The sequence below is a fragment of the Schistocerca gregaria genome, chromosome 8 (genome assembly GCF_023897955.1).
Source record: "Schistocerca gregaria isolate iqSchGreg1 chromosome 8, iqSchGreg1.2, whole genome shotgun sequence".
NCBI lineage: Eukaryota > Metazoa > Arthropoda > Insecta > Orthoptera > Acrididae > Schistocerca > Schistocerca gregaria.
The window spans coordinates 425,638,080-426,791,512 of record NC_064927.1 but is presented as its reverse complement, the minus strand read 5'-3'; the positions used below and the strand labels follow the sequence as shown (position 1 = coordinate 426,791,512).

At 43.4% G+C, this 1,153,433-nt stretch overlaps 2 protein-coding genes, 2 long non-coding RNA genes, 1 other non-coding gene and 3 pseudogenes across 5 annotated transcripts in view; 4 read left to right on the top strand and 4 right to left on the bottom strand.

Annotated features, from left to right (window-relative positions):
* LOC126284575 (uncharacterized) overlaps window positions 1-8,174 on the top strand; it is a 17,458-nt gene extending 9,284 nt beyond the window's left edge. The window contains exon 3 of the long non-coding RNA XR_007551509.1: window positions 8,021-8,174. This is a non-coding gene — a long non-coding RNA (uncharacterized LOC126284575). The remainder of the gene's footprint in view (window positions 1-8,020) is intronic.
* A 31,036-nt stretch (window positions 8,175-39,210) lies between these two features.
* Window positions 39,211-60,193, top strand: LOC126284863 (uncharacterized). Its single transcript, XR_007551565.1, has 3 exons — window positions 39,211-39,326; window positions 54,570-54,674; window positions 60,024-60,193. It is a non-coding gene; the product is annotated as an uncharacterized LOC126284863 (long non-coding RNA).
* Window positions 60,194-166,865: 106,672 nt separating this feature from the next.
* LOC126284165 (dentin sialophosphoprotein-like) lies at window positions 166,866-257,383 on the top strand. Its single transcript, XM_049982892.1, has 5 exons — window positions 166,866-166,953; window positions 204,899-205,027; window positions 216,447-216,549; window positions 236,507-239,374; window positions 257,112-257,383. Exons 1-4 carry the CDS (start codon window positions 166,887-166,889, stop codon window positions 239,355-239,357), a joined length of 3,150 nt encoding a protein of 1,049 aa, XP_049838849.1. The 5' UTR covers window positions 166,866-166,886; the 3' UTR covers window positions 239,358-239,374; window positions 257,112-257,383.
* Window positions 257,384-309,441: 52,058 nt separating this feature from the next.
* On the bottom strand, window positions 309,442-1,081,973 carry LOC126285225 (pro-neuregulin-2, membrane-bound isoform-like). The gene is made up of 9 exons (XM_049984524.1): window positions 1,081,969-1,081,973; window positions 1,030,120-1,030,229; window positions 1,029,292-1,029,960; window positions 457,750-458,086; window positions 426,423-426,541; window positions 399,563-399,662; window positions 390,976-391,034; window positions 376,312-376,483; window positions 309,442-314,662 (listed from the first exon to the last, which is right to left on the bottom strand). The coding sequence occupies exons 1-9, from the start codon at window positions 1,081,971-1,081,973 to the stop codon at window positions 314,644-314,646; spliced, it is 1,590 nt and encodes a 529-aa protein (XP_049840481.1). The 3' UTR covers window positions 309,442-314,643.
* Window positions 909,668-909,785, bottom strand: LOC126285678 (5S ribosomal RNA; annotated as a pseudogene).
* LOC126285477 (5S ribosomal RNA) lies at window positions 961,101-961,218 on the bottom strand (annotated as a pseudogene).
* On the bottom strand, window positions 967,911-968,028 carry LOC126285496 (5S ribosomal RNA; annotated as a pseudogene).
* Window positions 1,081,974-1,145,095: 63,122 nt separating the features above from the next.
* Trnas-cga (transfer RNA serine (anticodon CGA)) lies at window positions 1,145,096-1,145,170 on the top strand. The gene has a single exon. It is a non-coding gene; the product is annotated as a tRNA-Ser (tRNA).
* Window positions 1,145,171-1,153,433: the final 8,263 nt, after the last annotated feature.

The window sequence follows — 1,153,433 nt, the reverse complement described above, 5'->3', positions numbered from 1 at the left end:
TTTTTCCCTTCACGCTGCCCTCCAATACAAAATTGGTGTTCCCTCGGTAACTCAAAACATGTCCTACCAAACGATCCCTTATTCTCGTCAAGTTATGCCACAAGCTCCTCTTCCCCCCAACTCTATTCAATACCTCCTCGTTAGTTATGTGATCTACCCATCTAATCTTCAGCATTCTGCTGTAGCACCACATTTCGAAAGCTTCTATTATTGTCTAAACTATTTATCGTCCACGTTTCACTTCCATACATGGCTACACCCATACAAATACTTTCAGAAACGACTTCCTGACATTTAAATCTATACTCGATGTTAACAAATTTTTCTTCTTCAGAAACGCTTTCCTGTCATTGCCAGTCTACATTTTATATCCTCTCTACTTCGATCATCATCAGTTATTTTGCTCCCCAAATAGCAAAATTCCTTTACTACTTTAAATGACTCATTTCCTAATCTAATTACCTCAGCATCACCCGACTTAATTCGACTACATTCCATTATCCTTTTTTTGCTTTTTGTTGATGTTCATCTTATACCCACCCTTCAAGACACTGTCCATTCCGTTCAACTGCTCTTCCAAGTGCTTTGCTGTCTCTGACAGAATTAGAATGTCATCGGCGAACATCAAAGCTTTTATTTCTTCTCCATGAATTTTAATTCCTACCCGAAATTTTTCTTTTGTTTCCTTTACTGCTTGCTCATTATACAGATTGAATAACATCGGGGATAAGCTACAACCCTGTCTCATTACCTTCCCAACCACTGCTTCCCTTTCATGTCCCTCGACTCTAATAACTGCCTTCTGGTTTCTGTACAAATTGTAAATAGCCTTTTGTCCCTGTATTTTACCTCAAATTACTTGTTTGTAAACTCCTATCGTTGGATTTTATCATCATTTCCACTACCTAAGTATTGGTAAGCATTCTACAACCAGTGTATCGGTCGTGGCGCACAAGTTTCATAGCCTTCCAGGTCCCACCAGTGAAAGCCGATGAATTTTTTTTCTGTGGCAATATTTATCGCTTTGATCAATTCGAGCCCTGCACAAAATGTAGGTGAACTCTGGGAATACATTGTAGATGGCTGTCAGCGTACTCAGAACAACGTCTGCGATTTTGAGAGGTGTAGAAGCATCGATGAGGAGACCTGCTGAAGCCTGCAAGTGGAACAGATGCTATAATGTGTTTGTGCTCAATTGAATACCTGTAGTTGTGGTCCCCAGGGACTGTGTTATGAAGTTTCAATTGTAATAAGTGTTTATTGGGAATATTAACTTGTTTCATTGACCTCTGTACGGAGGACCTGGCTTTGATTGCCAGAACCGCCACGGATTTCTCCGTGGTGGGAACATTCGAACAAGGTGCACTCAGCCTCATGATGACAGTTGATGAACTACTTGATTGAGAAGTATTTTGGTTCTAAGGTCAGTAAGGCCGACAACAACTGGGAGAGTGGTGTGCTGATCCCATGCACCTTCATACCACGTCCAGATGACGCCATTGACACTGGGTGACATGGTGGTCGGTCAGTTCCGATTGGGTCGGCTTGGCCTTAATGCAGAGCTTTGGTTTACTTTACATTATCCTCTGCTCAGCGCTTTCGATTGCACTTGTCCTCGTTGAACATCATGTATATTGTTAACCTGCAGCTCACACTTACGTTCTGGTAGAGGTTGGAAGGCCTCATTTACATCTCACATATATCTCTATTGCCTCACTCTACAATAGCATTTGTAAAAATTGACCCGTAATTATTTACATGGATACTCAAATATCTCTGATAGTATTGCAATATTTTTGTCACCCTATGTATTTATTTTATTTATCCTGACAAGATTAGGGCTACCAGGGCCTCTCTTATAGACATAAGAGAGGCCCTGGTAGCCCTAATCTTGTCAGGCATTCTACATGTTTTATATTACATTCCTATAACGATACAGATGTTATGGAAAGACTTACAATGAAAATGTTATACAGTACTTACAAGGGAACCTCCCCATCGCACCCCCCTCAGATTTAGTTATAAGTTGGCACAGTGGATAGGCCTTGAGAAACTGAAGACGGATCACTGGACAAAACAGGAAGAAGTTGTGTGGGCCTATGAAAACAAATAATTAAAATATACAAACTGAGTAGTCCGTGCGCAACATATGCAACATCAAGGATAGTGTGTGGTCAGGAGCGCCGTGGTCCCGTGGTTAGCGTGAGGTGCGATGGGGAGGTTCCCTTGTTAGAAGTAACAATAATATAGGTATGATATACAGAACACACAAAAAATTGAAAGAAATGTAGATGGTTATGTTTCATCGTCAAGTATGTGAGATGTAACGAACGGGTATGACAAGAGAGTTGGATGGTAATAATTAAAAGAATGTACATTTTCACATCCACCTCTGACATCGCAGCGGCCGGAAAAGATACTTCAAGAGCGGGACCAAGGATGACTGAAGAGAATCATTGAAAGTGACAGAAGTGCAGCCCATCCTGAAACTGCTGCAGATTTCAATGCTGGACCATCAAAAAGTGTCAGCGTGCGAAACATTCAACGAAACATCGTCGATGTGGGCTTTCGGAGACGAAGTCCCACTCTTATACCCTTGACGACTGCACAAAACAAAGCTTTACGCCTCGCCTGGGTCCGTCAACACCGAAATTGGCCTGTTGAGGTCTAGAAACATGTTGCCTGTTGTATCGAGCGGATGGACGTTTACAGGTATGGAGACAACCTCGTGAATCCATGGATCCTGCATGTCAGCAGGGGACTGTTCAGTTTGATGGAGGCACTGTAATGGTGTGGGGAGTGTGCAGCTGGAGTGATATAGAACATCTGATACGTCTAGATACGACTCTGACAGGTGACACGTACGTAAGCATCCTGACTGATCACCTACATCCGTTCATGTCCATTGTGGATTCCGATGGACTTGGCCAATTCCAGCAGGACAATGCGTCACTCCGCATGTCCAGAATTGCTATAGAGTGGCTTCAGGAACACTCTTCTGAGTTCAAGTACTTCCGCTGGCCACCGAACACCCCTGAAATGATCATTATGGAGCATATCTGGCATGCCCTGCAACGTGTTTTTTAGAAGTGATCTCCACCCCCTCTTACTCTTACGGATTTATGGAGAGCCCTAGAGCATTCATGATGCCAGTTCCCTCGAGAGCTATATCAGACATTAGCCAAGTCCATGCCACCTTATGTTGCGGTACTTTAGCGTACCCGCAGGGGCTCTACACGATATTACGCAGGTGAACCAGTTTCTTTGGCTCTTCAGTGTTTATGACCTTCCCAATTTTAATTTTTCCTAACATCAGCCCCTATGTATTCATCTGAATCGACAACAACTAAATTAGTGTTATTTATTATGTAAAAAAAAATAATGAAATTTTCTTGGTATGCTTGTGTAGGAGCTAACATTGTCTTACTGTTCTAGCCGAATTTCCACCTTCCACCCATTCGGAAACTTATAACGGCTTGATCTTGTGAAGGCGTCGATAGTCGGTAACCTACGCAACCATTTGCAATAAATGTAGTGGAGTTGTAACGACAATCTCTAAATCGTTTGCATAGGTACAGAAAGGCTAAGAGTGAATCATACTTTCTTCTGAAAAATTTCTGTTTCACTGGGTGAGCTATGTTAGTTACTACCTTTCGTGTACTTTAAAACAGTATACCGTGAATATTTTCCCGTGGATAAAACGATATTCCGTAGTTATGCAACTTGAAAGCGCTTGTGACGAACGATGTCGAAAACGTTATGGGAATGTAGGAATATGGGATGAGCTGTAGATGGTCTGTCAATAATACTCTTAAGTTGTCCGAATAGAGAGTCAGCTGCGTTTCGCAAGAACAATATTTTCTGAATCCGTGGCAGTTTACGTCAACAGACCGTTTTCTTCGATGTATCTCATACTGTTTGATTACAATTCATGTTACCAAAATCCTGCAGCAAATCGATGTTAATAAGATTTGGCGGATTATTTCTATTCCCTTTTTTTCTGTGTTCTCACCTTCGCGGCCGTTCACTCTTTAGACAAAAATTTAAGTCGAGCCAGTAGCAATAAATTATTATTGTATGTTGAATTATTTTGATATCGTATACTGAGAGGATCCTAATTGGTATAGAATATGAACCTGAAGATTTTCCTTTATTGATTTCAATTTGTTTCGGTGTACCGGGTGGTTATAATTAATGTGCAGCTATTCACAGTGCTTAAATCGGTTGCGCTTTAACTTATTACAATATTTATCAAGTTTCGCTGTCGGACAATAATTACAGCCCACACTGGACGTCTGTGCTTAGCTACACTTTAACCACCAGGCATCTAGGAGATCTACATAGTCCAATTGTTAGGTTCTATGACTGGACACATAGAGATGACGTGGTGCATTAGAGAACCGTGGGATGAAACCTTCTGAATTAGTCTCTCGTCGCAGCAACAGACAACTGAGTGCGTGACCTGTGAGCACAGCTACGGTCGTTTTTGTGGCGGCGATTCGATTGAACTCGTCCAAACTGAAGTACGTAGCAGTTGGAACAACAGACAAACATCACGTTTTGACAGACATTAGGAGTACCCGCTACCGAAAGTTTTTAAGAGGGGTAGGATGTCAAAAATGTAAAAAAAAAAACATTCGATTTTTCACAAATTTCGAAGCGCACATCTTCCTGAACAGTTTGATGTAGGCACATATATTTGAGAGATCGTAAGGCACGTTATTTGGTATTAAGTGTGCCACACCCCTTTGCACAGCATTCTTCTGTCTTACGTAAGTGAAGAACATTATCACAGGAATTCATTACCAACTGTTGTAATAGAAGCCATCAAACCTATATACAGGCACCTTGCAAACGAAAACTTATTGAAGGAAGTTTAACACGTGTGTATGGGAAAGATTGCCAAAAATCATTTTTGTGGGAAGAAATGCTCTTGTCACTGGTGTTTAATGCAGTTTCATGTTTTAATGATGGTGTGCAAATCAGGAAATATGTTTTAAAGAAAATGGGAATTGAGCCCAGAATGAACTGCATCAAAGCTTTGTATGCGATAGACACAGAGGGTGTAGTGAAAGCAGATGAATCACTTTTGGTGGCGATAAAATCAAGAAGAGTGCGTCATATGAATGTGAAAAGGAGAAAAAAAACAGATTTAGAAAATTGAAAAGAACCTGCTTATGATGCTGGAGAGTTCAAACAGAATGCCAAATATAAGCAGAAACTTCAAAGGCCATTTTCCGCAAATAGCAAATTTATGTACTTAGGTACGTGTAACATCCAGAATAAATATCCTATTACCTTCAAACTTGGTATACTCATTAAACATAAACTCCTTAATGCAAACCTCTAGAATTTTCCAAATCTATCAATAACTGTGGCAAAAATTGAGATAATTAAGTATAAAATTCGATTTTTTTTCTAAACATGAAGTTTAAAAGGTAATAGCCCATTCATTTTTTCATAAGTTAAATAATTTCTAGAGTTTCAGACGCCTGTAAGTATGGTTTGTTTGCTGTGCAAAATTCATCGAAGAATCTCTCTTTCTTATGAAGAGAAGTGTACGCATAGCACGAAATGCAGCCAATAGTAAGTGAAAAAAGTGATGACATTTCCTAAATCAAAAAATTTATTTTGTAATATTTTCGAACTTCCACTACAATGAGTGTGAATCCTGAATACTTCCTGGTCATGCTGACAAAGTTTTATGAATTTATTTGTAAAAGTATAGACAGTGTAAATTAAAATGTCCTGTGGTACCTCTCCTGCTCCAAGTCGGCCTGTTTGACTTCGTGCCCCCCTTAATTGGTGCGGCAAGTTGACGGTGACGAAGCATTGGGTCGAAGTGCTGTGTTTAGGTAGCAGCGACCTTTTTAGCATGCAAGAGACACTTCGGAGGAAGATGTGCTTACACGTCGCCCACAAACGGTTCGAACTGAACGCAAGATCGAGAAAGTTGCGATGATGGTGCGTTTCAACCGCTCGCATAAGGTAGATGATCTCGCAGCAGCAGTCAGCCGTGACAGGTGCTACATAATTCTGGCTAATGAACTGAGCGCGCCATGTGCTACCAAGTATGGTGTACGCCGCGGTGCGCGACAACCTGTATGACACACAGGTTCTTGGGACAGCGTACACTCTAGGCGCCCGTAGAAGCAGTATCCCAAAAAAAAGGCTATACTGCTAATGGCGCTTTTCGAGTGGTTGGCGCGTCTTCAGATTATCTACTAGTAACAAAAATGTTTTTGTTACATTAAAGTACGTGAACCTATCTGGTACCGACAATCATCGAGATTGAGCGAGCAGAGAAATTATTGTACTTGCCTTGAAACAGCGAAAAGCACATTAGCCAGATAATAGAAGTCTCAGTAACGTGAGGTTAAAACGAAATACGCAATCGTTAAGTCTGGACCAGGTAGACGGCCGAGAACGGCAAGATGAGTAAATTGTATTAAAACGTTAAAATTTATTATTGAGCTCGGAATCAGTACAAAAACCGCGAGAGAGAAGGAATAATAATAAAACTGAAATAAACACTCACCAAACTGAAGTGGAAAGCAGAGCGAAGGTAGAAAGGTGATCACAAACATAATGCGACATGTGAATAAGCAGTACAGTATGTCCACGTAAACACCAGACTGAGTGGATCCTTAGGTAAGCTCAGAGAAACTTGTGAATTCTAAGAAAACGCCGAATGCCGGCGTCGTGAGCAGAGAAGAAGTGTATAGACATACGAACAGAAGAGGAAACGGTTAACAAGAAATACAAATAACATAATAAAGAATACACTGACTGAATTTTGCATAGCCAGTGGTAAAGGTAAAGGTAAAATTAAAACTCTACATTACCTAAAAAGATGCAATACGGAAAAGTAGGGTAAATGAGTGTATAAAAAGAGTGTTATGAAGTAAGCAAAGTTAAATGCTCCAACGCTGCAGCGAACGGTAGCATAAGAAAACTTTTGAATAAGAAAGTAAAAATTTTAATGCCTAAAAGAAAGAATAATGATAGGGAGAAATAAAGGATGAGAGGGGGATATCAGGGGGGGGGGGGGGGGGACTGAAGTCAGAAATGGAGGAAAATAAGAAATTGGAAATTAGTCGTGTCAAATCACTAGACTGCTATGAGTCACACTAAGCGTTTGCTGGAGCCAATGTCACGAGTGCCTTATTTTAAAGTTCTACACCGAAGTGCTGCAGTATTGAGCTCTCGCCTTCAGTTATGCACAGTGAATCTTTTCGTATTCCAACTCTATCTACCACTGTTGAACTCGTGAGAGTGAAGCTTCCTTTTTCCCTGCCAAAGTTGACCATGAAGATGAAGGAGAGCAGTCCTACCAGGGCCTCAAGGAGACGGAAAAGACATACCTGGGTAAATAAAATGCAGACGTTATGGCCGACTACTGTTTTATGCTGATGAGGGATGCTGCTGATGAAGGAAGATAATCAACGAAGAGACGATGCGCGCCACGTTAGACAGAACTCAACGCAATGAACACAGTGAAGGGACATTAAATTGTCATATATGTCATGTGTTTCTCCATTAATTGTTAGCACTTTTAAGTGAAAATGTACTATTGTCTATTTTAATGCAGTGTGTGGTGATCCTACAAAAGGTTACAAGATAAGTAATTTATTATTAATGCAATCAAAAATATTCTGCGTTAGAAAGAAAAATATGATTTCAGCTGAAACGTCAGATCCCGTCTTTACAGAAACGTGACGTGATACAGAAAAATCAAAATAAGATTTGAAGTCTGAATGGAGAATAATTTAATTATCACTATAGAGTCACAAAACATCATTCCAAAAGTTTTAAAGGTAGAATAGCGTAATGGATTGAATTTTTTGTTTCATTTGCATGTCTCCTGGCAGGTTCAGTCATTTCAGTTCCCCATATGTCGAGTGGCAAATTATGGTGAACAGCGATAAGAAACACTTGTAAAAATTGAAAAAGTACATAGTTAAAGATTAAAGATTGCTTTAGTGCTTTGTTGCCTAAAACTGACACCTTTATGTTCCAGGTGGCGGTGGGGGTACTATATTGGTGTGACCTCTATGTGATGCCTAGGTCAGCTGCCCATGGAGCCTTACTGAGCAGTGATCTACTCCTTCAATAGCGTTAAAATTTTGATGTAGACCTAACGAATGGCTACAAATAAAATTTGATATACTCAATTTTGATCAACCTTATTTGAAAAACACCTTCATAAAATGTAGTGAGCAGTTAAAATGTAGTATTCTTTCTTCCCAATCCTGATCGTCGAGGCTTTTGGATTTGCGTCAGTTCTCAGCAAATTGATTTGAAGTACATGGCATACGGATGACAGTAGCAGTGCGTAAAAATGGGCAAACAGTGATAATGTACAATGAAAGTGACTAATATTCTTTGGAAATAGCACTGCGTTCAAGTAATGACAGATAAATATTATATACTGATCATTTTATTTTGTTGCTCTAGCATTAGCCATTTTTTCAACCAGTTATTGGACTTCAGGTCCGAATATTATTCAAACTACTGGTTTTTTTTGTATATAAGCCCAAACATGTGTCAGTACCCACTTACCGCCTTCAGCGGCTACTTTTATTCCGTTTCGTAATATGTAAAACCGTTTTGGGTGATATTTACTCTAATGTAATAAAGGTGGGTTCAATGTATCGGTGGCAAAGTGCCAGACTGCAAATCTAAAGGTGTCCATTCGATCCCCGATCTGTCATAACATTTTTAACAGTCACATCTTACAACTCTGGCAATGTTTGTTAATCTGAAAGACTCTGAGTTGCACAGTTGTTCAGAATCCACGTTAAACTGTAGGTCCTCATATAGCTGGTGAGATAATTCGTCTGTTCAAACGCCGGAGGAAGACAATGGCATACCACCTCCAACATGACGCTGCCTATGACAGTACTGTGACCTACAAAACACTCACTGAATTCATGACTGCTTTACTCCAATGAAATTAAGTCTAAAAACTGTTCGCGTCTGCTGTTGTTATTACCTAAAATTTTCTACGGTGTTCATTTCTGTAGGACTCTCTTTATATTACTGTGCCTTGTTAGCTTGTCATCTGAGTTTACATAATAATATTGTGAGTTTGGTTGACAAACTGACAGATCACTTCACCTAAAAATTTCTGAAGAAAAAAGCTCGCAACACTGAAACTTAATTAATGAAGAGCAATGAAATTTGGGGATTACATTTATCTAGGTACATTGCAAGATGACAGGTTAATGCAAGGGCGAGATAAGCCTTTACAATTGTGATATGCTAATACACGAATATCCGGTGCCTGGCCGCTGTGACAGAGCGGTTCTAGGCGCTTCAGTCCCGAACTACCCTGCTGCTCCTGTCACAGGTTCGAATCCTGCCTCGGGCAAGGATGTGTGTGATGTCCTTATGTTAGTTAGGTTTAAGTAGTTCTAAGTCTCGCGGACGGATGACCTCAGATGTTAAGTCCCATAGTGCTTAGATCCATTTGAACCATTTTTGAATAACCGGTGTAATCGCCAGAATATTGAAGGCAGGCATAGAACCGTGCACGCATTGTGCTGTATAGGTGCCGGATGTCAGTTTGTGGGATGGTATTCCACGACTGTTGCATTTGATCTGTCAGTACATGGACGGTTAATACTGTTTGTGGATGACGCTGGAGTTGTCGTCCGATGATGTGACATACGTGAGCGATTGGACACAAATCTGGTGGCCGAGCAGGCCAAGGCAACATGCAGACTCCCTGTATAGCACATTGGGCTACGACAGCGGTAAGTGGATGAATGTTATCTTGTTGGAAATTATGTCGTAAAATTTTGTTCAGGAATGGCAACATAGTGAAAGAACTGAAAGCAATGTGTAGCAAAGCTAATGCAGTGAGCGCTCAGCTACGATCTACTCTCTTCTGCAAGAAGGAAGTCAGTACCAAGACTAAGTTATCTTTGCACCGTACAATCTTTCGACCAACTTTGTTTTTATGGGAGCGACAGCTGGGTGGATTCAGGTTACCTTATCAACAAGGTTGAGGTTACGGATATGAAAGTAGCTAGGATGATTGGAGGTACTAGTAGATGGGAACAATGGCAGGAAGGTGTCCACAATGAGGAAATCAAAGAAAAACTGGGAATGAACTCTATAGATGTAGCAGTCAGGGCGGACAGGCTTAGATGGTGGGGTCATGTTACACGCATGGGAGAAGCAAGGTTACCCAAGAGACTCATGGGTTCAGCAGTAGAGGGTAGGAGGAGTCGGGGCAGGAGAAGGTACCTGGAGTCGGTTAAGAATGATTTTGAAGTAATAGGTTTAACATCAGAAGAGGCACCAATGTTAGCACTGAATAGGGGATCATGGAGGAATTTTATAAGGGGGCTAAGCTCCAGACTGAACGCTGAAAGGCATAATCAATCTTAAATGATGATGGTGATGATGATGATGATGATGATGATGATGAGGATGATGATGATGATGATGATGATGATGATGATGGAAGCACGACAGAAAAAATCACCAGAATGACGTACAAGTTTGCAGTCAGGACGCGTTTGATAACCACGATACTAGTACTGCTGTCGTACGAAATCACACGCCAGATCATAACTCGAGGTGTAGATCCGGTGTGTCTAGCACGCAGACAGGTTGGTTGGAGGCCCTCAATTGGTCTCCTCATAACCAACACACGGCCATCACTGGCACCTAGGCGGAACCAACTTCCATCGGAAAACGCAACAGACCTCCAACCTACCCTATAATAAGCTCTCACTTAAGATCACTGAAGTCGCAAGTGGCGGTGGTCGGCGTCGGTGTAAGGCACCCTACAGGGCATATGGCTCAGAGCTGTCCTTGAAGTCCATTTTTAACAGTTCGTTGCGCCACTGTGGTGGCAACTGCTGTTCAGAATGCTGCTGCTGATGATTTGCGATGCGCCAAACACGATTGTTTTTCTCTCCGTAGTGCCAGGGGTCCATCCGAAGACTGGTGTAGTGACCATACATTTTCGTGATTTCGGCGTCCAGCAGCCCTGTACAGTGGCGAAATTCCGGACAAGTCTTTTTATGCAGTATCGCAGAAGGAACGTCCAGCTTCTCGTAGCCTTATAACACGACTTGGTTCAAATTCATTGAAATGTTAATAATGGCGTCTTTGTCGCTCTGAAGACATTCTTGAATATCATCAACTCACCACGTACAGTCTGAAAGGCAACCAACACTCACGGCCGTTACAGCGTGTATTTAAAGCAACCTGATTTGTGCCCTCATGGCGTGGCTACTACCGCCACTCTGATGCGACTGGCGCGATATACGGATATACATCCAACTTTTACGTCGCACAGCTCCTTCTTCGTGCTGCTGTTCTTTTCCGTCAGAAGTCAGCATTCTGATCCGTCGTGATGATGCTAAGACAAGAACATTTTTTTGCACATCTCACATTGAATTTATACACTACTGGTCATTAAAATTGCTGCATCAAGAAGAAACGCAGATGATAAACGGGTGTTCATTGGACAAATATATTACACTAGAACTGACATGTGATTACATTTTTATGCAATTTGGGTGCATAGATCCTGAGGAATCAGTACCCAGAACAACCACCTCTGGCAGTAAAAACGGCCTTGATACGCCTGGGCATTGAGTCTAACACGGCTTGGATTGGCGTGTACAGGTGCAGCTGTCCATGCAGCTTCAACATGATACCACAGTTCATCAAGAGCAGTGACTGGCGTATTGTGACGAGCCAGTTGCTCGGCCACCATTGACCAGACGTTTTCCGTTTGTGAGAGATCTGGAGAATGGGATGGTCAGGGCAGCAGTCGAACATTTTCTGTATCCAGAAAGTCCCGTACAGGACCTGCAACGAGCGGTCGAGCATTATCCTGCTAAAATGGGGGGTATCGCAGGCTTCGAATGAAGGGTACAGCCACGTGTCATAACATAGTTGAAATGTAACGTCCACTGTTCAAAGTACGCGTCAATGCGAACAAGAGGTGACCGAGAGGTGTAACCAATGGCACCCCATACCATCACGCCGGGTGATACGCCACTATGGCGATGCCGAATACACGCTTCCAATGTGCGTTCACCGCGATGTCGTCAAACACGGATGCGACCATCATGATGCTGTAAATAGAACCTGGATTCATCCGAAAAAAAATGACGTTTTGCCATTCGTGCACCAAGGTTCGTCGTCAGTACACCATCGCAGGAGCTCTTGTCTGTGATGCAGCGTCAAGGGTAACCTCAGCTATGGTCTCCGAGCTGATAGTCCATGCTGCTGCAAACGTCGTCGAACTGTTCGTGCAGATGGTTGTTGTCTTGCAAACGTCCCCATCTGTTGAGTCAGGGATCGAGACGTGGCTGCAAGATCCGTTACAGTCATGCGGATAAGATGCCTGTCATCTCTTCTGCTAGTGATACGAGGCCGTTAGGACCCAGCACGGCGTTCCGTATTACCTCCTGAACCCACCGATTCCATATTCAGCTAACAGTCATTGCATATCGACCAACGCGAGCAGCAATGTCGCGATACGATAAACCGCAATCGCGTTAGGCTACAATTCGACCTTTATCAAAGTCGAAAACGTGATGGTACGCATTTCTCCTCCTTACACGAAGCATCACAACAACTTTTCACCAGGCAACGCCGGTCAACTGCTGTTTGTGTATGAGAAATCGGTTGGAAACTTTCCTCATGTCAGCACGTTGTAGGTGTCGCCACCGGCGCCAACCTTGTGTGAACGCTCTGAAAAGCTAATCATATGCTTATCACAGCATCATCTTCCTGTCGGCTAAATTTCGAGTCTGTAGCACGTCATTTTGTGGTATACATTTTCTGTTCACAAAACACAGTGTTTATGCTCTTACTATGTCCAGTCCCTGTTGATGTTCAATTGTTTTTCTATCGTTGCGGCGTCCAGTTTCTGTGCCTTCCTTGTCCTGTGTTCTGTGTCAAGGATTCCTTGACTCAGTCCACATTCCTGAAGTTTTCTCCTTCTTAATAGGATACCCGGAACACGATGAGCGAATGAACCTATGTGAGCTGGGTTGTTTATCTAATGTCATCTGCATAGTCCCCACGGGATACCTACGTAGGTGGATGCGTATATTCATAGCCTCTGATCTGTCTGGCTGTGTTTTAGGTATTTAAACAGGTTTGTGCGAACCGTGTGCCGTCTTTTTTGAGAGAATGCCGTTTAAGATTTTTCTCTCGCCAACTGAGCAAGTGAAGATACAATTCTTGTATACCCGATGATCTCAAGTAGTCCAACATGATAAGGTCCTTATTACATTTCACAGTGTTCGGGTATAGTTATCGAAACTGTTTTTCTCACTGTCTTTTTTTAATGGTCTTTTTAATAGGGAAAAACACATGCCACAACGGATGTCAACCACACCAAATTTTCACAGCGTGAACTATAATATGCATACTCTATTATCGAATACAGAAGCAAAGACGATGGCGACACCTTGTAAGACATTCTTTTACTGTAACCTAAATTTATTTGTCGTATGTGAGATATGTTTTCAACGACCGCATTTTAGGATCTCTTCGGTCTTCGGAATTGTGTGGATGATGCTTTTCCGGAAGTCAGATGGTACCTCGCCAGAGTCATACATTCTACACACCAACTTGAACATTCGTTTTGTTGTTAGAGACTCTTATGCAGTGGTATCTATCCGTACTGCTTTATTTAAACTTAAGTACTCAAAGCTCCGTTAAATTCTGATTCTAGTACTGGATACCCTATTTCTTCTAAATCGACTCTTGTTTCTTCTTCTATCACATCAGACAAATCTTTCCCCTCCCAGAGGCTTTCAGTGTATTCTTTCTACCTATCCGCTCTCTCCTCTGCATTATCTGTGGAATTCTCATTGCGCTCTTAATGTTATCATCCTTGCTTTAAATGTCGCCGAAGGTTGTTTTAACTTTCCTGTATGCTGAGTCTGTCTTTCCGACAGTCATTTCTTTTTCGATGTCTTCACATTTTTTCTGCAGCCATTTCGTCTTAGCTTCTCAGCATTTCCTATTTATTTCATTCCTCAGCGACTTATATTTCTGTACTCCTGAGTTTCCTTGAACATTTTTGTACTTCCTCCTTTCATCGATCAATTGAAGTATTTCTTCTGTTACCCATGGTTTCTTCGCAGCTATCTTCTCTGTATCTATGTTTCCCTTCCCATCTTGTGTGATGGTACTTTTCAGAGATATCCATTGATTTTAAACTGTACTGCCTTCTGAGCTATTCCTTACTCCTGAATCAGTAACCTTAGAGAACTTCAACCGTATCTCGTCATTCCTTAGTACTTCCGTATCCCACTTCTTTGCGTATTGATTTTCCTGACTAATGTCTTAAACTTCAGCCTGCTCTTCACCACTACTATATTGTGATCTGAGTCTATGTCTGCTCCTGGATACGCCTTACAATCTAGAATCTGATTTCGGAATGTCTGTCTGACATGATGTAATGTAACTGAAATCTTACCGTATCACCCGGCCTTTTCCAAGTATACCTCCTCCTGTTGTCATTCTTGAACATAGTATTCTCTATTACTAGCTTCTCATTCCTTTTCCCAAGCCCATTTTCACCTGTAATCTTTTCTTCTACTCCTTCCCCTGCAAATACATTCCAGTTTCCCATGACTATTAGATGTTCATGTCCCTTTACATACTGTATCAACCTCTCAATATCCTCATACTCTTTCTCTATCTCCTCATCTTAAGCTTGCGACGTCGTCGTGTATACCTGAACTGTCCTTCTCGGTGCTGGTTTGCTGTCGATTATAATAAGAAGATCCATATCGGTGAACTGTTGCACAGTGACACGCTCTCTGCCCTACCTTCCTATTCATAACGAATCTTACTCCCGTTATATCATTTTCTGCTGCTGTTGATATTACCCGATACTCGTCTGGACAGAAATCCTTGTCTTCTTTCCACTTCACACACCCCTACTATACCTAGATTGAGCCTTTGCTTTTCCCTTGTCAGATTTTCTAGCTTCCCTATCAAGTTCGAGCTTCTGACATTCCACGACCCGACTAGGAGAATTTTATCCTTCCATTTATTATTCAACCTTTTCCCCCGTTGGTAGTCCTCTCCTGGAGATCCGAATGTGAGACTATACAGTAATATTTTGGCAATGGAGAGATCATCAGGACACTTTTTCAACTGTAGGTCACATGTCTTGTGGATACACGTTATGTGTCTTTAATGCAGTGGTTTCCATTGACGTCTACGTCCTCATGCCGTTCTTCTTTGCGCCAGTCAGTCAGCATGTCATTCTCAATGGAGAGAAGTCTTCCGATGTAAGAGTGATTTCAGGTGTGCCGCAGGGGAGTGACGTAGGTCCGTTGCTTTTCACTATATACATAAATGAACTTGTGTATAACATCGGACGTTCTCTGAGGCTGTTTGCGGATGATGCCGTAGTATATTGAGAGGTTGTAACACTGGAAAATTGTATTGAAATGCAGAAGGATCTGAACGAATTGACGCTGGTGCAGGGAATGGCAATTGAATCTCATTGCAGACAAGTGTAATGTGCTGCGAACAAATAGAAAGAAAGATACTTTATCATTTAGCTCCAATATAGCAGGTCAGCAACTGGAAGCAGTTAATTCCATAAATTATCTGAGTGTAGGCTTTAGGTGTGATTTAAAATGGAATGATCATGTAAAGTTGGTCGTCAGTAAAGCAGATACCAGACTGAGACTCATTGGAAGGATCCTAAGGAAATGCTATCCGAAAACAAAGGAAGTAGGTTACAGTACGCTTGTTCGCCCACTACTTGAATACTGCTGGCTGGTGTGGGATTCGTACCAGATACACAGAGGCACACCGACAAACTTTCTTTCCACGAACAATACGAGACTGGAATAGTAGGGAGAACCGAGAGAGGTACTCAAAGTACCCTCCGCCACACACCGTCAGGTGGCTTGCGGAGTATGGATGTAGATGTAGTGTAGGCGCACCTAATGCGTTAACCCGAGAGTATTGAGAGCAGGGTAGGAGTGAATAGGCGGTTGAAGCTGCAGTTCTAACTGCCGAGTGTCCCATAATTATCTGTGGCTGTGGAGACGACTCGTGGTTCTCAACCAGGAGCAGCGGCAGCAGAGGTGGCGCAGCATTGTCATCGCCTACGTTCTGCGTCGTTCGCACAGCTGCAGCATCGTAAGACTGTGAACGAATATTGTGCAAACATTACCCAGTGGCACTTCTTTCATAAAATTTAATAACTGCCTGCCATAACAACCTGCAGTACGTAAAACTTGTAGGGCACCTGTCAGGTCATTGTCCTAAGACATTCCCTAGCAGAGACCCTTTCCATTTAATTGCCGAGTGTCGTAAAAATATAAAAATTGCTTTACTACTTCTGCCAGTATTGCTTGTTTCCTAATGACCAGTTTGTATCTAAATTTTGCTACCTCATTAAGTACTCATTCTTATACTGGACAACAGAGGCCTAACTCATTTACAATTTTGAGTGTTAACATCACTCAGTTAAAATAACGTACACTACTGGCCATTAAATTGCTACACCACGAAGATGACTCGCTACAGACGCGAAATTTAACCGACAGGAAGAAGATGCTGTGATATGCAAATGATTAGCTTTTCAGAGCATTCACACATGATTGGCGCCGGTGGCGACACCTACAACGTGCTGACATGAGGAATGTTTCCAAACGGCTTCTGTATCCAGAAAGGCCCGTATAACACTTACAACATGCTGTCGTGCATTATCCTGCTGAAATGTAGGGCTTCGTCGTTGATTACACCACCGCAGGCGTTCCTGCGTTTCACCAGGCAACGCCGGTCAACTGCTGTGCACGAATGGCAAAACTTCATTTTTTCGGATGAATCCAGGTTCTGATTACAGCATCATGACGGTCGCAAACGTGTTTAGCGACATCGCGGTGAACGCACATTGGAAGCGTGTATTCGTCATCGCCATACTCGCGTATCACCCGGCGTGATGGTATGGGATGCCACTGGTTACACGTCTCGGTCACTTCTTGTTCGCATTGACGGCACTTTGAACAATGGGCGTTACATTTCAGATGTGTTACGATCCGTGGCTCCACCCTTCATTCGATCCCTGCGAAGCCCTACATTTCAGCAGGAAAATGCACGACCGCATGTTGTAGGTCCTATACGGTCCTTTCTGGATACAGAAGATGTTCGACTGCTGCTCTGGCCAGCACATTCTCCAGATCTCTCACCAATTGAAAACGTCTCGTCAATGGCGGCCAGGCAACTGGTTCGTCACAATACGCCAGTCACTACTCTTGATGAACTGTGGTATCGTGTTGAAGCTGCATGGGCAGCTGTACCTGTGCACACCATCCAAGCTCTGTTTAACTCAATGTCCAGGCGTGTCAAGGCCGTTATTACGGCCAGAGATGGTTGTTCTGGATACTGATTTCTCAGGATCTATGCACCCAAATTGCGTGAAAATGTAATCAAATGTTCAAAAAAAAAAAAAAAAAAAGTCAAATGTGTGTGAAATCTTATACGACTTAATTGCTAAGGTCATCAGTCCCTAAGCTTACATACTACTTGACCTAAATTATCCTAAGGACAAACACACACACGCGCGCATGCCCCAGGGAGGACTCTAACCTCCGCTGGGACCAGCCGCACAGTCCATGACTGCACGGCTGATACAGCTCGGCTAATCCCGCGTGGCCAAAATGTAATCACACGTCAGTTCTAGTACAATATATTTGTCCAGTGAATACCCGTTTATCGTCTGCGTTTCTTCTTGGCGTAGAAATTTTAATGGCCTGTAGTGTAAAGTTTCACTGGGGAAGCTAACAACTAAAGATACAGCAGAAATTAAAATTACGAAATTTTAATTTATGCTGTATTTACCTCGGCGAGTGGCTTCTGCTGGCTTGGTAAATACCGTATTGTTATATTGAAATTAATTAGTTGCTCATTTGCTTGAAGTAAATTAAAATCATTTTTTCAATAATTAAAAGTGAATTACTTACCTTTTCCACATTTTGCATTACGTACGAAAAAAGTTTCAATTACAGGCAGTCATTTAATTAACTACGAACTTCACTTAACTTTACTTTGAAAGTTAAGTATTTCAGATTAAGTAACTCCAAACTCACTACTTTCTGATTCATTTATTCTCTCGTGAGATGAGACGCCGGCGGCCGGCGCCGAGCACGCAGCAAAGCCCGTAGTCCAGTGGCTATAATGACCCGCACGAGAAGTAAACCCGACGCTTCGGCTGACGATGGTAAGAAAGAAACTTACTCAAACGTTGCTGGAGAACGATTTTATCATCGAGATTTGCTGAGAAAGACTGCATCGTCAGACAATAACGTATCTCGGTGGACCTGTGAAACATAATTTCAACTATACTCATGGTATGTAGGTGTACGCAACTACACTGACATCCGGCGTGGGTTCTGGGTGCTTCGCACTTTTTGTCTGTTTAGAAGTTAAGTTCATAGTAACATTCGCTAATGAATGTAGGACGAACAGAACTGTAGTTCCTATGTGTCAAACGTGACCGTTTGCATATACGCATTTAACTATTTGAATCATTAGAGTCTTATGTTCATACACATTAGCATTTTACAAAATGAGATACCTTTGGAACTCATATCTGAACACATTAGGCAACAGAGGTTAACATCTATTAAACCCGTGCGTTGCTGGAACGTGGTAAATTACTTCAGACATAAGTTGTACCAAATATTTAAAGTATCTAGCAGTTTTTCTGCGTACTCGAGGATAATGCTGCTCACATAATATTGTATAAAAGTTCCCGACCGAGCCAGATGTTACACTGTAGATACGTTAGCTCACACTGGAAGTAATGGGGTTCGTCGACACCTAAAAGCCAGAACCTGGCAAAAGCTGAGAAGAATTATTGAGTAATGTCAATTCTTGCAACAGCTTTGAAAAGTCTTCACGCAGTGTTTCAGTTGCTGAACTGATCATAGCCATGTTGCACTACAACTACTTGCACTGAGTTCGCATGGATGATCAGAATGAGAGGGGAACACACGATATAGTTCAAATATACGACACGGTAGAAAATACTAACGTCTGCGCGCTGCTTTGTGTGCATGCTACGAATTTCCATAGTGCCAGTCTTTCCAGTTGATGTATTATTGGATGGTCCAATTATAACGAAGCACGGTTGCCCACTGCTATCCTGTTTTGGTTTTACTCTCCTTCAGTAACTTAGTTAAGCAAAGAACGTTTATTTTATTTTTTTTTTTTTTTCATTTTCACTACTCAGATTCTGACTACAAATTCTGTGGCCTTCAGCCTCATAACACAGACTTCAGAAATAGTTTAAATAAAATTCCCCTAGTGAAATCTATTGTTTCAGTTCATTGTAATGTCTATTCTGAATGTAATGAGCTAATTAGTTTTATTGGAACTTAAAAGTTATGAACAACGACGTACACTCCTGGAAATGGAAAAAAGAACACATTGACAGCGGTGTGTCAGACCCACCATACTTGCTCCGGACACTGCGAGAGGGCTGTACAAGCAATGATCACACGCACGGCACAGCGGACACAACAGGAACCGCGGTGTTGGCCGTCGAATGGCGCTAGCTGCGCAGCATTTGTGCACCGCCGCCGTCAGTGTCAGCCAGTTTGCCGTGGCATACGGAGCTCCATCGCAGTCTTTAATACTGGTAGCATGCCGCGACAGCGTGGACGTGAACCGTATGTGCAGTTGACGGACTTTGAGCGAGGGCGTATAGTGGGCATGCGGGAGGCCGGGTGGACGTACCGCCGAATTGCTCAACACGTGGGGCGTGAGGTCTCCACAGTACATCGATGTTGTCGCCAGTGGTCGGCGGAAGGTGCACGTGCCCGTCGACCTGGGACCGGACCGCAGCGACGCACGGATGCACGCCAAGACCGTAGGATCCTACGCAGTGCCGTAGGGGACCGCACCGCCACTTCCCAGCAAATTAGGGACACTGTTGCTCCTGGGGTATCGGCGAGGACCATTCGCAACCGTCTCCATGAAGCTGGACTACGGTCCCGCAGACCATTAGGCCGTCTTCCGCTCACGCCCCAACATCGTGCAGCCCGCCTCCAATGGAGTCGCGACAGGCGTGAATGGAGGGACGAATGGAGACGTGTCGTCTTCAGCGATGAGAGTCGCTTCTGCCTTGGTGCCAATGATGGTGGTATGCGTGTTTGGCGCCGTGCAGGTGAGCGCCACAATCAAGACTGCATACGACCGAGTCATACAGGGCCAACACCCAGCATCATGGTGTGGGGAGCGATCTCCTACACTGACCGTACACCTCTGGTGATCGTCGAGGGGACACTGAATAGTGCACGGTACATCCAAACCGTCATCGAACCCATCGTTCTACCATTCCTAGACCGGCAAGGGAACTTGCTGTTCCAACAGGACAATGCACATCCGCATGTATCCCGTGCCACCCAACGTGCTCTAGAATGTGTAAGTCAACTACCCTGGCCAGCAAGATCTCCGGATCTGTCCCCCATTGAGCATGTTTGGGACTGGATGAGGCGTTGTCTCAAGCGGTCTGCACGTCCAGCACTAACGCTGGTCCAACTGAGGCGCCAGGTGGAAATGGCATGGCAAGCCGTTCCACAGGACTACATCCAGCATCTCTACGATCGTCTCCCTGGGAGAATAGCTGCCTGCATTGCTGCGAAAGGTGGATATACACTGTACTAGTGCCGACATTGTGCATGCTCTGTTGCCTGTGTCTATGTGCCTGTGGTTCTGTCAGTGTGATCATGTGATGTATCTGACTCCAGGAATGTGTCAATAAAGTTTCCCCTTCCTGGGACAATGAATTCACGGTGTTCTTATTTCAATTTCCATGAGTGTATATTGAGCAATACATATTAAGTAAAATTCGACTGAGCTAATAGCTCGAATTCAGCTATAAGACTGAATTTTACTGATTCCTCGAGTGGTATAGGCGCTGCAGTCATGGACTGTGGGCTGGTCCCGGCGGAGGTTCGAGTCCTCCCTCGGGCATGGGTGTGTGTGTTTGTCCTTAGGATAATTTAAGTTAAGTATTGTGTAAGCTTGGGTACTGATAACCTTAGCAGTTAAGTCCCATACGATTTCACACACATTTGAACATTTGAACTGATTCTAGCAAAGTGTTTAAATTAATCAAAAGTATATTAGTTAAATAGATATTAAGACTTGAAATCTGTAGCCCGTATGACTTTCAGTGCAAATTCTGATCAAACTACTGCATAATACCGAGATCTGGTTTCATACTTTTGCTACCTATACTCTTCTACGTAAAATGTCTCCAGTCTCAACTTTGTAAGTGCATTAATTAAAAATTAAGTAAATCTGAGTAAGTAAAAATTATTGATCATGAGGGCTGCCATGTTTATAAGTCGGGAATTCCCACTGCGGATGCGTAAGATAGTTCTGCGTATTTAAATAGATACGGCTCACTCGTGTTATTTAAGTAACAAAACCCAACAGTTAACTTCAAAACCAATTAGAAAGGATCATTTTAATCCTGGGAAATTAGAAACTATAACATATTAACAGAAATAGTCAAATATTCAAGCACTCGTCTATATAAGGTCAGAGCTGGTGCAGTTCTCAGTACGTCGGTGCCGGAATGTGATGTGATAATACTTGATACGGATGCTTAACTTTTCCGGTCGGTACCAAAAAAAGTGTAATTGTATTCGGCTTTGAACATTTAACGCGTATTGTGAACATTGTTAAGGACTGGAAGTTTTTGACCTACCTAATGTGACGATTATTAAGTGTAAGAGGCCTGGTCACATGAATATTGTGGGTGTGAGTGATAAAAAATGAATCGCACTGTGGTTGTCATAAGCGTTCAACAATGAATACGGTCATGACTTTTGATTTTGGAAAACATAATCTAGGATCCTGGCTTCTTAACTGTTGTTTGATTTAGGTGAGACGGACGCAGCTACCGAGGAGACGATATTGAATAAGCAAAGCACGCTAGGTCAGGAACACTGCGCACTATCTACTGGGTGAGGAAATGTTTCACTACATCCGCTTGTGACGTGAACTTTAACTAGCACTAATACAAGGATTCAGCCATGCGCGCTACACAATGCAATGTGTCCTTTCGTTAGAAATATGTTTGACAGTAAAATCAAAGGTTTGTTATTTTCTCAGCGTCCGCGACAACTTATTGCATCGAGGCGCGACCTCATACAGCTGCGTTAACATTTTTATTCAGTATTGAAATAGCGTTTTGTGACATATGGTGAAAAGCATATAACTATTCTCAGTTCTTGTGCTTTTGATTTATTCGAAGTTTCGTTGTCGTTCTGTGTAAGATAATCAAAAAACAAGCTCTTACTTTTAGTGAGGTTGTAGTGTCATATGAAACATAAAAATGTTCCTTTTTGCCAGTTTAAATTTCTAAAACAGTCTGTAATCTAGGTCACCTGGATCGTGCCTTTGTCCACATGATTACGCCGTGCGCGGGTAGAGCGGAAACTCATGGACGTTTCGAAGTCAATAAATCACTTGGGTCGAGTGCGGTAAAAGAAGTCGTAAAGAAAAGTGGACTTCAACTGTCCGTTTGTTTAGCGACATAACACCACAAGATTTACTCGTTTTCACAGTTTCTTTATATCGTTTCTGTATGTGGTTCCCCCTGCTCTCTTAGCACTGAACTGTTCTCCTCTTGCTGTCAACGAAGACGCATTGCCTCTAACTGTACATCTGGTCATAATCTGCAGCCCTGGTGTAGACAGCAGCTGTGTGTAACACGGCCGCCCTGTGGACCGAGACACTGAGATTAAATATGAACGGCCTCTGTTCAGACGAATTACTGAATCATAAATTTTGGAGGGAAAAGTCCTACTGCAGCTCAGCAGCTTGAATTTGTTCAATAAAGGTAGTTATTGATATAATTTACTAGCCGATGTTGATCAGTTTGAGTCTCTGAGATTAGGAGATGTATCTACAGTAAGGTGACGAAAGTCATGGTATGGTGATATGAACATATACCGATGGCGATAGAGTCTCGTACAAAAGGTATACAAGGGCAGTTCATTGGCGGAACTGTTATTTGTACTCAGGTGATTCATTTGTAAAGGTTTCCGACGTGATTATGACCGCACGACGGAAATAAACAGATTTTGAACGCGGAATGGTAGTTGGAGATAGACACAGGGAACATTTCATTTAGGAAATTGTTAGGGATTTCAGTATTCTAAGATCCATAGTGCCAAATGTGCTGTGAGAATACCAAATTTCAGGCCTTACCTCTCACCATAGACAAACCAACTGAGGTACCCAAGCACGACCCACGTCCCGCTTGGGTAGCTTAGTTGGTAGAGCACTTACCCGCGAAAGGCAAAGATCCCGAGTTCGAGTCTGGGTCTGGCACACAGTTTTAATTTGCCAGAAAGTTTCATATCAGCGCACACTCCGCTGCAGAGTGAAAATCTCATTCTAAGTTACGCCTGTTTACATGTACACATTGCAGTCGGCTGTGTACACTGCTCAGCTGTTTCCTCGAGCTGTTGCACGTAGAGACCCTTTGTTTGAAGTGACGTGTGTTTCTGGTGACGGCATGGGAACATTCTCTGAATAACAGCTGCTCTGGTTTGACACTGACCTTACGTATCTCCTCTTCCTAACTTTTGCATGTACTTTGTGCTTTGCAACGTGTCCAGTTTTCCTTAAAGTGCGAGTTTTCTTACTAGACCATGGCTATAAAAATGTAAATGACGAGTGACTAGGGCCTCCCGTCGGGTAGACCGTTCGCCGGGTGCAAGTCTTTTGATTTGGCGCCACTTCGGCGACTTGCGCTGTGATCGTAACTGAGCAAACTCCATAAGTATTTTTGGTGAAATAAGGGAAAACAGGCATGTTTAACGTATGTTATAGAGTGTGAATTTTTTAATCACACCGATAAAGATGGACTACAGGGCATATACTTGTTCAGCAAGATCGGGAATAAATATTCGTTTTACGTAACTTCAGTTATTACTTATTGTTTATAACATGACTTTCATTCGAAATAAATGACTATATGAATGCTGACAATAGCAGTCATTATACGTAAAAGGATATAAAACTTATTTATGTGTAAAATCACCTTAAAATCTTCAGTAAAAGTCGTTTAGAGAGCAGTATTTGTTTTCTTGAAGCGTTGTCGTAAATCACTTTCTGAAGTCCAGAACTGTGTTTCTCCTGAATAAAACACATAGTATTTTAAAGTAGTCTCAATGAGGGGCGGTAATATTGATACCGAAGATGTGGAGAGTGAGTAATTTTGACAGTATTACAGTTTCCCTAAGTATAAATGAAGATTAAACATTAGGAACCAAAGAACAAAAACGGAAGAAATTCCTCACAAAAAATGTTCTAAAGTTCATAAAATTGCCAATTTGATGCAAGACAGCACGTTTTTCGGGTCGCTTTCACTTTGGCGTACTAGGAAATTATTTTATAATTGCCACAGCATAATTTATCAAAACACAGACACTTCTACCTAGTGCACTTCAAAACCTAAAAAGAAACAGTGACTATCCCTTGTTTCCTTATACCAAAAAAGACCTACATCTGAACTGTGGCATTTGTGCAAACAAATTAAATTTCTTTCCATTAATGTCTTAGAAGCTTCAAGCCACGTTCATTCCATTTATCAACAGCCAATTATTAAGATGTCTGTGAAACGCGTGTACATAATTCATAGTGACTTTGAAAGGAATCCGTCTGGGTTACTAATGTAATTGCGTTCAAATTCTGCAGAACATTTACAGGCAAACATTGCGCAGTACCTCACTCACTCGACCTTTGCGGCAATGTGTGTTATCGAACAAAATTATGTGATACACATACGAACGCTAATTTCTAAATGAGTGGCACTTCATTTTACCTGTGGTTTTCAGCTGTCAGTTGTCAGCTGATGATGACCTGAGTAGCCAAAAGCCTGTTGATGTCATACTAAATAATATTTTCAAAACATCAACAACGTTGTTTACGTTCTAATATTTTCGATACTGGATTAATAAACTGTAGAGAAAAAGTAAGATGGCGGTATTAATGCCCAGGTGTTCCGTCTACACCGTCTCTGACCACACGACAACAAAGCACGGAAGGTTCTGGCAACCACCTGAAATTGTCAGAAAAAGTCCTTTTTTGGGATGCTCTCCAACTTGGGCGTGACATTAGCCTCAATGTCGGTTATGTCGGGAAAGCGATGGCCCATAACGTGAATTTCTGCAAATCATCGTTTTGTTGTAGATTCGTAGTGATAATACCAAATCTCGTCGCTAGTGCTGATTTTTTTCCAGAGAAGAATTTCAGCGTTTTGCGTTTCAATCAATTCGCGTTAGGCGTCCATGCGTTGTTATTTTTGTCGAGGGTCAAGGTGTGCGGAAAACTTTGCACACACCTTTCTCTTCTTAAAAACATTCTGCAGAATGTTTTGAATTCTTGATTTAGAGATGTTGATCCTTTGTAATTTGTAACACAACAACTTCGACTCACAAGGCCGCACGTCTACTATTTACCACTGCCTGCTCAGGCTGTACGTTACTGAAACCTAGGTAACGGTGTTTTGTTTATATAGAAGAAAGTGTTGTAAAATACGTAGGGACTATCGCAGTCAGGATTATGAAGAACCGCACACATTCAAGAAAGAAAATGTAAAACGTGATTAATTATTTCTTGAAACAACAGAATACTAAGTTAGATACCTAAGTGAGGTACAAACGATCAGAATCTTTGCACGACAAACAGTGGGTCCTATTTCTGACTACGGGATCACTGATAATATCGGTAACTCTCAGTGCATGGTACAAAACAGTCTTCTTAAAACAAGGAGCACAACAAAAAATAATGCATTGAAATGGATCAAATTTACTACTGTTACGACCGCTCTCGAAACTGCCGAGAATAAAAAGCAGAAACTAGACATTCCTCGATGATATCGAGATAATCGACTAGGCATGTGTGTTGACAAAAAAATCCACGACTCTAGCGACAAATACGAGGGTAATCCCAAAAGCAAGGTCTCCTATTTTTTATGATTACAGAACTCTGTTTGTGTGGCAGTTGGTCACACTGTTATGAAGAGTGCTTCACGCGCTGTGTGTAAACATGCGCAAGCCGCGCTGAGGCGCTCAGTCTTGGCTTGGCAGACGTTGAGATAGAAGCCCCCGTTGGATGTTACCGCCAAGTGCACGCAGTTATTCGGTTTTTGAACGCAAAGAGCACTGCCCCGATTGAAACCCATTGCTAGTTGACGGAAGTGTATGGTGAGTCGTGCATGAATGTCAAAAATGCTCGTAAGTGTTGTAGAGAGTTTGCAACTGGTCGTACCGAGATTCTCGATGAACAAAGGAGCGGGAGACCGTCAATTTCTGAGGAGACAGTGTTGAAGGTTGAGCAGAGCATGCGTGAAGATCGGCGGATCACCCTGGGTGATCTGTGCACGTTGGTTCCTGAGGTTTCCCGAAGCACCGCTCACAGAATTTTAACGGAAACATTGGACTACCGGAAGCTGTGCGCAAGTTGGGTGCCACGCATGCTGACTGAGGACCACATGCTGCAACGAGTTGATGCTTCCCGGGCATTTCTTCACAGCGTTGCAGCCGAACAGGACAACTTTATGGACTCAATTGTCACGTGTGACAAAATCTGGGCATACCACTTTACACCTGTGACCAAGCAACAATCACACAAGTGGCGACATCTTTCTTCGCCAAAGCAGCGGAAATTCAAACAAACACAGTCTGCCGGTAAATTCATGACAACCGTTTTTTGGGATCGGAAAGGCCTTCTTTGGTCGTCTTTGTTCCCACTGGGACCACAATTAACGCTGACAGGTACAGTGAGACTGAATAAAGTGAAACGGACAATTCAGAACCGGATAAGAGGAATGATGAGCAAGGGCGTACACATTCTCCATAACAACGCTCGCCCACACATCCCTCGGCAAACCGTTGCTCTCGTGCAAGTGTTTCAGTGGAACATAATCACCCACCCATCCTACAGTCCTGACTTGACGCCCAGGTTAATAGAACATTTGGGCGGAAAGCGATTCAGCTCCGACGACGAGGTCAAAGAAGAGGTTCATAACTTTCTGAACAGCATGGCGGTGATCTGGTATGACATGTGCCACAGCGTCGACTAAAAATGCATCAACAGAAATGGGGATTATATCGAAAAATAGCTAAATGTTCAAGCTGTAAATTGATGTAAACCACTGTACATATTAACAGGTCTATGTACTTAAAATAAAAAAGAAGATATTACTTTTGGGATTACCCTCGTACATCGACAAAAAAGGAGATGCAGAAGAATAGTTTACTAGTATTGGTGAAAACTGGCCGTGATCGGTGTACTGTTCAAGCATAAGAAAAAGTCCGGTATTTGCAGTGTTATGTTTGGAAATAACGCAAAAGCACTCATTTCTGTAGTTGGGAGTTATGTAGTTGCACCATGCCTTATCTCCCTTACGAGACACCTTCGACTGCAGAACAAATGTGTCACAAAGGAACGTCTCATAAGCGCGCGCTGGTGGTTCGGGCAGATGAAACAGCATTTTTTTATCCTCTAGTCAAAAATATGATGCACAACAGACAGAGCGCCTTCGGGTATTGTACTGTGCATGGTTCTCCATAAAGCGGTGAAACGCATAAAAATTTTGAAGTTCAGCAGCTGGAGGAACGGGAGGAGCGAAGTGAAGCAGCAGCAGACGGTTTGCAGGACGCAGAAAGCGTCAGACAGAACGGACGACAAAATGATACGACACCATTGCAGCTGAACAGTCATAGTGGATATTATTCTTTATTCAGTAGTCATTTCTTGAAAAATAATGTTTCATTTTCATGAGCTGTAGTGGCATCCCTGCATAAGTACACTGAAGAGTGCAAACATTGATAAAAAATGTTACAACATAAAAACTAATTAATGTTTAGTAATGAAATTTATGGGAGACACTTGTCTGGGTAACATATATAAGTGATTAACTTTCCAGGATCACACGTTAATGTAAGTGCGAGGTAAGGCATTGCAAATGTGAAATGCTCGTACACTAATAGTCGGTGTAAGCGCCACTATGTTGAAATCAAGCATGCAAACGTGTACATATAGTAGAAGTGCCGGAAGTCAGTTTGTGGGATGGAGTTCCATGTTTGTTACACTTGGTTGATCAATACAGGGGAGGTTACAGTTGTTTGTGGATGACGCTGTCCCATATGTGCTCGACTGGATGCAGATCTGGTGATCGAGCAGGCCAAAGGCAACATGTCGACACACTACGGAGCATACTGGGTTACAACAGCGGTATGTGAGCGAGAGTTATGCTGCTGGCAAATACCCCCTGGAATGGTGTTCAGGAATGGAAGAACAGCAGGTCGAATCGCCAGACTGATGTTCAAATTTGCGGTTAGAGTACACTGGATAACCACTAGAGTGTTCCTGCTGTCATACGAAATCGCACCCCAGACCATAACTCCAGGGGTAGGTACAGTGTGTCTAGCACGAAGACAGGTTGGCAGCTGCCCCTCAACTGACCTCTTGCACGGACATCACTGGCACCGAACCAGAACGAGCTTACATCAAAAAATGGTTCAATTGGCTCTGAGCACTATGGGACTTAACATCTGTGGTCATCAGTCCCCTAGAACTCAGAACTACTTAAACCTAACTAACCTAACGACATCACACACATCCATGCCCGAGGCAGGATTCGAACCTGCGAACGTAGCACCAGCGCGGTTCCGGACTGAAGAGCCTAGAACCCCTCGGTCACAACGGCCGGCTGCTGCAGATGCAGTACGATGCGAGAGAGCCGCACGCAGAACACAGTGGTTTTCCCTCTCGGTAGTGCCAGATGGCCGTCCGGAGCCCGGTCATCTTGCAGCCGCACATTGTCATGACCGCCACTGCCAGCAATGTACAGTAGCAGCATTCCTGGTGTTCCTACAGTATCGCAGAAGGAAAATCATTCTGTAGCTCTATTACATGCCATCGTTCAAGCTCTGTGAACTGTTGATACAGCGTCTCTGTTGCCTTATAGGCATTGTTAACTGACATCAACTCATCACATACAATCTCAAAGGTAACTAACAGCATGACAATTACAGCGTGTAATTAAAGCAAACCTGAATTGCATCCCATTCTGGCGCTAGTGGCGCCAGTCTGATATGACTGGCGCGATATCTGAATAGTCATCATTTTTCAGATGTAGAAACACGTCGACCAACTTTCGTTTATGCCATACAAATTCTTCTTGATGTTGCGATATTTTTTTCCTGTCAGTGTATATTTGAATCGGATTACTCTGTCCGAGCCTATTCCCCCCCCCCCCCCCTCCTTCCCATACACACGCGTTTCCCTATTACCAAATTTACAATCCCTTGATGCCTCGGGATGTTTCCCACAGACCAATTGTTACTGTTAGTCAAGTTATGACATAAATTTATTTTGTCCCCAATTCCATTCACACGTATCCATCTGATATTCGACATTCTTTTTTAGCATCACATTTCTATTCTCTTCTTGTCTGAGCCACTTATCATCTAAGTTTTACTTCCACACAAGGCCGCACTACAGAAAAATGGCTTCAGAAAAGACATGCTCACTTTTCAGACTAATATTCGATGTTAAAAAATTTATTTATTTAGTTACCTGTTGAATAGGTCATTCGTACAACTGTTTGTAACGAACTGCTGTAAGCGGATTAGTTTACACGATGTATATACATCATTCACTTGAAGAAATGTCTATATAATGACACTACACCATACTTTCTATTCGTAATTATTCTGTTCCTTATCGTCTTTTATTACTAGTGTCGGGTCGCTTCTGTTAAACTGCTTGACCTTGTACATTGGCTGTCTATCATAACATGTATCTGCGGAATCGCTAGTACTGTAAAACGTGTATATTTCTATTGTCTATTGTCAAACCACAATTTATGAAAGATGTTTATATTTTATTAATAGGATTAAGTAGAAATAATTAATATTTGTCATGTTGGAAATAAATGTGGTAGCAAGTAATGTGTGCACCAAAGTATTGTTGGCAAGAGAGACCGCACATTGATATAATTTTAAAAAGAGCGGGAGAGACTGTGTATGGATACATTTTAAGAAAAGAACGGGAAAGGCCGCGCATTGATACATTTTGTAATGGTAGCAGGGATTGTCTGCACCAGAAAGCATGTTGGCAGGAGAGACCGCACTTTAGCGTTCGTAGGAAGTCAGTAGTAAGCGAGATGTGAAGCGAGTTGGTAGCAGGTCTGAAGCGAAAGGTTGAGAGGAGTAGTGTGCCTGCCAGCCACCAGCTACGATTTATAAGACTCTATAAACGGATGTACAGAGACATAAGCTAACTATTATTATAAGAGGAACTAATATTATTGAATTATTTTTCTGAGAAACTCAAGGCTACTGAAGGTATGTTTGCGCAATGCTAGTTGTAAGATTATTGAAAAAAGTAACTCCCATTTGAACATTTGTAAAATCATTTTATTCAGAATATAATTAATTTTTGCCAGCAATATTACATCACTGATTATAATCCATCCCAAAAACCATCAACGTAAAACTTTGCAAAATTTTATTGTAGTTAAGAAAAAGTTTAACTATGAATTACGTAACTTCAGTCAAATAAATTAAAGAATAACGTCAGCTTTACTACTAAAGAATAACGTCAGCTAAGGTAATAAATACAGCCACTTATTATGACAGTCCACCAACAGCTAACAGAGTATAGTAAAACAGACTAACTATAGTTATGTTTCAGTTCGATGTAGCAGTCAGATGGCGATACAGTAACAGTAAAAAAGGTAAGGAACAGTTATGGGTTATTGCAGATAACGACTGAGGGCCACGACGACGACACATTCTATGTTCCGTCGAAATAATCAGAAAATCACTTTTAATAAGCAGCAATTAAATTTGTATCCGAAGATTGAGAAAGAGATTAAATTTCAAAGGGAAGATTTCATCTCTTATTATTAAGCAAGAGATAGAAATCCTGTCAAGTTACATCTGATCTTGAAACGTCATTTTACAGCCCGGAGTGTTGTTCTTGTTATCTTCCAGGCAACCACTCCCCTCCATGTCCACGTAAAAGCGGTCCGACGAACAGAATCGTTCGGAAAGTGCAAAACCTGATTTCAGACTCCAGACTGTACAGCTCTATTACAAAGAATCTAACACCTTGAATGCCTGTCTCACCCAGAATGTATGGACTACCGAAAATACATAAAGAATCGGTGCCTTTGAGGTCTATAGTCAGTGGGATTAATTCACCGACTTGTTTTATAGCACGTCATTTATCTGGCAAAGTGAGATATCTAGTTGGTAAAACAAATACTTTTCTAATTTTTTAGAAATTATACGCACACTGAAGATATCTGCAGGTGACATTCTGGTTAGCTTCGATGTGACATCGCTATTTACTAACGTTCCAGTATCAGATACAATGGAGATCATAAGGGTGAATGTTGCTCCAGATGTCTGTGACTGAATTGGATTATGTCTTCGTTCGAGTTGTTTTAAATATAATGGTGAATTCTATGAACAGGCAGATGGCCTTCCTATGGGGTCGCCCATTTCGCCAGTTGCAGCTGACTTTTTTATGGAAAATTGTGAGCAACAGGCATTAAGTGGTGCTCCTTTGAAGCCTTCTTGTTGGATCCGCTATGTGGACGATACATTTGTCAAATGGCCACACGGCGAAGAAGAACTTCATGCGTTCCACAACTCCTTAAATGGAATTCACCCCAAAATCAAATTTGCCTTGGAGGCTGAGAGTGAGGTCGGTCTCCCGTTCCTAGATGTGTTGGTATACAGAAGATCTGATAACACTCTAGGTCACAGAGTGTACAGAAAGCCGACTAACACAAACAGGTACTTAGTGCCACATCGCACCACCACCCAGCCCAGAAGCAAGAAGTACTCAACACTATGTCTTCACGTGGCCTCCGTATCAGCGATGACGACAACTTGGAATCAGAGTTGATTTTTTTTTTTAAAGAGGACATTGAAGGCAAATGGGTATGATAGTTATTCAATCGACAGTACTTTTAGGCGGAATATTTATACCGCTAATAAGAATGACGAGAAACCGCCTTCTCCCTACGTCAGGTTACCGTTCGTTTCTGTGGTCACTGAGCGCATAAGCAGAATTTGAGAGAAAAATGGTATTCAGACATCTTTCTGTAGTCAAAACAAAATAAAAGATGTTTCCCAAGGAAAACGGATGCACCTGTCTGCCTCTACAATGCAGGCGTCTATCAAGTGACATATGGCTGCAGCAAAGTGTATATAGGTGAAACGAGAAGAACTGTTAAAGAACGCATTAAGGAACACGAATGGCACATGCGGCTAAAACAAAGTTCAAAATCGGTAGTAGCGGAACATCATGAGAACTTTGGCTCTGACATCTATTTTAATAACGTACCTGTACTGGCTAAGGAAACGAACATTTATAGAAGAAAGGTCCGATAAGCTATTGAAATTTTTAAGAATGCATCTAATTTCAATAGAGAGGACGGCTATAGGCTTCCGGCACCGTGGCTCCCCGCCATCAAGGGAAAATATCGCGACAAACTAAATTACATTCTAGAAGATAGGTTAGCTCCCAGCAAAAAAACCTTTCTCATCAACATCGTTTGGTTGCAGATGACAAGCTGCATGTAGTAATTAACACACAAGTGGTCCGGAAAATTCATGCACACCATATATAAATGTATACAAAAAGGAACGGTGTATTGTTTGAACTAAACATCCATATAATTTTATATTCGTTTAACAAAAATGTTCACATTACAGAATAAATGAAAACGAAAAATCACTGATGATGGCACAGTGGTGCCGAAACATGATTGGGTACTGAGAAAAAACTGTGTTTTGCATAACTGGCGGACCTCACACCCAACAATTTTAATTGCAAACACGGCCAACTCAGGGAGTTGCAAATCAAAATGATGGAGGGTTATTTTGCTGCTTAGGCAGCATAATTCCTTAACCTCATCCGCTTGACATCATCAGGTTTGATGTTAAATTTCTCGGTGTTCTCATTTTTGCTGCTTTTGATTACTTTCGTCTTTCTTTCGATTTCCTCTTAATCCATGTTCTGTACTCATTAGACTATTCATTCCATTCAACATATCCTGTAATTGTTCTTCACTTTCACAGAGAATGACAACGTCGTCAGTGAATCTTATCACTGATGGCCTTACACCTTGAATTTTAGTTCCCCTCCTGAACCATTCTTTTATTTCCATCATTGGTTCTTCTATGTACAGATTGAACAGTAGGGGGGAAAGACTACATGACAGTCGTACACACTATTTATCCCGAACGCTTCGTTCTTGGTCTTCCAGTCTTAATGTTCCCTCATAGGCGTTGTACGTACTGTATCTTACCAGCCCTTCCTTGTAGCTTATACCTTTTTTTCTAAGAATTTCGAACTTTTTGCAACGTTTTACACTGTAGAATGCTTTTTCCAGGTTAACAAACTGAACGTTCCTTGATTTTTCTTCAGTCTTGCTTGCATTATCAACCGCAACGTTATAACTGCCTCTCTTGTGCCTTTGCCTTTTCTAAATTGAAGCTCATCGTCTTCTAACAGATCCTGAATGTGCTTTTCCATCCTTCTGTATATTACTCTTCGTAGGAACTTGGGTGCATGAGATGTTAAGCTGACTATGCGATAATTCTCACGCCTGTCTTCGGAATTATGTTGATTTTATTTTTCACAAAGTCTCATACTACGTCACCAGTGCCATAGTTTTGATACTCTAAGTTGAATTGTCCTTTGGTTGCCACTGCCCCTAACGATTTCATTATGTCTAATGGAATATTATCTAACCCTCCCGCCTCATTTGATCTCAACTCTTCCAGAGCCCGACTTAAAGTCAAAGAAAAAGCTAATCACATTATTGAGTAAACTAGACATTTACACTAGAAAAACACGGTAAAAAACACACAAACACTGGTCCATAAAACAAAAAAATATAGAAATCCTTCATGCTACCAATTTTATCTTTTTTGGCATACAAATTTGTATGCGAAAATACCAGTATTAGAGACAACTGACGTTGTAAGAGACAGCGTCCTCAGATGTAGAAAGGCAACCCCCGTTGAAATTGAAGAATTCATAAAATTACAATAGCTTACCCTATCACAAAGTTGTTTTGAATATAGACAAAGACGGATGGGGTAGCAGTGGGAAAGGGTATAGCAGACGCCATCGCAGATACACACAGACGGCAAAAACCTTAGTACAGCTGGAAGACAATGTCCATTTTGATACAATGATGGCAGATGCCGCCTGGGGAATAGTAGATGTAGTGTTAATGGTTTCAATATCGTCCACCAACAGATAGTGTAGTGGCATAGCTACCCTTTAATAGGAAATGCTCACAGTCTCAGTGTAGTGCAAACGTGTGCAGCAAGCAGGCAACAGCGTCACGGAGATACACTCGTGCTCCCTACAGCCAACAGAGTGAGTTTGAGAGACGTAGACTTCCGAGGGGCGGGAACTGCCACACATTTTGGACGTCTTGCGTCAGTTGTTCACCGATGTTGACGTCAGTGGTGACGTGAATATTCTCACACCAGCAGACGAGGTTCTGAACGTTCACGCAACACAAACATCCAACAGCATCATCGTATTATAAGGGTAGCAGTGACATATCGTACAGCTACAACAAACAGCACAAATAACAGGATGAAGGCTCTCACGATCGGATGAGATAGCTGGTGGTAAACCTTTCGGGATGTGAGGTCGAGGTCCAAAAAAGTCTTCTGTCCCTGACGTGTCGTCCAGGACTGCGCTGGATATCTTCAGAGGCGATCCTCCGCTGAGTCTTGCTGACTGACTGGTCGGACGTCCGAGAGCGACATAAATACTGTAGGAAAGGGGGCATGGTAGAAGTAACACGTGATGAGAAGAGATAATTCTTGTCAAAGATAAAACTTAACTAGCGATTGTCGTCTTGCCAAAGATAAAACTGTCTAGCAATTCTGCAGAGATACTGTCCATATGTCGCTAAGTTTCATAGCCTCCTCTTTTCTATTAAAATTATCCTGATGCTTATAAATTTCAATGGATTCCCTGCATAGTTGTGGATAATAACTTGACGTTGTAGATAAAATTTCTATTTCAGAAAACTTTACTTCGTGGTTTCTTGACTGGAGAGCTGGTTTGTCTATTTTTTTTCTATTTTTGTGCTCTTTTAGCCGTGTATTTACGCTCCTCCGATGTAAACTTTACCACAGGGACACGGAATTTTGTATACTCCACATGTCGATATAGGAGGGCGTTTATCCTTCACAGATCGGAGTACTTGACTTATTTTCTTTGTTGGTCTAAGGACCAATCTGATGTCATGCTTCTGTAAAATCTTACCGATCTGATCCGTTACTTTTTTTTAATAAAAGGCAGAGAAACTGTATTTTGTGGTTCGACCTCGTCCTTCGGTTTTCTGTTCTGGTCACCTCGTTCCCTGAGTAGTCATTTTTCTCGACGGCCTGCTTCAAATGTTTTATGTCAGCGTCCAGGTGTTCCGATCTGCACATCCGTTCGGCTCTATCGACAAGACTTTTAATGACATCTCTCTTTTGTTATGGATGGTGATTGGAGTTTTTATGCAAATTTCTGTCTGTATGTGTTACTCTCCGAAAAACTCTATGTTCCAAACTTCCATTTCATAACTAAAACATCCAAATAATATATTAAATTAACATTTTCCATTTCTATGGTGAAATGGATTTTCAGGTTAATTTTATTTGGATGATCAAAGAATTCGTCCAAAGCCTTTCTACCATGAGACCAAACCACAAATATGTCATCTACAAACCGATACCAGCAAGATGGTTTCTTATTTGCTTTATCCAGAGCCGATTGTTCGAATTTCTCCGTATAGGAATTAGCGATCGCAGGATCTAATGGATTACCCATTGCTACACCGTCACGTTGCTCATAAAATTCATTGTCCCACTGGAACTGACTCGAAGTAAGGCAAAGACTAAAAAGAGTGGTCAAATCGCCTGGAAAAGTATTCGTTATGAAAATCGTAGGTTCGTTAACTGGAATCATAGTGACAAACGGCACTATGTCAGAACTTACAAGAATATCTTCAGGAGCCAGAATTAGTCCTTCAAGTTTCTCAATAAAATGACGCGAGTCAGTTTTCCAAGTATATGGTTGTAAACGAGTTGTTAGATATCTCACTATTTCTTTCGTGGGAGAGTTGATGGCACCAACTATGGGTCACAAAGGAAAATCTAAAATCTATTTTATAAATTTTGGGTACACGATGCAGTCTGGGACACGTAGCTTCACTCTTCAACAAAGCTCTTTTTTCTTCTTTTTGAAGAGTGGTAGGTGACTTAATCAGATTATTTGTTTTCCTCAGTATGCATGCCTGTACCAGTTTCTTTGGTGCTGCAGTGTATAACAGTGAGACAGAGATTTCGGAACCAGATTTTAAACTGTAAGACTTTCCAGGGGTACATGTGGAGTCTGAGCACAGTTAATTGGTTATGAACTGTAGATTAAAACTAAAGTAATTGGGAAAAAGTAGAAAATTGAGGAGATCGGACTTGAACAGGTTGAAAGAACCTAGTAGAAATCCTTCGATAACATAGGGTTATTGAATTAACTGATGAAGTAGAAAATAAAAAAAATTCAACAAATGAAGATGGCAAAAGGGAATAGGAACGTCTAAAAAATCATATTAACACGAAGTGCGAAATGACTAAGCAGGAATGGCTAGAGGACAAATGTAAGGATTTAGAAGTCTATTTCGCTAGGGGGAAGATATATGCCGCCTCTAGGAAAATTAAAGAGGCCTTTGGAGAAAAGAGAAGCAGGTGTATGAGCATCAACAGCTCAGATGGAAAACCAGTCCTAAGCAAAGAAGTGAGAGCTGAAAGGCGAAAGGAGAATATAGAGGGTCTATACAAAGGAGATGAACCTTCAGGCATTATTATACAAATGGAATAAGGATGAAGAAGAGATGGGAGACATGACACTGCGACAAGAAGAGGCAGAGCACTGAAATACCACGCCGAAACAAGGCCCCGGGAGTAGGCAATTCCGGCAGAAATACTGACAGCCTTGGAAGAGCCAGTCATGACAAAACTCTTCCATCTGGTGTGGAAGATGTATGGGACACGTGGAAATGAACGTATGCCTGCGAGAGTGGAAGATTTCATCAAGGCCAAGGGTGGGCCAACACCATATTGAATTCCAGCATTAACGATGGAGGGCGCCACGAACTTGTAAGTCATTTTCAGCCAGGTGTCCGGATAATTTTGATCACATAGCGTAGAATACACTACTTGCGTGTCAGAACGACAGCTTAAGTATCTTTGCGGTGATATTTGAAACTTCACGTAGCTTCTAGAACGTGTCATGACATATATTATCAGTATAAATTGAAGTCTAAATCTAACACAAAATATAAATCAAGATGTGTTAAATAATTGCCCAAATAAATAGAAAACAAAGGAAATTAAAGAAAATTTCTAGTGAACTCCACTTTTAAGAAAAGGGTTTAGTGCTGCTGCGCTCATTTGATTGCACCTTTTATTTTCTTTGGCTATTTCAACATAGCACGTTACTATCAGAGTTTTTAACACAGTACGTGATCGGTATTTTGGCGTAGATATTTAGACTGTATGCGGTCCAGACGCCTCTGCAGAAATTCATGACTCCATTGGCCACGTACTGCACTAAATCAAGTATCAATCCGTAGCCACCTTCATTGTTGAATGACTGTAGCTACCGAAATACGACTGTGGTATATTTACGAATAATCTTATGACGTCCCGAATCCTCATAAATCAGGTACTTAACGTCCTTCCCAGTGTAATCGATACATTCACAACTGGACATCAAAGCACAAAGTGGTTTATAGCATTGTCAAGATACATTTGATTCAGTTCGACACTTCAAACACTCTCTCTATGCTCCCTCTAGATAACATGCCTTTCGTGCTATAAAATTTGTTCTACACCATAAGTTAGGTAACATTTTATCATCTCACCATTTCATCGCATCTAATCAGAAACTTCAAAAACTGAAAGAAATGTGGTCAGAATTCCCCCATTTAACATTCTTTTTAAAATAGCAGATAACTGTGTTATAAATGCATCAAGTATTCCTTAGTAATTGCGCTAATTAGCTATTTATCCACATAAACATCGTACGAAATTATACCCCAAGTTTACGTACCTGTGTATAACATCGCGTAACTCAACGACTGCGACGAGAATTTAAGTCCCAATGACGATGGCGTCAATTTCTCTTTCTGGAGGCACCGATATGGGCAAACCAGTTGACTAATCTGAAGTTTGGGTATTTATTTACCTTAGATCGGCCATCATCAACATAAGTTAATGCAGGGCTGTATGAAGCCAGTGACTGTTCGCTGATGTCATTGTTTGACCATGTATGACCGACCAGTCAAAAAGAATTTGCGTAAGGCAATGGAAATAATCGGAAGATTGGAAAATTGGTCTCCGCGTGGTTCTCTGTTGTTTTTTTTTTTTTTTTTTTTTTTTTTTTTTTTAATAAGGTACGGACGACGAGCCAACACGAACAGAGTTCGTCGTTTCGGAATCGAACAATTCGTTTCCAGCTCCTCGCATTTTTTGACCTCTGAACATTACTAGGAAACAACACAAATTACTTTTGTGACAAAGAAATAAGGAAGGTCATTGATCTTTTAAATAATTAACACGACTGTGTATAATAAACGACTGGTTTATCTGACAGCAAACAGAGAACGTCCGATCTATGAGAGCTCATACAGGCGAAAGGAAACAATACGATAACTGAGGATCAGTCCGTTCATTTGTTACCAGTGATAGGCTTTTAATAGAAAGCGAAGCCTCGTTGTTAATGCTTTCCGTGATTACAAGAAAAAGAGTTCTGATTTTCTACTAATGTTACAATATAGGAAATTCTTTACAGAATACGCTTGTGAATCCATTGTCCTTTCTTTAAACTCAGGGCAGAGCATAAATGTCACACTGCGGAAGGATATTGCCATGCAGTTTTAATGGCAGCTCTTCCGTGTAGACATTCAACACCTGTGACAGTACGAGGAATTTGTGCCAAATGTGACGAGTTGCAACAGCTCTGTTTACGACATGCCCACGGGGAACCACCCGTGCCTACCCGTGCCTTGTCTATCTCACTGTGTGCAAAACGTAGCGTGCTGAGTCGCAGTCCCGGGTCTATAAAACGGCGGCAGAAAACCTGAACAGAGTTACTCGCACAGTGCGACATGGCGAAGCTACTACACGTCTGCCTGCTGCTGCTGGTTGCCTCCCTGCTCTGCGAACGGACGTTCGGTGAGTTGTGTGCGCATCAGACCCGTCCTAAAGGAGATTTTGCTGTGTTATCTGGAATATGGCTTCCCTCGTCAGGTTCTGGAGGTACAACATACTGAGTTTTTTTTTTAATTTGTTTATTTAGCTGGTCATTGGGGTTAGCCATTTAGCCAGGGAAGAGAGTGGTTACAAAATATTATTCAATATCATATACAGGGTGTCCCATAAAGGTTGCAACAAACTTCGAAGGCTTGTAGAGGACGTAGGGAGGAACAAATGGGGCACAGGAACCAGTATCCAGAAACGCTATCCAATGACGCTACAGAGTGTCGAAGTTATAGGCGCTGGCCCCTGCCTCTAGGCCACCCCTTCGGCATCAAATGTGACTTTGTACCCTGACGGACTGTAGGTGGAACGTCTCGCAATGTTGTTTGTTTACGCAGTGATCGTGATTAATTGCCACATCCGCCAGTGAGTAAACAGGACCTGCCTCCTACTAATGTGGTGCTCTATTGACTTGATACTCGATGGTTTCAGACACGGGTTTCCATCTGCAATTTTTTTTCTCATATACTGAAAAACATTGGAGGTTTGAGAGGCTACAAGAGAAAAATAAATTGCAGATGGAAACCCGTGTCCAAAACCATCATCTTCCGACGCAACAGAGCACCGCATTCATACAGGGTGTTTCAAAAATGACCGGTATATTTGAAACGGCAATAAAAACTAAACGAGCAGCGATAGAAATACGCCGTTTGTTGCAATATGCTTGGGACAACAGTACATTTTCAGGCGGACAAACTTTCGAAATTACAGTAGTTACAATTTTCAACAACAGATGGCGCTGCAAGTGATGTGAAACATATAGAAGACAACGCAGTCTGTGGGTGCGTCATTCTGTATGTCGTCTTTCTGCTGTAAGCGTGTGCTGTTCACAACGTGCAAGTGTGCTATGGACAACATGGTTTATTCCTTAGAACAGAGGATTTTTCTGGTGTTGGAATTCCACCGCCTAGAACACAGTGTTGTTGCAACAAGACGAAGTTTTCAACGGAGGTTTAATGTAACCAAAGGACCGAAAAGCGATACAATAAAGGATCTGTTTGAAAAATTTCAACGGACTGGGAACGTGACGGATGAACGTGCTGGAAAGGTAGGGCGCCTGCGTATGGCAACCACAGAGGGCAACGCGCAGCTAGTGCAGCAGGTGATCCAACAGCGGCCTCGGGTTTTCGTTCGCCGTGTTGCAGCTGCGGTCCAAATGACGCCAACGTGCACGTATCGTCTCATGCGCCAGAGTTTACACCTCTATCCATACAAAATTCAAACGCGGCAACCCCTCAGCGCCTCTACCATTGCTCACCGAGAGACATGACTGATGAAGGCGATATGCATGTGGGCAGCATTTGGTTTACTGACGAAGCTTATTTTTACCTGGACGGCTTCGTCAATAAACAGAACTGGCGCATATGGGGAACCGAAAAGCCCCATGTTGCAGTCCCATCGTCCCTGCATCCTGAAAAGTACTGGTCTGGGCCGCCATTTCTTCCAACGGAATCATTCGCCCGTTTTTAAGATCCGAAACGATTACTGCATCACGCCATCTGGACATTCTTCGTGAATTTGTGGCGGTACAAACTGCCTTAGACGACACTGCGAACACCTCGTGGTTTATGCAAGATGGTGCCCAGCCACATCGCACGGCCGACGTCTTTAATCGCTTGAATGAATATTTCGATGATCGTGTGATTGCTTTGGTCTATCCGAAACATACAGGAGGCGGCGTGGATTGGCCTCCCTATTCGCCAGACATGAACCCCTGTGACTTCTTTCTGTGGGGACACTTCAAAGACCAGGTGTACCGCCAGAATCCAGAAACAATTGAACAGCTGAAGCAGTACATCTCATCTGCATGTGAAGCCATTCCGCCAGACACGTTGTCAAAGGTTTCGGGTAATTTCATTCAGAGACTACGCCATATTATTGCTACGCATGGTGGATATGTGGAAAATATCGTACTATAGAGTTTCCCAGACCGCAGTGCCATCTGTTGTTGACAGTTCTAAATACTGTAATTTCGAAAGTTTGTCTGCCTGAAAATGTACTGTTGCCCCAAGCATATTTGCAACAAACGGTGTATTTCTATCGCTGCTCGTTTAGTTTGTATTGCCGTTTCAAATATACCGGTCATTTTTGAAACACCCTGTAGAAGACAATGTTGTTCTTGCAGTGAGTTCCATCTTCTCTATTGGCGATCATGGCCATCAGTCGCGATCACTAAGCAACAGACAACGTTGTGAGACCTTCCGCCTACGATCTCCGTCAGCGTACAAAAGTTACGTTCTCTGCCGTAGTGGTAGCCTTATGGTAGGCAAAAACGTCAACACTCTGTGGCTTTGGTGGACGACGTTACCGGACACGGGTTCTTATCCTCAGTCTGTTTCTCAAGACACCGCCTACAAAAAGTGAGGCTTATCACAACATTTCTGGGACAATCTGTACACAAAATAGGCATTTCAAATTACAGTAACACAATTTAAACGTCATGACACACTTTCCACAATTGAAAGCCATTATTTCATTTCACTTCTTGGAACATCACAGTAACAATGAACAATAAACGTTCACAGGCAATGTATAAAGCCCTTCCTACACACTGTGTCTGGAAATCTTGACGGCATGAAGTACCGTGGACAGCGACAGGTAATTATTCGTCTGAGATCACACTCTAACAAGAAATTCCCTGAGGCGGTAAAACACCTGGGATAGCAATACGTGCATACACAGATGGAAATAGTATCGCATACGCGAGGTATGAAAGGGCAGTCTGTTGGCGGAACTGCCATTTTTACACAGGTGTTTGATGTGGAAAGGTTTCCGACGTGATTATGGCCATACGGCGAGCATTAACAGATTTTGAACGTGGAGTGGTGGTTGAAGTTAGACGTATGGGACATTTCATTTCGGAAATCGTTAGGAATTCAATATTCCGAGATCGCAGTGTCAAGAGCGTGCAGAGAATGCGGTCACGAAGGATTAGCCGAGCGGTCTGAGGCGCTGCAGTAATGGACTGTGCGGCTGATCCCGGCGGAGGTTCGAGTCCTCCCTCGAGCATGGGTGTGTGTGTTTGTCCTTAGGATAATTTAGGTTACGTAGTGTGTAAGCTTAGGGACTGATGACTTTAGCAGTTAAGTCCCATAAGATTTCACACACATTTGAACATTTTTTTGCAGGGAATGCCAGATTTCAGGCACTAGCTCTTCCAGGACAATATAGTGGACGATGGCCTTCACTTAACGACCGAGAGTAGTGACGTTTGCGTATTGTCATTGCTAACAGACAAGCAAATACCCGTATAAACTTTTGGCGGAAGACGAACGTATCCGTTAGGCCATTACGGCGAAATTAGACGTTAATGGTCTATGGCAACACACGACCGATGCGAGTGCGTTTGCTGACGCCATGACATAGACTTGAGCGCAAGAACACTGGAAAACGGTGGCCTGGTCAGATAAGTCTCGATCTCAGATCGTAAGAGCTGATGGTAGGGTACGAGTGTGGCTTAGACTACACAAAGCCATGGATCCAAGTTGTCAAAGATGCTGTGCAAGCAGGTGGTGGCTCCACAATGATGCGGGCTGTGTTTACATGGAATTTGCTGGGTCCTCTAGTCCAACTGAACCGATCATTGACTGAAAATGGTTATGTTTGGCTACTTCGAAACAATTTGCAGCCATCCGTGAACTTCATGTTCCCAAACAACGGTTTCATGTCACCAGGCCACAATTCTTTGCAACTGGTTTGAGGAACATTCTGGACAGTTCGAGTGAATGATCTTCTCGTTCTCCCCAAATGGCCCAACATGAATCCTATCGAACATTTACGGTGTAAGTAGGCTGTTTAGGTTTTCTTATTGGTAACGCCGCTTAGCGCTCGGTATGAAAAATCACTGGCTGTGCTATGCGCAGTCTGTGGCTGGTTTGCATTGTTGTCTGCCATTGTAGTGTTGAGCAGCGGCACCTGGATGCTAACAGCGCGTAGCGTTGGGCAGTTGGAGGTGAGCCGCCAGCAGTGGTGGACGTGGGGAGAGAGATGGCGGAGTTTTGTAATTTGTAAGACTGGATGTCATGAACTATCATATATATTTTGACTATTAAGGTAAATACATTGTTTGTTCTCTATTAAAACCTTTCATTTGCTAACTGTGCCTCAGTAGTTAGTGACTTCCGTAGTTTGAATCTTTTATTTAGTTGGCAGTAGTGGCGCTCGCTGTATTGCAGTAGCTCGAGTAACGAAGATTTTTGTGAGGTAAGTGATTTGTGAAACGTATAGGTTAATGTTAGTCAGGGCCATTCTTTCGTAGGGATTTTTGGAAGTCAGATTGCGTTGCGCTAAAAATATTGTGTGTCAGTTTAAGCACAGTCTTGTATAATTGTTCAAAGGGGACGTTTCAACGGGACATAGTCGGGAGGTCAGGTCATGTACCAAATTCTGCACTGGAAATTCATTCGCAATTATGGTTGGCTATAGAGGCAGTATGGCTTAAAATTTCTGCAGGGGACATCCATCAGTTTGTTGAGCCCATGTCACGTCGAATTGCTGCACTACGCTGGGCAAAACGAGGTCCGACACGATATTAGGAGGTATACCATGGACTTTTGTTACCTCAGCGTACAACATTTGCATTTCAAATTAAGGTAACACAATTCAAACTTCATGACATACTTTCTACAACTGAAAGCTACTGTTTCATTCAACTGCTTATACCTTCATAATAAGAAAGGGGAATAATCGTTCACGAGTGATGAAGACAGTCCTCCATACAAGCTGTGTCTGGAAATCCTGAACATATGAAATACCATGGACAGCGGCACGCAGTTAGTCGTCTGGCGTCACTCATCGCTTACTCGTATCTTCTTACCACTTGTTGTTTAACGTTGTGCATGTGCCATCTCATGCTGGAGTCTAACTGACGTGATGGGACCGCAATTTATCAGATGGCCTTTTGAGTATGAGTGTAGTGAATTTTCCACTACTATGGATCTGCACTGTACATGTATACTCGCTTCTTTCAGAACCTGCGTAATACCAATACGCTATCTAATCAAAAGTATCCAGACATGTACTAGTGAACTTTAATATCGGCTGCATCCACACTTTGCATTTATGATGGCTTCACTTCCGATGGAGAGGCTTTTAATGAAGTATCTGAACTTTTATGGAGGAATGACAGGCCATTCTTTCTCACGAGCCGGAACCAGAGAGCGTAGTGATGTTGGGCACTGGGGTCTGGAGCGAATATGACTTCTAAATTATCCCAAAAAACTATTTTGTGATCATGGCAGGACTCTGTAAAGGCCAGTCTATTTCAGGAATGTTATTGTTCATGAACCATTGCCTCAGAGAAGCTGCTTTGTTAATGTCATGCTGAGACAAAAAATTTTGGTCCCCGAACTGATCCTCTACTGTATGCAGTACATAATGCCGTGAAACGTGTTCAGGTTGAGAGAGGCTGCTTTATTAACACCTGTACCATCATGCTGACAAAAAAATTTTGGTCCCCGAACTGATCCTCAAGGTTACTCCTTAATGTTGATTCTACACCCAAGACATCGTTTTTTGTGGGACGACAGGAAGTTATCAGCACGAGCAGGCACTGATGGGAGCATGTACATTGCTAATTCATGCAGGATCCTTCGAATAGTATTTCCTGGAGTTGACAACAAGCAGGCAGTTTGGTCATTTAACAGTAAATATTGCCGTGGATGTTTGGGGTTTGGAAATCATGTGTGAGTCGTGCATGGCTCGTGTTCCCGCCATCCTGTTCTTAACATACTTCCACCTCATTACGTTAATTTAAATTACTACTGTCACTGAGTTGCTCCTTTGCCTGACCGTGAGCGGAGTTAGCAGCGCGTATCGATACATCCCCTCTTCTAGTATCTTTGCTTGACTGCTATTACTTCCCAGTTGTCTGTCGTAAGGAGTTCGGCTCGCGAGTTCGGGTCTGCCAGTCAGTTGGAACGCGTCTGGAGCACAGTCCGCACGTGCCAGTCGGGTTGGAGCAGCAGTGAGGTCTGCGTCGACATGGCTCTCCTGACCATTTCCGCCACGCATCGCTCGAGCCGGGCCGCGTCTTGGTTGATCGTCGGTCGGCCGTCCTACTGGACGACGAGTTTTGGCTCGCCAATCGTTCATGAGTCGGCTGTGTGTGTGTGTGTGTGTGTGTGTGTGTGTGTGTGTGTGTGTGTGTGTGTGTGTTTGCATCGACTCCCGATTTGTCTTCGTGCGTGCTTAGTTACTGTTGGGTATCGTTCAGATCTTCGTCCAAGTGTTCGTTAGGTTGTGTGTGTAGTTGGTGTTATGTTTCACTGACGAATATTTTAGATGTGTCGGCATTCTGAGAGGAGTCGGTCGGTTGCTGCGGACCAGGGAAGTTATCTCCATGCGGTGCAGTCGGCTGGGACCGCTGGCGGCCCTGTGCAGTGTCGGAGCATGTGTGGAGTTGTCCGATCGCTACGAGCTTCGTGGTTCACCGACCCAGGATTTCAAAGTTGAGTAGTGGTTTCAACTACCCAAGCCACGTCCATTCATGTTGTGGTGGTTCGTTTCGGTGGTTTGCTGTTGGGGAGGTTTTACTGTGAGCAACACCGAGTGTTTCTGCTGCTGAAATTTAGCTGCCATGCGGTGCAATTAACTATTTTTGTTGACTTCAACTTCAAGTGTACCAGCGGAAGTTTCTGCCTAATGGCCGTTAGTGTTCCGGTTACCTGCCCTGGCCACTAACCTAATTTCAGACAGCGTCCGTTCCTCACCTGCTGTCGCTGTCCGACATGGTATGTAATTTTGACAGCTTAATACATACATCATTGTGGAGTATCACGTTTGTAACCTTTTGTGTTTGAGTTCTCGTGTACTGACTGATGGGAAGCAAGTAGTTGTGTCGGTCGGTCTGTGGCTGTTCCCTAGTTGGGTTTAGACGGATCAAGTGTATTTGGGCTCACCACCTGTCTCACCTAAGTGAACGAGGGCAGACCGACCTCCCTGGAGGCTTCTGAGTGCCGTTGTCTTTATTGCCTTTCCCACCGGTGTTTAATTATCTGTTTTCAGCTACTTAAAATTTAAGGCTTATGATTATGTTTTCTTTTTTTCTTAAGAAGTTTGCAAATTTAATTGTGGGCTTTCAGTCTTGCAACCTTATTCTTAAAATTATCTTTCAAGCTTAAAAATTGCGGCCTTCTGCCTTTAAAAGATAATGGTAATATATTTTAAAATTTTGAAACTTAATTGTGGCCTTCAGCCATTGGTATTGCACCTTGCATATGTTTGTTCTGCTTCGCTTTGAGGCTTTCCACCTGGCTGTGATAGATGTTTTTTTAATTATTTTATTGCTATTTTAATTGAATTTCTATCTGGTGATTTTTTGTAAGACTTCTTGTTTGGAGGCCTTCTGCCGCGAAAGAGTTGCATTTGGTAAAGGTTCGGCTATGTGCCGCTTTGGTTGTAACTGTGTTATTAAATTATAATAAATTACAATTGGAATGTGAAGCCGAGCCCAACCTTACTTGACCCTTTCCACAATCCTAATTATCTGTTCTGCCCAGCGGGTTTAGGGGGCGTTTCAATGTCAGTCTATTTGGGAAAGGAGCATCCGTAATCACTTACCGGGGACAGAATGCTTGTCTCAAGAATTTCTTGCACTGGAGTTCAGACAACATGTTCAGCCAAAGAGGCATGAAAACTGCCTACTTCAACCTACCTGCTAGGTGCCTGAACCCAGAGCAGGGACAGGGGCACAAGAAAAATCTAGGGCCCCTGGCCAACGGGTTCTGACAGTGTCGTAAACGCCCCTTGGGAACATGGATAGTGGCCATAAAAATTCACGAGTTTCCATGTTCACTGTGGATCGGACACTATCGAGGTATCTCTCAGGTGGTGTCGTCTACGTCCCTACAGAGTTCTTAGGGAAGCGTCAGGCATTCGAAATAATTTTAGTGTGCTCTGATATATGAGTGAGTTTAATAGGTTCTTCGTATAACGAGCTAATGGGAGTATCGCACTCTGGAACCTGCCGAGACCTCAGAGTTCCATTAGAGAGTAACTGCGATTCATCTAACAGATCGACAACCACAAATTTGCATATTTCGTGCCCACAGTACCTAATTACAGGCGCTGTCCATCGCTGCTGTGCAGACGCTTCAACCCGACCGTCTTCTCAGGAAGTGCTACACATCGAGGAAGGGGTATTACATCGCAGTTACGGCTTGTTAGGGCAAACGGAATCACAGTTTCTTTACTTGCTCTCAACTGCACCCACGTAGTATGTAATATCTGTGGAGAACCAATCCATCGAAGTCGTTCAGTGTTATGTAATTTCAGATTGCATGATGTATGTTTTGAGCCAGAATAAATAGTTCAGTCAGACAAACCTTGGTCTTTGTCCACCAGTCGCCACCCATTTTTGCATATTTTTTTGTTGCCATCAGGTCATGTTTTATTTGTCATCACGCTTAATATGTATTTTTGTCCTATTGCTTTAGTCGATAAACTTGTACTGCAACTTTCATAAAAGATAAATCCTTTGTTGATATATATTAATGATCCATCAACAACTGACTGAAATAATGACAGGGCCACCATTGCACTTTCTCGACGTCCTCCGTTAATCCTATCTGGTAAGGATCCCACACAGCTCATTAGTACTCCAAAAGAAGACGGTCAAGCTTAGTGCAGCTCGTCTATTTAGTAGATCTATTACATCTTCTTTTCTGTCAATAAATGGCAGTCTTTGGTTCGCCTTCCCTACAACATTTTCTATACTTTCTTTCCAGTTTAAGTTGTTCATAATTGTAATTCGTAGGTATTTAGTTGAATTTACGGCGTTTAGATTTGACTGATATATCATGAGAACGAAGTTTAACACATTACTTTTAGCACTCAAGTCGATGACTGGACAATTTTCATTATTTAGCGTCAATTTCCAATTTTCGGACCATACGGATATCTAAATTCTTAAGCTATTCTTTTGATCTTCTGATGACTTTACAATATGATAAACGGCAGCATCATCGGCAAACAACTTAAGACAGCTTCTCAGATTGTCTCCTAAATCGTTTATATAGGTAAGGAACAGCAAAGGGCCTATAACACTACCTTGGGGAACGCCAGAAGTCATTTCTTTTTTACTCGATATTTTCCGTCAACTACTACGAACTGTGACCTCTCTGAAAGAAAATCACGAATCCAGTTACATAACTGAGACGATATTCCATAAGCACGTTATTTGATTAGAAGCGTCTTGTAAGGTACAGTGTCAAAAGTCTTTTGGAAATCTAGAAATACGGGATCAATTTGAAACCCCTTGTCAATAAAACTCAACACCTCGTGTGAATAAAGAGCTAGTTGTGTTTCACAAAATCGACGTTTCCTAAATCCGTGTTGACTGTGTGCCAATAGACTGTTCTCTTCGATGTAATTTATTTTCGAACGTAATATACGTTCCAAAATCGTGCTGCATATCAACTTTAATGATATCGGCCTTTAATTAGTGGGTTACTCCTATTGTCTTTCTTGAATTCTGGTGTGACCTGTGCAGCTTCCCACTCCTTGGGTACGGATCTTTCGTCGAACGAGACGCTGCATTTGTTCGTTAAGTATGGAGCTATTGCAGCAGCATACTCGAAAAGGAACATAACTGGTATAAAGCCTAGACGGCAAGACTTGCGTTTATTAAATGATTTAAGTTGCTTCACTACTCCGAGGATATCTCCTTCTAAGTTAGTCACGTTGGTAGTGAAATCTGGTTTCGCAGGACAGAGCGGATCAGGTTGTGGAAAGGGGCCAAGGTCAATTACTGTTAGTTATACAAGAACACATACAACTTTATTGATGAGACCAATGCCCAGTTTTCTCTTTAAAACAGATCAATTCACGGCGGGCCCAAGTAACTTCTCCAGAATAAGTTTAAATGATTGCTTTTTAAACTCCAGGATTTAGAGTAACGGCCGAAGGCCTTACTTAATCAAAATTACAGTATCTTCTCGGGTAACTGCTGAAATAATATTTCAGTTCAGCTAAGGAAACTGCTTAAAAGCCAAGCATTTAAAGATTCCGGCTAAAGGCCATATTAAGGAAAATTCAAGTAAATTCTCTGGCTGAAAAACCCAATAACAAAAAATTCTGTACATAGAAAAACAGAGATTTTAAAGATAAGCTTTTACGCTGTACATCAGAAAAACATCTGAAGAAAACTTGAAGTATCTTGTTGGCTGAAGGACCAAACAAATGGTTCAAACGGCTCTGAGCACTATGGGACTTAAGTTCTGAGGTCATCAGTCCCCTAGGACTTAGAACTACTTAAACCTAACTAACCTAAGGACATCACACACATTCACGCCCGAGGCAGGATTCCAACCTGCGACCGTAGCGGTCGCACAGTTCCAGACTGTAGCGCCTAGAACCACTCGGCCACCCCGGCCGGCGGACCAAACAATTACTCAAGAATAATTAAAAACAGCCTTAAGATAAACATTTACAGAGCACGACTGAAGGCCGTTTCAAGAATTCAAGATAATTAAAGAGAAACCTTACAGACAATGATTTACACATTAAAGTCACAGATTCTGAAACAAACGTGGCTGAAAACCTAAATGCAGAGCAACAAGAATTTTAAATGAAACACGGCTGAAGGCCTAATCTTAAAGTTGTTATGAAGTTCGATGAATGTCATATGCTAAACATAAAACAGACAATATTAATACAAGGCTGAAAGCCTGGCACAGTACCTGCGACCAAATAAAATAACAGTCACAAACAACAAACAGTGGTGTTCAGAAGTGTTCCAAGGGTCGGCGTCGGCCTGGGGAGGAAACCAACCACAGTTTAGGTGAGACAAGCAGCCAAGCGTAACACTAAACAACCGGGTGGCAACACGACCTACGGACGGCTGAAGAACCAACCAACCGCCTAATCAATTCCATCAATACCCTTCCACCCGACACACTCGGTACTCTATCTCAACCGACCGAGTGACTACTCCAGTACGCAGACACTATTCATCTTCTCAGAATCAATTCGACAGACAGAAAGTTTCTACAAGCGGTCGGGGCCGAAATACACGTCGACCTATGAGACCACCGACCGAACGACCAACCAAGGTCGTTCTCACACAAGTTACATGTGTCGGCAACGGTCGGGCGAGTCTTGGCTGTCCGAAGCTGACTGCACCCTCAACCCAACTCAGTTACATATCCGTCTGAACTCGGAGACACGGCGACCCGGGCACACTGGCTGAGACACAGCCACGCAGAGGGAAGACTTGCCCATTGGGCAACCGACATCTCTGCACAAGTAAGGAACCGACCCACGCCCGGAAAGACGACCAACTGACAAGGCCCAGAAACGGTCAAAAGACCAAATACAGTCGCCCAATGAGACGACCAACTAAACGACCAACCAGCGGTCGTTCCCGCTCCAATATCCTTCCGTCGGACAGTTCATGTGTGTCGCCACCGGTCGGCGAGCACTGGCTGAACGCAGGTCACTGGCGCTACGTCCCCGACTTCACTGCTGCTGCGTCCAGACTCCACTCTCGACAGACAACGCCCCGGAAATACTATGGGTCGCTCCGGAGATAGTACGACAGATCACTTATCGATAAGCGCTACTGCTGCCACTCACGGGCAGGTAAGGCAGGAAGTTAGTGACGCCAGTAAATGGAATAAGAAAACGAGGTGGCAGTACGGTAAGGGAAGATGACAAACAATATACGGTATGAATACGAGCCGCGCATGGCTCAGGTAGCTGTTCTTGATTCGAATTCTGGAACATTTACTTCATCGTCTTTGGTGAAGGAATTACGGAAGACTTTTTTAGTAGCTCTGTTTTGGAGGCACTGTCCACTGTCATCGACAGTATTTCCATTGCTGTCGCGCAGAGGAGGCATTGCCGCTAGCAAAATTTACATACGACCAGAATCTCTTTGGATTTTCTGCAAGGTTTCGAGGCAACGTTTCGTTGTGCAAACTATTATAAGCATGTCGCATCGTTCTTTTAGATTCGATAGCCTTTTTTTGTTGTTTCTGCATCCCCAAGGGGGATGAGCTCCGTCGTTTGTTAAATTAGTAGGTATAAATCTCTCAACTGCTCTCGATACCATTTGTTAGATCGAGCAATAGAAATCTGTCCTATTATTATGTGCGATTAAACCCGGTTGGATCTCGCGAAGTTTCTTGATTCTTATTTATTTTTTTCCACCCTGCTCTCATTTTTTCCGCATGACCTCTCTCCCTTTCCTCTATCTATTTTGTTTCTGCATTCTTCGCGCTTCATTCTCTGACTTAACTTCCCATCTGTCAACATTCTGCTCAAAATACCTTCCTGTCCAAAACATCTGAATAATTTATCGGAGCTTTTTATAGGTCCTTTTTGGCATCTTGTATTTGGTTCAAATGGCTCTCAGCACTATGGGACTTAGCATCTATGGTCATCAGTCCCCTAGAACTTAGAACTACTTAAACCTAACTAACCTAAGGACATCACACAACATCCAGTCATCACGAGGCAGAGAAAATCCCTGACACCGCCGGGAATCGAACCCGGGAATCCGCACGACCACGAGCAGTGGACTCTTGTATTTGGGTTTAGTCTTAAGACATTCTGTGTATTTAACAATTTTGTACCTAAGTTTAGGAAAGCCTAGAGACGTAACCATAAAATGTTTTTCTAATGTCTGCTGCAAGGTTGGACGATTTCTCAGTTGTTTAAAAAGATTGTTGTCTACAGCTCTCTTCTGTTTTTTTGGCCCTAGTATCTTTCTGATGATTTTACGTTCTTCCTTTTGTAGGTCACCTTTTATGTGGACTGTCAGGGTTTCTCTGGCATACAGGACTTGGGGTTTGAATACTGTGTTATTGAGCCAAATTGTAGGGTTTTTGGACAAGCATTTTTTATTCTGCACCTTGTAGGTTGTACCACCATGAATGGGCAGCGCCTGTTACACGGTGGGGGTACGACAGCCAATTAGTTCCAGTCATTCCACCAGGAAGGAGGTACCACAGCTGGCGTTGTCTGTAGTTCAACCATGCATAGACGGTCAATACCGCGGTTCTATTGCGTCCGCATTGTTACTTTGTGCCAGGAAGGGCTTTCAACAAAGGAAGTTTGCAGACATCTCGGAGTGAACCAAAGCGATATTGTTCGGACATGGGGGAGATACAGAGAGACGGGAACTGTCGATGACATGCCTGTCTCCGACCGCCAAGTGTTACTACTGCAGTAGATGACCGCTACCTACGGGTTGTGGCTCGGAGGATCCGTGACAGCTACGCCAGCATGTTAATTAATGCTTTTCTTGCAGTCACAGGACGTCATGTTACTATGAGTAATAGGCTGCACGATGCGCAGCTTCACTCCCGACGTCCATCGCGAGGTCCATCTTTGCAACCACGACACCATGCACGGCGGTACAGATGGGCCCAACAACATGCCTAATGGACCGCTCAGGACTGGCATCACGTTCTCTTCACCGATGAGTGGCGCATATGCCTTCAACCAGACAATCGTCAGAAACGTGTTTGGAGGAAACCCGTAAAAAAAGAAAGGTTCAAATGGCTCTGAGCACTATGGGACTTAACATCTATGGTCATCAGTCCCCTAGACCTTAGAACTACTTAAACCTAACTAACCTAAGGACAACACACAACACCCAGCCATCACGAGGCATAGAAAATCCCTGACCCCGCCGGGAATCGAACCCGGGAGCGGGAAGCGAGGACGCTACCGCACGACCACGAGATGCGGGCGGTAACCCGTCAGACTGAACGCATTAGACACACTGTCCGGCGAGTGCAGCAAAGTGGAGATTCCCTGGTGTTTTGGGGTGCCATTATGTGGGGCCGACGTACGCCGCTGACGGTCATGGACGGCGCCGTAACGGCTGTACGATACGCGAATGCCATCCTCCGACCGATAGTGAGACCATTTCGGCAGCATTATAGCGAGGCATTCGTATTCATGGTCGACAATTTGCACCCTCATCATGCACATCTTGTGAATGACTTCCTTCAGGATAACGACATCGCTCGACTAGAGTGACCAGCGTCCCAGCATGTTCTCCAGACATGAACCCTATCGGAAATGCCCGGGATAGATCGAAAAGGGCTGTTTATGGACGACGTGATCCACCGACCACTCTGGGCTATCTACGCCGAATCGCCGTTGAAGAGTAGGACAATCTGGACCAACAGTGCCTTGATGAACTTCCGGATAGTATGCCACGACGAATACAGGCATGCATCAATGCAAGAGGACGCGCTACTGGGTATCAGAGGTAGCGGTGTGTACAGCAATCTGGACCAGCATCTCTGAAGGTCTCGCTGTACGGTAGTACAACATGCAATGTGTGGTTTTCATGAGCAAAAAATGGCGGAAATGATGTTTGTTGATTTCTGCTCCAATTTTCTCTACAGGTTCTGTGGTATACACCACTGCTAACAAACACTGGACAGCGCCTTCCAGTACGCGGCCGCTAAATACATCGCTGGCCGCACTTCTCCGGGCGGCTCGCGGCTACCATCGTTGGCCGCCTTCGCGCGCGCGCGTTTGTCAGCACACAGCAATTGGCTCCGCCAGGAAACATTGCGATTGGTTTTCCCTGGAAAACAGCGACCCCAGCCGACGGCTCCATTAACTAGCAAGCCTTATATAAACCCGGCCGCCGCCGCAAACGACATTTCTCATCGGTAAGTGCAGCACGCCGTGGTCCAGCTGTTTGTCGATGACTCGCCGCACCACTGGAGGTTACCTGGCTGCTCGCCGAAAATCTTGCGACTTCACTTGGAGAGACTGAACTTCACTGGACTTGGGAATAATTACGGGACGTGCACCACACCATGCACATTTGGACATTGGTGTAACCAAACTTTAATCATGCATTACTTCTGAGTGGGAGCCTGGGTAGACGCTTGGCTAACATAATTGTTAAAAAGTGATTTGTGATTTAATAAACCAGAGTGAAGAGGTTATTGTGTTATTCCTGGTTATAACAGGTTCCGGAACTCTCGGAACCGAGGTGACGCAAAACTTTTTTTTTATATGTATATGTGACGAACTACTACTAGTCGATAACGACATACACAATTGTAAATCCAACTTACTTCATTTCCTGATTAAAATCAAGTGTTTAATATGGAAAATAGAGTAAGCTGTAGTGTGTGAGACGCCAATTGTCTGCAGTGCCTCGTAACGCCGTCTGTCGTTTTGCAGCGTGCGCCGAGGGCGAGCGCAGGTACGATGGCTGTAACTGGTGCACTTGCGTCAGAGGCGGCTGGGTCTGCACCGCGAAGTTCTGTGGCCGCTCCGCCGCCGAGGGTAAGTACCCGCCACAACCAGAGCGGGCATTGGCTCCCTCGTACGCCACGCTGAGTGGCGGGGCGTTTCAAGTCCACAACTCCGTATTGTCCAGTGTGTACAGACACCTCTACCCTGTACTGATACCACAGCAAATGAGTGTACAACTTCATGAATCTACACTCCTGGAAATTGAAATAAGAACACCGTGAATTCATTGTCCCAGGAAGGGGAAACTTTATTGACACGTTCCTGGGGTCAGATACATCACATGATCACACTGACAGAACCACAGGCACATAGACACAGGCAACAGAGCACGCACAATGTCGGCACTAGTACAGTGTATATCCATCTTTCATAACAATGCAGGCTGCTATTCTCCCATGGAGACGATCGTAGAGATGCTGGATGTAGTCCTGTGGAACGGCTTGCCATGCCATTTCCACCTGGCGCCTCAGTTGGACCAGCGTTCGTGCTGGACGTGCAGACCGCGTGAGACGACGCTTCATCCAGTCCCAAACATGCTCAATGGGGGACAGATCCGGAGATCTTGCTGGCCAGGGTAGTTGACTTACACCTTCTAGATCACGTTGGGTGGCACGGGATACATGCGGACGTGCATTTTCCTGTTGGAACAGCAAGTTCCCTTGCCGGTCTAGGAATGGTAGAACGATGGGTTCGATGACGGTTTGGATGTACCGTGCATTATTCAGTGTCCCCTCGACGATCACCAGAGGTGTACGGCCAGTGTAGGAGATCGCTCCCCACACCATGATGCCGGGTGTTGGCCCTGTGTGCCTCGGTCGTATGCAGTCCTGATTGTGGCGCTCACCTGCAAGGCGCCAAACACGCATACGACCATCATTGGCACCAAGGCAGAAGCGACTCTCATCGCTGAAGACGACACGTCTCCATTCATCCCTCCATTCACGCCTGTCGCTACACCACTGGAGGCGGGCTGCACGATGTTGGGGCGTGAGCGGAAGACGGCCTAACGGTGTGCGGGACCGTAGCCCAGCTTCATGGAGACGGTTGCGAATGGTCCTCGCCGATACCCCAGGAGCCACAGTGTCCCTAATTTGCTGGGAAGTGGCGGTGCGGTCCCCTACGGCACTGCGTAGGATCCTACGGTCTTGGCGTGCATCCGTGCGTCGCTGCGGTCCGGTCCCAGGTCGACGGGCACGTGCACCTTCCGCCGACCACTGGCGACAACATCGATGTACTGTGGAGACCTCACGCCCCACGTGTTGAGCAATTCGGCGGTACATCCACCCGGCCTCCCGCATGCCCACTATACGCCCTCGCTCAAAGTCCGTCAACTGCACATACGGTTCACGTCCACGCTGTCGCGGCATGCTGCCAGTGTTAAAGACTGCGATGGAGCTCCGTATGCCACGGCAAACTGGCTGACACTGATCGCGGCGGTGCACAAATGCTGCGCAGCTAGCGCCATTCGACGGCCAACACCGCGGTTCCTGGTGTGTCCGCTGTGCCGTGCGTGTGATCATTGCTTGTACAGCCCTCTCGCAGTGTCCGGAGCAAGTATGGTGGGTCTGACACACCGGTGTCAATGTGTTCTTTTTTCCATTTCCAGGAGTGTATGAACGTTTGAAGGAACGTTGTGTAACGTGAGCTATCAACACAGATACTGTACAGTAACATAGTGAATATTACCTGCCTCGACGGGTTAAAACGACGATCACGTCGAATGTCTCTCCCCGGTGATAATCACATAGTGTGATCGCGAGTATTAGGAGCTGTGGACAGGCGTGATATGAGGATGTATGGGACATCGTTGGAGGAGTGCTCGGCTAGCCGAAGTGGTCATAAGAAGATGGTGAGAAGATGATGGCAATATCTCCAACACACTTCTCAATATCAACAGCTCTTCACAAACGACTAGCGCAGTATTCGTAAACCACCTCACACTTGGGCAGTGGGTGGAGCCGTAGTGGAGCTGACACGAGACGAAGAGATTATTGGTATCAACGCACACAATTAAATGCAGAGGAGAGAGGGGAGAGGTGGAAAGAGTACATGGAAAGCCTCTACAAGGGGGAAGACTTGTCTGATGTTATAGAAGAAGGAACAGGAATCGATTTAGAAGGGATAGATCCTGTATCAGAATCAGAATTTAAGAGAGCTTTTGACAAATAAGGCAGAAGGGATAGGTAAAACTCCATCAGGATTTCTAAAGTCATTCGGGAAAGTGGCAACAAAACGATTATTCTCTTTGGTCTGTAGAATATATGACTCTGGCCACATACCACTTGACTTCCGGAAAAATTTCATCTACGCATTCCGACGACTCCAATACTTGTCAACTACGAGAATTCTCGCACAGTCATCGTAACATCTCATGCATCAAGGTTACTGACAAAAATAATATACAGAAGAATGCAAAATAAAATTGAGGATGTATTTGATGACGATCAGTTTGACTGCAGCTAAAGTAGAGGCACGAGACAGGCAATTCTGGCGTAGTGGTTGATAATGGAAGCAAGACTAAAGAAAAATCAAGACACGCTCATAGGAAACGTATACTGACTAAATCGTGCCTGCTTCCTCTTTTCATCCACAGTCTCAAAAAATGACCTTTTTTCTCTCTGCCGTCCACCGAGCCACCTCTATATCACTTTCAACAGAAAAGTTTAGTGCGGAGATAAATTTACTTAAAACCATAGTAGTCAATAATGAATATACGCCTAACGTAGTAACGTAGTAAGTACTGCATCTCTTTCCCGTCAGTACAAACTTTAATTTTATTAATGTATTATATACCTAATATGTTTTAGAACAGTTAATTTAATTCTGAAGACGACGCTCATAGTAGCGTCAAAACCTGGTCAATTTTGACTTAATATTTGTGACCGAGGGCTTATTTGTTCTAATATAATTCTGACACGGTCACTGAACCTTAGCAGCTATGTTCAAAAATGTTTAACATATATCTATCGAAAATTACTGTTTCTGTACAGGAAACACTTGAAAACATCTCAAATTTTAAAGAAAATTATCCTGAAATCTAATCGAAGCACGAACAAACAACAAATACATTATATGTTTCTATGCGGGGAATTTATCAGTTACGTCATGTCTGGTAGCCATGTGCCGATCATAACGTCTATACGTGAGCAGCGCATCCCATTGGCTTATGCTGGCGTTTAATGCTCGTAGTAAAAACTGTCGCTCCCTGGGCTCCCACCAACGTTTCGCTGTGTTTGTCTTCGTGCTTATATTTTTGGCTAATGAACATCTAGCTACAAAAAGTTTTGAATTTGTTCTTACGTAAGATACGATATATTTTCCTGATGTTGCATTATGATGGAGTGTGTTACCTGAAACCTTGAGGTTTCAGAGTAGCTCAACGGTCTAAAATGTACAGTAACGGTGGATAAAAGAACGTTGTATATTGTGCCAGCGGCGGAACGGTGATCTCTTTTAGAAGTACATGAGATGTATTCACAGTTGAGGATACGAACAACTGTCAGGTGTATAAAGGAAGGAAGACGAACAAAATTTCCAAAATTTGTACTGGACTGGGACACGAAACCGGATTTCTGGCTTGTCGCTAGCTGTCGTCTTTACTGATTTAGCTATGCTGGCACCACACACAGCCAGATCCCAACTACCATACGTCGTAAGTCCTGCGTAACAGTCTGTACTGGTACACGCTTTATGTAATTCCCGTAAAGGGAAAATCATTTTAATTGAAAGTCACTGCCTGGACCGGCGGTTAAATACACTGTACACTGCATCGTACTTCTTAAGAACACAGGTACTGCAACATATTCCTTCAAAAATGTTATGGAGGGCACACATGCAACTGATATGATCGTAACAATGAATGTTTGAACAGAAAGAGCACAAATGTCATTGAAACATATTTGGGAACTTCGGTGTGATGATACATGTTGTGGTTGGTAGAAGAGCCAACACCGTTTTACTAGAGGAGGCCGAAAGGCACGCGTTTTAGCTCACGCAGGCTGGCGTGAGGTCTGGAACAGGACAAGGAAATGAGACTTAGAAAAACGGACGTAGCTGGTGGAATACTTAACTTTAATCCATTAATGACGAACGTGGTTCTGGACGGTACATGATGCACAATATCAATAATAACTGATAATGGCGCCTTGCTAGGTCGTAGCAAATGACGTAGCTGAAGGCTATGCTAACTATTTTCTCGGCAAATGAGAGCGTAGAAGTCAGTGAACCATCGCTAGCAAAGTCGGCTGTACAACTGGGGCGAGTGCTAGGAAGTCTCTCTAGACCTGCCGTGTGGCGGCGCTCGGTCTGCAATCACTGATAGTGGCGACACGCGGGTCCGACGTATACTACCGGACCGCGGCCGATTTAAAGGCTACCACAAAGCAAATGTGGTGTCTGGCGGTGACAGCACAATCCACATTTCTCAGATCCAAAAGTACTACCCGAAAACTTCGTGTAACATTATCAAAAAGCAATATCAACAGAAATTAGCTAGTATCTTAAGAACTTCTTTCTATTCAGATTCACTCCCTTGAACTTTGCACTGAAGTACTTTAATCTAATCCAATTTAACTTTTTATTTTACTGGATTTTTTGTCCACCACACCTCTCCCCTCACAACCCAATTTTCAACATACCGATTCATCGATGCCCCATGAAATTTCCTATCAACCGATCTCTTACATTAGCGAAGTTCTGACACAAATTTCTCTTTTTCCTCATACGATTCAGTACCTCCTCATTAGTTATTCCATTTATCCATCTAATCTTCAATATTTTGCTTTAGCATTACATTTTAAAAGATTCTATTTTCTTCTTCTGCGAGCTGCTTATCGTACACGTTTCAATTCTGTGCAAGGCTACACTACAAACAAATACTTTCAGAAAAGACGTTAGTTAAATTTAAATTCTATAACAAAAAATGCTTTTCGTGGTATTACTAGTCTGCACTATATATCCTCTCTACTTCTGCCACTGTCCATCATTTTGCAAGCTCAACAACAAAACTCGCCTAATATTTTTACTTAATATTTTTCAAATTAGAATTCCACCATACACGAGATATACCTTTTTGACTTGCTTGTTTGCGTGACCATCTTCCAGAGCACCTGTTATATTAAAATATTACTGATTGTTCTGTCTTAAGCTTAATGCAGATAATTACAGAGTATTTTTCTCGAGAAGCGTTTCGCTTATACCTATGAAGCATCTTCTGTGGTCATTCTGGAAACATTCTGGATGTGTGTGTTGTCCTTAGGTTAGTTAGGTTTAAGTAGTTCTAAGTTCTATGGGACTGATGACCTCAGAAGTTAAGTCCCATAGTGCTCAGAGCCATTTGAACCATTCATTTAAATAATGCATAAAACATTCATGTTCCAGGCGGCGGTGACACTCCATTGGTGTAAGCGTTATCTCGCGCCCAGATCAGCTCTCCACAAAGCTTCATTTGCGATGCGTTCTGCTGTTTCAGAAATGATAAAATATTAATGTGTACCTAACAAATGGCTAAGAATAAAATCTGATGTACTCAGTTTTGTTCCAGATTAATTGAATAACACTTTCACAAAATTTTTAGAGAAGCTAAAACCTAATTTTCCATTTTCCTGTTTATGGTTCTTGAGGCTCCCGTCTTCTACAAGTACATCTCTACGTTGCGTATTCATTTGCAGTAAATGACGTACGGATTGAAATCTTTTGTTGGCTACATGACAAGAACCAGTGTTGTAAAGCTATATCACAACCAGCAGTGTACTATAAATAGCACTCATATTGTATGTAAATATACCAATGTAATCACGTAACATTAAGCTACATACAGCAGACAAACAACAGCTATGTAGTATGATGGAGGAGGCAGTAGATTTTTGTTTCCACTAGCAGTTTTCAATCTAATTTACTCGATTAAATTTATCTGCCGTAAGAATGAATATCAATACACAGTATAATAATATATGAAGATAGTAACTGTTCCGAAAGAACAGATACCAATGATGACCATGCAGCTTCTCTAGAAAGAAGTGATACTTAATCGAAACCCTCAGCTGCCGACAAGTGTTGTTGATCTACCTCAATGGGGACAGCCAAAAATGTGTTCCCCGACCGGGACTCGAACCCGGCTGACGCTCTGTTCATCTTTTTTTATTAATTTCATTTTTTTCTGCTCGGGGAGGACGTCGCACGACACCCGTTTCAGTTCGTCGTTGATCCATTAACTCAGTTTTTTATTACAGAGGGCAGCTAACCCTCTGACCGAACACGCTGAGTTACCGTACCGGCTCCATCTGAGCCATCGAGGGCACAGTTGATATTGCGACTGCAGGGGCTTATCTCTTGCACGCTTACCGTGGGACCCACATTCTTAACTGTCCACAAACTACATTCGTAATGTTTCTAAAGGTTATTTGTCCATTCACTCATTACTCGGGCCAACTAAGGTGACGATTCCCGTAAAAGCTCGGGCAAAGTGTGCGCATTCGCACACCAGAAGGTCAATGGCCTTTAACGATATTAAGATAGTAACTGTTCCGAAAGGACAGATACCAATGATGACCATGCAGCTTCTCTAGAAAGAAATGATAATTAATCGAAACCCTCAGTTGCCGACAGGTGTTGTTGATATACCTCAATGGGGACAAAAAAAATGGCTCTGAGCACTATGGGACTTAACATCTGTGGTCATCAGTCCCCTAGAACTTAGAACTACTTAAACCTAACTAACCTAAGGACATCACACACATCCATGCCCGAGGCAGGATTCGAACCTGCGACCGTAGCAGTCGCGCGGTTCCGGACTGAGCGCCTTAACCGCGAGACCACCGCGGCCGGCTTAATGGGGACAGCTGAAAATGTTTGCCCCGGCCGGGACTCGAACCCGGGATCTCCTCCTACTTGCATAATAATAGTTTGCTTTTTATACAGTATACAGATTAAGTACCTATGATTTCCTTGTCTTTTGTTAGATATGTATTGACTTGTTACACATCAATGGATGTTTCTCCTCTTTTGGATACACGAAACGCTACGATTGAATGAGCAAATGAATGAATCTATGCTAGCAATTATTTGTGTATTGTCATCCGCACAATCCCCACTGAGTAGCTACATAGCAGGCTCCCCTGTGAGGCGACGAATATAACTCAGCCTCACCTGTGAGACGGTTCTCGAAGTTTACTCATGTGGTTCGCCCGAGTGTAGGGCGTATTCCTTTGAGAGAATGCCACTTAAGATGTTCCAGCATTTCCGTTAAACTCTCTCACCAATTTTGCTGAAACTTACTCGCTCTGACTCGTTAATGCGAGCGTTCGTGAGCATTAAAATGCTTGCTTGCCTTTTACAAAAAACTGAATGTGCTATCTTGTGTTGTGAAAAGGTTGAAATGAAATTATTATTTCAAACAGTGTGTCTCAGTGCACACATTTACACAGAGACAAAATAACTGGCGTTCAATATGCCGGAGATTAAATCAAAACTGTTACTCAAAAACCACTACCATACTCAAACTGTACACTGCCCCAAAAAGTTTGAACACTGAGATTACCTAACAACACTATTAAACAAACACTGTTCACTGGCCTATTAAAAATGCGAATTACAAAGAAAATGCTTAGAATTTGAGTAATGTAAACGTCAGCTGAGAAAAGAGAGAAACAGCAAAATATGAAAAGAATCTTACCTGAAAAATTACAGCACACTCAGCAGCAACAGCACAGCATGAAGAAATCGCAGTAGCTGGAAGTATGTTAAAATGAAACTGAATTTCTGGGAGAAATATTGGGATGGTTTTCTCATACTAAAAAAAAAAACTTCTTACTTGAAATGAAAATACTAGTCCGTTCGTTATAATGGCAATGCCGAATTTTAAACTCTTATTGCACGAGAACATAAAACTCCCAGAAAACCAAAAACATTACTTTCTTTACAAAAGACTTACAAGGAATTACTTTTAATATTATACAAATTGAAGTGAGTTAAACTGAAATGACCTAAACTGAGGTGTGGTGATGGGCTGTTCTGTTGCAAGAATCGTTAACATTATCCGTATGCGCCAGCAAACATTATTACCTTAAAATATATCCATAATGCAAATCCGTTCTTTCTGTTCCATAAATGCAGCGTCTGTAACACCTTCCATCAGATTAATACTTCCCAACAATTTTTCTCGGCAAAATCCTCCTGCAATATTCACTATTGTAAACGTTGTGCCAGTTTAGTCCCTGTCCAACACTCGACTACTCTCCGCTCTACAACTGACCAAATGCTACAGAAGTTCAGAGATGCTGTTGTCATTGCCATAAGTCGACTGTTCCACAGATGTCAAATGCGACTACTTCGCTCTGGTAACATGAAATTTCCACTCATTCTGAAACAATCCGCAAATAAATGTCCAGTCTATCTATATATATGTCCACCTTTCGAAACAACCCACAGTACAATATTAATGCACAGACTATGTCTTCGGTCAGTCCAACATGATAAGGCCTCGTTCCATTGGAACTGTGTTCATGGTTCGCTTAACTGTTTTGTACACAGAAAGGTGGCGTAAACACTGTGCCCCTCTGTATCAGTCCTTACGCCTTTTCCTTAAATTTTCTGCTGCTAGGGAGGTCAAAGCCTGAAAATTCCCCAATTTACGTACACTTCTAGATAAAAAAGTGAAGCACCCAGAGGAAATGCCCGGATGTCAGTGTAACTTCGACGTGTAAACTACACCGGCTGGTTCGTAAATAGAGTTACAACTCTCTGTGAGAGGCATAACGGTCACCAGAGTAGTGAAGTTCACGTTCAGCTCTGTTACCAGGTCGGGGAGGTCATCTAAGGGGCATGATCACTTTGAAAGACACAGAGTTTTGGCGTACTCGTATGAGACAGCGTTATCAGCTCCTACCATAGTTTGAAATCGGCCACATTGTGCGTCTCTGTGTCTCCAGCTGATGAAAAGGTAAAATATCCAGATTTGTGGAGTATTCGGATGTAACACTGGCCTCATGCTGGATTGCACGGGAATATGCCCCCCTGCAGTATTCTGTGTCATCCCGCACCATTGGTCTGAAATTCTCAGCAGCTGGACTAGATAATTAACGTCCCATGCATAAGCTGCCGTTGACACCACAACATATGCGGCTGCGTTTCGAATAGTACCGCGATCTGGAACCATAGACTGCTGATGAGTGGCGTCATCTTCTGTTCAGGAATCAGTCAGCTTCAGGGACTAAGGCGACATCATGGGAAGAGATCCCCCTCTTCCTATGTTTCAACACGTAGCAGCGTTTGGGGGGCCATCAGATATGATCTGAGGTTACGGTTGGTGGTGACTGCAGGAACTGTGATGGCACACCGGTACATCACATAGATTTAGGGTCATCTCTTACCCCTCATGTCACCGCGCATGCGAAAATATCACGGTACCATTTTTCAACAAGCCAGTACTTAGCCAAACGAGACACAGATCTCTACGATATGTCTGCGTGAAGTCCTGGTTCTGCTGTCGTCAGCAAGACCCTCGGACCTGTCCCTTCAGAACAGACGTGGAACCAGCTTGGATGTCAACTCTGTACCAGTGCCGGTACCTAGGGTACCAAGGAGTAGTTATAAGGAGTATACAAATCCTTATGACACATCTTACACTCATATCAGACCAGAGGGAGTGGAAAGTCATACTGATAAGTGGGCTCGTAATTCCAAAGTGTTTGTAATCACTGAAATAAGATTTTATACCCTCTCAAGCCATATGTCTCATTTGCCAGGCAGTGTAGTTTAGACATCCTCCGTCACAACGTACCTTCTTTGGAATATGTTCAAAAGTGTGTGAATTCCTAAGGGACCAAACTGCTAGGTCATAGGTCTCTGGACTTGCACACTACTGAAAGTAACTTATGCTAGGAACAACACACACACCCCTGCCAGAGGGAGGACTCGAGCCTTCGGTGGAAGGGGCCTCCCAATCCGTGACATGCCGCCCTGCACCGTGCGGCCATCCCTTGCAGGTTCTTCTTTCGACCTCACTAAAAGAGTCACCACCACATACTGCTGATTTTTGAGATTGTTAGTGGCTTCTCGGTGCTTAAAACCGTGAGATACCCGTCGCTGGCAAATAGTCGGCCCTGTCATTCAGTATCTACCAACGAACAGGTGTATCTGCTGTAAAAAACGAACCCATTAAGCAGTTTGTTGTTCATGAAGTTCATACTTGGAAATAAATGTTTTGTTGAAAAGATATAAATGATAAAATTCGACAGCGATCTTTTTACACACGAAAGTTGGAAGAAATATATGTTCAGTGGAATGGCCTTCTGAACACACAATATGGACTGTGTTTGCAGTTTGAAGACCATTCGCCCTGACTACTAGCAAACCTTCTCACATCAGAGCCGTGCGTGTTGCCTAAACCACAGCGACTACGCCAGCAGACGACTGATCGGAGACATATCACACCAGATCAAAAGGGTTTTAATGCGATTCTGTCTGTTTTAATTATTCTGGAGTTGACCGTCTGCTTTCAAACTTTCTTTGCTTTTTGCGTTTAATTTGATTGGGAAACCGCTGAGATTGAACTTAACATACACATGGATGAACATGAGAAATGCAAGGTTGCAATAAATTTTTCATCCGTGATTATTACTTTACGTGTCCGCCCCCAGTAGGTGAATGGTAAGCGTGACGGATTCTTATTTCTCTGGGCCCGGGTTAGATTCCCGGCTGGGTCAGGGAATTATCTCCGCCCAGCGACTGGATGTTGTGCTGACCTCTTCATCATCCTTTCATTCTCCATCGACTGCAGGTCCCGAAGTGGCATCAGATCGAAAGACCGGCACCCGGCGAACGGCCTGCCCGAAGGGGGGCCCTAGCCGTACGATTAAATAAATAAATTACTTTACATAACAAATATTCTCTTGCAATTAATAAAAATGAATATTCCAAAATAATGATTCAAGTTTTACATTTATTCAAGTACTAAAGTTGTTTGGCAAGAATGAAAATATTATAGTCCATCGAACTTAGCAAACATTTTCACGTTGCAGTTGATTTTTGTTTAACTGGATATACCCCGACTAGCTTTGAAGCATAAGACTATCGTTACTATATGAACATGTTTTCTTTTTTTATATATTGCTAAGCTCTCACAAAAATTATCCACTTTTAAATACACTTTACGATATGTTCAGAATTTATCACTTTTTTTAATGAAAATTTACAAAAGCTTCACCTGTGTCTGGAATGCTGTGAAAAGAAACACTTTATTATTTTCGTTCATCTCTACCTGTACCCTTTTTAGGATGTTGTCGTTATTGCGATCGTACATTTAAATCTGCCGCTGCTGCAGACTGCTCGTTCGCGGCGCAGCTCCGCACCGCCAGCGATATCCAAAAGAATGCTGAAATTTCTTAAATAAATTGGGTAATGTCCGGTGCGAACTTTGCAGTAATTGTGACAAACAGATTTTACTAGATAAATATAATTCAACAGATACAGTTAAAATCATTACACACCTTTTACAATCCCAGCTGCAAATGGCGTCGATCATCAACTTATGACAACTGAAGACTACCTAAGAGCCTATTGCAACCTCACGGGTTCCTCTCCCATTCAGTCCGTGCAGAAGACAAGCGATTCTATTACAATATATTGCCTATTTATATCTTAACTAATTCTTGTACACTCTTTGTCATTTTTAATTACATATCGTTTCTTCTGTGGCGGTTTTCACATCCTCCGCCACAGACAGTATTCCACACTCTTTGAATAATCATTTATAATAGCAAAATTAATAATTATCCTTTTCCACACAAGGTGTCCTTTTGAAATTCAGTTATCAGAAATGCATATATACTACTGACCGTTAAAATTGCTACACCACGAAGATGACGTACTACAGACGCGAAATTTAACCGACAGGAAGAAGATGCTGTGATATACAAATAAGTAGCTTTTCAGAACATTCACACAATTATGGCGCCGGTGGCGACACCTACGCCGTGCTAACATAAGGAAAGTTTCCAATCGATTTCTCATACACAAGCAGCACTTGACCAGCGTTGCCTGCTAAAACGTTGTTATGATGCCTCGTGTAAGGAGGAGAAATGTATACCATAACGTTTCCGACTTTGATAAAGGTCGGATTGTAGCCTATCGCCGTTGTGGTTTATCGTATCGCGACATTGCTACTCGCGTTGGTCGAGATCCAATAACTGTTAGCAGAATATGGAATCGGTGGGTTCAGGAGGGTAATACGGAATGCGTGCCGGATCCCAACGGCCTCGTACCACTAGCAGTCGAGATGACAGGCATCTTATCCGCATGGTTGTAACGGATCGCACAGCCACGTCTCGATTCCTGACTCAACAGATGGGGACGTTTGCAAGACAACAACCATCTGCACGAACACTTCGACTACGTTTGCAGCGACGTCGACTATCAGCTCGGAGACCATGGCTGCGGTTACCCTTGACGCTGCATCACAGACAGGAGCGCCTGCGATGATGTAGTCAACGACGAACCTGGGTGCACGAATGGCAAAACGTCATTTTTTCGGATGAATCCAGGTTGTGTTTACAGCATCATGATGGTCGCATCCGAGTTTGGCGACATCGCGGTGAACGCACATTTAAAGCGAGTATTTGTCGTCGCCATACTGGCGTATCACCCGGCGTGATGGAATGGGATGCGTCACCTCTCGGACGCATTGACGGCACTTTGAACAGTGAACGTTACATTTCAGATGTGTTACGACCCGTGGCTGTACCCTTCATTTGATCCCTGCGAAACCCTACATTTCAGCAGGATAATGCTCGACCACATGTTGCAGGTACTGTACGGGCCTTTCTCGATACAGAAAATGTTCGACTGCTGCCCTGGCCAGCACATTCTCCAGATCTCTCACCAATTGAAAAGTCTGGTCACTGGTGGCCGATCAACTGGCTCGTCACAATACGCCAGTCACTACTCTTATTGAACTGTGGTATTGTGTTGAAGCTGCATGGGCAGCTGTATCTGTACATGCCATCCAAGCTCTGTTTGACTCAATGCCCAGGCGTATCAAGTCCGTTATTACGGTCAGAGATGGTTGTTCTGGGTACTGATTTTTCAGGATCTATGCACCCAAATTGCGTGAAAGTGTAATCACCCGTCAGTTCTAGTATAATATATTTGTCCAATGAATACCCGTTTATCATCTGCATTTCTTCTTGGTGTAGCAATTTTAATGGCCAGTAGTGTAAATTATTTGTTGCAGTGAACATTATACATCTAAATGTTCTTTTAACTTTCACTTTGGATGCGTGCTGCCAGAGAACGTTACAGGGTGCAGCATGATCGCCTCCGAAAGTCACTGGCCCCGCGGACCTGTTTGCTTTTACGGACCACGTGGTCGCAAATTGTCGTTGCCACGGTATTTAGACCGACGCTCAGCTGCCCCAAGACAAATTTTTCCTTCGAGTCACGGGTGAAAGGCGTCAACTTCCGGATTTGCCACTTTGTGCCTGCGGTCGCCTGAACTGCATCGGCTATCCGAGTACACCTCCAGGACCGGCTCATACTTCCATATGTCACCCTTCTTATACCTGGCTTACTCGCACAATTGGTGTGATTCCCGCACAGGGAGAGACGTAATAATTTTGGCGGCCTTGTCTTAGCATGAAATATATTCCAACGCCAGTGTTTTTACGACTTGTCGCTGGAAAGAGGCACCACTGCGGGGGACTGTGATGACCGTCACCATTATCTTAGCTTGTAGCCGTTTTACTTCAGCGTTATTTCAGATGATCCCAGACATCTGATTCGTCCATTATTGGCGCCGTTTCTCGCTGCGAACTTGTGAAAATCCAGTGGTTACCAAGATCTGCTACAAACAGTTCTTCTAAATAACTTCCTCCAAGAAGGAGCTTTTGTTTATTCACTTGTTAATAAATGTGTTCTGTATTGTTTACCTATGCTGTATTCTCGTTGCGCCTCGGCCAGCACAGGACATGTTAGTATGTAAATGAGTGTAACGCGTTAGGGAGAAAAAAAAAGACGTTCTAAGAAGCAGACATCACCAGTGCCACCTAAGAGAACTCCCTCGCCAACACAATTATACTAGTGCCAAACACAGACATTATTCTAAATTATGTGTCTCTGATAATGTGCCGGCCGCAGTGGCCGTGCGGTTCTAGGCGCTACAGTCTGGAGCCGAGCGATCGCTACCGTTGCAGGTTCGAATCCTGCCTCGGGCATGGATGTGTGTGATGTGCTTAGCTTAGTTAGGTTTAATTAGTTCTAAGTTCTAGGCGACTGATGACCTCAGAAGTTGAGTCGCATAGTGCTCAGAGCCATTTTGTGATAATGTACGTCTGGAGCACAGCATATTACGGAAGTGATGCATGGACTTTGGGACTAACGGAAAGGAAAGTGATAGAAATGGTTGGGATTTAGTGTTGCAAAACTATGTTGAAGATTAAGTGAACTGAAAAGTTAAAAAAAATGAGGTGCTCTCACCAGTCAGACGAGGAAATGATACTTGGTAAACAGTGAGTAAAGGCTGTAAGAGTAATCGAACATAGTTTAAGAAGTAAGGAATCAGTTTCACAGAACTAGTGGGATCCATACTGGGCTAAATTTGCGAGAACAGACCAATATACCTAATATACCTACCACCTGTACCTGCGTGAAGATGGAGGCTCTGCTAGTTTACGTAATGAATGATTTTACTTCTCATCAGTCTTCTGACTGGTTTGACGCGGCCTGCCAGGAATTACTCTCCTGTGCTAACCTCTTCATCTCAGAGTATCACTTGTAACCTACGTCCTCAATTATTTGCTAGATGTCTTAACAGATGTCCTATCATCCTGCCACTTCTCCTTATCAGTGTTTTCCACAGAACCTCCTCATTCCAAACCTTATCAGTCCACCTAATTTTCAACATTCGTCTGTAGCACTACATCTCTAATGCTTAGATTTTCTTCTGTTCCGGTTTTCCCACAGTCCCTGTTTCAGTACAATACAATGCTGTACTCCAGACGTACATTCTCAGAAATTTTATAAAATGACTGTTATCTTAATAATATGAATATTTATATATGTGTTTGGAGAGAGAGAGAGAGAGATTGATTACTGACTGAGATTTTTACTTTAAGTCGTAACTGGTACCTGAATTTTGTTTGCTGCCTCCTTGAATGATCAGCTTCTGCACCAGTTGTTGACGTATTACAAATTGGAGTTCTTTAAGGTTTAAAAGACGACTCTATTAGTTACTTGGCCGTATTGAGGATAGCTTTGAGCCCAAGTTTTCGTAGCTTTTCATACCTAATGGACCACTGTTGTAAGTAAATAAGATCAAACAGCAATCTGCTTTTCGTGAGAAAAGGAGATTGCTTAGCACACAAACTTCCTTCAAACTACACGTCTTCCTGCATTAAAATTGGTCAGTGGAGTTCAGTACCATACTATTATACAAGAACATAATCCAATTACTGCAATTAAGAAATTACGAGAGTTTGTTACGTATTGAATGAAAACTATAGAGAATGCATTTCTTTTCCTGTATTTTAGTGAACTTTGTACACTCACAGTTCTGTCGAATGATAGTCGGCGACGACAATGAAGTTCACCTCCTTTTCCAAAAGCAAGATATTTCTATTCTTCACTTCCAGAAAATTTGTATACATAAATGTTTGGCAACTGTTACACATACTACACATACTTTACTCGGTTTTATCACTGAAACAGCAGTTTTCATTAAATGTAAGAATACGTTCTGAGCGACGCCCTAGCAACACGTCATTTTTCCACAAGATACAGATTTACAGTCCTCTTTTTTTAAAAATCAGTTGTCTTTCTTTTTGAATCCATACTCAAGGATTGACAACTACTATCGTTGCGGGGATTGCCCGCTAAAGAGTTTGTTGCTGTCGAGCTGCGTTTCACTTCACTTCAAGTACTTTTTGAATCAGATTTACATTTACGGTATTTATGTACATTACTGAGCTTCTCAGAGTAAAATCGGGCACGAATTAGTTAGAAAAAGGGGCAATTTCTTCCTAAAATTAAGGCTGATATTTGAAATTAGTAGACTTCTCTTGGCCAGGAATTCTGTTTTTGCCATTGCCAGTCTGCTTTTGATGTCCTCCTTGCTTCGTCCGTCACTGGTTATTTTTCTGCCTAGGTAGCAGAATTCCTTAATTTCATCTACTTCGTGACCATCAATCCTGATGTTAAGTTCCTCGCTGTTTTAATTACTACTACTTCTCATTACCTTCGTCTTTCTTCAATTTACTTTCAGTCATTAGACTGTTCATTCCGTTCAGCAGATCATGTAATTCTTCTTCACTTTCACTTAGGATAGCAATGTCATCAGGGGATCGTATCATTGATATCCTTTTACCTTGAATTTTAATTCCACTCCTGAATCTTTTTTTTATTTCCACATTGCTTCCTCGATGTACAGATTGAACAAAAGAGGCGAAATGCCACATCCTTGTCTTACACCCTTTTTAATATGAGTACATCGTTCTTTGTCGTCCAGTCTTATTATTCTCTCTTGGCTGTTGTACATGTTCTGTATGACACGTCTCTCCCTGTAGCTTACCCATGCTTTTCTCAGAATTTGGAACATTTTGCACCATTTTACACTGTCGAAAGCTTTTTCCAGGTCGACAAATCCTATGAACGTGTCTTGATTCTTCTTTAGTCTTGCATCCATTGTCACCCGCAACGTCAGAATTGCCTCTCTCGTGCCTTTACCATTCCTAAACCCAAACTGATCGTCATTAGCGCATTCTCAATTTCCTTTTTCATTCTTCTGTATATTATTCTGGTAAGCAACTTGGATGCATGATCTGTGAAGCTGATGAGCGGTAATTCTCGCACTTGTCAGCCCTTGCCATCTTCGGAATTGTGTGGATGAAGCTTTTCCGAAAGTCAAATGGTATGTCGTCAGACTCATACATTCTACACACCAACCTGAGCTGTCGTTTTGTTGCCACTTCCCCCAACGATTTTAGAAGTTCTCAAGGAATGTTGTCTATCCCTCCTACTTTATTTGATCTTAAGTCCTCCAAAGCTCTTTTAAATTCTAGTACCGAATCCTATCTCTTCTAAATTGACTCCTGTTCCTTTTTCTATCAGACCCTTTTTAGAGTTGTCCCTTCTTCAACTATAGTGCCTACTGAGCTTTTCGTTATTGCTCTATCCATAGCCTTAGAGAACTTCAACTGCATCTCATCATTCCTTAGTACATCCTAATCCCACTTCTTTGCTTATTGATTCTTCCTGACTGATGTCTTTATCTTCAGCCTACTTTTCATCACTACTATTTTGTGATCTGAGTCTGTCTGCTCCAGGGTACGCCTTACAATCCAGTATCTGATTTCGGAATCGCTGTCTGATCATGGTGTAATCTAACTAAAATTCTCTAGTATCAACCGGCCTTTTCCAAGTATAACTCCTCCTCTTGTGATTCTTGAACAGAGTATTACTAGCAGAAACTTGTTACAGAACTCAATTAGTCTTTCTCCTCTCTCTCATTCCTTGTCCCAAGCCCAAATTCTCCTTTAACCTTTTCTTCTACTCCTTCCCCTACAACTGCATTCCAGTCTCCCATGACTATTAGATTTTCCTATCCCTTTATATACTGTATTTCTCTTTCTGAATCTCTTCAACTTCAGCTTGCGACATCAGCATGTATACGTGAACTATCGTTGTCAGTGTTTGTTTGCTGTCGATTCTGATAAGAACAACCCTATCACTGAACTGTTCACAGTAACACACTCTGTGGCCTACATTCCTATTCATAACGAATCCTACTCACTTTATATGACTTTCAGCTGCTGTTAATATTACCCTACACTCATCTGACCAGAATGGGGGACTATTCTGGAATCTTTTGCCATTGGAAAGATCATCATGACACTTCTTAAATTACAGTGAGTAATACTCCTTATGAAATCTAGTCATTGTAAGTCTGTATGCAGTGAATTCATTTAAGGTCCACAGTGTTTACGAAAACGAGCAAAAATGTTAATGCTACATTCGCAATAAAGTTGTGTAACCATTTGAAAGATGAAAAACGTGTCTGTGTTACGGTTACTCAGGCCCAGTTTGAAGTCCAAGTGCCGCAAGCCGTCACTTGGGGGGGCAAAGCTGACTAGAGTGCCTATAGCTAAATTTGTGCACAGGGTGACCCATAATTAGCAGCGAAAAATCCTTTCTCCACGGTCACTGGATTTAGTTGTACTTTTAAACGTCATACGAACACCGTAAGGAAAAGCAACCAATGTATGAGGGAGGAAGGAATGGGATAGGGGTCGCAGTGGGGGAAGGCGAAAACTAGTAGATCGCTTCGGTGCAAAAGTGTTCTCGTACTCTGCCGTCCACACACTGTAGAGAGTTTTTGTGGGATCTAAGCTCCGCCATTTATGCAAAACAAAGTTTTTTTCATATAGACCAAACATGTTTCAGCGTCTTTGTGCAATTACCAGTTTTAAGTGACAACTAATCTAACAAAATTGGGCCTAAGTAGATTTCATAGTGAAATACTGTTAATGAAGATGGATTTCATAGTAATTTAATTTAACCGATATTGGCTGCTGTTTTTAGCGCAGTAATTTTGCATTATAGTGTTCCGCAGCATCCTCTACACATTGTCAGTTACTGGTAGCTTGTCATCTGCAACTAAATGATGTTAAAATGATTCTGGTTTGTGAATTAAAACTTTATCTGTAAGTGTAATTTGTGAAGACATTGCGCCCCTATATTTTCGATTACTTACGTTTGGCAGTGACAAATACACTGAAACCTTCCCGTCTAATATTGGATGAACGTTTGCTTGCTGACTGAACGCTGCGTCTCTTAAAATCTTTTAACTGCTGCTCTGTCAAGACTACCTGCTGATTATTACGACGAAACATAAAATGTGTTGTCGCCGTGGCCCTCAGTCGTTACCTGAAATTATTAAGACTGATTCTTACCTTTAATTATTTATACTGGATCGCCATCTGACTGCTACAGCAAACTGTGGAATGAATATACTTACTTCTCTTTAACATAATTATAAGCTGCTGGTGGAGTTTCATAATACTTTGTGACTGGAATTCTTTAAGTTGAAGTTAATTTAGATTTGATAAAAGCTGAAGCTCAGTTTAGACTTTTCTTTTAAGATAACAATAAATTCCGTAAAGCATTTACGTGAATGATTTTGGGATAGAAAATTCTTAATGCATTTAATCTGGTAGAAGTTAACTATATTCTGAGAACGATCTTGACAAACAATTACAAGGGGTATAGTTCTTTACAAAAATTCTTAAAAAGTAGCGTTGCGCTACATACCTAATTTTCCATCAAAATTACATAACTATATTCTGAGAACGATCTTGACAAACAATTACAAGGGGCATAGTTCTTTACAAAAATTCTTAAAAACTAGCATTGCGCTACATATAGCGAGTGGCTGGCGAGCACACCGCTTCTTTCAAAGTGTTAATTCATACCTCGCTTACAGCGACCTCCTCTCATGTCTCGCTAGCTACGACTGCCTCGTCTCACATCTTACTCGCAACTGCTCGCTTCCAACGCTCAATGCTACAAAAGTGCGGTCTCGCCGACAACAATGGTTTTTGGTGCAGACAATCCCTGCTACCATTACAGATGTATTACTGCGCGCTGTTTCCCGCTCTTTCTCAAAATGTATCTATGCGCGGTTTCCCGCTCTTTCTCAATAATACACAATGCAATTTAATTAACAAAACAATTTAAATAAGAAACAGTTCAGATAATTACATGCTAAAACAGTTTAAATACGCCTATTACATAATTATATATGCCGCTACTCGGCTTTCTTAAAATTTTACTACGTTGTTGAGTCATATGGACTCAACATAAGTATAAAATTTGATCATAGAAAATAGTTTGAACAAAGTGTATACACAAATGCTGTCATACGAAATGATTTGTCTATCTCTAATAAAGAGAATATGTAAATAGAAAGGGTTTTAGTAGGAATTGTACATCAAGTAAAATTTGGTTCCCTTAAATTTAACAACAAGAATAAGAGTAAATGTGAAAATAAATATAGAGATCATATGAAGCAATTGAAAGTTTACATTATGAAACATTTAATTCAAATTGGCATCTCTTAGTACCACAATTAAGGAAGGTACAAAAGGAATTGGACAGCATGGTCAAAGCACTGGCAACTGTCTGTGAATGCACTCAAAAGCCTGTTCCTTTCCCTCACATAGCACAACACCAGGTTTCGCCATGTGGTTCCATCATCGCCTTGCTCCATAGTTTTAGTGTACCCAAACACTAAGTACGTCGTCGAATAGCCTGAGTTGTCGCAGCCACATCAGGATTAAGTTCCATCTCCAATGGTCCATTAAGGTTGGTGGTGTGCATCTTGGTATGCAAACACCTATTGTCGTACATCATACTGTGGTGTGTATCTAGGTATGCAGGCACCAATTGACATACATCGGGCTGTGGTGTGCATCTAGGTATGCAAACACCTCGTCGAGAACATCATTGGTTGAAGTCACGTGTTTCACAATTCACTGATTCTGTGCTCAATAACCATGGGGATGCACAGGAATTAAGGTACGGGTAAAATTGTTTTGGCAATGGGTTCACGGACATTGTTGGTACCATAATTTGACTACCAAATAATTTTCCCTATGACAAAATATGTTGTGTCGTAATTTGTAACAATATGTAGTTTTAATTTAAGAATTCTTCCAGAAAATTATTCCCATATATAAAAGACATAAAAGTTCCTACTTATTCAGTATTTGATAGTATACAGATTTGTTATAGACAAGTACATTATTACTTATTCTGTATTTACATATCTTAGTTTCTTACATCATTAATTATAAATTTTGTTGACAATGCATTTCTTGACTTACTGTCCTAAAATTTTATCTTCCATTCAGGGGTGTAGTCATCAGTTATGAGTCGTCAAATGTCAGGTCATAATATACAATAAAATTACTGTCATAAAATTATTTAAAGTATTCTTTTGCAGCTGAAAATTAAGGTAAACATTATTCTAGTTAGACATTGTAATGTGTGGTCCCCATCCATAGTGTTGCAATGTGTCACATGCTAGCAAAATTATTTCTTAACATTATACATTTCTTATATACTAACATAACATACACATTCTTCTTCTGCATCTGTGTCAACTCTCTGCATAACCTGTTATAAACATTCAGCATTAATTAACGTCAGCGCACGGCATGACTTATTATAAAACATTCAGTATTAATTATCGTCAGTGCACGGCATGACTTCAATAAACATCTTCTGGTACTTCTCGTCCGCTCCTGGCATGACCTATAAAACACTTTATCATAATATTAACTGCTGCAAAATCACGTCAGCTCCCGGCATGACCTATAAAATTTCTGTAATGACAATTAGCGTCAGCTATCTGCGTGACCTAAAGATTCACATCCTTATTCTAACTAAAACTACGTTTCATTTTGATGACGTGTGACAACAATGCTGCATTCTGGAATAAACAGTACATGTTAATGTTACCACTAAAATAATTGATTAATGAACGATCTATATTATCAGTTTAGCTATTGCAAAAATCGACATTTTCTTAAGTAATTATGTCACGTTATAAAAAAAATTTCTTTCATTTATGAGCTCTCAGTGCACAAATTCATACGTCGTGTCGTTGTCTGCATGTTCTCTTTAAGTTAGGAAATGTTTCTCGTGTTTTTATTTGTCTTGGCTGGCGTAGCATCATTAAGTACTGCTGTGTTCTTTAAGGTACGGTGAAATATTAGCGGCCCGCTGCGTGTCGCGGCTTTGTTTGTTACTGAAGCGCGCTGAAACTACCATTGTTGCATACTTACGTGTCACGCCGTCCTTTCGTCAGCTGAAATGCAAAAATTTAAGTCAAGAAATGTTTCACGTTGGATACATGATGATTCCCTAATGATTTCTTCTTACGTAGCGTTTCCACATGCACTACATTAGCGTGTGGAATATTACGAACTCTGTAAGGGCCTGCATACAGAAGTTCGAATTTACGGCATCTGTGCTTACCTTTGTTGGAAAGAAAATGAGTGCGAATCAGTACTTTGTCGCCAATCTCGTACTTCTGTAGTCGACTTACCTGCTTCTGTTGTTTCTTCCGCCGATCTGCAGCTCTTTTAGTGTTTGCTAATGCTGTGTCTATTATTTCACAATGTCGAAGCCTACGCGTCTTAGGAAAAGTAATTAGTTCGGTAATTTTGTTCGGTGGGTCTTTATTTGTCAGTATTACGGTTGGTGATAGCATCGTAGATTCATTGGGTATTGCATTTATCACTTCTTGAAACTGTAAAATATATTTATCCCATGTTGTATGTCTTTTATGACAATAAATTCTGCATAACTTCCCGATCTCTTTCATTATTCTTTCTGATGTGTTGGAAGAACTGTGATATCTTGATATGTAAATAGGTGTTATGTTCTTACTTTCTAACATTTTCTTCCATACGTCTGACCTAAACTGCGGACCGTTATCCGAAATAACCTTCTGTACACGTCCTACTACTGATAGAAAATCTCTTACAAACGCTCTTGATACTGTTCTTGCTGTTGCTTTCCTTAGTGGAGAAAATGTTACAAATTTGGATGTTAGTTCTACAGCTACAAAAATATAACTATAACCATTATTTGTTCTGGGGATTGGACCGAAAAGATCCACTGCTGCCATGTGTCTTAACTTAACCGGTATGATGGGATACAATGGTGGAATGTGTGACACTGTTGATGATTTAGCTTTTTGACATATCTTGCATGATGCTATTACTTTTCTTATGTGTTTTTCCATGTTATTAAAGTGGCAATTTTGTCGCAGAATCAGAAAGCATTTCCTCGCTCCGTAGTGTCCATAACTTAGATATGTATACCATATCAGTTTATTTACGATCCCTTCCGGAATGCATAAAAGCCAATTATTACCGTCTCGGTATGATCGAATAAAGAGTATATTTTGATGTACAGTGTAATGAAGTCTGACTTTAGCGTTACTTCTGTCTTTCAAAAGCGTTACAATCTCTTTCAGTGTTTCATCTTTCTGCTGTTCTCTCTCTATATCCTGTAATGCTGCTGATATAAAGTTTTCGAAAGCTACTTGTTTAATATACATAATACTATGGTTGTTGTAGCAAAAGGTATTTTCTTTCTCCATGCGTTTATTGTGAATGGACCTCGACAATGCGTCGGCAACAGTATTCTGCGTGCCTGGAATGTGTATAATGGTAAAATCAAACTCTTGTAAGTATAATTTCCAGCGGCTTAATCTATCGTGCGTAAGTTTTGCTGACAATAAAAACTGGATTGCTCGGTGATCGGTATATATTGTTGTATGTCGGCCATATAGAAAATGACGGAATCGCTTAAAAGCGTAAATTACACATAGTGTCTCTAATTCTGTTACAGAATAATTGCGCTCTGCTGGAGAAAGTATCCTGCTTGCAAAAGCAATGTGTTTCACGACTGTCTTATCTTCTTCCTTTATTTCTTGGAAAATATGTACTCCTAGTGCTGTGGTTGAACTATCTGTTGCAACGGAAAAGTTTTGTGTTGGGTCAGGGTGTGATAACAAAGGTGCTTTTAATAATGCTTCTTTCAAGTTCTCGAATTCAGCTTCAACGTCTTCATTCCATGACCAAAGTGTGTTTTTACTTGTAAGCTGGTATAGCAAGGGCGTGTCTAATGCTTTGTAGTGGATAAATTTTCTAAAATAATTGATAAGACCTAAAAAGCTCCGAAGTTCCTTTTTGTTTGTTGGCACGTCGATGTCTTTCAGTGCTTGCAATTTGTCAGGGTCTGGTGCGATACCTGTTTGTGAGATAATGTGCTCTAGAAATTTTATTGACGCTTTACCAAATTCAGATTTACGCAAGTTTATAGTTATACCATTCTGCTCGAATGTATTCAGTAATTGTTGAAGAGTATGATTGTGTTGTTCCCAGTTTTCTGCTGCAATTAAAATGTCATCGACATATGTAGTAATTTTGTTTTTCAGATCTTGTGGTAGAATAGTATTCATGCCTCGTATAAAGGCGGCAGACGAAATCGTTAGTCCAAACGGAAGTTTATAAAATTGATAGCATTCCCCAAAGCAAAGGAATGCCGTATATTTTCGGCAATTTGGGTGTAGTTGGATTTGCCAAAACCCTGATTTGAGGTCGAGTGTAGTATAAACGGAGGTGCCATGAAATTTTTGCAGTAACTCTTCTAACGTCTGTGGTCGGTCGGTTTCTGTAATGATTATTTTATTAACTTGACGTGAATCTAAAACTAAACGTAGTGATCCATCCTTCTTTTCAACAATGTGTAGTGGATTTATATATTGGCTGGCTGCTGGTTCTATTATTCCTTGATCGATCATTGCTCGTAATTCTTTCTTAACTGCTTCTGTGTGTATGTGTGGGATTGGATAATGCTTTGCTTTGAAAGTCTCGTGTGGTTTCACCTGAAATTCGTACATAAATCCTGTCATTGTTCCTGGAACATTGGCAAAAACTGCTTTGTGTTGTACCAGAATATTTTCAAGTTCTGTGCGTTCTGCGTCGCATTTTGCTACACTATTGTCTACCTTGCGTGTAATTGTCTCGAACATATTGTACTCCTGTTCCTCTACCAAGTCATTATTAAGTGTGTTCGTGTATAGTGCGATATAACAATCGTTATCTTGAGAATCAGTAATAATCTCGATCCTGTGCATATTTTGTTCTTCGGAGGATACTGTGTTTTGAAATCTTACGATCACTTCCCTGTTTTCCTTTTGTAGTGTGAGGTATGACGATTTGAAGTCAATCTTCGCATCGTACTGAACAAGAAAATTTATTCCTAATATCATGTCTGTTGTTAAATTCGAAACTATCCAACAATCACTGTGGAACGTTTCCCCTGCAAAAACAAATGTTAATTGTGTCTGTCTTTTAACTTCAATGCCTTTTCCTGCAAAAGCTCCCTTGACCTTCGTTCTGTTTAAAGGAAATACTGGGTAATCATTATTGCTATTGCAACTGTTAAATGTGTCTTCGTTAATTACGCACATAGGTGAACCTGAATCAATTATCGCTAAAATATTGTGCGACTGTAAATTTATCTCTATTATTGGGTGATATATTGTTTTCTGTAGGATTGGTTTTTCCTGTAACAATGTGTCTCTCACGTCGTCAAATGTAATGGCATTTTCGGTCGTTATGTTTTCTCTGTGTGATTTCATAGTATCGACATTAAGAGATTCATTGCAGGTTTTCTCTAGTCATAATTCTTCCGATATGTGATTTTCAGCTTGGGAGTTTGGTATGTGTTCTATCAACTGTACAGTTCTGCCGTTTTGATTATTAGCAGTGTCTGGTGGATGAAATCTGGTGTCTGGTACATTCATACGGTAACGCAGCTGTTGGGCCCTGTTGTAGTTTCCGTTAAAATTGTCATTGTGGAACGTCCTCGGCGGTCTGTGTTCGTTTTCTTTTCTCCTGTCGTTATAACTGTGACTGTAAGGCAGCCCACCTGCATCCCGTAGAAACGTTTGTTTTTGTTCATTTTGCGGTCGACCCGCGTAATGGCCTTCCCCGGTCGCATTATCTGAGCGATGATTCATATGGAAATTTGACCTATTCGGTTGCGTGTTAAGTCTCGGATTCTGTTGCTGTCCTGAATATAAATTTACCGTGTCAGTATAATGTTTTTCATTACTCCTGTTTTCGTTGTCATTTTCGCTGCGAAAGCGTTTACTCGGATTGTTATTACCAAATCGTGTTTGTTCAAAAGTAGCTGAGTTTGTTTGTTTTCCGTTCCGTCGTGAAAAATTTTTGTTAACAAATGCGTAGTCTGCCTGGTGTGCTTCTAATAGTTGTAAGATGTCTCTAAAAGCGGATACATTGTCCTTTTGTTGCCCTGTCAGTAATGACACTTTCAAAGCTCTGGGCAGTTTTGAAATGCAAAGCTGTATTAATGCCGATTGACTGTATGGCTCGTTGAGGTACTGGTTCTGTTCCACCATGTACTCGAAAAATTGTGTGATTGTTGGAAAGGTAGAATTTTCAAAGTTTGGCAAACTAAGTAGCCGATCTTTGATGCTGTTTTGTGTAGTGTCAGACCAATATGCTGATAAAAATGCTTCCTCAAATGCTTCTACGGAAAAACATTGTCTAGCAATTGGTCGCATTCGTCGTGCTGGTTCTCCTTCAAGAAAACTGACAATAAATTCTAACTTATGTTGTACTGGCCATGATGGTGGAAGTGCTCCCCTGAACTGTTGGATAAAATCCAACGGATGTATTTGCGCCCTGTCGTTTTTAAATGTTTTAAACTTTCTAACTGAAAGAAAATTTTTGTGATCAAAACTGTCATGTCTGTGTGTGTAAGTGTTGTCGTATTGTCTTGAATATGGATTCGGGTGTCTTTCTTCCTGGGTAAAATCTCTTACTCTCTGAAGTCTACCAACATTATATGTATTATGGATCTGAGGCATTTCGTAACGGTGTGTGTTCTGTTGAAAATGATTATGTACGGCGGTTTCTTGTGCGTCCGCTATCTCTTGCTGTAGAGAATTTATTTGCTGATGCAATGAATCATTACGCGATTTTAGATCTGTGATAGTTTGTTGTATATTTGTCAATGGCGTGTTATTACTATTAGAGTTCTGTTGCACTGGGACTGGTGCAGTGTCGTCTGATCTCTCGTCATTGTTAGTATCTAAAAGATCTATTCTTGTAGTGAGTTCATTGATCTTTTCTGTCAGTTCGTTTCGTAATTTACGGTTGCTTTTGGTGACTTTCTTAAAATCTGCCTTTAAATTTTCTGTGTCATGGTTAATTTCTATGTGTTCTATTTTGTCAGTTAGTGTCTGAACGTCCTCTGTTAATTTATCTTTAACATTCTGGATTTCAGTGTCTGTAGAAGTTTTCACATCGATTGTCTGTGTTTGGATTTCTGTAAGCCTGTCTTGTATTTGATTATTTGTTTCTTTGACCGTTTCGATTTCTTCCGAGATCGACTGTATGTGATTGTCTACATATGTTTTGCCCTGGGCAAACACTTTCTTTTTGTCGTCCTGGCGCTGTTTAGTGATTGTTTGTAGTAATTCTTTTCGTTCTTTATCCTGCGATAGCGCCAGTTTACGGTGACGTATCAAACAGTTTTCTGTGTGATTGTTAAAACGTTCATCAATCTGAGCGTTTTGTTTAGCAAAGTTTTCTGTCATTGTTTCCCGTATACTAACTGCAAATGTTGCTTGGTTATCGGATATTTCTTGAATTTTGTCGCGTAATTCTTGTGTTGATTGTGAACATTTTTCAGCGACTGTTTGAATTTCTACTTTGATTTCGTGTTTTAGATTTTGGTACATGTTGTCTAATTTCTGATCTGTGTGTGCGTGTTCTGCCTTAATTTCGTTTTTTAGATCTTGTGACCTTTTTTCTAATTCTTGTGACCCTCTGTTAAAGTTTTGATTCATGTCTTGTCTCATTTGTAGCAAAAATGCCATTATTGGATCCGTTTCGGATTGACTTCTGTGTGTATTTGTATTGAAACCTTCCCGTCTAATATTGGATGAACGTTTGCTTGCTGACTGAACGCTGCGTCTCTTAAAATCTTTTAACTGCTGCTCTGTCAAGACTACCTGCTGATTATTACGACGAAACATAAAATGTGTTGTCGCCGTGGCCCTCAGTCGTTACCTGAAATTATTAAGACTGATTCTTACCTTTAATTATTTATACTGGATCGCCATCTGACTGCTACAGCAAACTGTGGAATGAATATACTTACTTCTCTTTAACATAATTATAAGCTGCTGGTGGAGTTTCATAATACTTTGTGACTGGAATTCTTTAAGTTGAAGTTAATTTAGATTTGATAAAAGCTGAAGCTCAGTTTAGACTTTTCTTTTAAGATAACAATAAATTCCGTAAAGCATTTACGTGAATGATTTTGGGATAGAAAATTCTTAATGCATTTAATCTGGTAGAAGTTAACTATATTCTGAGAACGATCTTGACAAACAATTACAAGGGGTATAGTTCTTTACAAAAATTCTTAAAAAGTAGCGTTGCGCTACATACCTAATTTTCCATCAAAATTACATAACTATATTCTGAGAACGATCTTGACAAACAATTACAAGGGGCATAGTTCTTTACAAAAATTCTTAAAAACTAGCATTGCGCTACATATAGCGAGTGGCTGGCGAGCACACCGCTTCTTTCAAAGTGTTAATTCATACCTCGCTTACAGCGACCTCCTCTCATGTCTCGCTAGCTACGACTGCCTCGTCTCACATCTTACTCGCAACTGCTCGCTTCCAACGCTCAATGCTACAAAAGTGCGGTCTCGCCGACAACAATGGTTTTTGGTGCAGACAATCCCTGCTACCATTACAGATGTATTCCTGCGCGCTGTTTCCCGCTCTTTCTCAAAATGTATCTATGCGCGGTTTCCCGCTCTTTCTCAATAATACACAATGCAATTTAATTAACAAAACAATTTAAATAAGAAACAGTTCAGATAATTACATGCTAAAACAGTTTAAATACGCCTATTACATAATTACAACACTACTGATCATTAAAATTGCTACACCAAGAAGAAATGCAGATGATAAACGGGTATTCATTGGACAAATATGTTATACTAGAACTGACATGTGATTACATTTTCACACTATTTTTGTGCATAGATCCTGAGAAATCAGTACCCAGAACACCCACATCTGGCCGTAATGATGGCCATGATACGCCTGGGCATTGAGTCAAACAGAGCTTGGATGGTGTGTACAGGTACAGCAGCCCATGCAGCTTCAACACGTTACCACAGTTCATCAAGAGTAGTGACTGGCGTATTGTGACGAGTCAGTTGGTCGGCCACCATTGACCAGACGTTTTCAATTGGTCAGAGATCTGCAGAATGTGCTGTCCAGGGCAGCAGTCTAACATTTTCTGTATCCAGAAAGGTCCGTACAGGACCTGCAACATGCGGTCGTGCATTATCCTGCTGAAATTTAGGGCTTCGCAGGGATCGAATCAATGGTAGAGCCACGGGTCGTAACACATCCGAAATGCAACGTCCACCATTCAAAGCGCTGTTAATGCGAACAAGAGATGACCGAGACGTGTAACCAATGGCACCCCATACCATCATGCCGGGTGATACGCCAGTATGGCGATGACGAATACACGCTTCCAATGTGCGTTTACGTCGAATGCGACCATCATGATGCTGTAAACAGAACCTGAATTCAACCGAAAAAAATGACGTTCTGCCACTCGTGCACCGAGGTTAGTCGTTGAGTACACCATCGCAGGCGCTCCTGTCTATGATACAGCCTCAAGGGTAATCGCAGCCATAATCTCCGAGCTGATAGTCCATGCTGCTGCAAACGTTGTCCAACTGATTCGTGCAGATTGTTGTTGTCTTACAAACGTACCCATCTGTTGACCCATGGATCGAGACGTGGGTGCACGAACCGTTACAGCCAAGCGGATAAGATTGCTGTCATCTCGACTGCTAGTGATACGAAGCCGTTGGGATCCGGAACGGCGTTCCGTACTTTCCTCCTGAAGCCACAAATTCCATGTTCCGCTAACAGTCATTGGATCTCGACCAACGCGAGCAGCAATGTCGCGATACGATAAACCGCAATCGGGGTAGGCTGCAATTCGAACTTTATCAAAGTCGGAAACGTGATGGTAGGAATTTCTCCTCCTTACACGAGGCATCACAGCAACGTTTCACCAGGCAACGCCGGTCAACTGCTGTTTGTGTATGAGAAATCGATTGGAAACTTTTCTCATGTCACCACGTTGTACGTGTCGCCACTGGCGCCAACCTTGTGTGAATGCTCTGAAAAGCTAATTATTTGTATATCACAGTATCTTCTTCTTGTCGGTTAAATTTCGCGTCTGTAGCACGTCATCTTCGTAGTGTAGCAATGTTAATGGTGGGTAGTGTACTTTTTCATCTGCGTTCCCATTTGTTGCTGAGGACACAAATACTACACATACACTCCTGGAAATGGAAAAAAGAACACATTGACACCGGTGTGTCAGACCCACCATACTTGCTCCGGACACTGCGAGAGGGCTGTACAAGCAATGATCACACGCACGGCACAGCGGACACACCAGGAACCGCGGTGTTGGCCGTCGAATGGCGCTAGCTGCGCAGCATTTGTGCACCGCCGCCGTCAGTGTCAGCCAGTTTGCCGTGGCATACGGAGCTCCATCGCAGTCTTTAACACTGGTAGCATGCCGCGACAGCGTGGACGTGAACCGTATGTGCAGTTGACGGACTTTGAGCGAGGGCGAATAGTGGGCATGCGGGAGGCCGGGTGGACGTACCGCCGAATTGCTCAACACGTGGAGCGTGAGGTCTCCACAGTACATCGATGTTGTCGCCAGTGGTCGGCGGAAGGTGCACGTGCCCGTCGACCTGGGACCGACCCGCAGCGACGCACGGATGCACGCCAAGACCGTAGGATCCTACGCAGTGCCGTAGGGGACCGCACCGCCACTTCCCAGCAAATTAGGGACACTGCTGCTCCTAGGATATCGGCGAGGACCATTCGCAACCGTCTCCATGAAGCTGGGCTACGGTCCCGCACACCGTTAGGCCGTCTTCCGCTCACGCCCCAACATCGTGCAGCTCGCGACAGGCGTGAATGGAGGGACGAATGGAGACGTGTCGTCTTCAGCGATGAGAGTCGCTTCTGCCTTGGTGCCAATGATGGTCGTATGCGTGTTTGGCGCCGTGCAGGTGAGCACCACAATCAGGAGTGCATAAGACCGAGGCACACAGGACCAACACCCGGCATCATGGTGTGGGGAGCGATCTCCTACACTGGCGTACACCTCTGGTGATCGTCGAGGGGACACTGAATAGTGCACGGTACATCCAAACCGTCATCGAACCCATCGTTCTACCATTCCTAGACCGGCAAGGGAACTTGCTGTTCCAACAGGACAATGCACGTCCGCATGTATCCCGTGCCACCCAACGTGCTCTAGAAGGTGTAAGTCAACTACCCTGGCCAGCAAGATCTCCGGATCTGTCCCCCGTTGAGCATGTTTGGGACTGGATGAAGCGTCGTCTCAAGCGGTCTGCACGTCCAGCACTAACGCTGGTCCAACTGAGGCACCAGGTGGAAATGGCATGGCAAGCAGTTCCACAGGACTACATCCAGCATCTCTACGATCGTCTCCATGGGAGAATAGCAGCATGCATTGCTGCGAAAGGTGGATATACACTGTACTAGTTCCGACATTGTGCATGCTCTGTTGCCTGTGTCTATGTGCCTGTGGTTCTGTCAGTGTGATCATGTGATGTATCTGACCCCAGGAATGTGTCAATAAAGTTTCCCCTTCCTGGGACAATGAATTCACGGTGTTCTTATTTCAATTTCCAGGAGTGTATTTTGCAGAACTTTGTTCGAAAATAACACTTGTACAGTCCTAAAGCATCGACTGCGCACCGCAAAACGGCATTAAGAAGGTGCTGATCTGCGCGCCAATGGGAAGACAGAGTTCAGCGCCTGTTGTCAATGGTGGTTTAAACAGCTGCCCATCGCTCCAGTTCGGTCGCAGGGTTCGAGAGCGTCAGTAGTGTGTAATAGGAAGACGATACTTAGCCCATTCCTGAACGTAATAATAGACAGTACATGAAATTGCATGGAGGCACAGGAAGCAAGTCAAGCCACTTCATAACGAGTAGTTATGTTTCTTTCCTTTGTAGGAATATTCTGTTAAATTAGAGTGTATGTGCAGATTTCTGTGTCGTCCGAACAAGACACAGCCAGGGCTAAAGCACCACATGCGCAAAGATGCGAGCTGGCGCTAGTGCCGTTTAGACTCGCCATCTGCGTGAGTTCAACCACCGCCACGGGAGCCTCTGAGGATGAAAATACCTACTTCGCCTCGGATAATTGCCGGCCGAGTACGATCCGCCAATGACCGGACGACAACGGACAAAAGCCTACTCGACAAATAGAAGAGGGCTCTCGCCCACTTGGTTAGAGGAAATCGTCCAGGGCTGACAGACAGGGAACGTCGTTACGTGAACTCTTAGAAGTGAACAGGCAGTTGTTAGTTGCACTTGCTATGTACTGTGAATTTTACGTACGATTATTTGCGCTTAGACGTTGAGGACCTTTTTTGTGCTATATTACATTTAGTTTTGCAGACCTCAATACCCGCCAAGTGACAAAGATAAGTAGACCTTTTAACTCATTTGTGTGACTTTACTACTGATTTGTTGGAGTGTAGTGGAAGCTTTGTTCCCTTGTTCTGTTACCTGATCCTGTGGCATAGCTGTGTAATAGTGGAAGGGAGAAATTGTCTTAACAGTGTAGTAGTAGTAGTAGTAGTAGTAGTAGTAGTAGCTTTATTCATCCTTAGATCTCTTTTTACAAGGATATAGGACATGTCAAAGTATTTACAAATTTAGATCAATTTAAAATAAACTAATTCGTATACACATATATTTACAGACTTCTAGTTAGAGACAATCATTAGATTTACTCCTGGTATACAATACTTTTTTTTTACAAATAACTTATTAAATGATGTAATGCCACATTGTTCACTCATATCTCACTATCAGTCACTGCACACACTATACACAAATTATTTCATAATACTTCACTCACTACACACACACACACACACACACACACACACTGGTGATCTCTGGGTCATTTTCTGTACCGAAACTTCCCATTTGCTGCCCTGAAAGGCTGAATCAACATCCCTCCATAGTGAGTGAGATGTTGAGCTCAGAAAGAGGAAGAGGTGTTAGTATTGTGCTATGCATAGCTTGGGGGTAAGTATTTCTAGAAAGGAAAAAAAGAAGGAAAAAAACAAAGTGCTGTTATGTGGAATGTTGGATATTTTATAATCATTATTATTATTATTTATTTGTATAACTTTTTTATGAAACCCCTACGCTGTTTTAGCTAAGTAATACTTCAGTGTATTAAATGTACCCCCCTGCCTTTCTAACAAGTGTATTTTTGCAATTTCTTTAATCTCTTTTGGTAATTTATTATACAGTTTTATTCTTTGGTAGAAAATGCTGTTTTGAGTTTTATGTTTATTTTTTCTTGGTAAATGTAAGTTGAGTTGTTGCATGCTCATTGACAGAGATGTTTGTGCAGTAATTAGCAATGTTATTTTTGATGTGTACAACTGACTGGCAAATGTATTCACATGGAGCTGTGTTCTGAACAGATCTTTACAATGAGCTCGACTAGTATTTTTGTTATTATTCTTATGGCTCTTTTCTGGAGTTTGAAAATTGTGTTCATATTTTGTTCATCTGTTCCCTAAAAAAGAATGCCATAGCTACATATGAATAACATATAACTAAAAGACACTGCATGTTACACACTGATGATAGGGTTCTAAGGGCATAACATGCTGATGACATTCTGTTTGCAAGTATCTTTGTGTGTTAACACCACTTCAACTGAGAACCAATATTCATTCCTAGAAATTTTGCATTTGTTACACAGTCTATACAGATGTGTCATTTACATTTAATTTAACATTGTCATTTTTTCTTTTCAAACTGAAATTCATGGCATTAGTTTTCTTTATGTTCAATGTCGCTTTATTACTTATTGACCAATCGTAAACTTTACTGAGAGTGTACAGCAGCAGAAGCCATTTCACGAACTCACAAAGTCTGCCTACCGTAACAACAGTGGCTACACGGCCTCTACAGCAGGCCTTTACGAAACTGGCGACCAGGGTTTAGAAAAGAGATAATTTTTGATTCCTGCTACCGGCCATCGCGACTTCTCTCCTTCCTTGTTTGTGCCGATGCTGACTCCCACAGCAGCCCACGCAACAATACTTGTCACTTTCCCAAAATAGTGTCTAAACTTTTGAACACAACTGGATCTTAAATAACTCTAGGGAATTAAGGACAGAAAGTCTTACATCATTTGAAGCTGCGCCAGAGTACACTTGCATTCCAACAGATGAAACACTCAACATTATTACACAAGGGCTAAAGCAATAAGGTAACGTGCTAGACATACACATTGATGAAATAGGAACAACACTCAGGAACATAATGGCACTAAATTGCTTTGTGTTCAACCAAACATTTTATTCCCAACATGGATGCCTGCCAACGGGATCACCGAGCAGAGGCCTCTTAGAAAACAATCCACGAAAAACTTAGAGAACAAGATATTCAGACACATAACAAAACCATCAGCTGCTTATCAGCTTCATCTCCTCGTCCGCAGAGATTTTGTCTTGAGCTGCCATTGCTGTGTCATCTGGATAAATAGTACATGCGTTGAACAGCTCGGGTGCCAAGACACTGACATGAGGGAGACCATTTTTCAACGTCCTCCATCGGCTCTCATAAGCATGCAGAGGGAAAAAAACTCTTAAACCTCTTTTGGGGTAACCTTTGGATGAACTTTAGTGACTGACTGTATAATTCTAACCAGCTTCTTGTGGTTGGTGGTGTCATACGCTGCTGGCACATCTTCTACTATGTATTGATACCCAAATGACAGAGAACCTCAACCAACAAATATGTAATTGGAAAATGAGGGGACAGGCTACGCCTACATAAGACCTTGCAAAATACAGAAATGCCCAACAAACAAATAATGACCACACGCAAGACCTGCCAGAGCAACAACCCACACTCGAAACAAAATGGCACATACGTATAAAAATATTACTGATTACAGAATGGGCACCATTTTAAATAAACAGGGCTTGAAATAGAATACGTAGTAGACAACAAACACAGAAAATGCCCAGAACACAGGAAACGCCAACAGATAAATTCAACACATCAGGCATATACGAATTTACATTCAACACTTGCCAGTTAGTATACCTAGCATAAACGTGCATGAACTTTAAAATCAGCTATTCAGAACTCCTCACAGCTCTAAGAAGCAACAGACCCCACAGCACAATTACTGCCCACCTAATAAATTCTGACCCATCAGCCAATTAAAATAGAAAGAGATTCAAAGATACTAAAATCCAGCCACAGCCTACACGCAGAATTTATAATAGTAGAAAATTTCAACGTGCAGAAGGCATCAGGAGAAGGGACACAGGTAGTAAAAGACTGTACTACACTACGAAAGCGGGTGCTACGTATACACTACCTCCTAGGTCACACGTTCCAAACCCGGGGGTAATTATCCCTGGAGGGGTAAAATGACATTTCCTGAGAGTTAAAAGGATTCGATTGCGTTCCATTCACAAAATTAAATTATTTACAAGATAATTAGTATTAGCACTTTCCATAAGACTGTAATACTGGTTACGTAAGTAGCCAGTAATTAGATTTTTTTTAAAAACGACACTATTTGGTTTGTGAAACAAATGTATACACAACAACTTCCTTGACATACTCCACCTGTAAGACACGTACTTCGGACTTTGTGCCATCCATCCACGAGAGTGAAATACATACACATCATATATATGCGTAAATATTTCGTGAGAATGTCTTTTTTAAATTGTATGTGGAGACCCCAGTGCATCAGAAATTGCTTCATTATTCACTTGGTAACAGATAAACGAAGTAATTGACAGCGTGACACACCAGTAACTGTATAGTGGCTGCTGCATTGCTGTGGGTTCTACACAATACTATTATTATTATTGTTATTATTATTACTGGTGGCAGTGATCAGACACAAAAAACTGCAAGCCTGAAGCCTTGCAGTTTCTTCCATTTCAGAAGAAACGAGTCCTAAAATCAAGCGATTTAGAAACAATAAGTGTAGTTCACACATTGTAACTTTCTTAATTCTGCGTGGGAGTTGCAGGTCGTTGTAGCCGAGCGGTTCTAGGTGCTTCAGTCCGGAACAGCGCTGCTGCTGCGGTCACAGGTTCGAATCCTGCCTCAAGCATGGATGTGTGCGATGTCGTTAAGTTAGTTAGGTTTAAGTAGTTCTGAGTGTAGGGGACTGATGACCTCAGATGTTAAGTCCTATAGTGCTCAGAGCCATCTGAACCACTTTTTGCGTGGGAGTTCAGGGTATGTGTGAAGTACATGTCACTAGGACGAGGAGTACTGCAGAGGAAGAATGTTTTGTAACAAGTGTCTATCCTCAATGCAAACAGCAGAGCAGTACATATTGTCTTATTCACTGAGTACTTTGTGGTTTAATGAAGCACCTACAGAGTCCAAATATTTGAAGTCCAGTCAGACATAATGTCGAAGACGATGGAGAAGGGAGGGAGAGGGGGAGAGAGAGGGGGAGGGAGAGGGGGAGGGAGGGGGGAGGGAGAGGGGGAGGGAGAGGGGTATACCAGGGATATTGGGCTCAGACAGGATGGGAACCCCTGTCCCAAATGGTGTACCCTGGGCAACACTGTAACATGGCACAGAGGCGAAAAGTCTACACGACTACGACGAGCAAACAAGCTAATTCAGTACGATGATGCTGCGTGGACATCTTTTCGACATAGAAAGCTACACGAGGACGAAGGGAGAAATCGGTGAAAAAGTTTTAACCAGACGTAGAGTAGACGTTGCACTCTCGAAAGAGACTAATGAAACTATCAGTCGAGTCAAAACACTAGAATTTACCAGTGTGGGATGACACAGACAACGAGAGATTGTGTCTGTTAGGAACACTAACCAACAGGTCCTAGACGAAGGGCTGAGGAAAACTACTGAGCATCTTTTGTTACTAAATACTCTTTGAAACAATTTATTAATCAATAATACAAGGCTCAACTAAAAAAAAAAACATTAAAGATCAAACTTGTGTTTTCATGCCGGCCGCTGTGGCGGAGTGGTTCTAGGCGCTTCAGTACGGAGTTCTATGTCCACGGGACTGATGACCTCAGATGTTAAGTACCGTAGTGCTTAGAGCCTTTTGAACCATTTGTGTTTGCACCCTTAAAAAAAGACATTAAATTTGAAACACCAGAAGTGAAACTTCAGATATTTTTTAAAGTTTTTTTTAAAAAGTTACAATCCACGAGAAGATTAACTACACTCCTGGAAATGGAAAAAAGAACACATTGACACCGGTGTGTCAGACCCACCATACTTGCTCCGGACACTGCGAGAGGGCTGCACAAGCAATGATCACACGTACGGCACAGCGGACACACCAGGAACCGCGGTGTTGGCCGTCGAATAGCGCTAGCTGCGCAGCATTTGTGCACCGCCGCCGTCAGTGTCACCCAGTTTGCCGTGGCATACGGAGCTCCATCGCAGTCTTTAACACTGGTAGCATGCCGCGACAGCGTGGACGTGAACCGTATGTGCAGCTGACGGACTTTGAGCGAGGGCGTATAGTGGACATGCGGGAGGCCGGGTGGACGTACCGCCGAACTGCTCAACACGTGGGGGCGTGAGGTCTCCACAGTACATCGATGTTGTCGCCGGTGGTCGGCGGAAGGTGTACGTGCCTGTCGACCTGGGACCGGACCGCAGCGACGCACGGATGCAGGCCAAGACCGTAGGACCCTACGCAGTGCCGTAGGGGACCGCACCGCCACTTCCCAGCAAATTAGGGACACTGTTGCTCCTGGGGTATCGGCGGGGACCATTCGCAACCGTCTCCATGAAGCTGGGCTACGTTCCCGCACACCGTTAGGCCGTCTTCCGCTCACGCCCCAACATCGTGCAGCCCGCCTCCAGTGACGTCGCGACAGGCGTGAATGGAGGGACGAATGCAGACGTGTCGTCTTCAGCGATGAGAGTCGCTTCTGCCTTGGTGCCAATGATGGTCGTATTCGTGTTTGGCGCCGTGCAGGTGAGCGCCACAATCAGGACTGCATACGACCGAGGCACACAGGGCCAACACCCGGCATCATGGTGTGGGGAGCGATCTCCTACACTGGCCGTACCCCTCTGGTGATCGTCGAGGGGACACTGAATAGTGCACGGTACATCCAAACCGTGATCGAACCCATCGTTCTACCATTCCTAGACCGGCAAGGGAACTTGCTGTTCCAACAGGACAATGCTCGTCCGCATGTATCCCGTGCCACCCAACGTGCTCTAGAAGGTGTAAGTCAACTACCCTGGCCAGCAAGATCTCCGGATCTGTCCCCCATTGAGCATGTTTGGGACTGGATGAAGCGTCGTCTCACGCGGTCTGCACGTCCAGCACGAACGTTGGTCCAACTGAGGCGCCAGGTGGAAATGGCATGGCAAGCCGTTCCACAGGACTACATCCAGCATCTCTACGATCGTCTCCATGCGAAAGGTGGATATACACTGTACTAGTGGCGACATTGTGCATGCTCTGTTGCCTGTGTCTATGTGCCTGTGGTTCTGTCAGTGTGATCATGTGATGTATCTGACCCCAGGAATGTGTCAATAAAGTTTCCCCTTCCTGGGACAATGAATTCACGGTGTTCTTATTTCAATTTCCAGGAGTGTATTAACAATTTACGTTGAAAGTAATGCCGAGGCACACGATAACATGGAAATTACAAGTTATGGAGCGGCCGCAAGTCAGGTCAGGACACAAATCCGCAGACAACGCAGCAGACCACAAACGCAGACACTGGAACCCAGGCATCCGGCAACAACAAAGCCGAGAAAGGATAGGGTATGCACCACAACATATAGGCCTACAGCGAGCTGTCTTCAGCAGTGAACAGGTTGAATGAAAACATATTGTCCCGGTTCTAAATGAAATCCAGAAACTATTATTAAGATTAAAGCGCCAATGAAAGTTAACTCGCCTCGTGGTGCCAAATAAAGTTAACAATTTCGAGAGAGCTAAGCACTTGAAAAGCAGATTTGCTACCGGTCAACGATCGTGAGCCGTGCGTGGCTCGTTTTCCCTCCATCATGTATTTTACAACCTGTTTTTAACGTATTTCCATCCCACTACGTTACTGAATTGTTGCTTTGCCTGACCGCGATCGGCGCTAGCGGCGCGTATCGATATATCCCCTCCCGTGGTATCTTTGCTCGACTGCTATTACTTCTCGCTCGTTGTTTGTTGTAGACGAGTTGGTCGCAGTTCGGGTTGCGATTTCGCGTCCGCCAGCCAGTTGGAACGCGTCTGGAGCGCAGTCCGGACCTGCCATCCGGGGAGTTGCAATGCGGCACTAGTGCAATCGGGTTACAGCAACAGCTCTGCGTCGACATGGCTCGCCCGACCATTACCGCCGTGCATCGCTTGAGCTGTGTCACTGTCTCGGTGGATCGTCGGTCGGTCGTTCTACCGGACGACGCGTCTTGGCTCGCCGATCGTTCATGACTCGGTTGGGTGAGTGTGTGCGTGTGTGTGTGTGTGTGTGTGTGTGTGTGTGTGTGTGTGTGTGTGTGTGTGTGCGTGCGTGCATCGCCTCCCGATTTGTCTTCGTGCGTGCTTAGTTACTGTTGGGTGTCGTTCAGGTCTTCGTGATAGTGTTAGTCAAGTTGTGTGTGTAGTTCGCGTTATTTCCACTGACAACTATTTTAGACGTTGTCGGCATTCTGGGGGAGTCGGTCGGTTGCTACAGACCAGGGAAGTTATCTCCGCGCGGTGCAGTCAGCTGCGATCACTGGCGGTGCATGCGCAGTGTCAGAGCGTGTGTAGATGTCCGATCGCTACGAGCTTCGTGGTTCACCGACCCAGGACGTCAGGGTTGAGTAGTGGTTTCGCGTAGCCAAGCAACATCTTGTGTCGTTCCTTTCGGTGGTTCGCTGTTGGCGAGATTTGCTGTTTGAATTCTCATGTACCGACTGGTGACTAGCCAGTTGTTTTGTCGGTCTGTCCGTGACTGTCCCCTGGTTGGGGACATTCGGCTATGTGACGCTTTGGTTGTAAAGGTTATTAAATTACACTGAATGACTATTGGAAGCAGAAACTGACCTCAACCCTTGGCCCTTTCCACAATCCTATTACCTGTTCTGCCCAGCGGATTTAGCGGGCGTATCAGATCCAAATCACGAGCATCTTAACTGTAGAACACATCACAAGCAGAAGCAGCCGTCAAACTGGCATCCACAAACCAAGACATACCGATGGCGTATTCTTAATTTCATGATCACGTCAGAGGTTCTTAAGAACTTCATTCGTCCTAACAGAATTGTTTTTAGCACGATTTGCATGTAATTTAATAGATTCAAGCATCGTTTAAGCATCATATAAAAAATTCTGCTTACTTTTCTTAGAGGTTGTTGTGGCATCCGATGAGAAAAAATTGCGGGCTGCAAGAAACAAGTTAGTGCCACTAAATAGGGCCGATATCTTTTATAAAGGCCAACGTAGTGACAAGATGTGATTTGGAATGGGGCACAGGCCTCCAGGCCTTAAAGTTAAATCACCAGAACAATAGTCTGCACTTTACTTAAAATTGTTAAAACATTTACTCTAAATATAAGTCAATTTCCCCATGGGAGAGAGTTGAGCACGTGCCGTAAAAATCACATTAAATGATAATGGGAGAGAGCATGACAACGAAGTACTGAAACACTAAAAGGAAGCGCCAAACTGCCTCAGACACAACAGACGGCAGGCAGTGGAGAAATACAAATGACGCTCACCATAAACGGAAGGAAGCGGGGCTGGACTGTCCCTTCGACCAAGGGACCCGAAGAGGGGTTGGCTCGGTGCCCAGCAAAATCCTGTGGTGCAGGCATTCCGGTTGTCGAATGCAGAAGGGGGCGCCAAACTCTGCAGGAGGGAGCCGGCTACAGCGTCAAAAAAGTACAGCCAGGGCAGGACTAGGCGCGCTCAGCACGGTATGTCAAAAGCCGTACTGTCCTGCGAGGAGAACGCCGACTGCTAACGATCGCACCGGAAAAACGATGCGCCGGCAGTGCTGACCAATATCCCTCCAGGAAGCCTCTACGTTCCACCAGACACGCCATCCACCACGTCCCGACTGCCACTCACTTCCTCTCTTTAACAAGAGAGAGAACCAAGGACCCTCTTATCCACACAGACGGTGCTCAGCTCGCCTTGAGCCATCTATCGAACTCGGTGCACTGCTCATGGGCTACACTGGTCATGACAAGTTTGTTGTGTCCAGGTTAGTGAAAAATAAACGCTTAGGCACTGTAGACAAGATAGTGACGCCAGCAGAACATTCTGCTGACCATTCAAATGTGTATTTCAGTGATTTTAATTTGAACATACCCGATGGCATCACCCGAGATCAAGATATTTGAAACGTAATGAATAAATACACTTCTGGCCATTAAAATTGCTACACCACGAAGATGACGTGCTACATACGCGAAATTTAACCGACAGGAAGAAGATGCTGTGATATGCAAATAATTAGCTTTTTTCAGAGCATTCACACCACGTTGGCGTCTGTGGCGACACCTACAATGTGCTGACATGAGGAAAGTTTCCAACCGATTTCTCATACAAAAACAGCAGTTGACCGGCGTTGCCTGGTGAAACGTTGTTGTGACGCCTCGTGTAAGGAGGAGAAATGCGTACCATCACGTCTCCGACTACGCTAAAGGTCGGATTGTAGCCTATCGCGATTGCGGTTTATCGTATCGCGACATTGCTACTCACGTTGGTAAAGATCCAATGACTATTAGCAGAATATGTAATCGGTGGGTTCAGGAGTGTAATGCGGAATGCCATGCTGAATACCAACGGCCTCGTCGAGATAACAGGCATCTTGTCCGCATGTCTGTAACGGATCGTGCAGCCACGTCTCGATCCCTGAGTCAACAGATGGGGACGTTTGCAAGACAACAACCATCTGCACGAACAGTTCGACGACGTTTGCAGCAGCATGGACTATCAGCTCGGAGTCTGTGGCTGCGGTTACCCTTGACGCTGCATAACAGACAGGAGCGCCTGCGATTGTGTACTCAACGAGGAACCTGGGTGCACGATTGGCAAAACGTCATTTTTTCGGATGAATCCAGGTTTGTTTACAGCATCATGATGGTCGCATCCGTGTTTGGCGACATCGCGGTGAACGCACATTGGAAGCGTGTATTCGTCATCGCCGTACTGGCGTATCACCCGGCGTGATGGTATGGGGTGCCATTGGTTACACGTCTCGGTCACCTCTTGTTCGCATTGCCGGTACTTTGGACAGTGGACGTTACATTTCAGATGTTTTACGACCGTGGCTCTATCCTTCATTCAACCCCTGCGAAACCATACATTTCAGCAGGATAATGCACGACCACATTTGCAGGTCCTGTATGGGTTTTTCTGGATACAGAAAATGTTCGACTGCTGCTCTCGCCAGCACATTCTCCAGATCTCTCACCAACTGAAAACGTCTGATCAATGGCGGCTGAGCAACTGGCTTGCCACAACACGCCAATCACTATCCTTGATGAACTGTGGTATCGTGTTGAAGCTGCAATGGCAGCTGTACCTGTTCACTCCATCCAAGCTGTTACTCAATGACCAGACGTATCAAGGTCGTTATTACGGCCAGAGGTGGTTGTTCTGGGTACTGATTTCTCAGGAACTATGCACCCAAATTGCGTGGAAATGTAATCGCATGTCAGTTCTAGTATAATATATTTGTCCAATGAATACCCGTTTATCATCTGCATTTCTTCTTGGTGTAGCAGTTTTCATGGCTGGTAGTCTACATGAAGTGTCAGTTAAAAATTAAGTACTATGAATGGTTGTATCGACTGTAGCATAAAACCGCAGAAACGGATGTGGAATTACATCTGTACACAAACACCGTCTCGGCTTGTTCCCGATATGAATACCGGACCATTCTGCTGCTTACAGTACTCTGAATACATCAAAATCTTGCAGTACACAAAGAACACACGGCAAATGATCAGCGCCTACACTGGCAGTGACGCATTCCCGGACACGTGTCCATAGGACCTATTTTTCTTCCATTTCCAGTCAGGAATTCGTCCCTGCTCTTTGTCGGTTTTATTATCGTTCCCCCTGTATATAGGAGGCAACGGCCTTTGCACAGTGGATACACCGGTTCCCGTGAGATCGCCGAAGTTAAGCACTGTCGGGCGTGGCCGGCACTTGATGGGTGACCATCCAACCGCCATGCGCTGTTGCCATTTTTCGGGGTGCACTCAGCCTCGTGATGCCAATTGAGGAGCTACTCGACCGAATATTAGCGGCTCCGCCCAAAGAAAACCATCATAACAACCGGGAAAGCGGTGTGCTGATCCCACGCCCCACATATCCACATCCTCAACTTGAGGAAGACACGGCGGTCGGATGGTCCCGATGGGCCACTTGAGGCCTGCAAACGGAGTGCTGTATAGAGGCGGCGCTGGGAAGTCGATTAACCATCTGTGCACGACGGCTGCTCATGTTTGAACAAAGTTTGAAAGGTGGCTACACTGAGTCACAGCGCAAGAGATTGCGCCAAAGAGTATTATTCACCCTCCTCCACTGGCAGTTGCACCTCAGAAGTTGCTGAGGGCAGTGGTAGTTCTGAGGTAGGCGTGATCTGTGCTTGTTGAGACGTCGATAGAGTACTAGGTGTTCTGTTGGGCAATACACCATATGTTATTCGATTGGGGATGTTGTGATGATCAAAGTGTATTTTTCGTCAATATATATGAAGGTAAAGCAAATTTTTTATTTTAGACGTCCTAAATAACAATGCCTCTTGGTCACAGGTTCAGTCAACAAAGCATCTGGCTCGTGTTCTTGTGTTAGACTGTAATTCTGGTTTCTATATGCAATTATAGTATTTCTAGTTTTTTTAATTACTTCAGTGTAAATCGTGTTTAAAATATCTTGTCTTATCATGGAAGAACCGTGCCAGATGTGTATGTTGAATCACACTTCCACACACAGAACAGTTACATTTGTGCTTTGTTGTTTCGTAGCTTTTATAGTTGCTGGGGACTTAATTAATTAACTGTGTGAACGGAAATTTCCTTTCATTCTTTGTTGTTATTCTATGCAGTCAAATTGCGTACTCATACACTCCTGGAAATTGAAATAAGAACACCGTGAATTCATTGTCCCAGGAAGGGGAAACTTTATTGACACATTCCTGGGGTCAGATACATCACATGATCACACTGACAGAACCACAGGCACATAGACACAGGCAACACAGCATGCACAATGTCGGCACTAGTACAGTGTATATCCACGTTTCGCAGCAATGCAGGCTGCTATTCTCCCATGGAGACGATCGTAGAGATGCTGGATGTAGTCCTGTGGAACGGCTTGCCATGCCATTTCCACCTGGCGCCTCAGTTGGACCAGCGTTCGTGCTGGACGTGCAGACCGCGTGAGACGACGCTTCATCCAGTTCCAAACATGCTCAATGGGGGACAGATCCGGAGATCTTGCTGGCCAGGGTCGTTGACTTACACCTTCTAGAGCACGTTGGGTGGCACGGGATACATGCGGACGAGCATTGTCCTGTTGGAACAGCAAGTTCCCTTGCCGGTCTAGGAATGGTAGAACGATGGGTTCGATCACGGTTTGGATGTACCGTGCACTATTCAGTGTCCCCTCGACGATCACCAGAGGTGTACGGCCAGTGTAGGAGATCGCACCCCACACCATGATGCCGGGTGTTGGCCCTGTGTGCCTCGGTCGTAAGCAGTCCTGATTGTGGCGCTCACCTGCACGGCGCCAAACACGCATACGACCATCATTGGCACCGAGGCAGAAGCGACTCTCATCGCTGAAGACGACACGTCTCCATTCGTCCCTCCATTCACGCCTGTCGCGACACCACTGGAGGCGGGCTGCACGATGTTGGGGCGTGAGCGGATGACGGCCTAACGGTGTGCGGGAACGTAGCCCAGCTTCATGGAGACGGTTGCGAATGGTCCTCGCCGATACCCCAGGAACAACAGTGTCCCTAATTTGCTGGGAAATGGCGGTGCGGTCCCCTACGGCATTGCCTAGGATCCTACGGTCTTGGCGTGCATCCGTGCGTCGCTGCGGGTCGGTCCCAGGTCGACGGGCACGTGCACCTTCCGCCGACCACTGGCGACAACATCGATGTACTGTGGAGACCTCACGCCCCACGTGTTGAGCAATTCGGCGGTACGTCCACCCGGCCTCCCGGATGCCCACTATACGCCCTCGCAAAAGTCCGTCAACTGCACATACGGTTCACGTCCACGCTGTCGCGGCATGCTACCAGCGTTAAAGACTGCGATGGAGCTCCGTATGCCACGGCAAACTGGCTGACACTGACGCCAGCGGTCCACAAATGCTGCGCAGCTAGCGCCATTCGACGGCCAACACCGCGGTTCCTGGTGTGTCCGCTGTGCCGCGCGTGTGATCATTGCTTGTACAGCCCTCTCGCAGTATCCGGAGCAAGTATGGTGGGTCTGACACACCGGTGTCAATGTGTTCTTTTTTCCATTTCCAGGAGTGTATTATTCAGGGCCAACCGGTTACGAGACTGCATAACCGGACAAACAACGACTAAAACTAAAAAATATTTGCATTTTATTTAATTAAGCCCCCATGCACGTGGCGACCGCTGCTTCGGATCGTCCCTTGGAATTCTTTTAATAGTAAAAATAGCAAACAGTAGGATTGTTGTAATAATTTGTAGTTTAGTAATTGTAGTCTATATTGCATGTGTAGGTTTGGTAATTGAACATTTGTAGTTGTCTTGTCATTCTTCTAATGGTATTTTTGCAGAATTTAATTGTTGATGTCTTGTATAGGAGTTTGACAATTTTGTGCAATTATAAAGATTTCAATTGTTCGTTAATCGTGTTTGTCGGGAAGCATTTTGTGTGAATAGTATTGTTGGTGATAAAGTGTCATATTGTGTGTAATTTTCCTATAGTGACGAGTTTTATATGTTTTGTAAATGATTACGCGATCGACGAAAAAGGCAAAAATGATGGATTGTGAGAATGACGAAATTGTTAACATGGCATGAGAACAGTATAATGAATAATGAAGTAGAAAACAATTTAATAAGTCGGAAAAATAGTCCGGAACCAGTTCAAAATTTTTCTCAATCAAAAAATTCACAGAATACGAGATTAACGATAGAAGATTGTGAAATAGTATCGAAGACAGATAGCTTTACGGCTATGCCGAAGGAAGTTAGTTATACGGGAAATTTTAGGGGCGAAAAGAATTTTGAACCAGTAAATATGGAGCACTTGATGGGTGCTATATTAAATTTGACAATACGGTTAGACACTGGTATGGGAACAATGGAAACACAGTTAAGATCTGAATTAAAAACAGTGGGATCACGGTTAGACTCACAAATAGGAACAATTAAAACTGAGATGGGAGCAATGGAAACACGGTTAGACTCATTGGGATCACAGTTAGGATCTGAATTAAAAACAGATATGGGAAAATTGGCAACACGGTTAGAAACTGATATGGGAACAATGGAAACACGGTTAGACTCACGAATAGGGACATGTTTTAAAAACGTGAAAGATGAATTAAAGAAAGGAATTAGAGAAGAAGTATAACCGATTTTGAATGCTCACAATAATAGATTAATTTCAATAGAAATTAGACAAAAGGAACAGGATAGAGAACAGGAAGAAAGAGATCGCTTGATAGTACAAAAATTTTGATAGTTAAATTTACAACTCGCACACGATAAGGAAGAAATGTTTGAAAGAATCGAGGAATCGGTACCAAATTACAGAATAAATAACCTAACACAACAGTATGAACTGTTAACTACTAAATGTGTCAATACTGAAACCCGAGTCGCGACACTTACGGAAGGAGTAAATAAACAGAAAGAAAAAATAGGTGACTTATCGGAAAGAGTTGAGGAGATTTCAGATAAATTGAAAAGTCTTAGTTTAAATGGGGACAGAGATTCAGACGATACAGCTCCATTGCCATTTGCAGAAACCGAAGAGTACCAGAACATAAATTAACATGTTGAAAATCAGGGAAAATTTAATGAAAACGTTAAAAGGGAATTTGAGGCGTTACGAAAGCAAGTCAAACAAATTGAAAGCCAGATCATAGGAAAAGACAGCAGAAGAAATTTAGAATTACAGATAGCAGAGGGCTTTGAAGAAAATAATTTATTTCATTTACGAGATGCAACAAGAGAGCGCCAGGCCCGCAGACTTGACAATAATCGACATTGGGACGGGGACAGACGCGGTAGGTCTTTGTCGCCACGAGGCGAAAACTTTGACTATAAACACTTCTTAACTGTTCGGAAATTTAAGATCTTTCGCAATTCTAAGAATGACATACATCCATGTTCATGGTTAGACCAATTTATGTGCGCACTTCCACCAAAATGACCACTAAGTCACAAACTGGAATTTATGTGTGGATATTTAGAAAAGGAACCGGCGACGCGCATGCGCGCACTTATTAGGGATTGTAATAATTTAAATGATTTTTATCATGCGTTTCTATCGGCATATTGGTCCGAAAATGCGCAAGACAGAGTCAAACATAGTCTTATTATGCAGCGTAATTTTAAACAGTCTGAGTTCCGCACGCCAGCAGAATACTTTGAAGACATGATTCGAAAGAATCAGTCCCTTTCCAACCCTTATAGCCCGACTTAATTAATTCGCATTTGTTTAACTAAGCTGATGCAATCGATAAGACAAATTGCTTTAGCCGGAAGATGTAAAGACGACATTGAGACTTTTAAGACTTTGCTACAAGAACTTCAGTATGACAAAGACGACGGGACTTCTTGTAATTTTTTCAGTAGCGGTAATCACAATAGATTTTCAGAGAGACGGCATAATGATCGGAACGGACGTTATATGGGTATTTTTGAGAATGACAGACGAAATAGACAGGATAATAGATAGCAGCCGTATGCCAATAAGCGACGTTCTAACAGAAATTACACAGACAATTATAATAACGGAAATTCCTACCGGAATGATCAATCATACGGAAACCGTAATCGGTATCATCGAGACAGAAATTATTCATACAATAATAGAAATTCTTACTACAGAAATAACCAGTGTAGCAGATCCAACAGTAATTTCAGAAGTGACAGTCGAAATTACACAAGAAGATAGCCAGGAAAACAGAAAATTTAATAACAGACATAACCAAGAATTTACATCTAACAGACAGGAGGGACCTAATTGGCATCCTCCGTGTGACAGAAATTCAGAGAGACAAGTGCAAATCGTAAAAATTGATCCGCGAAATGACGGGAATAATCAAAGACGTGACGCGAACAATCGACAATGACTTGTAGCTTCGGCCTCTGGCAGCAATATAGACGGTTCAGAAAGTAATGACACTACGATTTTACACTACGTACGCCTGGAAGCCATGAGAGACATTTTGCTAGACGAAAAGGAAAATAATGTAGACGCATTTTTACATCCTGTTATTGAAGTATGTGTGTGTAAGAATAATTTCACTGCAGATTTAGATTCTGGGAGCCCATTGAATGTGATTAGTGAATCAGTTTTTCGTATATGTGCAAGAACTACTGCTTGTCCTGTGTTACCTGTTTCTAAAACTACAATTCGAGGAGCTATTTCTGGAAAATGTGTGGAAGTCAAACAACAAACCAACTTAAATTTCATTTGTCAAGGATACGAATTTTCTGCTAATTTTATTATTGTCCCATTACTCAGTACACAAATTATATTAGGTATGGAGTTTCTTAACACACATAAGGCAATTTTAAACTTTAAGGAAGGAAGTGTGAACTTGACTGTTGCCGGAATGCCGAGATGTTTGAAATTTTTCGAGTGTTTAACGAAATATGAATCAGACGCAAAATGTTTAAGGTTTCTTACTTTTGATGATTTCCCTGAGCATTATGACGAGAATGTGTTCATTCCTGACAACGACAATAGATACAGATACGCGATGGATGATATAATAAATAGCGAAGAATTAATTAATGAAAACGTTGAGAAAGCTGAAGTGAGTGCCAGATGACGTTGCAAGAGAAGAACTGCACCAAATTTTGACGTCACATGCTACAGTATTTAGTCATCACGCAGGAACTATACAAGGCTTTCAATGTTTATTTAAAGTAAAAGAACACACTCCATTTCGAGGAAAACCGTACGCTATTCTCAATGCATGTCAGATCAAGGCATTATTGAGCCAGCAGTCAGTCCTTATACCACCCCATTACACGTCGTTTTTAAAAAGGATGGGTCAATTCGTTTGGTTCTGGATTCCAGACAGATAAATAATATCATCATTGCTGAAACTGACCGTCCACAAGATCTAGACGAACTTCTTCAACATTTCCATGGAATTAAAGTTTTATCCACGATTGATATGCGCGCAAGTTTTTGGAAATAGAACTCAACCCTGATTGTAGAAAATACACTGCCCTTTTAGCCTTTGGTAACTGTCACCAATTTCGGAAATTACCGTTTGGACTTACTGTATCTTCAGCAGCATTCATTCGTAGTTTAAACGAAATTTTATCTGTTTATCTTCGTGACAAAATTACTTCATATGTTGACGATATTATTATTGCTAAACGTTCTTGGAGTGAGCACAACAAAATTTTTGATTCATTATTACGTATTTTTGCAAGCGTTGGCATTACAGTGAACTTGGAAAAATCTGAATTTGGTCGTTCTCAGGTGAAATTTCTTGGTCATATTATTTCTACAGAAGGTATTCTTCCTGATCCAGAGAAACTACACGCTATTCGTAATTATGCTGTTCCTACTACAAAACGTGATGTTCGTAGTTTCCTTGGTGTTTGTAATTTTCTTAGACGCTTTGTTAGATTGGATAATTTGGCCACACCTCGCTTGTGTGAACTATCTGGAAAGAATTCTAATTGGTGTTGGGATGAGGAAGCTCAATCAGAATTTGAACAACTTCGTGATGCTTTAGTTGCTGCTCCACTTCTTTCACATCCGGATTTATCTAAAGATTTTTGTGTGGCGACGGACTCATCATACAAAGGCCTAGGTGCACACTTATTTCAAGAGATAGAAGAAAACGACGTTGTAGTACAGAAAACTATTGCATTTGGAAGTCCTGTTCTCTCTAAATCAGAAAAGAACTATTCGATTACGGAACTTGAAGCCTTGGCTGTTGTTTGGGCTTTCACAAAATTTCACATCTTTTTGTACGGCAGACATACTAAGGTTTAAACCGATCACCGAGCTCTGGAATTCCTTATGTCAACAAAATTAACACATGGAAGATTGTCACGATGGGCGCTGTATCTACAGGAATTTGATTTTAGTATTGTTTACATACAGGGTTCTTCAAATATTATTGCTGATGCTTTATCACGTGCACCTATGAGTTTGAAACAAAGTGCTGAGGAGGACTGCAAAGAAAACAATTATTGTTTGATGTATATTCAAGGTGTTGCGTTTTAAAATTTTATTTCGTTTTCGCTCCAGGACATCGCTAAGGAGCAAAACAAGGATTCGATCTGGAAGGACATTAAGGAGAAGTGGAGGAGAAAGGAAATCGTAGCGACTAGACAGTATTATTTAGTTCGCAATGATATTATTTTTAAACGAAAATCGGTCGACCACTCTGTTTGGTTAGTTTGCAATCCTGATGATTGGGTTAATAAATTGATTTGGTATACACATTTCAGTTATGCACAGTTTAGTCCCAGAAAATGCTTTCATAAATTACGAGAAAATTGCTACTTCAGTAATATGGAAAAACGTATTCGATCTGTTCTTGCCAATTGCAAATTATGTCAAAAGGCTAAGCCGCCAACTATTTCACACAGAGCACCGTTGTTTCCTATCATTCCAGCGAAATTAAAGGACATGCCTGCAGTCGATTTGTTCGGTCCAGTGGTTCGTTCTGCTAATGGTTTTGCGTACATTTTGGCAGCAGTGGAATTGACATCAAAATATGTGTGTTTTACACCTTTACGCAAAGCAACAGCTCGTTCAGTATCTAATGCTTCCATCAAACATTTTCTTAAAGAAGTGGGTCATGGTGATAAAGTTATATCAGATAATGGATCACAGTTTCGCTCTAAGATTTGGCTTCGTACTCTAGGTCGTCGTAAAATTAAACCAATTTTCATTTCACTTTTTCACCCTCAATCTAACGCTTCAGAGATATGGATGAAGGAAATCAATAAATTGTGCCGACATTTTTGTCATCAGAATCACAGAACGTGGGATCAGTATCTTCATATTTTTCAAAACATTCTGAATGAACTCCCTAATGATTTAACTTCTTTACTGTCTATATTGATATTAAAAAATTAAGCACCGACGAATCGCATTTCTGAAATCGTTCCTTTTCCGCCTTCACGGAAACTGCGGCATTCTGAAGTTGTCAAGCTGGGTCTACAAAATATTGCATCTGCGGCTGCTAGAAGAGAGAAATCAGCTAAACGTCCTGGTCGTTTAAAAACCTTGTCAGTTGGTCAAAAGGTGTTAATTAAATCTCATCGTTTGTTTCACAAAGGAAAAGGCTTGTGTCGCAAATTTTTTCTGCTTCATAACGGTCCATATAGAATTCGCAAAATTATTCATGATAACACTGTCGAAGTAGGAACTCTTAAATAACGGCGCTCTAAGGGAATACATCATATAGCGAACGTTAAAAATTTTGTGGAATAACATACCTTTGAGAAACTAACAGTTATACGTAAACACACGGAGAGTACAAGGATACCGAGCCGTGTTCCGGCGGCGGCACATATTCAAAGCAACAGTGAAGTCTGCGCGCCGCACAAGGCAGTCGTTGACAATTACTTCCTACGTCACGCGTACCTACAGCTGATCGAGCGCTCAGTGCGAATGCACTGACAGCCGTAAACAAATACACAGTCTAATTTCTCTGATTCAATCCAGTATAAAGCTATAATGACTTGATAAATTGTGTTATTAACGTTCAGTATTTTTCCAGATACAGTAGTATAAAATATTTAAGAACTTCAGGTAAATTCTGTGTGTGTCCGACGTTAAGAGGACTTGCGATCGAGAAAATTTCAGGAAGAATATCATATCGAAGAAGAAAGTAATAAACTAAAAAGGTAACTATTAATTTAGTTTATTTTTCAGGAAACATATTTCCACTTGGGTACGTACTTTAGACGTAATTTGCTGCTCGCGATTACATGATTTATACTTTGTGTCAACTGATTTTGACAATGAACAGGGTTGTTAATTATGTATATTATGCATCGGTTGGCTGCACTGCTTTTTCACTGATGTCACATTTTTTTTAATTTATGTGCCTGCTGTGCTTATTTATTTAAATTATAATTGTCAACTGATTAATTGTGCTGATATGGTTATGTATGTAAGTTATACTTTGTGATTTATCTGCTTGTGCCTTCATGTTTACTTATTAAGATTAAATATGAACACTTATTTGCTTATGCTGATATGATGCTAATGACCCGTTCATTATGTAAGATATATATTTGCTGCTTTGCGTATGGATTGCATATTTACACATTTCTGCTTTGTTGTCATATCCTTTAATTTTGTATATAGAAATGCTGATATGCGGTGTACGAACATGGAGTTTGGGTCACACCATGGTATTAATTATAAATTGTTCGCTTGGCAGAGCCTCGTTATAGGGATTGTGCTACATCTACTTGTTAGCATTCTGTTTTCTACTGGTATATTTACTCGCTATAGCATGTTTTGCTTAGGCTCAGTGCTTTATATTTTAAGATAAGGAAATGAACTGCTATAATTCTACGAACGACATTGGTACAAGAAACTTCATTGAAGTCACATGAGCTGGAGGTTTTATGGAAGCTGTATAAATTTAAGCTAATAGGAAGTAAGCTAACGACATGACATACCAACACTAGGTTTAGACCATTGACAGTTATTACACTGCATTCTTCGTGAGCAATTGAAATAGCAAATGACACTTGACACAAGAAATACTCCACAAGTTTGCTTCTGTTGTGCCATGATTCTTGAAGTGGTGTACACACTGTGAATTATTACGATCATTCACACTGCGTACTCGTACTTACTTACTGAGAGTTATTCAAACTAAAGGCTGTTAGAGGTCATGTATGCATTTCTTTTATTTAATAATGGACAAGGTAACCAAAATGTATTTTATAATTCATAATGAGTGGAAGATTCGGGTCAGATGGATTACACAGAGGTTGTGTGTGGACATTATGTCTTTGGATTTTATGGGAGGATGAATTGAAGTTTGCCCTAGGATTTTATCTGTACTTGTTCGAGGAGACTGACTAGAGGAAAGAGCTGTTATGGAAGTGAAATGATATTGGTGATAAGGTTTATATGTATCGACGTATTGAAGAGGTATTATTGAGGTCTTGAGATTGTGTGAAGTTGATGATTATTGGAGTTTTGGTGGACAAGAGGTAAGAGAAATGATATTGATAATAAGGTTTATATGTATCGACGTATTGAAGAGGTGTTATTGAGGTATTAAGATTATGTGATGCTGATGATTATTGAAGTTTTGGTGGATAAGATGTTAAGTAAGTGAGGAGCATATGTTTTTTGTTGGTTTATATGGAACAAGGAGGATGAAGATGGCAGACTAGAACACTAGAAGATTGTCTACACACACGCTTTGTTACATCAATAAGCATTATATATATATATATATATATGGAGAAAGGAAGTATTTGCATATCATGGCACACTGACAGTTGTTCAGAAAAAGTTGGCTTGGCAAACATTGGTCTTGACATGATGACTATGACGTTGACTAACTATTATTGACTTTTATACACTGTACCACTACTACTTGATACACATATTGAGCTTCAAATTTTGACAGAATTGCATTTACACAATTAACAGTATTCAATTGCACAGTAGTACTTAATATGTGGATGAGAGATGAGTGAGTGTGTTTTGTGTGTTTTCCTTTCCTAATCCCAAATAATTGGTACCGACCTGTCTCCTAAATATTATTTTACTTGTTTGTTGTGGCTTGCACTGACACCCATAAATATTATAGGTTTACTGACATTTGTATTTTTGTAATAGTTAATATGACATTATTTGATATCATTTGTGTGTTTGCTATAATTTGTATGTTTAGTAAAGAGCATTGATAATGATTTTGTAAAAGCAATTGTGTGTGCATTCAAACTGTTGTTCGTGCTTACACGTATTAACATTGGTGGGTGCCACTTGGAAATGTTTAATTTCTGCTGATAAACACTGATGAACTGTTTGATTAGTGATAGTAAATGTTTTGGACTGTTTCTGCACTTGTTCAACAATGATGGGCGCCACTTGGAAATGTTTAATTTCTTCTAATGAACTGTGATGAACTGTCTAACTAGTGAGCCGGCCGCGGTGGTCTCGCGGTTCTAGGCGCGCAGTCCGGAACCGTGCGACTGCTACGGTCGCAGGTTCGAATCCTGCCTCGGGCATGGATGTGTGTGATGTCCTTAGGTTAGTTAGGTTTAAGTAGTTCTAAGTTCTAGGGGACTTATGACCACAGCAGTTGAGTCCCATAGTGCTCAGAGCCATTTGTACCATTTTTGGATCTAATTAGTGATAGTGAATATTATGGACTGTTACCTGCACCTGTTCAACATTGCTGGGTACCACTGATGGAACTGCTTCTACTGAGATGATATTAATTGTTGCTGTCTGCACCTGCGCATCATTGCTGGGTGCCACTGATGCAACTGCTTCTACTGAAATGATGTCACTTGTTGGTGTCTGCACCTGTTCAACATTGCTGGGTGCCACTGATGGACTGCTTCCACTGGAATGATGTCACTTTTTGGCGTCTGCACCTGCTCAACATTGCTGGGTGCCACTGATGGAACTGCTGCTACTGAGATAATGTCACTTGATGTTGTCTGCGCCTGCTCGCCATTTCTATGTGCCACTGTTGGAGCTGTTTAAATACTGCTGATGAAATGTTATGAGACCGCTATTTGCACCTGCTAACCATTGCTGGTTGATACTTTTGGAACTGTCAACTACTCTGAGGAGTCCTACTTGTTTGTTGAACTATTGAAAGAATTTTATGTGAATATTTATAGAAACTGATTTTTTGTGTGTTTACTGTTTATGAAATGTTATGAGACTCTCACCTGCACCTATTCGTCATTGCTGACGCTATTGATTAAATTGTTTAACCACATAATACTTGTGTAAACTATTATGTAAAATCATATGTCTGCAAGCATTTGTATTCCTTACTGTATTTTATATATTAGGTTATTGAAGGGTCAGTGCAAAGCCAAAATTTATTTAGTTTTATGGTATTTACTTATTTAATATTATCTTTTATTTTTGTCTGCATTTTTTTGGACGAATTTGGTGGTATTTTCACCACCAATGCTGACAAAAATACCATCAAATTCTAGCCCGTGGAGGAGGGGCATATGAAAGGTGGCTACACTGAGTCACAGCGCCAGAGATTTCGCCAAAGAGTATTATTCAGCCGCCTCCACTGGCAGTTGCAGCTCAGAAGTTGCTGAGGCAGTGTTAGTTCTGAGGTAGGCGTGATCTGTGCTTGTTGAGACGTCGATAGAGTACTAGTTGTTCTGTTGGGCAAGACAACATATGTTATTCGATTGGGGATGTTGTAATGATCAAAGTGTATTTTTCGTCAATATATATGAAGGTAAAGAAAATTTTTTATTTTAGACGTCCTAAATAACAATGCCTCTTGGTCACAGGTTCAGTCAACAAAGCATCTGGCTCGTGTTCTTGTGTTAGGCTGTAATTCTGGTTTCTATGTGCAATTATAGTATTTCTAGTTTTTTTTAATTACTTCAGTGTAAATCGTGTTTAAAATATCTTGTCTTATCATGGAAGAACCGTGCCAGATGTGTACGTTGAATCACACTTCCACACACAGAACAGTTACATTTGTGCTTTGTTGTTTCGTAGCTTTTATAGTTGCTGGGGACTTAATTAATTAATTGTGTTAACGGAAATTTCCTTTCATTCTTTGTTGTTATTCTGTGCAGTCAGATTGCGTACTAATATTATTCAGGGCCAACCGGTTACGAGTCTGCGTAACCGGGCAAACAGCGACTACAAATTAAAATTATTTGCATTATATTTAATTAAACCCCCATGCAAGTTGCTTACGCACTTCCATTGAAACTGACGTGCTGTTTGACCTGATAGTTTCTTCAATTATTTCAAACCGTGAGCGAGCTCCGAGCCAAACACCCACAGGCGCAGATATTCTACACTGACGAGTCAAGAAACCATTCCTATAGGAATTCTCATGTGCAATTTGGATTTAAGCTCAAGCTGCCGAAGGAGATTACAATAACGACGGCAGTTCTCTCTTACGACAGCGGTAGAAAACATAGCCGTCTTTTCGGAAACTCCATCTGTGCCCTCTCTCTTTAAATATTTTCATCCAGGACATCAAACCCACCCGACACTCATGCGATAATACCATTCGCAAAACAACTGCAGAGGAACGGCCATATTCTCTCCATGTATTGGATTAAATAGCACAAGAACGTCCTCAGCAAATAGATCACTTGAGTATCTCGCTAAAGCAAGGCGACCCGGAGATTTCTTTTTTTTTTTTTCATCACTCTTCTCACTGGTTTGACGAGACCCTCCACGAATTCCTCTCCTTTCAAAATCAAATCGCTCTGAGCACTAAGGGACTCAACTTCTGAGGTCATTAGTCCCCTACAACTTAGAACTAGTTAAACCTAACTAACCTAAGGACAACACACACATCCATGCCCGAGGCAGGATTCGAACCTGCGACCGTAGCGGTCTTGCGGTTCTAGACTGCAGCGCCTAGAACCGCACGGCCAGCCACTTCGGCCGGCTCCTCTCCTTTGAGAACCTTTTTCATCTCAGAGTAACACTTGTTAACTTACGTCCTCAGCTATCTGCAGTAAGTATCCCAATGTCTCACTTCGTCTACAGTTATTACCCTTTACAAACCCCTTCTAAAACAATAAAAATTATTTTCTGATATCTTAACAGATGTCCTATCATACTCTCCATCTCAATTTATAATTCTTCTTCACTTTCACTGAAGACACCTGCGCCATCAGCGAATGTTAACATTGATATCATTTCACCTTGAATTTTAATCACATTTTTGAACCTTTCTTTTATTTGCGTCATTGCTTATTCGGACCACAGATGGAATAGGAGTGACGAAATACTACATCTCTATGTTACACCTTTCTTAATCTGTGCATTCGTTCTTCGCCTTCCACTCTCATTGTTACCGCTTACCCCTCATTTCCTGTAGCTTATCTACATTTTTCTCAGGATTTCTAACATCTTTTTCCATTCTGCATTGTCGAACTCTCTTTATCGATCGACAAATTCAGCGTTTCATCATTTTTCTCCCGTCTTGCTTCCGATATCAACCTAAACGTCAAAACTGACTCCCTTGTGCCTTTACGTTCCTTAAATCGACGCTGATCATCTTCTAACACATCCTCAATTTTCTTTTCACTTTTCCTATACATTTATCATGTCAGCGACTTGGAAGAATGAGTTGTTAAGATGATTGCTCGATAATTCTCACACTTGAGGGCTCTTGCAATTTTGGAAATCGTGTAGCTGAAGTTTTTCCGAAAGTCTGGTGGTACACTCCTGGAAATGGAAAAAAGAACACATTGACACCGGTGTGTCAGACCCACCATACTTGCTCCGGACACTGCGAGAGAGCTGTACAAGCAATGATCACACGCACGGCACAGCGGACACACCAGGAACCGCGGTGTTGGCCGTCGAATGGCGCTAGCTGCGCAGCATTTGTGCACGGCCGCCGTCAGTGTCAGCCAGTTTGCCGTGGCATACGGAGCTCCATCGCAGTCTTTAACACTGGTAGCATGCCGCGACAGCGTGGACGTGAACCGTATGTGCAGTTGACGGACTTTGAGCGAGGGCATATAGTGGGCATGCGGGAGGCTGGGTGGACGTACCGCCGAATTGCTCAACACGTGGGGCGTGAGGTCTCCACAGTACATCGATGTTGTCGCCAGTGGTCGGCGGAAGGTGCACGTGCCCGTCGACCTGGGACCGGACCGCAGCGACGCACGAATGCACGCCAAGACCGTAGGATCCTACGCAGTGCTGTAGGGGACCGCACCGCCACTTCCCAGCAAATTAGGGACACTGTTGCTCCTGGGGTATCGGCGAGGACCATTCGCAACCGTCCCCATGAAGCTGGGCTACGGTCCCGCACACCGTTAGGCCGCCTTCCGCTCACGCCCCAACATCGTGCAGCCCGCCTCCAGTGGTGTCCCGACAGGCGTGAATGGAGGGACGAATGGAGACGTGTCGTCTTCAGCGATGAGAGTCGCTTCTGCCTTGGTGCCAATGATGGTCGTATGCGTGTTTGGCGCCGTGCAGGTGAGCGCCACAATCAGGACTGCTTACGACCGAGGCACACAGGGCCAACATCCGGCATCATGGTATGGGGAGCGATCTCCTACACTGGCCGTACACCTCTGGTGATCGTCGAGAGGACACTGAATAGTGCACGGTACATCCAAACCGTCATCGAACCCATCGTTCTACCATTCCTAGACCGGCAAGGGAACTTGCTGTTCCAACAGGACAATGCACGTCGGCATGTATCCCGTGCCACCCAACGTGCTCTAGAAGATGTAAGTCAACTACCCTGGCCAGCAAGATCTCCGGATCTGTCCCCCATTGAGCATGTTTGGGACTGGATGAAGCGTCGTCTCACGCGGTCTGCACGTCCAGCACGAACGCTGGTCCAACTGAGGCGCCAGGTGGAAATGGCATGGCAAGCCGTTCCACAGGACTACATCCAGCATCTCTACGATCGTCTCCATTGGAGAATAGCAGCCTGCATTGCTGTGAAAGGTGGATATACACTGTACTAGTGCCGACATTGTGCATGCTCTGTTGCCTGTGTCTGTGTGCCTGTGGTTCTGCCAGTGTGATCATGTGATGTATCTGACCCCAGGAATGTGTCAATAAAGTTTCCCGTTCCCGGGACAATGAATTCACGGTGTTCTTATTTCAATTTCCAGGAGTGTATATCGCCAGTCTCATACGTTCAACACTCCGGCGTGAATAATCTTTTTGTTGCCATTTTAGAAATTCCTATGGAATATTATCTGTCCCTTCTGTCTTTTTTGAGTTCTCCTAAGCTCTTATTCAAATTCTGACCAATACCGGATCCCCCAGCTCGTCCCCATGCACTCTTGTTTCATCTTCTATCACGTCATCAGGCATGTCTCACACACACACTCAGAGAGAGAGAGAGAGAGAGAGAGAGAGAAGCCTTCATTGCACTCTTTCTGGCTATCTGCTCTCTCCACTGCATTTAACTGTGGAATTGCTGTTGCCCTCGTGACATTACGTCCAAATAATACCAGTGCTACCAGGGGAGGTGGGGCAAGTGGCAAGGGAAGGGGGGGGGGGGGCTATAGTCCCCCCAATGGAGTATCATATTACCCTGGATATAATGACCTCAGAAATCAGCGAATATATTACTTGAACAGATTCAATAATTTTTCTTATAACTGTGTAGCAATATACACTCCTGGAAATGGAAAAAAGAACACATTGACACCGGTGTGTCAGACCCTCCATACTTGCTCCGGACACTGCGAGAGGGCTGTACAAGCAATGATCACACGCACGGCACAGCGGACACACCAGGAACCGCGGTGTTGGCCGTCGAATGGCGCTAGCTGCGCAGCATTTGTGCATCGCCGCCGTCAGTGTCAGCCAGTTTGCCGTGGCATACGGAGCTCCATCGCAGTCTTTAACACTGTTAGCATGCCGCGACAGCGTGGACGTGAACCGTATGTGCAGTTGACGGACTTTGAGCGAGGGCGTATAGTGGGCATGCGGGAGGCCGGGTGGACGTACCGCCGAATTGCTCAACACGTGGGGCGTGAGGTCTCCACAGTACATCGATGTTGTCGCCAGCGGTCGGCGGAAGGTGCACGTGCCCGTCGACCTGGGACCGGACCGCAGCGACGCACGGATGCACGCCAAGACCGTAGGATCTTACGCAGTGCCGTAGGGGACCGCACCGCCACTTCCCAGCAAATTAGGGACACTGTTGCTCCTGGGGTATCGGCGAGGACCATTCGCAACCGTCTCCATGAAGCTGGCCTACGGTCCCGCACACCGTTAGGCCGTCTTCCGCTCACGCCCCAACATCGTACAGCCCGCCTCCAGTGGTGTCGCGACAGGCGTGAATGGAGGGACGAATGGAGACGTGTCGTCTTCAGCGATGAGAGTCGCTTCTGCCTTGGTGCCAATGATGGTCGTATGCGTGTTTGGCGCCGTGCAGGTGAGCGCAACAATCAGGATTGCATACGACCGAGGCACACAGGGCCAACACCCGGCATCATGGTGTGGGGAGCGATCTCCTACACTGGCCGTACAACTCTGGTGATCGTCGAGGGGACACTGAATAGTGCACGGTACATCCAAACCGTCATCGAACCCATCGTTCTACCATTCCTAGACCGGCAAGGGAACTTGCTGTCCAACAGGACAATGCACGTCCGCATGTATCCCGTGCCACCCAACGTGTTCTAGAAGGTGTAAGTCAACTACCCTGGCCAGCAAGATCTCCAGATCTGTCCCCCATTGAGCATGTTTGGGACTGGATGAAGCGTCGTCTCACGCGGTCTGCACGTCCAGCACGAACGCTGGTCCAACTGAGGCGCCAGGTGGAAATGACATGGCAAGCCGTTCCACAGGACTACATCCAGCATCTCTACGATCGTCTCCATGGGAGAACAGCATCCTGCATTGCTGCGAAAGAAGGATATACACTGTACTAGTGCCGAAATTGTGCATGCTTTGTTGCCTGTGTCTATGTGCCTGTGGTTCTGTCAGTGTGATCATGTGATGTATCTGAACCCAGGAATGTGTCAATAAAGTTTTCCCTTCCTGGGACAATGAATTCACGGTGTTCTTATTTCAATTTCCAGGAGTGTAGGTTGCCATGTATTTGAAACACATTTTAACAAAAGAATAAGAGAGGAAAATAGCTTACTGTCCAAACCAATAAATATCGTTTAAATTAAAATGGGCGTCTTATTATTAATTAATATACCTTGGATACATATTAATGTACGAGTACCAGTTACAAAAATCAAGAAAGCTAAATATGCCGGGTTTCCCTACCAACACTTAAATTGCTGACCCCAGCCAAAAACTTCGAAATCCCCAGACACCTGGGTCAAATCGGATTATTTTCTCGGGGTACATTCTCTAGACATGTTTTTACCCTGATTCACAAACAGTTACGAAAAACTACTCTAAGCAACACCTAATTTTACCAATTTGTTGGTGGACGACCCGAACTCTCCTTTTGTTAAGCGATATTCCATTTCCCCAAATCCCCTCCCCCTCCCCCCCCCCCCCCCCCCCCCGCCATTAGCCACGCCTTGACCGACTTCTAGAACCGCCCCTGAATGCTACAACCATACATATGGCATCATTACCACTTTGTTATTGCGGCAAAGTGGAAAACACAAACCACATATTTTGTGGGTGTATCAGCCCATGAAAACTCACTTCAAAGTTGTTAAGTAGTGAAGTCAGTAACGAATATTAGTTACCAACCTCTGTGGCAACGTTTTTACGAACCACACCACTTTTCAATGTGTCATGAACTTTACTCATTTCTACCGGCAAGGAAGAGAGAGACATGAGACAACCCGCGTAAACTAAATAACTTTGTGTACATCAATATATTACTGTTGTTTTTATTTTATGTCATTATCTTCAGTGCTTGTTTTATCAAAAAAATGGTTCAAATGGCTCTGAGTACTATGGGACTTAACATCTATGGTCATCAGTCCCCTAGAACTTAGAACTACTTAAACCTAACTAACCTAAGGACATCACACAACACCCAGTCATCACGAGGCAGAGAAAATCCCTGACACCGCCGGGAATCGAAACCGGGAATCCGGGCGCGGGAAGCGAGAACGCTACCGCACGACCACGAGCTGCGGACCTTGTTTTCTAACTCTGGTTTTGTTACCTGTACCAGATGTATGTAATTGTGATTAATTTCGTAGTACGGCTGCATGGGGTCTTCTCAGACACTAACAGATAGTAAATAAGTGAGGTGAAGTTGGGAAGAACGTACTCGTCAGTCTTCCTCGAATGCTTGTTGTCGTTCACGCTTTGGTCTCCCGTTACAACTGTAGCTCTCGCAGTCAGAAATTTGTTTTGAATATATATATTGAAATGTAATCTTTTCAATTGGATACTTTGTGCAGTACAGTTACTAAGTTGGTAATAAATAATAAATTCAGTTTTATCAGGTAAATGTGATGTAGGGCAATTAATGATATGAACTAGAAAATTTGCTCTGTGTTATTGCCATCGTTGAGCTGGTTGTATGAGTAGTTGCGTCTGTTTGTCGCAGATACCCCCTCCACTGCCCTTGTGCAGAACAGCTTCAAATTCACTTGCCTATCGCGACGTCATTAATCTTTTCTCGATGGTTGAGCCAAAGCAACTGATATCTTTCTTGGTGCATCAGCTTTCACTACATTACATTATGTTAACATTTGTTCCATAGACCATCAATACATTTCGTAATGACGAGGAAGGTGTCAGTTTAATAGAAGTGTCCTTCCCATGATATACTTTTTTATTTTTATGTTTTTTTTCTTACAGTTACTACTTCATATTAAAATATCAGCTACTGAGTAGGAGGAGTTCAAATTCAGAAATTATTCTAATTTGTTTTTAAGTGCTGATTGAATATCTGTTTGGTAAATGACCGAAGTCAGTTTTAACCCAGAATTATGAAAACCATCATTTCTTCTAGAGTTGTAGCTACGGTCATTGCTATTGTTTTAGAACTGGAATGTGTTACGAAACATGCGCTTTATCATTTGAGGAACACAGAGGCGACCAAGTGTGCCGAGACTTACTCCACTTCACTGCTACTAGCGCCACGTCATCATAACGCGCCTGTACATGGCATACAAACTATTGCGTCATAATCTAAGGATGAAATTAGAAATTAGAGTGGCTTTTCCAGACTTTGCCAATATATGCTTCAGTCTAGTAACGTTTAAATGGTTAAATCTCAGAGTGATTAGAGGAATATGTTTTCCTAAGTACATGGTTTAAATTAAAAAACATGTGGCTGTAAATAATAAAGCTGGAAAGCCAAAAACAGCTCAAGATGTGCAAATCTAGGTCACAATCAGCTGTTACAAGTCTCAACGTGATCGGGAGCAATATATTTGTCGAAATCAGCGTTTTTACGAAAAATTGAGGGCGCTAAATATTAGACTCAGAAACGCGAAAATTTGTATGAAGCTTCCGTTCGATATAAAACCATTAACTATGTAACCCCGTTAAGCTACCTCTAATATTTTTCAAGTAATTTACTGAAAACTAAATTTTTAACAAAAACCTCCTTGTCGGCCGTTATCGCCGAGCGGTTCTAGGCCCTTCAGTCCGGAACCGCGCTGCTGCTGCGGTCGCAGGTTCGAATCCTGCCTCGGGCACGGACGTGTGTGATGTCCTTAGGTTAGTTAAGTTTAAGTAGTTCTAAGTCTAGGGGACTGATGGCCTCAGATTTTAAGTCCCATAGTGCTTAGAGCCATTTGGAAAAACCTCCTTATTTGTAATAATATGTGTCTGAGAAAGTGGCAATACCTACCTGTGCATAGGAGCCGCGGGGTCTCGGGCGCCTTGCCACGGTTCGCGTGGCTTCCCCCGTCGAAGGTTCGAGTCCTCCTTCGAGAATGGGGTGTGTGTTATCCTTAGTTTAAGTTAGTTTAAGTTAGATTAAGCAGTGTGTAAGCCCAGGGACCGATGACCGGAGCAGTTTGGTCCCATAGGACCCAGTTAGGAAATGCAATCCGAAAACAAAGGCAGTAGGATTCAGTACGCTTGTTCGCTCACTGCTTGAATACTGCGCAGAAGTATGGGATCCGTACCAGATAGGGTTGATAGAAGTGATAGAGAAGATCCAACGGAGAGCAGCGCGCTTCGTTACAGGATCATTTAGTAATCGCTAAAGCGTTACGGAGATGATAGATAAACTCCAGTGGAAACTCTGCAGGATAGAAGCTCAGTAGCTCGGTACGGGTTTTTGTTAAGTTTCGAGAACATACCTTCACCGAGTAGTCAAGCAGTATATTGCTACCGCAGGCCGCGGTGGTCTCGCGGTTCTAGGCGCGCAGTCCGGAACCGTGAGACTGCTACGGTCGCAGGTTCGAATCCTGCCTCGGGCATCGATGTGTGTGATGTCCCTAGGTTAGTTAGGTTTAAGTAGTTCTAAGTTCTAGGGGACTAATGACCACAGCAGTTGAGTCCCATAGTGCTCAGAGCCATTTGAACCATATTGCTCCCTCCTTCGCATATCTCGCGAAGAGACCATGAGGATAAAATCAGAGAGATTAGAGCCCACACAGAGGCATACCAACAATTCTTCTTTCCGCAAACAATACGAGACTGGAATAGAGGGGAGAACGGATAGAGGTACTCAAGGTACCCTCCGCCACACACCGTCAGGTGGCTTGCGGAGTATGGATGTAGATATTAGATAGGATCTTACCACAAATTTCCAATTTCCTGGATGATTGCATGTGTTTCGTTCGGCCGCCTGCTGCTCCCATATATAAATACGGCCTGAGAGGCATACACATTTCGCAGTTAGCTGCCACTCTGTTCACGTTAGCCGAACGCCAGCTTGCGCACTGCCCGAAGCCCACGAGAAAGACACGCCACGGCGCGTACGTCACAAAGGTAGGCTCGCTCGCTCGCTCGACTCAGCAGACAAAATGCGTTTCTACACCTGTTAACTCGCAACTGCGTGAGGACGTACAAACGAGAATTTCATCTTCTACTGGAGTCCTCTGTTATGGAGTCTTACTGCTTTTAGTCCCTCAATGATAGGAAGTCCATACGCCTGCTAACATTTTTGGTTATGGGTGTACTCGGGTACAATAAAATTAAAATCATGCCACAATGATCATCGGTTGCTTAAGACACTACATCTTGTTCGAAATGAGGACTGTTAGGCAGAAGAGAGTAAACGCTATGAACAAGCCGCTACAACATTTATGTAGATAATTGAGCTTAAATTTTGTTGTACGACTAGTGATCAGTAAGACTTCATAATAGCAAACGGCAGTATAGGACGAAATTCTCGTTAACACACAGTTGCGAGTTAACAGGTTCAGTAGCGCTTTTTGTCAGCTGAGTTGAGCGAGCTAGTGAGCTCACGCCTACCATCGTCGACCTCGGCGCTGCCTCGGATGACGTCACAGCCAAGCTTCAACTAAACGCGTGTTTAGTTGACCAGCCACATCTCTGGGACACTCAATTATATATATTCGTGCTATCGGACGTGGGGGCTCGAGCCAAACTATTCGAACTCCAAAGTGTAGAGCCCAGTACCGTCGTAAGACTCTCACAACCGGTTTCGGTACCTTTAAGTGCATCTTCAGTGTATATTTGTGCATAAATTTTTTATATGTTACTACTTGAATGACGGGGAAATGAAGTTATCGGGACATTCGGAAGTACTGATTGAATAAATTTAAACAGGAAAGAAAATATTGTGCGTCTAGTTAAGAAAGAACTTGTGGATCACATACGCCTCGCAAATGATGGACCTAATTGTATATAAGATTGAAATTTCATATCAAAAGATGGTTACTTACAATTCTATGTCATTTGGTATATTGAGCTGTTACAAAATGCAGCAGAGTAACGGTTGGCGTGTCTAGGCAAAGTTTTCAGCCTTCTACAGTTGGTTAAACTATTATCACTGATGAACATTCAGTCTATAAAACCGAAGGAATGGAATCATGAGTCAGAAACAGGCCCTTGAGTAAAAATTAGTGAAGCAATAACTAACCTGAAAAATGGAGATGAGGACAGTCTCATGTAACGTGGAACAGCCGACAAAATGGGACTGACCTGTGTTGAAATCATAATTAACAGTCATCACTTGACCAATTAAAATATGTTCCTGTCGGCTTATGTCAAGCGACGGACGATGCCACTCGTAAAAAATATCCCGGAAGATATTGGGTCCTGACGTGACTGAAGAATAAAAATAAAGTTTTTGATGAAACTATAAAATTAATGTATAAAAATACAATGAATGAAATTATTTTTAACATCTGTTGGAGAACCTCAGCGATCTAAAGGAAAAAGATTATGCTGAACGTCAAATTTGCCCGGAAGCCGACTCACTTGTGTGTGTGTTTGTCACTAAAGATAATAGTAATCGTAGCGTGTGATAACACAAGCTATGAGGTGCCCAGCGTGCTACCGGAATGTTTGCGAAGACCGCCGTTTGTTCACTCAGGCCGATAAGGAAATCGAACTACGAGGGCAACACGGAAGATAAGAGGAGCTTGCTCCTGCTGCTCTGCTGAGAAACTGCTTGACTATCCTTATTGCATGCAGGGTGACAGTACTGAACTATATGAAGTAAAATTGTTATAACTTCTTATTGGTTTGTGTTAGTACGACTAAACTACACGTTGGCAGCGGGGCATGATGGGAATTATTATGTGCTGTATAGTTGGTTTAGCGACGAAGGCCACTTTCATTTGGATGCATTTGTCAATAAGAAAAATTGGCACATTTTGCGGCCGGAAAATACACATTATGATCGGGAAATCTCTTCACCCTCAACGGGTGACTGTGTGGTGTGCAGTGTCCAGTCACGGAATAATCGGTGTGATATTCCTCGATGGCGCGGTGTCTGCCGAACGGCACTTGAAGGCTTTGGAAGATGATTTCATCCTCTTTATCCAAAATGACCCTGATTTCGACAACAGGTGGCTCATGCAAGACAGAGCTCGACCCCAATGCGGCAGGAAGGTGTTTCATGTTCTGGAGGATCACTTTGGGGACCGCATTCAGGCTCTGGTGTACCCAGAGGCCACTGGCATGGGCATCGAATGGCCGCCATAGAATCCAAATCTGAACACATGCGACTCCTCTTTGTGGGTCTATATTAAAGACAAGGTGTACAGCAATAACCGCAAAACCATTACTTGAATGTATCGGTACATTACAATTAAAGGAGATTTAGCTACGTATTCACCAATAAATATGATTATTATCTCACACAGTCTTATAGAATTTGATGATTTATTTTGCACTGTAGTGATTACTTTATACAAATTTTCGTTTTTTCTTTAGAAACGCTCTTTCTGTAAATGATATTAATTGGAAGGAAAAGAGATTTCTACTGCCAGAGAAACGGCATCAAGCGCAGCCATATAAGCATACACCGTAGAAGTTTCCTACTTTTACCGCTGAAATCAGCATTCCCGGCCCGTCTCGTTTGTAGGAAGAATTTAATTTTTAATTGGCTCAAAATGGATCGAATGGCTCTGACCACTATGGGACTTAACATCTGAGATCACCAGTCTCGTAGAACTTCGTCTTCCTATTTACATTAGGGAAAAACTCATTACCATTCCGGAACACCACATCGAATATTTTCTGTCTCGACTGGACTCAATGGATTTGATATACAAAGAAAGAGCAGTACAATCAAAGCCTGTTTATACACAGATAGTGCCACAGAGATTTACGGACCAACAAGTGAACAACGGATTACTAGTACAACACGGATGGCAACCTTCCCCCACACAGACCGATGGTAATGTTAACGGTAATAACCACAGCAATGGAAAAAGCCGTAAATTCAAGGGCGTATGTGAAACAAATGGGCAATAACTCAACAAAAACTACAACGGACAAGTAGTGTGTGGACAGGCGGTACAATATGTACAGACACACGTTACCGCCAATATTCAGCCGAAAGCTTGGCAAACACAAAACAATACCAGAGAGCCAAATAATCCACAGACAGCGAAATTCGGCCAGAAAAGTAACGCACATATGCTGAATAAGGTGCAAGGGCAAAGAGAATTTCAGTCGAGAGTCTCACGGAATACCAACTGGCGTAATCAAACGCCAACAGTACATGTAGTAGAAGTTAGGCCCAACCCAGAGACCGATGCCACAGCGACGCCGAAAAACTTGAATCGGTCACAGTAGGCCCCAGTTCTGTGACCTTTGAGGAAACAGGTGGCACGAGCTTGTTCGACACTTGCTTTATCAGATACTATCAAGCTAGTGATGTGAAAGACGATCTGTATCAAAGTAATGAGGGTACACAGAAAACTTGACAGAGAGCAAGTATCAACTACTATTAAAGGCAAAATAGTTGACCTTGATGTACCCATTGTGCTTGGTATAGATGCTACGACTAATTTGATGTGACAGCGATTCTTTCAAGAACTGGATCCAGTGCAAAATTGCAAGGTACAAACTGCCACTGGTCAGAAGTCGAAAGGAGTCAAAAATAAAGTCTTAACTCCCGTTCTATTAAGACAGTTTTCTGTACAATGCAATTATTTGATAGAAGAGAAATTAATAGTTTACTATATATGTAGGTAGTATCTGTTCCCGAATGAGCAGATACCACTGATGACCGTGATAATTAAATCGACAACCTAGCTGCAAACAGGCGTAGCTATACGTCATTGGGGAGATGTGGAAAATGTGTGCTCCGATCGGGATTCGAACCCGGTATCTCCTGCTTACTTGGCAGACGCTCTGTCCATATTTTTTTCGATATAGTTCGTTGCATTTGGTCTGGGCGGACGCCACATGACATCCGTTCAAGTTGATTTCTTGACTCAGTTATTTTTATTACAGAGGGCACGCAGCCCTCTGACCGAACATGCTGAGCTAACGTGCCCGCATCCATCTGAGCCACCGAGGGCACAGAGAACAGTGCGCCTGCAGGGGCGCATCCCTTGCACGCTCCCCGTGAGACCCACATTCCCAACATGTCCACACCACTACATTCGTAGTAGCGGGGAATGGGGGTCTCACGGGAAGCGTGCACCGGAAAAGTTCCTGCAGCCACATTTCTCTCTGTGTCCACGGTGGCTCAGATGGATAGAGCGTCTGCCCTTTGAGCAGGAGATGACGGGTTCGAGTCCCGGTCGTGGCACGCAATTTCAGCTGTCCCCATTGATATATATCAACAACACCTGTCGGTGGTTAACGGTTTCGATTTAATTATCATTTCATAGCAATATTAGATTTGAGATGGTGGAAAGTCACATTCTAGAATTAATGTTGTTAGTTGATAAGAAAAAATTATTTTTTGTGTGTTTTTTTTATATGTCAGATGTGTAAACGATAAGAAGAGTGGTTGCAACAAGGAAGAATTTTACTTTTGTGTGTCTAGAGACGACGATACTCTAAATACGACGCTTCGCCTTGCGTGTAGCCCAGTTGTAAACAAATCAACGAACTTGTGAAACGCACTTGCAGCGCGCAATGAAACATACAATTCGCCGCGTCGTAAGTGGTATCAGAGCGACGCAGCGCGTGCGAATTCAGGAGCAAGCTTGTCAACAAACCGCAAACGAGTGCGCGCCAGACAGGCACAGCCGAGGATGTTCGAGCGCTCAAAACAAACGAATCTGAAGAGTTATAGCGTGCACTAGCATTAGTAAAGCCTACTACACAAACAGCAAATAGAAAATTAAGGGAGAATCTATACCACAACTACGACTATCTATACAACAGACACATACAAAGATAAGGGGATTATATACACAGGAAAGGGCCACTAAAGTACGAGAAAATTACTCAAGCTACGCTACTATATACATTATACCTATATATGTACAATGTTTACAAATTTAAGTATTGAAATGGTTCAAATGGCTCTGAGCACTATGTGACTCAACATCTGAGGTCATCAGTCCCCTAGAACTTAGTACTACTTAAACCCATGTAACCTAAGAACATCCCACACATCCATGCCCGAAGCAGTCACGCGGTTCCGTACTGAAGCGCCTAGAACCGCTCGGTCACCGCGGCCGGCCTATGTATTGAAAGTGCATGCACTAATTATACTTGATGGACGAGAAAAGTCTTGCTGCAGGTAAACAAGTGAGTACAGCAAAACTGGCAAACTGAGTAAGAGTTCGCACCACGCCTCTGCTACACTTTCTCTCAGATGTATTCGGTAAGTACAGAGGCCCACGTCACATTAAATAAGCTTTGTGACAGCACGACTGCACACTGAAGTGAATGAGTATATGGCTGAATGTATGAAAAAGGTGTTAGTAGCCATCAAACCACTACACACTTATCTATGAAAATTTAGTTTTAAATAAGTATTAAGGTTTTTTTCTTCCAGGGGAACGATGCACCGACACATCATAAAGTGAAGAAAGATAAATGTTTGTAGAGTGTTAGGTACCATATAAACATAAGAAAGGACCGCACCGCTAGATTAATATAGTTATAAGTTTATGACACTTATGAATATGATAGTGTGAAAGTGTCCGAGGAAGAAAGCAGTTGCGGTACGTCACCCATCACAAAGTTGAACTAAGGTTGACTCCTACCAAATAATCAAGGTGTCGAAACGTAACTACTTTGAACGTCCATGAAAGCGTCAAACACTTGGTTCATGCTTAAATTTTTTACACTCGTTTGCCACTTAGGTAAACACTGAAATGAAATGATCGTATTTCATTGTCGTCCGGGAGGCCCCATGCGGGGAAGTTCGGCCTGCCGTAGTGCAAGTGATCTTCCGTTGACGCCACTTCGGCGACTTGCGAGTTAATGATCATGGAGGGCACACAACACCCAGTCATCACGATGCAGATAAAATCCCTGAACGCGCCGGGAATCGAACCCGAGATCCCATGCGCGGGGAAGCGAGAACGCTACCGGAAGACCACGATCTGCGGACTAGGTAAACACTGTTTTATGCTCATTGGACATTGCATATCGTATTGATGATACAACTCTGTATACCTCAGCACATGAAATGGTTAATCTTTATGCGATGAACACAGCGAGTAAATACTGAGCTGCACTTTTAAGCACTGAGTAAGTTTCTGATACGACTGGTATCGTCAGATTTTAAGTGTATTTAGAAACAACAGCCTATTTTTCTCTGGGGATCACAGTTAAGTCTATTAAAGAGACGTAATTGAGTACATAAGTGTCTTTCTGTGGAATTTCCTCAACCCAGTAGTGTGTAGATCCTTCCTGGAGAATGTTAGAGAGGTGAGACCATGGGTAGTTATCTGAGCAGCGCGTAGCATATGCGGTAGCGACTAATGTTTACTTCTTTAATTCTTTGGAACTGATAAATATGCTCCTACTAGAAGTCATTGTAAATTGAAAAGAAATGTGTGTCAATTTATGCCATAAAGGAAAACAGAATCCATAATTGTATGAATGTTATATGAAGAATGTATACCAAATGAGAGTAATATGATACAAATGGAATAGAATAATGTAACAAAACTGTAATTTAACAAAAAGTACTAAACAAAACAATAAAACGACTAGTAATGAAATATATATAGGGTAGTCCATTCATCGTGACTGGGTCAAATACTTCACGAAATAAGAGACAAACGAAAAAACTACAAAGAACGAAACTTGTCTAGCTTGAAGGAGGAAACCAGATGGCGCTATGGTTGACCCGCTAAATGGCGCTGCCATAGGTCAAACGGACATTTTTATTACATATTCGTGTAGTACGTAAAGAAATATGAAAGTTTTAGTTGGACCACTTTTTTCGCTTTGTGATAGATAGCGCTGTAATAGTCACAAACATATGGCTCACAATTTTAGACGAACAGTTGGTAACAGGTAGGTTTTTTAAATAAAAATACAGAACGTAGGTGCGTTTGAACATTTTATTTCGGTTGTTCCAATGTGATACATGTACCTTTGCGAACGTGTCATTTCTGAGAACGGATGCTGTTACAGCGTGATTACCTGGAAATACCACATTAATGCAATAAATGCTCAAAATGATGTCTATCAACCTCAATGCATTTGGCAATATGTGTAACGACATTCCTCTCAACAGCGCGTAGTTCGCCTTCCGTAATGTTCGCACATGCGTTGACAATGCGCTGACGCATGTTGTCAGGCGTTGTCGTTGGATCACGATAGCAAATATTCTTCAACTTTCCCCACAGAAAGAAATCCAGGGACGTCAGATCCGGTGAACGTGCGGGCCATGGCATGGTGCTTCGACGACCAATCCACCTGTCATGAAATATGCTATTCAATACCACTTCAACCGCACTCGAACTACATGTCGGACATCAATCATGTTGGAGGTACATCGCCATTCTGTCATGCAGTGAAACATCTTGTAGTAACATTGGTAGAACATTACGTAGGAAATCAGCATACATTGCACCATTTAGATTGCCATCGATAAAATGGGGGCCAATTATCCTTCCTCCAATAATGCCGCACCATACATTAACCCGCCAAGATCACTGGTGTTCCACTTGCCGCAGTCATCATGGATTTCCCGTTGCCCAATAGTGCATATTATGCCTGTATACGTTACCGCTGTTGGTCAATGACGCTTCGTCGCTAAATAGAACGCGTGCAAAAAATATGTCATCGTCCCGTAATTTCCCTTGTGTCCAGTGGTAGAACTGTAATTCCTGGTGCATAGAAATATGGTAAGGGTGCAACTGATGTAGCATTCTCAACACCGACGTTTTTGAGATTTCCGATTTTCGCGCAATTTGTCTGCTACTCATGTGCGGATTAGCCGCGACAGCAGCTAAAACACCTACTTGGGCATTATCATTTGTTGCAGGTCTTGGTTGACGTTTCACATGTGGCTGAACAGTTCCTGCTTCCTTAAACAACGTAACTATCCAGCGAACGGCCCGGATACTTAGATGACGTCGCCCACGATACCGAGCAGCATACATAGCACACTCCCGTTGGGTATTTTGATCACAGTAGCCATACATCAACACGATTTTGACCTTTTCCGCAGTTGGTAAACGGTCCATTTTAATGAGGGTAATGTATCACGAAGTAAATACCGTCCGCACTGGCGGAATGTTACGTGATACCATGTACTTATACGTTTCTGAGCATTACAGCTCCATCTATCACAAAGCGAAAAAAGTGGTCCAACTAAAACTTTTATATTTCTTTACGTACTACATGAATATGAAATAAAAAATGGGGGTTACTATTTTAAAAAAAAAACGCAGTTGATATCCGTTTGACCTATGGCAGCGCCATCTATTGGGCCAACCAGAGCGCCATGTGTTTTCCCCCTTCAGGTTATACGAGTTTCGTTCTTAGTAGTTTTTTTCGCTCGATGCTTATTTCGTGAGATATTTGGCCCGGTCACTGTCAGTGGACCACCCTGTTTGTATATATATAAAGGGAAGAGAATATGTTACAGGCTGTATTGTGTGCAAATATATAAACGACTATAATGGCATATCAGCAAATGAATAGGATAAGAGTACTTTGTAAATGTATTAGTAATTTTTGTCATATGTATAGTATGTGGAAAGGACACTACAAAAACTTTATATAATGCAGTTGTATGAAAGACGCTCAAGAACAAAGTGCAAAAACATACTAAACCTGGCTGCAATAGTATTTAATGCGTGTGTGATATAAGTGGGTGTGCACGTGATAAATTAAAGAATGCAATACTTCGTGTAACAGGAATTTTCTGTGCTCGACTACGTCGTAAAAGCGGCAAGAAACTTACTTTGTCGACGGACATCGGATGTGTCTCCACTGAATAAATGATAGCGACGAGGTGAAATAAATTCCTCGGGCTGCTGATATGCAAACCAGTTGTCACCACATCGAAGATTACACAAAGGATCACGCCGCTGAACACGAGCTTGACAAATTTGTTCAGTATAAGCTATTGTAAACGCTCGACACAGACAATCTGGCGTAGTACTAAACATGTGAGTGCGAGCTGGCTCGATAACGGACGTCGCACTATACGCGCATGCTTCGCAAGCTAAATACTGTGCAGATGCTGACTGACAACAACATGTGTTGAAAGAAGCTGACATGACTGTATAAGTTGATAACCATACAGGATAACTCCGGTGGCCGAAAATAGAGGCCATCCCCATACGGGCCAGGGTTATCAACGCTCAAAAACAGAAATAAGCTCAGACACTGTGCACCTCCATATGACGTCAGTGCAGAGTGGGCGGCAATTATGATCGATCATATTTTTTCCTTTCTTTTCCTTTTATACATGTAAGCTGTATATACACAAAGCCAAAGGTAAATTAATGAGTTGCTTTTGTGGCAGAGAAAATGTTCTGATACAAAAAAAAGAGTAGACATACGCTCTTCAATTGACCAATTTCTGTATCTTCGCCTGTGCTTCTATAAGTTGTAGCGGGCGGACGTATGATGAGATCGGTCACACCAGTATTGTTTAAAAATATGTGCTTGAAACATACATTAAAAGTGAAACAAAAAGTTGTTAGGAAAGTAAACATTTATTCATATATTCACATCGACCACACCTGTCTATCACTTCGCTCATGCAAAGAATCCCGCATCTGGAGGCTTGGAGCAGACAAGAGGAATTTGAACTAGCAGCAGGGGAGCAGTCATGCATCGGAATTGTTGTAATCAGGACTACAAACAATGGAATTGCGAAGAAGTACGTAACTTAAATGATAATTATTCATCTTAAATGTATTGACATCGAAAGTCTGTTGATATTAGTACCAGTTAAAGTTCACCAAGGATATGTGTACCTTCCAATTTTTTGAATTATTGCTCCCAACTAAATTTAATTTACACTACTGGCCATTAAAATTGTTGCACCAAGAAGAAATGCAGATGATAAACGGGTATTCATTGGAGAAATATATTATGTTAGAACTGACATGTGATTACATTTTCACGCAATTTGGGTGCATAGATCCTGCAAAATCAGTACCCAGAACGACCACCTCTGGCCGTAATAACGGCCTTGATACGCCTGGGCATTGAGTCAAGCAGAGCTTGGATGGCGTGTACAGATACAGCTGCCCATGCAGCTTTAACACGATACCACAGTTCATCAAGAGTAGTGACTGACGTATTGTGAGGAGCCAGTTGCTCGGCCACCATTGACCAGACGCTTTCAATTCTTGAGAGATCTGGAGACTGTGCTGGCCAGGGCAGCAGTCGAACATTTTCTGTATCCAGAAAGGCTCGTACAGGACCTGCAACATGCGGTCGTGCATTATCCTGCTGAAATGTAGGGCTTCGCAGAGATCGAATGAAGGGTAGAGCCACGGGTCGTAACACATCTGAAAAGTAACGTTCAAGGCGCCGTCAATGTGAACAAGAGGTGACCGAGACGTGTAACCAATGGCACCCCATACCATCACGCCGGGTGATACGCCAGTATGGCGATGACGAATACACACTTCCAATGTGCGTTCACCGCAATGTCGCCGAACACGGATGCGACCATCATGACGCTGTAAACAGAACCTGGATTCATCCGAAAAAATGACGTTTTGCCATTCGTGCACCCAGGTTCGTCGTCGAGTACACCATCGCAGGCGCTCCTGTCTCTGATTCAGCGTCAAGGATAACTGCAGCCATGGTCTCTGAGCTGATAGTCCATGCTGCTGCAAACTTCGTCGAACTGTTCGTGCAGATGGTTGTTGTCTTGCAAACGTCCCCATCTGTTGACTCAGGGATCGAGACGTAGCTGCACTATCCGTTACAGCCATGCGGATAAGATGCCTGTCATCTCGACAGCTAGTGATACGAGGCCGTTGGGATCGAGCACGGCGTTCCGTATTACCCCCCTGAACCCACAGACTCCATATTCTGCTAACAACGCGACCAACCCAACGCGAGCAGCATTGTCGCGATACGATAAACCGCAATCGTGACGGGCTACAATGCGACCTTTATCAAAGTCGGAAACGTGATAGTACGCATTTCTCCTCCTTACACGAGGCATCACAACAACGTTTCACCAGGCAACGCCGATCAACTGCTGTTTATGAATGAGAAATCGGTTGGAAACTTTCCTCATGTCAGCACGTTGTAGGTGTCGCCACCGGGGCCAGCCTTGTGTGAATGCTCTGAAAAGCTAATCATTTGTATATCACAACATCTTCTTTCTGTCAGTTAAATTTCGTGTCTGTAGCACGTCATCTTCGTGGTGTACCAATTTTAATGGCCAGTAGTGTATAATCGTAAATATGTGCAAATGCATCAACCATTTACTAATTATGACAGTGTAAGTTACATAATATTACATAGCTACCAAATTTCACCTCTCGCTACCGTGGAAAGATAAATGTGGAGTTATTGTTTGTTTACAAACTACACAAAATGTTTTTGGAATGGACTACTCATTACAAATTTTTCTCTTGCATTTCTTGCAACTTTTCTTGTTACCTTGTTCCTTTTGTTTCATTGAGATTTGCATCAAAAACAGTCACCAACGATTTGCAGACGTCCTGAAGCACCTCGTTTTTCCTGAGTCTCCACTCGTTCAGGAACCGCAATTGGAGGTCCTTCTATCATGCACCCAGTACCCGATTTTACAGAAACTTTTCTCAAGCAATTCTAGAGATAATGGAGGCACTGCTAAATTTTCCCAGAGCCGTTAGTAACAGTCTGTGTCTATGAGTCACAGTTTGTAATTGGGGATTGTTTCCTATGTAAATAGCGTAGGCTGTTGTAAAAAAAATACCCTAGTGGTCATCTCTATGTTCTCGTTTTGTACATTGTAATTAGAACACATCTGGTCCATATTATCAACACTCCCTATTGTGCTGTTATAGTAATATATATCTTCTAGCTTTGAAAGAGGGCCAGAAGTAAGGCATCAAAGTACATTGTGCATAACATTAGAATGCTTTCTTGTTCTTTGGGACATGCGAACATAGGGAAACGCTATCTTCACTGAATCCAAGTATGTACGACATTTATTGACGTGAAGAGGAAGGTTGCGCTTCTGGGGGTATACAGGGCTTGTTTCTTTTGCCAGTACCAACTATGGAAAAATCAAATCAAAGTCAAGAACAGCCTTGCTAACGGCAAGTTGCGAAAAAATTCTCAGTGACTATATTTCTGTCGGTACCTTTGAAATAGTAAAATAAATCTTCTACTACCGTCTCCCCTCGATTAGTTTCTCTTCCAGAGGCAGAGTTGCCTACATAAATTTATGCAGTAATTAGATAAGATCATGGATCACAAACCCACCAAACCTTCAGGCCACATTTGGCTGAGTAAGTCTTGTCTTTCCTTTGTAACATTTCAGATATGTCAGACAGTGCAGTGGTTTCGTCACGTTTGATACGCTCAGCCTAGTGCTCACATTGTGACTTCTTGTAAATCTGCTTGTCCGCCAAACCTCTTAAAGGACAGGCTTGTGCGATATAATGGAAATGCATTTGGTTTGATCCTCCCTTTGTGTGTTCACTGTTTGAGAATCTTACTCCAGCTGTAATGAGTGTAGCAAGATATGCATCACATTCTTTAATTGTAAATACCACTAACATTTTCGCTGCTCTTTCTGAAATGATGTTATAATTTCTGAATACCTAATTTGCCTGCCTGTTAGTTTCAAGTACTATTCTATCAGATATTTCATTACTAAATACAATCTTTAAGTTGCAATTTATACAAAGAAATATTGTTGCACTTGTTGGACCGGGACTTCCCCGCAAAGTAGATTCTAAGACAAATAGAACAACGCATCAGGAAAGAAATATCCGAAATGGACATAAATCAGTAGACACCATGTACATGTACAAACAGACAACGAATTACAATATTATAAAAGTTGGATGATTTATTCAAAAGAAAGAGATTCGCAAATTGAGCAACTCAGTAAAGTGTTGATCTACCGTTGGTCCTTAGTGAGCATTTGACATTGATTGACACAGTTTTCTATGTCGTCCTGAGGGCTAGCCTGTCAAATTGTGTCCAACTGGCACATTAGATCGCCAAAATACTAAGCTGGTTGGAGGGCCCTGCAAATTGTGCTCCATTCTCAATTGGGGAGGGATTCAGTGAACTTTCTGGCTAAGGTTCAAAAAATGGTTCAAATGGCTCTGAGCACTTTGGGACTTTACATCTGTGGTCATCAGTCCCCTAGAACTTAGAACTACTTAAACCTAACTAACCTAAGGACATCACACACATCCATACCCGAGGCAGGATTCCAAACTGCGACCGTAGCAGTCACGCGGTTCCAGACTGAAGCGCCTAGAACCGCACGGCCACACCGGCCGGCTTTGGCGAAGGCATGGTTTGTCAAGCACGAAGACAAACAACATAAATTCTCGCCATGTTTGGGCAGGCATTCCGAAATGCCTTCACAAAAGAAGACGAAATAAATACTACAGAATTCGAAGCAAGAACACCTGCCAACAAGAGTAACGTAGAAGTAAATATCCTCGGAGTAGTGCAGCAATTTAAATCACTTAATAAAAGCAGGTCATCGGAGTATGTCGATGCATTAGCTCCATACTTAACAATCATATACAACCGTTCGCTCGACGAAAGATCCGTATGAAAAGACTGGAAAGTTGCACAGGTCACACCAATAACCAAGAAAGGTAGTACCAGTAATCCACTTAATTACAGGCCCATAACATTAACACATATATTGTGTTCGAACACTATGAATTACCTCGAAGAAAACGGTCTATTAACACACAGTCAACATGAGTTTAGAAAACATCGTTCTTGTGAAACACAGAGAACTCTTTATTCGCATGAAGTGTTGAGTACTATTGACAAGGGATTTCAGATCTATTCAGTATTCGTGGATTTCCGGAAGGCTTTTGACAGTGTACCACACAAGCGGCTTGTAGTGAAATTGAGTGCTTATGGAATATCGTCTCATTTATGTGACTGGATTTGTGATTTCCTGTCAGAAAGGTCACAGTTCGTAGTAATTGACGGAAAGTCATGAGTAACACAGAAGTGATTTGTGGCGTTCCCAAGTTAGTGTTATAGGACCTTTGCAGTTCCTTATCTATATAAATGATTTGGGAGACAATCTGAGCAGCCGTCTTACGTTGTTTGTAGATGACGCTGTGGTTTATCGACTAATAAAATCACCAAAAGATCAAAACAAATTGCAGAACGATTTCGAGAAGATATCTGAATGATGCGAAAATTGGCAGTTGACCCTAAATTCGGAAAGTGTGATGTCATCCACATCAGTGCTAAAAGGAATTCGTTAAACTTCGGTTACATGATAAATCAGTCAAATGTAAAGGCCGTAATTTCAACTAAATATCTAGGAATTTCAATTACGAACAACTTAAATTGGAAGGAACACACAAAAAATGCTGTGGGGAAGGCCAACCAAAGACTGCGTTTTATTGGCAGAACACTTAGAAAATGTAACAGATCTCCTTAGGAGACTGCCTATACTACGCTTGTCCGTACGCTTTTAGAATACTGCTGCGCGGTATGGGATCCTTACCAGGTAGGATTGACCGAGTACATCGGAAAAATTCGAAGGGCAGCACGTTTCGTATTATCGCGAAATAGGGGAGTGAGTGTAACTGAAATGATACAGGATTTGGGGTGGGGATCATTAAAAGAAAGCCGTTTTTCGTTGCGACGGTATCTTCTGACGAAATGCCAATCTCGAACTTTCTCTTCCGAATGCGAAAATATTTTGTTGACACGGACCTACATAGGGAGAAACGATCACCAAGATAAAATAAGGGAAATCAGAGATCGTACGGAATGATATAGGTGTTCGTTCTTTCCGCGTGCTACACGAGATTGGAATAACAGGGAATTGTGAAGGTGGTTCGATGAACCCTCTGCCAGGCACCTAAATGTGGTTTGCAGAATACCCATGTAGACGTAGATGTAAATGTAGATCTTGCTGAAATGTAGACCCAATGAGCCTGACTTAAGGGCAACGAAACGGGGCGTAGAATATCGCGACAACTGCTTTGCTGTAAGGATGTGGCGAATTACAACCAAATAGTCCTGCTTTGAAAATAAATGGCCCCCTAGACCGTTGTCATCCCTGGTTACCCTGCCGTAAGGCGGGCGACAGCCAGGTTGTTATCCCACTACCGTCCAGAACGTATGAAGGCACGTCTACGGCCTGCAATCCCATTGACTGAAGTGGAATTTTCCTCAGTGATGATGTCCACTTCGAAGTGACCCCCAGTGGCCACGAAGACGCGTCTGGCGACACCCTGCATAGTGGTGGGATACCAACCCGACTGTTGGCCGATACACGGCCCGACAGCCAGGGCTCATGTTCTGGGACGCCATTTCAGTTGGTTGTAATATGCGGCGCCCTTATAGCACAGCGGTACGCTGACGACGTTCTACGCTCCGTTTTGTTTCCTTCTGTGGAATCCATCCTGGGCGTACAAAATAAGCCTGACCGCACACTGTGAGAGTTTCTGCTGTTGCCTCGGTGCTTGCCAAATCCTACGTTGGCCAGCAAAATCGCCGGCTCTATCCACAACTGAAAACATTTGGAGCATTGTGGGCATGACCGTCCAGCCATCGCGGGATTTTGATGCTCTAATGCACGCGTTGGATACATTTTGGCACGATACCTCCCAGGACAACATGCAACAAATCTGTCAGTCAATGTCTGTGCAAATAACTGCTTGCATAGGGGCTATAGGTGGGCGAATGCGTTGTCGACTTGCTCAGTTATCTCTTAATAAATCATCCATTTTTTCTACAATTGTAATAATTCGTTAGTACATAAACTATATCGATTTCCCTTCCATTCGGGTAATTACATGGTGGTCCGTCGTTTCTTATTTTTTATTTATTTTTTGTTTGAGAATGTATTATGGTTCAGCAACTTTTTGCCCCAAAAGTTTCCTAATTCCACTGAGTTTCGTAATTACCACGTATAATGTCGGCAGAAGACACAATCGCTTCACTGTTACCCTCATCTCTTTGTCATTTTCATAGATACTGTTATCACCCATCTCTCTTCCAACTTCAGTATCAGCACAAGTATCTATAGCACCTTCAAATCTGGAGTAGCAGAATCTTTCTTATTTGGGATTCATTTGCCTGCAGAATCTTCTTCACTGAAATCTATAGCATCACCTTCATAAAGATCAACACTCGACAATAACTTTCTAACTTAATCTCCCTTTCCTTCATAGCTTAATCTGCTGTATTCAAATTTACAGAGCTTTCGTATATCACCCTTGATGATCAAGAGTTGAGGTTCGCTGTAGCAAAGGTTAACACGATAATGAATGTTTCGTAATACTGTGTAACAGTAGATAGTAACAATTAGAATGCATCGCTGTATGGATTTTGTATATGCCCAAAGCTATTTCCACTCGTGACTGTATGACAATAAAATCACTGGGCTACCGCTGTAATCTTTTTATACACGAAGGTATTGTTCTGTTGTTTGGGCACAAGGGTTAGGAAACTAGCTAGGAGTCAACGGAACAGACACATAAATTCATGATACGTTTACTCGAGGTTTTCAAAATAATGATATGTGATCTGATAAATCTTGATCGTTCTCGGTTAATGGTTGGCAGCTGTCAACAACAACACCTCATTTTCATTCAGACACTTATTAGACTCAAAATACAGAGGTGTCTCATTACATCCCGATGATTTTGTGTTCTTCCTGTTGAAACAGTCATTAACGTAGACTACTCCGAGATGACAAAAGTTATGGGATAGGGATATGCACATTTACAGTTAGTGTTAGTACCGCATACAGAAAGTACTAACAAGCATGCGGCCATTTGTACTTAGCTGATTCGCTTGAAAATGATTTCGGTGTGATTATCGGCGCACGAGAGGAATAGAAAGATACTGAACGGGGGATGGTTCTTGGAGGTAGACGCATGGGACATTCCATTTTGGGAATCGTTAGCGAATTCAGTATTTCGAGATCCAAAGTGTCAAGAGCGTCACGAGAACACCAAATTTCAGCCATTAACTCTTGTAACACTTATATCGATTAGAAGTAGGTTTATGTTACGTAACTTTGTGTCTGTAATTGTGAAGGGTTTATTCTTTGTTGGTTAAGGTCATTCATTTATGACAGGAAGTTTAAAGTTTGTTATATATATATATATATATATATATATATATATATATATATATATATATATATATATATATATATTAACCAGCTTCCAATACACATTGTTTATCTTATAAACTTGCACATATTATAACATTTCATTACTTTAAACGATCATTTATCTTTTCCATATATATATATATATATATATATATATATATATATATATATATTGGAAGCTGGTTAATGCTTAGGGAACTTATATTGCAAAATGTAAAAGATATAGGGAAGTCCCTCCACAATGGAAGTGGCATGACGCGATGTAAAAGGTGGTTTTGGCGGTCGAACTGCGCGGCTCCTCGGCGTGAAGGGTACGCAGTCAGTGGCTAACGGTTGTACGGTACACATCGACGGTGACAAGGGAGGCAAATGGGGGCCGCTTTGCATAGCATTTTGCCTCGGATGTGGATCTGGCTGTTGCTTGGTACTCTCGGCAATAAGGAATGGTTCTAACACATAAAAAATCCGTTGCCAAGATGAAATTTTATAGGGCATTCAAACATCAAGAGTCGTGAGTACAGCTAGCCGCCATGTCGCTTGCCACCACAACTTCGCCACTGTTCCACTAACTTCATGCGTACAGATATGTATCAGACCATGGACCAGTTAGTTGTGTGAGTGTTTTAATAACAATTCAAGTGCTATAAACCTGTGTATGGAACCATATCTCCTATCCTGATCATGAACCTATGCTGGGTCCTCTCCTAAGTGTTAATGTGTACCCTGTTCAAGAATCACAAGAGGAGGAGGTATACTTGGAAAAGGCCGGGAGATACAGGAAGATTTCAATTAGATTACATCATGGTCAGACAGAGATTCCGAAATCAGGTACTGGATTGTAAGGAGTACCCAGGAGCACATATAGACTCAGATCACAATATGGTAGTGATGAAGAGTAGGCTCAAGACATTAGTCAGAAAGAATCAATACGCAAAGAAGTGGGATATGGAAGTTCTAAGGAATGATGAGATACGTTTGAAGTTCTCTAACGCTATAATACAGCAATAAGGAATAGCGCAGTAGGCAATATGTACAACAACTAAAAGGGAATAATAAGAGTGGACGATCAAGAACGAAGTGCTCGTATTAAGAATGGTGTAAGACAAGGCTGTAGCCTTTCGCCCCTACTCTTCAATCTGTACATCGAGGAAGCAATGATGGAAATAAAAGAAAGGTTCAGGAGTGGAATTAAAATACAAGGTGAAAGGGTATCAATGATACGATTCGCTGATGACATTGCTATCCTGAGTGAAAGTGAATAAGAATTAAATGATCTGCTGAACGGAATGAACAGTCTAATGAGTGCACAGTATGGTTTGAGAGTAAATCGGAGAAAGACGAAGGTAATGAGAAGTAGTAGAAATGAGAACAGCGAGAAACTTAACATCAGGATTGATGGTCACGAAGTCAATGAAGTTAAGGAATTCTATTACCTAGGCAGTAAAATAACCAATGGCGGACGAAGCAAGGAAGACATCAAAAGCAGACTCGCTATGGCAAAAAAGGCATTTCTGGCCAAGGGAAGTCTACTAATATCAAATACCGGCCTTAATTTGAGGAAATTTCTGAGGATGTACGTCTGGAGTACAGCATTGTATGGTAGTGAAACATGGACTGTGTGAAAACCGGAACAGAAGAGAATCGAAGCATTTGAGATGTGGTACTATAGACGAATATAGAAAATTAGGTGGACCGATAAGGTAAGGAATGAGGAGGTTCTACGTAGAATTGGAGAGGAAAGGAATATGTGGAAAACGCTGATAAGGAGAAGGGACAGGATGATAGGACATCTGCTAAGACATGAGGGAATGACTTCCATGGTACTAGAGGGAACTGTAGAGCGCAAAAACTGTAGAGGAAGACAGACATTGGAATACGTCAAGCAAATAATTGAGGACGTAGGTTGCAAGTGCTACTCTAAGATGAAGAGGTTAGCACAGGAAAGGAATTCGTGGCGGGCCGCATCAAACCAGTCAATAGACGGATGAAAAAAAAAAACAGCCCACCTTTATGTGCCGTAACGTCTTTCCGCTGTTCATAGGCATTTCGCCTACCAAATTTTCTTTCGTTACACTAGACAGTCTGGTAGCATTTGCAGAAACTCTGATTCGTAAGATGTTTCAATTACGACAGTTTCCATTTTCCATATCGAACATTAGACTTAAGGCAGGCTATGGTTCAAAAATGGTTCAAATGGCTCTACGCACCATGGGACTTAACATCTGAGGTCATCAGCCCCTACACTTAGCCTACTTAAACCTAACTAACCTCAGGACACCACACACATCCATGCCCGAGGCAGGATTTGGGCCTGCGTCCGTAGCAGTAGTGTGGTTCCAGATTGAAGGCCCTACAACGACTCGGCCACAGTAGCCAGCAAATCAGGCCGTGGAATAAGTTGACTTTAGAATACATCACTATGGACCACTAGGAGGCTGTCTACAGAAGTATGTAATGAAGTAAAGATTATGAACTACCACTTTGTCAGTGATTTGTAGATTTTGAGGGACTTGTCGACTCAGTTGGAACGTAATATGAAGTAACAGTCGTTGATGGTCAAAGTATGTTTCACTTTGGGGCAATATAGCAAAGAGGTCAATAGCACTTCATCAGATTTCATCATGATACTGAAAAACTGGAAGCGGAAAGAGAAGCAATAACGATACAGCTGTGAGCAACCTAGTTAAATACTTTTTCTGCTTTCATTATAGATTTTTATTGCACAATTGATAGTTCGTTAGTGCCATTATTTCTTATTAATTCAAATGTATCTGGTAGGTCATAAATTATCGATGTATGTTTAGGTAGTTTTGCTTCCCTTTTCTTGAGTCAAGAACGAACTGTCCATAGTGGACGGCCGTGACGCCAGACCGTTGCTGCTGATAGTTTCGTGTGTGGCGAAGCTGAAAATTGCTGCATGAAGTGGATCGCCGCACGCGAGAGCAGGGCAGCGATTAACGTGACAAGAATTGTGAGCTGTTGTGTCCAATGGAAGAATTGCGATTAACTATGAATAGACTCTAAACTGCAGATATACCTCAGCAGATAAAAGAAGAACGTAGTACAGGAAGTTTCAGAAGTAGGCTCCAAACTTAATTGTAAACAAAGATAATTAGTAAACAACGTACCAGAAAAAAGAACATACTGACAAAGAAGTGAGTGAACCATTGGAAGAGTCTATATTCAGCTGGCCTAAATATAAAATCCCTGAAAGGAGAGAAAAAGAGATAAACTGAAAAGTAAAAATGTTGCAAGTAACTAGGAGAGGTAGAAAAGCAAATCGATGAGGTTAAATGAAACAACAAGTTTACTGTTACCAGTCACCGTATTATTTATTTCCACGACGCGTTTCGAAGGTTTAAACCTCCATCATCGGGTGGATTTACATTAGTATTACATTTGTGTTACGATTTTACAACACACACACACACACAAACCTAATACTAACTAATGTAAATCCACCCGATGATGGAGGTTTAAATCTTCGAAACGCGTCGTGGAAATAAATAAAACGTTGACTGGTAACAGTAAACTAGTTGTTTCATTTAATGTCTTTAACAGTCACGGTAAAGCCTAACCTAAAAATGTTCGCATTTAAAGTAAATCGATGAGGATATAGATAAGAAAGAGATGTTCATGGCGGACATTTAATCTGACGTACTGATATAAGCTGAGTAGATTTCATTAGAAGAGCAATAGGAACATCAAGATATCCGTAATAAGTTCTCGTCCAGATGAGCCGTGAGCAGGGGCGCATGAAGCAAACGACAATGCGCTGTTGCTACGTCATTAGTAACTGAGATGTAGGGGTGGCCTTTTGTTAATAGAACACACGTCATTTCTCCGCAAGCATAGCAAAAGTTGTATGAGAAAAATCCAGTGATACAATTCTTTTTTAGGTTTTTAGCATCAGCGTTCAAGACCAACTATCCTGACAGTGGGACTGTATGCTACACAACACAATTGAAGGATCACATTTTGAAACGCCATTATTGCCTCAAAGGTGCCCGCAACCTTCTACATCTACATCTACATCCATACTGCGCAAGCCACCTGACGATGTGTGGCGGAGGGTACCTTGAGTACCTCTATCGGTTCTCCCTTCTATTCCAGTCTCGTATTGTTCTTGGAAAGAAGGATTGTCGGTATGCCAGTGCGTGGGCTCTAATCTCTCCGATTTAATCTTCATGGTCTCTTCGCGAGATATACGTAGGCGGGAGCAATATACTGCTTGACTCCTCGGTGAAGGTATGTTCTCGAAACTTCAACAAAAGCCCGTGCCGAGCTACTGAACGTCTCTCTTGCAGAGGCTTCCACTGGAGTTTATCTGTCATCCCTGTAACGCTTTCGCGATTACTAAATGATCCTGTAACGAAGCTCGCTGCTCTCCCTTGGATCTTCTCTGTCTCTTCTATCAACCATATCTGGTACGGATCCCACACTGGTGAGCAGTATTCAAGCATTGGCGAAAAAGTGTACTATAACCTACGTCCTTTGTTTTCGGACTGCATTTCCTTAGGATTCTTCCAATGAATCTCAGTTTGGCATCTGCTTTACCGACGATCAACTTTATATGATCATTCCATTTTAAATCACTCCTAATGCCTACTCCCAGATAATTTATGGAATTAACTGCTTCCAGTTGCGGACCTGCTATATTGTAGGTAAATGATAAAGGATCATTCTTTCTATCTATTCGCAGCACATTACACTGTTCTACATTGCGATTCAATTGCCATTCCCTGCACCATGCGTCAATTCGCTGCAAATCCTCCTACATTTCAGTACAATTTTCCATTGTTATAACCTCTTGATATACCACAGCATCATCCGCAAAAAGCCTCAGTGAACTTCCGATGTTATCTACAAGGTCATTTATGTATATTGTGAAAAGCAACGGTCCTACGACACTCCCCTGCGGCACACCTGAAATCACACCTACTTCGGAAGACTTCTCTCCATTGAGAATGACATGCTGCGTTCTGTTATCTAGAAACTCTTCAATCCAATCACACAATTGGCCTGATAGTCCATATGCGACTGTGGGGAACTGTATCGAACGTCTTGTGGAAGTCATGAAACACGGCATCTACCTGGGAATCCGTGTCTATGGCCCTCTCTCGTGGACGAATAGCGCGAGCTGGGTTTCACACGATCGTTTTTTTCGAAACCCATGCTGATTCCTACAGAGTAGATTTCTAGTTTCCAGAAAAGTCATTTTACAAAACTAATGACGTTAGAGATGTAGGTCTATAGTTCTGCACATCTGTTCGACGTCCCTTCTCTTCTAGAGACCTACGGTACACCGCTGCAAGAAGAGGGGCAAGTTTCTTCGCGTACTCTGTGTAAAATCGAACTGGTATCCCATCAGGTCCAGCGGCCTTTCCTCTTTTCAGCGATTTTAATTGTTTCTCTATCCCTCTGTCGTCTATTTCGATATCTACCATTTTGTCATCTGTGCGACAATCTAGAGAAGGAAGTACAGTGCATCAGCTGTAATGGTGCAAGGGCATGGCATCCTGTGACCTCACCCTCGCATCCTCGTGTTCGGCGATGCTTCAGACAGCGAGGTGTCGATACTTGGGTCAGAGCTCGAACATTCATGTGACGTGTAAGGTGGATTAATGATGCCACATGGGCACCAAATTTACCGCAATTCTTCCAAACGCCACCATGGACTTGTCACATTATGTAACGGTCGTCGAACACTGTCATACCCCCGTTTCACCTCTTCTTTGGACACCTCTGAGGTGGTCATAAGTGCGAAACTTTCAGACACAGTGCCACTTAGAATCGACAGGGAAGGCCTTAGGAGGTGACGAATAGGTCGTCAATGAAGCAATCCCTTTCCTTGAGGAGGGGAACGGGTGTGGACGGTCATACATTTTGATACATTTTGTGTCGATAACGACAGCTGGCAGTGTAATGAGCAAAGGACGACATTTCTGACAATCTGATGACACGTCTGACGCCCTTGCCTAAGGCCATTGCGGACCTGCATCTCCACTGAACGTGACTGAACGCCCTTAAAGTACTATGCGACGGCAGGTTTTGCTGTGGTGTGCAGGATGGTGCCATTAGGGACCGTTCAAAACCTTGAAAGTTTACCGTATAACCTCCTTGCCTAGGGACGCCAGATGAAAGTTCATGTCGCCAAGCCCTGAATCAAAATTGAGCAACGGATAACTGGGGAGGGGAGCTTGAGAGCGCTACCTAGAGAGCGTGCCCTTTCTGTACGATACTAGGCAAGGAGCTGGAGGGCTCACACGCTGATGTGTGGGTCCCTGCATTCTATATCTTTTATTTTAAATCAGTTCCTTTAACTAGACTTCTTTGTGATTTTTAAGGTATGTTAAAGATTGATGACAATTGATTACGTATTTATTTTAAATATTATCACTCGATTTTACAGCGATTGCAGCAATTGTTCCTGTTTACAGATATTAAAATTTTATAACTTATAGCTCGGGTATATTATATACTAATCTGCATGCACATTTCTACGGGCAAGACGGAATTTCGTTGGTCAAATGAATACCACCAAAACTTCCCAATATTTTACATAGGACATTCACTATGTGAGGAAGATAACGGGCAAACTGGGGACCAGATACATTAACACAGGGGGTCAAATTTCCTAAATTAACGAGATCATTCTTTTCCTTACACAATCCGAACCTGAAATAAAAGAATTAGTACAAATATTCAAATACCTCTCTTTCATGTGTGAACATTGAGACAGACGCACTGATGGCACGTCTGCTCACTTACTCGTCTTCTGTAACACCTCCAAGAATATGGCGGAAACCCGGAGGGCTTCCTGGACCCCGGTGGAGGGGGTGGTCGAACCACTTGACCGTGACCAACCTCTCCACCCCAAATCTTGTGAAAGTATTTGACTATTACCTGTCTGTGCTGTCTCTCTGATCCCCTACCCAGGAGTTAAGGTTGGCACTACTATACTACAGAACTACTTCCCAACTAAGATTTGGCCACGCTTTACGGAAAGCTGTGAGGAGGATTAGGAAAGTTCATGTGCAGATTCACATTCACGTACAAGAAATGCATAATACACGACAGATGTATATACGTATTATGAAGCCTGACACATTTCTTTCCAACCGTCCACATGGGTTCTGTTGCACCCGCGGCCGGCCGCGTCGTGTAATAAAATTGGCTGCGGAGCCGCCTCTGTTTCTACTTCCCGGTGCGAGGGAGCAGCGAAACCTCCTGCTTATAGAGCGGAAACTACTGTACTGTTTCAACCTTTCGACGAAATGTGAACAAAGCAACAAAGGTGCTTACGCTCTCAAAGCCCTCCAGTACTGCGCTTTCCTCTAGCGTGATCACCGAGGGGTGCGACTTTGTCAGGTGCCTGAAAAAAATGACAACTTCACCCTTTAAGACCCCCCCCCCCCCCCCTTGGTGGCACCCACAGATCTTTGTTGAGCAGTTTAAAAAAGAGCCTGTACAATGCCAAACTGTGACGAAGTGCAAGGTACTTGCACGTAAGCTACATTGATGTTGTTGCGCCAGCCGGTAGGCAAGGGAAATCGTAAGGGTGTCAAGAGCACGCCTGTCTGCAAGCGCCTAGGGATGCCTCACAATGTCTCTGTACAGACACATTTTTAAAGTGTTCAACTAAGGCTAGCGGGTGGCACCGAAGAATGAACTATTTGAAATGTTAATGCAGAACAGGGAATCAGCGATCATAAAGCGGTTACTGCATCGATGATTTCAGCCGTAAATAGAAATATTAAAAAAAGGTAGGAAGATTTTTCTGTTTAGCAAAAGTGACAAAAAGCAGATTTCAGAGTATCTGACGGCTCAACACAAAAGTTTTGTTTTAAGTTCAGATAGTGTTGAGGATCAGTGGACAAAGTTCAATACCATCGTACAATATGCGTTACATGACTATGTGCCAATTAAGATCGTAAGAGATGGAAAAGAGCCACCGTGGTACAACAACAGCGTTAGAAAACTGCTGCGGAAACAAAGGGAACTTCACAGCAAACATAAACATAGCCAACACCTTGCACACACACAAAAATTATGCGAACCGAAATGTCATGTGAGGATGGCCATGCGAGAGGCGTTCTATGAATTCGAAAGTGAAGTTCTATGTACTGACTTGGCAGAAAATTTTGGTCTTATGTCAAAGCGGTAGGTGGATCAAAACAAAATGTCCAGACAATCTGTGACCAAAATGGTACTGAATCACAGGATATCAGACTAAAGGCCGAAATGCTAAATGCCTTTTTCCAAAGCTGTTTCACAGAGGGAGACTGCACTGTAGTTCCTTCTCTAGATTGTCGCACAGATGACAAAATGGTAGATATCGAAATAGAAGACAGAGGGATAGAGAAACAATGAAAATCGCATAAAAGAGGAAAGGCCGCTGGACATGATGGGATACCCGATCGATTTTACACAGAGTACGCGAAGGAAGTTGTCCCCAGTTTGCAGCAGTGTACCGTAGGTCTCTAGAAGAGCGTATCGTTCCAAAGGATTGGAAAAGGGCACAGATCATCCCCGTTTTCAAGAAGGGACGTCGAACAGATGTGCAAAACTATAGACCTATATCTCCAACGTCAATCAGTTGTAGAATTTTGGAACACGTATTACGTTCGAGTAATGACCTTTCTGAAAACTAGAAATCTACTCTGTAGGAATCAGCATGGGTTTCGAAATGGACGATCGTGTGAAACCCAGCTCGCGCTATTCGTCCACGAGACTCAGAGGGCCATAGACACGGGTTCCCAGGTAGATTCCGTGTTTACTGACTTCCGCAAGGCGTTCGATACAGTTCCCCACAGTCGTTTAATGAACAAAGTAAGAGCACATGGACTATCAGAACAATTGTGTGATTGGATTGAAGATTTCCTAGATAACACAATGCAGCATGTCATTCTCAATGGAGTGTTGCTATTCACAGTATACATAAATGACCTTGTGGATGACATCGGAAGTTCACTGAGGCTTTTTGAGGAGGTGAAAGAAGAAGTTGATAACTTTCTGAACAGCATGGCGGAGAGCTGGCACGACATGGGCACACAAAAACTGACACAGCGTCTATAAAAATGCATCAACAGAAATGGTGATTATGTCGTGAAAATAGCTAAATGTTCAAGCTGTACATTGATGTAAACCACTGTAGAAATAAACGGTCTATGTACTTATAAAAAATAGGAGACCTTACTTTTAGGATTAGCCTCGTATGTAGAGAACAAACAACGGTTTCTGATTTTTATATCTCTAGCTGCACATTATAGTCTCAACGCAACTAAAGTTCAATCATTGTAGTATGTACCGTAGATCCCTGAGCAGGGGTAAAGGTTTCGAACGTCTGTATACGTAGGCGGTCAGTATAGTTTTATGTTGGAGGAAACTTCGTTCCAAATACTGTGTTTATTGCGCGAGAGCTCAGTGCGGCCGTTGGACAGCGGTTTTCGTAACCCCGCGGAAGGATGCGGTCGAGTCGCAGGATGCGGGATGTGGCCGTCCGCTTCTGCGAAGCTCACACCGGCTGCCCCGGGCTCCTGCCGCCAGCGCGGACAATAATAAATTCGTGCAGCCCAGCGGCCTCGTGCACTTCTTCCAACTGGACGCCACTTCGACGACTTGTGTATCCCTAACCTACCCCATCACTACTACCGGGGAAAAGACACCTACAGTCTAACACGGAATGCGAACCGCGTGTCGTTATGTGACGAAGGAAAGGCAATGCATGAAATCAATTGTAGCCACAAAGCTACAAATAACAGGTATAGCGGCTGCAAGAACAGCTTCCCAGCAACCTGAAGATAGATACCTATAAGCCCATTACCCAAGAATAAATCCGTCAAGGAGTCCTCCGACAAACGAGTACCAATCAGATTTCAGCAAAAATCGCAAAACTAAGAGTAATCTTTTAAAGCTTACGGAAGAACTGAAAATACACTACTGGCCATTAAAATTGTTACACCACGAAGATGACGTGCTACAGACGCGAAATTTAACCGCCAGGAAGAAGACGCTGTGATATGCAAATGATTAGCTTTTCAGAGCATTCACACAAGGTTGGTGCAGGTTGCGACACCTACAACGTGATGACATGAGGAAAGTTTCCAACCGATTTCTCATATACAAACAGTAGTTGACCGGCATTGCCTGGTGAAACGTTGTTGTGATGCCTCATGTAAGGAGGAGAAATGCGTACCCTTACGTGGCCGACTTTGATAAAGGTCGGATTGTAGCCTATTGCGACTGCGGTTTGTCGTATCGCGACATTGCTGCTCGCGTTGGTCGAGATCCAATGACTGTTGGCAGAATATGGAATTGGTGGGTTCAGGAGCGTAATATGGAACGCCGTGCTGGATCTCAACGTCATCATATCCCTAGCAGTCGACATGACAGGCATGTTATCCGCATGGCTGTAACGGATCGTGCAGCCACGTCTCGATCCCTGAGTCAAAAGATGAGGACCTTTGCTTGACAACAACCATCTGCACGAACAGTTCGACGACGTTTGCAGCACCATGGACTATCAGCTCGGAGACCATGGCTGCGGTTACCCTTGACGCTACATCACAGACAGGAGCGCCTGCGATGGTGTACTCAACGACGAACCTGGACTCACGAATGGCAAAAGGTCATTTTTTCGGATGAATCCAGGTTCTGTTTACAGCATCATGATGGTCGCATCCGTGTTTGGCGACATCGCGATGAACGCACGTTGAAAGCGTGTATTTGTCATCGCCATACTGGTGTATCACCCAGTTTGATGGTATGGGGAGCCATTGGTTACACGTCTCGGTCACCTCTTGTTCGCACTGACGGCACTTTGAACGTTACATTTCAGATGTGTTACGACCCGTGGCTCTACCCTTCATTCGATCCCTGCGAAACCCTACATTTCAGCAGGATAATGCACGACTCCATGTTGCAGGTCCTGTACGGGCCATCCTGGATACAGAAAATGTTCGACTGCTGCGCTGGCCAGCACATACTCCAGATCTCTCCCCAATTGAAAACGTCTGGCCAATGGTGGCCAAGAAACTGGCTCGTCACAATACGCCAGACACTACTCTTGATGAACTGTGGTATAGTGTTTAAGCTGCATGGGCAGCTGACCTGTACACGCCATCCAAGCTCTATTTCACTAAGTGCCAAGGCGTATCAAGGCCGTTATTACGGCCAGAGGTAGTTGTTCTGGGGACTGATTTCTCAGGATCTATGCACCCAAATTGCTTGAAAATGTAATCATATGTCAGTTCTAGTATAATATATTTGTCCAATGAATACCCGTTTATCACCTGCATTTCTTCTTGGTGTAGCAGTTTTAATGGCCAGTAGTGTAGTTATGTATTAGGTTGCTGCAAAAGTTCGAGGCGTGTTTACTTATTATGTTGGCATTCCAGCTGCTATGAGGTTGTTTACCGATTGTCGCTATTCATTTGTAGTTCAGTTCTTCTATTTGAGTTTAAATATTGTCATTTTGTGATCTGGAGATAGTGAGTGGAACTTTGAGCGCTAGAATAAGGGTTGCCAGGTCGACAGATCAGAACATTTCCTATATATTCTGCTGTTTTAGTTAAATACAGGAGTGTCAGTAGGGAAAACAGCCAGAAACACTTGTGTCGTGTACGGAAATAATACCGCTGGATACGGCGGGACCAAAAAAATGGTTTTCTCGTTTTAAGGAGGACCCTTTTGACATAAGCGACTCTCCACGTTCAGGAAGACCTGCGGGATCTGATAAGGGTCGTTTGAAAGCATTAATCTACTATGATCCACGTCATTGTACTAGTGAAGAAGGCAGACAAAAAATTTAACGATACATTGCGCTGCATTACCGGTTCCATCAAATCAACCCAACGCCACTGGTTACCTGTACTGACACACCTCCCTACACGTCACTTAAGGCGGAAACAAGCTCTACTGAGGGAGGCCAAGAAAATCCCCCCTCTCTACCACTGCACCAGGAATTCTGTCATCTTCCACAGCGACGATTGCGATCAAGAAGACAAGCAAGTGTAATTGCAGGACAACTCATGGCGGATGGTTTTGATCTAAATAAAAGCTGGAAACATGAACGGTCAGCCCGCATCTCGTGGTCGTGCGGTAGCGTTCTCGCTTCCCACGCCCGGGTTCCCGGGTTCGATTCCCGGCGGGGTCAAGGATTTTCTCTGCCTCGTGATGGCTGGGTGTTCTGTGATGTCCTTAGGTTAGTTAGGTTTAAGTAGTTCTAAGTTCTAGGGGACTGATGACTATAGATGTTAAGTCCCATAGTGCTCAGAGCCATTTGAACCTTTTTGAACCATGAATGGTCAACAAAAACATTGGGAACAAGAGGCCACCGCCTTGATCCCACAAAGAAACCGAAAGGTTTTGACCTACTGAGGAACCTTTGGTGCCGCCTCAACAGGTTAAGGACTGGACATAGTTGTTGTAGGTACGTCAGGTACAAATGGAGATGGATCAGTTCACCAATGTGTGGATGTAATCAAGAAGGGCAGACAATTGAACATTTAGTCCAACGCTGTCCACTTCATTCATACACTACAATTCTCGATGACTTGTTCACTCTCACACCCAGCTTAATTAACTGGTTGAAAAACACGGACATTAAGGTTTAATCTTGTCTAATATCATATGTATATTGTATAAAATCATTTGCCTTACATCAACCGTATATTGTATAAAATCACCATTGTTGTTGTTGTTGTGGTCTTCAGTCCTGAGACTGGTTTGATGCAGCTCTCCATGCTACCCTATCCTGTGCAAGTTTCTTCATCTCCCAGTACCTACTGCAACCTACATCCTTCTGAATCTGCTTAGTGTATTCATCTCTTGGTCTCCCTCTACGATTTTTACCCTCCACGCTGCCCTCCAATACTAAATTGGTGATCCCTTGATGCCTCAGAACATGTCCTACCAACTGATCCCTTCTTCTAGTCAAGATGTGCCACAAACTTCTCTTCTCCCCAATCCTATTCAATACTTCCTCATTAGTTATGTGATCTACCCATCTAATCTTCAGCATTCTTCTGTAGCACCACATTTCGAAAGCCTCTATTCTCTTCCTGTCCAAACTATTTATCGTCCTTGTTTCACTTCCATACATGGCTACACTCCACACGAATAAATAAATAAATTGTACTAGAGAACTGGTAAATGTGGTGAACAGCGACCATCGCACTGTCGTGCAACGTTAGCATGCAATGGGAAAGGTTCAAAAATCGGCTGTACGCGTACCGCATGCTCTAAGCCCAATCCACAAAAATCAGTGGATGTGTTATGTGCATCTCTGATTATTCGTCATAAATTGGCTCGTGAACAGCACCTATCATTCCCATCCTGTACTGTTACTGATGATGCTAAGGCAAGGAAAAGAAAGGAATGGTTGAGCTCGAACAAAGAAGCAGCTCCCCGTACAAAGACTTGCGCGCATCCACAAAAGATAATGTTGTGCACCTGATAGAACAGTGACGGTGTGGTGTACTACGAATTGCTTCCCCGATGTGTCACCATCACTGCTGACATTTAGTGTCGACAAATGAGACGTCTTGCGGGCGCAGTCCAAGACTATGATCTGTGCGTGAAGTGATGGTAATCCATGATACCTGATGCCCGCGTTCTGCTAGGGTGACAGCAAACGCTGTACAGGAGCTGAGTTGGGAAGTCATTCCGTGCCCACCTTATTCACCTGAACTTGCGACCTCAGATTTTTCACCTTTTCCGATCTCTATCGAACAGCCGGGTAAATATGCGCTCCGAACATGGCTCGATGGGTCTTTCACCTCAATCCATTCGATTTCTACATTCATGGGGTCGAAAAGTTACCCCAGAGGTGGGAGGCTGTTCTACTTAGTGAAGGAGAAAATATTGCAGATGACTAAAGTCTCTGTTATGTGCATCTTTTCTGTTTATTAAACTTATGGAAACACGCTACGAACTGATGTACCACCCCTGTAGAGACAAGGAGCAACCATTACGCACTTTCGGACTTCAGATAACCTTTCGACTGTGTCGAATTTGACGTTCCACTTGCAAAACTCACAAGCCAAAATTTTTCTTCAAATGCTATCAGAGGAATGAGTTCACACTGGTGCTCCTCAAGCACCAGTACTAGGTCCATTACTATTACTATCGAATGTTAATGATGTTTCAACTAATCTCTGCCATTGCAAGTATCATTCGTTTGCTGACGACCGTCACTTATACCTAATAAGCTGCTGCTGTCCTAGATCGAAAGGGCGTTACTTTATCGTAACGAAATGAAAGTAATTGAGCGTAAATTCCATGAACAGACAATCCTTGATGAGGCACAGAGAAAGTTCGGCTGCAGTGATTGGGACCGGTGACCTCGTTGTTTGGTCTCGTCCCCCAAATCAACCAATCAACAATGATTCAGATCATTGTAAAGTCCTCGCCTAATACCCTAATACCATTAATAGCTGTTAAGATTAAGTGATTACAAGAGTTTGATTTATCTTCATTCCCCTTATTTTTAAATAAAAAGTTGGGATTTTGATGACTGTACTATACCAGAACTGCAACGAAAACTTCCCCACACTAGTACTGGTTAATCTGATCCTATACAGTATTTCTCAAGGCATCTGCAATTTCTTTTCCAGGGCTTCCAGAGTGGCGTCTCATCCATAACATTTTGAATTTGTGTGCCTCCTCTTACACACTCACGATTTCAATGACCGATTTACTTAAAGGATATGTACAAATGTTAAGGGCGTCACTAACTAATCAGAGGGCAGACAATGATTACAGTATCTTCAGTAGTCTCCCTTGAAAATAAATGGTGATTCCCAGGGAAGGGGAAAATGAAAAAGTCGCGGAAAACACATTGATGGAAAAAAAATTGGAAGATAAAAAAATAATCAGTGTCAAATAATGAAATATCGGGAATATTTTTGTCTAAGTAACAAGCCTATAAGAGTAGGCTGAAGTGCAAGAGATCAGTCAGGAAGAATCAACACACAAAAAAGGCTATAGACACTGCAATAAGAAATAGCTCAGTAGGCAGTTCAGTTGAAGGGGGATGGGCATCTTTGAAAAGGGCAGTCACGGAAGTTGGAGATAAAAACATAGGTACAAAGAAAGAAAGTGCGCAGAGACCATAGGTAACAGAATAAATACTAAGGTTGCTCGATTAAAGAAGGAAGTACAAAAATGTTCAGGGAAATTCAGGAACACAGACATATTGGTCTCTGAGCAATGAAGTAATTAGCAGTTGCAGGGAAGTAAAAAGGAAGTGGCTGCATGAAACATGTGAAGAAATCCAAAAAGAAACTATTGTGGGAATGCCTCATTTACGACACAGAAATGTCAAAATCCCACTGTTAAATGCAGAGGAGAGAACGGATAAGTGGAAAGAGAACATTATAGGCATCTATGAGGGAGAAGATTTGCCTAATATGATAGATGTTGGTATGTAGAATTTATGAATTTGGCAATATACCGTCGGACTTTCGGAAAAATATAGTCTACACAATTTCAAAGACTCAAGAGCTGAGAAGTGCTAGAATTATCGTACAATCGGCTTAACAGCTCTTGCATGCAAGTTGCTGACGTAAGTAATATAGAGAAAAATGGAAAATAAAATTGAGGATATGCTAGATGATGATAGGTTTTTCTTTAGGAAAGATAAGGGCTCCAAAGATGTAGTGCTGACGTTGCGGTTAAAAGTGGAAGCAAGACTAAAGAAAAACCAAGACACGTTCAAAATATTAGTCAACCTAGAAAACGTGTTCGACAATGAAAAGTCGTCCAAGACGTTCGAAATTCTGAGAAAAGTAGGGGTAAGCTACAGGGAGAAACGGGTAATATACAAGTAAGAGAGCCAAGACGGAATAATAAGAGTGGAAGACCAAGAACGAAATGCTTTCGCCTCTACCGTTCAACCTATACGTCGAAAAAGCAATGATGGAAGTAAAAGAAAGGTCCAAGAGTGGAATTAAAATTCAAGGCGAAAGGATATCAACGATAAGATTTCCTGATGATATTCCTATTCTCAGTGAAAGTGGAGTTTCATCAGCTGCTGAATGAAATGAGCAGTCTAATGAGTGCAGAATATGAATTGAGAGTAAATCAAAGAAAGCCTGAAGTAATGAGAAGTAGCAGAAATGAGAACAGTGTGAAACTTAACATCAGGACTGATGGTCAAGAAGTAAATGAAGTTAAGGAATTCTGCTACCTAGGCAGAAAAATAACGGACGGAGCAAGGAGCACATCAAAGCAGACTAGCAATGGCAGAAAAGGCTTTCCTGGCCAGGAGGAGTCTGCTAGTGTCAAACATAGGCCTTAATTTGAGGAGGAAATTTCTGAGAATACACGTCTGGAACGCAGCACTGCGTGGTATCGAAACATGATTGTGGGAAAACCGGAAAAGAAGAGAATCGAAGGATTTGCGATGTGGTGCTATAGAATAATGTTGAAAATTTGGTGGACGGATAAGATAAGAAATGAGGATGTTGTGCGCAAAATCGGAAAGAAATGAGTATATGGAAAACACTGACAGGAAGAGGAGACAGGATGATAGGACATCTGTTAAGACAACAGGGAATAATAATTTCGTTGGTTTTAGAAGGGGCTGTAGAGCGTAAAAACTGTAGAAGAAGACAGATACTGGCGTATATGCGGTAGATGGTGACGTAGGTCGAAAGTGCTACTCTGAGATGAAGAGGTTGGCACAGGAGAGGAATTCGTGGAGGGGCTGCATCAAACCAGTCAGAGTACTGATGACTCAAAAAAGAGTGTAACATATTCTACTGAATAACATTGCACGATCACAGGTTAATGTAAGCGGGAGGTAAGGCACTGCAAATGTGAAAAGTTGGCACAATAATGTCGTTGTAACCGCCAGAGTGTTGAATGAAACCATCCAAACGTGTCTGCATTCTATTATACCGGTGCTGGATGTCAGTTTGTGTGCTGGAGTTCCAAGTCTCTTGTACTTGGTGGTTTAGTATGGGGACAGTTAATGCTGGTTGTGGATGTGATTGCATTTTTCGTCCGATTATGTCACATATGTGCTTGATTGGAGATAAATCTGGTGATTGCGCAAGCCAAGGCATCTGGCTGACATTCTGCAGAGCATTTTCGGCAACAACAGCGGTATGTATGCAAGCGTTATCCTGCTGGAAACAGCCCCTTCAATGATGTCCATAAATGGCAGCACAACAGGTAGAATCACTAGATTGACGTGCAGATTCGCAATCAGGATGCGTGGGTCAATAACGAGTGCTCGTGCTGTCATACGAAATAGCACCCCAGATCAAAACCCCAAGTGTAGGTCCAGCGTGTTTAGCAAGCAGACATTTTGTTTGCAGGCCCTGAATGGCTTCCTTCTAACCAACACAGGGCCATCACTGAAACCGAGGCAGAATCAGCCATTATCAGAAAACACAACAGGCTTGACTCTGAGCTGCAGTGAACTATCGCTTCACATCACTGAAGTCGCAAATGGCGGGTGGTTTGGGATCAAATACAGCGCGTCTGGCTCGGAGCTGTATTTGAATTAATCGATCTGTAACAGTTCCTTGCGTCACTGTGGTGCCAACTGCTACTCACGTTGCCGCTGCAGATGCATTAAGATGTGCCAGAGCCATGTGTTGAATACTATGGTCTTTCCTCTCGGCAGTGCCACGTGGCTGGCCAGAGTCCGGTCCTCTTGAGACCGCACCTTCCAGTAACCACCAATTCCAGCAATCATGTACAGTAGCTACATTCCCACAAGGTCTTTCTGCGACATCGCAGAAGAAACATCCAGCTACTCGTAGCCCTATTACACGACCTCGTTCAAACTTACTGAGATGTTGATAATGGCGTCTTCGCCGCATTAAAGGCATTCTGGACTAGTACAACTCACCACGTCCAATCTCAAAGGTAACTAACGCTTGCGACAGTTACAGCGTGTATTTAAGGCAAACACGATTTGCGTCCTCAAAGTGGCGCTACTAGAGCCATTTTTATAGGCTATAAATGGCGCGAAATTTGAATAGACATCATCTATCAGAGGTAGAAACACACCTACCAATTTTCGTTTATGTCGCACAACTCCATCTTGGTCCGTCAGTTGATTTGATACACCTTAAGATAGGCAACCCAACTAAGGTTTTTTGCTCCCAGAGCAGACGTTGTAAGTTGGGTTGCCTACCTTAAGGTGAATGAAAAATTTTCCGTGCCAATAGGTGATTTACGCCCGGTGTGTATACTGCGAAAGTTACGTCATTGCGATAGAGGATAGGGGAAAGATTCATTCCTAAAACATATACACACGATTTGTGTATGCAGCCGTTTACAGGCTATTGAATAACACACTACTTGCCATTAAAATTGCTACACCTATAAGAAATGCAGATGATAAATGGGTATTTATTGGACAAATATATTATATTAGAACTGACATGTGATTACATTTTCACGCAATTTGGGTGCATAGATCCTGAGAAATCAGTACCCAGAACAACCATCTCTGGCCGTAATAACGGTCGTGATACGCCTGGGCATTGAGTCAAACAGAGCTTGGATGGGGTGTATGGGTACAGCTGCCCATGCAGCTTCAACACGATACCACAGTTCATCAAGAGTAGTGACTGGCGTATTGTGACGAGCCAGTTGCTCGACCACCATTGACTACACGTTTTCAATTGGTGAGAGATCTGGAGAATGTGCTGGCCAGGGTAGCAGTCGAACATTTCATGTATCCAGAAAGGCCCGTACGACATGCGGTCGTGCAGTATCCTGCTGAAATGCAGGGTTTCGCAGGGATCGAATGAAGGGTAGAGCCACGGGTCGTAACACATCTGAAATGTAACGTCCATTGTTCAAAGTGCTGTCAATGCGAACAAGAGGTGACCGAGACGTGTAACCAATGACACCCCATACCATCACGCCAAGTGATACGCCAGTATGGCGATGACGAATACACGCTTCCAATGTACGTTCACCACGATGTCGCCAAACAAGGATGCGACCATCATGATGCTGTAAACAGAACTTGCATTCATCTGAAAAAATGACGTTTTGCCATTGTGCACCCAGGTTCGTCGTTGAGTACACCATCGTAGGCGATCCTGTCTGTGATGCAGCGTTAAGGGTAACCGCAGCCATGGTCTCCGAGCTGATAGTTCATGCTGCTGCAAACGTCGTCGAACTATTCGTGCAGATGGTTGTTGTCTTGCAAACGTCCCCATCTGTTGACTCAGGGATCGAGACGTGGCTGCGTGATTCGTTACAGCCATGAGGATAAGATGCCTGTCATCTCGACTGCTAGTGATACGAGGCCGTTGGGATCCAGCACGGCGTTCCGTATTACCCTACTGAACCCACAGATTCCATATTCTACTAATAGTCATTGGATCCCGACCAACGCGAGCAGTAATGTCGCGATACGATAAACCGCAATCGCGATAGGCTAGAATCCGACCTGTATCAAAGTCGGAAACGTGATGATACGTATTTCTCCTCTTTACACGAGGCATCACAACAACGTTTCACCAGGCAACGCCGGGCAACAGCTGTTTGTGTATGAGCAATCTGTTGGAAACTTCCCTCATGTCAGCACGTTGTAGGTGCCGCCACCGGCACTAACCTTGTGTGAATGCTCTGAAAACCTTATTTATTTATTTATTTATTTAAATGTCAAATTCCGTAGGATCAAATTGAGGAGCAAATCTCCAAGGTCATGGAACGTGTCAGTACATGAAATTACAACATAAAAAGTAATAACAGATAAAAATAAATGTTCATGAATCTAAAAGTAAATCAGTCAATAAGTTTAAGCAAACTCTATCAGCAATACAATGAAAATCAGCTTAATTTTTCAAGGAACTCCTCGACAGAATAGAAGGAGTGACCCATGAGGAAACTCTTCAGTTTCAATTTGAAAGCGCGTGGATTACTGCTAAGATTTTTTAATTCGAGTGGCAGCTTATTGAAAATGGATGTAGCAGTATACTGCACACCTTTTTGCACAAGAGTTAAGGAAGTCCGATCCAAATGGAGGTTTGACTTCTGCCGAGTATTAACCGAGTGAAAGCTGATTATTGTTGGAAATAAACTAATATTGGTAAAAAAAACGACAATAAGGAATATACATATTGCGAGGCCAATGTCAAAATACCCAGACTCGTGAAAAGAGGTCGACAAGAGGTTCGTCAACTCACACAACTTATTGCCCGAACCGCCCGTTTCTGAGACAAAAATTTCCTTCTAGAATGGGAAGAGTTACCCCAAAACATAATACCACACGACATAAGTGAATGAAAATAAGCAAAGTAGACTAATTTACGTGTCGAAATATCACTCACTTTCGATACCGTTCGAATAGTGAAAATGGCGGTATTAAGTCTTTGAACAAGGTCCTGAATGTGGGCTTTCCACGACAGCTTACTATCTATCTGAACACCTAGGAATTTGAACTGTTCAGTTTCACAAATCATATACCCGTTCTGTGATATTAAAACGGCAGGTTTTGTTGAATTGTGTGTTTGGAACTGTAAAAACTGTGATTTAACGTTAGTTTATTTTCTACAAGCCATGAACTGAGGTCATGTACTGCTCTACTTGAATCCGAGTCAATGTTGCACACTACATCCTTTGCTACCAAGCTAGTGTCATCAGCAAACATAAATATTTTAGAGTTACCCATAATACTAGAGGGCATATCATTTATATAAATAAGGAACAGGAGCGGCCCCAACACTGATCCCTGGGGCACCCCCCCCCCCCCCCCACTTGACAGTAGCCCACTCAGATCTCACACCACAGCCGTTATCAACATTGCTAATAATGACCTTTTGCTGCCTGTTGCTAAAGTAAGAGGTGAACCAATTGTGAGCTACTCCCCTTATTCCGTAATGGTCCAACTTCTGGAGCAATATCATTTGCATATCACTACATCTTCTTCCTGCGGTTAAATTTCGCGTCTGAAGCACGTCATCTTCGTGGTGTAGCAATTTTAATGGCCAGTAGTGTATATAGGTTGAGTCAAGTAAGACATAACACCCCTTTCATTTCGTGAACGGTTGCACATATCGAAATGCGGTTTTCGACAAATTTTAGAGCTTCGAGGGGCACATATCCTTGTGTTTGGTTAATGCTGTCAGCGCTGGTATCAACGCATATACTGGGGCAAGTACTTTTTTAATACAACCATATTCTGCATTCGATAGCTCTTGAGAAGACAATTGTAGTGATATAATCTTTGTTAACATTGACGTTCAAAACCGTTGTACGAAAATTCGAGAAATATAATAGAATTTGAGAACATGATGGTTGTAATTGACATTAATGGAGCAAACACACCCAGGCACAGCTCTAATGTTACTTTGTGTCAGAATGTCAAAACATTTGTCTATGTTCTTGTCTGCACAGCTGGTCGGTCATTTCTGCTTCAATATTGGTACACAAAAAAGGAGAAATTGGATATACTACTTATGTGTGGTGGATGTAAACGAAATGCTTTAAAAACAATACAGGACTATCTAACGGAATTTCAGTGTCCGAGGCGCCAGGCAACTGCACGAGTTGGTAAATCGCTAGTGCGGACACCTGCTTGTACTTCGAAAAGAAGACAAGAAAGAGACTGCAACTGATAGAGAACACGAAAAAGCTATTCTGACTGCGACGCTAATGAATCCACACAATGGTAGAGGCATAAAGCCCTGAATGTGGAATCGGTCAGACGAGTGTCATTCGCATCTTGCCTCGACCGGATTTCTATCGACTGTCACTACATCAAGAGCTTGACGACTGTAATTACGAACGTCGTACAGAATTTTACCGGTTTGCCCTTCAGCAATTTAAAGGCGATCCTACGAATTCCAACGCGTACTGTTTGCCGATGAAGTAACATTTACTAAACACGCTAATGTAAATTTTCACAACATGCGCTGCTGGGCAGTCGAAAATCCACACTGCCTCCGTCAATTGCTATATCAACGGCAGTAGAGCATAAACGTATGGTGCGGCATCATAGGAATTTACAATAAGGGGTCTTACTTCATCTCAGGCAGTCATACTCACAGTTTCTGACTTACATTCTGCCGGTGGCTGAATGGTTTGATTCTACCAGCCACGAATTCCTCTCCTGCGCCAACCTCTTCATCTCAGAGTGACACTTGCAATCTACCTCCTGAATTATTTGCTGGATGTATTCCAATCTCTGTCTTCATCTACAGCTTTTGCCCTCTAAAGCTCCCTATAGTACCATGGAAGTCATTTCTTCACGTCATAACAGATGTCCTATCATCCTGTCTCTTCTCCTTGTCAGTGTTTTTTACATATTTCTTTCCTCTCCCATTCTGCACAGAACCTCCTCATTCCTTACCTTATCAGCCGACCTAAATTTCAACATTCGTCTGTAGCACTACACATCTCGTGGTCGTGCGGTTGACTTCTCGCTTCCCGCGCCCGGGTTCCCGGGTTCGGTTCCCGGCGGAGTCTCTGCCTCGTGATGGCTGAGTGTTGTGTGTTGTCCTTAGGTTAGTAAGGTTTAAGTAGTTCTAAGTTCTAGGGGACTGATGACCATAGATGTTAAGTCCCATAGTGCTCAGAGCCATTTGAACCATTTTTTTGTAGCACCACATGTCAAATGCTGCGATTATGTTCTGGTTTTCCCACAGTCCATGTTTCACTACCATACAATGCTGTACTCTAAAACATACATTCCCCGAAATTTCTTCGTGAAATTAAGACCTATGTTGGATACTAGTAGACATATCTTGGCCAGGAATGCCCTTTTTGCAGTTGCTAATCTGCTTTTCATATCCTCCTCACTTCGCCCCTCATGAATTACTTTGCCGCCCAGGTAGTAGAATTCCTGAACTTCATGTGCTTCGTAGCCATCAATTCTGATGTTAAGTTCTTCACTGTTCTCTTTTCTGCTACTTCTCATTACTGTCGTCTTTCTTCCCTTTTCTCTCAGTCCATATTCTGTACTTATTACACTGTTAATTCCATTTAGAAGATCATGTAATTCTTCTTCACTTTCACTCAGGATAGCAATATCAGCGAATCGTATCATTGATATCCTTTCGCCTTGGATTTTAATTCCAGTCCAGAACCTTTCTTTTATTTACATCGGTGTTTCTTCGATGTGCAGATCGAACAGTAGGGGCGAAAGACTACATCCCTGTCTTACACCCTTTTTAATCCGAGCCCTTCGTTCTTGGTCGGTTTCTCTTTTCGCTCTTATAAATATTGTATATTATCTATCCCTCCCTGTAGCTACCTCATATTTTTCTTAGAATTTCGAGTATCTTGCACCATTTTACACTGTCGAACGCTTTTTCCAGGTCGACAAATCTCATGAACGTGGAGGTACCACTGCATATTCGACAGTGTATGTGGCTGCAACACGACGGTTGTCCAGGTAAGTGGTCCCATGTTGCAACGCAAAAACTGAATAAAAACTTTCCTGGGAGTTGGTGAGCACGAAATTCTGTTGTCAAATAGCCTCATAGATCCCCCGATTTGACTCTTCTCGATTTCTTTCTTTGGGGAGCACTCAAAGATGCAGTTTATGACGATGACCCAACTATACCAGACGATATGTGTCGTCGAACCGCCAATGCATGCTTTACCATAGCATCCACTGTAATTACAACTGTTCAGCGTTCTTTCGTACGGTGATTGCGAATGTGCCTTTCAGTCCATGGTCAACAGTTTGACCATATGTGTAAATAAAGGATAAAGCTATTTTTTGAAAGACGAAGTTTATGTTAAGTGATTTGGGTGGTTACCAAATATTTATTGCCGTGCGGGATCAGCCGAGCGGTCTATGGCGCTGCAGTCATTGACTGTGTATATGGTTCCGGCGGAGGTTCGAGTCCTCCCTCGGGCATGGAGTCGTGTTTTTGTCCTTAGGATCATTTACGTTAAGTAGTGTGTAAGCTTAGGGACTGATGACCTTAGTAGTTAAGTCCCATGAGATTTCATACACATCTGAACATTTGAACAAATCATTATAAGTAAATTGTTTATTTCATTTAAGTGTGTACGAAATTGCATCGCAGTGTCAAATAAGTCGACAGTGTGTATTGCGCTTAGCTTGTAACACTACATTACACTCTTACGTTCAGTATGAAACGGCGGTGTGTTAAAGATATTTTACAACTTATATATTGTACTTGCTTGGCGGCCAAACGAAGTATTAAAACACATGAAATGTATTCGCTGTTGCAAATATGGACAATCATCAGCTGTATACTCGAATGACAACTGAAAATTTATGCCGGACTGGGTCTCGAACCTGGATTTCCCGCTTATCTGGTGCGGTCGCCTTAACATTTGGCTATCCGAGCATGACTCAGAGCCAAACCCAAATTTTCATATGTCGTAAACCATGTACTACAATTTCTACTCATACATCTGTTATGTATATTATCGTACATGGCAGACATTTTACTTGATAGTTTCTTGCTCGATTTCGGTGGATAAATACGATATTTCAGTGCCTGTGTTATTCCGAATTACTATGGAAGGTTCCTTTGGACATTCATGCGTGTCCGAAGCAACTTTGCATGGTAATTAGGAATAACACAGGCACTGCAATAAGCCATGGTAAATATTGTAGTATTGAAACTGTTAGTCAGTAATGACAGGTAGTTAACACTGCACGATCTCATACATCGGCGGGATTGGGAGGGGTGTAGATTCTGATTTTAGGAAGATTCGGGTATTCACAATGTTGTTGACTATAATACTACTAGGGACACTCAATACTGGTATTCAGAGCTTCCCTAAGTTATTTTATACTTTCCCATTTTAGCAATACATTTTGTACATATATTAGTTTCAAATATTTAGTCATCTTAATTATTCTGGTCATTAATGTAATTTAAATTGTACTTGATACTCTATATTACAATTCCTTTGTTTATAACTGTACTATGCTGATGCTTTCCAGATCTGAAGACGGTAACTCTCATTTACTGAAACCGGCTATTGAGAGTAAAGGTTATTATCAGAGATCTTGACAAAGAAGTTTATCTTCTCTAATCATTTAACTTGAAAATTTTATCAGCAATTTTTAGAACACCAGTCACCTATAATAACTGTTATGGTTTGTCGCTATGAAAATATTTAGCAGTTGAACATTATCATAGCTCACTGCCTGCAGACGCATCTACCGAGAGCTCCATGCACTAGCCTTAGGGCCCTAGTATGTTTTCATATACAGTGTGATGTGTACAGGCAGAATATGTACTACATGTCCGGCATATTTACGATGTATAGCTTCACTGTGGGCCTGATCCTGTTTTGTGTGCATTGACTTGCGCAACATGCTGTAATAATGTATTCTGCTGCTTCCTTCTTATTTCCAGTGTGGGTTATGAATTTGTGGATAAAGTAGACTACAAGATTTTTTTTAAGTACCTTTCGGTTATCTTCTCTTTTAATTTATTTCATAGGACACCACGCAGTGTTTCTTAGGCTTTGACAAGGGATCATTACCTGCTGGGATATTTTATACGCCGCATCCCATGTGCTCACTGCTACCAAATATCAGTAAGTTGTTTTCTATTTTATTGGTAATCCAGTATCACTAAATAATGTCACACCACTAATATGAAATTTTATTTCTTCCACAGATCAATATGAAGAAGCCTAAATAGAGGTGTGTGTATATTATAAGTCGCAGATCGGTAATAACACATTTTTGCAGTCGAATGAACATTTATTTAAACACTGAACAAGGCGAATACAATATGGCTGTACCATCATAGCGCGCAGAGAGAGCTAGAAAGAAGTAGAGTCCAAGATCATCAGGTACAGACACATGGCGCATCACCCCGGAGGCGCCACAGGTGAAACGCTCATTGGGAAATACACTCCTGGCAATTGAAATAAGAACACCGTGAATTCATTGTCCCAGGAAGGGGAAACTTTAGTGACACATTCCTGGGGTCAGATACATCACATGATCACCCTGACAGAACCACAGCCACATAGACACAGGCAACAGAGCATGCACAATGTCGGCACTGGTACAGTGTATATCCACCTTTCGCAGCAATGCAGGCTGCTATTCTCCCATGGAGACGATCGTAGAGATGCTGGATGTAGTCCTGTGGAACGGCTTGCCATGCCATTTCCACCTGGCGCCTCAGTTGAACCAGCGTTCGTGCTGGACGTGCAGACCGCGTGAGACGACGCTTCGTCCAGTCCCAAACATGCTCAATGGGGGACAGATCCGGAGATCTTGCTGGCCAGGGTAGTTGACTTACACCTTCTAGAGCACGTTGGGTGGCACGGGATACATGCGGACGTGCATTGTCCTGTTGGACAATGCCGGTCTAGGAATGGTAGAACGATGGGTTCGATGACGGTTTGGATACACCGTGCACTGTTCAGTGTCCCCTCGACGATCACCAGAGGTGTACGGCCAGTGTAGGAGATCGCTCCCCACACCATGATGCCGGGTGTTGGCCCTGTGTGCCTCGGTCGTATGCAGTCCTGATTGTGGCGCTCACCTGCACGGCGCCAAACACGCATACGACCATCATTGGCAACAAGGCAGAAGCGACTCTCATCGCTGAAGACGACACGTCTCCATTCGTCCCTCCATTCACGCCTGTCGCGACACCACTGGAGGCGGGCTGCACGATGTTGGGGCGTGAGCGTCAGACGGCCTAACGGTGTGCGGGACCGTAGCCCAGCTTCATGGACACGGTTGCGAATGGTCCTCGGCGATACCCCAGGAGCAACAGCGTCCCTAATTTGCTGGGAAGTGGCGGTGCGGTCCCCTACGGCACTGCGTAGGATCCTACGGTCTTGGCGTGCATCCGTGCGTCGCTGCTGTCCGGTCCCAGGTCGACGGGCACGTACACCTTCCGCCGACCACTGGCGACAACATCGATGTACTGTGGAGACGTCACGCCCCACGTGTTGAGCAATTCGGCGGTACGTCCACCCGGCCTCCCGCATGCCCACTATACGCCCTCGCTCAAAGTCCGTCAACTGCACATACGGTTCACGTCCACGCTGTCGCGGCATGCTACCAGTGTTAAAGACTGCGATGGAGCTCCGTATGCCACGGCAAACTGGCTGACACTGACGGCGGCGGTGCACAAATGCTGCGCAGCTAGCGCCATTCGACGGCCAACACCGCGGTTCCTGGTGTGTCCGCTGTGCCGTGCGTGTGATCATTGCTTGTACAGCCCTCTCGCAGTGTCCGAAGTAAGTATGGTGGGTCTGACACACCGGTGTCAATGTGTTCTTTTTTCCATTTCCAGGAGTGTAATAATACTTACTTACTTATACTGGCCACACAAACTGCAGCCAGTCCTTGGCCTCACTCAGTCCAGCCTTGCACATTTTCCAGTCATCTGCATCTTCATCTCCCAGACCCAGTGTCTACATGTCTCCCATGTTGTCATCCCTCCATATCATTCTCGGCAGTGGTCTTTCCTTCAGCTTCTCCATCCATTACAACCTTTATTACTGTGTTGCCCCCTCTACTTCTCACATGTCCATACCATCTTAGTCTCTCAATTTTCACACTCTCTATCATGCCAGGCAGTATGTCTAATTGTCTGAGTTCTTTGTTTCTCCTTATTCTCCACTGTTCATTTTCTTTCGCTGGTCCATATATTTTTCTCTGTACTTTATTTTCAAAAGTGGTGAGTTTTTTTTGTCTGTTTCCTTTGTCAGAGTCCATGTCTCACTTGCATAGCACACTATTGGCTTGATGATGCTCTGATATATTCTTATTTTTGCCTGCCTAGATAGTAACTTCGATCTTATGAAGTTGTGCATAGCTCCTAGACATCTTCCCCCAGCTTGTATTCTTGTTACTATCTCTTCTTCAATCAGGTTTTCTTGGTTGATGTTGACACCAAGCATTACTTCTTTTCTCCATATGTCTTTTATCTGTTCGGCTAACCATTCATGTAACTTCTTTCGCCCTTCTTTGGTGAGCTCTGCTGATATCATGTCTATATCAGTGGCCTTCCCATTTTTTAGTCTTTTCATTGCCTCCTTCACCTCCATCACAGTTGGTTCTTAGAGTAATGGTTGTACGTTTGTTTTCTGCCATGTTTTCATTGTTGTAGATATCTACCGGGTTGTTCAGCAGTTCTTTGAAGTATTTCCTCCAGTTCTCTACATTTCCTTCATTCATAATGATCAGCTTTCCATTCTCATGCTTCATTATCGCAGCCTTAGCTCTGTACTTTTTCTATAGCTATTAATTGTCCTGTAAAACTGTTTACTATTGTTCTGGTTATAGTCCTCCTCAGACTTCTCTACCTGTTTATAGATGAGTGCTCTTTTCTCTCGCCTTATTATACTCTTCCTATCTCTCGTTGTTTTCCTGTATTTTGTTTGGTTTCCTTGGTTGTTGTCGTTCATCATTGCCTGTCTGGCCTTCTTCCTGTCCTGTACTGCTTTTCTACATGTTTCATTCGACCATGATTTCCTCTTTATAATGCTATTATTATTATCATCTCTTAGTAGCTCATGCACCGTCTCCCTCATAACTGTTGTCATATTCTTCCATTTTGTGTTGGTACCTTCATCTTCTTTTCTATTGTTGCCATTCTCTAATTCAGCGAATCTATTTTTAAGCTTAATCTTAAACGGTTCAATCACCTCCTCCTCTTTTAGCCTACTCACATCTACACTTTACGTTCTTTTACCACTGTTGTTCTTACTTAGTGGTTTTGCCAATGATTGTTTCATCTTTATAAGCACAAGAGAACGGTCTATCTCAGCCCCTCTCATTGTCCTAACATCTGTTATTGCCTTTTTATGTTTTTCTCTATCAAAACATGGTCTATCTGATTACTAGTTAATCCATCTGGTGAACTCCATGTTGCTTAATGTTTGTCTTTATGGGGAAATGATGTACTTGCTATTTTCATGTTTATAGGTATGGCGAAGTTGACAAGCCTTATACCATTATCATTTGATTCAGTGTGAAGGCTGAACGTGCCTATATATGGTCGTCATTGCTGTTTTTGTCCTATGTTGGCATTTGAGTCTCCCAGCACAATTTTGTTATCATACTGTGGTAATCTGGAGTATATCCGGTCTAAGGTGTCATAGAATTCGTCTTTTATGTCTTCCTCCTTGCCTACAGTTGGGGCATGTACACCTATTAATGACAAAATTTTATGCATGGCTGCACGTTCAGAGATAGTGAATGGTTACAATTGCAAAAAAAAAAAAAAAAAAAAAAAAAAAAAAAAAAAAAAAAAGTGCTCGGTCACTATTTTTAACGAATTAACCTGATTTGAACACTGCTAAGAGTGTCTTCCTCAGAATTTAAAACAAAGAATGGTCTATAATATGGCCACAGAATTATGACTAAACGCGTATGATGCAGATTATAAGTACAGAATCATCGTGAAAGACTGGCAGTATTTATGTCATTTGTAAAATAGAAAATATGCCAAAAGGGCATTAGTCACAGAGATATTTAAGATAATAAATTGTGATGGCGAGTTACTAAGGGCTGCTCGTTACTTACGGACTCCGTTTGCAACCTGTAACTGCGTAAGTAACAAGCACAGTCATGGTACCTTTCGCCTTTTTGTAGATTTCAACAATGCATATGACAATATAGTGGCTCGCCATCACAATTTTTATCTTAAATATCTTTGTGAATAATGAATTTTTGGCATATTTATTATTTTATAAATGACATATAAGTACTGCCAGTCATTCACGATGATTCTGTACTGCCGGCCGAGGTGGCCGAGCGCTTCTAGGCGCTACAGTCTGGAACTGCGCGACCACTACAGTCGCCGCTTCGAATCCTGCCTTGGGCGTGGATGTGTGTGATGTCCTTAGGTTAGTTAGGTTTAAGTAGTTCTGAGTTCTAGGGGACTGGCGACCTCAGAAGTTATGTCCCATAGTGCTCAGAGCCATTTGAACCATTTGATTCTGTACTTGTACTCTGTGTCATACGTTTTTAGTCATAATTCTGTGACCATGTTATAGACCATTCTTTGATTTAAATTCTGAGGGAGACACTCTTAGCAGTGTTGAAACCGAGTTAATTCGCTGAAAATAGTGACCGAGGGCTGTTTTCTTTCAATTGTACTTCTTTAATGAAATGTTTCCATATTTGCCTTTGATTCTGATGTAGCATATTCTTTCATTCACATTTTCTGGTGTCATCACATTGGCCATTATTTTATTCTGAATCGTAAATCCTGTTCCAAATATGTGGTGACTATGTTTGTTTCCGCTGTATATGATCGTATGGGAAATAATAACAATAATAATAATAAATAGCACTGCAGCCAAGACTACTTTCTTCTTCGTGTCACAAATACCGGTTGCTGTACCAACCCCCTTATGAAATGGAAAAGGGATTAAATGAGAAATGAAGTTACGGATCAGTGAGGTGTTTGTCTGTGCTGGAGGGGAGGGTGCAGCGGACAACGACCTGCACGCTGCAGAGGGTCCTGAGGACGGAAAACGCCACAGGTGCGATAGCCGACCGCGGTGCGCTTCCTCTGGCAGCCAGGGGGCGGAAGCGGTCGCATTGCGCTTCTCCACATAACGGCAGATCCGCCGCGCACGATACCCAGTGTCCTGAGCGAAGCGACGCCATGAGGACAGTGGTTCTGCTGAGCGCCGCCGCGGCGCTGCTGGCGCTACCGGCGCAAGTAAACTCTGGTAAGGCGACATCGTCACTCCCGCATTCGCGGTTTCCCTCAGTCTGAGACTCAGGTGCCAACTTGTGAAATTCCTGTTCCCAAAACTTGGCTCTGAGTTGCCGAAACACCTTCTGCTGCCAGTGCTCCACGGGTGTTTACTGGAATCAATCTGAAATTATCAACACATCGTAAATAGCCCAGTTTAAAAACTTTGACATATCCTTCGTTTTCCAGTAGCAGTTGCAGAATTTTTACAGCATAACAAGTTACGCTCTCCCTGGGTATCTAGTCTTACTGTAAAAATTCTGCAACTGGCACTGTAAAATTAAAGATACATAAAAAAATTTAAAATATCAATATAGTTTCAGAATTCTCTCGCGAAAAATATGTCGGCTGTAGTGACAACTTAGATTGTTGACGTAAGATGTCTGGCTAAACAGTGCCTTTGGATAAATATCGACGAACCTCCCTCCCATAATACCGGGTGATCAAAAATCCAGTATAAATTTGAAAACTGAATAAATCATGGAATAATGTAGATAGAGAGGTACCAATTGACACACATGCTTGGAATGACATGGAGGTTTTATTAGAACCAAAGAAATACAAAAGTTCAAAAAATGTCCGACAGGTGGAGCTTCATCTGATTAGAATAGCAGTAATTAGCATAACAAAGTAAGACAAAGCAAAGATGATGTTCTTTACAGGAAATGCTCAATATGTCCACCATCATTCCTCAACAATAGCTGTAGTCGAGGAATAATGTTGTGAACAGCACTGTAAAGCATGTCCGGTGTTATGGTGAGGCATTGGCGTCGGATGTTGTCTTCAGCATCCCTAAGGATGTCGGTCGATCACGATACACTTGCGACTTCAGGTAACCCCAAAGCCAATAATCGCACGGACTGAGGTCTGGGGACATAGGAGGCCAAGCATGACGAAAGAGGCGGCTGATCTCACGATCATCACCAAACGACGCACGCAAGAGAACTTTCACGCGTCTAGCAATTTTTTTTTTTTGTTCTAATAAAACCCCATGTCATTCCAAGCATGTGTGTCAATTTTTACCTCTCTATCTACATTATTCCGTGGTTTATTAAGTTTTCAAATTTATACTGACTTTTTGATCATCCAGTATGTTGATAATATTGGCACATCTTACGAAGATCCAGGATCTGAACCAGTCAAAATTAAGAAAATCATTCGTATAAGAGCTTACGTCAGTGCTAATTTTGTTCTTCTGATTCAAGAGTTGGTAGACCCTATGTCGGAATTCCGTTTTACTACCGTGACTGAAGAAAACGTGCCGAGCTACCATTTCAACGGAGTAGTGATGTTATAGAAAGGCAATTTTCTCGAGACTGGATGTTAACCCTTCAGCCCTGAATTGTTAGATGACTTAATTTTTAAGTTTTATACTTTTCAAGATAACACATTTAAATTAAAAACAGAGTTGCGTTAGACCCCTCCAGTGCGAGTACACGCTTGCAGCTGCAGGGAAAGAAATGCGTTTTAAGTCGAAGGTAGGCTATTCTGCTCAAGGGGAGTAGCGACAGATTTTCGACATTGTCGACAGCTGATTTCTTTTCAAAACGGAAATTGTGGAAAAACTACAGTACTAATGTGATCTTAGATACCTAGAATCACGGTTTTTTTTTCAGGGATTTAGGTACCTGCCACGAAGGTGTCCTTATTGCAGTGCGGTAAGATTAGGATTGTCTTTTGGAGCTGTTGTTCAAACGGTAGCTACTATTATCTGTAGGCAAGCAACTTTAAACGCAACTCGACCATGCATTTTCCAACACATACTCAATCAAGACGCAAGATACAGTTTAGTATCGGCCGTCATAGAGAAATCATGTGCACCTTCCTGCAAATGGCATTTTTTCACATTAGAAGACTACTCAGTAACGTGGTGTTTTCCTTCGAGAACAATCAATGACAATGATCAACAATTGAGGCGTTGAGATCAAAAAGGGGATATGTCACTCAGTTGATGGTCTGAGATACATCGAAAAAATTGTATAATTCTGAATATCGTTATAACCAAACCTTATAGTTAGTCCCGCAGGCTCGTGAGGAAGAATGCAATGTTATACCAACAATCTATAATCATAGGATGAAGGCAACTAATAGAAAATGACTGACACATTCCCTTTTTGAGCCGGCAGCGGTGGCCGTGCGGTTCTAGGCGCTTCAGTCCGGAACCGCGTGACTGCTACGGTCGCAGGTTTGAATCCTGCTTCGGGCATGGATGTGTGTGGTGTGCTTAGGTTAGGTTTAAGTAGTTCTAGGGAACTGATGACCTCAGATGTTAAGACCGATAGTGCTCAGAGCCATTTGAACCAACCCATTTTTTTATTTAAACAACAGTCATTGTACTGAAATATCGACTTAAGTGGCACAGTCTCTCCACTCGGCGTTTTGATATGCCATGGAGTGCAATAATTAAGCTTTCTTGCATACCATAGTTTCCTTGAAGCCAGCTTTAACCTGCACATACAAGTGAATTAGTATGATAAAACAAAAATCTATATAATAGTAGTACTGTAACCCTATTAAATATATGCCTCAGCTATTTGCCTTAAAGATTTTAGAAAACGTGGATTAAAGATGTACATAATTCGGGAACGAAACGGTTAATAAAATAATATTATAGTTGTCATGCCAGTCACCTTATAATAATAATTTGCTGTCCTTCCACGATTGGTAATGGAATTCGGGCTTGGTCTCTTGCTTTTGGAAAGAAGGGAAGAATGTGAGCACTCAAGTACCCACCCAGTCAATCATTGTTGGGCATATTGTTGAATTCTATCAACAATAGTTCCTTCTCAGCAAATGAGGACTTCTCAAAACATTTACGCCGGCATCTGTAAACAGATACGCGTACGCGTATTAACGTATTATTAACTTAGATACTCGGTGAATAACATATTTTTAGCGATTTCCCGTATTACAACTAAAACATAAATTCCAACTTTGCGTTCATGAAAGTAATTTATATTCACATTTTAATACAATGTTTCTACACAATTTGCCTCTGCTACAGAATATTACATTATGTACATAGAATTCAAAAATGACCATTGTATGACTATTTACCTGCAATCTGCACCTGTTTCCCTCTCAGGAACAATGTTTCCCTTCCAGTTGGCATGCTCCAAACCCTTGACCTTCTTTTGTTTAACCACATTCCTCTTCCACAATTCGGGGCGTCTTTTCTTCCTTCTAAATTCATGTAAATCGTCTTCGGACTCGTTTGACGGTTCCGTTACCGAAGCCATTTGGAAATCTCACAGTTGATTACTGCAAACCGCTACATTGCTGCCCTCAAGCCTCACGTTCTTTCGTGCAATATAGGGACTTGTCTCTGTGACAAGTCCTCTTTCTGGACGAAACGTAATTTCAACACTGATTTTGACAGAGAAAAATCACTGAACAGTTCCCATTTTAGAACCAACATCTGCGGAATCGTGTGAAAATACCAACTAAAGTAATAACTCATATACCCCCAAAATGATGACAAGTCCCGTCTCCGATCTCAACGCCTCAATTACTACAAAGAAAAAATTTTAGAAAAGTAAGAACTGTTTATGTGTAAGGGGGATGAAAAAGCTTCCGTTCTAAGGCCGTACATTTCCAAAGTAGGTATGAAAATCAGGGAAAATCTCCGTTTAGCATTGAGGCAATCATCCCAGCGAGGTAACAGATTGAGATATCCGTTTGGTAAAACACCGTTACCTGCTGCGTAAGACGAACGTAACTGCCGGTTGCACATCTCCATCCGATAGGTAATGGAGAACCTTCTGTGCCTTTTCTAAGGCGCTGAAGGGTAGAGATCGTGACTACAGGGCGGTTGCTCCAGTGTCTCTACCTGAGTTTGACTAACTTCTGCGTTACGACATTTGCGATGTGGGGACGTTCGTTATGACGAAGTTTGGCACACCTTTCGACAACGGTGGTTTCGACAGACATACTGGGCCATACTCTTTGTTCAGTCACCAATGGATGTGTACCGACGTTTGTCCTTCGGCAGCAAATAAAAGAGTAGCTTCATGTTGGTACTGCTTGGACGGATTTGGTAATAACGTCACCGTAGTTCACGTTTCCATATTTACACGTCGGAAAGTCACGAATGCCACACTAATTCCTTACCTACATGTGGGCGCTGATAAACCCTTATCTGAGTCGCGCTACGATGCATATACGTGCAGCAACGCCCTCAAACAGTAACTTTTTGATCGCGCCTTATGAGTAGGTATCATTTACTATGTAATAAATTGATTGATCTAGAATTTTTTACAAAGTTTGTATTACCCCTTCGATTCGTGACTGGCTGCCTGTACTATTTGCTATGTCAGAACTACGAGATAACAAAAATGCCGGTTATTCAGGTAGCCATATGTACATAAAAACCATCGTTCTTCTTAATACAAAACAACTATATGTGTCAAGAAATAGCTCTTAGACCGTCTGTAAAGTACCTTAGGTAGGACACAGATTACTGAACTCATTCCAGAACCGCATGTACCACTGTTTTGTAACACTTCCTTTCTTATTGAAGCACTGAAGCACACATTATTGAATAACTGAGTGTTGTACCTAGAAACGAAAATTGTACTTCAGCAAGACAGCTACACTCTTAAATACAATGTTATCTCTATTTACCTGACAAAAACTCGCAGGCCGCGGTGGTCTCACGGTTCTAGGCGCGCAGTCCGGAACCGTGTGACTGCTACGGTTGCAGGTTCGAATCCTGCCTCGGGCATGGATGTGTGTGATGTCCTTAGGTTAGTTAGGTTTAAGAAGTTCTAAGTTCTAGGGGACTAATGACCACAGCAGTTGAGTCCCATAGTGCTCAGAGCCATTTGACAAAAACTAACTGACCTCATAAAAATTTGAGTACAAGTGTCCCGACTTCAGGGAGGAATTGGAAACCGTCCCGCATTACCTACAAAAAACTAAACTCCGTCCGAACAGGCCTTGGAAGGCCCAACGGTATCGACCGGTCGCCGTGTCATCCTCAGCCCACAGGCGTCAATGGATGCGGATATGGAGGGAATGTGGTCAGCACGAGTTTATGAGACCGGAGCCGCTCCTTCTCAGTCAAGTAGCTCCTCAGTTTACCTCACAAGCGCTGAGTGCACCCCGCTTGCCAACAGCGCTCGGCATTGCCGTTTAGCGAAAAAAATACGAGGTTACTGAATATCCGACGAGGTTTGCGACTGGATTCAAGACTTCCTTACAGACAGAAATCAACGAGTCAGTACTGAAGGGAAAAAAATCGACAGATGTAAAGGTAATTTCTGGAGTACCACAAGGAAGTGTGATAGGACCATTAGTCTGTACACGGTACACAAATGATCTATCAGAAAAAGTTGGAAGTTCCTTAAGACTGTTCGCAGGTGATACCATTGTCGAAAGCAAAGTAGGAACGCCAGGAGACAGTATCGATTTTCAGGACGACCTGCAGAAGGCTGATCAATGGTGCAGGCTCTGGCAGTTGACCCTGAACTTCAAATAGGTGTAACATATTGCGCGTACATAGGAAAAAAAAACCACTACTGTAAAACTTCATTATTGATGACAAATTGCTGGAACCAGTATCTGCAATAAAATATCTTGGACTAACTATCTAGAGCGACCTTATAACTATCTATCCCTAAAGTAGAAAACAAATTGCAGGAAAAGTAGATGCCAGACTGAGATCCAGTGGATGAATCCTAAGGAAATGTAACTCATCCACGAAGGGACTGCCTTCCAAAAGGTTTGACCTATTCTTCAGTATTGTTCATCGATGTAGGACCCTTACCAGGTAGGTCTGTTAGAACAGATAGGTAAGATCCAACGAAGAGCGGCGGATTTTGACACGGGATCGTTTAGTCGGCGCGAGACCATTACCGAGATGCTCAACAAACTCCAGTGGCACAGGTTACAAGGGAGGCGTTGTGTCTCACGGAGTACTAATGAAATTCAGAGAGAGAAATTTCGGGGAAGAGTCGGAAAACATATTACTTCCTCCCACATACATCTCGTAAAATGGCCACGACAAGAAAATTGGAGAAATTGGAGCTGCTACGGAGGCTTGCCCTCATTCATTCTTCCCACGCGCCGTTCCCGAGTGGAACAGGGAAGTGATCATCAGTTTGTTGAAACAAAATGCTTCAAATGGCTCTGAGCACTAAGGAACTTAACTTCTGAGGTCATCAGTCCCCTAGAACTTAGAACTACTTAAACCCAACTAACCTAAGGACATCACACACGTCCATGCCCGGGGCAGGATTCGAACCTGCGACCGTAGCGGTCGCGCGGTTCCAGACTGAAATAAACATTTAACTTAATGCGTGTGAAACACCTCGTTGAAAGTCTCTGCACTAGACTCTTTACATCGTTTTGAAAATAGAGAAATTGGCAACTCGACGAACGACTTCACACGCTTCTACTCAGCTATCGTCCAGTATCTGTGCTGTTTGACTTATTCTGCAGCTCTATGAACCATTGCGAGCAGCAACCGTTTTGCTAGCTATCCGATACCAGAGCGCCACTACCTGCAGTTCGCTTAGCAATGTTCGTTCAGAATCTGGTAGAGACGGACCAGCGTTCTCTGCCACTAGCATCTGCACATCAACAAATCGGGTAATGTCTTTCAGTCTGTGGTCCTGGGCACGTCAAAACACGGCAGTTCCTTTCTGTGTTACATCTTCATCGACCCATATTACAGATTCCTTGCTGCCGAGTGGCTCATACTGCTGAATAACTTCCTTGACTTACGGCAGCTGGGCAGTGTCATGTGACCCCAATGCGACCTGTTCTGCTCCGCATGTAGTGCTCCATAGTGACTAGTGTGCATTTTTTAGAGAGTGGCGACATTTTATTCGGTGCGCTTATTTTGGAGTAACACCATGAAGCGATATGAAATGAGACTAACACATGAAACATCTGATGGGTAACGTGAATGGAATATTTAGATTTAAATGATAATTAGTTGAAACCCTCAGCTGCCGACAAGTGTTGTTGATATACCTCGATGGGGACAGCTGAAAATGTGTGCCCCGACCGGAACTCGAACCCGGGATCTCCTGCTTACATGGGACACGCTCTGTCCATCGGAGCCACCGAGGACACAGATGAATAACGCGACTGCAGGGACATATCCCTTGCACGCTTCCCGTGAGACCCACATTCCCAACTCTCCACTGTCTACTTACGTAATGTATCTAATACATATTTGCCCATCCACTCATTACTCGCGCACGCTAAGGTGACGATTCCCGTAAGAGTTCGGGCAACCTGTGCGCATTCGCGCAGACGAAGGTCAATGGCTGGGTAGCCTTTAACTATATATATGAAGAACAAGGTAATAAGGTATATCAACAACACCTGTCGGCTGCTGAGGGTTTCAGCTAATTATCGTTTATTCTAGAGAAACTGATCGGTCATCAATGGTATCTGTTCTTTCGAGAACAGTTACGATCTTCATATATTTAGATTTGTTGTAAGGGTTTCAAGAAAGTACGTTTCGCCTGTAAACAAGAGCACAGGCAAGGTGCTAATGCGAACAATCTGTAGGACTGTGTCTGTGCTTTGAGTCTTTACCAAGAACGCAAGACAACAGACCGTGGAGGGAATTTATCAGGTGGTGCTAAGACATTAATACTTTGCAATAGCTTAATCGAAAGCGTAACAGAGGAGGTTGGCGAACGTAGATAGGAAAGACCGGAAAGAAACCGACATAGTACCCTAGAAACCACCAAATTTTGAGATCCGGTACTCGTGCAAGACTGAGAAACAACCTCTTGAGTGCGAGGTTGCAAGTTCAACCTTCAGTAAAACTCATCTGAAAGTGTCGTGTTAACAATTATGACAGCAAAATATTAGCAGTTAATGACTCACCATGTGCAGAAAATGAGTGTCCAGGAGGTGCAGAGATCAATTATCTATGGAATGTATGTATTACACTTCACAAAACGGACATATCCGACATTCAAGAAACGTTCAAAACAAATTGTCTGCTTGTACCATGAACATCGAATGACAAATTGCGACGGCCGTTGTGGTCGAGCCGTTCTAGGCGCTTCTGTCGGGAGCCGCGCGACCACTGCGGTCGCAGGTTCGAATGCTGCCTCGGGCATGGATGAGTGTGATGTACTTAGGTTAGTTAGGTTTAAGTAGTTCTAAGTTCTAGGGGACTGATGACCTCAGAAGTTATGTCCCATAGTGCTCAGAGCCATTTGAACCATTTTTCAAAAATTGCGCCCAACAGTGATCACAAAGATCGGCACCATCAAGATCGAAGGCGATCTCCTTGGTTCATCTAGGTATTCACTCTTAAAGAGCACACATAGAATCATGTTGGTGTGCCGGGCTGATGAGAACTGATGGAATGTGATGGCAGTCTGTCGTGGAGCTTATCGTCGTTATCCTTTAAGGCGTAGCTGCAGATAGTGCAACGATATGTTTTATAGGTACGGAAAAAGAACAAACATTCATAGACTGAATTCGTCGAGTGGTTCATAAACTGCAATGTTTTCTCTAAAGGAGTACGACTTTTATAAGCAGACCAGGAATCAAGCAAAAGTAAGTTATTTTGACCAACTATTGGCTTGAAGCAGTGCTCGTACCACAGCTGTAGTTCTCTTACGCGTATTTTCCCAGTATTGCCTGCTGTGACGTAAATATTCTCTGCTGCCCTTGCAACAACTCGCACACGAGAAAGAGTCGTAGGGAGCGCAGCAGCCGGACACTGTGACCGAGCGGTTCTAGGCGCTTCAGTCTGCAACCGCGCTGATGCTACGGTCGCAGGTTCGAATCCTGCCACGGGCATGGATGTGTGTGATGTCCTTAGGTTAGTTAGGTTTAAGTAGTAGGGATTTATGACCTCAGATGTTAAGTTCCATTGTGCTTAGAGCCATTTGAACCATTTTTGGAGCGCAACACCTCCAACTTTTCAGAGCACAATGAAAAACTTTACAACCATTTCACCACCTATATTAACAGTCGGGATAATTGTATATGAATGTGCTAAGGCATCGATGTTAGCTGATCTTGATCCAACTCTCTTGGTGCCTCTAATTTCCAGGGTTCCTTTCACATGCGTTTCCTCTCCAAATTCTGTTTGTTAGGTGTTAAAACCAAATTCCTTACTGAACGATCGGATAAGTTTGTTTATCTCGTTATGAATTTTCTGGTCGATTCCGCTGTTTGTTGTGCATCGTATAGTTAACATTTTGTTTGTAATTTCGTTATCTTGTGCTTCCAATTGCGGTGCACTGTTTGAAGCTATGTAAACATCCACTGCTTCCCTTGAAATCACTGTAATCTATACGGCGCAAAATTTGATGTGCTTATCGTAGTAGGTCATTGTCATGCAAATCCTGTAAATTGTATGGAGCATCCTTCAAACGCACAAACAATAGATTCTGTAACAGGTGCGCCTTGTCTTCCTCTGAATATCCGTAGTTTTTCTTATACACTACATGGCATATTGCTGCGGACTTATTCGCAGTCTTTTCATAGTTACTTTTTTACCATGCTGTGAAAAATCATCCACATACGTAATGAGGTTTAGCGTCCGCTCCTTGGGCAACGTTTGCCCTTTATTTGTGGAAAATACTTGTTATAGTTAATGGTTCAAATGGCTCTGAGCACTATGGGACTTAACATCTGTGGTCTTCAGTCCCCTAGAGCTTAGAACTACTTAAACCTAACTGACCTAAGGACATCACACACATCCATGTCCGAGGCAGGATTCGAACCTGCGACTGTAGCAGTCGCGCGGTTCCAGACTGAAGCGCCTAGAACCGCATAGCCACAACGGCCGGCCTGTTATAATTACGCGTGCATCACAACACCTCAGCATGATGCGGAGAATGGAAGTGCTTCCCACACGAAAACGCAAGTAAAAACGAATATAGACGCGAAAACATCGCGACAAACTAAATTACATCCTAGAAGATAGGTCAACACCCAGCAAAAAACTTTCTCATCAACATCGTTTGGTTGTAGATGGCAAGCTACCTGTAGTAACTAAAACACAAGGGATCCAGAAAATTCGTACACACCAAATGTAAAAGTATTTACAAAAAGACACGATCTGTTGTTTGAACTAAACATGCACATAATTTTGTAATCATTTAACAAAAAATGTTCACATTGAGAATAAATAAAAACGAAAACCCACTGATGATGGCACAGTGGTGCCGAAACGTGTTTGGGTACTGAGAAAAAGCGGTGTTTTGCATAACTGGCGGAGCTCACATCCACCAAGTCCTTTACTACGTTTCACTGGAGACGGGTTTTGTGGCAACCTGTCCGACAGGGGTGATGAACTACACGGTTCGACGCCGGCTTTAGTATCATTTTCACTTGTAACGGACGTACCGTCATCATTGTATTCCTCAAGTATATTGCCCACACACTCGAACCTATACGACATCAAATTTTCCACTGACTCGTCTTGCAGAAACGCTAATATTTCATCTGCTACTTATTTCTCTGCGAAATTCCCTGGGCTCGTCCCTAACGAATGTCAAATTCGGCACCTATTGTTGTAGATATAATGCACAATTTGCTTTGTCAATCGTTGACAATGCTCTGTTTTGTATCAAGACAACTAGCACTGCAGCTCTGTTGTGAGTTGCTCGTCGACTAAGCAGTTCAAATACGGTACACAGCCTCATGCTGTGCTCACCATAGGATACATCCAGTCCCGCCACCTGATCCCATTAGCAGCCAAAATGCAGCCACTATGGTATGTCTCGCTGAGTACCATGGGAATGAAATGCAGTATGTATGGATGCGGAGAGAGATATATAAACAGACGAAACATGGTAGAAAATGACTTATTTTAGTACGATATACTCTGCACCGTGCACTGTAGAGTAGCCAGTGAAGCACTCGTATTGACGTAGATTTTACAGATTAAAGTACATAAAAATGTATCAGAGACATCAGGATAACGACGAAGACTGTAACAGAATTTGCAAACAGTAGAATGTAACAATAATTATCTCAAAATAATAATGATTTAGAAAATAAGCAGAGTCAAGACAAGAGACAAAGTAAAAGACGGATCAAATTCCGATAAAAGTAAACTGAAATACTTGGGTAAGTCAAATGAAAATTTTAAATTTGTAATAACAAATCGAAATTTCGCGCCGTTATCCTATAAGTTGGTAAGCTTGCTACAAACAGCTAGCAGAATGGCCTGTAGGTGGCAGCATAGTGCAGATACACTCATACCGTCGCAGTATCAGTATGAAGATGGCCGCCCCACTTGAGACTTGCACCAGGGAAGAAAAGCATTATGTTATTAGGTTATTTCGTGGTGAAGGTGTGAAACCTATTGAAATTCATCGGCGAATGAAGGTTCAATACGGTGATGCATGTTTGTCATAGCAGCAAGTCTACGAATGGAGTAGGAAGTTCGCAAATGGTGTGACTTCAGTGGAAGATACTCCTCGTCCAGGTCAGGCACAACGAGTTGTGACTCCACAGAACATTGCAGCAGTTGAAGCCATAGTGGAGGAAAACCGCCGAGTGACACTGAATGACATTGCAGCATGTTTACAGATTAGTCATGGATCTTAACACTACATTGTGCACGATGTGCTCTAGTTTCAAGAAGTGTCTGCAGGATGGGTGCCACGGCAGCTGACTCCTCAAATGAGAGAACGACGTGTTGATGCTTGTGAAGAACTTCTTCGGGGCTTTGAACGAGAAGGTGATAGCTTTCTTGCAAGAATCGTTACTGGGGAGGAAACCTGGGTTCACTTCCACCAACCGGAAACGAAGAGAGAAAGCAAGGAATGGCGCCATTCCTCACTACCAAAACCAAAGAAGTTTCGAACAGAACCATCAGCAGGAAAGATTATGCTGACTCGCTTTTGGGACAAAAAAGGCTTCATTTTGGAGCATTACATGCCTAGAGGGACCACTGTCACCAGTGCATCATACACAGATCTCCTAAAAAATCATCTGCAGCCTGCAATCAAATCAAAGCGACGTCGATTGCTGTCGTCAGCAGGTGTCCGTTTGCAGCATGACAATGCAAGACCCCACACTGCCTGTACAGCAGTTGCAACAATCACAGGCCTGCATTTTGAGAGTCTTCCTCATCCACCATACACACCAGACCTTGCCCCAAGTGATTTCCATATTTCTGGACCACTCAAAGACGCAATTGGAGGAAAGACGTTCCGTTCTGATGAAGAGGTACCCCACGAGGTGCATGAGTGGTTGCGCGGACTACCAAAAGAATTTTTTTTCTAAAGGAATTTATGCACTTTGTAAGCCCTGCAGGACTTGCATTGAGCTTGGGGGAGATTATGTTGAAAAGTGATACAGCTTTGTACCACTTACGGACAGTAAATAATATTTTTAAAAAATATTTAAGTTTTTCATTTGACTCACCCTCGTACGAACTCGGATTTTACAAATATGGGGACAGAGTCAGCCGCCATTTTGGTAAAGGACGTATCTCAAGCTGTGCGCGTAGACTTCCGCGAACGTTGTCACAGTTAATAAAATTCTTCTGGATGTGTGACTGCATTGTCAATGTTTAAAATTCACCGACTTTGTCGCAGGGTGTTTCTACTAACTGCAGAATGAGAGAAGCTTAGGTTCCTAGTGCTGGTGGAAGAGGGTGTTACCGCAATCCAATATAATACTGAGGTGAGGAGAAGAGGTACTAAACGACGTGTATTGGTATTTGCATTTTTTTTAAACGCCGATAAAGAACGTCTTACACCGCTCATCATCTTCAATACCGTATCAGTCACCGGTAACAGATTCTTCCGTCAGAATGTAGGAACCAAAACTTCCGCAGCCATTTGGAACAGTGACCGCAACGTCGAAGAATTTTGTTGACTGCGACAACGGCTCTTCAGGAAAACCCTATTTAGAAAGACCAGGTTGAGATTTATCATCTTCATCATTAGTCGCTTTAAAAATTACAGAGTATTGTGACCTCATTCCTTCATTCATTTACTAAGTAACTGAATCTCCGGCTGGAAGTCTCCATCCATAATTATCGTCAGCTGTCATACAACGTAACGTGAAGGACTAGGCTTGTAATCTTTGCTCGATCCCACCATCTACATGCTACTCTTCCTCGTGGTCTTCCGCATTCCATTTGTATATGAATATTACTTATTTATTTATTGCTTATTTAGTCTGACCAGTTTAGGGCCTTAAGGCTCTCTCTGACATCTGGCCAGGGACAAAACATGCCAAAGATTTCACAAAAAGTTCACAGTAATGATACTCAAAATTATATTAACAATGACAATAGTGAGTTGACACCGACAATAATAATGATGATGATAATAGTAATTATAACAGTGAATGGCATAAGAAATTTTATAAGTTATTTTAGTAGATTTGAGTATATGATTAGAGTTATCAGGAGTGAAAACAATGTGTGAAGTAGAAGATTGAGATGACAGTGACATTAGAATATAGGAAACAATAAAATATAAGTAGAGAACTGCGGAAAGGAGGGGGGTAGACGAAATCTACGAGACTAAGCTGCGATTCTGAGTATGGGATAGATGGCTATTTTGATAGAAGGTGGGCAATTAGCTGTCTTTTGAAAATTGGAAGGGATTTGGTCTCTCTGATATTTTGTGGAAGACTGTTCCAGTTACGGATACGGTGAATGATTTAGAGAATGTGGCAGTATTATGTGCTGGTACAGAGAGAATTTTACTGTATTGCGAGCGGGTGTTTCTGCTGTGCTGTTCAGATAGTAGTGTAAAACTCGACGATATTAATCCTTGTCTTCACTTAAGAGTCACCCCACTGGCTAACTTCATAGTGGAACTAAATTTGTGAAATTATCGTAACATGCGTAAGTTACTTCTGAGCTTATCTTCAAGGTACATATTATCCGTTGTTAGAGCACATTATAAATTACTGTTAATATTTTTGTGGCGTACAGAAAACATCAGCTAGTGGAAAGCCAAAGATCTCAAACGCATTTATGAGGGAGCAAAACCTTGCACTAGACGAAAATGCATACCGCCGCCAGACAACAAAACGTAAGGAGTTGGGCTTAACGAAGATATTACAGTTTCTGTATTCGTGACAAGTTTATTTTCTATGTCCACTGCCTATTTTGATCGTTATACAGTCTGAATTTTAAGAGTCCCTTGACATGACAGCTCACGCATCTTAGTAGTTGCCACACGCGCTGTCAGCGATGAATCGTATTTAGCATCTAATCGTGGGTTTTCAGTTAGTGTCCATGAAGCTAGTGCTCACACCATGGCCTTTGGTTTCCTGTAACTGTTATCTTGTTGAGATTGCCAGGCGACGGTGTAGTTCCATGTAAGCTGGCGAGGCTTCCGACACGTAATTCGTACTTCCTCCTTTTCTTCCTACGACAACTTCCCTCTCCGAAACCACCGTACAGGAAGAGAGGCTTGGAAATACTTTATCAGCTTCTAAATAATGCAAACTTTCACAAGGGAGGACATTTTATTCTTCTTTCCGCACCTAATAATAAAGGGGCAATTGTTACTACAATATTCACGTTTCACAATATTTGAATGTTACCTGAATTATTTCTCACGATGCTCAGGTTAGGAATACTATTTTCATATCTTCGTCGTCTTTCATGCATGGATTACTCAGCTGCATGTTCCGCTGAAGTCCGCCACTCCCCTCTCCGACCTTTGTCCGTTCTTATTTTCGAATTATAGTACAAGATTATCTTGGGAGGTCTTCCACCCTTCAGTCTACTCACGTGTCGTTGCCACCTACACTTGTATTCAGTTATTTCCCCATTAACGTACATTCATTCCTTTCTAATTAGATATCTTGTTGCACAGTCTTTAACTCCACTCAAGAATCTTGTCTGTGTTAGGCTGTCTTTTTCCTTTTATTTTTCCATCTCTTGCTTCCTCACAACAGTCATAGTATCGTTATAGTTATAGGGTTCCTTGAGATGATTTGTGTAAGATGAATTAATTATTTAATTTTTTGTATATTCCTGGATTTTTAGTTATGCATACTGTTTATTGTTCCACAAATTGCTTGAAAAACACAGCCTGACAAAAAAATAGGTATACAGATGGCCAGGAGGAAGCGAAATGTAAGTTTCAGAATGGAGAGGGTATGTGGTGTTACTTCAGTGATTACAAAATCGAGTCAAACATACCGGACGGCCTGAATCCACTTATCGGTATTACGAAGTACACCCTCTTGCATGGATGCATACACTGATTCGGTTGTCTCAATCAATTGTGTCCTCATCTGAGACAAGCTCGCCCACAATCCTAATTCTTCCTTGATACTGCTTCTGCGATGGTGTTGACGTTTGAGCTAATCCTGGGGTCCTGGATTCGATTCCCGGCCGGGTTGGGTATTTTCTCTGCCTGGGGACTGGGTGTTTGTGTTGTCCTCATCATTTCATCATCATAATTCGTGAAAGTCGCTAGTTTGGACTGTGTAAAGATTGGGACTTTGTAAGGGCGCTGCAGAACGCTCAGTTGAGCTCCCCAAGAACCAAACATCCTCCACCCTCATGAGCTGACCTCATACACGTTCTGTCGGGACCACGGAGGGGATCTTGCAGGTCACGGAATTACCTCAACATCAGACAGTTCATCCAGGTACGTGCCGTGTGTAGGCGAGCAATGTTCTGTACAAAAGTGGGATCACGATACTTTCGTGTCAGACGTAACGTATATGCCCTTGACGAATCATTGTGCCGAAAGAATTCCCTCATTCACTAGCACCCGTGACCTGAAGTCAAACGCGATGCCTCCTCACAACATGACGTCTGATGCAATACCACTGTGCGTTACAAAACACTGGAAGAATGAGACTTCTTCTCAGGTCAACGCTATACTCACTGATGATGGACACGCGGAGTAGTTCAAACAGTGATTAATTGCTAACCGCAATGTGACAACATTCATCAGCAGTCCACGCTTCTTCGTCATAGCAGCACTCTCATGGTTGGTTGGCTGAGTTGTGGGAGAGGACCAAACAACAAGGTAATCACACCTATCGGATTAGGTAAGGATGGGGAAGGAAGTCAGCCGTGCCCTTTAAAAGGAAACATCCCGACATTTGCCTTAAGCGATTTGGGGAAATCACAGAAAACATAAATCAGGGGTGCCGGATGCGGGTATGAACCGCCGCCCTCCCGAATACGAGTCCATCACCACTACGCCAGCTCGCTTGGTAGCATCATTCTAAGTGCAAGCGTTTGTGTTATGGTGTTAACGGCAGGCTACACATGGGACGGCCATTCCCTAATCAAACTGCTGGAATCCTCTGCCCAATGGTGTGGGACTACAAAGAGTGTTGCAAGGAGTCTGTTATTAGACACCGGTGGTAGGAGGAGATGTGAAAGAGCTCCATTGTGGAAATGGAGAGATCCTCCCTTGTGATGGTCTGACATGGACGATAGGAACCTTGATGATGAATATTCGTGCACTTACATTCACAAGCCACCCAATATCGGACAACTGTCATATCTGAATGCCCCACAAATGCGAACATTGTACAAGGCCACCGACTGGCCAAATGGAGCTCCACAATAAGCCCCATTCAAACTCTGTCGGGTGCTGATGTCGCTGTCCCACTCGAGATAACGCCGTTTCCGTGTCCTCCGACGACGTTCAGGCCCCTGATATTCCCTGCTAGGGCTGGTAACAGCACAAAACACAAATAACACTAAAGCACTCTGATGGTGTTCTATCTGCCAAAGGGAATGACAACTGTAATCATTAACATACCCACCAATGGTGTATACATGCACGAAGTGACATGTCTTCTGGCTGCTTCACTTCTTGTCAGTCTACATGTAGTTTTTCTCCTACATCGTTATCATATAATACAGGTGCAAAGGGTATAAGTGCAGATATTTCTGTTGGTGACTGCGGACAGTATACTGAGTAACATTACATTAGTATTTACAACATTTGCAGACTGATAATGATAGCTGTTGCGAGCTGTATGTTTTTAGGTTTGGTAGTACCCCCAAGTACATATGGCAAGAGCATGCCATTAACGCCAATTTTCCCCTTAGCAGCAGGTCAGGTGTTGCAGTGTGAATGGGGTTATTCTATACTGACTGGCGTAGTCCACTTAGTGGTGCAGTAACAACCATGCAGAAAACATCAGCTCTTAAAGTTTGTGACGTGTTTGTGAAAAGAATGTTCGAGGCAGAGAAAACACAATCGTCACACTGATGTGTGTACATATTAAGGTACCCACACAAAAATATCTGCACTTATGCATGGTCCACCCTTTACATGGTGCCACAGCCAATGTATGTAAAATGTGACATCTCTTCAACTATTGTGTTGTTTGTTAGCATCCAAAGCTGTATTAATATTTATCAACAAAGACCATCAATTTCGTCTAATGTAATGAGATTTTAAGACTGTATTCTGTACCGATTTCGCTTGGCCATAATACTCAAGGCTAGAAGTTATCTTCAGTTTCTTGTATTATTACTTATCTTGATTTCCTCAATAACTACTTGATTAGCACTTATAAAGGAATCATCAATGAAAATGACTGATTTTTATCTCATCTGTCTCTTTCTTCAGTGTTCTTTATCGCTATTTTTATTTCATGAATTAAGCTTTCGATTGCCCTTATGATCAGTGGCCTGTAGCACTGTTACTCATTGTGCCAATAGTTTATTTCGATTATATACCCAAAAATGTATACAACAATGTGGGTTTAAAGATTAAATGTTCTTCTTCTCTCTATGAGTCGTTTTATTATAAGAAAACAATGGAAGAAAGTACTTTGCAAAATCAATTTTCTTGGAGAACTCACTCAGTAAGAACTGTTGTTCTGTTATTTAGGATTTCTGACTAGATCTTGTACACAGGGTACAGCAGACTACAGCTCTGCGTGTACGACGTTTGGTTCTATTGTCCTTTTCGAATAAAGAGATAACTTCCACAGTCTTCGACAGGTTTACGATTTATCACCCTTTCATGCAACTGCATATTCAACATTTTAATGTTGTACGATGTATTTAACATTTTTATATTAACTCATCATCAGTTATTTTGTACTGTATATTTAACGGTGGATGAATTTCATAGTTGTCGTTTATTATACCGGAAGAAGATCTGGGTCAAACACCGTTAGATTAGTGCTTTTGCACACGACTCACTTTTTCCTTTCCGTTCGTTTTACTTCTTTTCACCTTCCCCGTTGTCAGCAGCACACTGACAGGTCTGCGGGCTGTCTCATAACTTAAAGTCGTTCTTCTGGTGTACGACATTTGCTTCAGCTACCTGCAGTTCTACAGCGATCTTCCAGTATTGCCAACTTACGCAGTTCTAGCATGTCGTTCTTTGGTGAACAGAAGTATGTCTGTCGTGGGCTTGTTTATTTCTTCGATTTGTGAGTCTGTTTGTGCGGTAGGAGCGTTGTGTGTTGTGTATTAGTCGTATTTTGGTGTAATTTGTTGGTGTGGTGACATAAAATTGTTTTTTCAGTTTGTTTTTAGATTGACGAATACTTAGGATGTACACCCATGCTCATAAATTAAGGACAATGCTGGTACATGGTGAAACAACGCTCTGGTGGGTGGTTTGCAGGTTTAAATCACCTCGGGGTATGACCATGCGGTGCATTGGTCCGGTGGTCGTTACAGAGTGGCGCTGGCAGCAGTCCGCATACCCAGAGGTGTGTTGGTGCATGTCAGGGTATGGTGCAGCGAGTAAGTTTGCAGACGTTTTCAGACGTGCTAATGGTGACTGTGTGTTGAAAATGGCTCAAAGAATACATATTGATGACGTTATGAGGGGTAGAATACTAGGGCGCCTGGAGGCTGGTCAAACACAGCAGGTCGTATTACGGGCCCTCCGTGTGCCAAAAAGTGTGATCTCAAGATTATGACAACGATTCCAGTTGACAGGAAACGTGTCCAGTCGCTAAAGTACGTGACGTCCACAGTGCACAACAGCACAAGAAGGCCGATATCTCACCATCAGTGCCGGCAGACGGCCACGGAGTACTGCAGGTAGCCTTGCTTGAGACCTTACCGAAGCCACTGGAACAGTTCTCTCCAGACACACAGTCTACACAAGACGGAACAGACATGATTTATTCGTCTGGAGACGTGCAAGGTACATTCCACTGACCCCTGGTCACAGGAGAGTTCGTAAAGCCTGGTGTCAAGAACACAGTACATGGTCATTGGAACAGTGGTCTCATGTTATGTTCACGGACGAGTCCAGGTATAACTTGAACAGTGATTCTCGCCGGGTTTTCATCTGGCATGAACCAGATTGGTGCACGTACATATCTGCATGTCTTTGACAAATGAACTGTAACAGGTCAGGCGTATCGAGACGCCATTTTGCACCAGTATGTCCTCCTTTGCAGTGGTGCAGTGGATCCCACCTTCCTCCTGATGGATGATAACGCAGGGCCCCACCGAACTGCAGTCGTGGAAGAGTACCTTGATACAGAAAATATCAGGCGAATGGAGTGGCCTGCCTGTTCTCCAGACCTAAACCCCATCGAGCACGTCTGGGATGCTCTCCGTCGGCGTACCGCTGCCCGTCTTCAAACCCCTACGAAACACTGGTGCAAGAAGAGGAGGCTATACCCCAGCAGCTGTTCGACCACCTGATCCAGAGTATGCCAACCCGTTGTGCGGCTTGTGTAGGGTGCATGGTGATCATATCCCATATTGATGTCGGGGTACATGAGCAGGAAACAGTGGCGTTTTGTAGCACAAGTGTTTCGGGACGGTTTTCTCAACTTATCACCAATACTGTGGACTTACAGATCTGTGTCGTGTGTGTTCCCTATGTGCTTATACTATTAGCGCCAGTTTTGTGTATTGCCACGTTGTGTGGCACCACATCTGCAATTATCCTTAATTTATGAGCATGAGTGTATTTAGTTTTTGTATGTCAGTCGATTGCTTCGTCGTATGTCGGTCTAAACATTTTGAGTTTGGTAATGTCTGTCAGGCCATTACGTACATGTCTCTGTCCCGCTATGGCTCTGTGAATATGGAAGTTAATTGGGATGGTACCCAGTTTTCTCAGTTTTTGACTGTTGTTTACCTTGGCCACAAAAATTGTCTTTGACTACTGAACGGTTAGTATTGTACCTCCAGGAAACACGTACGAAGGTGTAGTTTCTTACGATATTTTTCTCATCGGTTACCTCCTCTTCAAAAGCGGTTCTAGTGCACGTCTTCTATTCTGTGCCATGCTACATTTCATCGATGCTGAACTGCTTATTATCTTATAAAATGCACCATCTTACTGGACGCATGCCATCCATTTGAAACGGTTTTCTTCGGTCCACGTCTTTCGCAACAATACAGCCTGTCAGAACCATTGGTAACATCATTCTTGCATGTGCAGTCCTAAGAAGTTTCCCGATTATTCGATGCCTTGTGGGCTGTAGCAAATTACTTGTGTCTTAATCCGTTATAGCGCTACAGAGTGGTTTAAAGATTGGCCGGTACCGTGTGTAATTACTAGTTCCTCAGGCCTGTTTTGTGACGAAATGATTTTCTTTTCCCATGGTGATTCTTTCCCGTAAAATTGTTTCAGAGAAAGTCGACAAAGAAAAGTGGACAATATAAAAACTTAAAAGGATAAATCCGTTTTAATGTGTGAGATACTCGAAGTGATAGACATTTCCATGGGATGCAACATAGAGAGGATGAATTTATTTATTTATATATTTATGATCTTGGAAAGAGAATACGTAAACACCTATCTTGTAGAGTATGATGATTATATAAAGTTGATCGTGGGTAAAGCAGATGCCAGACTGAGATTCATTGGAAGAATCCTAAGGAAATGTAATCCGAAAACAAAGGAAGTTGGTTACAGTACGCTTGTTCGCCCACTACTTGAATACTGCTCAGCAGTGTGAGATCCGTACCAGATAGGGTTGATAGAAGAGATAGAGAAGATCCAACGGAGAGCAGCGCGCTTCGTTACAGGACCATTTAGTAATCGCGAAAGCGTTACGGAGATGATAGATAAACTCCCGTGGAAGACTCTGCAGGAGAGACGCTCAGTAGCTCGGTACGGGCTTTTGTTAAAGTTTCAAGAACATACCTTCACCGAAGAGTCAAGCAGTATATTGCTCCCTCCTACGTATATCTCGCGAAGAGACCATGAGGATAAAATCAGAGAAATTAGAGCCCACACAGAAGCATACCGACAATCCTCCTTTCCACCAACAATACGAGATTGGAATAGAAGGGAGAACCAATAGAGGTACTCAGGGTACCCTCCGCCACTCACCGTCAGGTGGCTTGCGGCGTATGGATGCATATGTAGATGTAGATGTACGTTTATAGCTAACACTATAGCGTGTGTTGAAATGTGCCTTCAAGTTCGAGAAACTTACGTCAAAGTAAGAAATCCTTCAACAACGCGGCATTTAAAGATGCGAGTAATCCAAAAGTTTCGCGTAGAGATTTTGCGTCATGAAAGAATACTCCAACAGCGATGGGAATGTTACTCATTATCCGAGTAGCTGCTACTAAAACAATTTATTTCAATGTTAAGTAATTAAGTTACCTGTTCTCCCATCGCTGAACGTTTGACCAATGCATGATGAATGGCTCACGACATTGTTCAATACACTTTTGACCATGAGATTTTCGTGAAATGCCTACACCATGGAAAAAGTTAATGCGGTCGGCTCACACAAAGACCGGTCCTTTCTGTAATGAGTGAATAATTTACGAAAAGGATAAAATGGGGCTCTAATCGTTTAATCACTTAACTGTAGCGGTTGCAACCCTTTTGAAAACAGCTATCTGCAAAATAATAGTTTACCGTTTAGGTTAGTTAAAGTCATATAAAAAATGACTGCTTAGAATATAAATAAGACGCTTCTAAGAAATTTAACTCAGTAATTTTTCAAATAAATTTATTGCATGAGCGACACTTAACACAAGTTCACCAACCAAGAAGAGGACAGAGAATCTAGTGACACAAATCTTGTCCTGACAGAAGAATTACAGAAGCAGTTCTTTAAAAGATAAATGATAGAAGAAGCAAGTAACATCTTAGACTGCAGAAACTAGTTGAGAAATGTATTATTTCAGTGTGGTGTTTGGGTTGAGTATAATTAGAAGGGTATTAGCAGTAGTAGTTAGTAATAACAAGCTATACTAATGAATTTAATTAATATATATGTGAAATAAATCATATAAGTAATATATATGTGAAATGTTCTTGGGCTTCCATCTGGGTGCTTCGACGTCCGCGATGTTTCGACTAGTGTCGCTCCCAACACCTGCTGGAGAAGTGCAGAGATTGAGCGAGTCTCCCATACACACACCCCATCGGCGGACATCTCTCCCTATCTCTTTCCCCAGGCGCCGAGTGCTGAAAGCTATGGTGGGGGCCGCGGATTGTCGTTCGACTCTCGGTGCATTCAATGCCACCCAGACTCTAGTAGCGTCAACTGCTGCTTGCGTTCTTGGTAAAGATGCTAGTGCACGGTTCCATGGCGAACTTATTTGTTATCTCTCGTTCATGTTGACGAGACTGTCAGTTTATTCTTTAATGATGCTCTCTCAAAAGGGACGGCCGATGTGGCGAGCCGTTCTAGGCGCTTCAGTCTGGAACCGCGCGACCGCTACGGTCGCAGGTTCGAATCCTACCTCGGGCATGGATGTGTGTGATGTCCTTAGGTTAGTTAGGTTTAAGTAGTTCTAAGTTCTAGGGGAATGACGACATCAGATGTTAAGACCCATAGTGCTCAGAGCCATTTGAACCTTTTTTTTTCTCTCTCTCTCTCGAAAGCCACTAGCTCGACGCAACCTTTTTTTTTTCTTCAAATTGGAAAGCACGTCAGTCATTGAGGCTGTGTTCTGCCACTACAGATTTGTTTTTATGTCCCAGATGTGCGCATCTAATGCGCTCCATGCACGGTTGTGAGATGTAGGGCTTTGCTCATTGTGCCGGCGCCCATACACAGGACATTTGCAGCTGTAATTCGTGACACTCGACGAAACGTCGAGGAATTTCGATGCAGTCACCTGAATGGAATCCTGAGAAGGATTCATCACAAGTTATATAGTTCTGTAATCTAGTTAATATTCTGGTAATTTCTCAATAAGTAACGTTACTTTTGAATGATAACAAATTATATAGTAAAAGAAACGTGCGACTTCAGTAGAGAAGGAATCAAATAGAGAGAAAAAGTTGAAGAAGTACACTGCTGAGGTGAAGAGCAAGAAATAAAGTAGGCACATGAGGTGGAAGAAGGAAAACATCTATACAGGATGGTCGATTGATCGTGACAGGGCCAAATATCTCACGAAATAAGCATCAAACGAAAAAACTACAAAGAACGAAACTTGTCTATCTTGAAGGGGGAAACGAGCTGGCGCTATTGTTGGCTCCCTAGATGGCGCTGCCATAGGTCAAACGGATATAAACTGCGTTTTTTTAAAAATAGGAACCCCCATTTTTATTGCATATTCGTGTAGTACGTAAAGAAATATGAATATTTTAGTTAGGCCACTTTTTTCGCTTTGTGATAGATGGCGCCGCAATAGTCACAAACATATGGCTCATAAATTTAAACGAACAGTTGGTAACAGGTAGGTTTTTTAAATTAAAATACAGAACGTAGGTACGTTTGAAAATTTTATTTCGGTTGTTCCAATGCGATACATGTACCTTTGTGAACTTATCATTTCTGAGAACGCATGCTCTTACAGCGTGATTACCTGTAAATACCACATTACTGCAATAAATGCTCAAAATGATGTCCGTCAACCACAATGCATTTGGCAATGCGTGTAACGACATTCCTCTCAACGAGTAGTTCAATTTCCCCCACAGAAAGAAATCCGGAGACGTCAGATCCGGTGAACGTGCAGGCCATGGTATGGTGCTTCGAAGACCATTTCACCTGTCATGAAATATGCTATTTAATACCGCTTCAAGCGCACGCGAGCTATGTGCCGGACGTCCATCATGTTCGAAGTACATCGCCATTCTGTCATGCAGTGAAACATCTTGTAGTAACATCGGTAGAACATTATGTAGGAAACAGCATACATTGCACCATTTAGATTGCCATCGATAAAATGGGGGCCAATTATCCTTCCTCCCATAATGCCGCGCCATAAATTAACCCACCTCGGTCACTGATGTTCCACTTGTCGCAGCCATAGTGGATTTTCCGTTGCCCAATAGTGCATATAATGCCGGTTCACGTTACCGCTGTTGGTGAATGACGCTTCGACGCTAAATAGAACGCGTGCAAAAAATCTGTTATCGTCCCGTAATTTCTCTTGTACCCAGTGGCAGAACTGTACACGACGTTCAAAGTCGTCGCCATGCGATTCCTGGTGCATAGGAATATGGTACGGGTGCAATCGACGTTGATGTAGCATTCTCAACACCGACGTTTTGAGATTTTCGATTCTCGCGCAATTTGTCTGCTACAGGCGTGTGGATTAGCCGCGACAGCAGATAAAGCACCTACTTGGGCATCGTCATTTTTTGTAGGTCGTGGTTGACGTTTCACATGGCTGAACACTTCTCGTTTCCTTAAATAACGTATCTACCGGTGAATTGTCCGGACACTTGGATGATGTCGTCCAGCAACGTACATAGCACACGCCCGTTGGGCATTTTGATCACAATAGCCATACATAAACTCGATATCGACCTTTTCTGCAATTGGTAAACGGTCCATTTTAACACGGGTGATGTATTACGAAGCAAATACCGTCCGCACTGGCGGATACGTGATACCACGTACTTATACTTTTGTGACTATTACAGCACCATCTATCACAAAGCGAAAAAAGTGGTCCAGCTGAAACATTCATATTTCTTTACGTACTGCATGAATATGTAATAAAAAAGGGGGGTTCCTATTATAAAAAACGCAGTTGATATCAGTTTGACCTATGACAGCGCCATCTAGCGGGCCAACCATAGCGTCATCTGGTTGTCCCCTTCAAGCTAGACGAGTTTCGTTCTTTGTAGTTTTTTCGTTTGATGCTTATTTCGTGAGATATTTGACCCGGTCACTATCAATGGACCACCCTGTATGATGAGGAGAGCTGTGGTCGTGTTGATAATATGACAGAAATGCAGGTTCGCTGTTTAACAAAACGCAGACAGCTGGAACATAACCGTAGGGAAGCTATGCCTATGGTGATTGGAAACTGCTCAATTCTCAACTGAACACAGAGTGTTTTTTAACCAGGTGCAGCTTACTGGATACTTTATTCTAGAGCCGTACTGCTGAAATGCAAGAGCGCCTTGCCTCAGTCTCCTGCTAGGAGCGCCACATGCCGATCACAGCCGCTCGCGTGCTGTGCTACGCCCCCTTTCAGCTGTGTGGACCACACCTCGTTGCACACTGTTTCGTGTGAAGGCCCGACGGCTGTCATCTTACGTGCTCCGTTATATTCTCTGAATGCTTGTACCGACCCTACTATTTGGCCATCATTTCTGTCGTCTCTCATCTCTCGTAAACCGGCTGGGAACAGTCTCGGTTTATGGGCCGTCCATTTACTGGCTACTGATACTGCTCACTTCAGTTTGATTTTTATTACAGTTATAATTACATCTTCCACTTCACTATTGTCTTGTCCATTTTTATGTCTTCTTGTCTGTCATACACTACTGGCCATTAAAATTGCTACACCACGATGATGACGTGCAGCACACGCGAAATTTAACCTATAGGAATTCGATGATGTGATATGCAAATGATTAGCTTTTCTGAGCATTCACACAAGGTTGACGCCGGTGGCGACACCTACGACGTAATGACATGAGGAAAGTTTCCAATCGATTTCTCATACACAAACAGCAGTTGACCGGCGTTGCCTGGTAAAACGTTGCTGTGATGCCTCGTGTAAGGAGGAGAAATGCGCACCATCACGTTTCCGACTTTGATAAAGGTCGGATTGTAGCCTATCGCGATAGCGGTTTAGCGTATCGCGACATTGCTGCCCGCGTTCGTCGAGATTCAATGACTGTTAGCAGAATATGGAATCGGTGGGTTCAGGAGGGTAATACGGAGCGCCGTGCTGGATCCCAACAGCCTCGTATCACCAGCAGTCGAGATGGCAGGCATCTTATCCGCGTGGCTGTAACGGATCGTGTAGCCACGTCTCGATCCCTGAGTCAACAGATGAGGACGTCTGAAAGATAAAAACCATCTGCACGAACAGTTCGACTACGTTTGCAGGAACATGGACTATGAGCTCGGAGACCATGGTTACAGTTACCCTCGACGCTGCATCACAGACAGGAGCGCCTGCGATGGTGTACTCAACGACGAACCTGGGTGCATGAATGGCAAAACGTCATTTTTTTCGGATGAATCCAGGTTCTGTTTACAGCATCATGATGCTCGCATCCGTGGTTGGCGACATCGTGGTGAACATACTTTGGAAGCGTGTATTCGTCATCGCCATACTGGCGTATCACCCCGGCGTGATGGTATGGGGTGCCATTGGTTACACGTCTCGGTCACCTCTTGTTCGCATTGACGGCACTTTGAACAGTGGACGTCACATTTCAGATGTGTTACGACCCGTGGCTCTACCCTTCTTTCGATCCCTGCGAAGCCCTACATTTCAGCAGGATAACGCACGGCCGCATGTTGTAGGTCCTGTACGGGACTTTCTGGATACAGAACATGTTCGATTGCTGGCCAGTACATTCTCCAGATCTCTCACCAAGTGAAAACGTCTGGTCAATGGTGGGCGAGCAACTGGCTCGTCACAATACGCCACTCACTACGCTTGATGAACTGTGGTATGGTGTTGAAACTGCATGGGCAGCTGGGGCAGATGGGGCAGCTGTACCTGTACACGCCATCCAAGCTCTGTTAGACTCAATGCTTAGGCGTATCAAGGCCGTTATTACGGCCAGACGTGGTAGTTCTGGGTACTGATTTCTCGGGATCTATGCACGGAAATTGCGTGAAAATGTAATCACATGTCAGTTCTATTATAATATTTGTCCAATGAATATCCGTTTCTCATCTGCATTTATCCTTGGTGTAGCAATTTTAATGGCCAGTGGTGTAGTATTTCCCAGTATGTCTCTCTCGGTTGATCACTGAGTAAACCATGGTGTTTGAATGGATTTCGGATGTGATGTCCACCTCTCTGACATTCGCAGTAGTGGAGCACACACTGACTGTAAGCTTTCCTTATCAGTTACACCGAAAGTACAGTTACAGAAAACACAGGTAGCGTTCCAAAAGCAACCAACACCATTCTCACACTTTTTCCCCAGTTAGTCCAGTCATTGTCTTCAACTGTTCCGAATATAAAAATTCCTATAATTCTTCTATAAATCCGCTATTACTTTGAACTATTTTCTTTTCGATGCGTTTTGATTTTGCCTTCCTCCAATCTTGTTTCCAATTTATTTACGCTAGAGGTAAACAGTAAAATATTTTCCGCAAAATATATGTTTCATTAACTCGACGTTCCTTCTTAGTTCTCCCAGTTTCTTGTCCTGAAACCTATGGTTGGCCGGAATACTTAAGATGATGCGAAGTACCTCTGCCTCAGACGAAATGCGGTTATGAATTTTCTACTATTCGGCTGCAGATCAGTAACGTATGTGTAGTTGTTGTGGTCCTGAGTCCGAAGACAGGCTTGATGCAGCTCCTCATTTCCGTCTCTAAGCTGGTAGTAGGCTGTGTTCCAAAAATGAACAGAATGGAGAAAGAAGTGGTGACACTTTCTGCAGGACCTGACCATCAGTTTGCAGGACAATGCTCAAGCACGTACAGTACAAGCTGTTACTGATTTGTTTGACTGATGGGGCTGCTAAGTGCTAAGTAGGTGGTATCACGTACTGGACTCCCCTGACTTAAGCCCTCATAAGTTCAACTCCATTTCTAAACTGAAGGAAACACTTCATGGCCTTCGCTTCAGAACTGCTACAAATTCGTCGGGCAATAGACTGCGCCGTTCGAACTGTCAACACAACTGGCACTGCTAAGAGTATCCTACGACTTTCACGTCGCTGGAAGCGGGTTATACACAGTGCTGGTGACTACCTTGAAGTCAGTAAAACTTTGAAACACGTATCTATTTTGTACGAGCTGTAAATAAATAGTTGCCACTATTCAAGTACCAACCCTCGCATTATGCATCTCAGGAGGCGCAATGTTGGAAACGTAACGAATTATTTAATGAAGATACGTGAACAGAAGACAATCAAAGAAAACAATATATCAATTTGGTTTCACTGCTCAAAATGTGTGGTCTCTAAAACATTTCAAAACAGTGATGGACACACAACGGAACTTTGATATGACTATTTGCTGTACAGGTTCTTTACCATTGTTTGTGCTGCACTATCTACGTTGCAAATCCAGAAACGAATACCGTCCGCCATCAAAGTCTGCCATGGCCTCAGAAAACATCTGCAATCTAAGTTGCTGCTCTTTATTGTAAAATACTTGCCTACCGCATGTAGATACACATTGTAAGGAAATTCGATACCTCCTACATTGTTTTGTAGAGGAAAATTGTTCTGTGCTCCATATTTTTATCTTTTATTTAGCAGGAAGATGTCCTACAAGAATCAGGAGGAAAGGCGAGGCTACAGTTAACACCATTGTTACAGTACAATTGATGGTACATTTTATTGGTTTCAAATTCGATACGACCATAAAATACTCCTGTTTTGGCACACATTCTCATCAGGGGAAAGAAAATAGGATATAGAAACACATACGACTTAGAAATTCAAGGAGTTGCTTTCAAGCTCAAACGAATGATAGATAATGTGACAAATAACTTATTAGGACTGACAGAGGATTGAACCCGGCATCTTTGGGTATGTACGGTAGTATTTCGCTTATGCAATTACCTACCAAGCCACAAAGAGACACGGTTTAAGATTCACTTATTGTTGCTCTCTGCTTGTAACATTACATGTAGTAGCTAATACAGACCTTGCTGTTCACCTTAGAACTGTAGATTTGCTTTTTATTTAATTTAAATAATAATATACAAGATACAAAGATAGTTGCCTAAACCCCACCATGAACGATGGATCTTGCCGTTGGTGGGGAGGCTTGCGTGTCTCAGCGATACAGATGGCTGTACCGTAGGTGCAACCACAACGGAGAGGCCAGACAGACGTGTGGTTCTCAATTTCTTGCCTGTCCTACCTCCCCTGCGTACGCTACCGTTGCCCGACCGCCTATGGAACGTCTCTTTTCCAGTTATCCCAGGGCGACGAGACCCTTTGGGATTCCAGCCAAGCATTTGCTAGAGTCCCTTGGTGTGGAGCGTGTGGCACTCCAACTCCAGGGTTTTACCCGCCTGCCTCCCTGGTCGCTCCAGAGGCCCAGCGTCATTTTAGACTTTTCAGAGTACCGGAGGAGCTGCACTCCTGTGTTTGTTTTTATCTCCTTATTTAACGATATTTTAAACCAGCATCCCGACCATGTACCAGTATTTAAGGATGGCTCTAAACAGGGTTAGTTGTGCTGTTGTTTTCCCTGATCGAGTCGTCAAGTTACGGCTTCCTGCGGCGTTTACCATCTTTGATGCCGAATTGTTTGCGATCTTGCGGGCATTGCAGCAGATGAGATGTGTTCCCATTCTTAAGTTTCTCATCTGTTCTGACTCCTTGAGTGCCCTTCAGACCATGCAACACTTGTACCCAGTGGATACGGTCGTCCAGAACATCCATGACGCCCTACTCAACCTGCAACGGCAGGGGAAGGAGGTTTCTTTCTGCTGGGTACCGGGGAACGTGGGTATTAGGGGAAACGAACTGGCGGATGTGGCTGCCAAAGATGCATGTTCCCTCTCTCACGTTGTTGAATGTGCCGTCCCCCTCCATGCTGTTACCTCCTTTTGCGTTTTCGTGTTTTGCGTCAGTGGGAAGAGGAGTGGCTGGCAGTCGGTGAAAGTAAGCTGCGTCTGGTCAAGGCCACCACGCGGCCATGGCGTACGTCCTACCAGTCATGCAGGCGGGATGAGGTTCTGCTCACTCGCCTCCGCATCGGGCACAGTCCCTTAACGCATGGTTTTTTACTCCGGCAAGAGGACCTCCCCAACCTGCAATGCTTGTGGCGTCCAGATTACTGTCCGCCACATTTTACTTGACTGTCTTTTATTCTCTGAACAGAGGGCGGTGGTTTCCTTGCCACCGTATTTGCCCTCTATTTTTCAAGACGACGCAACGACTGTGGTTAAGGTGTTACGGTTTTGTGTCCTGTAGAATTTGTTGCCTCAGATTTTAGGGAGAGAATTTTAAAGTGCTGCTGGGTGACTGGCTCACCCAGGTTTTAGGTAAGAGGTCCGCCAGTCACGATTACCTACTTGTTTCACTTCGATTTCTGTTCTCTTTTCCTTGTGTTTCTTTTCCTTTTTAGTGCGTTTCTTCTCCTCTTGTTTTGCCTCTGTATGTGAGGACTTGGAACTGCGTCACGTCTGTGTCTTTTAGCCGCTCTCCTTGTTCACTGTCCGTCTTCGTCCCTTCACCCAATGTGTTCCTGTTTCTATGCGTTTGGGCGCTGATGACCATGCTTTTAGCGCCCGAAAGCCTCAAACCACACACACAAACTGAAGAGGGGCAGTAGCCTTCTCAGTAGTTGCGGGGGCAACAGTCTGGATGATTGACTGATCTGGCCTTGTAACACTAACCAAAAAGGCCTTGCTGTGCTGGTACTGTGAACGGCTGAAAGCAAGGGGAAACTACAGCCATAATTTTTCCCGAGGGCATGCAGCTTTACAGTATGGTTAAATGATGATGACGTCCTCTTGGGCAAAATATTCCGGAGGTAAAAGTCCCCCATTCGGATCTCCTGGCGGGGACTACTCAAGAGGACGTCGTTATCAGGAGAAAGAAAACTGGCTTTCTACGGATCGGAGCGAGGAATGTCAGATCCCTTAATCGGGCAGGTAGGTTAGGAAATTTAAATAGGTAAATGGATAGGTTAAGTTAGATATAGTGGGAATTAGTGAAGTTCGGTGGCAGGAGGAACAATACCTCTGGTCAGGTGAATACAGGATTATAAATACAAAATCAAATAGGGATAATGCAGTAGTAGGTTTAATAACGAATAAAAAATATGAATGCGGGTAAGCTAGTACACAGCATAGTGAACGCATTATTGCGACCGAGCAAGGTGGCGCAGTGGTTAGCACACTGGACTCGCATTCGGGAGGACGACGGTTCAATCCCGTCTCCGGCCATCCTGATTTAGGTTTTCCGTGATTTCCCTAAATCGTTTCAGGCAAATGCCGGGATGGTTCCTTTGAAAAGGGCACGGCCGATTTCCTTCACAATCCTTCCCTAACCCGAGCTTGCGCTCCGTCTCTAATGACCTCGTTGTCGACGGGACGTTAAACACTAACCACCACCACCACCACCATTATTGGTGCCACGATAGACACGAAGCCCATGCCTACTACAGTAGTACAAGCTTATATGCCAACTAGCTCTGCAGATGATGCAGAAATTGATGAAATGTATGATGATATAAAAGAATTTATTCCGGCAGTGAAGGGAGACTAAAATTGAATAGTCATGGGTGATTGGAATGCGAGAGTAGGGAAGGAGGGAGAAGGAAACATAGCAGGTGAATATGGATTGAGGGTAAGAAATGAAATACGAAGCCGTCCGGTAGAATTTTGCACAGAGCATAACTCAATCATAGTTAACACTTGGTTCAAGAATCATAAAAGAGGGTTGTATACTTGGAAGAATCCTGGAGATACTAGAACGTATCAGATAGATTATATAATGGTAAGACAGAGATTTAGGAACCAGGTTTTAAATTTTAAGACGCTTTCCAGGGGCAGATGTTGACTCTGACCACAATCTATTGCTTATGAACTGTAGATTAAAACTGAAGGAACTGCAAAAAAGTGGGAATTTAAGGAGATGGGACCTGGATAAACTTACTAAACCAGAGGTTGTACAGAGTTTCAGGGAGAGCATAAGGGAACAATTGACAGGAATGGGGGAAAGAAATACAGTAGAAGCTGAATAGGTAGCTTTGAGAGATGAAGTAGTGAAGACAGCAGAGGATCAAGTAGGTAAAAAGACGAGGGCTAATAGAAATTCTTGGGTAACAGAAGAAATATTGAATTTAATTGATGAAAGGAGAAAATATAAAAATGCAGTAAATGAAGCAGGCAAAAAGGAATACAAACGTGTCAAAAATGAGATCGACAGGAAGTGAAATATGGCTAAGCAGGCATGGCTAGAGGACAAATGTAAGGATGTAGAGGCTTATCTCACTAGGGGTAAGATAGATACTGCCTACAGGAAAATTAAAGAGACCTTTGGAGAAAAGAGAGCCACTTGTACGTATATAAAGAGCTCAGATGGAAACCCAGTTCTAAGCAAATAAGGGAAAGCAGAAATGTGGAAGGAGTATATAGAGGGTCTATGCAAGGCCGATGTACTTGAGAACAATATTATGGAAATGGAAGAGGATGTAGAAGAAGTTGAAATGGGAGATACGATACTGCGTGAAGAGTTTGACAGAGTACTGAAAGACCTGAGTCGAAACAAGGCCCAGGGAGTAGACAATATTCCATTAGAAGTACTGACAGCCTTGGGATAGCCAGTCCTGACAAAACCCTACCTTCTGGTGAGCAAAATGTATGAGACAGGCGCAATACCCGTAGACTTCAAGAAGAATATAATAATTCCAATCCCAAAGAAAGCAGGTGCTGACTGGTGTGAAAATGACCGAACTATCAATTTAATAAGTCACAGCTGCAAATAATAACGCGAATTCTTTACAGACGAATGGAAAAACTGGTAGAAGCTGACCTCGGTGAAGATCAGTTTGGATTCCGTAGAAATTTTGGAACACGTGAGGCAATACTGACCTTACGACTTATCTTAGAAGAAAGATTAAGGAAAGGCAAACCCTCGTTTCTAGCATTTGTAGACTTAGAGAAAGTTTTTGACAATGTTGACTGGAATACTCTCTTTCAAATTCTAAAGGTGGTAAAGGGGTAAAATACAGGGAGCGAAAGACTATTTACAATTTGTACAGAAACCAGATGGCAGTTATAAGAGTCGAGGGGCATGAAAGGGAAGCAGTGGTTGGGAAGGGAGTGAGACAGGATTGTAGCCTCTTCCTGATGTTATTCAATCTGTATATTGAGCAAGCAGTAAAGGAAATAAAAGAAAAATTCGGAGTAGGAATTAAAATCCTTGGAGAAGAAATAAAAACTTTGAGGTTCGCCGATGACATTGTAATTCTGTCACAGACAGCAAAGGACTTGGAAGAGCAGTTGAATGGAATGGACAGTGTCCTGAAAGGAGGATATAAGATGAACATCAACAAAAGCAAAACGAGGACAATGGAATGTAGTCTAATTAAATCGGGTGATGCTGAGGGAATTAGATTAGGAAATGAGACGCTTAAAGTAGTTAATGAGTTTTGCTATTTGGAGAGCAAAATAACTGATGATGGTCGAATTAGAGACGATATAAAATGTATACTGCCAATGGAAAGGAAAGCGTTTCTGAAGAAGAGAAATTTGTTAACATCGAGTATAGATGTAAGTGTCAGGAAGTCGTTTCTGAAAGTATTTGCAAGGAGTGTAGCCACGTATGGACGTGAAACGTGGGCGATAAATTGCTTAGACAAGAAGATAATAGAAGCTTTCGCAGTGTGGTGCTAGAGAAGAATGCTGAAGATTAGATGGGTAGATAATATAACTAATGAGGATTTACTGAATGGAATCGGGGAGAAGAGAAATTTGTGGCACAACTTGACTAAAAGATGGGATCGGTTGGTAGGTCATATTCTGAGTCATCAAGGGATCACCAATTTAGTATTGGAGGGCAGCGTGGAGGGTATAAATCATAGAGGGAGACCAAGAGATGAATACACTAAACAGATTCAGAAGGATGTAGGTTGCAGTAGGTACTGGGAGATGAAGAAGCTTGCACAGGATAGAGTAGCATGAAGAGCTGCAATAAACCAGTCTCAGGACTGAAGACCACAACAACAAAAACAGTTACTAAATTGCTAATGTAAATTATCTGCTTAAAGGGAACCACAGGTCAGAAATACACCGTTTAACATACCTTTCCCCAGCTAAAACCCGTTGTGCGAGCGCCGTTACTGATTAAATTACTGTAAGTAATTGTTCACGCTGCGCAATTAGAAGCCAGGAAAACTTTTCAGTTTCTAGCCACAGATGATATTGTTGAATGCGATTTTTCTCTGATGCTTATGATTTCTCAAACAGCTTTAAAAAAAATGTCCTCAATTTCTGCTTCCAACGCCTCTAGAAGTTGGCATCAAAGAAGAAATGCCGGCGGTCTCGCGGTTCTAGGCGCTCAGTCCGGATCCGCGCGACTGCTACTGTCGCAGGTTCGAATCCTGCCTCGGGCATGGATGTTTGTGATGTCCTTAGGTTAGTTAGGTTTAAGTAGTTCTAAGTTCTAGGGGACTGATGACCTCAGATGTTAAGTCCCATAGTGCTCAGAGCTATTTGAACCATTTGAACCAAAGAAGAAATGTTTTGTTCTCCCTCGCGAAAATTCCTGGCAAGCTGCGAATGATTACTGCGGCCTCTTAACCTTCTTTACTCTTCGAAGGTGTAGACTTCCGTGCTTTCGTCGCTTATTTTGGCTTTCGTTTTGTGGCCACAGCTACACAGCGGTGCCTTCTCGTCCAATGGTTATCTGAAACGTCTGCTGTATTCGGCATCACCTGTCCTATCAAGACGTTATTTTCAGGACGCGGCCTGTAAAGCCAGCTGCATTAGCCGTAGGTATGCAACGAGGTGTGTCATTTGGACTAACAAGCGCTTACATGCCGGGGTAATGCATCGTTAATAATACTGCAAATAAGCCCATTCTACGTGGAAACAGCATGTATTGTTAAAGGAAAGACAGTCGAAGTAGGAGGGATGCTTGGGACTGAGCCCATTGCTATGAAGAACGACAATAACAGTCAGAATGTCAGAATTTGATTATATCTAAATCACCTGTACACACATGCTGTATGGATATTACGAAGAGATAAACAAAAGCTCCTGAAGTTTGACTTTTGTTAACAAATGATTGCAAGTACACTGAAATTCCGCTAGGTGTCTCTCGATACAACACTCTTGAATCACTGTGAAAAGCTGCTGCGAGCTGACTGCTTTGAATAGTTGTCAGTGAGCATATTTCCACTGTCATGTACCCGTGAATTAGCAGTTTTACGATGTCTTATGGAAAGGATGGAAGTACATGAACAATTTTTTGCTTTAAACCAGTAAGAATCACTGTACGATTGCACCAAATGTTGAATGAAGAATTTAGAGTGAATGCTTTAACGTCAGATACACGTTTAAATTACGACTGTGAAAGTATTCTGTTTGAAGAATTGAACATGGGAAGGACTGTGATAAAGTTTGTGCCACAAATACCTCAAGACACGCAGAGGCAGCATTGCGTGCCTGCAGGGAACTTAACATCGTCTTCGAGACGATCCGGTCTTTCTTTCAACGAACTACCTCTGCAAGTCAGCTTCCAAGATGCATTTCAAAAGTGGCAGGAACACTGAGGTCACTGTATTTGCTACCAAGAGGACTACTTGAAGATGATGATGCAGAATGAAATACAAATAATAATTTTAATTAATACACACAAACTGACAAAAAAAATGGAACGCTCCGAACGGGAGGATTAAATGAAATGAAATTTCATGGATTGAGAAGGAATGTGATGTTATTTCATTAATCATAAAGTTGTATAATATTTGCAAAGAACTTGGCAGTATGAGCCCACAAATAAATATGATCTTGGACTTCCTCTGGCAAATGCTTACGACCCCCTTATTCCGGTGTAATATCATCTCGTGATGCAAGTTAGCCCACAGTAGTAAGTAGATACTGATGCTAGGGCCAAACTGATGCCGGAGCTGGTCCCACACGTGTTCTGTCGGGGAAACATCACGCACTATTCACAGAGACAGGTGCTATCTAGCGATGAGCATTGTCCTGTTGAAAAATGATACCACAGTACTGTCGCATGACAGGTAGCAGGTGATGACGCAGGCCGCCCGCGTTGTGCCTTTACAGTTACTGTTGTCATCTGTCTTACAGCAGCACCGTGGTTCACCACTGAACACACTGCGATGCCATTCGTCAGCAGAACACGCTAACCGGCCACACCGGCACTCCAAACCCGGGCGATTGTACTGTGGTGTTAACGGTAGCCTACGCATTGTCTGGATGCTGCTGGTCTGCGACCAATGATGCGGGATGGCACAGAATTGCTTGTTCTCGGATAGCGGTCGCAGATGAATTTGGTGGAGACTACGGCGATCTTCCGTTGTCGTTGTCAGGCGTGGAATACCCGGCAGATTTTGCATGATTCGTCCAGCGGGCCAAATTAAAGCAAAAAATGATGCCACTTTCGCACTCTGTTAGCTGTTTATAACGCTGTCTCACACGAGAACGCGGTTTCTCCGTGTCCTTCACAGTGATCACTCAATATCTGAACGCTGTTCGCACCTCTTATACAGTCTAACAGGCCTAATAACAACACTAAACGCGAAACACACTAATACAGGCTGGTGGAAATGGAGGAAACTCACGGAGTTACAAAATGTTCAAATGTGTGTGAATTTCTAAGGGACCAAACTGTTAAGGTCATCAGTCCCTAGACTTATACACTACTTAAATTCTAAGAACAACACACACACACCCATGCCCGAGGGAGTACTCGAACCTTTGGCGGGAAGGGCTGTGCAATCCGTGACATGGCGCCTCAAACCTCATGGCCACGTCACATGGCTACGGAGTTACACATGAGGCGATGTAGACTAAAGTGCCACATACATTGGAGAATGTACTTGTTCAACGAAAGAAATTGGTAGTGTTTGAATGTGGAAGTGAAACACAGCTGTTGTCCGTAATTGTGAGTTTAATGGCTGTAAACTATAGTTTCCTCAAAAAATGGAGTAAACATTAAAATATCAGGAAACAGTTACTCGGTAGGTCTAACAGCATAGAGGAAACGAATGTCTCTCAATAATTAAATAGAATTTTTTTTTTGTTGGGCAATAATTATTAGACAAAACTACAATGTCCTCAAAAAATGGAGTAAACATTAAAATATCAGTAAACAGTTGCTCGGCAGGTGTAATAGCATAAAGAAAACGAATGTTCCTCAATAATTAAATAGATTTTTTTATTTTGTTGGGTGATAATTATTAGACAAAACTACAGTTTCCTCAAAAATTGAGTAAACATTAAAATATCAGTAAACAGTTGCTCGTTAGGTGTAATAGCATAAAAAACGAATGTCTCTCAATAATTAAACAGAATTTTTTATTATTTTGTTGGGCCTAAATTGTTAGACAAAACTACACGTACCTCAAAATGGAGTAAGCATTAAGATATCAGTAAACAGTTGTCCGGTAAGTGTAATAGCATAAAGAAAACTAATGTCTCTCAATAATTAAAAACCATTTTTTTTTTATTTTGTTGGTGCATGTTTATTAGACAAAACTCTGTATGTATTACGTAATACACTGATTTGAATGTCTGTGGATGTTTTTAAATGATAATCACTTTCGAGTAAATAAGAAAAGTAAGTCCAGAAACTGATTTAGCAGTAAACAGGGCGGTGTCTTACTAAGTCACTATAGCGTGCAGATGTCGGCAAGGCAGCTAAGGACGTAACGTGCAGGTCATTGTCCTCAGTTACCTGTACGTGCTCATTACTTGAAAAGGGCCACCTACAAACTGGAAAATAAAGGGAAAAAGTGGTAAATTAATAATTTTGTACAGCCTGTAGCACCTCATCCAAATAAATCGTTTAAAGCCTTCTAAGAGCAACCGTTGTTGTAGCTCAGGAAGAATAACGTGAATAACACCGACGATGACAGAAACTTGACAGAAATGTCTGACTGAGAATAGTGCCTCGATACACTGCTGGCGCACACGACTTATCGCTTACGCTGCCGCCCCGAAATGATGTCATCTTCGTTTGCAGGTATCATACGGTTGTGCACCCCGAACGAGGTCAGCTGGAAGGAGTGCAACACCTGTCAGTGTGATCAGTTTGGGTCGTTTCAGTCTTGCACACAGAGGCAGTGCCGGGAGCTCCATCGATTCCGCAGAGGTGAGTATTCTTACATATATTTCCATGGCCTCCGGGTGGCAAGTTATTTAGGTTCTCACAAATTGCATAATTATTTGATATAGTTAGGGTACGTTTGTCATTCTAGTTCCCACCATTCTTAATTACATGTTGTCACTACGAATGACTCAGACATGTTACTGTGATCTTCAGTCCTGAGACTGGCTTGATGCAGCTCTCAATGCTACTCTATCCTGTGCAAGCTTCTTCATCTCCCAGTACTTACAACCTACATCCTTCTGAATCTGCTTAGTGTATTCATCTCTTGGTCTCCCTCTACGATTTTTACCCTCCAAGCTGCCCTCCAACGCTAAATTTGTGATCCCTTGATGCCTCAGAACATGTCCTACCAACCGGTCCCTTCTTCTTGTCAAGTTGTGCCACAAACTCCTTTTCTCCCCAATTCTATTCAATACCTCCTCATTTGTTATGTGATCTACCCATCTAATCTTCAGCATTCTTCTGTAGCTCCACATTTCGAAAACTTCTATTCTGACTCAGACATATAAACCAAATATTCCGTTGACAACTGACCATTACATGTCAGCGATTAACAGCGTATGGCACCCGTTGTGAGCTTTATCGGTTTCAGCATTAGACATAGGCCTGAATAACACAGACTTGGAATTATCGCTGTTGTTGCAAATAACCAATTAACGAGAAATGACTACTGATACCAGGTAATAACCTATGTGCACCTGTACAGAAGTCAGTAAAATAGTACCAGTTCCGTAGGATGGTGTCTTCGCATCTTGGAATATTCAGACACATGTCCATTTCTTGGAAATCTCTTGCTGTGTGAAATTAGAGTTTTGACTGTCAAAGGTTAACGATTACCTTATAAAATTTAGCTAGGATATAGGTGTAGCACCGAAAGACGATAGCCAGAAGATTCAGGCCTGCCAAGTATTATGGGCAATATTCGAAGTGTGGCGACAGTGAAACTCGAATTCCGTGGAGATGTGCAGGGTAAAATCCGTGTCGGGTCCACATTCTTGTTATTGAAACGTATTGTTCCATAAGCAGTAAGGCAACCTAAAGAATGTTGTCCTATAATACAAAAAGGAAATACAGACACCTGGTTCGGTTGAATAAGAAACTGAATAATATTGTATAAGTTAATAAAATACTGACCTATCAAACTGTTCAACATGTGCCATGATGCAAATATGTTTGTACAAAAACGCACGTGTTGTTGATGTTCTTACTATCCAAGTAATTAAAAGTATGTAGTATCGTAGCAGTTGAATAATCTTTGACATGTCAACTATTGTGTGAAGTAATGGTGTTGGTCCTGTTCCTGTGCTACTAGTGGCAGATAAGGATATACCCCCTCAACATGTAAGTCATGATATCGTTGAGACTATCCGAATATGAAATATCTAGAGTGTAGCACACTAAAGTAAATAAATTTATCGGGACTGGGGCATTAACATTCGCAACATAGCCTCACTGGCGCTCTCAGCAGGAACCCTTCTCTTCACGTTACTGAAACTGATGTATAAATAACGGTTAGGCAGATGATGTAGGCAACAGGCAGCCGAAACGCGATGGTTCTGATAAATATCGGATAATGAAAGTGATATTTTATAGAATTCTTGTTATTGATGTTACATGACGTCGAACAAATTTCAACTGTGAATACAGCTTTCCTTTCGGAATAACTCGGTGTACAGTGTCTTCCTCTCATCAGCTTATAATACCCTCTTCCACTGGTGTGTGTATTTCATACTATTGTTAGAAAATGAACTTGATCATACTGTAAGAATTTTCGTGACTGTATCTGTCACGAAAGTGAAAGATGGTTAGGACCATGCGTGTGTTGCCTTGACTTTTATCTAACAAAACTCGGACTTTAGTTATACTGATGATGATGTTTCGACGCCAATGCTAGCACACATTCTCTATACTTGAACAGTTACACCGAAGATGCAAAATCATAAAACTGCAGAAGAATGCAAGTTCTTCACTGAGATATTATTCATGAATAATGCTGTACGCCCTTTGTGGTAGTCTTAGAATAACGCACGCCAGTCTTACTAGGATATTTACTTGCATCTGTCTTTCATTTCTTTAATAGTATCGGATAAGGGCATTAATTCACAGAAATAATAAAATTTCATTTTTAGATTTTCATTCACGCTGTGCAAAGAGAGGCATGTAGTCAGTTCCACAAGGTATCATCACTGAACAATTTAGAAGTGGAATAAAACTTCAGGCTGAAACCTGAATCACCATAGTAGAGTGTACTATTTACTACGCTAATATTTTAGTACTAATAATTTCTCTCACACATCAAATAAGACAAATGAAACATAGCAGTGCTGGTATCGACACCGTTACCAACGCCTTTAGGTACACAGTGTACAGAATAGTCACGAAAAATGTACCAAATATGACACAGTTGCAGATAATGGACGGCTTTAAAAGTTATTTTCAAATACTTTTCGCAGAGTTTTTAAACGGAGTGATTATTTTAAAACTACAAGAAAAAGCAAGTGTCTTACTTTGATATTGCTAAAGCACCATAATTAATCTCCCTCATTGTTCTGTTTTTTTAAATCAAATTCGTTACATTATTCACAAAATATTAACAAGGCACTTTTATCACCATTCGTATTCTATTGTCTTATATGTTTATTGTTTCGATCCTAAAGTTCAGACCTGAGAATGCGGGTTATGAACCTGTCTCACATAAGGTGACGTGTGCTAGTCGATGCTCGAAGAACAACGTGGAATAAAAATCCATACATTGAAAAGAAAAATTCTGACCCTTGCACATACAAGTCCAGTGGTTACTTTGCCTCAAGACAGTTGGACAATAAGTCGAGTACAATGTACGAGGGCATGGAAAAAGTGATGCCTCCGAATTTTTAATGTGAACAATTTAAAGCATTTTAAATAAAATAAATGTTATTAACCTTGGACCTTGCCTTTGGTGGGGAGGCTTGCGTGCCTCAGCGATACAGATAGTCGTACCGTAGGTGCAACCACAACGGAGGGGTATCTGTTGAGAGGCCAGACAAACGTGTGGTTCCTGAAGAGGGGCACCAGCCTTTTCAGTAGTTGCAAGGGCAACAGTCTGGATGACTGACTGATCTCGCCTTGTAACACTAACCAAAACGGACTTGCTGTGCTGGTATTGCTAACGGCTGAAAGCAAGGGAAAACTACAGAAGTATATTTTTCCGAGGGCATGCAGCTTTACTGTGTGGTTAAATGACGGTGTCCTCTTGCGTAAAATATTCCGGAGGTAAAATACTCCACCATTCGGATCTCCAAGTGCGGACTACTCAGGAGAAAGGAAACTGGCGTTCTACGGATCGGAGCGTGGAATGTCAGATCCCTTAATCGGGCACGCAGGTTAGGAAATTTAAAAAGAGAGACAGATATATTAAAATTAGATGTAGCGGGAATTAGTGAAGTTCGGTGGCAGGAGGAACAAGACTTTTGGTCAGGTGAATACAGGTTTATAAATACAAAATCAAATAGGGGTAATGCAGGAGTAGGTTTAATAACGAATAAAAAATAGGGATGCGGGTAAGCTACTACAAACAGCAAAGTGAACACATTATTGTGGCCAAGATAGACACGAAGCCCACGCCTACTACAGTAGTACAAGTATATGCCAACTAGTTCTGCAGATGATGAAGAAATTGATGAAATGTATGATGGGATAAAAGAAATTATTCAGGTAGTGAAGGGAGACGAAAATGTAATAGTCATGGGTGACTCTAATTCGATAGTAGGAAAAGGGAGAGAAGAAAACATACGTGAATATGGATAGGAGGTAAGAAATGAAAGAGGAAGCCACCTGGTAGAATTTTGCACAGAGCATAATTTAATCACAGCTAACACTTGGTTCAAGAATCATAAAAGAAGGATGTGTACATGAAGGAGCCTGGAGAGACTGGAAGGTTCCATATAAATTATATAATGGTAAGACAGAGATTTAGGTACCAGTTTTTAAATTGTGAGACATTTTCTGGCCCAGATGTTGACTCTGACCACAATCTATTGGTTATGACCTGTAGATTAAAACTGAAGAACATGGAAAAAGGTGGAAATTTAAAGAGATGGGACCTGGATAAACTAACAGAACCAGAGGTTGTAGAGAGTTTCAGGGAGAGCATTAGGGAATGATTGACAAGACTGTGGGGAAGAAATACAGTAGAAGCAGAATGTGCAGCTTTGAGAGATGAAATAGTGAAGCAGCAGAGGACCAAGTGGGTAAAAAGACGAGGGCTAATAGAAATCCTTGGGTAACAGAAGAGGTATTGAATTTAATTGATGAAAGGAGAAAATACAAACATGCATTAAATGAAGCAGCCAAAAAGGAATACCTACGTCTCAAAAATGAGTTCGACACGAAATGCAAAATAGCTAAGCAGGGGTGGCTAGCGGACAAATGTAAGGATGTAGAGGCGTATATCACAAGGGGTAAAATAGATACTGCCTACAAGAAAATTAAAGAGACTTTTGGGGAAAGGAGAACCATTTACATGAATATCAAGAGCTCAGATGAAAAACCAGTTATATGCAAAGAAGGGAAAGCAGAAAGGTGGAAGGAGTATATAGAGGATCTATACAAGGGCGATGTTCTTGAGGACAACATTGTGGAAATGGAAGAGGATTTAGATGAAGATGAAATGGGAGATATGATACTGCGTGAAGAGTTTTATACAGCACTGAAAGGCCTAAGTCGAAACAAGGCCCCAGGAGTAACAACATTCCATTAGAACTACTGAAAGCCTTGAAAGAGCCAAACCTGATATATTTTACCACATGGTCAGCAAGACATATGAGACAGGCGAAATACCCTCAGACTTCAAGAAGGATATAATAATTCCATTCTAAAAGAAAGCAGGTGTTGACAGATGTGAAAATTACAGAACTGTCAGTTTAATAAGCCACAGCCGCAAAATACTAACACGAATTCTTTACAGACGAATAGAAAAACTGGTAGAAGCCAACCTCGTGGAAGATCAGTTTGGATTCCGTAGAAATGATGCAACACGGGAGGCAATATTGGCTCTACGACTTACCTTAGAAAATAGATTAAGGAAAGGCAAAACTACGTTTCTAGCATTTGTGGACTTAGAGAAAGCTTTTGACAATGTTGACTGGAATACTCTCTTTCAAATACTGCAGGTGTCAGGGGTAAAATACAGGGAGCGAAAGGCTATTTACAATTTGTACAGAAACCCGATGGCAGTTATAAGAGTCGAGGGACATGAAAAGGAAACAGTGGTTGGGAAGGGAGTGAGACAGGGTTGTAGCCTCTCCCCGATGTTATTCAATCTAAATATTGAGCAAGCAGTAAAGGAAACAAAAGAATATGTCGGAGTAGATATTAAAATCCATGGAGAAGAAATGAAAACTTTGAGGTTCGCCGATGACATTGTAATTCTGTCAGAGACAGCAAAGGACCGGGAAGAGCAGCTGAACGGAATGGACAGTGTCCTGAAAGGAGGATATAAGATGAACACCAACAAAAGCAAAACGAGGACAATGGAATGTAGTCGAATTAAGACAGGCAATGCTGAGGGAAATGGAATAGGAAATGAGACACTTAAACTAGTAAAGGAGGTTTGCTATTTGGGGGCCAAAATAACTGATGATGGTCGAAGTAGAAAATATGTAAAATGTAGACTGGCAATGCCAAGGAAAGCATTTCTGAAGAAGAGAAATTTGTTAATCCGAGTATAGATGTAAGTGGCAGGAAGCCGTTTCTATAAGTATTTGCATGGAGTGTAGCCATTTATGTAAGTGAAACGTGGACGATAAATAGTTTACACAAGAAGAGAATAGAAGCTTTCGAAGTGTGGTACTACAGAATAGTGCTGAAGATTAGATGGGTAGATCACATAACTAATGAGTAGGTACTGAATAGAATTGTGGAGTAGAGAAATTTGTGGCATAACTTGACTAGAAGATGGGATCTGTTGGTAGGACGTGTTCTGACGCATCAAGGGATCACAATTTAGTGTTGGAGTGCAGCGTGGAGGGTAAAACTCGTAGAGGGAGACCAAGAGATGAATACACTAAACAGATTTAGAAGGATGTAGATCGCAGTAGGTAATGGGAGATGAAGAAGCTTGCACAGGATAGAGTAGCATGGAGAGCAGCATCGAACCTGCAAGCACCCTGGCAACCAACACATTTCTCCCAACGAGAGCACAGTTGCATGACACCGTCACCGAAGGATGTTTTGCTTTGTTGACGGAGCCACAACCTCATCACTCCTTGCGCCTCTTCATCCTTATCAGAGTGATATCCTCGAAGGTGTTGTTCAAGTTTTAGAAATTTTAACCGAATGATCCTTTCGTACTAGTATGGGTAAATAATATTAGGATAGAATTCTATCCACCACACATGGATCACCGTCTCCTTCAGCACTGCAAAGCCAGGCCATTCACGAGGACTGCGACGTCTGCAACAATCCGACGCCTTGGGGTTAGTGTCGCCGACCGTCCTTCATGCTATTTTCGTGTCCCAAGTAAGAAACTGACGACACTTGTGGGAAATACGTTAACCAACCACTACTTCAAGGTTAGCGTTGGACATAAACAGAGCAAGTCACTTACCTTGAAGAATGGGTTCCCCCCAAGGTTCCGCCCAAGAATTCCTACTTTTCAATTTGTACAACTGTAACATGCCAAAAACTGCTAGTGAAACATTTTGCTATGCCGACGACCTTGCCATAGCCGTACAAACCAGCACACGTGAGTAAGGAGAAGCTACGTTATCTAGAGACTTAGAAACTCTCAATACATACTACGAAGCATGGAGACTCCAGCCAAATGCAGTAAAGACAGAAGTCTGCGCATCCCATCTGAACAACAGAATTACAAACCGGCAGTTGAATGAGAGCTTCTGTCAACAAAAGGGTAGACATAATTTCCAGCCTAAATACCTCGGTGTCACATTAGATCAGTCTCAGACGTATAAAAAAACCCTAGGAAAAAAACAAACCAAAAACTAAAGACGCGAAAAAAACGCGAAAGAAACTAACTGGTACAACGTGGAGTGCCGACGTATCGACTCTACGTACTACCGCACTTAACGCTCGTGTACCCAGTTGCCGAATACTGTGCTCCAGTGTGGCAACATAGTGGCCACACGAGGAAGCTGGATGTACACCTGAACGAGTCAATGAGAATTATCATGTGCACATTAAAATCCACCCCCTGGCTGTACACCATCAGCAACATCCCACCACCTGGAATACGACGCCAAGAAGCAATCAATCGAGAATGAAGGAAACTATACCACCCCGACTACCCCAAAAACCTCCCAGTTCATACAGTCTTACACAACCCTCCCCCAGACCGCTTCTCACAATCCACTGTGGCATAATGGAAGGAACGATAAGAAGTTCGACATTAAAGAACAATACGCAAGAGGTGGAATGCTACAACAATAGCACATCAAAGTATCCAAGACGTAACTGCTAGCCTATCAGGATTTCACCTGCAGAGTAGTGAGTGGGCGAGGCTGAACAGAATAAGAACTGGCCACGCCAGGTGCAACACTATCACTATGATGAACAAGTGGGAACTCCGAGATACTCCAACCTGTGATTGTGGGGCCCAGCAACAAACTGTTCAACATATTGTTAGAGACTGTCCTCAGGGGAAGTAAACTGGACCATATAGTGACTTTACTAATTCTACTCCCTCTGCTGTTAGTTGGCGTCAATCATTAGAAACTGAACTATGATTAAATGTATCTGTCTTTTTTTCTTTTAACTTGCAATTATATCTGTTAAAGTAGTCAGTAATATTCATCTACATGACTACTACATCTACATCTACATGACTACTCTGCAATTCACATTTAAGTGCTTGGCAGAGGGTTCATCGAACCACAATCATACTATCTCTCTACTATTCCACTCCCGAACAGCGAGCGGGAAAAACGAACACCTAAACCTTTCTGTTCGAGCTCAGATTTCTCTTATTTTATTTTGATGATCATTCCTACCTATGTAGGTTGGGCTCAACAAAATATTTTCGCATTCGGAAGAGAAAGTTGGTAACTGAAATTTCGTAAAAAGGTCTCGCCGCGACGAAAAACGTCTATGCTGTAATGACTTCCATCCCAACTCGTGTATCATATCTGCCACACTCTCTCCCTTATAACGCGATAATACAAAACGAGCTGCCCTTTTTTGCACCTTTTCGATATCCTCCGTCAATCCCACCTGGTAAGGATCCCACATCGCGCAGCAATATTCTAACAGAGGACGAACGAGTGTAGTGTAAGCTGTCTCTTTAGTGGACTTGTTGCATCTTCTAAGTGTCCTGCCAATGAAACGCAACCTTTGGCTCGCCTTCCCGACAATATTATCTATGTGGTCCTTCCAACTGAAGTTGTTCGTAATTTTAACACCCAGGTACTTAGTTGAATTGACAGCCTTGAGAATTGTACTACTTATCGAGTAATCGAATTACAACGGATTTCTTTTGGAACTCATGCGGATCATTTCACACTTTTCGTTATTTAGCGTCAACTGCCACCTGACACACCATACAGCAATCTTTTCTAAATCGCTTTGCAGCTGATACTGGTCTTCGGATGACCTTACTAGACGGTAAATTACAGCATCATCTGCGAACAATCTAAGAGAACTGCTCAGATTGTCACCCAGGTCATTTATATAGATCAGGAACAGTAGAGGTCCCAGGACGCTTCCCTGGGGAACACCTGATATCACTTCAGTTTTACTCGATGATTTGCCGTCTATTACTACGAACTGCGACCTTCCTGACAGGAAATCACGAATCCAGTCGCAAGTAGTAGTTTTCATAATTTAGAAATGTATGATAAAATTTGTGCCAAAATTAGAACTAAACTACATGTAAATATCTAACTACATATACACATAAAATTAAACTTTATGTACCTGTTAATGTTTGCTGTTGTTGCCATAAAATAAATAAATAAATAAAATTGCAATTAACACACACAGCATATAATTCGAAACTCGATGGCAGTACGCTGTTTCTCACACAATGGCACAGTTGTGTCGCACACCACTATATTACGCCCTAAAACTTGGGGCCCTCTGGTGGCAGAGGGCTGCAAATACATTGAAAGGAAGAATAAGGGCGCAGAATCTTAACAGCTTTCGTTTTACTTAAAAATCTTCAAGAGTTTTCACATAAAACTTCAATGCTTAAAGAGTAGCTTAAAGAATTTTTTAAAAAAATCTGTCGATGGACGTTACTACAGTCTGTCCTCTCACGGTACAACTTTTACTGGCCGGTATCCAGCAGCCGACTGAATGTACTGTTCGTCGATCACGACACTCATTCGGTGTGTCTGGCTTAGCATTCACTCCTGTTCTCCGCCTTTTACTTTTGGACCCATATTCGTACCTAATAGAGAGTGATTTTTCCCATGATTTTCCTTCATTAGCATTACAAAAATTTATGTTGCAGACGAACAACAATATTGTTAAGTATATATGTGTAAAGATCATGTGACAAATGAGCCAGTACTACAATCGCAGATGTTTCCCGTAACCGCCAGCATTAATCGGATTCCCCAATCTTCGTTCTAGCTTCAATGTCTGAAATGCGATAGATGTATTACACTTAGCCAATTAGTTCACTATATCCTTGTGTGTCATCCCAGAATAGCCTTTGACACAGAGAAATTCAACGCTTCGATAATTCCGTGGAGCTCAATAGCTTGGTGAAAATCCTATTGGACAACATTTCGACGACTTAGGTGTCCCTAATTTACACATGTGATCAAAAGTAACCGGACACCCCAAAACATACGTTTTTAATATCAGGTGCATTGTGCTGCCACCTACTGCCAGGTACTCCATATCAGTGACCCATTAGACATCGTGAGAGCGCGGAATGGAGAGCTCCGCGGAACTCGCGGACTTGGAACGTGGTCGGATGACTGGGAGTCACTTGTGTCATACGTCTGTAAGCGAGATTTCCACACTCCTAAACATCCCTAGGGCCAATGTTTCCGACGTGATAGTGAAGTAGAAACTTGAAGGAACACGCACAGCACAAAAGCGTGAAGGCCGACCTCGTCTGTTGACGGACAGAGACCGCCGACAGTTGAAGAGGGTCGTAATGCTGTAGACATCTATCCAGACCATCACACAGGAATTCCCAACTGCATCTGGATCCACTGCAAGTACTATGACAGTTAGGCGGGGGTGAGAAAACTTAGATTTCATAATCGAGCGGCTGCTCATGACCCACACATCACGCCGATAAATGCTAAACGACGCCTCGCTTGGTGTAAGGAGCGTAAACATTGGACGATTGAACAATGGGAAAACGTTGTGTGGAGAAAAGAATCACGGTACACAATGTGGCGATCCGATGGCAGGGTGTGGGTATGGCGAATGCCCGGTGAACGTCATCTGCAGCGTGTGTAGTGCCAACAGTAAAATTCGGAGGTGGTGGTGTTATGGTGTTTTTCATTGAGGAGGCTTGCACCCCTTGTTGTTTTGCGTGGCACTACCACAGCACAGGCCTACATTCATGTTTTAACCACCTTCGTGCTTCCCACTGTTGAATAACAATTCGAGAATGGCGGTTACATCTTTCAAAAGGAACGTGCATCTGCTCAGAATGCACGGCCTGTGGCGGAGTCGTTACACGGCAATAACATCACTGTAATGGACTGGCCTGCAGAGACCTGAATCCTATAGAACACCTTTGGGATGTTCTGAAACGCCGACTCGTGCCAGGCCTCATCGACCGACATCGATACTTCTCCTCAGTGCAGCACTCCGTGAAGAATGCGCTGCCATTCCGCAAGAAACCTTCCTGCGTCTGATTGGACGTATACCTGCGAGAGTAGAAGCTGTCATCAAGGCTAAGGGTAGGCTAGGAACATAATGAATTCCAGATTTACCGATGGAGGGCGCTACGAAGTTGTAAGTAATTTTCAGCCAGGTGTCAGGATGCTTTTGATCACATAGTGTACCACAGCAATCCTACCAAGGAAATAGATGTACAGCTGAACGTGATATCTAACACACTTGTCGGTCTCGCCGAATTTTCACATCATTGGCAGTTGAAGGCTAGGTTAAAGACACACTGAAATGTTTCCGTGACACGATAATATTTTGAATCCGTTACCTTTCAGTGTACCACTGAACCACCAGGCATGATTTCTGATAAATTAATCCATCTACATCTAAGAGTAATAATTCATTTTCGAGTCACAGGATTCATATTTCTAGTTCTCGAGGACGCTCCATAGAATTCTTAGAGTTTTAGGAGAGATGAGTTGACCAGTTCCCTCATGTGCTGTAAAATCTCAGTATACTTCAACAGTGTCACTAGACTGAACGTAATTACATTAGTAGAGGGAGCCTAGGTGTAGCTGCCATAGCTGATATTCCTTTCATGTTGCAGATACGCTGTGTCCACCGGGGCAGACGTTCCAGAGCGGCTGTGACATTTGCCACTGTGCGGACGATGGGAGCACCATCTGGTGTACCAACGATGGCTGTTCTGGGTAAGCTTCCGCAACGACTCCTTCCTATACGTCTAATGATACTTAAGGTCTGATGTTTCACTGAGGCAACAGGATTCTATTGAGGAGTTTAAACTCACATGTAGGTACTCATGGGAAGCTGACTACGTGCCCAGTATCTAGGTTCTTGCTGCTAATACACTCTGATTATTACTCATTTCAATTCATATGGATAATAATTAGTATGTACACGGCTTATATTAAGTAATTCATAAAGAAAAAATACGTAGATGTAGTCAATGTTTACATAACAAACATTTCAGCTCTAACAATTTCAGTTGCCACTCATAATCTTTGTTGCAAAACCTTTCTCACTACAGTCATTGTCACTCTCGTTTGCTCCCCTTGAAAACCACAAGAAGATAGGTAAAACTTTGTAGATTACATTTACTGTTTTTTCATCATTCACACGTTACTCTTGAGCCACTTTAAATCTAATCACTGATACCTTAATAATTCCTTGTTACCATCTGCGAACTACTATTTAACGTTCCTCTTCTCATCAAGTTTCCCCAGTGTCACTTAATGCCTACCTGAATCTCATATTTAACCTTACAGTTGCAGTTAGCCAACATGACTGCTGTTTCAATATCATTCAGACTATGGGCTGTGTCACTCTGGATTGTTCCCCATGAAAACCACAAAAAGTAAGACGAAACATTATAAATTACACTTAAACTGTTTTTATCATTCACACTTGAATGTTGAGCCACTTTAAATCCGAACTCCGCTATCTTATTCTTTGCCTGTGTGTTACTAGACAATATTCCCCTTATCACCACGTATGTTGTGTTACTTAACGTCTACCTGAAACTCACATATACTATTCATTAATATCCCACATAACACCGATCCTCAAAACTTTGGCAGCCTGCACTGATGGGCCATCTGAGAACCGAGATCTACAAAGTACTCGATTACAAAGACTTCTTGGTATTCTTGAGAATCGATTTCTGTTCTCGCCTCTCAATTCTCGAATCTCGGTTCTCTGTTCTCAGTTGCGACTTCTCAGTTTTCACTCCACAGTGCTCGCTACGCAGGCCTCAGATACGAATTCGTTTCTGTTAATAGAAGCGAGACTAACGTTCTCGGTTTCCGGGTTTGTACATGACTCAATTTGGTGTCTGCTGCTCCATACTGTAGTAGTTCGACACTGATTCACTTTGTTTACGAAGTAGAACAATGAATTGAAAGTGGCGGTAAAGATACACAGGTGGAATACATTATATTTGTGATAAAAACAAAATAGAATTGCACCACGAAGTGTTTCATTCAATGTCATAAATCATTATGAAAAAACCAGGGGTCAAAGTATTTTGAAAACGGGTGCTGGTGAATATAATTAAGTGGTTTTAGGACTAACAGAATGAAAAGCGGCAACAATTTTTCGGCGATCCCTGAAATTAAGAGTAAATGCTGCCTAGGAAGATCATAGCGATTAAGTCACTGCGTCCATGAACGGCTGCAAAAAGTCTCCAAGAAGCCGGACATGACCAATTCACTATAAGTCCATCTTTAAACAGATACTTTTTTTAAAATTTTATCCATATTTTGCAGATTCAAACGTAACTGTGTTCAATACACTGAAAGTATGAATTAAAAAACGCATTCAGTCATAACTTTTCGTGTTTTTGTAAATACGCGATGCATTTCGGACCCTGTGGGTCCATCATCAGGTGTAATTTGTTTTAATACATGTTTTATTTCTTTTCTTGAATGAGGTGAAATGCATATTCCTGTCACGAAAAGGTTTAATGTCAGGTAATTAATTTCGTAAGTCGAACTTGGAAGGTATGTGCAAAATAGTGGAAAAGATGAACAGTGTAAACTTACCACATAATTCAAGGAAAGCGTTTTTTAACGTTTTAGCACCATCAAACATGCTTTTCTCCGTCGTTTTCATACACGTCACTTCAGTCGAGAGGCACATTTGCACACACATGTTTCTAAACACTTCACAGATGTTTTTGTACATGGTGTTGTCAAAGATGAATTTATTCGCAGTGCTAAAGATGTAACAATTAAAATTACCCAACTATGGCTAGCGAAATCTGTTTGTTCAGTTAACATAGATTCTGCTTTTCTGATTTTGTGGAGGTATCTCTGCAGTTCATATCAGCGCACACTCCGCTGCAGAGTGAAAATGTCATTCTGGAAACATCCCCCAGGCTGTGGCTAAGCCATGTCTCCGCAATATCCTTTCTTTCAGGAATGCTAGTTCTGCAAGGTTCGCAGGAGAGCTTCTGTAATGTCTGGAAGGTAGGAGACGAGGTACTGCCAGAAGTAAAGTTGTGAGGACAGGGCGTGAGTCGTGCTTGTGTAGCTCAGTTAGTAGAGCACTTGGCCGCGAAAGGCAAAGGTCCCGAGTTCGAGTCTCGGTTCGGCACACAGTTTCAATCTGCCAGGAAGTTTCATCTGTGCAGTTTTTCTAACAGATTTAGGGTCTTAGTTATGTAGTGTACCAAATTGTTTTCTACAGTGTTGATGACATATTTCGTTTCCAACACATGCTGTGCAATGACTGATTTTTCGAAATGGTTGAGCCTGGAAGCATTTGTGTGTCCTTGAAATCTGATTTTGAAGTGTCTGCCTGTTTTCCCTACATATTAGGCAGGACAACTAGGGCATGATACTTTGTACACTCCACTGTTCTGCATTTGGTTTTATGTTATGGACGAGTAAGTTTCCCAACTTATTATTAGTTGAGAATGCAATTGTTACATGTGTTTTCCTGAAAAAGTCAGCGAATTTTTGTGGTGTGGGCCCCAGGAATGGGATACTGGCGAATATTTTCCCTTCTTTCACACTGCGGCCATTCATTGTCTTACTTTTGTGTATTTTTAAATTTTCTATTGTTTTTCTCTGTATAGCCATTGCTTAATGCAATGCTCTTTATTGTATCTATCTCATTCTTGATGGTGTTTCTTCTAAATCAAGGGATTGTGCTCTGTGTAGCATGGACCTAAATGACTCATGTTTCTGTGGGGTGGGATGGCATGATAATGTGTCCAATGTTATATCTGCGTATGTGCGTTTGAGTGTATACCGAACTTGTATTTTTCTGCGTGGTTGGTGATTTTAAGATCCAGCAAATTTGTGCTCTTGTTGTCCTGATGTTCTACTGCGAATTTTATGTTTTGTGGAATGGAATGAATATTGCTAGTAGATCTTCGAGCTCATCTTTTGTTACTTGAAATAGCAGCAATGTGTCGTCAACATATCTCCAATAATATATTATTTTACTTTTGAGTCTATTGTCTTCATTAAAGAACTTACTTTCCAGATGATTGAGAAATATGCCTGCCAGATGCTACTGCTCATGGCAAGACCCTCAGTCTGTTGGTGAACTTTCCCATCAAATGCAAAGTAATTGTGAGACGATATTATCTGTGACATGTCCTGCACTTCTGGTATTTCTGCAATTGACGATTTTTTATGTTTTATTAAGCTTTAAAATATTATGTATATTGTTTCTTGAGTTGATGTATTTGTAAATAGGTTAGTTACATCAAAAGGGGCAAACCTGGTACCTGCAGGAACATTTACATCCTTTATTTTAGTCGCTAATCCATTTGTATTCTTAACCGAGTATGATTTGTCAAAAGTATAGTAGTGTTTCAGCATTTCATTCAATAAATAGGACTCTTTGGAGGCAGGTGTATTTTCAGAGTTAACAATGGAATTCTTAGTTTTGGAGCGGTGGAGTTCATTAAAATGCATGATTTTGCTTGTTTTTCTGTGAAGAGGAAATTACATTTATTAACCATTTTTCTGGTTTTGTCGGACCTTGTTTGAGCTCTGTCATGTTGTTTTAGTGATGTATTCATTTTCGTTCAGAGTTACTATAGAATTGCTTTTGTCAGCTTTCAGAATCATGGCATTCTTATTATTGAGTTTCATGTTTATGCTATTTACTATCTTTGTCGCTTTATAAACTGCTTTAGAGGTTTCATTATAGTCACTTACGCTTTTATGAATGGTTTTATTTATATTGTGTGCTAAGACAGTCTATTGTTATTTAGGTCAGATAAATCAGGTGCATTTTTAGTGTGTATGATGAGGTTTTTGAGGTTATTGTCACTTAATCTGGGTTTTACATTGTGTTTTAGCCCTTTCCTGAGTAGATGTTGTTCTTTGTCACTGAAGTCGATGCCAGTTTGGTTAATTAGCTAATTAAACCCACAGCCCCAAGACTAACAGCTCCACCTAAGACCCATAAACTCCATGTTCCATTGTTAATTCTAAAAATACACCTGCCTCCGAGGTCTCAAAATTACTGAATGAAATTCTGAAACAGTCCTTTACATTTGATAAATCATACTCGGTTAAGAAGACAAATGAATTAGCAACTAAAATAAAGGACATAAATGATCCTGCTGATGCCAGGTTTGACTCTTTTGATGTAACTAACCTATTTACAAATACATCTGTGATAGGGAATGGCTGAGGAGGCATTTCAGTCAAAGAGGAATGGACATTTCTAAAAAGGGCAGTCACAAATACTGGAAAGAAAAAATTAGGTACAAAGGAGGTAGCTGAGGAAAAACCATGGGAAACACAATAAATATTTCAATCGGCCGATGAAAGAAGGAGGTACAAAAATGTTCACGGAAATTCAGGAATACAGAAAAACAAGTCGCTTATGAATCAAATAAATGCGAAGTGCAACGAAGTTAAGGCGCAATAGCTGATTGAAAACTGTGAAGAAACCAAAAAAGAAATAATTGTTTGGAGGACTGACTCAACATACGAAAAAGTCAACAAAACTTTCGATGAAATTAATATAAATGGCGGTAACATTAATAGTGCAATCGGAATTCCATTCTTAAATGCAGACGAGAGAGGTGATGGGTGGAAACAGTGCACTGAAGGCCTCTATCAGGGGGAAGACTTGTCTGAGGACGTGATAGAAGAGAAATACGAGTCGATATAGGGGAGACAGGAGATCCAGTATTAGAATCAGAATTTAAAAGAGCTTTGGAAGATCGAATAAGGCAAAAGGGATAACTAACATTCTATCAGAATTTATAAAATCGTTGTGGAAGTGGCAACAAAACGAGTATTCAGGTTGGTGTGCAGAACTTATGAATCTGACAATATGCTATCGGACTATCGGAAAAATATCATCCACACAATTCCGAAGATTGCAAGAGCTGACAAGTGCGAGAATTATCGCACAACCAGCTTAACAGCTCATGCATCCAAGTTTCTGACAAGAACAATATACAGAAGCGTGGAAAAGAAAATTGAGTATGTGTTAGATGACGATCAGTTTGGCTTTAGAAAAGGTAAAGGCACGAGAGAGGCAATTCTTACGATGCGCTTGATAATTGAGACAAGTCCGAAGAAAAACAAAACACGATCATAGGATCTGTCAACCTTGAAAAAGCGCTCGACAATGTAAAATGGTGCGAGATGTTCGAAATTCTAAGAAAAATAGGGGTAAGCTATAGAAAGAGATGGGTAATATACAATATATACAAGAGCCAAGAGGGAATAATAAGAATGGACGACGCAGAACCAAGTGTTCGGATTTAGAAGGGTGTAAAACAGGAATGTAATCTTTCGCCCCTACTGTTCAATCTGTACATCGAAAAATCAATGATAGAAATAAAAGAAAGGTTCAGGAGTGGAACTGAAATTCAAGGTGAAAGTATATCAATGATACGATTCGTTGGTGACATTGCTATCCTGAGTGAAAGTGAAGAAGAATTACGTGATCTTCTGATTGGAATGAACAACCTAAAGAGTACAGAATATGGACTGAGAGTGAATGGAAGCAAGACCAAAGTAATGAGAAGTAGAAGAAATGAGAACAGCGAGAAACTTAACATCACGAATTGTGATCAAGATGTAGATGAAGGAATTCTACCACCTAGGCAACAAAATAACCCATGACGGACGGAGAAAGGAGAACATAATAGCAGACTAGTATTGGAAAACACGTCTTTCCTGGCCGAGAGAAGTCTGCTGGTATCAACCTGAGGCCTAAATTTGAGGACGAAATTTCTGAGAATGTAGGTTTGTAGCAACGTGTTGTCTGGTACTGAAGCATGGACTGTAGGAAAACCAGAACAGAAGAGAATTGAAGAATGTGAGATGAGGTGCTACAGGAGAGTGTTGAAAATTGTGTAGAGTGTAGAGGTAGTGAGTCAGGTTTTCCAGAGAATCAGAAAGGAAGGGGACATGTGGAAAACACTGACCACTGACAAGAAGAAGGCACAGGATGGTAGGACATACTTTAAGAAATTTAAGACTAGGGTTAAAAAAAAAGCGTCTTCAGACCACAAGTGGCCCATCGGGACCCTCCGGCCGCCGTGTCATCCTCAGTTGAGAATGCGAATAGGAGGGGTGTGTGGTCAGCACACCGCTCTCCCGCTCGTTATGGTGGTTTTCTGTGACCGGAAGCGCTACTATTCGGTCGAGTAGCTCCTCAATGACATAGACTGGAGTACATCTACCGAATAACTGAGGACGTACGTTTCAAGTGCCACCCCGAGATGAAGACTTTGGCACAGGAGGGGAATTCGGTGCGGCCCATATCAAAACCAGTCACAAGACTGATGACAATATAAATAAATAAATTAAATAAAAAATAATACAAAAAATCTAATCTGAGCTGAAGAGTGTAGCACAGGATAAGAATTCGTCCTGGAAGGCTGCTATCTGGTCCTGATGTTTATCATGGATTTAATTTTGGTTTTGCGTTTGCGATCGTAGATGTTCATGGAGGACACGAAAAATTCTATGTTTATCACGGCACAGGAGAATATTCCTCCTCGTGATGGTGTGGTATATACAACTTCGACCTTGAATTAATCCGTTTGGAGTTTCTCTTGTGCTGCTAGTGTACCTCTTGACAAAACTTTATGTCTTCTTTCGATATGTATTTGTAAACTGAGTCTCGATAATAAGTTTACTACGTGGATTAAAGGTCATGGTGATGTTGTTAAATTTTTCGCAATGGCTGACTGTACTGCATGTACTAATTTTTATGTGTTGTAAATTTAAGACAAATGAAACTACACATTGATCTTACCAAAAACGGAGCAGTGATTTCTTCTTTTTTTGTGTCCCCTCTGGCTGCGCAACACAGTATCCTGTCACTGGGTGTGTTCTTAGTGGCGAAGATCTGTTAGAATTGGTAGCAGTTCGCTCAAATAAAGGAAGAAGAAATAAATCCTAACGGAATAGATATTTGATTTAAAGCAATCACAATCGAATGAACTTCTATCCAAAGCACATTGATAATCGGAGAGTGCATCGTGATACACACATAAATGCTCTTGCACTCGTCTACTGCACTGCCTATCTTAGCGATAGTCTTTACAGGTGGTTCCATAATCATCATAGCGCTAGTTAGACTCGGAGAGAACTAGTTTCAAACTAAACTTCCGGCAATCCCTCTGAAATCGAACTATGAATACAAAGCTTTCGTCGCCAGCTGTGAAGGAGCAAATGAATTTAATGTTCCACAAATGAACCTGAATTTACTTTAAACTGAATAACCGCTGTGTTTAGAGTAGAGGACTTTCTCTTAGAGAGGCTATGGATCAATGCTTTCACATTGTAAGAAGCACTGTACCTGCCGCCTTAAAGTACGCAACACGAGAAATTCTAATTATTGAAAATAAAGTATTCTAATTCTCAAATCACTCGACAGCTAAACTGCGGAGTAGCAATGCGACTTTCACACGTAGATGAAACAAATTAGCTCTGAACGATCAATTGCACTGTGACTGAATACTGGACTCATGAGATATAGGCATTGTCATAACCATTTCAACTATAAACAAACACAAATATTTACAAAATATTATGTTAAGGATACAGGATATGTATCGACTTTAGGTGATTAACTTTACAAATAATTTGAATAACGCACTTGTATTCAGAAAAAGATTGTACAGATTGTACTATACATGAATCGAAATCACTGTGCTTCTTCACAATTCTGAGTTACCTAAAACTGTACAAAGGTTATTTTCTTTGGTGATAGTTCTGCTGTATTGCTGTCAGTGTAATTTGGTGACTGATGGTTTTTTCTTCACGTCTCAGTAGAGGTGGAAGATAATGCCACGAGCCATTTTGCCCGAAGCCACCATTAAGTTCGGCGCTGCTGAGTGCAACATTTCCATCTAGATAAAGTCCGGAAACTTTGCATCCTGAGCCTCCAATATTTTCAAGCAATTGCTGTAGCCGCAACAAATATTGGCGACCAAGACACTCGATGAGCGCATGCAGACTTTTACCTCAGAATGTGCGCAAGGGCACATGCTTTCGTTTGCAACCTTTACAAGGCTACCTGCCGGTCCCTATTAAGTATACTTCGCTTGCTCGCCCTGTGACGCTCGAGGCTCATCCAGACGACGGGCAGCTACACTGAAAAGACCAAAGAATCTGATACACCTGCCTGGTATCGTGAAGGGACTCCACAAGCAAGACGAGGTGGAATGCACTCGACTAATGTCTGTAGTAGTGGTGGAGGGAACTGACACCATGAATCCTGCAGGGCTGTCCATACATCTAAGTCCGTACAAGTAAGAGGGGGTGGAGATCTCTTCTGAACAGCACGTTGCAAGGCATCCCAGATATGATTAATAATGTTCATGTTGGGAGTTTGGTAGCTAGCAGAAGCGTTTAAACTCAGAAGAGTGTTCCTGGAGCCACTCTGTAGCAATTCTGAACGTTTGGCGTGTCACATTATCCTGCTGGAATTGCCCAAATCCGTCGTAATGCACAATAGACATGAATGGATGCTGGCGATCATACACGATGCTTACGTACGTGTCACCCCTCGGAGTCGTATGTAGACGCATCAGGGGGTCTCACATCACTCCAACTGCTTCCAACTCCTTCAGCTTGACCGGTACCTAGCGGACATGCAGGCTTCATGGATTCATGATGTTATCTCCATACCTGTACACGTCCACCTGCTAGATACAATTTGAAACGAGACTCGTCCGACCAGGGGATATTTTCCCAGTCATCAAAAGTCCTGTGTCAGTGCTGACGGGTCCAGGCGAGGCGCAAAGCTAAAGGGAACACGAGTACGACGCCTTCGGCTCCGAAAGCGCATATCGATGTTTCGTTAAATGGTTCACACGCTGACAGTTGTTGATGGCCCAGCACTGAAATCTGCAGTAATTTACGGAAGGGTTGCACTCCTGTCGCGTTGAACGATTCTCTTCAGTTGTCGTTGGTCCCGTTCTTGCAGGATCTTTTTCCTGCCGCAGCGATGTCGGACATTTGATGTTTTACCGGATTTCTGATATTCTCGTTCGGGATAATCCCCATTTCGTCACTACCTCGGAGATGCTGCGTCCCATCGCTCGTGCGCCACTATAACATCACGTTCAAACTCACTTAAATCTTGATAACCTGCCAATGTAGCAGCAGTAACCGATCTAATTGCGCCAGACACTTGTTGTCTTATATAGGCGTTGCCGACCGCAGCGCCGTATTCTGCCTGTTTACATATATCTGTATTTGAATACGTAGGCATGTATGAGTTTCTTTTGCACTTCAGGGTAAAAACCACAGTGGATACCTCCCTCTGTATACAATTTGTTCTTTGGTGCTACATTAGTTCAAATGTACAAATGCATGCTGAAGTCATCGGTGTCTAGACTTACACACTACTTAAACTAACTTATGCTAAAGACACACACCCGAGGAAGGACTCGAACCTTTGGCTGGATGGGCGCCGGAATCCGTGTCATAGTGCCTCTAACCGCGCGTTCACTCCGCGCGGCTATTGCATTAGTCGGAGATAGTCAAGTCACTTCATACTCAACAAAAATTCATTTGAATTAAAACTGATAACACATGGTTCATTCGTCCACCTTCAGTCAGATTCAATGAGTATTTAGGTGATGACTAGTTGATACGTCTGTATTGATCTTCCAAGATTTCACGTGTTTTATAACTGCTCGTTACAGTTTCAGCACTTACATTACAAGTTGTACGAAGGTAGGGGCAAATGTACTACTTGATCAAAAGTATGCGGACATCTATTGGTGAATAGTAATACGGCGTGTGGGCACATTCCGCCCTTGTGATAGGTTCAATTCTGCTGGGGTCATTTCAGTAAGGTGTCTGCTGAGGAATGGCAACCCACTCTTACTCACTAGCCTAAACCAGAGCTTGTAGTGATTTTGGATCTACATCTACATACTTACTCCGCAATCCACCATACGGTGCGTGGCGGAGGGTACCTCGTACCACATGAATGGTTCAAATGGCTCTGAGCACTATGGGACTTAACTGCTGAGGTCATCAGTCCCGTAGAACTTAGAACTAATTAAACCTAACTAACCTAAGGACATCACACACATCCATGCCCAAGGCAGGTTTCGAACCTGCGACAGTAGCGGTCGCGCAGTTCCAGACTGTAGCGTCTCCCACCACAACTAGCATCTTCTCTCCCTGTTCCACTCCCAAGCAGAACGAGGGAAAAACGACTGCCTATATGCCTCTGTGCGAGCCCTAATCTCTCTTATCTTATCTTTGTGGTCTTTCCGTGAAATATAAGTTGGCGGCAGTAAAACTGTACTGCAGTCAGCCTCAAATTCTGGTTCTCCTTTCCTCCAGAGACTCCCATCCGAGTTCCTGAAGCATTTCGGTAACACTCGCGTGATGATCAAACATGCCAGTAACAAATCTAACAGCCCGCCTCTTAATTGCTTCTATATCCTCCCTCAATCCGACCTGATAGGGATCCCAAACGCTCGAGCAGTACTCAAGAATAGATTGTATTAGTGTTTTATAAGCGGCCTCCTTTAGAGATGAACCTCATCTTTCCAAAATTCTACCAATGAACCGAAGACGACTATCCGCCTTCCTCACAACTGCCATTACATGCTTGTCCAACTTCTTATCGCTCTGCAATCTTACGCCCAAATATTTAATCGACGTGACTGTGTCAAGCGCTACACTACTAATGGAGTATTCAAACATTACAGGATTCTTTTTCCTATTCATCTGCATTCATTTACATTTATCTATATTTAGAGTTAGCTGCCATTCTTTACACCACTCACAAATCCTGCCCAAGTCATCTTGTCTCCTCCTACAGTCACTCAATGACGACACCTTCCCGCACACCACAGCATCCTCAGCAAACAGCCGCACATTGCTATCCACCCTATCCAAAAGATCATTTGTGCAGATAGAAAACAACAGCGGACCTACCACACTTCCCTGGGGCACTCCAGATGATACCCTCACCTCCGATGAACACTCACCATCGAGGACAACGTACTGGGTTCTATTACTTAAGAAGGCATAGGGCTTGCAGCGAAGTCGATGTTCTGTTTCGTTCCGAAGGTGACCCATAGGATTCAGATAGAGACTCTGGACGGGTCAGTCATTTTCATGAATGTTATTTTCTCCAAATCGTTGTCTCACAGATACTGCTGTATGCCAGAGTGTAGTGTCAGGCTGATAAAAAGAATCATCCGTCTCTGAACTGTTTCTCTACTGTACGCACGACACAATGCTGTAAAATATCTAATGTCCTTCCGCAGTGATTGTTTTCTTAAGTGTAATAAGGGGACCATATCCGCCATACCGTAACCTCATCTTCTCTCTGCGTCGCAGTTGGCTCTAAATAAGACGGCGGGAGACGTTCTTTGTCAAATCCAGAGTCTTCCAGCAGATTGCCACAGGGTATACCATGATTCATCATTCCAAGACACTCGTTTCGAGGTATCTACAGTCCAGAAGCATCGCTAAACACTGACTGCAGAACTGAGTGACTTTTACGGAGCTCCTCGAACATTGTACCAAATTCCTTTTTAACTTGCCACGGACAGTGTTAATGTTACGTTTACTGCTCGCGGCCGTTCGAAACTTGCGAGTGATTCCTTCCACAGATTTCATGCGATTTTTTACAACCAGCGTCTGCAGCGCTCCCTGTCTATCAGTACTTGACGTACGCCTGGTTTCGCTGTGGCTGTTCATACGCCTTTCCACTTTACAATCATTCCGTGAGCAGTCGACTCCGTCATATTAAGAAGGCTTTACATTTTCTTGATGGGTTTGTTACTTAGATGACATCCAGTGACTAATCCAAGGGCGAAGTCATTGAGCTCTCCAAGTTCACCACCTCTGTTAATACTGCTCATACGCTACTGGCCATTAAAGTTGCTACACCATGAAGAAACGCAGGTGATAAACAGGTATTCATTGGAAAAATATACTCAATTTGGGTGCATCGATCCTGAGAAATCAGTACCCAGAAAAACCACCTCTGGCCGTAATAACGGCCACGATACGCCTGGGCATAGAGTCAAACAGAGCTTGGATGGCGTGTACAGGTACAGCTGCCCATGCAGCTTCAACACGATACCACAGTTCAACAAGAATACTGACTGGCGATTTGTGACGAGCCAGTTGCTCGGCCACCATTGACCAGACGTTTTCAGTTGGTGAGAGATCTGGAGAATGTGCTGGCCAGGGCAACATTCGAACATTTTCTGTACCCAGAAAGGCACGTACAGGAGCTGCAACATGCGGTCGTGCATTATCCTGCTGAAATGTAGGGCTTCGCAGGGATCGAATGAAGGGTAGAGCCATGGGTCGTAACACATCTGAAATGAAACGTCCACTGTTCAAAGTGCCGTCAATACGAACTAGAGGTGACTGAGACGTGTAACCAATAGCACCCCATACGATCACGCCGGGTGATACGCCAGTATACCGACGACGATTACATGCTTCCGATGTGCGTTCACCGCGATGTCGCCAATACGGATGCGACCATCATGATGCTGTAAACAGAACCTGGATTCATCCGAAAAAATGACATCTTGCCATTCGTGCACCGAGGTTCGTCGTTGAGTAGACCATCGCTCCTGTCTGTTATGCAGCGTCATGGGTAACCGCAGCCACGGTCTCCGAGCTGGTAGTCCATGCTGCTGAAAGCGTCGTCGAACTGTTCGTGCACATGGTTGTTGTCTTGCAAACGTCCCCATCTGCTGACTCAAGGATCGAGACATGGGTGCACGATCCGTTACAGCCATGCGGACAAAATGCCTATCATCTCGCCTGCTAGTGATACCAGGCCGTTGGGATCCAGCACGGCGTTACGTATTACCCTCCTGAACCCACCGATTCCATATTCTGCTAACAGTCATTGGATCTCGACCAACGCGAGCAGCAATGTCGCGATACGATAAACCGCAGTCGATATAGGCCACAATCCGACCTTTATCAAAGTCGGAAACATGAAGGTTAGTATTTCTTTCTCCTCCTTACACGAGGCATCACATCTACGTTTCGCCAGGCAACAGCCGTCAACTGCTGCTTATGTATGAGAAATCGGTTGGAAACTTTCCCCATGTCAGCACGTTGTAGGTGTCCCCACCGGCTCCAACCTTGTGTTAATACTCTGAAAAGCTAATGATTTGCATATCACAGGATCTTCTTCGTGTCGGTTAAATTTTGCATCTGTAGCATGTCATCTTGGTGGTGTAGCAGTTTTAGTGGCCAGTAGTGTATAATGTCAACAAAATACTCCACGTCTCCTTTCGTACTGGCGGGTTCGTCCATCGTGACGTCTAGTGGTCAATTCCGCAAGCCGTGGGGTGTTCGGATACTTTAATCAGACTGTATATTTGCCAACTACGCCTGACGGTAGCGATCTAGGCAACGCAGAGACCAGCTACGAGGACCGTAACAGGTCAGTGCAGTTGATACAAAAGTGTGTGAATATGCTCGGTGAAGTTAAATAGTAATATCTGGAAGTAAAGTGATGTTGTCTCGCGAAACAAGATTGCGTTAACTTCAAGGATTGTTATTCAAGCACAGGTGTCTGACAAGTCTACTTCCATTACCATATTTCTCACGTAGATGAAGACTCTCATTTAGCGAATGGTTCTAGATATCGAAAAGTAATCTTGTTGCATGTTTGATAATTTTAAATATAGTATCAACCGAAATTTTGAAGCAAGTGTGCTTTATTTAATGAAGCAATGTACTTTTATACCTACGATCAATAGATCTTGAAAAGTTCAATGACATAACGTTTGATAATTATGGTACTCAAACTTCCCTGCAATAAACTCCGAGTAAATGCAGCATCAAATGGGTTTCTCATGTCAGGCTCCTTAGCGAAAGATCTGGCAGAGAACCAGAGTAAATTCTGGTCCTATGTAAAATAGTTAAGAGAGCCAAAAGGTTCCATTCCGTCCCTTGTCGATCAGTATGATGTGGCGGCTGAAGATAACATAACGAAAACCGAAGTTTTAAATTTCGCATTGAAGAAATCATTCACACAAGGGAATCGTACAAACATAGAGTCATTTCACCATCGAACAGACTCCCATATGGACGACATACCTGGACGTACCTGACATAGAGAAACAACTGAAAATTTTGAAAGCAAATGAATCACCAGGTCCGGATGGAATCCCAATTCGATTTTGCAAAGAGTATCCTACGGCATTGGCTTCACACCTAGCTTGCATCTGTCATGATCTCTCGCCCAGCACAGAGTCCCAAGAAACTGGAAAAAGGTGCCCGTGACTCCAGTATATAAGAAAGGTAAAAGAACTGACCGAAAAATTACAGACGAATATCCCCAACTTCTGTTTGCTGCAGAATCCTTGAATGTATTCTCAGTTCGAATATAACAAACTTTCTTGAGGCTAAGCAGCTAATGTCCACGAATGAGCATGGTTTTAGAAAGCATCGCTGTTGCGAAACTCATCTTGCCCTTTTCTCACCTGATATACTGACAACAATGGACGAAGGGCAACAGGCAGATTCCATATTTCCAGATTTCCGGAAAGCACTTGACACGGTGCCCCATTGCAGGCTGTTAACTAAGGTACGAGCATATGCAACAAGTTCACAGGTATGAGAGTAGCTCGAAGACTTGTTAAATAACGAAACACATTACGTTGTCCTCGAGGGCGAGTGTTCATCAGAGACAAGTATACCGCCGAGGGTAAACCAGGGAAGTGTGATGGGGCCGCTCTTATTCTCTGTATACGTAAATTATTTGGCGGACAGTGTGGTTAGTAATCTGCTGTTGTTTTCTGATGACGCCGTGATGTAATGTAAAGTATCGGAGTTGAGTGACTGTAGGAAGTTACAAAACGACAAAATTTCCAGTTTGTTTGATGAATGGCAGCAAGCCCTGAATGTGGAAAAATGTAGGTTAATGCGGACGAGTAAGAAAAGCAAACCTGTAATGTTCGGATACTGTATTACTAGTGTCCTGCTTCACACAGTCAAGTCGCTTAAATATCCAGGCGCAACGTTGCAAAGCGATATGCAATGAAACGAGCATGTGAGAACTGTGGCAGGGAAGGCGCATGGTCGACTTTGGTTTATTGGGAGAATTTTAGGAAAGAATGGTAAAGGAGACCGCATATAGGACGCTGGTGCGACCTATTGTCGAGTACTGCTCGAGTGTTTGGGATCCATAGCAGGTCGCACTGAAAGAAGACATCGAAGCAATTCAGAGGCGGGCTGCTAGAGTTGTTACCGCAAGTGTCACGGAGAGGCTTCGGGAAATCAAATGGGAATCCCCGGAGGGAAGGCGACGTTCTTTTCGAGAAAATTTATAGAACCGACATTTGAAGCTGACTGCCGAACGATTCTATTGCCGCTAACATACACTGCGAGTAAGGACCACAAAGATAAGCTACGAGAAATTAGGGCTCATTCGAAGGCATTCTGGCAGTAGCTTTTCCCTTGCTCTATTGGCGAGTGGAACAGGAAAGGAAATGAGTAGTGGTGCAGGGTACCCTATGCCACGCACCTTACGGTGGTGTGCGAAGTGTCTATGTAGATGTAGATATATGCAGCAACAGGGTACTCCTACGGTGCTATGGTGTTTCCCTCTAGGCTCTACTTTATTCCTCGTACATACAGGGTCGGCTACGAGTCCTGCGTGTCTTGTATCTTCAAGCGTATAAGAAGAATATTATTTCACATATTTGTACATACACATGTGTAAGCGGACAGCTTCTGAGGAGACAAATGAACAGAAGGAAGGCGTTATACGACGACGGAGCCTGCCTTTCAATTTGAGAACACTTCTCGCATACTTTCATAAAAAATTATTATACCATCATTTACAATTGCTATATTACTCAGTATTCGCTTTTTCAAGAACATTTGAATGTCTTTAAAAAATATGTATCATCACACTTAAAAAAAGGAAATAGCATACCTCCGTTGCTCGGCTAGTGGACGAGTTAAGGAGATAAAACCTGCAACAAAATTACGTGACTGTCTCTGCAATACCGTTTGCTGAAAACTAGTTCTGATACGTCGAACAGTTCACGAAATAAAAGAGGTGTTACGTCTTATGTGACTTTTTGTGCATATTTAAATACACTCCTGGAAATTGAAACAAGAACACCGTGAATTCATTGTCCCAGGAAGCGGAAACTTTATTGACACATTCCTGGGGTCAGATACATCACATGATCACACTGACAGAACCACAGGCACATAGACACAGGCAACAGAGCATGCACAATGTCGGCACTAGTACAGTGTATATCCACATTTCGCAGCAATGCAGGCAGCTATTCTCCCATGGAGACGATCGTAGAGATGCTGGATGTAGTCCTGTGGAACGGCTTGCCATGCCACTTCCACCTGGCGCCTCAGTTGGACCAGCGTTCGTGCTGGACGTGCAGACCGCGTGAGTCGACGCTTCATCCAGTCCCAAACATGCTCAATGGGGGACAGATCCGGAGATCTTGCTGGCCAGGGTAGTTGACTTACACCTTCTAGAGCACGTTGGGTGGCACGGGATACATGCGGACGTGCATTGTCCTGTTGGAACAGCAAGTTCCCTTGCCGGTCTAGGAATGGTAGAATGATGGGTTCGATGACGGTTTGGATGTACCGTGCACTATTCAGTGTCCCCTCGACGATCACCAGAGGTGTACGGCCAGTGTAGGAGATCGCTCCCCACATCATGATGCCGGGTGTTGGCCCTGTGTGCCTCGGTCGTATGCAGTCCTGATTGTGGCGCTCACCTGCACAGCGCCAAACACGCATACGACCATCATTGGCACCAAGGCAGAAGCGACTCTCATCGCTGAAGACGACACGTCTCCATTCGTCCCTCCATTCACGCCTGTCGCGACACCACTGGAGGCGGGCTGCACGATGTTGGGGCGTGAGCGGAAGACGGCCTAACGGTGTGCGGGACCGTAGCCTAGCTTCATGGAGACGATTGCGAATGGTCCTCGCCCATACCCAGGACCAACAGTGTCCCTAATTCGCTGAGAAGTGGCTGTGCGGTCCCCTACGGCACTGCGTAGGATCCTACGGTCTTGGCGTCCATCCGTGCGTCGCTGCGGTCCGGTCCCAGGTCGACGGGTACGTGCACCTTCCTCCGACCACTGGCGACAACATCGATGTACTGTGGAGACCTCACGCCCCACGTGTTGAGCAATTCGGTGGTACGTCCACCCGGCCTCCCTCGCTCAAAGCCCGTCAACTGAAAATACGGTTCACGTCCACGCTGTCGCGGCATGCTACCAGTGTTAAAGACTGCGATGGAGCTCCGTATGCCACGGCAAACTGGCTGACACTGACGGCGCCGGTGCACAAATGCTGCGCAGCTAGCGCCATTCGACGGCTGCTGTGCCGTGCGTGTGATCATTGCTTGTACAGCCCTCTCGCAGTGTCCGGAACAAGTATGGTGGGTTTGACACACCGGTGTCAATGTGTTCTTTTTTCCATTTCCAGGAGTTCTGAAAGTAAGGTCCGATTGCTTGCGAAATAGAAGAGCACAGTTAAAATCAAAAACGGTTTTTTTCAACAATTTGCTACACCTCCCATCTATTTCTTTATATAGTTACCGCTCCGACTGAGGCGTTTGTCATAGCATTGTAGCAGCTTTCCAATACCCTCATCATACAAGACAGCCGCCTGTTCTTTCGTTCAATTCTCTGCGTTGATTTGCAGTTCGTTGTCGGTGCCAAAATGTTGTCTTTGTAGCCAGTGTTTCATGTGAGCAGAGGTGAGCATCAGAGGGCGCCAAGTCTGTCTTATATATAGATCGAGCAAACAACTTCATCGAATACGTTGCAGGGACTTCCTCATTGCCCCTGCAGTGTACAGTCGCGAATTATAATGAAGAAGGAAATACACAACTGGCCATTAAAATTGTTACACCGCGAAGATGACGCGCTACAGAAGTGAAATTTAGCCGACAGGAAGAAGATGCTGTGATATGTAAATGATTAGCTTTTCAGAGCATTCACACAAGGTTAGCGCCGGTGGGGACACCTACAACGTGCTGACATGAGGAAAGTTTCCAACCGATTTCTCATACACAAATTGCAGGTGACCGGCATTGCCACGTGAAACGATTTTCTGATGCCTCGTGTAAGGAGGAGAAATGCGTACCATCACATTTCCTACTTTGATAAAGGTCGGATTGTAGCCTATCGCGATTGCGGTTTATCCTATCGCGACATTGCTGCTCGCGTAGGCCGAGATTCAATGACTGTTAGCAGAATATGGAATCGGTGGGTAATACGGAACACCGTGCTGGATCCCAACGGCCTCGTATCACTAGCAGTCGAGATGACAGTCATCTTATCCGCATGGCTGTAACGGATCGTGCAGCCACGTCTCGATCCCTGAGTCAACAGATGGGGACGGTTGCAAGACAACAACCATCTGCACGAACAGTTCGGTGCCGTTTGCCTCAGCATGGACTATCAGCTCTGAGACCATGGCTGCGGCTACCCTTGACGCTGCATCACAGACAGGAGCGCCTGCGATGGTGTACTCAACGACGAACCTGGGTGCACGAATGGCAAAACGCCATTTTTCGGATGAATCCAGGTTCTGTTTGCAGCATCATGATGGTTGCATCCGTGTTTGGCTACATCGCGGTGAAAGCACATTGGAGGCGTGTATTCGTCATCGCCATACTGGAGTATCACCCGGCGTGATGGTATGGGGTGCCATTGGCTACACGTCTCGGTCAACTCTTGTTCGCATTGACGGCACTTTGAACAGTGGACGTTACATTTCAGATATGTAACGACCCATGGCTCTACCCTTCATTCGATCCCTGCGAAACCCTACATTTCAGCAAGATAATGCACGACCGCATGTTGCAGGTCCTGTACGGGCCTTTCTGGATACAGAAAATGTTCGACGCCCTGGCCAGCACATTCTCCATATCTCTCACCAATTGGAAACGTCTGGTCAATAGTGGCCGAACAATTTTCTCGTCACAATACGCCAGTCACTACTCTTGATGAACTGTGGTATGATGTTGAAGCCGCGTGGTCAGCTGTACCTGTACACACCATCCAAGCTCTGTTCGACTCCATGCCCAGGCCTATCAAGGCCGTTATTACGGCCAGAGGTGGTTGTTCTGGGTATTGATTTCTCAGGATCTCTGCACCCAAATTGCGTTAAAATGTAATCACATGTCAGTTCTAGTATAATATATCTGTCCAGTGAATACCCGTTTATCGTTTGCATTCCTTCTTGGTGTAGCAATTTTGATGGCCACTATTGTTGTAGATCGAACAAACACGTTCATCGAACACGTTGCAGCGGCGTCCCCTTTGCCCCCGCAGTGCACGGTCACGAATTATCATGAAGAAGGAAATGCATGTCACTTACGTTATGTGGGGTTGCATGAAATTAGGCGAAACTTCTCAGTGGGCACCCATAATTCTCCTGAACATCTTTACTTTCTCACCATGTGCTCACAACTACATAGAGCTACGTGACACGATCGACAGGCACTCTAGAGACACGGCCCAACACAACTGCACAAAACTTTGTCCGTATTCGCCGTCGTTTCCATTTCGCGACTGAGCGGACCTTACTTTCCGAATAACGCTCCTATATACTGTAGTCTTTGCATGCTATCCTTTGTTTAACCTACGAAATGAACATTAGTTAAAAATTTATCGCTTGTCATTGTCCACAGGAGAGACTACATGCAGAACGTGGACCAGGTGCGACACCAGTACCAACAAGTCGGCAGCCTGGAACCAGGGCACAAATTCGCGGGCGATCATTTCTCTGAAATAGGAGATCTTTTGCGGCCGTACCAACACCATCAACGTTCAAATGCGTACAGCTTGCCAGCATGGTATAGAGATGTCCTGAAAGACAGGCAAGACATGTGGCAGCAGATGCAGCATAACCAGATGCCCGAGTTTGACCAGTCTGGGCAGCTGTACCAGCAGGACTATGATTACGACCTGGACGACAGCCACCAGCAGCAGCACCACGACCCCAGTTCAGACTTCCATCAGGCGGTACAGCAGATTCATCAATATGGAGATCCTCAGTCTGGTAAACTAGTAAACGAACAACAAGAATCTGGAGAAGGTCTTCAGGTGTCTCAGCAAAGTGAGACATCAGATGCAGATCAAATTGCACAGCAATCACTGCAAAATCAGTATTCTGAACAGGTTAATTGGTATCCACAGCAAGACCAAACTTCAGATACAGCAGACGTCCTTCAACAGCATCAACAGATCGATACACCAAACAAAGACCAAGACCTTCAACAGACACAGCAAGAATTAGATTCTGATAATGAACAAATCATTCAACAGGATCAATCTTCTGATTCTGGAGACAATCTGCAACAGTATCAAGAGACCGATGCATCAGACGGAGACCTACAACAGACGCAGCAAGAACTAAATTCTGATAATGAACAAATCAGTCAGCATTCACAGCAGGATCAATCTTCCGATTCTGGAGACAATCTGCAACAGTATCAACAGAGCGATGCATCAAACGGAGACCTACAACAGATACAGCAAGAATTAGATTCTGATTCTGAACAACTCAGTCAGCATACACAGCAAGATCAATCTTCCGATTCTGGAGACGATTTGCAGCAGTATCAGCAGACCGATACATCAAATGGAGACCTACAGCAGACGCAGCAGGAACTAAATTCTGATAATGAACAAATCAGTCAGCATTCACAGCAGGATCAATCTTCCGATTCTGGAGACAATCTGCAACAGTATCAACAGAGCGATGCATCAAACGGAGACCTACAACAGATACAGCAAGAATTAGATTCTGATTCTGAACAACTCAGTCAGCATACACAGCAAGATCAATCTTCCGATTCTGGAGACAATCTGCAACAGTATCAACAGAGCGATGCATCAAACGGAGACCTACAACAGATACAGCAAGAATTAGATTCTGATTCTGAACAACTCAGTCAGCATACACAGCAAGATCAATCTTCCGATTCTGGAGACGATTTGCAACAATATCAGCAGACCGATACATCAAATGGAGACCTACAGCAGACGCAGCAAGAACAAAATTCTGATAATGAACAAATCAGTCAGCATTCACAGCAGGATCAATCTTCTGATCCTGGAGACAATCTGCAACAGTATCAAGAGACCGATGCATCAGGTGGAGAGCTACAACAGACGCAGCAAGAACTAAATTCTGATAATGAACAAATCAGTCAGCATTCACATCAGGATCAATCTTCCGATTCTGGAGACAACCTGCAACAGTATCAACAGAGCGATGCATCAAACGGAGACCTACAACAGATACAGCAAGAATTAGATTCTGATTCTGAACAACTCAGTCAGCATACACAGCAAGATCAATCTTCCGATTCTGGAGACAATCTGCAACAATATCAACAGAGCGATGCATCAAACGGAGACCTACAACAGATACAGCAAGAATTAGATTCTGATACTGCACAACTCAATCAGCATACACAGCAAGATCAGTCTTCTGATTCTGGAGACAATCTGCAACAGTACCAACAGACCGATGCATCAAACGGAGACCTACAACAGATACAGCAAGAATTAGATTCTGATTCCGATGCATCAAACGGAGACCTACAACAGATACAGCAAGAATTAGATTCTGATTCTGAACAACTCAATCAGCTTACACAGCAGGATCAGTCTTCCGATACTGGAGACAATTTGCAACAATATCAACAGACTGATACATCAATAGAAGACCAAGTCCTACAACAGAAACAGCAGGAATTAGTTTCTGATTCGCAACTAAGCCAGCATATACAACAAGATCAATTTGCAGACTCTGGGGAAAATCTACAGCAATATCAACAAAGTGGTACTCTCAACGAAGAACAAGATTTACAACAAACACAGAAAGAATCTGATTCTGATTTTGAACTTAGCCAGCATACGCAACAAGAGCAGTCTTCAGATTCCAGAGAAAATCTGCAACAATATCAACAGGACGAAGATCAGATTCTGCAACAGACGCAGCAACAATTAGATTCTGATTCTGAACTTAGCCAGAACACACACCAAGAGCAGTCTTTAGATTCTGAAGATGATCTGCAACAATATCAACTCGGTGAAACCCAAAACAACGATCACGTTCAACAGCAGAACCAACAACATGTTGACTCAGATTTTGAACACCTCAGTTTGTATCCTCAGAAACAAGATCAATCTTATTCTAGCGATGACCAGCAGCAGTACCAGCAGAGCAATATCTTCGACTCAGACGAGTTAGAACAGCAAGCACACCAAGACGATACTGAAGGCAATAGTCATGATCGGTATCAGCAGTATCAAGAACCGGGTTCAGAACAGATTGTACAGCAATATGAGAAGGAACAGTTTCCCATCAGTAATCAGGACTTGCAACAATATCAGCAAAGCCACTTTGGGAACGATGCGGACCTCTACCAGCAGTCCCATGAGCCAGACGAGTTCCTTGAAGGCTATCAGTACGATCAGAATAATCGCTTGCATAAAATAGACCAACAGCAGCATGAGGCTATATTCTAATAGCACGCATCAATAACGTGAGTAAATTTTATATTTCTTTCCTAGACACCAGACACCTGGACTCAGTTGTACCTTAATATGTGAGTTATTTATAATGAAATCACCTCAATAAGTTTCTTTTCGTCAACAGGGATCTTCATTAGTTTTCATTTTTCCTCTTCAATATGAATTGAGCTGGTGCTGTGTTAAATTCACTGGGTATGTACATGGGACAAGCAAAGTTAAAATTCCAGTCTGGCCGCATTTGTTTAATTTTTTCCGTGATTGCACAAATCACTTGCGACCAGTAGGGGGAGGGTTCCATCACATTAAACAAAGGTTCCTGTCGAGCTGTTTGCTGTGATAAGTTACAATGCAGCATTCTTTCCTACCTTTATTTCTTGCCTTCGTTCCTTTCTTTCCTCATGTCATAAATCCTGTCTTCCTACTTATACTCCTCCCTTCTTAAAGTCCTTTTCCTTTCCCAATATTCTACTATCCTTCCTTTAGTTTTTCCCATTTTTTCCTGTGATGTAAGATAGTCGGTACTCGTGCCACACTCAGTGGAACTAAAACGCTGATGATACGCATTAAATTTTTTGTATATGTTTGAAATGAATCTCTTGTGCTCTGATTAATTTGGTACATGTCTTATAAACTTGTAGAACTACTTGTAGTTCGGTCATAATCAAAGAAAATGCGGTCAGCTGATTTTTCATTTATGCAGTATTGCAGATTACACTTAAAATATACTATATTTGATGCAAAGAAGACGAGATTATTATGTGAATTTGTCTCCACTTTCCGCTTGTGGAACATATTTCTGTACTTTAACCAAGTTAACTGGTATAGAAATATACACATGTAAATTAAATTCTCTTATATTATTGTGTGTGGTGAGTAACGCCATTTTTAGCATGTACTGCCAAGCTAAGGAACATATTTCTGTACTTTAACCAAGTTAACTAGTTCAGAAATATACACATGTAAATTAAATTCTCTTATATTATTGTGTGTGGTGAGTAACGCCATTTTTAGCGTGTACTGCCAAGCTACTATGCATAACTGCCTAACTTAGTTAAACAGATATCTTTAATTAAATTTGTACAAATATATGTTTCTTCTACAAGAAGCAATAGTTATACAGCGCATGCTGGGTGCTTGCTAAGTTTCATAACTACGGTGTACATACATACCGGTACATATCGCGTGAAAAGTGAGCGATGTGTTGTTACCAACTGTACATCACAATGGAAGCTGACAGATGGATATCAACAAGAAAGACAGCCAGCAGTCAGCAACCAGAATTACGGTTTGAAATAGTCAGCTGATAGATGGATATTAACAAAAACGCCGCGCATACTGTCGCAAGGCAGCAATCAGAATTACACTTCGAAATAGTCGTGTATCATGTTGTGCACCATCTGAAGATGAGCCGAAAAAGATTCGAAAACCAGTTTATGAAGTAAATAAGTATTTCAGTTGCCTGTGTTTGTAATGAAGTATAGCATACTGACAAGTTAAATTGGAACTACCATATAGGTAATGCGGCTGGGAAGCCAAACCAAAGACTTCATTTTATTGGAAGGACAATTAGAAGATGCGATAGGTTTACTGAAGAAACTGCCTACACTATGCTTGGTCATCCTCTGTTAGAGTACGGGTGTGCGGTATGGGATCCTTACCAGATAGGATTGACGGAGGACGTCGAAAAAGTTGAAAACAAAGGCAGCTAGTTTTATATTTCCATCAAATAGGGGAGAGATTGCCACACATATGATGAACGAGTTGGGTAGCAATCATTAAAACAAAGATGTTTTACGTTGTGGCAACACTTTTTCACGAAATTTCTATCAGCGCCATTCACTGCTGAATGTGAAAATATTCATTGCTGCCAACCTACTTAGGGACAAATGATCATTTTAATAACATAAGAGAAATAAAAACTCATACAGAAAGATTTAATGTTCATTTTTCCCACGCGCTGTTAGAGAGTGGGACGGTAGAGAAATGTTTTTATTAAAAATGAAATTCTTCCAGCTGTACTTAAGATTTTATATTTGCTTCGCTACTAGTTTCGACGTTGCGTCAATGCCATCTTCAGGTCCGTACACTTTGATGAAGTCAGTTGTGAGTGGCTCAGTCTAGAAGTCTACAGTGAGACCAACACAAGCTCCGCATGGATGGCGGGATGGCGGGATGGAGTTAAAGCCTGCCATCCACGTGGAGCACGTGTTGGCCTCACTGTAGACTTCTAGACTGAGCCACACATAACTGATTTCATCAAAGTGTACGGGCGTTGACGCAACGTCGAAACTAGTAGCAAAATAAATATGAAATCTTAAGTACAAATGGAGGAATTTCATTATTAATAAAAATTAAACCAGCTGTGTCCCATCTTCATCCAATTTAAACATGGATGTACGAAGGGTAGAGAAATAGTCTGAAGGTGCCTCTGCCAGGCACTTAAGTGTGAACTGCAGAGAAGTCGTGTAGTTGCCGATGTTTAGTGTAAATGCATGGTGAGATGAGCCTCATCAAGTTTTTCAAAGTGTCGATGACCTCTGTAGGCTATTTCAATGAGATGCAGTTATTATTACAGAAGATGACTGATGCAATCAACTTTATAGGAGAAAACTGTTGCATATCTTTTTAGTGACTGAATGATTCCTTCGTGTAAGAAGTACGGAGGTGATGTGGGTATCAGCATGTTTCGCTCTTTGCTCTCTTTACGTAGGGCTACTCTCTATCTTATATAGCCGCCACGATACAAGAAGACAAGTAAAATGCTACAAAACGTAGCGTAGCGCCTGCCTGAGCGACCAGGACGTGGAACTTCAATACGAACAGACGAGTGAATGCCACAAAAACTAGCATTGCGTGTGCTTAACCGACCAGGGTAGTGTAACTTCCGGTCACGTCGCAGTTTGACAGATGCGCCACGTAGACACCTCATACGTCCACCTGGCCAGCACTCGAAAACTCGGCTAAACTCTCACAAAGCGGCCGCTCCAAACACATCTTCCGCCGGGCGTTCCGTCTGATATTTCATAGTAGGAGGTCTTCCGTACTGAGAAATGTTATCCTGCGCGAGTGCAGTACATATTTTAAAACAGGCGTTGCTAAGGGATTTGTATTAGGAAATAAGACACTAGAAGTAGTAAGCAAGCACTGCTATTTGAGCAGCTAAAATAACTGATGATGTCCGAAGTAGAGAGGATGTTTAAAGTCAGAGTTTCTATAACAAGGAAAGTTATACTGAAAAAGAGGAATTTGCTGTCACCGAATAGAAATATGTTAGGAAGTCTCCTTTGGAAGTATTTGTCTGGAATGTGGCCTTGTACAGAGGTGAAATGCGGATGATAAGCAGTTAAGGCAGTTAGAGAATACAAGGTTTTGAAAAATGATGCTTTAGAACAATGCTTAAGATTTTATTGATAGACTGCGTAACTGACTAAAAGAAGGTTCAGGACACAACCTGATGCACCACGGGATCGTCAATCCCGTAATGGGGGAAGCGCAGGTGAATAGAAATCGTAGACGGGGACCATTATTTATGTACGATAAGCAGCTTCAGATGGATGTTTGTTACATTAATTGTACAAGAGGCTTGCACAGGTTGCAACAGCGTGGAGAAAAGCATCAAATGAGTCTTCAGACTGAAGACCACAAAAGCATCAACAATAACCTGACCTTTCTTGAACGGGGGCGATGCGGAAAGTAAGTTCTCCTTCCATGGAGGTTGGGAAGTAAGAGCATACCGCTGTCAATTAAAAGTGCAACACCGTGAAGGCGGAGCAGCAATTGCAACTGGATGTATTCAAATATGTGTCTTCCTGTGCAGTCGTTAGCCTCTACAGCCCCCTTTAGAACCATGGAAGTCATTCCCTGAGGTCTTGACATACATCCTGCGATCTTGTTGCAAGATCCCCTCCCTTCTAAACTGATACTGTTATTACTCAGCTTAGCCGCGAGTCCGTAGAGTGTGGTATATGTGACGTACAGTATAACTGATCAGCATTTCCACCTGGATTTTGCGTATGTAAGTCGGACCTTCCTTGATCCACCTCTGTGGGTCGTGTCGTCGGATTTCCTCCTACCTGTGCGCGGTGCAGCTCTCGTAAATGTCGTCCCGTGCAGATTCTTCGTTGGCGTACTGGATGTTTCTGTCGGTGGAAGCTAATTATCTGAAATTGCTGTCGCCGGCCGGAGTGACCGTGCGGTTCTAGGCGCTTCAGTCTGGAACCGCACGACCGCTCTGGTCGCAGGTTCGAATCCTGCCTCGGTCATGGATGTGTGTGATGTCCTTAGGTTAGTTAGGTTTAAGTAGTTCTAAGTTCTAGGGGACTGATGACCACAGATGTTAAGTCCCATAGTGCACAGAGCCATTTGAACCATTTGAAATCGCTGTCGATCGACTTTGGAGTATCTATGTACTCGAAATTAATATTCAGAATGTCGTATCCTCACTTTCATTCCTATTAGATCAATAATGAAACACTCATGTCACAAACTACTCGCAACCGAGATCATGGCTACCATCGAACAAGGCAGGAAGAGCTCTTAACGCCGACTGCCGACTTTGATGCGCAGTCCGTATGCCTTACTAGTTTCGTAACAGTTCGTGGATTTCCGATCAAGTTTGTACTTACTAAGATATGCATTTGTTAATGAACGGGTGTGAATTTTAACGAGGCAAAATTATGATAGATAGTTTTCAACATCCAGAGGCTCCTCCTAGTATTCATGCTGTCATAAATGACTTTAATTATTAAATATAAATAAACAAAATCGGTGACTTTGGCGCCAAGATGGCGGTGCTTCCCGTCACGTATAATTCCCAGGCTGACGTTCGAGCCCGACCCCACTACGCGCGACATATGGTCTCTTCGTCACCTAGCCAGCCAGCGTGGGAAATGCTCTCAGACTCATGGCCGGCTACGGACTACAGCACTTCCTAAGTGTCGTGAATACATCAATAAGGGACAATTTATTAAAACTCGTAAAAATGTCTTCTACAAGTAAGGGGCACCTTACACTGTCCCTTCTTCTTGCCCGTGTTTTCCATGTATTCCTTTCCTCGCGGGTTGTACAGAGAACCTCCTCATTCCTTACTTAATCAGTTCACCTGATTTTCAACTTTCATCTGTAGTACCACATCTCAAGTGTTCGATTCTCCTCTATTTCGGTTTTCCCACACTCTATGCTTCACTACAATATCGCGCTGTACTCCAAACGTACATCCTCAGAAATTTCGTCCTCAGATTAAGGCCTACGTTTGATACTACTAGACTTCTGTTGCCGAGGCGTGCCCTCTTTATCAGTGCTAGTCTGCTCTTTATGTCCTCCTTGCTCCTCCCTGGTGGGCTACTTTGCTGCCTTAACTTCGTCTACTTCGCCGTCCCCATTTCTGATGTAATATTCCTCCGTGCTCGTGTTTCTGCTACTTCTCATTTCTTTCGTCTTCTATTTAGTCTCAGTCTATATTCTGTACTCGTTACACTGCTCAAGACAGTTCCAATCAACACATCCCGTAATTCTTCTTCACTTTCGTTGACGATAGCAATGTCATAACCAAATTTTAATACCACTCTTGAAATTTTTTTAATTTCCTTCATTGGTTCTTCTATGTATAGACTGAACAGTAGGGACGAAAGATTATATCACTGTCTTACAGCCTTTCTAGTCCGAGCACTTCGTTCTCGGTGGTTCAATCTTATTGTTTCCTCTTGGTTCCCTCTTGATGTTCCATTATAGCTTACCTCTACTTTTCTCAGAATTTCGGACATCTTGTATCATTTTATATTGGCGAAAACTTTTTCTAAGTAGATAAATCTATCTACATCTACATTTACATCCATACTCCGCGCAAGGCACCTGACGGTGGGTGGTGGAGGGTACTTTGAGTACCTTTATCGATTCTCCCTTTTATTCTAGTCTCGTATTGTTCGTGGAAAGAAAGATTGTCGGTATGCCTCTGTGTGGGCTCTAATCTCTCTGATTTTATCCTCATGGTCTCTTCTCGAGATATACGTAGGAGGGAGCAATATACTGCTTGACTCCTCGGCGGAGGTATTTTCTCGAAACTTCAACGAAAGCCCGTACCGAGCTACTGAGCGTCTCTCCTGCAGAGTCTTCCACTGGAGTTTATCTATCATCTTCGTAACGCTTTCGCGATTACTAAATGATCCTGTAACGAAGCGCGCTGCTCTCCGTTGGATCTTCTCTCTCTCTCTTCTATCAACCCTACCTGGTATGGATCCCACACTGGTGAGCAATACTCAAGCATAAGAACCTTCAAGATCGCAGCGCGTCAGCAATCGTTGGTTAATACATTTAAAAAACTAAAAACCCGCCTCGATTGCGAAAAAAGCACCTAGTGTACTGTAACCTACTTCCTTTGTTTTCGGATTGCAGTTCCTTAGGGTTCTTCCGAATCTCAGTCTGGCATTTGCTTTACCGACGATCAACTTTATATGGTCATTCCATTTTAAATCACAGATCCTATGAACGAATCTTGGATTTTCATCAGTCTTGCTTCCATTAACGAACGCAGAGTCAGAACTGCTTCTTTGTGCCTGTGTCTCTATATGCTGACATGTGCAAATGATTAGAATTAACCCAACCGCAGAAAATAGGTAGGATTAATGCCAAATGAAGTCCATATATAAGCATAGATTACGCAGCAGCTTTCTCATTCATAAATCTGATTTGAACGTTACTGATTTGAGAGAAGATCGTGTTATGCCTCGTGAAAGAAGAAGAAACGTCCGTTAGTATCGCGGCCTATCGGGATTCTTGTTTATCGCTCAGTGAGATTATTTCTCGGGTAAGTCGATATGCCGCGACTGTTATACAAATATGGAATCGATGGGATAAGGAAGGTCAGCAGATGATAAGCTCGGTGGGTGTGCTCGATCTCCGACGTCACTGTGAGGCGTTATCTTTCAGCAAGATAACGCAATACCTCCGTGGTGTTGCAACTTTGCCGGCCGCGGTGGTCTAGCGGTTCTAGGCGCTCAGTCCAGAGCCGCGAGACTGCTACGGTCGCAGGTTCGAATCTTGCCTCGGGCATGGATGTGTGTGATGTCCCTAGGTTAGTTAGGTTTAAGTAGTTCTAAGTTCTAGGGGACTTATGACCTCAGCATTTGAGTCCCATAGTGCCCAGAGCCATTTGAACCATTTGTTGCAACTTTATGTACCTGTAATGTACTGTGGGGAATAAGAATAGCCGGTACTCTGTTTAACTCGGTACGTCAATGTTCTTAGAGCTGCGATAGCGGTAGAGCCGCATCACAACTCAGTCGCCTAGAGGAGCCGTTCAAAGTGAGCGACACAACTAAAAATTCTGTCAAATATCACATCCGTTATAAAACAGTGGTCCAGGTATAGCTTCCATGATTGGTAATCAAACCGTCCTCGGTCCAGCGTTCGAAACTCGCCGCTGCTTAAATTTTGATTAATAATCAACATTGGCGCCGGAGACTTCCGGCATAAGAAGCCACCCTCGTTCTGCTAACGCCCTTGTCAAAGAGGGCGGAGGAGCGGACACAGGTTCAGGGCACTCTTTTGTTCAAGGGGTCGAAAGCTGCCCCTAAAGGCGGAATAATCAGCAACGAGCAACGACCTGAGGATGCAGAAGGCAATCGAAACCGCTGCATGTAAGACGCGTAACGTGTATCCACAGGAAATGTGGTCTGTAATTGAGAAAGTCCTCCCCCCATGAAGCACCGACCTTGCTGTAGGTGGGCAGGCTTGCGTGCCTCAACGATACAGATAGCTGTACCGTTGGTGCAACCATAACGGAGGGGTATCTGTTGAGAGGCCAGACAAACGTGTGGTTCCTGCAGAGGGTCAGCAGCCTTTTCAATAGTTGCAGGGGCAACAGTCTGGATGATTGACTGATCTGTCCTTGTATCATTAACCAAAACGGCCTTGCTGTTGTGGTACTGCGAACGGCTGAAAGCAAGGGGAAACTACAGCCGTAATTTTTCCCGAGGGCATGCAGCTTTACTGTATGGTTAAATGATGATGGCGTCCTCTTGGGTAAAATATTCCGGAGGTAAAATAATCCCCCATTCGGATCTCCGGGCGGGGACTACTCAAGAGGACGACGTTATCAGGAGAAAAAAAACTGGCATTCTACGGGTCGGAGTGTGGAATGTTAGATCCCTTAATCGGGCAGGTTGGTTAGAAAATTTAAAAAGGGAAATGGATAGGTTAAAAATAGATATAGTGGGAATTAGTGAAGTTCGGTGGCAGGAGGAACAAGTCTTCTGGTCAGGTGAATACAAAATCAAATAGGGGTAATGCAGGACTAGGTTTAATAATGAATAAAAACATAGGAGTGCGGGTAAGCTACTACAAACAGCATAGTGAACGTATTATAGTGGCCAAGTTAAACACGAAGCCATGACTACTACAGTAGTACAATTTTATATGCCAACTAGCTCTGCAGATGACGAAGAAATTGAAGAAATGTACGATGATATAAAAGAAATTATTCAGGTAGTGAAGGGAGACGAAAATTTAATAGTCATGGGTGACTGGAATTCGACAGCAGGAAAAGGGAGAGAAGGAAACATAGTAGGTGAATATGGATTGGGGATAAGAAATTAAAGAGGAAGCCGTCTGTTAGAATTTTGCACAGAGCATAACTTAATCATAGCTAGCACTTGGTTCAAGAATCATGAAAGAAGGTTGTATACATGGAAGAATATTAGAGATACTAAAAGGTATCAGATAGATTATATAATGGTAAGACAGAGATTTAGGGACCAGGCTTTAAGTTGTAGGACATTTCCAGGGGCAGATGTGGACTCTGACCACAATCCATTGGTTATGAACTGTAGATTAAAACTTAAGAAATTGCAAAAAGGTGGGAATTTAAGGAGATGGGACCTGGATAAACTGACTAAACCAGAAGTTGTACAGAGTTTCAGGGAGAGCATAAGGGAACAACTGACAGAAATTGGAGAAAGAAATACAGTAGAAGAAGAATGGGAAACTCTGAGGGATGAAATAGTGAACGCAGCAGAGGATCAAGTAGGTAAAAAGACAAGGGCTAGTAGAAATACTTGGGTAACGGAAGAAATATTGAATTTAATTGATGAAAGGAGAAAATATAAAAATGCAGTAAATGAAGCAGGCAAAAAGGAATACAAACGTCTCAAAATTGAGATCGACAGGAAGTGAAACATGGCTAAGCAGGCATGGCTAGCGGACAAATGTAAGGACGTGGAGGCATATCTCACTAGGGGTAAGATAGTACAGCCTACAGGAAAATTAAAGGGACCTTTGGAGGAAAGAGAGCCACTTGTACGAATATCAAGAGCTCAGATGGAAATCCAGTTCTAAGCAAAGAGGGGAAAGCAGAAAGGTGGAAGGAGTATATAGAAGGCCCATACAAGGGTGATGTACTTGAGGACAATATTATGGAAATGGAAGAGGATGTAGATGAAGATGAAATGGGAGATACGATACTGCGTGAAGAGTTTGACAGAGCACTGAAAGACCTGAGTGGAAACAAGGCCCTCGGAGTAGACAACATTCCATTAGAAGTACTGACGGTCTTGGGAGAGCAAGTCCTGACAAAACTCTACCATATGGTGAGCAAGATGTGTGAGACAGGCGAAATACCCTCAGACTTCAAGAAGAATATAATAATTCCACTCCCAAAGAAAGCAGGTGCTGACAGATGTGAAAATTACCGAACCATCAGTTTAATAAGTCACAGCTGCAAAATGTTAACACGAATTCTTTACAGACGAATGGAAAAACTGGTAGAAGCCGACCTCGGGGAAGATCAGTTTGGATTCCGTAGAAATGTTGGAACACGTGAGGCAATACTGACCTTACGACTTATCTTAGAAGAAAGAGTAAGGTAATACAAACCTACGTTTCTAGCATTTGTAGACTTAGAGAAAGCTTTTGACAATGTTGACTGGAATACTCTCTTTCAAATTCCAAAGGTGGCAGGGATAAAATACATGGAGCGAAAGAATATTTACAGTTTGTACAGAAACCAGATGGCAGTTATAAGAGTCGAGGGGCATGAAGGGGAAGCAGTGGTTGGGAAGGGAGTGAGACAGGGTTTTAGCCTGTCCCCGATGTTATTCAATCTGTATATTGAGCAAGCAGTAAAGGGAACAAAAGAAAAATTCGGAGTAGGTATTAAAATCCAGGGAGAAGAAATAAAAACTTTGAGGTTCGCCGATGACATTGTAATTCTGTCAGAGACAGCAAAGGACTTGGAAGAGCAGTTGAATGGAATGGATTGTGTCTTGAAAGGAGGATATAAGATGAACATCAGCAAAATCAAAACAAGGATAATGGATTGTAGTCGAATTAAGTCTGGTGATACTGAGGGAATTAGATTAGGAAATGAGACACTTAAAGTAGTAAAGGAGTTTTGCTATTTGGGGCAAAATAACTGATGATGGTCGAAGTAGAGAGGATATAAGATGTAGACGGGCAATGGCAAGGAAGGCGTTGCTGAAGAAGAGAAATTTGTTAACATTGAGTATAGATTTAAGTGTCAGGAAGTCGTTTCTGAAACTATTTGTATGGAGTGTAGCCATGTATGGAAGTGAAACATGGACAATAAATAGTTTTGACAAGAAGAGAATAGAAATGTGGTGCTACAGAAGAATGTTGAATTAGGTGGGTAGATCACGTAACTAATGAGGAGGTATTGAATAGGATTGGGGAGACGAGAAGTTTGTGGCACAACTTGACTAGAAGAAGGGATCGGTTGATAGGACATGTTCTGAGGCATCAAGGAACCACAAATTTAGCATTTGAGGGCACTGTGGAGGGTAAAAATCATAGAGGGAGACCAAGAGATGAATACACAAGCAGATGCAGAAGGATGTAGGATGCAGTAGGTACTGGGAGATGAAGAAGCTTGCACAGGATAGATTAGCATGGAGAGCTCCATCAAACCAGTCTCAGGACTGAAGACCACAACAACACAACAATTGAGAAAGTGTCATGATGATCTCTCCATTAGCAAATATTCCGGAATACTCCCCAATTCGGGTCTCTGGGAGGGGACAGCCAAAGAGGAGATGACTATGAGAAAAACATTGAGTAACCAACGAGAGGATAATGTCTTACCAGTCGGAGCGTGACATGTCAGAAGCTTTAACGTGCTAGGAAAGCTACAAAATCTGAAAAGGAAAATGCAAAGGCTCAATGTGGATGTAGTAAGGGTAGTAAAGTGTAGTGGAAAGAAGACAAGGATTTCTGGTCAGATGAATAGAGGGTAATTTCAACAGCAGCAGAAGGTGGTATAACGGGAATAGGATTCGTGATAAACAGGAAGGTAGCGCAGAGAGTGATTTACTGTGAACGGTTCAGTGACAGGGTTGTCCTTATCGGTATCGCCAGCAAACAAACACCGATAACGATAGTTCAGGTATACATGCCGACGTCGCAAAATGTAGACGAAGAGATAAAGTATATGAGGATATTGAAATGTATGTAAAGGGAGATGAAAATCTAATAGTCATGGGGGATTGGAGTGCAGTTGTTGGGGAAGGAGGAGAAGAAAAAGTTACAGGACAATATGAGCTTGGGACAAAGAATGAGAGAAGAGAAAGACAATTGAGTTCTGTAATAAATTTCAGATACTGATAGCGAATACTTTGTTCAAGAATCTTAAGGGGCGGATTTACTCTTGGAAAAGGCCGTGTGATACGGAAAGATTTCATTTAGATTACATCATGTATCCTCGGTGTCTCACGCGACGGCATACGTGAATAAAACGTTCTCGGTTTTCAATCCGCGTTAATTCGAATAATATCCTGGAGCTTTCGATGACCATCTCCACCATCGTCGTCAGGAGTTCACTGAGTGCCGGGGCTGCTAAGGTTTCTCGCTTATATAAGCTCCGCAGACATGTTGCGCTCTGTTTAAGACGACATTGCTCTTCGAGTGTCCGACGTATATGGTGTATCCTGTGAATTTGGCAGCGTGTTAAGCGGACAAACAATTCTCACGTTTGCGGAGCGTTGTACTGAGCACAAGCGCCACACAAAACAAAGGGAGCTTGACAAGTCGGCCATAGCGGAGCATTGCCTAGAAAACGGACATAAAATACAGTTCGAAAATACAAAGGTGTTGGCTCATGCGTCTACATATTGGGACTCCGCTGTAAAGGAAGCGGCGTTTAAACAACACCAATTTCAACAGAGACCAAGGGTACACACTGAGCAGGACATGGGGTCGGGAGTTTCAAACGTGGCGCCTGCCCCTGGCGCCTCCTGACGTCACCGTTGCTGTCACGCGCAATAGCTCCGCTAGCTGCCCGGGTCGATTTACGCGCGCTCGCGCCACATTGGGTCTATCTGATTGGCTGCTGACGATGTCATCATGCCTATATAAGCGAGAAACCGTTGCAGTCCTGGCAGCCAGTGAACTCCTGACGACGATGGCGGAGATGGGCACCGAAAGCTCGAGGATTCTATTTGAATTGAAGCAGCTTGAAAACCAAGAACGTTTTGGTCAGATAACATCATGGTCAGACAGAGATTCCGAAATCAGATACTGGACAGTAAGGCGTAGACTCAGATCACAGTGTAATAGTGATGAAGAGTAGGCTGGAGTTTCAGAGATTAGTCAGCGATAATCAATACACAAAGAAGTGGGATATGGAAGTACTAAGGAATGACATACGCTTAAAGTACTCTAAGGCTATAGACACAGCAATAAGGAATAACTCAGTAGGCAGTACAGTTGAACAGGAATGGACACCTTTAAAAAGGGCAGTCACAGAAGTTGGAAAGAAAAGCATAGGTGCAAAGAAAGTAGCCGCCAAGAAACCTTGGATAATAGAAGAAATACTTCAGTTGATCAATGAAAGGAGGAAGTATAAAAATTTTCAAGGAAGCTCAGGAGAACAGAAATAGAAATTGTTGAGGAATGAAAGAAATAGGAAGTGCAAGGAAGCTAAGATGGAACGGCTGCTTCAAAAATGTGAAGAAACCGAAAAAGAAATTATTGTTGTGAGGACTGACTCGGTATATCCAAGTCAAAATAACCCTCGGTGAAATTAAAAGCAATGGTGTCAACGTTAAGAGTGAAAAGGGAATTCCACTGCTAAATGCAGAGGAGATAGCGGATAGGTGGAAAGAGTACATTGATGACCTCTTTGAGGGAGAAGGTTTGTCTGATGTGATAGGAGAAACAAGAGTCGATTTAGAAGATACAGAGGATCCAGTATTAGAATCGGAATTTAAGAGACCTCTGGAGGACTTAAGATCAATTAAGGCGGAAGGGATAGATAACATTCCATCAGAATTTCTAAAATTATTGTATGAATTGGCAACATACGGCTGTTCACGTTGGTGTGTAGAGTGTATGAGTCTGACGACGTACTGCGGCGGGGCGGGGTTGGTCGTCTGCGTTTTTGTTGACGATGTCGTTCAGTACACCTACCTCGATAGGATTCTTGACGATATCCCTTCACTCTGTGGTAGCAGATACGTGCTAGGCAGTGTAAAGCAGCGTTGATGAAACCACCACCTAATAGCTACCATACAGAGGCCACGTTGAAAGTCAGTTCATGATCAAAAAGTCGGGCGTTCGGGATCTTCAGTCTACTTACAGAAAAGCGTTTAAAATTGGATTAACTATGCTTTTTATTCATATTGAAACACACGAAATGGCTATCAAGTCCGTATTTAATATGGCAAAACGTTATCATTCAAAGTTCACTCTGTGTGTAACGTATATTCACTCGAAAAGCAGCCAGAATTTAAGTAAGTTTGATCTGACTAATTTTCACTTTCTACCTGTCACAGACCCACAACTATTCGCGAGCTAAACATTCGGTCGTTTCAGTGGTCTTCTTCGTAAGAGGTGCTCGCCAAAATATTCCGTACAGAGCACGAAACACGCCACGCGGAGTTGTTACCACGACCAGAAAGTTCACACGCTCATATCTCTCAAACTATTTAACTTAAAAACATCACTCTTTCATTAAAATGTTCGTAACTCCAGTCGCTTCAGTCACGATATGATCGACCCGAAATTAGCTCACTATTTCCTCATCTTAGAGAGTAATTTTAAGGAGCGATTTGACATCGTGTTATACGTAGACCGGCTAGCAAGCCACTCTCCTCGAGATACTCTCCTAAATGCCCGCTCCTCTTTTCGCACGGGAAAAGCTTAATTCTGATTGGCTGTTGATCTAAACGACCAATCAAAACGTTCCTTCCAGATCATTACAGCTGCAAATCATGGCTTATCCAATCATTAATTTGACAGTAACTAATGTCAGCAAAACTTCAGCCAGACTAGCACTGGCAAAAAGGGCTCTCCTGGTCAAGACAATTCTATTAATATCAAACATAGGCCTTAATTTGAGCCGGCCGGAGTGGCCGAGCGGTTCTAGGCGCGTCAGTCTGGAACCGCGCGACCGCTACGGTCGCAGGTTCGAATCCTGCCACGGGCATGGATGTGTGTGGTGTCCTTAGGTTAGTTAGGTTTAAGTAGTTCTAAGTTCTAGGGGACTAATGACCTCAGATGTTAAGTCTCATAGTGCTCAGAGCCATTTGAACCATTTGAACCTTAATTCCAGGAAGAAATTTTTGAGAATGTGCGTTTGGAACACAGCATAGTATGTTAGTGAAACATGGAATGTAGGAAAACTGAAACATATCTAGAATCGAAGCGTTTGAGATGTGGTAAAACGAATGTTGAAAATTAGGTGGACTGGTAAGGTAAAGAGTGAGAAGGATCTGCGTAGAATTGGAGAAGAAAATAATATGTGGAAAACGACGACAAGAGGGAGCGTCAGGATGATAGACCATCTGTTAAGACATCAGGGAATGATTTCCTTGGTATTGGAGGCTGTAGACGGCAAAAACTGTAGAGGAAGACTAAGATTGGAAAACAGCCAGCAAATAACTGAGGTCGTATGTTGCAAGTGTTACTCTAAGGTGAAGAGGTTGGCACAGGAGAGGAATTCGTAGCGGGGCGCTTCAAACCAGTGAGGAAACCAAAGACTCAAAAAAATAAAAGACAGTCTTTAGTGATAAAAGAAATCGACATTTGTCGTGAAATTTGTGCCGTATACAGACGGAGTGTGTACAGTGAGTACCTTTAGAGTAATAATGTTAGGGCAATGTTGATGATGAGATATGCGGCCGTATGTCTGTAGTCAGCAACCAATTGCGGTGAGACATCGGTTTTCTCTGGTGACGCGGAGACAAGGCGGCAGCTAATGGTGTAGAGTCACACCTTCGAGTCCAACAAACAAAACAAAAACATGACCACCTCCGTCAGCCACATACCTTATGGCTGTTGTTTCTTTAGTATGCTAAAGGAATCTTCATTGTGGATAGAATGATATATAAAAGTACAGTCACTTCTGAAGCCTGTTGTGAGATATTAAGTAAACTGGAACGAGACATTCAAATCAAGCGACCAGTTTGGTTGAATACCTGTTGCTTGACTCTTAACTTTTTGACTCTGAGAAACACATTTACACTACTGGCCATTAAAATTGCTACACCAAGAAGAAATGTAGATGATAAACGGGTATTCATTGGACAAATATATTATACTAGAACTGACATGTGATTACATTTTCACGCAATGTGGGTGCATAGATCCTGAGAACTCAGCACCCAGAACATCCGCCTCTGGCCGAAATAACGGCCTTGATACGCCTGGGCATTGAGTCAAACAGAGCTTGGATGGCGTGTACAGGTACAGCCACCCATGCAGCTTCAACACGATACCACAGTTCATCAATAGTAGTGACTGGCGTATTGTGACGAGCCAGCTGCTGGGCCACCATTGACCAGGCGTTTTTAATTGGTGTGAGATCTGGAGAATGTGCTGGCTAGGGCAGCAGTCGAACATTTTCTGTATCCAGAAAGGCCCGTACAGGACCTGCAACGTGCGGTCGTGCATTATCCTGCTGAAATGTAGGGTTTCGCTGGGATCGAATGAAGGGTAGAGCCATGGGTCGTAACACATCTGAAATGTACGTCCATTGTTCAAAGCGCCGTCAATGCGAACAAGAGGTGACCGAGACGTATAACCAACGGCACCCCATTCCATCACGCTAGTATGGCGATGACGAATACACTCTTCCAATGTGCGTTCACCGCGATGACGCCAAACACGAATGCGACCATCATGATGATGCAAACAGAACCTGGATTCATCCGAAAAAATGACGTTTTGCCATTCGTGCACCCAGGTTCGTCGTTGAATGCACCATCGCAGGCGCTCCTGTTAACCGCAGCCATGGTCTCCGAGCTGATAGTCCATGCTGCTGCAAACGTCGTCGAACAGTTCGTGCTGATGGTTGTTGTCTTGCAAACGTCCCCATCCGTTGACTCAGGGATCGAGACGTGGCTATACGATCCGTTACAGCCATGCGGATAAGATACTTGTCATCTGGGCTGCTAGTGATACGAGGCCGTTGGGATCCAGCACGGCGTTGCATATTACTATCCTGAACCCATCGATTCCATATTCTGCTGACAGTCATTTGATCTCTACCATCGCGAGCAGCAATGTCGCGATACGATAAACCGAAATCGTGATAGGCTACAATTCGAGATGTATTTAATTCGGAAACGTGATGGTACGCATTTCTCCTCCTTACACGGGGCATCACAACAACGTTTCACCAGGCAATGCCGGTCGATTGCTGTTTGTGTATGCGAAATCAGTTGGAAACTTTCCTCATGTCAGCGCGTTGTAGGTGTCGCCACCGGCGCCAAAGTTGTGTGAATGCTATGAAAATCTAATCATTCGCATATCACGGCATTGTCTTCCTGGAGGTTAAATTTCGCGTCAGTAGCACGTCATCTTCGCAGTGTAGCAATTTTAATGCCAGTAGTCGAACTGGTTGCTTGTATAAATCTAACTGCTGCTGATATACAGTAGTAATGCAGCGATATTATTTTAAGATCTTTAAAATTTGTTTTAACTATCTAAGTATGTATTTTTAGGCTAATAGATTTTACTTTCCGCAAAGCCCTCCTTGGTTGGAGCGACATACAATGTGGTACACTTCGTTATTCCTGCAAGTTACGGTAAACTGATGCTGGAATAGGCGACAGTCCCTGTACGTATTCACTTTTTTACTACAGAATCTAACGGGGTCCGCATCAACGATTGTGGTCTTACCTCTAGCGAGCGATATGCACTACTTCTACGCTTTTTCATTTCCGTAGTTATCATTTACGCACTTGTGGAACAATCAAAAGCAGGAACTGCAATTTGATAATCTAACATGACAGTTTCTGAAGGCAGAATTCAGCATGGACAGACGGCCCTATTCCCCTGACTGATGCTATGAAGAACAAAAGTTTCTATGGATTTTGACAGCTCAGCCGGTAAAACCTTTCCTGCAGATTCTGTAAACGCTAGTTGTATTGCTGTTTCTTCAAATAGCACGATTCTTTTAATTTAGTTTTGTTTTTGTCTGCCAAAGAAATTATAACATTTGTTTCTGGGAAAATTAGTTGAACTAGTCTTTTAGGTTATTCTAGGTGTATTAAGTGCATAAAAACCACCTCATGTTTAATCGTATGAATCACTGTTATTGAAAACCCTGATACCTATTGCACATAAAAATTTCAAAAGTGAACCGGTTTTTCTTCCAGTGCTTTTAAACAAGTCACTGTTAATCACGTCCCTATTTACATAACTGTTCGTTTTCCAAACTTTCTAAGCCTTATATCATGCAATGTATGACTTCGGTGGTATGAACCACAACTGAGCCTGATCCAGCCTTCTCTGTTACAGGTGAGAGACTTCTATCTGTATCATCCGTCGGCTGCAGACAGTAAACGGAATCAGTTTACTGAGTTCCGTGGAAACATCCTAAAAAGGGTTTTCATTCTATCACTAGACCATGTGAAACTTCGTTTACGTAATGGGTGTCTCAACATAGTGTCCCCGTTACACAACTTGCGTGTGAATGCCCAAATAGTGTTTTCTGATGTTATGAACATTACATTCGAAAAATCGAAAATTATGTGTATTTTTTAATAATAAATGGGATAAACGGGAAAAAATCTGATGGACCGATACCCAATGCTCTTTTATTTTACCATACCTGTCGTTTAACTGCTGTCTAGAAGACATATGAGACGCAAGTTCGCAGTTTGTTATAGAAATACCACATCTTCACTCTGTAAAGTCCACATTCTACTCTTGCTTCTAGGAAATATAAGAACTAAACATTTTTTCTTACTAAATTACTATAATTATTGCTATCAGGATCAGTATAGTTACACTTATTGCAACGAAACAAAAATTAATTGATAATTTGATTCTAGGTTTCAAATCCATGTACAGCCATTTCCCTGAATCGCTCCAGGTAAATGTCAGACTTGTTCCTCTGACAGGGCATGGCCATTTCCTTCCCCATCCTTGAAACAATCTAAACTTGTGCACTGTATCTAATTAGATTATTGTCAGAGGAACTTTAAGTCCTAATCCTCCTCCCTTCCTTTAAATATGAGTTTTTATCATGAAACTGAAAAATATCGTAAATATTGTTGGCATTTGAAAAGTAAGGTTATTGTCTCTCAGGCGTAAAATGGAAACCCATCTCCAACGAAGCTAAGGCACGACTTGCTGAAGAAGTAATTACTGTTCAGCGTCCGTGCTACGTGGTTCTCAGAACTGTCTTAACAGGTGAACTGTTCTCTATCATAACAGTGTATCGACGACGTTTATTTTCAGCAGAACAATTTACTAGATGATATCCATGTTTTTCTGAGAGATTTCTTGTATTTAAACTGAATAACAGTGGGGAAAAAATAAGGTGTGTATCAAAAGTATTAAACCCATTTTGCACGATTGCACTTTCAACATGATTGGAGATACGAACTTGTGGTAGATTTTTAACTTATACGACGAAATTAGAAGTCTACCTTGGAGTCAGCCGGTACGCATATTTGCCAGTAGCTGCATCCATGGTACAGCTCATTCGCACACTTATCACTCACAAGGAGACCACATGGAACTGCCAAAACCCAGCGGTGTAGAATTTTCCTTAATCTTCCAAAACCAGTATTAGGTAGGACACCTCTTTAAGAACCAAGCTCTAAATGTCTGCGCGCGATGTTAAATGAACAGCACGAAAATTGCAGCCCTAGGCTCGTAACGTGGGGAATTTGCACAAAATTTCGCTCTCACGATACGTGACTGGAGTAGTCTGTCGTTTATGGTTTAGACTTGATTACTAGCACTTTCTTGCAAAGGCCCGCAATGTAATGTACGTGAAGAGGCAGAACACAAAACAATCATTAAATTCAGTACTCAAATATCTTCATAACCACATTCATGGGATCAACACACAAACAAATAATCAAACCCTGTATAGGTATTTATATCCTAGTTTGTGTTAAGATTAAATGGAAATCAGTGTCACTCCATTGTCAGTTAAATTACTTCTTGCTCTCTCGATGTCCAACGATAACTGTAAACTATTTAGTCCCGTAATTCTCGATCGGAACAGTAGCTGGAAGTTGATGACTAAAAACCCAGCACTCTAACATTCATTACCAGGGCAAAGGAGATGAGACAGGCGATCGTCCAGCATTCCACAAGTGTGAAATCAGACTGAACTAGTCTGCCGGTGCTGCGAATTATGCTCACCGTGCGACCGTATGGGTTGTATAGGAGTGTGCATATGGTGTGGATGGCGAAATGAAGTACAGTCTCTCTCATCAACTCGCCGAAAATCAGAATTATGTAGTGTTTGCAAGTCTGTATCACCTCGGTGTCCCCGGGTGCTGTTGCGTGAATCGATTTACTCACGCATTGCACAGCACAAACACTTCAATGGGCCTCCCGTAAATATGGTTGGACTTAAAAGTTTGGCTACGTTTCGTCTAAGGGGTGCCAGCTCCTAGCAAATGTAATCAATGTTCCACAAAAGTATTTAATATTAACGCAAACTGGATATGGTATTTAAAAATCACATACGCACACACATGTTTTTTAAAGTTTCATAAATTCGAGTTAATTTCCAATAAGAACACAGAAAAATTGAAAGACACAGTTCACAATAAATTAACTTCAGAACCTGGCCGAGTTTCTTAAGATCTTCCAGGCGGCTGAATAAACCACGGCAAATTGTGTGAATTATCTTTTCCACAATCATTATAGTTCTACAGTATCACAAACTTTAAACTTCGCAATGGCTACACACTGAAACCTTCTACGTAAGACTTGTGTCACACGCAACCCGAAGAGTAACAAGTCCACGAGATGCCGAAAAATTTCAATGTCCGGAAGTAGGAACTATGAATAATTCACAAGCGAACTAGTGGCTATTTCACCGCTCATCAGATAAAACTTTCCCGAAACACAGACCAACACCGCCTGACCTCCAACGGCGTCCGAACATAGACTCACCTTCAAAATGCCGCTGTTCGCCCAGTTAAAACACTGAACAAACAAATTTCTGAAATTCTTAAATCTTTTATGCTCGTATTTTCCGAGAAATATTATGCTGTTATCAGTTTTCTTTTGTCTGTCACTATTTATAAACAATAATTTCTATGGTTTTTCTGCGTTTTGGGATTTATAAGTGTGAGCATTAACACACAATTTAAATTATATATTAAATATTTTTCTGTATATCTAAAGTTTACAGTACTGTCGCTATTTTCAATGTTTCTGCATTTATTTAGTAAGAAGAGCTGTTTCAATGGCACGAAGTCCATTTCCCAGGATCTCATTTAAACATGATTTCAATAAATCTACTATCACAGACCGAAACAGTTCTACGAGATGTATCCTTAGACGCCTCGTTTATTTCAGCCGCATAATGCATTCCCGAGATATTGGTTTTTACAGTTAAGGAATTATTTATAACACGTAACTCACAATACCTCATAACTAACGCAGATATCGAAGGCGCGTCTTCACACACGCAACCGCCCGTTTATCCGCTTCAAAAGAGCCTACTGGCTATTGAGTGAGACATATGGTTCAATATTTATTAAGTTTTGGGGTCAGCTTTAATTTTGCACTGGACGCGAAAAGCGGCCATGAGGAACGAGCAGCCATTGTGCTGCTCAACGGAAGGGTTTCCCTGGTCACCTTAGCGATCAGTGGAAGAGCAGACACAACCACATCCGCGGAGTCTAATGTCAAAGTGGCCCTTCCACGTACTCCTGTCAAGCCACCGTGGTACAACAACCGAGTTAGAAAACTGCTTCGGAAGCAAAGGGAACTTCACAACAAACATAAACATAGCGAAAGCCTTGCAGACAAACAAAAATTACGCGAAGCGAAATGTAGTGTGCGGAGCTCTATGCGAGAGGCGTTCAATGAATTCGAAAGTAAAGTTCTATGTACTGACTTGGCGGAAAATCCTAAGAAACTTTGGTCTTATGTCAAAGCGGTAGGTGGATCAAAACAAAATGTCCAGACACTCTGTGACCAAAATGGTACTGAAACAGAGGATGACAGACTAAAGGCCGAAATACTAAATGTCTTTTTCCAAAGCTGTTTCACAGAGGAAGACTGCACTGTAGTTCCTTCTCTAAATTGTCGCACAGATGACAAAGTGGTATATATCTAAATAGATGACAAAGGGATAGAAAAACAGTTAAAATCGCTCGAAAGAGCAAAGGCCGCTGGACCTGACGGGATACTAGTTCGATTTTACACTGAGCACGCGAGGATCTTGCCCTCCTTCTTTCAGCGGTGTACCGGAGGTCCTAGAAGAGCGTAGCGTCCCAAAAGATTGGAAAAGGGCACATGTCATCCACGTTTTCAAGAAGGGACGTCGAACAGATGTGCAGAACTATAGACCTATATCTCTAACGTCGATCAGTTGTAGAATTTTGGAGCACGTATTATGTTCGAGTATAATGACTCTTCTGGAGACTAGAAATCTGCACTGTAGGAATCAGCATGGGTTTCGAAATGGACGATCGTGTGAAACCCAGCTCGCGCTATTCGTCCACGAGACTCAGAGGGCCATAGACACGGGTTCCCAGGTAGATGCCGTGTTTCTTGAGTTCCGCAAGGCGTTCGATATAGTTCCCCACGGTCGTTTAATGAACAAAGTAAGAGCATATGGACTATCAGACCAATTGTGTGATTGGATTGAAGAGTTCCTAGGTAACAGAACGCAGCATCTCATTCTCAATGGAGAGAAGTCTTCGGAAGTAAGAGTGATTTCAGGTGTGCCGCAAGGAAGTGTCGTAGGACCGTTGCTATTCACTATACACATAAATGACCTTGTGGATGACATCGGAAGTTCAGGAGGCTTTTTGCGGATGATGCTGCGGTATATTGAGAGGTTGTAACAATGGAAAATTGTACTGAAATGCAGGAGGATCTGCAGCGAATTGACGCATGGTGCAGGGAATGGCAATTGAATATCAATGTAGACAACTGTAATGTGCTGCGAATACATAGAAAGATAGATCCCTGATCATTTAGCTACAATTTAGCTGGTCAGCAACTGGAAGCAGTTAATTCTATAAATTATCTGGGAGTAGGCATTAGGAGTGATTTAAAATGGAACGATTAATCCGATGACAACTGTGAAGTCGAAACTCGTTGTAAGTTCAAATAGGTAAATAAAGGAAAACTTAAGTCCGTCCACTGTTCGGTGCTTTATTTTGAAAAGTGATAAGTGGTTGAATACTAGAAAAAATCAACAGTATTCTCCTATTTATTTTAATTTTTTTTTAATTCTACTCAAAAACTCATGTTGTTATGGAGGATCGTACCACTACTTGGGCATTACGAATAGTGCTACAACGTGAAAACTGAGGCTGAAGAACTCTTTTTTTCGTGTTAGTTTGTCAATTTTCAAGGCTGCAGGAAGAGAGAGACATATTATATACTAGCATTCTGGAGAGCGACGGTTCAATCCCGCGTCCGGCCATCCTGATTTAGGTTTCCCGTGATTTCTCTAAATCGCTCCAGGAAAATTCCGGGATGGTTCCTTTGAAAGCGCACGGACGACTTCCTTCCCCGTCCTTCCCTAATCCGATAAGACCTATGACCTCGCTGTCTGGTCTCCTCCCCCAAACAACCCAACCCGACATATTATATAGACACAGGCAACAGATCAGCTGCTTTCTATTTTTATTGTAAACTATGGATGGAGTGTTAAGTTTTAAGTTTTCTCCTTACACGATGTTGCAAGTTCGTTGTGGCTCGTCTCAATTTTAATGTTTTAAAGCAAGTGGATCGTTGTACTTATTATGCTCCAACAGGCAGTACACGACCCCTGATGGCAAGGATCCACACATCCGACCGCGCACGCGTCGCCAGCGAACCCAACACGCCACAGTCACGTGACAACACGCTCTGTGACCGGAGTTCACGTCTTCTCTGCAACTTTGGCGTGTAGTGACCACTCCTTCATGTTAGGTGTCTCCTTTTAAACTCCAGTGTTGAAACGGAGGATTTAAAGAAGCTTGTTAACGTCCCACCAACGCGAAATGAACAGCAACTCTTCGTGGGGCGATTCAGTATACAACCAACACGCTGGGAGCTCTTCCGTCAACTCGACCCGCTCGTTACACACAACCGACATACGTCACGTGGCGACCCGGTACAACCGACCACACCTGCTTCGCGCTGGAGATCCACACTGCCCTCCCGTGTCCAACACACTCACTGCGTGCAATGCCCCTACTTCCGCGCCACCAAACGAGGTTACAACCGGTCAAAGGTCTCACCTCCTCTATAGCAGTTTCCCGGGAGCAAAAATGCAGATATCGATAGCAGAGGGAGAAGCAGCACAACATATCAAACAAACATGTCAGGGGAAGAAAAGGAAAACCAATGCAATCTAAACACAATGCGTAGCACGAGTCGATACAGGGGTCAGTACCGTACTTTGTAAAATCCTTCAAGACAAGGGATTGTGCCATTTTGTAATACAGCTAATGTCCAACAATGAAAGTGAGAAACCACCATACAGACCGGATGGGGAAAGGCCCTGCACACTTCATGTACACGTGTGCCATGCAATAAGCCATACCAGGTGGTAACAGGCATAGTACTGCAGTGCTGTTCCATTTCTTACGCGATATACTTTTTGCTCGTTTCTGTCGGCATCGCTACTAAAACACCACTCATCGCTCTTTTTCCATTTTCTATGATAACGCATGTTTACAAAGCAATTGAAAGTTTACGAATAAAAATTTATCGTTTTTTTAAAAAAAGGTTTATTTAAAATGGTGGCGACACCTACAACGTGCTGACATGAGGAAAGTTTCCAACCGATTTCTCATACACAAACAGCAGTTGACCGGCGTTGCCTGGTGAAACGCTGTTGTGATTCCTCGTGTGAGGAGGAGGAATACGTACCATCACGTTTCCGACTTTAATAAAGGTCGGATTGTAGCCTATCGCGATTGCGGTTTATCCTATCGCAACACTGCTGCCCGCGTTTGTCGAGATTCAATGACTGTTAGCAGAATATGGAATCGGTGGGTTCAGGAGGGTAATACGGAACGCCGTGCTGGATCCCAACGGCCTCGTATCACTAGCAGTCGACGTGACAGGCATCTTATCCCCATGGCTGTAACGGATCGTGCAGCCACGTCTCGATCCCTGAGTCAACAGATGGGGAAGTTTGTAAAACAACAACCATCTGCACGAACAGTTCGACGACGTTTGCAGCAGCATGGACTATCATCTCATAGACCATGGCTGCGGTTACCCTTGATGCTGCATCACAGACAGGAGCGCCTGCGATGGTGTACTCAACGACGAACCTGGGTGCACGAATGGCAAAACGTCATTTTTTCGGATGAATCCATATTCTGTTTGCAGCATCATGATGGTCATATCTGTGTTTTGCGACATCGCGGTGAACGCACATTGGAAGCGTGTATTCGTCATCGCCATACTGGCGTATCACCCGGCGTGATGGTATGGGGCGCCATTAGTTACACGTCTCGCTCACCTCTTTATCGCATTGATGGCACTTTGAACAGTGGATGTTACATTTCAGATGTGTTACGATCCGTGGCTCTACCCTCTATTCGATCCCTGTGAAACCCTACATTTCACCAGGATAATGCACGACCTCACGTTGCAGGTCCTGTACGGGCCTTTCTGGATACAGAAAATGTTAGACTGCTGCCGTGGCCAGCACATTCTCCAGATCTCTTACCAATTGAAAACGTATGGTCAACAGTGGCCGAGCAAATGGATCGTCACAATACGCCAATCACTGCTCTTGATGAACTGTGGTATCGTGTTGAAGCTGCATGGGCAGCTGCACCTGTACACGCCATCCAAGCTCTGTTTGACTCAATGCCCAGGCGTAGCAAGGCCGTTATTACGGCCAGAGATGTTTGCTCTGGGTACTGATTTCTCAGGATCTATGCACCCAAACTGCGTGAAAATCACATGTAGGTTATAGTATAATATATTTGTCCAATGAATACCCGTTTATCATCTGCATTTCTTCTTGGTGTAGCAATTTTAATGGCGAGGAGCGTAAAATGTCGGTATCGCTTTTAACCGAGCAGTTTTCCCGTCCGTATTCTGTGGTCTGCAGTAGTGAAGTTGCCGCCACTGCTGCCACCTGTTGAGGAGGAGGTGCGGAACTCGGCATTCGGCAGACGACGCGCCGCTCGTGTCGTGTTCCATCCTGTGCTCTCCCATCGCCCCCCCCCCCCCCCCCCCCGCCCGTTCGACGCCAAAGGAAGCGCTGCGGTCAGCCGGGAAAGTTTTTTTATCAGCGCTGAGGCGGCTGCTGCCGTCGTGCTTCCCGTCGGGCGCCACAAAGTTGCGCAAAACTGCGGAGGACGCCACTCCTGTCCTACACAGAAACGGCAAGACTTCTCCTGTAAAACTCCTCCTATCTCCGTAGGGAATATTCACCAGCTACGCGGTGATAGTATAATACCACCTCACAAAACAAAAGCAGCGTGCTGAGAAAAAACAGGAAAGAAAAAATACGGCTTGTGAAACTTTTATGCTAGGTTACACAAAGATGTTGTTAAAGAGTTGGTGAAACATCTAAAGTGATCACTTAATTAAACTAAAGACCTGTTTTCCTACCGGCCGGAGTGGCCGAGCGGGTCTAGGCGCTACAGTCTGGAACCGCCCGGACAGCTACGGTCGCAGGTTTGAATCCTGCCTCGGGCATGGATGTGTGTGATGCCCTTGGGTTAGTTAGGTTCAAGTACTTCTAAGTTCTACGGGACCGATGACCTCAGAAGTGAAGTCCCATAGTGCTCAGAGGCATTTGAACCAGCCTATTTTCCTTACACTGATATTCTTTTATCACAAACGCGCAAGGTTGGATATACAGCGTGGTCCATTGATCGTGACCGGTCCAAATATCTCACGAAATTAGCGACAAACGAAATAACTACAAAGAACTAAACTTGACTAGCTTCAAGGAGGAAACCAGATGGCGCTATGGTTGGCCTGCTAGATGGCGCTGCAAATAGGTCAAACGGATTTCAACTGCGTTTTTTTAAAATAGGAACACCCATTTTTTATTACATATACGTGTAGCACGTAAAGAAATATGAATGTTTTAGTTGGATCGCTTTTTTCGCTTTGTGATAGATGCCGCTGTTATAGTCACAAACATATGGGTCGCAATTTTAAACTATCAGTTGGTAACAGGTAGGTTTTTTAAATTAAAATACAGAACGTAGGTACGTTTGAACATTTTATTTCGGTTGTTACAATGTGATACATGTACCTTTGCGAACGTGTCATTTCTGAGAACACATGCTGTTACACCGTGATTACCTGTAAATACCACATTAATGCAATAAATGCTCAAAATGATGTCCGACAACCTCAATCATTTGGCAATACGTGTAACGACATTCCTCTCAACAGCGAGTAGTTCGCCTTCCGTAATGTTCGCACATGCATTCACAATGCGCTGGCGCATGTAGTCAGGCGCTGTCGGTGGATCACGATAGCAAATATCCTTCAACGTTCGCCACAGGAAGAAATCCGGGGACGTCAGATCCGGTGAACTGCTTCGACGACCAATCCACCTGTCATGAAATATGCTGTTCAATACTTACATCTTGTAGTAACATCGGTAGAACATTACATAGGAAATCGGCATACATTGCACCATTTAGATTGCCATAGATAAATTGGGGGCCAATTATCCTTCTTCCCATAATGCCGCACCATCGTGGATTTTGCGTTGCCCAAGAGTGCATATTATGCTGGTTTACGTCACAGCTGTTGGTGAATGACGCTTCGTCGCTAAACAGAACTCGTGCACAAAATCTGTCATCGTCCCGTAATTTCTCTTGTTTCTGAGATTTCCGATTCTCGCACAATTTGTCTGCTACTGATGTGCGGATTAGCCGCGACAGCAGGTAAACCCCTACTTGGGCATCGTCATTTGTTGCAGGTCGTGGCTGACGTTTCACAGGTGGCTGAACACTTCCTGTTTCCTTAAATAACGTAACTATCCAGCGAACGGTTCGGACACTTGGATGATGTCGTCCAGGATACCGAGCAGCATACATAGCGCACGCCCGTTGGACATTTTGATCACAATAGCCATACAACACGATATTCACCTTTTCCGCAACTGGTAAACGGTCCATTTTAACACGGGTAATGTGTCACGAAGCAAATAGCGCCCACACTGGCGGAATAATACGTGATACCACGTACTTATACGTTTGTGACTATTACAGCGCCATCTATCACAAAGCGAAAAAAGTGGTCCAACTAAAACATTCATATTTCCTTATTTACTGCGCGAATGTGTAATAAAAATGGTGGTTCCTATTTTAAAAAACGCAGTTGATATCCATTTGACCTATGGCAGTGCCATCTAGCGGGCCAACCATAGCGCCATCTGGTTTTCCTTCAAGCTAAACGAGTTTTGTTCTTTGTAGTTTTTTTTCGTTTAATGCTTATTTCTTGAGATATTTGAACCGGTCACTGTCAATGGACCACCCTGTACACTTGGCTCACACAAAACGGTGAGATGATACTTAAGATTTAAACGTTTATCGTAAATTTTTGCTGAATAGTGCTGTCAGAATCAAATTATAATCAAACTATTAATTAACTTTTCATGAAATTCAAATTTTAGTTCAATATTCCACAACAGCTCATCTGAAGCATCTTCATTTTCTCTCAGCTAATATATTATTACTCAATCACCTACTAATCTCCCACTGTCTTTTTTAGGTTAAATTAGACACTGTTTTCATTATAATTATAAAACTATATTATATTGGTAGTCGGTCCAGGATCATGTCTCAGGTAACACGACTTGGGTCAGTGAAAGATTGGGTACAAACGTAAATTATATTCACAAAATAAAACACATTAAATACTGGCACATCCCTTTTTTACAAAACTAAAGAAAGCAGTACTTCCCTTGCAGGTGACGATGCGAAGCGCTGCTTTTGTGTCGGCGTGTACTGAGTAAAATTAGCCTCAGCCTCCACATAGCTCACACATGACTCTTCCTCTAATTACCAATTGCCGTGGAGCTCCAATCATCACACGACTTTATATGCAGAACCGACTTCCATGTGAGTCCATAATTTCTTGGAACTGTAGATTCACTATCTGATCAAAAGTATCCGGACACCTAACAGTGGACATCACGACGTTAATCCCAAAAGTAAGGTCTCCTATTTCTTGATAAGTACAGAACTCTGTTTGTGTGGCAGTTGGTCACACCGTTATGAAGAGTGCTTCACACGCTGTATGTAAACATTTGCACGCCGCGCTGAGGCGTTCAGTCTTGGCTTGGCAGCCGTTGAGAAAGGAGCTCACGTTGGAAGTTACCGCCAAGTGCGAATTTCACGCAGTTATTCGGTTTTTGAACGCAAAGGGCACTGCGCCGATTGAAATCCATCGCCATTTGACAGAAGTGTATGGTGAGTCGTGCATGGATGTCAAAAATGTTGGTAAGTGGTGTACAGAGTTTGCAGGTGGTCGGACCGAAATTCAGGACGAACGAAGGAGCGGGAGACCGTCAATTTCTGAGGAGACAGTGTTGAAGGTTGAGCAAAGCGTGCGTGAGGCTCGGCGGATCACCCTGGATGATCTCTGCACGTTTGTTCTGAGGTTTCCCGAAGCACCGCTCACAGAATTTTAACGGAAACATTGAACTACCGGAAGGTGTGCGCGAGATGGGTGCCATGCATGCTGACTGAGGACCACATGCGGCAACGAGCTGATGCTTCCCGCGCATTTCTTCGCCGCCTTGCACCCGAACAGAACTACTTTTTGGACTCAATTGTCACGGGTGACGAAACCCGGACATACCACTTTACACCTGAGACCAAGCAACAATCACGCCAAGGGCGGCATCGTTCTTCGCCAAAGCTACGGAAATTCAAACAAACGCAGTCTGGTGGTACATCTACATCTACATCTACATCTACATGACTACTCTGCAATTCACATTTAAGTGCTTGGCAGAGGGTTCATCGAACCACAATCATACTATCTCTCTACTATTCCACTCGCTAACAGCGAGCGGGAAAAACGAACACCTAAACCTTTCTGTTCGAGCTCTGATTTCTCTTATTTTATTTTGATGATCATTCCTACCTATGTAGGTTGGGCTCAACAAAATATTTTCGCATTCGGAAGAGAAAGTTGGTGACTGAAATTTCGTAGAAAGGTCTCGCCGCGACGAAAAACGTCTATGCTGTAATGACTTCCATCCCAACTCGTGTATCATATCTGCCACACTCTCTCCCCTATAACGCGATAATACAAAACGAGCTGCCATTTTTTGCACCCTTTCGATGTCCTCCGTCAATCCCACCTGGTAAGGATCCCGCACCGCGCAGCAATATTCTAACAGAGGACGAACGAGTGTAGTGTAAGCTGTCTCTTTAGTGGACTTGTTGCATCTTCTAAGTGTCCTGCCAATGAAACGCAACCTTTGGTTCGCCTTCCCGACAATATTATCTATGTGGTCCTTCCAACTGAAGTTGTTCGTAATTTTAACACCCAAGTACTTAGTTGAATTGACAGCCTTGAAAATTGTACTATTTATCGAGTAATCGAATTCCAACGGATTTCTTTTGGAACTCATGTGGATCATCTCACACTTTTCGTTATTTAGCGTCAACTGCCACCTGACACACCATGCAGCAATCTTTTCTAAATCGCTTTGCAGCTGATACTGGTCTTCGGATGACCTTACTAGACGGTAAATTACAGCATCATCTGCGAACAGTCTAAGAGAACTGCTCAGATTGTCGCCCAGGTCATTTATATAGATCAGGAACAGTAGAGGTCCCAGGACGCTTCCCTGGGGAACACCTGATTTCACTTCAGTTTTACTCGATGATTTGCCGTCTATTACTACGAACTGCGACCTTCCTGACAGGAAATCACGAATCCAGTCGCACAACTGAGACGATAACCCATAGCTCCGCAGCTTGATTAGAAGTCGCTTGTGAGGAACGGTGTCAAAAGCTTTCCGGAAATCTAGAAATACGGAATCAACTTGAGATCCCCTGTCGATAGCGGCCATGTAAAGTCATGACAACGATTTTTTGGGATCGGAAAGGGGTATTGTTGGTCGCCACTGCGGCCACAATTAACGCTGACAGGTAGTGTGAGATTCTGAAAAAACTCAAACGGGCAATTCAGAACCGGAGAAGAGGAATGTTGAGCAAGGGTGTACACATTCTCCATGACAACGCTCACCCACAAGTCGCTCGGCAAACCGTTGCTCTCCTGCAACAGTTTCAGTGGAACATAATCATCCACCCACTCTATAGTCCCATCCACCCACTCTATAGTCCCATCCACCCACTCTATAGTCCTGACTTGGTTCCCAGTGACTATCACCTGTTCCCAAGTTAAAAAGAACATTTGGCCGGAAAGTGATTCAGCTCCAACGACGAGGTGAAAGAAGAGGTTCACAACTTTCTGAACAGCATGGCAGCGAGCTGGTATGACACAGGCATACAAAAACTGCCACGGTGTCTACAGAAATGCATTGACAGAAATGGTGATTATGTCGGAAAATAGCTAAATGTTCAAGCTGTAAACTGATGTAAACCATTGTAGAAATAAACAAGTCTATGTACTAATAAAAAATAGGAGACCTTACTTTCGGGATTACCCTTGTGTTATGGGTTGTGTCCACTCTCCGTCTTTACGGCGGTTTTAACTCTGCTGTGGACACTTCCAGTGATGTGACTCTCTGTGGAGGAATGGCTGGTCATTCTCCCTCGATAGCCGAAACCAGAGATGATCGTCATGGCGGATGCTGGGTCTGGGATGAAGCCGACCATATAACTCATACCAAACATGTTACATTGCTTCAGGGCGGTGCACTGAGTAGGCCAGTCCGTTTTAGGCATGTTACTCTCCACATACCACTGTCTCACAGACCATGGTTTGTGATAGTGTGCGCCGGCCGATGTGGGCGAGCGGTTCTAGGTGCTTCAGTCTGGAACCGGGCGACCGCTACGGTCGCAGGTTCGAATACTGCCTCGGGCATGGATGTGTGTGATGTCCTTAGGTTAGTTAGGTTTAAGTAGTTCTAAGTTCTAGGGGACTGATGACCTCAGATGTTAAGTCCCATAGTGCTCAGAGACATTTTTTTGTGATAGTGTGCACTGTTATGCTTATATTAAGCAATCATCGTTTTCAGACTGTTCCTCTACTGTACGCTATGCACAATGCTGTAAACTGTGATCGTGTTCATTAAGGACAATAAGAGGACCACGTTCTAACCACAAGAAACACCTGCATACTTAACGACCACTTCCTGCAAAATTCGCTGTTGGCACTAGAGATGGTGTCAGAGGGAATTATCCACCAAACCCATACCTTCCTTTGGTTTTCCACAAGATATAGCATGATCCATCTCTTCAAATCACACGTTTCCAGTTGTCCACTGACCAGTAGCATCGTTCTCCACACCACCTCAAGCATATTTTAAAATGGACTACAGAAAAGAGGAGCTGCTGGACCATACTCCTTATAACTCCCTACTCTCAGTAGTGGTGATAGCTGGACTGGTAGCTCAGTAGTGTTTGCTTCCACAGATCAGGAGCTCCGAACTGTGCCCAAGTGCTGTACTCAACAAACATTTCAAATCAAGTCCAGAAACCTGAGAAAGTTACAGCAAGCGCTTACAGAAAGAAGTAAAAGAAACGAACAGCTGTCAATAACGGTGTTTATTACAAACAAATAGCACTGTTACTGGTTTAAAACCGACAGGCTCCTCAACACGCTCTCAGACCACTTCTCCTCTCTGTGCATCTTCACCTTCCTCCCTCCCTCAGTCCATCACCTCCTTTCCCCCTCAGTCCACCTCCTCCCCCATCTCTAACTACCTTATCTCCCCTTCGTCTATCCATCTGCTACTCCCACCTCTCTTTAACCAACTGTACCCCCTCATTCCCCCTCGCTCTCACCATCTCCTCCTCCCCTCACTCTGACCACCTGTTCCTCCCTCTCTCTGTTTACCTCCTTCTCCCTTTGTTTCTGTCCATCTCCCTCTCTTTCTGTCCATCTCCTCTTTTCACCGTCTCTCTGCCCATCTCCTCCCCCATACCTCAGTCCATCGCCTAATCCCCCTTTAGCCGTCCACTACCTCCTCCATCCATTCTGTTGAACTCTTCCTTACCCATCTCTGTACACCGTCTGCCACCTTTCTCTGTCCTCCTTTTCCCCCCTCTCTTCACCCCTCTCTCTCTATCAATCTCCACCCCTCTCTCTCTCTCTCTCTCCATCTTCTATGTCATCTCATTTCTACTCTCAGCTCCCACCACAATTGGACGACTCCTGCCCTGACAGTAATTATTTTCAGATAATAAGCGGTATGTGTACCAGTCGGTTTAAATCGATTCAGTGGTTTAGCTGGAGAGGTGGAACATACATACATTTATACACTTATGTAATTTATTAACTGCTTCATTTGAATCAAAACTAGCAACAAATGACAACAACGTAAACAACTTTATAAGTAGCTACAGGATTTATCTTGTGCTATCGACATCGATACTACTACTTTATTTAGTTGCATTGTCTACCGTTCTTGAAAGGCCAGCGAGAGTGCAATGTAATCTTAGTAAAGGATATAAAGTGTCATCTAACTTACGCTACTTCTTAATGGGACTCAATTGCATACTCATTCATAGTGATCAGAGGTGTACTAGCAAATCTAACAGAGACAGAGGCCATAGCCTTCTTAGGCCTTAGGGATTGGTGGTAGAAACGAAGCACTCTCAATTAAACAAAGCAAGATTTCAAGGGGAAGTGATGGCCAAGGGGAAAGTCTCCGTTCTCCTTCCATCCTATAAATCACCGTTGGAGGGGACAGTGTGAAGACAGGAGAATATGCATTTTGTTCACTCTCCGTTGCTCGCATTTCCGCATGCAAGTCCCGCCCAAGGTGATATCACTCCATAAGTTGTACCCGTGGTCTCGGGGTAGCGTCTTTGATTCATAGTCACCAGTCGCGCAATTGGTTAGCGCACGGTACTTATATTAGCCGGCACGGTAGCTCAGCGTGTTGGGTCAGACGATTAGTTGCCCTCTGTAATAAAAAAAAACTGAGTTAATCGAGCAACAACGAACATAAACGAATGTCTCGCGACGTCCGCACTGAGCAAATACAACAAACAAAAACGTTCAAAATGAGATTTTTAAAAAAAAGTCAAACCGTCTTCGGTCCCGGGTTCGATCCCCGCCACTGCTTGAATTTTGATAAATAATCAGCATTGGCGGCCGAAGACTTCCGGCGTAAGAAGTCAGCCTCATTCTACCAACGGCCTTGTCAAAGAGGGCGGAGGAGCAGGTAGAGGTTCAGGGCACTCTCTTGTCCTAGGGGAGGGAAATTGCTCCTAAAGGCGGAAGAATCAGCAATGATCAACGACATGAGGATGCAGAAGGCAATGGAAACCACTGCATTAAAGACACGTAACGTGTATCCGCAGGACATGTGGCCTGTAGTTGAAGAAGTGTCATGATGATCTCTCCATTGGCAAAAGATTCCGCAGTACTCCCCCATTCGGATCTCCGGGAAGGGACTGCCAAGGGGGAGATTACCATGAGAAAAAGATTGAATAATCAACGAAAGGATAATGTTCTACGAATCAGGGCGTGGAATGTCAGAAGCTCGAACGTGGTAGGGAAACTAGAAAATCTGAAAAGGGAAATGCAAAGGCTCAATCTAGATATAGTAGGGGTCAGTGAAGTGAAGTGGAAGGAAGAAAAGGATTTCTGGTCAGATGAGTATCGGGTAATATCAACAGCAGCAGAAAATGGTATAACAGGTGTAGGATTCGTTATGAATAGGAAGGTAGGGCAGAGGGTGTGTTACTGTGAACAGTTCAGTGACCGGGTTGTTCTAATCAGAATCGACAGCAGACCAACAGCGACAACGATAGTTCAGGTATACATGCCGACGTCGCAAGCTGAAGATGAACAGATAGAGAAAGTGTATGAGGATATTGAAAGGGTAATGCAGTATGTAAAGGGGGACGAAAATCTAATAGTCATGGGCGACTGGAATGCAGTTGTAGGGGAAGGAGTAGAAGAAAAGGTTACAGGAGAGTATGGGCTTGGGACAAGGTATGAAAGAGGAGAAAGACTAATTGAGTTCTGTAACAAGTTTCAGCTAGTAATAGCAAATACCCTGTTCAAAAACCACAAGAGGAGGAGGTATACTTGTAAAAGGCCGGGAGATACGGGAAGATTTCAATTAGATTACATCATGGTCAGACTGAGATTCCGAAATCAGATACTGGATTGTAAGGCGTACCCAGGAGCAGATATAGACTCAGATCACAATATAGTAGTGATGAAGAGTAGGCAGAAGTTCAAGACATTAGTCAGGAAGAATCAATATGCTAAGAAGTGGGATACGGAAGTTCTAAGGAATGACGAGATACGTTTGAAGTTCTCTAACGCTATAGATGCAGCAATAAGGAATAGCGCAGTACGCAGCACAGTTGAAGAGGAATGGACATCTCTAAAAAGGGCCATCACAGATGTTGGGAAGGAAAACATAGGTATAAAGAAGGTAGCTACGAAGAAACCATGGGTAACAGAAGAAATACTTCAGTTGATTGATGAAAGGAGGAAGTACAAACATGTTCGAAGAAATCAGGAATACAGAAATACAAGTCGCTGAGGAATGAAATAAATAGGAAGTGCAGGGAAGCTAAGACGAAATGGCTGCAGGAGAAATGTGAAGACATCGAAAAAGATATGATTGTCGGAAGGACAGACTCAGCATACAGGGAAGTCAAAACAACCTTTGGTGACATGAAAAGCAACGGTGGTAACATTAAGAGTGCAACGGGAATTCCACTGTTAAATGCAGAGGAGACAGAAGATAGGTGGAAAGAATACATTGAAAGCCTCTATGAGGGTGAAGATTAGTCTGATGTGATAGAAGAAGAAACAGGAGTCGATTTAGAAGAGATAGGGGAGTCAGTATTAGAATCGGAATTTAAAAGAGCTTTGGAGGACTTACGGTCAAATAAGGCAGAAGGAATACATAACATTCCATCAGAATTTCTAAAATCATTAGGGGAAGTGGCAACAAAACGACTATTAACATTGGTGTGTAGAATATATGAGTTTGGCGACATACCATCTGACTTTCGGAAAAGCATCATCCACACAATTCCGAAGACGGCAAGAGCTGACAAGTGCGAGAATTATCGCACAATCAGCTTAACAGCTCATGCATCGAAGCTGCTTACGAGAATAATATACAGAAGAATGGAAAAGAAAGCTGAGAATGCGCTAGGTGACGATCAGTTTGGCTTTAGGAAAAGTAAAGGCACGAGAGAGGCAATTCTGACGTTACGGCTAATAATGAAAGCAAGGCTAAAGAAAAATCAAGACACGTTCATAGGATTTGTCGACCTGGAGAAAGCGTTCTACAATATAAAATGGTGCAAGCTGTTCGAGATACTGAAAAAAGTAGGGGTAAGCTATAGGGAGAGATGGGTCATATACAATATGTACAACAACCAAGAGGGAATAATAAGAGTGGACGATCAAGAACGAAGTGCTCGTATTGAGAAGGGTGTAAGACAAGGCTGTAGCCTTTGGCCCCTACTCTTCAATCTGTACATCGAGGAAGCAATGATGGAAATAAAAGAAAGGTTCAGGAGTGGAATTAAAATACAAGGTGAAAGGATATCAATGATACGATTCGCTGATGACATTGCTATCCTGAGTCAAAGTGAAGATGAATTAAATGATCTGCTGAACGGAATGAACAGTCTAATGAGTACACAATATGGTTTGTGAGCAATTCGGAGAAAGACGAAGGTAATGAGAAGTAGTAGAAATGAGAACAGCGAGAAACTTAACATCAGGATTGATGGTCACGAAGTCAATGAAGTTAAGGAATTCTGCTACCTAGGCAGTAAAATAATCAATGACGGATGGAGCAAGGAAGACATCAAAAGCAGACTCGCTATAGCAAAAAAGGCATTTCTGGCCAAGAGAAGTCTACTAATATCAAATACCGGCCTTAATTTTAGGAAGAAATTTCTGAGGATGTACGTCTGGAGTACAGCATTGTATGGTAGTGAAACATGGACTGTGGGAAAACCGGAACAGAAGAGAATCGAAGCATTTGAGAAGTGGTGCTATAGACGAATGTTGAAAATTAGATGGACTGATAAAGTAAGGAATGAGGAGGTTCTACGCAGAATCTGAGAGGAAAGGAATATGTGGAAAACACTGATAAGGAGAAGGGATAGAATGATAGGACATCTGCTAAGACATGAGGGGATAACTTCCATGGTACTAGAGGGAGCTGTAGAGGGCAAAAACTGTAGAGGAAGACAGAGATTTGAATACGCAAGCAAATAATTGAGGACGTAGCTTGCAAGTGCTACTCTGAGATGAAGAGGTTAGCACAGGGGAGGAATTCGTGGCGGGCCACATCAAACTAGTCAGTAGACAGTAGACTGACGACGCAAAAAAAAAAACCCTAAAACAGAAACGTATTTATGAGGTGAAGGAAAATACACATGAAAATCGAAATGGTGATGAAGTGTATATATGAGGGGGGTAGAAACAAGAGCGTATAAGTGACAATCCTCACAAGAATAAGGTAAGTATATCTAAACAGTGGTAAGGCATGTAAAATAGTTGTGGAAAAGAGATACAAGTGAAATCCCACATTGTGCTGCTGCGTGGTGAACGAAATGAAAACTTGTTACAAGAAGTTACAAAATAGTTACGTGCATGTCGGATTATTATGATTTTTTTAGGTTAGATATTATCTAAATAATCTTTTTGTTATTCAAGAGAAAAAGGAAATGACCAAAGTGGTACGAAATATTTTCAGTAATGGGATAACACATTAAACAGTAATCTTTTACTACTGCAAGCCGCAAAAGACATGGTGTTCATGTAGTATTGCAGAAATGATTTGTTGTAGCACTAAACAGCAATTTTATGATAGCTAAATTGATAACAACTAATAATAAAGCATTATACAGAAGATGAAATAGGCGGAAGGGAATACGAACATAACAAAATTAGATTGACCAAAAGTGCAAATTGGCTAAGGAGAAATGACTAGAGGGCAAATATAAGGCCTTAGAAGCATCTTTCACTAGGCGAAAGATTGATACCGTCTACAGGAGAATTAAAGAGGCCTTTGGAGAAAGGTGAAGCAGCTATATGAATATCAAGATCTCAGGTGGAAAACCAGTCCTAAGCAAAGAAGGGACAGCTGAAAGGTGGAAGGCTTACACAGAGGGAAATCAACTTGAAGGCAATATTATAGAACTGGTAGAGGACGCAGACGACTATGATGTCGCTAGAAGAATTTGACAGAGCACTGAAAGACATAAGTCGAAACAAGGCCCCGGGAGTAGACGACATTCCGTCAAAACTGCTGATAGACTTGGAAGAACCAGCCCTGATAAAACTCTTCCAGCTGGTGTACAAGATTTATGAGACAGGCGAAATACTCTCAGATCTCACAAACTGTGTAATAATTCAAATTCCAGAGCAAGCAGGTACTGACAGATATGAATATTAACACGAATTCTTTACAGGAGAATGGAAAAATTTGTAAAAGTCGACCCTGGGAAAATCAGTTTGGATTCCGCATAAATGTAGTAACACGTGAGACAGTACTAACCTTAAAAATTATCCTAGATGATACATTAAGGGAAGGTAAACGTACGTTTATAGCTTTTGACAATGTTGACTGGATTAACCTTTTTGAAATTCGGAAGGTAGCACGGGTGAAATCAAGGGAACGAAAGGCTGTTTACAACTTGTACAGAAAACAGACGGCAGTTAGAAGAGTCAAGGGTCGTTAAAGGGAAGCAGTGATTGATAAGAGAGTGAGGCAGTATTGTACCCTATCGCCAATTTTATTCAGTCTGTACATTTAGGAAGGAGTACAGGAAACAAAAGAAAAATTTGGAATACGAATGAAAGTTCCATGAGAAAAACTAAAAACTCTGAGCATTTTTGATCAGACTATAATTCTGTCAGATACAGCAAAGGACTTCGAAGAGCTGTTTAATGAAATGGATAGTGTCTTGGAAAGGAGATATAAATCAACAACAGCGAAACAAGGATAACGGAATGTAACAGAATTATATCAGGCGATGCTGAAGAAACTAGATTAGGGAATGAGGCACTTAAAGTAGTAGATGAGTTTTGTTGTCTGGGCAGCAAAATACCTGAGGATGTAAAATACGGACGGGCAATAGCAAGCAGAGCGTTTGTGAAGAAAAGAAATCTGTTCGAGTATAGATTTAGATGTGAGGAAATCTATTGTGAAAGTATTTCTATGAAGTGTAGCCATGTAAGGAACTGAAATATGGACGATAAATAGTTTAGACAAGAAGGGAACTGGAGCTTTTGAAGTGTGGTCCTACAGAAGAATGTTGAACATTAAATGGGTAGATCACGTAACTAATGAGGAGATACTGAATAGAATTGGGCAGACAAGAAATTTGTGGCACAGCTTGACTAAAAAAAAAAGGATTGGTTGACGTGACACATTTTGAGACATCATGGGCTCGCCAAGTTAGTATTAGAGGAGAATTTGGAGGTGGGAGTAATCTGTAGAGGGAGACCAAGAGATGAATTCAGTAAGCAGATGGAGAAGGATGTAAGTTGCAGTAGTTATTCAGAGGTGAAGAGGCTTTCACAGGACAGAGCCCTATGGGAGTTGTATCAAACCAGACTTCGGACTGAAGACTATGGCACAACAAACTCAGAGCAAACTTAAATACCGCTCCAGTTGTAAATTTATTTTATTACCACGACCGGTTTCGGGCTCTTAAGCCTCTCCTCAGGTGTCGTAACTGTGCTGTGGCCCCCCCCCCCCCGAGCGTCGCGGTGGACGTGTATTAGGCGCGGTGTGCTAGCTATGAGCGCAGAAGTCCTTGTTCTGGATCGGTTCTCCCTGTTCTGCGCTCATAAGTATCACACCGCGGCGGTCGGGGGACCACCGCACAGTTGCGACACCTGAGGAGGGGCTTATCAGAGCCCGAAACCGACCGTGGTAATAAAAGGAATTTACAATTGAAGGGGTAGTTTCAACCTCTAGTATAATGCTCAGTTGCGGATGTTCTTCCAACAGGATTGTTTGAAGTTAAATCACATCCTTCTTAATTCACAATATTCTCAAAGCAAAGAGATACAAGAACACATAGATATAAAACTCATCATTTTATTAACATGTTATTCTGGCATGTGAACAGAGAATTCTGCAAAATGTTTGTATCTCTAATATACACAAAGATTTTGATATTCCATTTTGCAATCTCGAAAGGATTCTGAAATATTGTGAACTTTAACTTCAGTTTTCTCAAAACATCAAGAAGTGTACTAATACCCCTTTGCTTCTTCACCCTCATATATTATTTATGACTGTTGAAGACTTAGCCGCAAGGCTAGAATGTTATTCAGAGTGGGCACCAAGAAGCACCGTTCTGCCTGCACCGATGGTGCGTCAGTCAGCCATCAACTGACGAAGAGGCTGGTGAACACTTTCGAAAGCTTAAGTTTTACCACAGACGCAACGCTTCTTGATCGCCAAGAAAGTTTCATACATGGATGAAACATCGATAAATTCTGAAACCGGATCACAATGTACAGAACAGCCAGGCAGGGGTAAGAGATTGAACACAGGCGTGGTTTAAAAGAGGGAGTAAGTAGAGGAAAGGTGCCTATTATGAGATAGTTCCCTAATATGAGACACCCCAACTGTGCTCATGTTAGGGGTTGCACTCTGGTCGAGAGTTTCTTAAACACGTCTACTGCGTGCCAGACGACGACACAGTGAGTAGGACGCCATAGTTGAGCCGGACACAGTACGTAGAGGTTGATACAAAATTTCTTGTGTTTGGAGTTTTTGCGACATCGGTGTTAAGACAATATTTCAGCTTAAAGGTGAGTGGATATTACTGCACTATTTTATTGTTGTTATTTGTGACTGTGTAAGTAGGCTGTTTACATTTTCTTATTGGTAACGCCACGTAGCGCTCTGTATGAAAAATCACTGGCTGTGCTGTGCGCAGTCTGTAGCTAGTTTGCATTGTTGTCTGCCATTGTAGTGTCGGGCAGCGGCAGCTGGATGCTAACAGCGCGTAGCGTTGCGCAGTTGGAGGTGATCCGCCAGCAGTGGTGGACGTGGGGAGAGAGATGGCGGAGTTTTGAAATTTGTAAGAATTGGTGTCATGAAGTGATATATATATATTATGACTACTAAGGTAAATACATTGTTCGTTCTCTATTAAAATCTTTCATTTGCTAACTATACCTATCAGTAGTTAGTGCCTTCCGTAGTTTGAATCTTTTATTTAGCTGGTAGTAGTGGTGCTCGCTGTATTGCAGTAGTTCGAGTAACCAAGATTTTTGTGAGGTAAGTGATATGTGAAACATATAGGTTAATGTTAGTCAGGGCCATTCTTTTGTAGGGGTTATTAAAAGTCAGATTGCATTAAGGGGACGTTTCAACTGTATTATCTATAATTATTGACAGTCACGTTCATTTTACAACGAAAGTTGTTAGCAAGTGCGTGATCCTTTGTGTAAGATGGCAAAATTCCTAATATGCGATAGTATGGGGATCCAAATACGCGACAGTGTCGCATATCACGATACCTATCGCGTATTGGGGGAACTCGTTCTCTCACGACTTGTTATATGTAATTTACGCGATACTATCATGAGATAAGAATATTTTATCATTTATTGTAGTTAATTTTGGCAACTCCATTTATTTTAATTCGATTAAATTATCATAAACAGGTATTACTTTGACTAGTCTTATGATCAGAAACTGGAATGTTTTCTGGAACTTTCTTTCAAGGCAGTATTTTGCTCAGAAGTTGACAAATATTACTCCAAATTCAAAGTACTCCGTTCACAGTACATATAAAAAATTCATCGCCATGCTGACGCTCTTCAAGAAAGAGATGCCAAAAATGAAAATGAAACTACTGACGGTGATGGTCAAGCTGTCAGCTCGGCAGACATCAGACTTCTCCCACACATTGCGAAACCACCTGGAGATAGTGAAATCGGTCAAACATCGCGTTATTGCTCTGCTGCGTTACTAACTTCAACTACTTATGCGAAGCAATTGCAAGAATCTAAACAGAAGAAATCAGAGGCTGAAGCTCAGAAAGCAGCCAGAAAGTTATTTGGGGAGAAGAGTGGAAAACCTTCAAATCGTAGACCTAAAGCAGAAGAATCGTCTTGTGACTCGGCATCCGATGTCAATCTTGATGACAGTGGGGATTCAGATAGCAGTGATGGCGATGACGCAGAATGTCTGTTCTGTACGGGGTGCTTTTCTGAAGATGAACACGGGGAGAAATGAGCACAGTGCACGAAATGTTATCGCTGGGCTCCTAAAGATTGCGGTGTCACAGAAGACAATTTTGTTTGCCCCGGATGTCGTAAATATAAATGGCTCTGAGCACTATTGGACTTAACTTCTGAGGTCATCAGTCTCCTAGAACTTAGAAGTACTTAAACCTAACTAACATAAGGACATCACACACATCCATGCCCGAGGCAGGATTCGAACCTGCGACCGCAGCGGTCGCGCGGTTCCAGACTGTAGCGCCTAGAACCGCTCGGCTACCCCAGCCGGCTGTCGTAAATATAAACCTAAGTAGTGTGTAACTGGTGAAGGATAACAGAAATGAATAAACATGTAAAAATTGTTTATTCATATGTCATTATTCTGTAATAAAATAATTAAAGCAGAATATTATTACTGTCTCATATTAGGAAACGTTGATCTCATTTCTACTAAATGCCTTGTTTGTGAAGATTTAATAACTACTCTGTAGGATTGTTTATTATTGCAAATACGATAATTGTATCATAAAATTAAATAATGCAAGATATTATTACCATCACAAAAAATACAATTACACTTACTTTTAGGTCTTTCACAAGGGTTTACAAAAGTGTGTCTCATATTAGGCACCTCTCCTCTATGTAATATGATAGTGAGAGAAACGTTTCACAGAAACGGTGCTTCCTCATCTCGCAAAATAACTACCATTGGATAAAAAGACCTTTCACCCACGCTTTCAGTAGCTGTCCTCTGGATCGGTAGGAACGTCTGTTTTATTCGATGACAGCTGTTTTCCGTCATGGTGAGGTACCTCTTGCAGAAAACTTTTATGCCAACGGACTCAGGATGCAGAAGTTTGCTCACTTGCAGGTGTAGTTTTCAATATAGCAGCTCCAATATTCATGTATAATAGTGAGGAGACTATGGAGAAAATAGAAAGTAAAGTTATAATAGGATCAGTCAGCAATATTTTTCAACTTCACAGATGAAATTTTCTGCTGATTTAATTGCGGCGAAGGATCTGCGTGGTGTCGGGTTCGGGCTGGGGATTGTGAAGGAGTTTGGGCTCCAGGCACGGACCTTTAAAAACAGTTGATTGAAAATGAAATATTCTTCCTGACAGCAGCGAAACAATAATTGACAGAATTTATTTTGCACCGCAATACAGTTCTTGGAGGCATGGCTTAACAAGAAAGTAACATCATAAAATACCTTTAGCAGAATGAATACAAAATCCACAAGACTTCGTCCCAGCAAATAGAATCGGAGCAACAGCAGTAATAGTTGCTGTTATACATCTCATAGGGTGATGTTTGATGAGCAATACCAAAATACAGGTAAAGAAAAACAAAGATTTATTACAACCACAACAGAGAGATTTCATAACAAATGAAAAACTCTCTTCACTAAAAGTAATACAACCTCTCAGACACTAACAGGCACGTGCCTGGAACACATAGTGAGTAAACGCAGTGAGGTGTGAAGATTATGCCACTGATAATCCCCAATTATGGAGGTGGAGCTCTCTGCGTAGTCGGCCGACATACAATTTTCAGGATGACGCTGGAAAGTCGTAGGTCCCGCTGCGATGCCTTCTGACCATGCATGAGTTGGCCCGGAGCTTCGGTGAAGCGAACTGTCGGCTTGTTTCTTTTTTTTCTTCTTCTTCTTTATTGGATTTCGATTCCTCCCAGAGGAGGGCGAGCTGGCAGCAGCGCAATACGCCTCTCTGCAGCCTACAGAAAAGTTAAAAAACAGAATGAGGAGACATGAGAATAATAAAAGCAGGCGATGAAACGGTGACAGTTAAAAACTGAAACATGGAGAAAAAGATGCGAAGAAAATATAAATACACTCCTGGAAATGGAAAAAAGAACACATTGACACCGGTGTGTCAGACCCACCATACTTGCTCCGGACACTGCGAGAGGGCTGTACAAGCAATGATCACACGCACGGCACAGCGGACACACCAGGAACCGCGGTGTTGGCCGTCGAATGGCGCTAGCTGCGCAGCATTTGTGCACCGCCGCCGTCAGTGTCAGCCAGTTTGCCGTGGTATACGGAGCTCCATCCCAGTCTTTAACACTGGTAGCATGCCGCGACAGCGTGGACGTGAACAGTATGTGCAGTTGACGGACTTTGAGTGAGGGCGTATAGTGGGCATGCGGGAGGCCGGGTGGACGTACCGCCGAATTGCTCAACACGTGGGGCGTGAGGTCTCGACAGTACATCGATGTTGTCGCCAGTGGTCGGCGGAAGGTGCACGTGCCCGTCGACCTGGGACCGGACCGCAGCGACGCACGGATGCACGCCAAGACCGTAGGATCCTACGCAGTGCCGTAGGGAACCGCACCGCCACTTCCCAGCAAATTAGGGACACTGTTGCTCCTGGGGTATCGGCGAGGACCATTCGCAACCGTCTCCATGAAGCTGGGCTACGGTTCCGCACACCGTTAGGCCGTCTTCCGCTCACGCCCCAACATCGTGCAGCCCGCCTCCAGTGGTGTCGCGACAGGCGTGAATGGAGGGACGAATGGAGACGTGTCGTCTTCAGCCATGAGAGTTGCTTCTGCCTTGGTGCCAATGATGGTCGTATGCGTGTTTGGCGCCGTGCAGGTGAGCGCCACAATCAGGACTGCATACGACCGAGGCACACAGGGCCAACACCCGGCATCATGGTGTGGGGAGCGATCTCCTACACTGGCCGTACACCTCTGGTGATCGTCGAGGGGACACTGAATAGTGCACGGTACATCCAAACCGCCATCGAACCCATCGTTCTACCATTCCTAGACTTGCTGTTCCAACAGGACAATGCACGTCCGCATGTATCCCGTGCCACCCAACGTGCTCTAGAAGGTGTAAGTCAACTACCCTGGCCAGCAAGATCTCCGGATCTGTCCCCCATTGAGCATGTTTGGGACTGGATGAAGCGTCGTCTCACGCGGTCTGCACGTCCAGCACGAACGCTGGTCCAACTGAGGCGCCAGGTGGAAATGGCATGGCAAGCCGTTCCACAGGACTACATCCAGCACCTCTACGATCGTCTCCATGGGAGAATAGCAGCCTGTATTGCTGCGAAAGGTGGTTATACACTGTACTAGGCCGACATTGTGCATGCTCTGTTGCCTGTGTCTATGTGCCTGTGGTTCTGTCAGTGTGATCATGTGATGTATCTGACCCCAGGAATGTCTCAATAAAGTTTCCCCTTCCTGGGACAATGAATTCACGGTGTTCTTATTTCAATTTCCAGGAGTGTACAAACGGTCGGTGATGCTGATTAAAACGCATAGTAAATAGATGGGCACAATTAAAAAATACGGAGACGGTCTGGTTTCTGTTCGTACGAGATAAAAAACACAACTAGCCACAGCATGGTGGTTGTTCGCAACACTGACAGGGGATGCACAACACTGAACACTCTCTTAAAACTTCACTATAGAGGTGACACGGTGCAGATGTGGGGAGGGGGGAGGGGGACCCGGACCAATGAGAGAGAAAAGGGGTAGGAGGAGAGGAAAAGGAAAAAGGGGGTAGCCAATGGAGGTAGGGGACATGGGTGTATGCGAGAAGGAGTGGGAAAGGTAGTGGAGGGGCGAGAAAAAGGACTTAGGGGAGAGAAGGGAGTCAGAGAGAGGTTAGGCGGGAAAAAAACAGGATGGAAGGGGGGAAGGGAGCCCGGATAAAGGACAGAGGAAGGGAGGGGAAGGTGAGGATCAGAGCTGATAGGAGGGATAAATGGAGGGAGAGAGGGTATCATCTGGGAGGGGGAGTTGATGGAAGTCACCTTGAGAAAGGAGTTGAAGGGCGTACAGGTAGAGGGTAGGGGGCAGACAATGGTGAAGGTGCAGCAGAGAGCAGGGATTCCAGAGGAGAGAAGCAACCAGGGGATGACGGGGATCAAGTTGGCGGGAGGTGTAGAGGACTGAGATTTGTTCAAGGAAAAGGAGCAGATGGGGGAAAGGATTCAGGCCATAGAGGATCTGCGTGGGGGACAGTAGGTGTATACAGAAGGCGAGGCAGAGTGCATGGCGCTCGAGAATTTGGAGGTTGGGGGGGGGGGGGGGGGGGGGTAGATATGTAGGAGAGTCTGACATAACAGAGGATGGGTCAGATTATGGATTTGTAAGTGTGGAGGCTGGTAGGGGGATTCGACCCCCATTTCCAGCCAGAGAGGAGTTTGAGGAGTCAGAGGCAGTTATGGGCTTTGGATTGGATAGAGCGAAGATGAGGGATCCAGGTGAGGTGATGGTCAGTGGTGAGGCCAAGGTAGGTGAGGGTGGGGGTGAGGCAGACAGGACTGGTGCAGATGGCAAGGCATTGGCCTGTTGACCTGCACCACACTATATACAACTGTAGGCGGGGCACAGAGGAATTCCTGCCGATCCAGTTCAGCACACGTGACAAGGTGCAGGAAATAGGTCCCTGGCACGGACGACCTCAGGTGGCGCGTATACTGCCGCCTGTCGTCCCTTCGATTCGCGTTTCTGGGGAGGCAACGCCTTGTGCATATGCAACCCCGTGACGCGTCGGTGTCTGAGGGGTTTCCGATAATTTTGGGCGAACGTCGTGCACATGGCGGTTACAGTTTATGGTCCCTGGCTACAGGCAAGATGATGAACAAATTACAGTAATTAACTGCAGGACACCAAACCAGGAGACAACTTTTTCTCCCTTCCTCTTCTTGCGCCTCTGTAACACATCCTCGCAGGTTCGGCATTGCTATTATTGCATTTGTCATGGTCAGATGCCCTTCCTGTTGCCACTGCACTACCGCCTGGATCAGTGCAGTGTAGACTGAGTCATGTTAAAGTGAACGGAAGTTTTCTAAATGTTTGTCAACCGTGTAACTGAGGTGAGACTTGGGTAACAGACCAGCATTCGCCTAGTAAGATGTGAGAAACCGCCAAAATCCACATCCCAGCTGAGTGGCACACCGACCCTCGTCGTGGTGGATGCGATCTGGGGCTGGTGCACCTCCCTGTCCCACAAGCAGCACTTAAACACACATATCTATCAGTGTGGGTAAATTAAGAGACAATTCTATCACTTAATTAAGGCTATTTACGTTAGCACTCAACTAAATATTTCCGAAGGGCGTGCAAAAATTTAGCAGGATATACTGGTTGCTCCAATGAACAATTTGTGATAGGTTGCCTGGAGATGGAGAAGCCAGCTTAAGGAGATTACCGTGTAATTTTTTATTTACATTAGTTAACTGCAAATACCATCATTGGCACAATGGACATGCCATTTGTACTGTATATGACAAAATGTGCTGAAACTGACGGCCATCAACCTCAAAGCAAGCATGACGTCGACGAACAAGATTTGACATACCCTGAAAAATATCCCAGGTGTGTTTCGGATCACATCAGACGCAGCTACAATTCAGGCAATAAATTCCATCACCATATCCACTGGAGCCTTATACACAAGTGCCGTTAGACATCCTCATAGGAAATAATCAAGGGGATTCAGTTCAGGTGACCTCGCAGGCCTTCGAATACGACCTCCTCTTCCAATTCAGCAACCAGGAAATACAACATTGAGATGATTGCAGACATCCACACTGAAGTGAGGCGGTGCACCGTGATGTTGTATTCACATCCTCTCACGAACAGCCAAGGGTAGGTTCTTCAACAACTCTTTGCATGAACCTCAAGTAGAAGGTATAAGTTATGGTCCAATGAGATTTTCGCCTACAATGGCGGCCCGTATGTTCACAGCAAAACGTACTTGATGGTGTCACGCCTCTCCAGCGTGAGAATTTACTCATCCCACACGTGGCTATTCCCGGTGTTCGAAGTACCATCACGATCAAATGAGGCCTCGTCAGTAAACAGTACAATTTGGGGGAAATCTGGTCTATCAATCCATTGTTGGAGCAACCACTGACACAATGCAACCTTGGTGCAAAGTCAGTCACAAGCATTACATGGACTCGTTGTGGGTGATATGGATATAATTGTCGTTCGTGTGGCGTTCGCCACACGCTAGTATGTGCAGCCCCCATTTCACATTCAATATGGCAGTCTGTGGGGTCTGCTGCAACACGTTCCACCAAGAATGTACACTACTGGCCATTAAAATTGCTACACCAAGAAGAAATGCAGATGATAAACGGGTATTCATTGGACAAATATATTTTACAAGAACTGACATGTGATTACATTTTCACGCAATTTGGGTGCATAGATCCTGAGAAATCAGTACCCAGAACAACCACCTCTGGCCGTAATAACGACCTTGATACGCCTAGACATAGAGTCAAACAGAGCTTGGATGGAGTGTACAGGTACAGCTGCCCATGCAGCTTCAACACGATACCACAGTTCATCTAGAGTAGTGACTGGCGTATTGTGACGAGCCAGTTGCTCGGCCACCATTGACCAGACGTTTTCAGTTGGGGAGAGATCTGGAAAATGTGCTGGCCACAGCAGCATTCAAACGTTTTTTGTATCCAGAAAGGCCCGTACAGGACCTGCAACATGCGGTCGTGCATTATCCTGCTGAAATGTAGGGTTTCGCAGGGGTCGAATGAAGGGTAGAGCCACGGGTCGTAACACATTTGAAATGTAACGTCCATTGTTCAAAGTGCCGTCAATGCGAACGAGAGGTGACCGAGACGTGTAACCAATGGCACCCCATACCATTACGCCGGGTGATACGCCAGTATGGCGATGACGAATACACGCTTCCAACGTATGTTCACCACGATGTCGCCTAACACGGATGAGAGCGTCATGATGCTGTAAACAGAACCTGGATTCATCCGAAAAAATGAGGTTTTGCCATTCATGCACCCAGGTTCGTCGTTGAGTACACCATCGCGGGCGCTCCTGTCTGTGATGCAGCGTCATGGGTAACCGCAGCCGCGGTCTCCGAGCTGATAGTCCATGCTGCGGCAGAGGTCGTCGAACTGGTCGTGCAGATGGTTGTTGTCTTGCAAACGTCCCCATCTGTTGACTCAGTGATCGAGACGTAGCTGCACGATCCGTTACAGCCATGCGGATAAGATGCATGTCATTTCAAATGATAGTGATACGAGGCCGTTGGGATCCAGCACGACGTTCCGTATTACCCTCCTGAACCCACCGATTCCATATTCTGCTAACAGTAATTGGATCTCGACCAACGCGAGCAGCAATGTCACGATACGATAAACCACAATCGCGATAGGCTACAATCCGACCTTTATCAAAGTCGGAAATGTGATGATACACATTTCTCCTCCTTACACGAGGCATCACAACAACGTTTCACCAGGCAACGCTGGTCAACCGCTGTTTGTGTACGAGCAATCTTTTGGAAACTTTCCTTATGTCAGCACGTTGTAGGTGTCGCCACAGGCGCCAACCTTATGTGAATGCTCTGAAAAGCTAATCATTTGCATATCACAGCATATTCTTCCTGTCGGTTAAATTTCGCGTCTGTTGCACGTCATCTCCGTGGTGTAGCAGTTTTAAAGGCACTCAGTGTACATGTAAATAAACAGCACAGCATGTGTAAACTTGTATGCATGTTACCTGTAAGTAAGCTGGAAAACAGTAATGTTAGATAAACGCGGTAGACAAGATTACTTGCATATCCCCTTAACTGATTTCTCCGACCCCAAATTGTTCAGTGGAGTACTTTCTACGTCCTGTTACATTTTTGTACGCTCCTATGAAAATACTCTGTATAGATCTACAACCACTCCGATCACCAACTGATCACTAAAGGAAAGCTGCTGTCAACCATCTACAGAACTACCTATGCAAATTTCTCATTTCAGTTCCCTGTATAAAATGATTTACCAAATGCACCACACTCACAAAGTACAATTATATGACAATTTTTGTTAAAATGGCGTAAACAATACGAGTCACCTACACAGCATAATAATAAGGCCCCTATCTGTACAAAATCACATACAAAATCTGTCACGCTGTGTAGTTGCTCCTGTAAACAACAACAGTTGCATTATTGGTCGCAACTTATGCACTTGGGCTATGCATGACTGTTGAAACGGAATGGCTCTCTGTAATCATAGGGTCACGCCACGTATGTCCGCATTCATTCCCAGCAGCTAAATCGCTGCAAATAGTAATCTGTAATTGTGATCCCGCAGTCGGTCAGTATATTCATTGGCTAGAATTTCGAATTAGTAGAGTAAACAGAAATATAAAATAACAGACAAATGAATAATTTATTAAAAATGGTTCTGTTCTAACGTTTGTAACTGATGTAAATGACAAAGAATTGTGTTGAATAATCCAGAATGAGATTTTCACTCTGCAGCAGAGTGTGCGCTGATATGAAACTTCCTGGCAGATTAAAACTGTTTGCCCGACCGAGACTCGAACTCGGAACCTTTGCCTTTCGCGGGCAAGTGCTCTACCAACCTTTTTTTTGTGTGTGTGTAATCTCATTTTGTTCGTTATTGTTCGTTTCAATTGTTCGTGGCGGACGTCACCTGACGCCCATTGAAGTTCGTTACTGATCCAGTCACTCAGTTTTTTTATTACAGAGGGCAACTAACCCTCTGACCGAACACGCTGAGCTACCGTGCCGGCTAGACCAACTGAGCTACCGAAGCACGACTCACGCCCGGTACCCGCAGCTTTACTTCTGCCAGTAGCTCGTCTCCTACCTTCCAAACTTTACAGAAGCTCTCCTGCGAACCATGCAGAACTAGCACTCCTGAAAGAAAGGATATGGCGGAGACATGGCTTAGCCACAGCCTGGGGGATGTTTCCAGAAAGAAAGGTCCCTTGTGTTGAATAATGTTTATTAGATAACGTGAAGTTCAAATAAATGGTAAGTGGTCCTACGATAACGAAGTACAGCCCAGACAGAAATACTCTAGTAAAATGCAGTAAAGTTACGTTGAGAATGATAATGGAATCTCCAAAATAAATAGTCAGCAAAGAAAACCAAGTCCATTTCGTGATCACAATTCACGAAATATTCACTAGCTCAAAACAGTTCAGAGCTCAATATGATGATGTACAAATCAACACATGCGTGATGACGAGTAGAAACTCATACTCAGTCTATCCTCTGTTCGGTAATGCAATCGGAAAAAGTTAAAGTATCTACATCTACATCATACTCCGCAAGCCACCTAATGGTGTGTTGTGGAGGGTACTTTCGGTACTACTATCTGATCTCTCCAACCCTGTTCCACTCGCGAATAGTGCGTGGGGAGAATGATTGTCGGTAAGCCTCTGTATTGGCTCTAATATCTAGAATTTTCTCCTCGTGATCAATACGCGAGATGTATGTGGGGGGAAGTAATATGTTATCCGACTCCTCCTTAAAAGTGCTGTCCCGAATTTCAGTAGTGAATCTCTCCGTGATGCACAACGCCTCTCTTGTAACGTCTGTCAGTGGAGTTTGTTTAGCATCTCCACCAGCTAAACGACCCCGTGACGAAACGTGCAGCTCTTCGTTGGATCTTCTCTATCTCCTCTACCAGTCCTACCTTATAGGCATCCCAGACAGATGAACAATACTCAAGACTCGGGGAACAAGCGCCTTAAAAGCCACTTCTTTCGTGGATGAGTTACATTTCCTTAAGATTCTTCCGATGAATCTGAGCCTGGTGCCTGCTTTTCCCACTGTCTGTTTTATATGGTCATTCCACTTACTGTCGTTCTGGATGGTTACGCCTAGATATTTTACACCAGACGCTGTTTCCAGCTGTTTCCCATCAATAGTGTAGCTGTACAGTAGTGGATTTCTTTTCCTGTATATGCGCAATATGTTACATTTATTTACCTTCAGGGTCAACTGCCGGAGTCTGCACCATTCATCAATTCTCTGCAGGTCGTTCTGCAAATTCTTACTATCTTCTAGCGTTGCTACTTTGGTGCAGATAACTTCATCATCTGAGAATAGCCATAAAGAGCATCCGACGCTTTCTACCAGATCACTTATGTCTATTGTAAACAGCAACGGTCCTATCACACTTCCCTGTGATACTCCGGAATTAACTATACATCTGTCGATTTAGTTCCGTTAAGAGCGACGTGTTGAGTTCTATTCTGAATCCAGTTGCACGTCTGCTCCGATACTGCGTAAGCTCGTATTTCTTTCATTAAACGGCAATCAACCTGAGCGCCGTTGTCCACGGCGCTGTGGATCTCATGGAGGAACAGAGCGAGCTGAGTTTCGCACGATCTCTGTTTGAGGAATCCATGTTGATTTTTGTAGAGGAGATGTCCATTTTCCAAAAACGTCATAATTCTTGAGTGCAAAACATCTTCCACAATTCTACAACAGATTGACGTCAACGGTATAGGTCTATAACTGTGTGGCCTTTCTTAACAACGGGAATGACCTGCGCTTTTTTCGCATTGACCATTCACCGACCAGAATCAGTCACCCACGCAACGGACATCACACATTACCATAGGCACTTCTGCCTTCCACCAGGTCTTAGCATAAGGTGTTCGCTTCAATATCTCAATGAAAAGTGCTTAGACTCGCCCCTTGAGGTCTTCGCCCAAAGAAGTCTCTCTCCACGTCACTGAAGTGGTGTTACGCGCCTGTCTGCTTTTCCATTGGCTGAAAGCTGTCCCCACCAACATTACACCTTTCTTAGGGTCTGCAGACATGATTTAACTGAACTTGACCACTCTCCGCACTAAACTGATATACCACAAAAATTTTAGAAATATAAAAACGTTATAAACATTCAGGCACACTCAGACAATTCTCGTTACTTACAGATAATGGTTTCCAGAATGAGATTTTCACTTTGTAGCGGAGTTTGCGCTGATATTAAACTTCCCGGCAAATTAAAACTGTGCGCCGGACCGAGATTCGAGCTCAGGACCTTTGCCTTTTGCGGACAAGTGCTCTACCATCTGGGCTACCCAAGCTCCTGTGAAGTCTGGAAGGTAAGAGACGAGGTATTGGCAGAAGTGAATCTATGAGATTTTTAGATTAGATTAGTATTTTAGAACCGTGCTGAGGAGATCCTCGTGGATGTGGAATACGATTTTTTTTTAACTGAAATAACAATACTAATAGTATGAGTATATACAATACATCATTTTTTTTTCTTTAAGATGAAATAAAAATACTAATAGTATCGGTATATACAATACACCATTTGTTTCTATTAAAAAATTCGTTAATGGAGTAGAAGGAGTTGGCCACTAGTAAGTCTTTCAGGCTCCTTTTAAACTGATCTTTATTTTTAACTAATTTTTTTATGTTTGCTGGTAAATGATTGAAGATGAGCGTTCCTGAGTAGTGGACCCCTTTTTTAAGTAAAGTAAGTGCTTTAAAGTCCTTGTGCAGATCATTTTTGTTCCTGGTATTGTATGTATGAACTGAGCTGTTTGTTGGAAAAAGAGATATATTATTAAGGACAAATTTCATTAAGGAGTAAATATACTGAGAGGCAGCAGATAGTATACCCAGTTCTTTGAAGACGTGTCTACAGGACGTCCGTGAATTTACTCCACAAATAATACGTATTACACGCTGAGGACATGGCGTGATCGTGCTTGGATAGCTCAGATGGGAGAGCACTTGCCCACGAAAGGCAAAGGTCCCGGTTTCGAGTCTCGGTCCAGCACACAGTTTAATCTGTTAGGAAGTCTGAAATAATAGATTGTCTGCAAAAAAAAAAAAAATAATAATAATAATAAGTTAGTACGAGACTGGAATAGAAGGGAGAACCGATAGAGGTACTCATGGTACCCTCCGCCACACACCGTCAGGTGGCTTGCGGAGTATGGATGTAGATGTGGATGTAGATGTACTCTTGAGCAAGGGCACTCACATTAAATGACAACAGATTATCCCTAAATATTGATTAACCAATTATTTATGGTCGCTGGACACAAGCGTCTTTTGGTATTCTTTTTAACGGTGTCAGCTAACACAAGTGACTGACAGCTTCCTAAATTGCCATAATTTTGTATTAGGAGTTCTCATTAATATTTACATGAAGTGACTGATAAAATAGTAAAATATTCATTAGATAAATACACAAGTATGACCAGATATGAGGTATTCACGCTCCATTTATTTACTGTCTTATTGTGAAGAATACAATGATCTGACAAGCATTTACAGAATGAAAAGATATAAAAAACGCAACAAAAATTTAAGCACATACAGATACGTAACTTTCAGAGATGATAGCTATAGTCCAATGCTGTCATCTGAGATATTGTTTGCTGAAATTTCATGGAACATTTAAAAGTTGTTAATTCAGAGCTTCACTGCATTAATGTTTATACACTGTAAAACATTACCTTTCACTGGTATAAACACATTGAAAATATTGTTGTGCCATTAGATGCACCACGTTTATCTGACATGGCAGATGCATTCAGATTTGCTTTATTGTTTAACTGTTATGTACTGTCGAAATTCAAAGAGCTGTAATTTAGCGCTTGCCGCTGTGGCCGTGCGGTTCTAGGTGCTTCAGTCCGGAACAGCGCTGCTGCTACGGTAGCAGGTTCGAATCCTGACTCGGTCATGGATGTCCTTAGGTTAGTTACGTTCTAGTATTACTAAGTCTAGGGGACTGATGACCTCAGATGTTAAGTCCCATAGCGCTTAGAGCCTTTTTTTATTTTTTTTTTAATTTAGCTATTTTTCAGTTTGTCTGACACTCACCCTTTTCTTGGAGCTTAAGAAAATGAATGGTGAATATTGATGACTTTGGTCACTTCTCTATAAGGAGACAGAAGTAACACACAATACAAGTAATCCAACAAAAACCTGATATTACCATGCAGAAGTTGGTGAAATTCTAGTTGTATTTATACGTATTGTTGCGATAGGTAAAAGTTCAATATTGTTTTCTTATTCGTTGCCAAGTCCGAGAGTAACCCTTGAACGTTCTTACATTAGAGTTACATATAATAAGCTTCCCAACTGACATATTTCAATCACATAAAGGTATAAGCACCTGAGGACGAGTTATGTAAATCATTTATACTCATACTTCTAGCAACAATATGCACACAATGCGTTTTGTGAGTTTCTCAACCGAAGAAGACACGCTTTTAATGGATGGCGTCTGTGCTGTCCAGCGCCAACCGGTAGAATAAAGGTTATGCTGAAGTGCAGGGTGTTACTCATGATCACAAGTTTTTGAAATATTTCATGTGTCAAGTCTATGAACTTTTAAAATTCCTGCACACGTTTGTGAACTGAAAAATCCTTCCAGCAGAAGATCTATTTGGATTTTAGCTTTGAACAGTAACTTGGGGTTCAGGATATTGTGAATTTTTGACCGATCTCATGGATAAATCTGTCGTTGCACTCACAGCAGTTGAAGAAGTGTGAAATTAGCATTTTTATTTACTAAACGATACCCTCACTACGTTATGGACGTTTATATTTCGTCAACAATATCCCGCCTGCAATTTTCGTAGTATCTGGTACTTAATAGCACACAATTCTGGTAATGATTGGTGTGTGGCCTTCTCCGAGACACCAGCGCACCTACAGAGCTTTGTAAATGGGCCACGTACAAACTGATAGGGCGTGTGAAGAGAGAAAGGTGTTTGGGTTTCAACTGGTGTTCTCTATGAGAAATTTCAGCGTTTATCTGCGATTTCTTCAAACATATAAAAGAGCTTGTTCAAAAGCAAAGCACTTTTTTTTGCGCCCTCAGGCTACTGACTAGATAGATGCAGCCCACCGAGCGAGGTGGCGCAGTGGTTATCACACTGGACTCGAATTCGGGAGGACAACGGGTCAATTCCGCGTCCAGCCATCCTGATTTAGATTTTCCGTGATTTCCCTAAATCGCTCCAGGCAAATTCCGGGGTGATTCCTTGGAAAGGGCACGGCCTACTTCCTTCCCCGTCCTTCCCTAATCTGATGAGACCGATGACCTCGATTTTTGGTCTCTTCCTCCAAACAACCCAACCTCAACCCGGACGCGGCCTGTACCAACCTTTTCTTCTCAGAGTAGGACTTTCAACGTATGCCCTCAATCAGTTGCTGGATCTGTTTTACTCTCTGTCTTCCTCTACAGTTTTTACCATCTTAAATTCCCTCAAATAACATGGAAGTTGAAACTTCCTGGCAAATTAAAACTGTGTCTCGGGCAAGTGCTCTACCAACTGAGCTATCCAAGCACTACTCACGCCCCGTCCTCACAGCTTTACTTCTGGCAGTACCTCGTCTCCTACCTTCCAAACTTTACAGAAGCTCTCCTGCGAACCTTGCAGAACTAGCACTCCTGAAAGAAAGGATATTGTGGTTTGGTTTGTGGGGGTTAAAGGGACCAGACTGCTATGGTCATCGGTCCCTTTTTTCCAAATACTAAAAACACCCACAGAGAATAAAAACGATCAACAGACGAGAAGACAGACAACACAGAACAAGAGAAACGTAGACAAAGACCAGACAAGACGAACTAAAATCACACAGAGTGTGACGGTGGTTGGCCGACCATACAAACAAAAAGGGAAAAGCCAACCACCGAGAAACACATGAAAAAAAAAGTCAGACAAATCGTAGGCCATAGGCCAGAATCAGCACAAAAACACACACACTTACATCAAGCGATAAAATTCCCCTGCCCGAATAAAACGCAAAACTAAGTCCGCTATGGAAGAGTCGTCAGTTAAAAGCGCAGAGAGCGTATCAGGCAGCGCAAAAGTCTGCCTGAGCACAGTTAAAAGGGCGCACTCCAACAGAATATGGACCACCGTCAAGGACGCCCCACAACGACAAAGAGGTGGATCCTCACGGCACAGTAAATAACTGTGCGTCAGTCAGGTGTGGGCAATACGGAGCCGACAAAGGACGACTGAGTCCCTGCGGTTGGCTCGCATGGATGACCGCCACACAGTCGTCGTCTCCTTGATACGACGGAGTTTGTTTGGCACGGGCACGTCGCGCCAATCAGTGTCCCATAAACCGAAAACTTTGCGGCGTAAGAGTGCCGGCAAATCAGTCGCCGGGAGGCCAATCTCCAGAGATGGTGCACTGGTGGCCTCTTTCGCCAGGCGGTCAACAGTTTCATTTCCGGGTATCCCAACATGGCCAGGGGTCCAAACAAAGACCACAGATTTGCCGCAACGGGCAAGAGTATGCAGGGACACCTGGATAGCCATCACCAGACGAGAACGAGGGAAAGACTGGTCGAGAGCTCGTAAACCGCTCAGGGAATCGCTACAGATAACGAAGGACTCACCTGAGCAGGAGCGGATATACTCTAGGGCTCGAAAGATGGTGACCAGCTCAGCAGTGTAAACGCTGCAGCCAGCCGGCAATCAAAGTTGTTCACAATGTTCCCCTAGAGTTAGCGCATAACCGACACGACCAGCAACCATCGATCCGTCAGTGTAGACAACGCCAGAGCCCTGATACAAGGCTAAGATGGAATAAAAGCGGCGGCAGAAGGCCTCTGGAGGGAATGAATCCTTCGGGCCCTGTGCCAAGTCAAGCCGAAGGCAAGGGCTAGACACACACCACAGGGAAAAGCCCAAGCCCGGAGAGAAGCTCTTGACACGTGCGGCGATCGGACAAACCGACCGGGACCGACGTTCTGGCAGATGGACGACTGACTGCGGGAACAGGACACGATAATTTGGATGACCTGGCAAGCTAAAAACATGGGCAGCATAAGCAGCCAGTTATTGTTGGCGTCGTAACCGCAGTGGAGGGACAGCTGCCTCCACTAGTATGCTGTCCACAGGGCTGGTCCGGAAGGCACCAGTGGCAAATCGTATCCCGCTGTGTAGTATTGGGTCCAGCACCCGCAACACAGATGGGGATGCTGAGCCATAAGCCAGACTCCCATAGTCCAGACGGGACTGGATTAACGCCTGGTAAAGCCGTAGGAGAGTATATCGGTCGGCGCCCCACCTGGTGTGGCTCAGGCACCGCAGAGCATTTAGATGCCGCCAACACCCCTGTTTAAGCTGCCGAATATGAGGCAGCCAAGTCAACCGGGCATCAAAAACCGCCCCCAAAACCCTATGTGTCTCCACCACTGTAAGAAGCTCGCCGTCAAGATAAAGCCGCGGCTCCGGGTGAACAGTGCGTCGCCGGCAGAAATGCATAACGCAGGTCTTGGCTGCCGAAAACTGAAAACCATGCGCTACATCCCAAGACTGCGCCTTGCGGATTGCGCCCTGTAGCTGACGTTTAGCAGCTGCAATGCCAATAGAGCTGTAGTAAAGGCAGAAGTCGCCAGCATACAGGAAGCGGAGATAGAATTTCCCACAGCCGCAGCGAGCCCGTTAATGGCTATTAAAAAAAGGTAGACACTTAAAACAGAACCCTGTGGCACACCGTTCTCCTGGACTTGGGAGGAACTACACTCCTGGAAATGGAAAAAAGAACACATTGACACCGGTGTGTCAGACCCACCATACTTGCTCCGGACACTGCGAGAGGGCTCTACAAGCAATGATCACACGCACGGCACAGCTGACACACCAGGAACCGCGGTGTTGGCCGTCGAATGGCGCTAGCTGCGCAGCATTTGTGCACCGCCGCCGTCAGTGTCAGCCAGTTTGCCGTGGCATACGGAGCTCCATCGCAGTCTTTAACACTGGTAGCATGCCGCGACAGCGTGGGCGTGAACCGTATGTGCAGTTCACAGACTTTGAGCGAGGGCGTATAGTGGGCATGCGGGAGGCCGGGTGGACGTACCGCTGAATTGCTCAACACGTGGGGCGTGAGGTCTCCACAGTACATCGGTGTTGTCGCCAGTGGTCGGCGGAAGGTGCACGTGCCCGTCGACCTGGGACCGGACCGCAGCGAAGCACGGATGCACGCCAAGACCGTAGGATCCTACGCAGTGCCGTAGGGGACCGCACCACCACTTCCCAGCAAATTAGGGACACTGTTGCTCCTGGGGTATCGCCGAGGACCATTCGCAACCGTCTCCATGAAGCTGGGCTACGGTCCCGCACACCGTTAGGCCGTCTTCCGCTCACGCCCCAACATCGTGCAGCCCGCCTCCAGTGGTGTCGCATCAGGCGTGAATGGAGGGACGAATGGAGACGTGTCGACTTCAGCGATGAGAGTCGCTTCTGCCTTGGTGCCAATGATGGTCGTATGCGTGTTTGGCGCCGTGCAGGTGAGCGCCACAATCAGGACTGCATACGACCGAGTCACACAGGGCCAACACCCGGCATCATGGTGTGGGGAGCGATCTCCTACACTGGCCGTACACTTCTGGTGATCGTCGAGGGGACACTGAACAGTGCACGGTGTATCCAAACCGTCATCGAACCCATCGTTCTACCATTCCTAGACCGGCAAGGGAACTTGCTGTTCCAACAGGACAATGCACGTCCGCATGTATCCCGTGCCACCCAACGTGCTCTAGAAGGTGTAAGTCAACTACCCTGGCCAGCAAGATCTCCGGATCTGTCCCCCATTGAGCATGTTTGGGACTGGATGAAGCGTCGTCTCACGCGGTCTGCACGTCCAGCACGAACGCTGGTCCAACTGAGGCGCCAGGTGGAAATGGCATGGCAAGCCGTTCCACAGGACTACATCCAGCACCTCTACGATCGTCTCCATGGGAGAATAGCTGCCTGCATTATACGAAAAGTGGATATACACTGTACAAGTGCCGACATTGTGCATGCTCTGTTGCCTGTGTCTATGTGCCTGTGGTTCTGTCAGTGTGATCATGTGATGTATCTGACCCCAGGAATGTGTCAATAAAGTTTCCCCTTCCTGGGACAATGAATTCACGGTGTTCTTATTTCAATTTCCACGAGTGTATATGAGGCCGCGACGTGCACGCGGAAGGTACGATACGTCAGAAAATTGCGGATAAAGATCGGCAGAGGGCCCCGAAGACCCCATCCATGAAGGGGGTAGAAAGGATGTGATGACGCCATGTCGTATCATACGCCTTCCGCATGTCGAAAAAGACAGCGACCAGATGCTGATGGCGGGCAAAGGCAGTATGGATGGCCGACTCCAGGCTCACCAGATTGTCGGCGGCGGAGCGGCATTTACGGAACCCACCCTGAGACGGAGGCAGAAGGCCCCGAGACTCCAGTACCCAATTCAAGCGCCTGCTCACCATCCGTTCAAGCGACTTGCAAAGAACGGTGGTGAGGCTAATGGGACGGTAGCTGTCCACATCCAAAGGGTTCTTCCCTGGTTTCAGAATGGGGACAACAATACCTTCCCGCCGTTGCGACGGAAACTCACCCTCGACCCAAATACGGTTGTAAAGGTCGAGAAGCCGTCGCTGGCAGTCCACTGAAAGATGTTTCAGCATCTGACAGTGGATGCTATCTGGCCCAGGAGCGGTATCAGGGCAAGCGGCTAGGGCACTGCGAAATTCCCACTCACTGAATGGAACATTGTACAATTCTGGATGGTGGGTGTGAAACGAAAGGCTCCGACATTCCGTCCGCTCTTTAATGGAGCCGAAGGCTAGGGGGTAATTCGCAGAAGCGGAACTCATTGCAAAATGCTCTGCCAAGCGGTTTGCAATGACGTCAGAGTTGGAGCTGCCCGGTTCTTAAAATAACCCAGATAGCCACGGAGGGCGGGGTTCGCTTTGCCGGAAACCAAGTTTCCATGAGAGCAATGCAGAGGAAAGGGTGAAGGCTGATAAGTTGGCGGAGCTCAGCTAGATGCTGGAAGAAACCGCTGCAGTTCCACTGGAGGATGATGTTGTCCATGGCCGAGAAAGGAGTGACGGGACTGGGAAGGCAGATTACGCCGCTGGGTCACCTGCTGCCTCCGATTGAGCACCTGGGATAGTGCTTCCCATGGCGTCAGAGGGACCGGCGAGATCGAGGTCCTCAGCGGACGCCAGAATCTCCACCTCGTCCTCAGATGCAGAGTTTGTAGGAAGCGGTGGGATGGGTGCCACCGCTATGTCGTTAGCCTTGTGGACTTTTTTCTTCTTCTGTTTCTCTCGCTGCGCCTTCGGTGGTTCAGGTTGGGAGGGCTTCACCGGGTCAGTCTCAGGGACAGACGACGACCGTGAGGCCCTGCGACCAGGGACCGGTGGTTGTTTGAGCCACTTGCGGCTGTCTGCTTTTGTACCGGTCGGAACTTGTGAAGGGAGGTCCCCAAGGGACCCCTTCCTGGCGAGAGGAGCCGAAGAAGACTTACGCTTCTCCGGCTGGGAAGGGGGAACTGATGTCCCCGATGGTTGGTGGGGTGTTGCTCCTGAAGTAGATGGAGCAGGAGCAACAGGAAGTTTACTGCCCCCCACCATCAAGGGGGCAGGTGTGGGCCTTCGACTCTGAGAGATGACTGGAGCTGATGGAACTGTAGCAGGAGTGACAGTTGCGGCATAAAAAGATGTCATACGCACTGGATGAAGCTGATCATATTTCCGCTTCCCCTCAGTGTACGTCAGTCGGTCGAGGGTCTTGATTTCCATGATTTTCCGCTCCTTCTGCAGAATTGGACAGTCCGGCGAGCAAGGTGGATGGTGCTCTCCACAGTTCACACAGATGGGAGGCGGGGCACAGGGATTATCAGGATGGGATGGACGACCACAATCGCGACATACGAGGCCGGAAGCATATAGCTGAACTTCCAACACTTGAAGCACTGCATCGGGGGAGGGATATATGGCTTGACATCACAACGGTACACCATCACCTTGACCTTCTCAGGTAATATGTCACCCTCAAAGGCCAAGATGAAGGCACCGGTGGCAACTTGATGACCCTCGGACCCCGGTGGACGCGTCGGATGAAATGGACACCTCATCGCTCAAAGTTGGCGCGGAGCTTGTCATCGGACTGTAAAAGGATATCCCTGTGGAAGATAATGCCCTGGACCATATTCAAACTTTTATGAGGCGTGATAGTAACGGAGACATCTCCCAGATTATTACAAGTGAGCAAGCCTCGTGACTGAGCGGAGGATGCCGTTTTTATCAACACCGATCCGGACCGCATTTTGGACAAGCCCTCCACCTCCCCAAACTTGTCCTCTAAATGCTCTACAAAGAACTGAGACTTCACGGATATAAAGGATTCCCCATCAGCTCTGGTACAGACAAGATACCTGGGCGAATACATCTGAATTTCAGTCAATGCCTTTCGTGTCTCCCATGGTGTGGCGAGGGAGGGGAACGATTTGGGGTCATAAACGTTACCTTTAAAATGGGCCCTCGAACGCTTAGAGACTGCTGGTGGCTGGCCACCAGCAAGAGAAGATGTGCCACGCTTCATTGCATGTCATCCACCCTGATGCCACCTACTCGGACCAAGGGCCCTCCCCACGGGCGCCACCCAGCCACAGCAAAGGCCACCTGGCAGAATGGCCATTGCCGGGAGCCCCGATGTCCCAGGGAGATGGGCATCTACTCCTTGGCATTCGTGGGGAGTTAACGGCGCAGGCATCAGTAGAGCGATCCCTGTGTTGTCAGGGGGCTACAACCAACAGGGTACATGGCGGCCCCACCACAACGGACTAGCTACCGTGCTGGATCTTAGGTGCAAAAATGTATAAGGTCGTCGTCGCAGCTAAAAGCAACACTGCACAGTGCAGCGTGGTAATCGCACCCAGGGACGTATCCTCGCCCAAGAGACGGAAAACGAGCGGGACACCATTGCAACGACGAGAAAGCTGGCTAAAGGTCTCAATGCACGACAGATACAGTGCACCATGTAAGGCGCCCTTCCCCAATCGGCTCGCTCTGCGGAAAAAAATTTGAAATATGGAGGTCAAACCCGAGAGGGGACCATCACATAAGGCCGAAAAGGTTGAGACTCCTTTTAGTCGCCTCTTACGACAGGCAGGAATACCACGGGCCTATTATCACCCCCAAACCCACAGGGGGGAAGGATATTGTGGAGACATGGCTTAGCCACAGCCTGGGGGATGTTTCCAGACTGTAATATTCACTCTATAGCGGAATGTGCCCTGATGTGAAACATCCCCCAGGCTGTGGCTCTACAGTATCCTTTCTTTCAGCAGTGCTAGTTCTGCAAGGTTCGCAGGAGAGCTTCTATAAAGTTTGGAAGGTAGGAGACTGGCAGAAGTAAAGCTGTGAGGACAGGGCCTGAGTCGTGCTTGGGAAGCTCAGTTGGTAGAGCACTTGCCCGCGAAAGGCAAAGGTGCCGAGTTCGAGTTCGGTCCGTCACAGTTGTAATCTGCACTCTCCGCTCTAGAGTGAAAATTTCATTCTAGAAACATGGAAGTTTTTCTCTGGTGTCTCAGCAGACGTCCTATTATCTTGGCCAATCTTCTAGTCAGTGCTTTCCATTCCTCAGTGATTCTGAGGACAACGTCATCATTTCTTACTTTATCAAACTAATTTTCAACATTCTTTCTGTAGCACCACTTACCAAATGCTTCGATTCTCTTCCGTTTGGGAATTACCCACAGTCCATGTTTCTCTACATGTTGTGCAATACAACCCGTTATTTTTTTTTTAACCCATGTATCTCTTTGGTGACAAGTAATCCCTATTGGCCTGAAATATTGGGGTGTTGAGAGCACTTTTCAGGGCCTCTGGGGGTGAACCTGATGGCGAACATTTTTCAGAATTGACAACAACCACTGTCCCCTGCCCACTAGTGATGCACAAACGCCCCTCCTCCCAAGGCAGGGACAAGTTTGGTGCATTCATGTTTTCTCCTTCAGTCTCAACATTCCAGATAATTTATTTCCTTTCTTACTTCCTTCAGTGGTGCAACTTCTATCCTTCCACAGGATCTATAAGCCCCAGGAAAAACCCAGGATTTTTTTAGAATTCCACGAATATTTCAATGTTTTAGGTTTGAGTCAAATTTTTGTAATTTTGAGTGGTAAGAACTGATGCTCTCGCAAAGAATTTTATTTTTAGCCCACTACTGCAGAAAAATACTGCAGAAATAAAACATAAAAGAGAGCAAAACACCAATATAAAACTTACTTTGAAAAGAAAATGTGACATTTACAACAGAAAACACAAAGTGCACACAAGCAGCCACTGACAGCACAATGTATCAAAGGCTTTAGTACAAAGACCATGCAGTACTTAGTAAAGACAAGCACTAATAACGAGCGTATGGCATTGGTGGGCGGGAGACCCTTCACGGGGCGGTTCGGCTGCCACTCCACAAGTTCTTTAACACCACTACGGTGACTTGTGAGTGAATGAGGCTGAAATGACGATGAAAGACACACAACACCCAGTCATCTCGAGGCAGAGAAAATCCCCAACCCCACGGGGAATCGAACCCATGCCCCCGTGCACGGGAAGCGAGAACGCTACCACAAGACCACGAGCCGCAGACTCTGCTTGAAATGTGGCTGTTAGAAGTATAAGCAGTAGCTGCGAGCAGCCAGATGCTATGCACAAAAATTTTACTTGTGTGCCCAAGCTGCCAGATTTGCGCATGTGTAGAGCAGTTGAATTGTATTGGGGAGTACAGTCTCCATGTGACCAGAATTTACATTTTCTAACTTTGCTGTTTGTTCTTCATTTACAGCTCTTGCATCAAATGAAAACAAAACAGATTTCTGTGACTGGGAGCTATGAAATGAATTAAAATACATTCACATCATCAAGGAAGATTAAAGTATGTTATTAATGGCAGTTTTCTGATTTCATTTTATTACCATATTATTGGCAGTCATGCATTATTTGCTTTGCAGAACAATGAAGTTTTTTTTGCCAGTTTGCAGAAGAAATTTGGCTTTTATTAATCTTTTGTACAGAGACAGTCTATTTATTTGAAAGGAAGTGTTTCATTCCAGACTATTAGCTAATTTCAACTGTTTGCTGAATTTCAAGTGCTCATTTTCATCTTCTGGCACTTATGGAATTATGCCATCGTAAAGGACCTAACATGAGATAATATGGTAATGGTGCTTCAAGAAAATTGGCTCGTAAAAACCATACTGAAAAGCTTTTGCAGGATTTTGTATATCTGCCTTCCATGAAAAACAATATTTTTCGATCACAAGAGAATTTGATATTTGTCAGGCACTTCATCTAGACTTGACATTATTTCTTAATTGTGTTGTTTACATATGTAAGCAGATGTGCCTGCTGTCTTGTATTTAGTATAGATCATGGATCACTGTGACTGAAAAAGAGAACCAAATTTCACTCTTAAACAATATGTAGAGGAGAGCTTTTCATGAAGTAAGTACAATATGTACAGTATAATATACAAAATGTAAAACTTCATTGTATCAAACAGTGGAAACTCGAGGTTGGTATATGAACACACACAAACACACACACACACACACACACTCACACACACACACACACATATATATATATATATATATATATATATATATATATATATATATATATATATATATATATATTAAAAAATAAAGATTCCAAGACTTACCAAGCGGGAAAGCGCCGGCAGACAGGCACATGAACAAAACACACAAACACACACACAGAATTACAAGCTTTCGCAACTGGCAGTTGCTTCGTCAGGAAGGAAGGAAGGAGAGGGAAAAATGAAAGGGTGTGGGTTTTAAGGGAGAGGGTAAGGAGTCATTCCAATCCCGGGAGCGGAAAGACTTCCCTTAGGGGAAAAAAAGGACAGGTGTACACTCGCACACACACACACACACATATCCATCCGCACATACACATGTAATTCTGTGTGTGTGTTTGTGTGTTTTGTTCATGTGCCTGTCTGCCGGCGCTTTCCCGCTTGGTAAGTCTTGGAATCTTTGTTTTTAATATATATATATATATATATATATATATATATATATATATACAGACAAACAAGGGCACATGATCTCTACCAGCACCAGCTCCAACTGGAGTGCGTCTGTCACGTGAACAGCAATGAGGAGTAGTGCATGGACGGTGGTGGAATATCAGGATACGTGTGTGTGTGGGTGGGAGGGGGGGGGGGGGGGAGAAGAGCACTGTCTGGCAGAGCATGCAGGGATTAGAGATTGCCAAGTTCAGTGCTGGAAAGTGGGGTGTGCGGAAAAAATGGGAAGGGGAAAAGGAGAGAAGCAGGGAATGTGAAAGTATGTTGGCAGAGGGCAGTGCACCTAACTAATATTATCCTAACACATAACTACTTTCTCCTTTGAAGGGAAGATGCATATCATAAAAAAAAAGGAATTGGCACAACCATGGGCAGCGGCATGTTTATGAGCCATCTAGAGGAAATCTCATCTGGTTCAGGTTCATCGATGATATTTTCATGATCTGGACTAAGGGGCCAAGACACCCTGTCCCCATTCCTTCAGAACCTTAACACCTTCTCTTCCATCCACTTCACCTGTACCTCCTCAACCCAGTGTGTCACCTTCCTAGGTGTTGACCCCATCCTCTCTGATGGCTCCATCCACAGTTCTGTCCACATTAAACTCATCAATCACCAACAGTACTCTCATTTTGACAGATGCCATCCCTACCACACCCAGGGACAGTGTATTTGCATTGACAAGAACTCCCTTTCCCAGTATGCTGAGGGGTCTCACCAAGGCCTTCACAGACAGGCACTATCTCCGAGACCTAGTCTGCAAACAGATTTTCCATGCCATTTTCCCACACACCCCTAATCTCCACCATCCCAATGAGCCACCTACAGAAGAGTGCCCCATTCATCACCCAGTACCACAGTGGACTGGAACAAATAAACGACATCCTTTGTCAGTGCTTTGACTATCAATCATCATGCCCTGAAATGATGGACGTCCTAACCTACATCCTTCCCACCGCTCCCAAAGTGGCGTTTCATCACCCACCCAACCCTAACAACATCCTAGTCCACCCCTAGGCAACTCCCAAAGCCAAGCCCTTGCCACTGGGATCATATCCCTGTGTTAGACTCAGGCATGTAATGGGGCCCCTTAGGGATATGGCTGCAAGGGAGGGGAAGAAAACCAATGTGGACTCCGTGTGCATACTGGGGGGAGTCATTTCAGACGTGGAAAGGATCCTTCCAGATGGCATGAAGGGTACAGGGTGCACCCATCTGTAGGTGGTCGCTCATGTTGGCACCAATGATGTATGTCAGTCACTATGGAGCAGAGGAAATCCTCTCTGGCTTCCGGCGGCTATCTGATTTGGTGAAGACTGCCAGTCTCGCTAGCAGGATGAAAGCAGAGCTCACCATCTGCAGCACTGTCGACAGGACTGACTGCGGACCTTTGGTACAGAGCTGAGTGGAGTGTCTGAATATGAATCAGAGGCTAAGAAGGTTCTGCGACCGTGTGGGCTGCAAATTCCTCGACTTGCGCCATAGGGTGGTGGGGTTTCCGGTTTTGCTGGATAGGTCAGGAGTCCACTACATACAGTAGGTGGCTACACAGGCAGCAGGGGTTGTGTGGCATGGACTGGGCAGTTTTTTAGGTTAGATAGCCTCAGGCAAGTACAGAAAGGGCAACAGCCTCAAAGGGGGTGGGGCTAAGTAACGACATGGGGGACCAAGCAGCAATCGGTATTGTAATTGTAAACTGTCGAAGCTGCATTGGTAAAGTACCGGAACTTCAAGCACTGATAGAAAGCACCAAAGCTGAAATTGTTATAGGTACAGAAAGCTGGCTGAAGCCAGAGATAAATTCTGCCGAAATTTTTACAAAGGCACAGATGGTGTTTAGAAAGGATAGATTGCATGCAACCGGTGGTGGCGTGTTTGTCACTGTTAGCAGTAGTTTATCCTGTAGTGAAATAGGAGTGGATAGTTCCTGTGAATTATTATGGTCCTGTGAATTATTATGGTCACTAATGCGGCAGAACAACTGAGAGAAAATCTGGAATACATTTCACATAAATTTCCTCAACATATTATAGTCTTAGGTGGAGATTTCAATTTACCAGATATAGACTGGATCTCTCAGATGTTTAGGATGGGAGGTAGAGACAGAGCATCAAGTGACATTATACTGAGTGCACTATCTGAAAATTGCCTCAAGCAGTTAAACTGAGAACTGACTCATGGAGATAACAAACAGACCCAAACTTTTCGACTCTGTAAGCACAGAACAGGAAATCAGTGATCATAAGGCCGTTGCAGCATCCCTGAATATGGAAGTAAATAGGAATATAAAGAAAAGGGAGGAAGGTTTACCTGTTTAGCCAGAGTAATAGGAGGCAGATTTCAGACTACCTAACAGATCAAAACGAAAATTTCTGTTCCGACACTGACAATGTTGAGTGTTTATGGAAAAAGTTAGAGCTTCACTGCAAATTTAAATGCAGCCAAAACCTCTCAGACAAACAGAGGCTAAACAATGTCAAAGTTAGCGTAAGGAGGGCTATGCTTGAAGCGTTCAGTGAATTCGAAAGTTAAATTCTATGTACGGACTTGACAGAAAATCCTAGGAAGTTCTGGTCTTACGTTAAATCAGTAAGTGGATTGAAACATCATATCCAGACACTCTGGGATGATAATGGCGTTGAAACAGAGGTTGACACGTGTAAAGTTGAAATACTGAACACCTTTCTCTAAAGCTGTTTCACAGAGGATGACCGCACTGCAGTTCTTACCCCAAAACCTCTCACAAACGAAAAAATGGCGGACATCGAAATAAGTGACCAAGGAACAGAAAAGCAACTGAAATCACTCAACAGAGGAAAGTGCACAGGACCTGATGGGATACTACTTCGATTTTACACAGAGTACGCTAAAGAACTTGCCCCCCTTCTAACAGCTGTGTACCGCAAGTCTCTAGATGAACGGAAGGTTCCAAATGTTTGTAAAAGAGCACAGGTAGTTGCAGTTTTCAAGAATTGTCGTCAAGCAGATGCGCAAAAATATAGGACTATATCTCTGGCATCGATCTGCTGTAGAGTTTTAGAACATGTTTTTTGATTGCGTATCATGTCATTTCTGGAAACCCAGAATTTACTCTGTAGGAGTATTTATTTGTTCACGAGACCTAGAAACTATTAGATACAGGCTCCCAGGTATATGCCATTTTCCTTGACTTCTGGAAGGCATTCGATGCAGTTCTGCACTGTTGGGTGATAAACAAAGTAAGATCCTAAGGAATATCAGGACAGCTGTGTGGCTGGATTGAAGAGTTTTTAGCGAACAGAATACAGCATGTTGTTCTCAATGGAGAGAAGTCTACAGACATTAAAGAAACCTCTGGTGTGCCACAGGGGAGTGTTATGGGACCACTGCTTTTCACAATATATATGAATGACCTAGTAGATAATGTTGGAAGTTCCATGCGCTTTTCGCGGATGATGCTGTAGTATAGAGAAAATGGGAGCATTAGAAAATTGCAGCGAAATGCAGGAAGATGTGCAGCGGATAGGCACTTGGTGAAGGGAGTGGCAACTGACCCTTAACATCGACAAATGTAATGTATTGCGAATACATAGAAAGAAGGATCCTTTACTGTATGATTATTTGATAGTGGAACAAACACGGGTAGCAGTTACTTCTGTAAAATATCTGGGAGTATGCATATGGAACGATTTGAAGTGGAATGATCATATAAAATTAATTGTTGGTAAGGCAGGTAGGAGGTAGAGATTCATTGAGAGAGTCCTTAGAAAATGTAGTGCATCAACAAAGAAGGTGGCTTACAAAACACTCGTACGACCTATACTTGAGTATTGCTCATCAGTGTGGGATCCGTACCAGGTCGGGATGACAGAGGAGACAGAGAAATCCAAAGACGAGCGGCGCGATTCGTCACAGGGTTATTTGGTAAGTGTGATAGCATTACAGAGATGTTTAGCAAAGTCAAGTGGCAGACTCTGCAAGAGAGGTGCTCTGCATCACGGTGTAGCTTGCTTTCCAGGTTTCGAGAGGGTGCGTTTCTGCATGAGGTATCGAATATAGTGCTTCCCTCTTCTTATACCTCCCCAGGAGATCACAAATGTAAAATTAGAGAGATTTGAGTGCCCATGGAGGCATTCAGACAGTTGTTCTTCCCGCGAACCATAAGCAACTGGAACAGGAAAGGGAGGTAATGACAGTGGCACATAGAGTGCCCTCCACCACACACTGTTGGGTGGCTTGCAGAGTATAAATGTAGATGTAGATGTAGATGTTCTGTCATAGGTTTTTCTAACCCCCTCAAAGGCTGACCCACATGCAAAAGCAGCCAAGTTGTATACCAACACTGTCACAATGATTGTGTAGCTTTTTTTTTTTATTATGACTACCAACGAGCTGTCCATCAGGATGAACAGCCACCACCAAACTCTAGCCAAGAGCAAAGTATACAATCCTGTGGCACGACATGCAACTGAATATAATGTGCTGAATTTCAATGGCTGCTTCACAACCCAGCCATCTGGATCCTTCCATCAGCCACCATCTTTCCTGAAATGCGCAGATGGGAGTTATCCTTACAAAACTTTCTTCACTCTTGAAATTATCCTGACCTCAACCTGTGCTAACCTAATGTCCTCACTTGCTCCACCGCAACACTTTTAGCCCCCTCGTCCTATTACTTCCTCCTGTTTCACATTCCGTCTCTGGTTGCACTGGGTTCATTTATTGATTGTCATTTTTTATTTGTCGTTTACTATTGCTATTTGAGTTTATGTATTGTCATTTTCTCATTTGGAGATAGTGAGTCAAGCTGTGGATGCTAGAAACATCTCTGACATATTCTTTGTTTCAGTTGGATAGAGGGGTGATAGCAGCAGTGGGAGCCAGGTACATGTGCACCATGTTTGCAGATAATGCCAGTGGACAGATCATGTCGAGAAAATGGTTTTCTTGTTTAAGGAGGCTCATTTTGAAATGAATGGTTCTCCATATTCAGGAAGACATTTGGGTATTGAGGACTGTTTAAAGGCATTACTCCTCAATGACTCACATCAGTGTACTCAAGAAGCGGTAAGTATGGTGAACTGTGATCATTACACCATCAAGCAACTGTTGCATGCAATGGGAAAGCTTCAAAAATTGGGTGTATGGATAATGGATGCTCTAAGCCAAAATCACAATATCAGCTGGTGGCCATATGTATATCTTTGCATGTTCATCATCAACCAGCTCTTGAACAACACTGACCATTCCTATACTGTGTTGTTACTGGTGATGAGAAATGTTATCTTTATGTTACCACAAGGAAAAGAAAGGAATGGCTGAGGCTAAATAAACAGCATCTTCCTGTAGAAAGACTTGTGTGCATCACAAAAGATAACATTATGCATCTTGTGAAACAGTGACTGTGTGGCGTACTAATAATCATCACTGCTGTTATTTACTGTCAGCAACTGAAATGTCTTGCAGATGCAGTCCAAGAACAACAACCAGGAAGACTGTGTGAAGTGATGCTGCTACACAATAACACCTGCCTGCTTTTTGGTAGACTGACAAAAATCATTATACAGAAGTTGGGTTGTACAGTCATTCCACACCCACCTAAAGCACCTAATGTTACACCCTCAGGTTTTCACATTTTCTACTCTCTATCAAACAGACTTCAAGGAACTTGCTTTCCGAATGAAAATGGGCTCCAAACATGGCTCAATGGGTTCTTCACTTCAAAATCATGTGATTTTACAGTCCCAGAATTGAAAAGTCACCCCAGAGTTGGCAGACTGTTGTAAATAATGAAGGATAATACATTATTGATGACTTATGTCTATGTTATGTGTATCTGTTGTGATTATTAAACATACGGAAAAAAGTTATGAACTTTTGCACCAACCCAATACTTTGCAAATGCAACAGCTATACTTCGACTTCATTGTTGTGAAAACAGTTCATAGCCTGCCAATGATTCCACCATATGATTCTGGCCTCAGCGTGGTTCTCATGGTAAGAACTGTTGACAGAGAGATGCCTTGGAAAAGCATCAGTTTCGAACTTTGCCACTAGGCATGTGGGAAGGAGTCATGTACAGCCCAGGCTGCAGGCAGTCATGGGCTGCAGCAGATGTGCTGTGCTTTCCACTTCTGGCTTCTGTTCTGTAAACACAAGCCTACCCTGTTCTCACATGTTCCACCTGGGACCGTAGTTGAAGGGCTACTTCCAAACAGATGCAAGTTCCTGAGCTACATCTTCTGCATCCCTTTACTCTGAAGAAAACTATTACATTGCCTGATTTTTACCAGATTTGCATCTCTTGTTTTAAAAGGAACTGAGCTAGATGCCAACCCACCTATACCCCTTCTGATCATTCCTGTGTAATGGAACGGATTTGTGCGCTGCCCTTTTTGGAAGTAAGTGGTGGTTTTTTGTTAACTCAAAACAGTACACAACAGTCATTTATTTACCTTTTCATTCTTCTTGCTTTTCCCACCCACTCAATTTGACATAAGCTGTCACTCCAGCTGGCTGCATTGCCATAGCCAGTATGTGTGTGTGTTCTGTACATGCATTTTTGAGTGAGATTGGATGTTAAAATATTAAAATCACAAAACTGACTTCTGGAATTCAAAAACAACCATGAGAGAGTGAAGGAGATTAGAGGGACAAATCAAAGTTAAATTTATGACTGTGCTTTTAAACATTATTTATTGATTGAATTAAGAAAAGATATAACTATGTACATTTTAATCAAAAATAAAAAAGAGAAAATAAGTTTTTTTTAAATACTGCTGGTTTTCAAGAATGATAATGTACTCATTTTGTATAAAACAGTCACAAAACATATGAATAAAAGATAAATCCTATAATATGGAATTTTAAACAATTCTTTTTTATGTTACTGATGCATGTAGGGTGATCATTTTCATTGGAGGAAATCTGAACTAGTAATTTTAGAAGCTGTTATTAATAACTGATTGAAGATTGATTTAATATACTATAATACTGATATACATAGGTAACATAAAAATTACTAAATTTCTAGAACAATATTACAACCTTAAACATTTAAAGCAACTACTGAGAGAATATCTGCACTGTTGAAATGACCACCATACTGCTTGCATTGGTTGTTTCCTAGAAATTTCTTTACTCATTTTGTAATTCACATCAATTCTAATGCAATACAATGTCCTGTCAAATATTCAAACTATTGTATTTGTGAAACAGTGAAAGACCAAAAGATGGCCAAACAATACTCTTTATCAGAAATGCATTACTTGAGGCTATTATTGACATATATTTATATATATCTAGATATTATTGTCACAATTTATTATCTTTCTTTGTAGAATTAGGCAATGCAGAGAAACATGAGCTCTCTTGAGGTAGCAAACTCAACCACGTACCAGTAGGATCAAGTATTTTGAAATTACTGTAAAGGCTGCACCATATGTAAGGAAATAATTTCTTAAAGAATCATAACTGTATCATATGAACTCAAATTAATAATGGCAGCTAAATACATCTACAGAGAACAGAAATGATATTGATGAGCTGCATCAATCCTTGGACAAGATGCAAAGTTCGCTGCCTCTATATCAAAGGAAATTATGCCTTTTGAAAACTAACTATGCTGTTTCAGTCTAAACATTGTGCTGAGTATTTTTAGTTACACATTCATGTCAAAGTGGCTGTATTGATTCAATACAAATAAAGCAAACTTGGTCAATAATTTTAAAATTAAATATATGCAAAATCTAAGCAACTGCTTTCCAAAGCTGTTGTATTAAAGAACACAAAATGTACATCGATCTTATGCACAATATAGACATATACATTTATATACATACTTTTTTCAAGGTTAATGATATTTACAGAGTAATTACAATAATTTAACACAACTTTAAATTATCTAGTTGGTGCTTTTTAATTATAATTGAGGTACTATTGTCTGTTATGATTAGAGAGAAATACCAGATTTGTTTCTGACCAACATAAATTATCATTAATCATTTATGTGGATAATTGAATGTGTAATTTAGATCCTGTCAGACACTGACTACATACTATCTTCTGGTAGATCTCTTGCAAATTTACATAGGAAGCAAGCATAATATAATTTTAGTAGGAATGAGTCTGTGAACAAGCGTTCACATTATCACATGGTATATTTAAAATGAGAGAGCTACTTTACTTGCCCTTGATTTTGTTGCTGCTGTGAATTACACATATGTTCATCACTGTTATTCCTTCTTGTAACATAGGCACAAATAATAATATAAAATTGCGATCTGGCAGGTTGGCATTTAAACATGCTTTAATTTCTTTATATTAAAGTTATTTCTATATAAAATGACTTTATCAGATCTTTTCAAAACAGAATTGCTGTCTTCATGACAGTATAGTCTTAGTTGTACTATTTTGACAAATTGGATACAAATTTTATAACTATTCTTTTATAGCTTGTTGAATTCTATTTTCAGCTGCAGCACACAAACAACAGATGAATAATTTAAGAATGATTTCTTTCTGAAAAATAGTCAGTTGGCATACAAATTGATGTTATGTAACAGTCAGCAATATATTTGATGGTAAGATGCTTATGTCTGGTATTTTGAATATCTGCATTTAATTAAGTTACAGTCTCTGTATAAGGTTGCTCAAGAGACTGTGAAGTACTGTAAAAATAACTTTACAGAAGATGTAGTAACTAAAGACACTCTCCCTATTAGTTATAAGTTATAATAACTGAAGATCCTTTGGAACCACTTCGCCTAACCTGTTGCATCTGCGGCATTTTCAACTACTATTCTGAGTCTTCATTTCAGAAACAGTCAGCAAACCTTTGCATCAGAAAGCATTGTTTCAATGGGGCTGCTGTAATCTTTTTTAAAAAGTTTTTTTCAATAGTACAGCTATATAAGCTGCCATTGTTTGACTACAATAAGTTAATTTTTTTCTTATAACATTACATTGAGACACGAGCATAACAGTAACTACAGTTCAGTTTTAAAACACACAGCATCAAGCTGAAACGACCATTCAAATAAGCATGTATGTGGCAAGTAGTGCTAAACATGCCTTTGACATACAACTGATGGTGTGGGTTCCAACTTCTACCTCTTTAGCATCAGTACTTACAAATCAGGTTCTTGAATATGAAGAACTCAACATAGTACACTGCTTATCTAAGACTCTGCACATTGCTGACAACAACACATATTAGCAACACTGTTTTTTTCAGAATTTTTAGTTACATAAAATTGAAGTACCTGCAGTTGTAACTAACAGCATCACATCTTTGAAGAACAGCAGACACAGATCACAACATTCATTGTACACATAATGCAAAAGTTCTCTATTAAATATTTGGTATCTCCATTACACTTAGCATCCTATCAGTCACTTCTCCATATCTCACTCAATGTGACGAAGACATCTACGGGAAACAGGTTTTGTAAAGACACTAATTTAAAGATAGCTGTCCACGTATTTTTACGCAATAATGGCAATAAAGAGGGGAAAAGTGAAATATTTAACGTTATTCATCTCTTTCCCTACATATAAATAGTTATAATTAAGTCTTTGGTATGAATTTCTTTTAATACAAGAGGATCTGGCACGAATGCATCCCAGAACTTGCGGACTCTCTCTGGTTACACACAGTTTATTTGACACAAAAGTCGCAGTCTAATCAGAAGTTTCCAGCTGTCACCTATGTGGCTTGCATTACAATCATGTCTGCACAGTGGCAACCATTGTCACTGCATTTTGAGCTCATGGAGGCATGTAAAAGCGTTCTCTGCTAAGGCGAGCAGGCAGGAGGCAGGTTGATTTTTGGACAGTGAGACGATCTACTGCAGCTCCTATGCTCTGTCCCTCACTCTTCTGTTTCTGAGCTGCATACAAAAAAATGATGTAACTATATAAAAAAATTCATATTATCATCACAAATATATATATATATATATATATATATATATATATATATATATATATATATATATATATATATTTCGTGTTTCTCAGAATTTACAATGTTAAAGTTGTCAAATTTATTATAAAAGACACATGGGAAGCTGAAAAAGAATCATTAGCTTCTTTTTTTACACAAAAGTTTAAATAGATGAAAAAATACAGAGAATGAAAGTTTGAAATTAATTTATAGATATTACTACAATACTATTTACAGTTATAATTTTTTATTATACAGGACCAAGTTAAAATTACAGTCTAAGATGATGACTATAAAAAAACTGCTGCAATGTACATTTATACAAGCATTATTGCACATCAACAAGTGCAATATCATTTTTACCTGTATCGAAAAGTGCTTATTGTAGAGGAAAATAAAAATTTCATAAATGTATGAAGAAGGTACTGTTAGTATTGTTAAGTAATGGGGAACATGGGTCTCTGTTTGTTATCACTTCACTAAATAAAATACCATATAAAGTAGCAGCTTCATCTGACATGGTGGAAAGGTAAGGATTTCTCAGCAGCTACATTACTCGTCCAGTCTGTCACTTGAAAATATAGTTTTGGGCATCATGAAGTCCCATATGAGTCCCTGTACGCTATACTAAATTAAGATGCGTGACATGCTTTTCTTTTTAATCCTTCCTGAAGATTAATATCTTAATATTCAGCTCTGTTGTGTTTTCTAGTATCACATTTGAGTTTGTAAACCATGCATTGCTTATTTACAGATTTGAAAAGAAGAGAATTAGGGACATTGCCCTACAATAGCTTAAATCCTACTTATTAAACAGAAATCAAAGAATTAACATCCCTTTAAATAGGGCAAATTATTATTCTGACTGGAAAAATATATCTCAAGGTGTTCCACAAGTCTCCATATTAGATGCAGTCCTATTTCTCTTGTATGTTAATGACTTACCATTAAATATCAGCTCCCTATATCCTTTGTTGATTCTATTTGGTACAGGTCTTACAGACTTGACACGTTTTCTATGATGGGTCGCAATAGCATTTTGTAAGCTATTTCCTCTGGAGACTCTTGAATTTTGTTAGCATCCCACCAATGAATCAAAGTATGCCACCTGCTTTACCTACAATAGTGTATGTGATTGTTTCCTTTCATATCCCAATGAATTGTTAAATCCCGCACAGGTATTTGTACGAGTTGCGTGATGCCAGTTGTGATGCATTGATAGTGTAGTCATAGGATACTACATTTCTGAGTATTTAAAACAAGTCACCAATGCTTGCCCCACTTTTGAAATCTTGTCAAAATCAGATTGAATATTTGTGCAGCCTTTTTTCTTGTAGTACTTCATTATAGATACCTGCATCGTCAACAGAAAGTCATAAGTTACTATTAATATTTTGTACAAGAACATTAACATACAACATTAATGTCAGGGGTTCCAGCACATTTCCCTTGGTCATCTTTGAAGTTACTTCTAGATCTGTTTATAACTCTCCATCCAAGATAAGAAACTGCATTCTCCCAACCAAGAAATCCTCAGTTGCACTTTTGATAACAAGCATATGTTTGGTACCGAGTCAAATACTTTCCAACATTTAAAGTACTGCACTGACCTGATTCCCTGATCCATGGCTTCTAGGAAGTCACATTAGGGAAGTGTGAGTTGGGTTTAGCATGATTGATTGGCTGATGTTTCCAGAATCCATTCTGGTCCACTTGAAGGAGGTCATTCTGGTCAAGATACTTATTTATGTTTGAGATTTGAATATTTCTACATTAGATTAATGTATTCAAAATTATGGGATGGTAGTTCTGTGGGGCGCTTTTTGTACTCTTCTTGTAGACTGATGTAACCTTTGCTCTCTACCAGCTACTGGACACAATTTCTTGACAATGTATCTCTGGTATGTTATGATTAAAAGACGCTAACTCAGCTGTAAATTCTGTGCAGAATTTGATTGGGGTTCCATTGGGTCCTAAAGCTTTTATCAATTTTAGGAATTTCAGCTGTTTCTCAGCACCATGTTCACTAAATTCTATATCATATTTGCAGTGGTGTGAGAATTAAACTGGGGCAATAGTCTTGGATTTTTGTTGGTAAAGGAACATTTTAAAATGGAGGTCACCATGTATGCATTTACTTGCTACTTTCAGTTTGACAGCTATATGTATTTCATTCAGCATCTGTCTGTCTACAACCCTGTGCTTTGTTTTACATCTGTTTCTTTAGAAGTTTCTTTGTGATGGCTGTACACCATGAAGGATCTATCCCATCATGAACTATTTACCTAGCTACCAGTACATACCTATCCAACACACAGTCAACTTAACTTTTAAACTCGCGCCATAATTCTTTTACATACTCCAGCCTAGAGCAAAATTTTTTCAAGTTCCTCTTTGCGATATGAGACTATTGCTTCTTTATCTCGTTTGCTAAAAATTTAAGTTCTTTCTGTTCATCTTAGGGCCTCTTTGTACTTTGGTAATCATTATTGCTATGACTGCCTAGTAGTCATTGACTTCACATTCAATGTAATAATTTTCAAATATATCAGGTCTATTTGTTGCCATTAGGTATAATGTGCCATATCTGTACTATGCATGGCCTCCTAAACTATCTGTTTTAGGTAGATTTCAGAGAAAACATTTAGCAATGTTTAGGTTGCCGTGTAATACCAACCACTTACAAACCTATAACTATCCCAAACAAATTGTTGGATGATTAATCTCTCTTCTGATTATTACAGTATGATTGGGAAATATTCATAGTAGTGAACTGTGAGTTTTTGGTTCATCTTGGAGTGAGTCTGGTGGTCAACAGAAAGCTCTTATTATAAGTTTATGTCAACCCTTGATACTGACTCTTGCCCAGACACTCTCAGATGCAGATTCAATTTCTGCCTTGGTGGATTTGAATTTCCTGTTACTGTGACAAATAGATCACCTCCATTTGCCAGTAACCTATCCTATCAGTTGATAGAGTTATCTCAAAAATGTCATTGCTATCTATTTTGGCATCTTGAATAACAACTGCTTTGATGCTCTTGTAAATAATGTATTTAATTATTATTTTCATAGCTTAGAAGCCATGTTACCAGGTCAGCAACATAATCAGGTTAGATATGTTAACTCATGGCATTAAACTTGCAACATAGATGGGTCTGAACAGTCCTTGCCTATGAGTAACTGACTCAATTAGTGATTGGTCAGGTAAGCAGAAAGCATGAGTCTATGATTCCTCAAGCATACCATGCATCTGGAAGGTCTCACATAACCAGTTAACCATTAGACTGAGGCTCACAACCCACCAAAATTGCCATGAATGCAGCAAACTGTAATGGATGGAGATGCAGGCAAGAGAACCTTAATTAAAAGCAACACTAAATTCAAATCAAGCATGGTATTTCAACCTGAGTGGACCTTGCAAATAAGAAAAGCTCTACCTATCTCACACAGCACTAAATCAGAATCCTTTGATGTCTGACTTTATTTTCCAACATACCAGTAGGGGAATGTTTTGATATTCTGAGAAAACTGATGTGCAGGTCTAATGTAAATTCTGTGGAATTGAATGACTTGAGAACAATCACAAAACTATTTTCAGTTCCAAGAGACTCTGCATAAACAAACAGCTTAGCTACAGGGTCCCCTCTTAGTCCACTTTTGGCTGAAATATTTGTGCACCATTTTGAACAATAGTTTCCGAATAAAGAATTTTTGAGTACAGAGTGCAGATATTAAATATTGGTTCAGATAATAAGCGATGTGCTGTGTGTGTAGACAGGCACTACTAGACAGTTCAACACATTTTTGCATAACTTAAGGAGAAGGTCAACATAAAAATAATTGGTTTACAATGGAAATTGGCAAGAAGCCCATAATCTTCCTAGATCGCATCATTGACAACAATACATGGGAACATTAATTCAGAATTTACAGAAATACTACAACTACAGACTCAGTAATGCCTACTTGTGTAGTTTCCCTCTCAAAGGTGCACCATCTCATATCTGTTCCCATGCCAAAAAAGCTTTCAAAGTGAAGTTAGACACAATTAAATTTATTGCCTCAGCCAATGGCTACAACCCTGTCCTGACTGACACATCTTGGATAGGAAACAAAACCTGAAAATTATACCACTCTTCTATGGTCCCTGTGCTGGCCCTTCCACTGTCTGCCAGGAGAGATGTATAGTGCTACACCTAGGATAGGTATCACAGAGTCTAGCAAAAACACTGAAACCCTGCAACTATAGGGTTTCCTACTATGTGAAGAACACCACAGCCCAGTGTATTTTCAGTAGCAAAGATAAGACCCAATTACTAGCCAATAGTGGGGTGCACAAAATTATTTGGCCTTATTGTGATAAGTTTTATATTTGTCAATCAGGCATGGACATAGTAACTAGGCTGAGTGAACATGAATGCAGTTTGCAGAATTATGACTCCACATTTGCCGACCACGTATTAAGTGAAGGCCACGACTACCAGCCACAGTCACATGTACTTCACTTAGCAAACAGAACAAAAACACAAACTGCTAGAAGCCCTGGAATCCAAAAAACATCTGTCCCACAGTCCTGATTTAATCTTACATGACCAAATGCAGCTTAATACTTCCCCTCTTCTAAACTTCATGTAATAATGTTAGTTTTTCATTACTTCCCAAACAGTCTGTTCCTTCATATTCCTTGATATTTATGTGTTTATTCAGTTCATTTTATTCCATTGTAACTAACTGTGTACTCAAAATGTTCTGTTGTTACAATTGTTATGTCTTGATGCAATTGTTACATCTTGCTTTTACTTGGTTTGTGTATCACCTGTGTGTAATACTTCTTGAAATAGTCTTATCAGATACTAATTTTATTTTATAAGGTTTGTTCATTTAATGTAAACTGTTATATAGGCACTGTTTATTGAGTTTCATGTTAATGTTTTTTCTGGTTTTCTCCCTTTATATTTATTGTTTGACTTTTTACCTTATAAACTGCATTAATACTGCACTGTCAAAGATAACATTTACTGTATGTTTGTGCCTCAGTCTGGATGAGTAACATCTTTTCCAGTGTTGTTTACAAACTTTTGTTGACAGCCTTGTAAGTGGAAAATGTGTTAACCTGAATAAATTAATTCTGTAGAACATACACAATAGAGTGCTTACCATTTATTACTAACAGACTCCTTTGATACAGACATGAGCCCCAAAGTAAATGGTATATCAGGGTGCAGTGGTCAAATGACAGCAGTAAAGTATCCACATCAGACTGATACAAAATAGTCAGCACTTGTAATTCTGTGATACTGATCCTAGGGGAAACTGTTCAGAGAGAATTTACTGGATGAATAGCAGGGAGAACATCACCAAGCACACACAGTAGATGAGAAATTCAATTCTTTCCTAAAAATTTTCTTACGATGCTATGAATTCCTTTAAAGAGGATAATGACAGTGTAAACTGAGAGAAAGGATAGATAACACCTTGAATCAAAGTATCTTGTGCCAGAAAGAGAGAACTTTATTTATTATTGAGGGCTAGCACTAATCAAAACTTAACTAGCAAATGGGCTTGCCAATGTTCATAACAGAGGCTGGCATGAGTATGTATTTAAAGAATAGCTGTCTTTACATTACCAAGGAAATTCATGGTTTAATTTAAAAAAGTGATAAAATAAACTTAAATAATATACACTAAAGCACTATATAATTTAACAGTAATTAAATAAATTTCCATATGTTACTCTGTTCCCATAGACAGGTGTTACCAAACAGTAACGACCCACTTGAAGCATTAAACAGTGCAGTTGCATCAGATTCCAGACAGCCACTTATTCGATTGCTCATTATCTCATAGAGAACTGCCTCATTTTAGGATTGTGTTGTTAGCTCATAATGTGGGTCATTTACTTGCAAAGATCATAATTTTTTCTGACCTAGATCACCTTTTATTTTATACTACTGCAGCTCACTTGGGCTTATGACAACACAGCTCATCACTGTGTTAACTGAAGCAGTAATAAAGGGGTAGATATTGCTCACAATTATGAAACAACAATCAAACAGTACAAAACAATTTTACTTGTGTTTGGCAAATTTTTTACATAGACGCACCTGCTAGAGGGTTAAAGGTGCTCTACAAGAAATATTGCGAAAGCTGACATTGTCTCATCAAAAAGACAAAAGCTATGCTCTCTGCACAAAAAATTCCAAGTACAAAGAAGAGACAGTTTGATGGATTACTACATATGAAATGAATAAACTGTGTAAGGTAAAAGGTTCTGAACTACCTAATGACAGTACCAGTGAGGTGGATGATGTTTAAATCATTTGCACTGAAACAAATGAAGTCTTCTTACCAATAGCTGAAAACATTGGGAGAAAAATGGGCTGTCAAAAGTAGATTCTTTAGATCTACTTGAAAAGGTGTTGGACACTTCACCAGCAGACGTAAGTCTGCTGTCAAAGAATTCACCCAAATTGTTAGGTAACTGAAATGTAGTAATTCTTCTGACTGTGATGGTATTTCAACCAAAGTGCTAAAATTTTATGTGCACTTACAGCACCTCCCTGGTGATAGCATTGCAATCAATTGAAGAATCACAATATATTTCTTGAAAGATCAGAAGTGTTATACAGGAATATATAGGTGCCCCAACTTATTCTCATGTTTGATGAGACTGTCATTCATCTTGTCAAAGCAAACCTTCCACAAGGTGTAGGAGTGGAGTACAGTACTAATAGGGAAATACAGCAACTAAAACATTCAGGGGCTAGAAAACAGTTGTCTTCAGCTTGTGATACTGAACGCCAATGTTAATATAAAAAGACCTGTATTCTGTATCATCCTTTTTTTTATAGCCTAGCCAATGCCTCCTGCCTTCGCAATTGGTGGTGAGTTTCTGCAGAGCTTAGGATATTTTCCTTTCCTGAACATTCACCTACTGATATATGCAATCATTGATGCTAAAACTCAACATTGGCCTGAATGTGCTAACACAATTTTCGGTTGCCTGTGGAAAAGTGGTTTTAATAATGATAGATTCAGCACTTGGACTCAGCTGTACATTTATGTTTCTATTAATACTATTTCCAATCTGCAGCTAGAAAGTTTGATAATCTACAGGATGTATCTTTCTTGGATAAATACCAGCACTGTCCTAGATAAATCCATACTAATGATACAATTGCAAAAGTTACTCTGCCTGTTATCTTTTCACAACCAAATCACAGAATCAATTTTGATGAAATTTGCTACAGAGAGAGTGTGAACATAAAAAAGGAACATCTACATCTACATGTATACTCGGCAAACCACCATGACATGCATAGCAAAGGGTATATCCCATTGTACCAGTTATTATGGTTTCTTCCCATTCGATTCACATCTTGAACACTGGAAGAACAATTGTCTGAAAACCTCTGTGTGTGCAGTGATTATTGTAATCTTATCCTCTCAATCCCTGTGTGAACAATACATAGGGGATTGTAGTATATTCTTACAGTCATCATTTAAAGCCAGTTGTTGAAACTTTGGTAATACACTTTCTCAGTATAGTTTACATCAACCTCCAAATTCTTCCAGTTCAGTTCCTTCAATATCTCTGTGACATTCTCCCATGGATCAAACAAATCTGTGACCGTTTATACTGCCCTTCCCTATATAAATTCAATATCCCATTAGTCATATTTGGTACGGGTTTCACACACTTGAGCAGTATTCTATATGGGCTACTTTAGAAGGTGTAATAAAGAATATTTAATGATTTAAAGAATATAATGCAAATTAGAGAAACATATTTACTACTTGAAAAAGCTATGTGCTTTTTGACTTTCATACTTTATCGTCTTTGTGAAAATGCTTTTGGTTGATACAGTCTACATAATATGATTAAAAGTAATAAATAAAATGCTTATACAGGCCTCAATGTGTTAATCCATACTTCCATACTAACATTATTCAATGTGAAAGTAACTTTGTGTGTAACATTTCATGACTAAACAGATGAAACAATGTCAGTGGAATTTGATAATGAGCTACATCTTTTTTTACATTAGTCAACAAAAATCATGTTAAAAATTCTTAAATTTTTTGCACAATGTACAATTACGTAATGTATAGTGACTTCAATAGCGCAATGCATAGATGCCTGCTCCTGCTGATACCCCTCTGCGCACACCACATAGCAGCAACTGCATTGAACAGTGGAGGAGGAGGATGGGGGATAGAGGTGGCACATCATGAGCTATGCTTACCTGCACAGCTCTTCTAAAATATAATCATATTCTTTAGGAGACAAGATGCCTTTTCGTCATAAGTGGAGGCATATAGCTGTGACCAAGAACAGGAAAGAAATTAGGAATATTATTGAATTTCACACTCTTTTCCAAGAATGCTGTAAGCATCACCATCATACAACTTTTTTTATTTCAACTGCTGCAAAAATCTAAGAGTAGATGTATAGTGTTTGTCCCATCATTTGATAGTTTCTTATGTAATTGGTAAAGAAAGTCCAGCAAAGTCAAAGCAACTTGACTGCATCCTCTTGAAGATTCTGCACCCAGTCAGATGTAGGTAATCATGCTTTCTTTTGTTTGCTCCTTGGTATGGCTTATGATGCATGGATTGTATATTCATACTTGTCTAGCATAGAAAATCTAAAAGATGGCTGATTTTAGAATACATCGATTTTGCTGCATGGCAAAGCAAATCTTAATGACAGTTAGATTATCTTTCTCCATTACATCATAAAACCCCTTTGCACAAATCTTATTTAATCTGTGTCTATTTCATAGTTCATTCTTCTTCTCCAGACATGTCTGTGCTTTTATTTCCATTTACACAAACTTTAAAATGGAAAATCCAGGATGGAATGTAACAGTATTATGAAAAGGATAGTTGCTACTCACCATACAGCAGAGATGCTGGATTCTGGGGAAATATAGGAATATGCGAACCAATACTGACACTACTACTTGTCTTAGATTAGATCACATTAGATTTACTTTCATTCCAATATATATGTAGTGAGGAGGTCCTCCAGGATGTAGAACATGTCGAAAAAACAATAATTAGATTAGATTAGGTTTACTTTCATTGCAATTGATCCGTAGTGCGGAGGTCCTCCAGGATGCAGAACATGTCAGAAAAACAATAATACATGAGAAATATTTACAAATGAAACAAATAAGCTAATGTACCTTCCACAGGTCCCAAGTGGAATGATCATCATTTTTTTTAAATGAACACTGTATGAAAGAATCATTTTACAGACACTAATGCACTGAATTTATAATAAAAAAGTTGTTTTTATTTATAAGGTAATAAACATGTAATAGAACTACTATAATACTTATTTACAATGAACACATTGCTGCTCTGAAGTGGTGCAGAAATTAGATTGTACTAAAACACACATACACACACTTATCTACAATGAACACACTACTGCACTGAAATTGTGTAGAAGTTATATACACACAAATCAGTTCGTTCTACTGAGAAATTCATCAATGGAGTAGGAGTTAAGGAAAGATAAACCTGGTTTCCAGCATTTGTTGTCTTAAAGAAAGCTTTTGACAACGTTGACTCAAACACTTTCTTCGAAAATCTGTAGGTATTAGGAGTCTTATACATGGAACAAAAGGCTATTTACAATTTGTACAGAAACAAGATGGCAGCTGTAATAGCTGAGGGGCATGAAAGGGAAGCAGTGATTGAGAAGGGAGTGAAACAGGACTATAGCCTATTGCCAAAGTTATTCAGTTTGTAAATTGAGCAAGCAGTAAAGAAAACCAAAGAAAAGTATGGAGAAGGAATTAAAGTTCTTGGGAAAGAAATAACAACATTGAAATTTGCTGATGACATTATAATTTGGTCAGAGACAGCAAAAGACTTGGGAGAGCAGTTAACCAGTATGGATATTGTATTGAAAGGAGGATATATTATAAGATGAACATCAACAAAAGCAAAACAAGGACAATGGAATATAGTTGAATTAAATCAGGTGATGCTAAGGGAATTAGATTAGGAAATGAGACACTTAAAGTAGTAGATGAGTTTTTCTAATTGGTCAGCAAAATAACTGATGATGGCCAAAGCAGAGAGGATATAAAATGTAGATTGGCAATGGCACAAAAAGCATTTCTGAAGGAGAGAAATTTGTTAATGTCAAATACAGATTCACATGTTTGGAAGTATTCTCTGAAAGTATTTGTCTAGAGTGTGGCCATGAATGGAAGTGAAACATGGATGATAAACAGTTTAGATAAAAAGAGAACAGAAGCTTTTGAAATGTGGTGCTACAGAAGAATGCTGATGATTAGATCATGTAACTAACGAGGAAATATTGAATAGAATTGAAGAGACAAGAAATTTGTGGCACAATTTGACCAAAAGAAGTGATTAGTTAATACAAGACATTCCAAGACATCAAGGAATCGCCAATTTAGTATTGGAAGGAAGTGTGAGGGGTAAAACTAGTAGAAGGAGGCCAAGAAATTAATACAGTAAGCATATTCAGGGGGATGTAGGTTGCAGTAGTTATTCAGAGATGAAGAGGCTCACACAGGATAGTGTAGTGTGGATAGCTGCATGAAACCAGTTTTTGGACTGAAGACAACAACAACAACAACAACACATACAAGGAAAAAGAGAATTTTATAATCTAGGCACATCTTTTGGTCTAGTGGTAAAGCAGCTGACTGGAAATCAGGAGGTCAGAGAATTGAATCCTGGTGGAACCTTGGATTTTTCAGTGTGCATTTTATTGATCCCTCACTTTTCAATCATGTGAGATGTCACCAGAAATGACACGTGGGTCAGATTCTGTGTAAAACTGTAGGTTCCCTTTGCCCAGTTGGATAACCAGTATAGGTTAAGGATACACAGGTTGCCAAACTGACATCCAGTTGAAAGACATGTACCAGGCTAGTGAGCCTGTGTTATTTGTGGTCTACACAAAGGCATTCACAAGTTAACAGAAAACGCCAATTTTATTATTTAGGTCTTTCAAGGCAGACTTTTTGGAATGATATTTTGATTTGCTTGTATATAATCATTTATGTGTGCCATGATGAGTTCCCATTAAAGGGTTAGTGTCATAAAATTGTACAGTATTCTAAGCTACCATCTCAAAATGTTTTGAGAATAAAGAAAGGCAGGGGATGGATCTACAAATAAAGGTGTCTTGCTGTTCTTCATTTTTGTAAATGGGAATTACTATCATATACTTTAAACTTTCAAGAAGTTATTATTATTACAATCACTTGCTTACAAATACGATATCTTTTGTGTCCTGATAAGCATGTTAGTTGTAAGTTCTCTGATGACTATATACACCAATCGTGATGTTACAAACTGAGGAGTATTTTTTAGAAGTCTATGAATGCACAATTTCAAAACTGAATAAGACAAAGTAAAGGCAAAATATTGATCATTAACATCAACTTCTGAACCAAATTTTAGAAAAGGTTGAATACTGCCATGTCCATAAGGACTCCAAATCATGAGGTTTTAATACATTATATGCATTCTTAGTGTTACAGCAAAGGCTGACAAATTCACTAAAATTACTCTCAAGTGTTTTTACTTTCTTTGCATAGCAAGCAGTTGGCAATAATAGACAGGTACATCAGGCTGCCGTATGCCACATTGCTTGTTATTGTAATGATGTTTACTGGTGGAAATAGTGTTGCAATAGATTTTATTGCTGTCAGAACCTCTACAGCATAGTTTTGGACAAGTATTCAGTTGATATCCACATGTTAGTCTACAAAGAAGTATTTCAGGCTAAAGCAGAATGGATGATGATTTTGTGATCCTGAAAATGGCATACAGGTCAAAGAATGTTCAAGAGGGAGAAAATCCCCATTCAAAAAGAGGTTGCATTGATCTGAAATGCAAAGGAAAAAGTATAAAACAGGACCTCTTATTAAATGCACTCATGGACTTGAGGTTTTGTGCCCAAAAGCTAAGGGAATGAAAGAATGCAAAGCTACTGAACTCTGCTATGAAGATATTATCCAGTTTCATCTTTAGGTGACAACATTGAATAAAATAAATCAAGATAAACCTCCAATAAAATTTATGAATGTTTCTTCACCACAGTGCAGAGTAGTGAACACCCAGAATGCAAAATGGAAGAAAACAGTGACAGTGAATGATACCGTTAAAAAAAGGAATGACGAAGTAGTACCTGTCTGTACTGTCATTTTCCAAGGAGTTTCTGGTTTGTGGATTGGAGGATCATTTATGCTACCTAATTCATTTCAAAGTAAAATTATAGCAATAGCAGCCCACAATTGCAAAAAAGAAATGTTTTGACCTAGGTTTCTGCACTGCTATGAATGCCTTCATCAGATGTAAAACACTCAAACTTGCATGTCATGTATAAAACTAAATATCAAGTGCTAAAGCTTAAGGCAAAAACTGTTTGAAATAGAATACATAGAAGGCAAGCCACTATGGGCTGTTCACACATGTCAAGCTATGATAGCATCAGACCCTGTTGCTACCGTAGCTTGATACATGTGAGCAGCTCATAGTGGTTTGCCTTCTATGTACTCTATTTCAAAATTTTTTTGACTAGGGATTTATCACTTGATATTTAGTTTCATATGTGACATACCAGTTGGATTATTTTACTTCTGATGCGTGCATTCATAGCACCGCTGAAACCTAGGTCAAAAGACTTCGTTTTTACAACTGGGGGCTGCTAGTGCTTTAATTTTACTTTGAAATGAATGGTGTCTTGAATGTAGGGTGCAAGGTTAAAGACTATAGTGTGGAAGTGTTGGTCATAGAAGGAAGAGGTTCATTCTGAGGGAGCCATGTACCCAGCCATAATGTGAAGGATCATGGCTGTGTGTAGGGGTGTCTGAAAGTTGACGAAGACCGTCAGCCACATAGTCATTATGATTCATGACAACTATGGTAGTCTTCACCACACACCTCACAGACAACAGCAACCAAACCCCACCTACAATCTTGTTGAAAACACTTTCAGCCTCCTTCTAACTGTGATCTCCCTCCCCTTCCACCTAGACATCCTCGGTAATCTTTCAGGTATTTGTCACTTCTAACCTGATCTCAGATTACTAAATCACTCCCCAGTGAGTCCAAAATTGCACACAGTATCAGTATCCTGAAAACTAATCCAGACTATAACATCTTTCCCACAGGCAAAGGCTCCACCACAGTGATCATGAATTGTAGTGTCTATGTGGCTGAGGGTCTCTGCCAATTTTCCGACACCTCTGCACACAAACCTTACAACCAAGACCCCATCCCAGAAAAGCAACAGAACCTCCAACAGCTCCTCAGGACCTTACGTTCATCCCAAAACTGATACCTGAATTAGTGTCCCTCATCACAGTAACAACTCTATGCACTACTGCCTCTCACCTACTCCCCAACCTTCACAAAGCCAACCCCACAGGTCTCCTTGCTGGTTGACTCATATGGCTAGGTACAGTGCTTCCACGAAAGGAACCTCTGACTTTGTTGACCAGCATCTCCAAAATCAACATTGTCCATAACCTCCCAGTTCAAAACACTGCTAACTTTCTTCACCACTTTTCCAGAGTGAAATTACAATTAAATCAATATCATTAGCTGCTGACAGGTGTTAATATACATCAATGGGGACAGTTGAAAATGTGTGCCTCTACCAGGACTTACATGGCAGACACTCTATTCATCTGACCCACCGAATACACAGAGAATAGTGCGACTACACTAACTTATCACTGGTACACTCCCCGAGAGACCCACATTCTCAACTTATAGACCACACACTACATTCATAGTGTCCCTGCCATTATACCTATTACTTGCAGCAGACAACTCACTGAGTCCTGTAAGAGTTCAGGCAATTCGTGTGCATCCGCACTGCAGATGGTCACCAGCTGGTTAGCCTTAAAAGATATGAAGATGGCATCTGTTCTTTTGGACATGTCCAAAAGAGCCCTTCCTGGCACAAATTAACAATATGGACATGACTGAACAATGGTACTGACCATCTAAGCATGGTTGAACTACAGACAACACGAATCATTTACCTCCTTCCTGATGGAATGACTGAAACTGATTGGCTATCAGACCCTCTCCATCTAATAGGTGCTGCTCATGCATGTTTTTTTTACATATTTGGGTGGGTTTAGTGACATCTCTGAACAGTCAATGTCTATCTTCAGGAGTTCTGGGAAATGGGACACGCAAAACTTTTTTTGATGTGTGTATTTGTTGAATTATGGGAGTGTTTGATTGTTAGTGACTGAAAAATTATGTAATATGAAGCAAATTTGTGACAATAATAAAAAAATCAATCAGAGGAGAGATGGAGGAAAATTATATAAATGATGATCATAAAAAGATAATGGATAAAGTAGGAGATAGTGAGTGAAAAGAAGATTAAGAATGTAATGGTTGAGAGGAGACCATTCTGCGCACCAATGAACAAACTGTCATAAAAGATGAATAAAGAAGAATTTGACTGTGGAGGCAGGGCAGAATTAGAAGAAAAACTTAAACCATGGTATACAGAAGAAAGGAAATGTTTTAAAATAGAGAAACTATGGGACCCTGTATAGGAATGGGTTAATCTGCATAAAGCAGAACCTTGAACTGTGAAACAGTCTGCAGACAGGATGGCACTTACAATGCATTTTATTTGAATCAAGTGTGGGTTCTTGGTGAAACATTGTAAATTAACTAAACAAACACTATTTTTAGCCTTGTTTCAGAATTTATTATTAATGTTATCACACAATTTTAGGTACATTACTAATTCCCAAACATGATAATTCACAGATAAACATGATGACAAGGTGAAGATAATCATCTCAACTTCTTAAGGTATCAATTCATAGCTTAATGTGCATTTATGTCAATGACCATTTTTTAAAAAAATTCTTACATTATTACACATTCACCAATTATGCTACAGGAAAACAAAGAGAAGGAGAAGTAGTAGTTGAATATGGAGTGGGGAAGGAATAAAAGAGGAAGTCATCAGGTAGAATTTCGCACAGAGCATAACTTAATCATAACTAACACTTGGTTTAAGAATTATGAAAGAAGGTTGTTTACCTGGAAGGGGCCTGGAGACACCGGAAGGTTTCAAATTTGATTATATAATGGCAAGACAGAGATTTAGGAACCAGGTTTTAAATTGTAAGATATTTCCAGGGGGAGATGTGGACTCTGGTCACAATTTATTGATTACAAATTGTAGATTAAAACTGAAGAAACTGCAAAAACGTAGGAACTTAAGGAGATGGGACCTGGGTAAACTGAAAGAACAAGAGATCATAGAGAGTTTCAGAGAGGGTAATAGGGAACGATTGACAAGAACAGGGGAAAGTATTACAGTAGAAGAAGAATGGGTAGCTTTGGGCGATGAATAGTGAAGACTGCAGAGGATTAAGTAGGTAAAAAGATGAGGGCTAGTAGAAATCCTTGAGTAACAGAAGAGGTACTAAATTTAAGTGATGAAAGGAGTAAATATAAAAATGCAGTAAATGGAGCAGGCAGAAAGGAGTACAATTGTCACAAAAATGTAATTGACAGGAAGTGCAAAATGGCTAAGCAGGGATGGCTAGAGGAAAAATGTGAGGGTGTAGAGGCATATATCACTAGGGGGGTAAGATAGATACTGCTCACATGAAAATTAAAGAGACCTTTGGAGGAAAGAGAACCACCTGTTTGAAAATCAAGTTCTCAGATGGTAAACCAGTCCTAAGCAAAGAAGGGAAAGCAGAAAGGTAGAAAGAGAGGGTCTATACAAGAGTGATGTACCTGAGGGCAATATTATGGAAATGGAAGAGGATGTAGATGAAGATGAGATGGGAGATTTGATATTGCGTGAGGAATTTGACAGGGCACTGAATTCAAAACAAGGCCCTGGGAGTAGACAGCATTCTATTAGAGCTACCAATAGCCTTGGGAGAGCCATCCATGACAAAACTCTTCTGCCTGGCAAGCAAGATGTATGAGGCAGGTGAAATACCCTCAGACTTCAAGAAGAATATAGTAATTCCAATCCCAAAGAAAGCAGGTGTTGACAAGTGAGAAAATTACCAAACTATCATTTTAATAAGTCACAGCTACAATATACCAACAAAAATTCCTTACAGATGAATGGAAAGACTGGTGTAAGCCGACCTCTAGGAAGATCAGTTTGGATTCCGTAGAAATGTTGGAAAACATGAGGCAATACTCTGACCCTATGACTTGTCTTAGAAGATATATGAAGGAAAGGCAAACCTACATTTACAGTATTTGTGGACTTAGAGAAAGCTTTTGACAATGTTAACTGAAATACTATCTTCCAAATTCTGAAGGAGGCAGAGATAAAATACAGGAAGCAAAAGGCTATTTTCAATTTGTACAGAATGCAGATGGCAGTTATAATAGTTGAATGGCATGAAAGGGAAGCAGTGGTTGAGAAGGGAGTACGACAGGGCTACAGCTTATCCCAAAGTTATACAGTCTGTATATTGTGCAAACAGTAAAGGAAACAAAATAAAAATTTGAAATAGGAATTTAAGTCCATGGAGAAGAAATGAAAACCTTGAGGTTTGCTGACGACATTGTAATTCTGTCAGAGAACCTGGAAGAGCAGTTGGATGGAATAGACAGTGTCTTGAAAGGAGCTATTAAGATGAACATCAACAACAGCAAAATGAGGATAATGGAATATAGTCAAATTAAATCAGGTGATGCTGAGTAAATAAGATTAGGAAGTGAGAGACTTAAAGTAGTAGATGAGTTTTGCTAAATGGGGAGCAAAATAGCTGATGATGGTCAAAGGAGACAGGATCTAAAATTTGTTAACATCGAGTATAGATTTAAGTGTCAGGAAGTCTTTTCTGAATGATTTGTATGGAGTATGGTCTTATATGGAAGTGAAACATGGACTATGACTAGTTCAGACAAGAAGAGAATAAAAGCTTTTGAAATGTGGTGCTACAGATGAATGCTGAGGATTAGATGGGTAGATCATGTAACTAATGAGAAGACACTGAATAGAATTGGGGAGAAGAGGAATTTGTGACACAACTTGACTAGAAAAAAGGATTGGTTGGTAGGGCACATTTTGAAGCATCAAGAGATCACCAATTTAGTATTGGAGGGAACCCTGGAGGGCAAAAATCATAGAGGGAGACCAAGAAATGAGTACACTAAGCAGGTTCAGAAGGATGAAGGTTGCAGTAGTTACTTGGAGAAGAATTAGCTTGCACAGGATAGAGTAGCATGGAGAGCTGCATCAAACCAGGCTCTGGACTGATGAACACAACATCAAAAACATGTAAATGTGACAGATCAGTGTATTCTCCACAATTACATGAACACGAACACAACTTGGTGTTCCTAATACCATACACATTGTAACTAAGTATTGTGGTCCTTAGTTAACTTAATCAAACATTAAATTTGGCTTATATTAAGCCTCTTGTTGCTTGAAACCATAATTTAAATGGAATATTTGGTACCACCATTGAATAGAGTGCAAAGAGATGCTTCTATCGAAGAGACCACCTATGTTTTAACAAAAATTCATTCGTACCTAAACTATTAGACTCATGATAATGCGTATCACTGGGAGTGAGGGAGCAGGAGAGAAACACCTTTCATTTAACATATTGTAATTTGTACATATTTTAAATAGTGGTTCATTTTCTGTATTTCATACTCATTATGCATTATGGTGGGGAACAGAAAGCTTATAAGTAAGAGTGAGCAAAAGTTAGATGATATGCAGTGTTGAACTTTGATTAATTTTTTTCTTCAGGTATGGAATTACTATTCAATAGACTGCAGGGATCTACTCTGAATTATGCGATTTCTGATATGTTGAGCAGCACAGTGAATGTTATTTATTCATGAACTGTCAAATATTTTATGTTTCGCTTCACAGAATGGGACTCTGTATTTCATGGACCAATGTAATTTAAATAGTAATTGGAGAAACTGATATTACTTTAAATGCAGTCTTCACTGAATTTGACAACTTTTTAATTCTGTTTCATGATATTGTTTAATCATTTGGAGGACCACCATTTTAATTTCTGTGCTTTAACTGGTGAAATAAATCATCAGTTCTTTATAACATAAAATATTTGGTTTTCACTATACCAGTTGCTTAGAAGAATATAACTTTTTTCATCATTTTATTAATACTTACTTTGCTGAAACTATTGTATATTTAAATTTGCATTACTTGCTAATGCTTCAATAAATTTGACCAAAGGGTCACAGGACAGTACTATTTTTGCTGTAAATTTAGTTGTTGGGCATGAAAGCAGACATGTACTGTTTAACCCTATGACGATATTGAAGCAGTACTCCAAACAGAGTCATGTGTCACCTGACTACCTCCACTTTTAACCTCTTCACGGGGTTATTTATTAAGCAGTGTTGTGGTAGGTCTGTCACAGGCTGTTATTTATTCAACAGTTTGATGCAGAAATCTGTCAGACCAGAGGATCAGAAAATGTAGTGACAGACATTTTATTGGGGAACAAGTATCTGGGAGGCTGTCAGTTTTAAAATTCTTTATGTTGAGGTAAGTATAATTTTCCTCTTGTGAATATTTCATTTGTGCTCAACTTTCAAGTGCCTGGGAAGGTGCCATTATTAAAGTTGTGAATTTAGATAAGGATATATTTTCTTGGAGAGAATTTTATTTGTGTGTAAATTTTGCCTAGATGTGATACATTGCAGACTGTTTAAAGATGTGTAACATGAGTGATGTTACTTGAAGTGTCATGGTGAAATTTGGAATAGACTGCTATAGAAGTGTAAATGGAGAGGACCTATTGAATTGAGTACTTAAAATAAGTGGTCAAGAGTGTGCCCTTGTAGAAATGAAGAGGCAGATGAAACAGAGTAAGATGCTCGCACATGTGAGAATGCTACCTGTTGGTGTCACTGAAAGCCAGCAGCAGTGTATGATGAACTAAAACAATTGGCTGGGAACTACGAAGAAGTTGAAAGGCAGTGAACTATTGAGAGAGGAGAGGAAGGTGTAAGAATTATGGATTGAAATGAAGGGAATACTGATGCAACATCATAATGTAATCTGATGTGATTTTCATGTTCGGTTTCATGTGTAGCTGTTTTATTTTATTTCTTTTTGAAGGAAGTAAACATACTAAAATTAACTTTTAAATATTCAATGTTGTTAACATCTATTACAGTGTGAAATAATGGATAAATTACGAAAATGGAAATTTATTCTTGGTTATCACTAGGCATTCCTCTAATTGTTGTAATTAATTTTCCTAAACAAAAATTCAGTTTTGATTAAATTTATCATAAAAATGTCCTTTTGTTGCATTAATATTTCAAAATCCTATTTATTACCAAATAACACTACTCAACAATGAGATAGGATGGATTTTGAAATGAAGGGAATACTGATGCAACATCATAATGTAATCTGATGTGATTTTCATGTTCGGTTTCATGTGTAGCTGTTTTATTTTATTTCTTTTTGAAGGAAGTAAACATACTAAAATTAACTTTTAAATATTCAATGTTGTTAACATCTATTACAGTGTGAAATAATGGATAAATTACGAAAATGGAAATTTATTCTTGGTTATCACTAGGCATTCCTCTAATTGTTGTAATTAATTTTCCTAAACAAAAATTCAGTCTTGATTAAATTTATCATAAAAATGTCCTTTTGTTGCATTAATATTTCAAAATCCTATTTATTACCAAATAACACTACTCAACAATGAGATAGGATGGATTTTGTAACTGTCAAAATTTGGAAGTTAAAATCCAGGATGGAATAATGACAATATTATGAAAAGGATAGATTGCAACTCACCATATAGCAGAGACGCTGAGTCACTGACAGGCATAACAAAAAGACTGTCAAACAAGTAAACTTTCAGCCTTTTGGCTAAAAATACCTTCATCTGACAGTTGCAGAAACATCACCATTTCTGTAACTGTCAGATGATTTGGCAATTCATTTATATAAGAACAACAGAGGGCCTAACACAGTGCCCCAGGGTTTCATGATAGGTCCTCTGTTGTTCTTGGTGTATATAAACGATATACCAAACCATCTGACAGTTGCAGAAATGGTGATGTTCACTGATAACAATAGCATTTTTATAAAAGGATAAACTGAGGATAATCTATGGCAGAGTGTCTCTAGAGCAATAAATGAGACAGGAAAATGGTTTAGCAATAATGCTTTCATCATAAATAAGGATATAACAGTATTGTTGAATTTCAGTAATATTAAAAGTAAAGCTAGAAGAAGAGTAAAAGCTGAGTTAGGAAACAATGTTACTGCACAAGCTCCATACACAAAATTCCTATATATGGGTGGATAAACACTTGAGATGGAAAAAGTGTCTAGAAGTTTTGAGTAAAAAACTAAGTGAACGCTGCTATGTGCTAAGAATGCTTCAGAAATGTTGCAACACTGAATCATTGCTGTGTGCCTATTATGCTTATATGAACAGTTTGCTTAGATATGGTATGACCTTCTGGGGAAACATAGGCATGGCAAAACAAGCTTTCAAACTTCAAAAAAGGCTATTAGAATAATGAAATGGGTTCCCTGTAGAGTGTTATGCAGGAAAATATTTAAATAATTTAAAATAATGGCTCTTCCTATATTATACATCTATGAATGTGTCTGCTTTCTGAAAACTCACCAGGAATTTTCACCATTAAATAATCAGGTTCATAACCATAAAACAACAGAGATGATTTTCACAGAGACACCCACCAAAAATATGTAAACTACCAGCCCAAAATACTTTTTAGTGCATTGCCTTCTACAATAAAGAAAATCAAAGAATTTCATAAATTCAAGGTAAATCTTAAACAATTTTTACTAACACATAGTTTTTATGACATTGAAGAATATGTGAATATGGAAAAGTAATATTATTTATATATACTGACATGAAATATTTATATTTATTATCCAAGTTTTTGTAACAAAATAAATATAATAAATTGTATTGTAACTGACTACATCCATACAATTTATATTGTTAATGGATGAATAAAGATATTTAATCGAATTGAATCAGAACTACACAAAACACATACGCACACTCCTGCAAATGCAGTCCTCACATGTATGACCCTAGTCTGTATCTGTCTGGCCTTGGCAACCAGAGACTGTGGTCATGTGGGTGTGTATGTTGTCTAATTCCAATAAAGGCCTTTTTGGCTTATGTGATTGGCAGTTTTTTTTTTAAATTTAATTTTATGTTCTTTTATTTATTTATTTATTTATTGCCTATTGCAACGTAGCATAAGCGCTATACTTTGAGTAGCAATCTACCCTTTTCAAACTATTTATTTAAATTATCACTTTCCCAAAGAAACAAGTAACAGAGAAAAGTAAAACATACAAGAACATGATAAAATACTTGATAGTTGTGAGGAGTGTTAATTTACTTGCACCACAATGAATCAATTTTGGGGAATTTTTGTACTTAATTTTGACTGAATGAATAATTTTTTGGTATTCTTTGCTGTGTTATCATTATGTAGGCACCATCCAACTATTTGTTCATTTTGGATTGGCAGAAGTTCGTTTTCGTGCCAGGAATTCTGCTACAAGCATTCAGCAAGTGCAGGAGAGATGCATGTAGGCAATTACTTCAAAAGATAGGAAACAAACAAATGAATCCTAAGGTCTTTGCAGGATTCCAAGATATAAGAAAAGGCTAAAATGAGAACTCAAAGGACTGTGAACAGATGACATTAGAAAACATCCAGGAGTAACATGGATGCATATCACTCAAGATTGTAATGCACAGGTAAACCTAGGGTAGATCTTTATCCAACAGTGGATTTCAAAATTCTGATCTACTTCTATAGTCTCTGAATCATGGTGGAGTGCATGGCAAAGGATATTATTTTATTGTACCATATATTTACCCACGAGCAAGTATGCCTATGTATAAAGTGCACCACTTGTACCATTCCATTGTTATTTTACATTTGCGAATCTATACCTATTCCTTCAGTACTGCTTCAGCTAACACAGTGCAAAATGTTTCTGTCATATGTCCAAGTGAGTGGCAGTAATAGAAAATAAACTATGAGCTAGGTGGGAAAAAAATTATAATCTGTGCAAGAAAATGAGCCAGATTCTGAGCTAGCAGCATAATGCTCCAATGAGGCACTTGTCTATGTTCTAATTAGCAATTGAGCAAGTGGTTGGCAGGGATCAGATGCATCTGTACTCTTTAATGCTTTGAATAGGACATTATTGTAGAGTAACACTTGTACTCTGGAACACATTGGTTATAATTATATTTTGTTTTATTATTGTTTTATTATATAGTAACTTAGATAACATAGTGTAAGTTTATTTTAATGTGGTTTAATTAAACTAAGATTAAACTCTGATTTTGCCCATATATTTTTACCCTCATAATATAAAGACACTGCACACACATGTTACAAAAAAATGGCATGCCCACTTGAGGGTTACGTTTTCCTCTCATTCCATTCTTGTATGTAGCATGGGAAGAACAGTGACTTGCACATTTCTGTGTGAGCTGTTGTTTACCTAATTTGATCTGTACTCTGTCTGGGGGCTAGATTTGAAAGGAGGCTGAAGAATGTTCATGATCTCTGTCCTGAAAAAATGTGTCTTCTGTTTTATGGATAGATTCTTGTGAGATGCATGGTGTGATTCACAAGTGTCCACGAGTGAAGAAGACTTATCAAAATTTCTGTTGCCCTCTCATGGCACTCAAGCAGGCTTGTCACAATTTGCACTGTCCTTCTTGCAAAAGTGCCATGTCTTGGTCAGTTCTCTGATTGTCGAGAAATGTTAAAACAGGGCCATACAACTGTTTTGTATGAATCTATTTCATACATATTTAGCAGCTTCTCAGTATCTTACAAAAGAGTTTTATAACTTCACACTTTGTTGTCATTCTATTTCATATCTCTACAGATTGATGAAGTGGATCCTTGATTTTACATTATTTGATTTCGCATTGTTCATGATTCTACACCACAAATTTGTAGCCCATCTAAAAAGCCCATGAGATCAATGCTAAAAATTCCTCAATCTTACATTCCTTGTAAGGTTTACCTCAGTTCTTACTCAACATTCCACCTGACTTTGCCCTGTTTTCTTCCTGTTGATATTTGATGTGACGGAATGAGTTATAAGTGGCACAAAAAACAAGTGGTTCGCACCACGGGTGGTTGCAGAGTTAAGGGAATATTGTAGGCTGTTGTGGAGAGAGAAGATGTGAGAGAGCAAATGCTGATGTAATCCATGATCAGTGTTGCCAACACAACTTGCAACATTTAGCTTCACCATGCAATTATTACACAACAACTGCTATGTTGCAGCAATAATGGAAAAAATAGAGAGTCAATGAAAAGTGTTCTGGTCTGAGCCGATACATGACAAACGGGCCCAGCCACCACCTTTTCTAGTGCCACCTATAACTTCAGTCTTATCTTTTTGCCTGTTCTTCTGATTTATTGTATTCAGCAACAATATCAGTCATCAATTTCAAATTTAAACACTGAATCTTGAAGAATGTGCTTGGTGATAGTTGAGGAAATGTCACCCATTTCTGGCTAGTGAACTCTTATTGGCTGGCGACTTGTTAAGTCACCCAAGAGCCAGCACAGCCACCACACCACACTACCACATATGAAATGAGCTTGCCTACTGGATGTGTGGGGAGGGGAAGTAGCCCTTCAGTGACAGAAGTGCTGGTAGGGGTGAAAGTATTTTGTGAAGAGCTGAAAATACAACACCAAAAAAAGTTTTGCATCATCCCAGTTCCCAGAACTCCTGAAGATAGATGTTGACTGGATATTATATCACAGACACAGCCCCTTTGAGTGTTCAGATATGTCACTAAACCCACCCAAAGGCGTAAACAACTATGTACGAGCAGTGCCTATTAGATGGAGGGGGCCCTACAGCTGATCAGTTCCAGTCATTCCAGCATGAAGAATGAACACAGCTTGTGTTGTCTGTAGTTCAACCGTGCCTAGACAGTCAATACTGCAGTTCAATCATGTCTGCATTGTTACTTTTGTGCCAGGAAGGGCTCTCAACAAGTGAAGTGTCTAGGCATCTCGAAGTGAAAAAAACTATGTTGTTCGGACATGGAGGAGATACAGAGAGACAGGGACTGTCAATGACATGCCTCACTCCAGCTGCCCAAGGGCTGCTACTGCATTGGAAGACTGCTACCTATGGATTATGGCTTGGAGGAACCCTGACAGCAATACCACCATGTTAAATAATGCTTTTTGTGCATTGTGTTATGACTCAAAGTGTGCACAATAGGTTGCTTGACGCGCAACTTCACTCCTGATGTCTATGGCGAGATCCATCTTTGCAACCATGACACCATGCAGCGCAGTACATATGGGCCCAACAACATGACGAATGGACTGTTCAGGATTGGCATCATGTTCTCTTCACCAATGACTGCTGCATATGCCTTCAACTAGACAGTTGTTGGAGACGTGTTTGGAGACAACTAGGTCAGGCTGAACACCTTAGGCACAGTCTCCAGTGAGTGCATGAAGGTGGAGGTTCCCTGCTGTTTTTGGGTGGCATTATGTGAGGCCAAGGTATGGAAGGCCCCGTAACAGCTATACGATAAATGAATGCCATCCTCCGACTGATAGTGCAATCATATCAGCAGCATATTGGCAAGGCATTTGTCTTCATGGATGACAATTCGTGCACCCATCATGCACATCTTGTGATTGGCTTCCTTCAGCATAATGACGTCACTCGACTAGAGTGGCCAGCGTGTTCTCCAGACATGAACCCTATTGAACATGCTTGGGATAGATTGAAAAGGGCTGTTTATGGACGATGTGATCCACCAACCATTCTGAGGGATCTATGCCAAATCGCTGTTGAGGAGTGGAAAAATCTGGACCAACAGTGCTTTGATGAATTTGTATATAGTATGCTATAACAAATACAGGCATGCATCAATGCTAGAGGACGTGCTACTGGGTATTACAGGTACCAGTGTGTACAGCAATCTGGACCACCAGATCTAAAGGTCTTGCTGTAGGGTGGTACAACATGCAATGTGTGGTTTTCATGAGCAATTAAAAGGGCAGAAATGATGTTTATGTTGATCTCTAATCCAGTCTTCTGTATAGGTTCCAGAACTCTCAGAACTGAGGTGACACAATTTTTTTTTTATGTACGTATACGTTTTGTACAGCTGATGTGCTATGACATAGATTTCAAATGAAACTAGAACAGGATTTTGGTGATAGCACCTTTTGAAGACTTTCATGTTCAAATCTTTCATGATACAGTTGCAACAACTACATAAGCTACTGATGTTAAAACTTTTCACTGCAGACCATAAAGATTGGCAGCAGAGATGGAGGGTGTGATGTGAAGCAGTAGCACCTGAGCTCTCTTTCAAATTTACATTTTACAGTGTACATAAATTAGCTGAGCTGACTTCTAATAAGTTTGTAACATTAACTGGGGAATATAAACTCATTTTTCACATCTCTGTTTCTCTCATCAGTCCTAAAATAAGACTTTAACAGTGGTGAGCATATGGAGTGCAGCTCATGAGGAAAGCATTAAGCAATAACAGCAATAGTGACATTGTGTATCATTAAGCAGGTGTCTGCATTTATGGTTATGGTTTAACCACTTAGCTGCTGTGATGTTTTTGGTTTAATTAAACATGTTCATCAAGTTTTGCTTTTTGTGGGTGATCACAAAATATGCTCTCTCAAAAACATGTGTTTTGGTTGTAGCATGTTGGAAAACAGCTTGATTATCTTGTAACCACACACCAATTTCATTTTTTTACGAGTTTTTACTTGCTGTTACAAATCTCTGATTTTTAAGAACTAATGAAATCGATTACCAAAAATTATTGTGTAAACATTGTACTGTACATTTAAATTCCTTCTTTAGACAGATTTTATACAAATTATTGAAGAGGATATCAATTTTTAAATGTGTATGCCAATTACATGTGTTTTTGCTCATATTTTTGGGGGTTTTAACACTTTTCTTGACTGCACATTTTCCTCAATTTTGCATATTTTAAGTCTGGACTGGAGAAAAATGCAAAATAGGGATTTCACAGTATTGTCAAATTTCTTATGACACAACTGGCTTTATTTGTCTTGCACTTGTGAGAGGATACCAACATTTACACATTTGTACATTTACATGTACATCTGCATGATTACTCTGTAATTATACAATAAGTCTTGGTTTATGGAACCATTTTCAGGCTATTTCTTGATAATTCAGCTTTTGAATAGCCTGTGGGAAGAATGAACACCTAAATATTTCCATATGAGCTCTGACTTCTCTTCTTACAATCATCATTTCCCCATATACCGATGGTAATCAATAAAATATTTTCAGATTTGGAGAATTTCTAGAAAGATTTCACTGCAAAGAGAAACACCACACTCACTTATCATTTCCATGACACTGTTTACCATTTTGTGATAATACAGTACAATCTGCCCTTCTTTGAAGGTTCTTGATGTCATCTGCCAATCCTTTCTGGTAAGGATCTCATACCATGTAGCAATACTTCATCTTCTCAGTGTTCTGCTAATAAAACACAGTCTTTGTTTTGCCTTACCCACAACATTTTCTATGTCATGGTTTCAGTTTAAGCTGTTTATATTTAATTGAACTGACTAATTTTAAATTTTTGTGATTTATCATGTAACTGCAATTTAAGAAATTTCTTTTTAATATTCATGTCGGAGGTCTCACACTTTTATTGTTGACAATACTGTGAAAAGGGAAGGTGCTACTCACCACATAGCAGAGATTCTGAGTTGCAGATAGGCACAACAAAAAGACTCACAAATAAGGCCTTCTTCAGTATCAGATGGCAAACACACACATACATAGTCACACAAATGTAGCTCAAACACACAACTGCAGTATGAGGCAACTGAGGTCACACTGCAAGCAGCAGACCCAGTGCATGATGGGAGTGGCAACTGTATGGGGAGGGGGAGGGATAGCTGTTGGGGAGCACAGAGGGACAAGGTGGAAAGAGGGTAGGGCAGTTATGTGCAGTCGGGAGGTTAGATGGAGGGAGCAGAGAGGGGTGGCAGAGGGGGGGGGGGGGGGGCGCTAGTGGTGGAAAAGGAGAGAAGTAAAAAGATCAACATCCAAACTAACCTTACATCCACAGAGAGAACAACAGTCAACCATCTTTAAACTGATCCTGATCTTACAATCCTACCTGCGGATAAAAGCTCCACCACTGTTATTTTGAACTGCAGGAATTATCTGGCAGAAGGACTCCATCAGCTGTCAAATACTTTGAAGTACAAAACCTTGGCACAGTGATCCCATTCAAGAAATCCAGCAGGATGTCCAGTCGCTTCTCAAATCCTTAGGCTCTTCCATGAACCTCTCTCTTCTCACCCCTACGACTCCCTGCACTCCCACCTTCTACATGCTTCCTAGAATCCATAAATTCAACCATCCAGGACACCCCATTGTGGCCAGTTACTGTGCCCTCACTGAGAGAATCTCTGCTCTCATAGACCAATACCTGTAACCTACCCTCCTATATAAAAGATACCAACCATTTCTTGCAACAACTCTCCACAGTTCCTGTCCCTTTACCACATGATGCCCTGCTCATCACTATTGATGCCACCTTCCTTTACACTAACATTCCTAATGCCCATGGCCTTACCAGTACTGAAAACTACCTTTCCCAATGCCCAACTAATTCCAAACCAACTACCTCCATGGTCACCATGACCAACTATTTCCTGACCTGCAATTACTTCTCCTTTGAAGGCATTACAGGGTACCTACAAACAAATCCGAGATATGGCTATGGGCACCCACATGGCACCATCCTATGCCCACCTATTTGTGGGCCATCTAGAGGAATCCTAAGCCCCTCAGCTGGTTCACATTCATTGATGACATCTTTGCAATCTGGATCGAGGGTGAGGACACCCTATCCACATTCCACCAGAACCTCAACAACTTCTCCATTTGCTTCACTTGGTCCTACTCAACCCAACAAGCCAACTTCCTAGATGTTGACCTTCTCCTCAAAAATGGCTACATCAGTAGCTCCATCCATATCAAACCTACTAACCACCATCAGTATCTCCACTTTGACAGCTGCCATCCATTCCATACCAAGAAGTTCCTTCAATACAGCCTTGCCACCTGTGATCATCGCATCTGCAGTGACAAGCAGTCCTCTTGAAATATATTGAGGGTCTCACTGAAGCCTTCACAAACCATAGTTATCCTCCAAACCTTGTACAAAAACAAATCTCCCATGCCTTATCTTTTCAGTCTCCCAGCAACTCAGAATGTCCCAGCATCCAGCCAAAGAGGAGCATTCCCTTCATAACTCAGTACCACCCAGGACTGGAGCAAATGAATTAAATTCTTCACCAGGGTTTCAACTACATCTCGTTGTGCCCTGAAATGAGACATGTCGTGCCAATTATCCTTCCCACCCCTCCCGCAGTGGTATTCCACTGTCCACTGAACCTACACAATATACTTGTCCATCCCTACACCTATGTGCTCAGATGGCAAAGACTACCAAATCCACCGGTTAGTCCCTCAACCATTAGGGGTAAAACTCAATGGGACCCAGGGTAAGAAAGGCTAGCAACCTGCTTCCCTGGTACTTTAAATATGATACTGGCAACAATCAGAGCAAAATGCCTCTAATTGACAAACCAGGGACTCCTAAGATACGACTCAGCAAACGAAAGGTAACGAGATGGGGAGCTATTAATATCAATGGGGGCTACTCTGGGAAGAAAATAGAGCTGGCAGAGGGTGCAAGTAAGATGGGGTTGAACATTTTAGCCATTAGTGACATTTGGGTGGGGGTGAGAAAGAAGAGGAAGTAGGAGAATACAAGGTCTACCTGTCAGGAGTCAAAGCAGGAATAGCACAATGGGGTGTAGGACTTTACATCAGGAAAGAAATGGAACCCAGCATAGTTGCAATATGGTATGTAAACGAATGACTGATGTGGACAGATTTGACAGTGTCCAGAAAGAAAATTAGGATTGTGTCAGTATATTTGCATTGTGAAGGGTCAGATCAAGATAAGATGCATAGTTTTTATGAAGCACTCAGTGATGTAGTTGTTAGAATGAAGGACAAGGACAGTGTTCTGCTCATGGGTGATTTTAATGCCAGGATTGTAAATCGAACAGAAGGGTATGAAAAGGTTATGAGTAAATTTGGAGAGGATATGGAGGCCAACAGGAACAGGAAACAACTCTTGGATTTCTGTGCCAGTATGGGCTTAATAATCACATACTCCTTTTTTAAACATAAGAACATTCACCGATATACTTGGGAAGGCAGGGGAACCAGATCTGTCATTGACTATATAATAACAGATCAGGAATTCAGGAAGGCTGTGAGGGACACATGTGTATTCAGAGGATTCTTTGATGACACTGATCACTATTTAATCTGCAGTAAAATTGGTATTGTGGGGCCGAAAGTGCAGGAGGTCACATCCATATGTATGAGGATAAGAGTGGAGAAACTTCAGGATAAGGAAAACAGGCACAAGTACATAACAGTGATCTCAGAAAGGTACCAGTTAGTTGAATGTTGTCAATTACAGTCATTGGAGAAGGAATGGACGAAGTACAGGGACACACTACTAGAAGTGGCTAAGAATGTCTTGGAACAGTAGTGTGTAAAGGTAGGATGAAGAAAACAGCTTGGTGGAATGACACAGTCAAGGCAACCTGTAAAAGTAAAAAGAAGGCATAACAAAAATGGCTACATACTAGAACTCAGGTAGACAGAGAAAGTTATGTTGAAGAAAGAAACAAAGCCAAACAGATAACTGCAGCATCCAAGAAGAAATCTTGGGAAGACGTTGGAGACTTTGGGTCAAGCTCCTGGAAAACCATTCTGGAGTGTAATTATCAGTCTTCAAAAGGGAGGTAAGAAGTAAATGACAAGTATTTTGGACAGGTCAGGAAAACTGTTGTGAATCCTGTGGTTGCTTTGGGCAGATGGAGGGAATATTTTGGAGTTGCTCAATTTAGGTGAAAAGACGATCAGTAATGTTTCAGATTTCGAGGTAGAATGGGATAGGAATGATGATGGAAATAGGATCACATTTGAGGAAGTGGAGAAAATGGTCAATAGATTGCAGTGCAATAAAGCAACTGGGGTGGATGAAATTAAGTCGGAACTCATCAAATACTGTGGAATGTCAGGTCTTAAATGGCTACACAGGATAATTGAAATGGCATGGGAGTTGGGACAGGTTCCATCAGACTGGACGAAAGAAGTAATCACACCAATCTTTAAACATGGAAACAGAAAAGATTGTAACAACTACAGAGGTATCTCTTTAATCAGCGGTGTGGGTAAAATCTTCTCAGGTATTGTTGAAAGGAAAGTGCGAGTATTAGTTGAGGACAAATTGGATGAAAATCAGTGTGGGTTTAGGCCTCTTAGAGATTGTCAGGACCAGATCTTTAGCTTAAGGCAAATAATGGAGAAGTGTTACAAGTGGAACAGGGAATTGTATCTATGCTTTATAGATCTAGAAAAGGCATATGACCAGGTTCCTAGGAGGAAGTTATTGTCTGTTCTATGAGATTATGGAATAGGAGGCAAACTGTTGCAAGCAATTAAAGAACTTTACATAGGTAGTCAGTCAGCAGTTAGAGTTGACGGTAAATTGAGTTCATGGTTCGGAGTAGTTTCAGGGGTAAGACAAGGCTATAACCTGTCTCCACTGTTGTTTCTATTATTTATGGATCATATGTTGAAAACAATAGACTGGCAGGGTGAGATTAAGATATGTGAACACAAAATAAGCAGTATCACATATGCAAATGACTTAGTTGTGATGGCAGATTCAATTGAAAGTTTGCAAAGTAATATTTCAGAGCTAGATCAGAAATGTAAGGACTATGGTATGAAGATTAGCATCTCCAAAATGAAAGTAATGTCAGTGGGAAAGAGATATAAATGGATTGATTGCCAAATAGGAGGAACAGATGGACAGCTTCAAGTACTTAGGATGCATATTCTAACAGGATGGCAACATAGTGAAAGAATTGGAAGCAAGGTGTAGCAAAGCCAATGCAGTGAGCACTCAGCTACAATCTACTCTCTTCTGCAAGAAGGAAGTCAATACCAAGACTAAGTTATCTGTGCACTGGTCAATCTTTCGACTAACTTTGTTGTATGGGAGTGAAAGCTCGGTGGATTCAGGTTACCTTATCAATAAGGTTGAGGTTATGGATATGAAAGTAGCTAGGATGACTGCAGGTACTAGTAGATGGGAACAATGGCAGGAAAGTGTCCATAATGAGCAAATCAAAGAAAAACTGGGAATGAACTCTAGAGATGTAGCAGTCAGGACGAACAGGCTTAGATGGTGGAGTCATGTTACATGTGTGGGAGAAGCAAGGTTACCCAAGACTCATGGATTCAGCAGTAGAGGGTAGAAGGAGTCAGGGTAGACCAAGGAGAAGGTACTTGGGTTCAGTTAAGAATAATTTTGAAGTAATAGGCTTAACATCAGAAGAGGCACCAATGTTAGCACTGAATAGGGGATTATTGAGGAATTTTATAAGGGGGATTACACTCCAGACTGAATGCTGAAAGGCATAATCAGTCTTAAATAATGATGATGATGATGATGATGATGATGATTATCCCTATACAACCCCTGCTCCCAACCTTTTACCTCAGGGCTCATAACCCTGCAATAGACCTCGATGCAAGACCTGTCCTATACATCCTCCCACCACCACCTACTCCAGTCCTGTCACAAACATCACCTATACCATCAAAGGCAGGGCTACCTGTGAAACCAGTCATGTGACCTACAAGCTAAGTTGCAACCACTGTGCTGCATTCTATGTGGGCATGACAGCCAACAAGTTGTCTGTCTGCATGAATGGCCACCGACAAATTTTGGCCAAGCAACAAGTGGACCACTTTGTTGCTGAGCATGCTGCCAAACATGACATCTTTCAATTCAATCTCTGCTTCACAGCCTATGCCATATGGAGCCTTCCCAGCAACACGGTCTTTTCTGAATTGCGCAGTTGGGTACTTTTTCTGCAATATATCCTATTTTCCCATAACCCTCCCTGCCTCAACCTTCATTAGTCATTCCAGCACTACACAGCCCTCATTTGTTCATTGCAAGCAGTCATTTCTCTTCTCTCCTTTCTTGCTACCCCCCCCCCCCCCCCCCCCCTCCCAACCCTCCCCACCTCTCTGCAACCTCCGTCTAATTTCCCGACTGCACATAGCTGCCCTGCCCTCTTTACAATTCGTCTCTCTGCACTCCCTAACAGAACGTCACTGTCCACTATGCCTACCCTACTATCCCTCCCCCTCCCCATCCCAGCCTCCTCCTTACCCCCACCCAATTGCCAGCCCCATCATGCACGGGTGCTGCTGCTCACAGTGTGACCTCAGTTGCCTCAGACTGCTGTCACGTGAGTGTGAGTTACATTTGCATGAGTGTGTATGAGTGTGTTTGTTGTCTAATTCTGGAGAAGGCCTTACTGTCCAAAAACTATTATTTGTGACAGTCTTTTTGTTGTATCTATCTGCGATGTAGCATCTCTGCTATATGGTGAGTAATAACATTCCTTTTCACAATATTGTTACATTTCATTTTGGATATTCCATTGATTGACTTTTATTGTTTAGAATCAGTTACCACTTTCTGCCACGTGTCTAAATTATTTTGCAGTTATTTTTGAGATTCTGATGACTTCATTTTCCAACAGGATGTAGCTCCACCCCATTGGCACTGTGATGTATGAGGCATTTTGAATGACTCCCTTCCTCAGTGCTAGATCCATAGCAGGTGACTTTAGGACCTGGCTCTGCACTTCTGGCCACCAAGTTTTCCTGATTTTACACCCTGCGACTATTTCCTGCCTCTACCAACCACTCTGAATGATCTGAGGAACTGGATCACAGCTGCTGTGCACTCAGCAACAGCAGATACCTTTCGCGTGTGTGAGAAGAGTTTAGCTACCGCATCGATGTTTGCTGTGCAGCCAGCAGTGGCCACATTGAACACTTATTACATTTATAATTATTAAATAATGATTAAAAACTAATTTATCACACATTATTAAATTTATTAAACTGATATCAAACATTATGAAAATACTTTGAAACTTCCTCTTTTTATTGGTATAAAGCTTGTTCATTTTTGATTTGTACTTGAATAAATATGAAGTTTTGAAAATGGGTCCATCATTTAGAATAACCCTTTATTTTATGCCAACCATCGACTTTAAACATGTATTTTTGATAACATATTGAAGGTCGATTTAAATTAACATCAACTGCAATTTTAAGAGTAGTGTATGTATTCATGTAAGATTCAAATTTTCTTTGAAACTTTCAGTTACTAAGACATCTCAGTTGGGTGATAAGGTAAAGGAACCAGTTAGTAATTTATTCCTTTCCTCTGTCCATACTGACTTACAACACCTATCTACTTCAGTTTTACTACAAGGTAAACTGATTTCAACAGCAGCTAACGCACCACAATCTACTGAATTTAGGCTATCCCTCCTGAACCTAGCTAAAGCTGTAGAAAAAACTTTGGCTGAACTTAACCTCTGTCTTTAGTCAGCTTTCAGTACCTATAATGATTCTGTTTCAGTGCTTTCTATAATGCTTGGAGGTTCAGCTCTTTCCCAACACAGCTGCAACAGTTCACAATAATGACAATGATGTTTCCTGTTTTACCAATGCCCTGTGTTTGACCTGCTCTCTGTACATGTTTTGGTACTTTTCCATGAGCCTCTAACTTAAAAAATCTACACAGGTCCCACTAGCCATGTAGCTGCTTCCTGTATGCAGAAGACCCCTGATCTATTAAGTAGCTCCCAACAACTTTCAAGCAAGACTGAATGTCTTTACCACTCCAGATAGCTGCTGGAAAACAGAGACGTCCTTGTTTGATCCAAAGAAACACACACTGCTAGTGCCAACATGAGCCACTACCTGCAGCTGGCTACTCACTGCTCTCCTCATGGCATCTGGATGGACCCAGTCCATATCTGGATGATTTTCCATTGTATATACATGGAGTGCATATTGGATTTGTTCCCCTCCTTCACAGCCACATCCCTAAACAGCACCATCACATGCCCAACATTGGAGCTCCTAACCACCAATAATTCCACCCTCTGTGAATACTCAGACCTTGCAGACTGAAAGGCTTCTTCTGATACAGAGCAAAAATGACTGCAGCTGGTTCAGAATTTTTATCAGCCATAGGTAGTGCCTGAACCTCTTTGTCAGATAAAATATGAGGCCTTTTTATTGGTCTCCCAGATGTCTGCTACACTTGGAAACTACCTACCATTCTACAATGTGTGAGGGGTGGACCACAATGTGGACAGTAACTTGGTCAACCACAGCAGTGTAATAGTCAAGGGTCAGCTTGCATTGGAATACAGCATTCACAGTCCCTATACATGTCAAAGACAGTATACATTTATGTTACACAAGCACAATAAATTAAACTACAGAAGCTCTTGAACTAAGTCAAACAGGTAACTTACTTGTACATAGAAACTCGTAATATAGTGAACAAACAATCTACAAGGGTGATGCTGCTTGTACAGAGGCGGGTGCCTTACTGAGCTGTCTACAGTAGTTACTGCCTACACAGATCATCTGGCAATGGTGCTACATACTGTATAAAGCTACACTATACAATTAATAACTGTGGGTCTACTCCTTGTAAAGACACAAATGCTCAAAAAATAAAAGATGAAAATCCAGAAGCACACAGACAAAGTTAAGTAATGTAAAGTATATAAATTTGTGTTTCTCCATATAAGAACTAGATGACAGTCTTTGGCCCAGGCAGATATTTTGTTGAGATCTAACTGGAAATTACTACAAATTTTACTCTATATAGACTTTCTTCACAGATAACAGCATCGCCAGCAATAAGCATTAGACGGCAAGTAACACAATGACGACAGTATCCTATCACCCTATTACATTCCCCTGGGATCACCATATAACACTTCATTGACTTTAAATGATTCTCCATCTAGGATAATCAGCTGGGTCCAGCTGTCAAAGTTATCCATCCAGTCACAAATATGGTTGGATATCATTTTAAGAACATATTTCTACAAAGAAAAATCTACTGGCTCCAAATCAAATGAGTCTAGTATGTATCATGGATTTCTACTTCTGGTAACTGTAGATCCTTTTTATTTGTCTTTGTTTAAAACTGTATAACACATATATACACTATCAACTTAAGTCTGTCAACTGACTGTATATCAGTTATTCAGGTTTTTGTTTCAAATATGTATTTTGTATTTCAGAGCTAGAGCTCCATCATCAGGATATCTATGATTCACTCAAGGTTTTTCGCCATTATGTGTAAAGTAGATACACCTTAGGGATGTTACTTAGTTGTTTAAATAGAAGATTACAGTTTTTAAATAGCCCTCCAGTACCAGGGACACATTATTTATAGATTCAGAACAGGTGTGGACCATACCCTGTATAGTGAAGCTGAAGAACTCCATGTTTAATGTTCCCCCAATCCGAATTTATTTTTATTTACTTAGTTGTTTAAATAGAAGATTACAGTTTTTAAATAGCCCTCCAGTACCAGAGACACATTATTTATAGATTCAGAACAGGTGTGGACCATACCCTGTATAGTGAAGCTGAAGAACTCCATGTTTAATGTTCCCCCAATCCGAATTTATTTTTATTTTTGTGGTATCATTTGTTCATGTCATCCTCTATTTGCTTTGTTGAAGTATGATTCCATCCATGCAAGGATTGTGCATCATAATTGCAACATGTCTCCAAGGTGTAAAATGAGTAAATTTTACAATTGTATGACATTTTGAAGTAAAAAATATGGTAACATATTGATCATTTTATGATTTCTTAAGTTATCTACACCTACATCTTCACAGATATTCTGCAGATCACACTTAAGTGCCTGGTAGAGAGTTCATCAAAGCACCTTCGCAATAATTCTCTATCATTCCACTCTCAAACAGCAGATGGAAAAAACAAACTCATATATCTTTTTGTGCAAGCTCTGATTTCTGTTATTTTATTATGGTGATCATGTCTCCCTATATAGGTTGCCATCAAAAGCATATTTTCACATACAGAGGAGAAAGTTGCTGATTGAAATTTTGTGACAAGATCTCATCACAGTGAGAAACACCCTTGTTTTAATTATGTCCATCCCACATCCTGTATCATGATCACAACACTCTCCTCCCTATTTCTCAATAATATAAAATGTGGTGTTCTTCTTTGAAATTTCTTTATGTACACCATTAATCCTATCTGTTAAGGATCCCACACCATGCAGCAGTTCTCCAAAAGAAGATGGACAAGTGCAGTGTAGGCAGTCTCTTTAACAGATGTGTTGCATCTTCTAAGTGTTCTGCCAGTAAATCACAGTCTTTGTTTCACCTTTCCCATGCTTTCTATGTGTTTGTTCCAATTTAAGTTGTTTGTAACTGTAATTCATAGGTATTTAGTTGAATTTACGACCTATTTTGATTTATCATTTAACCATAGTTTAATGGATTCCATTTAGCGCTCATGTGGATGGCCTCACACTTCTCAATATTTAGGGACAATTTTCACACCATGCAGGTATCATTTCTAAATAGACAATAAATGGCAGTATCATCTACAAACAACCTAATAAGGTTGCTCAGATCGTCTCCTAAATCATTGATATAGATAGGGAACAGCAGAGGGCCTATAACTCTATCTTGGGGAACACCAGAAATCACTTGTGTTTTACTCAATTGCTTTCCATTAATTACAATTCACTGTAACCTCTCTCACAGGAAATCATGGATCCAGTTGCATAACTGATACAGAAAGCCATAAGCACACAGTTTGATTACAAGCCACTTGTGAGGTACAGTGTCAAAAGCCTTCTGGATATCTAGAAATACAGAATCAGTTTGAAATCCCTTGTCAATAGCATTCAACACTTTGTGTGAGTAAAGAGCTGGTTGTTTTACAGGAATGGTGTTTTCCAAATCCATGTTGACTGTGTGTCAATAGGTCGTTCTCTACATGTTTGAACACTACAATATATATTCCAAAATACTTCTGCATATCAATGTTAATGATATGGGTCTATAATTAGTGGGATACTCCTACTGCTTTTTTTGAACATTGGTGTGACATGTGCAACTTTCCAGTCTTTGGTTACAGATCTTTCATTGAGCGAGCAGTTGCATATGATTGTCAAATGTGGAGTTATTGCATCAGCATACTCTGAAACAAACATAATTGGTATACAGTCTGGACTGGAAGACTTTTATTAAGTAATTTAAGTTGCTTCACTAATCCAAGGATATCTACTTCTAGGTTACTCATGTTGGCAGCTGTTTTTACTTGAATTCTGAAATATTTACTTTGACTTCTGTGGTGAAGGATTTTCTGAAGGCTGTGGTTAGTAACTCTGCTTTACCAGCACTGCTGTCGATAATATTTCCGTTGCCATCGTGCAGAGAAGTCATTGCTTGTGTCTTACCACTAGCATACTTTACATATGACCTGGATCTCCTTGGATTTCCTGCCAGGCTTCATGACAAAGTTTTGTTTAGAAAACTACAGGGTCTGTTCAAAATATTCTGGAACTTTGTCCACAAAATTTTTCTATGCTTACCTTTTACTTATTGTGGATGGTCTCCTGCTATATACTCTCCTCTACAATTGATACTCAGCTCCCATTGCCATTTCCAGTATTAGAAGCAGTCTTGATATGCCTCTTGCTGGTTCATACACAGCACTGGCTGTGAATTTTCTTTTATCTTGTCTATCACTGCAAATCTTCATCCTTTCGGTGGGGTTTTCAACTTTGGAAATAAAAAAAGTTACATCACCAGCTATGATTCTCTTAAGGAACATGTCATTCTCATTTGCACAATCCAAAAGCTGCTCACAGATTGCGAGGCAAAGGTCTTTCTGGGCTTGACTCATGAGCCATGGGATGAACTTGGAGGCAACACAATGCATTCCAAGATACTGTGACAGGATTTCATGACAAAATCCAACTGAAATGTTACATTTTTCTGCAATATCTCAAACAGTCAGTCTTCAACTGGCACACACAGTTTTGTTGACATTCCTGATGTGAGCATTGTTGCTAGAGGAGTCGTCAATGAGAGTCATCTCTGACTTCCGTCTGGCCATTTTTAAACTGTGTGAACTATTCGTAACACCAAGTATGGCTTAAGCACTCATCACCATAGCCTTCCTGCATCATTTGGTGTGTCTCTCTAAAGGTTCTTGAGTTTGTGAAGAAGCAGGCTGGGGTAATTTTAATTTCCCTCTTGTTTTGCCATCTGCCTCTTTGAATTCGTTTTTCTTTTTTTCAGTTTTTACAATTTACTATTAACATACGTGAATATAATATGTTTTTTTGTAAAAGAGAAAGGTTGGCTCTCAGCTCTAAAGGTCTTAACACCATATAAAATTTTGTGCTTAGTTTTATGCATGTAATTGATTTTTCTCATTTATGTTGACTATTCCCAGTTAGTATCTTTCATTATAGGGAGAAATCAATAACTGTTTAATAGCTTAAATTCTATTGTTAACATATAAACATATATAAGTTCTGTAATAATTGTAAACATTTGGAAGACAAAATGCTAGTAATGTTAAAGTATTTATTTGGCTCTATTCAGAAACATGTTAGAAAAACCAGCCCTTAATTAATTCCAAAGTAACTAACAGATTTTGTCAAAAGTATTGTTTGTATATCTACATTTGTTAATTTCATGATTTAAACAAATAATTTGGCCTAAATCTTGCAGTAGAAGATACTGTTAAAAAGAATCAATTTTTCAATGTATTCAGTTAATTGAGTGTGTTAAGTATGAATTGTAATTTCTGTAAATTTAATTTTAAACAATGTGTAGTTTCGGCATCTATTATTGTGATGATATATAAGGGCCTGACTTTGGTCATGAGACAGTCAGTTTACGGCCGAGTTTCAGATGAGTAATCTGTTCTGGTTAGAACAACAACAATGCTTCAATTTAACTGTGAAATAAATGTTTAACAATTAGGCCACATGTAAAAAGCAATGACAGTGACTGCTCCATATGTACCTGATTATTCTTCAAGAACTGTGAACTTTGTGGATAGGTTTTACTGCTCTTAGCTGTTCAACAGTGAACTATCATAGCAGTATGTGGAATTTTGGCTGCAAATTTTAATGAGCCTTGTGGAAAGTTTAAACAATAGTACACTGGCCATATAACTGTGTAATATTGGGGGTTGCACAAAGTGAAAATTAAAGTACTGTGAAATGCAACTGTGCACCTGTCGGCTATATAATTTGGAGTAGTGTGTGTCAGAATGCACAACCAATTTTTCAGCCAATATAGCAACACGGTATGTCAAACCCGAAGACAACAACCAAAATAAACAAAGCAGGTGGGAGCACCACAGTTTCATGCAAAGTTTAATGCAGACACATTGCTTCTCTAACTGTGACATCTCAAAATTCGCAAATTGTGCAACACAACTTTCTAATCAATACAGCACTGAACAATAATCAACAGACATACAACAATTAAACTCCCAGCAGTTACACATTAAACACAGGCATGTGCAGGGATGCCAACTACATTTTGCTCCAACACACCAATGATGTGAAATTATCAATGTTCCAGAATTTTTTGAATAGACCTCATATTATAAGCATCTTGCGCTGAAGACCCCACTAAATTTTGAGCTTCTGTAAAAGATCACCAGTCTTAGGGATTTTGCATTTGTTTAAATTTGGCGTGTATCTTTGTTGTTTCTGAAAAAAAAATTCTGACACATTTTGTGTACCAAGGGGGATCAGCTCTGTCATTTGTTAATTTATTTTTTATAAATCTCTGAATTGCTGTTGATACTATTTCTTTGAATTCAGGCCACATCTGGTGAACGCTGTTAGGTCCTTCACAAAAATTATGGCTGAACTTATATATGGCTTTAGCCAGATATCAGTGCCTTTAATGACTTGAGCATCAGTGCTTTCTATTACTGCTTGGCACTCTGGTTCTTTCCCAGCACTGCTACATCTGTTTTACATACATACAGTGATTTATAATCCACTATGTTCTCTCTCTCTCCTCCCTCCCTCCCCATCTGTTAAACACACACACACACACACACACACACACACACACACACACGTCATACTGCTACATTCATTATATGTTAAATTCTTTATATCTGTGGGTAAATGGTCAAAAATTTTTTGTACGCCATATTAAGGCTGAGTGTGAGCAATGGATAACATAAAATTTTCTTCATGTGTTTACACTGTGGCTGGTGGTTTACAACTGACTTCATAAGGGGGTAAATTTACTGTGAGACTGTTGTCAATATGCCCAAATATTTAAATATCTGTCTAAAAGAAGATTCTGTAGTGGACACCAAATGTCATCCTTCTGTGTATGAAACACCATTCTTCCATATTGAAGTGATGCCTCAGAATACAATGCAAAAAGACATAAGTGAATGGAAGTGGGAAAAGTAAATCGATTTTTCAACATTTTACTCTAAAAAATCTGATATTACCCACAACATGAAAAGTTGCAGATCTGATATTTAAGATAATCTGAAACATATGTAACTTCCAGCTCAGGTTCCTATCAATGTATACACCAAAATATTTAAAATATTTTGTTTCATTTACTCTTGCTCATTATTTCTAATGGTGTAATCTGGTCTTGTACAATACTGAATTGCTTGTATCATGTTTTATCTACATTCAGTGACTAACCATTCCCATTTCCCATGTCCACCCCTATCAATAATTTTCAGAAGCTGTTAGCCTCAAATATTTCCAGATCTTTTTGAGATTCCATAATTCTGTATTCATCCAGATGATTTTTGACAAAGTCCTCACTAAACTGTGTATAGTCTCTTTTAATATCTATATTTATTTATCAGCTTATGAAGTAAATCTATGGAGTAAGTCCAAGTACATATTTGCTTTGTCAGTTTTCCAATAAAATACATTACTTTTACTGAATCTAACTATAGTTTTGCTAAGATAACTAATAAATTTTAGCCACAACATTTCTGGAAATTAACATCATAGCAACAAAATTTTAGATACTGTAAACTGAATGGATTTTGTGAGGCATACACAATCTCTCTACCTAAATTACAGAATATTTAAATGCAATAATTCTATGCTATGGGTCCATCATATTAATTACAGAGGTATCTGTATTAGTGGGTACCATCTGTGTGGCTGTCCCTATTACACCTCAATAACTACTGACAGTACATTTGAGCCAGTATGGGATGCCTTCGCTGTTGGGACATGGGCCAATCTTCCAGAGAGGTCTGTACATGTACAGCATATGGGATTGGTTGTCACTGGGAAATCCAATGTTAGATGGCTGGTGGAACCATTCAGAGAAATAGCAGGTGGGTCAGAAAAGGAGGCCAATGTCCATGCTGCTTGCAAGGAGGGTCTGCTGGCAGCAACTGAGAATACTGGGTGCACCCAGCTGCAAATAATGACTCATGTTGGCATAAATGACTCCTACTGCCTGGGTTCAGGAATGATCTTAAGTTATCTTAAGTTTCTACAGGCAGCTGGCTGATTTGCTAATGACAGCTAGCTTTGCTTGCAGGGTGGAAGCAGAGCTGTCATTTTGTTGCATCATTCCCAGAACTGATCACAGTCCTCTGTTTTGGGGCTAAGTGGAGGTCTTTAACTAGGGGCTCACGTGATTCTGTGATGACCCTGAATGCAGATTTCTTGACCTCCTCTATCTGGTGGGAAAATTTAAGATTCCTTGTAATATGTCAGGCATTCTGTAAATTCAGGAGGTTGCTACCAGGGTAGCAGAGTACATGTGTGCACATGTACAGGCCCAAAAACTCACATTCTGAGTCCAGACAGGGTAGCATTCATCATAGTAGAGAATGAAAATGTTAATGCAGTATTAGTTAACTGCAGGAGTGTCTATGAAAAGGTCCCAGAATCAGTCTCACTTATAAATGATAACAAGCCCTACATAGGAGTAGGAATAGCCAGGTGGCTGAAACCAGATGTCAGTAGGAATGAAATTCGTAGGTCCGACTGGAACGTTTATTGCAAAGTTAGGTTGAGAACTGGTTGTAGTGGAACATTTCTAGCAATAAAAATATGGTAATGCCTGGTGAGATAAGTACAGATTCAGAATGTGAAATTATTTGGTGAAGTCAACTGTTAAAGGCAGATGAAACATGGTTATCAAATGCTTTTATAGACTCCTGCCTCAGCAGCAGTAATGATGGAACATCTGAGTGGAAACTTGAAGAATGTTTCATGTAAATTTCCTGGTCATGTTGTAATTTTAAATGGAAATTTTAACTTACCAGCTATAGACTCAGAGACTCAAGTAATTATGGTGGCTAGTAGGGGCAGAGAATCATGCAAAATTGTTCTGAGGGGCTTATCTGAAACTAGAAAACCAGCTCCTGAAGATAACATATGAGACCCACTGATGACAAACTGATTCAATGTAGAAAAGGGAATCAGTGAGATTAAGGTCATTACAGCACCATATACACCTGCAATAGAAGTACAAAGGAAGGCAGGAAGATCTTTCTGTTTAACAAGAGGTGACGAGAGTCAGATTTCAGATTACCTGACAGGTCAACAAAAAAATTTCATAACCAGAATTGACAATGTTGAATATCAAGGGATGAAACTGAAGAGCACCTTACAAAATGCTTTAGACAGGTATGTGCCAAACAGAATTGTGAGGGATAGAAAAGATCAACCATGGTTTGATAAGCATGTTAGAAAGCTACTACAAAAGTAGAAAGAGCTTCATTGCAAATTTAACTGCACCCAAAGTCTCACAGACAAGAAAACACCAAACAAACCAAAATTAGCATAAGGAGGGAAATGTATGAAGTGTTCAATGAATTTGAAAGTAAAATTCTGTCTACCAACTTGACAGATAAGAAGTATTACTGTTATGTTAAATCAATAAACTGATAAAAAATTATCTGTATAGACACACTGTGACCATATTGGTACTGAAACAGAGAGTAGCACAGAAAAGACTGAAATATTAAACATCTTTTCCAAAACCGTTTCACAGAAGAAGATCACACTTTAGTTCCTCCTTTAGATCATGACATGTATGACAAAATGAGAAAAATCAAAGTAAGTGATGAAATGATAGAAAAGCAAGTGAAATCATTGAACCTGACAGGATGCCAATTTGATTGTACACAGAGTATGTGACGTAACTTGCCCATCTTCCAGCAGAAGTGTACCATGGGTCTCTAGAGGAGCAAACTGTTCCTGATCATCAGAAAAAAGCCCAGGTCATTTCAGTTTTCAAGAATAGTCCTTGAAAAAACTCACTCTTTTATGTTCACATACGAGGTGTGACAATAAAGTAATGAGACTGATGTGAAAAACAAATGTTGCTTACCGTTTTAGTCAAGTTTAGTGTTGTCTCCTTCAGAATAGTTCCCTTCTGATTGCACATGCATTTTCCAGTGCTTCTGACATTGATGGTAACATTTCTGGAATTCATCTTCTGTAATATCCCCCAAGACCCTCGTCAAAGCTTTTTGGACATCTTGTGTTGTTTGAAAATGGTGTCCCTTGACCGCCATTTTGACTCTTGGAAATAGAAAAAGTCACACAGAGTGATATATGGTGAATGGCTGTGGTAGTACTGAAACTTGTTTTGAGGTTAAAAATTGCTGTACTGACACAACAGTATGGGATGGAGCATTATTGTGATGCAGACTCCAATTACCAGCAATATTGGCATGGACATGAAGAACTATTCCACAAAATCTTTCTAAAATTTCTTTGTTGTAAAAGTGGTTAACTGTTTGTCCAGGAGGCACCAATTCTTTATGAATAAATCTCTTGGAATCATAGAAGCACACAATCATGCATTTCACTTTTGATTTTTTTTCGGTCTGGGTGATTCCTTTGAGCATCATTGCAAACTTTGGCATTTTGTCTCTGGATCAGACTGAAAAAACCAACTTTCGTCACCAGTGATAACATGGCTCAACAATTCTGGATTGATTAGTGTTTGCTCTAACAGATTGGCTGCCACATTTTTCCATGTTTCTTGCTGTTGTGGTGTGAGATTTTTGGGGACCATTTTTGCACAAATCTTTCTCATAGCAATATCTTCAGTTATTCTTAGACAAACCATTTCTTGATTGATGTACAGTTCTTCTGCAATCAGTTTCATGGATAATCTTTGATCAGATCGTACGAGTTCACGCACCCTGGCCAAGTCGACATCCTTTCGTGAGGTTGATGCTCGTCCACTGCGGTCTTCATCTTCGACATTCGTTCTGCCTTCTCTAAACATTTTATGCCAATGAAAAACTTGAGCTCTTGACATAACCTCCTCTCCAAAAGCCTTCTGAAGCTTACCATAATTTGTCGTCACGTTTTCACCCAATTTAACACAAAAAGAAATGGCATACCATTCATCTACAAGACCCAGAAAGCAGTAGATACAAGCACACAGACAGATGTCATGTTCATTGACTTCCAGGGAAGTATTTGATACAGTTCTGCACTGCTACCTAATGAACAAAATATGAGTGTATAGAAAATCAGACCAACTGTGTAACTGGATTGAAGAGTTTCTTGCAAACCACCACACGTATTCCTGACTTGAGAGAAGTCTTTAGACATAAAAGAAACTTTGCATTTGCCCTAGGGGCTCTTATAGGACCATTACTTTTCACAGTACATATAAATAACCTAGTAAACAATGTCCGAAGTTCCATGAGGCTTTTCATGGACAATGCTGTTGTATACAGAGAAGTCACAATGCTAGATAATTGTAGTGAAATGCAGGAAGACATGCAGAAGATTGATGCTTTCTGCAGGCAGTGGCAAGTGAGTCTCTGTCTAAGTAAATGCAACATATTGTGAATAGAAAGAAAGGCCCTTTATAGTGTGATTGCATAACAGTCACTGCAAGAAGCTACTTCTATGAAATATCTAGGTGTTTGCATATGGAGCAGTTTGAAGTGGAATGACCACATAAAATTAATTGCAGGTAAAGCAGATGCTAAACTGAGATTTATTGAAAGAATCCTCAGGATATGTAGTCAATCACCAAAAGGGAGTAGCTTACAAAAAATTCACACAGGCAATGCTTGTATGTGCTCATTAGCCTGGGATCCGCACCAGATAGGATTGATAGGGGGTATAACGAAGATCTAAAAAAGAGCAACATATTTCATTGCAGGTTCATTTGGTAATCACAAAAATGTTGCAGAGGCACTCAGTCAACTCTAATCTCAAACACTGCAAGAGAAGTGTTCCGCATCATGGTACGGTCTACTGTTAAAATTTCAAGGATATATGTTCCTGCAGATGACAAAGAAATTGATGAAATGTATGATGAGATAAAAGAAATTATTTAGGTAGTGAAGGGAGACAAAACTTTAATAGTCATGGGTGACTGGAACTCGAGAGTAGGAAAAGGGAGAGAAGAAAACATAGTAGGTGAATACGGATTGGGGCTAAGAAATGAAAGAGGGAGCTGCCTGGTAGAATTTTGCGCAGACCATAACTTAATCATAGCTAACACTTGGTTCAAGAATCATGAAAGAAGGTTGTATACATGGAAGAACCCTGGTGGTACTAGAAGATATCAGATAGATTATATAATGGTAAGACAGAGATTTAGGAACCAGGTTTTAAATTGTAAGACATTTCCAGGGGCAGATGTGGACTCTGACCACAAGCTATTGGCTATGAACTGTAGATTAAAACTGAAGAAACTGAAAAAAGGTCGAAATTTAAGGATATGGGACCTGGATAAACTGAAAGAACCAGAGGTTGAACAAGGTTTCAGGGAGAGCATAAGGGAAGAATTGACAGGAATGGGGGAAAGAAATACAGTAGAAGAAGAATGGGTATCTTTGAGGGATGAAATAGTGAGAGCAGGAGAGGATCAAATAAGTAAAAAGACGAGGGCTAGTAGAAACCCTAGGGTAACAGAAGAAATATTGAATTTAATTGATGAAAGGAGAAAATATAAAAACGCAGTAAATGAAGCAGGCAAAAAGGAATACAAATGTCTCAAAAATGAGATCAACAGGAAGTGCAAAAGGGCTAAGCAGAGATGGCTAGAGGACAAATGTAAGGATGTAGAGGCTTATCTCACTAGGGATAAGATAGATACTGCCTGCAGGAAAATTAAAGAGGACCACTTGCATGAATATCAAGAGTTCCAAGCAAAGAAGGGAAAACAGAAAGGTGGAAGGAGTATTTACAGGGTCTATACAAGGGAGGTGTACTTGAAGACAATATGGAAATGGAAGAGGATGTAGATGAAGATGAAATGGGAGATATGATACTGCGTGAAGAGTTTGACAGAGCACTGAAAGACCTGAGTTGAAACAAGACCCCGGAGTAGACAACATTCCATTAGAACTACTGACAGCCTTGGGAGAGCCAGTCATGACAAAACTCTACCATCTGGTGAGAAAGATGTATGAGACAGGCAAAATACTCTCAGACTTCAAGAAAAATATAATAATTCCAATCCCAAAGGAAGCAGGTGCTGACAGATGTGAAAATTACCGAACTATCAGTTTAATAAGTCACAGCTCCAAAATACTAATGCAAATTCTTTACAGACAAGTGGAAAAACTGATAGAAGCTGACCTCAGGGAAGATCAGTTTGGATTCTGTAGAAATGTTGGAACACTTGAAGCAATACTGGCCCTACGACTTATCTTAAAAGAAAGATTAAGGAAAGGCAAACCTATGTTTCTAGCATTTGTAGACTTAGAGAAAGCTTTTGACAATGTTGACTGGAATATTCTCTTTCAAATTCTGAAGATGGCAGGGGTAAAATACAGGGATTGAAAGGCTATTTTCAATTTGTACAGAAAGCAGATGAGTCGAGGGGTATGAAAGGGAAGCAGTGGTTGGGAAGGGAGTGAGACAGGGTTGTAGCCTCTCCCCAAGGGTTATTCAATCTGTATATTGAGCAAGCAGTAAAGGAAATAAAAGAAAAGTTCGGAGTAGGTATTAAAATCCGTGGAGAAGAAATAAAAACTTTGAGGTTCGCCAATGACATTGTAATTCTGTCAGAGACAGTAAAGGTCTTGGAAGAGCAGTTGAACAGAATGGACAGTGTCTTGAAAGGAGGATATAAGATGAACATCAACAAAAGCAAAACAAGGATAATGGAACGTAATTGAATTAAGTCGGGTGATGCTGAGGGAATTAGATTAGGAAATGAGACACTTAAAGTAGTAAAGGAGTTTTGCTATTTGGGGAGCATAATAACTGATGATGGTAGAAGTAGAGAGGATATAAAATGTAGACTTGCAATGGCAAGGAAAGTGTTTCTGAAGAAGAAAAATTTGATAACATTGAGCATAGATTTAAATGTCAGGAAGTCGTTTCTGAAAGTATTTGTATGGAGTGTAGCCATGTATGGAAGTGAAACATGGATGATAAATAGTTTACACAAGAAGAGAATAGAAGCTTTAAAAATGTGGTGCTACAGAAGAATGCTGAAGATTAGATGGGTAGATCGCATAACTGGAGGTATTGAATAGGATTGGGGAGAAGAGGAGCTTGTGGCACAACTTGACTAGAAGAAGGGATCTGTTGGTAGGACATGTTCTGAGACATCAAGAGATCACCAATTTAGCATTTGAGGGCACTGTGGAGGGTAAAAATCATAGAGGGAGACCAAGAGATGAATACACTAAGCAGATGCAGAAGGATGTAGGATGCAGTAGGTACTGGGAGATGAAGAACCTTACACAGGATAGAGTAGCATGGAGAGCTGCATCAAACCAGTCTCAGGACTGAAGACCACTACAACAACAACATGTTCCTTGAGGAGACAATCAATATACTGCTTGCTCCTACAAATATCTTGTGAAAAGAAGATAAAAATAAAATTGGAATGCTTAGAGGACATACAGATTCTTACGAGTAATTATTCTTCCAGTGAACCATGTGTGACTGGAACAGGAAAAGGGGGAAGTGACTTGCAGGGTATAGATGTAGAAGTGTTAACTTTCCTTTCCCAAATGAGACAGTAGTAATTTATACAGGTAGCATTGTAGTTCTAATAGAGACAGATTCAATGGGATTTCACTCTTCAAAATCTGATTACATTAGTTAGCACTGACTGCTGTCTTATGCAAATGTTATGAGACAACTTAAGGACAATAGGCTCCTTCTACAATGAATTCTCTTTACTGATGAATGTATCTTTACAAGTCATGGAATGTGAGAAACTTGCATTATTTGGACACTGAGAATCCACAGAGGTTGAAGTAGTGGTAACAAAGGAGGTAGTGGAGTGTGAATGTTTAGTGTAGGGTTCTCAGAGACTACTTGATTGATCTTTACATCATTAAAGCAACCTTAGCAGGCAAAATATATGCAAAATTTCTTACCAAAGGGCTACTAGCTCTCCTACAGGAAGTTCCACTTTTAATACATTGAGGTAGGTGGTACTAGCATGATGGATGCACAGCTAATTATCCATATGTGGCTGGCATAGTGCTCATAAAGCTCTTTCCTGGTTGCAGGGAAGGATGTGAAGGTGTCCAGTTGCCTCATTCAGTCACCTGATTTGATGCCACTATGCACAAGTTCTGGCAACCCAAGATGATTTAAAAACTGCATTGTTGCTGTATGTGCAATTGTATCAATGGAATGTCTTCAGTTTTTGCACCCAATGGCCGCAAATGAGTTTTGAAGTTGATGGTGAGCATTCAGAACACTTGATGACATAAACTTTTCCCCACCATACCATTCTGCAAGCAGAATTTCTTAGCTGCACAAAGCTGGAGCACCTTATCAGCCTGATGCAACATCTCTGAATAACAATACGGAGTTTGAAATGAGACAGCAGTCAATTTAATGTTCAAAACAAATAAATCCTAAGTTCTAAGTATTGTTATTTCTCAGAAAGTATATACCACATTTTGAAGAATGAAATGCTGTTAAACTTGTGTCTTTCAGAGCTATGATACTACCATCATAAAATCAATGTTTCAAAAAATGAAGTTGATACTGACATCTCTGAAATTAATATAGCTATGAAAAGAGTGAGGACTTTTTCACTATTCATTTAGTTGAAAACAGAACTATAGTATCTAAAATTGTTCAGGCGATACCTAAACAGCTTCGCTCAATCACCATGTATATAAGGAATGACCAAACTGAATATAAAATCATGCTCTGCCTTTGATGGGACCAGCTCGGCGTTGTGTACTATGAGGAGTTAAAACCAGGTGACACAATCACAGGTGCTCATTATCAAATGCAATTCATGCATTTGAGCAGAGCATTAAAAGACAAATTGCCACAATACAGCGAGAGGCATGATAAAATGATTTTGCAGCACAACAACGCTCGACCCCACGATGCAAAAGAGGTCAAAACATACTTGGAATCATTAAAATGGAAAGTCCTACCACACCCACCATATTTTCCAGACGTAGTTTCCTTTGACTATAACCTGTTTAGATCAATGGCACATGGCCTGGCTGACCAACACTTCTGATCTCGTGAAGAAGTCACAAATTGGATCGATTTGTGGATTGCTACAAAAGATGAACAATTTCTTTGATGTGGGATTTGAACACTGCCCAAAAGATGGGAGAAAGTAGTGGCCACCAATGGAAAATACTTTGAATGACACATGGGTAACCAATTTGTTTCATTAAAGCCTCAAATGTTGGGCAAAAAATGGCAGAAGCAAAGTTGTACACCTTGTATGTACCAGCAGGATCCTTGATACTGCAATACCTGAACTTCTCAAGGAGAATACTATGAATTGTCACAGAAAATATTAGTTTGCAATATTTTGTCATAAAAATCTTATTTATGAGTTGAAAAATTGCAAGTTCTGTGGCTAGATGCTTTGAAATTCATATTGTGACCAATTCATCATCTTTTCCTGCATACGTAATCTTTTGCAGTACCTTTGGGAAGGAGGTAAATAATGACACTTGTCAATCATTATTAATATCTGTCTTACTACTTTCTTGTAAAGGGGCCTGACAATGGCATATTTCAGTCTGTATGTGAACCCTTATGGTAGTAATACCTTTCATATATGTGAAAAAAATATTTTGCCTACATCTGAAGAACAGGATTGTAGTACCAGTACTTTACTTGAGATATTATCTAAGCTGTGAGAGTTTTCAGTCTTGTGGGGGTTAATTACATTCTTAATTTCCATAGCTGAGCATTGTGTTGTATGTATGTGATATTGCTTTATCCCTTGAACTATTCATTCTAATGTCCTGAGCTACGTCAAGGAAGTCATTATTAACATGCTGTCTACCTAACTCCAAACCCACTACCACATTCCTCATAGACCTTGCCAACTATATTCTCACACACATCCATGGCACAACCATGGGCACCCACATGTTACCGTCCTATGCCAACCTTTTTATGGGTTATCTAGAGGAAATCTTTGTAGCCTCCCAAGACCCCAAACACCTTGCCTGTAGGTTCATTGTTGATATCTTCATGATCTGAACTGAGGGCCAAGACACCCTATCCTCATCCCTACACATCCTCAACACTGTCTCACCTTCATCTGATCCTCCTCAACCCAACGTACCACCTTCCAGCTCTCTGATAGCCCCATCCATACCTCCGCATATAGTAAGCCTACTAACCACCAACAGTACCTTGATTTTGACGGCCCCTTCCACAGCAAAAATCGCTTCCATGCATCTTGGCCACCTGTGGATAGCATACTTGCAGTGATGACATTTCACTTGCCCAGTATACTGAAGTACTGCGGGTCTCAGAAGGGACTTCACAAACAGACCCCCCTCTCTCCTTTCCTCCTATCCCCTCCCCCACAAACAGATTCCCCACATCCCTAATGCTTCCACCACTCCAAAAGTATCAACTGCAAAGGATATCCTTTCCCAGTGCTTTGATTACCTACCACCATGCCCAAAAATGAGGGACATGCTACCCAAGAACTTTTCTACCTCTCATAAAGTGGTTTCTGTTGACCACCCAACATACACAACAGCCTTGTCCATCACTATCTCTCCCACACCATTGCCACAGGTGTCATATCCCCATGGAATGCCTAGCTGCAAGACCTGTCCTATCCACCAGTCCAGCACTTCTTACTCCAGGTCTCTCACCACAGGATTATCCTATCCCATCTGAGGCATGGCCACCTGCGAAAGCAGACATGTCATATACCAATTCTGCTGCAATTTGCTAGACAGTCTGTTTATGTCATTATGACAAGCAACCCAGCTGTCCACTGAAACAAATGGCCACTGCCAAACTGTGACCAAGAACAAAGTTGACCAATGGCTCAAACAGATGAGCAAACATATTGGGTTTTGGTCGCTTCATCCAGATCCTTCCCTCCAGCATCAGCTATTCTGAACTATGCATGTCGAAGTTATCCTTAAAAATCCTTTGATGTCGGAACCTTTCTGCCTTCCACCTCCACTAACCATCTGTCCCCATACCCCATACCCAATTGTTTCTCTTCCACTGCCCAGTCACTCCCTCCCAATCTGTGCTTCCACATCATCTTCATTGGGCGCCTTGCCTCACCAGCTCCATTACCTGTGTGGCTGGCGCCTAGCCCGTGCACTTGCCACCTTTCCCTGTGACATTCCTAGTCAGCAAACCTGCTGCCTACCTCTGAGCCACTAGCTACCCACTTTGGCCCCTCCTCCCATCTCCTGCCTCTTTCTGCTTCATCAACTTCATCCGATACAACTCCAACCTCACCCCAGTCCACCTGCCAAAATACAATCCCAGCACTGTTTTTCCAATCTGCACAATATAAGGGCACAAGTGCATGTGCATGTTCGTGTTTGTGTTTGTGTGTGAGTGCATTTTTGTTTTTGTGTGTGCATGGGTACTCTAGCTCAACAAAGGATCTATTGAGAAAGCTAGCAAGTTTTATTTCAGTTTTGTGTATCCTATCAATAACTCAACTCTCCTGCTATTTGGTGAGTGTTTTACTGTACATCTATATTATTTAGTCTTCCCGAACTTTCCTTACTGAACTGTGATTATTTATTATTTTCATGTTTTTTGTTAATAACAAAGTTATCATATTACTTAAATGGTTTTCTGCTTTCTGTATTACCTATTTCATGACAGATTTTATATTTATTATCTGAATTATTAATTTCAGCCATTTTACAAATAATAATGCTTCATATTGTCTTTGTTTTGTTCCTGGAACTGTGAATTTTTTTGTACATAATGCCAAGTTTTTTTCCTTCTTCATGACACAGAGTAGGCTTTCCAAAGTTGCTTGCAAAAGTTATTTAGTTTTGATTAGAGTTAGATCTGAAGATTAAAGTTCTCCCTTCCTAGCACAAAACTCTTTTTCCTTAGGTGTTAGCCACCCTTTCTCTTGATGTTCACCTGTTGGGATAACAACCTGCAAAGGTCAATATGGCATTCAAAATAAGAGAGTTAGGAACAAAATGTGTGTTTTTATATCTTTGTTTTAAGTTTAAGATATATTTTGTGATATCTGGCTTAGCTCATGTATACTTTTTAGGGTCTGATAGTATGCTAATAAAATGGTTTAATTTTCTTGCAACATTAAGTGAGTGTTGTTGCCCCTACTTATCTGCATGGAATTTCCCACATTGGTGATCCACAACAATGGTACTGAATTATTAGTATGTCAGTAGCAAACAATGGGTCATGAGACTAGACAAAGTTTACTGGGACATTTTGCCTAATCAATTACTGCTTTAATGGACTACAAGGTGTGACAAATGATATGGACCAAATTATTTGTGAGGTGAAAAGTGAAAGTGATCATGTGAAACATTTGGAATAAATTAATATGGCATAACACTCTGATTTTAACTGTGCTCATAAGAGAGATGGATCAAACTGCCTCAGTACAAACCATACTCACTTGCTTGAAAAAAATTGTCATGTTAAATTTAACTGCCAATACTGTATCTCAAATGTTTGTGCTTTCACACTGAAAATTGAGGAGATGAACCCATTTTTCCCCATGTCGAACCTGGCCACTAGGTCATATGAGAAGAATTACAGTTTATCTCCAATGGCACATGTGATCAATGTGGTACTTTATGAAGAAACCCCAAGATAACATAACCTAGTGCCATACATGCTAAGTTCAGTGATGTTCCTACAACATGGTGTTCATTACCTAACTGCAGACTTGGTTCAACACTGCAAAGACTGTCGTGACTACCCACAACATTGTTGATAATACATCAAAATTTTCTGCTTTGTTGTGCAATATTTGTAACTAAAACTTCTGTTGCCTGTGACATCATCCCATCACCTTCGATTATTTGCAAGTTTGACACAGCAGGAGCAGCCTTACTGCAATTGTGCAAATCACTGAAGCAACAACTACAGTAGGTGATTTATACAGAAAATCTAAATTGCACAACACCTTGCTAGTTTTGGCAACATATGTGGGAATTAGTGGACACTACTCTTAAGCTCGATGATGCACTGTCTACAACATGGACAAGCAAGTTACCTCCTGAAATCCAAGTTCCTTTGATTTCAAATGAGGGCGATATGTGTGAGCACAAATTATGGATTGCCAACCCAATTTTTGCACTTCCAAATCAATGACATAACTATGAGGGTAGTTTGAAAAGTTCTTGAAATCAACATGAGAAGTCAGTCGGCACAACGATTTGTGCGTGTGATACTCATTGAACTGTTGCCTGTAAACACATTCCATGTCAGTGCTCTTGGAAGAGAACTGTGGTGGTGACACGGCTCTGTTGTTGTTACTGCTTAGTGATTTGCGAAGATGAAAAAAAAATCGAGATTCGAGCTGTGATTAAGTACTTTGTAAAGAAAGGTATTAAAGCAAAGGACATTTATGCCAATTTCCAGAATACACTTTGGGACTGTATTTCTTCATATTCAACTGTTGCCAAGTGGACAAATGAATTTAAATTTGGTCAGGAGAGCTTAGACGATGATCTGTATGTGGTTGGCCAATATGTGTCACTAGTCTAGAAATCAATGCAAAAGTGCACAAAATGGTCATGTAGGACCATCAATTGAAAGTGCGTGAAATTGCTCATGCTTGCCACATGTCATCTGACAGGGTATATCACATTTCAGCTGAAAAATTAGAAATGAAAAAAATTATCTGCAAGATTGGTGCTGCAACTCTTGACAATGGATCAATGCGCGCCTGCACTCATGTGGCATCGCCATGGCAAAATTACACAATCTAGTGTATGAACTGTTGCCACACCCACCTTATTCACCTGGTATGGCTCTGTCAGACTTCCATCTCTTCCTGTCACTGAAATTTTTTCTTGGTATATGAAGATTCACTTCAAATGAAGAATTGATTGCCGAAGTTGACAACTATTTTGCAGGCCTAGAGGAAACTCATTTTAAAGGAGGGATAAAGGCACTGGAACATCACTGGACCAAGTGCATTAATCTACACGGAGACTACATTGAAAAATAAAGAAATTTTTCAATGTTGTAAGTACTTTTATTTCTATTCTGTTCCAAGAGCTTTTCAAACCACCCTAATACATAGAAATCAACGGTGACTTACAGCAGCAACAGGAATTATGCACCATATTACAGCAACCAGTAGCCAAAATGGAACAAACACATCTGTACAAACATGATGAGGCCACCAGATTCCCCATGATTAGCTGCGCACAGTGAACTGGCCCCAACTGATGTCACTCAGGGTTACAACCACACAGCTAGCAGATGGCATGCAGGTGTTGCCTTCATTCCTATTTCAGAGCAGACACTCACAAGTACGTTACACCATGTTTGCAACCAAATGCCAGTCATGACCTCTAGTAGGCATCATGGGTCATGGTAAGATGCAACAATGCCTATGTCTCAAGCATTTGCCTCAGTTTTCCAAGGACAGTGGCATATTATATATTCTTGATAGAAGCACAGTTCAGTATTTTCTCGTCAACCCAAATTTGAAGTAAGCACAATCCCAAAGACAACTGTTATATGTCATACATCAGGTTCCCTTCTACAGCTCTGGGCAGCAAATGACACACCTATTAAGCTGTATGGTTCTACCAATTGCACAGTCCATTTAGGTCTGAACACCCCATTTACATAGAATTCCAACATGGCAGATGTCAATGAAGCACTGCTGGGTGCTCATTTTCTACATCACTTCTACTTGTTCCCCACTTTAACAGATGGAATAATAGCGATTATTCCATAGCTGGTGATCAGCATATCACTTGTTCCTACACCTCTGATGTCAAAAGATTCCTGTACCTCATCAACAAAACAGCTTCAGGAATCTTACTATTCACTAAAGAAGCAGCTGGGTACTTTGGAACACATGTATGCAGACATCAAGATTGAACAGTCAAATTTAGAAAATGAAAATTGTTTTACACAAAACTTTGAAGGACAAAAGCAGCAAGCTAGATGAGATCGAGCATCAGCTCTTACATTGACGATTAGCAGTTTCCAAAACCAAATGACCTCCTCCTTCAAACAGCCAACTCAACACAGTTCTGCAAGATATGTAGACACTAAAGAGTATGACAAACATATTGAGTGGCTCTTGCAGAAATGGTAAAGAATTTATTTACCTAGACGAGAAACTAACTCAGACTTTGTTGGAGTTGGATGCTGTGGACACAGGTGCTAGAGAAGATGTAAAACAGTTACTTAAAGATGCAATTCGAAACATTCACAAATGTATTGAGCAGTTGGAATTGTCAGTGAACATCCCTAGTCAACCCTACTATGAACTTCGAGCAGTAACTAGCTAGCAATCATATTTCAGTGATATTGATGTCAGTAATCACCACTTCCTCCCAGTGTTACAAGTGCTTTGTCTCATTTTCCCATCTCCCCACACATTTGGGTGTTATGTCCATTTATTTCTTTTACTATTATAACAGTGAACAGCACTGTGTGACAGTGACAGGTGGTATAGTGGTTTTAACTGAAAAAATAAAGCCTGAGAAAATCTCTGTCTTGTTTAGCACTTCAGAATGGTCTGTCAGTAACACAAGGTCACACAGCTGTGCACAGATGCAAATTGGAACCGTATAAAGTAACAGTATTGCATCAACTGACCAATTCAGATAGCATTGCTTGTTATCTGTAGTGCAACATTGTACTGCAGCATGTCCATATTAAGGCTTTGGTCCTCAAATGCTCTTTTTTCCTGAGTGACCATGGCTGCACTTATTGGCGTACATGAATTCACAGACTAATCAATGTTGGAATCTAGGAAATCCTCTTCAGTTACATCAAGAGCCTCTACATTCTGTGAAAAGGTGTCTGCAGTGTGCACTTAGTGCAACACAGATTACTGGACTGATCTTGTTCTGTCAAACCATAACTTCTCATAGGTGTGTGAGCAATATATTGCAACCATTTTTCAGAAAACTAACAAAAAGATCTATGATTATTTCATACAGGACAAGAGCAAAGATAGATTTATGGCAGTATTCCAAGGTGTTTCTGTCAGCAGGAACTATCCTGCCATGAAGAGAGTCCAATCTAGTTATTGAACAACGTGTCACTTGCCACAATGTCAGAGCAACGGGCTGGAGCATCAAGCTTCCATCACAGTATGGCTACAGTGTGTTGATCCCTGCAAATAAATAATAGAAGCCAAACCCAACTGGTGTAATCCATGAACTTGTTAGTCAGTAATGTTTTGGAAATTAATTTTATTTGTGCCATTTTTTATGTTTTCTTCTTAAAGAATGCTCTGAATGATTTCAACTTTCTTTTGGAATGGTTAATTGTTTTATTTGCAGTACACACACTTCGATGTTTGTTAACTGACAAGAACACTTCATAATACTGCTCCAAATGTATATTGTATTCTTGACTGCTGATACTGGCACAAGTTACTTTAAGCCTAGGTATTTACAATTCTTCCAATTACATAAATCACTTTCCATGATCCCAGAAAGAGGGATATATGAGGTGTGGAAAGAAATCAAGGACTATGTTTTATTTATGTTTAATGCAATGAAAATGTCTTACAAAGTCTTTTATTGAATTTCTTCACCCCAGGTCTCACAAATAGTATCATAACCAGTTTTGACTTCGTAGTAAGTCATGATCATACGAGGGTTTAAAAAGAAAGAAAATTTGGAACAGAGAAATACTAGGAAACTAAATTACAAAACAAATGGACTTGTAAAGACAACTACATGCACTTGAATACATTACATAGTAACTCATCAAAGTGCATCTAAACATGTACATTGACAAGTTATTGTGAAGTGTATTAAAATGTTTGTAATTGTATGTAGAATCTAATTTGATTTTGTAGTTATGTTTTCTAACATTTTACCATCCTTTTTCATTCCTTTTAATCAGATCATCTAATCATGACTTGCCAAGTAATCGAAACTAGTTGTGAAGCCAGCTGTGTTACCTGCAGTAGAAAAATAAAGTAGAAGAATTTAATTTAGAAAACACACTCAGTGCAGTATGTGTAAGAAATAACTTACTTTTATGAATGGTTATAGTGCGAGGGTAATCCCAAAAGCAAGGTCTCCTATTTTTTTATAAGTACATAGACCTGTTTATTTCTACAATGGTTTACATTTAGCTACTTTATTATATAATCACCAGTTCTGTCGATGCATTTTTGTAGATGCTGTGGCAGTTTTTGTATGCCCATGTCATACCAGCTTGCCACTACACTCTTCAGAAAGTTGTGAACCTCTTCTTTCACCTCGTCGTTGGAGCTTTTAACCTAGGGAACAGGTGATAGTCACTGGGCACCAAGTCAGGACTATAGGGTGAGTGGGTGATTATGGTCCACTGAAACTGTTGCAGGAGAGCAACGGTTTGCTGAACGATGTGTGGGCAAGTGTTATCTTGGAGAATGTGTACACCCCTGCTCAAAATTCCTCTTCTCCAGTTCTGAATTGCCCGTTTCAGTTATTTCAGAGACTCTCAGTACCTGTCAGTGTTAATTGTGGTCCCAGTGATTCAGCTCCAATGACGAGGTGAAAGAAGAGGTTCATTACTTTCTTAACAGCATGGCAGCAAGCTGGTATGAGATGGGCATACAAAAACTGCCACAGTGTCTATAAAAATGCATCAACAGAAATGGTGATTGTGTCGAAAAATAGCTAAATGTTCAAGCTGTAAAATTATGTAAACCATTGTAGAAATAAACAGGTCTATGTACTTATAAAAAAGAGACCTTACTATTGTGATTACCTTTGTATTATAGAGTTAATACTAATTACATTATAACTGCTATACTCTTTGAGCTCTTTGACAGAACACTGAAAGACCTGAGACGAAACAAGGCCCCGGGAGTAGACAACATTCCATTAGAACTACTAACGGCCTTGGGAGAGCCAGTCCTGACAAAATTCTACCATCTGGTGAGCAAGATGTATGAGACAGGCAAAGTACCCTCTGACGTCAAAAAGACTATAATAATTCCAATCCCAAAGAAAGCAGGTGTTGACAGATGTGAAAATTACTGAACTATCAGTTTAATAAGTCACGGCTGCAAAATACTAACGCGAATTATTTACAGATGAATGGAAAAACTGGTAGAAGCAGAATTTGGGGAAGATCAGTTTGGATTCCATAGAAATATTGGAACACATGAGGCAATACTGACCTTACGACTTATCTTAGAAGAAAGATTAAGGAAAGGCAAACCTACATTTCTAGCATTTGTAGACTTAGAGAAAGCTTTTGACAATGTTGACTGGAATACTCCCTTTCAAATTCTAAAGGTGGCAGGGGTAAAATACAGGGAGTGAAAGGCTATTTACAATTTGTACAGAAACCAGATGGCAGTTATAATAGTTGAGGGGCACGAAAGGGAAGCAGTGGTTGGGAAGGGAGTGAGACAGGGTTGTAGCCTCTCCCCAACATTATTCAATCTGTATATTGAGCAAGCAGTAAAGGAAACAAAAGAAAAATTTGGAGTAGGTATTAAAATCCATGGAGAAGAAATAAAAACTTTGAGGTTCGCCGATGACATTGTAATTCTGTCAGAGACAGCAAAGGACTTGGAAGGGCAGTTGAACGGAATGGACAGTGTCTTGAAAGGAGGATATAAGAGGAACATCAACAAAAGCAAAACGAAGATAATGGAATTAAGTTGGGTGATGCTGAGGGAATTAGATTAGGAAATGAGACACTTATAGTAGTAAAGGAGTTTTGCTATTTGGGGAGCAAAATAACTGATGATGGTCAAAGTAGAGAAGATATAAAATGTAGATTAGCAATGGCAAGGAAACCATTTCTGAAGAAGAGAAATTTGTTAACATCGAGTATAGATTTCAGTGTCAAGAAGTCATTTCTAAAGGTATTTGTGTGGAGTGTAGCCATGTATGGAAGTAAAATGTGGACAATAAATAGTTTGGACAGGAAGAGAATAGAAGCTTTCGAAATGTGGTGCTACAGAAGAATGCTGAAGATTAGATGGGTAGATCGCATAACTGGAGGTATTGAATAGAATTGGGGAGAAGAGGAGATTGTGGCACAACTTGATGAGAAGAAGGGACAGGTTGGTAGGACATGTTCTGGGGCATCAAGGGATCACAAATTTAGCATTGGAGAGCAGCGTGGAGGGTAAAAATCATAGAGGGAGACCGAGAGATGAGTACACTAAGCAGATTCAGAAGGATGTAGGTTGCAGTAGGTACTGGGAGATGAAGAAACTTGCACAGGATAGGGTAGCATGGAGAGCTGCATCAAACTAGTCTCAGAACTGAAGAGAGAACAACAACATACTCTTCAGAACTCTACAGAAAATTGTTAAGTTCTGTCTTAAACTGCATCGAATTACTCATAAAATTTTTAGTATGTTCTGGAATGATGACGCATAATGTGTTTCTATTTGCAAGCTCACAATATCTTTTGGCAGACCACTTTAACTTTGACATTGTGTTCCTTTGAATTTGGTATGAGTTACATAACAGATATTTTCTGGAATTTTCTGTTGTATCTTTAGCACACCTTTAGTAGTATGGGCTGCTGGATATTATTGTGGAGGCAGTTGTGAAATGGCAGGTAGCAATGGTCAAAGGAAATCTGAAGTGGGACGTCGATCTGGAGAGATGTGTCGGACCATGGTAATCATTATATTTAGTATGGAATGGTTACATTGCTTTATCAAAGTAGTGAGTTAAGAGATTTGTAGGTGGGAATTGAAGGAGTCAGTGGAAGAAAGTACTAACCCTCAATATAGCAGGGATTAGTTTGATCACGTTATTTGTTTTATTTTCAAACGCAACACATGCTTGTAATAAGTGGCATCACCTCTACAGCTAGAAGGAACTGTCAAAAGTGTTTTCTCTTACCGAATTTCTGTTCTTGGTTTTGAATATAACCAACGTATAAAATACAGTAACACAAAATTACTCTCTTGTGGGTTAGCACTTTCTTTTTCTGATAACTTTCAAGAAGCTGGCTTACTCAGGGGTAATAAGTGTGAGACAGTGCAAGTGACAGATGAGAGTAAGTGCTGACTGCATTACTGATGTTACCATACAAATTTTAGGAATAATAAAATTCAGTAACTTAGGGCATTGTTTTTTGTTTAATGAACCAAATTCCATTTATTAACTGTAAACTGAATGTGCCTAGGACATGATCCTACATAATAACTTGAAGGTTTATGAAGTTAGTGCATTTGTGACATTATGATTCAGTCCTCCTTACCTCTCTCATGCACCAATACTTTACACTATCTACAAGTCTCCTATCTGTGCTAGTGTTAAACTCTTGAAATCTGTGTAGAGGAGGCTTTTATTGCTAGTAATATATTCATTATAGTCATACTTCACACTTTTTCAAGAAAAGAGAAATAATAGTAACAACAAATAACATTGTTGTATATGTATATTGGGACACAGCTATCTAAGTTCCATAAATATTCCTACATTTTTAAATCCCGTATAATGGTGATCGGGGATATTGTAAATGTAGCTGATATTGAATTCTAAGGGAAAAAAAAACTAGAATGCAGCTAAGTGATATATGATAGTTCTCAATACATACCACCAACATAAAACTACTGGCAAGTTTATAAACACTGACAATGTGAAAAAAATTAAAGAAAAAAAGAAAAGAAAAGCACACATGCTACTGAGAATAACCACAACTATTGGCTGCTCAGAATCTGGTGGTACATACAGTGAAAGGTGTATGCTGTGTACAAGTTAAAACTAATTTTATGTTTTGTCTCACACTACATGTATGAATATGTAGTATAGTGAAGGTAAGGAAAAGAAAAAAAAAATGCTGCTAGAATTATGCAGATGAAAAGAGAGGATTCATAAAAATGTTATTTGTTGTAGAACTTCAGTGCTGAGAGATTTATGTACTTTAAGATGGAAGACTGAAGGTAGGGAGAGGATGTCTTAAAGTAGAGAGAGGCTGCTATGGGTGCCAAGCTGCTTTGCCACAAACATCAAACAAAAAAAGGCCAAAATGTCACTTCACAACTGCCAGTTAGCAAAGCGGCATCTCTTCTAAACATATATTTTCATAACTCATGCTGTACCTCTTCTGATGAGGCAGTTTCCCAGCCTGGAAAGCAGCGGAACTGTCGTCCACCCGGTGCCACCTGCTGCCACCACCGATCACGCAACTGCCGCCCCTCGCTCGCCTCCTGCCGTCGCCATCTTCCTTCGCATCGCTCCCGCCACTCCCACCGCGGCCACACCTCTTCAGTTCTGCTTGCCAAACGTCACACCATATGTTCGTTACATGTCTATGCCTGCAGAAAACAAGACACTTACACTAGTCTACACTCTCTCTAGGTGAAACTCTGAGCAGCAGTGTCATTGTCTTAAATTCTACTAATGCTGGGAAATAACCCTATAAATTCTAGTGTATTTGCATATATGGAAATACTGTTGTATTTAAAAATGAGTAAATTTACTGAATATAAAAAGTTCAATTTAGATGGGTGAAGCAGTGATGGGCACATAGCAGCTGTACTACAGTGAATGTAACTGCTGCTGAGCATTTATTTAGGCTTGTTTCACATTCTGAGTTTTCACTTGCTATGGCGTCAATGGAGTATAGTTTATGAATGGAAGAAAAGTCATTGTTTCATTTTGTTTGGGACCGTTGGGTGTTGCTTGCAGTCTTTAAATTTCTCCCTTAGTCTCTCACATTTCTGGCGTGATGTACTGGGATTGTAGCTACAACTTCCCACAATCTGATTAGGCTTTCTCCAGACACACTGACCTGTTGTTTCTAGAGTCTCATTAATCCAGTCATGGAGTTCCTCATGTAGAAGTGGAGTATTCTTGAATGCAAGTTGATAAAATAATGACATTCACAAATACCGGTGATTACAAAAAATTTCTCAAAATGATTTACACCTAGTATGTGGCCCAGTTTAATGTGTGACTTTAGTAAGAGATCATATTAACTTACTTCATACCAAACAACATGACAAAGAATTACTCATTTACAAACCTAAGTTTCATTTCAATTGATTTACATGAACAGGAATGGTTGCAGAACATTTACCACTTGGTGTAAAGGTTAATTATGTACTGTAGCATATGGTTTTAATAATTCTTAAGTACCACACGAATTACTAAGTAATTTTTCTTAAAATTAATGGAAGTTGTAGACTACTAATGATAACAACTTCATTCCTAATATCAGAACAGTTATGTAGAGCAAGAAGTGCACTTTTTTAGTGACAGTCTCAGAAAAAGTATCAAATGTCACTCACAGGAGTGAACACCCAAATGAGGTGTGTGAAAATGTAAACTCCATCCACAGGCCCGAACTTGCCCATTGGTATTGGCTGACTGCTGTGCCGTCCTCTGCAAGTGGCATCATTGGATGTGGTATGGAGGGGCATGGTGTCAGCACACTGCTCTCCCAGTTGTTATCAATTTGCATTACCTGGAGGTGCTACTACTCAGTCAAGTAACTTCTCAGTTGGCATCATGAGGGTTAGTGCACCCCTTTGACGTCCTCCCATCAAGGACAAATCCCTGGCAATACCAGGAAATGAACACGGATGCTTCAAATGGCAGTCAACCATGCTGTCCACTCAGCAATGGAGGCAGACAATGAGGCATATGATGTTAGCTATGCTTTGTGCTATCATAGATTTAGAAAGATATGTCAAAAGTCCTAGTCAAGCAATTTCAACTTATGGAGTAAATTGGTGCAATAAACATTATCCAGTTGATTTCATTCGAGTGACATCAAATTGTAGTAGGATTTTGGAATATATACTGTGTTCATACATTATGAATTAGCTTAAAGAAAACAGTCTGTTGGCACACAGTCAGCACAGACTCAGAAAATATCATTGTAGGAAAACATAACTAGCTCTTTATCCTCAAGAAGTAATGAGTACTATTGAAAGAGGCTCTCAGATTGATTCCAAATTTCTAGATTTCCAAAAGACTTTCAATACCATCCCTCACAAGTGGCTTCTAATCAGATTGTGTGCCTATGGGGCATAAACTCAGTTGTATGAATGAATTTGTGATTTCCTATCAGAAAGGTCATATTTCATAGTAATTGACATTAGACCATCAAGTGAAACAGGAGTGACACATGGTGTTCCCCAAGGAAGTGTTATAACCACTCTGCTGTTTCTAGCCTATGTAATCTAAGCAGCTACCTTAGATTGTTTGCAGATGATGCTCTGATTTAACATTTAGTGAAGTCATCAGAAGATCAAAACCAATTGTAAAATGATTTAGACAAGATTTCTATAAGGTGCAGAAAGTGGCAATTAATTCTAAATAATGAAAAGCTTGAGGTCATCCATATGAGTACTAAAAGTAAGCCATTAGATTTTAGTTACACAATAAATCACTCAAATCTAAAGGCTGTCAGTTCAACTAAATACCTAGAAATTACAATTATGAACAACTTAAATTGGAATGATCACACAGAGAATGTCGTGGGGCAGACAAACCACAGACTGTGTTTTATTGACAGAACGCTTACTATGTTTTATTGACAGAATGCTTAGAAGATACCACATTTCTGTTAAAGAGGCTGACTGCACTACACTTGTCCATCCTCTGCTAGAGTATGGCTGTGCAGTATGGGATCTTTACCAGATGGGATTGATGAGGACATCAGAAAAGTTCAAAGAAGGGCAGGTTCCACAGCCACAAGGACCTCCTCAGCACGGATCTACGGAATGAAAAACTAATCTAATCTAATCTTGTGTGGTCACAAAATAGGGGAGAGAGTGTCATGGAATAGAAAAGCAAGAAGGGTGGGCAATCATTAAAACAAAGGTGTTTTTTGTTGCAGTGGATGCAAAAATATTTTGTTGATGCCCACCTACATAGGAGAAATGATCATTGTAACAAAATAATAGAAATTGGAGCTCACACAGAAATACTGAAGTGTTTGTTTCTCACATGTGTTATTAAAGAGTGGAATGGTAGAGAAATAGAGTGAAAGTGGTTTGATGAACCCTCTGCCAGGAATTACATAGTAGTTGTGTAAATGCAGATGTAATGTAGATAAGGCTAAGATAAAGAGTAATAATAGTTGCAAAATGGGAAAGAAACTAATTTGTTAGCCATATAGCTGCAACTATAGATTATGATCTTTATTAAACTAATGTGAGGAAATGAGATTAAACTAAGGAACAAGTCCAGTGTCATAGAAAATAAAGATTATTAAGACATAAAAAAGGGTGATAATTTATCAAAAGTACTTAAGAAAACAGCAACAGACACTGCCAATATAATAAAGGCAAATGAAAAGAAAATCTCAACTGGAATGAAGTTACAGTTGCGTAAGTGTTTCAAGCAAATGGTGATAACAGGAACATTTGAAAAATATTTTGGAGAGGATGTGAGCAGATCCAGTGAAAACAAACTGAGATACGAATCTGAATCTGAGTTTTACTGTCCCATCATTTACAGACTAAACTGATGTACAGTACTCGTCACTCATTAAAATTTATAATTATATTTTTAAACTGTTATAGTTGTTGGAAGCTCTGTTATAGATTAATGTGAAATACTGGATGCAGAATGTGATTGCAACAACAGAAAACTGCATGAGTATAAAAAGCTTATACTGGATTGGCATCACATTTCATCAGTTAATTTGGCAGATGTTTCAGCAGCTAACAACAATGAGGAACATAGAGGCATGTAAAGAAATCTTCAAAGACTGTACACAGATCAAGAGATCAGAGAGGTGATAATGAAAATAATAAATTTCTGAAAGCTGTGCACATCAAACATATAAAACTAGTTGAGGTGTATAAAGAGAGAAGTAGTATGACAAATGAAAAAGTGCCTGGAGATTGTGGTGTTCGAGTAGAAATGGTTAAATCTGGGAAAAAAGTAATACAAAATTAACTTGCAAATTAGTTTACAGGATGTCTGCAGAGGAAGACAATTCCACAAAACCAGAGTAAGGCTGTTATTATTGTACTTTGTACAAAGGGTGAGAGACATAAAACTAGTGTATGCAATATTCACTAAAGATGTCACCAAACAAAGAGAAAAATATATTTTAATCAATCAGAGGAATAAGCTCACTTCAAAAGTAAATATAACACAATCAACCATTTCAAGTTGTGAACAAAATTACAGCAATCAGTATGAATTGTTCTTTTCTAAGGATTCACAGACAAAGTTTCTGACTCATTTCAACAAAATCTGTGGTAACAGCATTTAAGAAACAACACACTAATTCAGTCTAGGTTAATATACTGACAAATATGTACATCATTGTTCAAGCTTTCATCATATTATGAATGTGTAGTGAGAGATTTGAAACGCTAAGAAGAGTGACACAAGGGGGAGATTAAAACTATTCTTGTTGGTCTTAGTGGAAGTTCTCAGATTCTTAGAAATTGGAAAATGAAAAATAAATGTGTGTTAATGAAACATATTTGGACTACATTCATTTTGCTGACACTGTACTGTTCTCTCTACTGCAGATAAACTTCAAAAATGAATGGAAAATGTTAACAGAGGAAATAGACCTAAAAATCAAATACAGTAAGACAAAAAAATATATAATCAACACATCAAAAAAAATTTGCAAATCAACAATTAAGTCACAGAACAAATTGATGAATAGTCACATTTGAGGTAACTGAAGACTATAGTTTAATGGACAGCAAAACAGATTAGTACAAGAGTAAAAGTAAACTGAACAGCATTTTCAAAATTAAGTTTCCTCTGTGTCCGTATGTAATACTGAATTTAAGTTACAGCAATGAGACATTGATTTTCATTGAAGACTTTAATGTAAGTGTTATCAAGAGGAGGCAATCACTTTGTGTAACAGTGAAGTCTAACAGGTGTCAACAGTGGTGATAAACTGTCTATTTCTTCTTTTCTAGGATCATCACATCAAACTGCCATGCATAGCCACTTGTGCCAAAACAGGCAATAAAGTGCACTTTAACCAGTAGATTGGGATGGTGGTGTAGTTAACATACCCACAACATTTCCTCTCATTTCTGTTCCCCCCTTATACATTAATGTACACTGTAGATTCCTTAATGACAGGGTACCCCAATGGTTAGCACACTGGACTCACATTCAGGAAGACAACAGTTTGAACCCATGTCTGACCATCCAGATTTAGATTTTCGTGTGATTTCCCTAAAATTCTTAAGGCAAATGCCAGTATGGCTCCTTTAAATGTGGGCAGCCAATTTCCTGCCTCACCTTTGACACAATCCGAGTTTGTGATCTGCCCCTAATGATCTTGATGTTGATAGAACATTAAACCCAATCTTCCTTCCTTCTTTCTTGTAGATTTCTTATTGAACCATATGACAGTCTTCGGTTTTTTGCTAAGGATTCATAATTGTACTACCTGTGAATGAAATTACGGTTTCCAAGCAACCTCAGAATTAACCACTCTACGAACCTGTTTTGTTGTCTGGACTGGTTATAAGTTATTAGCACACAATAATCTGTACACAGCAGATTATAATTTCAAATCAATTTACTGCCAATTTTAGCTATCCAGTGTTACATTAAAGAAATAAACATTGATGAATCTGTGTGGGGGACATACAGTCTCTTTTTACCAAGAAATTTTTAACATGTACTTGCCTTCAAGATCATTTACTGAAATAATTTAGAATCTCTGGTGGTAAGTAATACACAATCTTGAGGACAACAAAAGTTGTACATGACCAAGGATTAAATTTTCATCTGTGTTCTGACTACATATAAATCCTTGAACTACTCACTGCATACAAAAATAGAATAAAACATTTTCGCCGCCTAAAATGTCATGTGTGGAGAGGTAATGACACTGTGGTGTCTCTGGAGTGGAGCGCCCTATCTTTGATTCTTATTTCTTTGGACTGCTTCATACTAGCTCATTCTCAATTGCAACTTGTCCTTCTGCCATGTTTGTTTGTTTTGTCTCAGAGATTAATAAATGCATATTGGATACTTTGTGTGTGTTATTACTAATTAATCATAAGTGACAACCAGAGTGGTGACCCTGCCACCATCGTCATCTCATCACGAATTATTTTGTACTTGTTTTTGTCATTTGCAAACATCAAGTGCCAGCCCACCTTGTTTCCGCCACAATGGATTTACCAGTGTCTTTTGCTGAAAGTGTCATGCACCCTATTAACTGTGCATGCGACGGCGAATGGTCAAGTGTACCTAATGAGAGTTTGGTTAAAAGTGAACAATTATTTACACCCGGTCACTCCAGCAGCTACCTAACCTTAACCAGCTCGACATAGCCACCATATAGCATGGCAGCACAACAACATGGACAGTGCATGCCACCTAATGATGTTGTGGACATGTTTCCTGTTAAAGACATTGTGGTTTATCCTTCATCTACACCATTACCTTCAGGATGATTTGACATACTGACAAAGTTTCAGAACTCTGATTCGAACATTTCTATGGATGGGGTAGCAAATTCTTATTTGCCTAGTGCCGCAGAAACTGCCCCCCCCCCTCCCCTTTCCCAAACATCATCTCAGTGATGCCGATTGCCTAGACCATGCCAGTTTCTGTGACTGTTGTACCATAGTTGCACCACAACTGCCTTCCGCCCGCTTTCTTTACAGCACTGGTCATTCCACCCACACCAATTCCCAGCTCAGCCCCTCTGTGGCAGCGCTGCAACCACCTTCCAACCACTGTTGCAACGGCACTGGCTGTTACACCCACACTGTGTTCTTCGCTGGGCCTGCAATTTGGATAGACCATGCCAACTTTTATGCCATCCCCATCCGCACCATGTGTTGCATATGGCTGCCACCCCACACGGACTTTGGGCGATGCACTGTTCACTGCTACTGCACTTACAGAGTCAGAAGCATTCTGCTCTGCTGACACGGACCTCTGTCTGCTGGTGTTGCCTTAACATGTGCTACCTGGCAGGTTTCCCAAGCACCCTGCTTTGCAAAATGATAACCCAAAGACTCGGTTCACCTTAGTGGATCACCTACTGGACATCCAAGGCATTTTGGATGACAATGCGTATTTTGTCTGCCTGGTAAGTCACCTAAATGCTCATTTGGACCTCATCAGCGACTTGCTTCTCTCACTGCCCGCCTCCCACAAGTATTTGATGGTGAAATCACTGCTCATCGAGCACCTTTCTTGCCCTCAGGTGGAGGCTATTCACAGCATTATTCATGATGAGCATCTTGATGACTGCACTCCTTCACAGCTTTGGCAGTGCCTACATGCATTAACTGATTATCAAGCAGTACCTGATGCCACACTTTGGGCATTATGGATGGTCAAAATGCCTTCAGATCTGCAGTTTCATCTACTCTCTCATGTCGCTGACCGACCTGAGGTTTGTTTAGGCATGGCAGATCAGGCTTATGCTTTCAACCGTCGCCGACACTGCCTGTCATGGACAACACCTCCATCACCCACAGGTGGCACACCGGTTCCACACTCTGCCTGCAGGGGCCAGCGCACTCGCCTCAGTGCCTCAGCTGCCATTCAGGAGCTGCCACCTAGCAGCCGACAGGAGACATGCCTGTGGCCTCCTGACAGCCGCTGACCTCACCCAGGTAGCAGCCCAATCGGCTGGCACCGGCATACCCACTGTGCTGGTTCCACACTACTTATGGGGACGCCATCCACAACTGCCGTGCACCTTGCACCTACCCAAATAATTCCAGTGGGCACATTTAGGTGCCTCATCCCGCCATGTTCCTTCAAGGTGCCTACTGTCCAGTGCTGCACCTCTTGCTTCAGTGATGTGACACCTTTATGCCACAGATGTTGCAGTCCATGGCTCCATCAAGATGTCACTTTGCCTATCACCAGTTCACACCTTCCCTTGGACCTCCCACATTGCTGATATGGATGAAACTGTGATCAGGTTGGATTTTCTACATAATTACAACCTTTCACCAGATCTGCAAGCTGCTGTGCTCCGCCACGCATCTGGCTCTACTGTTCTGTGCTCACATGAGTTCAGTATGACTTCGTTATCTGACTTTGCTTTCCACATGTGCATCCCAGCTCAAGTGCATTACTGCACAGCTCTCTGACATGTCGGATGTGTGCTCACAAATAGTTGAACTCCGTACCCAGAACGCTGCCTTATGCACCCACATTGACTCTACCTCCACTGAGTTGTCACACACATGGCATACAATACGTTGCCTATCTGCAGAACTGCAACAAGGCGGTCCAACACACACCTCTACTATGTCTTCTCGCCAATCAGTGAACTGACATTGCATGCGGATCCCTTCTTGACCCCTCTGGCCAACCGCCCTTTGCGACTGACAGCGATCAGTAATGGCTCCACTGATGGCCTGCCTGTATGTTATAAGGCCAGGCACCTTCAGCTTCCAAACGTCTTCGTGCCAAGGAGATCATACAGGATATGTAGGCTTCAGACATCCTATTCCCCTCCGATAACAACTGGTCTTCACCCATTCACCTTGTTCCTAAAAAGGACGGCACCTTACACAAGTGCAAGGACTACAGGTCCCCTAACACTCACACCATTATCAACAACTACCCAATTCCTAATGTACAGGATTTCACACAATTACTACATGGTTCTAATTTTTTCTCTGTTTTAGACTGTTGCAAGGCATACCATCAGATCCCTATGCATCCATCGGATATTCCTGAGATGGCCATCATCACACCCTTTGGCCTATTTGAATACTGTCTTAGATGGTATACTGATCTTTTACTCTTCAACTGAGGACCATAAAGTTCACCTTGATGTGTTTCATTCGGCACTTGCTGACAACAGTGTGGTGATCAATGATGAAAAACCGGAACTGTGTTCCACATCAGTGACCTTGCTATGCCATACTGTTACCACCAACATCCTCTGACAGACAAGTTCTTGTGCTGAAACCATACTTGATTTCCCTCTTCCTGAGAATTATGCTCAGCTCCGTCATTTTCTGGGTATGGCTAACTTTTATCACCACCCTATTCCTCAGGCTGCCTCCGTCCAAATGGAAGGCCTGCTCAATCTCCATTGGGCAAGTTTGACAGGGTGTCTTCGGCATGTCTATATCTTCTGAGGGTTACAGATACTTCTTATCGATCATCAACCACGTGACCTGCTGGGTCGAGACGGTCCCTCTTATTGACATCACAGCTGAGATCATTGCACTTTCTTTTGTCTTGGTGGGAGTTGCTCATTTTGTCTGTCTCCTGTCCCTCACAACCAACCAGGGACACCAGTTTGAGTCCATCCTCTTTGCACGACTCTGCAAACTATGCAGCACCACCAAATTTCACACCACAGCTTACCACCCTCAGGCAAACGGCCTGGTCGAACAGTGGCACCACACACTCAAGGACATGCCTATGTGCCATGGTGGCCTATGGTCCGAGGCCCTCCCATGGGTCCTGGTGGGTATTCACTCAGCCCACAAAGAAGACTTGAACACCTCGGTTGAAGAGATTCTATATGGTGAACCCCTCCTCTCTCCCAGTGAGTTTGTTGAGGATTCACTGTCAACCACTACTGTGGATCTTCCCACTCTGGTTGACTGGATTTGTATGCACATCATTTGCCGCCACCCCCTTCCCCCCTTCCATGCCCTCACTACACCCTGCCTCTGCTCATCCACAAGGACCTTAATTCCTGTGACTTTGTGATGCTGTGGGATGACACTGTGCAAGCAGCCTTGCAGCCATCTTATTTGGGTTCTCATTGCATGTTACGTCATGGTATGAACATGTTTGTCATCCACCTACACAGACGTCCACTGACTGTGTCTGTTAATTGACTGAAACTGGTGTGGTCAGTCACCGACCTGCCTCCCGACGCTGCCAACCTGCCTTCAGCCGATGTCTCTCCACCTGTGCAGTTGTTGGAACCACGGGACCCTTGCACCGCAGATCCAATGTGCCTCCTCCTCATGCCAGTTCCTGCCTTCAACTGCTGTGATGGCACAAAGATTATGAATTTATCTGATGAAGCTCCCCTTTGCTGTGCTCCACATTCTTGGGAGGGGGGTCTGTGGTATCTCTGGCACAGAATGCCCTATCTTTGACTCTTACTTCTTTGGACTATTTTATGCTAGCTCATTCTTGGCACACAACTTGTTCTTCTGCCATGTTTGTTCATTTTGTCTCAGTGATTAACAAATGCATATTTGATACTTTGTGTGTGTTGTTACCAACCAACCATATGTGATAACCACAACACGATGGCAAAAATTTCGGTGGATACATGCAGAACCCTGAACACTTTCATCCTATAATACTCTGTTACCTAATTACTGATGAAGACAGTCAAAAATCAACTGAATGTTGGTTGATCATATGCCATGTGTCATGGATGATTCAAGGTCATGAGTGGTAATAGTTTACAGGTCAAACTGACAGCCCCCTGCAAATGTGTGCACACATATCAAGGTATCATGTTGATTAGGTCAACTTTTCATTCATTCTTTTTGTCACACCTAGCTGATACTAATGCTAAATATGCTACACAGTTATTAAATACCAGTCATCCATTCCGCATTGTTCAATCATGTACAAAAATTAGGAATGGCAACTACTCTTACTAGCTTGTAGAGATTTTATGTGAAATAATGCTATGGACTGGAAGTTTCATTCTACTGTAATCAGTATAAAACGTCTGTTTTGAAGTATAGAAATTGATTGATAACATGTTGTAATGTGACAGAATTGACCTAAGTGCTTTAGAAGGTAGGCAATGGTTTTTAAACACTGCTGCTCAGATTTCACTTATCTTTGAGAGACTTCTTGAATTATTATTAAGCTACTCCTGTATTTATGTCACAAAATAAAAGACTGGTTCTAAATTTTTCACAAAAGCAAAACAGTTTGTGAAAATACTGAGGAATAATGGCACAGCAAATGTAGATGACGGTAACCCTAAAACTACTGATACTTAAGGCAACTATTTCACTATATTAGTCATGGTGTTTCATATAAATTGTTTGCCTCTGTAACTTACAAAAAATATGTGAGAAGAATATTTATTGAGACAGGGTCACATAACAAAAGCTACACTTTCTGTGTCATTATCAACATAATTTATTGAGTTATTTTGCAGAGAGGTACATACAGTAACAAAATACAGTTGTTTAAACAGAACTTTAATTTTTCTGTTAAATAGCTGTTGTATTTATACCAGTTGTGTACAAATCAAATTAAATCACATTTCTTTGTGTTTAGTTTGGGAGTTATAAACCTCCAAAGTGTTAGGGGTGGATGCAACATGCTGCCAATAATAGTTGCCTGTATGCAGAGAGGTGTTATAGAGTTGGAATATTGATTTAAGTGAGGTGTTCAAATGTTTACCAATGTTTCTTAACACACAATGCAATTTGCCTTCTAAACAACCTGCAGACAAGGTGTAGCATAGCCAGTGTCAGGGAGCAGCAAGCTTCCTCGATGTGCTGTTAGATGTCATGTTCAGTTAGACTGTGGACCATTGCCTTACACTACAGTATACATGGCAGATTGGACTGTTCATGCAAAAGGGGTTCAGTGTGCTGCCGATATTGATGTTGAATAAACATGGCATACACATACGAGTATATTGACATATTGCTGACCCTCGGTGAATGCCGACACAATGCCAATGAACCAGAAATGGTAGATGCCATGAGATATCCTTGTTGAAGAGCTCCAGAAGACATTATGTTCTTACGTGTTGAACAATGACTTTGGGAAACAAGTAGTTTGAGAAGGTATGGTAGTAACAGTTGTACACCAGCAAGAAGTGATGAGATGGAGGAATTTGTTTTAGCTGTGATACATCATGATCCTCGAGTCAGCTTATGACACATTTCTGCAGTCACTGATATCAGCCTTACATCTGTGTGGTGTATAGTACTGGGTCACTGGTTTCACCCACACCACCTGTCACTGACACAGAACCTGCAGTAGGAGAGCTACTTTCTGCAAATTCAACATGAGTAATTTCACTCTGGACCATCTTACAAGGTGTTATGTTCTCCAATGAATACATTTTCACAAATTATGGTGCAGTGAACCATCATAAATGCATTACTGAGCCACAGATTATCATTGGTGAGTAGGTCTTGTCAGTCATCAATGGAGGTGGTCTATTAATATGTGGTATAGAATCCTTGGGGATGAAATCATTGGTCCACACTATTTTCCAGGTACACTGACAGGTGAGACATATCACACTTTTATCATGGACAGTTTAGGTGCTCCCCTTGAAAATGTCCATCTAGACATTAGAGGCTGTATGTGGATGTAGCATGAATGTTGTCCAACCCATTCTGTGAGTGATAATTTGAAATAACTGAAAAACAGATTATCTGGAAGATGGCTGGAAAGCTATGGTCTTCAGGAATGGCCTGCACTGTTGCCCAATTTAACAACAGTAGATTTTGTTTTGTGGGGATATCTAAGGAATAATGAGTGTAACACTGAACCCATAATTCCAGATGGCTTCAAATGGTGCATTGAGGAAGCTCGTTGCTCCTTGACAAAGGCAGTGTGACATCTTGTCCACAGGTACTTTAGAAGGCACATTGTGCTATGCATTCAGGAAAATGGGCACATATTTCAACACTTCACTTTAAATCAACACTCCACTATCAGAACATCCATCAGCACACAGCCAAGAATTTTGTACAGTGTGTTGTATCCACCCCTAACATTTTGAATGTTTCTGGCTCCCAAACTAAACATAACAGAAATGTGATTTAAACTGATTTGTACACACCTGGTTTAAGTGCATCAGTTACATAACAGGAAAAAAACAATGTTTCACTATCTCATTGCTGTACCCTTCAGGAGATTTGTACACAGTTGTTTTAAATACATCAGCTACATCTCAGAAAAACTAAAGTTCTTTTTAAGAAATGTATCTTATTGCTGTACCTCTCAAGAAAATAACTCAGTAAACTTATTGATAAACCTGCAGAAAGTTTAACTTTTCTTATGTAGACTTGTCTCAATAAATATTCTTGTCATGTATTATTTTGTAAGTTACAAAGGCAAATAATTTATCTGACACACCCTGCATATCTTTCCAGCATAGTTTCACTTTCTTAGCATCTGTTACTTGAGTTTTGAATCACTGGCTGAAATTTGTTAAACAGTTACTAGCAGAGAAAAAGATACTGAGCTTTTTTATAATCAGTCTCATTTTTACTGGCAGAAGTACTCAATATAACAATTTAGTGATTTTAAAGCATCATAAGCAGAACTACTGGACAGGTTGTTTTTGTTCACTTGTCAACTTTATCATGGATTATTCCACAGAACACTGTAATCAGAAGCAACAAAATATTCTACTAAATACTTGCAGTGACAAACCATCTGTATGAATGATAGTTGTCAGTGACTCATAGTCTACTCTGGTTCTGTGTGTTTAATTTTGACTGCTGCCTTTTAAAAGTCGTTGGAATTTTCTGCTTATTTATTATCAGCTACGTAGGATCATTTCTCTGAATTTGTGTTGTGAAAATTAATGGAGTATGTATGCACTGGAACTCTTTCCATGCCACAGTGCACAACTGTTACACATGCAAGTTAGTGCCTGACTGTTAGTAATGCAAACAAAGTATACTAATAGATTTAAAAATTTCACAATACATGAGAATATTACCATCATTTACAAGCTACATCAAATACGCATATCATAGGGGAGTTAATTCTCAGTATTTGTTAGAATAATTACAAACAGTAGAGATAATATCGTGCAATATTTCACAAGGTTCTGTGGTATGTTACTTAAACAGCAAGCAATGCAAGTGTGGCTCAGTATGCCTGTACATTGCATACAACATTTTATTTGTGTGACAAATGTTTCAGTAGCTCAGAAGCAGACATGTTGTGCTGATTACAAAGAAAATCAATCATGATGCACCTTCTCACAACAAATGTAGGAGCATGCTCCTAGTGAAATACTTGTTAAAAACAAAACAGATACGGTACAGTGAAGGTCATACAATCTGAACTCATTGTTCATCAGTAACAATGAAAGCTAACAGTTTCTACAAGAACTGACACTGCTGAGAGATAGTGTGTGTTTTTTTAACATCTCTTCATACTACTTGCATTTCAGTGCTCACCTCTTGCAGTGATCAGCAGTGCTTGTTTCAAACCAGAAGATGCTATCGTTGATGGATGTGAGTGAGAGAACAGAGAGTATTATTGATGTTAGCACAACACATATATTTATATATATATACAGACAGGCAGACAAACCAACTGTTCTGAGTGGAATATGTGCGACATACCTGAATAACGCACGACACGACGTCTGTCCTGTGACTCGACTCGTCTGCCTCTGGAGAGCACCTCCGAGTACTGTCCCTCTCTCTCTCACTTTCTCACTCTGTCTTTACTTGCTTTTTACAAACATTTTATATTATTTTTACAGATTTGGCTTCCATAGGCATTGTCCTAATTTGTTGTGAGATGGATGAATAAATAAAAACTCCAGTTTTATTTCTCCATAAAAACGTTCACTTTTCGAGAACTAGCAACACGCTAACAGATAAAAGTAGACATATGTGTGCATTGTACTGTGAGGGAAAACTATCCAACCAGTTTTTAATAGACACTGTGAGATTCTTTATTTCTAATTCTTTGGCACTGGGTTGCTTACGTTCTTTAAATAATTTTGTCTGGATTTTTTTGAGTGTTGAAAGACTTGCAAATTGCTGTCTTCCAACCCTCTTCCTAGCAGTAATATGAGGAAGAAATGCCTAATGTACAAGAGAGCAATCCACGTCCATACGTACTCCCATTTGACGTGAGGTCTTTGTTCTGGCAGCGGAAGCCTTGGAATCCTTCTGCGCATCTGCAACATAAATGAGAATTCCATTTCCTTGTTGCACAATTGCACAATGATTCACTGTGAGAAATAAAACATTCAGTTATCTATTCATAGTACATAAAGATCTTCTGAGAACTACAATTTTATTTTCTTCTGTAATGGTACAGTGACCAAAACAGTAATATAAAAAGGATTGCTAATAAGTACAAGTCATTTAAAAATCAGGTATCAGTAACCATTTAAGAGGCACATTAAATCATAATCGATTAACCATGAATATCAAACTGTAAGTTTTCCCTCTGCTAATTTAACTGCATTTTTTTTGTTGACTTCATTAGTTTTGGCAGCTTTTTTGTGTCTTATAAAGACTGAGATTTTTTGCTAGAGGGCAGAGGTAAGGCTGTAGAAACATATGAAGCTTGGGGAAAGATAGATACAGCCATAGCGAAATTAAATAAAAATTTCGAGAAAAGAAAAGCAGCTCTGAATATCAAGAGCTCAGATGGAAAGCAAGCACTAAGCAAAGAAGGGAAGTTGAAAAGTGGAATGAGTATATAGAGGGACTACACAAGGGAAATGATGGCAGTACTATAGAAACAAAAGAGGTTGTAGATGAGATGGGAGATAATGGTGCTGTGAGAAGAATTTGTCAGAGCACTGAAAGACCTAAGTCGAAACAAGGCACCTGGAGTAAAGCCATTCTTCAAAACTACACATATCCTTGGGGCAGCTAGCAGTAACAGAACTATTCCACCTAGTGTGCAAGATGTGTGAGACTGGCAAAATACCCTCAGACTTCAAGAAGAATGTAATAACAACAATTCCAAAGAAAACAGGAAGATGTGTTAAGTAAAGGTAAGCCCATGTTTATGGCTTTTGTAGATTTGGAAAAAGCTTTTCACTATGTCAACTGGAATAAACTCTGAAATTATGAAGGCAGCTGGGGTACAATACAGGAAGTGAAAAGTATAAAGGTATACTCATGTTGTACGGAAACCAGATGACAGTTATAAGAGTCAAGGGGCATGAAAGGGCACAGTGGCTGAGTAAGGAATGAGGCAGCATTGTAGCCTATTGCTGATTTTATTCAATTTGTAGATTGAACAAACAGTAAAGGAAGCCAAGGAAAAATCTGGAGGAGGAGTTAAGGTTCAGGGAGAAGAAATATAAACTCGATTTTTTTTCAAGGGAGCATTTGTTGGTGACATTGTAATTCTGTCAGAGACACCAAAGGTCTTTGAAGACCAATTGAATGGAGTGGATAGTGTCATGAATGGATGAACATTATCAAAAGCAAAACAAGGGTAACGGAATGGAGTTGAGTTAAATCAGGTGATGCTGAGGGTCTTTGATTAGGAAACAAGGACACTAAAACTGGTAGATGAGTTTTGCAGTTTGGGCAGCAAAATAACTGATAATGACTGAAGTAGAGAGGATACAAAATTTAGTGTGGCAACAGTAAGAAAAGCATTTCTGAAGAGGAGAAATTTCTTAACATCAAATGGCTCTGTTGCACTTCTAAAATAATTTGTGGAGTACCCATTGCTCCTCAGAACACTTTCCAGATGTTGCATTTCATGTTTGAGGTGCTGCGGCTCACATATTCGTCCTGCTCGGATTTCGAGCATATGAAGGTTCGAAAGGATATCGGGTGCCGTAGTTAGTCTCAGATGTAGAGGCTTGCAAAGGATAGACTAGCATGAAGAGTTGGTTGAAACCAGTCTTCAGACTGAAGACCACAACAGCAACACAAGTGACTGACACATAAACCTACCCAATGGGTGCACTCTGATTTTGATCAGTTATGAATATGTTATAGTGTACATCAAAATGAGAGACACAATTTTTTTGTATACATGTCCATACAGCTGTTAAGGAAGTGAGACACCCCGATGAAAAAAAATTAAGTTTATATTTCTGAATGAATACCATTGAAACAGTAACATATATACAAAAAAAAGTTGTATGGCTTTTAATGTATGTTTTAACAGTGCAACTAGATTTGTTGAAGACATCATCTTTTTTCCAAATCCTCTCCCTTCACTATTTTGTTTTTTGTTTTGACATTTCACAAATATCAAAATGTACAACATCATTAGTACTAAGTTCAAATATATATGTACGATAAAGTGACACTCCAAAACGCATTTGCCAGAAATAAGCTAGAGTACCTCTAAATCACTCTACATGGGCCTGATATGTGTTCAATTTCAATTGTGATATGTGTTGCTTAAAGCATTTCCCACATATATCTGTGTGTGTGTGTGTGTGTGTGTACTTCTTTTTTAAATTTTTTTTCTACTCAGTTTGTAATCTTTTCAGTTTTAATTAATTTATGTTTGAAATAGTTTGTAAATTATTGTTGTAATATTATCATAAATTTGTGCAATAAATAGGAAGTGCAGAATTGCTTGGGTCAAAAAAATGCAGAATGTGTTTTGTTAACCAAACAGAAATACAACCACACATGTCTTTGCTGTACCACTTCATTAAATATCACTGAATATTGTGTTAATGATGATATACATTTTCTTTTGGTCAAATGTCGAAATGAAAACAAAATAGTAAGTGGAGTTTAAAAAAATACTTTTTCTACAAATCTTGGTGCACTGTTATAACGTAAATTAAAAACAGTAGAACTCTTGTTTGAAGTTTTTGTGTATCTGTTACCATTTTAACTGTATTTATTCAGAAGTATTAAAATTAACTATTTCAGGGTGGTATTACACCCTGTTAACAGAATGTTTCTTATCCTGCACTGTAATAAAAAGTATTCAAAGATGATCAAAATCAAGGTGGGTAGGTTTACTTGTGAATATTGAATAGTGAAGTTTTTTGAATATTACTAACAAAGTTGCAGATGAAGTGACATTCTGATGACATCTTCTAGGTTTACCAACCGAGTGGCAGCATCTTTTTGATGTGAGTGAGTTTTTTATTAATCCTCTTCATATCTATATAACAGATTTGAGGAGGGAGTTACTAAGCAGTTAACAGAAGAGGAGATTCCATTGAAGACTGAAGTTAGTTCAGTCAATGTAGTCAGATTACTGATCCCAAAAGGCTAGCATTTTAGCTCCATCTTAGGCCTACCTTTTTATCTGTTATTTATTTAATTACTTGTATAAGAACACGAATCATCTAGCATGCCATCTGGATACCTATTGCTTTTCTACTGAAATAATGGTAATAATGTTTCAGTTTTGCTTTTTCAGAAGTACATACCAGAAATTAACATGTAAGAGACAGTAATGCAGGTGTATTAGAAATCACAAGGTTTTACCATCAGTAGAGCGTCTTTAATGCAATAAAAAAAATTAAAAATGGTTTAGAGCTTGTTGAGTGATGTATTTTATTGGATCATTCAGAGAGTTTTGTGGAAGTAAACCTCGATATATTTTCATGTGCCTGTGGCCACTTGTGTAACAGCCAAGAAGCTCCTATGAAAATGTGTAGTTCCAGATTGTGATACATGTACTATGTAAAGATTTAAGTGCACTCAAAAGAATACATGTAAATGCTGGAGGACATGGAACAGCTTTTGACTGATCGTACTGAAATTTTAAGGTATAAAGTAAAATCTCTATACATTAAGCCTCAAAAATGCTATGGCATAAAGTAAAATCTACATACACCAACCTTCAAAAGTTCTATAAGTCCACACTCTCTCGCTTCATGAAGTAATACATGTGTGCCACTAATAAATAAGAACAAAGGAAGTAGGTCACAGAATGCTTGTTCGCCCACTGCTTGAATACTGCTCAGCAGTGTGGGATCCGTACCAGATAGGGTTGATAGAAGAGATAGAGAAGATCCAACGGAGAGCAGCGCACTTCGTTACAGGATCATTTAGTAATCGTGAAAGTGTTACGGAGATGATAGATAAACTCCAGTGGAAGACTCTGCAGGAGAGACGCTCAGTAGCCCGGTACGGGCTTTTGTTAAAGTTTTGAGAACATACCTTCACCGAAGAGTCAAGCAGTATATTGCTCCCTCCTACGTATATCTCGCAAAGAGACCATGAGGATAAAATCAGAGAGATTAGGGCCCACACAGAAGCATACCGACAATCCTTCTTTCGACGTACAATACGAGACTGGAATAGAGGTAGAACCGATAGAGGTACTCAGGGTACCCTCCACCACACACCATCAGGTGGCTTGCGGAGTATGGATGTAGATGTAGATGTAGAAGTTTGACTCTCTGTACTGTGAAAATGCATCAAGGGAATCTGTAATTTATAACTGAGGAAGATTTAAGGGACTCAATCTATATATACAAGGGTAGTGATGGTCCACTCCTGGCACAAATTATCAAGCATAAAATGAGATTTTTGTGTCTGCAAGTCATGAGAGAGCAACTCCCAGCAGCATGACTATTCTGCTAGCCACTGATACTGTGTTTCGGATCTTCTCCACAGCAATCACAATTTAAAAGCATTCAGGAAATATACATGAAACCAGATGTGCCAATGCAGGAAATCAGTAAGGAAGTTGTAATGGACTATAGAAAAACCAATAACTATTATGCTGTATTAAGTGGAGGTACAAGTGACATTTATAGGAATGATCTAGTGAATGCTGCCCACAGTCTAAAGAAGCTCTGGCCAAAGCTGAGAACCAGAGCATAATGAGATACAACTTAAACATTATGTCTACTTGGAACGTAAACACTGAAATTCATAAGCTAAGAGGCAGTTTCAGGAGGCATACCAAATATATCCTAATACTAGCTTTCTTAGTGTAGATTTTCTCGACAGGTGCTGCCATGCTGCTATACAAAACATAGCATCTTCTGAAAAGAAAGGACAAGACATTTCCATTCGTAAATATCAGTAAAGGGTTGGATGACACTAACCAAACATAATGGCAACATGTCACACTGGTCCTTCCACTGGGATAGTCTGGAAAAATCATGCAGCTTATAAATCTGCCATGGAAGCAGAAACAGCAGCAGAGTCAGAAATGATGGATAGTGAACAGTAAACTATGAAGAACAGCTTATCAACACTAACTGTACAACAAACATCTGCAGCAACAGCAGAAGCAGGCTTCACATCATGGCCAGTGTGCTTTCCAAGAAATTTTGATGTCACACAAGGAAAGGGACGGAACATGACACTGCAAAATGTGAATGCAATTGTAAACATTTCCTATGCTAGTCACTCACAGATTTTAAGTGTAACCATCCAAAGGCTGAGAAACAAATCATTAGAACTTGATTTTTTTGATTTTTTAATAAACAGTGTCAATTTGGATTGTATTTATATTGTGGGTAATCAATGGTGTCGATATTGATTGGATGTAAATTGTGGAACACTGCTACAGGAAAGTCGAACTAAGTAATATCAACATACATCTGTATAAATTATCAAGTCAGTACTGGTACTGCAGGAATGATGCAAAAATGGGGGAGTACATATCTTTAGTAAATCATGTATCAGATATAAAAGAAGGTGTGAAAAAAAATTCTTTAGTTTAGAAAAAAAAAAACCTGCCATGAAATTGTATTAAGTGTGGGGTAAAGTCATTGTCATTGCAGTTTATAGACAAATATTCACTAATCACTTAAAAACACTGTTGGACATTCTATTTATTGAAGGAAATACTTCAGTTGTTGGTGTGAACTTCAGTAAAAATTAAATGTTGTGTGACTAGGACCTCCCTTCGGGTAGACCGTTCGCCAGCTGCAAGTCTTTTGATGTGATGCCACTTCAGCAACTTGCATGTCAATGGGGATGAAATGATGATGATTAGGACAACTCAACACCTAGTCTCTGAGTGGAGAAAATCTCTGACCCAGCTGGGAATTGAACCCAGGCCCTTAGGATTGACATTCTATTGCACTGATCACTCAGCTACCGGGGGCGGACACTTCTGTAAATCTCATGAAGAGAAGGGGGCTGAAAGATTAGTTCTTGAATCTCTTATTCAGGTATATAACCTATAACAATGACAAAGACTGCAGACTCGTAGACAACATCCTTGTTAATATTTAACCTATGAAAGTAGGAAATAGAAAATTCAGATTTAGGCATATCAAATGACAGTTCTCTTGCCTTCAAAATGCCTTCAATACTATTGAAACAAACAAAAGCACATTACACATATAAAAGAAATATTTCTACAGAAAACTGTGAAAAATTTATAAATATCATAGGTAATGAGTTCTGGACAAAAGTACTGTCACTAGCAAACACAAGTGAGGAGTATAATGCTATTTCCTGAATCATAATGGGAAACTTTCCAAAGAAGCTTGTGGTTATGATGAATGGGCATAGATAGAGGATGTATGCTGGTAACAAACGGTAACTTATCGCTAGTCGTGACCTAGGTGCCTTGTTTCATAACACATGTCATCTGTACTCTACCTCCTGATGCCAGTTTCTCAGAATGCCACAGGTGGAAACTGGTATCACAAGATGCGTTTGGTTCTTGGTACCCAATTAACTTAAATTTACATGAATTTCTATGGTCTCTGCATTTCTTTCTCTTAATTATTCCTTTTCTTCAATCTCTTTTATTTTCAATCTATTTTATTTTCTTACCTGTCTATTTCTCTCCCTGCATCCCCCTGCCCCCTCACCTATCTACCACATACGATACATTTTGCTCTCCAATCTTATTGATTCTTGCACTGTTGTGATATCCGTCTTGCTTATTACAGTATCTTTCAGATTTAAGTTCTCAGTTTTTCAAATCTCCTGTAGAGCACGCATCAACAATCATCTTCCCCTCTCAACCCTTCTAGTAAGTCACCTCTGACATAAGATTCTGGGTATCTTTTCTGTAACTCTCTCCATTTACTAAACCTTGCCAGTCCTTTTCCTTCACCCCTCTTACTTTCTCTTCAACTGTTCTGCCAGAAGAAGGCACAAGTAGCTGCAAAAGCTTGTGTACTTGGTGTCTTTTATTGAATCATTTATGGTTAGACCATATGAGGTTAAAGGGGTGTGTGATTTCAAAATATCTCCAGTTTGATGTGTTCGACAGCAACATTGTGGAGAGTTAGTTCTCGATCCACTTATAATAGCTTGTTAAGCTTTAACCATCCACTTATTATAGACAGTGGGGTGATAGTGTGAGGATGAGTTGACGATTTTGATGCTATAGGTGTCATACTGGCAAACACCAAAGCTATTTATGTTTATTAACAATTCTATGAACTGCCTAACTAGTTCTGTTTAGCCTAGGTAAGTAGTTAGAACCTGTTTCACCACCATCATCAGAAATTTTATTTTCTTGCCCTGAATTTATATGATGTTGCATTTATCTTTGGAAGCATTCATATAATACTTATTTTATGCATATGGTGAATTAATATTGTGCATATTTCTAATTTGTAGTTGTGTACAGAATAATTTTGGGGAAGTGCAATCTGTAGGACACTAGTGCAACCCATTGTTGAGTACTGTTTGAGTGTTCGGAATCCATACGAGGTTGGATTAGAGAAAGACATCGAATCAGTTTAGAGGTGGGCTGCAAGATTTGTAACTGGTAGGTTACAAGAACACACGTATATTACAGAGATGCTTCGGGAACTCAAATGGGAACCAATGGAGGGAAGGTGACATTCTTTAGGGAACCAGTATTTGAGGCTGTCAGCAGAATGACTCTACAGCCACTAAAATACCTCTCGAGTAAGGCCACAAAGGTGTCATAAGAGAAATTAGGTCTCATATGGAGGCTTATAGCCATTTTCTGCTTTCTTTATTTACTGAGTGGAATAGTCTGGTGGTTAGCACACTAAACTCGCATTCTCAAGGACAATGGCTCAAGCCCATGCCCAGCCATTCTGGATAGATTTTCCAGGATTTCCCACAACTGCTTAAGGCAAATGGTTCCTTTGAAATGGCTCAGCCACTTTCCTTCTCCATCCTTCCTTAATCTGAGTTTGTGCTCCATCTCTAATGACCTCATTGCCAATGGGACGTTAAACACTAATTTCCTCCCTCCTCATCCTTGCTTTATTTGCAAGTGGAACAGGAAAGGAAATGTCTAGTAGTGGTACAGGGTACTCTCTGGCTGCACCATATTGTGGCTTGTAGGGTATGTATGCAGATGTAGTCAGACTGTGTAAGTTGTTTGTTATTCCCTAAAGTAAAACTACTGAATCTACCATTACTATAAGCACATAAAACAATAATTTTTCAAACAGAATGTCTGGTAGCCTCTAATTCTTATTGCTAAAACAACTCCATTCATAATCATAGAATCAGAAGTTGTCATAACATTCATGTCCCCCAAACCAGAACACCTTCCTGTCAAAAAAAGTGCCCCAGAACAACTTACCAGTCTACATCAAACTGGAAAAGAATGTAACCTGATTAAGAAAAAATTAAAATTATTTCTGATGGATCATGGTTTTTGATCATCAGATGATATAAAATCATTGGGTACTTAAGATAATTATGAATAATTATACATATGCACATTAAAGTATAGACTTAAGTCAGAGCATATCAAAGTCAGATTTTATATTATCTTTGATATCTCTGATGGCTGTAGATATTACAGGATCAAACATGAATAAAGAAGTTGTGTTGTACTTACTGGCAAGCTAGCTCTCCTACAGCCTTAATCAAGATGCATGTCCCGCCATTCATGCAGTATTCGACAGGGCAAGGTTCTCCATAGAACGGTGGTATCCTGTCTGTAAAGCACCAAATACAAGCAAAATAATTGCAGTTTGGAGACTGAATACCATTAAATTATAACAAGCATATACCCAAACCAAACTATGTTAAGTTGCAACTTACTTATAAATGTGCAAATAACTATATGGGAAAGGGTTACTAACTATTGAAGCTGAAGAGTTTTTACTTTTGTAATTCTCATCAAGTTGTCATTATCCTTATCAATTGAAATAAAAGTTCTGAATATTTCAATATGTTATTGGCAGTGAGATTTTAGGGTGGTTGCTCATAGCAAAATTTTTGCTCTGTTAGATTGTGTGGTGGCTGTTGTCAAAAATCTGTGCTGCATATTAGTAGGAATGAAAATAAAAAGCCAATAAACAATGATGGTGGAGATGTTCAGATGAGATAATGTTCCCCTCAGAAACATAATGAAATTTCTATTGAGTTTTCAATATTTTCCATACAATTGTCCTGTTAAAGAGTGCATTGTGAATTACATTGTAGCACTGTACAACCATTTTGTAGTAAGCAGTTTTTTAACTTACATCTACAATTTTTTTCCATTATGTTATCTTTAGATGTCCTCATTTCAACCTCAAAAAGCAGTGAGACCCTGTACATCGGCCATCTGGTCAATCATTTTAAACAATTTCTGTTCCTACTTTATACACTCAGTCCTATATAACCTGTTTAAGACTTTCAGTTCCATAAGTGAAGCTTTGAATGTTGACTTTGAATTTTTTCTGGAACTACATCCATACTCTGCAAACCACTGGGAAGTGCATGGCAGGGGAAATGTTCCATTGTACTTATTTGGGCATTTTCCCACTCCATTCTCGTATGGAGCATGGGAAGAACGAGTGTTTAAATACCTCATTTTGTGCTGTAATTAATCTAATTTTATCCTCATGATCCCTATGAGAGCAATAGTGGGTTATAGAAATCCTCCCAAACAGGCCATGAAGGCCCAATGGTACCGACCGGCTGCCACAACACAAGAAACAAAAACAGTCTGTATGTTGAACTGAAAAGTTGTAATCTGGTTCAAAAAAATAGTTTATTATTCTAGCGTAAAGACTTTTAGAGCACCCCCATTATATATTAAATGTTGTCATAAACTAATTCAAACAAAATCTCAAAGAGTACCTAATAGACAAATCTTTTTATGAAGTTGATGAATTTCTGAGACAAAATCAATATCTCTGCTAAACTTACAATCACTTTAGAAAGGGATTTGATTAATTTTATGTCCGGATATTTTTTATTTAAAAATTATTTTGATGCACCACTTAACAATCAGAGGAAACTACAATGCCTGTAGCATGTTTTTCATCTTTTTTGTCGTTGCTAACCTTAAAAAACTTTGGAACTAGTGTTGACAAATTTTATGTCAGTAATTCTATTTTAAATATGTTGCCCCACTCAAGAACAGTAATGTACAATGTGTGTATCATATTTTACATATTTATTGTCTTCCTAAATATGTTTTATGTTCGAACTTTTACTACCCTTATACCTGGACACTATAATAGACAATCGAAAATTTGGTTTTTGTGCTTATGTATTTACTTATTGTAACATTTAACTTAACTTTGCATCCTGTATACATTAACATTACTCATCCTTTCAAAGTGAAACGAAATTTTCCATTAATTTATTTTATATTCTGTAAATGATATTTTATTTGCATTACATTGCTATTGCCATCTAAGTTATACTTTAAGTCCTTAGAATTTGCCACGTTCCATATCCTACCTGGATCTATGAAACACACAATAAAAATTAAAAAAAACTTCTACATCTGTCGATGACTCTCCACCCAAGATGATTTGCTACATCCTCATTACAAAAAAAAAGAGCCTCAATCCAGTAACAAATAAATTTCGCTTAATATACCCCAATTGTACTTTTGATTACTAGTGCGGGTATGGTACCAGTACTGAGCCTGATACTTTTCGGAAACTGAGAAATGCTGCATCTATCTGACTGCCTTGATCCATAGATTTCAGTATGTCTTGTAATGGAAGTGTAAGTTGGGATTCACATGATCGGTGTTTTCAATATCTGTGCTTGTTGGCGTTGAGGAGGTCATTCTGTTCGAGATGCCTCATTATGTTTGAGCACAGTATACATTCTGAGATTCTACAAAAGATATGTAAAGGATATTGGATGGTAGTTTTGTGGATCACTTCTGGTACCCTTCTTGTAGACGAATGTGATCTGTGCTTGCATTCATTCTACTATGCACTTTTTTTCTGTTAGAAGAATCTATCACGGATTATAGTAACAGATGGCCTAACTCAGCTGCAAATCTTATATGGATTCCATTTGACCCTGGGTGGGGATGGGCAAACAACATCAGTATATCAAAATATATATACTGTCTCACACTATTGAAATATGTCACCAATATCTACATAATCTCTAATTATCTTTAGAATCTAACAGTAAATGTCTTACATTGTACTTAATTTCATAGAGTACTACAAATCAACACCAGTTTTGAACATGAATGTATCTGTACTGCATATTGACGAACATTTGTTACTTCCTTGTGTCGTTTCTACCACCAAAATAAAAAAAAAAGTAATTATCGTGTGGCACTGATGGCCGAGAGGCCCCATCCAGGGGAGTTTGACCGCCAAGTTGCAAGTCTTTATTTCAGGTGACGCTACATTCGGCGACTTGCATCTGTGCCAAGTGTTGGTGATGATGAGAAAGGTTCAAGATACCTAACGAACACTGTTGGTGACAGCACTGTATGAAAATTGTGGAAATTACCACCCCCTGCTTCCAGTTATAGGGCAGTATGTGTGCTCTCCTTACCTCCTGAATGTCTGGATCAGGAAAAGACAGGCGGACTGTAAAAGTAAGACAGACCCGGCACAAAAGTCACACACATTACTGCACTGGTATTTAATGGAAAATGGACTCTTGTTGCCTGAAATGTCTATAATAGGTGCAATATTTCATGCACCGAACACACATGAAAAGTATTTCACTCCTGAGATTTGTCACGCTTCGAGATGGGCCAAAAACACCGATGTTCGAAAACATCGGTATTTTTCGCGATAATATAGAAGAAATTTACAAATATCGGTACAATATATATCGACATCTTTAAAAATTTACCCAGCACTACCCTAAGCCTTTGTTCAGTTTTAACGATTTCAGCTGTTTCTCGATGCTACAGGCAGCAATATGTTCCCCCTCATCTTCCCAGCCCTACGAAAACTAAAGTGGAACAATACTTCTTTGTTTTCCTTTGCAAAGGAACATCTGAAAAGAAGAACTGAGCATTTCTGTTTTTGCATTGTTACTCTGAATTTCAGTTCCTGTCTTATCTGCGAGTGACTGGGCACTGACTTTGGTGCCTCTAATAGCCTTTACATACGACCAGAATTTCTTTGGGATTTGTGAAAGTTCTTTCGAAAATAGTCACAGACGGCTTCGCATATTGCTCTCTTGACTGCCACATGCATTTCATTCAGTATCTCTGTATCTATAGCTCTATGTTTTGTTTCATACCTGTTATGCAGTAGTTTCTGTTTCTTTAGAAGTTTCTTTAGTGACTGTGTACCATGGGGGGCCCCTCCCATCATGAAGTGCACTACTGGATATATATATATATATCGCTCCCATGTGTGGTCAACTATTCATGTGTGGTCAATTATTTTTAACTTAAGCCATAGTTCGTCAACATGCTTCTGTCCTGAGCTAAAAGTTCCATGTTCTTCATTGAGATATGACGCTATTGGATCTTCGTCTAGTTTTTTAAGCATGTAAATCTACCTACTTGTTTTAGTTACCTTTTCTACTTGGATATTCATTGTTACTATAATCACCTCATGGTCACAGATACTAGTTTCAGCGTAGACACCCTCAAAGAGGTCGAGTCTATTTGCTGTCATTGCATTTAATATATTTCCGTCATGAATGATGTTCTGAACCATTGTTTGATGCTCAACTTTGATACGAAGTTTTACCTAAACGGTCTTGTATGGAGCTTCATTTTCTATCTCAGTGGATTGAGTTTCTTGTCTACAGCAACAAGTAAACCACCTCCATTTCCCATTAGCCTATCCTTTCGGCATACTCTTAAATTTTCTCCAGGTGTCTCACTGCTGTCAACTTCAGGTTATAATTATCTCTCTGTACCTATAATATTTGAGCTTCAGCGCTTTTTAGGAGTTCTTCAAATTCTGTCACTTCATTGTGAATGCTTCGGCATTTTAATACTCTCACCTGTGGCGGTCAGCTACCTGGTAGCTGACCGCCACACCTGACCCATTTAGGGGAACCTAAAACTCTTAGCCCTGGGGCACATGTCTAGCAAGGCATAGCCCAATTTCTCACAGAACCTTGGCAGTCTCTCATTCAAGCCTTCCACTCAGCTCAGAACCAGGCGGCCACGATCAGTTCTGGGGACAATCTGCAGATCGTCAGCTTCAACGAAACTCTGTGAGTAAGTATGGTATTCTCAACTTCCTCTGCTTATCGCTGGAACGATTCAAGTATGACCTCAGTCCCCAGACGACAGACCACGTTTTTTTGTTTTCTTTTCAATGTGTGCCATAATTTGCGGTTGGTTGCTTCTTGTTGCCTCGTTGGCTGCCAGAATAGCATTTTCTGCATGCTGAATGAGGCCGCGAGGCATACTCACTGAGAGCATCTGATGTTCCTTCCCGTCTCTTGCTGCCATTACGTTAAGGAGTACCATTATTTGCCAAACCTTGGAACTGCCGACATTTAATAGACCCCCCCCCCCTACCCAATTGCATTCGCCTTGGCTTGTCACAGTACACAGCACGTTTCCCAACAGGTGAAGTGAAGTGAGTGTCATTAGCTCAGTTTTGGTTTCAGTTGAACACAGCACCTCGAACTTATTGGTTAGATGGATGGATGTAACATCCTGAGTTGTCCCTGGTCCCTGTTTCCTCTATGTATGATGTGTAGACCTGCCATTGAGACGCCATTCGCAGTCAAGTGGACAAGTAATGATGGTTCCTGCATTTCCCACACAAGAGACAGTATCCACAGGAGAGGATAGTACTTGAGGCACCTTTGGAACCTCTCTGAATTTTCAGCTTTCCTTTTGTTCTCTTTGACTTTGGCTTCAGACTAAATAGACGAGTGAACAGATGGAAATTTTCAATCCGCTAATATGGCTGGTTATGCGATCGCTATGTAAAGCTGGGAACAGACTAACACTAAGGTATAAATGGGTATGCATTTTGCATGCACGATGGCATTTTTTTCCCCAGTTGAGTAGCGCTCCTGTTCAATTGGTTTGGCAATAGATAGAAAACGCAGAGTTTTTGCGTGCAAAATTTATTGTTTTCAGTTGATTTTATCGTCTTCGAAGACCCCCTCTCCCCCCCCCCCCCAGTATAAACACGAATGAGAAGCGTGGAGTATGATGGAGGGGTCCAGACCCCACGTACGGCCGGAAAGGAGCTTGAGGAGACGGATTCGGGAGCGTTTAAATATCAGAATTACGCTATTAATGACACTGTGGCTAAAGGGTATCGTGGAGGCCTTGAAGAACATTTCGGGAAACAAGAGTTATATCGTCACATGTGGAGATAACGTTCACGATAAACATTTTACCAAGTCTGAAAGCTACGGATACATAAAACATAATGCACTGTACTGAAGTCGGTTAGCAAAGAGAGAAGACTTACGCTGTTTGACCAGTAAGATGTATATAATTTGTTTGCAAATAAAAAGCATGTCAAATATTCATTGCCCAAATATAAGTATGCAGATCGTGATAACAGTTGAGGGAGAATATAACACACCAACAAAAGAGGTTAGTTGACACAGAGCGTGATGATTTTAATTGTGTGTAATGCAGTAGGGACTTTGAAATAGAACAGCTTTTTCCACGAAGTAATTTCTGTGTTACTCATAACACACTTTGCGTGGGCTTTCCAGAGCATCTTTACGGCATTCAATAAGTAATGCAACACATTTTTTCCTCAGTTTTCTTTAAAAAAGTTGCAATTTTGTTTGTAACATCCTTAACCGTTCCCGCATCAACTCATACATTTCTAGTAACTTCCGGTGGGTGGCAGCGCTATAACTAAACTTCAAAATGGCGTCTGAAACTGACGTGGGTTCCTACAACAGAGCAGTTATTGAATTTCTTTTGGCAGAAAACCAACCATCAAAAATATTTACAGTCGTTTACACACTGTCTGCGGACACAAGAAGTGAGTAAAAAGCATGGTTAAGTGCCTGGGCGAAGCTTCAGTCGTCAAAAGAACAAGGACAAGGAGATCAGTCTGTCACACGACTGATGCATCCTGACAGAACAGTGGAAAAACTGACCTACATCAACTGCTCCCTCTCTAGAATACATCAGTCTACCATTAAATAGTACCTCGTTACAGCTCCATCTCAATCAATCACCCTGTCACTCTTTGTAATTCTTTAATGCAGATGCATGAAAGTTTATAGGTGGATAGTTCTCTGTCTTCCTGAAAAGTGTCAAATACAGTAGACAACTCGTTTGACATACAGTATAATGCTGCCTCGACAGAAAAAAATGTTGACTGCTTTCCTGATTCCCTTCGCCTCCATGTCAACGTTTTCTCGGATTCCTCTTGGTGCCACATACTTGTTCCCATGTACAAATTGCTCTGGGCCAACCAGAAGATAAACAAGTACTTCCTCAATTACCCCGCCTTTTGGTGTATTTTTGGTCAATTTATACCTACCCCCCCACCCCACTCCGTCATTTTTCGCAATTCTATCGATTTTATGTCAGATCCATCCATGAGATCATGACATAACCTCTTGCTCTGTGTTCTGGAATTGCTTGTGAATGTAGTGCATCTGCCAACACCTAGCCCAAATGCACTGATCAGGAGGTGCAGTCAACTCCACATTTGGAGAGCATTTGGTCGGTTTTCTGTATGTCTGTGTATATCCATGTGTTGTGGATGGCTCCCAGGACCTACAATAGATCCGAGTTAGTGTTCAGGTATGTATTCTCTGCACGTTATATCTGGACCGATGTTGAGATGCGGATCCGCAATATACCACATTCGAGTTAGCATTTGAGAGTGGATCTGCTGCGCACTGTATATATGTGGACTGATGTTTGGAGGCGGATCCTCCGCACGTCACATCTGGGATAGGGCCCACAGCTGGACCGATCACGCGCTACATCCAAACACGTGCTTTATGTTCGAAGTTTAGTCCCCCAGTGAGGGGACAGGGTCTTGGAAGCATAAGTGGAGGGTGTGTATGAGCAGGTGACATGGAGCAGAACAGCAGGCTAAGTACAGAACAATAGGTTAATTTGCATAATTTTTATGTAAAATGCAGTACAATAGTTTAAGGGGGTGGATGACAAAGAAGAAAGCGCCAGAAATGGCGTTCAAAAGCATGTGAAATTCGGAAAGTGTACCAGAAAATGGTGGAATGACATAACTCATTACTTAATTTGGTATCAAAGGTGGTACAATAGTTTAAGGAAATGGGAGTGACATGGAAAACCACTTAACAGAACAATAGGTTAAGTGCTGACAAAGGGCCAAACCTTAGGTTAAGACATCTAGAGTACAATGCTGAACATTAGCTTATGCAACATGTTTTCCCCATGTAATTGCTTGTTACAAGGCATACATGTTTCCAAACAGCAGAGAATAATGAGAAAGAGAAATCCAACCCCATAAACGGTATTTTTTTATAAATAAAAAATATGCTCTTGAATTTCCTGTTATGAGATCTTTCCTCTCCACCAATTTCCATGTATTCCATAGACTGACTTGAGCACCCTAAATTGTTTAAGTAAACAATATTCCACACAATGTATAAATTGTTTAAACAATATTCCATATACTACACTTGAATTCCCTCTAAATGATCGATCAACTGGGTCTTTTTCCCGCCAGTTGCTGGGAGGGAGGGTGGGCGTGGAGGGGGTATACCAGAGGGGGTTGAGGTTAATCAATTGACCAATTTAATTAAGTAGTCAATCAAATTGATAAGTGTGAGAGAGACCTATTTCAATAACTCAGACCTGAACTCTTGTTTTTGAGGAAGAAAAAAATTTGCATTACTTATTGAACGACCGTTTATCTGACAAAAAGAGATCATTTAGTAAAACTTATTGACAAACAATTTCTATGTATTAATCACTTGGTCGTTTGATTTATTTATATTGTTCGACGATTAAATAATGTTGGAAGTGAAAGGAGGGCTACAGAAACTAAAATTTACGATCCTTGGCCTATTTTTGTACTGTACCCAAGTTTCCAGATCTGCTGCTCAAGCCTAACTCAAGGGCGCGCTATAAACAAAGCCTTTTACATTGATGTTGCCGGAAGTTGTCGCCGATGACGACAGATTTAGAGAAATTCGCCACGTTGTTTACGTTGCAGCGGACATCATTAACGTCCAGACATCCACACGATCTCTGGCAGAACGAGGAGTCAGTTGTGCCAGACGAAGACCGTTGACTGTCGTATGTCCAAGTCTTGACTTTATTTCCAAGTCTCGACTTTATCAGTCTAGCGATAATTTTACATCAGAATGCCGTCGCGAGAAACTTTTCTATGTGATCACGCATTACTGGTACACAGTTCTATACGTTCTCTGAGATTGTATTCATTGTAGCGATATTATTTTCACACGTTTACTTCTGACATATATCCTGGCACAAAGCAGAGTCAGCATTTCCATGTGTAGATTGCCTTCAGGATTGCTCGTAGCCCACATATACGTGTAGAACGCACACGACCCTATCTATACAATGTTCTACGTGTAAACCAACATGACGGAGAGTAAAAAGCTGAGTTTCTGTCATTACACACTATACGAAATGGAGCCCCAGTTCAGTTTATCTCGCTTTCTGCTGAAATAATTGATTTTTGCGTTTCTATCCATAATTCGGTTTTTACACAAAATAAATCTTTATGGTTTATGACTTTTCCTTAACCCAGTGCTGATTACGAAACAATAGCATGATAAGAATACGGTATATTAAAAAACATTGCTTATCTTCAGAACTTCTGTAGTGAATTAGATAACACTCTATCACCCAAAAATCTTCGTCATACACCGCGTTTCAGGTCTGAGGACCAATATATTTTTACGTGATAGATATATAACAATCCTTAACATGCAGTTCGTAATATGTACACACAAGCAGATTCTTTCAATTAGAAACCGATTCACCTCTGCTTGGTAACGATATTACTCCTCACCTTCGGCTTCTAAATTCACTGAATTCATCTCGAAATTGTTTTCGCAAATCATCGTGTGTTATAATAAGAACTAAACCTGTAGAGTAAAATTTTACTCCCTTTCATATCTTTCGGTAAAACCAAATGTTGCACATAATTTTGCCGCGCTACTTTAGCCGAGCGGTCTCAGGCGCTGCAGTCATGCACTGTGCGGCTGGTCGACGGAGGTTCGAATCCTCCCTCAGGCATGGGTGTGTGTGTTTGTCCTTAGGATAATTGAGGTTAAGTAGTGTGTAAGCTTAGGGACTGATGACCTTAGCAGTTAAGTCCCATAAGATTTCACACATATTTGAACAATTTTGTTTTTGCACTTAATTTCACAGCCGGAATAAAGATATCTTTACTGAAAACTAAAATACTTATAATACATATTTGTAAAAATAGGCGAACGACGTCTGGGAAATATATTACAGAAAGTAAATAAATCAGAAAGTTTAGTAAAAAGATGCCATAGACACTAGGGAAAAATTAATTGCTAATGGCTCTGAGCACTACGGGACTTAACTTCTCAGGTCATCAATCCCCTAGAACTTAGAACTACTTAAGCCTAACTAACCTAAGGACATCGCACACATCCATGCCCGAGGCAGGATTCGAACCTGTGACCGTATCGGTCACGCGGATCCAGACTGTAGCGCCTAGAACCGCTCGGCCACTCCGGCTGGCAGCTAATGCTGAACCTGACATTCGCGGAAGACAGAACTTATGAAACATTTGAATAAAATAGATAGAGGTACTGCAACATTTATATGATAACTTGAAATTATGGATACAATCCAGAAATTTGTCGTATGATGAAGATAATGGAGGAAGTTAGTATATAAGAAGTAACGCTGTAGATCGAATAGACATAAAAGAATTAAAAGTACCCCTTGAATGCAACAAAAAAAAGAAAAAAAAATAGAAAAGCTGCTGGCCTAAATGGAATTAATGGTTCAAATGGCTCTGAGCACTATGCGACTTAACATCTGTGGTCATCAGTCGCCTAGAACTTAGAACTAATTAAACCTAACTAACCTAAGGACATCACACACATCCATGCCCGAGGCAGGATTCGAACCTGCGACCGTAGCACTCACGCGGTTCCGGACTGAGCGCCAGGAACCGCGAGACCACCGCGGCCGGCTGGAGTTAATGCTGAATCAATCAAATAGGGAGTAATTACTTTAGAATTTTGCTTTCTCAATGCTTTAACTGTATCCTGAAAGAAATGTCAGTACCTAACGAATGGAAGACAGCTGAAATTATTTCTATATTTTAAAAGGTGACAGGTAATTGTAGAGGAAAATGTAATAAATTCAGGATATAAAATTTACTGGAATCTTCTTAATCAAAAAATGCAAACTACCGCTGACGCGATGATGCCAGAAGACCAATCAGGCTTCATTGAAGGGACCTTCGTGTAATAGTAATATATTTATAACAACACGAATTGTCGATAAACGCCATGAATTTAACTAATAAACTCAATCAGGATTTATCGATTACGGGAAAGCCTTTGATGAGGTAAAATACTACGTCAGTTGAAAATATTAGAAATTAAAGGGTTTTCTAAGAAACTTATTAATACCATAAAGAATCTGTAGGTGAATACGAAAATCGTTTTTCGACAAGGAGATAGTCTTTCACTTTCTTTAAGGATCTAGCATTGCATGTGATCTCGAATCTCTCTCATTTTACCTTCACAGCGTTTGTGGGATATACGTAGGAGAAAGAAATATATTGGTTGATTCTTCCACGAACGTACCCAGAACACCTCTCAGGCAGTGGAGTTGGCTTAGCATCTCCGTGACACTTTCACGCAGTCCGGAACCGCGCAACTGCTACGGTCGCAGGTTCGAATCCTGCCTCGGGCATGGATGTGTGTGATGTCCTTAGGTTAGTTAGGTTTAAGTAGTTCTAAGTTCTAGGGGACTGATGAGCACAGATGTTAAGTCCCATAGTGCTCAGAGCTATTTGAACCAACCAACATTTTCACGCTTACTAAATGAAACTGTGACGAATTGTGCTGCTCTGCTTTGGCTCTTTTCTATTTTCTCAATCAATCCCATCTAGTAGACATCCTAAATTGACGGGCAGTACTCAAGCATTTGTCCACGTATTGTAAGCTTCATCGTTCGTGGTTGGTCTATACTTCCTGAGCATTCTTCCAATGACTCTCAGTCTGGCATCTGCTTTACCTCCGTTTAGTCTTATGTGGTCGTTCCACTTTAATCACTTCTCACATATACTTCTAGACATTTTATGCATGTGATTCCTTCTGTTTATTCACGATGTATTACATTTTTTTTATGATGAAGGCCAATTTCCGCTCCCTACGCAAACGTCGATGTTCTGCAGGTCTTCCTGAGTTTCGCTACAATTGTCTAGCGTACCTGTATACATCATCATCCAGAAAAAGCCTCATGGAACTTCCGATATTATCTGCTAGGTCATTTATATAAACTGTGGAAAGTAATAGTGCTGTTACACTCTGTTAGGGTACGCTCTAAGTTACTTTATGTATGAAGATTTTTATCCATTGAGGATGATTGTTTTGTTCTATTTGCTGAAAACTCTTCAGTCCAGTCACAGAAATCTTTTCACTTCACGAAAGTAATCCATTATCTGTTTTAAACGAACAACTTCAGTTCAAAGACAAACATTTCTTTGAGCTTTTCGATGATCTGCTTTAGCATGTTTACTCTTCTGTCCATTGTTTTTGAAATTGTTAAGCCTTTTAGGAAATATTTTATCTTTATATTGTAATTTTATTTCAGCAAACATTATTTTATGACTGATTATCTGTTTTAGAATTTTTGCTTATATGCTATCAGACTGCATATTGCTAATTCACATCCTTTTATTTTTGACACTATGGCTCATAATATTATAATTTAAATTCCTTAAATTTTCATTATTTTTATTTGTTTATAAGACTGGCATATAACTTAACGAATAGCAATGCCTTTTAAAAATTGTCGCATGTAATTTGCATACCAACTTCATAGACAATATTTCATATATATGGACAACTACTTCATATCGTATTTGTGCAGCATGTAGTATACATGTCAGCTAAAGATTATTGCAGACTACTCATTGAAAATCGTTTCAATAAAGACATGTTGCTGCTCAGTAATACATCGTCTGACGTGACAGTCTTCGCCATTCCACTTTCGCAACAACTTCGTTGGAAAGAAGACTGCTGCCTCATCTTTGGAACGGTGTCCAACTTCACCATGGCAACCAGTGGTTCCAAATGGTTCACTAACAGGCCTTGAGAGGGCAACCCATGTAGTGCCGAACCGAAGTTCATTTATCCTACATGTTTAAATATTTTTAACGCTTCTTAATTGACAATAGCTGTTTAATAAGCTAAGTTTAGTGTGTGTTTATTTTTAATTCTTGACAATGTTCTTTTAACTAAGAAATTTTAAACTGTAATTCGACTTATATCTGATTGGTTAGTAATGACATCATGCCGTAAGAAGTGGGCGGAGCCTCCGTTATATATAGAAGACGTGCACTGGTTTCTCCAGTAATGATTCTCCAACAGAAAGAGGTTCTTACTCAAGCGTAATTCATCGTTTTATGGCTTTATAACTTCATGTATTTTCTTTAATGTATGTAGCCCTCTAATTAAAGTTTTGTATACAACTTGTAGGTCTGAAGATGACCACAGTAGTGGTCGAAACCGGTCACCTTGATACATAAATCGTAATCAAGACTGTTTTTACTAGTAAACACAGCTGATGCGATATTCCGTATTTCGTTCGCTAAGCGCGAGTCAAGGAACACAGCATCGGCCTGGGCGCCAGATTTATTGCTTTCTGGGTCTCGTGGACGAACAGAGCGTGCTGCGTTTCACACGATCGTTGTTTTCGGAACCCAAGTTGATTTCTACAGAGGAGTTTGTCATCTACAGCCTAAGGGAATACCGTAGCCTCCAGCAGAGTGGCTATGTCTCTAAACCACAGTCTCGTGCAGCACTCTAATCGCCGACGGGCAGGTGCGCCACGGCACCGAATTGTCTGGGAAGAGGGAGCGCCCCGCTGCCTCGCGACGCGCTCTTATTTCGGGCCGTGAACTTGCCTTACTCCGGTTGCGTCAGTTGTCGCTCGTCGCGCGGACCTTTCAATGAAGGCGCCAATTGCGGCTCAATTTAGCTGAGCTATGGCCTGTGTGCGGCGGCGAGCGGCGACTGCGCAGCGACTACGGCCTAGCCCGAAGCGAGCTCGCCGTTGTTGGTCAGAGGTTCGAGAGAGTGATGCTCTCAATACACGCAGAGCTGCTGACTATCCCAGAAGTCGTCTACCAGACTGTTTGCTGATACTGTTGTCCAGAAGGGAAAAAATCGTTCAAATGGCTCTAAGCACTATGGGACTTAACATCTGTGATCATCAGTCCCACAGACTTAGAACGACACTACTTGTCATTAAAACTGCTACACCAATAAAAAATACAGATGATAAACGGGTATTCATTGGACAAATATATTATACTAGAACTGACATGTCATTGCATTTTCACGTAATATCGGTACATACATCCTGAGAAATAAATACCCAGAACAACCACCTCTGGCCGTAATAACGGCCTTGATACGTCTGGGCATTGAGTCGAATAGAGATTGGATGGCGTGTACAGGGACAGCTGCACATGCATCTTCAACACGATACCACAATTCATCAAGAGTACTGGCGTATTGTGACGAGCCAGTTGCTCGGCCACCATTGACAGACGTTTTCAATTGGTGAGACATCTGGAGAATGTGCTGGCCAGGGCAATAGTCGAACATTCTCTGTATCCAGAAAGGCCCGTACAGGACCTGCGACATGCGGTCGTGCATTATCCTGCTGAAATGTAGGGTTTCGCAGGGATCGAATGAAGGGTAGAGCCACGGGTCGAAACACATCTGAAATGTAACGTCCACTGTTCAAAAGTGCCGTCAATGCGAACAAGAGGTGACCGAGACGTGTTACCAAAGGCACGCCATACCATCACGCCGGGTGATAGGCCAGTATGGTGATGACTAATACACGCTTCCAGTGCGCGTTCACCACGATGTCGCCAAACACGGATGAGACCATCATGATGCTGTAAACAGAACATGGATTCATCAGAAAAAATGACGTTTTGCCATTCGTGCACCCAGGTTCGTCGTTGAGTACACCATCGCAGGCGCTCCTGTCTATGATGCAGAGTCAAGGGTAAGCGCAGCCATGGTCTCCGAGCTGATAGTCCATTGTTCTGCAAACGTCGTCAAACTGTTTGTGCGGATGGTTGTTGTCTTGCAAACGTCCCCATCTGTTGACTCAGGGATCGAGAAGTGGCTGCACGATCTTTAACAGCCATGCGGATAAGATGCCTGTCATCTCGACCTAGGCCGTTGGGATCCAGCACGGCGTTTCGTATTACCCTCCTGAACCCACCGATTCCATATTCCGCTAACAGTCATTGGATCTCGACAACGCGAGCAGCAATGTCAAGATACGATAAACCGCAATCGCGATAGGCTACAGTCCGACCTTTATCAAAGTCGGAAACCTGATGGTACGCATTTCTCCACCTTACACGAGGCATCACAACGTTTCACCAGGCAACGCCGGTCAACTGCTGTTTGTGTATGAGAAATCGGTCAGCACGTTGTAGGTGTCGCCACCGGCGCCAACCTTGTGTGAATGCTCTGAAAAGCAAATAATTTGCATATCAGAGCGTCTTCTTCCTGTCGGTTAAATTTCGCGTCTGTAGCACGTCATCTTCGTGGTGTAGCAATTTTAATGACCAGTAGTGTACTTAAACCTAACCCTACCTGAAGACATCACACACACATACATGCCCGAGGCAGGAATCGAACCTGCGACCGTAGCAGCAGCGCGGTTCCAGACTGAAGCGCCTAGAACCACTCGGCCACAGCGGCCGGCTTTAGAGGAAAGTATCGACGTTGGTCGTGTATGGATATGCACAAGAATTTGGTCAGAATTTCCATTAGGTGTAACGAGTGAAGGCTCTCTTTAAATGTAAAGAAATGCAAGGTAATACGTGGGCTATTCAGAAAGCAAGGAACGACAGATGGCGAAATGGAAACCACAGTCAAAATCAAAACTGTTTTATTTGCAACTTCCAGCTACTTATCTCCACAGTCGACGATCCGACTTAGACGTTTGTCGTAGCGTTGTACCAACTTTCCAATACCCTCGTTATAGTAGGCAACCGCCAGTGTTTTCCGCCAATTCTCTACGCTGGCCTGCAGCTCGGTGTCTGTACCAAAATGTTGTCTTCATAGCCACCGGTTCATGTGAGCAGAGATGAAACTCAAAGGGAGACAATTACGGACTGTATTGTAGGTAATAAAACATTTCCAATTGAAAACCATGCAGGATCATCTTCATTGCCCCTGCAGAATGCGGCTGAGAATTGTCTTGAAGAAGACAACGCATGACAGTTATGTAATGCTGATTGCATTGCTTCAGGCGAAATTTCTCACCAGGCTCTATTACTTGGCGTGAGACACTAATGTTATAGGTGTCTTTGTGTGCTCCCTGCGTGCTCAGAACTAGAAAGAACGGCGTAACGCTGTCGACGCGAACATTAGAGACACTGTCCAACACATCTGTGCAAAAATTCATCGGATTTTCACTGTGGTTTCCATTTCCCGACCGACCGGTTCCTTACTTTCTGAATAAACCTCGTACTTATAGCAAACATAAAGGGCCTGATTAAATCCTCCCGTGCGAGCTCTGCTCTCTCTTTCTCTCTCTCTCTCTTTCTCTATCTATCTATCTCTTTCTAAATAATCATTTCTTGCTATGTACGTGGCAGTCACTGCAATATTTTGATATTCTGTGGAAAAATTGATGATTGAAGTATCGTGAAACGACTTTATCGAAACGGAAAACAACTTTCTCTTAAAGATTGCCACCCCAACTTGCCTATTACAGCCGTGACACTCTCTCACCTGTTTAGCAATAATACGATACAAGGCCTTATTTAAACTCTTTCGATATCCCCTGTCAGCCCTATCTCGTAGGGATACCATGCCGTGAAGAAATATTCCAGAAAAGTACGAACAACCGTAGTGTACAGGTAGTCTCTTTACTAGATTTTTACATCTTCTAACTGTCTGCCAACAAAACAAAGTTTTTATTTTCCCTTCCCCACATTACTTTCTTTCTGATGGTTCCAATTAAAGTTGTTCTTATTATTTACTTCATTCTAAAATCTTTAAATTTGTGAGATTTATTTCATAGTCGAGAATTAGCGGAATTTTTTAGTACTCGTGTGAAGCACGTCACACATTGTACTATCTACTGTCATTTGCCACTTTTCACAACACGCAGATACCTTGTCTAAATCCAAACAGTCAGCAATGGCTGTTCAGATTCTCTCCTAAATCGTTTATGAAGATTAAGAACAGCAGAGGTCCCAGGGAAATCCCATATATCATTTCTGCTTCGCTACATAACTTCCCATCAATTACTTTCTGCCAGAGACTTTCGAATCCAGTCGTACAACTAAGACTATATTCCACAGGCACGCAATTTGTTTAGTAGCCGCTTGTAAAGAAGGGTGCGAAAAGCCTTCTGGAAATCTAGAAAGATAAAATCGACATGAGATCCCCTGTTGACAGCATTCGTCTGAAAAAAAAAATCATTTGTGTTTCACAAGAACGGTATTTTCTGAATCCGTGCTGGTTGTTGAGTTAATATGGTAGATCGTTTTCTTCGACGCATTTCAAAATGTTGGAGCAAAGTAATTGTAGACGTTCCTAAATCCGGAGCACATCATACCATTTTCAAGTAGTCAGGGGTAATATTAAGAAGCGATATGACGTGTGCCGGCCGCGGTGGTCTCGCGGTTCTAGGCGCGCAGTCCGGAGCCGTGCGACTGCTACGGTCGCAGGTTCGAATCCTGCCTCGGGCATGGATGTGTGTGATGTCCTTAGGTTAGTTAGGTTTAAGTAGTTCTAAGTTCTAGGGGACTGATAACCACAGCAGTTGAGTCCCATAGCACTCAGAGCCATTTTTGATATGACGTGGGACAAACGCTTGACGTTAGTAGAAAAGAAGGCGAATGGAATACTTAATTTGGTTGGATCTATTTCTAGGAAAGTGCGGCGCATCTGTGAAGGAAATCTCACTCTAGTGCTGTTGGAGATCTTATCAAGTAGGCCTAGTGATCGAGCAGTATATAAGCGAAGTGCGAGCGTAATGAATTTTAACGGAGATCGTCGGCCACGTAAGTGGAAATCTCCGCACGAAAGGTGTCTTTTCCGAAACAGTTTTCTATGGACATAGAAAAACGATATTCGACAAATAATGTGCGATAGTTCTGCTGCTACCATCGTATCCTCGTATTGCACGCTGAGATCATGTGAATAAAATAAGAGAGATTAGGCTCCCTACAGTTACATTCATTCACACTGTTGGCTACTTCTGTACCTACTGTTAAATGTGCCCCTCTTAAGATGGCAATGATTTCATTACAAAATTATTTTATTGCGCATCCCACCCTACACGGCGATTACAACTTCATTTTTTCGTATTACTACGTCGCCAGCAACCTTAATAACAGCAGATCCCATGCCTCTCTGTCGCAGGCACAGGCTCTGTTATAAGCGAGCTTCTCCGTTGACTCATTGAGACAGAACAAACCTCTGACGTTGCTTGCCGCTGCTTGGCTTGTCTTACGTCACTCAGCGGAGACTATTGTTGTCCCATAGCCTGACCTTCTACATCAACATCTACATCTACGCTTAGCAAGCCACGTTAAGTTTGTGGTGGAGGGTACCCAATGTCATATTTCTCCTTACCCGTTCCCTTCGCAAATTACTCTGATTTTTTCATCGTGGTAATTTCGCTAGATGGCTCTGGCTCTGAGTGCTACGGGACTTCTGAGGTCATCAGTCCCCTACTTAAACCTAACTAGCCTAAGGACATCACACACATCCATGCCCGAGGCAGGATTCGAACCTGCGACCGCAGCGGTCACGCGGTTCCAGACTGTAGCCCTTAGAACCGCACGGTTTCGAAAGACGTATGTGAGAAAAAGCAACATGTTGCTGGGTTCTTACTGGGCCTTAAGCTCTCGAAATTTTAACAGTTAACCTCTGTGTGATGTACTACGCCCCTTACTGCAGCATCTGCCTTTGGTGTTTGATGAGCATTACCGTAATGCTCTCCTGCCGTGAAGAGACGTGCCGCTCTTCTTTGGATTATTTTTTATCGCTTTTACTAATCCATATTGGCAATGGTTCCAGACTGACGAGCAATAGGCAAGAATCAATCGAAAGACTGTTCTGCAAGTCATTTCTGTCGAAGATGAATTAAATTTCCTCATGATTCTCCCAGTGAATCTCAGTTTGGCTGCATCTGGTTTTAATTGGTCATTCCATCGTAGACCACAGTGGATGGCTACTCCTATATATTTCACAGTTGTTATTGTTTCCTATGACTTATCGCCAATAGTGTCATACTAAAGTAATGGAACTCGTCTCCAATATATGCACAGTATGCTGGCACGGTAGCTCAGCGTATTCGGTCCGAGAACTGGCTGGGCTCTGGAATAAAAAACTGAGAGAAAGGCTCAATAACGAACTTCAACGGATGTCATGTGACGTCCGCTACGACCAAATACAGCGAACAATGACGAACAAAATGAAAACAAAACAAGAAAAAAGGATTAGAACGCCTCCTAGAAAGCATTCCTGTAAACTACAGCATCATCGGCAGACAGTCAAAGGCCGCTGTCAATACCATCGACCAGATCGTTTATGCAAATCGTAAAAATCAGAGGACCTTATTACACTGCCCTGGAGCACACCTAAAGTTACTCTTGTTTCTGTTGAAGTTACCCCATTCAGGACGACATTTTGCTCCCTGTCTGTTAGAAAACTTTCTATCCAACATTATATGTCACTGGATAGACCGTAAGCGCGCACATTTCGTACCAAGCGACAGTGCGGAACTGAGTCGAACGCCTTTCGATAGTCGAGAAATATGGCATCAACCTGGGAGCCGGTATTTAGAGCCTGTTGAATATCATGCAAAAAGAGGGCCAGCTGTGTCTCGCATGAACGCTGTTTCCTAAAACAGTGCTGGTTTCCGCAGATGAGCTTCTCAGAGTCTAGAAAGGTCATTATGTCTGAACACAAAATATGTTCCACTATTCTACAACAAATCGATGTCAGTGAAATTGGCCGGTAATTATGTGCATACAATTTTCTACCGTTTTTATAGATTACTATGACCTGGGCCTTCTTCCAGTCCCGTGGAACTTTCCGCTGTTCCAATGATCTCTGATAGATGAGGGACAAAAATGGTACACTAAACACATAGTCAACATAGAATCTTACGGGGATGCCGTCTGGCATAGATGCCTTTCTGGCCTCTAAGAACCTTAACTGTTTTACTATCCCAGATACACTAAACACTATGTCAGCCATTTTTGCGTTTGTTCGATAACTGAAAGGGGGAATGGTGATGCAGTCCTCTACCGTAAACGAGTTTTTAAAAACTGGGTTTAGAATTTCGGCCTTCTGTTTATCATCACCCATTACATTACCCGTACTGTCAGCAACAGAAGGTACTGAATTATTTGTAGCATTCATAGATTTTACTTGCGACCGAAATTTTTTGGGGTTATTTTTAGAATCTGCAGATAAAATATTGTTTTCAAATTCGTTAAAAGAATCTCTCATTGACCTTTTGACAGCTGTTTTCATCTCGCATAATTTCTGTTTGTCAGCGAGGCAGTGAACACTTTTAAAACTACTGTGCAAAATTCTATGCTTTTGAAACGTCCCCTTAGAAAAAATCATGAATTACTGTGCTGGTAAACCCCTTGCGTTATTTGATTTTCAAACAGCTGAGCAAAACTCAACGTACTCAGACATTTCTCTCTTTACTTATTCTGATCAACACTAAACGGACACACAATATTTTCAGCGCAACGCAATCTGACTTTCAATAATACCTACAGAAGAATGGCCCTGACTAACAATAACCTATACCTTTCATGAATCACTTACCTCACAAAAATCTTCGTTACTCGAACTACTGCAATACAGCGAGCGCCAATACTGCCAGCTAAATAAAACATTCTAACTACTGAAGGCACTAACTACTGATAGACATAGTTAGCAAATGAAAGATTTTAATACAGAACAAACAATTTAAAATCGAATCGAAATGTCAAAAAGTCTGTAATGACGTAATAACACAAATTTGTGAGCATTTCCATCCTATTGTTTCGCGTCATGAAAATGCATTAAAGTATCACGAAGAAGCCATAAAGGAACTGCAAACTATTGTTCATGAAAATCACGACACCTTGCAAACTAAAATTGACAAAGTTGCATCTACAGATTCGGTTATGCAACTTGCAAAAACTCAGGAAAACTTAAAGAACGCAGTAGATACGTTTTCAATACAAGTGAACACTCTGAGACTTGGTTTGGAAAAACACACTGAGGAAATCAGTTCATTATCGGAGAAAGTATCCAAACTTTCAGATCAGTTTACTAAATTATCTACAAAGGTAGATGATGATCTGAATGACACATGACCCGTAGCCTTCACTGACACAGAGGAGTATGAACAAATTAGGAAACTAAAAAAAAAAAAAAAAAAACAGAATTAAATTAATACGCAAAACGAAAGAGAAATCCGGGAAGTACAAGATCAGTTAGCACAAGTAATACAAGAATTGCATACTTCAGAGGAGACACGCGCTCCAACACGAGAAGAGGGACTTGGAAAAACGGAAAAGCCACAAAATAATAACACAGGGCATTTCGGAAATTATGAAAGAAATTGGCAAGGTGCACCGAGTTTTGAGATGGAACCGCCGACACGACGTAACCATGACCGATATGCGACTCCCCGAAACGATGACTTTGATTATAAGCTGTTCATTGTTGTTGTTGTCTTCAGTCCTGTGACTGGTTTGATGCAGCTCTCCATGCTACTCTATCCTGTGCAAGCTGCTTCATCTCCAAGTACCTACTGCAACCTACATTACTACACGTAAATTCAAAACATTTAAGAATTCGGGCCACGACATTCATCCACAAGCGTGGCTCTATCAATTCTCTCATTGTTTTCCTCCCAACTGGTCATTAGAGCACAGATTAGAATTTATGTGTGGCTATTTAGATAATGAACCAGTTGTAAGAATGCGATCAGTCATTCACGATTGTCACAGTGAAGGAGAATTTTATCATGCCTTCCTCTCAGCATATTGGGCTCAAGCCACACAAGACCGAGTAAAACATAGCATCATAATGATGAAACATTTCGAACAATCTGAATTTTCCAGTCTTGTGAAATATTTTGAAGACATGTTGCACAAGAATCAGTACCCGTCAGACACATACAGCTCCTCAGAACTCATCAACATTTGCTTAATCAAATTGCCTGAACATTTACGACATGTAATCTTAGCAGGCCGTTTCTAAGACGACATTGAAGCTTTTCAGGGACTTTTACAAGAATTGGAAACTGACGCTGACAATCGCGGGACGCGAAAACAGGAACACAACAATTACAGAAAGATGGCAGAATTTTGAGAGCGGACGATCTGGGCGTGTGTCCATCACAAAGAGTAAATTTTTAATACTAGACATTATGAACTAATATATATGATGACTTTTGAATATTATGAAGGTAAATACATTGTTTGTTCTCTATCAAAACCTTTCATTTGCTAACTATGTCTATCAGTAGCTAGTGCCTTCAGTAGTTAGAATCTTTTATTTAGCTGGCAGTTTGGGCGATCGGTGTGTTGCAGAAGTTCGAGTAACGACGATTTATGTGAGGTAAGTGATTCATGAAAGGTATAGGTTATTGTTAGTCAAGGCCATTCTTTTGTAAAGATTATTGAAAGTCAGATTGCGTTGCGCTGAAAATATTGTGTGTCGGTTTAGTGTTGATCAGAATAAGTAAAGAGATAAATGTCTGAGTACGTTGAGTTTAGCTCAGCTGTTTGAAAATCAAATAACGTAAGGGGTTTAACAGCACAGTAATTCATGAATTTTTCTAAGGAGGCGTTTCACTTTCTCAGCAACTTCCTAATATGATTGTTGAACCAAGATGGATCCTTTCCCTTCCTTATATTTCTGCTAGGCACGTATTTCTCTAGCACACGGTGGATAATACCTGTAAATTCCGACCAACGATGTTCAATATCTTTGTGTCCCGTGGTGAATGCTCGGAGTTGACTGTGAAGATATTGATTAATGACACTTTTATTTGCTTCCCCAAACAAGAATACTCTACGCTGTTTCTTTGGTTCTTTTGGAAACTTTCACACTTCTACTGACATACTGCAATAAGTGCCTTACGTAATTTTCTGCAGGAGACCAAGACTGAAATTATTATTATTCTCGAATCAGAAACATACAAATTTACAGTAACCACACACATCAATATATATATATATATATATATATATATATATATATATATATATATATATATATATATTGTATTGATATTACATGTGCCCATTACTTTGCAAACCCCAAGACGCTTGGAGTGGCTTGCAGGAGATCTGCGTGCAGGATGTAGGGCACAAAAGGCACTGGGGCATGTGGCTTGTGGTTTGTTCTTGTCCACAATCACAGGACATATCTTCTGTTACGAAGCCCCATCTCTTCAGGTTGTCTCTGGATCGTCCAACTCCTGATCGTAATCTTTTTAAAGATTTCCACACCAACCAGCTCTTGTTGTGTACAGGTGGTAGTTCTTCAGCTTCTGGCGTCTGCAGGTGAGGCGTCGATTTCTTCCATAACTCCAGCCTTGCCTTCTCTGGTGAAATTGTTAGCTTTCAGTCTCTCCTTGCTGGCGCCACTGTTCTGCGTATCCATGGTGGCGCTATTCCAGCCAGGCAGTAGAGCTTATCAGTTGGGGTAGGTCTTAAGCAACCTGTGATCAACCTGCAGGTTTCGTTGAGAGCAATATCTACTTGTCTGGCATGAGATGACCTGCACCAGACTGGAGAAGCATATTCAGCAGTAGAAAAGCACAGTGCCATTGCAGAACAGCGAATAGTTTGTGGATGTGATCCCCACTGAGTCCCCGCTAGTTTGGGAATTAGGTTGTTTCGAGCGGAGATTTTCATGTTTTTAATCTTGCAGTGCGTTTTGAATGTCAGAGTTCTATCGAGAGTGACTCCCAAGTATTTATTTGCGTGATGATGCTGGAGTTGGATGCAATATGTGGCTCATATTAGCTTCCCTGATCCTTAAATGAAAGGTACACACTTGTGTCTTCCAAGGGTTGGTCTGAGTTGGTTCTGATTGTAGTAGCTTGACAGTGATCTAAATGCTGTTGTCAGGTTTCTTTCCACTCTTTCAAAGCATGAGCTCTGCGTAGCAAGGGCTAGGTCATCTGCATATAAGAATCGCCTTGTGCTTGGGGTCAATGGCTGGTCGTTGGCATAGATGCTGAAGAGAAGTCGAGCAAAGACGCTTCCCTGAGGTAGACCATTTTTCTGCGTTCTCCAGCGACATCATTTTGGTCCTTTTCAGGACCACAGTTGACCATCATATCGATGAATATAGAAGACTGAAATGAACTTCTACGAAGCGTAAGTGGCTTATGTGCAGAGTACGGAGTGAAGGAAGGAGGACTGCATATGGTAAGCACGTTACAGAATACGCTGGTACATCCTAGTTGCGGTCACATTGGTAGTGTTACCGGCATATGAGGTGATAAGCTTAGGGACTGGGGATGATGAGAAGTGCAGGCGCACCCTTGAGAAAGGCAGAGGTACTCACTGACGGTAACCACAGTGGAAGTGCTGGCCACTGAGCAGGTTGGTTGTGGTCACATTGGTAGTGTTAGCGACATATGAGGTGATAAGGTTAGGGACTGGGGACGGTGAGAAGTGCACGCGCACCCTTGAAAAAAGCAGAGGTACTCAGTGACGGTAACCACAGTGGAAGTGCTGGCAACGGAGCAGGTTGGTACATACTGGTTGTGGTCACATTGGTAGAGTTAGCGGCATATGAGGTGATAAGCTTAGGGACTGGGGATGATGAGAAGTGCAGGCGCACCCTTGAAAAAGGCAGAGGTACTCACTGACGGTAACCACAGTGGAAGTGCTGGCCACTGAGCAGGTTGGTTGTGGTCACATTGGTAGTGTTAGCGACATATGAGTTGATAAGGTTAGGGACTGGGGACGGTGAGAAGTGCACGCGCACCCTTGAAAAAAGCAGAGGTACTCACTGACGGTAACCACAGTGGAAGTGCTGGCAACGGAGCAGGTTGGTACATACTGGTTGTGGTCACATTGGTAGAGTTAGCGGCATATGAGGTGATAAGCTTAGGGACTGGGGACGGTGAGAAGTGCAGGCGCACCCTTGAAAAAGGCAGAGGTACTCACTGACAGTAACCACAGTGGAAGTGCTGGCAACGGAGCAGGTTGGTACATACTGGTTGTGGTCACATTGGTAGTGTTAGCGGCATATGAGGTGATAAGCTTAGGGACTGGGGACGGTGAGAAGTGCAGGCGCACCCTTGAAAAAGGCAGAGGTACTCACTGACGGTAACCACAGTGGAAGTGCTGGCAACGGAGCAGGTTGGTACATACTGGTTGTGGTCACATTGGTAGTGTTAGCGGCATATGAGGTGATAAGCTTAGGGACTGGGGACGGTGAGAAGTGCAGGCGCACCCTTGAGAAAGGCAGAGGTACTCACTGACGGTAACCACAGTGGAAGTGCTGGCCACTGAGCAGGTTGGTTGTGGTCACATTGGTAGTGTTACCGGCATATGAGGTGATAAGCTTAGGGACTGGGGATGATGAGAAGTGCAGGCGCACCCTTGAGAAAGGCAGAGGTACTCACTGACGGTAACCACAGTGGAAGTGCTGGCCACTGAGCAGGTTGGTTGTGGTCACATTGGTAGTGTTAGCGACATATGAGGTGATAAGGTTAGGGACTGGGGACGGTGAGAAGTGCACGCGCACCCTTGAAAAAAGCAGAGGTACTCAGTGACGGTAACCACAGTGGAAGTGCTGGCAACGGAGCAGGTTGGTACATACTGGTTGTGGTCACATTGGTAGAGTTAGCGGCATATGAGGTGATAAGCTTAGGGACTGGGGACGGTGAGAAGTGCAGGCGCACCCTTGAAAAAGGCAGAGGTACTCACTGACGGTAACCACAGTGGAAGTGCTGGCAACGGAGCAGGTTGGTACATACTGGTTGTGGTCACATTGGTAGTGTTAGCGGCATATGAGGTGATAAGCTTAGGGACTGGGGACGGTGAGAAGTGCAGGCGCACCCTTGAGAAAGGCAGAGGTACTCACTGACGGTAACCACAGTGGAAGTGCTGGCCACTGAGCAGGTTGGTTGTGGTCACATTGGTAGTGTTACCGGCATATGAGGTGATAAGCTTAGGGACTGGGGATGATGAGAAGTGCAGGCGCACCCTTGAGAAAGGCAGAGGTACTCACTGACGGTAACCACAGTGGAAGTGCTGGCCACTGAGCAGGTTGGTTGTGGTCACATTGGTAGTGTTAGCGACATATGAGGTGATAAGGTTAGGGACTGGGGACGGTGAGAAGTGCACGCGCACCCTTGAAAAAAGCAGAGGTACTCAGTGACGGTAACCACAGTGGAAGTGCTGGCAACGGAGCAGGTTGGTACATACTGGTTGTGGTCACATTGGTAGAGTTAGCGGCATATGAGGTGATAAGCTTAGGGACTGGGGATGATGAGAAGTGCAGGCGCACCCTTGAAAAAGGCAGAGGTACTCACTGACGGTAACCACAGTGGAAGTGCTGGCCACTGAGCAGGTTGGTTGTGGTCACATTGGTAGTGTTAGCGACATATGAGTTGATAAGGTTAGGGACTGGGGACGGTGAGAAGTGCACGCGCACCCTTGAAAAAAGCAGAGGTACTCACTGACGGTAACCACAGTGGAAGTGCTGGCAACGGAGCAGGTTGGTACATACTGGTTGTGGTCACATTGGTAGAGTTAGCGGCATATGAGGTGATAAGCTTAGGGACTGGGGACGGTGAGAAGTGCAGGCGCACCCTTGAAAAAGGCAGAGGTACTCACTGACAGTAACCACAGTGGAAGTGCTGGCAACGGAGCAGGTTGGTACATACTGGTTGTGGTCACATTGGTAGTGTTAGCGGCATATGAGGTGATAAGCTTAGGGACTGGGGACGGTGAGAAGTGCAGGCGCACCCTTGAAAAAGGCACAGGTACTCACTGACGGTAACCACAGTGGAAGTGCTGGCAACGGAGCAGGTTGGTACATACTGGTTGTGGTCACATTGGTAGTGTTAGCGGCATATGAGGTGATAAGCTTAGGGACTGGGGACGGTGAGAAGTGCAGGCGCACCCTTGAAAAAGGCACAGGTACTCACTGACGGTAACCACAGTGGAAGTGCTGGCAACGGAGCAGGTTGGTACATACTGGTTGTGGTCACATTGGTAGTGTTAGCGGCATATGAGGTGATAAGCTTAGGGACTGGGGACGGTGAGAAGTGCAGGCGCACCCTTGAAAAAGGCAGAGGTACTCACTGACGGTAACCACAGTGGAAGTGCTGGCCGCGGAGCAGGTGCCGGGCACGACCGCTCTGCACTCGTAGCGGCCCGCGTCCTGGAGCGTCACCTTGCTGATCAGCACCACCGACCTCCACCTGCAACACAAGCTCTCCCCGCTCACCACTGGTCGCCAACTTATCATGTACACTAGCCGATAAAAAGTATCAGCACACCGCTACGTAATGGGGAATGAACCACTAGTTGTCACGAGCCACTTTGGAGGGGAGTGTCGTGTCGTTAGGAGAGAAGCTGTAACAGCAGAATGGGTCAGTCGAGAGAGCTGAATGACTGTCAGCGTGGACTATAGTTCAATTCTTTTATCTTGGCGCTTCGTGCATGCCCGCCCAGACGCGGGAGATTGCTGCATTGCCAGTTGTACGCGCCAAGAGAAGCAGCGCCATAGTATAGTTCGCAAACTTACGTTTAGGGGGGAGCGCGCAGTTTATGAAGTAAAGCCACCACGGCCGCATTAACCCTTTCGCTGCTACAGAGACGTGCTCCCCGCATTCTGCGATGTGCGCGATTTTGTCATCATTGCACTGCTGGCCTGTGCAGACACATGGTGTTTCGACTGCTTTGACACACTTTATGATTCGATTTCACAAATACTGATTTTACACATCTTCTTGACTGATACCTTCTCCCCATAAATGACTTAATTTTGTTTCGAAGTTCAACGCAGTTATTGTGCAGCATTAGATGTAGTAAACCATTGCACGAAATTTTGAAGAGTTTGCAGAGATAAAAGTCCATAGCATATAGTTGCCAATAGAAATTTCAAAAAAATACATTCAAACGAATAAAATTCATGAAATGAGACACTTCGATATTGCTTTTAAATAAAGAAAATATTAAACACTGAACAAGGTTTGAACTCAGAACCTCTCACTTCGCAGCCATACACTTTAACCATTATGCTAACGCAACTTTTTTTTTTTTTAATCTCATTTTGTTCGTTATTGTTCGTTTCTATTGTTCGTGGCGCACGTCACCTGACGCCCATTGAAGTTCGTTTTTGATCCATTCACTCAGTTTTTTAATTACAGAGGGCAGTTCACCCCCTGGCCAAACACGCTGAGCTACCGTGCCGGCTATAACTCGACATTCAATACAACTCTCGGAGGACTTTAACATATCACGCAAAATACCGACAAACACTGTTGCTATGACTATGAATTACTCACGTTTCGTCGAAGTACAATAGGAAATAAACAATTACCACTGTTCTTTATTGCGAAAAAGCGGTTAGTGAGAATGATACAAACACCTTTCTTTGCTATCGCCTGAATTAGTAGGCTTATTACTTGTTTGGTTTAATTAACTAATAGAATATGAAACAATTCGTATAAAGAATGTTTTTTCCAAACTATCTACAAAAGAAAGTCAGCTATCAAGACACTGATTTTGTTCAATTGCTTTATTTATGACTGAACGTTTCTAAAACTGAAGACACTCGTCCGTGCTCTGCACTGCAGTCGAGCTCTGGCAACGTCGTTCTCTGTTCATTGGCTGACTGTGTTTTGTGACGTCAGATGCGCAGAACGAACGAACACACGGCCGTCGTCACGAATGACGCGCACTTCAGTCACTATGTGTAACCTGGGTAACAAATACGCCTGGGACATTTCAGCCCTTTTAAAGGTGCCCAAGTTGGCTGCTAAAGTCTATTCACTGAGAGCTGGGACGAAACATAAACGGCGTCACGTGAGCGACTACATTAGTTTCCAGAGAAAACATTCGGTGTTCACGTGATACATAGGGGTGTGGAAAATCCTTGGCGCACGCTTTGCAGCTGGCGGTGTTCGACTGTCACAGTCGACCCTGAAAAACCTTGGCAACAATGTGCGAAATAAATTTAACAATAATGTTAAAATGATGTTAAACTGAGTTCATTCTGTCGAAGCAAATTATTTTCATTCAGGCTGCTAACAAAACGCTCCATTTAAACACAATTAATTGTTAATTTTAATAACAATACCAGTAATACTAATGATAAAGGACGAAACAATGTTCACTCTGCCGAACTTGAACTGTTTTCACTGAGGTTTATAACAAACCGCTCCTCTCTCTCCTCTATAATGCAGTCTATTTTCCACATTTGAGTTTCCACTTTTTTTACGACATGGAGGACGCACTTGTTCCAATCCTCTGGAATCACTGTTCTTAGTGCTTCTTCTAGCAGTACTTTAACTTTCAGCATTTTGTATGTTTTCCTTTTCGCTGCAACGGCCGGCCGGAGTGGCCGAGCGGTTCTAGGCGCTACAGTCTGGAGCCGCGCGATCGCTACGGTCGCAGGTTCGAATCTTGTCTCGGGCATGGATGTGTGTGATGTCCTTAGGTTAGTTAGGTTTAAGTAGTTCTAAGTTCTAGGGGACTGATGACCTCAGATGTTAAGTCCCATAGTGCTCAGAGCCATTTGCACCATTAATTCCATTTGCACCATTAATTCCATCTACAGCGTTACTTCTTATATACTAACTTCCTCCATTATCTTCATCATACGACAAATTTCTGGATTGTATCCATAATTTTCAGTTATCATATAAATGTTGCAGTACCTCTATCTATTTTATTCATATGTTTCATAAGTTCTGTCTTCAGCGAATGTCAGGTTCAGCATTAGCGGCCAGCCAGAGTGGCCGAGCGGTTCTAGGCGCTACAGTCTGGATCCGCGCGACCGATACGGTCGTAGGTTCGAATCCTGCCTCGGGCATGGATGTGTGTGATGTCCTTAGGTTAGTTAGGTTTAAGTAGTTCTAAGTTCTGGGGGACTGATGACCACAGTAGTTCAAGTCCCATAGTGTTCAGAACAATTTTTTTTTTTTTTCGCTGCAACATAGCCTTTGATTCTGGCCCACACTAACTCGTTTAATGCACAGTGGTACGGAGGAATTGTGAGAACAGTTTTCCCTGCATTCTTCGCCATTTCATTTATGCGTATTCGTTGGTGGGCTGTTCTGTGATTTTTAACTATATCTAAAAGTTCTTTCTTCAACATACCGTCTTCGAAATCGATGTTTTTAGAGTTTAGCCACTCTGATATTTCGTGCTTATTGGAATTCGTATTGGTAACTTTTCTTTTCTCCGAGATGGTACGGCGCGTTATCAAGAACAATAACTGCATTTTCCTGAAGACGAGGAAGAACATCTTGAAACGACTTCTCGAAAGTTTCGGCGCCCATCTCCTCACGATAATCTCCACTTTTCTTGGATTCGAAAGTCCACAAACATCCTTCAACGAACCCTGCTTTGCTGCCAATGTGTGAGAAAATCAGACGTTTCCCTTTACCTGATGGGCCCTTGCTTCCGGTGGATAATCCGGACAGAAACGCTTGGTTTGAGGAATTTATAGCGTCATCTACCCAGATGTAACTTCGGATATGTCCTGCGTTCACTCACGTCTCGTCCAAATAGTAAATGGGTCTGCGTTCATGTCTCAACCATTTAATGGTTCGAAGTTAAAGCCGCCTCCATAAAATGACGTCATCCCTGTCTATTAGCATGTTATCGCGCCCACGCCGGATATATTTGAAATTCATTTCTCTCAATAACTTATAAAATGTAGTTCTCCGAAAATTGCCCAGATCTGCATATTCGTTCACTACTGTGAGGACTTTGTCAATTGTTGGCAATTCGTTACGAAAAAAAAAGAAAAATTCGTGTACTTTCCTTCGTATCGCATTCCTATCGAAGTTATCAACACTTTCAGAAAGTTTCTGTCGTAATTTTCCTTTCGAGGGAGACTTCAAAGTGTGTGTGGCCTTGTACTCACTTATCACACGATACACTGAAGAACGTCCAACACCTGTAGCTGCAGCTGTTTTCGAAACATGCGATGCTATTGGATGCGCACATAAACAGTGAATGCTCAGCGTGACTACAAACACGTGTACTTACTTTAATAATCAACAACTAGTCTTTAAAGTGTCTCTACAGATGAACTTAAGATATCCTGAAATCGCCGCTGTACAACACCCACTAACGAGCTCACACCTGCAACTGAGACGGCCACACTGACTTAGCGCCGCGCCTGCGAACCGCACAATGCATCGTTCATAAAGGACAAACGGTTGCACCCAACGCATTCGAACAAACTACAAAATTAAATTCAAACCTTTCTGAAACTTTTCTCGCTGACAACCCAACAAAAAAATTTATAGGGGAAACGTTCGTCGCTTACTATATTTAGGATGATGATTTGGTAAAAGTTCTGCATCAGACGTGAGATTTAAATTTATTACTTCACTATCGCTGACTCTATTGGGCAGAAAATTTGCAGACGTCATCAACATATAGTACTGAACGCAATCATAAAATTATTTTGCTGTGCGACGCACAGTTTAGAAGATATGGCGTGATAAATATAGAATAACGCGAAAAAACAACTTTTCCTGAAAGCTTAAATATTTCTCTTTTTCAGTGACAATAAATTTCAATGTAATGTAAAAAAATGGTGTCGGAAGGTAGTTGTCGGATCACTTTATCATGTTCAGGTGACAAATTATAAAAAAAACACGACTTTCATTTTTTAATTTCTGACGCCCCTGCCTTGTACACCCCTCGTCGGCAGCGCTTTGGTCACTCGCCTTGCCGTGTTTACAGTACGTCTCTTTTTTCGGCGAATGGAGTATAGTAAAGTGACTGTGAAGCGAAAACGCGTAGGATCAACCACAAATAAACCGATACAACGCAAGCCCCATGTACTGGCGGACAGAGACCGCCGAGAATTGTGAAGGGTGGTTGTAAAACATCGCATGAAATCAGACGAAGGAATCACTCGTGAGTTCGAAAGTGCTGCTAGCAGTCGAGCTAGCACAATTACTGTGCGTAGCGAGTTAAAAAGAGGGAGGGACGAAGGTCGAGCAGCTGCTTATGAGCCGCACATTTCTGTAATTAATGCTGAGCGATGCTTGAGGGGGTGTAGAGGACGACACCACTCGGACCGGATGCAAGAGTCTGGGTGTGACAGATGTTTGGACATCACCTGCCATCACCTTATAGTGCCAACAGGGGAGTATGGAGGAGGTGATGTTGCGTTTTGGAGGTATTGTAGGATACTATGGCGACTGCAGACCGCACATCAGCCCTGAGTTCGATCACGAGGTCCTAGCTTCGGGCCGCAGTCAGGACATTTTTGCTTTTACGTCATCAGTAACCTTAAACGCGTCAAGTCAGTGATCTTGAATGTATGACGTCATCAGGATGGCAGGAAATTTAAAAACTAAAGATGGCGGATGGCAGCAGATGTCAAATTAAAGATGGAAAAAAAAATCAGGGATGTTGGAACTAATCTACTTGTACTTTGTAACACTTCCACCTTGCCTTCTCTCTACCCCTTTCCTCCAATCAGAGTGTAATACTTTACAGACTATTGAAATCAGACAGCCAATCACAATGCAGCCGTCTTTGTTGCCCAAAAGCATCCAAAAACTTTGAACTTCTTTTTGCTGCAAGTATTTGTGCAAAGGTTACATAAATCAGCACTTACATCAGTGCAAACTTCGATTTCTGTAATATAGGTGGTGTAAGGCACACGGAGCCTTAGATTAATTATTTTACACACCTAAATTGTTATATGATTCTTGTCAAGGGTATCAAGGCAGGCAGATAGGGCGTCATCAAAACTGATCTCGGTGTCTGAGCTTATTACTTGTTCTGACAAGCCTTGTCTTGCTGACATCCAATGCATCTGACTCTCTGCTCAGCTGATGTGGCCTTTCTTTAGTAGCCAAAATTCAAATTCCTCATATAATCTGACTGGATTCCATCCGGATCTGGAGCTTTTTTAATTTGAGCAACTTTAGCTGTTCCTAACAATACTGACACTAAAATCTGTATCACTTGAAAATACTGTTTGTTTCTTATTTGAAGTTTTACCACGTTTTATAAATGTGGAGCGGGTGTACCGCCATGAACTCTCACATGGTGTACAAAGAAAATAACGACTACAAAACGAGACGCCCGCAGGAAAGCAAGAAAAACTGCTAGAGTTACCTGAAGATTGATTTGTAGCAAATCCAAATCAGTAATGGTTTGCTTTTAAGGAAACCTTGCTTGTGGCTGGTTGCTGTTGTTTTAAATTATAAATCTATAATCTATATGAGTCGCCTCGGCAAGTTATGTGATAAGATAACTCGGGCAGTACGTGCCTTAGTAAGCGAATATTCAAGAAACGATTTCAATGCTTCTGTTTTTGCGTTGCTACCCTCAGTCTGAGTATGTGTCTGGATGCTAACCTTGATTCCGCTGATAGCCTTTACATATGTCTAGAATTTCTTTCGTTTTTGTGAGTGATGTTTCGGTTCAATTCTTCTGCAGTAGTCATTTAAGACTTACGTTAGTGATTTAAGACTTCACGCATCACCCTGTCGGTAGCATACGCATTCTGTTCATTATCTATCTAGGACTGTGTTCAGTGGTGCCAGAGTGTATTATGTGCATACTAAGGGACTGTAGTGTTACTGATTTGCTTGTCACGGTTATCGGCGATCAGATGGCGCTCAGGAGACCTGTCAGTGGACCCTCCATTTTGACTCTGCAGGCAGCAACAATGCTGCGTTTAGAGGTGAACAGTGTTTGCAGTATTCATTCTGAGGTACAACAATGCCCCAATGACGAATACATACTCATATTGATGAGATACAGCCATTCAACTGGGTCGCATTGTGGGCCTGTGGAAAGTTGGATGGATGTATTGACGAATCGCTGCATATGTCACACAAAATGTATTGGTAATGTGCCACTGGATTCAGCAGTGGAATATGGAACAAAGCAATCACCAACCCACTCTCCATTGTTGCCAGATGTATCCAAGATGACGGCGATAACGTCATCCAAGATGGCGGGTTTTGGATGGAAGATTGGTCAATTGGGCTACCTCCACTAACCTGACACCAGTCCCCTCAAGACCCCCATAAAATGGCGGGAAGTTCAATTTCCATCAGGATAATGGAACACACCATGGATTCCTCTACTGACCTAAGAAAATGGAGGGAAGATAGGTCAATTGGGTTAGCTCCACTGACCTAAGTGATCTGACTGCCATCTCTTAATAGGGAGTGGAGAGAAATTTGAATTTTGGCTACTAAAGAAAGGCCACATCAGCTGACTCTACTAACCTAAGAAAATGGAGGGAAAGAAAGGGCACTTGGGCTACCTCCACTAACCTAGGTCATCCAACTGCCACCTCTTCCTATGAGGACTCGACCAGTGCTGGATGTAAGTCTTCATTTTCAGCCTTTATGTAAAACATTAGAAGCAGTACCTCCATCCAGCATGTTCATCATGGGGTCTGGAGACTAACTGACCTAGTACACAGTACTGCCATCAGAGGGCACTGTCATCTGTTCTGTGAGGTAATCCAAGATGGCGGTCTGGGGTGGCGGAAAATAGTGGGAAACAGTGTGTTCGCCATGAGGTCCAGGCGTAGTACTCAGTACCGCCACCAGAGGGCAATGTCGCCCCTTCCGTGACGTAATCCAAGACGGCGGTCTGGTGGTGGAGAGGAAGGATCTCATAACAGGAAATTCAAGTGTACATTGTTTATTTATATTAAAAAAATCAGTTTGTGGGGGTTGGATTTCTCTTGCTCATCATTCTCTGCTGTTTGGAAACATGAAGGTATTGTAAGAAGTAATTACCTGGAGGAAACATGCTGCATAACCTAATGTTTGGCACTGTACTCTGGGTGTCTAAAACTAATGTTTGGCCCTTTCTTGGCACTTAGCCTATTGTTCTGTTAAATGGTTTTCCATCTCAACCCCATTTCCTTAAACTATTGTAGCACCTTTGATACCAAATTAAGTAATTAGTTATGTCCTCCCAACATTTTCTGGGACACTTTCCGAATTGCACAACGAGCGAGGTGGCTCAGTGGTAGCACACTGGACTCGCATTCGGGAGGACGACGGTTCAATCCCGCGTCCGGCGATCCTGATTTTGGGTTTTCTGTGATTTCCCTAAATCGCTTCAGGCAAATGCTGGGATGGTTCCTTTGAAAGGGCACGGCCGACTTCCTTCCCTAATCCGATGAGACCCCCAAACAACTCAACCCAACCCCGAATTTCACATACTTTTGGACGCCATTTCTGGCACATTCTTCTTTGTCGCCCACCACCTTAAAATATTGTACCGTGTTTAACATAAAAATTATGCAAATTAATCTAGTATTGTGCACTTAACCTGCTGTTCTGCTCCATCTCACGCACTCACGCCCACCCTCCCCGTTACTGTTGTACCGCTAAAACAACATAGATATAAAAAATTTATGCAAATTAATTAAATCGACATTTTTTCGCATGTATGGGGTAGTTTTCTTTAATTTGCGGTATCCTATTGGTCGGTGAAACATAACATCGAGTACTGTGACGATATAATAAATTTGCAATTATTATCCTGCACCATACAAAATCATCCCTTTTATATCATGCATGCATATACCGCAAAGACAGACGCAGAAGCACATGCACCATAGGTATACTCGCGGCACTAGATGTTTCCCACGAGGTTGTGTGGTCCTCCAATCCCAGCGCGTGACCAGAGCGCCCTCAGTGGATCAAAGTCACTCCCGGAACTGTTGTGCAAAGACTGACTTATTTCCCCCTCAGCAAAAACGCGTTACTGTTTCTGGATCCGGATCTGCTTGCTGGCTCGCTTTCCTACACACGTCTCCAGACTCAGTGATTACAAGAACATAGCTAGTTTCGTATGGTTTGCTAGAATATCATACCATTTTCGCAGTACTTCTCGATATCAGACACATATCAATATCAGTTGCATAGCGGTATCACTCGGGCGATATAATTCTGAAGATATAGACTAGAAATAATTTCTCTAGAAACCAATTACACTCCTGGAAATTGAAATAAGAACACCGTGAATTCATTGTCCCAGGAAGGGGAAACTTTATTGACACATTCCTGGGGTCAGATACATCACATGATCACACTGACAGAACCACAGGCACATAGACACAGGCAACAGAGCATGCACAGCGTCGGCACTAGTACAGTGTATATCCACCTTCCGCAACAATGCAGGCTGCTATTCTCCCATGGAGACGATCGTAGAGATGCTGGATGTAGTCCTGTGGAACGGCTTGCCATGCCATTTCCACCTGGCGCCTCAGTTGGACCAGCTTTCGTGCTGGACGTGCAGTCCCAAACATGCTCAATGGGGGACAGATCCGGAGATCTTGCTGGCCAGGGTAGTTGACTTACACCTTCTAGAGCACGTTGGGTGGCACGGGATACATGCGGACGTGCACTGTCCTGTTGGAACAGCAAGTTCCCTTGCCGGTCTAGGAATGGTAGAACGATGGGTTCGATGACGGTTTGGATGTACCGTGCACTATTCAGTGTCCCCTCAACGATCACCAGAGGTGTACGGCCAGTGTAGGAGATCGCTCCCCACACCATGATGCTGGGTGTTGGCCCTGTGTGACTCGGTCGTGTGCAGTCCTGATTGTGGCGCTCACCTGCACGGCGCCAAACACGCATACCACCATCATTGGCACCAAGGCAGAAGCGACTCTCATCGCTGAAGACGACACGTCTCCATTCGTCCCTCCATTCACGCCTGTCGCGACACCACTGGAGGCGGGCTGCACAATGTTGGGGCGTGAGCGGAAGACGGCCTAACGGTGTGCGGGACCGTCGCCCAGCTTCATGGAGACGGTTGCGAATGGTCCTCGCCGATACCCCAGGAGCAACAGTGTCCCTAATTTGCTGGAAAGTGGCGGTGCGGTCCCCTACGGCACTGCGCAGGATCCTACGGTCTTGGCGTGCATCCGTGCGTCGCTGCGGTCCGGTCCCAGGTCGACGGGCACGTGCACCTTCCGCCGACCACTGGCGACAACATCGATGTACTGTGGAGACCTGACGCCCCACGTGTTGAGCAATTCGGCGGTACGTCCACCCGGCCTCCCGCATGCCCACTATACGCCCTCGCTCAAAGTCCGTCAACTGCACATACGGTTCACGTCCACGCTGTCGCGGCATGCTACCAGTGTTAAAGACGGCGATGGAGCTCCGTATGCCACGGCAAACTGGCTGACACTGCCGGCGGCGGTGCACAAATTCTGCTCAGCTAGCGCCATTCGACGGCCAACACCGCGGTTCCTGGTGTGTCCGCTGTGCCGTGCGTGTGATCATTGCTTGTACAGCCCTCTCGCAGTGTCCGGAGCAAGTATGGTGGGTCTGACACACCAGTGTCAATGTGTTCTTTTTTCCTTTTCCAGGAGTGTATTTCTCTAGAAAGCAATACCTTCTTGGTACTGATCCTAGACTTTGGAATAATACTTTAAAATTGATAACTTTGTTTATTTGCGTAAAAATCATCCATTTCTTGTTCTTCCTCACCATCTGATATTACATTACAACACTTTCAAATCTGTTACTGTACATCAATAAGAAGAGCTAACCTCCTTCGACATGGGTGAATCTTAAGAAATCTTGTGCACTTGGATGGATGAGCACTCAGCATAGAATGTAGCAGTCTACTTCACGTCGATTGCAGATTAAATTTCTAACAGTGCGGGTTGGTCAATGATAGTATGAGGGAGGTCTTTCAATATCTAATTTTACCCTAAGACTGCGAGAATGCCCTGTGATGCCCATCAGCATAGAGATAGCTCGTAAATTAAACACTATGGTTGAAGTATTAGATACGTGTTGAGCGCTGTCTGATATACTTTGATGATGAATGTGTTCGAGAAATAACAATGCATGGATGTACTGCACACTCATCTATCCACATTGGAAATGATACTCGAAAAGTGGCGAGGGGGTGGTTTAGCTATGATACTGAAATCTGGACACATGTTGTCACATCAATGGTCAGTGTTGAAATTAATGTAAAATTGTTCACACAATTAACTGTAATGCTTATTGTTTCAGTACATCGGGGGTGTCTTTTCCATCCGATCCATCCACTGGCATGCTGTTGGTTACTATATAATAATTGACTGACAATACTTGTTTGAGTTGGAGAACGAGGTTTTGTGGAGGGGTGACACCTTCTGGGGATGGGTAGCACCAAAACATTGATCATGTACTTAAATACAATATGAGGAATCAATCGAAATGGAACACAGAGCAATCAGCCATTTCATCATTGTGGCAGGTGAGATTAAATGTAGTCTGGAAACCCACGCCAACGCCACAAAACTTCTCCATTTTCCTTATGTTGTAAATGACTTTTATTTAAAATCATCCAGTGTGTGTGTGGTGTGTTATGGTAAGAGCAGTAACAATGTGATTTATACCGTGCGATGTCTAGAGGTAACCCAATTGAGCTATCTTCCTCCCAAAATTCAAACTGCCCACCAGGGGGGCTTGGCAGGGGGTGTGGCACTTTGCAGCCATCTTGGGTAACGGAACTCGCGTCATCAGTTGACGTCACGGCAGCCATCTTGAATGACGTCAATCACATCACAATACGACGGCTTGGATAATGGTACTTTGGGGTGATGTCCTCATTATCTGTGAGAGACTGTGGATTAGAACATCTTGATGAATGACGGCAATCGCGTCATCAGCTCACGCCACAGCAACCATCTTGAATGATGTCACATTGCAAAGTCTTAACTAACGGTACTTTGGGGTGATGTCTCTGTTGTCTGTGAGAGGCTGTGGATCATAAAGTCTTAATGTCAATTTAGAACCTGACACAGACCTCGAATTTGTGACAGAAAAACAAAATGTTTGGTAGTGGACAAAGCGTGTTAGAGCAGAAAAAAACAAAGTTTCAACAACGAGACAGGGCCACTTACGACTTACAGTATAGTCCGTGGGATACGAGCGTCCTCCTACAGTGCAAGTGATGAAACTCTAAACTGGTCTTTGCAGTTATCAATACCTGTATATTTAACAGGATCGTCACATTTGCTGGATCCCTGCACGCATGTGATATTTGTTTTCGACATGTGGGTGGAGAGAGGTGCACCACTCAGACTAGGGAATTGCCTTCCCATGCAAAGACTATCGTATCACAACACAAACGGCTGTGTTTGGAGTGTGCTTTGTTCAGAAAACATGGCCTCGCGTTGGTTTCAGGGATGAATCGCGGTGCTGCACTTTCCCGGATGAGCATCACCATCAAGTATGGCAGCGTCCTCTGGAAAGGTCCCATTCTACCAATCATTTGGAGAGGAACAGCGGTGTTACTCTTGTCGTCATGGGATAGGGAACCATTGGGTATGATTTCAGGTCACAGATGATAGTGACTGAGGAAATTCTGTGATAGGACTCTATGTCACTTCGTTCGTCCTCATGTGTCTCTTCTCTTGCACTAATATCATGGTGCCATTTGTCAACACAAAAATGCTCGCCCACATATGGCACGTGTCTCTAAGAGCTGCCTGCGTGATGCTGAGGTACTCCTGTGGCCACGAGTATCTCCAGATCAGCTCCGATAGGCCAGGTGTGGCACTATCTCTGAAGTCATCTCCACCCCAGTGTCAGTATCCAAGATATCAAGGACCAGTTACCCACGTTCGTGGGACAGCTTGCCTAAGGAGAGGGTTCGACGGCTTCATAACAGCCTTCACAACTGATCGTTTACAGAATGGGGTGCAACGTCATACGGATAAATGGGTTCATAAAACTTTCTAATAGATATTCTGGCTTGACTGCTGTACTGTAGTACCTCTTTCTTGCGTTTTTTCACAGGAATTTTTTATTATAAATGTCTTCAGTTACATCATATGCTGATCCCATTTTAAGTATCCTTTATAACTTAGTGCACGTTCACCCCGCCCCAGTTTCAGGTTGACCGTCTAACGGCTTCCAGGGAAACAAAAATTTGCTTTTCATTATTTCCTAAAACTATAGCCCGAATTTAATAAATTTAAAATCCAGTCTTAACCTACTCATTTAGAGCTATAACTTAGGTTAAAGTTTTACTAACTCTTAGACAAGAATTACAGATAGAAGCTGCGTACGTATCTTCAGGCAGCGTTAACTCATGGAGCGCCAGTTACACAGAGTATATTCATCTAGCATTCGAGAATAAGTGCACTCAGGGACTTACAAACCTACTTTACACATAATTTCAAATCTTTACGAAACCCCTGACATCCCCACAAAATTATGAAAGGGAATAAGTTTATCACTTACTACATTTTCGCTGTTCTTGTACTAAAACTTGAGAATCGCGCGCGGCGTTTTACTGTATTGCTGCTGAACTACTCACTCTATTCGCAACACAACTTGCAGACATTTTGCACTTCTACCACTCAACATACCTACAAAATTATATCATTGTACGATACATAGTGCAGCAGATATAAAGTCATAAACATTAAGACGAGGGAAAAACTACACTACTGGCCATCAAAATTGCTACACCAAGCAGAAAAGCAGTAGATAAACGGGTATTCATTGGACAAAAATATTATACTAGAACTGACATGTGATTACATTTTCACGCAATTTGGGTGCATAGATCCTGAGAAATCAGTACCCCCAACCACCACCTCTGGCCGTAATAGCGGCCTTGATACGCCTGGGCATTGAGTCAAACAGAGCTTGGATGGCGTGTACAGGTACAGCTGCCCATGCAGCTTCAACACGATACCACAGTTCATGAACAGTACTGACTGGCGTATTGTGACAACTCAGTTGCTCGGACACCATTGACCAGACATTTTCAATTGGTGAGAGATCTGGAGAATGTGCTGGCCAGGGCAGCAGTCGAACATTTTCTGTATCCAGAAACACCCGTACAGGACCTGCAACATGCGGTCGTGCATAATCCTGCTGAAATGTAGCGTTTCGCATGGATCGAATGAAGGGTAGAGCCACGGGTTGTAACACATCTGAAATGTAACGTCCACTGTTCAAAGTGCCGTCAATGCGAACAAGAGGTGACCGAGACGTGTAACCAATGGCACCCCCTACCATCACGCCGGGTGATACGCCAGTATGGCGATGACGAATACACGCTTCCAATGTGCGTTCACCGCGATGTCGCCAAACACGGATGCGACCATCATGATGCTGTAAACAAACCTGGATTCATCCGAAAAAATGACGTTTTGCCATTCGTGCACCCACGTTCGTCGTTGAGTACACCATCGCAGGCACTCGTGTCTGTGATGCAGCGTCAAGGGTAACAGCAGCCATGGTATCCGAGCTGATAGTCCATGCTCCTGCAAACGTCGTCGAACTGTTCGTGCAGATGGTTGTTGTGTTGCAAACGTCCCCATCTGTTGACTCAGTGATCCAGACGTGGCTGCACGATAAATTAGAGCCATGCGGATAAGATGCCTGTCATCTCGACTGCTGATCATACGAGGCCGTTGGGATCCAGTACGGTATTCCGTATTACCCTCCTGAACCCACCGATTCCATATTCTGCAAACAGTCATTAGATGTCGACCAACGCGAGCAGCAATGTCACGATACGATAAACCGCAATCGGGATAGGCAACAGTCCGACCTTTATCAAAGTTGGAATCGTGATGGTAAGCATTTCTCCTCCTTATACGATGCATCACAACAATGTTTCACCAGGCAACGCCGGTCAACTGCTGTTAGTGCATGAGAAATCGGTTGGAAACCTTCCTCATGTCAGCAAGTTGTAGGTGTCGCAACCGGCGCCAATCTTGTGTGCATGCTCTGAAAAGCTAATCATTTGCATATCACAGCATCTTCTTCCTGTCGGTTAAATTTCGTGTCTGTAGCACGTCATCTTCGTCATCATCATCATTTAAGACTGATTATGCCTTTCAGCGTTCAGAAACGAAGCATTTTGCTCTGATTGTTGCAACCATAATATTTAAAGTAACAGGGAAGCAGGTTGCTAGCCTTACTTGCCCCGGGTCCCATTAAGTTTTACCCCTAACGGTTGAGGGACGAACCGGTGGATTTGGTAGTCTTTGCCGTCTGGGCACATAGGTGACCACGACTCAGAACTTGTCCGAGATGCCCAGCCTTATTCCAAAGTAACTGGTATCCCGACTGTCGGGACCACTTACTTGGCCACTCATACGTTGCCCGTGGTTCATGAACTAGGACATGACTACAGGAACCCACACCATGAACCACGTCATCTTCGTGGTGTTGAAAATTTAATGGCCAGTGTTGTAGCGTTTGCTTAAAACGGAGAGGAAATTACCATGACTGTGCTGTGTAATTAGAGCACTTAGCGACTTCCAATAAAATGTAAACATAATTTCAAACCTTTTCTAAACTTTTTTCTCGACTACACGATTAACATTAAATGTTTAGCAAAATTAACTCATTTCTAATCAGGCGTTTGGAGCTGTTTTATTCGTGTGAGTTCGACTGTTTAAAGAGTCGGGGGTGAGGGGCTGGCTGGTTTCTTTTAAGAGATTAATCTGTAATACAGCAGTTGCGGCATATGACGACGCAGTATCCAATGTAGGCCCCATGGCAGAAATTTGATGTCCCTACCTCGTAAAGCTTACGAGTTTAGGGGGTCAGGAGCATCGGAAAGGTAGCACGGGCGAGATGGGAGCTCGATCGCAGCACAATGGTAGTCGCATTCATAACAAGGAAGCGGCGTGGCCCAACGGGCTGGCTCCGGAGGCGGAGGCGGTGGCGGCCGCTGCTATAGTTAGCAGCCCGGCGGCGCGCCTGCGGGCGCCAAGAAAAATAGAAGCGCTCCTGTGGCGGCGGCGGCGTACTCCCGCCCGGCTGAGTCAGCCCACCCTGTGCACACGTAAATCTTGAGTAACGACCCCACCCAGCAGCTGTCACCCACCGTGCCAATTTCCGTACAAGTACCGTCTCCTGCGACGTGTTACCAAACAGGCCGGCCGCTGAGTGAACAGTTCGCAGTCAGCTTCCACACCGACAATGACACGCTGAGGGAAAACCACCCCTATGCGACACAGGTCACTTCATTCATACACATCCTGGAAATACGCTACTTTGCCTCGGACGAAGACGTACCGCAGGATAGAATCATGGTTCCGTAGGCAACAGCAAACATTTTTCATTGAAAGCTTCGACGGTGTTGTATCTCAGTGGAATAAACGTATTACCAGCTGTAGCTGTTACTTCTGAAATAATAAAGATTACTTACTTCTGCCAATTCCCTCGTCTTCACATCACTGCCTCTATTATTTTTATTCAGGTATTTCACATCCAAAAAACCATTCCGCGGCCCGTCTTATATTCGTTTATCCAGGTACATGAGAGGTTCTATTAAGCTTCCTTGGGCATACTCCACGTTAGTTTTATTTTTGTAGAACATTCACCATGCAGTGTGACGCATTAGATAACACTGAGGTGACAAAAGACGTCGGATACGTCCTAAGAAGCCAACCTCGGGGAAGATCAGTTTGGATTCCGTAGAAATATTGGAACACGTGAGGCAATACTGACCTTATCTTAGAAGCTAGATTAAGAAAAGGCAAACCTACGTTTCTACCATCTGTAGACTTACAGAAAGCTTTAGACAATGTTAACTGGAGTACTCTCTTTCAAATTCTGAAATTGGCAGGGGTAAAATACAGGGAGCGAAAGGCTATTTGCAATTTGTACAGAAGCCAGTCGAGGGACATGAAAGGGAAGCAATGGTTGAGAAGGGAGTGAGACAGTGTTGTAGCCTCTCCCCGATGTTATGCAATCTGTATACAGAGCAAGCAGTAAGGGAAACAAAAGAAAAATTCGGAGTAGGTATTAAAATCCATGGAAAAGAAATAAAAACTTTGAGGTTCGCCGATGACATTGTAATTCTGTCAGAGACAGCAAAGGACTTGGAACAGCACTTGAACGGAATGGACAGTGTCTTGAAAGGAGGATATAAAATGAACATCAACAAAAGCAAAACGATGATAATGGAATGTAGTCGAGTTAACTAGAGTGATACTGAGGGAATTAAATTAGGAAATGAGACACTTAAAGTAGAGAATGAGTTTTGCTATTTGGGAAGCAAAATAACTGATGGTGGTCGAAGTAGGGACGATTTAAAATGTAGACTGGCAATGGCAAGTAAAACGTTTCTAAAGAAGAGAAATTTGTTAACATCGAGGATAGATTTAAGTGTCAGGAAGTTTCTGAAAGTATTTGTATGGAGAGTAGCCATGTATGGAAGCGAAACATGGACGATAAATAGTTTGGACAAGAAGAAAATACACTCCTGGAAATGGAAAAAAGAACACATTGACACCGGTGTGTCAGACCCACCATACTTGCTCCGGACACTGCGAGAGTGCTGTACAACCAATGATCACACGCACGGCACAGCGCACACACCAGGAACCGCGGTGTTGGCCGTCGAATGGCGCTACCTGCGCAGCATTTGTGCACCGCCGCCGTCAGTATCAGCCAGTTTGCCGTGGCATACGGAGCTCCATCGCAGTCTTTAACACTGGTAGCATGCCGCGACAGCGTAGACGTGAACCGTATGTGCAGTTGACGGACTTTGAGCGAGGGCGTATAGTGGGCATGCGGGAGGCCGTGTGGACGTACCGCCGAATTGCTCAACACGTGGGGCGTGAGGTCTCGACAGTACATCGATGTTGTCGCCAGTGGTCGGCGGAAGGTGCACGTGCCCGTCGACCTGGGACCGGACCGCAGCGACGCACGGATGCACGCCAAGACCTTAGGATCCTACGCAGTGCCGTAGGGGACCGCACCGCCACTTCCCAGCGAATTACGGACACTGTTGCTCCTGGGGTATCGGCGAGGACCATTCGCAACCGTCTCCATGAAGCTGGGCTACGGTCCCGCACACCGTTGGGCCGTCTTCCGCTCACGCCCCAACATCGTGCAGCCCGCCTCCAGTGGTGTCGCGACAGGCGTGAATGGAGGGACGAATGGAGACGTGTCGTCTTCAGCGATGAGAGTCGCTTCTGCCTTGGTGCCAATGATGGTCGTATGCGTGTTTGGCGCCGTGCAGGTGAGCGCCACAATGAGGACTACATACGACCGAGGCACACAGGGCCAACACCCGGCATCATGGTGTGGGGAGCGATCTCCTACACTGGCCGTACACCACTGGTGATCGTCGAGGGGACACTGAATAGTGCACGGTACATCCAAACCGTCATCGAACCCATCGTTCTACCATTCCTAGACCGGCAAGGGAACTTGCTGTTCCAACAGGACAATGCACGTCCGCATGTATCCCGTGCCACCCAACGTGCTCTAGAAGGTGTAAGTCAACTACCCTGGCCAGTAAGATCTCCGGATCTGTCCCCCATTGAGCATGTTTGGGACTGGATGAAGCTTCGTCTCACGCGGTCTGCACGTCCAGCACGAACGCTGGTCCAACTGAGGCTCCAGGTGGAAATGGCATGGCAAGCCGTTCCACAGGACTACATCCAGCATCTCTACGATCGTCTCCATGGGAGAATAGCAGCCTGCATTGCTGCGAAAGGTGGATATACACTGTACTAGTGCCGACATTGTGCATGCTCTGTTGCCTGTGTCTATGTGCCTGTGGTTCTGTCAGTGTGATCATGTGATGTATCTGACCCCATGAATGTGTCAATAAAGTTTCCCCTTCCTGGGACAATGAATTCACGGTGTTCTTATTTCAATTTCCAGGAGTGTAGATGCTTTCAAAATGTGGTGCTACAGAAGACTGTTGAAGATTAGATGGGTAGATCACATAACGAATGAGGAGGTACTGAGTAGGATTGGGGAGAAGAGACGTTTGTGGCACAACTTGACTGGAAGAAGCGATAGGTTGGTAGGACATGTTCTGAGGCACCAAGGGATCACCAATTTAGTATTGGAAGGCTTCGTGGAGGGTAAAAATCGTATAGGGAGACCAAGGCACGAATAGACTAAGCAGATTCAGGAGGATGTAGGCTGCAGTACGTACTGGTAGCAGCTTTCACAGGATAGAGTAGCATGGAGAGCTGCATCAAACCAGTCTCAGGACTGAAAACCACAACAACAGCAACGCCCTAATATCGTGTCGGACTCCTTTGCGAGGTGCAACAGCTCGACTTGACATGGACTCAACAAGTCGTTGGAGATCATCGTTTGCACAAATACTGAGCCATGCTGCATCTACATCCGTCCATAACTGCGAAAGAGTTGTCAGTGCAGGGTTTATTGCACCAACTGACCTCTAGATTATGTCATTAATCTTCGATAGATGCCCAAATGAGTCACTCGAGTTGTCCATAATGTTCTTCAGACGAATCGCAGACAACTGTAGCCTGGTGATACCGAGCCCTGTCAAAGATAAAAATGCCATCTTTTTTGGGAATATGAAGAGAGCAAGTAATGGACTCCCTGTCGTGTTCTGTGTCGTTCCGCAACATTAATGCAGTAACCAACCAGGGAATTGCCTTGTCATGGGCTACTGGTAACACCACAACTCAAACGGCTGTGTTAGTACTGACTGGAAATCGCTGAGGTCTGGTGAATGACGTCGCACTGTGTTCAGAGATGAATCTCGATTCCGCACTACACAGGATTATCATGGTTGGCGAGGATGATGGCAACCTGTGGAGAGGTCCTATTCTTCCAATGTTTTCGAGAAGCACAGCGGTATTACTCTTGGTTCCATAGTATGGGGAGTGATCGCGTATGACATCAGTTCACGGGTGGTAGTGATTGGGGAGAATCTGACAGTCGCCGACATCCTGCGTCTCCATGTGTCACCTCTAGTTGTACACCTTCATGGTGCCGTTTTTCAACATGTTAATGCTCATCAACACACGGAAAATACGTATGGATTGCCTGAGTGATGTTGAGATTCTCCTGTGGTCAGCATTATCCCTAGATCCGTTCGCGATGTAATATGTGTGAGACCAGTTCGGACATATATCAAGGACCAGTTACAACAGTTGATGGTCAGTCGTGCACAGGAATGGAGACATTGGCTTTATGACATCCTTCCCAATCGAATCAGTGCTTCCATCCAGACCAGGGGGGCAGCAACTCCGTACAGATAAGTGGGTTCACACTGCCAAGTTCAATGTGAATTTGAATCGATTTTGTAATCACTGCAATAATATCACATACCCCCTCAAACAGTGAAGTTTCATTTCGGACCTACTTCCGTTTTGGCTGCTTTACGTTTTCTGTCATGCGGTGTATTTTAGAATGCTAGGAAGTTGAGATCGCTAACATTTACCTTAAACGAAAGAGATAGTATGGAGATACAGTAATAAACTAAAGAAATGTGGAAAAGTGGTGTAACTGTTGAGCAGTATCCGAACAATTGTGAAAGAAATGATGGGCCCTCCACCTGGTCATCTGGCACTCATCGCACAGGATTTGAAGAGACAGATGAAGAATGAACTCTTGCAGTACATCTTTTCACGAGGATCACATACTTCCTGAGCGGGAAAAAATTGGAACAGATGCCGAAGTGACGAAAGCAGTGCAAACCAATGGCTTAATGGATTGGCGGCAGCCGACTTCGAAATAAGAATTCTGAAGCTCATGGACATATATGACAAAGGAAAATAATGGAGAGGATTTGTAGACTGTTTTGTAAGTGGCTTGTTTGTCGTTAGTAAAATAAACTGCTTCAATTTATTAAAGCCAAATGTCGTTATTTTCTGGTACATTAACAGTGTTCCTTGGCTTTTTTTCCTTTCTGCAATGATTAAGAATTTTCTAGACTTCTTTGGCGATAGTCTCTATAGCTGCCATCATTGGATTTTTACATGAAGCAGAAAAAACATGACATGGCATTAATGCAGCATTGTGGTGCCACGGTCGAAAGTGTTGCCAGTCAGCGACGAGTTCCGCATAAGGAGCTCGTTGCAAGAATTTCTGAGATTACGACAATCCTTCACATGACCCTAGGAATTTCCGAGAGGAAGGGCCAGTCATTTCTTCGAGAGTGCGAACTTTGCACTAGTGCTGAAGATAAAAATTTTGGGCAATTAATATGAAAATGACATTTCATACAAAACATATGTTAAGAATTATTTTTTGTTTCCTTTTATTGCTACTGTCTTAGTTAATAGTTACTAATTAGCTTGTTGGAACAAAAGTTAATTCACGCTCTCTATAGATTAACAACAATAAAAACAAGTCTCCCTTACATCCTGTTACTGAAAACATTGCGTCATACAGTACACCATGTCGACTACACAGCTGTATGTCTCGTTATATTAACCAACAAAATTGCGTTAATTATAGCGTAGTTTATGTAGTAGTCCAGTACCATGGAAACGGGCACCTGTGTTACGGATCAACATCAGACAGTGTGCTCAAAAGATTCGAAGCTATGCAGTACAAAGCCTTGCGTATACTCACTGGGGCGTTCATGTCAACCCCAACCAACCACCGTTAAAATTTCGACGAATATTCTTCTGCAAGAAATTCCTCCTCTTGCGTCTTGAGGAAAAAATCTGAGAATTAACATCCCACTGTGTCTGCGGAAGGTACTGGATAAATAAGCTACTTCCACCCGTCACGGCTGGATATATGAGGTGCGACAATAAAGTATTGCAGGATGTGGCAACCCTGCAGGCTTGCGTAGGCACAATATCTTTGACCTTGGTCTACAAGCTGCTTCTAGTCCAAGCAGCACATCGATGCAACTGCTCAGTCATAAGTTGTGCTGTAATAAGTTAACACGTGTTTGTGTCTCTCATCACTGAAATGGAACCGCATGATACTGTGCAATGGTATGCCATTTCTTTTTGCGTTAAATAGGGTGAAAACGCGACAACTTATGGTAAGCTTCAGAAGGCTTTTGGAGAGGACGTTTCGTCACGACCTCAAGTTTTTCGTTGGCATAAAATGTTTAGTGAAAGCAGAACGAATGTTGAAGATGAAGTCCGCAGTGGACGACCATCAACCTTCTTTACTTCTTTGATTGCAAGGGAATTGTTCATTCACAGTGGGTGCCTCCTGAACAAACAGTTAACCAATATTACTACAAAGAAATTTTAGAAAGACTTCGTAAAAGAGTTCTTTGCGTCCATGCCAATATTGCTGATAATTGGATTCTGCATCACGATAATGCGCCATCCCATACTGGTCTCTCAGTACAGCAATTTTTAACCTCAGAACAAATTTCAATACTACCACAACCACCATATTTACCACATATCGTTCCATGCGACTTTTTTCTATTTCCAAAAGTCAAATCGGCGGTCAATGAACATTATTTTCAAACACCACAAGATGTCCAAAAAGCTGTGACTAGGGTCTTGGAGGATATTACAGAAGAGGAGTTCCAGAAATGTTAGCATAAATGGCAGAAGCGCTGGAAAAAAGTGTGTGCAATCGGAAGGGAAGTATTTTGAAGGAGAATACACTAAACTTGACTAAAATGATAAGCAACACTTTTTCACAACAGTCTCATTACTTTATTGTCGCACCTCGTATGAAAATGCAGACATTAACGCACCAGGTGTGCAAAAGCCCTCTTCTACCACAAAGATTCAACTAACGCAACAGCTGAGGAATTTCTGTCTCACTACCACGATGCGTGCGTGGTGTATACAGAGGTTACCGCGGAGCAAATAAGGACATACAAGATGGATCTTCACTCCACAGTTGTTCTAGGCGAGCTGATTGCCACGCTGGAAGCCCTACTATACGCACACAGGCGATCAACAGACCCAATATTTATGATCTCTGGTGATATGTCAGTTCTTCAACTAATTATAAACCATCATTACAGTTGTACCAACCCCACAGTTGGAGCAATTGTAGACGTTGTGTTTCGTGTGCAGAGAAACTGTCGCAACATCGTGATGGTATGGATGAAAGGCCACTCTGGGATATCTGGAATTGAATAAGCAGACTTCCTAGCAAAGCAGGCATATCTGGATGGACTCAGTAAATATCATAAACTGCCTCTCACAAATATGGTACCTATACTCAGAAAGCAAGAGAAATGGCCGCGGACATCTAAAATCGAAGGCAGTCACTACACACTAGTTCGCCCCGAGATTGCAAGAGTACCGTGGTATAATAAAGCAGAAACATCAACGAGCCTCACGACAATTATAACACATATGAAATTTAGTCAATGAAAGTTCAACAAACATCTCTGTCACCTCATCCAATGCGCCACCCGTCTACGTGTTTGCGGAGAGGAAGAAAAATCGAACCATACATTTCTACAGTGTCCCCGGAAAACGCACCAAACAAATGTCCTTGCTAGTAATTTTCGGTCTCTTGCTCATAAGTTCCCAAGCAGCCTCTACACCTTGTTAGCATCCAGCAATGTACCAGCGTGTAAACTACGGTACTAGTTCGTCAACAGCGCCAACATCAAGGTATGGCGCTGCCAATCTAATGCTCCTGTACTCAGAATGCAAGGGGAAGACCAAAACGCAATTAACTCATTATATCCCTACGCACTACTCTACAAAATATGGAACGCTCAACTTCCAGATGTATGTTACTATGCACCTGCTACGAATACCTGTTCGAATACATATGTAATTATACGTGTGTCTGTAACACACAACTCTGGTATATATACAATATTCTGTCTAAATGGTATTAATACACCTGCACAAATATTCAGTTCTCTATCCGCAAGTTGTGAAGCAATTCTCGCAGGAGACACGAAGAACATTTTATTGTTAATTTAGATGTATAGTCATTAGCGTTGGTCATTTGTTAATCCTATGTTACATCGTCCCATGATACGATGGTAAGACTTAAATAATTTCTACCAAAATACTCAAAACCAACTGCAATATGACTTTTCCCTGCGGTTTGCTGGCTGCATGGGTGAGTTTCGAACGCCATTAAATTGTGTCTAACGATGCCAGCCTTGGATAAGAGTTTAAAGTTTGCCTACCTTTGGATATTCAGCTTTATTATCTTGAGCTATTTACCCACCTGCTGCTCTCTACATCGACATGGATGCTCTGCAAATCACATTTAAGTGCCTGGCAAAGGGTTCATCAAACCATCTTCACAATTCTCTGTAATTCAAATCTCGTATAGCGCGTGGAAAGAACGAACAACTATATCTTCCCGTATGAGCTCTGATTTCCCTTACTTTATCGTGGTGATCGTTTCTCCCTATGTAGATCGGTGTCAACAAAATATTTTCGCATTCGGAGGAGAAAGTTGGTGATTGGAATTTCGTGAGAAGATTCCGTCGCAACGAAAAACGCTTTTATTTTAATGATGTCCACCCCAAATCTTATATCATTTCTCTGACACCCTCTCCCATATTTCGTGATAATACAAAACGTGTTGCCCTTCTTTGAACTTTTTCGATATTCTCCATCAGTCATATCTGGTAACGATCCCACACCGCGTAGCAGTATTCTAAAAGAGGACGGACAAGGGTAGTGTAGGCAGTCTCCTTAGTAGATCTGTTACATTTTCTAAGTGTCCCGCCAATAAAACGCAGTCTCTTGGCCGGCCGCTGTGGCCGAGAGGTTCTAGGCGGTGCAGTCCGCAACCGCACTGCTGCTATGGTCACAGGTTCGAATCCTGCCTCAGACATGGATATGTGTGATGTCTTAAGGTTAATTAGGTTTAAGTAATTCTAAGTCTAGGTGACTGATGACCCCAGATGTTAAGTCCCATAGTGCTCAGAGCCAGTTGAACCACTTTTTGTGCGTCAATATACAGTTTTCTTCGAGGTAGTTCATAATGTTTGAACACAATATACGTTCCAAAAACTTGTTGCATATCGACGTTAACGATATGGGCGATTTAGTGGATTACTCCTACTACATTTCTTGAATAATGGTGTGACGTGTGCAACTTTCCAGTGTTTGGGTGCGGATCTTTGGTCGAGCGAGCGGTTGTATATGATTGTGAAGTGTGGACTAATGCATCAGCATACTCCGAAAGGAACCTAATTGATATAATGTCTGGACCAGAAGACTTGCTTTTATTAAGTGATTTAAGTTGCTTCACTACTCCGAGGATATGTACTTCTACGTTACTCATGTTGGCAGCTGTTCTTGATTCAAATTCTGGAATATTCACTTTGTCTTCTTTTGTGAAGGGATTTCGGAAGGTAGTGTTTAATAACTCTGCTTTGGCAGCACTGTTCTCGATAGTATCTACATTGCCATCGTGCATAGAAAGCATTGATTGTTTCTTGCCGCTAACATACTCACATACGACCAGAATCTATTTGGATTTTCTACCAAGTTTGGAGACAAAGTTTCGTTGTTGTAACTGTTATAAGTATCTCGTATTGAAGTTCGCGCTAAATTTCGAACTTCTGTAAATGATCACTAATCCTGGGGATTTTGCGTCTGTTTAAATTTGGCACGTTTGTTTCGTTGTTTCTGCAACAGTGTTCTAATCCGTTTTGTGTATCAACGAGGATCAGCCCCGTCGTTTGTTAATTTATTTGCTATAAATCTCTCAGTTGCTGCCGATACTACTTCTTTGAATTAAAGCCACATCTGGTCCACACCTACATTATTAATTTGGAATGAGCGGAGATTGTCTCTCAATCTTGCTTTTGCTTAACAGTTGTTAGCTGCGGGAAAGTAGATTAGATAAACAGCCTTTCGTGCGCTCGCAGCAAATTTGCTGGGTACGAAGACCCTTGACTTAGTATCAGGTTTTGCATGCACCCACTATACCCCATGAATAGTTACACTACCGGCCATTAAAATTGCTGCACCAAGAAAAATGCAGACGGTAAACGATTATTCATTGGACAGATATATTATACTAGAACTGACATGTGATTACATTTTCACGCAGTTTGGGTCCATAGATCCTGAGAAATCAGTACCCAGAACTACCACCTCTGGCCGTAATACCGGCCTTGATACGCCTGGGCATTGAGTCAAACACTGCTTGGATGGCGTGTACAGGTGCAGCTGCCCATGCAAATTCAACACGATACCACAGTTCATCAAGAGTAATGACTGGCATATTGTGAGGAGCCACTTACTCGGCCACCATTGACGAGATGTTTTCAATTGGTGAGATATATGGAGAATGTGCTGGCCAGGGCAGCGGTCGAAAATTTTCTGTATCCAGAAACGCCCATACACGGCCTGCAACATGCGGTCGTGCATTATCCTACTGAAATGTAGGTTTTCGCAGGGATCGAAAGAAGGGTACGGCCCCGGGTCGTGACACATCTGAAATGTAACGTCCACTATTCAAAGTGCCGTCAATGCGAACAAGAGGTGACGGAGACGTGTAACCAGTGGCACCCCTTACCATCACGACTGGCGATACGCCAGTATGGTGATGACGTATACACGCTTCCAATGTGTGTTCACTGCGATGTTGCCAAACACGGATGCGACCATAATGATGCTGTAAACAGAACATAGATTCATCCGAAAAAATGACGTGTTGCCATTCGTGCACCCAGGTTCGTCGTTGAGTACACCATCGCACGCGCTCCTATCTGTAATGCAGCGTCAAGGGTAACCGCAGCCACGGTCGCCGAGCTGATAGTCCATGCTGCTGCAAATGTCGTCGAACTGTTCGTGCATATGGTTGTTGTCTTGCAAACGTCTCCATCTGTTGACTCAGGGATCGAAACGTGGCTGCACGATCCGTTACAGCCATGCGGATAAGATGCCTGTCATCTCGACTGCTAGTGATACGAGGCCGTTGGAATCCAGCACGGCGTTCCGTATTACCCTCCTGAACCCACCGATTTCATATTCTGCTAACAGTCATCGGATCTCGACCAACGCGAGCAGCGATGTCGCGATACGATAAATCGCAATCTCGACAGGCTACAATCCGACCCTAAGCAAAGTCGGAAACGTGATGGTACGCAGTTCTCCTCCTTACAAGAGGCATGACAACAACGTTTCACCAGGCGACAAGGGTCAACTGCTGTTTGTGTATGAGAAATCGGTATGAAACTTTCCTCATGTCAGCACGTTGTAGGTGTCGCCACCAGCGCCAACCTTGTGTGCATTCTCTGAAAAGCTAATCATTTGCATATCACAGCCTTTTCTTCCTGTCGGTTGAATTTCGCGTATGTAGATCGTCATCTTCGTGGTGTTGCAATTTTAATGGCCAGTAGTGTATTTTGACGTCCGATGACGTTGCTAATTCATTCTGTTGCTATATACCAAGTGGCTCTGTTACCTCACAAGTTACCCGAATAGTCATTTCTTTATTAGAGTGTCATTTTATGTTTTCCTACTATAATAGAACTACCGTGTAATAACTTATTTGTGACCTTTTGGCTCTCTAATGCGAATTATTTCGTCAATGTATATAAATATGCAAAATGGTTTTGTGGAGGAAAGCTGCAGTTTACTTTTCAGTAAGTTATACACTCATCATCAATCGGATTAATGACATCTGTTGCGATGGAGAGAAGTACTCGAATGAATTGCAAATGAAATAGTTCAGTGTCTGAAGTAAGGCGATGTCGCCGGAGTTTCGGGATCCTGTACTGACTGTCAGAGTAAAAGTTGAATGTAGGATTAGGAAGATGCATGCTACTGGCTATTCTGTCTCTCTCTCTCTCTCTCTCTCTCTCTCTCTCTCTCTCTCTCTCTCTCTCTCTTTTTTTTTTTTTTTTTTTTTTTTTTTTTTAAGCTAACTGGGCTTTTCGCGTGTCGCAGTTTCTGGTATCACCGGACGGCGTCGACCATCAAGAGTTGTAGAGTAAACAGAAAATATTATGATCCGTATCTGCACAGACGGCGAGGTAGGAGAGGGACTGCTGTAGTGGGTGATAGAGACTCCGTCGTGAACGACTACACTGCAATAGGGGAGGTACAGCTCGACAGATGGAGCCCATGCATAAACGCGTATCTCGTGTAATTTAGTATCTACAGATGTTGTTGTTGTGAGACTGCTTTGATGCAGCTCTCCATGCTATTCTATCCTATGCAAGCTTCTTCATCTCCCAGTACCTACTGCAGCCTACATCCTTCTGAATCTGCTTAGTGTATTCATCTCTTGGTCTCCCTCTACGATTTTTACCCTCCACGCTGCCCTCCAATACTAAGTTGCTGATTCCTTGATGCCTCAGATTATACTACTTTAAGTGTCTCATTTCCTAATCTAATACCCTCAGCATCACCCGATTTAATTCGACCAGATTCCTACAGCTAGCTAGTATTAACAGTTTACGTCAGTACGGCCAGTAATTCGACAAATATGGACGTTAAAAGTCGATACTTTCTCACTAGAGTGCTCAAAAGGCATAGTCACATAAGCAAAGGTTCAATCAAAGTAAAGTAAGTCCGACCATCCACTGCTAGAATAAAATCTCGTAAAACTAAAAATGGGTCAGAAACGTAGCACTGTGGACAATGTTGCCTACTACGATACTGCCAGTGGAAAATAAAGAGAAACGGGCACGTGTGATACCCTGTTTGGTATTGTTATCAAAAAATAAAAAATTCTTCTCCCTGTGCAGCTTCCGTGCAGGTATGAAGCGTGGGGCATTACTGGTATCTACATCCCCCAACACCCTCCTTTTTTATCCTCTTTGTTGTGGGATTAGAATAATTGGCAGTTCCTGCAACCCCCTCAAGCACACCTTTTCATCAGGTTTTTGCTTCCTTGCTTGCCTCTTCCGACATTAATTTACTGACATTCTGCGTAATCGAACGTGCCTGATTACGAAAAACTTTCCCTAGTCTTGTGGTGCGCAAATACTTCAGTACAATGTTGTGTGATAAAGAGGTAGCAGCGAGAACTCTCGTAAGTGCGCGCGTCAGCGGAGCGACCGGAGACTATGCGTTCCACTTTCTAACACAGCAGCGTTCTTGATGGGTGGTTCACGTTAAGGGAGCTGGTTCGTGAACACTAGGGGAAATCTGGAAAAATTTGTCAGTTTTCTAATTAGTGTAGCTCAAAGAATAAGAGCTGTAAGCCCTTGTGATGTTTGCAATCTTTTAGCAGATCTGGTGGAAACACTTTGATATATGAACCACATGTTTTGGTCTCACACCAATTTCTTAATTGCCTTTCATGTTGCAACAGAAACAAAGCATGTTAATTATTTTATGTACAGCATACAATCACGTATATAGAAATAAAAACTAAGTAGAGCTTGATTTTTTTCTGGGAGTTCTTTACACAATTATGTTTACAGTAGACTTTTAAAAAGATGTTGCTCAATTTTTTAATAGTGATTGTAAAAATGCCAGTAATTATAGTTTTTATCTAAAAAGTATTTAATTTTCAAATTTCAGTCGTAATAATAGTCTACTTTTTAATTATGTTTTAAGAGAGTATACAAAATTTCAGCCTTCTGTCTTCTATAGTTTTTAACCCACGCTGCTAAGAAGCTGTCTCTAACTCAGATGCTTTTGTACTTCTCTCGTTTGAAGTAAAATGCTGAAGGGTACACTTTCGGCATCTACCAGCCCACTTACAACAGAGGGACGAGGTCACCAGTTGTAAAAGTAACGGCCGGGTCAACTCAAGCGAATGTCGTTGCCACCAATGTTGATCACGATATACAGGATGGTCCATTGATAGTGACCGGGCCAAATATCTCACGAAATAAGCATCAAACGAAAAAACTACAAAGAACGAAATTCATCTAGCTTGAAGGGGGAAACCAGATGGCGCTATCGTTGGTCCGCCAGATGGCGCTGCCATGCTTCAACTGCGTTTTTAAAAAAAATAGTAACCCCCATTTTGATTACATATTCTTGTAGTACATAAAGAAATATGAATGTTTTAGTTGTATGTTGAAATGTGTGTGAAATCTTATGGGACTTAACTGCTAAGGTCATCAGTCCCTCTGCTTACACACTATTTAACCTAAATTAACCTAAGAACAAACACACACACCCATGCCCCAGGGAAGACTTGAGCCTCCGCCGGGACCAGCCGCACAGTCTATGACTGCAGCGCCGTAGACCGCTCGGCTAATCACGCGCGGCGCGATAACGTACACCGGCATAATATGCACTATTGCGCAACGGAAAGTCCACAATGGCTGCCACAAGTGCAACATCAGTGTCCTTGGCTGGTTAATGTACGGTGCGGCATTATGGGAGGAACGATAATTGGCCACTACTTTATCGATGGCAATCTAAATGGTGCAATGTATGTCAATTTCCTACGTAATGTTCTACCGATGTTACTACAAGATGTGTCACTGCATGGCAGAATGGCGATGAGCTTCCAACATGATGGATGTCCGGCACATAGCTCGCGTGCTGTTGAAACAGTATTGAATAGCATATTTCATGACAGGTGGATTGGTCGTCGAAGCACCATACCATGGCCCACACGTTCACCGGATCTGACGTCCCCGGATTTCTTTCCGTGGGGAAAGTTGAAGGATATTTGCTATCGTGATCCACCGACAACGCCTGACAACATGCGTCAGCGCATTGTCATCGCATGTGCGAACATTACGGAAGGCGAACTACGCGCTGTTGAGAGGAATGTCGTTACGCGTATTGCCAAATGCATTGAGGTTGACGGGCGTCGTTTTGAGTATTTATTGCATTAATGTGGTATTTACAGGTAATCACGCTGTAAGAGCATGCGTTCTCAGAAATGATACGTCCGCAAAGGTACATGTATGGCATCGGAACAACCGAAGTAAAATGTTCAAACGTACCTACGTTCTGTATTTTAATTTAAAAAAACCTACCTGTTACCAACTGTTCGTCTAAAATTGTGAGCCATATGTTTGTGACTATTACAGCGCCATCTATCACAAAGCGAAAAATTTTGCCCACTAAGAAATTCATATTTCTTTACGTACTGCACGAATACGTAATACGTAATAAAAAACGCAGTTGATATTAGTTTGGCCTATGGCAGCGGTATCTACCATGTACTTATACGTTTGTGCCTATTACAGCGTCATCTATCGCAAAGTGAAAAAAGTGGTCCAAGTAAAACATTTATATTTCTTTACGTACTGCACGAATACGTAATAAAAAATGTGGGTTCCTATTTTAAAAAACGCAGTTGATATTAGTTTGGCCTATGGCAGCGGTATCTACCTTGTACTTACACGTTTGTGCCTATTACAGCGTCATGTATCACAAAGCGAAAAAAGTGGTCCATCTAAAACATTCATATTTCTTTAGGGTACTACACGAATATGTAATAAAAGTGAGGGTTACTATTTTTTTAAAAAACGTGGTTGATGTACGGCAGCGCCATTTAGCGGGCCAACCATAGTGTCATCTGATTTCCCCCTTCAGGCTAGACAAGTTTCGTTCTTTGTAGTTTTTTCGTTTGACGGTTATTTCGTGAGTATTTGGCCCGTTCACGATCAATGGACCATGCTGTACAGAAAACAATGCAGTGCTTTAAATTCGTTTGTGGCACCTGTTAGTAGGGCGAGACCATCGCTCATATGCTTAATAACGTTCCCATTTACGTAGCTATCACACAAATTTGCACGATTACAAGAACCCCTCCTACTATCAACAACTATCAGAGAGCAGAACCATAAGAGAGTAGAGAGGCGGCCGCGGGCAGTGGGTACTTACGGTTTATTGCGGATCTTGAGGTGGGGCGGCGCGCCCTTGCCGCGCGAGTGCGCCGGCGCCGGCAGCAGGCGCGCCCTGTCGCGGTACCAGGAGAAGCTGACTGCGCCGGAGGAGGAGGAGGAGGAGGAGGAGGGGGAGGGAGGCGCCGACGCCGACGCCGACGCCGACGTCCCGCGGGGCCGCCGGCCGTAGCCGGGCCGCTGGCGCTGGCGCTGGCGCTGGCGGGGCCGCTGGTGCTGCCGCCTGGCGGGCGCGCGGCACACCAGTCGCAGGCGGTCGCCCTCGCGCACGGTGACGGTGGCCGGCAGCGCCTGCAGCGACAGCTGCGGCCGCGAACCTGCAACGCGGAACAGACACGCTAGCGAGGTGCCGCGAAGCCGACAGACCAGCCACACCAGTGGGCCAGTGCAGAGAAAATCTTTTAGTGATGCGGAGGCTAACACGACCAGCCACGCATGTTGGCTAACACATACCAGTATTCTACCGACATGATGTCCGCCTCCGTAGCGCAGCGGTATAGTCTGTCGGTAAACTGAAGAGCGAGCGAGCGAGTCCCCAATCTGCCTACCGAGCTACGTCACGAGGCCCTTCTACAGGCTGTTTCACAACGTAGCGCCGGCCCTGCGGCGGCGCGAGCTTTACATCTGTGGCGACGCCGTGTACAGATACGTCTCGGCTGCGTTCATTTTTAGACAAATGCGTTAAGACCATAAGGAATACAAAAATGATAGCTTCTTCCGGAACACAACATTATAGAGTAAATAATATTAAGAATGGAAGTAAGGATTATACTACAAACAAAGAACCGAATGACTGATCATGTGAAGGTATTGAATATTCCTCTATTGCTATTCGTAAAACGAAACCCATATAATGCAATCAATCTGTAGAATTTAAGGCTTGTTCTTACTTTGAGTTTCTACTAAAAGGTACAAGTTTTCTTTGAAGGACTTGCAATACGAAAATTGTTCAGAAGGTAAGCAGAAATTTATACTTTTGCTTGTTGTATTAGTCCGATTTGCACTACTTCTTTTTCACTGTCTTCGTAAACATGTCTCAAAAGTATGTGTACAATGTCAAACATATTGGGTATTTACTCTGTTGTCAGCTGCCAAAAAGGTTACATGTGTTTTGGTAGCATCAAGGATTATTTGTTTTGTATAAAAACAGATTAGAGAATCTGTATTAAATTTTGTTATAGGAATGCAATAAAGTGCATGAAATTTTTAGAAATGTTAAATATTGCTTTTGGTGAGCCTGTTATGAGTGAACCAAGGGCACACAAATGGTATAAACATTTCAGAGCAGGCCTTAAAGGACAGCAGTTTTACAAGTATGGATGAGGTTAAAAAGCACAGTTAAGACACCTATAAACTATCCCGAAGAAACAGTTCCTAAAGAATTTCTGAAATTCGAAAAAGCACTGCCACAAGTGTATAGTATGTAATGGAAAATATTTTGAAGAGGATAACATTGCTGTAGACTAACAAATGAAGTTCTTGCCAAAAAAATAAAAATTAATATGTGAACGCACCTCGTATGTCAATCTTTTTGATTAGAAGTCCAGAATCGATGTACATGTTTCGAAGAAAATTTCAGTAGTGTTTAGAATACATATTGCGCATATATTTAAAGCAATCAGTTGAATAGTGACCGAGATAGAGATTTAGTGTTCCATAAGCATCAAAGGTTTTACGTTATTTTGAAACTGTCCATAACGATCGGTTTCCTCCCAAGATTATTAGTTTTCCTTCGTGGCGATTCCACTAAACCACGAGGCTTATTTCCGCGTTCGTTCCTTATGCTGACGTTTGTATAAACTGCAGCCCTTTGGTTGGGACTGGTAATATTAGCCAACAGTTCTTTTTGGGCCGCCTCTTTAATACACGCTGTAATAACATTAGAGACGACCGAACGCTCTTTACTCCGCAAATACCTCCTCTTTCTCGTATTCTGCACATTTTCTTGCAATGCTAGACGATTATCCATAACTTCCGGATATCGAAGTGTGTCAGAAAGTATACAAATTTAACTGACTGACACACTGGCAACTGAGATCCCACGAACAGAAAAGACGTACATCACTGCACGCCGATCTGCAACACATGTTGGGTGCCCCTGTAGGCCAATGGCAGCGTTCTTCCGGGAAAGGCCACTTCCCTCACCAAAAGCGCTGCTCGCTTTTTACAGACAGACTATAGCGTTACCACCTACCAAGTAAGGGGGCCTGGGTTCGATTCCCCGCAGGGGACTGGGTGTTGTGTGTCCTTCATCATAATTTTCATCGTCATTGACACGCAAATCGCCGAAGTGTCGTCAACTAGAAACACTTACAATACGGCCGAACCGCGAAGGCTAATAGATACCATACGATCATTTCATTTCGTCAACATAATCAGTCACAGTGTGGTGTCGAATCCTGCAACACGACGGTCTACTGGTGCTGTTCGAGCAGTCGACGTCACAGAGCGTGAAACCTCGGGCTAACGAATTCTGTTCGTCCATTTCTATCATGTGTCATAGCATTATTAATGTATTATGGATCTTAAACATAAAAATAACCGTAAAACACGTGCTGCGGTATCTTACAGATAACAGGTCATATGTAAACCCAGCCATTAAAAATGGTTCAAATGGCTCTGACAAGGGAACCTCCCCATCGCACCCCCCTCACATTTAGTTATAGGTTGGCACAGTGGATAAGCCTTGAAAAACTGAACACAGATCAATCGAGAAAACAGGAAGGAGTTGTGTGGAACTATGAAAAAAATAAGCAAAATATACAAACTGAGTAGTGCGCAACACAGGCAACATCAAGGATAATGTGAGCTTAGGAGCGCCGTTGTCCCGTGGTTAGCGTGAGCAGCTGCGGAACAAGAGGTCCTTGGTTCAAGTCTTCCCATGAGTGAAAAGTTTAATTTTTTTTATTTTCAGACAATTATTATCTGTCCGTCCGTCCGTCTAATGCGAGAGATGGGAGTAATTATCACATCCACAAGAAAACCTAATCGGGCAAGGTAGAAGAATCTTTTTACCCATTCGCCAAGTGTACTAGTTAGGTGGGTCGACAACATATTCCTGTCTTGTGACGCTCATGCCATCACCAGTATCGTATCGAATATATCAGAGGTGTTTTCCTGTGGAGGAATCGGTTGACCTATGACCTTGCGATCAAATGTTTTCGGTTCCCATTGGAGAGGCACGTCCTTTCGTCTACTAATCGCACGGTTTGGGGTGCGGTCGCAAAACACAGACACTAAACTTATTACAGTGAACAGACGTCAATGAACGAACGGACCGATCATAACTTTGCGAAAATAAAAAGAGAGTAAACTTCCCACTCGAGGGAAGACTTGAACCAATGACCTCTCACCCTCTGCTGCTCACGTTAACCACGGGACCACGGCCCTCCTAAGCTCACATTATTCTTGGTGTTGCCTATCTTGCGCATGGACTACTCAGTTTCTATATTCTGCTTATTTTTTTCATAGTTCCACACAACTTCTTCCTGTTTTCTCGATTGATCTGTGTTCAGTTTTTCAAGGCCTATCCACTGTGCCAACTTATAACTAAATCTGAGGGGGGTGCTATGGGGAGGTTCCCTTGTAAACACTATGGGACTTAACTTCCCAGGTCATCAGTCCCCTAGAACTTAGAACTACTTAAACCTAAGTAACCTAAGTACATCACATACATCCATGCCCGAGGCAGGATTCGAACCTGCGACTGTTGCGGTAGCGCGGTTCCAGACTGTAGTGCCTAGAACCGCTGGGCCACCCCTACCGGCAAACACAGCCATTAAGGAATAAATGATAACAATCATGGTTCACACGATTCTGTCTAATTGTGGAGCCTTAAGCCGTCGGCACACGGACCATGCTGTCGAACGTCAACGTAGAGCGTGCCAAGTTCAACGTGCTGCTGAACGCTCAGGAACGATGCGACTTGTGCACACGGTACGTGGGTCCCAACGTGGTATACGCGATCGCAACGCACTCCAGCGGCAGCTGAGTGATGTTTCTAGTTCGTAAATCGCACTGTTTACACAACGGGCGTGCGTAAAATTCCCACAGTAGCTCTATTAAAATGCACATTTCCTCCATCGTCCACGAAAAGGAAAGTACCATGTCCAATCAATAAGGACACTAGCTTGTAAAAGTTCCGTTACAAACAGTGTGATACAAATTTGGAATACTTCTCCGCATAAGATAAACATTATTTCATCATTCCCACATTTTAGTAAAACTCCAAGGTCAGTCTTACTTGATCATTGATCCTATCCAGTAGCAGCCTCTTTGCAGCATATGAATTACGAAGCGTAAAAGGAAAGGAGCAAAATATCTTTATACAAGTAGCTCAAGCTGTCCTGTAAATTAATACAATCGACAAAGTCACCCCTCAAAGAAAGGTGAACTTATATTTACATAACATCAAATATTATAATATATACTTATATTAAACTAATAGTAAAGTATCAGAACCCAATAAAAACGGGAATGTTGGGAAAAAAATTGGAAGTGTCAAGCCGCGAACCACCACCCGTACAAATAACCCTATTCAGGACATCGACGCAACCCCCCTTTTATTTAACATTTTGTTCGTTGTTGATCGTTTTGTTTGGTCGTTGCGGACGTCACGTAACATTCGTTCAAGTTCGTTGTTGATCCTTTCACTCAGTTTTTTATTACAGAGGCCAACCAGCTCTCTGACCAAATATGCTTTTTTTATCTCAGTTTGTTCGCTTTCGTTCATTGCATCTGCTCGGGGCGGACGTCGTAAGACATCCGTTTAAGTTCGTTGTTGACCGTTTAACTCAGTTTTTTATTACAGAGGCCTACTAACCCTCTGACCGAATACGCTGAGCCACCGTGCCGGCTATTTTTTTTTTTTTTATAGTTCGTTGCGTTTGGTCTGGGCGGACGTCACAAGACATTCTTTCAAGTTGATCGTCGATTCCTTGACACAGTTTTTTTTTTTTTTTTTTTTTATTACAGAGAGCACGCATCCCTCTGACCGAACACGCTGAGCTACCGTGCCGGCTAGTTGGTTCTATATCCACAACGGGTCTTGGAGCTGTTGTTTATTCTAGCGATCGCAACCACAGTCAGTTTAACATGTATTATTTCGTTTATTAAGCATTCATCTCGAAATTCTCATTTGCATTTCACATAGTAAGCTACTGTAGTCTCTATCTAGCAAATAACCAAAACATTCTATTGGTATTAATCTGAGCAAAGCTAACAATTTTGCCTTCTATCTGTCTGATATCTCCTCCATCCCTGATGACCCACAATCTGACTACTCACTTTTCCCTTCCAACCTTGAACATACAAATACCGCTGCCCCACCCCGGCATCCAGCTTCCAGTACTTGGATGACATACCACATACAGTATTAAATACGCCAATCGCAGCAAGCGACGTGAAACAAGCACTCCAAAAAAAAAGCGCAACACTTTCCCCGTTTACGTCTGCATTACGTACCGAAACCTCAAACCGCTCCATCTGCCTCGCCTGAATGATTACCAAGGCCTTCGAATCCATCCTCTTCCGACGCATCCATCAACATTTGAACCAACACCATTTTCTTCCCGTTAACCAGTGTTGCTTCCACCCTTATTTCTCCTCTGATGACCAGCTCCTGCGTCTCACCCATCTCCTACCAACTCAACTCCCATAATTCCGTTATTTTTGTTTCCCTCTACCTAGAAAAAGCCTGCGACCGTGTATGGCATTCTGGTCTCCTTTTCAAACTTCAGCCATACGCATTTCCAGTTAACGACGGGCCTTATTGCATCCTTCTTATCCTATCGCCCATCCTTTTTCACTATTAATAACACCTTCCATCCCACTGCAGGACTGCCCAAAGGCTCTGTTGTCGACTGTTTTATTGCCTCTGCACCGCTGATATGCCCAAACCACCTCCAAGAGTCCACCTCCTTCAGAATGCCGATGACACCGTTTTCCTCGCCCTCTGCTCTACATTACAGAATCCCAGCGATCCGTCCAAAACCTCCTCAATCAGTTTGTCTCCCTCTGATCACAAAGTATGCCGCCACACCTTCACGGCCGGCCGGCGTGGCCGAGCGGTTCTAGGCGCTACAGTCTGGAACCGCCCGACCGCTACGGTCACAGGTTCGAATCCTGCCTCGGGCGTGGATGCGTGTGATGTCCTTAGGTTAGTTAGGTTTAAGTAGTTCTAAGTTCTAGGGGACTGATGACTTCAGAAGTCCATAGTGCTCAGAGCCATTTGAACAATTTTTGAACACCTTCATGAACACATCCTCGGTCCCGACACATGCACACTACTCCACATCTTATCCCAGCACAAACTTCAACCATCTCTTTCTCCCAGACAATGAGATCCGCCCTACTACTTTAACTCTTCCCCACCTGTCCAACTTCACAACAGGGCGCCTATCTCCCTCCTCATCCCTTTCCTTCTGTTACAACCACTGCCCTACCTACGAGATACACTACCCCTCGCCCTCTGTCTTTACCATCGACTGTATTTCCCACTAACTCAGCTCCTGCCTCTCACCTCCATAGTTTTGCTACGCTTCTACCCATACCCTCAAACCTATGGAATATACTCTCTCCTCCGGCAATACCTCTGACACTAATGCAGGTCCTTCAGCTTTTAAGTGAAAGAGTAGTTCTTCGTTATTTTCATCAGAGTAATTTCACCTTCTTGCTTTATGTTTTAAGATGTATGTGTTACCGTTTTTTAACTGTCAGTCTTGCATTTTTAATTTAAAGTACACAACAGTCACAAATTTTGTTTGTATTCCTCGTCGTAAATTTTTTAATTCGCTTGACTGAAGAGCGGAGAATTGTACAGCTGAGAGCCTACCCTCCCGCCTACATGGGGCGAGGGAGATGAAATAACAATATGGAAAAAAAATATTGGGATGCGAGTCGAGTAACATTTTTGAAGGACCAAACTTTCGTCTTTTTTAGCTTTACATAATCATCATAAAATGCTTCCATGTGGTATTCATAAATGCATGAGTTTGTGCCTTGGTATGATTTATTACTATTTCTTACTGTATTCCACGATGCCTTTTTTCAAGCGGAGCTATACCTTGTTCTTGTGGCAATTTTTTAGAACCTCAGGATCGATTGCTTTCGCGCCGCGTGGGCCAAATGTCATGTAACACTTCGGGCAACACTCGATACTGTATTGAGCTCTGCGGTGTATCGGGATATCACGAGCTCGTTCTAATGCGATTATCGCTTTCCTGTCCTTCCAGTCACACTTGTGGGATTACACGAAGACACCTTACAGAACGACTACTCACATTAGTGGGCTAACACTGAAACGCCCACTTTTGACAGCCTCCAAAGGCTAGAAATAGAGCAAGCCTTTGTTGTAGTAGCTCATATCAAACTGTGAGCGGCGGATCCAGATTCCCTGCATATGAAGCAAAGCAATCCCACTTTCCATATTTCTGATTTTCAGCTGATCTCTGACTATCTCATTATAAACAGAGATCTCATTTACCTCTAAATTACCTTATCTATAATAACTATTTAACTCAAGACTGAAAAAAATTCACCCACTTCTCCGTATTGTAAATTTAGACTCTTTCTTATGTATCATCTACATCCACAATCCCTCCCCTTCGAGGCACCAGCAACCGATTCCACCTCCTCCAGAAATGTAAGGAAAAACCCCTAGCCGTTGAACAAGAATTAATCCTCCCCTTCAGTCCATCTGAAAAGCTCTTACCGCTGGATATATTATCCCCTTGCAATCAAGCCACCAATTCATTTAAGCATCTCTGTATCTCCTAACAAATCAGAGCACTCCGTGTCCGACCAAACGCCGCTCTCACATATTGCGAATATTTATACTCTGAGCCAGATACCAGTGTTTACTACAACAATTAATTAACGCTCTGCAGTATAGCTTGCCAGTGGATCCGGTTAACGACCGGTAAGTCGGGCGGCCCTTGTGGTTGCTTCCGTTACTGCCATTATGAGCCCGGCTGCAGCAGACGAAGCAGCTATGTGCTATACCTGTGGTGGGCGGTTGCGCCATAAGTTTTAGCTCAGGCAAACTACTACATATTATACAGTTGTTACTGTTTCCAGTGAGTCATAGTCAAGATGTTAATCGAACAGTAATGGGTTTTGCCTCCTGTTTATGTGAAATGAGTTACATTAGTGTATGTTGAGAGTTAACTGTCAGACCCTGCAAAAAGCACAGACCTTCCAATGTTTAGCCGGTATTGTTACTTCTCCCTATCGCCATAAAGGAACACTCTCACAGAACTTGCTGCAGACTTTTCGCCTGAGAAAAATTGAAGAAAATTTATACTCTATTACCACAAGAACAGTTTGTGTGGATAAGTGGTCTCTCTTACACCACTGTCACGCGAACTCTGTGAGACTCGGTGGATGCATTACACTATCTCAACCTTCGTTGGAGTGCCTTAAAGGTAAATATGAACTGTATTGGCTGTCTGCCCCGGTAGCTGAGTGGTCAGCGCGATAGACTGTCAATCCAAAGGGCCCGGGTTCGATTCCCGGCTGGGTTGGAGATTTTCTCCACTCAGCGACTGGGTGTTGTGTTGTCCTAATCATCATCATCATTCCATCCCCATCGACGCGCAAGTCGCCGAAGTGGCGTCAAATTGAAAGACTTGCACCAGGCGAACGGTCTACCCGACAGCAGGCCCTCGTCGCGCGACATTTCATTTCATTTCAATTACATTGGCTCCAAAGATTTGTTCCGAGAGGTCGGTACTCCTACAGCATCTTCTGTATGATGAAATACGTTTCCCTTTGCTATGTGACTTGGGACAGCTTTCAGTGGCATTAGTTTTCGTAACTTGAAGGGCATGAAAGGAAAGGAGTGGTTGAGAAACGAGAGAGGCAGGATTGTAATGTATCCTCTACCGACTCTGTACGTAGAGCAATGAGAGAAGATAACTAAGGAGAAATCTGAAAATAAAATAGAAGATCCAGGGGAAAACTTTAGTTATGCCCTTCATTATCGGGCGCATTTTAAAAGTACAAGAGGACTACAACTGATTAATTGCTCTGTGTTAATGTTAGTTAACAATGAATTATCCTAAAAAAATATTTGAAACCATAGTGAATTTTTGTTGATGGTGTAATATGTCATATTTCAGAACTTAAACACGACAATTAACACACAAATCTGCAGCTTCATGTTGTTCTATTGCAAAAAAAAAAAAAAAAAAAAAAAAAAAAAAAAATTATATACATTACACGTATTCCTCATACTTGCTATAAATTTCAAGATATGTCAAAATACACACTTGTTGTCAAAACTTTCAACAGTTGTAAGTAAACAATTCAAAATACTTAAACAAAATTACCATGGCAAAAGTTTTCAAAGCACTTTTGCTTTTCCTTATATTACCACATAGATCACTGTTGAGTTAACATTACTTGTCCTAATTTTATTTTATTTTTTGTGGAATGAGTAAAGCAATTCCTGCCATTATGGAAGCAAAGAAACATGACAACCAAGTCTCGTAACAAGATATATATATATATATATATATATATATATATATATATATATATATATATATATATATATATAACCTCACTTACACTGACGTAAACAAAGTTGGCATTGAATCCCGGGGTCGGCTGCCAGGATGTCATGTATTAGTGCACCGATCGTAAGAACGATGTATGAAAAGCCCTCTAGTGCTTAAGTTCATATGATCGGTGCGCGAATACATAACATCCTGGCGGTCGACGCAACAGAGGGTGCTCATCAATGATCTGTCTTTTCTTCAGTTGTCATATAGACATTGTATCTTTCATAGGTCATTTATAGGTTGCTACAGGCAATGTATTACGTACATTTATTTTTGACCGTAAATTCACCATAAAAGTTCAGACCTATTATCTTTATAATATATTTCCATTTAACAGTTTTATATGGGTAACTGTATTCGTCTTTTACTGTAGCAAAATTAGTTTCTATAATAGAGATCAATATTTAAAAGTCCGCTACATGTATTTTACCTAATGTGTTTTTATCAGATTACGTTTCTTACGTAAATGATGACTACATCTAAGCTCACAGTAGCGACATCTATGTAGGATGTAGGCAAACAGATTTCTGGTAGTTACTGTACTTCAGTAGCCAGTTGTAAAAAGGACTGTGGGTACGATGTGGCCTATTCTACACCTTATTTTAGACCTATGTGACGATGCTGTGCTGAGTATATTTATGTTTTGACGATGCCATTACGACCTTGTCGCATTAGGACATGGTATATAAGAGGTACGTTTCATCATATTTGATCTGTACATTTTCCTGGTGTATGATAGTATATTGTGATACGTTATGCTGTATTGTGTTGAAAGACACACTGCAAACCAGGGGTATATATTTTTATATTGTAGATCTGAGGATGGTCATAACGGACTGAAACAGGTCATCGTCAAAAAAATTGATATTGTGATCAAAGACTGGAATAGAAAAACATCTGACAGTACTGGATGACTGTTCATATTCGCAACTATGTCGGAGCAGGTGAAAAACATACAAGGCAGAATCATTTAGAAGTGAATACAAATAAGTTTTCGAAGTAAAAAATACTCACAGAAGTTATCATCACAGTAAACGCGTAAAAGGGAGGTTGCCTGGATTCAATATAAAAATGATTTTAAAAAATGTTGTGATTAGGAGAGACGATATTCATTATTCGATATCAAAGACATTCGGGTAATCTATGACGACATGCATGTCATAGACAAAATTATATAGGCTACCGGGGATCGCTATCATTTCCTAAAATCGTAACTTTGAAGATAATACAGAGTTTTATTGTCAAATGGGAATCGGCTTGGACTGCATCAAAATGGCAAAAGATCAGAAAGAGGCGTAATGTGTTAGCTGGTATTCAGAGTCCAAATCTGTGACAGCGGTAGTGCGGAATTATCGACGTTAGTATGGGAGGTCACCTCCGGCAAAAACTAGCATACTGAGGCGGTTCAAAAACGTTAAAGATATAGACAGTGTCAAAGACCTTCGTTGGAATGTGCGCTCTCCCGTATCCCGACAGAGTGCAAGCTGCACTTGAACGCAACCCTCAGAGGTCAATTCGTTGTGCATCACGCGAGTTGCAGCAAGCAAGATCAACTGTTCATAAAGCGTTACATAAGCGGCTGGGCCTCAATGCGTACAAAGTGGAAATGGTCCAAGCATTGGAGCCAGACCATCGTCCTATGTGATATGAATTCGCGTGTTCTATGATGACTTCCTCCACGGACAACGACTACCCAGAAAAAATCCATGTTTTTAGATGAATAAACATTTCACATTTCTAGAAACGTGAATCGCCACAACATTAGGATTTGGGGCTCCGAAAAACACACACAGCATACGTGAACAAGTCCACGATAGCCCGAAGCTTAGTGTGCGGTGTGATCTAACACACGAGAGGTTGATGATCCTATTTTCCTTCGCAGAGAAAACAATAACGGGAGGTGCTTACCTGGACGTGCTCCAACAGTTCCCGCTATCACAGATCGAAGATCTGCAGACGTCCATCTTCTTCCAGAATGATGGTGCACCCTTACATTGAAGTTTGAACGTGCGGGATTTGCTGAATGACACATTTCCTTCGAGGTGGATGGGTTGTGATGGTCCCATACCATGATGGTGCACCCTTACATTGAAGTTTGAACGTGCGGGATTTGCTGAATGACACATTTCCTTCGAGGTGGATGGGTTGTGATGGTCCCATACCATGATGGTGCACCCTTACATTGAAGTTTGAACGTGCGGGATTTGCTGAATGACACATTTCCTTCGAGGTGGACGGGTTGTGATGGTCCCATACCATGGCCACCGCGCTCTCCGGATTTCGTGCCATTATTCCTTTTTTGTGTGATTACGTCAAGAATGGCGTGTACCCAACATCAGTCAATGACATTGCTACCCTTCGGGCACTAATTAATGAAGCAATCAGAATTGTTGATGCGGTAGTGCTGACTCGTACTTGGGCAGAACCCTACTAACCGTCTTGATGTTCTACGATCGATGAGTCTGGCACATATTGAAGTTCTACAGGAAAGAAGATGGGGCGTATTTTAATTGTACATTGAAATAAAATGTTTTCCTTGGCGCCAATCATTTCATGTGGTTACCAGTGGGGGTCTCTCTGGTGCTGTTAGCTTTACTCAGTTTGCGTGGAATCGATAACAGCAGCAAAAGGTGTTTTAGCCAAGAATACGGCACTGCACCAAAATATTCGTCTATGGCACCAGCAGTTCCTAGACACCGGTTGATTTATTTAAGGGGAAATTGTGGAGGTTTTGTGAAACATTCCGTCTTGGCGCCTTACCTTCCAACAACTTTGTGCGTATTGCAACACTGCATAACAACAGCAGTGAATTAAGTTTACTACAAGACATGCTCGCCAGAGTATGAGAGGAGTTTGTGTACCGTGTGTATGTTTCTTTTGCGTCCGATAGAAAGCGCATAGAATATTTGTGAAAGTTAAATGAAACTTTTGTACTAAGCGTAATAGTAAAAAATATCCCAAGACTGTAGGTGATTGTATGTAATAGATGGGTATGTAAAACAGAATGGTTCATTTTAAAATAACAACTTTGTTAGGCATAAGTTAATATTTACCCCCTGTTTCTATCGTCATTCATATAGAAGATATAGACTTGTGAAATTGGATGAATCTTATTATAACGGTATGTATTATGAGGACGTTTGCCAGGTTGTCGACCGATGTAACCCATTTCCTATCACATATTCATAATATTATTTATGTATCAAGCATAATAACACATTGCATTTCGTTAGATTTTTTTCTTTAGTCACCTTCGCTTGTAAGCGTCCTTCGATTAATTTTTGAACACTTTTTGAAGGTTCTCAAAATCCTCCATCACACGGAAAAAATCTCTGCAGGGATAGCAGCAATTTCTTGAACGATTGCATTCTTCAACTAGTTCCAATTTCGTGGTTTGTGGTTATAGACACAGTTCTTAAGGTACCCCCATAGAAAAAAGTGACATACTGACAAGCCGGGAGACCTAAGAGGCCAAGGAACATTGCCAAAATGTAAGATAATCCGGCCGGGAAACATGCGTCTAAAGAACTGTCATTGAAGTGTTTGCTGTGTGCGATGTTGCCCCAACCTGCTGGAACCAAACGCGTTTTAAAGGGATTCGTCGTCTTCTTAGTTCTGGTTTCAAGAATGTTTCAAGCATACGAATGTAACGAACCGAATTAACAGTAACTGTAGCCCCGTTCTCTTCAAGAAAATAAGGTCCAATAATGCCAACAGAGCCAAGAGCACACCAGACTGTTACTTTTTCTGAGTGTAGAGGACACTGATAGATAAGGTGTGGATGCTCTGGAGCCCAGTAACGTAGGTTTTGCTTATTCACGATCCGTTTAAACGAAAATGAGCTTCATCACTCATCAATAAAATTTAATTTTCATTCGATCCCAAAATTACTTGCATTCTGTAAGCCAAGTCTTCTCGTACAGCAAAATCAGTTTCCTTAAGTTGTTGGACATTAGCATTTTGTAGGGATGGAATTTTAATTCTTTATGCAAAATTCTTCTACTCGATTCACGACTGATTCGTAACTCACTAGTATGACGTCTAGCTGACCGTTCTGGGCTTCTGTCTGCCGCTTGCCTTACCCTTTCAACATTTTCCGGTGTCGTTACTCTGCATCTCGGGCCAGGATGCTTCTTATTCAGTATGTTTCCAGATGATCTGAAGTTTTCTACCCATCTGACGATTGTGTCACGGCTCGGAACAGCTCTATGTAGATCGACATTAAAACGCGCACGAAACAATCACTATGTATAAATAACAGACTCACCATTTTTCACGAAACTATCGTAGACAAACATTCGACGTTGCAAGTCCCACTGCTCCATAGTGACTGAGTAAATGAAATGGCGTCTTGTGTGGAACAAAACTATCCCCACCACGACCACCTCCCACCACCGCGCCCTCAGTACTACACAGTTCAAATCCGTCCGTCTCCCGTTTGTCACCCTGTACATACGTATCTTTTGCTGGTTTTCATATCATGATGGATTACTGAATGTCTTTGAAATCGCAGCTTTTTGTTGGTAGTTCTCCACAACCAGACAACGAAGCGTCTTTTGACATCTTCAAAGCTTTGGATGCGACTAGTGACAATACGTACAATCCCACGAATACTCGGAGAAATATCTCTGTGTCAGCACAGTGTGATTCAGGAAACCAAAGGGACAGCGCATCAGGAAAGGGTCATCATACCTAAAAGCGCTTTGGCGTCTGTCACATCAGCACAGTGCCAGCAACTTCAATCTGGGAGCGGTCAATTCGCAACGTGCTCGTTAACGGTTCAGAGCGCATCTCGTTCTGTTGTGATGACGTCGAGGCCACGCTGGCCACACACAGAAAATCTTCAAAGGCGTCCGCCGCCGCCCGGCTGCGAGGGGCCTCCAGCGCAGCACGTCACGTTTGGCGGGTCAGCCTGACATCCAGGGGAACGCCGCGACAAGACGCGCAGCGAGTGTTATTGACCTTGTCACGCATTCGAAGTTTTCGGGTTGCGTCTCTCCCTCTAGTCATAGGAAGCGTGACGCGACAAGAAATTTATCGCAGGTTCAAGACAAAACTTCCGCCTGAACACAGATAATGAGCGTAGTCGAAACACTGCTCGATGTTATCGTACATTCGGTTTTTCTATAAACGTACTACTGTCATTGTCTTCACTAATCCGTCACACATGTTCCACTCTTCCTAGTCACCATCTTCCTCTGTGTGGTGCTTCACCCCTTTCCCTGCTTGCGAGTTCTGGATTTTTTCTTTTTCTTCCATCTGCATGTCCGTTGTTAGAAAAACGATGTGCTACACTCTTATTTGCTTTGGTACATTCAGCCTCCCTGTAGTCTCTGTCTCTTTCATTACTTTCTACTCCTCCTCTAGCTAAAGGTCTACTTCAAACACTTTCATGTCGTCCTTCCAATTTTTCGTCGTATCTTAGTTCAGTTCACACTCAACAGAGTAGTGCAACCGTATAGCCTCAAGAAATTTCGTAATAATTCTAGGCCATCGACTGAAAGATACTGGTTTTCGATGGCAGTGGCGCATTTGGTGTGACGGAGAATGAATTCAAATGGCTCTGAGCACCATGGGACTCAACTGCTGTGGTCATCAGTCACGTAGAACTTAGAACTACTTAAACCTAACTAACCTAAGGACATCACACGCATCCATGCCCGAGGCAGGATTCGAACCTGCGACCGTAGCAGTCGCACGGTTCCGGACTGCGCGCCTAGAACCGCGAGACCACCGCGGCCGGCGAGAATGAATTCTTTCACTGTCTAATGAAGCTGAGGTCGCCGTATCGCAGGTATCTGTATGTGTTTTAAATATGGGTCACTTGTTTCTACATCACAGTATTCCTACGTGGCGTCCGATTGTAACTTAACGTGTTGTGTATCCTCTGAAAAGAAAAAGGTGTCACTAAATATATATAGTGAGCTGGCTTTACGGATTTTCTTCACAAGATATGAATAGTGAGCTCCTGGACGCAGTGGTCGAGCGGTTCTAGGCGCTTCAGTCTGGAACCGCGAGACTGTACCTCCTAGAAACGCACGGCCACTCCGGCCGGCTATGTGTGATGTCCTTAGGTTAGTTAGGTTTAAGTAGTTCTAAGTTCTATGGGAATAATGACCTCAGATGTTAAGTGCCATAGTGCTCAGAGCTATCTGAACCATTTTTGAATAGTGAGCTAGCTGTCCGCCTTTTCCATTTCTTTTAAGTTTCCAATCTTCGGTGCGGTCCTGTATGGTGCTGCAGGCGTGGATATTAATTTAAATAAATTCCATAGGATATACAGCACAATAAGGAGATCATTTAAAAACATAACCCGGAAAGACAAAATTGGTTCAAATGGTTCTGAGCACTATGCGACTTAACTTCTGAGGTCATCAGTCGCCTAGAACTTAGAACTAATTAAACCTAACTAACCTAAGGACATCACACACATCCATGCCCGAGGCAGGATTCGAACCTGCGACCGTAGCGCCTAGAACCGCTCGGCCATCTCGGCCGGCTGAAGGACACATATCTCAGGCTCCAAAATGTAATGGCGGTCTCTATGCTACTTCTATTGAAGTGAGTTGTAGATAGTGAGAGGCAGAGAGCGATAGATGCCGCTTGCAAAATGTGTGAATTAAATTCACGAGGAGATCGGTTTAGAGATGAAGATATTAGAGGAGAGTTGCAGATATACAAACTAAATGGTGAAATACAACTACGTAAACAATGGAAACACCGTCTAGAACGTATGTATGAAAGAAGACCAGCAAAAGCAGCAAGTAGATGACGAGCTAGTCGGAAGTAGAATTGCGAGAAGACAAATGAAAAGATGGGAATAAATCCAGCAAAGCCAGAAAAGCACCACTAAAGCCTCATTCTTGTTGGAGGGAAGAAGAGAAAAAGATCTGCTGAGCATTTCTCCCCTGCAGATCTACTGACACCCATCATGCTCTAGAATCCGTTCTGTGTATCTCATCTTTCCCCTGTTTTTTCCTCTACTGTTCCTTCTAGCGCAAGATAATAATAAAAGAAACTTCACATATCGCTAAGATGTCCCTTCTTTTGGGAAAGTTGTTCCATAGACATCTACCTTCACCTACTCTTTGCAATAAGAAGTAACTTATTTCGTACTTCACCTGTCCACTTAATTCTGAACATACAAATGCTTCCAGTTTCTGCATCTTCGGTGCTCACATTTCGCTTCCATACACTCCTGTGCTCTGGTCGAACACGTCCAGGAACTTTCCCTTCGGTTCCATATCAATACTCGACACCAGTATATCTACTTACAGAAGAAAACCTTTTTTCGCCTGCATTGCTAAGTCGTTTCCAATTTTGATGTTAAGCAAGTCGTTATTCTCCTTTTGATTGCATCATCACCTTCGCCTTTACTTTTCTTATCCTTATTCTGTTAGCTACTCCTATCGACAGGTATTCTGAGACTTCTTTACGACCGGCAGAAGAGCTATCTAGTTCTGGTATTTGTTCCTTTTATTTCGCTTACTTCACTGGTGTGCGGCTAAGCTTCCAAGATAACCAAAAAGGCCTCTTCTCCATTCTGGTAACTTCACTGTGAACGGGGAATGTTGTCTCTGAAGTTGACAAACATGCGCATAAAAAGGAACAAAAAATAAACACGTCGCACCTCAATGGAAATAAACCCTGTGTGATCGATATGCGAAATTTTCACTGGTATGGCATCTGTAAGTTTGAATTTTTTTTTAACGCTACTTAACCAGTTTTTGCTCCATGCTGATGTTTTATCGAGGTGTAACTTACATTATTTTAATTTTTCCAGTCAGAACTGAAAGGCACGATGGAAGGAGTCATTTTGAGATTACTGTATAAGAATATGTTGGTTAATTCACAGACAAGAAGAACAATACAATTAGACAAACAGTTTATGTAGTAGACAGTTTTCCCTAGCAGTGCAAATGGAACTACACTAAGGGCCATTAAAATTGCTGCACCAAGAGGAAATGCAGATGATACACGGGTATTCATTGGAGAAATACATAATTCTAGAACTGACATGTGATTACATTTTCACGCAATTTGGGTGCATAGATCCTGAGAAATCAGTACCCAGAACAACCACCTCTGGCCGTAATAACGGCCTTGATACGCCTGGGCATTGAGTCAAACAGAGCGTGGATGGCGTGTACAGGTACAGATGCCCGTGCAGCTTCAACGCGATACCACACTTCATCAAGAGTAGTGACTGGCATATTGTGACGAGCCAGTTGCTCGGCCACCATTGACCAGACGTTTTCAATTGGTGAGATATCTGGAGAATGTGCTGGCCAGGGCAGCAGCTGAAACTTTTCTGTATCCAGAAAGGCACGCACAGGCCCTGCAACATGCGGTTGTGCGTTATCCTGCTGAAATGTAGGGTTTCAGAGGGATCGAATGAAGGGTAGAGCCACGGGTCGTTACACATCTGAAATGTAACGTTCACTGTTCAAAGTGCCGCCAATGCGAACAAGAGGTGACTGGGACGTGTAACCAATGGCACCACATACCATCACGCCGGGTGATACGCCAGTATGGCAATGACGAATACACGCTTCCAATATGCGTTCACCGCGATGTCGCCAAAGACGGATGCGACCATCATGATGCTGTAAACAGAACCTGGAATCATCCGAAAAAATAACGTTTTGCCATTCGTGCATCCAGGTTCGTCACTGAGTACACCATCGCACGCGCTCCTGTCTCTGATGCAGCGTCAAGGGTGACCGCAGCGACGGTCTCCGAGCTGATAGTCCAAGATGCTGCAAACTTCGTCGAACTGTTCGTGCAGATGGTTGTTGTGTTGCAAACGTCCCCATCTGTTGACTCAGTGATCCAGACGTGGCTGCACGATAAATTACAGCCATGCGGATAAGATGCCTGTCATCTCGACTGCTGGTCATACGAGGCCGTTGGGATCCAGTACGGTATTCCGTATTACCCTCCTGAACCCACCGATTCCATATTCTGCAAACAGTCATTAGATGTCGACCAACGCGAGCAGCAATGTCGCGATACGATAAACCGCAATCGGGATAGGCAACAGTCCGACCTTTATCAAAGTCGGAATCGTGATGGTAAGCATTTCTCCTCCTCATACGATGCATCACAACAATGTTTCACCAGGCAACGCCGGCCAACTGCTGTTAGTGCATGAGAAATCGGTTGGAAACCTTCCTCATGTCAGCAAGTTGTAGGTGTCGCAACCGGCGCCAATCTTGTGTGCATTCTCTGAAAAGCTAATCATTTGCATATCACAGCATCTTCTTCCTGTCGGTTAAATATCGCGTCTGTAGCACGTCATCTTCGCGGTGTAGCAATTTTAATGGCCAGTAGTGTACGTCTTTCTCGCATTCACAACTCCACTTTTGCACCTAGTGGCGAAAATCGGAACTAATTTTTTTTACAGCGTAAATCGGTTCTGCATTAACGCATTAGAATACCTGGCACGTTTCGCTACCGTACGATAATTGCTAGTTACAGTGGTTTTCTGTGAGTAGCTGCACGTTAATTATAACCACTCGTTACGTGTAGGTTATGCAGAGATGAAGTGGCTTTTACAACACAGGATACTGTCGGGAGTCGCATCACGCCTGTCGAAGAACTGACGATAACGACGAGTGGTGAACGTGTGGCGCCGGTCAGCTCCCCTGGCCTCGCAGGTGCTGCGGCAGCACGCAGGGCCCTTGCTGGCGGCAGAGCCAGCCCCGTCCCGGCCGCTGGCGCCCACTTCCGGCGCGACAGCTGCGCGCAACTGGGGCTGCCTTCCACTTAACTCCTCTTTGCGCTCGCTCCCCAAATAAATCCCTCCTCATATTTTTCCTTCCTGCTTCCTTAGCCGACCAGTTTACCTACAGTCTCCCTTTCTCGGCTCCTGGCCGGGCGCTCTCGCCGCATCGTCTGCACATTACAATGGGAGTCCCACTGGGTTCTACCATTGCCCCTAACCCCCCCTCCCACATCAATGTTACTGCTTTATGCTAACGATTTCCATACCACACCCCATTTTATTTGAAACCAGAGGCAGACTTAGTCTACATCGACATCCATAGTTCGCAAGTGAAGCATCCCCAACTCTCCCTTTTTTTCCTTTATCGTATTTCGATTCCCCCCGAAGGGGGCGGGTTGGCAGCAGCTAATTACGCTGCTCTGCAGCCTACAGACTTTTTAAAATGTAAGCAGAGGTTAAGAAACAGTAAAAACAGGCGATAAAACGGGGGCTTAAATTGTAAAACGGCGGAAAATTGGGGAAAGTTAAAACAGAAAGCAAAGGGTTGGCAAAGCGAATAAAAATACACAGGATGCAGACAGATAACATAGTAGACAGACAATTAGAAAACATGGCGACAGTCTGGTTTCTGTCCGCAAGAGGTCTAAAATCACACCCAGTGACAGTATGATATCCGTCCGCAACACGTCGGAAAAGACACACAACACTGAACACTCACTGTAAACACTGCTCTAAAATGTCGGCACAAAGACGACACACCATAGCCTAGAGCAGATGGGAGGGAGGGGGTTGAACTGGACAGATGAGGGGGGAAACAAGGAGGGAGGAGAAGAAAAAGGAATGAGGGGGGGGGGGGGGGACCAAAGGAGGTTCAAAATGGCTCTGAGCACTATGGGACTTAACATCTATGGTCATCAGTTCCCTACAACTTAGAACTACTTAAACCTAACTAACCTAAGGACAGCACACATTGACCCAGTCATCACGAGGCAGAGAAAATCCCTGACCCTGCCGGGAATCGAACCCGGGAACCTGGGAGTGGGAAGCGAGAACGCTACTGCACGACCACGAGCTGCGGACATAACCAAAGGAGGGAGAGGACCCATAAGGGCGGGGAGGAGGGGCAGGGCAGACGCGAGTGGGAATGGGATAAGGCAGAGGAGGAAAATGCAAAAGGACTCGGGGGAGAGAGAGTAGGTGGGGAAAATAGAGGATGAAAGCAGGGGAGAGGGAGCCCAAGAAAAGGATTGAGGAAAGGAGGGGGGGGGGAGGATCAGAGTTGATAGGAGGGATAAATGGAGGAAGAGAGGGCATCATCCGGGAGGGGGAGTTGATGGAAGCCACCTTGGGAAAGGAGATGAAGGGTGTAGAGATGGAGGATAGGGGGGACACAACAGTGAAGGCGTGGCAGGGGGCAGGGATGGGAGAGGAGAGAAGCAACGAGGGCCCCAACTCCCTTTTTTCGGTACTCCACGTCGTCGTCTGCACTTAGATACGTATCGTGGGTAGGTTTTTCCGGCTTTACTTCACGACGTGACAGCGACGACTCTCCAATGAGGTGCGGGCGTTGTGTTTTGCAAATTACTGCAAGTCTTGTAAATATCGCTTTTATTTAGTAATTCGCCCGGCTAAAACTCTCCCCTTTTGTGATTAAGACAGCCTGCGCCACCTTTCAGAGGGAGTGGGGACGTCAAAGAGTCACAAAAGTTCATTTTAAGCAGTCCGTAAAACACGTTAACGTTCAGTTCAGTTAGCGTGTTAGTTAATACCTACGCTTTCCGTTAGATAGTGCTGACTTACTACTGAATAGCTTTGGTTCCGTAAAACCTTCAATGATTAGTGCTAGGGAAATGAAATAAGTACAACACTCTTGTATTTCACTTTCAAACTATATTCAAGGATTAAGATGGTGATGGATGATGGTCTATTTAAAAGGTTCCTAGCCTGGAGGAATCTAAATAGTCCGCAAATGGCGATATGCACGCGCTCTGCGTCCAGATTCGCAACTAACGGCACACGACACTTTCAAAAGTCCACAAGTAAATTCTGAATACCGGTACCTCTGAATTCACTCGTATCAGCAGATAAATCGAGTTTCTGTCGTCTATATGTTCGTAAAGTTCCAAACTAGCACTAAAGTCCTAAAATCTTCTTCATACTCCGTTGCTACCAGCAGTCAGAGATCGTACACTACATCACTTTTAATCTCCGTAATATTCTAACAGTTTATCATGAATCTTAACACGATAAAGTCCAATCTAATTATTGTCTCGCTGACTGACACTGGTTCCCCGTCGTTTAACGAAACAATCAAGGAAAAAAGGCGGCAATAATGACGATCAGGCCTTTTTATAGGTTTTTCTTCACAAGAGTTTAACGTCACTGCCTCCTCCATGACGGAGCTTCCGTGGCGTTGCTGTACTTACTTGTTAGACGTTAAACTACTTGCTGGTATACTATAATTTTGACCTGCAATTACCGAACTCTGATTCTACACTATTTTCCCCTCTAAAAATTCTATCTTTTTTTTAAATTATTCTTTCCATAGCCTTTATCACTGTAAACTGAACCGAGGTGTTACACAAGCCACCCGACGGTGTGTGGCGGAGGGTACCTTGAGTACCTCTGTCGGTTCTCCCTTCTATTCCAGTCTCGTATTGTTCGTGGATAGAAACATTGTCGGTATGCCTCTGTGTGGGCTCTAATCTCTCTGATTTTATCCCCATGGTCTATTCGCGAGATATACTTAGGAGGGAGCAATACTGCTTGACTCCTCGGTGAAGTTATGTTTTCTAAACTTCAACAAAAGCCCGTACCGAGCTACTGAGCATCTCTCTTGCAGAGTCTTCCACTGGTGTTTATCTATCATCTCCGTAACGCTTTCGCGATTGCTAAATGATCCTGTAACAAAGTGCGTTGCTCTCCGTTGGATCTTCTGTATCTCTTCTATCAACCTTATCTGTACGGATCCCTCACCGGTGAGCAGTATTCAAGCAGTGGGCGAAGAAGTGTACTGTAACCTACTTCCTTTGTTTTCGGACTGCATTTCCTTAGGATTCTTCCAATGAATCTCAGTCTGGCATCTGCTTTACCGGCGATTATTCCTGTTTGTAGATGGTATAAGCATTGCTGTCAACACAGAAAACACTAAAGAATGTTTTTGTGAGAGTTGCCGGCTGGTGATGCACAAATGGGCTAGCTTCAATCCATAAAAAACAGAGCTTATCCACTTTTTCAGTGTCGTAAATGCCCTCCTTATTAACCTAGCACACCAACAAGAAATAACAAACAGGATAGAAAGTTCTAAGTCTTTAGTTATGCATAATAAAGAAATCTTAAACTGGAAAAAACATGTAGCAGACCTGCTAAATCATTTAGGTTCGAGTAGTTTGTCATAAGAATAACTGCCAACTTTGGAGATATAAAAAAGGCTGTGAGATAACATATTTTTTATGTTATCATTCACTGATATGGGATATACTCTCGAGTAACTCCTCACATTGGCATAAAGTAATCTTTGGACAAAAGAAAGTAATTAGAATCACGTGTGGGGATCGTTCACTCACGTACATCGTGAAGGCAGCTCTTTATCAGCTGAGAATATTATCCGTAGCTTCACATTACGTTTACTCACTTACGAATTTTGTTATCAACAGCCCATATGAGTTTCAGAGTAAAAGTAATATTCACAAGTACGTCACTAGAAGGAAAAATGATCTGCGTTATCCTTTAACAAATCTAACTTTTGACATAGAGGGATGAAACATACAGCTACAGCAGTAGTATTTCCAAATGTAGATTAAGTGTGCTTCTCCTTAACAGCTCATTCTACACCACAGGGGAATTCTCGAATATGAGTAAGTCATTATTTTTGCAGGGTGAACCTGCAATAAGCCACCATGTAGCCATATAATTACTTTTTCATCTCTCTCTCTCTCTCTCTCTCTCTCTCTCTTCCTCTCTCTGGTGAAAAGTATTTAAACCGACAAACTCTGGGACGTTGTAGAGGACATCAAAACAAATATTTTTCGCTAATGTCATTTTGTCGTATGAGAATTATTTAAGCCGGTGGAGGCTGTATTACGATCTTCAGTTGTAGGCAACTGCTGTCCACCAGTGTAGTAGTGCATTGTCTCTGTTTACTAATGGAGCGATACACCTCGAGTGAGCACACTGATATGGTTGGTGCAGTACGCACCACAACGAATGAGCTGCACAGCGGGTTTATCAACAACAATATCCTAATCGCCGTATCCCGCATCATAAGACCTTTGCTGCTGCTGCTTGAGACCGGTCATTTAGCAGATTACTTGGACAGCGACGCCGTCGCACGATAAGGACGCTGCAATTTGAGGAAACTGTCTTGCAACATGTGGAGCGGGATCCTTCAATCAGCACTCGTGCAATTGCACGTAACATGGGGACGCATCCGAAGAATGTAAGAACAGTCCTTCGAGAGCAATTATTACGTCCATTTCACTTACAGCGTGTCCAAAACCTGGAACCAGTTGATTATCAACCCAGAGCACATTTTTCGAAGTGGTACCTGGAACAGTGAGAAATGCATCCTACATTTCCATCCTCTGTGTTGTTTACCGATGCGGCAACGTTCGGGCGTGATAGAGTCTTCAACATGCACAATTCGCATATTTGGAGTGAGGATAACCCACATGCCACAGTTACTAGCGCTCATCAAGTGCGGTTCTTCGTTAATGTGTGGGTCGGTGTTGTTGGGGACTGTTTAATTGGGCCTTATCTGCTACCTAGGCCATTAAATGGCAGGCACTATTACAATTTTCACACTGTTTATATGTTTATGTGTGTGTGTGTGTGTGTGTGTGTGTGTTTTCTATGTCTACCCGTCCTGATAGCCGTGGGTGTTAAAGGACAGATTAACGACGAGGGCCGGCGAACCGACCAGCCTGGATGTGGTTTTAAGGCGGTTTGCTACATCCTACTAGGTGAATAGCGATCTGGTACCCCCATGCCGCCTCAATTACACGATTAGGAACTGCTCACATTGTGTCGTTTGAATTTCGTTGTGGGCTGTTGGGACATTCCCGCGAGCAACAACGCGTGTTTTCAAGTTGGCAAAATTCTAGCCGCCCTCCTGTGGAGTTTAACTTAACTCGATTATTTCTGAATTGAAGTGCACCAGCGGAATCTTCTGCCTTGTGGCCGTTAACGTTCCGGTTACCTGTTCTGGCCGTTGACGTAAATTCTGGCAGTGTATTTTCCACGTCGTGTTGTTGCTGTCCAGCACGGCGTGTAGTTTGACAGCTGAATGTGTAATTCGTTGTAGGTGCCCACACCTTCTGTGTTGTTCCATTGAACTCCCTGTTCTGTACTGGTAGGGTGGAGCGGAAGTTATACTGTCGCATGGTCCGTCGACTGTCTGTCGGTTGGGTTGCCGTCGGTTTGAGAATTGTTGGAGCGACTGCCTGTCTCACCTAAGTGAGCCCTAGTGTTTGAATTCCAGGCCGACCCTTGGAAACTTCTGAGCGTCGTTTGCTGTGCTGCCTTTTCTTATTTGTCCTTGTTGTTTGTTTATGTATGGCTTCTAGCCGATTTTAAATTAAAGTTGTTGTGCCCTTAGGGCATGAGATTGTTTGGGCCTTCACCCCAATTCAGTGAAATGTTTTAAGATAAGGCCTTCTGCCTTTTTAGTTCGAATTCCTGTTTTTGCGTCTTAAGTTATTGGCCTTCAGCCGATTTTAAGTTAGTTTTTCCCTATTGTTTGGGTCTTCAGCCTAATTTAGAGAAATGTTTTAAGATGAGGCCTTCTGCTTTTTAAAATTAAAATACTTGTTTTTGCCTTCGGCCGGTTTTAAATTAAAATTGTTTTGCCCTTGAGCCGTGAGACTGAATGGCGCATACAAATGGTTCAAATGGCTCTGAGCACTATGGGACTTAATATCTGAGGTATCAGTCCCCTAGAACTTAGAACCTAACTAACCTAAGGACATCTCACACATCCATGCCCAAAGCAGGATTCGAACCTGTGACTGCAGCAGTCGCACGGTTCCGAACTGAAGCGCCTAGAACCACTCGGCCACCGCGGCCGGCAATGGCGCATTTAGCCGGGATTTAAGTTCTAAAATTAATGTTTGGCTTGCTCTGTTTTAAATTTTTTTTCACCCTTGCAATATTTGTCAAATGAATAAAGTAGTATGCTTAAGTCCAATTGACAGCCACTCATTTTGGCCCCTTTCTAAAATTAAACTATCTGTCCTGTCCTGTGGGTATAGCAGGGGATCTCAGGTATGCTTAGCGCCTTGTTGAAGCGTCTCGCTTTGGAGTATTTTACCATTTCTACAACGTTCTCGTACTGACTACGCAATCTGATAATCGAACTTGGTAAGCTGAATAACACTCAAGAACAAATTTTCACGGAGACCAGTAGGGGGACGATATCCATATGCGCTTCCTTCAGCTACTGTTTAATTTACTTCAATAACGGATGAGCACTTAAACGAAAAGTTTACATTTCAGTTACATTTGTACTAATCAGCACAATATTTCATTATGGGGGTCGTGTCAGCTCGTAACCACACATTCGCAATTACCTCGCAAACGGCTCTTCTGCTGTCACATATTTAATGGAACGTTTCTGTTTCCCTTGGCGTATGCTTTCACCCAAGTGAGTTTTGGCTGTTAATTATAACACACCCTAAAAACGAATGTACGTGAATGAATGAACAGAATAAGTAGCTATAAAAATTAACCATTCTTATTGTTCAAACACGATGCTGAGGAAAATATTTTGCACACGAACATCAATCGGTCGCACAATAAGCGGTCACTACGGGTATGTAACAGCATTAATAAGGGGAAGTTCGAATGTATTAGCAATACATTAAAATCATAAGTATTGTAAAATAAAATATCTCAATAAATAAAACTTCTGATAAACGAACAAGGATGGTTTATGAGAGCCATCTAGTGCAGAAGACGACCTTTCCTGTCGCTTGATGGATATCCGCTGCATCCATTTTTTCTCAGTCCTTCGAATGCCTTGCACTCAGTATCGCTTACCGCATTTGCTTACCTTCCCCTACTCCATTCCTTTAACGACCCATCAAATTAGCACTCCTCTTCATCAGTACATTCCGTCCGTTGCACAACCTTGACTCCAACAACCCCATCGTTGAATAATTTTGTCATGTTAACTGAATCTTCCGTCGGTTCTTGGTAGAACGACAATGTAATAAATCAAAAGCACTAGTTCACATAAGTTTCCTTTAATTTTCGTCAATGGTCACAAACGTTTTGTTAACAGATTACCGGTTTCGGTCTTTAATGACCATCACCAGATGTGTTTCATAAAAACAAAGTTCTAATACACTGCAGCCATAGTGGCATCGTCCAGACTGAAGCGCCTAGAACCGCTCGTTCACTATATGTGGTATAGCAAAAAATTATTAATGAGGAAAATAAATTTTCTGTGTGAGTCCGCGATCGTCTTGAATACTTGTGAATAAAACTTGCTAGATCCCTAAATATTTTATTCATCATACCGTTTTGGCTACTGCCGTCGTCAGATATATGCAGTTAATATTGTAGGAAGAACATACAGAGCAACACGCGTCAGTTATAGCACATCAAGATGCAAAAGATGAAAAATTTAAAACGTAATATTTTTTTCAAAGTTCACCTGCAAAACAAGATTTAAAAAAATGGTTCAAATGGCTCTGAGCACTATGTGACTTAACATCTATGGTCATCACTCCCCTAGAACATAGAACTACTTAAACCTAACTAACCTAAGGACATCACACAACACCCAGTCATCACGAGGCAGAGAAAATCCCTGACGCCGCCGGAAATCGAACCGGGGAACCCGGGCGTGGGAAGCGAGAACGCTACCGCACGACCACAAGATTCAGTGTCAGTATTAAAAACCTATGCGGCAAACTGGAGCTGCCGTTCAAACTATTTTAATTTAATAACCGTATTGTGTTATACTGTATAATCTGTTTTACAAGCTACCCGTCCAAATAGTCATGCGTTATAAAGCGCCGGATCGAAACCGCCGGGCGGATTAACTATCAAGGTCGGTGCGCCTACCAGCTAGAACAGGGTTTTTAGGCGATTTCCCACGTCCCACTAGGTGAATACCGGGCTGGTAACGAAGTCCCGCCTCATTTCAACGGTTCACAAACATTTGAAAACTTTCCTTAACTTCCACGCCAATAAAACTGCACTCAGAAGTTACGGTACAGATGTTCTCTCCCGGTGGGTAACGTTATGACCACAGGAAGGGCATCCAGCCACCCCTCAAACCAACCATGCCAGATTCGTTACTAACCATGCCGCCACCGTGGCGATGTAAGACAAAGGGACAAGAAAAAAAAGAAGATCTGGCTAACAAGTAAGCGTTAGTTCACAGCGCATAGTTTTATATTTAACAGGCACGCATAATTACAACAGCTAGTACAACTTTTGTAATCACAAGATTCTGTTGGTTTAAAGTGTATTTCATACTGAAATTCACACAATTGTTGTATAGATGCCACCATCTGAAAAGCTGATTTTATCAGAACGCAGCTATAACAATTGAAAACGTGTTTTATAATTTGACTTCGAATGTTTGTAGTTTTAAGATCTTCTTTTGGGGGGGGGGGGGGGGAATTTCAAGGCAACGTCCCCCGTAGCAGCGCCATCTGTAGGCTACAACTTAATGTCTCTAATTTTTTGACGGATTTTGTTACGCCCATGTTAGGCATAGTTTTTTAACACTGAACAATTTTAATAAACATTTTGTGGATCTGTGATTAAAATTTTTAATTTTTTTTGTTTCTAAAATTCAGTCTTAATCACACCACGTATGTTACAGGAACATAGGTGACCGGTTTCGGTCATATCACATAACCATCATCAGACCTGTAATTTAATTTAGAAAGTAATAGAAACCTTACTAGATTTACAATAAAATAAAACTAAATGCTTATAAGGATAAAATACAATAAGACGTGTTATACCCACGGCATCCTTCGAAGATGGTAGGTGGAGCATTCTTCTCAGCTGCTGTGACGTCAACTGGTGCCAGCAAGCGACGAGCATACGCTTAAGTACGAAGATGCTCCGCCTACCTCTTCTCCCTCCACCTCACATCAATCAATCAGTATAAAAATGGGCTTACATAATCGTCAAAACGTAAAACATATACGTTGACCAAACAATCCGGAGCTGTACTACACGATACAAAGAACATAAATCAGTCTTTGGCCATCACGTAACTTTTAACAAGCATGCCGAAGGGACGGTACAACAGAATTTGCAAGTCGTTCATTACGTGAATAAAGGCTTATTATTAAATATTTTGGAGGAGATCGACATATATGCCTATTATAGAGATGAACCGTCAGTGCTTCTCAATGAACAGTTAGATTTTCGTGAAAAACATTTTTATGATCTCTTTGACGAAATTCTATGAACACATATGTACTTTTTTTGTTCAGAAAGTCATAGGACCCAGTTCTATCCATGGCAGAAAAGTACCTGAGGAAAGTATGTACATATTTATATCACAATTTTAAACTTCCAAATAGAAATATTACGAAATATGACTCCAGTTTTAATAAATCAGTTTCATGACATTTTAATAAAAGACAGACAGACTGAATCTAGCATAGATGTATACTTGCAGTCGAGTCACAACTCACATATCGATATGATGCCGCAATGCCAAAGACCTCCACAACATCGTTGACTTTGAAACCATTGTGGTAGTACCACCTTAGCCCATAGAGGGCACACTGACTATACGTCGTCTATATGGTTATTTTAAAGCTTTTAATTGATATTTTATATAATTCCATGGTTATAAAGAGATATTATACATAACCATTTTTATGTTATTATTGTACTTTTTTACGTTTAGACGATTATGTGAACCCAATTTTATACTGATTCGTTGATGTGAGATGGAGGGAGAAGAGGTAAGCGGAGCATCTTCGTACTTAAGCGTATGTTCGTCGCTTGCTGCCACCAATTGACATCACAGCAGCTGAGAAGAGTGCTCTACCTACCATCTTCGAAAGATGCCATGGGTATAACACGTCTTATTGTATTTTATCCTTATATTCATTTTGTCTTATTGTATTGTAAATCTAGTAATGTGTCTGTTACTTTCTAAATGAAATTACAGGTCTGATGATGGTCATGTGATATGACCGATACCGGTTACCTATGTTCTTGTAACATACGTGGTGTGATTAAGACTGAATTTTAAAAACATAAAATTTTTAACACTGAAACGGAACATCGTCTTGCAGGTAGAGACAAAAGACAAAATCATATTTTGTAGTGGTGTTGTGTAACAAACGCCTCTCGCTCTTTATGTTCGTAATTGCAGACACACTCAGTCGCAAAAGTATTCGGACAGCACGTAACGGCGCATAATTTTGCAGTTTGCCGCATGACCAAATACAGAAATTGCACTTTGTAATGTATTTTGGACTCTGGGTACGATGTCGCAACGTGAAACACGCGTCAAATACGAATAATTGTTTTTGGACATGTGCCTGTTACGTAATATTTCCTGAAAACGGCATGGGAAGGTGCAACAAAAGTATTCGGACAAAGGCGGACAGCATAAGACAATAGTTCATTCCGCGACTCACAGACGGTGCAGCGACTGCAATGTGTCCGACATTTCCGCAAGACGATAGCGATGATTAGTAAACACGTATGGCGAGCCTGTGCAGGTCGACGATGGGACGCAGAGGGAAGTGTTCTACGTTCGAGCAAAGGCAACTTGTCGTTTATCATCACGCGAAGGGGAAAACCTGCAGGGAAATTGCCGAGATAGTGAACATGAAGAAAAGTACAGTTTACGACATTATTAAACGGTTTGAGATAGAAGACGGATTGGAATTCCGTTGCAGTACAGGACGGCCACGGACAGAGAGATGAACGTGTGATTGTGCGATAGGTACAACAGAATCCGAAAATATCTGCCACACGAGTTGCAAGTGGGGTGGGGGTGGGGGGCGAGACCTTGGTATAAAAGTTCATCCCGAAACCGTGCAGAGAGCACTACGACGATCACAGTACCATGGTCGAGTGGCACGGCGAAAGCCATTCATAAATGCAGTGAACCAGAAGAAACGTATGCAGTCTGCGAGGGAATACGCGGAATACGATCAGGCTTGGTGGAATCGGGTGATATTTTTCGACGAATGTAAATTTACATTATGGCAAAGTGACGGAAAGGCAAACGTGTGGCGAAAGACCAATGAAGAGCTGAATCCCAGGAACCTCAAACCAACAGTAAAGTTTGGAGGTGGGACCATCATGGTGTGGGGATGCATGTCCAGCAATGGTGTGGGTGATTTAGTGTTCATTGATGATACAATAAACAAGGAAGTGTATTTGAATATACTGCAGGGACATTTGAAGCAGAGTGCACGACATCTAGGTATTGCGGACAACTTTCATTTTCATCAGGATAATGATCCCAGGCATACCACGCATATTGTACAAATGTGGTTGCTCTTGAATTGCCCGAAAGTATTGCACCCCCCTCCCCCATCACCAGACCTTAACCCAATCGAACATTTGTGGGATAAATTGAAACAGACCCTCTGCGCAGACAACATCTATACGAAGGAGACCTTGAAAGAGAAAGTGCGCCAAGAATGAGCAAATATAGGCCCAAATTTCATGAAAAAACTTGTGGAAAGTATGCCTAGTAGATTGCAGGAGGTATTGAAAATGAAAGGTTGACCCACAAGGTATTGAAATTTTCGTCGTACAACTTATTAACATTTATTGGACAGTGTCCGAATACTTTTGTAGCAGTAGGGTGTACAGGATGTTTCATTTTTTATGTTAATTTTTCTGTTATTTATATTTTGGAAACGAAATAATACAATGATTCTTTTGTAATTAATGTTGTTACGCATATATTGAACAAGCAATAAAGGAATCAAAAGAAAAGTTCGGAGTAGGTATTAAAATCTATGGAGAAGAAATAAAAACTTTGAGGTTCGCCAATGACATTGTAATTCTGTCAGAGACAGCAAAGGACTGGAAGAGCAGTTGAACGGAATGGACGGTGTCTTGAAAGGAGGGTATAAGATGAAAATCAACAATAGCAAAATGAGGATAATGGAATGTAGTCGAATTAAGTCGGGTGATGCTGAAGGAATTAGATTACGAAATGAGACACTTAAAGTAGTAAAGGAGTTTTGCTATTTGGGTAGCAAAATAACTGATGATGGTCGAAGTAGAGAGGATATAAAATGTAGACTGGCAATGGACAGGAAAGTGTTTCTGAAGAAGAAAAATTTGTTGATATGGAGTATAGATTTAAATGTCAGGAAGTCGTTTCTGAAAGTATTTGTATGGAGTGTAGCCATGTATGTAAGTGAAACATGGACGATAAATAGTTTGGACAAGAAGAGAATAGAAGCTTTCGAAATGTGGTGCTACAGAAGATTGCTGAAGATTAGATGGGTAGATCACATAACTAATGAGGAGGTATTGAACAGAATTGTGGAGAAGAGGAGGTTGTGGCACAACTTGAGTAGAAGAAGGGATCGGTTGGTAGGACATGTTCTGAGACATCGAAGGATCACCAATTTAGTATTGGAGGGCAGTGTGGAGGGTAAAAATCGTAGAGGGAGACCAAGAGAATGAATACACTAAGCAGATTCAGAAGGATGTAGGCTGTAGTAGTTACTAGGAGATTAAGAAGCTTGCACAGGATAGAGTAGCATGGAGAGCTGCATCAAACCAGTCTCACAACAACAACAACAACGCATATATATTGCTAGTAAATATGTTTTGGTTTCATAGTCAGTGTTTCTCGAGGACTCACTGTGAAACTTCCCACTGTCCGAATACTTTTGGTGACTTAGTGTGTCTGATGATGACAATATCCGAAACGGCGAAATAAGCAAAGTAAGTTGTTAAGTGACCTAGAAGGTTTTATCCACAAAACAGTAAAAAAAAACCCTCTGCTGCGCAGTAGTACGCAGAATACAGATGAAAATGTGGCCGTCTGGAAGAATCGGGGCAGACTGTTTGTGAGTTGCGGCAGAGGATCGCACTGACCCCTGCAGGACTGCGGCGGCTTTGGCCCGGCGCGGGGCCCCATTTGACGCGTGACGTGATCGCCCGCAGATGCTCGCCTCTGGCCGGGCAGCGCTGCCGCGCACAGTAGCGGCCGACGTTTTTAGAACGGACCGTAGCGCGCCGGGCGCCAGCCACACAGCCACGCAGTCTGGCTGCCGTCTCCCGCCGCCGTTACAACTTATTTAGCAGCCGCTGGGACGGGACGGGAAGAGGCTCATGGCTTCTTCCTCCTCCTCCCCCTCCTCCACCACCTCCAGTGTCCCGACGCTGCAGGAACGCGATAATTACCCACGCGCTCCCACAGTTCCCTCGCTCTTCCTACCGCCCCTGGCGCCCTGCTTCTTTTAACTTTCCTAAAAATGATAGGAGCTAATCCTGTGCGGTCCAGGCTGGACCGCTATCTCGAAACATGGTAATATTTGCAATATGAAGCAAGAGAAGCAGATACATGAGCCAGTTACACTTTCTTTCTCGCGAACACCCACGACGTGTTCCGGCATCTATCGCACGTCTTCTGGTGTGCAGTAGAGATGGGCAAACTCGTTCATCCTTGGGAACTAGTTCACTGCTGATCTTTGTTTCTTGGGAACCGTTCATTTTTACTCGTTCGTCGTTCATTTGTGCTTGGTATATGGTTCTTATGAAAAACTGAAAACTAGAGTGTAGGTAACTGAAGGATGGAGGGCACCAAGAGGGGGCACTTGCCTCTCCCCCTGGAGTGTAGAGTTTTTATTCATTACAGAATTCTTACACACTTTTAGAAGTAATTTCTGTGATTCTGCAGAACCTCTCGTTTAGCCAGCTGTAGCGTGTGTGGCTGATCGCATGGAAATAAAGTAGGGTGGCGAACGGAAAACCGGCCCGAGTACAGGCTGCTCGCCAATTACGGACGATGTGTTGCCCGTTACGAGCAGATACAACAAACAGACAAACATGTAATAATTAGGCAGTGAAGAAATAACAAGCTAATGCAAGCAGCAATGGCGAAACAATCGATGACGATGTGTAGAGAGCTGGAGAAGAGAACATGAAAATCTCACTCGACGCGCATGGGCTATAACTCATGTATTCTTGTAAACTTGTTGGTGGCTGTTTCCCAACTTAATAGACCACAAGTGTCTTGTATAAAATTCTTCGTCTCGACTTCCACTACATAGCTATGCTACGTTGTAAACAATAATCGTTCACACTCTATATATACTTCACGTTGTCTCTGAGTTCGTAGGCGAAGTAGTGACTTTATGGAAGCATAAAATAAAATGTGGTCACACACTTAGCAAAAATTAGGTTTTTATGATGCATTATTAAAGTGAATGCAGCAATAATAATAGTAATAAAGTTCACAGAAATAAAGTTTATTGTTTGAAAGCTCCTTCTGAACAAATGTTTTTGAGATAATAAGTGAATACGGTTTTATGACAATCTATGTCTTTTCAAATGGAGAGGCACCGCTTTTGCTACTGAGCCAAAATTATCCATATCCCACCTTTTTTTATTTTTTTTCCCCAAGGAAACCAAACTAGCAGGTAATGCAAATTGGAAACAATCAAACTTAAAAATAAGTAGAGCCTTCTTAAATGTAATGTTTTGTATATGAAAGATACACGAAAATCGTTTTATATGAATTTTCTTACACTAAAAATTAAGCAAATAATTGAAAGTTAGCTGCTAAATCAAGTCGATGAAACCATAAAAAACTTGCCTTGATATAAGTATGTTTTCTGCTGTTCATCGATATATTGAAGTGAGCTGATATGTCCTTTTGTTACCTGAAAAGACGTACCTATTGCATGAAACGTGATTTTTATGTAATTTATGTAACTATAAAATAATTTTTGATTACCGGTTGTGGATGCTTAATAATCAGACCCAAGTGGAAGAACAGTTTGGAACACATGTAAAATGGGCGAGCGAAGTGAACGAAACGAACAACTGGATACTGAACAACAAGGAGCAGTCGGCAGTGGATCTGAGACAGGTGGACGTGCGAAGAACGACGAGTGCGGCCGAGGGAGACCGAGACTGAGACGAGCACGCGACCGAGGCTCGAACGAGAACTGCCGAAGTGACCGCCGCGACCGAAGTGAACTAGTGAACTATGAACCGATCGTTCCTCGTTCCCAGGAACTATAAGTAGACCATCGCGACCGAACTGAACTATGAAGCGATCGTTCCTTCGAATTCGTTCCTCAGTCCTTTCGTTATCTTGGTGAACTGTTCCTTTGCAACCGTACTTTCGCGAACTACCCATCTCTAGTGTGCAGTTTTCATTAGGAATTAAGTGGATTTACCAGGTGTACTGGTATGAAATGAGCGTTAGGATACAAATGTGTAGGTTAGAGTCATAACTCACATGCTCCAAAATAATGAAAATTGAGATTCTGACATATTCTAGTATAGCTTTATACATAGAACATAATTCACGAAACAATTATTCACAGTTGGCACAAGGTCCTTGAGAAAAGCGGTGTTAAACTTCACGGTTAGTTTCAAAAGTAGCATGATCCGCCGAATCATGTGAGTTGTGTCCCGTACCTCATTTTGACCAATCAGCAATTAGCTCACTCGGCGCCATTTTCTTGTGTAGTAGTAAGTATTGATACCAGTGGAGTGTGTTTTCTGTTCTGTTCAGTTATTTTGGGGAATATAATAATACACTGTAGGAGAGAAAGTGGCTTGCGGTCGGAACCAAAAAGTGCTACATATCGAGTCGCAACACGATAGTTTCCCCGAAACCAACATCGTCCAAACAGCTCAGTACCAAAACTCACAAGATCCAATATGGGGATTGTCAAAACTTATATGTTTTATATCTCATTAACAAACCTCACATGATCCATAATATAACCTTAAATAATTGTAATTTCTCAATAAGCAAACATAATTTGAAATATACATAATGATTTATAGCCATTGTTCTTGCACATACTGATGTCAATATATGGGACATGAGCACGATGCATGTAAAACACGTGTTTAGTCATTTGTGAAAATTTATGATTCTGGAGCATGTGAGATATGCTTCTAACCTACTCAAATGTGTTGATAGGGAACATTTGTTGTGAACGAGCCTTAATTTTTTGTTTTTGTTTCGTTCGTATGATATCTGTCAAAGATATTTAGTATACATCAAGTCATGCAACAAACATCATATGTTTTCATCGTGTTAACATTGTCGAATTTTGTACCAGAAAGTGATGATTTGCGGAAAGCATTAATTTTTTGTTTTCATTTGAAAAAAAGTGCTGCATAGTCACATCGAATTGCTTGTCGAGGCACATGGTGATCATGCTCTATCAGAAGCACCATGCAAAAGATGGTTTCAACGGTTCAGAAATGATGATTTTGATGTAAGAAATGAAGAACGTGGAAGATCACCAAAAAAGTTCGAAGACGCCGAATCGCAAGCAATATTGGATGAAGAGGATACTTTGAGTCAGAAGCAAATGGCAGCAATGCTAAATGTTGCACAACAGACAATTTCTGACCGTTTGAAAGCTATGGGAAAGATCCAAAAGTGTGGAAAATGGGTGCCACTTGAATTGAACGAAAGACAGACGGAAAACCGAAAAACCATTTGTCAAATTTTGCTTCAAAGACATAAAAGAAAATCAATTTTGCATCGAATTGTTACTGGCGATAAAAAATGGATTTATTTTAAGAATCCTAAATGGGAAAAATCATGGGTTAATCCAGGACAACCATCAACATCGACTGCAAAACCAGATCGATTCGGCTAGAAGACTGTGCTCTGTGTTTGGTGGTATCAGAAAGGTGTGGTGTATCATGAGCTTCTAAAACCCGGTGAGACTGTGAATACTAATCGCTACAGACAACAAATGATCAATTTGAACTATGTATTGATCGAAAGAAGACCAGAATGGGCCAGAAGACATGGCAAAGTATTTTTTTTTACACGACAATGCACCTGCACACACAGCAAAACTGGTTCAGGATACAATCAAAACACTTGGCTGGCGGCTGCTACCCCACCCGCCGTATTCACCAGACTTGGCCCCTTCCGACTACCATTTATTTTCATCAATGGGACACGCACTGGCAGAGGAACACTTCGATTCCTAAGAAGAAATCAAAAATTGGGTGTCCGATTGGTTTGCTTCAAAAGAAGAACATTTCTACTGGTGTGGTGTCCACAAATTGCCAGAAGGGTGGTCAAAATGTATAGAAAGCAATGGCCAATACTTTGAATAAAATGTTTTTACTTTACAATTCAAAATTAGTGTTTCATTTTTACAAAAAAAAAAAACGCTCATTTCATACCGGTACACCTGGTATACAAAGTCTATTCGTGAGTGTCCAGTGGATAGTTTGTTCACACTCAGACATGTGACATCGTTTCGGAAGGGAACGAAGTTTCTCGTCATGGCACCCTGATGCAGTGTGTTCAGATGTCTTATTTGTTGTGTCAAACTACAATTAAAACTCGGGCTTTCCACTACAACCTCCTCCGTCTCTTCCCACTCCACTCACGGATGGAATTTGGTAAGAATGACGGCTTACATGCCTCGCTACGAGTTGTCTGATATCATCTGCAATTCTGTCAGGTTTTTGAACTTTTCTACCAGGTTTTCCATAGATGTACGGTGCCTTCCTTCGAGTGGGAACCAGTTAAGAATTTTCAACATTTTTTACTGAACACTTTATCGTTATCCCAAGCGAAAGGACCATTCGTGCAACCATTCTTTGGTACCCGACCGATGACTCCTGTTTGATCTGATATGGGTCTTATACATGTGACTGACATTCAAGGATGGCATGTAAGCATCTTTTGTATGTTGCCCCTTTTATGTACAATTTGCAGTTTCCCTCTATCTTCCAGTGTCTGCCATTTCCTTTCCCGAAAATTGAGCCTACCGGTCGTTCCATTTTGTATCTCTACATATTTCTACTCTCAAGTATTTTTAATACATGACTGACACCAGTTGCAGTTCATTCACGCTGTAGTAAAAGGGTAACACGATTTTACCGGGTGGAGAACTATGAAACCGGAATTTCCCACGAGTTGCCACATTGACACGCATTCTGGTACACGCCGTCCTTCCTCAAACTGAGGTCATCTTTGGCGTTCCCCTCCGAATAAAACTCGTGCACTGGTGGGGAGCGCCAAAGATGACCTCGGTTTGAGGAAGGCCGGCGTGTACCAGATTCCGCGTCAATGTGGCAAGTCGTGTATTGGTCAGACGCTGCGTACCGTCGAGATAATTGCCGTGAACACCAGAGGCACACTCGACTGATGTATCCGAGCAAGTTGGCGGTCGCTGAACATTGTTTGTCGGAAAATCACGCCATGAAGTATGAACGCACGAGGATTCTGGTACAGACGTCGAGATAGAGACGTCGAGATACTGGTACCACGCACCTGCTACGGTCGCAGGTTCGAATCCTGCCTCGGGCATGAATGTGTGTAATGTCCTTAGGTTAGTTAGGTTTAAGTAGTTCTAAGTTCTAGGGGACTAATGACCACAGCAGTTGAGTCCCATAGTGCTCAGAGCCATTTGAACCATTTTTTGAGATACTGGGACAGCCATGTTAGAGAGGCCATCGAAATTCGCACCAATGACGACCTCATAAACCGTGACTGTGGCTATAATCCCAGCAAGGCTTGGGAACCAGCGATTGGGTTAATCAAGAGTAAATCGAGCAAACGTATAGTTGTGGCGACCACGGCGGACAGAGCCATCACTCCGACATCATCTCAGACGCCATCAGAATCTGTTCCACCGCGCGACCGTAGCGCGGGTCGCGGACAGCGGAGGGAGGGCGCCGCGGGCGGAGGGTATTTAAATCGGCTCCTGCCGCGACCGAACCCAGTTCCCTCTGAGCAACCATAGCGTACGGATCTCCGTGCCGGCACGTTCACAGGACCACAGTCCGTTAGTTCACCTGATGATGGCGACATGTGTGATCGCCGAAATATTGTACCCGTTGGACACTGTAGACCGGCTGTACACCCGTAGATATTTTTATTGTCTTGCGATTTTCTCAGTAGCGCTTGAGAAGTACTCGCTACTGCTTACACATTTTGTTGTCCTCATGGATTACTGCGAGTGTACGAAGTTTACAGTATATCCGCGTTTCAAACGTCGTGGCTTCCCCTTGTCAGTAAAGACTACGTACAGCGTCGCCACCTCTCGGAACTTTTTGAAACTACAGGGGGTGAAGCGGGAATATTGCGCGATATCTCACAACAAATTCCGGATTTTTCAACCGAAATTGGCCAGGAAAAAAAAGTCGTGCATTACTTACTGAAAGCCCCTCGGAGACACACAAAGTACAGCAGCGCAGTGCAGATGCCTGCTCGTGCCCAAGCGGCAGTCGGAAGCCGGAGAGGCACGCCGGGCTGCCATTAGGCGTGATTTACCGGGCGCGCCGCTCATACTTCACACATTCCGAGTCTCACGAGACGGCATGGCTAAACGCTTAGGTAACACTGTCTCATTTTATAGCAGTCGGACGCAACTGTCCTCAGATTTACGAGCGCCCCTTGAAGCCTTCCCACGTGAAACACAAGTGAGCAACTCGTGTTACTAGGATGATTTGTGCAGTGGGAGTTTCATCTTTCATATTAATTGCTGCAAAGTGGCGAGGCGCTCGGTAAATATTGTAGTTGTGGTGCTACTCGGAAGTACTTTATAAGCTTCGGTGGGGAGACGCGCTAGCAAACGGAACTCCGTGCGTCATCAAAAAGTAAGGTTCAAATGGCTCTGACCACTATGGGACTTAACATCTGTGGTCATCAGTCCCCTAGAACTTAGAAGTACTTAAACCTAACTAACCTAAGGACAGCACACAACAAAAAGTAAGTGTGATAAGCGTAACCGTACCGCTCGCCATAGGTAGGAATGGTATAACCTTTCTTCCGCCGTTGGTTCTTTTTGAACTGCAGCACGTCTGATTGGGCCGATAGTGTTCGTGTCAACAGTACCGAGTCTGGGGCCGAAGTAAGGACGCGAGGCACGTGGTCACGTTAAAAATATTAAAGCGGTTATAACTGGTTAAATAACAGGACAGAGACGAAATACTAGAGCGAATAATCTCATCAGACATGGTATCAGTAACTTTGGTTGATAACTTTGTACTCTTAAGTAAAGATAAACATTCGTTAAAGAATAACGATTCAATACATACATATATACACTTATCCTTGTTCCATAGACCATGAATACGACATTTCGTAATGAAGTTAAATGTGTCGCTTTAGCATAAGCTTTCTTCACAGAAAATAATTAATTAATCAAAGTAATTTTACAGTTACTACTTCATATCTAAGAATTCATCTATTGAGTAGAAGGAGTTGTCATTCAGGAATTCTTTTAATTTGCTTTTAAATGTCGGTTGGCTACCTGTCAGACTTTTAATACTATTTCGGAAATGACCAATGATTTTTGTGGCAGCATAATTCACCTCTTTCTGTGCCAAAGTGAGATTTAATCCAGAATAGTGAATATCATCCTTTCTTCTAGTGTTATAGCTATGCACTTCGCAGTTATTTTTGAACTTCGATGGGTTATTAATGACAAATTTCATAAGTGAATATATGTATTGCGAAGGTACCGTGAATATCCCAAGTTCCTTAAATAAATGTCTGCAATGTGATCTTGGGTGGGCTCCAGCTATTCTGATAACACGCTTTGGCCAATGAATACTTTCTCTCGTAATGACGAATTGCCGCAAAATATGATGCCATAAGAAAGCAGTGAATGAAATTAGGCATAGTAGGCTAATTAACTGATATGTTCATCATCAAAATTTGCAATAACCCTACTAGCATAAGTAGTTGAATCTAACTGTTTCAGCAGATCATCAATGTGTTTCTTCCAATTCAATTTCTCATCAACGCACACACCCAGAAGTTTTAAGTATTCTTACTTAGCAACGGACTTCCGTTCATAGTCTATATTTATCAATGGTGTTGTGCCATTTACTCTACGGAATTGTATAAAATGTGTTATCTCAAAATTTAGTGAGAGACCATTTGCAGAGCACCACTTAATAATTTTCTGATTCTTGCTTCTTGGGTGTGATTACTATACTTGTACCATCAACAAAAAGAACTAGCTTTGAGTCTTCATGAATACAGAGTGGCACGTCATATACACTAATGGAAATGGAAAAAAAGAACACATTGACACCGGTGTGTCAGACCCATCATACTTGCTCCGGACACTGCGAGAGGGCTGTACAAGCAATGATCACACGCACGGCACAGCGGACACACCAGGAACCGCGGTGTTAGCCGTCGAATGGCGCTAGCTGCGCAGCATTTGTGCATCGCCGCCGTCAGTGTCAGCCAGTTTGCCGTGGCATACGGAGCCCCATCGCAGTCTTTAACACTGGTAGCATGCCGCGACAGCGTGGACGTGAACCGTATGTGCAGTTGACGGTCTTTGAGCGAGGGCGTATAGTGGGCATGCGGGAGGCCGGGTGGACGTACCGCCGAATTGCTCAACACGTGGGGCGTGAGGTCTCCACAACATCGATGTTGTCGCCAGTGGTCGGCGGAAGGTGCACGTGCCCGTCGACCTGGGACCGGACCGCAGCGACGCACGGATGCACGCCAAGACCGTAGGATCCTACGCAGTGCCGTAGGGGACCGCACCGCCACTTCCCAGCAAATTAGGGACACTGTTGCTCCTGGGGTATCGGCGAGGACCATTCGCAACCGTCTCCATGAAGCTGGGCTATGGTCACGCACACCGTTAGGCCGTCTTCCGCTCACGCCCCAACATCGTGCAGCCCGCCTCCAGTGGTGTCGCAACAGGCGTGAATGGAGGGATGAATGGAGACGTGTCATCTTCAGCGATGGGAGTCGCTTCTGCCTTGGTGCCAATGACGGTCGTATGCGTGTTTGGCGCCGTGCAGGTGAGCGCCACAATCAGGACTGCATACGACCGAGGCACACAGGACCAACACCCAGCATCATGATGTGAGGAGCGATCTCCTACACTGGCCGTACACCTCTGGTAATCGTCGAGGGTACACTGAATAGTGCACGGTACAAACAAACCGTCATCGAACCCATCGTTCTACCATTCCTAGACCGACAAGGGAACTTGCTGTTCCAACAGGAAAATGCACGTCCGCATGTATCCCGTGCTACCCAACGTGCTCTAGAAGGTGTAAGTCAACTACCCTGGCCAGCAAGATCTCCGGATCTGTCCCCCATTGAGCATGTTTGGGACTGGATGAAGCGTCGTCTCACGCGGTCTGCACGTCCAGCACGAACGCTGGTCCTACTGAGGCGCCAGGTGGAAATGGCATGGCAAGCCGTTCCACAGGACTACATCCAGCATCTCTACGATCGTCTCCATGGGAGAATAGCAGCCTGCACTGCTGCGAAAGGTGGATATACACTGTACTAGTGCCGACATTGTGCATGCTCTGTTGCCTGTGTCTATGTGCCTGTGGTTCTGTGAGTGTGATCATGTGATGTATCTGACCCCAGGAATGTGTCAATAAAGTTTCCCCTTCCTGGGACAATGAATTCACGGTGTTCTTATTTCAATTTCCAGGAGTGTAGATTAAGAACAGGAAGGAACCCAAAACTGAACAGTGGCACACCATTCTTGATACCTCCCCAGTTAGAGGACTCTGCTGGTTTTTGCAGACTTTCTGTACTGTTACTTTCAGCCTACTGCATTTTCCAGTTGAGTATGAATTAAACCATTTTTACACTGTCCCACTCGTACCACAACATTTAAGCTTATCTAGAAGAATTTCATGATTCACACAATCAAAAGCCTTTGAGAGATCACAAAATATTCCAATGGGTGATGTTCGGTTATTCAGTGCATTTGATATTTGATAAGTGAAAGCATGTAAAGCATTTGCTTTTGAAAAGCCTTTCTGAAAACCAAACTGACATTTTGTTAGTACTACATTTTGTCAAATATATGGTGCTGCTCTTGAATACATTACTTTTTCAAGAATTTTGGATAAAGCTATCAGAAGGGAGATTGGGCAGTAGTTGTTAGCATCAGATCTATCCCCTTTTGTATGCAATGTTTTGACAATAGCGGATTTCAGTCTATCTGGAAAAATGCCCTGTTTCAGTGATCTACTACATAAGTGGCTGAGAATGCTATTTATTTGTTGGGAACAAGCTTTTAGTACTCTGTTAGAAATGCCATCAATTCCATGTGAGCTTTTACTTTCGAGTGAATTTATTATTTTTCTAATTTCAGTAGGAGAGGTGGGTTGAATTTCAATTTTATCAAATTGCATAGGTACTGCCTCTTCCACACACTGCCTTGCATTTTCTACTGAATAGCTGGTTCCTATTTTCTCTGCAACACTTAAAAAATGGGTATTAAAATGTTGTCTACTTCTGACTTCTTGTTAACAAACTTTTCACTGTGTTTGGTAGAAATAAAGTTTTCCTGTGCTCTTGGTTGCCCTGTTTCCCTTTTCACAATGTTCTAAATTGTTTTAATTTTATCATCATATGTGCTAATTCAGACATAATTAACATACTTCTGGACTTCTTAATAACTTTTCTTAATACAGTGCAGTAGTTTTTATAATGTTTCACTGTTTTGGGATAGTTACTCCTCCTACCTATAAGATACATTTCCCTTTTATGTTTACAAGATATTTTTAACCCTTTTTACATGGTTTCTTACAATTACACTTCACTGTTTTCTTAGGGAAACTGTTTTCAAAAATGTGTGTGAAATCTTATGGGACTTAACTGCTAAGGTCATCAGTCCCGAAGCTCACACACTACTTAACCTAAATTATCCTAAGGACAAACATACACAACCATGCCCGAGGGAGGACTCGAACCTTCGCCGGGACCAACCGCACAGAACATGATAGCAGCGCCCAGACCGCTCGGCTAATCCCGCGCGGCAAAACTGTTTTCAAATACACTCACAAAGGTATCATGCAATAGGTTAAATTTTAAAGTAGCATCATGTTCCCTGTACACCTCATTCCAGTCTAACTGTGGCAAACTCTCCCTAAAATTTTTAATTGTTAAATCATTAATGGAGCGCACTATTTTGCATTACTGTATGGAGCTATATCATATATTGTAACTAGCTGTGCATCATGATCAGACACACCATTCTTAACAGGAAAAGTTTTCATTTAATTATATTTATCTTGGTCTTTGAAAGCATTATCTATCAAATGGTTCAAATGGCTCTAAGCACTATGGGACTTAACTTCTGAGGTCATCAGTCCCCTGTACTTAGAACTACTTACACCTAACTAACCTAAGGATATTACACACATCCATGCCCAAGGCAGAATTCGAACCTGCGACCGTAGCAGCGGCGCGGTTACGGGCTGAAGCGCCTAGAACCACTCGGCCACACCGGCCGGCGTTATCTATCAGTATGTTGATTTACTGTACCACTCGAGTAGGAAAATGAATAACTGATTTCAAATTGAAAGAACCAAGTAATACTTCAAGGTCAAGGTCTCTATCTCACTCTTTCAGAAAATCTACGTTGATATCCCCACAAACAATAATTTGCTTTCCTTTGTCTGACAGGTAGGGCAATAAAGAATCCAAGTTTCTGAAAAATAGTTGAAAATTTCCCAATGGGGACCTGTACACGGCTACAATTATAAAAGTGCCATTATTTAGTTTAAGCTCACATGCACATGCTTCTATATGTTGCTCTACGCAAAATTTTTTAGTCTCCAAATTTTTCACACTATGACTGATTTTAACATATATGGCAACTCCTCCTCTCCCCATAGTGTCTCTATTTACATGTGCTGAAAGCTTATATCCACCTTCAATTACCATTTCCATACCTGTGACTATATGATGTTCAGACAGGCGTAGTACTTCTGTTCCACCCTCAGTTTCTAAATCTTCTAAACAAGCAAAAAGCTCATCTACTTTGTTAGTTAATCCCCTGATATTCTGATGCAATATGTTCACATTGTTTTTCACTATGCTTTTATGTGAATTCTGTGACATACAAACATTTTTCTCTGTACCGTTATGAGAATCTTGTGATATTTTCACATATCAAGTACCTGCTGTCGGAACTTCTCATTAAGATTAATTGCAATGAATGTAGGGCGACTGGACACTGATCTTCGCATAAAAAAGTACTCCCAAGAGTTTCAGTGCCCCCCTTAAAGATTTTGCTATCGTCCCAGCCAGTTTACCATTCCCTTTCCTATTGAAATGCAGGAAATGTCTTGTGAAGTCTCACCTACCAATACCATCAACAGGAACCAAACCTATGCCTGACTAAGCAGCCGCCCAAAGCAGCTGATCTTGCTCCATATTTACCCTCCTGAGAGAGCTCTTCAATTGGTCATACTACATTAAAGCAGGAACCAAGCCAACATTTGCCTGGTTCGTTGCAGATGTTATTTTTACCAGCCCTGATCCCCATTGATACTGTTTCCCGCTCCACCCACTATCACAACATGATCATGGTTTGTAAACCCCTTGCACAATGATCCTGCATCCTCTGTCCCTTGGCTAAGGCATGAACTGGGCTTGAAAATACTTGTGACCTGCTACCTGTCACCTAATTTTTCCTTCAAGATCTGACCTACACCTCTTCCATGGCTACTACCTAACAACAGAACTTTTCTCCTACTTTCTACTTTTTTTGCTGCAGTTGGTTTCGTAGTGAAAGTCTGTTGAGTGCTGACTACACTTAATAGCTACTCGTCCTTGAGCCTCTTCCTTAGCTGACTGAGGTAGCAAGTCAAAACTATTGTTTGTGCCAATGGTGAAACTGTCTGATACTGTTCTCTTTCTGTGGCCCCTATTCCTTGCTACCACTTCCCATCCTCGTCCCCCCTTAACCTCGTCAGTTCCTCCCTAGCACTATCCAGTTCAGTCTGAAGAGCTCTTACCTTCCCTTCCACTATTTTCCTATCCCTTGAATATAATCTGCAATACCATGGAAGAGACCCATTTACTTTTTCAATTCCCAAGCCACTACATTCACCCCAGTGTAACCATCTGCCACAACAGGTGCACAGAACCCCAGAACTGACTTTCCTACGGCAGCTCAAACACTTCTCGCACATGGTTGCCCACAGTATTTTTTACAAAATTTACTTAGGCAATAACTGTAATATTCTATTAGCTACAGATCGCAAAAGTCACTTACGTTATGTGGAGCACTATTGTACGTGTATAATATTAATACAGAAAAGTAATGCGATTAAACAAACGTTAAAAATATAAACTTGTATACCCGAAAAATTAGGCCTAAGTTCGTGTATGCGCGATACGTACTTCATGCTTTTTGAAAGGAAATAAAAGATAGATCTTGAAACCTTTAATTCCCCGAGTAGATACGGCACTACTAAATATATGTGGAGTGAAAACAACCTAAATTCTTCACTTAATACATAAAGAAATGTCTTCAATTTCTATGCAAACCTACGTCTAAAGTACGGGGAAGCCGGCCCTTATGTTTTAGTCTGAAATGATGGCAAATGCTTACTGATGGGAAATGCGTACTGATTTAAAAGATGGACTAATGTTTTTCACAGAGTGACATTTAATGATAAGTCAGATTACCGACCACGATAAAACAGTACCAATTGACAGTAAAACGTAATTATGCTCGTCTAGGCTCTGATACACCAAGACTCGTTACCAATCTGTAGAGCCATTAAAACATGGAAGGAACATTTAATGTCAAGTGGTACAAAAACTACATAATTCAAAAACTAATTACCATTTCTGGTGTTTATATCTCATTAGATAGCTCTGGCGACTGAAGAATCCGGTAAAACTATCATTTTCCTTCAAACTCGCTAGACTGAGGATTATTTGACGTAAGTACGAATTATATTACGTCATAAATAACTTACCCAAAACGCAACTGATTCGCTCTTTCGTCATATTCAAAATTCCACGTGTAATTTTGTATGGTCAAATTAATTAAATAACGTAAATATCACCACGTGTTTGAGAAACATATAACTAAATATTCATGTTGGCGATATCACCCGAAGTGTAATACGCTAGTACTACTTACAAAAGGGTTTATAAAACCATATCTACACATTTAAGCACCGATACCATAACATCTGATTTACCTACAAAACACTTGCACTTACCTCTTGCACTCGAAACCTATTAATATAAACAATCAGCTGTCTTTGGACATGATCCAAAGATCTCAAGCATTTCTGACGCGAGAGATACTTGTAAGGTGAATGTGCCTGGCAAAAGGCATACTATGTACTTGACTCTGTAAACAATATTGCGCAACAAGAAATGGAGTGACGCGGTGTATATGCGGGGTAGCTACCAAGGTATCCGTTAAATAAACTTCATAATTACCAGCATAAAATGCATTTCCTGTTTAGATAGAGGGCATCAGGATCAATTACCAACTGGAAACTCCGTGGAACTTTAGGCTGCGGTTATCTTTGACCATTTGTGTTACATGCACTTTTAAAAACTGACAAGGTAGTACAGGATAATGTTTAAGGCTTACTGTGTGTTTCTGTTCTTGTTATGTTCCATAAAAATGTAATACCAGTAATCCTCCTGGCTTGCCTATTCTCCTTGACATGTTATGTCGACACAGAAAACAGATCAACTACTTTCTATCATTATCACAAACTATGAGTGAATTTTTAAGGGTTAAGTTTTATCCTCACATGAAGTCACAAGATTGTTATGGCTGCTACCGTTTCTAATCTTTTAAAGCTAATGGAAAATTGTACTTCGTTGATACTGTACTTCGTAAAGTAGTTTCAGGCTAGGGATGACGTCATTCTGTAATACAACTCATATCCGACGACGACAGCGAGAAACTACCAAATAGACCAGATGAAAAAAGTCTTGCACAATGCGTGTACTCGTGCACACGTACCATCTAATAGGCCACACCACATTATTGTCTCAGCAAGGCTATAATAATTCTTATGCCACGTATTTTCTGTTCGTTTCTGTCGGCATTGTTATTAAAAGTCGGGCGGTGTGGCCAAGCGATTCTAGGCGCTTCAGTCTGGAATTGCACGACGCTACGGTCGCAGGTTCGAATCATGCCTCGGGCATGGATGTGTGTGGCGTCTTGGGTTAGTTAAGTTTAAGTAGTTCTAAGTTCTACGGGACTGATGATCTCAGATTTTAAGTCCCTTAGTGCTCAGAGCCATTTGAAGCATTATTTGTTATTAAAATACGACTGATCACTTTACCAAACAGGGCGAGGTGGCGCAGTGGTTACCACGCTGGACTCTTATTCGGCTGGACGACGGTTCAATCCCGCATCCTGCCATCCTGACTTAGGTTTTCCGTGATTTCCCTAAATTGCTACAGGCAAATGCTGGGATGGTTCCTTTGAAAGGGCACGGCCGACTTCCCTCCCCGTCTTTCCCTAATCCGAGGACACTGATGATCTCGCTGTTTGGTCTCTTCCCCCAACCAACCCAACCCAACTTTTCCAATTTTCTATTGTATCGTAATTCAAAAACTGGCTCCAAGCACTATGGGACTTAACATCTGAGGTCATCAGTTCCCTAGACGTAGAACTATTTAAACCTAAGGACATCACACACATCCATGCCCGAGGCAGGATTCGAACCTGCGACCGTAGCAGCAGCTCGGATCCGAACTGAAGCGCCTAGAACCGTACGGGTACAGCGGCCGGCCTGTATCGTAATATTTTAAAGCAATGGTAATTTTACGAATAAAAATTTATTTAAAACCAAAACTTTTGGCACTTATGTTACTGCTATGTGATATTTTTATTTTTATCCGGATATTACAAAAATTAAGAAAAACTTCTGTTAAACCGTTGCCAAGCAAGTACGGAAGAGTGCATTGGATAAAGAAAAATCGCAGAGGATAACTTCCCGCACTTTACCTCCTGATTCAAGGGATGGTGGTGCAAGGAACGCTGGATAGAAACTACATCTATAGAAGTAGAGGGCACCACTTCACTACGCTCCATATCGCCGTTGCTATCACGTACTCCAGCGAATCAGAAGCCGTCCTTTGCATATAAAAGTGGGAGCCTAGCTAGTTTACGACAGTCAGTTTTAGCCCTGACGACGACCATGGAAGTAGTGGTCGAAAGCTTGGAGTTTTATCCTGAATTGACGCGACATGTACACCGAGAGATTTTTATTCAAGTACCGAAGAATACCAGTTATTCGGAACTAAAATAAATGCATCAGTCTTAACCGGTCGGTTTGTTCCAGCTTTATTGAATGCCCCGCTCTGTACCATATTGAGCGAGCATTCAAACTCATCGCTGGTTTCTGTACATTAATCTTCGTGCAGCCTGTTCCAACTCATCTATGGGTTGTGTATATTAATCTGGACAGACTTCTACCGCAAGCCCGTTTTGAGACTTGCAGAGCGGTTAGAGATGGTTCAGATGGCTCTAAGCACTATGGGACTTAACATCTGAGGTCATCAGTCCCCTAGACTTAGAACTATTTAAACCTAACTAACCTAAGGACATCACACACATCCATGCCCGAGGCAGGAATCGAACCTGCGACCGTAGCAGCAGCGCGGTTCCTTACTAAAGCGCCTAGAACCGCTCCGCCACAGCGTCCGGCGCGATTGGAGAAATGTGTGCAAAGAAATGGAAGCTATATAGGGGAAAAAAACGGAAAAGTCTTCAGACGAAGGGAGGAGGAGGAGATTAGTATTTAACGTCCCGTCGACAACGAGGTCATTAGAGACGGAGCACAAGCTCAGATTAGGGAAGGATGGGGAAGGAAATCTGCCGTGCCCTTTCGAAGGAACCATCCCGGCATTTGCCTGAAGTGATCTAGGGAAATCACGGAAAACCTAAATCAGGATGGCCGGACGCGGGATTGAACCGTCGTCCTCCCGAATGCGAGCCCAGTGTGCTAACCACTGCGCGACCTCGCTCGGTTTCAGTCGAAGGCGAAGTATGGGTTAGCCTAAAAAATTAATATTGGCAATAGTCAGCTGGTCGTGATTTTCAGTAGTATCCTTGTTCTTTGTTCACCACTGAATATCATGTGTGACTGTAATGTAAGGGCTCTTTCAGTGCACCAGCTGTGTGGTCCTGCGACCGCCTTCCGTAGAATTTCCGCATAAGGCAGCTGACCCCTCCTTTTCCCTCTCCCGAACGGCCGAATTCCAGAGCACCGGAGGGCGCAGTTAGTCCGAGGAGACTGGAGAGAAAGGAAGGAAGGGGACCACCGCCAGAGTGGCGTGATGAAATAGATCCTTTTCGGAAGAATAGCCTCGCCCCGCTCGGGCCAGGCGGCACGGGCACACAGAAGATCAGAGAAGGAAGGATATCGGCCTGTGTTTGAGAGAGAGAAGGAGAGGGGGGTAGAGGGGAGGTGCGGAGGGGAAGCGGCGCGTGCGTTTGTATGCTGCAGGCGGCGCAACGCGACAGACGATTGTGTGCAAATGGGCGCCTCCTGGGCCCGCTATCTGCAGCCTGGCTTGGCGCGGTCTCATGCGTGTGTACGCACACGTGCGTGCGTGCACGCAGCGCACCTCAGGCAGGGGCGAGGGCGGGGTGGGGGAGTCTCCAGGTCTCCGCTCTGGGATAATAAGTCAATCCGCTCAGAAAAAACGAAGTCATTCTCAAATGGGACACGAACTGTTACGTATTCTTGGGGACGGTTGAGAGTGCCTGGTGAGCGCAACGAAATGGTCACTTGGGACAAGATAAGCTCCCCAACGACTTTGCTGCCGCGCCGTTCTTGGCTGTTGTTGGCTACATCAGGCGCACCGCACACACACACACACACACACACACACACACACACACACACACACACAGCAGCGTTGACGTCATTAGTAATTTTTGTTGTTGTTGTTGTGGTTTACATCTACATATATACTCCGCTAGCCACCAAGCGGTGTGTGGCGGAGGGCACAATTCGCACCAGAGTCATATTTTTGTTGAAACTTCCTCGCAGATTAAAACTGTGTGCTAGACCGAGACTCGAACTCGGGACCTTTGCCTTACGCGGGCAAGTGCTCAACCATGTGAGCTGCCGAAGCACGACTTTCGCAGGAGAGCTTCTGTAAAGTTTGGAAGGTAGGAGACGAGATACTGTCAGCAGTAGAGCTGTGAGGACCGGGCGTGAGACGTGCTTCGGTAGCTCAGATGGTAGAGCACTTGCCCGCGAAAGGCAAAGGTCCCGAGTTCGAGTCTCGGTCGGGCACACAGTTTTAACCTGACAGGAAGTTTCACATCAGCGCACACTCCGCTGCAGAGTGAAAATCTCATTCTGGAGGCATATTTTTGTTGATAATTCTCCGGGTTACGTGGCCGTGGTCCATGGAATTCTTCTATTCCTAACGTTTCGTCCAATACTACGTTGGACATCTTCAGAGGTATTTAGGGCGCTCTCCGACGCCCGACTCTTCTGTCGGCAGGACTCAGCAGGATCAGCCATACCTCTGAGGATGTCCCACGTGGTATTGGACGAAACGTTAGGAATTGAAGAATTCCATGGACCACTGCCATATAATCCGAAAGAATTACCAGCAACAGTACCATCCGGTCGTGAAAACCTTCATTGTATGATGAAAGTCATATCCCCCCCGTTTCACGCGAGGATCGCGCGAGGGAAAAACGACTGATCGCTTCTACATCTTCATCTACATCCATACTCCGCAAGCCACCTGACGGTGTGTAGCAGCGGGTACCTTTAGTACCTCTATTGGTTCTCCCTTCTATTCCAGTCTCGTATTGTTCGTGGAAAGGATTGTCAGTATGCCTCTGTGTGGGCTCTCTGTGATTTTATCCTCGTGGTCTCTTCGCGAGATATACGTAGGAGGGAGCAATATACTGCTTGACTCCTCGGTGAAGGTATATTCTTGAAACTTCAACAAAAGCCCGTACCGAGATACTGAGCGTCTCTCCTGCAGAGGCTTCCACTGGAGTTTATCTACCATCTCCGTAACGCTTTCGCGATTACTAAATGATACTGTAACGAAGCGCGCTGCTCTCCGTTGGATCTTCTCTATCTCTTCTCTCAACCCTATCTGGTACGGATCCCACACTGATGAACAGTATTCAAGCAGTGGGCGAACAAGCGTACTGTAACCTACTTCCTTTGTTTTCAGATTGCATTTCCATAGGCTTCTTCCAATGAATCTCAGTCTGGCATCTGCTTTACTGACGATCAGCTTTATATGATCATTCCATTTTAAATCACTCCTAATGCGTACTCGCATATAATATATGGAATTAACTGCTTCCAGTTGCTGACCTGCTATATTGTAGCTAAATGATACGGGATCTTTCTTTCTATGTGTTCGCAGCACATTACACTTGTCTACATTGAGATTCAATTGCCTCAGCACGAGCTCGTATTTCCCTTATCTTCGAATGATCATCATTACGCGATTTGAAAGTTGGTGGTAATAAGATAAGCTCTACATCCTCGACGATGATCCGATTTCGGAGTTTAGTGAGCAGCCCCTTCTGTTTCGCCCGTCGTCTATCTGCAAGTGTGTCCCATTTCAAACTTTCTATGAGACTTGTAACGCTCTCGCGATGTCTAAATGTACCAGTCACGAAACTTGCCGCTCTTCTTTGGACCTTCTCTATCTCTTGAATCAGACCCAACTGGTAATGGTCCCATACAGACGAACAATACTCTAAGACTGGACGAACTAACGTATTGTAAGCTCACTTGGGTTTGATGCAACTCTCCTTGCTATTCTATATCCTGTGCTAGACTCTTCATCTCCACATAACTACTGCATCCAACATCCATTTGAGCCTGCTTGCTGGTATTCATTCCTTGGTCGCCCCGTGCTTCCCTCTGATGCGAAACCGACAATTCCTTGTTGCCTCAGAATGTGTCCTATCAACCGATCCCTTCCTTTAGTCGAGTTGTGCCACAAATTTCATTTCTCCGCAATTCGAATCAGTACCTCCTCGTTAGTTACGTGCAGGTAATTGATGCGACTGGTGGGTAGGTCTCATACGAGCCACATTCCTAACGTGAAACTTTCCTCGTCTCACATTACTCCGCTTTATAATACAACACATGTAACCGTATGTTTGTTAATTGGAAAACTGCCTGAAATCATTGTACTTTACATTTTATTTACTGAATTCGAAAGCACTAACAAGCCAATTTCATCTGAAGTAGAAATGGTTTCCTAATACGGCACAGACAAATCATAATATCGATAAATGTAAGAACCCTAAAATAATATTCTCTTCTTTACCGCCACTCCAACAATATCTGTGTTTACTGTGCAAAAGAAGTGCAGTGAGAGCTTACAAAAAGCTTTTTTTTCACGTTAGCGTCCTTCGAGATCCGAAGTGTAGCATTCTATGCACTGCTGCCCTTTCTGTATGTTATTCTTCAGAGAAACGAACACTGCAGAATATGCATTCAGAATCGTCTTCTTCAGATTGAACACCTGAAGCACTCTCGTCAGTTAAATTTATATCAGACTACGAATGATTGTAAGATTCTCTTTTCTTCCGTTACAGGAGCAAAACATTCGCTTATGATTCTGCTACAGCCTTCTTCTTCGTGAATTGTTTTACATTTCCTGTAAAATGTCAGCTACTAAACAGTTTCAGAACGTACTGATTTTACTATATCACTTGACTCTTGGTCCGGCTTGCTGATTTTGGGAGCTGGTCGGATTCCATTTGAACTCACATTTACTCTGTTGTTCGCATCTTGAACGTCAAATGCCTGGTGTACTGCAATGTCATTGTCTTTAAGTATATGTCTGTTACAGGGGAACAGTTCCGTTTTCCAGAGGCCGTTTACAGCATTTTCTACTATTATTGCTCTGAAGATGGCCGCTTCAAATAACTTCGTAATCAAAATAGAGGTTACTATATGACCCAGGTTATTTGCACACAAGGTTTCTACTTCTTGGAAATAATGTGTTTTGGACGGTCCAATGAATTCCCTACGATAGACTGTATTCCACGCATCGGATGAATGGGTAAATCTATCACTCATATGTGATATAATGCATGTAAAATATTAACACAACTGGATCATCACCAGAAAAATTTTCAAACCAATTAGTAAAAAGGAAGTCTGAATCCAACTACTAGGACAACGAGCTGAAGTTACCCCAATAAAAGACACTGCGTCCAAATACAGGGTGTTTCAAAAATGACCGATATATTTGAAACGGCAATAAAAACTAAACGAGCAGCGATAGAAATACACCGTTTGTTGCAATATGCTTGGGACAACAGTACATTTTCAGGCGGACGAACTTTCGAAATTACAGTAGTTACAATTTTCAACAACAGATGGCGCTGCAAGTGATGTGAAAGATATAGAAGACAACGCAGTCTGTGGGTGCGCCATTCGGTACGTCGTCTTTCTGCTGTAAGCGTGTGCTGTTCACAATGTGCAAGTGTGCTGTGGACAACATGGTTTATTCCTTAGAAAAGAGGATTTTTCTAGTTTTGGAATTCCACTGCCTAGAACACAGTGTTGTTGCAACAAGACGAAGTTTTCAACGGAGGTTTAATGTAACCAAAGGACCGAAAAGCGATACAATAAAGGATCTGTTAGAAAAATTTCAACAGACTGGGAACGTGACGGATGAACGTGCTGGAAAGGTAGGGCGACTGCATACGGCAACTGCAGAGGGCAACGCGCAGCTAGTGCAGCAGGTGATACAACAGCGGCATCGGGTTTCCGTTCGCCGTGTTGTAGCTGCGGTCCAAATGATGCCAACGTCCACGTATCGTCTCATGCGCCAGAGTTTACACCTCTATCCATACAAAATTTAAACGCGGCAACCCCTCAGCGCCGCTACCATTGCTGCACGAGAGACATTCGCTAACGATATAGTGCACAGGATTGATGACGGCGATATGCATGTGGGCAGCATTTGGTTTACTGACGAAGCTTATTTTTACCTGGATGGCTTCGTCAATAAACAGAACTGGTGCATATGGGGAACCGAAAAGCCCCATGTTGCAGTCCATCGTCCCTGAATCCTCAAAAAGTACTGGTCTGGGCCGCCATTTCTTCCAAAGGAATCATTGGCCCATTTTTCTGATCCGAAACGATTACTGCATCACGCTATCTGGACATTCTTTGTGAATTTGTGGCGGTACAAACTGCCTTAGACGACACTGCGAACACCTCGTGGTTTATGCAAGATGGTGCCCGGCCACGTCGCACGGCCGACGTCCTTAATTTCCTGAATGAATATTTCGATGATCGTGTGATTGCTTTGGGCTATCCGAAAAATACAGGAGGCGGCGTGGATTGGCCTCCCTATTCGCCAGACATGAACCCCTGTCACTTCTTGAAAGACCAGGTGTACCGCCAGAATCCAGAAACAATTGAACAACTGAAGCAGTACATCTCATCTGCATGTGAAGCCATTCCGCCAGACACGTTGTCAAAGGTTTCGGGTAATTCCATTCAGAGACTACGCCATATTATTGCTACGCATGGTGTATATGTGGAAAATATCGTACTATAGAGTTTCGCAGACCGCAGCGCCATCTGTTGTTGACAATTGTAACTACTGTAATTTCGAAAGTTTGTCTGTCTGAAAATGTACTGTTGTACATATTGCAACAAACGGTGTATTTATATCGCTGCTCGTTTAGTTTGTATTGCTGTTTCAAATATACCGGTCATTTGTGAAACACCCTGTATGTTATATTGCCGCTTATTAGGATACACACACGTGATGTCGCATATTAGAAATAACTCATCGTCTGCTATAAACCTAGCCTCACAGATAAGCTGCTGGATTTGAAGGACAGTTCATTACAGCGAATGAAAGAGTTCTGCTTGCACAATGTTATCATATGAATATTGTTGCAACAGCTACTGAACTTCGGATATTAAAACCCTATGAGCACATACACTCACAAAACTTGAAATTCAGCACTTTTAAAATCAAGGATTCTCGACAGTATCCAGTAGAATAATGGTCGTACTGTCACTGCTTTGCGCCTCAGGCGCTGTGGCAACTAAGTTCTGATAATTCCCAACACTAACTGAGCACTTACTTTAGTCAGAATCTTGCTGTCTCGTATTAGCGAACTCTCCCACAGTAGGCACCTTGCCTCTGTATTCAAAATCATTCCCAGTAATAATAGTTTCTTTTGGGGTACATTAAAAACAACGTCAAATCATAACATAAATAGTCATTTTCTCATCTTCTAATTGCAGTAAAACGAACAGCAGTGTGTTCCATCATCATGTGTCTTCAGTTTCATATCCTCGTACCATCGAAGTTATCCCGAAATTTCCGTTGGAAAGCTATGTTCTACGCTTGTACTGTCAATTAGAAGGTCACGCAATTTCGTATCCGCTTATCTCTTTCGGATCACTATACACATCCAACCGGGTTTTAATAAATATTGTTTGACAGAATTTAAACCTCAGAACCTATTACGCTGAATAGTTACGCACATGCATATTTGCAATTTACATTCGAGACAAAAGTTTATGAGCTCGTCGTTAAACATTTAAACATTGATTCTCTCTTATTCAATTTCGTATTAATGTTTTTTTTTTTTATGCTGCATCTGATTTTCTGCTCTGCCTGATACTTCTATGAACAGTTTTAGGCACACAGACAAAAAATTTCTCTTCAGAAGTTTATTTTGGACCTGATTTTTTTCGAATTTGAGATTGATAGTTAATTTAAGTGTTCTCCAATAAAAGGGCATTAGGACTGCTGTTGTTCTTGGCACTTACATTTGAGTGCATACGCTGGACAAAAGTACATCATGACGAGTTTAATTCGTGCCAAAGCATTGAATAATTATACGACTAGTTACTCTTTGGTGCGTTTGAAATACGGACTTCGTAAAAGATATTTTGCAAGACTTCTGATTGCTCTAAAACCACTTACTCATCAAAATTATAATATTTTTTCACTCCTATAAGAGGAAAACCGTTAAATTAAATTGGATAATTGCGTTTAAAATTTTATGAGTTTTGTAATACACCTTTCGTTAGCTCGTGCTACAGTAGCTTTCTCAAAGTCTACAAATAATGTGCACCAGTGTCGCACACATAAAGACTAAAGATATTACCATTTTATGTTTTTTTTTCCTTCTTTTTTTTCATTTCTAGAAATACTTACCCTCAAGCTATGCATGGCACAATACTAACACCTCTTCCCCTTTCTGAGCTCAACATCTCATTCATTATGGAGGAATGCTGATTCAGTTTTTCAGGATAGCGAATGGAATGTTGCGGTACAGAAAACGGCCCAGAGATCACCAGTGTGTGTGTGTGTGTGTGTGTGTGTGTGTGTGTGTGTGTGTGTGTGTGTAGTAAATGAAGTGGTATGAAAAAATGTTTGTACAGTGTGTACAGTGTGTGCAGTGACTGATTGTGAGATAGGAGTGAAGAATGTGGCATTACATTATTTAATAAGTAATTTGTAAAAAAGTATTTTATACCAGGAGTAAATCTAATCATTGTCTCTAACTAGAAGTCTGTAAATATATGTGAATACGAATTAGCTTATTTTAAATGGATGTAAATTTGTAAATACTTTGACGTGCCCTAGATCCTTTTAAAAAGAGATCTACAGATGAATAAAGCTACTTCTACTAGAAAGCCCGTAGGCACCTACCACGACGGGGACATATATCGGCCAGATGGCGGACCCGAAATCTCATACAAGGAGTGACGACCAGGCACTCTGACCGTAAGCTACATGCAAAGCGACACTAACACCGCCTTCGGACAGTACCTAGTGCTGCCGGTCAAATCACTACATACAGAGCGGTCAGAAACAGTCTGAAGAGCTTGTACAGGTGTTGCAGGGTAGGCTCTGCACAGAAATAATTGTTAAGAAAAGATCGATACGTTGCACTGTTTCCGAGTTCAATTAATCTGAAGTTAGCCATTCAGGCCGTTGCACGTGCAAATTCAAGCGGCCTGCCAGAGACGGCGTCGCAAATTGGGTACTTGGTTTGGGTTCCTAAGACAGGACAAGACAGTGTACAAACATTGGACACGGGACGGTAGTGAGGGTCGAATCCAAATCAAACTCTGGGCAGTCTGGTGTGCTATCATTTGCGCTATGAGAACAAGTGACACTAATTGTATCTGGCGGGCCGCTTGAATTTACACGCGATGAAAGAAACCTTATGTTGTAAAATGGCCGCCATTTTGTTTCCTATGGTCCAAATAACTTAAGCGAGGTACAGCTCCTAAGGAATCTTATATACTTCGCTAACGTCAACTCAATTTTGATTTCAGACGAGCCGACTGACCTGTGACATACCGCGCGTAGAGGTCTACATCGACATTTTGTTTAGTTCCGACGGCACTTCAACCTTTGCTTTTCGACATTTCCGGTCTAAAAAATTCCAGTTTGAAGAGGAAATATCAATAAACATTTTGACGAAATTTGACATTGATACCTTTAACACACCCGGAGAAAAAAGTTCTCAGAGAATGTGCCTTATTCGGGCCGAAGATAGTAAACCTCCCCTTAAGAAAATATATCGTTCCATTTTGTGAAATAAAGCATACTTGCTCCAAGATTTCGTTTGTTACGAGGATTTAACATACATAAAAATTTTGTATCCGTTTGCGTACTGTCATTTGCAGAAAACCTCGTTTCGAAATCTTGTACCATTCACCAAGAAAGGTGTTACGTCTTAGGTAGAATAGAGTACTATATGAACACGGCATTAGGGATATCGCGGTACGGAACCGAGTCGTAAGGCAGCCACATGGGACGCCAACGCTGTGCATCGCGCCGCATAACGAAGCAGAAGGAGACAGCCACTCGCAGTAGAGTTCGCAGAACTGTATTTCGGAACGCGGACTTTGCTAGGAAAACATACAGCGGCAGCAACATCAAACAGAAGGCGCGTGCCGATGATAGGTTGGCCGCCTGTTGCCGATGCACCCGCAGCGGCGCAATATTGGGACTTGCCCGTGACAGACTTTGGAAGAGGCGACGAGCGAGAACACTCTCTAACGAGGGAGGCGTTCGGACAATGTGTGGCAATGCTCGGCTGGCCAGTGCCTGAGGTACCGCAGAGATTACGATGATGATGACTTAACGGGACTCAGCTACGAGGTTATCAGCCCATTCATCCTCATTCATGAGGCGAAGCAAAACGAGAGAGAATATTTAAAAGTTTCAAAAATTTGTAGCTCTAGTACATTTAGTTAACACGAGTTATAAGTAGCTTTATATAACATAGGACTAAAAGAAGGAGAAATATACAGCTAATAATAGTGATAGGATTATTTCGGCGTAGTGGGAGAGGTAATGGTGTGTCAACGTGAGAATGGACACAGCTGGAGACACCCGATGTCCCAGAATAGCACCAGTGCGAGAGGCGCATCATCTACTTCCCCCAGCGGCGTGCATCCCCAAGTAACTTAAGCAGATGTCTCAAAGCCTGTGCAATATGTCCTGGCTGCTGCAAACATGTTTGAAATTTAATGTTTTCGATCCAGGTAAGATGTAACTGTGCCGACGGTGGTGTTCGTGGAATTTCGTTATTACTACGTGAATCTCAGTACGGTTCTATATGTTCTGCTCTCGGAAATACGGCGTAGATATTCCAGATGGAGACGGTAAAAAAATTCCTTTTCATCGAAGGAAAAATATACAACAGTGCTTATGTTATCAGGGTAAACGCAGGTAAACGAGGTAGTCACAACACATGAAAACTAGGGACCTGATTTTTGGCACTTTGCGGTTTTGGTAGATAATACCAAACAGAAGAATTCTTAACTTGAAGTTTACGAGGAAGATAAAATCTTTCTTCCATCTTCGTTCTTACGGTTACTTTATTTGAAACACTGTGTATAAATCGAATCGACAATGGGTTGAATTGATTGCGAATTTACGCTTGGGATGCTCTATTTTCTGTCTCAGTCCAGTTTTCCCCAGTAAAATACACTCCTGGAAATTGAAATAAGAACACCGCGAATTCATTGTCCCAGGATGGGGAAACTTTATTGACACATTCCTGGGGTCAGACACATCACATGATCACACTGACAGAACCACAGGCACATAGACACAGGCAACAGAGCATGCACAATGTCGGCACTAGTACAGTGTATATCCACCTTTCGCATCAATGCAGGCTGCTAGTCTCCCATGGAGACGATCGTAGAGATGCTGGATGTAGTCCTGTGGAACGGCTTGCCATGCCATTTCCACCTGGCGCCTCAGTTGGACCAGCGTTCGTGCTGGACGTGCAGACCGCGTGAGACGATGTTTCATCCAGTCCCAAACATGCTCAATGGGGAACAGATCTGGAGATCTTGCTGGCCAGGGTAGTTGACTTTCACCTTCTAGAGCACGTTGGGTGGCACGGGATACATGCGGACGTGCATTGTCCTGTTGGAACAGCCTGTTCCCTTGCCTGTCTAGGAATGGTAGAACGATGGTTTCGATGACGGTTTGGATGTACCGTGCACTATTCAGTGTCCCCTCGACGATCACCAGAGGTGTACGGCCAGTGTAGGAGATCGCTCCCCACACCATGATGCCGGGTGTTGGCCCTGTGTGCCTCGGTCGTATGCAGTCCTGATTGTGGCGCTCACCTGCACGGCGCCAAACACGCATACGACCATCACTGGCACCAAGGCAGAAGCGACTCTCATCGCTGAAGACGACACGTCTCCATTCGTCCCTCCATTCACGCCTGTCGCGACACCACTGGAGGCGGGCTGCACGATGTTGGGGCGTGAGCGGAAGACGGCCTAACGGTGTGCGGGACCGTAGCCCAGCTTCATGGAGACGGTTGCGAATGGTCCTCGCCGATACCCCAGGAGCAACAGTGTCCGTAATTTGCTGGGAAGTGGCGGTGCGGTCCCCTACGGCACTGCGTAGGATCCTACGGTCTTGGCGTGCATCCGTGCGTCGCTGCGGTCCGGTCCCAGGTCGACGGGCACGTGCACCTTCCGCCGACCACTGGCGACAACATCGATGTACTGTGGAAACCTCACGCCCCACGTGTTGAGCAATTCGGCGGTACGTCCACCCGGCCTCCCGCATGCCCACTATACGCCCTCGCTCAAAGTCCGTCAACTGCACATACGGTTCACGTCCACGCTGTCGCGGCATGCTACCAGTGTTAAAGACTGCGATGGAGCTCCGTATGCCACGGCAAACTGGCTGACACTGACGGCGGCGGTGCACAAATGCTGCGCTGCTAGCGCCATTCGACGGCCAACACCGCGGTTCCTGGTGTGTCCGCTGTGCCGTGCGTGTGATCATTGCTTGTACAGCCCTCTCGCAGTGTCCGGAGCAAGTATAGTGGGTCTGACACACCGGTGTCAATGTGTTCTTTTTTCCATTTCCAGGAGTGTAGAATCTGTTGCAGAAACGAAGCTATTCCTGAAACCTATAACACCGTAGCTCGCGTTGGTGTTTTCAGATAGTCTGGTAGCCCACTTTACAGGGATTGGATCGTGTGTATGCGAACTTCCATACGGTACTAGGAAAGCTATTTCCGATGTGTAGATGTCCACATGTTGAAATAAAATGCTTTTGTGGAAGAATAACGAACTGTACGGGGTTAATATACGCTCCCGGAAAGCCACGCGTGTTAGCAGGCCGCTTTCAGGATTCGGGCAGGTGAGCCGCCCCCAGATCGTATTCGCCCGGGGATTAACGCCGATGGTCCGTGTGCCGGCCAGTGTGGTTGCTGTTTACTACATCTGGCTAGGTGAATACTGGGCTGGTACCCGCATCCCGCCTCAGCTACACGATCCGCAAATATTTAGGAAACGTTCGCCCACTTCCACAAGCAGACAGCTGAGGTAGAGAAATTCCGTCCCGGCAGTTAAAGGGGTGACGGGAGCAAGGGCATCCGGCCACCCTATACCGTTAACAATACCAAATTGCGTAATAACCGTGCTCATCCCTTGTAGCTGTGGGATAAACGGAAACGAAAAACACTCCGCTTCCTTTGACTTTCAATTGTATCACATTTCTCTTATGCCTTTCCAAAACGTTTCAGTGCGCACATTAACAAACATCGTATCACTGTGCTTGTCTTTCCGAGAGCTTTCGAATACCATTAAAAAGAACATTGTTCTATTTAAGAATCTTGGTTGTGAGGATTAGACATAGAACACAGAAAAAATACTATAAAGGGTGATTAACTGTCCCTACCCATGCGTCTATGCAACCTGCAATGCCTCCACATACCACAAACAAAATTTTCATACTCTCGCTTGTTATGCACTAACTATTAGTGCTACAGTAAACATGAACAGGACTTTTTTGTTATAAATTTAATGAAACTCTATACTGGGATACGCTTTCGTTAGAGACTGATTTCTTAATTATTCAAGAGAAACATACAAAAGGGACCTTCAAACGCGTTTTCTTCAATATATCGAAAACCTTGGCCTCCAATGAAAACGTATCCCATTACAAACTGTAATTACATTAAGTTTCCTACAAGAAGCTCCTGCTCATTTTTTCTGTAGAGCGAATAATTTGTATGTAGCGAGCAAGATAATATGAAAATTTCCTGTATGGTCTTTCAAGGCATTGCGGATTGCATAACCTATTGTTAGGGGTAGCTGAATGTGTCAAAATCTTCACATCAAATATCTAGGGGTGATAGATCATATCTTGAGGTAACATCTTTTGCCAGAGGCAAAAGGTTCACTGCACTTGCCAGCAATTCTGGACTTTTTTTCAGTATTGATGATGGTCCTGAGAAGCGGTAGTGAGTAAGCACTCTGCTCTGTGCAAATGCAATGTGCGGTGCAAAAGCAATAGGATGAGTAAAATGAAAGCTCCTGATTTGGTACTATAATATCTTTCTCCTCTTAGATACACATATTCTCAAGGTTTCCTTGTTAAAAACCACTTTATCCATTTACTGAGGTAGATAGTATATACCTGGTTAGCAAACCCCGTTAGATCGGTGAAAGCTTGTCTTTTTTTGTTTTTTTTTTTTCGTCTATTGTATTTGCAATTTCCCCATCAGTGGTAGGCTGGCAGTAGCATAGGCGCTGCTCTTCAGCCAAGAGACATTACATGCAGACAGGAAGACATTTAAAGCAATATAAAGAAAAAACACGGCGGAATGTAGAAAAAAAAGGCGGAACATAAGAGAAAAAAGCATACAAAAAGCGCCGACTGCAAAACGGAGGTAAAAAATCAGAAAAAGTATTTTATACAAAAAACACGCACTGTAATGATTAAAAGGCACCATAACAGACGGAGCATACAAAGTCGCAGAACGAGTAAAACAGCCACGGACGGCGTACGTAGCACGGAGCAATCAAAGTGTGTCGTCTTTTTCTTTTTTCGTTATTGTAATTTCTCTCCCCAAAAGGGGGTTAGCTGGCAGCGGCACAATACGACGCTCTTCAGCCAAGAGAGCTACAGAAAAAAACATAGTCAAATGAGAAAAGAACACATAACATAGAATGGTATAAAGTGATGAATAAACAAGAACAAAAATAGATGAGTATAAACAGTAGATTTAAAAACAACGTAGACGAGAACCATACGCACAGGCGGAGAATGAACACTGTGAGTCTACATGAAAACAAAGAAACACCACGCCGGCCGGTGTGGCCGTGCGGTTCTAGGCGCATCAGTCTGGAGCCGCATGACCGCTACAGTCGCAGGTTCGAATCCTGCCTCAGGCATGGATGTGTGTGATGTCAGCAGTTAAGTCCCATAGTGCTCAGAGCCATTTAAAGAAACACCACATTGGGGACCCAAATGAACCATGCTGGCGACACTGTCGATACTGGTGGAACGTAGCACTGCACACGGCACTGGAAAAACACAAGAAACACCCACACCACAACGAAAAAGTTAAAAATCACTGCATCGAAGGGGACCTACCACCGGGTGGAGGGGGAGGGGGGAAGAAAAGGGAGGGGGGAGAGCTTGTCGTCCCAGGGCACTCTAATGCAATATAGGCAGCACACTTATTCTTAAGAGTTCTCCCGTTAGTTTGCCTCCTCCATGGGTGCTTCATTGTTCTAACCACCTGTGTGCTAAAATTGATCCTTAGCCTCAGCTAAAAGGCAAATAATTTCTCCGACTTCAAGCAAATCTCACGGAAATACCGGGAGAATTTTATCTCAACGAAACAAACAGATCACACTGAAAAGTCAGGGGACAGCAATGTGCGCATGTACAGGTGGCGACAGTATCGCGTACACAAGCTATGAAAGATCATTGCACTGGTGGAGACGTCATTTGTACTTAGGTCATCCATGCGAAAAGGTTTTCAGCGTGCTTATGATAGCACAACGGGAATTAACAGACTGAACGCGGAGTAGTACTTGGAGGTAGACGCATGGAAGATTCTTTTTCTTAAATCGTTAAGGAAGTGAATATTTAGTGATCCACAGTGTCAAGAGTGTGTCGAGAATACCAAATTTCATTCATTACCTCACACCACGGACAACGCAGGGGCCAACGGCCTCCACTTAACGACCGAGAGCCGCAAAGTTTGCCTAGATCTGTCGGAGCTAACAGATAAGCAATGCTGCGTAAAATAACCGCAGAAATCGATGTCAGCGTACGACGAGCGTATCTGTTAGGGCAGTGCTGCGAAATTCGGCGCTAATGGGCTGTGGCAGAAAACGACTCAGCCGAGAGCCTTTGGTATCAGCCCAACGTCGCTTGCACCGCCTCTCCTGGGTTCGTGACCATATCGTTTGAACCCAAGAAGACTGGACAACCGTGGCCTGGTCAAATGATTCCCGACTGTAATTGGTAAGAACTGATGGTAAGGTTCGGTTGCGCCATAGATCCTACGAAGCCATGAACCTAACTTGTGAACAAGGCACTGTGCAAGCTTGTGGTGTTTTCATAATGCTGTGTTCTGTGTTTACATGGAACGGACTGGGTCCTATGGTCCAAGTGAACCAATCAGTGACAGAAAATGGATGTGTGCGGCTGCTTGGAGACGCTTTGCAACTATTCATCGAATTTAAGTTCCAAAACAACGATGGAATTTTTATGGATGTTATTAGACTACAACTGTTAGCGATTGGTTTGAAGAACATCCTGGACAATTTGAGTAAATGATTTGGCCACTCAGATCGTGCGACACGGGATGTAGTCGAGAGATCAGTTGGTCCACAAAATCCTGAACCGGCAGCTATGGACGGCTGTAGAGGCAGCGTGGCTCAGTATTTCTGTAAGGGACTTCCGACGACTTGTAGAGTCCATGCCACGTCGAGTTGGTGCACTACGCCTTGCTGAAGGGTATGTCCAGACACCCTGTGACCAAAATGGTACTGAAACAGAAGATGACAGACCAAAGGTCGAAGTACTAAATGTCTTTTTTCCAAAGCTGTTTCACAGAGGAAGACTGCACTGTAGTTCCTTCTCTAGACAGTCGCGCATATGAAAAAATGGTACATATCGAAATAGATGACACAGGGACAGAAAAACAATCAAAATCGCTCAAAAGAGGAAAGGCAGCTGGACCTGATGGGGTACCAGTTCTATTTTACACAGAGTACGGAAAGGAACTTGCCCCCCTTCTTGCAGCGGTGTACCGTATATCTCCAGAAGAGCCTAGTGTTCCAAAAGATAGGAAAAGGGCACAGGTCATCCCCGTTTTCAAGAAGGCACGTCAAACAGATGTGCAGAACTATAGACCTATATCTCTAACGTCGATCAGTTGTAGAATTTTGGAACACGTATTATGTTCAAGTATAATGACTTTTCAGGAGACTAGAAATCTACTCTGTAGGAATCAGCACGGGTTTCGAAAAAGACGAACGTGAGAAACCCAGCTCGAGCTATTCGTCCACGAGGAGGGCCATAGACACGGGTCCCCGATTGATGCTGTGTTTCTTGACTTCCGCAAGGCGTTCGATACAGTTCCCCACAATCGTTGTGGATAACATCGGAAGTTCACTGAGGCTTTTTGCAGATGATGCTGTAGTATATCGAGAGGTTGTAAAAATGGAAAATTTTACTGAAATGCAGGAGGATGTGCAACGAATTGACGCATGATGCAGAGAATGGCAACTGAATCTCAATGAGTACGAGTGTAATGTGCTGCGAATACGTATAAAGAAAGATCCTTTATCATTTAGCTACAATATATCAGGTCAGCAACTGGAAGCAGTTAATTCCATAAATTATCTGCGAGTACGCATTAGGAGTGATTTAAAATGGAATTACCATATATAATTAATCATCGGTAAAGCAGATGCCAGACTGAGATTCATTGGAAGAATCCTACGGAAATGCAGTCCGAAAACAAAGGAAGTAGGTTACAGTACACTTGTTCGCCCATTGCTTGAATACTGCTCAGCAGTGTGGGATCCGTACCAGATATGGTTGATAGAAGAGATAGAGAAGATCCAAGGGAGAGCAGCGCGCTTCGTTACAGGATCATTTAGTAATCGCGAAAGCGTTACGGGGATAACATAAACTCCAGTGGAAGCCTTTGCAAGAGAGACGCTCAGTAGCTCGGCACGGGCTTTTGTTGAAGTTTCGAGAACATACCTTCACCGAGGAGTCAAGCAGTATATTGCTCCCTCCTACGTATATCTCGCGAAGAGACCATGAGGATAAAATCAGAGAGGTTAGAGCCCACACAGAGGCATACCGACAATCCTTCTTTCCACGAACAATACGAGACTGGAATGGAGAACCGATAGAGGTACTCAATGTGCAGAACCGCCACACACCGTCAGGTGGCTTGCGGAGTATGGATGTGGATGTAGATGTAGATGTAGAGGAGATATCCCAAGACTTTTGTCACTTCAGTGTAACTTCTACAGGAGACCGAGCTGCATCCTATATTTTAAAGACCTTTCCTCCGAGCTACGACACATCTTTCTACTATGGCTACGAAGAAAAGATACGAAAAAAGAGCTCCTTCAAAACAAGTGAAGCTCCAAGACAAAATAAATTCACGACAAAGACGAAAAAAGGTAGTGTAGAGTCTGTTGCAGCTACTGTATCCACTGCTTTTTGATGCAGTTAGAGAAAGGGACACTTATGAAACTAAATCCGACTAAGGGAAAGGATATGCAAATCGTTCATTCCAGTCTTATTCTATAAATGTAGTACTTCTGGCTTTTGTCACATTAAGAAGTCGACACATAAACCAAAAGCACGTCGTCAAAGTGGAGACCTCACACCTGATTGGATGCATTGACTGATGGCCTTGCGGAGTCTACAGAGGATGCCAGGAGTGGATCAGACGTCATGAAGTGTTGCCTGTACTAGTTTGACGGGAATGTCGCTGTGTTATACAGGCACAATATACATGCTACTTATGGTGTGACTCCACAGGAAAAAACAGATCGGCGTGAGATCGGGCAGCTGTTTTGCTCATGGCGGAGGTCCGCTTCACACGAAACCTTAGTGAGGTGAAGGCACACACGACGGTTAACATATGAGGCGCGCCCTCAAGATGAAACCACGTTTTCGCTCGTACGTTCAACGGAACATCTTCCAGCAGCTCTGGTACATCATTAGTCAGAAATTTGTGATACAGCTGGCTGTCTAGATGAGCCGGAAGAATTTGCGGTTCCAATAATACGTTCGTCGACGATGTCAGCCCACAGGCTTACCGAAGACTGTTGTTGGTTGTGTATAGCTGTCGTCTGTTGGGAAGGTGCCGCTAAGCGCCTACTGTCTCTAGCCTCACCGTGCAACAAATGCATAAATGCCAGTTCTGCCGAGGAATTCACGTTCGTGACTGCTGCGGTGTACGATGCGCGGGGACCATCAAGACACAAGTGTTGAGACTCAGACTGACAGCAGCAACGACTCAGCTGTGACGGAAAGTAGGGAACTACCGCTCTTGTGATACCATCTTCTGCAGCAGGTGCAGCGCTCCTCCGACGCCCTGTTACGTACAGCAGATGAATAGATTATAAGCCACACAAATCGCATATGTACGCCACAGAGCGTGAACCGTTCGCATCTCACGGTCATAACCAGTACTAAAAAGACGCGGCGGTTAGCATCAGCGAACATTTTGTCTCCAACAACAGCTGTTCTGCATGACCGTGATCTATCACTCCTAAATGTCTTACACAATGACTCTGAAACACTTTGTATACACACCGCGTTTCTCATCTCATAACATCCTGTTTAGCATTTCCGCAACATCTAACGGCTGATAAAGAGTCTGTCAAGTCATTTCCAACTTCGGAACACTTCGATTTGATCAAGGTATACAGATTCTTCTTCTGTCAGTACCACACTCTGTAACAACATGCAGGAATGGAAAACAGGTTACTAGGCAGAAAATGCACAAAAATTTGCTAACGGCCAAGGGTACCTAATTGGTAAGGCCTTATGGCTCACTGTTCACCGGGAAGCCGATGGACTAAACGTTTGAATTGCTTTCTGAGGATGTGTGTAACACTCACAGCACAGTATCTTACTTGTTTCCATAATCGATATGCACTTACTTTTGCGTCTGGTGGTGGTACTGTCCCGTCAGTCTCCGCGGGTTGGGTTGGGTTGTTTTGGGTGAAGAGACTAAACTGCGAGATCATCGGTCTCATCGGATTAAGGAAGGACGGGAAGGAAGTCGGCCGTGCCCTTTCAAAGGTACCATCCCGGTATTTGCCTGGAGCGATTTAGGGAAATCGCGGAAAACCTGCGGGCCGGTGTGACCGTGCGGTTCTAGGCAGTTCAGTCTGGAACCGCGTGACCGCTACGGTCGCAGGTTCGAATTCTGCCTCAGGCATGCATGTGTGTGATGTCCTTAGGTTAGTTAGGTTTAAGTAGTTCTAAGTTCTAGGGGACTGATGACCATAGATGTTAAGTCCCATAGTGCTCAGAGCCATTTGAACCATTTTGAACGCAAAACCTAAATCAGGATGGCCGGACGCGGGATTGAACCGTCGTCCTCCCGAATGCGAGTGCAGTATGCTAACCACTGCGTCACCTCTCTCGGTCTCAGTCTCCGCTTCAGATTAATTAGTATGGCTTATTAAATATTTTGACCGACTGTGCCTGTGTTTCTTATTGAGATGAGTGAAAGATACATAGTTTTGGGACTAACGCCGTTCGACCATTCCTCAGCAGGAAGGTTCGCTCTCACGAACCACAATAGTACTCATAGACACACTCTGTATCAAGGGAATTCTATCCTGCTTGCAAGATTGAACGGCAATACTGTGGCTGTTGATTGACTTCAGAGCTATAGTGTGGGTAGGGATAGCAACCCACAGTCTATTATTTCGGCTGGCCGGGGAAAAGTAGTTTTGAATGCTGGAAGCATGGCAAAAAACTGCAGATACTCGTAATTCATTTCACAAGAGAAAGCTGCGATGAGAAAAGCCGCCTGGAGTTTCGTTGCGTGAGAGAGAAACCAAATGAACAATTGCAGCAGATTCATTTTTTATTTATTTTACGTGATCTAGATTAGAGCCTTTAAGCCTTCTCTTGCATCGACGAGGGTTTTACACATGCGATATCTTTTACATCGCGATTACTTACAGAATGTCCGCCTGCAACGGTTAGTGGCCAACGCAGTTGACTGCCACGCAGAGCACCTGGGTTTGATTTCCTGGATGAAGGCAGTGCTACGGGAAGCCTTTGAAGACCAACATAGGAGCCACTAGACAGATTATTAGCTGTTGTAGAGGCAAGAAAATATATTTATTAGTGGAGAAATAGTTTATTTAATGTCATATTTGCTGTTGAAGCTGTAGCATATGAAAAACGAACATTTAGCAAGAGATAAATTGTTTTCCTGTGTTTATTTTGCAGGACTGTAACGCGAAAAGATTATAAAGGCTTTGAAAAAAATATTCGAAGTTTCTTGGAGGTCGCTAAGTGATCTCATTCTCAAATACTGGATCAATATACACTCCTGGAAATGGAAAAAAGAACACATTGACACCGGTGTGTCAGACCCACCATACTTGCTCCGGACACTGCGAGAGGGCTGTACAAGCAATGATCACACGCACGGCACAGCGGACACACCAGGAACCGCGGTGTTGGCCGTCGAATGGCGCTATCTGCGCTGCATTTGTGCACCGCCGCCGTCAGTGTCAGCCAGTTTGCCGTGGCATACGGAGCTCCATCGCAGTCTTTAACACTGGTAGCATGCCGCGACAGCGTGGACGTGAACCGTATGTGCAGTTGACGGACTTTGAGCGAGGGCGTATAGTGGGCATGCGGGAGGCCGGGTGGACGTACCGCCGAATTGCTCAACACGTGGGGCGTGAGGTCTCCACAGTACATCGATGTTGTCGCCAATGGTCAGCGATGAGAGTCGCTTCTGCCTTGGTGCCAATGATGGTCGTATGCGTGTTTGGCGCCGTGCAGGTGAGCGCCACAATCAGGACTGCATACGACCGTGGCACACAGGGCCAACACCCGGCATCATGGTGCGGGGAGCGATCTCCTACACTGGCCGTACAGCTCTGGTGATCGTCGAGGGGACACAGGACAATGCACGTCCGCATGTATCCCGTGCCACCCAACGTGCTCTAGAAGGTGTAAGTCAACTACCCTGGCCAGCAAGATCTCCGGATCTGTCCCCCATTGAGCATGTTTGGGACTGGATGAAGCGTCGTCTCACGCGGTCTGCACGTCCAGCACGAACGCTGGTCCAACTGAGGCGCCAGGTGGAAATGGCATGGCAAGCCGTTCCACAGGACTACATCCAGCATCTCTACGATCGTCTCCATGGGAGAATAGCAGCCTGCATTGCTGCGAAAGGTGGATATACACTGTACTAGTGCCGACATTGTGCATGCTCTGTTGCCTGTGTCTATGTGCCTGTGGTTCTGTCAGTGTGATCATGTGATGTATCTGACCCCAGGAATGTGTCAATAAAGTTTCCCCTTCCTGGGACAATGAATTCGCGGTGTTCTTATTTCAATTTCCAGGAGTGTATTATGAGCAATATGTACGCAGTGAGTGAGATTGCCTCAAGACGTACCTCGTATGTACACAGTTTCAAACATTAGTACTTGATTTGATGTATTACACCATTACGTAATCAATCAGGTGCCAATGTTACTGCTATTACCACCACCACTACTACTACTACTACTACTACTACTACTACTACTACAGTACTACTTGATAGTAATCATAACAAGTGGCAGTGACAGTAGAAGAATCAGAATGTGTTATGACTATTCGTAAGTGACTTACTGATTTCTAAGGGAGAGAAATATACATCACACTTCATGGGATCTCTGGAAATGAGAAAGTTCTGGTGGCAAAGAAGGGTATGTAATGGTAATGGTGTAAACGTTCCCTACGGAATCCATACATTTACTATTGAACGAGGAAACTGAATTGAACTATTCTCCCTTTTTAGACAATATTACAACTCGTACATAATAGATGAACCTCAGTACTTTCGCTCATAAACGGATATCCATACAAATATTCATTCCTGTTCTCACAGTTGTACTACAGTGTACGTTAATTCGTAGCTGCTGTCATAGAGAATGTCATAAGCACATACGATCTAAATCGTTGTTGTTGTTGTTGTTTTTGTGGTCTTCAGACCTGAGACTGTTTTGATGCAGCTCTCCATGCTACTCTATTCTGTGCAAGCTTCTTCATTTCCCAGAATCTACTGCAACCTACATCCTTCTGAATCTGCTTAGTGTACTCATCTCTTGGTCTCCCTTTACGATTTTTACCCCCTCACGCTGTCCTCCGATACTAAATTGGTGATCTCTTGATGCTTCAGAACATGTCCAACCAACCGATCCCTTCTTCTAGTCAAGTTGTGCCACAAATTTCTCTTCTCCCCAATTCCATTCAATACGTCCTCATTAGTTAGAATAAGTATCTCCTGATAACGACGTCCTCTTGAGTAGTCCCCGCCCAGAGATCCGAATGGGGGACTATTTTACCTCCGGAATATTTTACCACAGAGGATGCCATCATCATTTAATCATACTGTAAAGCTGCATGCCATCGGGAAAAATTACGGATGTAGATTCCCCTTGCTTTCTGCCGTTCGCAGTACCAGCAAAGCAAGACCGTTTTGGTTAGTGGTACAAGGCCAGATCAGTCAATCATCCACACTGTTGCCCCTGCAATTACTGAAAAGGCTGCTGCCCCTCTTCAGGAACCACAAGTTTGTCTGGCCTCTCAACAGATACCCCTCCGTTGTGGTTGCACCTATGGCACGGCTGTCTGTGTCGCTGAGGCACGCAAGCCTTCCCACCAATGGCAAGGTCCATGGTTATTGGGTGGGGGGAATCTAAATCGTAACTGTCTCAAAATAGTCAACAGAGATAACTAATAAGAAATCGAGAATTGATTGGTTAAAAAGTTGACATGTGTTTATCTTTGTTTGGCTGCCATCTTTGGAATCAAATGTGTACCAGAAAATGGGATCATAATCCGAAATGTAGATCATACAGAAATAATACAGTTTTGTGAAACAAGGCAAAAAAGTGTTTCGTTTAGTTAATAATACAGTAAACAATAGATTTTGTTTGCTCCTCATAAATTATTAACAGCACATACATTGTTAATTTGAAATAAAAGAAAAATGGTTGAAATAGAGAAAAAAATCCCATTTACATTTGTTTACAGGATGAATCAACTTAGGTGAACAGATAATAGCTTTGTTTCGGCACAAAGACTAACAACTTCCTCCGTTTTATTTATCAATCACAGAAGGCTTATTCCCGGTTTCTTGTTTATTTACACAGCAGATTGTACCAACGGCGATTTGGGAGAAGCAGAACGAATGGTTAGTGAGGAAATAAATTACACAACCTCTTAAACTTTTTTGGTTGCCTCTTCCTCTGTCGCGTCTCGCACTAGGCTTCAGGCAGCAGGTATCAACAAAAATCAGAAGCCTTTGGTCCAATGGGATATTTGCCTCAGCACATGCACCTTTGAGGTCCTATATTACCGTAACAAAGTAACAGCAACCGCTCCGCTGTTGAACGGAAGTGATATGTGTAGGCGCCAGCTGAGTGGACAAAGCGCTTTGTCACAACATATACCACGTCAATAAATGATGACTAACTGAAACCCTCAGCTGCCGACAGGTGTTGTTGATATACCTCGATGTTTCAGGGAAAAGCTGCACTGTCATCAACAGTATCTGTTCTTTCAAGAACAGTTACTATCTTCATATACATACCACGTCTGTTCTGAAGGAAGGAAGACTAGGTTTAAACCTCCCATTGAGCTCATTACGGACGGATCACAAGCTCGAATTGTTTCAAGGATGGGGAGAGAAATCGACCGTGCTGTTCGAAAGGAGCAATCTCAGCATCTGCCTCGAACGATTTAGCGAAATCGTGGATGGCCGGGAGCGGACTTGAATCGTCGTCCTTCCGAATACAAGTCCAGTGTGCCATCTCGTTCTTTACCTCTGTTCGGCAGTAGTCGTTTCCTTATGATAATGCTGCTTGGACGAAATAACATTATAGAAATATAGCGTTGCGACAACAGTGTGTGTTTACAGTCGCGGATTGGGAAAAGAGCTTTTTTCTCGTAAGGAAAAGGTAGAAACACGAGGGTTGGATGAATTCAGGTACCTCTCTCGGTTAGTTGTTAAACTGCCTTTCTTTCTTGTTTTTGGGTCCTTTTTTGTGACTCACATACCTGCAAAAAAATGTTTCAAATGGCTCTAAGACCTATGGGACTTAACATCTGAGGTCATCAGTCCCCTAGACTTAGAACTACTTAAACCTAACTAACCTAAGGACATCACACACATCTATGCCCGAGGCAGGATTCGAACCTGCGACCGGAGCAGCCGTTCGGTCACCGCGGCCGGCCACATACCTGCGCCCTTGGCTGAGACTATTTCGCCACCCATTCGGTACGACCGTGGGTTGAGATGACACAAACTGAGTATGCGAATAAAGAAAGAAAGGAAGATTTGGGTTTAACGTCCCGTCGACATCGTCGAGGAACACGGGCTGTTTTCTTAAGGAGGGGGAAGTAAATCGGCAGTGGCCTTTCAAAGGATTCATCCCGGCATTTCTCTGGAATGATGTAGGGAAATCGCGGAAAATCTAAATGTGGATGGTCAGACTCGAATTTCAACCGTCGTCCTCCCGAATGCGCCACCTCTCCCGGTGATGATTTTTTGAAAGGATGAGTGAGTTCTTTTGCCATTTGAGTCTTTAATCTTCGACAGAGGTCACTGATGGAGACTGTATGTCAGCCATTACTACTCTTCGGTCGTACTGCGTTGCTACGTGCAGCGCATGTCGTCATTGTCGTGGAAGGAAGCAAGATACAGTATGACGCCTTTGAAGGAGGAGGTTGTTACAACCGAAATAGTTCATTTTATGTAGCGTGACAAAAGACATTTGTCGTAGCCACTCTCGAAATAGTTTACGGAAACCACAGAAAGTCTTAGTCGTAATGGATCTACGTGGATCTCTGCCCCTGAATGCGAGTCCAGTGCGTAAACTGCCTGCGCCATATCGTAACATGACAGAGCTGAGAATTACATTGCATGACAAATTTAGGACTGAATTTAGTACGTTTTAATAAAAAAAGAGTCAGTGTCTTTGGATGGTAGACGTAGCAACAGACTAAACTTAGTATTATGTTCGAAAAGGGGTTACTCGCCTTCGTATTAAAGGAATAGTATCATTTCTGAGTCTTGCTTCTTCTTTTTACATTGTACATGAATTCAATGGATCAAGCGAATAGGTGTCTTAATTATTTTTAATTTGACTTACACCATCTCGCTATAATACTTATTAGATCAGTAACATTCGAGGAGAGTTATGTGGTACAAGTTTTCTCGTGAATACTGCATTATACTTTATTAATTTGTTCTTTTGTGTTGTCCTGCATAGGTAATATCTTACTTTAAATCTGATCATCATCACACATCAGTCTCACTCTTAGAGAATCTTTGAGTTCTTGACGTCCGGTATGTCCTAAACGCCTTCTGCCATACGGTCCAACCTTCGCTAGCCCTTTCCTCCCCAATTCTACCCCCACTTTCCTAGTGATGTCGTCCCTATCGCGTTCTTTTTAATCATTGTTTGTTTAGAACTTCATCCGTCCAATTAAGAAGCCTGATCACCATTAGTTTCTCCATTTCTCGTATTTGTGCTCTCTCAGCACGCCACATGTAGAGAATCAAAAAATTCTTCCCAAATTTGGGTTAGTTTACACTGTCAGTAGCACTGACATTAATATAAAGTCTTTCTTTTTACTACTTTAGTTACAATTTTCAATCTTGAATATCCCCTTATATTACCCACAGGTCAGTTTTTAAGATTACACAATTTCCTGCCTTTGTATTTCATTCCTGTTCTCCTTCGATGTCGAAAATATTACTCTCTCGTTTCCCTGACCATAATTATAAGATTTACCCCTCTGATAGCTGAAGTGGAACTCTCTATCCTGCTGTCGTTCTTTGCATCATTATAGTCAATAATTTAGGTGACATACCGTCTCCAACAGTGACCTCTGTCGAAGATTAAAGACACAAATGGCAACGGAACTCACTCAACCTCTCAAAAAATCATCACCGAGAGAGGTGGCGCATTCTCTTCTCGATTCCAGTATGTTCTCTTATGGAGAGACAGTTGTGAAGAGGGGTAGCGTAGCCGGCAGTCGACGATGGTGTGTTGTAGGTGTTGCGTCGGCTCTGTTGTTTGCACTTAATATAGACAGATACGTTCAGCTTCAAGCAAGCAGACAAAATTTATAGTACGTAAGAGTACACGTGTGACCGTACGCAAGTTCAGTACCAGCTTTTCGAAGTTTGCCATATTAACATGACGAAATAGAATTTTATAAGTCAAGAAATCATGCGGAAAAGGAAGGTCACATGTTTGCTTTCTGTCCGGATAATGTCTACGCTTCTGCTGATAAAGGACATGTGTGAAGAGGTTAGGTGATCTAGGTGCCTTCAGTAGGAACGTATACTCTCAACATTTACTTACGCAATGAATTCACAGTATTTGGTGCTGAACTATATGCGATCTCGAGGATGCTGGAACAGATGTGAAGTACTCATTGTACTAAATTCCTCGTGTGCTCTGATTTCCTTCAGGATATCCATCACACGTATGCAGCATACCAACATGTCCGGACGGTCTATAGCTCCCTTATTCACCTAAATGTGGTGTCATTCCATTTTGTGCCGGAGCACGTGGGAATTCGGGGAAATTAAGCAGCAGATGAAGCAAGTAAGAATGCGGGTATTAAAAACACAGTTGCATGATGTTGTGTTCCCATATACGCAACCACCTTGCAGTTGTGACGCTAGTTCATGGGTCACTATGAGGTACCGAGGCTAGAGATGAGGTACAACGAATTTCGGTCGGCGAAACAGACTATATGACAGTGGCATTTCTCCTCCTGACTCCTGGGCGAGAAGTAGTACCTTTATGCTCAGTACTCTGACGAATAGATTCCTTCTCCGCCGAGAGGACCCACTATTGTGCATTGTTTGTGGCGTGCAGCTATCAGTACAGCCCATTTTAACAGAATGTTTTCTTTTGTCAAAAGATGAAGGCTGCAACTCGCTCAAGAACTGATCTGCCCACAGTTTTAGGATATACTGAAACGATTGTGATTCTTGTTTTAAGACTATATGTAACATCAGTTCTTCTACAATGATAGTTACTTGTCTTCAGGCTGGCTCCTACTGTTTCTTTCACAGTGATCAGCCAGTCACAGATCCTTGCTAGTTTATTTTAGCTACTTTGCAGTTGCAGTATTGTATTTAAACTCTGGATGTTACAAAATGACTGTTGAGTGCGTCTCATGTATTTTACGCTTGTTTGTGAAAGTGTGAGTGGTGAGTGCAAGGGAACGAGAAAGGACCAGAATGGATTAACATTTCTGTTGCATATTTTACTTTTCCAAAGTTAATTTTAAACATTTTAATCACATTCCTCTCAATATCAGTAAGTGCGCTGATGAGCTCGATGTTAAAAGCTTAATACATACAACGGAGTCTGAAAAGTAGTGCCTAAGAATTTCTTATGTGAAAAGCCTTAAAGATTTCCAAAATACAACAAATGTTATTAACATTCTACGCCGTTATTATTGTCGTCTGCGTATTTATTTCTCCCGATGAGAGACCAGTTTGCTGATGTCATTGTAGGATGTTAGATTTTGTTGGCGGAGCCACGACCTTACCTCTGCCTGCATCGCTTCATTACTGTCAAAGTGAAGTTGTCGAAGGCGTTCTTTAGGTTTTGGAAACACATGAAAATCGGATGGGACCTACAACGGTACTTTGCGGGCAGGCGTGTCAATTAGCATCATATTAATTAAAATCGGGGATAAATACACTTTATTTTGGAAGAATTAAAAAGGGGAAACTAATACGAAACTTTAATAACTGCGCAGTATTACTAAGAAGCAATATAATGAAAAGTAATAAAAAGCAAAATAGGGGCGTGTTTGTTTTTTAATAGATATAAAAGAACATGTAACGTATTATTGAGCTCTCTACCTTCAGTTATAGCGATCGGGCTAGTCGATGAAAAAGTGGTACGCGACAGCGAAATTCGTTAAGCAGATTATTTAAAGACTCTTCAATCACGTTTAAAATACATCACGTGTGACGAAGTGATCAGAGGCGTTTATTGTCGGGTGAAGTGACAATGATTCCGACAACATAATTCGAACTTTGTGTTAGCTGGGAAAAAAACTCTTGGGAAACTATTATGGTTGTGGAACCCACGAAAGTTGTACGCAACGGAAAGCTATAGTTTACATAATTCTGCATTTTATAAAATTGTGAAACGCGTGTACGCGGAACATTAAGAGAATCTTATCCTTGGACGACTTCTGGGGTAACTGATACAAACAACGTGCCAGCATAAAAATAGTTCGTTTATTAACTACCAGATATTAATTAACGGGGACCTAAAATACTAAAAACAGTGCTAAAAACAGTGCATACACCGTTAAATTGAACCCTTCGTGTGAAAGACAATCACATCGAACATTTCGAGAGCAAAGAATAGACATTTAAGTGCCGAATTGAGAGCTTGGGTCGTGTCGATATTTGGACATTATATGACACGCGTTATTCAGAACACGATATCGACCATTCTAATACTGAAAAGAAGGATAGGATCATCACCCCCAATCCCGATTCATATTTCATATTTAGTTAGCGAAAAGAAAAGTGTCAATAAACAAACTACATTTCAATTTTATCCACGATTTTGGCATCATTACGTAGTCCTGACTACATGATACACAATATCTGTGTAAGTTGTATACAACGTATCGTCATAATATGTAGCCAACCAATATTATGGGACACCAAAAATGTAAATGCATGATATTGTTCTTACAGCGAATGTATAATGTGTGAGTGCGACGAACTATATTGAGAAACTGAACATCCATTACGTAATTGCATGTTTATCTGCGAAAATGGTCCTTGTCGGTACATCGGGGGGGGGGAGTTCGAACAGAATCGCTGGAACATTGCAAACCATTCAGATTAATGGAACATCTAAATACGCATAATGCTGGTATCGCCAGGATGAGTTCTTTCTCCTCACCCCCGTGGCAGTAATTGAATTAAGAGTCAGCCGGGAATAACATTTAAATCAATTGACGACCATTGAGCTAGCGTGTGCTGACGATCTCTTCGAATTGAAAATTCTATTAGTGCACGGTGTTTTCCACGCACCGAATAGTTACGTTACACACCGCCATGTTACAGTCTACATTCGGAGCCCTCTGGCGGCAGACGGCTGCAGATAGGTAGGCATGAAGAGCAAAGACGTAGAATGTCAATAATGTGCGTTTTATTTAAAAAAAAGCTTTAAGATTTTGACATAAAAATTCGGAGGCATTACTTTTCAGCCCGCTCTCGTGCAATCAACCAACGAAGACGAAAACGCAAGTGGTTTCTTCATTCTACTTCCACAAATTTGCGCTTGTCTTGAAGCATTGCTTCATGTAAGAGTTTTCCGGCTTCTCTATTTGCGCTGCTGCGCAGCAATGGAATTTATGAATCTCTTAGTTTCCCTTTCTGAAGATAGCTGGCTGGCCAACTGCGAGGGCTCTCCCTGTTAACGCAGCTTCCCGTATGGCCGTTGGCCAAAAAGATTACCATCAGCGTCGCAATATTTTTCCGGCTTACGACAGCAGTTCTGCCCAGGGTCCCCAGCCATTTAATCATCTCTCTTCCGGTGACTTCATCTCAGATTCTGCTCGTGTTTACAAACAAGATGTCATCTATATGTATGGGGAGCCCCTTCATTGCCTCGCTGCTTTCTGAAATATGTCCATTCCGTTGCTATCTCCTCCGCGCGACATCTGCAATCATTTATTACGATTTCGCCTTGCAGATTACGACTGAAATTTGGAAGCGAGATGACACGATTGACGTATCAGATGACACATATGTTACCGGCCTGACTGTATCTATTGCAAAACGTGCGAAACAGTTTATCTGCATGCAATTCCTGCAAATAATAAAACTGTGATCCCCATGGAAACAAGTGTGACGACATTCCAGAGTGCCATGATCCTATTTTCCAAAAGCAATACATATTGTCAGAGTATCTATCTTCGAACATTGGTATTCGTACATACTTCTCCCATGTTCTCCCCGATAGCTGAGTGGTCAGCGAGGCGGTCTGTAATGCCAAGGGGCCCGGGTTCGATTCCCGGCTCAGAAGGATATTTTCTCCGATCAGGGGCTGGGTGTTGTGTTATCCTCATTATCATTTCATCATCATCTTCATCAGTGGAAGGCAACGAGAAACCACCACTGGAATCACTTCCGTAGACGCTCATGCGGTGGACCACTCTGACGAGGTTTCCCCCATGACAGGACCTGCTGTAAGAACACAAAGTTAAGTTCCTCCCCTGCCCCCAACCTCTGCCCTACAGAACTTTGAAGTTGAAACCAATACAACGTTCCATCATAACGAATAAGGCGGAGCTCCCGAAATTTCGCGCTATGCTTACTGAAGGTAATAGTTAAAAAGATTTCTCATTTTTAGCTTAAACCTAGCACTGGTTTTAGCAGCTGCGTGACGTACTGCACTAATATCACATTGTAGCACAATGAATAACGTCGCTCCTGTTTTTGTGGTCTTCAGTCAGACTGGTTCGATGCGATTCTCCACGCTGGTCTATACTGTGCAAGTCTCTGCATGTCTGCTATAACCTACATCCACTTGAACCTGCTTTTTGTAGTCAAGTCTTGGTCTCCCTCTGCGATTCTTGTTCCAACACATCCCTTAATTGCCAAATAAACTATTCCTTTAAGACACAGGACATGTCCTATTAAGATACATTAAGTCAGTTGTGCTGTAAAGCTGTTTTCTCACCAGTTCGATTCAGTGCCTGTTCATTACTCACTCGATCCACCCATCTAATAGTCAGCATTTTATCTGGATTTCAAAATATTTTGTCTCTTTCTTGTCTGTACTGTTTCACTTCCATATAAGGCTACACTTCACACGAATACCTTCAGAGAAGGCTTTCAACCTCAAATTTATATCCGATGTTCCTGGGAAATTCCATGTATTAATTCGTTGTTTATCTTTATATCCTTCACTTTACTGGAAGCAAAACAAAAATAGAATTTTTTTTAATGTAGAGTTCTTTTCTGTGTAAACCTTTCACAAACGTCAGAATTGCTTTCTCTTCCGTTAATTCATAGAAAGCAATTCTACTTTCCAACTCAAACTTCATCAATGGGAAAACTGTTCTCAGGGAAGATAAGACCTTTATGACAGAAGTTGATGAAATGAAGTGATAGATTATTACTCGACACAGTCTAAGAGGTTAAGGAATGGCAAGAAGTGCGGGAAGGGGGGGGGGGGGAGAGTTAAAATAGTAGAAGGAGAAGAAGGATTCAATATTGTGCAAAAGGTTGTAGGATGTTGTAGTAAGATGAAGAGAAAGAATGGAAGATTCCAATGGCACTGTTGGTTGGGAGACCACTTCTGGCCGGTGCAGCCGCCTCGTTGGGAAAGATTACCTTCTTTCGCGCAGAACACTGTGTGAGAGTTGCGCCCTAAGTGCGTTACCCTATCACGATACTATTGAACTTGCCCTCGTGGCCGTTACCGGGAACACCGGCTGACTTGACGGTAAACGAGCACAGTGGCGACTAAGGAAAGCGCATGGCACTATGAATAATTTCAATACTGTTGTGCATATTATATCAATTGTTCCAGCTTGTCCTCTAGAAATTTCGTGATAAAAACTCACAATAAGCCGACCGAAGCTCCCTCACTCCCAAGTGCAAAAATATTGTGGTCAACTACTATCTGTTGAGTGTATGTTATTGGAATAGACGTGAGGACAGTATGTTGTCACTTTCGTGTTGTATGAGGACAGAAGGGAGATGAAGAAAATGGTGCAGACACATAGCGTACTCCTGCCGGATAGCAGTAAGGGGTCCACAGGGCTTAACGTCCCTCTCCGACAGACGTACCACCAATTGTGTCACATGCTCTGACTTCATGCGACATTGCGAAAAGGTTTGGAATTTAATCCACAACATGGGAGCAAAGTCCGGCGATAGAGACCTGTACGCCACCACCTCTACTTTCCTTGTCGGTCGAATACTATTTACTTATTCACTGGCCTTCGGTGTAAACCATTTAGCCAAAGAAGTGAGTACTAAAGGACTTACAAGGAGACGGCACGACCTTGGGGTCGGGGATTTGTCCACAATTGTGTGTGGTGAAAGAGGACCTCTAACACCTCACGTGCTTAAAATATTAGGACGCACTACTTGGAAAACCCCGAGAAAAATCGATCCAAAGTTTCTTAGGTGCTTATGAGCACAAAATGTTAGTTCATTGTCGTGCCCCCGTCTGGCCGACATGGTTAATGCTCGGACCCTTACGCCAGAGGTCTCGGGTGCCATTCCTCCTCCGGCACTTTTTTTTTCTTCTGCTGCTTGCAAAATTGCAGTGCAAAGGTGGCAGGGACAAAATACAGGGAGCGAAAGGCTATTTACAATTTGGAGAGAAACAAGTTGGCAGTTAATAAGAGTCGAGCGTCATGAAAGGGAAGCAGTGGTTGGGAAGGGAGTGATACAGGCTTGTAGCCTCTCCCCGATGTTATTCAATCTGTATATTGAGCAAGCAGTAAAGGAAACAGAAGAAAAATTCGGAGTAGGTATTAAAATCCATGGAGAAGAAATAAAAACTTTGAGGTTTGCCGATGACATTGTAATTCTGTCAGAGACAGCAAAGGACTTGGAAGAGCAGTTGAACGGAATGGACAGTATCTTGAAAGGAGGGTATAAGATGAACATCAACAAAAGCAAAACGAGGATAATGGAATGTAGTCGAATGAAGTCGGGTGATGCTGAGGAAATTAGATTAGGAGGTGAAACGCTTAAAGTAGTAAAGGAGTTTTGCTATTTGGGGAGGTAAATAACTGATGATGGCCGAAGTAGAGATATAAAATGTAGACTGGCAATGGCAAGGAAAGCATTTCTGAAGAAGAGAAATGTGTTAACATCGAGTACAGATCTAAGTGTCAGGAAGTCGTTTCTCAAAGTATTCGTATGGAGTGTAGCCATGTACGGAAGAGAAGCATGGACGATAAATAGTTTAGGCAAGAAGAGAATATAAGCTTTCGAAATGTGGTGCTACAGAAGAATGCTGAAGATTAGATGGGTAGATCACGTAACTAATGAGGAGGTATTGAACAGAATTGGGGAGAAGAGGAGTTTGTGGCACAACTTGACTAGAAGAAGGGATCGGTTGGTAGGACATGTTCTGATGCATCAAGGGGTCACCAATTTAGTACTGGAGGACAGCGTGGAGGGTAAAAATCGTAGAGGGAGATCAAGAGATGAATACACTAAGCAGATTCAGAAGGATGTAGGTTGCTGTAGGTACTGGGAGATGAAGAAGCTTCCACAGGATAGAGTAGCATGGAGAGCTGCATCAAACCAGTCTCAGGACTGAAGACCACAACAACAACTATGATAGTAAAAAATCCGCTTTTATATGTTGCGCAAGATGTCGCAAAAAATATTGCTTTGTTTGTTTTTACGATAATTACCACTGCGGTTCTTTTTTATAATTATTATATGTATAAAAAATGAATGTTTCCCAATAGACTTTGTTATTCTGAAAAAAAAGGCAATGTTTCACCTTATATACTTTACAATGAAAAATGGAACTGTGTTTTTGGACGAAAAGAAAATAATTTTTATTCAATAATGTAACTACACTCCTGGAAATGGAAAAAAGAACACACTGACACCGGTGTGTCAGACCCACCATACTTGCTCCGGACACTGCGAGAGGGCTGTACAAGCAATGATCACACGCACGGCACAGCGGACACACCAGGAACCGCGGTGTTGGCCGTCGAATGGCGCTAGATGCGCAGCATTTGTGCACCGCCGCCGTCAGTGTCAGCCAGTTTGCCGTGGCATACGGAGCTCCATCGCAGTCTTTAACACTGGTAGCATGCCGCGACAGCGTGGACGTGAACCGTATGTGCAGTTGACGGACTTTGAGCGAGGGCGTATAGTGGGCATGCGGGAGGCCGGGTGGACGTACCGCCGAATTGCTCAACACGTGGGGCGTGAGGTCTCCACAGTACATCGATGTTGTCGCCAGTGGTCGGCGGAAGTTGCACGTGCCCGTCGACCTGGGACTGGACCGCAGCGACGCACGGATTCACGCCAAGAACGTAGGATCCTACGCAGTGCCGTAGCGGACCACACCGCCACTTCCCAGCAAATTAGGGACTCTGTTGCTCCTGGGGTATCGGCAACGGCCATTCGCAACCGTCTCCATGAAGCTGGGCTACGGTCCCGCACACCGTTAGGCCGTCTTCCGCTCACGCCCCAACATCGTGCAGCCCGCCTCCAGTGGTGTAGCGACAGGCGTGAATGGAGGGACGAATGGAGACGTGTCGTCTTCAGCGATGAGAGTCGCTTCTACCTCGGTGCCAATGATGGTCGTATGCGTGTTTGGTGCCGTGCAGGTGAGCGCCACAATCAGGACTGCATACGACCGAGGCACACAGGGCCAACACCCGGCATCACGGTGTGGGGAGCGATCTCCTACACTGGCCGTACACCTCTGGTGATCGTCGAGGGGACACTGAATAGTGCACGGTACATCCAAACCGTCATCGAACCCATCGTTCTACCATTCGTAGACCGGCAAGGGAACTTGCTGTTCCAACAGGTCAATGCACGTCCGCATGTATCCCGTGCCACGCAACGTGCTCTAGAAGGTGTAAGTCAACTACCCTGGCCAGCAAGATCTCCGGATCTGTCCCCCATTGTGCATGTTTGGGACTGGATGAAGCGTCGTCTGACGCGGTCTGCACGTCCAGCACGAACGCTGGTCCAACTGAGGCGCCAGGTGGAAATGGCATGGCAAGCCGTTCCACAGGACTACATTCAGCATCTCTACGATCGTCTCCATGGGAGAATAGCAGCCTGCATTGCTGCGAAAGGTGGATATACACTGTACTAGTGCCGACATTGTGCATGCACTGTTGCCTGTGTCTATGTGCCTGTGGTTCTGTCAGTGTGATCATGTGATGTATCTAACCCCAGGAATTTGTCAATAAAGTTTCCCCTTCCTGGGACAATGAATTCACGGTGTTCTTATTTCAATTTCCAGGAGTGTATTTTATTAAAGATAATGTAGGTTTGGGAAACTTTCTGAATAATTGGTGGAATAACCAAAGAAAATGAAACAGAAGAAAAAAAATTGCCACAGGAAGAATCGAACAAGACCTCTGGCGTAAGAATCCGAGCCCTAAACGCCAAGGCCAAACGGTGGCTCGGCAGTGTACTCATATTTTATACTCACAAGGCACCTAAGAAAGTTTGGATCGATTTTTCCCGGGATTTTCCGGGTAGTGCGTCTTAATATTGTAACCACGTGAGGTGTTCGGAGTCCTCTTTCACCACACAAAACTGCGGACAAATCCCCGACCCCACGGTTGTGCCGTCTCCTTGTTAGTATACAATATCATATGTACCTCACATGCACTGGAAATTACAATAACACCAGTTAAACTTCATACTACTCTTTCTGTATACGTACATTCAAGACAGTCCATACCTCACGTCTCCTCACGCTGGACTCCTTGTCTCTGACAACTGGACTCGCACTTCTGGTATTGTCTATTGTAAACAGCTGCCAAAGCAGATCCGTCATAGGTGTAGGTTTCGAAATTCCTGTTCTGATGAAGGCCATGAGAAACTTGCAGCGTTGTCTGTCGTAGCGCGAACAATCTATTATCACATGTTTGAGATCTGCTATTTCAGTTTTGTGGACTTAGCAGTACGGAGATGGCTGAATTTTCATCGTAAAAAGAATACAGTTGTGACCTAGTCGGATGCGCGATGTAGTATTAGTATGGCATCTAGATAGCGTGATTAGCAAAAACCAGGTTTTGAGCGAAATGCTCTGTTGTATTGCGACATAATTTCTTCCTTTGGACTGTTGTGAGATCTGCACGTCTACGACACCTTTCTTGAAGAAATTGTTTCCTTACACCAGCAACGAAATCTGGTTAAACATCAAATTTCCGACATCCTTGCGGCGGGAAAATGATGCTGCGAGAACGGGACCAACGATGACTGAAGATGGTTCAAATGGTTCAGACGGCTCTGAGCACTATGGGAGTTAACTTCTGAGGTTATCAGTCCCCTAGAACTTAGAATTACTTAAACATAACCTAAGGAAATCACACACATCCATGCCCGAGGCGACCTAGTGGTCACGCGGTTCCAGACTGAAGCGCCTAGAACCGCACGGTCACACCGGCCGACGATGACGGATGAGAATCGTTCGAGTGACAGGAGTGCAACCCTCCGCAAGTTGCTGCATATTTCAGTGCTGGGCCATCAACGAGCGTCAGGGTGCAAACCATTCAACGAAACAACATCGATATGGGCTTTCGAAGCCGAAGGCCTACTCGTGGCCCTTGATGACTGAGCGACACAAAGCTTCACGGCTCCCCTGGGCCCGGCAGCACCAGCATTGGACTGTTGATAACTGGCAACAAGTTGCCTGGTCGGACGAGTCTCGTTTCAAATTGCATCGAGCGGATGGACGTGTACGGGTACGGAGACAACCTCATGAATCCATGGACCCAGCGTGTCAGAAGGGGACTGCTCAAGCTGGTGGAGGCTGTGTAATGGTGTGCGCTGTGTGCGGTTGGTGTGATACGGTCCCCCTGATACGTCTAGATACGGCTCTGACAAGTGATTCGTACATAAGCATCCTGTCTGATCAGCTGCATCCATTCGCGTCAGATGTGCTTTCCGACATAGTTTGGCAATTCCAGCAGGACAATGCGACACCCCACGCTTCCAGAACTGCTACAGAGTGGCTCCAGGAACACTCATCTGAGTTCAAACACTTTCGCTAGCCACCAAACTCCCCAGACATGCACATTATTGGGCATATCTGGGATGCCTTGAAACGTGCTAGTCACAGGAGATCTCTACCCCCTCGTTATCTTGCAGATTTATATACAGCCCTGCAGAAATCATGGTGTTAGTTTCCTCCAGCACTACTTCGGACATCAGTCGAGTCCATTCCATGTCTTGCTACGGCACTTCCGTGTGCTCTACATATTAGGCGGGTGTACCAGATTCTTTGACTCTTCAGTGTATGTGTACGTGCTGTGTCGCCGGTCTTGATATGGCAGCAAATCTCCCTTGGAACCTTTACCGACGTCGGTCGCAACGTCAGTGACTTCGGCTACGGAGGCAGCATAAACACGTGCGGAGCTGTGTCACTGAAATTTAACAACAGGAGCGGAGCTCGTGCTTTCAACATGTTGTGGACCACGTGACAAAGTCTCTTGTAACGACGTTATCATATTGTACTGTTTTGCTGGCTAATGAAGAAGAAGAAGAAGAAGAAGAGCAACAGACAGCCGCTGTAACTGCACGAGAGTGCTGAAAGTACGGCCGCATTTACGGTCCAGACCCAGAATCGTTAAACATGTTTATTGAATGATGAACGTAATTACCGGGCTTACGACTTTCATTTTACCTTCCGCATCGGAGAAGGAAAAAAAAAAGGCCGTGGTTCGCAGAATCGACTGCGGTGGTGGTCTCCAGCGCCGGTTACCTTTTTAGTTTTGCCGCAGCTCCCCAGGGCTCGCTAAACACGGTTCGTTACGTAGCGGGCCAATAACTGCGTTTTCGCGTGACACATACACACAGATAAGACATTCCGGCAGATAGGCTTTTCCGCTTTCTTTCCTTTCCTCAGTTTCTGACGTGGTGGAAGTGTAGGGCAATCAGTGCATTGTTGAGCACGTAATTTTGTATTTCGTTATGTGTTGAAACTCTTTTGGTGATGAAAGATACCGTTTCTTACTCATTTATCACTGTTTCGTTCAGACCTACCCTCTTTAATCTGTTACACGTCGTTTGACACGTAACTGGCACTATATTGCACTCCAATATTGTCAAATTACAATCATAAAGTTATTTTTAGCCAAACAAAATGATTACCATAACATAATGATTACAACAAACCGAAATGAAATTGGTATAATACAATCACCAATTAAAGATAAAGAACTAAATCTTATCTATGTAGTACAGTTTTGTTATTCTACACACGTCCAAGGTCTCCTGGCTGTCTACATCTACATCTACATGACTACTCTGCAATTCACATTTAAGTGCTTGGCAGAGGGTTCATCGAACCACAATCATACTATCTCTCTACTATTCCACTCCCGAACAGCGAGCGGGAAAAACGAACACCTAAGCCTTTCTGTTCGAGCTCTGATTTCTCTTATTTTATTTTGATGATCATTCCTACCTATGTAGGTTGGGCTCAACAAAATATTTTCGCATTCGGAAGAGAAAGTTGGTGACTGAAATTTCGTAAAAAGGTCTCGCCGCGACGAAAAACGTCTATGCTGTAATGACTTCCATCCCAACTCGTGTATCATATCTGCCACACTCTCTCCCCTATAACGTGATAATACAAAACGAGCTGCCCTTTTTTGCACCCCTTCGATGTCCTCCGTCAATCCCACCTGGTAAGGATCCCACACCGCGCAGCAATATTCTAACAGAGGACGAACGAGTGTAGTGTAAGCTGTCTCTTTAGTGGACTTGTTGCATCTTCTAAGTGTCCTGCCAATGAAACGCAACCTTTGGCTCGCCTTCCCGACAATATTATCTATGTGGTACTTCCAACTGAAGTTGTTCGTAATTTTAACACCCAGGTACTTAGTTGAATTGACAGCCTTGAGAATTGTACTATTTATCGAGTAATCGAATTCCAACGGATTTCTTTTGGAACTCATGTGGATCATCTCACACTTTTCGTTATTTAGCGTCAACTGCCACCTGATGCACCATACAGCAATCTTTTCTAAATCGCTTTGCAACTGATACTGGTCTTCGGATGACCTTACTAGACAGAAAATCACAGCATCATCTGCGAACAGTCTTAGAGAACTGCTCAGATTGTCACCCAGGTCATTTATATAGGTCAGGAACAGTAGAGGTCCCAGGACGCTTCCCTGGGGAACACCTGATATCACTTCAGTTTTACTCGATGATTTGCCGTCTATTACTACGAACTGCGACCTTCCTGACAGGAAATCACGAATCCAGTCGCACAACTGAGACGATACCCCATAGCTCCGCACCTTGATTAGAAGTCGCTTGTGAGGAACGGTGTCAAAAGCTTTCCGGAAATCTAGAAATACGGAATCAACTTGAGATCCCCTGTCGATAGCGGCCATTCAAGGAGAAACGTTAAATCTTGCCAGTCTCTTGGCGAGAAGATAATCCTGCCTAAGCAGCTACGATATAACTAACCCACTGCCCCAGTCTTCGTCAGGTATGTGCGGGTTACCACTAGTCTAGCTAACACACAATGAGAACCCGAAAGTCAGCGACATAATTTCGGAGATTATTCAGGGATATATGTTGAGCATTTTGGTATAAGCGTTGGGTACTTGTGTGCCAGTGCCACTCCATGTGGGCTCCACTACCGCTAATTTTACGTTGAGAGTCTTTGCTGCAGATACACATATGAGGAAACAATACGTTAGTTGACTTTTCTACGGACGTACGCACTCGGAATTTTAACAATAAACCACTCCGTGATGCACAGCGCCTCTCTTACAGTGTTTGCTACTGGAGCTAGCTGAGTATTTCCGTGACGCTCACTATATAAACTGCCAGCGAAAGGAGCAGCTATTCTTTGGATCTTCTTCATTTTTTCTATGTCCTATCTTGTACGGATCTCTGAATGACGAGCGACATTCAAGTGTCGCTCGGGCGTTGCTTTTTTAAGCTACCCACTTTTCGGGTAGACAACACTTCCTGAAGATTTTTCCAGTGAAGCTCAGTTTGGCATCTGCCTTACCTGCGATTACTTTTATGTGATCATTCCACGTTAAGTAGCTCCATACGCGTACACCTTTATACGTTCAAGCATATGACTGTGGTTTTTACACAGACCGTTCTGCAATCGTGTAATCATACAAAACGGGTCTTTCGCCGTATATATGCGCAATATGTTACATTTTTATGTCCAGGGTTAGCTGCCAACCCCTGGACCCGACGTCGGTTCTCTGCTGATCACAGAATGTGTGGACACATAGCTTAGGTCCGTTTATTGATCTACGCAAGACCAAAACCTGTTAAGATTTTCTGTCAAGTCGGTAGAGAGAATTTTACTTTCGAATCCGTTGAACAGTTTATGCTTGCCTCCTCTTACGCTTATTCTGGTTTAGTTAAGTTTTTCTTTGCCTTTGAGGGTTTGACTGGGCTTAAATTCGCAGTAAAGCTCCCTTTGCTTTGGTAGCAGGTTTCTAACACAGGTGTCGAATCACGGCAGTTCTTTCCCATCCTTAACAACTTTGCTCGGCACATACCTTTGCTCGGCATCTAATGGGTATTGGGCGAAGAATACTCTTGAGCATTTTCCATTGATGCTCAACATTTTCGGTTCTCAAAAATGGTTCAAATTGCTGTGAGGACTATGGGACTTAGCAGAGGCTAAGGATCAATTTTAGCACACGGGTGGTTAGAACAATGAAGCAGCCATGGAGGAGGCAAACTAACGGGAGAACTCTTAAGAATAAGTGTGCTGCCTATATTGCATTAGCGTGCCCTGGGACGACAAGCTCTCCCCCCTCCCTTTTCTTCCCCCCTCCCCCTCCACCGGTGGTACGTCCCATTCGGTGCAGTGATTTTTAACTTTTTCGTTGTGGTGTGGGTGTTTCTCGTGTTTTCCAGTGCCGTGTGCAGTGCTACGTTCCACCAGTATTGACAGTGTCGCCAGCATGGTTCATTTGTGTCCCCAATGTGGTGTTTCTTTAAATGGCTCTGAGCACTATGGGACATAACTGTTGAGGTCATCAGTCCCCTAGAACTTAGAACTACTTAAACCTAACTAACCTAAGGACAACACACACATCCATGCCCGGGGCAGAATTCGAACCTGCGACCGTAGCGGTCGCGCGGTTCCAGACTGAAGCGCCTAGAACCGCTCGGCCACAAAGGCCGGCCTTTGGGTTCTGAATATGAATTTATCATGTTAAAGAGATCAAATAACCAGCAAGCTAAGCAAAAATATCTTCCTACATTTCTTTATATTCCCGTTTACTGCCGTATTCAGTGAGGCTGTAAAGGGCTTGTGATCATTGATTGCTTGTTCTGCCACAAGTGAGTCGAAAGGTTCGGGCCTGTTGATTACAAGGAGATCTAGTATGTGGCCTTCACGAGACATTTTTCTGATTAGCTGCTCAAGGTACTTTTCAGATAAAGCATATGGAATAATTTCACTCGAGTCTCACAGTCTACAGCTGGCAAGTTGAAACCTCCGGCCACCACTATAACATAACCTGAAAATTTACGCCAATTCTGCTTCACGTTTTCCCGAAACTGTTCCGTGTTTTTTGTAATTTGCTTAAAGCAAATGGCAATATGGTTCGAGACAGTGACCTTCCCCAGTTCGAACTCCGATTCTAATGACCATATCATCAAACTGTTCCTTATTTTTTAATGAGTACATCCTATTAACCACAATTTCCATAATACAGTAATTGAACAGGGATCCAAGAGTACATTGCATAAACATATTCATTGTGCTCCGTCAATCTTGCAACGAATATTACGAGCTCCTGGGAGGTTGGAAGTACCAAGTTTGTGACGTGTTACCTGCTTAACTTGTAGGATTACAGTACTACGAGAGTCGTCCCGTAAGTTAGTCTCTGCAAATTGAACTGTGCCTGTGACATTTGAGAGCTGGCGAGTTCGACTGGTATGTGTTGCAACGCTCACACCAGCTTATGATCCATTCCTCACTAACTTGCCAGTACACTACCAGCTAGCATGGAATTACCACTACAAACTGTGTCCGCTTGTGAACTGAGCTCTCTCATTAGCTTTTTCGCAGTGAAACAACTATACCCCCTGGGAGACCCCCACAGCGACACGTGGTGATGTCATTATTGCAACTCGCAACTGTGTGGAGGAAGATTGTGGTGTTACCATGGATAACATCCTAATGCATCTGCCTCTTGGGGCTGCAATTGGACGCTCGTGCATCGCAAAGATCCTGACAGACCACCTTCTCTACCGCCAAGTCTGTGGAAGAGGGGTGCCACATTCGCCGACTGACGTCCACAAGTAGCAACGGATACATTCGGTCATAACTTTCCTGCAAATACATCAAAGAGAGGGAGATTTACTCGTCACTGGAGATGAGCCCTAGGTCCACACAAAAAGTCGGGGTAATGTGTGGAAGAAGCCTGGTGAAAGTGGCCCAAATAAGGCAAAGGTCACACATTCCGCAGCGAAAATTGTGGAACCATCTTTTGGGACTAGCAGGTGTTTTTTCTTATTCACTACCTGCCTCGCAACACCACAATGAATACTGAGAGGTACCGTACTGTCTTGAAGGATCTGTGACCTCCCATCAAAAGAAGACTTCGTGGACTTCTTATCACAAAGTTCTCTTCCTTCATGACAATGCTCGGCCTCATACAGCTCGAATGACCCAGGCAAATTCAAGTGGGACATGTTCCCGCATCCACCATATGCGCCAGATCTTGCCCAAGTGATTTTCACATGTTCCCTCAACTGAGATGTCGTCTTGGAAGTATACACTTTAACACCGGTGGTAAAGTTACGTCAACAGTGATCAGTCGGTTACGAGCACAGGATCCGACCTGGTACGACACTCACTGCATGTTGCTGAATGTTGTCCAGCGAGCACGATTGCCCATAACAGCTATAACGAGACCAGTTAAAGGCACTGCTATATTTGTAACATGAAGGTTACTGGATTAGAGCAGTTTAGGCCCGAAGATGACGTAGTGTAACGTGGAAACTAGTTACCCAGAAATAAACTTATACAACGGCGATTGGTATTATTTTTATTGAACATTGAACAGCCGTAGTCCCATACTCCACCAGAAGATGGAGTTACATTCCGTAGTCCCATACTCCACACAGAAAATAGAGTTCCATTCATGGTACAACAGTGGTTTGGAAGAATTCCCGTCACGTTGCCAAAGATGCTTGGAAAAACATGGCGACTATTTAGAAAAGTAACAGGAGTATTTTACAGCGTCAACAATAATATTTCAACACGATAAACTGCATGTAATGTTTTTTGTAAACTAGGGAAACTTACTGATAGGCCTTGATCACAACGGATCTAAAGACTGCCGTAACTAGGTAAAACCAATATTGATATAATATTATATCAATATTTATAACAAACCTTTAATTATGAAAGTTGAAAAGAACTTCGGTAAATCTACCGTTCAACTTTGTTTCGTGTTCAACAACTTTACTTCTTCGTGACGATGTACTGTTGGGATTTAATACATAGGAACCATGAAAGTTATATAACCAATTTTGCCGTTTTGTAAGGAACAACTGGAGGCAGCTAAAGGTTTTCAAAATTTGTAACGATGTCCCATAGCAAGGCAGTGAGGGGGGCGTGAGACGTGGCAGGGAATAAGAGATCAGACGCTGTAGTTGAAAGCGTCTGTACGCCCCTCGATCTCTCTTGTCGTATTTCTTGCTTCCTACTCGAGAAATACGATGGTGCGAGTAAAGCAGCAGGAATCCTTCCTCTAACACCGGTGCCCTAACTTTGCCCAGCAATGATTACGTGGAGAATGTCGCCTTTCTTCCTACTTTTTTTCTTCTTCTTCATGACAACTTTTTTTACCTTTCGAGAACATTTCTGTTACAAAATGATAATTAATTCGACACCCTAGCTGAAAACAGGCGTTAATATGCATCATTCGGGACATGTTGAAAATGTGCGCCCCAACCAGGACTCGAACCCAAGATCTCCTGCTTACATTTTTATTTTTTTATAAATTCGGCGGTCTTCCGCTCTAAGAACCTTTTTTTCTCTGATCTCATTTTGTTTCCCTTTGTTCGTTGAATTTGTTTGGGGCGGACGTCCGATGGCACCCGTTTAGTGTCTATGTAGGCCCATTCACTCAGTTTTTTTTGTTACAGAGGGTAGCTAACCCCTCTGACCGAGCACGCTGAGTTACCGTAACGGCATCAATGGTACCTGTTCTTTCGGGAACAGATACTACTTTCATATATAGTTAAAATATGGCTACCCGGCCATTGACCTCTTGTGCAAATACACACGCTATGCCCCAACTCGTACGGGACTTGGTAGATTAATCTGCCACGAGTAATGAGTGTGATAGGCAAACATCTATTAGGCGCATTACGAATGTAGTGGTGTGGACATGTTGGGAATGTGGGTCTCCCGGGGAGCGTGCAAGGGATAAGCCCCTGCAGGCGCACTATCCTAAATATCCTCGGTGGCTCAGATGGATAGAGCGTCTGCCATGTAAGCAGGAGATCCTGGATTCGAGTCCCGGTCGGGGCGCACATTTTGAACATGTCCCCAATGATGTATATCAACGCCCGTTTGCAGCTGTGGTGTCGTATTAATTATCATTTCGTTCTAGGGAAACTGCACGGTCATCTATGGCATCTGTTCTTTCGGGAACAGACACTACCTTCATATATATTTCTGTTAGACTTTCGTATAGACTACACCGACTCATTACAATCCTAGCAGTGCGTCTCCCAATTCGTTATGTTTCTGCTGTCTTCCCTGACTGCAACGGGCTCACACTCGTCTTTGTATTGTATTTGCTTTACAAATGCACAGCAAATTCCTAGAACCCTTGCAACAAATCCTAAGTCTTTCATTCGCCTTCCTTCCACACACTGTACAATGGCTTGCGGAGAAGTACCGCGGAGTTATAATTAAAGTGCAGTTACTCACAGAGATCCAGTGTGGGCTGTGGTTATCTTATGGCAGCCGAACGTAGTAGATATTCTAATGCCTTAGTGCGGAATCGATTTATGCTGGAAAAAAATTAATTTCAATTTTCGCCGTCAGGTGCACATCTGATCCTGTGAATGCAAGAACTGTAGAAATGTTTCCATATGTAATGGATAAAGAACGGGACGTAGGCAGAAAACGTCAAGCAAGTGAGAAAGTTATAATGTCGATTTTACGCGTATTATTAATGCAATTGTTCAGTATAAGCAATTGTTCAGTACAAGCACGGGGTACGTCGACGAGATAGTGTCACACAGTCACCTGGTTGACGAAAATGGAACTAAATTTTTTCAGCGTAAATCAGTTCCACATTAACGCATTAGCATACCTACCAGTTTCGCCACCATACGATAATTACAGCCCACACTGTACTTCCGAGAGTAGTTGCACTTTAATTGTAAGGACCCGGTATATCTGACGTAAGGATCATAGGGCAGGAACATGTGTGGAGTAAGCATTCAGATGCTTCTAACAGATCTTTTTTTTTGTCACATAATCTCCCTCCAAAGTGACGAGACTATCGAAAGCATAGCCCGTAAGCACTATGCAGATTTTGAGTGTTATTACGTACATCTTTAAGACATGCAATTTTTTTTATATATCGTACATCACTTGATCGTATGACCAAATCTCTGAATGTCGCGTTGCAAAACGCTTTCCGAGTTTGACAAAGTGTAAGTGTCCCGAAAACCTTGGAGCTGTTACGCACAGAAAAATAGTGATTTATCACACACTGATAATTTTTAGACACAAAATCTTAATTTGATGCTTTCTGGTGTGATACGTATAATCTTAACCACACGTAGTTACTCTGTACATTACAGGTAACGTTACTACAATGTCCCACTGTCCTATTGTGTAGAATAGTTCGGAGATCTGTATGAAACCTGAGGTAAATTGACTGCCATATATAAATATTACCTGCTAGTGAAAATTTCTCGAAATGTGCATATATATTCTAATGATATACTGGCATTCACTCTAACGAGTTTATCTAGCACTTGTTTCATAAATGTATCAACATGCATTCATGTACAGGGTTACAATTTTTAAACTGTATGAAATAAAATCGCCATAACGTCTGAACGGTTTGCGTTAGGTCGTTCAAACTGCACGATTGGTGGCGGGGCAACATGGCAATATGGTTTCGTTTAGCGACGAAGCCCACTTTCATTTGGATTGAGAAGCCTCTTCACCATCAACGGGTGACTGTGTGGTGTGCAATGTGCAGTCACAGAATAATCGGTGCGATATTTCGTGATGGTACTGTGACCATTATTCAAAGTCACTCTGATTTCGTCAAGATATGGTTCGTGCCAGAGACGGAGCTCGACTCCATCGAAGTAAGAGAGTTTTTGATTGGAGCATTCTAGCTGAGGGGTATCCACAAGCCACTGGCATTGTCCTCGATTGCCCACCATATTCTCCGAATCTGACCATATGTTATTCCTTTTTGTGGGGTTACATTAAAAGAATGTTCAAATGTGTGTGAAATCTTATGGGACTTAACTGATAAGGTCATCAGTCCCTAAGCTTACACACTACTTCACCTAAATTATCCTAAGGACAAACACACACACACCTATGCCCGAGGGAGGACTCGAGCCTCCGCTGGGATCAGCTGCACAGTCCATGACTACAGCGCCTTAGTCTAGGGTGCATTAAAGGCAAGGTGTACAGCAATAACCTAAAACCAACTATTGAGCTGAAAACAGCCACACAGGAGGTCATAGACAGCATCGATGTCCCGACACTTCAGCGCGTCATGCAGAATTTCTCTATTCGTCTGCGCCACATCGTTGCCAATGATCGCAGGCATATCGAATATTCCATAACCTAAATCCGAATATCTGTAGTGACGTTTGTATGTTGAATAAAGTGTGTGCACCCCGCAGTTTAACTCCTTGCTGTACTGTATATCAATATGTCCAAACACGTAAAGCTCCTGTTACTAACATGATTGTTATAACTAGATCTCCGTAGTACTTACCTAAGGAACGTAACTTTTCCGCCTTTGACGTATTCCGATTTGCATCTATAGCGGCAAAAACTTATCACCACAGCCGTTACTAATAAATGAACGCGTAAAAACTGGACAGAAAATGGCAATATTGAAGTTTCGGTATTTGTGCAATATGCAAGTAAACAGTATTGTACCGAAGTAGAGTGATAATTCCCCTCACTCTTTAGATGCTTCTGTTCTCAGTTGGGGATGGTAATACGATGAGAGAGAGAGAGAGAGAGAGAGCAGGACGCTTGCAGAGGAATATAGATAGTCATTTCTTCCTCGGTCAGTACCTCAATGCAACAAGATAGTTCGTGACTACTGTTGGTGCCAAGCGCCCGGATTAATGCACCGTGAAGTGGTTTATGGAGTATACATTATACCCCATTTGTCTTGAGCGCTGACGGCCGAAGAGCAGTGCGTTCCATCATCTTGCGACTTTAATTTCATATCCACGTACCACCGAAATTATTCCGAAGTTTCCGTTGGAAAGCAATGTTCTATGCTTGTCCTGTCAATTAGAAGGTCACGCAATTTCGTATCCGCTTATCTCTTCCGGATCATTAATTACACACATCCAACCGGGTTTTAATAAAGACTGTTTGACAGAATTTAAACCTCTCATTTTGAACCTATTACGCTGAATAGTTACGCACACGCATATTTGCAATTTTAATTCGAGACAAAAGTTTATGAGCTCATCGTTAAAAATTTAAACATTTATTCTGTCTTGTTCAATTCCATCTTACCGCTTTTTTAGCTGCATCTACTTTTCTGCTCTGCCTGGTACTTCTATGAACAGTTTTAGGCATACAGACTGAAACTTTCTCTTCGGAAACTTAATTTGGACCTGATTGTTTTCGGCCGGCCGTGGTGGCCGAGCCGTTCTAGGCACTACAGTCTGGAACCGTGCGACCGCTACGGTCGCAGGTTCGAATCCTGCCTCGGGCATGGATGTGTGCGATGTCCTTAGGTTAGTTAGGTTTAAGTAATTCTAAGTTCTAGGAGACTAATGACCTCAGAAGTTAAGTCCTATAGTGCTCAGAGCCATTTGAACCTTTTTTTTTTCTTGAGCGCCGCAAATAACTGTTTTCTGGGAGCAAAATAAAAAAAAATATATCCAGCAAATGTTGTTTAGCTGCCAATTAGACATTAACCGTAGCGATTGCCTTTCTATCAACTTTATTGATTACTAGTTTAGGAGCAGCACTCCATCTTCTTTAACAGATCATGTATTTTTTATTTGGTAATCTACTTCGTAAGACCTGTTCAAAAACGTATCGCAACGAACCATTCAAGCAAATGGGACTTTATTGTAAACATAACCCAAAACTAACCTTGTTCTCCTGTACCAGTACATTGTTCAGGTACGCAGTGTAATGAAACTCGTCCACTTGCTGGAGTTGACAGTAAACAAATGCCAACACAAAGAAAACGCACACCGGTCATTACGTCAATCGTCTTCAGTTGAAGGTTTGTGTGAGTGCAGTGTGCACCAAAGAAGGGAAACTGTAAACGTTACTCGTCTGTGGAGTACGTAGTTAGAAGACTAGTTCAAACGGTTCAAACGGCTCTGATAACTATGGGACTTAACATCTGAGGTCATCAGTCCCCTAGAAATTGGAACTACTTAAACCTACCTAACCTTAGGACATCACACACGTCCATGCCCGAGGCAGGATTCCAACCTGCGACCGTAGCGGTCGCGCGGTTCCAGACTGAAGCGCCTAGAACCACTCGGCCACTCAGGCCGGCTTGAAGAATAGCAATTGCAATAACATCATATCGAATTGCAATAGTTTTTCTTACTTACAGTACGGGTGCATGTAGTGTGGCACTGTAATATTTTTAAGTGATAATAGTTTGTGTAGAGTAACGGCAGTCCTCGATAAAAAACCAGATTACAATTACTGTTATTGTGATTGAAGACATGCCGATCCTACTCAGGCAGATGAACTCTACAGAAAGCGTTATCCCGACAGGAAACATCCTTCTCGACACTCGGCAGCGTGCGTTCTACGACGGTTTTGTTGCCTTACGTTGAAACTCCCAGTTTTAAGGAAGCGACACAGCGAGACGAAAGGTCATCCGTCGGGAAAGTGGGCCCGTGTTTCTGTACTGTTCCTCTGCCTGAGTAGTAATGCCTGTCTTCAGCCACAAGGCCCGGTGTGCATTTTCATAGTGTTTCCATATCTTTACTATCAACTCCAGTAAGTGACGGAGCTGCGTTATCCCAGGTACCTACGCTGTGTGTTGGTTCTCGAGGGCCAAAGTACACTACTGGCCTTTAAAATGGCAACACCACGAAGAAATGCAGATGATAAAAGGGTATTCATTGGACAAACATATTATAATAGAACTGATATGTGATTACATTTTCACGCAATTTGGGTGCATAGATCCTGTGAAATCAGTACCCAGAACCACCACCTCTAGCCGTAATAACGGCCTTGATGCGCCTGGGCATTGAGTCAAACAGGCCTTGGATGGCGTGTACAGGTACAGTGGCCCGTGTAGCTCCAACACGCTACCACAATTCATCAAGAGTAGTGACTGGCGTATTGTGACGGGCCAGTTGCTCGGCCACCATTGACCCAACGTTTTCAGTTCGTGAGAGATCTGGTGAATGGCAGCAGTCGAATATTTTCTGTATCCAGACAGGCCCGTACAGGGCCTGCAACATGCGGTCGTGCAGTATCCTGCTGAAATGTAGGATTTCGCAGGGATCGAGTGAAGGGTAGAGCCACGGGTCGTAACACATTTGAAATGTAACGTCCACTGTTCAAAGTGCTGTCATGCAAAGAAGAGGTGACCGAGACGTGTAACCAATGGCACCCCATACCATCGCGCCGAGTGATATGCCAGTATGGCGATGACGAATATACGTTTCCAATGCGCGTTCACCGCGATGTCGCCAAACACGGATGCGACCATCATGATGCTGTAAACAGAACCTGGATTCATCCGAAAAAATGACGTTTCGGCATTCGCGCACCCAGGTTCGTCGTTGAGTAGACTATCGCAGGCGTTCCTCTCTGTGATGCAGCGTCAGGGGTAATCGCAGCCGTGCTCTCCCAGCTGATAGTTCATGCTGCTGCAAACTTCGTCGAACTGTTCGTGCAGATGGTTGTTGTCTTGCAAACGTCCCCATCTGTTGCACGATCCGTTACAGCCATGCGGATAAGATGCCTGTCATCTCGACTGCTAGTGATACGAGGCCGTTGGGATCCAGCCCGGCGTTCTGTATTACCGTCCTGAACCCATCGATTGCATATTCTAACAGTAATTGGATCTCGACCAACGCGAGTAGCAATGTCGCGATACGATAAACCGCAATCGCGATAGGCTACAATCCGACCTTTATCAAAGTCGGAAACGTGATGGTACGCATTTCTCCTCCTTATACGAGGCATCACAACAACTTTTCACCAGGCAACGCCGGTCACCTGCTGCTTGTGTGTGAGAAATCGGTTGGAAATTTTGCTCATGTCAGCACGTTGTAGGTGTCGCCACCGGCGCCAACCTTGTGTGAATGCTCTGAAAAGCTAATCATTTGCATATCACAGCAACTTCTTCCTATTGGTTAAATTTCGCGTCTGTAGCACGTCATCTTCGTGGTGTAGCAATTTTAATGGCCATAAGTTTAAATTTTGTGTTACATTTTAATAACATGGTATTTATGTCAATGGTTACTGTAATACTTTCAAATCGGGTGTTGAGTGGAAATGAAGAGGCTTACCGAAAAAAATGTAGGTTGCTACTTAAAAAAGACGTACTGGTGTTCACATCTTCGTAACGAACAAAGTTACAAGAAAGGCAATCGCGCAAGTTGATGTCCTCCCCTTGGCTAAATAACACTTGTTTCGTACACTATTATTTTTGCTTCTGGACAAAAAATTATTTGTGACGATCAAGTTAAATGAGGCACTGTATGTTTGTGTGTATGTGTGCGTGTGTGTGTGAGAGTAGGTAGGTGTGTGTGTGTGTGTGTGTGTATGTGTGTGTGTGTACGACAGAGGCCCGTGTCCAGCGCGGCGCGCCGGAAGCGGGCGGGCCTGCCCGACGTGTTTGCGTTGGTCAGTAGCGGCGGCGGCAGCGGCGTGTGTGGCCCGCATCAGCTGGACTGCCGGCCGGCGCTCGCGGGCGGTCTCTGCCTCAGTAGCTTCCTGCCCCACACTGCCGCGTCCAGCACGCTCGCTTCATTACGCTCGGGCCGTGTCAGCTGCGCACACCACCCAGTCACTGCGTCCGACGCGGCCTCTCAAATCCGGTTACCCCCAAAACCTCTATTCTCTTTACCGACTCCGGATCGTCACAGGGCTATCAAGATACAGAAAATTGACGACTGTGGCGTTATGGCTCTGGTTGTTGTTGTTGTTGTTGCGATCTTCAGTCCTGAGACTGGTTTGATGCAGCTCTCCATGCTACTCTATCCTGCGCAAGCTTCTTCATCTCCCAGTACCTACTGCAGCCTACATCCTTCTGAATCTGCTTAGTGTATTCATCTCTTGGTCTCCCTCTACGATGTTTACCCTCCTCACTGCCCTCGAATACTAAATTGGTGATCCCTCGATGTCTGAGAACATGTCATACCAACCGATCCCTTCTTCTAGTCAAGTTGTGCCACAAGCTACTCTTCTCTCCAATTCTATTTAATACCTCCTCATTAGTTATGATCTTCAACATTCTTCTGTAGCACCACATTTCGAAAGCTTCTATTCTCTTCTTGTCCAAACTATTTATTGTCCATGTTTCACTTCCATACACACTCCGTACAAATTTCTCTTCTTCAGAACGCTTTCCTTGCCATTACCAGTCTACATTTTATATCGTCTCTACTTCGACCATCATCAGTTATTTTGCTCCCCAAATAGCAAAACTCCTCTACTACTTTAAGTGTCTCATTTCCTAATTTAATTCCCTCAGCATCACCCGACTTAATTCGACTACATTCCTCTATCCTCGTTTTGCTTTTGTTGATGTTTATCTTATATCCTCCTTTCAAGACACTGTACATTCCGTTCAACTGTTCTTCCAAGTCCTTTGTTGTCTCTGACAGAATTACAATGTCATTGGCGAAACTTAGAGTTTTTATTTCTTCTCCATGGATTTCAATACCTACTCCGAAATTTTCTTTTTGTTTCCTTTACTGCTTGCTCAATATACTGATTGAATAACATTGGGGAGATGTCTCACTCCCTTCCCAACTACTGCTTCTCTTTCATGTCCCTCGACTCTTATAACTGCCATCTGGTTTCTGTACAAATTGTAAATAGCCTTTCGCTCCGTGTTTTTTACCCCTGCCACCTTTAGAATTTGAAAGAGAGTATTCCAATCAACATTGTTAAAAGCTTTCTCTAAGTCTACAAATGCTAGAATCGTAGGTTTGCCTTTCCTTAATCTTTCTTCTAAGATAAGTTGTAGGGTCAGTAGTGCCTCACGTGTTCCAACATTTCTACAGAATCCAAACTTATCTTCTCCGAGGTCGGCTTCTATCAGTTTTTCCATTCGTATGTAAAGAATTTGCAACTGTGACTTATTAAACTGATAGTTGGGTGCCGGCCGCGGTGGTCTCGCGGTTTCCGGAATCGTGCGACTGCTACGGTCGCAGGTTCGAATCCTGCCTCGGGCATGGATATGTGTGATGTCCTTAGGTTAGTTAGGTTATAAGTTCTGGGGGACTGATGATCACAGCAGTTGAGTCCCATAGTGCTCAGAGCCATTTTTTCGATAGTTGGGAAATTTTCACATCTGTCAACACCTGCTTGCTTTGGGATTGCAATTATTATATCCTTCTTGAAGTCTGAGGGTATTTCGCCTGTCTCATACATCTTGCTCACCAGATGGTAGAGTTTTGTCAGGACTGGCTCTCCCAAAGCTGTCAGTAGTTCTAAGGGAATGTTGTCTCACCCGGGGCGTTGTTTCATCTCAGGTCTTTCAGTGCTCTGTCAAACTCTTCACGCAGTATCATATCTCCCATTTCATCTTCATCTACATCCTCTTCCATTTCCTTAATATTGTCCTCAAGTACATCGCCCTCGTATAGACCCTCTATATAATCCTTCCACCTTTCTGTTTTCCCTTCTTTGCTTAGAACTGATTTTCCATCAGAGGTCTTAATATTCATGCAAGTGGTTCCCCTTTCTCCAAAGGTCTCTTTAATTTTCCTTTAGACAGTGTCTTACCCATAGTAAGATAAGCCTCTACATCCTTACATTTGTCCTCTAGCCATCCCTACTTATCCATTTTGCACTTCCTGTCGATATCATTTTTGAGACGTTTGCATTCCTTTTTTCCTGTTTCATTTACTGCATTTTTATATTTTCTCCTTTCATCAATTAAATTCAATATTTCTTCTGTTACCCGAGGGTAACTCTGGTACAAACGCTATATAGTGAAATACCCTCAACTTCCGGAAGGCGTTCGGCGCAGTTCTACATCTACGTCATACTCCGCAAGACACCTATCGGTATGTGGCGGAGGGTATTTCTGCAACCACTAACGGATCCCCTCTTCTCTGTCCCACTTGCTACTTGCCCGTAGGAAGAATGATGGTCAGTTGGCCTCTGTAATTTTTTAGCTCTAATTTCTCATAGTTTCTCGTCGTGGTCATTTCGAGTATTTGGGAGAAAGTAACATGTTGTCCGACTCCTCCTGAAACGTGCCGACCCGAAATTTCAGTAATAAATCTCTCTGTGAGGCTCAACATCTCTCTTGTAACGTCTGCCAGTGGGGTTTGTTTGGATCGCCGTGACGCTCTCTCGCCAGCTAAACGATCCCGTGACGAACCGCGCCGCTCTTCTATGGATCTGGCCTATCTGGGAGGGGCCCAGATACATGAACTTTTGTGTTAGCAGAACAGCCAACACCGTGTTACGAGTGGAGGCCGAAATGCACGCGTTTTAGCTCACGCAGGCTGGCGTGAGGAAGGAAGAACTATACTAACGTGAGGTCTGGAACATGACAAGGAATGAGAATTCAGAAAGCGGACGTAATTAGTTTCATACTTAACTTTAATCCATTAATGATGGACGTCGCTCTTGACGGTACATGATTCACAATATTATCTGTTCAGAATACATTCTTGAAGTAATTATAATAACTGAATATGGCGCCTTGCTAGGTCGTAGCAAATGACATAGCTGAAGGCTATGCTGAACTGTCGTCTCTGCAAATGACAGCTTATGTAGACAGTGAACCATTGCTAGCAAAGTCGGCTGTACAACTGGGGCGAGTACCAGGGAGTCTCTCTAGACTAGACCGGCCGTGTGGCGGCGCTCGGTCTGCAATCACTGATAGTGGCGACACGCGGGTCCGACGTATACTAACGGACTGTGGCCGATTTAAAGGCTACCACCTAGCAAGTGTGGTGTCTGGCGGTGACACCACACGAACAATAGTCAAGAATTGGCCGAAGAAGCGCCTTGTAAGCCACTTCCTTCGTGAATGATTTACATATCCTTAAAATTCTTCCAATAAATCTCATTCTGGCATCCGCTTCTCCTTCTGTATGTTACGTGATCGTTTCACTTGACGTCACTTTGGTTATTGCACGGTGGATACTGTTTGCCATCAATACTGTAGTTGTACAGTAGTGGCTTTCTTTTTGTGGTTACGTTACATTTAGTTACGTTCAGGGTCAACTACCTGACTCTGCAACACTCATCAGTCATCTTCAGGTCATTCCGCAAATCTATACTGTCTTCTCGTATTGTTACTTCCTTATCGGCAACCGTATCATCTGCGAACAGTCTTAAATAGCTTCCGACGCTTTCTACTAGCTCATTTATGTACACTGAAAACAGTAACGCTCCTATCACATTTCCTTGGGGTACTTCGGAAATTTGTTTACATCTGTCAGTTTCGTTCCGTTCAGAGCGGCATGTAGAGTTCCGCCGGCCACTGTGACCGAACGGTTCTAGGCGCTTCAGTCCGGAATCGCGTGACTGCTACGGTTGCAGGTTCGAATCCTGCCTCGGGCATAGATGTGTGTGATGTCCTTAGGTTAGTTAGGTTTACGTAGTTCTAAGTCTAGGGGCACAGGAGAGACGCACGATATCTACATTTACGTGGGCTTCCGTAATCCGATTTCGCAATACCGCTTTTGGTTCGTCACGCAAATGCAATTTCGAGTCTGGATATGCGGGTTCAGCTCCCGCGATCAGTTTTCGAACCATGTTAAGTTCTAACGCATGTGCCCCGATTGGTTTGTTTGTCAAATCTATCTTGGCCACAATAGGCCGGTAAATTTATTACAAGTTGAAATATTTTCTGTAGCGTTCGTCGTGCATTACTGGCCACTCCCAGCACGTGGTTATTTTCAAATGCAAATGTAGGGGCTGTACCAATGATGTGTGCCTCCGCACATTTAGCATCAGTTAGTCTTACATGGGAACAGCAATTCGATTCTAAGCACAAGTTTATGTGTGATATATAAATGATTATGAGGAAACTAATGGATTTTCAAATGTTGGTTATAGAGTACAAAGTGATTTTTTGTGTCATAACGGGAGAGAAGTAAAACATTCACCACGTAGTTACCAGTCTCATTTTCTCTATATTGGATGGAGAGAGGCACATAAATAAAATTCTCTTTTTGTATTCTTGCTGTCTCCGGTCGACTTCTCGGAAAGTTATGATTGCATGATTTGATTATGTTAGACTGAAACTCATAAAAGTGACTCTGAGTTGGAAAAAGATTCGACTTTAAGCGGATTAGGACGTGTGTAAAGACATCAAGCAATATTTTTCATGGAGCTAGATGGAGCTCTAGAAGGTAAAAACCGTAGGAGGAGACAGAGATTGGAATACATACAACAAATAATCGAGGACGTAGAAGTAAATGTCGTTCAAAGATGGTAATTTAACTCGGTAACGGCTTATTTGTCACGGGTTCAACTCCAAATCTAGCTTCGCCACATTACAGCAGAATATGTATCTTAAATAGCACCAGAGAAGATATTTGTTGTTGGATACCGAAAAACTTCTAATACATGAGACTTATTAGTTTTGCGCTCATCTGAGACTCTAGACAAAAATATCAAGACATACAAGTCGCGAACGTCGCACTGCGTTGCCAAAAACAGTAGTCGTCAGAGAGCTCAAACGCTTCACCAGCTGCTAATTGCAACACCAGTGTAGCTACATTTCGCAGAAAGATTCTTTCTGTACACTCTGTATGGTTTCTCCTTTTTTCTGCAGCATGCTAGCTAATAATATAAGCAGAATTATTCAGTTTTGTAGGTGGTAAGTTTTGCAATCAATACCAACACACGCAAAAAAACTGAAGTGATTGAATAAGGCTGCTATTAAAACATTTATTAACCGATTTTCTCTGTCTTATGTAAAAAAAAAAATAAGAAAATAACTGAATTTTCTATTAAACGTCAACATCCTTTGCTGATTGAGTAAGTACCTCGGCGATGAAAGTACCACTTGCGTTTTTACCAGTCTTGAGATGGATATTGTAATGGTTCTTTATTTGCGAAACTATTACCACCCGCCAACCGTATTTTTCTACGTAATGTCTCATATTTTTCACTCTGTTCGAATTTGGTTTCGTTTTTATATGAATGTACGTCGATGTTTTGAGGTGTTGAAATCGATATAATATCTAGTGTGAATATCTTTGTACTCATTGTTATCTTTGATGCTGGCTTATGACTTTTGACGCAGAAGCGTACAGAGTAGTCAAGTTTTTGTATTGAATATGGTCTTGACTTTGTGTTGGAAATGAAAAGATGAGTCTGAGTTGTGGACAATGAAAAAATTTTGTGAGTTTTATTAAGAGTAGTTACGGCTGCGAAATTGTATGATGAAGTAATGTTTTGAACATGCGAAAGTATAAAGAGTTTAATAAATGTGAATTTTTGTGAAAAGTGAGTGTCAAGAATTATTTTCAAGTGACCATCGTTTAAACAAGTATGAAGCACATTGCAATGAAAGACACAAATCATCAAATTAATCCTAAAAGATTGTCTTCGTAAGTTCTTTAAGTCGGAGTAATTAACATCCGAGTGCCTTTCGCACCAACAGCGATAGTCACCCTACATAGACAACAATTTTAATTACGAGCCAAAGCCAGAGCGAGATCGTCGTTGAGTTGCAAATACAAGATAAATGACATTATTGGTAATTTTCTTCAGTGACTGTAATCAGTTGATGTAGCAATACCTGTCACATTAAAAACCCTTTAGTTGCGCAGTGGAAAGATCATACTTTGAGTGCGCGACGTGATAATTTTTGAACTAATTAACTGTTAGTGGAGATATTGTTGTAATATGACAATGAAGATGATGAAGGTTGTAACCATATTGTAGAATTGCTGCTGCACTGCATTGTTGCCGCATCGGGGGGAATGGATGCAATGTGTTACTGATTGGTGAGTCATCGTACAGGCGAGAAATTGAGCGGACACGTTCTCACGTATTGCGGGTGCGAAACTTGAGAGCAGCTGAACTGTGAGCAAGAGACGTTTACTTAGTAAAGTTTAATAATCTAGGAGTAGTGGGACACCCCTCCGATAGTACAACTGAATTCTGAATGTGATCTTCGATAGTTATTAATCGTGTTGCTTAGAAAATATGGAGGAGGAGAACGGAACTTTTTTTGGTGTCTTTTAAGTCAGAAACATTTTGCTGAGATGTAAGGAACCCTTAAGAGACCAGTGGACTGCATAAATAGCAGAGATACGCCTGAAGAACAGACAAAGCTAGGGAGGCGACGGTGAAGAGTAACAGAAAGCAGAATAACGACTAACTTAACATCAAATTGGGAACTGAATTATGACATTTTGCCACATTGACTGTTTGCTGGATCGATTAAAATATCCTTTTACATTATTATGCTAAACTTAAGAACGAAAATAACTTTTCGCGTGACTTGTGGCTGCCAAGTAACGTTGCTCGTCATTCCGGATATATGTTGTTGTTGTTGTGGTCTTCAGTCCTGAGACTGGTTTGATGCAGCTCTCCATGCTACTCTATCCTGTGCAAGCATTTTCATCTCCCAGTACCTACTGCAACCTACATCCTTCTGAATCTGCTTAGTGTATTCATCTCTTGGTCTCCCTCTACGATTTTTACCCACCACGCTGCCCTCCAATACTAAATTGGTGATCCCTTGATGCCTCAGAACATGTCCTACCAACCGATCCCTTCTTCTGGTCAAGTTGTGCCACAAACTTCTCTTCTCCCCAATCCGATTCCATCTAATCTTCAGCATTCTTCTGTAGCACCACATTTCGAAAGCTTCTATTCTCTTCTTGTCCAAACTATTAATCGTCCATGTTTCGCTTCCATACATGGCTACACTCCATACAAATACTTTCAGAAATGACTTCCTGACACTTAAATCTACACTCGATGTTAATAAATTTCACTTCTTCAGAAACGCTTTCCTTGCCATTGCCAGTCTACATTTTATATCCTCTCTACTTCGACCATCATCAGTTATTTTGCTCCCCAAATAGCAAAACTTCTTTACTACTTTAAGTGTAATCTAATTCTCTCAGCATCACCCGACTTAATTCGACTACATTCCATTATCCAAGTTTTGCTTTTGTTGATGTTCATCTTATATCCTCCTTTCAAGACGCTATCCATTCCGTTCAACTGCTCTTCCAAGTCCTTTGCTGTCTCTGACAGAATTATGATGTCATCGGCGAACCTCAAAGTTTTTATTTCTTCTCCCTGGATTTTTATACCTACTCCGAATTTTTCTTTTGTTTCCTTCACTGCTTGCTCAATATACAGATTGAATAATATCGGGGAGAGACTACAACCCTGTCTCACTCCCTTCCCAACCACTGCTTCCCTTTCATGTCCCTCGACTCTTATAACTGCCATCTGGTTTCTGTACAAATTGTAAATAGCCTTTCGCTCCCTGTATTTTACCCCTGCCGCCTTCAGAATTAGAAAGAGAGTGTTCCAGTCAACATTGTCAAAAGCTTTCTGTAAGTCTACAAATGCTAGAAACGTAGGTTTGCCATCCTTAATCTAGCTTCTAAGATAAGTCATAGGGTCAATATATATAAATACTGGTAAAGAGCGTTCTAATAAAAAAGTGTATCGGTCGTGGTTGGCCAACACCATGGCCTGCCTTGCCCCCCGACTTGAAACCGTTATACATTTTGTATGGAAATAATTAAATCGTTGGTGTATTGCAGCCCCATTGATAGGATCGATGAACTCCGGGAAACCATTGTGGACTGTTGTCAGTACGCTCTGAAGATGCCTGGTATTTTTGAACGTGTAGGGGCATCGATGAGAAGACGTGTTGAAACCTACCTTCACATGAACGGTGGCCATGTCGACAACTCGTTGTAATGTGTTTGTCCTCAAGTGCTTATCTGCAGTATGAATATTCGAGGACGCTGCTATAACGTGTTTGTGATCACAGTCATAACCCACTACTGCCCATTAAAATTGCTACAACAAGAAGAAATGCAAATGATAAACGGGTATTCATTGGACAAATATATTTTACTAGAACTGACATGTGATTACATTTTTACGCAGTTTGGGTGCATAGATCCCACGAAATCAGTACCCAGAACAACCGACTCTGATCGTAATAATGGCCTTGATACGCCTCGGCATTGAGTCAGACATAGCTTGGATGGCGTGTACAGGTACAGCTGCCCATTGCAGTTTCAACACGATACCACAGTTCATCAAGAGTAGTGACTGGCGTATTGTGAGGAGCCAGTTGCTTGGCCACCATTGACCAGTCGTTTTCAATTGGTAGGAGATCTGGAGAATGTGCTGGCCAGGGCAGCAGTCGAACATTTTCTGTATCCAAAAAGTCCCATACAGGACCTACAACATGTGGTCGTGCATTATCCTGCTGAAATGTAGGGTTACACAGGGATCGAAAGAAGAGTAGAGCCACGGGTCGTCACACATCTGAAATGCAACGTCCACTGTTCATAGTGCAGTTAATGCAAACAAGAGGTGACCAAGACATGTAACCGATGGCACCCCCTACCATCACGCAGGGTGATACAACGACGTTTCACCAGACAACGCCGGTCAACTGCTGTTTGTGTATGAGAAATCAGATGGCACGTTGTAGGTGTCGCCATCGGCGTCAACCTTGTGTGAATGCTGTGAAAAGCTAATCATTTGCATATCACAGCATCTTCTTCCTGTCGGTTAAATTTCGCGTCTGTAGCACATCACCTTCGTGGTGTAGCAATTTTAATGGCCAGTAGCGTACGTCGTGTGGGGAAACCATTGGTTTCTGGATTTATGCTTATTTGAATTATTTGTTCGTTTCATTGTACTCTACTCATCCCTTTCCTATGTACCAGTAATGGCCAAACTCATTGTACGTATTTCGTCTCTGTTCCGAAACAGATTTTTAGGACGTCTCCTCCTCGGGTTGTGGGTCTGGCCTTGCGTTTCGCAACCTGCCGCTGCCTGCTTCTGCAGTCTCTCTCGCAATGCGAGCGGAATTTGTAAACACTGCCGGCCGCGATGCTATCGCCAGCTGATGAGTATCTGACTTTTAACGACATGCAACAGCTCTCGCTTTTGTTTCGCTCCAACGCCATTCCAACGAGTGCATCTGCTGTTTCTGCTCTCAGTATTTCGTTACTCTCATCTTCCGTGGACAACATTAGTTTCGTTGGTTTTATCTTCTTTTTTTAATGCAGTTTCTGTTTTCGTTGTCATTCTTCCGCTACATTATGTGTGATTCATAATCCTAGATTGTGAGTGACACTGCGCATGACGTCATTACATGGGAAGCAGCATCTCAGCCAGCTGATAGTTGGATGTTGGCTGCAGGAGACTTATACACTAACATTAATTTTTCTTTATCGTAATGATGTTAATCAAGATTTTTTTAAATTGTGGTGGTAAAGGTTGGTGCAGCGTTTAGTTGCCCGAAGTAATATACAAGGAAAGTAATCCAATGTTCAGCAGGTAAATTTGTTTTAAAAATACTCAAATTTTGTTGATTCAGTTTTCGAAATCAATTCAGTGAATTGAAATTGAAGCTAAGGATTAATGTCGTTTCCAAGGAGACACGGACGGTCGTCTACAGTATTTACTTTGGGTAAATATCACAGCCGCGCGGGATTAGCCGAGCGGTCTGGGCGCTGCAGTCACGGACTGTGCGGCTGGTCCCGGCGGAGGTTCGAGACCTCCCTCGGGCATGGGTGTGTGTGTTTGTCCTTAGGATAATTTAGGTTAAGTAGTGTGTAAGCTTAGGGACTGATAACCTTAGCAGTTAAGCCCCATAAGATTTCACACACACACACACAATATCAAAAAAATTTATTTGTGAAACTCTCCAATAAAGATACATGATATGGAGGAGATATTAATTGCAATGTCCTTTATTTTATTTGTCTAAGGCACGAACTGCATAACTTCTTTTTACTGCAAAATCAATACGGAGAACGGTTTTTACACTGGTGAAGTACGAAATTTCCTCGTGTTACATATCCAAAACTAGATGAATGACAAATACTTTGATACAGCAAAATGCTAATACTATCGGACTCACTATATGTTCTGCTAACTATAAACATTTTCCAATATATTTTCTGCTTCTTTCCTTAATATTGTTTTAGTATATGAAGTGGATTTAGCAAAATTCATAAAACGTGAACGCTTGTTTGGTGTAAATAATGGACGTAATGGACGAATGCGTAAGTTATCTCTGATCGCAGCATAAAATACATTTGACATTTTTCGAGAACCATCTCAAAATAAAATGCCACGGAAGAAGAGGTACTTCTGACGCTAGTAAAATATAAGAGGGTAGTCCCAAAAGTAAGGTCTCCTATTTTTTTATAAGTACATAGGCCTGTTTATTTCTGCAATGGCTTACATCAGTTTACAGCTTGAACATTTAGCTATTTTTCGACATAATCACCATTTATGTCGATGCATTTTTGTATGTCCATGTCATACCAGCTCGCCGCCATACTGCTCGGAAAGTTATGAACCTCTTTTTTCACCTCATCATAGGAGCTGATTCGCTGGGACCACAGTTAGACCTGACAGGTACTGTGATGTCCTGAAAAAACTCAAACGGGCAATTCAGAACCGTAGAAGAGGAATGTTGAGCAAGGGCGTACACATTCTCCATGACAACGCTCGCCCACACTTCGCTAGAAAAACCGTTTCTCTCCTGCAACATTTTTAGTGGAACACATTCACTCACCCACCCTATAGTCCTGACTTGGCACCCAGTGACTATCACCTGTTCCCTAGGTTAAAAGAACATTTGGCCGGAAAGCGATTCAGCTCCGACAGCATGGCTGCGAATTGGTATGACATGAGCATACACAAACGGCCACAGTGTCTACAAAAATGCATCGACAGAAATGCTGATTATATGTAAATAAGTTACACACAACTGCCACCAGTCGCTTTTTTTGAATAATAATTCTTTATTACATGAACCGGTTTTCGAACCTTTTCAGGTTCATCTTCAGATGGTTTTGAAGGGATCCGGGAAGTTACAGCATTACTGGTAGTAGCATAATGCTGGGTGCTGGTTTGCGATAGTATAGGCGGCTTTTTTCGGATCTGTCTGCCTCCAGTTTGATGTCCAGAACACTTTCACACAAACTATATTAGTTTACACTTTGACAGTGACACTTTACCAGCATCCAGCATGCGCTTTACAACTGTTGCTTGTAACAAAGATCTTTGGCAGTTGTGGGGAAGGCGGATAGTCGTCTTCGGTTCATTGGTAGAATTTTGGGAAGATGTGGTTCATTTGTTACGGAGACCGCTTATAAAACACTAATACGACCTATTCTTGAGTACTGCTCTAGCGTTTGGGACCCCTATCAGTTCGGATTGAGGGAGGACATAGAAGCAATTCAGAGGCGGGCTGCTAGATTTGTTACTGGTAGGTTTGATCATGACGCGAGTGTTACGGAAATGCTTCAGTAACTCGGGTGGGAGTCTCTAGAGGAAAGGAGGCGTTCTTTTCATGAATCGCTACTGAAGAAATTTAGAGAACCAGCATTTGAGGCTGAATGCAATACAATTTTAAAACCGCCAACTTACATTTCGCGGAAAGACCTCAAAGATTAGATAAGAGAGATTAGGTCTCGTACAGAGGCATATAGGCAGTCGTTTTTCCCTCGTTCTGTTGGGAGTGGAACAGGAAGAGATGATGCTAGTTGTGGTACGAGGTACCCTCCGCCACGCACCGTATGGTGCATTGCGGAGTATGTATGTAGATGTAGAGTGTTCGGGGCACTGTGTGTCCAGACGCACTTGTACTCCACCCAGCATTGATGTCTGATGTTGGCTCCGCCGCATCTCACCACCTGTCCTGTGTTGCCTGTCTGTCCAGCCTACGATGTCCGGCATCTGTAAAGAGGGGTGGCCGCCCTACCCCACGACGTCTGGATGTGGTTTCAACTCTGTTTCGTCAAGAAGCATTCCTAGAAGAACCGACAAGTAGTGCAGTCTCCGTGCTGAACCTCCGGCTATCGCAATAGCCCTCGGTGAAACGCAGACAGATCGCACGCCTTTTCCATTCTACACATGCACAGCAAGCTCACTGATACTACATGTACCATGTGTGTCTCTGACTAGCAGTCATTCCTACCAGGTGACGCTGCTAGCACCTGGACGGGTGTATACCGGTAATAGGTCGGTGGTCATATGTTCTGGCCGATCAGCGTATACTGTATAAAACTGCTATAGTAGGGCTAATTTAAACTGTAAATGACAACAGCTATGACAGTCGGATTCACTGCATATAGCGCGTAATGACAGTCTACGGTCTAAGATTAACACTGAAAATACATTGATTCTCGTCCACGGTCGTTCTCGCTGATGTAGCCTCCGCTTCAGTAGTTAACATAACCACACATGTAATCAAATTTGGCAAAGGATGAGTCCATGTCAAACGGTCTAGGTAACCCCACTCGACTCTCTCTGAGGTTCAAGTTTTGTTTGTATGTTTGCTGAGGCACAAATATTTTTAGCCTACAAGTCTTCATACTTTGTGAGTAGTATGACAAGAGGCCGCGGCGCCAAGACAAAAATTTTGGACAAGTTAGAAAAGGCGTGACTCGCTGTTCTGAACATCATATTGTAATATCGTACAATTTACTGCGACAGCAGCAGTAAAGTCAGAAGGTCTTTAAAGAAAAATGGCACCTGAGGGTTCGTCTATAATTTTTAAATCTTTTATAACTGTATTACAAAACTAACTGTACAGTTAAAAATTTAATCGAATAGCATTTTCAGGTAACTTCATACAGTTGCTGATTGGGTAAGTGAAGGAAACGTGCTAAGGCATAGATTTGCTAATTTGAATGCTTCAAAGTGCAATTTGCTGATTCACAATTGAAAATTTGTTAGGAAAATTGACTTTATGATCAGTTCAGATAATAGATTCATCGCTTAACCTCAGGGCAGAACGACTCTATAAGAACGAGGAGAAAAAAATCACCTACATTTTGTTCACCTCTCTGCAATTATAGGCTAGCGCAAACGGCCACTTGAAGCAACCAAATTACCAGAACTACACTTTGGCAAGTATTTTTCACTTGTTGAATTCATGAAACTTTCAAAGCATGAAAAGTCACCTGAAAAATCAAATTGTTCTATTGAAATATATTTCTAAGAAGTTGAAACGTTACGCAATAACCTCCATGTTTTATTTTTCATTTATAGCTAACTGAATTTGGACATGCGTTTACTACTACTGTTCACGAAGTTATGTGAGCTTAGAAAATGACATATCGAAATAGTAATTTACATGGAAACTTTACAGTACAAATGTAGACCTGTAAAAAAACATGATTGTGTAAGTTTGATGTTTTGTACAGAAAAGAACTGTCTTGTAAAGTGTAGTTAAGAGAAGCATCCCTTTTGAGATACAAGATTTGAAAAAAGACTCATTTTTGGGGTGTGTTCTTCGTTCGCCTTCAGCACTGTATATTTCGAAAACAAATAACTCAGACTGACAAAGCCCGCAAGCTTTTTAACAAGTTCACAAAAGGATAGGTTCGTAAAACATCTACGTAAGAAAGCCAAGGTACTTAAAATCAAGGAATTTTAGTGCCGCTTGCCAAAATTATTGAATCAAATGACACAAAACTTGGTGAATGGGCACAATGAAACTGTTCAAGCATCTTACCAAGTTTTACAGTTTTACCACAATTATTAATTGAAATAATTGTAACACGCCCGGGGGTGTATATGGGGTTGGGGTGGTACCCTTAAACTGTTTTCACTGCTGGACCGCGCGCTCTGTCCACACCACGCACCTGGTAATCCCGCGACGGCCGTACTGGTCTTGCCTGAAATTATCTATCGAAATACGCAAGCGAGTTAGGGGAGCATCTCGACGTCAAAACCCAACACTGTCCTACGTCTGGTATAAACAACTATATTCTGAGACGGTAAAAGAAAGTCGCAGGTTGCACTGTTTACATTCTAATTCATAAGAGTTATCCCAATTAATGGATGATTAACAGTCCACATTCGGACGAGCGTACGCGTAACCGACACGACGCGGGTGATTGTTGATGATGCGGAAGCCGAATGATCGCGCGAAAGTTCTTACTCTCCTCACGCATACACAGATATTTGGTACCAGTCCTCCTTGATACTAGTAATGATATTTTAACACTGTTCACAAAGTTAAATTTACAGTTCACAGTTCTCAGTTGTTGGAGCGTGCGCGTAACCGTCGCGGCGCGGTTGATTGTCGATAATGCTGAATCGTGATGATCGAACGCACGTCCTCTCACTGGCACTTAAATGCTCTCTTTTGCGGTAAATAGTATTACTGATTCACATTAGTTCATGTGAGAGACAGAACACGGCGCGGATGACTGATGCTGTACGGTACGACACGCAACGAGAGGATACACAAATACGTTATCGGCGGCACTGCTCGTATTTTAATTACTTCTTGACGCACTTTCCTCTGAATCTTTTCCATATTTCGCGACTTTACTGAAATAGCACTTGTAGCGACACTTCAACTTCCATACTAACAATGCCTGTGACATGCAGAGCTACACACTACACAACACAACATTCCGTGTCCCGCGCTCAACTCTCTACAGACGCAACTGCCAGCAAAGATACTCCACAACTCAGCCAGCGATATGACATTACGCTTACATAATGTCCTCCAAAATTTCACAAAATTTTTTTAATGTCACCGATACGTTTTGTCGTCTTTTACGTAAGAGGTTCCCGTTCACAGAATATTAAAATGTGTGGGGTGCAATTTCGTATATCTTTCTTTGCTCGTTCAACAAATCTATGCGCAAAAGCTTAACAATATCTGTGGTGGTCGATTGGGGAACATCTTAGAAACTACATAGTTTCCATGACCTAACTATAAACATTACGAATACGTGGAGCGCTAAAAACATTCCCGAATGGCACAGTATACTCAGTTTTGGGGAAAATCCTGTATCCATGTAGGGCTTCCGGCGAAGGGCCGAACTCCCGTGCCGTTCGAACGACTTCGGTAACTCCCGCCTACAGCTCACAGACTAGAATGACCTATTCGATGCAGTCAGAACACATAAAGTGTTATGGGGCATAAGGAAAAGCAAGTAAGCTGCCAGCTTCGCCTGAATGAAGAGCATGTTAAAAAAAAAAAAATGGTTCAGATGGCTCTGAACACTATGGGACTTAACATCTGAGGTCATCAGTCCCCTAGAACTTGTTGTTGTTGTTGTGGTCTTCAGTCCTGAGACTGGTTTGATGCAGCTCTCCATGCTACTCTATCCTGTGCAAGCTTCTTCATCTCCCAGTACCTACTGCAACCTACATCCTTCTGAATCTGCTTAGTGTACTCATCTCTCGGTCTCCCTCTACGATTTTTACCCTCCACACTGCCCTCCAATGCTAAATTTGTGATCCCTTGATGCCTCAAAACATGTCCTACCAACCGATCCCTTCTTCTAGTCAAGTTGTGCCACAAACTTCTCTTCTCCCCAATCCTATTCAATACCTCCTCATTAGTTACGTGATCTATCCACCTTATCTTCAGTATTCTTCTGTAGCACCACATTTCGAAAGCTTCTATTCTCTTCTTGTCCAAACTAGTTATCGTCCACATTTCACTTCCATCCCTAGAACTTAGAACTACTTAAACCTAACTAACCTAAGGACAACACACACATCCATGTCCGAGGCAGGATTCGAACCTGCGATCGTAGCGGTCGCGCGGTTCCAGACTGAAGCGCCTAGAATCACTCGGCCACACGGGCCGGCAGCATGTTCCACCACCAACGACCGTATTGCAGATACCCTAGACCACAGCTGCTATGCTTATGTGGCGTTTAAACTTCCATCACGCACAGTGAGTCCTGAAAGGGTTACCCTACTACCGATAACCAGCTTTTCTGCACTCACTACATCGTAAAGCTAGGTCGTCTGACATTGTGGCAGTAGGAGGAGTCGCGATTAAGAACGAACGGTCTGACACATTCTCAGTTGTTACCACAAACAGTTTCTCGCCACTTAGCGGTTGGCACCCTCTGTTGCTTCCTGCAGCGTGGCTATAAAAACAAACAAACAGTGGCTTTTATTACGAATACTGGCAAATTAGCTTACGAATGACGTAGTCTGGCTTTAGAAAATCGCAGTAATTCGGCACTGCTTCATGTGCTGCTGCCCGTGAAACACTAGCGACAACATTTCGCATAAAAACTGTAGATAATTACAAAGAAAAACACTCCGTCTAGAGGCCACAAGTGGCCCATCGGAACCATCCGACTGCCGTGTCATCCTCAGAGGAGGATGCGGATAGGAGGGGCGTGGGGTCAGCACACCGCTCTCCCGGTCGTTATGATGGTGGTGAAAATAATATTAGGTTACACATTGATTAGCAATACAGTTCATAATAATAATATTTACATATTCGTAATCAGGGCGTCAAATAGAATCAGATAGCTTGTTCAGTTATTTGTTTTTCAATATTTTCATCGGAACATGTTATGCCGTACGCGTGCTAAAGGAAATCTAGTAGCACGCGACGGTACGGCTGATTTACCGAAGTCTTTACTAGCAAGTTCAGCCATATGATAAGTACGATAGGCAATTATGTCTCTGTCCACAAAACTTTCTAGTCCTGGTACAGATGGAGTACCAGACCCACCTCGTACAATAGCTACTGTAAGCCAGCCATTACCATGACCAAAAGTGTCGTTAATATCAATGCTAAAATTAACTCTACATCCAACAAATACACAAGGTCCATCAACAAGAGCAGAAGCGGCAACAGATTTAACTGGTATGCGGTTCTTCTTATCCCCAGATGTTGTAGCGAACTCGATGTTCTCAATCGTTTTATACACTGTAGACCGTTTACGACGAATGTATCTCCTTCGTGGCATGTTGGCGGCGTGCTACTAGATTTCCTTTAGCACGCGTACGGCATAACATGTTCCGATGAAAATATTGAAAAACAAATAACTGAACAAGCTATCTGATTCTATTTGACGCCCTGATTACGAATATGTAAATATTATTATTATGAACTGTATTGCTAATCAATGTGTAACCTAATATTATTTTCAGAGACTAAGTCCCATACGGAGTTCAGTAGTCGGACTTTAACTTTCTTGACCGGTCGAGTAGCTCCTCAATTGGCATCACGAGGTTGAGTGCATCCCGAAAAATGGCAACAGCGCATCGCGGCCTGGATGGTCTCCCACCCAATCGCCGACCACGCCCGACAGAGCTTAACTTCGGTGATCTCACGGTAACCGATGTATCCGCTGCGGGAAGGCCATTGCCGTGATAAGAATAGCAAAATCTAAAATACTAGTAGGCTTGACACTGATATGTACCTTAATACAAGTGTACGCATTTAGGGTGCTCATTCCATTACACAACTTAGCTCCGTAGACGAGGTGGCACTCCAGTCCGACGTAACCATTTCGAATACTGATGGACGAAGAAATTTTCTCCGCCATTATATGACCGGAAAGGGAAGTAGAGGTGGTAGCGTACAACTCGTGATCAAACGGGACACTTCACTCTAAACGTAGATCCGTTCCAGGTACCTGCATTCAACAGACTCAGACCGAAGCGGAGTGTTGCCAAAATCATATCTGCGCAACGACTGTGCTAACTTGGCTCTCCAAATTTCGAATAACTCCTCTGTTTCATGTAAGCCTATATTTGGAAATTCACGTTCATAGTACAATCGTGAAATGTATTGGTTTACCTTGAAGTAATTTCTCTGTTGCACATGTAATAAACAAACAGTGATACGTGGGGAGGCGCTGGTGCCAGTCGCTTTCTCCGTTCGATTCACCCTGATCGATTGTTTCCCTCTGGCGTCGCTTATCTTTGCCTCGTTGGCCTGTGGTGCTGCTGATGGGCTGGCGGGCAGACTGGGTTTTGGCTTCGGAACGGCCAGTACGTGTCGCTGCTCAGAGGGTGGAACTTGTGTTTGCGTGGAGTTAGCTGGATTTGACGGGTGTACGTGGCTCGGAGTGCGGAAGCGGGCCTGTTATTGCAAGTTCTTGAGGCGTGACTCGGCCATGATCTTCTGCACAGACTCTGTACAACGCAGCTGTCTATTGAAGAAGTAGACATTCAAGCTTTCTCGTTTTGCACTCGGACCTACCCGTGTTATCACTAGCTTCTACCTTTTTTTATGAGTGCCAATATTGTATTGGAGCTGCGACGCACCGGGAAGACTTTGGAAACAGGTTGGAGACTATGGGTCAAGCTGCTGGAAAACCATTCTGGAGTGTAATTAGCAGTCTTCGAAAGGGAGGTAAGAAGGAAATGACAAGTATTTTGGACAGATCAGGAAAACTGCTGGTGAATCCTGTGGATGCCTTGGGCAGATGGAGGAAATATTTTGAAGAGTTGCTCAATGTAGGTGAAAATACGATCAGTAATGTTTCAGATTTCGAGGTAGAATGGGATAGGAATGATGATGGAAATAGGATCACATTTGAGGAAGTGGAGAAAATGGTCAATAGATTGCAGTGCTATAAAGCAGCTGGGGTGGATGAAATTAAGTCAGAACTCATCAAATACAGTGGATTGTCAGGTCTTAAATGGCTACACAGGATAACTGAAATGGCCTTGGAGTCGGGACAGGTTCCATCAGACTGGATAAAAGCAGCAGTCACACCAATCTTTAAACATGGAAAGAGAAAAGATTGTAACAACTACAGAGGTATCTCTTTAATCAGCGTTGTGGGTAAAATCTTCTCAGGTATTGTTGAAGGGAAGGTGCGAGTATTAATTGAGGACCAATTGGATGAAAATCAGTGTGGGTTTAGGCCTCTTAGAGGTTGTCAGGACCAGATCTTTAGCTTACGGCAAATAAGGGAGAAGTGTTATGACTGGAACAGGGAATTGTATGTATGCTTTATAGAGCTAGAAAAGGCATACGACCGGGCTCCTAGGATGAAGTTATTGTCTGTTCTACGAGATTATGGAATAGGAGGCAAACTTTTGCAGGCAATTAAAGGTCTTTACATGGATAGTCAGGCAGAGTTCATGGTTCAGAGTAGTTTCAGGGGTAAGACAAGGCTGCAACCTGTCGCCACTGTTGTTCATATTATTTATGGATTTTATGTTGAAAACAATAGACTGGCTGGGTGAGATTAAAAAAGTGAACACAAAATAAGTAGTCTTGCATATGCGGATGACTTAGTTGTGATGGCAGATTCGATTGAAAGTTTGCAAAGTAATATTTCAGAGATAAGAAATGTAAGGGCTATGGTATGAAGATTAGCGTCTCCAAAACGCAAGTAATATCAGTGGGAAAGAAATATAAACGGACTGAGTGCCAAATAGGAGGAATAAAGTTAGAACAGGTGGACGGTTTTAAGTACTTAGGATGCATATTCTCACAGGATGGCAACATAGTGAAAGAACTTGAAGCAAGGTGTATCAAAGTCAATGCAGTGAGCGCTCAGCTACGATCTACTCTCTTCTGCAAGAAGGAAGTCAGTACCAAGACCAAGTTATCTGTGCACCGTTCAATCTTTCGATCAACTTTGTTGTATGGGAGCGAAAGCTGGGTGGATTCAGGTTACCTTATCAACAAGGTTGAGTTTACGGATATGAAAGTAGCTAGGATGATTGCAGGTACTAGTAGATGGGAACAATGGCAGGAGGGTGTGCACAATGAGGAAATCAAAGAAAAACTGGGAATGAACTCTATAGATGTAGCTGTCAGGGCGAACGGGATTAGATGGTGGGGTCATGTTACATGCATGGGAGAAGCAGGGTTACCCAAGAGACTCATGGGTTCAGCAGTAGAGGGTAGGAGGAGTCGGGGCAGAACAAGGAGAAGGTACCTGGGTTCGGTTAGGAATGATTTTGAAGTAATAGGTTTAAGATCAGAAGAGGCTCATGGAGGAATTTTATAAGGGGGCTATGCTCCAGACTGAACGCTGAAAGGCATAATCAGTCTTAAATGATGATGATGATGATGATGATGATGATGATGAAATTTGAGGTTTACAGTTAATTCTTTTAACCATAATTAATTTGCCTTTGTCTTGATGTGATCTATTTTTGCAAAATTTTATATTACTTTATTTTGGGGCTGTTAACATTGTTTCTTTTGGCTGTGGCTGTGTGTTTGTGCTTTTTTGTTGTAGCACTACAGCGGGCACCTAGTCCACGTCTAAATCCATGTCCGGAGTACGACGCCTTGGCCGACCAGTACCAGAGGGAACGGGAGGTTCTTTTGCCCGCGGGGAAAATGGCAACCGACGCGGCGGCCACTGAGTTCTTCGGGTTGCAGTGAGTGGGGATCTTGCATTAAGTTAGGTTTCCTCTGCATTGGGACGCCATATACTCGTCATATATTTACCTTCAAAACCATAAAGGAAGGAGAATAGTGTTCTGATTTATACCTTACGTGCAGCGGGAGTTGAACTTATGTACGTGTTAAAGAGAAATACTTGATGGGTAACGGAAATTGGAAATTATGTGAATTGTCCTATTGCGCTTGCCCAGGTGACCTATTTAAAAGAAACGTATTTCACCTTCATTCTTCAAGTGACTTGTTAAATGAAACTAATTTTACCTTTTATTATTGAAGTGATTACAGTTAGTATAGAAGTTTTAAGAAGTTCTTGTTTGCACCTAATTCAATTAGAAAGATATTGTGTAATGTATTTTTCTGACTTGTGAATAAGAGACACTTGTAGAAATTTTTTGGTAAATACTCTGCCCTTTGGGTTAAACTGTTGATCAGTAATAAATTAGTTGTATCTTGCAAGTCCTCTGCACTTCTTATTATTTCACTTGTCACCGGTTTGCACGTAAACTTCACGTTACAAATAGTTTCCTTGACATGCCTGTCTTTTATTGCTTCTACAGCTACATCCACACTCCGCACGTTGCGTAGCAGAATGTGTTCTGTGCCCCGCCATAGTCACTGCCTCTTCTTCCAGTCGCGAATGGCGCTCGGGTAGAACGGTAATCGGTAGGCCTCTACATTATCTCTAATGTCTCTCATTCTGCCTTCATGGTCTTTTCGCAGGACAGACACAGCAAGAAGGAATATATTGGTTCACTCTTCTAGGAAAGCACTTCTTTCTTGTAAGCGGGCCGCTGTGGCCGAGCGGTTCTAGGCGCTTCAGTCCGGAACAGCGCTGCTGCTACGGTCGCAGGTTCGAATCCTGCCTCGGGCATGGATGTGTGTGATGTCCTTAGGTTAGTTAGGTTTAGGTTTAAGCAGTTCTAAGTTCTAGGGGACTGATGACAGTCCCATAGTGCTTAGAGCCATTTGAACCATTTCGCTCCTGAAGGGTCTGCCACTGGAGCTGGATGAGCATCCCCGCGACGCTTTCGCGCTTACTAAGCGGATCCGTGATGAAGTATGAATCTGTTCTTTCGATATCCTCTGTTTTCTGTACCTATCTTGTTGGACGTCCCAGGCTGGCCGTCAGTGTTCATGTGCCGATCGACTTCTTCTTTCTTCTATTACGTGTCGTTTATTCCCTCTAGAATGGGGTTCGCTTTTTCAGTGTCTGAGAAATTATATTTTTGCATCACTTAACTCAGTGACTCGATCCCCTTCGTGACGCCACAGTCGTCACGGTAACCCAAGAATACAGGGTGCTCCATTGATAGTGAAGGGGGCAAATATTTCACGAAATAAGCGTCAAACAAAAAAAAAACTGCAAAGAACGAAACTTGTATAGCTTAAAGGGGGAAACCAGATGGCGCTATGGTTGGCCCGCTAGATGGCGCTGCCATAGGTCAAACGGATATCAACTGCGTTTTCTTAAACAGGAACCCCATTATTATTACATATTCGTGTAGTACGTAAAGAAATATGAATGTTGTAGTTGGACCACTTTCTTCGCTTTGTGATAAATGGCACTGTAATAGTCACATACGTATAATTACGTGGTATCACGTAACATTTCGCCAGTGCGGACGGTATTTGCTTCTTGATACACTACCCGTGTCAAAATGGACCGTTTACCAATTGCGGAAAAGGTCGACATCGTGTCATGTATGGCTGTTGTGGTCAAAATGCCCAATGGGCGTGTGCTATGTATGCTGCTCGGAATCCTGGACGACATCATCCAAATGTCCGGATTGTTATGTTATTTAAGGAAACAAGAAGTGTTCAGAAACATGTGAAACGTCAACCACAACCTGCAACAAATGATGATGCCCAAGTAGGTGATTTAGCTGCTGTCGCGGCTAATCCACACATCAGTAACAGACAAATTGAGCGAGAATCGGGAATCTAAAAAATGTCTTTGTTGAGAATGCTACATCAACATCGATTGCACTCGTACCATATTTCTATGCACCAGGAATTGCATAGTGACGACTTTGAACGTCTTGTACTGTTCTGCCACTAGGCACAAGAGAAATTACGGGACGATGACAAATTTTATGCACGCGTTCTATTCAGCGACGAAGCTTCATTCACCAACAGCGGAAACGTAAACTGGCATGAGCGACCTTGGCAGGTTAATGTATGGTTCGGCATTGTGGGAGGAAGGATCATTGTCCCCCCATTTTATCGATGGCAATCTACATGGTGCAATGTATGCTGACTGCCGGCCGCGGTGGTCTCGCGATTCTAGGCGCGCAGTCCGGAACAGTGGGACTGCTACGGTCGCAGGTTCGAATCCTGCCTCGGGCATGGATGTGTGTGATGTCCTTAGGTTAGTTAGGTTTAAGTAGTTCTAAGTTCTAGGGGACTAATGACCACAGCAGTTGAGTCCCATAGTGCTCAGAGCCATTTGAACCATTCTTTTTTTTTTGTATGCTGATTTCCTACGTAATGTTCTACCGATGTTACTACAAGATGTTTCATGACAGAATGGCGATGTACTTCCAACATGATAGATGTGCGGCACATAGCTCGCGTGCAGTTGAAGCGGTATTGAATAGCATATTTCATGACAGGTGGATTGGTCGTAGAAGCACCATACATACCATGGCCCGCACGTTCACCGGATCTGACGTCCGGATTTCTTTCTGTGGGGAAAGTTGAAGGATATTTGCTATCGTGATCCACCGACAACGCCTGACAAAATGCGTCAGCGCAGTGTCAGTATATGTGCGAACATTACGGAAGGCGGACTACTCGCTGTTGTGAAGAATGTCGTTGCATGTATTGCCAAATGCATTGAGGTTGACGGACATCATTTTGAGCATTTATTGCATTAATGTGTTATGTACAGGTAATCACTCTGTAACAGCATGCGTTCCCAGAAATGACAAGTTCAAAAAGGTACATGTATCACATTGGAACAACCGAAATAAAATGTTCAAACGTACCTACGTTCTGTATTTTAATTTAAAAAACTAGCTGTTACCAACTGTTGGTCTAAAATTGTGAGCCATATGTTTGACCATTACAGTTCCATCTATCACAAAACGATAAAGTGGTCCAACTAAAATATTCATATTTATTTACGTACTACACGAATATATAAGAAAAAATTTGGGTTCCTATTTTTAAAAAAACGCAGTTCATAACCGTTTGACCTACGGCAGCGCCATCTAGCGGGCCAACCATAGCGCCACCTGGTTTCCCCCTTCATGCTAGACAAGTTTCGTTGTTTGTAGTTTTTTCGTCTGTCTCTTATTTCGTGGGATATTTGGCCCCCTGCAGACGTATGGGTCTTCTGTCTGTGGACAGGGGAGATTCTTTTCTGTGTATTATCGTATTTTAACTGCATGTATATAGAATTCTGTGAGCTGTAAGTTGGAGGTCAGTCCAGCATTTCCCTCAACCAATGCGGAAAACTGGCTAAATACCACATTCAGAATGGCCGGAGTGCCAGCCCATGTTCGTTAATCCGTCCCACGGATCCGATCCGGGACTACTTCACCTTCCTGTCTCGCAAACTAACTGTCTGACTTCCTCTCAGCGATTTCACTGATATTAAAGAGTGTCAAGGCACAACTAGGACTTAAACACATGCAAACAAAAAAAATGTCGGTTAGGCCGTTCGCCTGGTGCAAGTCTTTCGATTTGGCGCCACTTCGGCGACTTACGGGTCGATCCGGATGAAATGATGATGATTAGGACAACACCCAGGCCCTGAGCGGAGAAAATCTTAGGCTGACTTACACACTTTGCACGGTCGCTCGTTTTTAAAGGGTTCGCAACGGACCGAGTAAACGCTTCGTTTCATAAGCGCCAAGTCTCTGGATGGAATCTCGCTGCCAGTTCCTTTCTTTTTCATTCCCGCGTAATTCTAATAACAGATTTATTAAGACTGTGCAGATCATTTACTGCGCGCAGGAAGTCATATGGACAGCTTTTGTTAGAGAGAAATAATGCGGGTGGAGAGGTGAGATGGGCCCACCCCGGGCTTCGGCGACCGGCCACACCGCACCGCGCTTCCCACGGTTTCTCCGCGACTTTCGCCGCGCGCTCTCGCCGTGTCAAAACAAGCGGCTGCGTGTCCACAGCAGGGCGGCGCTTTTAAAGAATCGCTTATCTGGCTGCGGCACGCGCGCCGTTTCGCAACCATCCTCATGAGCCTGGCGGCCGGGACGCGCTGCCGCCGGCACTAAAGCGCCCGGCCTTCCTGGCAGCGTATTCTGCAGCGTACTCTAGGCTGTCCTCGGTGCTCCAGTGCGCCGCCTTCCATCTCGTGAAAGAATATCAACAAAGAGAACGAATGATCGAGCGTTATTACTACCAGTATAAAAAAAAGCTTCTATCATAACACAAAAAAGGAGAGTATGACCTGAGCGGAGTTAGGGATACAAAAGAAGGGAACTACCTTTTCAACTTATCTGTCTGCTTCAAAGACATTTAAATCAAAACATCTTGACCTAGTCCTTGCCACTGTTACTCTACTGGCCATTAAAACTGATACACCACGATGGTGACGAGCTACAGTCGTGAAATTTAACCGACAGGAATAAGATGCTGTGATATGCAAATGATTAGCTTTTCAGAGCATTCACACAAGGTTGGTAGCGACATCTGCAACGTGCTGACATGAGGAAAGTTTCCAACCGATTTCTCATATACAAACAGCCTGGTGAAACGTTGTTGAGATGCCTCGTGTAAGGAGCAGAAATGCGTACCGTCACTTTTCCGACTTTGATAAAGGTCGGATTGTAGCCTATCGCGATTGCGATTTATCGTATCGCTACTTTGCTGCTCGCGTTGGTTGAGATCCAATGAATGTTACCAGAATATACAATCGGTAGGTTCAGGACGGTAATAGGAACGCCGTGCTGGATCCCACAGTCTCGTATCACTAGCAGTCGAGATGACAGGCATCTTATCCGCATGGCTATAACGGATCGTGCATCCACGTCTCGATCCGTGAGTCGACAGATGGGGACGTTTGCAAGACAACATCCATCTGCACGAACACATCGACGACGTTTGCAGCAGCCAATACTATCAGCTCGGAGACCATGGCTGTGGTTACCCTTGAGGCTGCATCACAGACAGGAGTGCCAGCGATGGTGTACTCAACGAAGAACCTGGGTGCACGAATGGCGAGACGTAATTTTTCCGATGAATCCAGGTTCTGTTTACAGCATCATTATGGTCGCATCCGTGTCTGGCGACATCGCGGTCAACACACGTTGAAAGCGTGTATTCGTCATCGCCATACTGGCGTATCACCAGGCGTGATGGTATGGGGTGCCAATGCTTACACGTCTCGGTCGCCTCTTGTTCGCATCGACGGCACTTTGAACAGTGGACGTTACATTTAAAATTGGTTCGACCCGTGGCTCTACCCTTCATTCGATCCCTACGAAACCCTACATTTCAGCAGGCTAATGCACGACCGCATGTTGCAGGTCCTGTACGGGCCTTTCCGGATACAAAAAATGCTCGACTGCTGCCCTGGTCAGCACATTCTCCAGATCTCTCACCAATGGAAAGCGTCTGGTCAGTGGTGGCCTAGCAAATGTCTTGTCACAATACGCCAGTCACTACTCTTGATGAACTGTGGTATTGGCCGGCCGCGGTGGTCTAGCGATTCTAGGCGCGCAGTCCGGAACCGCGCGACTGCTACGGTCGCAGGTTCGAATCCTGCCTCGGGCATGGATGTGTGTGATGTCCTTAGGTTAGTTAGGTTTAAGTAGTTAAGTTCTAGGGGACTGATGACCACAGTAGTTAAGTCCCATAGTGCTCAGAGCCATTTGAACCATTTGAACTGTGGTGTCGTGTTGAATCTGCATGGTTAGTTGTACCTATACACGTCATCCAAGCTCTGTTTGACTCAATGCCCAGGCGTATCAAGGCCGTTATTACGGCCAGAGGTGGTTGTTCTGGGTACTGATTTCTCGGGATCTATGCACCCAAATTGCGTGAAAATGTAATCACATGTCAGTTCTAGTATAATATATTTGTCCAGTGAATACCCGTTTATCATCCGCATTTCCTCTTATAGTACCAATGACACTTAATATAATGCATTGTGGCAGGTAAAGTAGCATGATACATGATTTCCTGTCGTATAACATGGCACATTCCATCACGTCATGCGGCATAGTATTTGTCATGTCGTGCAGTATCATGCAGTGCATCATTAAACTCTGGGATACTTCCTATGGTAGATGCATCCCACTCTCTGGAAGCAAATACATTCGTGTCTGTTTGTTCTTACACTCTCACCGTTCATTTGACAGGAGTTACAGGAGGTGGAGCTGTGGCCGGTATTACAATATCAAAATTCTTTGTCCAATATCTTTGTCAAAGAAATTTGATGGTGTAATAGGGAACTTTGTCAAATGCCGTCAAATATTTGATCAAATCTAGCGCCACGCTGTAGATTTGATCAAAGAAGTCGCTTGTCTTCTGTTCACTGCAATGTGACATGTTACCGCGTGGAGCGCTAGCATCGCTGCAGCGTTCTGTCACCTGTAGTGTCTTTATAAGCATTGCCGGTAAATACAATTGGTGTGTACCGACAACTGCAAAATTAATAGACATGTATAAAGCTGATGAGGAGCTGTACAATGTGAGGCACCCTGAATACAATAATGGATTAAGAAGAATGGAGAACTAACCTACCCTAACCTAACTTTCTCCTGTGGCAAGGAATCGGAGCGTTACAGTGAGCCTGTCTTCTGCAGATATAGCAATTCGTGAGTGAATATTGTGCTTTGTGATGTGAGGATACACTTCACTGAGCACATACAGAAATGTATGCTCATCCATTCTTAAGTAATTGACGTTCTCCACTATAAACTCACGTAACAAGTTTTGTTGAATGCTTTTATCGTGTAGTCGTAAAACCTACGGCTTCACACAGGTACGTTTCCTTTTTCCCCCCACTTCTCTTCCGCATGTGCACACAGTTTAATAGTGATACATGCAACTGCTGTGGTTAATAACAAGTTGCTGTTGTAAGCCATCTTGAACTTTGGCGAAAAATATGACGACAGTGTAAAACCCCTCTTTAGCGCTACGTCAGAGATCTTTGTCAAATATATTGGACGAATATTTGATCACATCTTTGATCAAACCTTTGACAAAGAAATTTGATAGTGTAGTACCGGCCACAGCTCCACCTCCTGTAACTCCTGTCAAATGAACGGTGAGAGGTGTAAGAACAAACAGACACGAATGTATTTGTACCTGGGAAAGTAGGATCAATTCGTAAAAAAGCCCGAATATGTCAAGATGTTTTGCTTTCTATGTATTTGAAGCTAACAGATAAATCGAAAAGCTAGTTCCCTTCTTCTACATCCCTATGTCCCAGACATATTCGTCTTTTTCTTCTTTTTTGGGCTACGATAGGAGCATTTTTCATTCTAGTTCCGAACTTTTATTCTACCATAATTTCCGCATTACACCGCTATAGCCTGACAACCGATGTAGATTTTTGTAAACTCAGGCGACGAGTTATCCGGTGTAGGTTTTTCATTGTTTTTCGCAAAATGTTGCATATATCGTGGAAATGGACAAAGCTGTCACGAAATCATAGGAATACCATTACTTACATTACAAGCTTCTTCCAAAATTTTAACCGATTTGCCGAAGAGTGAAACACAGAAGTGGCGCGCGAACAGAAACTCACAGGAAACGTGTTTTTTTTTTTCACGTAATATACGAATGAAGCTAGATTTTTGAAAGTGAGTTTTCATTTATATTGTACGAATGCATTTTTTGTTTATCTGATTCACTTTGAACCGTTTCCGGGCATTCAAACCACGTAAGAAACATTTTCACGTGCTACGTTTAGCTCGAATTTAAACGACGCTGTCTGGACACGGTATTGATCCGTGGTTAGCGTGTTCGGTCAGAGGGATAGCTGCCCTCTGTAATTAAAAAAAAATTGAGTTAATGGATCAACGATAAATGTGAACAAGTGTCATGGGACGTCCGCCTCGAACAAATACAACGAACTATAATGAACAAAATGAGAACCAAAGGAAAAAAAGAGGTAGCGTCGTTGAGCCTTAATCAAAATGTATTTGGACCCGGGTTCGAATGTCGCCGCTGCTTAAATTTTGATTAATGATCAGCATCGGCGGCCACAGACTTCCCCTCATTCTGCCAACGGCCTTGTCAAAGTGGGCGGAGGAACGGACAGAGGTACAGGGCACTCTCCTGTCCTAGGGGTGGGAAACTGCTCCTAAAGGCAGTCGGCTTTCAGCCGTGACACCGTGCGGACGAGCTCGTCCACAGAACATAGAACTCTTTCTATGCTCTATGGGCTCGTCGCACCGAGCAGCGCTCCACAGGCGTTGTTTATTTACGCGCTAGCGCGCGGTTGCATCGTTGTATTGCCTTATAGAACCGGTACCGACCCGCCATGGCGTTCTCATATCGACAGGCTACAATCAAACTAACGTTCAACACATCGTACACGAGACCGAAGCCAATGAAATTGAACGGTTTCTTCGAGACATCATGCACATAGAACCGCAAGAACTGATAGTCATACATTTGTCTATTGTATCCCGCACAGTGTACCTCAAATTGATTGACGAAGCGGCCTGCGACAGACTCCTCCAACGATCTGCAAACGGCCCTTCGCACAGCAACCCGTGATGCAGAACTCTGGCCGACGACCTTCGCGGATCATCTCGCGTATATCTGCACCTTACACCGACAATTCATATTACGCAGCAGAGGCCCGTGGAAGCTGAACGTCACCCTCCTTGGCGAGGAAGCGTGTCGGCAAGAACTTACTGACACGTGGTTCGAAAATGGTTCAATGGCTCTGAGCACTATGGGGCTTAACTTCTGAGGTCATCAGTCCCCAGAACTTAGAACTACTTAAACCTAACTAACCTAAGGACATCACACACATCCATGCCCGAGGCAGGATTCGAACCTGCGACCGTAGCGGTCGCGCGGCGCCAGACTGTAGCGCCTGTAACCGCTCGGCCACAGCGGCTGGCGGAGCCACTTGTCGCCCATAAGGTAATAAAAATTGCAGGAGAATTCCAGGGGTAAATCCATCCGGCCCAGGCGATTTGTTCGGTGCTCCACGTGCAAAGGCCGAGAGTATCCTCGGGTGCCACGTCCCTAGGGGCGTCATAATTACGTACGTTTCGCGGATCTTCCATGTACAATGTCCCTTAAACAATCTGACGAATAGGGGTAGCAGCAACCTGCAGTTATTTGCTGATGACGCTGTAATGTATGGAAAAATGACCATGGGAGGATGCAGGATTAATGGGACAGAATTTTTATTTGGTGTTATAAATGACAACTTGCTGCCAATGTGAAAAAAATGGTAGTTAATGCAGATGAGTAGGAAGAACAAAATGGTTCAAATGGCTCTGCGCACTATGGGAGTTAACTAGTGAGGTCATTAGTTCCCTAGAACTTAGAACGACTTAAACCTATCTAACCTAAGGACATTACAAACATCCATATTCCAGGCAGGATTCGAACCTGCGACCGTAGCGGTCGCGCGGTTGCAGACTGTGGCGCCTAGAATCGCTCGGCCACCCCGGCCGGTTAAGAAGAACAACAATGTGATGTTGTTGTTGTTGTTGTGGTGTTCAGTCCTGAGACTGGTTTGATGCAGCTCTCATACAGTAAAGCTGCATGCCCTCCGGAGAAATTATGGATGTAGTTTCTCCTTGCTTTGAGCCGTTCGCAGTACCACAACAGCAAGGCTATTTTGGTTAGTGTTACAAGGCCAGATCAGTCAATCATCCACACTGTTGCCCCTGCAACTACTGAAAAGGCTGCTGCCCCTCTTCAGGAACCACACGTTCGTCTGGTCTCTCAACAGATACCCCTCCTTTGTGGTTGCACCTACGGTACGGCTATCTGTATCGCTGAGGCACGCAAGCCCCCCCCCCCACCAACGGAAAGGTCCGTGGTTCATGGGGGGGGGGGGGGGGGATGTGATACTCGAATACAGTATTAGCGGGGTGATGCCTGACGCAGTAACATCGGTTACCTGGAAGTAACGTTGCGAAGCTGTATGAAAAGGAATGATCACGTCGTGTTGGTTGTAGAGAGGGCGAATGCTCGACTACGGTTTATTGCGAGACTTTTAGTAAATACAATGAGCGCGTAAAGAAGACTTGAGTAGAGCTTTAGTGTTGGGGATCTCCACCAGGACGGATCGAAAGAAGAAATCGAAACCATTCGGAACGTGTGCATGTTCGAGCAACGCTCGAGTATTATGGAAATTGGCAGTGAATCGAAATGGGCATACCTGAAGGAAAGAAGACGTTCTTTTCACAAAACGCTGTTGGGTAAGTTAAAGAACTGGCATTTGCGAAAGAGTGCAGAACTATCCTACTGCCACTAACATACACCTGGGGTACGGACGACGAAGAAATGTAAGTTAGGGATCATATGGAAACACATACAAGGCGCAGTCAAATGAAAACCGAGTACTCGCCATAACGGGACCACGGAATGATTCCATTCAAAAGTAATCACCGTAGGCGTTTAAATATTTATCGCGCTGGCAGACGAGACGATCAACTTCATTTTCGTAGAACGCGGTCGGCCGCTGACGGATCCCCAACCACACCGACTCTTCCACTTCTCGTCTGACTGAAACCAATCTCAAGGCATATCTTTCTACGGCTCACCAAACATGTAAAAATCACACGGTAAAATATCCGGCTATAGGAAAGGATGTCGCAGTGTTTCCCAACCTAAACCTAGAACCGCAGTCTCCGTCCGATTGCCAGTGTGAGGGCGGGCGTTGTCGTGCAATAGGAAGCTTTCTCTGCTGGTCGAGACGTTCGAGAGTGGAACCACAGCCATTGCGCAGCGGTATAAAGATGCTATACAGAAACCGCGACGCGCCTTTACGTCAAAACGCACAGGAATGCTATCGGATGCCTCCACACTGCCAATCGGACGAGGGCTGCACTTCAGCGATTTGGTTGGTAAACACTGCAACATCCTCCGTACAGACTGGATCGTTCACTGTGTGATTTTCTCATCTTTTGCGGCCTGAATACTGATATGAGCGGACGACAGTTTCAGCCGGACGAGGAAATGGAAAAGTGGGTACGATTATCGATCCGTCGGTGGCCGACCGCGTTCTGTGTTGTTGTTGTTGTTGTGGTCTTCAGGCCTGAGACTGGTTTGATGCAGCTCTCCCTGCTACCCTACCCTGTGCGAGCTTCTTCATCTCCCATTACTTACTGCAACCTACATCCTTCTGAATCTGCTTAGTGTATTCATCTCTTGGTCTCCCTCTACAATGTTTACCCTGCACTCTGCCCTCCAATGCTAAATTTGTGATACCTTGATGCCTCAGAACATGTCCTGCCAACCGGTCCCTTCTTCTTGTCAAGTTTACCACAGACTCCTCTTTTCGCCAATTCTATTCAATACCTCCTCATTAGTTACGTGATCTACCATCAAATCTTCAGCATTCTTCTGTAGCACCACATCTCGAAAGCTTCTATTCTCTTCTTGTCCAAACTATTTATCGTCCGTGTTTCACTTCCATACATGGCTATAATCCATACAAATACTTTCAGAAACGACTTCCTGACACTTAATCTATACACGATGGTAACAAATTTCTCTTCTTCAGAAATGCTTTTCTTGCCATTGCCAGTCTATATTTTATATCTTCTCTACTTCTACCATCATGAGTTATTTTGCTCCCGAAATTGCAAATCTGATTTACTACTTTAAGCCTCCCATTTCCTAATCTAATTCCCACAGCATCACCCGATTTAATTCGACTACATTCCATTATCCTCGTTTTGCATTTATTGATGTTCATCTTATATCCTCCTTTCAAGACACTGTCCATTTCGTTCAACTGCTCTTCCAAGTCCTTTGCTCTCTCTGACAGTATTACAATGTCATCGGCGAACCTCAAAGTTTTTAATTCTTCTCCATGGATTTTAGTACCTACTCCGAACTTTTCTTTTGTTTTCTTTATTGCTTGCTCAATACACAGATTGAATATCATTGGGGACAGGCTACAACCTTGTCTCACTCCTTTCCCAACCACTGCTCCCCTTTCATGCCCCTCGACTCTTATAACTGCCATCTGGTTTTTGTACAAATTGTAAATAGCCTTTCGTTCCCTGTATTTTACCCCTGCTACCTTTGGAATTTGAAAGGGAGTATTCCAGTCAACATTGTCAAAAGCTTTCTCTAAGTCTACAAATGCTAGAAACATAAGTTTGCCTTTCCTTAATCTTTCTTCTAAGATAAGTCGTAAGGTCAGTATTGCCTCACGTGTTCCAATATTTCTACGGAATCCAAACTGATCTTCCGCGATATTGGCTTCTACCAGTTTTCCCATTCTTTCTACGAAACCTGAATTGATTGTCTCGTGTTCCAGTGGGGTAAATGCGTTAACGCGTATGGTGTTTGCTTCTGAATGGCACCATTCCGTGGTCCCGTGGGTGTTCGGTTTTAATTGACTGCCCCTCATAGACAGTAGCTTCTAACTCGCTCCACCTGCGAGTGGCACAGGAACAGAAATGAGTAGCAGTTGTGCAAGGTCCCTCCGGCACACATCGTCCGGTGACTTGCGAATTATGTACGTACATATAGACCGAAAAGAGCGTTAGTTTTCCATTTGAGCCTCACGTATCTCTTTTCTTAAGACTCTGTGGAGACTACTGGAACGGCCACTGCTTATTTTCTATCCCGCCTGGAAGGCGGCGTGTGGGTCTGCTCCTGAAAAGTTAAAGGTTGGCCGAATGACGTAAGCGAGTAGGAGGAACTGAGGTTAAAATACGTCGGAACTGCATGTAAAAAAGGGGTTTACTGGTGCATGAATATCTACAGAGGCATACATAACTTTGTACAGACGAGCTCGTAGGTGCGAAGCCTTAGGCCCGTCGTAGGTAGGGCAAAATGTCTATACCAAGCGCAGCTGGAACGCTGGAGCGAAGTGTCTCGGCCGTCTGCTCTTGATGAAATCGGTGAAAGTGGAGCGGCGATCGTCTCGTTGCACAGCGTCGGCTAGAGAGCGCTGTCGTCGGCGAAGATCTTCCGCTCTCGTAGTGTCAACCGAAGAACGGGCATCTATTCTGTGGTATCGTAGCTATCGATACCACAGCTTCGGTGGAACCGAACTCATTCGTGATCCGAGTTTCAGAATGTTACTAACAGGGAGGACCTTGTAATGGTACTTGAATTACGCAACCATTACGGCACCTCACCTGAACCTCTCGATACCAGCAATATTCTACTGTGTTTCTGTAAAGTAGTTGACATATTTCTCAGACAACATTCATATTTGATTTCATTAATGTAGAGATACTTTGATGCATCGATATGTTTATGTTGCAATGCCATTATTATTATGTGTATTCTTTCTTTTGTCACTATTATCTTTGACGTACTTGTAAGTCTTATTTTTGGGCGCGTAAGCGATTATTACTAGCTAGTTGTTAGAGTCGGACCTTGAGAAAGTGAAGTCTGGAAAGATGCATATTGTAGTCAGGTTATAAAATGTGAACTTTTGACAGTGAGGAAGATGTTTTCAAGTATGTTTTGAATAGTGAAGTGATGTTTTGTGTGTTACGTGATATTACAATAAAAGTAATGAAAAAGAAGTGCAACTTAAATTCGGAGTGCTGATTACTTTTTTTACATCATCATTGTCCTGCAAAAGTGTAATCTTCAAGAATGGTTTGTGAAGCGCATCTACATAACTTTTGAATATGTTGTTGTGGTCTTCAGTCCTGAGACTGGTTTGATGCAGCTCTCCATGCTAATCTATCCTGTGCAAGCTCCTTCATCTCCCAGTACCTACTGCAACCTACATCCTTCTGAATCTGCTTAGTGTATTTATCTCTTGGTCTCCCTCTACGATTTTTATCCTCCATGCTGCACTCCAATGCTACATTTGTGATCCCTTGATGCCTCAGGACATGTCCTACCAACCGATCCCTTCTTCTAGTCAAGTTGTGCCACAAACTCCTCCCCAATCCTATTCAATACCATCTCATTAGTTACGTGATCTACCCACCTAATCTTCAACATTCTTCTGTAGCTCCACATTTCGAAAGCTTCTATTCTCTTCTTGTCCAAACTATTCATTGTCCACTTGTCACTTCCATACATGGCTATAATCCATACAAATACTTTCAGAAATGACTTCCTGACACTTAAATTTATATTCGATGTTAACAAATTTCTCTTCTTCAGAAATGCTTTCCTTGCCATTGCCAGTATACGTTTTGTATCCTCTCTAATTCGACCATCATCAGTTATTTTCCTCCAGAAATAGCAAAACTCCTTCACTACTTTAAGAGTCTCATTTCCTAATCTAATTCCCTCAGCATCACCCGACTTAATTCGACTACATTCCATTATCCTCGTTTTGCTTTTGTTGATGTTCATCTTATATCCTCCTTTCAAGACACTGTCCATTCCGTTCAACTGCTCTTCCAAGTCCTTTGCTGTCTCTGACAGAATTACAATGCCATCTGCAAACCTCAAAGTTTTTATTTCTTCTCCATGGATTTTAATACGTACTCCAAACTTTAAACCTACTGCAAACTACTGCATCTTTACTGTATGGGCATGCAGCTTTTGAATATACCAGAATAAAACCTAGGCGTTTTTGCATCCGAGCTTGGAATCATTACCACCTCGATTTTCGACGATTGAGCCATGATTTTACAACGAGACCAGCGTTGAGTGCCTAGTTTATTCATTATTACATGAAATGACTTTAATAACTGTGCTCTAATGACACCTGCCACATAATAACTTTGTTGTTGCCCGAAAATGCAGTATTTAGCAGCGTGAGCAATACCACAATCGTTATTAAATTTTGACCTTTGTTGTGGTAGGGTTGTTAGAGCCTCTAATTCTGTCTCGATGGTACTCTCAAAGATCAGATAGAGGGAGAGATATCATGGCACCTGAGAACATGCACAGCAGACAGAAAGACCAGGAGGCGCCTTTTCGCCCGCATCTCGTGGTCGTGCGGTAGCGTTCTCGCTTCCCACGCCCGGGTTCCCGGGTTCGATTCCCGTCGGGGTCAGGGATTTTCTCTGCCTCGTGATGGCTGGGTGTTGTGTACTGTCCTTAGGTTAGTTAGGTTTAAGTAGTTCTAAGTTCTAGGGGACTGATGACCATAGATGTTAAGTCCCATAGTGCTCAGAGCCATTTGAACCATTTTTTTAGACGCCTTTTTGAGCATTACTCCGCTCTACTTTTTTCACAGCAAAGTTGTCCTGATCTCAGACCTGAAGGACCAATCGCTGAATCCTGGCTGGTTCCGTGTGGCAACGGTATCCTTGGCTCGGCACTCCACCTGGCCGGCGCGGACCTCCGATCGCGATGAAGTGGCTTTCCGCGCCTCGCCGAGACGCGGGGGTGACGTCAGGCTGGGCGGCGAACGCCCGCTTTGAAACATTCAGCAGCCTCTCGTAATAACGTGACGCGCTTCCATATGCAGCAGGAGAGCGGTTTGGCAGCGATTGCGCCGCGCGAAAATGTTTCTAATGTGTCGCGGACGGGAATCCCTGAGCAGCTAGCGGCTAGCACCTGCATCGCCCGCGGCCGCGCCCACCGTACAGTTTGCTAGATTTCTCTGACTGTGTGTCAGGTGAATATACGAGTTGCGTGACCAAAGTGACGGGAATGGTTGTCTCTTTTGAAGACGTGCCTTGTGTGACGCCAAACGGTGTGCACAGATTAATATAGTATTCCCTGAGGGTACCATGTTAGGACCAATATTGTTTCTCATATATCGGATGGTTATAATTGAAGTGCAGTTATTTATGGAGATCCAGTGTGGAATGTAATTACGGCAAGGCAGCGAAACTTGGCAGATATGCTAATGCGTTAATGCGCAACCGATTTACGCTGGAAAAAATTAGTTCCAATGTTGGCCACCAGGTGCAAATGTGGCGCTGTAGGCGGCTGGAAGCCTGAGAATATTTTATTCTTAGTCCAAGTATGGCTTTCTATCTAGCAAAAAAATAATATGGAGGATAAGACACATGCAGCACCGCTAGAAGTGAGAATGGAGATCGGAAAATGGTAAAATGTAAAAATAATCGCATTTAATATATAGAACTGGGATAACTAAGCAGGCAGGAAACTCCGCATAATCAGCTAGTATATGTATACGTTTATCCTCTACGTAACTTGCAAAATTATGTATAGAATGGATGCGCAGAAAGACCATTCCTCAAAACTGACGAAAGGGGGAAAAGATTACCACCAGCTGCACACATTTTTACCAGGTAAAAAGAAATAGGAAATTGTTTTTGAATGGAATACCTGCTGGTCCGGAACAAATTGAAACTTATACTTGACATGAAGAAATTCACAAATTTACATAAAGAATTTGATTAAATTTGAACTTAGTCTGCAGTAACATTCCTTGTGAAACAAGTCAGTGATTAAATCTATGTGGGCAGTCCTTAAGAATATGTATGTGAACGCTATGGCTTTCATTAGATAACGCCAGGACAGGCAGGAAAGCAAAATTGAAACACGAATCATCCAAGGAAATTCTCATCAGCGCTATAGGTTGTTTTCATATCTTTAAACCGTGAAAACAAAGAAGAAACAAGTGTTAATGTAACACACCCATGGCTTCGATTTGATGAGGATATTAAATTGTCAGACTCGAGATTCTCCTGGCGTATGAAACTTTTAAATAATCCATAACCGCTGCCAATTCGATAGGTGAACTTTCCATAATTTTCAAGGTACAAATGCAAGGCAATTTAAAACCTCGGTAGGCGGCACTGCGAGGACCAAGAATCATAAAACGGCATATGGAGAAATATGACACACAACCATGTTCTATACACCGGTCCTAGATGGTGCTGATGGTTGTACGACAAGCCACAATTGCATGGGATACGGCAAACACCCGCCTTATTCAAAACAAAATCATCCTTTACAGGCCCTAATAGAGCCCCAAATCTTCGATGGTGATCGAAAAACACACTTTGCACACTGCTCCGCACAAGACAATCAACTCTGTTGGGAACGCTAGTTCCGTATAACAAGTTTGTAACGCCAGTTTTCACTTACGACAATGAGACGCAAACGTTTGTTACCAAATCTTTCAAAAATTGAGGATTTGGACGTTGCATATCTTTGTGTTTGTCGATAACCCATCGGTAGTATCACTTTTGTTTCTTTAACGCTGCAGTAGGTGGCGTTTGTCGAGAAAAGAGAGAGTGTTTAGCTCCCTCGTTACAGAGTGTCGAAAGCATGACTCCCCCTCCCCCCCCCCTCCCCGCCCAAATAGGAGCACGGAGCGGGACGTGAACATAAAAGGATTTTTTTGAATGGTGAAAAGGAAAAAGGCAACTATTTGGTGGTGTGTTTGTACATGGTTGTCGCGTAATCGTACTGACGGTACAGTCAGTGCACAATATGAGACAAACCATGCGTGTTATAAACTTATATTCGTGTACATGTGCCGCGCCATGTTGACTGAACCGAAAGGATCGTCATAATTCGCACGAGACAGCGACGAGTAGACTTGTTGCTTTGGGTATATAAATCATTCGCTTAATGCATGAGAACAGTGCGTGAAATACAAGTACAGCCGGCCCGTGTGGCCGAGCGGTTCTAGGCGCTTCAGTCTGGAGCGACGCGACTGCTATGGTCGCAGGTTCGAATATTGTCTCGGGAATGGATGTGTGTGCTGTTCTTAGGTTAGTTAGGTTTAAGTAGTTCTAAGTTCTAGTGTTAAGTCCCATAGTGGTCAGAGCCATTTGAACCATTTTGAACAAGTACAGAATTAAGTTCAAAACAGAATTTATATTACCAGAGCTATGTTCCTTAAATGGTGTGACAGAACTTATAGCATTTGCGTAGAACTTTTACATTGTGTTGAAGCATTTCAGCCCGCATCTCGTGGTCGTGAGGTAGCGTTCTCGCTTCCCACGCCCGGGTTCCCGGGTTCGATTCCCGGCGGGGTCAGGGATGTTCTCTGCCTCGTGATGGCTGGGTTTTGTGTGATGTCCTTAGGTTAGTTATGTTTAAGTAGTTCTAAGTGCTAGGGGACTCATGACCTAAGATGTTAAGTCCCATAGTGCTCAGAGCCATTTGAAGCATTTCAATAGCTCTACGAACGACAGTCTCACGGTCACAAAAGAAACTTACCCGTTGCCTACAGTAGTTAGGTTATACAGCTGTTATTTCAGTAGGGGCGGGTACAGGCTGCTCTGTGAGCATGTTGCGAGTTACCGAGAGAACCATGAAAACAAACAAAAACATGATGACTATGATGACCCAGATCTAGAGAGATAGGAGAGCAATTAACAGGGTCTGCATCAACTAATTAGACAGGCCATAGGGTTAAATGAAGAAGTAAGGAGGATGGTTCAAGAGGGTCAGACATTAGAATAGATTCTTAGCAGACAGCAAGCATGCGGCACTGTTAGGAACTTGGCAGTTTCTTCGCCTGTTCGCCGTCTGAGAGGCAAGGAACAAGCGGCTAGTGGCTGGAGAGAAGTGTTTATATTGTTCCGAAAGTAGTGTGCTCCGATACGCGTGTTAACAGCTCCATCGGGGAGATTCGGCTGCTGACAGGCGGCGATCGTTAAACACCCCGCCTGGAGCTGACTTGTAGCGACACAGCCGGAAGTGACAGCGGGCCGGTGGCAGCGCAAAACAAAGAAACCGAAAGAAGCTAACAACACGGTTCAGAGAAAGGGCGTCACTGGCTTGCTTCACAACATTGCGGGGAATTCATTTTTCCTCTACGCTAAGTACGTGATAGGTAATACATTGCCTTGTTGTTCGACTTGTGTGGTTTGACTGTTGAAGTGATTCGGCTTTATGCGTAAGAATAGCACGGGAAGCTCTGAGACAGAGCAAATTCGAGGTTATGAATTTTGCGTTGTCTGTGATCGTCTTGTGACTAGGGCCTCCCGTCGGGTAGACCGTTCGCCGGGTGCAAGTCTTTCGATTTGACGCCACTTCAGCGACTTGCGCGTCGATGGGGATGAAATGATGATGATTAGGACAACACAACACCCAGTCCCGGAGCGGAGAAAAATCTCCGACCTAGCCGGGAATCGAAATCGAGCCCTTAGGATTGACACTCTGTCGCGCTGACCACTCAGATACCCGGGGCGGACGTTGGCTGTGGTGCTCATATAACAGACACACGCTGTTAAACTCCTTTTTTAATCACTTATGTCACTAATTTCAAATAGAGACAGATTATTTTTAGTGTCACAACGTTCTATAGTGATAAACAGTCAAATTGTGTCCATATGAAGTGTATCTCACTTGTGGGACTGGATTCGCGATTACTGTCAGAAATATGACAGCTGATAGTAAATCACTGAAACCGAAGTGATAACTGAAGTTCCCCAAGGATGTCCTATACGCCTCTCACTCTATAGAACACAATGTGTGAAACCTCTTATGCTATTGTTTATCGTCTGTGCGCTATGAACTAACACTTAGTCCAAGCTTCGTCCTTTCATTGTCTCTTTGTCCTCCGTGGTCGGCAAAGTTATTAACGGATTTGAGATGGTTAACTTAAGGGGTGGCCTGATACCCTTCCTGTCGTCACTGCGTTATCCCCATGGATGGGATGTGTGGACGCCAACCGCTTGCGTATAGAGTGATACACATGAACGTGGGAGAAAGTTTTCTAAACGCTTGCGAAACTGGGGTACCAACCATCCACATGAGCGGAGAAGGCAGCAAGCGAGAACAGCTGAATGATTGCTCCGCCATAGGCTGGAACTATAGGTCATTAGGTCCACTAACAAGGGGAGGCCGCCAATTGTGAAATTCAGATTCGATTCATTCTGCGCATAATAAAAGCTCATGGCCAGAGGTGTAATGTGGCAAAGCACTAAGATCCACTTCTCAGCCGTTGTCGAGAAAATCGACAGTTAAAAGAAACCGTTTCGGTGAAATACTCCCTACGATTAATAATTTTCTACAGCGTCGTGGCGCAGCGGTAAGCGCTCGGGTTCGTAATCCGAAGGTCGCTCGATCGAATTTCACGCCATGCAATTTCTTTATTATTAGTTTTTTGTAATTCAAACATTAATGAATTGCTTATGCACGTTGGTGAAGGCGGATCGCTCTCCAATTGTACCGCCTCCATTTTTCCGTTTGTTTAACAGGGTGTACCAAAGCTATCACGTCCGCACTGATTTTCGACGATGTTATAAGTTGCGCTAGGGACCGCATCTAGCTTCTTTCGAAGTTAGGAGGCAACTACGCTGTTATGTGGCGGCTCGTTTCGGCCCATTCAACATCTGTCCTTCAAGTGTAACGAGAGAGTAACGGAGTTTATATTTCATACCTGCCACAGCAAATATGTGTTCTAATTCAAACGTTTGACTTACGCTATACGTATATAGTTTCGGAATATCGTTTCTACGTCTACCGTTAACTATACGTGGTTAACATTATGAAGACAATTAATAACATTTGAGACATACAACTTTTTTTGCGGAAAACATAATGATGTCGGAAGTCGCCAGTTTTTCCACGACAAACGACTTTCAACAACTTATTATATGCATAATTGTTGCAACTTATTAGCGGGAATATATATATATAATCAGTGCGGACGTGAGAGCTATGGTACACCCTGTTACACAAACGGAAAAATGGAAGCGGTACAATTGGAGAGCGATCCGCCTTCACCAAGATGCAAAAGCAATTCATTAATAGTATATATATATATATATATATATATATATATATATATATATATATATATATATATATATATATATATATATATAAACAAAAAACTAATAATAAAAAAATTGCATGGCCCGAGATTCGATCCGGCGGCCTTCGGATTACGTATCCAAGCGCTTACCGCTGCGCCACGACGCTGTAGAAAAATACTAGTCGTAGAGAGTATTTCACCGCAACGGTTACTTTTAACTGCCAATTTTCTCCACAACGGCTGAGAAGTGCATATTGGTGCTTTGCCACATTACACCTCTGGCCATGAGCTTTTATTGTGCGCAGTATGAATCGGAACCTGAATTTCACAATTGTCGGCCTCCACTTGCAAGTGGTCCCCAGCAGCAGGGCCGCAGCTACAGTAGGCACAGGGTTGTCTGGTTGGTGTATGTAGACTCTTAGACCGTCGTATGTCCCTTCTCGGAGCTGGTGACTGACAAACTGTGAAGCCTATGACCAGACTTGTGGAATATTCAGAAAGGCTTGGCGCATCCCTGTTTGCTAAGGCATAGGTTTCACTTATCTGTAACAGAACCATGGCTGGGATGTGAAGCAGTTGGGTTACCCACACTGCAGCGGTTCTTACCCCTGTGGTCCGTCTGCTTGGCTGTACGATGTGTTAACTGTCTCGACGCCTCGGAGACAGTAATTGCTTTATTAGCAGGTAGCCCCTGATGTAACTTCGCATGGTCGGCCCAGACTGTCCCGCTTCCGCGGCTTTATGCATTAACCATGGAAGGCGTCTCAATTTTACTCAGCTGTGCCCAGTAAATTGATTACGGCGCAACAGCTGTGAGGAAGACGAAGCAAAGATATCATTCACTGATAGACCATTTAAAAAATCCATCAAATAAAACTAAAGAGAGTGCCTGCACTGAGCCAGATTGCTGGTCGATCTTCAGCGATCGGCATGTTATCTTTGGCACGTCCCCAGACATCAGCATCTTTGTGTTTTCGGCTGGGGCGCGCGGAACGGCGAGAGGCAGTCGGTTTGGGGCGGCCGGTGAGACTGCCGGAGCTGTGGCTCGGGGGTAAACACATGTGTGATGTCTGTTACGCTGGGGCTGTCTGCTAGTCGTGAAACTCCTGCGGCGGTTACTAGTTGCCTGGAAGGCATTTCGTATAAACTGTGCCAAGCCTCGCAGTGAGAGGGGAGTCCGGAGTTGGGGTTGTCCTAGATGTTCGTACAAATTGAGGTGCCTGTGTGAGAAGCACGGCGTGGGCCTGTTGGTTGCTTCGTCCTTCTGGCAGCCACCGCAAGCGGATGTTCGGCCGGAATGTCTACAGTTTGTGGTGAGCATAGTGTGAACAAGTTCTCGTAGGATGTGCTCCCGGCCTGATTCTTAGCCTGTGTTAGGCGGGTGCCGACCCCCTTGTCTGGTACTGCTTCCGGGTGTCCTGTAAGATTTCGTATCAAAACTGTGTTTTTGGGGCATTCTGTGTTTCTGGCTCAGCCTCAGCCTAGAAAAGGGAAAGATTTGGAATTCCTTAATGCTGTAACTTAAACACATACAGAAAAAAAATGTTTTTTTTAAACTTCTGTTTACTGCCAGACAGATTCAAATTTAGTTTACCTGCTTATTGGCTTATCTCGCGCTTCACGCACTATATCAGCTGATATTAAAATTTTTTTTATTCCTGTTTAATGTCAGACAGATTCAAATGTAACGTCATTTAGGTATTTGAAATAAATGTGTTGGATTGACCTTAATGAATTACGTGCAATCGAAGTAAGGGACCCAGTCCTTCAATAGTGCTTAACAGTGGCGTGCGGTTTGGGTTGTGAGCCCCGAGCTCGTTCCATACACTGGAGTATTGTTGTGCGGTATGCAGTCCTTACCAGATAGGACTGACAGAGGAATCAATTTGGATCAACAACTTTCTCCTCCGAATGGCAAAATATGTTGACTTACAACTCCACAGAGAGCAACGACTATCGAAATAAAATAAGAGAAGACAGAACTCGCCCGGAACAACCAACATGTTCTCTCTGTGACGGTGTTTTTACTTATAACTGCGTAGGCTTCCGCAGAGTCAGTCGGCATAAAAGTTTTCTGGGTATGGTGCCGCGTCATAATGTAAAAAACTATTGCTGCTGGAGAAAAACCAACGTTTCAGCCACGGTGGCAGCGGCCTTCTTCTGGGTCTAACGTTGTTTTTTCTTCAGCAGCAGTAGTTTTTACATTATGACGCGGTACTATACCCAGAAAACTTTTATGTCGGTGTTTTCATTGTGCGTGGCGGCCAAACTGAACGATCAGCTGTATTAAAAATACAAAAAAGAGAACGAGCATTGCACTAGCTTGTCTTGTACAGCAGAGGATTTGTTTTATAAGGAGCATTGAACCCACTCGTTCTGTCACATCAAGCACACACCCAGCTCAACCAATGAATGCTTCGTCTTGGCGTTTTAAACTAATGAACTGCCACTAGGGTAACATTTGTATTGGTAACGTTGAATTCTAACGGAACACTTGCGTACAGGCTGTGTAGCTAAACGTTTGCAGGGATTCATTGCAGTCAGCGTAAGAGAGCGAAGGAGCTGTCACTGGGGTTAATGTCAGGGGAAGGCTTCCAGATAAGTTAGGCCGAAAGACGGAATTCCGATCTTTTCTGTGAAGGAGATTTTAGTGTATCAGATTCATATCTTCGAAAATCGTTATTTCGGTGCGGATAAAGATAAAACAGCGTTTCCCTTTCACTTGACTGAAGTCTGAAACGTGTAAGAAACATAAAATGGAATTTTCAGAAGCGTGTATCCGTTCATACAATGGTCGTAAAAATATCCTAACCGATAGTGGCCGGAGACAATATTGGCGCGCACTGTTAAGGACAATCGGTTTCAAACCCCTACAGGAACGGCGGCCATCAGTGACTGCAAGTTCGTCACAAGCAATTTCCAGTCTGACATTGCGAAGGGAGCTGCATGTAAGGGGCATTTGGAATCGGGTACCTCCAAAAACGGCCATTGCTAACAGGATCACTTACAGCTACAAGTCTTCAAAGCACCAAATAAAATGCAAACTGGGGAGTAGCTCATTGCGAGCGTGTAGTGTGGTCCGACGAATCGCGATTTTGTCTCTGTTCGAATGATGCTAGGAGTCGAATTTGCCATTGGCCCAAACGGGCGTTTAACCCAAAGTGTGTGAAGGGTGTAGTTCACGCCGGAAGTGGTTCTGTAATGTTTTGGGGGTGTTTGCCGTTCCACGACTTGAGCCCAATATAACCCGTTACCTTTGAAATGAAGCAGGATATTTATTTCAACATTCTCGGTGCCCAAATGCTTTCTTCTACATCTTCATGACAACTCTACTGTGAACATTCACGTCATTCCAGCTGGGTTACAGTACTGCTTGGAAGGTTTACCTCGACTGGACCGCTAAGTCACCCATTCTTAATCCCACAGAAAATGTCTGGAGCTGTTTGGAACAGCAGGCGAAACGCAGCAGTCAATGGCCCCTCAATCCAGTAGTTCTACTGTATCTAACGAGGACTGAATTGAACTCACTTGGTGTCTTGGCCATGAAATTCGCCTGATCTTAACCCGAAGGAACGAGCCTGGGGGCGATGTCGGTTACCAGCTCAGTACCCAAGAACTACCGGCCCATAATACACTCCTGGAAATTGAAATAAGAACACCTTGAATTCATTGTCCCAGGAAGGGGAAACTTTATTGACACATTCCTGGGGTCAGATACATCACATGATCACACTGACAGAACCACAGGCACATAGACACAGGCAACAGAGCATGCACAATGTCGGCACTAGTACAGTGTATATCCACCTTTCGCAGCAATGCAGGCTGTTATTCTCCCATGGAGACGATCGTAGAGGTGCTGGATGTAGTCCTGTGGAACGGCTTGCCATGCCATTTCCACCTGGCGCCTCAGTTGGACCAGCGTTCGTGCTGGACGTGCAGACCGCGTGAGACGACGCTTCATCCAGTCCCAAACATGCTCAATGGGGGACAGATCCGGAGATCTTGCTGGCCAGGATAGTTGACTTACACCTTCTAGAGCACGTTGGGTGGCACGGGATACATGCGGACATGCATTGTCTTGTTGGAACAGCATGTTTCCTTGCCGGTCTAGGAATAGTAGAACGATGGGTTCGATGACGGTTTGGATGTACCGTGCACTATTCAGTGTCCCCTCGACGATCACCAGAGGTGTACGGCCAGTGTAGGAGATCGCTCCCCACACCATGATGCCTGGTGTTGGCCCTGTGTGCCTCGGTCGTATGCAGTCCTGATTGTGGCGCTCACCTGCACGGCGCCAAACACGCATACGACCATCATTGGCACCAAGGCAGAAGCGACTCTCATCGCTGAAGACGACACGTCTCCATTCGTCCCTCCATTCACGCCTGTCGCGACACCACTGGAGGCGGGCTGCACGATGTTGGGGCGTGAGCGGAAGACGGCCTAACGGTGTGCGGGACCGTAGTCCAGCTTCATGGAGACGGTTGCGAATGGTCCTCGCAGATACCCCAGGAGTAACAGTGTCCCTAATTTGCTGGGAAGTGGTGGTGCGGTCCCCTACGGCACTGCGTAGGATCCTACGGTCTTGGCGTGCATCCGTGTGTCGCTGCGGTCCGGTCCCAGGTCGACGGGCACGTGCACCTTCCGCCGACCACTGGCGACAACATCGATGTACTGTGGAGACCTCACGCCCCACGTGTTGAGCAATTCGGCGGTACGTCCACCCGGCCTCTCGCATGCCCACTATGCGCCCTCGCTCAAAGTCCGTCATCTGCACATACGGTTCACGTCCACGCTGTCGCGGCATGCTACCAGTGTTGAAGACTGCGATGGAGCTCCGTATGCCACGGCAAACTGGCTGACACTGACGGCGGCGGTGCACAAATGCTGCGCAGCTAGCGCCATTCGACTGCCAACACCGCAGTTCCTGGTGTGTCCGCTGTGCCGTGCGTGTGATCATTGCTTGTACAGCCCTCTCGCAGTGTCCGGAGCAAGTATGGTGGGTCTGACACACCGGTGTCAATGTGTTCTTTTTTCCATTTCCAGGAGTGTATACGGGAATTGCGTAATCTTACGTCACATACCTCTGCAAACCTACGATGACTTGTCGAATCCATGATGCGCCGAATCGATGTTACACTGCGTTCTACATGAGCACCATTAAGCTATTTAAGAGGTAATAACAAAGTTTTGGCTTATCATAGCATCTCCATAGGTCATTTGGGACAAAATTTGATTCATTTCGTACGACGGATTCACGATGCGATATATTTCAGCCTTGGCATCTTATCACTTTTTCCTTTTGTAATGAATGTGTCCTGATCACCGAAAATTTGTGGCTGACCGTAATTTTAACCTGAATTTTCTGCTTTCTGCCAGTAGCCACCTTAACTACTCGTTCTAGGCTAACTGAGCACTCTTTCAAGCACGAATAAAATTTTCTATTGTCACCAATGTTTCTTTTTACGATAGACTAACGGTACAGACTATGGTTCTCTTTAGATGTGAGCGACAACAGCGTGTTGCCAGCAGGTCACGTGTAGCGGCAGGCCAGTTCGCCTGCACAGTTAGGCTACCGGGCGTAGCGTGTTTCCCAGCTCTCCGAGATAGTAGTGTGAAAACGCGCATGTTTGTCACGGATTTGTTCACCTGTAACTGGGCACAGATCTTGATAGTCTTTTCTTTCTTCTTCTCGTCTTATTCTAGTGGATTTGCGTTAACGTATGCGATCACATTTTCCGTATGGTTTCAGTTTTGACGGCATGAGGGTGGTTTCTAGATAACATTTTTTTTTTAATTCTTCGTAATTCTTTTCGGGATAGGTCCCAGCTTGGTTTCACTCTTGTAAAAGTGAACTTTGTGAAATTTGGGCTCTATAAGAGTTCAAAATCCGAAAAACCAAGGTAAAAAAAACGTCAACTTTGCACAATATTACTTCTGCATGATAAACTTATTCAATGCATAAAGCAAATAGTTGTTAATTGAATGCGTTCTTATTTCAAAGATCATACTCGTTAGTGAAAGGTTACTGGCCTAAGAAGGTAGAAAGAGGGCAAGAGCGAGCTGAGTAATTCCTTTTTACGACCTAAAACGGATCGCACCAATCTTCTCGCTTTCAAAGGAAACAGGTAGTTGTAACAGATACTGTGTGTTTGAGTGCAGAAAATCTATTTGGTGGGCTGTTATTGATATGAAATAACTGGAAGCAAACTTTCTGCTACCAAGCAGACATTCATGATTTTCTTTTACAACAATTGGGTGTTTAAATCACCAGTGCGCTCCAACGTGTCACATCAGGTGTGTAGGAAGTGGTTTGCTGGATAAAGCAAGAATTCCAACTCACGGCGTGAGGAACTGTATATCATAATTGGAAACTTCCTGTCAACAATATAGGGAGGTAAAAAAAAAGTTAATATTTAGAATTAACTGCGATCTATCTTGGCGAAGCACCAGCTTGTGAAGTATCTTTTTGCACTCCAGAGACTGTTATTCATGTACGATGGATGACAAAATCTAATTACTGCTTAAAATTGTTTATCACGCGTAAGAATCTGAATTTTCTCCACAAGAAGAGAACGCAGTTTCTGATACTTGTATGTCAAAATGAATTCAGAAATATCGATGGCAAATTATTTTAGCAAAAAAAGACCCTCTTTGCGCTAGACTTTTCAACTACACAGCAGAAACCTGTCTAGGAGTATATGAATCTTGTGTTCAGGAGTGACTCTGGGTAGGCAACTGTTGTTTCACAAGTGTTTGGAGGAATTGCGGATCAAAACCCTAAAAATGGCGTAGGAGCTTATCCCAGTTATTATTAGCGTCGAACTAAATATGGCGACGAAACCCGTTCTATACAAAAGTGCAGTGCTTTCAAAAATATTCTGCGGAAGTGATGTCTGGGGCTTAGCCAGCAAAACGCGCCTTTATGACATACAAGTGAAATAAGACAAATTTATAGGTGGATCTTACGATGGAGCAGATACTTCGAAATAGTGGACCTACATCACATAGATAAACTGGAAGACGCAATTCAGAAACAGTCTCGTCACAAGGCCGAACAGGATAGCGCGAGAGTCAGGCAGCTACAACACATTAGCAACACGGGCTCTCGATTCTGGCACAGACTGGTGACTGAGAACAGAGATTTCAGCATAATAATGCACGTAATAGGTGACGTAACGAAGATGCACACACAGGAAAACAAGGCTCTTCGTTTACTGTTTACTGAAGCGTTTGTTCGCTGATTATTGACTGTTTTCTCGCTTTCCAGAACTAGACTGTTAATTCGTACACTGCACGATTGCTGTTCTAAGTTGATCCTGGCTTTCTTCTTGGGTGATTTGAGCTCGAATTACCTGCAGTCCTAACGTTCGCTCTGTAGAGCTCTTTCGGCTTTCGGCTACGCATAAATCTTTGTTCGCGAAACTGATCTGCTTTGTTTGATCCAAGCAAACTAAAAAAAAAAAGTTGGTGCAAGTTTCTTTTTACAGTTCAAACCGAAGAGCTGTATATTAAACATAAGAAACGAGCTCCGTACGTTCGCTGTGAACTCGCCAGCTTGTCCTGTGACTTCATCTCCAAGCTCACCTTTTGTGCCCGTACACTGCACTCGCGATTCATCGTCACTGCTTTCTCGTCACCTGGGTTGTTTGTCGGCTAGAAGTGAACTCGACTTGCTCAGAAGGGAGATCGATTACACAGAGTTCACAAGTATAACTGCACACTCGCGGTATGCTCGCTACATAGGCAACCGTTTTGGAAGAAATTTCCAGCATTAAATTGTGAATTACTATTCATTTGTGATTTTCCATGTTTCTGTTCTCTCCTTCTATGCCTCTACTATATAACCATTCAGTTATTTCACAAAATCATGATTGGGGCTTTACAGTTATTCTTAAGTGCAAGCTGAAATACCACAAAGTGTACGACCTTCCTAAATGACAGAAGCAAATTTTATACCAAATTCCCACTCATCGGTTGGCGCACAATATTGTTCTTTTCATACATACATTTACATGAAAAAAAATTGCGTCACCGGTTCCGAGAGTTCTGGAACCTATACGGAAAATTGGAATAGAGATCAACATAAACATCATTTCCGCCCTTTTTATTGCTCATGAAAACCACACATTGCATGTTGCACCACCATACAGTGAGACCTTGAGAGTTGGTGGTCCAGATTGCTGCACACACCGGCACCTCTATTACCCAGTAGCACGCCCTCCTGCATTGATGCATGCCTGTATTCGTCGTGGCATAGTATCCACAAATTCATCAAGGCACTATTGGTCCAAATTGGCCCGCTCCTCAACGGCGATTCGGGGTAGATCCCTCACAGTTGTTGGTGGGTCACGTCGTACATAAACAGCCCTTTTCAGTCTATGGCAGGCATGTTCTATAGGGTTCATGTCTGGAGAACATGATAGGCCCTCTAGTCTAGCGATATCGTTATCCTGGAGGAAGTCATTCACAAGATGTACACAATGGGTGCGCTAATTGTCGTCCACGAAGACGAATGCCTCGCCAATAAGATGCTGATATGGTTGCACTGTCGGTCGGAGTGTGACATTCATGTATCGTACAGGCGTTACGGCGCCTTTCATGACCACCAGTGGCGTACGTCGGCCCCACATAATACCAATCCAAATAGCAGCGAACCTCCACGTTGCTGCACTCGCCGGACAGTGTGTCTAAGGCGTTTAGCCTGACCAGGTTGCCTCCAAACACTCATCGGTGAAGAGAACGTGATGCCAGTCCCGAGCGGTCCATTCAGCATGTTGTCGGGCCCTTCTGTACCGCGCTGCATGGTGTCGTGGTTGCAAAGAAGGACCTCACCATGGACGTCGGGAGAGCTGTTGCGCATCATGCAGCCTATTGCCCACAGTTTGAGTCGTAACAGGACGTCCTATGGCTGCACGGAAAGCGTTATTCAACATGGTGGTGTTGCTGTCAGGGTTCCTCCGAGCCATAATCCGTAGGTAGTGGTCATCCACTGAAGTAGTAGCCTTTGGGTGCCCTGAGCGAGGCATGTCATCGACACTTTCTGTCTCCCTGTATCTCCTCCATGTTCCCAAAACGTCGCTTTGGTTCAGTCCAAAAAGCCTGCACACTTCCCTTGTTGAGAGCCCTTACTGGCACAAAGTAACAATGCGGACACGATCGAACCGCGATATTAACCGTCCAGGCATGGTTGAACTACAGAGAACGCGAACCGTGTACAGCCTTCCTGGCGGAGCGACTGGAACCGATCAGCTGTCGGACCACCTCCGTCTAATGCGTGCTGCTCATGCATGGTTGTTTACATCTTTGGGCGGGTTTAGTGACATCTCTGAACAGTCAAAGGGAATCTGTCTGTGATACAATATCCACAATAAACGTATACCTTCAGGAGTTCTGGAAACCGGGGTGATGTAAAACTTCTTTTGATGCGTGTAGATTACACTTTTTCGAAGACTGCTGTAAACTTATTTTAATTTTAATATCTTGTCAGAGAATTTCTACCAATTACGTTGGCACATACACACTTTCAAGGCGTACCAGAAAACATACGAAGATGAAGTGTAATTTTTGAATGGTGATTAATTATTAAAATAAATTACAGAAATGAATGATAAGCTAGAGAACTCGTTGTTAGCCCATAAACGTAAGTTGCCATAACGAAAAAGCACGCTTTTTTTGTCGCAGGGGTACAACACACATCGCTCTGTGCCCAGTTTTTGTTTGACGCAGCAGATATTGCTTCTCATAATGTAGGTGGAATAAACAAAGATACAACCATTTTGTTTGCAGTAGCCGGCCGGGTGGCCGAGCGGTTCTATGCGCTACAGTCTGGTACCGCGCGACCGTTACGGCCGCAGGTTCGAATCCTACCTCGGGCATGGATGTGTATGATGTCCTTAGGTTAGTTAGGTTTAAGTAGTTCTAAGTTCTAGGAGGCTGAATACCTCAGAAGTTAAGTCCCATAGTGCTGAGATCCATTTGAACCATTTTTGTTTGCAGTGGACGAAACTGCTTTATTTTTCGTCTGAAGCATGGACTGCAGCGTTTGTAATGGAACATGCAACTGAGTGCTTTGCATTTATTAATTTCCGTCTTACACACTCGACAGGCTCACAAAACACAGCTTCGTTAAAAGGCCATCTGACCCCGACAGTCAACCATTTCGGCTTGTGAGTACTACGCAACAGCAGAAAGATCACGCACTCATCTTCCGGTCACGACTATCGTCACACTGCTGAACTCTTCAGTGAGAGAAAACGAGCACAGCGCCGTAGTCCTCGGACACGTCATAGGGGGCTACAGCGAGAACTCGGGAAGCTCCTTAGCACTGTTGTAGCACCGACGCGACGCTTTCACTTACGAAGTATGCAAGCGGAACGTTAGACTCGACTTGCTCCGTTTCTGATGTCCACTGCAGACGTGGCAGAGTGGATGCGAGGCGCGGCCCCGTTGGCGGGGAGGAGCCGCACCTGGAGCTGGCGTGGCTGCCAAGGGGGCCACCGGCTCTCTTCCCGCGCTGTATTTATAAACGGGCCGGCGCACGTGCTCACACCTGCTCCTCCCTTCCCAACGACGGCGCACCTCACTCGCTCGTCTGCATCTACATCTGCATCCTGCAAACCTCTGCCAAGTGGTACCAGTCATTAGGGTTTCTTTCCCTTCCATTAAAGTGTAGATAAACGCCTCGGTACGCTCTATAATTAGCCTAATATTGTCTTCGAAGCCCCTAAGGTCGATACCTGGAGATGGTACACTGAATGACATTATTGTTAAGAAAACAGAGACACTGTTGCACAAGAATAATCACTGGCAATGACGGATGACATGGAACACAGTTGGAGTGCCTGTTTACATAGAAAAATGGCACAGATTTCACCATACGGGGAAAGCAGGGTAACAGACATACACTACTGGCCATTAAAATTGCTAAACCAAGAAAAAACGCAGGTAATAAACGTGTATTCATTGGACAAATATATTATACTAGAACTGACATGTGATTACATTTTCACGCAATTTGGGTGCATAGATCCTGAGAAATCAGTACCCAGAACAACTACCTCTGGCCGTAATAACTGCCTTGATACGCCTGAGCATAGAGTCAAACAGAGCTTGGATGGCGTGTACAGGTACAGCTGCCCATGGAGCTTCAACACGGTACCACAGTTCATCAAGAGTAGTGACTGGCGTATTGTGACGAACCAGTTGCTCGACCACCATTGACCAAACGTTTTCAATTGGTGAGAGAACTGGAGAATGTGCTGGCCAGGGCAGCAGTCGAACATTTTCTGTATCCAGATAGGCCCGTACAGGACCTGCAACATGGAGTCGTGTATTATCCAGCTGAAATGTAGAGTTTCACAGGGATCGAATGAAGGGTAGAGCCACGGGTCGTAACACATCTGAAATGTAACGCCCACTGTTCAAAGTGCCGTCAATGCGAACAAGAGGTGACCAAGACTTGTAACCAATGGCACCCCATACCATCACGCCGGGTGATACGCCAGTATGGCGATGACGAATATACGCTTCCAATGTGCGTTCACCGCGATGTCGCCAAACACGGATGCGACCATCATGATGCTGTAAACAGAACCTGAATTCATCCGAAAGACTGACGTTTGGCCATTCCTGCAGCCAGGTTCGTCGTTGAGTACACCATCGCAGGCGCTCCTGTCTGTGATGCAGCGTGAAGGGTAACCGCAGCCATGGTTTCCGACCTAATAGTCCATGCTGCTGCAAACGTCGTCGAACTGTTTGTGTAGATTGCTGTTGTCTTGCAAACGTCCCCATCTGTTGACTCAGGTATCGAGACGTGGCTGCACGATCCGTTACAGCCATGCGGATAAGATGTCTGTCATCTCGACTGCTGGTGATACGAGGCCGTTGGGATCCATCACGGCGCTCCGTATTACTCTCCTGAACCCACCTATTGCATATTCTGCCAGCAGTCATTGAATCTCGATCAACTCGAGGAGCAATGTCGCGATACGATAAATCGCAATCGTGATGGGCTACAGTCCGACCTTTATCAATGTCGCAAGCTGATGGTACGCATTTCTCCTCCTTACACGAGGCATCACAACAACGTTTCACCAGGCAACGCCAGTCAACTGCTATTTGTGTATGAGAAATCGTTTGGAACTTTCCTCATGTCAGCACGTTGTAGGTGTCACCACCGGCGCCAACCTTGTGTGAATGCTCTGAAAAGCTAAGCTTTTGCGTATCACAGCATCTTTCTCCTGTCGGTTAAATTTCGCGTCTGTAGCACGTCATCTTCGTGGTGTATCAATTTTAATGACCAGTAGTGTATTTTGCGTGTGGTTTTTTGAACCCCAAGTTTTATCGAGGGGTAATACAAGACTGTTGTGCTCAGCACATAGTAAGTACGTCTTACAGAGTTGCTGCTACAATTTCTCTGCATTCCATTAAAAATTTTTGTTCGTCATTATATTTTCCAGGCGCCATGTCACGGATTCCGCGGCCCCTCCCGCCGAAGGTTCGAGTCCTCCCTCGGGCATGGGTGTGTGTGTTGTTCTTAGCATATGTTAGTTTAAGTAGTGTGTAAGTCTATGAAAGGATTACATGAACCGATGGTTCCATAGGAATTCACACACATTTGAGCATTTTTTTATACGCTCCAAACCAAAAACCAAGTGAACGGAGAAGACAAAGAAAGGAGATCTGTGAACCAACTGAATTAATGTTTCCATTGTGATCATTCTGTATTCTTCTAACCGTCGGATACTCTCCTTTCTTGCAGCATAGGATTAAAGTTCTACGCACAATCTTTTTGTCAGAAGCGACAAAACCCGTAATTTCCGTTTTCATTTATATCCTCGTTCTGGAAAATCAAATCACGTGCTCACATCTACAGATTCTTCCGATGTTTCTGCACTGTTTATACCGTCGGTTCGGAAACCACAAGGTTTTGATGTTATTTTAGGAACTTTCGTAAAGTTTTGTGTTATTCCTGGCATATTCGCTGTTGGCCAGACCAGTAGAGAAAGCTGTAGTACGTTTGATAAGACCATTTTAGATTGTTTTTCTTGATGCAATAATTTACAAACAGCCGTATGCGTTGTAGAAATTTATTTTATGAGATTCTTACGTGCTACCACTTTCGGTACTGCATTTATACCATCTTCAGGCCCCTGTACAATGAGCAGAACAAATATACCATTATAAAAAAATATAGAACATACGTTAATAGTTGACAGGTATCATGTTCACTATGTAAGTGGCTCAAAAAGACATATTGTATATCATTAAAACTATACGTAACATTAGGGAAAATATGCTTCTGCCTATGTCATGCTGTTGTTAATAGTTTCCACTGTTTTACTCGAATATAGCATAATAGATGAACATATGTAACGCTATTATTCATTAATCCGCACCACTCAGTTGTACTACGTACAATCATATGTCCAGTGGAAGAATTTTTTTAATAATTAACTAATACACTCCTGGAAATTGAAATACGAACACCGTGAATTCATTGTCCCAGGAAGGGGAAACTTTTTTGACACATTCCTCGGGTCAGATACATCACATGATCAAACTGACAGAACCACAGGCACATAGACACAGGCAACAGAGCATGCACAATGTCGGCACTAGTACAGTGTATATCCACCTTTCGCAACAATGCAGGCTGCTATTCTCCCATGGAGACGATCGTAGAGATGCTGGATGTAGTTCTGTGGAACGGCTTGCCATGCCATTTCCACCTGGCGCCTCAGTTGGACCAGCGTTCGTGCTGGACGTGCAGACCGCGTGAGACGACGCTTCATCCAGTCTCAAACATGCTCAATGGGGGACAGATCCGGAGATCTTGCTGGCCAGGGTAGTTGACTTACACCATCTAGAGCACGTTGGGTGGCACGGGATACATGCGGACGTGCATTGTCCTGTTGGAACAGCAAGTTCCCTTGCCGGTCTAGGAATGGTAGAACGATGGGTTCGATGACGGTTTGGATGTACCGTGCACTATTCAGTGTCCCCTCGACGATCACCAGAGGTGTACGGTCAGTGTAGGAGATCGCTCCCCACACCATGATGCCGGGTGTTGGCCCTGTGTGCCTCGGTCGTATGCAGTCCTGATTGTGGCGTTCACCTGCACGGCGCCAAACACGCATACGACCATCATTGGCACCAAGGCAGAAGCGACTCTCATCGCTGAAGACGACACGTCTCCATTCGTCCCTCCAGTCACGCCTGTCGCGACACCACTGGAGGCGGGCTGCACGATGTTGGGGCGTGAGCGGAAGACGGCCTAACGGTGTGCGGGACCGTAGCCCAGCTTCATGGAGATGGTTGCGAATGGTCCTCGCCGATACCCCAGGAGCAACAGTGTCCCTAATTTGCTGGGAAGTGGCGGTGCGGTCCCCTACGGCACTGCGTAGGATCCTACGGTCTTGGCGTGCATCCGTGCGTCGCTGCGGTCCGGTCCCAGGTCGACGGGCACGTGCACCTTCCGCCGACCACTGGCGACAACATCGATGTACTGTGGAGACCTCACGCCCCACGTGATGAGCAATTCGGCGGTACGTCAACCCGGCCTCCCGCATGCCCGCTATACGCCCTCGCTCAAAGTCCGTCAACTGCACATACGGTTCACGTCCACGCTGTCGCGGCATGCTACCAGTGTTAAAGACTGCGATGGAGCTCCGTATGCCACGGCAAACTGGCTGACACTCACGGCGGCGGTGCACAAATGCTACGCAGCTAGCGCCATTCGACGGCCAACACCGCGGTTCCTGGTGTGTGCGCTGTGCCGTACGTGTGATCATTGATTGTACAGCCCTCTCGCAGTGTCCGGAGCAAGTATGGTGGGTCTGACACACCGGTGTCAATGTGTTCTTTTTTCCATTTCCAGGAGTGTATAAATAATTAAATAATATAAATAATTAAATAATATAAATAATTGAATAATATAAATAATTAACTAATTAATATAACTAATTAATATAAATAATTAACAAATATAAATAATTATATAATATAAGTAAATAATAAAAAATAAAATACAAGAAAATGTGCCATAACCATGTCAGGATACATAAGTTACATATGTGCAGCCTAGGTCCTATTATGTGTGGTACGACAAATAGCTGCCGCAATATTAACGATAAAAATCATAAAAGAGTTTATCTTAAAACCCATTTGCATTCACGAATTAATCCAATGCAATCGTACTACAAAAATCATCAAACACCTGTTCCCGTAGGCACTTCATTAGAAACCCTACGTAAGACCACCCTGCACTGTGCTTAGTGGAATAGTACAACGACAGTAGCTGCCTCATATAGTCATAGTTACAAAGAAGATTCTCGATCTCTGTACATCAAAAATGTCTATCTCCCTTCATATAAGTCCTATACAATTATGTAGGATTATACCAAGTGAAATCGAACGAATAAAAAGGCGAAACGTCAGCAAAATCATCACACGAACGTCGGCCGAAGAACCCGAGACAGAAGCAAATAAGCAGTTTGTCAACAAGTGGCCACGAAAGTCTTAACAATTTTGTAAAAAGGAAAGGTTCAAAAATGGCTCTGAGCACTATGGGACTAAACTACTAATGTCATCAGTCCCCTAGAACTTAGAACTACTTAAACCTAACTAACCTAAGGACAGCTCACATCATCCATGCCCTAGGCAGGAGTCTAACCTGCGACCGTGCGGTAGCGAGGTTCCAGACTGTAGCGCCTAGAACCGCTCGGCCACTCTGGCCGGCAAAATGAAAGGTATATCATCCTTAAGACTAAAGGGTACCACCTATAACCATGTCAAATCATTCTCAAGGTTGCATAAAGGCCGGGTGTAGTAACCTTTAAGATGATCAAGATCTTAAGTACATTATCCAGTGTCATCATATTCTGTCTAATGACGTTAATGAGTCGAGAACTGTCTGTATGGGTCAAAATGTTAGATTGTTATCGAATGTCTTTCCACCCCTTACGCACACCGACTGAAGTAGCATTACAAGTAGGCCGTTGCTGCTGTATTTCGCTTTCTGCTGAACACACATCAATGCACTATTTCGCGGAAGACTGAAACCACACGTGAACTTCGCTATCGTACGGGAATACAGGAACAATGAGCTGGCGCTGAACAACTACGCTGTTATCAGCGTACACTCGGCAACAATGCTGTGAGGCGGGAGAATCACAGTCGGCGTACTGCAGGTAGCAGCTACATGGTGACTATTATGAAATAAGACTGTCATACCTTCTGAGCGGTTTACGTTTGCACGTTCAAAGTGCACAGTTGGCCTCGGGGCATGATGGGAATTAGTAAGTGCATGCATGGTTTGGTTTATCGATGAACCCCACATTCACAAGTCTCTTCACCATCAAGGGGTGACTGTGTGGTGTGCAATGTCCAGTCATAGAATAATCGGTGCTCTATTCCTTGATGACACGGTAACTACTGAACGGTAGGTTTAAGGTTTTGGAAGATGATTTCATCCCCATTATCCAGAGTGGCATGAGATCGACAATATACGGTTCATGCAGGTGAGCCAATCGAAGCAGAGTGTGTTTGATATCCTGAAGGAGTACCTTGGTGACCGCATTCTGGTTCTGGAATACCCACAGACTACTGGCATGGTCCTTGATTGGCCGCCATATTCTCCAGAACTGAACATATGCGACTCCTTTTTGTGGGGCTATAGCAAAGACACGGTGTGCAGCGATAACCCCCAAAACCACTACTGAAGACAGCCATTCAGGAGATGATCGACAGCATCGATGTTCCGAGACTTCAGCGGGTCATGCAGAATTTCGCTATTCGTCTGCGCCACACGATCGCCAATGATGGCAGGCATATCAAACATGTCATAATCTAAATCAGAATATCTATAGTAACGTTAACATGTTGAATAAAGTGTGTGCACGCTGTAGTTTGTAACAAATTTGCGTTTTTTTTCCACACATTCAATAATTGTCACTCTGTATTACCTTGAAGCGTCTAATTTCGTGACGGTCAGTCTAGGGGTCGTCACATGTTTGGTAAGTAAGTTAGTCCTGCGACGCCGGCCGCTGTGGCCGAGAGTTTCTAGGCGCTTCAGTCCGGAACCGCGCGGCTGCTACGGTCGCAGGTTGAAATCCTGCCTCGGGCATGGATGTTTGTGGTGTCCTTAGGTTTAAATAGTTCCTAGTCTAGGGGACTAATGACCTTAGATGTTAAGTCCCATAGTGCTTATAGCCGTTTGAACTCCTGGGACCTATAGGTGACAGGGGTTGTGTGATGAAATACGACTCGTGACAGCAAATTAACGATGGGCCGACTTCCTAACGAAAATCGTGGAACTGAGAATCTGATGGTAGCAACATTTTTTTCGCGGAAGTCTTTTACTTAAATAATACGAAATATAAATATTTCAGTGAAAGCCGGCGACCCCGTCTATATCTGCGCCGCCCTCAGGGAGAGGGGCAGAGGGAGGAGTCACTTTGAGGATGGCTGCTCTTTAGGTTTAGGTCCAGAGAGTACGCAGGCCATATCATACTTTCAATATCTTCAATTCCGGTGAGCCCGATACCTCAGCCGTCCTGTGCGTGGGTGGGCACTATCGTTCGTACACAGGAAGTCTGGATTTATAGCGCCCCTAAACAGAGACCACGTCCGCAGTAATCTCCTTGTAATACCGGTGTGCTGTAACGGCACCCTGGAACCGCGCGACCGCTACGGTCGCAGGTTCGAACCCTGCCTCGGGCTTGGATGTGTGTGATACCCTTAGATTATTTAGGTTTAAGTAGCTCTAAGTTCTAGGGGACTGATGACCTCAGCAGTTGTCCCATAGTGCTCAGAGCCCTTCGAACCACTTGTAACGGCACCTCGCACAAAGATATGCACCGGTGTTCGGCTGCTGTGCATAATGTATGCCCACACTACAGCACCTACCCCGTAACGATGATGTTCGGAACATTCTGTTGTGTGTAACGTGTTCCCCTCTCTCTGCACACCAACTGGTGGGCAGAATCACTAGCCACAGTGAAGCGGGATTCATCAAAGAACATCACTCTGGACCTCGGTTGCTGACCTCTACCAGTATGCTCCTTACACCAACGAATTCTTTCTCTAGCATAGTGTGGTTGAAGTAGGATGTATTTAACAGGCTTCCGAGCATACAAACCTGCCTGGTTTATCGCCGTGAAATGGTTCTGTCGGAGACACGTGTACTGGTTGCAAGACCTGTAGCGATCTGGATAGGAGTGAGATGTCCGTTACTTTTAATCACTACGGCGACGTGTCGATCCTCTTGCGTTGTGGCCGTCCATCCATGACCACATACATGCTTTCACGTAACATTACTACTGCCGGAGGCCCTTTTTAATCGCTCATGACATTTTTCGACACACCCATTAAATGTGGTCACAATTAAGCCCGCTCTGATTCGTCCAGCTGCTCGTCCACAATCGTATGCACTCAGATGATGTTTTGCAGACATGTTGCCGTACCACACAGAATGGCGCATTAATTTGTTTCACTTCAAATTTACCGCATGAACTGCCGAATGCGTGCACAGGTATCGCCGCAGTTAACGCGTCCCGCCCCTTACATTATCCTGTCACTGGTCAGGTGTTCTGTAGCAGTTGTCGGTTGTTCCGTACCAATTAACAGTTGTTGCTCAGCGAGGGCCTGCTCTTCCTTAGCAAATATCGAGCAGTGTACTTGGAACTTTCTAAGTAGCCTTTCATAGGAACAGAATATTGAGCGGAAGTCGAAGATCATTGCCAAAGAAATGTGATGACTATTTCATGAAATATCTTTGCCAGTAGTTTAATATCGGCCTTAAGGGTAAATGCAGCGCCCAGCCAGCGGGTCGCAGTGGATTACGTCCAGAAAGCACCCAAGCGCGAATTGAGAACCGATGACCTCTTGGAGGCAACCAGTAATCGGTAGATGTTGATCTGGTGCAAGTCCAGGCTGGAAGGCGGCAGTTCAAGGCCCCGGGATCATCGAGACTAGACGCGGCCCATAGACCAGCGTCTAGTGGAGGATGCGGCTAGTTGTAGACGAGACTTGGTGAGCCACACTGGGGCGACGCCCGGTGTGGAGACATTGCCGGTGTAGGCAGCAGTCAACGACAGCTGCTGTCAGACCTGAGCGCCTAGCGCTTATGCTTGCACGGCTTGTGGTTTTATGGAAAGGGACAACGTTTTGGGCCCAGGAAGCAAGCGTTAGAGCCCGACGCGTGGTAACCACGCTGGCCACAGTGTCGGAGCACAGATTTTCACCGTGCCGGCTTAGCAGTTTTCCGGCTCTGGCAGCGGAATTTGGAAGTCAGCCTGCCGTCTCGCTTGAATGGACGAAGTAATGGCCGCTATCGACAGGGGATCTCAAGTTGATTCCGTATTTCTAGACTTCCGGAGAGCTTTTGACACCGTTCCCCACAAGCGACTTCTAATCAAGCTGCGGGCCTATGGGCTATCGTCTCAGTTGTGCGACTGGATTCGTGATTTCCTGCCAGTTCGTAGTAATAGACGGCAAATCATCGAGTGAAACTGAAGTGATATCAGGTGTTCGCCAGGGAAGCGTCCTGGGACCTCTACTGTTCCTGATCTATATAAATGACCTGGGTGATAATCTGAGCAGTTCTCTTAGGTTGTTCGCAGATGATGCTGTAATGTACCGTCTAGTAAGGTCATCCGAAGACCAGTATCAGTTGCAAAACGATTTAGAAAAAAATGCTGTATGGTTTGGCAGGTGGCAGTTGACGCTAAATAACGAAAAGTGTGAGGTGATCCACATGAGTTCTGAAAGAAATTCGTTGGAATTCGATTGCTCGATAAATAGTACAATTCTCAAGACTGTGAATTCAGCTAAGTACCTGGGTGTTAAAATTGCGAACAACTTCAGTTGTAAAGACCGCATATTGAGGTTCTGCCAAGCACTTAAATGTGAATTGCAGAGTAATCATGTAGATGTAGTCGCTTAGCAGGTCAAACACAGCGCTCAGATTGCAAAGGAAATTTGTGAACTAAGAAAAATCGCCAAAGAAAAGAATGGAGGCGTTTGATGTGTGGTGTTGTGGAGGTATACAGAAAATTGTTGTGAAAGATAAGACGTGAAATGTTAAGTTATTCCGCGGGATCAGAGAAATGGAATGTGTGGGTAGCACTGTGTTCAAAGGCCAGGATAATCGGACGTTGGTTAAGACATCAAGTAGTGGGTTTCAAGGTGTTACAGCGTCCATACTCCGCAGAGGGCAAACGTTGTTGTCGAAGACAGAGACTGGAATAGACAGTATAAATAATGAGGACGATCTGTGTAAGTATTAGTCTGAGACGGAGGGATTACCAGCAGTGAGGAAATGGTGGCGCACCGCACGAAAGCAGACAGAAGCGTGCCGCTCTGGAATTGCGTGCGACGTGCAGCAGTGCGGGCCTGCAGCGTGTGCTCGTTAGACGCCACCTGTGGGAAGCCACGTGGCCGCGCACGTGCTTCCAGCCTCCGCGCCGTGGGCGGTCTGCCGGTCTCTGGGGCGCCGCTGATTAACACGGGCCTGCGCGACCGCCGACCGCTGCTTTCATATCCACCTGCCAGCCAATTACGTGGCCTAACCGCCCGACGCCCTATTCTCAGCATCACAGCGGTCTCACCAACAGGCTCGCACGCAACGAACATTTATTTTGATATGACTTCATAGTTTTACGCAGCAGCGCCTAAGTATAAAGTTTCGGTCTTGAAATCGTGTCGTGTTTGACTTAAAACTCGATCTCTACAAGGCATTTCCTACTCGTTCAATCCAAGTAATTACACACTAAAATAAGCTCTCGGGACAAAATATTAGTCATCCTCCACCTCTAAAAGACCGCACTAGTGGCTCCGTTCCATTGTAGCGCATTGGGCGCTCCGTAACGCTGAAGTTGGTATAGAAATGGTGTCAGGCTGCCTTGTGTCGCTTCACCAGTGACGGAAGTTCTCTGTGCCAGCCGGTTGTAAGGAAGTGAGGACGTGACGCCGGCCGTTGTGGCCGAGCCGTTCTAGGCGCTTCAGTCCGGAACCACTCGACTGCTACGGTCGCACGTTCGAATCCTGGCTCGGGCACGGATGTGTCTGATGTTCTTAGTTAGGTTTAAGTAGGTCAAAGTTCTAGGCGACTGAAGACCTGATAAGTCCCATAGTGCTCAGAGCCATTTGATTTGGAGACGTGACAGAATTCCAGAAGGGACTATCGTGTTTGGTTATGTCCATGACTACACCGTGAATGCAGTCGCACCATTTGTCGCTATCTCATCGCGCTCTGCCCAGGAGTGGTAAATACAAATGAGCGTTTGGCGTCATTGGCCGGGAGGCCCCTTATGGGGCAGGTTCGCCGCCTTGATGCAGGTCTTATTACATTCGACGCCACATTGGGCGACCTGCGCGCGGGATGGGGATAAAATGTTGATGAAGACTACACAACAGCCAGCCCATGAGTGGAGAAAATCCCCGACCCAGCCGGGAAAATGGTTCAAATGGCTCTGAGCACTATGGAACTTAACATCTAAGGTCATCAGTCCCCTAGAACTGAGAACTACTTAAACCTAACTAACCTAAGGACATCACACACATCCATGCCCGAGGCAGGATTCGAACCTGCGACCGTAGCTTTCGCGCGGTAGCAGACTGTAGCGCCTAGAAGCGGTCGGCCACCCCGGCCGACTACATTTAAAAGCGAAGTCTCAATTTGAAGCGGAACACAAGTTCCAAGGCACAGTTTTTCATCCATTTAATGAAAAAAAAAACTCTAATCTGTCAGTGCCTATATTAAAAGGTCAATTCAAACGAAATTCAGAATAATATCGATACAAAATTGTATCTGTACAGTCATCTAGCACAAAGTGTACACGAATTTTTTCCCTCCGTTAGAAAAAGCTATAAAATCGTTAAAGTCACAGCCAACTCTTTATCTTTCCGTAATAGACTAGACTGGAGATCATGTTAAGTGTATTGAACCAAAACAACAAACCAGATTGTTTTCACGGAGAAGAAATTGCAATACGAATCTACGTAGCAGCAAAAGCAACAACTTGGCATCCAACTATGAACCCAAAGACATACGACTGAATGCAACTCATGGGAGCTTCACAATACACAGAATTCTTATAGTCACAAACTATGGGCGATGCCGTATTCGTGGCAGTTTTTGATATGGCTTATGTCCAATCTATCGTGTAAGTTTCAATTCAGTTACACATTTGGTGAGCGCTGCAGGTTCGCCAGACGTTAGCGTAATATTCCAGAAATTCCGCCGCGTCGCCGCGGACGAGAGGAAGTGAGTTTGGGAAGTCTACGTCCCTCCCAACGCACGGTGGACTCCACAGAAGGCTTCTCTGCTGACTCATGCTCCGCCACGGGATTTAATTCCGGGCCCAGACGCTGTTTGCGCCGCCAAAACGACGGCATTATCCGGTATTTACCGGCCGTCGGCTTGTCTTGGAACTTGCTCAACGCAAATACGTATTTTATTGCGGCCAGAAAATTTTCCGAGAGGCCGCTACTCATTTAGCAGCGAACGGCAGTCGGAGTCAAAGACCTGATTGCTATGCTGCGGGCGGTCTGGTAAGCGACTGACTGTGGGAGCAATTGTGAGAAGCGGCAGGAGGAAACGACCACTCCCTCACAATGAGACAGTGAGACCATGTTTACAAAAGTCTTAACACTCAAGCAACCAGGCTGTTGTTCTGGTCTTTAGTCTTATGACTGGTTTGATGCAGCTCTTTATGCTCGTCTATCACGTGGAAGCCCCTTCATCTCTGCATTCTACATCTATATGAACCTATATACTGTAGTCAAGCTTTTGTCTTCTACGATGTTGACTTCCCCGCATTCCGAAAGTTTCTTTCATTACGAAACAAATGATACATAGATACCCCAGGACGTCTCCTGTTAACTGAGTTCTTCTTTTTATCTAGTTGTGCTACAGATTTCTTTTCTTCTCAGCTCGATTTAGTACACCTAAGCTTCAACGTTCTTCTGTAGCACCATATCCCAAAAGCTTTTATTGTCTTATTGTCTGGGTCGTTAACGACTATGTTTCACATCTATATAAGGCTTCGCTCCAGGCCAGAAAAGACTTACATTACAATTTATATTCGATGTTACAGAAATCTTTTTCTTGCTGTTGGGAATCTGTATTTTATATTCATCCAACACCAGCCACCATCAGATATTTTGTTGACCAAATATCAAAACTCATCTACTATTTCTTTAATTTAATACTCTCATTATAGCCTGATTTAACTCGACGATGTCCCATTACCTTTGTTAAACTTTTGTTGAGATTTATGTTGTTTTAAAGAAATTATTCATCCTTTCAACTGTTCTTCGACGTCCTTTGCCATTTTTGACAGAATTACAGTGTCATAGACCGCCCCCGGTAGCTGAGTGGTCAGCGCGACAGAATGTCAATCCTAAGGGCCCGGATTCGATTCCCGGCTGGGGCGGAGATTTTCTCCGGTCAGGGATTGGGTGTTGCGTTGTCCTAATCATCATCATTTCGTCCCCATCGACGCGCAAGTCGCCGAAATGGCGTCAAATCGAAAGACTTGCACCCGGCGAAAGGTCTACCCGACGGGAGGCCCTAGTCACACGACATTCATTCATTTTCAGTGTCATTGTCAAACCTCACAGTATTGATGTATTCTCCATAAACTTCAGTTCTCTTTTAAAATTTCCACTTAGCTTCCTCCACTGTTTCCTCAGTATACAGATTGAAAATCATAGGGAAGAGGATTCAAGCATTTATAACTCCCTTTTCAACTGCCCCTTTCGTGGCCTTCAACATTTATAACTGCAGTCTGGTTTCTGTAAGACTTTAAATGACCTTTCGTTCTCTGTATTTTATCCTGCTGCCTTCAGAATTTCAAACAGTGTGTTCCAGCCAATAAGTCAAAAATGCTTTCTCAATATCTACAGTTAACGTTAACTTTCTTTAGCGTATCTTCTAAGGTAAAACTTAGGATCACTGTTCCCTCACGTGCTCCTACATTTCTCCGGAACCCAAGCTGACCTTCCCAGAGGTCGTCTGTAAGTAATCCAATATTTTCGAAGCATGCCTAATGAAACACATGGTTCAGTAATATTGACGCTTGCCAGGAGCCGTTCTCTTTGGAGCTATTACGTTCTCCCTGATGTCTGTGGGTTTGTCTCATTTATCTTACACACTAAGTGGAGCAGGAGTGCAGCCGTTCTCTGCGAATTTCATTGTTGAAATCTTATCGAGTTATCAGTCGAGTCATGTTCTCGGTTGTTGAAGTGTTGGGTTCGAGTTTATTCGTTCCTCCGTAGCCGCTGGATCGCGATCTCCTCTGCAAACGGCCCAACGGGTGGCCAAATCTCGTGCCGCGGAATCGACGGTGGTTATGGCTTCCACAACAGAGCGCTTCCAACGTACTTCTACAAAAGACACATCCAATGCGGAGCTCATCTGGGAACCGCTGTCCCAGATGACAAGATCGGAATGTACTCGAATTTCCACTGCTTCCTTGGTGACTGAAACCCATAATCGATGGCATAGCACAGCACCTTTGTCTGTTCAAAAACAAACCTGTTTCCTTCGTTGATGGCGTCGTCCGCCACTGCACACTTGTCATTTTGCGCGGGACGAACACTCCTGCATGCTCTGAACGGCGCTGCAAGATGGACCGCTGCATCTGGTCCATTTACGGCGAGCCAACAGGTGCAGTAGACGGCAGATGCCAGAAGCCCTGGCTGCTCTTTGACTGACCCAAGGGTATTCTTTATTTTAAACATTCAGCGGAAAATGATTCAGTGTTGTACTCCTCCGTTATCCTTGCAAGACTGGTCATGGGCAACCCTGCGCAGGAAACGAACCCCATTACCTTTGTTTTTTCTTCTGCGTGGCCGGCCGCGGTGGTCTCGCGGTTCTAGGCGCGCAGTCCGGAACCGTGCGACTGCTACGGTCGCAGGTTCGAATCCTGCCTCGGGCATGGATGTGTGTGATGTCCTTAGGTTAGTTAGGTTTAAGTAGTTCTAAGTTCTAGGGGACTGATGACCACAGCAGTTGAGTCCCGTAGTGCTCAGAGCCATTTGAACCATTCTTCTGCGTGAAAACTTTCGAAAGGAAGGCTACTCGGAGACACAAATCAGAAATGCAGTTCAGCAAAGCAAGAACAGAAAAGAAAACAATCGAGAAAGAAATGTTCTAAATATCTTCAACTTGCATCTAAACACACATGAAATCTTACAATATTTTTAGTCGGTTTTATGATACAGTTAAGGATACGCACCAGCTCCAGTTTAAGAATAACATATGAGCTGGAATTGTAAGTGACTGAGAGGTCCATAGGGTATGCCGGCACGTCTTAGTGGAGCTGCCGACCAGACTCTGTTCAGAATCTTCTTTCAAACTTGCTACAAATGACTTCCTGTAAGTAAGAAGAAGCATTTGGCTTGCGCATGGTGGGGCTGCAGCACATTTAAATGTTTTTGTTTGAGATCTTGTAGATCTACACCACTGGTCAATAAAATTGCTACTCCAACAAGAAATTCAGATGATAAACGGCTATTCATTGGACTAATATGTTATACTAGAACTGACATGTGATTACATTTTCACACAATTTGGGTGCATACGTCCTGAGCAAACAGTACCCAGAGCTACCACCTCTGGCCGTAATAACGGCCTTGATACGCCTGGGCATAGAGTCAAACAGACCTTGGATGGCGTGTACAGGTACAGTTGCCCATGCACGTTCAACATGATACCACAGTTCATCAAGAGTAGTGATTGGCGTATTGTGACGAGACAGTTGCTCGGCCACCATTGACCAGACGTTTTCAGTTGGTGAGAGATCTGGAGAATGTGCTGGCCAGGGCAGTAGTTGAACATTTTCTGTATCCAGAAAGGCCCGTAGAGGACCTGTAACATGCGGTCGTGCATTATGCTGCTGAAATGTAGGGTTTCGCAGGGATTGAATGAAGGGTAGATCCACGGGTCGTAACGCATCTGAAATGTAACGTCCACTGTTTAAAGTGCCGTCAGTGCGAACAATAGGTGACCGAGACATGTAATCAGTGGCACCCCATACCATCACGCGGGTGATACGCCAGTATTGCGAAGACGAATACACGCTTCCCATGTGCGTTCACTGCGATGTCGCCAAACACGGATGCTACCATCATGATGTTGTAAACGGAACCTGGATTCATCCGAAAAAATGACGATTTGCCATTCGTGCACCCAGGTTCGTTGTTGAGTATACCATCGCAGGCGCTCCTGTCTAAGGGTAACCGCAGCCATGGTCTCCGAGCTGATAGTACATGCTGCTGCAAACGTCGTCGAATTGTTCGTGCAGATGTCTTGCAAACGTCCCCCTCTGTTGACTCAGGAATCGAAACGTAGCTGCACTATCCGTTCAGCGATGCGGATAAGATGGCTGTCATCTCGACTGCTATTACCCTCTTGAACCCACCGATTCCATATTCTGCTAACAGTCATTGGATCTCGACCAACGCGAGCAGCGATGTCGCGATACGATAAACCGCAGCTGCGGTAGGCTACAATTCGACCTTTATCAAAGCCGGAAACGTGATGGTTCGAATTTCTCGTCCTTACACGAGGCATCACAGCGTTTCACCAGGGAACACCGGTCAACTGCTGTTTGTGTAAGAGAAATCGGTTTGAAACGTTCGTCATGCCAGCCCGTTGTAGGTGTCGCTAGCGGCGCCAACATTGTGTGAATGCTCTGAAAAGCTAATCATTTTCATATCACAGCATCTTCTTCCTGTCGGTTAAATTTCGCGTCTGTAGCACGTCATCTTCGTGGTGTAGCAATTTTAATGGCCAGTAGCGTACAAAAGTGACCCTACTCCGACACTCAGCCACCATCTGTCAAGATCTGTAGTATGTTGTTCATGGCATACCCTCCTACGACTCTGACAATATTTGCGACTGCACGAATTATTTCCCACATCCGACGTTATTGGTCTTCATTGACTGCCGTTATCACTGCATTGGCTTAGTGGAACACATACAAATTGTAAAATTGAGGTTTGTGTAAATTTTACCAAACAATTTTGCTATGTTAATATTCACAAAATTGTTTGTGAATTTTAACATCACAAAGTAATCAATTATATCGTTGAATCTGTTTGGCCTTCTGATTACGAAACTACTGCGCTTGTAAGTGTTAAGCTTGGATCTAATTTTCAACGTAATTAGTTTTAGCGTAACGTTTACAAAAGTCCTTTTTCTGTCATTCTCCTCGCCTCCCACGTTTAAATTAATAATGTTAAGGAAATAGCTGACTATGTTGTTAGCATAATAGGCCAATCAATAGAGAGCAAAAAAGGTGGAATTTCGGGAATAGTTCGTGTAGTGCGAAACTTTTGTACAGTGGTAGGAGGAGAAATCACGAACAACATACTAGAAATCCTGAATGGTAGAGAATGAGTGCGGGATTGGAGGTGCGTTTGAAGGTTACTTATGTAGGTTTTTCTTGAGTAACTCGAAATACGTGTCGAGCGTAAACGTATCCCAGTACAGAATATAGCTACAATAAATTTCGTACAAAAAGGTCGTGTTTATTTTTTCTGTGGGACCAATACTTCGCTCATAGCGAGCGAGAGAACATGAAAACCTCGCAATGGCTTTTGAAGGCCACATATAACATTGTCGGAATTTGTGGCCGTGCGGTTCTAGGCGCTTCAGTCTGGAACCGCGTGACCGCTACGGTCGCAGGTTCGAATCCTGCCTCGGGCATGGATGTGTGTGATGTCCTTAGGTTAGTTAGGTTTAAGCAGTTCTAAGTTCTAGGGGACTGATGACCACAGATGTTAAGTCCCATAGTGCTCAGAGCCATAAAACATTGCGGGTTGCATAAAGCGACATCGGTATGGGCAGCTGAGTCACTGTAAATCATTATTTCAACACTTACTGCGTTCATCATCATACACATTCAACATCTGACGTCGTGACGTTATTTTCCAACAAGATGATGCAAGACCGAAAGTTGCCTGTGCTTTCCGACCTACCGCGAGACACAGAGGGAGTTCGGCTTTTTCTCTAGCCAGCACGGCCCCCGCAACTCCCATCCGCTGAAATATCTGGTAACAGCTTGCCTGGAGATTGGCACTCCGTCACTCGCCAGCCATTACGAATGATGAACTCTGGCACTGAGTATGGAATGCCGTACCGTTTTCTGTCAGCCAAGCTCAGTTCGTTCTGTGCCCAGCGTGGTTAGAGCCAATGTTGTCGCCAGAGGTGGCAGCTCCGTGGAGTAAACCTCTCACCATGTATAACGCCCCAGCTACAAATTTAGTACGTATGACGCCTAGCAGTTAGTAGTGACGTTACCAAATTTCAGCTGCAAAGAGCAGGCGGCTACTGGCAAAGATAAAAGTCGTCTGTACATCTGCGACAACACTGAGGTGTTGACAAAGAGACACATACATAATAGCATCGGATTAATGGTTGAAGTAGAGGCACAAACCTGCAACTCTGTCAAGACGCTGCTATAGCTATATACTGTCGACTCTGCAATAAATTCTTATTTCAGTTAAACACTTTAAAATCTACGGGGCCCACGTGTGCTCCATACTGCCTCACGATTCAGGCCCAGAATGAGATTTTCACTCTGCAGCGGCATTTGCGCTGATATGAAACTCCCTGGCAGACAAAAACCGTGTGCCGGACCGAGACTCGAACGCGAGACCTTTGCCTTTCGAGGGCAAGCAGAGCACTTTCCCGCGAAAGGCAAAGGTCCCGAGCTCGTCTGAGTGCGCCACACGGCTTTAGTCTGCTAGGGAGTTTCAACAATAAGGCCTTTCGATGATTCAGACTCGGTACCAAGTAGCAATTTCATGGGCCATTTCCCGCCCACGCTAGTAACACTTCACTGCAAAGTGCTGCTTTCTTTCACAGATTTTCAAAGATCTTTTCCAGCAGGTGATGGGAAACAGATGCCACCCCACCTGGCTGTCACCACAACCCATTTAAGAAGGTTAGAGAAAGACCAAAACATCATCTCGATCCTGGGGAAAGTTTCTTTCCACCGGATACCAGAAACCGGCTTGGCGAACACAACAAACACAAGGCAAGCACACATGCGCGGCCAGAAAATGAAATATTACCAGTATGTGTGTGGTCAAAAGGCGGCTGAAACGCCAGTGCGAAAGCAGGCTAAGGCTTATGGAATTGTGGACGGTCCTGGCACTGTCCAGGACGCGGTCGTAATAATGAGTTTGGCAGTATACGAGAGGCGTTGGAGCGAGATATTTGGGCACTGGGAGCTAACAATCGCGGCGGGACTATTTCGGGGCGGCGCGAAGCGGCCCGCAAGGCCGGCTGCTTTGGCGGTAGCGACGCGGTGCGAGCAGCCAGTGTTTGTTTAGACTGTGGTGAGCCTTCACGCTGACAGGCTGTTTTACCGCTTATCTGGCGCTCGCCCGGGTCAAACGCCGCCACATCCAGCCTTACGGCTCGGCCCGCTCGCCTCCCCATTCTTCTGGCAGGTACCGAGCTCAGCAAACTGCGCTGTAACTTGGGTGAAGAAAGCAACTGGCTCCATCTTCCTAGCGTTCACGCGTTTCTCGTCTTCCTCTCTCGGTTCATTTTGCGTTCAAATAAGTTCTGCACCACTCTTTTGAATTACGTTGGTTCTGTTGTTTTGCTGGGAAACCTTTCCTGTCGGTCGGTGTAGCCGAGCGTTTCTAGGCGCTACAGTTTGGAACCGCGCAACCACTATGGTCGTAGGTTCGAATTCTGCCTGGGGCATGGGTGTATGTGCTGTCCTTAGGTTAGTTAGGTTTAAGTAGTTCTAAGTTCTAGGAGACTGATGGCCTCTGAAGTAAAGGCCCATAGTGCTCAGAGCCATTTGAAGCCAAACCTTTCCTCAGTCCCCTTTTAACAACAGGAAATCGCTAATATAGTTATCTTGTAACGTGACTGATTCTTTTGTCATAAATGACGTATAATTTATAAAGGCCAGAGAGCCTATTCAATACGTAAAAGACCTGGTATTCCATTTTAGCAAAGTGACATGTGTTTCTATGCCATACCACACGTTTGTGTATATGGGAAAGCATCTTTAGGTGCAGCAAGAGTCGTGGTTCGTCAGAATTCGACTTGATTTGTATTGGCTCATTTTTGCTCTGTGTATTAGCACTATTAGATGCTGAGCGGCATTCGAGCGCTGTTCACTTTTGTAATTCAGTGCACTTCATACAGTTTTTGTGAATTACCACCTCAAAGACAATACCTTCCCCGTTATGACTTAGAATCTCTAGTCTCCGAGCTGATAGTCCATGCTGCTGCAAAAGTCGTCGAACTGTTCGTGCAGATGGTTGTTGTCTTGCAAACGTTCCCATCTGTTCACTCAGGGATCGGGATGTGGCTGCACGATCCGTTACAGCCATGCGGATAAGATGCCTGTCATCTCGACTGTTAGTGATACGAGGCCGTTGGGATCCAAATTTGCATATCACAGCATCTTCTTCCTTTTGGTTAAATTTCGCGTCTGTAGCACGTCACCTTATTGGTGTAGCAATTTTAATGGCCAGTAGTGTATTTCTGTTTTCGCCGATACGATACAGTTCCTTCTGATTAGTTACTCGATCCACCTGTCTAATATTAAGTATTCTTGTGTAGCACTATATTTCAAAAGCTTTTATTCTATCCTATTGTCTGAATTGCTTATCTTTCATATTGTTTTCGATAAACGTGAATTATCTAATGGCTAATGTCTGACGACGCTCTTGTTCATGCGAAAATTGGACTTCCGAAAGATTATAACTAGTTGAAGGAATACCTGCAGAGATGTACATACATAGGATGGAGAGTTGGTTCAGCGAATTACTGTTCATCTTGAAATTAAGAACACGAAACGTATTCAGCCTTAATATGCAAGGATCTCTATTATTGTTCGATTACACTATCAGCGACAAAACACTTGAAACAGGAACTGCCGTTAAACACCAAAGAGTAACCACATGGAATGACCATGAGTTTGAACGGCCACATAAAAGTAATTGAAGGAAGAGCGGATCCTAGGCAGAGTTGGAAGAACCTTAAAGAAAGTTGATTTATCCACGAAAGTAGTGGCTTGCGAAAGACTTTAATGATGGATTCTTGTTGTTATTTATCAGTCTTGGATATAGTTATCAGCCTGGATTAATAGAAGAGATTGAAAAAAAAATCCAACAAGAATGACGCATTTCGTCACGAGGGCGTTACGGAGATCGTCAACAAGCTACAGGGACGGAGAATGAAAAAAAAAGGGGGGGGGCTCTAGGCACCATGGGATTTAACTGCAAGATTGCAAGAAACACGTTGTTTATCACGGAGAGATTTATTATTGCATACGTCTTGCGAAATGTCCACACGACGAGAAAATCACAGAAATTAGAGATTCCTCCGCCATATACCGCAAGGCATAGGGGAAGTTTCTAGGCGCATTTTAGCACAGTGGTTTCTTTTAGTTAAATATTCGCCCGCCCCACTGGATGCCAATGAAACCACCGCGTCTTGCTGTGGACGAGGCGAGTGGTGCAGCGCTGCAGGTAAGTAGCTCTTCGTCCTCAGGTTGTGCCGCTGTGCTGCAGCGCTATTTCAGGTCGGGCGCCGCCGTGACGTCACACGGCACACGGCCGCGCGGCTGGACCACACGCAGCTGACTGGTGGTTCCCTACAAATTCTCAAATGGCAAACGGAATATTACTTGTCTGGGTCACAAAAGACCGGAAATAGAACTTCAGTTTTATGGTTTACTCTCGTTTTGGTGAAGGTTTTTTTTTTCGTCGTATTGACCAACTTGGACCATATAATAAATTCAAATCCTCTTTCTTTGTTGTTTCTCATTTTTTAAAGTACACCTTCATCTTGTCCCCAAATTATCTTTCCTTTTCTTCTGTCCAATTTGTTCCTGGTTTCTTATTTTCTAGTTACCCAGTTCAGTATTTTCTTCTTAAAACAGCGTCTTTCTGTCATTTACAGCTTTGATTGACGTTTCTTTATAGTTATTTTATTGTGTAATCCATAGTTCTGTTGTCAACTTTTTTCCAGAAATACAGATATATTTGTTTTGTTAGCCTATTGTCATTCATTCGACATGAGGCGTAGCGCCGAATACCGATCCTGCCTTGGAGGCGGTTAAGTGGGAGATGTGTCTCAGAGCTGGAGAGTGACAGATGATGACGGGACACTGGCCGCGCACGTAGTTTATGTATCAGCCGACAGAGGAAAGTATTGGATACTGGAACTGTGATTTAGTTTCGATTGTGCCCACTAGAGTGCACTAAATAGAATGTTTTTCATAAACTGTTCTAGTGTTCTCATAAAGTTTTATGTCTTTTTGTGTATGTAAAATGTTATAAATATGTTTTAGCAGTCTGAATGATGAGTGAGTGTAGTTTAAGGCTAATATGTAGATACTTGTTTAACGAGTTATGTAGTGGGATTTAGTGTGGGGCATTTTGAAGAAGTATGGATGTGGACAAAGGGGATTTTTGTAGAATAGATTTGTAAAGTACGTTTATGGTAAAGGGAATGTTAATTCAGGTATAAATAACAATAGAAAATAACTTTATGCATAAACAAAACTTCAGCGTGTTAGATAATTATGCCGGTAAAAAGTACAGTTGTTAGGTTTACTGTTTTGCGATTGGTTATTGATGAAAAGCGCGGACTGACACGGGTGAATGTTGTTTTGCTATTGACTGCTGAGTAAACTGACCAATGGTAAAGCAATATTCTTCGCGAGGCCTTTCTCTGTTGGTAGAGAAGACTTATAGAGTATTCTGGAGAGGAGTCGGAGCCTAGCCATGAAACCGTTCGGACGTGTGTAGTAGTAGTTCCGATGGATATGACAAGTTGCCAGATCTACCAGTGTTTCATACATCAAAAGTGTTGTAAAGTGACGGCATAATGATTCCGATGGGTGTGTAGAAATTTCGGAATTTTTAAGTGAATTTTGTGACAAGAAAAGACATAAATTTCGCGTGGCGTATTGAGCAGGTCGGTGGCTAAAAACTATGACTGCATTAGGTACCGACAGAGTTAATATTTGGCGAGCATTCTCAATCAAAAAATATCCGTATTTTTGTAGCTATTACGTTTTAGGGGAAACGCAACACCATAAACTTGCTAACTGACACAAAGGGATTGTGAGTGACTGTGTTAAGACTAGTACGGGCTTGGCTGTGCTACTTGTTCACCTAAGTTTCAGAGTATATTAATTAAAGATAAAATTTCCAACCTTTCATTGCGTGTGAAAACTTTCTCCCAGAACGTAGATTAGCGACTTTAATGGCAGCCTGGTTCACATCGAAGTACAGTAGATTTCGCTCGGCTTTCCTACTGATGATCTGCTCAGACAATGTTCACAGTTAGGTGCAGGTTCGTCGTAAAGGGACGGAAGGAACCGCGCCGCGGCAGACAAAGTTAACACTAACTTCTGATATTTTCAGCATATTTTTCTAGAGCTCTTCATTACTTGCACGAAGTGTTGAGTGCTATTGATTCCGCATTTATGGATTTCCGGTAGGCTTCTGACAATGTACCACACAAGCGGCTTGTAGTGAAATTGCGTGCCTATGGAATATCGTCTCAGTTACGGGACTGGATTCATGATTCCCTGTCAGAGAGGTCACAGTTCGTAGAAACTGATGGAAAGTCATCGCGATAATTGACAACTGATCCTAATTAACGAAATGTGTGAGGTCATCCACATGGGTGCTAAAAGGAATCCGTTAAACTTGGGTTACACGATAAATCAGTCAAATCTAAGGGCCGTAAATTCAACTAAATACCTAGGAACTACAATAACGAACAACTTAAATTAGAAGGAACACACATAAAATGTGGGGAAGGCTAACCAAAGACGGCGTTTTTAGGCAGGACACTTGGAAAATGTAACAGATCTATTAAAGAGACTGCCTGCACTACGCTTGTCCGTCCTCTTTTAGAATGCTGCTGCGCGGTGTGGGATCCTTACCAGATAGGATTGATGGAGTACATCGAAAAAGTTCAAAGAAGAGCAGTATATTCTATATTATCGCAAAATAGAGGAGAGAGTGTCACTGAAATGACACAGGAATTGGGGTCGACATCATTAAAACAAAGGCGTTTTTCGTTGCGGCGGAATCTTCTCATGAAATTTCAACCACCAGGGGAAACGATCACCATGATAAAATAAGGGAAATCAGAACTCGCATGGAAAGATATAGGTGATAGTTTTCTCTGCGCGCTGTACGAGATTGGAATAATAGAGATTTGTGACGTTGGTTGGATGAACCCTCTGTCACGCTCTTAGATGTGATTTGCAGATGTGGATATAAATATTTCTAGTTTTCCACTTGCCTGTTTTCTATATAGCTTACATTATTTTTATAACGATACATCTTTCAGTACTATCAAATTCCTCCCAGCCTATAGTTCATTATTGAGCATACACAGGAAAATAACCATTCTGTTCTTACCACTGTCTAAGTGTGTGTTTCCTCTTGCAGATATTGTTAGTTTAAATGTCTGCTCTTCCTATAATTCTTCGATTTATTTCAAACCTTTCTAGTCCTTTCTTCTATACGGTTTCTCAATGCATTTAAATTTACGAGCCTTTTCCATTTTATGGATTGTGTTTCTATGTATTTTGATGCAATTTTGTATTTTCGTGATGTTCTTAGCTGAAATTCCGAGATCAGTTAGATTGACAATGCTACCCAGTATATTTGAGTAACTGGTTCAGTCAGATTTATTGGAACAAAACCTAGGCAGTTTATCTTAATTTCATTCAGTTTCCTCCCTAGAATTATTGGCGCAGCTTCAGAATTCATGTTCGAGGCTCTTGTAATTTTTTCTAAAACATAGCACGGACTATGCTCGTATGATGGTGGAGATCACTCTGTTGACAGTTCTCCGCTTCCAACAACTATTCAAGCCAACCTTCAAAAATCTAGATTTATGTTGTATGGATAACAAATTACTATCAATAATTTATACGGGCACTGACGCAATTGTTAACTTGCACCTCAGAAGAAGAACGCACATACCGAAATTCCAGTGTTCATTTAAATTGTAAATATCTTGAGGTATTAGTTTTGTTTTCATGTTATGTGTATATGTCATATATATACATAGTGCTATGATTTAATGCATGCTGAATTTGTATAAGAAAAGTAAGTTAGCAGGTATAATCGCATCAGTCCTTTATCTTCGTTCCTCTACAGATAACACCGTAAGTTAACGTAGAAACATTGATATTGTAATGTAATGAAGTATGTTAAATAATACTAACGAAAATAATAGCACTTCTAATTTAACACCAAAGGCTGGATCATATAGGTGAAAGCAACAGGATTCTTATAAATTCCAGACCACTTTCGATAACATCTTCCCTATGAAATTTTAAGAGGGTATAAGTTTTACTTACAGTGAAATAGTAAGGCTAAAAATGAAATGCTTCTTCGCTGCGAAAGTACCTTAAAACACGTGTTCTGTCTGAACCGCTTCGTCGCTGAATGTCGCGAGACTAAGTATCGTGGAATGAGACGCCAAAAACAAATATTCTCGGATTTTTAGGCAGTGAATACGTTATTCGGATGGCGAAGAGCGAGCGTGTTTCCAGGCGGTAGCACAGACGGTCTCTGGCAAGCTTTCTCAGCTCTTAACAAAGCGATGCTGTTAGCACACGCGATGCAGCTCGACTGTCAATCTCCGTGGTGTTTAGTCTTGGTTTATAAAGGTCGATGCCACGCACACCCGGTTTATTCCTAGCCTTGCCTCCTTGCTGTTCAGTATCTTATCACGCGGAATGAAGTCAAGTTGTCGGTCGGGATTCACTGAATAATTTGACCAAATTGTAAGGAAAAAGATTAAGGCTTTAAATGCGCGGCAATTGCGAGGTTCGTAGTGCAATACGGTTTCTGAATGTAAAAAGACAGAGCCCTATCGAAGGAAAGATAACTAGAAACCAGATGGCAGTTATAAGAGTCGAGGGGAATGAAAGGGAAGCAGTGGTTCGGAAGAGAGTGAGACAGGGTTGTAGCCTATCCGCGATGTTATTCAACCTGTATATTGAGCTAACAGTAAAGGAAAAAAAAAGAAAAATTCGGACTAGGAATTAAAATCCATGGAGAAAAAATAAAAACTTTGAGGTTCGCCGATGACATTGCAATTCTGTCAGAGACAGCAAATGAGCTGCAAGAGCAGCTGAATGGAATGGACCGTGTCTTGAAAGGAGGATATAAGATGAACCTGAACTAAAGGAAAACGAGGATAATGGAATGTAGTTGAATTAAATCGGGTGATACTGCGTGAGTCCATAGCTCGTGGTCGTGCGGTAGCGTTCTCGCTTCCTGCGCCCGCGTTCCCGGGTTCGATTCCCGGCGGGGTCATGGATTTTCTCTGCCTCGTGATGACTAGGTGTTGTGTAATGTCCTTAGGTTAGTTAGGTTTAAGTAGTTCAAAGTTCTATGGGTCTGATGACCATATCTGTTAAGTCCCATAGTGCTCAGAGCCATTTGAACCATTTGATACTGCGTGAATTAGATTGGGTAATAAGACACTTAAAGTAGTAAATGAGTTTTGCTATTAGGAGATAAAAACTGATGATGGTCAAAGTAGAGAGGTTATAATATGTAGACTGGCAATGGCAAGGAAAGCGTTTCTGAAGAAGAAAAAATTGTTAACATCGAGTATAGGTTTAAGTGTCAGGAAGTCGTTTCTGAAAGTATTTACATGGAGTGTAGCCGTATATGGAAGTGAAACGTGGACGATAAATAGTTTGGAGAAGAATATAATAGAAGCTTTAGAAATGTGGTGCTACAGAAGAATGCTGAAGATTAGATGGGTAGATCACATAACTAATGAGGTACTGAATAGAATTGGAGAGAAGAGAAATTTGTGGTACAACTTGACTAGAAGAAGGGATCGGTTGGTAGGGCATATCCTGAGGCATAAAGGAATCACCAATTTAGTATTGGAGGGCAGCGTGGAGGGTAAAAATCGTAGAGGGAGACCAAGAGATGAATGCACTGAACAGATTCAGAAGAATGTAGGTTGCAGTAGGTAATGGGAGATGAAGACGCTTGCATGGGATAGAGTAGCATGGAGAGCTGCATCAAACCAGTCTGTGGACTGAAGAAAACAACAGCAACAACTGAAGTTTATGGAAATGTGATAATGAAGCTTCAGTTCGAAGGATTCATAATGAACTCTCAAGCTGACCTTCAGTTCTGTCTACGAACTCAAATCAGGCTTGAGGAAAAAATTCAACACGAAGGTTGTCTCAACTACTGATGCATTGATATTTCACGATTAGTTCTTTGTCGTATTGTTAGTGGATATTTGATCTATAGAACACTGTGTGCCAGGTGATTTCCTGCAGTTTTGATAGATGAACAGAGAAAAAAACGAATAGAGGCTGCGCTGGAATTTCTCAGTCGGTATGATAAGGAAGACGAGCTTTTGGAACTCGTTGTTGCTAGTGATGAGAACTGGGTATGTAAGTGCCAATCAGTGGAGTGGCATCATTCACGATCCCCAACAAAGCAAGAAAAGTGAAACATTCTGACCACCGAAAGGGGCTGGAGATGTTGGAGCTTACAACAGATGAAAGTACGCGAAGCAAACAAGGCACACGCTGGCACGCAGGAATCTGCGCGCAGAGGAACGCCATCCTCAAGATGGCCCCGCCGCCTAGCGGGCTTCCAAAAACAAACTGCTGTCGCTCTGAATACTCTCTCTGTTTACAAAATCCGCGCAGGGGCAGACAAAACTTTTGTTATATACACCTAGATTAGCTGCGCGGAGGAGTTCAGCAGAATCAAGTCTCCACTCTGGCGAGGAACAATATCCTCAGCGGACCGGAGGGAAACAGGCAGGGGCGCACGGAGAAGCCAGAGCGTTTTACTGGGCTTCTGACCGCCTCATCAGCGTGCAGTTCCGTGAACTGATTATCTTTTATGTGCTGCTTCTTTCATGTGGGCGTTATACTTGATTAACACGGTAAAGCAAATAAATTGAAGAACAATTTTATTTTGATTTTGAAGTACGTTGCGAAACTTTGTGACTCCATAAACTTACGTATAAAGTCAATAATTAGCAGCCAGTCGTATTTTGTTGTATTTCATTCAGCGAGTCGTTGCCGGTTTCGACCTAACCACTGATACTTTTTGTTTAGTATTTCCTGCCTCTTATTAGGTGCATTCTTGTAATGTTCCGTTTCGATAATCCTCATAAGAGTCGTATATTGCGCACAATATTTTCATTAATTTTGTGTTACACTTATACTATAAATTATCGACGAACGTGGGGGGATGGGGGTGGAGCTCTAATTGACTTACATGCCAATCAATCTGGCTAAATCCCAGGCAGTCATCATAGTTTCCAGCAGTTCCCAGCACTAGCTGCTGTCATCAGTTTTTATTCTAGCATCCACTGGCGGTACCGTCCCACTCACTTAGAAACGCATATTTCTTTGACCATCTCGAGGCCCTGAATGAACCGCATCTGCTAACGTTCCAACTAAAATTCCACAGTACACAAACTAGACCCTTACGTCTACGTACACACCAGCAATCTCTAACCTGTCACATTCGCCAATGTGCCTTGATCATCTGCACCCTTTAACTAAGAGCACTCTTGGAAGACCATACATCCGCACATATATACTTTCTATGGTACTATCTGCCACCAGTTCTGTCCTCTCCACAGACAGCTGGAACACCTTCCTTAACCCTGGTGACTAGCCTCTACTCACTCAAAAACAGTCCCGTACCAACAGATGACGCACTTCACGTCCTTACCAATGGCAACTCCACCGGTTGTCTTATTTTCAGTCCAGATGTCCGCCATGATGTAAGACCCTAACACTCTCCTCTCCTGTCCTCTTCTCCACGTAACACGTCTGTGTCGCACCAAAGCTCTTGCCACTTCCCCAGTTCACAGCACCATTCTTCATATCCCCTCACCGTCTCGTGTCTTGCCCTTTCTCTCCAGGAAGTAACTATCAGCCATCCTCATTGCAATGCAAGAACATCAACTAGTGTAACATTATACCAGTGTTCCAGCACCGAAGAACCCTAAGCAAGTACTACCCCATCAGATACATTTCATCACCACTATCGGTCAAAATTTTTCCATCACCTGTCAAAAATATGAGTTTTTGGTTAAAACTGGCATTTCGTTTTGAATATTCTATCAAATCCCCTTTCTGACAGTAAAACAAATATAAAAATGTAAAAAATAAGTGTGCCTCTATTGTATATTTGACAGGTAGTTCGCATAGAGGAGCGCTGATATGTATCTGCAGGAACACTGACTTGTTTTTACCTAAGACACTTCCATTCGAATACGCCTCATTCCTTCTGCTGTCTGTCTAACAATCAGTTAGTATTAAATTAAAGTAACTAGCAGTGTGTCTGTGTATCTGATAAGGTTCGTACCATATTACCTCCTAATGGGACGGAAGCAGGAAGTTGGAATTGAAAACTTTCTGTGATTGTCGCTTTGCATCAGGAAGGCTTTTGTAGTCCTTAGGATAATTTAGGTTAAGTAGTGTGTAAGCTTAGGGACTGATGACCTTAGAAGTTAAGTCCCATAAGATTTCACACGCACACATAAACGTCACAGGGCTCGAGCTGCGCTTAAAATTTGCGAGGAAGTAAACTGTGTGCGAACAGCACCAATCTCTGTCCCAACAGTGCAATGCCATCTTCGTGAACAAGGTTTAAAGGGGTGCACAGCTGTCAAAAAAACAGTATTACGCAAACAAAATAAGATGAAAACATTGCAATGCACACAGCAACATTAAAAACTGGTCTTGCAGCTATGATCCAATGGTTATTATTGAACGAATCTAAGGTTGAGGTATTTGGAAGCCATCTTCGAATGTGTATTAGTCGACTTCGTAGAGAACGTACGAAGAATCAGTGTGTGACGTCAACGGTGAACCACATGAAAGGTCGATCTTGTCGTGGGGATTTTTGCAGGCGATAAAGTTAGTGATCTACTGGTAATTAATGGAGTATTAAAAAAGGAAGGATATCATAGGGTACTGATCAACACCGCAGTTCAGTCTAATAAGAGATTTATTGGTCGTCATCTGCAGCGGTACAATGATCCCAAACATGCTTCTAAATTGTGCAGCGGAATATCCATAAAAAATGTGGGGAGCTGAAAAATACATTTTGGCCAAGTCAGTCACCTGGCTTAGATTCCATTAATACAATGAAGTCTTTCAAGACCGGATGTTTCAGCTACTGATAATTCTTCCGGGTTGTAAGGCCGTTGTCCATGGAACTCTTCTATCCCTGATCTTTCGTCCAAAGCTACGCTGGACACCTTCGGAGGAACTTCTGGTTGTGCTGGGTCTTGCCGACTGACGAGTCGGGCGTCGAAGAACGGCCTAAATACCGTGGCAACTGGGCGTGGTCTGGATTTCACGTGATAGCAGAGATAAACCTTGTCAAGGATAAAATATAACTGTCGTCAAAGATAAAAAAACTTCTCATCGGTTCTGTAGCACCACTGTCCAAATATTGCTGAGTTTCATAGCTTCTTCTTTTCTGTAAAATTATCTTCATGTTTATATATTTCGATGACTTCTCTATATAGCCGTAGATAATAGTTCGTCATAGTACGTAACACTTCAGTTTCCAAAAATTTCACTATGTGATCACCCGACTGCAGAGCATGTTCCGCCACGACTGCTTGTCTATTTTCCCTAGTCGGCAGAGACTTTTACTTTCCTTCAACCGTGTATTCACACTTCTCTTTGTAGTTCCAGTGTAGACCCTACCACATGTACACGGAATCTTGTATACACCACTTGCAGACAGAGGGGGACGTTTATCCTTAACGGAACGAAGTGCTTGGCTTATTTTCTTAGTTGGTCAGAAAACCGGTCGAACGTTATGTTTCCTTAAAATCTTGCCGATCTGATCCGTTACTTTTTTTATGAAGGGTAGAGAAACCGTGTTCTTCCATCGCTGTGTCCTATCGTTGTCCTTAGGCCTCCTGTTATTCGGTCGCAAAACTCTATTTCCTTACTACCGTACTCATTCTCCTGAAAAGCCTGCTTGAGATGTTTTAACTCGGCGTCCAGGTATTCCGGCGCACAAATCCTTTTAGCTCTGTCCACTATACTTTTAATTACACCTCGTTTATGTTGTGGTGATTAAAAGTCTCTACACTCGTTCACGTAGGAGGAGTAGGATGAATATTTTTGCAACATCCTGTACATCTGTATATTTCCACTGTTGTGTGTTGAGGCGTAACAAATAACATGTATCATGCTCGCCTCTTCCTATTCTATTCGCAACTGGCATTAATGAAAGAAAACAGACCCCCCCCACCTACTCCCGGTATGACGCAAATCCCGCTAATTTCCAAGGATGTCGTCGTACATGGGTAAATTTATGTATGTGTCACGTAGAATATTAACGCTTCTGAATTTCTTTCCCTCAGCCAGTAACAGGCGACTATATTGTTTACTCGCGGCAGGTAAGAAGCGAGTTGTTGAATCAGGGCTAACATGTAACAAGCAGCAGACGAGAGAACAGTCACGCAGCCGCCGGCCTTAGCTCACAGAGAATTGTTTATAAGATGGGTGACTTTAATCAGTCATTAGAACTTTTGCATCACTCTTAAAAGGAGGAAGTCGTACGTCATCCAAGGGTTACAAACGAGCCTAACCTGAATTAAAAGGGAGAGAATAGTCTCATAGTTGACTGCAGTCAGTGGGCTTATTAGTTGTAGATGATAAGAACTTCGACAGTCAATATGAGCTATAAGTAGGAGAATATTCTAGCCTATCGGAGCACGTACCGACAACAGTATTCTGTACGCAGCCACGTCACTTAGGGAAACTGCCAACCGCCATTGGACATCAGTAGAAGTAGCGAGACGATAAGGTATGCTGAGTTTCTATCCAATGTGCTCTAGAGTTTCATAGTGTAAATAATGCACCCTGTGTTTTTTCGTTCGTTAGCCACAATGAAATGCAACTCAACACATTTGTCTCTGATGACTAAAATAGATGACAAAAGCTGACACCTTTCCAGCAATGAATGATTTTTATACAATAAATATTATGTTTGGTACAACATGTATAATTATTACCCGTTCAACCGATTCCAGAATTCTGAGAAAGCTCTCTTCTTTCTACCTTCAGACTTTCAACTAATACCCCTGAATAAGGAAAAGTGTGAAGTTATTCGCATGAGTACTAAAGGAAATCAGCTAAATTTCAATTACGCGATTAGTCACACAAATCTGAAGGCTGTAAATTCAACTAAATACTTAGGGATTACAATTACAAATAACCTAAATTGGAACGATCACATAGATAATATTGTGGGTAGAGCAAGCCAAAGACTGCGATTCATTGGCAGAACACTTACAAGTTGCAACAGGTGTACTAAAGAGACTGCTTACACCACGCTTGTCCGCCGTATTCTGGAGTATTGCTGTGCGGTGTTGGATCCGCATCAGGGGGGACTGACGGATGACACCGAAAAAGTACAAAGAACGGCAGCTCGTTTTGTATTATCGCGAAATAGGGGAGATGGTGTCACAGACATGATAAGTGAATTGGAGTAGCAATCATTAAAACAAGGGCGTTTTTCGTTTGCGACGTGATCTTCTCATGAAATTTCAATCATCAGATTTCTCCTCCGATTGCGAAAACATTCTGTTGGCACCCACCTACGTAGGGAAAAATATTCATCACGATAAAATAAGGGAAATCAGAGCTCTCACAGAAAAAATTAAGTACTCGTTTTTCCCGCGTGCCGTTCGAAAGTGGAACGGTAGAGAGACAGATTGAAGGTTGTTCACTGAACCCTCTGTCAGGCACTTTATTGTGAATAGCAGAGTAATCACGCAGATGTAGATGTAGGTAGACCTTGATCAGAAGCTATAAGTCGCTTCCTACAGGATGTATGTAAGTAAATCTAGGATTTAACACTTGCCCACTTATTTATCTTAGATTTCATTTCGAAGAGAAATGTTATATTGCTCAGCCTTATAATAAACTGTTGTAATAATAAATACGAAAATTTGTAAGTTGAACAATATTTCTTGCATTTCGCGAGCAGTCGCTTTCAATCTCAGCACGCCTCCAGGAGAAGTTCAGACTTTCGTTGATTTTTCTTCTGATTACTTTCGAACGCAGTTATGACTAAATGAAGAAGAATTTAAGTTGATGCATATGAGTAGAAAAGCAAATCCATAATGTTCGAATAAAGGATTAGTTGCGTCCTGCTTGACACAGTCACGCCGATTAAATATCTAGGCGTAACGTTGCAAGGCAGTATGAGATGCAGTGAGCATGTAACGTAGGAAAGGCGAATGGTCGACTTCGGTTTATTGGTAGAATTTTAGGAAGATGTGGTTCATCAGCAGAGGAGGCAGCATATAGAACGCTAATGCCACCTGTTAAGTATTGCTCGAGTATTTGGGATCCGCGCCGGATAGGATTAAATGAATACATCGAAGTAATTCAGAGGCGGTCTGCTAGATTTGCTACAGGTAGATTCGAACAACACGCAAGTGTCACGAAGATGCTTCGGGAACTCAAATGGGAATCCCTGAAGTGAAGGCGACATTCTATTCGAGGAGTACTAAAGAGAAAAATAGAATCGGCATTTGAGATAGGCTGTAGAGTGATCCTGCTGCCGCCAACGTAAATTTCACGTTAAGGACCATCAAGATAAGGTTAGAGAGATTGGGGTTCGTATGGAGGCAGGTAGACAGTCAGGAAAGGAAATGACTACAGGGTACCCTCTGCCAAGCACCGTGCGGTGACTTGCGGAGTATGCATGTAGATGTAGATGTAGACTGCTTCAACCGGAGGCTCTCTTCTCCCTCGGGGTATACAGGCATAGCACCACTGGGGGAACAAATTTGGCGTAGGTTACTGACTCCCCCCGCCACAAACAGTACAGATCAGCTGAATTAAGTACAGTGAAACCAAATGAATCTACGATGAGTAGGGGTCACGGTCTGGCACAATTTTACATCAGCCACGAAGTATTCACTACATTGTGGGTTAAACATTTTTGACCGGTTTCCACTGATATCATTTCGTGCCACAACATTTTAACTAATTGAACCCATTCATTCCAATTCAGGTAATCTAATTCAATCGTTGCTGTAGTACTCAGCAACTGAACTCCATCCCCGTGTTCACTTCATTATGTAACGGAATTCCTTGACTTTCTCACCAGTTGTTCTGACCAGTGCACAAGTTGTTTCTCTGCACCGTATCCTTTCCAGTGCATGTAATCTTTGGTCAGCCAGAGGAAACCAGATTGCGCTGGAATGATATCCTGTAGCGACCAGAACAGCTTGCTACAAGTCATAATTTGGTGTGATCCTGCTGTTACGGTAGTCAAAAGTATTTTATATCAATGATTAAAAAATAGGAGACCTGCGAACGCTCAGAACACACCACTGTAATTTTCGAGAGTAACGCATTGATCTTCACGAGAGAGGAGGTTAGTTGCAGATGCTGCTAGGGTAGCCGTGGCGTTGGTGGTGTGGATATGTAACGTAAACATGACACATAATGAATATAGTACACCTTCTTTTACAGCCTTCTTCATTTTCATGGATGAAGTATAATTTATAAAGTTAAAGAGACTGCAGAAAGAAATAACAAAAACAGCGATGACATTTCATAAAACATGGCTCAAATGGCTCTGAGCACTATGGGACTTAACATCTGAGGTGATCAGTCCCCTTGAGCTTAGAACTACTTATACCTAACTAACCTAAGGGCATCACACACATCCACGCTCAAGGCAGGATTCGAACCTGCCACCGTAGCAGAGCGCGGTTCCGTAGGGAAGCGGCTAGAACCGCTCGGTCATTGCAGCCGGTGACATTTCACAGTTCGCAGTACCTATGAGAAGGTTTTCATAGAATAAATGGAATTAAAACAGAATTATTATTATCATTATTTTTTTTTTTTTTGCACGGAAACATGATAATGCGTTCCACAAGGCACGGGCTGCCTCTGGTAATCACATCCTTTCCGATCATTGAAATGGCTCATTCTACGTCTACATCTACTTCCATACTCCGCAAGCAACCTGACGGTGTGTTGTGGCGGAGGGTACTTTGAGTACCTCTGTCGGTTCTCCCTTCTATTCCAATCTCTTATTGTTCGTGGAAAGAACGATTGTCGGTATGCCTCTGTGTGGGCTCTAATCTCTCTGATTTTATCCTCATGGTCTCCTCGCGAGATATACGTAGGAGGGAGGAATATAGTGCTTGACTCCTCGGTGAAGGTATGTTCTCGAAACTCCAACAAAATCCCGTACCGAGCTACTGAGCGTCTCTCCTGCAGTCTTCCACTTTCGCGATTACTAAATGATCCTGTAACGAAGCGCGCTGCTCTCTGTTGGATCTTCTCTATCTCTTCTATCAGCCCTATCTGGTACGGATCCCACACCGATGAGCAGTATTCAAGTAGTGGGCGAACAAGTGTACTGTAAACTACTTCCTTTGTTTTCGGACTGCATTTCCTTAGGATTCTTCCAATGAATCTCCGTCTGGCATCTGCTTTACCGACAATTAATTTTATATGGTCATTCCATTTTAAGTCACTCCTAATGCCTACTGCCAGGTAATTTATGGAATTAACTGCTAATTTGCAATTCAGATTACAATTTTATTTCTGAGGCAGTGTTGTTCATTAAAAAAATTTAAAAATATACACTCTAAGACTAAAAAACACGCACCACGAGGGAATTATCAGAACGTTAGGAAAATCGGTGTATGTGATTTACATGTACAGACAAACAAATGATTACAATTTCAGAAACACTATATGATTTGTTCAAGGCAAAAAGCTTCGCAAATTGACCGAGTCAGTAACGTTTTGGTCCAGCTCTGGCCCTTATGCAAGCCGTTATCAGTCTTGGTAGTGATTGATGCTTCTGTCGGATGTCCTCTTACGGGATATCATGCCAAATTGTTCCAACTGGAGCGTTAGATCGTCAGAGCCCCGAGCTTGTTTGCGGCGCCCTTCCCATTACGCTCCAAACGTTTTCAGTTGGGGACAGATCCGGCTACCTTGCTAGTCACGATATGGTTTGGCAAGCAGGAAGACAAGAAGAAGAAACTCTCGCCGTGTGTCGGCAGGCGTTATCTTGCTGAAATGCAATCCCAGGATGGCTTGACACGAATGGCAACAAAACGGGGCTTTGAATGTCATCGACGTACCGCTGCGCTGTAAGTGCGCCGTGAATGGCAACCAAAGGGATCTTGCTGTCAAAAGAAATAGCGCAACAAACGAGCCTTACTCCTGGTTGCCGAGCCGTGTGGCGGACGAAAGTCAGGTTGGTACCCCACCGCTGTCTGGGACGTCTCCAGACACGTTTCCAACCTGGAATCTCATTAACTCGAGTAGAATTGTCTTCAGTAAAGAGTCCGGCTTCGAACTGAGACCCAATGAACAGTGAAGACGTATCTGGAGATGCCCCGTATAGCGATGGAATACCAAACTGTCTCTCGCCCGGCATACTGCCTAACAACCAGGAGCTATGGTCTTTTCATCCACGGCACTCTTACAGCACAACAGTATGTCGACGATATTCTACGCCCCGTTTTGTTGTCCTTCGTTGCAAGCCATCCTGGGATAACGCCCTTCCACACACGGCGAGATTTTCTACTGACTGTCTTCGTGTTCGCCAAACCGTACCTTGCCCGCAAGGGCGCCGGATCTCTCCACAATTTGAGGACGTTTGGAGCATTATGGGCTGAACTCTCCAACCAGCTCGGGATTATGACGAACTAAAGTTCCAGCAGGACAAAATATGACACGATATCCCGCAATAGGATATCCAATAACTTTATCAATCAGTGCCAAGCCGATTAATTACTTGCATAAGGGCCAAAGATGGAGTGTGATTTTCGCCATTTATGGCTTCATTAAAACAGCAAATAGTTAACACTTTCAGCCAGAAGGCGACTACTTGTTTATAAAGAATGATTAATGTATAATAAGGCGTCGCATAGCGACGGTGGAAATTCCTAAATAACGTAATTCGTCGTCTTTGGGCGGCAATATAAACAGAAGAATACGGATCAATATGCGATCCTTCACTATTTTGTTCGCTGGAGAACAAATGAAGCCTTGAGCGCTAAACACTTGTACTGTTTTTCTTAAGTAAACGTGTTTCGTCTAAGTCTGAGTGATGTGTAAAAAGAAGAACTGTTGTAACTTATCGTGACGACGCACGGGCTACTCAAGAGGACAATGGCTATATAAAAGAGCACTCAATGGACATGAAACGGACGTAAAAATCTACCGCCGTCGTAGTACTAAGCATAAGGTACGATATATGTTTTAGTTATAATAAATATTTGTTCTGGAAATACTGAATCATTTAGCAGTGCTCATTTCTATCATCACCTCAGTATTATTTTCATTTTAATTATGCATTTTGCTAAGATTACAGACACCAAGATCAGCAGTCCAATGTGCGTGTTACATTAAAAAATAGTTTTATCGTCTTTTTGCATCAGCTTTAATATTGAATTCCCCTTTTGTGTGACGTTACAGTTGTGTTTGCGCCCTTAACAACTTTCTGGTCCTTAGGAAATTGTTTTGTGATAACAATAACTTCACAATCGGGTATGATCGTATCTACGATCATGAAGTAATTAGAAAGGCGATAACGCAATTTCTTAATCAATAGTACGCTAGCTGTGACTGCTTCAAGCCACGAAGAACTGCAAGAAAAGACTACTCACATTTCATACTGCAATATTTTATGACAATGGTCAATCCTTGATTCTTACGCCAACTGTGATTATTAAACAGTAAACGAGATCTCAAATTCCAACTTTTCCATTGAATAACAACATCACATTTATTTTATTATATCACAGGATCAACGCGTTATTGACTTGCTCAATTTGTAAAACTCATTCTCTTGAATAAATCATCCAATTTTTCTGAAATTGTGATCATTTGTTTACTTTGTGCCTGAACGTCACGTCTATCGATTTCCGTCCCATTCGGATAATTGCCCCGTGGTACATCTTATACAGGGTGTTAGAAAAAGGTACGGCCAAACTTTCAGGAAACATTCTTCACACACAAAGAAAGAAAATATGTTATGTGGACTTGTGTCCGGAAACACTTACTTTCCATGTTAGAGCTCATTTTAGTTTCGTCAGTATGTACTGTACTTCCTCGATTCAACGCTAGTTGGCCCAATTGAAGGAAGGTAATGTTGACTTCGGCAGTACGTACCAGCGTGACTTCAAACACTTTATTACAGGAAATGTTCAAAATGTCCTCCGTTAGCGAGGATACATGCATCCATACTCCGTCGCATGGAATCCCTGATGCGCTCATGCAGCCCTGGAGAATGGCGTATTGTATCGCAGCCGTCCACAATACGAGCACGAAGAGTCTCTACATTTGGTACCGGGGTTGCATAGACAAGAGCTTTCAAATGCCCCCATAAATGAAAATCAAGAGCGTTGAGGTCAGGAGAGCGTGGAGGCCACGGAATTTTTCCGCCTCTATCAATCCATCGGTCACCGATTCTGTTGTTGAGAAGCGTACGAACACTTTGACTGAAATGTGCAGGAGCTCCATCTTGCATGAACCATATGTTGTGTCGTACTTGTAAAGGCACATGTTCTAGCAGCACAGGTAGAGTATCCCGTATGAAGTCATGATAACGTGCTCGATTGAGCGTAGGTGGAAGAATATGGGTCCCAATCAAGACATAACCAACAATGCCTGCCCAAACGTTCGCAGAGAATCTGTGTTGATGACGTGATTGGACAATTGCGTGCGGATTCTCGTCAGCCCACACATGTTGATTGTGAATATTTACTATTTGATCACGTTGGAATGAAGCCTCATCCGTACAGAGAACATTTGCACTGAAATGAGGATTGACACATTGTCGGATGAACCATTCGCAGAAGTGTACCCGTGGAGGCCATTCAGTTGCTGATAGTGCCTGCACACGTTGTACATAGTATGGAAACAACTGGTTCTCCCGTAGCACTCTCCATACAGTGACGTGGTCAACGTTACCTTGTACAGCAGCAACTTCTCTGACGCTGACATGAGTGTTATCGTCAACTGCACGAAGAATTGCGTCGTCCATCGCAGGTGGCCTCGTCGTTTTACGTCTTCCCCAATCGCGAGTCATAGGCTGGAACGTTCCGTGCTCCCTAAGACGTCGATCAATTGCTTCGAACTTCTTCCCGTCGGGACACCTTCGTTCTGGAAATCTGTCTCGATACAAACGTACCGCGCCACGGCTATTGCCCCGTGCTAATCCATACATCAAATGGGCATCTGCCAACACCGCATTTGTAAACATTGTACTGACTGCAAAACCACGTTCGTGATGAACACTAACCTGTTGATGCTACGTACTGATGTGCTTGATGCTAGTACTATGGAGCAATGAGTCGCATGTCAACACAAGCACCGAAGTCATTACCTTCCTTCAATTGGGCCAACTGGCGGTGAATCGAGGAAGTACAGTACATACTGACGAAGCTAAAATGAGCTCTAACATGGAAATTAATCGTTTCCGAACACATGTCCACATAACATCTTTTCTTTATTTGTGTGTGAGGAATGTTTCCTGAAAGTTTGACCGTACCTTTTTGTAACACCCTGCATATTGTCTTAGAGTGTAAATCTGACGATAGAGGCCCTGACAGTCGCTACGTTCTGTGACTGGCTTTCGCACTGGCAGGTAACTCTTCATTGTGCAGTCAGGCAGATATTGGAAACGGTGCCATCTGTCCCGGTGCGGTACACGTCACTTTCACCTCGGCGGTACGTGACTCAACTGCCAACCACCCGCGCGAGGCACGGCGCCGACCGCTGTCACATTGTTTTCCTTTATTCTTCCTACCACTCTTCCGTCAGGCACTGCGGCGCAACACTAAGAGATCTTAAACATATACGAGGAAACAGGCAGTTGCAGTACGGTATTGAACTCCAGCAACCAAAGATGTCGTCGCAGTCATCTAGCACAATCCCACGTTCGTCTGGATGTCCACCCGCCGCTGCAGCTATTATGAAACAGTTATTGTCTTGTATAGACGTGCTGCAAAGAGGAAAATTTCCAACCAGACGCTTTATGTCTTGCGGCATGTAAAAGGAGCGTTAAATGACACCAGCAACTGACGACGCTTTATTAATAAGACGAAATGCGTCTGCTGTAAAACTTTCCTAATTTACAGTAGGGAAGACCGGGGTTAGTTGGTATATGGAGCTAGCTGGCACACAACTTCCACTTCCTGACACCGTGGAGTTTGAGCACTGTCATTGTGGGGAGTGTATGTAGCGATGCACCATCCACTTGAGTCTGCCTGCAAGCATTACGAAGAAACGACCGCAGTTCCTTAGTTTTCGTGAATGCTGACTAAATTTTTTCCTCGCTAATCTTTTTGTTCTGATGAACCAGTAGACTCTTTTCGAAAGAGTGTTAAAACTTGGTTGCATGCTTTTGTCATAATCTTTTGTTTCCGATGTTTGAGATTGTGTAGTATCCATACCGTTTTAGATATCGTCGAGAGGCTAGCTGTCATAGTCAGATATGGGGTCCGTTGGCGTACCTATGACAACTTTCCGCACACCTTATTTGAACTAATCCCTCCATGGCCGTTCATAAAAAAGCAATGAATACTGCAAAAATTAATAAATGCTCACCACCATAGAAGGAATTAGTCCTTTCCCTACAGCCGGGCCCCTACAGCAATCTAGCCACGGCCGAAAAAGATTTGCTGCTGTTCTAAAGGACAATCCCAGCAAAGGTAGAGTTGTGGCTGATAGGGCCAATAAAAAGAAAAAGCCATGTACAGTGAAGAAGGGTGACACAGCTAAGGCTGACAACTAGAAGATCTGCTTTTTTTTTTAAGTACAGATTTTGATGGCGGTGTGTCAGAAATTAGCTATTCCGAAAGTGAGGAGAGCTTGTCGTTTCTCGATTGTTCAGAGGCTAAAGAACCTCTCCATAGCGAAGAACTTTCACCCACAGCATCCTGCCTAGACGGTGAGGGTTCTCATTCAACAATTCTCACCACGACAACCTCAGAATATACCAGCATCTCCCCAGAATAGTTCAGGGTGCATCCTTCCAAGGATTCTAATGGGACACATGAGATGCGTTGGCCATGGGCATGTGTTTACCTGCCCAGTGAGGCTGGTGCATCGCCACGAGATGTTTGCGTAGTGTGACTGGAATTTTCGGTGTCCTACAGCTATTGTGGTCTGGAGATGTCCCAATACCGCAATGTCGGATGAGGGACAGCATCATGTTGGAGATACATCACCTTACACTTAGAAATTCTTTTTCTTTTTCTCCTCTTCTCCTTCCTTTTCGTGGTGCCTTCCCGTTGAAGAAAGGTCCACTCTTTGTGTCAGTGCACGCTATTTATTGCGATTTAACACTCCCTGTGAGCAGTAGGGCAATGTTCATTCTACTCCACTTTGCGGGTTGCATACATTCAGGGGCAAGCATACATTCAGGGCCCAACTTGATTTATGTGTAACACCTCCCCTTAACATGTTGTTATGATAGTTGATTGGTGATCTATTGTTGGTTTATTTATGTCCTCAAGGGGGTAATCCTTCCTTCTGAGAAATGCCTTCCCCCCTCCTCTTTCCCAACACGCTGGTAAATCCTCAACTTTCACCCACCACACTCACCGATACAGGCACGCTTTTGATACCAAATTCATTTACTTATAAATTTAATTGATCAATTAATTACCTTCCACCTCCTGGGAAATTCCTCAGCCCTCCCCTACCCTCGCAGCACTTCTTCCCTCGAGCCACAAAGAACTGGGGGGGGGGGGGGGAATCACTCAGTCTGCGCAGAGCTGTTGGTGTGGAAGGTGCAAATATTACCCTGTCCAGCAGCTACATGTCCTAATTATGTAATAACACTGCTGCAGAGTGGAGGTGTTGTCTTGTTGGAACATTTTCGCATGTGTGCTCACCTTGACGTGCAGGGACTAACTGAGCTAGTGCACTGTGCCACCACCAGGGGACCCCACCTACATCCCTCACCCACTGCTTCCCTACTCTTCCCAGAACAAAACTGGCGGGGAAAATCGCTGAGCTGGTGGACTTGAAGAATCTCATGATAGGAAATTCAATTAAATTAGAGAGGACATAACAATAAATAATAATAATGTATTGTTTATTTACAAAGTTCAATTTTCAGACTTCGGGGTCTCTTTATTTGGTGGGAAAAGCTCATCATTCTTTGCTGTTTATTTAATTTTGCGAGATGCAGGTCTTGTAACATACGTCGAATAGAAATAATTAAATACGTAAATAAATCGCTATTTTCCGATCGCGCAAGAAATGCCGTCGGCATAAACACTCACTGTTTGTAATTACAGATCGCGCTAAACGTATCTGACGAAAGAACAACTTTCCGATTGTACCCACTCTCTTCTTCGCGCACGCTGTTTGTAGAGCGGGGCTGCACCTGCGCTGAGCACCGGACAGTGACTGCTGGACTCCGGGGCCGCCGTCGTTACGCAGCTCCACGGTCGCCTGCTACATAATCCCCGAACAAAGCCCCTTTGATACCGAACTCACTCCCTGTTTTGCTCCCAAATACACACCTTCCCTACCACGTCAGTGGAAGCGGCAGCTCCAAGTGCTCGCCCTACTGTGCAGACACTGAGTTAGTTCACCACAACACCGGCGGAGGACGCTGGCAGAAGCAGCCTCCTCATCCATCCTCCTTCCGATCCCCTCTTCCCCTCCCTACATCCTTCCAGTTACTTCCTGTCGCACAAAGCATCAGGTGATACTAGGTTCGTTTGAGCAGTTACCAGATAGCGCCAGCCAACAGGCTGTACTGCGCATGAGCAGCTACGATGACGTAGGCAGCGCGTGGTTGGTGCTTGCTCTGCTCATACGCTTTTCGTCGAATTTCTGGTGGAATTTCGTGCGTGGTGGGGCATCACGTGATCATGTGCAGCCCTGCGGCATGTTGTTGAGAGGACATACAGAGTTGTACTTAGAGCAATTGTTTTATCATATCCCACCCGGATAAAGGATGCAAATAAGGAAGCAGTTATTGGCAGAATATCATTTCAAAATTAGACTCCACAGTTCGAAGTACCATAACATTTTGCCATATTTTGACAGATCTTTTTATTCGTACTCTGGAACATTGTTACGTAGCATTTCCAATCAGCTTTACATCTCCACAGCACTGCAAAAAGCTAGTGGGATGGAATACAAAAACAAATTCCTTGCAAAAAAAAAAAAAAAGTTTCTCGTGTAGCTTACACCGGAATAAAGGACAATAAATTTCATGACTATTTCAAAATGTGTAAAAAAAATTAACGAGGCTGTCTGTGACGCAAAGAAACTGTACAACTGACAGTTTATATTCTACTCTAGGAATAAATATAAAGCCAATTGGGGAGTTAAAACGATAAAATACGGTATTCTGCCAGTCTACAATTTACCGCAGAATGGAATTCTATAAATTTAAGACGTAAACCCGAATTCAGAAATAACTTCAGGCCTAGAGGAAGTAATAAACAAGTGCTCGAACAGAAAGGTTTAGGTGTTCGTTTTTCCCGCTCGCTGTTCGGGAGTGGAATAGTAGAGAGATAGTATGATTGTGGTTCGATGAACCCTCTGCCAAGCACTTAAATGTGAATTGCAGAGTAGTCATGTAGATGTAGATGCCTTGTGATCGAAAAACACTTTCACAGAACGCAGATTTGTAAAATTCTGCTACAGCTGTCATTATATTTGAAACAAAATATTTAGTTCAAAACTACTGACCAAATTTGCCTACATAGCCAGCTTCAGGTAAATGTTTACGTATGTACGTACGTACATAGCATTAACAGATCTTACAGGGTCATGAAAGTAACAGCACATCAGAGATTACGCCAACAGCATCAGAATTTGGTAAACCATACTAAAATGCTTCATTCCGCTCTAATTAAACATTTCTAGGTCCAGATCCACTCTGAAGTACCTGATATTCAGCTTTTCTATGTGGTTTTCGTGATACCAATTTTCTCGGAGGTCCAGTACTGTATTCTCATGTTTGGTTCTTTTTAATGATATAGGGTCGTTCGTCATAGAAAATGGAAACTTGCACTTGAAATTGAACGAAGTTGACAGAAGACAATAGTGAGGAATGGAACACTTCGTTTCAAATAAACTAACTGCCTCAGCGGAAAAAAATTAACAGATGCAAATTTCTCTACAAAACTGACAGAAATAGCTTCATTAAAACATTAATGGTTTATTGCTAATAAGGTGAGAATAATATGAAATCAGAAAAGTGAAACTACTAACATATTTTGGTCTTTCATGGTTATGAGAATATATATTAATTCACTTGATGGCTCCCGGCCACAGAAATTGTTCTGTTTTCATTTGACGTGGGAGCTGTTAACGAAGAGACACCCCCACCATAAGTCAGCTTGCTCTGCGCATGCGCGAATCTGGCAGCTTGGGCGCACCGGAATTTTTTTTCCGGGTAGCATCTGGCTACTTCCTGCTACTGCTCATACGGCAAACAGCCACGCATCGAGTAGCCAGAAGTGGGAGGGCACGAGCCTGCTGGCAACTGCTCATACGAACCTACTGATACCTGGGAAATTCCTGTTCAAACACATGCTCTCTCTCTCTCTTTCTGTCTCACCCTCTCCCCCTACCCCTCCCTCCTTCCCTCCCCCTCCCTCTCAAGTGGCTACTTCCTGTTTGTGTGTTAACCAACATCTCCAAACTCAGACGGAGTTTTGTATTTCTAAAGTGTTGCTATTGGCTAATATCGGTGATAGAGGCAGAGCTCACGAAATTTCCGTACCAAAAACAGAAGTAAATAGTCCATTTGCACTACCCTATCAAACTAATTGTTGAATAATTTACAGGAGTCAGATAGAACGCCTAAGACGCACACCACCACCTCAGAACTATCCTTATTTGTAATAAAAAATATTTTCAACGTTTGAGTATCACAAGCAACCATCGTCCAAATCAAGTGATTTAACTTCCGCGTAGCGCGAAATATATGTAAGGTCTTGTACGCACCGATGTTTGAGAACACAAGCGCCCTCCTGCACCACAATGTTTCCACTAAACATATCTGGTGAAAAAATCCTATCGATCACACACACTCGGGATGGCGAATAACACACAACATCGTGTCGTCGTGTGTGCGCAGGTCGGCATAGAGCAGCTGCCCCTACTGCTTTAACCAAGCAGTCAACCTATCAATTAACATGGGGGGAATAATCGTCCACCGCAAACACCAGTCATATTGAGTCTTCTCACGTAACACTCACGTCCGCTTCTATCGCCGCTCTCCCAGCATAATGGTCACTTCACCAGTCAGTCATGAAGAGAGGCCGCCTTCAGGACTTGTTGCCGCGGTCGCGGGCGAGAGCCGAGGGGCCGGGGCAATCTCCGTAACTAACCGCCCATTACAGGCCAAGCTAATCCCTAGAGATGGAGTGCCTCAGGATGCTTTCTGACTTTTGAACTTTTTTAAAGCGACCAAATTCTTTGTCACATATGAAGGGCTTATTTCAATAATGGAACAAGTCCATTACCTCCACTTTTCTGCCTGTAATGCTTCTGAAATTAATGATCCAAACAAACAGAAAGAAAGGTTCATCTCTAGCAGGAAGCCATATGCTTGAATATTTTTGGTATCTCAAGTGCAGATTTTTCAGCGCTCATTTAACTTTAGGACTCTGTATCTCACAATGAACAAAAATGGACTTGTACCACTATTGAAATAAGCCCTTCATATGAAGTCTCTTAAGGTAACAGCGCTAACTAATGGAACAGTGCTGTCGGAAAGTGACGGGGTTTCGAGAGAACTAGCAGCAGTCTGTGCCTTGGCGAGGAGGGGCGGCGGGTGACATTTACTCGTGTAAATCATGTGGATTTAAATTCTATATACCGAAGACTGGAATATTCGTGAGAATACAACAGGTAAGCGATGCTCTGACGAAAGCGGAGTTTAGAGGTGAGCTTCTTTTAAGTACTGTGGGCAGACATGTTACAACCTCTCACATTCGTCTCGTGAAGTGACTACAATAAAAAAATTAGGAGCTAATAAGAATAATTTTGCGGAGCGACAATCAGCAGCAGAAGTTCCAACTTTTGTTTTCTCTATAAATAAGAGCCTCCCCCATGAACCATGGACCTTGCCGTTGGTGGGGAGGCTTGCGTGCCTCAGCGATACAGATAGCCGTACCGTAGGTTCAACCACAACGGAGGGGTATCTGTTGAGAGGCCAGACAAACGTGTGGTTCCTGAAGAGGGGCAGCAGCCTTTTCAGTAGTTGCAGGGGCAACAGTCTGGATGATTGACTGATCTGGCCTTGTAACAATAACCAAAACGGCCTTGCTGTGCTGGTACTGCGAACGGCTAAAAGCAAGGGGAAACTACGGCCGTAATAGTTTGGACAAGAAGAGAATAGAAGCTTTCGAAATGTGGTGCTACAGAAGAACGCTGAAGATTAGATGGGTAGATCACATAACTAATGAGGAAGTATTGAATAGGATTGGGGAGAAGAGAAGTTTGTGGCACAACTTGACCAGAAGAAGGGATCGGTTGGTAGGACATGTTCTGAGGCATCAAGGGATCACCAATTTAGTACTGGAGGGCAGCGTGGAGGGTAAAAATCGTAGAGGGAGACCAAGAGATGACTACACTACGCAGATTCAGAAGGATGTAGGTTGCAGTAGGTACTGGGAGATGAAGAAGCTTGCACAGGATAGAGTAGCATGGAGAGCTGCATCAAACCAGTCTCAGGACTGAAGACCACAACAACAACATAAATAAGAGAGAACATTCTTCCGTGAGTTTTGTGTTTCTGTAAATGGATGGAGTGACATCTTAATAGCTAGACTAAATTTAAATTTATATCTGTTACTTACTTCGCAATCCATCGTACAGTGTGTGGGAGAGGGTAGCCTGTACCACTATTACTTTCCTATTCCACTCGCAAACAGAGCGAGAGAAGAAGACTGCCTGTATACATCCTGATAAGCGCTAATTCTCGTATCTTATCTTCGTGGTTCTAATGGGAATTGTATGTTGGCAGCAGTATAATTCTTTTGCGGTCAGCTTCAGATGTCTGTTCTAAGTGGTGTTACTAGAAAACAACATTGACTTCCCTCCACGGATTGGGCTACATGGCGAGTGTAATCTGACTGCTGGAAACAAAAAGTTACTCGCCATGCAATGTGACTCTCCTTAGGTTAGTTAGGTTTAAGTAGTTCTAAGTTCTAGGGGACTGATGACCTCAGATGTTAAGTCCCAAGCGCTCAGAGCAGTTTGAACTTCGATGGGGATGAAATGGTGATGATTAGGACAAACCAACACCCAGTCCCTGAGCAGAGAAAATCTCCGGCTCATGAGAGAATCGAACCCGGGCCTTTAGGATTGACGTTCCGTCACGCTGACGAATCAGATACCGGTGGCGGACTTGGGAATTGGTAACGACACTATTTGTGTAAATAAATAGCATTATTAACGGTAGCCAGCTGTGATTTCCTATTTTCGAGAGTGAAATTGTATTATTTAATATTACTATCATGTTCTGTCAAGTAGCAACGGAACATTCTCCGTCTTTGCGATGTATAGCACATAATAATTCAAACCCCAAAGAAACCAAAAAAAAAAAAAAAAAAAAAAAAATGGTTCAAATGGCTCTGAGCACTATGGGACTTAACAGCTGTGGTCATCAGTCCCATAGAACTTAGAATTACTTAAACCTAACTAACCTAAGGACATCACACACAGCCATGCCTGAGGCAGGATTCGAACCTGCGACCGTAGCAGTCGCACGGTTCCGGACTGCGCGCCTAGAACCTCGAGACCACCGCGGCCGGCCAAAGAAAGCAGGTGTTGACAGACGTGAAAATTACAGAACATCAGTTTAATAAGTCACAGCTGCAAAATACTAACGCGAATTCTTTACAGACGAATGGAAAAACTAGTAGAAGCCGACCTCGGGGAAGATCAGTTTGGATTCCGCAGAAATGTTGGAACACGTGAGGCATTACTGATCCTACGACTTACCTTAGAAGCTAGATTAAGGAAGGGCAAACCTATGTTTCTAGCATTTGTAGACTTAGAGAAAGCTTTTGACAACGTTGACTGGAATACTCTCTTTCAAATTCTGAAGGTGGCAGGGGTAAAATACAGGGAGTGAAAGGCCATTTACAATTTGTACAGAAACCAGATGGCAGTTAAAAGAGTCGAGGGACATGAATGGGAAGCAGTGGTTGGAAAGGAAGTGAGACAGGGTTGTAGCCTCTCCCAGATGTTATTAAATCTGTATATTGAGGAAGCAGTGGAAGAAACAAAAGAAAAATTCGGAGTAGGTATTAAAATCTATGGAGAAGAAATAAAAACTTTGAGGTTCGCCGATGACATTGTAATTCTGTCAGAGACAGCAAAGGACTTGGAAGAGCAGTTGAATGGAATGGATAGAGTCTTGAAAGGAGGATATAAAATGAACATCAACAAAAGCAAAACGAGGATAATGGAATGTAGTCGAATTAACTCGAGTGATGCTGACGGAATTACATTACGAAATGAGACGCTTAAAGTAGTAAAGGAGTTTTGCCATTTGGGGAGCAAAATAACTGATGATGGTCGAAGTAGAGAGGATATAAGGTGTAGACTGGCAATGGCAAGGAAAGCGTTTCTGAAGAAGAGAAATTTGTTAACATCGAGTATAGATTTCAGTGTCAGGAAGACGTTTCTAAAAGTATTTGTATGGAGTGCAGGCATGTATGGAAGTGAAACATGGACGATAAATAGTTTGCTCAAGAAGAGAATAGAAGCTTTGGAAATGTGGTGCTACAGAAGAATGGTGAAGATTAGATGGGTAGATCACATAACTAATGAGGAAGTATTGAATTGGATTGGGGAGAAGAGAAGTTTGTGGCACAACTTGACTAGAAGAAGGGATCGGTTGGTAGGACATGTTCTGAGGCATCAAGGGATCACCAATTTAGTATTGGAGGGCACCGTGGAGGGTAAAATCGTGGAGGGAGACCAAGAGATGAATAAACTAAGCAGATTGAGGATGTAGGTTGCAGTAGGTACTGGGAGATGAAGAAGCTTCCACAGGATAGAGTAGCATGGAGAGCTGCATCAAACCAGTCCCAGGACTGAAGACCACAACAACAACAACAACAACATGTTCTGAAAAGTAGCAACGGAACATTCTCGGCCTTTGCAATGTATAGCGTATTGCAACGAAATGGGCTGATCGATTTCTCGTGTTCACCCCTGTCTCCTCGCCGCCGGGTCGTACTAGAAAGGCGTCCACAACAGGTAGCCGGTCCGGTGGAGGTGCGAGGCCGCAGTCAGCTGGCGGCCGCGCGGCCCGCTTCCTGCCCGAGCCGCTACCTGCCGCGCAGCCACTACCTGTTCATCCGGTGCGACGGACCCCCACCTCAGTCCTTGCGCGCAGAATCCCTTCCGAGGCCCGTCAACGACCAGGCCTCCCGCCACGCTTTTCCGGCCCGCCTCCCTCCTTGTAATCCGATTTACCACGGCTGAAAGGATTCTCCCGCCGCCGCCGCCGCCGCGCTCCCACGTACGCGGGGTGGTGTGTCAGTCCTCAGAGGCGTGGAACGAGTCACGCCATCTCTTCCCAGCACTTGCTACGGGAAGTTCTACAGGTGTCATTCGCTTCTGGCATGCTCGAAGTTGTATATGAGTGTCGAACGAAGATTTCTGGGCTCCGCTATGATCTTTGGCGTAACGAAAATTTACACTACTGGCCATTAAAATTGCTACACCAAGAAGAAATGCAGATGATAAACGGGTATTCATTGGACAAATATATTATACTAGAACTGGCATGTGATTACATTTTCACGCAATTTGGGTGCATAGATCCTGAGAAATCATTACCCAGAACAACCACCTCTAGCCGCAATAACGGCCTTGATACGCCTGGGCATTGAGTCAAACAGAGCTCAGATGGCGTGTAAAGGTACAGTTGCCCATGCAGCTTCAACATGATACCACAGTTATCCAAGAGTACTGACTGGCGTATTCTGAAGAACCAATTGCTCGGCCACCATTGACCAGACTTTTCAATTCGTGAGAGATCTGAAGAATGTGCTGGCAGGGCAGCAGTAGAATATTTTTTGTTTCCAGAAAGGACCGTACCGGACCTGCAACATGCGGTTGTGCATTATCCTGCTGAAATGTAGGATTTCGCAGGGATCGAATGAAGGATAGATCGACGGGTGGTAACACATCGGAAATGTAACGTCCACTGTTCAAAGTGCCGTCAATACTAACAAGAGGTGACCGAGACGTGTAACCAATGGCACCCCATATCATTACGATGGAAGATACGCCAGTGTGGCGATGACGAATACAAGCTTCCAATGTGCGTCCACCGTTAAGTCGCCAAACACGGATGCGACCATCATGATGCTGTAAACAGAACCTGGATTCATCCGAAAAATGACGTTTTGCCATTCGTGCACCCAGGTTCGTTGTTGAGTACACCATCGCAAGCGCTCCTGTCTGTGATGCAGTGTCAAGGGTAAAAGCAGCCATGGTCTCCGAGCTGATAGTCCATGCTGCTGCAAAAGTCGACGAACTGTTCGTGCAGATGGTTGTTGTCTTGCAAACGTACCCATCTGTTGACTCAGGGATCGAGACGTGGCTGCACGATCCGTTACAGCCATGCGCGTAAGATGCCTGTCGTCTCGACTGCTAGTGATACGAGGCCATTGGGATCCAGCACGGCTTTCCGTATTACCCTCCTGAACCCACCGATTCCATATTCTGCTAACAGTCATTGGATGTCGACCAACGCGAGCGGCAATGTCGTGATACGATAAACCGCATTCGCAATAGGCTACAATGCGACTGTTATCAAAGCCGGAAACGTGATGGTACGCATTTCTCCTCCCTACATCGTTCCACTAGGCAACGCCGGTCAACTGCTGTTTGCGTATGAGAAATCGGTTGGAAACTTTCCTCATGTCAGCACGTTGTAGGTGTCGCCACCGGCGCCAACTTTGTGTGAATGCTCTGAAAAACTAATCGTTTGCATATCACAGCATTTTATTCCTGTCGGTTAAATTTCTTGTCTGTAGCACGTCATCTTCGTGGTGTAGCAATTTTAATGTCCAGTAGTGTAATAAGCGCGGGCGTCGTTCTACATTTTTTGGGCGTCACTGGTCATTGACGTAGAGGTTCCGATTTTGACTTGTCGATTTTTCCAGAGCCCGAAACGGTATGCACTCTACTTCGAGGTCTCAGATCACCTGTTGCTTTTGTAAACAGATATTGTCTCGACGGCAGAGCGTTGCCCCACGATGGGGCCCACGGAACAGTTCTATCCAGTAAGTTCGGTCCTACGACATTGTATCTCGTGCAGATGACACTGTCCTGATGGTGGCCAGCCTTGATTTGTCTTCTTCATGGAGGATATATCATGCACCACCATAACTTAACTGCTGCACCTTCCCCGCCGAACCCTGTTTCCTCGTCCTTTCGGCTCACTAAGAGCTCGCATGCCCCTATTTTATCATTATGCTCATGTTGCGGGATCTGTGTGGAGGAAAATACTATGTCGTCTGATTGTTATTGGGACGCACGCTCTCAGGAATTCAACACTATACCTATTCGCCATTCGTAACACGCTTCTTGTCCCGTCTTCTAATGGTGTTTTATGAGCATTTGCATAACGTTCTAGTATTTACTGCGAATCTGTCTAGAAACGCGCTTCTTTTCTCTGGACCACACACATACGTTTGGACCAGCCAGAGAAATCTTCAATAGCCGAGCGTTCTCTGAATACAGGACACAGTATGGAATACAAGAACACCAAAATTCTCTCGTCGACGCCTTGGTACTGGGGCAGCGTTATTAAAGAAGCAGTGGAAATTGGCACAACTACTCGTAATCTGCTTAAATGGGACACAGGATACCAATTCAGCACTGCATGGGGTCCAGCGTTGGTCGTGTTAAAATCACAGTAGCCTTGAAGAAGAACTGTTGGTCGTACAAGGGATGACGCTGCGTTGGCGACATAGATATTCGGAGAACAACGGCGAGGATTGGCACACGCCAGCGCGGTCACGTTATTGATACGCGGCTACCAACAGAGGGCGGTGGGTGGCCGATGGCAGAGCGCAGTACGATTGACAGTCGGCCGGCCGCGGTGGTCGAGGGGTTCTAGGTGCTTCAGTCCAGAACCGCGCGACTGCTACGGTCGAAGGTTCGAATCCTGCCTCGAGCAAGGATTTGTGTGATGTCCTTAGGTTAGGGGACTGATGACCTCAGATGTTAAGTCCCATAGTGCTCAGAGCCATTTGAACCATTTGATTGACAGTCTCTACGCGTGCGTCGCAGCTGTCGGTTCCTCTTCCGACAGGTGGCGTAGCTGTCTCTCTCGCTACCGATCAGAACATCTGCGCTACTGGCCACCGAATTCGGCGAGTTCACTCCTGCGCACTTTCTTCTCAGACTGCGATAAATAGGAGGCTTCGGTCACAACCCCTCAGCAGCGTGATCGCCGCACCTGAATAAGTCAGTCAGTTGCGCCGAGGAAATATTGTGGAAATTTCACGACGACGTCTGACGTCTCGCGCGAGAGCCATATTTACGTATTTATTTCCAAGCCCGCCCGGTTAGCCGCGCGGTCTAACGCGCTGCTTCCCGAAAGGGAAGCGGTGCCGGTCCCCAGCGCGAATCCGCCCAGCGGATTAGTGTCGAGGTCCTGTGTGCCGGCCAGTCTGTGGATGGTTTTAAGGCGGTTTTCCATCTATCTCGGCGAATGCGGACTGGTTCCCTCTATTCCGCCTCCGTTAGACAGTGTCAGCAATTCGGCGATTGCTGAGCAAGCACCGTTTCCACGTACGCGAACGCCATAATTATTCTGCCACGCAAACATTTGACTCATTGTGACCCATCCCATTCCGCCAGGGCGTGGATTGGCCAATCGCCGTGACGGTAGGAATCCGCCACGTCCTGGAACAGGGGGAAAGTGCGCAAACACCCGAACTTCACAACTGCACACCGACAGTGACCTAGTAGGTAGATAATTCTCAGTAGGAAGTAGATTAGGACATTTCCAAACAGAACCTGCAGCGATTTTCTAAAGGCCAGCCCGGTGCCAGGGACACGCCCACTGGGATTAGCTCGGTGGGCATGGCCAAAAAGCAGGTTTATACATTCACTGGCACGCCTGTAACGCTGCAGCAGGTAGCTTCTAGAATAGTTAGATTAGATTAGAGATTAGTTCTCACCCATTGAACAACTAACTCATCAGTTGCTGTAGCATGTAAGTAGATTAAATCTAGAATTAGAAAATGCTGCTAATATCATTGAATTGTATTGTAGATTTTTAGACCCACTAATGTAGAAGTTGGTGGGATATTATGTATGATATTACCGGACTGAATAAACATTTAATAAAAAAACATTTGGGGGATAAATGGTTCAAATGGCTCTGAGCACTATGGGACTTAACAACTGTGATAATCAGTCCCCTAGAACTACTTAAACCTAACTAACCTAAGGACATCACACACATCCATGCCCAGGGCAGGATTCGAACCTGCGACCGTAGCAGTCGCACGGTTCCGGACTGCGCGCCTAGAACAGTCTTTCACTGACGAACATGTTGCTGGCAGCAAGCTGGGCCAATCATAACATGAACGCCTTTAGCTGGCCTGAACGCTTACCGCAGCCGGTCAGGCTGTTGGTCCCTCCACATTGACTAGCCCTCAGTAGAGATGGGTGGTTTGCGAAGGAAATGGTCCAAAGGGGCGGCCGGCCTCCTCCCTCGTCGGGTTGTCTCTCTTCTTATTTCAGCTGCACCATTCTTCGTCCTACACCGAGCTATAGTTTCATTCATTGCGTGTACTGTTCAACTTCAAACCGTTCTCGAAATCTCGACTGTAGTTCTTTATGTACACTGTTCAGAGTGCATGTGCAGCAAGTTATAACTTTGTGTCATTATACATAATAATTGGAACAGGAATAACCAGCTTTTGCACGTTGCTGCTTTTTTACTTTACTTGCTTCATAAGAAAAATTGGAGATCAATCCCGCCTTATCCAAGACGCCGGTTTATAGTTTTGTTATTTGTCTTGTGCTTTGCTGATAATATGTATGAAATGCGTGTGTGACAGCAAGAAACGATAACAGCAAGGAAATCCGTGCTTTAACACGTCACAAACAAGAGAGGCAATATCACAACGTCGAAAAAACAAAAAACAACAAAAACATGACAAGCTATAGAATACACAACTGATAGCGTCATGTGAGAATGAAAATAAACAAAATTCCATGAGGGTAGTAACAAAATTGTCAAACGATGACTTGCGTAATGTGGTATTCCTCCCAGATTTCTTTCTTTCCTATTCTTTTAACAGAAAATTCCCATTACCAGAAACTCACTTTTCGACATGCTAGTTAGAGCATTTTGAAAACAAGCTTCCACAAATCATATTTACCAAGGACATTGTTTAAATTTGTATATATTTGTTCCAAGAGCCGTTAAAAAATAAAATATTAAAATGAAAGTAAAAGAATTTATGAATACCGTTCCCTCGACCTTTTCCGCTGCTTAGGCACTACTAGTAAACTTTCTGAGGTATTAAACGGTGGTAGGACTACCGGGAAGTCCACTGTAATCTTAGTTTCGATCGGTGAAATCACCAGGTATTTTATTTACTGAATGTATTTTCACTCTGCAGCGCAGTGTGCGTCAATTTGAAACATCCTGACAGACTGAAAGTATGTGCGGACCGAGGCTCTAACCTAGGATCTGTGCCTTTCACGGCCAACTGCGATGATATGCCGGCATTAGTAAAGCTATGAAGGCGGGTCGTGAGTCTTACTGGGAAAGCTCTGTCGGAGAGCCTCTGCCGGCGAAATGCAAACGTCCCCGTCTGCCACACAGTTTTAATCTGCCAGGAAGCACCTATTATTTTAGTCCTAATATGGAAAATTTTGGATTCCACTTGAGTATGACGCAATTTCAATATTTAACCCAAATTTCAGTTTCTAAAACAGCTATTTCTTTTTGGAGTGGAGTATTATGTGCCACGAGAGAGCGAGTTTCCATTAGAAACATTTTAAAAATATCTCCACAGAAGTGTACAGGGGAATGGGGGGGGGGGGGGGGGGAAGCTGCGGAGAAGGGGGGAAGGGTGGTAGTTGTTGATTTCCGGTAGAAAAAAATTCTTAAAAATGTTGGCTTTCGGAACGTGCCCATACAGCCATCTCAACATTGGAAATGTTATTCTACAGTTTGTTCTAACAAACTACATTACTTTAAGTCGGAATCTGGTAAGAATTACATAGATTTAATATAGGACGGATTCGGACATAAAACCGAATTTATATGCGCTGTGTAGTGAAACGAGTAAACAGTACGAAAATGTAACACGGGATACACAGAGGTAGTATGCTATAAAAATCCTAGTGGTAACGGCATAAGAAGTGATAAACCGCTATTGGTACAAATTTGGGATATTCCCACTTCAATCAGTATTGAAGTCTATGTATCCAAATAAGCAATAACATTTTTTAGGTATATCCTGTAAGAATTGTTTCAAAGCTGCGGATAGGGAATAGAATATTTGGGCAGGCCTATAAGCACCATCTAGACAGAACATGAGAACAGCATACAATAACCACATTTAGGTATTACAGCCATAGGGATAGACATACCAATATTCAGTCACATACATGTAAGAGGTGCATAGTGACATACATTTATAGGCTGAGCCTCCTATATCCTGCTGAGTAGCATGCGTGGGAATATAGTCAGTTAATTGTTCTTTGGTCTCTCCCTGGCATTCTAATTATCAAGAGGATTAGATTAGCAGCGCAGGGAGTTAAATCGAGATGTTGGCGCTGTTGGAGAACTCGCGCAGTATGTCATACGTTGCCATTTCGTTGGATGCTTTCAAGATTTGGAGGCTGAGTACTTGCGAGTAAGGAAAAAAATCTTCGCAAACCGAATTCGCATTACGCCTTACCCCACAGACAACCGTGTCAGTTCAGTGTCAGTTTGAAGTAAGGCAAAACTTGTTATAGGCACTGACTTGTAGCAAATTTAACGAGAACCAATTGTCACGAAATGTCAAACAGATTTCACCAAACCTAATGAGCTACACCTCTCACCTCTAGCTCAGATCCTGCTTACACTCTTATTAGGTACAGTGCTTCTAGTTTTTCATTTTGCTTTTTTAGTATGTGTAGAGAGTTTTACGTCTACATATATAAAGGAATCTTGAACGAGTAACCACGTACGGATCCCAAAAAGGGTCGGTCACCAGTGAACGGGTTCTCAAAGATAATTAGCTCATATGTCGCACCCGGCAAACAATTAAAAATGCTATCCCTGTCACCTTCGTGAGCCTTAGTTGTCATAATCATATTCTGGACGTTCCGTACTTACTAAGAAAATCTTTTGGGCTGTAATGTAGCATGACAACCAAGCAAACCTTGAGAGAAATTCCGCTTTATGCAAGACACCTTTATTCATTTCATTGCTACCCGAAATATTTAAGCACTGTATGTGCTTCTTCACTAACATTTTATTTATACTATTTCTGAAAAATCATTGTTACATGTTAACCTGTTGTTTACGTTAGCCGGCCGTGGTGGTCGAGAGGTTCTAGGCGCTTCAGTTCGGAACCTGGCCGCTGCTACTGCCGCAGCTTCGAATCCTGCCTCGGGCATAGACGTGTGTGATGTCCTTAGGTTAGTAAGGTTTAAATAGTTTTAAGCGTAGGGGACTGATGACCTCAGATGTTAAGTCCCATAATCCTTAGAGCAATTTGAACCATTTGTTTACGTTGCATGAATTTTGCAAAAAGAGCTATCCTTAGGCATCAAATAATTTACATTAGTTTACATACAGTGTAGATTTTAAACGTATGTGGCTGAGTGACGCAATGTATGTTGTTCGTTTACGGTATGCTTAGAAGTTTTGTTCTAGGATACTAAATTTGGGCCGGCCGGAGTGGCAGAGCGGTTCTACGCGCTACAGTCTGGAACCGCGCGACCTCTACGATCGCAGGTTCGAATGCTGCCTCGGGCATGGATGTGTGTGATGTCCTTAGGTTAGATAGGTTTAAGTAGTTCTAAGTTCTAGGGCACTGATGACATCAGAAGTTAAGTCCCATAGTGCTCAGATCTCTTTGAACCATTTTTGAACTAAATTTGGAAATAATATTTGTTCACATACCTCACATGACGCTATTAGTTGTGTATGCTTGTAGCTTTAGATCTACCAAACATTCTACAGCTTGTCATCTGCAAGCAATGAAAACTTTTCTATTTTTCTGTTTACGTACACCACAAAGCTACAACAGGCGACACGTCGGCATAAACTTTCTGTTTTGCTGATAAATTGTATAAAATTCGTGTGTAATAGTAAGAAAATACAACAGCAGAAGAAATAAGTACTTAAACACGTCACAAAAAATGAAGCACGACCACAGATACCACAAAAGACACCTGTAAGTAACACGTTGAATAACGCAATGAACAGGATGTTTGTTTTAACTGGAGGCAACTTAATGTCCCGAAAAGGACACGTCGAAATAAAAATAATGTTCTAGGTGAATTGTTAATATTAGCAAAGGGGAAGTCTCATAAACACCCTTCCTGCGTGGGCGGGGTCAAATTTGTAGACTCAAATGGGAACCACATCCCCATTTTCGTTGCATATTCGGATTCCACGCCAAAAAATACCTACGGTTTACTCAAAGCATTGTTTCCCAATCGTGATAGATGGCGGAATTAAGTGTACCTGCAGATACACTCCTGGAAATTGAAATAAGAAGACCGTGAATTCATTGTCCCAGGAAGGGGAAACTTTATTGACACATTCCTGGGGTCAGATACATCACATGATCACACTGACAGAACCACAGGCACATAGACACAGGCAACAGAGCATGCACAATGTCGGCACTAGTAAAGTGTATATCCACCTTTCGCAGCAATGCAGGCTGCTATTCTCCCATGGAGACGATCGTAGAGATGCTGGATGTAGTCCTGTGGAACGACTTGCCATGCCATTTCCACCTGGCGCCTCAGTTGGACCAGCGTTCGTGCTGGACGTGCAGACCGCGTGAGACGACGCTTCATCCAGTCCCAAACATGCTCAATGGGGGACAGATCCGGAGATCTTGCTGGCCAGGTTAGTTGACTTACACCTAGAGCACGTTGGGTGGCACGGGATACATGCGGACGTGCATTGTCCTGTTGGAACAGCAAGTTCCCTTGCCGGTCTAGGAATGGTAGAACGATGGGTTCGATGACGGTTTGCATTTACCGCGCACTATTCAGTGTCCCCTCGACGATCACCAGAGGTGTACGGCCAGTGTAGGAGATCGCTCCCCACACCATGATGCCGGGTGTTGGCCCTGTGTGCCTCGGTCGTATGCAGTCCTGATTGTGGCGCTCACCTGCACGGCGCCAAACACGCATACGACCATCATTGGCACCAAGGAAGAAGCAACTCTCATCGCTAAAGACGACACGTCTCCATTCGTCCCTCCATTCACGCCTGTCGCGACACCACTGGAGGCGGGCTGCACGATGTTGGGGCGTGAGCGGAAGAGGGCCTAACGGTGTGCGGGACCGTAGCCCAGCTTCATGGAGACGGTTGCGAATGGTCCTCGCCGATACCCCAGGAGCAACAGTGTCCCTAACTTGCTGGGAAGTGGCGGTGCGGTCCCCTACGGCACTGCGTAGGATCCTACGGTCTTGGCGTGCATCCTTGCGTCGCTGCGGTCCGGTCCCAGGTTGACGGGCACGTGCACCTTCCGCCGACCACTGGCGACAACATCGATGTACTGTGGAGACCTCACGCCCCACGTGTTGAGCAATTCGGCGGTACGTCCACCCGGCCTCCCGCATGCCCACTATACGCCCTCGCTCAAAGTCCGTCAACTGCACATACGGTTCACGTCCACGCTGTCGCGGCATGCTACCAGTGTTAAAGACTGCGATGGAGCTCCGTATGTCACGGCAAACTGGCTGACACTGACGGCGGCGGTGCACAAATCCCGCGCAGCTAGCGCCATTCGACGGCCAACACCTCAGTTCCTGGTGTGTCCGCTGTGCCGTGCGTGTTATCATTGCTTGTACAGCCCTCTCGCAGTGTCCGGAGCAAGTATGGTGGGTCGGACATACCGGTGTCAATGTGTTCTTTTTTCCATTTCCAGTAGTGTACATTTGGTTCTGCATTTCATTACGTCTTAAATGTAAACCTTTGTGTTCTAACGGTTGATATTCACGTTCAAACGATACTTGAACGTTGGACTGTGATTTTATAGCAGAAATGATATGGCTAGACACTGACATTTGTGGCAGCTAAGCTGCTTGGGGTAAAGTTGTTTTCTATTCCCTAAGTGGTTGATTATGGTGAGTCCCCAAACCATCGGAATGCTGTATTTCGGTGTGTGCTTCCATCAACGCGCCGTTTACTCTTGCGCTGGGGGCGTAGGCAGCTACCGGCTGAATACAAACCACAACCATTGTACTAGCCGGCCGCAGTGGCGAGTGGTTCTAGGCGCTTTAGTCTGGAACCTCGCGACCGCTACGGTCGCAGGTTCGAATCTTGCCTCGGTCATGGATGTGTGCGATGTCCTTAGGTTAGTTAGGTTTAAGTAGTTCTAGGTTCTAGGCGACTGATGACCTCAAATGTTAAGTCCCATAGTGCTCAGAGCCATTTGAAACATCTGAACCATTGTAATAAGTTAAAATGCCTATGAAGAGACAGGCACACTTGCTATGGATACGCACATATCGTGTAAGCACTCAAGCGCTCACCGAAATAAAGGATCGTAGTGGTGAGAGACCAGTGGACTCACCAATACTGAGCATCCCTATGGGATGAGAAGACTATTACACCCACGTCGTCGTCCCTGGATCTCACTAAACGTAGTACCTAACCAGACACTGAAACGGCTAATCATAATGTACTGTACAATCAAATTTGCAACTCTAAAGTAAATTTCGAACATTTATATCAACAATTAGAACAAAACATTTACATATACATCGCAAATGAAATTTAGAATCAAATACGTCAGTTCTTAATGGCAAAACCTGGCACACTTGATATTTGCAGATTACAGCGCCATCTAGCCCGAGTGGAAAACAGTGGTGTAAGTAAATCGTACGTGATTTTTGGCGAAAATCCGAATATGCGATAAAAATGGTGGTGGTGGGGGGGGGAGGTTCCTATTTGAAAATACGAAGTTGTCACCGCCCACGCAGGAGGGTTGGTTAGGAGGTGGCTAGTGGTAGCACAGACAAATGCTCCCTTTTCTGATATAACTTTTCACCCAGAACTTTTTTTTTATGATGCGTCGTTTTCGAGATATTTGGTTGTCTCTAGTTGAAACAAAAACTTTGTTTATCGCTTCTTAGTAGAAAATGAACGATAAACGGAAAAATAGAAAACGTTTCGTTGTTTCCAGACGGCAAGCTGTAGAATGTACAGAGGGGTCCAAAAAAATGTAACCACTGTTTTAAAGTCCGTAACTGGCAAAGTCTCATCTTTGGTAGTGTAATAGTTTGTAGTTCCGGCAGTCGCCACACAAGCGTTGTATTGCATTGTTTTATTTTGTCAGAAGATATTCGCCATATAGTCAGTGTTTTGTTCTTAGTTGCATCTAGTTACTCGAGTAAACATGGCTGGCGCAAGGCTTGCATTTGATGAAAGGAAGTCAGTTTTTTAAGTGGTATTTTAAGTACGAAATCATTAATGAGGTTCAACGGCAATGGCGAAATGAGTATCAAACAGAGCCACCGACACGTTTAACGATTCTTCGCATTCGAGACAAATATGAAGCCGAAGGCTGTGTTAAAGATGTACCTACACAAACAACGATCTGCACGACCTGTAACAGTAACAAGTCCAGCTAACTCCCGTCGTGTGTTACAACAATTCACTCGCTCACAACAGAAGTCTGTGAGACAGTGTGCCCGTGAAACTGGGGTGAGTCGCTCAAGTGTTCGGCGAATTTTGAAGACAGCAAAGTGGAAGTGCTACATCCCACGATTGCTAGACGCAGTGAACGAGGACGACCCAGATAGTAGAATGGAGTACTGCAAGTGGTTTGCCAACATGGTGCACAACGATGAAGAGTTTGCAGAGATAATTGTGTGGTCTGATGAGGCACAGTTCAAACTCAACGGTACAGTAAATCGCCACAATTGCATCTACTGGGCCGCCGAAAATCCGAACGTCCATGTACACAAATCCGTGAATTTACCAGGAGTAAATGTGTGGTGTGGGTTGTCTACCCGGGGCTTGATTGGGCCATTCTTCTTTGACGGCACAGTTACCGGTGAGGTGTAACTTCAGAAGCTTCAGACATCCATTTTACTTGCCATCCGAGACTTATATGGAGACGGAAGAGTTTACTTTCAACAAGATGGTGCCCCAGCCCACTACCGAAATCGTGTTAGGGTGTATCTCGACGAAAATCTACCAGGTAGATGGACAGGCTGTAGAGGTGCTGTGGAGTATCCACCACGTTTCCCAGACCTAACTCCTCTGGACTTTTACCTGTGGGGAACACTAAGGGACGTCGTTTATCGACAAAAGCGACGCACATTGGATGAACTTCGAGAATCCATCGTACATTCATGTGCAAATATCCAACTGAACACGTTGCACTCAGTAGTTCGTGCTGCAGTTCGGCGGATTCGTTTGTGTGTGGATGTTAATGGTGACCATTTCGAACACCTACAGTGATATTTTTAAGTTATCTCGAATCTCTTGCCCAACGTAAAGTCCTGAGCGACAGGAAAAAAGCGCAGGTGACGCCTGTATATAAGAAGGGTGGAAGGACGGATCCTCAAAATTACAGACCAATGTCCTTAACATCGGTTTGTTGCAGGATTCGTGAACATATTCTCAGTTCGAATATAATAAATTTCCTTGAGACATAGAAGTTGCTGTCCATGCATCAGCACGGCTTTAGACACCATGGCTCCTGCGAAAAGCAACTCGCCCTTTTTTCACTTGATATCTTGCGAACCATATCAGACGGATGCCATATTCCTAGACTTCCTGAAAGGGTTTGACTCGGTGCCCCACTGTAGACTCCTAACTAAGGTACGAGCATACGGGATTGGTTCCCAAATATGTGAGTGGCTCGAAGACTTCTCAAGTAATAGAACCCAGTACGTTGTCCTCGATGGTGAGTGTTCATTGGAGGTGATGGTAGATCCGCTGTTGTTTTTTGTCTGCATAAGTGATCTTTAGGATAGGATGGATAGCAATGTGCGGCTGTTTGCTGATGTGCTGTGGTGTACGGTGAGTTGCCGTCGTTGAGTGACTGTAGGAGGATACAAAATGACTTGGACAGGATTTGTGATTGGTGTAAAGAATGGCAGCTAACTCTAAATATAATTAATGTAAATTAATGCAGATGAATAGGAAAAAGACTACTGTAATGTTTGAATACTCCATTTTCGTCTCCCTTCACTACCTGAATAATTTCTTTTATTTCATCATACATGTCATCAATTTCTTCGTCATCTGAAGAGCTATTTGACATTAAACTTGTACTACTGTAGTAGGTGTGGGCTTCGTATCTATCTTGGCCACAATAATGTGTTCACTATGCTGTTTGTAGTAGCTTCCCCGCATTCCTATTTTCCTATTCATTATTAAACCTACTCCTGCATTACCCCTATTTGATTTTGTGTTTATAATCCTGTAGTCACCTGACCAGAAGTCTTGTTCCTCCTGCCACCGAACTTCACTAATTTCCACTATATCTAACTTTAACCTATCCATTTCCTTTTTAAATTTTCTAACCTATCTGCCCGATTATGCGTAACAACATTAATTACAAAATAATTATTGTATTATTTCGTTTCCAAAACATAAATAACAGAAAAATTAACAACAAAAATGAAACATCCTGCACACCCTGCTGCTACAAAAGTATTCGGGCACTGTCCAGTAAATGTTCATAAGTTGTACGGCGAAATGTCAATACCTTGTGGGTCCACCTTTCATTTTCAATACCTCCTCCAATCTACTAGGCATACTATCCACGAGTTTTTTCGTGACATCTGGACCTATATTTGCCCATTCTTGGCGCAGTTTCTCTTTCAAGGTCTCCTTCATATAGATGTTGTCCCATCGGAGGGTCAGTTTCAATTTATCCCACAAATGTTCGATAGGGTTAAGGTCTGGTGATTGGGGAGGAGGGTGTAACACTTTCGGGCAATTGAAGAGCAACCACATTTGTACAATATGCGCGGTATACTTGGGATCACTATCCTGATAAAAATGAAAGTTGTTCGCAATACCTAGATGTCGTACACTCTGCTTCAAATGTCCTCGCAGTATATTCAAATACGCTTCCTTGTTCATAGTATCATCAATGAACGCTAAATCACCCACACCATTGCCGGACATGCATCCCCACACCATGATGCTCCCACCTCCAAACTTTGCTGTTGGTTTGAGGTTCCTGGGATTCAGCTCTTCATTGGTCTTTCTCCACACGTTTGTCTTTCCGTCGTTTTGCCATAATGTAAATTTACATTTGTCGCAAAATATCACCCGATTCCATCAAGCCTGATCGTATTCGGCGTATTCCCTCGCAAACTGCATACGTTTCCTTTGGTTCACTGCATTTATGAATGGCTTTCGCCGTGCCACTCGACCATGGTACTGCGATCGTCGTAGTACTCTCCGCACGGTTTAGGGATGAACTTTTATATCAAGGACTCCCTCCACCTCACTGCGATCGTCGTAGTACTCTCCGCACGGTTTCGGGGTGAACTTTTATATCAAGGACTCCCTCCACCTCACTTGCAATTCGTGTGGCAGGTATTTTCGGATTCTGTTGTACCTTTCGCACAATCACACGTTCATCTCTCTGTAAAAATGTCCGTGGCCGTCGTGTACTGCAATGGAATTCCAGTCGGTCTTCTTTCTCGAACCGTTTAATAATCTCGTGAACTGTACTATCTTCACGTTCACTATTGTGGCAATTTCCCTGCAGGTTGTCCCCTTCGCGTGATTATAAACAAGGTGCCTTTGCTAGAACGTAGAACACTTCCCTCTGCGTCCCATCGTCAACCTGCACAGGCTCGCAATACGTGCTTACTAATCATCGCTATCGTCTCGCGGAAATGTCGGACACACTGCAGTCGCTGCACCCTCTGTGCGTCTCGGAATGAACTATTCTCTCACGTTGTCCGCCTTTGTCCGAATACTTTTGTTGCAACTTCCCATGCCGTTTTCAGGAAATATTACGTAACAGACACATGTCCAACAACAATTCTTCGTGTTTGACGCGTGTTTCACGTTGCGACATCGTACCCAGCGTTCCAAATACATTACAAAGTGTAATTTCTGAATTTTTTCATGCGGCAAACTGCAAAATTATGCGCCGTTAGTGCTGTCCGGTTACTTTTGTGACTGAGCGTATTTAGATGTAGATGTATGACTTTAAGTTACATTTTCACCGAAAATGAGACAACTCCGTCAATTTGTTTGCAAGTTATGGACTTCTAAACAGCGGATACATTTTTTTGGCCCCCTTTGGGTGGTAAAAGTAAGCTTCCGACATGCGCAATTTACGTCTGGGTAATAACTAAAGTAAAATAGTCTTGCATAAGGCGGAGTTCCTCTCCAGTTTTTCTTAGTAGTCGTGCTACATTACTGGCCAATGGGTGGCTAAGGAGGCTGATAACTGACACGTGTGAGAATATACTGTGGATGGCTTCGGTGGAGTGCGACTCCCCTGGGACCCGCAGCGAGTCTCGTGGCGCGCCGCCCCTTCCCGCAGAGCGCCGCGCGCGCTGGAAATCCCCGTGTAAGCCCAAGATTCGGGCGCGGCGGGCCAGCCGACTATTTCTGTTGGCGACCGCCGCGCCGCCGGGAGGCCTGCCAAGAAAAATCGCCCCAGACGGCGCGCGCGCCGCACGGCGGCCGGCCTGCGCTGCGCCTCCAGCCCCGCGCCGACCGCCGTGCTCAGCTCGCCGAGGTGCAGCCGGGTAACGCCTTCCACAGCAGCCGGAATTTTGAAACGTCACCTTAGCGCTAGGATTTCGTCCCGAGCGAGTCCCGTCCACACCTATCCATAGTGTAAGGCCCTCCCCTAAACAGGCGCCAGTTCCGCAAACTGGAAGCTACAACAAAGTTGTTATCTTAATTTTATACATTGGTTTTCAGTGTTTCGTCCGCGACTGTTTTACTTTCGTAAAATGAAGAACAAACCGCCTTCAGTCACAACTTGCGTTTATTTACTGCACTTGTAAGATGGCAAGAAGTATGCCCCTTACATGAAGTCATTAAAGATCACCTATACCCCCGCCGGTGAAACATTGCACTTGACAGTTCGCTTTTTGTCTAGTTAGGTTGGCTATACTGTAATAGCGATGTTGCAACAGCAGCCTCTATACACACAGCAGACGATACAGTTTTCCATCCCGTCTCGTAAATACAAGCGACTGAGCAATTACAATGTATATAAAAACTCGTTTTTAGTTGTACTACAATGACAGGAAGCAAACAACCGTATAATAATGCATGTAAAAGCATAACGATGCGCACCCTTTCGATAACGGAGCAAAGAAATACAAAAAACAAGCATCTGACGACTGGTACTTTAAAATCAATAATGTACGTAGTTTACTAAATAAATAATAACCGATATTGCAATAAATAACCAATATTAGAATTTTTTCACTCACCAATTTACAACGATAATGGCGCAATTCCATCCAGCTCGCCATCGTCACTGTTGTCTGATTCATCGCTAAAACCGTCTTCATCGTCGTCATCGTCAAGACAAATCATTAATTGTTCATGGCCACTGATAATGCCGTCTATTGTCTGTGCTGCTCGTATAAGCTTCTCGACGTGCTCTACTTTTTTTCTCCGTGAGGCTGCATCCACAGTCACAAGAGCTTCACGCAACAGCTTTTCCACCTCTGTTACTGTAAAGGACTTGTTGTTGTTCCTTACATACATTTTTACGTCACTCCATACTAACTCAATAGGGTTGAAATGGCAGTGATATGGTGGCAGCCTTATTACAGTATGACCCTGCTCCTTGGCAATTTCGTCTACTACGTATGTAGGTGTCGTAGGCTTATTTTCTTTAACAAGAGAATATAACAGAACTTTTGTCATACCCATATCCGCTGCAATATTTCGAGCCTGTAACCACTGCACCATAATTTCGTTCCGATCATTTGTAGTTGGGGCTTTGTTCTGTATCACCGAATGATATGGAGCATTGTCCATTACAATTGTTGTAGGGACAAGAAATTGTTTTAAAAGGTTCCTGAACTACTCAACAAATCGTGCGTGATCCATATCTTCATGGTAATCACCAATATTTTTTGATCTAAAAACTGAAAGTGCGTCAGGGACAAAACCACTGGAGGAGCCTGCATGGACCACAATTAATCTAGCTCCTCTCCCCGTCGGCTGATGGCCGCTACTGCTGGGTGTGTTATCCGTCCAACATTCACTGACACCTTCCCCGGCGTTAACCCACATTTCGTCTAGCCAAATTATGGAATGAATGTCTCTGCCCACAATTTTGTGCAAGAAAATGCTACGAGCGGTAACAATATGTGCCCTCTCTAACAGTACTTTGCGTCCGTCTAGCGTTTTGTAACGGAAACCCATATTTTTTAGCACAAATTTTAGTGATGTTTTACCACCCCTGAAGAGTTCACTTTCTTTTAAAGAGATTAATAACTTAGCTACAGTCGGATACTCTTTTCTGCTGTAGTAAGCATAAACATGCCTACGAACTGCATCAATCTGGAAAGAATCTAAATCTGTGATAGGACTACGCCGCTTTTTCTTCTTTCCCGGGGTTGATAAAAATGTATTATTTGATCCAGACAGCTCGGAATCATTACGGCTCACTTCAGTATCTTGCAAGTTTTGTAGTAATACTCCCTTACTTACTACCGTTCTTGCACTAATACCAAGAGTTTTCGACGTACGTTCCACCACTTTGTCGGCACGAATTGATGGCTGTCCATGAATGCTTACGTAGTTTTTCTCCTGCTCGTAAAACTCACGAGTTCTGCGTAGCAACTCCAGTGCCTGGCTGTTTAGCGGCACCCCTCGACGCAAAGGATTGTCACTAGGTGAACGAAGTCATTTCGGTGGCATTTTCCAAGTACGTAAACTCACAACGTAACAAAAGTCACAACGATATAGCACACAGTACAACGAAAACACGCGGTAAACAACACACAACTCACGTTGTATACACATTCACTAAACAAAGCCGGCAACGCGGGAACTTCGACGTCACAGCACGTGAGTAACAGCAGTGCTCACTGCGCTGTGATTGGCTGGCGCCCCACGCTGAACGCCTAGCGCCTATCGTTCTTCAATTGTTACTCTGTTACGCTGCCAACTTCATACGCAAACGTCAAGTGCAATGTTTCAACGGCCTGGGTATAACCCACGTTGAGCGAAAAGTAGGGCTGAACAAAAAATGACTGACAAGGCACAATGCAACTTGTAGAGGGCATAGTATGGAAGTATTGGAATAATTAATGTCGGGAGATGGTTTTAAAGTAATTCCCATGACATGGAAACTTTGTGGAAACGCGTCGATTTACTGGAGGCTAGTTTATCCCAGGGAAGTATACAGAGTTGACCATGACTGGCTGGGGAGCGGCGAAGGGAAGCGACAATAGGCAGCTTAGGGCATCTCAAGCTCTGAGAAAGCGGTAACGCAGCGCGGCCTCCAACCGCCTTAAGATGAGTGAGAGCATGGATGGTTGACCCCGACCACATGCTGATGTACCAGGAAACAGACAGAGAACTTACGCCTGTTGATAAATGTCTGTCGTCCCGTTTTCTGTGAAACATGCGAGAAAGCCACACAAAGCTACAGTGGAGCGGTCAACAGAGGTCAAAATATGCGTGTTTGTGACTATAGCAACTTCACGGTGAATTCACGGTCCGCAGAGCCTGAAGTAAATCTGGTGAAGAGCGACAGCATGAAATACGCCGGCCTCCGATGGGATCGTAGGACCGAGGAATTTGAAGTACTCTCCTGGGAGTCGGAATTCTGTAGAAGTTTGTGTTTGTGCTAACCTTGATGGGTGGCCTGCGGGGAGCGAAATAGAAGTTGAGAGGAAGGGAAATTTTGTGGGAATTTGTTCACTTCCGAGAGCAGGCATTAGTCGGAGCTGGGAAGCGACACATAATTAACGCGACTAGCGCTGCAATTGGCGTAAGTGATTTTGCTGGAGGGGAAACCGAGGCGAAGACCGGACTGGCAGAAGTTTCAGTAGAGGTCTTCCATTCCCAGCTTGCCTAGAGTGCGGACGTGGCGTTCTTTACTCAGCTTGCCTGAGAAAGAGTGAGCATCTCTACACTTTAGGACTTAGCTAATGGAACAATTGAACTTGGAGATAAAAAGTTTTGGTTCAACTATGTACTGAGCAAGATAGCTAGGAGTGAATAGACGAGTGCAGCCTTGCACCACCAAGAGGTCGGCCGATGTCCACACAACGACGCCGCTCCACCATGCTCTATTCGGTGATATTGCGCCCTCTCCTGTCACTGATTAATTTGTTGGATCACGTCGGCAAAATTTCCACGAGGGTTTCATTGGCCGTGTACTGTAGAATTCTTCTCGCACTTCGCATTAGGCATGGGTCAGTCGATAGGAATTACTTTTGAATTATCGCGCCTTACTCCACGCAAACGCAATTTATTACCATTGCCTAGTAGGAGAGTCATGTTCTGTGATGATTGAAGGTCGTGAGTTAAAATAAATTTGTAATAATCGACTGCATCTGTTTTCGATCAAGTAGTTGGAATCCCAAGTCACTTTCTTAATTAATTTTATGTTCAACATTTACATCTGGTGTTCAATAGCTGCATGTAACATCAATGTGCACCCATTTTTAATTAAAAGTGATCAATTCTGAATCAATTAATGTCACCGCAGTTCAATCAGGAGTGACAGGGCCTTATTACTTTCTTTGCGTTATCCGATATTGCGGCAGTTTTGCACTCTCTGTTGATCTGTTAGTCAATTAGCTGGGGTGAACACACGCCAAAACCAGTAAGTGACGGGTGGGGTGTTACACACTATGCATTTCGAGCCGTGGAAGCTCATCTTCAGGTGCTTTTTAGTGATTTACATCAGGTTTTTTAGTTGATTGCCTGTTGATATTACATTTTTGTGTTACAACATGGTATATTGTAGATATAAGTATAATAGCGTTAATAATATGAAACTAACTTACAGTTTAACATTGTATGACGTCTGCTTTGCTGTGCACTTGGTATACACAATACACATCTTTAATTTTGCAGTACATATTGGGATATATACATTGTCACACACTTTTTCGCAGAACGTAAACATGCCAAAGATTCTCGTTCATACAGATGTTCTACTTCTAAATATAACCGATTTTCTTGTTTCACAGAAGATAATATTATATGATATTACTAGTACACAGGTATTATTAAAATAATTATTTGGCAACATGTTGTAAGTTGTCAGCTGTTTGTACTGTACTGTTTGATTCCTCATGAAAAAATAAACTTTTAAAGGTGTAGAAAAAATTGTGGCATTTAAACTATGTTTGTTCATTTAACAAGTTTTCGGAATATTTTTCTTTGTGGAGCATTATTTCTAACTGTTCTAGTAGATCAAGTTTTTTACTGTTGGGTTCTGTGTGAAGTAAACTTAGGCTGTTGTGGATGTCAAGTCTGTGTTTATTAATATACATGTGGTTAGCTATTGTAGATTTTTCAAAATGGTTTAGTCGAAAGGCGTCGGTGTGTTCTTTATACCGTGCGTGGAACGTTTTTCCAGCACCTGAAGATGAGCCACCGGGGCTCGAAATGCATAGTACAGTAAATGAACGCAACTTGTGACTGAAGGCGGTTTGTTCTTCATTTTACGGAAGTTGTTATCGTCACAGTCTAACAGTGTTGGACTGTGACGAAATTCAGTAACGATAAGAAATTTAAGTTTTTCTGGATAGTAATGTAATGTGAATATGCATTACTAAAGAAATAAAAATATTTATAGAGAATTGAAAGCATCGCCAGCAATCGAAAACAAAAAATAACGTGATGTTATTTAAGGGCAATAAGGACAAATTTTCATTAACTAATTCACTTATTATAGCACGTTTATTTGAGGGAAACAGCAGAGCAAACGTACAATGCGAAAACAATGGTCTTGTATCTGTCATGTCGGTAGTAAAGCCATGGATGCAGTCGAATAACTCTGTTGTCTAAAATCAATGTTATATAGAAATAACTGAAGGTTGTTTTATTTTTCTATGCCCTCATAGTAACTCACGAAAATTAAAGAATATAAGAATGTCATAAAGTAGAAATGCCTAATGAAAGCATAAGATATTTCCTTGTGTGACATATTTCGTTAGTATTTGCATGGGTAATGGGTGAATTTTAACTTGTAAATTCTTCCAATGCCATACCTGGGCATTATAATCGAGGTTACAAAGAATTGTGGCTGTGTGATTAGTGACCTATGTGCTGTTGCAAACGTCTCAGGAAAATAATGTGTCGTTATTCTTTGTCCTGTCTGTTTTTAGCCAAAAGATTTCTTAATTTCGTAAATATCATTCAAACCATTTTTTTAAATTAATAATGTGATGTGTATGTTTGTCACAGAGCAGTTATGGAGGAAATAAATGCTGCGGTGTTTCACGGCTGTAAAATGTCCTTGATGCTGTGCTAGTTGTTCTTTCACCTATAAAACTTTTCAGCAAAACTATTCAGTGAATGGCACGCAAAAACAGCTTGGATCGATCTAGCAAGAACAAAGTAATTTCGATGCCCTCTGGAAGTGTAGTGAACATTGGTGCTTGTTTCACATATACTGTCTGAGTTCTGAAACTTATGTGTCAAGTATACTGTGGTTACTCTTTCCCCAAGTAAATTATTCTTTGAGGGTAGGTTGATCCTGTTTTAGCTTTAGGTGCTGTTCCTCACATAGAAGTATGTTTCTTCATACGCTATTCATCTGAATACTGAGTTCTCGTATTTAAAGAATTCAGTGCTAAATTATTTTCTCTTATGTTTGTTGCAGAAGTACCTGGCACAGCTGAGGCCAACTGTGCACGTTTTTTGTAACGTGTCTTTTAACTACCTGGCAAAATTTAAGACCTAGAAAGATATTAATTTAACATTCACTCCAAGTGCAGCCGAACGCGATAAACCACTCAAATGAAGCGATGCCCTGGCGCCGAACAGAGACCGGGAAAACCGGGGGTGATTAGGCAGGACTTGTTCCGGGTGAAATCCTACAGCTAACGATTCTTCCTGAATTTTGACAGGTGAACACGCCGCCACTGTCGACGCAGAAATGCAACGGTAGATCGCTGTCCAATTCAGTCCACCACGAATACTCCCTTCGATGTGGAGGTGCAAAAGAATGGATGTCTTCTTCCCTTCTTTGGTGTGTTCGTCTACATCCACATTTATACTCCGAAAAACCACCCAATGCTGTGTGGCGGAGGGCACTTTACGTGTCACTGTCATTGCCTCCCTTTCCTGTTCCAGTCGCGTACGGTTCACGGGAAGAACAACTGCCGGAAAGCCTCCGTACGCGCTCGAATCTCTCTAATTTTAAATTCGTTATCTCCTCGGGACGTATAAGTGGGGGGAAGTAATATATTCGATAGCTCATCCATAAACGCACCCTCTCGAAACCTGGACAGCAAGCTACACCGCGATGCAGAGCGCCTCTCTTGCAGAATGTGGCACTTGAGTTTGCTAAACATCGCGGTAACACTATCATCAAATAAACCTGTGACGAAACGCGCCGCTCTTCTTTGGATCTTCTCTATCTCCTCTGTCAATCTGACCTGGTACGAATCCCACACTGATGAGTAGTACACAATTATAGGTCGAACGAGTGTTTTATAAACCACCTCCTTTGTTGATGGACTACATTTTCTAAGGATTCTCCCAACGAATCTCAACCTTGCACCCGCCTTACCAACAATTAATTTTATATGATCATTCCACTTCAAATCGTTGCGTACGCATACTCTCAGATATTTTACAGAAGTAACTGCTACCAGTGTTTGTTCCGCTATCATATAATCATACAATAAAGGATCCTTTCTATGTATTCGCAATACATTACATTTGTGTATGTTAAGGGTCAGATGCCAGTCGCTGCACCAAGTGCCTATGGGCGGAGATCTTCATGCATTTCGCTGCAATTTTCTAATGCTGTAACTTCTCTGTATACTACAGCATCATCTTCGAAAAGACGCATTGAACTTCCGACATTATCTACTAGGTCATTTATATATATTGTGAAAAGCAATGGTCCCATAACACTCCCCTGTGGCACACCAGACGTTTTAGACGTCTCTCCATTGAGAACAACATGCTGTGTTCTGTTTACTAAAAACTCTTCAATCCAGCAACACAGCTGGTCTGATACTCCGTAGGCTCGTACTTTGTTTATCAGGCGACACTGCGGAACTCTATCGAACGCCTTCCGGAAGTCAAGGAAAATGGTATCTACCTGGGAGCGTGTATCTAATATTTTCTGGGTCTCATGAACAAATAAAGCGAGTTGGGTCTCGCATGATCGCTGTTTTCCGAATCCATATTGATTCCTACAGAGTAAATTCTGGGTTTCCAGAAATGATATGATACGAGAGCAAAAAACATGTTCTAAAATTCTACAAGAGATCGATGTCAGAGATACAGGCCTATAGTTTTGCGGATCTGATCGACGACCCTTCTTGGAAACTGGGACTACCTGTGCTCTTTTCCAATCATTTGGAACCTTCCGTTCCTCTAGAGACTTGCGGCACACGGCTGTTACAGGGTGGAGGGGGGAGGGGTAAGTTCTTTCGCGTACTCTGTATAGAATCGGATTGTATATTCCGTCAGGTCCAGTGGATTTTCCTCTTTTGAGGGATTTCAGTTGTTTTTCTATTCCTTGGACACTTATTTCGATGTCAGCCATTTTTTCGTTCGTGCGAGGATTTAGAGAAGGAACTGCAGTGCGGTCTTCCTCTGTGTTTCGCTAAAGGTTGACCCTATCCAAAAACATTCGTGCTGTTAAAGCTAAGATGACAAAAATAATCTATTTTAAGTGTCTAATTTTATAATCTAATTCCCGTAGCATCACCTACTGGACTACATTCCATTATCCCTGTTTCCTTTTGTTGATGTTCATATTACATCCTCTCTTCAAGACACTATTCATTCCGTTCAACTGCTCTTCCAAGTCCTTCACTGTCTCTGACAGCATTACATTATCATAGACAACCCTCAAAGCTCCTATATCTGTTGCGTTAACTTTAACTCCCGCTCCAAATTTTTCTTTGATTGCCTTTACTGCTTGCTCAATGTACAGAGTGAATAATAAAGGGGATAGGTTACATCCCTACCTCACTCCCTTCTCAACCACTGTTTCCCTTTCATGTTCTTCGACTTTTAAAACTGCCGTCTTGTTTCTGTGCAAGTTGTATATATCCTTTCGCTTCCTGTAATTTATCCCTGCTACGTACTACAAAGAGTGTTTTCCAGTAAACACGGACAAAATCTTTATCTAAATTTACAAACACTATAAACGTAGATCTGTCTTTCTTCAACCTATCGTGTAAGATTTGTTGTCGCGACACTATTGCCTGGTGCGGTCCCATATTTGTGAAGGACCCAAAGTGATCTTCCACGGGGTGGGCTTTTATTAATTTTAAATTTTTTTCTATAAGTAATGAGTGTCAGCAATTTCAAATCAAGATTTAGTAAACTCACAGATAGGCAATAATCACATCTGTCAGCATCTGCCTTCTTTGGAATTGAAATTACTACATTCTTCTTGAAGTCTGACGGATTGTTCGCCTGTCACAAGTCTCTTATATACGATGCGGAACAGTAGTGTCCTGGTGTGTTTTCTCCGAGATCTTAATTGTTGCTATCCTCCAGGACCTTTGTTTCGACTTCAGCCTTTCAGCGCTGAGAAACATTCTTCTTAGTTAAGAGGATTAAGGGAGTGTTGGTACTGGCTTCTTCTTCAACGACCGTGGATTACTGAATACGCGGGGGGGGGGGGGGGGGGGGGAGGGGGGCTCTTGATAAGCACTCTGATTGCGAGAACCTTCGTACTGTGCTTTGTTTCGTCGAAGGAGCGTATTCGTTTGTCTGTAGGGTGAAGCAACCGGCAAACGAACTAATGATGCTGTCTGAAACACGAAAACCAAACGGGGTCCTCTAGAAATACGTGACAGTTATTCTTTGAGTAGCAGTACCAGTTGCCACAGGCGCCGTCTGGTGATTCGATAAAGCTGTCAAGAGGCTAGGAACGGGACGAGAGTTAAATATAATCAGACGGAAAAATAATAGAAGCCTCCTGCGACTCAGCCGCCGCCACAAATTTCGTCCGCCCTCCTCCTTGGCTCGAACTTTCCTCCTGCAGGTGTCACAGCTAGATAAATACACTACTGGCCATTAAAATTGCTACACCAAGAAGAAATACAGATGATAAACTGGTATTCATTGTACAAACATATTATACTAGAACTGACATGTGATTGTAATTTTCACGCAATTTGGGTGCATAGATCCTGACAAATCAGTACCCAGAACAACCACCTCTGGCCGTAATAACGGCCTTGATACGCCTGGGCATTGAGTCAAACAGAGCTTGGATGGCGTGTACAGGTACAGCTGCCCATGCAGCTTCAACACGATACCACAGTTCATCCAGAGCAGTGACTGGCGTATTGTGACAAGCCAGTTGCTCGGCCACCATTGACCAGACGTTTTCAATTGGTGAGAGATCTCGAGAATGTGCTGGCCAGGGCAGCAGTCGAACATTTTCTGTATCCAGAAAGGCCTGTACAGACCTGCAACATGCGGTAGTGCATTATCCTGATGAAATGTGGGGTTTCGCAGGGATCGAATGAAGAGTAGAGCCACGGGTCGTAAAACATCTGAAATGTAACGCCCACTGTTCAAAGTGCCGTCAATGTGAACAAGAGGTGACCGAGACGTGTAACCAATGGCACCCCATACCATCACGCCGGGTGATACGAAAGTATGGCGATGACGAATACACGCTTCCAAAGTGCGTTCACTGCGATGTCGCCAAACACGGATGCGACCGTCATGATGCTGAAAACATAACCTGGATTCATCCGAAAAAATGACGTTTTGCCATTAGTGCACCCAGGCTCGTTGTTGTGCACACTATCGCAGGCGCTCCTGTTTGTGATGCAGCGTCAAGGGTAACCACAGCCATTGTCCCCGAGCTGATACCCCTTGCTGCTGCAAACGTCGTCGAACTGTTCGTGCAGATGGTTGTTGTCTTGCAAACGTCCCCATGTGTTGACTCAGGGACCGAGACGTGGCTGCACGATCCGTTGCAGCTATGCGGATAAGATGCCTATCGTCTCGACTGCTAATAATACGAGACCGTTGGGTTCCAGCACGGCGTTCCGTATTACCCTTCTGAACTCACCGATTCCATATTCAGCTAACAGTCATTGGATCTCGACCAACGCGAGCAACAATGTTGCGATACGATAAACCGCAATCGCGATAGGCTACAAACCGACCTTTATCAAAGTCTAAAACGTTATGGTACGCAATTCTCCTCCTTACACGAGGCATCACAACAACGTTTCACCAGGCAGCGCCGGTCAACTGCTGTTTGTGTATGAGAAATCGTGTGGAAACTTTCATCATGTCAGCACGTTGTAGGTGTCGCCACCAGCGCCAACCTTGTGTGAATGCTCTGAAAAGCTTATCATTTGCATATCACAGCATCTTCTTCCTGTCCGTTAAATTTCTCGTCTGTAACACGTCATCTTCGTGGTGTAGCAATTTTAATGGTTAGTAGTGTATATAAACTGCACTCGACAGTTATCACTCAACTTTGAGTGATGCAGAGTAATCGTTAGAAACAATGATACGACCACAACGCGTTTCAACAACGGCCGCTACAGTTGCTAGAGACATCTATGTATCACATCTTTGGGAGTCCACCAAATGCTGCCTTTCTCCCAGGATCCTCCTTAAATAGAAGAAACAGTTACAATAGCCAAGTATTACGACCTTCTATTTTGTGTTCCGGTGTGCATAGTGGTCGAAAAGAGTCTTAAATGTTTGTAAAGGTAGGTTGTTCTGAGAAATAATTGTTAAGAAAAAGTTCGATAGGTTGCACCGTTTTCGAGTTAACTGCCATTGTAGTTAGCCAGTCAGTCCGCTATGCGCGCAGATTCAAGCAGCTCGCTTCTTTTGGTTTCCTAAAACTGAACAAGAGAGCGATACAAAAATTAGACACGGGGCGGTAGTAAGGATCGAACCCGATTAAAGGGCTGAGCGGTCTCCTGCGCTATCATCTATGCTCTGAAGATAACTGACGGTGGTTGTATCTGGCGGTTCTCTTGAATTTGTGTGCACAACGGCCTGATAACCTAACTTTAACATAAATTGAGTCGGAAACGGTGCAGCGTATCGGAGGTTTTTTTTTTTTTTTTTTTTTTTTTTAGAATAATTTCTCAACACAACCTACCCTGCACACGCTTACAAGATGCTCCTGACCACGCCGTAAATATATTTTACCTTTTTGTATGCTTATTCACTTTTAGCATTAAAACGTATTGTTATTGTACCTTTTGATTATTATGTTTGTTCATAGCTTGTATGAGACTGTTTTATTCTACGCTCCGTCGAATCATGAGACCAAAGCTACCAGTTGCACGAAAGCTTGTGCAGGATAAGAATAGTATGCTTCAAAGAAGCCTCTCGACTTAGAACTCATAATCGAAGATATATCACTCACGTTGTTCAGCTATTATGTAATCCTACTCAATATACACTTTTCAGAATATAAAGGAATTTTCTGTACGGTGATTCAGAAAGTGTTACATAAATTACTTTTACCATCATGACTTCAATGAATGAATGCAGAAGTTTTTCTAATGAATTTGTACCATTAACCAATTTTTCAGCTAATAATAGCTCCATTGTGTACCATTAACAGCAACAGTCTGTTGGTTTCATTTTTAAATAATCACTTGGTATACATCAGAATGTATTCAGAGTACTGCAGTCTCTTGCTTCCCCTTCCGTTATACCACGATAGTAAAACTTCTGTGCTTCATGAGATTTTTCACCACTCTCTGTGCATCTACATCTACATGACTACTCTACAACTTACACGTAAGTGCCTAGCAGCGGTACGTCGAACGACCTTCAATCTATTTCTTTACATTCTCGAATAGCGCGCGGGAAAAACTAACTCTTAAATCTCTCAGTGTGAGCTTCGACTTCACTTATTTTATTACTGTCGTTATATCTCTCCAGGAGGGCGACAACAAAATATTTGAGCATTCGGAGGAGGAAGTTGGTGATGTGTTCCTTGAAAAGATCTAACCACAACGAAAAGCCTCTTTATTTTAATGACTGCCAACTCAAATCGTACGTCATATCCGTGACACTTTCCTCTATGTCGCAATAATGCACTACTGGCCATTAAAATTGCTACACCAAGAAGAAATGCACATGATAAACGGGTATTCATTGGACAAATATATTATACTAGAACTGACATGTAATTACTTTTTCACGCAATTTGGGTGCATAGATCCTGAGAAATCAGTAACCAGAACAACCACCTCTGGCCGTAATAACGGCGTTGATACGCCTGGACATTGGGTTAAACAGAGCTTGGATGGTGTGTACAGGAACAGCTGCCCATGCAGCTTCAACACGATACCACAGTTTATCAAGAGTAGTGATTGGCGTATTGTGACGAGCCAGTTGCTGGGCCACCATTGACCAGACGTTTTGAATTGGTTAGAGATCTGGAAAATGTGCTAGCCAGGGCAGAAGTCGAACATTCTCTGTATCCAAAAAGCCCTGTAGAGGACCTACAAGATGGGTCTTGCATTATCCTGCTGAAATGTAGGGTTTCGCAGGGATCGAATGAAGGGTAGAACCCACGGGTCATAACACATCTGAAATGTAACGTCCACTGTTCAAAGTGCCGTCAATGTGAACAAGAGGTGACCGAGACGTGTATCCAATGGCACCCCATACCATCACGACGGAAGATACGCCAGTATGGCGATGCTGAATACACGCTTCCAATGTGCGTACACCGCGATTTCGCCAAACACGGATGCGACCATCAGAATGCTGTAAACAGAATCTGGATTCATCCGAAAAAATGACGTTTTGCCATTCGTGCACCCAGGTTCGTCGTTGAGTACACCATCGCAGGCTCTCCTGTCTCTGATGCATGGTGGAGGGTAACCGCAGCCATGGTCTCCGAGCTGATAGTCCATGCTGCTGCAAATGTCGTGGCTGCACGATCAGTTACAACAATGCGCTTAAGATGCCTGTCATGTCGACTGCTAGTGATACGAGGCCGTTGGGATCCAGCACGGCGTTCCGTATAACCATCCTGAACCCACAGATTCCATATTCTGCTAACAGTCATTGGATCTCGTCCAACGCGAGCAGCAGTGTTGCGATAGGATAAACCGCAATCGCGATAGGCTACAATCCGACCTTTATCAAAGTCGGAAAGGTGATGGTACGCACTTCTCCTCCTTACACGAGGCATCACAACAACGTTTCACCAGGCAACGCCGGTCAACTACTGTTTGTGTATGAGAAATCGGTTGGAAACTTTCCTCATTTCAGTACGTTGTAGGTGTCGCCACTAGCACAAACCTTGTGTGGATGCTCTGAAAAGCTAATCATTTGCATATCACAGCATCTTCTTCCCGTCGGTTAAATTTCGCGTCTGTACCACCTCATCTTCGTGGTGTAGCAATTTTAATGGCCAGTAGTGTAGCTATTTTACTATGTTTACAAACGTTACTTTGTTATCATTCCGTAGTTAAACTTCTCAAAAATCGTACGTCTATAGAAAAGAGGTTTTGCTTTCGCTTACCAAATCTAAATAACTAAATGACGAGGTAACATATTGACACAAAATGAGCAAAGCAAGAAAGAGGATTTCTATCCTTAAAGTTATTCTATCTATAAGGCAGATGTGTAGTGGACAATGAGGCAATAAATCTTTCTGACGTAATCACTCCCAAATACCTATATGTAACCACTTACGCCTCTGTAGATAAGGATAGTAGCACGTCGCCTGGTGTGGCCGAGCGGTTCTATGCGCTTCAGTCTGGAATGGCGTGACCGCTACGGCCGCAGGTTCGAATCCTGCCTCGGGCATATATGTGTGTGATGTCCTTAGGTTAGTTAGGTTTGAGTAGTTCTAAGTTCTAGGGGAGTGATGACCCCAGATGTTACGTCCCATAGTGCTCAGAGCCATTTGAACCATTTTTGAATGTGATAAAAGTAGTTCTGTAGAATTAAATATGCAACAAAATGCTCAAATATTGTTTACCCTCTTCCTCATTCTACACATTAAATCAAACAAGCTACAATATAAGAAAAAAATTCATTGTACTACTAGGCAATTAGCATCTAAAGTTGTTTATTGTATAGACAAGAAATATTATCTGCCTTTTGCAACTGAATGTTTATTACTGTTATCAATCAAACTCGTTTAAGTTGTTTCACCTATTCGCAGCAGGAATAATCATTGGTATTTATGTACCCTATTCTTTTTGTGCTCTTGTAGGCACTGTGAAACATAAAAACCACTGCTAATGCGTAATACGAATAGGAGGAACAAGTTTGGTTGAATATAGTAATAAACATCTTCTACAAGCGCTTAGCAACATGTAATTCTCACAAAGCTGTATCAGCACATAATTTGATACAATTCCTGCACGGGCTCACCACGCGATCAGTCAAGTTATGACTGGGTAAACATCTACACTTCTTTATTTCTCTAGTAAAAGAAACGCGTTTTTGGGGGATCTCCAAGTTTTTTCACTAGAACTGTGCGGTGGAATACTTCCTGTTAGAAATCGTCTGTTAAAAGTCACGTACAAAAATGTCTTGTAATTGTCTTAGTAATGGAGATAAATTTTGCTATCCAGAGTGAAATTTTCACTCTGCAGCGGATTATGCGCTGTTATGAGGCTTCCTGCAAGATTTAAAATGTGTGCCAGACCCGGATTCAAACCTGGAACCTTCGCCTTTTGCTGGCAAGTGCTCCACCAAATATTTCTTTTTGTTCTCATTTTGTTCCCTATTGTTCGTTCTATTTGTTCGGGTTGGAAGTTCCGTGACGCTTGTTCAAGTTCATCGTTGATCCATTGACTCAGTTTTTTATTACAGAGGGCAACTAACCCTCTGACCGAACACGCTGAGCCACCGTGCCGATGTCCACCTGGGCCATCCGAGAACGACTCAGAACCCGTCATCACAGCACTACTTCCGCAGTATCCTTTCTTCCAGCAGCGCTAGTCCTGCGAATTAGGCACGAGAATTTATGTGAAGTTTGGAAGATAGGACATGAGATATACGCGGAAATAAAGTTGTGAGGGCAGGTCGTGAGTCGTGCTAGTGTAGCGTAGTTGGTGGAGCACTTGCCCGTGAAAGGCGAAGTGGAGTGATCATATAAAATTAACTGTTGGTAAGGCGGGTGCCAGGTTGAGATTCATTGGGAGAGTTCTTAGAAAATATAGTCCATCAACAAAGGAGGTGGCTTACAAAACACTCATTCGACCTATACTTGAGTATTGCTCATGAGTGTGGGGTCCGTACCAGGTCGGGTTGATAGAGGAGATGGAGAAGATCCACAGAAGAGCGGCGCGTTTCGTCACAGAGTTATTTGGTAAGCGTGATAGCGTTACTGAGATATTTAGCAAACAGAAGTGGCAGACTCTGCAAGAGAGGCGCTCTGTATACCGGTGTAGCTTGCTGTCCAGGTTTCGAGAGGGTGCGTTTCTGGATGAGCTATCGAATATATTACTTCCCCCCACTTATACGTCCCGAGGAGATAACGAATTTAATATTAGAGAGATTCGAGCGCGCACGGAGGTTTTCCGGCAGTCGTTCTTCCCAAGAACCATACGAGACTGGAACAGGAAAGGGAGGTTCAAAACGGCTCTGAGCACTATGGGACTTAACATCTATGGTCATCAGTTCCGTAGAACTTAGAACTACTTAAACCTAACTAACGTAAGGGCATCACACAACACTCAGTCATCACGAGGCAGAGAAAATCCCTGACCCCGCCGGGAATCGAACCCGGGAACCCGCCAACCCGGGCGTGGGAAGCGAGAACGCTACCGCACGACCACGAGCTGCGGACAGGAAAGGGAGGTAATGACAGTGGCACGTAAAGTGCCCTCCGCCACACACCGTCGGATGGCTTGCGGAGTATAGATGTAGAAGTAGATGTACGTGTAGGTCGAACTACCATTCCGCGTTCAGATCCGTTAATTGCCGTCGAGAGGCCACACTGACGTCGGAAAGCTTTTCACCTGGATCCCCTGAGTACAGATGCCGCCCATGCAGCTTCCACGATTTTTGTGACTCCAGTGTAATGCTCCAGACGTTGTCAGCTGGGGCGAGATCCGGCGATCTTGTTGTCCAAGGCAGTGTCTGGCAAGCACGAAGACAACCAGCACAAACTCTCGCCGTGTGCGAGCGGGCATTATCTTGATGAAATGCAAGCCCGGGATGGGTACAGAGCGCGCAGATAAAGATTAGAATCCAGAATGAAATTTTCACTCTGCAGCGGAGTGTGCGCTGATATGGCAGATTGAAACTGTGTGCCGGTCCGAGACTCGAACTTCTGACCTTTGCCTTTCGCGGGCAAGTGCTCTACCGACTGAGCTACCCAAGCACGACTCACGCCCCGTCCTCACAGCTTTAATACCGCTAGTACCTCGTCTCCTACTTTCCAAGGTCCCGAGTTCGAGTCTCGGTCCGGCACACAGTTTTAATCTGCCAGGGAGTTTCATATCAGCGCACACTCCGCTGCAGAGTGAAAATTTAATTCTGGAGACATCCCCTAGGCTGTGGCTAAGCCATGTCTCCGCAATATCCTTTCTTCCAGGAGTGCAAGGTATGCAGGAGAGCGGAATTACAGCTGTGAGGACGGGGCATGAGTCGTGTTAGGGTAGCTCAGTCGGCAGAGCACTTGCCCGCGAAAGGCATATGTCCCGAGTTCGGTCTCGGTTCGGCATACAGTTTCAATCTGCCAAGAAGATTCAAAGATTACAGCGCTTATAGACGCGTTTGAATAGTGATTCTTCGCGCGCTCCTTGTGTAAATGGAGCGGTAAGCAGCCCTGATAATGGTTGCAATGGGAGTTTCCCCCTGGCACGCTCTTCACGGCGTTTTGCACAGTACGGACGCAGACGTGGATGCAGATGGCAGAATTTTCCGCGGAAGGACGCGGAAGAGCGTCCAGCTGGGGCGGGTGGCGTGTGTGTCGGCGGCGCGCAGCGTGTTATCGTGGTCAGCTCGGCAGGCGCGCTCCGCGACCTACGGCACTGGCCGTGGAATGGGGTCAGCCCTAGCGGGACGCGGAGCCACAGCTCAGGCCTGCTACCGGCCTCCGTAGATCACAGCCAGGCGTCGCCAGCGGTCACACTGCAGCGAGCGCCGCCAGCGTGCGCAGAGGAAAAGGTTCTGACAAGGGAACCTCCCCGTCGCACCCCCCTCACATTTAGTTATAAGTTGGCGCAGTGCATAGACCTTGAAAAACTGAACACAGATCACTCGAGAAAACAGGTAGAAAGTGTGGGGCTATGAAAAAAAAAAACAAAATATACAAACTGAATAGACAACCTCAAGGATAGTGTGGGCTCAGGAGCGCCGTGATCCCGTGGTTAGCGTGAGCAGCTGCAGAAAGAGAGGTCCTTGGTTCAAGTCTTCCTCGAGTGAAACGTTTAATTTTTTATTATCAGACAATTAATTTGCGAAGCTGCACAGGTACACACAGCAGTATTGTTTACGTGATCGTATGTCAATTATCAAAGTTCACGCACTCGCACATAATCTACTTCGCTCTCCAAAATTCCAGGACGTGTTGAGATTTGCTTGGACATTGCAGGATTTGACGGTCTACAAACGGAAAAAACTTGAAAACGTTAAAAACATATGTTTTGACAGGGCGCAGGGAAAACTGTGCGACTGTGAAACTCTTGCATTCATTTGTTGCAGTTTATGTGAAAAACTTTACGTTCTCATCACTTTTTTGGGAGTGATTATCACATCCACAAGAAAACCTAAATCGGACAAGGTAGAAGAATCTTTTTACCCATTCGCTAAGTGTACAAGTTGAGTGGGTCGACAACATATTCCTGTCATGTGACGCACATGCCGTCACCAGTGTCTTATAGAATATATAAGACGTGTTTTCCTGTGGAGGAATCGGTTGACCTATGACCTTGCAATCAATTGTTTCCGGTTCCCTTTGGAGAGGCACGTCCTTTCGCCTACTAATCACACGGTTTTGCGGTGCGGTCGCAAATCACAGACACTAAACTTATTACAGTGAAACTTTGCAAAAATGAAGAAAGTAAAATTTTCACACTCGAAGAAAGACTTGAACCAAGGACCTCTCTTTCCGCAGCTGCTCACGCTAACCACGGGACTATTTTTTTTTTTTTACTCATTTTGTTCGATATTGTTCGTTGCGTTTGGTCGGGGCGGACGTCACAACACATCCGTTCACATTGATCGTTGGTTTCTTGACTCAGTTTTTTTATTAGAGAGAGCACACAGCCCTCTGACCGAACGTGCTGAGCTACCGTGCCGGCTTGGACTACGGCGCCCTTAGGCTCACATTATGCTTGATGTTGCCTATGTTGCACATGGACTACTCAGTTTGTATATTTTGCTTATTTTTTTCATAGTTCCACATAAATTCTTCCTCTTTTCTCGATTGATCAGTGTTCAGTTTTTCAAGGCCTATCCACTGTGCCCGCTTTTAATTAAATCTGAGGGGGGTGCGATGGGGAGGTTACCTTGTGAGCAACACCACCTAGACTACAGGCCTGCGTGCACACTTGTGACGTCACATACTGATGGACGTAACGCTCCTGTTAAGCACTCTGCAGCTATACGAACTGTACGAGTTCTAGAGCTGAGACCGCATAGAATTCTCGTGCTTTCCTCTTCTATATGGCCTTGTAATGAGAATATGGAAATTTATATCACTGCGTAAACTAACTGAACAAAACTGCCCTATGTTATTTCAAGATGTAAAATTAAGTTGACGATTGCTTTAAATACGCGTTTCTAGGCTTACGTCAGGAGCTACGTTTTCTTGCAGTAAAAAATCTGCAATATGCAACAACAAGCAGACGTTTTCGGTTTAAAATAAAGCAGCTGGAGCTCCTACAGAATTTAAGAATTTGTTTCCCCGGTTATTTTCGTAAAATTTCCTCTCCATTTCAAAATTTACTGACTTTACACGGATCTCAGATCATTCGACGAAATGGAGCATCTCCTGACATAAAGTTTAATAAATAAAAAAAAAACCAAAAAATTTTATTTCCCTGTTTCTCCAGAACGTGAGAACCTTAAACATGAGAAGATTGTTTCTCCCATATCCTTGACTGAAATTCGTGTCACAGGGTGCTGTTAATTTAATCACAATGCACTTACCTCGAAATTCTGCCTAGTCTGTCGAACAGTGAATTCATAAAAACAATTTCCTAAGGTAGTTTATTCAAATTGAAATTATTTCCGAATAGCTCTATATGTAAAACTGAACAAAATCATTCTGTAGCTCTTCCAAATAAAAGTACTGGAAACTCAATCTGGTAGGACTGATAAAGAATACTAAACATTTTCGAACCAAACAAATTAATATAACTATTCTGTGTAACAATACTTACAAATATGAGAGACATTTCACAGCCAGATTCGTATTAAACTCGCAGCAATGGTCCAGAATTAAGAAACAAATTACACTGGTACATAGTAAATAAGTGCTTTTATAAACAATTGGCAAATGTGGTGCAATGGAAACAAATAACATGCTATAAATTTTTATCATTTACTTACCCTTGAATGATGCGTAGACACAAATTCCTGTCTGGAAATAGCTGCAATCTAGCGATTTCTCAAATTCACACATTTGGGAAATCGTAACATGTGCACTTTCATGCCTTTTTGGGATTAATAATTTCTCTGGAAAAAGGGGACGCGACACTTGTATCTCATTCTTCGAAGAACTGTAGGCGAATACTGTATGAAAATATATCAGTTTCACGTGGCACACACTTTCAACACAACACACACGTCAACAGGCCTGCCGACTAAAGATAAGATGGCCAACAGTTTGTGACGCCACGTGACAATATGACCGCTGTGCGTAGGCCTTGTATCTAGAAGGCTTTGCAGTTACCGCCCTCTCCCATTAGCGACACTCTCGAACACCGGCAGTTTCTGCAAGGATGGTTTTCGACCTTAAGATTTATTTATTTACTCGCGTTAGTAGACTATATTTACAGTGAACACAGTTTGACGCCTTACAAAGGGTGAAAATTATTTTTACTGGCAAATTCTGGACTGTGTTGGCCATGGTAGTCCTGTACCATGGGCCGCTCATCCCCTAATCTGACAGCTCTATACTTTTCTCTCTGACAAGGAGACGGCGCGACCGTGGGGTCGGGGATTTATCCACAATTTTGTGTGGTGGAAGAGGACCCCTAACACCTCACGTGGTTAAAATATGAGGACGCACTACGCGGAAAATTCCGGGAAAAATCGATCCAAAGTTTCTTACGTGCCTTCTGAGTAAAAAATGTTAGTACACTGCCGAGCCGCCGTCTGGACTCGGTGTTTAGGGCTCGGATTCTTACGCCAGAGGTTTCGATTCCTCCTCTGGTACTTTTTTTGCCTTCTGTTTCATTTTCTTTGGTTATTCCACCAATTATTCAGAAAGTTTCCCAAACCTACATTACCTTTAACAAGTTAGTTACATTATTGAATAAGAATTATTTTCTTTTTGTTTAACAACACAATTCATGGCGATGGGTTTTCCATTTTTCATTGTAAAGTATATGAGGAGAAACATTGCCTTTGTAATCAGAAGAACAATGTCGACTGGGAAACATTCAATCTTTATACATATAATAATTATAAACAAGAACCGCAGTGGTGATTATCGTAAAAACAAGGCAATAATTTTTGCGACATCTTGCGCAACATATAAAAGCGGATTTTTTATAATCAAACGGCGTTTTGCAATAAATCTGTACAAAAACATGCCCCATTATCATTGTAAGTAGGCTGTTTAGGTTTTTTTTATTGGTAACGCCGCCGCCACGTAGCGCTCTGTATGAAAATCACTGGCTGTGCCGAGTGCAATCTGTGGCTGGTTTGCATTGTTGTCTGCCATTGTAGTGTTTGGCAGCGGCAGCTGGATGTTAACAGCGCGTAGCGTTGCGCAGTTGGAGGTGAGCCGCCAGTAGTGGTGGACGTGGGGAGAGAGATGGCGGAGTTTTGAAATTTGTAAGACTGGATGTCATGAACTGCTATATATATTATGACTATTAAGGTAAATACATTGTTTGTTCTCTATTAAAATCTTTCATTTGCTAACTATCCCTATCAGTAGTTAGTGACTTCCGTAGTTTGAATCTTTTAGTTAGCTGGCAGTAGTGGCGCTCGATGTATTGCAGTAGTTCGAGTAACGAAGATTTTTGGTGAGGTAAGCGATTTGTGAAAGGTATAGGTTAATGTTAGTCAAAGCCATTCTTATGCAGGGATTATTGAAAGTCAGATTGGGTTGCGCTAAAAATATTGTGTGTCCGTTTAAGCACAGTCGTGTATAATTTTTCTAAAGGGACGTATAAGCATTTACGAAAATGTTTCGAGATTCTGACAATTTTGAGGCAAACCAGGCATATTAAATCATGTCTCGGAATATTGGTGACGATAACTGATGGTGAATTATAGAATGAATATTTATACAATCTTCCCGGGAATTAATTATTTCGCGAATAATTTTTATTCAATAATGTGATTAATTTGTTAAAGATAACGAAGGTTTGGGAAACTTTCTGAATAACTGGTGTAATAACAAAAAAAATTAAACAGAAGGAAAAAAAGTGCTAGAGGAAGAATCGAAGACGAGACCTCTGGCGTAAGAATCCGAGCCCTAAACACAGAGCCCAGACGGCGGCTCGGCAGTGTACTAACATTTTATGCTCATAAGGAACCTAAGAAATTTTTGATCGATTTTTCTCGGGATTGTCCAAGTAGTGCTTCCTAATATTTTAACCACTTGAGGTATTAGGGGACCTCTTTCACCACACAAAATCGATGACAAATCCCCGACTTCACGGTCGTGCCGTCTCCTTGTGAGAAGAGATTTCCAGTCTTGCGTACAAAAATCCTGTTAAACCAGAAGAGCATCTGACTTCCCAGATATTAGCAGCAGCAAGGGAAATTAGGGACACCCCTGCAGTCTTTTATCATGTTCAAAATGCTTCAAATGGCTCTGAGCACTATGGTACTTAACATCTCAGGTCATCAGTACCCTGGAACTTACAACTACTTATATATAACTAACCTCAGGACATCACACACACCCATGCCCAAGGCACGATTCGAACCTGCGACCTTAGGGGTCGCGCAGTTCCAGACTGAAGCGCCTAGAACCGCACGGCCGCAACGGCCGGCTTTTATCATGTAAGATATACCATTACCCACTTGAGCAACCTGTGTTTACAGGTCGACAGAGGCATTTTTGAACCTCTATAGCAGGGGCAGCCAAGATTTCAGCTCGCGGACCTTGGCCGGACACGAGCGCCAAGGCACTCAGTCTCGCTGAGCATTTCTCCTAGTATCACGCCAAGCTGTCTGAGACCGAGGATGGGGAGAGAGTGCGAAACGTCCAACCTTCTGCATTTAAATGGCAGTGCAGCCGCACTGTATACAACCAGGTTTTATATTTTACACTTCTCGACAACACAGAGCACAAACAAAACAAATTTTCTGCATTTTATTATTTCTAGCATGCTAAAGACATGATATTTATCTGGCACAACTGTCGCCGTACAGGCAGACGCAGACAATTTCACAGTGTTTGGCACTCAAGTAACGACGTAATAGTAACTTATTTAGAATTATAATCGAAAAAAGGTCTTTCACAGCCGCGCGGGATTAGCCGAGCGGTCTGGGGCGCTGCAGTCAGAGACTGTGCGGCTGGTCCCGGAGGAGGTTCGAGTACTCTCTCGAGCATGGGTGTGTCTGTCCGTGTGTGTGTGTATGTGTGTGTGTGTGTGTGTGTGTGTGTGTGTGTGTGTGTGTGTGTGTGTGTGTGTGTGTTTGTCCTTAGGATAATTTAAGTTAAGTAGTGTGTAAGCTTAGGGACTGATGACCTTAGCAGTTAAGTCCCATAAGATTTCACACACATTTGAACAGTTTTAGAGATGGCAGAGTTTTGAGGGCGGACGATCTGGACGTGTGTCCGTCAGAAAAACGAAATTTGTAAGACTGGATGTCATGAACTGTTCTATATATTATGACTTTTGAACACTATTAAGTTAAATATATTGTTTGTTCTCTACCAAAATCTTTCATTTGATAACTATGCCTATCAGTAGTTAGTGCCTTCAGTAGTTAGAATCTTCTATTTAGCTGGCAGTATTGGCGCTCGCTGTGTTGCAGTAGTTCGAGTAACGAAGATTTTTGTGAGGTAAGTGATTCATGAAAGGTATAGGTTACTGTTAGCCGCGGCCATTCTCTCGTAGGGATTATTGAAAGTCAGATTGCGTTGCGCTAAAAATATTGTGTGTCAGTTTAGTGATGATCAGAATAAGTAAAGAGAGAAATGTCTGAGTACGTTCAGTTTTGCTCAGCTGTTATAACGTAAGAGGTTTACCACCATAGTGATTCATAAATTTTTCTAAGGGGATGTTTCATAACGTTGCGCGGAAAATATATTGGAACTCAAAGGTATTACGGAGTGAAGCAAGCTGCAAATCTTTGGTATACTTTGAAATCTTATCAAGATGAGACTGACACTTGTGTAGTTTCTTTAGACAGTATTTCATTGCAAATACCCGTATTGTGAACAGCAATGGTAGTAAATGACTCCATTAGGGTCCTGCCGCAACTGTTTCGACCGCTGAAGATTTTTCTCTACTCTCCGTCGATATGATTACCTGCATCCACATCTACATCGGTACTCTGCGAATCACCGTGAAATACATGGGAGAAGGTGCGTCCCACTGTAACAGTTACAAGCGCTTTTCCCTTTTCCATTCCGTATAGAGCGCGGGGAAAATGATTTTTAAATGAACCTGTGCATCTTATCCTCACGAATCCTACGCGAGCGATACATTCTTAGTATCAGCATTTAAAGCCTGTTCTTGAAAGTTTACCAGTTGATGTTCTCGTGATAGTTTCTGTCTACCTTCAAGAATGAACCGTTTCAGCTCTTTCTACAGTTCAGTGACACTCTCCCAAAGGTCAGACAAAACTGTTACTATTCATATTGGCCTCCTGTGTATAGGTTCAATATCCCCTTCTAGTCCTATTTCGTACTGATCCCACACATTCGAGCAAAATTCTAGGGTGGGTCACACTAGTCATTTGTAAGTAATATCCTTTCTAGACCTATTGTATTTCCCTGATATTCTCCCAGTACACAGAAGTCTGCTTGTAACACCAATGCTCTAATACTCCAATGATTTATTTTGGTTTTTGTTTCATTTAATGTTACATCACTGAGCTTCTGTAAATGTGTTTGTTTGAATCGATAACATAAAATTGTATACTCATTTCTTTGTAAGAACTTCGATGTCATGATATGATTCTATGCAATGTAGTGTATCTGTCATTTAAATTCTTTGTCCCATTTGGAGGGAACAAAACTTACTGTATATAATTGTAATTTCTGTGTGAATACTTTTTTTTTTGTAGAAATGTCAATATGTGCAAATATTCTGTTTTATTTAATGTATTTGGTTACTGTTATGTAAACTGCTGATCCTCACTTAGGGTTCTTAGTTATTCTGTATGTAAAAGTTGTGGTTCCCCTCGGGGACGGAACTGTGTAGCGCGCGCAAATTGTGGCTGGCCTAAGTAGAAAAGGTGGAACTGAGAGTCAGTCGGGGACGAGCCACCAGTTGGGGACGAGCTACCACATTGTACACTGCCATGTAAATGTTGCATATTGTGCTAGTTCCGAGAGAGGTTTTTTTCTGCTACTTTCCAATGCCTCGGATGGATGGATAAATAGCTGGAACTATTCTGGAATTTGCATCTATCATCGCCACCAAGAAATGACTGATTCCAGCAATTCTACCTGTAATTCCATCTACCGACATGCAATCGCCACCACACTGCGCAATCACTGTAATGGAGCACTATAGCAATGTACAGTGAAGGATCAGCTAAATGGATGTGTTAGTGTGCTCAAATATAAGGTAATTTGTAACTGAGTTTATGTACCTACCTTGATTTTTCTCCTTATCATAACACCTCTCAGGTTCTTCTCCGTTTGAACTAAAGTGATTTCCGAGTGTCCCTACTGAAAGAACATTAAAGACCAGTCTTTTTGCTAATTAATGCCTCTTGAACATAAAAAAGAAAGTTAATGAAAGTAATTTTCCTAATAAAACTGCTTATTAATGTGTTGTTGCCAACTTCAAATTAAAAGTTCTGAAGACTGAGGCTTATAAAGTTTTCCTTAGTAAATGTTCACATTACTGCCTGTTGTAAATCGCAGAGGTGAGTCAGTATCTAACATATATGTTAATTTTGTGTCTCAATGTAGTAAAAGTGGAAAACTGCAGTGTGGAACGTTATATACTCAAGTTTGCTAAGTGTTTGTCTCTCCTGTGTATTAGAAGTGCTTATTAATAATATAATAGGATCCACAGTTTGTCTATTGTGTTAATGCTCGGTAACAAGTAACGGAAAGACCATTAATTATAAAAACCATAATTTCTTTATTGAAATGATAGTGAGAAGCAACTTGTTATTGGATTCCAATTAACTTTCATTTTAAATAGTAAAGTATTTAACTGAGAGAGACTTAACCTATATCCAATTAATGATTCTGCAGTGAATAGTAATAATAACGTTATAAAGACCATTCAGTTGGTGTAAGCCCTGAAAGTAATAGTGTGTTCCGGTATCTGTTACAATTTTGCAAATAGTTTGTGCTGCTCCAGTTGTTAGCTTCAATCTTAAAACATACGTATGTGTCAAGAGTTCACTGCACTCGCGTGTGACAAAGTATAAGTTGTGTTTATCCATTGAAGTTACTAATAACTATTTTCTTGAACGAGAATGTTAATCATTCTCTTGCCTAGTTAGGTTGGCGACCGTTTCCTATACCTGTTAAACAGTGCAGATAGGCAAAATTTTGTTTGTTACTGTTCAAATATTTCCGTAATTCTGACTTTCACTTCCGATAAGCCACCTCCGTTAGGTACAACACGGTCAACGCAACAAAATTCCTCTCAGAGGGTTACACTGCTCTGTTGCGTTGTACTATATTTGCTTTAATAAAATAGTTTTATCACACAACCTGCTTCCAGCTTTAAGGTTATGATAAAGCAGTAGCAGACGCTAGTGTTATATGCTATTTGCTTTCCCCATGACTGACTCTATGTGATCGTTCCACTTTATGCCCCTACTAAGTGTTGCACCCAAGTATTTGTATGAGGTTACATATTCCAACTGTCTCAGTAATGTTGTATTCTTGGCATACTATGTCTTTTCGTTTAGTCAAGTGCGCGGTTTTATATTTTTGAATATTTAAAACGAGATGGCAATCATTGCATCACCTTGCAGTCTTATCAAAGTCTGACTGAATATCTGTGCAGCTTGCAGGATCCCCTCGCTTCTAAACTGATTCTGTTATTACTCAGCTTAGCCACGAGGTGGCAGGGGTAAAATACAGGGAGCGAAAGGCTATTTACAATTTGTACAGAAACCAAATGGCAGTTATAAGAGTCGAGGGACATGAAAGGGAAGCAGTGGTTGGGAAGGGAGTGAGACAGGGCTGTAGTCTATCCCCGATGTTATTCAATCTGTATATTGAGCAAGCAGTGAAGGAAACAAAAGAAAAGTTCGGAGTAGGTATTAAAGTCCATCGAGAAGAAATAAAAACTTTGAGGTTCGCCGATGACATCGTAATTCCGTCAGAGACAGCAAAGGATTTGGAAGAGCAGTTGAACGGAATGGATACTGTTTTGAAAGGAGGATATAAGATGACCATCAACAAAAGCAAAACGAGGATAATGGAATGTAGTCGAATAAAGTCGGGGGATGCTGAAGGAATTAGATTAGGAAGAGAGACACTTAAAGTAGTAAAGGAGTCCTGAAACTGGTTTGATGCGGCTCTCCAAGCTACTCTATCCTGTGCAAGCTTCTTCATCTCCCAGTACCTACTGCAACCTACATCCTTCTGAATCTGCTTTGTGTAGTCATCTCTTGGTCTCCCTCTACGATTTTTACCCTCCACGCTGCCCTCCAATACTAAACTGGTGATCCCTTGATGCCTCAGAACATGTCCTACCAACCGATCCCTTCTTCTGGTCAAGTTGTGCGACAAACTCCTCTTCTCCCCAATCCGATTCAATACTTCCTCATTAGTTATGTGATCTACCCATCTAATCTTCAGCATTCTTCTGTAGCACCACATTTCGAAAGCTTCTATTCTCTTCTTGTCCAAACTACTTATCGTTCATGATTCACTTCCATACATGGCTACACTCCATACAAATACTTTCAGAAATGACTTCTATACTCGATGTTAACAAACTTCTCTTCTTCAGAAACGCTTTCCTTGCCATTGCCAGTCTACATTTTATATCCTCTCTACTTCGACCATCATCAGTTATTTTCCTCCCCAAATAGCAAAACTCCTTTACTACTTTAAGTGTTCATTTCCTAATCTAATTCCCTCATCATCACCCGACTTAATTCGACAACATTCCATTATCCTCGTTTTGCTTTTGTTGATGTTCATCTTATACCCTTCTTTCAAGACACTGTCCATTCCATTCAACTGCTCTTCCAAGTCCTTTGCTGTCTCTGACAGAATTACAATGTCATCGACAAACCTTAAAATTTTTCATTTCTTCTCCATAGATTTTAATATCTACTCCGAATTTTTCTTTTGTTCCCTTTACTGCTTGCTCAATATACAGATTGAATAACATCGGGTAAAGGCTACAACCCTGTCTCACTCCCTTCCCAACCACTGCTTCCCTTCGTGCCCCTTGACTCTTATAGCTGCCATCTGGTTTCTGTACAAATTGTAAATAGCCTTTCGTTACCTGTATTTTACCCCTGCCACCTTTAGAATTTGAAAGAGAGTATTCCAGTCAACATTGTCAAAAGCTTTCTCTAAGTCTATAAATGCTAGAAACGTAGGTTTGCCTTTCCTTAATCTTTCTTCTAAGATAAGTCGTAAGGTCAGTATTGCCTCAGCACGGGCGACATATGGTGGCTTCGTCACCTAGCCAGCCAGCGTGCGAAATGCTCTCCGACTCATGGCCGGCTACTGACTACAGCACTTCCTAACTATCGTGAATACATCAATAAGAGACAATAATTTATTAAAACTGATAAAAAGGTCTACCTCACGTAAGAACACCTTACAATCTTCGTTCAGACTGCACTTCGCTGTAGATAACGGCATCATTTGCGAAAAGTTCAAAAATGGTTCAAATGGCTCTGAGCACTAAGCGACTTAACGTCTGAGGCCATCAGCCGCCTAGAACTTAGAACTACTTAAACCTAACTAACCTAAGGACATCACACACATCCATGCCCGAGGCAGTATTCGAACCTACGACCGTAGCGGTCGCTCGGCTCCACACTGTAGCGCATAGAACCACACGGCCACACAGGCCGGCTGCGAAAAGTCTCAGGTTACTATTAACATTTCTCCGTGGGGTGACGCCCAGAGTTACATTACAGGCCACTAAAAGTGCTACACCAAGAAGAAATGCAGATGAAAAACGGATATTAATTGGACAAATATGTTGTACTAGAAGTGACATTTGATTACATTTTCACGCAGTTTAGGTTCATAGATCCTGAGAAATTAGTACCCAGAACAACCACCTCTGGCCGTAATAATGGCCTTGATATGCCTGGGCATTGAGTCAAGCAGAGCTTGGATGGCGTGTACAGGTACAGCTGCCCATGCAGCTTCAACACGATACCACAGTTCATCAAGAGTAGTGACTGGCGTATTGTGACGAGCCAGCTGCACGGCCACCATTGAAAAGACGTTCTCAGTTGGTCAGAGATCTGGAGAATGTGCTGGCCAAGCAGCAGTCGAACATTTTCTGTATCCAGAAAGTCCCGTACAGGACCTGCAACAAGCGGTCATGCATTTTCCTGCTGAAATATACGGTTTCGCAGGGATCGAATGAAGGGTAGAGCGACGGGTCGTAACACATAAGAAATGTAACGTCCACTGTTCAACGTGCCGTCATTGCTAACAAGAGCTGACCGAGACGTGTAACCAGTGACACCCCAAACCATCACGCTGGGTGCTACGCCAGTATGGCGATGACGAGTACACGCTTCCAATGTGCGTTCACCGCGTTGTCGCCAAACACGGATGCGACCATCATGATGCTGTAAACAGAACCTGGATTCATCCGACAAAATGACGTTTTGCCATTCGTGCACCCAGGTTCGTCGCTGAGTAAACCATCGTAGGCGCTCCTGTCTGTGATGCAGCGTCAAGGGTAACCGCAGCCATGGTTTCAAATGGTTCAAATAGCTCTGTGCACTATGGGACTTAACATCTGAGGTCATCAGTCCCCTAGAACTTAGAACTACTTAAAACTAACTAACCTAAGGACATCACACACATCCATGCCCGAGGTAGGATTCGAATCTACGACCGTAGCGGTCGCGCGGTTCCAGACTGAAGCGCCAAGAAACGCACGGCCACCCCGGCCGGCGCCATGGTTTCCGAGCTGATAGTCCATGCTGCTGCAAACGTCGTCGAACGGTTCGTGCAGATGGCTGTTGTCTTGCAAACGTCCCCATCTGTTGACTCAGGGATCGAGACGTGGCTGCACGATCCGTTACAGCCATGCCCTTAAGATGCCTGTCGTCTCGACTGCTAGTGATACGAGGCCGTTGGAATCCAGCACAGCGTTCCGTATTACCCTCCTGAACCCACCGATTCCATATTCTGCTAACAGTCATTGGATTTTGACCAACGCGAGCAGCAATATCGCTTTACGAAAAGCCGCAATCTCGACAGGCTACAATCCGACCTTTATCAAAGTCGGAAACATGATGGTACGCATTTGTCTTCCTTACACGAGGCATCACAACAACGTTTCACCAGGCAACGCCGGTCAATTGCTGTTCGTGTATGAGAAATCGGTTGGAAATTTTCCTCATGTCGGCACGTTGTAGGTGTCGCCACCGGCGCCAACCTTGTTTGAATGCTCTGAAAAGCTAATCTATTGCATATCACAGCATCTTCTTCCTGTCGGTTAATTTTCGCGTCTGTAGCACATCATCTTCGTGGTGTAGCGATTTTAATGGCCAGAAGTGTACTTCTACACCTTCCGTGAATCTCCATCCAAGATAACACGAAGCGTCCACGCTAGGGAGAAACATTCCAGTCACATACTTGGACTGATATCCCTGTTGCAGGTAGGTAATTGTTTTTATAGTGTGGAGTGAACTGCAGGATTTGCTGATTGATGGGACTACATAAAGGTGTGAGGTTAGCGTCGAGCAGGCCGCCGCCATTCGAGATGAATGAAGGAGGGCGGAAGAGACTGGGCTTCCCACGGCCGCGCGCGCCTTTGTAGCCTTGTAGCGGGGAGGCCCGGCATTGTGCTCGCTTTGTGCCCAGATAAACCGGGCTTCCTGCTGCTAATGCTTCCGGCCCGTACCTGCCGCCAGAGTCGCCGAAGAATGAGCAGCGCGGCCAAAGAAGACCTCAGGTGTGAGCCCGGCTCCGCCTCGCCGCTTGTGCGGAGATTAACGTCACAGGCAGCTCAATGGCGACGGCGGCAGTGGCGCACTGTCCCGCGTTTCCCCCGCGGTGGCTTTCCGCCGCTTCCACCTCCTGCTGCCTGTGTGACGGGGCTCGACACGAGTTCCCGATTTAGTTCTCCCTTAATTTTATCCATTATTTTTCAGTCTTTCGTCCGTGACTGTTTTACTTTCGTAAAATGAAGAACAAACCGCCTTCAGTCACAAGTTGCGTTTATTTACTGCACTACGCGTTTCGAGCCCTGGAGGCTCATCTTCACGTGCCCTTAGTGCTAGGATTTCACACAGACCAAGTCCCACCCATTCACCCCCTCCACGCCTATCCATAGTGTAAGCCCCTCCCCTACACAGCCGCCAGTTCCACAAACTGGAAGCTACATCAAAGTTGTTATCGTCACAGTCCAACACATGTTACACTGTGACGAAATTCAGTAATGTTAATAAGAACTTTCAGTTTTTCTGCATAGTAATATAATATGTATGTGCATTATTAAAGAAATAAAAATATTCATAGAGAATTGCAAGCATCGCCACCAGCAGAAAAGAAAAAAAATAACGTGATGTTATTTACGGGCAATAAGGACGAATTTTCAATAGCTAATTCACTTACTATAGCACATTTATTTGAGGGAAACAGCAGAGCAAACATACAATGCGAAAACAATAGTCTTGAATCTGTCATGTCGGTAGTAAAGCCACGGATGCAGTCGAATAACTCTGTTGTCTAAAATCAATGTTATATAGAAATAAGTCAAAATATGGTTCAAATGGCTCCGAGCACTATGGGACTTAACATCTGAGGTCATCAGTCCCCTAGATCTTAGAACTACTTAAACCTAACTAACCTAAGGACATTACACACATACATGCCCAAGGCCGGATTCGAACCTGCGATCGTAATGGTCGCGCGGTTCCGGACTGAAGCTCCTAGAACCGCTCGGCCACCATGGCCGGCTAGAAAGAACAACAATGTGATGTTCTCCGTTATAACGCAAGGCCTCACACAAGTCTGCGCACCCGAGAGGGTCACAAAAGACTTAATCGGACGATTCTTCCTCGTCCACTGTACAGCCCGGATCTCGAACCGTCCGACTTCCATCTGTTTGACCCAATGAAGGACGCACTCCGCGGGAAGCAGAACGTGGATGATGGGGAGTTTACTGATGCAGCAAGACGTTGGCTCCGAATCGACCAATAGAGTGATACCGCGCTGGTACACAGGCCTTAACAGAAACATTGCGTTAGGCCGTCGCATTGAACGGTGGTTATCTTCAACAAAGGGTTTTGTAGCCAGAAGAGTGGGGAATAATATGGTGCACTGGAATCCTCAGTAAAACTAACCTGTTTTCAGGGGGAAAAAATGTTGTGCATTACTTGTTGGACGGCCATCGTAAGTAAGTGCATAAGTGACTGCATAATTACATTATATGGAATGTATGTAAATAAAAATAATATTGTACATTTTATGTAGAAGAATTAATATTACAATTTCTCTCTTTTTTTCTCACAGTTGGAAAGTCGATCGTAAACTAAAAACAGAGAACAACAGGTTTTCATTACGCATAACTAATATATGCTGACATTGGGCGTTGTACAGGGCAGCTGCAGGATGCAATTTTCCTGTCAATGTTACATCTATGTACTGATTGAAGACTCAAGTTTCTGTAGCGTTAACTTTTTAGCTTATTAGCTTAAATAGAAGTACAAAGTGTTTGGTTGCTGTGTTTGTTACAATAATATAATCCACAGACTATAGAATATATAGCCGGCCGCTGTGGCAGAGCAGTTCTGGCCGGCCGCGGTGGTCTAGCGGTTCTAGGCGCTCAGTCCGGAACCGCTACGGTCGCAGGTTCGAATCCTGCCCCGGGCATGGATGTGTGTGATGTCCTTAGGTTAGGTTTAAGTAGTTCTAAGTTCTAGGGGACTTATGACCACTGATGTTGAGTCCCATAGTGCTCAGAGCCATTTGAACCATTTTTTTAGAGCAGTTCTAGGCGCTTCAGTGTGGAACCGTGCAAAAGTTACGGTCGCTGGTTCGAATCCTGCCTCCAGCATGGATGTCTGTGATGTCCTTAGGTTAGTTAGTTTTAAATAGTTCTAAGTTTTAGGGGACTGATGACCTCAGATGTCAATACCCATAGTGCTCAGAGCCATTTGAACCATTTAAAATGGATAAACTGTTAGTGCTGGTGACCTTCAGGGCAATGGACTAAATGCAGCATCCAGCCACTTATCGGGCAAGTTTATTTTATGCAAGTTCTATAAACGGAGCTGACATCAGAAGCAGCTTTAGAATGAATACTAGGCTGCATCCTGCGTTTGTGCCCATGAAAGAACGAAAGTAAGCGCGCGTAAGGGGTAACTAATTGTAAATAAACATCTCGGGACATGTGGTAGTTAAATGAAATTTTATTTTCCAAAATGCAGTTGCAGCATTCAAAATGTACTGAGGAGAGCGTATAGCCTACTGATACAGATCTAAATGCATTACGCCAGTTCAAGATGAGTGAAAGCCTAAAATAATGCTTTATAAAAAAAGTGGCTTTATTTCCTCAAGTAGTTACCACCCAAAGGTTTTATTCCGGACTGCCAAGAAAAGTTATTTGACTTCTTTTTTTTAAAGTCAACATTCTGCAAAACAGAATGTTTTTCCTTATTTTATCCTTTACATAAATATGTTCAGACGCCACTGTGTCATCTTCAGTGGGTTTTATTTTATTTCCGTAATATACTGAGTAGAGCGTTTGGCTTTTTTCCATTTTAGACATAATAATTATAACACGTTCCTTTTTTGTTATGATTGCCTGCCTGAAACTCTATTAAATTTAAAGGGGAGACTTTACAGGCTGAGTTTTTTTACGCGTTTTATTACGTGTCAGAATTCATCTGCAAAGGAGAGAAAATATGTTTCTTTGTCCAAAGAATAATTATATCTGTAAACTTTTCCCGATAGTTTTGCGCCATATTATGCGTCCTTACTTTGCGGCTTTTAATTACGCTGTTTCAGGCGGACAAGCACGGAAAAATAAAGAAACGTGTTACCGTTTTCAGCCACATGATGTATTTCACAGAAATGATATTTCACTGAAATAAAACGAGGCTAACTGAAGATGACGGAAATGTATCGAAAGATGTCAAATGGTTCTGAGCACTATGGGACTTAACATCTATGGTCATCAGTACGCTAGAACTTAGATCTTCTTAAACCTAACTAACCTAAGGACAACACATCACGAGGCAGAAAAATATCCCTAACCCCGCCGGAAATCGAACCCGAGAACCCGGGGGAGGGAAGCGAGAACGCTACCGCTCATCCACGAGCTGCGGACTCGAAAGACGTCGGTGTAAATTGTAAAACAGGGAGAGATGCGCATCTTTAGAATCAGAAGTTTCAGAAACACTAGATATAATCGCACGCATATAAGATAGGCAATATGGGGTTCTAAAACCATAAAGACGGTGATTGGAAGTTCTCTGCAGCTTAGAATGTCCAGTGAAATTTTTGCAAAAGGAAGATAATTAGAGCAAAATTTTAATTGTTGTTAGTTTTTCAAAGAAACAAATACTTGAGTAACATTATCATCAGCTGTTTGACATTTACTCTGGATAAAGACGTCTTCAACTTCTAAAGATTAATAACCTGTGATCGGTTACAATAAATACAAATAACATTTTTTACAGCATATTCACGAAAAATCGATATTCCCAATACGACAAATGAATGTATAGATCCTTGTGGCTCCTACAAGTTTCCTGATGCCATCTACTGACCCTCATATATTTCATGGCCTCGTTCTCCCCTTGTATGCTGGAATCCGGCGAAAGACTTCCTTGCTCCATACATCACCTGTCGGCCAAGATTCATATGGTGCCTCCTCCATTTCATTTTGATTGCGATCAGAACTGAATCCTTCGGTCCGCTGTTTGCTTTCTAGTCGTTTCAGCAATTCTTTACATTGCTCTTTGAGCAACCCTCACCTAGTGATAGGCAGAGGCTGCAACGAACACTTTAGGGAATCTCTTTGTCGAAGGAGTCTGGTTGGATTCTTATTATAAACGTCGAACCTCAGCAACTACAGAAATATATCTGAGCGAGTAAGGTATAAATGTCCTGTGCCCTAAGGTTTGCTTCGACACAATAGTGCTTTACTGAGCATGGTTCTGTTGTGATGATACTCTCCTACTTTCGTCCCACCTTTTAACTGACTTAAACAGCCAAATATACGGATACTTACAATTTAACTTCGGAACACTTTCCACTTTTCATACACGGATATCATTGACAGAGGTGAATTGGTTACAGGAAAAAAAAAAAAAAAATGGAAATGAGGGTATGGCATCGCTGGCCGGGAGGCCTCTATTCGGGAAAGTTCGGTCGCCAAGTGTAAGTCTTATTTCATTCGACGTCACATTGGGCGACTTGCGCGCCGGTGATGAGTATGAAATCATGACGAGGACAACACAACACCCAATCGACGAACGGAGAAAATCTCCAACCCGGCCGGGAATCGAACCCGGGCTCGCTTGCATGCGAGGCAAGCACGGTACCACCCAGCTAAGCAAGCAGACTGGTGACACCCTGGACCTGTAGTCTGACGTTTATCAACCTCACCACAGATGCCTACTTTGTGCAGGCCGCTGCTGAGCAGAATGAAAATTGCACCATTTTTAGAAACTTTGTTCAGGTGAATGATGAGGTGAAGGCGAGACTCATCACCAGTCTGATTTTCCTGGGAACAAGTACAGAAAATATGAAGACAGTTTTCAAACTGTAGAAAAGAATAAGAACGAAATTGGTAGTCGAGTTCAATGTAAATATCTGTTCAAAACGCTAGGGATTTTAGCTTCACCATTGCAATACATTTACATCAGCTGCGCACGTGAAAAAAGAAAGGGGGCTGTGTCAGGTACTACACGAGCAACAGCACTGTGTATGATCACGGGAAAAGATCTAAACTCACATTTACCAAGAAAGCATAAATATATAATTCAAAACTGCATTTTCTTCATAGGAGAAAAAAACTGTACAGTACTTTGTCCAGGGAGATGAAACAGAGTACTCTCTGAGAATTTCACCTTTTAAACGGGAGTTAGAGAAGGTGATGGCATCTTGTGCATGGTCTTCAATTGTGTATTGGAGGATGTTATCAAAGAATGGACTTGCACACTACTATTGGGAACTGGAATGAAGACTGGGTATAAGAAAGATAAGCTCAGTGCGCCTTGCCTAGCCCTTGCAGACGACTTTGTCTTGTTAGCAAACATTATAGAGGAGACTACTTACTAACTACAGAGAATCTGTAGCATGGCAGACTGGTTTGAAGGTCAGTATACAAAAGAAATGAGTTTAGTAGTAACATAAAGGGAGCCCCAACTGCAATTTCACTTAAAGGAATCACCATCCCTGAAGTTCCTGCAGTCAAGTACCCCGGAGAGTGTATTTCAGCAAATGAAAGTGACAACTTGGCAACAGTTACCAGATCTGCCACGTTGGAGAGGATCTACCGCCACTACAACAGTACTTACATCTCCAAGTACTGTAAACTCAAACATTAAAACTCAGTAGTTTTTACTGCAGAGTTCTGGAATGCACAGTTCTATCATTTCATCCTCTTTCTGAGCTCAACATCTCATTCATTATAGAGGGATGGTGATTCAGTTTTTGAGGCAGACAAATGGAAAGTTTCAGAACACAAAATGGAAACCAAACGTCGTTGCTGTGGTCCTGACGTCAGCTGATATGGTCTTTAGTCTTACATTGTGAAATTATGTGTGTAGTGATAGCGAGTGAGAAATGAACGGTGTCAGCTTCTTAGCAAAATAGTATTGTACACTAGGGGCAAACTAGAATGAGGTAGCTGTGTTTTAAACAGCAGGAAATTTTTTGGGGGAGGATGACTCATCAGGTCATCCTGATTTATACACTCCTGGAAATTGAAATAAGAACACCGTGAATTCATTGTGCCAGGAAGGGGAAACTTTATTGACACATTCCTGGGGTCAGATACATCACATGATCACACTGACAGAACCACAGGCACATAGATACAGGCAACAGAGCATGCACAATGTCGGCACTAGTACAGTGTATATCCACCTTTCGCAGCAATGCAGGCTGCTATTCTCCCATGGAGACGATCGTAGAGATGCTGGATGTAGTCCTGTGGAACGGCTTGCCATGCCATTTCCACCTGACGCCTCAGTTGGACCAGCGTTCGTACTGGACGTGCAGACAGCGTGAGACGACGCTTCATCCAGTCCCAAACATGCTCAATGCGGGACAGATCCGGAGATCTTGCTGGCCAGGGTAGTTGACTTACACTTTCTAGAGCACGTTGGGTGGCACGGGATACAAGCGGACGTGCATTGTCCTGTTGGAACAGCAAGTTCCCTTGCCTGTCTAGGAATGGTAGAACGATGGGTTCGATGACGGTTTGGATGTACCGTGCACTATTCAGTGTCCCCTCGACGATCACCAGAGGTGTACGGCCAGTGTAGGAGATCGCTCCCCACACCATGATGCCGGGTGTTGGCCCTGTGTGCCTCGGTCGTATGCAGTCCTGATTGTGGCGCTCGCCTGCACGGCGCCAAACACGCATACGACCATAATTGGCACCGAGGCAGAAGCGACTCTCATCGCTGAAGACGACACGTCTCCATTCGTCCCTCCATTCACGCCTGTCGCGACACCACTGGAGGCGGGCTGCACGATGTTGGGGCGTGAGCGGAAGACGGCCTAACGGTGTGCGGGAGCGTAGCCCAGCTTCATGGAGACGGTTGCGAATGGTCCTCGCCGATACCCCAGGAGCAACAGTGTCCCTAATTTGCTGGGAAGTGGCGGTGCCGTCCCCTACGGCACTGCGTAGGATCCTACGGTCTTGGCGTGCATCCGTGCGTCGCTGCGGTTCGGTCCCAGGTCGACGGGCACGTGCACCTTCCGCCGACCACTGGCGACAACATCGATGTACTGTGGAGACCTCACGCCCCACGTGTTGAGCAGTTCGGCGGTACGTCCACCCGGCCTCCCGCATGCCCACTATACGCCCTCGCTCAAAGTCCGTCAACTGCACATACGGTTCACGTCCACGCTGTCGCGGCATGCTACCAGTGTTAAAGACTGCGATGGAGCTCCGTATGCCACGGCAAACTGGCTGACACTGACGGCGGCGGTGCACAAATGCTGCGCAGGTAGCGCCATTCGACGGCCAACACCGCGGTTCCTGGTGTGTCCGCTGTGCCGTGCGTGTGATCATTGCTTGTACAGCCCTCTCGCAGTGTCCGGAGCAAGTATGGTGGGTCTGACACACCGGTGTCAATGTGTTCTTTTTTCCATTTCCAGGAGTGTATTTTCCGTGGTTTCCCTAAATTAATACAGGCAAATACGGGTATTGTTCCTGCTTTATGGTCACGGCCGAATACCTGTCCCACCCTGGCCAAACTAGAGCTTTAAGTGTGTAAATGCATATACATAAATGAATTACGTTATTTTTGTTGCTCTTGAATCGTAACTCCACGACATGTGCAATATCCTTGTTAAACTGATCCACCGATCAATAAAATTACTGCAAGTACTATTATTATACTGCCAGTTGCGACGATATTTGATGACACGCCCTGCCATGAGCGCAGCCGTTCGATGGTGGTCACAGAAATTGACGGTAGAAATGACAGATTGGTTGGCTGGTTGGTTTGGGGCAGGGGACCATACATCGAGGTCATCGGTTCCATCGGATTAGGGAAGGATGGGGAAGGAAGTCGGTCGTCCCCGTTTGGAGGAATTATCCCGGCATTTGTCTGAAGCGATTTAGGAAAATCACAGAGAACCTAAATCAGGATGGCCGGACACGGGTTTGAACTGTCGTCTCTCCGAGTGCGGGTCCAGTGCGTTAACCGCTGCGCCACCTCACTCAGTAGAAAAGACAGACGGGGGCCGCGATTTATCCGGCGCGGTCGTAATCATGCAGCAGAGTCATTTCGCCTGCTAATGGATTACGCTTTCACAGAGTTGCGGGCAGTCCGGAGCAGAGCCGCTTCCTTATGAATTCTTGACCGCAGAGCGACGAAATGGAATCAGCACTGCGTCTTAATATCGCTTTCAGTAGACAACGCGCCTTCTGTGCAGACGTGAAGTTCCCGCAATGTCTTCCTAAGGAGGATTTTGCAGACCCGTTTCCGACATTCATAACGAACAATGATGTAGTACATGGCACCACAGTTCGTAACACACTATTTGGTTTATGTGAAGAGATACTGCAATACTTTTAGACCGTTTTATATAGTTTACTGGATTCAGACTTTTATTCCTCTTCATCTGGTGTAGCATGTTTATATTTCGTCCGTTTTTGTGGACAGGATTTTTGACGCTGGTTCTTAATTTTGTTTTGTAGCTTGTAGCTCGTTTTATCGCCATTATATACATAACACAAGCACTTTTAGCTTCATTCGACATGTAACCAGTCAATAAAAACGTTGTACTGACTGACCAAATGGCGAATGTGAACGTTCTATTGACGTGTACAGACATACGACGCCAACTAAAGATGTGTGAAAGCCTGTAACACGTCTTGGTATAGCCGGCCGCGGTGGTCTCGCGGTTCTAGGCGCGCAGTCCGGAACCGTGCGACTGCTACGGTCGCAGGTTGGAATCCTGCCTCGGGCATGGATGTGTGTGATGTCCTTAGGTTAGTTAGGTTTAAGTAGTTCTAAGCCCTAGGGGACTAATGACCACAGCAGTTGAGTCCCATAGTGCTCAGAGCCATTTGATTTGAACGTCTTGGCATAAATAATGTTGTTAAAAAAGCGGATTTTTGCCTTATTTCTTCAAGTAATTTAATTCATAGGCACGGAGTTCAGTCTCCATTAACTTCAATAATTTGCCACTATTTATCTATTCGGGAAGGAGGCTGGAAATAAGTCCAGCGATATAAGGCGTCGATTCTGCTTTCGACTTTTTGCTATCTTGCAACCTCTATAGTTACGTTAGAGAGGTGCGTATATATACAATCAATTTCGAAAATGCAAGGTTCCATGTCCAAGGACAAGGCTGCGGTAATCGATGTACTCCCCCGCAACAGATAATGTATCATCTGATTGATGGTGTGAAGAACTACTCACTCATCCAATGTGTGAAGACAAACCTTAACTTACACACCGAACCAAATCGCAACTTCACTAGTACCTAAATACTGTAGGGACCGATGTTACAGGTTCTACTTATATACCATGTTGGCTTCGTAATACCCTACCGGAGGTGTGATGGATCTTGTAATTTTTTTTTCCTCATCTTTATAGTGTATGCATTAAATTTAATGTTTTCTGTGCTTAGAAACTTTACATAGAAAGCAAGATTTCAAAGATTTCAAGATATCTGTTTGAAGATAATTTAAGTGGGCAGATAAACGGCGAAATGAAGAAGTGGTGCGAAGAAAAGACCGTTATCGGATGACGAGGCAAACTGATGAGACTTATGTTGCGACATAAGGGCCATTTAGCTGGGTAGTAGAGGAGGAAAAACAGTAGTGGCGGGCAGAGGCTAGGATACGCAAAACTGATGTACAGGGTGGTCACTTTCGGATGGTAAGAATACCACGAGGTAGGAGAAGATGGGAGAAGCATCGGACTAGCCAAAAGGAAAGAAATGATCAAATGTGAAAACTGATTTTAATACTACGATAGGTAGCCAGGAAGTTTTAACAATCATCTAGAAAAAATAAAGTTACGTAACTATGGTTTTGTTTGTTTGCAGATACATATCTGGAGATACATGTTTGCAGTGCTGTGCACACTGAAATCTCCGCCCCGCACAATCTTAGCATCTCGCTAGAGGAGCTAAAAGAAAATCCCGCAGCTCATACGCTGGAGTGTGGTGCATTGGAAACTGAACGAGCCTGCAACGTTGTTGCGTTGGTGGCTGTGTACGAACCGACACCTCCGAGAAAATGGTAAGTATAGAGAGCCTCAGCCTTTTGCTCACATACTTACATGTAATGCACTTGGTTGTTTTTCATTTCCTACTAATCTAACCTTTCAAAATATTTTTTAATGTCGTTTCTAGAAGTATATCTTCAATAGCAGAGTAAACTTAAAATTGTCAGGCTTTTCTTAATGGAAAGAGCAGTCCCTTAGTATCATAGTGAAAGACAGAATCTTGTGTTCAGTGATGTCTATGTTAAAAGGAGAATATCTGATGTCTATCCTTTGTCTCCATTCTTTATTACTGGGGATACACTAGTAAAAATCCTTGAAAAGAGCTGTCACCATGAACATATGGGTAAATTCACAATAGTCAGGTGTTTTATGAGATAAAGCAAACTGTTGTTACCTTCTTGTAAACGAAAGTTGTGAGGGTTTTGCTACCTATGACAGTGTTTAAGATAATTTACTTGCAGTCTAATGGTTTGAAAATGTTAAGTCCTGATGTCAGACACCATTTGTCATCACCTGTATGCAAGTTTTAAAGCTAAATAGTGTTCTGACAACTAAAAAATAGTGGCAAAGTTCCTCAATCGATTAATCTTATTCCTGCCCGCATATGTAAGTCGGGTGATGTTGAGGGTATTAGATCAGGAAATGAGACACTTAAAGCAGTAAAGGAGTTTTGCTATTTGGAGAGCAAAATAACTGATGATAGTCGAAGTAGAGAGTATATAAAATGTAGACTGGCAATGGCAAGGAAAGCGTTTCTGAAGAAGAGAAATTTGTTCACATCGAGTATAGATTTAAGTGTCAGGAAGTTGTTTCTGAAAGTATTTGTATGGAGTGTAGCCATGTATGGAAGTGAAACGTGGACGATAAGTAGTTTAGACAAGAAGAGAATAGAACCTTTCGAAATGTGGTGCTACAGGAGAATGCTGAGGATTAGATGGATAGATCACATAACTAATGAGGAGGTATTGAATAGAATTGGGGAGAAGAGGAGTTTGTGGCACAACTTGACCAGAAGAAGGGATCGGTTGGTAGGACATGTTCTGAGGCATCAAGGGATGCCCAATTTAGTACTGGAGGGCAGCGTGGAGGGTAAAAATCGTAGAGGGAGACCAAGAGATGAATACACCAAGCAGATTCAGAAGGATGTAGGTTGCAGTAGGTACTGGGAGATGAAGAAGCTTGCACAGGATAGAGTAGCATGGAGAGCTGCATCAAACCAGTCTCAGGACTGAAGACCACAACAACAATATGTAATCGGTATGTCGTTATGGACATTATACTGTTTACAAGAGTGTATATAATTTTGTCTTTGGTTCGAATTATCGATTAGTTCGCTCCTTTCTGTATGACGGACAGAAGATCGTGAGCATCAGGCGCGTCTACACGGAGGTGTCCGTCGACTGTTGCGTTGGCTACGGGACGCTTAGTGTGACGTCACTAACACTGCTGGGCGGCCTTGTTACCCCGGGGGTGTCATACGTACACAGTGGAGCACCACGTAGTGCCGCGATCAGGAGGCAGAACAGTTATGAATCACGATGAGCTGGGAACTGCAGAAGTGAAGGCCGCAGTGCTCTGGCGTATCACAAAGAAGGCGATAGTGCAGAAAATTAAAATGGTTAAAGTGGCTCTAGCACAGTGGGACTTAACATCTGAGGTCATCAGCCCCCTAGAACTTAGAACTACTTAAACCTAGCTAACATAAAGACACCACACACATCCATGCCCGAGGCAGGATTCGAACCTGCGACCGCAGCGGTCGCGCGGTTCCAGACTGAAGCGCCCAGAACCGTTCGGCTACACCGGTCAGCGCAGAAAATTAGTGCCGGGTGTGTCCTCATCTCGCACATCATTTTGAACATCGTAAAGGTTCTGCGACTGCTCATAGCCATTCATGAACAAGCTACTCCACCTATACTGCTCAAGCATTTGTTGTGATACGAAGCTAGTTTCAGAACTTAAAAAAAAGTATCTTGTAAAATTTGCGTTTATTATCACACATAAGACACTAACAAAAAAACTAGCTTTTCAGATTAAAAAAAGAAAAATATAAACACAATCTACCTTTTCAGTAAAACCCTAGATACTGTCTATCATTTCTATTCAGCTTATAGGAGGGTAAAATTAAACATGTGAATCGCAAGTATTTAGAAGATGTCACTCATATAACATGGATCTGTTGCCCAAATTTATAAGTAAAACGAAATTAGTATGGGGTAATTTCGAGTTCAGAATAATAATTATATTAGTGAAGGATCGCTTGCTGAACCGTTATCAGCGCACGCAAGTGACGGTGCATCACTCGAACACCCGTGTAGGTCCGTTTTGTGTGTGAGGCCAATACCATTACCATTTTTAGCCCCTGATCATCAAGGACGAGTGCTGGGTGTATTGCAGCGATTCAGAGACAAAGTGCGAAGGTCGTTCAATAAGCAACGCAACATATGTTTTTCTGGAAGCACTTTAGTTTTACCCGCGATTCCAATATGTCATATTATTCCCCACTCTTTTGGCTACAAAACCCTATTTTTCAACATAATCACCTTCAACGCGACGGCTTAACGCCACCTTACTGGGAGGGCCTATAGGCTCTCATGGTAAGAGTCAACTGGTCTGGCGTCAACCCCCCCATCACCCATTTACTGCTTCCAGTGAAGTGAATCCTTCATTGGGACAAACAAATTGAAGTCGGAAGGTGCGAGATCCGGGCTGTAAGGTGGGTGAGGAAGAAGTGTCCAATGAAGTTTTGTGAGCTCCTTTCGGGTACGCAGACTTGTGTGAGGCCTTGCATTGTCACTGAGAATTTCGTATGCATTTTTATAAATTTTTTGCAACACTGCAGGAGTCACACATTTGTGCGATCTTGTTGCAATCATGACATACCCCTCGCCCAACGACTCACCGTGCTTTTGTTCATTGCCACGTCTACGTTGACCTTTGCAAGCGACTATGAACATCTGCGGCAGCTCTGCGGTTGCAAGGCACATCCATTGTAGACACCATTATGGAGGGTATGTGTAGGGCCGCCACGCATAGAAACTGCATGAAACTACAGGGGCTGATGCCGGTTTTTTCACCCGAGATTAGTCTAGAAAAAATATGTTGCCTTACTTGTGCAAAGGAAGCAGTAAAAATGTGTGGATTCGACAGATGAAGACGCCACTACTTGGGTAGGATTTACAGAAAGTCGAATTAACCTATATAAGCAATAATATAACCTACTGTCGTCATGGATTGTCTAGTCATCAGATCTACACGAATTGGGAAATGATTCAGGCACTATCACTGTACGGTGGTAATTGATCCGGAACAATAAAAACTGAGGTCTCCCATATGAGTACAAAATGAAAAAAATACATTAAATAAATCGCTCACATTTGAAGGTTGTCGACTGAACTAAATACCAATTATAATTACGTACAACATCAAATGGAACAATCACGTATAAAATGTTGTGGAGAAGGGGAAACAAAGACTGCGTTTTATTGGTAGAACACTTACAAGACGCAACAAATCCATTAAAGAGACTGCGTGCGCTACGGTTGTGTGTCCTCTCCTGAAATATTACTAGAGATATGGAATCGTTATCAGATAGGCTGAAGCGCCTAGAACCGCACGGCCACACCGGCCGGCGCAAACAAATGTGTGTGTGTGTGTGTGTCACCAATACCATAAGCCAATTGGGTAGGCGATGATTAAAATTAAAGAATTTTTCGTTGCGAGAACTCTTTTCATCCGAATATAAAAATATTTTGATGACTCTCGCCTACATAGGAAGAAATTTACACACGGAGATTTACACTACTGGCCATTAAAATTGCTATATCACGAAGATGACGTGCTATAGACGCGAAATTTAACCGACAGGAAGAAGATGCTGTGATATCTAAATGATCAGTTTTTCACAGAGCATTCACACAAGGTTGGCGCCGGTGCCGATATCTACAACGTGCTGACATCAGGAAAGTTTCCAACCGATTTCTCATACACAAACAGCAGTTGACCGGCGTTGCCTGGTGAAACGTTGTTGTGATGTCTCGTGTAAGGAGGATAAATGCGTGCCATTACATTTCCGACTTTCATAAAAGTCAGATTGTATCCCATTGCGATTGCGGTTTATCGTATCGCGACATTGCTGCTCGCGTTGGTCGAGATCTAATGACCGTTAGCAGAATATCGAACCGGTGAGTTCAGGAGGGTGTTACGGAACGCCGTGCTGGATCCCAACGGCTTCGTATCACTAGCAGTTTAGATGACAGGCATCTTATCTGCATCGCTGAATGGATCGAGCATCCACGTTTCGAGCGCTGAGTCAACAGATGGGGACGTTTGCAGGACAACAACCATCTGCACGAGCAGTTCGACGACGTTTGTAACAGCATGGACTATCAGCTCGGAGACCATGCCTGCGGTTACGACGTTGCATCACAGACAGGAGCGCCTGCGATGGTGTACTCAACGACGAACCTGGGTGCACGAATGGCAAAACTTTACTTTTTCGGATGAATCAAGGTTTTGTTTGCAGTATCATTATGGTCGCATCCGTGTTTGGCGACATCGCGGTGAACGCACATTGGAAGCATGTATTCGTCATCGCCATACTGGCGTATCACCCGGCGTGATGGTATGAGGTGCCATTGGTTACAAGTCTCGGTCACCGCTTGTTCGTGTTGACGGCACATTGAACAATGGACGTTACATTTCAGATGTGTTACGACCCGTGGCTCTACCCTTCATTCGATCCCTGCGAAACAGTACATTTCAGCAGAATAATGCACGACCGCATGTTGCAGGTCCTGTACGGGCCTTTCTGGAATCAGAAAATGTTCGACAACTGCCCTGGCCAGCACATTCTCCAGACCTCTCCCCAATTAAAAACGTCTGTTCAATGGTGGCCGAACATCTGACTCGTCACAATACGCCAATCACTACTCTCGATAAACTGTGGTATTGTGTTGAAGCTGCATAGGCAGCTGTACCTACACACGCCATCCAAGCTCTGTTTGACTCGATGCCCAGGCGTATCAAGGCCGTTATTACCCCAGAGGTGGTTGCTCTGGGTATTGATTGCTCTATATCTATGCACCCAAATTGCGTGAAAATGTAATCACATGTCAGTTCTAGTATAATATATTTATCCAATGAATACCCGTTTATCATCTGTATTTCTTCTTGTTGTAGCAATTTTAATGGCCAGTAGTGTATGTGTGAAGAAATAGTCTATCAAAAATTTATGTGTGGATTCTAGAATAGGCATGTGGAGTTAATCGTTTTCTGGGCAGCCAGAATGCAGACTCCTACAACCTACGTCTCCACAAAGTCATCCATTGTTGGGAAAACTGTGTCGCATTGCTGAATGAGAAGGTAAGCCGGCCAGTGTGGCCGAGCGGTTCTAGTCGCTTCAGTCTGGAACCCTGCTACCGTTACGGTCGCAGATTCGAATCCTGCCTCGGGTAAGGATGTGTGTGGTGTCTGTAGGTTGGTTAGGTTTATGTAGCTCTAAGTTGTAGGGGGCTGATGACCTCAGCTGTTAAGTCCCATAGTGCTCTGAGCCATTTGAACCATTGTTTTGAGAAGGTAAGCACAAATATTATCACGAAATTTCATAGTGGCAGCTTGATTTTTTCGAGGTTGTACGCAAAACGTGACGAGTGTCCCTCGTATGTTGAGGAGGCGTCGCACAGCCGCAGTCGGCGGCTGCTGCGGCAGCGGCAGCGGCGGGCAGGTGCGTGTCGCGCAGACATATTAGGAGAAGCTGCCGGCAGCCAGCCAGCCACCAGCCAGTACCAGGTGTCCCGCTGAGCTGGACCGCCGGCGAGGCCCCTGCCGCTCGCTACACCTGCTGCGGACCTGCACCTGCTCCACCGAGCGCCCCCACCCGCGATGTGTTCCACCCACCACCAGTGACGCACCTCTAGTCTTGTTTACACCGCAGCAAATGGAACCGATCGAGCATTCGCTGGACAATTCGTCGGTGTTGACTTCCATTCGTTTGTACCTACGAATGACAGTCCACACTGGAAGGAAGAGGATGCAAGGGAGCGAGCATCGAAACATGCTAACCCTAAGAACACTGCGATTTTGTTTAGAGTGTGGTAGTTATAAAAATTAAAACTGCTACCTAACTTCAAAATAACTATACAACACTATGAACAAGCTTGAGACGGGTATTCTCATGCAAATTACTGACACATATGGTTCAAATGGCTGTGAGCACTATGGGACTTAACTTCTGAGGTCATCAGTCCCCTAGAACTTAGAACTACCTAAACCTAACTAACCTAAGGACATCACACACATCCATGCCCGAGGCAGGACTCGAGCCTGCGACCCCAACGGTCGCGCGTGACCAGACTGAAGCGCCTAGAGCCACTCGGTCACTCCGGCCGGCACTGACACATAAACTACGAAAAATTCGTGGGGTCCACTACGCAACTTTTGCAGTTGCGTTATAGTTTTCAGCATAGAAATTTCACTGATACAGTGCTTTTCGCGAAAGGAGAACAGTAAAGGTCACATCGCCTATTTAAAACGTTGAAAATATTGATCAAATGCTGAAAATCTTCTCAAATTAGTACGATGTGTCTCGATTGCGATTGAGTTTTTTTCCAAAAGAAAATTCTGAGCTGCTTATTACAATGAACATAAAACTTGACTCGGGTTGTGATTCTCAGTCCGAAGCAGGTTTTATGCAGCTCTCTACGTCCGTCCATTCGGTACAAGTCTCTTCATCTCCTAATAGGTACTGGAACCTACGAGAGCTGTTCGAAAAGCAAGGAACAATCGGTCACGAAATGGATACCGTAATGAAAATCTAAGCTGTAACTCTTCAAGCTGTCCCGGCGAGATCTTGACATGTGGAACAATCGTGTCTACTGCCGGATGTTTGTGTCGCTCTGGCGCAATATTTCTGCCACGTAACTCGTTGCCTGCTTCAGGTGCTACCTGAGACTGCGATATGGGAGGATCTTGTCCAGTATTTATGCCCAGAGGGCGCGTATTGTTTTCGGTGTGGCTTATGTTTCGCGACCGAATAGCCCTCGTACATTTGCTTGAACCTGGTCACTGTATTCGAGTCTTGGGCTCCCTCTATAATCCTCCACCCCGCCCCCCCCCCCTCCTCGCCATCCTCCTCCCTGCCCTATTCTTTCCTTTGTTACGACATTAGGTATGACAGAATGTGTCAAAAGTGTCCCATCAACCTGTCTCTTCTTTTAGTCAAGTTGTGCCATAGATTTTTTATCCCCAACTCGTCTGTATATCCGATCCACCCATCTAATCCTCAGCATTGTTCTGTTGCTTCCTTATCAGAAACTACTATTCCGTGCTTGTCTCAACAGTTTACTGTCTACATTTCACTTCCGTACAAAGCTGCCCTCCAAATAATTACTTTCGAAAAAGAATTCTCACTACTTCAGTTCATATTCGAACTTAACGTATTTCTCTTCCTCAGAAAAGCTTTTCTTGGTACTGCCCGCCTTCATAGCTGAATGGTCAGAGCAACTGACTGCCATGTCCGGAACCCGGTTAGATTCCTGGTACTGCCAGGGCTTTTCCTGTTGCAGGAGGGCTGGCATAGCGTGCACTCATCTTCGTGGGGCCACCGGAGGAGCTGGTCGATCGGGAGAGTAGTGTACTGACCACATGACCTTCCGTACTGCATCGGATAACGCCATTGCGAAAGGATGACACGACGGTCGATCGGTTCCAATTGGAATTTTACATTTTATTCTCGGTATTGACAGTCTGCGTTTTGTGCCCTCTCTACTTCGCCCATCTCCAGTTAGTTTGCTGTCCAAATAGCGTAATTCACGATCTGCCATCAATGTCTCATTTTGTAATCTAATTCCCTAAAAATCATCTGATTTGATTCAACTGCATTTCATTGCGGTTGCTTAACCTCTCTTCGAGACATCCGTCCCGTTCAACAGACAGAATTATGGTATCATCGGAAAAATTAAAGTTTTCAATTTATGCTCCTGAATTTCAATCCCTTTTTCAAATGTCTCCTTGTTTTCCTGCTTGATCAATGTACAGATTCAATAACATGGCGATAGACCGCAATCTTATGTCACTTCCTTGTCAGTTAATTCCCTCGCTTGTCAATTACTGCCTCCGTTTCACGTCCTTATATTCTCCAGAGTGCTGTCTAGGTTCTGTACACGCTGTGCGTGACGTTCCACTCTTGTATTTATTCCCGATAAATTTAGAATTTCGAAGAATATATTGCACCTCTCTTGTTACAAGTTACTTGCCGAAAAAGCCTTTTCGCGCATCAACCTGTGCAGAAAGCTTGAATGCTAACAGATGTGAACATTCTCAAGGTTTACATCAGCATGCAACATAAAGATATTTCAGGATGAAAAATAAAATACGTTAAAGCTGCAAAATTACTGCGCAAGTGTAACGAAATTTTTTTTCTGTTTTCTGTCATTTCGTTGAAACGTGATACTACGTACAAGTCGTCTTTTGCAGTATCGGTGTTCATAAATGATAAGAAAGCGAAAATTAACCACACGTGAGTAAGGAATTGTGTCGACTGACCAGCCGGAGCTGGATATAGCGCCATAACGCGGTAAATGACGAAGCAGGCTAAGCGCAAGACTGTTACACGACTACAGTTACAATCGCGATGCAAAACTATGGTATTCACAGGATTATTTTGTAGTGTCAGCATTCTATTGGTAATGAAGCGAGCGACGTGAAGTCGGAAGGCGTGTGGCGGTAGTGCACATTTCAACGAACGTCGATTGCAGCTTTACTTTCCCTTGTTTCGAAAGAAGTACGCCAAAATGGGACGCAAGAACTGATCGTGAGGTATGCTGTAGTCTCAACCTCCGAACAGCTAACGACATGAATACAATCGTATTTAGAAATGGTCGCAAATTATGAGGGAAAAGTTGATCTAGAAATTAAACAGTTTGTAAGAGAAGTTTTGAACTTTCACGACTTCACGTTTGTAACACTGGTATGAACTGAGAACAGATAACAGTTACAAATTGTTATCTTTATGTAGGAATAAGTAAGACCATACCATCCTGACAACTTTTCTTAGAATGTAGACTGCAGAAATAGAAATACTGAATTTGTAGGCCTAGAACAAGCATTTGACAATGTTGATTGGAAAAGACTCATCGAAATTTTGAAGGCAGCAAGGATAAAATACAACGTGCGAAAGGTTATATACGACTTGCGCCAGAAACCACGTTGCGGTTATATAGGTTGAAGGACATGAAAGGAAACCATAGTTGAGAAGCGAGTGAGACAGGGTCGTAACCCATCCCCAATATTAAATAATATGTACACTGAGCAGATCGTAAAGGAAACCAAAGACAAATTTTGAGAAGGAATTAAATTTCAGAGAAAAGAAACAGAAACTTTAAGGTATACTAACGGCATTGATGATCGTGTGACTTTGACGTCCGGGAGGCCCCCATCCGGTTAAGTTCGGTCGCCGGGTGCAAATCTTATTTCAGGAGACGCCACATTGGGCTACTTCCGCGTCGCTGATGATAAGATGATGATAAGGGTAACACAACACCCAGTCCATGAGCGGAGAAAAATCTTCAACCCTGAATCGAAACCGGGGCCACTGCATAGTAGGCAAATACACTGCCACCCAGCCAAACAGGCGGACGCTAATGACATTGTACTTCTGTGACAAACGACAAAGGACTTGGAAGAGCTGTTGAACAGAAAAAAAGAGATTCTAAGATAAACATCACCAAAAGTAAAGGAATGGTTATGGAATATAGCCGACTTAAAACAGGCAATGGAGAGGGAATTAGATTAGGAAATGAAATATCAGAAGAAATAGATGAGTTTGATAATTTGGGCAGAAAAAGAACTGCAATGGCCAAAGTGGAGGGTATATAAAATCCAAGCTGACATTAGTACGAAGAGTATTTCTGGAAAAGATGAATTTGTTAACATCAAATCTAAGTTTCTCTGGAATATTCCATCGGTCCAAGGAGAAACATGGGCATGCTGAAAATAGAAACAGAGGTTATTCGTGTTCCACAGTAATATTTGTGGGACACCAAGGCCGTGCATATCAGGTTCTAATAAATCTATGTTTTAGGAAGTTTTTTATGGAGGTACTTGTGTGGAGTGTAACCCGCCAGCTTAGCCGAGAGCGCTAACGCTCTGCTTCCTGGACTCGGGTTGGCGCGCCGGCCCCAGATTGAATCCGCCCGGCGGATTAACGACGAGAGCCGGTGTGCCGGCCAGCCTGGATGTGGTTTTTAGGTGGTTTTCCACATCCCGCTAGGTGAATATCGCGCTGGTCCCCTCGTTCCGCCTGTTACACAGCTTGCAGACATCTGAACACATTCACGCTATTTCATGGATTCCACTAGGCACAGACAGTTGGGGTACACTAATTCCGTCCCGGGGGGTACGGGGTGGAGTCAGGAAGAGCATCCGGCCACCTCTTCAACTTAACATGCCAAATCCGATTAACCATGGCCGACCCCACGTAGCCGCGGGACAAGGCGCAAGCGATAGATAGATAGAACTTGTGTGGGGTGTAGCCTTGTGCGGAAGTGAAACGTGGACGATATGCAGTTCAGACTAGAAGAGAACAAGAACTTTTTAATTGTGGTGCTACGAGAGAATGACTAAGATTAGATAGATAGATAGATAGATAAGTGGCTAATAAGAGGGTGCTGAATCGAATTGTAAAAAAAAGAAAAGGAAATTCTTGGCACAACTTGACTAAAAGAAGTTGGCAGGACTTTTATTGATTTATCAATAAATCGTCAGTATGGAAATGGAAGATTTTTTTTGGGGGGGGGGATATTAAAAACTGTAGAATGATACCAAAGCTTGGATGCAGTAAGCTGTTGCATCTGGATGTGGGTTGTAGTAGTTGTGTAGAAAAGAAAAGGTTTTCACATTCTAAAAACCCTACCACAACAAAGGTCAAAATTTAATAATGATTGTGGTGTTGCTCACGCTGCTAAATACTGCATTTTCGGACAACAACAAGGTTATTATGTGGCAGGTGTCATTAGAGCACAGTTTATAAAGTCATTTAATAATAGATAAACTAGGCACTCATCTTTTCGTGTTTCCCACGCTGGTCTCGTTGTAAAAACATGGATCAATCGTCGAAAATCTAGGCTTTGATGATTCCAAGCTTGGATGCAGAGGGGCCTATGTTTTATTCTGCTATATTCAAAAGTTTTATAGATGTGTTTCACAAACCATTCTTGAAGATTAAACCTTAGAAAGTTAGCACAATGGTGATGTAAAAAAATAATCAGCACTCCGAATTTTTTATTACTTTCGTTGCAATATCACGTAAAACACTAAACATCACTTCACAATACAAAACATACTTGAAAACATCTTCCTCACTGTTAAAGTTCACATTTTGTAAACTGACTACGTTATGCGTCTTTCCAACATGACGTCCAAGACTTGACTTTCTCAAGGTCCGACTCTCTAACTCTAATAACCGCATACGCGCACAAAAATCATAGTGACAATAGAAAGAATACACATAAGAATAATATCATTGCAATATAAACATATCGATGTATCAAAGTACCTCTACATTAATGAAATCAAATCTGAATGTTGTCTCAGAAATATGTCAACTACTTTACAGAAACACAGTAGAATACTGCTGGTATCGAGAGGTTGAGTTGAGGTGCCGTAATGGATACGTAATTCAAGTACCATTGCAACATGTAGACCGACGAGGTCAGCTCCATCAAACCAGACTTGGAATTGAAGACCACAACAGTACCCACAGTACTTCAATAATCTTGGATAACTATGAAGTTTCGTGGCACTTTGTGTGTTATACTTGTGCAGCAGTTGTCTGATAGTGAAGTTGTAATTATGGCATACAAGAATATGGCAAACATGAGCCAAAATAACTGCAGCAGTATGTGGGAATATAGTGCGGATCAGACTGAGATGCAACAAAACTTTTCTTTCGACTGAGCCGAAAATGGAGCTATGGCACGAGCCCTTTTTGCAGCCGTCAGGTGGGTCACGGCGTCGCCTGGTTAGCTGGTCTCGTTGAGCACAGCGCAGGCGAGATTTATGTCCGCTGAGTGTTTGTTAGTGTTGCCATGAAATATGCGGCAGCAACGCCTACCGCGGCACCATCACAGGCCGAGTGTATTGAGGAGGAGAGGGGGCGGGAGGGAGAGATGGAAGTCTCGCCCGCTACAACAAAACAGCGGCGCTGAAGAGTTAAGGAGGTGGCAGGTCAGCCGATCAAGTGTGCATCGCTCTGCGCGAGATAGCTGCTCCCGTCTCCAGGGGCAGAAATAAGTTTCTCACATCCGAAACGGTAGCCGAGGGAAATACCACCAGGAGGACGCGCCTCTCTGAAGCGAAGAGCGTTTACGTTCGTTTGATTGTTTATTATTTCTCCTGTACAGGGCTTAGTCCGGCGCTGGCTCTCGTTGCCGCAAACATACACAGCCCGGGGACTTCCCATACGTCTGCCTGCGCGCACACGGCCGCGAGCGCCCACACACACACACACACACACACACACCACACACACACATACACACATACACACACACACACACACACACACACACACACAAGAGTTAAGTGTTCCACGGAAGCGGCAGTACCTCGGAGACAGCTGGAGAATGTTACAACCCTGCCGACTGAACTCGGGCGGCGCTGCTGTCAGAACGAAGCCGCCCACACGAGCGCGACTTCCACTTAATAGCCGGCCCGGTCTACGACTCAGTGTTCCGGCTCGGAAACGCGTACTTGTAAGCAGCGTCACAGTGAGAATGCCGCAAATCAAAATCGTTTACTGGTAGCATACTACACGAAACTCTCTACAGAATGTTTTATATCAATATTCCTTTAAACACACAGAGAGAGAGAGAGAGAGAGAGAGAGAGAGAGAGAGAGAGAGAGATCGATCATGTACAAAGGACAACAGGTATTTTTAGGGCGTAAAGAACAAACAAACCTAATGAATTGGACAAAACTTTCTCTTTCGCGCTGCAAAAGACTCCACCAACTATCTGTCTTACAAAAAGTAAAAAAAAACTACTGCCAAGCTAGGTGTAAACGTTCACTGGGTACTATAAGTTAGGTGATTAGCATCTGATCTTTGTGGGAAGGCTTAATAGTACACTAGAATCATTTTCCATCTTTCCTATTTCACTTTGGATGGTTCGCAAGCGAGACTATCGGTAGCCCTCTGTGGAGACGTAATTTCTCTTAATTTTGGTCTTGCGATCATTGCGCGAGGTGTTGGCTGGCTAGAGTAATATACTGGGCTCTTAGAATTTCATGTGTTGGGCTCCAAGCGATACACAATATCTTCCATGTAATGTCTCCCACTCAGGTTCATTAGCATTTATTCGAAAAAAACGTTAATATGCACATTTTACACTACTGGACATTAAAATATCTAGGCCAAGTTGAAATGCAGATGATAAACGGGTATTCACTGGACAAATATATTATACTAGAACTGATATGTGATTACATTTTCACGCAATCACCCAGAACAATCACGTCTGACCGTAAAAATGGCCTTGATACGCCTGGGCATTGAGTCAAACGGCGCTTGGATGACGTGTACAGGTACAGTTGCCCATGTAACTTCAACACGATACCACAGTTCATCAAGAGTAGTGACTGGCGTATTGTGACGAGCCAGTTGCTCGGCCACCAGTGACCAGGCGTTTTCAATTGGTGAGAGATCTGGGGAATGTGCTGGCCAGAGCAGCAAACATCTTCAGTATCCAGAAAGACCCGTACAGGACCTGCAAAATGCCGTCGTGCATAATCCTGCTGAAATGTAGGGTTTCGCAGGAATCGAATGAAGGGTAGAGCCACGGATCGTAACACATCTGAAATGTAACGTTCACTGTTCAAAGTGCCGTCAATGTCAACACGAGGTCACCGAGTCGTGTAACCAATGGCACCCCATACCATCACGTCGGGTGATGCGCCAGTATGGCGATGACGAATACACGCTTCCATTTTGAGTTCACAGCGATGTCGCCAAACACGGATGCGACCATCATGACGCTACAAACAGAACCTGGTTCACCCGGAAAAATGGCGTTTTGCCATTTGCGCACCCAGGTTCGTCGTTGAGTCCACCATCGCAGGCACTCCTGTCTGTGATGCAGCGTTAAAGGTAAACGCAGTCATGGTCTCCGAGTTGATAGTCCATGGTCCTGCAAACGTCGTCGAACTGTTTGTGTAGATTGCTGTTGTCTTGCAAACGTCCCCATCTGTTGACTCAGGGATCGAGACGTGGCTGCACGATCCGTGACAGCCATGCGAATAAGATGGCTGTAATGTCGACTGCTAGTGATACGAGGCCGTTGGGATCCAGCACGACGTTCCGTATTACCCTCCTAAACCCACCGATTCCATGTTCTGCTAACAGTCATTGGATTTTGACCAACGCGAGCAGAAATGTTGAGATACGATAAACCGCCATCGCGATAGGCTGCAATCCGTCCTTTATCAAGGTCGGAAAGGAGACGGTTTGCATTTCTCCTCCTTACACGAGGCATCACAACAACGTTTCACCAGGCAACGCCGGTCAACTGCCGTTTGTGTGTTAGAAATCGGTTGGAAACTTGCATATCACAGGATCTTCATCTTGTCGGTTCAATCTTAGGTCTGCAGCACGTCATCTTCGTGGTGTAGCAATTTTAATGGCCAGTAGTGTACTACTGCCAAGCTACTGTGTAAACGTTCACTGGGTACTGTAAGGTAGTCAGGTGGTTAGCATCTGATGTTTATGGGTAGCATCATTTTCCATCTTTCCTATTTCACTTTGGATGGTTCGCAAGCGAGACTATCAGTGCCCTCTGTGGAGACTTAATTTCTCTTAATTTTGGTCTTGTGATCATTACACTTCTTGACTCATTTCGGAACCTAGGTTCTTAGCATTTCATGTGTATGGCTCCACGCGATACACACTATCTTTCATGTAACGTCTCCCACTCAGGTTCGTTAGCATTTCTTCGAAAAAATGTTAATATGCACATTTTAATTGTTAGGTGCGGCATTAGAAGCAACGTGAATTCCGACAACTTTTATTTCTGTTTGTTTTACATTAATCCTTTGACTATCATTCGCATATCGGATACGTATATTCACGAAAATACTTTATTAATTTGAAAATCAGTATACTAGTATCAAGAGCCATAGGGCGTCTATGAGGAGGAGTAGGAGGGAGAAGAAGAAGAAAGAGAAGAAATCATCTTAATTCGATAATATCTATCAATGTACTGTATCCATGCTGATGCATAACGTGCCACGTCCGACGTGCTCTAGTATTCAGTGCTTTCAACTGGCGATATGCGGGTTCCGAACTTGATTCTTGCCAGCATTTTTCATCGAATCCTTAACAGTACTGGAAGGTTATGCATGGCGTCTTGTTGGAGCCCTGTTTTGAATGTTTGAGAAAATTTGCTTAAGAACAGGAATTTATCAGTTCTGTTACTGCTCCTTCTGTCCTTGTCTTTCCGTAGAGAAAACAGCTTTTGTTACACAGCGGACCTCTCCGTTGACGACCCGCACAGAACATACCGTTCTGCAACTGCCCACTATGCTTGCTTGTGTGTGTACCGACCGTGACATCCACGTTCTTGATCGTGGCAGTGCCTTACACGTAGAGGTAGTCTTTTTGAATACATCGTGCTATTTCATAGTATACTCATAGTGCATTCCCCCCATTACCGCGCACCAAACCTCAGGTACCTATAATCTAATCAGAATCACTATACAAGATCTGGCATGCTTAGTATACCGGCTCCACTCATTCATTAAACAAAACATCATTTCTTCTCTATTGATGAGATCTCTCTCTGAAATAGGCTGCCCTGCAATTTACTCAAAGTTTTCCTGCTCTCGAAACGCCGAGGCACATCCTTTTTCACAGCTCGCGGTTCCTTTTCTTTTATTCTACTCTTCGCACTCATATACATGTAAACTATTTTCTTTTTCTGATGTAGTTATGATTAATTTTACTTTCTGGCATTTGAATTTCTAGATATTAAGCTCCATGATAAATATAAAACCTATTGAAACATATACGTCTTAATAAATTAATGACAAAAGACAGCGCATTACAACTTAACCTTGAGAGAAACATGAGTCTAAGGGCTACAATAATAACTACAGACATTGTATAAGGACAGAACAATAACAGTAAGGTCATTCATATTTCACTATTCTGTCTGACTGTAGTATACTGCGGGGAAACTTAAATCACATACTGTATCACAACAATATAAAATCCTGGCCACAACCGTTGCAGCAATAATTACACGACACATTTGCCACCGATTATAATAAATAATGTCCGGTTTTAGTTGGAGACGACCATCTTCAGATAATTTAGTTTAGATAAGCGATAAAAAATAAAGTTTAAAATAATCACACCGAATAACAACGTCATCCGGGATCGCTGCTAACGTAGATGTTGCGGTTGAACTTTTTAACTTACTTTTACGTTCAAGTACTTGAGGTCAATGATCTTTCTGTGGTCCTCATTTGCTCAAACCGGTGATTGCATGATACTCGAAATAACGCTCTCGGGATACAATTCCCGGCTCGTTGACCTTCTCCACAGTGGAGTCCTATCTAATCAAAATATGAGACTGTCAAGCATGCACTACATTTCAGTAATGATCATCACTCGAAGCTAAGAGGATGATCTAAGTCACTGTGAGAAAAAGGAAACAAGAAAATATGTGACAACTTTTAAGACCAAGCAGTGTTGTTGATGGCAGCGTCACTCATCTTCACATGGAAAAAGCTACATAATCATGTAGGAGGAAGGTGTCAAGCAGCTAATCTTTCCGAAACTATAAGTAAAATCTTATCATTTTATAAGCAGTGTGCATTGATACTTAAGTTTCTGTTTTGTGCCAATTGCTTCCGTTAGTCAGGAAACAGCCAAATATCAGCAACGTACCTGCAACAAAAGAAAGAATTTCACTACAGTGCTTTCGAAATCAGGAATAACATGAGCTACACCTAACATTATACGTACTAGTATTTACACATTATAGCTGTAGCATGTCCTTTGTTCAACTGCTGAAGTACCCCAGACGGTACCCCAGTACGGTTCAAAAGTGCTCTGTGTTTTCCTTATGTTGGACTAGTGCTGGACTAGGTGGCAGATCGCTTAGGTGTGTCCTATATATATATATATATATATATATATATATATATATATATATATATATATATATACGTCCATCCCTGACAGTTTTCTTTTTGAAAAACTTGTTTGAAATCCATGCTGTTGCAGCAATAGACATGTAATGAATGTTTGTGAAAATATACACGCATATACAAATGGTCAATAAAATTTAATAAACATTAAATTAGACTGACCCATTAAAAATTTTCAAGATTTTTTCTAATATGTAATAGAAATATATTCACAGTATTGAACAATGTATGAAATAATGTGTGTAATACGCTTTCAGACTTTTTTGAGTGCAATTATAATTATCATTATTCAGTTTAGAGTCGTTATCACTATTACAGCATAGCTGCCCTAAGCATTTATTAACTTAGTCAATATATTCCAAAGTAATTTTTTTGTGAGTGCCAACATGAGAAGAAAGATAGTGATAACTGAAATTTTGAAGTAAAAACACACGACACTGGTGTAATATCCTACAATATTTATTATTTTACAAATGGGTCTGTGAAGTAAGAAGTACTGTACAATATTGTCACAGAAGAAGCTGAGTAGCTCCTTGGTGTAGTGGTTATAATACAAAACTGTTGCATGTAGGGTCATGAGGTCAAAACACACCTGGACTGTACGATTTTAATTTCTATACTCAGTTCGAGTACTTTGTAGAAGTATCCACAAATGTCAAGAATCAATGTACTGGAATGTTCTGTAGCTGTATTTATACTGTATGTGTTCTGGCCTGAGGCAGTTCGCTCCGCGCTCTTGTATGTGCAAGTGCTGAGTAAACTGTCGGTAAGTGAAGTTAGTGTTGGTCATTCATCTGATTACACCTTCTCTTACGTAACATTATTCTGGTGGAGACGCTGGGTATTGGAAGCTGTGATAGCTCACATTATCGACGACACAGTGGCTCCCATCAGGCCACTACAGAGCCGCTGTCTACGTGGCAAGCAAACCCGAGTTCGAGCCATATACAACGGATCGCAGTCTATCGGAGACAGAAGAAGAAGAGGACGTTGCGATGACAGTAACTGTGTGTCACCACATGAGACATCCTTTCGGGTTCTTTGGTGACTTTGGCCACGATCCAAACAAGTGGCTGAAGGTCTATGCGCATATAGCCAAATTTAACAAATGGGATGACACCGTGTGTTTGGCTAACGTATTTTCTACCAGGCGGGCGTAGGCCGTTCTTAAGTGTGTACAAGAAGGCGGACTGAAACATAATCCAAGAAAGTGCCTCTTTGGAGTAAAAGAAATCAAAATACTTGGACACCTTGTGTCAAACGAAGGTGTGCGGCCAGACCCAGAAAAAGTGAGATCTATAACGGAATTTCCTGTTCCTAAAAGTATTAGAGATGTGAGAAGCTTCGTCAGATTATGTTATTATTACCGTCGTTTTTATCAAAGACTTTCGTATCAAAGCCAGGTCCCTCCAAGAGTTGTTAAAAGCTGATGCTAGGTTTATTTGGGCTGGTGCTCAACAAAATTCTTTCGATGTGCTGCGAAAAGCTTTGACGATTGATCCTGTACTTGGTCTGTATGATGAGAGAGGATCTACAGAACTACACTGTGCTGTTATGGTGCAAATTCAGAGAAGAACTATGCTTCTAGGACACTTACAAAAGCCGAGAGAAACTACTCAACTACAGAAACAGAATGTCTTGCTGTGATCTGGACCATGTGCAAATTTCGACAGGTTGGCAGGTCTTACGGATCAAACAGGACGGCTAGCATGGTGGGCACTACGACTTCAAGAGTATGACATTGCCATAGTGTACAAAAGTGGAAGAAAACACCAAGATGCCGACTGTCCCTCAAGAGACCCTGTGTCATACCATCAAGACTTCGATGAAGATAGTGACTGTGTCGCCGCACTCCAGGACCTCTCTGCTGAGCAGAAGAAGGACGCCGAGATAACTTATGCTTGCCTTAAATCGATCAGAGGATTTAAAGGACAATTTAAGGTAGTTAGTGGATTACTTTGCAAGGAAAACTTTGATCCGTTTGGAAAGAGGTGGCTACCAGTAATCCTTAAAAACATGTTTTAGTGGTTCTACAGAAATTCCATGACACACCTGAGGCTGGACTTCTAGGATTTATTAAGACATACGGTAGAATCCGCAAGAGATTTGTCTGGCCAGGTTTGGCTCAAATGACTCTGAGCACTATGGGACTCAACATCTGAGGTCATTAGTCCCATCGAACTTAGAACCAGTCAAACCTAACTAACCGAAGGACATCACACACATCCATGCCCGAGGCAGCATTCGAACCTGCGGCCGTAGCGGTCTCGCGGTTCCAGACTGCAGCGCCTAGAACCGCACGGCCACTTCGGCCGGCTCTGGCCAGGTTTATTTAAGAGTGTCCGTCACTATGTGTCGCATTGTCGAGAATGCCACAGAGGAGAAAGGCTACTCCTCAGAAACCACCTGGCTGACTCATACGAATTCCACCAGCTAAAACGCCTTTCCAGCGTGTTGGGATTGACCTCCTCGGACTATTTTCAATGCAGTGTCAAGGGTAACCGCAGCCATGGTCTCCGAGCTGATAGCCCCTGCTGCTGTAAACGTGTCGAACTGTTAGTGCAGATGGTTGTTGTCTTGCAAACGTTCCCATGTGCTGACTCAGGGATCGAGACGTGGCTGCACGATCCGTTACAGCCACGCGGATAAGATGTCTGATATCTCGACTGCTAGTGATACGAGGCCGTTGGGATCCAGCACGGCGTTCCGTAGTACCCTCCTGAATTCACCGATTCCATATTCTGCTAACAGTCATTGGATCTCGACCAACGCGAGCAGCAATGTCCTGATACGACAACCGAGCGAGGTGGCGCAGGGGTTAGCACACTGGACTCGCATTCGGGAGGACGACGGTTCAATCCCGTCTCCGGCCATCCTGATTTAGATTTTCCGTGATTTCCCTAAATCGTTTCAAACAAATGCCGGGATGGTTCCTTTGAAAGGGCACGGCCGATTTCCTTCCACATCCTTCCGCAACCCGAGCTTGCGCACCGTCTCTAATGACCTCGTTGACGACGGGACGTTAAACACTAATCTCCTCCTCCGTGATCGCGATAGGCTACAATCCGACCTTTATCAAAGTCGGAAACGTGTTGGTACGCATTGCTCACACGAAGCACCACAACAACGTTTCACCAGGCAACGCCGGTCACCTGCTGTTTGTGTATGAGCAATCGCTTGGAAACGTTTCTCATGTCGGCACGTTGTAGGTGTCGCCACCGGCGCAAGCCTTGTGTGAATGCTCTGTGAAAAGCTAATCATTTGTATACCACAGCATATTCTTCCTGTCCGTTAAATTTCGCGTCTGTAGGACGTGCTCTTCGTGGTGTAGCAATTTTAATGGCCTGTAGTGCAGCTGGAAACCGCATGAACTTTTCGCCGCGACCTTCACTGCCGCTTTTGGAGATGTCTCGCTGCGAAGAACGATTGCCTGCGTCAGTCGTGTCCATCGGTAGAGAACCCTGACACTCGCGTCTTCCGACAGGCGGCGTTGCGTCGCGGTCAGAGCGCCACGAAAGTAGGCGCGCTGCTCGACCATAATTGCTGCGAGAAAGCGAGCCGGCGTAAGCGTGGCAGCGGCCGCAGCTGTGGATTCTTCTGAGGAAAGCCGCGCCGCTCGCTGCCGCCCAGCTCCGGCTGTCTCCGCTACCCCCAGCAGCCGGGGGCGCCGCCTCTGGCTGCCCGCGACTAAATTACGTGAGGCGACAAAAGTCATGCGGTACCTCCTGACATCGTGTTGGACCTCCTTCTGCCCGGCGTAATGGTGAGGGGATGCCAACGGAGAGGTGATCATGACAAAAAGACTGAATAACAAACTAAAGCTCTACTACATTCTACGAATCTGTACGTGAAATGTCAGAAGTTTGATCGTCTCAGAGAAGCTAGAAAAACTGAAAAGGGGAATGTTAAGGCTCAAACTAGATATAAGGGGAGTCGCTGAAGTGAAATGGAAAGAAGAAATGGACATATGGTCAGGCGAGTACACGGTAATATCAACAGCAGCAAAAAATGATACACTACTGGCCATTAAAATTGCTAAACTACGAAGATGAATTGCCACAGACGGGAAATTTAACAGGAAGAACATGCTGTCATATCCAAATGATGAGCTTTTCATGGCATTCGCACAAGGTTGGCACCGGTGGCGACACCCGCAAAGTGTTGATATGAGGAAAGTTTCCAGCCGGTTTTTCATACACAAACAGCAGTTGACCGGCGTCGCCTGGTGTAACGTTGTTGTGATGCCCCGTGTAAGGTGGAGAAATGCGTACCATCAAGTTTCCGACTTGGATAAAGGTCGGATTGTAGCCTATCGCAATTGCGGTTTATCGTATCGCGACATTGGTGTTCGCGTTGTTCGAGATCCAATGACTGTTCGCAGGAGGGTAATACGGAATGTCGTGCTGGATCCCAACGGCCTCGTATCACTAGCAGTTGAGATGACTGGCATCTTATGCGCGTGGCTGTAATGGATCGTGCAGCCACGTCTCGATCCCTGAGTCAACAGATAGGGACTTTTAAAAGACAACAACCATCTGCACGAACAGTTCGACGACGTTTGTAGCAGCATGGACTATCAGCTCGGAGACCATGGCTGCGGTTACCCTTGACGTTGCATCACAGACAGGAGCACCTGCGATGGTGTACTCAAAGACGAACCTTTGTGCACGAATGGCAAAACGTCATTTTTTTCGGACGAATCCATGTTCCCTGCGAAACCCTACATTTCAGCAAGATAATGCACGACCGCATGTTGCAGGTACTGTACGGGCCTTTCTGGATACAGAAAATGTTCGACTGCTGCCCTGGCCAGCAAATTCTCCAGATCTCTCACCAATTTGAAACGTCTGGTCAATGGTGGCCGAGCAACTGGCTCCTCACAATACGCCAGTAACTACTCATGGTGAACTGTGGTGTCGTGTTGAAGCTGCATGGGCAGCTGTACCTCTACACGGCATCCAAGCTCAGTTTGACTTAATGCCCAGACGTTTCAAGACCGTTATTACGGCCAGGGGTGGTTGATCTGGGTACTGATTTCTCAGGATCCATGCACCCATACTGCGTGAAAATGTAACCACATGTCAGTTCTAGTATAATATATTTGTCCAATGAATACCCGTTTATCATCTTCATTTCTTCTTGGTGTAGCAATTTTAATGGCTAGTAGTGTATAAGGGGAGAAGGATTCGGTACGAATAGGAAGGTGGGGCAGAAAGTGAGTTAGAGGATATTAAAAGGATAATTCAGTACGTAAAGACAGATGAAAATCTCACGATTGTGGGAGATTGAAATGTTGTTGTTGGACAAGGAGTAGAAGAAAGGGTTGCGGCAGAATATGGGCTAGGTACTAGGAATGAGAAAGGAGAAAGGTAACTGAGTTCAGCAATAAATTTCTGCTAGTAATAGCGAATACTCTGCTCAAGAATCGCAAGAGCAGGACGTATACTTGAAAAAGGCCGAAAGACACGGCAAGATTTCAGTTAAATTACGTCATGGTAATGCAGAGATTCCGAAAAAACATAATGAATTTGAAGCCTCATTCAGGAGCAGATATAGACTCACCAAAAATTTAGTAGTGATGAAGAGTAGGTTGAAGTTTAAGAGATTAGTCAGGAAGAATCAATGCAGAAAGAAGTGTGATACGGAGGTACTAATGGATGGAGAGATACGCTTCGTGTTCCCTGAGGCTATAAATACTGCGATAAGGAATATCTCAGTCGGCTGGTCAGTTGAAGAGGGGTGGATAACTCTAAAAATGACAATCACAGAAGTAGGACAGAAAAACATAGGTACGGAGAAGGTACTATGAGTAACAGAAGAAGTGCTTCAGCTGATCGATGAAAGAAGGAAGTACAAAAATGTTCAGATAATTCAGGAATACATAAATACAAGTAACTCAGGAATGAAATAAACAGGAAGTGCACAGAATCTAAGGCGAAACAGCTGCATGAAAAAAGTGAAGAAATCAAAAAAGATATGATGGTCTGAAGGACTGGCTCAGCATATCGAAAAGTCAGAATAACCTTTGGTTAAACTCGTGGCGTATTTACTCATGCCCTTGTACATTATCAGTATCTGATTACAGTCGGTCATTTCCGATCATACTCCGTTCGCAACTATATCTTCGCCGACCGGGCGATAATGCCTTATTTTCATTTTCCAATGATCGGTTTTAATGATACCGAGTATCAGAGCTGTACTCACTAACGTAATTGTCAGCTGACTGTACGTGTGCGACTTTTCGCCGCTCTAAAAGGACCGCTCCTCGCATTTTTTATTTCTCTCTTTGGGGAGTGTGTTTTTCTCGGACGGGAATGAACTTTTATACCATTTTTCTCTCTCTTCTCCGGAGAGGGAGCGCAAGTCTGCGCGTCAACGGCCACTTGTCAATCGCCGAGCCTCGTTCTTTCACACTTATGTTTGCCGAACGGAAACAGATCGGAGAATTTCGGACCCTGTGTTGATATTAACTTGTGTTGAGACTGCTCTGCTTCGGCAGGGTGCGAAAAAAGTGGCGGATTTCTGAATTCTGTAACGTTTCTCTTTGTATTCAACACGAACTCCTCTCTCTCCTATTTTTTTTTTCTCATCAGTCTTCTGACTGTTTTGTTGCGGCCCACCACGAATTCCTTTCCTGCACTAACCTCTTCATCTCAGAGCAGCACTTGCAACCTACGTCCTCAATTAGTTGTTGGATGCATTTCAATGTCTTCCTCCACAGTTTATGCTCTCTACGGCTCCCTCTACAGGGTTCCTATTTAAAAAAACCGCAATTGATATCCGTTTGACCTATGGCAGCGCCATCTAGCGGACCAACCATAGCGCCATCTGGTTTCTCCTTCAAGCTAGACAGACAAGTTTCGTTCTTTATCATTTTTTCGTTTGACGCTTATTTCGTGAGATATTTGGCTCGGTCACGATCAATGGACCAGCCTGTATACTGATGAGTGAAGACATTATGGCTGCTGTTCATCACAACATTTAGTGACTCATGGTGGCGTCGGGGGCACGTGACGTGGGCAGAAAATTATATAAAAGGAGGACAGACGGCTGGGGAATCATTATAGCGACGATACGTGTGGCAAATAGGGGACAACATTGAAACAAAGGACTACGATAGAGGGCTTTTTCACGCAATTTGGGTGCACAGATCCTGAGAAATCAGTACCCAGAACAACAACCTCTGGCCGTCATAACGGTATTGATACGCCTGGGCATTGAGTCAAAAAGAGCTTGGGTGGCGTGTACAGGTATAGCTGCCCATGCAGCTTCACCACGATACCACAGCTCATCAAGAGTAGTGACTGGAGTATTGTAACGAGCCAGTTGCTCGGCCACTATTGACTAGACATTTTGAATTGGGGAGAGATCTGGAGAACGTTTTGGCTAGAGCAGCAGTCAAACATTTTCTTTATCAAGAAATGTCCATACAGGACCTGCAACATGCGGTCGTGCAGTATTCTGCTGAAATGTAAGGTTTCGCAGGGATCGAATGAATGGGAGAGCCGCGGGTCGTAACACATCTTAAATGTAAATCCACTGTTCAAAATGCCGTCAATGCGAACAAGAGGTGACCGAGACGTGTAACCAATGGCAACCCATACTATCACGCCGGGTGATACCCCAGTATGGCGATGACGAATACACGCTTCCAATATGTGCTCACCGCGATGTCGCCAAACATGGATGCGACCATCATGATGCTATAAACAGAACCTGGATTCATCAGAAAAAATGACGTTTTGCCATTCGTGCACCGAGGTTCGTCGTTGAGCACCATCGCAGGCGCTCCTGTCTGTGATGCAGGGTCAAGGGTAACCGCAGCCATGGTCTCCGAGCTGATAGTCCATGCTGTTACAATCGTCGTCGAACTGTTCGTGCAGATGGTTGTTGTCTCGTAAACGGCCCCCTCTGTTGACTTAGGGATGGAGACGTGGCTGCACTATCCATTACAGCCATGCGGATAAGATGCCTGTCATCTCGACTGCTAGTGATACGAGGCCGTTGTGATCCAGCACAGCGTTCCGTATTACCCTCCTGAACCCACCGATTCCATATTCTGCTAACAGTCATTGGATCTCGAACAACGCGAGCAGCAATGTCACGATACGATAAACCGCAATCGCGATAGGCTACAATCCGACCTTTATGAAAGTCGGAAACGTTATGGTACGCATTTCTCCTCCTTACACGAGGTATCACAACATCGTTTCACCAGGCAACGCCGTCCAACTGCTGTTTGTATATGAGAAATCGGTTGGAAACTTTCCTCATGTCAGCACGTCGTAGGTGTCGCCACCGGCGCCAACCTTGTGTGAATGCTCTGAAAAGCTGGCCAGGGCAGCTGTCGTACATTCACTGTGTACAGAACCTGCTACACGCGGTTGTGCATTATCCTGCTGAAATGTATGGTTTCGCAGGGTCGAATGAAGGGTAGAGCCACAGGTCGTAACACTACAATCCGACCTTTATTTAAGTCGGAAACGTGATGGTACGCATTTCTATTCCCTACACGAGGCATCACAAGAACGTTTCACCAGGCAACGCCGGTCAACTGCTGTTTGTGTATGAGAAATCGGTTGCAAACTTCCCTCATGTCAGCATGTTGCAGGTGTCGCCTCCGGCGCCAACCTTGTGTGCAAGCTAATCATTTGCCTATCACAGCATCTTCTTCCTCTCGGTTAAATTTCACGTCTGTAGCACGTCATCTTCGAGGTGTAGCAATTTTAACGGCCAGCAGTGTAGCTTTACCTGCCACCTCGACTTAGACATTTGCCAATACTCTCGTGAAAGAACCCAGGGGTCAGTGTTTCCCGACAATTGTCTACGCTGTACTTCGGCTCGTTGTCTGTGCCACAATGTTGTCTTCATGGCCAGTGGTTCATGTGAGCGGAGATGAACATGACAGGGAGCCAAGTCCAGGCTGTAAGATGGGAGATCAAACACTTCCCATCGAAAGCGCTGCCAGAGCATCGTCATTGGGCGTGCACAGTGCAGCCGAGAACTGACGTCATAAAGCAGGCAGCGTATGACAGCGATGTTATGTGGGATGTATGCCATCAGGCGAAATCTCTCCGCAGGCTCTCATACTAGGTTGGAGACACGATTCACGTAGACGTCTTTACGTGCTCACACAGCGCTCAGAACAGAGAAGAGTGACATGACGCAATCGACGGGCATACCAGAGACATTGCCCAACACATCAAAGCAAAGCTTCATTTATTTATTTACACGTCAAGTTCCATATTAGCAAATTGAGGAGCAAATATCCAAGGTAGTGGAACGTGTCAGTACATGGAATTACAACGTAAAAGTATTAAGAGATAAAAAGAAATGATCATGAATCTGAAAAGTGTCAGTCCATCAGTTTAAGTAAACGTTATCAGCAATACAATAACAATCAGCTTAATTTTTCAAGGGTCTCCTCGACAGAATAGGAGTGACTCATGAGGAGCCGGCCGGTATGGCAGAGCGGTTCTTGGCGCTTCAGTCTGGAATCGCACGACCACTACGGTCGCAGGTTCGAATCCTGGACCCCACGAATTTTTCGTAGTTTGTGTGTCAGTGCCGGCCGGAGTGGCCGAGTGGCTCTAGGCGCTTCAGTCTGGACACGCACGACCGTTGGGGTCGCAGGCTCGAGTCCTGCCTCGGGCATGGATGTGTGTGATGTCCTTAGGTTAGTTAGGTTTAAGTAGTTCTGAGTTCTAGGGGACTGATGTTAAGATGTTAAGTCCCATAGGGCTCAGAGCCATTTGAACCATTTGAACTCATGAGGAAACTCTTCAATTTCGATTTGAAAGCGCGTGGATTACTGCTAGGATTTTTGAATTCGAGTGGCACATTATTGAAAATGGATGCAGCAGTATACTGCACACCTTTGTGCACGAGAGTTAAGGAATTCCTATCCAAATGTATATTTGATTTCTGCCGAGTATTAACCGAGTGAAAGCTGCTTATCTTGGGAAGAAGCTAATATTGGTAATAAGGGACGACAATAAGGAATATACATACTGAGAGGCCAGCGTCAAAATACTCAGACTCGTGAACAGAGGTCGACAAGAAGTTCATCGTATTTTACAATGAAATGAACACCCTTAGCTGCTAACAGGCGTTGACATACGTCAACGGGGACAGGTGAAAATGTGTGCTCCGACCGGGACTCGAAACCGGGATATCCTGCTTACATGGCAGACGCTCTATTCATCTGAGCCAGCGAGGACACAGAGGATAGCGCGACTGCAGGGATTTATCTCTGGCACGCCTCCCGCGAAACCCACATTCTCAACGTATTGTCCCGCACTACATCCGTAGTGTCCCGCAAGAACAGATACCATCTTAGTATGTAGATCATTGTATTTTCGGATCTTACCTTGCGGATAGCCCTTGAAGAACGCTATAGGGGCCGAGTTTAAGGCTGTATTTTATGGCATTGTTTGATCTCTGCGTAGACATGTGGTACGAGGTATCTCCAGAAAACTAACAAAGACTTGTTGAACCATTGCCACGTTGCTCCATTGCGTTCCAGCAATGGACTATTATTAAGCAAGTGGTCGTTACACTTTGGCTCCTTGCTGTAAAACTGCAGTACACGTTCTGGCTCCTACAGAAGTGGACCAGCAGCTTTACTTCCCGCGTATCTTCCACGAAAGAAATTGCGGAATGATGAAAATAAAAATCGCTCTCCTAGGCAGTCGCTACACTCTTTTATCGCGGCTTATACCGGGGCCCTGGCGATTGCGACCAGACATTCTCACTCCTCCCTCGTGTAGCTTCCCGAGTACGCCGCAATTAAAGCTGGCGATTACTCTGCAGAATTTGCAAGGGGTCGTCACACGGCTCATTTGGCGCGGCCGCGGGTTTTGCATCTGGCGCGCCCGCCGCTGTTTGCGCCGGGCTTTTACGGCGGCGGCGGCGGCGGCGGCGGCGGCGGCGGCGGCGGCGGCGGGGGCGGCCTTGGCGGCTGGGGTGGCGTCCGCGCCAGACAGGCGCCACGGAGCCGCCGCCGCCCCCGCCGCGCATCGATTGCGGCAGAGTTTGTCCGTCTGTCTGCGACCTCGTCCGAGATGCGCTCCGGGGGCAGTCACCCGCGCCGGAAAACCCTCGCCCCCTGCAAACAGCGCCGCGGCGCCGCCGAGTCGGCCGCCACGAAGTAGCACAAAGCCGCGTCTGGCCGCCCCGCGGTCTTCCTTATTTTTCCTTCGACGGGCAGAGAAACCGCCGGAACGGTGTGCGCCCGGGAAGCTGTGGGGCTGTCCTTTTATAGCGGCGCACAGACGCAGCTTTTGTGATAGACCGTTTTCTCGGGCAGCGCTCCCCTTACATCACAGACTCCGCTGCTAGTGTTATGTCAGAAAACATAAAACTAGGTCTCCGTTGGGCGGAGGAATGAGAGAGCGGGAGAACTTAGATGCTGGGAACGGCGCATAGCTTACCATTAAAACTGCGCCGGCTCACTGTATTTCGCTTTTTATTGAAACTGTACTTACTTCAGAACCAAAGCTACGCCTTCAAACCGGGTGATCAAGAAGTCGGTATAAAACGTAATAAACCACGGAATAATGTAGACAGACAGATAAAAATTGACACACATGCTTGGAACTACACGGGGTCTTATTAGAAACAGAAAAAAACAAAGTTCACAAAAATTCCGACAGGTGCCACTGGACAGCAAAACGTCAGTGACTGTGCATAACAATCGTGCAGGAAAGCATCTGTAATGAGAGAGAATCAGATGCGCCATCAGTCGCAGGATGTTGACGTTACCTGAAAAGGCGCTTTTAGTGAAGCTGTATTATCAGAATGGGGAATGTGCTAGTTCAGCGTTACGATCCTATCGCCATAGGAAGGGGAATCGAACGGGTAAAGATCCGTTGACAAATGCAGCTGTGGCGAGAATGATTTCGAAGTTCTAAGAGACGGGTTGTTTAGACGATACAGCCCGTAGTGGCCGACCGAGCACATGGCGTAATGCTGCTGAGACAGTTCAGGAAAAAATGTAGACTGTAGCGAGTTCGTCCATGCACGGGGAAGAGCGCTCGTGCAGTCGCACGTCGCACCGGCATTCCATACACTACAGTTTGGTTTGCACTTAGGCATACCTTCCGATGCTATCCGTACAAAATCCATCGTAAAATGTTACCTGGCGATTTAGTGAAGCGGAGGGCATTTGCGGTGTGGGCGTTTCAAAAGATAGCGGGAGATGACGATTGGTTGAGTAACGTGTTATGGACCGACGAAGTTCATTTCACGCTCCGAGGGTCTGTCAACGCCCACAACTGCAGAATTTGGGCTACCGAAAATCCTAGAACTCTCGTGGACACTCCAATGCACGACGAGAAAGTCACGGTATGGGTCGGATTTACCACATCTACCGTTATCGGGCTTTTTTTCTTCGAGGAAATGCGTGATTCTGGTTTTGTAGCTGCTACCATGACGGGTGAGAGGTACGCCGATATGTTAGAGAATTGCATCATCCCCAGCCTGGCTGATAAACACCTGCTGGAACGTACGATGTTTGTGTAGGATGGCACTCCACTCCCTATTGTTAGACGCGTGAAAGATCTCTTGCGCGCGTCGTTTGGTGATGATCGTGTGCTCAGCCGCCACTTTCGGCATGCTTGGTCTCCCAGGCTCCAGACCTCAGTCGGGGCGATTATTGGCTTTGGGGTCACCTGAAGTCGCAAGTGTCGACCAACATCTCTAGGGATGCTGAAAGACAACATCCGATGCCAATGCCTCGCCATAGCTCAGGACACGCTTACAGATCTGTTCACAACATTATTCCTCGACTACAGCTATTGCTGAGGAATGATGGTGGACATATTGAGCATTTCCTGTAAAGAACATCACCTTTGCTTTGTCTTACTTTGTTATGCTAATTACTGCTATTCTGATCAGATGAAGTGCCATCTGTCGGACAATTTTTGAACTTTTGTATTTTTTTTTTTTTTATAATAAAACCCCATTTCATTCCAAGCATGTGTGTCGATTTGTACCTCTCTGTCTACATTATTCCGTGATTTATTCAGTTTTCAAATTTATAGTGACTTTTTGATCACCCGGTACTTCATAGATTTCATCCGACTCTCCATCGGGGCCCGGGATGCAATTGGAACTAAGGAACGTTTTTCCTGTTTCTCTCTCTGGCATTTCACTATAAGAGGGGAGAGTGAGACATCGGTTGTCGATCAAATCACCAGCCATCGGGACACACACACACGGGCGCACTGCTCGTGTCGAGTTAGAGAGGTGAGCCACAATTCAAGCACTCGGACGCACAGCGCCATTCCTAGAATTCTACAGTACAAAAATGTGAATAGCAAAATTTCTCCTCGTGCATACTTTTGATGGAAAACTGGTTCCGAAGAAAGGCAGTTTGGTAATACACTACTGGCCATCAAAATTGCTACACCACGAAGGTGATGTGCTACAGACGTGAAATTTAACCGACAGGAAGAAGATGCTGTCATATGCAAATGATTAGCTTTTCAGAGTATTCGCACAAGGCTAGCGCCGGTGGCGACACCTGCAACGTGCTGACATGAGGAAAATTTCCAACCGCGTTCTTATACACAAACAGCAGTTGACCGGCGTTTCCAGGTGAAACGTTGTTGCGATGCCACGTGTAAGGAGGAGAAATACGTACTATCACGTTTCCGACTTTCATAAAGGTCGGATTGTAGCCTATCGCGATTGCAGTGTATCGTATCGCGACATTGCTGCTCGCGTTGGTCGAGATCCAATCACTGTTAGCAGAATATGGAATCGGTGGGTTCAGGAGGGTAATACGGAACGTCGTGCTGGATCGCAACGGCCTCGTATCACTAGCAGTCGAGATGACAGGCGTCTTATCAGCATCGCTGTAACGGATCGTGCAGCCATGTCTCGATCCCTGAGTCAGCAGATGGGGACGTTTGGAAGACAACAACCATCTGCACGAACAGTTCGACGACGTTTGCAGCAGCATGTACTATCAGCTCGGAGACCATGGCTGCGGTTAGCCTTGACGCTGCATCACAGACAGGAGCGCCTGCGATGATGTACTCAACGACGAACCTCGGAGCACGAATGGCAAAACGTCATTTTTTCGGATGAATCCAGGTTCTGTTTACAGCATCACGATGGTCTCATCCATGTTTGGCGACATCGCGGTGAGCACATATTGGAAGCGTGTATTCGTCATCGCCATACTGGGGTATCACCCGGCGTGATAGTATGGGGTGCCAGTGGTTATACGTCTCGGTCACCTCTTGTTCGCATTGACGGCAGTTTGAACAGTGAATGTTGCATTTCAGATGTGTTACGACCCGTGGCTGTCTCCTTCATTCGATCCCAGCGAAACCCTACATTTCAGCAGGATAATGCACGCCCGAATGTTGCAGGTCCTGTACGGGCATTTCTGGATAAAGAAAATGTTCGACTGCTGCCCTGGCCAGCACATTCTCCAGATCTCTAACCAATTGAAAACGTCTGGTCAATGGTGGCCGAGCAACTGACTCGTCTCAATACGCCATGAACTGTGGTATCGTGTTGAAGCTGCATGGGCAGCTGTACCGGCACACGCCATCCAAGTTCTGTTTAACTCAATACCCAGGCGTCTCAAGTCCGTTGTTACGGCCAGAGGTGGTTGTTTTGGGTACTCATTTCTCAGGATCTGTGCAACCAAATTGCGTGAAAATGTAATCACATGTCAGTTCTAATATATTATATTTGTCCACTGAATACCCGTTTATCATTTGCATTTCTTCTTGGTGTAGCAATTTTAATGGACAGTAGTGTATTTGTGGAGGAAGGCTCAGCTGCATGTTTGAATACTGTTTGCGAAATATGTTGCGAATAGAATTACGATGGTCTTTCAACTAGTAATGCCTTACATTTTTTCTCAGAACATATTTATTGTTATGAGTGAGAATTTGGTGACGATATATGTCAACGTGTCTTGTTCATGTCTTATTTTTCTACGTAGTCTCCACTACGTTCTATGGCTGTACGCCAACGTTATGGAAGAGCATGTATTTGCTGCTGGTAAAAGCCTTTGTCCTGTAGGTGTAGTCATGTTTTCAGTGCATGACTGACACTCTCAGCACCTTCAAAGTGTGTTCCCCATAGAGAATAGAGTTGTGATGCGCCGGTCGGCACGAATAATGGCATCCGCATGATTCAGCCTGTCTGGAGCAGTGGCTGTGTCAGGATGTCCCGAGCGTGGCTGATCATGGAGTTCCGTTTCTGCATTTCCTGACGCTGTAAGTTTCTTTGCCCATCGCCCAGCTGAACTATCAACTGCAGCATCACCATGCACTGCACACAGACGTTTATGGATGTTCACCAAGGTTCCTTTTTCTGCACACAGGTCTTCAGGAGGCTGCTTGTAAGGCGAGTCGCATGTAGACGCCATTTTGACCCTGTACCACGAGTCTGCCATCTGCCAGAACGGTTCGAAACTTTACCGGCGCACAGAACAAACACCAAATGTGAAGCATCAACAAGGACGTTTGTTTATGTATATTAATTACTATTTTTAAAAAAATGCGGTTTATTACTTATTGAACGACCCTCGTAGTAACAAAGATGTAATAACGTCATGCGGCAATTTTTCACGGATCTCAGTGTTCATGATGTTATATCCCCTGAATTATTACAGACAGGTAGTTCTTATCCTCACAGAGACGGTTGCGTGACGGTAAGGGCTATACTAAGTTTAGTTAAGATCGGTCAAGTGTTTCAGGAGGTGTGGAAAATAGATACATACTATTTTTTTGTAATCTGTATAGATTTAGATCTTCCCACTCATGTTGTATACGCTGTTTCTTACACGATACATATCCTACAACAACAGGGTTTTAACGTTCGGTATAACAATTATTGGATTGACATGTCAGATTTATTCGTAAAGGGCAATAATCAGTTTAAAATAAATTTCTGTCACAGGACAGTAACAAATACAAAACTGATCAATGTGGACATATTAAACACACACATCACACAGACAGACAGTGGCCAATATTAATATTTTGAGTGCATTGTCAGTGACAGCGCTTCTTTATTGCTCTGCCATACCTGTGCGCATGTTTTGTATAAAACCGTCTCGAATTAATGTATGACGATTAATAAATTAATTCCGACAGCAAACACTGTTAAATTAGAAGTTAGAAAAAAGTTATACTTAGTCCTGGAACTCCAGTATTACAACGCAAAGCTCTACCCCCTACACTAACTGAGTAGCACAGCTCCACATATTGACTACAGTCCTCCCAGATTGCCTTCCTTTGGTGTCCATTTTCCACCGAAAATTTATATGGGTTTTACGGACCTTTTTGTACTGTTAGTATGCACACAAGCGCACTGCAGCGTCTGAGTAAGCGAATTATGCTTCAGCCTGTTTTCATAAAGAAGTACACACACAGGTGCAACAGTTAAATATATTTTGTCTGGGACACGTGGCCCACCGTCCCGCAGTCCAGAACAAGGTTTTCAGGTTTGCCTCGTTTATAACGTGGATGCTGGAACTTATAATGGTCGCCTAGTCGTAGATATTGCTATAATCGCACTATTTCACTCCCATTTACGATGCTTGTTAGCACTTGAGGTTGGGTTGGCGCCATTAAAATGCATTGTGGTAATCGCTCCTGCTTGTTCGATGGCTGCTGTGTCTCGATGCTAATGCTGGCTCGAAATCTGGTTGCCTGGGGGTAAAAAGATGAGGTCCCATGTTTTTGATGTGCTTTTGATGATAAATAATGAGCGAAACCAACAAATATTTAAACTTCAAATATTTATTACTCTGGTGGCCATCTTAATTCCACTGTCCACCATAGACAATGACACAACACAAAGTAGCACTTCTTTTACATGTTCTTTGCAATGTTTATCCACCTCGAACAATAACACACATACACTTTACTGAAGTGACATTCAGACTCCGCTGCCGACCCTTCTTGCTGTTTGAATTTATAACCTTGTCAAAGAACTACTAAAAAGAGATATAGTTTATAAGTGACATGTACATCTGTTATCGTAATTAGTGCAGAAAAGTTATTAATTAATATCGAGTGACATAATTTAACAGGTTATTAAAATGAATGACAGAATAATTCTTTTGTTACAAAAAGGCCGTTTTTTTTAGAAGTTTGTCAATTGAATTCTCTAATTTGCATAAATAACATGAATTATTAAGAATTACATTGGTTTTGGTCTAAAATAGTAGTGTTTACGTAAATACTGAGTGAAAACGGCCCTAGTGAACAAATAGGTTTCACTGGGTGATTTTTATTTAAGGAGATCCAAAATACATATGTTGGCCACTATTTTTCGTACTTCATATTAATTATTTACGATCAACTTAGTGTTTTTAGATTATGACATTTGTTGTATCAGTGATCAAGTGATATTAACTTTTGTGTGGGTCAGTTATTCAGTATTATTTAATGGGTTGACTGTTTATGGAGACATGTTATGCAATAACTTCTATAATCATAAATATTCGTTAAACTGGTTGAATTTGGAGGGTATCGCATACTTCGGTAAAGTAAAGCCTTTAATAGGTTCCGTTACAAGCTGTAGCCTCAAATCCATCACTCTCCCCCCTCCTACAGCTCGAGGCGTAGTAATAAAAATTTAACTACCACTTCGAAAAAATGAAGTTCCGACCATAAAACGTGCTATTAGTCTCTCTCTGCATACTGATCCTTAAATACGACATGTTTTTCCCAAACGTGGATGAGTTCGCCGATATCTTTGTTGTCTGAAATTTGGATGTTTGGGACACGTTCCACATAGGAAATTTCCTCGTCGTTTCCCTAAAAAACCAGGCACACAACGCTTTCTTCGTCAGAGAAAAGAGGATGAAGTCGCACGTGCCATGTCAGGGGGTGAATCAAAATTTAATAGATCAAAAGAAGCAGCGTGTGTGAACATGTCCTGTTTAGAATGAGTTGGGCGATGTCACGGAGCAGAAACATCCCCTTGGACAGCTATCCGCGTAAAAGATCCAACAGAGCGTGAAACCTGCATCTGATTGCAGGAGGTGGAATGAAACATGTTGGGAGACATCTTAGGTACCAAAAAAAAACAAGCTAAGTCTGGACGCACTGTCTAGATAGGAGCTGTATAAGAGTGTAACACCAGTTGCAAACATGAAATGGCAGGAGAGGCTGAGATTCATTGGACACGTTATGAGTTCAGATGACAAAATTGACCAGTAAGATACAGAAAATAAGATGCTTAACAGGTAACAGCCGGATACAAGAAGTCATAGGGATTTGGAAAGCAAGTAAAAAAATAAAAATAGAAAACAAAAATAAACACAGCGGTAATTATAGGACAAAAACAGGATCAAAATTATGATAAACCCCACTAAACAGAGGGAAGCCTGAGGAAGGAGCATCTGCATGTGTACTCCGTAAACCTGTGAAGCCCACAGCAGAGGACGTTGCATTTTACCCGTTATTATGTCTTCTTCCCGTTCCATTCACGTATGGAGCGCGGGAAGAATGATTGTTTCAATGCCTCTGTACATGCTATAGTTAGTCTAATCATATTTCTATGGAAAAGTCACGCAGAGAGTAGTAGTATATTCCAAGGTCCATCACTTAAAGCTGGTTCTAGAAACGGAGCATGAAGCCTGTATCTGAGTGGAGGAGGTGGAATGAAACATGTTGGGAGGCACCGCTTTCACGGAAGAGTTTGCATGTATTTGCAAGCGCCTGCCAATTGTTTCAGCACCTTCTTGAAACTCTCCTACTGGTCAGAAAAAGCTGTGACCATTTGTGATGCATTCTTTGTATCTGTTCAGGATCCCTTTTAATCCTATTTGGTACGGATCACACACTGAGTAATATGCTTGGACGTACCAAAAGAGTATTTTATACACACTCTCCTTTGCAGATTGATTGCACTAGCCTAGTATTTTAACAATGAATCGGAGTCTGTCACCTGCTTTACCTACGAGTGACACTATGCGATCTTTCCTTTTCATATACCTACTAACTGTTGCACTTAAGTATTTGTATGATTTGACACATTACAGCTGTGACTCACTGCTACTGTATTCATAGGACTCCATGGTTTTTCGCCTTGTGACGTGCACAGTCTTGCATTTCTAAACGCTTAAAGCAACTTGCCAATCTATGTAGCACTTTGAAATCTTATGAAGATCTGGCTAAATAGGTGTGCAGCTTTTATTCAGACAGTACGTCATTATAGATAACTGCCTCATCTGCGAGAAGTCTGGTGTTGCTATCGTTACTGTCTGCAAGGTCATTACACGAAATGAACAGCAATGGTCCCAGCGCGCTTTCTGGGGCACATCTTAAGTTATTTCAACATGTCTCGGTGGCTATATCTCGCTTGATACCCACTTACGCACGTACTTTCGACAAAAAGCGTATGTTTGGTACTGAGTCAAATACCTTTTCGAAGCCAAGAAACACTGCATCTGCCTCACTGCCGTAATCCATGGCTATCAGGATATGTGAGAAAAGTGCGATTTGGATTTCACATGATCCATGTTTTCGGAATCCTTGCTCGTTGGGTTGGGGGAAGTCAATTTTTCGAGGTGCCTGATTACATTTGCGCTCAGAAAATATTCTAAAATTCTACCACAAATGGATGTGATATTGGGAAGAAAGAAGGCGTACTGAATTAGTCACTTGTGGCTCGAAACGAGCAAAATAAATAAATGACTGTATAGCCGTTTATTACGTATAAGATAGAAAAATGAAAAATAGAAGTTCAGCGAGGCAAATTTGAAAGGCGTGACCTTAGAAGGACTAGGAGCGCACGGTATGAATCTTCCTCGGCTGCACTGGGTTGCGCTTTTGCAACGCCCTTGAAACATATCATCAGAAAGGGAAAGTAGCACTGTTATTGAATGCAGCCACTGAAATATAGCTGTTTACTTTTAGAAAGCCGTGTGAACCAAAGTTTACCGGTCTCTCTGTCCGAGCGGTTATAGGCTCCTACGGTCGCAGGTTCGAATGCTTCCTCGAGCATGGATGTGTGTGATGTCCTTAGGTTAGGTTAGGTTTAAGTAGTTATAAGTCTAGGGGTCTGATGACAGATGTTTAAGTCCAATAGTGCTTAGAGCCATTTGAACCAAAGTTTTACGGACATTAAGGTGACTCTTGTCTCGCACGATCGCCCGTCATCGCCACGGAAGAAGAACTTTATTGAGATAGACGAACACGCGACGGCATGCCAGCGCGCCCCGTTTGAGTCGCGGCCGACTGGGTGTGCTTAAAGGGCGCTCTGCCAGATGAGGGAGGGCGCGCGTCATCGGCGAGTGCCTTGGCCCAGCTGCTGCAATGCTTGCTCTTGCGTCACGCGCGCCTCAAATCCGTTATGTCTTTGTCATGCACGAAATATCGCCGTCATCCAAATAAGTAATTCACAGCTCGCCTTAAACGTATTATGAATAGGTCGCCACCTATTGTTTGCGAAAAGAATGCATAAGCACTATAAATACGGGTGATGCGTAGCTAAATTTATGTGGCACCCAACGCACACGGGAAGTTGAGAAACACGACCGCATTCCTTCTTATTTGGAAGGACCCACAATGTCTGCAACTACCAGAAAGCGATGCTGCATATTCTTACTTTCCATGTAAGAGAATACTCTTCTTCGCACACTACAGTGTAGGTCCCAGTCTTGATGCTAGGCAAGTCTTATTCGACTTTATACACTACTGGGCATTAAATTTGCTGCACCAAGAAGAAATGCAGGTGATAAATGGGTATTCACTGGACAAATACATTATACTAGAACTGACATGTGATTACATTTTCACGCAATTTGGCTACATAGATCCTGAGATATATGTACCCAGAACACCAACCTCTGGCCGTAATAACGGCTTGATACGCTAGGGCATTGGATCAAACAGTGCTTGGATGGCGTGTACAGGTACAGCTGCCCATGCAGCTTCAACATGGTACCACAGTTCATCAAGATTAGTGACTGGCGTATTGTGACGAACCAGTTGCTCGACCACCATTGACCAAACGTTTTCAATTGGTGAGAGAGCTGGAGAATGTGCTGGCCAGGGCAGCAGTCGAACATTTTCTGTATCCAGATAGGCCAGTACAGGACCTACAACAAGCAGTCATGTATTATCCAGCTGAAATGTAGAGTGTCACAGGGATCGAATGAAGGGTAGAGCCACGGGTCGTAACACATCTGAAATGTAACGTCCACTGATCAGAGTTCCGTCAATGCGAACAAGAGGTGATCGAGACGTGTAACGAATGGCACCTCATACCATCACGCCGTGTGATACGCCAGTATGGCGACGGCGAATACACGCTTCGAGTGTGAGTTCACCGCGATGTCACCAAACACGGATGCGACCGTCATGATACTGTAAACAGAACCTGGATTCATCAGAAAAAATGACGTTTTGCCATTCGAGCAACCAGGTTCGTCGTTGAGTACACCATCGCAGGCGCTTCTCTCTGTGATGCAGCGTCATGGGTAACCGCAGCCATGGTCTCCGAGCGGATAGTCCATGCTGCTGCAAAAGTCGTCGAACTGTTCGTGCAGATGGTTGTTGTCTTGCAAACGTCCCCATCTGTTGACTCATGGATCGAGACGTGGCTGCACGATCCGTTACAGCCATACGGATAAAATGCCTGTCATCTCGACTGCTAGCGACACGAGGCCGTTGGGATGTAGCACGGCGTTCCGTATTACCCTCCTGAACCCACCGATTGCATATTCTGCTAACAGTCATTTCATCTCGACCAATGCGAGTAGCAATGTCGCGATACGATAAACCGCAATTGCGATAGGCTACAATCCGACCTTTATCAAAGTCGGAAACGTGATGGTACGTATTCTTCCTCCTTATTCGGGACATCACAACAACGGTTCACGATTCAACGCCGGTCAACTGCTGTTTGTCTATCAGAAATCGGTTGGAAACTTTCCTGATCTCATCTCGTTGTAGGAGTCGCCACTGGCGCCAACCTTGTGTGAATGCTCTGAAAAGCTGATCATTTGTATATCACAGCATCGTCTTCCTGTCGGTTAAATTTCGCGTCTGTAGCTCGTCATCTTCGTGGTGTAGCAATTTTAATGGCCATTAGTGTATTACACTGTATCAAGATTCCACTTTGCCTTGTTTACCTCAAAGGAAACGAATTAGAAGACAATGTTGTGGACGGAGGAGAGGATGGTTCAAATGGCTCTGAGCACTATGGGACTTAACATCTATGGTCATCAGTCCCTTAGAACTTAGAACTACTTAAACCTAAGTAACCTAAGGACATCACACAACACCCAGTCATCACGAGGCAGAGAAAATCCCTGACCCCGCCGGGAATCGAACCTGGGGACCTGGTCGCGGGAAGCGAGAACGCTACCGCGCGACCACGAGCTGCGGACAGGAGGAGAGGAGGTAATTGAAGATGAGATTGGAGATATGACACTGAGGGAAGAATTTGACACAACACTGATAAACCTAAGACGAAATAGGACATCTGAAGTTGATGGAATTCCCTCAGAATTACTAAGATCCTTTGGGTGACATACAACAACGACACTATTCCAGCCGATATGCAAGATGCACGATGGCTCTTCGGAAAGTAAGGTCTCAAAGGTCGCGAAATGCAAACGACAGCGACAATCCGATGAAGCCTTGAGTAGATGTGTTGGACAGTGCCTTCAGTTTGCTTGTCGATGCACCTGGTCACTCTTTTCAATTCTGAACACACTGCGAGCAAGTAAAAATGCCTAGAACAATAGTGTCTCTCACCAAGTATGGGTAGTCACTGCGAGGTTTTACCTGATTTCGTGCAACCGCACATAATGTACCTGTCACGAATTTCCTTCTTTCGGCCGCCCACTGCAGTGGCAAGGAGAACGCCCCTGTAGCGTTTTCGATGGGACGTATTTGGCAACCCATCATGCAGCCCGGTCTTGGCTCCGCCTGATGCTCATCGCTGATCAAATGAACCTCTTTCTTTGAAGAAAATATGTTGGCACAAACAACATACTGCAGACTAGCGTAGAGAAGCGGCAGGAGGCACAGGCATGAGCGTGTTGGAAAGTTGGAACAACGATACGCCAGATGTCTAAGCCGGAGACGCAGCTGCTTCGAGGAGTAGGTGGAAGATGTAGCAAACTGTTGCAAATAAAGCATTTTCGATTTTCACTGTGGCTTCCATTTCGCGACCGATCGGACCTTACTTCTTGGATAGACCTCGTATCAGACAAATACCGTTAGACTTAAAGAAGAACGTAATAAATCCAATTCTGAAGTGGGAAGGTGTTGACAGCTGTGAATTTTCTTTTTCTTCTTTCCCCTGTGCATATCACGTGTCTTCACGGGATCGGAATGTTAATCTGGTTTTGGCAGGGTTAGAGGTAGAGGATGGTCGGACTGCTTCCCGTCGCCACTCTTTCCCCCCTGTGATGTAGTTCGAGTACCCTATCTGTCTGCAAAACCTTAGCTACGTGAAAGTGTGAGTACGTTGTCAACGTGTTTACGAAACGGTTAACCTAGGTGGGACGTGGGTACCAGCTAGTCTGACAGAGCGCAGCCAAGCAGTACGGTCACGCAGTTATTCCACGAAAAGGCGCATCTGTTGGGTCTAGTACATCATCTGGGGGGCGTTCCTCCGACTGGTATTAGAAGTGTTGCTGAGGGCTTCGCCTGTCTACGGTGCGGTCGGGTGTGGTTGCAGCCAGTGACGTCTCCGGTGTTCGACTCAGCGTCCTGCCGGTTGCGGAAGAGGGGCCGCAGCATCTCAGCGGCTGCATCGACGGCTGTTACTTCTGCAGCCCATAGCAGCACACTGATCACCGAGTACTACAAACTGCAATATTAGTGTCCGGTGAGTCTGTTTTAAGTTGGAAGTGGAGTGTTGTACATAGGGAGTGTGCTTTTAATAGGATTGTTGATTACAAGTTTGCGTGTGTAACTAGTTAATATTTTACAATAATGTCGGGAAGTGAAATGTCAGACGAAGAGCAATATGTGTCCGATAGGAGCATGAGATCCCTTTTTAGGGCGATCGCTAAATTAAAACAATCTAACGGGGATTTTTTAGCTGAATTAAAACAATTTAACGAAGAATCTATTGCTAGATTAAAAGAGGAACTGAAACAGGAATTGAAAACAGTCTAACGAAGAATCTACGGCTAGACTAAAAGAGGAGCTTAAAGGGGAGCTAACAAAATCTACAGACAGGTTAGAGGAACATCTTAATGAAACCAGTCGAGAAGTAAGTGATAAAATAGAGGCTTCTAAAGTTGAAATGCAGGGAAAACTAGTAGGACGTAGGAATAAGATTGCTGATAATTGTAAAAGGTTATAAGAACATATCCAGGAGTCGCGTGAGGAAAAAGCTCGCATGCGAAATGATATCTAAATTGAAAAAAGTCTGCGCAAACCAATTGGACTGAGTGACGTAATTCTGCTAGTACGACTCAAATGATGATGTTTTAATTACAGTTTCGTCCAAGAACCATTCAGCGACCACTTATAAAAAGAGTTTAAATAATTCTGAAGTGTTTTGTAATTGACATTGGTGACGAAGTTTGCACATGGTCATATGTCAAAAGAAAATCATTTATACAAAACTTACGTCGTTACACTACACTAGCTATTCATCAATTCGGTTGTGCGAAAAGGCCTAAAAACTACATCCAGGCTGAGCGACACACCAGCCCCCGTCGTTAATCCACCTCCCCGGATTCGATCTAGAGCCGGTGAACCTTCCCGAATCCCACAAGCGGCGTGTTAACGCATTCTACTATAAGGGCGGGTCCACTGAAAGCTGTGAATGTTGCCGAACTATCTGTTTACTAAGTTATGGTTTCAAAATACTTGCGAGAGTTATTTAAAGAAGAATGGAAGAGTGTTAGAAGGAGATATTGAGGAAGATTATTTTGGGTTTCGGATTATTTATTTAGCTTATGGCACACCACACAAGGGAAACATTTTTTCGCACATCTTTAACACACAGAAGAACTCATAATTATATGTTAATTATATTTACGAAGCACAGAAGATAACAGAAATATATTTAACTGCTGAATATATTCAAGTAACAACTCTATTGTCGCCAGGAATTCCTTCGGTTCACCAGGAAATGATCGGTTTGGGCACCCGTATCCTGAGTAGTTACAATAGAACTGTAGCTACTCACGGATGTCCAGTGTGAAATTGTCGTATGGCAGCGAACTTGGTCGATATGCTAATAAATCAATGAGGAACCGATTTACGCTGGAAAAAAAAATTAGTTCCATCTTTAGCCACCAGATGCAAATCTGACGCTGTACAACATCTCGTAAACGTCTCCGGTTTTCGTATTGAACAAATTGTGTAAGTGGCAATTGCTAATCAAATCGGCATTATGCTTTTCTCACGTGTTTGGCCTTTTATGTCCATCTTTCTTGCATTCATAGCTTCGTAATTGCATTTGGTGCCCAAAATTAGAACTAACTCCGCATTAACACATTAGACTATGTATCTAGCTTCGCTGCCCTTCGATAATTCCAGCCCACACTAGACATCTGTTAGTGTCTGCGCTTTAGTTATAACCTCCTGGTATGATTTATTGAACAGTTTATCATTCTGTGCAATCACACCTGGGCGATGTACTTAATTCCGGATTGTACTTTGAGTCAACACATCTTCCATTATCTGTCACTCTGTCAACCACAGTTTCACATCTGGTGGCCCCTTCAAAACCTGGCGGCCCGAACGAGATGGAGGTCATCTTTGACTTCCTTCAAAACAATTACAAATTTGAGGAAATTTCGAGAACAGCAAACAATATTAAATTTACCTTTTCAATGCCTAGGTGTTTTGAGTAAAAAAGTTGCATTGATGTGTTATTTTTTTTGTGACGGTTTCCCTGGAAGAAAGCAGTAAATTCAGGACATTTCGAAGACAGAAGACAGTAGGGAAGCAAATGTGGTACAAATAAGAACGTTGGATAAACGATTTTTCTAAAAATAAGAAATAAAAACATATGTCGCGCCTTTGAATGGTGCTCGAAATCATGTACAGTACGTAATATACACCGAATGTTTCTCTGACCTGTTTTCTTTCTTATTTTCGGACAAATTAGTTCACAAAACATTTAATCGTCCGATTATATATATATAAAAGGAAGTCGTATTAGTTAAACTATTTATAACTCAAGAACGGCTGGACCGATTTGGCTGAAAATTGGTGGAGAGGTAGCTTAGAAGCAGGAGACGGACATAGGATACTTTTTATCCCGTTCGACCGCTATAAATGTGGTATAACAAAAACGCATCTGGCATGGAATAACAAAACGCAAGTGTCATCTAAACATCAATATAAAACGTGGTATAACAAAAACGCATCTGACATGGAGTAACAAAACGCAAATGACAGCTAAAGGTCTATGGTTAAGTATCAGTACACATCAATAATTAAAAATTTGAAGAAATAATTTGTATTTTCTTTGAATCATCATTAACAATGACGCGACCAAGACCATCGAATATTTCCCGACAAAGCCGTAATGCAAGAAGGATACAAAACATTGCAAATGAAAGGACTGAAGAAGAACAACAAATTGCCCGTGAAGAGCGCAGCGATAGTATGGCTCGACTTCATGCTTCTCAATCATAAGAGCAAAGTGAAGCAGCCCGTGAAACGGCTCGGCTGGCAATGCGAAATCGTCGAGCGGACAACAGAGATCATCATGTAGACAGTTTTCGACGCACAAGGGGAGATTTATCACGTGATGATTTGAATCGAGCAGCGTTTAGATGGACTGCAGCACTGATTACTGCTTGCATCCTTGCGTTTGCATTGGGCCGAAAGACGTTGTTTGCGAGTATTGTGGCGCACTGAAGTTTTCCGGAGAAACGCACGGATTGTGCTGCCTTAGTGGGAAAGTGAAATCAAATGGTTCAAATCGCTCTGAGCACTAAGGGACTTAACATCTGAGATCATAAGTCCCCTAGAACCTCGAACTACTTAAACCTAACTGACCTAAGGACATCACACACATCCATGCCCGAGGCAGGATTCGAACCTGCGACCGTAGCGGTCGCGCGCGGTTCGAGACTGAAGCGCCTAGAACTGCTCGGCTACACGGACCGGCGGGAAAGTGAAATTGCCATTGTTGACTCCACCACCTGAGCCATTGCATTCATTGCTTTGTGGCGAAACACCCGATAACGCGACGGTACTCAAAGGAAAATTCGAAGATGAGGAAATTCTCATTCCGAGGATCTCGATGATCCCAACCGAAGTGCCGTTTGAGTTTAAAAGACTTCAATTTCCGATACGTCTTGCATTCGCAATGACCATTAACGAATCACAAGGTCAATCCTTGAAAGTTTGTGGTTTAAATCTGGAATATCTATGTTTTGCAAATGATCAGTTACACGTGGCCCGTTCACGGGTCGGAAGACCATCTGCGTTGTGTGTTCTTGCTCCTGATAATAATAATTAAAAAATGTCGTGTATCACAAGGTTATTAATTGAAGAGCGGAAGCTATGCACTAAAAAACATAAAGAACAAAGAATAATTAAAATAATTAATTTTTTTATTTGTATTTCCTACTTAAAAATGAACTTAACATCCAAAATCTGATTATTTATTGGCTTTAAGGCGGAACAGAGTATATTAGCAGTTTACAAGGGCGACTAGAACCGGTTTCATAACTTTTTGACACCAACTCATATAAGTGTGTAAGTGGTTCACCGTACATTTACCTCCACATCTATAAAGTACAAACCACACTGTGAAGTGCGTGCCAAAGAGTATATATCGCAAACAGCCTCGTACGGCGGCCACACTCCTTAACAGGGGCCTGGATGCTCTGGTCCGGCAACACAAGCCCCCGAGCCGAGAGTTGCTCTGGGTTGCCTACCTAACTGGGCCGCTTTGCAGCTGTCCACTCCGGTCAGGCTGTTACGGATATTGACAGAGAGGCAACTACTTCCTCTACATTTGAAAAAAAAAAGTTTTTGGCTGTTTTGACTGAAATACACTTTCTGAAGCTGTGAAAGTGTCTTGGACAAAATGCACGTTATCCACAACTTGTACAGAAAACAGACTATAGCTACAAGAGCCATAGAACATGAAAGGAAGGCAGCAGTTGAGAAGACAGTGAAAGAAGAGTTCTTACCTATCTCTCAGTTTCTTGTCCTTTTCTAGAGCAAGCGATGAAAGAAAACAAGGAGAAATACGGAAGGTGGATTAAAGCTCAGGGAGCAGAAACAAAAACTTTGAGATTTGCTGAAGATAATGTAATTTTGTCACAGGCGGCAAACTACTTGACCCAGTGGTTAATCAGTGTAGATAGTGTCTCGCATTAGGTTATAAATGAACAAAAATAAAATGAATGAAACACTAACAGCAGCTGGTGCATTTTGCTGCTTGAAGACGGCAGGGGTAAAGGGGACATAATTTAAATGCAGACCGTCAGTAGCAAGTAAACGTTTGCTGAAGAAAAGAGACGTATATTAAATCTAACACAATTTTATGTGTTTGGAGGTCTCAGAAACTTTCAAAATATGATGCTACAGAGGAATGCTGAAGATTATGTGGGTCCATTGAATTACTAATGAGGAGATAATAAATGGAATTGGGGAGAAGGGAAATTTCTGGCACAACCGCTTCATTTATACTCAGCAAGCCGTCTGATGGTGCGTGGCGGGGGGTACTTTGTGTATCACTGCCACTTTCCTTCTTTCCTGTTCCAGCCGAGGTTTGCTGCGTGGTAAGAAAGATTAATACTGGTAAGAATCCCAATGAGGTCTAATCTCTCCAGTTGTACCATCATAGTCCTTTCGCGATATGTTATACTCACTGAGTCTTCTACGAATGTACGCTCACAGAATTTGAACAGTAAACCACACGGTGATGGACTACGCCTCTCTTGGAATGTCTGCCTCACGACTTGGGTGAGGATCTCTGTGGCACATTCGCTCGTAAGAAAGGAACTTGTAACGAAAAGCGCTGCTCGTCCTGGGATCTTCTCTACTTTCTTTAGGAATCCTGTGTGTTACGCACCTGAGAATGACAAACAGTATTCAAGTATCCGCCGAACGATGGTTTTGTAAGCTACCTCATTCTTGGAGTACTGAGAATTCTTTCAGTGAATCACAATCTGGCACTTGCCTTTCGTGCGATATTTGTTGTGTGATTGTATCTTTTAAATTGCACGCATGCATACTCGCAGAATGAATGTGATATCTTCTTGTGCTTGTTCGGCAATCGTGGCTTCCCGCTTACATACTTTTTTTTACTTTTGTTTATGTTGACGGTGAATTAGCAATCCCTGAACAACGCCTCCATTTTTAGCAGGTCTCCGTCCCGTTCACTACAATTTTCTAGCACTGTGACTGATTTTATATAACAGCAAAACATATTGGGCATGGTTATCCACTAAGATGTACATAGGCCTACTGGTGTGCAAAATTTAAGGACGAAAGTAACTTTCCTGTACAGAGTGACACGATCAGATGTGACACTTTTACTCAAAGACAGTAACTTCACTCAAGTCACCGCTATTCGAAACGTCCCCGGACTTTACGAAAGTGGGAAATGGTTCTAAGGAGGGTGTGTGATCAGTACGGGCAGCAGTGAATGCTCTTGAACGGGTTCCCGTGCAGGCCACAAGGACGGAAACAAGATCTTGTGGTAGGGCGTTCTCTTCCTTCACCAATGCGATTAAGAACTGCTGGATAGCCGTAGGTGCAGAATAATGTCGCACTCGCGAACCCTACTAGCACCAAAACAGGAAGGGAGTTCCATAAGCGCGAATTGCTGGAATCCGGAGACTAATCATCAGTGATGCAAAGGAACAAAAATATGTTGTGCTGAAGCCATGAAACTTGGATTATGGAGCAATGGGAAAAAGTCATTTTGTCAGCAATGTTTCCGACTTCTGGTCGAGTTGACGTCACAAGTGTGAAACATGGGGGAGGGAGGGGTGAGTGGCGGATTGGGAGGAGATGACAGACACTTTCGGTGATGAGGTCAGTAATAGGGTACAATGTTTGTTCCCCAATGAGGATGCTGTATTTCAAGGTGACAGGGGCGCTTTTCACACAGGACTGGTTTTGTGAGCATGAAGATGAATTGTCGCGTCTCCCCTAGCTACCGAGTCAACACGTCTCTCTATTATTGAGTCTTTGAGGTCTACTTTGGAGAGAAAGGTGTGTGATCCCTATCTCCGTGCATCATCGCTACCTCACCTTACCACTATTTTTTTGCAGGGAGAATGGTATAAGATTCTCTTGAAAGGCATATAGGAGCTGTATTTATCCATTCCAAAGCTATTTTGAGTGTCAACAGTGAGCCGTGGTAAAATTTGCTGTCTGGAAGAGTGCGCCGCAGCGTGCAGTGTAAAGCAGTTGCCTCCCGTTTCTGGCGGTGGCGCCGCTGTGTCGATCGCAGCTTTGGTGTCTACCTCTGGTGGGAAAGGGGAAAAGTTGCCTGTTCATATGCATTTAAGGGGCACTATGAACTTACCTGGACCTCACCTCCTGCTTTTCCTTGAACACATCTGTACACTATATATTGTTCGCCGCCTTGATCCACCTCACCCCTTGGTGCCTCCCTTCCTCTCCACCCCCAACCAGGTGCCGCGCCTGTACCGTTGTGTCCCACCCTCTCTGCATCTCCACACCCTCCATCTCCTTTCCCAATGCAACTCCCACCATCTACCCCTCCCGGATGATGAGCTTCGCCCTGACATCTTCCTGCATCCTCCTCATGGCTCCCTCTCCTCCCCCCTCCCTCTCTTGTGCCCCCTTTCAGTGTCTCTGCACTCCCTCCTGCCCTGCCTTCCCTCTTTATCTCCTGCCCCACGTGTCTCCTGCCTCTTTGTGTACCTGCTGACGCCCCTACTCTCTTCATCCCGCCGCCTCCCCTGTTGTCTCTTGCTCTCCCCTCCTTTTCCATCCTCTCTGACCTTTCCCTCGGCAGGTCCCACCTGGCAGTATTATTCTTCGTCATGTGTGCTCCAAGTGGGTTTGAAGGGTGTTGTTCTGGAGTGTTTTTAATACTGTGGCCGACTTTTAACCTGTGTGTCTTCCCTGTGTTTCAAGAATCGCGAACTGCGTTTTTTCTCCTTCTGGTGACTATCTTTTAACTGTAGTCCATGGAGGTCTCCATGTCAGTGTATTTTTACCTCCATTTTCTCCCCTTACTCTGTTTTATGTTCCCCTTCTTTATCACATTATGTATGTACCATTTTATTCTTGTTTTAGTTGTCGTGTCACTCGGCTGAAGAGCGGCGGATTGTGCCGCTGAAAACACTCCCCTGCCCATATGGCGCAGGAGAATGAAATCACAATTTAAAAAAATCTCATCTGGGGTCAGTCTGTCAGTGGAGGCTAGTGAGTTGATCAGCCAGGTCAGTGTGGGGCAGTCAGTGTCTGTCCGTCGTCCGGAGTGCTGGTGTGTGTTGGGCCGCCAGCCTGCGCGAGTTAGTCCGGGCACTGGTCGTTGGGGGTTGAATCGATCGGTTGGTCGGTCGCGCGCTGAGTCGTGCGATAACTTGTCCGACTTGGGCGTCGGCGCGTGAGGTCGCCACGTCGGTCCAATGTGCCGCGCCGTGTAGCAGGAGCAGTGGCTTCGCGGCCGACGCGGGAGCCGCAGGGATCGGCTCACGACGTCGGTCTGGCCGGCGCGAGCTGCGACGCCGCGAGACGGGAGATCGCCGCGCCTTCCTGCGTCCGTTGAAGCGGCTGACAGCGGACGGTTCGGGAGAGCGTTTTGGAGGTGCTGCTCCAGGTCTTCGCCAGAAATCGCAGTTATTAGAAGTTAAGTGATTCGTGATATGTTGTTTCATTTACTACTTAAATTTTACTTGTTTTCTTGGTCAGTCTCTCGTTGCCAGCTTGCTCGTCTGTCTCTCGTCCGCATTTGTTAGGCAGCTAGTGTCTGTCTGTCTGTCGGTCTGCCGTACGTTAATGCCTGCCTCTGTCATGTTTGTCGGATTCGGTGTTAACGAATTTATTGCTTAAGGTGTAAAGGCCGAATTCCTTAAATATGTTTTATCTCGCCTATCATCTTGAGAGGTGGTATAAGAGTAATGCAGAGCATGTTTGTACATTTTATGTAAAACTACATTTCATGGGTTTTTATTTAAATGGTCATTTTAGTATATAAAGTTGCCATCCTTCCACCATAAGAGTTCTTTTAAAAACAAGTTGCACTTTCGATGGCAAATAATTTTAAATGTGAGTGATTGTACCATTTCCATCCCTCTTACGGGGTGCATAGTTTATGTATTTGTGAGAGTTGTAAAAATATTTATTTTAAAATAATCTGGTGTGTTGCAGATTTGCACCAGTGTAGCATTCCAGATGTTGTTGCTTGTGGTCGTGACTACAGTCGTGTTAAAAGGAAGCTGCAAGATTCTCAGCCCGAAAGCTCACACTATATATATATATATATATATATATATATATATATATATATATATATATATATATATATATATATAATGTTATTTCTGCCTCTGAATAAATTGTAACTTGATATTTACAGGGTGCTTTCTGATTGTAATTTTAAATCTGTTAAAAAAAAGGCTTTTAGGAATAAAATTTCCATTTATTGAAAAAAAATATTTTAATTTGTGTCATCAATTACCCATTGGCAACTACTTCCACTCTCACACAGTGTGATTAGATGTGTTAATGTTTTCGATGAATCACCCTAGTAAATAAAGTAAATTCTTAACAAAAGGTTTTGAAACTAAATTCACGGTTCAAACAGCTTCCTACACTGTATTAGACATGTAATATATTGTGTCGTTGGTGTTCCCATTTTTGTCTATCCCCGACATATATCACGTTTAGCACCACAGCCGACACTACTGTTCCTGGTTAATAAATACCACTTCATCTCTATTGTCAAACATTTATTGTGTTACAACCGGTTTCGTTCGTTGAATATCTCTATGTTGCCCAGTGATGCTGTGTCATGGCTTTAGCACTACTCGGCAACCTGAAGATGTTCAACGAACAAAGCCAGTCATAACACAATAAATGTGTAGTAATACCTTGAATGGATTTTTCGCTGCTATACCAGAGTTTCTCTTCAGGGCTGGGTGTATTTATGTTCAAAATATACGCCGAAATACACGTTGGATATTTGGCTAGTATGTAGTGCACCGTTTCAGAAGAGACCTTGCAGTTTTCGATATTCATAAAGAAAAGTCTAGTACAGTATGGAGCTAACGTTGGCTTCGACGGATGTATGCTGTAATTAAAAACAGCTAAGCCAATCATGAAGCAGACATAACATGTCGTCATAATGACGTGTATAAAACATGTAGTAAATGCTGCTAGAAACGAATGTAGAGCTCGGTCTGTGGTACAGAACAGTCTGTTCTCACAACCTTTATTTTGTATTAGCGTTTGTCGACTACATCCGCTCACAACCAGGCACCTTTCAACGGAGAATATGTACAATGAAGCTTCTGCCTGCATTCTATTACTGCGAAAGGAGTTTGGCAAGGAGATAGCATTTCACACAATTTATCGATTTTGCTTTGGAAAAGGTTTTCAGATCATTGAACACAGATGAAGAAGGTTCAAATGGTTCAAATGGCTCTGAGCAATGTGGGACTCAACTGCTGTGGTCAATAGTCCCCTAGAACTTAGAACTACTTAAACCTAACTAACCTAAGGACATCACACACATCCATGCCCGAGGCAGGATTCGAACCTGCGACCGTAGCAGTCGCACGGTTCCGGACTGCGCGCTTAGAACCGTGAGACCACCGCGGCCGGCACAGATGAAGAAGGAATATTCGTAAGTCTACATTATGTGACACACCTATTTGTACATGCCATCATTTTTTTTGTTTTCTTTGGATCAAGAGGTCCTGCACCAAGGAAGTGAACAGTAAAACAGCCCTGCAGATAAATACTAAAACAGTAAATAATATACAATGAGTGTAGCGATAGAAAGAAAAGATTAATGTTGAAATAGTAGAAACAGCTGACAAATTTGTATAATAAGGAGAACTGCAAACAACAAGCGGATGGACATTCAAAAGGAAAAGGAAGGAAGACTAGAGTTTAGGCTCCCGTCGAGAACGAGCTTATTACACACGAAGCACAAGCTCAAATTGTTTCCAGAAACGGGAAAAAAATCGGGCGTGCTCTTTCAAAGAAAGTACGGATCTGGTACGGATCCCACACTGATGAGCAATACTCAAGTATAGGTCGAACGAGTGTTTTGTAAGCCACCTCCTTTGTTGATGGACTACATTTTCTAAGGACTCTCCCAATGCATCTCAACCTGGTACCCGCCCTACCAACAATTGATTTTATATGATCATTCCACTTCAAATCGCTACGTACGCATACTCCAAGATATTTTACAGAAGTAACTGCTACCAGTGTTTGTTCCGCTATCATATAATCATACACCAAAGGATCCTTCTTTCTATGTATTCGCAATACATTACATTTTTCTATGTTAAGGGTCAGATGCCACTCTCTGCACCAAGTCCCTATCCGCTGCAGATCTTCCTGCACTTCGCTGCTATTTTCTAATGCTGCAACTTCTCTGTATACTACATCATCATCCGCGGAAAGCCGCATGGAACTTCCGACACTATCTACTAGATCATTTATGCATATTGTGAAAAGCAATGGCCCCATAACACGCCAGAGGTTACTTTAATGTCTGGAGACGTCACTCCATTGACAAGAACATGCTGTGTTCTGTTTGCCAAAAACTCTTCAATCCAGCCACACAGCTGGTGTGATATTCCGTACGCTCTTACTTTATCAGGCGACAGTGCGGAACTGTATCGAACGCCTTCCGGAAGTCAAGGAAAATGGCATCTACCTGGGAGCCTGTATCTAACATTTTCTGGGTATCACGAACAAATAAAGCGAGTAGGGTCTCACACGATCGCTGTTTCCGGAATCCATGTCGATTCCTACAGAGTAGATTCTGCGTTTCCAGAAACGACATGATACGCGAGCAAAAAACATGTTCTAAAATTCTACAACAGATCGAGGTCAGAGATATGGGCCGATAGTTTTGCGCATCTGCTCGAGGGCTCTTCTTGAAGACTGGGACTATCTGTGCTCTTTTCCAATCATTTGGAACCTTCCGTTCCTCTAGAGGCTTGCGGTACACGGCTGTTAGAAGGGGGGGCAAGTTCTCTCGCTAGAGGTGGCGTTACAAGTTATAAGCGTGACGGCTTGCACGTATCTGCAGAAGCTGGGAACGGTGTGCACGTTTAGTGGCGTGACATCACGGGGGCCAGCCGGGAGGAGTGCCTCAGGAATGTGGGGACAGCAGGCATTGCTGGCGCCAGCTTTGACCCCGGCGGCGGGTCGCGGCGTGGCGCGCGGCGTGTGGGCTGGCGCATTGTGGCGGCCGTCCCCCGGTGTCGCGGCTGATCTCATGGCATGGGCAGGGCCGGCATTCCGACCCGGCAATTAGCGCCCCCCGCCCTGCTCTCCCCCTGCTCTGCCTCCCTCCCCCCCCCCCCCTCTCTCTCTCTCCGGCACTTCGCTCTCACGCCGAGCACGCACCGCGACTTTCCGGTACCGACCGTCTCCCTCTATCCACGATCTGCACTGAACGCCCCAGCTCTGCACATCAGCAATCTCCTCTGTAGGAATCAACGTGGATTCCGCAAACAACGTGTAACACAGCTCGCTCAGCTCGTCCACGCGACCCTTACTGCAGTAGGTACCATTGTTCAGACTTTCGGGATCTGATCGATTAAAGAAATAAAAAGTTCAATTTGCAAAATATCTAAATGTTTTGTATGTTATCTACAGGGTGTTACAAAAAGGTACGGCCAGACTTTCAGGAAACATTCCTCACACACAAATAAAAAAAAGATGTTATGTGGACATATGTCCGCAAACGCTTAATTTCCATGTTAGAACACATTTTTGTTTCGTCAGTATGTACTGTACTTCCTCGATTCACCACCAGTTGGCCCAATTGAAGGAAGGTAATGTTGACTTCGGTGTTGTGTTGACATGCGACTCAATGTTCTACAGTACTAGCATCAAGCACATCAGTACGTAGCATCAACAGGTTAGTGTTCATCACGAACGTGGTTTTGCAGTCAGTGCAATCTTTACAAATGCGGAGTTGGCAGATGCCCATTTGATGTATGGATTAGCACGGGGCAATAGCCGTTGCGCGGTACGTTTGTATCGAGGCAGATTTCCAGAACGAAGGTGTACCAACAGGAAGACGTTCGAAGCTACTGATCGGCGTCTTAGGGAGCACGGAATATTCCAGCCCATGACTTGCGACTGGGGAAGACCTAGAACGACGAGGACACCTACAATGGGCGAGGCAATTCTTCGTGCAGTTGACGATAACCCTAATGTCAACGTCAGAGAAGTTGGTGCTGTACAAGGTAACGTTGACCACGTCACTGTATGGAGAGTGCTACAGGAGAACCAGCTGTTTCCATACCATGTACAGCGTGTGCAGGCTTTATCAGCAGCTGATTGGCCTCCAACGGTACACTTCTGCGAATGGTTCATCCAACAATGTGTCAATCCTCATTTCAGTGCAAATGTTGTCTTTACGGATGAGGCTACATTCCAACGTGATCAAATTGTAAATTTTCACAATCAACATGTGTGGGCTGACGAGAATCCGCACGCAATTGTGCAATCACGTCATCAACACAGATTTTCTGTGACCGGTTGGGCAGGCATTGTTGGTTATGTCTTCAATGGGCCCCATGTTCGTACACCTCAATGGAGCCCGTTATCATGATTTCATGCGGGATACTCTACCTGTGCTGCTAGAACATGTGCCTTTACAAGTACGACTCAACATGTGGTTCATGCACGATGGAGCTCCTGCACATTTCAGTCGAAGTGTTCGTACGCTTCTCAACAACAGATTCGGTGACCGATGGATTGGTAGTGGGGGACCAATTCCACGGCCTCCACGCTCTCCTGACCTCAACCCTCTTGACTTTTATTTATGAGGGCATTTGAAAGCTCTTGTCTACGCAACCCCGGTACCAATTGTAGAGACTCTTCGTGCTCGTATTGTGGACGGCTGTGATACAATACGCCATTCTCCAGGGCTGCATCAGCGCACCAGGGATTCCATGCGACGGAGGGTGGATGCATGTATCCTCGCTAATGGAGGACATTTTGAACATTTCCTGTAACAAAGCGTTGGAAGTCACGCTAGAACGTTCTGTTGCTGTGTGTTTCCATTCCATGATTAATGTGATTTGAAGAGAAATAATAAAATGAGCTCTAACATGGAAAGTAAGCATTTCCGGACACATGTCCACATAACATATTTTCTTTCTTTGTGTGTGAGGAATGTTTCCTGAATGTTTAGTCGTACCTTTTTGTAACACCCTGTATATTCCTACCGAAACTAGTAGCTACGACTAGAATACTTTTATATGAGGGTGAGTCAAATGAAAACCTTAAATTTGTGATAACAAATCGAAATTTCGCGCCGTTATTCTGTAAGTTGGTAAGCGTGCTACAAACAGCGTGCACAAACTGCCTGTAGGTGGCAGCATTGTGCAGATGCGCACATACCGTCGCAGTATCAGTATAAAGATGGCCGCCGCCCTTGCGACTTGCACCACGGAAGAACAGCGTTCTGTTATTCGGTCTTTCCGTAGTGAAGGTTGTAATGGTACTTGAATTACGTAACCATTACGGCACCTCACCTCAACCTCTCGATACCAACAATATTCTACTCTGTTTCTGTAAAATAGTTAACATATTTCTGTGACAACAATCAGATTTGATTTCATTAATGTGGAGGTACTTCGATATGTATATATTGCAATGATATTATTCTTATGTGTATTCTTTCTTTTGTCACAATGATCTTTGATGTACATGTAAATCTGATTATTGGGTGTGTATGCGGTTATTAGAGAGTCAAGTTTTGGTCATCATGTTAAAAAGACGCAAATTGTAGTCAGTTTATGAAATGTGAACTTTAACAATGAGGAAGATATTTTCAAGTATGTTTTATATTGTGAAGTGATGTTTTGGAACGAGTTACGTCATATTGCAACAAAAGTAATAAAAAATAAGTGTAACTTAAATTTGGAGTGCTGATTACTTTTTTACATCACCATTATCCTAACTTGCAAAAGTTTTATCTTCAAGAACGGTTTATGAAACACAGCTATAAAAATTCTGAATATCGCAGAATAACACCTAGGCCTCTTTGCATCCGAGCTTAGAATAACCACTACCTAGATTTTCGACGATTGAGCCATGAGTTCACAACGAGAGCAGCGTGGTAAACACGAAAAGAAGAATGCCTAGTTTATCCATTATTTCAAGAAATGACTTTATTAACTGTGCTCTAATGATACCTGCCACATAACATAACTTTGTCGTTGCCCGAAAATTCAATATTTAGCAGCGTGAGTAATACTACAATCATAATTAATTTTTGTTGTGGCAGGGTTGTTAGAAGGTGTGAAATCTATTGAAATTAATCGACGAATGAAGGTTCAGTATGGTGATGCATGTTTGTCACAGCAGCAGGTCTACGAATGGAGTAGGAAGTTCGTAAATGGTGTGACTTCAGTGGAAGATGCTCCTCATCCAGGTCAGGCACAACGAGTTGTGACACCACAGAACATTGCAGCAGTTGAAGCCTTAGTGAAGGAAAACCGGCGAGTAACACTGAATGACATTGCAGCATGTTTACAGATTAGTCATGGGTCAGCACACCACATTGTGCATCATGTTCTCCAGTTTCACAAAGTGTCTGCAAGATGGTTGCCACGGCAACTGACTCCTGAAATGAGAGAACGACGTGTTGATGCTTAGGAAGAGCTTCTTCGGCGGCTTGAACGAGAAAGTGACGGCTTCCTTGCAAGAGTCGTTACTTGGGACGAAACCTGGATTCACTTCCACCAGCCGGAAACGAAGAGAGCGAGCAAGCGATGGCGCCATTCCTCATCACCAAAACCAAAGAAGTTTCGAACAGAACCATCAGCAGGGAAGGCTATGCTGACTCTCTTTTGGGACGAAAAAGACGTCATTTTGGAGCATTACATGCCTAGAGGATCCTCTGTCACCAGTGCATCATACACAGATCACCTAAAAAAATCATCTGCGGCCTGCATTCAAATCAAAGCGACGTGGATTGCTGTGAGCTGGTGTCCTTTTGCAACATGACAATGCAAGGCCTCACACTGCCCGTAGAACAGTTGCAACAATCACAGATCTGCATTTTGAGTGTCTACCTCATCCACCATACTCACAAGACTTTGTCCCAAGTGATTTCCATATGTTTGGACCACTCAAAGACGCAATGGGAGGAACGAAGTTCCGTTCTAATGAAGAGGTACGCCACGCGGTGCATGAGTGGTTGCGCGGACTGCCAAAAGAATTATTTTCTAAAGGAATTTATGCATTTTGTATGCGCTGGAGGACTTGCATTGAGCGTGGGGGAGATTATGTTGAAAAGTGATACAGCTTTGTACCACTTGTACACAATAAATAATATTTTTTAAAAAATTTAAGGTTTTAATTTGACTGACCCTCGTATCTTTCTGAGCGTTTGGTTACTACGACGGGCATCCAATAAGTAATCCAAAACATTTTCGTCCTGGAAGCAGGTTGTTTTTCTTTTATCAAGGCTCCAGCACACCATGCTATTCCCTACTTTTTTTGCTGCAAAACCCTATTTTGCAACATACTTTCCGTTCAAAGCTACGGCCTTATGTTACCTTCCTGGGAGGGCCCTTGTGCCCGCACGGTACTGTATCACTCTACTGGTCGACGTCGGAACCAACGCCTCCTGCACCAATAACCTCCCCATTGTCCACGTATTGCTTCCCGCGGAGTGCATCCTTGATTGGACCAAAATGGTTCAAATGACTGAGCAGTACGGGACTTAACATCTGAGGTCATCAGTCCCCTAGAACTTAGAACTACTTAAAGCTAACTAACCTAAGGACATCACACCCATCCATACCCGAGGCGGGATTCGAACCTGCCACCGTAGCGGTCGCGCGGTTCCAGACTGAAGCGCCTAGAACCGCTCGGCCACATCGGCCGGCTCATTGGATCAAACAGATGGAAGTCGTAAGGTGTGTACCATCCGTGCTGAGGAAAAACAGACCAATGGTGTTTCATGAACATCTCTCGGGCGCGAAGACTTTAGTGAGGGCTTGCGTTGTCACGGAGAAGAAGTACGCTTGCATTTTTGTGGCGACGAACACTGGAGTCGTTTCTTCAGTTGCCTGAGAGTAGCGTACTACACTTCAGAGAACGTCAAACAGAATAACGCTTTCAGAGTCCCAGGAGGCCTTCGCCATGACTGAGGGTGTGGGTTTGAGCTTTTTCTTCGGATCAGAGATGCTGTGGCTCCACTCTGTGGATTTTCATTCCAGTTCGAAGCGATGAACTCATGTTCCATGGTTTGTGAGGATATCGAACAAAAATTGCCACAGTCAGTCTCGTAACAAGCATGGAATTCCGCACAGATGGTCCTCCTGTTGGTCTTCATGGTGTTCTGATAGGCGGTGAGAACCCCAGCTGGCACACACCTTTGCCTGCCCCAACTATGGGGTGAGTGTCTCAGTACTACAAAGAGAGACGTCTAGTTGCGCAGCAATATGTTTGATTCTGATCCGCTAAAAAGCTAAAAAAAACTCTTCCGGACAGGCCATGAAGGCCCAAAGGTACCGGCCGGCCGCCGTGTCATCCTCAGCCCACAGGCGTCACTGGATGCGAATATGGAGGGGGATGTGGTCAGCACACCGCTCTCCCGGCCGTATGTCAGTTTCCGAGACCAGAGCTGCTACTTCTCAATCAAGTAGCTCCTCAATTAGCCTCACAAGGGCTGAGTGCACCCCCCCCCCCCCCCCCCCCAGCGTTCGGTAGACTAGATTGTCACCCACCCATGTGGAAGCCCAGCCCTATAGTGCTTAACTTCGGTGATCTGACGGGAACCGGTGTTACCACTGAGGCTAGGCCTCCTCACCTCGAGTGAGAGTGTCCGCACGTTCCAGCACTACAGGAGCCGCAGCTGCATCCTGCTGGCCAGTACGCCGGATATCGGTCAGGTTTCCGCGGCCGTGTTGCGATATTGACAGGCGCCTCGCTCAACGAATCAAATGGTTCAAATGGCTCTGAGCACTATGGGACTTAACATCTGTGGTCATCAGTCCGCTAGAACACCCAGTCATCACGAGGCAGAGAAAATCCCTGACCTCGCCTCAACGAATCCCCATGCTTTCGTTCACTGCCAGAAGTCCATAAACCATTCTCTAAGTGCCTATGCGTATTTCGATGCCAGCATGGGTGGCCGAGCGGTTCTAGGCACTGTCAGTCCAGGTTCGAATCCTGCATCGGGAATGGATGTGTGTGATGTCCTGAGGTTAGTTAGGTTTAAGTAGTTCTAACTTCTGGGGGACCGATGACCTCCGAAGTTAAATCCCATAGTGCTCAGAGCCATTTGGACCATATTTCGATGCCCTGTTTTCCGCTAAAGGGGACTTAATAACAGCTCTCTGCTTGGAAGCGCCTCCATTTTGCAGGCTACGCATAGTGTCGCCACACGTAGGAACTTCATGAAACCGGATGGGGCTGAAGCTGGAATATTCCACGATGTCTCGCAACAAATTCCGCGTTTTTTCAATCGAAACTGAACGCTCCTCGTACATCCTTCTCAGTGGTGAACGAACGATGCTCCTCAAAATGAATTTTTTAAACTTCGGCGCGTTTGTACGTACCTTTTTTAAGGTTTCTAAACAATATACAGACTCATTCCGCACTGTAGCTTAATGAACAAAATAAAGGCGTACGGTATGTCAGACCAGTTTTGTCACTAGGTAGAAAAGTTACTTGCATTCTCATCGGCGGTTATTTTTCACACGTAACAGTAGCTTCAGACGTACACCCAGAGGGTGGTATAGAATCTTCATCGTAAAAAAAGCATGAAAAAACAAGTTTTGACTTTAAAAAAAGAACGATAACTTTAAAAGCCACATGAAAGTGAAAATTATATTAGATTACAGGTTTTATGCCTAGCTTTAAACTTTTAATTACATTTGGGACCTAGCTCACGGTTTTATAACACAAAAATACTTCCTATTTCTATTCACTGTGCAGAGACTGGTCACTAGAAAGACCAATGCTAATCTCTTTGTTGTTTCTATTTATTCGCCTTTGAGATGAAGAGGGCCATGTGAAAACCTCTTCTTTTTGCAAATAGAATAAAAAAAATACCTGTTTCAAGGAAAGTTTTATTCAATACAAAAACTAAAAATATTTAATGAATTGTTTTTCCTGTTCGTTTTCCAAATAAAAATTATTATATCTCTAATTTTTTATGGTAAGCATGATTACAATTTCAGAAAAATTGGATGAATCATTCAAGAGAAAGAGCTTCACAAGTTGAGTAAGTCAGTAACGCATTTGTCCACCTCCGCCCTTATGCAAGCAGTTACTCGGCTTGGCCTTGATTGATATAGATGTTGGATAATCTCCTCAGTGATATCGTGCCAAATTCTGTCGCGTTAGATAGTCAAAATCTCGAGGTTGTTAGAGAGGTCCTGCTCATAATCCTTCAAATGTTGTCAATTGATCCGGCGACCTCGTAGGCCCGTAATCCCAATGAATGGAGTAGAATTATCTTCAGTGATGAGTTCCTCGTTGAATTGAGCCCTGATCGCAAGCGAATCGTGGTAAGCCATCCTCGGGTTACATTTCATCGAGACAACGCCACCCGCACACGTCCAGAGTTTCTACTGCTTGTCTTCATGCTTGGAAATCCCTACCTTGTCCAGAAAGATCGCCGGATCCCTCCTCAATTGAAAACGTTTGTAGCTTTATGGGCAGCCGTCTCTAACCAGGGTTGTATTTTAACGATCTAACGCACAAGTTGGACAGAATTTGGCACGATATCTCTCAGGAGGACATCTAACAAATCTATCAGTCACTCTCAACCCGATTAACTGCTTGCATAAGGGCCAGACGTTGTAGAACCAAGCGTCGTTGAGTTGCTCAACTGAGAAAGTATTTCTCTTAAACAAATCATTCCATTTTTCTGAAATTGTAATCATTTGTTTGTATGCACAGGTAAATCACATCTACGGTTTTCTTCCCCTTTCGGATGATTCCTTAGTGGTGCATCGGTTTTTTTCCTCGCAGAGTGTACGTTAAGTCACTGACATACTGTTTAAAAATGATCTTCTTCTGAAGAAACACTGATCATTACCGCTTCTCTTCAACCCACAAATTGCAAAAACTCAAACCCTTCCTTTTTAATCCGAAACACATCTCAAATAAAACTATGATTTGCAACTGAATTTTTGGTTAATGAAACGGAACTGCAAAATTGATTCCCCTGAATGGCATGATTTAGACTGCTACTTACAGATAAAATACGAAGTGAGAAAATTCGGTACCACATCCGAGCTTCTCCTGGGATGAACAAAACATCAACTGACAGTGGTATTCGCAGGTTCGAATCTTGCCTCGGGCATGGACGTGTGTGATGTCCTTAGGTTAGTTAGGTTTAAGTAGTTCTAAGTTCTAGGGGACTGATGACTTCAGATGTTAAGTCCCATAGTGCTCAGAGCCATTTGAACCACTTTTGAATAAAAGATTTCGTATATAACATGGGTCCAGTTATTACTTGTTACAAGAGATATAGTTGGTTACAGATATATTGTTTGATTACGCGAACGCCGAAGAATCACTAGAAACAGTACCATGCATTAAATTATAAATACGTGTAACGGGTGAAAAGTTATTTTAGATGAAACGGTTAGTTGCCTCACGCTGCGAATGTACAATATTGGCGGACTTGAAGGTGATGTTACAACATCCAGCTTCTGCAACAGCGACGGGCGACAATGAGTGACTGTCGCCACCTCGTTTATTTTTTTTTTAAATCTCATTTTGTTCATTTTCGTTCGTTGTTCTGCTTGGGGCGGCGTCGTGAGACATCCGTTTAAGTTCGTTGTTGATCCATTAACTCAGTTTTTTTATTACAGAGGGCAGCTAACCCTCCGACCGAACACGCTGAGCTACCGTGCCGGCAAATCTCGATCGACGACTGCAAACCTTCAATCAACCATCAAGGAAGACTGGAAGCACGTAACGTTTTAGAACTGTATGGCAGACCTCAGCTTTTCAAACTGTTCATCACAAAATTACAGCAACGTAGCATGAACCTTTGTTCCTCATTGTCCTAATTGCATTACCAAGCAGGGTCCCTTCATTTTCCGGAATGAACCCGAGTGTCGTTGAAATTCAAATGCCACCATTAAAGTAATATCACTCAATTTCACTGCTTTAACTTCAAAGTTCAGTTAAAGTATTCATAGCTTACACAAGCACAAATTAAGAGGGCGTTTTTTGTTACTACATTTTAGCTTACCTGTGACTGCAGCTCAGCTTGGTACGTACAAAATTTTACTGTTGTTAATTGTTCAGAATCATTTAATTCAAGTTCAAAAGTTAAATATCTTATTTTTAAATTGCGTAGATTCAAGTAGCTTTTGAAATGATTGTTGAGGTAGCCCAAGACTAGCTTATTTCACTGAATTTCGTAGTGCTTCAGAAACAAAGCTCACTATTAATTTGTCACTAAATTAACTTTCAATTTTCCGGTTTTATTAATTCTTTTGCTAAATTAAGTCAGAGTGTAGCGAAATTTACTACTTCTGACAAAGATTCAGTTTTCACACAACACGTGTCAACCTTCGGTTGCCACGCTCTCAGTGCTAATTATATGTGCAATAACCTTTCTTTTTCAGTTATTAAAGTAGTTGTCCATAGGACTGGCGACCATAATTTTCCCCAAATCTCAAATATCTAATTAACGCCAATTAATTGTTAACGTAACGACCGCACATTTACTTTCTTTATTAACTTCACCCCTTTTCAAAATTAATTCCCACCAATTTCATTTGCAATTTTCCTTTCATTTAGACGTAACCCTTTTCTCCCTCTTCACCGACACATTAACTTCGGTGACGATTACTTTTCCCAAATTTCCATTAGCTACACGCGGTTTAATTTTTCCTGTCATTAAGGTCGATAAGTGTGGGGGAGGTTACAATAGAAACAATTGCTTTACATGTTTCCACAACAGTTTTGCTAATTGTGATTGTTGATACTAGCTACTAAATTTCAAGAATTCCATTGAGATGCATCAAAAGATACTCCTAATCTCTCGTCTACTATAATTGTCTCTCTCATTAAAGTATTTTGCCTCGCTATCTCATGTTGTACCATCACTAATAATCCATCGTACAATGCAGGAGTCATCCGAAAATAGTTTCCTTCGGGTTCATAGTTCTGATTTAAGTCCTCGGATTAACACACGATAGATTGACAAACTGCCTGTTGGCTTCTGTCTCGGGTTCTTCGGCTGACGTTCATCTACTGATTTTACTGACGTTTCGCCAGCACGAATGCCAGGCACTTGCCACGCCGGACATTGGCCACACTTGCCCCTTCGTCAGGTAGCTTAAGAAGCGATCCCTCAGTTAAGGGACGCCCTTCCTCGTATTTCTCCTGGCCGCTTTCAAACCGTCGTCTCCGCATCTTACACGATACAACCAGTACGTATGGAACCTCCTTCTTCGACATCTTGGCGAAACAGGGAGCTTATTTTCCGAATTCGGAATATTTATAACTTTTGGGAAAAGAAAGCAATGCCGACGATTATATCAGTATGCAATTAGTTCTGTCAAGTATAAATATAGATCCCTCTGTCTGTACGGTAGCTTCCTTTCACGCTTACTGATTGCGATACAAAAGGGGAGCAACAAGAAAGAAACGATGTAAAGAGAATGCGGATGTACGCTAGTCATTTCTTTTTGATCACTGCATTTGTGCCTACTTTAATTACTACAACTGCATGCCCAAAAGACAATAAGGAAAGAATAAATGGGAATGTGAATGTTTGAAAAGAAGAACAACATATTCCATATTAATTTACACTCTAAAATCTGATATCCCTTGCGGCGAAACATTAGTTAGTAAATTGTAGCGGGACAATGTTCAAAACATGGCTAAAAATACGTTCACAAAAAAGAGATAAGAATATCTATGATTGACATGTCGACGTACAATTTTAAAATGTTAGAAATAAGGAAACGAAGTCATAAAAATGCTATGTTTGTAACGTACGTTGTTGTTCTACACTGTTTAGCTCTGGTATTTACAGGGTCACAGAGGAAGCGTCCTAGGTTTTGGAGGGAAAAGCCTTAATTGTAATGATCTGCACTACAACAGAAACAAGAAGCACAACTTAAGGAAAAATAATGTAATGTGTATTTCAGCTCACAAGCGACATTGAAGCAGATAGTTCCTGCGACTTAGTATGGGCAGAGGTTATATTCGACAACTGGTGTCAGATGAAACAGTTGCTGAACAGTTCAAAGAAAACTTGAGAGAAAACAACTTCCGCAATTGTTAGAAATGTTTTTTTAATTATTTTGAACAATTAGTTCACGAGTCTATTCAAGTTGTAAATGGTTAAGAAACAAAGAAATTCACCTAAACTAAACGCAAAATATACATATTTATAAAAGCAACTAAAAATTCGGTTGACGTCTTTCTAAGAGACAGTCTCCAATGCTTCCAAACTATGTAAGTGAAGACCATATGTACCAAATAAATTAATAAGAGACGGAACTGATCCCTCATGGTACACAAAACACGACACAAAGCTGCAGCAGGAGTACCGAAAAAAGGCACGTATAATTTAGACGAACGCAAAATCTCCAAGATTGGCAAAGTTTTACTGAGGCTCGAAATTTGGTGCCGATTTCAATGCGAGATGCATTTAATAGTTTCCACAACGAAAGTCTCTCTAGAAATGTGGCGGAAAATCCAAAGAGATTCTGGTCCTATGTTAAATAAACCAGTAGAAAGGCTCAGCAAGTGATGAGGAGGAGGTGGGGAAGACAAGGGACACAACCCTTCGGAGCAGGTAAAACCGAGGGAAATGTCCTGCGTGGCAAATGTCCGCACACCGCCAGCACGAGTGCCTGGCATTGTTAAAGCTTCACACTCCATTTTCGGCTGGAGAAAACGTCAGTAAAATCATTAGATGAACGTCTGCCGAAGAGCCCGAGACAGAAACTAATAGGCAGTTTGCCAACAAGTAGCCACGAAAGCCTTAACAATTTTGTACGAAGATTGTTCCCTTTTTTCAGCTACTTCCTCATTTTGCTTATTTTTCTTGCGAGTTGAAATTAATAAATTTCAGCACGCAGTTTTTCTTTACTATTTTTCCCTGCGACATCTCAAAGTTACGAAATCGCTTCACCAAATGATTACGTTGAAAATACGGTGTGAGGATCGCTTCGATATAGAGGGTGTTACAAAAAGGTACGGACAAACTTACAGGAAACATTCCTCACACACAAATAAAGAAAATATGTTATGTGGACATGTGTCCGGAAACGCTTACTTTAAATGTTAGAGCTCATTTTATTACTTCTCTTCGAATGACATTAATCATGGAATGGAAACACACAGCAACAGAACGTACCAGCCTGACTTCAAACACTTTGTTACAGGAAATGTTTAAAATGTCCGCCGTTAGCAAGGATACATGCATCCACCATCCGTCACATGGAATTCCTGATGCGCTGATGCAGTCCTGGAGAATGGCGTATTGTATCACAGCCGTCCATAATACGAGCACGAAGAGTCTCTACATTTGGTACCGGGGTTGCGTAGACAAGAGCTTTCAAATGCCCCCATAAATGAAAGTCAAGAGGGTTGAGGTCAGGAGAGCGTGGAGGCTATGGAATTGGTCCGCCTCTACCAATTCATCGGTCACCGAATCTGTTGTTGAGAAGCGTACGAACACTTCGATTGAAATGTGCAGGAGCTCCATCGTGCATGAACCACATGTTGTGTCGTACTTGTAAAAGCACATGTTTTAGCAGCACAGGTAGAGTATCCCGTATGAAATCATGATAACGTGCTCCATTGAGCGTAGGTGGAGAAATATGGGCCCAATCAAGACATCACCAACAGTGCCTGCCCAAACGTTCACAGAAAATCTGTGTTGATGACGTGATTGCACAATTGCGTGCTGATTCTCGTTAACCCACACATGTTGATTGTAAAAATTTACAATTTGATCACGTTGGAATGTAGTCTCATCCGTAAAGAGAACATTTTCACTGAAATGAGGATTGACACATTGTTGGATGAACCATTTGCTGAAGTGTACCCGTGGAGGATCAGCTGCTGATAGTACCTGCACACGCTGTACATGGTACGGAAACAACTGGTTCTCCCGTAGCACTCTCCATACAGTGACGTGGTCAACGTTACCTTGTACAGCAGCAAATTCTCTGGCGCTGACATTAGGGTTATCGTCAACTGCACGAAGAACTGTCTCGTCCATTGCAGGTGTCCTCGACGTTCTAGGTCTTCCCCAGTCGCGAGTCATAGGCTGGAATGTTCCATGCTCCCTAAGACGCCGATCAATTGTTTCGAACGTCTTCCTGTCGTGACACCTTCATTCTGGAAATCTGTCTCCATCAAACGTACCACACAACGGCTATTGCCCCGTGCTAATCCATACATCAAATGGGAATCTGCCAACTCCGCATTTGTAAAGATTGCACTGACTGCAAAACCACGTTCGTGATGAACACTAACCTGTTGATGCTACGTACTGATGTGCTTGATGCTAGTGCTGTAGAACATTGAGTCGCATGTCAACACAAGCACCGAAGTTAACATTACCTTCCTTCAATTGGGCCAACTGTTGGTGAATCGAGGAAGTACAGTACATACTGACGAAACCAAAATGAGCTCTAACATGGAAATTAAGCGTTTTCGTACACCCGTCGACATAACATCTTTTCTTTATATGTGTGTGAGGAATGTTTCCTGAAAGTTTCGCCTTACCTTTTTGTAACAACCTGTATGAAAGGTTTGACAGACTACTATTGTCGATCAATACTGAACAAGCGCAGGCCTGTTTAGAACTTGTTTAGGCCAACAGCGGTTCGAGTATCGAGACTATTGCTGTGTACGGCGAGTCTCTGGTGGAAAATCATCGAGAGTGTGGAGGAAGCCGCGGGCCGCCCTGGTTTCGGCGCGGCGTCTGAAATTTGTGGCGTTCGGCTCGTCTTCCCTTCTGCCGTGGCGCCGGCGCGTCTCATTAGAATATAATAGCCCGCGCAGAGCCGCATTCCTGCAGCGTCCGCGGGCCCCGCGCCGAAGCTGAGCGCGCGGCCGCTGGATGACGCGAGGGCGGGACGTGTGTGTCCCGGGCGGCCGCCCGTCTCCTACGCACCTGTTGCGAGCCCTCGTGTCCCGCGCAGAACACCCACACAAGCCTTGGTTTAGCCCGTAGCTCGGGCACCAAGTTTCGGCGGAAGTGTTGCCCGAAAGTGCGCATGGCTAGCTGGCGAAGATCAACGGTAGCCCCCGTGCCCGCGTCGCCACACTGCACAGTGTCTGCTACATGTTGTCTCGTGTCCAAATTCCTGTTTCAAGTGCTGGTGTTCAGAAGCGATTAGCGTTATTCGCTATTCTGCTGGCCATTAAAATTGCAACAGCGGGGCGCGCCGGTGTGGCCGTGCGGTTCTAGGCGCTTCAGTTTGGAACCGCGGGACCGCTACGGTCGCAGGTTCGTTTCCTGCCTCGGGCATGGATGTGTGTGATGTCCTTAGGTTATTAATTAAAACTTCCGGGCTGAATGCCGTGGTCCATATATAAAACTTCTTCTCCTTCCTGACGTTTCGTTGCTACTGCGGGCAACATTTTCTGAGGTGAGTCGGCGACTGGCTGCTAGGCGCTGGTGGTCCCGCTTATATAGAGCGCTTAGATAGCGCCACCACTCGTCGCGTGCTTTCGACTTTCAAACTATCTCTGGCTAGTGCCATCTCTCTCGATTACAGGTAATCGATTGTCGCTTCGTTGGTACAAAGTCGACTGCCATATCTTGTCTAGTTTCAATCCTTCTTCTTTTCTATTAAAATTATTTCCGTGCTTGTAGCTCTCTATAGCTTCTCTATACATGCGAGTATAATAATGTGAGGTCCTAGCTATCACGTTTGTCTCACTAAATTTTATTTCGTGATCACCGTCTTTGAAAACGTGTTCCGCTACAGCTGATTTGTCAATCTGCAGGGCTTAGAGGGTTACCCATGGCCACCCCATCAATTTGTTCATAAAACTCGTTGTTATATTGAAATTATGTCGAGGATAGACAAGGTCGAAACAAAGCTATTATATCAGTAGGAAACATATCAGCTATGTAAGAAAGAGCTTCGTCAACAGGGACCATGGTGAACAGGGATACTACATCGAAATTGACAAGGATGTCACTTGGACTATCTGTGATCTCCCTCAGTTTTCCGATAAAATGCTTGGAATTTTTAATATGAGTGTAAGTTTTACCTATATACGGTTGCAACAAAGAAACTAGATATCTAGCCAGCTCTTGAGTAGGAGCCCCAATGGCACTTACTATAGGTCTCAATGGGATATTTAGCTTGTTTATCTTAGGTAACCCATACAGTCTAGGAGGGTAAGCTTTAGTTTTGCAAAGGTATCTTTTATCTTCTGTAGAATGGAAGAGCTTTTTATTAATCGCTGGGTAGCACTAAACACTTTCGTTGTAGGGTCCTTTTTCAGTTTTTTATAGGTGGTAGGATCCAAGAGGTCACTGATCTTTCTATGATAATCCCCACTCTTCAGCACGACAGTAGCATTACCCTTATCAGCAGTAAGACAATAATATTCCAGTCTGCATAAATCTCCCGTAACGCCTTCCTTTCTCCTAGGGATAAATTACTGCTGGGTGGCTGGGCTTTACGCAATATCCTGGCTGTTTCCATCCTGATTTCATGGGCAGAATGTGGTAATAACAGACGAATCCCTGCTTCTAGAACAAAATGGTTTCAGATCAGGGTGCCCATGTATTGATGGAATGTTCATATTATGGAATCTAAAGGAGAAGGGAATTGTCAGAGGGATAGAGACCTATTCAGTCTTCGTGGATTTGCTGAAGGCCTATGACACGGTACAACAAAACAAGACAAACTGTGGGCAAGTATAAAGAACAATGGCATGTCAGCTATTTAAATAAAAACAATTAAACAGATACATGCGAACTGTGTGAGAATTAGCACAGTAGGAAATTCAGTGTCACCGGAGTTTCCAGTTGCAAAAGGGCTACGGCAAGGGTGTGCTATAGCACCGACGCTATCGAAAATTTATGTGGAGGAAGCACTTAAAGCCTGGAGGAACAAATGTGGATGACCAAATCTTGTTCACACTTATTTTCGCTGATGACCAGATCATCGTAGCGGAAAACCAGGAAGTGCTGAATACATGCTTCGGAAGTTAAAAGACGAATATCGAGGATGGGGCCTCAGAATAAACATGACATAAACCGAGTATCTAAAGGTTAGCGGCCCCCCATACAGGCTCTGGAGTTTGATGCTAGTAAGGTCAGGGGGAACTGGTTCAAATGGCTCTGAGCACTATGGGACTTAACATCTGTGGTCATCAGTCCCCTAGAACTTAGAACTACTTAAACCTAACCAACCTAAGGACATCACACACATCCAAGCCCGAGGCAGGATTCGAACCTGCGACCGTAGCGGTCACGCGGTTCCAGACTGAAGCGCCTAGAACCGCACGGCCACACCGGCCGGCAAGGTCACGGGATGTAAGTCTTTTAAGTACTTGGGGATCACGAAGTCATCGAGCAGGAGAAGTGAAGATGACATATGTAATAAAAGAGAGTAGGGCAGAATGGCTGTGTGACAACTGAACTCGCTCCTTTGGAACAACAAAAAGATCCAAACAAGGGATACAACGTTTAATTGTTGAAAACATCTCTACATAAAACGTGGTAATGAACAAGCGTCAGAAAAACAAGTTGCTTGCATTATAGATCTTTTCGAGACGAAGTTGTGGCATCTACAGGCTTAGCCGTGCACTAAAAACCAACATAAGAGAAGCTATGGGCGACGATATATCAATAATAAACACCATAGCGATGAAACTTTTAAAATGGTATGGAAATCTGGAAAGGATGGACGATAGCCGATGGCCAAAGAATCTCTGGCAATGGAGACCAGAGGAAAGAAGAAAGCGTGGAGGACCTACGAGAAGCTGGGGCCGAGAGGTCCAGAACGAGACGGATATCAGAGGACTACAAGAAGGAGACTGGCATGATATGAAGAACTGGAAAACGGGAAGCGAGAATCGGCACCTGCCGTAGATTTCTCCCAAGATGATGATGATGAGTGTAGAAATAACAATACAGTTTAAATTCGTATGTGATTTTGGGGTATAAATGGTGCCAAATGTAGTACACAGAGCTTCGTTAGCAACAATGACTCTAACTCGACTAAACATCGAATCGAAATGAATTTGGGGGCGTGAAGGGTACGTCATTCCGTATTCTTTCAACGCTATGGCAGAGTATTCAATTTACTGGCTGGCACCTGGAAACGAACCAGTATATTGGCAGCCAATAACTACATGTTTTCAATAGGTGAACATATAGAGAAGTTGAAGGTCCGGCCAACAATCGAATATCCCCTGTATTGAGCCAGGTCATAACTACAAAGGCAGGCTGTCTTGTAATATCTTGTTGAAAGATAACGTCACAGAGATCTCGAAGATAGGGAACAGCCATCAGCCTCAACATGTCGCAGATGGAACGACTGCTACCCAAATTACTGGCTGTGAGAACCGGATCTGGCCGTGTTAAACTTTCAGTAACATCCCTACCATCAAAGCAAGTGCTGGGATCGTGTGGCGGTGAAGAATGCTGTCCGACAGAGTTCGATCTCCTCGGGCCCTCCGCACAGCGATACCCCAATCGTGAATTTATACGCAGAATCGGGACACTCTGTGTCTAGTGTTACTTCTGGACTGTACGCGCCACGACAAAAAGTTTTCTAGGAACGATGGTTAATTAGTTAGTTACATGTTCCATGGATTATTTGAACGATTATTTTGTCTAAATGTGGAATGAGTCAGGTTACCGGATATGTATACATGATCAGTGTATAAGATTAATGAACACATTATTATTATTATTATTATTATTATTATTATTATTAGTCTCTCATTTTCCTAGATACCAGTTTTTAAGCAGAAATTCATCAGTGGAGTAGAAGGAGTTGTCCAGGAGAAATGGTTTTAAAACAGATTTAAAACTAGCTTCGCTAACTGTGAGACAGTTTATGATATTGGACAAATGATAGAAAAGTTTTGTTGTTGAATATGTGAATTTCTTTCTGAGCCCCTAACAGCTTTAATAATAGGTAACAAAGGTCATTTTTTCCTCTAGTGTTGCAGGTGTGTACTTCACTGTTCTTCTCAAATTGTGATGGATTATTTATGACGAATTTCATCGGCCAATGTATGTACTGTAACGGTGCAGTTAAAATACCTGTTAGAAACAGAATAAGCCTGAAAGTGTACTGACAAGCACAAAAGATAAGAACGATTTAACAAACGGTTTGAGGCACCAGAAAACGCCCCTCTTGACTTCAATGCACACTCACACACCAGCTTCCCTTCTTCAGGTGCGTGAGGTCACTACTAATTAGTTCGTTGTGAGGCCTTGTCGTTGCACTGGACCGCTCTTGCAGGCAGTGAAGTCGGATCCGGACAGGACTACTCCTTGGCGAGACTCCAATGACTCACATATGAGCGACTGATCGCAGCAATCCATCGCAAGATCGCGCAATCTCCCTGTAGATCTTACGTGAGTGGAGATAATCACAGATCGCGGCGACTGATCGCTGGTCTCTCATAATTCCCAACCAGTTTGACGAATCATGTGTGACAGATCAGTCAAATGGGGCAATGGGGCTGTAACTCATTCGTTTAGTTACTACTCATAGTTGCGTGGTTTTGTTTCGTTTCACTGCGCCCTTGTGGAATAATGAAAACAAATATTCAGGGTGCACAAACCACTCTGATAAATGCAATTGAAGGCGATGTTGCCAGTGATATCGAAAAAGAATGCAAACCTAGAAACATCGATAGTCATAGAGTTTGAATCTTGTGCTGTAGAGGTAGAAATTCATCGAAAGGTACAAGTAATTATAACGTACTGGGCTCTAGCTGGCGATTTCCAGTTATTCTTGAAACAACTAGGTGTATTATTAAAGTTTGCAATTTCGAAACAGGGTAGGTAACATTAAGCAGGCATTTTTAATAAAGTGTTTTGAGCATTACTATTCTACAGCTGTACTTAAATATAATATAACCTCATACAATTTGCAAGAACCGGTGTTCATAAGGTTTCTATACATACTAGTCAAGATAACGAAGCCACTGTGTAAATACTTTTTCACTGAACTGCAAGACTAATAAATAAAAACCAAATTGAGAACTTCAATGTGTATTTACAACTAAAAATATGGAGAGCACACTGGGTAGCAATGCAAAATGTAACCTGTCCTGTAACATGGCCTACAGTTCCCCAGGCGTTCCATAAAAAATTCGGTAAATATCAACTCTCATTTCTTTAAATTTTTATGCATGTATTCGTCAGCATATGATAATCATCTACCAATGCCGCTAAAGCTGGCAGTTATACATCAAAAGACTGAACACACTAACAAAACCGAGACAATACGATAAGAACAATCACACAGTTATGGAATTCCTGTTAGATTTTTCTGTGGATATAAAGTGGAATTAACCTGTTTCTTAGCTCTTATTTATCAGCTGTCTTTCACACACCGAACAGTGCGACGTTAATGGAAGAGGGTGTAGCCGGCCGGAGTGGCCGAGCGGTTCCTGCCTCGGGCATGGATGTGTGTGACGTTCTTAGGTTAGTTAGATTTAAGTAGTTCTAAGTTCGTGGGGACTCACGACCTCAGAAATTAAGTCCTATAGTTCTCAGAGCCATTTGAACCATTTGAAGAGGGTGTATGTCATCCTTGTTTACAAAAAAATGTAAGAGAACGGATACACTGAATTACAGGGGATGTCGCTGATGTCTGTCTGTTACAGGATCCGAATCAACATTCTAAGCTCAAACATCATGATCTATCGGAGAAAAGGCCTGCTTTTTTCAAAGAAGGATCACAGAGTTGAGAAATACCTCCTAAAACACGTTGGCTTCATTCATACTCGATACATACGACAAACACTAAGTGAAAGTCAGCAGGTGATTTCCAACTTGTCAACTGACAGTCACTACACGATCGTGCCACCATAGCTTCACAAGTCTATGAATAGCTCGAAGCCGTTTTAACGAATAGAATTAAGAGCACTATACTAAGCGGCTGGTGATGTACAGAAAGGACAGTAATATCTACTGTGCTACAGGCAATCACTGATGGGTTCGGTATACATGAACTGCTTGTAAAAGAGGCTTTGAAAGGCTGCCAGATGTTCACTGACAATCGTGTTACCCGTAGGACAGTATCTTCGTTGGATGCTGAACGGCTTGGACATTATTGCCAGCTGACGTAATGGATAGCAGCTCTGTTTTAAGTGCGGATTAACTCGACATAATTCTTGTAACCAAAGAAAGAACCCGACACCATCCAATTACAATATCAGTAGCGAACTTCCAGAGGCAGTCACATAATTTCAATATGTAGGAATAATACTACGAACAAAATAAAGTCAGCAATCCTAAAGACTGATCTGTTGGCAGAGGTAGCTGAGAAAGTAGGATTACAGGTACCCTAAAAAAAAAAAAAAACGCAATACATGGAAAACATCACCGATGAACCAGAATGGACAATTTTAAATCAAGGAAAGATTAATGTTGAACAACTTCAGACACTTAGTTGAAGTAGACGAACAGAATGGCTTTGAACAGGAAGTGATCAGTCATATGATTTGCAGGCTGGACGGAGCATATCATGTGATGAAAAAAATCTGTAATAACAAAACACTGAGCATTAGAGGCAAGGTAAGACGCTACGGTACGGTTGCGAAATCAGAAGGATTACAAACTTCGGAAACTTTGACTATGATTAGGCGGCGACTAAACAATACATTAGTCAAAAGAGAAAGCAGTACGGAAGATTTTAGGCAACAGATTGATTTTAATATGACAAACAGCCAAGTTTGCTAAATAGCTCTTTTTATTACTGGATGATGACTAGTTTCGGGTTTTTATTCATAGTCCATCTAAAATTATCCATCCAATAAGAATAAATATTACTCCACATGGGAACAACTCATGACGATTAGTATCCAGAGGAGTACAACGCGAGTGATCACAAAACCGAATACAAACCGAAACATCCCAGCATGCTGGAAATCCATATAGGCATAGCTTGATGGTCACGTAAGTTTGAGATGAAATGAAGAACTGTACACAAAGATAGAACCAGTAACATAATGGATTAAAAAAGAAAAGGTGTTGTCTGTAGGCACATCTCTACAATATCAAATGATCGTAATCAAAGAAAAGCTGGAATTTCAGAATGCCAAAGGTAAAAAGAAATGTGATTAAGATCTTCAGGAAATCTGTATTCTAGACGAGCAAAGCATTCCTAGGAATCAGTTTAAGCAAATGGTGGAAAACTATCGCACTTTAATCTGAGAGAGAAACTCAAAAATCGAAGACTGATAAAAGACTCTGAGTGCTGGGCCCAAGAGATAGTAATAAGACATCAGACCTGGCAGACGAGCAAGGGCTAAAAGTTGAGAATCATACTGACCGTTAACTCGTCGTCCTTCGTGGCTCAGTTCTAGTGGAAGAAAGACCTAAAATGATATGCAGTGGGAAGCGCAAGTGAACCTACTTGTAGAGATAGGGAATGAAGACAGACATGTTGGAAGGGTGCTGGTGCAATATATGGCATTTACAAAGCAAACCGCATACAAGAAGTCAGCACCACAAATTCCAGATTACTGTTCCAGTCGCTGGAGTCCTTCTGAAGTAGGCGTGAGAGTAGGTACCGAACGAATTCAGAGATGCGCAGCTAGTATCATAACAGGCCGGTATAGTCCACACAGAAGAGTAACAGAGATGCTAGCGAAATTAAATAAGAATCTTTGGAGGAAACAGACGTTGTTCTCGCCTCAGCCTGTTGGATTAATTTAGAAAACCTGTATTCCGGGAAGAATGTGTGACTTATCCGTCCTATATTTTACGTAGTGAACTTGACAATAATCTCAGAGAGATTACCAATTTTCTTCTCCACTGACGAGCTCCCTGAACCGCCCACCTTGTCGTCCTCTGCCTGTGGCGTCATTTGGGTAGGGGTGGGGGTCGTTGTTAGCTTCCCACACCTTGGAGATACTACCTGTCATTCAGCTAGCTCCTCGGTAGGCATCACGAGGGTTAGTGGACTCCCTTCCAGTCCTCCCAGCAAGGAGGCAGCAACGGGAATTGAACCTAGGTGCTTCGCATGGCAGTCAGATACGCTGACCACTCAGCGACATAGGTGGACTACATGTTGTTGTTGTTGTTGTTGTCATCAGTCCTGAGACTGGTTTGATGCAGCTCTCCATGCTACTCTATCCTGTGCAAGCTGCTTCATCTCCCAGTACCTACTGCAACCTACATCCTTCTGAATCTGCTTAGTGTACTCATCTCTCGGTCTCCCTCTACGATTTTTACCCTCCACGCTGCCCTCCAATGCTAAATTTGTGATCCCTTGATGCCTCAAAACATGTCCTACCAACCGATCCCTTCTTCTAGTCAAGTTGTGCCACAAACTTCTCTTCTCCCCAATCCTATTCAATACCTCCTCATTAGTTACGTGATCTATCCACCTTATCTTCAGTATTCTTCTGTAGCACCACATTTCGAAAGCTTCTATTCTCTTCTTGTCCAAACTAGTTATCGTCCATGTTTCACTTCCATACATGGCTACACTCCAAACAAATACTTTCAGAAACGACTTCCTGATACATAAATCTATATTCGATGTTAACAAATTTCTCTTCTTCAGAAACGCTTTCCTTGCCATTGCCAGTCTACATTTTATATCCTCTCTACTTCGACCATCATCAGTTATTTTACTTCCTAAATAGCAAAACTCCTTTACTACTTTAAGTGTGTCATTTCCTAATCTAATTCCCTCAGCATCACCCGATTTAATTTGACTACATTCCATTATCCTCGTTTTGCTTTTGTTAATGTTCATCTTATATCCTCCTTTCAAGACACTGTCCATTCCGTTCAACTGCTCTTCCAAGTCCTTTGCCGTCTCTGACAGAATTACAATGTCATCGGCGAACCTCAAAGTTTTTACTTCGTCTCCATGAATTTTAATACCTACTCCAAATTTTTCTTTTGTTTCCTTTACTGCTTGCTCAATATACAGATTGAATAACATCGGGGAGAGGCTACAACCCTGTCTCACTCCTTTCCCAACCACTGCTTCCCTTTCATGCCCCTCGACTCATTACTGCCATCTGGTTTCTGTACAAATTATAAATAGCCTTTCGCTCCCTGTATTTTACCCCTGCCACCTTTAGAATTTGAAAAAGAGTATTCCAGTCAACATTGTCAAAAGCTTTCTCTAAGTCTATAAAGTGGACTACATAGGCATGTACATATTTTTCGTCTCACCATTTCCACTTGTTATATAGGACAGAAAATGTCAAAATTGAAAGTAAGTGGCTAGTCGCCTGAGGAGTTAGAAACACCATATAGTAGATGCAACTAATAATCACAAACAGACAATTAGGAGAAAGTATTAATGTCCGCTCTGGGTACAGTGGAATACAGGAAAAAGTAAATACCGTTGTGGGAGCCTTTGCAACTCTGCTGGAAAGTTGTTGAGCATTTCCTTCCACGGGAAGGCAATTAATATTCGATAGAACTTAAGAGAAATCGATATGAGTATTGACGGTATTGAGTAAATGACGCACTTTATTAGATTAACGGTTGGGTAAAACAGTGTGGTCTGCAAGACCCTAAATAATAAGCACTGGAGGTGTGAAAGCACTAGTTATGTTTACAGTAGAAACCCTGTTCCTGAGTGATGATAAAAGACTTCCCGCGGAACTGGAGATTACGACAGTGGCAGGATAATTGAACAAAGAACTTTACGGCAAAGCAGAAAAACTCACAGAAGCAATCCTCAAAAGGCTAGCACTATTCTATGGCCACCTCACATGAATTTACGGAAACAATGACTACAATTATTTTACCTTTTCGACGCAAAACCAACAATTCCCTGGTTTGCGAGCGCTACGGAAGATCTCAAAACATTGAAAGTAAATTCGGAACACGTCTTTGAAAAAAATCAGTTTCACATCATGATAGTGATAAACTGGATTAATCTTGATGAACGACCCAAAATAAGAAGCGGTGGTTTCTGGACTGAGTGCACCAATGAGCGTACTAAAAAAGTGAAGGAATTTTGTACACAGAAGAAAGTGAAGCTCACTACGTAACTTAACAATGTGTAATGTTGTCCACCTCGGCAACAACGAATGAATTATAAATTTAACAGCATTTTGAACGTGAGACCACTGGATTAACATTGCCTGCGATCAAGAGAGTAAAGCGTCACTGATACGTTATGACATCGAACTGATAATGATGTTTAGTGAACACATTGCACCTACAGTTCCAAGACTGAAGAGACGGTCGGTTGGAGACTGCTTGCGTGTTGACCGGGTGGCCTAAGGCACAGGGGTCACATAGAGTATTGCTGACCGCTTGTGTCTCACCGAAACAGGTGAATAAGCCCTCATGCGGATGTAACGAGAGAATACGTCGTCGTATTTCATATATGGAGAAAGGTGGGTCTTCAGTGGATGTATGTCAAATTCTTCCTTTATCTGTATTGACCGTGGTTCTCCCATATGTATTAGAAACTTGCTGTATACATAGATACAGATCATGTTAATGTTTAAGTGTGGTTTCATACAAAATATGTTTGTGATGACCGTAATCGAAATAGCTCATAGAAAATAAACGAAAAAATTTTACGGCCTGTGACGGACAATGTTTTCTTTTGAAAAATTCACTGTGTTTCAAGGGCATCTACCTAAATACTGGAGCAACGAGAGAATAATTCGATACTTGCCCAATTCTCTGTTCTGGTGGTCTAAAGTTTTAACTGATAGCTCTTAAAATACTTTCGAACTTATACATTTGCTCCAAGTCCATACCTTCTTTCTTCAGTGTAGTTAGGACAACAAATTTCCTGATTATATTTCGTTCTCCTCTTTAGATTTCTTCACACTCATGGTGATCCAGCTAAGTCGTTGACCTCAAATATTTCCGAAACCGTTCAAGGTATCATAATTAAGTTTTTAATCAGTTGAATTAATTAGTGAAGGATCGTAACCATACCAGTTTCCCTTTTTTAAGTGATGCTATAGTTAGTTCTGCTATCTGTATCGTGGTACTAAAAGAGAGGAGTTCAAAGACGCTTCACTCTTCCTATTACGATCACTAGTTTCGAAGTAGGATTTACATCTTATGAACGATTGTGACAAATATTGTTACTCGGAGGGCACTAGAATATTTCACAGGGGAGGGGGGGGGGGGGGGGGGGGGTAAGGTGCACGCATAGAACGCAGTAGTCGTTCTGTCAGCTTCAGAGAAACTGCGGTTGCCTCTGGGATAAGTCACCACAGCGTTGTTGGCAATTTTTGAGCAAACAGCTTCCATTACTATCATGTGTTAATTCACCAGATTGGCCAGAGGGAGTGCAGAAGACGCGTGGAGTCCTATCGTTAGGTTCTGATGCGCCATCAGGGCAATACGTTCTTTCTTCGAAGAAATCTTTTTACCGATGAAGCTACATTTACAAATTAAGGAATGATGAATGTAAGAAAATTGCATTATAGGGCCACTGAGAGTGGTTGAACAAAGCAGGCGGTTGAGTGTAAACGTTAGGTGCGGCCTTGTCGGCGATTACGTGAGCGTCCTTACGTCATTGAACAGATCTTAACAGGTAAAAGATACACAATTTCTCACCCAAGTGCTCCTGGGTCTCCTAGAGGAAGTAACACGTGAAATACGTCCAGTGTTGTAATGCTTGCCACGCTTGTTTTAAAAAAGGATCCAGCTGATTTTGTTCGCCCTATGTCAATAAGCACGTGATGTGGTGTCGGCCCACAACTGTACATCAGAAAGTAAACAAAAGCGAAATCACTGAAATGGGACGGATCTCCGGTACCAACACAAAGTCGATTTCATCTGCCGCGTATGACTGTTTCTTTCGAATGCAAAAGGGATTCTACGTATTCGTTATCTTCGCGAGGGCTAAAGCAGTAACTGGTGACTACTGAGAAAGTTGTCTTCACGAACTGGGAGTAAAAGATAGGGATGCGAGCATACAATGGGGGCAAAAAGGATAAAACCAAAGTATCTCGAGTGAGATTAATGAAAGGTGCTTTGGCGAGGGAGTAATTGTGAAATCTACGTTATGGATTTTTAAGGAGAGTAAAAAATATTCACTATATTTGGAACTTAGTGACGCTTACACATTCTTACATCTAAAGAAAATGTGACTGCAAAATGTTTTGAGCCCAATGAAGGATGATTTTATGCCCGTAGATGTAGTCTATAGATAGTCTAGATTCACACGTTAGGAATGAAGTTTATTAAGTGCATTAGGTATAAAAGGTACTCTGGACTTGAGGATTACGACGTCGGAAAATAAGAGAATCTTTTACCCAAAATATCAACTCTTCCAGTGCTAGAAAGAAAAGTTTAATCGTTCTCTCGTAGGGTTGCCATAAGCAGGATGCAATTCTTGTGATTTTGCATCATTTACAGTACTGCTCAGCTGACGATTTGGTCACTTTCGTGTCAAACGTTGCAAAATAAGGAAGGAAGATCAGAGTTCAACGTCCCTTCGAAGACGATTATTACTGTATTCACTGATGAGCCAAAACATCACGGCCACTGTCCACAACGAGATCGAATGCCACCTTGTGTCGAGGCGGCAATGCAAAGTGATAAGGGCAGCATGTAAACTTCGTAAATACGAATGGGGAATCATCATAGCGACGATACCGGCGCCAAATGGACATATCCACTGACATAACTGACTTTTACAAAGGGAAGGTTGTTATGGCCCGGGCGCGTGGAAACGAGCATCTCGGAAACAATGAAGTTGGGCGGCTGTTCGCACGCTGCTGTCCAAAGTGGCTGATGGACCGTGAAACCACGAGTAGGCGACAAGGTGTTAAGCATCAGTGCCTCACCACACAGTTTGGAGGTTAGTAGCCTGCCCGTTCTGTAAAGCAGGAAAGACGGAAATGTGGGGCAGATTCGATGACAGTGTATTCAGGACACATTCTTGAACATGGGGATCCGCAGTAAACGACGCCTACTTGTTATCATGTTGATCCAACGACCTCGTCAATTACGACTGCAATGGGAACGAGCTCTTCGAGATTGGGTCGTAGAGTAATGTAAACGTGTAGCTTGGTCGGATGAACCACTTTTCGTGTTACACCAGGTCGGCGGTCAAGTCTGGATAGGCCTACACTATCATCTAGGCGAACGGCTGCTCGGAACACCGGCCGTTGTGGATGATATTAAACGTGTATATTTGCCTAGGCTCCATGGGAGTTGTGAACATTACTGTGGACGCTTGATGTCCTCGTCGATGGCAACGGCAGGATAACTGTTCGCCTTATAAGTCCCTGATAGTGCAACAGTGGTTTGGGGATGATAGTGAACTCACGCTACTGCCTTGGCCATTTAATTCACCTGATCTGGATCCGATGGAATACACGTGGGACGCTATCAGGATCCAATTGCGCTCCCGCAAACTATTGGCCCATAATTTAAGGGAACTGCTTGATCTGTGGGTAGACGTCTGGTGCTGTATACCTCTGGAAACCTACCAAAGACCTGTCCAATCCAAACCACGCACATTTCACCGAAATGTTATGCACAGGCATTTGAAAGGCAGTGGATTGGTGAAGTCCACTTTGTTGGCCAGATCGTTCTCCAAATCTTGTTGTTGTTGTTGTTGTGGTCTTCAGTCCAGAGACTGGTTTCATGCAGCTCTTCATGCTACTCTATCCTCTGAAACCTTCTCCATCTCCAAATACCTACTACAACCTCCATCCTTCTGATGCTGTATGTTTTTCGAAGGTAGACCGACACACTATTAAGCATTTACTCACAATGTTTTCGCAGATTAGATTTTTGTAGATCGAACAGTCCACGGGTATACTGCCGGTTCATAGTCTCCAACGGGCGCAATATTTCGGCGATCAGACATGTCGCCATCGTCAGCTGCGCTAGATTTTTGTAAATAATATGCGGGGCTATACTGCAGAACACAACAAATTTAACGCACCATAAACGTCAACTCTGGGGAAATGCAGGAAGACCTTCGTATCATCGACGTTTGGTGCAGTGGCTGTCAGTTGATCCTCAACAGAAACAAATTTAGTGTACCGCACAAACCACACATAAACAGTCGTTACTGTTCGATTGCATTACTCACGAGAAATCGCTGGCGATAGCAACAACTGTAAAAAATACCTGAGAGTATTCTTCTGGCGCGACCTGAAGTAGAAAGACGATGTACAATTAGTTGTAAGAGACGCAGGTGTCATTTGAGGAATAGTGAGGAAACGTTACTCATCCACGAAGGAAACGCATTACAAGTCACTGGCTTGGCCGATTCTTGAGTATTGGTTCTCCGTGGCGCGTTACAATGTAGGAGTAACAGAGAAGGCACAGAAGATACAAAGATCAGGGACGCGTTTCGCCATGGATTCGTCCAGCAAACAGTGGAGCTCAATACACCTGTATATCGCGAGCACAGTACCTCTGGACAGTTAGATAATATATTTTAAGAGATTCAAAATCGCGTTTCACTCTAGTCCACTTTTCATGGGATGCTGGTAACAACTGATTTAATGTTGGAAGGGGAAGGTAGGAAGCAACGAGCGGTCGGATAAAAAGTTTTTAATCGTCATTTGTATCTGTATCAAATTATTCATGTCCCCTATAATCAGCAGATCTTTTAATCATATTAGGAATAGACTGATTGGAAATTTGCTAATGAAGTTTCGTTACTGTACCTTCCAAGAATAGTCGAGCAAAATATGGTTTCCTTCCACATACATCTCACTAAATACCCACTGCTGGAAGATTAGAGAATTTGGAGCGTCTATGCTCGTTTATCGGCAGTCATTCTTCGCACACAACTTTTGTCATGGAAATGATAGTCGCTCCAGAACTACCCACCACGTCATGTCACACGAGCCACTGTAATTGTACGTTAGCACGATCTATAGACTGTTCTTCGTTTTGTTTTTATTTGTGTGCTTTTCAATAATATACATGTGTATTTACAACGGCCCTTAGTACTCTTTCTGCTGGAACATTTTGCAAGTAGCTTTCTGATTGTTTACGAGGGGCGTTTGAAAAGTCCGGCGCGTATCGAGGTCATGTTAGCTAGTAGCATCTTTGGAAAGAACGCACACCAAGTTTCAGCCATATTGGTCTATTTCTTTATGTTTGGCATTCGTGTGAATCAAGGAAGTCAAGTGATTGTCAAAAAATGGACGAAAAAGAATTTCGTGTGGTGATGAAACCTTACTTTATGAAAGGCAAAGCGCCTCAGGAGACTAAAGAGAAGCTTGATAAATATTACGGTGACTCTGAACATTCGATTAGAACAGTTTATAAGTGGTTTCAAAATTCTCGGAGTGGCCATATAGGCACACGTGATGCTGGGATGCGGCATCCTTACCAGGTGGGATTGACGGAGGACATCGAAAGGGTGCAAAAAAGGGCCGTAATAGGGGAGAGAGTGTGGCAGATATGATACGCGAGTTGGGATGGAAGTCATTACAGCAAAGACGTTTTTCGTCGCGGCGAGACCTTTTTACGAAATTTCAGTCACCAACTTTCTCTTCCGAATGCGAAAATATTTTGTTGAGCCCAACCTACATAGGTGGGAATGATCATCAAAATAAAATAAGAGATATCAGAGCTCGAACAGAAGGGTTTAGGTGTTCGTTTTTCCCGCACGCTGTTCGGGAGTGGAATAGTAGAGAGATAGTATGATTGTGGTTCGATGAACCCTCTGCCAAGCAATTAAATGTGAATTGCAGAGTAGTCATGTAGATGTAGATGAACGTTCTGGAGGCCCTGTGGAGGTGACGACTCCAGAAATCATTGATAAAATCCGTGATATGGTGATGGATGACAGAAGAGTTAAGGTGCGTGAGATTGCTAGTGATGTGGGCATCTTGAATGAATGGGTACATAACATTTTGCATAAACATTTGTATATGAGAAAGCTATCAGCAAGATGGGTTCCGCGACTGCTCACGCTTGACCAAAATCGGAATTGTGTGAAGTGTTGCAAGGATGGTTTGCAGCTGTTCAGGAAGAATCTGCAGGACTTTAAACGTCGTTTCGTCGCTGTGGGTGAAACATGGATAGATGACTATATTCCTGAGACCGAACAGCAATCTTAAAAAAAAATCTGTTACGAAAGGAGAATCTGAACCAAAAAAGGCGAAGACCATTCCATCAGCCAGAAAGGTTATGGTGACTCTCCTTTGGGATTCGTAAGGGATAATCCTCATCGACTATCTGGAAAAGGGTAAAACTATTACAGGTGCATATTATCCATCGTTATTGGACAGTTTGAAAACCGAGCTGCAAGAAAAATGCCGGCGATTGGACAGCAAAAAACTCCTTTTCCATCACGACAATGCACCAGCACACACCTCAGCAGTTGTGGTCGCAAAATTAATGGAAACAGGATTCCAAGTTGTTTCACATCCCCCCTATTCTCCAGATATGACTACTATTTGTTCCTCAATTTGAAGAAATGATTCGCGGGGCAAAGATTTTATTCAAACGAGGAGGTGATTGCAGCAACTAATAGCTATTTTGCAGACTTGGACAATTCCTATTATTCGGAAGGAATCAACAAATTAGAACAGTTCTGGACGAAGTGTATAAGTCTAAGAGGAGACTAGTCGAAAAATAAAAAAAAGTTTTACCCCATACATGTAAGTAGTTTTTATTTTTGCACGGACTTTCCAAACGTCACTCGTATAATGTATGAGTTCAGTGCTGTATTGAGACGGTAAGTGACCCATAATAACCTATTTGTAGCGAAATGAAGGCGAATACACATAACTAGCTACATCTGGGGAAACAAATTGTGTTGTAACCCACTGATCCACGTGAAACTATGAGTACAGGTCCTCGAAAGTGGAAGAAAAAAAGGCTTGTATGGATATTTGTTTTACTTTGCCTTCATACAAGGGCTATCCACAAAGTACATTACGTTTTGGAATTAAAATAAATAAAGTATTGGAATTTTTTTAAAATTATATACAGATGAAAGCTACACTTAAATACTACTTTTCTACATAGTTGCCATTTAAATTAAGGCACTTATCGTAGCGATGGACGAGCTTGGAAATTCCTTCGTCGTAAAATTCGGCCGCCTGCGCCTTCAACCACGTGGTTATCTCTTTTGGGACAGAAAAAGTGTGATTTTTGTGGATTTCCTGGAAAGAGGCACTACAATAAACTCTCAAAGGTGTTGCCAAACTCTGCACAACCTCAGAAGAGCAATACAAAACAAGCTTGCTGATTCACGACAACGCCCGGGCCCACACGGCAAATGCCACTCGTGAAGTTCTCGAATCTTTTAAGTGGGAGTTGTTTCCTCATCCGCAGTACAGTCCCGACCTGGCACCGAGCGACTTCCATTTATTTCCAGCAATGAAAAAGTGGTTGGCTATGCAGCGTTTTGATGACGACGCACAGCTTCAAGAAGAGGTAACCACGTGGTCGAAGGCGCAGGCGGTCGAATTTCACGACGAAGGAATTTCCAAGCTCGTCCATCGCTACGATAAGTGCCTTAATTTAAATGGCAACTATGTAGAAAAGTAGTATTTAAGTGTGGCTTTCATCTGTATACAATAAAAAAAATTCCAATACTTTATTTATTTTTAATTCCTAAACGTAATGTACTTTGTGGGTAGCCCTCGTACCATAAACAGTAACAGATTACAAACTGCAGTCCAACACAGGCAACATAAGGTACCGGGAAGTGGCGTGAACAGTGTGGATAAAGACATAGATTACAGACGCAACTCAAGCTCGCATTGGACAGGGATGGGGAAGTATATCGGCCGTATCCTTTTCAAAGGGCATTTGGCTAAATCGATTTGGGGAAACAATGGCAATGCTAGATGTGAATGTCTGGATGAACTGAAGGCCCTTCCTCCGACTTGCTAGTCTGTGCTACCACTGTACTGATGTGTGTTTCATTTTCTCAACTTCTTGTTTTTTCTCTAATTACAGAAATATGTGTCGCAGACAGCACGTTGAGAGCACTGGAGGCAGTGAATGTGAGAAGAGAAAGAGAGAAGTTAGGCAGGTGAGCGCGGCAGCGTGGCGCCGGGGAGGGGCGACAAGGCCGAGGTTCGTTGACATCATCATCATCAGCGGCGGCGATGACTGGCGGTGGTAATGGCGGCCGACACACCCCACCCCTCAACGAGCCATTGTCTCGCCTGGCCTCGTGTCGGCCGCGCATCGTGCATAGCATCTGCTCCACTGAGTTCAGCCTCAAGGTCGCACACGCTTCTCTTACCTTCGACGTCCCCGACTCACATACTGCACACCTCTACGTCTGCGTGTACTAAGAAAAAATCTTTGGCAATGACTGGCAGCCCAGATAACAGATCACGAGGTAAACTTTGTTTCCTCACAGTCTACGAGCCTCTTTTCTAAAATACGGTGCCTATATATGAAGCAGCTAGTAGAAATGGTCGGATGTTAATTATCTTCGTACATGTACCCACCATTGACATGTATGTCAATGATCAGAGTTGCAGTCCCCTGTGGTACGTAGTGCGGCCACCAGCTTACGCTAGTGTTGCTCATGCTTAGTAATGTTATCGGTGTATAGGACGGTCGAAAATTCCCGTTACAGACTTCTAGCACATGTAGAGGGTAGTGAGTTCATAACATTTTGAACAGGAACCCATGTCCGGAAACATATCGTTTCCGTTCTACGACAGTTTCAATGCAGATGATTATCTCATCCATACCCACGTGAGGAATGTACCGGGTGATCAAAAAGTCAGTATAAATTTCAAAACTGAATAAATCACGGAATGATGTATATAGAGAGGTACAAATTGACACACATGCCTGGAATGCCATGGGGTTTTATTATAACCAAAAAATACAATAATTCAAGAAATGTCTGACAGATGGCGCATCATCTGATCAGAATAGCAATAATTACCATAACAAAGTAAGGCAAAGCAAAGATGATGTTTTTTACAGGAAATGCTCAATATGTCCACCATCATTCCAACAGGTGTAGTCCAAGAATAATGTTGTGAACAGCACTGTAAAGAATGTCCGGGGTTATAGTGAGGCATTGGCGTCGGATGTTGTCTTTCAGCATACCTAGAGATGTCGGTCGATCACGATACACTTGCGACTTCAGGTAACCCCAAAGCCAACAACCGCATGGACTGAGGTCTGGGGACCTGGGAAGCATGACGAAAGTGGAGGCTGAGCACACGATCATCACCAAACAACGCGCGCAAGAGATCTTTTACGCGTTTAGCGGTATGAGGTGGAGCGCCATCCTGCATAAACATCGTACGTTGCAGCAGGTGTTTATCAGCCAGGCTGGGGATGATGCGATTCTGTAACATATCGGCGTATCTTTCACCCGTCACGGTAGCAGTTACAAAACCAGAATCACGCATTTCCTCGAAGAAAAAAGGCCCGATAACGGTAGATGTGGTAAATCCAACCGTTACCGTAGCTTTCTCGTTGTGCAATTCAGTTTCCACGACAGTTCTAGGATTTTTGGTAGCCCAAATTCTGCAGTTGTGGGCGTTGACAGACCCTCGGAGCTTGAAATGAGCTTCGTCGGTCCACAACACGTTACTCAACCAAACGTCATCTTCCGCCATCTTTTGAAACGCAAATGCCCTCCACTTCACTAAATCGCCAGGTAACGGTTCATGATGCCGATGGATTTTGTACGGATAGCATCGGAGGGTACGCCTCAGTGCCAACCAAACATTAGTGTATGGAATGCCGGTGCGACGTGCGACTGCACGAGCGCTGACTTCTCCGTGCATAGACGAATCCTCTACAGTCTCCATTTCTTCCTGAAGTGTCTCAGCAGCATTACGCCTTGTGCTCGGTCGGCCACTACGGGGAGTATCGTCTAAACAACCCTTAGCTTCGAACTTCGAAATCATTCTCTCCACAGCTGCATTTGTCAACGGACCTTTACCCGTTCGAATCCCCATCCTATGGCGATAGGATCGTAACGCTGAACTAGCACATTCCCCATTCTGATAAGACAGCTTCACTAAAAGCGCCTTTTCAGGTAACTTCAACATGCTGCGACTGCTGGTGCATCTGATTCTCTCTCCGAGCGAGGTTGCGCAGTGGTTAGCACACTAGACTTGCATTCGGGAGGACGACGGTTTAATCCCGTCTCCGGCCATCCTGATTTAGGTTTTCCGTGATTTCCCTAAATCGCTTCAGGCAAATGGCGGGATGGTTCCTTTGAAAGGGCACGGCCGATTTCCTTCCCCATCCTTCCCTCTCCCGAGGTTGCGCTCCGTCTCTAATGACCTCGTTGTTGACGGGACGTTAAACCCTAATATCCTCCTCCTCTCTCTCATTACAGCTCCTTTTATACGCGATTGCCATTCGCAGTCACTCACGTTTTGCTGTCCAGCGCCATCTGTCGGGCATTTCGTGAACTTTGATTTTTTTGGGTCTAATAAAACCCCATGTCATTCCAAGCATGTGTGTCAATTTTTACCTCCCTATCTACATTATTCCGTTGTTTATTAAATTTTCAAGTTTATACTGACTTCTTGATCACCCGGTACTTAGGCGTGACCCAGTACAATTGTTGCAATCCACTTGAAAAGAATACTGCCTCGTTCCGTTATTACTTACGCATTTGCATTAAAACTTACATCTTATGGTTTACATTAGTCGAAAACAACAAGAACCCAGCGTCTACGGCACCAGTCGCAACGTACCCATTCATTACGACAGCGGCTAGATGTGGCGACCAGCAACTATGCTACACACATTATACCTCCGAAGCATGTTCTGCTACACTATTCCATCCCACCCGGTGTTTTTTCAGTGCCTTGTGCAACGGCAAGAACTCGTGCCAGCAGATCTTCCTCTGTCTCTACAGGTGTCTCATAAATTAGACTCTTCATACTACCCCACAAAAAGTAGTCCATAGGGGCTAAATCACGCGATCGTGACTGCCACGTGGTTGGACCACGACGGCCTATCCATCTCGCCATACCGTCTGTTGAGATATCTCCGGACAGCCAGTGAAAAGTGAGGTGGTTCTCCATTATGCCGAAACCACATTTCCTGACGGACATCCAATGGCACAGCTTACAAGAACGGTTCCATTGCGTGTCGTAGGAAGACTAAGTATGCGGGACCCGTGAGCTTGGATGGAAGGAGGTATGGTCCAATCACATGACCGTCCAGACTACCTGCCCACACGTTCATTCCAAACCTGTCTTGAAATCCCTGAACATGAGTGACATTAGGGTTTTCGTATGCCCAGACATGGCTATATCGAGCATTCAGAACACAATCCCTTGTGAACCTACATTCATCTGTGAACAGAACTCGACCTGGAAACAATGTTGTAGTAGTTGTGATCTTCAGTCCTGAGACTGGTTTGATGCAGCTCTCCATGCTACTCTACCCCGCGGAAAGCTTCTTCATCTCCGAGTACCTACTGCAACATACATCCTTCTGAATCTGTATAGTGTATTCATCTCTTGGTCTCACTCTACGATTTTTACCCTCCACACTGCCCTCCAGTACTAAATTGGTGATCCCTAGATGCCTCATAACATGTCCTACCAACTGATCCCTTCTTCTAGTCAAGTTGTGCCACAGACTCCTCTTCTCCCCAATTCTATTGAATACCTGCTCATTAGTTATGTGACCTACCCATCTAATCTTTAGCATTCTTCTGTAGCACCACATTTCGAAAACTTCTATTCTCTTTTGTCCACACTATTCATCGTCCATGTTTCACTTCCATTCATGACTACACTCCATACAAATACTTTCAGAAACGCCGGTAGGTGTGGCCATGGGTTCTAGGCGCTTCAGTGTGGAACCGCGTCACCGCTACGGTCGCAGGTTCAAATCCTGCCTCGGGCATGGATGTTTGTGATGTCCGTAGGTTAGTTAGGTTTAAGTAGTTCTAAGTTCTAGGGGACTGATGACCACAGATGTTAAGTCCCATAGCGCTCAGAGCCATTTGTACCACTTTCGGAAACAACTCCCTGACACTAATCTATAATCGATGCTAGCATATTTCTCTTCTTCAGAAACGCTTTCCTTGCCATTGCTAGTCTACATCTTATGAGCATTCAGCTAACGAAGCGAAAGCAGGCTGCCACGAGAACACTGCTATAAACTCTAAAAAGTCCTTTACACGTCAAGAAAATGTTCTCCCATATAACAGTTACAATCGTAAACAGTAAAAAAAATTGACATCTGCGGAGTTTCAATATAAGACCTTCGGTATGACGCTCTGCCTTCTCACCAACGCGAGATCAACAATTCAACTACTGAGATAGACGCTTGTCATGGCTTGTGATTATTGTGTTTTAACATGGACGTCCAATAACAGAAGAGCCGATCGGCTGTACTAATCTAATAAACCAGCATCCAATGTAACAAGTTAATACCCTCATCAAATGATCTTTTGACTACAGTTGTTATTTTGTTCCGTTTAAAATAGTTTTGTAACCATTAATGAACCTTTTAAAGTCCATTACATCTTCTGCAGAAGTCAATTTGTGGTGTCGCCGCCAGACACCACACTTGCTAGGTAGTAGCCTTTAAATCGGCCGCGGTCCGTTAGTATACGTCGGACCCGCGTGTCGCCACTATCAGTGATTGCAGACCGAGCGCCGCCACACGGAAGGTCTAGTCTACAGAGACTCCCTAGCACTCGCCCCAGTTGTCCAGCCGACTTTGCTAGCGATGGTTCACTGACTACATACGCTCTCATTTGCAGAAACGACAGTTTAGCACAGCCTTCAGCTACGTCGTTTTCTACGACCTACCAAGGCGCCATATTCTTCAAGAATGTGTTCTGAACAGATAATAATGTGAATCATGTACCATCAAGAGCGACGTTCATCAATAATGGATTAAAGTTAAGTATCAAACTAATTACGTCCGCTTTCTGAATTCTAATACCTTGTTATGTTCCAGACCTCACGTCAGTATAGTTCTTCCCTCCGCAAGCCAGCCTGCGTGAGCTAAACCGCCTGCAGTTGGGCCTCCATTCGTGACGCGGTGCTGGCTCTTCTGCGAACCCAACACAATTTTAAAAGTGTCAGAATCTCGGTGAAGGATTCTAATGAAGTTTTACCTGCACACTGGTTGGCTGATTTTTCAGCCTCGCCAAGTGACCTAAAGTGGTAACATATCATCGAAACTGCGATCGCTGTGGTCCCAGTTGCAACCAAAATAACGTAATCGCAAGTCTGAGATGACGTTTTCGCAAAATTCCGCCGCTCTCGTTACATCGGCAAACGAGTCTGCCGGTGCGGCCGTCCCCCGCAAAAGGTGCGACCTCGGGGCAGGGGCGTGCTGGCGCTCCTAATTAGCGCGGCGGGCAGCGAGACGTCGGCCGGGAAGTCCCCACCTCGAGAGCACAGAAGAGGGGCCCGAAATTTAAATTAATGTTTATTAATCGGCGGCGCTATGGCGGGGCGTCGATCGGGCCGATGCTATCGGCCCGGCCGTCATTTGCAAGTCTATGCGCCGCGTCGGCCTGTCACCGCGGCCAGCCGCTGCCGCCCAGCTATGTTAATGGCCGGGGCGGCTCGCAGCGCCGACCAGAGTGGTCCATACTGCACGGCGCGGGAGGGGAGCGGAGGAGGGCGGGGGGGGGGGGGGGCGCATGTGGGCGGCGCGGGGAGGGGTCGCCACTCCTCCCCCCTGCCAGCTCCCAATGCGGCGTGCGCCACCCACGCCCCTCAATCCTGCTCTAGACAGATATACACTGACGTGGAAAAACTCACGGGATAGCGATATGCACATATAGATATGGCGGTAGTGTAGCGTACACTACTGGTCACTAAAATTGCTGCACCAAGAAGAAATGCAGATGATAAATGGGTATTCATTGGAGAAATATATTATACTAGAACTGACATGTGATTACATTTTCACGCAGTTTTGGTGCATAGACCCTGAGAAATCAGTACCCAGAACAACCACCTCTGGCTGTAATAACGGCCTTGATACGCCTGGGCATTAAACAGGGCTTGGATGGCGTGTACAGGTACAGCTACCCATGCAGCTTCAATACGATACCATAGTTCATCAGGAGTAGTGACTGGCGTATTGTGACGAGCCAGTTGCTCCGCCACCATTGACCAGACGTTCTCAATTGGTGAGAGATGTAGAGAATGTGCTGGCCAGGGTAGCAGTCGAACATTTTCTGTATCCAGAAAGGCCAGTACAGGACCTGAAATGTGCGGTCGTGCATTATCCTGCTGAAATGTAGGATTTCGCAGGGATGGAATGAAGGGTAGAGCCAAGGGTAGTAACACATTTGAAATGTAACGTCCCCTGTTCAAAGTGCCGTCAATGCGAACAAGAGGTGACCGAGACGTTAATCAATGGCACCCCATACCAACAGGCTGGGTTATACGACAGTATGGCGATGACGAATACACGCTTCCATTGTGAGTTCACCGCGATGTCGCCAAACACGTATGCGACCTGTAAACAGTACCTGGATTCATCCGTTTTGCCGTTCATGCACCCAGGTTCGTCGTTGAGTACACCATCGCAGGCGCTCCTGTTTGTGATGCAGCGTCAAGGGTAACCGCAGCCATGGTCTCCGAGCTGATAGCCCATGCTGCTGCAAACGTCGTCGAACTGTTCGTGCAGATGGTGTTGTCCTGCAAACGTTGGCATCTGTTGGCTCAAGGATCGAGACGTGGCTGCACGATCAGTTACAGCCATGCGGATAAGATGCCTGTCGTCTCGACTGCTAGTGATACGAGGGCTCCTGAACCCACCGATTCCATATTCTGCTAACAGTCATTGGATGACGACCAACTCGAGCAGCAATGTCGCGATACGATAAACTGCAATCGCGATAGGCCACAATCCGACCTTTATCAAATTCGGAAGCGTGATGCTACGCATTTCTCCTCCTCACACGGGGCATCATAACAACGTTTCGCCAGGCAACCCCGGTCGACTGCCATTCATGTATGATAAATCGGTTGGGAACTTTCCTCATGTCAGCACGTCGTATGTGTCGCCACCGGCGCCAACCTTGTGTGTATGCTCTGAAAACTAATCATTTGCATATGACAGCATCGCCTTCCTGTCGGATAAATTTCGCGTCTGTAGCACGTCATCTTCGTGGTGTAGCAATTTTAATGGCCAGTAGCGTATAATGGGATCAGTGCATTTGCGAACCTGTCATTGTGCTCAAGTGATTCGTGTAAAAAGGTTGACGACGTGACTACGGCTGCTCGACGGGGATTAACAGACTTTGAACACGGAATGGTATCTGGACATCGTTACCAAATTCTGTATTCCGAGATCCGCAGCGTCAAGTGTGTGCCGAGAATGCCAAATTTCAGGCATTACCATTCATCATGGACAACGCAGTGATCGGCGGCCTTTACTTAACGACCGAGTGCAGCGGCGTTTCCATAGACTTGGGAGTGCTAACAGATAAGCTGCACTGCGGGAAAAAACCGCAGAAATCAATGTGCGAGGGTCTTTCCAAAAGAAATGCACACTATTTTTGTAAAAATGCAGTTTTTATTCTGCATGTTTGAAAGTTTTACAGTGTGTAGATACATCCTTCCCGCTTGTTTTCAAACTTAGTTCAACTTGTTCCCGTGAATGGCGCCATCACAGCATGTTTTCAAGATGCAGATAAATTGTGCGAGAATCGGGAGTCTCAAAAATGTCGGTAACGTAAACCGGCATAGTATGCACTATTGGGCAACGGAAAATCCACGACGGCTGCGACAATTGGAACATCAGCGACCTTGGCGTGTTAATGTGGGGTGCAGCATTAGGGGAAGAAGGATAATTGGCCCCCATTTTATCGATGGCAGTTTAAATGGTGTAATGTAAGCTGATTTCCTACGTAATGTTCTACGTTACGACAAGATGTTTTCAGTATATGACAGAATAGCGATGTACTTCTAACATGATGGATGTCCGGCCATAGCTCGCGTGCGGTTGAAGTGGTATTGAATAGCATATTTCATGACAGGTGGATTGGTCGTCGAAGCAGCATACCATGGCCCACACGTTCACCGGATCTGACGTCCCTGGATTTCTTTCTGTGGGGAAAGTTGAAGGATATTTGCTATCGTGATCCACCGACAACGCCGGACAACATACGTAAGCGCATTGGCAATGCACGTGCAAACATTACGAAAGGCGAACTACTCGCTGTTGAGAGGAATGTCGTTACACGTATTGCCAAATGAATCGAAGTTGACGGACATCATTTTTTCGCTTTGTGATAGGCAGCAATAGTCACAAACATATGGCTCAAGATTTTAGACGAGCAGTTGGTAACAGGTAGGTTTTTTTAAATGAAAATACAGAACGCAGGTACGTTTGAACATTTTATTCGGTTGTTCCAATGTGATACATGTACCTTTGTGAACTTATCATTTCTGATACCGCATGCTGTTACAGCGTGATTACCTCTAATTACCACATTAATGCAATAAATGCTCAAAATTATGCCCGTCAAGCTCAACGCATTTGGCAATACGTGTAACGACATTCCTCTCAACAGCGAGTAGTTCTCCTTCCGTAATGTTCGCACATGCATTGACAACGCGCTTCGTCGCTACATAGAACGTGTACAAAACATCTGTCATCGTTCCCTAATTTCTCTTGTGCCCGGTGGCAGAACTGTACACGACGTTCAAAGTCGTCGCCATGCAATTCCTGATGCATAGAAATGTGGTACGGGTGCAATCGATGTTGATGTAGCATTCTCAACACCGACGTTTTTGAGAGTCCCGATTCTCGCGCAATTTGTCTGTTCCTGATGTGCAGATTAATCGCGACAGCTGCTAAAACACCCACTTGGGCATTATCATTTGATGCAGGTCGTGGTTGACGTTTCACAAGTGGCTGAACACTTCCTGTTTCCTTAAATAACGTAACTATCCGGCGAACGGTCCGGACACTTGAATGATGTCGTCCAGGATACCGAGCAGCATACATAGCACACGCCCGTTGGGCCTTTTGATCATAGTAGCCATACAACATGATATCGACCTTTTCCGCAATTGGTAAACGGTCCATTTTAACACGGGTAATGAATCACGAAGCAAATACCGTCCGCACTGCCGGAATGTTACGTGATACCATGTACTTATAGGTTTGTGACTATTACAGCGCCAACTATCACAAAGCGAAGAAAGTGGTCCAACTAAAACATTCATATTTCTTTACGTACTACACGAATATGTAATAAAAATGGGTGTTCCTATTTAAAAAAACTCAGTTGATATCTGTTTGACGCATGGAAGCGCCATCTAGCTTGCAAACCATTTCGCCAACTGGTTTTCCCCTTCAAGCTAGACAAGTTTCGTTCTTTGTAGTTTTTTCGTTTGACGTATACTTCTTGAGAAATTTGACCCGGTCACGATCAATGGACCACCGTGTATACACGAATGTTTAAAAAAAATGCAGCGACATGAATGAAGGACCAAAAAAAGGAGCTTATCCGAAAATTGTAACACGTTTACAATACACACGTCGTAGCGTGGGGTACGATGAACCGGTCGCTGACGCCGCAATGATACGGAGCGGGGAGCGGACACCCTTCGCATAATTTTCTTCTTTGTAGTATTGAGGGCTCCATTATATTTGCTATCTTATTCATAACTAGGTCAAATTAAACTTGCAAGCAAGAGCAAAGCCTGCTACTGCCTGGTGCCAACAGAAGAGTTCCCATTGGTGCAGCAGTAGGCTGGACTCAAAGGGCGGTGGTTGTGCTCGAAGTGCCCTCCGCCACAAAGTGAGAGGAAAGGCGGCGCCCGCAGGACATATGTAGATCTTACAGTATTTAATAGGAGGAATGACAGCGTAAAACTAGACATACAAAAGAACGAGATGAACTCGAAGATCCCACTAGTACGGTGTCTTAATGCCACGTTGCAAATTTTATTATTATTGTAAACCTTGCTTACAATATGACTTTACGAATTTATTGACTGTATCTATATGAAGTTGAAAATTTTATGAAAGTTCGGGGGATGTGAACGTAATGGGATTAATAATTCTCACGACCAGATCAAGTAAATGAAGTTAACACATAATCAACCAGTAACGCCACCGTATTATGTATGCACTGGGTTACTGTAGTTCGTTGATGTGGACATGTACATCTGTAGACAATACAAGCCTCGAAACAGATCATGTTACAATAAAACTGAAGGCCATTTAGCTGTAGTCTGAGGTAAATTCATTCCTACTGTCAGAGGTGGATAGGTTTATTTCATCCATGCAGTATGTAAGTTAGGCTTTGTTTCGTGCAACCTTAAGATAATAACTCTAACGGACTAGGTAGAAGAGAATCAGAGAAGGTAAACAATCATTAAGAGATACACAGCGTGTTAGTATGCTGCCACTCCCTCGGCCGTGGCACGCTGCTGTGTGTAAACGCTTGCAAATGACTTTCCAGCACGACCGAAACTACACCCAAATGCCAAAGAAACTGGTGTAGCATGCGTATTCAATTACAGAGATATTTAAACAGGCAGAATACGGCGCTGCGGTCGGCAACGCCTATATAAGTGTCTGCTATTATGGCAGATTATCAATATTTAAGTGAGATTGAACGTGGAGTTATATAGTCGGCGCACAAGTGATGGACACAGCATCTACGAGGTAGCGATGAAGGGGGAATTTTCCGCCGGCCGATGTTGTGGTGCGGTTCTAGGCGCTTCAGTCTGGAACCGCGCTGCTGCGGTCGCAGGTTCGAATCCTGCCTCGGGCATGGGTGTGTGTGTTGTCCTTTGGTTAGTTAGGTTTAACTAGTTCTAAGTCTATGGGACTGATGACCTCAGATGATAAATCCCACAGTGCTTAGAGCCATTTGAACAACTTTTGGGAATTTTCCCGTACGACCATTTCACGAGTGGACCGCAAACAACAGGAATCCAGCATAACATCAAATCTCCAATATCGGTGCGGCCGGAAAAAAAATCCTGCAACAACGGGACCAACGACAACTGGAGAGAATCGTTGAACGTGACAGAAGTGCAACACTTCCGGAAGTTGCTGTAGATTTCAGTGCTCGGGCGTCAACAAGTGTCAGCGTGCGAACCGTTAAACGAAACATCAGTGATTTGCGCTTTCGAAGTGCCCCTTGGTAACTGCACGACACAAAGTTTTGTGGCTCTCCTAGGCTCGACAGTCCCGCCATTGGTCTGTTGATGACTGGAAATACACTCCTGGAAATGGAAAAAAGAACACATTGACACCGGTGTGTCAGACCCACCATACTTGCTCCGGACACTGCGAGAGGGCTGCACAAGCAATGATCACAAGCACGGCACAGCGGACACACCAGGAACCGCGGTGTTGGCCGTCGAATGGCGCTAGCTGCGCAGCATTTGTGCACCGCCGCCGTCAGTGTCAGCCAGTTTGCCGTGGCGTACGGAGCTCCATCGCAGTCTTTAACACTGGTAGCATGCCGCGACAGCGTGGACGTGAACCGTATGTGCAGTTGACGAACTTTGAGCGAGGGCGTATAGTGGGCATGCGGGAGGCCGGGTGGACGTACCGCCGAATTGCTCAACACGTGGGGCGTGAGGTCTCCACAGTACATCGATGTTGTCGCCAGTGGTCGGCGGAAGGTGCACGTGCCCGTCGATTTGGGACCGGACCGCAGCGACGCACGGATGCACGCCAAGACCGTAGGATCCTACGCAGTGCCGTAGGGGACCGCACCGCCACTTCCCAGCAAATTAGGGACACTGTTGCTCCTGGGGTATCGGCGAGGACCATTCGCAACCGTCTCCATGAAGCTGGGCTACGGTCCCGCACACCGTTAGGCCGTCTTCCGCTCACGCCCCAACATCGTGCAGCCCGCCTCCAGTGGTGTCGCGACAGGCGTGAATTCAGGGACGAATGGAGACGTGTCGTCTTCAGCGATGAGAGTCGCTTCTGCCTTGGTGCCAATGATGGTCGTATGCGTGTTTGGCGCCGTGCAGATGAGCGCCACAATCAGGACTGCATACGACCGACGCACACAGGGCCAACACCCGGCATCATGGTGTGGGGAGCGATCTCCTACACTGGCCGTACACCTCTGGTGATCATCGAGGGGACACTGAATAGTGCACGGTACATCCAAACCGTCATCGAACCCATCGTTCCACCATTCCTAGACCGGCAAGGGAACTTGCTGTTCCAGCAGGACAATGCACGTGTATCCCGTGCCACCCAACGTGCTCTAGAATGTGTAAGTCAACTACCCTGGCCAGCAAGATCTCCGGATCTGTCCCCCATTGAGAATGTTTGGGACTGGATGAAGCGTCGTCTCACGCGGTCTGCACGTCCAGCACGAACGCTGGTCCAACTGAGGAGCCAGGTGGAAATGGCATGGCAAGCCGTTCCACAGGACTACATCCAGCATCTCTACGATCGTCTCCATGGGAGAATAGCAGCCTGCATTGCTGCGAAAGGTGGATATACACTGTACTAGTGCCGACATTGTGCATGCTCTGTTGCCTGTGTCTATGTGCCTGTGGTTCTGTCAGTGTGATCATGTGATGTATCTGACCCCAGGAATGTGTCAATAAAGTTTCCCTTTCCTGGGACAATGAATTCACGGTGTTCTTATTTCAATTTCCAGGAGTGTATGTTGCCTGGTCGGACGAGTCTCGTTTCAAATTGTATCGAGCGGATGGACGTGACAAACTCATGAGTCGCCTGCCAGAGTGGCCGAGCGGTTCTAGGTGCTACAGTCTGAAACCGCGCGTCGCTACTGTCGCAGGTTCGAATCCTGCCTCGGGCATGTGTGATGTCCTTAGGTTAGTTAGGTTTACGTCGTTCTAGGTTGGGGACTGATGACCTCAGATGTTAAGTCCCACAGTGCTCAGAGCCATTTGAACCTCATCAATCCATGGAACCTGTATGTCATCAGGGGATTATTCAAGGTGGTGTAATGGTGCGGGGTTGTGGGAGGGGGGGGGGATGTGCAGTTGGGGTGATACGCGAGCCCTGATACGTGTAGATATAACTCTGATAGGTGACACCTGCATGAGCTTTTTGTCTGATCGCCTGCAACCATTCATGTCCATTGTGCATTCCGACGGATTTGGGCAATTGTAATTCGACACGCCACACGTCCAGAATTGCTACAGAGTGGCTCTAGGAATACTCTTCTGAGTTTAAACACTTCCGCTGGCCACCAAACTCCCCACATGTGAACATTATTAATCGTATTTGGGATGCCTTGCAAAGTGCTGTTCAGAAGAGATCTCCACCCGTTCGTACTCACAGGGATTTATTGACAGCCCGGAAGAATTCATGGTGTCAGTTCCCTCCAACACTACTTCAGAAATTAGTCGAGTCCATGCCACGTGGTGCTGCGGCACTTCTGCGTGCTCGCTGGAGTCCTAGACGATAGAAGGCAGCTGTACCATTTTGTTTGGCTACGATAGTTTCAATGCAGATGATTATGTCATCCACACCCACGCGAAGAATGAACTGAGTGATGAAAAGGTCAGTAAAATTTGAAAACTGAATAAATCACGGAATAATGTAGATAGAGAGGTACAAATTGACACACATGCTTGGAATGACATGGAGTTTTATTAGAATCAAAGAAACACAAAAGTTAAAAAATGTCCGACAGATGGCGCTTCATCTGATCAGAATAGCAATAATTAGCATAACAAAGTAAGACAAAGCAAAGATGATCTTTTTTACAGGAAATAATATGTCCACCATCATTCCTCAACAACAGCTCTAGACGAGGAATAATGTTGTGAACAGCACTGTAAAGCAAGCCCGGAGTTATGGTGAGACATTGGCGTCGGATGCTGTCTTTCAGCATCCCTAGAAATGTACGTCGATTACGATACACGTGCGACTTCAGGTAACCCCAAAGCCAATAATCGCACGGACTAAGGTCTGGGGACCTGGGAGGCCAAGCATGACGAAAGTGGCGGCTGAGCACACGATCATCACCAAACGACGCGCGCAAGAGCAATATGGGGTGGAGAGCCATCCTGCATAAACATCGTCCGTTCCAGCAGGTGTTTATCAGCCAGGCTGGGGATGACGCCATTCTGTAACATATCGGCGTACCTTTCACCCGTCACGGTAGCAGTTACTGACTTATTTCTGTCCAGCGCTATCTGTCGGACATTTTGTGAACTTTGTTTTTTTTTTGTTCTAAGAAAACCCCATGTCATTTCAAGCATGTGTGTCAATTTTTACCTATCTATCTACATTATTCCGTGGATTATTAAGTTTTAGAATTTATACTGACTTTTTGATCACCCGGTAGTTCAGCTATTGACAAGGGAACCTCCCCATCGCACCCCCCTCAGATTTAGTTATAAGTTCGCACAGTGGATAGGCCTTAAAAAACTGAACACAGATCAATCGAGAAAACAGGTAGAAGTTGTGTGGAACTATGAAAAAAGTAAGCAAAATGTACAAACTGAGTAGTCAAAGCGCAAGATAGGCATCATCAAGGACAGTGTGAGCTAAGGAGCGCCGTGGTCTCGTCGTTAGCGTCAGCACCTGCGGAGTTGCAGGTCCTTGGCTAAGTCTTCCCTCGAGTGAAAGGTTTATTTCCGCAAAGTTATGATCCGTACGTTCGTTCATTGGCGTCTCTGTTCACTGTAATAAGTTAGGTGTCTGTGTTTTACGACCGCACCACAAAACCGTGCGATCAGTAAACGAAAGGACGTGCCTCTCCAATGGGAACCGAAAACATTTGATCGCAAGGTCATAGGTCAACCGCTCCTCCACAGGAAAACACGTCTGATATATTCTATACGACACTGGTGACGGCACGTGCGTCACATGACAGGAATATGTTGTCGACCCACCTAACTTGTACACTTGGCGAATGGGTAAAAAGATTCTTCTACCTTGCCCGATTTAGGTTTTCTTGTGGACGTGATAATCATTCCCAAAAAAGTGACGCAAACACAAGAGTTTTTCACACAAACTGCAACAAATAATTGCAACAGTTTCACAGTCGCACAGTTTTCCCTGTGCTCTGTCGAAACATATGTTTTTAACGTTTTCAAATTTTTCCGTGTGTAGACCGTCAAATCCTGCATATGTCCAAGTAAATCTGAAAATGTCCTGAAATTTTGGAGAGCGAAGTTGATTATGTGATAGTGCCTGAACTTTGATAATTGTCTGAAAATAAAAAATTAAAATTTTCACTCAAGGGGAGGATTTCTTTTAATATTCTCATTTTTGTTCGGTTTCGTTCGTTGTATCTGCTCTGGGCGGACGTCGAAAGACGCCCATTTCAGTTCGTTGTTGACCCATTAACTCAGTTTTTTATTACAGAGGGCAGCTAGCCCTCTGACCGAACACGCTGAGCTACCGTGCCGGCTATTTGAACCAAGGACTTCTGTCTCCGTAGCTGCTCACGCTAAGCTCGGGAGCACGGCGCTCCTGAGCTCGCACTGTCCTTCTTGCTTCGTATCTTGTCCATAGACCACTTACTTAGTATATTTTGCTTATTTTTTTCGTAGTTCCACACAACTTCTTCCAGTTTTCTCGATTTATCTGTGCCAACGTATAGCTAAATCTGAGGGGGGGTGCGATGGGGAGGTTCCCTTGTGAGAAGAGATCTTTATAAGTATTAAAGCCTAAGTGGAAGACTGTTGGTTGTGGTGTTCGTCGTGAAGAAGTTGAGTGGAGTGCTCGTCTAGCTCTAGAGGCGACGTGGTCTTTAGGAAGGCCGACTGGGGCCCCGCCGGCTGCTACACGTTTTCCACGGCGGCGAAGAGGAACGCAGAGGCAGACAGGCGCACATCACAGGCGGGCAGCGGGCGCCTTCGTCTTTCGCGCTGCAGCAGCGCCTCCGCCCGCCGCGCCTGGGCCCGAATAGCGTAAATATAAGGGCGGTTAAAAATACCGCGCCAGCCGCAGCCGCGGCTGCGGCGGCGCTCTCCCCAGCCCAGCCTCTGCTGCAGCCGCGGCGACAACCTGCCAGATAGGCGGCCCCGGTCTGCGCGATAGAGCGCGGCGCAAGTGGCCACCCACTCGTCGCTGTCTGCGCCCCCTCTAGCGCCAGCTGGATGAACCCTCAGACCGATGCGACAGACCTACCGTGCCGCCTACATCTATAGCAGAGCTTGCTTCTTATACCACTACCATTCTCCCTCCCTCTCTCTCTCTCTTTCTTTCTTTCGCTTACGCCATAGTCCCGCAGCGATCGCAGGGTCGGTGTGGCTACAGCGGACTTGGCAATGTTAGTTTTAAGGCATGCCCTTCCTGCCGCCGCCCCGTATCCCCCAGGACGGAACCAGTATACCCCAGAATGAGATTTTCTCTCTGCAGCGGAATGTGCGCTGATATGAAACTTCCTGGCAGATTAAAACTGTGTGCCTGACCGTGACTGAACACGGGACCTTTGCCTTTCGAGGGCAAATGCTCTACCAACTGAGCTACCCAAGCACGACTCACGCCTCGTCCTCAGAGATTTGCTTCTGGCAGTACCTCGTCTCCTACCTTCCAAACTTTACAGACTGAGATGGGGGGGCACAAGTAAACAAAGACCTAACCGGTATGTCTTTTCGTGTCTTTCTCGTGCACACTTGGTAAACTCATTGGAGTTAAACTCCTCTGGATTTATGGCACATCCATCTCACATAGACTGTAGCACACTGTGGATAGGATGGTTTCTACATACGAGAAAGACACGCCATGCAGATACAATCTCTCACGTTATTGTTAGTAAAGCATCTGAACGCCTCACAGGTGTACATCGGTGGTGCCGATTAAGGTTACATAAATCTTCCGAACAGGGCCACATCTGCACTGCGGGCTATCTAATGACGCACACAGTTCAATCAGCACAAGAATAGTCACAAATTTTGGAAGGTAGGAGACGACGTACTGGCAGAAGTAAAGCTGTGGGGACGGGGAGTGAGTCGTGCTTGTGTAGCTCACTTGCCTGCGGAAGGCAAAGGTCCCGAGTTCGAGTCGCAGTCCGGCACACAGTTTTAATATGCCAGGAAGTTTCATATCAGTGTTCCCCAACTGTCTGCGTCTAGTGTAAATCGTGAAACAGTTCAGACGTGTTTCAAATGTCCGCGATGTGTGTAACTGTGGCGGAACGTGGGGACCAGCCCTGTATTCACCTAGCTGGATATGGAAAACCGCCTGAAAACCACATCCTGGCCCTTCGTCGATCCGGGGTCGGCGCGCCTACACTAGTACGGGAACCAGCGCGTCAACGCTCTCTGATACCCTGGCGGCTATCTCTCTCTCTCTCTCTCTCTCCCTCTCTCCCTCCCCCTCCTCTCTCCCTCCCCCCCTCCCCCCTTTTCTCGCCTGCCAGAGTGGCCGAGCGGTTCTAGGCGCTACAGTCTGGAACCGCGCGACCGCTACGCTCGCAGGTTCGAATCCTGCCTTGGGCATGGATGTGTGTGATGTCCGTAGGTTAGTTAGGTTTAAGTAGTTCTAAGTTCTAGGGAACTGATGACCTCAGCAGTTAAGTCCCATAGTGCTGAGAGCCAATTGAACCATTTTTTGAACCCCCTTTTTTCTCTGATTTTCCCCACAAGATAAATTTCGCAAAGTGTCCGTGTAAGGCTCACAGTAAAAAAAATATTAGTCACGAACTTGAAAGAGCACACTTTTCGCAATGGAGTGCTGTAGATGGTGCTCATGTAGACTGGTGTGTTGGCAGACGAGCCAACACCGTGTTACTAGTAGAGGCCGAAATGCGAGCGTTTTAGCTCACGCAGGCTGCCCTGACGAGGGAAGAATTATAATGACGTGAGGTCTGGAACAGGACAAGGAATTAGAATTCACAAAGCGGACGTAATAAGTTTGATACTTAACCCTTTAATCCATTAATGATGATCATACATGAGTCACAATATTATCTGTTCAGAAGACATAGTAACTGAATACGGCGCCATGCTAGGTCGTAGCAAATGACGTAGCTGAAGGCTATGCTAAACTGTCCTCTCTGCAAATGGGAGCGCCTGTAGTCAGTGAACCATCGCTAATAAAGTCAGCTGTACAACTGGGCGAGTGCTAGGGAGTCTCTCTAGACTAGACCTGTCGTGTGGCGGCGCTCGGTCTCCAATCACTGATAGTGGCGACACGCGGTTCCGACGTAAACTAACGGACCGCGGCCAATTTAAAGACTATCACCTAATAAGTGTGGTGTCTTGGGCGGTGACACCACATAAACAACTCAAAACAAGTGGAAGGAGTACATTGAGGGCCTCTACGACTGGGGGGGAGGGGGCTGGGTTGGAAGGGGGGCGATTTCACTGATGACGTGGTAGAAGGACAAACAACGGATGGCAGGGAAGACATATGAGATGCAGTATTACATTACTGGCCATTAAAATTGCTACACCACGAAGATGACGTGCTACGGACTCGAAATTTAATCGACAGGAAGAAGATGCTCTGATATTCAAATGATTAGCATTTCAGAGCATTCACACAAGGTTGGCGCCGTTGGCAACACCTACAACGTGCTGACATGAGGAAAGTTTACAACCGATTTCTCATACACAAACGGCAGTTGACCGGCTTTGTCTGGTGAAACATTGTTGTGATGCCTCGTGTAAGCAGGAGAACTGCGGACCATCACGTTTCCGACTTTGATAAAGGTCGGATTGTAGCCTGTCGCGATTGCGGTTTATCGTATCGCAACATTGCTGCTCGCATTGGTCGAGATCCAATGACTTTTAGCAGAATATGGAATCGGTAGGTTCAGGAGGGTAATACGGAACGCCTTACAGGATCCCAACGGCCTCGTATCACTTGCAGTCAAGATGACAGGCATCTATCCTCTTGGATCTAACGGATCGTGCAGCCATGTCTAGATCTGTGAGTCAACAAATCGGGACATTTGCAAGACAAAAACCATCTGCACGAAAGTTCCACGACGTTTGCAGCAGGTCGGAGACCATGGCTGCGGTTACCCTTGACGCTGCATCACAGGCAGGAGCACCTGAGATAGTTTATTCAACGACGAACTGGGTGCACGAATGGCAAAACGTCATTTTTTCGGATGAATCCAGGTTCTGTTCACTTCACCATGATGATCGCATCCGTGATTGGCGACATCGCGGTGAACGCACATGGAAGCGTGTATTCGTCATCGCCATATTGGTGTATCACCCGGCGTGATGGTATGGAGTTCATTGGTTACACGTCTCCGTCACCTCTTTTTCGAATTAACGGCACTTCGAACAGTGGAGTTACGTTTCAGATGTGTTACCACCCGTGGCTCTACCCTTCATTCGATCCCTGCGAAACCCTACATTTGAGCAGTATGATGCACGATCACATGTTGCGGGTCCTGAACGGGCCTTTCTGGATACAGAAAATGTTCGACTGCTGCCCTGGCCAGCACATTCTCCAGATCTCTCACCAATGGAAACGTCTGTTCAATGGTGGCCGAGCAACTGGCTCGTCACAATACACCAGTCACTACTCTTGATGAACTGTGGTATCGTTTTGAAGCTACATGGGCATCTGTACCTGTACACGCCACCCAAGCTCTGTTTGACTCAATGCCCAGGCGTATCAAGGCCGTTATTACGTCCAGAAGGGGTTGTTCTGGGTACTGATTTCTCAGGATCTATGCACCCAAATTGCGTGAAAATGTAATCACATGTCAGTTCTAGTACAATATATTTGTCCAATGAATACCCGTTTATCATCTGCATTTCTTTTTGGTGTACCAATTTTAATGGCCAGTAGTGTATTTTACTGGCGCCTGCCTACATGGCGAGAAACGATCATCATGATAAAATAAGAAAAATAAGAGCTCGCGCAGAAAGATGAGTGCCCGTTTTTTCGCCGTTAGAGTGTGGGTCCTTAGAGAAATAGCTTGAAGGTGTTCCGATGAAACCTCTGTCATGCACTTAATTGTGAATCGCAGAGTAATCATGTAGATGTAGATGTAGAACGCGCATGTAAGGATTGTAATAGGGAAGGCGAATGGCGAGTTTGATGTACTGGAGGAATTTTAGGAGAGTGTGGTTCATCTGTAAAGAGCACCTGCAGGACACTTGTGCAACTCGTTGCTGAGTGCTGCTACTAGCGTTTGGGATCCGCACCAGGACAGATTAACGGAAGACATCGAAGCAATTCAAAGGCGGGCTGGTAGATATGTCACCGGCAGGCGACGTTCTTTTCGAAGAACACTACTGAGGAAATTAGAGAAGCAGCACCTGGACCTAACTACAGAGCCATTTTACTGCCGCCAACGTGCATATCGTGTAAGGACCACGAAGATGTTATTAGTGAGAGGCTTATACCAGGTGTCGAAGTATGAAACCGGAATGTGGTTGCAATTATTACACGTCTGTTGTTTGGAAGTGCTAAACCATTTTTTTTTATTCATACTAGTTTCCATTATGATTTATACATTTCTCCCACCTGGCCCGCAAGCTACGAATGCCACGATAAAAAAAAGGTTCTTATTTTGATGCGAATTAGTCAGCGAGCAATTTTATTACATTTTCATACGAATTGAAGCGTTGTTCAGTGAGAGTGTGTCCCAGTGATGTAGACAAACGATAATCGGACGGACCAAGAATGGAGAATAAGCCGCATGCCTTAGTGTTTCCCAGCTGAACGCCTCGATCTTTCCCATGACCCGTTTTGCTGTGTCTGACGGGAATGTTACCGTTGAGCAATATGACTTTGTATTGCCTTTTTCCATATTCCGGGCGTTTTTCAAGTAATGCTCGATTTAAAATGATCGTTTGCTGTTGCCAGCGATCAGTGTTAATGGTTCGACCAGGTTTTAGCAGCTAGTAATAGAGGTCACCCTTCTGATCCCACCAAACACAGAGCATTGTCTTCTTTCCAAAGCAGTTTGGTCTTGCAGTGGATGTCGATTGTTTGACTGGATTCGCCCATGATTTATAGCTATTAGGAGTCTCGAAATATATCCATTTTTCATCACGTGTCGCTGTTCGATGGAGGAACGACTTTCTTTTGTACCTGGCGAACAGCATTTCACGAGCGGTCTTGCGAAATGCTTGGTCTTTCAGTCAGTTCGTGCGGAACACATTTCCCAACTTTGTGCACCCTTCCCACAGCTTTCAACCGAAGAGAAACGGTATTCAATTGTTCCGCAAGTTCCTGTTGAGTTTGACTATCATCTTCATCCAATAAGGTCTGCAATTCGTTGTCTCTAAACTCTTACATTGGTTTCCCGAGCGTCGTTTCTCACGTAAAAATGAGCATCTCGAAACACAGCTTTTTCTCAAGAGCATGTGTGCCGAAAGCTTTGTCAAGCATTCGATGCAGTTCTGCAGTAGTATTCTTCAAATGATAACAGAAAAACCAATGCTGTCCGCAGACACAAAACTCGATATGTTTACGGGTTTGCAACAGATACCGATGTATGGAACTTGGGATACTGTTTGTTAACATTCGTCGTCAGCCGTTATAGGAAGCAGATGGCGTTGCAGACGCGGTCTCACTAGAGAGCCTGTATAGGGAGAGGGTGGCCATAGGTGAAGTTGCCCGTGATTGGTTGATTAGTTTTCGCGCGCCATTTCTCTGCCAAACGTGTCTCGCGCTTCCTATGTTCGCCGTGCTTTTGAGTTGAATTGAAGTTCAGAGGATTTTTGGAAACTATTAAAAGTTATTTGAATTACTGAGGAACTTGTTATGCGTTGTGCATGCGTCTTCGACTTGGTTTTATATCGTTTTTAGTACGCAATTAGCGTTTGAGTTCTTAAATACGAGTTGAAATAATGAAGCGTTTTGTGTGAAGTCGGTAGGCCTACATGTTTGAAGTAAACACGTTAGTAATTGTACAGTATTGTTTTTGACATCTGTAATCCGTTTTGCAGACGTTCGTAAACGATCCCAGGTTGTGCTGCATTTGGTTGTTCCAATAGAGGCGAAGGTGGATTTCGCACGTTAGCATTTCCACGCTATGAAGAAAGATGAAAGCAGTGGGCAGTCGCAGGGCTGACATAAATCCGACACAAAACAAATGCTATACACTATTTTTTTTATTTACCTTACTTTCATTGCAATATGTCTAGTAAACGAACTTTAAAAGAGATAAATGCAAGTAACGAATAATTTTTATAGCCACTTCAGCAAATTGTCCTGTGCTGTACGTAGTAGTCTACGATGAGTATATTATAGCTGTAAAGAAAGGCATTTAACGAATGATTTCGCCATATCGTCTTGTGCCTTTGATTCGGTGAGTGTGTACTCCACTACTGGCTATTCAAAAGTCCCGTCCGCAGTTTGGCAGAAAAATGGTCGCAGTATCGTCCGGTTGGCCACTCTCTCCCTATACAGGCTCTCTACGTCTCACGGACCCTACACTGACGGCTAGCACCATCTATAGGGAAATTCCGGTTTCATACTTCTGCACCTCGTAGACAGTCGTTTCTCCCTCACTCTATTTGCGAGTGGAACAAGGAAGGAAACAACTAGTAATGGTACAGGATACACCGTGCCAGCTACAAAAAAATGGTTCAAATGGCTCTGAGCTCTGTGGGACTTCACATCTGAGGTCGTCAGTCCCCTAGAACTTAGAACTACTTAAACAGACCAGCCATCAATACTGGTATTAGAAGGTTTTTGCTACAGTGATCGCTTCAACCATCTCATGCCGACCAGCCAGCAACACTGGTATTAGAAGGTTTTTGCTACAGTGATCGCTTCAACCATCACATGCCGACCAGCCAGCAATACTGGTGCCAGAAGATTTTTGTTATAGTGATTGCATCCACCATCACCTGCCGACCAGGCAGCAATACTGGTGCCAGAAGATTTTTGCTATAGTTATCGCTTCCACCATTATCTGCCGACCAGCCAGCAATACTGGTATTAGGTTTTTGCTATAATGATCGCTTCAACCATCACCTGCCGACCAGCCAGCAATACTGGTATTAGAAGGTTTTAGCTATAGTGATCGCTTCAACCATCACATGCCGACCAGCCAGCAATACTGGTGCCAGAAGTTTTTTGTTATAGTGATCGCTTCCACCATCACCTGCCGACCAGCCAGCAACACTGGTATTAGAAGGTTTTTGCTACAGTGATCGCTTCAACCATCACATGCCGACCAGCCAGCAATACTGGTGCCAGAAGATTTTTGTTATAGTGATGGAATCCACCATCACCTGCCGACCAGCCAGCAATACTGGTGCCAGAAGATTTTTGCTATAGTTATCGCTTCCACCATTATCTGCCGACCAGCCAGCAATACTGGTATTAGGTTTTTGCTATAATGATCGCTTCAACCATCACCTGCCGACCAGCCAGCAATACTGGTGCAAGAAGATTTTTGTTATAGTGATCGCTTCCGCCATCACCTGCCGACCAGCCAGCAATAGTGGTGCCAGAAGATTTTTGTTATAGTGATCGCTTCCACCATCACCTGCCGACCAGCCAGCAATACTGGTGCCAGAAGATTTTTGTTATAGTGATCGCTTCCACCATAACCTGCCGACCAGCCAGCAATACTGATATTAGGTTTTTGCTATAGTGATCGCTTCAAACATCACCTGCCGACCAGCCAGCATTACTGTTATTAGAAGGTTTTTGCTGCAGTGATTGCTTCAACCATCACCTGCCGACTAGTACTGAGCACAGCTTGAGTTCACGGTTGGCGGCGGCGTTATATTTGATCGGGTGCAGCTGGGCACGGCAGGGCACGGCCGGGCTCGGCAGCAGACGGCGTGGAGAGGAGCGCTCTGCCCACGGGCCGCCTTATATAGCCGACCCGACCCGGCGTCGAGCCCGCGACTCCGGCGCCGACCTTGCCGCGCCGGGCCGCCGCCTCTGCCAGCCGCCACTGCCAAGGACCCAGCCGCGCGGCGGTCGCCCGCTAACCCACGCGGAGCCGGCGGACCGCGGATGCGGCCCACGTGGCGTGTTCTGGTGGCCAGTCCACCCTAATCAGCCAACTGCCGTTGAGCGGGAGGGCCGGGCCACACAAAGAAGATTCACCGTTTATAACAGCAACACTTACATTAACTTTTCTTCGGCCAAATAAAATTTTATCTTTAAAATTCAAAATCCTTACAAGCACGTGCAACCGCCCTATTCCAACATCAACATTAATCCTTAACGAAGTATTAAGTGACTTGCAAGTTAATTAAATTCTATACACACTAAAGCTCCCAAAAGGAGACTACAATAATGAGATAAAGTTTAACCAATAACGGATACCACCAAAAAAATTTTAACACAAAAGAAAATAACAACAGATACACATTTTCAAAACAGGTGACGTCACATAGGCACGGGCAAATTCAAGCAGCAGAAGGGGGGCCTTCTGGATCCAGACCAGAGGCAGCTACACCCACAACCCACAGCAAGCGGGAGAGCTGGACAGGGTGCCACTCACAGTAAACTACACTCCTGGAAATTGAAATAAGAACACCGTGAATTCATTGTCCCAGGAAGGGGAAACTTTATTGACACATTCCTGGGGTCAGATACATCACATGATCACACTGACAGAACCACAGGCACATAGACACAGGCAACAGAGCATGCACAATGTCGGCACTAGTACAGTGTATATCCACCTTTCGCAGCAATGCAGGCTGCTATTCTCCCATGGAGACGATCGTAGAGATGCTGGATGTAGTCCTGTGGAACGGCTTGCCATGCCATTTCCACCTGGCGCCTCAGTTGGACCAGCGTTCGTGCTGGACCTGCAGACCGCGTGAGACGACGCTTCATCCAGTCCCAAACATGCTCAATGGGGAACAGATCCGGAGATCTTGCTGGTCAGGGTAGTTGACTTACACCTTCTAGAGCACGTTGGGTGGAACGGGATACATGCGGACGTGCATTGTCCTGTTGGAACAGCAAGTTCCCTTGCCGGTCTAGGAATGGTGGAACGATGGGTTCGATGACGGTTTGGATGTACCGTGCACTATTCAGTGTCCCCTCGATGATCACCAGAGGTGTACGGCCAGTGTAGGAGATCGCTCCCCACACCATGATGCCGGGTGTTGGCCCTGTGTGCGTCGGTCGTATGCAGTCCTGATTGTGGCGCTGACCTGCAAACACGCATACGACCATCATTGGCACCAAGGCAGAAGCGACTCTCATCGCTGAAGACGACACATCTCCATTCGTCCCTCCATTCACGCCTGCCGCGACACCACTGGAGGCGGGCTGCACGATGTTGGGGCGTGAGCGGAAGACGGCCTAACGGTGTGCGGGACCGTAGCCCAGCTTCATGGAGACGGTTGCGAATGGTCCTCGCCGATACCCCAGGAGCAACAGTGTCCCTAATTTGCTGGGAAGTGGCGGTGCGGTCCCCTACGGCACTGCGTAGGATCCTACGGTCTTGGCGTGCATCCGTGCGTCGCTGCGGTCCGGTCCCAGGTCGACGGGCACGTACACCTTCCGCCGACCACTGGCGACAACATCGATGTACTGTGGAGACCTCACGCCCCACGTGTTGAGCAATTCGGCGGTACGTCCACCCGGCCTCCCGCATGCCCACTATACGCCCTCGCTCAAAGTCCGTCAACTGCACATGCGGTTCACGTCCACGCTGTCGCGGCATGCTACCAGTGTTAAAGACTGCGATGGAGCTCCGTATGCCACGGCAAACTGGCTGACACTGACGGCGGCGGTGCACAAATGCTGCGCAGCTAGCGCCATTCGACGGCCAACACCGCGGTTCCTGGCGTGTCCGCTGTGCCGTGCGTGTGATCATTGCTTGTACAGTCCTCTCGCAGTGTCCGGAGCAAGTATGGTGGGTCTGACACACCGGTGTCAATGTGTTCTTTTTTCCATTTCCAGGAGTGTATAACACACTGGAGAAAAAGGTCTTAGAGCCCGTGTTACTATACAATTTCAGAGAAAAGGGGAAAGGGGGGAGGGGGGAGAAAAGGGCAAACATTAATTCCTCAAACGTAAAATAACTACGATGTATAAAATAACAGCCTATTACACGAACATTGAAATAAAATAGTCAAGGGTGAATCAATAACTAATGCCGTTGACGTAACCTGAAAGGACGAGGGCGAACAGCATAATACCAAGTCAGCTTAGAAATTTAAACTACACTAGTAGGTTAACATATGCCCAATGAAACTGGGGAGCTCATTTAAATTACTCCTTAACGGGATACATAAACTTAAACAGTCAAGCAACGCTACCATTTCACAGTTTACGAGTGAACAAGTAATGCAATCAGATAACACAGAATGTACAGATTCAATGTTAAGCCTGTGCTTCGAACCAACTATAACAACGTCCACACGGCTCACTGTACCAGGAAAATATTAGTATCACCATACTTCACCATGCTGGCTTTTGCCGTCCGTCAGTCCGAACAGCTATAGCACCAATTAATACACCTCGCTTACTTACACTGTGTCACATCACAAAATCCAGATAAACCTTTAACCAAACACGATAACACCGCCGCCCGGAGTGGCCCAGCGGTTCTAGGCGCTACAGTCTAGAACCGCGCGCGACTGCTACGGTCGCAGGTTCGAATCCTGCCTCGGGCATGGATGTGTGTGATGTCCTCAGGTTAGTTATGCTTAAGTAGTTCTAAGTTCTAGGGGACTGATGACCACAGCAGTTAAGTCCCATAGTGCTCAGAGCCATTTGAACAATAACACATGTTTACTTAAACAGCACTAAGTAGAGAGGACCTTTTGGTTGGCAAGACAACAGTTTCCAGTCATGGTGCCGATACTTGGGAAGCAAGGACCAGTATAATATGAGCACCAAAAACATGACAAGCAATTCTCATCAAATTTTTTTATAAAATCCCTTACAGATCCAAATCAGGGCCGCACGAATCGATTCGGGTAATGCGGCCGAGTTTAGTTCCTACACTACAAACCAGGTTGTGTCTTGCAAACGTGTCAAACACACACAGCTTGTGCGTCGTGCCCCGGCCTGCTCAACCACGCTCGCCTCCGATTCTCCAGCGCCGCGGCTCTCCGGCTGTCCCCTCTCCAGCCCGCACGCCCGTCGCGGCCAAAAGCCACATCAAACGGTCGAGCCCAAAGATCACAGCATGCCGACCCAATCGGTCAATCGATACGAGCCGGCACGGCTCACACGTGGACCGCCGGAAAGTGTTCCTCGAGCTCATTTCACACAATCGACTCTTTTGTCTCAACTGAGTACTCGAGACGAGCGAGTCTACTGGAGCGCCGCTACCGTGTCATTCCCGTACTGAGTCTCTTCTGTCCCGGGTGATCATTTTCGTAGGCACGACAGCGACAAAATTGTGTGTGCTGTGAGAAATGCCTGCTGTGCAGTGTGGTGCCTGAACGGTGAAAGTGACAATATGAGGAACGATTCTTTTCACGAAAAAATCGAAGTACAGTTACAAATTGTAGGAACAACAAAGAAACTAGATTTTACTAATTCTTAGTGGATGTACTTGTCAAAGGACACGTGGTAAATTCTCTTGGGTCATGAGAACTGAAACAACAGAAAAAGTGTCGTCAAAATATTGCAAAACTAATACGAGGCATTTCGGGAAAGTAAGAACCGTTTTGAAAAAAAAAAAAAAAAACTCATAAAATAATATTGTTCAAACAAAAATATATTGTTACAAGAAGCAGCATTTCTTAGACTACCTTTCTACGTAGTTCCCACTATCCAGACATCTGCCACTTTTACGCCGTACTCTCTTTCAAATCTCCAAAATCACGCTTCAAGAACAAGTACTATTCAGGAAGTGCGAGATCGGGGCTGTACGGTGGATGATAGAACTGCTCCCAACCGCCGAATTGTTGACTGAGTTTTTCACTGACACCTCCAGAATGAGAAAGTGTGTTGTCTCTATGCAGCACAATGTCTTGGCTGACATTCCTCGTCTTCTCTTGTTGAGCGCGTTATGGCACAGTATGCGGATCGCAGTGTTGGCATGGCCGTGGAGGCTGCCTCAACCGTCCAGGGTCTGCTTACGTGTTCGGCAGGGCTTCCACCACCGTCCGCCCCATCGGCTACCCCACCTACGACGGCTCAGACTACGGCAAGTGGACACCCAATTATAACCGGCTACAGACACGGCGGCACATGGAGGAACAACAAGATCGGGAAACAATAGACAGCTGGGGACTCCACCTCCTTCCCCCAGACAACGATCGAGGTCACTCGCCATGCAAAACTCTGCGACCAGGACTGTCTTTTGGTCGGACTATTCACCACTTTTCTCACCCGCCCATCAACGGACGGCCGCCTAGGACAACCGAATCACTGACGCCGATCGGCAAGCTGCGATCAACATGCCAGGGACTTGGCCCCAAGACCAGACTCAAAACGCCCGACCACAAACGCGGCATCACATCCGACGACGACAGCAAGAGTGGATCACCTATAGGCTCTGACTCCGACATATCTCAAGTTAACAATGACGATACTTTAGTCCGGCTCGTCTGCTGAAAGAAGTCCAGTCAGAAACGAAAGAATTCGCACGATATGCAACCAAAAGACACCCGCCACTGATCATCGTCAACAAATTTGACCCTCTGCAACCAGAGGGCGAGCACGTAGAAGTCACCAACCAACCAACGACACACGACGCTAGCCAAGCAAGCAAATCTGGCACTCAAAAGTACCACCTATCCGCCCAGCCAGGATCGCGACAATCATGGTTTACTACACGGGAAAATATCGCTTAACGCAGAAGTTGAAGAAAAAAGTTGCCGGATCCATCAAGGTCATATCACTTTAAGAAGTTGACGGACCAATGGATGGCGCTCAACTTCTTCCGGGAGGTGACGATTGCTTTTTTTACTCTTCAATCCCCGGGAGAGAAAACGTTAAAAGTTATCCTCAAACATATACCCACCGAGATCACAGCTCTGGAGGTGGAAACTCATCTACAAAATTTTAGCTTCTCACAAGCATCAGTACATCAATTCAAGAACCAGGACGAGAACACAACTAGTTACTCAGCCAGTACACTGTGTCACCTTGCAGCTGGACCCAACCAGTGACTCCACCTATGGCACATCCTTGACACGTGAATTCGAGCTGAAACCTACCGTCCAAAGGAGAGGCCTTCGCAATGCAAGTAATGCTAGTGATATTTTCACAAAGCTAATTACTGCATCCTCCCAGCGAGATGTGTAAAATGTGGAGGCCATCATCAGGCACAAAACTGCTCCAAGTCTGCAAACCAAAACCAACATGCGCCAACTACAATGGGGAACACCTAGCCATGTGGAGAGGCTACAGCACATTTCAACAGGAGCTCCTCACATATGTGGCACAGGGTCACGTGGCGAGGAAAAGGGCCCAACAAGCAGCAGTACCAGCGCCACAAATTGCGATCGACATGGCAGACAGACTTCCCTTCTCTTCCACCAAAACCGTGAGTTTGGACATCCACCACTCGGACCAACACACAAGCCAGAGAAAGACGACCTGCAAGCACCCAGCAGCCAGGGCAAACGTCATCTGGTAACGATGGTCTTGCGGCCATTATTCCAGCATCACAGACATCCTGGCGACATTGCAACAGAGGAACATCCTGACCATTCTTAATGAGACATTTCAGAAATTCTGTGCAGGACGAAGCACATTGATAAAAATCATAGTCCTCTTTGAGGGAGCCATGAAGCTCTTCATCCCAAGCCATGGCATGTAGCCTTTCAGTATTTGAAAACCTCACACTCTGTACACACAGCACGAAAGGTCTCCAAATCAAGAGGCCTGAACCTATGCAGTCCCCTTTTCACATGCTCCTCCTCACAGAAACACATCTCTGACAGACGCAGACATTCACGTTTCGGAATATGGTGACAGCGCTGTTTGATGGCTTCCTAAAAATGTTTCTAGTGGCCGACCTCAACGCAAAGCACCTTTCTTGGAAACCCAGGCCAACGAACGCCTGTGGCAACAATCTGTGCACATTGGAAGGACACATTGAAGCGATTTCCTTTGATCCTGATGAGCCAACCCCAACCATAGACAAACCTCTTGGACATTGCACTGATGGAAAACTTGCGGCTGGACCTTCGTCTTACCACAGTAACAGATTTAACTTCAGACCAAATACAATGTTCAGTACCATTGCAGAAGCTGTGCAGTAAACTCGGGCCATCCTGAACCACCAATACCAACTGGCACTGAACAGCACATGGCTCAATAAGAACGTCTGACCAACTGCAGACATTTCTACATCAATGTATTGATTTTCACTCTCACCAGCAAACTAATAAGGCATTCTGACGAAGTTGTATCAGATCAGCAGAGTTTACCCTGCAGTAATGCGAATTCTATCCCTTGCTTTATGACCTGTAGATCCTGAAGTACAGAGCCACTACTGAAACCCTCTCTTCAACGAATTACACCATCGTGCTGTCGAACACTGCACAGAAGTTTGGGAGGACAGGATGGTCAACTTTGTACTTTAATTTCATGATGAACGGTCGCTCGAAAAGGTGTTGAAAGCTTCTTGTCCACCAAAGCATGCACTCCAGGGCCCTGCTGGCCTTGTCTATGACCAAATGGTTCAGAATGCTGCCAAAATCGTAACTCTTCCATCACCAAAATTACTGCTCATTCTTACCTGCTGCTCTCTTCTCAGATCATGCCAATAATATTGAAATTCACCCGGCCCACCTAAATTACACTTCTTCTCATCATTGAAGACCATTTTATTCCATTCTAAGCTCATGACGTAAATTTATTCCATTCTTAAGTCGCACGGTTTGAGACACCATGTCACGGACTGCGCGGACCCTCCTGCCGGAGGTTCGAGTCGTCACCCGGGCATGTGTGTGTGTGTGTGTGTGTGTGTGTGTGTGTGTGTGTGTGTGTGTGTTGTTCTTAGCATAAGTCAGTTTAAGTTAGTTTAAAGCAGAAATTCACACACATTTGAACATTTTCCATTCTGAAGCCCGTGGCATACTTTTTTCAGCCAGCAGGCTCCAATCTAGTCTTTGTATATTTTGGTCTTAGAGCAGGTTTCTGCAATTGCATCTTGAGTGCAAGATGTTTTTCGTATAACAAAATTTGTCGTACGCGTCTGGCGCTTACTGGCAACGTTAAATCAGAAGGAAGTTGAGAAGAATAAATGTTTGTGGCTCTCGTTTTGCGCAAAAGTGACCGTTTCGATGCATCAGATAATTTTCTACTTTGCCCACATTTTTCGTTTTATCCATATCGTGTGCTGAATCCAACGCAATTATCAATCACTGTACTGAAACGGTTCAACTTCTTGGCGATTTGACAATTACAGAGTCCCATTTCCTTGCACGGACCGATTTTTGCTTTTTCGTCACATGAGAACTGTTTTCCGCTTGATATTTACGGTCACGATTCACGAGGTGCGACAGTAAAGTAACGAGAGTGACGTGAAAAAAAAAATTTTGCTTACCGTGTTAGTAAAGTTTAGTGTTGTCTCCTTCAAAGTAGTTCCCTTCTGATTGCACACACTTTTCCCAGCGCTTCTGCCATTGATTGTAACATTTCTGGAACTCATCTTTTGTAATATCCTCCAAGACTCTCGTCAGAACTTTTTGGACACCTTGTGTTGTTTGAAAATGGTATCCCTTGACCGCCGTTTTGACTCTTGGAAATAGAAAAAAGTCACAAAGGTGAATAAGGTGGCTGTGGTAGTACTGAAATTTGTTTTCAGGTTAAAAATTGCTGTATTTACAGAGCAGTATGGGATGGCGCATTATCGTGATGTAGAATCCAATTATCAGCAATGTTGGCACGGACACGAAGAAATCTTTTACGAAGCCTTTCTAAAAGTTCTTTGTAGTAATATTGGTTAACTATTTGTCCAGGAGGCACCCTCTCTTTATTAACAATTCCCTTGGAATCAAAGAAGCACTCAAGCATGCATTTTACAAGCTTTTTTTGGTCTGGGTGATCCCTTTGAACACCACTGCGAACTTTGGCGTTTTGTCTCTGGATAGAATTAAAAAAAAAAAAAAAAAACTACTGTCCTTACCTGTGTTAACACGGCCCTGGATTGATTTCCGTTTCCTCTAAAAGATTGGCTGCCACATTTTTCCGTGTTTCTCACTGTTGTGGGGTGAGATTTTTGGGGATCATGTTTGAACAAATCTTTCTCATACCAAGATCTTCAGTTATTATTAGACGAACCAGTTTCTCGATAGATGTTCAGTTCTTCTGCAATCATTTTCACGGATAATCTTCGATCAGATCGTATGAGTTCACGCACCCTGGCCAAGTTGACATCCGTCCGTGAGGTTAATGGTCGTCCACTGCGGTCTTCATCTTCAACATTCGTTCTGCCATCACTAAACATTTTATGCCAGCGAAAAACTTGAGCTCTTGACATAGCCTCCTCTCCGATAGCCTTCTGAAGTGTACCGTAAGTTGTCGTCGCGTTTTCACCCAATTTAAAGCAAAAAGAAATGGCATACCGATTCGCAATATTATGCTGTTCCATTTCCGCGACGAGAGACACAAACACGTGTTAACCCATTATAGCACAACTCACAATTGAGCAGTTGCATCGATGTGCCACTTGGACTAGAAGCAGCTTATAAAACAAGGTCAAAGATATCGCGCCTACGCAAGCCTGCCACATTTTACAAAGAAAAGCGGTCTCATTATGTTACTGTCGCACATCATATGTACACACAACACGTGCTGTCACTAAAGGCGTCTGTAGCCTATCTGCTGTGAAGGGACGTATACGGTCACTCGTCACCTCACACAAGCGACCGCTTTTATACAGATTTTCGCCCCCTACCGCCTGTCTTGTTGTGTACTGTACCACGAGTACTAACATCAAATGCGATTCCATTTGACGGCATTTGTCGGTTTACTGGATGTCGTAGTACTGCGTGTACACTGTGCACAACTCGTCTAACCAACAATGTTAATTTTCCTATAACGTTTTCCACTACTGTAGCGCCAGAATCTTCTGGGAAAGTTCAAGACCGTCGCGGAAACCCATTCTCAAACTTGCTAAGAAACTCTCATACGGGAACTCAGTCAGCGGCAGAGAGCGTGGAATGTGTTGTCGGCTGACCACTGTAGCTGCAGTTTCGATGAAAGGAAATCACGCTCTTTCTGCGGCCCTCTCGCGCTCCACACCCGAGGTTAAAGAACTTATAATCTAGGTCGGATGCAATCACGTTGCGTAAACTCGTTTCGGTAAAACTCGCGTGAGATCCGATACGACGCGGTGCAGCGCTGTTCAGGTCGTCACACACAGGGTTGGCCGGCCATGGCCTGACTGACCCCAATCGCGTCCCTCCTCCCTCCTCCCACCCTCCCAGTTGAATTCCGTGTCGTCGGCGCTTCGGCGCTTCCACCTTCGGGCGTCCACGAGTAGCGCCGCCTTTCCGGTGGCTCCAGGCTGGAATCGGAGCAGTTGGTAGGCGCCGGCGGTCGGTTCTATTTGTGAGCTCGCCGGGGCGGCAGCCATCTGATCCGTCGCGGCGAGGCAGCTGCGTTCCCACCGGCACGGAGGGCGCTACAGGCCTACAAGCCGGTAAGGGGCTGCCGGCGCCCGCACCCCACCAAGATATATGAGCGAACGAAAATCTTCATGGTGAAGATCATAATAGAAATGATCAGCAGTTTCAAATTAATCCGAAGACCAGGACTGTGGATAACTGCATATGAGGTGATAACGATGATGATGATAACAGCGATTATGTTGGTATGGGAGCACGACAGACACGATTTTGTCACCTGTACTGAAAGTGTAGTATGGATAAAACCGGTAAAACGGTACAAATTCAATAATGAAAGAAACTACCGGGAAAAAATTGCTACACCACAAAGATGACGTGCTAAAGACGTGAAATTTAATCGACAGGAAGATGATGCTGTGCAAATGATTAGCTTTTCAGAGCATTCAGAAAGGGTGGCCCTGGTGGCAACACCTACAACGTGCTGACGTGAGGAAAGTTTCCAACAGATTTCTCATACACAAACAGGAGTTGACCGGCGTTCCCTGGTGAAACGTTGTTGTGATGCCTCGTGTAAGGAGGAGAAATGCGTACCATCACGTTTCCGGCTTTGATAAAGGTCGGATTGTAGCCTATAGTGATTGCGGTTTATCGTATCGCCACATTGCTACTCGCGTTGGTCGAGATCCAATGACTGTTAGCAGAACATGGAATCGGTGGCTTCAGGAGAGTAATTCGGAACGCCGTGCTGGATCCCAACGGCCTCGTATCACTAGCAGTCGAGATGACAGGCATCTTATCCGCATGGCAGTAACGGATCGTGCAGCCATGTCTCGATCCCTCAGTCAAAGATGGGGACGTTTACAAGACAACAACCATCTGCACGAACAGTTCGATGTCGTTTGCACCAGAATGCACTATCAGCTCGGAGACAGTGGCTGCGATTACCCTTGACGCTGCATCACAGGCAGGAGCGCCTGCGATGATGTAATCGACAACGAACCTGGGTACACGAATGGCGGAACGTCATTTTTTAAGAAGAATCCAGGTCCTGTTTACAGCATTATGATGGTCGCGTCCGTGTTTGGGGACATCGTAGTGAATGAACATTGGAAGCGTGTATTTGTCATCGCCATACTGGGGTATCACCCGGCATTGGTTACACATCTCGGTCACCTCTTGCATTGACGGTACTTTGAACAGTGGACGTTACATTTCAGATGTGTTACGACCCGTGGCTAAACCCTTCATTCGATCCCCGCGAAACCCTACATTTCAGCAGGATAATGTACGACCGCATGTTGCAGGTCCTGTCTCTCTGGATACAGAAAATGTTCGACTGCTGCCCTGGCCAGCACATTTTCCAGATCTCTCACCAATTTAAAACGCCTGTTCCATGGTGGCTGAGCAACTGGCTCATCACAATACTCCAGTCACTACTCTTGATGAGCTATGGTTCCGTGTCGAAGATGTATGGGCAGCTGTACCTGTACACGCCATCCGAGCTCTGTTTGACTCAATACCCAGGAGTATCAAGGCCGTTATTACGGCCAGAGGTGGTTATTCTGGGTACTGATTTCTCAGGATCTATGCACCCAAATTGCTTGAATATGTAATCACATGTCAGTTCTAGTATAATATATTTGTCCAATGAATACCCGTTATCATTTATTTTTTATTTATTTTATTTAAATGACAAGTTCCGTAGGACCAAATTGAGGAGTCAATTTACAAGCTCATGGAAAGTGTCAGTACATGAACTTACAACATAAAAAGTAATAACAGATAAAAATAAAAGTTAATAAAACTGAAAGAAAATCAGTCCATAAGTTTAAGCAAACGCTATCAGCAATACAATGAGAATCATCTTAATTTTTCAAGGAACTCCTCGTCAGGATAAAAGGAGTGACCCATGAGGAAACTCTTCAGTTTCGATTTGAAAGCGTGTGGATTACTACTAAGATTTTTGAATTCGAGTGGCAGCTTATTGAAAATGGATGCAGCAGTATACTGCACACCTTTTCGCACAAGAGTTAAGGAAGCCCGATCGAAATTGGAGGTTTGATTTCTGCCGAGCATTAACCGAGTGAAAGCTCCTTATTACTGGAAATAAACTAACAATGGTAACAAATGGTTCAAATGGCTCTGAGCACTATGGGACTTAACATCTAAGGTCATCAGTCCCCTAGAACTTGGAACTATTTAAACCTAACTAACCTAAGGACATCACACACATCCATGCCCGAGGCAGGATTCGAACCTGCGACCGTAGCAGTCGCGCGGCTCCAAACTGAGCGCCTAGAACCGCTAGACCACCGTGGCCGGCCATTGGTAACAAGAAACGACAATAAGGAAAATACAGATTGAAAGGCCAATGTCAAAATAACCAGACTCGTGAAAAGAGGTCAACAAGAGCTTCGTGAACTCACACCACTTATTGCCCGAACCGCCTCTGCATTTCTTCTTGGTGTAGCAATTTTAATTGCCAGTAGTGTACTTTCATCACTGAAGAACGCCGCTAAACCATCTTCCAACTGATCCTTAGACGGCACAAGTCGAGCCGTGCACGTCGTTGCTGTGGCGAGAGCGGAAGACGTGTTAGGGTTTGTGCGTGCCCGTAGTCCCAGCGCTAATAACCGGTCCGCAACAGTTCGTATTGACACATCTGGGCTCACGAGGTCTCTTATCCGTGCTGTGGTAGCTGTACGATCTGCCACTGCTGCCCTTACAATACGATTATCCTGGTGGGCGTCCGTGCGTCTGGACGTCCAGAACATTGTCTACGCGTGTGAGAACATACACGTGACCACGGATACCAGCATCGTTGCACTGTTGAACAGCACGTCCAGCTTCTTTTTCATTTCTCCAGACGGACCATCCTGCCGCTCAGGAGGCCATAATTTGACCCCTTTCAAAGTTGCTGAGTTGACTGTAAGAAGCACGAGCTCATCTCCGTGGCATGGTTTGCACCACACTGACCCTTCTGGCTGTCAGCATTCCCAATTAAAGCGTAGATACAGACGGCGCTCTGGCAGCTATACCACTGCGCTATCTGTAGGCGAACGACGTTGAAACAACGGCGAAGTCACTGATGACAGTGCCGCTAAAGCAGAGTTATTAAACGCGGTTTTCCGAAACTCCTTCACTAAAGAAGACGAAGTAAATATCCCTGGATTCCAATCAAGAACAACTGCCAAGATGAGAAATATAGAAGTAGATATCCTCGGAGTAACGAAGCAGCTTAAATCAATTAATAAAGGCGAGGCCTCCGGTCCAGATTGTATACCAGTCAGGTTCCTCTCAGACTATGCTGATAAAATACCTCCATATTTAGCAACTATATACAACCACTCGCTCACAGAAAGATCCGTACATGAAGACTGGAAAATTGCTCAAGTCACACCAATACCCAAAAAGGAAAGTAGGAGGAATCCGCTGAATTACAGTCCTATATCACTAACATCGATTTGCAGTAAGGTTTTGGAACATATACTGTATTCGAACATTATGAAGTACCTCGAAGAAAACGATTTATTGACACATAGTCAGCATGGTTTCAGAAAATATCGTTCTTGTGAAACACAACTAGCTCTTTATACTCGTGAAGTAAGAAGTGCTATCGAGAGGGGATGTCAAACTGATTCCATATTTTTAGATTTCCAGAAGGCTTTCGACACCGTTCCTCACAAGCGACTTCTAACCAGACTGCGAGCCTGCGGAGTATCGCTTCAGGTTGTAAGTAGGCTGTTTAGGTTTTTTTATTGGTAACGCCGCCGCCACGTAGCGCTCTGTATAAAAATCACTGGCTGTGCCCTGTGCAATCTGTGGCTAGTTTGCATTGTTGTCTGCCATTGTAGTGTCGAGCAGCGGCAGCTGGATGCTAACAGCGCGTAGCGTTGCGCAGTTGGAGGTGAGCCGCCAGCAGTGGTGGACGTGGGGAGAGAGATGGCGGAGTTTTGAAATTTGTAAGAATTGGTGTCACGAACTGATATATATATTATGACTAGGAAGGTAAATACATTGTTTGTTCTGTATTAAAATCTTTCATTAGCTAACTACGCCTATCAGTAGTTAGTGCCTTCAGTAGTTTGAATCTTTTATTTAGATGGCAGTAGTGGTGCTCGCTGTATTGCAGTAGCTTGAGTAACGAAGATTTTTGTGAGGTAAGTGATTTGTGAAACGTATAGGTTAATGTTAGTCAGGGCCATTCTTTCGTAGGGATTTTTGGAAGTCAGATTGCGTTGCGCTAAAAATATTGTGTGTCAGTTTAAGCACAGTCGTGTATAATTTTTCTAAGGGGACGTTTCATATGGCGACCCTGACAAGGACTGCAGTGGGTCTGCACCTGTGGTGGCCCACCAATAACGTAATCTCTACCAGGACCACAGTGGGTCTGATCTGTGATGACCTACCTACCAGTATTCTTCAAAACTTCGACTGACTCTGCTGTGGGTTTGCTCTGTTGTGGCCCATTACCTGTCTGCATGTCAAGAGTCAGCACTCTCTTTCTGTTGGAAGGACAACACTACTTCTTCAAGACTGCATGGAAATCCACTACTTCCATGTGCATTTTCTTTTATTGCTCAGTCTTTGAGAAAAAACACTACAATTTTACTTTGATGAATGATCAGGACTGTCTTTATGGACTGTGAGAAAATTTTAGCTTTTTACCAACATTGTATCGATAAGTGTGTGCATTTCATTTCTTTGTCATTGTAATTATGAAAAATTTTTTCAAATCTGTATTGGCCACTGCCCAAAACAATTTGTAAATTTTTTTGTGGAGAGCATGGGCGCTATGTAAGTAGGCTGTTTAGGTTTTTTTATTGGTTACGCCGCCGCCACGTAGCGCTCTGTATAAAAATCACTGGCTGTGCCCTGTGCAGTCTGTGGCTAGTTTGCATTGTTGTCTGCCATTGTAGTGTCGATCAGCGGCAGCTGGATGCTAACAGCGCGTAGCGTTGCGCATTTGGAGGTGAGCCGCCAGCAGTGGTGGACGTGGGGAGAGAGATGGCGGAGTTTTGAAATTTGTAAGAATTGGTGTCACGAACTGATATATATATTATGACTAGGAAGGTAAATACATTGTTTGTTCTGTATTAAAATCTTTCATTTGCTAACTATGCCTATCAGTAGTTAGTGCCTTCAGTTGAATCTTTTATTTAGCTGGCAATAGTGGCGCTCGCTGTATTGCAGTAGCTTAAGTAACGAAGATTTTTGTGAGGTAAGTGATTTGTGAAACGTATAGGTTAATGTTAGTCAGGGCCATTCTTTCGTAGGGATTTTTGAAAGTCAGATTGCGTTGCGCTAAAAATATTGTGTGTCAGTTTAAGCACAGTCGTGTATAATTTTTCTAAGGGGACGTTTCAAGGTGTGCGACTGAATTCGTGATTTCCTGTCAGAAAGGTCACAGTTCGTACTAATAGATGGAAAGTCATCGAGTAAAACGGAAGTAATATCTGGCGTTCCCCAAGGAAGTGTTATAGGCCCTCTATTGTTCTTGATCTATATTAACGACATAGGACACAATCTGAGTATCCGTCTTAGATTGTTTGCAGATGATGCTGCCATTTACCGTCTTGTTAAGTCATCAGGTGAACAAAACGGCTTGCAAAATGATTTAGGTAAGATATCTGTATGGTGCAAAAATTTGCAGTTGACCCTTGAATAAGAAAAAGTGTGAAGTTATTCACATGAGTACTAAAAGAAATCAGCTAAATTTCGACTACGCGGTAAGTCAAACAAATCTGAAGGCTGAAAATTCAACTAAATACTTAAGGATTACAATCACAAATAACCTAAATTGGAACGATCACATAGATAATATTGTGGGTAGAGTAAACCAAAGACTGCATTTCATTGGCAGAACACTTAGAAGGTCCAACAGGTCTACTAAAGAGACTGCTTACACCACGCTTGTCCGCCCTATTCTGGAGTACTGCTAACGGTAGAGAGACAGCTTGAAGGTGGTTCATTGAAACTTCCGCCAGACACTATACTGTGAATATCAGAGAAGTCACGTACATGTAGATGTATATGAAACCATTACCAGTAATTCTACTATCCTCCAGGTGGCATATGCCGTCATCGGAGCAAGGTCGTTGTCGTCTTTTCAGGTGTCGGAGGAGAAAGCTAATCACGAAAAGGGTTTTCTTTTGACGATTGCCACCGCTACACGCCCTTTACAACCGTTAACTCTCTCCCCTATTTCGCAATGAGAGAAATAACGAAGTGCACTTCTCTGAACTTTGTCGATGCTCTTTGTCAGTTCTGGCTGGTAAAGGATCCGATACGGCGCAGTAATACTCCGGAAGAGGAAGGTCAAACACATTGTAGACAGTCTCTTCAGTGCATTTGTTGCATCTTCTAAGTGTTCATTCAGTAAAACACTGTGTTTCTCAGTGCATTACATCTAAATTTGTCTTATTTATAATACAATCGAAATAATTTTTTTTCTTTTTACTAATCTTGTGGAGGACTTGACATTTTTTGTTGTTTACCTACATCTACATGGATACTCTGAAAATCATACTTAAGTAGTTCATCAAACCACCTTCACAATAATTCTCTATTATTCTACTTTCGATATTTTAGAGGATTTGGGAGTTACAAATTCAATCTCGCTACGACAACACTGTGTCCACTAATCCCTGCATCCTTTTTGATGCTCATTGTTAGCCCAGGATTATTTGTTGCTAAGATATGAAGTGTGTTTTCACAACCGCTTATATTCGTGTTGGCTCATGAACTAATTGCTCGAAATAATTTTCAGAGAACGCTTTTAGCACAATTTCGGATGACGTTTTATGCTAACTCCCGGATTTAAACATGTTTTTTCGGCAACACATCGAGTGTAAATTGATGTCACCGCCAATTATAATTGTATGAGTCAGGTACGTGTTTGAAATTCAACTTAAATTTTCTTTCAAGCTTTCAGTAATTGTATCATCTGCATTGGGAAGTCGATAAAAGAATCCAATTATTTTTTTGTTCCGATTGCCAAAAATGACCTCTACGCACACTAAATCGCAGAAACCATCTACTTCAATTTCGCTACAAGATAAACTACTTCTAAAAGCAACAAATACGCCACCGCTAACAGTGTTTAGCCTCTCCTTTCTGAGCGCCGTTTGGTCCTTCGCAAAAATTTCTGCTGAACTTATCTCCGGTTTTAGCCAGCTTTCAGTGCCTATAATGATCTGAACATCAGTACTTTCTGTTACCTCTTGGAACTCGGGTACTTTCTCATCACCGCTACGACTATTTACAATTGTTATGCCGATGGTTCCTAGATCTACATTCTTCCTGTGTTCGACCTGCACCCTTTGACACTGAAGCCCTTTTCGTCCTTACCTGGGACCCTGTAACCTGATAAACCGCCCACTACACGCCACGCTGCCCATGCTACCCGTGTAGGCGTTTCCTGCGTGTAATGGACTCCTGACCTATTTACCGTAATCCAAAGCCCCACCACCCTATGGCGCAAGTCGAAGAACTGCAGCCTACATGGTCACAGAACCGTCTGAGCCTCTGGTTCACACCCTCCACTCGGCTCTGAGATGCGCAATCAGTCATGTCGACTATGTTGCAAATGGTGAGTTCTGCTTTCATATCGCAAGTAGGACTGGCACGCAGCCTTTACCACTTTCTAAACCAAAGAGAATCTCTTCCGACACACATAACTACCACCTACCGATGTGAGCCGCCACCAGCCCTTGACTGCACCTTGGGCTCTGCACGGCATCCAGAGGGACCCGTTCCACGTCTGGAATGATCCCCCCCCCCCATCCCCCGGATTGCACATTGGCTATCTTCCCCTCTTTGTCAGCCATGTCCCCAAGCGGCTCCCTAACGATCCTAACATTGGAACTCCCAACTACGAATAATCCCATCCTCTGTGATTGCCAGAATCCTTCAGGCTGAGAGGTTTCCTATGAAACGGGACAAGCAACTGCATCTGGCTGAGGGACAGTGCCTACCACAGAGAGCATCTGGAATTTGTTTCGTTAGACCAACCGGATAGGCCTTACGTTCGGACCCCTGGGAAGTCTTTTGCCGCCTGCCACGTCCCGAGGCGACCTCCGACTCGACCACGGATTCGGGGCCAACTTCATACGAGCAGGAAATGAGCTTGTCACTGGTGTGGACTGATCGGCGGACACGTGGCTCGTGCTGGATGTCCGTTAGATCTCCACATCAGTGATGCCCATCCACTGTAGGCTCAAGATGTGTACCCGAAGCCTAGAGTTGAGAAAGAAGTGTCACCAACTCGGCTCGTATCCGCACACAGCAATCACAGTCCCTATCCATACTAAAGGCCGTGGAAAATTGCACTGAACAGACAAACGAAGGACAATCGGCATACGCTACGGAACTCTGCTGTAGTCACTGATGAAAACGTCAGAACTGTGTTTAATAAATTAGATTAACACGCAGAGATTCAAAAACTAAACTTTAAAGACAACAGATGAAATGTATAATTCGCTCCTGGTTAGGAGCTCGTAAAATGTCACAATATCGGTCGCTTCCCTGTTGGTGCTTGTGTCTCGGCCTGCTACTGCCCGTTGTAGGCGCTTTAGTCCTGAACCGCCCTGCTGCTAGGGTTGCAGGTTCGAAAAAGGTTCAAATGGCTCTGAGCACTATGGGACTTAATATTCGAGGTCATCAGCCCCCTAGACTTAGAACTACTTAAATCTAACTAACCAAAGGACATCACACACATCCATGTCAGAGGCAGGATTCGAACCTGTGACCGTAGTGGTCAAGCGGTTCCAGACTGTAGCGCCTAGAACAGCTCGGCCACCCCGGCCGACGGTCGCAGGTTCAAATCCTGCCTCGGGCATGGATGTGTGTGATGTCTTAGGTTAGTTAGGTTTAAGTAGTTCTAAGTCTAGGGGGCTGATGACCTCAAATGTTAAGTCCCATAGGGCTTAGAGGCATTTGAACCATTTGAACCTACTGCTACTGCCCGACTCGTTTTATGGTCATTCGCTACTTTTCTCACTTTTCTTGCAAATAATTTTGCAGTTTCTTATGGTTTCTGATTACATTACTAAACGGTAAATGACAGCAGCATAAGCAAGCAATGTAATATGACTGCTCGGATTGTCCCCTAAATCGTTTATGTAGCTTAAAAACAGCAGAGGGCCCTTGGGTACCCTCACATATCATTTCAGTTTCACGAAGTAGTATTAATAATAATGATAATAATAATAATAATAATAATAACTTGTCATACGGCACAGCGGTCTGCTGCAAGATCAGTTCGACGCCACTTCGGCGAAAAAGTGCCCGACGTTACGTAACTTCGCTGATCGAGAGGGAATCGCCATATACAAGATGGCGCCGGCCGTTGTGGCCGAGCGGTTCTAGGCGCTTCAGTCCGGAACCACGCTGCTGCTACGGTCGCAGGTTCGAATCCTGCCTCAGACATGAATGTGTGTGTCATGTCCTTAGGTTAGTTAGGTTTAAGTACTTCGAAGTATAGAGGACTGATGACCTCAGATGTTAAGTCCCGTAGTGCTTAGAGCCATTTCAACCATACAACACGGCAGGACCGTTGACAGTTTTACTAGATGATGACTTCCCCTCTATTGCTAAGAACAGCGAGCTTTCTGACAGAAATCAGGAATCAAGTCGCACAACTGCGACGATATTCCATAGGCATGCATTCTGAATAGAAGCCACTTGTGATGAGAGGGGTCAAAAATGCTAGCGAAATCTACAAATATGGAATCAACGTGAGATCTCCTGTCGATAGCGCTCATTACTTTGTGTGAATAAAGAGCGAGTTGTGTTTCACAAGAACAATGTTTTCTGAATCTGTGCTCACTATGTGTCACTAGATCATTTTCCTCCAGATACACTATATGTTTCAGAATCGCACTAAAAGCAGATGTCAATAATATGGGTCTTTAGCGAATTATGTGTATAAAACTTCCGTTAAACTGAAGTTGTCCTTGATAATGGGGACAGAACTTAGGAAAAATCTTGTTGCTTCCATAGGACTTGTCAGCCTAGAACAATCGTCCGACAACGTAGCATAGTGCAAGGTGTTTGACATTCTCAGGAAGAAAGGTATAAGCTATGAGGAAGGACACGTAATAACCAGTACGGCCTAAAAGAACAGAAGTACTGATAAGAACTAAAGACCAGGAGGACATAAAGCAGCAGTGCAGTCTTCCTTCCGTTCTATTTAACTTGTTCGTTGAAAAGGAAAAAAAAAAGAAAAAAAAGGGGGGGAATAAAGGCATGCATATATGTCCGAAGGAACATTGCATCGTTCGTCTTAACAACACAGGGACTGCAATACCGTTTTTATTTTCAGTTAAAATGTTCTACCCTGTACGGGAATTACGTGATGTGTGTACGACTACAAGGCTGTGACGGAGGAATGACGACATATGGAAGTCTGGATCTGGCCATGAGTCGTAAAGAAGGCATATCTTGCTTTCATGCAATTGTATCCGGTATGGCGAAACAGAAATATCAGAAGCAAAACCAAATATCTAATTTTTAACACAGATATCAAAGCTGTTCTATACGCCTGTGAGTCTTCGGAAGTAGAGAAGACCATAAGACTACAGTCACAGAGCTTCATAGATGTGCATCTCCGGCGCATCATGAATATCTGGAGGTCAGAACAAATAAGTCTGGAGGAAAACAAACCAGACGCAGATAGAAGAACAGGACCAGATACGTGGAGATGGCTGGGACACACATGAAGAAAGTCAGACAGAGCAGTCAAAAAGAAGACGTTGGAACGGAATCCCCAGGGGACAAGGGAGAGAGAGACAGGCCCTGAGACAAACGGAGGTGGACGATAGAAAGGGAAGCAAGAAGAGTTGGCGAGAGCTGGTCGGAACTGGGGGAGATGCCCAAAGACTGAGACGGATGGCGAATTTTACTTGATGCTCGTTGCCCCCAATGGGGCCAGATGGTTTAAGTCAAACCATATAAGTCAGCTCTTCGATACGTGTCGCGCATGCCTCATGAGTTTCAAATCTGTGTTAAATCTTATGGGACTTAACTGCTAAGGTCATCAGTCCTTAAGCTTACACACTACTTAACCTAAATTATCCTAAGGACAAAAACACACATCTATGCCCGAGGGAGGACTCGAACCTCCGCCCCATGAGTTGTCAGTAATGGAAGACAAACAACAAGCGATTCCATCTGTGACTTCATCTAATCCTGCAGTGGCCATGCTATTTAATCCTCTATCCCTGAGGCAAGAGGCCAACTTCACTCAACTCACGCGGAATTCGCCAACGTCAATTAAAACTAAGCATATCGTAAAATATTACTCTCTCTGTAAATGTACCTGTTTCTTTTTCAGCTACAGTCTTAACATTAGTTGACATTTCTGAATTAAGCTGTTAGTTGCTAGGTGAATATTATTATAAATTACGGATGAGAGTCGCGGGCCGTACGAATGATTGATTCGCGTCAAATGCGCCCCGCGGACCGTATTTTGACGACAACTGTTGACGTGACAGCTGCAGATCTTAATGTGCGTCCCTATTTTAGCAAATTTTATTCATTCACTACCATTGTTACGTAGCCAAAGAAATGATTTAGTGTGCGCTATCCGTATTAAAATTGTATACATTTTGTTCTGAGTACATGTTCCATTGCCTGTACTTCCAGTGTATAGCTTCGTCTGTGTCTTACCTCACCTCCTAGTCTCGCTAACCAGCACGTTGTACTTTTCTTTCAGAGGGAGATGGTGGAGCGGAGTTTTCGGCCATCTGTAGGAACGGCTACTGGGACCCTATTTTTTTTAAATCTTGGGTTATTATTTCGTTTAGACGTTGAATTAATATTTGGTGAATGAGAGAATGATGTTCATATCAGTTAACCGGATGTTCGTATTAATTAATCGCGGCATTCGTCTTAAATCTGACAAGAAACCTGCCATCAGAAAAACCTAGCTGAAACTGTTTGTATTATGTCGAGGCATTTTGCATCCTATTGGTTTGTATAGTCTGATATGCTAATTATTCGTGTTTCTATTCTAGATAATGTAATGATGTCACTTCTTGCTGTCTGTGCTACATCATCCCATCTTCCGGTTGACGTAGTTGATCTTTGCAGAATATCGTTAATTTTTTCATTGTTTACGAGTGAACTGGTAAAATAAAGCTTCGGGAATGACATGTGGGGCACATATTTATTTGATGTGTGGGTAGTTGATGGTCTGAGGTTCGTGATGAAGGAGAGATTTCGTGGATCCATGGTATTTTAATCTGCCGCGTATCTAGCAAATCGTAGGATATTCCTGTCGGTGGACATAATCTTTGCCTGCATTCCATATTCAGGTGTTGCGCGAGTGATTATTTTGTATGTAAACGATGACGCTGCTGTGTCCGCACCTGGTACTATATATATTTCACTAGTCGTACAAGGTTGAGTCTATTCTCTGTTTGCCTTTTTTTCTGTTGTATTTTTCGGCCAGTTTAATAGCTTGTCTAAGTGAATTCCAAAGCGTTTTACGTCCGCTTGCGTAGTGATTTCTTGGCAAACATTTAGTTTGTGCGCTTACAAATTAACGAAGTGTCGGTGTCTGAACAGGATTAACTAGCTTTTTGGAGCGTTAAATCATATCCTCCACCTGGTTAATTAAGATTCTAGCCCGTCTATATAGTTGTCAGCCTACTCGGTAATTGCATAGCGATACGAGATGCAGTGTCATCTGCGTACACAGAAGGAATAAAATAATACTGAGTTACGCAGATATAGGAAGCACTTCCTTCAAATATGTGTTAAATTTCCAGCGACCACGAAAGTCTGTCTAGAGGTTTTCCTAGCGCCTTTCCAGCAGATTCTTTGGCTTTGTCTGATGCCTATCTGTACGCCGCTAAGTAGCGCACGGACCTTATCAGCACATGTCGCCAATGTAATTAGTACAGTCTGTAGGACTTGCCGGCTATTCCGAATGAAACACGTGTCGAATTACTGAACTGTGGCGCCATTTATCTGCAAGAGAAGCCGAATCTTAAAAAACGTACCATTTACTTGCTGAGCTCCCTAACTTTTTCACCTCAGATAACTTTTGGCACATTTGTAGTCTCTTTTCACCCACACGAACAGTGTTTCAGGACTTTTGAAGCAACCAGAGTTTTTTCGCAGTTCATTAACCACCAAGACAAAAACTCTGTAGGTTAACTACTTTTTAGATTTTGTTCGTAACTGTCGTTCATGATTTTGTTCACAGCTGTAGTTCAGCAGCTGCCGAGTATTCTTCAAAGATTAAAAAGTCTTTTGTAGGTTTGAAAAGAAAATAATGAATGGAAGTATAGTGGATTTTTATGTTTTTGCTGCCCTTTGAATGGCGTCCTGAAATTTACGCCAGTCTGTCACGTCGCGACACGAAGTCACTGATGCGATACGATATTCCTGTGTTATTCAGGAGTGCGATGCAATGTTCCTTCAGACACGCGTGCGTGTCCGAAGTGCCCTCCCTCGGGCATGGGTGTCTGTGTTGTTCTTAGCATAAGTTAGTTTAAGTAGTGTGTAAGTCTGGGGACCGATGACCTCAGCAATTTGGTCCCTTAGGAATTCTCACACACATTTTTCCTTGCACTTCGGTCAGACTTGTAATCGAAACGCAACACACGTGAGACGCAATAGAATCGTTCCTGTGATGTTGCGGCAGGAGCAACGGCCCCACCTGTTTCTGGACCCCATAGACTCCATGTTGCTTCAGTATACAATTTACACACAGCAGCCGCCAGTAATAAGAAACCAATACGGTTTGAAGTGTAATTTGATCTTATTCTTCGCATCTGTCACCATAAACTTTTTGACTTTCAGTAATAGATCTTCCCGCCACAATACTCTGAAAACAATCGTTCTTAACACTATTCCGTCGAGCGACACCGCAGTGGTGTTGTGCGCGAAATAGCGGTAAACGGCCGGCGACACCATAGTGGTGTCTTCTGCATAGTATCGCTCAGTGGACGGCGACAGCACGTTAGTATCTTTTGTATTCTGTCGGTGTCTTGTTTATGTAACAATAAGTTACACGCGTCAACAAGTTTTTTGTTTTTATAAGTACTTGTGCCCTTTCATCATGGCGGACAAAAGACGATAGGATTATTTACGATGAATGCGCGGACGTCTTGTCTGGCGTTCCGGAAGACTTGGCCGATTGGGAACAAGACATTAAAGATCAAAAAAATGAAAGTGAAGCAGAATCGTAGGAAGACAGTGAAATACGTCCAAGAAGAATTCGGCGAACGCTACGGTTGCCAACTGATTCGGCTGAATCAGACGAAGAAGACAGTGCACAGTCGTCAGACTTTGATTTACCGAGGACCGGGTCCAAACATATTTCCCAAAGATACACAGAGCGTCGAGGATATCGTACAATTATATATTGGGAACGATATATTTGAATATATTAGCAACGAATCCAAAAAGTACTACAGTCAAAGTTGCAATAGAAGGAAACTGGATTTAAAAAATGCCAAATTTGTCGACATTACGAGACCAGAACTTAGAAAATGGTTTGGGCATGCTGTCTTTATGGTATGTGTAAGAAGAGCAAGGATCAATGATTATTGGTCAACGAATCCGTTGATAGACACAGCGATATTTCGCAAAACGATGTCCCGCAACCGTTTCAGACAAATATTATCATTTTTACATTTTTCCGACAGCAACAAAAAACTGGATAGTGCCGACCGGCTTGTCAAAGTGCAATTCGTAACTGCTTATTTTTCCAAAAAGTTTAAAGTAACGTTTAATCTAAGTCAACACATCTCAAATGATGAAGGAATGATACCGTAGCGTGGACGGTTAAATTTTTAAGTTGACAATCCGTCGAAAATTACGAAATTCGCAGTACTCATTCGGATGCTGTGTAATTCGAGTACGGGATACATTTCCTCATTCAAGATATATTCCGGCGCTGGACCGACTTTAGCAAAAACAGTGAAGGAACTAGTGACACCATCTGATGGAAAGTGGCAACACCTCTGCATGGATAATTATTATAACAGTGTAGAACTTGCAGAAAAGTTACTTGAAAAGAAAATTCGAGTTTGTGGAACGATACGGCAAAATAGAGGATTTCCGGAAAATTAAAGCGCGCATAAGTCAATGTGTTTGAAGCTTGTCATCAACGGAAAGGTGACAAACAGCCGGCGACAAGCCAAGTAATCCGAATTAGAGCTGCCGGCGCCAAGCGAATAAATTTGTACGAGACGTGAGGAAGGTAAAGTGTTAAGAGCTTGAAGTGAGAATATTATAGCGTTCATGATACAGCATATCTTGTTGAACCAGGAGTGAGTTGTATAACATTTGCAGTGTGGGCTCTTCCAGTTTCTGAGAAAGGTTCCAAGTTTCACAAGATATTTTTGCCTTTTGACTGGACAACTTTCACCGCTTGCACGTTGCCATGTGAGGTATCAACGCCTGATCTTGTCACTGGTGTGATTTTCTTATTCAGAAATAGGTTTCTTTCAGTTAGATCCATTTACTAGTGCTTCCGAGTGCCCGCCAGAAAGAAGCTGTTGCGTCATGATAGCCACACAGAAATTACTACGTTAGGTACATAAACTGCGTTCGAACCAAGCAGTTGATGAAACGTTACTGGTAGCGATAACGCTTCGATAATTTTAAAGTAATAAGCGGCCAGCGTTGTTGTGTAATTTTACACATTCCCGTTATAACTAAAGATAGAAATACATTCTTATAAAAAAATCTTTGCGCATACATCTCAGACAAATAGAAAATAATTTTGCTACCGTTATTTGTATGTGTTGCGGATTTTTTCACAATGGGGCTACATGCACCCAAGGGTCATAGGTGTAACTAGTTAAGCAATATCAAGGGAAAAACGAAAGTTTCGAGCGCTAGCATTTAAATATAAAAACATTATTGAAGATCAAACTGCTTCCCGGGATTGTGTCGACCAGAACGAAATGGGCTCGTGGAGTTGCACGATACCTTGATAACACGTGGTACCAAGACAAAATATTTAGCGGCAGACAGGAAAAAGTATTTACGCAAATGCACGTGAAACACAGTTAAATCAGGAGCTGAGTGGATTAACCGTTCATTGTCTTTTCCAATGATGAACTATTTGGTATCGTAGAAAAGTGTTCGGGATATCGCCGATATGTCTGTTTATGTTCAAGAAAAAGACTTCTCGAGAAGGTAGTGATAAGAAGTGACTTACTTGATTACGGGGAACAGAACGTTACACAATGTTGGCGCCAGCTTAGATAACTCGGACCTCACCAAGCAGGAGAGTCACAAAAGGCGGCGCCGGCTCTGTCAAAGACTTCTGCCAGTTCACAAGCCTCCGCTGTGATCCTTTCGTCGCCGATGAGGTCGTGAATTTCGCGCGGCCCGTGTGTCAACACTTTCTGTCCTTCAACATTTCTGGGTGGTTTTGCTAAGTGGAGACCAAGTGCAGGAAACAGTCCCTGAGAGAATAAGCAGTAAAAAGGTCGCACGAACATATGGCCGGAATTGCGTTCCACGGGAGTTACATCCACGTGACGGGGTAGATGCACATGGCTCGCCAGCACGGGGTAAGCCGGATGCCCGTGTGGGACATTCCCCTCAACTGGCGTATCCACATAACAACGCGTGCACGCCATATTGCGCTTTATATCATATCATTTCAGTTTGAAAGATGGCAGGCCACGTAGAAGCACCTGATTTGTTTGTTTGTGTAGAAGTGTACAAACGAGAGAATCATGAAGGTGATACATCTACGACCAGATAATGTGGAACACAAGTAATACACACAAAAACCAGTCTGAAAAAGAACATTCTTCTTGCTAACTTCGATTTACGAGTCGATCTTCACCAATTAGCCATAGTTGTTTTCTACATAGGTTGTCAAGACTTCTAAATTTTTTGTTAGCATCATCACGTGTGTCCTGTATTCATGGGCAGAAACCTAGCAATTGTCCGTTTTTGATAACAGTCTTTCTATACAATGCTTTCAACGTATCGCAGCTCAGATCGCAGATATATCACATTTATGTAATTCACAGTTCTCTCACTGTACTGGTGAACCCAATAAGCCGCGCGGGATTAGCCGAGCTGTCTGAGGCGCTGCAGTCATGGACTTTGCGGCTGATCCCAACGGAGGTTCGAGTCCTCCCTCGGGCATGGGTGTGTGTGTGTGTTTGTCCTTAGGATAGTTTAGGTTAAGTAGTGTGTAGGCTTAGGGACTGATGACCTTAGCAGTTAAGTCCCATAAGATTTCACACACATTTGAACATTTTTGAACCCAATAAAATATAAACATTTGTGTCTCACTTCAAAGTATCTTAATGAACTCCTTGAGATCTTGTACACAAGCACAGCAAACTTCTGGTTCGAAAAACATAGCTGGCCCTTGTGGCCCAGCGGTTCTAGACGCTTCAGTTTGGAAACGTGCGACCTCAACGGTCGCAGGCTCGAATCCTGCTTCAGGCATGGATGTGTGTGATGTCCTTAGGTTAGGTTAGTTCTAGAAGACTGATGTCCTCAGATGTTAAGTCCATAGAGCTCACTTGAACCATTCGTAAACATATTATGGGGAGTAGTGCGCTTTAGAAATTCTGTGTGAATTATCAGTAACAAAAAATCGTAGGGTGACCTCGAAACTGGTTTTAACTGGTATACAGTGTTTCATATCTGTATTGGTCTTACTAATTGACCTTTCGATAGATTAAAAACCATTTTTTTTATATTCTGGTGAAATACTGGAAAAAGTACACTGCTGGTCATTAAAATTGCTATATCAAGAAGAAATGCAGATGATAAACGGGTATTCATTGGACAAAAATATTGTACTAGAACTGACATGTGATAACATTTTCACGCAATTTGGGTGCATAGATCCTGAGAAATCAGTACCCAGATCAACCACCACTGGCCGTAATAACGGCCTTGATACGCCTGGGCATTGAGCCTACCAGAGCTTGGATGGCGTGTACAGGTACAGCTGCCCATGCAGCTTCAACACGATACCACAGTTCATCAAGAGTAGTGACTGGCGTTTTGGACCAGCCAGTTGCTCGGCCACCATTGACCAGACGTTTTCAATTGGTGAGAGATGTGGAGAATGTGCTGGCCAGGGCAAAGGTCGAACATTTTCTGTATCCAGTTAGGCCCGTACAGGACCTGCAATATGCGGTCGTGCATTAACCTGCTGAAATGGAGGGTTTCGTAGGGATCGAATGAAGGGTAGAGCCACGGGTCGTAACACATCTGAAATTTAACGTCCACTGTTCAAAGTGCCGTCGATGGGAACAAGAGGTGACTTAGACGTGTAACCAATGGCACCCGATACCATCACGCCGTGTGATACGCCAGTATGGCGATGACGAATACACGCTTCCAATGTACGTTCACCGCGATGTAGCCAAACACAGATGCAAGCATCATGATGCTGTAAACAGAACCTGGATTCATCCAAAAAAATGACGTTTTGCCATTCGTCGTTGAGTACACGATCGCAGGCGCACATGTCTGCGATGGAGCGTAAAGGGTAACCGCAGCCACTGTCTCCGAGCTGATAGTCCATGCTGCTGCAAATGTCGCCGAACTTTTGGTGGAGATGGTTGTTGTGTTGGAAACGTCCCCATCTCTTGACTCACGGATCGAGACGTGGCTGCACGATCCGTTACAGCCATGCAGATTACATGGCTATCATCTAGACTGTTAGTGATACGAGGCCGTTGGCATCCAGCACGGGGTTCCGTATTACCCTCCTGAACCCACCCATTCCATATTGTGCTAACTGTCATCGGATCTCGACTAACACGAGCAGCAATGTCGCGATACGATAAACCGCAATCGCGATAGGCTACAAACCGACCGTTATCAAAGTCGGATACGTGATGGTACACATTTCTCCTCCTTACACGAGGCATCACAACAACGTTTCACCAGGCAACGCCGGTCAACTGCTGTTTGTGTATGAGAAATCGGTTGGAAATTTTTCTCATGTCAGCACGTTGAAGGTGTCGCCACCGGTGCCAAGCTTGTGTGAATGCTCGGAAAGCTAATCATTTGCACATCACAGCATCTTCTACTTGTCGGTTAAATTTCGCGTCTGTAGCACGTCAGTTTCGTGGTGTAGCAATTTTAATGGCCAGTGGTGTAATTTTTGCCTGTAAACTATCAGTTTAAACCTAATAACATATGTTTGCTGATATAATACTAATTTTATGCGTATCTCCAGTTACGACAGTAGAATTTGGGAATAATACGGTCATTGTTGTTTAGCTTAAACCAGCGTGCTATTTAGTAAACAGTGAATGGCCAGAATGTAACCATACAAACAAACAAATCGTGAGTACGTTGTTTGTAACCTGATTCGTGACACTTCAGTTTGATAAGAATAGTGTAAATGTTACACGGTACGGCTTATTATTGTAATAACGAACGGAAGGAAAAACATAAAACAGTTACGAGGAAGAGTGGAAAGCAGTGCGGACTAAGGCTCGCCAAGTGCAGCCGGAGCCCCCTCCAAGCGCAGCTGACGGAGGGCTGTGTGAAACCCGGCTGCCAGTTCTCCAGAGCTACTGGCTGTTCCGGAGCTGTTGGCGGCCCCCTCCGTGTAAACAACAGACTGACCGAGTTTGAGTCCCGTCCGACTGCCGCTCCCACGGCGCACGTGCGGATCACGACTCCAGGAAGAGCGCGTCCTTGCTGAGTGTTTGGCCTCAGCCCACAACCTCTTCCTCGTTTGCTTGTATTCCGATCAGTCTGCAGCAGTAAAAAAAATCGCCTCTCTCTTCTCAGTTGCAGCCGAAGGTTTTGCCAATATTTGAACCATACATTTAGACTGGCCGTGAAAACCGTTGCGATAAGTGTGTCGCCGGCCGGAGTGGCCGTGCGGTTCTAGGCGCTACAGTCTGGAGCCGAGCGACCACTACGGTCGCAGGTTCGAATCCTGCCTCGGGCATGGATGTGTGTGATGTCCTTAGGTTAGTTTGGTTTAATTATTTCTAAGTTCTAGGCGACTGATGACCTCAGAAGTTAAGTCCCATAGTGCTCAGAGCCATTTGAACCATTTTGATAAGTGTGTCACACGCAAGTTTGAGTTGAAGAATGTATCTGGTGGTGAAGGGATTCAGATTCCCTTGGACATTTTATTTATTTACACGTCTAGTTCCGTTGGACCAAATTGAGGAGCAAATCTCCTCATGAAATTACAACATAAGGTAATAGCAGATAAAATAAAATGTTTATGAACCCAAAAATATACAAGTCAGAACTTTAAGTGAACGCTATCAACAATGTAACATAAGAATCAGCTTAACTTTTCAAGCAACTCCTCGAAAGAGAAGAAGGCGTGACCCATCAGTAAACTCTTCAGCTTCGATTTGAAAGCGCGTGGATTTGCTGCTAATATTTTTGAATTCTTTGTGGTAGCTTATTAAAAATGGATGCAGCAGTATATTGCACACCTTTCTGCACAAGAGTTAAGGAAGTGCGGTCAAAATGCAGATTGAATTTCTGCCGAGTATTAACTGAGTGAAAGCTGCTAATTCTTGTAAATAAGCTGACATTGTTAACAAGAAACGACAGTAAAGAATATAAGTATACTGAGAGGCCAATGTCAAAATACCCAGACTAGTGAGCAGAGGGCGACAAGAGATTCACAAACTTACACCACTTACTGCCCGAACTGCTAGCTTCTGAGCCAAAAAAGAATCCTTCTAGAATGGGAAGAAGTATCCCAAAATATAACACCATACGACATAAGCGAATAAAAATAATCAAGGTAGACTAATTTTCATGTCGAATGACCACTTACTTCAGATGCCGTTGGAATAGTAAAAATGACAGCATTAAGATTCTGATAAGATCCTGAATGTGGACTTTCCACGACAGTTTACTATCTATCTGAACATGCAGAAATTTGAACTGTTCAATCTCAATAATCATATGCCCATTCTGTGAAATTTAAACCTTGGATTTTGTTGAACTGTGTGTTAGTAAAAACTGTGTCTTACTGTGATTTAACGTTACTTTATTTTCTACAAGCCATGAACTTATGTCATGTACTGCATTATTTGAAACAGATACCTTTCGAATAGTAAAAATAACAGCATTAAGTTTCCGAATAAGATCCTGAATGTGGAATTTCCACGACAGTTGCTTATCTATCTGAACACCTAGAAACTGGAACTCTTCAGTTTCACTAACCATATGCCCATTCTGTGAAATTAAAACATTGGATTTTGTTGAATTGTGTGTCTGTAACTATAAAAACTAAGTCTTACTGTGATTTAGCGTTAGTTTATTTTCTACAATTTATGAATTTATGTCATGTACTGCACTATTTGAAACAGAGCCAATGTTGCACACAACATCCTTTACTACAGAAATATTTTAGAATTACCCGTAATACAAGAGGATGTATCATTTATATAAATAAAGAATAGGAATGACCCTAACAGTGATCCCTGGGCACCCCCCATTGGAGCGTACCCCACTCAGACCCGACATCACAGCCATTCTAAACACTGTGAATAATGACCTTCTATTGTTGAAGTAAGAAGTGAACCAGTTGTGAGCTACTCTCTGTATGCCGTAATAATCCAACTTCTGGAGATCTTCCATGAAGCAAATACTAATTAAAAAAATAGATAGTACATAAGCTCGTATTGAGGAAGGATGGAGAGGGAAATCTATCGTGTCCTTTTAAAGGAACCGTCCCGATATCTGAAATCAGCGGTCTCATACTTTCAAAGTGCATTACTCTTGGTCTATAACACAACGATGTGGTTTGACGACAACGCTCAACGTAATTATTTATCTTATATATTTCGTATGGGAGGTAAACCAGTGCTAGAGATTGTGTTTAGTTATGTATGAAAGTTTAATTACTACAGCAGTTTGTGTACGAGATGATTTTTTTGTACAGTTATCTAGGTAATATCCCTTAAACTGTGTCACGCTTCTATCAACATCGACAGAATTAAGTTATTCCTCATAGTCTTATTAACTGGAGTATATCTGAGGATATAACAAATTTTTTTCGCCTACCCATTATTTTCGTTGGCAATTAACATTAACAATGATAGGTAGCATACTCTAAACTATAAAAACTGAGGTATAACATACGGGGGGACAATAATTTTTACTTAACTCTACGAAAAGAACGTAAATTAGTTACAAATTACGGCATGCACACACTTTATTCAACATGTAAACGTCACTACAGATATTCAGATTTAGGTTATGATATGTTCGATGTGCCTGTTATCTTTGCGATGATATGGCGCAGACGAATAACGAAATTCTGCAAGACCAGCTGAAGTGTCGAGACATCGATGCTGTTGATGACCTCCTGAATGGCTGTTTTCAGCTCAGCGATGATTTTGGGGTTATTGCTCTGCACCTTGCCTTTAATATAGCCCCACGTAAAGCTGTCGCATTTGTTTAGATCCGGAGAATATATCGACCAGTCAAGGCCCATGCCAGTGGCCTCTGGGTACTCAAGGCCCATGCCAGTGGCCTCTGGGTACCCCAGGTCCAGAATCCGTTCCCCAAAATGCTCCTTCTGGACATCATAAACTCTCTTACTTTGACGGGGCCGAGCTCCGTCTTGCATGAAACACATCTTGTCGCAATCAGGGTAACTTTGGATATTGTAATGAATCATCTTTCAAAGCCTTTGTGTACCGTTCGGTAGCCACCGCACTATCAAGGAATATCACACCGATTATTGTGTCACTAGACATTGCACAACACACAGTCAGCCGATGATGCTGAAGAGACTTGTCGATCGCGAAATACGAATTCTCAGTCCCCCAAAGGCGCCAATTTTGCTTATTGGCGAACCCATCCAGATGAAAGTGAGCTTCACGCTACACCAAATGCGCAGGCGCATACTAATTCCCATCATGCACCTCGGCCAACAGTGCAGTTTGAACGTCCTAATGAAAAACGTTCAGAATTTGTGATGATTTTATTTCATATACACTCATGCTCATAAATTAAGGATAATTGCAGAATGTGGTGCCACAGAACGTAGCACTACACAAAACTGGCGCTAATAGCGTAAGCACATAGGGAAAACACACGACACAGATCTGTAAGTCCACGGTATTGGTGATAAGTTGAGAAAACCGTCGCGAAAAACATGTGCTACAAAACGCCACTGTTTCCTGCGCATGTACCCCGACACCAGTATAGGATATGATCACCATGCACACGTACACAGGCCGCACAACGGTTTGGCATACTCTGGATCAGGTAGTCAAGCAGCTGCTGGGGTATAGCCTCCCATTCTTGTACCAGTGCCTGTCGGAGCTCCTGAAGTGTCATAGGGGTTTGAAGAAGTGCAGCGATACGTCGATCTAGAGCATCCCAGACGTGCTCGATGGGGTTTAGGTCTGGAGAACAGGCAGGCCATTCCATTCTCCTGATATCTTCTGTTTCCAGGTACCCCTCCAGTATGGCAGCTCAGTGGGGCCGTGCGTTATCATCCATCAGGAGGGAGGTGGAACCCAGTGCACCCCTGAAAAGGCGGGCATACTGGTGCAAAATGTCGTCCCGATACACCTGACCTGTTACAGTTCCTCTGTCACAGACATGCAGGTGTTTAAGTGCACCAATCATAATCCCACCCCACACCATCAAACCACCATCTCCATACACGTCGCCGGCCGCGGTGGTCTCGCAGTTCTAGGCGCGCAGTCCGGAACCGTGCGACTGCTACGGTCGCAGGTTCGAATCCTGCCTCGGGCATGGATGTGTGTGATGTCCTTAGGTTAGTTAGGTTTAAGTAGTTCTAAGTTCTAGGGGACTAATGACCACAGCAGTTGAGTCCCATAGTGCTCAGAGCCATTTTTCCATACACGTCCCTTTCAAGGACAAGTAGGGGTTAGTATCTGGTTCCTGGTTCACGTCAGATGAAAACTCGGCGAGAATCACTGTTCAGACTATACCTGGACTCATCCGTGTGTATAACCTGGGACGACTGTTCCAATGACCATGTACTGCGTTCTTGACACCAGGGTCAGTGGAACGCACCTTGCAGGTCTCCGGGCGAATAATCCATGTCTGCTCAGTCGTTTGTAGACTGTGTGTCTGGAGACAACTGTTCCAGTGGCTGCGGTAAGATCCCGAGCAAGGCTACCTGCAGTACTCCGTGGCCGTCTGCCAAAACACACGGTTGGTTGGTTGGTTGGTTTGGGGAAGCAAACCAGACAGCGAGGTCATCGGTCTAATCGGATTAAGGAAGGACGGGGAAGGACGTCGGCTGTGCCCTTTGAAAGGAACCATCCCGGCATTTGCCTGGAGCGATTTAGGGAAATCACGGAAAACCTAAATCAGGATAGCTGGACGCGGGATTGAACCGTCGTCTTCCCGAATGCGAGTCTACTGTCTAACCACTGCGCCACCTCGCTCGGTCCAAAACACACAGACAGTACAGAAAAATCAGGACCTTAACAAGACAAAAGCATTGTTAATGAGGAGCTATCTGGCTTATTAACTATGAATGTCTTCGACACTATATTTTACCGAGAGAGGTGGCTCAGGCAGTAGAAAGACAGCGGACCCGCATTCTCCAAAACGCCGGTTGAAATCCCCGCGGCCACGCACATAGGTTTTTTGCGGTTCCCATGACGAGCTTACTTTATTTTCTGGTGGTTTGCTTTGAACAGGACGCGGCTGACATCGATGCCTATCCAACCGCTTTCCGGGGTTGTGGTCCGTCGCTAACGACACTACCGACGACGCGTCATAGTATCCTAGTCTCATTTTTCTTAGATCTTGCACTTCTCAAAGCTAAATCTTTCCAGTATCCCTAGCCCAGTTTCATCTACTCCGAGTGCCTATCCCATGCTGGAAAGACTTCGCAAATTTGCTGTCACCTGCCAAAAAGGTCGGAGTGCTTAAAATCGCTGGTAACTACCGGATCAGGGCGTTATTAACAGAGGAACTACTACCAGTCAAACTTTCATTGATATATTCGCAACGAAATCTCCGAACAGAATAATCCACACCTCTCAAATATCTGCGCCTGGCATGTCTGCCCATGACATCATTTCCATGACGTATTCACTAGAATGTCCTAGAAAGAAACAAAAACTGTCTACATGCCGAGACCTCAAACGCATAAATTGGCCTGAACTCGAAACTGAGGCACAAGAAATAGTTTGGGGGATGACCTCTACTCCCCTCATGGACATAAACGACAAACTCCAGGATTTCACTAACAAAATTACTCAACTGTATGACAAATATGCTCCAATGAAGACCAGAAAAGTAAAAAGGCAACCTGCACCCTGGCTGACTGATGAACTAAAACAGCTCATGAATCTCAGAGATGCTGCACATCGAGCATACAAGATACACCCTACACCTGAAAATCATGAGGTACACAAGCGGAAACGAAACAAAGTCAGTCAAGCGGTGAGAAACGCTAAGCTCAGACATGCCCGTACATTAGCTGACAATAGATGTAGGCCAGCTAACCTGTGGAAAAATCTTCGTAGTCTCGGTTTAGGCAAAATAAAAGTTGCAGAAAATCACATGGTCCCAACTGAAGAACTAAACCGATTCTTCACGTTACCTACAACCAAAATTGTACCGCAAAAAAAAAAAAAAAAAAAAAAAAAAAAAAAAAAAAAAAAAAAGAGAATCATTGATTACTTCATGGGTTTGAACGACTGTAGCAAAGAATAATTCTATCTACAGCACGTCACTTGCAGTACTGTCAAGAAAGCCATAATGCGGATTAGATGGATTAGATCAGCATCTACTGGACATGATGGTATCACTATCCAGATGGTAAAACTTATTATTGACCAACTACTGCCCTCTATAACAGATATTTTCAACGATTCATTAATCACAAGTGTTTTCCCTGAGGCCTGGAAACTGGGACAAATTAAGCCACTGCCTAAAAAGGACATAGTCACAGCACCCTCTGACTACCGCCCCATCTGCCTTCTTCCTGCACTATCAAAGGCCTCAGAATATATAGTTCATGACCAGCTCACCATCTACCTCATTACTAAGAACCTACTAGACGAATACCAATCAGGTTTCCGTAAACATCGAAGCACAACATCTGCTCTGATAAAGGTGACAGATGACCTGAAACTTGCCATGGACAGACAAGAAGCGACTATCATTTGCTTCTTAGATTTCAGCAAAGCATTTGATACTGTCGACTTCGACATCTTACTGGCCAAACTTAGCGGTCTAAATTTCTCACCAAGTGCAGTGCAATGGTTTCGCTCATACATGACGTCTCGTCAGCAACGCTTCCTATCTGGGAATATAAAATCACAATGGCGGCAGGTAGTGTCAGGCTTTCCCCAAGGCTCAGTATTAGGTCCTATACTGTTCTCTCTGTATGTCAACGACGTGTCATCGGTTCTGACCTATTGCAAATACCATATGTATGCTGATGACCTTCAGTTGTATCTAAGTGCGAAACCAAGCAATCTCAAGAAAGCTATTGAAAATTTCAATACTGACCTCGATGCACTGTCAAAATGGGCACAGGACATAGGTCTAAAACTAAACCCATCTAAAACCCAAGCGGTACTTGTTGGTCACTCTAAGCTCATTAGCCCCAAAACACCGGGAATCCGTACCACCTCTTATCCTAAATGGAACAAATATTAACTTCTCTCCCTTAGCAAAGCGTTTGGGAGTAATAATAGACGAAAATCTAAATTGGACAGAGCACGTAACTGCAGTGTGCAAAAAAGCATCAGCATCCCTTAAAGTCCTACAAAAATATAAAAAACTCTTCCCTTTCGTTCTGAAAAAGAAATTAGTGCAAACGCTTATACTCCCAATCATTGACTACAGCGATATTATCCTACAAGGCCTCTCTCAGGAAAATTCCCGACGTCTAGAACTGGTCATGAGTGCCTACGTCCGGTATATTTGTGACGTTCAACTTTTTGATCACATTTCACCAGCATACGCAAAATTCTCCTGGCTTCGTGCAAACAAACGCAGAGATTTCCATACACTCTGTCTCATCTACTGCCTCTGTCCCTCATATCTCTCCTCGTCCCTAACGCTCATGTCGGAACAACGTGACAGAAACACACGTTCCCATTATAATAAAATCCTCTCCGTTCCACTGCATCGCTCAGTCACCTTCTCCAAGTCCTTTACAGTACCGGGAACCCGACTCTGGAATAACCTCCCTCGTTATGTTAGAGAACTTAAAAATATGTCCAGCTTCAAAAAACAGTTAATGACGTATCTGCTTAAGCAACAGTAATGCCTTCCTCTGTACATGAATGCACTTCACCTCATTACTTCCCTCTTTCCCCCTCCTTAAATCTCCATTCCCCAAAACACGCTAAACTAGTAAACATCTAGTTTACACACCAAGATATTATGAACATCTGCACAAACCTTCATTACTATACCAATCATTCTCATGTTTGTCATTATTATTTGATTTTTTACTGTTATTATTATTGCTTATTATTGCTTTTATCATAATCTGTATGTATAGCACCTGCTGTAAAAATACTGACAGCATCTAATTTATTAGGTCTTAGTCATGTTTATCATTACTTTTTTTAACTGTTATTATTATTGCTTTTATCATAATCTGTATGTGTAGCACCTGTTGTAAAAATACTGCCGCAATTACTTTATTAGGTCTTAGTCACTACTCTTTATTCACATTGTCACTAGAGTAAGCTAATGTTCTCATTTAAACTATTGTCATGATGTAACTCTGCTGTGTGAAATGCTGCATGTGTGGAACACTGGTCCGATGTAAGAGAGGGCCTGATAGCCCTAATCTGATCAGGTTAAATAAATAAATATTAAGAACCATGTCCCGCCTTTTGTAATATCCAGGGGGCGATCTCAAATCGCGGTGACCTCAGTGTGATTATTGTCTTTGAATAAAAGTGTCATTTCTGTTCGTCTCGTTGCGTATTTCTTTCAGTTAAGCTAAGTGATCAAAAGTAATCGGACACCTGGCTGAAAATGACTTACAAGTTCGTGGCGCCCTCCATCGGTAACGCTGGAATTCAGTACGATGTTGGCCCACCCTTAGCCTTGATGAGAGCTCCCACTCTCGCAGGCATACGTTCAGTCAGGTGCTGGAAGGTTCCTCGGGGAATGGCAGCCCATTCTTCACGGAGTACTGCACTGATGAGAGGTTATCGACGTCGGCCGGTGAGGCCTGGCACGAAGTCGGTGTTCCAAAACACCCGAAAGGCGTTCTATAGGATGCAGATCAGGACTCTGTACAGGCCAGTCCATTATGAACAGGTGCTCGGTCGTGTTGAAAGATGCCATCCTCGTATTGCTCTTTAACAGTGGGAAGCAAGAAGGTTCTTAAAACATCAATGTAGGCCTGTGCTGCTATACTGCCACGCTAAACAACATGTGGTGCAAGCCCCCTCCATGAAAAACACTGCCACACCATAACACCACCGCCTCCGAATACTACTCTTGGCACTACACACGCTGGCAGATGACGTTCACCGGGCATCCGCCATACCCACACCCTGCCATCGGATCACCACATAGTGTACCGTCATTCGTCGCTCCAAACAACGTTTTTCCACTGTTCAATCGTCCATTGTTTACGCTCCTTACACCAAGCGAGTCGTTGTTTGGAATTTACCGGCGTGATGTGTGGCTTATGAGCAGCCTCTCGACCATGAAATCCAAGTTTTCTCATCTCCTGCCTAACTGTCATAGTACTTGCAGTGGATCCTGATGCAGTTTGGATTTCCCGTCTGATGGTCTGGATAGATGTCTGCCTATTACACATTCCGACCCTCTTCAACAGTCAGCAGTCTCTGTCATTAAACAGTTGAGGTCGGCCTGTACGCTTTTGTGCTGTACGTGTTCCTTCACGTTTCCACTTCACTGTCACATTGAAAACAGTGGACCTAGGGATGTTTAGGTGTATGGAAATATCGCGTACAGTCGTGTTACCCAGTCACCTGGTTCAAATGGGTATGAGCAAAATGGTTCAAATGGCTCTGAGCACTATGGGACTTAACATCTGAGGTCATCAGTCCCCTAGAACTGAGAACTACTTCAACCTAACAACCTAAGGACATCACACATATCCATTCCCGAGGCAGGATTCGACCCTGCGACCGTAGTGGTCGCGCGGTTCCAGTCTGAAGCGGCTAGAACCGCTCGGCCACACCAGCCGGCCCCAATCTCCTGACCACGTTCGAAGCCCACGAGTTCCGCGGAGCACTCCGTTCTGCTCATGATGTCTAATGGCTACTGAAGTCGGTGATATTGAGTACCTGGCAGTACGTGGCAGCACAATGCACCTAATATGAATACCGTATGTTTTTGGAGTGTCCGGATACTTTTGATCACATGGTGTATATTCTATACTATGCTACAGCAGTTCTCTCTATGTATGGTCCAAGTTCTATCGAACTATGTTACTTGGCAAAGCCACGTCATCCAAAAGTTACTTTTGTCCTTAAGACTTGCTTAAGAGAGGTCGGAAATCATCTGCTTTTGAAAGACTATTTTTTCGAGACTCCTTTTTTCTTTAATTGTGTTGCACTGTTTTAGGAATTTGCTGTCCGGGCTTTGACTTTCAAATCCTATAGGTGTGAGGATTATATACTTGGGCACAGTATTCCTACTGATAAGTATCGCGTGCGAACTCTGCGACTTTATGATATGTTTGTTACAGGTTAAAGGATATCAGCACTGCAGCACCTAGATGACGGCCGGCTTTGTGAACAGCTAAAAATGTCAGCTGCGTTCGGAGAACTATCAGCTGCCTACGTCAGAGAGTGGGGGCGAGGCATATAAGATAATACTTGATAACCCGTTCCCTTCCAGTTACTTATGTATCCCACTCCTACATTAGATAATAATGCAAATGGAATTCGTCTGTGATATGAAAACAAACTTAGTTTGTTTCTACGTTTTCAACCGAATGCTGAAGATGTAACAGTCCCAGAGTTTGGTTGAAATTGCTTGAATTATCCCACACCCATGCTTGACTCGTCTTCTCTTCCTAAATGGCTCTGAGCACTATGGACTTAACATCTGGGGTCATCACTCCCCTAGAACTTAGAACTACTTAAACCTAACTAACCTACGGACATCACACACATCCATGCCCGAGGCAGGATTCGAACCTGCGACCGTAGCGGTCGCGCGGTTCCAGGCTGAAGCCCCTAGAACCGCTCGGCCACATCGGCCGGCCTACTTTTATCCTTATCTACAGAGGCGTAAGTGGTTATATGTTAGTAATTGGCTGTGATTGCGTCAGAAAGATCTATTGCCTCATTGTCCAGAACATATTTGGCGAGATTGCCTTAGAATTACTTTAGAGATAGAAATCCTCTTTCATGGTTTGCTCATTTTGTGTCAGTATGTTGTCTCGTCTTTTAGCTAAATAGATTTGGAAATTGAAAGTAAAACCTCTTTTGTATAGACGTAAGATTTTTGAGAAGTTTAACTAGGGAATGGTACCAAAGTAACGCTAATAAACTTAGTAAAACAGCTACAAAATTGATCTTGTAGATACCCACATTCAGAGCTACAACCTAAAGGGATACTACTTAACCACGATATTGTTGCACTTGGCCGTTATCGGAAATACGCTGTGACGTTACAAGTGCAGTGATGACTAAAGAAAAACGCACAGCGCTATCAATGCTTTTAGGCTAGTTATGCCTATACTCGTATGGTCAACCTCGAACGGGCTAACTCACGATGAGCCACCGAAGCGCAATCACTCTCAAGCGCATTAGTATTGGGGTCGACTAATGCAGCGTCGTTAAGTGTCGGCAAACAGTTATTATGTTTCTCCTCTTTAGCAGAACGATTTGACTGATTGCTCCGGCCTGTGATTGAGGCTGTGACGTCATACGCCACGGTTTGGCGTCGTGCTTTGGTCCTTAGGGCATAGGTTAATATAGACCGGGCTATCCCTTATGTGTGATGTCTTTATGTTTTAAATCAACATCTAAGCAACTTGACAGAGGGCAGAAAGCCGAGGTTCAGTCTACATTCATTGTGCGAAATGGAGCCAACAGTTAAATTTTTTCTCACTTGTAACTGAAATCAAGCAACGATTTTAAGAGGTTAAGGACTCGTGTCAGTATTTCATGTACACATATAATACTAATGCAACATCGTACAGTTAATCTAATTTCTCCGAAACTCCCAAAATTAATGCGATAGTTATTGTTTATACGTTTGGCCAGGTAAATGGGCTGCCATTCCCTGAGAAACCTTCCAGCACCTGACTGAACGTATGCCTGCGAGAGTGGGAGCTCTCATCAAGGCTAAGGGTGGGCCAACATCGTACTGAATTCCAGCGTTACCGATGGAGGGCGCCACGAACTTGTAAGTCATTTTCAGCCAGGTGTCCGATTACTTTTAATCACATAGCTTAACTGAAAGAAATACGCAACGAGACGAACTGAAATGACACTTTTATTCAAAGACAATAATCACACTGAGGTCACCGCGATTTGAGATCGCCCCCTGGATATTACAAAAGGCGGGACATGGTTCTTAGTATTTATTTATTTCATTTATTTAACCTGATCAGATTAGGGCCATCAGGCCCTCTCTTACATCGGACCAGTGTAAATGGGTAACAAAGTGGTTGAAACATTGTACTGACAGTTCTTTGTTTCTAAAAACGACAGAATTGCCGTTTTTCAGTCAATTTCTGTTCTTGGTGAACTGTAAGTTCATTTAGTTCACGTTTCCACGCGAGGAGAAGATAAAATTTCCGGTTGGAGGGAGGCTCGTAGTCTTCTGACGACTCCTCAAGAATACGTATGAAATGTTTTATTAGATTTTATAACAAATGAGATCCATATCAATTCATGACATGCCGCTTTTGCCCACATAAGCGCTTATGTTCTAGGACATTTGCTTCATCCGGTACAGATATTGAAACAATATCAATAGAAGAAACATGATACATTAGGAAAGACTTGGTTACAGAAAAACGTCTTGCAGTGAGTTAACTATTAACAGTCACCGCAAAATCTTCGTCATTCATCGACTTTTAGATATGAAGAGTAATATACACCCTAACTTTCAACACATCGAAATATCTCTGCAAGTATTTTGAAGTATGTTTGCTGCACGGTTCGGATAGTCGTTTGGTTTAAAGCTCTCCCTTTACAAAGCAAGGGTCCAAACATTCCTTCGTACTTCATCAATGCTAATACTTTCGAGAAAACGGAAAATGAACTCATGAATTTGAACAGCAAACACAAAAATACAAATATCTTGCAATTAATACTTCAAGAACTTATAAGCGTAATTCAACTGGCAATATTTAGACACAAATAAATACTTTCAAATACAGGCCAGTCTCACTTACTTGGTAACGTTACCACGCTCTAGTTTCAGCTTGTAAATTCACTGACTTAACCTCGAAAATTTGTGTCCGAAATTCTTATATATATTTTTAAAACATATCTAGCTGCGGAGCTAAGTATCGCTTCCTTCCTCATATCTATCGGGGCAACTAAACGTTGCACAAGATTTCACCAACTTTTGCTGAAAATACTGCAATTAAGGATACCAGAATGAAATTCTCATTTAACAGCGGAGTGTGCGCTGAGACGAAACTCACTGGCACGTTGAATCTCTGTGCCCCACAGAGACTCGAATTGACCTTTGTCTTCTACGGGAGGTGGTAAACCACTTTTTTGTTCTTTCTTTAGGTGGAATGGAAGTGTTAAATGGTTATTGGAGAATACTCATTTATTTATTAACAAAGAATAAATCTGCCTTTTCCATACATGTCTCAGTCACCAAGCTTTTAAGAGAAGAAACGATAGTATTACATCTGCGTGGAGACGTATCAAATTCATCTCCTGCCACGAATGATCCAGCTGCGAGGTGGCTCGTGGAAGATCCCCCGCAAGAAGTTCCAAATGTATTGGTGGTATTAACGATTCTTCACAACAGCGCAATAACGATCGTTTAAAACCAACTGAATTACCCGAGCACGAATAGAGAGCGATCCTAACAGCTACAGTGCCGAGATCCAGTACAGGTCCAGCACACAGTTTTAATCTGCCTGGAAGTTTCAAGATAACGGACGCTGCCTCTGGCCAGTTGAATGGGCAACGGCGCCGCGCGCGTTGTATGTCTAAGTGGAGCTCCCCACGCTGTTCCGCTGGAAGTACACTCCTGGCTATTAAATTTAATCGTCAGGAAGAAGATGCTGTGATATGCAAATGATTAGCTTCTCAGAGCATTCTCACAATGTTGGCGCCGGTGGCGACACCTGCAACGTGCTGACATGAAGAAAGTTTCCAACCGATTTCTCATACATAAACAGCAGTTGACCGGCGTTCCCTGGTGAAACGTTGTTGTGATGCCTCGTGTAAGGAGGGGAAAAGCGTACCATCACGTTTCCGACTTTGATATAGGTCGGATTGTAGCCTATCTTGATTGCGGTTTATCGTATCGCGACATTGCTGCTCGCGTTGGTCGAGATCCAATGACAGTTAGCAGAATACGGAGGCGGTAAGCGGGGGGTTCAGGCCGGTAATACGGAATGCCGTGCTGGATCCCAACGGCCTCGTATCACTAGCAGTCGAGATGACAGGCATCGTATACGCATGGATGTAACGCATCGTGCAGCCACGTCCCGATCTCTGAGTCAACAGATGGAAACGTTTGCAAGACAACAACCATCTGCACGAACAGTTCGACGACGTTTGTAGCAGGATGAACTATCAGCTCGGAGAGATTGGCTGCGGTTAGCCTTGACGCTGCATCACAGACAGGAGCGCCTGCGATGGTGTACTCAACGACGAACTTGGGTGCAAAAATGGCAAAATGTCCTTTTTTCGGATGAATCCAGGCTCTGTTTACAGCATCATGATGGTCGCATCCGTGTTTGGCGACAACGCGGTGAATGCACATTGGAAGCGTGTACTCGTAGTCGCCATACTGGCGTATCACCCGGCGTGAGGGTATGGCGTGCCACTGGTAACACGTCTCGGTCACCTCTTGTTCATATTGACGGCACTTTGAACAGTAGACGTTACATTTCAGATATGTTACTACCCGCGGCTCTACCCTTCATTCGATCCCTGCGAAACCCTACATTTCAGCAGGATAAGGCACGACCGCATGGTGCAGGTACTGTACGGGTCTTTCTGGATACAGAAAATGTTCGACTGCTGCCCTGGCCAGAACATTCTCCACATCTCTCACCAACTGAAAACGTCTGGTCTATGGTGGCCGAACAACTGGCTCGTCACAATACGCCAGTCACTACTGTTGATGAACTGTGGTATCGTGTTGAAGCTGCATGGGCAGTTGTACCTGTACACGCCATCCAAGCTCTGTTTGACTCAATGCCCAGGCGTATCAAAACTGTTATTATGGCCTGAGGTGGTTGTTCTTGGTACTGATTTCTCAGGATCTATACACCCAAATTGCGCGAAAATGTAATCACATGTCACTTCTAGTCTAATATATTTGTCCAATGTATACCCATTTATTATCCGCATTTCCTCTTGGTGTAGCAATTTTAATGGCGAGTAGTGAAAATAAGTGCTCCGCGAAAAACTATAGAAACCATGCCGTTTTGACGAAACTAATTATTTTTAAATCTTTATAAGATTATTGTGTTATTAGTTATGACTTGAAGAAGGGATCGGTTGGAGGACACATTCTGAGGCATCGAGGGATCACCAATTTAGTATTGGAGGTCAGTGTGGAGGGTAAAGATCGTAGAGGGAGACCAAGAGATGAATACACTAAGCAGATTCAGAAGGATGTATGTTGCTGTAGTTACTGGGAGATGAAGAAGGTTGCACAGGATAGAGTAGCATGGAGAGCTGCATCAAACCAGTCTCAGGACTGAAGACCACAACAACAACAACAACAGCTATGATTAGAATCTGAAGTAACCACTGAATAATACAAGAATTTCTCGTTTTTAAAACTTTGTTCAACCTTCGAAATAAACAATTTGTTCCATCACAGTGCCAGGATTATCAGAGTGTTCGCTCAGGGGGATAGTTTGGGACCCCGGTCCACGGCGTGATCCCTCCGCTTCTGCGCACCGGCCTCGCGTCGGCGATCAGCCGGCCGCAGAGCGAGCGACCTCGGCCCAGCTGTCACCGGCGGCGCCTCTGGTGCAGTGGCGCCCGATAAGGCGCGCTATCACGCCGTCAGCTGACGGGCAGGATAAGGATAAGAGACGCCCACGCGCCCCGCGCTACAGCTGACGGTGCGCTCTGCCAGCCTGCACAACAGGTGCGCTAGCGACCCACGCAGCACTGGCTTCTTTTTACACGAAAGGCACCGGTGGTGCATTCCTTTTCCTCAGCTTGACCGATCGAGTAGGCCCACTGTAATGGATCTGGAATTAGCTACTCCAAAAAGAATGTCCCGTATGGTACAGTTCACTTGGAGAACGCAGGGGTTTGTCAGTCCTCTAATCCGAAGATGTTTCCTTTTTCCTCCGTGAACAATGTAGCACGGATGGCCGAGAATTCGGCTCGCGAGCCGTGCCCTAGCACGAGTGCCATAGTGCTCAGCGCAGCTAGCACGTTTGTCCCGCCGCCACGCCACGCTGTCTGTGCCGAGAAAGGGGAAGACGGAGAAACTGTGAACGCGTCACATTTACACTGAAGATCCAAGGAAACCGATACACCTGCCTAATATCGTGCAGGGCCCTCGCGAGCACTCACAAGTGCCGCAAAACGACGTGACATGTACTCGGCTAATGTCTGAAGTAGTGATGGAGGGAAACGACACCATGAATCCTGCAGGGCTGTCCACAAAACCGTAAGAGTACGAGGGGCGGAGATCTCTTCTGAGCAGCACGTTGCAAGGCGTCCCAGATATGCTGAATTATATTCATCTCTGAGGTGTTTGGTGGCCAGGAGAAGTCTTTAAACTCAGAAGAGTCACTCTGTAGCCGTTCTGGACCCGTGGGGTGTCGCATTGTCCTGCTGGAATTGTCCACATCCATCAGGATGTACTAAGGACATGAATAGATGCAGACGATCCGACAAGATGCTTGTGTACGAGTCACCTGACAGAGTCGTATCTAGACGTATCAGGGGTCCGAAAAATGGTTCAAAAGGCTCTGAGCACTATGGGACTTAACTTCTGAGGTCAACAGTCCCCTGGAACTTAGAACTACTTAAACCTAACTAACCAAAGAACATCACACACCTCCATGCCCGTGGCAGGATTCGAACCTGCGACCGTAGAGGTCGCGCTGTTCCAGACTGTAGCGCCTAGAACCGCTCGGCCACTCCGGACGGCTATCAGGGCTCACAATCACCCCAATTGCAAGCGCCTCACACCATTACATAACATCCATCGGCTTGAACAGTCCCCTGCTGATATGCAGGGTCCATGGACTCATGCAACAGCTCGATACAATTTGAAACGCGATCCATCCAACCAGGCAACATGTTTCCAGTCATCAACCGTCCAGTGTCGGTGTTGACGGTCCCAGGCGAGGCGATAAGCTTTGTGTGGTGCAGTCATCGTGGGGCGCGAGCGGGCCTTCGGCACCAAAAGCCCATGACGATGATGTTTCGTTGAATGGTTCGCACGCTGACACTTGTTGATGGTCCAGCATTGTAACTGAACCGTCCGCTTAGAAAAATTTATGAATGACGATGCTGGTAAACCCTTTACGTTATTTGATTTTCAAACAGATGAGCAAAACTGAACGTACTCACACATTTCTCTCTTTACTTATTCTGATCATCACTAAACTGACAAACAATATTTTTGGCGCAACGCAATGTGACTTTCAATAATCCCTAAAAAAGAATGGCCCTGACTAACAATAACCTATACCTTTCATGAATCACTTACCTCACAAAAACCTTCTTTACTCGAACTCCTGCAATACAGCGAGTGCCAATACTGCTAGCTAAATAAAATATTCTAACTACTGATAGGCAAATTTAATAAATGAAAGATTTTGATAGAGAGCAAATTTCTGGAAGGGTTGCACTTCTGTCATGTCGAACGATTCTCTTCAGTTGTCGTTGGTCCCGCTCTTGCAGGATGTTTCCGCCGGAGCGACGTCGGAGATCTGATGTTTTACGAGACTCCTCACATTCACGGTACACTCGTCAAATGTCGTACGGGAAAATCCCCACATCATCGTTACCACGGAGATACTGTGTCCCTTCGCTCGTGCGCCGACTATAACGCCACGTTCAGCCTCACTTCAGTCTTGATAACGTGCCATTTTAGGAGCAGTAACCGATATAACAACTGCGCCGGACACTTGTTGTCTTATATAGGCGCTGCCGACAGCAGTTCCGTATTCTGCTTGTTTACATATGGTTTTATTTGGAAAAAAAAATGCCCGTACCAGTTTCTCCAGCGCTTCAGTGTAAATGGCATGCAATCTCACTGCATACGGCTTGAATTTATAGTTCGCATTTATCCACAACAAAGATCAAAAACAATACAAAAATTCCAGTTTTATTTATTTTTGACATACTGAAGACGTAATTGCACTTTTATCATTTACGAACGTTGGCACACTGGCAGATGCTGACAGTTTCTCAGATTTTCTCTCTCAGGTTGCTACGTAATTGTGACTTATTTTGTTTCATGAAAGAATATGTCTTTCACACACATATGTTCGTCTAAATGTTGTTGCACTCTTGCAACGTCACTATGGAGACGTGGAAAATCTACCTGCGGACAGCAACGTAGACGTCCTGCACAGTTTTAACGTTAGAGGGATTCGTTATTAAAACGGGAATTACTTTGCACGTGAGTCAGTTACATCTGCACATTTCAGTTGAAACGGCAAACGGCCTCGAAATCTGATATCAAATTAACAGTAGTGTCAAACATGTAGGAAACTATCCTTGTAATTCTTTCAGGGTTACATAAATTTAGGGAACTTGACTGTACTTGTTAGAATGCGCACCTTCCAAAACGAGGTTTTCTTTTTAAATGATCCGAATGATGTTTCCCATCATGCAGTGTCTTACTGCAGGCACTGTGCAGACAAGTCAACTTAAAATTAAAGGACTGCAATCCATTCCAGATTTTCTAATTCTCGTTGCTGCACATCTTCATCCTTCACAAATTCAACAACAGCGAATTTTAAATCGAAAAATCGCTGCAGGCATGCCAACGTATTTGCAGTAATACATAAATTCTCCATATCTTTCGCTCAGTTCCATTGAAAACTGTGCAAATGACAGTGAAATAAGGTGTGAGACTTCACAAATTTTTTCTATTCGTACCACCAACTTCTTCAAGTGCTGCGTGCCTGCAAATTTAGCGCAAAGTGCTTTTTGAATTACAGAACAGTGAATCCCGTGTGTCGATCGTTTTTGCTCTTTCAGTATCAACTAAATCTTTAAATTCTTTCTGCTTAGTATTGTAATGGCGTTTCATAGCAGTACCTGTAACGTATGCATAATATATAATGAGAATTGTCGCCCCTCTCTGCTGTCATTCCCAATCATTTCTAAAGGCTTGTGACAACAGATCGCAAATAGCCACTGGAGCTGTGAACGTCCTTTATACCACGAACAAACAGCGGATGCTCACATTCGGAAGATTCTGCAGGGAAGTTTGGAATTTAATCCACGACATTGTCGCAAAGTATGATTAGGGGGAACTTTCCGCTTTCAACTCACCTACCCTCCCGGAGAAATTGCGGCGAATATTTTTTACACCACCAAGAAGTGGCTACCTTCGAGTCGAGAGCTACAGCACAGACGAGCGTTAAAGACTTCGGCTCTACGGAAGTGGGTTAATTGCCCCAAAATGTGTCAGGACCCGTTCCCTCCACTTTTGTGTTCATTACGCGGTTTTCGTAACGGTCGTCAAACTAGGCTTGACCCTCTGAACGAGTCTAATTAGCCACAACAGCTACACCACTGCTTTCAGCTGTGTCGTTATATGACCACACTCAGAAACGTTCCATGTCAGATGGCTGACCAAAAATGATACGGCTCGAATAGTGTCTACGTGTCCACAGTGGTCTAATGATTAGCGTCGCTCCCCCTAGATCATGTAGTGTCAGGGGTCGGTTCTCGGCAGGATTTTCTCCACTTATGAACTGGGTGTTCGTCTTCATCTATGCGGAAGTGGCGTCATAAACAATGAAGCGCCAAAGAAATTGGTATAGGCATGCGTATTCAAATACAGAGATATACATATAAATAGAATACGTCGCTGCGGTCGGCACACTTATATAAGACAACAAGTGTCTGGCCCAGTTGTTACATCGGTTACTGCTGCTACTATGCAGGTTATCAAGACTGAAGTGAGTTTGAACGTGGTGTTATGGTCGGTGCACGAGCGATGGGACATCTCCAAGGTAGCGCAAAAGTGGGGATTTTCCCGTGCGACCATTTCATGAGTGTACCGTGAATATCAGGAATCTGGTAAAATATCAAATCTCCGACATCGCTGTGGCCGCCAAAAGATCCTGCAAGAGCGGGGCCAACGACGACTGAAAAGAATCGTTCAACGTGACAGAAGTGCAACCCTTCCAAAACTTGCTGCAGATTTCAATTCTGGACCATCAGCATTTGTCAGCGTGCGACCCATTCAAAGAAACATCATCGGCATAGGCTTTTGGTGCCGACGGCCCACTCATGTACGCTTGATGACTGCACGACACAAAGCTTCACGCCTCGCCTGGGAACGTCAACACCGACACTGGAATGTTGATGACTGGAAACCTGTGGCTTGATCGAACGAGTCTCGTTTCAAATTGTATCGAGTGGATGGACGAGTACTGGTATGGAGACGACCTTATGAACGCATGGACCGTGCATGTCAGTAGGGGACTATTCAAGCTGGTGGAGGCTGTTATGGTGTGCAGTTGGAGTGATATGGGACCCCTGATACGTCTAGGTACGACTCTGATAGGTGACACGTATGTAAGCATCCTGTCTGATCACCTGCATCCATTCATGTCCATTGTGCAGTCCGACAGACTTGGGCAATTCCAGGAGGACACTGCGTCACCCCATAAGTCCAGAACTGCTAGAGTGTGGCTCCAGAACACAGTTCGAAGTTTAAACACTTCCGCGGGACACCAAACATCCCAGACGTGAACATTACACAGCATATCTGCGATGCCTTGCAACGTGCTGTTCAGAAGATATCTCCACACCCTCGTACTCTTTACGAACTTATGGACAGCCCTACAGGATTCATGGTGTCAGATCCCTCCAGCACTACTTCAGACATTAGTCGAGTCCATAGGACGTCGTATTGCTGCACTTTTGCGTGTTCGCGGCGGCCCTAGACCATATTAGGCACGTGCACCAGTTTCTTTAGCTCTTCTTAGTACAAGGACTTGAGCCACGTGGTCCAACAAATGCGGACGGGCTCTTCCGGCCAATAACGCCGTACAGTCATTTCATTTCATAGTGTCCACGTTGACATCAATTAGTTTCAATCCAAACTCTTCCATTTCTGAATACTGAAACGTGCAGCTAAGGATGCATGTTTGCAACACTCATCATGCTACACATATGAGCACATTTTCGGAAATGGTATTGACGATGGCGAGAAAGGGATGACAGCAGTCGTTAACTGTAAACAGTATCTACTGTGCTGATGGATCTGTCATACTCGCCGACAACTTCATTTCCTTTTGGACAGCATTAATCCACTTCATAAAGACTTATCACTAAGGAGATGACAGCAATGCGGTTATCTATTTTAATCGGCATGCACTTCAGAGAGCAACCAAAATCATACATTTAGTATGCATTTCTGAAATAAGATTAGTAAGACCAGGATGAGGCGACAAGAATAAAAATTGACACTGCAATGATAAAATATTTTCAAAACTCAGAATTTCTGTTTCTTATACCTTTTTATCCAGTTTAACACACAATAGGACGAGAGTATCTGGAACTTCTATCACCATTATCTTTTGGCAGAATGATTGTTCTGTACGTGATGACTTTGGTCATCGAATCTCGACTTGTGTTTGCTTTTGAGACAGGACAGAGGACAAAGCTTTCGTAAGGCCACAAAATATGAGAGATGAACTAAACGTAGTAAGAAGCGTGGAGCCGTTTATAGGAGGCTTACTTTACTGGTGCGAGGGTATAATATAAATTCTAGGTAATATCAATTGGCAGGCAGAAAGACGCTGTATACCTCGCGATAACCTGATTAAAAGATTCGTAGAACGAGCTTTCATGGCAGAAACTACGCATGTTCTTCGTCTTTCTACGTATCCCGCTCTTAGATAACGGGAAGGTGAAATCAGGAAAACAACACCTCTCACAGAGACGTGTAATCAATGTTTAATCACAACTCCGTATGTGAATGGAAAGACAATGTGCAGTACAAAAAAGGAGAAGGAAAGAGAGAGAGATAGAGAGATAAAGAGGAACAATCTCGGTCACACACTTTATAGTGATTCCCATGGCATAAACGTAACAATTCTCTTTGTGTCTAGTTGCCGTTTCTCCTTGTTAAACTCTGTCTCTCTTGGAATATGATTTTTGAACACGGCTCTCAGAACCTTATTCGTATTCATGCTTATGAGGATAATGTGTTTTTATAATGGGCGTCCAAAATAGGCTATACGGAGATAATGGTACTTAATAAAATATTGCTTTCACCGATTATTAAGAACCCTTTATCTCAGGCGTGAGTAGACATAACAAGTTCAAATTTATGTCACATATTAAGGTCTATGGTCACCTAGTGGTGTAAAACTTCTAAGCTTCTAAGTCAATGTAATCAAAGGATAAGGTTATTTATGACAAATATTTTGATACTCTTAAACTCACCAAACAAAACCTATAGGGTGCTCCCGTTGACATAGAATCATGAAATTTGGCAAAAAGCAAGGTTTCACAGTACAACGAAAGGAAAAAATGCGATAATTGTTTATTTGTTATTGTATAACACGAAACAAGTACGCAGACCACTGACATGGGATAATAAGGCAATTCAAGACTGGGTCAGGGGACTCAACTAATCTTCGAGACTGCGGCTACTGCCATTGGTTAGTAACCTGCTGTATGGGGACCATAGCTCACATACGTGAGATAATTTTTAGCTTTCCGTATCTTAATTGATAAAATGAGAAACCTTAAAGGATCAATTTCTTCTCTGTCTGTCTGTCATTCCGTCTGTCCGACGGAGAAGATATCTTTTTTCTCAGGAACGGATACGAGTATCAAGTTCAAATTTATTTTACATAGAAAGTCAACGATCTCTTGGCGATATGCAATATTTAAGCTTGCAAGCCAAAGCGGTCATCACATATGGCCATTTATGACACGTAATTCGATACTCGCAGACTCACTGATCAAAACCTATAAGGTACTTCCCGTTTTCCTACACTCATAAAATTTGGCAAGGAGCAAGGCTTCACGGTGCAATGAAAGGAAGAAAATGCGAAAATTGTTAATTTGCAATTACATCTCATAAAAATATTTTTAACCATTTTTTGTCCGTCTGTTTGTCTGTCTGCTCAGACCATTTTTTTCCAGTAAATGGTAGAGGTATTGAGGCGAAATTTACGTCACATACTGAGCTCTACGGTTGCTTTGGGGTGTAAATACGTTGCGCTTCTAAGTCAACGCAATCGAAAGGTACGGCCATCTTTAAAGACAGCATTTTCTCAGCAGCGGGTAGAGGTATAGAGCTGAAACTTATGTCAAACACTAAGAGTACAGTCCCTTGGCAATGTAAATAATTTAAGCTTCTAAACAACGAAAGATACGGCCATGAAAGCCTCATACTGTGATGCTCACAAACTCACTGTTCAAAACCAATAGATGAACTGTCTACATCGACGTTATGCCTCTTGGTTTAGCAGTAAAGGGCATGGACGGAAATCGCACTTGGATCACAGATTTTTCCAGTTTCGTTTTAACCTCGCCTTCACGTCTCAACGATGTGAGGAGTCGCATGAGACAGACGATGTTTAGACATGGTGGTGGTAAGTTTCTGTGGGACGAAAATGCTGAGGTCAACGTTCCCTAGGCTTACTCACTACTTAATCTAATTTAAACTAACTTACGCTAAGGACAACAAACACACCCATGCCCGAGAAAGGACTCGAACCTCGGACGATGGGAGCCGTGCGAACGGTGGCAAGGCGCCTTAGACTGCGCGGCTACCCCCTCGCTGCTCAATGTTTAGATTCCACGATAAACAGTAGATAGCCTTTGCCCTGCTGGATAACTGGGGTAGGTTAGCAACAGTCAGATGACCGACGTGGCGTCCAATAGAATGAACAGCAGCACGCCATTGAGCCACATGATATTTTTATCATTACTATTATCTATATACATAATTAAGTTAGTACTCAACTTTCAGATAGCGGGTACTACTAGTAATTGTTCGGTTTTTTGCTCGTCGGTTTTCAGTTATCACATGAGATGTCAGTAACATTGTAGCGATGACTATCGACTACCACACACAGAATACGTTTTCTTAGTTCTTCTAGGTGTATGACTGCGCCACGACATGAGAACGCTATTGGCATTTCGGGTACAGTCGGTGGTAGTCTTCATCAGGCTGACTACTCCGTTATTTATGCTTGCTGCTTTGTATACAGGATGTCCTACAAACGTTCCGATAAACTTCGAGGAGCTGTAGAGGACGTCCTGAGGAACAAAAAAATGGTTCAAATGGCTCTGAGCACTATGGGACTTAACATCTATGGTCATCAGTCCCCTAGAACTTAGAACTACTTAAACCTAACTAACCTAAGGACATCACACAACACCAAGCCATCACGAGGCAGAGAAAATCCCTGACCCCGCCGGGAATCGAACCCGGGAACCCGGGCGTGGGTCTGAGGAACAAATCGAGGATAGGAACCAATGTCCAGAAACGGCATCCAACGGCGCTACGGAGCGTCGAAGGTATAGGCGCTGGCTCCTGCTGCTAGGCCACCCCTTTGGTGACAAATGTGACTTCATACGCTGGCAGGCCACAGGCGGAACGTCTCGCAATGTTGTCTGACATTCAGTGATTGTGACTGATTGCCACGATCGCCAGTGGAGAAGATGGAGGTAACTGCTACGTAGAAAGGTATTTTCTATGAGTGCAAAGCTCAGTTGCCGCAGTGGATGATGGTTTTGGACACGGGTTTCCATCCAGACCCTATTTTTTCCTGGAACCCTCTATAATCTCAAATGTTTTCGGTATAGAGGAACAAATTAAAATGAATGTGAAAACCTATGTCCGAAACCATCATCCACCGAAGCAGCAGAACATTTGCACTCATAGGAGACAAAGCCGTTCTTTGCCTCAGCTAGCTTCATCTTCTTCACTGGCTATCGTGACAATCAGTCGCGATCACTGAATAACAGAAGACATTGCGAGGCGTTTCGTCTACTGTCCATCAGCGCACGAAGTCCCGCTTGCCGCGCAAGGTGTGGGCTAGTGGCACGCGCCGTTGCCAATGACTTGGTCGCTGTGTAGCGTAGTTGGATGCCGTTTCTGGACACGGGTTACTCTCCTCGATTTGTTCCTCAGCACACCCTCCACAACACCTCGAAGTTTATCGCAATCCTATTTATTACTTCTCCCCTGTCCTTCTGTTGTTATGCAACTGATGGTCCTAGCATACGTTATGATGATTGAATGGAAGGATCAACACGGACGGGTATCAATAGCTACTGCCAGGAATATTTGCTGTAAATTTTTATTGGTTGTGATTGGTGTAGCGATGCAAGCTTCCGTGTCTAATTACCAGCCACATCAGAAATCTGTAATTCATACATTGGCAACACACCAGATGGTGATACTGATAGCCTGCAGAGCGAACTTCACAAATGACACACCACTAGAAGGGCAAACAGAGATAGAGAAATTACTACACTACTGACCATTAACATTACTACACCACGAAGATGACGGGCTACAGACGCAAAATTTAACCGTCAGGAAGAAGATGCTGTGATATGCCAATGATTAGCTTCTCAGACCGGCGTTGTTGCCTGGTGAAACGTGTTGTGATGCCTCGTGTAAGGAGGATAAATGCGTATCATCACGTTTCCGACTTTGATAAAGGTCGGATTGTAGCCTATCGCGATTGTAGTTTATCGTATCGCGACATTGCTGCTCGCGTTGGTCGAGATCCAATCACTGTTAGCAGAATATGGAATCGGTGGGTTCAGGAGGGTAATACGGGACGATGTGCTGGATCCCAACGGCCTCGTATCACTAGCAGTCGAGATGACAGGCATCTTATCCGCATGGCTGTAACGGATCGTGCACCCACGTCTCGATCCCTGAGTCAACAGATGGGGGCGTTTGCAAGACAACAACCATCTGCACGAACAGTCCGGCGACGTTTGCAGCAGCATGGACTATCAGCTCGGAGACCACGACTGCGGTTACCCTTGACGATGCATCACAGACAGGAGCGCCTACGATGGTGTACTTAACGACAATCCTGGGTGCACGAATGGCAAAAGTCATTGTTTCGGATGAATCCAGGTTCTGTTTACAGAATTATGACGGTCGCAGCATTTTTTGGCGACATCAAGGCGAACGCACATTGGAAGCGTGTGTTCGCCATCACCATACTGGCGTATCACCCGGCGTTATGGTATGAGGTGTCATTGGTTACACGTCTCGGTCACCTCTTGTTCACATTGACGGCACGTTGAACAGAGGACGTTACATTTCAGATATGTTACGACCCGTGGCTCTACCCTTCATTCGATCCCTGCGAAACCCTACATTTCAGCTGGAAAATGCACGACCGCATGTTGGAGGTCCTGTACAGGCCTTTCTGGATACAGAAAATGTTCCATTGCTGCCCCGGCCAGCACATTCTCTAGATCTCTTACAAATTGAAAACGTCTGGTCAATGGTGGACGAGCAACTGGCTCGTCACAATACTCCAGTCACTACACTTGATGATCTGTGGTATCGTGTTGAAGCTCCATGGGCAGCTGTACCTGTACACGCCATCCAAGCTCTGTTTGACTCAATGCCCAGGCGTATCAAGGCCGTTATTACTTCCAGAGGTGTTTGTTCTGGGTACTGATTTCTCAGGATCTATGCAACCAACTGCGTGATAATGTAATCACATTACAGTTCTAGTGTGATATATTTGTCCAATGAATACTCGTTTATCATGTCTCCTTGGTGTAGCAATTTTAATGGCCCGTAGTGTACAAGACGACCTGCAGAGGATGGGATTGGCAGTCTGATTCAAAATGGTTCAAATGGCTCTGAGCACTATGGGACTTAACATCTAAGGTCATCAGTCCCCTAGAACTTAGAACTACTTAAACCTAACTAACCTAAGGACAGCACACAACACCCAGCCATCACGAGGCAGAGCCAGGCAGTCAGATCTCAAGGTAAATAAATGTAGTTTATTGCGCAGAAAGAGACACAAAGATCCGTTACTGTATGATTACCAGATTGCTGAACTATTACTGGAAATGGTCACATCCATCAAATATCTAGGAGTATGCGTACTGACTGATTTAAATTGAAACGAACGCATGAAAATAATCGCAGTTAAGGCAGATGCAGACTGATATTCGTTGGAAGGATCTTCAGGAGGTGAGGTACACGCACAATGGAGGTAGCTTCCAAAACCGTCGTTGGACGAATACGATCATCGGTCTGGGATCCGTACCATACAGGAAACAGAGCAGCGAGTCTTGCTACACAGCTGTAGTAGGCGCCTAAGCATGATGGAGGTGCTCATCCAAGTCTCGTAGCAGACGATGCAAGAGAGGCGCTGTGCATCACACTGTCGGTTTACTGTAAAAATTACGAGAGCGTATGTTCATAGAAGAGTCAACCAATATATTGCATCCCCCTACATATACCTCGCGAAAAGACCGTTAAATTAAAATTCGGGAGTTTCAGTGGTGCATGAATCGGGAGTTGACGACGGTACACGAAGTGCCCTCCGCCCCACATCGTAAGGTGGCTTCCTAAGGGTAGACACTGGAATCTTCCCAGCACATAACCGTAGTCCGTCATTACACGGAACCGGCACGAAGCCAGGTGAAGCCAGAATCGGTTACCTTCCGCACTCAGGCACTGGAGAAATACGTCAGAAATGTCGTTTTCAGTGTGTAGTTATCGCTCATACGAAACTGAAATGCCTATTACAGTGTGTGTGAAAGATCAGGTAAGAATGGCATATATGTTGGGCAGACTGTTAAAAAAAGCGTTAACAAATTTCTATGAAAAATAAAGTGACTGGGTTCATCTGAAGCACAATATAAGGTATAACGAAAAGCCCACAAAGAAAAAAGAAGAAGATATGGAATTCCACAGAAAAAAAAATTCCCTCCAATCAGTCATCACAAAATACTGAACAACAGATAGAAAGCATTAAAAAGCACTCACTTTTAGGGCGAAATGACGGAAACCGTGCATGATGGTTAGAATACTTGGCGTGGTAACAAACAGGGCTTCGGAATTGCAGACTGAATCGGGAATCAGTAGATGTTCTTATCTAGCTGAACATGAACGGTTAAGAAAGGAAGATAAGATATGAAGCTTTCTTCACAGAAAAATATGCACAGAAGTTCGCCAGCATTTGTCAGAACAGAGATACAAATACGAGATGGACAACTTTAGCACGTAAGGAAACCACGTAGGTTTTAGGCGCCTGTCACCCAAGTGTAACACAGTGACTAGGGATATAAATAAATAAAGCTGCTGTATAATGAATTTAGTACTGGTTCTGTTACGAAGATGCGAGGACATAGTGAAAACTGTGATAGGAAACGGAGGATGAAGATGGAAAGTGCATTACTAATTAAAAGTTCACATGACTCTTTATCTAAAATGGTAGGCTTTTTTTCCTCATGGGAGTCAATAATGATCTTCGTATTGTGCAAAAATGGACCTATTACTTCCTATATACTGACCACGTATTATTAAAATGGGAAGAGAAAATATCACAATTAAAATGAGAAGAGAAAATATCAAAAGTTGTGTAGCGAGGATTGTTCAGATAATAGCTGACAGACACGGAGTTTTTATAAACTGCACACTGCTGACACCATAACTGGTAACATACCGGGATGGCGGCAACAGGCAGCGGAGATCACGCAAGTGTCGCACAGTAGGCATAGAAAAAGGTGAAAAACGAATTGAGAGGAAGCACTGTTGAAATCGCCAGTCCTGTAAACCAATAACAGAATCCATATTGTGAACAAAAAGGAGTTAACTCTAGCTAAGGTGAACGTATTTTCTCCGCTTTACCACTTTACCAGCCAATTCGAATGTGATTTCTAGGCACTTTTTAACGCGTATAGCGGTAAATTACGGGTTGTTCCCATATGAACACACACGGGAAAAGAATTTGCACAGTTTACGACACAGACGACTTCCCTCACTTATGGTAAACTGATTGTTGTGATGACTGGAAGCCACCTTACACCTCGAGAGAATCTGCTTCAAAATATCGATAACTGATTTTCAGATCATAAACTGGGAATAACCTTCAACCTTCTACGTACGAATGCTATAGAAATAAGCCCGGATGAAACCAGGCAAGTAACAGCTAGCAAGGAGGACTACCAGCAGTCGTTATTCCCACCCTTTACCTCTGAAAAGAACGGGAAGAAAAACTCAACATATGCTACAGTAGATTTATGGGATTCGAATGGTTCGAATGGCTCTGAGCACTATGGGGCTCAACATCTAAGGTCATCAGTCCCCTAGAACTTAGAACTACTTAAACCTAACCAACCTAAGGACATCACACACATCCATGCCCGAGGCAGGATTCGAACCTGCGACCGGAGCGGTAGCACAGTTCCAGACTGTAGCGCCTAGAACCGCTCGGCCACTCTGGCCGGCTAGTTAGTGTATACTGCCAACACTAACGTAAGGTGGTGAAACATGAACGTTAAAAGACGGTTGAGAAATCGAAGGTTGTTCAATGAGCATTGGAAAAACGCGTGTTCAACGTAACAAAAAGGGACAGCCAGACAAATGTTAAGGATGTGATGGTGCCTGAAATGGAGATAGGCTGGACATGTAGCAACACAAATTGAGCTGAGAAAGGCCAAGGATGTTCTTTGAAGGATTCCTCACGAAAGAAAAAGACGTAGATGACGACCTAATGGAAGACGGATCGGCGTCATTAGGAAACAAACAGGACTCACTCGGATGTCATAGACGAAGACAATAATCTATCGCTGAACGGAAAAAAGACGACTAGACCTGATGCATTCTACACCGAACATGATAACTTTCTACTCTTCTCGCAGTAGTCAACCGTACGTAACTGAAGGAACAAATCGTTACAATTGATTGGCAAAATGCAATGGAGATGGCCGTTTCCAAGAAACAGCGTCAAGAAGACGCACTCAACTATAGCGTTATATCGATGATGCCAGTCTGTTGTAGATACTGGCACATGTTCTTGTTCTCGTAATTTTGCAGTTTTGAGAGCAGAAAACCATCACTGTAAAAAAAAAAAAAATGGATTCCACAGACAACAATCATATGTAACTCAGCTTTCGGTGTTCGCCCACAAGGCTGTGATGCATGGGATGATGTTGTGTTTCTTGATCAACAAAGGATTTAGACACAGTTCCGCACTGTCCTCTGTTGAGCAAAATGTGAGCGTACGGAATATCAGACTAGCTTTGCGATTAGATGGAAGAGCTACTAACAAACAGAAGACAGCATGTCGTTCTTAATGGAGAGGAGTCGTCAGGCGGAAAAGTAACTTAGGGAATACCCCAAAGGAATGTTATGCGGCAGTCAGTATTCACAATATATCCAGGGTGTTCCAAAACATCTAGAGGTTATAGATCAGATTATGGGTAACAACTTTTGTTACAGACAAAATGTTCACTTACGCTTCCCAGGGCAAAGGTCCCGAATTCGAGTCTCGGTCGGGCACACAGTTTTAATCTGCCAGGAAGTTTCATATCAGCGCACACTCCGCTGCAGAGTGAAAATCTCATTCTTTATCGATATAGTCCGTCAGTCCTATCTGGTAAGGATCCCACACCGCGCAGCAGTATTTGCTCGAGCCCACCGATTTACCGTGGAACAGATGAGTGGATGACAGGCAACGCACAATGCATACGCAAGTCACAGAGTGCCTGCGCCAAGCTGCTTCTCTGGGGCATAACCAGTACAATAGCGTAGCCGGGAAACGATAGAAAACATTATTCCTCCAGCAAACGTTATTCCTCATGGTGTGATCTGTCACTTTTAGACGTTTGATGAAAAGGCATTACAACATACTGTATAGTGGATCAACGATTCATACTTGGACTGGCAATTGACCCCCATCGTTACAAAATAAACATTATGCACATAAACAGACGGAAAGGCATGGCATCATTACATAGTTGCTGAACAATCTCAGGAAATAGTGACATATCTGGGTGGACGTAAGGGCGCGATTTAAAGCAGAACGATCGCATCAGGACACAGTGGATGCCATACTATGTTTCGTTGGGAGAATTGTCAGTAAGTGTTGTCTATCGATGAAGGTGCTTGCTTACATGACTCTTGTTCGATCAATACATTTGTACTGCTCCTCAGTACCAGATAGCATTGATAAACGAATTGAAAAGATACAAAAAAAAATAATAGCGTGTTTCGTAACAGAACGAAAGTGTCACGGGGATGCTATTCGAACTGCAGATGTAGACGTTACAAGATAGGCGTTGGGGCTCGTCAAGTGATTTAGAATTAAAATTCCGAAAGCGTAAGTTCCCAGGTCAACAAATGTATGGCTTCCTCCGATGTACACTACTTGCCATTACCACGAAGACGACGTAGTACCGACAGGAAGAAGATTCTGTGGTATGCAAATGATTAATTTTTCAGAGCATTCTCACACGGTTGGCTACGGTGGCGACACCTTCAACCAGCTGACATGAGGAAAGTTTCCAACCGATTTTCATACACAAACAGCAGTTGACCGGCGTTGCCTAGTGAAACGGTCTTGTGATGCCTTTTGTAAGGAGGAGAAATGCGACTATTAGGAGAATATGGAATCGGTTGGTTCAGGAGGGTAATACGGAACGCCGTGCTGCATCCCAACAGCCTCGTATCACTAGCAGTCGAGGTGACAGGCAGCTTATCCGCATGAATGTAACGGATCGTGCAGCCACGTCTCGATCCCTGAGTCAACAGATTGGAACCATCTACACGAACATGTCGACGACGTCTGCAGCAGCATGGATTATCAGCTCGGAGACCATGGCTGCTGTTACTCTTGACGCTGCATCACAGACAGGAGCGCTTGCGATGGTGTACTCAACGACGAATCTGGGTGCACGTATGGCAAAACGTCATTTTCGGATGAATCCAGGTTCTGTTTACAGCATCACGATGTTCGTATACGTGTTTGGCGACATCCCGGTGAACGCACAATGGAAGTGTGTATTCGTCATCGCCATACTGGCGTATTACCCGGCGTGACGATTTGGGGTGCCATTGTTTATACATCTCGGTCGCCTCTTGTTCGCATTGACAACTCTTTGAACAGTGGACGTTACATTTCAGATGTGTTACGACCCGTGACTCTACCCTTCAGTCGATCCCTGCGATACCCTACATGTCAGCAGGATAATGCACGACCGCATGTTGCAGGGCCTGCAGGGGCCTTTCTGGGTACAGAAAATGTTCGCCTGCTGCCCTGGCCAGCACATTCTCCAGATCTCTCACCAACTGAAAACGTCTGGTCAATGGTGACCGAGCAACTGGCTCTTCACAATACGCCAGTCACTACTTTCGATGAATTGTGGTATCGCGTTGTGCTGCATGGGCAGCTGTATCTGTACACGCCACCCAAGCTCTGTTTGACTCAACGCACAGGAGTATCAAGGCCGTTATTACGGCCAGAGGTGGTTGTTCTAGGTACTGATTTCTCAGGACCTATGAACCCAAATTGCTTGAAAATGCAATCACATGTCAGTTTTAGTATAATATGTTTGTCCAACGAATACCCGTTTATCAACTGTATTTCTTCTTGGTGTAGCAATTTTAATGACCAGTGGTGTATAAGTCGCGAAAATACTGCGGTGGTAAAATTAGAAGGATTGAAGCTGGCACCTAGGCCTTCCAGCAGTGGCTCTTCAAGTGTACCACTCGCGACTGGAATGGGAAAAGAGCAAAGCTACAGTCGTGCACAAAGTATCCTCCGGCAAACGCTACTTTTTTTTTCTTTTTTTCGGGAAATTTGTGATAAGGTCTTACGGGACCAAACTGCTGAGATCGTCGGTCCCTAAGCTTACACACTACTTAATCTGACTTAAATTAACTTACGCTAAGGACGACACTCACACCCAAGACCAAGGGAGGACTCGAACCTCTGACAGGGGGTACTGCGCGGACCGTGACAAGGCGCCTTAGACCGCACGGCTACGCCGCGCGTCTCAAACGCTACTGCAGGATACCTCACATTGTAGAGATCTAACATCAGATGTAAATGTATGGAGGTGTTGTATGAGGCACATGTCCAATAGTAGAAGATAAGACCGTCTGATGACGATGACGATAACGGCGACGACGACGACGACGACGACGACGATGATGATGATGATAATTAAAAAGTACCTTCTGCCTCACTGTAGACAGCGGTTCCCAGAATGTAGTTACAGTTACACCACCTAACAAAAATTATTCGAAAATTCATTACTGGGCATTAATATGCAGAGTGTCCAACCTTCACCTTTATGACGATTCGAACACTGCTCGGAACACTTTCAATCAAGTGTCTGAACGTCGGTGAAGCAATGGCAACTCGTTCTTTCTCGAGAACTGAAACCACGTTGAGTGGTGATTTTGGACGGCGTGATCTAGGGCCAAGTTGCCGTTCTTGGTCATCTCTGAGATGTTCTATGATGATGTTCGGTTTGTGGGGTGCTCAAATGAGCGGTAATTAGGGCCTGTACAAAGCCAATTTTTACAAAATTCAATCTAGCCACTGTCACGAATGATGGTGATGAAATTATGAGAACAACATATAGTCCACAGACAGAGAAAAGCTCCAACCCGGCGGTGAATCTTCTAGGCGCTTCATTCCGGAACCGCGCTGCTGCTGTGGTCGCTGGTTCGAATCCTGCCTAGGGCATGGATGTGTGTGATGTCCTTAGGTTAGTTAGGTTTAAGTAGTTCTAAGTTCTAGGGGACTGATGACCTCAGATGTTAAGTCTCATAGTGCTCAGAGCCATCTGAACCGGACGGGAATCGAACCCGTGATCCCGTGATCCAGAGACAGCAATGCTAGCCACTACATATACATCTGCATCTACATTTATACTCCGCAAGCCACCCAACGGTGTGTGGCGGAGGACACTTTACGTGCCACTGTCATTACCCCCCTTTCCTGTTGTTGTCGCTTATGGTTCGCGGGAAGAACGTCTGCCGGAAATCCTCCGTGGGCGCTCGAATCTCTCTGATCTCCTCGGGAGGTATAAGTAGTATAAGTAGGGGGAAGCAATATATTCGATACCTCATCCAGAAACGCGCCCTCTCGAAACCTGGACAGTAAGCTACACCGCGATGCAGAGCGCCTCTCTTGCAGAGTCTGCCACTTGAGTTTGCTAAACATCTCAGTAACGCTGTCACGCTTACCAAATAACCTTGTGACGAAACGCGCCGCTCTTCTTTGAATCTTCTCTATCTCCTCCGTCAACACGACCTACTACGGATCCCACACTGATGAGCAATACTGAAGTACAGGTCGAACGAGTGTTTTGTAAGCCACCTCCTTTGTTGATGGACTACATTTTTAAGGACTCCCCCAATGATTATCAACCTGGTACCCGCCTTACCAACAATTAATTTTATTTGATCATTCCACTTCAAATCGTTCCGCACACATACTCCCAGATATTTTACAGAAGTAACTGCTACCAGTGTTTGTTCCGCTTTCTGAATTAGTCCTCTACTATACGCAATAGAAATGCTATAAATTTTTTTATAACCTTCCGCATTTAGGCTTTCCTCAAGCTCAATAAGCAGACGTCACCCAAACGTCGAAAAACACACCGCCACCTTTGTACTTCACTGTTGGCACTACACATGAAGGCAGGTAACGTTCTCCGGGCATTCGCCCAACCAAACCCCTTCCGTTGGGTTTTTCCAGCTTACAGCGTGATCCGTCACTAAAATTCACTCGTTTTAAGTCATGCTGTGTACAATGACACGGGTCTTCACATCACTCCAAGCATCATTCAGCTTTAACTGTGGCATTTCGTAGGTTTTGAAAAGCTGCGCCGTCATTGTATCCCATTCGTTTTAACTCACTACGCACGTTCACTGTGTTAGCTGGGATGTTGACAAAGCTTTCGAGCTCACGAGTGGTTCCTTCCGCTCATTTAATGTAATTTTTTACAACAACCTTTCATAGTGATCAACGGTTCCTGTCCGTCAGTGCGTGAGGTTTAGGTTTATCTGTGCTTTGCATTTCACCGTCACAACAATGGACTTGCAGTCTCAGAAGGGTTGAAAAGTCGCTGATGCACCTGCTCCTCAGATCACATCAAATGACGTTCGATGTCATTGCAAATTTAAACGCAGACAAAACCTCTCAGACAAACAGAAGCTAAACGATGTCAAAGTTAGCGTAAGGAGGGCTATACGTGAAGCGTCCAGTGAATGCGAAAGTAAAATTCTATGTAACAACTTGACAGAAAATCCTAGGAAGTTCTTGTCTTACGTTAAATCAGCAAGTGTATCGAAACAGCATATCCAGACACTCAGGGATTATATGGCATTGAAACAGAGGATGACACGCGTAAAGCTGAAATACTAAACACATTTTTCCTAAGCTGTTCCACAGAGGAAAACCGCACTGCAGTTACTTTTGTAAATCCTCGCACGAACGAAAAAATGGCTGGCATCGAAATAAGTGTCCAAGGAATATAAAAGCAAGTGAAATCACTCAACAGAGGAAAGTCCACTAGGCCTGACGGGATACCAATTCGATTCTACACAGAGTACGCGAAAGAACTTGCCCCGCCCTTTCTAACAGCCGTGTACCACAAGCCTCTAGAGGAACGGAAGATTCCAAATGATTGGAAAAGAACACAGGTAGTACCAGTTTTAAAGAAGGGTCGTCGAGCACATGCGCAGAACTATAGGCCTGTATCTCGGATATCATCTGTTGAAGAATTTTAGAACATGTTTTTTGTTCGCGTATCATGTCATTTGTGGAAACACAAATTCTACACTATAGGAATGAACATGGATTCCGGAAACAGCGATCATGTGAGACCCAACTCGCTATATTTGTTCATGAGACCAAGAAAATATTAGATACGAGCTCCCAGGTAGTTGCCATTTTCCTTGACTTCCGGAAGGCGTTCAATACAGTTCCACACTGTCGCCTGATAAACAAAGGAAGAGCCTACGGAATATCAGACTAGTTGTGTCGCTGGATTAAGGAGTTTTTAGCAAACAGAACGCAGTATGTTGTTCTCAATGGAGAGGCGCCTACAGACGTTAAAGTAACATCTGGCGTGCCAAAGGGGATTGTTATGGGACCATAGCTTTGCACAATATATATAAATGACCTAGTAGATAGTGTCAAAAGTTCCATACGGCTTTTCGCGGATGATGCTGTAGTGTACAGAGAAGTTGCAGCATCAGAAAATTGCAGCGAAATGCAGGAAAATCTGCAGCGTATAGGCACTTGGTGCAGGGAGTGGCAACTGACCTTTAACATAGACAAATGTAATGTATTGCGAATACATGGAAAGAAGGACCCTTTATTGTATGATTATATGATAGCGGAACAAATACTGGTAGCAGATACTTCTGTAAAACATCTGGCAGTATGCGTACGGAACGATTTGAAGTGGAATGATCATATAAAATTAACTATTGGTAAGGCGGGTGCCAGGTTGAGATTCATTGGGAGAGTCCTTAGAAAATGTAGTTCATCACCAAAGGAGGTGACTTACAAAACACTCGTTCGACCAGGTCGGGTTGACAGAGAAGATCCGAAGAAGAGTGACGCGTTTCGTCACAGGGTTATTTGGTAAGTGCGATAGCGTTACGGAGATGTTTAGCAAACTCAAGTGGCAGACTCTGCAAGAGAGGCGCTCTGCATCGCGGTGTAGCTTGCTGTCCAGGTTTCGAGAGGGTGCGTTTGTGGATGAGGTATCGAATATATTGCTTCCCCCTACTTATACCTCGCGAGGAGATCACGAATCCACGAATGTAAAATTAGAGAGATTCGAGCGCGCACGGAGGCTTTCCAGCAGCCATATGCGACTGGAACAGCTAGGGGAGGTAATGACAGTGGCACGTAAAGTGCCCTCCGCCACACACCGTTGGCTGGCTTGCGGAGTATAAATGTACCGGGTGATCAAAAAGTCAGTATAAATTTGAAAACTTAATAAACTACGGAATAATGTAGATAGAGAGGTAAAAATTGACACACATGCTTGGAATGACATGGGGTTTTATTAGAACAAAAGAAAAAACAAGTTCACAAAATGTCCGACAGATGGCGCTAGACAGCAAAACGTCAGTGAGTGCGCATCACAATCGTGCAGAAAAGGAGCTGTAATGAGAGAATCAGATGCGCCAGCAGTCGTAGCATGTTGACGTTACCTGAAAAGGCGCTTGTAGTGAAGCTGTATTATGAGAATGGGGTGTGCTAGTTCAGCGTTACGATCCTATAGCCATAAGAAGGGGATTCAAACGAGTAAAGGTCCATTGACAAATGCAGCTGTGGCGAGAATGATTTCAAAGTTCGAAGCTACGGGTTGTTTAAATGATAGACCCCGTAGTGGCCGACCGAGCACAAGGCCGTAATGCTGCTCAGACAGTTCAGGAACAAATGGAGACTGTAGCGGGTTTGTCTATGCACGGGGAAGTCAGCTCTCGTGCAGTCGCACGTCGAACCGGCATTCCATACACTACTGTTTGGTTGGCACTAAGGCGTACCCTCCATTGGCATCATGAACTGTTACCTGGCGATTTAGTGAAGCGGAGGGCAGTTGCGGTGTGGGCGTTTCGAAAGATGGCGGAAGATGACGATTGGTTGAGTAACGTGTTGTGGAGCGACGTAGCTCATTTCAAGCTCCGAGGGTCTGTCAACGCCCACAACTGCAGAATTTGGGCTACCAAAAATCCTAGAACTGTCGTGGAAACTGCATTGCACAACGAGAAAGCTACGGTAACGGTTGGATTTACCACATCTACCGTCATTGGGCCTTTTATCTTCGAGGAAGTGCGTGATTCTGGTTTTGTAACTGCTACCGTGACGGGTGAGAGGTACGCCGATATATTATAGAATCGCATCATCCCCAGCCTGGGTGATAAACACCTGCTGGAACGTACGACGTTTATGCAGGATGGCGTTCCACCCCCATATTAATAGACGCGTGAAAGATCTCTTGCGCGCGTCGTTTGGTGATGATCATGTGCTCAGCTGCCATTTTCGACATTCTTGGTCTCCCAGGTCCGCAGACCTCAGTCCGTGCGATTATTGGCTTTGGGGTTACCTGAAGTCGCAAGTGTACCGTGATCGACCGACATCTCAAGAGGAGCTGAAAGACAAAAATCCGACCCCAATGCCTCACCATAACTTCGGACATGCTTTACAGTGCTGTTCTCAACATTATTCCTCGACTACAGCTATTGTTGAGGTATGACGGTGGACATACTGAGCATCTCCTGTAAAGAACATCATCTTTGCTTTGTCTTACTTTGTTAGGCTAATTATTGTTATTCTGATGAGATGAAGCGCCATCTGTCGACATTTTTTAATTTTTGTATTTTTTTGGTTCTAATAAAACCCCATTACATTCCAAGCATGTGTGTCAATTTGTACCTCTCTATCTACAGTATTCAGTGATTTATTCAGTTTTCAAATTATACTGACTTTTTGATCATCCGGTACATCAAAAAAGTTTTGCATCACCCCGGTTCCTAGAACTTCTGAAGATAGACGTTGACTGTGGATATTGTATCACAGACACAGTCCCTTAGACTGTTCAGAGATGTCAGTAAACCCGCCCAAAGATGTAAACAACCATGAGTGTGCAGCGCCTATTAGACGGAGGGAGTCAGACAGCCGATCAGTTGCAGTCTTTCCACCAGGAAGGAGATACAGGGCTCGTGTTGTGTATAGTTCAACCATGCCTAGACGGTCAATATCGCGGTTCGATCGCGTCCGCATTGTTACTTTGTGCCAGGAAGGGCTCTCAAAAATGGAAGTGTGCAGGTGTCTCGGTGAACCAAAGCGATGTTGTTCGGACATGGAGCAGATACAGAGAGACACGAACTCTCGATGACATGCCTCGCTCAGGCCGCCCAAGGGCTACTATTGTAGTGGATGACCGCTACCTACAGATCATGGCTCGGAGGAACCCTGATAACAACAAACTGCCTATTGGCTTCTGTCTCGGGTTCTTCGGCCGACGTTCATCTAATGATTTTTCTGACGTTTCACCAGCACGAGTGGCTGCCATTGTCAAAGCTTCACCCTCCACTGCCGGTGGTGAACTGGAGCCGAGCTCGCGGCCACAGACTATATGTACCTGGCGCGCCAACGTCCGAGGGCTTCTTTGCGGTCATTCCCGGTGCGGTTCGCCTCTTGCTACCTGCGACGGCCGTTCTTTCCAGTACGGGAAGCCAGGATCCGTTTACGTTAAGGCTTTCTTCTTTCTTGTTGAAATAGTTCGCGTGTTTTTGTATTTCTACAGCTTCTCTGAACAACCGCGTGTGATAGTGCTTCTCTACAGCCAGAACTTCCGTGTCGGCGAATTTTATTACGTGGTTGGTCTCATTCAGTGCGTGCTCTGCCACGGTCGATTTCTCCACCTGCCCCAACCTGCAAGGTCACTTATGCTCTTTGATCCTAGTGTTAATTGATCGTCCAGTCATTCCAACATAAACTTTTCCGCATGTGCATGGTGTACGGTATATTCCCGACATTGCAAGTGGGTCTCTTTCCTCCTTCGCCGATCTAAGACACTCTTTGGTCTTCCTTGTCGGTTTGAAAATCGTCCTTACGCCATGTTTGCGCAATATACGGCCGATTCTGTCCTTCACTCTGGCAATGTATGGCACAAAGGCCGTACCCGACATTTCTTTTTCTGGTTCCTTACTTCGCCGAGTGTTTGGCTCTGTTACACTTCTAATATAATTTGTGGAGTACCCATTGCTCCTCAGAACAGTTTCCAGGTGTTGTATTTCTCGTTTGAGGTGTTGCGGCTCACGTATTCGTCCTGCTCTCGTTGCGAGCGTACTAATCATGCCTCTTTTCTGGCTCGGGTGGTGGTTTGATAGTTTGTGCAGGTATTGGTCTGTGTGTGTCGGCTTTCGATACACGCTGTGTCCCAGGTTGAATAATGCTTTTTGTGCAGCCACAGGACATCGTGTTACGACTCAAACTGTGCACATGATGTGCAACTTCACTCCCGACGTCCATAGCGAGGTCCACCTTGTAATTTTTTGGTTCTAATATTTTTTGTATTTTTTTGTATTTGTATTTTTTTGGTTCTAATAAAACGCCATGTCATTCCAAGCATGTGTGTCAATTTTTACCTCTCTATCTACATTACCCCGTGATTTATCCAGTTTTCAAGTTTATACTGACTTTTTGATCACCCGGTAGATGTACATGTAGTGACTTCCCCTGGCCGTCCAGATCCGCTTCTACTGCTTCTCCACTGACGACATAACACTCCCCGCCTCTTTCTGTAATGGCAGGTGTGCCCCCAGTGACATCTGGTGATAAATTCGTCGTTACCTAGAGGTGTCCTGATACTGCCGATGAGATCAGTGTAGAGAGCAACGGACCGAGGGCGGGAAGAGTCGGTGGCGTGGCGACGACGTCCCGCCATATCGCCCGCAGGAGGCTGCTCCACATGAGCAGCACTGGCTGCTAAGCAGGGCAAAAAACGGAGAGCCGAGTCGATGCGATACGAGGCGAGGCGAGGCAGGGCTGGAGGCGCGCGCCGCGGCTGCCGGCTTTTTGCCGACCGCGCCGCTCAGTTGCGGCTGCGGCCCAGTGTTTATGCCGCGTTACGCAACTCACGCGACCCCACAGCCGCCGCCTGGACATCTGGCGGCACCAGATAAGCGCTGCTCGCTGCCGGCTACTGGCGGGCCAGCCCGCTACGTCACGGCGCCCGGGCCGGCTCGTCCTAGGGGCGTCCTGCGAACTCGTCTCTGGGACACCTGCACCGGGAACAGGTCGCGAAGGTGTCCACTGATCCCCGTGATACAACTCCAGATAGGGGTCGGAAAAAACCGACGGGTTATAGATAACCGGTATTTTCCGTTGTTTATTGGGCCTACGTTACAACAAATGTCTTTATTTTGTACTAATAGCTTCGTCATCAGGCCACAAGTGGACCATCGGGGCCATGTGACCGCCGTGTCACCCTCAGCTGAGGATGCGGATAGGAGGGACATGTGTTCAGCACACCGCTCTCCGGATCGTTACGATGTTTTACTAATAACCAGGTAAAAAAATCTAACTATCGATTACCCGCAAAAACTGTGCTAAAACTTATGGTTTTTAAACATATCTCTGAGAAAAATCGAGTAACCTTTATTCGCAAAATTTACATTGCTATGAAACATTGTGTTATGATAAAAAAAATGCGGAAAGCGACCAGTGCTATTTTAATAACACTGCCGACAGAAACGAACAACAAGCATAAGAGATGGTGCAAGGTAGCTGAGGAAATAATGTATTTTTTGACACTTGGTGTGGCCTAACAGATGATACGCATGTACATGCAGTGTGGAAGACTTGCCTCTTCTGGTCTGTATGGTACACTACTGGCCATTAAAATTGCTACACCAAGAAGAAATGCAGATGATAAACGGGTGTTCAAAAAAAATGGTTTCAATGGCTCTGAGCACTATGGGACTTAACATCTGTGGTCATCAGTCCCCTAGAACTTAGTACTACTTTAACCTAGCCAACCTAAGGACATCACACACATCCATGCCCGAGGCAGGATTCGAACCTGCGACCGTAGCAGTCGCACGGCTCCGGACAGAGCGCGTAGAACCGTTAGACAACCGCGGCCGGCAAACGGGTGTTCATTGGACAAATATATTACACTAGAACTGACATGTCATTACATTTTCACTCATTTGGTGTGCATAGCTCCTGAGAAATCAGTACCCAGAACAACCACCTCTAGCCGTAATAACGGCCTTGATACGAATGGGCATTGAGTCAAACAGAGCTTGGATGGCGTGTACAGGTACAGCTGCCCATGCAGCTTCAACACGATACCACAGTTTATCAAGAGTAGTGACTGGCATATTGTGACCAGCCAGTTGCTCGGAGACCGTTGACCAGACGTTTTCAATTGGTGAGAGATCTGCAGAATGTGCTGGCCAGGGCAGCAGTCGAACATTTTCTGTATCCAGAAACGCCCGTACAAGACCTGCAACATGCGGTAACGTCCACTGTTCAAAGTGCCGTCAATGCGAACAAGAGATGACCGAGAGGTGTAACCAATGATACCCCATACCATAACGCCGGGTGATACCCCAGTATGGCGGTGATGAATACACGGTTCCAGTATGCGCTCACTGCGATGTCGCCAAACACAGATGCGACCATCATGATGCTGTAAACAGAACCTGGCTTCATCCGAAAAAATGACGTTTTGCATTCTTCCACCCAGGTTCTTCGTTGAGTACACCATCGCAGGCACTCCTGTCTGTGATGCAGCGTTAAAGGTAAACGCAGTCATGGTCTCCGAGTTGATAGTCCATGGTCCTCCAAACGTCGTCGAACTGTTCGTGCAGATCGTTGCTGTCTTTCAAACGCCCCATCTGTTGACTCAGGGATGGAGACGTGGTTGCACGATCCGTTACAGCCACGCGGATAAGATGCCTGTCATCTCGACTGCTAGTGGTACGAGGCCGTTGGGATCCAGCACGGCGTTCCGTTTAACCCTCCTGAACCCAACGATTCCATATTCTGCTAACAGTCACTGGATCTCGACCAATCCGAGCAGCAGTGTCGGCATATGATAAACCGCAATCGCGATAAGCTACAATCCGACCTTTATCCGGAAACGTGATGGTAGCATTTCTCCTCCTTACTCGAGGCATCACAACAACGTTTCACCAGGCAACGCCGGTCAACTGCTGTTTGTGTATGAGAAATCGGTTGTAAATTTTCCTCATGTCAGCACGTTGCGGGTGTCGCCACCGGCGCCAACCTTGTGTGAATGCTCTGAAAAGCTAATCTATTGCATACCACAGCATGTTCTCCCTGTCGGTTAAATTTCGCGTCTGTAGCACGTCATCTTCGTGGTGTAGCAATTTTAATGGCCAGTAGTGTAAATTAAAGTTTCTTATTTGCGAGTGGCACAAATATAATTTTATATGCGGCCTCGCTGTATGCAATGGTGCTGATACGTCTGATTTTAGCGGAACTTCCGTGCACAGCTGTGGATGTTTGTGGCGGTGGAGATGCGGGAAGTTTGCCCTGGGCCCTCTGGGACGTTTTCCTGCGGGTTGTCGGAATGCTGGTGGATGGAATCATCCAGTTACATGATAACGCCCGCCCCAACACTGACAACTGAACGAAGGTTGTGCTTCAGCGACTTGGTTGGTAAACATTGCAACTTTCTCCATACATCTTGGATCGTCCACAGCGTGATTTTCACATATTTGGCGACGTGAAGAAAGACAGGCGTGGACATCGGTTTCTGTAGGGCGAGGTAGTGCAAGAGTGAGTGCTGTTTTGGATCCGTCAGCAGCTAGCCACGATCTATGAAACAGGAATTGATCGTCCTGACTCTGAGTGACATAAATGTCCTAACGCGTATGATGATTACTTTTGAGCATGACCATTTCATGGTCATTTTGTGGTGGGTGCATGGATTCCCTTTGACTCTCGTCATATTTCTGGTTGAGCGCAAATTTCACTTGGTGTAGTTTTCATATACTCTGTCGTAGGCTTCATTCGCACTCGTTAGCGTCTCGACAAGAGGGCACAAGACGAACATCAACGAAAGTAAAGCTAGTGTCGGCGATGGTAGTCGAATTAAATCAAGCGATCCTGACGGAGTTGGATAAGCGACTGAAGCCGTAAAAGCATTAGACGAGTTTTGTTATTCCGACAGTAAGATACCACGTTAGTCGAAGTAGACAGAACATAAAATGCAGAAAAAGAGGAATTAGTTGACACCGAATATAAATTTATGTTTATTATTTCTTTATTTTTCTGTTACAGTTTGACAGGCGATTTGGGTTACTGATAGTTTAGAATGTGTGCGTTAATTATCGAACATTACCTGTGTGGTTCTCAGATGGCAAATGAAATAAAATTTGTACATTTTCAGCTGTTCACTTCTGTTGGTTAACAAATGTTTCATTGCACAGAAGTCACTTATATTAAGGAGAGAGAGAATGTTCGAAGTAGGACAATCGGGAATCGCTCAAAAGTTAGTAACCTACATTGTGAGTGCAGCTAAGAGAGAAAACTAAAAAAAAGCTTTAACATAGTTGCTGATACTTTTGACAACTTTGGAATAACATAAATTGAAGTGTTAGGAAATATTTCTTGTAGGTAACTTTTTCTGGAATGTAGTTTTATACAGAAGTGAAACGTGGGCGATAAACTGTTGAGACTAGAAGAGGATAGGCCACTGAATAAGATTCACGAGAGAAACGAAACGCTTATGGCAAAAACAAAGTGTCTTTGATTTAGTTAGGAAGTCGGAGTACACCTCCTTGAATTTTGAACCAACTGAGGAACGACGGCCGGCCGCTGTGACCGAGCGGTTCTAGGCGCTTCAGTCTGGAACCGCGTGACTGCTCATGTCGCAGTTTCGATTCCTGCCTCGGGCATGGATGTGTGTGATGTCCTTAGATTAGTTAGGTTTAAGTAGTTCTAAGTTCTAGGGGACTGATGATCTCAGAAGTTAAGTCCCATAGTGCTCAGAGCCATTTTTGAACCACTTGAGGAACGAAGGAAAACAGACAAAATGGTGAGAATAGAAGGTTTGACATGCAATCGTACAGAAAAGTGTTGAAGATTAAATGGACAGATTGTACAACTAATGCGGTAGTACCGAATTGGTGATAAAAGAAATTGATAAAAGAAGGGATCGGTCAATAGGACATAGCCTGAGGCAAAGAGGAACTATCGGTTTGGAATGAAAGAAAGTGTGTGGGATACAAACTGTAGAGGGAGTCAGGAGGTGATTGCAACAAGCAGGTTCGAATGTATGTATGTCGCAGTCGTTACGCAGAGATGAAAGGGCTTCCACAGGACGGACTGCCTCCACTGAACGACAACAGCAATGTCGTCAGAGAATATTATTATTGATACACTCGCACCCAAAATTTTAATTTTACCCCTGAACTTCTCGTTTAGTTCCTTCGCTGGTTCTTCGATATCTGGGCTCTGTAGTACAGGAGGTACACTGCATATCTTTCTTACTGTTCCCTCTTGGTTCTTGTACGTATTGTAGATGACTCGTGTTTCCCTCTAGCGTATAACCGTTCTGCTGGCAATTTCAAGCATGTTACATAGGCACAACTCCTCTCCACTTCATCAAGGAACTGTGATATTTTGCTTTAGTTAAGCAACTTCATTTTTTTGAGGCGGTAGCTAAAACTACTATAATCCGCCATAGGATCTTGCTATGGGTCACATAAAAGACTTTAGAGAGCCCACGGACAGTAAAAAAAAACTGACCAGGAAAGTACTTGGGCTCGAACAAGTAGATCTGTACGAACGTTTGGTCACAGGACCATTATGTACCTCTGAATGTGCTGGTGCGCTTCGTTTTTCTGCAAAACTCTGCAGTCATGCTCTAGATATCACTGTAGATGTAATTGTAGACGCCATACGCAACGCAGCAATCTTAACTATAAATGTAAATGCGAAATGTCAATAAAATGCTCCGAGCAATACGAATGACTGCAAAACGCACAGTGAAGAAATGCAAGTCGATCACATGGCGTATTTGCACATTCTATAATATCAGTGCTGAACGCCACGTCAATGACACTTTCGAAGTTGTTCACTGGTTCACCAACATCGTAGCCAGCGCTCTGCCACGCGTAACGAAGCATTGGTCTGTATACTCCCGCAGATAACTGATTGTAAATGACAGAATGCATATTCATGATAAAGAATCTGTCGTGCAATTTCGGCTGCATATTACTGGAACGTAGTTTAATGAAGTCTGTTATTCTTTTGGCATATATTTTATACTGCCTGAAGAAATACACATCCAGAGGTTGTGCATATTTTGTAGTTTTAGGCGGTATGGTTTTTGAATCTACATGTTTTTCCGCCAGATGCTTCCAGTAGTACTCGTTCGTCCTTACGTCCAGACCAGGAGTCACAAAGCACTAATGACTTTCTATACAAATGTGCACTATAGTAGATACCAGAAAACATGCTAATGATTCGTCTTCTACACCAATACCATCTTCACGAAGAAGGGTTCTCCGTAACTTCATCTCAACCAATCGCAATACATTAGCAGGATTGATTACCAATCGCCGAGCCATCTGATGCTTCAATACACAAATAATGTCACAAAACGCAACTTCAGAGGCACACTGCACCGTACCTACTGGTCCCGACTGGCGTACCGGCAGGTCAGTGTGCAATGCGACATGGCATACGCAGAGGCCTCTACCGGACGACTTCAGAGTTTTGCAGATGCGGGAGTATCACTAGCGCAATAAGAGACCTTTACTTTAATTCTCACACGATTTTGATATATTTGTGTTTGTTCGAGCCCAAGTACTTTCCTGGTGAGTACATTTTAAACCTGCCAAGAAAGCTTTCAGCTGCCGCCCAGGCACACATTTGCCTCTACGTAAATCTGACATGTCAGACTTCTTTTTTCTCCAGCGATGAAATATGACATATCAGCTATGGTGAAATTCTAAAAAGAGCAACACTGTTAAAAAGTGGAACATTAAGAATCGGAATAGTACGTAAGTAAGGCAATACAGTTAGTACTGCGTGACAAACGAGCTTTAAACTCTGACACAGTGTTTACAAACGGGCGCAAGAGCTTGCGCACCCAGACGCCTCAAGATAAGGTTCACCGACTTCTGGGAACATCATTCATTACTCCTCTCCTCTCACTGATACTGCGCTGCCAAGGGGGTCAGCGAGCCCGCGCCGGTCCGAGCAGCTGAGCTGTTTACATTCATCATCCGAGAGAAGCCTCCCAAATACGGCCGTAGCCGCGTCAATGACGAGCGAAAGCTGTGCTCTCAAAATTTCTTTTATAGTCTTTCTCCGTATGGACGTATGCACTGGCCTTTTCCGTGTTAACAACTTGAATCTGGCTGGTAGGTTATGAATCCTCGTTAAACCGTTCGCTACCTTTGGGCTGAACACTTCAGGAAACGTTTGGAACGTTGTCGGATTTGGTACGTTGTGTACTCGACCGTTTGAAGAATTCGGGTGATCTATAAACTTTCAGAGGTGGGTCTGAGACTAGTGTGTATACTGTAGGGTTCAAGTTTCATCTGCAGTGCATATTACCAGGAGACTTTCGACACCGTTCCTCACAAGCGTCTTCTAACCAAACTGCATGCCTACGGAGTATCGCCTCAGTTGTGCGACTGGATTCGTGATTTCCTGTCAGAAAGGTCACTGTTCGTAGTAATAGACGGAAAGTCATCGAGTAAAACAGAAGTAATATCCGACGTTCGTCAAGGAAGTGTTATAGGCCCTCTATTGTTCCTGATCTACACTCCTGGAAATTGAAATAAGAACACCGTGAATTCATTGTCCCAGGAAGGGGAAACTTTATTGACACATTCCTGGGGTCAGATACATCACATGATCACACTGACAGAACCACAGGCACATAGACACAGACAACAGAGGATGCACAATGTCGGCACTAGTACAGTGTATATCCAATGCAGGCTGCTATTCTCCCATGGAGACGATCGTAGAGATGCTGGATGTAGTCCTGTGGAACGGCTTGCCATGCCATTTCCACCTTGCGCCTCAGTTGGACCAGCGTTCGTGCTGGACGTGCAGACCGCGTGAGACGACGCTTCATCCAGTCCCAAACATGCTCAATGGGGGACAGATCCGGAGATCTTGCTGGCCAGGGTAGTTGACTTACACCTTCTAGAGCACGTTGGGTGGTACGGGATACATGCGGACGTGCATTGTCCTATTGGAACAGCAAGTTCCCTTGCCGGTCTAGGAATGGTAGAACGATGGGTTCGATGACGGTTTGGATGTACCGTGCACTATTCAGTGTCCCCTCGACGATCACCAGAGGTGTACGGCCAGTGTAGGAGATCGCTTCCCACACCATGATGCCGGGTGTTGGCCCTGTGTGCCTCGGTCGTATGCAGTCCTGATCGTGGCGCTCACCTGCACGGCGCCAAACACGCATACGACCATTATTGGCACCAAGGCAGAAGCGACTCTCATCGCTGAAGACGACACGTCTCCATTCGTCCCTCCATTCACGCCTGTCGCGACACCACTGGAGGCGGGCTGCACGATGTTGGGGCGTGAGCGGAAGACGGCCTAACAGTGTGCGGGACCGTAGCCCAGCTTCATGGAGACGGTTGCGAATGGTCCTCGCCGATACCCCAGGAGCAACAGTGTCCCTAATATGCTGGGAAGTGGCGGTGCGGTCCCCTACGGCACTGCGTAGGATCCTACGGTCTTGGCGTGCATCCGTGCGTCGCTGAGGTCCGGTCCCAGGTCGACGGGCACGTGCACCTTCCGAAGACCACTGGCTACAACATCGATGTACTATGGAGACCTCACGCCCCACGTGTTGAGCAATTCGGCGATACGTCCACCCGGCCTCCCGCATGCCCACTATACGCCCTCGCTCAAAGTCCGTCAACTGCACATACGGTTCACGTCCACGCTGTCGCGGCATGCTACCAGTGTTAAAGACTGCGATGGAGCTCCGTATGCCACGGCAAACTGGCTGACACTGACGGCGGCGGTGCACAAATGCTGCGCAGCTAGCGCCATTCGACGGCCAACACCGCGGTTCCTGGTGTGTCCGCTGTGCCGTGCGTGTGATCATTGCTTGTACAGCCCTCTCGCAGTGTGAGGAGCAAATATGGTGGGTCTGACACACCGGTGTCAATGTGTTCTTTTTTCCATTTCCAGGAGTGTATATTAACGACATAGGAGGCAATCTGAGTGGCCGTCTTAGATTGTTTGCAGATGATGCTGTCATTTATCGTCTTGTAAAGTCATCAGATGATCAAAACGACTTGCAAAATTATTTAGATAAGATATCTGTATGGTGCGAAAAATGACAATTGACCCTGAATAAAGAAAAGTGTGAAGTTATTCACATGAGTACTAAACAGCTAAATTTCGATTACGCGATAGGTCACACAAATCTGAAGGCCTTAAATTCAGCTAAATACTTAGGGATTACAATTACAAATAACCTAAATTGGAACGATCACATAGATAATATTGTGGGTAGCGCAAACCAAAGACTGCGATTCATTGGCAGAACACGTAGAAGGTGCAACAGGTCTACTAAAGAGACACCACGCTTGTCCGCCCTACTCTGGAGTATTGCTGTGCTGTGTGGGATCCGCATCAGGTGGGACTGACGGATGACATCGGAAAAATACAAAGAAGAGCAGCTCGTTTTGAACTATTGCGAAATAGGGCAGATAGTGTCACAGACATGATACGTGAATTGGAGTGGCAATCATTAAAACAAAGGCGTTTTTTGATGCTACGGGATCTTCTCATAAAACTTCAATCACCAGTTTTCTCCTCCGGTTGTGAAAACATTCTGTTGTCACCCACCTACATAGGGAGAAATGATTATCACGATAAAATAAGAGAAATCAGGGCTCACACAGAAATATTTAAGTGCTCATTTTTCCCGCGCGCCGTTCGAGGGGGGAACGGTAGATAGCTTGAAGGTGGTTCACGGAACCGTCTGCCAGGCACTTTATTGTGACTAGCAGAGTAATCACGTAGATGTAGATGTAGAAGTTCAACCGAAGTACAATTATGGTGCTGATTCAGGGTAAATATACAGAATATCACTCGCTATAGAACTTACCGAAGTCCGGTGTCGAAGACATGGGACAATCACCGTGACGTCACCTGATCATCATCAAAAAAAAAGTCAGAAAACAATTAAAAATACTGACAGGGCACACCTGGGGTCGAAACACTTTTACCATTATCCTAACCTATAAATTCCTGATCCATCTCATCCTACGGCCATAAGACTTGACTCTTTTTCCTCCAAAATCCCATATATACTTTTAAATCAACCAAAAATATGCACTTTTCCTCCTGTTATACATCCGTGTGCTTTTCTCTGCTCACAAGCTATGCTGTCTATCCTACCCTGTCAAGGTATCCTCCCGTACCATTATATGTACATTCCGCCTTCCTTGCGCCAATTCCACCCGCTTCAACCAAACCCCAGTCCTCAACCCTCAAAGCGGTCCGCCTTAGCATCAGAATTTCTAGCCAGCCCTGTCCTTGTTCTACTTGCCCCTACCCTCACCTTTCAATACTATATGTCCCCCACAGTCCTTCATAGTCCGTCTTTTTATCTCCATTACAAACTTACAATTTTATTTTGTCACCAGCATCACCAATACATCATGTCAGCGCCATCATCTCTGTATATGTCACCTTAGTTATTTTATGTTGTAAAACAGTGTTAAATGTGTAACTCTTACAATGAGGAGCGCTTTTTACCCGCTGCTATTGCACTCCCTCGGGGTGAATTGAAATATTAATAAATGTGAGTAAAAACCGTGAGCTCAATGATGTGACTCATAGACCGAAGGAAGATCTAGCGAGGGTGACAACGCTGCATCAGAAACAGTACGTCCGCTTAGCTGCATACAGGAGAGCAACACCTTTTGCTTAAAAATTACCAGATGAGCTACTGAGGGTAAATGGGGGTCCGTACAATCGGTTGGATATCTGTCACCAAAGCATCGTCCTGGTACGCGTGGTATAAGATGGGCCATCCTACGTCTTGATGCGGGGTTGGATGGTGGTGTTATGTCATCCTCACAAATGAAACAGGAATACCACTTATGTCAGGTACGCAGTGATGTGGTGGAAAGTACCAACGTGTTGAAGAGATAAATGTATTCAGAGGTGGTATTTTCTTGCTTTGCGTTGGGCCATCGTACACATTCGATACGGATTCAAGTGACTTCATCTGCACATTACTGTACAAGTGACAATCTCCGGCAATTTGTACAACTCTTTTGTGAGCTAAGTGTCGGTAAATTCATTTTTGTACAACACAGTGCTTGCTCTCTTGGATGTGGATCAGTGCAGAATTTCGTCATTGGTGTATCAATCATATGAACTGCCCAGATCATTCTTCGTACGTGAACTACAATGAGAACGCACAAAGTGAGTTATAAACAAGATTACTGAAGATGGCTGCAATGTTCTGGTCACAAGCATGCCACGGCTAGTCATAAACCCGAATCATGCCAGAGGCGGCTGTACCCGAAACTGAGGCTGGCCGGAGTAGCCGAGCGGTTCTAGGCGCTACAGTCTGGAACCGCGCGACCACTACGGTCGCAGGTTCGTGTGATGTCCTTAGGTTAGTTAAGTTTAAGCAGTTCTAAGTTCTAGGAGAGATGACCACTGCAGTTAAGTCCCATAGTGCTCAGAGCTACTTGAACCCGAAACTGAGGATGAGTGCGCAAGGAGCAATCTTCGCTAGATAATAATAATAATAATAATAATAATAATAATAAAACACACACATAGGCATCTACTAACAAACAAAACCCTAAAATGTGACTTCTGAAATTTTCCCGGCGTATTTGTTCTTCTAATAATTTCCGGGTATGCAGCCGGATCCCGTCGACATTCTGCCACGATATTTCGGCCCAGAGACGTCTGGCCATCATCAGGTGAGTACACAACTACTGAAGAGCCCAGGTGCAGTCGCGGTATTTATACCGATTCTCGCGCACGTGTTGACATGCGTGGCATAGCCGAGTTGTACGTGCTGCCCTCGGTGGTGAAAGTAAAAGATCATCTAGTCATTGAGTATCGAATGACGCTGTCTATTCCGCTGTGAATGTATAATTTTAATAACAGGATTCCAAGTTTTATCCAGTTGAAAGTCGTTGTCACGATTTATAAGATTATCGGCAAGACGTATTTCCACTGATTCCTTGATTACGGAATCCCAAAATCCGGAAACCGGAGCTAAAATTTTTGTTCCATTGTATTCCATTGAATGTCCCAATGAAATACAGTGCTCTGCTACTGCCGATTTTGACGGTTGCCGCAGACGGGTGTATCTTTCATGTTCTGTACATCGTTCATGGACAGTTCTTGTCGTCTGGCCAATATATGCAGAGCCACATTCACAGGGAATTTTGTAGACGCCTGCTTTCTTCAGTTGTAAATCGTCTTTAACGGATCAAACCTGGGCCCGGTTCTTTGCTGGTGGACGGAAGATAACCTTGATTTTATTCTTCTTCAGTAATCGGCCTATTTTCGACGAGACATTCCCGGCGTATGGAAGAAACGCAGTTGATTTAAAGTCGTCATCAGCGTCCTCAGTGCGCTGCTTCTTGTTATGACAGTTGCGCATGGCCTTTCTTATTTGGCGTGAAGTGTAGCCATTCTCTTTAAAAACCTTCTCTAAGTGTTCTAATTCTGCGTGGAGGTTTTCATCGTCCGATATTACATGCGCTCGATGTATTAAAGTACTGAGAACACCGGCTGTTTGTGCTGGGTGGTGGCAGCTTGACGCCTGGAGATACAGATCTGTGTGAGTCGGTTTCCTGTACACAGAATGTCCTAATGACCCATCATTTTTACGGCATACTAGCACGTCTAGAAATGGTAAAGTGCCATCTTTTTCAATCTCCATCGTGAATTTGATGTTCTCATGTAAAGAGTTTAAATGATGAAGGAATTTCTCCAGTTCCTGTCTGCCATGAGGCCATACAACAAAAGTATCATCTACGTACCGCCAGAAGACCGTAGGCTTTAAGACAGCAGACTCAAGTGCTTTCTCCTCAAAGTCCTCCATAAAGAGATTAGCTACCACAGAGGACAAAGGGCTCCCCATGGCGACGCCGTCTGTTTGTTCAAAGAATTCGTCATTGAATAGAAAGTACGTTGAGGAGAGTATATGTTCAAACAAGACCGTCATTTCTGCACTGAATAAGTTACCAATAAGATGTAACGATTCCATTAAAGGCACTTTGGTAAATAGTGAGATCACATCAAAGCTGACTAATAAATCCGAGCTGCTAAGCTTAACTTCCTTCACCTTCCTGCCACCTTCCTGCCACCTATTCTACAGCAAAATATCTGGCCTCACTACTAAAGCCGTATGTGGGTAAGTGTTGCCACCATATACGTAATTCCGAGGATTTTGTCGGTCGCTTGAAGGAAGTTAAGCTTAGCAGCTCGGATTTATTAGTCAGCTTTGATGTGGTCTCACTATTTACCAAAGTGCCTTTAATGGAATCGTTACATCTTATTGGTAACTTATTCAGTGCAGAAATGACGGTCTTGTTTGAACATATACTCTCCTCAACGTACTTTCTATTCAATGACGAATTCTTTGAACAAACAGACGGCGTCGCCATGGGGAGCCCTTTGTCCCCTGTGGTAGCTAATCTCTTTATGGAGGACTTTGAGGAGAAAGCACTTGAGTCTGCTGTCTTAAGGCCTACGGTCTTCTGGCGGTACGTAGATGATACTTTTGTTGTATGGCCTCATGGCAGACAGGAACTGGAGAAATTCCTTCATCATTTAAACTCTTTACATGAGAACATCAAATTCACGATGGAGATTGAAAAAGATGGCACTTTACCATTTCTAGACGTGCTAGTATGCCGTAAAAATGATGGGTCATTAGGACATTCTGTGTACAGGAAACCGACTCACACAGATCTGTATCTCCAGGCGTCAAGCTGCCACCACCCAGCACAAACAGCCGGTGTTCTCAGTACTTTAATACATCGAGCGCATGTAATATCGGACGATGAAAACCTCCACGCAGAATTAGAACACTTAGAGAAGGTTTTTAAAGAGAATGGCTACACTTCACGCCAAATAAGAAAGGCCATGCGCAACTGTCATAACAAGAAGCAGCGCACTGAGGACGCTGATGACGACTTTAAATCAACTGCGTTTCTTCCATACGCCGGGAATGTCTCGTCGAAAATAGGCCGATTACTGAAGAAGAATAAAATCAAGGTTATCTTCCGTCCACCAGCAAAGAACCGGGCCCAGGTTTGATCCGTTAAAGACGATTTACAACTGAAGAAAGCAGGCGTCTACAAAATTCCCTGTGAATGTGGCTCTGCATATATTGGCCAGACGACAAGAACTGTCCATGAACGATGTACAGAACATGAAAGATACACCCGTCTGCGGCAACCGTCAAAATCGGCAGTAGCAGAGCACTGTATTTCATTGGGACATTCAATGGAATACAATGGAACAAAAATTTTAGCTCCGGTTTCCGGATTTTGGGATTCCGTAATCAAGGAATCAGTGGAAATACGTCTTGCCGATAATCTTATAAATCGTGACAACGGCTTTCAACTGGATAAAACTTGGAATCCTGTTATTAAAATTATACATTCACAGCGGAATAGACAGCGTCATTCGATACTCAATGACTAGATGATCTTTTACTTTCACCACCGAGGGCAGCACGTACAACTCGGCTATGCCGCGCATGTCAACACGTGCGCGAGAATCGGTATAAATACCGCGACTGCACCTGGGCTCTTCAGTAGTTGTGTACTCACCTGATGATGGCCAGACGTCTCTGGGCCGAAATATCGTGGCAGAATGTCGACGGGATCCGGCTGCATACCCGGAAATTATCAGAAAAACCCTAAAATATTTTTCTGGTAGAAATAGTCTCGGAAAAAAATACAAAAGTAATTCACATCCTCCAGTTGTGACTAAGGTTTTCAGGAATTTTCTCTTGCTTGTAAGGCAAAAAATTTCTAGTTGCATACTCCTGTGCCCCACTCACAGCTCGCTGGAATTAGGCTGAGAGCCAGTTACGTTGATTCGGTTGATCTCAAACAGCCCTCACTACGTCGGGCAGATGTCATGTCAGTGTTACTCCTTCTTTGGTGTTTGTTTACAGGAACTTCTCAGCCGAGAAAACGGTGGACCTGTAGACACACAGAGTATTATATCAGCAGTTGTGTATTTTGGCGATAATTTGGTGGATCTTTAGTACGGTGAAAATATATAGGGTCGGTTCTCCCTGAGACAGTACGCTATACGACACGACACATTGCAATAAAAGTCGCGGAACACGACGCTTATCGATGCGACACTAGTGTTTCCACTAAGGGCGACTCGCGAAACGCCAGGTAACATGACAGCGAGAATCACGTTTCTGTTCCAGCCATAAGTTTTTCTGAATAGGGCGTTATTGCGGTTTACCATCACTTAAAGCTTAAAAAACTGAAAAAGAAAAGAAAGTACTGCTGTACCCGGTATAATGCTATAAATATCATAGTTCAGCTGGTTTTTTGTGAGATCCCTCAACACGATCACAAATTCCACGAACACTGCAGAATGAGCCCAAACAATTTCGACTTTTTGGAGCAACTAGAATCAGCTACTCTGGCGGAACAGGACTTACAATTTCTCCTGATGGTGAGCTACTCATTACAGTAAGATAAGGTGGTGTGAGTGTGCGAGTGACGTTAAAAACGCCACCACGAAAAGTTGATTTTTGTTAAGATCTTCTAGTATTGAACAATACTCTGTTCAATGTGGTACGTATGCAAATAATGGTTACAGATTAATAAAGCTAGGATAGCATTCGTACAACTGTTCAGTGTTGCAAAGTAGTACATGATTCGGCTTGAGGAGTATTCAGTAGAAATGTTGGTGGATTTGAAGTGACATCAGCCAGCATCGATGGTGTAGCAGTGGGTAGTGAACTCTGCATAGGGATCGACAATGTTTTTGTAGAAATGGAAAAAGCCCACGGTAAGGAAAATCCTGACATGTCCTTTTCGGCTTCATCCAGCTGTTCATTCAGATGTAGCAGGAATTTAGGTTCCAGATCTATTTTACGTACAGCACAAAGTTTCCTGGAATTGGGGAGCATGGATTAAAGAATCATCCAGTCAGCTTCATCAACTTATGACTTCCGGTGTCTTTACATTTCAATTAGTTTTTCATTTCCATCTTCGGCCTGTATCGGCAGTATATGAGAAATAGAAAAATGATGTAGCTTCGCACACTGCACAGCAGGTGGCAACAGCCTCTCGTGTGGTGCATAGCTGCCGAATACGTCACGGACAAACTCCGCAGCAGCGAAAAGAAAACCAGCTCGTTATTAAGCTGTGGTGTATTCTTTTAGCGAATAGTTTAGTTCGAATCGAGTTATGTAGCTCCGCTTCATAAAATAAATAAATAAATAAACCTCTGTGTTGCGCCGGGTTATACAACAGACATACGTGTCGGTGTGGTATCTCTGTCCGCTGTCGTCTAAGAGTGGACCAGCTGAGTCACTTCAGCTGCTTTTCTATTACGTCCACCATGCAGGTTGCTTCTCCATCGTATCGTGATTTTCACTTTGTATCGTATCGCCTCATTAGGAACTGCCCACTACTATGAGGATGCTGTGCTTCGGTTTAGTTAATTTTCAGTAGTCAGTACAATGTAATTCGGGCTACGACGTTTAATTACAAGCCCAAGCTGTCAGAGAGAACTCAGACCAATACATCCGCCTATAGCGTAGCTATCTGCTTCATTCCCGCACGACCAAATTACCAAGTCTCTGCTACCTTTTTAAGCGCAACAAGATCATTCTGAAAGGAAAGGGGAGGGGGGGGGGGGGCACACGGATAGCTCAGGCTATAGGGCTTGCAGCTCAAGGGCCTACATCTCGAACGTACTAAATCGCCCCACCTTGTTACGTTTGTCGAAGATCCAGATTATTTATCGCCAACTTCTGTCAGTTTCTGTTGCCCTCACTGTAAGAACCTACTGGTAACATATAAAAAATGAATGAAAAAGCATCACTAATGGAATCTCCTGCAATTACTCACCGTGGACACCAGAAACTGGTCCGATGACTCTAAAAGATTTCACAAGTGAAATTAGCCGAGAATTATTAGTTTTCCAAATGAAAAACGCCTGTTCTTTCTACATTGTATTTTATTTTTTCCAGATGAGTTTTCGCCTTTTACTTTAAGGCGTCTTCAGTGGAGTCCAGAATAATATAGTTTTGTTTCGATGTTCCACATTTATAGATTATAAAACAGCTGACGTCTTATTTTTTACGTAAATAACTGATTATGTACAGTTATTCGAGTTTCTGACTACCCTCTGCGTTTCCTCTCATCTAAGCACGTGCTGGAGTTCGCATTACAACGTCACTTACGTAACATAAGCACATTTTCACGTTACGAACTATTTTGTTCGCAATTTTCAGGTTCTTTGCGCTAATTGCTGTGGAGCAGTACTATTTTTTTGTCATTAGCTGTACATATTTTACCGAAAACTAGGATTTCAAGTCCTAACTACTGCGTGTTTACTTTATATCTCTTTCTGTGTATCTTGTTTATGTACATGTTGTCAACCTAACTCAACGTCTGTTCTTATCTGTAGTTTTTTTTATATCTGTGTGTGTGTGTGTGTGTGTGTGTGTGTGTGTGTGTGTGTGGTTAGCCAAGGTATTATGATAATGATCATCGGTTGGAGTGTTACTCTACTATTTTATCTGTTAATGTACACAGTGAGTTGTTTGTTATGTGTACTTGATCATTAAATAGGGCTTTCTTTTCTGTTTTTTTTTTAATGTTTTTATTTTCTTGCTGGGTTAGAACGTGTTTCTTTATTGTCTGTTATAATTATTTTCTGCCATCACAAGTGTTAAACTATAATATATATATATTCTGGTATCGTATAGTATTTTGAGGCCGTGTCTGTTGAAAATGCGTCTGATTTTATGAGTGAGTTTGTTTATTTAAGTCACTGTTTACCATTCTGTGTCATATAATCCTGATTATTCTATGCATGTGTTGTGGTACGGAGTGTTTGTTACGGTGTATGGTTCTGTTGTGTTGTTATCTTGCTTTCGAGTTCTCTCTTTTTTTATTTTTTTAATTTTCTTGTTTAAATTTGTCACAGTGTTACTGTTGTAACCATTTTTTTAATACTTTTTAATTTGTGGTAAAATCTTATGGGACCAAATTGCTGCGGTCATCGGTCCCTAAGCTTACTCACTACTTTTTAAAAAAAGCACTCCGTCTTCAGGCCACGAGTGGCCTACCGGGACCATCCGACCGCCGCGTCATCCTTAGTGGAGGATGCGGATAGGAGGGGTTTGGGGTCAGCACACAGCTCTCCCTGTCGTTATGATGATATTCTTGACCGAAGCCGCTACTATTCGGTCGAGTAGCTCCTCAAGTGGCATCACGATTCTGAGTGCACTCCGAAAAATGGCAACAGCGCATGGCTGCCTGGATGGTCACCCATCCAAGTGTCGACCACGCCCGACAGCGCTTAACTTCGGTGATCTCATGGGAACCGGTGTATCCGCTGCGGCAAGGCCGTTGCCCTTACTCATTACCTAAGCTAACTTACACTAACTTACGCTAAGGACAACACACACATCCATGCCCAAGGGAGGACTCGAACCTCCGACGGGGGGAAGTCGCACGGACCGTGACAAGGCGTCCAAGAACGCGCGGCTTGTTTCTGGCTTTTTGCATCATTCTGTAAGTTCTCTTTAGCAGTTTTCTTTGTCGAGTAGCACTGTGTTGAGGGTATGGAGCATATGCCGAAGTGCTGCTTGCTTTTGTGAGCGTGGGTAGTTCAAAGACTGAGGAATGAAGATGTCAGTTGCTGTGGGATAAAGGTGTTTTTTATTTACAAAACGAATATTTCTGTGCTTGCTGCAGATGATGGCCACGCAAACAAACTTGTTAGCCGAGAATGTTTGCATCCTTAATAAAGCAAAGCCTGTCCACGTCACTAACCATTCACGTTTGACTCACTGAGTGTGTGTGTTACTCTCATGTTTCTTGTCAGAAGAACAGTAAAAGTTCAGAGCATAATACTGAAACCGCGTTGTACGTATTACGGGTCTACGATAAAAGCACTCGCAGAGTGGGGTGGCTTCGCTGGTCACGCCTTGTGCCTCAGTTCAACGTCAGAAAAATTTTACGCTGATTGTAAGCAACGGGATGTCTCTTTGAAATACGCTTTCCTTTCGGAAGTCTACATTACAGAACAAATGTCAGCTGTCATAGAATTTAGATGAACCATCTGTCTGTATGTGCGACTACTCAAGATGTCCTGTAACTGAATCACAATTCCGCCTGAGTTTTTCAAATCTAGCCAGAAGAATTCTCAATTGGCCTTGATCCTAGGAAGTTCTGGTCTTACGTTAAATCAGTAAGTCGATCGAAACAGCATATCCAGACACTCTGGGATGATGATCGCATTGAAACAGAGGATGACACGCGTAAAGCTGAAATACTAAACACCTTTTTCCAAAGCTCTTTCACAGAGGAAGACCGCACTGCAGTTCCTTCTCTAAATCCTCGCACGAACGAAAAAATGGCTGACATCGAAATAAGTGTCCAAGGTACAGAAAAGCAACTTAAATCGCTCAACTGAGGAAAGTCGACTGAGATCTGACGGGATACCAATTCGATTCTACACAGAGTACGCGAAAGAACTTGCCCCCCTTCTAACAACCGTCTACCGCAAGTCTCTAGAGAAACGAAAGGTTCCAAATGATTGGAAAAGAGCACAGGTAGTCCCAGTTTTCAGGAAGGGTCGTCGAGTAGATGCGCAAAACTATAGACGTATATCTCTGACATCGATCTGTTGTAGAATTTTGGAACATGTTTTTTGCTCGCGTATCATGTCATTTCTGGAAACCCAGAGTCTACTCCGTAGGAATTAACATGGATTCCGGAAACAGCGACCGTGTGAGACCCAACTCGCTTTATTTTTTCGTGATACCCAGAAAATGTTAGATACAGGCTCCCAGGTAGATGCCATTTTCCTTGACTTCCGGAAGGCGTTCGATACAGTTGCGTACTGTCGCCTGATAAACAAAGTAAGAGCCTGCGGAATATAAGACCAGCTGTGTGGCTGGATTGAAGAGTTTTTAGCAAATAGAACACTGCATGTTGTTCTTAAATGAGAGACATCTTCAGACGTTAAAGTAACCTCTGGCGTGCCACAGGGGAGTGTTATGGGACCATTGCTTTTCACAATATATATAAATGACCTTGTACATAGTATCGGAAGTTCCATGCGGCTTTTCGCGGATGATGCTGTAGTATACAGAGAAGTTGCAGCATTTGAAAATTGCAGCGAAATGCAGGAAGATCTGCAGCGGATAGGCACTTGGTGCAGGGAGTGGCAACTGACCCTTACCATAGACAAATGTAATGTATTGCGAATACATAGAAAGATGGATCATTTATTGTATGATTAAATGATAGCGGAACAGACACTGGGAGCAGTTACGTCTGTAAAATATCTGCCAGTATGCGTACGGAACGATTTAAAGTGGAATGATCAAATAAAATTGTTGGTAAGGCGGGTGCCAGGTTGAGAATCATTGGGAGAGTCCTTAGAAAATGTAGTCCATCAACAAAGGAGGTGGCTTACAAAACACTCGTTTGACCTATACTTCAGTATTGCTCATCAGTGTGGGATCCGTACCAGGTCCGGTTGACGGAGGAGATAGAGAAGATCCAAAGAAGAGCGGCGCGTTTCGTCACAAGGTTATTTGGTAAGGTTTCGAGAGGGCGCGTTTCTGGATGAGGCATCGAATATATTGCTTCCCCCTACTTATACCTCCCGAGGAGACCAAGAATGTAAAATTTGAGAGATTCGAGCGCGCACGGAGGCTTTTCGGCAGTAGTTCTCCCCGAGAACCATACGCGACTGGAACAGAATGGGAGGCAATGACGGTGGCACGTATAGTGCCCTCCGCCACACACCGTTGGGTGGCTTGTGGAGTATAAATGTAGATGTAGATGTAGATTTTTGCAATCATCCAGTGCAAAATATAAAACTCATTTTCAGGTTCAGTAAACTCACAAGCTTTAACAATATATAATTAGCTTCACTTTTTACGCTTATTTGTTCCCTACTCGGAGAGAGGAAAGGGGTCGAGCTCTTCTTGTGCTTCACCACTCCAAGCCCCGAGATGAGCGAGCACCCACGTTCGGGGATCTAAAGTTCGAAGACAGGTCTAAGGGAAAGTGCCCCATAAAATTACGCCATCAAAATCCTGTTATTCTATGTGAAGATAAAAACCAGTTTGAAATAAAACTGGTTCTCTATGAGGCACACATTTATCAGCGTTGGACTGTTTCTTACAAGATGGATTACCTAAAACTTGCAACGCAGATGTTGCTGAAATGGAAAGTGCCGTTGATGTGCAGTTTTTCACAGAATGGATTGGTAGCGGGGCACTCGTATTATTAGCCAAAGCACCGATTTTAATGATATTTGGAAAGTGTATTTCTGCGCAAGCATATACTTTTTTAATGGAACAGTGCGTATCGACATTAACATGGGCTTTACAACAGGATACTCCTGTATCTTTTTTGGTGATGAAGATACATTTATCAATCATGACGAGGTACACCGTCTACACGTGCACTATTTCATTGTTGACAACTCCCGTTGGCTTCGACACGTGGAACGTCAGCGTCAATGGAGTGTAAAACTGCTTTTTGGTATAGTAAACCGTCAGCTCACAGGACTGTTTTTCACAGACGGAACACTGAATGCACACAAGTATCGCAGCCTCCCAACAGACCGTCTTCCCCAAATGCCAGAAGACGTTCCTCTCTAGAATAGGAGGACCCTGTGGCACCAACATGATGGCTGTCCAGCCCACTGTGCACGAAGTATTGCAGCATCTCTTGACGTGCTGTTCCCAAATCGTTGGATTGGACACAGATGACCTGTACCTCTGGCGGCCATTCCCCGGATTTGACGCCTGTAGATTTGTTCCTGTGGGGAAAGCTAAAAAACGCTGTCTCCAAGAGCATACTAGCGATACCAGACGATATGCAACGACGTATTGCAGCAAAATGGTTCAAATGGCTCCGAGCACTATGGGACTTAACTTCTGAGGTCATCAGACCCCTAGAACTTAGAACTATTTAAGCCTAACTCACCTAAGGGCATCACACATATCCATGCCTGAGGCAGGATTCGAACTTGCGACCGTAGCGGTCGCGCAGTTCCAGACTGTAGCGCCTAGAACCGCTCGGCCACACCGGCCGGCGTATTACAGCAGCCTGCTCGGACACAGCCGTTGAAATGCTAACATGTGTGCAGCAGTTATTCCATATCAGACTGTGAACGTGTATCTCGTGTACGAATTTTATGGAAGATAGTGATCCATATTACCCGACCATGCGATTGGTTTGCAGAACACTCTGGACATTCCGAGCGAATGATCTGGCCACCCACAATAATCCCATCGAACGTTTATGGGACGTAATCGAGAGGTCAGTTCGTAAACAAAATCGTGCACTGGCAACAGTTATATGATTATGGACGGCTATAGAGACAGCATGGCTCAATGTTTTCTGCAGGGGACTTGCAACGACTTGATGAGTCCATGCCACGCCGAGTTGCTGTACTACGCCGGCCAACTGGAGGACCAACACGATATTCGGAGGTGTCCCATAACTTCTTGTCACCTCAATGTATCTAGTGGAGTTACGATTGCTGCTTCTTTTAATCATTTGACGTGACTGATCGAGAAGCCCATTACGTCAAGCCATTGGCATACACTAGAAACAGCAAGGAACCCAACACACTTCATTAGATGACGCCTAGCTATTTCTACACAACTGGCCATTAAAATTGCTACACCAAGAAGAAATGCAGATGATAAACGTGTATTCATTGGACACATATACTAGAACTTACATGTGATTACATTTTCACGCAATTTAGGTGCATTGAACGTGAGAGATCAGTACCCAGAGCAACCACCTCTGGGCGTAATAACGGCATTGATACGCCTGGTCACTGAGTCAAACAGAGCATTGATGGAGTGTACAGGTACAGGTGCCCTTTCAGCTTCAACACGATACCACAGTTCATCAAGAGTAGTGACTGGCGTATTGTGACGATCCAGTTGCTCGGCCACCATTGACCAGACGTTTTCAATTGGTGAGAGATTTGGAGAATGTGCTGGCCAGGGCAGCAGTCGAACATTTCCTGTATCCAGAAAGGCACGTAAAGGACCTGCAACATGCGGTCGTGCATTATCCTGCTGAAATGTAGGGTTTCGTAGGGATCGAATGAAGGGTAGAGCCACGGGTCGTAACACATCCGAAATGTAACGTCCGCCGTTCAAATGTGAACAAGAGGTGACCGAGACGTGTAAACAATGACACCCCAGACCATCACAACGGGTGATACGCCAGTATGGCGTAGACGAATACACGCTTCCAATGTGCGTTCACAGCGATGTCGCCAAACACGGATGCGACCAACATGGCGCTGTAAACAGAATCTGGATTCATCTGAAAAAATGACATTTTGTCATTCTTGCACCCAAGCTCGTCGTTGAGTACACCATCGCAGCCGCTCCTGTTTGTGATGCAGCGTCAAGGGTAACCGCAGCTATGGCCTCCGGGCTGATAGTGCATGCTGTTGCAAAGGTCGTCGAACTGATCGTGCAGATGGTTGTTGTCTTGCAAACGTCCCCATCTGTTGACTCAGGGATCGAGACGTGGCTGCACGATCCGTTACAGCCATGCGGATAAGATGCCTGTCATCTCGACTGCTAGTGATACGAGACCTTTGGGATCCAGAACGGCGGTCCGAATTACCCTCCTGAACCCACCGATTCTATATTCTGCTAACAGTCATTGGCTCTCGACCATAGCGAGCAGCAAATTTCGCGATACGATAAACCGTAATCGCGATAGTCTACAATCCGACCTTTATCAAAGTCGGAAACGTGATGGTACGCATTTATCCTCCTTACAAGAGGCATCAAAAGAATGTTTCACCAGGCTACGCCAATCAAATGCTGTTTGTGTATGAGAAACTCATTGGAAACTGAAAAGCTAATCATTTGCATATCACAGCATCTTGTTCCTGTCGGTTAAATTTCGCATATGTAGGCAGTTATCTTAGTGGTGTAGTAATTTTAATGGCTTCAAATGGTTCACATGGCTCTGAGCACTATGGGACTTAACATCGATGGTCATCAGTCCCCTATAACGTAGAACTACTTAAACCTAACTAACCTGACATCACACAAAACCCAGTCATCACGAGGCAGAGAAAATCCCTGACCCCACCGGTAATAATTTTAATGGCCAGTAGTGTAAGTTCTAGGGGACTGATGACCGCAGATGTTAAGTCCCACAGTGCTCAGAGCCATTTGACCCATTTTGAGAATATTCGCCTCAGCAGGCGACCTGCCAACACTGCAATCTGTTCCGCAGTATTGGTCCTCACGTCGATCGGGGTCCCACGGCCATCGTGCGAATATGGAGGAAGTGGGTTCAGCGAGACAAATTCCGACACGGGAAGTGCGACATCGACTCCTTGAGTACCTACACTTGGCCATCAGCGCGGCACCTACTGTTACGGCTGCCCTAGATGCAGTCAGAAAGTGTCGCGCCCAGCGGCGACACCGGACACTACAACGTATCCACAAGTAAAATACCGTTATTTGCTATCCGTCCTGGTGTTGCAGTCTACACTTATGAATGCGCAGGTTCGAGTCACTTAAATGGTGGGAGACAAGCGGCTCTATGTCTGCTGTGTCTCGTCTCTCAGCCCCCGCAGCCACATTGGGGAGGAGAGGCGGCAGGTCTGGCTGGTTGCTGGGTCAGAGGCTGCTAGTCTGTTGTCAGCGGCCCGGCCGGCCTGCTGGCGCCACACAACCGCGGCTGGCTTCACACACCTCCTCCGTCTGGCAACGGTCGCTAAAAAGCAGGCTGCTCGCCGACGAACGCAAAGAGAACCTTACAGTACGGATGGTGCAGCCTGTTGTCTTGCAGATGGGGAGTCATCAATAGCTGTACACTACTGGCCATTAAAATTGCTACATCACGAAGATGACGTGCTGCAGACGCGAAATTTAACCGACAGGAAGAAGGTGCTGTGATATACAAATAATTATCTTTTCAGAGCATTCACACAAGTTTGACGCCGGTGGCGACACATACAACTTGCTGACATGAGGAAAGTTTCCAACCGATTTCTCATACATAAACAACAGTTGACCGACGTTACATGGTGAGACGTTGTTGTGATGTTACTTAAAAACCGTCTTGATTGCAAATATTTTTATTCATATGACCGGTTTCGGTTCATTCAGAACCATCTTCAGATCTGATATTTCAGTTACAGGAGTAACCCGTCCAAATCCAGCAGTTTTCACATGCTAAGTCACATGTGACGTAGCATGTGAAAACTGCTGGATTTGGACGGGTTACTCCTGTAACTGAAATATCAGATCTGAAGATGGTTCTGAATGAACCGAAACCGGTCATATGAATAAAAATATTTGCAATCAAGACGGTTTTTAAGTAACATTATAATTTCACTGGTTGCTGTTGTCCCAAAAGACATTATGTCTGTTTTTGCAAAGTTGTTGCGATGCCTCGAGTAAGGAGGAGAAATGCGTACCATCACGTTTCCGACTTTGATAAAGGTCGGATTGTAGCCTATCGCGATTGCGGTTTATCGTATCGCGAAATTTGCTGCTCGCGTTGGTCGAGATCCGATGACTGTTAGCAGAATATGGAATCGGTGGGTTCAGGAGGGTAATACGGAACGCCGTGCTGGATCCCAACGACCTCGTATCACTAGCAGTCGAGATGACAGGCATCTTATCCACATGGCTGTAACGGATCGTGCAGATATTTCTCGATCCCTGAGTCAACAGTTGGGGACGTTTGCAAGACAACAACCATTAGCACGAACAGTTCGATGACGTTTGCAGCAGCATGGCCTATCAGCTCGGAGACCACGGCTGCGGTTACCCTGGACGCTGCACCACAGACAGGAGCGCCTGCGATGCTCTACTCAACGAAGAACGTGATGCACGACAGACAAAACGTCATTTTTTCGGATGAATCCAGGTTCTGTTTACAGCGTCATGTTGGTACTTGCTTTGTACGGCTGTGCTGAAACGGTAATGATTATGCATATCGAAGCGTGTAGTACACTTCGTGCCAGTTTGCCGTTTCTTGTCTGGCTGGTATCGCAATTTTAATAGTCAACAGTGTATTCGCAAATAAGGAAACTACGATATGCGTTACAGGCTGCCCCAAGCACTCACAAAGGAGAGACGTTGACATAACTACCCTCGGTGATGAAACGATTTAAGGCTACTTAAAACGAATTGCTATTACATACATTAAATACGTTGCGGCACTAGCAGCTAACGTAGTGACTCTGAGACTGGCACGTGTGAACCACGGTAGGCCGTATCAGACGAGGCTGACGACCCAAAAAAAGAACGAAAAGCATCTAGGCAGACTGTGCAACAGTTTTCCTGTCTCTGTCGTATATCTTGCGTGCGGATGATGAGACTTGAGATTAGGGTATATACAGACACTTGTCATTTATACATCGTCCAACGCGCATATGAAATAGGGTATGGTTTGGCTGGTGTTTCTACCCTCCGCCACGCACTGTACTGTGAGCTACGAAGCAAATACGCTGATCTAAATGTAGGAGGGCAAGAGACTCTAACTCGAAGTTACATTTCTATTAGATGTCTGTTGTCCGATCGAAAGCATCGTCAGCTGGGGCAAATCATTGAATATTGTATAAGCTAGAAACCGCTCATGTTAAGTGTTTTAGACGTAGGTTCTTAGAAAAACGAACTGGAGTGTATTACCAAACACAGGCCACTCAATAACGCATCCATCGAAAGGTTCCTTTATAGCCTTTGTTGCGAAACGTTGCATCAGTCACTCTTTAATCCTGTCCGAATTTAAAAGGCCGAAGAATCCAATGCTAAGCGTCACACAAGTAATGAAGCGGAGTTTCTCTTCCTCTGTGTCATACAGTAGTTACATCATGGCGGCATTCATCCTTTCTTTTACGTTCAGAATCAGTCAATGTACAATGTAATCAGTGCTTCGTAAGTTTTGTTTTATAAACAATAGGCTGTGATCCAAACATATTTCTCTACGCAACGTTTCTTCTTCCAGTTGCAGTAGACATCATCAGAGTCTATAATAAGATTCACATATTTGTTTCAAACTTGAAAAAGATCAGCAACCCGAGTTGTTTATAAACAGTTCTGCTGGCTTATTTCGTTTAAGTTTGGTTCTACTGAGCCTTTATAGCCCCTGGTGATGTCTCCAGGTTTGGAGGACGAAACTTTAGGTAGAGAAAGAATCTCTGATTTTTGTTTTATGACATTAGGCCACGATCCGAGGCACATTTCTCTGTCTGACGTTTCGTCTTCTAATGCTCTATACATCATCAGACGAAATAGAGACAGCACTTTCTATCTTACACGAGATCAGCAAGCTGGACTGTTTTCAAACATTCAGAGAGCAGTTCCTTGCTTATAAAAGTTCTGCAGGCCAAACTGTTTATAAAAGGTTCTTGTTGCTGATTTCGTAATTTGAAAATGCTGAGCCTCTGTATCATTTCCCAGCACTGGAAGATGTTCGTTAAGCAGAGAAAGGTACCTAGGCCCAGAGCCTAATGCCCATAAAACAAAAACTAACAGGGACGCAAATATCGGCCGTGAATTCGTTGTACTTAATTTTTGCTAGTGGAGACACTTTTTATAAAATTGCTCTGCCCACTATGGTCTTCAGTCTCCTAGAACTTAGAACTATTTAAACCTAACTAACCTAAGGACAGCACACGACACCCAGTCATCACGACAGTTTTTATAACTTCATCCAGTATACGGTACTCGGATGCAAAATTCTGGTAACTATCAAAATTGTTCAGTTATTAATTGAGGCATTCGCCGTGTATCTGTAAACACTGTCAAATGTTCGATCAATCCACGGGTATACTGCCGGTTCATAGTGTCCAACGGACACAATATTTCGGCGATCAGACATGTCGCCATCGTCAGGTGTGCTGACGAACTGAGCTCGTGAGGGCGGGCAGTCGATTTAAATCCCCTCCCCCCGCGGGCCGTTCTCTTCGCCGTGTGGGCGCACCAGGGAAGATCTTATCAACCGAAATTGCGGCTACAGTCTCAGTAAGGCTTGGGAGCCGGCAGTGGATGTAATTAAGAAAACTCTCAGCAAGAAGTACGAACTGGCGACCAGGGCGGACGTAGCAAGCACATCGACGCTACGACAGATTCCGACGCCCACGTGTTCGCGAACGCCGGCGTGCGGGCGCGGACGGCGAAGAGAGCGGCCTGCGTGGGGAGGGGATTTAAATCGGCCACCCGCCCTCTGGAGCTCAGTTCTTTACTGAGGCGCTCGGCTTTGGTGGCGGCAAACCACGACACCCGCGACTGCAAAAAGCCGCGCGACGTTGCGCCAAAGTGCGCAAACTGCGGAGGAAAGCACGTCGCGAGCTTTCGTGGATGCAGTAACATTGCAAACTGGGGTCACGGAGGCAACAAGAAGAGGAAAAAGAAGAGCCGACGGAACCGTTCCGACCGTGGGCCAGCGCCTGCAGCAGGAACAGACCAGCAGCACCAGGGGGCCCCTCCGCCCCCTGAAAGACGCTGCCATGATGACGCTGTGCCGCACAAGCTCCGTGCGGCCACAGAAGACGCAATAGCGGACCTCAAAGCCGCATTCGCGGCAGAGAGGACCGCCCTACGAGACCAACTGGGCGCGGCGCACAGGGAAATCCAGCGGCTGCGGGCTGAAGTGGCTTCTGCCTCTAAAGCACTGCAGCTTAACCCACCTGCTCCACCCCCATCGGGGCGGGAGCCCATAGAGGAAATGGACACAACGGAATCGGACCCAGATCCCGCCCCGCCGCCTCCCAAGAAGAAGCTGGCGGTGCGGATCTCCAAGTACTTGGAAGGGTTGCTTGATTTGGCCGCCTCCGAAAAGGTGGAGGCAGCCACCAAGCCAAACACAGTCGCGGTTTCCGATTAGGAACAGAAGAAGGCTGTTGCACGACAGCCAACAGTCGTCCAAATCTCATCACAAGACGCCGGGAACGACCTCGCTGCCCTGATCAAGGGGAGCTGCTCGTTCGCTGAGCCACAACGCAGTCGGCGCGTTGTGGCGAGAGAACTCAAGAAGACGTCGACATCCGATACTATCCCAATCCCAGATCAATCCACAGCTTAAATCATCCCAGAAATCTCTTTTCAAGATCATCCTACCAATTAACCAAGAAACACTACTCACGATCCATTCCCAAACACATCATTCCAAACCCCTACGTCATCCGACAGATGGTATGGGCTCGAGCAGTCCCGGTCCTTCGAAACAAACCGAGGGATTCAGAAATCCCATCCGACACACCACACAGAGGAGCTCAGTTCGTCAGCGCACCTGACGATGGCGGCATGTCTGATCGCCGAAATATTGTGCCCATTGGACACTATGAACCGGCAGTATACCCGTGGACTGTTCGAGCAACAAATACGCCGGGACGAAAAAATGGTTCAAATGGCTCTGAGCACTATGCGACTTAACTTCTGAGTTCATCAGTCGCCTAGAACTTAGAACTAATTAAACCTAACTAACCTAAGGACATCACACACATCCATGCCCGAGGCAGGATTCGAACCTGCGACCGTAGCAGTCGCTCGGCTCCAGAATGTAGCGCCTAGAACCGCACGGCCACTCCGGCCGGCGCCGGGAGAAACTGAAGAATCACTGTCAAATGTGTTCGCTTCAAACGAGTGGCCTGGTAGGCACTGTCGTCAAGTGAAATCCTGATTATGGTGCCTCAGGAGCGCATTGCGAGGCGAGATGTAAGGCATACCAGTTTCTCCAGTGAACAGGAAAGGATAGTAGCGAGCTTGCCGGGCCGCGTACTATTGGACTCGCTCACCGGCTTGGCAGAAAACCTCCCACTTGGTGACGGAGGATAATGAGCGGCAGAACAGGAGGCGGTCGACACGACACGGCGACGGTTCGAGATTGGGAGCTCGTCGCTGCCAAGCTGCCCGCGGCTGTGTCTGGGACGCACTGGAAGCGCCCCAAAGCAGGCGGCAGGTCGCCTGTTAATACGCGAGCAGGCGAGCAACCACCTGTGTGGCGAGAGCGCCGCTCCAGGCAGCACGGTGTGCCAGCCTCGGCCGTCACGTTTTGGTTATCACTTCGACAAAGTCAGTGAGACTTGGTAACACTGTGTGCCTTCTGTACTTCTTCAAGCTTTCTCCCAAAGGTGCCGGCCGGGGTGGCCTTGCGGTTCTAGGCGCTGCAGGTTCGAATCCTGCCTCGGGCATGGATGTGTGTGATGTTCTTCGGTTAGTTAGGTTTAATTAGTTCTAAGTTCTAGGCGACTGATGACCTCAGAAGTTAAGTCGCATAATGCTCAGATCAATCCACGCCTTAAATCATCCCAGAAATCTCTTTTCAAGATCATCCTACCAACTAACCAAGAAACACTACTCACGATCCATTCCCAAACCCATCATTGAAACCCCTACATCATCTGACAGAAGGTATGGGCTCGAGCAGGCTCAGTCCTAGTCATTCGCATGATGTGTCACTTCAGAGTAACATAACTAGACGAAACGTGCACCATACCTAGAAAGAAATGCTTCAGTACAGTACAGACGGTAACTGAAAGAAATAAGCGATGAGACGAACAGAAATGACAGTTTTATTAAAAGAAAATAATTACAGGGAGTTTCAAAAAGACTTTACAACTTTGAAAATTCATATAAATTAATTCATAGTAGAGGTGACTGTAGTGCCAATCTGTAGTGAAATACGTCATATTTTGCCTCGCGTAGTTTGCCAGTGCCGAATCGCACCGTAGGAAGAGCTGGCGGCAGTTGCGTTAAAGATGACTGCCTTCACTGGACCCGAGCGCGCTAGCTGTGTGTTTTGGTTTGAAGAATCGAAGTCGGCGACAACAGTTCAACGTAATTTCCCTACCAAGTACGCTAACGATTATGCTAGTAGGCGTACAATTTATGACTGGCATAAGTGTTTTGTAGAAACTGGGTGCTCGGTAAGACACGGGAAATCATCGGGTCGATGGACTGGCCGTGATGCCTCAATTGCATGGCCCGCACGTTCCCCAGACCTGAAGGCAATCCATTTTTTTTATGGGGATTCATCAATGATATCGAGTTTGTACTTCCTGTGGCGGCTTCGCTACCTGAACTTAAGAGCATGATTTTACGCCGCAACTGAGCAAGTTACACCAGCTGCGACATATTCGCGTATACGAACAGTGATCCAATACTGTCAAATGTTTTTTATTCCAGTCTTTGATCACAATATCAATTCTTTTGACGATGAACCGTTTCAGTCCGTAATGACCATCCTCAGATCTACAATATACAAATACACAGAGAGGTCCACTGATCGTGAACGGGCCAAATATCTCACGAAATAAGCGTCAAACGATAAAACTACAAAGAACGAAACTCATCTAGCTTGAAGGGGGAAACCAGATGGCGCTATGGTTGGCCCGCTAGATGGCGCTGCCATAGGTCAATCGGGTATCAACTACGTTTTTTTTTTTTAAAAATAGGAACTCCCATTTTTATTACATATTCCTGTAGCAAGTAAAGAAATATGAATGTTTTGGTTGGACTACTTTTTCGCTTTGTGATAGATGGCGCTGTAATAGGCACAAACTTATAAGTACGTGGTATCACGTAACATTCCGCCAATGCTACTTGCGAGCACCTCACCGTGGCAGTACACAAAAAACCCTCTGCGACACTTTGTTCGATCGTGGTCTGGTGTCTGCCTTTTTCGACTGTGGCGAATCTAAATGCTTCTGCTTCTTGCTTCTAGAGATGGGCAAACTAGTTCATCCCTGGGAACTAGTTCATTGCTGATCGTTCTTTTTTGGGAACCGTTCATTTTTACTCGTCCAACGTTCATTTTTGCTTGGTATATGGTTCTTATGAAAAACTGAAAACGAGTAGTGTAGGTGACTGAAGGATGGAGGGTACCAAGAGGGGGCACTTGCCTCCCACCTGGACTATAGAGTTTTTATTCATTACAGAATTCTTAGACACTTTTAGAAGTAATTTCTGTGATTCTGCAGAACCTCTCGTTTAGCCAACTGTAGCGTTGTGTGGCTGATCGCAGGGAAATAATACAGAATGGCGCACGGAAAACCGGCCCCGAGTACAGACTGCTCGTCAATTACGGACGATGTGTTGCCCGTTACGAGCAGATACAACAAACAGACAAACATGTAATAATTAGGCAGTGAAGGAATAACAAGCTAATGCAAGCAACAACTGCGAAACAATCGATGACCATGTGTAGAGAGCTGGAGAAGAGAACATGAAAATCTCACGCGGCGCACATTGGCTATGTAGTCTTGTAAACCTCTTGGTGGCTCTTTCCCAACTTCATAGACCACAAGTGTCTCGTATGAAATTCTTCGACTTCCACTACATAGCTATGCTACGTTGTAAACAATAATCGTTTACACCCTATATATACTTCACGTTGTCTCTGAGTTCGTAGGTGAAGTAGAGACTTTATGGAAGCACAAAATGAAATGTGGTTTTCTCCTCATACTTGCGTCACACGCTTAGTAAAAAATAGGTTTTTATGTTGCATTATTAAAGTTAATGCAGCAATAATAATAATAATTAAGTTCGTAGTAATAAAGTTTTTGGTTTGGAAGACGCTTCTGAACAAATGTTTTTGTGATAATAAGTAAATACGGTTTTATGGCAATCTTTGTCTTTTCAAATGGAGAGGCACCGCTTTTCCTACTGACCCAAAATGACCCACAACCCACTTTTTTATTTTATTTTTTTTTCAAAGAAACCTAACTGGAAGGCAATGCAATGTGGAAACAACGACACCTGAAAATAATTAAAGCCTTCTTAAATGCAATGTTTTGTATATGAATGACACACGGAAATCGTTTTATATGAATTTTCTTACACAAAAAATTAAGCTAATTATTGAAAGTTAGTTGCGAAATCAAGTCGATGAAACCAAAAAATATGTGAATAACAAAAACAAATTGCCTTATTATAAGTATGTCTTCTGCTGTTCATCGATATAATGAAGTGAGTTGATATGCCCTTTTGTTACCTGAAAAGACGTACCTATTAGATACAACGTAATTTTTATGTAATTTACGTAACTATAAAATACTTTTTGATTACCGGTCGTGGACGCTGAATAGCCAGAACCAAGTGGAAGAACAGTTTGGAACACATGTAAAATGGGTGAGCGCAGTGAACGAAACGAGCAACTGGATACTAAACAACAAGGAGCAGCCGGCAGTGGAACTGAGACAGGTGGTCATGCGAAGAACGACGAGTGCGGCCGAGGGAGACCGAGACTGAGACGAGCACGCGAACGAGGCTGGAACGAGACCTGCCGAAGTGACCGCCGCGACCGAAGTGAACTAGTGAACTATGAACCGATCGTTCCTCGTTCCCGGGAACTATAAGTACACTGCCGCGACCGAAGTGAACTGTGAACCGATCGTTCCTTGGAATTTGTTCCTCGGTCCTTTCGTTCATCTTTGTGAACCGTTCCTTTGCACGCGTTCGTTCGCGAACTACCCATCTCTACTTGCTTCGCTCCTCTATCCCGGGGTCTTAGAGACACACCGAGTACACGTCCAAAGTGACTAGCCGGTTAAAGAAGTCGTCCGGATTGGCTCGACACAGCTGCCACATTTCATCTGCCGTCTCAGTTCGGCGGGATTCTGGAATGGGTGCGAGCCGTCGAGGAAACCAGCGAGCGGACCTTTGTTGCGTTCAAAATGTCGCGCAAGATGTTGAAACCTGAGCCGTGACTCATTTTCCAGTTTTCCACTATCGCTTCGATTGTGACACCTCCTTGCGAGTCCTGCTTCTTCGGGAGAGAAGGTCTGCCACTTCGTTCTTCGTCATTAAGACTTGTCTGACCACACTGGAAGCATCTGCAACACCTAACTATAATACCAGGTGAAGATTAGAACTGCAAACGTTCCAACTGCTAAACCTGACATTTCTCAGAAAAATGAAAAAAAACCTTTTTTTACATAACTGAATTATATCCTAAAAAAAATGAGAAGGTATTCTGAAACCAGATAATTGTGCCGCTCACCGCTTAATCACAAAAAATAAAGAGACCAATTAGAAAATTAACACTTTGTTTAGAACCTTCCGATAACAAGACCAGTAAATTGACTGGCTTAAGTGCCAACAGGAAAGCAGTTAGAAGCCGATTTTTGTAAAGAAGAAAACACCGAGTCACACGAAAATGACCGAATAAAATTATAAAAATTGCTGCCTTAAATGAACCGAGTCTAAATGACACTGATAAACGTAAATACTGAGTATTGTACACTGACAGATGCAGGTACAAAACAAAACCTTTAGCTAACAATAAGATTGGAGAATGTAAAGCACAAATACGAACTCTACTTTATAGGAAGCGATTGGCTTACAGTACACGATCACTAAAGCCCACAACAAGCTAAGGCATTTAAGCAGGGGGAGAGGTGAGTTTTAGCTTTCTGCTAACTAAACCGTATGTAAGAAGGGCTCAGAAGTTGTATTATAACACTGATTTCCTCAGAAATTGTAGTGTAACACTAATTTACCACGTATGTTACGTTTGCTTAACTGTTAACGGTCGCAGGTTGCGCTAGTCAAACGAATACAAGTAAGGTTAGAATTCAGTGTCAGTATCACTTTTCCTCATAAAACGTATAAGAACTGCTACCTTCAATCTATCGAGTCTAAATGACACTAATAAACTTGAATACTGAGTGTTGTACACTAACTTAAACTATTTAACCCTCGTATTCATAATGTAAACAAACGTTTAGGTGCACGCGAAAACTGACCTAATAAAACGTATAAAAAACTGCTACCTTCAATCTATCGAGTGTAAATGACACTAATAAACGTAAATACTGAGTATTGTGCACTGACGTCAGTTAAGAATGTAAACAAACGTTTCTGTATCGTGAAACTGTACTAAACAGAAACTTCGCTAACCTTATTCAGACTCAAATAAGAACTGAAACCACCAATTATCGCGTCTACCTGACGCTAATGCACGTAAATACTATGGAATATATAGCAGAAACGATTAATTACCTGCTAAATTACTTATCTCCAAACACAGCAAGCGAAAAGCGCTCGTAGCCGACGTCAGGGCTGCCAACTCATGGCTGTGTCGTGGAAGGGGGTTTCGAAATCGGTGCTTCCCAATTCCCGCATCCCCATTTGTAAACCACAAGCCACCTCACGGAGTGTGAAGGAGGGTACTTATCGCCCACTATCATTTCCCCGTTGCAGTTCCATTCGCGGATTGTGCCATGCCTCCGTACAAAGTGTAATTTCTCTGATTATAAGTCGGCGTCATTTAGCGAGATATATACAGGGTGTTTCAAAAATGACCGGTATATTTGAAACGGCAATACAAACTAAACGAACAGCGATAGAAATACACCGTTTGTTGCAGTATGCTTGGGACGACAGTACATTTTCAGGCAGACAAACTTTCGAAATTACAGTAGTTACAATTGTCAACAACAGATGGCGCTGCGGTCTGGGAAACTCTATAGTACGATATTTTCCACATATCCACCATGCGTAGCAATAATATGGCGTAGTCTCTGAATGAAATTACCCGAAACCTTTGACAACGTGTCTGGCGGAATGGCTTCACATGCAGATGAGATGTACTGCTTCAGCTGTTCAATTGTTTCTGGGTTCTGGCGGTACACCTGGTCTTTCAAGTATTCCCACAGAAAGAAGTCACAGGGGTTCATGTCTGGCGAATAGGGAGGCCAATCCACGCCGCCTCCTGTATGTTTCGGATAGCCCAAAGCAATCACACGATCATCGAAATATTCATTCAGGAAATTAAAGACGTCGGCCGTGCGATGTGGCCGGGCACCATCTTGCATAAACCACGAGGTGTTCGCAGTGTCGTCTAAGGCAGTTTGTACCGCAACAAATTCACGAAGAATGTCCAGATAGCGTGATGCAGTAATCGTTTCGGATCTTAAAAATGGGCCAATGATTCCTTTGGAAGAAATGGCGGCCCAGACCAGTACTTTTTGAGGATGCAGGGACGATGGGACTGCAACATGGGGCTTTTCGGTTCCCCATATGCGCCAGTTCTGTTTATTGACGAAGCCGTCCAGGTAAAAATAAGCTTCGTCAGTAAACCAAATGCTGCCCACATGCATATCGCCGTCATCAATCCTGTGCACTATATCGTTAGCGAATGTCTCTCGTGCAGCAATGGTAGCGGCGCTGAGGGGTTGCCGCGTTTAAATTTTGTATGGATAGAGGTGTAAACTCTGGCGCATGAGACGATACGTGGACGTTGGCGTCATTTGGACCGCAGCTGCAACACGGCGAACGGAAACCAGAGACCGCTGTTGGATCACCTGCTGCACTAGCTGCGCGTTGCCCTCTGTGGTTTCCGTAAACGGTCGCCCTACCTTTCCAGCACGTTCATCCGTCACGTTGCAGTCCGTTGAAATTTTTCAAACAGATCCTTTATTGTATCGCTTTTCGGTCCTTTGGTTACATTAAACCTCCGTTGAAAACTTCATTTTGTTACAACAACACTGTGTTCTAGGCGGTGGAATTCCAACACCAGAAAAATCCTCTGTTCTAAGGAATAAACCATGTTGTCCACAGCACACTTGTACATTGTGAACAGCACACGCTTACAGCAGAAAGACGACGTACAGAATGGCGCACCCACAGACTGCGTTGTCTTCTATATCTTTCACATCACTTGCAGCGCCATCTGTTGTTGAAAATTGTAACTACTGTAATTTCGAAAGTTTGTCCGCCTGAAAATGTACTGTTGTCCCAAGCATATTCCAACAAACGGTGTATTTCTATCGCTGCTCGTTTAGTTTTTATTGCCGTTTCAAATATACCGGACATTTTTGAAACACCCTGTATGTGGGAAGAAGCAGAACGTTCCCGACTCCTATTGGTATATACAGTCTCGAAGTACCAACAGTAAATATTTTCGTGGTGCGAAAACGTCTCTATTGCTGACGGTAAGTATCTCCGTAACACTATAGCACTTGTTAATCGAACCCATGACGAAACGCGCCGCTTTTGTTTGAATCGTCTCTGTTTCTACTATGACGTGGCAACGACACCAAACTAACGGGACATGCTCTGAAACCGGTCGACAATGATGTGAGTTAGTTCTTTCGTCGGTGCATTAAATTTTCTTGAAATTCTTCCAACAAAATTAAGTCTGGCATCTTCGTTCTCTGCATCTGTTTTCAGAAGAATATTGAAAATTAAGTGTGCTGGTAAAATAAGAAGTGAGGAGGTTCTCCACAGAATGAGCAAGAAATAAATGTGTGAAAAACATTAAGTAGGAGAAAGGTCAGGGTGGCAGGACACTTACAATGACATAAAGAATAACGTCTATATTAGTAGAGGGTGTCGAAGCGGATTAATATTGTGGGGGAAAAGAGAGGCAATATATACAACAAATAATTGAGGACGTAGGATATAAGTGCTAGTCCGAGATCAAGGGACTGCACAGTAGAGGAAATTGTTATTTACCTTGGACTGATTACTGTGTGTTACTTAATTACGATCTGTGCGATGGAAATCGAAAGAAAATAAATCATTTTTTTCTGTTGGCGATCATTAATTTTTTAAAAGTTGCTAGGTTTTAAAAGTTGCTAATACAGTAAGAGGCATCATATGAAAAATTACATTACAACCATGTTCTATTACATATTATTTAAAAAGGTGCAACCGGAATACATTTTATTATGTCGTAATGAAGTACATTTGCTTGACTTTGTATGAACTTCTAATTACCTGCTTTCAGTAAAATGTTTTTATTCAAGCAGCGGTTGATCGTGGTGAAAACGACGTTCTTTAAATTTATGTGTAGGCCACAGCCTACATCTACAAAACATTTCCTCATACGAACTATGCAACTATGTTTCTTTTAAACTGAAAGACAAACTTTTTAACGATATTCGATAGCTTGTGAAAATAGGTCTGTGGCGATATAATAAAAGCGATACTGTGCGAATTGGACAAGAGTAGGCGGAAATGTACATAATGTCAAGCCCATGCCTTCGAGCACATGGTAGATTCAAAGCGATGATCTTGTAAGCAATCCAAACGTGACACGTAACTGCAAAAATTCCCATACGTAAACGGGACAATAATGCAAACCCCTCCTTCGATAGTATATCGTTCACCTAGGACTGAAACAGAGGATGACAGACTAAAGCCCGAAATACTAAATGTCTTCTTCCAAAGCTGTTTCACATAGGAAGACTGCACTGTAGTTCCTTCTCTAGATTGTGGCACAGATGACAAAATGGCAGATATCGAAATAGACGACAGAGGGATAGAGAAACAATTAAAATACTTCAAAAGAGGAAAGGCCGCTGGACCTGATGGGATACCAGTTCGATTTTACACAAAGTACGTGAAGGAACTTGCCCCCCCCCCCCCCCCCTTCTTGCAGCGGTGTACCGTAGGTCTCTAGAAGAGCGAAGCGTTCCAAAGGATTGGAAAAGGGCATAGGTCATCCCCGTTCTCAAGAAGGGACGTCGAACAGATGTGCAAAACTATAGACCTATATCTCTAACGTCGATCAGTTGTAGAATTTTGGAACACCTATTAAGTTCGAGTATAATGACTTTTCTGGAGACTAGAAATCTACTCTGTAGGAATCAGCATGGATTTCGAAAAAGACGGTCGTGTGAAACCCAGCTCGCGCTATTCGTCCACGAGACTCAGAGGGCCATAGACACGGGTTCACAGGTAGATGCCGTGTTTCTTGACTTCCGCAAGGCGTTTGACACAGTTCCCCACAGTCGTTTAATGAGCAAAGTAAGAGCATACGGACTATCAGACCAATTGTGTGATTGGATTGAGGAGTTCGTAGATAACAGAACGCAGCGTGTCATTCTCAATGGAGAGAAGTCTTCCGAAGTAAGAGTGATATCAGGTGTGCCGCAGGGGAGTGTTATAGGACCGTTGCTATTCACAATATACATAAATGACCTGGTGGATGACATAGGAAGTTCACTGAGGCTTTTTGCAGATGATGCTGTGGTGTATCGAGAGGTTGCAACAATGAAAAATTGTACTGAAATGCAGGAGGATCTGCAGTGAATTGACGCATGGTGCAGGGAATGGCAATTGAATCTCAATGTAGACAAGTGTAATGTGCTGCGAATACATAGAAAGATGGACTCCTTATCATTTAGCTACAAAATAGCAGGTCAGCATCTGGAAGCAGTTAATTCCATAAATTATCTGGAAGTAGGCATTAGGAGTGATTTAAAATGGAATGATCATATAAAGTTGATCATCGGTAAAGCAGATGCCAGACTGAGATTCATTGGATGAATCTTAAGGAAGTGCAATCCGAAAACAAAGGAAGTAGGTTACAGTACGCTTGTTCGCCCACTGCTTGAATACTGCTCAACAGTGTGGGATCAGTATCAGATAGGGTTGATAGAAGAGATAGAGAAGATCCAACGGAGAGCAGCGCGCTTCGTTACAGGATCATTTAGTAATCGCGAAAGCGTTACGGAGATGACGGATAAACTCAAGTGGAAGACTCTGCAGGAGAGACGCTCAGTAGCTCGGTACGGGCTTTTGTTGAAGTTTCGAGAACATACCTTCACCGAGCAGTCAAGCAGTATATTGCTCCCTCCTACGTATATCTCGCGAAGAGACCATGAGAATAAAATCAGAGAGATTAGAGCCCACACAGAAGCATACCGACAATCCTTCTTTCCACATACAATACGAGACTGGAATAGAAGGGAGAACCGATAGAGGTACTCAGGGTACCCTCCGCCACACACCGTCAGGTGGCTTGCGGAGTATGGATGTAGATGTGGATGTAGAGTCGGTTTTAAAATCATCATCCGAAACGTTCTTAAGTGAAACGTAGAATCCTGACTCAAAGTAGTGCAGTCATGTTTAAGGAACTGCAATGAAGGCGTGTCTCTTTGTGACTCACTTCGTTTCGAGGCTAACAGCCACCTTCTGCGCATGATGACAAGCTCACGTCCGCTAGGGGCAGTACGGTTAAAGCAGGCAGATATTTAAGGAGCCATATTTACTTAAGTACTGATCTTTGGTCCTGAAGAGGAGAATGGAGGTAATGCTTGAAACATTGCGTGATAATACAGTTTGGCTCTACTGAGCTGCAGTCTGTATATGTGTGCGATATGATCATAATTAGTTTCGAGAGCAAAGTGATTATCAAACGATCCTATGCGAAGTGGGAAGATAATAGCGTAATGCCATTATCTTATACAAAAAAGTAGCATTTTGTCAGTGCTAGGATAATTACAGGCTGTTAACGCTCTCCTATGCCGGCCCTAAGCTGCCCAATCGTAAGGTAAGGCAACAGTTCATAATACGTCAATCGCAGGAACAACAGTTAATTGTGTTTGATTAGGTAGGAATTGTCGTGACCTTTTCCGTGGGTAGACAACATGCACTCTTCCCTTATTAGGCGTTTTTCGGGAACGGTAGATTTGTTCTGAATTGTTCTCGCAACAAACAAATTAGCAAAGTGGTTTTTTTTGTCATACTGAAGCCTGAAAATTACTTTAATTTACATTTCCAACATTAATAAAAAAATTAGATAGTCATGCTTCTCATATTGAATAGTTAGTATGGGAGAGAAACAAACATGGTTTTTCTCTAGCCTCAGCCTAAAAAAAGGTAATCGTATCTCAATTTTCTAACCACAAACCTTTTTTGTAAAAAAAAAAAATGGCCAGTTGCGAGTACAATTCGCGCACTGAGGCTTCCGTACAAATTTAATGATGTATGGACAACTCATCCGTGCCTGACAATATATCGATGATTTTTGCCTGTTATCAACATTGATGCTGGGAAGATAACATGCCAGGAGAATTTCAAGACTTTCGACAACGTTTTACTTTTAATTTTGAAGTCATATAACAAATGATAAAAGAAATATTTTTATGTGATATAGTTACAAATCAATAGTCTTGTACTGTGAAACCTTGCTTCTTGCATAATTTCATGATACCAGGTCAAGGAGAAGTATCCTATAGGTTTGCCCGCCCGGTTAGCCGTGCGGTCTAACGCACTGCTTTCCGGGTGGGAAACCCGTGCGAGATGGCGCAGTGGTTAGCACACTGGAGTCACATTCGGGAGGACGACGGTTCAACTGCGCGTCGGGCCATCCTCATTTAGGTTTTCCCAGATTTGCCTAAATCACTTCAGACAAATGGCAGAATGGTTCCTCTGAAAGGGCACGGCCAACTTCCTTCCCCATGCTTCCCTCATCCGATGAGACCGATGACCTACCTTTTGGTCTCTTCTCCCAAATCAATCCAAGCCTGGCGGGAAGGCGTGCCGGTCCCCGCACGAATCCGCCCCCCGGCGGATTAGTGTCGAGGTCCGGTGTGCTGGCCAGTCTGTGGATGGTTTTTAAGGCCGTTTTACACCTGTCTCGGTGAATGCGAGCTGGTTCCCTTATTCCGCCTCAGTTACAGTATGTCGGCACTCGCTGCGCAAACACTGTGTCCACGTACGCGTACACCTCTCGTCTTGTGTGAGACCTTCACGGAATGGGGGGGGGGGGGGGGGGGGGAGAGGTTGGAAACTGGGGGAGGGGGGTGTCCACTCGGGGCCGAAACGCACAGGGTTGAGTGGACTGCTGTAGCCTATTGTGGGATTGTGAACCACTGAGGGCTACGGTGGGGAGGAAGCCTCTCCGTCGTTTCTAGGTCCCCAGTTCCATACAATACAATCATATAGGTTTTGATGACTGAATTTTCGAGTGTCAAAATAATGTGACATAAATGGCCGTACGTGCTGCATTCACTTAGAAGCTTTAATTTTTTTTTCTATCGCCAGGAAATCGTAGATCTTAGTATGTAAATTGCGATTTGGTACATATATCCGTTCCTGAGAAAAAAGATTTTTAAATGTCGCTCTGACAGGCAGACAGATAGACAGACGTACAGCGAAGTGATTGTATATGGGTTCCCTTTTCACCGACAGAGGTACGGACTCTAAAATGATAAACGAAGAGAGAATGAATTTAACAAAACCATAAATGCTGCAACAAGATATCTGGATTCATTGAATATTCTACTGGCCATTAAAATTGCTACACCAAAAAGAAATGCAGATGATATACGGGTGTTCATTGGACAAATATATTATACTATAACTGACATGTGATTACATTTTCACGCAATTTAGGTGCACAGATACTGAGAAATCAGTACCCAGAACAACTACCTCTGGCCTTAATAACGGCCTTTATACGCCTGTCAAACGGAGCTTGGATGGTGTGTACAGGTACAGCTGCCCATGCAGCTTCAACACGATATCACAGTTCATCAAGAGTAGTGACTGGCGTATTGTGACGATCCAGTTGCTCGGCCACGATTCACAAGACTTTTCAGTTGGTGAGAGACCTGGAGAATGTGCGGGCCAAGGCAGCAGTCGAACATTTTCTGTATCCAGAAAGGCCTGCACAGGACCAGCAACATGCGGTCGTGCATTATCCTGCTGAAATGTACTGTTTCGCAGGGATCGAATGAAGGGTATAGCCACGGGTCGTAACACATCTGAAATGTAACGTCCACTGTTCAAAGTGCCGTCAATGCGAACAAGAGGTAACCGAGACGTGTAACCAATGGCACCCCATAGCATCAGGCCGAGTGATACGCCAGTATGGAGACGACGAATACACGCTTCCAATATGTGTTCACCGCGATGTAGCGAAACACTGATGCGACCATCATGATTCTGCAAACAGAACCTGGACTCATCCGAAAAAAAATGACGTTTTGCGATTCGTGCTCTCAGGTTCGTCGTTGAGTACACCATTGCAGGCGCTCCTGTCTGTGATGCAGCGTCAAGAATAACCGCTGTCATAGTCTCCGAGCTGATAGGCCATGCTGCTGCAAACGTCGTCGAACTGTTCGTGAAGATGGTTGTTGTCTTGCAAACGTCCTCATCTGTTGACTCAGGGATCGAGACGTGGCTGCACGATCCGTTACAGCCATGCGGATAAGATACCTGTCATCTCGACTGCTAGTGATACGAGGCCATTGGGATCCAGCACGGCGTTCCGTATTACACTCCTGAACCCACCGATTCCATATTCTGCTAACAGTCATTGGATCTCGACCAACGCGAGAGGCAATATCACGATGCGATTAACCGCAATCGCGATAGGCTAAAATCCGACCTTTATCAAAGTCGGAAACGCAATGGTAAGCATTTGCCCTCCTTACACGAGACATCATAACAACGTTTCACCAGGCAACGCCGGTCAGCTGCTGTTTGTGTATGAGAAATCGGATGGAAACGTTCCTCATGTCAGGACGTTGTAGATGTCGCCACCGGCGCCAACCTTCTGTGAATGCTCTGAAAAACTAATCATTTGTATATCACAGCATCTTCTTCCTGTCGGTTAAATTTTGCGTATGTAGCACGTCATCTTCGGGGTGTAGCAATTGTAATTGCCTTTAGTGTAAATTAAAGGTTCTTATTTGCGAGTGGCACAAATGTAGTTTTATATGTGGCCTCTGTGTATGCAATGGTGCAGATACGTGACGATGCGAATGTTTTGCTGTAAGCTTGAAAATATTTTACTTCGTCCTTAAAAAGGATGGTCGTACGATCGTTGTTCCAATTAATTACATCGCTTTCAGAAATAGTTGCACTGTGAAGAGTCATTAAGTCACACAAAGGCAGTTCAGAGGGATGGATCTTAGAGTTGTTGTTGTTGTTGTGGTCCTGAAACTGGTTTGACGCAGCTCTCCATGCTACTCTATCCTGTGCAAGCTTCTTCATCTCCCAGCACTTACTGCAACCTACATCCTTCTGAATCTGCTTAGTGTATTCATCTCTTGGTCTCCCTCTACGATTTTTACCCTCCACGCTGCCCTGAAATACTAAATTTGTGATACCTCGATGCCTCTGAACATGTCCTACCAACAGGCCCTTTCTTCTCGTCAAGTTGTGCCACAAACTCCTCCCCAATTCTATTCAATACCTCCTCATTAGTTATGTGATATACCCATCTAATCTTCAGCATTCTTCTGCAGCATCACATTTCGAAAGCTTCTATTCTCTTCTTGTCTAAACTATTTATCGTCCGTGTTTCACTTCCATACATGTCTATACTCCATACAAATACTTTCAGAAACGACTTCCTGACACTTAAATCTATACTCGATGTTAACAAATTTCTCTTCTTCAAAAACGCCTTCCTTGCCATTGCGAGTTTTCATTTTATATCCTCTCTACTTCGACCATCATCAGTTATTTTGCTCCCCAAATAGCAAAACTCCTTTACTACTTTAAGCCTTTCATTTCCTAATCAAATTTACTACTTTAATCCTTTCATTTCCTAATCTAATTCCCTCAGCATAACCCGACTAAATTCGACCACATTCCATTACCCTCGTTTTGCTTTTGTTGATGTTCATCTTATATCCTCCTTTCAAGACACTGTCCATTCCGTTCAACTGCTCTTCCAAGTTCCTTGCTGTATCTGACAGAATTACAATGTCGTCGGCGAACCTAAAAGTTTTTATTTCTCCTCCATGGATTTTAATACCTACTCTGAATTTTTCTTTCCTTTCCTTTACTGCTTGCTCAATATACAGATTGAATAGCTTTGGGGTGGGGCTACAACCCTATCTCACTCCGTTCCCAACCACTGCTTCCCTTTCACGTCCCTCGACTCTTATAACTGCCACCTGGTTTCTGTAAAAATTGTAAGTAGCCTTTCGCTACCTGTATTTTACACCTGCCACTCAGAGTACTATAAGCTAAATGCATGCAAAGACGATTGTGTGTGGGCAGTAGCGGTCGTGGGGCCGACTGACAGCTGTGCTTCGTGGCGAAACTGGACACCTCGACGGGGCCCCTTCACATGGGGCCAAAGTTGTTCTTGCAGAATACGATAGCAGCGCGGAGCGGCCGATGCGCCGCCAAATGACGGACCAGGCGACTAGAACGGCGCTTTGTTCCAGACAGGGCACAGTGTGTGCACCGTCTCTGTTGGCAAGGGAACCTCCCCATCGCAACCCCCTCAGATTTAGTTATAAGTTGGCACAGTGGATAGGCCTTGAAAAACTGAACACAGATTAATCGAGAAAACAGGAAGAAGTTGTGTGGAACTATGAAAAAAAAGAAGCAAAATATACAAATTGAGTAGTCCATGTGCAAGGTAGGCAACATCAAGGATAGGGTCAGCTCAGGAGCGCCGTAGTCCTGTAGTTAGCGTGAGCAGCTGCGGAACGTGAGGTCCTTGGCTCAAGTCTTCCCTTGAGTTAAAACTTTAACTTTTTATTTTCAGACAATTATTATCTGTTCGTCCGTCCGTCCGATGCGAGGTAACTGCACCGTAGCATCGAGCAAGGTAGAAGAATCTTTTTACCCATTCGCCAAGTGAACAAGTTAGGTGGGTCGACAACATATTCCTGTCATGTGACGCACATGCCGTCACCAGTGTGGTATGGAATATATCAGACGTGTTTTCCTGTGGAGGAATCGGTTGACCTATGACCTTGCGATCAAATGTTTTCAGTTCGCATTGGAGAGGCACGTCGCTTCGTCTACTCATCGCATGGTTTTGCGGTGCGGTCGCAAAACACAGAGACTGAACTTATTACACTGAACAGAGATGTCAATGAACGAACGGACAGATCATAACTTAAAAAAAAATTAAACTTTTCACTCGAGGGAAGACTTGAGAACTAAGGACCTCTCATTCCGCAGTTGCTCATACTAACCACTGGACCACGGCGCTCCTGAGGTCACATGCTCTTCGATGTTGCTTTTGTTGCGCTTGGACTACTCAGCTTTTATATTTTGCTTATTTTTTTCATAGTTCCACATAACTTCTTCCTGTTTCCTCGATTCATCTGTGTTCAGTTTTTCAAGGCCTATCCACTGAGCCAACTTATAACTAAATCTGAGGGGAGTGCGATGGGGAGGTTCCCTTGTGAGAGGCAGCCGCGTTTGTTCCGGCACACAGTAGAGAGCGTCCCGGCGGCTAGCTTAATTCATTTGACAAGGGGTCCGATGTGCAGTGGATAATACAGTTTGTAATTGCCCAAACTAGGCGTACTTGCTTTAGGGTAAAGACAATGACTCGTTTTTAATTTTTTAACTATATTTTTCAGCTTCAGGATATTCAGATCGTATCGTTAACTGTTCTCGAAGTATTTCCTGATACTTTTTGATGTCTCTTCTCCCCGTTCATAGCCTTTCCTTTGTGGGAGTTCCCTTTTGTACCAGCTTGCTCTAGTCTAATATTAGTTTGGTGTAACTACTGTCTGAGTCTGGCTGTTCAGAGTACATCCGTAGTCGCCAGCTGCTAACTTGATCCATTAGACTTCGGCCGCGTGACCGCGGAAGCCCTGTTTCGTTATCCGCACTTCGGCCGTATATCCTTTGCCCATCTTCAGGATGAAACCGGTAACCAAATACAAATAAAATGGGCTTAAAGCTGTATTGAGAACAGTTGCTTGCAGCGCGATTGTTGGCCAGCGAGATTTAGGATCATTTCTTGCAACGAAACAGTCTCATTTCCTGGAGGAAGATAACAAACACGTAAATAAATTGAATAATAGTAAAACACGAATACTTCGAAAAACGTGGTGATCGTTGTATTAAATCCGGAAGTAACTCTGATCAGTGTTGTAGATTTCCAGCTTCGTGATAAGCCATCTTATCCTTGTACTGCGTACAGTGCTTCAACATGGTCAAATAAAACAGTTTCGTACACATCTACATCTACATGATTACTCTGCAATTCACATTTAAGTGCTTGTCAGAGGGTTCATCGAACCACAATCATACTATCTCTTTACCATTCCACTCCCGAACAGCGCGCGGGAAAAACGAACACCTAAACCTTTCTGTTCGAGCTCTGATTTCTCTTACTTTATTTTGATGATCATTCCTACCTATGTAGGTTGGGCTCAACAAAATATTTTCGCATTCGGAAGAGAAAGTTGGTGACTGAAATTTCGTAAATAGATCTCGCCGCGACGAAAAACGTCTTTGCTTTAATGACTTCCATCCCAACTCGCGTATCATATCTGCCACACTCTCTCCCCTATTACGTGATAATACAAAACGAGCTGCCCTTTTTTGCACTCTTTTGATGTCCTCCGTCAATCGCACCTGGTAAGGATCCCACACCGCGCAGGAATATTCTAACAGAGGACGAACGAGTGTAGTGTAAGCTGTCTCTTCAGTGGACTTGTTGCTTCTTATAAGTGTCCCGCCAATGAAACGCAACCTTTGGCTCGCCTTCCCCAAAATATTATCTATGTGGTCTTTCCAACTAAAGTTGTTCGCAATTTTAACACCCAGGTATTTAGTTGAATTGACAGCCTTGAGAATTGCACTATTTATCGAGTAATCGAGTTCTAACGGATTTCTTTTGGAACTCACCTGTATCACCTTACTATTTTCGTTATTTAGCGTCAACTGCCACCTGCCACATCATACAGCAATCTTTTCTAAATCGCTTTGCAACTGATACTGGTCTTCGGATGACCTTACTAGACGGTAAATTACAACATCATCTGTGAACAACCTAAGAGAATTGCTCAGATTGTCACCGTGGTCATTTATATAGATCAGGAATAGCAGAGGTCCCAGGACGCTTCCCTGGGGAACACCTGATATCACTTAAGTTTTACTCGATGTTTTGCCGTCTCTTACTACGAAGGTATCTACTTCTAAGAAACTCATGCTAGCAGCTGTTCGTGTTTCAAAAACCACGTTAACAGTTACTTTCCTTTTCAATGTGAACATAGTAACCACTCAACACAATGACATAACTGTCTATTGCTGTTCAAGTTGCGTGAAAGATGAATGGGTGAAATATCAGATGAAGAAGTAGTATTTTTTGCTGCTGCAAGCCCGAAATCCAAAGAATCACTCATTGCCTCGCGAAAACTTGAAAACGCAGCTACTCGGTGTGGGTTAGTCGCTAACCGTTGTCTGCTGGTATTGTCGTCTCTCATGCTTCTACTGTGCACACAGCTTTAAAATAAGCCAATACTAAGTTTTCATTTTGAGAAGGCTTTGTGGACGAAGTTAACTAAAGCCTCCAGTCCAACACTCAGAGCGCAGACAGGTCTTCAGTGGAGCGCCTCCCCTAGTCTGTTCCATGGACAAGTTACGATGTGACATGTTCTAGTACCTACAGTTGTGTATAGAAGCTGTTCTAATTTGAAATTTAGCTTCCTAGTATTTTACAGTCTCACTTTTACTTTCTTTTAAATAGATCGTCTGATGGTAACAATTCGTAGCCAGTAATGATAATATTCGCGTGAACTGAGTGTGGAACACGCTGATGTGGAAAACTTACGGACGAAAGGTATCATTCGCATGATGTGTCACTTCAGAGTAACATAACTAGACGAAACTTGCACCATACCTAGAAAGAAATGCTTTAGTACAGTACAGTACAGACGGTAACTGAAGGAAATAAGCGATAAGACGAACAGAAATGACAGTTTTATTGAATGAAAATAATTACAGGGTGTTTCAAAAAGACTTTACAACTTTGAAAATTCATATAAATTAATTCATAGTAGAGGTGACTGTAGTGCAAATTTGTAGTGAAATACGTCATGTTTTGCCTCGCGTAGTTTTCTAGTGCCGATTCGCACCGTAGGAAGAGCTGGCGGCTGTTGCGTTAAAGATGACTGCCTTCACTGGACCCGAGCGCGCTAGCTGTGTGTTTTGGTTCGAAGAATCGAAGTCGGCGACAACAGTTCAACGTAATTGCCCTACCAAGTACGCTAACGATTATGCTAGTAGGCGTACAATTTATGACTGGCATAAATGTTTTGTAGAAACTGGGTGCTCGGTAAAACACGGGAAATCATCAGGTCGGTGGACTGGCCGTGATGCGCCAATTGCATGGCCTCCACGTTCCCCAGACCTGACGCTAATCGATTTTTTAAATGGGGATTCATCAATGATATCATGTTTGTACCTCCTGTGGCGGCTTCTCTACCTGAACTTAGAGCATGAATTTACGCCGCAACTGAGCAAGTTACAGCAGCCGCGACATATTCGCGTATACGAACAGTGGTCCAATACTGCCAAATGTTTTTTATTCCAGTCTTTGATCACAATATCAATTCTTTTGACGATGACCCGTTTCAGTCCGTAATGACCATCCTCAGATATACGATATAGAAATACACAAAGTGGTCCATTGATCGTGACCGGGCCAAATATCTCACGAAATAAGCGTCAAACGAAAAAAACAACAAAGAACGAAACTTGTCTAGCTTGAAGGGGGAAACCAGATGGCGCTATGGTTGGCCCGCTAGATGGTGCTGCCATAGGTCAAACGGACATCAACTGCGTTTTTTAAAATAGGAACCCCCATTTTTATTACATATTCGTGTAGTACGTACAGAAATGTGAATGTTTTAGTTGGACCACTTTCTTCACTTTGTGACAGATGGCGCTGTAATAGTCACAAACGTATAAGTACGTGGCACACCTAACATTCCACCAGTGCGGACGGTATTTGCTTCGTGATGCATTACCCGTGTTAAAATGGACCGTTTACCAATTGCGGGAAAGGTCGATATCGTGTTGATGTATGGCTATTGTGATCAAAATGCCCAAAAGGCGTGTGCTATGTATGCTGCTCGGTGTCCTGGACGATTTAGCCAGTTGGAATAACGACTGTGTCGGCGATGTGGCCTATTCTACTCCTTATTTTAGATCAATGTGACGGTGCTCTGCTGCTTATATTGCTTATATTTACATGTTTTGACGATGCCATTATGGCCTTAACACTTTTGGACATGGTGTAGAAGAGGCACGTTTTACCGTTTTTTATCTGTACATTTTCCGGGTTGTATGATAGTATATTGTGATACGTATTGCTGTATTATGTTGAAAGACACACTGCTCACTGTTGTTGTTGTTGTTGTTGTCTTCAGTCCTGAGACTGGTTTGATGCAGCTCTCCATGCTACTCTATCCTGTGCAAGCTGCTTCATCTCCCACTACCTACTGCAACCTACATCCTTCTGAATTTGCTTAGTGTACTCATCTCTCGGTCTCCCTCTACGGTTTTTACCCTCCACGCTGCCCTCCAATGCTAAATTTGTGATCCCTTGATGCCTCAAAACATGTCCTACCAACCGATCCCTTCTTCTAGTCAAGTTGTGCCACAAACTTCTCTTCTCCCCAATCCTATTCAATACCTCCTCATTAGTTACGTGATCTATCCACCTTATCTTCAGTATTCTTCTGTAGCACCACATTTCGAAAGCTTCTATTCTCTTCTTGTCCAAACTAGTTATCGTCCATGTTTCACTTCCATACATGGCTACACTCCAAACAAATACTTTCAGAAACGACTTCCTGATACATAAATCTATATTCGATGTTAACAAATTTCTCTTCTTCAGAAACGCTTTCCTTGCCATTGCCAGTCTACATTTTATATCCTCTCTACTTCGACCATCATCAGTTATTTTACTTCCTAAATAGCAAAACTCCTTTACTACTTTAAGTGTCTCATTTCCTAATCTAATTCCCTCAGCATCACCCGATTTAATTTGACTACAGTCCATTATCCTCGTTTTGCTTTTGTTAATGTTCATCTTATATCCTCCATTCCGTTCAACTGCTCTTCCAAGTCCTTTGCCGTCTCTGACAGAATTACAACGTCATCGGCGAACCTCAAAGTTTTTACTTCGTCTCCATGAATTTTAATACCTACTCCAAATTTTTCTTTTGTTTCCTTTACTGCTTGCTCAATATACAGATTGAATAACATCGGGGAGAGGCTACAACCCTGTCTCACTCCTTTCCCAACCACTGCTTCCCTTTCATGCCCCTCGACTCTTATTACTGCCATCTGGTTTCTGTACAAATTATAAATAGCCTTTCGCTCCCTGTATTTTACCCCTGCCACCTTTAGAATTTGAAAAAGAGTATTCCAGTCAACATTGTCAAAAGCTTTCTCTAAGTCTACAAATGCTAGAAACGTAGGTTTGCCTTTTCTTAATCTTTCTTCTAAGATAAGTCGTAAGGTCAGTATTGCCTCACGTGTTCCAACATTTCGACGGAATCCAAACTGATCCTCCCCGAGGTCTGCATCTACCAGTTTTTCCATTCGTCTGTAAAGAATTCGCGTTAGTATTTTGCAGCCGTGGCTTATTAAACTGATAGTTCGGTAATTTTCACATCTGTCCGCACCTGCTTTCTTTGGGATTGGAATTTTTATATTCTTCTTGAAGTCTGTGGGTATTTCGCCTGTCTCATACATCTTGCTCACCAGCTGGTAGAGTTTTGTCATGACTGGCTCTCCCAAGGCCGTCAGTAGTTCTAATGGAATGTTGTCTACTCCGGGGGCCTTGTTTCGACTCAGGTCTTTCAGTGCTCTGTCAAACTCTTCACGCAGTATCGTATCTCCCACTTCGTCTTCATCTACATCCTCTTCTATTTCCATAATATTGTCCTCAAGTACATCGCCCTTGTATAAGCCTTCTATATACTCCTTCCACCTTTCTGCCTTCCCTTCTTTGCTTAGAACTGGGCTGCCATCTGAGCTGTTGATATTCATACACGTGGTTCTCTTCTCTCCAAAGGTCTCTTTAATTTTCCTGTAGGCAGTATCTATCTTACCCCTAGTGAGATAAGCTTCTACATCCTTACATTTGTCCTCTAGCCATCCCTGTTTAGCCATTTTGAACTTCCTGTCGATCTCATTTTTGAGACGTTTGTATTCCTTTTTGCCTGCTTCATTTACTGCATTTTTCTATTTTCTCCTTTCATCAATTAAATTCAATATTTCTTCTGTTACCCAAGGATTTCTAGCAGCCCTCGTCTTTTTACCTACTTTATCCTCTGCTGCCTTCACTACTACATCCCTCAGAGCTACCCATTCTTCTTCTACTGTATTTCTTTCCCCTATTCCTGTCAATTGTTCCCTTATGCTCTCTCTGAAACTCTGTACAACCTCTGGTTCTTTCAGTTTATCCAGGTCCCATCTCCTTAATTTCTCACATTTTTGCAGTTTCTTCAGTTTTAATCTACAGGTCATAACCAATAGATTGTGGTCAGAGTCCACATCTGCCCCTGTAAATGTCTTACAACTTAAAACCTGGTTCCTAAATCTCTGTCTTACCATTATATAATCTATCTGATACCTTTTAGTATTTCCAGGGTTCTTCCACGTATACAACCATCTTTCATGATTCTTAAACCAAGTGTTAGCTATGATTAAGTTGTGCTCTGTGCAAAATTCTACTAGGCGGCTTCCTCTTTCATTTCTTAGCCCCAATCCATATTCACCTACTATGTTTCCTTCTCTCCCTTTTCCTACACTCGAATTCCAGTCACCCATTACTATTAAATTTTCGTCTCCCTTCACTATCTGAATAATTTCTTTTATTTCATCGTACATTTCTTCAATTTCTTCATCATCTGCAGAGCTAGTTGGCATATAAACTTGTACTACTGTAGTAGGTGTGGGCTTCGTATCTATCTTGGCCACAATAATGCGTTCACTATGCTGTTTGTAGTAGCTTACCCGCATTCCTATTTTCCTATTCATTATTAAACCTACTCCTGCATTACCCCTATTTGATTTTGTGTTTATAGCCCTGTAGTCACCTGACCAGAAGTCTTGTTCCTCCTGCCACCGAACCTCACTAATTCCCACTATATCTAACTTTAACCTATCCATTTCCCTTTTTAAATTTTCTAACCTACCTGCCCGATTAAGGGATCGGACATTTCACGCTCCGATCCGTAGAATGCCAGTTTTCTTTCTCCTGATAACGACATCCTCCTGAGTAGTCCCCGCCCGGAGATCCGAATGGGGGACTATTTTACCTCCGGAATATTTTACCCAAGAGGATGCCATCATCATTTAATCATACAGTAAAGCTGCATGTCCTCGGGAAAAATTACGGCTGTAGTTTCCCCTTGCTTTCAGCCGTTCGCAGTACCAGCACAGCAAGGCCGTTTTGGTTAATGTTGCAAGGCCAGATCAGTCAATCATCCAGACTGTTGCCCCTGCAACTACTGAAAAGGCTGCTGCCCCTCTTCAGGAACCACACGTTTGTCTGGCCTCTCAACAGATACCCCTCCGTTGTGGTTGCACCTATGGTACGGCCATCTGTATCGCTGAGGCACGCAAGCCTCCCCACCAACGGCAAGGTCCATGGTTCATGGGGGGAGGCACTGCTCACTAGGTATATGTATTTGTATATTGTAGATCTGAGGATGGTCGTTGCGGACTGAAACCGGTCATCGTCAAAAGAATTGATATTGCGATCAAAGACTGGAATAAAAAGTATTTACACCTGCAAATGCCACAGCGAGTTTCGGAAGAAATTGACTTCCGATGGGATGTGTGCAGGATAACCAACGGAAACCACATAGAACATCTTTAGTTTAAGGTAAAAAACAAGTGATGTGTTTCCCTACAAAATAACACCAAACGCAGCTCCATATATTATTTCAATAAATTTATATGAATTTTTAAAGTTGTAAAGTCCTTTTCGAAACACCCTGTACACTGAAGTCATTATGGTCCACTGGAGATTACAAGAGGCAGGCCATGTTTCTTAATGGGGTGTGTGATCATCATGGGTGGCAGTGCATGCCCTGCAACGTGCTCCTATGCTTGACACAAGGCTCGTGACGAGTTTTGTGGTAGGACGTTCCATTCCTTGACCAGCTCGATTCGCAACTTGTGAACTTGCAGCCGGTGCAAGCGGACGTTCTGCTGTACGTTGTAAGTAAGCTGTTTACGTTTTTATGTTGGTAACGCCACGTAGCGCTCTGTTTGAAAATCACTGGCTGTGCTGTGTGCAGTCTGTGGCTGGTTTGCATTGTTGGAATTTGCTATTGTAGTGTTGGGCTGTTGGCTGTTAACAGCGCGTAGCGTTGTGCAGTTGGAGGTGAGCCGCCACCCGTGGTGGATGTGGGGAGAGAGATGGCGGAGTTTTGAGACCGGATGATCCCGACGTGTGTCCATCAGAGACAGTAAATTTGTAAGACAGGATGTCATGAACTGATATATATATATATATATATTGTGACTTTTGAACACTATTAAGGTAAATACATTGTTTCCTCTCCATCAAAATGTTTCATTTGCTAACTATGCCTGTCAGTAGTTAGTGCCTTCAGTAGTTAGAATCTTTTATTCAGCTGGCAGTAGTGGCGCATGCTGTATTGCAGCAGTTTGAGTAACGAAGATTTTTGTGAGGTAAGTGATTCATGAAAGGTATATTTGGTGGTGGTGGTTAGTGTTTAAAGTCTCGTCGACAACGAGGTCATTAGAGACGGAGCGCAAGCTCGGGTTAGGGAAGGATAGGAAAGGAAATCGGCCGTGCCCTTTCAATGGAACCATCCCGGCATTTGCCTGAAACGATTTTGGGAAATCACGGAAAATCTAAATCAGGATGGCCGGAGACGTGATTGAACCGTCGTCCTCCCGAATGAGAGTCCAGTGTGCTAACCACTGCGCCACCTCGCTCGGTATGAAAGGTATAGGTTATTGTTAGTCAGGGCCATTCTAATGTAGGGATTTTTGAAAGTCAGATTTCGTTGCGCTAGATATATTGTGTGTCAGCTTAAGCACAGTCATTTATAATTTTTCTGAGGGGACGTTTCAACGTCTCCCCGACCTCTCCCACGTGCGCTCTGTGGGATTTAAGTCAGGGGATCGGGTAGGACAGGCCATTCGCCGAATATTCTCTCGTTCCAAGAGCTCTTCCACCGGCGCGTCTTGTCATGCATAAAAATAAAGTGAGGGACTACTGCACCCCTGCAAATAGGCAGAAGGGAAGGAGTATAGTGTAGCAATTACTTTGACAAATGACTGTAGGATGTTTCAATATTTGGACGTCAATACGCTCATTCAACACGGTTCCTCCACCAACACGATCATATTCGACAGTGCTGGACCTACCCTGATCCGGCGAGAGGCGAGCATCCAGGAACGTTGCAAGTCAGAGAACGTTTCCAACAATGTCACCCTCGCTGTACACAAGTACGTCGTGTGCAAAACGCCACGCAGGGCTACAGGTTTCATACATTTAATTCATTTACACATGGCGTGAACATCAGCGGCAATTGTGTCGAAGTGGACACTAGGTCCTCACTTATCCATCATCCATGTTGTGAGAATATGAAGTGTTAGCGACTCGTGACGCTTCTACTAATTGATAGAGAAATTTCATCAGGAATGCAGATACTACAGTGTATTACAAAAGTTACGGCCAAACTTTCAGGAAACATTCCTCACCCACAAATAAAGAAAATATGATATGTGGACATGTGTCCGGAAACGCTTACTTTCCATGTTAGACCTCATTTTATTACTTCTCTTCAAATCACATTAATCATGGAATGGAAACACACAGCAACAGAACGCACCAGCGTGACTTCAAACACTTTGGTACAGGAAATGTTCAAAATGTCCTACTTTAGCGAGGATACATGCATCCACCCTCCGTCACATGGAATCCCTGATGCGCTGATGCGACACTGGAGAATAGCGTCTTGTATCACAGCCGTCCACAATGCGAGCACGAAGAGTCTCTACATTTGGTACCGGGGTTGCATAGACAAGAGCTTTCAAATGCCCCCATAAATGAAAGTCAAGAGGGTTGAGGTCAGGAGAGCGTGGAGGCCATGGAATTGGTCCGCCTCTACTAGAACACTGAAATGTGCAGGAGCTCCGTCGTGCATTAACCACATGTTGTGTCGTACTTGTAAAGGAACATGTTCTAGTAGCACAGGTAGAGTATCCCGTATGAAATCACGATAACATGCTCCATTGAGCGTAGATGGAAGAACATGGGACCCAACCAAGGCATCACCAACAATGCCTGCCCAAACGTTCACAGAAAATCTGTGTCGATGACGTGATTGCACAATTGCGTGCGGATTCTCGTCAGCCCACACATGTTGATTGTAAAAATTTACAATTTGATCACGTTGGAATGAAGCCTCATCCGTAAAGAGAACATTTGCACTGAAATGAGGATTGACACATTGTTGGAAGAACCATTCGCAGAAGTGTAGCCGTGGAGGGCAATCAGCTGCTGACAGTGCCTGTACACGCTGTACATGGTACGGAAACAACTGGTTCTCCCGTAGCACTATCTATAGAGTGACGTGGTCAACGTTACCCTGTACAGAAGCAACTTCTCTGACGCTGACATTAGGGTTATCGTCAACTGCACGAAGAATTACCTTGTCCATTGCACGTGTCCTTGTCGTTCTAGATCTTCCCCAGTCGCGAGTCATAGGCTGGAATGTTCCGTGCTCCCTAAAACGCCGATCAATTGCTTCTAACGTCTTCCTGTCGGGACACCTCCGTTCTGGAAATCTGTCTCGATACAAACGTACCGCGCCACGGCTATTGCCTCGTGCTAATCCATACATCAAATGGGCATCTGCCAACTCCGCATTTGTAAACATTGCACTGACTGCAAAACCACGTTCGTGATGAACACTAACCTGTTGATGCTACGTACTGATGTGCTTGATGCTAGTACTGTAGAGCAATGAGTCGCATGTCAACACAAGCACCGAAGTCAACATTACCTTCCTTCAATTGGGCCAACTGGCGGTGAATCTAGGAAGTACAGTATATACTGATGAAACTAAAATGAGCTCTAACATGGAAATTAATCGTTTCCGGACACATGTCCACATAACATCTTTTCTTTATTTGTGTGTGAGGAATGTTTCCTGAAAGTTTGGCCGTACCTTTTGTTTAGCACCCTGTATAACTAGAAACTTAGTAACGATACAGCTGAGATGTCAGATCCCGCTCAAAACCAAATAGTAAATGCCCCGGAGCCAGTAAACTGTCCTTCTCCTTGTAGAATGAGTGACACAACCTGATGACAACAGAAATATCGAGGCGTCGTGACCTGTGTCCGCTGCTGCAATCCTGACCGCAAATACGTTACTCAGAGGGTTTAACTGCGTGTTTTATGGCGCAGCACTCCGGGATGAACACAGCGACACTCTGATAACTGCCCACCAGCACTCGTAAAGCGGACTCCGGCAGATACTATGGCGGCGGTCTCCTGCAGTCGCGCTCCATTAGCGATCTGCGAGAACCTCGCGTGCAGTTTCTTGTGCGGCATCGTCGCATTCTTCGAAATGCCATTATGCCTGCAATCTGATGGATGTTAAGTCTGATGAGACGCTTTTAACGAGGAACACTCGTGCGACTGAAGTTATCTCTCTAAAATGGAAGCCATACTGGAAACGAACGAATAACTGGTCTGTGGCGCCATTAGCGAAAAAACGAGCCTTTTGCCCCCATTGTTTCCCTCGCGATGAGAATGCTGGGGTATGCACAATAATAACGAATTAAACAGCATTATATGTTGTAATTACTATGTTACAACGATCAGTCGCCTGCAAGAAACTATTGCCGCAGGACAGTCACAAGAAAAAGCAGAAAAGACTTGGAAAAAAAATTCCCCATTGGTTTAATGAAGTATCCGATTACACGATTTATGGTGAACATCTGAAGCGATATCGTGCTGTTTGCAGTACACGTTTCACAGGGAATTATGCCCGTATGGCTACCTATTTTTCTGTAGCTGATCAGAAAAATGACAATATATGATGTCAGTATTGTTTTTACTCTTTGTGCAGTTGTCTGTAAACATGTTTCAGTCCTTTAAGTGCCGTGTGAGGCTCATCTATGGTTTTGACATGATCACGATTTCTGGTTTCTTATGAAGCAAATTTCGGGGCTGTAAGGCTGTAAGCCTCGTGAATTTATGACGAAAACTGTGTTTTCATACAAAATCAAATTGGTATATCGACGGTTGCTCTAAGTGTTGCCTGACGTAAGTGTTGAGGGTTTTGCGGGGAGAATTTGTTATCACCCGAAATACCTTTTCTGAATACACTACTGGACACTAAAATTGCTATAACAAGAAACAATGCAGACGATAAACGGGTGTTCATTGGACAAATTTATTATACTAGAACTGACATGTGATTACATTTTCACGCAATATCGGTACATAGATCCTGAGAAATCAGTGCCCAGAACAACCACCTCCGGCCGTAACAACGGCCTTGATACGCCTGGGCATTAAGTCAGAGCTTGGATGGTGTGTACAGGTACAGCTGCCCATGCAGCTTCAACATGATACCACAGTTCATCAAGAGTAGTGACTGGGGTATTCTGACGAGCCAGTTGCTCGGCCACCATTGACCAGACGTTTTCAATTGGTGAGAGATCTGGAGAATGTGCTGGCCAGGGCAGCAGTCGAACATTTTCTGTATCTAGAAAGGCCCGTACAGGACCTGTAACATGCGGTCGTGCATTATCCTGCTGAAATGTAGGGTTTCGCAGGGATTGAATGAAGGGTGATCCACGGGTCGTAACGCATCTGAAACGTAACGTCCACTGTTCAAAGTGCTGTCAACGCGAACAAGAGGTGACCGAGACGTGTAACCAATGGCACCCCATACCATCACTCCGGGTGATAGGCCAGTATGGCGATGACGAATACACGCTTCCAATGTGCGTTCACCGCGATGTCGCCAAACACGGATGCGACCATCATGATGCTGTAAACAGAACCTGGATTCATCCGACAAAATGATGTTTTGCCATTCGTGCAGCCAGGTTCGCCGTTGAGTACACCATCGCAGGCGCTTCTGTCTCTGATGCAGCGTCAAGGGTAACCGCAGCCATGGTCTCCGAGTTGATAGTCCATGCTGCTGCAAACGTCGTCGAACCGTTCGTGCAGATGGTTGTTGTCTTGTAAACGTCCCCATCTGTTGACTCAGGGATCGAGACGTGGCTGCACGATCCGTTACAGCCATGCGGATAAAATGCCTGTCATCTCGACTGCTAGTGATATAAGGCCGTTGGGATCGAGCACGGCGTTGCGTATTACACTCCTGAACCCACCGATTCCATATCTGCTAACAGTCATTTGGATCTCGACCAACGCGAACAGCAATGTCGCGATATGATAAATCGCAATCGCAGTAGGCTACAATCCGACCTTTATCAAAGTGGGAAACGTGATGGTACGCATTTCTCCTCCTTACACGAGGCATCACAACAACGTATCACCAGGCAACGCCGGTCAACTGCTGTTTGTGTATGAGAAATCGCTTGGAAACGTTTTTCATGTCAGCATGTTGTAGGTGTCGCGACCGGCGCCATCCTTGTGTGAATGCTCTGAAAAGCTAATCATTTGCGTATCACAGCATCTTCTTCCTGTAGGTTAAACTTCGCGTCTGTAGCACGACATCTTCGTGGTATGGCAATTTTAATGGCCAATAGTGTATTTTGCAGTCGTTTCGGATTGTCGGCGGCCATTGATTACGCTGCCGACCAGTACAAGATGACCGGAGTTATAATGCGAGCAAAACTCTCCGTTTTGCGTCGTGTAATAGTCCGTCACTCTTAAGGAGCGGAAAAATTCATAAAATACGCAGAAACTTTTATTGAACGCATTTATTGTGTGAGATTTCCTAGTCAGCCACTTGTCTCTAGTAAGTCCAAGGTTTTTGACTGGGTCACACCATGTCTGTGCCACCAGTCAGTTGGCAATTGGGGAGCTTGACCTTGGTATGAACAGAAATTGTTTGGCTCCTTTTAGAATTAATTTTCACATCGTAGACAGTATACCACCGGGTGATTTTGTCAAGATGTCTCGAGAGGTGCGCAGCAAACAAGTTTAGTTGTTTGCAAAGGTCGAATAGCACAGCATCATCCGTGTACAAGGCGACTTCCCTCCTTTCTGCTTGGGCATGTCGTTTGCGTAGAGACTTCCCTCCCTTCTGCTTGGGCATGTCGTTTGCGTAGACAGAGTACAGCACGTTCTCAGAGCCAAGCTCCGTCGTAGCCAAGCCGGAACTACTTTTATGGTGCTCAAGTGATTGCCCTTTACGAGGAAGAATCTCCTCTGCTTCAGGAGTGAATAAGTTATCTTGAGCACATATCCTGGAAAACCGACAGAACATTATTTAAATATCAAACTATCACAACTGACGTGGACAAATGGGTTTTCTGTATCAAAGAGTACATCTCCAGTGCTATCTCCAGTGAACACCTGGTGACGAAGGCCATGGGATACCTCCAAGTAACGTCTAAGGTCTCCTTTTGCCCGGCGTTGTGCAGAAACTCGACGTGGCATAGACTCAGTCAGTTGTTGCAAGACCCCTGCAGAAATATTGAGCCATGTTACCTCTACGGCCATGAACGTGTTATCGATTAAGGATTTTGTGCACGAACTGACCTCTCGATTATGTCCCATAAATGGTTGATGGGCCGGCCAGGGTGGCCGAGCGGTTTTAGGCGCTACAGTCTGGAACCGCGTGACCGCTACGGTCGCAGGTTCGAGTCCCGCCTCGGGCATGGATGTGTGTGATGTCCTTAGGTTAGTTAGGTTTAAGTAGTTCTAAGTTCTAGGGGACTGACGACCTCAAGAGTTAAGTCCCATAGTGCTCAGAGCCATTTTATTTTATTTTTATTTATTTATTTATTTATTTAATTTTTTTTGAGGGGTTTCATGACGGGTGTTGTGGGTGGCCAAACCATTCGCTCGAATAATCCAGAATGTTCTTCAAACAAATTGCGAATAACTGTGGCGGAGCAACTTGGCGCATTCTCATGGGAATACGAAGTCCATGAATGGTTGCAAATGATCTCCATGTAACTGAACATAGCCATGCGTCTAGATCCAACTACCATTCGGCGCTCAAAGCATGTTAATTCTTGTCGAGTGGCCATAATAACATTGTCAACTTTTTCACGTGAATCACCGGAGTTCAAAAGACAGCTCCGCCAATGCACTGCCCTTTTATACCTTTTGAACGCGATACTTAAGTCATCTGTATATGTGCATATCGCTGTCCCGTGACTTCTGTCACCTCAGTGAATATCTCGCTCAGGGATCGTGAGTACAAGCTGAGAAAGATTAGAGTACGAACTGAACCATATAGAAGTAATTTTACTCTCCCTCTATTCGCAAAATGCGTGGGACGAAAAATCCGACAGAAAATCACTGATATTGGTACGATGTACTCGCTACTCTTACGAAGTACACAGATTAGATCATGATTAAAAGTTTAAGTTTACCATATTATAAGGGAAAAGATCCTAGAATTTTAATCCAGCTCAACAAAATTGTGCATCTTCTGCATGATTAATTCATTTAATTAAGCGAGCCCATCATGAGACTTTGACTGTCATCGTTAAAGAGAGTACAATATTGGCGAACAATACTGAAAAAAATTTTACACGTTGAGAGTGAGGTGCGAACACTTGTAACCTCCGACAGTGCTGTGCGGTAACTGAGTATGTTAAAAGTTACGCAGTAAATAAATATAAATTCTTCTCACACTGCCAGTTCCATTCTAGTCATCCATTCATTCCTGTACTTATTTTACTGCGCTGGTGTATGTGCTCCACATATCCTGACGTTTTATAATAACTGCAGCTTCCGTACAGTAATACATATTCTTCATACCACCGATATATAATTCAGCTTACATATTTCCTGTTCCAATTGTCAGGTCTATCTTTTACTTTGTTTGTGCATCACCTTCCATATATAATACTTCTTAAAGTTATTAATTACTCTCGTCTTGTAATTATTTTATTTTATTGTTAGTGTTAACTAAATCTAAAGTGTTATACGGACTATTGAGTTGATTTACTACATCCTCTCTATTGTTGAGTGCAATTCTTCGTTACAATTTTCTTCCTCCCATCCACCTCAATTCAAACACACACACACACACACACACACACACACACACACACACAGATTTTTCACTATTGTTAACTAATATTTTACAGTCTCTGAGGACGAAAGTCAGTTATAAAGTCTGATGACGATCTCGTAAGGCGAAAACGGGTAAATACTGTACAACCAAAACTGATATATAACTTATCCCTGAACAAGCTTCGAACTAAGGAAACCGTCTCGCAGTCACATACTAAACTGACTAAATACTGCTACTGATGTGCTGATTAGCCACGACAGCAACTAAAACAACTACTTGGGCATTATCATTTGTTGCAGGTCGTGGCTGACGTTTGACGCCTGGCTGAACACTTCCTGTTTCCTTAAATAACGTAACTATCCGGCGAACGGTCCGACAATTGGGTGATGTCCAGGATACCGAGCAGCATACATAGCACACGCACTTTGGGCATTTTGATCACAATAGCCATATATGAAGACATTATCGATCTTTTCTGGAATTTTTAAACGGTCCATTGTAACACGGGTAATGTATCACTAAGCAAATACCGTCCGCAGTGACCGAATGTTACGTGATACCACGTACTTATACGTTTGTGACTATTACAGCGCCATCTATCACAAAGCGAAAAAAGTTGTCCAACTATAACAGTCATATTTCTTTACGTACTACATGAATATGCAATAAAAATGGGAATTCCTATTTTAAAAAACCGCAGTTGATATCCGTTTGACCTATGGCAACGCCATCTAGCGGGTCAGTCATAGCGCCATCTGGTTTCCCCCTTCAAGCTAGACAAGTTTTGCTCTTTGTGTTTTTTCGTTTGACCCTTATTTCGTGGGATATTTGGCCCGGTCACGATCAATGGACCACCCTGTGTATGGTTTCAAAAAGGTCGATGCAACCGCTGGGGCCCTCTCCTTGTCAGAGCAACATAGAGTTACGAACGATGAAGTGAGCACGAAGTGGAGGTGTGGTCAGCTTGCAGAGAAAGAGCCCGCGGGGATGGTACGGGCGACGGCAGGGCAGCAGAGGCGGCGGCAGCGCGTGATGACGCAAGCGGCGGCCCGGCCGGCCTTTAAACCGGCGGCCGCGGTAGACGGCGCGGTGGCACACATCCAGCGGGCCAGCCGGAGGTCACGCCGGCCGCGCACTGCCTGACTCACGGCACACAAACAGCCCGCGCCGAGTTGCGCTGCGCGTCTGCCGCTGCCGCTGCCGCCGCCTGCCGGGCTGTCCAGCGGCCGCACGTGGGACCGCCAGGCCACACCCTGCTGGAGGCCGGACTGCTGCTGTGCCAGCACCGCTGAAGCAGTCGGCACACGAACCTTGCGGCCGAACCAGCGGCGCACGCAGGTTTTTATCTCAGTAGGGGTAAAAGATTTTCACCACACATATATAGGGTGTTGCAAAAACTTTCAGGAAACATTCCTCACACACAAATAAAGAAAAGATGTTATGTAGACATGTGTCCGGAAACGTTTCATTTCCATGTTACAGCTCATTTTAGTTTCGTCAGTATGTACTGTACTTCCCCGATTCACCACCAGTTGGCCCAATTAAAGGAAGGTAATGTTGCCTTCGGTGCTTGTGTTGACATGCGACTCAATGCTCTACAGTACTAGCATCAAGCACATCAGTACGTAGCATCAACAGGTTAGTGTTCATCACGAACGTGGTTTTGCAGTCAGTGCAATGTTTACAAATGCGGAGTTGGCAGATGCCCATTTGATGTATGGATTAGCACGGGGCAATAGCCGTGGCGCGGTACGTTTGTATCGAGACAGATTTCCAGAACGAAGGTGTCCCGACAGGAAGACGTTAGAAGCAATTGATCGGCGTCTTAGGGAGCACGGAACATTCCACTGGGGAAGACCTAAAACGACGAGGACACCTGCAATGGAGGAGGCAATTCTTCGTGAAGTTGGCGATAACCCTAATGTCAGCGCCAGAGAAGTTGCTGCTGTACAAGGTAACGTTGACCACGTCACTGTATGGAGAGTGCTACGGGAGAACCAGTTGTTCCGTACCATGTACAGCGTGTACAGGCACTGTCAGCAGCTGATTGCCCTCCACGGCTACACTTCTGCGAATGGTTCTTCCAACAATGTGTCAATCCTCATTTCAGTGCAAATGTTCTCTTTACGGATGAGGCTTCATTCCAGCGTGATCAAATTGTAAATTTTCACAATCAACATATGTGGGCTGACGAGAATCCGCACGTAATTGTGCAGTCACGTCATCGACACAGATTTTCTGTAAACGTTTGGGCAGGCATTGTTGGTGATGTCTTGATTAGGTCCCATGTTCTTCCAACTACGCTCAATGGAGCATGTTATCGTGATTTCATACGGGATACTCTACCTGTGCTGCTAGAACGTGTGCCTTTACAAGTACAACACAACATGTGGTTCATGCACGATGGAGCTCCTGCACATTTCAGTCGAATTGTTCGTACGCTTCTCAACAACAGATTCGGTGACCGATGGATTGGTAGAGGCGGACCAATTCCATGGCCTCCACGCTCTCCTGACCTCAACCCTCTTGACTTTCATTTATGGGGGCATTTGAAAGCTCTTGTCAACGCAACCCCGGTACCAATTGTAGAGACTCTTCGTGCTCGTATTGTGGACGGCTGTGATACAAGTCGCCATTCTCCAGGGCTGCATCAGCGCATCAGGGATTCCATGCGTCGGAGGGTGGATGCATGTATCCTCGCTAAAGTAGGACATTTTGAACATTTCCTGTACCAAAGTGTTTGAAGTCACGCTGGTGCGTTCTGTTGCTGTGTGTTTCCATTCCATGATTAATGTGATTTGAAGAGAAGTAACAAAATGAGCTGTAACATGGAAAGTAAGCGTTTCCGGACACATGTCCACATAACATATTTTCTTAGAAAAAGGTACGGCCAAACTTTCAGGAAACATTCCTCACACACAAAGAAAATATATATATAAAAACATTGCTCATGCAGTGAACGCTGTTGGATTTAAATTAACAGTCAGGAAGAAATCGGTTTACTACTCTCAACTATGTCCTGAAATCGAGGTAGCTCATGCCACACCCTGCTAGATCATGTTCATTGACAGTAGTTGCAATGTCGAATATTGTCTACTTCTACAGACAAGTAGCGATATTAGTGACCACACAGTGCCCTCGAACACTTCTTCAGCAAACGAAAAGGAACGTAATACAATACGCTAATTTAAATTAGCGTCTGACAATTGTTAATCATTATTTGAAATTTGAAAGAATAAAATTTTGTCTACGGCGTTTTGTTGTCCAACTGTATTGTGTTGCGAGTTGAGGCTTATGAAGAGGTTTGTACCTAGTGAGGTTGGAGCATAGAGGGTAACATTTTAGTAACCTATAAGTCAACATTTTCGAGATGGAACTCTCACCATGGGTACCATTCTTAATGGGACCACGTACACATGTGGTAGTTTGTCGATCGGCAGATTCGCTTTATTTTTATTATAGCTGATTAGTAATGCCCAGAGTTTATTAACATGTAAATGGTCTTTCCTTATCAGATATGCATTGTTTACAGTTACTAAAATCTCGAATATTCCGCCTATAGATATCTATCTTTAATTTTGTTTTTTTGATCATATAGATACTGTATCGTAGATTATTTTTCAAGGAAGATATCATTTTTTTACGTTTGTGTTTGACGTTCTTTTATGACACAAATGATTCTTTTAATATGTAAAGAACGAACAATGGACGTGCCTTCAGGAAAAACGCTTAAATGTTGCTCAAGAAGGCATTTGTAAAATTTAACAATAAACTGCTGGTTCAACTGATTATTCCCATTGTTGCCTCACTTGCTGTTGTTAATTTCTACCACGTGTGGGTGTAGAAATAAAAATAAAGATACTTCGTAGGCAATAGCTGTAAGACGGATATATAACAATTTTGCACATCTTCAGCGAACGAGGTTTCTTAAACAAAAACACACAATTTTTAAATTTATCATCTTTTTTTAATTTTAGTTCGATTCTCTTTTTAAAGTTTTTCATTGCTCTAGTTCATCCTGAAATTCTGTTTACATATGTTTTATATCATTTTTACGTCATTTTATCGATATTTGCTGGTTATTTTAGTGGCAATTTTACAGGTATTTTAAACCATACATAACTGATCCTTACAGGTGTTTTTTATATTCATAATCTGAATGAATTCTCACTAGGGGCAACTGCCACCACTGCCCCCTCCCCCCTCCCCCCTCCCCCTGCGGGCGCCAGTAATCCGAACGTTGAGCCTTGAGCGTGGCGAGTTTCTGACGTCATAGTGTGGAACAGCACGCTCGGGAGTTTTCCGAACGTGCAGAGCAATATTTGGCATGTCAGTATTCTTAACGTGCGTCTGAGCGTTGACCAATGAGATAGCACAACGCCACTTACGTCTCACTCACGCCGCCTCCCTTCTGTATAGAGTTGTGAGGCGCCATATTGGCATTCAAGCCTATATGTGTATATGCCGTTTCTGAGCACCAGCAAATTGAGAATCACTGGAAAACACGTTGTTAACTGTGCGATCCGCTCCAATAAAATAATGAGAAATATCATATTCGTGACAAAAGAATTACTGAAACTTGCGTGTTATGAGAATAGGCTATTTGAAGGCAGTAACACACTAAAGATCCACCCAAAACGCATTGTTCTTGGTACAATGTCTTATAAATAACTTTCAATTAGTAACATATGTATGATTAAGGTTTTCAGAAACGCGTAACATAGTATGATTAGACGGAAGGGGTACGTTGTCGGAATAGTGTGATGACTAGTGTTACTGTCCGCTATATGGCCGTCATTATGTCGTTGTCCGTCACCCAAAATACAGACAATTTTTCTCGAACTTCCTTGGGAGTGCTTTCTACGACCCGCCTCGCAGCTGGAATGTGTTATGCCAAGAAAGAAGAAGGTTTCCTGTTTGAACCAATGAACATTTCTGAACAATTAAACGGAACACATCAATTTCGAGAAGACGTGACTCAACATATTCGCAGCGCGGCGCAGAAGGCCTCTGATTAATTACACAACAAAAATAAACAAAAAAATAAATAAAAAATAAAAATAGAGTTTAGAAAAAGGAAGATTTTGTTTTCTTTGTAAGGATAGCCCTAACCCTTAATTCCCATACTTCCCCTGGTATATAGGCAGCTCTCTGGGGTAGGTTTAGTTAGGAGCCAACGCCTGAAGTGGACCAGATTTTTTTGTTATAGGATGAAAAGTGGCGGTGGCACTTAAATAAAATGGTCAGCGGGACGGATTGGAAAAAAAAGAAAAAAAATCCACTATTGAGTTGTTTGTTCTGGTGATGGTTCGCGGCTTGCCACTTCCAAATTTTTTTTCCTAACATTAGCTTTTATGTTAGGATCTGGTACTTTATTATTAGTTTAATATAAGTATATACTATAATATTTTATGTTATGTAAATATAAGTTCACTCTTTTCTTGAGGAGTGACTTAATCTACAGGACAGTTCCTTGTATAAAGATATTTTGCTCCTTTCTCTTTTACGCTTCCTAATTCACGTGTTACAAAGATTCTGCTAATGGATAGGAACAGTGATCAAGTAAGACTGGCCTTGGGGTTTTACTAAAATGTGGGAATGATGAAATAATGTTTATCGTATGCGGGGAAGTATTCCAAATTTGTACCGCACTGCTTGTAACGGATCTTTTACAAGCCTGTGACCTCACTGATTGGACATGGTACTTTCCTTTTCGTGGACGATGTGTGATTTACGAACTATAAACATCCCTCAACTGCCGCTGGAGTGCGTTGCGATCGCTCGTACGACGTTGGGGGCTCACGTACCGTATGCACTAGTCGCACCGTTCCTGAGCGTTCAGCAGCACGTCGAACTTGGCACGCTCAACGTTAACGTTCGACAGCACGGTCCGTGTGCCGACGGCGTAACACTGGTGAGCCGCGACACTGCAATGCCGCGTGCCGTATGGACACGACTAGGCAGTCATTCGAGCAGCGACACGGGTCGCTGATCGGTAAATCCGTTGTAGAACGCGGGCTGACTTTTATGGCGAGGCGCCTTGGAATTAGCATCCCGGAAAGGGCGTGTTACTGTCACGATAATCTCTGGCGTGTTTCTCGTTCGGAAATTCGGGTTAGAGACTTCTCGGACTTGCTGAGGGAAATGAGAACAAAATATTTTCAGGTGATACCCATCCCTCAAAACGAACCGTCTCCGTTCTACAACGGTTTCAACACACATGTTTAACACATCCACGTCTGCTTGAGGAATTGAGTTAGACGTGACGCAGTACAGTTATTAGGTAAAAATTTGAAAGGAAACATAACAAATCCTCAGTCATTCTAAGATTTATTATACACTACTGAGCATTAAAATTGCTACACAACGAAGATAACGTGCTACAGACGCGAAATTTAACTAACAGGAAGAAGATGCTCTAATATGCAAATGATAAGCTCTTCAGTGCATTCACACCTGGCACACCTACAACGTGCTGACATGAGGAAAGTTTCCAACCGATTTCTCATACACAAGCAGCAGTTGACCGGCGTTGCCTGGTGAAGCGTTGTTGTGAGGCCTCATGTAAGGAAGAGAGATATATACCATCACGTTTCCGACTTTGATAAAGGTCGGATTTTACCCGATCGCGATTGCAGTTTATCGTATGGCAACATTGCTGCTCGCGTTCGTCGAGATCGAGTGACTGTTAGAAGAATATGGAATCGGTGGGTTCAGGAGTGTAATACGGGACACCATGCTGGATCCCAACGGCATCTTATCGCTAGCAGTCGAGATGACAGGAATCTTATCGGCATGGCTGTAACGGATCCTGCAGCCACGTCTCGATCCCTGGATCAACAGATGGGGACATTTGCAAGACAACAACCATCTGCACGAACAACCATCTGCAAGACGTCGTTTGCAGGAGCATGGACTATGAGTTCGGAGACCATGGCTGCGGCTACCCTTGACGCTGCATCACAGACAGGAGCGCCTGCGATGGTGTACTCAGCGACGAACCTGGGTGCACAAATGGCAAAACGTCATTTTTTCGGATGAATCAATTTTCTGTTTACAGCATTATGATGGTCGCATGCGTGTTTTTCGTCATCGCGGTGAAAGCACATTGGAAGCGTGTATTCGTCATCGCCATACTGGCGTATCACCCGGAGTGATGGTATAGGGTGCCATTGGTTACGCATCTCGGTCACCTCTTGTTCGCATTGACGGCACTTTAAACAGTGGACGCAACATATCAGATTTCTTACGACCCGTGGCTCTACCCTTTATTTGATCCATGCGAAACCCTACATTTCAGCAGGATAATGGACTACCGCATATTGCAGCTCCTGTACGGGCCTTTCTGGACTCAGGAAATGTTCGATTGCTGCCCTGGCCAGCACATTCTCCAGATCTCTCACCAACTGAAAACGTCTGGTCAATGGTGGCAGAGCAACTGGCTCGTCACAATACTCCAGTCACTACTCTTGATGAACTGTGGTATCGTGTTGAAGTTGCAAGGGCAGCTGAACCAGTACACGTCATCCACGCTCTGTTTGACTCAATGCTCAGGCGTACCAAGGCCGTTATTAAGGCCAGAGATGGTTGTTCTGGGTACTGATTTCTCAGGATCTATGCACCCAAATTGCGTTTAAATGTAATGTCGGTTCTAGTATAATATATTCGTCCAAGTAATACCCGTTTACCATCTGCATTTGTTCTTGGTGTAGCAATTTTAATGGCTAGAGGTGTATTAGACCATACCGCTTTGACAGTGGCAGAGAAATCACCTGCACAAGTTATTATTGCGCCACTGCTCTTCAGATTTAAAGCACTCCATCTTCAGGCCACAAGTGGCCCATCGGGACCATCCGACCGCCATGTCATCCTGAGCTGAGGGGGTGTGGTCAGCACACCGCTCTCCCGGTCGTTACGATGGCTTTCTTAGACCGGAGCCGCTACTATTCGGTGAGTAGCTCCTCGGTTTGCATCACGAGGCTGAGTGCACCCCTAAAAATGGCAACAGCGCATGGCGACCCAGATGGTCACCCATCCAAGTGCTGGCCACGCCCGACAGCTCTTAATTTCGGTGATCTGACGGGAACCGGTGTATCCACTGCGGCAATGCCGTTGCCTTCTCTTCAAATTAACCTTCATTAGCAACCACGCCATCGTTTACACTGTGACTGGTTGCTTCAAGGTCAGTATTTACTTCACATCAATGAAAGTAACGTACTGAAGTAGCCGACAGCAACGTGCCAGCAAGGAAGCTTCAGTATAAGCGTACAGTTAGTCATTAACAGTTTAGTAGTACCTGCGTACACACCGCCCTGCAGAGGCTGTGGTTTCCATCTGCAACGAGGTTTTGTAGTCGCGTCGTATCCAGAGCACATGCGCCTGCGTCATTTGATGGCCACTCCTATTGGAAATGTAACACTTTACAGGAATCCTCACCAGCGTCACTTCATCGCAGCTCCCTCGTGCGACGATGTCACTTTTCTGCTGGGATGCTGCGATGGGTACTGAGCTATCGCGGAGCCAATAATCCACACGTTTGTCACTCTGTGTAATAATTTCCATAATTACCAGGTGCGAAGACGCGGTGGTTCTTTCCTTTTCGTTGTGGTTGCCAAACTCAAAACAACTTGATGCTCAGCGAACGTGGGTGAATTGCGACTCACGGACACATCTGTCACTAGCGTACTAAATGGTCAAGGCAAGGATGCGATGGGGCTCCCGACCGTGACCCAGGAATAAGCTTTAATCGCCGAAACGGTCCGCTGAGAACCAGCCAAAACAGAGCTAAGAAATACTACATAGTAGGAGCAAGCAGCCCCTGTACAATAGCTGCTTGTGGACGCAAAGTCTTCGTTCCTTTCACCACAGAAATGGTATTTATGTTTCGTTTCTTTAATAATGGCTACTAATGCTTGTAAAAGGTTGACTTGCATTCCCACCTAATGTGTTTGGTTGCACACTTGGGCGGTTACCTACACCACTGTACATAAATTTCGAAGTTGTACGCCACAAAAAAATTACAGAAAAGCTTGAAACATGGACTCACAGAGGACAGGCTTTATGCACTAAAAGCAGCTAAACTGAGGATAGTGGAGCCACAAACGAGGACAACTCAATTAAAAAAAGATTAGCCAATGGGGATTCTGTTGCTTTTGGTATGTGTATCGTTTATTTCCCGGTGTAAGGAGATCTCTACAATCCACATTGATGTACACTCTAAGAAAGAAAGAAAGAAAGAAAAAAGGAAAGACACACCAGGAAGGAATTGTCAGAATGGGACGAAAATCGGTGGATGTGATGTATATGTAGAGAAAAATAAATGTCCTTTTCATTTATTATAATGTTGTTCTACCAAGAACCAACGGAAGTTTCAGTTAACATGATAAAAATAATTGAACGGAAAGATTGTTAACATGTTAAAAATAACTGAACGGAATGGACAGTGTCTTGAAAGGAGGATATAAGATGAACAACAACAAAAGCAAAACGAGGATAATGGAATGTAGTCGAATTAAGTCGGGTGATGCTGAGGGAATTAGATTAGGAAATGAGACACTTAAAGTAGTAAAGGACTGTTGCTATTTGGGGAGCTAAATAATTGATGATGGTTGAAGTAGAGAAGATACAAAATGTAGACCTGCAATGGCAATGGAAGCGTTTCCGAAGAAGAGAAATTTGTTAACATCGAGTACAGATTTCAGTGTCAGGAAGTCGTTTCTGAAAGTATTTGTATGGAATGTAGCCATGTATGGAAGTGAAACATGGACGATAAATAGTTTGGACAGGAATAGAATAGAAACTTTCGAAATTTGGTGCTACAAAAGAGTGCTGAAGATTAGATGGGTAGATCACATAACTAATGAGGAGGTATTGAACAGAATTGATGAGAAGTGGAGTTTGTGGCACAACTTGACTAGAAGAAGTGATCGGCTGGTAGAGCATATTCTGAGGCGTCAAGGGATCACCAATGTAGTATTGGAGGGCAGCGTGGAGGGTAAAAATCGTAGAGGGAAACCAAGAGATGAATACACTAAGCAGATTCAGGACGATGTAGGCTGCAGTACGAACTGGGAGATGAAGCAGCTTGCACAGGATAGAGTAGCATGAATCAAACCAGTCTCTGGACTGAAGACCACAACAACAACGGATGACTTATTCAGGAGAACGAGTGTCACAAACTGAGCAAGTCAGTAACGAGTTTGTCCGCCTCTAGTCCTTTAGCCATGCAAGCAATTATTCGGTTTGGCAGTGATCGATAGACTTGTTGGATGTCCTCCTGAGGGAAATCGTGTCAGATTCCGTCCAATTGGCGCGTTACACGGTCAAAGTCCAGAGCCTTCTCCAAACGTTCTCGGCTAGGGAGGGATCCAGTAGCCTTCCTGGCCAAGCTGGGTTTTGACAAGCAAGAAGCCAAGCAGCAGAAACTGTCGTTATGTGCGGGCGGGCAAAAACAGGGGTCCTGATGTGAAAGGAAATGGCACCTCAGACTATGTTGGGCTGTATGGTGGGCGCCAGTCCTCCCAGCGGCTCCAGACACATCTTCGGCGTCTAATCTCATTAACTGTTGTAGATTCGTCTTCAGTAATGAATCCTGCTTCGAACTAAGTCCCGATGACCAGCGAGGATGTGTCTGGATACGCTTCAGAGAGCGGTGGGAACCAACGTAGCTGGCATCCACTACAGAGGCTGACAGCCATGATTGGTGGTCTGCGGCACCCTTACTGCACAACGGTACGTCGACGATATTTTTCGCCCTGTTTTGTTACCCTTGATGGCGAGCCATCCTCGGGTTACATTTCAGTAAGACAACGCCCACGTGCAAACGGCGAGAGTTTCTACTGCCTGTCTTCGTGCTTGCGAAACTCTACCTTGTCCAGCAAAGTCGCTGGATCTCTCACCGATTAAGAACGTTTGGAGCATTATAGGTATGGTTCTCCAACCCTCTCGGGATTTGTACAATCTGATGCGCCAGTTGGTCAGAATTTGACAGAATAACCCTGAGGAGGACATCTAACAACTCTATCAGGCAATGCCAAGCCGAATAATTGCTCGCGAGAGGTGGATGAACACGTTATTGGCTTGCTCAGTTTGTGAACCCATTTCGTCTGAATAAATAACACAATTTTTCTGAAACTGTAATCATTCGTTTTTCTGTACATGTACATCACATCTACCGATTTCCGTCCCATTCGCAGAAATCCTTCGTGATGCGTCGTTTTTCGTTTTGTCCTGTATTCTATGTGCTTTGTAAGTCGCTGTGCAGTGCAAAAAATGGTTCACATGGCTCTGAGCACTATAGGACTTAACATCTGAGGTCATCAGTCCCCTAGAACTTAGAACTACTTAAACCTGACTAATCTAAGGACATCACACACATTCCTGCCCAAGGCAGGATTCGAACCTGCGATCGTAGCGGTCGCGTGGTTCCAGACTGAAGCGCCTAGAAGCGCTCGGTCACAACGGCCGGCTGCAGTGCATGACGGTGAGTAATTTATACCATTTTTAGCAGTTATCTGTCGTTTCATTTCGCGTATGGAGCGAGGAAAAAAAATTCATTTCTCTGTATGAGTCGTTATTTGTGTTGTCTTATTCTCATGACCGTTACACGAGGTAGAAGGAAAGCAGAATAATTCAGGCAAAAGCTTCGTCGTTCTCTGGTTCGCTAAATTTATTTATGAGGATTTCGCCAGATAGACTTTTCTCCCAAAGATTCCAATTTTAGGTTCTATGAGCCATTCTCTTAGCTTTCAGTAGCGGACACAGCAGCCTTTTACGACGCTAGCGGCTACGTGAGGAGTTGAGGCGCCGAAGTGGGCCGCCGTCAACTCTAAAAAGTGGGAGTTCTGTCCAGATTAGTCTCCACCTGCGCACGAGCATCCAACCTAGGTTCCTCTAGACAATAGTGCCGTCAGTGAGTAATCAGATGTTGATGCTGGCCCTGTCTGATAAATCGTTCATATATATTGACAACGCAAGCAATCATATTATTGTTCATCGGGACAAGGCAGAATTTACTTTTCTTCGTGCTGAATATCCGCGGTGTACTGGGTGTTACCGCTCTGAAGCTCTTCGAGACGGTCATGCATAAATGTAAAAGTAATTCGTATGACCGTATCTTGGTTTTTAATAAAGAATTTCATACAATATCGGACACTATCGGAATTCTACGAACGATCAAGTTGAAGAATGAGATTTTCACTCTGCAGCGGAGTGTGCGCTGCGCTGATATGAAACTTCCTGGCATATTAAAACTGAATGCAGAACCGAGACTCGAACTCGGGACCTTTGCCTTTCACGGGAAAGTGCTCTACCTTCTGAGTTCTGCAAGATTCGCAGGAGAACTTCTGTGAAGTTTGGAAAGTAGGAGACGAGGTACTGGCGGAAGTAAAGCAATGAGGACGGGGCGTGATGCCGGAACGCTAGCTCAGCGTGTTCGGTCAGAGGGCCGATTGTCCTCTGTAATAAAAAAAAAAAACTGTGTGAAGGAATCAACGGTCAACTGTAACAGATGTCATGTGACGTCCGCCCAGACGAAACGAAAGGAGCAATGCCGAAAAAAAAGATGGTAGAGCTCTTGTCCGCGATAGGCAAAGGTCCCGAGTTCGAGTCTCGGTCCGGCACACAGTTTTAATGTGCCAGGAAGTTTTTAACAGTCTAGTTGTTCACCTGAATTTGATATTTACAAAATATCGTGTACGAATATAGCAAGCCGTGTTTCACACCGGCATTATTCCCTAAGCCTGCGTTGATTCTTTGATTCCCACACAGTAAGTAAATTTCCTTATATTGGAAGGGTCAGTTGCCAGTATTTAGAAAAAGCGTCGAAATTCAGTACGACTGAGGAATCTGCGTCCATTTTTTAGTGCCACCGCGTTTCGTGCACAGCTAGTTTGGATGCGTACCGCCTGACGGGGATAGTAACATTATTTACTGAACCGTCAGAGCGTACTACGTGTACAGCGTCTGTGTCAGAGATCGGTTGTGTGTTACCCAGTTGCAGCCGGACGCGTCGCCTGATAGGCAGGGCTACTATGCCGCGAGGCGGCGTCCCGTTTCACCCTCTGCCTGCTCTTCATTAACGACACAGCCGGGGTGGAGGTAATAATGTGATAATCTCTCTGTCATGGAACACAGACACCAAAACAAGTGTGTGAGGGGGGGGGGGGGGGGGGGGGGGGAAGTGGGCTGTTACGAAACGATAAATTCGGGTACAGGACGATGACATCGTTAGAGAGTTGCACATGACCGGTATCTGCTGCAAACGTCGGCAGATGACATTAAAGGTGTTGTTGTGGTCTTCAGTCCGGAGAGTGCTTAGATGTGCCTCTCCAGGTTAGCCTGTCGCGTGCAAGCCTCACCGTTTCTGCGTAATGCCCCACGCGCACGCATTTCAACCTCTTTACTGTCTTCACATTTAGTCGCCCCTCCGCAATTTCTACTCCCTCCCCCCCACCCACCCACCCACTTCCTTTCTTTACAAAATGACTGTTTCTTCATGTTGAAAAGTTATGACACAGTGACAAAACAATTTTCAGCGGTCCAGATTGCTTTATTATAATTCCAATAACGGATCGCAATATTCATTTGTTATCAGTTTATTTATTTCGGTTGGTAATGACTATCTTTAGACACGGAGGCAGCCTAATTTACAATCGCACTCCTAACAACGTGAATGTAAAGCAGAAATCACTATAAAACTAATATACCTAGTATAGAACGTATCACTATGTGAATAGAAACCTTTTGCAATCTACATAACACGCCACTACATGTGATGATGCAGTCAAAATCGTTAGCCATTTCGGCTTCGTAAAACAAATAAAACGGTGGTATGTACAGAGCGCCATTGAAGCGTACATACTCTACATGAAGAAAGAGACAAGTACACTGAGGTGCCAAAGCCATGGGATACCTGCTAAGATCGTCCATGGGATACCTGCTAAAATCGTCCATGGGATACCTGCTAAAATCGTCAGTGGGATACCTGCTACAGTCGTCCATGGGATACCTGCTAAAATCGTCAACGGGATACCTGCTAAAATCGTCCATGAGAAACCTGCTAAAATCGTCAGTGGGATACCTGCTAAAATCGTCCATAGGATATCTGCTAAAATCGTCCGTGGAATACCTGCTAAAATCGTCTGTGGGATACCTGCTAAAATCGTCAACGGGATACCTGCCAAATTCGTCAACGGAATACCTGCCAAAATCGTCCATGGGCTACCTACTAAAATCGTCAATGGGACACCTGCTAAAATCGTCCATGGGTTACCTGTTAAAATCGTCCATGGGTTACCTGTTAAAGTCGTCCATGGGACACCTGTTAAAATCGTCCATGGCATACCTGCTAAAATCATCCATGGGATACCTGCTAAAATCGTGTCGCATTTCCTTTTGTCCAACGAAGTAGACCATCTCCACATGCCACAGACTCAACAAGAAGTTGGAAGTCCACTGCAGAAACATTGAACCTACTGCTTCTATAGCCGTCCATAATTGCGAGAGTGTTGCCGGTGCAAGCGGGAGTGTCGTCGGTGTAGTACTGCATACACGAAATAATCTGTCGATTATATCCCATAAATGTTCGTTGGGATTCATATCGAAAAACTACGAACAGGCCATGAATGCCCAACGGTATCGACCTTCCGCCGTGTCATCAGCCCATAGTCGTCAATGGATGCCGATATGGATGGGCGCGTGGACAGCACACCGCTCTCCCGGCCGTATGTCAGTTTACGACACCGGAGCCGCTACTTCTCAATCAAGTAGCTCCTCAGTTTTGCCTCACAAGGGCTGAATGCACCCCGCTTGCCAACAGCGCTCGGCAGACCGGATGGTCACCCATCCAAGTTCTAGCCCAGCCCAACAGCGCTTAACTTCGGTTATCTGACGGGAACCGGTGTTACCACTGCGGCAAGGCCGTTGGCGGGTGGTCAGATCATTCACCCCGAATGTTCTTCAAACCAATCGCGAACAATACCGGTCCGATGGTATCCTTAAATATTCCACCGTTTCCATCGTTATTTGGGAACACGAAGTCCATGAATGGCTGCAAATAGTCTCCATGTAGCCGAACATAATTTCCAGTCAATGATAGGCTCAGTTGCACCAGAGGATCCAGTCCATTCCACGTAAACATGGCCCGCACCATTATGGAGCCACAGAGTCTTCGGTTCACGGCTTGGTGGGGTCTGCACCACACTCGTACGCTACCATAAGCTCTTACCAGCTGAAATCGGGACTCGTATCACCAGGCTACGGTTTTCCCGCCGTCTGGGGTACAACCGATTATGGTTACGAGCCCAGGAGGGGCGTTGCAGGCGATGTCGGTCGTGCTGTTAGCAATGGCACTCACGCAAGTCGTCTGCTGTCGTAACCCACCAAAGCCAAATTTTCCCACATTGGCCCAACGGATGCGTTCGTCACACATCCCACATTGATTTTTGCGCACATTTCACGCAGTGTTCCCTGTCCCTTGGCACTCACAACTCAACGCCAACGACGCTGTTCTCAGTCGTTAATTGAAGGCCATCTGCCACTGCGTTGTCCGTGGTGAAAGGTGATGCCTGTAATCTGGGATTTTCAGCACACTCTCGACACTGTGGATCTCGGAATATTGAATTCCCTAACGATTTCTGAACCTGAATATCCCATACGTCTAGCTCCAAATACGACTCCGCGTTTAATGTCTGTTCATTCCCGTCGTACATACATACTCCGCAATCCACCATACGGTGCGTGGCGGAGGGAACCTCCTACCACAACTAGCATCTTCTCTCCCTGTTCCACTGCCAAACAGAACGAGGGAAAAATGACTGCCTATATTCCTATGTACGAGCCCTAATCTCTCTTATCTTTGTGGTCTTTCCGCGAAACATAAGTTGGCTGCAGTAAAATTGTACCACAGTCCGCCTCAAATGCTGGTTCACTAAATTTCCTCAGTAGCGATTCACGAAAAGAACGTCTCATTTCCTCCAGAGACTCCCCCCCCCCCCCCCCCCCCCCCCGAGTTCCTGAGGCATTTCCGCAACACTCGCGTAATGATCAAACCTACCAGTAACAAATCTAGCAGCCAGCCTCTGAAATGCTTCTATGTCCTCCCTCAATCCGACCTGATAGGGATCCCAAAGGCTCGAGCAGTACTCAAGAATAGGTCGTATTAGTGTTTTATAAGCGGTCTCCTTAACAGATGAACCACATCTTCCCAAAATTCTACCAATGAACCGAAGACGACTATCCGCCTTCCCCACAACTGCCATTACATGCTTGTCCCACTTCATATTCAAACATTACGGGATTCTTTTTCCTATTCATCTGCATTAATTTATAGTTATCTATATTTAGAGCTAGCTGCCATTCTTTACTCCAATCACAAATCCTGTCCAAGTCATATTGTATCCTCCTACAGTCACTCAACGACGACACCATCCCATACACCACAGCATCATCAGCCAACAGCCGCACATTGCTATCCACCCTATCCAAAAGATCATTTATGTACATAGAAAACAACAGCGGACTTACCACACTTCCCTGGGGCACTCCAGATGATAACCTCACTTCCTATGAACACTCACCATCGAGGACAACGTACTGGGTTCTATTACCTTAGAAGTCTTCGAGCCACTCACATATTTGGGAACCAATCCCATATGCTCGTACCTTAGTTAGGAATCTGCAGTGGGTCACGGAGTCAAACGCTTTCCGGAAGTCAAGGAATACGGCATCCGTCTGATACCCTTCATCCAAGGTTCACAAGTTATCATGTGAAAAAGGGCGAGTTGCGTTTCGCAGGTGCGATGCTTTCTAAAGCCGTGCTGATGCATGGACAGCAACTTCTCTGTCTCAAGGAAATTCATTATATTCGATCTGAGAATATGTTCGAGAATGCTGCAACAAACCGATGTTAAGGATATTGGTTTGTAATTTTGAGGATTCATCCTTCTACCCATCTTATATGGAGGCGTCACCTGCACTTTTTCCAGTCGCTCGGGACTTTACGTTGGGCAAGAGATTCGTGATAAATGCAAGCTAAGTAAGGAGCCAATGAAGTAGAGTACTCTCTGTAAAACCACGTCGGAAACTTTTTCACGTGAATCATGTCAGTACAAATGACAGCTCCGCAGCTGCACTGCCATTTTATAAGTTGTGTACGCCATACTACCGTCTCTCTCTCTCTCTCTCTCTCTCTCTCTCTCTCTCTCTCTCTGTGTGTGTGTGTGTGTGTGTGTGTGTGTGTGTGTGTGTGTGTGTGTGTGCATATCGCTATCCGATGACTTTTGTCACCTCGGAGTGTATTGTGTTGCAGTGCAAGAAACGTGCCTTCCATCCAAGCCCGCTAGTATCGCCGCTGCACTTCAGTTTACTCGACTTAAAAAGGAGTACGTTCCTTATGCTCGAGTATATAAAAACTTTGTTCACGTTTTATAAAAGGAAATATAGAAGCTAAAACGGAAATGCTGTTGCTTACACTTCATGCAGCAAAATTTAATGCGAAAGGGTGCTTTATTAAAACAAACAACTACGTTAGAACTTTACATAATCTATTTACGCAGTCGAACCAAAGTAATTGCAGAAGAGAATACAGCTCACTATTGAAAACATTATCAAATGTGAACAATGCGCTCATGCATCGCGCTCACATTGTAGGTAGATTGTTTAGGTTTTTATGTTGGTAACGCCACGTAATGTTTTTATGTTAGTAACGCCACGTAGCGCTCTGTATAAAAATCACTGACTGTGCTGTGTGCAATCTGTGGCTAGTTGGCATTGTTGGAATATTCGCCATTGTAGTGTTGGGCAGTTGGATGGTAACAGCGCGTAGCGTTGTGCAGTTGGAGGTGAGCCGCCAGCAGTGGTGGATGTGGGGAGAGAAATGGCAGAATTTTGAGAGCGGACGATCTGGACGTGTGTCCGTCCGAAAAAGGAAATTTGTAAGACTGGCTGTCATGAACTGATGTATATATTATGACTTTTAAACACTATTAAGGTAAATACATTGTTTGTTCTCTACCAAAATCTTTCATTTGCTAACTATGCCTATCAGTAGTTAGTGCCTTCATTAGTTAGAATCTTTTATTTAGCTAGCAGTATTGGCGCTCGCTGTATTGCAGTCGTTCGAGAAACGAAGATTTTTTTGAGGTAAGTGTTTCATGAAAGGTAATAGGCTATTGTTAGTCAGTGCCATTATTTTGTAGGGACTATTGAAAGATAGATTGCGTTGCGCTAAAAAAAATATTGTGTGTCAGTTTAGTGATGATCAGAAGAAGTAAAGAGAGAAATGTCGGAGTACGTTCAGTTTTGCTCAGCTGTTTGAAAATCAAACAACGTAAGAGGTTTACCAGCACTGTCATTGATAAATTTTCTAAGGGGATGTTTCAACCTGACGGCATCTCGCACTAAACCACTGGCACAATAGTAAAATGCAGTTGGACGCCACAGCATTCCTTCATGTACCCATTACTAAAGTCTCGCTTACTGCATTCCCCAGGAAGCATCGTATCAGCCAATCTCTCCTGTACGTCAAATTGTGCTACATATTTGCTTTCACCCCTATTCGGTTCAGTACCTTCACATGAGCTATTCGATATACCTATCTAATGTTCAGCAGTCTACTCCAACATCACATTTTGAAAACTTCTCTCTCTTCTTCCCTAAACCGTTTATCGTGCACTTTTCACTTCTGTACAAGCTAAGCCCCACACCTTCAGAAAAGACTTCCTAACACTCCAATTTATAGTAAATACTAACAAATTCCTCCTAATCAGGAATAACTTTTTTGCTGTTGCCAGTTTGCATTATATATCGTCTCTAGTTCGGCTGTCGTCTTTCATTTTCTGCTCAAATAGCAAATCTCAATATTTACTTAGTACTTTTAGTGTATTTCCTGTTCATAATCCCTCAGAATCATCTAATGTAATGCGACTACATTCCGTTACCCTTCTTTTATTTCTTTGATTGTTCATCTTATGCTCTCTTTTCAAGGACACTAAGCATTTCATTCAGCTGTCGTCCAAGTCATTTGCCGTCAGTGACCAAACGTCATCGACACGCCTCAGAGTTATTAGTCCTATTTCCCTGAACTTTAATTATCCGTATCACGATTCACAAGAAGAACCCGAAGGTAATATACTTCACACACGGAAGAGGTCACCGTCATAACACACTTTCGGTCTACTCTTGAGTATTGTCCGTCATTGTAGGTAATTAATGGGAGAAGTACGAGATATTCAAAGGAGAGGTGCACAGTTCAAAAAATGGCTCTGAGCACTATGGGACTTAACTTCTGAGGTCATCAGTTTCCTAGAACTTAGAACTACTTAAACCTAACTAACCTAAGGACATCACACACATCCATGCCCGAAGCAGGATTCGAACCTGCGACTGTAGCGGTCGCGCGGTTCCAGACTGAAGACCCTAGAACCGCTCGGCTACACCGGCTAGCTGCACAGCTCACCGTGGTTTGTTTAATCATCGTGAGCGTACCACAGAACTGCTCATAAAACTGCAACGCGAGAAGTGACAAGGCAGGCGATGTACATCACTTAGAGCCCAGCTCGCGAATTTCAGCGGGCCCCCGATTCTAAACGAGTCACAAAGCATACCGCTTCATTCAGCATGTCTCTCGCGTAAGTACCATCATATAAACTTAAGAAAATTCGTACTCATATGAAGGGGTTAGGATAGCGTTGTTTCGCGTCTGATTCTGCGAATGCAGTAGGAAGCGGGTGGCGAGAGAGGAGTGGGGGTGGAGAGATACGATACACTACTACTGTAAGTTCCCTCCACCGCAGAACGCATGCTGGCCTGTGTCTTACTACACATGTAGATTATATTAAAGTCAGGCGACTGAAAAGGTCGCAGTCTCCTAAAATGGTTTCCGTGACTACAGATGTTACTCTTCCTTCCGTAATCGTAGTTGCCAGCGAAAATAACGGCAGGAGCATACATACTGTGGCAGTTATTGCACTTAGCTTCTCAGCTGGAAGGTATTTCCGCTGTACGCTTCTCTCGATATTCTCTATATCTATGCACGCGCTGCGGAAATAAGCACTATAAGAACATAGTCATTGGACCATTTTACATACTTCCATTTCTATTTGCCTGCGTTTTATGACGCAGCTGTGAATCCTCTTCCTTGTGGTCAACTCGGTTCGAATAGCTTTAGCCATAGCAGCTCTATACGGCTGTTTTGTTTATACAGTTACCGTAGCACTAGTTTCGTTGATGCTCTGTCTTCCAGGCACCTATAAAGACCACCATCCACATTGATGACACTGGTCTTCCTACAGGAGATGACGACCTTCATTAATTTCGTCCTGTTAGTTTCGGAAAGTTTGTCCTCCATTATCATCTTTGACCAACAGTTTTCACATACGTTTATTTGGTTCAAATGACTCTGAGCACTATGAGATCATCAGTCCCAGAAAACTTAGAACTAATTAAACCTAACTCACCTAAGAACATCACTCACATCAATGCCCCAGGCGGGATTCGAACCTGCGACCGCAGCGGTCGCGCGGTTCCAGACTGAAGCGCCTAGAGACCGCTCGGTCACAACGCCCGTCTTAAGTTTATTTCGTATCATGCAACAGGTTAGTGGATACGCACAATTTGCTCTCGTTGGAAGTGTGTAAGATCCGATATGACAGATGACATATATGCTATCGTGGCGGTACTGCTCTGGAGAGGCTGTGGAAGCAGGTGAAAAGGAAAAGCGGCAACACAAAAAAAAAGGTTCAAATGGCTCTGGGCACTATGGGACTCAACTGCTGTGGTCATTAGTCCCCTAGAACTTAGAACTACTTAAACCTAACTAACCTAAGGACATCACACACATCCATGCCCGAGGCAGCATTCGAACCTGCGACCGTAGCAGTCGCACGGTTCCGGACTGCGCGCCTAGAACCGCGAGACCACCGTGGCCGGCCACGACAACACAGGGCTACTGATAGCCCGGGTGGCAATCTCGGGAAACGAGCTGTTTGTATCATTATGTTGACAATGTTTTTTTACACGCCTGTATATTGTGGAAGAACGGATTATAGTTACACGCAGTATCTGCGTGTGAGGCGTTAAGTGCAGGCTGGATGTGTACCACATGACACGCAAGTATCGGAAGTCACTCTTGTTGTTGTTGTTGTGGTCTTCAGTCCTGAGACTGGTTTGATGCAGCTCTCCATGCAACTCTATCCTGTGCCAGCTTCTTCATCTCTCAGAACCCACTGCAACCCACATCCTTCTGAATCTGCATAGTGTAGTCATCTCTTGGTCTCCATCTACGATTTTTACCCTCCACGCTGCCCTCCAATACTAAATTGGTGATCCCTTGATGCCGCAGAACATGTCCTACCAACCGATCCCTTCTTCTGGTCAAGTTTTGCCACAAACTTCTCTTCTCCCCAAACCTATTCAATACTTCCTCATTAGTTATGTGATCTACCCATCTAATCTTCAGAATTCTTCTGTAGCACCACATTTCGAAAGCTTCTATTCTCTTCTTGTCTAAACTATTTATCGTCCATGTTTCACTTCCATGCATGGCTACACTCCATACAAATACTTTCAGAAACGACTTCCTGACACTTAAATCTATACTCGATATTAACAAATTTCTCTTCTTCAGAAACGCTTTCCTTGCCATTGCCAGTCTACATTTTATATCCTCTCTACTTCGACCATCATCTGTTATTTTGCTCCCCAAATAGCAAGACTCCTTTACTACTTTAAGTGTCTCATTTCCTAATCTAATTCCCTCAGCATCACCTGACGTAATTCGACTACATTCCATTATCCTCGTTTTGCTTTTGTTGATGTTCATCTTATATCCTCCTTTCAAGACACTATTCATTCCGTTCAACTGCTCTTCCAAGTCCTTTGCTGTCTCTGACAGAATTACGATGTCATCGGCGAACCACAAAGTTTTTATTTCTTCTTGTTCACAAAATAAATAAAAGAACGTACGCGCACTATTATAGAGCAATATCGCTGAAGCCCGTCCGTCACAAGATCCTGCATCGAACATTATGACGTTTCTGGAGGATTCTCAAAGAAAAAAAAAAAACCTGTACTATTAAGACTGATTGCCTCTGCTAATGTGGGAAAAAGTGCAAGAGAGGGGATGTGATCTTACGCAACTTTTTAGGATATCTGCATTTTATACGTTGGTCGTGCGGCAGCGTTCTCGCTACCCGCGCCCGGGTTCCCGGGTTCGATTCCCGGCGGGGTCAGGGATATTCTCTGCCTCGTGATGGCTGGGTGTTGTGTGTTGTCCTTAGGTTAGTTAGGTGTAAGTAGTTCTAAGTTCTAGGGGACTGATGACGATAGATGTTAAGTCCCATAGTGCCCAGAGCCATTTTATACGTTTTACACGTAATCAACTCATGCAGTTACTGTAAAGCCGCTGATAACCACGATCTTGAGCGCCTAAACAAACGACAACAACATCACAGAAATAATTTCCGATTTCCAAATAATCAGCCACAGCCACAGCAATATGTTTGAGCTATCAGTATACGCATAAAAGATATATTGAGCATGCGTGTAATAAAGCGGTAGCACAACCGCTGAGTTCATAGTACTGAGCTGATCATCTCACCGAAGGAGATGTTATACACTGAAGAAAGATAGCATGGTGTATATTTGCACTCCACGTTTACACTCCGCAGCCGCTTTACGGTAAGAGGCATAGCTCCCATCCAGCTGTCGCATATCCCACAGCGCATCCTGAAATAGCGATTGTTAGTAACCTTCTGTTTGGGCTAAATTTCCAAAGATTTCGTTTCAGAAGTAGCGGACCTGCCGTCTCTATATTAACATTCCGCCCGTAGCGTAGTACTGTGCGCCGAACTTGGGAGACACATCCGATGCCGATATATATGAATGGTATGACGGTATTATCAACTGCGCTTACTTTATCGTTTTTTATCAACATATGTTTACGTGTGGAGTGCCTTCTGTGCTTTGACTTCACGTAATGCGACATGGCTCTTTCTATAAGATCAGATGATGGCAGCATAAGACCAGTCATCTTGGAACAATAAAAGTTTCTATACTCCTATCATTTCGAACCATACCAACCGCCAGACAACACAACGTGTGTGCGTTACTTTCAGATAATCATTCAAAACCTGAATTTATATTGTATTTTAACAATTTTCTGTTTGCCAGAAACGCTTTCCTTGCTATTGACAGTCCGCAATTTTATTTTCTGTTTACTTCTGCTAAGGCTTGTTATTTGCTGCCCAAATTTTATAGCTCATCTACTAGTATCTCATTTCCTGTTTGGCTCGACGTCGCCTTATTTAGTTGGGTAATATTCCATCACCCCTGCTCTACTTTTATTGTCGTTCACCTCATACCTCCGTTTACCAGACTACACTTTCGTTAGAGTCTCGATCCAGCATACAGTTTTGATCTGCCAGAAAGTTTCATATCAGCGCACACTCCGCTGCAGAGTGAAGATTCATTATGGAAACATCCCCCAGGCTGTGGCTAAGCCATGTCTCCACAATATCCTTTCTTCCAGGAGTGCTAGTTCTGCGAGGTATGCAGGAGAGCTTCTGCGAAGTTTGGATGGTAGGAGACTTGTTACTGTGCGGAATTACGGCTGTGAGTACGGGTCATGAGTCGGGCTAGGGTAGCTCAGTTGGTAGAGCACTTGCCCGCGAAAGGCAAAAGGTCCCGAGTTCGAGTCTCGGTCCGGCACACAGTTTTAATCTGCCAGGAAGTTTCAACTGCACAGTTTTCTCCGTCTCTCCGACACAATTTACGTATCCTCCACTGCTACACTCCTGGAAATGGAAAAAAGAACACATTGACACCGGTGTGTCAGACCCACCATACTTGCTCCGGACACTGCGAGAGGGCTGTACAAGCAATGATCACACGCACGGCACAGCGGACACACCAGGAACTGCGGTGTTGGCAGTCGAATGGCGCTAGCTGCGCAGCATTTGTGCACCGCCGCCGTCAGTGTCAGCCAGTTTGCCGTGGCATACGGAGCTCCATCGCAGTCTTCAACACTGGTAGCATGCCGCGACAGCGTGGACGTGAACCGTATGTGCAGTTGACGGACTTTGAGCGAGGGCGTATAGTGGGCATGCGAGAGGTCGGGTGGACGTACCGCCGAATTGCTCAACACGTGGGGCGTGAGGTCTCCACAGTACATCGATGTTGTCGCCAGTGGTCGGCGGAAGGTGCACGTGCCCGTCGACCTGGGACCGGACCGCAGCGACGCACGGATGCACGCCAAGACCGTAGGATCCTACGCAGTGCCGTAGGGGACCGCACCGCCACCTCCCAGCAAATTAGGGACACTGTTGCTCCTGGGGTATCGGCGAGGACCATTCGCAACCGTCTCCATGAAGCTGGGCTACGGTCCCGCACACCGTTGGGCCGTCTTCCGCTCACGCCCCAACATCGTGCAGCCCGCCTCCAGTGGTGTCGCGAAAGGCGTGAATGGAGGGACGAATGGAGACGTGTCGTCTTCAGCGATGAGAGTCGCTTCTGCCTTGGTGCCAATGATGGTCGTATGCGTGTTTGGCGCCGTGCAGGTGAGCGCCACAATCAGGACTGCATACGACCGAGGCACACAGGGCCAACACCCGGCATCATGGTGTGGGGAGCGATCTCCTACACTCGCCGTACACCTCTGGTGATCGTCGAGGGGACACTGAATAGTGCACGGTACATCCAAACCGTCATCGAACCCATCGTTCTACCATTCCTAGACCGGCAAGGGAACTTGCTGTTCCAACAGGACAATGCACGTCCGCATGTATCCCGTGCCACCCAACGTGCTCTAGAAGGTGTAAGTCAACTACCCTGGCCAGCAAGATCTCCGGATCTGTCCCCCATTGAGCATGTTTGGGACTGGATGAAGCGTCGTCTCACGCGGTCTGCACGTCCAGCACGAACGCTGGTCCAACTGAGGCGCCAGGTGGAAATGGCATGGCAAGCCGTTCCACAGGACTACATCCAGCATCTCTACGATCGTCTCCATGGGAGAATAGCAGCCTGCATTGCTGCGAAAGGTGGATATACACTGTACTAGTGCCGACATTGTGCATGCTCTGTTGCCTGTGTCTATGTGCCTGTGGTTCTGTCCGTGTGATCATGTGATGTATCTGACCCCAGGAATGTGTCAATAAAGTTTCCCCTTCCTGGGACAATGCATTCACGGTGTTCTTATTTCAATTTCCAGGAGTGTAGTTCCACCACGTACCGCCTGTTAGTGGTTATTGCACGCCGATGTCTAACATAATGTGAGTGGACATAATGCTGCATTATAGAATTTTAATTGGACAATTGATTGACAACAACAATTTGTCCATTTTATTTGGACTGTTGAGCTCCGTGGCCGTGGATAATGATATTTCACTGAAAAAATACGGCAACCAGCCACTTTTTAATGCGTTTTTTATTTACGCCAATATGCATTTCGGGTTTGCACCCATCTTCAGCTGGCAAATTACATGGATCTTCAGTTACTACAGTAGTACAATCTCGACAGGAGTTTGGATGCTGCAGCAGGCCTGTGCAACAACTCCAATCATTTACTTCAATTTCGCGAGTTTAAAGTCACACACTATCAGCTGTTCATTTTACTTTCATCTTGTCTTGTACTACTGTAGTAACTGAAGATCCATGTAATTTGCCAGCTGAAGATGGGTGCAAAGCCGAAATGCATATTGGCGTACATAAAAAAACGCATTTCTTCAGTGAAATTGATCGACAGATTCAGCCTAGTACTCCAAACAGTGCCTGTATTCCACTCGCCGCTGCCGCACCTGCGGCGCCAGCCGTCCCCCTAAGCTGCAGCTCGGGCCGAGCGCAGGCGCCTCGACCCCGCAGGTGGGTGAGCTGCCGCGGCAGTCGTCGCCCCTGCACGGGCCCCTCTGCACTCGCAGCCACCGCTGCCCGGCCTGCTTACTCATTATGTCACAGAATTAGCCCTCACTCCGCTCCCGGGAATAGTATTCCGAGAAAAATGTTAGCCGCGCGCGGCAGCTGGCTATCGTTCCGCCAAAGTGCACGCTGTTCTGTCAGCACGCCGGCTCTGCGCGCTTGTCACACTTGTTCGTGTAGTCGGTGTTTGACGACATTCGCCGCACGCGAGTTACAGCTGCCTGGTGGCACCGTCTCACTTCGGCGCACGAACTGTGTGTCTGCTTGAATGCTGTATTACACGACACACCTAACATACACACTGATCATTACAATTGCTGTACCACGAAGATGACGTGCAACATACTACACTACACACCTAACATACACTACTGGCCAATAAAATTTCTACACCACGAAGATGACGGGCTACAGACGGGAAATTTAACCGACAGGAAGAAGATGTTGTGATATGCAAATGATTGGCTTTTCAGAGCACTCACACAAGGTTGGCGCCGGTGGCGACACCTACAACGTGCTGACATGAGGTAAGTTTCCAACCGATTTCTCATACACAAACAGCAGTACACCGGTGTTGCTGCCTGGTGAAACGTGTTGTGATGCCTCGTGTAAAGAGGAGAAATGCGTACCATCACGTTACCGACTTTGATAAAGGTCTGATTGTAGACTATCGCGATTCCGGTTTATAGTATCGCGACATTACTGCTCGCGTTGGTCGAGATCCAATAAATGTTACAGAATATGGAATCGGTGGCTTCAGGAGGGTAATACGGAACGCCGTACTGGATCCCAACGGCCTCGTATCACTAGCAATCGACATGACAGGCATTTTATCGCGTGGCCGTAACGGATCGTGCAGCCACGTCTCGATCCCTGAGTCAACAGATAGGGACGTTTGCAAGACAACAACCATCTGCACGAACAGTTCGACGACGTTCGCAGCAGCATGGACTATCAGCTCGGACACTGTGGCTGCGGTTCCCCTTGGCGCTGCATCACCGACAGTAGCGCCTGCGATGGTGTCCTCAACGACGTACCTGGGTGCACGAATGGCAATTTTTTCGGATGAATCCAGGTTCTGTTTACAGCCTCATGATGGTCGCATCCGTGTTTGGCGACATCGCGGTGAATGCACATTTTAAGCGTTTATTCGTCATCGCCATACTCTCGTATCACACGGCGTGATGGTATGGGGTGGTATTGGTTACACGTCTCGGTCACCTCTTGTTCACATTGACGGCACTTTGAACAGCGGACGTTACTTTTCAGATGTGTTACGACCCGTGGCTCTACCCTTCATTCGATCCCTGCGAAACTCTACATTGCAGCAGGATAATGGACTACAGCATGTTGCAGGTTCTGTACGGGGCTTTCTGGATACGGAAAATGTTCGACTGCTGCCCTAGGCAGCACATTCTCCAGATCTCTGACCAACTGGAAACGTCTGGTCAACGGTGGCCGAGCATCTGGCTCGTCACAATACGCCAGTCACTACCTTTGATGAACTGTGGTATCGTGTTGAAGCTGCATGGGCAGCTTCCCCTTACACGCCATCCAAGCTCTGTTTGGCTCAATGCCCAGGCGTATCAAGGCCGTTATTACGGCCAGGTACTGATTTCTCTGTGTCTATGCACCCAAATTGGGCGAAAATATAATCACACATCAGTTCTAGTATAATATATTTGTCCAATGAATACCCTTTTATAATCTGCATTTCTTCTTGGTGTAGCAATTTTAATGGCCAGTAGTGTATACAAGGATGCACCAGCGACCCAAGCGTCCAAGTCTCGAAATGGTACCTTTTTCGTTAGATCTATTACACGGTACACCTAACGTGCTGTCTACACCAGCACATTCGTAACCACAGGCTTGTTAACGTCAGTTACATCGTTGAGTGTGAAAACTCGTGTTCTTGTAAAGCTGCTATTTATTCATACTGAAACTTCTGAGAGGTCTAAGTTAGTATTTATTAAGCAATTATTGTTGTCCTGTGCAGCCAGTATGGAATTACGTTACGATTATACAGAATTACGGACGAAATGTTCGTTTTATGTCATGCTGGTATAAGCAAATGGTTTCCCCTGTTCACGTTTCACAGCAGTTTGGACGTGGGCGACGCAGCCTTAGCCGTCAGGAGAAGGGAAGGACGGCGGCGAAGTAGCACCAGGCTCGAACGGGATAGCCGGTCGGTTCTAGGCACTACAGTCTGGAACCGAGAGACCGCTACGGTCGGAGGTTCGAATCCTGCCTCGGGCATGGATGTGTGTGATGTCCTTAGGTTTGTTAGGTTTAAGTAGTTCTAAGTTCTACGCGACTGGTGACCTCAGAAGATAAGTCGCATAGTGCTCAGAGCCTTTTTTTTTTTTTTTTTTTTTTTTTGGGAACGGGGTATCCTCCTCTAGCATTACTTTCCCTCGACAGTAGTTGTTGAGACCAGTATAATTTTTCGAATTTTGGACACTTCAGTATTACCTCAGCTGCTTTTCTGCAAACTTTCATATATTTCACGCTAAAATTTATGAAAAGAACTTTATAAAATATTTTAATCTCGGATGTTATAATAGGGAAGTACTACTTCTGAATGTACAGTTAAAATTTCTTTTTTAGAAACATTTCAAATTACGAATTATTGGCGTACATAAAATTTCTATTATTAATAACGCAGTCCTGTACTGTTTACTATATTTATTTCTGGATTCATTTATGAAATAATAATCGAAATTAATAATGTAACGGAAATTATTAAAAATTCATTTGTTAAGAAAAATTGTAAACCCTTGTAGTGTGATAGTCGTAAGCATGCCCGAGCCGGCCGGAGTGGCCGAGCGGTTCTAGGAGCTGCAGTCTGGAACCGCGCGACCCCTACTGTCGCAGGTTCGAATCCTGCCTCGGGTATGGATGTCTGTGTTGTCCTTAGGTTAGTTAGGTTTAAGTAGTTGTCAGTTCTAGGGGACTGATGACCTCAGAAGTTAAGCCCCATAGTGCTCAGAGCCATTTGAACCATTTGAACCATGCCTGTGATCTTACGTATTTTTGTATTTTTGTGCGAACAATGTATTCTAGGCTTTGTTAATGTGAAAAATCAAAATACTGTATGATACACTAAAATGTGAAAATATATGTTTAAGTAACAAAAATGCTACAACGACCATCTTCAGATTTCTTTAGTTCAAACCAACCGTGAGCACATGATGTGACATTTTTCAGCTGCAAGAAACAGACCCCTAGACAAGAAGAACTGGAGTCAACTCAACAACACAAACTAAGTAAACTAGAAAGTGTATTGTAATCTTCGCTCCTCTCAAATCTTCATAAAAGACTTTAATGTGGACACAATAGATGGAAGTAGGAAGGAGTTGGGAGATTACAAGGTGCGGCAATTGGTTTCGGCTCTGTCTGGGAAGAAGCGGTCAAGGCAGGACATATACCGCCCCCCCCCCCCCCCCCTCTTAACAATGGAGTTAAGGCCCGGAGATCACAGGAATTTAGGAGCTTCGTCAGAATGGCTGTGCCTTATCGATGGTGCATGATAGCATTCCGCACAAGTGACAAAGAAATGAGGGACTCTCTTTGATAACAGTGCGACCACGAACCTGCAAAACGACCTTCACAGTCCTCACTGGTCTCGGCCAGTACAACTGCTCTGACTCCTGTGGCTATTCTAACAACACTACCCTTCCTGGCACGCTGAAATAATTCAAAAGATGCAGTCAAATCAAATATATGCTGTGCTTTCACCAGTTAAGGTGCTATGTACACATCTAAAGTAAAATTAGATGAACATTTACATGAAACATGTAAACTCAGAATTAAACGAGTGTAGATGTACTTTGTTGTGGTACAGTGTATGCAGAGAATCACACAGACAACTTTCCTTCCTGTATGCCTCTACAGTATAAGCACCCTTCTATATTTTTTATTTTATTCTATTTCTGTAATAAGAAGATATAATTGATATAATTGTATGTGCAGCTTTTCTAAACGCCAATTTAAAAAAAATGGGATCCTCATTTCTTTTGTTACTGTATTCATCAAAAAAATTACTCGGTGAAAAACGTATAGGGTAGCTCTAGGATTTCTCGTCTGCTGACTACGCGTGAAAACAATGACTGCGGTAGCGTTCTCGCTTCCCGCGCCCGGGTTCCCGGGTTCGATTCCCGGCGGGGTCAGGGATTTTCTCTGCCTCGTGATGGCTGGGTGTTGTGTGTTGTCCTTAGGCTAGTTAGGTTTAATTACTTCTAAGTTCTAGGGGACTTATGACCATAGATGTTAAGTCCCATAGTGCTCAGAGCCATTTGAACCATTCGAGAACAATGACAAGCCCGGTGAAAATGCAGCGTTCTGCGCATGCGCGGGAAAACCACCTTTACCGCGCACGAGCGGATACACGGGAGAATAGAACCGTCTGCTAAAATCGTAGGTTCACCTGTTTTGCGACTAGGTGGCAGGTCGGCTACACCTAACGTGTAAACCTTAGGTGTGTCGTATAATAAGGACTTTAGGACGCGTACATTCCTGTACCTCAGTCACATCGCGTCGTCGACAGCGATGCTTGGATAGCGTTCAATGAGTAATCCAACACGTTTGTTTTTTGAAAGCACATTGGTCCTATTCAGGGTTGTGTTACACCATAGCATTCCGCACTCTTTCGGCTACTAAACCCTGTTTTTCAACATAATCGTCCCCCTTCTTTCCGTCTCCTCGATTTCTAAATCACCATTTATGGCCGTCCTATCACTCTCACGCCCACCCTCAAATCTTGGCGTCACCCTTGACCGTCGCCTCTCCTGGACCCACCACCTCCAGACAATCCAAGCCAAGGCACGCTCCCGACTCCATCACCTCAAGCTCCTTTCTGGACGCACATGCAGTCTGGACCCCTTTACCATCCTTCACACCTATAAATCCCTCATCCACCCTATCCTCCGCCACGCCCACCCTGCCTGGATCTCCGCCCCTCCTACCTTTTACAAATCTCTTCAATACCTAGAACGCCATACTCTCTGACTCGCCTATCACATCCGTCTCCCCTCCCCCATGCAGATCCTGTACGACCTTATTCCGTTCCCGCACCTCCTCCTTTTTCTCGAATGGCTACAGATCCTCTACACCTCCCGTAAACTTGATTCCCCTCACCCGTTTGTCTCTCCCATCCTCTCCCACCCTGTCCACTGCCGCGCCTGTATTCCCACATCACACCTGCTCTCCATCTCTCCATTCTCCATACGCTCCCCTAAGGTGGCTTCCACCAACTCCCCCTCCCTGATGATGCCCTCATCCCCTCCATCTACCCCTCCTACCATTTTTGATCCTCCCCTTCCACACTCTGTGTTTTTTCCTTAGGGCACCCTCTCTCTCCTCCCTTCCTCCCCCCTCTTCCCTCCGGGCTTCCCCTACCCCTGTAACTTCTTCCCTCCCCCTCCCATCTCCTCTGCCAGTGGCATCTACACTCTCCCCTCTCCCTCCCCCCCCCCTCACCTTTTCCTCCTTTTGGCAGGTCCCCGGACTCACACACCTCAAGTGAACATTCGCGCGCTGGAGATCATCGCCATAGGTTTCTGTGTGTGTGTGTGAGGTCGTGTTCGTGCTTCAGTGTTTCTCACCACCCACGCTCCATCGTTCACGTGTGTCATCTTGACTGTCACTGTTCGTGTACAATGCTGACCGTTTTTTATTTTACTACACCTGTGAACGGCTCCGTGTTTTTTGTTCATGTGTCTACTGTTTGTTTTGTCCACCAATATGTTTTCTTTTTCTGTGTCTTCCTTGTTTCTATTTGTACTGACTGTGGCCGAATGGCAGCGTAATATTGCCGCTGCCGGCCCACCTTTTGTATAAGGTGTTCAAATAAAGGAAAAAAAACATAATCGTCGTTCAACGTGACGGCTATATGCCACCTAACTGGTCGGAGGGAACGTCTTGCTGAATCAGTAACCTCCCCACCATCCACTTACTGCTACCTGCGGAGTGAATCCTTCATTGGCTCCAATAGATGGAAGGTGCCAGATCCGGGCTGTAGGGTGGATGAGGAAGAACAGTGCAATGAAGTTTTCTGAGCTCCTCTCGGGCGCGCAGACTTGTGCGAGGCCTTGCGTTGTCATGGGGCAGGAGAAGTTTGTTTGCATTTTTGTGGAAACCAACAGGCTGAAGTCGTTTCTTCAGTTTTCCGAGAGTGTGTGCGGCCGGCCGATACGCGGGAGATCGGGTAGGGGATGTGCGACCTTGTTGCGGTGATGGCACACGCCTCGCCCAACGACTCGCCGTGCTTTTGTTCGCTGCCAGGTCTCCGTAGCCATTTTCCAGGTGCTTATGAATATCTGCGCTGCTCTGGTTTTGCGCCAAAAAGAAACTCAATGACAACTCTCTGCTTGGAACGCCGCTCGCGGAACACACGCCGTTCTGAGGCCTACGTACAGCACAGCCATCTGTTCGAACTTCTTGAAACTGTAGGGGTTACAGTGGGAATATTCCGTGATGTCTCACAACAAATTCAGCATTTTTTTCAACCGAAATTGGCAGAGAAGGAAACTTGTCTCATTAGTTACTGAACGCACCTCGTATACCTATAATCCGGAAGCGGCCTTATGGTGTGAGGGGGACGGTACTTTGCGCACCACATGCAGTTCCCTCCTTTCGTGCTCTAGTCGCGAAAGGTGCGTGGGAAGAAGGGCTGCTGGTAAGAATCCGCGCAATTTAGAATCTCTCTATTTTTACCTTCACGGTCTTTTCGCGAGATACACGCAGGAGGAAGTAATACATCGGTTGCGCCTCCTGGGAAAGTATGCTCACGGAGATTTAGAATCAAACCACACACCGTGGTGCACAACGCCTGTCTCGCAACGTGTGACGTGTGCCGCTGGAGCTGGATGAGCATTTCAAGGACGGTTTCGCGCTTGCTAAGCGAACTTGGGGCGATGCGCTCTCCTTCTCTTTGAAACTTCTCTGTTTCATCTGTCAGTCCCTTCCGGTGCGGATCCAGAAGTCACCAGCACTTCCGGAGTATCGGGCGAACGTCGTATAGTAAGCTAGCCCCTCCGTGGGAGTGATGCACTTTATAACATGGACAAACAATGGATGACCATACAATAACCGACGAATATCACAATCTCCGTTTTAGTAATCGTCAATTTTTTACTATGTAAATAATAATGATAACAATAATAGTGTCTGGTGAGCAAGATGTATGAGACAGGTGAAATACCCTCAGACCTCAAGAAGAATGTAATAATTCCAATCCCAAAGAAAGCAGATGTTGACAGTTGTGAAAATTACGAAACTATCAGTTTAATAAGTCACGGCTGCAAAATACTAACGCGAATTCTTTACAGACGAATGGAAAAACTAGTAGAAGACGACCTTGGGGAAGATCAGTTTGGTTTCCGTAAAAATATTGGAACACGTGAGGCAATACTGACCCTACGACTTATCTTAGAAGCTAGATTAAGGAAAGACAAACCTACGTTTCTAGCATTTGTAGACTTAGAGAAAGCTTTTGACAATGTTGACCGGAATATTCTCTTTCAAATTTTGAAGGTGGCAGGGGCAAAATATAGGGAGCGAAAAGCTATTTACAATTTGTATAGCAACCAAATGGCAGTTATAAGAGTTGAGGGGCATGAAAGGGAAGCAGTGGTTGGGAAGGGAGTGAGACAGGGTTGTAGCCTCTCCCCGATGTTATTCAATCTGTATATTGAGCAAGCAGAGAAGGAAACAAAAGAAAAATTCGGAGTAGGTATTAAAATTCACGGAGAAGAAATAAAAACTTTGAGGTTCGCCGATGACATTGTAATTCTGTCAGAGACAGCAAAGGACTTGTAAGAGCAGTTGAACGGAATGGATAGTGTCTTCAAAGGAGGATATAAGATGAACATCAACAAAAGCAAAAGGAGGATAACGGAATGAAGTCGAATTAAGTCGGGTGATGCTGAGGGTATTAGATTAGGAAATGAGACACTTAAAGTAGTAAAGGAGTTTTGCTATTTGGGGAGCAAAATAACTGATGATGGTTGAAGTAGAGAGGATATAAAATGTAGACTGGCAATGGCAAGGAAAGCGTTTCTGAAGAAGAGAAATTTGTTAAATTCGAGTATGGATTTAAGTGTCAGAAGTCGTTTCTGAAAGTATTTGTATGGAGTGTAGCCATGTATGGAAGTGAAACATGGACGATAAATAGTTTAGACAAGAAGAGAATAGAAGCTTTCGAAATGTGGTGCTACAGAAGAATGGTGAAGATTAGATGGGTAGATCACATAACTAATGAGGAGGTATTGAATAGAACTGGGGAGAAGAGGAGTTTGTGGCACAAGTTGACAAGAAGAAGGAACCGGCTGGTAGAACATGTTCTGAGGCATCAAGGGATCACAAATTTAGAATTGGAGGGCAGCGTGGAGGGTAAAAATCGTAGAGGGAGACCAAGAGATGAGTACACTAAGCAGATTCAGAAGGATGTAGGTTGCAGTAGGTACTGGGAGATGAAGAAGCTTGCACTGGATAGAGTACCATGGAGAGCCGGACCTAACCAGTCTCAGAACTGAAGACCACAACAACAACAATAATGTTGTACGGCTGTTATATGTTTGTCAGCACCTGTGTTTTGGAATGGCTGCAGTCGTCTAGGGGTAGACTTAGATCCTTGAAGATCTGAAATTATTTAGTCCGGGCCTTCGTCTCGAAATGACCGAGAACATTAACGTCATTTTAACACCATCTTTTATTATGAAACTTTTGTTTCAACACCTGCAATATTTGACATCACTTTCAAATACAATTACGTATAAATTAGCTCTTGATATCAGAAATTATGACAGTAATTAACTAACAAGTTCGGAGCAATACGGCCGACCTCCTTGTCTTTCCAAAACCAAATTTCAACTTAATCTATGCAGTAGAGGCGCGAATAACAACTCCAAAGAATTGTCAAGTCGGAGATACATATCTGATTATTTTCAGTAAAACATTCTTCGTGTTTTTGACAATATCGATGAAATTCTGATTTCATGCACTAGTTTGTTACATTAAAACGTACCTTAATTTACACAATACCATTCCGTTAATTTTTATTTAAACGACCGTAACCAGTTATTTTTCTGGGGTCAAACCGTTTTTTTAGTAAATCATACGAAAATACTATCATAATTTGTAAAACGGGTACTGGAATAGTAACGGAAGTAGTGAAAAAGCCGAGTTTTTGAAGAAAGAATGAAGATCGCGAAAATTCGCCCAAATGCAGTATTGGTCGATTAATTTTCTGAAGAATCCGGTATCGAACGCTTAAGTTTAGAAGAAGGAAACGGCCTTGGGCAGTTACAACGTACTGAAGATTCATCCACTGTGTCTCACTCCGGTTCAAATGGCTCTGAGCACTATGGGACTTAACATCTTAGGTTATCAGTCCCCTAGAACGTAGAACTACTTAAACCTAACTACCCTAAGGACATCACACACATCCATGCCCGAGGTAGGATTCGAACCTGCGACCGTAGCAGTCCCGCGGCCTCTCACTCTGGCTTCCGGCTTGCTTACGATTAGGCTTGTGTGGTCGTTCCACTTTGAATCGCCCTGTGTGCATACTCCCACATATTTAATGGAGGTTTCTACTTCCAGTGCTTGTCTGTCTATCGTGTTTTCGCACAATATGTGGCTTTCACGCTTACATACGCGCAGTACGCTACATTTGATCATCATCCTTCCAACTTCTTGTTTCTGAGGTGACATGCCTGAAGGACAACGTTGTAATTTCTGTGAACTTTCGACTGCATCCTATAAAGAAGACGTATTTTTTCCTATATTTTGCGATAATTGTTTGAGAAATGTCTACACATTTTTCCGGATCACTTGTATATTATTTACTACAAGTAGATATCTTCATGGCACTGCAGATGACGAGCTACCTGTAGTAAATGATACACAAGTGATCCGGAAAAAATCATGCACACGAAGTGTAAAGGTATTAACAAAAAGAAACGAACTGTTGTTTGAACTAAACATCCACATAATTTTGTAATAATTCAATGAAAATGTTCACATTACAATGTAAATAAAACGGAAACCCACTTATGATGGCACAGTGGTGCTGAAACATGTTTGGGTACTGAGAAAAAACGGTGTTTTGCACAACTGGCGGACCTAACATCCTATAAACTAGTCGCATAGGGACGTTCAGATCCTGCGTGGCATTGAGTGTGGCCCTCCTGATCCCCACGGATCACATGGTAGTCGTGGAATCCAGACGGACGTGCACGGCAATATCTCGGAACGGCAAAACATAGGTTCGACGTTGCCGCTGTCGAATTCCGTGAAGTCCATCCTCCATGAGGCAGATCTTCTCATGCGTCTGCTAGGGTAAGACAGTAACGAAATAAACAATTTCTTCTAGCCGGGTGCAGAGGATATCCATAACAGCAGAAGAGAAGAAGACTAAAAACGTAGTGAACACCAGGTAATGTGTAAATGACTGTAGACAGTGTCTTCTTCTGGCGCCGGCTCGCCACTCCACCCTTGTTTTGAAGAGACACAAGTATTGTAGTTGCTGCGGCTGTGTGTCTTACCAGCTGTGGCTTTTCACACGAAGTATCTTGCGATGTGGACACAGATTTTCGGCTGAGGAGCACACAAACTGCCCGCGGCTGTTGAAGAGCAGCGCGTGTATTCTTGACGATGACACAGCAAGTTGACAAGTGGTGTTACTCTGTATTAAAGTGTTTTCCCACCGCCACTTGACTTCGGATGGCTACTAACAGCTTCCAGGGAAACTCCCTTGCCCTCTACCAGACCAGAGTTCTGCGCTCTGCACACTACGCACTTCGTCCGTCTCTATTTTCCGGCTTCAGACTCGATGTATTAGTAACTTTGGAATCTATTCCATACAGTGTAAAACGAGTATGACGAACAGTACCTGTGGTTTCAACATCATAACTTCGCTTCCAACTCAACGATAACTGAAAAGGACTGAGCTGTTTTTGTTCAGAGGATTGAACGAGAACATAATTTACAAACTCACATTCGACGACCATATTGACCATATTGACATTGCTTAAATTAACAGCCCGCCTGAAGTTCAAGAGATGTTTCTGGAATTCGATATGTTCTCAACGTACTGCGTATTAGTGTGATAGATATAGGTACAACATGACTGTGCAGAAAACACCAATTCTGTTCAAAAATGTCAGTGACACAACAACATGAATGTTGACTTTATTTATTTATTTATTTATTTCTGCTTCCCCCGGGAATTTATCGAAATCGCATTTAATTATCTAGTGTGCAGGAAATTCATTTAAGTATATAATGAAGTTCTGAGTTTTTGGAGATGTGCCGCCCGGAGTGGGCGAGCGGTTTTAGGCGCTTCAGTCTGGAACCGCGCGACCGCTACGGTCGCAGGTTCGAGTCCTGCCTCGGGTATGGATGTGTGTGATGTCCTTAGGTTAGCTAGGTTTAAGTAGTTCTAAGTTCTAGGGGACTGATAACCTCAGATGCTAAGTCCCATAGTGCTCAGAGCCATTTGAACCATTTTTTTGGAGATGTGGCAGAACTTCCTACAGTCTGATGGCGGTACTGATGAAAAACTGAAAGCGACTATAGGGTAGAGGAAAATGTATTTTACGGTGGCTACACTTAATTCCCACTTTTCAGAAATGTTTTAGAACTATAAACACCACGAACAACATTTTCTACGACAGCCATTTGATGAATAGCGGTCCCACGCAACGGAAGAGTGTCTTACTCGTAATAACAGCTGCGTAGAGTTACTGGAAGTCCTTGGGCGAACTAGTTTATTCAGTAAACACCAAAATTATTATTTAACCTGTGTCATAGTTCAGAAATGCAAAACCTACAGTTCAAAGCTTATTTTCTTAAATTAATTTAATAGTCATCGCTGCATTTTATTGTACCATAGTGATTAACAATAGTAAAAAAAAAAAAGTCTCGCATTGTGAATGTAGTGTTATACACAACTGCAGCGAACTGTTAAAATTTTATCAACTAAGTAATTCTAAGAAACTGGAAAAATCTATGAACGGACAGTTTTCGCTTTAAGAGGAGCTAGACGTGAACGAATAGTATGTTAATACGAGACTGTCAGAGTGCATTATTACTCTTGACCTACAAGACAATTACGACGTCGTGGTGTTGTGACATTAGGTAAACTAGTATTAGAAATTGTATTTATTTGACCATAAAAGTATAATTACTACAACAGTTCGTCGACGAAATGAATTTTGAATGTACGTTTAGATATCGCTACCTTCACCTGGGGCATCGTGTGTCTAATATCGCTTTCGCTATACCAGGCTTGTATCAACGTCTATATAATTACGCTCCGCCTCACGTGTCATACAGAATAAGTTACACACTGTTATGGCGGGACAGGTAACTTTTATCGAGTACTGCACTATACTTCATAGAGACGCAGATACATGACACTGTTTTTCAACAGAGTCATCAAGTCTCTATAAACGACGGTCGGAGCTCTCTAGGGTTTTATTTTATTTTATTACTATTTTCTTTTTTAATTTGTGGTATGTTCCTATGAGACCAAACTGCTGAGGTCATCGGTCCCTAGGCTTATACACTTAATCTAACTTAAACTAACTTATCCTAAGGATAACACACACACACCCATGCCTGAGGGAGGACTCGAACCCCCGACGAGTGGAGCATGGCGAACCGTGGCAGTGTGCCCTAGACGGCGCGGCGAGCACTCTATGAATCATTCATTTCCTCGACGACAGAAATTCACTCCTCGGCGACAGAACCATCCGAGAATCACTGTGTGAATATAGTCATTGTTGGAAAAAAATCTTTCCCCATATGTTCTTGCAGTTCGCCGATAAGATGGAAATCGCATGAGTCAAAATCTGGACTTCTCGATCAGCATTATTCCAATGTGCGGCACCGAGCGTGGTGGCGCAGTGGTTAGACACTGGACTCGCATTCGGGAGGACGACGGTTCAATCCCGCGTCCGGCCATCCTGATTTAGGTTTTCCGTGATTTCCCTAAATCACTCCAGGCCAATGCCGGGATGGTTCCTTTGAAAGGGCACGGCCGACTTCCTCCCCCTTCTTTGCCTAATCCAATGAGACCGATCATCTCGCTGTCTGGTCTCCTTCCCCAAACAACCCAAACAACCAATGTGCGGCCTTGGTCAAATCATTGACACGAATTCTCTACGGCGAGACTCGTCATTGCGTTTGGTACCTATTCCGCTAGATTTTCACGGTTAACCTGTGTGCAACAGAGACGTTTGCCGGCAAGAGCTGCAGTGTCCCGCGTACTTTAACTTTGGAGTACGTTTCGAGTTGCCGCACCAGTGCATTAGCGCACTGCGATGCACCTGTAAGCCGTGCCACAGAAGAACTGTGTCTGCAGGAAACTCTCTTGTTCCGCAGTGGTCTCAGTGGGGGACTGCAGATGTAACTTGCTTTCTGAAGCCCCAGTGTAGTTTCGAGTATGCCACATATCATTGTCGGTGGTACTTCTTAAAAAAGACAATGTGCAGTCGAAACGGATTTTTGTTGTTTCCTCCTATATACTTCTATCATAAGACGTGAGACATGACATAGTTCTGTGGGTGGTGAGACAAGCCGGGCACGGTTTGAGTGATATTACACGCACAGTGCCCAAGATAAAGCTACCGAAAACGAAACGTGCATTCAGAATTCATCCCGTAGACAATTTTTTGTAGAAATCAAACTTTCATAGGTAAACAAACAATTTCTCATACTGCTTTGCCTAATGTCGTTCAGTGTTCGCACAAAACCGCAATGTCTTAAGTGTCACAGATAAAGTGAAGTGCACTCTGAGAGTATCGAATGAAAATGCTACTTTCCTACGTCCCGGTGCTCTTAAAATGCTTATATAACAAACGGACTGTATTTGCAGAATGCCCTACATTCTGTTACGTCTAAAAAGTTCGTACGGTGAAAGACAAATAACGAGGAGGACACAGCAAGTACCATACAAGGATTTGCGAGAAACTTCACTCAGAGGAACAGGGGTCGCAGGCCGCGGTGGTCTCCCTGTTCTAGGCGCGCAGTCCGGAACCGTGCGACTGCTACGGTCGCAGGTTCGAATCCTGCCTCGGGCATGGATGTGTGTGATGTCCTTAGGTTAGTTAGGTTTAAGTAGTTCTAAGTTCTAGGGGACTAATGACCACAGCAGTTGAGTCCCATAGTGCTCAGAGCCCTTTGAACCATTTGAACAGGGGTCAAAATAAGCGAAAACGTGTCTCGGCGTGTCCGTAGATTTTCGACTGTTTCTGAGAAAACAACAATCAAAAGTTTTCGATGTTTTTAGGTGCCTTTTAGCGAGTAAGGAGCGAAGCTCGTGGTCTTGTGGTAGCGTTCTTGCTTCCAGCGCACGGGATTCCGGTTTCGATTCCCGGCGGGGTCAGGGATTTTCCCTGCCTCGAAATGACTGGGTGTTGTTGTGGCGTCTTCATCGTCATCATTCATCCCCATTACGGTCGGAGGAAGGCAACGGCAAACCACCACAGCTAGGACGTTGCCTAATCGGCGGTGCGGGTCTTCCGCATCGTAGCCTACGCTCCTCGGATTGTGGGAACTCAATATCATCATTAGCGAATAAACGATCCAACCTACGCGAGGGCGCAGTGACTGGGATCATGGCTTCACAACTTTGTGCCCCGTTTTCGAAACCCGATTGCCATTTTCATTTTGTCTTTTATTTACTAGTATCTACGCATGTGCGTAGAAAATTACTACACGAATGTTTTCCTACATTGATTGAAAGTAACTTTTCCTTTTTTGTCTAGTAATTGTATGTCTGGCGAAAAGGAAAAAAAATGAATGAAAAACTTATTTGAAATTGTTTTTGGTAACATTCCTGTAGTGTATCTTGATTCATAATCAATGGAAAACGCCAGTTTTTGGGAAAGTGATCAGTACGCGCGGTTTATCGTGAAATTATTGCCAACGCCTGAAATTTTCAGCAGTGTCAACGACTTTTCTTACCACCTGAGCCCCCATCTTACTGTTACTTGCTCCTGTGAACGGGAACGCGTTATGAAGATCTTGGTGCCCCTCGCGTCCATCTAGAAAAGATAACCTGAAGATACCTAAATAAGGCGAAACGAGTCGTTGAAAAATAAAAAAAAAATAAAAACTAAAAATGCAACCAAGACTGTTTTTAACCAATACTAAAAATGTAAAATAAAATAAATACAGACAATAATCAGGTTTCGTATACTGGACGCAAAAGTCAGACGACGCGATGCTAACCACTACACCACCATCTGGGCCGAGCATACCACCTGCTAAAGGGGATCCAAATGACGTCGAAAACTCTGACGGTCGTTTTCTCGGAAACAGTGGAATAACAACGGATTAGCCGAGGTGCGTGTTAGCTTATTTTGGCTCCTCTTCCACTGAGCGAAGTTCTGCGTTAATCAGGTTACGGCACTTGTCGCGTCCTCCTCGCAAGTGAACAAAACAGACGCTGGGGCGCTACAGGCGCGAGCACTAGGGAGCGACGGTAGCGACACGGGAACCCAAAAGCCTGCTGGCAGTGTCCCCGTGGTTCCCAGAGCGCTGGCTGAATCACGCCACACGGCCGTCACACCCACTTTTACCCTGGTGGCTCACCCTGGAATCAGCCTGGCCAGAGTCGCAGTCGGCGGTTTCCGAGGCGTCATGCTCGGCCGAGACCACGGCGGGCTCGTCGGCAATGCGTCAGCTAGACCGACTTCTTGTGACGGTACATGGGGTGATGTTTCTGGATTCTAAAGCCGCACAGCAGGGCTTGGATACAGAGGTGCGGTTCTGACCGGCAGACGGGATCTGTTATAAACTTACCGGCCAAAATGCTAGTCACCCCACTGACAGAGCAAGCTCACTGGTCGCTGTGTAGCACAGTAGATGGCGTAAGACTGGTGCCAGAGAGTCGACCACCATCAGTTACTTTGCTCCCCAAATAGGAAAACTTATTTACTAATTTAAGCATTTCATTTCCTAATCTAATTCCCTCAGCATCACCCGATTTAATTCGACTACGTTCCGTTATCCTCGTTTTGCTTTTGTTGATATTCTTCTTGTATCCTCCTTTCAAGACACTGTCCATTCCGTTCAACTGCTCTTCCAAGTCCTTTGCTGTCTCTGACAGAATTACAATGTCATCGGTGAACCTCAAAGTTTTTATTTCTTCTCCATGGATTTTAATTCCTACTCCGAATTTTTCTTTTGTTTCCTTTACTGAATAGCATGGGGGATACGTTACAACCCTGTCTCACACCCAACCACTGCTTCCCTTTCATGACCCTCGACTCTTATAACTGCCATCTGGTTTCTGTACAAATTGTAAATAGCCTCTCGCGCCCTGTATTTTACCCGTGCCAGCTTCAGAATTTGAAAGAGAGTATTCCAGTTCAATATTGTCAAAAGCTTTCTCTAAGTCTACAAATGCTAGAAACAATTTTTTACAGAACAAAGGTAATATGAGGAACAAACCGACTACGTCGTAATTCGTTATTACTCGCTAAAACTCCACTGGAGAGCATTGGTCGCTTGTGCCAAATACTGAGAAAATATCCCCGAATAACCTCCAAGATTTAATCGGCGGTGTCCGGTTCCACGGTCTATGCATCGTAAAATCCTGGTGGCCGAATTTCCCAACAGTACAGATTTGCCGTAAAAAGAAGAAGGTGAACCCATTGAGGATGGCCGAACGGCAGCGACACTTGTATCTACAACAGTCAACAAGAAGTTTGTTTTATTCGAGGAGGGGCTCTAAAATATGAATATTTCTTTTAGGAGGAAAGTAATTCTGTAAGACCATCTCGCCATATCTGGCACTGTTGCTTGTGGGGTATGGATGTAGACTGGTTGTGATGTGAGAGCAGATTAGCAAGCTATTACACAGTCGTGTCACAGGAAATTATTTTTTTGTCGTTTAAGTAATTTCCGTGCAGAGTGATACGTGTATCCCTGAACTCGATGATCTAGACTCGATGAAATAATTTGGTTCCTCTTTTATATGAAACGAAGGAAGTTCCTTAGAATTACTTTTACTGTATACCCTTTCCCCTCGACGAAACTAAATAAATTCTGCATCGGCCGCAATTGGGCATTGAACTGAATTCAGTGCTGACAAGTGAAAATTTGTGCCAGACCAGAACGCGAAACTGAATTACGTGCCTCACTTGAGCGTTCGCCTTAAGCGCTTCGACAATCCGATCATGCCTTCCGTCAAATTGCCGTGTAGTCACATTCTGCTTACTATGGACAAGGAGCGCTACATACGTCGGACGGAAAGCGTCCTCGGATAGCCGAAGGGTGTTGGCGACCGCTCGCGTAAAGAGGGAAATCAGGGTTCGAATCCAAGTCCGACACAAATTTTCTCTTGTCACCACTGTAATTCGATTCAATTCTCAGTTGGTGTCAACGTCAGAATGTACTTCATTTCATCATTTATACGCTCAGTCGCAAAAGTATTCGGACATCACGTAACGGCGCATAATTCTGCAGTTTGCCGCATGAACAAATACAGAAATTACACTTTGTAATGTATTTGGAGCTCTGGGTACGATGTCGCAACGTGAAACACGCATCAAAGACGAAGAATTGTTGTTGGACATTTGTATGTTACGTAATATTTCCTGAAACCGGCATGGGAAGGTGCAACAAAAGTATTCGGACAAAGGCGGGCAGCGTGAGAGAATAGTTCATTCCGAGACGCACAGAGGGTGAAGCGACTGCAGTGTGTCGGACATATCCGCGAGAAGATAGCGATGATTAGTAAATACGTGTCGCGAGTCTGTAAAGGTCGACGATGGGACGCAGAGGGAAGTGTTCTACGTTCGAGCAAAGGCAACTTGTCGTTTATCATCACGCGAAGGGGAAAACCTGCAGGGAAATTTCCGCAATAGGAACATGAAGAAAGTGCAGTTCCCGACATTATTAAACGGTTCGAGAAAGAAGACAGATTGGAATTCCGTTGCAGTACAGGACGGCCACGGACATTTTCATAGGGAGATGAACGTGTGATTGTGCGAAAGGTACAACCGAATCCGAAAATATCTGCTACACGAATTGCAAGGGAGGTGGAGGGATTCCTTGATATAAAAGTTCATCCCTAAACCGTGCGGAGAGTACTACGACGATCGCAGTACCATCGTCGAGTGGCACGGCGAAAGTGATTCATAAATGCAGTGAACCAGAAGAAACCTATGCAGTTTGCGAGGGAATACGCCGAATACGATAAGGCTTGGTGGAATCGCGAGATATTTTGCGACGAATGTAAATTTACATTATGGCAAAGCGACGGAAAGGCAAACGTGTTGCGAAAGACCAATGAAGAGCTGAATCCCAGGAACCTCAAACCAACAGTAAAGTTTGGAGGTGGGAGAATCATGGTGTGGGGATGCATGTCCGGCAATGGTGTGGGTGATTTAGCGTTCATTGATGATACTATGAACAAGGAAGCGTATTTGAATATAGTGCGAGGACATTTGAATCAGAGTGCAAGACATCTAGGTATTGCGGACAACTTCCATTTTTATCAGGATAGTGATCCCAAGCATACCGCGCGTATTGTACAAATGTGGTTGCTCTTCAATTGCCCGAAAGTATTGCACCCCCCTCCCCAATCCCCAGACCTTAACCCAGTCGAACATTTGTGGGATAAATTGAAACGGACCCTCCGCGCGGCCTACATCTATGCGAAGGAGACCTTGAAAGAGAAACTGCGTAAGAGTAGGCAAACATAGGCCCAGATTTCACGAAAAAACTCGTGGAAAGTATGCCTAGTAGATTGGAGGAGGTATTGAAGATGAAAGGTGGACCCACAAGGTATTGACATTTTCGTCGTACAACTTACGAACATTTATTGGACAGTGTCTGAATACTTTCGTAGCAGCAGGGTGTGCAGGATGTTTCATTTTTGTTCTTAATTTTTCTGTTATTTATGTTTTGGAAACGAAATAATATAATAATTCTTTTGTAATTAATGTTATTACGCATACATATTGCTAATAAATATGTTTGGGTTTCATAGTCAGTGTTTCTCGAGTACTCATTGTGAAACTTCCCACTGTCCGGATACTTTTGCGACTGAGTGTATTTGCGAATGTAGGGTCACACAAACTCTTTCTTCTGTTCAGGTGCATGCAAGATCATCATTTTTTTGTAGCTTTAAGTTAGTTATGAATAATAATTCTACAGTTGAGTTAAAATAATTTACTATTTATTGAAATGTACCTGACGTATCAATAATTGTCTGTACGAGTTTCTTACACTTTCAGCATCTTAATTACACTGGGAAGCGAAAGTTTGGTGATGCGACGATCATGTGCCTATGGCGTACTATCGTGCGCGTATACGCATCCTTTCTCGTAGACTTCGCAGTCTAAATTACTTGCTATACGAAGTTCAATTAGTCTTGCTGTACACTGCGAAACATTCCATCGCATTGTACAGCAATTTTAGCACGGGCAATCTCCAACCAACATACAGCTCTCCTACAGCGGTCTCTTCGCCTGGTGTCATCGTAACAGGAAACGGCGGGCAGAACTGGCTTCAGCGAAGAGTTCGTTCAAATCGTATCATAACTGAAAATTGAGGATTATCGTTTTCACTACCGTGCAGACTTCGTGATTTATCGCACCTCAGAGCAGATAGCATTCTGAGGCACAATGCAGTCTAGCATTCCATCTTTATTTTGTTACGATTCGAGGGATAACAATCGTAAGATTCACGCCCGACGAAGTACACTCCTGGAAATGGAAAAAAGAACACATTGACACCGGTGTGTCAGACCCACCATACTTGCTCCGGACACTGCGAGAGGGCTGTACAAGCAATGATCACACGCACGGCACAGCGGACACACCAGGAACCGCGGTGCTGGCCGTCGAATGGCGCTAGCTGCGCAGCATTTGTGCACCGCCGCCGTCAGTGTCAGCCAGTTTGCCGTGGCATACGGAGCTCCATCGCAGTCTTTAACACTAGTAGCATGCCGCGACGGCGTGGACGTGAACCGTATGTGCAGTTGACGGACTTTGAGCGAGGGCGTATAGTGGGCATGCGGGAGGCCGGGTGGACGTACCGCCGAATTACTCAACACGTGGGGCGTGAGGTCTCCACAGTACATCGATGTTGTCGCCAGTGGTCGGCGGAAGGTGCACGTGCCCATCGACCTGGGACCGGACCGCAGCGACGCACGGATGCACGCCAAGACCGTAGGATCCTACGCAGTGCCGTAGGGGACCGCACCGCCACTTCCCAGCATATTAGGGACACTGTTTCTCCTGGGGTATCGGCGAGGACCATTCGCAACCGTCTCCATGAAGCTGGGCTACGATCCGGCACACCGTTAGGCCGTCTTCCGCTCACGCCCCAACATCGTGCAGCCCGCCTCCAGTGGTGTCGCGACAGACGTGAATGGAGGGACGAATGGAGACGTGTCGTCTTCAGCGATGAGAGTCGCTTCTGCCTTGGTGCCAATGATGGTCGTATGCGTGTTTGGCGCCGTGCAGGTGAGCGCCACAATCAGGACTGCATACGACCGAGGCACACAGGGCCAACACCCGGCATCATGGTGTGGGGAGCGATCTCCTACACTGGCCGTACACCTCTGGTGATCGTCGAGGGGACACTGAATAGTGCACGGTACATCCAAACCGTCATCGAACCCATCGTTCTACCATTCCTAGACCGGCAAGGGAACTTGCTGTTCCAACAGGACAATGCACGTCCGCATGTATCCTGTGCCACCCAACATGCTCTAGAAGGTGTAAGTCAACTACCCTGGCCAGCAAGATCTCCGGATCTGTCCCCCATTGAGCATGTTTGGGACTGGATGAAGCGTCGTCTCACGCGGTCTGCACGTCCAGCACGAACGCTGGTCCAACTGAGGCGCCAGGTGGAAATGGCATGGCAAGCCGTTCCACAGGACTACATCCAGCATCTCTACGATCGTCTCCATGGGAGAATAGCAGCCTGCATTGCTGCGAAAGGTGGATATACACTGTACTAGTGCCGACATTGTGCATGCTCTGTTGCCTGTGTCTATGTGCCTGTGGTTCAGTCAGTGTGATCATATGATGTATCTGACCCCAGGAATGTGTCAATAAAGTTTCTCCTTCCTGGGACAATGAATTCACGGTGTTCTTATTTCAATGTCCAGGAGTGTAGTTTGACATTTCAGATTCCATTCCTGCGACTTCTGAGTAAAATAACAACCACATTTCTTGAGACATGTGTCTGGTCATCGACCCAGGAGAATTTACTTGCAGAGAGAGCTCTACCGTTGCGTGTTGATCGCACACAGCACGGTCGCGAGTGTAAACACGGAGAGGGCGTGAGACGAGGGGCCGCGGAAGGCAGATTCCTGCACGTACTACACCCTGCAGCGATATTAGTGCACTGGTCGGAAACACGCGGTGACGTTACGGTAAACAAGTACAGCGGTGACTGAGCAAAACGCATCGGGTTGTGAGCGGTTTCAAGACAGCTGTGCGTAATCTGTGACATGAATCAGGGTGTCTTTGTGAAATATCACGATGAAAACTCACAATCAGCAGGGCGAAGCGCTCTCGCTCCAAGGTGAGATAATATCGTAGTCGACTAATACCTCGCTTAGAGTGCCGGGAATACGTTGGACATGTTTACGCTGAATAGGGTGTAAGTAGGCTGTTTAGATTTTTTTGTTGGTAGTGTCACGTAGCGCTCTGTATGAAAATCACTGGCTGTGCTGTGTGCAGTCTGTGGATGGTTGGCATTGTTGGAATATTCGCTATTGTAGTGTTGGGCAGTTGGATGTGAACAGCGCGTAGCGTTGCATAGTTGGACGTGAGCCGCCAGCAGTGATGGATGTGGGAAGAGAGATGGCAGAGTTTTGAGGGCGGACGATCTGGACGTGTGTCCGTCAGAAAACGAAATTTGTAAGACTGGATGTCAGACTTTCGAACGCTATTAAGGTAAATACATTGTTTGTTCTCTATCAAAATCTTTCATTTGCTAACGATGCCTGTCAGTAGTTAGTGCCTTCAGTAGTTAGAATCTTTTGTTTAGATGGCAGTATTGGCGCTCGCTATATTGCAGTAGTTCGAGTAACGAAGATTTTTGTGTGGTAAGTGATTCATGAAAGGCGTAGGTTATTGTTAGTCAGGGCCATTCATTTGTAGGGATTATTGAAAGTCAGATTGCGTTGTGCTAAAAAATATTGTGTGTCAGTTTAGTGTTGATCAGAATAAGTAAAGAGAGAAATGTCTGAGTATGTTCAGTTTTGCTCAGCTGTTTGAAAATCAAATAACGTAAGAGGTTTATCAGCACAGTAATTCATTAATTTTTCTAAGGGGATATTTTAAGGAGGCAGTATGTTTCCCCTGCTAAATATTCGATTCTAATTTGAACCTCACTATGTTCGGAATATCAGAAGATTAGGCTGAACATCGGACACAGTCGCTCAATTATATCATTACACCGTGTAGGTGAACGTTTGTGGGCGATGGGTGAATTCACGTCGATCTTTGGGATTGCACCTTTACATCGCACACCACACCTACAAAGCCTTAATCTGACGGATGCTGCTAGCATGTTAATTTACATCTGTGTGTGTATTTGCATCCATACTCTGCAAACTGTCTTCTACATTTACATCTACATGGATACTCAGCAAATCACATTTAAATGCCTGGCAGAGGGTTCCTCGAATCACCTTCACACTAATTCTCTATTGTTCCAATCCCGTACAGCGCGCGGAAAGAACGAACACCTGTATCTTTCCGTGCGAGCTCTAAATTCTCTTATTTTATTATGATTATCGCTTCTCCCTGAATAGATCGGTGTCAACAAAATATTTTCGCATTCGGAGGAGAAAGTTGGTAATGGCAATTTAGGAAGAAGATTCCGCCGTAACGAAAAACGCCGTTTGTCGACCCCAAATCCTACACCATTTCTGTGACACTCTCTCCCCTATTTCTCGATAATACAAAACGTGCTGCCGTTCTTTGGACTTTCTCAGTGCACTCCATCAGTCCTATCTGGTAAGGATCCCACACCGCGCAGCAGTATTCTAAAAGAGGACAGACAAGCGTAGTGTAGGTAGTCTAGTAGATCTGTTACATTTTCTAAGTGTCCTGCCAATAAAACGCAGTCCTTGTTTAGCCTTTCCCACAACATTTTCTATTCATCCTTCCAGTTTAAGTTATTCGTAATTGTAATTCACAAACTGAGAACAGGCAGCCGTTGTTGGTCGATCCTCATAGCAGTTTGGTTCATGACATACTGCTTTCGCCCGACTGGCAGAAGCAGCTGCGAGAAACTGGTTCGTTCGCAACTACTGACTGTGGTGCACCATGGAAACGTAGCACACTCTGCTTTGAAGACGACGGGTTCTCCAAACATTGGCCGTGCCACGTGCTCCTGTAGAGCACATACTCCGCTATGTACGTAGATTGGAGATTTGGAAGTGATCCGATCTTCAAACTTATTTTACATCCAAACAATACTTTTCTGGACATGTGTTCCTTATCAAAACCTTATCTTATAAGCGCCTCCATAATTGTTATAAGACTATACAAGAAGTAATTGAACACAGTGTATATACTGGAATGAGCCACACGAGCGTTTCGTAAATATTCCCCTCAATACATTTTCCCAGTATCCTACCGATGTATAGAAATCTGCCACCTGTTTTACCTGTGACTGAGTCTACTTGAGCATTCGATTTTATATTCCTGTAAACGGTTACGCCAAGAATTTGTATGACTTTACTATTTTCTGTTACGGCTCTTTGATTCTGTAGTCATTGAATACTACGTTTTAGGCTTTGTGAAATGCACAATTTTACATATCAGGAACACTTAAAGCGAGTTACCAGTCTTTGTATCCCTTTAAGATCTAATCAAGGTCTGATTGAATACTTCCTGATAGATAACTGCATAATCTGCGAATAGTCTGGTGTTGTTATTAATATTGCCTCCCAAGTCATTGATTAACAATACGAACAGCAGGTAATCCATTTGTCAGAAGAAAGCCTGAAGTTACTTCTACTTCTGTTGGTGACTCTCTATCCAAAGTAACATGCTGCGTTCTCCCGCGCATGGAATCCTGAATGTAGTCAGTCTACGCTCGAGCTGAAGCAGGCTGATTTGCGCTATAAAAGAGACAAAAAGCGATCGATGTATTAGAGCTATTGAAGACTAGATCAGACAGTATACAGCAGTAAAGCACGCAGACTTTTAAGATATGAAAGCAGTGATCCAACAAAGACCACTAAACGTTGTATCATTCTCGACCAAACAGCTCATCAGTTACTGATAAACGGGGAGGCCATCCACAAATCTAAAATGACAAATATTTTTAGGGAAGACCGAAGGGAGACTACTGATCGTACAAAAACGTTCAGGATGGCGGAATTAGAGAAGGCTATCAAACGGAGTAAAAATGGAAAATCAGCTGGATCGATGATATTCGAAGGGAGCAAATTTTAAGCAATTTGGCCTAACAACAAAGAAATAGATCCTCCAGCTCGTCAACAGCTCTATAAACAGATATCAAATTCAAGAGATATGGTGCAAGAACCGAGACCTACCCTGCTAAAACATGGCCAAAGAAGGGGACATTCCGAAGGTAGAACATTTGCTCTACTGTGTCACCTTTACAAACTGCTAGAAAGTTTGATCTTGACTCTCCTTCTGACTGTAATTGACTCGTTGCCTATACCTCAGCAAGCTGGTTTCGTCCTAGCAGAAGCTGTCCTGGACGACTCCTGAATTCATAAAGATCATAGAAGATGGTTTCAAGATCGAAATGTAACTGTAGTGGTATTTGCCGGTTGGTGGAAGTAAACCCAGGTTTCGTCCCCAGTAACGATTCTTGCAAAGAAGCCATCACCTTCTCGTTCAAAGGGCCGAAGAAGTTCTTCACAAGCAACAACACGTCATACTCGCATTTCACGAGTCAGCTGCCGTGGCACCCGTCTTGCAGACACTTTGTGAAACTGGAGCACATCATACACAATGTTCTGTGCTGACCCGTGACTAATCTGTAAACATGCTGCAATGTCATACAGTTTTCCTTCACAATGGCTTCAACTGCTGCAATGTTCTGTGGGGTCACAACTCGTGCCTGGCCTGGACGAGGAGGATCTTCCACAGAAGTCACACCATTTGCGAACTTCCTACTCCATTCGTAACCTTTCTGCTGTGAGAAACATATATCACCGTACTGAACCATCATTCGTCGATGAATTTAAATAGGTTTCACACCTTCACTACGCAAAAACCAAATAACAGAACTCTGTTCTTCCCTGGTGCCAGTAGCAAGTGGGGCGGCCATCTTTATACTGATACTGCGACGGTATGTGTGCATATGCACTATGCTGCCACCTACAGGCCATTCTGCACGATATTTGTAGCACGCTTACCAATTTATAGGATAACGGCTAGAAATTTCGATATGTTATTACAAATTCAAGGTTTTCGTTTGACTCACCCTCGTACAAGGCCTCGGGGAATGCACTAGAAGTGAGATACTTGTGGTTAAATTTGATATAACGCAATGTTTGTTAGCTGTGTAATCGTGTTAGTTTTTGGGGGGATCAAGGAAGTGGTATATAATACTGCATTTCTTTCCCCCATTATTGTCAATCGTTCCCTAATGCTCTCTCTGAAACTCTCCACAACCTCTCGTTCTGTCAGTTTATCCAGGTCCCATCTCCTTAAATTCCTACCTTTTTGCCGTTTCTTCGGTTTTAACCTACAGTTCATAACCAATAGATCAGAGTCCACATCTGCCCCTGGGAATGTCTTAAAATTTAAAACCTGGTTCCTAAATCTCTGTATTACCATTATATAATCGATATGAAACCTTCCAATATCTCCAGGCCTGTTCCATATGATATTATTATTACTGAATGAAAATATGCAAAATGTATCAAAGTACTGATTTGTTCTCTCCCCAGGACGTGCAACGCTTCTAAGCACAAATGTGGCGGAACTAAGTTAATTTAGGGGTTCCAGAACTGCTTTTTCCAGTTTAAAGTCTCGTTAATATGGATATGCAAAAATTTGGAAGGTTGCAGGCTATTTATTATTTCCTTACAGCGTGTTACACTTATCACTGGCATAGTACCCCTAGATGTGCAGAAGTGAATATATCGTGTATTTTTAAAATTGAGAGTAAGGCAGCATGCAGACAACCAGTCGATGATACATTGAGAACATTTGTTACCATTAATTTTGTTTCTGTATGTGTGCCTGTACTAATTACAGTACTAGCGTCGTCTAATTCTGTTTGTTGTTTATTGGACGGAAGATCGTTTACATACAAGAGGAGCAATAGCGGATACACGATTGAGCCTTGGGGGATCCCATACGTGGTTCCCCTCCAGTCGAAATTCTGTCCCTGGTATTAAGTTTAAAAGTTGTCATGTGAGTCCATGTAACTCTTGCTAGTCTGATGAAGATAGTCTTAGAGTTATCGAAAACTGGTTAATGTGTTTTTTAAGAAAGTTGTGTGAACCGGTTGGCTCACTGTTACATTTTAATAATCGTATACACGGTTGCTGAGCGCACAGCCACAAAATGTTTAGTACATTGGTTGAATTACGACGTACAATATCTTGCATTCTTTTGGTATGATATGACATTATCCATTGGTTGGCGATACCACCAATCCCATAAAAATTCAATTTATCTAGACGAATGCTGTGATTCATACAGTTAAATGCCTTAGATAGGTCGCAGAAAATACCAACCGGTGCTATTTTATTATTTAATGCTTGTAAAATTGGGTGAGTGAACGTAAAGATCTACACTACTGGCCATTACAATAGCTACACTAAGAAGAAATGGAGATGATAAACGCGTATTCATTGGACAAATATATTATACTAGAATTGACATGTGATTACATTTTCACGCAGTTTGGGTGCATAGATCCTGAGAAATCAGTACTCAGAACAACCACCTCTGGCTGTAATAACGGCCTTGATACGACTGGGCATTGAGTCAGAGCTTGGATGGCATGTACAGGTACAGCTACTCATGCAGCTTCAACACGATACCACAGTTCATCATGAGTAGTGACTGGCGTTTTGGACCAGCCTGTTGCTCGGCCACCATTGACCAGACGTTTTCAGTTGGTGAGAGATCTGGAGAATGCGCTGGCCAGGGCAGCAGTCGAACATTTTCTGTATCCAGAACGCTTCCAATATGCGTTCACCGCGATGTCGTCAAACACGGATGCGACCATCACGATGCTGTAATCAGAACCTGGATTCATCCGAAAAAATGACGTTTTGTCGTGGACCCAGGTTCGTCGTTGAGTACACCATCGCAGGCGCTCCTGTCTGTGATGCAGCGTCAAGGATAACCGCAGCGATGGTCTCCGAGCTGATAGTCCATGCTGCTGCAAACGTCGTCGAACTGTTCATGCAGATGGTTATTGTCTTGCTAATGTCCCCATCTGTTGACTCAGGGATCGAGACGTGTCTGCAAGATCCGTTACAACCATGCGGATAAGATACCTGTCACCTCGACTGCTAGTTGGGATCCAGCACAGCGTTCCGTATTACCCTCCTGAACCCACCGATTCCATATTCTGCAAACAGTCTTTGGATCTCGACCAACGCGAGCAGCAATGTCGCCACGATAGGCTACAATCCGACCTTTATCAAAGTCGGAAACGTGGTGGTATGCACTTCTCCTCCTTACACGGGACATCACAACGCCGTTTCACAAGGCAACGCCGGTCAACTGCTGTTTGTGTATGATAAATCGGTTGGAAAATTTCCTCATGTCATCACGTTGTAGGTGTCGCCACCGGCGCCAACCTCCTGTGAATGCTCTGAAAAGCTAATCATTTGCATATCACAGCATCTTCTTCCTGTCGGTTAAATTTCGCGTCTGTAGCACGTCATCTTCGTGGTGTAGCAATTTTAATGGCCAGTAGTGTATTACTGTACTTCTCATCCATAAGATGCCACAAAATTTTTGTACTAGACTTAGAATTTTCTCACAGGCTACAAATCGTGTTTGACAAGGTGGGCCGATTAGTCCTAAGAAAAGTGACTGATGTGAAATCCATTGACCGTTGTCCGAAGTCTGTACGTGTGGACGGTGAGATCGGATGCGCCGAGACCGCGCACTTTCTGGGGTGCCGATTTGAAAAGATCGACCGTGGTCGTGGGAATGTCGCGAGGTCTGCAGTCGCGGCTGGGAGGGCGCTGCCAGCCTTTCCCGCTGGCGTCACACCGCGTCCCGCCGGAGCTGACATTGGCCGCGGCGCTGAACTCCGCTGCGCTCTGCGGCGGCAGAGGGCGTCGCTCGTGTCAGCGGAGCGCGAAGGACGCGCGGGGCGGCGGCGGCGGCGGCGGCGGCGGCGGCGGGCCGTGGTCGCCCACACGTGGCGCGCCCGCCCGCCACACTCTCAGCGCACCACTTCGCGTTCCGGGCGGCCGCACTTCCACTCACCTACTCGCAGACGTCCACTGTCGGCTGTAATTATTATCGCACTGCTGCGAAACTCGGTAGATATTGTAGGGCATCGATGCGGAAACGATTTACGCCGGAAAAAAATATTAGTTCCAATTTCGGCCACCAGGTGCAGATACGGCGCCTCGAATACAAGAAAGACGTACAGAAATGTTCCGCGTGCAGTGAGTTACAAACAGGATGTACCTCAAGAAAAAAATTACTTCCAATTTCGGCCACCAGGTGCAAATCCGGCGCCTCGAATACAAGAAAGACGTACAGAAATGTTCCGCGTGCAGTGAGTTACAAACAGGATGTACCTCAAGAAAAAAATTACTTCCAATTTCGGCCACCAGGTGCAAATCCGGCGCCTCGAATACAAGAAAGACGTACAGAAATGTTCCGCGTGCAGTGAGTTACAAACAGGATGTACCTCAAGAAAAAATTACTTCCAATTTCGGCCACCAGGTGCAAGTCTGGCGCCTCGAATGCAAGTAAGACGTACAGAAATGTTTCAGCATGCAGTGGGTTAAAATGGGATGTACCTCAAGAAAAAAATTAGTTCCAATTTCGGTCGCCAGGTGCACATCTGGCGCCTCGAATGCAAGAAAGAGGTACAGAAATGTTTTCACGTGCAGTGGGTTACAAACGGGATGTACGCCGGAAAAAGATTACTTCCAATTTCGGACACCAGGTGCAAATCTGGTGCCTCGAATGAAAGAAAGACGTACAGAAATGTTTTCGCATGCACTGGAATACAAACGGGATGCACGCAAGGAAAAAATTAGTTAAAATTTCGGCCACCAGGTGCAAATCTGGCGCAATACTTGTTTTGCAAATCAAATGGTTCAAATGGCTCTGAGCACTATGGGACTTTACTGCTGTGGTCATCAGTCCTCTAGAACTTAGAACTACCCAAACCTAACTATTCTAAGGACACCACACACATCCATGCCCGAGGCAGGATTCGAACCTGCGACGATAGCGGTCGCGCGGTTCCAGACTGTATCGCCTAGAACCGCTCGGCCACTTCCGCCGGCTTTGCAAATCAATCTGCCTTTTCCAGCTGCTATATATTTTATTTAATTCATACGCGTTTCGCCATCTACTGTTTTAAAGCATCATCAATGGCATCTATAATGATACAGTTTTGTTAGTTACAGATTATCACACAGTTCACCTCGCGTTTTTTTGTAAAAATGTAATTACTTACGATTTTCTGATCTGCGTTCCCTCACATCTAGTCTGGAGGTCGCACTACCACCTTTATCACTGGTCTACAGGGTGGCGCAAGAAATGTGTTACCACTTTGTTTTTCAATATAAACTTTATCGGCAATACAGTGTGAAAGGAACGTATACTACAATGAAGAGCCATCAATGGAGATTTGTTCTAGCTCCACACATGCTCAATATGTCCACCATTTCGTTTCCTAACTTCCTTCAAACGACCACTGAAGTTAGTGATTACCCTACGGCACATGTCTTCCGTAATTTCACTGCAAGCTTGAAGAATAAGTCTTCTGAGCTCCATTAAATCACGTGGACGTTTCAGGAAAATTTTTTCCTTTAGGTACCCCCAAAGAAAAAAGTCGCATGGATTGAGCTCTGGGCTATTGGGAGGCCATTTTTGTCCGTCATTGAAGCGACCTGGAAACCTGAGTGAAATAATCCGCATGTCGAAATGCTCGTGTAAAGACTCCAACATAGTGTTTGTAGCATGTGGCCTAGCTCCATCTTGCACGAACCCACTGCGTGTTAAAGGGCAAGGCAGCAGCAAGAAGCTGTGGAATGAAGCTATTGCGAAGCATGCTCAAATAACGGTCCCTGTTCACAGTTTCTTCAAAGAAAAAGGGTCCAATAAGTCCGTGACTGGAAATTGCTGCCCACGCTGTAATCCTTGGAGCATATTGTTGTTGTTCATCAAGTACTTGTGGGTTTTCAATGGCCCAAAAGGGTACATTTTGTTTGTTAACCACACCGTCTAAACGAAAATGCGCCTCGTCTGAAAACCAGACGTTGTTGAGACTTTCTTCCCTATCCTCCGCCCACTGAGCAAATAGTAGTCTCTGCTACTTGTGTTCTTCCGTGAGCTTCTGTGCACAGGTCATCTTGTATGGGTACATAGGAGGTCAGTTTTAAGAATGCACTGAACGGAGTGTCTGGATATTCCCAGTTGCACTGCTGCCTTTCTACACGATTTCCCGGGACTTCTCTGTACAGCAACTCGTACCGCTTCAATATTCTCCGGCGAACAAACAGGCTTAGGGCGAGGTAGCTTCGCTTCCAATGCTGTTGTTTCCTGTACAAATTTATCGTACAACCTGTGGCGGTCTTCTTGCAAGGGACCCATCGTGTATTAAACTTTGTTCTAAAACGCCTGTGAGTCACAACAAGGCTTTTCGTTTCATGAAAAAGTAACACAATTGCCGATCGTTGCTTTGTCGTCAGTCTTCCATTGTCAGCTATTGCTGCTTATTAATCTCCTAGCGCCAGTATCGTTAATTACACATCATTTCGTAACTCATTTGTTTTTCCAAGCTCTGCTCGTACCGCTATAGAGATCCCAGCAAGATATCTAATGTGCGTCGTAAATTGTGAAAGAAACAAGTGGTAACACATTTCGTGCACCACCCTGTATATTCAACTCTTCGTGTTTTCGGCGCACTTTTCAGCATGTTTCTCACTCTTTTTTGTGGTTGACTACCGTTCTTCTGGCACTCGATACAACTATTTCATCGTACACGTCTTTTCACAGTGTAAATATTGCGACTCCATTACGTGTTTCATCGTCTATGGTATGTTTACCTATGTGTCGCCAACCTAACAAAGTACATGTTCGTTACTAACTTCTGTTTATGCTGTTTATACCGTGTGAGCGCGTATGAGTGAGAGAGAGAGGGGGGGGGGGGGGATACAGCCGATTTTTATTTATTTATTTGTTGGGGGGGGGGGGCGGTTCTACTAGGTTTTAGCGAGAGGGGTCATGGATGAGTGAGTGTAAAGATGTTGGGTTCTAGTATTATTACATTGAACACTATTTTTATATTTATCCTTCTTGCGAACATTATTCTATTATTTTATCTATTAGTGTAAATAATGAATTGCTTGGCACGTGAACTTGGTCATTCAAAAATACGACGAAATAGTTGCATCGAGCCGGCCGGAGTGACTGAGCGGTTGCAGGCGCTACAGTCTGGAGCCACGCGACCGCTACGGTTCGAGGTTCGAATCCTGCCTCGGGCATGGATGTGTGTGATATCCTTAGGTTAGTTATCTTTAAGTAATTCTAAGTTCTATGGGACTGATGACCACAGCACTTAAGTCCCATAGTTCTCAGAGCCATTTGAACCAGTTGTATCGAGTGACAGGACGATATTCCACCACAGAAAAGAGTGAGAAACATGCTGAACAATGTGTGGATAGCGAAAACACGAAGCGGTGAATATAGAACAGTGATAAAAGTGGTAGTGCGACCTCCAGACAAGATGTGAGGAAACGCAGATCAGCAAATCGTAAATAATTACATTTTTTACAACAAAAAAAATTGCGAAGTGAACTGTTTGATAATCTATAACTAACAAAACTGTATCATTATAGATGCCATTGAAGATGCCTTAAAACAGTAGAAGGTAAAAAGCGTATGGATTAAATATAATAAATAGCAACAGGAAAAGGCAGTTTGATTTGCAAAGCAAGTATTTATATACATGCTGAGGAGGATGGCCACACAAACAAACTTATTACGTACAGAAATGTTTCTGAATGCAGTGGACTACAAACGGGATGTACGCCGGAAAAAAATTAGCTCCTATTTCGGCCACCAGATCCAAATCTGGTGCCTCGAATGCAAGAAAGACGTACAGAAATGTGTCCGCATGCAGTGAGTTACAAGCGGTGTGTAGGCAGAATCGTCAAACAAGCGAGAAGGTCATAATATTGAATAAGAAATTCTCAGTTCACCTGCTGCATCAAATTTGAATAAAATCCCTAGCTTTCGATGACTACCTCCGTCATCTTCGCCAAGAGTAAAACTGACAGTCGTGGACCGGTGAAGCTTCCGCTTTTATAAGCAGTGGACGGCTTCTCATTGGCTGGATGACATCACAGTGAAAACGGCGCACACGGAGGTGGCGGCCTCTACAAGGTATACCGGTATGAAATGAGCGTTAAGATACAAATGTGTCGATGGGGAACATTTGTTGTGAACGAGCCTCAATTTTTTTTGTTTAGTTGGTACGACATCTGTCAAAGATATTTAGTATACATCAAGTCATGGAACAAACAACATCATATGTTTTCATCGTGTTAACAATGTCCAATTTTGTACCAGAAAGTGTTGATTTGCGGAAAGCATTAATTTTTTTTTCATTTGAAAAAAATTGGTGTAAAGTCGCATCGAATGCTTGTCGAGGAATATGGTGATCATCCTCTATCAGAAGAAACATGCAAAAGATGGTTTCAACGGTTCAGAAATAATGATTTTGATGTAAGAAATAAAGAACGTGGAAGACCACCAAAAAAGTTCGATGACGCCGAATTGCAAGCAATACTGGATGTAGATGACACTTTGAGTCAGAAGCAAATGGCAGTAATGCCAAATGTTGCACAACAAACAATTTCTGACCGTTTGAAAGCTATTGGAAAGATCCAAAAGTGTGGAAAATGAGTGCCACATGAATTGAATGAAATACAGATGAAAAACCGAAAAACCATTTGTCAAACTTTGCTTCAAAGACATGAAAGAAAATCAATTTTGTATCAACTTCTTAGTGGCGATGAAAAATGGATTTATTTTGAGAATCCAAAACGGGAAAAATCATGGGGTAATCCGGGACAACCATCAACATCGATTGCAAAACCAGATCGATTCGGCAAGAAGACAATGCTCTGTGTTTGGTGGGATCATAAAGGTGGGTATCATGAGCTTCTGAAACCCGGTGAAACTGTGAATAATAATCGCTACAGACAACAAATGATCAATTTGAACTATGCATTGATCTAAAAAAAGATCAGAATGGGGCAGAAGACATGGCAAAGTAAATTTTTTACATAACAATGCACCTGCACAGAAAGCAAAACTGGTTCAGGATACAATCAAAACACTTGACTGGGAGCTGCTACCCCACCCGTCGTATTCACCAGACTTGGCCCCTTCCGACTGCCATTGGCTTTCATCAATGGGACACGCATTGGCTGGATAACACTTCGATCCCTACGAAGAAGTCGAAAATTGGGTGTCTGATTGGTTTGCTTCAAAAGACGAACATTTCTATTGGCGTGGTGTCCATAAATTGCCAGAAAGGTGGTCAAAATATATAGAAAGCAATGGTCAGTACTTTGAATAGGTAAATAAGCGATGATGGCTGAAGTAGAGATGGCTATAAAATACCGACTGGCAACAACAAGTAAATCGTTTGCGGAAAAGAGAAATCTGTGTACATCAAACTTAAATTTGTGTCTCAGATTTTGCTGAAAGTATTTCTCAGGAGGGGAGCCTCTTTCTGCAGTGAAACATGGACCATATGGAGTTCAAGCAAGAAAGAATAGAAGCTTTTCAAATGTGGTTCTTCTGAAGAATTCGGAAGAGTAGATGTGTAGATAGAGTAATTAATGAGAAACTTATCAGCGCAGATGCACCAAATCGCTGCTTCTAATAAGTAATCTTTATTCACGACAGACTGTTTTGGCTTTATCGCCATATTCAAATCCGTCAAGATTGATGTGACGCCCATATTACGAAGTTATAGACTGTCTTATAACTGTCACTCTTTTAATAAGACGGTAAATGATGTCAGTATGTTGAAAATAAAATGTTAATTACGATGTGACAGTAGTTTTACAGTAGTAACGGTACTTTTTGAATAAAGTAACCTGAAACCAGTTTGTGGCTAGTTGCTGTACACCATCAACAATTTACTTTATATAACAGCCACGGTCTCCAACAATGCCTGTATATGACAAAATCGAAGGTGTTAGTTACGTATCAGCTGCAACTCCTTATGTAATAAATGAGAACGATTTTAGTGACCCACATATTCGTAACGTCACAATATAACAACGGTCGCAATACAAACGTTTGGAAATACGAATATGGAATTTTTTTTGTCCTGCTAGCAGCATAAAAATTCTACACTGCAACACTAGCAGGCATTTTAACAATAGATAAAATTAAATTTTCTGAAATATTGTTGGTCGCACATTACTAACGCCATATCACAAAACAAGATACTTAATTCATAAAAGTAGGAACTATTTGCATGCTTGATATTCATCTTCCCGATTAAGCGTCATAGTCCACTGCTTCCGTCCCTATTTGCTAGAAACAATAACCTCGTGAAGTTATATTTACTTCTACTTTTACAACCAATAGTGAAAGAATCTGACATATATTAATGTAAGTATAAACTATGCATAATCCATTATGAATTTCTTTGACTACATCTTTCAATGCAAACTTTCCTTTTCGTTCAGCAAATGTTGTCCAATTGTTCGTGGTACGAAACAGTTGGAAACAAACGGAAGCCGATAATTTTTTTCGAGAACAATTAGCAGGTGTCCTTATTTACATCTCGGGTGCCGTCGATGCTAGGCGATTCGCGACGCGAAACTGGAGGTCTTTATCTCAAATGTGATATCCGAATAAGCGACATCGGTTCTCGAAGTCTCACTGGACTCGAGCACTTCTCAATTGTCGTATAACAGATCATAACGATGATAGTCTTACAGTAAAAAGGGTTATTTTTACCGGACAGCCACAACTGTACAAGCCCATTTTGAAAAATCATATTATACATTACATCAATATTTTAAATCAACAGTACCACCGTATGGTTGTGACAAAATCAGAATTTTCATAAAATCTCCTCGTGTTATCAGCCGAGTCGTAGCGTACTGTTGTCGCAACTTTTCGACGAGTTTCCTAGGCTTCGTCATCAGGCAAATATTTCAGGAAGGCAATTAACCCAGAAAGCCTGCATTCCTACTTATTACGAACTGCTTTCCTTGCACACATTCATTCATTGTTGTTATGTAGAATAATATTCTACGACAATTCCACACAGTCCCTAAATATTCATTACGCAGAACAGTGCTGGGAAGATAATATTTGCTGTAAATCCTTGAACTGTATAATCAGTGGAAAAGGTTAGAAATACTAGAAACAGCCCGACAGCACATATCCCCTTCACAAAGTTTCTTGCTAGTAAGAACCATAATTTGGAAATAATAGCGATAAATAGAGTTATAGGCCAAAACAAACGGGTACAGCCTGACATATACATCACGACCCTCCCACACAGAACAAGGCCATATATCGACACTGTTTCGTAAACGCGTTATTTCCATTTTGGAACACATTTTCAGCAACTATTCCTAGTACGCTGAGGAACAGAATTTGCTAGAATATGGAGAATGTGTCCTCATAGTTTTTGAGAGGTCGGAAGAAATGCCATTCACAGGGTGTGAGATTAGGACTAGAAGAGGAATGACTAGACGTCTGCCACTGCTTCTTTTAGAATGTGTTTTGGTTTGCCGGTGTACTGCTTTTCTTTTTCAAATTCGATAAGATCAATCAAAGAGATAACCCTTCGGTCGCAGAATACTTATTCCACAATTTGCTTTTGATGCTACATTTGTTTTAATTTTTCTGCGTTAGTTGAGCCGGAATGATACCGCATCACGAATTACTATTTCGCACCAGTACCACATACGATACACGCGTTTCACCACCAGTGACGATATGGAAAATAAATTAACCTCCCTCGTGCCTAACGCCGCGGGGAAAAGAGCGTGTAGACGGCCGTCATTGGACGTTCTCGGCACCGCGAGTGCACACCGTGCGCGACAACTTAAGAGCTTCAATCACAGGTCTTAACAACGTTGCGCAAGAAAATTCTGAAAAAACTAGAGGACAACGGTGTGATGTAACTCTCTTTAATTCGCTGCCTGTTCAAAGGTCGACAGCAAGTAATCATCAGATCTTTGGTCTATTGTTTGCTGACCGAAAGCTGTTTGTTTGTTCAACCTAAATCTCCTCGTATTAAAAGTGTCTTGTGATGTAGCGTAACATACACTTCCGACCGTAACATGAAGTTACTCGAAATTTACTTTCTAGCCTTATGCCGTTCCTCTAGCATTTGTCATAATGTGACTGGTCTTGCTAAACGTATTTTATTTGGAGTGAAATAAAACGTTTTGTGAAGAACCAAAATCCAGGAGTTAATCGTCTGTTACGAAAGTACGGCATCTCTTGGTTTCAGACATTTTTTTTACAAGCATCTTTTGAAAGAAATCAGTCAGCTTATTCGAAGCAAAGCCAAGTTTCCCATATAGGACGATGTTTTAATTGAAACAAGTTAGTTAAAAGATCAGAGAGAATACTTCGATCGTTTTCCTCACATCACGCACCGCGCTAGCAGTACCTGATGTCAGATTCGTGTTTCCCAGATCAAATGCAGTCGACCGATATACACCAGCATGGCGCTTTGTTCAATTTTTATGTTAGTAATTTCATGTTTTTTCTTGTTTTTAGTACTTTTCTCTTCCCTCAGTCCGGTGTAATAAATGCATATTAAAAGTGGTTTTTGTTCAAACAGACAGTCGTTCCACGAGTGGTTTGCATTTACATTACGATCCTCTGAGTTATACAGAGTTTTGGCATTTGCATTAGCAAAATGCAAAACATCAGTGGAATCCGTACTCGTGTCTACCTTGTAAGGCCGCTAGAACCTGTAGCAATGACGTCGCTTTCAGAAGTCGCTCCAAGCTACACCGACTCTAACAGACGTATGACTATGGTACGGCGTACGGAACCGTGCGACTGCTACGGTCGCAGGTTCGAATCCTGCCTCGGGCATGGATGTGTGTCATGTGCTTAGGTTAGTTAGGTTTAAGTAGTTCTAAGTTCTAGGGGACTAATGACCACAGCAGTTGAGTCCCATAGTGCTCAGAGCCATTTGAACCATTTTTTTATGGTACGACGTAAGGTTTGCCGGAAAACTCCCTGCGGATTTTGAACGCCAGTACATCGGTAAATGCCGATGTTTTCTCTATTTTTATGCGAAGAGAAGGAATATCTGGCACAATTCTTTAGGCTGTGTAGTGGAGCAAAGTAGCGATTTGTGAGACTTTGAAATATTTTCAGGTTCTAAATTATTCCGTTTATACTTTTTGGGGAAGTCCATTTAATGTTTGCTCAAAATTTGGGAAACTAAAATATTAAGCCCACATAATCATTCACCCGTGTCCTATAAATTTGCTGACTACTGTAAAGTAGGCACTATGATTTACAAAACTGAATAGTACAAAGGAAATGATTCAGACTTTCATGTTTGAATGTTATTGCATAGGAACGTTGCTCGAAAAGTGTATACATTCAGTGGATTGATTGGCAGTATACATCACATTACTGAATTTATCTACCGGTTGTCTCATAAATATAGGATGGTTTCGATCAATTTTCAAATAGTAATGAATGCATTTACGTAATACGACATCACACACTGAGGTGGCAAAAGTCATGCGAGATCTCCTGATATCGTGTCGGACCTTCTTTTTCTCGGCATAGTGCCGCAAATCGACGTGGCATGGACTTGACAAGTCGTTGGAAGTCCCCTGCAGAAATACTGTGCCATACTGCGTCTACAGCCGATCATCATTGCGTCAGTGTTACCGCTGCAGGAGTTTGTGCACGAGCTGACCACTCGATTGTGTCTCTTAAATGTTCGATCGGATTCCGGTCGGGCGATCTGAGTGGCCAAATCATTTGCTCGAATTGTACAGAATGTTTTACAAACCAACCGCGAACTACTGTGGCAAATTGTCATCAACGAAAAAATAAAAAATTCCATATTGCTTGTGCACACGAAGTCCAAGAATGTCTGAAAATTGTATCCAAGTAGCCGAACACAACTGTTTCCAGTCAATGATCGGTTCAGCTGAACCAGAGGACCCGGTTTATTCCATGTAAACACAGCCCACACCATCGTGTAGTCACCACCAGCTTGCACAGTGCCTTGTTTACAACATGGGTCCATGGCTTCGTGGGCTCTGCACCACACTCTAATCCTATAACCAGCTCTTACCAACTGAAATCTGGACTCATCTGACGAGGAGACGATTTTCCAGTCGCCCAGGCTCCAACCGATGTAATCTCGAACCCAAGAAAGCCTCTGCAGGTGATGTCGTCCTATTAGCAAAGGTACTCGCGTGGCCGACTGTTGGCATAGCCCATTAACGTCAGATTGTCTAACGGGTACATTCGTTGTACGTCCCACATTTATTTCTGTTGTTATTTCACACAGTGTTGCCTGTCTGAACTCTGCGGAAACGCCACTTCTCTTGGTCGTTAAGTGAAGGCCGTCTTCCATTGCTTTGTCCGTGATGAGAGGTGATGTCTGAAATGTGGTATTCTCGGCACACTCTTGACACTGTGGATCTTGGAATATTGAATTCCCCAACCGTTTTGCGAAGTGAAACGTCCCATGTGTGTAACTCCAACTACGATTCAGCGTTTAAAAACTGCTGATTTCCGTTGTGCTACCATAAACACATTGGAAAACTTTTCACATCAATCACTTGGGTATAAATGACAGTTCGGCCAACGCACTGCCCTTTTATACCTTGTGTACGCAATACTACCGCCATCTGTACATGCTCACATCGCTATTCCATACTTTTGTCACGTCAGTATAATCCATTTCCTTGGTAAGGTGCGTCTGTTATTTTTCCTGTATAAGAAGGTGTGGATGTTGTTAGTGTGCCGGCAGGAGTGGCCGTGCGTCTCTAGGCGCTACAGTCTGCAACCCGCGAGACCGCTACGGTCGCAGGTTCGAATCCTGCCTCGGGCATGGATGTGTGTGATGCCCTTAGGTTAGTTAGATTTAAGTAGTTCCAAGTTCTAGGGGACTGATGACGTCAAAAGTTGAGTCCCATAGTGCTCAGAGCCATTGGAACCATTTTTGTTGTTAGTGTGCGATTGCGTCATTTTTCTTGTGTAAAGTGCACCAGTTGTTCGCTCCAAAATTTCCAAAGCCAATACCGCAAGAGCAAACAAACATCGGGTTACTTGTCGGTAAGATCTAAAGAACTTGAAACTGTGTGGATGCATAATACACATGGAGACGACCTGCGCCAGAGGAGACTGTACAGCGAATTACAGAAGCAATCGAAAGCATTCTGACCGCATCAACTTGTTGTGTAAAAAACAAATTAGACATGCCAAAATCAACGATTATAAGAGTTATACACTGAAGAAAAATGTGCAGCACCATCAGGAGCTTCACAAATTGGAGGACAAAGGTTACACAACTGAGAAAGCTGCGTTTTACAATGTGATATATGAGCTGCACGCAACGAATGCGTAAAGCATCACATGATGATGATGATGAGTCCCATACTCCTTTACAGAGCGTAGGGGAGCGACGCGGGAGACCTGCGCCGCCTTACTAGGCAAGACAACAACACCCAGTCATCAAGAGGCAGGAAAAATCTCTGACCCCGCCGGGAATCCAACCCGGGACCCCGTGCTCGGGAAGCGAGAACGCTACCGCGAGACCACGAGCTGCGGACAAGCATCACATATTTTTTACAAAAATGTTCAAATGTGTGTGAAATCTTGTGGGACTTAACTGCTAGGGTCATCAGTCCCTAAGCTTGCACACTACTTAACCTACACCTAAGGACAAACATCCATGCCCGAGGGAGCACTCTAACCTACGCCGGGACCAGCCGCACAGTCCATGACTGCAGCGCCCCAGACCGCTCAGCTAATCCCGCGTGGCATATTTTGTTTACTGAAAAATTACAACTGCGGAAAAATTAAGAAACGTTACTAATATGGAGTAACCGGCCACGTCATGCTGCCGTTCAATGTCAAATAGAAATTCCTGGAACCACAGCTTCATCAAGAAGACGTTGCCGACACTGTTGCGTTCAATCCTCCATGTCAGGCGTGCGGACCCAGCGCTGCCTTCTACTGTGAGTCTTCCGTGGTGCAAGCGTACCACAATCCCTCAGACGCTGGGAAAGTCAGTCGAACAGCATATCAGAGGGCACTCAGCGCTGTGATTGTCTCTCACCGTAGAGGACACGGTCTCGCAGAGCTTTGAAATGATCGGTGGCAATGTTGAAGTGCGATTGAGATATACACTACTGGCCATTAAAATTGCTACACCACGAAGATGACGTGCTACTGACGCGAAATTTAACCGACAGGAATAAAATGCTGTGATATGCAAACGATTAGCTTTTCAGAGCATTCACACAAGGTTGGCGCCGGTGGCAAAACCTATAACGTTCTGACATGAGGAACGTTTCCAACCGATTTCTCATACACAAACAGTTGACCGGCGTTGCCTGGTGAAACGTTGTTGCGATTCCTCGTATATGGAGGAGAAATGCGTACCATCACGTTCCCGACTTTGATAAAGGTCAGATTGTAGCCTATCGGGATTCCGGTTTATCGTATCGCGACATTGCTGCTCGCGTTGGTCGAGATCCAATGACTGTTAGCAAAATATGCAATAGGTGGGTTCAGCAGGGTAATACGGAACGCAGTGCTGGATCCCAACGGCCTCGTATCGCTAGCAGTCGAGATGGCAAGCATCTTCTCCGCATGGCTGTAACGGATCGTGCAGCCACGTCTCGATCCCTGAGTCAACAGATGGGTACGTTTGCAAGACAACAACAACGTGCACGAACAGTTCGGTGCCGTATGCCTCAGCATGGACTATCAGCTCGGAGTCCGTGGCTGCGGTTACCCTTGACGCTGCATCACAGACAGGAGCACCTGCCATGGTGTACTCAACGACGAACATGGTTGCACGAATGGCAAAACGTCATTTTTTCGGATGAATCCAGGTTCTGTTTACAGCATCATGATGGTCGTATCCGTGTTTGGCGCAATCGCGGTGAACGCACATTAGAAACGTGCATTCGTCATCCCCATACTGGCGTCATATCACCCGGCGTGATGCTATGGGGTGCCATTAGTTACACGTCTCGGTCACCTCTTTTTCGCATTGACAGCACTTTGAACAGTGGCCGTTACATTTCAGATGTTTTCCAACCGTGGTTCTATCCTTCATTCGATTCCTGCGAAACCCTACATTTCAGCAGGATAATGCACGACCGCATATTGCAGGTCCGGTACGGGCCTTTCTGGATACAGAAAATGTTCGACTGCTGCCCTGGCCAGCACATTCTCCATATCTTTCACCAATTGAAAACGGCTGGTCAATGGTGGCCGAGCAACTGGCTCGTCACAATACGCCAGTCACTACTCTTGATGAACTGTGGTATCGTGTTGAAGCTGCAGGGGCAGCTGGACCTGTACACGCCATCCAAGCTCTGTTTGACTCAATGCCCAGGCGTATCAAGGCCGTTATTACGGCCAGACGTGGTTGTTCTGGTACTGATTTCTCAGGATCTATGCACTCAAATTGCGTGAAAATGCTATCACATGTCACTTCTAGTATAATATATTCGTCCAATGAATACCCGTTCATCATCTGCATTTCTTCTCGGTGTAGCAATTTCAATGGCCAGTAGTGTATGTTGTTCTCCTTCGACGGATTTCGTTTTGCATCCACAGCATCAACACATGAGCATCATTGCCTTGTCTTTAGTAAATAAATATGCGACAACACGCCAAATACGTGTAAAATAAACATTTAGATCTTAACGAAAAATGTAAACAGTAGCATCATACGACTCTCACGTGACTATTTTGCTTTAAACTTGGGCACATGTGAGGTCCGCTACGGTTGCTGCAACTTTATTGTTACTCTGCGATATTATCATGGACGTTATCGTACATTTTTGTCTTGAAAGCAAGGAATAAACAGACATTACTCAAAGTTTTTCTTTAAAATTATGTATTATAGTAGCGCGACGACACCGTCTCAAAAGCGCAACAGAAAACATGGACTATCACCTCTAGATAAAATACCGAGCTCAGAGGTCAAATATATACATAAGTACGAAAACTGATTATTCATGGGAGCTCGCAATTTGAATAAACGTTAGATAGGCCCACATTGCAACTGCTTGTCGCGAAGCGACGACTTTGTATTCACGCAGCCTGCGACGCATTCACGGTGACCTCCGGAGTGATTCTGCTAAAGGAAATATGGGGTCCGCGTCAAAAGCTTGCGTCTAAACGGGCGGAACAATGCGACGTCATGAGATATAAGATCCTGGTCCGATTGCCTTATTTCTCGTTCTCGTTCGCTGGCCGCAGGGGCGTAGGTTCTGCAATTGCGACGCGGACCTGACCTGTACACAATAGCTCATTGCTCACTTCGCAGACTGCATAGGCGCTCCCGCAAGAACAACTAGGCGCATCTGAGCATGCGAAATCGACGTTGTATATCGCGGCTGAGGCCGCCCGAACAGTTCATTTGCCGCCAAGGCAGTAGAAATTGGCTGACAAACTCTAATGGCATGCAAATGAATCTCCTAGTTCATATTGCACCTAGTTTGAAAACTCACGTTACCGTGATAGTAAGGAAAGGGACGTGTGTAAAGACGGAATATTTTACAGTCATGAGTGGGAAAGAAAATGCTTCAGTATTAAGTGGCAGCTCGTGTTCAGTAACCACCACAATGAGATCGCAATGCTCATGTGTGTTGCAACAGACTGCAGCGTTAAAAAATATTCGATGAGCAAAACACGGTTTCATATTGTTTATTAACTCCCACTAAGTTCGGTCCTGTTTCACCACCCTCAGTGTTTTCCTTTATTTAGCTTAGCAGGAAGTATGACCGCTGGAGTTTGCTGTCGCTTTCTTTGTTACGAAAGATATTCCAGTTTTCGTGTTGCTGTAAGCGTATCACTGTACACAAAACGTGCTGTGCTTCAGTGCTTGCTTTACGCCTCAGTGAAGGGGAAACGGTTGGCTCTGAGGACGTATCACCCCCAGGAAGGGGTGTCAACAAGTTACAGTATGTGATCATCACGCACGGAGGGTAGTAATTGGCCGCCGTGGGCGAAAATTTCGAAATTGTTCCTCCACAAAAAGGTTTAAGTGCAGGAAACATCGTCTATGCTAAAAGTCATCCTCTCAAAGTTGAAGATCTAATTAGGTCTGAAATTGTATTGATATCTAAATACAAAGACGTTTTCATAGCTGGAGATGTGACGTTCTTTTCCTCCTTAACAATTCGTTTTCGCTTATAACTGTATACGGTTGTTCGACACTCTCTGTCTGTCAATTTTGGTAAGCAGCACTATGCTCCACTAAATCAGAGCCATTTCTGCCCGGTCACGATGTATCGTTTTAAACTCACTGACTGCCCAAAGCGCTTAAACTAAAAAATAGAACCCCCCGCCCACACACACACCCATAAGCTTCCAGCGATCAACTAACTTCTCCAGTATGTTGGAGAAATAACAATTTGCGTACTCAGCAAGGTATCCTGAGCACTGCGGTCCACAACACGGCTGCTGTTGTGATAGAGCACTTGATAATTACCCACGAGTGGAAATCGGTCGTCTCACTATGTGCATTCGTATGCAACTGGAGCCGATTTAATAACATTTCTAAAGACGGTCGCAAATGCCCTATGTCATTTACGATGAACAAAATAGAAACGAACAAACGCTTCCTCTACCTTACGAAATTCGTAGAGTGACTTATTGAGTTCCATAATTACGCCGTGTGTTTAGAGATCTGTGGAAAGCCTGCTCCGCCTCTGACTGAGGACAAACGTCATGACTGGCACGCAACGTGCAGTCGGTTTGCTGCTCCCCCCCCCCCCCCCCAAAAAAAAAAACCTCCCATATACGTTAATGATGTCATTGTTCAATAGAAGAATTTTACCCTCATACCAAGACAATAAGACCCCCTCCCCCCCATCCACCGGTGACGCTGTACCCCAATTATTTAAATCAGGCAACACGAAAGAATATTTTCTGGATACACTGCTAAGCCTCGAAAGGGGAAAGTTTTTGATCATATCATAAATTTGTATTTCTCATAAAAATCTAAGTGATGGTTTCTCTGTAACATCAAGTGTAGCGGCCACACACGTGAAGACGACGAAAACGCTTCCTACAAGTTTTGTTTTAAGCATGACGCTACCCACAGAGTAAAAAATACAGTTAATGGGAGTCATTCCACTACAGCATGGAACAACAGTAGCATTCGCGAGAGTATAGTTATCATCGATGCAGCACTGCCTGCTGTGAAGGATATTATCTATAATTCACTTAAGACCAATATAATCCCATTGTTAATGCAGTGTGGCTCAATAAAACCTCCACCAAATAAACTTTAATCTTATTGTTCTTACGACACGGTGCCACTTTCTCTTCATGCACCATTTTCATAGCGATCGAATACCTAGCTGAAGAGCCGTTGCCTGAATATTTACGAATAACTATTTTAAACTCATTATTAAGTTTCTGAAATATTTATACTGACAAGTCTACCCTCATAAAAGTGGCCGACTACATGAAACTAGCCATGAATCTGCAACAGACAACTATAGTGAGCCTTCTAGAGTCCAGCAAAGCCTAAGACATATTTTTTACACAGACTAAAAAAGAATTGTAAGTTACTTGTTTGAATAGTATCTTACTGGGTGCCAGTTGTATATGAATGAAGGGACGCAAAAGAAGCAACGGACAGCCTTAACATCAGGTGTCCTTCAATATTCAGTGTTTTCCTGTGCGTTAACTAGCATCTGTACCTGTCACCTGTGTTCTGTCTGACAGCTAAACTAGAAATTCTAACCGCACTGTAAACATCATTTACGAAATCTCTTAGGTTTCCATGACTGGTTGAATAAAATATTACTTAATGCGAACCCCACTAAATTGCAAACAAATCCCTACAGGCATCAGTGACACATCAGTTCGCACCTACTCCAACATATTGTCAGGATGATCGAAATAATACAGAAATCCCTTTCCGTACGTACGAAATACAGAAAGACTTCTCAAACTAGAGGGAAAATACTGCATATATGCCCTGTGAGGTGAATGCGTCACAGCGTATTTCGCAGTAATACTAAATGCTTTTTTCCAAGACCTCTACCTAATAATGGTTCGATGCTAATGTTTGCCTGTCTTCTATTATTGTAACGCCCTACACAAGATCAAATCAATAACAAATCCCAGGTCCCTGACCTCGTTCCAGATTCCTTTGTAACATAGATTATCGACACATTACTCTATGACAACTTTACACCTACCTACTGAAAAGTATCCGGACTCTTATAATACGAAGGCACGGTTACCAAACGGTATATCATCAAGGACGACATACGTACACCAAAAACATTTCCGAAATCCCAGGTGACTAAAGTCTGCGTTATTGTCAGTCCTTCGTGCCCCAAGAATTGTTTCTGTTGCAAGCACCCACCTAAGGAAGGACTTGCTCCACAATGTAAGTTACATATTTTCCCAATTTTGAGTTTTTTTTGTGTCCCTCTTCAGTCGATCCTAATGCATTGTACCTTCCGTATCGATTATTCTATTCGCTTTCTTAGACACGTTAACATCCTGCCTCCATTTTCCCATTTCTTTCTTTCTTTATTGTATTTGTTCTTCTTTTTTTCTCTTCGCAATCTATCATGTTGTGCTACAGCTACTACCGTGCAATTAACATAATTATTGTAATAGACATGTACTGAATTCGATGAAACAGAATGGAATTTTTAAAAAATACAACAAAAAGTTTATGGAAAGAAGAAAGCTCACAGGCCTGAGAAGCACGATTTTATAGTAATCTAAAACGAATACATGTAAATAGGCTAACTGAAACGATTATTTTTTCAATAAAAAATCCAATATTTCAATATTCTAGTTTACAAACACAAAAGAAACCCTCCAGACATTGGGAATCATACCCCAAGACGCTTAGGACAGAGATATCTTACGTAAAAGGATGTCAACAACGGGATGTAGCCAGCCGAACAATCCACATCAAGGCACGCTGCCGTAGGACATACTGTTATTGCAAACAAACCAACTTATAATGAATGGAGTAATTTTGGACACAAAGGAAAATGAAGCACGCTGCCAAATGCAAATGGTGCTTAACGAGGACCCAGCAACCCAAACGAATAACTAATAATTAATGCATTATATACATCCATGAAATGTAATTGTCGCATAAATATATCTGCCTTTAAAATGTAAACAGTTAGATGTCAAGACCTCTGACCTTGGTAAATAAATGGATTAACAAATAAAATTTACGTATGGGAAAGCGTCGTGGGAGACCCACATACGACTTGCCAATCAAACTAAACATGAATGCGGTACTGCAGTGTAGTAAACATTTTCATTTGTTCTGAAATATTCTACAGCACACCTGAAACCACCTGGAACCATAATCGCAATTTGCGGATTCACTCTTAGTTAAACATGAACGAAGAGAAGCTGTACAACTGTCAACGGACTGGTTTGACGGTATCATTCGTGGACAAATATTTCAGATTTACTGCATTAACCGTAAGGAGGCAATAACTTAATATGCCCTGTATCTTTTATCAGTTAAACTATAGCCTCTATGCAACACAATTTTAATCTAATATGCCGTTGTAGTGAATTATAGCTATTGATGTGTTCCATCCAGAAATAAGGAAAGAGCAGTTGGCATGTGCTTAATGATTCGATTTCAGTGTTAATAAGAGGGGCTACCTTGCATGGAAATTCATTAAAAATGAAATTAACTTCTAGGTGTGTAAATACAAATTTTACCCAATATTATTCCCATAAATTCAGGAGTATTAAAATATATGGATTTGCAGTTTATTTGATGCTAGGTGTGAAACCAGCCTGTCATATTAATACGCCGCATAAATTCCATTTCGTTTCATATGCGCAGAGTTCACTTGTCGGCGTTCTGGAAAGTTCTGGTTCACCGCGCCTGGACATCGTTTGTTCGCTTCCTTATTTGCTGCACGTGAATATAATCCTATGGCTGAGATGAAATATATTTACGCGAGTTTAACTCTCCAAAAAGATTTTCAATAGCGTAACGGAGACATCTTTGTCTGCTTACTAAGAGAAACCACCCCATAAGAATGGTGCGAGAATGATATATTCCACATACTCGTTCATGATTAACAGTGCAATCTGATTTCGTATGGAATTTCAGGAACTACTATGCTATGATGAAATCACATATATATATATTCGAGTAGATGCCGTTCACAGGGAATTAAGATTAATTACGGCGCAGAGTAAAGCATATTCTCCGTCATTTTTTCTCGCCACGTTGCTTTCCTTAACCGAACGACAGAACCACTTCTCGTTGTCAGCTAGAACCCAGATTGGCATGGCCTCGACCTCAACTACATTCTGCTATCACTTGATTGTAACTTGAAAACGCAACGCCTCCGTTGCTCTTCTTCGTGGCGAATCGAATACTTATCAAGGTACCTCTAGAAGAACGAAAGAAAATGCTTGCATCTTTCCCGCATGTGTAATTTTTGTTTCACTGGAAAGTAATTTCAATAGTTTGTTGACAGAATAAGATATACCTCCAATAAAGCATCTCGCTTCCTATCGATACCCCTTCGTTATGAGGAGAGAACTCAATTCCAAAGAAATCAATAAAACGCCATGAAGTAATCACTTCATAATTGTAATAATCAACAGCGATGTTTCTTCGTTAGAGGCACCATCATCTCCAGGAAAGATGAAGTTCCTGGTCTCAGGTCAGATGAGTGTGCCCTTTACAGCCGTAAATGATTGGAGTTTCACAGTTGGCAATATCGTACGAACAGCGACCAACTGCACTGCTAAAGAAGAACTCGAAACCACTCAGAGCAGACCACAAGATGAGGTTACCTCACAAAATCTCAAATACTCGAGACTAGGAAATGAAAGCAGCACATTTAATTTTATCGAGGATTACATAATGTAGGCGCCGCACTGAAGTCTTATCGTTATAGCAATTAGTATTACAGACACTTCCTTCATCTTATCGATCTCTTATCGGAGCGAATCAAGAAGTAAAGTTCTATCGACTCCACGGCAAACTACCTATTACTGGCTGACAGTACTTTCTAGTATACAAGAGATAACTCTGCATGTTGTGTGGCGGTTTTCGAGCTTCTGTACTGATACTGAGGTTTGAAGAATCTTTTACACGGATAAATACCGATTTGAACTGAAGCCCTTTTTTCCCCAAAACACTAGCGTGCGCCTAAATGAGAAATAGAGCCTAGAGATAAATGAACACGAAGCGATTACGATGTACAGTACGTCAACTTCCATCGCGGGGACACACGGAGAAGTACGACGCGTCGAGCTTAAAGCGTTCATTGCAAGGAGTCGCCGTCGGCATCAGATGACAAGTCCCAACACGTCGCAGGCGCGCCTTTCACTGGAAATTCACTGCGCCGCCACGAACCACCTGTCGAAATCTTTTGGCAAATTGACAGCCCAGAGTTTGAGTATGATACCAGAGGAAAACATGAAAGCAGAGGGCTACAACGAAAAACGCATACGAAAGAAGCTGATCACACTGATGACTCCCTAACATTTAGGCACACAGTCGTGTGCAGTTCAAAGTAACATATTGTCACGGTTTCCTTTCTAATGTATCTTACGAAGAAAGGCAAAATTAAATACACGAAACATAAGCTCAACTCCTGAAGTATGTTGATCGCTCGTTAGGGACAATTTTTAAATTGTTTCATTCGCTTTTGTGTGATCCCACTGGGCGACCTACATAATAGGCCTGAAAGAGAAGTATTAAGATAATATTGTAAATATTCCTGTCGACGAGTTAATAGCCGAAGAACTTTGGCAGCTAAAGTCACGATACCTGGGAGGGCTTACTGTTAATAGCATCGAAATTTATTTTAATGCTCCTGGTGAAATGGAAAAGCTTGCGGCCACGAATAACAGGGAAATTGGTCTGCCCTTTGTCTTCGTAAACACTACATTTATTTGTCGGTGCTCGCCTGAAATCATGAACGTTGCGTGCGTTGTTCGATCGCTTGAAGTGGAGTGCCAACGTTTTTGAGTCAGAAGAGAAAGCTGTTGGAGGTAAGTCAGTTGGAATGTCAGACATGCCGTCACAGAGTAGACGCATCTCGGGCGAACAATTTCATACGGGCCGCCTTCAACGGTTTTGTCGCGAAGAACTTGGCAGCAAATGGATCGAAGCGACTGACGTGTACGAAGGTGCCCGTTGGCGACGGTCCAACAATTGATGCCTTACGGATTCAGCAGTCGGTGGCCAGAAAGCGCTAAACTGCTCCACCGCCTCCCGCAGCACTCGGTGCGCCTGGTGGCGCAGCATCGTCGTCGGAGGCGCCCCCAGTTCGCACTGCTTCGCAACAGAAGCACGTGATGTTCCCAGAAGCGCACCCAGCAGCCACACACGCACTGGAGACACAGGACGGGCGCTTCGCCTAGATTTCCCAGAAGCAGAGCACTGCGCAGGATGCGCGAGAGGGCGCGCCCGCGATCCGAGCACCTGCCACTGCGAAACTTACTCCCGTCGACAAAACACTTTTTTTCTTTCACCATGAATCACTGAGGTCAACGCCGGCAGATACTGTTGGTTTACTGTAAATAAGCTCCAGCGCTCTCTAGCGTATTTGGTAACAGTCCAAGGAAATGACGGCTGAACTAGTAACTCAGTAGAACGTGGAAGATGCGGTGCATCACAGGATACAGCAAAACACTCGTCGTCGTGTTTCGGAAGGCGTTGTGGAGAGTATCACTACTGCGATGTAGAAAAGCGACGTAACGTCGAATCGTTTAGTAACGCTGACGACGGTTCTACTGCCGAGGTGGCGGAGTCTCGCAGCGCACTATTACCGTTACCAGGGGTGCGAACCCGGCGCCAGCAGCTAGGCAGGCGGGCGTGTTACTCACCGTCAGCGGCGCAGACGGCGTCCTTGACGGCCTTGACGAAGGCGGCGCGGTTCCTCCTGTTGAGCGCGACGGGGTCGCCGACGAGTCGCAGCCCGACGCCGGCGCCCACCGGCTCGCCGAACACGAGGAACTTGGAGCGGCGTCGCGGCGCCCGCCCCCCGCCGCCGCCGGCGCACAGCGGCACGCGCAGGTGGAGCTGCCGCACCGAGGCGGCGTCGCCCTTGAGCGCCGCCGTCACTTTGAGCGTCGCGTTGTAGCGCCCGTCGTCGGCGACGGGGCCGGACGATACGAGGGTGGCCTCGGCGACGACGGAGGCGTCGCGCGCTCGCGCCCCCAGCTCGGCCGCCGCGGCCGCCCCCGGGCCGCCGCCGCCGCCCCCGCAGCGCGCCGTCGCCGCGGAGGCGGGCGCGGCGGCCAGCAGCAGCAGCAGCAGCAGAGGCGGCAGCCACAGCGTCGGCTCCGCCCCCGCCGGCAGCAGCGTCGCGCCCGAGTCGTCGCGAGCCAGAGCGGCGCGCCTTGTCGTGCAGCGCGCCAGCCCGACCAGCCAGCTCTGACCGGCCCGCCGCGGCCCCGCGCCGCCGCCGCCGCTCGGCCCGCCTCGGCGGCGGTCGGCCGCGCTCGGCGCCGCGCCCCCCTCCCCCCCCTCCCGGTCGCTCGGCCACTCCGCGGCTGCGCGGCGGTGGCGGCCGCTACTACTCCGGAGTACTACGCTATGCTACTACGCCTCGCCGCGCTAGTACTGCGCCTGTGTGTCCCACACCAGCCACACGCGACCGGCCGCTGCCCCGCCCCTCCTGGAAAATCGCGGCTGGGCGCTTTTTGCCCGACTCCGTAATGCACGGCGTGTCGGGACACGAGCGAAGGCCGCGCCGCGCGCCGCCACCAGCTGCGAGCCGCCGCCTGCAGCCTGTGGTCGCAGCGTTGACTGCGGTCCGCAGCTGCGGGGCCGTCCACACTTCAGTAATCGTTTCAGCACGTACACGGCCACAAGGCAGCCTGCGTTCTAGAGATGGGCAAACTGAAACACGTAACTGTTTCCAAACAAACGAAACAGTACAATGTAATGTTCCGATACGCTGTTTCGAAACAGTGAAACAGTTTGTGTTTTGTAATCTAGTAAACCTACACATATTATCATCTTTTTTTTCATTATTTATTTTCTATCCACCCCGAAGGGGGCGGGCTGGCAGCAGCTTAGTACGCTGCTCTACAGCCTACAGACTTTTTTTAAAAAAAGGGAGAAGAAAGAAACAAGAAAAACAGGCGATAAAACGGTGACTTAAGGTGTATAATGGCGGAAAAATGCGGAAAGTTAGAACAGAAAGCAAAAGGGGTTGACAATGTTGATAAAATACACAGTAATCAGACAAGTAACATAGAAGATACCCAATTAAAAAAACATGGCGACAGTCTGGTTTCTGTTCGCAAGTGATAAAAAATCACTACCCAGCAACAGTATGATGGCTGTTCGCTACACTTCTCAAAAGACACAACACGGAACACTCACTGTAAAAACACTCACTGTGAAACACTGCACGAAAATGGCGACACAAATATGACACTCCCGAGCCAAAGGCAGATGGGGGGGGGGGGCTGGGGGAGGGGGAAAAACAAAGAGGGAGGAGAGGAAAAAAAGAAAAAGGGGGAGGACCAAGGAGGGACAGGACTCATAGGGGGGCGGGGGTGGAGGGCAGAGGTGAGAGGGAATGAGAAGAGGCAGAGGAGGGGGAAAAAGAGGATGGAAGGGGGGAGAGGAATTTGTGTTTTGTAATCATGTTGAATGTCTTTTGCATAAGTATGTCCATATAAACACAAATGAGTTACGAGAGCGCTAATCATATCGCAGAAAGTATGCAATTATCACTTAGTCGTCTTGGCAGTTTCGTATTTCCCGCAGCAAATGCGCTGCTTTCATGTCGTGTGACTTTCATATTTTTCAATTGGCTGAGGACAGCCATAGCTGAAGACACAAGAACCACCACGAACGGAACTGGAGGTGGCTGCAAACTGCAGAAATAACGGATACGCTACTGGGATTCCCACATTCCGTTAGTATGGGTAATATACCCATCCTGCTAATTTCCATGCACACAAGGGAATCATTGTGGATAATAGGCACAGTGACTATAGACTCAAAGTAATACCAAATAATTCGAATAAATAACAAAATATAAGAGACAAATTTTTGACTTTCCAGGTGTTTCGAACCGTTACTATAAATTCACCATGCTCCCCAGCACTTCCCGTTAACCATTACACCATCAGTGATACATCAAACAGATTGCTTGCAATTATACCTACATCAAATTTACGTATATGTCTAATAACTGTCAATGCACGACTTTTTTTATTCAAAATGTTGTACGCTTACTTACTTTTCTTTATATGATTACTGTACATGAACAGAGAAGCGTATGTTATAAAAAAATGTCAGATAGAGACGAAGCTTTACTTTCGGATATCTTAAACTTCATGTTATTGCTTGTCAAAAAGATTTCGACACTCTTGGAAGTGTTTCACGAAGTGGTATGTTGTGTTTCAGTACCTGTGCCGAGCCTGAATCTCGTCCGACACAGAGCGGAATGAAACATCACTGTTACGATACAATTAGTCCGTTCGAAGCACGGGTGGACTGAAACAGCCTTATTTTGAAACAACGATACAGTTTCTGTGTCTGGCTCGAGATCGAATCTGGTCCGGTTATCCGAGACAGGGGCGGAATGAAACACCACTGTTTCGAAACAGTGAACCACAGCCGTTCCGAAACACTGAAACAGTCGCACGTCTCGATACACTGTATCGAAACATAGAAACAGTGGCCAAGTCTACTGCTTTCGTTGTGGCACCGACAACGGTCGCCAGACAGAGGTGGTCCAATAATATCGGCCGACAGCTTCGTCAGCTTTATAGCTGCGCGGTCTAAGGGCTACGGTCATGGACTACGTGGCTGGTCCCTGCGGAGGTTCGAGTCCTCCCTCGGGCATGGGTGTGTGTGTTTGTCCTTAGGATAATTTGGGTTAAGTAGTGTGTAACCTTAGGGACTGATGACCTTAGCAGTTAAGTCCCATAAGATTTCACACACATTTGAGCATTTCGTCAGCTTTAGCGATGCAAGTGAAACAGCAAGAGGATGTAACTGCTGTGATATACATAGTCAGCAACAAAGAAGAATACCAGCAGAAAACATCACTGACTTCGATTTCTGGATATACAGTGCCCCCTCCATCCCCCTCAAACGCCATACCATCAGCTACAGTAAAAAACAAAGTGTTCTAGATTAATCTAGTTTAAGATTGTTTATTTTTAAGTAACAAAAGAAAAGTGTGCGAAATCTTATGGGACATAACTGCCAAGGTCATCAGTCCTTAACCTTACACACTACTTAACCTAAATTATCCTAACTACAAACACACACACACACACACACACACCCATGCCCGAGGGAGGACTCGAACCCCCGTCGGGACCAGCGGCACAGTCCATGACTGCAGCGCCTTAGACCTTCAAGTAACACTTCTCGATATATGTATGTATGCACAAACGCATGAAGATGAACAAAACATGTTCGAAACGCGTTGCATTCTATTAGATTATGCATAAAATAGAAAGTGACTGGTAGCCGAAACTTGCAATAAAAAGGCGTTAGCAAGATCGAGGAGGTTACGTTAGCTTTGGCTAGCATCTGAAGGAGGTCAGATGGTGAAAACTATCGAAAGCCAAAATCGCGTAAATATTTATTTATTTACAACTGGTTTCGACAGTTATCTTCAGATCTTAAAAGGCTTTTTTTTTTACAAAACGCGTTCATTTGGAGTTGTACCAATCATCTGTGTTGTTGTTGTTGTGGTCTTCAGTCCTGAGACTGGTTTGATGCAGCTCTCCATGCTACTCTATCCTGTGCAACCTTCTTCATCTCCCAGTACTTACTGCAACCTACATCCTTCTGAATCTGCTTAATGTATTCATCTCTTGGTCTCCCTCTACGATTTTTGCCCTCCACTCTGCCCTCAAATACTAAATTGGTGATCCCTTGATGCCTCAGAACATGTCCTACCAACCGATCCCTTCTTCTGGTCAAGTTGTGCCACAAACTTCTCTTCTCCCCAATCCTATTCAATACTTCCTCATTAGTTATGTGATCTACCCATCTAATCTTCAGCATTCTTCTGTAGCACCAAATTTCGAAAGCTTCTATTCTCCTCTTGTCCAAACTATTTATCGTCCATGTTTCACTTCCATACATGGCTACACTCCATACAAATACTTTCAGAAATGACTTCCTGACACTTAAATCTATACTCAATGTTAACACATTTCTCTTCTTCAGAAACGCTTTCCTTGCCATTGCCAGTCTGCATTTTATATCCTCTCTACTTCGACCATCATCAGTTATTCCGCTCCCCAAATAGCAAAACTCCTTTACTACGTCAAGTGTCTCATTTCCTAATCTAATCCCCTCAGCATGAAACAGTACAAGTTTCGATACGCTGTTTCGAAACAGTGAAACAGTTTGTGTTTTGTAATCTAATGAACCTACAGATTTTATCATCTTGAATGTCTATTGTATAAGTATCCCCATATAAACACAAATGAGGTGCGAGAGCGCTAATCATATTGCAGAAAGTATGAAACTATCACTTAGTCGTCTTGGCGGTTTCGTATTTCCCGCAGCAGATGCACTGCTTTCGTGTCGTATGACTTTCATACTTTTCAATTGGTTGAGGACAGCCATAGCTGAAGACAGAACCACCACGAACGGAACTGGAGGTGGCTGCAAACTGCAGAAACAACGGATATGCTACGGGGGTTCCCACATTCCGTTAGTATGGGTAATATACCCATCCTGCTAATTTCCATGCACATGCATTGTGGATAATAGGCACAGTGAATATAGACTCACAAATAATGCCAAATAATCCGAAAAAATAACAAAATATAACAGAAAATTTTTGACTTTCCATGTGTTTCGAACCGTTACTATAAATTCACCATGCTTCCCAGCCCTTCCCGTTCACCATTACACCATCAGTGATATGTCAAACAGATTGCTTGCAATTATACCTACATCAAATTTATGTATATGTCTAACAACTGTCACTCCACGCCTTTTTTTTATTCAAAATGTTGTACGCTTACTTGCGTTTCTTAATGTGATTACTGTTCATGAACAGAGAAGCGTATATTCTAAAAAAAGTGTAATTTAACTTAATGATTTTCACAGATCTATTATTTTGAATGGAAATAGTATGCATTGTTTTATTGTTTGGTTAGTGTTTATAAAGCAAATGTTAGCCATTTCGGAATAGGACAGTCAGCTAGAAGCGAAGCTTTATTTTAGAGTATCTTAAGCTTCATGCTATTGCTTGTCAAAAAGATTTCGACACTCTTGAAAGTGTTTCACGAAGTGGTACGTTGTGTTTCAGTACCTGTGCCGAGCCCGAATCTCGTCCGACACGGAGCGGAATGAAACATCACTGTTTCGATACAATTAGTGCGTTCGAAGCACGGGTGGACTGAAACAGCCTTATTTTGAAACAACGATACCGTTTCTGTTTCTGGCTCGAGATCGAATCTGGTCCGGTTATCCGAGACAGGGGCGGAATGAAACACCACTGTTTCGAAACAGTGAACCACAGCCGTTCCGAAACAGTGAAACAGTCGCACGTCTCAATACACTGTATCGAAACATAGAAACAGTGGCCAACTCTACTCCGTTCGTTGTGGTACCGACAACGGTCGCCAGACAGAGGTGGTCCAATAATATCGGCCGACAGCTTCGTCAGCTTTAGCAAGATCGAGGAGGTTACGTTAGCTTTGGCTAGAATCTACTGTATGAAGGAGGTTAGATGTTGTAAACTGTCATCACCATCATCAAGTAAGACTGATTATGCCTTTCAGCGTTCAGTCTGGAGCATTGTAAGCGGAGTAGCTTACAATTGGCTCGCCTCTTACTTTAAGAACAGAAAGCAGAAGGTAATTCTCCCCAATATTGACAGTGGTAGTGATGTTCAGTCGCAATGGGGCACTGCTAAGTGGGGCGTTCCCCTAGGGTCGGTGCTGCGGCCACTGCTGTTTTTATTTATATAAATGATATGCCTTCTAGTATCACACGTGATTCAAAAATATTTCTGGTTGCTGATGACACCAGCTTGGTAGTGAAGGATCTTGTGTGTAATATTGAAACAGTATCAAATAATGTAGTTCATGAAATAAGTTCGTGGCTTGTGGAAAACAATTTGATGCTAAATCACAGTTCTACAGTTTTACAGTTTCTAACTCACAATTCAACAAGAACCGATATTTAGATCAGACAGAATGGGCATATTAAAAGCGAGACGGAACAGTTCAAGTTCCTAGGCGTTCGGATAGATAGTAAGCTGTTGTGGAAAGCCCATCTCCAGGATCTTGTTCAGAAACTAAATGCTGCTTTATTTACCATTAGAATAGCTTCTGAAATAAGTGACAGTTCAACACGAAAAGTAGTCTACTTCGCATATTTTAATGCGGTTATGTCGTATGGTATTATTTTTTAGGGTAATTCTTCTGATTCAAAAAGAGTATTTTTGGCTCAAAAACGGGCTGTTCGAGCTATATGTGGTGTAAGTTCGAGAACCTCTTGTCGACCCCTATTCAATAATCTGGGAATTCTGACATTGCCCTCATAGTATATATTTTCTTTAATGTCGTTTGTTGTTGGCAATATTAGCCTATTCCCAAGAGTTAGCAGCTTTCACTCAGTTAATACCTGGCAGAAATCAAATCTGTATGTGGAATGCACTTCCTTGGCTCTTGTGCAGAAAGGAGTGCAGTATTCTGCTGCATCCATTTTCAATAAGCTACCACAAGAACTCAAAAATCTTAGCACTAGCCCAAAGTCTTTTATGTCTAAACTGAAGAGTTTCCTCATGGCTCACTCCTATTCTGTCGAGGAGCTCCTGGAAGAGCTAAAAAAATCAAGCATATTCCAGTGTTACATTGTTGATTTTCTTTATTTAAACTTACGACTTGTCGCCTGAATATGTTTTTTATATTTCATTTTATCTGTTTCTACTATCGTGTTATAATTTCATGTATTGACTCGTTCCATGACCATGGAGATTTCTCCTTATTTTGGTCCCATGGAACAATAAATAAATAAATAAATAAATAAATAAAACTTGTTCCCTTTGTAAAATTCCTCCATGATTCCCTTTTCAGTGCTAACATTGGTGCCTCTTCTGATGTTAAGCCTATTACTTCAAAATCATTCTTAATCGAATCCAGGTACCTCCTCCTTGGTCTAACCCGACTCACATTATTTGATTTTCAAACAGCTGAGCAGAACTGAACGTACTCAGACATTTCCTGTTTAGGTTTTTATGTTGGTAACGTCACCTAGCGCTCTGTATGAAAATCACTGACCGTGCTGTGTGCATTTTGTGGCTGGTTGGCATTGTTGGAATATTCGCCATTGTAGCGTTGGGCAATTGGATGTGAACAGTTCGTAGCGTTGCGCAGTTTGAGGTGAGCCGCCAGCAGCGGTGGATGTGTGGAGAAAGATGGCGGAGTTTTGACAGCGGATGATCTGGACGTGTGTCCATCAGAGACAGTACATTTGTAAGACTGGATGTCATGAACTTACACACACACACACACACACACACACACATATATATATATATATATATATATATATATATATATATATATATATATATATATATATGACTTTTGAACACTGTTAAGGTAAAAAGTTGTTTTGTTCTTTATCAAAATCTTTCATTTGCTAACTATGCCTATCAGTAAATATTAGTGACTTCAGTAGTTAGAATCTTTTATTTAGCTGGCAGTATTGTCACTCGCTGTATTGCAGTAGTTCGAATAATGAAGATTTTTGTGAGTTAAGTGATTCATGAAAGGTATAGGTTATTGTTAGACAGGGCCATTCTTTTGTAGGGATTATTGAAAGTCAGATTGCGTTGCGCTAAAAATATTGTGTGTCAGTTTGGTCATGATCAGAATAAGTAAAGAGAGAAATGTCTGAGTACGTTCAGTTCTGCTCAGCTGTTTGAAAATCAAATAATGTAAGAGGTTTATCAGCACAATAATTCATAAATTTTTCTAAGGGGACGTTTCACTTGCTTCTCCCATGCATGTAACATGACCCGACCATCTAAGCCTGTTCGCCCTGACTGCTACATCTATAGAGTTCATTCCCAGTTTTTCTTTGATTTCCTCATTGTGGACACCCTCCTGCCATTGTTCCCGTCTACTAGTACCTGCAATCATCCTACCCACTTTCATATCCGTAACCTCAACGTTATTGATAAGGTAACCTGAATCCACCCAGATTTTGCTCCCATACAACAAATTTGGTCGCAAGATTGAACGGTGAACAGATAACTTAATCTCGGTACTTGCAGAAGAGAGTAGATCGTAGCTGAGCGCTCACTGCATTAACTTTGCTACACCTCACTTCCAGTTCTTTCACTATGTTGCCATCCTGTGAGAATATGCATCCTAAGTACTTGGAACCGTCTACCTGTTCTAACTTTGTTCCTCCTATTTGGCACTCAATCCGTTTATATCTCTTTCCCACTGACATTACTTTCGTTTTGGAGATGCTAATCTTCATACCATAGTTCTTACATTTCTGATCTAGCTCTGAAATATTACTTTTCAATTCCCTGTTCCAGTCGTAACATTTCTCCATTATTTGTCGTAAGCTAAAGATCTGGTCCTGGCAACCTCTAAGAGGCCTAACCCCACACTGTAAACTATCGAAAGCCAAAATCGCGTAAATATTTATTTATTTACAACTGGTTTCGACAGACTTTGCAATCATCTTCAGATCTTAAAAAAACTTTTTTTGTAAAACACGTTCATTTGGAGTTGCACCAATCATCTGTGAGCGCTACAAATGTAGACACGACCGTGCGTACAACGTGCTTTTTGATCTTAAATATTTTCTTTATGACAAACCTTTCTAGAATAATTTCCATTCTATCCACTACCATGACAAGTTCGTGAGATTACAACTCAAAATGAACACGTTTATACCATAAATTTTCTTGAGACTTGAAGATGATAGCAAAGTCTGTCGAAACCGATTATTGAAAATAAAGTAATATTTATGCGTTCTAGCTTTAGAAAGTTTTTACCAAGTGAAACAGATCGCTCTTTGTGATTTCTCAACATGAGATAATTCAATCAAGGAAGTTAGGTTTTTAGCAGGAGCAGGACAGATGTCACGATCCTCTTTCTGTGTTCGGGCACGAATGCTGCGTTGTGACATTTCCTATAAAAAGATGCCGATTGCATGTGAATGAGCTATATCTACCTCGAAAAGAACGTGGCGACCACTCTGCACTCTTTCTTCAGCTACTGGAATAACCATACAAATCTTAAGAAAATATCAGATTAAGAGAGAAACGTCCCATTACATATTCGTAATGATTCGTCGTGATACAGAAAATCAAGACTACGATCATCAATTAAATCGCATGTGTCATTTCGAATAATAATAGAAGTTTCGGTAGATGTCCACATCGCCGTCACCAGGTGGGCTAAACTCACTGCCTGAATCCATCATTTTAATGCTCCATGACCTTGCCGGAGACAGTTATCGGAAGTATTTTATTCGAAGTGGCACGGCTTCGAATTGGTAGCTGTATCTGCCATCGTCACCAGGAATTAAAATACTGATTGAATTCTTCATTTTAACTCCTGATGGCGATGCCAGAGACAGCTATCGAAAGCCCGAGTATTTTATTTCTTGTGACGCGGCTTGTAAACCAGAACATTTTATTGAAACATGCCATGGCGGAAGATTCCAAGGATACAAGACTACAAACACAATTAACTTTTCACTCTACAGTGCATTATGCGCCGATACTAAACTTACCAGTAGATTAAAACTACGTGCCGATCAGAGATCTGAACTCAGGACCTTTGCCTTTCGCGGGCAAGTGGAAAGTAGTAGAGGGGAAATGGCGGAAGTAAAGCTGTGAGAACTTGTGAGTCGTGCTTCAGTAGTTAACACGGTAGAGCGCAAGCTCGTTAAAGGTAAAGGTCTGGTGTTCGAGTCTCGGTCCAGCACACACATTTCAGACACTTCGCACAGCTTCATATTAATTCATCGAAACACCCATAGTTATGTCAATGATTGTCATTCATTATACTTGCGAAAGACAGACAGAAATTTTAGAATAAGATACCCTGAACACCTAAAGCGCTTAAACTGGTAACAAATAAACCACATTTGCGAACCACCTAATATAACAATCACCGCCCAACAGATATAAAAACGCAAGTAAGCAGTAATCATAATTTGTACACATATAACGCTCACATATTACTACTCAAAAGATCCACCACATCAACAGTAAGGGTAAGATACACCGCCCTTTTCACTCGAACAAATTATTTTTCGACGACATAATTTCCCCTAAGATTTACGACAAGATTTTGCTGACGTGCGGTTTCCAGTAAGTTGTGATTTCAGTCGACAGACTCCAAATGTATACCAATTATGATATGATATACATCATCAGGATGCCACAAAATCCTTCTTACCTTGGCTAAACTTTTCAGTTTCGCAGAGGATATATGTATTTAACAGAAGGAAATACTAATAATGTTTGAGAAACTGACATTATCCTGTTGTAAACAAACACATGCAAATAACACTTTTTTGCCTGTGCGTGTGTGTTTCCTACAGGGGCCTCCAGTTGTTTTGGGCATTCTTCATTGAAAAACACAAAAAAAATGGCTCTGAGCACTATGGGACTTAACATCTGAGGTCATCAGTCGCCTAGAACTTAGAACTACGTAAACCTAACTAACCTAAGGACAGCACACACATCCATGCCCGAGGAAGGATTCGAACCTGCAACCGTAGCAGTCGCGCGGTTCCGGACTGCAGCGCCTAGAACCGCTCGGCCACCGCGGCCGGCTGAAACATACAATTGCAGATAATTTAAGATGACGAAAATGTGGTGTGCACGTATGCTGCCCATACCTCATTGCTGTGCAATAACCCAGGGCCATAAATGCTAAATGACCAGCCTATCTGACAACCAGTAACACTGCCTATCTGACAACCAGCGAGTGCTTGACGATTCCTTTCGGTTTTGGTGTTAACCGATTACCACTGTGCAACATAGAAACTCTTGCTACAAAGTGGAATGGGCTGAGGATTAGTTCCTTTCGATTAAAAAAAATATATGTACTGCTACTGCCATTCTGCATTAGTGAGAATACACAAAAGTTGGCTGGGGTGGAAGTACAGCTTCAGATAATCAGGACCAAGAGAAGGTTAAAAACTAAGCATTGTCTACGTGCAGTTTTAATTATTTGCCTGTAAACTATGTGAATATCTATGTTACACTTCAGATGACATTGACCTGCTGGAGTACTGGGTATTTCTTGTAAGCTAACTTGACTGGAATACTCTTTTTCAAATTCTAAAGGTGGCAGGTGTAAAATACAGGGAGCGAAAGGCTATTTATAATTTGTACAGAAACCAGATGGCAGTAATAAGAGTCGAGGGGCATGAAAGGGAAGCAGTGGTTGGGAAAGGAGTGAGACAGGGTTGTAGCCTCTCCCCGATGTTATTCAATCTGTATATTGAGCAAGCAGTAAAGGAAACAAAAGAAAAATTTGGAGCAGGTATTAAAATTCATGGAGACGAAGTAAAAACTTTGAGGTTCCCCGATGACATTGTAATTCTGTCAGAGACGGCAAAGGACTTGGAAGAGCAGTTGAATGGAATGGACAGTGTCTTGAAAGGAGGATATAAGATGAACATTAACAAAAGCAAAACGAGGATAATGGAATGTAGTCAAATTAAATCGGGTGATGCTGAGGGAATTAGATTAGGAAATGAGACACTTAAAGTAGTAAAGGAGTTTTGCTATTTAGGAAGTAAAATAACTGATGATAGTCGAAGTAGAGAGGATATAAAATGTAGACTGGCAATGGCAAGGAAAGCGTTTCTGAAGAAGAGAAATTTGTTAACATCGAATATAGATTTATGTATCAGGAAGTCGTTTCTGAAAGTATTTGTTTGGAGTGTAGCCATGTATGGAAGTGAAACATGGACGATAAATAGTTTGGACAAGAAGAGAATAGAAGCTTTCGAAATGTGGTGCTACAGAAGAATACTGAAGATAAGGTGGATAGATCACGTAACTAATGAGGAGGTATTGAATAGGATTGGGGAGAAGAGAAGTTTGAGGCACAACTTGACTAGAAGAAGGGATCGGTTGGTAGGACATGTTTTGAGGCATCAAGGGATCACAAATTTAGCATTGGAGGGCAGCGTGGAGGGTAAAAATCGTAGAGGGAGACCGAGAGATGAGTACACTAAGCAGATTCAGAAGGATGTAGGTTGCAGTAGGTACTGGGAGATGAAGCAGCTTGCACAGGATAGAGTAGCATGGAGAGCTGCATCAAACCAGTCTCAGGACTGATGACAACAACAACAACAACAACAACTGCGTATCAAAATCAGGAAGGGTGTATAAGCTGTAGTTTTAATGGAATATTTTGTAATGGTGGTAGGTAGTATTACACGGCAATACTTTACTAAACATGGGGACTGACAGGCGTATTTTAGATTATCTCTTGGTGGAAAACTATGTTTCACATCCGATTACATTGCTCTCCTGGAGTACTGACTTTTCTTCAAAAGCAAATTGCATTTCAGAATCTGTAGGGGGTATACACTGTAATATTATGTGATTGCCTTATTTTAAATCATTCACTAATCGAGCAGTCGCTCGGAAACAGCTACAGTTAGCAAATAATGTTGCGAGAATGTAAAAGGTGAACGACCTGTGACGCAACTTGTTTATTGTCGAAGCGCCGTCAGAGATGCAGTGAGTTACTGACTTGGAAAACCGCGGCGCGAAAAACGGACAGAAGAAGAACACTTTTACATATTCTTTTGATGTACGAGATATTCTCGATGAACAGTTACTCAGTTACTCATTTTTTCTCTTGTCTCTTGTAAGTTGTGTCGGACGCGCATGTCTTGCTCGCGTATTATTATTGTTAAAAATAATATAATTTTAGTGTAAAGTAAAAGTGCAATACTGAAAGTGCAACACTGCATAGCAGTAGATTTATTGTGCGACGTGTATGTGAAAACGTCAAAGGAATTATTTTCATTACGAGAAGAGAAGTGCCAGTCAAAACGGCAACCATGTTAAATCCTTCTTTGCAGTGTAAGTTCATCTATTAAGTGCTATAAATGCGGAGTTAAATGGAACTGGTGTATGGACTATTTATTTAGTATAGAATCTATGTCTCAATCCTTCATGAAGTTATTTAATTTTCTTTATATTTCTGCCAAATAGAGAGTTCACAGTCACGAACTCTTTCGTGGAAAGCGGACGGAAGTTGCATGCGGCGAAATATTTTCTCCGCGCCATATTCTACTGGTAAATGCATGATAAACTACGGTCACTTAGGAAATTCATGTTGAGCTATCCAAAAATAATTATATTTAGAATAGACATTTACTCTCCTCTGCAATGCAACTTTTGACTGATCAGACGATCCAGCAAGTAACAGCCACACATGGTCGGCGTTCGAAAATATATTTCCACCGCTGATTATAGCTATATGTTGCAGCACAAAAGTAAACATATTGTTATAATTAGCGACTACGAACCGGGACATTTATAACTGTATGTTTATGTATCGCATGCCTGAAGGCTCTTCGGACAGTACTGAACTTTTGCAACAAATGTCAAATTACAGAATTCTTTTGTTGAAAGTTCCAATACATCGAAAATATTTTCTTGATCTTTGTAACCAGATTGTCCAATTGTAGGAAACTGATCCAAAATGGAGAGGTGTGAAACAGATCCTCGAAACTAATCCTCCGATCGCATGTGCAAATATTACAAATTGCATAATCAAGTCTTTTCCACTGAACATCATTGTCATCAGAAAATTGGCTAGTATGCATTTCGCAGGAATATGTAGAACACTTACTCTGGTATACACATATTTCGTGGGGACACTTTAGTCCAGAAAGTGTGAGCGTAAAGCAGCAAACTCCTGCTACATCCCTAACCTTCATAGCAGATTTCACGAACTCTTGAAACAGTGCATCAATTGTCAAAAACCAAAACCTGTTAATCTTTCGAATATACTAACTTTGAATCCTATTATCACAGAGAAACCTAGACAAATCCTAGACACAGATTTGGCAGGACCCCTCCCACGAGGTCGTGGAGGGCTAAGGTCTAACATTAGGCGTGGTGTCTGTTTGTTCTATATCGTGTCTCCCTACCACTTTCGCGCAACAACGCTCTGAGCGTGTTTTTTAGGGAATTGTCTAGATTGAACCTGGGACGTGTTGCTGGTAAGGAGACGCCAGACCACACATGACATGTAGAAGTCAGAAGAGTTCAGTGAGACTAGCGATGATATAACCAAATACTTAATGATTTCAGCGTCAGCTCCACTGCACTCCCTGTAAAAGAATCTTGATACTAACTAAATTTAGTGGAAGGGATCCAAGGATTTCCTATTTTTAGTTAGCTGGTAAAAATTTTATTCTACTCACAAAACATTGTTTATAAATTGCTCTATTGATAAAAGGAAATGTTTAAATACAGGATGGTAAAAACCAACTGCGTTCAACAAAAATGTGAACGAATATTCCATGAGTGGGTTTCCAAGTTCTACAATGGATCGAAGGATGACCTATGCCATATCACATCTATAATCTAGGTTTAAATTAAGTTTCACAAAAGAGAAAACTATCAAAATGGTCTACAGTGACCCTCAATTATCTTTAATTACTTATCTAACTTGTCGTAAATTACAGTGGCTGATGTGGCTTCTCAATAACTATATAAGAGAAAAGTCATCGCGTTTCAGATTTTTACTTCAAGTGGCAAATGTGAACACCATGAGCTTTAATTGACGATCGACACTAGTATTACGCAGAAAGGGGGTGTAACAGATGAGACTTCTGCAGTTCTGAGTGAAGCTTTATGCCCTGTTATGCGGCATTGCGTGAGTTCATTACCTTGTCGGTGTTCGTCAGGGAGCGGCGGGCTGCACAGCTCCGCTCACCTCGCCGTCTCGGAAGCAACTCTCTCCTACTTCTCCTCACAACAATTTACCGACGTTGGTTTTAAAAAAACTATCTGGCTGTGTTTTCATCTGACCAGTCAGGATCTCAATGTTAACCTTAAGCTCCGCCTACAAAAATTATGTCTAACCAATGAGAAACATAATACTTTTCGTGGTGGGGCAATGTTTTTAAAGTTTGCAACGTAACAGAGACGCGAAAAAGTCTCATGCTAAAACTTGCAGCTGGTGTGGTCCTTTTAGCATTATAGTAAGATCTATACTTTTCTTCTGGAGGGCTGTATCTTTTAACATGGGCTGGGGGTCGGTCCTATCGCAACAGAGACGCGGAAAGGTCTTACGCTAAAACTTGCGGATGGTATGGCCCTTTTTCGGTTATCTTAAGATCTATACTGTTCTTCTGGAGGGCTCTAGCTTTTAACATGAGATGCGAAAAAGTCCCACGCTAAAACTTGCAGATGGCGCTGCCTTAGTGGTTAGCTGGCGACGTGGGTGTCCAGTCCATCCCTTATCGTAGGGCCTTCTAGATTAACACTGTTCTGCTCTCGGCTTCTCGTTTCTCCCCTCGGAACTGCGTCCGTCTCACAGTGGGAAGGTATGACATGCATTTAGGCATTCTTGTGTTAGTCTGTGGTATTCCATATTCAGAGCTATGTGACATACTACTGGATTTGATTATCAGGTCAGGGTTTTCATAGAAGGTGTTGGATTTGCCTGACACGTTACAAAGGTACCTTATAGCTGTCATTGATCTATTTACCAAACATTTGAGATTGTACGCTATGAGATCTGCAAACACTCAACTAATCATCAATGGTTTAGAACGTGACTACTTTTCTAGATTCGGAAAACCTGAATCAGTTCTCTTAGACAATGGATCTAACTTTGTCTGCAAAAGATGGAGACTTCTCCTTGCCAGTCATCAAATTAGGCAAATCCTTATCTCCAAGTTTAGGCCGCAGTTGAACCCGACTGCTCGGGTGTTCAACGAGTTTAATCGTTTTATTCGTACGTATATACCACATCAGCAGACTCGCTGGGTTGACTTTGTGTCACATTTCGAGGAAATTGTGAATACTCTACCACACCTGTCTACTGGTTTCACTCCGAGTGAGTTGATGTCTTCTGACCAAGAGAAAAATGAATGGGTCAATTCAGTTCCTAAGTGTAATAAGACAAGCGCTAGTTTAGATGCTAGAACAAGACAAGCTCTAACAAAGTTGACCACCCAAGCCAATTTACGCAAGAAGGCGTTTGACAAACACATTAATAAAGTGTTAACTTATAAAGTAGGCAAAAAGTTCTTGCTAAAAACACACTTTAAACCATCGTTGCTCTTACGCAAAAATCGAAAATGGCAAAGTCTTTTTGAGGGACCTTACGAGATCCTTCGTAAACCGCACGCAGGTTGTTATCTGATTTCTGATCCCGCAAATGGAAAAATAAAAGGGTTATACCATCAATCTGATCTTAAAAAGTATCATGCTACAGAATAAGTCGAAAGGAAAACTTTATAATGGCAAGAGAAGGTTAGCCGCTGGTGACAACTGATCTGACTTCGTTAAAAAAAAATTGCTTAGAATAAATTATACGACAGTGAGTCTGTCTTGCTATGCAGCAAAGAATTTAAAATATGTTATCTTGAGCCATAATTTAAGTACAGACAAGCTGAAAAACAATTCTTGTTTAACAAAGAAAGTGATCAAATCCAAGAACTCTAGTTTTAAGATTTAGTTTTAAGGAGATAATATTCAAGAGAGAAAAATGAAATACAAAGCGAAGGATGTGCCTAACAAGCTGGCTTCTGCGGTATGAAATGGTAAAGAAGAGAAAAACAAATTTTAAGTTCAAGCAGCAATGATCGAGAAACAAAATTTATTTTCTTCAAGGACAAGGGTCACTAGACAATTATTGGTTCCTGATCCCACTAAAAAGGAAAACAACTAACTAGTTTCTAAGTCAGCTATGTCTAGATTAAGTTCTAATGTACATAGAAATCTGGAACAGGTTCATCTCTGCATTAAAATAACGTAATGTTTTCGAAGCATGTGAGTTACTTGTAAGTACCAACATGACCACGAAAGCGCTATCCTTCAGGTAGATAAACAAAGTAGCAGTAATTGTAATTTTAATACGCAGGTCAGATATATTCAAAGCCATAAGTGAAATAAATACCAAGTATAAGAGCGTAAGTGACAAGGACAAAGGAATGATGACTTAAGGTCATATATAGAAGTTAATGCAGTGTAGCGCAAGCAGGCGTCAAAGCGAGAATAAAATGCCAATGAAATAGTCGACAAAACAAAGCACCTAGTTCTTAATTGCAGCACGTACGCAGACGTACGGCGCAAAGGAAAATTAATTTCTAAGGCATAAGGAACAAGGAGTTGTTTGCTAGATTTCTTCTTCTAAGGAAGAAGAGAAATTTGTTAACATCGAATATAGATTTATGTATCAGGAAGTCGTTTATGAAAGTATTTGTTTGGAGTGTAGCCATGTATGGAAGTGAAACATGGACGATAACTAGTTTGGACAAGAAGAGAATAGAAGCTTTCGAAATGTGGTGCTACAGAAGAATGCTGAAGATTAGATGGGTAGATCACGTAACTAATGAGGAGGTATTGAATAGGATTGGGGAGAAGAGAAGTTTGAGGCACAACTTGACTAGAAGAAGGGATCGGTTGGTAGGACATGTTTTGAGGCATCAAGGGATCACAAATTTAGCGTTGGAGGGCAGCGTGGAGGGTAAAAATCGTAGAGGGAGACCAAGAGATGAATACACTAAGCAGATTCAGAAGGATGTAGGTTGCAGTAGGTACTGGGAGATGAAGCAGATTGCACAGGATAGAGTAGCATGGAGAGCTGCATCAAACCAGTCTCAGGACTGAAGACAACAACAACAACAACAATGTCCTATTATATCTATGTCTTTCTTCTGAATTTGTGTAAAGATCCTAAACCACTTAAACCAGTCCCGTAGACTTGACGTCAGAAATTGAGAAATGCGGTTGACGCGGGAGGCTGGTTTGGCATACGATTTTCAAAAGGAAACGCTTGAACGAAATCGGGAAAAACTAGTTTTGAAATGTATTTTTTCTTTTAAAGTCAATCCGAAACGCAAACCGAGATCGCCGTAAGGAATTTGAATATATTCTTGAATGGTGTTCTGTTCTCATGTGAGAGGGCGATCAGTTGTGACTGATTGATCCTCACATCTAAAAACAGGAAATTTTTGTTGAAATGACAGTTATAACTTTATTGAATCTAATGAACAGAAAGAACGATTCAAATGAATTAAAATAATAATAATAATAATAATAATAATAATAATAATAATAATAATAATAATAATAATTGCTAACAGATCGGAGAAACTAATGTATTGTGACTGTGAACTAAAAGCATAATTAGTCTTAGAGAAAGATGATGAACAATGTAAAGCGAAATGTTAAGATAGTTACAAACAAATCAACAGATATTTAAATGGACATGATAATCGAAGCTCTCAATTAGCAAGCTTCAAATTGAGACGAACTATTTGGTTATAAAATGTAAAAAATTTGTGTACATAGTAGTGTATAAGTTAAGGCTTAAAATGCTGTGGAAGACGCCACGGACACGAAGCTATGCGTCGGTGTTTTAAGTAAGTGATAATTTAATTAACGATGAAGATAAGAAGTGTTAAACGTGCAGATACTTCGACGGACAGTGATAGTCCGGTTGTGTAACCGAAGGCGGTGATGTGATTAAGCGCAGTGCATCGGAAACATAGTGTGTTATCTGCTTTGCAAAGTGTGAGCGCTAGCCTACCGTAAAATCTTCAAAATCGGTTGGAAAATGTGGAGGCAGGGATGGTTTCAGTGGAGTCTCTGTCCCTGGTAATCCTCGTCCCTCCTCACCAGCTCAGCAAACCACAAAATACCACTACACCAGCGACGCAACGTATTCACCGAACAGTGCGCGGAAAAGATGAAGTACCGCGTGGAGCCTAGTCAGCGTCTCGATTTGCGATTCAGCTCTAGTAATCAGTCTGTGGCAACGTCCATCGTCGCAATAAACGCGTTAAATTTTAAGTGGTGTACTAACACAGCTCTCCCGCTGCAGTTCGACGAAACGGACTTTTTATGAAAGCCGCTCCCAAAATAAAAGACTCTTATATGAGTTCACAACATATCACATACTATGCTAATTTTATATTCAGTGAATGAAATGCGAACAGCCAAACCACACGCGAATAGCGACAGAGTCAAATTCATATGAATCCCAAGTCCTAAAATTAGATTTGAGCTTAGTTCTTAGAATAATGGGTATTTATATTTTTTGTTACATGTAACGTGTGTACTTAACGTGCGAGCGAGACTCGCCGGCCAGAGCTGATGAAAAATTTTCTACTCGGAGAACGCAAAGTAGCGATCCAGCTTCTCAAGGGATAAGCTTCACCTGAAGAAGAATCAAATTTTAAATTACCTGTCAAATACACAAACAATGAAAGCGTAAAAATCATGACAATTCGTGAGCAATGGGAAATGGACACGTCTGAGAAATTCCATGTGTGAGAATAATATGTGTATAAAAATGGACACGTGTGAGAAATTCCATGTGTGAGAATTATGTGTGTATAAAAAGATGAATGTCTATGTGTTTTCTTTCAGGAGCAGAGAGCCTATGAGCTCTGGATAATAACTGAAGGCAACAACGATGGTCGTTCTGAACGCTGTAAATAAATAAATAAATAAATAAATTAAAAAAATAATGCGTTAATGTAATGTAAAATCTCCGTAGTAAACTTTTCAGATTTACTGTCTTACTTTTTTAATTTTTTTGTGTTCTTTATCTTAAGAATTATCTTAGTCTATGAATGAGAGATCACCATATTTGTGTAATCCTAATAAACAAATGACGGGAATACTGTCTTTGATCAATGTAAATCTGTAAACTACTCAATCACATAATGTTAACGGCGACATGTGAATCTTGGTAATCTCCTTGATTTCCAAGATTCTCGTGGAAGCCAATGTAACATTATGTGATTGCCTTATCATTTTAAATCATTCACTAATCGAGCAGTCGCTCGGCAACAGCTACACTTAGCAAATAATGTTGCGAGAATGTAAAAGATGAACGACCTGTGATGTAACTTGTTTAATGTCGAAGCGCAGTCAGAGATGCAGTGCGTTACTGACTTTGAAAACCGCGGCGCGAAAAACGGACAAAAGAAGAACACTTTTACACATTCTTTTGATGTACGAGGTATTCTCGATGAACAATTACTCAGTTACTCATTTTTTTCTCTTGTTTCTTTTAATTTGTGTCGGACGCGCATGTCTTGCCCCCGTATTATTGTTGTTAAAAATAATATTATTTTAGTTTAAAGTAAAATTGCAATACTAAAAGTGCAATACTAAAAGTGCAATACTGCACAGCAGTAGATTTATTGTTCGACGTGTATGTGAAAACGTCAAAGGAATTATTTTCATTACGAGAAGACAAGTGCCAGTCAAAACGGCATCCATGTTAAATCCTTCATTGCAGTGTAAGTTCATCTATTAATTGCAACAAATTCAAAGTTAAATGGAACTGGTGTATGGACTATTTATTTAGTATAGAATCTATGTCTCATTCCTTCATGAAGTTATTTAATTATCCTTACGTTTCTGCCATTGGAGAGTTCACAGTCACGATTTCTTTCGTGGAAATCGGACGGAAGTTGCATGCGGTGAAATATTTTCTCCGAGCTATATTCTACTGGTAAATGCATTATAAACTACGGTCACTTAGGAAATTTATGTTGAGCTATCCAAAAATAATTATATTTTGAATACGCATTTACTCTCCTCTGCAATGGTACTTCCGACTGATCAGACAATCCAACAGGAAACAGCCGCACACGGTCGGCGTTAGCAAATATATTTCCACCGCTGATTATAGCTGTATGTTACAGCACAAAAGTAAACATATTGTTACAATTAGCGACTACGAACGGGGGAATTTATAACTGTATGTTTATGTATACCCATTACGTAAACATATCGCTATAACACGCTATAGGAGGCTCCAGCTTTTTGATGGAAAATTCGGCATAGATGGGACGGAGTATCAGGCAGCAATAATCTACCAATAATGGAGGACTGACAGTCATACATAATGCAACTTGAAGGAGCTGACAGATGTAATGTAGACAATATTTTTTAACACAGACTCTGACGGAGATAAAGGTAGATATTATGCGTACGTGCTATAGTAAAACAGGGAAAACCTGTTTCTCCTAATCCAGGACCTTGTTAAAGTCACATAGCATACATCGGTGTTTTGTACTGAGACGAATAACACCGAAAGGAAACAGTTGTTTAGCAGATTCACACCACTCCATATTGATGATTTGGTTCCACAATTTGTCTACCGGTATGGAATTAAGGGCACACAAAAGTTGACTGATGTAGAAGCGCACCTTGTAGACGATCAAGACTGAGAAAGGATCTTAAACTATTCTGTCTATCTATAGTTTTAACTGTATAGCTATACATAAACTAGAATGATATTGTTAACTATAACTTTAACTCGCACGTAATCGCGATGTGATTGATATGTGTAATCACACTTCCATAGTTATCAAGAGGTTCGAAACGAATAATACGGTCTGCTGCCATCCCGCTGCGATTACGGGCAGCATGGGGTTCACGCCTGAGCTTCAGGACGTGCGCTAGCAGCGCATGTCGTGTGTTTGAAGCGTCAACTTCGCGTCTTAATATCTCGGGATCTAATGGTAATATTACGATGCAATTAACGCCATTGTGTACGTGCTTCGTCATGCTATGGATTGCTGAAGAAAAAATATAGGAGGTGCATTTAAAAAAAAAACATAAGTTTGTTTTAAAAAACACATATGCTTTCGTTTTAGAATGTGTCCAAATATGTACATTCATGGGCCCCAGCCCTACATTGATACCGGTGAAAGTTGTTTTCCAATAGCTGTTATTGTTCCAGAGATATTTTGGGTGGACAAGATAGCTGGGACACCCTGTATATTACATATAAGCGGAATATTTTACCTGGATAAACGTTTTCTTCCACGATCCAAGACCTTATTAAAGTGATACAGCACCCATTAAAAATTCTGTATCGGGACAGATAATACTTAAATTACGTTTTTAGCGTGACAGATTGAAAAGGTGCAGCACTCTTCTGTGATCCACTACAAAACGTGATAGCAGGACTGAACACAAAAGATGTGGCTCAGTGACGTACTATCATACGAGATTGCTACACGTTTGTTTCGGTATTAGCAGCATCAAAACTTGATAGAATCTGTACCATAAATGGAATTTACACACAAAATTACGACGTTATTCCTGTCAGCTTATGTGAACTCAAGGCAAGTTGGAGTCTGATGATCGTTACCAGTCATGGATCAACTGGAAGCGTTTCTTTCACTATGCGGTTGATTGGTGGGAAAATCTCGTGAAAACTGGTGCCTAGAAACTAATTAAAAATTGTGATCTTGTGGCTAAATGATACAAGAGTTAGAACTACAAACTCACGAACAGCAAGCAAAAGTGTACAATGTGGAAGACTAAGCAAGCAGTTAAAAGAAAGAAAAAAATCCAAAAACAAAATTTTGGTACTTATTTATTTATTTATCGTATGATGATACAGAGCTTGGATCAAATACATAATTTTACGAGTATATATAATACTTTGAATATTTGATTCTCTACATGTGTTTAGCTTGTCATTTTGGTGCTGCACAACTATTGATGACACAAAAACAGCACTGGTGTTACAAGATTGTATGTAAATTAATGGCGAGAAAGTATTACTGAAGAAATAGAAGACATAAAAGCAATTGTGTGAAAACACAGGAACCCCAGGGTAGACGATAATTCCAATGAATTTGATAAGACTTTCTGACTAATCATCAATAAAGAGTTCAAGCCGGCCGCGGTGGTCTCGCGGTTCTAGGCGCGCAGTCCGGAACCGTGCGACTGCTACGGTCGCAGGTTCGAATCCTGCCTCGGGCATGGATGTGTGTGATGTCCTTAGGTTAGTTAGGTTTAAGTAGTTCTAAGTTCTAGGGGACTGATGACCACAGCAGTTGAGTCCCATAGTGCTCAGAGCCATTTTTTGAAAGAGTTCAAAGAGGTAGGGAGGAGAAAATTACATCACGGACACTTATACTCTGGAAAAAAAAAAACTGGAATAGTCGTACTCGTTCCGAAAACAAACAAACAACAAATAATAACTGACAACGTTGATATGCACAGACACCGAAAGATCTATCCAATGTCCAGGACCGGTTCAGGAAAATTTTTCCACACAAGCAACGTATCATTTGTCGCTTCCGCTAGCCCCTTTTCCCTTGTACAGTTTCACCTGTCTCAATTTTCGGTAATAACTGTTTTATGTCCTGCGTGGAAATCTTACAGTTGTGGCACCTCTGGTGACGTACTATCATACGAGCTTACTACACGTTTGTGACCGATTACGGCGCTAGTGCGATCCTGCCCATGTCACACCGTTAACATTAAAAAAGTCCTTTCCAGACTTCCTCAAGTCGGTACAGACTTGTAGCCACCTACAAAAGCATCAAATCTGGAATTAGTTCCTTCAGAGATACATCATCCATCTCATGGCAGCATCAGACACAAATATTAGGACTACTGAACATGGATTGAGAGGAAAACTTTCGATAAACTCAGCCATCAGTACCTGAGGAGCATGTTATAGCATTCCAGATGCACACAAGCAACAACAGATTTACTGTTGTCAAAACCAATACCCAATATATCTTGTGAAAGCATTCCCAATCCAACATTGTGTTAGACGAAATGCGCTTTATCGATGATGCTGTTCGCCGTATTTTCAAAATATTTGTCCATACCCTCAGCACGAGTATACGTTGGTGAACGATGGTTCACCATCAATACCTTGGCTGATGATGTTATCATCATTTACAGAACCCCAAGTGTTATGAAAATTAAGGGACGTTGACCGGCAAGTAGCAGTGGGAAAGAGGGAGGGTGGGGGGGGGGGGGGGGGGGAGGGGCGGCAACTATGACTAATAACGAAACACAGTACTATGAACAATAATGAAGCACAGCTATTGTGGCTCAGTGAAGGTGCACGTCACACACTTCATTCCTTTGCCGAATACGTTGAAATGGAAGTGTTATGTGTGAAACTGAGAAAGAAACATATATCACCTGACTGACGTCAATTCTAAAGAAATGGGAGATAAATTAAAAGTGTGTTCTGATAGCGAATAGCAGAAGGAAATTGAGTATCATTTAGAGGACTGAACCCGTCAACACGTTGGCCCTGTCCAAAATGCAGTATGTTTCGCTAGTAATAACCACTGACAGCAAACACGTGAAACAAATAAAAAATGCGTACGTTGGTTCATTTGGTAAGATATATTGTTCCAAGTAGCCAGGGATTAAGTGACAAAATCATCTATAGAAGCATATCTACGTTTAAGAGATTGTTAGACACTTTCAGCCATTGTCGTGAAAAAATCTAACGAATACAATGAATCTACCTGCAAGTCGATCGGATTTACTAACGCCTACACGTAGTATCGCAGCACAAAAAAAACCATAGGTTGCAGACAGATGCAAGCAACTGTATCTCTGGACTTATAAGCTGCAACATTTGTATTGCAGAAGAATCCTAATGAAAGATATGCAACAGGACAGTAGTTTGATACATTCAGATGAAACTCCACGCCAGATTAATCTCAAAGACTGCAATTGGAAGACGGTATGGGCGAATCCGTCAGCTCAAACATACGCTCTGCGGCATATATGTTTGTAAATGATATAAAGCCGACAACATCACGTCATCACAAAATAAAATAAAAAACTGCCCATCCAGTATGCTTCAAATGGCTCTGAGCACTATGGGACTTAACACCTATGGTCATCAGTCTCCTAGAACTTAGAACTACTTAAACCTAACTAACCTAAGGACATCACACAACACCCAGTCATCACGAGGCAGAGAAAATACTGCCCCCTCCGGGAATCGAACCCGGGCGCAGGAAGCGAGATCGCTACCACACGACCACGAGCTGCACTGCCCATCCATATCGCCAGCAGTGCAGTATGACTTCCACACCCATACACCTAACAGTAGGATGATACAAATTGCAGGTCTGTGGAAATAAATAAAGTGTAAGTGGACAAGAGTGTCAAAAAAGTAAACACCAAGATATTATTGAATACAATAACGCCAAAACGTTTTGAGTACTGAAGACTGAAGACAAGAATACATGCATGGTTTATATATTGTCTTCAACAAGGAGAATCTACAGCATGTGGAATTCATAAGAACAGACGAACTGCGTAGCTGTAGAATGAGTTTTAGGAAAATAAAGAGGCCATAGTACGCCCATGAATGATTATCCACTTGTAATGTGATGATTTTTGGTAACGACTCATTAATGGAAGTATTTTTGTGTAATACACTGAAGAAACGATTACACATGCTTAATATGGTGCAGGGCCCCCGCGAGCACGCAGAAGTGCCGCAACACGACGTGGCATGGACTCGACTATTGTCTCAAGTAGTGCTGGAGGGAACTGACGGCATGAATCCTGCTGCGCTGTTCGTAAGTCCGTAAGAGTACGATGGGGGGGGGGGGGGGGGGGGGAGATCTCTTCCGAACAGAACGTTACAAGCCATCTGCTCAATAAGGTTCATGTCCGGGGAGTCTGGTCGCCAGTGGAAGTATTTACACTCAGAAGAATGTTGCTGGAACCACTCTGTAGCAGTTCTGGGCGTATAGAGTATCGCATTGTCCTTCTGGAATTTCCCAAGTCCGTTGGAATGCACAGTGGACATGGATGGATGCAGGTGATCAGACAGGATGCTTACGTGCTTGTCACCAGTCAGAGTCGTATCTAGACGTATCAGGAGTTCCACATCATTTCAACTGCACACTGCCCACACCGTTATCGAGCCTCCACCAGCTTGAACGGTACACTACTGGCAGGCCGGGTCCATGGATACATGAGGTTGCCTCCATACCCGTACTCCTCCATCCGCTCGATGCAATTTGAAACGAGACTCGTTCGACCAGGCAACGTGTTTCCAGTCACCAACAGTCCAATGTCGGACCTACACGAGTGGGTTTTTGGCTCCGGAAGCCCGTATCAATGACGTTTCGTTGAGTAGTCCGCACGCTGACAATTAGTGATGGCCCAGCATTGAAATGTGTAGCAGTTTGATGAAGGATTGCACTTCCGTCACGTTGAACGATTCTCATCAGTCGTCGCTGATCCCGTTCTTGCAGGAGCTTTTTCCGGCCATAACGATGTCGGAAATTTGGTGTTTTATCGGGTTCCTGATAGTCATGGTACACCCGTGAAATGGTCGTACGGGAAAATCGCTACCTCGGAGATGCTGTGTCCCATCGCTCGCGAGGCGACTGTAACACCACGCTCAAACTGATTTAAATCTTGATAACCTGCCATTGTCTCAGCAGTAACCGACCAAACAACTGCGCCAGACACTTGGTGTCTTAATAGGCGTTGCTGACCGCAGCGCCGTATTCTGCCTGTTTACATATCTCTGTATTTGCATACGCATGCCTATACCAGTTTCTTTGGCGCTTCAGTGTAAACGTATTGTGGATCGTTTTTAAAGACTTGCTGCCTTCTGTGTTCGCTGGCTGTTTCACCCATCGCTGGTCACAGAATACGACCTGTAGGCCTTATCTCGGCTGGAGGCAGGAGTAATCTGGGCAGTTGGCAGTCTCAGGTGCACAAAGAGAGCAACTGTTCCCCCCTCTCCCTCCCCACTTCTCTCTCTGTATCTCATTTATGCTTGGGATGTTTCCGGCAGTTGCTGGCGGTTAAGGCGTGTTTGGGCCTGTCGGTTGCAAATAAATACCTGCGGGGGCTGTTGCTGACGTCCTTGGTGCCACTTCCCGGCTTTCTAGCAGTGCTGAGATAGTTGGCTGCGTTTGGCAGAATGAGTGAGCTGCGAGTGGTCTGGAGACTTACATGAGAAGTTTACGTGTGGGTCTATACCTCACATTTTTAATTTGTTTTAAATGAAGTGCTTGTCTATCCTATTCCCACGCACTGTGAGTGGTTGTGGTGATAGTTATTTTTTACAACGCAAAATTTAGCGGTGTGTCTTACAAAAATGTCTACATCTACCTCTACGTCTATACGACAACTCTGCAAATGCCACTTAAGTGCCTGGCAGAGAGTTCTTCGACCTACCTTCGTACAGTAATATTTCTGTACCACTCCAATCTCTAACAAAAGTGAAAGCTTAGATCTCACCGTATGAGCTCTGAATTCTTTTATTTTCTTATGGTGTCCATTTATCCCTGTGTAGGTTGGTGATAAAATATTTTCCCATTCCGAAGAGAAAGTTGGTGACTGAAATTTCGTAAAAAGATGTCTCCACAATGTGAAAAAAGCCTTTGCTGTAATGGTTGACAGCCAACTTTCTTATCATGTCCGTGACACTGTCTCCCCTGTTTGCTGATAGTTAAAATCAAACTGACTTTATGTGGGCTTTTTCCATGTCCCCCGTCAATTTTATCTGGTATGGATCCCATACCGCACAGCGACACTGTAGCAGAGAACGGACAAGTGTAGTGTAGGCAGCCTCTTTAGTAGATCTGCTCTGCTCTGCAGTAAAACCCAATCTTTGATTTGCCTTCCACACAATATTATCTATGTGATCGTTCCAATTTATGCTGCTTGTAACTGTAATCCCTAAATATTTACCAAAACTCACAATCCTTAGATTTGTGTGATTTATCGTGCAACCGAAATTTAACTGATTTATTGTAGTACACATGTGAATGACGTCAGACTTTTCCATATTCAGAGGCAGTTGCCACTATACGCATCATACTGATGTCGCGTGTAAGTCATTATGCAACTGGTTTTGATCTTCTGATGACTACCATGGCACAGATTAAGATGATTGCAGGCACTTCCATTCTCGGATTTTCCATTGTTATTTACCAGTCTGCTATGGGCAGTGTTATAGTGACGTTAGTGTTTTAACACACTATAATATCAATTTTTAAACACCGCTGGCGGTAATTGCTTACATTGTACGTCCACGCTGTCGCGGCATGCTACCAGTGTTAAAGACTGCGATGGAGCTCCGTATGCCACGGCAAACTGGCTGACACTGACGGCGGCGGTGCAGAAATGCTGCGCAGCTAGCGCCATTCGACGGCCAACACCGCGGTTCCTGGTGTGTCCGCTGTGCCGTGCGTGTGATCATTGCTTGTACAGCCCTCTCGCAGTGTCCGGAGCAAGTATGGTGGGTCTGACACACCGGTGTCAATGTGTTCTTTTTTTCAATTTCCAGGAGTGTATTATTGACAAATGGTGAAACGTCACGAAAAAAATACGAAAGTTTTACCAATGGATGGCGCTGTATTCGTCGCAACGTAGATGGGATCGGCTACCAATGGCAAATGCTTCGCTGCGGTTTCCGTTGCACTTTACACCACCGAACTGCTTGCTCAATGTGAATGACTACACAATTTCGGCAATCTATAATTGAGGCACTGTTAGATAGGTGAGCCCACCCACCACGGCAACTTCGTACCACATGGGTTGGGTTTTTCACTGTCGTGGGACCAACAACCGCATCAAAGGCAAAATTTCATTTTGCCTTGAGAATGGCGCAAGACATGTTTCAATATGATGTCCAACGTTTTTTGCCACAAGTTGAGAAAAGAGCATGTTTCACAACAGATTGGAGCGTCTTGGGGGCACCCTGCATGCCTCCAATTCAGCTACTTTCGTAACTGAAGCAGTGAACACAACATCTTTCATATGAACTCACTGCCAGAAGTCACACACATTAATGTCATATGATATGGATGACCTAGCTGTAGGGAAATGAAGCTTACAATTCTCTTGTTGTTGTTGTGGTCTTCAGTCCTGAGACTGGTTTGATGCAGCTCTCCATGCTACTCTATCCTGTGCAAGCTTCTTCGTCTCCCAGTACCTACTGCAACCTACATCTTTCTGAATCTGCTTAGTGTATTCATCTCTAGGTCTCCGTCTACGACTTTTACCCTCCACGCTGCCCTCCAATACTAAATTGGTGATCCCTTGATGCCCCAGAACATGTCCTACTAACCGATCCCTTCTTCTAGTCAAGTTGTGACACAAACTCCTGTTCTCCTCAATTCTGTTCAATACCTCCTCATTAGTTATGTGATCTACCCATCTAATCTTCAGCATTCTTCTGTCGCACCACATTTCGAAAGCTTCTATTCTCTTCTTGTCCAAACTATTTATCCTCCATGTTTCACTTCCGTACATGACTACACTCCATACAAATACTTTCAGAAACAACTTCCTGACACTTAAAATCTATACTCGATGTTAACAAATTTCTCTTCTTCAGAAAAGCTTTCCGTGCCATTGACAGTCTACATTTTATATCCTCTCTACTTCGACCATCATCAGTTATTTTTCTCTCCAAATAGCAAAACTCCTTTAATACTTTACGCTCTCCTGACCTCAACCCTCTTGACTTTCATTTATGGGGGCATTTGAAAGCTCTTGTCTACGCAACCCCGGTACCAAATGTAGAGACTCTTCGTGCTCGTATTGTGGACGACTGTGATACAATACGCCATTCTCCAGGGCTCCATCAGCGCATCAGGGATTCCATGTGACGGAAGGTGGATATATGTATCCTCGCTAACGGAGGACATTTTGAACACTTCCTGTAACAAAGTGCTTGAAGTCACGCTGGTACGTTCTGTTGCTGTGTGTTTCCATTCCGTGATTAATGTGATTTGAAGAGAAGTAATAAAATGAGCTGTAACATGGAAAGTAAGCGTTTCCGGACACATGTCCACATAACATATTTTCTTTCTTTGTGTGTGAGGGATGTTTCCTGAAAGTTTGGCCGTACCTTTTTGTAACACCCTGTATAGCCAGAAAGGATCCACTCCGTCCTAAACTGAGCCAGCCAGTTTGCTCAAAACACATTGAAGAGAAAGCTGAATTTCAGACACGATACCCTACTGAAACCGAGCACCTGGAAATGTGTCACGTTCTCTCATTCACTGGACTGATGTTTACACTTCCTTCGAGTTGGATTAAGAGTTCCTGTGTTTTTTTTTTTTTTTTAATTCGTTGAATAGCAAATTAAACGAAGAGTGTTGAGGGCTTTTCTCTTCTTCATGTACCCTAAGTTTCTCGTAAAAAATTCTATCGTCATAAAATGGAAAACTAATCCTAATTTTTCCAGAACAGTTGTGAAACCTGTCACGAATGGGGAAAGGAGGTCTGTTATGGACGGAGGTATTACGGAAAGCAGAAGTGGTGCTAGACCACAGTCTTCCGCTGGTTTTTCTCACAACGGAAACCAAGTGGTCAATCCGTGAGCGCTGTCGTAACACGCCAGCATCCACGTGGGGCAGTACAGCAATGCAGCTGCGGCGCAAGGCCAAGGCCCGAGACTCCCTGTGGAGGATGCCCGCGGTTTCCTCCAGAGACAGCAGAAGTGCCTCTCGGGCAGAGCTCATGCAGTTCTTCACCTAACTAAGTTAACTTCTCCAGGACGATGCATTCTGTTAGCTTAAGATGCCTGTCATTTAAAGACTATCTTTGCCACCTTTGAAATTTTCGATTATTCTCTTATTTGAAATAGCAATAGCCTCAGTGATACGCATGGAACCTGTTTTAGCATCGCTCTGTGGCATACTGAATCATTCGATGCGATGATATTCACAGATACAGTATCACGAAGTCTTTTCTTTTTAGTGTGTTCGAACCTATCCTGCAATAAAATGCTCTTCCACTTTGGTGTCATGTCCCCAAACACAATCCTCTCTAACGTCACTGGTTACTTCACAGTTCCAAAGAAGGATAGCATTTGTAAAGACCTGATGAACAGTATGTCCAATGCTCCTATGGTTTAACGTTATTTACACGAACGACCATTTATTATCGTTTCCAACGTTGAAGACATTTATGAAGTGGTATTCCAGCAGTGGCGTCGTTCTGTTTGTGCATATAAACGTCATTAAATAATGAAATAATATAGGAATACATGTTTGTTTCCACTACCAGCTGCTGTATAAACTTTCAAGAGGTATGCTACCGCTTTCGGTCTGTGTGGACCATTCTGGCACTGAAAAAAGTCGTTTTAGCATCTAGCATTCTGTTATATTAAATATAGTTGCCCAAATACTGACTAAAATAGACATTCTTTAATATTTACTTTATACGTCATCAATTACAATATAGACTGATATTTGCTGGTTTAAGTCAATATTCAGGCTATATTATTTAACATATAGGAAGGTAAGGCTCTAGAAAGACATTTTGTCGTAAGATGGACCACATAGATCGAAACCAATAGAACATTTCATTGAAGTTTACACGACAGCTGATGATGCATGTAAACATGTCTTCAAAAAATGGTTCAAATGGCTCTGAGCACTATGGGACTTAACAGCTGAGGTCATCAGTCCCCTGCAACATAGAACTACTTAAACCTAACTAACCTAAGGACATCACACACATCTATGCCCGAGGCAGGATTCCAACCTGTGACCGTAGCGGTCACGCGGTTCCAGACTGAAGCGCCCAGAACCACTCGGCCACACCGGCCGGCAAAACATGTCTTCCATTACACATGTTAATGTTCTGGTGCACCAAATAATAAAAATATTTACTGGAAGAATATAATGGAGTAAGTACAGAAGAAGGCATAAAATCAGTCTCAAATACAACAAACTATTACGTAGTCAACATGTCGTATATTCTTGTATAATTAACAAAGGGTCATAAGGATCTGACTACAGAGGGCTTTTACAACGAAGTTCCTAAATGTTTGAAAAGCGAAATGTACCATCTTTGACTTAAGGCAATCAACACGAGCGATAGAAGACAACGAAATGGATCAGGCAACAAATTGGAATGGAAGACACAACTGTGAGCGTAATAGAAATCAAATACAGATCGGTTGGACATGTGGCCATGGCAAAGGATGGTAGACGGACCGAGGGAGCTGAAGTCGAATACACAACATTGCAAAACATGCAGCAGCGGAAAAAAGTCAATAGCTGAAGAGCATGATGCGTAGAAAACTGTGGAAAAGGCTTTCACTTAACAGTGGTTGCTGTACATAGTGGGTCACAGCGAGAGAAAGGGATGAATGTGTTCATGCACCCACTAACTCATTCAAGTCCGTCCGTAATATGATAAATATTTTCACTCCTGGAGCCTGTACGTTTGAGGAATAGTAAAATTTGTCAAACACGTTACATTCGATTAAGGCAAAGTCAGTCCTCTACTTGTTGTTGTTGTTGTGGTCTTCAGTCCTGAGGCTGGTTTGATGCATGAAGCTTACAATTCTGTTGTTGTTGTGGTTTTTAGTCCTGAGACAGGTTTTATGCAGCTCTCCATGCTACTCTATCCTGTGCAAGCTTCTTCGTCTCCCAGTACCTATTGCAACCTACATCCTTCTGAATCTGCTTGGTGTATTCATTTATTGGTCTCCCTCTACGATTTTTACCCTCCACGCTGCCCCCCAATACCAAATTGGTGATCCCTTGATGCTTCAGAACATGTCCTACCAACCGATCCCTTCTTCTAGTCAAGTTGTGCCACAAACTTCTCTTCTCCCCAATCCTATTCAGTACTTCCTCATTAGTTATGTGATCTACCCATCTAATCCTCGGCATTCTTCTGTAGCACCACATTTCGAAAGCTTCTATTCTCTTCTTGTCCAAACTATTTATCGCCCATGTTTCACTTCCATACATGGCTACACTCCATACAAATACATTCAGAAACGACTTCCTGACACCAAAATCTATACTCGATGTTAACAAATTTCTCTTCTTTAGAAATGCTTTCCTTGCCATTGCCAATCTACATTTTATATCCTCTCTACTTCGACCATCATCAGTTATTTTGCTCCCCAAATAGCAAAAATCCTTTACTACTTTAAATGTCTCATTTCCTAATCTAATTCCCTCAGCATCACCCGACTTAATTCGACTACATTCCATTATCCTCGTTTTGCTTTTGTTGATGTTCAGCTTATACCCTCCTTTCAAGACACTGTCCATTCCGTTGAGCTGCTCTTCCAAGTCCTTTGCTGTCTCTGACAAATTACAATGTCATCGGCGAACCTCAAAGTTTTTATTTCTTCTCCGTGGATTTTAATACCTACTCCGAATTTTTCTTTTGATTCCTTCACTGCTTGGTCAATATAGAGATTGAATAACATCGGGGAAAGGCTACAACCCTGTCTCACTCCCTTCCCAACCACTGCTTCCCTTTCATGGCCTTCAACTCTTACAACTGCCATTAGGTTTCTGTACAAATTGTAAATAGCTTTTCGCTCCCTGTAACTTACCCCTGCCACCTTCAGAATTTGAAAGAGAGTATTCCAGTCAAAATTGTCAAAAGCTTTCTCTAAGTCTACAAATGAGAGAAACGTTGGTTTGCCTTTCCTTAATCTAGCTTGTAAGATAAGTCGTAGGGTAAGTATTGCCTCACGTGTTCCGATATTTCTACGGAATCCAAACTGATCTTCCCCGAGGTCGGCTTCTGCTAATTTTTCCATTCGTCTGTAAAGAATTCGCGTCAGTATTTTGCAGCCGTGACTTATTAAACTGATAGTTCGGTAATTTGCACGTCTGTAAACACATGATTTCTTTGGCATTGGAATTATCATATTCTTCTTGAAGTCTGAGGGTATTTCGCCTGTCTCATCTTGCTCACGAGATGGTAGAGTTTTGTCAGGACTGGCTCTCCCAAGGCTGTCAGTAGTTCTAATGGAATGTTGTGTACTCACGAGGCCTTGTTTCGGTTCAGGTCTTTAGTGCTCTGTCAAACTCTTCACGCAGTATCGTATCTCCCATTTCATCTTCATCTACATCCTCTTCCATTTCCATAATATTGTCCTGAAGTACATCGCCCTTGTATAGACCCTCTATATACTCCTTCCACCTTTCTGCTTTCCCTTCTTTGCTTAGAACTGTGTTTCCATCTGAGCTCTTGATATTCATACAAGTGGTTCTCTTTTCTCCAAAGGTCTCTTTAATTCTCCTGTAGGCAGTATGTATCTTATCCCTAATGAGATAAGCCTCTACATCCTTACATTTGTCCTCTAGCCATCCCTGCTTAGCCATTTTGCACTTCCTGTCGATCTCATTTTTGAGACGTTTGTATTCCTTTTTGCCTGCTTCATTTACTGCATTTTTATATTTTCTCCTTTCATCAATTAAATTCAATATTTCTTCTGTTACCCAAGGATTTCTATTAGCCCTCGTCTTTTTACCTACTTGATTCTCTGCTGCCTTCACTACTTCATCCCTCAAAGCTACCCATTCTTCTTCTACTGTATTTTTCCCCCCATTCCTGTCAATTGTTCCCTTATGCTCTCCCTGAAACTCTGTACAACCTCTGATTCTTTCAGTTTGTCCAGGTCCCATCTCCTTAAATTCCGACCTTTTTGCAGTTTCTTCAGTTTTAATCTACAGTTCAGAACCAATAAATTGTGGTCAGAGTCTACATCTGCCCCTGGAAATGTCTTACAATTTAAAACCTGGTTACTAAATCTCTGTCTTACCACTAGATAATCTATCTGAAATCTGTCAGTATCTCCAGGCTTCTTCCATGTATACAGTCTTCTTTCATGATTCTTGAACCAAATGTTAGCTATGATTAAGTTATGCCCTGTGCAAAATTCTACCAGGCGGCTTCCTCTTTTATTTCTTAGACCCAATCCATATTCACCTACTACGTTTCCTTCTCTTCCTTTTCCTACTGACGAATTCCAGTCACCCATGACTATTAAATTTTCGTCTCCTATACTTAAGATGCAGGAAACCCACGTTATCATCCTTGGCAAGGTCCTAGTAAAGAGGAGTTTGCCATTGGCTTCTTACGATAATCTGTGACGTCTCAGATCTGTATCTCTGCTACGTACATGGCTGTGATGAGTACTTTTGCAGTGTATTGTTTGTGTTGTCAGTAACGTAGGAGAGACAGAGGGTGAAACTGGGTGCTGCCACATAGCCGCCTCCTTCTCTGACATACCACTAAGAGGGCTCAGGGTAGCATAGCACGCCCGATTCCACCCCCAGAGTCACATGTACACATCTGGAGAATCTCCCCCTTGACACACATCGCGGATAATTGTAGGAGGTTCAGCGTTTCCATAATAAAGTTCCACTTTCAAAACAATGTAGAAAGAGAACCATTGCTCAGAATGAAGTTAAATTTGAACAGCATATTATTGACGCAGGGATAACGTCATCTCTATATATAAAAGAAAGTCGTGTTAGTTACACTATTTATAAATCAAGAACGGCTGCACAGATTTGACTGAAAATTGGCGGAGAGGTAGCTTAGAACCAGGAGACGGACATAGGACACTTTTAATCCTGTTCGATCGCTATAAAACGTGGTATAACAAAAATGCATCTGGCATGGAATAACAAAAGCTAAACGTCACTATAACACATGGTCTAACAAAAACGCATCTGACATGGAATAACAAAATGCAAATGACAGCTATGGTTAAGTATCATTATTCGTCATTAATTAAAAATTTAAAGAAATGTGAAGAAACTTCAGCTGACAACAAACATGAGAGTTGCATTGCTTAATGATCCATCTGCTGAAGACTTCTCTGAGTAATTGCTGACTATCGGTAATGGACGAGTACCTGTCGAAGAACCGAGCGTATTGATTTCGTTTCCTCATAATTTCTGTAGCTTTGTCTCATCGAAAGACGAACTTATCAACAAAGTATTCCCAAAGATCATTACTAACTACAAAAGTAATGAATGGTTGAGTGAGCGAGCAATTTTAGCGGCTAAGAATAAAGATGTCTAAACTACATAATTCAGAATGAGATCATTGGCAAAATGCATTCATTAAAATCTATCGACTGTGTAACAAATGAAGATGAAGCCACTAACTATCCAATTTAACTTTTAAACTCCTTGGATGTGCTTGGCTTACCATCGCACAATTTACGCCTTAAAGTTGGTTCCGTAGTAATCATGCTTCGAAACATAAACCAACCAAAACTGTGCAACGGTACGCGTTTGGTGGTAAGTAAATTGATGAACAATGTTATTTACGCAACGCTACTCAAAGGAAAATTCGAAGGTGAGGAAGTTCTCATTCCAAGGATCCCGACGATCCCAACCGATATGCCGTTTGAGTTTAAAAGACTTCAATTTCTGATCCGTCTTGCATTCGCTATGACCGTTAACAAATCACAAGGCCAATCCTTGAAAGTTTGTGGTTTAAATCTGGAATATCCATGTTTTTCACATGGTCAATTATATGTGGCATGTACACGGGTCGGAAGACCACCTGCGTTGTTTGTTATTGCGCCTGATAATAAAACAAAAAATGTCGTGTATCACAAGGTACTTAATTAGAGAGTGGAATCTATGCACCAAAAAAACATGAAGAAGAAAGAATCATTAAAATAATTAATTTTTTGTTTGTATTTCCTAATAAAACATCCAAAACCTGATTATTTATTGGCTTTAAGGCGGAATAAAGTTCACCGGGTCAGCTAGAAGAACCTAAAAAATTAACGAAAATTTGATCAACAGATAGCGCTATAAGCATCAGGATATGCACACCAATAGGCGCCAGGCACACAGTTGTTCCTCTGTTTATGCTGAGATGTCTCCAAGAAGGATCACGCAATGCTGGTACAACCGTTTTACAAGAACGGTGCCTGTGCACCAGTACTTTGCAAAGCGTATGAAGAAATACATTGGTCCGATGTCTGCTAGGAGTCTGCAGAAAATGATTGCAAAACTCGAAAGGACACGTTCCCTTGAAGTGAAATGTGGCAGAGGGTGAAAAGTAGCTGATCCGACGTATGTCAAAAATGTGGCCACAGCGTCGAACGGTGGTGGGCAAACATGCAGCCTACGGGGAATTGCCCGAGCTTAGGACATGCCTGGGAACTCGGTGCATAAAAACCTGTGAAACATCCTGCGTTGCTATCCACACAAAATCGCCCATGTTCTGAAGTTGCTTCCTGATAACCTGCCATCAAGACACAAGCTGCTTTTGGAATTTCTTGCACAAATGGAAGTGGACAATGAATGACCAATGAACACTCTGTGGACAGAGGAAGCCCAATTCCAACGACATGTCGATACACAGAATTGCAGAATTTGGGTAACGGAAATTCCGCTTGCATATCAACTGGTACTGCTTCATTCTGAAAGGTGAGTGTGTGGTGCAGACTGAGGGCATCGTTTATCGTGGGGCCGCATTTTTTCGGGGAAATGATTCCTGCAGCTACTGTTACCTGTATCATCACTCGTAAACGCTGTGAGAATCTGCTACGCACCAAAGTCATTCGAATCCTTCAACAATGTGGAAGTGTGGGTAGGATCATTTTTATACTGGATGGCGCATCCACAAATTGCACAGCCAGTGAAACGGCTGCCGCAGAGGTATTACGGAAACGCTAGAATAGTAAGTATCTTAGAAAATATAAAGTATCTTAAAAATAGATTAAGGAAAAGCAAACCTACGTTTCTAGCATTTGTAGACTTAGAGAGAGCTTTTGACAATGTTGACTGGAATACTCTCTTTCAAATTCTGAAGGTGGCAGGGGTAAAACACAGGGAGCGAAGGGCTATTTACAATTTGTACAGAAACCAGACGGCAGTTATATGAGTCGAAGGGCATGAAAGGGAAGCAGTGCTTGGAAAGGGAGTGAGACAGCGTTGTAGCCTCTCCCCGATGTTATTCAATCTATATATATATTGAACAAGCAGTAAAAGGAAACAAAAGAAATAAAAACTTTGAGTTTCGCCTATGACATTGTAATTCTGTCAGTGACAGCAAGGACTACTGCTCACAGCGAGACTGAATGTCGCCTGGTGACACTCTGGGTACGTGACGCGGTAAGGATAGGATATCAGCGAACCAGAGTCGAATGGAGAATCGTTGTTATTGTCCTGCGCCTGGGAACCAGCATTTCGGAAAGAGCGAAGGGGCTCGGCTGACTGCGTGCCATTGTCGTGAGCGCCTATGGAAAGTTCTTAAAGAACGGTGGTTGATAAATTCTGAGACGTCCACATCTCATCACATAACTTGGTGGTCGGAGGTCTTCCTGCTCTGTGAGGCAGGACAGGTGACGCTTTGTGGCGGGTCTGACGACAGAGAGTTGCAGACGGGAGGTAACCGTGGGACCTGTGATCGTAATCGAAGGGACCGTGACAGTTTTGGACCTCGCGAAAATTATAGCGAACTATTTACATGCCTGTATTCTTACTGCGGTGCCCAGCAGAATAACTGTCCGTAACGCAGCGGTCTGAGTAGCACGATGGCCTTGGTGACCAACTTCGCCTTCTCTGAACACGTCTGGGATACTATCGGGCGCGATTTCTGCAGCCACAAACCACCACAGCCCGTATTTTACGGGAATTACGTGCGCTGTGCGTACACGTTTGAAATATCTGGCACCACATACCTCCTGAAACGTGCCAGGGATCTGCAGAGTACGTGCCAAACAAAATCTGTGCTGTGTTGGGTTCGAAACTTGACCAGCAGGCTATAAAGCAAGTGGTCATTATGTTTGACTCTTCAGTGTATGTAACTTGAATTGTCTTATTGAAATAATACCAGGAATAGCTGAATTAAAACCTTTATAGCCAAGGATACGTGAGACACGTACACCAGATGTCAACGTTGATTGAACGGGAATATTGAAAAAGCCCATCTGTCCAAAAAACTAAATGTTTCAGGACATGTCATAAACAGTCTAGAAAACAATTTGGTAATACTACATAACGAAGCCAATGGTAAGACCCCAAATATGTTAGAACAACTAGAAATATATCTCCACAAAATCAAAAAACCGGAATCTATGTTAAACGAACAAATAGATTTCACAGGCCATAGTTATTTCAGTAATTTCTTGCATATGTCAATTGTTTAATAGTTATATCTTTAGCACTACGAATAAATTCATCTTTGACCATACCATGTACAAATACATCTGTGAAGTGTTGATAAACATGTGTGTGCAAATGTACATCATGAATGAAGTGACATGTACTAAAACGACGGAGGAAAGAATGTTTGCCGGTACTAAAACTTTAAAAATGTTTTCCTTGGATGATGTGGTAAGTTTACACTGTTCATTTTCCACTATTTTGTACATATTTTCCGCGTTCGACTTACGAAATTCATAACCTAACATTAAACCTTTTCGTGACAGGAATATGCATTTCACTTCATTCAGGAGAAGAGATAAAACGTGTATTAAGACAAAGTACACCTGACGATGGGCCCACAGGCTCCGAAATGCATTGTGTAGTTAATAAAACACGAAAAAGTTGTGACTGAAGGCATTGTTTAATTCATACCTCCAAGAAAAATGGTCCTGTAAATATCGGCTCTAAAACGCTAACTTAAGAGCTTTGGCCATTTGCTCGCAAGGACAGATGTGTTTCAAAGTCACGAAGAGAAGTGCTCGTAGCTCTTAAAGTACGCATTTTAGAGTTCATGTTTTCTGGATATTTTCTTCTTGTTTGAGTCCTTACTGTCACATTTGCAAGTTGTTTACCATACAATCGCAGCAACAACAGTACCTGTTGGTATAATCCACTGTCAGAGGTATCAACGATTTTCGCTTATACTTTTCGACGTCGTCGTTTCCAGACCAGGATCCCTTACCTCAAATTTATACATTTACCGTAGCGGTCGCGCGGTTCCAGACTGTAGCGCCTAGAACCGCTCGGCCACAGCGTCTGGCAGTTTGCAACACCACCACAGAATCACCCTGTGTACACAATTTCTAACTTGAATACTTATTGAGCCAAAAATCTATAAGGTAAATTGATACCTCCTAATCAGTAGATTATGACAGCGTGTAAAATTTTAAAATTCGGTCAGTAAGTATATGAAATTCCGAAAATCGTATTTTGGTTGCCCCTGGAAGCCAACAGTTAGCCAGCCTGCAACCGTTTGCTAATACAGATATTTAATTTCTGGTAAAAGCATAATTTTTCTTGAATACAGAAATAATACTGGAACTCGTGGAATAGCCCTTACATTTTGCAAACAATTTTAAATGATTTTGCATGCAACTAACGATCTTCGCAGTGTAGAAACCCCCACCTGGTTCCCCTTTTTTTAAAATGCTTTTCCGCGTTCTTTCAAGCTGATTGTAGCTCTTCCGAATCTCCTATCGTGTTCGTTCAATAATTTCCCGTGGGAGGTCAGATATAGTGACTGATTCAGTGTCTGAATAACTTGGCAACAGTTATACAACAGGCATTCTCTTGAAGGTAAGTTGTGTGCTTCTGGCCAATATCTTGGAAGAATTTGTATACAGATCAAATCTCCATCTGTTCTGCAGTCCTGTGCAAATTTTTCTTCAGAATGATGAAGTGACGGTAATTGTATAGTGTGATGGCAGTAAAAGTAATTTCTCCCACATCGAATGTCGAAATACATACCCATACCAAGACAATATTTCCAATGAATATTACATAAGTTTGCAAATATTTAGTCAGCGGCTCGCCATTCGGCTTTCGCCACACTACCGTTCCTCTGTCTGTTGAAAATTCGTTGTATTTGCTCTCAAGAGCAGATAACATAATCACTCTTGCCATTTTTAACGAGGTACCTTGCGAACTTAATTTTTGTCGCACATTGCATTTTTCTTGCCACTCTTCCTCTTAATCTTCTCCTCTGACAAACAACTAAAATTATTGTGGTACAACTAGCGTTGGGCAGGAATCGACCGATTAGAGATGGAGCGGCCGTGAAACATTAGGCTACGCTATAGGTCAGTCGGTCACCACAACCAAATCGATCGATTTCATCCGAGCGCCGTTCCGTGCTCATTTTAGCGACTCATCTACCCTCAGTTGATTCATTTATTTATGCTTCTAGCAGCATTAGGTGCACTTGATGTTTCTTACGGTTAATTTTTTATCTTTCGCTCAGCTTCCATGTGATGCTCTTTCTCAAATCTTCTTATGATATTTCCAAAGGCATATCTGGCGTGTATTCATCAAAGTTGGAATGTCTTTTTGAGTTGGATCCTTCGCACAGTGGGAGATGACAGTTTGTTGCAGATCGAAGGCTGAGTTTGTTTCTTCGCGTCCAACTGCGACCTTGTACACCGCACAGCAAGAAGGAACAGTAGCGAGTGAGTGGATAGGAAGAAACGTGCCGCATCATACCGCACACAGCATGCATTTATAGAAGGGAACTCAAGTCATGCTATTACGTGACGGATTACTAAAGATTCATTCCTTTACTAGCTTTCCACATTAATTACATTCAATAATATGTTTATCAACACTACCGTAACTGAATGTCACTTTATTATTTGACAGCTCTCTCTCTCTCTCTCTCTACAGGTGCGGAGCATTTTTGTTCAATTCTTCATCATACGACAGACACCGAAAAAATATTAAAATTATTCCTATAAATCACAGATTAATAAGGACAGAAATTCGCTCTCATCTAATCATATTACTACTAAGCTACAAATGTTCAAATAAATATACAAACAGTACGACTTTTATGTATTGAAATATGAAAGGAGAAACATAATTAAGCTTCTTTTTTCCACACTCGTTACTCTTCGTCGGTTTCTGTGTCAGACTGAACACTAAAAGCAGCATCTGTATCTTCTAGCGTGTCCTTGTATCATTTATGACACACACAGAGCGAGATGGTGCAGTGCTTAGGCAATGAAACCGCATACGGGAGAACGACGTTTCAAATTCCCCACCGACCATCAAAATTTGACGAATGCGTGGTTTCCCTGAATCGGTTAAGACAAACGCCGGGATTATTCCATTGAAAAGGACGTCAACGATTCGCTTTCCCACCGTTCTCCAATGTGGGCTTAATGCATGTCTCTAATAACCTCATCTTGACAAGACGTTAAACTCTAAGCCTTCCTGTTCCCAGTGAAAAGCCAATGTCCTTGGTTTCTCAACTCGGTGATCACGAGGAAAGAAACTGTTACCGTTGAGAGACTGAAAGCGGTTCATACGAATATTAATAAAACGAGACATTAGTTAAAATTAATAGCTTGTCCAAGCTGCGATTCGTGTCTCATTGCAGTTACGTACACTAACAGAGTGTGATAAATATAATCATACAAGAACAATTACAGTCTACAATAATTTAAAAATTAAGAACTTTTTCTGAGGTTTGCTCTAAGTTACATGAACAGCACATTGCCAAAGCTGTTTTTCATTTAATCGACCTTTGTAAAATGTAACTTTAAAATTTGAGGAGTTTGTCTCTCATTACGTATACTTCCGTATATATTAAATTTTTGTACATTTACTGTAATGGAGTAGTAAGACTAATGTATTTCGTAGGTTTATTACCTAACACATTGTTTCTACACTCCTGGAAATGGAAAAAAGAACACATTGACACCGGTGTCAGACCCACCATACTTGCTCCGGACACTGCGAGAGGGCTGTACAAGCAATGATCACACGCACGGCACAGCGGACACACCAGGAACCGCGGTGTTGGCCGTCGAATGGCGCTAGCTGCGCAGCATTTGTGCCCCGCCGCCGTCAGTGCCAGCCAGTTTGCCGTGGCATACGGAGCTCCATCGCAGTCTTTAACACTGGTAGCATGCCGCGACAGCGTGGACGTGAACCGTATGTGCAGTTGACGGACTTTGAGTGAGGGCGTATAGTGGGCATGCGGGAGGCCGGGTGGACGTACCGCCGAATTGCTCAACACGTGGAGCGTGAGGTCTCCACAGTACATCGATGTTGTCGCCAGTGGTCGGCGGAAGGTGCACGTGCCCGTCGACCTGGGATCGGATCGCAGCGAAGCACGGATGCACGCCAAGACCGTAGGATCCTACGCAGTGCCGTAGGGGACCGCACCGCCACTTCCCAGCAAATTAGGGACACTGTTGCTCCTGGGGTATCGGCGAGGATCATTCGCAACGGTCTCCATGAAGCTGGGCTACGGTCCCGCACACCGTTAGGCCGTCTTCCGCTCACGCCCCAACATCGTGCAGCCCGCCTCCGGTGGTGTCGCGACAGGCGTGAATGGAGGGACGAATGGAGACGTGTCGTCTTCAGCGATGAGAGTCGCTTCTGCCTTGGTGCCAATGATGGTCGTATGCGTGTTTGGCGCCGTGCAGGTGAGCGCCACAATCAGGACTGCATACGACCGAGGCACACAGGGCCAACACCCGGCATCATGGTGTGGGGAGCGATCTCCTACACTGGCCGTACACCTCTGGTGATCGTCGAGGGGCCACTGAATAGTGCACGGTACATCCAAACCGTCATCGAACCCATCGTTCTACCATTCCTAGACCGGCAAGGGAACTTGCTGTTCCAACAGGACAATGCACGTCCGCATGTATCCTGTGCCACCCAACGTGCTCTAGAAGGTGTAAGTCAACTACCCTGGCCAGCAAGATCTCCGGATCTGTCCGCCATTGAGCATGTTTGGGACTGGATGAAGCGTCGTCTCACGCGGTCTGCACGTCCAGCACGAACGCTGGTCCAACTGAGGCGCCAGGTGGAAATGGCATGGCAAGCCGTTCCACAGGACTACATCCAGCATCTCTACGATCGTCTCCATGGGAGAATAGCAGCCTGCATTGCTGCGAAAGGTGGATATACACTGTACTAGTGCCGACATTGTGCATGCTCTGTTGCCTGTGTCTATGTGCCTGTGGTTCTGTCAGTGTGATCATGTGATGTATCTGACCCCAGGAATGTGTCAATAAAGTTTCCCCTTCCTGGGACAATGAATTCACGGTGTTCTTATTTCAATTTCCAGGAGTGTATATCTTTATACATTTTTTGATTATGTGATATATACGTGATACATTGTGGTTTCTATTTTACTATGAAATTGGAAAAATATACTGTCTGGATCATCACGTGACATAACTGCATATGGTGAAATGGTCTTTGCGTGTAACCAATATAGCTTAAAAAAAACCTAACATCGAAGCCATTCCCCATATTATAACGTCGTCAAAGAAAATTAAGAAATTGAGGAAGAGGGGGGTGAAGAAGGAGATCAGGACAGACAGAAGAGAAAATCAATTTGGCCACTATCATCAGGAGCCATGTTCTATGAACATGCTAGAAACGGCTAGGGGAAAAAATAAATAAAAATAAAAGAGCAGAGCGACCGGTTTAAAATTTTAGCTCTTCTGAGATGTTAGGTCATCTGAAAGTAAGATAGTCTATTGTTTTACTTCTGCAAGAAACAATTTTAAGAATTTGGATACTTCGTAGAATATTACTGACATGTACACGGTGTATAAAAAGGTAATGCATTTTGGCGCAACTGCCATTTGTAGTCAGGAAACTCATGTGAAAAAGTGTCCGACGTGATCATGGCCGCTCGACGGGAATTAACAGACTTTGAGCGCGGAACGGTAGCTGGAGCTACAGGTTTGGGACATTCCATTTCAGAAATAGTTAGGAAATTCGGTGTTCAAAGATCCACAGTGTCCAGAGCGTGCTGAGGATATCAAACTTCAGGCATTATTTCTCACCACAGACGACGCAGTGACCGTCGGCCTTCAGTTAACGACCGGGGGCAGTGGCATTTTGAAGAGTGGTCAGTGCTAACAGACAAGCAACGCTTCGTGAAATAGCCAGCCGTTGTGGCGCTTCAGTCTGGAAACGAGCGACCGCTACCGTCGCAGGTTCGAATCCTGCCTCGGGCATGGGTGTGTGTGATGTCCTTAGGTTAGTTAGGTTTAAGTAGTTCTAAGTTCTAGGGGACCTCAGCTGTTAAGGGCCATAGTGCACAGAGCCGTTTGAACTTGGTGAAATAACCGGAGAAATCAACGAATCCGTTAGGACATTGCGGCGAAATTTGGCGTTAATGGCAGCAGAAGACCAACGCGAGTGCCTTTGCTAAGAGCACGACATCGCCTGAAGGGGCTCTCTTGGATTCGTGCCTATGTCGGTTGGATCCTGGACGACTGGAAAAACGTCTCCTGGTCAGATGGGTCCCGACTTCAGTTGGTAAGAGCCGATGGTCGGGTTCGAGTGTGCGCATACCACACGGAGCCATGGACTCAAGCTGAAGTGTGCAAGCTGATAGTGACCCCATAATGGTGTGGGTTGTGTTTCCATGGAATGAACGGGGCCCTCTGGTCCAATTGACCAGATCATTTAGTGGAAATGGGTGTGTTCGGCTACTTGGAGACTGTTAGCAGCCATTCACGGACTTCATCTGCTCAAACGACGATGGAATTTTTATTCATTGCAATTTTCATTGACGGCCATTTCACCGGGCCACAGTAGTTTGCGATTGGTTTGTAGAAAATTCTGTGCAATTCGAGCAAATGATTTCGCCACCCAGGACGCCCGACAGGAGACCCATCGAACATTTAAGGGATATAATCGAGATATCAGTTCGTGGACAACCCTTTCGCAATTATAAACGGATATAGTGGCAGCGTGGCTCAATATCCCTGCATGGTATTTCCGACAACTTGTTGAGTCATGGCTCGTCCAGTTGCAGTACTATGCAGGGCAAACGGAAGTTCGACACTACATCAAAAAAGTATCCAATGAATTTTGTGCCTCAGTGTACACATTGAGAATATTTATACATCGAGGTACTTAGGTGAATAAAGTAATTATTACCAGAGTAAGATTTTCACTCTGCAGCGGAGTGTGCGCTGATATGGAACTCGCTGGCAGATTAAAACTGTGTGCTGGACCGAGACTCGAACGCGGGACCTTTACCTTTCGCGCGAAAGTGCTATACCAACTGAGTTACCCCCAAGCATGACTCAGGTTTCGTCCTCACAGCTGTACTTCTGCCAATACCTCGTCTCCTACCTTCCAAACTTTATAGAAGCTCTCCTGCGAACCTTGCAGAACTAGCACTCCTGAAAGGCAGGATACTGCGGAGAGATGGCTTAGCCACACCCTAGGGGACGTTTCCAGCATGAGATTTTCACTCTGCAGCGGAGTGTGCGCTGATACGAAACTTCCTGCCAGATTAAAACTGTGTGCTTGGGTAGGTCAGTACTCGTTCTCGGTTGCATACAATTCATATGGCGGACGAGCCACTGTGTCCGCAGTGCAGAGCTATAGACACAGAGGAGCATCGCCTGATATGCGGGCCTTCGGTGGACGTATGTTGTTTGGTCAAAAAAAAAAAAAAAATGATCGCCTTCCTTCTTCGGGTGGGGCCGCAAGCAATAGAACCACGGATAATACTTCTCCCAGATATGACGTATTATCCCCGAACAAAGACAAACGCAGTGACTTGGATTCGCGGTTTGACTGTGCGTTATCTTTTCCGAGACGGCAGTGAGAATTTGGTCGACTTTTGGGCCTTACTACAAGAACATCACTCACAGCTTATGAGACATCCCAGATATCGAACATATTACGCAAATTTTTTAGGGAGTGCCTTGCTTGATCCCCCACTCAGTAGGGGTGTCCCGGGTAGGAGAATGTAATTATTGCCTATAAGTATCAGAACAAGAAAGGACAAGGACAGTGGAGAGGATCCACCACCGCACGTGAAGATGTACCCGACACCAACGCGAGGTATAACGGGATTAGCGAGGTACACGCCCAAAAGAGGAACGTGGTCCGTTATTGTTTTGTACTGACAGGAGAAGGATATTCTTTTCACTATTATGTAAAAAAAAAACAAAGTCGACTCATTTACATTTCCCAGAAATACTTTATTTGATGATGGTCTTCGTCTTTATATATATATATATATATATATATATATATATATATATATATATATATATATATGCTGGAAGCAGTTTATGTTGGTTTTTGTTACAACATTATCTAAAAAAAAGTCCACTTATTTACGTTTCCCAGAAATATTTTATTTTATAAAGGTAATCGTCTTACATATTTGAGAAAAAAAGCTAGAAGCAGTTTATGTTTGTTATTCTTACACCATTCTGTAAAAAAAACGTCCACTTCTTAAAAAAAAGTTGGTAGAGCACTTGCCCGTGAAAAATAAAGGTCCCAAGTTCGAGTCTCGGCCCAGCAGACAGTTTTAATCTGCCAGGAAGTTTCAAAGTAATAATTACTTTTTTACCCTTATCTCGTTTTGCCTCTTTGGCAACGTGGTGTGTTACAGACGTCGTTCGTAGAGTTCAATATTCTTTAAGCTGAGAAAGAATTGTTCACGTATATGTTTACGAGGCAATGAAAAGCTTTCTGCTTCAATTTATTTTATAAATTTCGCTTTAGGTTTCTAGAGGATTATATCGTTTGTTAAAGAGTGCGGAGTAAATTTGAAATCCGCTTACGTAAGAAGGCGCGTCTCGCGGTCTCGGAAAGTTCGCTACAGAAGCAGTCGGTGCGTCCACGAAAATACCCGCCGCTCGGCGAGTAGCGACGCGTCACCGCCGGTAACTCTGAAAATAATTGCGCTGCCATCGGGAGGAGGGAGACTGCAGTGGGTCGCCAAAGCGGCCGGGGTGGGGGGAGTGTTGTGGGGGAGGGGGGGGGACACAGAGGCGAGTGCGGGCCCTCCGACCGTCTCGGCGGGTGTCTGCCGCCAAAACATTTTTATCATGAGCTGGCCGGAGTGACTCAGCCCCGTATTTATACGGCAGAGGGGCAGACTGCACGCCGCGCCAGCCTTGCGCAACCTGGCAGAGCGGAGAGCCGCAGCCCCTGCCACGGCACCTGCCGCGGCCCTCCTCGGCCGTCGCTTAATGACCGCCGCCTCTTAAATGCCTGCCCGCCCTGCAGCCTGTACCAGCGCCACCAGCGCGCCCCACCTGCTGCACACGTCGCGTCCTCAGGTTTAATTGCGTCGGCAGAGGCGGTACACTACCGGATCAAATTACTCGTCCTATAAACCTGCACGTGTACTGTGCAAGCAACTGTATAGTGCGCGGTAGAGCCGCACTTCGTACCAGTAGTAGCGAAGCATTTCTTTAGCCCCAGTATGTGAAGTTGTCATCTTCAGTCCGAAGACTGAAATATAACTCACTATCACATTTTAATAATAGCAGTTTGGTGATGGCCATTCATCCCAGTGGATAGCTGGTTTGTAGTCATAAATATACAAGGTGTAGCAAAAGGAATCACCCGTCTATATTTCTGAAACTAAAGTTGTTGTTGTGGTCTTCAGTCCAGAGACTGATTTGATACAATTCTCCATGCTACTCTATCCTGTGCAAGCTTCTACATCTCCCAGTACCTACAGCAACCTACATCCTTCTGAATCTGTTTAGTGTATTCATCTCTTGGTCTCCCTCTACGATTTTTACCCTCCACACTGCCCTCCAATACTAAACTGGTGACCGCGTGATGCCTCAGAATATGCCCTACCAATCAATCCCTTCTTCTAGAAGAAGTTGTGCCATAAATTTCTCTTCTGCCCAATGCTATTCAATACCTCCTCATTAGTTATGTGATCTACCCATCTAACCTTCAGCATTCTTCTGTAGCACCACATTTAGAAAGCTTCTATTCTCTTCTTGTCCAAACTATTTATCGTCCACATTTCACTTCCATAGATGGCTACACTCCATACAAATACTTTCAGAAACGACTTTCTAACACTTAAATCTCCACTCGACCATCATCAGTTATTTTGCTCCCCAAACAGCAAAACTCATTTACCAGTGTCTCATTTCCTAATCTAATTCCCTCAGCATCACCCGACTTAATTCGTCTTCATTCCATTATCCTCATTTTGCTTTTGTTGATGTTCACCTTATATCATCCTTTCAGACACTATCCATTCCGTTCAGCTTCTCTTCCTTTGCTGTCTCTGACAGAATTACAATGTCTTCGGCGAACCTCAAAGTTTAAATTTCTTGTCCATAGATCTGAATTCCAATTCCAAATTTTTCTTTTCTTTCCTTTACTACTTGCTCAAGATGCACATTGAATAACATCGGGGATAGGCTACAACTCTGTCTCACTCCCTTCCCAAGCACTGTTTCCCTTTCATGCCCCTCGACTCTTATAACTGCCATCTGGTTTCTGTACAAATTGTAAATAGCCTTTCGTTCCTTTATTTTACCCCTGCCGCCTTCAGAATGTGAAACAGTGTATTGCGGATAACATTGTCAAAAGCTTTCTCTAAATCTACAAATGCTAGAAACGTAGGTTTGTCTTTCCATAATCTATTTTCTAAGATAAGTCGTAGGGTCAGAATGGATCAAATGGCTCTGAGCACTATGGGACTTAACATCTGTGGTCATCAGTCCCCTAGAACTTAGAACTACTTAAACCTAACTAACCTAAGGACATCACACACATCCTTGCCCGAGGCAGGATTCGAACCTGCGACCGTAGCGGTCGCGCGGTTCTAAACTGTAGCGCCTAGAACCGCTCGGCCACTCCGGCCGGCTCTTAGGGTCATTATTTCCTTACGTGTTTCAACATTTCTACGGAATCCAAACTGATTTTCCCCGAGGTCGGTTTCTACTAGTTTTTCCATTCGTCTGTAAAGAATTCGTGTTAGTATTTTGCAGCCGTGGCTTATTAAACTGATAGTTCGGTAATTTTCACATGTGTCAACCCCCTGCTTTCTTCGGGATTGGAATTTTTATATTCTTTTTAAAGACTGAGGGCATTTCGCCTCTGTCATACATCTTGCCCACCAGATGGTAGAGTTTTGTCAGGACTGTCTCTCCCAAGCCTATCAGTAGATCTAATGGAACCTGCACGAAACACATTAAATTTTGTACAGTCCCTCTAATGTTGTACAACTTCATGTGGTTGTTTCGCACCCCGTATTCTCATATTATGAATGTCCACCTTTCCATTTAAATGGTATGTTGTCACTTCACTTCACACTAAGCGTGGAAGAAAACTGTCATCCTCCATCTTGCCAAGAACGAAATTACAGAACTTCACACGTTGTTGTCTATCAGCTCCAGGAAGAGCCTGCATTAGCTGACTTTTGTATTTGTTTCATGTGTAAACGTCGGCGCAGCACACGCCAGACAATTAGCGGCATATTGAGCTGTCAACCTACACGCCGAACGGATTTCTGCACAAACTACCTGTTTCTCGGAATTGTTGATACCATCGTCTAATCCTCTGTACTGTAGGAGGATCCACACAATACGGAGCATGTGGCATGTATGGCGCTAATAATCTATCACCAAGAATGCCTACTGATACATTGATTGAGAATCAATACTGTTTCCTTTTTTTCTTGAACAAAATGGGGATTTTTATTGGCGCTCACATAATGATTATGGAAATTTGCAATACCATCTCATGTAAACCCTGTCTCATCAGTAAACAAAGTCTTAGAGGCAGATTGTGGACTTGCCCCACACTGCCACAAGAACCATTGGTGGAACTGCACTCTGTCAGGATGGTCTTGTACCCTAAGGTCCTGGAGACGCTCAACATGGTATGGGTACAACAATTACTTACGAAGTACCACCCAGATCAGAGGATAACGAACATCTTCAGCTGCTGCTATTGATCACACACTGGTTCCATGATTGTTGTCTACTGTACCTGAACGGCTTCTCCATTTCAGGAGTGTGCAAATTGAACAAGGCATCCCACTGCACTGTCTGCTTTGTTGGGTGCTACAGAAACTGTTTCCCCAACAAGCTGGAACAGTCGACTGAACTGTTTAACAGGCGGTTCCATGCATGCTGGCAGTCGTTCAGTGTACAGATCAACTCCATCTACTAAACCATACCAGTAAATCATGTCTGCCATTTTGGAATAAAAGACTCCATTGCTAGGCTGTGTCAGAGTATCTGCAGGAGAGAAGACATATTGTACCATACCACAAACATGATAAAAACGAGTACTGTAAATGTGATCTGTAAGTAGGCCAGACGTCACGGTAGGCACCTGGAGTTAGGGGAAATGTACACAAACATGAGCATGTGTGACAAGACTACAGAACAATCACACAACATAAACAGAACAACCCACTGCAGACACTTAGCCAACTGATGTTTACGTTGATACTGCACGGTAGTATCACAGTGTACTGTTGGCCCTGTTACGACACAGAGGGCCAATGCAATAATGGTGCTCATATCCACAATGACATGTTCATGATGCCCCTTTACCTAACAGTATTTCATGCCAGGGGTTGTAATTCACGTCAGTTATTGGGAAACTGTCTGCAGTAGAACAAGTAAAGCACTGAGTATGAACACATGTTACTGTCATGTGTCAGAACATATCCTTTGTAGCACCCTTGGACATAACACACTTTTGTCTTGTTTAATGAATACAATCATCCCCTAAAATACTGGTTGTTTTTAACACCCTACTTGATGTGTTTCACTTGGAAAACGAAATGCATTTTTTTTTTACATCGTCAGGTATGACACTGATCATATCTGTTTCCAAGCAAAACTCAACCAAGTGCTCAGCAAGAAAGTAAGCGTCATACTCGCTAAAATTATGGAAGAAGATGGATATGTGTCATGGCAATTTGTACTTGTGTGTGTTGTTAGGCATACTGTGGAACTTTCCCATTAGGTGGCAATGGTCTATATGTAGCGTTTCTGTTTATATATCTAATGGCATCCACAAATATTACATTCAACTGCTGCTTTTGCATGACATCATTGTCATGTGAGTTATTCATTGGAATGTTTTTGTCATAAAAAGCATCAACATTCAACATAAGTGTTTTTTTATACACTGCTGCTTGGGGTACATGTCACTTTGTGAAAGTGGTGTAATACGCTGTGGGCTAATCTTCACAAAACAGAGGAGGAATTAGCAAGCACTCATTGTCATCATGTACAACAAAGGGAGAGCATTCCTAGTAGTGTGCGTTTTTAAACTTTAAGAAATCCTTATCCTCAGTGGGTATTTCCACACATACTGCTTCCTGGCTCAAGCAATCAATCAGATGTCTTTCTAAATACTCATGCTTAGTAAAAGAGTTAGGACATCTATAGCAAAAATGTCTTTTATGTTCATTTTTTCTCAGTTGGGTGGAAAGTTGGCGGGACACGCTCTAGATCCAGATATAGTGATGATTCTTATCTTCAGAGGATAGCAGTAAATCTATATGTTTATGATGTGGCCCGCTACTTCAGATACGTAAAAGGGTCTATCTGCTTCGTGCTTCATGTGTCCTGGCTTGCTTTGTTTCTTATCTACATCCAGATCATGAATTTCAAATGAATAATTGGGCTACTGCTCCTCGTATTTTGATAGATATGAAATTGGGACACAGAATAAGTTTCCATCAAAGATATAGCGCCCACATGCATAGGGTATCGTATATATATATATATATATATATATATATATATATATATATATATATATATATATATATATATATATATATATATATATATAAGATGGGCATGTTTTGTATAATTTCTATTGCAAGCCAGAATCTACCATGCAAAGCAATATTCATCGCTCTTATCTATATTCTGGACATTAATACATACCTTTTGAGTGGCTATATCATTTGGAAGAGGGATTAAACTGGACCCCAAATTAAATGGATCAAAAACATTTGAGTACATATCAACATTGACTTAACATCTGAGCACCTTACCAGACCCTTTTTCCCACATATCAGAAAAATTCTGTAAAAGTTCCATACCTCTTTGCAACTGACTCACCCCATGATATCATGACATTCTCCCAAGTGGGGGGGGGGGGGGTGATGCATCAGCCCACAGTAGAGAACTGCTCTGCACTTAATCGCAGGATACTGCTGAGTGTTGACGATATTTGGGAGCTCCCTTTCTAACACTACTCAGCAAGTACAAAGAAAAGGAGCCAGATCTCAATACCCCACATTGATGTTATCAATGGAATATTGTAAAATCCTGTCCCTGAACGAACCAGCAACTGCAGAGTAGTCAAACGCAGCTATGTGACTTACCTGTTGTTCGTTAATAAGATGGGCTTAGTTACCCCTACTGTTACTAGACTCAGGACGTGAGCACAGTAAATATGTTGCTACAGATGGGGTGATGTGGTCGCATGTGGCGGTAACTATAGTAAATGAGCCAGAATCAATCTCCCAAACCAGTTTGATGCTCTGTTCTGGGCTGGGTGACAAGACTACTGCATGCAGAGTCACAAGCAGTGACTACAAGTGTGATGACCCAGATCTCACTGTTTGTGGCCACCAGTTTGATGACCTTATGGAGGGGTGATGATGATGCATGCATCATCACCCTGTGCTGAAGCGATTGTGTCGTAAATGATGACCCCAATGACTGTGAGGACCTGGCTTGTGGTGTTTGTGGCCACCATTTAGAGAGTCCAGGCTGATGACAAGAATATGTACATTGGTGGCACGGTTAATCCACCCCCAGGTTGCTATGACACTTACAGAAAGGAAGAAGAGAAATAGATAAGTATCATGCACCCAGGCCCACACATGCAACAGAGACACAATTCCATAATTGATAATAATGTTTGATATATTACAGTTCACATATGTCAACATGTGATTTTAATCTCTTCTCATTTCCATCATTCAGCGTGTAAGACATATATTCAGAAAATTATTCATGCAATGTAGCCCTGTTGTCATCAAGGGCTTCTAAAAAAGGAGAAAAGACACATCATAAGCAGTCTGTTGAAGTGTAAATTATTATTGGTAGAGGAAGTAGTAGTAGTCAAGTATCTGCTCCTCAATGACGGATGAAATCACACAGGAGCTCTTATTAGGAAATGGCGTCATGGCCTTCAGTACCTCAGTGGGTACATTGTCATCAAGTACATCTAAAACATAAGACAAGAAAGCACATCATAAGCACTCCATGCAAACATAAATTGTTATTGGTAGAGTAATCAGAATTGATGATCCAACTTCATATCTACACTGAAAAATTTAGTACCACATCTGTTTAAAATGTAGTGATGGTTATATAATATTATTTCCACATGAGGTGATGGGGTTTCTACTGTAACGGCAGGGCCTCGTCTGTAATGATAACGAATTATTAAATATACGGTATATTACTGACAGAATTTTTCTTATTTGTGATTGGCACTAATACTTATATGATGACTGTCTTGCCACTATATGCTTCGATATTTCACTGTTTGAGACTGAAGAATTTGTCAATAGTTCTAAATATACAGGTTTTGGTATAATGAATAATGTTATCATCTTTGAGAGTAAATATAGGGTGTTTATAAATGAATATCGGGGTTTTAACGCTTTATAACATTTATTGCAGTAAACTGTCATGATATGTCAAAAGAAAGAGCAACTCAAACAGCTGTGTTTAGGAACCGGTGTGCATGCGCAGCGCGCAATGTTTCCGCCACAATCCGCTAGACCTCGGTAATAGCGAAGATGGCGACTAGTGAACAGGAAACGTTTTGTGTTTTGCTGTTTGCAAAGACCGAATCTGTTGTTACTGTGCGCAGTGCGTTCTGGCTGAAGTTCGGTTGTGATTCTCCAAGTGACAACAACATTCGTAGATGGTATCATCAATGTGAAGATACCAGCTGCCTTTGTAAAGGGAAGAGCACAGGGTGACTAAGCGTTAGTGAAGAGACTGTTGAGTGAGTGAGAGAGATTTTTTCCTTCGGGTCTTCATCAAGGATCGTGTATACATGCCTCCGCTACCAGCAGATCTCCCTGAATTAAGAAACTGGGTTGAAGCAGCTGTTGCTATAATCACTGAAGACACACTTATCGACATTTGTGAAGAACTCGGCTATAGACTTTATGGGTGCCTTGTGACAAATGGTGCTCACATTGAACATTTATAAGGTTCTTGGTAAAACTGTTTGAGTTGCTCTTTCATTTGACATATCATTTATAACTGTAAGTTTAACATAAAAAGAATCATAAAGCGTTAAAACCCCAATATTCGTTTATAAACACCCTGTATAGTGTTGGCTGTTATCTTAACAGTGAGTGTATGCTCAAGTGGTTAAATCGTTTCATAGTAAAACTATGCAGTTCCACTGATGTTCAATATGGCTTGTGCTCCCTGTGAAGTGTTGGAGCTGCATACTGACTCATGCACCCCAGTAGACAGGTGTGGAAAAGTATGTCACTTAACACGAAGCCGTAAATGGCTGTCACATGCCCAGAAACAGCCTCTATTTGTCTCAAAAGCACAGTATTTCAATGCATGGATGGTGCATGCATGGCATAACTTTTGCGTTTATGCTGGCATCAAATACTAGACTGGCATAAGTACACTGCTATAGCATGTTACTCTGGTGTAATGCAGATGTATACAATGGAATTACGCAAAATTTGTGTGTGTGTGTGTGTGTGTGTGTGTGTGTGTGTGTGTGTGTGTGCACATGTGTGTGTGTTTGAAAACAAAACATTTTTTTGTGGGATATATTTATTTACAACCAGCAGTTACAGTAATTACTGGTCTTTGTCATGATATCCTAATTGCTCGACTACCCCCCCCAAAAAAAAAATGAGGTAGAAGGCTGCTACTGTGAACACTTCCATGTCGCCCATTGGACTGTGGACTATTGTGGCTGTTGTGATGGTTCAGGGAACTGTAGTTCTGCTAGTGCTGTAATAATAATAACAAAGTCCTAAGTATATTGAACCCCCCCCCCCCCACACACACACAAAATAACAATATTTTATAGATGGATGAAATACTTATGTATTGGTATTTCCAGCACAGCTCACAACAGCTTCTTGCATAGTGGGAGATGGGATACACATTTTAAAAAAGGTATACGCATTTTAAAAAAAGGTATGCAATTCCAGAGAATGCGACACGTTTTGTTGGCGGATGAAAGCAGGTAGTGTGTGTTGCATTGCCGTTATATGTTGCAAAGAATTCATTCTGTCTGTAATCATACACTCCTTTGTTATTATTCCTTTCCATTCTTGATGTAGAAAACTGTGAACACCTTTCTCTGATGGATGGTTACAGGAGATAGAGTTATTAAAGTCTTCTCTGTTCCATGCTAGCATCTCATCAATTGAACACATGAGGTATAGACGTATGTGCAGACAGAGAAGAAATAACAGTTCTCAAACAATCGAACTGTAAAAATTAAAATTGCTCGAAGGATGAGGGGCTGACGCTGCACACAATTGATGCCCTCGGCCCTTCCACATTCTCGCAAAATACAGGTACATAATGCCATTGGCCACAGGGGGAAGAAACTCTGGGAATAATGTCATTCCCCCAACTGCTGGATACTAATGCTGATGTTATGAGTTCCAGGAATGCTGATGCTGACGTTAGCAATTTGCTGGCCAGAGCTGGCAGCAACCCTCTACTATCGTTGCCACACCATCTTGGAATCCTGTAACGAGGATTTTGAAGCAGACTGCTAAACTCGGTCAGGTTCTCAATTGCAAGAGACATGTGTTACGTGTATGTTCTTTAACAATAAAATGTTGTCTACTTACAATATTGTCTTAGATTAACAGAATTGTCACCGTAACATTACTAACGCGAATACATAGAAAGATAGGTCCCTTATCATTTAGCTACAAAATAGCAGGTCAGCGACTGGAAGCAGTTAATTCCATAAATTATCTGGGAGTACGCATTAGGAGTGATTTAAAATGGAATGATCATATAAAGTTGATCGTCGGTAAAGCAGATGCCAGACTGAGATTCATTGGAAGAATCCTAAGGAAATGCAATCCGACAACAAAGGAAGTAGGTTACAGTACGCTTGTTCGCCCAATGCTTGAGTACTGCTCAGCAGTGTGGGATCCGCACCAGGTAGGGTTGATAGAAGAGATAGAGAAGATCCAACGGAGAGCAGCGCGCTTCGTTACAGGATCATTTAGTAATTGCGAAAGCGTTACGGAGATGATAGATAAACTCCAGTGGAAGACTCTGCAGGAGAGACGCTCAGTAGCTCGGTACGGGCTTTTGTTGAAGTTTCGAGAACATACCTTCACCGAAGAGTCAAGCAGTATATTGCTCCCTCCTACGTATATCTCGCGAAGAGACCATGAGGATAAAATCAGAGAGATTAGAGCCCACACAGAAGCATACCGACAGTCCTTCTTTCCACGTACAATACGAGACTGGAATAGAAGGGAGAACCGATAGAGGTACTCAGGGTACCCTCCGCCACACACCGTCAGGTGGCTTGCGGAGTACGGATGTAGATGTAGATGTAGATAGTGTTTGCTCCATATCTCACCTCACAACTTTTGTATTGATTTGTAAAATAGTTGTCACAATTGCTCCCATTCATTCAGTGAATTTGCTACGTTTCGCAGTGTCTGACTGCTCCCGTAATAAATAAATAACTTTCAGTAAACGTCAAATTAGCAAAACACAATTATAAGGGTTCATACGTGGACTAATCGTAAATGTGCTTTGATCCGAGTAGTCAAGCACTGCAGCCCAAACTGTGTTTCAGTTTGACAGCTTGTCTTCTCTCCTATTTTCGTCTCGTTATCTTCTCTGCATTGTTTAACAGCCCTTACACATTCGTGACCCAGTAGAATAAAGCATCACATAACTATCGACCTGCCCTGACTTTGAATTGGTAGAATTAACTGTCTACCAGCAGACGCCACACACCGTCAGGTGGCTTGCGGAGTATGGATGTAGATGGATGTAGCTGGGTAGATGTAGATAATAGATCTCACACACAAGCAAACCTTCCTCCTGAATCAGACTATCTGTTAGTGAAAACCGCCACATGCAGACAGAAATTCAATTCGCCAAAGGACAGCCAAGTCGTGTGAAATGTTTATAAATTACACACACAAAACTTCCTCGTGGATGTGTTTATCTATAAGTGAGCATCGCATCAAACTCCCTACAGTAATTCCTGAGATTAATCTTCACATATAAGTAGAAAAATGCTGTGGGGTACTTTAATTTATAACACATATATACGTATAGATGCAGTAGACTAAACATAAATAAATGAAAATTGAGTGTTACCTTTAGTCACGTAATCTGGCAGTATTTTATTATATTTGCGTTGTGATATTAACGTTCCCTTTTCGAAGGGGACTTTGTTTCCTCTCGATTCCCTGGAGTTACTGAGCTATTATTGTGTGTAATACTATGTAAAACCATTCAAAGAAATCTAGCAGCCGAATCATTTGGAATAGCGCTTAGTTTGCCCATGTTTGATGTTGTGGTTGGCAGGGGAGGCAGAAAGGCACGCGTTTTAGCTCACGCAGGCGGGCGTGAGGTCTGGAACAGGTCAAGGAAATTATAATTTAGAAAAAAGAACGTATCTGGTGGAATACTTAACTTTAATCCATTAATGACGAACGTCGGTCTTAACGGTACATGATTCACAATATCAATAGTAACTGATAATGGCGGTTTGCTAGGTCGTAGCAAATAACGTAGCTGAAGGCTATGCTAACTATCGTCTCGGCAAATGAGAGCGTAGAAGTCAGTGAACCATCGCTAGCAAAGTCGGCTGTACAACTGGGGCGAGTGCTTGGAAGCCTCTCTAGACATGCCGTGTGGCGGCGCTCGGTCTGCAATCACTGATAGTGGCGACACGCGGGTCCGACGTATACTAACGGACCGCGGCCGATTTAAAGGCTACCACCTAGCAAGTGTGGTGTCTGGCGGTGACACCACATTCCACCCCCGCAAATCGGCGTACTGTTGTGGCATAAGGCTTCCACCCGCCGTAGGGAGGACTCCATGTTGACTTATGCGACGAGATGGGGAGCCTAACAACAGGCGAGGCTGTGCCACCCGCACCCTGCCATTCGGACAGCTGGGAGCTAGGAAATGCCTGAAAACCTGCTCCACGGTGCACGCCAACATGCGGTGTATGCGCCCGTAGAGAGACAGGAGGGGCCGAAGAGTAGACCTCCATCGGGGACCCGACGGGCGAAGACGACATGGTCCGGAGCGGGCAAGAGTTCCGTGTCAGAGGACAACTGGTCACGGGAAGCGATCGGCGGCGCGTGATCCAGGGAGGCGCCCGGCGGTTGCAAAGACGCGTCCACTGCGAGCGTCGCCGGCGGGAAAACAGGCGGCGGCTGTGGTGGCGGCGGCGGAGCGTCGCCATGGGGCAAAATGGAAGGCGGCGTCGGAAACACCTGGGGCTGAGGCGAGCCAGTAGATGGGTCCCCGGGGCGCTGACGGCACGCCACCGTCGCTGAAAGCAGACGGCGAACGGCAGATCCCGTGTGACGACACAGGCGCAGCTGATTGAGATGCCGACGCACCTCACCAGAGGCCCCCAAAACCAGATGCATAGCGCTGCCGAGGCAGCGAACAATGCGGCCTTCGAGCCAACGGCGTGAACCTCGATATTGGCGATAGGAGTCAACGTCGCCTGGAGCAAAAGCAGGTGTCTGCCGCTGCACAGGAACCTGATGCGGCGGATGTAGCAAAGACATCAAGGTTCGATGATGACGACCGTGGAGCAACTCAGCCGGCGAGCGACCACCCAGGGCTGAGAGCGATACGAGGACAAAAAGCGCAAAAACGCGTCCTCCCGAGAATGCGACTCTTTCAACTTCAACATCTGTGACTTGAAAGTCCTGACCAATCGGTCATCGGCACCGTTTGACTGTGGCGAAAACGGCGCGGACGTCATATGTTGAATACCATTGGCCTTGCAGAATGACTGAAATTCTGCGGACATGAATTGTGGGCCATTGTCGGAAACAATAGTCTGTGGAAGACCTTCAATGTTAAAGATAGCGGATAACGCTTGGATGGTGGCAGATGACGTCGTGGAACACGTCCGGACAACAAAAGGAAAATTACTGAATGAATCTACCACAACCAACCATCGAGCATTCCAGAATGGACCAGCAAAATCGATGTGTAAGCGTTGCCACGGGGAAGTGGCTTTTGGCCATGCAAAGAATTTCCGCGGTGGTGCTGATTGTTGTTCGGCACACACCATGCAAGAAGAGCACATATTCGTAATCGCGGCATCGATTCCGAACCAAGTACAGTGCTGACGAGCAAGTTGTTTCGTTCCCACTACATCCCAATGTCCTTGGTGGAGAAGCTGTAAGACAGAGGACTGTAACGAACGTGGTACCACGACCCTAGACTGATCATTATCAGAACGCAACAGCAAAACACGACGTCGTACAAAAAGTCTCTCCTTGTGAGCAAAACATCGGCGAACCAACGGGTCCCCGATCCGTGACTTTGACAAGGGCCATTTACTATAGACAAGTTAAACAGCTGAAATAAATCGAAACCAAACAAGCTTACTGCAGAAGAAGAACGAAGGACGCAAAATGACACAAGTTTTGTTTGTCCTTTGTATGTTGCAAGAAGGCTGCACTGTCCTAACACAGGGATTAACATTTGCGGCACGCAACGGAGGTGTGCCCAGCAGTTTGTAAGTGTCTTGATTGATCAGTGAAACTGCAGCTCCGGTATCGAGCTGGAATGGTATCACTTTGCCGTTAATTTCCAAGTCTACAAAAACTTTATTGTCCTGCTGACTACAAGAGCGACTGTCTCGTGCAACGTGAACTGACACTGATACATAATCACTTGCGACTTGACGGGAGTTCCGGCGATGTCGACGCACACTATATTTGGGACGAACACAGTCACTGTTAGAGAGAGTGGCACTGGGCGGAGTGGAATGAACTACATGAATTTCCATGGGCGAAGTTTCGCGAGCCTGAGTATCCTTGGTTCGATTCCGATTCCGGCGCGAATCAAAGGGCCTGGAACGGTTTTGAGCTTCCGATCTGAGCTTTTTCTGGCAAACACTCTGGACATGTCCTTTTTTATTACAATAAAAGCAAATAGCTTGGCGTGACGGGCAATTCTCACGCGAATGTTTAGTAGCACACCGCGGGCATGATTTGATCACTGCATGTGATAGCGACGCGGCACACGTGGCTGAGAGCCTGGCGGCAGCGGCGCGGCCAGGCGCGAGCGCTGTTTACTGATCCGTGCAACTCGCCCGGCGTGCCTGTTAACCTGACACACTACTGGCGAAGTTTCAGATGATTCCTGAGCAAAGTCAAGTGTGTCCTGCCGATCCAATATGCCCATCACTTGTTGAAGGGGGGGATTTACTAGTTTCAAAATCGGTTCCCTTATACGAACATCAGAAACGTTCTGTGCAATTGCATCACGTACCATAGTATCTGAATAAGGGAGTCCACATTGACACTCAAAAGCACAATCCCTAGTAAGGCCCTGCAAGGTTGCAACCCACTCCGATTAATCTGACCTGCCGTACGTTTTGTACGAAAGGAGGTATACCTTTTCGCAACTACATTGACTGATTCTTTGAAATATGCATCTAATGCAGACAAAATTTCTTCGTGGGACAGAGTTGCTACGTCGCGTCGGGGAAATAATTTGACTATCACACGGTACGTGGTCACCCCTACTGAAGAAAGGAGAAAATGTTGACGCTCGTTACCTTGAATTGTGTAGGCGGCGAGATGGAATCCAAATTGGCGTGACCACTCCGTCCAGCTTTCCAGTGCAGCATCAAAAGGTCGAAAAGTGGGAGCAACAGAGTGTTGTGGCTGCGTTAGCGGTGGAGAAGCGGCTGCCGCATCGCTTTGCATTGCACGTTGACCCTGGACGAGCTGTCCAAGGGCATCCAGTAATGCCTGCGTCTGCTGATTCTGTAAGCGATAAAATTCGGACAGTACATCTGGAGATTGTGGCGAAGCCATTACACAAGTAAATCAGGGCATTATCGATAAGAACGCGGTTTTGCCTCGTCGCCAGTGTTGTGGTTGGCAGGAGAGCCAACACCGTGTTACTAAAGGAGGCCGAAAGGCACGCGTTTTAGCTCACGCAGGCGGGCGTGAGGTCTGGAACAGGTCAAGGAAATTATAATTTAGAAAAAAGGACGTAGCTGGTGGAATACTTAACTTTAACCCATTAATGACGAACGTCGATCTTGACGGCACATGATTCACAATATCAATAGTAACTGATAATGGCGGTTTGCTAGGTCGTAGCAAATAACGTAGCTGAAGGCTATGCTAACTATCGTCTCGGCAAATGAGAGCGAAGAAGTCAGTGAGCCATCGCTAGCAAAGTCGGCTGTACAACTGGGGCGAGTTCTAGGAAGTCTCTCTAGACCTGCCGTGTGGCGGCGCTCGGTCTGCAATCACTGATAGTGGCGACACGCGGGTCCGACGTATACTACCGGACCGCGGCCGATTTAAAGGCTACCACCTAGCAAGTGTGATGTCTGGCGGTGACACCACACATGAATCTTCTCGACTCCAGGTTTCCTGTGCCTTTCCGGGCAAAGGCGGCTATGATTCGCACGACGTGAATGCTACTCAGACATCTCTGCTGGTATTGCACGAGACATAACATCACTGCTTGACCTGCGACTGAAGATACTAACCGTCTCACCCACTGAGCAGAATTGAGAAGAAAAGCATCCCTCTTTAGGCTCCTGGGTAACAAAGAGTGTTTCCTCCCATTCCAACGCGCGAACATCTAATATTTTCTTCACAACGCGCCAAGAACAACACTGTGCTCGCAGCGACTCTGAGGACAGATGTGCAGATACCCCACTACTTTACTGCTTGTCCCACTCGCACTAGAGGACCCACACAAACACTTCTTGCTATTTCTACAACGCTAATGTGGGTCAGGGTCAGACACCTACACGCTGTGTTCTAGTTTGATGACGACGTCCCGGGAAATTAGTGCCACTCACTTAACCGAAATCTTGTACTACCTGTAGTGTAGTGTTCTGTTTCTCACCGAGTGAGGTGGCGCAGTGGTTAGCACACTGGACTCGCATTCGGGAGGACGACGGTTCAATCCCGTCCCCGGCCATCCTGATTTAGGTTTTCCGTGATTTCTCTAAATCGTTTCAGGCAAATGCCGGGATGGTTCCTTTAAAAAGGGCACGGCCGATTTCCTTCCCAATCCTTCCTTAACCCGAGCTTGTGCTCCGTCTCTAATGACCTCGTTGTCGACGGGACGTTAAACACTAACCACCACCACCACATCTGTTTCTCAACCCCGTGAGCAGAGAACTGAGCTAAAGCAACAGTTTCCACTGCTCATTTTCTGAGGAAATAAAATTCTGGCGCCTCCATAACGTACGTCCTAAATGTTAACGTAAGTGGGTGATATTGTGTTTCTAGGAAACCGTATCCTCCACTAGCCAGCGTCTTTCAGCCGCTGAGGAGAACTATAGTTTAGAGTGGTATTTTTACCTTTTATTCTAAGTACACACACATAAATAGAATGCACGTAAGATGCTGTATATAGAGATTTATCGTTCACACCTTTTCTCACCAATTAAGTTACGCAGAGAGTGGTCAAAGTAATTGATGCCTCTGGAGAATACTTATTTAATTTTACGTACCTCCGTAGAGCTACTACAAATCTGTCTCGATGCAACTGTAGCTAAAAATAGTACAGAGGAATAATCACACCGTCCTCTGGAATCAAGAGGAACGTGGAAAATTGAACACTACATCGCCCCGTCTCATGATTTGATTTTGGGTATGGCCCAGCGCTTCCTTTACTTCTTTATTCAACCGGCCGCTGTGACCGAGCTGTTCTAGGCCCTTCAGTCCGGAACCGCGCTGCTGCTACGGTCGCAGGTTCGAATCCTGCCTCGGGCGTGGATGTGTGTGATGTCCTTAGGTTAGTTAGGTTTAAGTAGTTCTAAGTCTAGGCGACCGATGACCTCAGATGTTAAGTCCCATAGTTCTCAGAGCCATTTGAACTATCCTGTACTGTTTCTCTCCCAGTGATGGTGGCGGTTTGGTATTTTAGCATGCTGTTGTTGTATTTCTTGATTCTCTTGGTCGTGGCAAAGCTGTCTTTTTGGTTCTCTCCCTACTTTGGATAATAGTTTTGAATTTTTGTTGAAGTTGAAATAGTGGTTGCTTTGCAACTACATTTGAAATATATTCGTGCTTACGCTGCTGGTCTGCCTCTGCGTGAATATGCTTACATTGACGACTGATTGAGTAATCACTAACGCAAAGTAAGTTGTGAATGGGGGCACTTGCATCGACTTGGGAATTTTTTGGCCTCGGCATAAGGTACTCTTCTGTTTATTGTAACCCTCTACGCTTTCGTTTCCTCCCGAATTTTTTGCAGCTTTGATTCCATGCTGTATGGTCATTACTGTAAATGATACAGAAGGGAGGAAGTGACTCTTGCTTCATGGGCTACTTTGCCGTATCTGCCTCACAGTGCCTGCAACTGCCTACAAGAGCTGCGTGAGTGTACAGCCGACAATTAAAACGCCGCAGGGATTTTTGGATTTATAGCTATATTTTCAGTTGGACGAATTGCACCTTAAAATACGTCGTCTCGTTCGGCGAGTCAAAAATTATAATAAACACCGGGTGATCAAAAAGTCAGTATAAATTTGAAAACTGAATAAATCGCGGAATAATGTAGATAGAGAGGTACAAATTGACACACATGCTTGGAATGAAATGGGGTTTTATTAGAACCAAAAAAATACAAACGTTCAAAAAATGTCCGACAGATGGCGCATCATCTGATCAGAATAGCAATAATTAGCATAACAAAGTAAGACAAAACAAAGATGATCTTATTTACAGGAAATGCCCAATATGTCCACCATCGTTCCTCAACAATAGCTGTAGTCGAGATAATGTTGTGAACAGGACTGTAAAGCATGTCCGGAGCTATGGCGAGGCATTGGCGTCGGATGTTGCCTTTCAGCATCCCTAGAAATGTCGGTCGATCACGATACACTTGCGACTTCAGGTAACCCCAACGCCAATAAACGCACGGACTGAGGTCTGGGGACCTGGGAGGCCATAGCATGACAAAAGTGGCGGCTGAGCACACGATCATCACCAAACGACGCGCGCAAGAGATCTTTCACGCGTCTAGCAATATGAGGTGGAGCGCCATCCTGCATAAACATCGTACGTTATCAGCCAGGCTGTGGATGATACAATTCTCTAACATATCGGCGTACCTCTCACCCGTCACGGTAGCAATTACAAAACCAGAATCACGCATTTCATCGAAGAAAAAAGGCCCGATAACGGTAGATGTGGTAAATCCAACGCATACCGTGAATTTCTCGTCGTGCATTGGAGTGTCCACGAGAGTTCTAGGATTTCCGGTAGCCCAAATTCTGCAGTTGTGTGCGTTGACAGACCCTCGGAGCGTGAAATGAGCTTCGTCGGTCCACAACACGTTACTCAACCAATTGTCATCTTCCGCCATCTTTTGAAACGCCCAAACCGCAAATGCCCTCCGCTTCACTAAATCGCCAGGTAACAGTTCATAACGCCGATGGATTTTGTACGGATAGCATCGGAGGTACGCCTCAGTGCCAACCAAACAGTAGTGTATGGACTGCCGGTGCAACGTGCCACTGCACGAGCGCTGACTTCCCCGTGCACAGACGAACCCGCTACAGTCTCCATTTCTTCCTGAACTGTCTCAGCAGCATTACGACCTTGTGCTCGGTCGGACACTACAGGATCTATCGTCTAAACAACCCGTGGCTTCAAACTTCGAAATCACTCTCGCCACAGCTGCATTTGTCAACGGACCTTTACCCGTTCGAATCCCCTTCCTATGGCGATAGGACTGTAACGCTGAACTAGCACATTCCCCATTCTGATAATACAGCTTCACTACAAGCGCATTTTCAGCTAACGTCAACATCCTGTGACTGATGGTGCATCTGATTCTCTCTCTCATTACAGCTCCTTTTATACACGATTGTCATGCGCAGTCACTGACGTCTTGCTGTCCAGCGCCATCTGTCGGACATTTTGTGAACTTTGTTTTTTTTTTTTCAGTTCTAATAAAACCCCATGTCATTCCAAGAATGTGTGCCAATTTTTACCTCTCTGTCTACATTATTCCGCGGTTTTTTTAAGTTTACAAATTTATACTTACTTTTTGATCACCCGGTATATCAGTAAATAATCTTGATCATTCTATGCGTTCTCAGGTGAATAATGTAAATGTTAATTAAACCACCACAGCTGTATTTAAGTACGTTTATTACGGCACAACAGGTTTCATTCTAAATGAAAATCTTCAGCTGACGTCGGAAATCACCAAAACTTTATTACTAATTCTCAATACATTGCCAGGGATCTGTATTTCTAATCGCCATACATAAAGCTAAATGGATATTGTAGAACATGATGGGCACACTGAAATACTTTACCATCCCCCTGACAGAAGCATAGTTAGCAAACTGTGCAGGGAACATAACAACGTGCTACACTGTGGTTTTGCAGACACTCCTGTCCGCTTCCCACTGAATCTGCACCAGCCTTCTTCACCAACAATGTTGCCAGGGCTCAGAGCAGTAAACTACGTTCAGCAGAATCCTGATGTTAGTATAGACTGCACAATGGAGCAGGTAGGCAGCATCTTGACAGCACATTGCTGCAGGTAGACAGCATTTGGGCTGCACAGTACAGAATGTAGACAGCATTTGGACCACACAGTACAGAATGTGGAGAGCATTTGGGCTGCACAGTACAGAATGTAGACAGCATTTGGGCTGCACAATACAGAATGTAGATAGCAGTGGGACTGCACAGCACAGAATGTAGACAGCAGTGGAACTGCATAGTACAGAATATAGACAGCATTTGGACTGCAGCATACAGAATGTAGAAAGCAGTTGGACTGCACAGTAGAGATTGTAGACAGCAGTGGGACTGCACAGTACAGAATGTAGACAGCATTTGAATTGCACAGTACAGAATGTGGAGAGCATTTGAGCTGCACAGTACAGAATGTAGACAGCATTTGGGCTGCACAATACAGAATGTAGACAGCAGTGGGACTGCACAGTACAGAATATAGACAGCATTTGGACTGCAGCGTACAGAATGTAGACAGCAGTTGGACTGCACAGTAGAGAACGTAGACAGCAGTGGGACTGCACAGGACACAATGTAGACAGCATTTGGGCTGCACAGTACAGAATGTCGACAGCAGTGGGACTGCACTGTACAGAATGTAGACAGCATTTGGACTGCACTGTATAGAATGTAGGCAACAGTTGGACTGCACAGTAGAGAATGTAGACAGCAGTGGGACTGCACAGGACACAATGTAGACAGCATTTGGGGGTGCACAGTACAGAATGTAGATGGCATTTGGGCTGCACAGTACAGAATGTAGACAGCATTTGGTCTGCGCCGTACAGAATGTAAACAGCAGTGGGACTGCTCAGCACAGAAAAAAAGAATGGCTTGTGAATAAGCTTGGCGATTACTCGCGCCTTTGAGAGGCGAAGGCTAGGTTAAAGACAGATTGAAATATTCCACGGTCTGACTGGGATTCGATACAGCGATCTTTCGGTTTACAGGGACGCGCTTTACTTGCAGACCAGCATATGCAACATCTTTTAATATAAACTATAGGGACAATACTGGATAAAATGTACCTACATTCAGCCTCAAAAATGGTTCAAATGCATCTGACTTAACATCTGAGGTCATCAGTCCCCTAGAACTTACAACTACTTAAACCTAACTAACCTAAGGACATCACACACATCCACGCCCGAGGCAGGATTCGAACCTGCGACCGTAGCGGTCGCGCGGTTCCAGACTGAAGCGCCTAGAACCGCTTGCGCAAATCGCACGGCACAGTACAGAATGCATACAGCATTTGGACTGCTCAGTACAGAATGTAGACAGCAGGTGGACTGCACAGTCCAGAATGTAGAGAGCAGTTGGACTGCACAGTACAGAATGCACACAGCATTTGGACTGCACAGTACATAATGTAGACAGCAGTTGGACTGCACAGTACAGAATGTAAACAGCAGTTGGACCACAAAGTGCAGCAGTAGAGAGCTGGTGGATTGCACATCGGAGCAGTTGGATGACAGTGCAGTAACCAGGTGGCAGGAATTCTGTACAGTACAGCAGAGAAATGCCAGTGGACAGCACAGTGGGGCATTAAAGTGGTAGTGCAGGAGGACCGCTCAGTGCAACAGTTATGTGGCAGGTGAACTGCTCAGGGCAGCAGAACTGTGGCAGATAGACTGCAGACTGCAGCGGGTAGATGGCATGCCGGCAGCAGACAGCGCTAATCCCTGCTGTCCGTGCCTTGCTGGCTTTCTACGCGAGTCCGCAGGTGCGCTCTGAGTCACAGAGCAGGCCGGGTTCCTATTTGCAGGCGAGTCGCAGACGACGGTTCTTGGCGAAGCGACGCGCGCACCTGCCGCAGACGCGCCTGCCACTCGATACACCGCTACGCGCTGCCAATGCCGTCGGCCGCGGCCGCGCTGCAAAATGCGGTAACCTCTCACGGAAAATGGCGCAGGCCGCGGGACACAACACCAGTCGCTGAAGTGGCCCAAACGCTACAGTTGCACTGTTGCGCATGTCACCGATGCGGTACACTTCGGCACTTCATTTGTACTCCGCGAGACACCTTAACATTTCGCGTCGGTGCCGGTATCATGGTTGTGAGAGAACACTGGCTTGTATGGTAGGGGAGTGCAATAGACGGTCAGCAATGACAGATGATGATGTGAATTTCTTGCAGAATAAAACAGTACCTACAATATTAAGAGAAGAATGGCTACGTAACAAACCTGAAGAAAATAGAAATCCATCGGGAGGAAAGTGGTGATGGAGACGGCTGCACCAGAAACTTAGGAAGGCGCCTTCCAGCAACACCACAAGCGAGCGGTAAAGTGAAGCAAAATACGATATCGCTACGGAGATGATGTAACAAGAAGGGAATACGAAGAGGACGCTACGTGACCTTCGGGGATACGGGGCTTCTGACCAGCTGCAGCGATGGCGTCCCACGGAACGCTATGGAGCTGCGTATCTAGAGGCCCTGTGTGACCTTCATAGATACGGTCGTGGAGCCTTGGCCTGGAGTGCTGAGTGCAAAAACTCCAGCAAGAGAAGTCTGCACCAGCTGCATAAGTTATGCGGTGAAGGGCATTAGCCCATCTACGCTCAGCTGTTTTTCTTCTGGATTCTACATGCCGTCTGCCACAGATGAATACACACTGTAGGGTAGGTCACAATGGCAGAAGAAACATGAGGAGATCGATGGTGCCCGTGCAGCGTCTGGGCTCGGTTCCTGGAACTGCCGAGGACCTTCTCCCTGGTGTGAGGACTGGAACATGTGCACTCAGACCCATGATGTCATGTGAGGAGCGACTAGAGACTCCGCCGGCCGCGGTGGTCTCGCGGTTCTAGGCGCGCAGTCCGGAACCGTGAGACTGCTACGGTCGCAGGTTCGAATCCTGCCTCGGGCATGGCTGTGTGTGATGTCCTTAGGTTAGTTAGGTTTAAGTAGTTCTAAGTTCTAGGGGACTGATGACCACAGCAGTTGAGTCCCATAGTGCTCAGAGCCATTTGAACCATTTTTGAACTAGAGACTCCACGGGCTGGAAATACGGCGAAACGGCCGACGTGACCACATGCCGCTCCTGTCACATCCACATAACATCACGGCGGCTGGTCAAAATCTCTCGGACCTTTAGCGCCAGGACAGTGAGGTCGCTACCTTATGTATATTAAGTATCTGAACTATTCCACATGCTCAGCGACATCTAAAGTCTCTGGACGTTGGAGGCTTTCTTCTGGAGAACCAGGGAATAAGACGTCTGAATAACAGCCGCAGTTAACAGACCACATACAGTCATATTTTATAATTTCATTAGAAAAATACAGCCTACCATGGGTTGTAGACTGCAAACCAATCCAAGGAAATAAGTTTAAAACAACCACTGTCATACCTTCCTTTCCGGTTTCCTAATTGTGTGTAGGAAGAGCGACTGGCGGCGACGGTCTATGTGATCGGTAATTCCTTTCTAGAATGAGATTTTCACTCTGCAGTGGTGTGCGCTAATATGAAACTTCCTGGCAGATTAAGACTGTGTGCCGCACCGAGACTCGAACTCGGGACCTTTGCCTTTCGCTGGCAATTGCACTACCAACTGAGATACCCAAGGACGACTCACGCCCCGTCCTCCTTATGAGATTTAAGAAAAAAAAGATGTTGGTAGAGCAATTGTCCGCTAACGGCAAAGGTCCCGAGTTCGAATCTCGGTCCAGCAAACAGTTTTAATCTGCCAGGAAGTTCCGGTAATTTCTTTGTTTTTCCTGCTGCTTTTATTTCGCGAGATGGATGTGGGAGGAAGAAATCAGGAGTAATTTTTTTTTTTCTTGTGCAGGCTTCACAGTCACGTGGAACGTCTTGTTTCTGAAGGGCATTTTCGTCATTGACTGTATAGTCATTTTCAGTATTTTTCTGAATTCCTGTAGTTCTGTTTTCTAGGAGACTAACGATCTTTTCTTGAAGTGGCTTACAGTTATGTAGCAGTTACTGTCTTTGAAGAACAACTTTATCCCCTTTAACTGTCCGCTTAATTTCAATCACAAGACATGAAATATCGACCTTACACTTATTGCGAACCCTTCCCCATATGCCTGGCTGGCCGGGAGACTCATTATCTTTTATTGAGCAAGTTTCATACTCAAGTAGACCTCCCTTGTTTTTCAAGATTAATATTGTGCGTTCGACTGTCTGTTTAGTTTCAATCACCACATATCTCATGTACCACAAATGTTTATCAGTCGGGCTGTTAATTTCAGTCAACGATGAGCGTCTTCAGACCTGAGTAGATGCACTATCCAGAATGAGATTTTCACTCTGCACCGGAGTGTGCGCTGATATGAAACTTCCTGGCAGATTAAGACTGTGTGGCGGACCGAGACTCGAACTCGGGACCTTTGCCTTCGCGGGCAGGTGCTCTACCATCTGAGCTACCCAAGCACGACTCACATTCCGTCCTCTCAGCTTTACTTCCGCCAGTACCTCGTCTCCTACCTTCCAATACCTCGTCTCCTATCTTACAAACTTTACAGAAGCTCTCCTTCGAGTTCGAGTCTCGGTCCGGCACACAGTTTTAATCTACCGGGAAGTTTCACATGCAGTATGCTACACATATCGTGACATTAAATATACGGGTGGTTCAGTCATAATAATCAAGCCTGAAAATTTCGTAGCTTTGTGACAAAGCTTGTATGGCTAATTATTATGACTGTACCATCTATTACGCAATGACACAATATGTGTATTATACTGCGTCTTCTAGGATCTAAAGACGGTCATCGTTGACTGAAATTAATAACCCGATTGATAAACATTTGTAGTCCGTAATTGAATTTATAATAAAAAATATATTTCATGGGTCACTGGAATATCTTACCGCGAGAATGACGCAACTTTTGAATTTGATCTTATGGGCACTTTAAGCGTTTCTTTACCCTCTTGGCAAAAGGAATATTGTCTTTTTATTGAGCGAAGTTCACAGTCGAGTGGAAATTTTGATTTTTGGACAACATCTATCAAGTATAACATCATCAACTTATATTATTTATTTAACTTCAGACATCACGATTGCAATTTCGACCTCGCAGTTCCTTTAATGCGTAGTTGCAAGAAAGATTAATTATTTTTTTCGACTGTGGATCACAGCCATGTAGCACTGTCTGTTGCCTGTTCGATTTCAGTTCCCACAATTGCAATGTAGACCAAATAGTTACTTTCTCGAGTGACGGTTGAAATTAAATGGGCAGTCAAAGACGATAATATTATATATGAAAAAGTGTCCAGTAATCTTGGACCATTAAGTGTTACACTAGTCGTCCAGACTGAAAGAGTACAATCATACAAAGTAGGCTTTCAAAATGCGGTCAAATGTGTGTGGAATCTTATGGGACTTAACTGCTAAGGTCATCAGTCCCTAAGCTTACACACTACTTAACCTAAATCAGCCCAAGGACAAACACACACACTCATGCCCGAGGGAGGACTCGAACCTCCGCCGGGACCAGCTGCAGTAGGCTCTCAGGGCAGGCGTTTTTTTCAGTTACAGCTTTCGAGCTGAGAGGCCGTGGTAGGTGTATAAAACAGTTTCCTGACGTTTCGTCTCCATCTTGGAGATATCTTCTAGGGAAAACGGTACTGCCACTAAGGCTTGAGGAGCTCTGTCATTTACAGAGCACATAGAGGGCACCACCACACTCCACGTAATGCTGATTCTGTGACTTTTTTGGATGACGTCATCATTCCCTATTAAAAATAATCGATTGTCGCCACAAAGTCGACATTCATATTTTACCTAACTTCAATTTTTCTTCTTTTTTATTAAAATTATTGTTGTGTTGGCAGAAGAGCCAACACCGTGTTACTAGAGGAGGCCGAAATGCACGCGTTTTAGCTCACGCAGGCTGGCGTGAGGAGGGAAGGACTATACTAACGTGGGGTCTGGAACATGACAAGGAATTAGAGTTCAGAAAGCGGACGTAATTAGTTTGATACTTAACTTTAATCCATTAATGATGAACGTCGCTCTTGACGGTACATGATTCACAGTATTATCTGTTCAGAATGTTAACTGAATATGGCGCGTTGCTAGGTCGTAGCAAATGACGTAGCTGAAGGCGATGCTAAACTGTCGTCTCCGCAAATGAGAGCGTATGTAGATAGTGAACCATCGCTAGCAAAGTCGGCTATACAACTGGGGCGATTGCTAGGGAGTCTCTCTAGACCTGCCGTGTGGCGGCGCTCGGTCTGCAATCACTGATAGTGGCGACACGCGGGTCCGACGTATACTACCGGACCGCGGCCGATTTAAAGGCTACCTAGCGTACCACCTAGCAAGTGTGGTGTCTGGCGGTGGCACCACAACTATAATCGTGCTTATGAATCTCAGTTGCTTCATTTTACACGGGTGTTTGCGATGTTCCTGCTAAAACGGTCCTCCCACTGAATTTTGTTTCGTGGTTCCCATCTCGAAAAAAGTGTTTTGCTATGGCCAATTTTCGGTATGTCCCAGATGACGGTTCCTTCTGCGTTCGGCTATGTGGGTGTTGATGCTTCTTTTCGTAGTCCTAGTATACACTTGTACGCAACTGCACGGAATTTTATACACCACCAGTGTCAGTGCGGGGTGCCGTGCACGTTGCCGTTCTTAAACACTAATAATCCTCCGGGTGGGTTTGTATGGTGGCAGAATAATTGAGGGTCAATTTTATACATCATAATGGGAAAGTGAATACGCCACCTAACTTACTTCAGCGGTAATGAGCAGATTTGTCTCTAAGTATGTAATGCAAAAGGCATGACACTCAATTGACGGTGAGCCGTGGTATAATTTGCTGTTTTGAAGAGCGCGCCGCAGGGCGTAGTGTGGAGCAGTCGCCCTCCGTTTCTGGCGGTGGCGCCGCTGTGGCAGTCGCAGCTTTCGTGTCTCCCTCTGGTGGGAAATGGGAAAGGTTGCCTGCTCACGTGCACGTAAGGGCGCTATGAGCTCGCTAGGGGGAGTCTGGTCAGTTGGTCAGCCGGGTCAGTGTGGGGCAGTCAGTGTCTGTCGACCGGAGTGCTAGTATGTGTTAGGCCGCCAGACGCTCGAGTTTGTTCAGGCAATAGTCATTGTCGGTTGGATCGATCGGTTTGATCGGTCGCGCACTGAGACACAAGATGACTTGTCCGCCTTGAGTGTTGGAGCATGTGAGGTCGCCTCGTGAGTTCAGTAGACCGCGCCGTATAGCGAGGAGTAGTGGCTTCGCGGCCGACACGAGAGCAACAGGAGTCAACCCACGACATCAGTCTGGCCGGTGCGAGCTGCGACGCCGTGAGACGGGAGATCGGCGCGCCTTCCTGCGTCCGTTGAAGCGGCTGGCAGCGGACGGTTCGGGAGAACGATTTGGGGGTGCTGCGCCAGGTCTTCGGCAGACATCGCAGTTTATTAGAAGTCTAGTGATTCGTGATATGTTGTTTCATTTACTTGTTAAATTCTACTTGTTTTCTTGGTCAGTCTCTCGTCCCCAGTTTGCTCTCTGTCTCCCGTCCGCGTTTGTTAAGCAGTTAGTGTCTGTCTGTCTGTCGGGCTGCCGTTCGTTAATAGCTGCCTCTGTCATGTTTGTCGGATTCGGTGTTAACGAATTTGTTCCTTGAAGTGTAACGGCCGATTTCCTGAAATATGTTTTTATCTTGCCTATCATCTTGAGAGGCGGTATACGTCTAATGCAGAGCATGTTTGTATATTTTACGTAAGACTGCATTTCATGGGTTTTTATTTGAATGGTCATTTTAGTATATAAAGTTGCCACCATTCCACCGTAAGAGTTTTCTTTTAAAAATAAGTTGCACTTTCGGTGGCGAGTAATTTTTTTAATGTGGGTGTTTTGTACCATTTACATCCCTCCTACGGGGTGCATAGTTTATGTGTTTGTGAGAGTTGTTAAAATTTTTAGTTTAAAGTAATTTGGTGTGTTGCAGATTTGCACCAGTGTAGTCTTTCAGAGGTTGTTGTGAGCGGTCATAACTTCTGCCTCTGAATAAATTGTAACTTGATATTTAGAGGGTGCTTTCTGATTATAATTTTTAAATCTGTTTAAAAAAAAAGAAAGGGTTAGGAATAAAATTTCCATTTGGTAATGTATGCTTTCCCGGCGTATACAGCTGGCGAAGAGTTCTCGGGTTTCCAGCTGGGTGGAAGCCGGAGAACTCTTCGCCAAATTTCCATTTGTTGAAAGAAATATGTTTTCATCAGTTACCCACTGGCAACTACTTCCACGCTCTCATAGTGTGATTAAATGTGTTAATGTCTTGATGAATCGTTAGTAAGTAAAGTAAATTTTTTAAGAAAAGATTTTGAAAGTAAATCCACGGTTCAGACGGTATTAACACACTGCTTCTATATAATACATGTCAATGAGTAGAAGGTGAAACAAGGAGTGAGAGGAAACGTTTTGTGTGGAAGCAGATGTGGACAGAAGCAGAGGCTGCACCACGGTAGGCACCACGAAAACCTCTTGGGGGGCGTCCCGTGGTGGGAGTCAGCGACTGGACAGGTGACGCATACTGGAGAGCAAGTAACGCGCTACCAGAAGTAGGACAGAAAGAAGCTGCGTTTCGGAGTTCCAAATGCATACGAACAAAACCAGTGACACAGTTGATCACTTGAACAGCGAGTGGTACACTTGTGATTTACGCTTGCAACTTTCAGGCGTCTGGAGTGGGCACAAAACATCCGATTGGTGGAAACGAACTAGGAAGGAGTAAAGTGCTGAGATTTCCACGCAGTTTAATGGTAGGACCCTTGCGATTGACAGTGAGAGTTTCCACAAGAATGAGAGGAACGCTCCTATTGGTCGAAAAAAGCCATGACATGGAGAACGAAAGAACCCTGGTGGGGAGACAGTTCGGCTACGAGAAAGACAATGGCCAAAATTTTCAGGGACTCTCCTCTGAACTGGTGTCATTTGCAGAAAGGCACACATACCGCTCTGTACGATGCAGAGGAGAAATTTGAAGACTCCATTCACTGCAGCTGACAGTTAGCTAGATTGAGATTTTCACTCTGCAGCGGAGTGTGCGCTGATAAGAGACTTCCTGGCAGATTACAACTGTGTGCCGGACCGAGACTCGAAATCGGGACCTTTGCCTTTTGCGGGCAAGTGCTGTACCAACCTACCTTCCAAAAGGAGAGCTTCTGTAAAGTTTGGAAGGTAGGAGGCGAGGTATTGGCGGAAGTAAATCTGTGAGGACGGGGCGTGAGTCGTGCTTGGGTAGCTCTGTTGGTAGAGCACTTGTCCGCGAAAGGCAAAGGTCCTGAGTTCAAGTTTCGGTCCGGCACACAGTTTTAATCTGCCAGAAAGTTTCAGTTAGCTAGATATTAGCTATCGTGTCATTGAACTCCAACTGTGGAGAAACGAACCAGCCAGTTAGTTAATTGTTCTTGCGAGGACTGAGAGGGCATTTTAATATGCACGCTGATCCAACCATGCACGTGCATATCGCCATATTCCGAGTCAGGGATGAGTACATGTTTTCTCACATAACAAGAAACATAGCGAGAGTTGCAGCTGAAAAAATCAGCAAAGGCTTAATTAGTTTTTATAGGAATTTCAGAAGATGAGAGCAGTCATGCATATGGCAGTTCACCGCAACTAAGGTTAATACCGCAAGCAGAAGCATAAACTTGTTGGTTCACCAGCTTGCGTCCACTGTAAACTCGAGCGACCTTGGGTAATCTTTTGCTCAACTTGTCATAAAACTAAACATCTTCTGTAGACTTGATTGTCATCCTAAATAGTACCAAACTATGAACGAGAATCGGATGATTTATTGTAGTAACATCATGACGCAGTCGTAAGAATAAATTTGTAAAGAACTTCTAGTTGGAATTTACCATTGTTGTGTTTAGGATTATTTCACTTTCCGAGGACGAGATGCGTTCGTTTGACAGCTGTCACACCATTGTCACGATGTAAACTGTGTAAAAGCGTGTATTTCTGTGGTAAGATTGTAACACTAAACCAAAAATATTTACAGCTTGCCCAGTTATTGTTCTGTCCTCAAAACCTTACAGGTCTAAAGATCATTTCGACCCCACACACTGCCAAAACTTCCCCGATACGGTCTGTAATGTATTAATGAGCTGCAGAAAATATTTTCCTAATGGCGGCCGTTCTCTAGGGCTTCTTCTTCCTTCAGTCAATCTCCTTACTAGCATATGCATTTTTCTTGACGGCCGATCGTAAGTGATTTTATTCACCCTGAAAGAAAAACCCGCTTGCAGATTTTGGTGGCTCTGTCCATCAAGGTTTTAATGATATCTCTTTTTTGTCCAAGATTATGGTTTGATTCCTTGAGGAGGTATGGATCAGTGTGTGGGTCCTTTCGGTATGCCCCATGGCCCAGATTCCCGTCGTCCCGTTTTGATTACATATACATCCAGAAAACTGACCTTTGCTCCCTTTCGCCATCGTAAACTGTATCTTTGGGTTAATACAATTGAGATGCAGCAAGAGGACGTCCAGACCCTCTTCACTGTGAGTCCATATACGACGAAGCAATCGTCCAGACAGCGTTACCACTTGGATGGTATTTTACTGGACGTCTCCAGCGCCCGCTGTTCGGAGGGCCCCATAGCCGCCCCGTCGATTTGTTTGTAAAATTCATTGTTGTACTGGAAACCAGTTGTGGTATGGCAGTGTCCAAATAAAGCCACTACGTCAGTCCTAAAAATATCTGCTGTGTATGGAACAGCTTCGTTTCTAGGAACTATAGAAAAAGGTAAACTACATCAAAACTGACAAAAATATCAAATCAGCTGACGTTAATCTCCTCCGGTTCCTCAATATAATGGACAGAGTTGTTAATGTGACTGTCAGTTCTACCTGTATACGGTTGCAGAAAAAAGGTAAGATATCGGGCCACTTCACGGGTGTGAGATTCTGTGGCACTTAAATCGGTTGCAGAGTAACATGTTGCTTATACATCTTTGTTGGACCATATAATCTGAGTGGAAAGGTTCTGTTTTGCAGAGCTGTCTTTTATCGTCCGATGAGAAAAAAAGACTGTTTTATCAGCTGACTGGTTACTGTCAAAATTTTCTTTGAAGAATCCTTCTGAAGCTTTTTATAAGTAGCGGGACCCAAAGGTCACTAATCTTTCTGTGGTAATCTTCGCTCTTGATCAAGACCGTGGCTTCACCTTTGTCAGCTGCAAGTACAATGAACCCGTTATCCAAACTGATCTCCGTCAGCGCCGACCTTTCCGACTGAGACAAAATACTGTTAGGTGGATCCGCTTTGCCTACTATTCTGGCCACTCCCGTCCTAATTACGTCAGCGGATTATGGTGACAAGCGACGGGTTCCCGCCTCCACATTTGCGGCAATGTTCTCTGTGCGAACTTTTAGTGGTGTCACTGCAAAGTTACCTCTTTTCGGTAGAACTGAACTTTCTTCTTTGGTTAATTACCGTTCGAGATTTGTCAGCGACTGAAGTTTCACGTCAGCCTCTCTATAAACCGTCAAAATTACTCTTCTGCCTATTAGTCGGTACTTAGTTCCGTAGTCGTGAACGCGGGCACGTCCACCTTATTGGAGATGCACTACTGGCCATTAAAATTCTTACACCACGAAGATGACGTGCTAGAGACGCGATATTTAACCGACAGGAAGAAGATGCTGTGATATGCAAATGATTTGCTTTTCAGAGCATTCACACAAGGTTGGCACCGGTGGCGGCACATACAACGTGTAAGTAGGATGTTTAGTTTTTTTTTTTATTGGTAACGCCGCCGCCACGTTACGCTCTGTATGAAAAATCACTGGCTGTGCTGTGTGCAGTCAGTGGCTGGTTGGCATTGTTGTAATACTCGCCATTGTAGTGTTGGGCAGCTGGATGTTAACAGCGCATAGCGTTGCGCAGTTGGAGGTGGGCCGCCAGCAGTGGTGGACGTGGGGAGAGAGATGGCGGAGTTTTGAAATTTGTAGGAATGGATGTCATGAACTGCTATATATATATTATGAGTATTAAGGTAAATACATTGTTTGTTCACTATTAAAATCTTTCATTCGCTAACTATGCCTATCAGTAGTTAGTGCATTATGTAGTTTGAATCTTTTATTTAGCTGGCAGTAGTGGCGCTCGCTGTATTGCAGTAGCTTGGGTAACCAAGATTTTTGTGAGGTAAGCGATTTGTGAAACGTATAGGTTAATGTTAGTCAGGGCCATTTTTTGTAGGGATTTTTGAAAGTCAGATTGCGTTGCGCTAAAAATATTGTGTGTCAGTGTAAGCACAGTCTTGTATAATTTTTCTAAGGGGACGTTTCAAACGTGCTGACATGCGGACAGTTTCCACCCGATTTCTCATGCACAAATAGCGGTTGACCGGCGTTGCCTGGTGAAACGTTGTACTGATGCCTCGTGAAAGGAGGAGAAATGCGTACCATCATATTTCCGACTTTGATAAAGGTCGGGTTGTACCCTATCACGATTGCGGTTTATCGTATCACGACATTGCTGCTCGCGTTGGTCGATATCCAATGGCTGTTAGCAGAATATGGAATCTGTGGGTTCAGGAGGGTAATACGGAACGCCGTGCTGGATTCCAACGGCCTCGTATCACTAGCAGTCGAGATGACAGGCATCTTATCCGCATGACTGTAACGGATCGTGGAGCCACGTCTCGATCCCTGAGTCAACAGATGGGGACGTTTGCAAGACAACAACCATCTGCACGAACAGTTCGACGACGTTTGTAGCAGCATGGACTATCAGCGCGGAGACCATGGCTGCGATTACCCTTGACGCTGCATCACAGACAGGAGCGCCTGCGACGGTGTACTCAGCGACGAACCTGGGTGCAAGAATGGCAAAATGTCATTTTTTCAGATGAATCCAGGTTCTGTTTACAGCATCATGACGGTCGCATCCGTGTTTGGCGACATCGCGGTGAACCACATTGGAAGCGTGTCTTAGTCATCGCCATACTGGCGTGTCACGCGGCGTGACGGTATGGGGTGCCATTGGTTACACGTTGTTCGCATTGACGGTACTTTGAACAGTGGACGTTACATTTCAGATGTTGCTCTACACTTCATTTGATCCCTGCGAAACCCTACATTTCTGCAGGATAATGAACGACTGCATATTGCAGGTGCTGTAAGGGCCTTTCAGGATACAGAAAATGTTCTACTGCTGCCCTGGCCAGCACATTCTCCACATCTCTGACCAACTGAAAAAGTCTAGTCACTGGTGGCCGAGTAACTGGCTCGTCACAATACGCCAGACACTACTCTTGATGAAGTGTGGTATAGCGTTGAAGCTGCATGGGCAGCTGTACCTGTACACGCCATGCAAGCTGTGTTTGACTCAATGCCCAGGCGTATCAAGGCCGTTATTACTGCAGAAGTGGTTGGTCCGAGTACTGATTTCTCAGGATCTGTGCACCCAAAATACAATCACATGTCAGTTCTAGTATAATGTATTTGTCCAATGAATACCCGTTTATCATCTGTATTTCTTCTTGGTGTAGCAATTTTAATGGCCAGTAGTGTACAACCGCTTACTGCTAGTCGCTGCCAGTTCTCGATGCACCTGGTGGATCTCGTCCAGTAGCATCGCTAGTTCCATGCGGTTGTGAATACTGTTATCTTGCGCCGACTGACACATTCTCCTGACCTTCAGAAAATTTCAGATCTGTCGCAGCATCCCGGAAGCGTGACAGCAAAGTGGGCTGAGCGTTCTTCTTGCGCAGTCCCTACAGTCGCCGAACTAAAACCGACACATCCTCCCGGTAGAGGCGTTTAATCATACAATGTAGGCTTTCACGACTGGCGCCTTCTTCAGTTAAAAACTTCCGGGCTGAAAGGCCTTAGTGGATGTATAAAACAGCTTTCTGACATTTCATCTGCAACTGAGGGAGACATCCTCCGAGGTAAAACGGGTACTACCACAAAGTCTTGAAGGTTTCTCGCATTTGTAGAGGGCACAACCATACGTGATGCCGACTGTGACTGTCTCTGGATGGTGTCATCACTCTCGATCAGAAGCAATCGATTGTCATTCTGTTATACTTCTATCCTTCTCTTTTCTGTTAAAACTATCGTGGTGTTTATGAATCTCTGATGTTTCTCTATACATGCGTGCATGGAAGCCCAATGTCCTCGCTAAACCGGTCGTCCGACTAAACTTTATTTCGTGGTTTCATGGTGTGGGTTCCTGTAGTCATGTCCTAGTTCATGAACCACGGGCAACGTATGAGTGGCCAAGTAAGTGGTCCCGACAGTCGGGATACCAGTTACTTTGGAATAAGGCAGGGCATCTCGGACATATTCTGAATCGTGGTCACCTTTGTGCTCATACGGCAAAGACTACCAAATCCACCGGTTAGCCCCTCAACCCAATGGGACTCAGGGCAAGTAAGGCTAGCAACCTGCTTCCCTGGTACTTTAAATATGATGCTGGCAACAATCAGAGCAAAATGCCTCTGACCTTTGGAGGTGATGGAGTCCCACTTCTAACTGACAAACCAGGGACTCCTAAGATACGACTTGGCAAACAAATGGTAATGAGATGGGGAGCTATTAATATCAATGGGGGCTACTCTGGGAAGAAGGTAGAGCTGGCAGAGGCTGCAGGTAAGATGGGGCTGGACGTTTTAGCTGTTAGTGACATTCGGGTTAGGGGTGAGAAAGAAGAGGAAGTGGGAGAATACAGGGTCTACCTGTCAGGAGTCAAAGCAGGAATAGCACAATGGCGTGTAGGGCTTTACATCAAGAAAGAAATCGAACCCAGCGTAGTTGCAATAAGGTATGTAAACGAACGACTGTGTGGATAGATTTGACAGTGTCTAGCAAGAAAATTAGAATTGGGTCAGTATATTCGCATTGTGAAGGGACAGATCAAGATGAGATGGATTGTTTTTATGAGGCACTCAGTGGTGTAGTTGTTAGAGTAAAAGACAAGGACAGTGTTTTGCTCATGGGTGATTTTAACGCCAGGATTGGAAATCGAACAGAAGGGTATGAAAAAGTTATGGGTAAATTTGGAGAGGATATGGAGGCCAACAGGGTCGGGAAACAACTCTTGGATTTCTGTGCCAGTATGGGCTTAGTAATCACAGACTCCTTTTTTAAACATAAGAACATTCACCGGTATACTTGGGAAGGCAGGGGAACCAGATCTGTCATTGACTATATAATAACAGATCAGGAATTCAGGAAGGCTGTGAGGGACACACGTGTATTCAGGGGATTCTTTGGTGACACTGATCATTATTTAATCTGCAGTGAAATTGGGATTGCGAGGCCGAAAGTGCAGGTGGTCAGGTCCATATGTAGGAGGATAAGAGTGGAGAAACTTCAGGATAAGGAAATCAGGCACAAGTACATAACAGCGATCTCAGAAAGGTACCAGGTAGTTGAATGTTGTCAATTACAGTCATTGGAGAAGGAATGGACAAGTTACAGGGACATAGTACTAGAAGTGGCTAAAGAATGTCTTGGAACAGTAGTGTGTAAAAGCAGAAAGAAGCAAACAGCTTGGTGGAATGGCACAGTCAAGGCAGCTTGTAAAAGGAAAAAGAAGGCGTATCACCAATGGATACATACTAGAACTCAGGTAGACAGAGAAAGTTTTGAAGAAAGAAACAAAGCCAAACAGATAATTGCAGCATCCAAGAAGAAATCTTGCGAAGACTTTGGAAACAGGTTGGAGACTATGGGTCAAGCTGCTGGAAAACCATTCTGGAGTGTAATTAGCAGTCTTCGAAAGGGAGGTAAGAAGGAAATGACAAGTATTTTGGACAGGTCAGGAAAACTGCTGGTGAATCCTGTGGATGCCTTGGGCAGATGGATGGAATATTTTGAAGAGTTGCTCAATGTAGGTGAAAATACAATCAGTAATGTTTCAGATTTCGAGATAGAATGGGATAGGAATGATGACGGAAATAGGATCACATTTGAGGAAGTGGAGAAAATGGTCAATAGATTGCAGTGCAATAAAGCAGCTGGGGTGGATGAAATTAAGTCGGAAGGTATTGTTGAAAGGAAAGTGCGAGTATTAGTTGAGGACCAACTGGATGAAAATCAGTGTGGGTTTAGGCCTCTTAGAGGTTGTCAGGACCAGATCTTTAGCTTACGGCAAATAAGGGAGAAGTGTTATGAGTGGAACAGGGAATTGTATCTGTGCTTTATAGAGCTAGAAAAGGCATATGACCGGGTTCCTAGGAGGAAGTTATTGTCTGTTCTACGAGATTATGGAATAGGAAGCAAACTTTTGCAAGCAATTAAAGTTCTTTACATGGGTAGTCAGGCAGCAGTTAGAGTTGACGGTAAATTGAGTTCATGGTTCAGAGTAGTTTCAGGGGTAAGACAAGGCTGCAACCTGTCGCCACTGTTGTTCATATTATTTATGGATCATATGTTGAAAACAATAGACTGGCTGGGTGAGATTAAAATATGTGAACACAAAATAAGCAGTCTTGCATATGCGGATGACTTATTTGTGATGGCAGATTCGATTGAAAGTTTGCAAAGTAATATTTCAGAGCTAGATCAGAAATGTAAGGACTATGGTATGAAGATTAGCATCTCCAAAACGAAAGTAATGTCAGTGGGAAAGAGATATAAATGGATTGATTGCCAAATAGGAGGAACAGATGGACAGTTTCAAGTACTTAGGATGCATATTCTCACAGGATGGCAACATAGTGAAAGAACTGGAAGCAAGGTGTAGCAAAGCTAATGCAGTGAGCGCTCAGCTACGATCTACTCTCTTCTGCAAGAAGGAAGTCAGTACCAAGACTAAGTTATCTGTGCACTGTTCAGTCTTGCGACCAATTTTGTTGTATTGGAGCGAAATCTGGGTGGATTCAGATTACCTTATCAACAAGGTTGAAGCTAGGGATATGAAAGTCTAGGATGATTGCAGGTACTAGTAGATGGGAACAATGGTAGGAGGGTGTCCACAATGAGGAAATCAAAGAAAAACTGGGAATGAACTCTATAGATGTAGCAGTCAGGGCGAACAGGCTTAGATGGTGGGGGTCATGTTACACGCATGGGAGAAGCAAGGTTACCCAAGAGACTGATAGGTTCAGCAGTAGAGGGTAGGAGGAGTCGGGGCAGACCAAGGAGAAGGCACCTGGATTCGGTTAAAAAGGATTTTAAAGTAATAGGTTTAATATCAGAAGTGGCACCAATGTTAGCACTGAATAGGGGATCATGGAGGAATTTTATAAGGGGGCTATGCTTCAGACTGAACACTGAAAGGCATAATCAGTCTTAAATGATGATGATGGTTCCCATCTCGAAAAACAGTGTACGGTTATTAATTTGTCTTCGATTCCTAGTTACACTGCGGGGAGGATCAACAGTTAGAGGCGTGCTTTGGAAAGCGTTCAATCCTCAGATTAAAAGCTCGTCTTAAAACGTGTAAAACTTGACCCGATAAGAGTATTATGATTTATTGCCGCAACGGATAAAGCGAGGAAGTGCGAGCACTCAGAAGAACCAACGTATCGTAAGCTACTCGTAATCTTCCTCGATAATTCATTGCTATTACCTATTCAGCGCTTTGTTTCGGAAGCTTGTTGATTTCTCAGGAGGAAAAATAATGTGTATGAAACTAGCATTAGGCACGGAGAGAAAAAATTATTTGCGGGAACAGCCGGTTTTCCTCATTTATTTTCTTAAACCTAAGATTTCAAGGGAACTAACTGGAACACAATAGATACATTTGCTATACAGGTTGGTCCATTGATAGCGACCGGGCCAAATATCTCACGAAATAAGCATCAAACGAACAAACTACAAAGAACGAAACTGGTCTAGCTTAAAGGGCGAAACCAGATGGCGCTATGGTTGGCCCGCTAGATGGCGCTGCCATAGGTCAAACAGATATCAACTGCGTTTTTTTAAATAGGAACCCCCATTTTTTATTACATATTCGTGTAGTACGCAAAGAAATATGAATGTTTTAGTTGGACAATTTTTTTCGCTTTGTTACAGATGGCGCTGTAATAGTCACAAACATATAAGTACATGGTATCAGCTAACATTCCGCCAGTGCGGACGGCATTTGCTTCGTGACACATTAGCAATGTTGAAATGGACCGTTTACCAATTGCGGCAAAGGTCGCTATCGTGTTGATGTATGGCTATTGTGATCAAAATGCCCAACGGGCGTGGGCTATGTATGCTGCTCGGTATCCTGGACGGCATCATCCAAGTTTCCGGACAGTTCGCGGGATAGTTACGTTATTTAAGGATACAGGACGTGTTGAGCCACATGTGAAACGTCAACCACGACCTGCAACAAATTATGATGCACAGGTATGTGTTTTACCTGCTGTCTCGGTTAATCCGCACATCAGTACCAGACAAACTGCGCGAGAACCAGGAATCTCAAAAACGTTGGTGTTGAGAATGCTACATCAACATCGATTGCACCCGTACCATATTTCTGTGCACTAGGAATTGCTTGGCGACGACTTTGAACGTCATGTATAGTTCTGCCACTGGGCACAAGAGAAATTACGGGACGATGGCAGTTTCTTTGCACGCTTTCTATTTACCGACGAAGCATCATTCACCAACAGCGGTAACGTAAACCGGCATAATATGAACTATTGAGCAAAGGAAAATCCACGATGGCTGCTACAAGTGGAACATCAGCGACCTTGGCAGGTTAATGTATGGTGCGGTATTATGGGAGGAAGGATAATTACCCCCATTTTATCGATGGCAATCTAAATGGTGCAATGTATGTGCTGATTTCCTACGTAACGTTCTACCGATGTTACTACAAGATGTTTCACTGCATGACAGAATGGCGATGTACTTCGAACATGATGGACGTCCGGCACATAGCTCGCGTGCGGTTGAAGCGGTATTGAATAGCATATTTCATGACAGGTGGATTCGTCGTCGAAGCACCATACCATGGCACGCACGTTCACCGGATCTGAGGTCGCCGGATTTCTTTCTGTGGGGAAAGTTGAAGGATATTTGCTATCGTGATCCACCGACAGCTACTGACAACATGCGTCAGCGCATTGTCAATGCATGTTCGAACATTACGGAGGGCGAACTACTCGCTGTTGAGAGGAATGTCGTTACACGTATTGCCAAATGCATTGAGGTTGACGGACATCATTTTGAGAATTTATTGCATTAATGTGGTATTTACAGGTAATTACGCTGTAGCAGCATGCGTTCTCAGAGATGATAAGTTCACAAAGGTACATGTATCACACTGGAACAACCAAAATAAAATTTTAATTTAAAAAACCTACCTGTTACCAACTGTCCGTCTAAAATTGTGAGCCATATGTTTGTGACTGTTACAGTGCCATCTATCACAAAGATAAAAAAGGGGTCGAACTAAAACATTCATACTTCTTTACGTACTACACGAATATGTAATAAAAAATGGGGGTTCCTATTAAAAAAAACGCAGTTGATATACGTTTGAGCTATGGCAGAGCCATCTAGCGGGACAACCATAGCGCCATCTGGTTTCCCCCTTCAAGCTAGACAAGTTTCGTTCTTTCTAGTTGTTTTAGTTTGATGCTTATTTCGTGAGATATTTGGCCCGGTCACGATAGTGGACCTCCCTGTATAACTGTACGTCTCAAAAATTACACAACCCTGGTGTGCAAGGCTTAAGGAATAAGTAGCCCTTGCTTTAAGTTCCAAATCATATAGCGCGGTGAAACTTGGACCATAGATAGAAAGAAACGTACAGTATCGTAGATAAGGCAGTTGAAAGAAATACGCATTGAGACGAACACAAATGACACTTTTATTCAAAGATAATAATTACAGCAACATCCCCACGATTCATGATAACGTCCCGGTCATTACAAAAGGTGGGACGTTGTTCCTAATGGTGTGTGTGATCACCACAGACGACAATGAGTGCTCCGTAATGTGCTTCGGTGCTGGCCCCTGGGTTGGTAAGGAATTCCAGTCTTCCAGCAGCGCGATTTGCAAATGCCGAATGGTCTTTGTTTGACGCATGTGGACGTGCTACAGTGCGTTTCTCCACCGCATCCCACACCTGCTCGATGGGATTTAGGTCAGGAGAACGAGTAGGCCACTCCATTCGGTAAATATTCTCTCGTTCCAGGAGCCCTCCCATCAGCCATGTTCGATGCTGTCGCGCATTGTCATACATAGAAGTGGCATCAGGATCTAATGCACCCCTGAGAAGATGCGCATAGAAAAGAAGTAAATGTCACAAACAACTTTTTCCGGTGAGTGTACCATCTTCAAAGATCTTTGCGTCAGTACACCCATGCGACGTTATACACTGAAGCGCCAAACTGGTACAGACATGCGTATTCAAATACAGAGGTATGTAAACCGGCAGAATGCGGCACTGCGCTTGGCAACGCCTATAGAAGATAACAAGTGCCTGTCGCAGTTGTTAGATCTGTTACTGCTGCTACAGTGGCACGTTATCAAGATTTAAGTGAGTTGAGGACCCACGAGCGATAGGACACAGCATCTTCGAGGTAGCGATGAAGCGGGGATTTTCCCGTACGACCGTTTCACGACTGTACCGTGACTATAAGGAATCCGGTAAAACATCAAATCTCCGACATCAGTGCGGCCGGAAAAAGATCCTGCAAGAACCGGTCGTACGCCGACTGACTAGGATCGTATAACGTGACAGATGTGCAGCCTTTCCGAAAATTGCTGCACATTTCAATGCTAGGACATCAAGAAGTGTTAGCGTGCGAACCATTCAACCAAACATTATCGATATGGGCTTTCGGAACCGAAGGCCCACTCGAGTAACCTTGATGACTGCACGAAACAAAACTTGACACCTCGCCTGGGCCCGTCAACACAGTCATTGGACTCGTGATGACTCGAAACATCTTGCCTGGTCGGACGAGTTTCGTTTCAAATTGTATCGAGCGAATGACATCGGAAGTTCACTGACGCTTCTTGTGGATGATGCTGTAGTATATCGAGAGGTTGTAACAATGGAAAATTGTACTAAAATGCAGGAGTATCTGCAGCGAATTGACGCATGGTGCAGGGAATGGCAACTGAATCTCAATGTAGACAAGTGTAATGTGCTGTGAATACATAGAAAGAAAGATCCCTTATCGTTTAGCTACAATATAGCAGGTCAGCAACTGGAAGCAGTTAATTCAATAAATTATCTGGAGGTACGCATTAGGAGTCATTTAAAATGGAATGATCATATAAAGTTGATCGTCGGTAAAGCAGATGCCAGACTGAGATTCAGTGGAAGAATCCGTAACAGATAGGGTTGATAGAAGAGATAGAGAAGATCCGACGGAGAGCAACGCGCTTCGTTACAGGATCATTTAGTAATCGCGAAAGCGTTACGGAGATGGTAGATAAACTCCAGGGGAAGACTCTGCAGGAGAGACGCTGATTAGCTCGGTACGGGCTTTTGTTGAAGTTTCGAGAACATACCTTCACCGAGGAGTCAAGCATTATATTGCTGCCTCCTACGTATATCTCGCGATGAGACCATGAGGATAAAATCAGAGAGATTAGAGCCCACACAGAGGCACACCGACAATCCTTCTTTCCACGAACAATACGAGACTGGAATAGAAGGGAGAACCGATAGAGGTACTCAAGGTACCCTCCGCCACACACCGTCAGGTGACTTGCGGAGTATGGATGTATATGTAGATGTAGATGGACGTGTACGGGTATGGAGACAACCTCATGAATCCATGGATCCTGCATGTCAGCAGGGGACTCTTAAGCTTGTGGAGGCCCTGTAATGGTGTGGGTGGGGCGTATGCAGTTTGAGTGATATGGGACCCCTGAGATACGTCTAGATACGACTCTGGCAGGCGACACGTACGTAAGCATGCTGTCTGAGCAACTACATCCATTCATGTCCATTGAGCGTTCCAACGAACTTGACCAATTCCAGTAGGACAATGCGACACCCCACACGCCCAGAATTGCTACGGGGTGGCTCAAAGAACACTCTTCTGAGTTTAAACACTTCCGCTGGCCAAATTCCCCAGACAGAAACATTTTTGAGCACACCTGGGACGCCTTGCAACGTGCTTTTCAGAAGAAATCTCCACTCCCTCGTACTCTTACGGATTTATGGACAGCCCTGCAGGATTCATGGTGTCAGTTACCTCCAGCAGACATTAATCCCATCATACCACGAATGCGTCGCGGCACTTCTGCGTGCTCGCGGCGGCCCTACGCGTCATTGAGCCAGTGTACCAGTATCTTTGGCTCTTCAGTTCATCTCCCTACACCATAATACCTGGAGCACGAAAACGATCATGTTCGATAATGTTCCTGGGTGCATTATGTGTTTCCACCAGCCGGCCGAAGTGGTCGAGCGGTTCTATGCGATACAGTCTGGAACCGCGTGACCGCTACGGTCGCAGGTTTGAATCCTGCCTTGGGCAAGGATGTGTGTAATGTCCTTAGGTTAGTTAGATTTAAGTAGTTCTAAGTTCTAGGGGACTGATGACCTCAGAAGTAGAGTCTCATAGTGCTCAGAGCCATTTGAACCATTTGCTTGTTTCCACCTTTCGCCATATCAGGGTGCCTACAGCGCTGTCGAATATGATATGATCAAGAAAGGACATTACGTACAGATAAAGGCTACATGAAATGCATACCCAGGTGCGATTACTGGCAACCATGGAAAGAAGACGGTGAAAATTTGTGCTGGACCGGGACTCGAAGCCGGATTTCCGGCTTTTTGCGAGCGGTCGCCTTACCATTAGACTAACCGAGCAAGACTCCGGCCAGACCCAACCTTCTATATGTCATCTACCACGTGTCTACAACCTGCACTCCTTCGTCGTTCCTTATATTACAGTACGGGGGTGGGGGGGTGGGGGTGGGGGAATGGCATTCTGCACTACTGGCCATTAAAATTGCTACACCAAGAAGAAATGCAGATGATAAATGGGTATTCATTGGACAAATATATTATACAAGAACTGACCTGTGATTACATATGTGACTACATTTTCACGCAATTTGGGTGCATGTATCCTGAGACATCAGTACCCAGAACAACCGCCTCTGGCCGAAACAACGGCCTTGATACGCCTGGGCATTCAGTCAAACAGAGCTAGGATGGCGTGTACAGCTACAGCTACCCATGCAGCTTCAACACGATGCCACAGTTCATCAAGAGTAGTGACTGGCGTATTGTGACGAGCCAGTTCTCGGCTACAATTGACCAGACGTTTTCAGTTGGTGAGAGATCTGGAGAATGTACTGGCCAGGGCAGCAGTCGAACATTTTCTGTATCCAGAAAGGCCCGTACAGGACCTGCAACATGCGGTCGTGTATCATCTTGCTGAAATGGAGGGTTTCGAAGGGATCGAATGAAGTGTAGACCCACGGGTCACAAAACATCTGAAATGTAACGTCCACTGTTCAAAGTGCCGTCAATGCGAACAAGAGGTGACCGAGACGTGTAATGGCACCCCGTACAATCACGCCGGGTGATACGCCAGTATGGCGATGACGAATACATGCTTCCAATGTGCGTTCACCGTGGTGTCGCCAAACAGGGATGCGACCGTCATGATGCTCTAAACAGAACCTGAATTCATCCGAATAAATGACGTTTTGCCATTCGTGCACCTAGGTTCGTCGTTGAGTACACCATCGCAGGCGTTCCTGTGCGTGATGCAGCGTCAAGGGTAACCGCAGCCGTGGTCTCCGAGCTGATAGTCCATGCTGCTGCAAACGTCGTCGAACTGTTAGTGCAGATGGTTGTTGTCTTGCAAACGTCCCCATCTGTTGACTCAGGGATCGATAGGTGGGTGCACGATCCGTTACAGCCATATGGATAAGATGCCTGTGATCTCGACTGCTAGTGATACGAGGCCGTTAGGATCCAGCACGGTGTTCCGTATTACCCTCCTGAACCCACCGATTCCATATTCTGCTAACAGTCATTGAATCTCGACCAACGCGAGCAGCAATGTCGCGATAGGATAAACCGCAATCGTGATAGGATACAACCCGACCTTCATCAAAGTCGGAAACGTGATGGTACGCATTTCCCCTCCTTACACGAGGCATCACAACGTTTTACCAGGCAACGCCGGTCAACTGCTGTTTGTGTATGAGAATTCGATGCCGCACGGGAATAGACGAACGGTCTGAGGAGCTGCAGTCATCGACTGTGCAGCCGGTCCCGGCAGAAGTTCGAGTCCTCTCTTGGGCATGGAGGTGTGTTTGTCCTTAGGATAATTTAGATTAAGTAGTGTGTAAGCTTTGGGACTGATGATCTTAGCAGTAAAGTCCCATTAGATTTCACACACATTTATTTCAGATATCGGTTGGAAACCTTCCTCACGTCAGCACGTTGTAGGTGTCGCCGCCGGCGGGAACCTTGTGTGAATGCTCAGAAAAGCTAATCATTTGCAATCACAGCATCTTCTTCCTGTCGGTTAAATTTCTCGTCTGTAGCACGTCATCTTCGTGGTGTAGCAATTTTAACGGCCAGTAGTGTACTTTCTCAAAGATTTCACAGAAAAGTAATGAAACTAGGGACCTCACATCACTTCTCTGACATAGGGATGTCTAGAAGAAAGCGGGTTTAATTTCGTCATTCTGATACCTCTCTCTAGACGCTAGCAACACCCTATAACAGGGCGAGTGCTCACTTACTGTCCCGGAGATAGAACGCCTATCACGGAGGCCGCCGAGAAATCGTTCAAACTGTGGTATGTCTCTGACACATCTACTGATCTCTTATTTTTGCATAAATTGGCCCATGAAATTAGGCTGGTAGTGGTTCCATCCTAATAATGCGTGTGTGGTTAAGTCGTGCAAATATTCAAACTTCGCAATCATTCATATAGGAACAGAGAAGGGATATGCAAGGATCAGGATGGATATGCATAAAAAAAATGAAACAACTCCAAAGACTTTTGGTTCGCTGAGTAGTTAAATGCGCAAAAAGAAAGTTGGTATTAAATATATGCAAATAGCACCAAATGAGATCGATATTGAAATGGAGCATACGGTCCCGTTTCAGGAAGCTGTTTATTTCATTTCAATCAAACCTGAATACCTAGGAAATCATTTATAGAAGTATCAAAACGATGTACTAGATTAATAGAAATAGCAAGGTTTCATGGTACTAGGCGCAAGAGGTGGAACCATCGATGGATTTGTTGTTGTTGTTGTGATCTTCAGTCCAGAGACTGGTTTCATGCAGCTCTCCATGCTACTCTATGCAGAGCAAACTTCTTCATCTCCCAGTACCTACTGCAACTTACATCCTTCTGAATCTGTTTAGTGTATTCATCTCTTGGTCACCCTCTACGATTTTTACCCTCCTCGCTGCCCTCCAATACTAAATTGGTGATCGCGTGATGCCTCAGAATATATCCAACCAACCCATCCCAGTTAAGTTGTGCCACAAATTTCTCTTCTCCCCAATTATGTTCAACACCTCCTCATTAGTTATGTGACCTACCCATCAAATCTTCAGCATTCTTCTGTAGCACCACATTTCTAAAACTATTCTCTTCTTGTCTAAACTATTAATCGTCCACGTTTTACTTCCATAAATTGCTACACTCCATACAAATACTATCAGAAACAACTTCCTGACACTTAACTCTATACTCGATGTCAACAAATTTCTCTTCTTCAGAAACGCTTTCCTTCCCATTGCCAGTCTACATTTTATATCCTCTCTACTTCAGCCATCATCAGTTATTTTTCTCCCCAAATAGCAAAACTCCTTTACTGCTTTAAGTGTTTCATTTCCTAATCTAATTCCCTCAGCATCACCCGACTTAATTCGACAACATTCTATTATCCTCGTTTTGCTTTAGTTTATGTCCATCATACATCCTCCTTTCTAGACACTGTCCATTCCGTTCAGCTGCTCTTCCAGAACCTTTGCAGTCTCTGACAGAATTACAATGTCATCGGCGAACTTCAAAGTTGTTATTTCTTTACCATGGATTGTAATTCCTACTCCAAATTTTTCTTTTGTTTCCTTTACTGCTTCGTCAATATACAAATTGAATAAAATCGGGGATATGCTACAACCCTGTCTCATTCCCTTCCCGACTACTGCTTCCCTTTCATGCTCCTCGACTCTCTAACTGCCATCTGGTTTCTGTACAAATTGTAAATAGCCTTTCTCTCCCTCTATTTTACCCGTGTTACATTCAGAGTTTGAAAGAGAGTATTACAGTCAGCATTGTTAAAAGCTTTCTTCAAGTCTACATACAATCTAGCTTCTAAGATAATTCGTAATGTCAGTATTGCTTCACGTGTTCCAACATTTGTAGGGAATCCAAACTGATTTTACCCGAGGTTGGCTTCTACCAGTTTTTCCATTCGTCCGTAAAGAATTCGTGTTAGTATTTTGCAGTTGTGGCTTATTAAGCTGATAGTTCGGTAATTTTCACATCTGTCAGCACCTGCTTTCTTTGGGATTGGAATTATTATATTTTTCTTGAAGTCTAAGAGTATTTAGCCTGTTTCATACATCTTGCTCACCAGATGGTACAGTTCTGTCAGGGCTGGCTCTCCCAAGGCTATCAGTAGTTCTAAAGGAATGTTGTCTACTCCCGCGGCCTTGTTTCGACTTATCTCTTTCAGTACTCTGTCAATCTGTCAAACTCTTCACGCAGTATCGTATCTCCCATTTCATCTTCTTCTACCTTCTCTTCCATTTCCATAATATTGTCCTCAATATACCCTTTCCACCTTTCTGCTTTCCCTTCTTTCTTTAGAACTGGGTTTCCATCTGAGCTCTTGATATTCATACAAGTGGCACTCTTCTCTCCAAAGGTCTCTTTAATTTTCCTGTAGGCAGTATCTATCTTGCCCCTAGTGAGATAAGCCTCTATGTCCTTACATTCGTCCTTTAGCCATCCCTGCTTAGCCATTTTGCACTTCCTGTCGATCTCATTTTTGAGACCTTTGTATTCCTTTTTGCCTGCTTCATTTGCTGCATTTTTATACTTTCTCCTTTCATCAGTTAAATTCAATATCTCTTCTGTTATCCAAGGATTTCGATTAGCCCTCGTCTTTTTACCTACTTGATCCTCTGCTGCTTTCACTGTTTCATCCCTCAAAGATATCCATTCTTCTTCTACTGTATTTCTTTCCCTTATTCTGTCAATCGTTCCTTAATTCTCTCCCTGAAACTACTGTAACCTCTGATTTATAGTTATGTAATAACTGTATAAACATACAGCAACAGAGGACATTGTAAAAAATTGTAAAAAATGCATTAGGAAGAATTATTCACTGGTTTTCTGCAAATGACCTCTGTCTTAATTTTAAGAACACACATATTCAACAATATTAGGGAAAATTTTCCATAGGAAAAACAGCGATCGGTAAAATTATAGTACAATAATTTCAGTAAAACAGCTTCGATCATCTGTATGTCGTATATGTTTCGTTTGGGGACCGGTTAAGAACTTTTGTAAGACGATTATCAGACCATTTGTTTACTCCTTGGTGACGGCAGGAGCCGGTGGCGTGGCGCAGGGTGCTGTGGAGATTTGTGGAACACTGCAGAGCGGCCTTCACCACGCCGCCGTCTCTGAAAAATAATCTTATCAAACACCGAAACCGGTCGCCAAATGAGCTGTATATAACGTACATGCGATGGAGGCTGTTTTACTGAAGTAATTTTAGTATTACTGCACATTCAATGCTTCGCATCGAAGGGTACAAAACCAGTGACAAATTTAAATCTTGAGCAAGAGTTAATAAGTTATGCAGAAATTTTAAAACATCAGGGAGAAAATACACATGGAAATTTAAATTTAAAAAAGATCTTTGTTCAGCCATTTCTGCAGTTTGTGTTATCGCTTTTGTTGGAGTCAAATAAAATAGAAATGAGTACAATTGCTTATTTTCAGTCAGTAACGTCATATGAAGTTGTATACTGGGGTATTTCGTATTTCAGAAACAAAGTTTTCATTGCACACAAGCGTGCCAAAAGAGTAATGTATGGTGGTCACCCTCGATCATGTTGCAAACAAAGATATTTTAAATACAGCATCAGAGTACATATTTTTTTTCAAACCCGCCAGGTTAGCCGAGAGCGCTAATTCGCTGCTTCCTGGACTCAGGCAGGCGTACCAGCCCCGGATCGAATCCTCCCGGCGGATTACCGACGTCGGTCGTTGTGCTGGTCAGCCTGGATGTGGTTTTTAGGCGGTTTTCCACATCCCACTAGGTGAATACTGGGCTGGTCCCCACGTTCCGCCTCAGTTACACGACTTGCAGACATCTGAACACGTTCGCACGATTTCATGAATTACACTCGACGCAGACAGCAGGGGTACACAAATTCCGACCTGGGGGGTATGGGGTGGCGGGAGGAAGGGCATCCGGCCACCCTTTTCCACTAACCTTGCCAAATCCGTTTCTAACAATGCCGACCCTGCGTCAGCGCAGGACGTGGCACCAGTGAAAGAAACTACACATTTTTCTCAAGAAATTTGTTATAACTAATCCATTATAGGTCAGAAGAAATAATGACATTTATAATATATTATAGAAGAAAAAAAATGACCGTCATTGCGATCTCTCGAGTTCTCTCGACGTGGTTGATTGATAGTGAAGTTTCGGGTGTTGAGCCGTGCAGAAAATAGAAGTACAGCTCTGCAGTGAACAGCGGCGTGGGACCGACGTCAGCCCGCTGTGTGGTTGTAGTCCAAGCAGAGAGTGCACAGAACGGCAAAGCTCGCAGCACCTGAAGTGGACGCCTCGGAGGCTCACCATATTTTCTTGCAGATCGGAGCTTACGTTGAGAACCCTTCCACAAAGGACAGCTATCAAGTAGGTGTTACGACGAATCAGCTAAGAATCGGGAACAACGGATGCGATTCACCAGGTGCCTCTGCAGCCTGTTGTTGAAAGTGGCATACAGGAACCCCACATGGACACAGTGGACACAAGGTTCTTGCAAATTCAAATGCCGAGAGCATGACGCTTTCTGTGCATCGCGCATAGATCGCTTTTTCAAAGAGCAGTCTCTACGGCCCCAGCCGACACACAGTCCCACCGATCCCTCAGTGTCTTTCAACAGGAAGCCAACGATACCGTCGGCCACGGCGTCACGGCGTTCAGCCGAAAGCGCGTAGAAGCTGGCTGGCCAACAGGCCTGCCCTCTGCAGGCGGCGGATAGCTGCGGCCAGAGGCGGCTAACACCGAGCGGGAAATATCGACATCAAAAACGTGTCTCCACGGTACAGCCTCGTTCCTTGAACATCACCAGATAGCTGTCGATTCTACGCTCCTCCATGCAGCCAGCTCGTACACCGTAGCTGTGCGCCCACTAAAGTGCAACAGGTGTCTAGAAAACAGGCAAATGGCCAAGCCCGTCCCCACGCCTAATCGCGTGGACGCCCTTACCGACTGTTGCGAAGCTCTTGACTGAGACGAAATAGCTGTACTGATTCCAAGCTATCACTAGCTCCCGGCGTGGTACACGCGACCCTCTTTTAAAACATCAGCTCTGCCCCACATGGCCCGCACCTCTTTGTCACCGTCTCAATGGACGTCAGATCGCTTCTGCGAGTTCCAAATTGTTTTATAAGTAGGCGGTTTAGGTTTTTATGTTGGTGACACCACGTAACGCTCTGTATGAAAGTGGCTGACTGCGCTGTGTGCAGTCTGTGGCTGGATGGACTCATTAGCCGGCCGGAGTGGTCGTGTGGTTCTAGGCGGCGCTGCAGTCTGGAACCGCGAAACCGCTACGGTCGCAGGTTCGAATCCTGCCTCGGGCATGGATGCGTGTGATGCCCTAACATTAGTTAGGTTTAACTGGTTCTAGGTTCTAGGGGACTAATGCCCTCAGAAGTTGAGTCCCATAGTGCTCAGAGCCATTTTTTTGGACTCACGCAAACCAAGATCATCCTTTACGAGGACGCCGATCTTAGACGGTCGTCGACAAAATCATTTCACATCATATTTCCGCAAAATAACTACCATTCGTGGTCGAAATGCTCCCTGCATAACGCAAAATGCGCAGCTCTTACTTGCTACAGTTAATGTCTTGAAAATGGAAGAAATACCGGCGGTTGTTGACAACATCACACGTCTACGTTCCCGTAAGTTATTCGAGATTGTGTACTGCGTGAGAAAGTCAATATATGACTTGTCTTCTTTATTTTAGTTATCCAGATTATAGGATGTAAATATTAAAAAAATAAGGAAATAGAATCTCTTCAATCTGGGCAGCTCTTTGCCGAACAAAACAGCAAAATGTTTAAAGATATGAGTCCTTTTTTCGATCGATATCAGTATCAGCTGTATATAGAATTAAATCGAATGATACTGCGGGAATTAGATTAGGAAATGAGACGCTTAAAGTAGTAAATGAGTTTCGCTATTTGGGGAGCAAAATAACTGATGATGGTCGAAGTAGAGAGCATATAAAATGCAGACTGGCTATGGCAAGGAAAGCGTTTCTGAAGAAGAGAAATTTGTTAACATCCAGTATAGATTTAAGTGTCAGGAAGTCTTTCTGATAGTATTTGTATGGAGTGTAGCCATGTATGGAAGCGAAACGTGGACGATAAATAGATTAGACAAGAAGAGAATAGAAGCTTTCGAAATGTGGTGCTACAGAAGAATGCTGAAGATTAGATGGGTAGATCACATAACTAATGAGGAGGTATTGAATAGAATTGGGGAGAAGAGGAGTTTGTGGCACAACTTGACTAGAAGAAAGGATTACTTGGTAGGACATACTCTGAGGCAGCATCAAGGGATGACCAATTTAGTATTGGAGGGCAGGGTGGAGGGTAAAAATCGTAGAGAGGGACCAAGGGATGAATACACTAAGCAGATTCAGAAGGATGTAGGTTGAAGTAGGGGGAGATGAAGAAGCTTGCACAGGATATACACTCCTGGAAATGGAAAAAAGAACACATTGACACCGGTGTGTCAGACCCACCATACTTGCTCCGGACACTGCGAGAGGGCTGTACAAGCAATGATCACACGCACGGCACAGCGGACACACCAGGAACCGCGGTGTTGGCCGTCGAATGGCGCTAGCTGCGCAGCATTTGTGCACCGCCGCCGTCAGTGTCAGCCAGTTTGCCGTGGCATACGGAGCTCCATCGCAGTCTTTAACACTGGTAGCATGCCGCGACAGCGTGGACGTGAACCGTATCTGCAATTGACGGACTTTGAGCGAGGGCGTATAGTAGGCATGCGGGAGGCCAGGTGGACGTACCGCCGAATTGCACAACACGTGGGGCGTGAGGTCTCCACAGTACATCGATGTTGTCGCCAGTGGTCGGCGGAAGGTGCACGTGCCCGTCGACCTGGGACCGGACCGCAGCGACGCACGGATGCACTCCAAGACCGTAGGATCATACGCAGTGCCGTAGGGGACCGCACCGCCACTTCCCAGCAAATTATGGACACTGTTGCTCCTGGGGTATCGGCGAGGACCATTCGCAACCGTCTCCATGAAGCTGGGCTACGGTCCCGCACACCGTTAGGCCGTCTTCCGCTCACGCCCCAACATCGTGCAGCCCGCCTCCAGTGGTGTCGCGACAGGCGTGAATGGAGGGACGAATGGAGACGTGTCGTCTTCAGCGATGAGAGTCGCTTCTGCCTTGGTGCCAATGATGGTCGTATGCGTGTTTGGCGCCGTGCAGGTGAGCGCCACAATCAGGACTGCATACGACCGAGGCACACAGGGCCAACGCTCGGCATCATGGTGTGGGGAGTGATCTCCTACAATGGCCGTACACCTCTGGTGATCGTCGAGGGGACACTGAATAGTGCACGGTACATCCAAACCGTCATCGAACCCATCGTTCTACCATTCCTAGACCGGCAAGGGAACTTGTTGTTCCAGCAGGACAATGCACGTCCGCATGTATCCCGTGCCACCCAACGTGCTCTAGAAGGTGTAAGTCAACTACCCTGGCCAGCAAGATCTCCGGATCTGTCCCCCATTGAGCATGTTTGGGACTGGATGAAGCGTCGTCTCACGCGGTCTGCACGTCCAGCACGAACGCTGGTCCAACTGAGGCGCCAGGTGGAAATGGCATGGCAAGCCGTTCCACAGGACTACATCTAGCATCTCTACGATCGTCTCCATGGGAGAATAGCAGGCTGCATTGCTGCGAAAGTTGAATATACACTGTACTAGTGCCAACATTGTGCATGCTCTGTTGCCTGTGTCTATGTGCCTGTGGTTCTGTCAGTGTGATCATGTGATGTATCTGACCCCAGGAATGTGTCAATAAAGTTTCCCCTTCCTGGGACAATGAATTCACGGTGTTCTTATTTCAATTTCCAGGAGTGTAGTAGCATGGAGAGCTGCAACAAACCAGTCTCTGGACTGAAGACCACATTAAAAACAACATCAATATCAGGCTGACTAGAAGTAAATGCCAACAGATGGTCTCGGCTCCATGTAGTCCCTGTGCATATCTTACAATGGAGAGGTAGTTCGGTCCGCTCCGTGTGAAGAAATGTACGACGCTTTAGATAAGTTTTGAACGCTCTCCCCCGAAGAACAGATTAAATGGCAAGGCGTCCCCAATCTGAGCGAAGCACTCGCTGGACCCACGGAGGATGGCAACGTTACTTCGGTCCTGTTTGGACGCCGGTCTACTAATTTCTACCAAACAAGGAAAACAACGCATGACGGTAGCTAGCTACAATTTGGGACACTGCGAAACTTCTAGTGCGCCAACTGTGGAGTATGGTCGATACTACTGGCCATCGATCGGCAAAGATTTAGAGCTGACGGTTCGCAGCTATCCGAGCTGAGAGGCCCAGTCCACCTCAAACACTGCCGGTACTGCCGTCGCAAATGACTGTGCGTGCTCATTGCTCAAGCCATGCCAGGTATTTTTGTTAACCCATATGAAAGGTCACCCTTTTCGTATCGGATCCCCTCAAGAGGGTGTGAGTTTCATGTGAATGAACATTATTAAAAGAAATTATGAAGCGGTTGCAGCTCAATAAGGGCACAGACGTGGTTGCAGCTCAAATGGTTCAAATGGCTCTGAGGACTAACGGACTCAACAAGTCCCCTAGAACTTAGAACTACTTAAACCTAACTAACCTAGGGACATCACACACATCCGTGCCCGAGGCACGATTTGAAGCTGCGACCGCAGCGGTCTCGCGGTTCCAGACTGTAGCGCCTAGAACCGCTCGGCCACTCCGGCCGGCGTGGTTGCAGCCTCTCCTCTCAGTATACCCGAGCGCTGTCAGTTTATTTCCGACCAGCGCCAAAATGTCAATTTTCACACTCCCATCCAACACGACGCCTCCCCACGTCAGGTTTCTACCGTCACCAAAGTGTGTCTGATACCATTTCCGAGGCTGTTGGGCGATGTTAGTGTACGCTGCTGCTAGAAGAGGAGCAATTTCTGTTGCTTACTGTACGTAGAATCGCATTGTTATCCAACAGGTCCAGTGCCCTCCCTTCCGTTGGGCTATTTCAGTTCCTCTTCAATCCCGTGGTACAGTATCAAAAGCCTTCCGAAAATCCAGAAATACGGAATCGATCTGAAATCCCTTGTCAATAGCACTCAACACTTCATGTGAATAGACAGCTAGTTGTGTTTCACAGCAGCGATGTTTTCTAAACCTATGCTGACAATGTGTCAAAAAAAAAAAAAAATGGTTCAAATGGCTCTGAGCACCATAGGACTTAACTACTGAGGTAATCAGTCCCCTAGAACTTAGAACTACTTAAACCTAACTAACATAAGGACATCACACACATCCATGCCCGAGGCAGGATTGGAACCTGCGACCGTAGCGGTCGCGCGCGGTTTCAGACAGTAATGCTTAGAACCGCTAGGCCACCTCGGCCGGCGACGGTGTTTAAATAGACCGTTTTTTTTCGAGGTAATTCATGATGTTCGAACACAATATATGTTCTAAAATCTTGCTGCGTATCGACGTTTACGATATGGGGATGTAATTTAGTGGATTACTCCTACTACCTCTCTTGAATGTTGGTGTGACCTGTGCTACTTTCCAGTCTTTGGGTACGGATCATTCGTCGAGCGAACGGTTGTATATGATTGTTAATGGAGCTAATACATCAGCATACTCCGAAAGGAACCTAATTGGTATACAGTCGGGACCAGCGACTAGCTTTTATTAAGTGATTAAAGTTGCTTCACCACTCGGAGGATTTTTACTTCTACGTTACTCATGTTGGCAGCTGTTTTCGATTCGAATTCTGGAATCTTTACTTCGTGTTCCTTTGTGAAGGCATTTCGGAAGACTGTTTAGTAACTCTGCTTTGACAGCCCTGTCTTCGATAGTATCTCCATTGCTATCGCGCAGAGAAGGCATTGATTGTTTCTTGCCGCTAACATACGACCAGAATCTCTTAGGATTTTCTGCCAGGTTTCGAGACAAAGTTTCGTTGTGGAAACTGTTATAAGCATCTCGCACTGAAGTCCGCACTAAATTTCGAGCTTCTGTAAAATATCGCCAATCTTGGGGAATTTGTGTCTGTTTGAATTTGGCATGTTTGTTTCGTTGTTTCTGCAACAGTGTATCAAGAAGGAGCAGCTCCGTCGTTTGTTAATTTATTTGGTATAAATCTCTCAGTTCCTGTCATACTATTTCTTTCAATCTTAAGCCACATCTGGGCTACACTTATATTATTAATTTGGAATGAGTGGAGATTGTCTCTCAGGACGGCGTCAAGTGAATATTTATCTCCTTTTTTGAATAGGTATATTTTTCTCTTATTTTTCGAGGATTTGGGGATTACAATATTCAATCTCCTACGACAAACCTGTGTTCACTAATGCCTGAATCAGTTTTGATGCTCGTTATTAACTCAGGATTCCATTGTCGAACAGCGTACGGAAAAAAGTGATCACTTAAATCGATCGACGCGAGCTCTGCTTTCTCTTGTTTCATTATGATGATTATTTCTCCCTATGAAGGTGGGGGACAGTACGATATTTTCACACTCTGAGGGCAAAGTAGGTGACTGAAATTTCATGAGAAGATCCTGTTGCAATGGAAGACGGCTTTGTTTTAATGACTGCCTCCTCAATTCGCGTATTATATCCGTGGCATCCTCGCCCCTATGTTGCATTTTCTGTGAGTTTTGCCAATGAAAATACCTTGATTTGCTTTTCCCATAACATTATCTACGTGGTAGTTCCAGTTTAAGTTGTTCGTAATTGTAATCATTAAGTACTGAGTTGAATTTCCAGTCTTTAGATTTGTGTTATTTGTCGTGTAACAGAAATTTACTGGATTGATTTTAGTATTCTTGCGGATAACTTCAGATTTTTTATTATTTAGAGTCGATTGCCACTTTTCGCACAATACTTTTATCTTGTATTAATCTTTGCACTTAGTTTTGATCATCAGATGATCTTATAAAACGGTAAATGGCGGAATAGCGTGCAAAGAATCAAAGAGGACTGCGCAGAGTGTCTCCTAAATCGTTTATGTAGACCAGGAGCAGCAGAGGGCCTGCAAAACTTTCTTGGGGAAACCGGCGGATATCATTTCTGTTTTACATAACACAGTCGTCCGAGCCTTCACTCGGGCTAAATCAGAGGACCACTACCGGTCCTGCGAACGATGCTACGATACGCTAGCTCTGCTTCCATCTCGTGCACGAGACTAGCTGCCATCAGCAAAGCAGCCAGCCCCTTCTAGGAACCAATACTGGCGTCTGAACCCAGGTGCCAGGAGTCATCAGTGCCAACATGAGCTACGCTTTGCAGCCAGTTGTACCCCGGTGCTCTCAATCACTTCCTGCAGAGCCTCCTCGTAGCCCCCAAGCTCCGTCAAACAAGCAAACGCTACACAATAGTCAGCACAGTGAAATTCACAGACGTAATCCACTTCTTCAGAGAAGCACGTGAGAACAAAAATGATGAAAGGGTACAGTACCGCCCGACATTGAAAATAGGTACGACATTCTTCTTTATTCTTGTCAGAACAACATATTTTTTTGTAATAATAACTCAATTTCACTTAATACGCCGAAGCTGGATACCAGTGTAGGAAAGAAGGACAATTTATTTATTTAATTGATCACATGGGCACTCCCACAAAATAAATCCCTACATCCAGTTTGGTGAGATCTGTGAAATGAATAAATGTATGGTCGTCCGCTAATCACAGATAGTGAATGTGCAATATATGATCATCTTTGAGACAGTCCTTCGGTCACCTTTGGTGGAACCAAAGAGATGAAATTTACCTGAGCTTTGAGCGTCTGAAGTGTGGCTGACCAATACGGTAGCAAGGTGCTCCTCCACCTCGGCGGAGGCGCGAGATGACCTGAAGAACGGCCATGTTTCAGCATTCTGGCGCTGGATCTTGTGTTGGTAAGACCTGTCTTAGGTGTGCTCCGTAAAGACAAAAGAGTGGATAGAATGGTACGCATGTGGAATACTTAAGAGTAGTTTGGAATAATAATTTCTCTATTTCAGGAATTTTTATGGGGAGAATTAAATGTCAGGCAGGTAATGTTAAGGGGATCGTAGTAATCATCGGAAGTCAGCAACGGTCACAATGAAACCAAGTGTAGCAATAAGTTGAAATACTTCCGAGTGCTTAACTTAAGCTGAATTACTGGCGTGTGTACTATAAGTTGGAAATATTTAAGAAACGGCGTGTGCAGGACTTGAAATTAGAGACAAGTACTTCCACGTGGTGAGTACTGTGTGAGTCTCAATCTGTGTATGAGACAAAGGATAAAGAGAAGTACTCGTCCATCAGTTGAGGACTCGCGTGTGAACGAATATGTTCTTAATATTACTTTGCGTGTTATGTATCCGTGTGAGGCTTGATTCAAACTATAATACTCTGACAGTGAAGCAAGGTGAGTCAACCGTTTATCCAGCAACGCCACTTGGCTTGCATTGCACAGGAAGACGTGTATATATCCTCCAGAGTCCATAGTAGGAAAGAAAAGTTACGAAGTGGGGCAGTGTCGTGTGAAACCGGGATGAATACTAATTGAAGTGGGAAAGCTGAAAGTGATGTGATTATAACGTTGTGACTATTCCTTGTGTTCTATTCCATGTTGCCAGTGTGGTGTATTTCGTATAATTTAAGTATGTGTGGTTTGCATGGGAGAGTAGCAAGATAGGTTCAGAGGCAGTGACTTATGGATGTTCCTTTTCGTACCGGTCGGTCAGGAGGAAATTTTCGAGATGATGGGTGTGAGAGTCGAAGTGTGAGATATGGCAAAATATCCACCATCCTATCCAGAAAGTGCACTGTAGTGCTAGATAATTACGAGACCATGAGATAGAGAATCACCAATGTAAAGCCATGTCCACTGGGCGGAGTTTCTCGTGTGTAATTGTTGTGTAAAATGTAATGGTGTGTTTAGGTTATCTTTGAATCATAATAGAATTTATCGGAATAAAAAAGATAGTGAAAAGAGAAAGATTGGTGGCCTTGTTCTAGGAATCGTGTGTAGTCATGATACCCAGAATTTATAATGTGTGCGCCATTCATATTCAGTGCGACGGCCACGTGTTGGTCAAAGCCGTTGGGTAAGAAAGAAAATGTGGTATTGCCAGAGCGTAGTGAACAATCAGGGTTGTGTAAATTATTAATAGTCAGATGTGCGTTATCCGTTTCCGTGTAATATTCAAACAGGAGAATAATTTGTAGCTTAACTTTGGGTACTAGAGCTCATGATCAGTCATTGATGTTTTTGCGAGAAATAAGAATGAATCCACTCGCTTGGCAGACCACTCTTCTTGCAGGCCTGACCGCTTCATGCCACAGTATGAGCAAAGCACGTGGGTGCCTCTCAATGAAACTAAGTCCTGTGTACGAGCAGGGACTCGTGCTGCCCCTGGTGCATATGCTCGCTTCCTTTGTTGCACCTGAGTCCGATGTCTGTGCCTCACTGGCACGACATGTGTTTCTCCCGCCTAGTCACATTATCTCCTCGTATTTGCTCGTACTGTTACGTGATGCTAGGAATCCGTACTCCTGGGTGCCGTTAGCTTCGTTGAAACGGTAGAGAGCGACGCAGCAAAGCCATAAAGTGAACGGGGCTCGTGAGCGGACTGCGGTTTGCAGGTTTGCGACGTCAAGCCCCTCCCAGGCGTTTCTTGTAACACTGTAGCCAAAACATCGCGAGTCGAGCCTCGCTGTCCTGTTATGAGCTGTGCGGCAGCGAACACGACGACGCCTCCTGTCTTATCAAGTTTCTGCTTCCACTTTTCCCAGATGACATTCCTGCAGGGATCAACCTTAGAATAAGACTGGAGAAGACGAGGGACAGCATAAAACTAGCCAAAGGTTGATGACTGCATCTATGTCTAAAAACTAAACTCCGTCCGAACAGGCCACGGGAGGCCCAATGACACCGACCGACCGCCGTGTCATCCTTAGACGATATGAGTCACTGGATACCGATATGGAGGGGCATGTGGTGAGCACACTGCTCTCCCGGCCTTTGTCAGTTTTAGTGACTAGAGTCGCTATTTCCCTGTCAAGTAACTCCTCAATTGGCCTCAAGAGGGCTGAGTGCACTCCGCTTGCCAACAGCACTCGGCAGACCAGGACGGTCACCCATCCAACTGCTAACCAAGCACGAAAGTGCTGAACTTCGGTGATCTGACAGGAACTGATATTACCGCTGCGGCAACGCCGTTGACTCACCTCCGTCTACATCTGCATATGTACACCGAAAGCCACTCTATAGTTGACGTCAAAGAGTATATAGATTTTAGTATCGATTTATTCTTATTGATTTTCCAGTATTATCGATTTTCTTCTGTAGTCCATTCGCTTCCAGAAAGAGAAGAAATGGCTGTCTATATCCCTTTGTACCTACCCTGATCTCTCTTACGTGGCTCTCATAATACCTATGCGAGATGTACGTTTGTCGCATTGTACTAGTTGCACATTCATGTTGTAACATAGGTTATGTAAATATGTAGGATTTTGAAAATACCTATGTTATCTTTCTTCCAAGAATTCGCTTATAAGTTCGACGAGCACTTGTGTTACAGTTTCGTATGGGCTGTATGGACCTGTTACAATCCTGGCACTGCAATTCTGACTTTGTTCCATGCCTTGTGTCTCGCCGGCTTGCTAAGGGCCCAGAACACTGGAACAGAACTTTAGACAGTCTTGCATGCAGTTTGCTTTGCAGATGCAATTTACCAGAACCCTTCCAACAAATCTATGTCTTGTATTCGCGTCCCCTAATGCTGATCTGTTTCGTATTGCTTCTTAGAATTATCCGTAAATACTTATACGACTTTCCATCTTCAATTATCTTCGCCACTGAACTTGTAATCACATATTTTGGTGATTTCTCTCTGTTGCAGACAGTATAGCAGATTTATATATACTTAAAGGGAATTATGACGAAAGCTTAAAGAATTTTTTTTTCCCCACAGGAAATTTGTTACGGAGTTCCCTATTATCCAAAACAGCTAAATTTACGTCCAATTGTGATTTTTGTTCTTAGATTTAGGTCGTACATGTAAGCAACATGGTGCTCAAAAATGTTCAAATGTGTGTGAAATCTTATGGGAATTAACTGCTAAGTTAAGTTTACACACTACTTAACCTAAATTATTCTAAGGACAAACAAACACACACACACACACACACACACACACACACACACACACACACACACACACACACACACACACCCATGCCCGACGGAAGACTCGAACCTCCGCCAGGACCCAACATGGTGCTATAATCTCCACAGGGAATTGCGCCCCACTGACTTATTACTGTGTTACAGAGGACTAGAAAAATGAGGAAATTTGGTCTGTGCGAGGGAGAGGCGTGCAGTATCGACCGGATTAAGTTCTTCGACTTAAGTGTGTAACTGAGGTGGTTAATCGGAATATTAATATAGTATTTTCTTACCTCTAGACGTTTTGTATGAATAGCACAGTGTAATGATAATTTGTTTATAGTAACATGGAAAGTAAAAGGCTTTCAGAAAGCCATTGTGTCTCCTGCGAAAATTTCGGTTGTTATACGTAGTGAACGATAGTACAAAACATAAGCATGGGAACGTAATGTTACTGTTTCAGCTCGGTTCACCAGTGTGTGGCTCATTGTATACAGAGATCGTGAATAAAATACACAATATTCTCTTGATTTACACATCCAGCGTGTGCTCAACCTCATCTCTTGGTACACAGCACCCAGTCTTCTTCAAATTTATCCCAAAACGTAATGCACTTTTCAGTTTCTTCCGTTGACCCATTACTTCCAGTAAATTCCAGTTTTGTTCAGCGCTTTTTAATTTTCTTCTCGTGGCCACCATTTGCGTGTTTATTTTATTTTGGAACACCAGACTTAGGCTCTTTTTTTTTGCTTTGAATCATTCTTCTTCCGTGGCCATCTTTTTCTGCTTTAAATCACTTTCCTTTGGCGGCGATCTTTTTCTTTTCTAATTGTTGAAAAGGCTTCAGCTGTCTCTCTCGCGACCATTTTGTTAGACATCACCTTTCTCACAGTCATTTTCGTGCACCCTTCATTCAATTTGCCTCTCGCTTTTTTCTCATTTTCCACCATTTCAATCTGAAAAGAAGTAATACGACGAAAGTATAATTTAAAAATAAAAATTATTTTTGGCCGATACTGAAAGACAGTTCCGTCGGGAGTACTACGCGCCAAACAGGCAGTAGAATGTAGTCGTATTGCACGGGAGATTATCATGAAACATTTCGGAGATGTCATTCCGTGCGTAACACAGATAAACGAAATTTAGCAACGAAATTCATCACTTATCTTAAAACGGATACGAAAGGCCTCAGAATATCTTCGGTGCGATATGAGCTACAGCAACACCACCGAGAACTCAGAGCAGAGGAGTCACTGAAGAGAAGAAGAATATATCCGACCCCAGAGCACGTGGATACGCCAGCAGCTTACTATGCACTTTTGCCATCTGAAGACGGAAACAGAAGTCACAGTAGTGGCCAGCACTATGAGACGGCTGATAGTACAGGACTTACCCCTGTAATTTTATTGTTTGTATAGCCTGTACATGTGTGCCGCCCCCCCCCCCTCCCTCCCAAAAAAGTGTTGTATAAGGGTCCTCGTTGGATTTTTTTTTTCCGAGGGAGCTGGGGTGGGAGGAGGGAAGGTTGTTGATACAATGGCCGGAAGTATATGGGCTGAACGTCAGTTATTCGTCGCCTGATAGTCAGTCACTTTTAAAGACCGCTTACAATTGATAAAACAAACCGCTACCCTTGTTCACCGCACTGGTTAGGCGCCATTTCCAAGTGAATCGCTTGTTTGGACTGTGAGTTACACCATAACAGGTCCTTGCGAACAGTTGTAAGTTGGCTTGATCTTGGTAGTGAACAGAATGCTTCGTTCTTCTTAAGGTTCATTTTCACTTTCCAGATTGTGGATTATTGTGTAGGGCTGTTACACACTGTACGCATTCGTTTCTGAGTAACAAGTATTCCACGAGACCCGACAGACAGTTTTGTTGTTGCGCGAAACTTTTCATTCTTCTCAAGATTTCTTCCCCATACGCAGTTCGGGTCGCATTTTCAATGCAGCAAGTTTTTATTGACACGAAGTACGTAATATATTTTCTGATTTGGCATATTTTCTTTCTTCGGATTTATAAAGAGCATTCGAATGAAAACGAAAGAGCTGCACCAATGTAAGTAAATTGTTTATTATTAAGTGTTAATATAATACCCCTAGGACAGGACAGGTAGTTGGAATTGTGGAAAGCGGCCAAAATGAGCGGCTGCCAGTTACACTAAAACACATATAACTTTATTTACTTACGGTACAAATTCTTGAACTTAGTTATCGACTGAATACGCCACACTATTTTATGCCTTAAGAGCACAACCTCTTTAAATAAAAAAAAAAATACGGCTAAAAGCCATTAACTCAAAACTCAGACGCCAAAGAGAATATTTAGAAGGCAGAAGGCCTCATGTTAAGTAAGTTCTATAATTTGGCTGAAGGCCCAATAACCTAACACTTGAAAAGCAATAACTTTAATTTAAAGACGGCTGAAGGCCCATGATTTAAGACTCAAGGTAAAATAAAATAAAAATAACACAAGGTAGAAGGCCTTATCGGCAATTAGGCTGAAGACCCCAAACAGTCTGATGCTTGAGAGACAAAGATCCTTAATTTAGAAACAGCTGAACGCCCCATGACTTAAAACTGAAGATGAAATAAAATTAAAACAACAAAAACCTTATATTAAATTAGACTGAATGCCCCAAACAATGTAACACTTCGCAAACAAGGAACTCTAATTTTTAAAACAGCTGAATGCCCATGACTTAAAACACAACTAAAATAATTTTTAGTAGGCAGTAGGTTCAAGGCTTTATCTTTAAACAATATATTAATCAGGCTGAACGCCCAAACAATCGAACACTTAAAAAACAAGGAACTTTAATTTTAAAGCAGATCAAGGACCATGATTTAAAACACCACTAAAAACAGATCAACCTTAATTCAAAACATCGGCAATGAGCCATACATATACACACAACAGACAGTAAGAAAAGGCAGTGCAGCTAACGGCGATCAGAAGTTTCGGGGGTCGGCCAGCACTTGACATACTAACGATCACTTAGGTGAGACAGGCAGTCGGCCCAACCATTCTCAATCTGACGACAACCCAACCAACAGACAGTCAACAGACCCACCGACAAGGTAACTTGCGCTCCACTCGACCAGCACACAGCTGGGAGTTGAGTGCAAACGTAAAGGGCAGGGACGCCCACAACCAAGCATACATTAAGCTGTCGAACTACACACCGTGCTAGACAGTGACAACACGGTGAGGAAAGGGCACTGCCTGAATTTACGTCAACGGCCAGGGCAGGTAACCGGAACGTTAACGGCCACAACTCAGAATAGTCCGCTGGTGCACTTCAATTCAAAATAACCAAGTACAGTTAAACTCCACCGGAGGATGGCTAAAATTTGCCAGCTTGAAAACACACGTTGTTGCTCGTGGGAATGCCCCAACAGCCAACAACGAGGACCAAACGGCACAATGTGAACAGTACTGACTTGCTGGTAAATTAAATCCAAACTCAAGTGTCCAGCATCGGTGAGCCACGGACGTCGTAGCAATGGGAACAACCCCACACATTCCAACACTGCATAGAGACCGCCAGCGGGCCCTGCCAACTACGCCCCGTGGAGATTTCCTCGCTGCTCCACGCCAACCGACAGACTCCTCGCACACCAACAAGGAGACAGCACTAAAATAACTGAGCAGTCGACATCACAAGCTACACACAATTTCACACACACTAGGACGAAGAACGCAACCAATGCTAAAAGCAGTGACCGAGCAATGACACAGCCGAACCACGAGTTGAGACACACACTGCCGACCCATAAGCGACCGGCGAGTTGTCCAGTAAGACGACCAACCGACGATCAACCAAGAGCGCCCCCAGTTCAAGTGATGTGTGCCGGCGATGGTCGGGCAGGTCTTGGGGTATCCAAGCCTCACTACTGCTCCAACCCGACCGCCTCCCGCCGCGTCCCAACTCTACGACTGCCAGGCGCGTTCCAACTCACTCTAAGACAGACGTCAACCGGGAAGTAATAGCAGTCAGCAAAGATAATACGGCAGGGCTATATCGATAAGCGCTGCTGCTGCCGCTCACTGGCAGGCAAAGGAGCAACACAGTGACAACAGAAATTGAAACTAACGTAACGAGGTGGCAGTATGCAGAAAAAAAAACACGATGTAAAATAAGAGATGTCGCAAACACAAGCCACACACGGCTCAGTTAATACACTACTGGCCATTAAAAGTGCTACACAAAGAAGAAACGCACATGATAAATGGGTATTCATTGGGCAAATATATTATACTAGAACTGACATGTGATAACATTTTCACGCAATTTGGGTGCATAGCTCCTGAGAAATCAGTACCCAGAACAACCGCCTGTGGCCGAAATAACGGCCTTGATACGCCTCGGCATTCAGTCAAACAGTGCTAGGATGGCGTGTACATGTACAGCTGCCCATGCAGCTTCAACACGATACCACAGTTCATCAAGAGTAGTGACTGGCGTATTGTGAAGAGCCAGTTGCTCGGCCACCATTGACCAGACGTTTTCATTTGGTGAGAGATCTGGAGAATGTGCTGGCCAGGAAAGCAGTCGAACATTTCCTGTATGCAGAAAGGCCCGTACAGGACTTGCAAGATGCGGTCGTGCAATATCCTGATGAAATGTAGGGTTTCGCAGGGATCGAATGAAGGGTAGAGCCACGGGTCGTAACACGTCTGAAATGTAATGTCCACTGTTCAAAGTGCCGTCAATGCGAACAAGAGGTGACCGAGACGTGTAACCAATGGCACCCCATGCGATAACGCCGGGTGATACGCCAGTATGGCGATGACGAATACACGCTTCCAATATGCGTTCATCGCGATGTCGCCAAACACGGATGCGACCATCATGATGCTGTAAACAGAACATGGATTCATCCGAAAAAATGACGTTTTGCCATTCGTGCAGCCAGGTTCGTCGTTTACACCATCGCAGGCGCTCCTGTCTGTGATGCAGCGTTAAGGCCAACCGCAGCCATGGTCTCCAAGCTGATAGTCCATGCTGCTGCAAACGTCGTCGAACTGTTCGTGCAGGTTGTTGTTGTCTTGCAAACATCCCCATCTGTTGACTCAGGGATCGAGACGTGGGTGCACGATCCGTTACAGCCATGTGGATAAGATGCCTGTCATCTCGACTGCTAATGATACGAGGCCGTTGGGATCCAGCACGCCGTTCCCTATAACCCTCCTGAACGCACCGATTCCTTATTCTGCTAACTGTCTTTGGATCTGGACCAACGCGAGCAGCAATGTCGCGATACTATAAACCGCAATCGCGATAGGCTACAACCCGACCTTTATCAAAGTCGGAAACGTGACGGTAGGCATTTCTCCTCCTTACACGAGGTATCACAACAACGTTTCACCAGGCAGTGCCGGTCAACTGCTGTTTGTGTATGAGAAATCGGTTGGAAATTTTCCTCATGTCAGCACGTTGTAGGTGTCGCCATCGGCGTCAACCTTGTGTGAATGCTCTGAAAAGCTAATCGTTTGCATATCACAGCATCTTCTTCCTGTCGGTTAAATTTCGCGTCTGTAGCACGTCATCTTCGTAGTGTAGCAATGTTAATGGCCAGTAGTGCATGTTGGGAGTTATATTGGAGACACGGAGTCCGACAGTAATGACGTATTACAGTGTCCTCCAACGATGGAATCCGGCTAACTACATTGTACGACTGTACCCCACGGACGACTGGACACGGATTTGCGCGGGTTTGGCGAGCCATCCACGCACCTTTGCTCCCTTCCTATCCACTCTTGTTCTCTCGGCGTGGTATATGGACACTAACGAGAAATTTCCGACCCGACGAAGGCTCCACGCCATTCACATAACTGATGGTACCATGTGCCCCCGTTGTTCAATGACAGACCCGGACGAACACAGACAGACATTTCGTAGGATAGCTACACCAGTACGATGACAACTCAGTGTCACTATCTTTCAAACTAACTCAGTGTAATATTTCCTAAACCAAATAAACATAAACTACACTTACATAAAGAGATCATTTCTTTTGCATTTGGCTGTTAACTTTGTAACATTTGCATGTAAGCGTTAAAAAGGCAGACATCGGTAGTATTTCAACGTGATGAGTAGTATTTGTTTGTGCTGAATCGAGAGAGACGTTAAAAATACTACTTTGCAAACATGTGGCGAAACACCTGACAACTCTCAGGAGGGACACCCGGTAGAAGAGAAAAATCTTACCAGGAAATCAACATGAAGTAGATTTACAATTCATTTCTCAGACATATTTCTCTTATATCAAATATATGCTAACCAGTCGTCAAGTACACCTACTAAAGTACGCATCAGACTGTATAAGGTGCAATAATTTTCTTACCTAACCACAACTCAAAGAAATGAAATAGATGAACCGCTCCTACAGTATACGTAAGTCTCTATAAAAACGCACTCGCAGCATTAACGGTTGTGTGTATGAGATGGAGGTGTACCCGACCAAACCTTTTGTCATTCTTCGTATGCAATACCCTGGGAAGTACGTAAAGATATAGAGAGAACTATAAATTGGGAAATAGCTGAACCTTATTGTAGCACTCTTTCGGCAACTGCGAAACCGAAAGGCCATGTTCGTCTAGTTTAGACCCCAGAGAAATCAATAAGAATAATATTACAGTTTAGGACAAAACCAGAAAATTTAGATGTGGAAAAGGACAAAACCAGAAAGTTTAGATGGGAAACTGCTATAATTTCACAATAAAAAAATGGCTCTGAGCACTACGGGACTTAACTTCTGAGGTCATTAGCCCCCTAGAACTTAGAACTATTTAGACCTAACTAACATAAGGACATCATACATATCCATGCCCGAGGCAGGATTCGAACCTGCGACCGTAGCGGTCGCGCGGTTCCAGACAGAAGCGCCTAGAACGGCTCGGAATTTCACAGTCTGAAGTACTTAATTAGCATCATGCCTCATACTAGCAGATAGCCATTCATCCCGATATGAGCAAGACTTTTGTGTAAGCATGGATGCATGATTACAAGGAATGGTGGCATGTCTATTTCAAATCAGAAAAAATAACAGAAGATGTACCATATGCGTGTTTAATTTCGCAACTAGAACCATGATAGAATGTGAAAGATCTTTTTCGGTAAAAGAGTTGGAAACCTTTACCTCCCGAAAAGGAACGAACTCAGCTGGGGCATCCACCAAATCGGTTTTACCCATAATTTGTCATGTTAATAAGAAGGTTTTTATGTGCAATGCCTACTTCATTAATGGCGACCATCAACGGAAATAATAACAAATAGTCTGTAATGGGTATGACAATACCGAAAGCCTTCGGTACAAAATTAAGTCGCTACTTCAAAAGCCCTCCATTGGGTGACCGACCGAGGTGGCGCAGTGGTTAGCACACTGGACACTCATTCGGGAGGACGACAGTTCAAACCCACGTCCTGCCATCCTGATTTAGGTTTTCCGTAATATTCCTGAATCGAGTCAGACAAGTGCCGGGATGATTCCTTTGAAATGGCACGGCCGACTTCCTTCCCCATCCTTCCCTAACCTGATGGCGCCGATGACCACGCTGTTTGGTCCTCTTCCCCAAATCAACCAACCAACCAACTTGCCACTGGGTGATGTAGCACCTATCCTACGAACATACCAGATTAAACGCTTTCGGTGAGCCAAAGTTTTTATTAAAAAAATGGCTCTGAGCACTATGGGACTTAACTTCTGTGGTCATCAGTCCCCTAGAACTTAGAACTACTTAAACCTAACTAACCTAAGGACATCACACAACACACAGCAATCACGAGGCAGAGAAAATCCCTGACCCCGCCGGGAATCGAACCGGGGAACTCGGGCGTGGGAACCGAGAACGCTACCGCACGACCACGAGATGCGGACAGTTTTTATTCGGAGGCTCATTGATTAGAAGGCGCCGATAACTCCCTATCGGAAAAAGAATGTGCACGGGGTGGCCTGCCACGAACGAGACGACCGACGTGGAGACACCTGCGGCGGTACGATGGTCCCAGACGTCTCGCCTCAGGGTCTGTGTTCGCTGCTACCTGGCTAGTGGTGTAGGCCACAGTTTTACGGCTGCCTTCCCCGCGGCGTCGGAAATCGCCGAATGGCGCAAGTACGGCTCACGTGACCTTCCGCCTGCCGTCAACTGTTTTATTACGATGTCCGTGAACAACGATACTCCAGCACGCGAGTAACAGCAACCAGAGGCAGCGTCTGCCAGCCGCGATAAACAGAGCGCAACATGGCTGATTTCGTTTGGGGCTGGCTCATCTGAGCAGTCCACGTTTACCAGACGTCCAAAATATCTCGAACGTGCTCTTTCCATCCAACATCCGATACAACCCACTGAAAAATATATGAGTTTTTTTTTTAAACTTTCATTCCACCCCTTGAATGGATGGTGGGCCCATTTTCGATTTAAATCGTATGATTTAGGCCAGATGATATAACGGTGCTTTGCGGGCAGGCGAGTCAATTAGCATCATATTAATTAAAATGAGGGATAAACAGGATTTACTTTGGAAGAATTAAAAAGGGGAAAGTAATACGGAACTTTAATTACTGCACAGTATTACTAAGAAGCAATATATTGCAAAGTAATAAAAAGCAAAGTAGCAAAGACCAAGTGGGACAGAAGATATAGGGGCGCGTTTGTTTTTTAATACATACAAAAGAACATGTAACACATTATTCAGCTCTCTACCTTCAGTTATCGCGATCGGGCTAGTTGATGAAAAAGTGGTACGCGAATGCGAAATTCGTTAAGGAGATTATTTAAAGACTCTTCAAGCACGTTTGAAATTCATTACGTGTGACGCAGTGATCAGAGACTTTAACTGTCGGGTGGAGTGAAAATGAATCCGACAACATAATTGGAACTTTGTGTTAGCTGGGAAAAATACTCTTGGGAAACTACCCACGAAAGTTTAGCGCAACGGAAAACTATAGTTTACGTAATTCTGCATTTTATAAAATGGTGAAACGCGTGTGCGCGGAACATTAATAGAATCTTATCCTTGGAGGTTTGCGGGGGTAACTGATACAAACAACGCGCCAGCATAAAAAAATAGTTCGCTTATTAACTTCCAGATATTAATTAACGGGGACCTAAAATACTAAAAAATAAGGATAGGATCATCACCTCCAATCCCGATTCATATTTCATATTTAATTAATGAAAAGAGAAGTCTTAATAAACGAACTACATTTCAATTTTATTCACGATTTTGGCATCATTACGTAGTCTTGACTACATGATAAACAGTATCTGTGGAAATTTTATGCTACGTATCGTCATAATATTTAGCCAACCAATATTGTGGGACACCAAAAAATGTAAATGCATGAAATTGTTCTTACAGCGGATGTACAACGTGTGAGTGCGACGAACTATATTGAGAAACTGAACATCCATTACGTACTTGCACGTTTAACTGCGAAAATGGTCCTTGCCGGTACATCGGCATACAGTTCGAATAGAATCGCTAGAACATTGCAAACCATTCAGATTAATCGAACATCTAAATTCGCATAATGCTGGTACCACCAGGATGTGTTCTTTCTCCTCACCCCCGTGGCAGTAACTGAATTAGGAGTCAGCCGGGAAACACATTTAAATCCAGAATGAGATTTTCACTCTGCAGCGGAGTGTGCGCTGATATGAAACTTCCTGGCAGATTAAAACTGTGTGCCCGACCGAGACTCGAACTCGGGCAACTGCTCGCAGTTTTAATCTGCCAGGAAGTTTCATATCAGCGCACACTCCGCTGCAGAGTGAAAATCTCATTCTGGAAACATCCCCCAGGCTGTGGCTAAGCCATGTCTCCACAGTATCCTTTCTTTCAGGAGTGCTAGTTCTGCATGTCTCGCAGAAGAGCGTCTGTAAAGTTTGGAAGGTAGGAGACGGATACTGGCAGAAGTAAAGCTGTGAGTACCAGGCGTGAGTCGTGCTTCGGTAGCTCAGTTGGTAGAGCAGTTGCCCGCGAAAGGCAAAGGTCCCGAGTTCGAGTCTCGGTCGGGCACACAGTTTTAATCCGCCAGGAAGTTTCACATTTAAATCAATTGACGACCACTGAGTTAGCGTCACGAATTTTCAAACGTCCACTGCCATGTATGAAGGCGAGTGACACCACGAGTGTTAACGTCGATCGAGGGGTGTCGTCGTTATCGTATTGAATGACATTGAGCGGTTACAAGGATTAGAGACACTCTTCATTTATTTCATTCCAAGGGCAGATGGGCATAGCACTTGTTGCGCAGAAGAGGAGCTAGTCTTGGCATTTGCCTTACAGCCCTTCGGGAAACCTCTGCAAAATGACCAAGGCTGGGATTGTAAAATGCACAAAGCGCTTTGTTGACGTCTTAACTGCGGCTTATGTTCAGGAGTATAGTCTCGAGTTGATGGACAAGACTCCTCACCGCTACATCGGCGAGGGCCTCGATCTTCGCCAGCAACTCCACCCCAGGATCCGCAGCTGCTGGTCTTGCCCTGCCTTCAGCGACTGCAGCGACTTTTCTATCTCGACGTTTCGGCTCCGCACAATGAGAGTGGTCGACAACAGGGGTGCCGGCTGGTCGCCGAGTTCAGGGGCCGCTGCCGGGCCCCTTCTGATCTTCACGGAAGTCCCGCAGTTCCCACGTCTTCTTCTTCTCCTCCTCTTCTTACAAGGGAACCGCCTGCTCAACCCCCCCCCCCCCCCTCCCCTTTCAGATTTAGTTATAAGTTGGCACAGAGGATAGGCCTTGAAAAATTGAACACAGATCAATCGAAAAAACAGGAAGAACTTGTGTGGAACTATGAAAAAAATAAGCAAAATATACAAACTGAGTAGTCCGTACGCATGATAGAAAACATCAAGGACAGTGTGAGCTCAGGAGCGCTGTAGTCCCGTGGTTAGCGTGAGCAGCTGCGGAACGAGAGGTCCTTGGTTCAACTCTTCCCCTCGAGTGAAAAGTTTGCTTTCTTTATTTTCACAAAGTTATGACCTGTCCGTTCGTTCATTGACGTCTCTGTTCACTGTAATAAGTCTAGTGACTGTGTTTTTGCGACCGCACAGCAAAACCGTGCGATTAGTAGACGAAAGGACGTGCCGCTCCAATGGGAACCGAAAACATTTTATCGGTCGCGCGGTTCCAGACTGCAGCGCCTAGAGCCGTTCGGCCACCCCAGCCAGCAGATTCAGTTTATAACGCTGAAAGGTCTCTGTTGGATTCCTTTCATGTTAATTTCTTAAATCTGTTGTCATTTACGGCATAAATTCCACTTCTAAATTTACTGTGGTGTTTCTGACTATCTGGGAGGAGACTGAGCAGTGAAACGTGTTACTTTTACACATAAACAAGAACGATCTGTCACACTACTACACTTTAAAACACAGTTTATATGTAATTCATGTCACACAGTCTCATACGGAACCTACATCCGCTTTCTTTTATATACTCTATATAATAAGTTACTGTCATCCTCCTTCCCTTCTGTGTGAAAGAATGAACGAGCAAATGTATTTGTAGTTGCATGCTTGATGGTAGCAGACAAGCCTGTCTGCTAGAGAACAGTAGGACCAACGTCGGAACAAGTAGCTACGCTTTCTAGAAGCAAAGAGGTTTCTATTCTTAGTATGGTCCTCTCAGTCCCTTGTCACGTTGGTATAGGAAGCTGCCTCTCTGGTCACTTCCGTTTGTATTTGTGTGGCACCTCTCAGGAGGGACCCATGGCAGTCTGTCCGCGGCGAGCGTCTGAAGTGGTAAGATCTCCGGCTAAGCGCGTGTCTGCTAAGTCCGTAGGACCATGGATTTCTTAAGTTCAGCCTAACTGAAAATTTAATCACCTTTATTTCAGGTTTAGCGCTAAAATATATAATGTTATCTTAAATTGGAACGCAGTGTAATTCGAGTGTAAAGTTCAGAATGTCTTCCAGTAGTTGATTTGTCACAACTTTGTGAGTAAAGTGGAACCACGTGTCGATCAGTAACTCTAACTAAGATCATCAATCTTAAATGCGAATGTGCGTGAGATTATAACGTCTCGTCTTGACAATATTTTTGAATATAGCAACTTTTCTTTATGTTCAACCCACGTGGGGTGTACTTTGTGAGACCAGTACCACGTGCTTATACAATTGTTTGACCCATGAGGTTAATAGTAAGACGATAGTAACCAGTTCGAGGTTTTTCTTTTGTAAATTGCGTTTCGATGTAATTTATTTTAAGTGTCAAAATTATTGTGAAGTTGTACTTTTTGTGTAAACCAAGTTGACCACGTGAAGCATGTGGTGTAAGCATCAAAGTAGCCCCCAGCTATTCTTTTCGGGAAGATTTCATAGAGAGTTAGTATGAATTTAGTGTACCAGTGTGTGGTAATTTCATGGCGGACAGGGTTGCGCTACGAACTTAACTTCTTTGGGTGAAAATCGGTTGGTTGTGGTTAATTTCCTCTTGCATATGTTTCAACGTTCTTCGTGTGTTATTTTATTAATGCAGTGTTGTATGCAATCTCCCAATCTTGGCTCCATATTTGAGGTGTTCCGGAAGATTACAAACTCGCATTTTCACAATCCTAAATAAGGCACCAGTTTACTTCTGAATCTAGTTTAATATGCTGAAATTTCAATGAACTCTGTTAAAATAAATGTCCAAATATAAACTGATTTATTTCTTTATCGTAAGATGAGTGCTAAAAGATTATAATTAACGTTAGTTTGGTTGGGAATTTGGTAAGCTAGACTGGATTCCTGGTGAAACAGTTGCGCAGTAATGCTAGGTTAACTTCCTCAGATAGCTCACAGCTTTTATGCCGCTGTTATTGTCTATCAGCACCGCTTTCATAACACGTTGAAGCAACAACATTACAACGCCTTTTCGGCCTGCAGTGCATCCCTCGTGGCGGCGCTGTGAGGGGAGTTCCCGTCTGGTCCAGCTCGGCGCTGGCTGTTCCGCGAAGCGCCACGCCGCTGCGGCCTCAGACACGGCGAGCCGCAGGACCGCCGAGCCACCGCAGCCTAGCACAAGGCGGGGCCAGTGTGTTCTCCTGTGTTCTCTCGCAGAACACGTGTCGGCAAACGTAAGCAACGCCCACCGAGCTCACACGTGCCCGGCACGTGCCGCACTGGCCTGTTCCACTTAGCCCGCGTGCCGGCCGATCGCCCAACCAAATCTCCGGGTACCGCTAGTAAATGGAACCTTCTGTAACTTGCGTGCACCGAAACAGCTTATAGTGGATTTGTACGACGCAATACACTCGAGAGACCACAATATACGGACCTGACGTTACAGACGTATTTCATGAGTTGTCAGAAACTGTGAAACTTCACGTTCCCGAGGCGTACTAACTAATCAATAAAACTGCAGAAATTCAGCAGTGACCAAACTTTCTCTTCTCCTAGTACTTTGGCTGTAAACGCTTCAACCTTCTTCGGAGCGAGCCGCAAAACCTGACGATGAAACAGTGGCGTCGTGACGGACACACGATTCTAATATAACAATGGTTTGAGGTGACAAAAGTAAAAACAGCAGTTGATATGCACTTTCATTTCGACGTAATCTTGACTCTGAATTTGGCTTTTGTACCTGCAGGCTCTCTATTTAATCTAAAATATTCCGGCAAAGTCTTTCGGAAGAAAGTTTGTAAGGAAGTGGAATTTGCGAAGCTAGCAGTGTACTGAAACCGAAATCTGAACTATCTCTACAACTCCCAGAACAGTCAGAAGCGTCTTTCGTACAGTCTTAGAATTTACTTAAGCGGTTTTTCAAGGCATTGGTAATCCTATTCCTCTATACAACTTAACGAAAGGGAGCCACTTTTATGTCGAGTTATTGGAGACCCACATCCGCGCTTTGGCCACATTAGATCTTCTGATAAAAACGCCTTCTCCTGTGTTTTTTCGCCACTCTGCTCCCCCTCCTCCCCCCCCCCCCTCCCCACCACCACCAGAAACATTCTGACTGGCGGTCCTTCACACTGCTGTTCCAGTTAAATAAACTGTTACCAATAATATAAAGGTTGAACACAATGATGGAAAGTTTTGCAATTTGGGTTTATCTCCTAGGGCTACCAGTAACAGCATGTTTCTCGTTGGCTTGTAGTGAAGCTCTCGCCACTACTCCTGCTGTCTTCAGACACGTCCATATTCGTACCCCTTAGCTATATTGTGCCATGTGATGTAAGAACACACTAAAAAATTAGTTCGTCATATCAATTTTTGTGATATTCAAATGGTCCACTGCGCCATCTCTTACATCTCATAATCCTCTTGCGGAAGAACAGAGTCAAGATTAGACGGGAAGAGGTGTGGTTGGAAGTAATGGACAATAAACTGTGGAAAGTAAAATCAACAATGCGGGTGTGGTCTATCTTCTTTCAGTCACACAGACGACATGTGTTTCTGCCTCGCCGTCCGTGGTGGCCGAGCGGTTCTAGGCGCTACAGTCTGGAATGGCGCGAACACTACGGTCGCAGGTTGGAATCCTGCCTCGGGCATGGATGTGTGTGGTGTCCCTAGGTTAGTTAGGTTTATGTAGTCCTAAGTTGTAGGGGACTGATGACCTCAGACGTTAAGACCCATAGTGCTCAGAGCCATTTGAACCATTTTTGTTTCTCCTTCGCTAGGCTACAGCGGTGAGACGTATGACTTTTTCCTCCAGAGGTGCTTGTAGCGTACAGATCACGGTGCGCCACATTTTATTTGACTGCTTTTCATACTCACACAAGAGGACAGCAAATAATTAACCAGAAGATTTTGTTTCTGTTTCAGCTGAGGAGGAGAATAATGTGCTACAATTTTCAAGATTCTTAGTTCCTATTGGAGGAGTTTTTAACGTGTTATTACAGGAGTGGCTTGCTCAACCTTGTCCTTTGATAAGTGATCATCCAACTACATATCCATGTTTTACTATCGTAGCCTCCTTCTTGTATTATCAGTATCGTAACAGAAAGTCCAAGAATACCTGACCACATCTACGGTGTCTTAAACAATGTGAGGTAGTTAATATGAGGGTGCACGTGTCTTGTACTACTTTTAAATATTTTAGGCATTTTAAACACATTAATTTCAACTTATTTTAGTAACTCAGAGCTATTCTTACAGCCAAGCAAACTGTCAGTGTTAAGTTAGCAAACAGCGTGGGAAGAAGTAGCCGCAACTAGGACGAAGAAGACGACTGTTCGCTCAGAAACGTCGACCGCCGTGAAATCAGGGTTGCAACAACAGAATCAGGAAGAAGTAGTCCCATATCACGACAGGTACTGCTCCGAAGGATACCTGGTGTTTGTCCGATGCGCTGGAAGGAAACTGGACTGAGACCCATGGGAATCCGACTGAAGATCTCCGTTGCCGAAGTAAAATCACGCCGAATGGATAATGACAACTCACCTGAGATCCAGACTTACTGATTGAGTGACCAGGACAAAGTAAGGGAGGCGATGAAGGGACTATCTCATCGAAGAACCAGTCAGCACATTCCTTCAGAAGAGGACACTACAATGTACGGCTACGAGGGCTAAAGCGGAGGTCCGACGTGGAAACAGTGCATCAGGCGCTCCTGAAGCGTGGATGGGATGCCACGGTCAAACTTCACAATCGAACCAATAAGAAAAAACTTGTCTATTTTAGCAGTAGATCCGTCGTCTTACGAGGATAATTTCAAGAGGATAGAAGACATTTTCAAGGTGACGGTCTCGGTTGTCTTGGAAGTGAAGATAGAATCTCTCCTAGCCAGATTTTACATTAAACCATAGTGGTACAAATATCAAGAGCAAACAACCGTAAGAGTCAAGTGAAATGCGTTAAGTGTGCCGGCCGTCATGACAGCCACAACTTCACGCAGAAGAGTGAAGAAACCCAATGTGTGCCCGCTGTGGAGGATCACGCATTGCGAGCTGGCGTGGCTGCAACGTTGGAGACAAGAGGCAAGCGAAGTCGAAGGAAGTCGCTGACAAGGGAACCTCCCCATCGCACCCCTCTCAGATTTAATTATAAGTTGGCACAGTGGATAGGCCTTGAAAAACTGAACACAGATCAATCGAGAAAACAGGAAGAAGTTGTGTGGCACTATGAAAAAAATAAGCAAAATATACAAACTGAGTATAGTCCATCTCATTGATAAGCAACATCAAGGATAGTTTGAGCTCAGGAGCGCCGTGGTCCCGTGGTTAGCGTGAGCAGCTGCCACACAAGAAGTCTTTGGTTCAAGTCTTCCCTCGAGTGAAAAGTTGAATTTTTTATTTGCAGACAAATATTTCTGACCCTCCGATGCGAGGTAACTGCGCCGTAGTATGGGGACGCTACACTTAAACAAACATCGAAACAATACATATGTTTTGACAGAGCACAGGGAAAACTGTGCGACTGTGAAACTGTTGCATTCATTTGTTGCAGTTTATGTGACAAACTCTTATGTTTGGATTAATTATCAAATCCACAAGAACACCTAAATCGGGCAAGGTAGAAGAATCTTTTGACCCATTTTACCAAATTGAAACTAAGGTAATAGAAAGTGGTCGAATTAGATTAGGAAATGAGACGTTAAATATTAATTTTATTTATTTATGCATTTATTTCTCCTGGCGAGATTGGGGCCTTCAGGCCCTCTCTTACACCTAACCAGGCATACTCAAACTGAACGAATTTCAGTTTGTACAGAACATTAAGGACATATAACGTGTTATACAGTATTAATGTTGAAGAAGAAATTATAGAGATTATAACAGTAGTACAATGATAATTATAACAATCAAAAAAATAATTATAACAATCAAGAATAATAATAACAACTATAGTTATGACTATGTATATGAAAGTAAGCATATTTTTTTCTTTTATGAATGTCAGTCCTATTGCTAGTTGGGAATTTTCTAGTTACGTTCTTGCAGCTTGTGAGTTTTTCTCATCGAGCAGAGCTATAAGATGATAGAATGGGGTGAAAGGTATAGAAGAGGTAGCTAGGTTAGATGAAGAGAAATAGAATGGTAAAATTCGAAGCTATTATGGAGAGGAGAAAGAAAGAGATGAGAGGAGCACAACATAGGTGGCTATATCGTCCCTAATATGTAAGTTTTGAGTTCCCTCTTGAATGTTGAGTGTTTCTGGATAAGACGCAGATCACAGGAGAGAGCGTTCCATAGTCGTATGGCTGAGATGGAGAATGACACGGAGAAAGATTTTTGTGTTATGTGAAGGTGCAGTCAAGATGCTAGGCGTATCCCATCTGGTATTGCGGTTGTAGAATGATGATAGGTGTTTAATGTGAGGAGATAAGTATTGGGGGCACCAGTGGCTAAGAAATCGATGAAGTAAGCACATCGTGTGGAGGTCGCGTACCTTATGTGGACGTATCCAACCTAGCTGGGAGTATGAAGGACTGATATGATCATACAACCGTATATTGCGCACGTATGTAACGCAAGCATTCATCACTAGGCATTTCGAATTTTCACTATTTGTGCCGTGTTGAACTACATCGCAGTAGTAAAGATTAGGCAAGACAAGTGTTTGGACTAATTTTTGTTTAACATGGATTGAAAATATTTTCTAAATTTTTGCATTTTAGGGAAGAGAGCGATTTCCGGCAAGCTGTGACTGTTTGTTCTTCCCAGTTTAGGTGTTCATCCAAGATTATTCCAAGGTCTTTTACTGTTTTTTGGTATGGTAGTTGGGTACCATTGAGGAGTATTTTAGGGACTGTTTCGCGAAAGTACCGGCTGATTAATTTAGGATGAAACAGAGCAAAGATCTGCGTTCAAATATAGTGAATGAAGCTGCTAAGGAATTTCGGTCTCTGTCCCAAATTAATAAAAATGACAATCTCAGCCCTAAAGCAAGAGGTGAATTATCTGAGCTACAGGGTGGCGCACGAAATGTGTTACCAATTGTTTCTTTCACAATTTACGACGCGCATTAGATATCCCGCTGGGATCTCTACAGCAGTACCAGCAGAGCTTGGAAAAACAAATGAGTTACGACATTGTAAGACGTGTTCATTTCTATTGTCTATTGTCAAACCACAATTTATGAAAGATGTTTATATTTTATTAATAGGATTAAGTAGGAATAATTGATATTTGTCATGTTGGAAATAATTATGGTAGCAGGGTATATCTGCACCAAAGTATTGTTGATATAACTTTAAACAGGGCGGGAGAAACCGCGTACGGATACATTTTGAGCGGGAAACACCGCGAATTGATACATTTTGTAATGGTAGCAGGGATTGTCTGTACCAGAAAGCATTGTTGGCAGGAGAGACCTCACTTTTGCGTTCGTAGGATGTCCGTAGTAAGCGAGATGTGAAG

What these genes read in the sequence shown, in the direction of transcription:
- LOC126285225 (XM_049984524.1), bottom strand. An exon ending in CGCCGTCTGCGCCGCTGACG is followed by an intron (nt 458,087 to 1,029,291) that starts GTGAGTAACACG and finishes TCCGCGTTGCAG; the next exon opens with GTTCGCGGCCGCAGCTGTCG. An exon ending in GTAGGAGAGCTAGCTTGCCA is followed by an intron (nt 391,035 to 399,562) that starts GTAAGTACAACA and finishes TTTATGTTGCAG; the next exon opens with ATGCGCAGAAGGATTCCAAG.
- LOC126284165 (XM_049982892.1), top strand. Translation starts at nt 166,887, where the DNA reads ATGAGGACAGTGGTTCTGCTGAGCGCCGCCGCGGCGCTGCTGGCGCTA. An exon ending in ACCGGCGCAAGTAAACTCTG is followed by an intron (nt 166,954 to 204,898) that starts GTAAGGCGACAT and finishes CTTCGTTTGCAG; the next exon opens with GTATCATACGGTTGTGCACC. An exon ending in GCTCCATCGATTCCGCAGAG is followed by an intron (nt 205,028 to 216,446) that starts GTGAGTATTCTT and finishes TTCATGTTGCAG; the next exon opens with ATACGCTGTGTCCACCGGGG.